This window comes from Zalophus californianus, chromosome 2, assembly GCF_009762305.2.
Source record: "Zalophus californianus isolate mZalCal1 chromosome 2, mZalCal1.pri.v2, whole genome shotgun sequence".
NCBI lineage: Eukaryota > Metazoa > Chordata > Mammalia > Carnivora > Otariidae > Zalophus > Zalophus californianus.
This window is the reverse complement of record NC_045596.1, coordinates 137775854-138929286: the sequence shown is the minus strand read 5'-3', so window position 1 is coordinate 138929286 and position 1153433 is coordinate 137775854. Positions and strand designations below refer to the sequence as shown.

The 1153433-nt window shown below is 36.4% G+C and overlaps 4 protein-coding genes, 1 long non-coding RNA gene and 2 pseudogenes across 9 annotated transcripts; 3 read left to right on the top strand and 4 right to left on the bottom strand.

Annotated features, from left to right (window-relative positions):
• The first annotated feature begins 230796 nt into the window (after positions 1 to 230796).
• On the top strand, positions 230797 to 1079486 carry MARCHF1 (membrane associated ring-CH-type finger 1). 4 transcript variants are annotated; one of them, XM_027598175.2, is made up of 10 exons: positions 230797 to 230948; positions 342144 to 342229; positions 512117 to 512193; positions 765502 to 765650; positions 922148 to 922197; positions 993053 to 993132; positions 993412 to 994176; positions 1023076 to 1023256; positions 1063738 to 1063885; positions 1075007 to 1079486. In XM_027598175.2, the coding sequence occupies exons 7-10, from the start codon at positions 993431 to 993433 to the stop codon at positions 1075303 to 1075305; spliced, it is 1374 nt and encodes a 457-aa protein (XP_027453976.2). In that variant the 5' UTR covers positions 230797 to 230948; positions 342144 to 342229; positions 512117 to 512193; positions 765502 to 765650; positions 922148 to 922197; positions 993053 to 993132; positions 993412 to 993430; the 3' UTR covers positions 1075306 to 1079486. The 4 variants fall into 4 exon arrangements, with proteins under 4 accessions (XP_027453976.2, XP_027453975.2, XP_035581933.1 ...); XM_027598174.2 differs by lacking the exon at positions 342144 to 342229; XM_035726038.1 differs by lacking the exons at positions 230797 to 230948; positions 342144 to 342229; positions 512117 to 512193; positions 765502 to 765650; positions 922148 to 922197 and having other exon boundaries at positions 992928 to 993132.
• On the top strand, positions 574932 to 577687 carry LOC113925452 (annotated as a pseudogene).
• LOC118356706 (zinc finger protein 597-like) lies at positions 799561 to 801278 on the bottom strand. Its single transcript, XM_035726041.1, has one exon. The coding sequence runs from the start codon at positions 801117 to 801119 to the stop codon at positions 799848 to 799850; it is 1272 nt and encodes a 423-aa protein (XP_035581934.1). The 5' UTR covers positions 801120 to 801278; the 3' UTR covers positions 799561 to 799847.
• Positions 859433 to 1051010, bottom strand: LOC113924396. Its single transcript, XR_003520659.1, has 4 exons — positions 1050651 to 1051010; positions 933762 to 933856; positions 860101 to 860154; positions 859433 to 859555 (listed from the first exon to the last, which is right to left on the bottom strand). It is a non-coding gene; the product is annotated as an uncharacterized LOC113924396 (long non-coding RNA).
• Positions 1079487 to 1082833: 3347 nt separating the features above from the next.
• On the bottom strand, positions 1082834 to 1107028 carry TMA16 (translation machinery associated 16 homolog). Its single transcript, XM_027598180.1, has 7 exons — positions 1106890 to 1107028; positions 1100472 to 1100584; positions 1091692 to 1091729; positions 1090226 to 1090310; positions 1088923 to 1089071; positions 1084981 to 1085023; positions 1082834 to 1084064 (listed from the first exon to the last, which is right to left on the bottom strand). Exons 1-7 carry the CDS (start codon positions 1106890 to 1106892, stop codon positions 1083884 to 1083886), a joined length of 612 nt encoding a protein of 203 aa, XP_027453981.1. The 5' UTR covers positions 1106893 to 1107028; the 3' UTR covers positions 1082834 to 1083883.
• TKTL2 (transketolase like 2) lies at positions 1106902 to 1123480 on the top strand. Of its 2 annotated transcripts, none has more exons than XR_003520660.1 (2): positions 1106902 to 1107038; positions 1115567 to 1115840. XR_003520660.1 is itself a non-coding variant. In XM_027598178.2 (2 exons), the coding sequence occupies exon 2, from the start codon at positions 1120865 to 1120867 to the stop codon at positions 1122740 to 1122742; it is 1878 nt and encodes a 625-aa protein (XP_027453979.2). In that variant the 5' UTR covers positions 1106956 to 1107038; positions 1120662 to 1120864; the 3' UTR covers positions 1122743 to 1123480. The 2 variants fall into 2 exon arrangements, 1 of the variants encoding a protein (XP_027453979.2); XM_027598178.2 differs by lacking the exon at positions 1115567 to 1115840 and adding an exon at positions 1120662 to 1123480 and having other exon boundaries at positions 1106956 to 1107038.
• Positions 1123481 to 1131225: 7745 nt separating this feature from the next.
• Positions 1131226 to 1137622, bottom strand: LOC113925453 (annotated as a pseudogene).
• Between the last annotated feature and the right edge of the window lie 15811 nt (positions 1137623 to 1153433).

The following is a 1153433-nucleotide window of genomic DNA, read 5'->3' as shown; positions in this document are numbered from 1 at the left end:
TCCATTGCGAGCCATTTCCTCTCTCTCAAATATCTCTTGGCCCTTGGCTTCCATAACATCACTTACTTTGCTTTTACTCTGCACATTTGCCTCTATCTCAGTCATTATCTTTGAACCAATGGTAAAATCTGAACAGCCACATGTGTGAAGGCAGATGGAGGCCATGGAAATGGCAGACCAGGGGACAAATGAAAAAAAGAGGAGAGAGAAAGTATCTTAAGGGCTAAAGCCACTATACTGTGGGGGAAGGGAGGATTCTCTAAGGATCCTCAGTGTGTGATTTAGTTGGCCCTATAATTTTAAGGTCGGAGATCACAAAGCTGCTTCCAAATTGCTTTTTCGGATAGGCTTAGATCCTTGCACTTTATCTGAAACTAGCAATCTTTTCCTCAAAAACTTTCTTCTAGTCATTAATGCTCTAAGATTTAAGAATACACAGTTCCTCTCTTCTCTCTCTGTCACAGACACAATAAAACTGTTAAACTGTTTTTATTCTGAGAGGAACGATGTTGCAACACATATTTTCCTTTTTCAATTGAAACTTGTGCCAAAAATGTCACCCAAAGTTGGTATGGAATCAGCGACTGCCCTTGGAGGAGAGGGAGCTACAAAAGTGGGGGGAGGGGTGAGACAGGTAATGCAGGCACCTCTACGCAGGTGAGTATCTGGAAAGTTCCCTTTGTGTGTGTGTTTGTGCATGTGTGTGAGAGAGAGAGAGAGACAAAAACAGAGATTCTTTGATCACCAATGGCAAGGCTTTTTAAGCATATCCATTTAGGTATCTCTAATGAGAGAAGAAAGGGGCAAACATGTAACCTGGGAGAATCCATAGCCTGGTGCCCTTCTGGAATGTCAAGGTGAAAGTTGGAAAGTCCTTTGAAAGATTATGTTTCATTTTGAAAAAGAAATCAAAAGTATCTCCCTCCCTATTTTAGCCATGCCTATTTTCATATAAAAAGAATATTTCAAGTAACTTGCCAGAACGACACTATTGCCTTAAATCAAACGATTTCAGAGAATGGTGCTGAACTGATAAAAGCAATCCTATTTGATAGGTTCAGAGTGCTGGCAGTTTTGAGAGCCCAGGTTCAGAGGAACATAAACCTACTAACGGCAACGGTTTTTATCTTTGCTTTTCAAGCTTTGCTGCACTGGGGAGAAATATTCTGATGCTGCCAAAAAGGCGGCAGGGTGCAATGCTTTTCAGTGCCTCTTGGAAATTTTGATAAGTGTATCTTCTTGCGTGTGTCATTTGGCAGATTAAAAAGGACTTTGATGGTACTCGTTTATTGCTCTAGGTAGATCGTTTATAGATTTACTCCAACAGATACTTTTTCACGGCCCACTATGTGCCAGGCACTGTTCTGTTACCATCAGTGAACTCGGCAACCAGTTTTTACAGGGAAGAAAGACAACTGAAAATACTATCGATTATTTTAATACCAGTGCTACTGTTCCTAATTACATGGAACTGACAAAGATGACTATAATTTCCAAAATAAATCTCATCTAATGCTCAAACATATTTTCATCATAGTGATGATGTGATGTATCTGAAAAACACTCATTTATTCTTTGCAATCATGGACTGAGATATTTACTTTTAAAATAATATCTGATAAAGAAGTCAATTTTGAGAGTTCTTCCTTGTCATAGGATGAATAGTGGCTTTGCTTTTCTTATCAAGATTTTTAGCTACAGGTTGGGATCAGATCATCCCCTCTCCTCAGCCACTCCAGCATACATTTCAGTGATAGAGCACATTTTCCAAAATCACTTCCATTTCCACTATAAATTTAAATTAAAGTAAAAGGCATATTCTTTGCAGTGAGATATTCATGGTGAATGATGCAGTCAGTGTCTCTCTGCCTGGGTCTCAGGGTCCCTTTGAGGGCCATTGCTCTCTTGGTTTGTTGCTGTATTTAGACTAAACTGTGACTGTCCATGCACATCTTCTAGTCCAAGGCTACGAGGGCTTAGACAAACATCATTTGTCTAAAATCTGAGGACGATTTTCTTCAAACTCTCTCAGGGCTAGAATGCTGTCTTGTGCCTGTATGAACTTGGATGCTTGGATGAGTGGATTCACCTCCCTTTGTAAAAGATCACAACTACTTTACAGCCTTGTCTTAATGATGCCATAAGTTTCTTTTTTTTCTTTTTCTTTTTTATTTTTTAATTGTTATGTTAATCACCATATATTACATCATCAGTTTTTGATGTAGTGTTCCATGATTCATTGTTTGTGCATAACACCCCGTGCTCCACGCAATACGTGCCCTCTTTAATACCCATCACCAGGCTAACCCATCCCTCCACCCTCCTCCCCTCTAGAACCCTCAGTTTGTTTTTCAGAGTCCATCGTCTCTCATGGTTTGTCTCCCCCTCTGACTTACTCCCCCTCATTCTTCCCCTCCTGCTATTTTCTTCTTTTTCTTTTTTCTTAACATATGTTGCATTATTTGTTGCAGAAGTACAGATTTGCGACTCAACAGTCTTGCACAATTCACAGCGCTCATAAGTTTCTTAATAGAAAGTGCTGAGCACGCTGTCCAGCACCTAGAAAGCACACACTAGTTTTAGTATTCTAGAATATATTCACTTTTTTAATAATTAATTTTAAGCAAACCTCTTTCTTCATCCACACAAACTGAGCATTCTAATTTGTGATAAAAATTGTTTTCCAAATCCCTCTTTCTTTTTCCTTTTTGCCCCACACCGTATGTTTAGAGATGATACTTAGGTAAGTAGTACACATATCAGACCACAATGTAAGAGTGAAGAAGCCTGCTAAGCACATAACTGAATGCCAGGACAGGACCCAGTGGCCGGCCCAGTTCTGGGAATTTTAACTCAAGGAGTTTTTAAAGTGTGTATGAGTTGTTTATTGCCACCCAACATTTGCTAGGCTATGAGCTAGACACTTTGTATACTCTCTTGTTTAATTCTCTCATGAGGTGCATTTTCTTACCTTCATTTTTATAGATAAAAGCAAAGAATGAAACCTCTGATCCTTGGAGAGGTTAGTGGCTTTTTGAAGAACTTACATTTAATTGCTGGTGGAACCAAGATTTGAATACAGGACAGCTCTGTGTAGCTGACTCTGCATTTCATTTTTATTTTATTTTTTTAAGATTTTATTTATTTATTTGAGAGAGAGAATGAGATAGAGAAAGAGAGCATGAGAGGGGGAAGAGTCAGAGGGAGAAGCAGACTCCCTGCTGAGCAGGGAGCCCAATGCAGGACTCGATCCCAGGACTCCAGGATCATGACCTGAGCCGAAGGCAGTTGCTTAACCAACTGAGCCACCCAGGCGCCCCTGACTCTGCATTTCAGATCTCTGGAGAGGTCTGCACAACAACTGGCTGCCTAGAAAGCAGTGACACTCCCGAAGTTAACAGGGAACTTTGTTACTTTAAAAATTTTGTACACAGAGGTTACCGTCCTACTAAAAATATTTCCCATATGTGTCCTCAATTCTTCATTGTGACTCAGAGTTGCTATTATAGCAAATGAATTGTCATGAATTTTGCATTATTGTGATCATCCTTAAACATCTTTCCATGCTGCCTAAACTCAGGAGACACAATTATTTACATATATTTTCAATCTATTTTAAAAGGATACATACATGGTAATCCAACAGCTCATTTATTCTCCAGTCTTGATAGGAAAACTGCAATAGTTTGCTATAGTTTGCTAGTTGATTGCAAGTATACAATGGAGTGAACTACAAAATAAATTACTTCTTATAAAGATTTAAAGGTTGGCAGGCAAGAAATCCAAAGAAGTTGTTGTTATTTTGTTTTCCCAGAGGTAAGCAAACTATTTATTGAGCATCTGTGCCTGACTTGTTTTATCTGTCAAATGATTTCCCTTTGTTTACTTTGGAAATTGTTTTCTTCTGCCATTTTATAGGGAATAGCTAGATATTTAAAGCACCCCACTTTGTAGATTCTAGATTCGAAGACATTGCTCGTGACAACGTCACAGGGCAGTTAGTTATTTCAATACCAGGCCAGAGAATGGAGAGCAGAAGCAATTGTAATCACCTTGTTATGCCAGAGGTGGGGGCAGGGATAGAATAGAGCCCACCAGAAGGCATGTGTACCTGGGATTCAGTTCAAGGAGAGGAATCTGGTAAGAACCAATGTTCCAGCAAAGACAGGGATCAAGGTCAAATGAGGTGAAGCAGGAGGACCTATGGCTTAAGTCTAAGGCAGTGGTTCCCAAGTTTGGAGTGATCATAGAATTGTATGATGATCTTTGTGGTGGAAAAAAAACCACAACAGACTCCAAGGTCTCTCTCAAAGAATTCTAGTTGAGAAGACCTGTGGGGGAGGGGCAGTGGGGGGGGGCAGGTAGGAATCTACATTTTCACAAATTATCCTACTGCCCATGGTTTACTTACTGCGTGGTGAGAGAGAGACAGTCAACAACTGGAAAGCTGTCTCAGTCTAGGGGGCAGAGGTTTAACCAGAGCATCACTCGCGGGCCAGGTTGCTGTCCCCCAGCTCTGGACAGAGGGTGCTCCTTCCATTTTGTTTAATCTGCCTGGCAGATGTGAATTACCCCTGCACATGAATCTGAGTTCTCCTGGAAAGGTAGATATCAACAGTAGGAGAGCCCACACCTTACACTAGTCAAAAGTAGGGTTAAATTAATAGTCTCATCTTAGTTGTGCTACTGTCCTTTGACATTTGTGACTTGAATTCAGATCTAACCTTTGACAGCTGGTGTAATGTTCACTTTTATTGAGTTTTTCCCATTTAAGAAGTTATTTGGGCTTTACATTAAAATTTTTCCCACCTGAGCCTCCATTTGAACAGTTCCTATGTGTCTTCCTTTTTAGCCATTCTCTTCTAAATGAAAGTTGGTTTTCTCAGTAGGAATAGCAAATGATTTTAAATCAGACAACCTAAGGAGCTACTAGTTTTCATGGGTTTGTGATTGACCTTAATCAGAGGATCTAAACTCAAATGCATCAAAAATTGTGGGGAAGAGGGTATGCAGGGAACAGGGGTGTAAATCAAAAAAGAGTGACTTCAAACTGACAAGCGTATGACCTGCCAAAAACATAAAAAATTCAAAACAAGGCACTGTGTTGTCCAAACAAAACAGGTCTTCAGACCAAAGTCTGACAGCTGGCATTCTGTCTATGCCCTTGACTTAAACTTTACATTGGTCAACCTGTAGCCCCCCATCTCAGTTGGTTATGACTTTGTGGCGATACTATTATAGGACACTACAATAAAATGCTGTGTGCACATTAGAACACAATACAACAGAAAATTGGGGCTATATTGGGAAGAGCAAGAATAAGGAGGTGGGGAAGAGAGATAGGGAGAGAATATGCAAGCCATGGCATCTACCTACTACCTACAGGAACTTGAATAAGCTACAAAGCTCCTCCGAGCCTCTGTTTCATGTGGCAAATGGGGATAAAATATCTGTCTCAGGAGATTGTCTTAAGTAAGGTTTAAATGAGATAATACTTGTAAAACTTTATACACTGCTTGATGCATAGTAGGCACTAAATAAAGTCCCTTAATTGATTTTATGTGACAGAATTTACTGAGAATATTCTGAAGAAGATGGGATTTCTCTAGCACTAATATATATATATTTACTTGATGATGTGAAATATGATACAGAGTCCTGTCCAAGGCTAAGCTGGAAATGTCAGACGCAAATTGCTCACAGCTGAGAACAAGGCAGACTACATCGTATGGCTACTAAATTTAGTCACATTTCTACTGATTTTTATTTTATTTTATTTATTTATTTCAGACAGAGAGAGAAAGAGAGAGAGCACGAGCTGGGTGGGGGAGGGGCAGAGAGAGAAGCATGCTCCAGGAGGAGCAGGGAGCCTGACGAGGGGCTTGATGGCAAGACCCTGGGATCATGACCTGAGCCAAAGGCAGACACTTAACTGACTGAACCACCCAGGCACCCCACTACTACTGATTTTTGTTTTTGTTTTTCTTTTCCCTTTCTCCCTGACTTCTTGCCAAATCCAGGAATGGTACCTACTTCTTTCCTTGAGTTTTCTGAATGGTAATCCCACCCAGAGGTTATGGAGTGAACTATTGCTCTGGGTTTGGGAACAGGGTAGGTGGAAGAAGTCAATTTCTAGAAGATGACAAACAGCAGTCTTTAAGGAGGGCTTAGCTGGGCACCTCACATCCTCCAAAATGCCCACACAGAAGAGCCAGTGCCAGATTTTTCTGAGAGGACAGAGCTTGAATTCCTCAGCCCTGGAAGTTTCCTGCAGCCTTGTATGGCTGCATATCCAAATGAGCAGTGGCCAGATCCATCCCTTTTCCACCAACGTCCCCTTACCTCTCTTCCACACAGAGCTCTGTGAAAAAGGAGGTGAGCAACAAGAGGGTGAAGAGAACTGTGGGGAAAAGATAGTTACTGAGCTATGATAGGATTATCTGAACTTGATTTTATCTGTAGGATATACAGCTTTAAATCATAAATGAGGGAAAATTTGTTGGATTGGATTGGGCGCACAGAAATGGGCACAATAAGTGTTTTGGTCTGGGCAGGTGTATGGGGTGGAGTACTACATGCAGTTTTAAAAACATAGCAAGCTTCAGGCAGCACATAGCTGAGGTTTTACCATTGCATTCATACATGCCATGTGTATTCTCTGAACCATTTCCCCTGTTATGTTTTGGTGTATACGTTAGTCGCTCCCCTGTTTATTGTCCTAATCCCCTTAATAAATAGCTGCATGCAGGTTACAATGAGGGGAGCCCAGTGTGGAGCTGGGCTCCAGTACTCATTTCTGCTTGGAACCGCTTCATTTCTATGGTTATCACATCAGCAACCTTGGCCTCCTTAAGCTGAGAGTCCAAAATATTGTCTGAATACCTAATGTGAGTCAAGTACTGTACTCCACTAATTTTTGCATTTCTTCACTCAAGAATAATAAGTTATTGAGAGCCTGTTTTGTTCCAGACACTCTTCTAGGTGTTGGGAACACATCTTTGAACAGAACAAAGCCCCCATTCTTATAAAGTTTACATTCCAGTGGAGGAATGCAGACCAACCAACCAACCAACCAACCAACAAAACCAGCCATATTCTATGTCAGGGTAGAAGATGTGATCCGGAAGGGGAAGTAACATTTGAGCAAGGACCAGAAACAAACATTACATGAAGCCATGTAAATATCCACGCAAGTGTTTAAGGTAGAGGTAAGCGTTCTCCAGGGGCCATGAGACAGAAGAGTACCTGGCACGTTTGAGAAACAGCAAGGAGACGCACGTGGCTGGAGATGATGACCTGGAAGTAGATATCAGAGAGCTCTCAGGGGCCAGATGGTGACCAATCATGGAAGGTGCTAGCAAGGACTGTGGATTTCATTCCCCCGAAATGGAAAGGCATTGGAGGGGTTGAATTATAGAACTCACATTTTAACAAACTCATTGCTACCACGTGTGGAAGATGTCGATTGCACGGACTATGCGATGATGAACACTTGATCATTTTGTTTTCTTGTACGATGAAAATGCACAAAATCAATCCATAGGCTTTGTTTTCATATTTATAAGGCAAAGTGTGCTTCAATTATTATTCCATGGTATGATAAGCCTCATGTGATGATATGCCTATGAAGATGCAGTGCTTGAAGGATTTGTTGTTGTGGTAAAGGTGTCTTTAGTTGAAATCTGTAAAATAGTCTATCCTACTTCAAAAGCTCTCATGACGCTGGAATCTGGAACTGTTCTGTTCTACCCCTTTTGCTCTTTACATCTCATAAACGCTCTAGCAGACTGAAGTCTGTCTGCTGGAATTAGGGAGTGGTGGTATCTTAGTTCAGTAGGTTCTAATTCAGAGTACTGTGAATTAAAAAAAAATTGTATGTATAAAAACTGGGGTATTTCTCAAGTTTTATTAAGAAGTTTTGCATTGGGGCAAGATGGTGGAGGAGTAGGAGACCTGGATTTCGTCTGGTCTCAGGAATTCAGCTGGATAGGGATCAAACCATTCTGAACACCTACGAACTCAACAGGAGATTGAAGAAAAGAATAACAACTCTCTGAACAGAAAAGTGACCACTGTCTGGAACGTAGGACATGCAGGGAAGTGAATCTGATAGACGGTGGGGGGGGGGGGCGGCCTCCGGCGGCCACTTCTGGCAAGTGATAGAGCCGCGGAGCACAAAATCAGAAATTTTAGAAGTCGGCTCCACTGAGGGATGTCGCTCCAGTGGCTAAGCGGGGGTTGGAACCCTCATGGGGCAGTGTGGTCTCAGGACCCTCGGGGTCACAGAAAGACCGGGGGTGCCTGAGTGCGGCAGAGCGCCCAGGTATCGGAGCCGGGAAGGCGGCTGCAGAGTCGGAGCCGAGGTTTGGGCTCTCAGCTCAGGGTTGCCATAAACTGTGATCCGTGGCACAATCGGGCCACTGCTCCTCCAGCAGGGACCCAAAAAGCGGCAGAGCCGGGGAGACTCCCCTTCCTCCCCCGGGAGGAGTGGTGTGGGAGGGCACCACACGGATCTGCTGGGTTTGGAGGCGCTACACCGAGTCAGGTACCAGAGATAGAAACGCTCGGTCACAGGCCGGGTGAGCACGGAGTACAGCTGGAGAGAGGAGTGACTGACTGCTTTTCTCTGGGGGTGCACTGAGGAGTGGGGCCTGAGTTCTCTGCTCCTCGGGGCAGAGATTGGGAGGTCGCCATTTTCACTCGCATCCTCCAAAGCTGTACAGAAAGGCTGCAGGGAACAAAAGATCCCGAGAGCAAACCCGAGCAGATTGCTTAGCCCGGACCGGCAAGGGCGGGGCAATTCCGCCTCCAGCAAAAACATTTGGGAACCACGGCAACAGACCCCTCCCGCAGAAGATCAGCAAGAACAGCCAGCCAAGACCAAGTTTACTAATCAATGAGAATGGCAGAACTCCAGCGCTAGGGGACTACTGCACATAGAATTCATGGCTTTTTTACCATGATTCTTTAGTCTTTCAAAGTTAATTTAAAAAAAAAATTTTTATTGTTACATTAATCACCATACATTACATCATTAGTTTTTGATGTAGTGTTCCATGATTCATTGTTTGTGCATAACACCCAGTGCTCCACACAGAATGTGCCCTCTTTAATACCCATCACCAGGCTAACCCATCCCCCCACCCCACGCCCCTCTAGAACCCTCAGTTTGTCTTTCAGAGTCCATCATCTCTAATGGTGCGTCTCCCCCTCCGACTTATTCCCCTTCATTCTTCCCCTCCTGCTATCTTCTTCTTTTTTTTTCTTAACATATATTGCATTATTTGCTTCAGAAATACAGATCTGTGATTCAACAGTCTTGCACAATTCGCAACGCTCACCATAGCACATACCCTACCCAATGTCTATCACCCAGCCACCCCATCCCTCCCACCCCCCACTACTCCAGCAACCCTCAGTTTGTTTCCTGAGATTAAGAATTCCTCACATCAGTGAGGTCATATGATACATGCCTTTCTCTGATTGATTTATTTCACTCAGCATGACACCCTCCAGTTCCATCCACGTCGTTGCAAATGGCAAGATCTCATTCCTTTTGATGGCTGCATAATATTCCATTGTGTATATATACCACTTCTTCTTTATCCATTCATCTGTCAATGGACATCTTGGCTCTTTCCACAGTTTGGCTATTGTGGACATTGCTGCTATAAAAATTGGGGTGCACGTACCCCTTCGGATCCCTACATTTATAACTTTGACGTAAATACCCAGTAGTGCAATTGCTGGATCATATGGTAGCTCTATTTTCAACTGTTTGAGGAACCTCCATACTGTTTTCCAGAGTGGCTGCACCAGCGTGCATTCCCACCAACAGTGTAGGAGGGTTTCCTTTTCTCTGCATCCCCGCCAACATCTGTCGTTTCCTGACTTGTTAATTTTAGCCATTCTGACTGGTGTGAGGTGGTATCTCATGGCGGTTTTGATTTGGATTTCCCTGATGCTGAGTGATGTTGAGCACTTTTTCATGTGTCTGCTGGCCATTTGGATGTCTTCTTTGGAAAAAATGTCTGTTCATGTCTTCTGCCCATTTCTTGATTGGATCATTTGTTCTTTGGGGGTTGAGTTTGATAAGTTCTTTATAGATTTTGGATACTAGCCCTTTATCTGATATGTCATTTGCAAATATCTTCTCCCATTCTGTCGGTTGTCTTTTGGTTTTGTGGACTGTTTCTTTTGTTGTGCAAAAGCTTTTTATCTTGATGAAATCCCAATAGTTCACTTTTGCCCTTGCTTCCCTTGCCTTTGGCGATGTTTCTAGGAAGAAGTTGCTGTGGCTGGGGTCGAAGAGGTTGCTACCTGTGTTCCCCTTTAGGATTTTGATGGACTCCTGTCTCACGTTTAGGTCTTTCAACCATTTGGAGTCTATTTTTGTGTGTGGTGTAAGGAAATGGTCCAGTTTCATTCTTCTGCATGTGGCTGTCCAATTTTCCCAACACCATTTCTTGAAGAGACTGTCTTTTTGCCATTGGACATTCTTTCCTGCTTTGTCAAAGATGAGTTGACCCTAGAGTTGAGGGTCCATTTCTGGGCTCTCGATTCTGTTCCACTGATCTATGTGTCTGTTTTTGTGCCAGTTCCATACTGTCTTGGTGATGACAGCTTTGTAAGAGAGCTAGAAGTCCGGAATTGTGATGCCGCCAGCTTTGCTTTTCTTTTTCAATATTCCTCTGGCTATTCGGGGTCTCTTCTGGTTCCATACAAATTTTAGGATTACTTGTTCCATTTCTTTGAAAAAAGTGGATGGTATTTTGATGGGGATTGCATTGAATGTGTAGATTGCTCTAGGTAGCATTGACATCTTCACAGTGTTTGTTCTTCCAATCCACAAGCATGGAACGTTTTTCCATTTCTTTGTGTCTTCATCAATTTCTTTCATGAGTATTTTATAGTTTTCTGAGTACAGATCCTTTGCCTCTTTGGTTAAATTTATTCATAGGTATCTTATGGTTTTGGATGCAATTGTAAATGGGATCGACTCCTTGATTTGTCTCTCTTCTGTCTTGTTGGTGTATAGGAATGCCACCGATTTCTGTGCATTGATTTTATATCCTGCTACTTGACTGAATTCCTGTATGAGTTCTAGCAGTTTTGGGGTGGAGTCTTTTGGGTTTTCCACATACAGATCATATCATCTGCAAAGAGTGAGAGTTTGACTTCCTCTTTGCCGATTTGGACGCCTTTGATTTCTTTTGGTTGTCTGATTGCTGTGGCTAGGACTTCTAATACTATGTTGAATAGCAGTGGTGATAGTGGACATCCTTGCCGCGTTCCTGACCTTAGGGAAAAGATTTTCCCCATTGAGAATTATATTGGCTGTAGGTTTTTCATAGATGGCTTTTATGACATTGAGGTATGTACCCTCTATCCCTATATGCTGAAGAGTTTTGATCAAGACAGGATGCTGTACTTTGTCAAATGCTTTCTCTGCATCTATTGAGAGGATCATATGATTCTTGTTCTTTCTTTTGTTAATGTATTGTATCACGTTGATTGATTTGCGGATGTTGAACCAGCCTTGCAGCCCAGGGATAAATCCCACTTGGTCGTGGTGAATAATTCTTTTAATGTACTGTTGGATCCTATTGGCTAGTATTTTGGTGAGAATTTTTGCATCTATGTTCATCAAGGATATTGCTCTATAATTCTCCTTTTTGATGGGGTCTTTGTCTGGTTTTGGGATCAAGGTAATGCTGGCCTCATAAAATGAGTTTAGAAGTTTTCATTCCATTTCTATTTTTTGGAACACTTTCAGGAGAATAGGTATTAATTCTTCTTTAAATGTCTGGTAGAATTCCCCTGGGAAGCCATCTGGCCCTGGGCTTTTGTTTGTTGGGAGACTTTTGATGACTGCTTCAATTTCCTTAGTGGTTATAGGTCTGTTCAGGTTTTCTATTTCTTCCTGGTTCAATTTTGGTAGTTGATACATCTCTAGGAATGCCCCCATTTCTTCCAGGTTATCTAATTTGCTAGCATAGAGTTGCTCATAATATGTTCTTATAATTGTTTGTATTTCTTTGGTGTTGGTTGTGATCTCTCCTCTTTCATTCATGATTTTGTTGATTTGGGTCCTTTCTCGTTTCTTTTGGATAAGTCTGGCCAGGGGTTTATCAATCTTGTTAATTCTTTCAAAGAACCAGATCCTAGTTTTGTTGATCTGTTCTACTGTTCTTTTGGTTTCTAGTTCATTGATTTCTGCTCTGATCTTTATGATTTCTCTTCTCCTGCTGGGTTTGGGCTTTATTTGCTGTTCTTTCTCCAGCTCCTTTAGGTGTAGGGTTAGGTTGTGTATTTGAGACCTTTCTTGTTTCTTGAGAAAGGCTTGTATTGCTATATACTTTCCTCTCAGGACTGCCTTTGCTGTATCCCAAAGATTTTGACCAGTTGTGTTTTCATTTTCATTGGTTTCCATGAAGTTTTTTAATTCTTCTTGAATTTCCTGGTTGACCCATTCATTCCTTAGTAGGATGCTCTTTAGCCTGAATGTATTTGAGTTCTTTCCAACTTTCCTCTTGTGATTGAGTTCTAGTTTCAAAGCATGTGGTCTGAAAATATGCAGGGAATGATCCCAATCTTTTGGTACCGGTTGAGACCTGATTTGTGACCTAGGATGTGATCAATTCTGGAGAATGTTCCATGGGCACTAGAGAAGAATGTGTATTCCGTTGCTTTGGGATGGAATGTTCTGAATATGTCTGTGAAGTCCATTTGGTCCAGTGTTTCATTTAAAGTTTTTATTTCCTTGTTGATCTTTTGCTTAGATGATCTGTCCATTTCACTCAAAGGGGTGTTAAAGTCCCCCACTATTATTGTATTTTTGTCAATGTGTTTCTTCGCTTTTGTTATTAATTGCCTTATATAATTGGCTGCTCCCATGTTCGGGGCATAGATATTTACAATTGTTAGATCTTCTTGTTGGATAGACCCTTTAGGTAGGATATAGTGTCCTTCTTCATCTCTTATTACAGTCTTTGTTTTAAAATCTAATTTGTCTGATATAAGGATTGCCACCCCAGCTTTCTTTTGGTGTCCATTAGCATGGTAAATGGTTTTCCACCCCCTCACTTTCAGTCTGGGGTTGTCTTTGGGTCTAAAATGAGTCTCTTGCAGACAGCATATTGATGGGTCTTGTTTTTTAATCCAGTCTGATAGCCTGTGTCTTTTGATTGGGGCATTGAGCCCATTTACATTCAGGGTAACTATTGAAAGATATGAATTTAGTGCCATTGTATTGCCTGTAAGGTGACTGTTACTGTATATTGTCTGTGTTCCTTTCCGATCTATGCTGCTTTTAGGCTCTCTCTTTGCTTAGAGGACCCCTTTCAATATTTCTTGTAGGGCTGGTTTTGTGTTTGCAAATTCCTTTAGTTTTTGTTTGTCCTGGAAGCTTTTTATCTCTCCTTCATTTTTCAATGACAGCCTAGCTGGATATAGTATTCTTGCCTGCATATTTTTCTCATTTAGTGCTCTGAAGATATCATGCCAGTCCTTTCTGGCCTGCCAGGTCTCTGTGGATAGGTCTGTTGCCAATCTAATGTTTCTACCATCGTAGGGTACATATCTCTTCTCCCGAGCTGCTTTCAGGATTTTCTCTTTGTCTCTGAGACTCGTAAGTTTTCCTATTAGATGTCGGGGTGTTGACCTATTTTCATTGATTTTGAGAGGGGTTCTCTGTGCCTCCTGGATTTTGATGCCTGTTTCCTTCTCCAAATTAGGGAAGTTCTCTGCTATAATTTACTCCAATATACCTTCTGCCCCTCTCTTTCTTTCTTCTTCTTCTGGGATCCCAACTTTTCTAATGTTGTTTTGTCTTATGGTATCGCTTATCTCTTGAATTCTGCCCTCGTGATCCAGTAGTTGTTTATCTCTCTTTTTCTCAGCTTCTTTATTTTCCATCATTTGGTCTTCTATATCTCTGGTTCTTTCTTCTGCCTCATTTATCCAGGCAGTTAGTGCCCCCATTTTTTATTGCACCTCATTAATAGCCTTTGTGATGTCGACTTAGTTAGATTTAGTTCTTTTATTTCTCCAGAAAGGGTTTCTCTAATAACTTCCATGCTTTTTTCAAGCCCAGCCAGTGTCTTTAAGTCATGATTCTGAACTCTAGGTCCGACACTGTCCTAATATCCGTATTGAGTAGGTCCCTGGCAGACGGTACTACCTCTTTTTCTTTTTGCTGAGGTGATTTTTTTCGTCTTGTCATTTTGTCCAGAGAAGAATAGATGAATGAGAGAACAAAATGCTAACAGGTTAACAACGTCCCCAGCAAATATACTCTATACAAATCAGAAAAGACTGAAAGGAGGGGAAAAGAAAGGGAAAGAAAGAAAAAAGAAAGAGAAAAAAAAAAAGAAAAAGAAAAAGATAAAAACAAACAAAAACAGAACAAAACAAAAAAAAAAACAGAATATGATCAAATATGATCATGTTGGTGCATAGATCAGTGCCACACACTAGATTTTGGGCATATTTTGATCTGTTAGAAGAAAGTGCCTCCTAAAATTTTAAAGGAAGAAAGACTTATACATGTACAAAATAAGAGTTGATACAATGAAGGGATGGAGGATAACTGTAAAGATGAAAATTATAAAAGATTTTATAAAAGGAATTGATAAGATAAGAAGTTGTTTGAAAAAAGAAAGAAGATTAAAAAAAAAGAAAAGCAAAAAAAGGGAGAGAATGTGATCAGGCAGGAGACTAGAACAAAGCCATACACTAGTGATTTAGGGTATATTTTGATCTGTTAGAAGAAACTGTGTCTCAAAATTTTAAAGAGAGAACAACTTATATATATATATGCCAAAAATAAAGGTAACTACTATGAAGGGAAAAAATATGACTCTAAAAACGAAAAATAAAAAGGTTTTTTAAAAAGGCGATTGATAAGATGTTGGCTGAAAAAGGGAAAAAGAAAAATTCAAAAAAATAGTTAAAAAAACTAACTTTGAAAAACTAATGAATCATGGTAAAAAAGCAATGAATTCTATGTGCAGTATTCCCTTAGTGCTGGAGTTCTCCCGTTTCCTTGATAGGTAAACTTGGTCTTGGCTTGCTGGCTGTTCGTGCTGATCTTCTGGGGGAGGGGCCTGTTGCTGTGGTTCCCAAATGTCTTTGCCGGAGGCTGAATTACCCCGCCCTTGAAGGTCCGGGCTAAGCAATCTGCTCGGGTTTGCTCTCGGGAGTTTTCTTCCCTGCAAGCTCTCGGTACAGCTTTGGAGGACCAGAGTGAAAATGGTGGTCTCCCAATCTCCGCCTGGAGGAGCTGAGAACTCGGGGCCCCGCTCCTCAGTTCGCCCCCAGAGAAAAGCAGTCACTCCCGTGTCCCCGTTCTCCGGCCGCACTCCATGCTCACCTGGCCTGTGACTGATCGTTTCTATCTCTGGCACCCGACCCCGTGTGGAGTCTCCAAACCCAGCAAATCCCTGAGGTGCGCTCCTGCGCCCCTCCTCCCAGGGGAGGAAGGGGAGTCTCCTCAGCTCTGCCACTTGTTGGGTCCCTGCTGGAGGAGCAGTGGCCCGAGTGGGCCACTGATCATGGTTTATTGCAACCCCGAGCTGAGACCCCGCGCCTCGGCTCCATCTCTGCAGCTGGGTTCCCCGCTCCGATACCTGGGAGCTCTGCTGCACTCAGGCACCCCCGGTCTTTCTGTGACCATGAGGGTCCTGAGACCACACTGTCCCACGAGGGTTCCACCCCCAGCTTAGCCACTGGAGCGACGTCCCTCAGCGGAGCTGACTTCTAAAAGTTCCGATTTTGTGCCCCGCGGCTCTATCACTTGCCAGAAGCGGCCGACGGAGGCCCCCTGCCCCACCGTCTATACTCCTGAATATCGCCTTGGATTCACTTCTCCGCACGTCCTACCTTTCAGTAAGTGGTCGCTTCTCTGTTCAGAGAGTTGTTGCTACTCTCTTCTTTGATCTCCTGTTGAGTTCGTAGGTGTTCAGAATGGTTTGATCCCTATTCACCTGAATTCCTGAGACCAGATGAAATCCAGGTCTCCTACTCCTCTACCATCTTGCTCCGCCCAAAGTTAATTTTTTTTAACTGTCTTTTTTTTTGTTTTTTGAATTTTTCTTTTTCCCTTTTTCAACCAACATCTTATCAATCCCTTTTTAAAAAACATTTTTATTTTTCATTTTTAGAGTCATATTCTATCCCTTCATAGTAGTTACCCTTATTTTTGGCATATATATATATATATATAAGTTGTTCTCTCTTTAAAATTTTGAGATACAGTTTCTTCTAACAGATCAAAATATACCTTAAATCTCTAATGTATGGCTTTATTCTACTCTCCTGCCTGATCACATTCTCTCCCTTTTTTTTTTTTAAATCTCCTTTCTTTTTTCAAACAACTTCTTATCTTATCAATTCCTTTTATAAAATCTTTTATAATTTTCATCTTTACAGTCATAGTCCATCCCTTCATCGTATCAAACCTTATTTTTGTATATATATATAATTTTTTCTTTCTTTAAAATTTTGGGAGGCATTTTCCCTAACAGACCAAAATACACTCAAAATCTAGTGTGTGGCACTGATCTATGCACCAACATGATCATATTTGATCATATTCTGTTTTTTTTTTTTGTTCTGTTTTTGTTTGTTTTTGTTTTTGTCTTTGTCTTTCTTTTCTTTTTCTTTTTTCTTTCTTTCCCTTTCTTTTCCCCTGGCTTCAGGTCTTTTCTGATTTGTTTAGAGTATATTTTCTGGGGACGTTGTTACCCTGTTAGCATTTTGTTCTCTCATTCATCTATTCTCCTCTGGACAAAATGACAAGATGGAAAAAAATCACCTCAGCAAAAAGAACAAGAGGTAGTACCATCAGCCAGGGACCTACTCAATATGGACATTAGTATGATGTCAGACCTAGAGTTCAGAATCATGATTTTAAAGATACTACCTGGGCTTGAATAAAGCATGGAAGTTATTAGAGAAACCCTTTCTGGAGAAATAAAAGAACTAAAATCTAACCAAGTCAAAATCAAAAAGGCTATTAATGAGATACAATTAATAATGGGGGTGCTAACTGCTAGGATAAATGAGGCAGAAGAGAGAATCAGCGATACAGAAGACTAAATGATGGAAAATAAAGAAGCTGAGAAAAAGAGAGATAAACAACTACTGGATCACGAGGGCAGAATTCAAGAGATAAGCGATACCATAAGACAAAACAACATTAGAAAAGTTGGGATCCCAGAAGAAGAAGAAAAAGAGAGGGGCAGAAGGTATATTGGAGTAAATTATAGCAGAGAACTTCCCTAATTTGGAGAAGGAAACAGGCATCAAAATCCAGGAGGCACAGAGAACCCCTCTCAAAATCAATGAAAATAGGTCAACACCCCGACATCTAATAGGAAAACTTACGAGTCTCAGAGACAAAGAGAAAATCCTGAAAGCAGCTCGGGAGAAGAGATATGTACCCTACGATGGTAGAAACATTAGATTGGCAACAGACCTATCCACAGAGACCTGGCAGGCCAGAAAGGACTGGCATGATATCTTCAGAGCACTAAATGAGAAAAATATGCAGGCAAGAATACTATATCCAGCTAGGCTGTCATTGAAAAATGAAGGAGAGATAAAAAGCTTCCAGGACAAACAAAAACTAAAGGAATTTGCAAACACAAAACCAGCCCTACAAGAAATATTGAAAGGGGTCCTCTAAGCAAAGAGAGAGCCTAAAAGCAGCATAGATCGGAAGGGAACACAGACAATATACAGTAACAGTCACCTTACAGGCAATACAATGGCACTAAATTCATATCTTTCAATAGATACTGTGAATATAAATGGGCTAAAGGCCCCAATCAAAAGACACAGGGTTTCAGATTGGAATAAAAAGAAGACCCGTCGATATGCTGTCTGCAAGATCTCATTTTAGACCGAAAGACAATCCCAAGATTGAAAGTGAGGGGCGGAAAAGCATTTACCATGCTAATGGACACCAAAAGAAAGCTGGGGTGGCAATCCTGATATCAGACACAGAAACCAAAAGAACAGTAGAACAGATCAACGAAACTAGGAGCTGGTTCTTTGAAAGAATTAACAAGATTGATAAACCCCTAGCCAGATTCATCAAAAAGAAATGAGAAATGACCCAAATCAATAAAATCATGAATGAAAGAGGAGAGATCATAACCAGCACCAAAGAAATACAAACAATTATAAGAACATATTATGAGCAACTCTATGCCAGCAAATTAGATAATCTGGAAGAAATGGATGCATTCCTAGAGATGTATCAACTACCAAAACTGAATCAGGAAGAAATAGAAAACCTGAACAGACCTATAACCACTAAGGAAACTGAAGCAGTCATCAAAAATCTCCCAAACAAACAAAAGCCCAGGGCCAGATGGCTTCCCAAGGGAATTCTACCAAACATTTAAAGAATTAATACCTTTTCTCCTGAAACTGTTCCAAAAAATAGAAATGGAAGGAAATCTTCCAAACTCGTTTTATGAGGCCACCATTACCTTGATCCCCAAACTGAACAAAGACCCCATCAAAATGAGAATTACAGACCAATATCCTTCATGAACACGGACGCAAAAATTCTCAACGAAATACTAGCCAATAGGATCCAACAGTACATTAAAAGGATTATTCACTGCAACCAAGTGGGATTTATTCCTGGGTTGCAAGTTTGGTTCAACATCTGCAAATCAATCAATGTGATACAATACATTAATAAAAGAAAGAACAAGAACCATGTGATCCTCTCAATAGAGGCAGAAAAAGCATTTGACAAAACAGCATCCTTTCTTGATTAAAACTCTTCAGAGTATAGGCATAGAGGGTACACACCTCAGTATCATAAAAGCCATCTATGAAAAACCCACAGCAAATATCATTCTCAATGGGGAAAAACTGAGAGCTTTCCCTCTAAGGTCAGGAACACGGCAGGGATGTCCACTCTCACCACTGCTATTCAACATAGTACTAGAAGTCCTAGCCACAGCAATCAGACAACAAAAAGGAATAAAATGCATCCAAATCAGCAAAGAGGAAGTCAAACTCTCACTCTTTGCAGATGATATGACACTTTATGGGGATAACCCAAAAGACTCCACCCGAAAACTGCTGGAACTCATACAGGAATTCAGTAAAGTGGCAGGATATAAAATCAATGCACAGAAATCAGTGGCATTCCTATACACCAACAACAAGACAGAAGAAAGACAAATTAAGGAGTCGATCCTATTTACAGTTGCACCCAATACCATAAGATACTTAGGAGTAAATCTAACTAAAGAGGTAAAGAATCTGTACTCAGAAAACTATAAAATACTCATGAAAGAATTTCAGGAAGACACAAAGAAATGGAAAAACATTCCATGCTCATGGATTGGAAGAACAAACATTGTGAAGATGTCAATGCTACCTAGAGCAATCTACACATTCAATGCAATCCCCATCAAAATACCATCCACTTTTTTCAAGGAAATGGAACAAATAATCCTAAAATTTGTATGGAACCAGAAAAGACCTCGAATAGCCAGAGGAATGTTGCAGAAGAAAAGCAAAGCTGGCGGCATCACAATTCTGGACTTCCAGCTCTATTACAAAGCTGTCATCATCAAGACAGTATGGTATTGGCACAAAAACAGACACATAGATCAATGGAACAGAATCGAGAGCTCAGAAATGGACCTTCAACTCTAGGGTCAACTAATCTTTGACAAAGCAGGAAAGAATGTCCAATGGAAAAAAGACAGTCTCTTTAACAAATGGTGTTGGGAAAATTGGACAGCCACATGCAGAAGAATGAAACTGGACCATTTCCTTACACCACACACAAAAATAGACTCAAAATGGTTGAAAGACCTAAATGTGAGACAGGAATCCATCAACATCCTAAAGAAGAACATAGGCAGCAACCTCTTCGACCTCAGCTGCAGCAGCTTCTTCCTAGAAACATCACCAAAGGCAAGGGAAGCAAGGGCAAAAGTGAACTATTGGGATTTCATCAAGATAAAAAGCTTTTGCACAACAAAAGAAACAGTCCACAAAACCAAAAGACAACTGACAGAATGGGAGAAGATATTTGCAAATGACATACCAGATAAAGGGCTAGTATCCAAAATCTGTAAAGAACTTATCAAACTCAACCCCCAAAGAACAAATGATCCAATCAAGAAATGGGCAGAAGACATGAACAGACATTTTTCCAAAGAAGACATCCAAATGGCCAACAGACACATGAAAAAGTGCTCAACATCGCTGGGCATCAGGGAAATCCAAATCAAAACCTCCATGAGATACCACCTCACACCAGTCAGAATGGCTAAAATTAACAAGTCAGGAAATGAGAGATGTTGGCGGGGATGCGGAGAAAGGGGAACCCTCCTACATTGTTGGTGGGAATGCCAGCTGGTGTAGCCACTCTGGAAAACAGTATGGATGTTCTTCAAAAAGTTGAAAATAGAGCTACCATACCATCTAGCAATTGCACTACTGGGTTTTACGGCAAAGGTACAAATGTAGGGATCCGAAGGGGTACATGCACCCCAATGTTTATAGCAGCAATGTCCATATTAGCCAAACTGTGGAAAGAGCCAAGATGTCCATTGACAGATGAATGGATAAAGAAGAAATGGTATGTATATACAATGGAATATTATCCAGCCATCATAAGGAATGAGATCTTGCCATTTGCAATGACGTGGATGGAACTGGAGGGTGTTATGCTAAGTGAAATAAGTCAATCAGAGAAAGACATGTATCATATGATCTCACTGATATGAGGAATTCTTAATCTCAGGAAACAAACTGAGAGTTGCTGGTGTGGTGGGCGGGTGGGAGGGATGGGGTGGCTGGGTGATAGACATTGGGTAGGGTATGTGCTATGGTGAGCGCTGTGAATTGTGCAAAACTGTTGAATCACAGATCTGTATTTCTGAAACAAATAATGCAATATATGTTAAGGAAAAAAAAGAAGATAGCAGGAGGGGAAGAATGAAACGGGTAATTTGGAGGCGGAGACAAACCATGAAAGCTGATGGACTCTGAAAAACAAACTGAGGGTTCTAGAGGGGAGGGTGTTGGGGGGATGGGTTAGCCTGGTGATGGGTATTAAGGAGGGCACGTTCTGCGTGGAGCACTGGGTGTTATGCACAAACAATGAATCATGGAACACTACATCAAAAACTAATGATATAATGTATGGTGATTAACATAACAATAAAAAATTAAAAAAAACAGTTTTGCCTCAGGTTGCCTGGGTGGCTGAGTCATTAGGCATCTGCCTCAGGCTCATGTCATGATCCCTGGGATTGAGCCTCACCTCGGGCTCTCTGCTCTGGTGAAGCCTGTTTCTCCCTCTCCCACCCCCCCCACTTGTGTTCCCTCTCTTGCTATCTCTCTCTGTCAAAATAAATAAATAAAATCTTTAAAAAAATAAGTTTTGCATAATGTAATAAGTGACTAATAAATGAACAAGGGAGCTTGTTTCCTCATAATTATGAATTAAAGCCCCCCAGAGATGGGCAAAATCTTTTAGAAAAAAAAAAAAAAGAAACATTAAAAGAAACAATTTTTTAAAAATGTTGTAAGGATTTAGTTACAACCAAGAGAGAGCTAGGGTCAAAGGCAAAGGGAAATGTGTGAACCAGGAAAAGGGATTTCCAGGAGACAGTAAGATATCAGTTTTAGATTATTTGAAATGTCTTGCTGATCCTCATTAAATATTCTTTATTTTTAGAATCAGCTGAAGTGTTCCTGGAAACTATTGTGAAATGGCTAAAAAATAAGATAATATATTCACCACATAAGCTAGGAAGCCCTTAGAGAAAGAGAATATGACGTTTTCCCTCACAGCTGAGTTTCTTGGTAAATTAGGCTCTAGATGTCTGTGAGAAACTATTACTGAAAAACGAGATAATACCCAAATACTAAATAGGATATATTATCCCCGGAGACAAACTTGCATATTTTATTCTTTCCTATAAAACAATAAATTATACCAATTTTTTTCAGTAATGGACTTATTAGTGAGCTAAAATTTAATTAAAAATGAGGGAATTAAGTCAATGTATTTTATTAGGGGGACACTAAGCTAGAAATATGAGCTTCCCCACTTCAAGAGGTAAAATGTTTCAATATGCTGATTGATGTCTTTTTAAAAGATGCATACCTTTTAGTGATTTATACTGTTGTCACACTACTTTTGACCCTTTCCATTAATAAGTCAAGATATTTTACAATGAATAATTTTTATATATTTCTTCCAAATACAATAGATATATTAGTTTCTACATACAATTACACTTTTTTATTTTTTTAAATATGAAACTATATCTGGGATGACTTGTTACTTTTGTACTCCAGGGCGATGTATTGATTCTGAACTCCGAAATAACTGGGTTGTTAGGGCTAACTGAAAGGAAATCCTTGTGCAAATCAAGTAGAGGGAAACCCAGGAACATATGTGACCTCAGGCAGTCAGTTTAACCTCTTTAGTTATAATTTCTTCATCTATGAAAAGACAGTTACAGAAATATTAAATATTATTTATAAACATCTAGTATAGTAGGTGCTACATAAAATTTTTGTTTCTTTACTATCTAATGAACCAGTTGAGGGATATCATGAGGGTAGTTATATATAAAATATAAAAATGGTCCTTGATGGGTAAATTCATGCTAATTCATGAATTTAAAGCAACAGCGAATCGAATCACTATTCCTTGAGCTGTAATCTTGCAGCTGACATGATATAATTTTTAGCTCCAAGCACAGGCAAATTGGTAGTAAATGACTTGTTTTGATGCCTTCGTTTTTTTTTTTTTTAATTTTGCACTCCTTTTCTTGTTCTGTTTTTGTTTCCATCTGTTTGCTTTTTTGAGCAACCTATATTATAGATTCACAGGATCCCAGAGTGTGAAAGATTCTTAGATTAGAACATGAGAAATCTTTGTTCTGATGTAGCAATTCCTTTGACAGCATGCTTAACAGGTGGTCATCCATCCTCTACTTGCATACTTTCAACAGAAGTGAGTTGCAACCTGTCTACACACACTTACGTAGAGCAGTAATCGTTTTCCCAGACTCCCTTGAACTGGGTGTTTATTTAGTATGTTTATACCAATGGAATGTGAGCAAACGTGATACTCATCATTTCAAATCAGAGATTTAAATGATTGAAGCACCCATCCTCCATATATTCTCTACCTCCTTCCTATGAGGCAGAATGTGGATATGCCCTTGATGCAGCTTCACTTGGGCAAACAAACAAACAACAACAATAAAATGAAAAACCTCAAAAGAATATTGAAGAACCATGGCTCCAGAGTGAAAATCACCCTCTGTCGGAAACACTTAACTCCAGATTGTTGTATAATAGAAAAATAAAACTCTATCTTCTTTAGGCAATTGAATTAGCATTGAGTCTCTGCTATATTATTATTATTATTATTATACTCTATTATTATCCTAACTCATGCAAGAGACACTTCACTTTGTCTATTCTCTGGAAAAGATTGGTTAAGATTGGATATATCTAATTTTTGAATGTTTCATAGAACTTGTTTATAAAATCATCCAAACTGATGTTTAGAGTTTATCATAATATTCTCTAAATTTTTAAAATCACTGTTACATAACTAGAAATTGGTTATGTCCTTCTTTTTACTCTTGATATTGTTTAGTTTATTTAACTTTTTTCTTTAACATGCTTACCAGTTATAATTTTAAATTATATTTGTCATTTCAAAGAAGCAACTTTGGCTTTATTGATTTTTTATTTAATTGTTTTGTATTTAATTCAGGTTCCTAAATTTATTATTTTATTCTTCTTATTTTTGGGGGGGTTTAATTCTATTCTTTTTATTGTAAGTTATTAAGTGAGAAACTTATTTTTTTTAAGTAGGAAACCATAATTATATAGAAGCATGTTTTTAAGTTTCAAAATTTAGAATTGAGGCAGTCATTTCAAGAAATTAGTACCAATTACTGAGAAGGATATATTAAAATCTCCTATTCTGATATTAAATTTATCAGTTTCTCTTTGAGGTTCAATTCCCTTGCCCCCCTTTTTTGCTTTATGTAACTTGAAGCCATGTTAGTTGGTGTATATAAAAAGATATATACATTTACCATATTTGATGTTTTTGGACTTATTGCTACATTTTCTGTATTTGTTTTCTTTCTTCTTGCCTTTTCTTGGATTAAATTTTATTTTGCTTTTGTTCCATTTTCCCTCTTTACTGGTTTGAAAATTGAACACTATTATCCTAAAAGTTTTAACATGCATATTAAATACAATGAAGTTTAAATCTAATAACTTTACCCTCTCCCCAAACAATACAAGGACTTTCTAAATGTTTTAACATCAACTGCTATTTCATACAGTCAATGTTTATGCAGATTTCAATATGCTTACCATTTTCTGCAGAGGCTGCTTTTAGACAAGCTTGAGCAATGGAAACTTGATTAAGGTAAAAGAGCCCACAGCTACCACCAAGCTGAAGGCAAATAAGTTCATTAAACAACCCACCTCAAAATAGCCATAGGCCCTAACTGAACAATGGGGTACTTACAACCAGGCGTAGTTACCAATTAGGGAAAATTCCCTATGTTCTTATACTCCCTCACTCCCCCCCCCCCGGCCCATAACTGTGACCCCTCATCACTGCCTGGTGTCAGGCAGTCTCTGCTTTGCCGTCTTGCCCATCGCTTCCTTGTGGTGTATTCAATAAACTCTTCTTTATTCTGCCTTGGGTGAATTCTATACCCACGGGTCACTGGCCTCCATCCCATGGGGTTGCCCCACATTTGGTGGCCCTCCCATCTTATCAGGGGACCCCCACATTTTCTTTGCTCATTTGTCTTTTTCACATTTTACTTATTCTTTCTGGAATCATATTCTTTATCTTGAAACTTTATTTTTTTTTCCTGTGAAAAGCTTTATTGTTTCCATTTGGTCTTGGGCTTGAGAGAGGGCTTCAGGGTGGTTAAAAAGCTGCCTGGTGGCTGGAAGGAGAGGCTCAGGCAAAAGCCCTGGCACCGGGGTATGCCAGAGGGTCCCCTCCTGGCCCACTGAGCTCCAGAGGCCCCTAGTCCTGCTTAAGGGTGAGCCTTTGGAAAAGATACTCGCCCAGCCCAGCCTAGGGGTCAGCCAGCCTGCGGTTAGTCAGGTGGTCGCCATCCTCTGGATGACTTTCATCTCATCAGGAAGTGGTTCTCCAGGAAGTCACAGAGATGGGGGTCTGCATGGGTGGAACCTAGGGCATGCAAAAGACCTGCTTCAGTTTCTTCTCCAGGGCTATGATGCCTTCCACAGCGTCCAGGATTTTACCCCACTTATCTTAGGATGGCTTCGGCATATTCCTGAAGACGACGCCCTGCCCACCCCTGCCCCCGCGATGGTTTTGCCTTTTCAAGAGATGCTGAACGCCCTCCCTCTTCTCCACAGCCAGCTCGCAGCGGAAGCAGTGGCCCACACCTTCCAGAGTTACCTGGTTGCGGTCGAAGTAGAAGCCCAGAAAGAGATAGTTGCTGGAGGCTCACAGATAGGTCACTGTGGCCTCCACCTCGGTGGAATAATTCTAACGAATCGGGGAGTTCCTGGGTGATTGGTAAAAAGGAGCTAAGCTCAAAATAGGGTGTTGGCTAGTCCCGGAGGCAGAGGGTGTCCAAGAAGTGGCCTCCGAAAGTTGCCCCTGGAACGAAGGTTGGAGGGTGGTGGGAGGCTGGTGGAAGGCGGCGTCCCTGGGTCTGTTCCGACCAAACACTGTTGAAGCAAGAGGCAGATCCCAGGACCTCTGGGTGCACTGCTATCCCGAAACATATTTTTTTAAAAATTTAGTGGAAGTATCTTAATTGTAAGTTGTCATTTTTTTTAACTGAGAAAGTATAATTTCATTCCTTTTTTAAAGTTAGTTTTGTTGTTTATAAACTTCTAAATGATGAGTTATTAGCTATCAGCATCTTGAAAATATAATTTTAGATTGTGTTGTTACTGAGAAATCAGATGTCAGTCTCATACTCTTTCCTATGTAAGTAATTTCTCTTTTCTCTTGAATTGACTTTAAAATTTTCTGTTTCTTTGTTATGTGTAGTCATACTGTGATATAATGTTTGAAAAAATGTTCTGCTGTGAGTTCATTTGGTTTATTGAATCTGTGTCTTGAGATGTTTAGTCAGTTCTGAATATTTCTCAACCATTATATCTTCAAATATTTTCTCTGCTCTATTCCTTCCTACCATGGAGCTCCAATTTAGTATAGCTCAGATGTGCCCACGCTGTTCTTCATACCTGATCCATTTAGTGATTGCTAACACCATTTCTCCCTCCCTTTTCTCTTAGCTAAGGAAATCCAGCCTTAGAGATAGGAGAGAAGTTTTCTGAGCAAAGATAAAGGCAAAGATTTGTTATTTGGTGTCTCCTCATCCTTGTTTGATGTATAGTCCCTTTGCCAGATGCTTCCTTTTCTTGATGGATGTTTCCAAATCTGCCTATGATGTTCAGACTACAAGACAGTGCAAATGCTTTTATATCTCTTCTACTTTATTTTGTTAATTCCCTTACTGTCATATTTTTAGCAATTCTTAGTCCCATACTTGTCCAGTTTTGATGGTTTCTGTACCCCTAGATAGACGAAGCTCATGGGCTTTCTTTGCTTGCTCAAATTAAAAGGGTGTTATCTCATCTGTCCAGAAGAGTCAGTGAATTAGGCGCAGGAGCACCTTTGAATGACAAAGTCTCATCTCCTTTGTGTGTCATTAAGTTAGGTTTCTAGATCTTTGTATTTTGTAATCATGTGCAGCTGTGTATTGATGAAAGTTAAATGTTTAGGAAGGCCCTAGAGAATTAGGTAGAATGAATTGACTGTCATCAACATGTACAAGGAGTTCTATTTTTAATAGCCTTTGGTGGGGGGATGGTGTATTTAATATATCCCTACCTTCTTTTTCTTCTTTTTTAAAGATTTCATTTATTTATTTGACAGAGAGAGACACAGCAAGAGAGGGAACACAAGCAGGGGGAGTGGGACACCTCCTGTGGAGCAGGGATCCCAGGACCCTGGGATCATGACCTGAGCCGAAGGCAGATGCTTAACAACTGAGCCACCCAGGTGCCCCTATATCCCTACCTTCTTAAAGGACAATGAAATTGGGTTCTTTACTTTTGTTTTGGTAACTTTTGAAGGTAGTCAACCCACACTATATGAGAGGGCAAGACTAAATGTGTTAGCAGGACTTTAGTTTAATTAAGGGGAACAGGCATTGAAAAAAAGGAGGCCTGTGGATTTTGAATAGATTCCCTATTATTGGCTAATGAGGGCCATGAGAATGAACATTTTACCATTTATTCACTAGTTTTGGTATCTTAAATTTTAACTTATTTTTATTTTGTTATTAATTAATTTTAATTTTTTTTACTGGTTTTGTAGGCCAACAACGACATGTTGTTTTAATTTTTATTTATTTTACAATGAGTAAAATTAAACATCATTTACAGATAATTATTGTAGTATTTCAAGGTATAAGAAACGTGCTAGATGCATACTTTAGAAACAGATATTGGAGTACCTGCTATATATCATTAATATATGGGTTCTTTTAGGTGCTAAAGTTAGTAGAAGGAACAACTCAATCTAAAAATCATGGAACGCTTCATGAAGGAGATAGTAACTCGAAAGATGAAGATTTATGATCTATATACTTGGTTCAGGGTTCTGATTCACCTGACACGCACTAGTAAGTAGGGTTAGAATTTTTAATCAAATCAGTTGGTGTGACCTATGTTCAGAATGGGAAAGAGACTACAATGAAAAATTTGATGTAGGAAGTAACCATATTGTGAGCCACAAATCTACATCCATCAGGTTAGACAGCTGGGCCTGACAGGTTCAGATAATCTGTAAAGTCTTAAGTAGCCTTGACCATGGGCTACATTCGTTTAAAGGAGTTAACCTAAGGAATTGAGTCTGGCCAAGAAGGATGGAGTTTTCCTAGGTTGTGCATTTGCTTCAATGTCATCTGAAAGACAAGCAGAATGGAGTAGATAGTCTGCCAATAGAGTAATGGTGGGCATAGAGAAGTCCCCTCTGCTTGAGCAGGGTGAGAAGCTTTTCAATTTGGAAACAGCACTTCTTTTGTCCCTCGATATGTAGAAAATAGTTCAGATAAGAGGCAGAGAACCAAATTCCCTAACTTTTGTAAAGTGAAATGTTATTCTTGTGACTAGTCAGACTGCTCACAAACACTCAGATTTGGGGCATGACTGAATGTTAATTTAAAGGAGTGGGGGGCATGGCGAATCATTATTTACAATTCTCTGTATATCTCTTGTACCTCTAAAGTTTCTATTGCATATCAAATGAAGGCTGTTTGAACACAGTGTTTGATCTTCCGATTATAGTTACCCTGCAGTTGTATTCTTCCTTTGAAAGGCAAGGTGGGGGGCAGCAGAGCAGGAAAAGAGAGCATTCCCAGGTAAGCATAGGTGGGTAGGACCACACAATTAGAAATAAGCCAAACTGAATGGGAAGAAATCAGAGAGGGAGCCAAACCATGAGAGACTCTTGCCTCCGGGAAACAAACCGAGGGTTGCAGAAAGGGAGGTGGGTGGGGGGATGAGGTAGCTGGGTGATGAGCATTAAGGAGGGCACTGGGTGTTATACACAACTAATGAATCATTGAACACTACACCAAAAGCTACTGATGTACTATGTGTTGGCTAATTGAGTTTAAATAAATAAAAAAAAAACATTTTGAACATTTACCATCAAGGTATGTTAGCAAGTAGAAAAAGAATTACAAGCAAAACATCATTTTCAATGCTTAAGGGAACTGAGTGTGGTTCTTAGGTCATGGGACAATGCCAGCCTTAACTAAACTCTGCACACCTTTCCATCCTTTGTGGGACTTTTGAAAGCCCTGGTTAAACACTTTTCTTTCAGCTTTTGTCAAGGAGAGAGACTGAACTTGTTGGCTAAAGCAATATTTGTAGTCAAGTTTCTGACATCCAGAATGAAGTAACAGGTAAGCAACTTCCTTTATGGAATGCTCCCTTGCATAAGGCTTAGTCCTTTGTTTGTGTTATTGTTTTTTTTAAGATTTATTTATTTTTTTTTAGAGAGATCGAAAGAGAGAGTGCGTGCAAGTGGGGGGAGGGGCAGAGGGAGAGGGACAAGCAGAGTCCCTGCTGAGCACGGAGCCCTACGTGTGGCTCCACAGGAGGCTCGGAGCGGGGCTCGATCCCAGGACCCTGAGATCATGACCTGAGCCGAAATCACTGAGCCCTCCAGCCACCCCTTGTGTCTGTTAAACTTGTAAGGCGTCACCATCATACGTGCTTCACACATTCTGCCGATAGAAGCAAACCTGGTCAGGAAAATAATTTTTTTTGGTACTGCTATTCTATAATGAGAAGAACAATAACATAGTTTAGGTTTTTTTTCCAGTTGGTATATTGCTCTCTTCACCATCCTACTCCATTAAGTTTTATCTCTCTCTCCTTTTCACTCCAATAAACTTTTCTTTATCTGCCCTTATCTATTCTGTTATCTCTTTTCTACCTCCATCCCTCTAAGTATTCCCTTTATTTATTTAGATCTAGTTTCCCCTCTCTTCTTTAAAACTCTATCTCAGGAACCACCATAGGAGTCTGGGTTGCTATTATTGACCTGCTGACCTTGTTCTTCATCAAAAGTCTAAATTGCAGTTTCAATTACATTGTTGAAGATTTACCTACTAATTGATCTGGGAGGTGAAGTTACTCTTCAGGTGAAAGACCTAAATATGGCTGGTGAAAAGCCTCTAATGGAGGGGGAAAAAAAGCAAAAAAAAAAAAAAACAACAACATGGAATTCTTACTTGTTCATTTCTAGAGCAGGGTAGGAGAGATATGTAAATAATGGAGCTATTTATATCAGCTGTCATTCTGCTTTCCCAGAGAAGTAACTCTGCAACAACTTTAAACAATTCTGCCTGGCATCCATTTGTATGGGTGATAACTGTAAAACATTTTCAGTGTCAAGAGCTATACATTTTAATGCCATTTTTCATTTTAATGGAGTTGGAAGCTTTGAGAACAATTCTGATGGAAATCTTCAATCGGCCCTGAATCCACTGTTACATTAAACAGTTAAAGGAAAAAAAAACAACAAACACGTTGTCTCAGCAAATATATAGTCATATGCACAACCAATCTGTAATTGAGAATGAAAGAAGAAAAATAACTTTAATGTTTTAGAACTGATTGGACATATTTCCCACTGGATATAGGATTTTTTTTTCCTGAATTAAGAAATGCAAACGTTTGGAGTATTTAAAGTAAATATGCTGTTGTTTTGCTAAATATTTGTTAAAACATTTATTTTGCTTTTCTGGAAAACATCCCCTGCTCTAGGCGATGTGATACTTTTCAAAGTTTCTTTTAGTAAACATTTTTATTGAGCTCATGGATCCTATGCTTGAGAACATATGTTTTTACAGTTTTAAGCTGTTTCATTTCTTTTCTTCTTATCTTTTACATTTTTGACTCTATATGAAAATCCAAATCACATGGAGTTAGCTCACCGAATATGTATCTAGAGATAATGAAATATAAAAATTGGATATTTAATTCTTTGGTCCAGTGTATTAAAAAACTTTGTAAATAGTTTTTGTTTTCTTTTGTTTCCATTATACAATTCGGTATTAGAAAAATTGATATGCTTTCTAAATCATTTAGTTTCCTTTTGTTTCCATTCTACAATTAAGTGTTATAAAAAATTGATACTATGCTTGTATGAGAAAAAACTCTTTTTATTATCAGGACCAGGGATCCCGGTTTAATTCATTTTTCAACATGCGCAATACAAAAAAGAACAATTCTGTCCCTTCAAAAGTTATGCTGTGGAGTTGATGCTATGTCTTGAGAAACACACAATCTTCAGTGTACAGGGTACATATAAAATTGTAATTCTGTGAAACTGGATAACAGGATTCTAGACCTAGCTCCCTCCTCTGGGCATCACATTCCCTTCATTGGTAAAGTTGGAAGCCATAATTTTAATTTGCCGGGTTTTGAATATAAGATGAGGCAATCCATGACCAATGGTAACCCAGGCACAGAAGCACTTATTCTAGCCATCACACTTACCTGTTAGTGATGCTAGTGGTTTATTTCACTTGCCCTTTGTCAGTGAATTCAAATATACCGTCGAGATAAAGAGATTGACTCATCTTACAGTACCACTGTGAGGCACAACCAATAAAAATTTCTCTGTTTAGAAAAATCACAAAGGACATCATAAATGTTATATAACAGTGTTATAATTCTACTTCCCCAGCATAACCTCTGGAATTAATGCATTCATGTATCCAAATAATGTGCTGACTTTAGGACAGCGTAGACAAATGTCATTTTCCTGCCCATTTTCCCCATCAAAGTGCTCTTGCTTCCTGAAATAGTTCATTCAGTTGTGATAAAAATCAGTCACATCTTCATTGTACATGTGCAAACTCCATTGCTTAACATTTTCATAAACCTGGAGAATTCACAAATGTGTAGTCTCTAATTACTCCCTGCCGCAGGAACAAAACTAGAAGGCAGAAACACAAGCTAAATGGTGTTCAGAGAATATTCTTGGAAATGACCTCTGATTGTGGGGAGAAAAGCAAAATCTTATATGGTCAAGCCAGTTTACTTGAAATGCCTCGCTTATGGTCTATCAGAGTATCAATCTGCAATAACCCGAGGTCATCGGAAAGCCGGAGGGATGCACAGGCCAACATTGTAAGTCTCCAGAAGAGCTAGGTGGGGAATGGTGTTTATTCTTCAGACTCTTATTGGAGTTCCTGGATGTGTTTGAATCCCGGGGAAGCGCTTTATTCCCATCCTGCATCCACCGCGAAGTGGAAGTCAACGGCTTGCCTCATCCTCTTTGCCTACACCCCTGCCCAAAGCAGACACGATCCTACTAGTCAATAGCAAGTTAATTAAATTCTAGTAAAGGTTAAATGGGGAGTGGGGCAGAGTATTTCAGACAGCGGAAGAACACAAGCAAAGGAGAAATGGGCGTATTCAAAGAACTGATGGAAGCAAGTGTGGCCGGGGCACAGAAAGTAAGTAGGAGCATGGTGCAGGTGAAGCTGGGGACGGGGAAGGGGCCTGTCTCAGAGGCCAGGTTAAGGACTTTGGTCTTTAAATCCTTTGAAGGCTTTTAAACTGGGACAGAGCGTAGAGAAAACGGATACCATGCACCCGCATTTCCATTTTCCCACAATATCTCTGAATAGAATTAGAGAATGAATTGAAGTGAGGAGGAGAAGGCAAGTGGGGATGGACAAATAATTAGAAAGCCCTGCAGTCGTCCACTTTTGAGATAACGGAAGCTTGCACCTGAGTGCAAGATGGCAGCTGAGATGGAGGGAAGTGAATACTTGTGAGAGTTCACTGGGTTTGGTAGGAAAGTGAGGAGAGGAGGTTTTAGAGATGGCTGATAGGTCTGAGGCTTGCCTGACAGGATGAAAGAAGGTGGCATGGTTCACTCAGACAGAGATACTGGAAGTAGATAAAATTTGGGAGGGACGCGAGAATTTCTTGTTTTATATGCTGATCTGGAGATGCATTTGAGGAGTATATATGGCAATTGGCTATATGAGCCTGGAGTTCAGAGAAGAGGTCTGAGTTAGACATAAAATTTTGGGTCATATCCATACAGTTGCTTTGTTGTTCTTAACTTTTGTTTTTTTTTAGATTTTATTTTTCAATAATCTCTACCTGCAAGGTGGGGCTCGAACTCACAACCCCAAGATCAAGAGTCACACGCTCTGCTGACTGAGCCAGCCAAGAGCCTCATTGTTAACTTTTTAAACAATAGATATATTGAAATAGAGTTCATATACTGTACAATTCATCCATTTGAAGCATATAAATAATTCCATGATTTTTAACGTATCACAAATATGCACAACCACCACCAGAGTCTATTTTAAAAAACATTTTCATCTTTCCAAAAGGAAAATTTGCGTGCTTTAACTCTCACCCCAGCCTTTCCTCAACCTCAAGCCCTAAGCAATTATAGATCTACTTTCTGCTCCAATGGATGTCCCTGTTCTAGACATTTCACAGGAATGGAGTCGTAACAGTGTGTGGTCTTTGCATCTGGTGTCTTTCACTTAGCATACTATCTTCAAGTTTCATCCATGTGATAGCAGGTATCAGTCCTTCATTTTTTTTTTTTTAATGTCTAAAGAAAGTTCCATAATATGGATGCACCACGTTTGCTTATCCAGTGGTCATGCAGCTACAGGTGTGATTATCTAAGAAAAGATGATGGTGTGAGAAGAAAATAGGGCTTCATGCCACACTTTAAGAATACTTTACATTCAATGGCCAGATGATAAAGAATGAGTTTGTGAAGGACACGGAGAGAGAACAGCCAGAATGATTGGGGAAAACCATGGGGATTTTGTGTCTTGGGAACTAAACAGCAAGAGCATTTCAAAAGGAAGGAGAAGCTAACGGTGTCAAACATTGATGCAAAGTTCAGTGACGTGGAAACTGAAGAGTATCTCTCAAGTTTGTGGATATGAAGCCCATTAATGACCTTAGCAAGGGCTATCTTGGTGGAGTGACGAGGTCACACACCCTATTGGAGTGGATGGAGGACCCAAATTGACATGGGGATAGAAAATGTTAATAACAACAGCAATGTTTTAAAGAAGCTTGACTGGGAAAGACAGGAGGAAAGAAGAAAAGAAGCATGAGACCCGAGGCATATTTGTGGTTGAGGAAAGGCTAAGATCTGAATGATTTAATGATGAGGAAGAGGTTAAATACACGAAAGAGATCTGGATCGTGTGAAATGGGTTCCCACTCAAGATGGAAGAATAGACCTTCTGCAGGAAAAGAAATAATCCTTTCACAGTAATGAGAGGATAAAATGGATACAGTCCCAGATGGATGTGTTTATTTAACATTTGGAAGATGAGAGGATGCCCTTTGACAGACTTGTTTTCTCTGTGAAGCAGAGGTAAGGTCATCGTCTGGCCATGAGGGAGGAGGTAGGGAGGAAGATAGAGAAGGTTTGAAAATGTCACTGGGGATGGGGGAGGGTGAAATAGCCAGTGGAACTTAGACTTCTGGGCAAGACTGTGGGCTTAGTTGAGGTGGTGATTATGAATTTATAGTGGAATCAATCAGCAATCAGATATTTATTGTGACTTCCTCTGGAAGTTTTCTTACACTCCTAAAGAATGGGTCACTTCCCTCCCATCATGGCCCATAGCCTGGGGGATGAGGTTTAGGCCTTGACCTTTACTCCTCTATTTCTGTCCTATCCATCACCGCTCATTTATTCATTCATTTAATCAGAAATATTTATTTAGTGCATATATGTCCGAGGCTCTCCACTGCTTTGACAATTACCTATTCTTCCCCCACCCCTACCTCTTTGCCCTTTCCACTAGCCTTCTCCTATTTCCTTTTTCACTTTCTTTTTTCCTCTTTGTTTCTCTATCTTAGGATGGGGAAGTTGGAGTTATCAGTATTTCACCCAGATTCTAATAGCTTTCATTCATGGACAGATGAGTATGTCAAGCCTGGAGGTGATGTGCATTGGGACCCACAATTAGATGGGGCATGAGCAGTCTGTGAATCCTGTGTTACTGTGATACCCATGTAGAGCTGGGATAAAATATGCAGAATGTGTTATATTTTAATGGTTTATTTATATGTTCTCCTTACTAGACTGCCAAGTTTTATGATAATTTCTGGATTTTAGTAACCACCTTTGTTTAATAAATATTTATTGAACTACTATGTGCCTGCGAATTACTATGCACAAGAGGGAGGGGGACAGAAATAGAGCATTGAAAAGAAACAATCTTTTTTTCAAGGAGCTCAGAGTCCCCTAGGATAGATACATAGTTGAACGTATACATTATAATATGGTGTGACTAAGGCCATAATAGAAGGATGCAGGAGAAAAGAGTTAATACAAAAGAGTGTGGGTTGGTAAGGGAATATATTTGGCAAGAATTTGAAATGACTGCAAGTGGTCAGTTGTTTACCAGGGAGGAAGAAGATGGAGCAGGTGAGTGGGGGTAGAGACTTATAAGCAGATGGGACTATTAGCACTGCTTAGACCTACAAAGTATGGGAAAGACAGACAGGAGAGAAAAAAGGAAACATAAGCAGGGGCCAGATTGGAAAGGTCTTTTATCTACGCTAAGTGTTTGGGCTTTATTTTACAGGCTATAGAAAGAAATGAAGAGCTTTAAGTGGTTAGAATGATGTGATCTAAGTTCTCCTTTTTTTTTCTTCAAGATTTTATTTATTTGAGAGAGAGAGAGAGAGAGAGAGAGCAATCAGGGGAAGGAACAGAGGGCGAAGGACACGCAGACTCCTCGCTGAGTGCAGAGCCCAAAGCATGGCTCAATCTCATGACCCCAAGATCATGACCTGAGCCAAAACCAAGAGTCGGCCACTTAACCAACTGAGCCACCCAGGTGCCCCTAAATTGTCTTTTAGCACAACCATTCTGGAGGTAATATGTAAGATTATCTAGAAAGATCGAAACCTAGAAAAAGGAGGTCAGCTAAGAGTTGAGACAAGAGATAAAGATGTACTGAACTAGGTTGTGGGAGCGTGAATGCAGAGAAAAGCATAGATTCAAGATTCATGGAGCTGAAAGAATCAGCCAGACTTGTGACTGACCCAACATAGAGGTAGAGGAGAGGAGAGAGAAGACTGAAAGGTGACCCCCATATTTCTGGTCTGTGAGGCTGGTGGTTGGTGGCACCACGAATGATGACTCTGAGTACTAGGTGAGAATCAGGTGTGGACAGAGTAAGAGATCCATTTTAGACCTGTTAGTTTGGAAGAGTCTCTGGAACACCAAGGTGGAGATAAACAATAGGCAGATTTACAGGGGTTAGGAAAGAGGTCTGCGTGAGGAATAAAGAATTGTATTTTTTAAGCGTGAGAATAGTACTGAAATCATGAGAACAGATGAGATTGCCAAGGAAGAGGTCAGAGTGAAAAGAGGAGAGATGGAAACATAGAAGCGTGAGAAATATGAATAGTTAAGGGTGTGGTAGAAGAGAAAGAAAAGAAAACCTAACAGCATAAAGTGGCTAGAGAGGGAGAGGAGAACCGAGAGAAACCAGTGAAGGAGACAGATTGAACGGAAAGGGTGACGAACGTGGAAAATGGAAAGTGGTAAGGATTTAGTCTTGTTCATTGGTTTGAGAATTAGCCTATCTCCATGTCTTCTGTAAGGACAGTTCTAAAGGTAGGCATGAGGATAATAAATTGGCGTCAAAAATGATCAGCAATCAGATTTTACTGGGTTGAGGGATAAATGTTAAGGGAGGAAAATAAGAAATGAAGTGTACTTTCAAATACTTTTAAGTTTTAGCACGGCCACTACGATGAAAGGGCAAAAATATTTAGTGTCCTCCAGTAAGGGCTCATTAGGCTTTTTTTCTTTGAAGTACTCAAGGGCCAACAGGTAGGATGCAGGTTGTTCTTCTGTGTGGCTCCATATGTCACTACAATCACTGATGAGTGGATATTACCAAGAGAAAAAAATATTATAATAATTAAGAGCTTTCTAACATAGAAATGTCCTTCTTAGCAAGGAAAGATATTCATTACCTTAAGACATGTTAAGGAAGTCTGAGTAGCCACTTATCAAAACACTGGAGAGGAAAGTTCTGTATCATTTAAGGGTTTGAGAGAGAGTCTCTTTAACATGAGACTCCATTCAATTATTATCTCTTGTTGATAATGGCTGATGGTGGTAATGTGAATTTAAATTGTAACTCTAGGTGACAAGCCTCTAGACTTGCTTTATAATTCTCATCTTTTGTACTCTCTTTTCCTGTTAAACCTAAAGCTTGCACTACCAGGAAACTCTTTGCCTTTGTCCCTATCCCATTTTGCACACACCACACCCAATGGACTGAAATGGTCTCTTCTTTCATCCATGTTAATCTCCTTTCCCTCCCAACTCCTCTCAGACTAGCTTTCATCAAGTTCCTTTACATCGGTTGCTCTGGCTGACTCTTCTCTTACTGGCATCTGCCAAGCCACAGGTCAATGATACAACCACCGCATGTCAGGGTGTCAGAAAATATATGTGTGCCTTATATGAGTGGTTTCCTAATTTGGCAGGCAACTGCCATCCTGTATCAGCATCCTCTGAGTCCATCCAAAAATTTAAAAAAGAAAAGATTGACCTTTTCGGAGTCAATCTGATAGAGAAAAAGGATTCTTTTAGAAGATGAACAAACGAAGAGCTGATAGAGAAAAGGGATTCTTTTAGAAGATGAACACATTTTTTTTGATATGTCATGGTTTCTTATGAGGAAAAAAAGCCACATTCAAGTAAATAAATAATAATAATGAGGCGGGCACAACAATGGGGATGGAATTCCTGTTTTCTCTTTATATGTATTAATTGATTCATCAATGATAGTCTTGAACTGTATCTATTCCTGTTATATGTACATATTACCACCAGTGTTTAAAATTTATTTGAAGTGGAGCTATTATAGGTAACAGTTTCCTGAATAGTTGAGGGCTGACCTGCCTATAAATACTGCTTTATCTTTCTGAAATATAGTATACATTAAATTGCTTTCTTAAAATGAAAGCGCTAAATATAAATTTGACATTTCACTGGTTCAGAATTAACATTATGAGATCAACTGATATACTTATCTCATTGAATTACTTTTTCCGTTCACGGAGCCCCTATCAGTTAGGGGCTCCGAGGCTGTGGTATATAGTGTAGTGCGGGGAGGTGGGTGGGCTTGCTGGTGCTTAATGTCCAGAGCTTGCTCTCATTCCAGACTTTCTATTTTAGACTACCTTGCTGTCAGGCTCCTGGTTTCAACTGTTTTTGAGAGTGGACTCACCTCTAAGCAACCTCCTTCCCCAGCTCTATTTTTTTGTTGTTGTTGTTTTTGATAGCTTTTCTGTATACATAATAAAAATGGATATATAAAGCAAACATATAAATCAAATGTAAATCTGCTATGAGTGTGTTAAGGGGCTCTCCTTTGAGTAATTGTATAATTTTAGAGCACAAACATATCATCAATTTTAGGTTCTGAGAGACCACACATGCATATATTACTATAGAAATAGATTGGCCAAAGGAGCACAAACCATAATTGATTATGTAGTTGCTATTGCTTCTTGTTTTCATTTGGATTGTGGATGTATAAACAATATTTATTAAATAATGATTTTTGGTTTTATACTCAAAACTTCAGGTTTTATAGCATTCTTCCATTTTTTGGGTACAGCTGATGGCTTTACTGATATAACCAAGATGGAAAAATTCTATTCATAGAATTTCAGAGAGGTTGGGCTTGCTTCTATACTAAATACCTCCCTGAGAATAAGTAGTAGTATACTTCCCAGGCAGTTGTGGGCAGTTAGGAGGGTGAGGTGGAGGGGTGTGTAGTCTTTGGAATGTAACCTGGAGCAAATGGAAAGGAAGGGCCACTAATATGGCAGAAAGTTGTGAGGTATATGGTTTAAAATCCCCCCATAGTGCGTATAATCCTCAGGAAGCTTATCATACTCTGAAAATCATGTGATCAGATATTTTGTGAAATGGGACTGAGCTTCACTCCTGAGATAGAGCCCAAGGAAATAAGGTTAAGAATTTGCAGAAATCATAGAAAGGAGGTTTCTGAACTTAACAGGCCACGATATTGACTGTTCAACCCAAATTTACTTAAATTTTTAAGGGAAAGAGAGTCCCCAAATAATTAGTAGGTTACATCTAAATAAGAGTTAGCATAAAAGTGAAAACTAAACAGAAATATTGTTCACATTCTTGCCAATGGTTTTTAACTGCAAGTTGGCGTAAACCTGTAGACAGGACATAAAGACAGGGTATTTTCTTTATGTAATGTAGACACATGTGGGCTTTATTATTATTATTATTAATTATTACTCCTATCAGATTGAATTGGTATTTCTGGGTGGGGATCTACTAGGCTTTCCATTCTCACAACTTCTCACAGAGTCTAGCATAGTAGAGTTCAAGGGTAGTTAATTAATGTCATTGATTGCCCTACTAAATGAATGACAGCAATAGTATGTTCCCTGTTTGCATGAGTGAACCAAAATATGGAAAGGAGAAAGGCATTGACAAGAGAGTTGGAAAAAAATGGAATAAAAGAATTAGTGAAAAGAAAAAGATATTGAATTCTTGAGATCTACGTAATGGACTTGCATAAAAATTAGGGTAAATACCTTAATTTTGATCCTGTGCCATGTCATTAAAGTTTCAATAAATAATATATGCCATCTATCAAACAAAAAACAAAATTAAACAAAATCCAAAACTCTGTGGCTTACCAGAAAAAGGGAGGCTCTTTAATGTGAGGCGAGCTTAGGTGTGATCCAGGGGGAGTATAGATAGAAACTAAGTCTGTGTTTCTCAAAGTATGATTTGCAGGCCATCTGTATCATAATCACATGACTCAGTTGTTAAAATTTAGAGGTATGAGCCCTACTTTAAAACACTCAGTCAGAGTTTCTGGAAGAGAGGGCTCAAAAGTCTGCATTTTTAATCGTGCACCCCAAGTAATTCTGATGTACTTAGGTTTGAAGTCACTGTCCTCGAATGCAGATTTCACTGTGGTTTCAGAGTTGATGAATAGGACTGATACTATAGGAGGAAATGCCAAGGGACTAGTTGTTGGTAACCAGACAGGGTGATGTGGCATGAAATCAGTTTTATATAGTAAAACAGACCACTAGTTGATACCTTGGGCAAGTCCTTTAATTTTTCTGACCCTCTGTCTCCCTTCCTGTTAAAGGCAAAAAAGAGTACTCCTGTAGGATCATGGTCATGAATAGAGATCCTTTGTGTGAAGAGCCTGACACGTTGTAGGGTGCCTGATAAGTCATGGCTCTGATCGCTAGCCCCGTGGAAGAGGATTTCACTGTGCTTCAAGTTTGCAACCCTAGTCCCAGAAAACTGCCGGGAAGCTCAGAGATCCCACATTTGAGGAAAATGTTTTGTAAACAGGTCCCCTAATCCAATCCAAACATCACCAATACCATATACATGGAGGACAGACACAATTCCATAAGAAACTCATGGCCTGAGAGAAAAGGAAATAAAATTTGTCGCAGGAACATTGTAGAATAATGCATACTTTTTGCACCCGGACATGATTAGAAAGGAAAAGTGTAATTTCCTAAAGAACGAAAAATTATTTTGGCTAAAATTGATGGGCTAGAAAAGATAAATGCCACAGATAACAAAGAAACTAAAATTATAGCTCCAAGGAAGTAGGAGACGAACATCAAGTTTTTGTTGTGTAGGTGATTAAATCTCAGAGGAGCATGACAAGAAGTCCTGAAGTGAGAAGAAAAGCAATGGTAAGTAAAATCTGTAAATGCTCAGTGTCCCTGTAGCAAATTGGTGTGGTTCTGTGTTTGTTTCTATGAGGGAATAACCATTTCAGGCCTCAGGTCCTGAAATAGTAAGTTAGAGGTGCGCTGTCACATAATTGCACAGGACTTTTTGAAGTGAGGAGCATATTTAGTCCTTTTTCTTCTTAAATTTTCAAAGTGAGCATTTGGACATTTGGATGATCGTCAGAGGTAGATTTTAATTTTTACAGCTTTTTTAAAAATGGGAGTGGGGGAGGGGCACAGTGTTTTCTTAGAGAACCCTGGCATCATTGTTTACAGTTTATTATGTGGTTGAGGCTCCAGTGTTGAACCACTAGAAGGAGAAGTATTCTGGTAGTAGTTAGATTATTGGCATCAGGCAATTAGCAAAGAAAACAAGGCTTCTTTATAAATCAGTTGATGTAGTCCCCACCCCCAGGTTTATTGAGATATACTTGACATATAACATTGTATCAGTTTAAGCAGTGCAATGTGTTGATTTGATGCATTCGTATATTACAAAATGATTATCACCATAATGTTAGCTAAGACCTCCATCACATAATTACTATTTTTTTGTGGTGAGAACATTTAAGATCTGTTCTCTTAGCAACTGCCAAGTATATAATAAAGTATTATTAACTATAATCACCATACCGTACATTAGATTCCCAGAACTTATTCATCTTATAACTGGAAGTGTGTACCCTTTGAACACCATCTGCCCATTCTCTTTCACTATGCCTCAGCCCCTGGTAACCACCAATCTGGTCTCGATTTCTATGAGTCTGGCTTTTTTAGATTTCACATGCAATATTTGACTTTCTCTGCCTGACTTATGCCTTTGTGGTTCATCCATTTTGTCTCAAATGGCAGGATTTCCTTCTTATTCATGGCTGGATAATGTTCCATTATATATACACACCACATCTTTATTCACTCATCCTTTGGCAGACACTTGGGTTGTTTCCTATCTTAGCTATATAATACTGCAATGAACCTGGGATTGCAGATATCTCTTCAAGATATTCATTTCATTTCCTTTGGATATATATCCAAAAGTCAGATTGTTAAATCATATGGTAGTTCTAGTTTTAATTTTTTTTGAGGAACCTGTACTATTTTCCATAGTGGCTGTCCCAATTTACATTCCCACCAACAGGGTCTGAGGGTTCCCCTTTCTTAATACCTTCCCCAACACTTGTTGGCTCTTACTTTTTTGATGACAGCCATTCTAACAGGTGTGACATGGTATCTCATTACGGTTTTGATTTGCATTTTCCCGATAATTCCATAGATTGCCTTGTCATTTTGTTGATTGTTCCTTTGCTGTGTAGAAGCTTTTTTTTTTTGTGCAGAAGCTTTTTAGTTTGATATAGTCCTACTTATTTATTTTTGCCTTTGTTACCTTTGCTTTTAGTGTCAGATTAAAAAAAATCACTGCCAAGACCAATGTCAAGGAGCTTTCCCCCCATGTTTTCTTCTAGGAGTTTTACAGTTTGGGTCTTTACGTCTTTAAAACATTTCAAGTTAATTTTTGTCAGTGATATAAGATGGAGATCCAATTTCATTCTTCTGCCTTAGATTTTCCAGTTTCCTCAAGGGCATTTATTGAAGAGACTATCCCTTTCCCCTTGAATATTATTGTCTCCCTTGTCAAATATTAGTTGACTGCATATGCAAGATTCTATTTCTGGCCTCTGAATTCTGTTCCATTGGCCTATGTGTTTATTTTTACACCAGTATCATACTGTTTTTTATTACTATAGCTTTGTAGTATGGTTTGAAATCAGGAAGTGTGATGCCTCCAGCTTTGTTCTTTCTCAGGATTGCTTTGGCTATTTGAAGTCATTTGTGGTTCCATACAAATTTTAGAATTGTTTTTTCTATTTCTGTGAAAAATGCCGTTAGAATTTTCATAGGGATTTCATGGAATCTGTTCGTCTTTTTAAAATAATGCCATCCAAGAAATAGATTTAACAGTACTACTCAAGAAGTTTTTTAATGACTATGTTTCTACCCAATGCTAGGATTGGTTTTTAGCTTAAACTCCAACCTGAGTCCTTTCAGAAACAAAACAAAAGACAAAACCCTCTTCCTATTACTAATAAAGAAGAAGCCACTAGTAAAGAAAGCAAAGGGAGGGAAAACTGTGGACCACAGAACTCAATAAGGAGGTCCTTCCTCAGTTTATGTTCACCCGACAGTTCGACAGACCCTGTTGAATAAAGGCTAACATTCCTTAGAAGTCAGTTCCTGAGAATTTTATTGTTTATGCTATTAACACCAGATGACCATAAATAATCTGATAATTGTCGATTTCCATGGGAAAAATGCAAAACATCCAAAATCGAATGATCAGAACAATAAAGGAACATCCCAGATTGGTCTAGAAGAAAATCATTCATTTGGCCATACTTGACCGAAGGTTTTCACCATTTGCTAGGGGTCAGATATTTAGAATACATGCCCCATGATATTATTAAGCACCTAGTAGATACCAAACACATGCGGGAGAGTCAGTGGTGAATTAAAACATAGCCTATGTCATCAAAGAGTCTAAGGAACTAGAATTCCATATATATATATATATATATATATATATATATATATATATATATAGTGTGTGTGTGTGTGCGTGTGTGTGTGTGTGTATGTATGCACATGTGTATTAAATTTGAGCTTAATGTGTTCTCAACTATAAATTGTCATTATTTTGTAGAATAAACTTAGTCATTCTCAGTTAATCTTTTTACTGTATTTCTCAATAAACTGCAAGACTATGCTATTGAGAAATAGCTAGGAGAGGCACATTTACCTGATTTTTCAGTCTGGATAGCAGTGACTCATGACCAGGCCTCCTGTTATATCCTCTGAGGAACATGGCTCTAGCAGGCTCATTTGAAGCTAGAGGTGCTATAGATTTTGAACAAAGACACATTATTTCTTTAAAATAAGAAAAAAATCACTGTGAATGGTTGTACAGAGAAAAGTGATGCTAAATACAATAGATAAAATAGTTATTAACTTCCTTTTAAGAGTTTTCAACAAGAATCTAAATCTTTTTATGGGGGAGAGTCCATTTTTTTCATAAAGTGTATCATTATCATCTGGACATAGTTCATTGGCAGGGAACGATTCCTCACACAGATACTGGTGATAATATAGCATTTGCATTTTTCAGAACTTTATGTTTAAAAAATGAATAACGGGTAAGAATAGAATCCTAATATGCCTCTGCCTTTGCCGAGACACCAACCCTTCTCCATCATGACTTCATTGTGCCATCCCAGGCTGAAACTGCCAGTTTTGATATTTTTTAAAAGTATCTTTTCTAACCACCTCCCCTAACACTTCAAAGGTGATTATTTCAAGCTCAGTTACATCTTCTTGGTGATTTTTGGCATTTTTGGTGGAGGAAGTTGGCTTTATTTTGACATACGGTATAATGATCATAACCAAATGGACAGTTATGGACTTCAATCAGAAGGCCTTGACTTGTTCCTTCTAAAGCTAGTTAGTGTCCTAAACCAGGCAGCTCTAGTCATGCTTTTAAGTCTTCCATCTGACTTGGAGGGGAGGCAAGAGACCAGCTTGATTATTGATATATACATATTCAATATATATGAGTTCAAAAGCCTTCAGTTAGTTTTCTCTCCCCAAATTCATACAAATGGTGTCACATGTGAGAGCAGCACCTTCAGTGGCTCTCCATAATGATTAATTGCTGGGCAACAAAGGCTTCCCCAAATCCTCTGAAAGAACATCTTGCTGGCTTACAATTAATGCACCTCCTTTGACAAAGTCACTAGCAGGAAGAGGGGGAAAGAGCTTATTTTAAACAGTGAACACACCTCCATTTGTCATAAGCCCAAGCTAAGCTTTTCACAGCTGCTTTTCATTCTCTTTGTCTCCAGCCCAGTAACCTCTAAACAAGGGAAATCTCTCTTTAGTGATGACATGACTGAAACACAAAGTGTTAGCTCTTTGAAACATTCCAACCCAATCTCCTGCCTTTCTTTTAAATACTAAGCATGAGGCCATAAATTAGAAAATGCATAGATTTTCGGTTATAATCCCATTTATTAAGGTCTCACAGAATAACTCCATCCAGTTAAATCTAGTTGCCGTGCAGTAAGATTTATTAAAGGGAACTGTAATGCATCTCATTAAAAGAAGAGCTGGGCTTATCTACTATATTCAGAGTTAATGGTGATTTAGCAGAAATGTACAGAACATTTATTTTTCCTTCTGACTTTATGACATTTTTGAAAGCCTCAAAAATAATAAACTATAAAATGTAATTTTTCTCTCTAAAAGATTGTCTTGTGGGTTTGGTATTTCTCACTATCTAAAATGCATTACTATACAAATTTTGCAGGTACACATATCTCTGTTATGGCAGAGCGCTTGATAACAAGGAAACAAATTGCAACAAGTCTGAGGAGTCAGAGGTGTTCTTCGGTTCCTTTCTGATCTAAACTGTCCCATAAGAGTATGCAATCTTGGTCCTTTGGCTCTTGTATAACAAACTATTAATAGAAAGATCATCTTAATGGTAGGGTTAACTCTTAAAGACTGTAATGAAATAAGCAACAACAGACTAGTTAAATGGCTAAATAATAGGGACAGTAGAGATCACTGGTCAGTTTTTTTTTTTTTCATTTTGCCAAGAATGAGAAAAAAAATCTGCCAGTTGCAAAAGTTGTACCATCACATTGACCATTCATATAAGAATGCTTCGACGAGGCAATAAGTTCATTCAATGGGCATACCCGAAGCATATCAAATAAATGTGAAAAAATATATTCACAGCCTTCTGTGACCATGAAAAAATTACTGGCTTCGAAGGCTACTGTACGTCACAATGGTCAACTGTTTCACTAGGCAGCATCTGCGAGCAGGAAGCCCAATGTTTTCTGCATTTGTAGGGTCCAGTCTTATTGGCATACAGCAGTCCTGTTCATCTAAATTGGGCAGATCAGTGGTGGAATGATTGAATAAGTTGATGGGAAAATTTTTTTTTCACTTTTAGTTCTCTTTACCTTTTTAGCCAATTTAAAATAAAGTGTCAGTAATAGGGAGAAAAACTATACTAATGTCAGTCGTTGGAAGGGCAGTAATTTGCCAGTTCCACTATGTGAATTGTCTTCCCTGTGATTTATGAACACTGCCTTTGGGCTTTCCGGCTGCCTTTTTTTCTTCTACACGATGTATCCTTTCTACTGTTCCCATTACTCCTGTGCTTGAGGAGCTGGCTTTCCAATTATGGTCCACCCTGGTTATTTCCTCCTTTGTTAGCATGGTGGAGTGTTAATTGTATTTTGACAACTTCCTTTTATTTTTGTGTTTTCTGCTCATTGCCCTAAATCAAGAAGGGATCCTTGCTTCACTGAAAGGAAAATCTTCAGTGGAATAATGACAATAAATAGTTTCTTTAGTTATTTCTTAAACAGAGATATAATTTCGCCTGAATAAAAATGAAATATTTCCATTATGTTTTGAGCTGAAAAGTTAAGGTCATAAGAATGAGGATTAAAAAAAGTAAGTTAAGTGGAAAATACATAAGAAGAAGAATCAATTCTTAATTAGCATGAATTGATTATCTAGGTAAATGCACTTTGCCCCTCCATTCCGTTTGTGGCAAGTTAATAAAATAGAGACAAGTTGGTTAAAGCAACACCCACAATTTAAATACTTTTGTAACTTCACTCACCCATTTCACAAGCAGCAAAGATTGTTACCATTTATTGGTGAATTACTATGTGTCATTCTTTGTGAGGAGGACTTGACCCACATCAGCACACATTTAATCTTCACAGCAACTCTATGAGTTAGACAAAATCTCCATTTTACAGATGTGAAAATTGAGATTTATAGAGGCTGAGATCATATAGCTACTTAGTGGCAGAGCTATGTGGCTCCAAAATCCATACTTGCAAACGAATACTCCTCCATGAATTTAATGAACACTGCTCCACTGCTTTTCCACAGAACACCAAGTATTTTGGGGCACAGGCTTCAATTAATCATTAAAGCTATGTTTGAATTTATATCTTGATTTTATTTACTCATTCTTTTTTAAAAAGATTTTATTTATTTATTTGAGAGAGAGAGAGAGCATGCACAAGCAGGCGGGGAGAGAGAGAGGCAGACTCCCTGTTGAGCAGGGAGCCTGATTTGGGGCTCAATCCCAGGACCCTGAGATCCTGATTTGAGCTGAAGGCAGACACCTAACCAAGTGAGCCACCCAGGCACCCTTTACTCATTCTATCTATGATTTTTTTTTTTAATCCTGTAAGGAGAAAAAAGTTAAGAGTATGGGTTAGGCTTACATTAGTAATATCTATTCATAACACAGCTGTGACCACAGCTCTCCAGAGGGTCAACAACTCTGGCAAATCTACCATACTTCTAGAGATTGTTTCCCTCTCCAAAATGACTATTTTATTCATGCTCCTCTCTCTCTCTCTTTTTTTCCCACTCCCTGCCATATCACATCCCCTGACCCAGCTGATAAAGTTGATAAATGATAAAGACTCATTTTCTTTTAGGAAATCAGCACAATTGGAACTCTCTCACCCTCCTGTCATGAACCTTACTGCCCTTCCTGTCCCTGGAATTTATACTCTCTCCTTTTACAAACGATGAAACAATCTGCCTTTGTCAAGGATCTCCCTTCCATTTGTGTCTTGGATCCCGATGACACTTGTTTCTTCAAAGATTTTCCTCTGTTTATGCTTTCTCTCCTGTCTCATAGGTTTCTTCCTTTTTACTGAATTGTTCTTATTAGTGTACAGACATGCTTGTATCTTTCAACTTAAAAAAATAATCCTCTCTTTAGCTCTTATTTGCCTTCAGCTATCACTCTCAAAACTCTGCTCTTCACTAAAAAACAATTTGGGTTGGGGCACCTGGGTGGCTCAGTTGGTTAAGCGACTGCCTTCGGCTCAGATCATGATCCTGGGGTCCCAGGGTCGAGTCCCGCATCGGGTTCCCTGCTTGGCAAGGAGTCTGCTTCTCCCTCTGACCCTCCCCCCTCTTATGCTCTCTCTCTCATTCTAGAGAGAGCTCTCAAATGAATAAATAAAATCTTAAAAAAAAAACCTTCTTGGGTTTTCTCTAGTAACAGCCTCTATTTTGCCACCATTCATTCCCCCCTCAATTCATTTCCATCAGACTTATGTTACCAGCAATGCTTTGAGACTGCATTTAGCAGGATGGCTGATGAAGTCCATTTCTCAAACCCAGTGATTGCTCGCTCTGACACTGACCTGCCAGCAGCGTTTGACATACTTGACCATTCCCTTCTTTTTGAAGTCCTTTCTTCTTTTAGCATCCATGACATCACTTTTTCTTCATTTTCTCCTACTTGGCAGTCACTTGTTCTCTGTGTCTCTTTTGCCTTCTCCATCAGACCTTTGAATGTTGAGCTGACTGTAGGCTTTTCCATTTGCATGTCCATGCTAGGCAATTTCATGGCTTATATACTCTCAAATATCTCTAGCCCGACTGTTCCAGAATTCACTCTCCTATTTAGCAGGTCATGTATAGTCTAGTAAATATCTCAAACTTACATTTTTTCTACTCTCTGTTTCTATGATTTTGACTTTTTTTTTAGACTCCATAGTTAAATGATACTATGCAGTATTTGTCTTTCTCCGTGGCTTATTTCACTTAGCATAATGCCCTCAAGATTCATCCATGAATATTGCAAATGACAGGATTTCTTTCTGTTTTAAAGGTAAATAATGGTCCAGTGTATATATAGACCACATTTTCTTTGTTCATTCTTCTATCAACAGGCATGTAAGTGTTCCCATGCTGTGGCTATTGTGAATAATTCTGCTATGAACATAGGAGCACAGAAATCTCTTTAAGATCATGATTTCCTTTCCTTTAGATATACACCTAGAAATGGGATTGCTGGATCATATGATAGTCTATTTTTAATTTCTTAAGGAATCTCCATATTCTTTTGTATAGTAGATGGACAAGTTTACATTCCCACCAATACTGTATAAGAGTACACTTTTCCCCATATCTTCACCACCATTTGTTGTCACTTGTCTTTTTGATAATAGACAGATATGAGGTGATATCCCCTTTGATGTTTCTTTGGAAAAACATCTATTTAGGTCCTTGCCCATTTTTAAATTGGTTATTTGGGTTTTTTTGCTATTGAGTTGTATGAGTTTTTTTTAATATTAACCCTTATCAGATATGTGGTTTGTAAATATTTTCTCCCATAACTAGGTTACTTTGTTATTTTGTTGATGATTTCCCTTGCTGTGAAGAAGCTTTCTAGTTTGATATGGTCCTACTTGTTAATTTTTGCTTTTGCTGCATTTGGTTTGGTGTCAGATCCAAAAAAACAAAAAACAAAAAACATCACCAAGAATGATGTCAAGGAGCTTACCTCTATGTTTTCTTCTCAGAGTTTTATAGTTTCAGGTCTGACATTCAAGTCTTTACTCCAATTTTAGTTGATTTTTGTGTATGTTGTAGGATAGTGGTTATTCATTCTTTTGTGCTTGTCCAGTTTTCTCAACACTATTTGTTGAAGAGACTGAATGTTCTTGGTTCCTTTGTTAGAAATTTACTGACTATAAACACTGGGTTTTTTTCTGGGCTCTCTATTCTGTTCTGACTTTTTATGCCATTTCCGTGTTTTGATTATAATAGCTTGGTAATATACTTTGAAATCAGGAAGTGTGCTGCTTCTAGTTTTCTTCTTTCTCAGGATTGCTTTGGCTATTCAGTGTCTTTTGTGATTCCATATAAATTTTGGGATTGTTTTTCTATTTCTGTGAAAAATGCCATTGAAATTTTTATAGGGATTTCATTGGATTTTTAGATCATTTTAAGTAGTATGGAGATTTTAACAGTATTAATTTCTAATCCATGAGCATGGAATATCTTTCCATTTGTTTGTGTCTTCCAAAATATAGAATGGCTGATGGATTAAAAAAAACAAGACACAGCTATCTGTTGCTTATCTCACCCCAGCTTTAAGGACACACACAGACTGAAAGTGAAGAGATGAGAAAAGTATTCCATACAAATGGAAACCAAAAGAAAAGCAGGGGTATCTGTACTTATATCAGAAAAAAAAATAGACCTTAAGCCAAAGGCTGTAACAAGAGACAAAGATGGTCTTTATACAATGGTAAAGGGTCAATTCATAAGAAGGATATAACAATTGTAAATGTTTCTGCACCCAACATAGGAGTTCCTAAATGTATAAAACAAATATTAATAGATCTGAAGGGGGAAATAGAGAACAATATAATAGTAGGGGACTTCAATACACCACTTTCAACAATGGATAGATCATCCAGACAGAAAATCAATAAGGAAACATTGGCCTTAAACTACATGTTAAATCAGATGGACCTAACATTTATAGAACATTCCATCCAACAGCAACAGAATACAAATTCTTCTTAAGCACACATGGAATAGGCAACAAAACAAGTCTATCTAAATTTAAGAAGATTGAAATCATGTCAAGCATCTTTTCTGACCACAATGACATGAAACTAGAAATCAGTTACAAGAAAACTGGAAAATTCACAAATATGTGGATATTAAACAAATCCTCCTGAACAACCAATGGGTCAAAGAAGGAATCAAAAGAGAAATAAAAATGTGTCTTGATGCAAATGAAAATGGAAATACAACATACCACGATTTATGGAATTCCGTAAAAGCAGGTCTAACAGGAAAGTTTATAGGGATAAATGCCTACATTAAGGGAAAGGAAAGATCTCAAATAAACAAGCTAACTTTACACCTCAAAGAACTAGAAAAAGAAGAACAAACTTAGCCCAAAGCTACTAGAAAGAGGGAAATAACAAAGATCAGAGGGGAAATAAACAAAATAGAGACTAAAAAGATAATAGGAAAGATTGAAGAAACTAAGCTGTTTTTTTAAATTTGCCATTTTTTGAGAAAGATTTTATTTATTTATTTGAGAGAGAGCACACACATGTATGTGGGGGAGGGGCAGAGGGGAAGGGAGAAGGAGAGAGAATTCGAAGTAGACTCCACAGTAAGTGCAGAGCCCGACTTGGGGCTGGATCTCAGGACCGCGAGATCATGACCTGAGCTGAAATCAAGAGTTGGACGCTTAACCGACTGAGCTACCCAGGTGCCCCTTGTTTTTTTGTTTTTGTTTTTGTTTTTAGAGAGAGAGAGAGAGAGAGAACGTGCGCACATAAGCGGGGGTGGGGGGTGGGATGGGGGTGGGCAGTGGGGGTGGAGGGGAAGAGGGAGAGGGAGAGAATCTTAAGCAGGCTCCGCACTCAGCAGAGAGCCAACTTGCTGTTCAGTCTCATGACCCTGAGATCATGGCCAGAGCTGAAATCAAAAGTCGGACACTTAACTGACAGAGGACCCAGATGACCCAAGGGCTGATTTTTTGAACTGTAAACAAAAGAAACTGTTAGCTAGACTTACCAAGAAAAAAAGAAAGAGGACTCAAATAAACAAAATTATAAATGAAAGAGGAGACATTATGACTGATACAGAAATACAAAGGATCAGAAGAGACTACTGTGAACAATTATATGCTAACAAATTGGATAAATTCCTAGAAACATACAATCTACCAAGATGGAATCATGAAGAAATAGAAAATCTGAACAGATTAATTATTAGTAAGGAGATCAGATCAGTAATCATAAACCTCCCAACAAAGAAAACCCCAGGACCTGATGGCTTCACTGGTGAATTCTATCAAACACTTAAGAAAGAATTAATACCCATCCTTCTCAAATTCTTCCAAAAAATAGAAGAGGAAGAAATACTCTCAAACTCATTTTATGAGCCTGTGTTACCCTGATACCCAAACCAGGCAAGGACATTACAAGAAAAGAAAACCACAGGCCAATATCCCTGATAAACATAGATACAAAAATCCTCAACAAATTATTAGCAAACTGAATTCAACAATATATTAAAAGGATCATTCACCACAATCAAGTGGGATTTGTTCCAGGGTTGCAAGAATGTTTCAACATCTGCAAATTGTGATACACTATAATTAACAAAATAACGGTAAAAAAATCATATGATCATCTGAATAGACCCAGAAAAAGAACTTGACAAAATTCAGTATGCTTTTGTGATAAAAGCTCTCAATAAACTGCATACACAAGGAGTGCACCTCAACATAATAAAGTCCATATATGACAAACCTACAGATTTGTCCCAATGGTGATACCATTCTCAATGGTGAAATGCCGAAAGCTTTTCCTCTAAGATCAGACTCATCTCTTTTCTCCGTATCCAATATATCCATCAGAACAGTTTTTGGTCCTATATCCAAACTATTTTTGTTTTTAAAGATTTTATTTATTTATTTGACAGAGAGAGGCACAGCGAGAGAGGGAACACAAGCAGGGGGAGAGGGAGAGGGAGAAGCAGGCTTCCTGCTGAGCAGGGAGCCCGATGCGGGGCTTGATCCCAGGACCCTGGGATCATGACCTGAGCCGAAGGCAGAAGCTTAACCGCTAAGCCACCCAGGCGCCCCCTCCAAACTATATTCTTTCCAGTATTCTCAATCATGATCACTATCACTTTAGACGAAGATACTACTGTTGTGACTCCCTTACTATTGTAGGACCTCATAGGTCTGGTCCTGTGTTTCTGCAGTCTTGTCTTCTCTACAAATGACTTCTTGCATTCACCTATTTAAATCATTTCTCAGTACAAAGGAATTTTTCCTTCAAGTCACAGGAAGAGATGTGCTCTTAAAAATAAACACTACCTTTTATTTCATGAAAGATTCAGGTATGGATTTCTTTGTAGATGCCCCATGATTAGTACAGTTATTTTGCAAATTGCCATCAAGATCAATACATCAAAGAGCACAGGGAACAAGTGTCTGCATTTTTTGTTCTTGGGGAAATAGATTTAGGTTTCAAATATTTTACATGCAACTGACATTTTTATTATGATCTCTTTGCTGTGCAAAATTGAGAAGCAAGCTTATGTTAGTAGGTTCCTGTTTAAAGACCAAGAACATAGTCCACTGACTATAATGAATCTTTGTGCATTACCATGATTGTCTTTTCTATTTTTTTGTTTTTCTTTATTATTTATTTATTTATTTATTTATTTTTTCTTACCATGATTGTCAATAAACAAAAGGCACGCCACCATTTCTGTGATTGTCATGTTCTTCTGTTTCATTTGGTTCTTACAAAAACATCAGGTGAATAGATCTGTCTCTATTTTCACCGTCTGACCATGATTGCAAACAATTAGAGCCAGACTCATTTTTATTATTTAGAAATAACGATTTTTATTAATAATTCATTATTTTAGCTTATGGATGAGAAAAGCCACTTGGCTTAGAGGCTAAACAGGAGGGGAAATTAAAGGTATGCATTCTACCTGATGTGTGTCTTCGTTAGTTAATGCTTTATTTTGCTTCCTGAAATGTCCTCTGATAGATGTCAAATCAATAACACTTAAACCATAAGAGAGCCCCAAGACTAAACACTTCTGAGAAAAACAAGATTCATATGAGAGAACCGGGTTCCAAACATATTAAGCAGAAGTGATAGTTGTTAACTTGGTTATGGTATGGAAATTAGGTTAATAGGGATTCTGAAGATGACCATTGGTAACATCCTCACTGGGGTTTGTAGATTAGGTCCTAAGAAGTCTTCTCCCTCCTCCTCCCCCTCTTCTTCTTCTTCTTCTTCTTCTTCTTCTTCTTCTTCTTCTTCTTCTTCTTCTTCTTCTTCTTCTTCTTCTTCCTCTTAAGAAGTCTTCTAATTATTGCCCCTCTGGGAGTGCACATGCATATGACAGATATGCCTGTTTGTGTATTCTGGGACCCATTACTCATTCTGTTTCTCGGTTCTTGGATTCATCCTCTTGTCTGGCCTCCTCACCCTCCCCAGATCTTGGACATTACTAACTTAGTGGCTTCCACTTTACCACTATATTTACTCCTCTATGTACTCAGTTGAAAACCCTCGAGGAAAGGAAGTCGAGAAGAAGAAAGTGTTAACCCTGTGAAGTTTTATTTGACTGCATCTCTAAGATGTATAATGAAAAGCACTTGCAACTTTTGATGTGATTTGCTGAAATTGAATTGTGGTTACAATTTCCTAGCAATATGTCTGTTAAGTGAGGAAGACCTATGTTACTGTTTCTTGGCAAACCAGCTAACTGGAAGGCCAATTTTTATCAAGTAGGTGTAGTGCTTGTGCTAACGGAAGAGGTATTTTGAAACTCTACTCATAATGATAGGTATTTAACATATTAAATGATACATACAATATTCATGTCTATTTTTGAATTCTTTGTATAAATTATTTACTATATAGGCCTCACTAAAAATTCATTACTGGCCTCTTGGTGAGGATGGCATTTTTTATACACACTTTTGGGCTACTCCTCGCTGTTAAAATATAAGCTAGTTATGTTGTAAGTTATTTTTTAAAAAGCATCTGGATATTTGGTTTCAAACTCCTCCAGTGCTGACTAGGAGGGTCTCAGTTGTTTTTAGCTGTTCTTTCTTAAGAGGCAAATAATAATTCATATTATTAGTGGTTAGTAGAGAATTTTTCTTGACTTTCAGAATTGGAGAAAATCCCTGAGGGCTAGAGGAAGACATTCATATGGCATGGTGAGACTTTTGTGTGTTTTGTTGTTGTTAAATTTGCAGTTAAGCAGCCAGTACATGGGGAAATTAAAGATAGTTTCAGTGGTTCCTGGAATTTAAGTGTTCTTCTTGAACTCTTGTGTTATAGAAAAATGAACATGGGATGGGAGTTTTCTCTGTCCCAGGTAGTAGGTGAGGGGTGATGCCTGCAAAAAAATTATTTGACTTACATCATATTTGGGGCAAAACCTTTGCGAATATAATGTATGCAGATACTTGAACCTCTCCTTTGTGCTGTATGCCCCCAAACCTCTCATAATAACCATTTTGAATTCCTTTTCTCTAAACTAACTCTTTTCTCTCTGATCATTGTGAATATTTTTGCTACTTACCTGTTCGGTTCTGTTAACTATTTTACTTCTTTGGTTAAAAAAAATTCACTTTGCTATTATTCAAGCAAGTCAGTTACAGAGATGGTACTGTCTCTTATTATAAGTGATGATTCTCAAGGTAGTCTGTGAGAGAGTACATCAAATTACAGAGGCACTTAATGTATGTATTCCCCTCCCCTATAGGGGTGTGTGTGTGTGTGTGTCCCTGTCCGTGTTTTCCTGGGCCTTACTCCATTTCCCAGGCAATTCTTATACAAAGCACTGTGTGAAAACTCCCCTAACAACTGTCACATTCCAAACCACCACATTTGACCCTTACAGAAAGATGAAGGATGTTCTCAGTTATCTGTTGGGTCAGGCATTCAGATAGTAAAGGTTCTTTATGGGGGTTGTGAAGAGACAGAATTTTTTTTTAATCTTTGTGTATGAATATCCCTCTTATGAGTTTTGTCTCTTTTACAGGATATTCCTGTGGGTTTGGTGTATTAAAATGAGACGAGGTCACTCCGGCTTGTGAGGATGTGCCAAAATGAGCTTAGGGTTCAGGAGAAAAGGAGGCGGGGAATAGTATTGAAGTGGGCTTTCATTTGGGTGCAGGTCTTGAGTTAGAGTGGACAGAGCAGATAGGGTCCTCCTGGCTTTCACAAAGTTCAGAGAATGAAATCCTGGCTGGTAATAAAATATACTTTTTTTTGCTTGGAGGACACCATCTTTATTGTAAATACTCCTAGGGGAAATCACTAGTGCAGTTAACTTCATGGAAGATAATGGGATATGACTGGTGGAGTTAGGGTTCTGCTTCAAGTCCTAGGAGACATGATTAACCAAGAATGCTACAGAGAGAAAATGTGTGTGTTGTGGTTAACAATAAAAGTCCTAGGGTGCTTCTGAGTGTGTCACTATCCTGGGAGACCCTTGACCTTTTTGACCTGACATGTCACATTAAAAAACAAAATAAAAATAACCAGATCCAAACCTGTTATTAAAAAAAATCAAGGTTTGGGTGCCTGGATGGCTCAGATGGTTGGGCGTCTGCCTTCGGCTCAGGTCATGATCCCAGAGTCCTGGGATTGAGTCCCACATCAGGCTCCCTGCTCCTTGGGAGGCTGCTTCTCCCTCTGCTTCTCTCTCTCTCTCTCTCTGTCTCTCATGAATGAATGGATAAAATCTTAAAAAAAAATCAAGGTTATCAGTATTTAAAAACCTTTTTAAAGTCTTGCCCTTGATATGTGCTCCTGGACCATCACTATGGATTATCTGCTCTTTAGTTTCTAAACCCAGAGCAATCTATACCTTCAATGCCATCCCAATCAAAATTCCAATGACATTTTTCGAAGTGCTAGAACAAACAATCCTAAAATTTGTATGGAATCAGAAAAGCCCCAAATCACCAAGGAAATGTTGAAAAAGAAAAACAAAGATGGGGGTATCACGTTGCCTGATTTCAAGCTGTATTACAAAACAGTGATCACCAAGATAGCATGGTACTGGCACAAAAACAGACATATAGACTAATGGAACAGAATAGAGAGCCCAGATATGGACCTTCAACTCTATGGTCAAATTATCTTTGACAAAGCAGGAAAAAATATGCAATGGAAAAAAGACAGTCTCTTCAATAAATGGTGCTGGGAAAACTGGACAGCCACATGCAGAAGAATGAAACTCGACCATTCTCTAACACCATCACAAAGATAAACTCAAAATGGATGAAAGACCTCAATGTGAGGCAGGAATCCATCAAAATCCTAGAGGAGAACATAGGCAGTAACCTCTTTGACATCGCCCACAGCAACTTCTTTCAAGATATATCTCCAAAGGCTAGTGAAACAAAAGCAAAAATGAACTTTTGGGACTTCATCAAGATAAAAAGCTTCTGCACAGCAAAGGAAACAGTCAACAAAACAAAGAGGCAACCCACAGAATGGGAGAAGATATTTGCACATGACACTACAGACAAAGGGCTGATATCTAAGATCTATAAAGAACTTCTCAAACTCAACACCCAAAAGACAAATATCAAGTCAAAAAGTGGGCAGAAGACATGAACAGACACTTCTCCGAAGAAGACATACAAATGGCTAACAGACACATGAAAACATGTTCATCATCATTAGCCATCAGGGAAATTCAAATCAAAACCACATTGAGATACCACCTTACACCAGTCAGAATGACAAAAATGGACAGGGAAAGAAACAACAAATGTTGGAGAGGTTGTGGAGAAAGGGGAACCCTCTTACACTGTTGGTGGGAATGCAAGTTAGTACAGCCACTTTGGAAAACAGTGTGGATGTGCCTCAAAAAATTAAAAATAGAGCTACCCTATGACCCAGCAATTGCACTACTGAGTATTTACCCCAAAGACACAGATGTAGTGAAAAGAAGGGCCATATGCACCCCAGTGTTCATAGTAGCATGTCTGCAATAGCCAAACTGTGGAAAGAGCCAAGATGCCCTTCAACAGATGAATGGGTAAAGAAGATGTGGTCCATATATACAATGGAATATTACTCAGCCATCAGAAAGGATGAATACCCAACTTTTACATCAATATGGTTGGGACTGGAGGAGATTATGCTAAGTGAAATAAGTCAAGCAGAGAAAGTCAATTATCATATGGTTTCACTTATTTGTGGAACATAAGGAATTGCATGGAGGACATTAGGAGAAGGAAGGGAAAAATGAAGGGGAGGAAATCGGAGGGAGGGATGAACCATGAGAGACTATGGACTCTGAGAAACAAATGGAGGATTCTAGAGGGGAGGGGGGTGGGGGGATGGGTTAGCCTGGTGATGGGTATTAAAGAGGGCACGTTCTGCATGGACCACTGGGTGTTATACGAAAACAATGAATTGTGGATCACTACATCGAAAACTAAAGATGTATTGTATGGTGACTAACATAACATAGTAAAATAAATAAATTAAATTAAATTAAATTAAATTAAAAAATGTAGTTTTGTTTGTGTTCTATTTGAATCTGTGTTGACTATGAGAGCCCCAGCACTATATATGCTCAAAGCAGGTTCAACAGCTAAAATGTAGTCTGCACCACAGAGAGAAAGGAAGCCATACAGATCCTTTCCATGCATTAGCAGGCCTGTGGATGGGTTCGTGAACTCTCGCAGAGGGATGGTTTAACCCACATTCATCCTATTTAACTTGACCATTTAAAGGGCTGACCTTTTTATAATGTAGCAACTTGAACAGATTCCACATCTCTTTTATGGTTGAACTGCTTTCTTCCTAACTTGTTTTTTTTTTTTTTTTTATGTGTGAAAGGCTTTAGATCAGATACTGAGAAGCTCATCATACTAAAAGGAGCTTAATTAACGTCAGTGGAAAATTCACAGAGAAAATAAAAGCAGCAAGCAATAGAAATCACATAGGCTAGATCTAGAAGCCCGTTGGGAATAAGCCCAGGAGGCTTAACACCTTCAGGATGGTCTCGCAGATCAAGGGAGGGAGAATAAAAAGTTGAATCTAAGTTAAAAGAGAAATCCCTCATTGCTAACCCAAAATTCTGCATTCAGAAAATCCTAAAGGACCAGACATCCAATGGAGTCAAATCTCTTTGCTTTTTTCTTTTTTATTTATGTTAAGCTAGATTTTTTGGTGATGTGGCATGTTGTAGGGCAGACCTCCAAGGAAGACTTTCAGAGGTGGACCTAGGGCTTGGTTTGGGATGAAAGTATGGCTTGGTGGTCTTTATCACACAAGGACAAGTGTTCTTTTGGGTGAAGACAGGAGAATCATCAGGCACTTAGCATATGTTGGGTCTATAGCAATTGTAGATTCTTTAGGTTACTGTTTTCTTTTGAGGGTCTCATGTCCTCTATCTTCTTGCGCTACTCTTTGCATGATTTGAGCCTATGGGGATGTGACAGGCACAGTGGAACAATGTTAATGAGAATAACTCAAAAGGCTGAGTCTAACAAGATGTTTAACATTTTAAAATTTTCCTGCAATCTATGATTATGCTTGCCATTTATTGATTATGTATTTTCCAAGGTCTAGGTTACCAAAGAACAAATGATCCAATCAAGAAATGGGCAGAAGACATGAACAGACATTTTTCCAAAGAAGACATCCAAATGGCCAACAGACCTATGAACAAGTGCTCAACATCACTCAGCATCAGGGAAATCCAAATCAAAACCTCAATGAGACACCATCTCACACCAGTCAGAATGGCTAAAATTAACAAGTCAGGAAATGACAGATGTTGGCGGGGATGCGGAGAAAGGGGAACCCTCCTACACTGTTGGTGGGAATGCAAGCTGGTGCAGCCACTCTGGAAGACAGTATGGAGGTTCTTCAAAAAGTTGAAAATAGAGCTACCATACGATCCAGCAATGTAGGCATCCCCAAATGTAGGGATCCAAAGGGGTACGTGCACCTTGAGGTTTATAGCAGCAATGTCCACAATAGCCAAACCGTGGAAAGAGCCAAGATGTCCATCAGCAGATGAACTGATAAAGAAGAATTGGTATATATATATACAATGGAATATTATGCAGCCATCAAAAGGAATAAAATCTTACCATTTGAAATGACCTGGATAGAACTGGAGAGTGTTATGCTGAGCGAAATAAGTCAATCAGAGAAAGCCATGTATCATATGACCTCACTGATATGAGGAATTCTTAATCTCAGGAAACAAACTGAGGGTTGCTGGAGTGGGGGGGGATGGGGTGCCTGGGTGATAGACATTGGGGAGGGTATGTGCTATGGTGAGTGCTGTGAATTGTGCAAGACTGTTGAATCACAGACCTGTACCTCTGAAACAAATACATTATATGTTAAAAAAAAAAAAGAAGAAGAAGAAGATAGTAGGAGGGGAAGAATGAAGGGGGGAAATCGGAGGGGGAGATGAACCATGAGAGACTATGGACTCTGAGAAACAAACTGAGGGTTCTAGAGGGGAGGGGGTGGGGGGATGAGTTAGCCTGGTGATGGGTATTAAAGAGGGCACGTTCTGCATGGAGCACTGGGTGTTATACGAAAACAATGAATCATGGAACACTACATAAAAACTAATGATGTAACATATGGTGATTAACATAACATAATAAAAAAATAAAAATAAACATAATAAAAAAAAAGAATCATCCATTTTCCAAGTGGTCATGTGGCCATGAGGGGTTTGATAGAAACCCCAACAAACTTTTGTGCATATTACCTAGATTGCTGTGGGAATGTCAAGAGTTTGTGGTTCTTTTGGCAGCATAGCACCAATTCCAGGCATGACTCTTGTCAGCTCACTCAGCAGAACAGCACTGTCAGTGCTTTCTTACAAGGCAGTGATGGCTGACTGAGGTCTGCCGTTGACCGATTAAGCTGTGGGAGGTGCTAATCACATGGAAGGTAGTTGAGCTCTGCTTCAAAGCATTCCCCTCTTGTTGACTTAAGAATAAAGTTGTGTTTAAAGATTTTTGTTATTATTTATGTCCACACACGTGAAACACATCTTATGGTATTAAGATAAAAGTTATCCTCTTATATTTCATTTAAGACATTAGTTTCAAAAATGATTAAATATTTACTGAAAAAGAAGAACTTTCTGTACATTGGCATGATTGTCTGGACATTAGCTGATAGTTATTGGTTTAATTTGCTCCACTCCTCTCGCCTTAACAGTGATTTTCTAAAACAAAGCAAAACAAACCCAAACCAAATCCAACCAAAGCAAGACAAAATGAACTCTGCAACAACAAGCAACTAACATTTGGGCATCTCCACTATGTGTTTGCACAAACAAAACTAAGCATTTCACTAATGTCATCTGATATTCATGAAACTTGTGAGTTATTAGTATCCCCATTTTGCAGATGCAGAAACTGAGGCTTAGAGAACTTATCAAAACCACAGAGAAAGTTCAAGGTGGGTTGTGAGCCCAGGTCTCTCAGGTATCAAAACCTGTTCTACAAGAAACTTTCTCTCATTCTTCAAGGACCATGATTTGTCACGGTATAGCCAGTGCCCAGCACAGGACCTGACACATTAGGCATAGACTGTGTTTGGACTGATTTGATTCAGCTTGACAAGTATATTCAGTTCATCTGTTTGTAAAATTGTGGAAGGTAAAAGATTGCTCTCCATTTCTCTAGGTACTTTATTTTTTTTATTAAGTTTTTATTTTAATTCTGGTATAGTTAACATACAGTGTCAAATCAGTTTCAGGTGTACAATAGAGTGATTCAGCACTTCTGTACATTACTCCGTGCTCATCACGATATGTGTATGTACTCTTATTTTACATCATCTCTAGATATCTTAAATTATATTTGGAATTCTTTTGGGGAAGTCAGAACTCCAGGAACCTCATTTAAAACTCAACACCCGGTAGATGTGGTATAGACAGCAGTCTTACTCGGGGACTTAGTTTGCACAGCCCACACGACAAACTGGCAAATGGGAGAAGTGAGGAACATTTTGCTGAAGGATCTGAATGAGGTGAGTAAGCAGGGAAAGGAAATGGATAAATTTGTTGTTGCCTCAGAGGTTAATGGAAAATATCCGTGCTTTGTTGAGCATAACTCACTGCATAAAAGATGCAGCAATGTTGCTTAACAAGGTCACTCAGCTCTGGGGAGATTTTTGATCTATGTTCAGTCAAATCCTTTCACCTGCAGTGGCCGGTCAAAACTTGCAAGTGGAGTCAACCAAATTAGTCACCCAAAATTCAGGCGCCTGGATTGCACTTTCTTAGGATTTAATTCCTTGTCGCTGTCACCACCTGGGAATGACATGTCCTAATAGAGTGTATTCAGTAATGCCTAGAGGCTTCTCTGCTCTAAGCCCCAGAGGACACCTATTTATCTTATTTAGACTCAGGCTATTTGCTGATGCAAGGCATTTGTGTCACAGAAGGAGCCAGCTTTGGAAAATAAGGAGGATTCCAACAGTGTAGGGATCAGTTATCATTGCATCACATTCGAGATAAGCAAAAAAGAAATAAAATGTTTTAAAATGTTGAAAGCATAAACATAGGGTTAAGAATTAATACTGGCTTTTGGGTCCCAGCTGCCATTACGAAGCATAGTGTCTTGGCCCAATTCCAAGTCACTCAGTATAATGTTTCTATCCAGAGCCCACAGTAATGAGAAGAGATGTCAAAACCACCCATTCGTGATGATGCTGGATCACCTGAGGTCAGTCTCCTGGAAATACTTGAACCTTACTATTTAAATATTATTATAATGAGCTGTGATGACATGCCTTGCCTGAATCTGTTTCTGAGTATATTACAGCACATTGACTACTTAGTAGGATGCTCTAGCAAAAGACTTGTTTTCGAAGGATTAGATCTGTTGACTTCTCCTGGAGTGACAAAGTTCTTCAACAATTGTCACCGTCACCTTGGCTGAAGTATTGGGTTTAAGTATATGCCTCTCCCCTGAACTATGGAGGCCATTTGGGTCTTCCCAACTCTTGTTACTCCCTACACCAATTATTCCTACTCATTGCTGAGGTATGAATCATAACTTTGTGACACATTTTCTGGACATACAATTTTTATGTCTCCTTATTGCCTACAGAATGAAATCTAAAAATCTTAACCCAACACAATCTTCCAAGTAATTGTCCCTCACATTCATCTAGTCTGCTGAAATCTAGCTGTTTTCTCTGAATGCAACAGATATTTTTCTCCCTTATTTATTTTGTCCATGTTATGTTGTCTTCTGAAGTTCTCATCTGCCCTGTCTTGTGGACCTTCTTTCCATCCGAAAGGCTATCTTTTCCTTGAGGTTTCCTGTTACTCTCAAAAAAGCCTGTTTTCTTTCCTTTGGAACTTCATGGTACTTAGAATCTCTCATGGTAATTATATTTACTCTTTATTTTTATTCTTTATTTTGTCTTTATGATTACTTATAAATGTATAACCTCTAATCAGGTTGTAAGTAACATGAGGTTAAGGATTTATATCTTATCTTTGTTTTACATACAGAAGGATCTTAGTTAAAATTTATTGATTTGAATTGAGCTCTTGCTAATAAGGCTGATTCAAATTCTTCTAAGCTCCCACTTGTTTCTTTTCCATCAAGAGAGTAGTATCATTGGTGATAATCTAGCACCTGTAAGTTCATTTAACAGTATTTGAAATACTAATGTCTGCTGGATGTGATCCATTTCTAATGTTGAAAGGAAGTGGGCTAAAGTTCTTGGGATGAGGTTATATTTTTGCCTGCATTTCCCCACTTTGAATTCTGTCATCACAGGAATTAGCTTTCCACAGCATTTAATTACTTACAATACTCCAAACTACTTGCCTTTCCACAAAACTAGTTAAACACTGTGTTTTTTTAAAGATGATAAGTAAAGCTAATTTTCCTATAATTTACGTACATTTACTCTGGCAGGAACTAGAAGATGGAGATTGTACCCAGTAGCCTTTTTACATTTAATTGTTGCTGTTGTTGTGGTTTGTTTTAATTTTCAACTTCTCCTCTGGCATTCCAAGTGCTCCAGAGAGGACACTGATGGGTATGAGTTACAACACCGAAACGATACTGGGACTTCACTCAAGAATTGTAGCATTTCAGGGCGCCTGGGTGGCTCAGTCAGTTAAGCGGCTGCCTTCGGCTCAGGTCATGATCCCAGGGTGCTGGGCTCAAACCCTACATCGGGTTCCTTGCTCAGGGGGGAGACTGCTTCTCCCCTGCCTGCCATCCCCCCTGCTTGTGCTTGCTTTCTGTCTCTCTCTCTCGTTCTGTGTCAAATAAATAAATAAAAAATCTTAAAAAAAAGAATTGGAGCATTTCAAACTGAATTGAAATAAAAATTCATCTTACAGGCTATCATGCTTAATGATGGATGCAGAGTACAAGAATCTGCTAAATGTTCAGTGGGCTATTCAGTTATATCTAGTTCTTTCAGGTTCATACGCCTGAAGACTAAAAGCCAACTCAGAACTACAGTCAAGTTTCAGGCAGAAACATAAATTGGAATTAACCGTAAGTTAATACTATTGTTCAAAATATTATTTGGGCAGCTTAAAAACTATAATTTAAGCTTTCCATATAAACTCTTAAATATCTAATATGTGTGTGTGTAATTATACCCAATCATTAACTTCCTTAAGGTCTCTGTAATGGTACCTTATTTCACTTTTGTCATCCAGGGCCTTTTAGGGCAATCTAGAACAATTAACTAATTTTAAGATAAAACAGAAAAAAAAAAACACCTCTCCAGTTTTAGGCATAAACTAGATACCATTTTTTGGTGTAAGCAAACTCTTTGAACTACAACATGACAGTGAGTCTATTTCTATATATCGTAGCTACCATCAAGAAAAAAGTGTTTATATCTATTCCTGCTGGTGTTAGAACTTGTATATTTGCCAGCCTAGTGCAGCTTTGAGATGTTGTCATAATGGGCTTTTTGTAAGCATGATACATCTAACTTTCAGTTTCTGTTATTACTCTGCTCTTTATTGGAATATAACAGAAAAATGAATGGCTTTTAAATAAACATGCACTAATTTTAGCATAATATACCTTAAGCTGCTCTAGAAGTGTTAAGACTCCCTGCAGAGACAATGTCTGGTGACCAGACTTAGCGAGTACAACAGTCATCCCAGCATGACGCCAGGTACTTTTCAGTCCACATCAGTTACCCCTCAGCTACTCAGTGCTGGGGTGTGCAGAAGCTTTGGAATTATGCTCAATGACATTGTTGGGTGATTGTTAGCATCGGAAGGTGGCTCCTGGATGAAGAAGCAATGGAGATTATTCTGGAGCCGATGCTTGAAAAAGGCAACAGATTACTGACACTGGCAATGTGTTGTATCTTAGAGAAATCTTAGCAGACGAATATGTGACAGGACCACAAAATTTAAAGAGACTGCCAAGTCTGGAACATTTCTGAATATGTTAACTTTTTATGCAGTAAAAGACAGAATAGTCCAACTGATAATTGTAGGTGAATTTTGGCTGCTATTCCAGTGCACATTTTCATAATTTGTAAATAAACTTTTCAAAAAAGATTTTATTTATCTATTTGAGAGAGAGCATGCGTGCACAAGTAGGGAGGAGGGGCATAGGCAGAGGGAGAGGGAGAAATAGACTCCCTGCTCAGCAGGGAGCCTGATGATGCAGTGATGTGGGGCTTGATGCCAGGACCCGGAGATCATGACCTGAGGCAAAAGCAGACGTTTAACCGACTGAGCCGCCCAGGCGCCCCTAAATAAACTTTTTAAGTTGAAGTATAATTGACATACAACAATTATGTTAGTTTCAGGTGTACAATGATTTGATATTGTGTATATGGCAAAATAATCACCACATAAGTCTAGTCTAGTTGGTGCGAAGCAGGGCAGGGAGAAGAACCTGAAGAGCCCCGGGGCAAGGACTGGGACTCTCTCTCTGGCTCTGTCGGCCATCTTAGGACACAGATTTTCCTTATCAAGGTTGTTTCCATATCTTGGCTATTGTAAATGATGCTGCAATAAACATAGGGGTACATATATATATATTTTTCAAATTCATGTTTTGTTTTCTTTGGATAAATACCAAGAAATGGAATTGCTGGATTATATGGTAGCTTTATTTTTAATTTTTTTGAGGAATCGCCATAATATTTTCTACACTGGCAGCACCAATTTAAACTCCCACCAACAGTGCCCAAGAGTTCCCTTTTCTCCACATTCTCACCAATACTTGTTATTTCTTGTCTTTTTGATAATAGTCATTCTAACAGGTGCAAGGTGATATCTCATTGTGGTTTTGATTTGCATTTCCCCGGTGAGCAGTGATGTTGAGCATCTTTCATGTCCCTGTTGGATAAATAAATATTTTTTGAGTATTTGTTTAAAATCAGCTATTTATTGTAATTTAATAAAATGGTAAAAATACATAGTTGACAATGTTTCAATGTACTGGAAACTATCCGTTTTTATTTTCTTATGAGAAAACAAATATTTCTTTAAACATTTTAAAAGTAACTTGATTTTTTGTATGTGACCCAAACCAACCTGTTAGTGGAAAAAGCTGTTCTGGAGCCAAGCATAGCACAATACGAAGGGCAGGTGAAAAGTGTTTACTTTGTTATTTTTTATTCACAGGCATTTCATATAGACCACCCTGGGTCAGTTCTATGTTTACAAATTTGTGTCTATCCATATTTTGGTCAGAGTACTGTCAAGAAGCAAATGACACTATGGAGTAATTCAGGCAAGTTTAATGAGGGGACTGTTTTAAAGTTGTGGGTAGATTGGGGTGCCTGGGTGGCTCAGTCCGTTAAGTGACCCGTGACCAGCTCAGATCCTGATCTCAGGATTGTGGGATCGAGCCCCAAGTAGCTTGCTCAGCGTGGAGTCTGCTTACTTGTCCCTCTCCTCTCCCTCGTCCTCAGGGGCCCCCCCTCCCCTGTGCTCATCACGCGTATGTGCCCGCTCTCTTTCTCTCTTAAATAAATAAATAAATAAATAAAATTGTTAAAAAATTAAAAAAAATAACATTGTGGGTAGCTTAAGGTAACTAATAAGGAACGCTGACGCATTGTGTTAATAGTAATTGTGGGAAAGCATTCCCATCTTTGGCCTGATGGAGCGATGAAGGCAGTTTTTACTGGAACCATGGGAAAGCTGTGGTGGCAGGAAAGGGACACCCAACAAAAAGATATGCAGCTACTGTCACCATGTTGGCACAGAGGGAGCTGGGGAAACAAATACATTCTCTTTGCAGTAGCATTCCAGTACCCTGCTGTTGTCCTCCACTGGCCAAACTCAACCAGAAGCCAGAGGCAAGGTGATTGGTTGATATGATCCTTAGGGACCAGCCACTTGGGTCATAGAACAAGATGGAAACAGGTAGAGTGTGGATCTGGAAGGACACTTACTACAAGTGCCGGTGCACCTATTATATTGTCAAATCTTTTAAATAATGACAGTGAACATGTTCATTCACATGAGTTGGTAGAAAATCTTGCTGGCAAAATATCTAAAAATCTTAAAAAAGATTTTAATTATGTATTATAAGAAAATTTTATAAATATGCACAATGACTAAGCTTACAAGAATGTTCTTCAAAATAGTGCTCATAATAGTACAAAATTAAAAGCAGTCTAAATGCCTTAAAGCAAGAAGTTAATTAAGCTGTTGCTTACTTTTAACAAATTTTTAAAAAAAGTTTTAATTTAAATTCTATTTAGTTAACATACAGTATAATATTAGTTTCAGGTGTACAATACAATGATTCAACATTTCCATATAACACCCAGTTCTCATCACAAGTAGTAAGCTGTTGTTAATTGATACAGAGAAGTAAAATTAAGTCACGTACAGAGAAGTGTAATTTAAGTCACATAAAATGATGTAGAAGTATATCTTATGATGTGAAACTCCAACTCATAACTTTTTTTAAAGATTTATTTAGTTATCTGGGGGGGGGAGCAGAGGGAGAGGGGAAGCAGACTCCCCACCGAGCACAGAGCCTTACATGGGGCTTGATCTCATGACCCTGAGATCATGACCCAAACCGAAACCAAGCGTCTGTTACTTAATTGACTGAGCTACCCAGGTGCCCCCCATCTCATAACTTTTTATAAAATAGACTTAGGGTCTGACCTTATTTTTGTATATAAAGAAACAAAAGATTAGAGGGGTAGTCATCAAAAAATAGCTTTTCTGGTAGATTATAGATGATTTTTTAAGTAAACATACTGGTTTGTCTATAATTTCAATATGTTTTTAGGGTGAATATATAGTAATTTGGTTATTCAAATAATATTTTCATTAGGTCAAGTACAAACTATTTTGTTTAAAGTGGAGCACTTGAAGGACTTGCATAAGGAACAAGTCAATTTCACTTCAGTTATAAAGAAGTCCATGAAGGTACCTGTTGGAATTGTAGAAATCAAAAACTGATTCAGGAGTCAAATAGTTGGAGGGGCGCCTGGGTGGCTCAGTTGGTTAAGCATCTGCCTTTGGTTCAGGTCATGATTCTGGGGTCCTGGGATCGAGCCCCGTGTCGAGGGCTCCCCACTCAGCAGGGAGTCTCCTTCTTCCTCTCCCTTTGCCCCTACCCCACCGCTTGTGCTCACTCTATCTCAAATAAATAAATAAATAAATAAATAAATAAAAATCTTGAATTAAAAATAAAGGAGTCAAGCAGATGGAGATCAAAAAGTCAATGTTATCATTATCGATGGCACTTTTAGACCAGGGCTTAGGTATAGAGAAGCAATAGGTTGCTGAGTTCTATTCTCAGCCTAAGACAGCTAGCTCTGTTAGAGATGGCTCCAGACCCAACCTCTATGTCCCCCAGGGCCCTGTCCCTGTGTGCTGTGGAGAAGCAGAGCAGTGTGCACCCTGTGGGAATGCCAGTCTCAGAAATAGCTGTCCAGGTCCAGGTCTTTGTCTAAATTTAGTAATCCAAAAACTCAATTCTTCTCTCAGAATGGAGAAAATAATGAAAGACCTCCATGGAAAGAAACCTGCCTAATATATCACTCTTACATTAAAAAAAAAAAAATCAATGTGTGAGTGCTCATAAGCTACTGTTACAATTTCTTTGATATCAAGTCAATAGGAATTATATTCAAATTAATTCCACAGACATTAGGTCACCTATGGTTAGCTGGGTACATCGATAGCTGTTAGGGATGCACATATGAATAAGACCTGGTCCCTGGAAAAGCCAGACCCTAGAGGAGGTAACAGAATTGCACCACACGAAACTAACCGGCAGCTCTCTATTTTAGTTCTTCTAGCTCACCTGTCTATACTTTAGGCCCTCAAAGTCAACATGATCACAACAAAATTCATTATCCTTCCTTGTGAAATTGTACCTATTCTCGGTTTCCCTTTTTGGTGAGGAGCACTGTCAACCCAGTGGCCCATGCTGAAACCAGCTCCCCCTCTCCTTCTCCTTCGTTCCCCACAACCAAAGGATTATCGAGTCTGGTCAAATCTGTCCCTTTATTATCACTTGATTTCATAACCCCTTCTCCATTTAAATGGCCTTTGATCTAGTCTTTTTCACCTGGGTTATGCCAAATGCCTAATGGATCTTCCTGCCCACAAATTCTTATCCTAAAATGCTGCCTGGCGTTGCACTATAAAAGTAAATGTTATTCTGTGATGTGCGATTGGACTCACAGATCTCTAGGACTTATGGGAAAACTCTTGCAATTTATGCAGAGACAGCAATTGACCCATATAAACCCATTTATTATTGAACTACTTTATTTTCAATTTTAAAATCACAGAATCATAAACTAATACAGACCCATGTGTTCATGACCTTGCTCCATAATTTCTTGCTCTAACTCTACACTGAGATTCGCACCTCCCCCGCCCCTTCCTGACCAAGTTAGTCATTTTCTTTTCTGTTTTTTACATTTCTGCTGTTGCACTTTCAGAACCGAATAGTTCATATTTATTTACTTAATTGTCCAAGCTATACAGTGTTTGAAGACAAGCTCCCTGTGTTATTTATGTCCACAGCCTCAGCGCCTAGCCAGGTGCTTCAGTGTGTTGTAGGCAATAATGAGTATTTCTTGAATGAACAAATGACTGAATAGAATCCTGTTGTTTACAGGTGATCAAAAGCAAGATTAGAAATCTTTGAATTGCTCCCAGTTATCTACTTGAAAATATAAGGTCAGAACACAGAACTACTAGTACCATGTTTTATGCTTGCCCCACTACATTGAAAGGTGAATACTATTTGGGGAAATATTGAGTATTATCCAGTATGAATTCTAATTTTCCCACAGAGTTGTAGACTTTGCCACAAAGTTAATCAGTCACCGCTTCCTATTTTTCAGCCCACTGAAACTTGGAACACAGAGGAATTGCCAAGCCTGGATGGCTTGTCATGGACTAGACTGGTCTCTTCCCAGGAGGTTGCTTTCCCACTTAAATCATAATTCATATGCTGTGCTTTTTAAATTTAGGCTTCATGGAATGTCAAACATTTTTTATCATGGGTTGCATAATACAGCCCATTTATGGAATGGCAGTGGGTATAATAATCTTTTCCGTAAGGCTAGTCCCACGGAGGGGAGGATTCTGACATGACACAGTGATGAAAGCTAATTACATTTCCCCTTCCATAATCCTTCTTCCGTCAGGCCAAAGAATGACTATCAGGAGATTGCCAGCTGGACCACTCTCCTCTTTCACTCAGACTCTGTCAAGAACTTTATTTACCACGGAGATGGAAAGTCTCTTTCCTCCTGCCTTAGGGCTTCTACGTATAACTTTGACAGCCTTTACTTTATCAAAGAAATTTGTGTCAATTTAAAAACTGTAGCCTCCCTTACTGGGGTTGAATATCAAATTTTAGATACAGAAGGATCTCTCTAATGCCGATTTAAAAGAGAATTTAAGGCCAAATTAGAAAAGATTTATCCTTTTGAAAGGCTGTTAGTGTTATAATGATCACTGTGGCGCGCCTTCAACAAGATTTCTTTAAGTTTGAATTTTCGCCAGGCTCCACTATTGTTTTAGGCTATAAATGGGTATACATGCCACATGCATGTCAGGCTATGTATATATTCACCAACCTGTTAAGATCCCAACCTGTATACCTTTGGGGAAAGATTTCTGATTGATGAGGTAGTTGGTAAAGAAAGAGAGGCAAGCATTTCTGAGGCTGATGTATCTCATCAAATGACAGAGCCAGTGCCACTAAGGATTTGATGGGTCTTTTTCAAATAGCAGACATGCCCTTACAGACCAGAGCATACCCTGCTTTTGTGTGCCGCTTTTCTCCTGCTTTTCTTGGACATAAAGCAAAAGTGCTATGTCCTAGCTGCATGCTGGAAACATGGGCACATTATTTAATATCTGAGGAGCTCTTTAAAAAATCTGACCATTGGGCCCCATCCTGGTCCAATTAAATCACAATCTCCAGGGATGGGACCCAGGCAAGGGTACTTTTAAAAAGTTCCCTAGATCATTCTGTTGCGCTTTAAAGCCATATCCAAGCCAAGTTTGAATGTGCTGTCACATAGGGGGCTGCCATAGTCCTCAGAAATGCATTTGAAACATTGTAGCATGAACTTCCACTGTCAACAGGCTACCAAAATGGTTATAAATTGTGTTCTTTTGCTTTGGTACCCTTCCCGCTCGCCACCATAAACTCCCTCCCCAAGGCACCATTTCCAAACAACTACGAAATGCCAATTTAACTGAAAGGTCAAATCAAAGTAAGACCAGGGTGAACAGATGAGCCTTATACTACGCCCAGAATAGCTTTCGCTTGAAATGCCTAAACAGACACACATGACCAGAGGGAGACAAATGGCACAGGAGAAATATTCGAGGCCGACAAATCTTTTCTCAATTTCAGCTGCTCTTACTTCAGTTTAGTCTGGTTGTCAGAGGTATCCTCCTGTACCTCCCCCACTGCTGGACTGACTCTCGTTGGTCGTATCTTCCCCAGAGTTTGGACTCAAGGCAAAGTTACTAGGAAAGACCTTATATATCCTGAACGAGTTAATATAGAAAGAAAGTGCTTTACAGGATCAAATCAAGCCTTTTCTCCCAGCTATCAGCCTGAACACCTTGCCCACAGCGCTCTGAGAAAGTTGACTCCTGAGGCCAAGGCCCATGTCTCCAGCCTCCATCATCTGAGAGGAGAAGTATTTGAGTTGCTCCTTCCTATTTAGGATTCACTACTTGCGCTGACAGACTGCAGCTGTGGTAAAACCTCTATCTGTTCCAGTTGGTTCTTTCATTCCCTACCAGACCATCTTGTAAATTGGTAGTTACAAGTAATGACAAAGAGACCCTCTCAAGGTTGGCAGGTGTGATGAGTAAGTAACATGCCGACATATCACCTGCAGTAAAACAATCTCTGCTTCTCTGCTGTCCCCCTGAGATGGGAAAAAAACCCTCTCCTTTATCAGCTTTTCCCAGTAAGTATGAAATCTCAGTTTCTCTTCATCACGAGCCTTGAACCTTAGTTTGATTTAATCTCATAGCAGCTTCTATTTTCTTGCCCTAAGAAAAGTTGAATCTATTTGAAAGGAAATGGAGTGAGCTGGCATATATATTGACTTCATTTCAAATAAATTCACTGGCTGATGAAAAACATAATCCACCAGGATGGACAGAGGAACCGATGAGCAATCCCTGGATGGATTAGCAATTTAAGGTTAGATTGGATTATGGCCATCAAATTTAACAACCAGAGTTTAAGGGGTGCCTGGGTGGCTCAGTTGGTTAAATGTCTTCCTTCGGCTCAGGTCATAATCCCAGGGTCCTGGGATCAAGCCCCCCACCCCCTGCCCCTGTTGGCTCCCTGCTCAAGGGGGGGGGTCTGCCTATCTCTCTCCCTTTGCCCTCCCCCCACAACTTGTGCTCTCTCTTAAATAAATAAAACCTTTTTTTAAAAAAAAGAAAAACCAACTATTTTACAGAGTTGTTATATTTTTAAGGTTGAGGCCACTTCATCAGATTGTCCTCTATTTAAACTTAGAAGGTTTATATTTCTATTTATTTTACTTTGTTATATTTTGTATGTGGCATCGAAGGTAAATAGTATAAGCTTTAACTTCATCTTTCACATAGTCTATTTCCTGTATGTCAAGTACTAGTAACTGAGTTTCTGGGCTATTAAAAAATAAATTTAAATTGATGAGGCCTTTGTTTGGGAATATTATAATTCAAACACCACCCCCCTTGTTTTTTTGGAATGGCTACTGATCCTGATGGGTTTTTTGTTTGTTTTGAGTTACCATTATGGCCATATTTCTGAAACTAAATTCAATAATAAATTCTCTTTACTAATCTCCCAGGGAAGTTAATTTAGTTTTCATGTACTTAGATTATAATAGCTTTCTAAAGCAATATGGATTATAAGGCAGGGTTCAAAATTCTTGACCTATTATTAAAAAGAGCTAAATACATTACTACATCTATAACATTATCAGAAACTCTTAATCCACTGATTATTCAACTGCTAGACAGCAAATGAGTCATGATTCTTTAGAAACTTTGTGATTTATCATCTTAATAGGAACTTGAATATTTTAGAAATGAGATGGGCTATAACCTCAGGACTCTTTTCTGCTGTTGCCAGAATGGTTATTCACCTGGGGAGTTGATATAACGAACAGTTAGCAGGATATGCTCATGAATGGTGTCTCTGTTGCACAGCCCGATTGCTTTTCCATTTTTCTTATAAATCCCTCTAGTCATTAGGCCCCATGAAATAATGGCCCATGAGTCATTGCTTTTAAAATGGAAAGGACCCAAATCCATCTCAGCCTTCTCCTTGTTCTGTAATACATATAACCTGATATCTCCAGTTATTGTATTTTTTAAAGATTTATTCATTTATGAAAGAGAGAGAGGAAGAGAGTGTGCACAAGTGGGGGAGGGGAGGGGCAGAGAGAAAGGGAGAGAGAGAAAATCCCCAAACAGACTCCCACTGACCTGGGAGCCCCCACATGGTGCTCAGTCCCAGGACTCTGAGATCATGACCTGAGCCAATATCAAGAGCTGGATGGTCAACTGACTGAGCTACCCAGGTGCCCTCCAGTTATTGTATGTTTTTTAATAAAAACCTCCTCTCTTTGTAGTCTTCTTGCGCTTCGGCAGCCCAACTCTTGGAACCATGGTGGAGAGTAGAACTATGCGGAGATGATGGACCAGGCATAGACTGGGCTTATAACATAGAAGGAATACTGAGGTTCTTAGGAAAAGCTATTCAAGTTGAATTGAAAACAGTGGTGTTCAACAACAAGATGGAAGAAAGAAATTAAGGAGTCAATCCCATTTACAATTGCACCTAAAACCATAAGATACCTAGGAATAAACCTAACCAAACAGGCAAAGAATCTCTGCTCAGAAAAACTATAAAATACTCATGAAAGAAATTGAGGAAGACACAAAGAAATGGAAAACTGTTCCGTGCTCATTCATTGGAAGAATAAATATTGTGGAGATGTCAGTGCTACCTAGAGCAATCTACACATTCAATGCAATCCTCATCAAAATACCATCCACTTTTTTCAAGGAAATGGAACAAATAATTCTAAAATTTGTACAGAACCAGAAAAGACCTCGAATACCCAGAGGAATGTTGAAAAAGAAAAGCAAAGCTGGCGGCATCACAGTTCCAGACTTCAAGCTCTATTACAAAGCTGTCATCATCAAGACAGTATGGTCCTGGCACAAAAACAGACATATAGATCAATGGAATAGAATAGAGAGCCCAGAAATGGACCCTCAACTCTGTGGTCAACTAATCTTTGACAAAGCAGGGAAGACTGTCCAATGGCAAAAAGACAGTCTCTTCAACAAATGGTGTTGGGAAAATTGGACAGCAGAGGCAGAAGAATGAAACTGGATCATTTCCTTACACCACACACAAAAAATAGACTCCAAATGGCTGAAAGACCTCAATGTGAGACAGGAGTCCATCAAAATCCTAAAAGAGAACACAGGCAGCAACCTCTTCGAACTCAGCTGCAGCAACTTCTTCCTAGAAACATCACCAAAGACAAGGGAAGCAGGGGCAAAAATGAACAATTGGGACTTCATCAAGATCAAAAACTTTTGCATAGCAAAAGAAACAGTCAACAAACCAAAAGACAACTGACAGAATGGGAGAAGATATTTGCAAATGACATATCAGATAAAGGGCTAGTATCCAAAATCTATAAAGAACTTCTTAAACTCAACACCCAAAGAACAAATGATCCAATCAAGAAATGGGCAGAAGACATGAACAGACATTTTTCCAAAGAAGACATCCAAATGGCCAACAGACACATGAAAAAGTGCTCAACGTCGTTTGGCATCAGGGAAATCCAAATCAAAACCTCCATGAGATACCATCTCACACCAGTCAGAATGGCTAAAATTAACAAGTCAGGAAACGACAGATGTTGGCGGGGATGCGGAGAAAGGGAAACCCTCCTACACTGTTGGTGGGAATGTAAGCTGGTGCAACCACTCTGGAAAACAGTATGGAGGTTCCTTAAAAAGTTGAAAATAGAGCTACCATACAACCCACCAATTGCTGGATAAATTGGGTATTTACCTCAAAGATACAAATGTAGGGATCTGATGGGGTATGTGCACCCTGATGTTTATAGCAGCAAAGTCCACAATAGCCAAACTATGGAAAGAGCCAAGATGTCCATTGACAGATGAATGGATAAAGAAGATGTGGTATATATATATATATATATATATATATATATATATATATATATATATATATATATATATATATAATGGAATATTATGCAGCCATCAAAAGGAATGCAATCTTGCCATTTGCAGCGATGTGGATGGAACTAGAGTGTATTATGCTGAGTGAAATAAGTCAACCAGAGAAAGCCATGTATCATATGACCTCACTGATATGAGGAATTCTTAATCTCAGGAAACAAACTGAGGTTTGCTGGAGTGGTGGGGGTGGGAGGGATGGGGTGGCTGGGTGATAGACATTGGGGAGGGTATGTGCTATGGTGAGTGCTGTGAATTGTGTAAGACTGTTGAATCACAGACCTGTACCTCTGAAACAAATAATACATTATATGTTAAGAAAAAAAAAGAAGAAGATAACAGGAAGGGAAAAATGAAGGGGGGAAATCAGAGGGGGAGATGAACCATGAGAGACTATGGACTCTGAAAAACAAAGGGTTCTAGAGGGGAGGGGGTGGGGGGTTGGGTTAGCCTGGTGATGGGAATTAAAGAGGGCACGTACTGCATGGAGCACTGGGTGTTATGCACAAACAATGAATCATGGAACACTACATCAAAAACTAATGATGTAATGTATGGTTATTAACATAACATAAAAAAAAAGAACATATGGGAGACACAATTAACATAGTCTTTAGAGCCTTGGGGAAGGTATTACAAAGATGATGGAGCTCAGACCTGAAGGCTAAGTAAACAAAACTGTAGTATGTACAGAAACCCAGAAGTTTCTGAAATTGGATATTATACCCAGTGTATCTGCATGTTTACTTCTAGGAGAAAAGCAGTCCTTCTTTAGGAAAGTGTCATTGTAGGGTTCCTGGGTGGCCCGGTCGTTAAGCGTCTGCCTTCGGCTCAGGTCATGATCTCAGGGTCCTGGGATCGAGCCCCTCACTGGGCTCCCTGCTCTGCAGGAAGCCTGCTTCTCCCTCTCCCACTCCCCCTGCTTGTGTCCCTCTCTCGCTGTGTCTCTTTCTGTCAAATAAATAAAAGTCTTTAAAAAAAAAAGGAGAGAAAAAAAAAAAGAAAACAGTGGTGTTTTCATAATGGCCGGCTAATGTTTGGTCCCTACCTGTCTCATTACAGTTTCCCCCTTCTTTTGGAGAGCTGCATTTCCTTCCTCTTGAGTATTTTATTTCCTCCTCCGGGTCACAAGAGTGACAGCATAACCAAAGCTGGAATACATAGAGTAATTGCTTATTTTTCATTTTGTTGCTTGTGCTTTAGGGGTTATATCCAAAATATCTGTGCCAAAACCATGTCACAGGAATTTTCCCCTATGTTTTCTTCTATGAGTTTTATGATTTCAGGTCTTACATATAAGTCTTTGATCCATTTCAATTTAATTTTTGTGAGTGGTATAAGATAAAGTCTTGTTTCATTGTTTTACACGTGAAGATCTAAATTTCCCAGTACCACTTATTGAAGAGACTTTTTCCCCCCCATTAAGTAGTTTTGGCTCCCTTCTCAAATATTACGTGACCATGTAAGCACAAGTTTATTTTTGGGCTCTTGATTCTGTTCCATTGGTCTATGTGTCTGTTTTTATGCCAGTACCATATTGTTTGGATAACTGTAGCCTTATAATATAGCTTGAAATCAAGTAGTGTGATGCCTTCAGCTTTGATCTTCTTTCTGAGGATTGCTTTGTCTATTTGGGGTATTTTGTGGTGTATTTTTAAACATTAGGGCAAATAGCCACTATCACCAAAACTAATACACTCACACTAAAAGTATCTTATTATGAATATTTTTTCTTAGCAATAAAATGTTTATTTTGTATTAATATTTTTATTTTTTGAATATCAATATTTTGATTAAAATTTTAAAATACTTTAAGTATAAACTGTCCAAAGCGGGGCTTGAACTCATGACCCTGAGATTAAGAGTCCTGGGTTCTACCAACTGAGCCAGCCAGGCACCCCTGAAATGTGCTTTTTATTAACAAAAATAAATTGGGCAATATGTTGAAGGGATTACACAGACAGTTTAGTCTTCACTATTCCTGTCTTATTTAAAGTTTAAAAAAGCAAGACAAAATATTCTGCCTTTTCCTCTCATAGTTTCTTCATTTAGAATGAATGAATAATATATGAAAAAGAAATACTCGTTTTCTAACTGCAGTTGCAATTACTACTATTACAAGCTAGATGATCTTTAATGGCGTCTGATTACCCAGGAATCCAATGTCTTTCCATGAAGTCACTTGGGGAGATACTCTTTAAAACCTTACCAGCCTCCTGGAGTTCACTGTGACTGGTATTTATAAAATTCCTGTGTCACTTGGGGTTTGTTGCTACAAGAGATTTCTTTTTGTGTCACACTGGGACTGAGGATTTGGGGGCATCAGCAAGGGCCCAGTCAGTGATAGAGCAGGACAGAGGTCCCTGCAGCTAACAGGGCTGGGCATGTAAACACAGGAGAAAGAAACAGGAGACTGTTGTTCTGGGTGTGAGTCAAAGCTGTTTGAAGCAGAGTAATCTGTTAGAGCACACTGTTAGAGAGGGTCAGACTGAGAGGAGTCCCAGATATCTGCTCCACCACTACAAATGGAGGTCTAGATAAGCAGGGTGGGGGTGTTGGGAAGATCCAGGAGCAACTATCAGGGAGCTGGTTGTGGGACTATTGGGATATAGCAACCAGGAATCCAGACACCTGGTAGACCTAGACCTTAGGCAGGGAATTCATCAGTGGAAGGAGTATGCTTAGTCCAGAATCTGGGCAGTGCAAGAGTTAAGTCACTGCAGACCTGAGTGCCAGTCAGGAAGCTCACACTGCACTGGTATATGAGGAAGGGCCCAGTCCTAGGGAACTTGGGCAATCCAGAATGCTATGGGCTTCCTTGCTCTGAAGAAGACATTCAATTATTCCCAACTTCGACTAAAACCAGACTGAAAATGGTATCACTGATACTCACAGTAGCTAAGACTTACTGAGGAATTTCTACACTCCAAGCACTGTTCTAGGTTCCTCACATGTATTAACTCATTTAAGTCTCAAAGCAACCCTATGACTTCAATTCTATCTTTATGTACATTTTATGGAAAAAGAAATCAAGGCTAAGTAACTTGCCCACAGCCATACAACTAGGAAGCTGTGGAGCTCAGGTTAGAACCAGGCAGTCTGGTTTCAGAGCCTGTGGTCACTTTGCCATTGGGTGATTACAGTACTACTTAGCATATCAACGTCAAGCACTGTCCCAGGTTGGGATTTCTGGGAAGAAGATTCTGAGATAGAGTTTAGTATGCAAGATGTTTTTAGGGAGTGCCCCTGAGATCAACACCTGTGGGAAAGGAAACAGGATTGGGGAGATGGAGTAGTCAATGCATGGGGAGCTCCGGAGTTGAAATGACTTGAGATAGTTGGCCCGTGTTGGAATGAAATGACCTGGGCTGCCCCAGGAAGGGCATGATCTTGGTACAAGACAACCCTTGGTACCTGAGGCATTCCTAAAGGAGCATACAGTGAAGGCTGCTCATTGACACCATTCCTAGGAGTTAGAGAACTTTCTTTTTTCTTTTTTAAAATTTTATTTATTTATTTGATTGGGGGAGAGACTGAGAGGGAGGGAGAGGGATAAGCAGACTCCGAGCTGAGCATGAAGCCCGACTATATCTCATGACCCTAAGATCACGACCAGAGCTGAAACCAAGATTCAGACGCTTAAGTGACTGCACCACCCAGGTGCCCCTGGAGCCTCTCAAGGGGGATTTTATCTGAGCAGTGCATCTCTATGTCCATTATAAGTGCACTCAGATTTTCTGAAAGTATTAGAAAGTATTAATTAAGATTTAGTCCGCTATTCCTGTTCCTTCAAAGAGTGACCTTAAATTCCAATTTGCTCAACACAGTTCTGGTTTACACTTGTATTTCCAGGGTAATTATTAGTAGTTTCACCCTTTTGCTCTTAAAAGTGTCCTGGCTGGATATAAATTGTTTTGCCTTCCTAATGTCCTTCTGGATCTTTTGTTAATTTAGTTTGTAGAAAAATTTTATTTTTATAGAAATAAGAACCCTGACTTTGTTTACAAAATCTTTCAAAGCTAAAACAATTGCCAGGTCTGCCATCATTCATCTGTTATGAGCATGCTAACTGAAAGAAAAACTCAAAGCTTGAAAATCACAATTGAATATCTTTTCTTATACAAATATTCATGGGATAATATTACCTATTACTAAGGATAAGTTTTTTTAGTCTTGTAAAATAGAAAGATGACTCTAGAATTCCTTAAGATTAGGTACCTAAATAGAATAAGGTCTGTTGTGACACTTCCATAGAATTTTAAAACTGGAATGAATGAAAAATCTTCAGGTATCCTTATACTGTATTTGAATGAAGTAACATCAATATAAACATGTGAATTTTGCTAAGACATCACTCACATCCCACATCCTTTACCTTGGAACTAAAATAGCTTTACCAGTTTTTCTCAATTATTTGTGTGAGTTACAAGGTAGTATCTCCTATGACCTGAGAAATAAGACCATACATATCCTTCTGCTATGGCCTCCTAACTAAATTGCTTTTCTCACAAGCCATCAGAATGGGGTACCTGGCTTTTAGAGGGCAGTCACCATTGCCCTTGTGATCACCGTGCTTCCCTGATGATGCTTTGCTGGGCTCAACGCTCTCTGCCTCATGGTCCCTGCTACCTACTGGGAATGTGGAGTTGTCCCTCCCCCTCTCAGGACTGAGCTCAAATGCAGCAGTGATTGTTTTAAGCTTCATCAAGTCAGTCCTGTTGCTTGCATACCTCGGTCATAGTGGATCACATCTAATCTCTGGAGTGGGGCCAAGGACAGACCACAGGTCTTCTCCGTTCTTCTGTCTCTCTCAAGTTTGGTCCAGGCAGCTAAACACAAAATATCAAAGGTAGTATTTGCACTATGCATATAAACTCACTAAACAGATGCCTGGAGGATCACTGACCCATCAGTTTATCAGACAACATTTTATTAAAGTAACATATTGTTATAGTTAACATTTTGTTAACACTTCATGAATGTCATTAAGATTGCATTTTCGAAAAGTTAAGCAGGTAAGTTCCTTAGTGGGCACATATTAAAGATTCATAGATTTATTTAACTTATTGAATGATGAAGTTGATTAGAGACACACATGTAAATATACACACGTGTGTGTGAAAAATGAATTATGGAAAGAATGCTAACTAACTCAGAGTAAAGACTGGAAAATGCTCTACAGGGCAATACAATGGTAACTTTTGGATTATCTTATCTTTTCTGACAAAAATCATTTTCATCTCTCCTCGACAAAAATAATTTGCAACTTATCTGTTTTCTACAAGACAACATCTCATTTTTCAGAGTCTGAGCCCTAGTAACCAGTAAATAGTAATTCAAATAAAGTTACATTAAAGGAGTCAAACAACCTTCAGGGAATCAGATATCTCTTGGGTGGACTTGTTATACATGTGCTGGCATGATTTTGAAAGAGCTTGCTGTAATATTCTTGCCTTATTTCCAAGTTTTAGATAATTTTTTCTAATATAGATATACCATAACAGGACTGATTCCCTATTTAGGCTCAACTGGATCCCCAAACATATAAATAAGGATGCTCAGAAATAGAGTTTGCACTTAGTGAACATTAGGGGCCCCTGTAGCTCAATATGGGGACAACTTGATGGGCATTAATTTTTTGACAAGATCATTTGTTTCTGAAGAACTTCTCCAATTCTACGTGTGGATAGCCACATGACACATAACAACATATCAGTCCATTAGTATCTTAAGGCACTTTCTAAATTTTAATTAAAAATTGAGTATTTTGTAAATGCATATACTTTGTGCATATAAACATTAAAAATAAAGTAATTATATGTAATGTAATGTAATTGAAATTATAAAGATTTTTCCACTTCCCATGCAGGAGGCAATAAAAGAGCTTGCTAATATATGGTAGCAGTCTTTACGAACTGGCTTTTCTCCAGAACTATTACTTGTTAATGTTCCTAAATGTGCTATTTTCATCACTGTTCAATAACAGAACATTGTGCAGTAATCTGAAGTTTCTAAATTGAATTGAGAAAAACATACTGCCCTCACTTTTGAACTATTTCATTTCTCTTTCTAGAGGAGGAAACCAAGAACTGGATTAAGAATTCATTATTAGTTATTTATTTAAATATATCTTACAGGCTGTAAAAGATATTGACAATCAAGGGCATTTAGTTGCGCATGAAAAGTATTTGAAACTGTTTTTTCCAGTGAAAAGACACTTTTTATTAAATTCTAAACTGCTACCCACATTAACCCACATTTTTGGATATATATTTATCTTTTCAAAGAGCTTTGTCTCATGACTGATATTTTTATATGGCTCATATATGAAATAAGTCTTCAGGTAGGGCTCATTCCTGTGTAGTACCCTTTTTTACTTTGCAGTGAATCTCCCTTACCAAGAAAAATAATCATTCATAAAGACTTCAGAGTTTTTCCAGGAGGGCACAAAGAAAATGTGGAATATTCTTTCTAATGGGAATATTTAAACATTTTTCTTTGACTGTTATTCTGCTGCAGATAATTTACTATTATCTACTGAGAAGTTCACATTTAGCTGTTTTTAAATAATTTCAAATAATTGGTGATGTTGACCCTCTGATTCATGCAATTAGTTTCTTTCTTTCTTCTTCTTCTTTTCCTTCTTTTGCAAGTCACATTAACCTCTCTGCCTCCTAAATATTTATTTTATTAATCCTATGGAAAATTACAGAAAATTAAACTTGCTTATCTATTGTTGATTTGATATTCAATAGAGTTATATTAAAATTTGTCTTTAGTGACTACCTGTCAGAGGTCATAGATCCCAACTTTTGTAATGCACATCACTGAATATTTTTTCCAACACTACTTGGTAAAATGATATATTTCAGATCAGGGAGGTAAGTTAAGATATAGGTTTTTGAAGCCAACTCGCAAAGTTAAGATAAGTTAAGATATAGCTTTTTGAAGCCAGATTGCAAAAGGTCATTCAAGTACTTTTTTATTTTTCCCCAAGCGGTTGGCTTATAGTCAGACTAAGCATCAAGAAATTCTGTTTATCCAATTGTGCACAGCAGGGATAAGATAACATGTACATAGAACTAACAGCAATATGGGAAATCAAAGAAAATCTGAGCGGTAGCATCATACTTAAATAGGAAAAAAGTGACTATTTATTGATTGAATGACTCTATAATATAGCATCAATTTTATACATATTAAGGAAATAGGAGGGTACTCCTTAAAAGTATCAAACATGTAACATTATTATGGACCTAATAGTTCTTCCAATTGCCATAGGGTGCAAAAATATTTTGAATTTCTGTTTGGTCCTTCTTGTCTGCAGTACTTACACTATATTCATCCAGAATGAGGAAAGAAATTCCTTAAATATATAGATCCACTTTTGAGTCACATGCAAAGATTCACTATGCTTAAATAGCAGATATTTCTTAAAGGTACAGAAATGAAAACAATTCCTATATTTATTTTTGAATTTTAAATGAAAATTTAAAGCTGCATAGCTGAGATATGGTTAACTCCATCATTTAAATGAGAATCATCACTTAACATTCTGACTATAAGTCCATATGAAACAAGCAGGTGCTTGTTAAGATAATCATTTGGGTGCTAAGAGATAATTTTATCTCTTGGATAAAATGATATGGAGGAATGATATGGAGGAAAATTATTTCTTCACTGACAGCAAATGCTTTGAAATTCTATTTATTTTTTTAATTTTTTAACTATTATTTATTTATTTATTTATTTATCAACATGTAATGTATTATTTGTTTCAGGGGTACAGGTCTGTGATTCATCAGTCTTACACAATTCACAGCGCTCACCATAGCACATACCCTCCCCAATGTCCATCACCCAGCCACCCCCTCCCTCTCTTCCCCTCCCCTCCAGCAAACCTCAGTTTGTTTCCTGAGATTAAGAGTGTAATTTTTTTTTTAAAGATTTTATTTATTTGAGAGAGATAGAGAGTGGGGAGAGAAGCAGAGAGGGAGGGAGAAGGAGGGGGAAAGAATCTCAAGCAGACTCTACACTGAATGCAGAGCCAGATGCAGGGCTCGATCTCACCTGAGATCATGACCTGAGCTGCAACCAAGAGTTGGACGCTTAACTGACTGAGCCACCCAGGCATCCCTACTTTTCTAATTATTAATAGAGAACTGGTAAAATAAATTATGGCATGTCATTGCAATGGAATGTTATGTAGCTCATTAAAAATAATGGAGCAGATCCATATTTCGAGGATGAAAGTCATGTATTATATAGTACTAATTGCTTAAAGTTTTAAAAGACTTCCTTCTGTATCCTTGTGTATGCTAACAGTTTCCTAGGAGGAAATATAGAAATCTCCAGTGAGAAGCTGGGCTGTGGATTTGAGTGGGGAAACTTTTACTTTCTATTTTTATGAATGTTTGGTTTTTTATTCATGTTGATGTTTTGCTTGTATAGTTTAAAAATGAATTTGATTATTTTAAAGATCAGCTGGTTTTTCTCAGACCCTACCTTCTCAATGTTGTATTCTAGGAGTGGGAGGTTTAAAATAACAGAACTTAAACTAGCTTGTGCAAAAAGTGGAAGATCTTTTTTTCATTTACCCTCTTTTCTTTCCTCTGTTCTTTAGGAGTTGGCTCCATTCCAAATTTACAATGCTGTGAAGGAGACAGCTACTGCCAGCATCGGAACTCACATCCTCATGGTTTTACCATCAGGCACAAAAGGGCTCCCTCCCCACCGCCCCCCAGTCACATGAAGGAACTCTGTTCCAACTTGTGTCATTTGCCAAAACCCTGGACTAATCCCTACCATAAGGAATGGTGTCTGCTGACATGTGGGATGTGATTGCTCCAAGATCAAAGGCCAATCACTGTGGTAAAGAAAACACAACCAGAATTGAAAGAGGGAAGCCTCTTTCCTAAATAAGGGAGAGGAGCTAGGCAGGCAGAAACCACAACACATACACACAATATTTGGGAAGTATATTTAGATATTACTATGATTAATAAAGTAGAAATCCATTTAAATGTGTCAATAAATCAATGGTAGCTTTTGCCATTATAGATTTTCTCAAACTTTAGACACTAAAAATATAAGTTCTTTTTTGTAGGAGGAGGACACAATTTTAATGACATTTTAAATTTTCTCACGTTCAAAGAGTGGAGACCACTGTTTGAGGTCTGGAGTAGATTGTTGCCAGTATTTAGGGAGAGTGGGAACAGATGGAGAGACATTTTGGTAGTAGAAAGTAGAGAAGTTGGAAACTGCCAGTTATGGGGGCAGAAAAGAGGAAAGAGCAAAAATTATGTTATAAAGTTCTGGTAGTTATTTTTAAAACTTCATAATGAAATAAGAGTATCTAGTAACAAATATTTTGTCTTCTGCTTTGCATTTTACTCTATACACTTATGTAGAAACAATTTATCTTTTATTATTGTTTACTTAAAACAAGAGTATTACTGTGTAAAAGAGTATGGAAATGCCAAACCTGGGGAGAAGTGAGCAAATCAGGGAGACAGGTGCAGGACTTTTGGATTTGCGTTTGATTTCTATAAGCAGCATTTTCTATAGCAAATGCTTGATGGTACTATCAAAATGTTTTTGGCAGAACAATATTGAGAAAATCCCACCAGCCTCCACGGACAAGGAAGAGTGATTTAATAGTGACACTGTGTCTTGGTGCTGCTATGTTGGTCAGATAGTACACCTGCATTTCAGAGTAAACTGAGGTGCTAAGGGAGGTTGAAAGGGTCAGCTATTATATTTGAAAGATGTTTTTCATGGTAAGAAACATCACAGACATATCTTTAAACACCTACTATTTGATGTAGCTTCAAGGTTTCTGGAATGAATTTGAATTGCCCCTTGCTCGCAGCAAGGAAATTCATTAAGGGAGGATATGCCATCAGCCTCTGCTTCCTAATATAACTGATGGACCATATAAATCATGGTTAATTCAATGCTTAGTTAATGTTTATGGCCCAAAGAGGTATCAGTCCTACTGGAGTGCATTACATAAGGTGTTTTCTGGGATTGTCCAATCTGGCCTTTAGAATTTTCCCTGAAAATGGCATGTTCAGTATTTTTTGTTTGTTTTTTTTGACAAATTTTTGAAGGAACTTCCTATTTTGGGATTTAAAGAAAGCCAACAGTGGACATGTTAGTCTCCCATTACTAAATGTTCTCCTGACTGCAGTGTCTGGGACAAAAAGTAAATGACTCAGTGAGTTGGGAGTGGGAGTCCTAGCACCTGGTCTTGGGAGTGACATGGGGGGGATGGGTAGAGGCTACTGTGGTGGTTTTGCCCAATGCCCCATGGAAGCAGCCACCTGCAGGCCATGCAAGGTGTGGTGGGCAGCCCAGGCTTCCTGAGGACCCTTGGCTCTGCCAGCCCTGCAGGGCCAGGGCAGGATGAGGAGCCTGTGCTTGCCATGGCCTGGGAGTCAGCAGTGAACATGGCTCCCCTGGGCCGGTGGCCCAGTTGGGGTAAGAAATTAAGAGTGAGCAAGGGAAGGACACATGAAGGAGGAGGTGCCGACGGTGGTGAAGTGCCACCCGCTGTAGCTACAGGCAACACATATGTCTGGGCCCGAGATCTAGCCCCCCAGGCCCCTTTGAAAAGGGAGAAGATAACCAACCAAGGGTCATCTGAAGTTGTGATTGGCTGACCAATAATCCCAGGACAAAACTAGGGCCTACTCAAGCCTCAGTTTTCCTAATGTGGCTACAGAGATGTTTGGTGGAAAGGTTAGCTGAGTATGTTATGGAATGAACTGTGGAAGACCCGCATGGCTTCCTCCAGCCCTTCTGTCCGCGCCTCGCCAGTGTGAGCTGCCCCAGAAACTGGCCCAGAAGACAGAGGCCAGAGGAAAAGAGCAAAGGACGAAACAAAAACATCAAGTAAATACTGCAAAAGCTAAACAACCAAGACAGAGTTGAAGGAACACACAGGCTCTGCCACCAGAACAAAATCATTTGGCAAATTAAGAAGCTCTGGAAGGACCCACTGAGATTCTTCTTTGGATTTTAGGAAAGTATAATTTGGTAAATGAAGTCCAACCATACAGAAATATCATGCTTGTTCTACCTTCAGTACTGTAGTGACTTTTAAGCTTGCGAGTAGAAGTCGGTTCAGGTCTGTTGACAGACATTGTATGTTAGCATTTTTTTATGTTACAAATTCTTTATCACTGACTTAATCATTTGCCATTTTGAAGTTTATATACCAACATGAAAACATTGTATGGAGAAAAATGACTTTAGATTAAGTATTCTATTCAAATAATGGTTTATAACAGGATCCTGTTCTGGATGAAGAAAATTAATAATGAAAAAGTCATCCCTATCCTTTCTGAGGTGAAAAATGTGCTTTGCCTTCAAAGAGATACAGTAGATTAATTGCATCTTTTTTGTTTTTATTTTTTATTAACATATAATGTATTATTTGTTTCAGGGGTATGGGTCTGTGATTCATCAGTCATACACAGTTCACAGTGCTCACCATAGCACATACCCTCCCCGATGTCCATCACCCAGCCACCCCATCTCTCCCCCTTCCTCTACAGCAGCCCTCAGTCTGTTTCCTGAGATTAAGAGTCTATTATGGTTTGTCTTGTTTCATTTTTCCCTCCCTTCCCCTATGATCCTCTGTCTTGTTTCTCAAATTCCACTATCAGTGAGATCATATAATAATTGTCCTTCTCTGATTGACTTATTTTGCTTAGCGTAATACCCTCTAGTTCCATCCACGTCATTGCAAATGGCAAGATTTCAGTTTTTTTAATGGCTGCATAATATTCCATTGCACACACACACACACACACACACACGCACACACACACCCCACACATCTTTATCCATTCATCTGTTGATGGACATCTAAGCTCTTTCCATAGTTTGGCTATTGAGATACATCACATCTTTTTTTTTTTTTTTTAAAAAGACTTTATTTGAGAGAGAGAGTGAGAGAGAGCACATGAAGGGGGGAGGGTCAGAGGGAGAAGCAGACCCCCTGCTGAGCAGGGAGCCAGATGCGGGACTCAATCCCAGGACTCCAGGATCTTGACCTGAGCCGAAGGCAGTCGCTTAACCAACTGAGCCACCCAGGCGCCCACATCACATCTTTTATTATTATTGTTAATTTGTTGGAATAGAATCATTTCTGGCTTTCTTGAAGCCAATAATATTATGAGTGAATACTTCTATTTTCTGTGTTTTCTGATTTTAGCCTTTGAGACATTAGTAATTATTGACTTTCTTTCATTTTATTTAATTAATTCTTTTTTTTTCTGAGATAGAGAGAGTGTGTGAGTGGGGCAGAGGGAGAGGGAGAGAGAGACTCTTAAGCAGCCTCCTGAATGTGGAACCCCACACGGGGCTCGATCTCACAACTCTGAGATCATTACCTGAGCCAAAATTAAGAGTCAGATGCTTAACCGACTGAGCCACCCAGGAAACCCAACATTCTTTATTTTTTCAACTAAATTTTATAAAGAATTTATAAAGAATTCCTTTATCTTAAAATGTAGAATACCATCTACTGGATATAACAACAGTCTTGGTACTTAGAAACACTGCCATTTTTTTAGAGATGACTTGCTAGAGAAGACTAACTCTGTAACTTAAAGCTTGCAGTAAAAATGCCATGTATCGTGGTCCCTTGGAACCAATTTATTCTTACTTGTGCTAAGTAGAAATGTGACATATTTAAAATGTCTTGTCTGCTAATTTGCTGACTATATAGATATCACTTTTTTTTTATTCCATTCTTTGTTTCACCTTGCATGGTAGTGATGTACTGTACTCTTTGATCAAGCAGGTTCAAAGCAGAAATTTAAATTTCAAATTCATTTTGAGGAACTCTTATATAACTGCTGAGTAATACTAAATAAGTTGTAAAGTATTAAAATTTAAAAAAATTTTGTTGGGAATAGTAGCAATTTGGTGAAAAAGGTAAATTATGTTAAAATGAGAATGTGTTATAATTAGAGGAGCTGAAAAATTTTCTTCAGTTAAGTAGTATAAACTGAAACTTTTTACTATTAAATAAGGCTTTTATAAATGGATGACCCCACCAATGAGAAATAAGTCAGTCAGAGAAAGACAAATACCATATGATTTCATTAATATGTGGAATTTAAGAATTAAAACATATAAACATAGGGGAAGGGAAGGAAAAATAAAATAAGATGAAAATAGAGAGGGAGGAGATGTGGGTGGGGGGATGGGGTAACTGGATGATTAATGATGGGCATTAAGGAGGGCACTTTATGTAATGAGCACTGGGTGTTATATGCAACTGATGAATCACTAAAGTCTACCTCTGAAATTAATAATACAGTGTATGTTAACTAAATTGAATTTAAATAATTAAAAAAATAAAAAATAAATGGATGACCCTACAATTTTATTCATTGTCAGCTTATTATTGTTTTCCCTACTTCCAATTAAAGAATTCTGTTACAAAAAGTGCCCAACATCTCTAATTTAAAAATGAAATCAGCTACAAAATAAATTTTGATACTTTTTTTTAATAAATAAATGACTTAATTGATAACCTGACTTAGGATTTACTATTTAAATGTTCCATGCTCTTTTGCATAAGAATTATTCCAGAGTATTTCTTTAATTCATTTGTTTAACAAATTTTTTTTAAGAACCTACAATCTGTGCTAAATATTAAGGATACAGAGGAAGTAATTCACTGTTTTTATTAGTCTTATAATTTTATGAAGGAAGGTAGACATTGATAAAGCATAGTCAATTTTCATTATTTGTGGATTCCACATTTGTGAATTCATTTACTTGCTAAAATTAGCTTTTGTGGTCTTTTGCAGATGCCTTCTGAGAGGCAAATTTGTGGTGCTTGTGCCTGTTTCCAGCTGAGGTGGAAGAAGGTAATGCTCTACCTTCTTGTTTTAGCTTCCATACTGTAAACAATTGTACTTTTCGCGATCTGTTTAGTGCCACGTTTCCCACTTAGACTTCTTGTTGGTGGTTTCCCTGTTTTAAATGGCCTCCAAGCATAGTGCCGAGGTGCTGTCTGGTGTTTCTGAGCTCAAGACGGGCTGTGACGTGCGTTATGGAGAAAATAGATTATATTAGGTAAGTTTTCTTTGGGCATGAGTTACAGTGCCTTTGGCGGTGATTTCAGTAGTAATGAATCAACAATATATATTAAATAAGATGTCTTTAAAACAGAAACACATACAAAACAATGTCATGTGATGATGAGTTGATGGAAATGTGACCAGAGGCTTGTAGGAATCTAAGTATTCAGTGTTCATGGTGACTTTATGTAACATAATGACCAATGAATAACAAGAATTGCCTAATTAAAAGTGTACAAGAGGGATGCCTGGGTGGCTCAGTTAAGCGTCTGCCTTCGGCTCAGGTCGTGATCCCGGGGTCCTGGGATTGAGCCCCGCATCAGGTTCCCTGCTCAGCAGGGAGCCTGCTTCTCCCTCTGCCTGCCACTCTCCCTGCTTGTGCTCTCTCTGACAAATAAATAAAGTCTTTTAAAAAAAGTGTACAAGATACTTTTAAGACGGGACCACATTTGGTATTGTAGCATTAGAAATTATTCGTGATCTAATGTATGATAGAGCTTAAGCCCTATTATGTCATGCTATTTATTCTCATTCAGAATATAGAACATTGTGTTGTCTTACATTATCAAAATATAGAATTTGTATTCAATAAGACATAAAGCAAAAATTTCCACTTAAAAGATTTTATATGCTTATACTTCAATAAGTTGTTTTTGGTAGTATCTATAACTCTTTTTTGCTAAGGACTCTTTAATATAACCTGTAATTATTATACTACTTCATGGCAATTGGCTCTAAGATGTAGTATCTGGGAACATGCAAAGGAGAAAGAACTCTCAGAACTTTAGTGTTCCTTAAATGTATTGGATTGGAAAGTAAATATGTCTATCCACAATTTAAAAGAGTGTGCTGATTGTCTTTTTCTGATTCATATAAATGCAGCTTGATTTATTTAGTATGTTTAAATTTTAGTTTTTAAATTTAGGAAAAAGATTTCAAGAATCCTATCATCATATCTTCCTACTACCTAAACATTAGTCTTGATGAGATATCAAAGAAAGCCAATATTAGTATACTCTTTAGCTCTGATACTATGAATTACTCTTTTTCTTAATCAAAATGAAACAATGAAAGTTGCTCCCCAAGTATTATGTATAGTTAGCTATTCCTTGGCAATTTGAGAAGTTTTTGTTTTACTTACATTTTCTTGTTTTAACACAGCAAAAACTTCTGCAGTTCACAAAAACAAGAAAAGGTTGAAAACATTAGGTGAATCATATAAAACTGCTGTTTTTGTTGGTCCAAACTGTCAAAAATCAGCAATCTTATATGGATCCAACTTATGGATCTTCCAGTTGGCCAGCTGGTGGTGAGAAGTAGCTGCTAAAGCTGCCAAATGGAGGCCAGAGGTTTGGAGGCAAAGACCATCTTTATCTGCCAAATGTCAACATGAGCAATTGCCTTTTGCTTCTTCCTTCCTTCCTTCCTTCCTTCCTTCCTTCCTTCCTTCCTTCCTTCCTTCCTTCCTTCCTTCCTTCCTCCCTCCCTCCCTCCCTCCCTCCCTCCCTCCCTCCCTCCCTCCCTGTCTTCCTTCCTTCCTTCCTTCCTTCCTTCCTTCCTTTCTTTTTGGTAACAATTTTATTGAGATATAATTCATGTACTATGAAACTCTCATCTTTTTTTTTTAACAAGAGAAAAAGTCTATACGTTTATTTATTTACTTTTCAATTAATTTAGATCCTTGCAGGGTATGGCATCATACAGCTTCTGTGGCCAGCAGCCTTAGCAGGAAGGTTGCTTTGGAATTTGGCTCAAACCAAGCTACTGTTTCCATGAGCACAAGTTATTTTTCCCCGGATTAGTCTGGTTTTCTTGGGTCTGCCTCCAGGAGTCTCTGTGTTGTTCTGCTTTGTACACATAAGCACATCTCTTTTATTTTTATATTTAAATTCAATTTAGTTAACATATAGTGTATTAGTTTCAGAGGTAGAATTTAATGATTCATCAGTTGCATACAACACCCAGTGCACATACATCAAGTGCCCTCCTTAATGCCCATCACCCACTTATCCCTTCCCCCCACCCTTCTCCCCGCTAGCAACCCTCAGTTTGTTTCCTAGAGCTCAGCATCTCTTATGGTTTGTCTCCCTCTCTGTTTTCATCTTATTTTATTTTTCCTTCCCTTCCTGTATGTTCATCTGTTTTGTTTCTTAAATTCCACATGAGTGAAATCATATGGTATTTGTCTTTCTCTGACTTATTTCACTTGGCATAATACCCTCTAAGTCCATCCACATCATTGTAAATGGCAGGATTTCATTCTTTTTGGTGGCTGAGTAATGTTCCATTTTACACACACACACACACACACACGCACACACACACACACACACACCACATCTTTATCCATTCATCTGTCGATAGACATCTGGGCTCTTTCCCATACTTTGGTTATTGTGGATATTGTTGCTATAAACATTGGGGTGCATGTGCCCCTTTGAATCACTGTTTGTGTCCTTTGCATAAATACCTAGTAGAAGCACATCTCTTGCCTAGATAGAATTCAGTTTCATCTCAAGCATAAACACCTTCAATTTTAAGAAGAACTGTGTGCTCCCTTTGGTTCCAGAGACCCCACTTATAGCCATCAAAAATGGCCTTGGAACACACCCTTTCAGGAATATTTGTTGTTGTTTTAGGATTCCTGTTCCCAGTGGGCTCCACAGGTTCCAAGTAAGACTCTCTCATCTAAAGTATACAATTCAATGGCTTTTAGAACAATGACTTTTTAAAGTTAATGAAAGATCAGTGGCTGGGAGTTACTCATATGGATGATGATTGTATCAGTCAACGTTTAACCAGAAAAGCAGAGCCAGTAGGAGATACACATTACAGAGATTTATTTCAAGTAATTAGCTTATATGATTGTGGGGGCTAGCTAGGCAAGTCTGAAATTCATAGCACAGGGCTTCAGGAAGGGCAGGCTGAAACTCTTTGTGTGGGCTCAAGTGGCATTCCACAGGTGGGATTTACTAGTCAAGGAAGCTTCAGCCCTGCTCTTAAATCATTTGAAACTGACTCTGGCCCATCCAGATTATCTAGGATAATCTCCCTTACTTAAAAGTCAACTGATTATTGACTTTAATCACATCTACAAAATACCTTCATAGCAACAACTAGATTAGTACTCAATTGAATAATTGAGTACTGTAGCCTAGCCAAGTTGACACATAACATTGACCATTACAATGACCTAGAAAAACCCTTTCAACATGTGAGTAGAGATAATGAAAGGATTTTATAGAAAGATAAACACAAAGCTGAAAAGCTATTTTACATGTCAGAATACTCTGCCATAGCACTGAATTCTAGTCTTGCTTCTGCTAGTTTTCAGAAGTGATTAGGGCAGATCAAAGAATCAAGCATTTAAACTGAAATGAAAATTTTTCTTTCTTATAAAATACTTAAAAAAACATTGACATGCCAAAATTATCAAGAGTTATATTTTGTGGTTTTCTGAGAGCAAGTCAAGCTGTTCATAGGTTTTATTTATTTATTTATTTAGTTAGTTAGTTAGTTTGTTACTTTTTACCTAAGTTTTAGGCTAATTTTAATGTCTGAGTAATATTCCTTAACCATATACACCATAACTTACTTTGTCATAGAACACTGAGAGAGCTTCCAAATTTTCACTATTACAAATAACGTATCAGTGAATATTGTGCACATAACTCTTATTGAGTGTTTTAAAAAAATTTTCTTTAGAGATAATTTCAGATTTATAGGAAAGTTGTGAAAATAATCCAAAGAATTCCTGTACACAATTTACCCAGATTCCCTAAATATTAATATTATACCATATTTGCTTCATCATTCTCTTTCTCTTCTTATATAATTTTTTTGTTACTATTACTATTACTATTTTTTTCTGAGAGATTTGAGAATAAGTTGCAGACTATGATATTTTACCCTAAATGTTTTGGTGTAAATTTCTTAAAGATGGACATTTTCTTACATAACCATAGTAATCAGAATCAGGAAAATTATAGTACAAAACCATAATAGTACTAAACTGTATGGACATTATTAGTCTGCCCCACAAATTAGAGCAAAGAAAAATAATAATTCAGAGTCTATCTAGAATCATGCATTGCATTTATGTCATGTCTTTCTAGTGTCCTTTAATGGAATAGTTTCACAGTCTTTGTCTCTTATGATCCTGCTCTTTTTTAAAAGATTTTATTTATTTATTTTAGACAGAGAGAGTGAGAGAGCATGAATGATGGGGAGAGACAGAGGGAGAAGGAGAAGCAGACTCCTTGCTGAGCAGGGAGCCTGATGTGGGGCTTGATCCCAGGACCCTGGGATTATGACCTGAGCTGGAGGTAGAGGCTTAACCAACTGAGCCACCCAGGTGCCCCTGATCTTGTTATTTTTTTTTTAAGATTTTATTTATTTATTTGAAGAGAGAGCATACTCAAGCAAGCAGGGGGAGGGGCAGAGGGAGAGGAAGACAGAGAATCTCAAGCAGAGTCCACACCCAGTGAGGAGCCTGATGTGGGGCTTAATCTCACAACCCAGAGATCATGACCTGAGCTGAAATCAAGAGTCAGCACTCAACCGACTACTGAGCCACCCAGGTGCTCCTGAACTTGATATTTTTTAAGAGGACAAGTTATTCATTTTGTCCCTCAACTTGGATTTATTGGATGTTTCTTCATGATTAGATTCAAGTTATGCATTTGGGGCTGGAATACTATGAGTGTGATGCTGTGCCTGAATCTGTGACTTATATCAGGAGGCATATAATATTCATTGCCCTTTACTGGTGATGTTAACTTAGACCACTTGGTTGAAGTGTCATTTGCTAAGTTTTTCCACTGTAGATTTACTATATTTTATGTTTGAAATTAGTATCTTGAGTAAGAGATACTGTAAAACCATGCAAATATCCTGAGTAAGGGAAAATAGCTCCCGATCCAGGAGTTGGTTTGGTATTACTACATAGGCCTTGATGTTGTTATGAACTGGCTGGGTTCAGGTTTGACCACAGATAGAATGTAAATATTTCCCAAACCACAAAAAAATGGCCAAACATCCCCATATCCTGGCTACTATAAATGACTGTTTCTTCTGTACCAGCCTTACTGTAAGTAGTCTTTTCTCCTTCTAGATAAAATTTATTAAGATAACCAGTCACAGAAATACCCCCATCCAAAACAAATCCCTCTTCCTTAAACCCTCTAACACAAGTGTAAATCCTATAATAAGTCCTTTCTAACACCTTCTTATTGAGGAATACTACTGAGAGAAAAATCTTCATGATTTTACTAATGGGAATATCAAAAGATAATGTTACTACATTGAAGTTAAGGACTTATTTCTTTATTAAAGATACTTGATAGAAAGTGACAAGATGGAAAGATAAAAAATATTTGTGATACGTACAACTGCCAAAGAATTCCTATAAATCAATAAGAAAATAGACACAACATCAAAATGGAAAAATGGACAAAATTTATGAATAAGCCTTTCATAGGAAGAAAACATGAATGACAAATAAGCATTTTAAAATATGCCCAACCTGACCAATAAATAGATAAATGAAATGTTATATTGTTTACAGCTACTAGATTTGCAAAACTTGAAGCCTGTTAATATCAAGTGTCGTAGAGAATATGACTGACTCAATAGGACAACTTAACTACCCTCTTGGTAGGAGCATAAATTAGTGCTAACAGATTGGAAAAATATTTGGCATTATCATATGATACAGATATTCCCATTTAAAATGAATTTTCTAGGTAAACTTCTAGACCAGAGATGTATAAAAATGTACCGAGCAGCACAATTTGTTATAACAATAATCAAGAACAACTCAAATGTCAGTCAAAAATAGAATTAGTTAAAAACACACACATTGATGGGTTATATCAAAGGAGCACAACAAAGAAAACCAGAAGCCAACTGAAAGAGCTCCCAGTGGCCATGGAACAATGAGAGCCGCAAAATAATTAATGAAGCTGTATTCTGTTATAATGCAAAGTTAGAATTAGATAAAAGTTGCACACATTGTGATGCACAAACTGCCACTGAATTGTTCACTTTAACATGGTTAATTTTATTTTCATGTGAATTTCATCTCAAAAAAAAAAAAAAGGCGGCAATTAGCAGCAGGATTAGCAGCAACCCTGAAGAGCACAATAATAATAAAGTCAACAGGGTGGCATGACGTCACTCCACACTCTTCCATAACAGTCTCTGTTTCCTTAGGTTTCTAGGAAAAAAAATTCTATGGTGAGAAATATTGGATTTGCATGGTAGAGAAATAAGAGCACAGAGCATTGATATTTAGAGATTTGCTCTATAAGGTGTACACTCTCCATACAGTGTAGCTGGGGTCATATGGACTCAAAGTATTAACAGTTGCTGTTCATGAATAAAGGGGTATTTCATTTATTAAAGTATTTTTTAAAAAGTGGGACACTAAAAAGTCGATTGGCAGCTTTTTGCACATGGATGGGGCTTTTAAAGTTTAGACTGTTAGGGGGACCCTGAATGTTAATATCTTTAGGCTGGTCAGATTCTTCAAACAAGTAGGTTGCCTATTTTTAGCAAATGCCTATATTTTTAGCAAATAAAAATATAAGGAGCTCAATTATTTCATTTAAGCAAAGAGTAATTTTGTAGTATAAATATGGTCCAATTATCACATGGGAATATACTTACATGAATAATTATTCATTCTTTATCTGAAATTCAAATTTAATTGAGCATCTTGTATTTTATCTGGCAACCCTATAGACAAGCTTCTTATAATCTCCTGCTTGGGATACAGAATTTTTTTTTTTTTTACATTTCTGCTAATTTACTATTATTTTTATTTTTTATTAACTTTTTATTTTAAGTCCAGTATAGTTTACACACGGTGTTACATTAGTTTCGGGTGCAGAATATAGTGATTTGACATTTCCATACATCACCTGGGGCTCATCCCAAGTGCCCTCCTTCATCCCCATCACCTATTTCACCCATCCCCCCACCCACCGCCCTTCTGGTAACCACCAGTTTGTTCTCTATAGTTAAGAATTTGTTTTTTCACAGACATTAGGAAACCATATTAAGCAATTTATTTTCTATTATTTATATTAAATTATTTACATTAAAATATTTAAAAATAAACATCTTAAGTTGAATTTATACCAGAAATGTAAGGATTTTCTTTTTTTTTTAAGATTTTATTTACTTATTTGACGGAGAGAGACACAGCAAGAGAGAGAACACAAGCAGGGGGAGTAGGAGAGGGAGAAGCAGGCTTCCCGCGGAGCAGGGAGCCCGATGTGGGGCTCTATCCCAGGACCCTGGGATCATCACCGGAGTCGATGGCAGATGCTTAACGACTAAGCCACTCAGGCACCCTGGATTTTCTTAACCTTAGGAAATCTGGTAATGTAGTTAATCAAAAGACACAAAGAAAAAATATATTGTTATATCAAATAGAAGATGCATCTGATTAAATTCACCCTATCTATTTAAGAGAAAAACTCACAGATGGGGCTCCCAGGTGGCTTAGTCAGTTAAGTATCTGACTCTTGATTTTGGCTCAGGTCATGATCTCAGGGTTGTGAGATCGAGCGCAGGTTGGGTTTTGCGCTGGGCATGGAGCCTGCTTAAGATTCTCCGTCTCCCTCTCCCTCTGCCCCTCCCCCTAGCTTGTGCACCTGCACTCTCTCAGAAAAAAAAAAAAAAAGAGAGAGAGAGAGAGAAACTCATAGAAAACTAGAAATCGAAAAGTAGGGATAACTTATATTCCTACCAAATATCAAGACTAAACATCATATTTATCTACGAAATATCAAAACTAAACTTCATATTTATCATTAGGAGCATTCCAATTCATGTCAGGAACAATGGAAAGATGCCCACAACCTCTAGTACTAATCAAATTGTACTAGGAGCTTTAATCATCTCAGTAGGTGGGAATATGAAATAAAAGAAAAATAAATATCTTTCACTCTATATAAAAAGATGGTCCAAGAGAATCTACAGGCAAATTATTAAAACTAAGAGAACTCAGCACGCTGCGATTGCACAGTAAATATACAAAAGTTAATTGAAACTTTATACAGCAGCAACATTTTTTTAAAGAATTGAAAATGCAGTTTTTCAAAGATAGAAGAAATGTTAAGTACTTAGGTAAAAGCTAATAAATGAAGTTTTAGACTTTAACAGAGAAAAACATAGAACTCCATGGAAAGATATACCCGAATCAAAGAAAGTTTACGGTTTGGAAAATTCAAAAGAACAAATATGTCGCTTAGCTCCTAATTACTTTTATTTTTATTACAATCCCATCTAAAGTCCCAATAGGGTTTTTGTGATTTTTTTAATAGAAATTTAAAAGGCAATTCAAACATTCTCATCTGTCAATAAAGGGTCAAGAATAACCCTAAAAATCTAAAAAGTGCAGACAGTATGGATCCACTGTGGCAGGTATGAAGAATTACGATGAAGCCGTAAAAATTTAAAAAGTGACAAAACGATGCAGGGTTCAAATACCAGATGAAAGTAATGCGACCAACAGCTAAGACTGAGACTCATTTGTATGAAGCCGCTTTGTAAATTACACAGAGGTGTCATTACAATTCCAGGAAGGACAGATGGTCTGTTCAATACACGGTGCTGAGACAATTGGGACAATAAAATTAAATTCTTATCTCACAGTATGCATAAATTAATTTCAGACAGATTAAAGACCTAAATGTGAAAAAGCAACACTTCCAAAAATCTAGCAAAAATATCAGAGAAAATATTGTGTCAGCATAGAGGAAGCTTTCTTAAATAAGATGCAAAAGCCCAAGCCAAAAGTTAAAATAATTGATCATTTGGTTTACATCAAAACTATAAATGTCTGCATTTCAAAAGACACAATAATCGAAGTCATGTCTTAAGAAAAAAATGTTTCCAACAAAAGATTAGTATTCAGAATGCTTAAAGAACTGCAAAGCAATAAGAAAAGACATCATACACGATTCATAGAAGGGTGAGCCCATAGATGGGTGAGCCCAAACTGGCAATACAAATATGATATGGCATCATTATTAGCCAGGGGAATGCAAGTTAAAATACAGATGAAATATTTTATGGTCATCAGACTGGAATTTTTTAAAAATCTGAAAATACTTAATGCCACTGAAGATGTAGAAGAACAGGAACTCTCATACATAGGATGAAGGGGAGAGTGTAACTCAGTACAACCATGCTGGAAAATTACTTGCTCACATTTACAGGATGCTCTAGCTTTCAACCCAGAAATCTCACTTCTTGGTACATATGCATAAGGAAATACATGGCACAGACCTTCAGTGAAGCATTGTTTTAAGAGAGGAAAAAACTGGAAACAACTTAAATATTCGTGAGTTGGATAACAGATGTATAAGCTGTGGTATTTTCATATAGTAGAATACTAGGAGGCAGTTAAAATGAAGGAATAGCTCTGTATGTATCAACATTGACAATGCTATACAGAACACAGAGAATCAGAAGTGTGAGTTGAGAAAGAATAGGTACAGTTTGATACCATTTTAGAGGTAAAAATATGTATAGTAACTATAAAATATTGTTATGGATGCATGTACATGTAGCAAAACTGTGAAATTATGCGCAAGAATGATAAATGCCAAATTCAGGATGGAAGTTATGTGTGGGAAAAGAAGGAGAATGGAAAACAGAAAAGGTATACAGTAGGCTCTGTTTCTGAAATGTCTAATTTCCTAAAAAGAATATATAGTGTAATATTAAGGTTGACAGAGCTTGTGGTAAGTATATTATTCTATAATTTTTCCATATGAAATATTTTATAAAACAAAATGAAGATAAAATTTAGGCATAAGAATAACAATCTTCAGGGGATAAATTAAAATATTGGCTATATCGTAACATAGGTCACTCTAAAAATGTTTACTCTTCTGTCTTCATTTTTTCCAGTGGACAGTTTTTTCTGGCCCGCCTCATTAATGAAGAAAACCTGGTAGCAGAAGTGCTCATTTATTTTTTAAAAAATAGAGATCAAGGGACGCCTGGGTGGCTCAGTTGGTGAAGAGTCTGCCTTCGGCTCAGGTCATGATCCCGGGGTCCGGGGATCGGGTCCCGCACCAGGCTACTTGCTCAGCGGGGAGCCTGCTTCTCCCTCTGCCTGCCACTCCGCCCGCCGATTGTGCTTCCCCCCACCGATAAATGAAAAAAATCTTAAAAAAAAAAATAGAGATCAAGTCCTGTTGTAAGTCAATAGGCATCTAAGTGTTTTTATTGGCACTTTACTTGGCAACTCTCCGTCCTACTTTCAATAGTGCCCATCCCATATCTTCCCACCCTTTTCCCTAATTTCGCTCAATCTTGCTTTCTCATTCTTGTCTGAGGCCCTGTCCCTGGGAGGACACCAGGTAGGAGTGAACTCAAATCCCATCTGTCTGTTCCTTTGTCTCTCCCGGCTCCAAGGATGACAGGTGTCACCTTGTATGAACTCGGTGCTGTAACCTTAGGCGTATCTGAAGAACTTTCTCCCTTTTACTGTCTGTGACCTCCTCTCTCTGACGTACTCACTTTCTCTGTGTCTGTTTGTTCTCTTATCTGTAAAAGGGAGGAAATCTATACTAGTTTCCAACATGGTTATAAGCATCAAAAGAGATCAAACAGAGAACCTATGGAAATGCTAACCTTTCCTATAACAGCCATATGTCTTCAAGGTATTGTAATTTATAATCTAGGTTTTTAAGTATAGAAAAATTTTATTGACTTCCTTAGAAGGGTTCTTTTTATACAGTATTGTTCTCTAAAATACCTACAGAGAGCACTTGCTAAAATAAATTCATAAGCAGAAACCAGGAAAGGAAAAGAGAATTAAACGTGTGTTAAGAGGGAATGGCAGGGAAGATATTTAAAAGTTTGTAGAGAATTATTCATTTGCTAGTCCTTTTGGATTGGCTTCGCTCTACTTTTTTCCCCCATAAGGTGATATTTTCTTCTCTAGAACTAATCAGAAAAATGTTTGAGTTCTGAAAGCACATGTTTTAAAATTGATAAAAAAATGATGTATTGTCCTATGTTCAAATTTGTAAATTCATACAGCGCTTTGAATGAACAGCAGGACATAAAAACACTTTTGAACAGGAACAGTATTATGAAGCATTACAGATGCTTCTTTTGGACTAGCTGCTCATTTCCCACATAGATTTATTTGATAGCTTTTCTCATTTAATAAAAGGATGAATTAGAAAAATATGAACAGATTGTAATAACCAAAAATAAATGAACTTGACAACCTGGAAGAGGAGAAATTGCCAATGGACTGAATAATAACGTAGGAAAACTTTGGCATGAACAATTTATGTATGAATAAGAAGTAAAATTCTTGACATTTAAGTTTAGAACAGACTGCCTAGAAGTGGATTTTGGAAAAAATAACATTTTTAATATCCTAAAAAGTATTTTCTAAAATACATAGTCAACTATGTTTTACCTAATAATTTTAAATACCTTGCTCCTCCCCTCGCCCCCCTCCTTTCTTCCTTCATTTTGAAAATGCAAAAATAAAATCCTGATAAAGATAACTATAATGGATACTACAGAACTTCCTATTTTGATTCCATATTAGCCATAAAAAGTGACAAAGTCAATCTTTGACCTAAATATCTTGATTATAGTTGATATCTCTGAAAGTAGAATCATCTTTTTAGAAAATTGGCATTTTCATTCTAGCTTCTCCTTGCTACCTGTGTAACTGTTTTTTTTTAATTTAAGTTTTATTTTAATTCGTTAGTTAACATACAGTGTTGTATTAGTTTCAGGTGTATAATAGAGTAATCCAACAGTTTGATACATCTCACCCTGCTCATCACAGCAAGTGGCCCTCCTTCATCCCCATCACCTATTTCACCCATCCCCCCACCCACCTGCCCTCTGGTCACCATCAGATTTTTCTCTATAATTACAATTCTGTTTCTTGCTTTGTCTCTCTCTCTGTCTTATTTGTTCCTTTTGTTTGTTTATTTTGTTTCTTAAATTCCACATATGAATGAAATCATATGGTATTTGTCCTTCTTTTATTGACTTATTTCACTTATACTCTCTAGCTCCATCCATGTTGTTACACATAGCAAGATTTCATTTTTTTATGCCACATGCATCAAGTGATGGACACTTGGGTTGCTTCCATATCTTGGCTACTGTAAATAATGCTGCTACACACATAGGGGTGAATGTATCCCTGTGAACTAGTGTTCTGCTGCCTGTGTAATCTTGAGCAAGTTGCTTGACATCTCCAAACCTCAGATTCCTCATATATAAGAAGAAAATAATAATTCAAGAATGTTGTGATCATCAGAATGAACTAATGCCTCTGACAGTATGTTAAAAACTATAAATTTTATAAACTACGTGAAAATAAGATACTTTACATTTTACGCATTATCATTTCCGCATTGGAATTGTCTGGAACCATGTATCAGAGCATCTGGGCAATTGATCTTTTATTTTTTTTCCCTATATTTGGCATTGTGTAGAACCATCCAAGCAGCCAGAAACCAATTATGCATGAACCTAGTTAAGCATTTAAGTAAAGAACCTTTAAAGAGGTGATCTACTCTCTTTGTATTATGACTAAAGAAACAAAGACACAGAAACAGGAGAAACTGGAGGAAAAAGCAATAGCTCAGGAATAATTAGAGCAGGACTTGGGGCTCAGGTATTCTGAATGTCTCCTAGTTGTATACTTTTTATTCTTCCATTCTACTTTCCTTCTCATGGGATCAGGATACAAACCAGTGCTTACTGACTGTGAGCCCTGCGTCAGCTATTTTATGTGGGTTCTTCCAAACAACAAACATTGGTTGAATACTTGATAGGCAATGGGAATTTAAAGATAAAGATAAATATAGCACTGCCATTGCCCGCAAGCAACCACAAAGTAATAGAGGGATAACTGTGTCTGGAAAGAGCTGCAATAAACTGGGATATGTGTTTTAACAGAAGTAGGTTTTTTTTTTTTTAAAAAAGGTCAGCAATAATGCTAAAAAAGGGACCAGAGAGGTCAGCGTAGATTTCTAAAAAAGGAGACACTGACTGATTTTGATGAGTTTACCGTGTGTGGTACGTGTGTGTGTATGTGCGTGTGTGCAAGGGGGGTGGGGGGCCCTGAAAGAGAACATCCCAAATAAAAAAACAACATGTGCAAAAGTATGGAGGAATCAAAAAACGTGATGTGTTTGGCAAAAGAGCAGGCAATTTAGCTGTCTTGGTGTATGGCTCGGGAGGGAGGGGGCAGCAGGGGGGGTTGGGAAGATGGAAGAACTGGAGAGCGGGGAGTCCCGCTGAGCTGACCTGAGGTAAGCTGTGGGAATGGGGAGCAAAAGCAAGGACTGCAGTGTGGCGCTCTTATAATCAGAACCAGTGGGAAAGCTATTGAGGGGTTTCCTGTTGGCTGACTGGTCTCCCTTCACTTTTGTTTTTGGGTGGGTTCTTCTCCCCCCCCAATTAAAAAAATAACTCCCTGGAGCAGAACCGAGGAAGAATTAAAGTGGTAAAAAGTGGAGTGGGAAGGCAAGTTAGGAGACCACGGCAAGGAATGGCAGGGTGTGCTGTGGAGCCGTGCAGCAGAAGTGGGAGAACGGACGACAGAAACGATGAGGCGGCGATGGATAGCCCCCTGGTGCAGGTGAACAAATCCGAAGCTCAGAAAGGCTAACTAATTAGCCCAAGGGCAACAAGCGGGCAGGGAGAAAACTCAAGAATGAAACATTGGTCTCTGTTAACTCTCATGCTGGAGCCAGCCTCCAAGCTGCATTCCCATGGATGGGTCACATCGGCCTCCCCAGAGGAAGGGAACCGCCCTTCTGGATCACCCAAAGGCACCGAAGAGCCCAAGGGGCATTCTCGGGCACAATACGAATTCTAATGTGGCACTACGTGTCCTGGGACACATTTTATTTTAGCAATATTTTTTTTTCTTCTCTTGACAGAACTGCTAGAACAGCATCTTACCTTCTTTTTGGAAATGCTATTACTGATGATCAAATAATATCTCTGAGTTAGTCTGAATCCCTAAGGGAACAGGGAGAAAATGTACTTTAAAAATCTATTAATACAACCTGTCTTTATTTCTGAATAGGCTTGCTGATCCTAAGTAATTTGTCTAGGCCTCTCTCTCTCATTTTATTTACAGGATGAGGAGAAATAATCTGTAAAAATTATACAGATAGGAAAAAGTTAATAGAATTTTAATAAATTTTAATAAAATCAAAGCCATGGTTAGTACTTGGAATCATTTAAAATTTTTTCATGTAGGGCGCCTGGGTGGCTCAGTTGGTTAAGCGACTGTCTTCTGCTCGGGTCATGATTCCAGGGTCCTGGGATCAAGTCCCACATAGGCCTCCCTGCTCAGCTGGGAGCCTGCTTCTCCCTCTCCCTCTGCCTTCTGCTCCCCCTGCTTGTGCTCTCTCTCTCTCTCTCTCTCTGTGTGTCAAATAAATAAATAAAAATCTTTTAAAATATAAAAAAATAAAAAATTTTCACATATATTAAATTTACTATACTGTTTAATATATCTATTTTCTAATAAAAAGTAAGATGAAGATAAGACTTTTTCTGCCTTTTACCTGAACATGAATCTAAATAAGAAAGTCACTCTTAAATTTCTTGTGGAAATCTTTTACTTGAATAAATGAAGTTTTGTCAGTGGAACTCTAAAGCAAAGTCTTTTTTTACTCAAAACTGTACAATTTTGAATTGTATAATTCAAATACTTAACAGGATGTTTTAATCTTGGTGCATTTGGGAGAGGACCATTTTAGGGACAATTCTGGTAAAAGAAAGGAAAAGATTTGTAGAACCTAGGTATTCATGATGTCGCAGAAATCAAACTGACAGCTGCTTTAGGTTTGGGTTGCTCTTAGTAAATTTCTTGTCCATGGAGTAAACAAACTCATATCTTATTGGTGCTCTCAGCTATGTTGTGTGCCTGATTATTTAAGTGCCTTGTGGTTCAGTTGCTGTAGAGTAGAATAAAAAATGAGTTTAGGAAATTGTGAAAACTGAGTCAGGGGTTGCAAGTTGGTTCAAGATAACTTTGGCTAAAAATCTTCCATTTCCTCATCTAAGCATAAATAACAGTACCTATCTGTATTAGGCAGTGTGCTCCGGAGAAATAAAACCAACAGGATGCGTTGAAAAAAGAGCTGCCAATCTGAGCCCAGAGGTAGTTAGTGGCAGGATTCCTTCTTGCTGGGGGAGGCCAGTCTTTCTATGAAGGTCTTCAACTGGTTGGATGAGGCCTGTCCACAGGAGAGGGCAATCTGCTTTACTCACTTATTTAAATGTTAATCTCATCAAATGAAAAAAAAAAAACTTTCACAGAAACATCCAGAATAATGTTTGATCAAATATCTGGGTGCCACGACTTCTAGTCCGGTTGACATGTAAAATTAACCATCATACGTACCCTCTCAAAAGAATGTTCCAAGCAGTAAATGATTTAATACACGTGAAACATTTTGGAAATGGCACCTAACATTCATTGAATACTAAATCCTATTATTTTGTTGTTATTAATATTCAAGTAATTACTTAAAGTGGTATTGAAAAAAATGACTCCTGTTTTATAGCTTGTATAAGAATGATAAGAAACATTTTATGGGATCATGAAAAATAGCACACATGATGTGGTTAAGAGCTTCCTAGTAGATTGTCGGATGTTCTCATTCAAATAGAACTTTTGTGAAGCGAAACACATTTATGTACCTATCCCAAAGTAAATATACTGGGAAAAAAATTTCTTTTACATTGCTTTCTTTGGCACTTTTAGAGATACAACTCTTTCTTTCCCAGTGGCTAGAAAAAGCTCAATTCCTCAAATCTGATCGGGAAAAGTAGCTTGCTCCCATTTAAAGCTAAAATTTGTTCTTCATCTTTCTCTCTCCCTTCTGCCACTGCTGGAAAATCAGTATAAAATAAAGGCCCATCTCATAAAATCTTAGGCAGCAGCAGAGTTACATTATTCACACTTAGTTCAAATGGAGAAGTTCATTACAACCAGAAAAGTTATGAAAGATATGTGGTTCCCAGGAGGATTTGGCCTTCTGCCAAATAAATCATTCATGAATACACAAGGTTACAGCCTTGCCTTCCCTCCTTGTGCCTATTTCATTGCAGGACCCTTTACTGCCCGGCTCCCGCTGCCCACAAGCTGATCTAACAACTGAAGGCCAAAGTTCAGAGATCAGCAGTTTTTCCTCTGACAGTGATGATGTTCTCCCTTTCTTCATTAATTGTGAATTCTGTCAAAGCTTTTTTTTAAATTATAAATTGTCAGCAACTCTATAATCAGATTCCTTAATAAATCATCTCTTTTCTCAGACAACTCTTCTGACTTTCCATGTATTTCAAGATGGTTCGAATTTACCATCTTTTATTATAAACACCCTTGGATCTCCCCGCCCCCCCCAACAGACTGTCTTGTCACCTGGGAGTTCATTCCATGTGTAGATAATTTTGCTGCTTTGGGTATGAAAAAGTATTATTCTGTTGCTTTGCTTTTGTCCCACGTTCTTTGTTTTTCAGCCTTATTAATAGTTGATCTTACAAAGATCAACTGCTCACTTTGCAATTGCAGTCATCCTAGGTGGGTATTGGTGTAAGTCAGCCGGCCAGACCTGAGGAGAGGCAGCTGGAGTAGCTGCTCAACTGGGCGAATTGAGGAAATCAGGCAACGGTGTTATGGTGCCCTTTGCCCTTCCTCTTGGATGCCTACCCATCCAATTCTTGAAGCTGTGCTCCTCCTTTTCCATTCCCCCAGCCAGTGCTCTTCTGCTTGAAGATCCTTCGGTCTCCTAGAAGCTAATTTTCCATTTGGGAGTTAACGATCTCATGTTGCACGGTACACGCTGGTTCGCTAGCTTGTGCAAGCACATCCTGAATGCCTCTGTTAATCACTGTCAAGAATGTAGAGATCCCATCCTCCCTCTATATTCCCATAAAGCAGAAAATACAGAAGAATGTTTGTTCGGTGTTCAAGGTCAGGGGCTCCGTAGATGGCCAACTAGGAGCATCTCACGAAAAATGCCTGGAAGGCAAGCCTTGATATCCTTGAAAACACTGACAGTGCAGGGAGGGGAAGGGCCATAACTGCTAGGTTAAGTTGCTATGATACAAAAACTGGCTGCACATAGATCCCTGACCAGATGCTTTGTCCAGTTGGTCGCTCCTCAACTCCCTGTATGTAACTTCTCCCATAAACCTATGTCTCGATTTCTGTCTCCAGGTCTTTTCTTGGCTTAGAGTCTACTGGGGTGGGGCTACATTTATGTTATATCTTATTTCCATTATATATGAGTACCATATAAAAAGAGCTAATATTCAACCCAAAGTAATAAGAGTTGACTATCCAGGCTCCTGGGATGGATAGGTAGCATGTTCTCTCAACCGCATTATATAGGTAATTACACACTCTATTTGTCTGGGAGTCTTTAAAGAAAGTCTCATTATGAAGTAGATGGTGCTGGATTCCTGATAAGTGTACCAAATGTAATGGAAGCTCCTGGTTTCCCATTATGACTGCTCAGCCGTTCTGGTAGAATCATTCCCCAGTTGCGTACAGTGTTAGCGGCTAATGGTTCACAGCTGCACCCTCGCAAAAGAATTCCCATTCACCAATTGAAGCCACTTAGCTTGAAAATTTCTGGGCAGTTATGCCCACCTCTGGGACAACCCACAGCCATGGGCAATGGCTGACTGAGACACAGTACAAAATCCCAGACACCTCACCTAAAGCTAGGACTTCTGAGGGTTACCATTCAGGCTCCTGAACTCCTCATAAACTCAGAGCCTGAAGCTGGTTTCAGCTGACTCTTTGCCTAGGATACTACCTATTCCTATTCTGTTTCCTTCACTTCCTTCTAGAGTAACCCTGAGAACACTGCCTCTAAATCAGTTGCACAAGAAGGCACCCTTAGGAGACGAACCATGAGAGACGATGGACTCTGAGAAACAAACTGAGGGTTCTAGAGGGGAGGGGGGTGGGGGGATGGGTTAGCCTGGTGATGGGTATTAAAGAGGGCACGTACTGCATGGAGCACTGGGTGTTATACGCAAACAATGAATCATGGAACACTACCTCAAAAACTAATGATGTAATGTATGGTGATTAACATAACATAGCAATAATAATAATAAAAAAAGAATGCACCCTTAGACTCTTGCTTCTAGGGGACTTGGCTAAAGGCTCTGAACATCAGCTTTGGGAACCAGCAAAGCATGGGACCTGGAAGAGAGGAGGGACACTTTTTGCAGAAAAATTGGTATTTTAAATTAAAAAAAAATAGCACTGAAGCACTCATCATGGAGAAAATCAGAATTTTGACTTTTTTCCCCAAGATTTTATTTATTTATTTTTTGTGAGAGAGAGAGAGAGAGAGAGAGAGAGAGAGAGAGAGAACACAAGTGGTGGGTGGGGAGGGAGGAGCAGAGAGAGAAGCAGACTCCCTGCCAAGCAGGGAGCCCGATGCCAGGACTCACTCCCAGGACCCTGGGATCATGACCTGAGCCAAAGGCAGATGCTTAACCAACTGAGCCACCCAGGTGCCCCCAGAATTTTGACTTTTTAAACGAGTTTTGTATTGCTTTTATTTTGAATTACATGGGGCAGGACACATAATCTCTTGAGTGCTTAGTTACTCTATATGTCTTAATCAAACATTGGCAGTAAGAAAGGGAACCTATTGCAAACTCCTGTTTTTCACTCAAAACTGCATACCTCTGTGGATCCATGAAAGGAAAAACATATATAAACTGTAGAATTAACAAATTTAACTATGTGCAAATCTCATAACTATAAATGAATCTTCAAAAAGAAGAGCATTGGTGAGTTGCTAGGTGGTGATGCCTACTGCAGTGGTTTTGCACACGGCCACTCTAGGAGCAAATTCTGGTTCAGGGAGCTGTGGGAGGCTCTGGTATTTTCTTTGTATTAGAGGAGGTCAGACCACTTCCTGTCAAAACTGTGAGCTTATTTTGCTGGGCATCCTGTTTAGAAATCTATCTCAAGTGCAGAGAAAACCAAAAGAATTTATCCTTTAATGGCAATAGGCTCCTGATTGACCATGGAACTGTTCAAATGCAGTTGGTCCTCTTATTTGCTGGGCCATATCTCTTTAGTTTTCTACAACCCAGAGGTATGTCTGTCTGTGTTCACATCTCACATTCAAAGCAGCTAGATTCATTCATGTAAGGCACACTTTACCCATAAAATTAATGCCTTCCTTGTTCTCATTCTGCATCTTCTATTGTTCTGCCCTGATTGGAGGATTTTACACCCCATCTCTGATCTGCCTCTGGACCTATTCACTGTACCTTGGTGTTTGGATTCACTTGGTTTGATTCTCTTCTTCTCCTTTACTTTTCCCTCTTCCCTGCCTCCTCACAGAAGCTCCTGCAGATGAATAATCCACTTGGGCATCTTCCAGGATAAGTGGCCCTTCACTGACTCAATCTTCAGTCATACCATTGCCTCATAGTGTCTTTGACAATGTCCTCAATGTATCCCTTGCAATAGAATGAGACAAATAGAACACAAGGAAAGCCACCAAACAACCCCTGCCAAGCACCAGATAGATTAAGCTCTGAGATTCTACCACCTTTGCTCCAAGTTCTGTGAGATTCCAGTGGGGTGGAAGGTGAGCTGATTTTCTCCATTGACCCCATCCTGTCAACCAGGTTTCTCACTAGGGGGATGCTAGCTTACAGAATGCCCTCTGTCCATGTTGCAATTACTAGAGCTCTGGGAACAGGGTCAAAACTCTTTTTCTATTATGACTGTATCTCCAGCTAACTATCTCTTATTGCACACCTATTATGTGAGAAGCACCTTGCTAGATACTTCTAGAGTCATTATTTTTAATCCTTATTGCTGTGTGCAGAGGTAAACGTTATCTCCATTCTGCAAATGAAGTTGTGGTCAAGAGGGGTTAAGGTTAGACAGTAAGTGAAAAATCTGGATGTGTCTGATTTCCAAACCTGTATTTCACTGTCTTTCTTTTTATTGCCATCCAACTACTCACCTCAACCTAGCAACTGTCCATTTTCAGAGTTCCCTGTGTTAGTTATCTCTTGCAGCGTAGCAAGCTTAGTGACTTGAAACAACACACATTTATTATCTCAGTTTCCATTGGTCAGAAGGCTGGCCATGACTTAGCTGGCTTCTTTGCTCAAGGTCTCAAAAAAGGCAAGCAAGGTATCAGCTAGGCTTTGTAACTTTCTGCAGCTTGGTGACTTCTTCCAAGCTGTTGGAAAGATCCATTTCTTTGCAACTGTATGGCTGACAGCTCTGGTTTTACTGGTGGTTGACTGGGGGTCACCCTCCTCTCCTTGAGGCCTCCCCATCTGCACTGGCAAAATATGGCTGTTGCTTCTTAAAGAGCGGCAAGAGACTCTTTTTCTGCAGTGTGCTATGATGGAGGCTTATAAACTTTACATAATTAGAAGAGTCATATCCCACACCTTTGTCATAGTCCATTGATTAGAAGCAAGGCACAAGTCCGAACCACACTCAAGGGGAGGGGATTCTAAAGGGGAGGTCTATTGGGGGTCCCATGAGGGTGTTTCAGCCATACTCCTTTACCAAAATTCTCACAGGGCTGCTGCTGAAGGTTAGAAAGGCATGGCCCAGAGCACAAGAGAGAAAGTTCCTGCTGCAGCTGCTGGTTCCAGCTGCCATTTTTTCTCCGCCATTTAAGTGGAGAGGATATTATTTATCTACTTTGCTGGGGCAGGGTGACAATTTGACCATAGAATGCTTTGATATCAATGATGAAAGGCTCTTTATAAAGCCAAAGCACATTTTTTTCCCAAAAAAGAAAAATAGAAAGAAGTCATCTGTTGCTAGGGAAACCACAACCTTTTGCTGTGCTTATTTAGAAAAGAGACATATTCAAGACTCTTCACCGTAGGAACAGAGATTGTGCTTTATGTTGGTGAGAATAAACAAAGAAAAAAATGCCAATCCTCTCAAATGAAAAAAAAAATCCATTATCTTGTATCTTGCTGAAAAGATTTTATTCTCAGGGGTTCAATTCAAGATTCACCCTTTTTTCCGCCTGCTATTTTGTCTTGAAACTTCCTTTGAAGTTGGCAGAATATTTGGATCTCGGCAAAACATGAGAAGCTGAAGGGATACTGGGCAAGCTAGCAAAAACCCATTCCAGAATGGCCTGGCTAAGAGGCTATGGGCTCTTCCCTTCTGTCCAGATTGTGCCTGGGCACTAAGTCAAGAAAGAGTCCCAGGGCATTTCTTTAGTACTCATGCTTAGTATGTCATCAGACTTTTCATGTTATTGCTTGAATGATCATATTCTTGTACATGATTTTAAAAAGGCAGTTCTATTTTCAGGTGTCTGGAATCTTAGCTAAAATAATTTGATGTGGTGCGAATCGAAACACTGACCCTGTAGATCCAAGTCTTCTTTGTGTCGTGATAAGAGGCTCTTCTAGTGTCCGGGTGAGCAGGCTCCAGGAGCACAAGTCTCCAATCTGCTAGGCCAGACTGCCTGCCCCCATCTCTTGAGGCCCAAAGGAACTACTGGTTGGAATCTCTTCAGGGATTTTCTAGGGATATTTTGCTTGTGAAAGTGTGGAGGTGAGACAGGACGGGGCAAGGAGGAGATAATAACTAGAATGTTCTGGCTTACAGAAATATTGTTACATAACAATGGTGTATGTCTGAGAATATGACCCTGGGTTAATCTCACTTAAAATCTAAAAATGAAGAGAAAAGGCATCTGGAAACTGGGGAGAATGTTATTTTGGATTGGCCTTGTGTGTAGTCTGTATGTCTCTAATTCCTCCCTGCAGGAAAAATATCCCAAAGTAGATTTTATGTCTTCTCTTCCTAGGTAAAGAACTGTGTGCTACTGAAGATTGTTTTCTCCCACTCCTTCAAAAGAGCCATGATCATCAAGAGGCTGGGGAGAGGAGTGTGGATTCAGGAACCGGAGTTATCCAAAACCCATGTTCTGGCAGAGCCTTGCAGGGCAGTTGCTACAATGTGAACTGCACATAGTTACCTAATAAAGGGAATAACTACTTTATTTCCTCTTTTTGTCTGGAATGTTCCCCTCATACATTTTTGCTCTGTGAGCCTACTTGTGTGCTCATGAAGCAATATTTTATTCATTATTGTGGTGACATTAAAGCTTGTTAATTCAAGCTGTTAAGTTCACTCTTGGAAAAATTCTCAAATGATCGCAGCCATAGTTTAAACCAATCTTACGGTGAGGATCATAAATATAATTAAAATAGATATGGAATAAAAAAATGCATTCTTTAGTTCAACTTGAAAGAGTTAAAATGTGATATTTAAAACAGTAGTTTGAATCACTCTTTTGCCATAGTCATTTATATCATACTAAGAAAGAACTATATGAACTAGATTTCTAATTATCATTCAATCTCAATAAGGTTTAAATTTATAACTTTCTAAAGAAAAAGACAACCATTTTAAATTCCACATCTACCTACAAAAGAAACATTACTTGAGGCCAGATGTGTGAATTACTTCAAATTACATGGAAAGTTTTACCTAGGGAATATGAGAAGGATAAGGGTTTGAAAAAAGCAAATAGTCCATTGTATTCCCCAATTTTCAATATTACTGTACTGATAACTGAAGAAACAATTATTTTTGTTAGAAGCTAGGAGTGAAAATGCTAATATTCTTCTAATTATAGTTATGGGCAGCCCAATATGTTATAATAGCACTAGATGCTTTGTTAGTATTCATAGTGTAAGAAAAAAAATTAAAACCACGCAGTTTGACATGGTTGCATATCAATAAGGCTTAGCCGTTTTTAAGCTCTTCTTCAAAAGTAAGTTTGACAGGCTAATTTAAAAATATCTACCTATAGTCTCTGCCTCGTAAGTTTCCATGTTGCTGCAAGATAAAAAGTATCAAGAAGGTAAATGAAATGGGCAGAAAGAGTAAGAATAATTGGAAACAACTGTGGTTAGCCTGTTCTTCCTGAATATAGCAGAGTATAATGGCTTACACTGGTGAGTTGACTCATCAAATTTACTTACTGATAATCCATCTACTTGCTATTTTAGATCGAGTCACAGCCTACACATCACACTCAGGGAGAAGTAATTTCATAAACTGGAAAAGAGAATTAAAGATTAGATATAATTCTAGAAAACGATTCAAGTAAAAGTCTGCTGAGTTTGAGAAAAACATTCTTACTCCAATGTCAGATTAAACTTAATTCTAGACAACACACAAATATTTTTCTTCTTTAAAAAACTGTTGGAGGGCCACCTGGGTGGAACAATCAGTTAAGCATACCACTCCTGGTTTTGTCTCAGGTCATGATCTCAGGGTCCTGAGATCCAGCGCCGTTGGGCTCCCTCTCAGCATGGAGTCTGGGGTTTCTCTCTCCCTCTCCCTCTGTCCCTCCTCAACCTCTAAAATAAATAAATTAATTAAAAAAACTGTTGGAAATTGAAGTAGTAGTTGTGAGATTATTTGGAAATCATTTACTTACTTTGGATCCAATATCAAGTCATAAACATGACCTGCATATTTAGTGGTTATAGAACTTAAGCATCTGCCTTCAGCTCAGGTCATGATCCTGGAGTCCCAGGATCCAGCCCTGCATCGGGCTCCTTGCTCAGCAGGGAAGTCTGCTTCTCCCTCTACTCCTCACCTTGCTGCTTGTGCTCTCTGTCAGATAAATAAATTAAATCTTAAAAAAAAAAAGAAAGAAAATTTCATTACTCAAGGTTCTTAGCCAGCCTATTCTAAATGTTAGTTACTATGTTCTTTATAACCTTCTCCACATACTCTGCTGCCTGTGAAGTTGTTCTCCAAAATATTTTCAATAGAAATTGACAATTAAAATGGTGAAGTTTTAAATACATGATTAGAGATTCTCCTAATCTTTTTCATTGGCCAGATAATTTCATGTGGCTTGTCACTCCACACTTATCACGTGGAGTGAGGTAGTTACAAACTCATTGTCTCTGCCTTGTTTTGCTCTGTGGAAGGGGAACAGAGATGACACCAGATTTGTATTTTTCAAATCCCACACTCACTTTGTATAAATACAAATGCAAATGTAACATTTGATAGTTGAAATGTACCTTAGCAATCAACCAACAACAGACCTGAGACTCAGAGAGCTAAAGTGATTTGCCTCAAGTCAGGAAGACAGATAGTATTGGAGCAGAGGCTAAAGCGAAGATTTCCTGGTTCTTCATTCAGTGCACTCACAGCACCACTGAGGCACCAGAATTTGTTTTAATTGTGAGAAGTAAGTATAAAAGGATTACACTGTGATTTTCAGGACTCTGTGGGACTTCCACAGGACATGTTTTCCAAATGATTTTGGAAGCTTAAGTTAACACCTGCTGCTTTTAAATAAATTAAAACATTTTCATTCTTTATAAACTTTACCTGCTTCCAGTGTGAATGCCAACAACAGTACACAAGCTGTCAGTATTTCCATTAAAAAAAATACAACGGAAAGTGGTTTAAAAAGTTTTATTAGGGAAATGATGAGCTGAACTAGGGCCAAAGTTGTGACTCTACGTTCTCCACTCGGATGTGACTGGTTACTAATTTCCATAGTTTGATCATCTTTCACATTTCCACAGATACTACACTGTATAGAAACCCCAAGAAGATTGAGCAGTGATTTAAACATCTTTTTTTGAGGTTAGCGTATTTAAAATGAAACAAGAAATGCATTTGGTCAGAAGTCAGCGTCTTGTGAGTGAATTGTTTCAGTAACAATGCAGATGTCAGTGGATTTTAAACACACTTAAAGAGTTCTGAGGTGCACACCAAAATTATGTACTAGGCCATGGTCACTTGAAGCTCAGTGGGTAAGTGCTACTGTCAAGGATTCCAGCCTGGATTTTCCCTGAAATCACAAACCCATTATTTGATAGAACTTGAATTCAAACTTGCCTTGTCAGATAGACTGAGACAAATCTAGCCCATAGAAGTTGGTTAGCAAGGAATGATACTGAACTTACACTTTGCCTTCTCAATAAAGAGAAGGTCTTATAGGAACTGGTTATTGAGAACCAGAATTTGGCCTTGACATCCTCAGGGCAAACTGCAGATCTCAGTTGCTGTCTTACTACAACTTGCCATTTTTAGTGACTTGTATGCCCAGTAACTATGAATCCATACTTATTATTTAATAAGATTCTGATCACAGTTAGAAGCATAAAGGCTAAAGTAATATATTATCAAGGAATCAGTGGTTGGGAAACCTTCAAATATTTTTGTTGGCAATATTTTTGTGGTTTTTAAATCTAGAAAAAAATTTTAATGAGTAAGTTTCGGTGGGACATTTTCTTCTCAATTCCTCACCTTGGTGTTTTCATTTGGTAGATTACAATGAGAATTCACCCAGATTTTGAAACTGGGTACCCATATCTTACCTCAGGTGGATAACCGTTCTCCCTTTTTACTTTGTGATGTGTAGGGGTTGGCAAACTTCTACTATAAAGAGCAACATAGTAAATACTTTGGGTTTTACGGGCCATGGGGTCTCTGTCACAACCACTCAACTCTGCTATTATGGTGCAAAAGTAGCCACGTGAAGTAGGCAAATGAATAAGTACAACTGTATTCCAGTACAATTTTACCCACAAAATCAAGTGGTGGGTTGGATTTGGCCGATGAGTTGTAGTTATAGTAGCATATTGAGAGTGAGAAAATTCTTCCTAAAAAAAATCCCTAAGCCATAAAAGTCTTTTTGCTAAACTCCTGGGAGAAGGATTCCATGGAATGAGTTTTACAAAAACAGCTCTTTGTAACTTTATTTCAATACATGGGATATGTGAAGATATATTAAGGTTAGTTGGTAGGAAGTAAAAGAAAAAACAATCTACCATTATTCTCTTCATTTAACAAATTATAAGGGAGTATAAAACTAACTCTTACAGAGATTACAAAATAAATGTAACTGATTTGTCAATGACAAAAGATAGAAATAATCAATTTAGATCACTACAGTCTGGAAGTCTACTAAACAGAATGAATTATCCAGCCCATTAATTTAAGAATTAGCTTGTGTTGTGAGAACTTCTCCAGTTATTGATACTCTCGTTTGTATTTTGGCCAACAGAAGGGTAACTTGCCATTAGAATTGACCTCTTAGATCTTGAAAAAAAAAAACTAATGATAATTCCTATTTTTGAGACATATGCTTTGTTATCTGAATTTGCTGCTAAGAATTTATAATACCACTGAGTAAGTAAATAAGCACTGGCCAAGAAAGTTGCTTGAGGAAAACCAGGCAGCCTGCCAAATTAAAAAAAAATCAAATATAGGAAAAATTTGATGTATTCTACTTATTATTTTTATGAATATTTTATTTGGTTTTTAGTCTCCATTCAGGGAGTGGAAGCTATGAGAGTATTGTTTCTAGATACACTGTACTTGTGTTTTTATAACTTACATAACCAGACTGATAAGGGCTGAGGAGGTGTTAGAATCAAGAATGAAGTTATAGTGTATCATGAAAATAATAGAACCAATATGCTTGAGAGCTTAAATAAGTTTATTATAGGTTCAATGAGTAGAAAATTAATAAAGTTTTTGTTAAAATATGAACATCATAAGCAGGCATGTAAAACTTGATTTAATCATCTTCTGATTCTAGAAAAGGCAAAGTGTGGTGGCCAACCTGCAAGATGTCCTCATTCTGGTATTCAGTCCCTTTGTTTAGTTGCCTGCCACAGTGAATAAATACTGACTGATCTGTGTGACCCATAGAATGTGTAAGAAATAATGATATGTGACCTTTTTAAATAATTTTTTATTGTTATGTTAATCACCATACATTACATCATTAGTTTTTGATGTAGTGTTCCATGATTCATTGTTTGTGCATAACACCCAGTGCTCCATGCAGAATGTGCCCTCTTTAATACCCATCACCAGGCTAACCCATCCCCCCACCCCCCCTCTGCTCTAGAACCCTCAGTTTGTTTTTCAGAGTCCATTGTCTCTCATGGTTCGTCTCCCCCTCCGACTTACTCCCCTTCATTCTTCCCCTCCTGCTATCTTCTTCTTTTTTTTTCTTAACATATATTGCATTATTTGTTTCAGAAGTACAGATGCGTGATTCATCAGTCTTGTACAATTCACAGTGCTCACCGTAGCACATACCCTCCCCAATGTCTATTACCCAGCCACCCCATCCCTCCCACCCCCCACCACTCCAGCAACCCTGTTTGTTTCCTGAGATTAAGAATTCCTCATATCAGTGAGGTCATATGATACAGGGCTTTCTCTGATTGACTTATTTCACTCAGCATAACACCCTCCAGTTCCATCCACATTGTTGCAAATGGCAAGCTCTCATTGCTTTTGATGGCTGCACAATATTCCATTGTGTATATATACCACAGCTTCTTTATCCATTCATCTGTCAATGGACATCTTGGCTCTTTCCACAGTTTGGCTATTGCGGACATTGCTGCTATAAACATCGGGGTGCACGTACACCTTCGGATCCCTACATTTGTATCTTTGTGGTAAATACCCAGTAGTGCAATTGCTGGATCATAGGGTAGCTCTATTTTCAACTGTTTGAGGAACCTCCATACTGTTTTCCAGAGTGGCTGCACCAGCTTGCATTCCCACCAACAATGTAGGAGTGTTCCCCTTTCTCCACATCCCCGCCAACATCTGTCGTTTCCTGACTTGTTAATTTTAGCCATTCTGACTGATGTGAGGTGGTATCTTATTCAGGTTTTGATTTGGATTTCCCTGATGCCGAGCGATGTTGAGCACTTTTTCATGTGTCTGTTGGCCATTTGGATGTCTTCTTTGGAAAAATGTCTGTTCATGTCTTCTGCCCATTTCTTGATTGGATCATTTGTTCTTTGGGTGTTGAGTTTGATAAGTTCTTTATAGATTTTGGATACTAGCCCTTTATCTGATATGTCATTTGCAAATATCTTCTCCCATTCTGTCAGTTGTCTTTTGGCTTTGTGGACTGTTTCTTTTGCTGTAAAAAAGCTTTTTATCTTGATGAAATCCCAATAGTTCACTTTTGCCCTGCCTTCCCTTGCCTTTGGCGATGTTTCTAGGAAGAAGTTGCTGTGGCTGAGGTGGAAGAGGTTGCTGCCTGTGTTCTCCTTTAGGATTTTGAAGGACTCCTGTCTCACGTTTTGGTCTTTCAAACATTTGGAGTCTATTTTTGTGTGTGGTGTAAGGAAATGGTCCAGTTTCATTCTTCTGCATGTGGCTGTCCAATTTTCCCAACACCATTGTTGAAGAGACTGTCTTTTTTCCATTGGACATTCTTTCCTGCTTTGTCAAAGATGAGTTGACCCTAGAGTTGAGGGTCCATTTCTGGGCTCTCGATTCTGTTCCATTGATCTATGTGTCTGCTTTTGTGCCAGTACCATACTGTCTTGATGATGACAGCTTTGTAATAGAGCTGGAAATCCGGAATTGTGATGCCGCCAGCTTTGCTTTTCTTTTGAAACATTCCTCTGGCTATTCGGGGTCTCTTCTGGTTCCATAGAAGTTTTAGGATTATTTGTTCCATTTCTTTGAAAAAAGTGGATAGTATTTTGATGGGGATTGCATTGAATGTGTAGATTGCTCTAGGTAGCACTGACATCTTCACAGTGTTTGTTCTTCCAATCCACGAACATGGAACGTTTTTCCATTTCTTTGTGTCTTCTTCAATTTCTTTCATGAGTATTTTATAGTTTTCTGAGTACAGATCCTTTGCCTCTTTGGTTAAATTTATTCCTAGGTATCTTATGGTTTTGGGTGCAATTGTAAATGGGATCGACTCCTTGATTTGTCTCTCTTCTGTCTTGTTGTTGGTGTATAGGAATGCCACCGATTTCTGTGCATTGATTTTATAGCCTGCTACTTTAATGAATTCCTGTATGAGTTCTAGCAGTTTTGGGGTGGAGTCTTTTGGGTTTTCCACATACAGTATCATATCATCTGCAAAGAGTGAGAGTTTGACTTCCTCTTTGCCGATTTGGATGCCTTTGATTTCTTTTTGTTGTCTGATTGCTGTGCCTAGGACTTCTAATACTATGTTAAATAGCAGTGGTGAGAGTGGACATCCCTGCCGCGTTCCTGACCTTAGGGGAAAAGCTCTCAGCTTTTCCCCATTGAGAATGATATTCACTGTAGGTTTTTCATAGATGGCTTTTATGATATTGAGGTATGTACCCTCTATGCCTATACTCTGAAGAGTTTTGATCAAGAAAGGATGCTGTACTTTGTCAATGCTTTTTCTGCATCTATTGAGAGGATCATATGATTCTTGTTCTTTCTTTTGTTAATGTATTGTATCACGTTGATTGATTTGCGGATGTTGAACCAGCCTTGCAGCCCAGGGATAAATCCCACTTGGTCATGGTGAATAATCCTTTTAATGTACTGTTGGATCCTATTGGCTAGTATTTTGGTGAGAATTTTTGCCTCCATGTTCATCAAGGATATTGGTCTGTAATTCTCCTTTTTGATGGGGTCTTTGTCTGGTTTTGGGATCAAGGTAATTCTGGCCTCATAAAACGAGTTTGGAAGTTTTCCTTCCATTTCTATATTTTGGAACCTATTCAGGAGAATAGGTATTAATTCTTCTTTAAATGTCTGATAGAATTCCCCTGGGAATCCATCTGGCCCTGAGCTTTTGTTTCTTGGGAGATTTTTGATGACTGCTTCAAGTTCCTTAGTGGTTATAGGTCTGTTCAGGTTTTCTATTTCTTCTTGGTTCAATTTTGGTAGTTGATACATCTCTAGGAATGCCCCCATTTCTTCCAGGTTATCTAATTTGCTGGCATAGAGTTGCTCATAATATGTTCTTATAATTGTTTGTATTTCTTTGGTGTTGGTTGTGATCTCTCCTCTTTCATTCATGATTTTGTTGATTTGGGTCATTTCTCCTTTCTTTTGGATAAGTCTGGCCAGGGTTTTATCAATCTTGTTAATTCTTTCAAAGAACCAGCTCCTAGTTTCGTTGATCTGTTCTACTGTTCTTTTGGTTTCTAGTTCATTGATTTCTGCTCTGATCTTTATGATTTCTCTTCTCCTGCTGGGTTTAGGCTTTATTTGCTGTTCTTTCTCCAGCTCCTTTAGGTGTAGGGTTAGGTTGTGTATTTGAGACCTTTCTTGTTTCTTGAGAAAGGCTTGTATTGCTATATACTTTCCTCTCAGGACTGCCTTTGCTGTATCCCAAAGATTTTGACCAGTTGTGTTTTCATTTTCATTGGTTTCCATGAATTTTTTTAATTCTTCTTGAATTTCCTGGTTGACCCATTCATTCCTTAGTAGGATGCTCTTTAGCCTGAATGTATTTGAGTTCTTTCCAACTTTCCTCTTGTGATTGAGTTCTAGTTTCAAAGCATTGTGGTCTGAAAATATGCAGGGAATGATCCCAATCTTTTGGTACCGGTTGAGACCTGATTTGTGACCTAGGATGTGATCAATTCTGAAGAATGTTCCATGGGCACTAGAGAAGAATGTGTATTCTGTTGCTTTGGGATGGCATGTTCGGAATATGTCTGTAAAGTCCATTTGTTCCAGTGTTTCATTTAAAGTCTTTATTTCCTTGTTGATCTTTTGCTTAGATGATCTGTCCATTTCAGTCAGGGGGTTGTTAAAGTCCCCCTCTATTATTGTATTTTTGTCAATGTGTTTCTTTGCTTTTGTTATTAATTGCCTTATATATTGGCTCCTCCCATGATAGGGGCATAGATATTTACAATTGTTAGATCTTCTTGTTGGATAGACCCTTTAAGTAGGATATAGTGTCCTTCTTCATCTCTTATTACAGTCTTTGTTTTAAAATCTAATTTGTCTGATATAAGGATTGCCACCCCAGCTTTCTTTTGGTGTCCATTAGCATGGTAAATGGTTTTCCACCCCCTCACTTTCAGTCTGGGGTTGTCTTTGGGTCAAAAATGAGTCTCTTGCAGACAGCATATTGATGGGTCTTGTTTTTTAATCCAATCGGATAGCCTGTGTCTTTTGATTGGGGCATTGAGCCCATTTACATTCAGGGTAACTATTGAAAAGTATGAATTTAGTGCCATTGTATTGCCTGTAAGGTGACTGTTACTGTATATTGTCTGTGCTCCTTTCTGATCTATGCTGCTTTTAGGCTCTCTTTTTGCTTAGAGGGCCTCTTTCAATATTTCTTGTAAGGCTGGTTTTGTGTTTGCAAATTCCTTTAGTTTTTGTTTGTCCTGGAAGCTTTTTATCTCTCCTTCTATTTTCAATGATAGCTTAGCTGGATATAGTATTCTTGGCTGCATATTTTTCTCATTTAGTGCTCTGAAGACATCATGCCAGTCCTTTCTGGCCTGCCAGGTCTCTGTGGATAGGTCTGTTGCCAATCTAATGTTTCTACCATCGTAGGGTACATATCTCTTCTCCTGAGCTGCTTTCAGGATTTTCTCTTTGCCTCTGAGACTCGTAAGTTTTACTATTAGATGTAGGGGTGTTGACCTATTTTTATTGATTTTGAGAGGGGTTCTCTGTGCCTCCTGGATTTTGATGCCTGTTTTCTTCCCCACATTAGGGAAGTTCTCTGCTATTATTTGCTCCAATATACCTTCTGCCCCTCTCTCTCTTTCTTCTTCTTCTGGGATCCCAATTATTCTAATGTTGTTTCGTCTTATCATATCGCTTATCTCTCGAATTCTGCCCTCGTGATCCTGTAGTTGTTTATCTCTCTTTTTCTCAGCATCTTTATTTTCCATCATTTGGTCCTCTATATCACTGATTCTTTCTTCTGCCTCATTTATCCTAGCAGTTAGTGCCCCCATTTTTGATTGCACCTCATTAATAGCTTTTTTGATTTCGACTTGGTTAGATTTTAGTTCTTTTATTTCTCCAGAAAGGGTTTCTCTAATAACTTCCATGCTTTTTTCAAGCCTAGCTAGTATCTTTAAAGTCATGATTCTGAACTCTAGGTCCGACGTCATACTAATGTCCGTATTGAGTAGGTCCCTGGCAGACGGTAATACCTCTTGTTCTTTTTGCTGAGGTGATTCTTTTTGTCTTGTCATTTTGTCCAGAGGAGAACAGATGAATGAGAGAACAGAATGCTAACAGGTTAACAACGTCTCCAGCAAATATACTCTATAGAAATCAGAAAAGACCTGAAGCCAGGGGACAAGAAAGGGAAAGAAAGAAGAGAAAAAAAAAAAAGGAAAAAGAAAAAGATAAAAACAAACCAAAACAGAACAAACCAAAACAAAAAAACAGAATATGATCAAATAAGATCAGGCTAGTGCATAGATCAGTGGCACACACTAGCTTTTGGGCATATTTTGGTCTGTTAGAAGAAAGTGCCTGCTAAAATTTTAAAGGAAAAAAAGACTTATATATGTACAAAATAAGGGTGGATACAATGAAGGGATGGCAGATGACTGTAAAGATGAAAATTATAAAAGATTTTATAGAAGGAATTGATAAGATAAGAAGTTGTTTTTAAAAAGAAAGAAGAAGATTTAAAAAGAAAAAGAAAAACGAAAAAAAAGAAAGAAAAAGGGAGAGAATGTCATCAGGCAGGAGACTAGAACAAAGCCATACACTAGTGATTTAGGGTATATTTTGATATGTTAGAAGAAACTGTGTCTCAAAATTTTAAAGAGAGAAAAACTTATATATATATGCCAAAAATAAGGGTAACTACTATGACGGGATAAAAATATGACTCTAAAAATGAAAAATAAAAAATGTTTTTTTTTAAAAAGGGATTGATAAGATGTTGTTTGAAAAGAGGAAAAAAAAAATTAAAAAAAAAACAGTTAAAAAATTAACTTTGAAAAACTAATGAATCATGGTAAAAAAGCCATGAATTCTATGTACAGTATTCCCCTAGCGCTGGAGTTCTCCTGTTCTTGATCAGTAAACTTGGTCTTGGCTTGCTGGCTGTTCTTGCTGATCTTCTGGAGGAGGAGCCTGTTGTCGTGGTTCCCAAATGTCTTTGCCGGAGGCTGAATTGCCCCGCCCTTGTGTGTCCGGGCTAAGCAAGCTGCTCGGGTTTGCCTAGGAGCTTTTGTTCCCTGCAAGCTCTTGATACAGCTTTGGAGGACCAGGGTGAAAATGGTGGCCTACCAATCTCCGCCCGGAGGAGCTGAGAACTCAGGGCCCCGCTCCTCAGTGCACCCCCAGAGAAAAGCAGTCACTCCCGTCTCCCCGGTCTCGGCTGCACTCTGTGCTCACCCGGCCTGTGATCGAGCGTTTCTATCTCTGGCACCTGACCCCGTGTGGAGTCTCCAAACCCAGCAGATCCCTGCGGTGTGCTCCCGTGCCGCTCCTTCCGGGGGAGGAAGGGGAGTCTCCCCAGCTCTGCTGCTTGTTGGGTCCCTGCTGGAGGAGCAGTAGCCCAACTGGGCCGCGGATCACAGTTTATGGCAACCCTGAGCTGAGAGCCCGTGCCTCGGCTCCGTCTCTGCAGCCGGCTTCCCCCCTCCGATACCTGGGAGCTCTGCCGCACTCAGGCACCCCTGGTCTTTCTGTGACCCCGAGGGTCCTGAGACCACACTGTCCTGTGAGGGTTCCACCTCCCGCTTAGCCACTGGAGCGACGTCCCTCAGCGGAGCCGGCTTCTAAAAGTTCCGATTTTGTGCTCCGCGGCTCGATCACTTGCCAGAAGCGGCCAATGGAGGCACCCTCCCCCGCGGTCTATCCTCCCGAATATCGCCTCGGATTCACTTCTCCGCACGTCCTGCCTTCCAGAAAGTGGTCGCTTTTCTGTTCAGAATGTTGTTACTCTTCTTATCTTCGATCTCCTGTTGAGTTCGTAGGTGTTCAGAATGATTTGATCCCTAGTCAGCTGAATTCCTGTGACCAGACGAAATCCAGGTCTCCTACTCCTCCGCCATCTCGCTCCGCCCCCCGATATGTGACTTTTAAGGCTAGATCATAAATGGCCTTTTTACATCTGATTTTCTCTCTCTTGGATGGCGCATTTATTTTTAAGGTATGTGTTTAAGGTGTACAACATGTTAACTTGACATACATATACGTAGTGAAATGATTACTACATCAAGCTAATTAACATATCTCCTTGTACCATTTTGTGTGTGTGATAAGAGCACCTGAAATCTACCTCCTTAGCTATTTCCAGTATTCAATACAGCATTATTGATTATGGTCACCACGCTATACATTAGATCTCTAGACTTATTCCCCTACAGAATTGCAACTTTGTACCCTTTGACCAACATCTCCCATTCTTACCCCCACAAACAGCCCCTTATAGCCATTGTTTAATTCTCTGCTTCTATGAGTTTGACTTTTTTTTTTTTTTAATAGGTTCCACACATAAGAAAGATCATACAGTACTTTCTTTCTCTGTCTGGCTTATTTCACTTAGCATAATGTCCTCTAGGTTCATGTTGTCACAAATGGCAGGATTTCCTTTTTTTCTCATGCCTGAATAATATTCCATTGTGTGTATATGTATATGGACATTTTCTTTATCTGTTCCTCTGTTGACAGACACTTGGGTTTTTTCCACATCTTGGCTATTGTAAATAATGCTACAGTGGACATGGGAGTGCAGATATTTCTGCAAGATGCTGATTTCATTTCTTTTAGATATATTCCCAGAAGTGGGATTGCTGGATCATACAGTAATTCTATTTTTAATGTTTTGAAGAGCTTTTACACTATTTTCCATAGTGGCTGTACCAATTTACATTCCCACCAAAAGTGTACAGAGGTTCCCTCTTCTTGACATCCTTACCAACATTTGTTATCCTTTCTCTTTCAGATGATAACCATTCTAACAAGTCTGAGGTGATATTTGTCTATAGTTTTGATTTACATTTTCTTGGTGATTAGTGATAATAAACATTTTTTTCATATACCTCTTGGCCATTTGTAGGTCTTCTTTTGAGAAATGTCTACTCATGGCCTTTGCCCAGTTTTAAATTAGGTTGTTTTCTACTATGGAGTTCTTTGAGTTGTATGTATTATGGATGTTAACTCCTTATCAAATGTATAGTTTGCAAATATTTTCTCCCATTCCATAGATTTTCTCTTATTAGTTATTATAAACATTTCCAGACCAACGTCAAGTTTTTTTTCCTGTCTTCTTCCAATATTTTTATGGCTTTAGGTCTTTAAGTCTTTAATCCATTTTGAGTTGATTTTTGTATATAAAAAGTGAGATAAGGTTCAAATTTCATTCTTCTGCATGTAGGAAACCAGTTTTCCCAGAACTATTATTGAAGAGACTGCCCTTTAGCCATTGTGGGTTCTTGGCATCTTTGTTGAGGATCAATTGACCATAAATACATGGATTTATTTCTGGGCTCTCTATTCTATTTCATCAGTCTCTATGTTTGTTTTTATGCTGGTAGCCTTCTGCTTGATTGCTATAGCTTTGTACTGTATTTTGAAATCAGACACTGTGATGTCCTCAAATTTTTCGTTGCTGTTGTTCAAGATCATTTTGGCTATTTACAGTTTTTTATGGTTCCATATGAGTTTTAAGATTGTTTTCTCTATTCCTGTGAAAAATGCCATTGGAATTTTGATAGGGATTGCTTTGAATCTGCAGATTGCTTGGAGTAGTAAGAACATTTTAACAATATTAAGTCTTCTAATCTACTGACATATCTTTGCATTTATTTATGTCCACTTTTAATTACTTTAATCAATGTTTTATAGTTTTCAATGTGCAGACATTTTACCTCCTTGATTAAATCTATTCCTAAGTATTGTATTTTATTTTATTTTATTTTATTATTTTATTTTATTTTATTTTATGGATTTTCAATGGGGTTGTTTTCTTAATTCTTTTTGGATTGTTTATTTTTAGTGTATAAAAATGCAACTGCTTTTTGTATGTTCATGTTGTTTCCTGAACTTTACTAAATTCATTTATTGGTTCTAACAGTTTTTTTGATGGAGACTTTAGGATTTTCTATATATAAGATCATGTTATCTGCAGAGACAATTTTACTACTTCCTTTCTGATCTAGATGCCTTTTTTTTTCTTGATATAGTGCTCTCCTAAAACTTCCAGCATACCACTGAATAGAAGTGACGAGAGTGGGCATTCTTGTTTTGTTCCTGGTCTTTGAGAAAAAGTATTTTTCTGTGAAAATCACAGAAAAAGCTTTTCACCATTGAGTATGACTTTAGCTGTCAAATATGGCCTTTGTTTTTTTTTTTACTTTTTAAAATATTTATTTATTTGAGAGAGAGAGAGAGCAAGCGTGGGGGAGGAGGTGCAGAGGGAGAGGGAGAGAGAGTCTTAAGCAGACTCTGCACTGAGCACAGAGCATGACACGGGACTTGAACTCATGACCTTGAGATCACGACTTGAGCTGAAACCAAGAGGTTGACACTTAACTGGCTGCACCCAGGTGTCCCAAATATGGCCTTTATTATGTTACAGTACATTTCTCCTATATCCAGTTTGTTAACATTTTTTATCATGAAAGGGTGTTGAACCTCATCAAATGTTTTTTTTTTTGCATCTATTGAGATGATCATATGATTTTTATCTTTAATTGGTTAATGTGGTGTATCACATTCATTGATTTGCATATGTTGAACCATTCTTGCACCCCAGGGATAAATCTGCCTTGGTGATGGATCATGGATCCTTTTAATATTCTGCTAAATTCAAGTTGTTAGTATTTTGCTAAGGGTTTTTGTATCTATACTCATCAGGGATATTGGCTTGTAGTTTTCCTTTTTTGTACTACCCTTATCAGGCTTTAGTATCAGGATAATGCTGGCCTTGTAAAATGAGTTTTGAAGTATTCTTTCCTCTTCAATTTTTGGGAGGATTTTGAGTAGAATTGGGTTAATTCTTCTTTAAATATTTGGAAGAATTCACCAGGGAAACTATGGGCTAGTTATGGGTTTTTCTTTGTTGGGAGGTTTTGGATTACTAATTCAATCTCCTTACTCATTATTGGTCTGTTCAAACTTACTTCTTTATGATTCTGTCTTGATAGGTTGTATGTTTCTAGGAATTTATCATGTCTTCTTTGTTACCCAATTTATTGCTACATGGGTTTTCTTTCCACTTGCCCTTGGTTATTCTCCTGAATTGAATCTCCTGCATTTGGATTGCCTGTATTTCTCTTTCTTGATTCAATCTTTCTTTGGGGAAAAATATACCTTTCGGTGTTATCCTGAAAAAGGTAAAGGTGAAGTATAATTTTTCATTCCTTGTATGTCTGAAAATGTCTTTATTCTATCTTCATGTTAGATTGACTTCTTGGCTTGGTATAGAACCCAAGTTTGAAAATAATTTTTCTTCAGAGTTTAAAAGTTATTTTTCCATTGTATTTTAGTTTCCAGTACTGCTGTCAAGAAGTTTGGTTCATTCATTTATCAGGTCACTATTGAGGGCTTACTATTTTCTAGACACCGTTCTAGGTGAATTTTTATGGCTCTTTATTTCTTTGTTGAATCCAAATATCTATCTGGTATCATTTTCCTTCTATCAGAAGGACTTCCTTTTTTATATTTCTTGTAGTGCTGGTGTGCTAGTGACATATTTTCTCAACTTTTGCATGTCAAAGAGCAGTTTTTATATCCTGTTCTCTTAAAAGATATACTACCTGTGCATTGAATTCTAGATTGATTCTTTTTTTCTTTCAGTGCTTGAAAGGTGATTGGCATTGTTTCTGACAAAAATTCAGTTGTCTTACTCACTTTTATTCCTGTCCTTATAATGTGTTTTTTGGGAGGCAGAAAGAGTACTTTTAAGATTACTTTTCTTTATCACTGGTTTGTAAAAATGTGTTTATGATGTGTCTTGATGTAGCATTTTTTATATACCTTGTGCTTGAGGGTTGTTGAGATTCTGCATCCGGGGGCTTAAAATTTTCATCAAATTTGGGAAGATATCAGCCATTACTTCTTCCAACTTTTATTCTGCTCTTCATTCCAACTTCCACAACTCTTTCTTTCTCATTCCATAGCTCATGTCACAGTTCATTCTTTTTCTTAGTCTTATTTCTTTCTGTGCTTCATTTTGGATAGTTTCTACTGCAATGTCTTCATAATCATTAATATTTTCTTATGCAGTGTTTAATCTACTGTTAATTTCATCCAGTGTATTTTTCCCCCATGAATTTCCTTTTTATATCCAGAAGTTTGATCTGGGTCTTTTACCTGTCTCCCATGTCTCTTATTAGCCTCATACTTTCCTCTACCTTCTTGAACATATGGAGCATGTTTATAACAGCTATTTCAGCATTCTTGTTTATTAATTCATCATCTGTATCATTTTTTGCATCTCATTCTATTGTTATTCACTCATTGTACATTGTAGTTTCCTGCTTTTTGCATATCTGTTATTCTCTGATTGGATACTAAACTAGACATTGCAAATTTTACCTATTGGGTGCCAGAGATTTTGTTTTGGATTTCTTTAAATATTTTTTGGCTTTGTTCTGGGGTAAATTAAGCAACTTGGTAACTGTTTGATCCTTTCAAGTCTTGCTTATAAGTTTTGTTAGATGGTCCAGGACAGCATTTAATCTTGGACTAATTGTATATCACCACCATGGCACAATATTCTTCTGAAGACTCTCCTTGATGCTTCATGTGTTATAAAGTCTATCTACTGTGACTGGTTAGAACATGAACTATTCTTGGTCCTTTTTAAGCTCTAGGGATTTCTGCTCCTTTTGAGTGGTTCTTCCCCAGAGGTAGTGGTTTTCTCATGGCATGTACTGATCAGTAATCAGGTGAAGACGCAATGAGGACCCTTTGCACATCTCCACAATTCTCTCTTTCTGTGTAACTCTCTCCTCTTCTTTCTTTGCCTTAACAATTCTAGTTACCTTGGCATTCCTGAACTCTGAGCTCTGTCTTCTCAACTTAAGAAAACCACTGGGCTCTGTTTGGGTTCCCCCTCCCTGCACTGCAAATTGAAAACTCTCTCCTGGCAGTAAGCTGGGGCATATTTAGGTCTCACTTTGTTTCAATTCTCTCTCTCAATGCTGCCTGTTGGTTCATATATTTTGTCTAGTCTTTTAGGTGGGAGGATGTGTCTAGTCTTGGTTACTCCTTAATGAATGAAAGTAGAAATTCTGGGGCAGAGGTTTTGATGGGATGTGGGAGGAGATTTTCTTGTGATCTAATTTTATATCTAGTACATCAGGTTAGATTATACCATAATGCAATTTCCCTTAAAAGTAAAATCAGTTTTAATATGTTTTTCCAATACATCAATTCTTGACTGTCATACCTTAAGTGAATTGTTAGGAAGATTGCAATTGGCAGTTATTTGTCTCATTAGGTAACTGTGACTTTCTGTTTTAGCATTATAGTATTTGTTATTAATTGAAGAATTGAAGATAATGCTATTTTTTCCTGCTTCATATTTGTAATTCTGTATTTTAAGAATTTCATTAATTAAAAAATTTAGTTAATTGTATTATTTTTATTAGTAAGTTTTCCTTTAGGTACTAATCATATTCCTTATATTCTAAACCACTAAAGCTATTGATTTATGATCTGATTGATAATATATAGTTATATTCCCTAAACAAGATGCCTCAATCAATTGTGTGTAACCATATGTAATTCTAAAGTTCTCAGGGAAATACTAGATTTGGGACACAAGTGAAATCACATATGATTCTGATGATTCTCAACAACTCTGATGATTCTCAACAATACCCTTCATGTTCAAGGAGTGTCTCAAAGCATTTCTCAGCTATTTCTGGGAACCCCCAAAGGCATGTCTCATAATGCCTATAAACCAATCCTATTCCAATGAATCACCTTCCATTCATCATAGAGTGTCCACCATTTTTGACATCCATTGTATATAAAGTCACTCCATGAAACCACTCTGCTGATATGGCTGATGGCATTCATGGTGAAAACATCACAGTCCTTGCCAAGAGCATCATCTCATGATTCTTAAGCACAGTGTTGGTTTCTGTAGAGAATGTGCTTGGAATTTCTCCCAAAGTCATTATTAAAATAGGTCAATTTCTGGCATTCATTCTTCACACAGAATCTCAAGTATTTTATGAAAGATAGTTCCACCAGCTTCCAGACTTTACTTCTCAAATCAGCGTGATTCAAACTGGTCTAAGGGAGCCTAAACGGTAATAGATATAATAAATTTACTTAATTATCCTTTTTCCTTTCCTCCCTAGGGAACCTTGACCTAACCAAGCTACTCCCTCCTCCTGCATTACAAAATAATCTCCTCCATGTGTATTAAAGTATACAAATTAGGTACCGAGGGGTGCCTGGGTGGCTCAGTCATTAAGTGTCTGCCTTTGGCTCAGGTAATGATCTCGGGGTCCTGGGATTGAGTCCCGTATTGGGCTCCCTGCTCTGGGAGAAGCCTGCTTCTCCCTCTCCCACTCCCCCTGCTTGTGTTCCCTCTCTCGCTGTGTCTCTCTCTGTCAAATAAATAAAATCTTAAAAACAAAACAAAAACAAATTAGGTACCGAAAGAAGAGGGGTGCTATTTCTACAAACAAGTCAAATTGCCCAGGTACTTTAAAAAAAATGATGCCAGAGAAGCTTTGAAAAAATACATTATAAAATTTCCAGTCTCTATTAACCATGGATAATTAACCCTATTTTTGAAAAATCAATATGTATCTATAAATGGGCCATTTCCTATATCTAGATTGTATAGTTTATTTTCCTGAATAAATAATGACCCATTGTTCTAAGTGCTTTACATGTGTTAACCTATCTAATTCTCACAATAACTTTATGCATTAGAAACATTCATATTTCCATCTCACAACCTGCCTAAGTTACCGTAGGTAGAAAGGAGAGGATCCGGAACCAGAGCTGTGTTAGTCTTGCTATGATGCTTTGCCACTCAAAAGAGAAAATAATCTCTATAAAGATTTAAGTTGATTGTAATTTTGACCCCCATTTTGAACACTTGTACATACATTTTTGATGTATCTTAATTACTTGATTGTCCTTTAAAAAATTATAGTCACTCATATGTGGAATTTAGGAAACAAAACAAATGAACAAGGGAAAAAAAAAAGAGAGACAAACCAAGAAGCAAACTCTTGACTGTAGAGAACAAACTGATGGTTACCAGAGGGGAGGTGGGAAGAGGGGTGGGTGAAAGAGGGGATGGAGATTAAGGAGTGGCCTTGTCATGATGAGCACTGGGTGATGTATGGAATTGTTGAATCACTACATTGTACACCTGAAACTAATACCACATTGTATGTTAACTAACTGGAATTAAAATTAAAATGTCATAAAAATTATAAATAAAATTATAAATTATTTTTTTAAATTGTCAGATTGTGGATAGAGCTACATAAACTAAATATCTGGATGAAGATTGAAGATTCAGTAAAACTACTGGGTATTTTTAAATATCGTACTGACTGCACAAGTGATTTCATTATTTTTCTTTTATTTTTAGACATTTCATATATTTTCCTATATTTATACACATGTATATACATACTTACATTTCTTGATAATGCTGGATATTTGGATATTAGTCTATTGTACCTGAAGATTATAAAGATAATACTTTTGTATAGGGGTGCAGTGTATTGGTATCTTTTTCTCTTCAAAGTGTCATAGACATACATCTGCTTAAATTCTTTTCAGTGTGGCTAACTCTAGCACAATAATGAATCAAGAAAATTTTTTTTCTTTTTATTCTTTATTTTTTTTTGAGTAGGCTCTATGCCCAGTGTGGGGCTTGAACTCACAGCCCTGAGTCACCTATTTTACTGCTGAGCCAGCCAGGCACCCCAAGAATAGATTTTTTTTTTCAAATACATTGCTAATCTTTTTTTTTTTTTTTAACATTTTATTTATTTATTTATTAGAGGGAGAGAGAGAGAGCATGCGCACTTGCACCAGTCAGGGGAGAGGAGGGAGGGAGGGAGAAGGACAAGCCGACTCCAGGCTGAACACCTTTTCTGACAGGGTCTCAATCACACAACCCCGAGATCATGACCTGAGCTGAAATCAAGAGTGGGTCAAAGCTGACTGAGCCACCCAGGCACCCCAAATACATTGCTAATCTTATTTCAATGGATCCTCTTGCTTAAAACACTTGATCCATCTGATATGTTCTAATGTTAACATATTAGAACTAAAAAGAGGGAGCAGGAAGAGATGTGTAATCATTTTGCACTTTGAGATATAAATAGTTCTGGTGTTCGGTGTCAGCACGAGCTGTGAAAAGATGATTTCAGATATTGCTCTATAGACTTACCTGGAAAGTATACTCTTAGTCCCAGAATATTGCCTACAATTGTCATATGATATCCTCAGTCTAGGTACTTCTCTGTAGTTATAATTGAAGGGGCCCTTTTAATAAGCTCTTCTGCTCTCAAACAGCTAGTTGTTCCCTTGTGTTCATACACTGGTATGCACTTAGTGTGTCAAATCATGGAAGCAATGGGAGAGGGTTTTGGTAAGGAAGAGCTGGGCTATTCAAATTTGAGTAAATAGGGTGCTGCAGTGTGTAGCTTAGAGACACTAAGTGTCTGGGGTGGTGAGGTGGTCAGAAGAAGGGGGGACAATGAAGGACAAAAATGGAAGCGTGGATGATGTTGATTTCAAAGTTTTACCACACAAACTCTGTTCTCAGCGGAATTCCAGGAGTCTGTGCTATAAGCCAGATCTTTAACTCTCCTTAGATATTTCTACGTATCCTAAACCCAAACGATGTTTCTCTTGCCCCTGAATTTCCCTTTACTTTTTTTTTTTGCTGCCCTCTTTAATTCTTTGTTGATTAAAAGTTAGCTTTAAAAACATTTTTTCAGCTTCCCAGTAGGAACCCAATGAGTTCTCATCTTGAAATATCATTTATTAAAATTTCATTTCAAGTCAGTTCATTAGATAGCCACCAAGTGTTAATGATTATTATTTTACACATTTAATAATTTGTATTGTATAACAAAGTATACCAAAGCCCCTGAGAAATGACTTCAATGGGGTCCTTTGCAATTGACAATGACCAATACCAGAATAATATTTGTGCCAGAGGAGAGTTTGAGAAGGTTCCTGTTCATGGAACAGGGTCATCCACAAAGCATGTGAACAGGTTAAATGCCACCCACTGCAGTGGGGCTTTCAGAAGGGTCAGCTTTCCTATCCTGCAAGTCTTTTAACTGTGTGATTCTTTATATAGACTGAATTCTAACTTTGTCTATAATGTATTGAGTATATTTAGACATAGTACTAAATACATATATTCTAATTCTTTTTCTCTGTGATGTTTTCATTTTTAAGCAGTTTGTCATATTTAGAACAAGATACATGTTACTGTATGTTTATAATCTTTTATGATTATAAGAAATTAAGTGATTTCTTATGATGAGCTGAATGGACACTTGTCGTTCTTCAATTCATGGAGACTTTGTCCTTGTATATTGCACATAAAAAAACATATAATCAATATCAAGCATAACATATCCATATCCATCTGAGTAACCAATACAGCTGTAAATCATATATGGCAAACATGGAGATTTGCCACCCAGATACCCTTTCAAGAAAGGAGGTTGGTCAGCTGATAGCCTCCTTGTTAACCTCTTTGGGTCCACCTTTGTTTTTGACTCAAGGTCATACTAATCTTGAGGTGAGGCAGTCAAGATGGAGCAAGACAATGGAACAAGGGCCTCATTTCTACCCAAATGCGACTCCTTTAACAGATAATCTTTGCTCCTGTGCTCCTCCCTGGGGCAGGCAGACACTTTGTTAGATCTGTCGCCACTCACAGCTTCTCCAGCATGATCCTCCCTCTTCTCTTTTGATTTCATAAATGTCACTCCACAGAAAACTTTCTGTACTCCGAACTCTGTCTCAGCATTTATTTCCTGAAGTCAGAACCCAACTGCCATTGTAGAGTTTTAAAGTTCACCTTAAGCTTTTGGCCTTCATTCTGATCTCCAATTTCTCACTAGAAATGTAAGAATTAAAGAGAAATTGTAGCATACTTCAGTCTTTTTTTGGAGAACTGCTATTATTGCTCATCCTCCCTGGGCCTTCTGGTTGCATGAAGAGAGTGAAACCAGTTTTTACAAATACACCTATCCTTTCTTGGCCTCAATTTTAGTGCTACAAAATGAAGGTGGGAACTTGCAGACCATTAAGCTGAAATTTAAGCACCGTCTTGTCTTTTTCATTAAAAAGGAAAAATCCAGCCTATGTTTCCAGCTTGATAAAATAGACTACCGCCTTCTAATTGGTCATTTTAATAAAAAGAAAGTGACTTGTAATCATATAAGCTTCAGCTATTAAAAAATGTTGCTTCAGTAACTGTTATATGTGCCTGCTCTAACGAGCTCTCCTAGATTTTTATGTGCTAGGAGATTCATTTGGGTCATTTAAAGTCAATTCTATGAACTTTTAAACATGCAAAAAATGATGTTAGTACACTATCCTATGGTTTCTAAACTTAAACTAATGCTGAAATGGTTTTTATTGGGTTAATTGGCTCAAATATGAAGTTTCTAACTACTAAGAAAAAAAGATGAAACTCTGCTTTTGTAGAATAAAATAAAGCTATTTACAGCTTCAGTTGGCTAGCTGTTGAGAAATTGAAGAATGTAACAGCAAAAGACCCAGGAAATACTCCTTTTCCTGGACTCTTTATTCTCTAGTTTTCTAAAACAGTTATGGTATTTCCAGCATAACAGTTTTAAAAGGTTGCGTCTAAAGTCCACATATCTACATTTATACCACAGTCCTGCTACTTGCCTGTTGTGCAAAAATGGCATCCTTTAACTCCCCTTAGATTTGGTGTTTTGGTCTATAACAAACTTCTTCAGGAGGTTGTTGTAATCACCAAATGGAAGGTGTGCAGGAAAACACTTTGTAAGTTATACTGGTATCAAGTTTTTGTTTTTTTGATTTTTTTTTTTTTTTGTATTATCAAATCTAGAAAACAGAAAGGACTGATTTTGAGAAGTTATTATGTACTTCACAGGGAAAAAGAGGCAAATTATTACTATCAATATTTCATCATTACTTCAACTGCAAACAGCTTGGACAGCTTGGAAGGGCGTAGTGACTGTGACTCATATCGATCAATTTCTGTTCATTTGAGCTTTGTTCATCATAGAGCATGCAATCAGACATAAGTCTTTTTACTTAATTCATTTGCTGAGTGGCCGTGTACCTCTGAATTTTAAATATATACAGTTGCGTGTATTTGTTGATGACTTTTTGGTTTTTATTTATGTATATATGTACTCTTGCTCATGTATTCATATGTGTGCAAATTCTAGTGGTCCTTCTCTTTTTCGTCTTCCTTTTTCTTCTTATTTTTAGTTAAGAAATACTATTTACATTGATTCATGTGTGCTCATATATGTGAAATTATACGAGAAAACCCTTTCATTGCATAACTTGAACCAACATTTTATTTTTTTTCCAGCAGGGCTGCCTTACTTATAACTATCTTTCTATATCCTGGAGCTCATTTGTCTTACGGTGGCATTCTTCTGCAAAGGTAGTCTGATTTTATTAAATGAGGGAATGACAGGATGTTTCCTGAGATGTGTTTTGCCAAGGGGAATACAGCATACAATGTATGAAGTCATGTATTAAAAAATCATCAGAAATCCTATATAGGTATAAGTCACTACATCAGAACATATTTCTGTTCAAAACAACATATTTCTGTTCAGTCCAGAAATATTTTTTGAATGCCTACTATATGTCAAAAGTTTTAAATTGTTAATATCACATCATAACTACTCAACAAAAGGAAACGAGATAGTCATTATCCCCTCATTAATACATTTGATTTTCTTTGGGTTTTAAAATAAAAATTAATACACTCACTTCATTAAAATTTCGAACATTAACACAAGACTGACGTATGTGAAAAGTAAAGATCTCTTTCCTCCCTCCAAAATTCCCATTAACACTCCTTGAGTAGCCAATCTTAACTGTTTGTTGTGTATCCTTTCAGAATGTGTGCATGTGTGTGTTTAGTATTTGTTCAGTATTTGTCTGCTATAACAAAATAGCATAGACTGAATGCATTAAACTGCAGACATTTAAGACATTTATTTACCACAGTTCTGGAGGCTGGAAAGTATAAGATCAAGGTGCCAGTCATTTTGGTTCCTGGTGAAAACTCTCTTCCTGGCTTGTAGGTGGCTGCCTTCTCACTGTGTCCTGAAATGGTGGAGAGAGGATCTCTCTTTTTTTCTTCTTCCTATAAAGCCATTAATCCCATCATGAGGGACCACCCTCATGACCTCATCTTACACTAACTACCTTCCAAAGGTCTCATCTCCAAATATCATTCCATTGAGTTAGGACTTAACATATAAATCTGGGAGGGGGGACACAATTCAGTCCATAGTGTCATAGGTATATACACACACACACACACACATATATATGTAAATAGATGAAATATATATGTGTGTGTATATATATATATATGTACATATATATACATAGTATATGTAAAAACATTGGAATATATATAAATATATGAAATATATATACTATGTATATATAGAAAACATTTGAATATATATAACAATTTTAATCATATGATAACAATTATAAAGCATTGTAATTTTTCACTGCAGTAATTTTTTAAAATAGATTTTATTTTTTTAAAACACTTGTAGGTTCACAGCAAAATTGGGTAGGAGGTACAGAGATTTCCCATATATCCCCTGCCCCCTCACATAACCTTCCCCACTATCAACATCCCTTACCAGGGTGGAACATTTATTAAAATTAATGAATGTATATTGACACATAATTATCTCCCAGAGTTCATATTTTAAAGGGGTCTGTTCTTGGTCTAGTACATTCTATGGGTTTGGACAAACTTAGAATTACATGTATCCACCACTATGGTATCATACAAAGTAGTTCAACTGCTCTGAAAATTCTCTGTGTTTCATTTATTCATCCCTCCTTCTCCCCTAAAACCTACTGATCTTTTAACGCCCTCAATATTTTGCTTTTCCAGAATTTCATGTAGTTGGAATCATACAGTATGTAATCTTTTCAAATTGGCTTCTTTCACTTAATAATAAGCGCTTAGGTTTCTTCTACGTTTTCTCATAACCTGATAGCTCATATCTTTTTAGCTCTGAATAATATTCCCTTGTCTGGTTGTACCACAGTTTATTCATTCACCTACTGAAGAACATCTTGGTGGCTTCCAAGTTTTGGCAATTATGAATAAAGCTGCTATAAACATCCATGTGCAGGTTTTTGTGTCAACATAAGTTAATTCCTTTGAGCAAATACAAAGGAGAGAAATTGCTAGATTTTGTATTGTAAGAATGTGTTCAGACTGCCCAACTGTCTTCCAAAGTGGCTGTACTATTTTACATTCCTACCAGCAGCAAATGAGAATTCCTGTTGCTCCACATTCTCATCAGCATTTGGTGTTGTCAGTGTTCTGGATTTTGGCCACTCTAATGGGTGTGTGGTGGTATCTCATTTTTATTTTAATTTGAATTTCCCTGATGACATTGGACATGGAACATTTTTTTCATGTATTTATTTGTCATCTATACGTCTTCCTTGTTGTAATGTCTGTTCAGGAATTTCCCCATTTTTAAATTAGGTCATTGGTTTTCTTATTATTGAGTTTTAGGGGATTTTTAAAAAAAGTTTTTTTTTTTGGATAATAGTTCTTTATCAGATATATCTTTTGCAAATATTTTCTCCCAGTGAGTTTCTTTCTTTTTTTTTTAAGATTTTATTTATTTATTTGACAGAGAGAGAGAGAGACAGTGAGAGAGGGAACACAAGCAGAGGGAGAGGGAGAGGGAGAAGTTCCCGCTGAGCAGGGAGCCCAATGTGGGGCTCGATCCCAGGACGCTGGGATCATGATCTGAGCTGAAAGCAGATGCTTAACGACTGAGCTACCCAGGAGCCCCTCCCAGTGTTTTTCTTGTCTTATTCTCTTAACAGTGTCTTCACAGAAGAGAAATTTTTGTTTTAAATGAAGTCCAGCTTATCAATTTTTCCTTTCATGGATCATGCCTTTAATGTTGTATCTAAAATGTTTTTGCCCCTTCCAGGGTCATTTAGATTTTTCTCTTATGTTATCTTCTAGGAATTATATAGTTTTGTACTTTGCATTTAGGTATGTGATACATTTTGAGTTAATTTTTGTGAGGAGTGTGAGGTCTGTGTCTAGATTTTTTTTTTTTTTTGCATGTTCATGCCCAGTTCCAGCTCTACTTATTGAAAAGATTGTCTTTTATACATTGTATTGCCTTTGCCTTTGTCAAAGATCGGTTGGCTATATTTATATGGGTCTATTTTTGAGCTCTCTATTATCTCCCATTGTATTATTTCACCAATACAACATTCTCTGAATTACTATTTTACCGTTCATCTTGAAGTCAAGTAATGTCAGTTCTCCAACTTTGTTCTTCTGTTTCAATATTGTGTTGACTATTCTGAGTATTTTGCCTCTCCATATAAACTTTAGAATCAGTTTGTTGATATCCCCAAGATAACATGCTGATATTTGATTGGGACTGCATTGAATCTATATTTCAGATTGGGAAGAACTAACATCTTGACAGTATTGAATTTTGCTGTCAATGAACATGGAATATCTCTCCATTTATTTAGTTTTTCTATGATTTCTTTCATCAGAGTTTTGTAATTTTCTTCATATAGATGCTATACATGTTTCTGTTATATTTGTACCTAAGTATTTCATTTTGAGGGGTGCATTTGACTAATTTTAACATGAATAATTTTCATTATATGAATAATGCAATAAAAATATTAAGAAAAATTTCAAAAAAATAGTCATCAAAATAATGTTACCCATATAGTTTTGCTTATTAATATTCTCTTCCAGTTATTTTCTATATGAATACCTAATTTGCACAGTTATATTTGCATTGCACATACCCTTTTATATCTCATGCCTAAAAAATTGATGTTGATGTGAATGTTTTCCTTGTGACTAAGTGGTCTTTATCATTAGCCTTGTCAAAAACAGCAAGTATGCATATCATTATTCATTCCTATTGATAGCTAATTTTTTTTCTTACTCATTAGTAAGAAGTTGGGTTTAAAATTCACAACTTACTAGGAAAAGTAATATGAAAATACTCATAAATGGCTATAAGTCTTCTGTTAATTTCTAGCTATATGACTTTGAGTAAATTCAGAGCTTAACTATGCCTCCTTTTTCTCATTTATATAGTGGGTTCAAATAATTCATCTACTTTTTCCTAGAGTGTAATGAGGACTAAACCCCATAAACCATTTTAACCTTTTAGACTATTTTTTTAAAGATTTTTTTAAATTTTATTTATTTGAGAGAGAGAGAATGAGAGATAGAGAGCACGAGAGGGAAGAGGGTCAGAGGGAGAAGCAGACTCCCTGCCGAGCAGGGAGCCCGATGTGGGACTCAATCCCAGGACTCCAGGATCATGACCTGAGCCGAAGGCAGTCGCCCAACCGACTGAGCCAGCTAGGCGCCCCTAACCTCTTAGACTATTTGCCAGGATATAGTATGTGCTCAATAAATGTTATATGTATATGTTTATTAATAAAAATATTATTAACAAATGCTTATTAAAATGATTAACATATTTTAAATGTTCAATATATAGTTAAATCATCAGATGATTTGAAGTCCACAAGTAATACTATCAACCAAAAATACTCCAATAATTCTAGCAAAAAAATGAATCTAGTATTAAAGCTGTTTTTCTTTTCTGTTAGCAGAACAGTAAAAGATGAATAGACCAGTCATGGATGACTCAACTTTCCCCATTAATCAGAAACTTCAGTTGACTCAGTTGATTGCTGACAGCTATTTTCTGAATATTTACAGAAGGCAGTGAATAGGTGACCTACAGAAAATATTATTAGGAAAAGATGCCACATAAAAATGCAGTAGACCATGAAGAGTTTACTGTACTTAGCAAAAGACATAACATTCCCAGGCTTTATCCTTGCCAGTGATGAAATAGTAAGCCTTTATGCTTAAAATGTTGACATTCCAGAGAGATGAAGGTCTTATTTCAAAGTTCTCCTGAACAAGCCATGAAGAACAGCATTAGCTGACCCTCGGGGTATGGCTGACTTTGCTACACAGAGCAGCAAGGGTGAACTCAATTCCATATCTATCAGTGGGATTTATGATCTGCTTATAAAAGGCAAAAAGCAGAAAATACATTAAATGCTAATAGAATCCACAATAAAAACCTTACAAGGAATATACATATGCATGCACATATGCACGTACATGGATGTATTTTGGCTGTTGCTTTGCCAGAAAGACATAGAGAAGGGCCTTCAGTGTATGACTCTTCATTCAAAAATGACTGAAAATGATGGAAATATTTATTTTAAAGAAAATCATGGTCTTAGCCTCCTTCTTGATACTTCTAATGATCCTGAAATTTTCCCTTATTTTTTAATTTTTTTGGTTGAGAAGGAAGTCTGAGTAGGTTGGATCTATGCATAATCATTTTATGGTTGAGCAAAATTTTATGTTCCTCTACAACAATCCAAGAGAGACTGGGATTTCTTCCAGGAGCTATCCCATGCTTCATTAATTTTAAGGCCACCTTCAACTGCACAGATCATAGTTATTTAAGAAGAATTCTTATGCCAAAAGGACAGATAAAGTTTCTATTGGATATTTAGGCATTTGATTCTTTTCAAAAAACCATAGGGAATGTTTCCTAAAATTCTAAGGACAAATGCAAAATTGAACACATTTAGGGATTGGGTGATCTGTCTTTGCTTTTGTTTGTAAAAAAATTTGAGTATATTATTCATCAAAAATTGTTCCCTGTTGGACTTAAGATAATAAAGTAAGATTTCAATAAAACCATTTGCAAGTTGGAGAAAATCAGAAGTTGATATTTGGGTTACCACCAAATTTTTAATAGTCTCAGAACTCTAGTCTTGTTTCCACAAAACTGGGGTAGGGGGGAAGGACAGGGAAAATTTACTCTGTATGGAGTTTAGTTCATAGCATCTTACACTTGAATAGAGCCTGGACATCATTCAGTCCCCCACACCACCCCAGTAAAAGACCATCTCCCATATTTCCTGTGGTGTTTTTGTTATATGATCACTCAGCCACTGCCCTGATATACCAACAGTTTTAGTCTCGGACACTTCTAGTTGCTGAAATCACTTCTATGGCAATGAGACTCCTCCATGAAATGCTCACTAATTGTTATTGGATCTGCCTCTGAATAGGAGAGAAGATTTGTTCCTTTTGTGTACTGATGTCATTTTATACAATAAAAAAAAGTCCTAATAGCTTTAGGAAAACTATTTTGCTATTCTCAGTCTTTTCTTGCTTAGGCTAAGCCAAGTTATACACACAGGTTTTGGAGCCCAGCTGAGATAAAATTCTTCTTTGCCTCTTCCTAGTTTTGTGACACTATCAAACATTTTTATTTTTATTTATTTATTTATTTATTTATTTATTTATTTATTTATTTGACAGAGAGAGAGAGAGAGCACAGCAGGGGGAGGGGCAGAGGGAGAGGGAGAAGCAGACTCCCTGCTGAGCAGAGAGCCAGAAGTGGGGCTCCATCCCAGGACCCTAGGATCAGTTGGAGGCAGACCCTTAACCGACTGAGCCACCCAGGCGCCCCTAACGAACCTTTTTAAATCTTAGTTTCCTTGCCTATAAAGTAGTTAAAAAGCAACTGACCTTGTACATCTCTGAGGATTAAATAACAACCCATACTCTCAACTGTTCTTAACTACTATTTTTATTCTCTTCAGCCATTCCTTGTGTAACTTAAATCCTTAAGAGCTAAAATGGATCTGGATAAGTTTGATTTGAATCCATTTCTTTGAAAAAGGTCAATGTTTAATTTCTGTAAGTTTCTGGGAGTGGAGGTTGAGAGAGAGACAGAGAGAAAGAGGAAGGGAGGGAGGATGGGAGAGAGAGGTGTTTGTGTAGTTTGTGTAATGCAGTTGCATTTCTCTGGGATCTGATGCTCTGGGATTTTATCTCCATTGAGGTCTTGCTTTTCATTTTATGGGTAATGTTACTTCCTTTATTTTTCCTGGAGTCAATCTAAACATGAAATTCAGACCCTCTTTTGATTTTAAGGGGGTTCAGAACAAGTTTCTCCAAAATGTGCCACACTGGGGAGACTCTGTAGACTATTGTGAGCTGAAGGCAATCGAGACCCAGTGGACTCAAGAGAAATTTTTCCCTCCCTTAACAAATTCTAGAAGAATCTAAGTTGGAGTTCTTTCCCAGAATTAGAGTTATGACTAGAGATAAATTTTATCTGAGTGGCCCATCTCTATGGTGGGCAAACATCTAATTATCAAACATCTGCTCTTCCTATTGCCCTGTGAGTTGCCCTCCTCACTTTGAAGCCCCAGGCTCCTATCCCATTGCTTAGCTCAGGATGGCACATGTACCTCGCTTTACCTTTCTGCTTTTGAAGCTCTCATGTATGAAGGGTTCCTGTATATATACAAAATCAGATTTTCTTCTGTTAACCTGTCTCATGTCAATCTATTTATTTATTTATTTATTAAAGATTTTTTTTTTCATTTTTATTTATTCATGAGAGACAGAGAGAGGCAGAGGGAGAAGCAGGCTCCCAAGGAGCAGGGAGCCCGATGTGGGACTCTATCCGAGGATCCTGGGATCATGACCTGAGCCGAAGGCAGACACTTAACCATCTGAGCCACCCAGGCGCCCTCAATCTAATTTTTAGATAAGCCAGAAGAGTCTTTGAAAGGTAGAATAAAATTTTTCCTCCCCGACAATTACATACACTCATCCATACACACATATACACACATCAAGTCTCTAAATAAATAACAACATTAATAAAGGTTTGGGAAATTAAAAAGGCTTTTCTTTGCAGCATATAAAAATTTAAATTGAATATCTGACATCTTTGCTCTGGCAAGGAAGGAAAAATAATTTTCCCTCTATCCTTCTAGGTTCTTGGCTGAGACTGATCTGAATAAAAAGACAGATTAACAGGAGAAAAGCAAACAAGCCGAATAATATGTATACCTCCTGTATACATTGGAGATACCCAGGAAAACCGAGTAACTCCCTGAAATGGCCCAAGCCACCACTTTAAATACCATCTCTAGTTAAAAACAAAAGATGTTGGGGGTTGGAGGGCTGGTGGGCAGAGATCAGTTATGGGGGCTACCAGGAAAAGCACAATAAACCAGGGTAAGGCTGCTATGCATTAAGTCATTGCCTTTTCCATTGATAAGAGTTTCTTGAGATTTAGAGGCATCCTCCTCTTCCAGGTACAGAGAGGGAGGCACCCTTCCAATTGGAGATTTCTCTTACAAATGTAAATGTCTCTTACAAAAGGTTTACTTCTATTTAGTTGTCAAAACTTTTCCTGTCTACAGTTTCTTAAAAATAATCAGCCTAAAATAATCCTTTTGCCAAAGAGACATATTTTGAAGTGAGAGATTCTCCTCTTCATTCTAAAACATTTTCTCTAGGGGTGCTTGGATGGCTCAGTTGATGGGGCACCTGCCTTCAGCTCAGGTCATGATCTCAGAGTCCTGGGATGGAGCTCCATGGGTTCCCTGCTCAGTGGGGAGTCTGCTTCTCCCTCTCCCTCTGCCTCTCCCACCTGCTCGCATTCTCTCTCTCAAATAAATAAATAAATAAATAAATAAATAAATAAATAAATCTCTTAAAATTTTTTTAAAAATAGAAAGTTTTCTCTACATTCAGGTATGTGCCTTTGTAACTTCTCTTTTCTGGTCTTCTTCCTCACTCCCAGAAGCAAAAGCACCAAAATTCCTCCAAGGAGTTTCCCTCATTAAAAAGATCAGATTCTTAAGATTCAATTAGTCCAAGAGTATTAGTAGCAGGTATTACAAAAATGATTTGGCTCTAATTAATAAATTTCTTTTTAGAGATCTTATCCTTTCATAAAATTCAAAAACAAAATAATGTAATCCTACAGAGAATTTTTGGTATTGTCAATTTGGGGAGGCAATTTAACTATTTATGGAAGATCTTTAAGCAAGAACAGCTTTTATTACTTTGAAATCACTTGCAGATGTTATTCAATATCTTTGCAGTTGCCATAAGATCAAAACTAAGATATGGCACTTGTTACAGCCATCTGTTTAAAGCTTCATTGAGAAACTTTATTCTTTTAGTTTTTTCAGTATTACTTTTATGAGTTTAAATCTCTGCAAAGGTAATGTTTAAAATCATTGCCTTCATGAGTACCTTACTTGTGGGGTTTTAAGTCTGTCTTCACTACTAAATGAGATTGTAAGTTATATGAAGGCAAATATTCTGGCTGTGTTGTTTCCTGTTATTTGCTTATCACTTGGCACGATGTGTGGCGCATAGTAGAGTTTCAATAAATGTTGGTAGAATGAGTAAGTGAACGAAGACAATTTTTTAAGATTCAACAGAATAAAAATGGCAAAATCATTCTTAATTCATTTTTAGATAAGGAAATAAGGACCTTAATATCTGTCTAGGTGTCCAGTATTTAAAAAATTAAAACCACAGTTTCAATAACTTTAAGCATTGTTACTATGATTTGGCATTAATCATAGTCACATAATCAAAATGTCTAATGATGAGTTGATATTAAATTAAAAGTTTTGGAGAAAAGCAAAGGAACAGAACAGTGAGGCCTAATTTGAGTTATTTTGGTAATGGTTGAAATTTCTGTTTGCTACTTACCTCAGAATAACAATTATTGGTAAAAAAGTGTATAGGGATAACCTGTTATCATTTGGATAAATGTAGATAGAATTTTTGCAAGAACCATTGCTTAGATATTAATACACAAGTGCCACCCTCCTCTCTCCTCCCCTAGTGAAAGGCAGATTGACATAGAAGTCCAAGAGGGTGAACTCTGAAACCAGGCTGCCTGAGTGCAAATCTTAGCTCTGTACCTCCCAAGTCATTCATCTCTGGACAAACTGCATAACTCCCATTGCTTCCTTTACCCACTTGGAAAATGGAGATGATAATGTCTCTACTTCTTAGTATTATTAAATATTTCTAAACCTCCTAGCTCTCTCCTTCCCTTTCTGTTTCTTTCTTTTTTCCTTCCTTCCTTCCTTCCTTCCTTCCTTCCTTCTCTCTCTCTTTCAAAGTGGTTTCCCCTTAATTGCTGCAACCTTTTATAACAATTTTAATCTACTTTATATTAAGTTGAGCCGTATGAAATTCGTTCAATGTTGAAGGGAAGCAGAATGTATCACTTCAAATCTGCTTCTTTGGCAAAAGGATTATTTTAGGCTGATTATTTTTAAGAAACAGCAGACACAGGAGAAGTAGGTTACCCTTTTATAAATCATATTACAAGGGAAATCTCCATTGGTAAGGATGTCTTTCTCTTTATATGGGAAAGAAGAGTATGCCTCTAAATCTCAAACAACTCTTATCAATGGAGAAGGCAATTACTTAATGCATAGCAATCTTACCCTGGTTTATTGTGCTTTTTCTGGTAGCCCCCCATAACTGGGCTCTGCCCACAAACCCCCCACCCCAACATCTTTTGTTTTTAACTAGAGGTGGTTTGTAAGGTGGTGGCTTGGGCCATTTCAGGGAGTTATTCGGTTTTCCTGGGTATCTCCCAGGAGATACAGGAGGTACACATTTGATTTATTCTGTTTTCCACAGAGAACTCTTTATTCCCATGCTGAGAACTCTTTTTATTCCTATGGAAGCTATCATATTATTACCCCTACTACTTTATTTGATTTATTTTAAGACATATTTTTTTCACACAACATCTCTGAAACTGAGATGTATTTTACAATCTGTAGAGTCTGGTAGCCACCGTCATAGAGATGCTCCATTCATCATACAGTGGCTGTCATCTTGTGTATATGAATTTATTTTTTTAAAGATCTATTTACTTATTTTAGAGAAGAGGAGGGGGGTGCAGAGGAAGAGGGAGCGAGAATCTCAAGCAGACTACCCACTGAGCAAAGAGCCATAACTATGCTGGGCTCAATCTCACCACACTGAGATCGTGACCCAAGTTGAAATCAAGAGTCGTTACTTAATTGACTGAGCCAGCCAGATGCCCCATGTGTGTACGTGAATTTAGTCATAACTCTACATACTCTCACTGGATTTATGTGCATTGCTGATAGTACACATTTTGAGTTTAATTGTGACTTAAAATGTCTAAAATATATTAATCTATGATTTGGCCTTTTTTTTCTAAAAGCTATAAATAAAAGCAAAGGAAATAAAACAGTGAGGACTAATTTTGATATTAATGAAACAAATATTTGTCATTGCAATAATAGTCACAATTGTATTATTTTCTTTGAAAGTAAATACAAATGCTTTGTGGAAACTCACAAGACTAGAGACTCACAAGAAGATTAAGTTGTGTTACATTTTGTTACCAAACTATTTTCAGAATGATTGCATCTTTCACTGTGAAAGCAAGATAAATTGTTAAAATCATCAGATTAGAATTCTTAAAATTTCCAAGTAAAGGCTGATGTGATGAAAGAGGTATTTCAAAAAGTATGATGTGAAAAACATTTTTAAGTGAAAAGAAAGCATTGTATCATAGGGTAATGGGTAATATTTAGTTAGTTCTTCCAATAAACAGTGCATAAAATAATGATGTATCATACAAGCAGTGTCATTTTAGATTCATTGATATAAAAGATAAGGTATTTTGTGTTTGTCCACTAAATGCAAAGGATTTTAATTTCTTCAAAAGATATTGTTTCGCTGCTTCCCATGTGTAAGACAATACATGAATTAAATGCTAAATTAGTTTCCTAGGGCTGCCACAAAAGTACTACAAAGTTGGTAGTTTAAAACAACAGAACTCTATTGCCCTACAGCTCTGGAGGCTAGAAGCCCAAATTCAAAGTGTTGGCAGGGCCATGCTCCCACTGGAGCCTGTAGGGGAGAGTCCTTCCTTGCCTCTTCCTGCTCTTTGTAGTGCTGTCAATCCTTGGCGTTCCTTGTCTTGCATCTGTACCACTTCAGTTTCTGCCTATGTTGTTTGTCACATGTTGCTATCCCTCTGCATCTGAATCTTCCCATGGTCTTTAGCTCATCTTCTAAGGACACCACTCATATTGGATTAGGGTCTACCCTAATGATCTCATCTTAATTTATTACATCTGCAAATACCCTATTTCTAAATAAGATCACATTCACAAGTAACAGAGGTTAGAATTTCAACATTTTTTTTTTTTTGGCAGACACAATTTAGCTCATAACAGATGTTATTTGTGAAACAGAAAAGATAATATAGATATGTGTTCATCCCACAAACTGCTTACATTTTGGTAGAGTATATATTGTATTATTTGTATAATCCTTTCCTTTGAGAATGGATAGAACCTGTTATTTTCTTCTAACAGTGGATTATGGCAAAGATAATGGTATGTCATTATTATGATTACATTATGATATATACAAGACTTTGTCTTGCTGGCAGACATGTTAGAGAGGCTGCCCCTCACTGGCTCTGAAGAAGAAAGCTGCCATGAATAAGTGCCCATCTTGGAAAAACTCAGGTATCAAGGAACTGTGAGTAGCCTCTAGGAGTTAAGGGCTGTCACCAGCAATAAACTGAAGTATCTCTGTCATGCAAACACAAGGAAATGAATTCTGCCAATAATCCAAAGAAGCTGAGAAGCAGATCCTTCCACAGTCAAGCCTCTGTTGAGATCACACCCCTAGCCAGAACCTAAATATGCAGTGTGGCAAGAGCCTAGAGCAAAGACCCAGTTAAGCTGTGCCCAGAAATCTGATCCATAGGAATGATAAAATAATAAATGTATATGTTGTTTTAAGCAGCTAGCTTTGTAGTCACTTGTGTGCAGCAATATAAAACTAACACAATGTCGGTAATATTATGAGCTTTTCAAAGTGATTGTAAGAAGTAAATAAGGGATGGATGTAAAAGAAGCAGCAGAGGGCACGGCATACTGTAGGCACTGAACACATTACTTCCCATGACTTTGCTTTCTCTGAATCCAGAACATGATCTAATTACAACTTAAAACTAAGTCAATATATAAAAGGCGAAGGAGGGTGCCTGAATGGTTCAGCCAGTTAAGCCTCTGCCTTCGGCTCAGGTCATAGATCCTGAGTCAGTCTCCCTGCTCAGCAGGGGAGTCTGCTTCTCCCTCTCCCTCTGCCCCTGCTCCTATGCTCCCTTTCTCATCACTCTCTCTCAAATAAATAAAATTTTTTTTTTAAAAAAGGCAAAGAAACAGACAATAAATTGACTGTATAAAAATTAAGTGTATTAATACTTGGCTGCCTTTAGTAGCAGTGATAAAAAATTCAAAAAGAAGTTGTTAAAATGTCCATACTACACAAAGAGATCTACAGATTCAATACAATCCCCATTAAAATCTCAATGGAATTCTTTACAGACATAGATAGACTATCCTAAAATTCACATGGAACCACAAAAGACCCCACTAGTCAAAACAATCTTGAATAGAAAGAACAAAGCGTAGAGCATCATGCTTCCTGATTTCAAAATATATTACATAGTTATAATAATCAAAATTATTTTGTACTGGCATAAAAACAGATAGATAGCTCAATGGAACAAAGTAGAGAGTCCAAAGATAAGCCTACACATGTAAGGTCAACTTATCTTGGACAGAGCTGTCAAGAATACAAAAGAGGGGAAGGATAGTCTCTAACAACTGATTCTGGGAAAAATGGATATCTACATGCAAAAGTATGAAACTAGAAACTTACCTTATACATCATACACAAAGATAAACTCAGAAAAGATTTAAACATGAGGAACTGTAAAACTCCTAGAAGAAAAACATAAGGAAAAGCTTCATGACATTGGTCTTGGAAACGATTTCTTGACTATTACATCAAAAGCACAAGGAACAAAAGCAAAAATACAAAAAACCAGGGGGACTACATCAAATTAAAAAGCTTCTGCACACTGCACAGAAAAGGAATCAATTAAAGAGTTAAAAGGCAACCTACAGAATGGGAGAAAATATTTGCAAACCGTCTATCTGATAAGGGAATAGACATTTCTCCTAGGGTTTACAGGTATATGATAAAATGTTCACTAGGGAGTAACAGGGGGAGAGTTAATCAAAATCCCATTATATCATACCTGTTATGATGGCTATTATTAAAAAAAGATAAGTGTTGTCAACGATGTGGAGAGATTGGACTCTTATATACTTTTGGTGAAAATGTAAAATGGTGGGGCCATTATGGAAAAAGGTTTGGTGGTTCCTCAAAAACTTAAAAATTGAATTAACATAAGATCCAGCAATCCCACAGAAGTATATATCCAAAAAAGTTGAAATCAGGATCTCAAAGAGATATATGCCCTCCCATATTCTTTGCAGCATTATTCATAATAGCCAAAAATATAGAAATAATCTAAATGTCCATCAATAAAAGAATGGATAAAGAAATTGTCTTCATTATCTTATAACATTTATTGTTGATGAGAAAACTTATAGCAGTCTAGTGTTTGTTCCTTTTAAATAAACTCTTTTCTTTCCTCTTTGGAAGCATTTCAGATCTTCTTCTTATTATCAGTATTCTGAAATTTTATAATTATATATCTTCTACTTGGTATTTGTATGTTTGTTTGGTCATTAAACTGGGTAGTTGTAGGCCTTTAATTATGAAGGTTTGGGTCTTTCGATTCTAGGAAATGCTCTTATATTATCTATTTTATGGTTTCCTTTTCCACATTTTCTTTATTCTTGCTTTCTAGAATTTCTAGAATCAGAAGGTAGACTATTTCAATTATGTGTGTATTTTATTTTTCCTCATATTTTTTAAATTTAATCAGTCAAGTAATATACAGCCATAATTATTTTGCATTTCTTCTTCATCTTCAATTTTACTATTGGATTTATGTTAATTTCTGCAATCATCATTTTAATTTCCAGAATTTTTTTCTTATTCACTGAACAAACATGCTGTTCTCATTCTATTTATACTTTATCTTATTAAGTGACTCTGAGGTATTGATTTTTTTAAGTTCTCTTCGGTTCCCTGAATTGTCCCTGTCTCTTTGAGTCTTTTTTTTTTTAAGTTTGAAATTCCTCTTTTATATTCAAGGTGCTTCTTAAACATTTAATACTTCTTGGTTGTCCTGTATATGATTAAAACAAAAAGCTGGTTTGAGGCTGGCATATTGAGTTTGTCTTTTGCTGGTTAGGCATCACTTTAAGGTGTTTGGTAAACAGTAATGACAATATTGGGACCATGTTGCCTAGATCACAATCCCAGAAGCCAGAATATTCATTTAATTTTAGTTTACTTAGAGAAAAGCTTCTAGATTTTTGTGCTTTGATTTCTTTGTTTAGGTCATGAAGTTAAACAATTTGGGAGGCCATTGGAAAAGGACTCTTTGTATGTGAATGTTATACATAGATTTATATGTGTTCAAAACACTTTTATTGATAAGAGTTCATGATCAGAAAAGATTTCAGAGCTCATTGTTGACAACAATATATCTATTCAGATGAATATGATTTTTAAATGAACATGATTCAAATGAATGAATGAATGAAAATGAATTCAAGTGAATTCAAATGAAATGAATTTCAAATGAAAACGATTGAATCATTTAGGCTTTGGCTTATATGATACCAAATTAAATGGCCTTTTACATTACATTAAATGGGCAGTAAAATTAATTTCAGTGTGTTAGTTATATAGCTAAAATTTGGAGTGGGATTGAGACAGGTGAGAACATGAAATTTATTTCTATATTAAGAAAGGTATGTGTGCTAGTTCATTGATATAAAACACTGTTTTTATATAAAATCATTCTAAACAGAATGTTACACTGCCAAATATGCCTACATGTTGCGTCCTTTCTTTTGAGAATAATCTGAGCTTTTGAAGTACAAGAAAAGTAGTGCTATGGTGCCCTATCCAAAATGCAAGTCAGCAGAATTCTGTGGAAGTTCTAAGCATGACAGAGTACCATGACATAAAGAGTAATTTGGCTAATTCCTCAGGGGATTTTAAGAAAGATCTTTTCTTGCAGACATTACCTAGTTTCTGTCTTCTCATTAATTAGCAAATACTTTGTGCAGATACTTTACAAGGCAGCCTAATAATAATAGTAATAATTAATAATAATGATAATACACACAAATGACAAAATCTTCCTCATGTGTAACAAAAATTTAATGTAATTTCCACTTGCAGAAAGCTTTTTTTCTGAATGTAAGCATATTTTGTTTTGTTATGGTAAGAACACAATATGAAATTTACTATCTTAAATTTTTAAGTGTAACAGTACATTATTGTTGACTATAGGTACAATGTTGTGCATCAGATCTCTAGAGTTTATTCAACTTGTTTAACTGAAACTTTATGTTTGTTGATTAGTAACTCCTCATTTTCCTCTTCCCTTAGCCCCTGGTGACCACCACTCCACTCTATGAATCTATGAATTTGACTAATTTACATACCTCATGTAAGTGGAATAGTGCAGTATTTGTCTTTCTGTGGCTTATTTTACTCAGCATAATGTCTAAAGTTCCATCCATGCTGTCCCATATTGCAGAATTTTCTTCTTTTTTGAGGCTAAATATTCTTTTTTTCTCTGTTCTTTTTAAAGACGTATTTATTTATTTTAGACAGAGAGAGAGAGAGAGAGCATGTGCATGTGAGCAGGGGGGAGAGGCAGAGGGAGAGGGAGAGAATCTCAAGCACTCTCTGCTGAGTGTGGATCCTGAAGCAGGGCACCATCCCATGACCCTGAGATCATGTCCCAAGCCAAAATCAAGAGTCAAAGGCTTAACAGACTGAGCACCCAGAAGCCCCAATACTAAATACTCTTTTTAAGGCTAAATATATACAAATATATAGTCTATTGTATGAATATACCTGTTTTCTTTATTTATTCATCTGTCAATGGACAGTTAAATTGTTCATGAATCCTGGCTATTGTAAATAATGCTGCAATGAGATAGGAGTGCTAATATCTCTTTGAGATCTTAATTTCAGTTCTTTTAGATAAATACCCTGAAGAGGTTCATATGGGAATTCTATAATTTTTTTTTTTTTTGAGAGAGCAAGCATGCACCAGCTAGGGGGGAGAGGCAGAGGGAGAGGGAGAGAGAATCCCAAGCACGCTCCATGCTCAGAGTGGAACCCTACATGGGGCTCAATCCCACGTCCCTGAGATCACAACCCTGAGATTACAACCTGAGCTGAAATCAAGAGTTGGACACCCAACTGACTGAGCAACCCAAGTGCCTCAAATCTATAAAATTTTTTGAGGAACTTTCATTGTGTTTCCCACAGCAGCTATACCATTTTCCTTCCCACCAACAGTGTACAAGCCTTCAAATTTCTCTATATGCTTATCAGTACTTGTTATCTTTTGGTTTTCTTGATAATAGCCATCCTAATAGGTGTGATATTGCATTGTGGTTTTGATTTGCATTTCCCTGCTAATTAGTGACGTTGAGCATTTTTCATGTATTGGTTGGCCACTGTATGTGTTCTTTGAAGAAATATTTATTCAAGTCGTCAGCCCATTTTTAATCTGGTTTTTAATTTTTGTGAATTAATTTTAATAAAAACTAATTCACTGTGCAAAGGATTTTTCCAATTTATTTTGTTAGACAAAATAACTAAAATGTACAGGGAAACTCACCTTGCCTTTGCCGTCTGCCTCCTCCTCAACTACACCCTTCTTTATTTGTTCTTAATTCTGAAATAAAAGGAGTAGGGGCTCTGTTGTCAGATGTCTCTTTCTAATACATTTTAATTGTGATGTTGAGCAAATTGGTTGTTTACTTAGTTTCAATTTGTCAAGTGCGTAAGGATAACAACAGCAGTGAGCCCACTAGATTGTTTAGAAGATTGAATTAGATAACATCTGTGACAGTGCCCAACATTGGCTAATTATATAATGTAATCTTGAAAATATTCTTTTTCCAGTCTAATTTTTACTCTTCTTGTTCAGGTTTCCCATATTTCAGTCAACATTTAGTTAAGCTCTTTGTAATGTCTTTGTCTCCAGTCTAGTACACAATATCCTACACATTTTAATCCTTAGGCAATTTAGATCTGTCAGAAAATCTGACAGATTTTCAAGCTAGACTTAGCCCTTCTTTTATGGAGAACTTTCCTTTGTAAGAAAAACCAAAATCAAAGTTATATAAAACACGGGAGTTTTGCGGGGCAAAGACCTTAAAGAATTCCTTCTAATCTTCAGTATGTGAAAACAAACACTATTTTTGGAGATGATCTCATCATTTCACTGAATCATTAACCAACTCTTGAGATTTGTGGGAGTAATTTTTTAGTTTGTAGATTATTCTTGTCCTTCATTTCTCCACCCTTTTTTTGTCTGCCTCTTGGCTATTTTTATAGCTCATTAGTGCCTCTCTCAGAGGATGGACAATGGAAATAAAAGAAGATGAAACTCAAACTCAGGCAGTACCTATGTAACATAAAACAGACCTTCAGGGATGAAAGAAAACCCATGGGGTTGGCTGTGGGGATCTTAATGACAGAATTATACTCTATTTGATTTCACTGTAATTCACACAGTGCTGGTCAGCTACTTCAACTCATTTTACTCTTGAAATAGTTGATTGGTACTCATTACTACAGTGATTTCTATCAGACACCCAGGCCATCAAGCATGTTTGAGGAATTAATTGTCTTGATCTTTGACTAGTGAGCATGGGTCTCCATGTAGCTTTTAGCCTCATCCTGGTCTGTATGCAGATTCACTTACCTGTTCTCATTCCAACATCTGCTTATTAGGACTTGGCATCTTAAAGCAACTTCAAATTTAGTAGAAACCTGTCAGACACACTGATATCCTAGGAACCAATATAGCTAGTGACTTCAAGGGCACAAAAAGACTGGACTTCACTCACTTTTCATGCTTCAGTGAAGGAAGGATTGGTTAACATTCTTGAATGATTTGTTCTGTGTAAGGTTTGGCCACCAGTAGTTTTCCATTTCTTCCTGGAAGTTTTTTTTTTTCTATAAATGTCATAGTCCTTGACCAAAATATAACTTTGACAAAAAACTGGCTTGTTTTTCAAAACCTCAAAATCCAGTTTATTACAAGTTACATCATCTATAGTTATCTTAGTGTTATATTTTGCTAACATTTTCTAGTCATATAATTGGTTATGGAACTATGGATGTCTGTGGATTTCAAGTAAAATCTGCTTTCGTTTCTCATTAGCATGAGAATTAAGATAGGGATTGCTGTGTATTGGCTTGATGTGATTTCAAATCCACTTGTTTTTGACTTAAGTGAAGTTGTTTTAATCTACAGATTTATGACAAAGAAAAAAATGAGGTTGTTTTTAGAAGTAAAGTTGTTTTGATATAATAGTGAAGTAAATTGTGTCAGGATGTCATCATCTCATCTGTTTTCACTGATAAGAACTTAGTAGCCCAGCTCCTAAGGTGGCCCACCTGGAGCTTACCAATAAAAACATATGAAGAAGCAACTCTGATGTGGGGACATTTAGATCATAATTACTGAGAGTTTGTGAAGACTGTACAAAATGTTCCATTTGGTCCAGGCAGCACTTTGCTGATCTAAAGTAGCTCTCCAAAGATCTTGGGGCATTAGCTCCTGCCATAGCAAAGGTGAATCTTTTACCAGCAGTGACAAAAGCCTTTCAGTGGGCCCCCAGGTCAACTTGCCCATTGTTTCCTAACAACATGCTCTAGCAACAGGGGACTTTTATTTTTGTACAGGCAGCAGGACATCAGCTCTTCATTGGCTAACCTTCTCTCTAGGTACCAACTAGTGTAAATGTACACCTCAACTAAATTTGGACTTTGTTCCTTTTCTCTCTTCTTTCCTGGAACAATAGTGTGATTAATCTATCATCGACTTGAAATATGTTATTTCTTTATTGGCTTATTAAAAGACATCCTGTATGCTATTAGCTTTTGAAATTCTTGCAGTGAATCTGCATTAAATAAATTGGTGGCAGAGACACACTCAGTCTCTGAGTATTAATTTGCCTCCTCAGAACAAAAGAGGGATATAGTCAACTGTATAGTATGTAAATAAGTTATATTTTAAAAGCAGCATTAAACTCTTGGCCAGAGTGCTTTTCTATTGTGTGACAATATGAACTTCAATAAAACTTCTGAAACACTTCTTTTAAATTCAGTATCACTGAGTCTTTTTTCCCATAGAAATAAGATGGAAAGCCCTGAGAAATTCCTACTCAGACACTCATTGGATATTTTATTTGCCTATTGTTGGCTTAATATTGTTCATCCCAGTTTTCAAATCTATTCAGGCTCCAAAAAAAAAAAAGTGAAATGAAAACTGCAATGTTAAATATTGGAATCTGCACCCCCCTGGCAGAAATTGCCAAAATTGCCTTCTAGTTGCAATGACCCTAGTAAGGGAAATTTGGAGTAACTGTGGCAGAAGTCTTTTCCGTCTAGGCTCATTTTTGCAATATTTAGACTGAAAACACTTAGGACCGGACATGTTGATAAGGCAAAGAAAAATGGGATTAGGAAGAAGAGGGAGGAACAGAAAATTAATGAGGGATTTGTATGAAAAGAAAGGAACAAAAGGGCTGCATTCTCTTGAATTTAGGACTGTGTGAATATGTTCTGTGTCCTACAATCTGAGAGAGAGGTAAGCCAGTTGCTGAAAGTCTAATCGTCTTTGAATATCTCTTTATTAGTAGTATTTCTAGAGGAATTAGGCTGAAAAGCAAATGTGTGAGGTAAGTTGGCAAAGTGTAAAATTCATTTCACACCCATTACTGGGTCTCAAGAAACTGGCTCAAAGATTTGAAAGGGCAAGTCACTGTATGTGTGAGGAGTAATAACCTGGTCTTCAGAACACTGCAGTGACAGACAATAATCCCATTGTGAAAACTTACGACAGTAGTGAAATTAATTAGCTCTTTTCTCCAATTGTGTGAGGGCTCCAGCAAGAGTTAGAGCTCAGAGGAGCACCCCAGCAGGGGGCATGGACTTCAGAAGGGAACGAGGAGGGGAAGTATTTTTCTCTCACCAAATTGTCATGTTCATGTCACAAAGAAAATGGATGAAAATAACAAAAATGGCACTTTTTTCCCATCTTGAGCATTTAATTGAGATCTTAGGTTGCTTTTAAAAATGAAATATGGGATAATTAACTCTCTTATCAGACAACAGCCAGACTGCAATGATTATTTAGAAAAATTAGAAAGGGAGTCTGTTCTATAGTCAACATGACCTTTTCCATTTATTAGGTTGTTTATCTGGCTGCTTTAAAAAGTTTTTCCAGAAACTTTTCTTTTTAACTACATGGGTAAATATCTTTGTAGTCTTTATTAATTGATTTTTAAAAGTCACATTCAGAGTTCCACGCCTTGCATTTGCAAAGGTCAGGAATGTGTTGCACATAAATAGCATGGAGGGGGCATCCTATAAATAATATTTCTGATTTTAAAAGGTCATATGAGAAGGAAGAAAAAATTCATCTTTGTATTTCATGTGTCTCAGACATATCTTGTGCTTTGGTAAATGAGTCCTTTGCCAACATACCGTATAATAAGCTTTTCTTAACACTATTTCCCCTTCTATAATCTGGATTTTACTATAACTAGGTTAGAAGGAAAGAGTATGCCTCATATGGCTTAGCAACTAGTATACATCTGATTAGGGGAAATCACTGGAACCATGAGACTTTTAGAATTCAGAGGAATGTTAAAAATTAGCTTCATTACCCTCTTTTACCAAAGGAGACACAAAGACCAGGCATGTTACATGACTGTTCTAGTAAAAGAACTACTTATGTCAGAGTGGGGCTAGAACCTTGGTATCTTGAGTCCCAATTTTGTACTCTTTGTTAATGTTATCTCAGTGAGCTCCCAGAAATACTTCCTTTAGAAGGAGGGACTTCACAAAGCTCATTCTCAAAGAAAGTCTTAATTAGAATTTATTTTATTTTATTCATATTTTATTTTAAGTAAATCTTTACTGAAGTATGATGTAAATGTATAAAGGTGTCAAATAATTCATGTATAGTTTGATGAAGTATCTCAAAGTGATACTTTGGAACCAATACTCAAGGAAATAGAATATTGCCTGCAGGACTGCAGGGGGGCAGGAGCAAGATGGTAGGGGAGTAGGAAACCTAAATTTTGTCTGGTCCCAGGAATTCAGCTGGATAGGGATCAAAACATCTGAACACCTACAAACTCAACAGGAGATCGAAGAAAAGAATAGCAGCAACTCTCTGAACAGAAAAGCTACCACTTTCTGGAAATAGGGACACAACAAGCAGCAGATCCAGGGAGACTCCCCTTCTTCCCCCAGGAGGAGCGGCACGGGAGTGCACTGCAGAGATCTGCTGGGTTTGGAGACTCCACATGGGGTTGTGCACCAGAGATAGAAATGCTCGGTCACAGGCTGGGTGAGCACGGAGTGCGGTGGGAGACCAGGGAGACGGGAGTGATTGACTGCTTTTCTCTGGGGGTGCACTGAGGAGCAGGGCCCTGAGTTCTCGGCTCCTCCGGGCCGGGGATTAGGAGGCCGCCATTTTCACTCTCGTCCTCCAAAGCTGTATGGAAAGCTTGCAGGGAACAAAAGCTCCCGAGAGCAAACCCGAGCAGATTACTTAGCCTGGACTAGGTAAGGGTCGGGCAATTCCGCCTCCGGCAAAGACATTTCGGAACCATGGCAACAGGCCCCTCCCCCAGAAGGTCAGCAAGAACAGCCAGCCAAGAGCAAGTTTACCGATCAATGAGAATGGCAGAACTCCAGCGCTAGGGAATACTGCACATAGAATTCATGGATATTTTCCCATGATTCTTTAGTCTTTCAAAGTTAATTTTTAAAATTTTCCTTTTTTCTTTTTCTTTCTTTTTTATGAATTTTTCTTTTTCTCTTTTTCAACCAACATTTTATCAATCCCTTTTATTAAAAACTCTTTTTTGGGGAACCTGGGTGGCTCAAATGGTTGGACGTCTGCCTTCAGCTCGGGTCATGATCCCGGGGTCCTGGGATCGAGCCCCACAGGGGGCTCCCTGATAAGCAGGGATCCTGCTTCTCCCTCTCCCTCTGCCTGCTGCTCCCCCTGCCTGTACTCTCTCTGTCAAAATAAATAAAAATCTTTAAATAAATAAATAAATATCTTTTTTATTTTTCATTTTTAGAGTCATACTCTATCCCTTCATAGTAGTTAACTTTATTTTTGGTATATATATATATATAAGTTTGTCAAAAGACACAGGGTATCAGATTGGATAAAAATACAAGACCCATTGATATGCTGTCTGCAAGAGACTCATTTTAGACTCAAAGAAACCTCCAGTTTGAAAGTGAGGGGGTGGAAAACCATTTGCCATGCTAATGGACACCAAAAGAAAGCTTGGGTGGCAATCCTTATATCACACAAATTAGATTTTAAACCAAAGACTATAATAAGTAATGAGGAAGGACACTATATCATACTTAATGGGACTACCCAAAAAGAAGATCTAACAATTGTAAATATCTATGCCCCTAACATGGGAGCAGCCAGTTATATAAGCCAAATAATAACAAAAGCAAAGAAACACATTGACAATACAATAATAGTGGGGGACTTTAACACTTCCCTCACTGAAATGGACAGATCATCTAAGCAAAAGATCAGAAGGAAATAAAGACTTTAAATGACACTAGACCAAATAGACTTCACAGATATATTCAGAACATTCCATCCCAAAGCAACAGAATACACATTCTTCTCCTGTGTCCATGGAACATTTTCCAGAACAGATCACATCCTAGGTCACAAATCAGGTCTCAACTGGTACCAAAGATTAGGATCATTCCCTGCATATTTTCAGACTGCAATGCCTTGAAACTAGAACTCAATCACAAGAGGTAAGTCAGAAAGAATTCAAATACATGGAGGCTTAAGAACATCCTACTAAAGAATGAATGGGTCAACCAGGAAATTGAAGAATTTAAAAAAAATTCATGGAAACAAATGAAAATGAAAACAAAACTGTTCAAAATGTTTGGCATACAGCAAAGGCAGTCCTAAGAGGAAAGTATATAGCAATACAAGCCTTTCTCAATAAACAAGAAGGGTCTCAAACACACAACCTAACCCTACACCTAGAGGAGCTAGAGAAAAAATAGCAAATAAAGCCTAAACCCAGCAGGAGAAGAGAAATAATAAAGATCAGAGCAGAAATCAATGAAATAGAAACCAAAAGAACAGTAGAACAGATCAACGAAACAAGGACCTGGTTTTTTGAAAGAATTAAAAAGAATGATAAGCCCCTGGCCAGACTTATTAAAAAGAAAAGAGAAATGACCCAAATAAATAAAATCATGAATGAAAGAGGAGAGATCACAACCAACAGAAAGAAATACAAACAATTCTAAGAACATATTATGAGCGACTATATGCCAGCAAATGAGACAATCTGGAAGAAATGGATGCATTCCTAGAGATGTATCAACTACCAAAACTGAACCAGGAAGAAATAGAAAACCTGAACAGACCTATAACCACTAAGGAAATTGAAGCAGTCATCAAAAATCTCCCAACAAACAAGAGCCCAGGGCCAGATGGCTTCCCAGGGGAATTCTACCAAACATTTAAAGAAGAATTAATACCTATTCTTCTGAAACTGTTCCAAAAAATAGAAATGGAAGGAAAACTTCCAAACTCGTTTTATGAGGGCACCATTACCTTGATCCCAAAATCAGACAAAGACCCTATCAAAAAGGAGAATTACAGACCAATATTCTTGATGAACAGGAATGCAAAAATTCTCACCAAAATACTAGCCAATAGGATCCAACAGTACATTACAAGGATTATGCACCACGACCGAGTGGAATTTATCCCTGGGCTTCAAGGTTGGTTCAACATCTGCAAATCAATCAATGTGATACAATACATTAATAAAAGAAAGAACAAAAACCATATGATTCTCTCAATGGATGCAGAAAAAGCATTTGACAAAGTACAGCTTTCTTTCTTGATCAAAACTCTTCGGAATATAGGGATAGAGGGTACACACCTCAATATCATAAAAGCCATCTATGAAAACCCACAGCAAATATCATTCTCAATGGGGAAAAACTGAGAGCTTTCCCCCTAAGGTCAGGAACACAGCAGAGATGTCCACTATCACCACTGCTATGCAACATAGTATTAGAAGTCCTAGCCACAGCAATGAGACAACAAAAAGAAATAAAAGGGCATCCAAATCGGCAAAGAAGAAGTCAAATTCTCACTGTTTGCAGATGATATGATACTTTATGTGGAAAACCCAAAAGAATCCACCCCAAAACTGCTAGAACTCATACAGGACTTCAGTAAAGTGGCAGGATATAAAATCAATGCACAGAAATCAGTGGCACTCCTATACACCAACAACAAGACAGAAGAAAGAGAAATTAAGGAGTTGATCCCATTTACAATTGCACCCAAAACCATAAGATACCTAGGAATAAATTTAACCAAAGAGGCAAAGAATCTGTACTCAGAAAACTATAAAATACTCAAGAAAGAAATTGAGGAAGACACAAAGAAATGGAAAAATTTTCCACGCTCATGGATTGGAAGAACAAATATTGTGAAGATGTCAACGCTACCTAGAGCAATCTACACATTCAATGCAATCCCTATTAAAATACCATTCACTTTTTTCAAAGAAATGGAACAAATAATCCTAAAATTTGTATGGAACCAGAAAAGACCCCGAATAGCCAGAGGAATGTTGAAAAAGAAAAGCAAAGCTGGTGGGATCACAATTCCGGACTTCCAGCTCTATTACAAAGCTGTCATCACCAAGACAGTACGGTACTGGCACAAAAACAGACACATAGATCAGTGGAACAGAATCGAGAGCCCAGAAATGGACCCTCAACTCTAGGGTTAACTCATCTTTGACAAAGCAGGAAAGAATGTCCAATGGCAAAAAGACAGTCTCTTCAACAATGGTGTTGGGAAAATTGGAGAGCCACATGCAGAAGAATGAAACTGGACCATTTCCTTACACCACACACAAAATAGACTCCAAATGGTTGAAAGACCTAAACGTGAGACAGGAGTCCATCAAAATCCTAAAGGAGAAAACAGGCAGCAACCTCTTCAACCTCAGCCGCAGCAACTTCTTCCTAGAAACATCCCCAAAAGCAAGGGAAGCAAGGGCAAAAATGAACTATTGGGATTTCATCAAGATAAAAAGCTTTTGCACAGCAAAAGAAAGAGTCAACAAAACCAAAAGATAACCGACAGAATGGGAGAAAATATTTGCAAATGACATATCAGATAAAGGGCTAGTATCCAAACTCTATAAAGAACTTCTTAAACTCAACACCCAAAGAACAAATGATCCAATCAAGAAATGGACAGAAGACATGAACAGACATTTTTCCTAAGAAGACATCCAAATGGCCAAACAGACACATGAAAAAGTGCTCAACATTGCTGGGCATCAGGGAAATCCAAATCAAAACCTCAGTGAGACACCACCTCACACCAGTTAGCATGGCTAAAATTAAGAAGTCAGGAAATGACGGATATTGGTGGGGATGCGGAGAAAGGGGAACCGTCCTACACTGTTGGTGGGAATGCAAGCTGGTGCAGCCACTCTGGAAAACAGTATGGAGGTTTCTCAAAAATTTGAAAATAGAGCTACCATATGACTGAGCAATTGCACTACTGGGTATTTACCGCAAAGATACAAATGTAGGGATCCAAAGGGGTACATGCACCCCAATGTTTATAGCAGCCATGTCCACAATAGCCAAACTGTGAAAAGAGCCAAGATGTCCATCAACAGATGAACGGATAAAGAAGTGGTATATATATACAATGGAATATTATGCAGCCATCAAAAGGAATGCAATCTTGCCATTTGCAACGACGTGTCTGGAACTGGAGTGCATTATGCTGAGTGAAATAAGTCAATCAGAGAAAGACATGTATCATATGATCTCACTGATATGAGGAATTCTTAATCTCAGGAAACAAACTGAGGGTTGCTGGAGTGGTGGGGGGTGGGAGGGAGGGGGTGGCTGGGTGATAGACATTGGGGAGGGTATGTGCTATGGTGAGCGCTGTGTATTGTGTAAGACTGTTGAATCACAGACCTGTACCTGTGAAACAAATAATACATTATATGTTTAAAAACAAAAAAAGGAGATAGTAGGAAGGGAAAAATGAAGGGGGGGATATCGGAGAGGGAGATGAACCATGAGAAACTATGGACTCTGAGAAATAAACTGAGGGTTCTAGAGGGGAGGGGGGTGGGGGATGGGTTAGCCTGGTGATAGGTATTAAGGAGGGCGCGTATTGAATGGAGCAGTGGGTTTTACATGCAAACAATGAACCATGGAACACTACATCAAAAACTAATGATGTAATGAATGTTGGCTAATATAACATAATAAAATAATAAAAAAAAAAAAGAATATTGCCTGCAACCAAGAAACTTTCCCTTGGTCTTTTCTCAGTCACTACTCTTATCTCCTCCCCAGAAACAAACACAATCCTGTCACCATATATCGGGTCTTGCCTGTTTTTGAACTTTATATATAAATATATTCTTCTGGTCTGGCTTCTATTCCTTCCAGCTTTTTTTGTAAAATGTATCATTGTTGTTTCTCACACTTTGTTGCTTTTTATTGCTTTGCATGAATATGTAACCATTGTTTATCTGGTCCAATACTGATGACTCATTGGGTTGTTTCCAGTTTGGGACAGTTACAAATAATACTTCTATGAACATTCTTCTTCGTGTCTTTGGATGCACATATGTACCATATGTTTAGGTGTATTCCTAGAAGTGAAATAAGATAATGAAATATGCGTATGTTTAGTAGATGTATTCAGCTTTCCAAAGTGGTTGTGCCAATGTGTGCTCCTGACAGTGTAAAACTTGCTAATACTCAGACCAAAACTTGGTGTTACCCAGCATTTTTAATGTTATCTATTCTAGAACATGAGTAGTGGGGTCTTATTTTGATTTTGATTTTAATTTTCCTGATTGCCAAACATTTTGAATACTTTTTCATATTATTTATTGGCCTTTTTGTATTTTCCCTTTTGAAGTGCCTGTTCAAGTCTTTTGCACATTTTTCTCTTGATTTGTTTACCTTTTTCTTATTGATTGGTAAGAGTTCTTTAGCCTTTCTGGATGAGTTCTTTGTCAGTTAAACACATTATAAGTATGTTTTTGACTTTTTACTCTCTAAATAGTTTGTTTTGATGAAAAGATATTCCTAATTTTAGTGTGGTCCAATATAACAAGTTTTCCTTATGGTTAGTGTTTTTTCGTGTGTGCTCCATTTAAAAATATGTGCTTACCTTCAGGACATGGAAGATATTCTCCAATGCTATTGGTTATTTGATTTATTGTTACACTTTTGATATTACATCTATAAGCTACCTGAAATTGCTTTTATGTGCATGATGTAAGATAGAGAATTGACATTAATTATTTTTTCTCATAAAGGTTTCCAAGTTTTTCAGTGTAATTTCTTGAAAAGATTGGCCTTCCACCACTGTTTTAGAATATCTTTTTTTCATAAATCGTGTGTCCATATATGGGTGTTTTTCAAGATTTTCTATGCTCTTCCATTGGTCTGTCTTTGTGCCAATACCATACTGGCTGAATTTCCCTCTACTCTATTTTTAAAAATGCCTATGAGTTGTAGGAGTTAGCCCTTTCCTTCCATGTTCTTTCTATTTCTATATGCAGCATTCTGGGTAATTTTTTCAGATTAATTTTCCAGTTTATTGGTTTCCTCTTCTCAAAAAACATTCCATTTTTGTCTTGAAGTTCCACTGAGGTCTTATTCTATTCCTAAGATTGTGTTTACTTTCTTATGTCTCTAAACGTGCTTATATTCTTTCAGATTATGTTCCATTATCACAAAGTTTTTAATAATATTAATGTTTATTTGGTGACTCTCACAATTTTGTTTGTTTTCTAAGTGTTTGTTATATGTTCCTCTTTAGTTAGGATTTATTTTTCCTGTGTTAATCTCTCATGACAAGAAGAAATTCCTCTGAAGAGGTTTAGAGTTTGCTTTTGTCAGGTATCTTATGTATATCATTATTCTGGGGCCAATTTTTATGTTAAATCTCAACTTTCTGGACCACATGTCAATGCAAACCCAAAGTCTGTGTTAGGTCAGGCCTAAGATTTCTTGGTGGTTTATTTTTTACCCAGAATCTTCTTAGTCATAGACCTTATCATACGTCAAGGAGAGTGGAATTAAGATCAGGTGTGCTCTTGGCAATAATATATGTGAACTATTCCAAAAAGGAAAAAGTATAGAACAAATACAAAATGTCGTTTGCAAGGCAAGGATATGAAGAAAAGGAAACCCTTGTACATTGTTGGAGTGCATATTAGTATAACTTCTATGGAAATTATACGGAGGGTCCTCGAAAAACATTGAAAATAATATTACCATGTGATCCAGCCAGGTAATTTCTGGGTATTTGTCTGAAGAAAAAAATGAAAACATTAACTTGAAAAGATAAACATATCCCATGTTCACTGCAGCATTATTTACAATGGCCAAGATATGGAAACAACTTAAGTGTCCATCCATGGATGAATGGATAAAGTAAATGTGGTATATACATACCATGGGATATTACTCAGCCATAAAAAAGAATGAAATTTTGCCATTTGCAATGACAGGGTTGGAACTGGAGGGCAATTATGGTAAGTGAAATAAGTCAGACATAGATAAACAAATTCCATATGATTTCACTTATGGTGAGATCATTGGTTTTTGGAACCAAAGGAAAACAAAAATCCAAGCTTATAGGTGCAGAGAATAGGCTGGTGGTTGCCAGAGGCAGGGGGAAGGGGGAGGGTAAAATCGGTTGAGGAGGTCAAAGGGCACAAAATTCCAGTTTTAAAAATATAAGTCTTGGGATGTAACCTACAGTATGATGACTATAGTTAATACTACTGTATTGCATACTTGAAAGTTGCTAAGGGAGTAGATCTTAAAAGTTGTCATCACAAGAAAAAAATTTTGTACCTATGTACGGTGACATGTGTTAACTAGAATTATTGTGATCATTTTGCAATATGTACAAATACTGAATCATTATATTGTATGCCTAAAACTAGCATAATGTTATATGTCATATCTCAACAGCAAATGTCATTGCTTTCTATTTTATATAAAGATGTTGTCTGTATATGTTCAGTACAAATAAGCCTTACAATACTTAATCGCATTCATTATTGCAACAGTTGTAATAATGAATGGAAAATCTAATTCAAAACTACAGGGGAAAATCTCCTTTCCCCTTCTGTGGTAGTGTGCCCACAGAAAGTTTGGCACTGAAAGAACACATGATGCCTTTCCTCCATCTACAGTTTACAGCACATTTTACCTCATCTCTCCCCCGCCCATATCTGATGCACAGGTAAATACACAAACTTAAGTCATTGCTTCAGTGACCATGTATTAAACAGACCGGATGAACCAGAGTTTTCGTCCTGTCACTAGCTGTTCCAGAAACTAAGTCTCATCATCTATACTAAAGGCAAATACACAACACTTTGTGAATCTTGCACTCTCTTTCAGATCAATGGTCAGAAAGATTCTAGGCTTAGCAAAGAAGCAGATAACGAGAGAAAAAATCAAGAAGAGCTGGGTTGGAGTTAATTCATCTTTTTTACAAATCTTCATTGCAAAAATATTGGCAGCACCAGCCGTGAGATTCTAGCTAAGGATGAAAGGAAGAAACTCCTATTTTCATTCTCCTGGGGAGATAAGGACTAAAAATGAATTGGACTGGGGAAAAAAAATACCACGAACATTCTCATCTGACTGATCAGATTTCTTCATAAAACTGCATATCTAAGATTTTCAACTTGCTCCTGGAGAGAATTGGAAACGTGGAGAGATGCAAATTATAGGTGGAGTAAGAAGGAAAGTAAATCCAACAAAAAGCTTTCATTCCTTTTATTTTAGCGAAATACCTCTGCCTTTCTAAGCTCCTAATTTCATTTTTATTTTTATTATAGTTCACGTAATTCATGTAATTCTTAGTTGGCACTGCAATGATCAAAGCTTTAAGTCTCCATTTCCATGCTAATGTGTCAAATGGGAAACTTTTCCTTTTGTATCATCTGGATTTAAATGTTCCCTCAGTTACAAATTGTCTTAAAGTGGAAATTGACCTGATGAGAGTTGAGAGTGCTTTTGCACTAGGGATAATTTTTATTGAATTTGTTAAAATCTCAGAATTTTAATAATGGATTTTTCATGTTTAAAATGTTAGAATGGAACTTGGTTTTATTTTGCATATTTCTTTTTCAAAATATCAATTAGCTTTTTCCTAGATCTAAATGAGTTTTATATGGGATGAGTTATGATGAATCCTAGTTCATATATGAGATAAGGACGACATGTAGAGTTGGTTTCTTTTTTTATTGGCACTGGTAGATTTGTGGGAAACTTGTCAGGGCAACAGCAAGAAGACCCACATCTAAGCATTCTCCCCTTTGCCTGTGCCAAGATACTAGCTCCCGCTGAACTGGCAAATGTTCTTGTCATTGCTGTCTTGCCCTTCTCAATAGGAAAAAATTTAATCTTGCTACAGATACAGGTTGGCTATTTAATACACCAAATGAATTAAATCAAGGAGAATATGGCAACTGTCCAGAATTGCCCAAACATTTCTAGTTATTCTTAGTTTGACCAAATGCTATAAGTAATTCAATCTGTAGAGGTACTAACAAATTCAAATATTTAAGGCCAGATATATACCTGGGTGGGAATTAGATTTTTTTAATTTTTCAAAAACTTACATTTATCTAGTAAGATTTGGCTCTTTGTCCAAGCAGAATGATACAAGACCAGAAGTCTAACAGAAATTTACCTACCTATGAATTAACATTCTATTTTTCTTTAGCTCCAATGAAGACAAATGTATCCTTACCTTAATGCCATCTAGCTAACAGCTAATGTTTACTGAACACTCATTTTATATAGAGTTCTATAAGCACTATCTTTTTTAAGCTCATGAAAGCTTATGAGGTAGATTCTATTCTTGTCATGTTTATTTCACAGATAAGGAAACTGAGGCCTAGCAGCTGTAGAGCTAAGATTTGAAAGAAGGCTTTTCAAAACCCAGAAATCTGCCACAAATCTGACAATCCAGGCAATAGCCAGTGAATAATTTATCTACCTGCCTTATCTATCAATCTATCTGTCTATTATCTATCTATCTATCTATCTATCTATCTATCTATCTATCTATCTATCTATCATCTATCTATCTATCTATCTATCTATCTATCTATCTATCTATCTGTCTATCATCTACATTGATTCTCAAAGAAATATGTAAGAAATTATGAGTATATTTGCTATAAGCGGGTATTGTGTTCTTCCATTTAAGAGTTTAGAGGCTACATTTTTTTTTCATAGTAAAGGATCATATTATTGAATTTGTTATTCTCCCTAAAGTTTCTTCTTATGTCTCTCAAGATAAATTACATAGTATCTGTTAGGGTTCTTTCAGTTACAAGAGACAGAAAGTACTTACATTGGCTTAAACAGAAAGAATAGTAGCAATGAGCTCTGTGAATTGTGTAAGACTGTTGAATCACAGACCTATACCTCTGAAACAAATAATACATTATATGTTTAAAAAAAAAGAAGAAGATAGTAGGAAGGGAAAAATGAAGGGGGGGAATCAGAGGGGGAGACGAACCATGAAAGACTATGGACTCTGAGAAACAAATTGAGGGTTCTAGAGAGGAGGGGGTTGGGGGGATGGGTTAGCCTGGTGATGGGTATTAAAGAGGGCACGTACTGCATGGAGTACTGGGTGTTATACGCAAACAGTGAACCATGAAACACTACATCAAAAACTAATGATGTAAAGTATGGTGATTAACATAACATAATAAAATTAAAAAAAAGAAAAGTAGCAAAATATTGTCTTATGTAACAGAAGTCCAGGGACAGTATGAGGGACAGCTTGATTCAGAGGCTCTAGAGATGTCATCAGGATCATATTTTTTTTCCATGTGGTGACAACCTTGGCTGCCACCAGTGTCAAGTCTTGATGCTCTGAGGACAAGCATAATGCAGAACTTGCTTTTTCCCTTCAGCAGATCCATGCACATCCCAGGGCTAATTTTACTGAATCTGATTTTGTCATGTGGCCATTCTTAAGCTAATCACTGTGCTTATGGAAATGTTATGCTTTACTTGTCCAAGTCCGGATCATATGTCCCTTCTTGGTAACGGGTTGAGGAGAGTGGGTGGACCTGTGCAATCTACGTGGACTAATGATGGACCTGTAGGTCTTCAAATAAAATTTAGCAAATTATTATCATAAGAAGGGGAATAGATGTTGTATGGTTTAAAAAATTATACTACAGAGTTCCTAATAGTTCAAATATTTTCCAAGTGTTATGGAATCACTTTGTAGAAAAGTCATGGTATTAGGGCAGAACTAATGAAAAAAATGTGCATCAAATACTGAATTTTGTGTCAAAATATTTAAAAGTGCTACTTTTCTTTTTTACCACAGACCAGAATATCATTTTTCTAAGTTAGTTATATAAATGATAGGTGATGAAAATAAGATTAACAATTATGATGATCATCAGTCATAATTAGTTTAGTTTATTAGTTTAGTTTATTATTTAGTTTAAAATTTAGTTTATTATTTTTAATAAACTAAAACTTTAAGTGTTAAAAATATTTCTTCTTGCTGTGTAAGAAGATAAGAAATTCTTCATTGATTTAAGAATCCGGTCTATCCTCCAATCCAGAATTTTCTGCTATGGGGCTTATTTTGTGGAGAAAAGAAAGGGAGGATACCCAGAACATCACTTTTTCTAAATGATCTCATAACAATGTAACCCCCATGGCAACACACTTCACAAGTCCCCTGGGTCATTATTTCCAGGATTATTGTATTTGCTGGTCTTCTTCTGGCATTGTAAGTAATATCTAAAATATGGGGCTGGTATGTTCTACTCTGTCCTCTCGCTAGCACTACTAACACAAGATTATTGGAAAAGAAGTTTAGTTAGCAGGAAAGTAAACACAAATTCCAATAGCAGAGCATATGGAAGCTAAAATCCTTCATGTCACCTCCTGCTCATGGTTTAGATGATTTTACCCCACCCTCGGTGTCTAAAGAGATGGAGAGACTTTTTTGGTCCTATTATGTCACTGATCTTAGAAAATTATACACAATTTAACCTTGGCTATAGTAACCAATCTTTCGAGGTGTTCGCATACATTGCACTTGATTCTGTCTCTTTTAGGGAATCAAGATTTTCTTTTTGTCATTTTATGGCTGTCATTAATGGAAGAGGTTTTTTGATTTTATTTTTTCCAGCTTTATTGAGATATAGTTGACATATAATCTTGTGTAAATTTAAAGTGTGCAACATGATGATTTGATATATATGTTTATTGCAAAATGATTACCACAATAAGGTTAGTTCACATGTCTATCACCTTACATAATTACCATTTGTGTGCGTGCGTGTGTGTGTGTGTGTGTGTGTGTGTGTTGAACATTTAAGATCTACTTTCTCAGCAACTTTCAAGTATATAATACAATATTGTTAACTATGGTCACGATGCTGTACACTAGATGCCCAGGACATATTCATTTTATAACTAGAAGTTTGTACCTTTTGGCCAACATCTCCCCTTCCCTTCCCACCCAGCCCCTGGCGACCACCATTCTATACTCTGTTTCCATGAATTCAGTGTTTTTAAATTTCACATGTAGGTGAGATCATACAGTATTTGTTTTTTTCTATCTGGCATATTTTACTTAGCATAATGCCCTCAGGTCCATCCATATTGTTACAAATGGCAGGATTTCCTTCTTTTTTAGGTGACATATATATCACATTTATATATATATTATATCTCACAATTTCTTTATTCATTAACCCATTGATAAACACTTAGGTTCCATTTCTTGATTATTGTGAATGATGTTACAGTGAACATGGGGGTGCAGATATCATTGCAAGATACTGATTTAATTTCCTCTGGATATATACCCAGAGGTGGGATTGCTGGATCATATGGTAGTTCTATTTTTAATATTTTGAGTTAACTCCATGCTGTTTTCCATAATGGCTATACCAGTTTACATTCCCACCAATAGCATGCAAGAGTTCCCTTTTCACTACACCCTCACCAACACTTGTTATTTCTTGTCCTTTGGGATGATAACCATTCTAACAGGTGTGAGGTAATATCTCATTGTGGTTTTGATTTGCATTTTCCTAATGATTAGTGATGCTGAGCATCTTTTTTTGTGCCTGTTGGCCATTTGTATGCCTTCTCTGAAAAAAAAAATATCTATTTGGGTCCTTTGCCCATTTTCTAATTGGATTATTTAGTTTTTTGTTATTGAGATGTATGAGTTCCTTATATATTTTGGATATTAACCACTTATTAGAGAGATGGTTTGCAAATATTTTTTCCTATTCCATAGGTTGCCTTTTCATTTTGTTGGTTGTTTCTTTTGCTGTGCAGAAACTTTTAGTTAGATGTAGCTCCACTTATTTATTTTTATTTCATTGCTTGTGCTTTGGTGTCATATCCAAAAACTTGTTGCCAAGACCAATGTCAAGAAGCTTTTTCCTTGTGTTTTTTTCTAGGAGTTTTATCATTTCAGATCTTACATTAGATTCTTTTTTTATATAATATTACCATTTTATTTATAGACATTTAAAAAACATGTAAGATTGTATGTACCTAAGAATAAAATTGCCGAGTCCTAAGGTATGTTAATCTTCAGTTTTGTGAGATAATACCAAATGTTTCTTAGGGATTGCTTTGTATTCTTTCTTTTTTTTTTTATTATGTTATGTTAATCACCATACATTACACCATTAGTTTTTGATGTAGTGTTCCATGATTCTTACATTAGATTCTTTAATCCATTTCCAGCTAATTTTTGTAAGTGATGTAAGACAGGGTTCCAATTTCATTTTCTTGCATATGAATAGCCAAGCTTCCCAACACCATTTATTGAAGAGACTGTCCTCTACCAATGAATATTCTTGGCTCCCTTGTCAAATATTTGTTGACCATATACATGAGGGTTTATTACTGGGCTCTCAGTTCTGTTTTATTGATCAAAGTGTCTGTTTTTATGTCTGTACCATATTGTCTTGATTACTGTATCTTTGCAATAATAGTTTGAAACTAAGAAGTGTGATGCCTCCCAGCTTTGCTATCCAATGTCTTTTATGGTTTCATACAAATTTTAGGATTTTTTTCCTATTTCTATGAAAAATGCCATAAGAATCTTCATAGAGATTGCACTAAATTTATAAATGTCTTTGGGTAGTATGAACATTTTTTAAAAAAAGATTTTATTTATTTATTTGAAAGAGAGAGAGAGAGAGAGCACACAAGCAGGGAGAGGGGTAGAGGGAGAGGGAGAAGCAGGCTCCCTGCTGAGTTAGGAACCCAATGTGGAGTTCTATCCCAGGACCCCGGGATCATGACCCAAGTCGGAAGCAGATGTTTAACCAACTGAGCCACCCAGGTGCCCTGGGTAGTATGGACATTTTAACAATATTAACTCATTCAATCCTTGAACACAGGATATCTTTCTATTTTTTTGTGTGTCTTTTTAAATTTCTTTTATCAAAGTCAGAGTTTTCAGTATACAGATATTTCACTTCCTCAGTTAAATGTATTCCTAAGTATTTTATTATTTTTGTTGTTTATTTTATCTGTTATTTCTTTTTCAGATACAACAAATTTCTGTATGCTGATTTTGTATCCTGCAACTTTACTAAATTTATTAGTTCTAACAAATTTTTTGGTGGAGACTTTAGAATTTTCTATGTATAAAATCTGCAAACAAAGACAATTTTACTTCTTCCATTCTGATTTATATTCCTTTTATCTGTTTTGTTTTGTTTTTTCTTGATTAATTGCTCTGACCAGAACTTCCGGTATTATATTGAATAAAAGTGGTGAGAGTGTACACCCTTGCCTTGTTTCTGATCTTCTAGAAAAAGCTTTCAACCTTTCACCATTGAGTATGATGTTAACTGTGAGCTTTTCATATATAGCGTTTATTATGTTGAGTTGAGGTATGTTCCTTCTGTAACCACTTTGTTGAGAATTTTTATCATGAAAGGATGTTGAATTTTGTCAAATATTTTTCTGCATCTATTGAGATTATCATATAATTTTCATCTTTCATTTATTAATGGGGTGTATCACATTGATTAATTTACAAATGTTGAAGCATCCCAGAGGTAAATCTCACTTGATCATGGTGTATGATCCTATTAATGTACCATTAATTCCAGTTCACCTGGCTGGAATTTTGTTGAGAATTTTTGCATCTATATTCATTAGGGATATAGCCTCTAGTTTTCTTTTCTTGTAGTGTCCTTATATGACTTTTGTGTCAGGATAATGCTGCCTTGGGGGAAGGGTGAGACAGATAAAGTGAAACTATTCTTCGTACTCTCTTCAATGCATCTAATCTTGGATTTGTTTTTTTCTCCAAAAGTGTGCCAGAACTCATGGACTTCCACAAAGGCTCTCTTGTCTATGGGTGATTGTCTAATCGGTGGGTTTTGAGGGGAAGATGTTAGACAACTCATATTCTCCTAGGTTGATGTTGTCACTCTCCATTACTGGTAGAGATTTAAGCAAAGGCCTGGTAAACTTTTGAAAAGCAACTGATTAACCATGGGGGGAAATGTATGTGACCAGAGGTTGAGTGATTAATGGAACTTTTGACTTGGAGTCCACAGGTGAACACTAGCTTATCAGAACTGATGTTTCCTTCTGAGGCATAGGAGTATAGTATTTTTGCTTACTAAAAAAAGGAGATTATGTTTATATTTTCACTGAATATAAATTTGCCACCATTTCAAAATGAGGAAGTGAACTTTATGACTGATTGGCTTTAGTTCTCTTGGAGTCTTTTGTATGTTGGTAATAGTTACATTTCTATGCACTGATAGCAATATTACTCATAATACTATTCATAATAAATGTAGGGGACACTTATTGAATATTAACTAAGTGCCATGTATTCTTATAAGCACCTTTTAAGACTTTTTCTCAGCCCAGAGTCCTGAACAGAAAACCAAACCTGCATATCTAACTCCCTCCTGGACATCTTCCCTTGAGTATTTTGAAGGCATCTTATCATCTTCAACTTCAAACTTTCCATTATTATGCATTTTCTAGGTTAATAAACTGTATCTTTGTCCACTCAGCCCACAGTCTTGGTTCTGGACATCCTATCCGGCCTGTTCTTTCATTCCTGATGATCGATGAAGCATCAGTCCCTTTATAGAAGTCAGTTCTAGTGTGGCAGAACACCTACCGTTCTTCATCTTTATGGCTGTCACCTGTTCAGATCTTACCTGTTCTACCGTAAGAGGCTTTTAAAGGATCTCCTTACACCCACCCTTGCAGCCCCCTGACCTGTGGTCCGCTCTGTGGTCAGGAACAGTTTGAAATGCCAGTATGCTCGTGCCACTTCCTCATGAAGCACCCTCCTATAGAAAAAACCTTTCCATTCTGCTTCATCTGCTGTCTCTGCCCCTTCTCCATACTTCAGCCTTTATGAATATTCAGGTCTTAGTTTAGAAAACACTTCTTCAGAAGGATTTCCTGGATTCCTTGCAATCATCATGATACAGCTATCATAAGTCAACAACATATTTCACTTTTCTTTTAACACCCTGCAATTATGTATATACTATTTTCCTCATAAGACACAGAACACATGAAGGCAGGAAATACAGTCATGTTCACCGTAATATTTAGATTGTCTAGCATTGTGCAAGCAACTTCATAAGTATTTTTTTTTTGAATGAATGCATGAATGAATGAATTCTACATGGGTCCTCCAGTTCCAAGCCTGGGCTCTTTACATCGTGCTATTCTGCTCTTAGGTGCATTTCCATTTAACTTATCATATCATAAAATTTAAATATTTGCAACAGGGCTCCAATATGAATGCCCAATATATGCCATTACAGATATTTGCATTTTGTTTTCTATTTTAGGCAATATCTCAGTTTTTCATAGTAATAAACTTCTCAGGCTTTTTTTTAATCCTTAGTAAAAAAGATCAGAAAGGAATGGATGCTTTTGAGTGAAAGTGATTAAAGCACATTTTAAATAGTGCTGGATTATCCTAAGGCAAATTAAAAATGTGCTTCAGGAGAAGGATTTTGAATATTGACATTTCTTGAGAAGGAAAAAGTAATCCTGATGAAAAAAGTCAGAAATATGTTAAACTTTCTAAAACTCTTTATCATTGGTTTTTTACTTTTAATTATACAAGAGGACCCATAATATCAGGATTGCTAAAGGCCTTAACAGGACTCAATTTTGAATATTAGTATTGAAGAAAAGTGTTTGATTTTCTACATTTTCTAAACCAAGGATCTTTTCCTTTTTATAATAATAAGTGAGTAGTATTATATCTCAGATACTATGGTAGGTATTTTACATGCATTATCTCTAATTCTTGTGATCGTGAAAATTGGGCATTATCCTCCCAGTTTTATAGATGAAAAAAGAGAGAGAATGTCCAGGTAATAGTAAGTTACCCAGCCTGCCCTGTTTCTGACAGGTCACACCAGTTCACTGTGTGTACCAGGGGATATGACTTCTTCCTCATCATATTCATCCTGGTAAGACAATTCCAATGCTGACTATGCAGTAGGATTGCATATATTGCCCCAATCTGCTTAAATTGGCTACTGTGCAAAACTGATGTGAAGCCATAGCAGCTCAATAGAAAATCTATATGTTCCAACACAATGCCCACAGGGAAGCAGCAGATCTCTAATTTGGAACAATCAGTACAACAGGGAGTGTGGCAGGGCTGTTTTGAAGAAATATACAAGAGTTCCAGTCATTGTAGTTGACAGAAGAACTGAGATTTATAGTGGAAACTAAGCATTTTCTTTAGAATCAGTCATTGCATGGGTCTGGAGTCAGCAGCTAAATTTCCTTCACTCAGTCACTAACTGGCTGAATGATGTTATTTAGACAGAGAATGCCAGTCTCTGTACCAGAGACTGGCATTCAGGACTCATAAAGCTATGGATAAAATTTGAATAAATAAAATAGTTTCTATGGTCAAACTAGTTTGATCCAATAAAGTGACTGAATAAATCAAATTTACCTGAGAAAGTTTGGAAGTAGCTAGAATGAATTGGGGAAATGCTGCAATTGTAATTTTTTGGCAGGTACTTCTTGAAGATGTGGTCTACCTTAACCTCTCAGAATTTTTTGGCTCCCTTCCCTGAGGTAGGCCCTTGAAATAATAGCCAGAAACAGCACTAGCAGTTTTCCTTTGGTGGCACTGGTATATTTTGGATGCTCAGAAAGAATGATGGTGCTGAGCTAGACCTGGATACAATGTCAAGGAGAAACCAATGTGTATATGTTTGTTGGAATTTCTGAAGAAATGTATAAGGAAGTTGGTAAGAAAAGTTAATAAATCATATGGTAATTTAGTCAATGTAAAATGGCTATCTAAAAACCAATGAACCATCTTCACCCCAAAGGAGAGTAATAATATTTTCCCTTAGTTTTAATTTACTAGAAAATTTCTTCTTTCTCTCTCTCTCTTTTTAAATTTCCTTACAATGCACAAATGTAAGGCAGTACTTCCTTTCTAAACTAACCCCCTGCAGACTATTGGCCCCTTCCCCACTCTCTTAGTGCATTCTCATCCCCTAAGATACTGTTTGTCTGACTGACTTTCTACTTGATGCTTCTTGCCTGTTCCCATAAATTTCAGTGAGTCACAGTAACTGTGCCTATTATAACAATTTAACATGCAGCTAATTCTGTAGTTGCAAATGCACCAACTTTCTCAATAGCATGGGATGTTTAGAATACAGTGCTAAGAAGGCCAGGTGCTTTTATTCCTAATTATAGGTTAATTAGTGTCACTCAGAGAAATCATCCATTTTAGGGGTACTGTTAGGGATAATAATCTCTGACCCCAGGGATTGAGCATGTCATTGCATATAAGGTAAAGCAAAGGTTGCCTATGTTCCCTGATATCCATTCTTCATTTCCTCTACAGAAAAAGTAAATAAACACCAAAGGAAAAGGCTAGATAGCATTTCCCAGCTTTCACTGCAGCAAAGTTGTGGCCATGCATCCGAAGCTGTTCTGTAGGGATGGGAATGATAAGCTGGAAGGACGTGGGCACCTAACCTTCAGAGTAGGAGAGTCCAACTCTACAGTGCCTATCTCCAACATTCTTGGGAAAGAAATTAGCTCCTATCTTATTGAAGCAAATGTTATTCTGGGTCTCTGTTACTCAAGAGTGAACCAATCCTAAGTGATTTTATTATAAGGGAAAGAGTGAGTTCCAGTTAGTAATGCCCTGCTGAAGTGACCACTAGAAGGGAAAAACTGTGAATATCTCAATAAAATACTATTGGTTTAATTTAGAAGTAATGTCTTTAGAATATTTAGTCAAAAATGATGAAAATAGTTGAACTCAATACTTAATAAGTGAGCATTCAGGATTATAATTTTCATTATAATTTCATTAACAAATTAAATTTAACAAAAATTATTCAGTGTTTTCTATTAGATAAAATTAAATAGTTCACCTGATTAAGTACCATGTACATAGTGATTGCTCAATAATAATTATATTTTCCTCCTTTTAATCAAAGGCACTGGGTTTCCTTTATAAAGCTCTTGCTATTTATTTTGATTATAAATATCATTGCAAAATAGTAAAATAGTGACTTGCCCTGACCTAAAACCTGCCTCACTGTAAAAGCACTCAGATAATCTAGTTAAACTCCTTTAGAAAAAGTTTTTTCTAAACATACACACTGCTTTACTTCAAAGTAGCAGTTTTTTCCCACTACAGTACATAGTAGGAGACTCAATGAACCATACCTCTTGGAAGCAATGCCCTCACTGGTGATTGTGCCCTCCAACACTGACACTGGGCTTGGCCAGGTGTTTTGGTTTTGTCAATGGGACATCAGCAAACACATGGCAAGCTGGAGCTTGATATATATTTACACACTGGAGCTTACTCTTTTAGAATGTTGCTGCCACCACTTGATGAGGCTTGGACTAGCTTCCTTAAGGATGAAAGATCACATGGAGAGAAGAGTCCAGCTGTCTTAGCTCTCCCACTGAGCCCAGCCCTCAATAACCCTCCAGTTGAAGACAGCTGTTTACCTGAGTCTGGGTATGATCAGCAGAAGAACCAGAGTCATAAGAAATAATAAATCATTATTGTTTTACACTAGTAAACTCTGGGTGATTTGTTACCCAGCTATAGCTAACAGATACACTCACACACACAAACTTCTTTTATGTGTAAGATGTTTATATGTAGTCATAAGAAGAGATGGATTATACGTTGATATCACCTTAGTAAATAAACTTACCTCATCTTTCATGTGTTTGACAGTAATGACAGGAAACTATTAACTACTTGTGCATTGTGTAAGCTCTAAGCAGAGACTGACACTTTGGTTAGCTGCATTAGGAGCCTATCCACACAACACTTTTTTAGATTATAGAATAATGTATCATAATAACTTTTAAGTATTTTGTATTTAAATTTCAGAAACTTTATTGGAAGCTAAAATCTCAAGATGGGAGAGAGAAAAAGAGGAAGAGGGAGAGAGAGGAAAAGAATGAGACTCATTCTGATTATATTTTTAAGAAGCAAATGACTGAGGAACCAATCATACAACACACTTCACTGTCTATTTTCTAAGATATCCCTTTGTGTGTTTATTCTATTAGTGAAAGATAGTGGTTGGAGGCTACTAGATATGGAATTAATTTGCAAACCAGACAGAATCAAGTTCCCATTTGCTTTTCTATCATGATGGAATCTGCTTTCTAGACCAATGTTTTCTAAATGTTATGTCTTAAAGTCTTTTTAAGACATATGGAAACAAAATATAAAGATCATTTATATTTGCAGTATTTGTTCCATAATTTCAAAATTCCATTCCAGCTATAAACTAACTGTCCTTATCATTTGCAAAACAAATGAACTCACTGCTAATGAGTGTCTTTCCTCTTGATTCAGGCTTATGATAACTCTGACACTTTTATAGTAAAGTATATATTTTATTATAATTTTGTTACTTCGACAATTCATTTTTTATAGTTATTCCAAGGATCTTTTGTCATATGCATAATATGCTGGTTAACTAATGAGTCTGAAAACCAGAATACCTGAATTCTAGACCCAGAAGTAACATTGTCTAGTCACATGACTTATAAGCACGTAACTTAACTTCTTTAATTAGCTTGCACTTTAAAACATGGGCTTACATCAAAAAAAAAAAAAAGGAAATCTTGCCATTTGCAACAACGTGGATGGAACTAGAGGGTATTATGCTAAGCAAAATAAATCCATCAGAGAAAGACATGTATCATATGATCTCACTGATATGAGGAATTCTTAATCTCAGGAAACAAACGGAGGGTTGCTGGAGTGGTGGGGGGTGGGAGGGATGGGGTGCCTGGGTGATAGACATTGGAGAGGGTATGTGCTATGGTGAGCACTGTGAATTGTGTAACACTGATGAATCACAGACTTGTACCTCTGAAACAAATAATACATTATATGTTAAAAAAAAAAAGAAGAAGAAGGTAGTAGGAAGGGAAAAATGAAATCAGAGGGAGAGACGAACCATGAGAGACTATGGACTCTGAGAAACAAACTGAGGGTTCTAGAGGGGAGGGGGTTGGGGGGATGGGTTAGCCTGGTGATGGGTATTAAAGAGGGCATGTTCTGCGTGGAGCACTGGGTGTTATATGCAATCAATGAATCATGGAACACTGCATCAAAAACTAATGATGTAATGTATGGTGATTAACGTAACAATAAAATAAAATTAAAAAAATAAAATGTGGGCTTAATAATATCTTCTCTGTTTTCTTCAAAAGATTTTTGAAAAACCAAGCAAGATCACATAGGCAAAGGTATTAATTGATATTAATAAAACCTTATAATAGGGCGCCTGGGTGGCTCAGTCGTTAAGTGCCTGCCTTTGGCTCAGGTCATGATCTCAGGGTCCTGGGATCAAGCCCCACATCGGGCTCCCTGCTCCGCGGGAAGCCTGCTTCCCCCTCTCCCACTCCCCCTGCTTGTGTTCCTGCTCTCGCTGTCTCTCTGTCAAATAAATAAATAAAATCTTTAAAAAAATAATACCTTATAATTTAAAGTAAGTAATAAAATATCTGAAATTATAACTGAAAGATACTTCCTTAAAATTTTCTCAATAGTTCTTAATATATATGCATTATAAAATTTTGACCCAGTACATTGAAGATAACCTATGGGCAGTGGACTAAGAAATAACCAGCTCTCAATGTATTTGACAGAATGTTATTGAGAAGGGGCGCCTGGGTGGCTCAGTAGGTTAAACATCCAACTGTTGATTTGCTCTAGTCATGATCTCAGGATCCTGAGATTGAGCCCTTGGTTGGGCTCTGTGCTCAGCAGGGAGCCTGCTTGAGGATTCTCTCTCTCTCCCTCTCCCTCTGCCCTTTCCCCTACTCCTATTCTTCCTCTCTCTCTCTCTCTAAAATAAATAAATCTTTTGTTTTTTAAAAAAGGAATATTATTGAGGAGAAATAAAAAAAACCTTAAATCTGGAAAAATAAAAGCATGAGGAAATGACACATTATTATAAAAGATCCTGTGCCCAGTTTAGGGACTTTCCAAAGCCATAATAGAATTATTTTGGCTTTTAATAGTGTTGGTTAAACATGATATGAACCTTATTCAAAGTGACATTTGATCTACTTTGCTGCATTTCAATTATAATTGAATTTCTTACTAATATATCTTGGCATTTGATTAGTAAAATGTTTATAATTTCCTCTGAACACTAAGTTTTCTTTGTACAGCAAACACTTTGGAAAAAAATATCCTAGATTATACAGAAAATATATTACAGACAATGTTATTTGCATACCATCAATCTTATGTTTGACTTCAAAAACACTATTTGAATCATTTGCATGAAAACAAAATCTTTGTCTTTTAAGAGTTTATCTCCTCCTGCTGCTATTTATCTTATATTGGATTATGACTTAGGTGAAGGAAACACAGCAGGAACAGAAGAACTCTTAAAAATAAAGATCCTGTTTTCATGCAAATACCTCTAATAATTAAAACAGAGAAATGGGGAAGTACAATTTGTACGCAAATTCTCTGACAAAATCCAATAGAGATTTTCAAGAATGAAAAGGCTTTCATGTTTTGATTTAACATCTGAAGTCAGTGGAGTTTGCATATGTTACTTTGATCTTTAAAACCTTCTGTGGTCTTGGTGCTAGTGACTTTCAATGAGGCCTTTTAGATTTCCTGCAGTCCTCTTTCTCAAGAGGGCTAAGTGGAAACTAAACAGTTGTTTTTTTCTCAGAGTTTAGTTTGCAAACATTTGCTATATTAGAAGATGACAATAATAATGTGTGTGGTTTATACATACATATATGTGTATGTATATATATCTAATTGTTACAACACTTTATATTTTGATTAGCAATTTAAATTAAAATGTATTTTTCTGACAAAATAACAGTTTTCAGTCATTTCAAAGACAGGAATCAATTTTTATTATCAAATAATTTTAAGTCACCACTCACCTGATAAATGTTACATTTTTATTTATACAAACTTAGAACAATGGTTATTGTGTGTATGGATTTTTGAACCCCTTTTAATAGCTGTGCTTAACTCACTGGTTTTTCCAAAATTACCAGCTCAGTATATCTGATTTGATTATTTATTACTGCATCTCTGCTCTGTGTGGTATCTTCCAGGCAGCTTGACTCGGGCTGGTGGATCTGCGTCCATGATGTCTCACTCACGTGGCTGCCAAGATGGGTGCTGGCTGGCAGCTGGAAGTTCATCTATGCTATTGGCCAGGAGCCTAGTTTGCTTTCCATGTGGGTCTCACCATAGGCTGCTTGGGCTTCCTCATAGCTTGGATGCAGGGTTCAAAGAGTGATTATTCCATGAGAGAGGAATAGAACCAACTGGTCACTTAACTTTTGGGCTCAGAAATTTGGCACGGCATCATTTCTCCCATACCTTATTAGTCAAACATTCACACAGAGAGAGAGAGAGAGAGAGAGAGAGAGAGGATGGGTTCCTTTGGTTTAGGGTTCGAATGAATATTTAGATAGGGAAGCTTTGTCATTTTAGGTAGAGGTGGGCATAAGGTCACACATGTGCCTTAAGGAAACATGCCTATGCATACATTGTATGTAAATAAGTCTGAGGCTCTTCCTTGGGTGGAGATTTTAGTATTAAAGTGAGAAAAAGGAAATGGTAGGTCATTCTGAAGGTCATTCTTTGGTCCATCTGCATAGGTGTGAGTTGGGGGTTTAGCTCAAAAATCTGGGTCTTCTGGGCCTGCAAGAGGTCTTGTCAGGGCAGTCACCACCATCTGAGGGGTAGTTTTGGGTCACATTTATCTGAGTTAAGAAGTAAGCCAGAAATAAGAACCTAAGGAAAATTGTAAGACAAATGTTAATAAGTACAAGGAGGTGGGCAGTAAACATCAAGACTTGGGGTCTTGCTGGTGACAAACCCACCCAATTCAGGGGAAGGGACACAGACCCCACTTACTGAGAAGAAGACTGTCAGAACTTTTGGTCACTCTTAATGTAGCATAGTTTATTTAACAATGGAATATTATGCAGCCATCAAAAGGAATGAAATCTTGCCATTTGCAACGATGTGGATGGAACTGGAGGGTGTTATGCTGAGTGAAATAAGTCAATCCGAGAAAGACATGTATCATATGACCTCACTGATATGAGGAATTCTTAATCTCAGGAAACAAACTGAGGGTTGCTGGAGTGGTGGGGGGTGGAGGGATAGGTGGCTGGGTGATGGACACTGGGGAGGGTATGTGCTATGGTGAGCGCTGTGAATTGTGTAAGACTGATGAATCACAGACCTGTACCTCTGAAACAAATAATACATTATGTGTTAAAAAAAAAAAAAAGAAGATAGTAGGAAGGGAAGAATGAAGGGGGGGAAATTGGAGGGGGAGACAAACCATGAGAGACTATGGACTCTGAGAAACAAACTGAGGGTTCTAGAGGGGAGGGGGATGGGGGGATTGGTTAGCCTGATGATGGGTATTAAAGAGGGCACGTATTGAATGGAGCACTGGGTGTTACACGCAGCAATGAATTATGGAACACTACATCAAAAACTAATGATGTAATGTATGGTGATTAACATAACATAATAATAATAATAATAAAGTGAATCTGGAATCAGATATTGGTAATGATGCTTTACCTCATCCTTTCAAAAGACCAGCATCTTCTGCCTGTCCCTCTAGTGGGCACAGCACATTCTGGGAGAACTTACTATGCTCCCTTTGCTTTGTCTTGTCCTAAGGCCTGTCTAGGACTCCATAGCAACTCTGTAGCTGTGCAAAGCACCACAGACTTTAGTTGTAGGGGTTGTTTACTCATGTAGCACCAATGTCCAGGGATTGAACTGCACAGTGACACTAGCCCTCTCTCCCTCAGGTTGAGGTCAATGACCTTTAGGCCTTCATTGGGAATACTCAGACATCCTGTAACAACGGTAAACAAAGAGCAATGGAAGGAAATCCTGTAATGAAGTACAGAATCAATGAAAAGCTGCTTTTCTCATCCTCTCCGGAAACCTCTTTCATCTCTATTGTAAAGTCTATCCTCTTTTCTGCCCACACAGGCATAAAGTGGATTGATTGTTTTTTTTTTTTTTTCTTTTTTCCATGGTTGGTGAGATTCCTTGTCAGTCCTTTGCCACAACTTTGTAACGAACAAGAAGCCTTACCTGAGGAAGCTAAAAGTGAGTTCAAACTGAGAATACTGGATCTGGTAATCAAACAAATAGAATGTTTCTATTTTCTAGATGTGAAGACTTAGGAATGGCTCCTCAAAATGATGGAATTTTGTGGTTTAGATAAGCTGTAGCTTGTATGGTGATCACAATTTCAGCAGATAGCATCATCTGGATATATGAATGACATTTGGGACAAAGGGGAACATTTGCAAATAGGCCTCACTCTCTTCCCAGGTCTTCACCTACATGGAGCCTCATACACAGTATTTCTTTCTTCCTGGCACCTCAGACCTAAGGTAAAGTTCCCAAACCTACATCCTTCTCTTCTACTTTGACCCAGACTTTTGGAGGCCTGATATGTACATAGATATGTGTCTAGTGTGACTTAGCTTATTCATGTTTAAACAGATTGGAAGCATATGGAAGAGATCACCTCAGTATGTGAAAACAAAAGCAAGAACAAAACAAAACAGAAAAATGACAATGACCCTCGGAACTCTAAGGTCGGACCTCTAGGCAGATTGTACATTCCTCTGAAACAGAAACAACCAGCCAGGTCAATCGTGAAAATGCTACTATACTTCTCAGTCACAACCAGGTTTGTGAGAATGACCTATTCTTATTTAACCATTCAGTTTTAGTTGTTCTTGTGATATTTTACTTTTATGATAAATAATAAATATGCAGAAACAGTAAGTTGATTTCCAGTTGTCCTATTGCCTATAAATTTCACAAAAGCCATTCACTTTTTGTCCTAAGTTCAACCTAAATACAGGAATATGGAAACACATCCATAGTTCTATAACACCTTCCTGGATTAGCACATGGTCAAAGCATACTCAGATGCTATCCTACATATGTGAGTATGAGCCTTCTATGGCCAGTAAAGATGCATTTGTGAATAGTACAGACTACACTCAGACTGGCCCTGTCAATCTAACCCTGGGGGAATAGTTGATCTTTTCTTCTATTCTGGAGCATGACCTTAATGTATCATCAATTTGTTTAGTGTAAGAAATGCACCTTTTTTTTAGACTAAACCTGTTTTAACTTGAATTGTGCAAATAGAATGTTAAGAAGAAGAGTGTATTAATGAGGGGGCTAACATTGTTGACATTCAGGGGATGACTCTTCCTTCTAGTCTTTTCCTCTAAATCATTTCCCCTTTGGTACCATAGATATGCCAGTTTTCCTTTCTTCTCTTCTCTTCTAGTCCCTCCAGATTTAGGGTGCACTATTTTTGCTTAAACTTTCTTTTACTAATGGCACAACTTTAGCTAATAATCAGAACTTCACTAGCCTAACACCTTCTGTGATCTGACTCTAAAAAAAGCGAATTTTAATTAGTATGCCTCTTGATGCCATAGAATTGGCTACAGCAAGAAGGAAAAAGATTTCTTTTTCTAAAAACCTTCACTGAATGAGCTACCTGATTGACCACTGGATATTAACAAAGTCCTGTGGTGTGAGAAACCCAATTTAAGAGCAATAATAATGAAAAGGTGAAGAAAGGAAAGACTGTCTGTGTCAACTACAAAAATGAGATGAAAACATTTCTCTAAGCCTTTACTATTTTATTAACACTATCTTTCCCTAATTTAAAACTTTCATTGTATTTGAAAAGAATAGTGACAACTGAGGGGAATGTGTGATTAAAGAATTATTTTTGGTTGAATATCTGCAAAAAGTTCCCCTAGAGCAAATATCTGTTACCTCTTCACCCAGAGTATTCTCATTCTGTGCCAGGCCGTAGTCTGGGCACTCAGTCCCATTAATCTGATTCCCTGCAGGGCTATCCCATAATTACATAGGTCCAAAATATGCATAACAGATACTTGCTCATTTTTCTTCTGTTACAATCTAGTTAACTTTCCCCTTCTAATACAGTAACTATATCAGCGAAGTATTTTACAGTGGTATGATGGTTAATTTTATGGGTCATTTTGGTTGGGCCATGAAATACTCAGGTATTTGATGAAACATTGTTCCTGTGAGGATGTTTTTGGATGAGCTTAACATTTAAACCAATGGAGTTTTAGTAAAGCAGATGCCCCCATAAAGTGAGTGGGCCTCATTCAATCAGTTGAAGGCTTGAATAAAACAAAAAATGAGCCTCTCCTAAGCAAGAGAGAATTCTCCAGTAGATTGCCTTCATCTGCGACATTGGTTCTTCCTGGTTGTGCCTGACTGCCTTCAGACTCAAATTGGAATATTGGCTCTCCTGGGTCTCCAACCTGTTTGCTTACCTTGCAGATTTTGGATTTGCCAGCCTCCATAATCACATGAGCCAGTTCCTTATAATAAATAAATAGGAAAGAAAGGAAGGAAGGAAGGAAGGAAGGAAGGAGGGAAGGAAGGAAGGAAGGAAGGAAGAAAGGAAGGAAGGAAGGAAGGAAGAAAGGAAGGAAAGAAAGAAGGAAGGAAGGAAGTTCTGTAATGGAAATCATGACCTATCATTTCTGAATTGGTGAATGTTCTGGGAACTTTGGACCTTGCCTTCCATGGAGTAAGATCCTATTTTTGTTCTGGCCAGCACCAAAGATCCCTCTAGTTCTGGCTGTGACTTTTCATTTAGTCCTGGGCCTGGTGAGCCACCCATCAGATCTTTGTACATGAACATTTTACCTCTGCCACAGTGACCATCACTAACCTCACCCATTAGCAAGCTTGCTAGCTGAGTAACAACTGCTTTCTACCAGAGTTCTACCTAGAGCACATGGGATTTTGGATACCTTTCATACCACACATGAATCTAGGAAGATTTTGGAATGCTACCTCCAGCTCCCCCCGCCCCAAAATGCTGTGTCACTCCTCTTATATGACCACTTTATGCTGAAGTGAAGTGCCATTCAAAGAGGTGTCCTTAATGAGGTGGGAGCTGGGTTCAGGAGCCCTCTGAGTCAGATGTTCAATGAGGTCTCTTTCTTTTCCAGACAAATGAGGGATGAAGGGATCCAGAACATACTTCCTTTCAGTAGCACTTTCCCATCTTCTCCAAATGCATTTTCTTTAGATTTTCCCTCATTCTGTGGAGAACTCCTCTTCTATGTTATTTTGCTTTCTTCTTTACTTATACTATATGCTGGAGTCTAGGCAAACTGCATTCATACTTTTTCGAGGTAATAACCTTCATGGTGTGGCCATGGTGGCAGAAAAAGTTATAGGGGAAGAACTGGATTAATAAGAGGAAATACACTGGTTTAAATTTTTAAAACATGATTCCTGTTACATTCTGATAGTGACTATATTTCCTTTGATCACTTGGCCATTATGATATTGTATTTCTACATTTATATCTTGTGGGTCTCCACTAAATGGGACTGAATTCTTTCTTTTTTAGGTTTTACTGACAGTTGAATCTGAACAAATAAAAATAAATCGATATTCTATAGATTCTACCACTTGGAATATAAAATTTTGGGTTCTGTGAAAGGTGGTAGTAAATCTTTTACAAAAATGCGTAACTTTATAAACATTTTATTTAGGTATGTGGTTCCTTAACATAATATTACCTTCAAAGTGATTAAACAGCCCAAGTGATTTGGGGGTTGTGTCATGGTTAGATGCAATTATCAAACTATGCCAATGGGTCTTCACTTTCAGCTGAATATTATAGTCTATTAATGTCTGTTACTACATTATATATATGCATATATATATAGTGATGATTTACTTATTATTTTTAAATATCTCAGAAATTGGAATAGGTTCTGCTATGGTTGATAGTTTTAGAATATTTTGCAACATGTATTAAATAGGGTTTATGATGTAAATGGGCTTTTTCTTGTGGAATACTTTGACCTCAGCTGCAGGAGTTGGTAGAAAAAGAAAACCTCAGTTTAATAGCTAGCATTCAATGTTCTGGGTCCAAGGAGGCATAGGAACTCAGTTCTGCATGAACCAAGGGGTTCTAACTTGGTTCGTTGGGGGCAGTAAGAGTATAGGGTGGCCCATAGCTGAAGGTAGGTGGGAGGCACAATTAAGACGTGGGAAATAAGAGACAAAAAAATCACAGAGGTTTGGGAATCTGTGTCTTAGGTAGAGGATTCTTGACAGCTAGACTAGATGTAAAGTCCTGATCAGTTACACTGGGGTCAGAAAGTGGGGGACTTTCTTGTGGGGGATGAAAAAATCCACTGATAATTTTACCAGAGCTGAGAAGATATGGTAAGGGTTAAAGGAAAGCTGTGGCCTGAAGAAAGATGTGTTTAGGACACACTCCCTCAGTGTGGTCCAAGTCTTGGCAGAAAGATGAATTCTACAGCTCACCAGGTAGCATGAAGGAATCTCTGGTCAGCACTGAATTAGAGATGAATGCTGCCAAGCATAAAGGCTGAAGATATAGTAGATGCCTACAGCTGACAAAGACTGGTGACTCTCAGACAATAAGCACAGATGTTTAAAATACAGACATTCTTCTATTCCTCCAATCCTCAATAAAGAGTTGACCTTCTTTGTCATTACTAAAATATATGAAAACCAGGGTGGACATCCCTACTATTTCCTCTGTCATTTATTCATTCAACAAGTTATTATTGGGCTTCCACAAGGTTATGGGAATGAGGATATGGAGCTTAACAAAACAGGCAGAATCCCTGCCTTCACTGAGCAACCTTTCTCATGATGGGAGAGAGTGCAAACAAGTAAGTAAACAAATAATCAAGAAAATTTCATGGTATGATAGACTCTGTGAAGGAAATAAACTAGGTACGTTGACAGAGGGTGGCCAAGTGGAGGTCACTCTAGGTAGGATGGCCAGAGAAGACATTTGTGAAGAGGCAACTGTTGAGCAGCAGATAAGCAAGCATTGGCCATGGCAAGATCAGAGACACTGCAAGTAAACACTTAAGGCAGGAAAATCTTGGATCAGCTAAGTTATATTGAAAAGGCTTGTGAGACTAGATCACAGTGAGAGAGGGTAAAGGCATCCATTATGAAGTAAATATGAATGAGACCATGGAGCAAGGAATCAAAATTGTATTCTAATACAGACAGAAACCATCAGAAGGTTTTAAGCAGTATTATGACTGTGTTGTCTTTTTTTTTTTTTTTTTACTCTTTTTGGGGGAGATTGTCAAGTTTTTCCACAGTAAAGGTACCATTTTTCCTTTTCCATGCACTAGTCCTTGTAAGCAGGTCATTAAGTCCAGCCCACATTCAAGGGGAGGAAAATTAGGCTCCACCTCCTGGAAGGCATTATTTATGTATTTTTGGAATTGTAGGACATTGTTTTATGCATGTTATTTATTTAATCTTCATTACAAGCTTATGGGCTACAGGGGCTGCTACCATATCCCGAATTTACAGATGAGAGAACAGATGCATAGGGAGGTCATTTAACTTTCTTAAGGTTATCCAATTAGATTTGATAAGGAGCATCTTGTTCTATCTGGCAGTTTTTTATTCCCTACTACTACTATGGTTTCCCACAGATTCTGATTAATAAAAACAACCTGGAAAATTAATTACGAAAAGAATGAAGACTTCTGGTTCCCTATCCAATACCATGAAGAATAAGAGTAGAGAAATTATTTTTTTAATGATTTTTGAAATTTTTGAACACCTGACCACTATTTCTGTATAATAATTGCATATTTTCTAAGATTTAAAAAAAATCTTTAATGTATAATTTGATCACTTACAAATTTGAAGAATTAAAAGAAAATACAGAAGGGATGTGCATGTACCATTTTACGGCTGTTACTAAATCAATTCTATTAGCATTATTCTCAGTTTTAATGTGACTAGTGTTTCATTGAACTTATTTATAAAGTTATTATGGTATTATACATAATAATATGTTTGAATAAACTGATAATCCATAAATATGACTTATTCTACTTTGTTTACCCCTTTTATGTTATGTATCTGGTTATTACTTGTAATTTAGGGAGAATGTTTTTATGGTATTCTAAAAACATAAAAATTATTAACAAAAAGTATATTGTCTGGGGCTCTTTTTTAACGTGAAGAAAATGTTCAAAAATTGTTTTGATGGTCCCACAACTCTCTAAGTAGACTACAAATCACTGAACTGTATGTTTTCAAAAGGTGAATTTTATGGTATGTGAATTACATCTCAATGAGGCTGTTAAAAAGAATATTGTTTAATTCTGTCACAATAAACACCAGTGTAAGATGTTTTGCCTTAGAGCAGCATATTGTAAAGAAGACTGTCTATTTCAGTTTTCTAGATTGTGCCTTCTCCTTTGCCATCAGTAGGCAGCACCAGCCCTGGGAATCCTAATGGTGATAGCAACTAGTAGTGACTGGGTTCTAATGTGTCAGGCTCTGTGCTGAGCATTTTGATACATTATTTCATTTAATTCATTAGGATATGTAGCTGTTGTGTCTACATTTAATAGATGAGAAAGCTGAAGCTGATAATGGTTAAGTAATTTAACTTCACTGACACAGCTAGTTAAGTAGTAAAACCAGGAAGTAAAACAGTTCTGCCTGATTTCAAATACCATACTCTAAATTCCTGTCCTCTCATGTGATCCCTTCTTGTGATGTTCCCTTGCACTGAGATAGTGAAAGAGAGCAGAATTTGCCACCCTAATATACGTCTTGCTGGGATAAGGATTATTTTAGGCTGGTTATTTTTAAGGAACAAGCAGATATAGGAAAAGCTCTGAAAACCAAGAAGTTACCCTTTTGTAAGAGACTTTTATGGGAGGTGGGTGGGGACATGGGGTAACTGGGTGATGGGCATTAAGAGGGCACGTGATGTGATGAACACTGGGTATTATACACATCTGATGAATCATTGAACACTACATCTGAAACCAATGATGTACTCTATGTTGGCTAGTTGAATTTAAATAAAAAAAAGACATTTACAAGGGAAATCTCCATTGTCTCCTTCTGTGTACCAGGAAGAGGAGTAAGACTACAGTTTTATAAACTCTTATCAATGGAGAAGGCAGGAACTTAAATCTGTGTAACAACCATACCCTTGATTACTGTTCTTTGCCTGGTAGCCTCCCATAACTGGTCTCCCCCACCTTCCCCAACATCTTCTTTTGTCTTTAGTCAGAGATGGTATTTAAAGTGGTGGCTGGGACCATTTCAGGGAGTTACTCAGTTTTCCTGGGTCTCTCACATGTACACAGGAGGTATACATGTTATTAAACTTCTGTTTGTTTTTCTTCTGTTAATATATTTTTATTTGTTTTTAGAGATTTATTTATTTATCTGAGAAAGAGAGAGAGAGTGTGTGAGCAGTAGGGGCAGAGGGAGAGGGAGAGAATCTCAAGCAGACTCCATGCTCAGCACAGAGCTGGATACAGGGCTTGATCTCACCACCCTAAGATCAGGACCTGAAACTAAGAGTTGGATGCTCAACCAACTGCACCACCCAGGTGCCCCTGTTAACCTATCTTTATTGCAGTAGAGTCTCAGCCAAGAACCTAGAAGGGTAGAAGAAAATTATTTTTGCTCCCCCACAGTGGAAAATAGATTAAATGTTTGCAAATGTTCTGAAGGGGAGCAAAATATACCACCCCAAAATATGCCTCTTTGTCATATTGATATTTTAAGCTGGTTATTTTTTAAGAAAGAGTAGATATAGATGAAACTCTGAAAACTGAGTAGAAGCTAACCTTTTGTAAGAAACAGTTAATTTTTTTAAGATTTTATTTATTCATTTGAGGGAGAGAGAGAGAGAGAGATAGAGGGAGGGAGAGAGCACAAGTGGGGGAGGAGCAGAGGCAGAGGCTGAGGGAGAAGCAGACAGCCCAATGTGGGGCTCGATCCCAGGACCCTGAGATTATGACCGAGCCAAAAGCAGACATTTAACCGACTGAGCCCCCAGGCACCCCAGAAACATTTACATTTATAAGGGACATATCCATTTGTAAGAGTATCTCCATCCTTGTACCAGGAATAAAAGGATATCCAAATCTCTAGAAATGGAAAAGGCATGGAGTTGGCTAAAAAAACAAAATTCAATTGAGTATATTTCAAGATCTAACTGGCTTTATTCAATGATTTATGAATCAGGCAGCATCCTATCTAGCAAGTAGAAGGGAGCTCTGAGGAGCTGTATGAAGTAGGAGGGTATAGGTAGAAACGGGGCAGGACAATTAGCAAAAGTCAAGAAAGGATTGTTTCAGGCAAGGTCACCTTTTCTTAGGGGGAAAAGCAGAGAGGTTAATTAGGTGGATTAACTCATCTTCCTTTGGCAGATGGAGAGGGCCCATGTGACAGATTACCTCGTTGGTGCTGAACAGAGTCCTGACTGACTGGTTAAGACTACTGTTCTGGGGAAGGTTGGAAGTGCAATTCCATTTGATATTAAGCCTCAGTTTGGTGATTGGCCTAACATCAATAACTCCATTTGGGGCCTGTGGTTTTCTTTCTAAGGACTTAAAACTCTGCATTATAATTTACTCTTGTTTATTGTATTTTTCCTCATAAGCTCCCATAACAAAATCTCTACCCTCAACATCTTTCTTTTGTCTTTAACTGAAGATGGTATTTAAGGTAATGGCTTTGGCCATTTCAGAGAGTTACTCAGTTTTCCTAGATCTCTCCTATGCATATAGGAAGCATATATGTTATAAAGCTTTTGTTTGTTTTTCTCCTGTTAATCTGTCTTATGTCAATTTAAATTATTAAGCCAGCCAAAGAAGCTACACAGGAAGGGGGAGCGTTTTTTTTTCCCTCCTCAGTAGTTCCCTTTTCCTCTGGTAGTCTCATTTTGTCTCCCTTACCCTCCCCTCCTCTTCCTCTGTCTCCTCTTCTTCATCCTTCTTGGTTTTGGGCTGAAAACTAAAAGATAATGAAGAACTTCAGGAAAAAGTAGAAAACAATATGTAATTCAGGAGTAATGACAGTTTAATTAAATTCTGGCTCTTTTCTGCAAGTTTTATAGAGGAAAAAGATATGGTCTTGGACTTTATTGTGCTATAAAATCTTGGTTCTAATTCCTAAGATTAGACTTTCTTTTTAAGGTTATCATCTGTCTGCTACTGGTTCAGAGTGGCCATAGATCACTGGGTATTCTGGAAGGAGAACTGGAGCAGGGGGGAAAATTGATACCTAGTTTGTGGGTGGGGCAGACTACCCATTTTTTCCTAAGAATACTACCCTTCATAATCTATGAAGGCACCATGGCATTTTCTGTCATTTAATATTATCATATTTATAAAATTATACATCAAATATTCATTAAGTGCTTCCTATGTGCTTAAGGAGTTCAGAGCAATTCTCCCCAAAATGTGCCACTTTGGCATGTGGACTATTTTGAGCTAAAGGCTATTGAGATCCTATGGACTCAAGAGAAACTTTCTGCCCCTCTCTTAATTTCTTAGAAGAATCTAAACTGGGGATCCTTTCCAGAAGTAGAGTTATTACCAGAGATAAATTTTATCTGAGTGACCCACCTGTATGGCAGGGCAAACATTTAATTAACAAACATCTGCTCTTCTTTCTGCCCTGTGAGTTGCCCTTCTCCCTTTGAAGCCCCAAGCCCTATCCCACTCTTTAGCCAAGGAAGGCATATATACCTCATTTTATCTTTCTGTCTTTGAATCTTTCATGTATGTAGGGTTCCCACACATACAAAATTAAATTTGATATTCTTCTGTTAATCTGTCTCAATTTAATTCTTAGACTACCTGAAAGAAACTTTGAAGGGTAGAGGAAAATTTTTCCTCCTCAACAGTACATAGCACTATTGTATATTATTTGGGCCAAGAGGTAATTGGGAGTCTTTATCAACCCAAAATTCTATCAGCCTCTCTACCACCATAAGTGCCCCCAGATAAATATGTAACATAAGTAAAAAAATATTAGCTTTGAAAATGAAGCTGTAAGCAAATCCCCTAGTTCATCCTTACCTTCCCCCTTAATAGAAGGTGCTGCCAATCCCTTACTATAGAGGAACTTTGGAACTACCACTGCTGTGGTAGGTATATGGGGAGAACCCAAAATTGATAAAATATTGTCTTTTCCCTCAATGAGCTTATAATCTAATTGCAGAGTAATTACATAAACTTGTGGGGAAAGTAAATAGCAATAAAATATTCACCAAAACTTTTTTTTTCCAGACACCATTTTTTTAAAATAAAAACTCATAGTATCATTTTCCACTTTTTAAAATCACGTTCAAAATCAGCAAGGAGGAGGCACCTGGTGGCTCAGTCGGTTAAGCCTCCAACACTTGATTTCAGCTCAGCTCATGATCTCAGGGTCCTGGGATTGAGCCCCACATCAGGCTCCCTGCTCGGCAGGGAGTCTGTTTGTTTCCCTCTCCCTCTTCTCCTCCCCCTGCTCACACACTCTCTCTCTTTCTCTCTCTGAAATAAATAAATCTTTAAAAAAAAATCAGCAAGGAAATGCCCAAGGGAGTTTGGTGTTGGAGTGGGGTAGGACACCACACAGGGGAGGGCAACAGGCGTGAGGAGGCATTGTTGGGCTAGGTGGTACTGTGGGTGGTGGCACTGACAGGATGAGGGGCTGTGTGGCTGGGTGGCTGGGGACATACTGACCAGATCCACCTGGACCCTCTCGCTGTGCTGTCTGACAACCCAGGCTGCCCTCCTGTGGTCTTTGGCAGAGGAGGCCTGTCCAAGCCTATGGACAGGGGGGCTTCAAGGACCAGGCCAAGCCAATGTGTCACAACCTGCAGTTGTCTTTCTGTGGTTCCTGAGCTCAGGTGATTAGGGTAGGGGGAAGAGCGGGGGCTGCAGTGAGGGTGAAGGAAAACAGAATTTGCCATCCCAAAATATCTCTTTGGCATAAGGATTATTTTAAGCTGATTCTTTTTAAGAAACAGCAGACATAGGGAAAGCTCTAAAAACCGAGTAGAAGTTACCTTTTTGTTAAGAAAAATTTACATTTATAAGGGAAATCTCCACGTGGAAGGGTGTCTTCCTCTCTGTACCAAGAAGAGAGGGGTGATTAAAACTCTAGAAACTTTTATTAGTAGGGAACACAATGACCTAAATCTACATAAGAACTTTACTATTGTTTACTGTGCTTTTCCTGATAGCCCCCCCACCCATCACTGGCTTTCCTCCACTCACCAACATCTTCTTTTGTCTTTAGTTAGGTTTATTATTTAAGGTGATGGCTTAGGCCATTTTAGGAAGTTACATAGTTTTCCTGGGTCTCTCTCATGTACACAGGAGGTATACATGTTATCATACTTTTGTTTGCTTTCCTCCTGTTGGTCTATCTTTATATTACAGTGGCTCCTCAGCCAAGAAGGGTGGAGGAAAATTACTTTTCCTCCACTACAAGGGCAGTAGCATCTGCTGCCAATACCACCTTCCTGGCCAAACCCCACAGTGTCTAGGAAAGGTCGGAATGGAGGCAACCAGTGACACAGGGGCTTTTCGGAATGAAGGTGCAGGAGACCAAGGCTTTAGTTTTCTTATCTATGAAATGGGAAAATAATAGTACCCAACTCAGAGGATATGATAAGGAGAAAATAAATTAATACAATTAAAATGTATAGACCAGTTCCTGACAGCACAGAATGATGTATTTGTTAGCTACCACTATTGTTCCAGAAGATGGAGCAACCTCGGGTTGCAGTGATCAGGTGAGTTGCTATGAAAAAGGAAATTGTTTGTGCTGGGTTTGCACAAAAGGTTAAGATTTGAATGGAAGGAACTTTTAAATCAAGACACTAGAACACTATGTGTGAAAAAAGTGCATAGTGTTTATCATTAGAATGCTGCAAATAATTTTGTCTCTTCTGTGTCTCATCCGATCAGGATTCCAGGTAAAAGCTATTAGCACCTACTATCAATTTGTAATGGTGGGAAAGAGAGAATCATTGCAGCTAAACGTTTTCACAGTGGTTTCTAATAATCATAATATTAAAGATAATAGTCAACAAGGAGAAGTCAAAATGGGCCGAGCATTATTCCATGTACTTTACATAGATAGATGATCTCACTTTATCTCAACAGTTTTAAAAGGTATTTTATTTTATTTTTTAGGAGATAGTTGATTGAGAGGTGCAGGGAGGTTGGGGAACTTGTCTGTGATGCCTATGCTAGGAAATGGTGGAGACAGGCTTTGAATACAGGGAGTCAGGGTCCAGAGTCTTCCTTGAATTTAATCCATTAATAAGGCAAGAAGATAGATGATGTTATGAGGGACACAGATTTTGGTACCCTTAAAATCTTATCATTTCTCTACTTTCTGCTCTGTTCCTGGGTAATCAAAGTTCTGGTGTTGATAAGCTGAGAAAAGAATGGACCGAGCAACCTGATGATTCCAAACCACTGCATGAAATGTATATAGTCACGAAATTAGTAAATCCAGGGATCATTTCTCTATATTATGAAAAATCTGTTTAATGTGCTACAGTTGGTTTAAAAACATTAGCATTTGGGGGGTCATATTTCATTTTATGCACTCACATTCACACTGCACATACCTAGTTTTCTACGTATAAACTGTCTCAGAAGCTGGTATTGAGCTTTGCATTTTACTAGGTAGGTGGGTGGGTACAAAAACCTTGCCCAGAGGCAAAAGCAGGAACTAAAATATCTCAGCAGGACCTTTCCAGAACTCTGATTCTTGGGTTATATAGCAACCTGAGATAGGTAGGAGAAGCAACTCTTGGAATAATTTCCAGAAGCATCACACTCCATTTGTCATTTCATGTTCTTGACCCAGAAAAAGGAGAAGCTATTTAGAAGCAGTGGCTGGAACTTTCACTAAGTAAACAAATAAAATTAATGGAGCACAGTGTGTCCCTCTGTGTGTGTGTCTTTCTATCACAATGTCATATGTCATGAATGATTAGGAAGTTCTAAGCAAGATGAAGCAAATAGCAAAGCAATTTGTAAAACGAAATGTAGATTTATTCAGCAAGCAATGCTTTTGACCACATAGAAACAATGATAGTTTCTTAGGAGTTTATAATGATGGATACTAGATTGCAAAGATGGCCTATTTGAATAATAAGTAAGATGCTGTCAATACTTGCCAAGAATGACATTTATTTACTCTTTACTATATGGATATTAGCATATTCTATAAAAAATTAAAACAGACAAGATGGCTAAAGTGAAAAGACTTTAGATTTTAGAAGTGAATAAATGTGCACCATTTCTTATAGTTCATTCTTGCCATTTTAATTCTGTAGAATTTTATTGCCAGTTACTTTAAATATGCTTCTTTGCATTTACTAAAATGTCTAGGATGGTATTGTTCCTCCAGTCGATCATCAGAATTACCTGGAAAGATGTTTGTATAGAGTTTTTGAATTTATTCCTTATCATTCTAATTCGGTAACTTTGTGTTAGAGTTCAGAAGTCTCAATCTAGATTATTTTATGATTATTAAATAGATTTCTAAATTATTGCTTCTATAAATAATCAAAAAAAGGGTTTCATAAACTATGACTTGAGCTCAAGCTTCCCAAAGCCCATTGGCACACTTAGTGGAAAGGAAGCATAATATTTAGCAAGGGTCAACTGCATGCCAACCAATTTACTTCATTTTAAAATTTTATCTAGTTGTCAGAGCAGTTATGTAAACAATGTATGTTCACATAGCTGGTAGATAAGAGTTGGATTCCAATTATTTTTATTATGTCATACTATCCTGAAGCAATTGTTTTGGATTCATAGAAAGATAACAATTAATTGGATAAACAATTTCCCTTTCAAGCAATTATTTCCATGTCTATATAGTGAGTAAGTGAATATCTTTTTGTATCATTGAAACCCAGTGGCTAAATAGGATAAAATATTTGTGACTCTTAAATAACAGATGGCAAATATTTCAATGATCAGCAATTATAGACCAGTTTGAAAAAATAGTCTAAAAAAAAGACGATATTTTATGGGAGTGGTAAAGAAAAAAATAATTTTATTTCTCGTTTTACTTAGAGAATTTTGAAAACTTAACTATTAGACATTTCTGTTTTGTAATTTCCTGGTATAAAAATTCGTGCTCTTTTGTTACATAGGAATAAATTAAGCCACTTATCCAAATTTACATTATAAGCATGCATTACTAGGACTTATGCTATTAGAATTTGCAGTTTTTCTGAAATCTAAATTCATTGATAAATATCCTGTCAGTACTATATGCAGTTAAAACTGTGATTTTTGCCGTCATTTAGATTTATTTACATACTAAGACATTTCAAAATCTTAACCAAGCTTCTCCTTTGAATTCAAAACATTGTCAGGGCTGGAAGTGTTTCTCTTGTTATGATGGCATACTCTAGGAAAAATGTAAATAAAGAAACTGTTAAATTTGGAGGAAAATGGGTTTGGATCTACGGAAACAGTGAGAGTGGGACCTGGTGATGGATTGGCATGGGACTCTGGGGCACTCCTATCCCCGCTTGTTTACAACAGTAAACGCCACCTTTTCGCTTATACTTTTGTGATGCCTCATATATATATATACATATATATATCTCAAATAGATTTCTAAATTATTGCTAAATTATTTCTAAGTTATTGCTTCTATAAGCAATAATTAAAAAGGGTTTCATAAACTATGATTTGAAATATATATATATTTGAAAAATATATATATATTTGAGAGAGGGAGAGAGAGATCGAAAACATGAGCAGGAGGGGTAGAGGGAGTGGGGGAGAGAATCTCAAGCAGACTCTGTGCTGAGCACGGAACCTCACAAGGGGCTCAATCTCAGGACCCTGAGACTATGACCTGAGCTGAAACCAAAAGTTGGTCACTTTACCCACGGAGCAACCCAGGTACCCCTGTGTTGCCTCTTTGCGATGCCTCACCTTTTCTTTCCAAAATTGTAGATTTTCCTTTTAACCTCACGGCCTAATGAGTTTACATTGTTCAGATTTAAACAATGTTAGTGTTTACATTTATATATGTATTTTTGTGGGAAATAAGTATCAGAACAATTAAAATAAGGCAAAAGTACATGGGAATAGCCTGCTTGTGTCCCTTTAAACTCATCTCTTCCTGTTGTCCCATCCCTAAACCTGGTGTGCATTTTGTTAAGCCGCTTTCTATGTATACACTTGTTGTGTAGGTTTGGTCTTCTTTTTTATGTATATGAGTCATTTTATTCAAACTCTTTGTTGTCTTTTGTTGTTGTTGTTGTTGTTTCTCTTTTCTTTCCTTTTTTGGAAATCTTTACAAATATGGGTAGATTTCATTCTTTATTCAGATTGTTATGAACAACGGACATCCCTATACATATGTTAGTATTCGTGGGCTGTACTTTTTGTAAGATATATTCTTAGAAGTGGGACCATTTGGCTGAAAGATATGCACATTCTAAATATTAAAAGATATCACCAGATTGCTTTCTTTTAATTCCATCCATAGTGTATGGGAGTTTCTGACTATTACATCCATTTCAAAACAAAATTTTCTCTATCTTTTAAAATTTTGCAACTGAATGCTGAAAAAATTAGTATCTTTATCTTATTTTTAATTCCTTTCATTACTAAAATGTTAAATATATTTGTACGTTTTTATGTTTGCAGGTTATTTGCATTTATTTTTCTGTTTATTCTTCAGAATCTTTTGCCCCTTTTTACTGAATTTGTAAGAACTCTTTACATATTATGGAATTTACCATTTACCTGTTACACAAACCATTTGTATGTTGAAAATGTTTTCTTCAAATTGTTGCATGTGTTTTAAGTTTGCTACACCATTCTTTGAAAAGAAGCTTTAAATTTGTATGTGATGAAAATATTTAATTTTCTCTTATGACTACTGAGAACTGTTTAGAAATGTTTTTCCAACCCAGAATTACATATAAAAACTTTCCTGTTTTGCCTTCTAATTATTTGTTCTAGATTTGTTTTTTTCCATTTAGATATTTAAACTATCCAGAATTTATTTTCAAAAATTGTACAAAATAAAATCTAAATTAATTCTTCCCTAGAGGTATATCTAATTTCCTGAACATCACTCATTTAACAATCTTGCTTTAAAAACTACTAACATACAGATATTTTCATATATTTCTATATTTTTACATACATATACTATATGTTTATACATATACCATATATAAATGTAAGCAAGTTGCATTTTTTTTAAGGATTTCATTTATTTATTTGACAGAGAGAGCACAAGTAGACAGAGTGGCAGGCAGAGGGAGAGGGAGAAGCAGGCTCCTCCTTGAGCAAGGAGCCTGATGTGGGGCTCGATCCCAGGACCCTAGGATCATGACCCGAGCCGAAGGCGGATGCTTAACTGACTGAGCCACCCAGGTGCTCCAAGAGGGTTGCATTTAAACATGCATATGTATATATGTATACATGCCACCTGCTTATATTCATTTATACTCTATGTGTATATAAACATTTATATTTGGATATTTTTATTTCATTGATGTATATTGTACTTTCTATGCTAATAACACATTATTTTAATTAATGTACTTTATAGTATATTTTGACATATTAGAAGGCAAGTCCCTACTCATGATCCTTTTACTCACATTTTTTTGTGTGTACTCTTGTACATTTAATTTTCTGGATGAACCTCAGAATCAAGATCCATTTAAAAATCCAATTGAGATTTTGATTATGTTTGCATTGAAATCTATAGGTCAATTCCGGGAGAATTTATATCTTTATAATATTGAGCCTTCTCAACCAGAAAATTAGCATGATTCTCTAGTGATTCAAGTATTCATTTATGTCCTTCATTAAATAAAGTGTGCTTTACATAGGTTTTGTACAATTTTTCTGAACTTTATTGCTAGGTATATCATCTAGGACTAGGTTTGGCTGAAAGTAAAAAAGACTCAAAGTAATAGTTGCTTAAATATGAAAGAAGTTTCTTTCTCACATGCAAGCATCTCACAAAGGGTTGGTGTGATAGCTCTGTGGTACACAGTCTTCAGGGCCCCATGTTCCTTCTACATTGCCCTGTCATCTTTCAGATGTCAGGTCTGGTCCTCCTGATTCAACATAACTGCAACAATGGCAGCCAACATATCTGTATTCCAGGTGGGAAGACTGAGGAAAAGATACACAGGAAGGAAGCAAGGTGAACATCCAAGCGTCTTACAAGGAAGGCTTCTGGAAACAGAATGCTTCCACGTATAACCACTGATATCCCGTGGCCACAATAAGAAGTCACATGGCCACCCCTTAGTGGCAAGGGAGTCTGAGAAATATTTCCTTTATTCTGGGACATCTGAGTGAACAAAAAGTCCAGCATTCTATTAGTATGGAAGAAGGAGCAAATTGACATTAGCGGACAACTAGCAGACCCCACCACAGTAAATACGTCTTAGTTTTTGTTGCTATTATAAACATGTTATTTTGCATACATATTTTTAGCACACTTTTTCTTATGATTATGTAAACAGAATAAAAGTCAGTTATAACTTGAGAAGTAGAGCCTAAAAATTCTACCTGAGGGGCGCCTGGGTGGCTCAGTTGTTAAGCGTCTGCCTTCGGCTCAGGTCATGATCCCAAGGTCCTGGGATTGAGCCCCGCATCGGGCTCCCTGCTCAGCAGGAAGCCTGCTTCTCCCTCTCCCACTCGCCCTGCTTGTGTTCCCTCTCTCGCTGTGTCTCTCTCTGTCAAATAAATAAATAAAATCTTTAAAAAAAAATCTACCAGATAAAATGCAGAACCATGCCACTGTGAAGTTAATAAAATGACCAAGGTGAGACTGTGTGGCAGCTTGATGGAGTTCTAGTACAGGCCTTATGATCCCAATTCGACTTGGTGCTACCTGGGGATAGTTCTGCATTCTCTGCTACTTGGGCTTGCCCGGATGTCTGAGACAATTTAAGGAATGGCCAAATCTAATGGTACCCCTTTTGTTGATACCATTAGGGAAGATCAGGCTGGTAAAATTCTGTAAACATGGGAATCCACCCTGTCCCCTCCTGCAGTCGCCTGCGTTTCCCTCTCCAGCATCATTCTCTTTCCACATGCTCCTCATCCAAGGAAACAACTTTAGCCCATCTTTCATTTAGAACTGGGGCTCAGAGGAAGCAGGGTTATTTGCATTACGTACAAATTCCCTTCAATGAGAGATGCATTACAACAAAGGTTTTTGGTAGCATATGCATGTTGTGATGTAAGTAAAGAAAAAGATAAATATAAAAAGTGAGCACAAATCACATATAACTCCAGTTGTTGAAGGTGAGGAATATTCTTTTTCCTCTCCTCCCTCCCTTTCCTTCTTCCTTCCTTTTTTTTCTTTTTCTGTAAACTTACAAGAGGACTTTGAGATGTGGGGTAGATTGATTTGCACAGCTTTGCTGTTAAATCACCCATCCTGCCACCTATAGTGTTCAAACTCTTCCCATATCGTTAATCTCAACTACGGAGCTGATGGGAGTTGGACTCTACAAACAGGCCAAAGGAGATGTCCCCAGGTGACTGTTTACAATAGTTTTACCAGTAAACCAGCTTTTTGGTTTTTTTTTTTAAACAAACCAAATAAAAATAAAAATAATAATCTGTTTTCCCCATAGGCTGATAAAATAGTTCAAAATATGTTAGAATTGAGAAGAAAATAAATCACCCTCACACCTTCAGGACTTAAAAAAAATCCTAATAACTAAGAAAAAAATGTATGAAACAATAAATAAAAGACTCAGTTATACTTCAGTGTGTGAATATTCTTGCCTGGAGTGAGACAAACCATTTGTGTCGCATTCTTCCCACACATCGCCATGTAAGGAGGTGTGGCTTAGTGGTGGGGATCGTAGGCTCAGGTGTCAGGCAGAACTAGTTTTGAATCTCACCTTTACTCATTTATATAATTTTGGCTACATTATTTGTTCCTGCTGACAGTTTCCTCATCTTTTGACGAAGGTAATAACAACACTTTTCCTGTTAGTGTTGTGAGCAGCCATTGAGATAATTCATACAGAGATTTTAGACCATGATGAACTCAATAAACTCAATTATGCTATATTATTATTTCTAGTCTTACTATGTGAAGATTTTTATCTAAAGTCTAGATTCCAAGGGAGGTAAGGTAAGATATTAACTCTTAACATGCTCATAGTGTCGTTTGGAAGAATACATTTAACCAGTTATAATCATGCCTGATAGATGAAAGTATAATGCTCCTTATTAAGGCAGAAATCATTTTGTTTTTGTTGCTATGACTTCCAATGAGTTACAAATAAAGGTCTCTAGTGAATCATACTGCCTTATATTTATGCCTCCATGCAATGTGATACTAGATTTTCTCCCATAAGAAGTAAACCTTCTATATTCCTTGTATCTGGACTGGCCTTGAGGTTTGCTTTGGCAAAAGTGACATTGTATGACTTCCAAGATTAGACCTTAAGAGTTCTTGCTACTTCCACTTTTGGAACACTTTTGCCATTATATGAAGAATCACTGTCTAGCTTCCTGGAAGATAAGAGACCATGTGGAAGAAAACCAAGGCACTCCAGGTAATATCTCATACCAACTGCTAGATAGGTGAGCAAGGCCATCTTGGATCATCCAGCCCCTGCTGACCCATAAGATGACTACAGCCACATAAGTGATCACAGGAGAAACGGGCAGAGGAACCATCCTCTGAGCTCAACCTAATTGCTCATGGGCAAGTAAATGGTTTTAGTTTTAAGCCACAAAGTTTTGCAGCAATACTTGGTGGTTTGTTATGCAGCAGTAGTCAACTGATCCACTTTTATTTTTTATTTTCCTCTACAGACTCTTTCTACTTACACACTTTAAAGGCCCAGAGTTGTGCTTGTACGTCTTTCTTTAAAACACACATGCTAGATCCTAGGACTAGATGTTTCAACTTATGCTTGCTAAGTCACCACTCAGATGGGAGAGATTTTTCTTTGAAAGGAGGGAAGTTGCTGTATACAGACAATAAACCACATGATCTAAGAAAGAACAAGGTAGGTATCTGCTTAAAACCTAGTGAGGATAATACTTTGCACTGGTATTGTAAAAGTTAAGTAGAATATGTGGTAAAATTTTAATAATTAGAATTCTGAAGGACCATTTTCCTTGGCAGTTGAAACATTTAAGGAATCAGGAGAAATTGGAACCTGAACCAAGAAAGGTTTAACCATACTTTGTCTCAGGGAATGTCAATCATTTCTGCTTTGCAAATGACATAGGAACAAGAAGTAAGCCCAGGCTAGATCCAGGTACTTAGGGAACAGCTCAGAAGTAAGCCATGTTCTTGAAAACAGGACTCGAAGAAAACAGGAAAGGTGAAACTGTAGGAATTTTAGGGGTTGAGAACTCAGAAAGGGTAAAATATGGGTGTTTAAATGTGGTTTGCCTTAAATTCTGAAAGAAGAAACAGTGGAGGGAGGGAGGAAGAAAGGGGAGGAAGGAAGGAAGGAGGGAGGGAGGGAGAGAAGGAAATAAGGAAAGTTGGAAAGAAGGAAGGAAGGAAGGAGGGAGGGAATGAAAGAAAGAAGGAAGGAGGAACTTTCTGGGGTCAAATTGAAATCTTTCCAAAAGTCTGAACCAGAACCTACAAAGGGTTCATTAACTGAAGAATTAAAGCTCCTTACAGCCCAGGGTAGAGAAAGCTCTTGAGAGGAAACCAGGGAAGGGCTTCTCAAAGGTCTGAGAATCCTTGTAGAAATCATAGTGTAGTAAGTTGATTTTTCTGGTAAACTTACTTGGGCTCATGTCAAATAAGCATCTCACTTTGATTGTTTCTATTTTTCCACTTCATAAACTTATTTACACAAAGCAAACAAGTATTTCAGCTGTATTTTAGTTTGTTTATATTTTGTTGTAAAACTAGAGAACGCAATCTTAAAATATAGATAAAGCTCTCATTTCCCTAAAATACAATTTATTGAGAAATGTGTAGACACACGATCTTTGCTTGCTTGTCTTCCCAATTGCTTTCTGCTCCCTGCAAACAATTTTTCACTCCTTATCAATCATTGACTCTTCTTAAAAGGTCCCCAAGTTTGCAATGGAAACATTTTAGTTTTGATTTTTCATGTCTAATATAAAAGACTGAAAAATAATGTGCACTTCAGAAAATTCTCTCTTCCCTTGATACCTTTGACCTAGGTTCTCCCACCTCTCTAGATGTCCTCTCTCTCTTTCGGTCCTTTAAACGCCAGTGGGCCAAGGTTCTATTCTGTTGTTGGAACACTTTTTATTTCCCGCAGTTTTCATGTCAATGTTATCTGCCCTCCTCCATAGTTTTTATATCACCACCAAGTTGTTTACTCCAAGATCTGTGTCTTTGGTCTTTACTTTTATCTCAGCTTAAAACTTGTATTTTCAACTGTCATCGAACATCTCCTGGAAGTTCCTGGCATCTGACAAGAATCTTACTTTTATTTCCCCAAACTTGTTCTCCTCCCACTCCCACTTTGAGCCACTATGAATTCATCTTGCCATATAAGATAGAAACTTGAGTCATCCCTGACTTTTTTGCCGATTACCTTAAATACCCAATTAGTTACCAAGACATGTTGACTAGTATCAACTTTAGGTAATTAGGCAAATATGTTTAGTCTCTCACTTCTCCAATCCAATTATAAAATTCCCATCAGTTTTCTTTGTAAAAACCAAATCTAATCATCCTGCTTAAGAGCCTTTGGTGGTATCTTATTTTCCATCAGAAGGTTTACAAATCATTTTAGCTTGGTAGAAGTAACACTCTTCACATTATGGCTTCATGGTAGCTTTTAGTCTCCTTTGTAGCCACTTTCCCTGCAATTAATACTGCTACCACAGAACTACTTTGCATTTCCCGAATAGATCATGTAATATCATACTCCATATCTTTGTACTTGCTAATCCATTTGCATGGGTGTTCTTCTTGTCCATCTGGTTATAAAATAGAATAAGGAATGAAACATTCCTTAAGACACAGCTCACATACTGTTTGTGTTGTGAAGTCCTTCTTGACAGTTTCAATTTTTCCTCTAGTCTTTTATAAGTACTTTTATATATGACTTTTCACATTGAATCACAAACATTTATTTGTCAATAAGAGTAAACTTCAAATATCTAGTCCCTGGCATATGACTTGACCCTTGGTATAATAGTTATGTATACCCCAATCTTATGGTTTATGAATGAATGGATGATAGCACTTGATTTTCTTGTGCCAGACTGTTACATTCTTACATTCCTTGTCATATTTCTAACACAAATTTTCAAGCTGAAGTAAAAATGTATGACTTTGTAACAGAAATATGAATCTTTCTTATTTAGTGTTTCCTTTCAAGAAAATGTGCTTGTAAGAGTGACATTAATAAGAGAAGTGTTGATGACTTGATTACTTTTCTCCTTCCCCTCATCCCCAAGCTAGTTACCGAATCCTTAGGTTACTGATTATAATACTCCAGCATTGGTGATTTTCATCTTGTTGAATGTGAATTATAGATTCAAGTTGGTAGCCAAATCAAGGTTCTTTTTTATCTGATTTCAATTTCCACATCATGAATAACTTTGTCATCTTGCACTTTTCACTGTATTTAGTTAAGTTTGTTTGGAGGCTCTATACATGGTCTTGTATACCTCAGTTTAAAAGCAGTTGTTATTTTGAAAATTTTAGAGTGATAGGTGATTTTAAAAAAGACTGAAAACAAGACATATATTGATTTTTTTAATGGTGATTATTCAGTTTTTTTCAAAATACTCATTTAAAAATTATACCTTTTTCTGGGTTAGTGAGCAGATAATTGAACAGAAAATTCTGGTTAAAATAGCACTTGTTTTTTGATGATTTTGTTTATTTTTATTTCATTCCTTAAATAGTCATATACAATTCCATTGAATAAATGGATCATAATTTTTTTAAAAGATTTTATTTATTTGACAGAGAGAGAGCACAAGCAGGGGGAGAGGCAGAGGGAGAAGCAGACTCCCTGATGATTCAGGGAGCTCGATACAGGGCTCGATGCGGGGCTTGATGTGGGCCTCGATGTGGGCCCAATCCCAGGACCCTGGGATCATGACTTGAGCTGAAGGCAGATGCTTAACCGACTAAGCCACCCAGGCACCCCTAAATGGATCATAATTTAACTAGATCTTGACTGAAAGACCTTTGTATTACCTCCAAGTTTTGCCTTTATCAGCAATGTTTTTTCTAAATTTAAATTCAATTAATTAACATATAATGTATTATTGGTTTTAGAGGTACAGGCCTGTGATTCATCAGTCTTATATAATACCCAGTGCTCATTACATCACATGCCTTCCTTAATGTCCATCACCAAGTTACCCCATCCCCCACGTCTCTCCCCTCCAGCAACCCCAGTTTGTTTCCTATGATTAAGAGTCTCTTACGGTTTGTCTCCCTCTCTGATTTTGTATTGTTTTATTTTCTCCTCTCTTCCCCTATGATCCTCTGTTTCGTTTCTTAAATTCCACATATGAGTGAGCTCATATGATAATTGTCTTTCTCTGATGGACTTATTTCATTTAGCATAATACCCTTTAGTTCTATCCACATCATTGCAAATGGCAAGATTTCATTTTCTGGATGGCTGAGCAGTATTTCATTGTATATACATATGTACCACATCTTTATCCATTCATCTATTGATGGATATCTGGGCTCTCTCCATAGTTTGACTATTGTGGACATTGCTGCTATAAACTTTGTGGTGCAGGTGCCCCTTCAGATCACTACATTTGTTATCTTTGGGGTAAATACCCAGTAGTACAAATACTGGGTCATAGGGTAGTTCTATTTTCAACTTTTTGAGGAACCTCCATACTGTTTTCCAGAGTGGTTGCACCAGCTTGCATTCCCACCAACAGTGTAGGAGGGTTCCCCTTTCTCCACATCCCCGCCAACATCTGTTGTTTCCTGACTTGTTAATTTTAGCCATTCTGACTGATGTGAGGTGGTATCTCATTCAGGTTTTGATTTGGATTTCCCTGATGCTGAGTGATGTTGAGCACTTTTTCATGTGTCTGTTGGCCATTTGGATGTCTTCTTTGGAAAAATGTCTGTTCATGTCTTCTGCCCATTTCTTGATTGGATCATTTGTTCTTTGGGTGTTGAGTTTGATAAGTTCTTTATAGATTTTGGATACTAGCCCTTTATCTGATATGTCATTTGCAAATATTTTCTCCCATTCTGTCAGTTGTCTTTTGGTTTTGTTGACTGTTTCCTTTGCTGTGTGAAAGCTTTTTATCTTGATGAGGTCTCAATAGTTCATTTTTGCCTTTGTTTCCCTTGCCTTTGGAGACGTGTCTAGCAAGAAGTTGCTGTGGCCAAGGTCACAGAGGTTGCTGCCTGTGTTCTCCTCTAGGATTTTGATGGATTCCTGTCAATGTGAGTCTTTTAAACAAAAATCTGTTGTCCAACTTTCAGGTTTTTCTGAGAGTGATAGAGGAGAAATAGTATCTCAGAGTAGATTTTTTTTTTAAAGATTTATTTATTTGAGAGAAAGAGAGTACTAGTGGGAGGAGGGGCAGAGGGAGAGAGAGAATCTCAAGCATACTTCACGCTGAGCATGGAGCCTGACACAGGCTCAATCTCATGACCCTGAGATCATGACATGAGCCAAAACCAAGAGTCAGGCACTTAACCAACTGAGCCATCCAGGTGCCCATATCAGAGTAGTTTAAAATTTTTTTTTCCATTATCAGTGCTCCAGATGAACTGAACATCTTGTTATATGTTTAAGGATCATTTGCATTTCTCTTTCCATGAATTGTTTGTTCATATATCCTTTTTTGATTGTTGGTCTTTTTCTTCTAGTTTAAAAATCTATTTAAATATTAGAATTGTTAATATTCTGTCAGTAATAAAACATCATGTAATTTGGAAAACATAATATATAGCTGGAAAATGATACGAATTTAAAATATTTTGGGGCGCCTGGGTGGCTCAGTCTGTTAAGTGTCTGCCTTCGGCTCAGGTCGTGATCCCAGGGTCCTGGGATCGAGTCCCACATTGGGCTCCCTGCTTAGCAGAGGGTCTGCATCTCCCTCTACCTGCTGCTTCTGCTTGTGTGCTCTCTTTTTCTGTTTTTAAATTTTTTTATCTTGATCATTATAATTTAATTTTTTTTCCATGCTCAAGAGTATGGAATTTAAAATTTATTTATTTAGTCCAATTTATCTTTCTCTTATTGCATCTTGATTTTGAGTATAGTTAGAAAAGTTTTTCCAGCCCCGAGTTATAGAAAATTAGTCATGTTTTCTTTCAATCCTTAAATGATTTTATTTTTTACACTTAAATATTCTATCTATTTAGAATCTATCATAGTATACAGGAACAAATTCAACTTTATGTTTTGTTATTCTGCTATCCAGTTATTTCAATACCATTTATTAAAATGTCCTGTTTTCCTCAGTGATTTAAGATGATCCTTTATCACATGCTAAATTTTCATACCAGATTAATTCTATCCTGTATTTTTCAGTGCAATTCCATTGGTCTAACGGCTAATTCATGCTCTAATGCCACACTGTTTTAATTACAGAAGCTGCATAAGATGTTTTAATATTCGGCACAGCCAAATATTTCCCAATCCCCATCTTCTTTTATCTCCGGTATTTTCTGACTATTCTTGCTTGTTTTTTCTTTCTTTCTTTTTTTTTTTTTAAAGATTTATTTATTTATTTGAGAGAGCGAGAATGAGAGAGAGAGTACACGAGAGGGGTGAGGGCCAGAGGGAGAAGCAGCCTCCTCGCCGAGCAGGGAGCCCGATGTGGGACTCGGCAGGGAGCCCGATGTGGGACTCGATCCCGGGACTCCAGGATCATGACCTGAGCCGAAGGCAGTTGCTTAACCAACTGAGCCACCCAGGCACCCCTCTTGTTTTTTCTTTCAAATAAACTTTATAATCAACCTATCTAATGGCAGAATGAAAAGAGAATTGATGCTGTTTTATTGTAAACATTTTATATTTACATAAAATATAGCTAAACTAGGGACCATAGCTGCATCAAAAGTGCCGAGAGTGACTTTGTAATGGCTTGAGTATGCTGGGAGGAGAAAGTAGAGGCAGAAGAATGTTATCTCAGAGATGATGTGCCATACTATGTGTGCCACCATGTATTTGAAAGAACCATTCTAGAAGGTGGTAATTTCTTTTGTATATCACATGCATATTAGCTTTATGATGGTACCCTTCAAAAATTAATATTATGTTTAGTAAACTTTAAATATTTACCCACTTTCTTTTGGTGATAAGATGATTTTGTTGCTTCTCAGCTGATTATGTAGAATGCCCTCACTGAGGTCATCTGAGATCTTTTTTCAATAACTCAAGATTGGAAGAACACATTAATATACTTCACATCATAGGAATGGTTGCAAAGAATTGGTGTTAAAAGTAATTGAAAATTAAATTTCTATCTAAGACTTATGTTGAGCTGCAATTGTACTCTCTCTTTTATTTTTAATCTATCACTGATTTATCATGTGAGTTGACACATATCAGCTGGACTATAAATGGTGAAATGCATAAAACCAGAATAATTCCTTTACTAGTTTGAAATCTCCCTGGTGTAACTGCTACATGAATATAACGATTTTGAAGCTACGCTAAGGAAAGTCTTTGCAAATAAATAACCGTATATATTTATTTTACTGTACCAGCTTATATTCTTTGGATATGCAACAGATTCTTCCTTTCATAATTATCCCCTCCGTATATGGTAGTTTTTTAAGGACTTGATAAACATAGTAGTCCTTCCAAAATCTTATTATCTTATATTAGGGTAAAATACCCAGTAAATGACTTTGTGCCTAAATAGTTGTTGCTAGTCATATGCCATCATTTTATGCAACGAACATGGTATAAAATTTGTCAAGATTTAATTTAGATTACTAATAACTTCCCAGGTTTCAGACAATTTCATTATATATTTTTAAGTATCTCAAAAATATCTGCCTCTTTTTTTTTCTTTTTGTAACAAGGAGAACACAAAAATATGGTGGTGAATAGCTCACTCAAGACCACAGACATAGTAAATGGTGGAACCAAGACTAAAGCTCTGGTTTCTGGACTTCACATATTTCTCTAATACTCCTATCAAATCAAAAAGATATGAATATTTTAATTTATTGTTCAAGTTGTTTATGAGTTCAACTATAAAGTGCAAGATTTTTCAACTAATTGTTTCTCAATGGTATGAGCAGGATGACTGTCAGAAATGAGCCTTTTAGCGTGTAGTATAAGCACATTTAGCATTTGTAAAATACTCTTAGTTCTGTGTCAGAATATGTGAGAGGTGCACCATTATTCTCTCTGACTGTTATCTCCTAGAGTTTTCTAGATAATACCACTGTCAATATCACATAATACACTTTTTAACATTTTCACATTTAATATTTTTTAAAAGAGAGATTTTGGAGGTAATGTTCGTTACATTCTGTATCTTTTCAATGCCCAAATAAACTTTTAAAATCAAGTCATTAGTTTGTTTTTTGTTTTTATGAAGCCAGGAATGAAAGGCTTAACTTTTCATGAAATTGGATATTTTTGAAGCAAAATGGACTGAATTCGCTGGTTGTTTCTGTGACAGGTAATGATAATTGACATAAAATAAACAAAGAATTCAAGGAAATAAATTGTGACATTTACAATGGTTTTAACAGCAAAGGCTTCTTGGAGGAAGTAACATTTGAACTGAGGCCTTGATGAAGTCAAGAAGAAGATACCCGTGGAAAGAACGAAAAAGAGAAAATATCCAATGCAAAGGCTCTGAGGTAGTAATGTGTCTGTCTGGTTGGAGAAAGAGCCAGAAGCCAGTGTGGTTGCAATTTGTGAATCAGAGTGAGGGTGGTAAGAGATGCTAATGGACAGTTAGTCAGTGCCAGGCCATATAACTGTTGAACTTTGTAAATTTAGGTAAAGACTGAATTTTTTCTAAGTATGATGGGAAGCTACAGAAGAGTAGTAAACAAGGAATGTATCGGCCTTAATGTCTTAAAGGAAATGCTATGACTGCTCTGTGGGGGAAAGACAAAATAGAAACAGAGAATCAGGTAGGATGATTTGACCATGTTCTAGGGGAGGGTGATGATGGCTTGAAACAGGGTGATAACAGTGGAAGAGACATAGAGTGTAAGATTTGCATTATGCTTTAACAGAATTTGTTGATGGATCTGATGTGGGAATTGATATAAAATGAGATGCCAAGAATGATGGCACATAAATGACAGTGCTATCTAGTGAAAGGGGGAAACCTGAGGGAGAAGTGTTGGTACTAAGAGTTTGGCTTGAGAAACTTATTCAAGTGAAGACTTTTCATATATTAATCTGAAGTTTATCAAAGGAGTTGAGTCTGAAGTGAGATTTTTAAAGTCCTCAGTATAAAGATCATATTTAAAGCCAATGAAAATTGATGAGATCCCCCAGAGAATTAATGTAGATAGGGACAAGGTAGGATGAATAAATCCCTGGAGCACTCCAGTATTTACATGTTGGGGAAGGAAGGAAATCCATCACAGGAGATAGAGAATGGTCAGATACGAGAAATACTAGGGAGTATGGTGCTCCAGAAACCAAATGACCATCTAAGGCATTTCAAGAAGAACAAGAATGAATGCTTCAAATGTTTTCAAGAAGTCAAAAAAGATGAAAACTGAAAATAAAACATTGGAAAAAGTATTGTGGAGGTCATTGGTTAACTTGACAAAAGCTGTTTTAGTAGAGTGGATGGAATGAAACCCTGATTGGAGTGACTTTTAGACAGAATCAGTGAGCATGAAAATAGAATCAGAAAGTGTGGACAACTGAAAATTTTCCTTAAAGTTTGATTTTTTTAAGAGGAAGAAATAACAGTACAATTGTATGCTGACCATAAAGTTCAGTAAAAACAGAAAAATTAATAATGCAAAATAGAGTCAGAGGATAACTTGGGCAGATGAGAGGAAATAGATCTAGGGAATAAGGAGAGTTGATACCTTAGTAGAAGCAAGTGTATTTTGTCTGCTGTATATAGATGGTGTAATATGTGAGGATGAAGAAGCTATCTAATGAGAAAATCTTCATCTGTATGCAAGAAAGGGGGCAGATTATTATGGAGTTCAGGAGAGAATAGAAAGTAGGAATAATTGCCTGAGAAAGTCAGGATGAATTGACTAAGGTAATAGGACTGTAGTGATGAAAGTTCACTGAGGTTAGAATGGTCTGGAATAAAAGTGACAAATCATAAACTTGATCTTGATTTGGGCAAAGACCAATATGCCAGCAAATCCAATATAGAGTGAAGAGTCTGGCAGCTGTGGTTTCTAAATAGTGATCATATTTAAGCTTGAGTAAATGACTATATTAGTTTTCTGAGTAATTTTGGGGTTTGGAGGACACCAGCTCTCACATAGGGATACACACCATAGTATCTTTCTTGTATGAAAGATATGATCTGATATTACACTTGTTATCAGTATTCTAACAAAGCCAATTAGTGTTTAGAGTAGGCTTCTATTCCAAACAAGAAACATGGAGTATTAATTCCAGAAACTGAGGCAGAAACCCAATCTTTATAATGAGAAGGAATGAAGATGAGAGAAATGTATTGTTAAGTGGGGATCCAGGTATCCATGATCTACCCAGCTCACTGGATGCTGAATCTAATGTGTTATATTTGTATCAGACAGCAAGTCTAACTAGGTAGGGCCTCCTGAAATATTTTTAGGCTCAATGTCCTTGTGGGATTGGGCGTCCAAGGAAGATCCAAGATCATGGCAGGTAAATAGATCAGAAGAAGGCAGGGTTGAAAAGAGAGTTTTGAGGAAGTTTATAGATTTAATAAGAGTTCAGAATTGTCTGTTGGAGGTATAAAACTGAATGGTGTCTCTAAAGTTAGCAGAAAAAGTGAAATGTTTTCAGGACCAGAATTGAATTATAGTGTTTGGTGAGTATATTTGATGCTGTTTTTGTTCAGCTGAGATTTAAAAAAGAAAGAAACACAGCTTTCATCTTGTGACAATGGAAAGCATGCACATCCATCTATAAAGATGATTTTTTTGTTGTTGTTGAACTAAACTAAAGCACAAACTGATCATGTGTGTCCTTGGATAGAGGATATTGAATGACAGAGGGTACAGTATCTTTAAGCATAGTTTTACAATCAGTAAGAAAAGGCTGTACAATCTGTTTTTTTTTTTTTAATAAATCCTCCATAAGAATAGAGAGCTTGACATTGAATTGCAACTAGGAAAAGGCAAAGCTATGAGGAGTGAAGATGAAGTTGCACAGAAACTTTCTCCTAATGGTCAAACTCAAAGCAATGTCAGACCATGACACTTCTCTTAAGTGGGTAATTAACACACTCATTATGAAACAGCTTTCAAATATCAAGTATTATAAAAGAGTTTTGTACAGATGTTGGAACTCATTCAATTTGTGTTCAAATCCTATGAGAGCTTCTAGGAGTACAGATATTTTACACTCTTGATTACAGCAAAACCTGGTGCTTTAAATGGTCCACAAGAGGAAAGACAGATATGATACCAGACATGATGTCACACTGCCAAGCCATGTAAGGTGTTAGGGACTGCCACAGCTCTATAATAGACCTCCATTTAGTCTTAGAGGTCAAGACCTCATTGATGATGCTCAAACCAGTCCCTCAAAGGAGATGGTAATGCTCATGCAATTTTCTGTTTCTTTGTCAATAAATGTCTTGCTGAATGATGAACCCTTTACATAGTAGAATTTGATGATAAATTTCAACTCAGTATTTTATGACTTCTTAGATCACCATCATGAAATGGATTCACACATTGTAAATTTCTGTTAAGATGAGTTTTCCTATGTTTTCTATGTCAAGGAATACAGACTGTATAAAAATATTTCTTCCTTTTTTCCTCTTTTTGTTTATATGTTATAAAGGCCTTATCCTGTATAATTTGCTACATGGAATGCTTAATTCCTATGTTGGTGCCATTGAACTCAAATCCTATTTAACTATGTTTTTATTAAATATCTTACTAACCTTTTTTTTTCCACCAACATGATTTAGTGGCAGATGGGTGCTGCTACTTCCCAAAAGAAGAAAAAGAATTATTCCATTTATCAAAAGCATTGGATAGTTATGAGACAAGTTAGGAACCAAGAATTTGGCCATAAAAATATAGTAGCCAGGGTGCCTGGGTGGCCCAGTTGTTAAGCGTCTGCCTTCGGCTTAGGTCATGATCCCAGGGTCATAGAATCGAGTCCTGCATTGGGCTCCCTGCTCCGCAGATAGCCTGCTTCTCCCTCTCCCACTCCCCCTGCTTGTGTTCCCTCTCTTGCTGTGTCTCTCTCTGTCAGATAAATAAATAAAATCTTATTAAAAAATTATAGTAGCCAAAAAAAGATGGTTACATTTTAAATTATAAAGAATCATGTTTAAAAGCTCTTTTGATGACATATTACTGTAGTTTTTTTTAAAAAGAAACTTTAGACTTAAGTTGACTTAGCTATTTTACAGAATATGTGTGTGTGTATGCAAAAATTTTTATATTGTTGATACTTTTTGGACACATAGAAAGGTGCTAGTAGCCAATTTTTATTAATTCTTCTTTAGAATGAATATTTGATTTAGAAGAGAAATACTTTATGTAACATATTCAACTGTTTCAGGTACTATTTGACACATTACATACTCCTCATGTTTTATTTTAAAAAATAGTGTGTTTTTTATTCATTGTGAAATTAATGAATATTTAAAGTTTAATGCAACATTGCTTGACTAATTATGGGTATATATATTTCAATTTAATGTATTGCTTAGTCTTAAAATATTTTCTCTTCTACTCACGTATCACTATAATATATATTCTCTCAACTAAGTAAAATTGGGAAGGCTTCTTTATAAAGATTTTGAAAATTCACTGTTTTGTAAAGTGCCTCTAAGTTGGACTCATAATTCTGCCAAGGGTTAAATGTAGAATCTTATAAAAGCCACTTAACCTTTCTTGGTCTTAGTTACTTTATCTAGACATGGTCTAAATGATTTCTGAGATCCATTTAAGCTTAATATTCTAAAATTCTATGAAATCATCAAGCTGTGTCAAGATTTTTATGAAAAATAGATAACAATGCAATTACAGTGCTATGTCAGTTGTGTTATGAATAGCTGTAATAATAAAGTATATACATTTATCAGCAGAAGTTTTTTAGTGACAGGTGTGCTGATCACCAAAAAGTTAGTGTTATATTTTCCCCTTAAGAGGATTGGATATTTAAAATAAATGCTCTAATTTTCTTAAATACACAGGTGGACTAGTTTGCTACAGAGGGGAATCTGAAAGAAGTATGCTTACACAAGATATGTTTACTTTAAGAATAAAGTACATAGTGAACATAGCAGATTAGATTGTTTTTCCCTCAGAAAATGACTTGTTTTAAAAAAGAACTGTGTAAATATAAAGACTACCAATTTAAATATTAAAAACAAACAGATCATTAATAACAAAACCAGCTCTTAACGGTTTCAGAAGATTTTCTTAGGCATTTACTCATCTGATCCTCACAATGTATTAGTGAGAGAAACAGCACAGACATTACCATTTCTATTTTACAGATGAGGAAAAAGAGAAGGGGGAAGTACATTTTCCAAGGACTTATGAGGAATGCAGAGATACCAGTTCCTCCCAATCCCACAGGGTGTCCACGGGCTCTGGGTGCCATGCTGGGGGAAGGTTCAAGAGCAGGAAATTCAGTCTTGGGGTCATGTAAGCTAGGGGAGCCATGTGTAGGTCAGCAGTTGTCTTGACAGTTGCTGAGAAATGAGAGTAGCTTCATTCCCTCATCCTCAAAGATGGGGGTGGAAGGTTTAGAGGTCTCTCAGTCTCTTCTTGCTTGGGAAACTGCAAGAAGATAAAAAATCAGACATCATCTTTTTTGACCTAGAATAAAATACACAGTTCTTTTCTTAAAGGATCTGGTTTATATTACACAAAAACATAAAATAAAAACATATAAAACAAACCCAAGAGTGTTGACTTTAGACCCTCCCTCTCAGCCAGCCACGGCTCCTTACTTCTCCTTGCTCCTTCTTCCAAGAGCCCTCTCTAAATCTCACAGTCCTGAGTCTTACCTCACCTGCACCTTTCCATTTCTGCCCAGGAAGAAAGGCATTCTTCTAAAGTCTTGTTAACTCAAGAATTTCAGCTGCAGCCTACAGGGTGACTGGAACTTATTCGGCTCACTCACTCCTGATATTGCAGGGAGCAAGGTGGGTTCTGTTTCCAAAGTCAGTGGGCATTCTCGTTCTAGTTCAGTCTTCCCCACACATCCCAGCAAATGTTGAAGCTGCGTTTCTCACAAGGTACCTAAAACTATGATGTTTGAAAAGGTGAATGTTGATTTTCTTTCAGAGGCTGCCATGGTAGTATCATATGAGGAAAGCTTATTTATACTAATATTGTGACTTAGGTTGTCCTAAGTCACATTTGAATGAATAATCCTGACCTCATTGTTCTAAGAAACAACTGAGAAATTGCAGGGTCTGCTTTTTATATTACAAGGACCAACTCATTAGCCATGAAGCCATGAAAAACGGTATGGGAGGAGTCACCCAATGTAGATTATTTTGATTTCAAATTTTCTGCTGACTAGGGATGAGGTTGCATTCAGTTCATCCCAATGATGTGTGTATGTATATAAATATAGGTGTAAACATACAAATACATGCATATATGTTATGTGTGTATATGTATATGAATGTATAGATATGTGATGTATAGATGATAGATATGTGATAGATCGATCGATATTGATATTAAATTTTCATTATTTCATGTTGCCTTTCAATTTGATAAATCTCTGATTATTGCTTTCATGTTAATATTTACCATGGAAGACTTTGCCAATGTTTTCCAAAACTTTCAGTTTTTCTTTCTTTCTTGCCACATGCCTCCTTGAAACTAGGTTTGGCAAAGTGACTTTTTGTGGGCAAGGAAATGTGAATGAAAGTTATGTGTGTCACTTCTGGTAGAAGCACTTAAAAACCACTGCAGCTGCTTCCTTCACTTATCTCCTACCCTGATAAAACATAAAGCCTTGTATTCAAATGGTGACGTTATAAGATGGTAGACTTCCAGGGGCACCTGAGAGGCTCAGTGGGTTAAGTGTCTGCCTTCAGCTCAAGTCATGATCCCAGGGTCCTGAGATAGAGTCCCACGTCAGTTTCCCCGCTCAGCGGGGAGCCTGCTTCTCCCTCTGCCCCTTCACCCCAACTCATGCTCTCTCTCTCTCTCCCTCAAATAAATAAATAAAACCTTTTTAAAAAAAGATAGTAGACTTTTGTCTCTGGCAGAATCTATGTTGGACATGAAGAGTGAGTGAGAAATAGGCCTTTGTAATTTTAAGAATGAGATTTGGGGTGTTTATGAGCACACCATAACCTAGGTTATCCTGAACATCCTGACCAGCTATTACCAGGATCTTTTTTTTTTTTAAGATTTTATTTATTTATTTGACAGAGAGAGAGAGAGAGTACAAGCAGGGGAGCGGCAGGCAGAGGGAGAAGCAGGCTTCCCGCTGAGCAGAGAGCTTGATGGGAAGCAGACACTTAACTGATTGAGCCACCCAGGTGCCCCTTCTACCAGGATCTTTTAAATTGTTGAATCCTACTACTTCTTTTCTGTCTTTATATCCCTGATCCCTTCTAATGCTATTATATTCTACAGAAATAATTTTTATTTTTTCATTTACATGGCTTTGTTGAAGGTTTATGTATGTTTTCATAAATACAAATTCTGTCATAAACCTCATGCTAAACTTATTGTCTATTAGCTTTTTTCTGAATATTTTAAATATACAATATATTTTTAGCTTAATGGCACAATTTTTAATATTGCTACAGAGGTTTTTTTGAACAAATTATTTGAAAATATTTGAATATCCTATAGAAGAGGAATAAGAAGAGGAACACTTAGGCAAAACTCATAAGATGTGTTAGGTTGCATATATATAATGTGTAAGAAAATAGCTAGTGAGGTGTAGGCAGAATCCATAAGATGAGCCAAATAAGATAAGTAAGGTAGTAAGCAGGACCTGTATGAGATGAACATCGATATAAAAAGATACATCAGAAGACACCTAATATTTATGGCAATATAAGTATATGGGAGACACATGGTATTCATGAGACACTAAATATATGTAAGCCCTTGAGTATTCTCAAGGTTTTAATTTGGTCACTCATTGGTAATGTCCATTCAGGCCTCATATGTCTTCTACTCAAGAAACACAATAAAATCCATAGCTTCTCATAGGCTGTGTCCAGTGAGATTTTCAGATGATGAGTCCCATGATTGTTTAGGCATACTTGCTCTGCATCTCTCTGGTAGAGCAAGTATGTGTGCTGGTCCTAGCTGCTTGTAACTATACAATTAGTGGATAGTGCAGCTCAGAAGAATGAGAAAAAGATGATATCCCTCTGTGTGTATGTATATATATGTGTGTGTGTATATATATGTGTGTGTAAATACATATATATATGTGTGTGTGCGTGTGTGTGTGTGTGTGTGTGTGTGTGTGTGTATACAGAGACAGAGAGACAAAGACAAAGAGACAGAGAGGGAGAATTGTATAACCCAGAAATTAGGTAGTGCAGTCTTCCACTCCGCTGGCATCCTATCTCAAGTGCATTAACCTATGCCATATTTTTACCTCTGCTTCTCACAATGTATCTTAATTGATTAAATAAATCGTATTAGTTGAGTATTCTAATTTATTCTGTGTGCCTTTCTATTCTGTGGCCTTTGGGATCTTGTCTGCCAGTATATTTGGAGGAATCCTCTGCATCAAAATAATTTGCATCATGACCGGTTTCTCCATAACAGGAAATATTTTATTCTAAGGCAGGACTAGTATTATTACAATACTCGTTTGGCTGCTATATTTGGTGATTATTAATTCTGCTACATAGTCTTTGAAATATATTTGTAGAAATGTATATTTATTTTATTTTTCTGAAAAATTACCCTCAAGAAGAATGTACTGAATACCACAAACCATCCTCCAGTGCACACTCCTTCAAACAAGCTGATATCCAAAATATTTTATGGTTCTTTCATAAACTTTGTTTAAGGGCCTTCTATGCATAATGCATTATATTAGATAATGTGGAAATTACAAATGTGGAGGGGATATAATCTCTGTTTTTAAGGAGCTGATGTCTAACAGGGCAAGGAATGTTCATTGCAAAATAGAATTAAAAATGTAAAATATAAAAACATGCAGTGATAGAGTACAACAGAAATCTAGAGGAGGGATCCAGAAGAAGGAGTGATGTCATTTATAAAAACAAAATCTAGAAAGGCTTTATGAATTTAGGAATGGAAGTCACATGTAAAGATAAATATTTGCTAAGGAAAGCTGACTGCCTGCTATGGGAACTTACACAATGCCATTATCTTAGAGAGAATTTACAAAGTGATAAGATCAATTCAGAAGTTAATTTGTCTAATTTTTAAATGCAAGGAAGCAGAAGCAAACTTAATAACTCTACTATGATAGTAAAAGCACACTGAAAATTTATAATTCTATGGTAAAATATTGAAAAATATAAGTGCAAACATCTTGGGCCAGAAAGCATATATTGACCATGGAATTATCTTCCAGATGACATAATTATGTAGTTATTCTTAAAATATCCTTTAAATATAAACTTCATACAGCACATGTCGCCATTAAGTAAAATAAGACTTATAAAATATTATTGCCAACTCTTACCAATCTCATCAATCTTGCCACTTTAAATATGCTCCATTGCAATAAAAATTTATAAATCAATGATTTTAGAAAACTTAGAAAATTACCAATGTGCATTCTTTTGGTACTAAAAATATGGGAATGATACAGTGCTTCTGAAATGTTAGCTATTCTTTTCACTTTTTCCTTGTTCAGTTTTTCTTGACATATTTAGCTGCTATAGTGATCTTGATTTCTTGTGAGCAGAGTAATAAATACTGCTACATATATAAGACATTAATGAAATGATATGCACATGTATATATTCTTGCTCAATTTTCTAGAAAATACCAGGTCTTTTGTCCTCATACCTCTTCATCCAAGAAGTCCAAATACTAAACCAGGGCCAGCATGGTCAAGCATGCAAAGTTCTGTCCAGGGTGCTGAAGCCAGTGTTTCTGACTCAAGTCCATAGCTTAACCCTGAATCCAGTAAAGCACTCTTTACTGCTGTACACTTATGAGACTACAGGAATCTCAACTGCACACTCAAGAAACTGCCATCCATTTTTTATGGATGGTTCACAAATTAAAACCTATTAGTTAGTCCAAGTCCAAGATCATGCCTCAGCCTTACATATACTTCAGAACTCTTGAAAGAACTCATTTTAGTAGGTATACAATAGACTGATCTATAAACTGGAATCATAGTTTATTAATTTTCATATAAACTGTACTTAAGTGAATGCTTACCAAGTGAATAAATAATCTGCTTTTAGTTGGAAAAGACTAATAACTAGCATTTAGTCTGTTCCAGGCAGTGTTTGAAGCACTTCATATACATGCAATCATCACAACAACCTTATAAAATCAATGCTGTTATTACTCTCATTTTATAGATGAGGAACTTAAAATACACAACTAGAAAGTGGTGGAACCAGAATACTACCCTAAGAACCAGTCAGGTCAGGAATATGGGCCAAAGTACTACCTTATTTCTAATGCTGTTGTGTGCATGCTCATTAGTAATCATCGATTCTATTTGGTATTTACTTAAATAGAGACAGTATTGCACAGTGATTAAGGAGGCTCAGAGGATAGACTACTTGGGCTCTAAATACTACCTGGGACATCAGTAGTCATATGGCCTTTGCGAGTTGCTTTTCATTTCTTCACCTTAGTTTTCCCACCTATAAAATGGGTAAAATTATAATGCCTGTTGCATAAAGTTGTTGTGAGGATTAAATAAGTTAATGCATGTACCCAGAAAAATAGCTGACATATAATAGACCTCAATAAATATTAGCTATCATTATTGCATGTTTTCATGGAATTAATTGAACTCCAACCAGATTTTTTACAAATTCTATCATGTTCATAAGAAATTTGTAGTCAAAGGACATGGCTTAAATATTTAATTTTATTTCTTATGTTTTGATTTTATGGTTTAAATATAGAGGTTTGGCTGTGTTTTCCTTCTCATACACATCTTCTAAATTTGTTCTATGTAGTTGAGTAAATAAGAAACAATATAAATTACAAATGAAGACATCCAGATAAGCAGTATTTTTCATTGCACAGCTGATTTACAATATATGATATTGATAACAGAAAGGTAACCACTAACAGTATTCATATATGAACCAAGTCAATTAACGTTAACTGAAGATTGATGTTTCTTGGCACATATGGTTAGTTAATCATTATTAGGCAACTAAAATGGGATGGTCAAATGAGTTGGTCAGTTGCCACAATTGAGATGGTCAAACGAGACACACTATATGAATATCTTGCCAGGATTGAATCATGAATAGAAACAAAATAAGCATTTTTAGAAATGTTGCAGTGCAACAATTTCTAGTAGATATGGTTTCATTTTAATATTAAAAGAAGTGTCATTCATTTATAAAGCATTAATATGATTAAAAATTATTCTGTGTTTAATACCTAGACACCTTATGAAATTTTGGCATACAAACAAAGAAAAAACAAAATGCAAGATGAGTTTTATCCTTAGAAATTTCATAGTCAATGGGAGAGGTAAATAAGGAAGCAAATAATGACAATACACTATGAAGAGGTCTATATATCAAGGAGAATGGAAACAAAAAGGAGAGGTATATGAGGGAGATTTCAAATAGTGTAAGTTTTTGAATTTCTGGACTAGTACCCTATCAGAAGAATAGCTAAGTTTTTAAGGTGTAGATCTGAAATCAGGTTTCAAGTCTTAATTTTACGCTTTATGGTTATGTGAACTTGTGCAAACTCCTTAAGTTTCATCTCATCTATTGTAATGAGTTATTAAATGAGATAACGCATGTACAGTAATTAACTCAAACTCTAGCTTATTGGTTTTCAATATAATGTTTCTATTATAAAGATGACAAAGAATTTGCCATGAAAGGGTTATTGAGTGTGGTTGAGTATTTTTCAGAAATAGGAAGATTACCTAAAGCAAAGAGGCAGGAAGAGTATGGCACTTAAGTAAAATGTAAGTGCATGTGGGTGAGCAGTAGAAGAATAAACTAGAAAATTAGAAAGAGTCTAGATTTTATTTTGAATGTGAGTATTCTTTTAATGTACATTATGGAATATTTGATTCCTGGGGAAACACATAATGACAAAGTCAGTATGAAATCGGTCGTGTTTTACATGAGCTAATATTAATTAATCATGGTAGCATATGTATTTTTTAAAAGTAGTATGTGTATAAATAAAGCTTATTATTCCACAGAAAACTCTTGGGTACATAAGGATTTATAGGTCATTTGCAGTAACTCTGGTTGGAAACTACTACCAATTATCATGAAGAACACTGAAGATTTTGCCTAGGGAATGACATCGTCAGGTTTGCATTTGAGAAAAAGGTACTCTGTTCATGGTTGAAGGATGTGTTGTAAAAAGGTAGCAGAGAGACTGAGGCTGTATGCATGAAATCAATTAGAATCCATTTCAATGGTTTGGAGAAGAGTTATGTATCAAGACATGTCTGTCTCAGTGGGAAACAAAGGGCACACTCTCCTGGGATTTATTAAAAGACATTTTAGTAAGGGAAATAGTTACTGATATGTGAGCAGAGTTAACATAACCAGTAGGTTAGGACTAGTAAGAGTGGGAAGTCATTACTACCCTTAAGTCTTACTAGGATTACTACTCTTAAGGTATCATGAGAGCCTGGCTGAGGGCTGGAATCATGGGAAAAGCTGTAATCATGAAGCATGGTACCCATCAGAACCACAATGAAGCCGAGAGGGAATAAGGTGAAATATAAACTCAATGCTTTCTCTTCCTACTATCCAAATCCTTCTGGTAACTCCAGACCAGTCCCCAGCAGAATCTAAGGAGCAAAGAAAACTCCAAGGAGATCAACTCTCCAGAGAACTGAGAAAAACAAAGACGAAGAGATCCAGGGGGGCAGGCAGAGACTAACCAGCACAAGATGAAAGGGTCTGTATAAGAACAGTGGCAATGAGTGTGGAGAAGGGGGAATGACAAGAAATTTTGATGAAATAGGATCCATAGGACTTGATGACTATATCATATCCCATAGGACTCTACAAATACACGTAATAGATATTTGACTGGAAAACATAAAATGACAGGATAGTATGATGCCAGTCATGTTTTAAAAGAACTGGCATTTGATTAATCAAAGTAGAATAATTTGTTTAAAAAATAGTTGTATGTATATATTTGAGATATTGATTTTTCCAGTGGGGTACAAGTTAGAGGAAAGATCTGGCAGTGATGTTTCGATTTCTTCTTGAAAACCTGGATGAATGGTGGAATTATTTAACAAGAAAAGGATTACAAAAGAGAGAATAAGGCAAAAGAGGGTCTGGAGTTGACGTTAAGAAAAGGAAGACAATAAGTTGTATGAGGTTCATTTTTTGAATTTTATTTTATTTTATTTTTGAGAGAGAGAGGGAGAGAGAAAGAGAGAGGGAGAGATTGGTGATGGGGGGCAGGTGGACAGGCAGAGGGATAGAGAGAATCTTAAGCAGACTCCACACCCAGCACAGAGCCCGCGCTACACAGGGCTCGATCTCACAACCTGAGCTGAAATCAAGAGCTGGACACTTAACCAACTGAGTCGTGTAGGTGCCCCTCATTTTGTTTTTCACCAATATTACTTAGTGGTGTGTTGGAGCTTGTAGCCAATGTAGCAAGAATAATTATATAAAAGCTATAGGCAGTGGCCGTAAAACAATTTGTTTACCATTAACAGGTAATATATCTGCCTAGGAAATTCAAGAAAATCAAATTAAAAAATATTAGAATAAAAGAGTGTAATAACAAAGTGGCTGGTTACAGGACCAACCTATAATGATCAACAGCTTTCCTAATCATTATTTACAATCAACTGGAAAATAGAATGGAGTAAATAATCTCATATGCAAGGTTCATTTTTAATGGTTGAAATCTCTCGTTTATTAGACTCTAGCTGGTTAAATAAATTCCCAAAGACTTCAAAGTTAATACAGCTCTAAACTTGCAGTATTAGCAGCTTGTTTGGAGAAAGGTCCAGCATACAGGTCTATAGTGGAACATAATTTCATAGCTAGTCATCATTTACTGTGGAAAAAATATCTCTGCAGTGAAAATTACCCTCCCCCTTGTTCAGGACAACTGCAGAGAAAACTCTCCTGTCTAGATAAATGGCTTCAGGGTCTCAGGTTCCCTGGCAACAACTCTAGAGAGCCTATTAATGTGATATCAGGAAACTAAACTATGATTTTATAACATTGACAGTTCTGTTAGACTCAGCAGTCTGTTGAAAAATGGGATATTTGTAGGCCCCAGCAGTTTTTTCCACTTCATTTTTTTGAAGTTTTATTAACCCCCATGATCCTGGGCCTTAAAAGCATTGTTTCCTTTTTTTTTATATTATAAATTACTCTTTCATAAACATCTGTGTAGATAAATATTTTTTCCCTGAATTTCTAGTTACTTCTCTAAAAAAAATCAGAACATTACCTCAAAGGCTGTAAGAATTCCTACAGCATTTGGCATGTATTATAAGTTATAAAAATCTTTACTTGATATTGAAAAATTGTATCTCAATTTTTTAGTTTGAATTTTAGTTGAATTTTCACACTTTTTTTTTTGCTAATGGCAAAAAGTTTTTTGTGATTTCTTTATGTCACTTTCTTTCTTATCTACTGAGGTTTTAGTGCTTTTATTGATTTATATGAACTCTTTATATATTGAATATGCCAACAATATCCACTGAAAACATTTAATCCAGGTTATTAAACTTTAAATTTTAATATGGTATTTTTGATATTCAAGAAATTTTGTTGTTTAATAAAACATTGCTATTTTTATTTTTGATTTCTTTCATGGCTTCTATCTTAGAAATTCCTTTTCTATTGAGACAACTGTATATATTCTTCTTAATTAATTAATATTTTTATAATGTTTAACACAAATCCGTCTAGACTTACTTAGGTTCATAAACCAAACAAAACAAGTGATTTAACTTGTGCATCAGATTTTTATTATATAAAATGGGAATAATGATTGTACCTACTTTTAGAAGGTTGCTGTGCAGTTTAATTAAGTTAATTAATGTGAAGCGCTTAAAGCAGACCCTGATGTGTAGTAGACAATAAATGTGATTTTTAAAAAGATTTTATTTATTTATTTTTGAGAGTGAGAGAGAGAAAGAGAGAGAGACAGAGAGAGAGAGAGAGCACGAACAGGCGGTAGGGGCAGAGAGAGAAGCAGACTCCCCACTGAGCAGGGAGCCCGATGCGGGACTCCATCCCATGACCCTGGGATCATGACCTGAGCCGAAAGGAGACGCTTAATGGACTGAACCACCCAAGTACCAGACCCTCACTAAATGTTAATCATTATTCTTCACAACCATTTGTCCAAGTTCTGAAATTTAGAAATCTATGATTATAGAAAAATTTTCACAATTCATTTGGCATAAAATGTGACTGAACTGCTATATGGTTTATTTTATCATGCTTGGTATGAACCTTCATCTATTTCACTGCAGACAGAATGTTGTGTTTGATTTCAGGGTGCTGACCTAGGTCCCTGTGGGGATAGTGTACAAAATACATTACAGACTCTATGCTTTCTTTTTAAAAGAATAAGTGGGTAAAAAGTAGTAAGTGCAATTAGTCCCTGAACCTGGATTTGGGACTATATTAGTTATTGATCAGCTGCTAAATGCCAAGTACCATTTTAAGTATTATCTGTGTTCTGTTATTTTATTTGATCATCACAGTGATCCAGTCATACATTTATTCCTTCAACCAGTAGTTTCTACATTCTGTTCAGGGTGTTTGGGATGTATCATTCATCAAACAGATTAATTTCTCCTTCTTGTTTTGGGATGGAATCTTATTTCCTGGAGATCATGTCATCATTCTTATCATAATTAATAAAATAAACTTTTGGGAGGAGTGAGAATTAACACTGCATTAAAAGTACACTAGATTTGCACATGTATCTTGATTTAAAAATATTAAAATAAATCAAGGAAAATTAATTTGCACTGTATTTTACAGGAGAAAGTGAGGTTCAGAGAGATGAAGATATATTGAACTCAAGGTATAGTAAAAGGTAAAACTGGAGTAAGCACCTTTGGAAGGCCATCCCCTTTCCACTGTTCCATTTTTATGTCTGTTGGAAAGATCCCTAACAGAATAGATTTTCCTTTCCCCATTTCCTCACTTTCCCCCTTTCTTGTCCTAGTCAGTAAAATCAATTACATGTAATTTAATGTACTGTATCTGTTCAGGACATAGCTCAGGAGGCCCTGTTCAGATCTATTACAAATATCACCCTACCTTTGCATCACACTTCTACTCTACTTTCTTTTCTTATAAAATCCTTTCAAGTGAGAGGTGTCTAAGACAGATATCATTAACTTCCTTTTCCAAATGAGAAAGATAGGTGGCTAGGTTAAATGAAGCAGTGTGGCAATTTCCCTTTCTTTCTTTTTTTTGTTTCTTTCAAGATTTATTTATTTATTTCAGAGAGAGCACGCAAGTGGGGGGAAGGGCAGAGGGAGAGAAAGAGGGAAAGAAGCAGTCTCCCCGCTGAACCAGGAGCCTGACCCAGGGCTCAATTTCACAGCCCTGAGATCATGACCTGAGCCGAAATCAAGAGTCAGAGGCTTAACCAACTGAGCCACCCAGGTGCCGCAGCAGTGTGGCAATTTCAAAATAACTTTTCTTCATCTTCTCCTCCACCTTTAAACAAAACCTGTTCCTCTATGACCACTTCTAAGTCATGTTAGTGCCAATGACCAGCACTACAGATAGAGCGATTAGAAAATTAGCATAAGATTGTGGGATGGACTCTGAGAAACAAACTGAGGGTTCTAGAGGGGAGGGGGTGGGGGGACGGGTTAGCCTGGTGATGGGTATTAAGGAGGGCATGTACTGCATGGAGCACTGGGTGTTATACGAAAACAATGAATCGTGGATCACTACATCAAAAACTAATGATGTATTGTATGGTGACTAATGTAACATACTAAAATAAAATTAAAAAAGATCGTGGGATGGGCCCCCTGTCATGTAAAATAAAGACGTTTAATAACAGAAGAACATACTGAAGCCAAAGTCAAAATTACATTAATGTTTATATCACAAGTATGCAATGAATTAATTTATGTCTGCTAACATATCTCATGAATATAAGGATTACTATTATTTGTGTACATTATTTAATTTGAGAGATTAATACAAAAAGCTAGTTTAGCAGCGTATCTCAACAGAATGAAAATCTGTTATATATACCTTTGAACCTTTCCACAAATCCATTCAAATAACCCTTGTTAGCAGAGTTGCTGAACATCAGCCAATTATCAAAAAGGTAAGATAAAGAAAGGATTTTGAAGAAATCTATACTAAACCTTTCTATTTAAAGAAGCTCAGTTACACATTTGTGTCTGGGGAATATTACTTTCTGTGATAAAAAACATATGGGGCGTTTGAGATACAATATGTAAAATGATCTATTTTCCTTGTTAATATTCATGGCAGGGAAGAAAGCCTTCATTTGGATAGGTGGTATAGTTTACCTTCCTGGACCCACAAATGGATTCGCTGTATAGAGAAGATAATTGCTGAGGTAGTCTTTGTTTTTACTTAAATTAATGGCTTATGATTATTTTTCTTAATTTCATTTTACAGTGATCTGTCTCCAAGTGCAAAAATCACTGCACCTTGCTTTGTGTCTAAAACTGTTTAAGGACAGATTGGAAACTAAAATTCATTTGGTATCCTGAGATTCTTTTTCCTTGTAAATAACTTTGGAAGCATGCATTAACAGGGATAATGGAAATAAAATTCCTGTTGAATTTAGTGACTGATAGCAAAGTTCACAAAAGCATATTGTCTACCTTGCCAAATAAAATATATATGTGTATATATATATATATGTAAATGAAATCAGCATGCTTCCATTTTCTCAAAGGAAAAATTATCTAAAAGTTGCTGGCATGCTATTATGTGGCTGTATGCATTTAGGCTGACGGAATAAAATCTTAAATTTGTCTTGTTACAAGTTTAGTTGCCTGGACAATTTTTGTAATCTATCTAGGTATCTGTTTCTTCATCTTCAAGAGAGGTTAATAACACATTCATGTCATGGGGGCAATTTTAAAAGATCAAATGGACTAATACATGTAAACACTTAGCACAGTATTTGGTACATAATAAAGGTTTACTAATATTAGTGTTGCTTATTATTTATTATTTATCAATGGTTAACAAATTCATACCCAGGAGAACTTGTTTCTTAAAAAAAAATTAGCTAGGGTATTAAAGAGGGCACGTACTGAATGGAGCACTGGGTGTTACACGCAAACAATGAATCATGGAACACTGCATCAAAAACTAATGATGTAGGGGGCACCTGGGTGGCTCAGATGGTTAAGCGTCTGCCTTTGGCTCAGGTCATGATCCCAGAGTCCTGGGATCGGGTCCCGCGTCCGGCTCCCTGCTCTTTGGGAGTCTGCTTCTCCCTCTGCCTCTCTCTCTTTCTCTCTCATGAATAAATAAATAAAATCTTAAAAAAAAATCACCCAAAACTAATGATGTAGGGGCACCTGGGTGGCTCAGTCGTTAAGTGTCTGCCTTCGTCTGGTCATGATCCCAGGGTCCTGGGTTAGAGCCCCGCATCGGGCTCCCTGCTCCGCGGGAAGCCTGCTTCTCCCTCTCCCACTCCCCCTGCTTGTGTTCCCTCTCTCTCTGTCTCTCTCTGTCAAATAAATAAATAAATAAATCTTAAAAAACTCCAAACTAATAATGTAATGCATGGTGATTAACATAACATAATAAAATAAAAAAAATAAAAAAATAAAAGCTTATTTCCAAAGGGACCCGGAGCAAAAAGAAAAAAAAAAAAAAGAAAAAAAGCAATTAGCTATTAATGAATTTATTAATTCAGATAAAACCAGAGCAAAAAAAGTTTTATATTTCATGAAATCCACAAAGGAAAATATTAAAATGTGTCTACTTTCCCACCCAAATCATTCATTGTTTTGGTGAAGAGAATCATGTGTCAATATGAAAACAGTGTAGCAGAGCATCAATAATTGAGGCAGAGTTAATATTTCCACTCTGAATCTTCAATTCTAAGGTTTAATATAATCACCATTTAAGTAGGATAAGAACGTAAGTTAGGTTTTTAAGATATGAGTTCAGATGTAAATTTTTCTAAGAATTATGATCTTTTTGTCAATGTAACAACTGAATGTTTTCTTTTAGTTATTTATAGCCATCCATTTGGATAAAAATATCTTAAAATATTCAAACAGCATGACTTAAAAATTACAAATAAGGATAAAAGAATGCACTGGAAGTGGGAAATGTCAGTGACACAGGTGCGGCTCTCGGTAGGTTAATACACAATGGGAAAGAAGTTCTTGTAGAGATGTAGTAAATTCACTCTGCTAAAATTGAGGGCCACAGTGAAGGTCCCAGCACAGTATTTTTAATTTTCAAAAACAGCCAGAGTAATAAAACTGATTACTTTTCCATAGGACCTTTCAACTTAAATAATGAGGGGGGAATAATCAAGCAAGAACGTTTATCTGGGATCAAAGAACTGCAATTCGTGGTATGCAGATTTGTGTAGCAACCAAAATAGTGTTCCACTAGGGAGCAAAAGTCAGGAGTTTCTAAAGCAAAAAAGGATTATTTGTATATGTTGTTTACAAAGAGCTTTTAATTGGTGTTAGTGGCAGAGAAAAAAAATGTTGACTGAAAATAATTGGTTGCTAAGCAGTTTCTTACTGTAGTAAGTTGCAGGTGTTTGGTCAGAGTCCTTGGAATATTTGTGGTTTGACCCAGTTCAAAAGTTCACGTTTCCACCCTTAAGAATGTGCATAAGGCCCATCTCCTTAATAGCCTTATTCCATTTTAAAACCCCTTGACATAAGTGACCCATTTCATTTCACCTTTCACAGACCAAATACATTATCACATATGAATGAGTTTCATTTTTCTTAAAGGAAGAGATAGAGGTTTTGCTTTTAGCCCTTTAGAGCAGTGATTAAAAAAAAGAGTGAGGGATATTTTTTTCTGATCTTTTTGGTTATATGTCTAATTTCCTAGATTCTGCTAACTCCCTTTGACCTTCTTGTCTCCACACTTGTGTGTTAGTCCAGAGAATGCTGAAGAACAGCAAGGTAAACAGAGGCAACGAAGATAGATGGGGCATCAGAGAAGCAATCTAGGAAGGAAGGTTTACAACTTGACCTTCTGATATACTTAGAACAGCATCATTAGCAGTTCTAATTACTTTTTTTCAAGCGATTAGACTGTTTGTCTATTCTCAAAGACCGTCATGGCTTACATTACCAAATTCTTACCTCTTAGTTTTTTATCTAATTTCTTTCCTACTTGCCCTGATTTTAAAAAATGGTCATTATTTTGATACTTAAAAATACTAATTTCTTAAAATACTTTAATTTGAAAACAAATAAATGTTAACACGTTTAAAAATACTCAATTTTAAAATATTTTAATTTGAAAACAAATAAATGTTAACACTTTTAGATTTCCTACACTATTTTCAAACTATGTGCATCATGGCCTTTTTGATATTTTATTTTATTTTTTAAAAGATTTTATTTATTTGAAACAGAGACAGATGGGGGGAGGGAAGGGGAGGAGGGGAGGGAAGGGGGAGGCGAGGGGGAGGGAAGGGGGAGGGGAGGGGGAGGGGAGGGGGAGGGGAGGGGGAGGGGGGGGAAGGCCAGAGAGGGAGAAGGGACTCCTTGCTTCCCGCTGAGCAGGCAGCCTGATGCAGGACTGGATCCCAGGACCCTGAGAGCATGACCTGAGCTGAAGGCAGTCACTTAACCAACTGAGCCACCCAGGCACCCCTTTTTTGATATTTTATTTTTAAAAATAATTTCTGATCCTGCTTTTTCACAATTTATTACCTTTTCCTAAGAAGAGTCCTAGTGGATTTCACAATTCCCCAATGGATTAACAAGCCTATTTAATACACTCTTCAAGTCCTTATTATTCTATTGAGTCTTTCTCTTTGTATTTACAAAGATTAAGGAGTTTCTAATTGTACTTATATTTGCAATAAATGCTATTCCTAGTCTCTACACTTCTAAAGGATGATAGTGGATGAAACCACTGACAGAGTCTGCACGTTCCTTAGTAGGCACTCTCAGTTAATCTTGTTTGATCAGCTTTAACTGTTGGGGCTCTCCTAAGCAACCTTAGTTTCTTCCAGGGGTGATAGCGGTAAGTAATTCCAGGGGCTTCGAGAGACTCCTTGAAGCATTGATTGATGAGTGCAAACTGTCAGTTGTTGGGATCTGTTCTTCGAACAGCAAGCTTTTAACATGAAGCCACGCTGGATTGGCCGAGGGCTGGACCTCAGATCTGGGGTATGCGTGTGTGTGTTTCCATTAATTGTACTGAAGAAGCTGTTCCTCCAATAAAACACCTATTGATATTTTAAAGAATATCAAGCAAAAATAAAGTTGACATCACATCTTTTATGGCTTTTCATGAACCTCTTGTGATTTAAATGTTTTCATCACCGATGGCAATCCTTTGGGGGGAATTTGAGGAAGTCACCGCTAGAGTGTCCAATAGTATTTGGTGAAGCGGAAATGAGGAAAAACTAAGGCCACGAGTGATTTTCTGCTATCGGTTTCTTTCTTGGGGGCAGCGGTCTTTTCGCTGTCAGTTTCGTGTCAGTGTCGTCGCGACCCCCTATTTTCCCAATGTTTTGTTTCAGATTCCTTCGCCCATAAACCGTGAGTCTTTCTTCATCCTTTTTAGCTGCTTGTCGCTGAGGCTGCCACCGGTCAGACATCCTAAAACTTTCTCACTGAGGCTGGAGCTCTGGAATCCCAGGGGTTCTAGGCCATTCTCCTGGCTGTAGCATAGCGGTCCAGCACCGTGCTGGGGCTCAAGAGCGGCTGAGAAGCCAAAAAAACTTTCTCCTTACCCTTGGCATTTGCCGTCAGTCTGAATACTGAGTTAGGGATCTTTGCAGCAGGGACCGCACTTTTCGTCCTGGGCTTTCTCCCCACCACGCCCACCCCGCTCGGAGCCACCTTTCAGCAGACCCCTCCTCGTCTTGGCCTGGACTCCAGTTATACAGGGCAGGCAGGTTGTGGGTATGCCGAAAGGCTCTGCTGCCGCCCCCGCCCGCGCCGTGTTCCCCGCGTGAGCGCTGGATTATTCTAGTCTTTGAGCATGGCAGATTTCCACCGGATGACATCATGGGAGCCGAGTGAGTGCCGGCTCCGAGAGGGGGACGGAGAAGGGGAGGGGGAGAAGAGGAGGGGAGAGGGCTGGGAAGCCGAGCCAGAGCCGGGTGTACGTCCGCAGGCTGGGGAGGAGCGCTCCGCCCGCTGCTGACAAAGGATGGGAGGATGCCTGCGCCGCGGGATGTTCTTTGCGCTCCGCCGGGCGGCCGCCTGAGCGACTTCGCCCTCCGCCGGTGAGTGATTGCAAAGATCATTCAATCAGCCTCGCTGCAAGCCCGCACCCTCCTCGGCTCGCCGTCCCGGGAGCCTATGTCCCTGACCCCGAGCGGGGCTTGGCACAGTACCAGACTCGGAGCACAGGCAGCAGGTGCCTTTGCCCGGTGGGTCCGCGGAAGAGCCGAGGCTCCCGGCTGGGGTTCGTGGTGGGTGCTGGGACCCAACTCCCGGGCGGCGGGCTCGCCTGCGGGCGCCGCTCGGGTGAGCGGAGGCTGCTCCGGCCGGCCGCCTGGGGCTAGTTACCTCCGCTGGCCGGCCCTCGCCCAGCCGGCGCGCTAGCCTTTTCTGGTGGCTCCCCAGTGCGCGGCGCGCTGTTTACACCAGCTTCGTACTAGTCAGCAAACCGCACCCCTCGGAAAGCGCGGAATCGAGGACAGCCACTTTACAGGCTCACGAGCTTCCAGTGTGGGCTTGAGGAGGGCGGGCACCGATCACCCAGGGAGGGCGGACGCCAAGGACCACCGAGGGCAGCCTTTGTCTTGGGTATAGCGCTAATGCGCTTAAAACTGAGTCAGGCTCCCCGCAGCTGTCGAGTCGGATCTGTGTCCCTGGCACCCGCCCGCCAGGGCGAGGGATGCCATTGTGTTCCTGCTGCAGGCGGGACTGAGAGCTGGGACTTAAGACACCAGAAGTGTCCTGCGCCCACGGTGAGTGTCGCAGTTATCCAGGTGCAGGGAGAGCTTCTTAAGCTCCTGGAAGTGAAGTGACCAATTGAGGCCGAAAGACGCCCAAGTTCTGTCCCCAAGTGGTGTGAGTCAAAGAGCAAACTTAGGGAGACCCACGCTGGCTTTCTTTTTTCAGGTTTCCGAAGCGCTTATCTTGAGGATTATTTGTGGCAGGTGGATGGAGTAAGAGGCACGTTCAGTGTACAGTTAGGGAGACCCACGTCTTCTTGGCAATCCCTTCTGTTATTCAGTAGTTTCAGAAGAGGTTTTCTTGCTAAACGCGTTTGAGATCTGTTCTATTACAGAGCTTTGAGGGCTTAAACAATTCGGAACCTGCTCAGGTGTCTTCGTTTAGAGTTGTGCTGTGTGTAAAGTGCTGGAACGCCAGCATACAGATACCCACGCCTGCTCCCTACCTGCAGGTTTGACACACGTTTTATCAATGAATTCTTTCTGTTTGGGAAGAGTCCGATGTTCAGATCAGAGAGAAGTGGCGATACCTACCGGAATATTTGATTTTAATGTCAATTTATTTCTAAAGGAAACACTTTGTTAAAAAAATGGAAGGAATGAAAGGTTGTTGCTTTGGGGTTCAGTTACTTTATTTTGAAGTTTCAGTCACTGCAATCTAAGATATTTAAAAATTTAAGAGCTGTTTTATATTCGTGGATTTAGTGTATAATAAATCATCCCTGAATACAAAGGAGATTCTTGTATACAAGTTTGATGTTCCAGCAGCTAACATAATGCTAAGGTGGAAGAAAGTAACAACCTCAGTTATAATTCAAATAGTAATTTTATTTTCTTTTTCTTAGAAAAAGGCTTACTGGTTTTCCTTTAGACTGTTTCTTTTTCTTCAAAGACAGGTGATCTTTTTAAATATGGAAGTATAAAAGTAAATTTTCTTGACCAGTGATTGATCTTCTGATAAAGGTTGAGGTCTTTTTAGATCAGACGTGACAGAAAATTATTGGAATTTAAAAATGTGGTGGAAGTGAAAAAGGAACTACCTGGGTGAAATGATGGAGGGAGATTTTACTAAATATAAATGGTGGGACTGAGAGGATGTCACATCAGTTTAGCTTTTGGAGAAGCTCACTGTGTGGCCTTTGTGCACTTGTCTCTCCTGCTGGGAAGTACATCATTACATCTTTGATTGTGTTACTTTTTGTTGAGAGACCAGTGATATGAGCTGACCTCTATCCAGGACTTTGGGGGTTAACAGCAACATTTTCTCCATGATTCAGAGATAATTTTTATTTCATTATTTGTTTCTTGACTTCTTGTCACAAAGGGCTCCACCTGTTTCTTCAAAAGTTTTATCTCTTTTTAACTTTGCTGTACTCATGTCTTTATAGTAAAAGTTAAGGAGCTTTTCATGAAGGTTCTTAGAGAACCTGTTGCTCATGTTGGCTGCTTTTCTTACATATTATACTGACAAAATCTCTTTTCGAAACTAGCCCAGTGAACATACAGGCTGCTGATGTGCTTCTGTGATGGGGTGTACCCAACATAAAGATAAACATTTGTATAAAATATATATACTCCCAATCAGACAATCAGTGAGCAATCATAAGCAGGAGGCATATGCTATTTGGCTAATGGTTTTTGCCAAATGATATTTCCTTTAACAATAGAATGTTTTACTCCCTTTATGTGGTAAGTAAATATCTACATTAAAGATAACAGGTTATGGTTTATGTTTGAGATCTTTTGTTTCAAAAATATTTATCCAAGAAGGTAAAAAGTGATCTGGGACTTCACTACACTAGAATATGTGAGGGAAGTGCTCAGAAAGTGTAAGCATCTTATAAATATATATGATTTCCTATATTTAATTGGCAGTACAATATTATTTTTAAAAACATGGAATAAAATAATGTCCTTGAACTAGAGAATATTACCATGATGTTCTTTAAGGCATTCACAAATATTTTGGCTATTTTGTTATACAAGGTTGCTTAACTGGGGAAGATGAGAAGTTGTGTTATAAGACAAAAGCAAAACTCTATAGTATATTGCCCAGAGTAGGCAATAATGAGGTTTCAAGGTCATAGAAAAGAGCAAGATGTCAGAATACTGGAAGATTTCTAGAAAAGAGTATGTAGGAGGACTAAGATTATATTAGATGGCCTCTTGTTTTCACTGTTCCAATTATTTGATTTGAACAGATACTATAGGATGTCTGTAATACAGTGAAACTCTCTGCCTTCCTTGAGGCAAAATTATATCTTGAACTCAGAGATTGTTTTATGGGCCTTTCCATGCTGTTTTTCAAGTTCTAGTTTAAGGATGTTTTATGGATCACAAAACATTGTGGTGTTAACTTTTGTGTAGGCCTTCAGTATGGAAATTGGTCACTAAAATCTTTTTGACAAAAAGTTTTGGGGTCTCAGCTTCTTCTGGAATTGTAAGTTAAGAGTGAAAGTCAACAGTTATGAAACAGTAGAAAATATTCAAGAGTGTGATAATATCTTATTCATTGGGTTAAAATAGCGTCATTAATGGAGTTTGTAAAAACAAAATTAAAGAAAATTTGAGACAAAATCTCCAGAAGCCAAAGTTATCCCTTTGTTGTGTATTGGACACATTGTGCAACTTAATGGACCTCTAGGATATGATTACTATTTTTTTAATAGATTTAATTTTTAAGTAACCTCTACATCCATGGTGAGTCTTGAACTTACAACTCTGAGATCAAGAGTCACGTGCTCTATTGGCTGAGCCAGCCAGGTGCCCCTGTCATGTATTTTCTACTTCCCTTTGTCAGAATGATGAACACTGGATCAGAAATATGTGTTTGAGTTTTGACTTTGTCATGTAATTGAGGACAGGCTTCTGAATGTCTTGAACATTTGTTTCCTTCCCCGTAAAATAAAGATGATAATATCTGCCCTGCATTTCTCACAGGGTATGATGTGTACAGTAAATGAGCTGATTTCTATTTTAAACATCTGGTATTTTTAATTAGTGTCATTCTTGACAATTCATTTATTACAATTTGTCATAAAAATTGTTAAATAGGTTGTTGTATGTCTTTTTAATTTACAAGTTTGCTGGCAACAAATTCTCTCATTTTTTTGTGCCTGAATACATTTTTGTACAGCCTTTATTTTTAAAGACTATGTGAGCTAGGTGTAGAATTTTTGTGTGGCTGTTCTTTTCCTTCACCACTTCAACTAGTTATTCTTTTGACTGGGGCTCTTGCATCCAACCTGTCAGTCTTGTTGTTTTGAAGATCATATGTCTTTGTCTCTGGCTGATTTTAAGCTTTCTCATTCGTCTTTATTTTTCCTTAGTTTTACTGTGATGTTCCTAGGTCTGGTTTTCTTTTTATTTATCCTCCTTAGAGTTTGCAGAACTTCCTGAATTTGTGGATTGATGTGTTTCATCAGATGAAATTCATTGGCAAATTATGCTGTCAAGCTCTTCTGTGCGCTAATACTCTAGTTATTGTATTTGTTTGGTTTTCAAATGTGCATTTCATTCTTTTCTATAGATACCAATTAATCTATTTTCCCACTGTTTCCTCTGTTACCTTGAACATACTAATCAAAATTATTTTAAAGTTTTGTAGGTTAACGCCAATAACTGGATTACTGCGAGCTCTTTTTCAGTGTCTCTCTTTTGTCTTGGTTTTAGTAATTGTGTATAAAATTCTAGAGGCTCTAGATGATTTATGCAAGTCCAAAGAGTTGTCAGCTTTCCTTCTGCTCGGCAAAGAAAATGGAGAGGTGGCCGCCAATCCTTGCAATCCAGTCAGTGACTGAGCTGACTCAAGTACTAATAATCTTCATCCCTTGCCAGGGAACCTAGCTGCCAAGGCATAGATATTTAGAGCATCCACTGGTGCATTCACAGGTACCAAATACAATTTGGGGTGGTACTTCTGAGAATCCTGCTCTTCATTTCAGAAGCTTTCTTCCTAGCATCTTATGTGTAGCTTCATATGTCAGCAAATGTCATGAGGGTAAAACCATGCCTGTGTCAATTTGATGCTTCATCATTTATTTTTCATTCAGATCTTGGTCCCTCCTGTTCCTAATTTTTTTTTTTTTAATCTCCAGTCCCACAAGACTGCCAGAATTTCTGCTGGATTCCCTTTCCCATATCCATGGTTTGCTCAGGCAAAGGCCGTATTCTCAGCCTCTTGGTGTGTGTCTAGATTGGCAGATGTCCCCAGGGACATCTTCATCCTCCTTAGAGTTTGCAGAACTTCCTGAATTTGTGGATTTATGTGTTTCATCAGACGAAATTCATTGGCGAATTCTAGATCTAGGATTCTTAGATCTAAATCTTAGATCTAGAATCTAAGATTCTAGGACTCTTCATCCCAGGGGAAAAAAGCACCATCAAATTTCAGCTCACCTCTTGGATGCTTCCTCCACCTAAAATCTCAAAGCTTAGTAAATTCAAATTCATGGTAACTAAATATAAAAAATTGGCAAAACGTTTCTTTCTCTTAAGAGTGCTACACACACACAACACACACACACGTATGTGTATATAAAAACCCACTTTTTTTCTGAACATAGGCACTCGATTATCTGTGAATCACCCTACCTTACAAATAAATTCCACCTATAGGCAGTGAATAATGCGGGAGTCAGGAACTTCCCTCTTCCTAGAAACAGCTGTCCTTTGTTTTCAAACTGTTACTCAGATAAACAACTGATACAGACTGTTATCTTGCCATTTGCATATAATGGAGTCAAGAAGCTAATAGTGTATCACCTTTCCTTATTGGTATATGGTTGAACATCCCAATATCAAGAATATATTTCTTCTAGAAGAAATGTTGCAAATGGTGGTTAGTAGTTTTAGAAATAATGTCTTTAACAATATAGTTCAAGTATGGCCTATTATTAACTACTCTTCTGTGGACTGACCTAGAATTTTTGTTCAATCTGTCTAGTGATGGATAGATATTCAAAGTGAACTAAAATATATAATGCTATTTTTAAGTGATTATATATTCCAGGTAACATATTAGAAACCACTGAGTTTTTGACATACAACCAAGTTGTTCAGAATGCCTGGGTTGGGTTCTTTGCCTGCCTTCCTTCCCTTCAGTGTCCTAAGGTACATTAGGAAATTCACTGAAGCTTGGTGAGAGTGATAAATTAGGTATTATGGTGTTGCTTGCTCATGATTTGAGATCAATACTCTGCTGATCAATGCTTTGATTCTCATAAGGTGTGTCATATGCCTTTTGGGCCCTGCTGTACATCCTTTCAGACTCACTTCCAATACTGTCTGTGACCATGGCAAATGTTGTAGGTAGGCTGTGCCTCCATTGTTTTGACTTCTCACTTTGAACTAATGCTGCGTATCTTTTAACTTTTGCTCTGTGATTTTACCAACATGTCTTATTTCTCCCTCTGCCCCTAAAAGTGCAGCCTAGAAGTGGGGAGGAGCTAACACCACTTAGAGGACCCCTCAGTCAGTGGCAATGGGTGGGCAATTCTGAGGGAGAGAGGCTTTCTGTAGCTCCTCTCAGGGTCAAGGTTGAGTGAAAACTTACTTGGCCATGGTGATGACCCAACTCCATACACTTGTATTGGCTCTTATTCCCTATTTCACTTTACCTAGTTCTTCATTCTTACTTTCTGGGATCGCCTTCTACTATTTGCACATGACTTTTTACTTCACATTCTACTTTTGAAGGGAACTTGGCCTAAGATATATGGTAAATTACTTTTGTTTATATAGAGGGAAATAAACAGAACAAAACAAGAAACAGAATCAGGACTAAGCCACATCCATTTACAGTGAGAGAAATGGTAAAGAAAAAGCTAAAACAATGTATTTCTCAAAAGTATTTTATTTACAAATTCATCATCTTTCAGGTCACCAAATGAGGCCAGTTAAAGAATTCTTTTACTAACTATGAGGTCATCTGTTGACCTAATCAATTTCCCTCCTTCCCTTCTTTTTTTCTTCCCGTTAATATGTATTCCCTGGCTAGATCCTGGTGGCATAATGAGTAACAAGATGTGGCATGATTACTGCCTCTTTGGAAAGTTTTATTCCTGTGAAATTAATTAAGTGAAACCACACAAACAAGTGCACAGATGCCGGACTGAATGCCTCGAAGGACAAGAACACAGGGCGAGAAAGCCTGTTGCAGGAGTTTGACTTAGCTAGGGAGATCTGGGCAAGCCTCCTTGAGAAGGTGACACTTGAGTTGACATTGATCAAAAGGATGAAAATGAGTTAATTAGATGGAGAGAGAAGGGAAGAATTTTCTAACAGAGGGACAAATGAAGTGTGCTCAAGCCTTATTGTCGGGAAAGCTTGGCAGTTTCGAAGGAGTCAGACAGCCCCAAGGAGGGAGATGTGCCAAGTAGGAGGGACTGTCACAAAATGCTTTGAGTATTAAAGAATGAAGTGTGTATGTGGTTGTATGTGTGATGGTGACAGTAAGGAGGGGCCTCATGAATAAACCAGATGATGTTTGAGCAAAAAACAAGTATAGGGAGGATCTGGGGGAGAATAATATATAATATATAATATATGCAGACTAACAAATACTTAAAGTTATGAACATTTAAAAATATGAGGAAAGTGGGAATTGATAATTTTAAGTTAGTGAATTTCTAAATAGCGTTGGAAGAAAAGGGATGAGATATTTATTCATTTATTCCTCAATTTATTTGTCCTACCTCTTGATGATACCTTAAGAACGTCATAAAAACTTCTAGAACTCTTTATATCTAAGTAGTTTTACATTGGGTGGTAGAATTGTAGGTAGACTTTTCTAAAAGTATTTCAACTAAAATTTGACTTGAGATTGATTTTAATAGTGTAACCCAGAAAGAGTCTAGCCACAGTTAATTACTCAGTCCGAGATGAGTTCTCATTCTTAAGTTTTAATAAAGTTAAATTGCCTAAGTACCACGCAAGTTTGTATTCTGGTTCTGCTAATTTCTCCCAAATTTGAAATTCAAGAAACTAGAGACAGATTATTTTCCACTTAGAGCTATATTTCCTTTGATATTTCTTAGCAATTTTGCCTTAATGGAACCCAAACTTATATTCCAGATACAGTGTGAAATGACCCTTTAAGATTTAGCATGATATATACAATAGCTCTTGCCAGCAATCTTCCCTTTTTAATGATATACCTTGGTTTATTTCTATTGGTTACTTTAAAACTTAATCTTTTTAAGAAATCTCTTAATCCTGTATCCATTATTTTAGAAATGTTTAATAAATAAATGGAAAAACAAGTATTTATTCAGTAATGTCTACATGAAAGAAATATTTGTACCATGAACAATAAGAGGGAATTAGACAGAAGTGGGGGAATTAATTGGGCAGATTATTGAGATGTTGAATAACAAGTATAAGAGGTAAAGTCTGGGACTTTTTGATTTGTTCCTTACTACATTCTTGGTAAAGGATAACCACCCTTGGACTCTGAAAAACAAAATCAGAGAAATATCTGCTCCCTTAGGTTTTGTAGACACAAATTAAGAAACCAATCTTAAAAGCAGTGGTAATTGACTCTATTCCCGTGGACTTTTGTTATGAGGAAGAACCATAGTCATCAACTTGTAGAAATTATTAAAAATGATGCAAAAGGTTTTAAAATTTTTCCACCACCCGGTACCCAGTAACCCAATCTGTTTTTCTTTAAGCAGTAAAAGGAAGTATTTCAAAATGTTGATGGTAGTCATAGGACTATGGTTAGTTTTTTATCCAACTTTTCCTTATTTTCCAAGTGATTTCTAATAAGTATGATTTATTTTCACAAAAAAGCAAATAAATACTTCTTGAATGAAAAAAAAGAATATCTGAAGCAAAACTTCAAAGTGATAGCTTCTGTTAAATCTGAAGAGTTCTCTTGTGGTGTTGGTTAATTTTTAAATACTTAATCTGTACGTATCTTTATATCTTTTATGATAGAATTACATATAGAGAAAAATGATGTGAAAGGAATCTTCTATTTCATGCTAAGTTACACTCAACAGAGATACATCTAGTTGGAAAATTTCTTTGAATAATTTACTGCTCAATGGTATAAGATACAAGTCTTGATGGGATCTAGGAATTTTTTTTCATTGAGGTATAGTTGACACACAGTGTTAGATTAGTTTTAAGTGTACAACACAGTGATTGGACAACTACACATTCACTATGCTGTGCTCACCACAAGTGTAGCTACCATCTGTCACCATACAATGTTATTTCAATACCATTGGCTATATTCCTTATGCTGTGCCTTTTATTCCTGTGGCTTATTCATTCCATAACTGGAGGCCTGTATCTCCCATTCTCCTTCACCCATTTTGCCCATCCCCTAACCCCTTTCCCCTCTGTATTTGTTCTCTGTATTTATGGGTCTCTTTCTGTTTTTTGTTTGTTTGTTTGTTTTGTTTCTTAGGTTCCACACATAAGTGAAATCATATGGTATTTGTCTTTTTTTGTCTGACTTATTTCACTTGGCATAATACCCTCTAGGTTCATGCATATTTTTGCAAATGGCAAGATCTCATTCTTTTTAATGGCTGAGTAATATTTCAGTGTGTATGTGTATGTATGTGTATGTACCACATTTTCTTTATCCATTCATCTGTCTATGGACACTTGGGTTGCTTCTATACCTTGAGTATTGTAAATAAGTGCAATAAACATAGGGGTGCATATATCTTTGAATTAGTGTTTTTGTTTTCTTTGGGTAAATACCCAGTAGTGGATCATATGGTAATTCTATTTTTAATTTCTTGAGGAACCTTCATACTATTTTCCCCAGTGGCTGCACTGATTTACATTCCCACTAACAGTGCATGAAGTTTCCTTTTTCTCCACATCCTCATTTTTTCTTATCTTTTTGAATCTAGCCATACTGACAGGTACAAGGTAATATATCATTGTCATTATAATTTGCATTTCCCTGATAATTAATGATGTTAAGGATGTTTTCATGTACCTGTTGGATAACTGTATGTCTTCTTTGGAAAAATGTCTATTCAGGTACTCTGTCCATTTTTAAATTGGAATTAATGTTTGTTTTAAATAAATTGTTTTAATAAGGTATTATCATCACTAACTTCTAATAACTAACTAAAAGAACAATTTAAAATTACTGTTTTACTTTTATGTGTTTTTGTGAAGAGCAAAGAGTAACCTATATTCTTGCCTCTCTCTCCCTTTTTTTTAAAATGGTGGTAACGGTTTTATTGATTACAGACTCTGAACTCACAAGCCCTTTAGTCCATCATGGACTTCTACTCACTTAGCAGCTGTGGTGTGAATTTGATCATGTGCACTTCATCAAGTGGGTGCGGGGGTGGGGGAGGTGCCTCTGCTTTAGAAATGAAATGTTTTTATGTTCTTCCTCAGTGAGAGAAAAATTATTATATTTTACTTTGGGAAATATCTGTTATATAAAGACAATTTGAAAATTTATTTTAAACAGAAAAGCTTAGTTTCTCTATTAGAGAAATGGGAGACAATGGTCATTGGAAAAAGCTGACTCTAAGCCATAAAGGGCTGTTTTGAAATAATTTCCATTCATTTGTGAGGTGACACTGGTCAAATTGCTTTTTCCACCTAGACCATAGTAGGATAATAAACACAGTGCAAAATAAAAGAGTAAGTGTGGATTTTTAACATTTTTATAGCTGCAAAACTATAGTAAAGCATATCTGTTGTAAAATATTTAAACAACATAGAAGTATTAAGAGTGGAAAATAGAAGTCCTCCTTCAATTCCCTCTTAACTTAAAAATATTGACTTCCTTCAGGAAACAAACTGAGGGTTGCTGGAATGTTGGGGGTTGGGAGGGATGGGGTGGTTGGGTGATAGACATTGGGGAGGGTATGTGCTATGATGAGCGCTGTGAATTGTGCAAGACTGTTGAATCACAGATCTGTACCTCTGAAACAAATAAGGCAATATATGTTAAGAGAAAAAAAAGAAGAAGATAGCAGGAGGGGAAGAATGAAGGGGAGTAAATCGGAGGGGGAGATGAACCATGAGAGACGATGGACTCTGAAAAACAAACTGAGGGTTCTAGAGGGGAGGGGGGGGGGGGGATGGGCTAGCCTGGTGATGGGTATTAAAGAGGGCATGTTCTGCGTGGAGCACTGGGTGTTATGCACAAACAATGAATCATGGAACACTACATCAAAAACTAATGATGTAATGTATGGTGATTAACATAACAATAAAAATTTTAAGAAAAAAATATTGCCTTCCTTCCTGAGATGTATCTAAAATACAGATATTTCATTCTCATATATATCATACATATTTATGCTCAGATAGATAAGAATACACACATTTTAATAAATATGCATTGTGTTGTGCCTTGTCTTCTTATGTCTCTTGGATATCTTTTTTCATGTCAATGTAGTCTACCAACTGTATGGTATTACATTTCTGGAGTTATTCTGCAATTTTACTTCTAGAAAAACTTGTGTGTGGGCATAAAGAGACATGAATTTATAAGAATGTCACTTGTATTAGTGCAAAAACTCTAAAAATTATTAATTACGGTATCTTGAAGCAATTGAATACTATATAGATGTTAAAATGAACTAAAATTTCCGTGTGTCAACATAGATCAGTCTTAAAAATTTGAGTGAAATAGAAAGCTTCAGAGGATAATTATAATGTTACATCACTTTCACAACCTTTACGAACATAAAAGTAATTTTATATATTAGTTATAGATACTTAAATATGTAGTAAAATTATGAAAATGTGGTCATGGTGTTCAGAGGGTAGAAGATTTGTATTTTCATCAGATCTTTACAAACCTGTCTACCCTTACAGATTATGATAGTCTCTGCATTATTCTCTGCGTTCTCTACCAGTTTACCTGTCCTTCAGCAATGTATGAAGTATTATCAGACTTCTTATTTTTTGCATGTATAAGTTTAAATACCTCACTGGTGTTTTCTTTTACCCAGTTAGTGCTATTGAGCATTTTTTATGTTTTTTTTAAAGATTTTATTTATTTATTTGAGAGAGAGAGCACATGTGCGTGTGCAAGCAGGGGGAGGGGCAGAGGGGAGAGAGAGAATCTCAAGCAGACTCTGGATCATGACCTGAGCCAAAACCAAGAGTCTAACCAACTGAGTTACCTAGGTGCCCCAGAGCGTTTTTTATATTTTATGGGGGCCATTTAAATCTTCTCTTTTGTAAATTGCTTTTTAAATACTTTGTTCTGTCTCCCCCCATAAGTTAGATTTTTAAAATACACTTTTTTTAACAATTGTTTGTACATTGTAAGTACTTCTTACCACTTATGTTCATTGAAAATATTTTCTTGCTAACTGTCCTCTCTTTAAAAATTTTATTACAATGTCATTTATTATACAGAGATTTTGAAATTTTATTACTCTCAGTTTTATCATTTATTTCCTTTATGATTTGGCTTTACTTGTTTGAGGAGTCTTAGGGATTATAAAGATATCATCCAATTTCCTGTTGAAGCATTGATGCTTTGCACTAAAGTCTCTGGAAGAGATGGAATTTTTTTGTAGTTTTTCTGAAGTAGAGATCACCGCCACCTCGACCCCCATCCTGTGCATAGTCAATTATCCTACTTTAATTTTTCCATTGATTTGTAAGGCTAAGTCTGGCATATATAAGTATCATATATTTATTTATTTTTTAAATTAATTTTATTAATTAATTAATTTATATTATGTTATACCAATCACCATACATTACATCATTAGTTTTGGATGTAGTGTTCCATGATTCATTGTTTGTGCATAACACCCAGTGCTCCATGCAGAACGTGCCCTCTTTAATACCCATCACCGGGCTAACCCGTCCCCCCACCCCCTCCCCCTCTAGAACCCTCAGTTTGTTTCTTAGAGTCCGTCGTCTCTCATGGTTCGTCTCCCCCTCCGATTTCCCCCCCTTCATTTTTCCCTTCCTGCTATCTTCTTCTCTTTTTAACATATAATGTATTATTTTTTTCAGGGGTACAGGTCTGTGATTCAACAGTCTTACACAATTCACAGCGCTCACCATAGCACATACCTTCCCCAGTGTCCATCACCCAGCCACCCCATCCCTCCCACCCCCCACCACTCCAGCAACCCTCATTTTGTTTCCCAAGATTAAGAATTTCTCATATCAGTGAGGTCATATGATACATGTCTCTCTCTGATTGACTTATTTCGCTCAGCATAATACCCTCCAGTTCCATCCACGTCATTGCAGATGGCAAGATCTCATTCCTTTTGCAGGCTGTATAACATTCCATTGTATATAGATACCACATCGTCTTTATCCATTCATCTGTCAATGGATATCTTGGCTCTTTCCACAGTTTGGCTATTGTGGACATTGCTGCTATAAACATCAGGGTGCACATACCCCTTCGGATCACTACATTTGTATCTTTGGGGTAAATACCCAGTAGTGCAATTGCTGGGTCATATGGTAGCTCTATTTTCAACTTTTTGAGGAACCTCCATACTGTTTTCCAGAGTGGCTGCACCAACTTGCATTCCCCCCAACAGTGTAGGAGGGTTCCCCTTTCTCCGCATCCCCGCCAACATCTGTGGCTTCCACTTGTTAATTTTAGCCATTCTGACTGGTGTGAGGTGGTATCTCATTGAGGTTTTGATTTGGATTTCCCTGATGCCGAGCGATGCTGAACACTTTTTCATGTGTCTGTTGTCCATGTGGATGTCTTCTTTGGAAAAATGTCTGTTCATGTCTTCTGCCCATTTCTTGATTGGATCATTTGTTCTTTGGGTGTTGAGTTTAAGAAGTTCTTTCTAGATTTTGGATACTAGCCTTTTATCTGATACGTCATTTGCAAATATCTTCTCCCATTCTGTCGGCTGAGTTTTGGTTTTGTTGACTGTTTCTTTTGCTGTGCAAAAGCTTCTTGTCTTGATGAAGTCCCAGTAGTTCATTTTTGCCCTTGCTTCCCTTGCCTTTGGTGATGTTTCTAGGAAGAAGTTGCTGCGGCTGGATTTTTCACCACGACCAAGTGGGATTTATCCCTGGACTGCAAGGTTCAACATCCACAAAGTCGAAGAAGTTGCTGCCTGGGTTCTCCTTTAGAATTTTGATGGACTCCTGTCTCACATTTAGGTCTTTCAACCATTTTGAATCTATTTTTGTGTGTGGTGTAAGAAAATGGTCCAGTTTCATTCTTCGGCATGTGGCTGTCCAATTATGCCAACACCATTTGTTGAAGAGACTATCTTTTTTCCATTAGACATTCTTTCCTGCGTTGTTGAAGATTAGTTGACCCTAGAGTTGAGGGTCCATTTCTGGGCTCTCTATTCTGTTCCATTGATCTATGTGTCTGTTTTTGTGCCAGTACCATACTGTCTTGATGATGACAGCTTTGTAATAGAGCTTGAAGTCCAGAATTGTGATGCCGCCAGCTTTGCTTTTCTTTTTCAACATTCCTCTGCCTATCGGGGTCTTTTCTGGTTCTATACAAATTTAAAGATTATTTGTTCCATTTCTTTGAAAAAAGTGGATGATATTTTGATAGGGATTGCATTAAATGTGTAGATTGCTCTAGGTAGCATTGACATCGTCACAATATTTGTTCTTCCAATCCATGAGTGTGGAACATTTTTCCATTTCTTTGTGTCTTCCTCAATTTCTTTCATGAGTATTTTATAGTTTTCTGAGTACAGATTCTTTTCCTGTTTGGTTAGGTTTATTCCTAGGTATCTTATGGTTTTGGGTGCAATTGTAAATGGGATCGACGCCTTAATTTCTCTTTCTTCTGTCTTGTTGTTGGTGTATAGGAGTGCCACTGATTTCTGTGCATTGATTTTATATCCTGCCACTTCTAACCAAAATACTAGACAATAGGATCCAACAGTACATTAAAAGTATTATCTACCACGACCAAGTGGGATTTATCCCTGGGCTGCAAGGTTGGTTCAACATCCGCAAATCAATCAATGTGATACATTAATAAAACAAAGAACAAGAACTGTATGATCCCCTCAATAGTTGCAGAAAAAGCATTTGACAAAGTACAACATCCTTTCTTGATCAAAACTCTTCAGAGTATAGGGATAGAGGGTACATACCTCAATATCATAAAAGCCATCTATGATAAACCACAGCGAATATCATTCTCAATGGGGAAAAGCTGAGAGATTTCCCCCTAAGGTCAGGAACATGGCAGGGATGTCCACTATCACCACTGCTATTCAACATAGTACTAGAAGTCCTAGCCACAGCAATCAGACTTAAAAAAGAAACAAAAGGCATCCAAATCAGCAAAGAAGAAGTCAAACTTTCACTCTCTGCAGGTGGTATGATATTTTATGTGGAAAACCCAAAAGACTCCACCCCAAACCTGCTAGAACTCATACAGGAATTCAGTAAAGTGGCAGGAAGTATATATTTAAATCTGTTTAGATTCAGTACTCTGTTCCATTCGTTTGTCTAATCTGTGCCAATTCAATACTTAATTCTTTAATCTTTTTAACATTATAAGCTGTCTTTATATTTGTCAGGAAGATTTTTCCTTATTTTTCAAAATTTTCTTGGCTATTTTAATAAACTTTTCCATATTATTTTAGAGTCTGCCTGTTAATCTCCGTAAAACTTTCTATGTGATAGATATTCTTCAGCTCTTTCTTTAGACCAGTTCTTCATGGAGCCATATCCTTTGTATTTCTTGGCTTCGTATTTATTGGATTTAACCAAGGGGAGACACCAGCAAGAGATTGGGAAGAGAGAGAGAGCTAAGAGAATTTCTTCCTCTGGCTCCCTCTCTGATCTTTTGCAGATGTGGCAGTAGACATGTACTTCTATGCCCACAACTCCTATATTACAAGGCTCCAGTCCCATCTGGACTTCCCTAACTCCATTCTTTCCCTTCCATTAGGCCTGGTAAGTAGTGGTGGTTGTGGTAGTGATGGGAGAGGTAACAAACAACATCCTTCTTTTAACTATCATCACATCTCTGTACTGAATCCCTTTGAATGTGATATATCTTTTCTTTAAGCTTCTGACGTACATCCTGTTGGGGTTGGAAGTACATTGATTTTATAGTTTAATTTGAGAGGACTGTCATTTTTGCGATAAAGCCTTTCTATCCATGTATATGTTAACACATCTCTATCTAGTTCTGCTTCTGTGTGCTTTGATGATATTATAAGCTTTTTTTCTATAAAGATCTCCCTTAACTTTTTGAGACTTATTCCCAGGATGACCTTTTTTTTTTTTTTTTTGTAATTGCGAATACTGTAAAAGGTACACGCTCTAAATTTTTGTTGGTGATGAATATTGATTTTTACATGTTGATTTTCTATCCAGCAAACTTACCATTTTACTTCTTCTGGTAGATTTTTTTGAGGTTCTCTTCTATAGGCTTGGTAGATAATCATGTTGTCTCTATATCCTAAAAATAATATTAACAATCATTGCTAAAACTTATTGAGAACTGACTTTATTAAAAGACACTTTAAGGGGCACCTGGGAGGCTCAGTCGTTAGGCATCTGCCTTCAGCTCAGGTCATGATCCCTGGGATCAGGCCCCTGGTTGGGCTCCCTGCTCCGCGGGAAGCCTGCTTCTCCCTCTTCCACTCCCCCTGCTTGTGTTCCCTCTCTCGTTGTCTCTCTCTCTGTCAAATAAATAAATAAAGTCTTTAAAAAAAAAGACACTTTAAGTGGACTCACCCATTTAATCTTTATTTCAATTCTGTGATATAGATACTATTATTGTGTCCTTATACTTTCAAATTTTATTTTTAAAAACATTTATTTATTTTCATTTTTTTCCCTAGCTTTATTGAAATCTAATCAACATAGAACATTGTATAAATTGAAGTTAAATAATGTAGGATCTGATTCACATATGTATTATGATTATCACAATAAGTTTAGTTAACACATGTATTGTCTCATATAGTTCCTTTTTTTGTATGTGGTAAGAAATGTTAAGATCTACTCTCTGAGCAAGTTTCATGGATTCAGGGCAGTATTGTTAAGTATAGTCGCCATGGTGTACATTACATCCCCAGAACTTACTCATCTTGTAACTGGAAGTTTGTACCCTGGTACCACCTCCAACTGTTCTCCCCCACCCCTGGTAGCCATCATTCTTCTGTTTCTATGACTTTGGGGATTTTAGATTCCACATATAACTGAGACTGTACAGTATCTGGTTTTCTCCGACTTATTTCACTTAGCGTAATGCCCTAATATCCACGTTGTTATGAATGGCAGGATTTCCTTCTTTTTATGGCTGAATAAGATTTCGTTATGTATATACATTTTCTTTATCCATTTATCCATTGATGAACACCGAGGTTGTTTCTGTGTGTTGGCTATTGTGAATAATGCTGTGAATAATGCTGCTATGAGCACTGGGGTGCAGGTAGGGATTTCAGTTCCTTCAGATATATACACAGAGGTGGGATTGCTGGATCATATGGTAGTTCTATTTTTAATGTTTTGAGAAAATCACATATTGTTTTACATAATAGCTGTTCTAGTTTACATTCCCATCAACAGTGCATGCGTTCCCTTTCTCCACATCCTCACCAGGACTTGCTATCTCTTGTCTTTTTGATAACAACCACCCTAACAGGTGTGAGGTGATATCTTATTGTGATTTTGATTTGCGTTTCCCTGATGATTAGTGACATTGAGCACTTTTTCATGTGCCTTTCGGCCATTTGCGTTTTTTGGAAAAGTGTCTGTTCACGTCCTCTGCCCTTTTTTAAATTGGATTATTTGCTTTTTGTTATTAAGTTGTAGGAGTGTCTTGTATATTTTGAATATAAAATCCTTATCAGATAGATGGTTTGCTAATATTTTCTCCCATTCTGTAGGTTGCCTTTTTATTTTATTGAATGTTTCTTTTGCTGTGCAGAAGATTTTTAATCTAATGTAGTCCCACTGGTTGATTTTTGCTTTTGTTGCTTGTGCTCTTGGTGTCATATCTAAAAATCTGTTGCCAAGACCAATGTTAAGGACCTTTTTCCCTATGTGTTCTTCGAAGAGTTTCAGATGTGACATTTCAGTCTTTAATTCATTGCAAGTTAATTTTTGTGATGTAAGATATGAGATCAATTTTCCTAATCAAGAAAAAAGAAAGAGGACTCAAAATCAGAAATGAAAGAAGCAACATTACATCTGATACTACAGAAACACAAAAGAACATAAGAGACTACTATGAACAATTACATGACAATAAATTATACATTTCTACCAAATGAATATTGGTGCCAAAAATTCAGAAAATAATATCAAGAAAAATAATATACAGATGTACTAAAACAATAACAGTATGAAGAAATGGGGTTATTTCTAGGAGTATACAGAAAGTTTAATTTTGAACATCTATTATTCTAATTCATCCAGTTGACATTTTTAAGGACAAAAATTATCAGAGATTTTTTTCAATAAACATTCAAATGATTTTTGATAATATACAGATAGATTTCTGATTAAAAGCCATTAGTAAAACAGTAGAAGGAAAATTCATTAGCATGGATGAATATGAATCTAACCTGTTATAATTTTGAAAATTCAAAATCTTTCTGTGAAAGATTCAGAACAATATAAGAATCTCATCTATCACCATTATTGTTTCGTTATTTTTCTGGTGCTGGTGGTCAAAGGCTAAGAAAATCTATTAAGCAGAAATTGGGAAAGGAGTAGGTAAATTTATTATTGTTTGAAATATGACTATACCATTGTATGGTAGTGATTCCTGTGAAAAATCTCCCTCCCTGTGGTGCTTGGGCCCTCTGAACAGATGTCACTCTGTAACAAGATTGTCTCCCTTTGGTAACTAAGGTACCTAATAGAACAGGAGAAATGTAGGTCTTATGTTATAACATAAATGAGGCGGCTTTGCTATATTGCAGTGGTTTTGATATAGGTATAACTTATGTGGCTGGTAGTAATGATGAATGATGAAGGATTTTTGAATTAAACTGCTCTAGAACACTTAGAAATAAAATCATTCTACTTTTTATTGCAAATATAAATAGCGTGTACATTTAAATGAATATGTAAAATGTTTATAATATAAAAAGATAAAACAGGGGCCCCTGGGTGGCTCAGTTGGTTAAGTGTCTGCCTTTGGCTCAGGTCATGATCCCAGGGTCCTGGGATCGAGGCCTATGGTGGGCTCCCTGTTCCGTGGGGGGTCTGCTTCTCCTTCTCCCTCTGCCTTCTGCTCCCCCTGCTTGTGCTCTCTCTCTCTCTGTCAAATAAATAAATAAAATCTTTAAAAAAAAGATAAAACATAAAAATTCATTATACTAAAAAGGATGCTAAAATGTAAACGCTATACATGAGATTGTATAGATAACTGGAAAGTATTAGGCAAAAATGTAAATGCTTTGTTACAGTGATAAGATTCAGGTTGCTTTATTTCACTTTGAAAAAAATATATATAATATTGTTAAATCATCTTTTTAATAAAACGTTTCTGAAAAAATCATAGCATCTGTTACTTGGCTATGGAGAAGGGTCAGGTCCTGGTGCCGTCCGTATGACAAGCCCTGTCTCCTATGAACGTGTAATACATGATTATATTTACGTACCTTTTTCAATTTAGTTATCACTACAGTCTTTTATAAGCTGGCCCTTCTGCAGGAGTGCAAACTTTACAAGAGCCAGGATTGTGTCCATAGAGCCTACCAGATAGCCTGGCCACTGTTAATTATCAGGTACAAAACCACTGGACTGTGGGTTGGAGCAGATAACCCCTGCAAACTATGGAGGAAAATTATCATTCCTATTTTTATGAATGAGAAATTTATTTTGAAAGATTAATGATCTTGGCCTAATAGGGGTTGGCAGAAAGCGTTCTTTTGTATTAGGGACCCTATTATTGTGTTTGCTGGGTTGTGTATCACTAATAACATTAGAAGTTCTCCACATTCTCTACTCAACAGGAGAATCAATGAGGTGATATGTGGTATCGACCCAGAGTGTATAAGGAAAAAGAGACACATATGCCTCTTGATAATAATAGACTTACTGACTAATAGCATAGAAGGCAATTAATTACACAGAATACCAGTTTTGTTTACAGCTGAGTATCCAGTTCAGAAGTGAATGCATGATGCCTTTAAGCCCTTTTCTCTCTTGAGTAGTCCTGATGCCACTTTTCTTTCTTCCTTCCAAGTTTCCTGCCCCAGAACTCTTGGGTGAACTTTGGTGGCTTCTCTACTGATAGGGTCCTGAGAATTCCTTTTAACCACTGACATTCTTTTCATACCTTTGATCCTTTCTTATAGTTCCAGCTACTCAGGAGAAAACTTGCCAGTCTTAGTTTTGGGGGCCTGGGATCCTTTCTTAAAGATAAGAATGAGTTTAGGGTAGTTTAAACTGCTTGTCAGATACTCAAACATTTAGATTTTCTTCTTGAGAAAGAAAATTGGCTTGTCTTAATATACTTGGTTTCTGCTTTCATTTCTTCTCAGATCCAGTCTATATTTGGTAAGTTTTTCTATTGACTATCATCGGGGAATGTCTTTTTTTTGGTACCACTTACTGATTCTGTAAAAGTTTGCCACGTATAAGTTTGAAACAGAATGGAACACATGCATATTTTATGGATACTAAATTGTTTTCTTGTGGAATTTACTGTTAATAAATCTTTCTCCTCCTGAAGTATTGGATTGGTAGGGATTATAGCAATTGTTTATGCAACAAGAGTCTATGTATCCTAATCAGGATTTTTTAAGGTGTTGTGAGAAACAATTCCACCAATTATATTTTACAGAAAAAGCATTTCCAGAAAAGCAACTAGAATGAAAATGGGGCAGTCTGGTAGGATCACAACTAAAAGAAAATAAAATATCAGAATGAGAAATTGGAACAGAGGAACAATTATTTGTAGATACTATTTATAGATGAGTTTATAGCCACAGCAAAAGTTTATGTCTCTATTGCTCACTAAACTGTGTAAAATATTGTTACATAAATTCTCTTTCATTTTATATCTCTGTTTTCTTCCCCTGTCTTAACTGACTAGTCTTTGATAAATCACAAATCACTGTTTATATTTTAGCTAGTAGTAACAAAAATGCACCATTTGAACCTCAGTTGTATTGGTTACTACTCTGGGTCATAAAAGGAAATTCCTGACCTCTGGATAGTAAAATGTGACTGGTTTCCAATCCAATTAGTCTTAGGTGTCTCCATCAGGAAAATTTAGTAAAAGACCACAGGTGGAGGTAGAACTTCATATAGCTCTTGTATTGTCTTGACCTTTATCCATATATAAATCTTATGTCCCCGGTACTCATGTTCCTCAGACATTAGCATTAACAAAAACAATTTTTGTTCATTTAGATTTTTCTGGTGTAGAATACAGCACTATTTTCTTCCAATACTTCAGATAATAATTGACGATTTTATTTATTTATTTATTTATTTTAAAGATTTTATTTATTTGACAGAGAGAGAGAGAGCACAAGCACGGGGAACCACAGAGGGAGAAGCAGGCTCCCCGCTGAGCAAGGACCCTGGGATCATGACCTGAGCCGAAGGCAGACGCTTAACCAACTGAGCCACCCAGCCACCCATGGCAATTATTCACATGGGTTTGGATTATATGTTCTATGGATTATATGTTCTAAAGTATGTGTATCTCTGTCTTAGAGATAATCACATATATAACTCTCCATAGATTTTGGGTAGTATTCACTGTTCTTTGGAAAGATTGTTCCAAAGAACATAGTCACCTGGAGAGCTGCTCAAAATCCAGATGATGATAAAGCCATTTGGTGTTTACTGAAGGGAAAAATGAAGAGTCAATCTTAGAATTCTACAAATACTTAATGTACCCATGAGTTTTAATATGCCTCAGACACTCTGGATTTATGTTAATATTTTTGGGCCAGCTAGGTAGGAATACATGATTAAATTTGTTAGCATTCATTTTGTGAATGAAATGACATGTTTTATGATCATTATAGTACAGGGTTATATATATAACTTCAAAATCTATTCCAAAAGTTTGTATATGTTAAAGGGAGTTCTGCTGTAGTAAGTTTTCTTTTAAAATTGTACACATTGAAAAGGGAAACCTCCAAAAGGCATGACAACCATTCATATTTTATTATGCGACAGTAAATCCGCCTGGTGAAGGATTCTTTTGGCTAACTCCGGCTTCCTGAAACACCTTCCTGAGGTTGTAGTGAAATACAAGCAAAGCTCATAGTTGCACAAATGTCTACAAAAACTAGAGAACTATCACAGAGGCAGAGTTCAAGTAAAAGAAGGGGAGGGAGAGGGAGAGAGAGAAGGAGAGAGAGAAACTGACTTTGTTCCCAGATAAGTAGCAATTGCAGTAAATACTGAACATATTTTCTAGTATCCAAAATGGAGGGACCCAGATTCCATTATAGATTTTTGTTGTACTGAGCCATATGTTAAGTTGGGAAGTGTGACAATAAATAGCTGGAGTTAAAAGAGGGCAGTGGTTGATGAAGGATTTAATTTAATTTGAACTTTGAATAACTGTTGATGAAAAGACTAAGAGTTCTTGTAATTAATATCAGAGCTTTGATATAGGAAAGTACCTGTTTGAAAAGCAAGTGTGGAACATAGAACCTTGTTGGAAAGAGAAGAGTAGTTGTTATAACATGGAAAGAGGTTACAGTTAGGACCAAGGTGGATATATTTCAGCCATATTCAGTCTGTGTTTCACCAATCCTTTGTGTGGATGAGTGATCATTGAGACAGAATCCATGCACATCATTAAGTTCATTTTATGTGTCTTTACTTAACTAATTTTTCAATAAACCATATACATGTGGTTTATTTCCAATAGTGGGCTCAGGTATTCCCCACTAAATATTTCTGTTTCTATAAAATTCAGATTTGAAAAATCCTTTCAGCTCTTACTATAAATAAATATGTGAAAAAACAGTTATCACAATTGGAATTTTGATCCCTATAGCAGGGAAGACAGTGTTGAGGGCCATTTACTGCAGTGTTTCTTCAAGTTCATCCATGAATTACCTGAATCAGAATCTTTCAGAAGGGCTATTTAAATGCAGAGCCCCACCCCAGACCAACTCTTTGGGTAGAGCTGAGAAATCTAGATTTAACCAACTCACTGGGTGACCCACATATGCAAGGAGCCCTCACTTTGTAGAATGCTCTTAGAACAAAGCCTATTCCTGTTTGAGTATGAACACATACCACAGCCATAAGACAGGCATTTTTTTGGAGTCTCATTTTTCTTTCAAGTACTTCTCCCTCAAACCATTTTAAAGTGAGGAAATAATAGCGACGTAAAGGTCTACAAAGCCCAGGAATGTTTGTTATGGATTCTTTAGAGACTAAGAATTCTCCTTCTTCACTCAGCAGGGGGCCAGACGCCTCAGAGGCCATTCTGGTCCTGGAAGTGTCACAAGTAGCCACCTGCTGTGTTAAACATATTGCAAAACCTGGGGGGAAAAAACAGACTTTTTCTTTTCTTTTTTCTTCTTTTCTTTTCTTTTCGTTTTCTGCAGTGGATGAAGCTGGACGCTTTTATCTTGTAGATAAAGCCAGTGGGAGGAAGGCCAGGGGCTCTGCTGGGTCAGAGTCATCATTATGATGTTCTTGTTAATGATTACAGGAGGACTGTTAATGAGATGAGCTGGGGCGAGTATTGCTGCATAGGTGCCTAATACCTGCCTGGCATGCATGGAATGGTCCTGAGGGTTGCGCTCACATTCGCTGCTCAAATATGACACTCTCAGAAATAATGCCATCTTTAATTTAAAAAATTGATATCAGTGGTTCGCAGGTTTTGGTGTGAATCATAGTCACCTGGAGAGCTGCTCAAAATCCAGATTTCTGGGCCCTACTCCCAGAGATTCTGACAGTTTGAATGAGAACAACAATCTGTCATTTTCCCAGTGGCCAGTGCCTCCCGGGGAGATGGACTTACAGGTGGTCGCTAAAATATAGGCACATATGTTATAGCACCTTCAGTTCTTGTGAGAGTATTTTTTAAGAAGAGACATTGTTACAGCAAAGAACAAACAAACTGAGCTTATTTATTTCATATCCCAGCTAGCACATTGAAATTGCAGCATAAAAATAATTTGAATATTCCGATGCATTTTACATACAGTTGGTTAAACTGTATTTTCACCTTACGTATAGAATATGGACTGTGGATATCCCTGACTTTACATAAAGCGTATCAGGAGGAAGGACTTCGGATGAGCTAAACTGGGCAGCATACACTTGAGGAAGTGTTTCTCTTCAACAGAGGAAGCTGCTGAGGGATTCGTCTTGGTTTGCAGCAGAAGCAGTAGCATGATTGAAGGGTTTCACTTCAGACAGACCTGCTGAAGTTTGGGTGGAGCTCTTAAATGCATCAGGCAACAATACTGAAAACAGTGGCAAATGAGAGAAAGGGAGAATTTCTCCCGCAACATCACTTCGGGTGCAGAGCACTATCTCTCAGAACCACCACACACGCAATGACACACATCACTGGAGTTAATAGAGCACTTAAAGGCTCGATGTGGATGTCCACATCTTCCAAACATTCTTTAACAACAGCTGGGTGCAAAGGAAAAGAATTGCTTTCCTTATAAATACACCTATTGAACTAGCAGTGCTTACTCTGATTCCCCAGAAGAGAACCAAAATCCTTTTTTTGTAATGTAAGGTTAGACTTTCTGGAGTAATTAGAAAAAGTCCTTTTTTAAATGGGTCGAGATATCAGAATATGTTAGCATGCCTTCCTCCAAACTTTTTATTTGTTTGTTTTTTAAAGATTTTATTTATTTATCTGTCAGAGAGAGACACAGCGAGAGAGGGAACACAAGCAGGGGGAGTGGGAGAGGGAGAAGCAGGCTTCCCGCGGAGCAGGGAGCCAGATGCGGGGCTTGATTCCAGGAGCCAAAGGCAGACGCTTAACGACTGAGCCACCGAGGCGCCCCTGTTTGTTTGTTTTTTAAGAATATTTTATATTCTAATATCTAGTATGATCTTCTGGAAATAAAGACATCTATTTCAGATGTGCGCACAATTACAGGTTTTTTTTTTTTTAAGATTTTATTTATTTATTTGTCAGAGACAGAGAGAGCACAAGCAGGGGGTGCGGCAGGCAGAGGGAGAAGCAGGCTCCCCGCTGAGGAGGGAGCTGATGTCAGACTATGGGGGACTCGATCCCAGGTCCCTGGGACCATGACCTGAGCTGAAGGCAGATGCTTAACTGACTGAGCCACCCAAGCATCCCCCTCCAAACATTTTAAAGAAAAGTGCCATTGCTATAAAAATACATGGAAAAAATTAAATGACCTTTGGTGCTTCCTTTTACATTCTTATGTTTTAATTTTTTTGTAATGTTCAGTTGCTAAATGTCCAATATTATCAATACTTAGGAAAATCCAGTTGTGGGTAGAACAAATATTACTCAATAACATTTCCTATTTTGTAAACTATGCTGAACTTGGTTGAATAGCCAGAAAACAGGTTTCATTTTCTTGGGATGACATGAATAATATTAATCTATTTACAACTTGTTTTACAACCTGATGATGTCATTCCTTCCTTAATGATATCTACTTAAATTAACCAGATCTCCCAACTCCCATTTACTCAGAGTACTATCAGCTTACACCTTTTTTCACCCTTTTTATGACCCCCAAAGCAAAAATCATGTTGAAAACATCAGTCATATTTGTAAATATCCTGTTTAGTGTCATTTTGAAATTTTTGCTATTCTGTTTCTTTTCTGTTTTCTTCTTAAAGAAGCCAAGGCTTCTTTTATCTTATAATTCTTTCTCTGGTGCAGAGGAAACTTCTCCAGTGCCTCATATTCAATGTTACTTAGCCAATAACTTTTTTTATTTTTTAGCATTTATGCCCCTTAGTCACATTGGTTATCTCCAGGCTATCCACTTATGACCTCTTCCATTTCTAGCTATTCCAAAAGATTCTGGGGGCTTCTGGTATGCATCTCAGTCTTCATTACCCTCCTTGGGCTCACAGTCCAAGGAGCTCACAGTCCAAGGATGTTCCCTAGCTGACAGGGCTCCATAGGTCTGTTCCCACCCACGCCTTGGGCTATAGTTGTATACCATTGACTCATTGTCGTAAGCTCAAAGTTGTTGTGGGGGAGATTTTCATGCCTTCTTGGGGGAATGATTCATATTCTATTTATTAGGAAAAAATAGACCACAGTGTATCATTTTTGCGGTCTTTCCCCTTTCTTTCTTATGCTTCTCACCTTGCCACCTGTCACGTGAGCACTGGGAATCTACAGAATCTGTGGGAGAATCTGAAACTCTTCCTGATGCCATGATGCCTTCCAGAAAATAGATGTTTCTTTTTCCTTCTGAGGTTGATTGACAGTCAGTACTTAAGCTAAAATAATAATTCACGTTCACTGTTACAATACCTCTGTCTCTGTACGGTTCTGAATTTCTTCTGTATTGGAAATTGAACTGTAATTGGAAATATTCTCTTAAGTGTATTTTATTACATTATTATTTTTTAAATTGGCCTTTCTTCTGTCTTATGTGTTGTAGGGGAGGAAAAAGATTTACTCTACCTTTCTAGGTTCTTTTGGCTGGTCTACTAATTAAATTGACATAAGACAGATTAGCAGGAGAAAAACAAATTTAATTTTGTGTGCGTAGAAGCTCCAAAGGTATGAGACTTGAGGGCAAATAGGGCAGTTGAGGCTTATATGCCATTTTGAGCTAAGCAGAAGGGGGTAACATCTGGGGCTTCAAAGGGAAGGAAGACAGTTCACAGGAATTGGGAAGAGTGGATATTTGTTAAACAAACACTTTTCATGCAGAGACAATGGGACACAGAGAGGAATATGAATAGTCCCTACTGAGCTCTCTCCAGTTTACCACACCTAGTCCATACTCTGTAGTTCTATCTGGTGGTAGCTCTCCTTCTGAGCCCTCTATCTAAATTCTCAGAGGCATTTAAGGGAGAGGCAAAAAGCTCTTTCTGAGGCCTTGATTGTCTTCAGCTCAAAATAATTCACAGGCCAAAATGGCACTTCTGGGGTAGCATATTCTGCTCCCCTTCAGTGGGTATGATAGGCTAAATAATGCCCCCCATCTCCATTTCCTGATTCCCAGACCTGTGAAAGAGACTATATATAGATACATATGTATATCTATCTATATATATATAGTGTGTGTGTGTGTATACATACATATATATGTATACATATACATATGGACACACAGAAAATGGATTTTGCAAATGTGGTTAAGTTAGAGATCTTGAGAAGGGGAGAATCATCCTGGATTATCTAGTTTGGCCAAATGTAGTCCCAACAGTTCTTAAAGAGGGAGATAGGAGGAATCATAGTTGGAGAAAGTGATGATGACAGAAGCAGAGAGTGAAGCGATGTCCTTTGAAGTTGGAAAATGCTACAGGCCAAGGAATATAGGTGGACACCGGAAATTGAGAAAGGCAAGGAAACAGATTCTGTCCTCGGAGCCTCCAGAACGAATCAACCCTGATAGCTCCATAACCTTAGCTCAGGGAAACTAATTTTGGATTTCTGACCTCCAGAACTGTAAGATAATAAATTTGTGTCGTTTTGAGTCACTAAAATTGTGGTAAATATTATAGCAACAATGGGAAACTAATATATTTGGCAAAAATATGAAGGAGAATATTAGACTTGCCTCGCCCTAATAATGGCAGATATTTTCCAGTATTTTAATATTGTATAAATTTAGAATGGCACACATCAGTTTTGAACATCAACTCTTAGCACAGTGAGGCAGTACCATGATAAATGAGAGTAATAATACCTTTTTTTTCTAGGATTATTGAAATGTGTTTATGTGTGTTTGATTAAATATGTATGTGCTTATTATGAACATTAATATGCTTTGCATGTATTACAAAGATTACAGTTTAACCCCCATAGCTCCATGAAATATGTGCTATCATCCTGGGGCACCTGGGTGGCTCAGTGGGTTAGGCATCCAGCTCTTGATCTCAGCTCAGGGCTTGATCTCAGGGTCATGAGTTCAAGCCCTACGTTGGACTCCACATTGGTCGTGGAGCCTACTTAAAAAAATATATGTGCTATCAACCCAGTTTTATAATTGAAGAAACTGAAGTTCAGCTGACCAAAATCATTTAATCACTAAGTGATAGGATTAAAATTAAAGCTTTGGTGTTTTTGACTCCAAAAGCCAAACATTTGTTTCACCTCTATGTTATCTTGTCTTCTGTATGTTTGAGATTTATTAAAACCCTTTGAGCAATATATGATGATAAGTTTGAAAAATCTTCATTACATGTGACTTTCTTGTTTTACCTCAAATGCCAGAGGAATGTTTTTCCCTTCCTCTTCCTTGTTTTTCCTTTCATATTATATTCTTTTATAGGTTAACTGCCATGTACTGACAAAACATCCCTATAAGTATTGTGATTCTGATTATGATATTCAAGTTCTATAAATTATAGAGTATTTGAAGTCTTATGAAAACCTTATTCTTTAAAATTGCATTAATTCCAGAAGCATTCCTGCGAAAGGAAATAAAAACTATAATATTGGACAAACACTGGAAAAAATAAGTACAGTACTTTAATAAGGATATACTAGAAAAAATGCCACCAGAGTTTCTTATATAAAGATTGGTTCTAAATGAGATTGCTAGTGGAAAAAGGATACTTTAAAACTGGGAAATGTTGAGTGGCTAATGGTTTGATAATATTAACTTTGTGCTTTCTTTTAATAATACTGTTGGAGAAGAGAATGGAAATGCAGAGCGTTGTAAGTTTCTCCAAATTTGACTTCTGTCCAGGAGTTGGGTCCAGAAAATGTTTTTATAGTTCATAGTTTATTTAGTATTTTGAAAAGCACAATGAACTCTTTCAAGTCACTACTATAGTTTTTAGGGGACATATATTAAATACCATGAAGTTAAATGTGAACTTGTGGGCAGATCTATTTGGTAACTGCCAGTAGATTGATTGCCAGAATTGATTCAAGAGCTGTGCAGGGAGAGGGCTTTCTTTTTCTCCTCTGCCATTATTTCACTCTGTTGTGTGCGCATCACTACTATCTTTGTGTGTCAGAAAGAGTAAGACTTTTCCAGATAGAAGGAGATCTTCAAGTGTACAAAAGCTTTGCTTACTATTAGAACTTTAAATCAGGTTTTGTGAATGGTAAACTGTCCTCGCTAGATAAGATCCTTGAAGACAAGGAGCTGGTCTGGCTTATCCTTTCTGTATCTCCAGTATCTGGAAAAGTGCATGAAATATTAGGAGTGTAACAATAAATACTCTTTAAGTGGATGAATGAATTGGCCAAACATTCCCTGCTATGGTCTCATAAAACTAAAAACCAGGAGATCATGTATTTGTTTATGTAAGAATCATATCCCCTGTTTTCTTTGCTTTTCTCATAATGCTTGCTTGTTATTGTTATTAATTCATTCTCTGACCATAGTTTTATTTCTACGTAGAAATGATATTGCTACTAACCCTCCAGGGAGTTTAGAGCGCCATGGCTCTCTGATCAGGCTCTAATCCTTCTCAGAAGTGCATTAGTATGTTCCCTTTTACTTGGATCCTTTGTGAGGACCCCAGGAGAGTGATGTCTCCTTATAAACAAGGTATTATATATCTGTGTCTTTGGCCTCTCCAGATCATGAGAACACACTGTGAAACTCAAAAGAAGTTGGCATTAGACAAATCCCAACTTTAATGTAGGAAGGAGAAGAGTCTTGTTCTTATTAGTAAATATTTTAATTAAATAAAGATTATCCCTCTATTTCCTCTATTCCTCATTTTTTACTGCAACGTTATCAGTATGGACTCCCGATCGTTTCCCCATTCCCCTCAAGTAAAGGCAGTGTGTAAATCAACACTGCCTGAGTGTGATCGGGGCTGCTGAGTGAGCTCTGTACTTTTAAGTGAGACTGATCTTCTGCAAAGTCAGGCACATTCTCTTGAAGTCAATTGCTGGGCAAAATGTCTAGACTTTTATCTCTCCCTCCTCTATCTGGTCCTAGAAAATTGCAGAAATACCAGATTACCACTCCCTGTGCCCCCCGTTCCTCCAGGCAAGTGTTCAGTTCTCTTTAATTTAGTTTATTATTTAATTTTACTTGCCTTCCCTTTTCCAAACAAAAACTTAAAAGTCTAATAGGATTTAGGGATAAGGCTGACTCTTAAGTACCGAGTATTGACAAAATGAATGTATAGAATAAATTGTATTAAATGTCAGGAACACAGATATTTTTCCATTCACTTTAATTAGCTTTAAAGTCGATTTTTTTTCATTTTGCCCCCTTGAACCATTTGGTTCTTGCTTCTGGTTTATCTCACTATCTCTAAATTAATGTCCACGAAGTATAGAAATCCCTGGATGACTCCAGAATGTGTCATGAGCAATTTTCCTTCAGGAAAATTGTTTCCATTAAACAGCTAGTAAGAGTTTCACCATAGGTTCCATTTTGAGGGCTAAGATTAAGAGTGTTTGAGTTTTCTAAGAAAAAAATGGCAGCACAGTGGAGATACAAGAACTAAATATAATTAACCCACTTTGGGAAATGGGATTAGCTGCCTTTTATTAGGATGATAAATTAAAAGAAAATAAAAATGTCTAAGAACAGGCAAAGGAAATAAATACGACATCATTTATTACTATGTCACAGGTACGGCAGGCCCCTTGGAAGAGTGGGATGACAGAGGACATCATCTGGCTCCTTCGCTTAAAAGAGATGTTTGTTGCTGGCTGAGAAAAGAACTTACTCTGTAGGCCATTTCTCAGTGTGTAAGTCACCACTGGCCGAGTTAATTCAGCAGCATTTGGAAAGACATTTAGAAATGAAATCTGGAATATCTGATCATGAAAAAGATCTGAAAGAGAGTTTCTAGGACTGCATGTCACTTTATTCAGCTTAGTCCAACATCAAACTGTCTCTCACAATGTATTTTTATGTGTTCTTCATGTATTCATTCCACAAATGCCGAGCACCTAGTGTGTGCCAGACTCAGTTGAAGGAGCATAGGAAACATTGGTAAATAAATAGAAGTCTACTCCTCCCCAGTACACACTGTCCCGGAGGGTAATCCTAATTGTGAATGCCAGGCCAGAATGAACTGAAAAAAACCCAGGAATGTGAATGCTGGTATATGAGTCTTAAAAAAAAAAAAGAATTAAAAAAAACTAAATAATTAAATTATTTTTTACTAACATTTATTTATTTGTTTATTTTGTTAAGGACATGTAAAGAGGCATAGTCCTGACTCATTTAGGCAATATGAAGATCACTATAGCATATCTGGCTTTTTGTACATCTGCAGTCTTCATTTGTGCAACAGATTATTAACTGTAGGGCCTGCCAGGTACTGGTGCTAGGTGCTACACAGGGAAACCATCTTCTAAAATGATTCAGCAGCATCTCTGAAATGAAAAGACTAAGCAGTTCACACATTTGGCTGTTTGTTTTTAAGCATACATACATATACACACGGGTTTGAGAATATCTGCATTTGTTGGGACCATTCATTACTGTACTTGGTACTAGAGATACCAAGTAGCAGAAGATGAGAATCTGGTCTCCAGGGCCTTTTGGTCTAGTCATTAGATGTATTCTTTAAAGACTAAATGTGTGTGAACAGTACAATGTAGGGATATATTCCCTTCATAAAATAATGGATTGTAGAGAGCCATAAAATATATTTACTTTTTAAAGGTATGGAAATTTTGTTCCCCATGGCAATTACTCTACCTATTCAAGAAGGTTTGACTCTGGACATTTATAGAATATAAAATTTCAGTTATTCCAATATTTCTTTTGTCTCTTTATTACTTAGGCTCAACTCCCGGGAGACTCATTTTCTATATCCTGATATATCTAGGGCATTATCTGTTTGGGTCTGCTTAGCTCATTTGCTCAGAACGAATGAGAAGACAGTCCCAGCTCTGACACCCAAGGGAATGGACTGCTCATTTACCCTCTTGGCTCTTAACCTTAATGGTGATTTTGTCTCAGCAGCAGTCAAACCATTGGCCTGATAAAATTCATCTTATTGTTAAAGGTGCTCTTTATATAAGTATCTGATCTTGTTTTTTTAACTACCAATTAGTGCTTTATGAATGATCTTTTAATATTGTGAGAATCATTAAAGCAGTTTTTAGTATATTCTTATTATAGAGTTTCCTATATTTGCAATGTGTTTACAGGTTCTGGAACTCAGGATTACAAAAATGTGTTGGCAAAAATGAAGAAAATAAACAACTTGGGAAAACATGGAAGTGATGATAAAATCACACAACTGTATTTAGTAGGGAAGCCAACTCCTAATGGTAATATTTGCAGTTGACAACAGTTGACAGCAAAGTAGTAAGCAAGGTCACATCTGCATGATATGCAAATTACAGAAACAATTTAAGATTGTGACTTACTGATTACAGATTTATTATCTAACATAGTGCTCGACACATGAAAACTGTCCAGTTACTGATTGCCAAAGGGAAAAATTAACGAATGGGTCCATGAATTAACTTTGGTTATGAAGAACCAAACTTTTTAAACACAGAGAGCTGAAGACTTTAATGTCCAGTTTTCTTAATTTTCTCAATTTCTTAAATGCCTGGGGAGGTCAGTTGAGGATAGGTAGTTTCCTTTGTTGGAGATTGCCCTGCAGCTGGACTCAGTCAGTGGGAAGCCTATTACTCCCACCGCTGTCCTTGGAATGTTCCACCCACCAATCCCATAGTCAGGGAGTTGTCTCAAGGATGCAGCCTTGAGAGAGTAATGTCTCGTTAGACTGTCTGGAGTGCATATGTGACTCAATCCTGTTTAAAGCCTCTATCTAATCTTGTAAGAGTCCTGCAGGCAAGTGCAGAGATCTTTTTGTCTTGGGTGCCACATAGAAAATGAAATATACAAATAACGAAATTTTTGTCAGTGAAGATGAATGCTTTATTATATTCAAGCAACAACAACAACAACAACAACAACACACACACACACACACACACACACGCACACACACAGTCAATGGAAGACTATTTTTGTGCTCAGAACCAAGAGCTCCAAAAATTACCCTTTCCGGGCTCGGTGCTTGGCTAGCATTGTTGTGTTCTCGCTTTCTCTCTCTCTTTTAGATTATTTGATTCTCACTATGGTGTGAAAGACTGATGGACAGAATTCTCCTGAGCTATTAAAAAGCCAGCTAATATAAATTATCACTAAGTTGTAGGAGAGAAAGAATTTTGTACAAAGCCAGCTTTATTTTACCCCTGACCTGTGATGGGACACAACCTTTGCTTTTAATCTCAACAAGAACAGAGTGTTCTTGCAACCTGGTGGTAGCCTTGGAAAAGTTGCCTGCCACACCTACAGAAACTGGTGAGCAGAGAGGAGTTCTTATACAGATGACATTCATAGGTTTTATCATTAAAGCAAATTATCCTTAATACAAGTATAAACAAGTCCTGCTCTGAAAGAAAGTTTCCTTTCAATAGATTGGTTATTGATTCCAAGATGCATTATTTTAAAATATGGATATTTGCTTTAAAAGGAAAGAAATAATAAAAAAAAAAAAACTTGTCCTGTAACTCTTGCTACATATTTTAAAATAAATGGAATAAGGAAACTGATGTGCATGAAAAAAAATGATGGTGGGGACCTCTGGATCCTTTGAGGCTGGTAGTTTATTTAAAATGGATATTGCATATTCTGTACTTAGCCTGAAAGACAAAATCCTTTCTGGTTCATATTTCCATTCTTTTTGCCTCAGCCAAATACCAATATGACCTGACTGTTACAGCACCACTTCCTGCTATTTACTTAACATTCCTACCTGACGGAGGCTTTCCTTCAGGCTTATTGGCAATTTTCAGAATAGTCAATTTGGTTGTTTAGTCTCTTATCTATCAAGAAGACAGCACTTTCTTTCCCTTTGGTTGTCTGGTTAGAAAATCTTCCCTTTCACAGCTGTGAACCTTCTGCCTCAGCAGTTTATATTCATGAGTTTGATACTAATGTGGTTTCTCAGTACAGCGAATGCAAGTTCATTAACTTCCTTTGAACAAGTAACTCTGTTCTTTCCAAAACTACTTGTTTTAAGTAGAAAAAGAAAAAAAGTTTCTGTGAAAATACCATATAGTATACTAAGTTGCCTGATTGGTGATTGGGAGAGAGAATACACATACATACATAATATTTACATCTTATCTCTATTAGGTAAAATCTAAAACATAGTGACAGAGAGCACGATGAATTGAACCCCCGTGTCGTGTTTCTGCGGCCTAGCTTCAACAATTATCAACTCATGGCCAATCTTGTTTTGTCTTTCTTTCACATTCTTCCTCTTCCCCCAGATTATGCTGAAGCAAGTCCCAGACATTTCATTTCACTTGTGTATTTCAGTATAAGTATTTAAGGACTATTAAAAAAACTATACCCACAGTATCACAATTCCACCTAAAAATTAGCAACACTGGAAGTATAGTTAATATAGCCAGCTCATAAACGACTAATTACATTACAGTGTTTCCTTTCTAAGTCAACTTGCAGAATCTCTCACTCGAAACTATAATCTGATGATGCTGACTTGGCATCCCGACCATATCACAGATGCCCAGTTAATCAAGCTGTCGTTAAAATGTGGCACTAATTGCACTGAGTTCTAGGTGCTGAAATCAGGGCTTTTCTTTCCTGTGCTCAAGGGCAGCTCTGAAGTAAATTTCGAAATGCAGTAAAGCTGATCTTTTCTGTGTTCTGAAACCCACGTCTCGCCTGCATATTGCTTTTAGGACTCACAGTAGTGCGTGGAGCCCAGCGTCTTCCTATCCTTCACAGTGCTGCTTGCAAACTTAACACTCAGCTTTGTTCTTTGCTCCGACCCCAGTGCAATGCTCTGTTCTCTGAGTCCCATTTCCAGGGTAAATTTTAATAGGAAGGCAACCTGTACTAACATACACCCAGCTGCATGAATTAAAAATAATTATTTTTCTAAAAGCAGCCTTTTCTTTATTTTTGATAATGGTCTTTGGTAGGTAAAGCAGGAATATCACAGGAGATGGAAGCTGGTACAGCAGTAATTTGTGTGTCTGGGTAGTATGTAAGCCCCGGGCATCCTGAAGGGGACGATGAAGAAGATGTGACCGAGTTATGTTCTAATCCATTATTCTTTTTTTGTTCCTTCAAAGGAGGAATAAGAGAAAGAATAAGTTGGAAGGGGAAGAACAGAAGATAGAAAAGAAAGACAGTGAAGGGGAAATCTAAGAGGGGGTTGAATGCTCCGTGGGACATTGAACTATGTGGGATTCTGGTATATTTCTAAAGAACAAAAATATTGGGAAGAGGAAAAATATATGGAACTAGCCGTGTCTTAATTGAAATAGTTTCTTAATGGTGGGAACCTGGGAGTTTATTGTCTTCTCTGACATCATATATGTTTGAAATTTTACTTAGTAAAGATGTAGATAAGCTAGAGTATAAATATAATAGTATAAAAGAGATTATAAGGAGATTGAGAATATTCAGAGAAGTATTCTGAGATTTACTAGTGTGCAAAAAATTTATCCTGAGAATTATAAATTATGTGTGTGTGTGTATAAAATAGATAGGAATGTATGTGCACACACACATATCACATATGCATTCATAACACTATATATAAGTGTGCAAAAAGAGAAGGAAAATGGGATGGGTTGAGGCATTCTTTCAAAGGCTTTATAAAGTGACCCGTTAAGGCCTGTGATTTTAAAGAGAAAGAATGGAAGTACTCTCCTGTGGCATTTTAATAGCCTGGTATTAAAAATTAAAAACATGCATATATGCAGGTAAAACATAAAACGCTGAACAAAAACAAAACCAAAAAAACCAGAGTGCTAAAATCCAACTGTACAAATGTGGAGTCCAGAATCAGAGGAGTGCACTTTTGTTTTTTCTCTTCAAAAGCTTTTGTTTTAACAGGTTGCTTTGTTAGGTATTTCAAAGGATGCTTCAACTCACCCTATTTTCCTTTTCTTTCTTGCTTTCACAAAACCTTAATTATTCTCCACTGTGATTAAATCTTGCAATTATACTATTTTTTAATGTGACTTATTCTGAATGGCTTACTCTTTACTTTCCTATGTCTTTGCCACCGGTAAAATCGAAAGATTGTAAGAAAAGGTAAAGTTATTCACTTAGGAGTGGAAATATTGCTTTTGTTTTGAACAAAAGGGGATAACAGAAATATTAACTAGTGATCAAAAAAGGACTAAAAATTATTTGAAAAATGTTTTCATCAGAAGGGTGCTATCGTTAAGTATCTCAGGCTTTCAGGCAGCTTAATTATCTACAGATACACAAAAAATGTAAAGCTTTAATTCAGAAATGGATGTGTTTTCATGTGTCTGTAAGTGACATTCCAAACTGCTTTTATAGAACTGGATCATCTTCATATCTAGAGCTGTGCCTGGCAGAACCATGATGTGTAGTTTTCGACAAACATAGGTAGAGTTTGAATGCTTGGTAACAGCTTCATTTCTCAAAACGTGGGAAGAGACCTGAGTGCTATTGTACAACCCTTCAGACAAGAGCTCTGTTGCCAAGTAGGATGGTGGTATTTTGCGTCCTGTAATCCAATTCTGTATCCATTAAAACTGTATTTTTAGAGACCTCCCCCAATGCTTCCATGAGGAAGACCAACTCTATGTGTGTTCTTCACCATGTTCTTGAAGTAGTTTTATTACCTCTTCGTATTTGAATATTGTCTGTTCCATATATTTATAAGAAATATAGAGAAACTACATCAGCTTTATTTAAAAAAAAACTTTTGAGTATATTTGACACACAATGCTACATTAGTTTCAGGTGTACAGCCCACAATACATTCAGCTTCTCTAAACATTATGCTGTGTAGCAGCTATATTCCCTATGCTGTACCTTTTATTCCTGTGACTTATTCATTCCATAACTGGAATATTAGGTTTATTTTTTAAGTGACAAATTTAATAATCCTGAATCTTACAACTTGCACAATTTGAAACATATGGAGCTTTCGTTTTGTGATTGAGGGTGGTTTAGGCATGCCCGTCTGTGTCCATGCACAGAACCTTTGGCTTCGAGAGACAGATTGCGTGATGGAGGGAATGGAAAAACATTAATTCCTAACCTTGTTCTGTAAGCAGGGTTGGTCCCCTGTGGTAGGGGATGAAGATAGCAACCTAGTAAGCTGTTTTTCTGGAAGACTTTGTGGGCTCTGAGCAGACACTACACTGCTGTGTCGTTCAGGTGACAAAATACGGTTTGTGGGTGAAAAGGCCATTTCTTCTCACCCCTTTCATGGAATCTGAAAGCCAATCAGATGGCTTTAGAAACAGAAGGCAAGAATGCCCTTGGCATGGACTTGGCATTTTCACAGAGGCTTTCTCTGTGGTCATCCCAATAGAAGTGCTGGAGCAAAAGAGGAACACTGAGCAGATGCTTTGTGGTAACTGTTAATCTATTAGAACTCCAGGAAACATGGAGGGACCCTCTGAAGAGATCGTGGCAATATTATATGAATAGATGGGGGCTCAGAGCCATTGTAATTCAGGCATTAATAGAAGCGTACCTTTTCTTTCTTTTTCTTTCTTTTGTTCTTTCTTTTCCTTCCTTCCTTCCTTCCTTCCTTCCTTCCTTCCTTCCTTCCTTCCTTCCTTCCTTCCTTCCTTCCTTCCTTCCTTCCTCCCCCATCCCTCCCTCCTTCCTCCCTCCCTCCCCCTCCCTCCTCCCTCCCTCCCCCTCCCTCCTCCCTCCTCCCTCTCTTCCTTCCTTTCTTCCCTCCCTCATCCTTCCCACCTTTTCTTCCTTTCATCACAAGCTGGTAAAGTCTAGAGCACATTGACTACTTCTCTTTTATTTTAATTGAAATATATACTACTTTAACACTTCAGGCAGGAAAGGGTTGTAAATTTAAAAAGAAACAAATGTCACAATTTCCATGAATAAGAGATTGTCACGGAGGTCAAGGACAGTTTACTTTTGCCAAAGCACATCTTTTAGTTTCTACTGATAATGAGGATTTTATTTGTTTCTGGCAGTTTTTAATCTTATTCCTGGAATCAAATGACAGAACTTGGTTTTGGGTGGAAAGTCCCCTTCTTTCCCTAATGAGATAAAGATGTAGAATGTTGAGGGAATCATTAAAGGATGTGAAAGTTCTAAGCATACAAAGCATTACATGCACTTAGGTTGGTAAGGTATTTGAAATACATTAGTGATCCTGCCAGGAAGAAATTCTTAATTGGAAGTTTATTCTGTGGCTAGAATGCTTAAGCTTGGAATCTTTTGTGATGTTTTGTGCTCCACTTGAATGTTACCATGTGAATTCTGTAAATTAACATTTAATTTAAAAAATGTATATTTTGTCTGTTTAAATGCACAGCAGTTGATACACTGACTCAGCTATATGGTTAGTCTCTGTTCTCCAACTGCCATATTATGATTAGTGTTTGGCTGCTCTAGGAAATAGATAAAGGCTGACACTGAAATAAATTTTTCATACCTGACTTGGTGAGTACATTCTTATTTTAATTGTGGTGAGATCTGAAAGTATCTTTTTGCATTTGATACACGGTTGTGGAACCCTTAAGTCTAAATAGTGCTTCTTGTAGTTTTTCAAATAAAAAACAAATATTTGCAGTTGTTGTTAATGTTTCATTATCCTTCAGAACACACCTAATTTGTTGGGCTCATTTTCCCTTTATTGGTTCAGATATGAGAAAATATGTCCTGTATTAAAATATTGGTCTACCTCTAACTTGAGAATTTTCTCCACAGATATTTTTAAAGCCCCTTAAAAATTCATGCTCCACAGTTAACCTTCTGCTCTTCTGAATCTCTACACTCTCCCTGAGGGTACAGGATAATAATCTATATCCTACATACTGAGGACACACAGGTTTCATTTTTTTTAGTTAAAAATATTTAATTGAGGTATAGCTGACATATAATATATGAATTTAAGGTGTACAACATAATAATTCAGCAATCCTATACGTTACACAATGCTCACTATAAGTGTAGTCATAATCTGTCACCAAAGTTATTACAATATTATTGACTATATTCCCTATGCTGTACTTTTCATCCCTGTAACTTATTTATTTTAAATTGAAACCTGTTCTATTTTTCTTTCTCTCTATCGACAGTGCTTTAGAATAGGCTATCATCAGTTCAGAGGACTCTGCATGGACCTATCACTGCTGTGCCAGTGTGACTTAAAAGAGTTGCTGGTTACTTGTCCATCTTCTCATTAGACTCCTTGAGGTCAAGGCTCTATTTCTTATTACTTTTGTGTTTCCAGTGCTAATATGGCATCTGGCATGTGGTAGATACTCAAATATAGTTTGGGTGACTGAATGTAGGATAATAACAATAGCTAACATTTATTAGTGCCTATCTGTGCTAGGGATTGTTCTAAGTCCTATACATGTTTTCCCGTTTAACCCTTAAAACCAGCTTGTGAAGCAGGGACTATGATGAACGCTGCTTAACCGATGTGGAAACTGAGACACAATGAAGTGAAGAGGACTACCCAGGGTAACAGCCAGGAAGCAGGGAATCTGAGATGAGACTAGAGGCAGTCTTTTATTGGGCTCCAGAATCTGTGTTCTTAACTTCTGTGTATGAGTAGGTGAACTTTGTGGCTTGATCAAAAACTTGAGTTACCTCAGAAAATTTATAGTTGTCTTGTTGCCAAATCTAGTTTATATAAATAACACTCTACAAACCGCACTTTGAATTTGTCAGACAGATACTGCTCTGCTCTATATATCATCAAATATTAGCTTCCTGCAGTTGCTTTGCTTTGTGCCCAATTTCTCTTACACCTACTGATTTACGGGCTCTTGCCCACTTCTCTGATAGGTACAGTTTCCTCTCCACTGGGCACAGGTTTCCTAGCAAATACCTGAAGGCATCTCGTCTATTACTTTGATCATTACCTTTATCTCTCGAGGCATCCAATTAATGCTTATTTTTTAAAAATAATATCTTTCATATAACAACTTTCCTTTCATTCTAATCTAACTTTCTTTTGAATGTAATGGAGACCTGCTGGATGTCTAGATCAGAAGATGATCTGGATGAAAAGATCCAGCTATTTTCTTAAAAAAATTTTGATTGTAGTTATCATACGATGTTACATTTCTTTCAGGTGTACAACATAGTGATTCAAGTTTAGACATTATGCTATGCTCACCACAGGTGTAGCTGCTTCTCCTTACAGTGCTATTACAATACCATCGACTGCATTCCTTATAAGATGCAGCCATTTTGCCTCAAGTCCTGTAACTGTGGCCACGCCCGTCCTGCTTTTACATTGCGTTTAGCCTTGTTTAGGAACTCAGTTTCCTCATCGTAACTGCAAATGAGAGCTACAATCCTAGTGAAGGCAAGAGAGATGTGAGAAGTAAAAAACATAGCTGGAAAATTAAAATAATAGCAAGCTTTATGATGACACAATATACTGGTTCTGGAGTTTGAAATGAAAACCATTATAGTTATTTTTACCATTAAGAAAAGTTTTGGAGCACTTATAACTGAAACTTTTAGAATAGACATAAAAATGTAAAATAATGAACTGTGACTTTTTAGTACTTGCCACAGTCACTGTTCCATAAAAGTATGTTTTTCAATTTTAATGGAAAGTGTTTTTATTTTTTTATTTATTTTTGCTTTTATTTTTTTCCCCTTGCTAGTAGGTATCAATTATTTTGTGTATTGTATTTTTTGTCATATTATGCATTTTTTTATAAAGTGGAATGTTTCTATGACATTTTTATGTATTCTAGGGTTGCTGTTCTAGTCATAAAAGTCTTATTTGTGTATTTGTTTATGTAATCTCTTAGCTTTTTGGTATGATTCTTCTTATATTGGTTTTGTAAATTAGTTTTCCTTAACAAGATTTTTTTAATGTAAATTAAATTTAAAAATTTTAAATTAAAGTTTCAAGTCATCTGAAATTAATTTTTATATATGACGAAAGTAAGATAGGGGTCTGATTTAACCTTTTAAAGTGTGTAGCCAGTTATGTCAATAATTTATATATAGTCCATCATTTTAAAGAAAACCAGTATTAAACTACAACTTTTGTCATAAATGTTTGTGCAGAAATATATATGTATATGTGTATATGCATATACACACATGCATATTATATGGATTTATGTCTTTCCACTAATTACTTGTTTATTTTTGTTCCCATGCTAGTAACATATCAATATAATCATTATTTTGTGATATCTTATAAGACAAATCTCTTTCCAGTAATCTTTTTTTGTTGTTGTTATGTTCTCAGATATTTTTGGGAATTTATTTTTCCATATGAACTTCAGTATCATTTTATCCAAGAAAATACAATTCATCTCCATTTCATTACATCTTGTTTCTTGAGTTTTTCAAAATCATTTTATTATTTTCTTCATATAGACCTTAGGACTTCCTTGTTAAATTTATTTCTAGAAATTTTATACTTTTGTTGCTCTTGCAAATTTTTTTTCATTTCCTTTCAAATTACTTATTGCTGAAATAGAGACTAAATATTGACTTTTTCAAACTATTCTCATGTGCAAAAATTTGTCAAATTATCTTATTAAGGATAATTTTAAACCTAGAGTCTTTTGAGTTTTCAAATTATAAAATCGTATCATTCATTCATCACACAAAGTTTCATATATTCTTTTCCATTATTTATACAGATAATTTCATTTTCTTGTCTGATTATATTTATGAGAACCTCCAAGTTAGTATCAAATGATACTGTAATTCCCTATGCAATCCCCAATTATAATTTGAATTGTTTTAGTGTTCCAATATTTGGGATCATATTAGCTCTTGATTTTTGTTAGGTAATTGTCATTATAAGTCATTAGTGTTCTCTATTTCTATTTTACTTAGAATTCCTTTTAGGAATATATGAAATATATCAAGTACCTTTCCTATGTCTAATGATATGATTATAAGATTTTCTCCTTTTGTTTATTGGTAAAATTGATGTTATCAGATTTCCCGAAATTGAATCACTCATATGCATATTAAGAAAAATTAAGAAATATGCATATGTGATGCAATTTTGGGAAATCTGATAACATACAATTCATATACTTTGCATAAACCCCACGTGGGGCATGGGGTATTAGTCTTTTTACACAGGACTAAATTCTGTTTGTTAATATTTTATTTAAAATTTTGCATTGAAATAATTAAAATTAGTTTCTCTTTTTGTTTGATCTTCATTAGGGTTTGGCATTAAAGTTATGTTATCTTTTTAAAATCAATTGAAGAATTTTGCATGTGCTTTCACATTGCTGAGTATTTAAAAAATTTGAAAATATTTGTTTAAAAGTTAGAGGTTAGATTGAATTTGCCATGAGTCCATCTAATTTAGGATCTTTATAAAATAAATTTTTCATCACCTTTCCAGTCTTTTCATAGGTAATTGATATATTTGAAGATTTCTACTCCTTCTTAGGTCCAACTTGGAAATTTAGATGTTGCTGTGAAATATTTTATTTTCTGTTCATTTAAAAATTTATTGGCATATTTCCAGTTATAATGTTTTCATTCATTTAATGTCTGCCATGGCAGATTATGTCTCTTTTCTCAATCTGAATCCTATATATTTTTTGCTGTCCAGCCCCTCCTTAAGCAGTCTGCTTTATTGGTCTCTTCAAAGAAGTTTTGAATTTTCTCATTCTCTCTGGTTTTAATTAATTTCTACTTTTATTCACATTAATTTCATCTTCCAACTTTTAAAGTAAATTTTTATTAAATCTATCTCTGTTTCTTGTAAGTACAATGTTTGTTAATATGTTTTCATCTTTAATAATAAAGGCACTAAAAACTGCATGTTTTCCTGAATATAGCTTTTGCTATAGCCCATGTATTCTTAGATAGTATTTACTTACTTATATGCTTTTCATGTAATTTGTATTTCAGTTTTGCTTTCCGTTTTGATCCATGCGTTATCTTAGTATATTTGTTAGTTTGAAATAGGTTAAGATTATTTAGCATTTCTAAAGTGAGTGGAATATGGTCAGCATATCTAATCCGTAAGATCTTTGTAAGAAAAAATAAACACAAAGTTTCCTCGTGGCTAACTATATGATTTGTTTTTGTTAATACCCCATGTACATACTAAAAAGTATAACTTTTTTAATTGAGGAATGTTAGATTCTATATATAGCTATTAAGTTAATTTCCTTGATTTTGAAAATTAAATTCTTCTTTCTATTTATGATTTCTATTTGTAAATTTTTCCTATTTTTAATATCCACTCTTCCTTTCATTTTAAAATATTTTTTGGTAACAACTTCATTGAAATATGATTCACATATCATACAATTCACAAATTTAAAGTGTATGATCAATGTTTTTAGGATATTCACAGAGTTGACCAATAGGCACATGAAAAGATGCGTCTTTAGGCATTTAGCTACTATATTTTTGTATCTGCACATTTATGGACATCATGTCTCTTCATAAATTATATCTTTTATAATTATATGATACTGTGTGGTTATTTATAGTGTGTCCCCCTGATCTGATAGTATTATTGCCATTCTTTTTTGTTTGTTTCCATTTACATTGTTTTTGTTCTACATTGTTTTTATGGTTAAGTTTTTCTTTATCACTTTGATTTTAGTGAGTCTCTTATTAATAGCTTATAGCTGAGTTTTGCTTTTTAATTCAGACAATTTCTGTCTTTTAATAGGAGAATTCATTACATAACTGATATATGTAACTTTATTTTTTTGTGGATAATAACCATTTTCTCTCGGGAGAATTTCCCTTCCTTACCTATCTCCCCCATCCACCACCACACACACACACCAGATACAGATTTGGAGTATTTTCCTTCTTCTCCTCCTACTCGCTCTAGGTTGAGGCATTTTACTCTACTGCCCTCCACGCACAACTCCTAGTTTTGAAGTCACTATAATACATATGATTTCAATCATATGTAGAATTTAAGAAACAAAACAAAGAAAAAAGAGACAAACAAACAAAAAACAGACTCTTAAATACAGAGGACAAACTGGTGGGTGCCAGAGGGGAGGTGGGCGGGGGATGAATGAAATAGGTGATGGGGATCCAGAGTACATTTATCATGATGAGCACTGAGTTATGTATAGAATCGTTGAATCATTATATCATACAGGTGAAACTCATATAACACTGTATGTTAATTATACTTCAATAAAAATAATAAAAAATAAAAATTATGGTTTGTTGTCGGAATTAAATGAAAAGTACTTAAAACATAGCTTTTGATATGTAAACAGTCATTAAATATTGTTTGCTGTAATTATTACCATTAATTATGCTATTTTCCACTTGGATTATCTGTTGATAAGTATGTTACAAGAGTCACTGGTCACCATTATTGACTCTCCATTTTCCCATCGTTGGGTCTCTGCTCTCTTTTTAGTTCTTATTTCAGTTGGGGGTTTTGCTAATACACTCAGACTCTTTGCATAACAGATGAATGACTCCTTAGCTTGGTCCAGAATTTTTGGGGCGCAGTTCTTGAATTTCAGTCTCTAGATGTTTTTCCAATACCTTCTTGCTTCTGTTGTTGCAGATGAGAAATCACATGCAAGTCTGATAAATTTTTCCTTTGCAGATAATCTGTTCTTTGTCAGTGGAATAGTGTAATATTTTTTCTTTCTGTCCTTGGTGTTCAGGCATTTTTAGCAGGATGTACCATGATTTTTATGTCCTTGTGTCTTTTCTCCATTATTAAAATATTTCCTGTACCTGATTTTTTAGGCTTCTAAAACAGGTCTCAACAGTATCCACATACTCTTAAATTCACCTACTGAATCCTTTACATTGGAAATCTGAATTTTACAAATTAGTTTTTTACTGTTGTTTTCTCCAGCACTTTTTTTTCTTTGAATTGCACTTGTATCTCCTCAGGTATTCTGATTATAGTTTTTGTTGGTCACCAACTATCTCCAGTGGTTCTTTGTCACCCATTTTGTTTACTTGTTTTTATCTCCTTCTTTTTGTATTAGGTCCCTTTAAACATACTGTGAGGTTACTTTAAAATCCTCTCCTGCAGTAGTCCAAGTGGCAGTTGTCCCACATAAGTCCATGCCCCAGTACCCCCCGGGCCCTCACCCCAGCACTCTCTAAAGCTGGTCTCCAGGTCCTCACTCAATCTGGAGTTGAAAAAACCCACACTAGTTCTCTTATCTCGAAGACTAACCAATAACTCACTTATACCTGTCTGGACTTTGGCTCAGGAAAGGCAGTGAGAGTGGAGCTGGGAATGGAAGGAGAGGAAGCCATGCCTGGTGGTCATCTCCCTGGAACTGTGAGTTCCCAACTGTGTTTTCTAAATTTTTAAATTCCTAATCATATTTTAAGGACATAACTATAGTTTTACCTACAGGAAGCTTTTGTTACTGTGAGATCACCAATTCCAAAGGACTGGATTTCTTTTAAGGATCTGAATTCCTGGATCTTTCCTGTGTTAATTGATAAATTTTCAATTTTCAGTCGTCTTCTCTCTGTTTGCTTTTGCATGTAGTGTTCATGTATATGTGGGTTGGTAAAGGATATAGGTGTTATAGTTTCATGAAAGAAACCCATATTGGATAAGAAGCCTGTATTTGCTTGTTGGTGGCTCTCAGCTTGTAGTGGAGACCGGGATGTGTGGACAGCCTGGTTCCTTTCCTTTAAGAAGTGTCTAATTTCTTTGTCTTCATTCATATGAGAAGGAATTCATCTTACCCACTATTACTCATTTGAGGAGAAGTAATGTCTTAATTCTCCTGCTTCCAGTGTTCTGCTAGGCTTTACCTTTCATTAGATATTTTGGGAAATATCTGGCATAGAATTCTGGAATTAATTCCCTAATGAGTAAATTATATCTCATTAGAAAACTTTCATGATTTCTAGACAAATTAAGTAGAATGCAAACTCCGCAGAGATAGGAACATTGTTTTGGTTTCCATTGTTTCTCCATCATCTAAAATAGTGCCTGGCATAAAGGAGGTGCTAATAAATATTTATTGAACAGAAAATTGGAATCAGTAATTCACAGACACATGAATGTGTAAAAAACATATGATAAGGATGGCCTACGTGATTGTTTTAAAAACATGCATACGTTTTTGCATATTGTTTGGCTAGTCTCATTCTAGGATATAAATTGATTCAGGCATGACCCCAAGCTACATATAAGTCATTTACAAAACCAATTACCTCACCTATGTCTTTGTTTTCCGCTTCAAATAATTTATCTGAGCTAAAGAAGAAAAGTAATTCTTTAAAATATGAGGTAAAACTTTAAGAATATGACATTTTTATCGTGTAAGGTATTCTTCTATCAGAGTTTTATCAATGATGACTTTAAAGACATTTCTATCATACATGGGTTTATTAAAATAGAACATTTTTTATTAAAATGATTTTTTCTTTCTTTGCTACGGAAGAAATATTGCATATAGCACAGTTAGGATGTAAATCGGCCAGATGAAGGCATCTTCTGCTTGGGATGCTGTTTGTCTTCTTTGCTCACTGTGGGCATCAGGAAAGTATAATTTTCTTTGGGAGTCTACCCAACTCAGGTGTCCAGAACAGAACCTGAAGAGATTCTCTAACTCTGTACTTTATAATGACAACCAAATAAGATGAGTATTGTCAAGTCATAGGATGAACTGAAAATTATATAATTAATTTAAGCAGAAAATCATATATGTTCTCATGTGTAAATATATCACAAATGCTTTAGATTAGTGTTCTGGTATTAAATTGTAATTTCTTCTATAAAAAATATTTTCATGGCTAACTAAAATGTAAGGGCAGTCCTTTGGTAATCCAGGTTCTGCAGGGTCTGCCAGCCTAGTCTTTGTCACATTACAAGGCATCCTGCTTCAGGGCATTCAATAATAGCTGGGTAGAATCCACAGTCAGTGAGAGCATTCAAGGGTTATACTTTAGACAGTCACATTCAAATGCATTTCTACAGACCAACTGTCCTTGTTCCTCGGTGTATGAAACTTGAGGTAATTCCTTCTGTATTTACCACACTCTTAAAATGCCTGCCACTTCTTTTGTCCTATAACGTTTTCTCCCTTTGTAGGGTACTGTTACTCTCTGACATTGATCTCTTTGTCCTTCTCTATAATAGCCAATCATTTTCACTTAACAGTTTCTGAGTTGTATTGTAGCAGTAGGAAGATGTTATGGTCTCATATTCTTCAGAAGGGGAGAATCCGTTCCAGATTGAGTATGACAAAACAAAACGGCCCCTCCCTGCATTAACATCAAACTGTTCTCAGGCTCTGGTTTTTACTTTGTAGCCATCACCTAATGGTTGCAGGTTATAGTGCACGGTCTTCTTCCAGAATACAAGTCTGTAGTTGTTCAGGGCTAAGATTTTTTCTTTAAATAATTACCATGTGCAAGGACCTGTTATAAATACTTTATATTTGTAAGCTCATTTAATCCTTACACCAACTCTATCAAGCAGATTTTGTTATTATCCCCATTTTCGTCGATAAGGAATCTGGCATGGAGATAAGTTAAATAAATCTGGCATGGAGATAAGTTAAATAAGTTAAATAAAGTTAAATAACATCCGACACATCCAACTCATACTTTTAGTAAAAAGAGGAATCAGGATTGGTATTCAAGGAGTCAGGCTCCCAAGTTCACGCTTGTAACTATTGCAACACGCTGCCTCTCAAGACCTTGCATTTGCACTCTTTCTGGCATTAAACATAAGTACAATATCTGACTTGTCAATTCTAACTATATATTTAAACTAAGAAATAGAATCAGGCTGTAGTTTTTGATTCGAAGTGGAAACAATCCAAATTGCACAGTTGTGTCCAGACGTGTTATTACCTGGATGTTACGGCTGATCCACTAGATCCTGGAAGTTCTTTTTTTAGCCAGACTCTAAGTGCCTCACCAGGAAGGTACAAATGAACAGAAATCAAAACACAGTCCACCTAATCCGCATCTCCCACCTGCTCACAGCCTATACAGAGCCACTCCTCCTTTGGCCACAGTTTTTCCTGGTCACAATCAATACAACTGAAATCCTGCCCATCTGCAGCAGCCGCTTCTCTTCTACGTTATTTGATCTCCTTCCTGAGGCAGAGTCTCCTGGCTGTTTCTCAAAATTCACTCTGTCTTCGTGAGTAAAAGTACGGCTCAGACAACACCGGTTTCCAGTTCTGTTGATTCATAGGGTGACTAATGACTTCGTTCCTGTCAATGAGAAGAGGACTGATATGTATAGGGTATTTCAGGAGGCTATGCTCCCTTTTCATTCTCTTGCCTAGTTAGTGGGTATTGTGATTATAGGACTCGCAGCCGCTGTGGACCATGAAACAAAGGGTCTTCCTTCACGAATGACTGGAGGTGAGCTAGAAGGACCCTGGGTCTGAGCACAGCTTTAAGGAACTACTCTACTAGCCATGGACACCACACGTTCTGACTTCTTTTAAATACAAGAAAAATAAATTTCTGTCTTGTGTAAGCAACTATTATTTTGGGTTTCATTGTATCTTATGGCCAAACTTAACCAACATATTCTCTGCATAGAGTAGTAGCAGTTTTGAACAATAGAACAAAAGGACAATAGAAAACCAGATAAACAGGTTAATAATGATTTGCCCATGATGTGGTTTGCCATAGATTTAATTGCTTATCTTGGTATAGAAATTTATTTAACTTACATTGCTTTTCACAGAAAATAGTGTTTATCAGGAAAATGTCTTTGGGAAATTATCTACTAGATAGAAAATATAGCGATCAAGGCAATATTAGAATAACTCTTAGAATAAAAGATGTATTTTTTCAACAAAAGAATATTCTTTGGGGCTTCTGGATGGCTCAGTCGGTTAAGCATCTCACTCTTGATTTAGGCTCAGCTCACGGTCATGAGATCGAGCCCCATGTTGGGGTCTGCCTGGGCGTGGAGCCTGCTTAAGGTTCTCTCTACCACTCTCCCTCTGCCCCTCTGCGCTGCCCCTCTCTTAAAAAAAAAAAAGGATATTCTTTGATTCTCATACAGATAGGTATCTTTCACTACTCTTGGCAACTTTTTTTTGTTATTGCTGTTTTGAAAGATAGACAAGAAGCATAGAACTTGTGTTTTAAAACTATTTTAGATAGGTATTGTTGCTACTGTTTCTCATTTTTAATCTTTTACTTTATTTTTAAAAACACAATATTGATACTGGTATTTAAACAAAACTTTTCTTACTTTCTCTCCTTTTCCATCTCTTGCTTCTAAACACTCTATTAAATTTGTTGCCTCCCCAAAATGAACCAACTGAAATCTGAATACTAACTGGTGAGCAAAAGTCGTTTAGTGCTCTAAAAAGTAGCTGCTTGTGTGACTTATTCCTCATATTTTTTTAATTTTTTATTTTTTAAATTAATTAATTTTTTTGATGTGGTGTTCCATGATTCATTGTTTGCATATAACACTCAGTGCTCCGTTCATTATGTGCCCTCTTTAATACCCATCACCAGGCTAACTCATCCCCCCCCCCCCAGAACCCTCAATTTGTTTCTCAGAGTCCATAGTCTCTCATGGTTCATCTTCCCCTCTGATTCCCCCCCCTTCATTTTCCCCTTCCTACTATCTTTTTTTTTTAACATATAATGTATTATTTTTTTCAGAGGTACAAGTCTGTGATTCATCAGTCTTACACAATTCACAGCACTCACCATAGCACATACCCTCCCCAATGTCTATCACCCAGCCACCCCATCCCTCCCACCACCCCCACCACTCCAGCAACCCTCAGTTTGTTTCCTGAGGTTAAGAATTCCTGATATCAGTGAGGTCATATGATACATGTCTCTCTCTGATTGACTTATTTCGCTCAGCATAATTCCCTCCAGTTCCATCCACGTCGTTGCAAATGGCAAGATCTCATTCCTTTTGATGGCTGCATAATATTCCATTGTGTATATATACCACTTCTTCTTTATCCATTCATCTGTCGATGGACATCTTGGCTCTTTCCACAGTTTGGCTATTGTGGACATTGCTGCTATAAACATCGGGGTGCACGTACCCCTTCGGATCCCTACATTTGTGTCTTTGGGGTAAATACCCAGTAGTGCAATTGCTGGGTCATAGGGTAGCTCTATTTTCAACTTTTTGAGGGACCTCCATACTGTTTTCCAGAGTGGCTGCACCAGCTTGCATTCTCACCAACAGTGTAGGAGAGTTCCCCTTTCTCCATATCCCCGCCAACATCTGTCGTTTCCTGACTTGTTAATTTTAGCCATTCTGACTGGTGTGAGGTGGTATCTCATTGAGGTTTTGATTTGGATTTCCCTGATGCCGAGGGATGTTGAACACTTTTTCATGTGTCTGTTGGCCATTTGGATGTCTTCTTTGGAAAAATACTCATCTCAATGGGTTACAATGGGGACTAAATGAACCAAAACATGCAAAGTGATCAGGCAAGTGTCTACAAGTTAATCAGACAAGTGATTAAATGTTGACAATTATTATTACTCAAGGTCATTCAGCTCATCAGTGGTAGGGTCAGAACTGGAAGTCAGTTTTGATGACCCGTAAGCCAGTAAGGAGGCTTATTTTTACCAACACTCTCCTTCCCCCCAAAGCACTGAAGTTATTGTTACCTTTGGCATGACATGCTAGGGCTGGGAGGGAAGTTGGCCTACAAGTCATTAGAACTGACTTCCAGTCTGACCCTACCACTGATGAGCTGAATGACCTTGAGTAATAATAATTGTTAACATTTAATCACTTGTCTGATTAACTTGTAGGCACTTGTCTGATCACTTTGCATGTTTTAGTTCATTTAGTTCCCATTGTAACCCATTGAGATGAATATTATTATCACTTCCAGTTTGTAGATTAGAAAATTGAGACAGAGATTAGTTTGTTCAGGATTTTACAATTAGCAAAGTAAAGGAGCTAGACTTAAGCTCAGTCAGTCTGGCTACACAACCTACATTCATAACCTATACTCTGTACCTCAACTTATATTACTAATCTAATACCATTACTCATTTCTGAAATAAAGCTGCTTCTCAGCCAGTTCTTGTGATAGCTTGTATTTCAAAGAGTTTGTTATTAACAACGTAGTATAACTAGATTATTATTGGGTACAACCTGATTATGATTCATAAGGATCACATACAACTAACAGTCTTCCAATAACTCCCAATGCACTAGTCGGATACCTTGTGACAAATTTCCTGAGGCCACTAAAAGCCTTCAGCTTTTGTCTAGCTAGCCTGGAACAGCTGGAACAAGTTCTAAATTATCTGCAAAATAGACTATTCAGACACTAGACAAATTTGTCTCCATATGTTTTTTTCCTTGCTGCAATCTGACAATGACACATTGGTATGTCTACCTCCCTTCCTTATGACAATGTAGTTGACTGGATCCTAATGGTATGGAACATAGTTTTGCATCTCAGAGTGATTTTTACCTTGTAGAATTAGAAAACTTTGATCTCAACATTGCCCATTGGTGTACAAAGTTCTCATATATCTACTATGTTTTCACAGTGGGTTGCTAACTATTGTATCAAGATGTTAATGAGTCTTTTGCATTACTTGAGTATTTTCCACAAGATGTCATTGTAATTGAAAGTTAAAGGTCTGTGGAATTTTTTTTTTTTTTAGGTTAAAGTAACCCAGTATAGAAGAAAGCTAAAGTTGGCCTTAGATGCTCTTATTGGCATTGTTCACTTGGTTTTAATGAGATCTGAAATGTTTTATGGAGCGTAGATAGTCTTGGTGCTTAGTGCATAAAATGCAGCTTGGTCAATTCCCTCAGCATTCTGCCATACTTGAGTAAACTGTGGAATAGCTTTTCTATGTTTTATTCTTGTACCACATTTGATATTTACTTGACAAGTGACTTTTAAAATAATTTTTGAAAGTTGAATTGTCACTATTATAGATAAGAGTTTTTAGTGTAGTAATAAAAAATTTTCCATTTTCTTTGTTGAGTAAAGAGAAAAGGACCTGAGATATTCCATTTTACTTAGCTTGGGAGAATCAAAGCCATTGCACTATAAATGTAGTGAACATAGCATCTGTCCTACAGTAAGGTTTCAATATATGTTAAGTGTATGAGTAAGAAGTAATAGGCAATGGTAAAGAAAAGATGTGATGGCCTCATTAATACATTCCTGACAGAGTAATAATCAGGTGGTCTCTAGAATATGATACATTTTCTAACGTACCTCATTATGATGTATCTTAGTTTGGTTGGATTTTTCCAGGGTTAAAATCTGGCTCACTCCAGTTGGTACAGGTGTAAGTATAGACCAGCTAAACACCTGTTGGCTACAGTAATGGTATGTTTGTAAGAACAACAGCAAGAAAAAGGAATTATCTAGAATCAGGGATTTACATCTGGTTCAGAAAACTTCTTAGGTAAAATAAACAGTGAAATCTTTCACTGTAGCCTGAGAGTGGTGTGGAGAGAGAGCAGTTATTCCTAGGAGACTTTCCCTAGAGAAGCATGATGCATGAGATTAATCCAATTGGTTCCAGCATTGTATGGATCTCTTGTGCTAGCAAATACGATAAAAGATAATTAACTTTATAGACAAGTTGTGATGAACACCACATCTTAAGGTCTGAACCAGAGAAATAACATTTTTCTCTAGTCTTCACGGAAGTCATGATGGAAGAAGTGACCTATTCTGATATAGACTGGAGAATGCCATGGAACAATTTGAGATAGAGAAGATAGGCAACAGAACATGCTGAATGAGCATAAATGAAGGAAGGATTCTCTGTTCAAAGCAATGATGGATTTTCAACAAGAGAGTGTTGGGGTCTGATCTGTTTGTTGAAGCACTTCCTTTGGCATCTGAATAGAGAATGGATTAAAATGGATGCATCTGAAGCTGGGGAAACTGTTTCCTTTTAGGCAAAAGATAATGATCCGAACTAGGGCAGATTAGTAGGTGTATAGAAGTGATGGATTTGAGAATCATTTATGAGAAAAAAATGTGTCAGAGCTTGTTAATTGATTGAATGTGGGAGAGGAAGAAGACTCATCTGACTCAGTTTGCTGGAATGAATGACTGGGTAGATTTATTTTTTTATGCACTGAGTTAGGCAATCAAGGGAGGGAGGTTTTTTGGGAAGATGATGCATTCAGTTATTCATGGGTTTTGTTTCTTTTAAAATACACATGATTTTGGAGAGGAAACTCATTAAGCTTAGTAGCTATTTAAAGCTGGTGATGTTGTTACTTAGGGAGAAAGAAAGGAGAAGAGAAAGAGGAAGCTGGAGGCCTCATAGAGGCCAAAACCACTTCACTGTTCTTCTTAGCTTGTCCTGACCTTTGTTCTCATATTTCTGAAACATGTCTGGGAAGCGTGTGTTTACCCTGCAGAGGATCTAGACTTTTGGCCCATCCTGTTCTGAACTGAGATGCTGGGGAGGCCACTGTGGACAGGTCTTTGTTGCTTAGTAAGTCAGATAGTTAAATGAGAGTCACTGCAAATCTACACATTGGTATTTAAAAATCTCCAATTTATTAGTTTGCTTGAGTTTCCCCGATGGACACAAGGCATGCTTAGTACTAACATCCTCAATGTTGGAAGGTGTAAATGTATCTTCAGAGAAATCCCGAGTTGTCCCCGGCTGCTCATTGTTCTAAGCGTCATGGAGTTTGTAGATCTGTAGAAGCCTCGGAACTCATGCAGGGCTGACCCTGAATGTCAACATAGTTACTTTTCTAATGTAAAATATCTACCTCTTCAACATGAGCCTACCTTGAGTTCAACGTGGAGAAGGAGGAAACTACTGTGAGTAGTATTAGAATAAGAACGTTTTATGCAAATAGCATATACTTTCTTTCCACTCTTAGATAGTTATGGTCAGTGTAAAGAACATAATTTATCGGTGCTTCATTTGCTTTTAGTATTTAGGGGCACCTGGGTGGCTCAGCCGGTTAGCATCTGACTCTTGATTTCAACTCAGGTCGTGATCTCATGGGTTGTGAGATGGAGCCCCTCATCCGGCCCTGCACTCAGTGGGGAGTCTGCTTGAGATTTTCTCTCTCCTCTCCTGCCCTTCCCCCACTCTCTCTCTCTTTCTCAAAATAAATAAATCTTTAAAAAGTAAAAAAAATAAAGTGAAACTTCTTTTTTTTTTTTAAGATTTTATTTGACACAGAGAGAGAGTGCACAAGCAGGGGAGCGGCAGACAGAGGGAGAGGGAGAAGCAGGCTCCCCACTGAATAGGGAACCTGATGGGCTCTATCCCAGAACCCAGAAATCATGACCTGAGCCGAAGGCAAATGCTTAACCGACTGAGCACCCAGGCGCCCCTAAAATACAACTTCTTGAGGAGATTGCTTCTTGTACAGTTCTCACAGAACATCCCAAATATAATCATAATACTGCCTTGAAGCTTCTGGGATATCTATATCCGTACATTGAATTTACCTTTCCTAAGGTTCAGTTGGGAACTCATCAGAATTCTTGGAAAATATGAGAGCCAATTCACCTGTGTTTGGGGTAATGACAATTAATGCCATTATCTGCTCTATCATTGGTAGTCCTGCAGGTAAAAATGGAATTTTTTACTTGCATTGAGAAAACTAAATGATATATAGTCATTATGTGTCTTATTTGAAACTTGGGGATCAAAGGGAAGCAAAATGGAAAAAAAATCAGTTTAAAATAAAAGATAATCACTGTTTGAAACATTAATGAGAAAGACATTAAGCTTCTTCTCTCCATCTCAGGAAGAATTTCATGACATATATCTAATTATATTATTTAGTCTCTTTATTATTTGATGAATAAACATTACAATCTAATTTTTAGTCACCATTCAAATATGTCCATATTATGTGAAACACACCTGACACCAAAAGTTCTTTTAGAGTGGATGTAATCCAAAGGCGGTTTCAAATTTTTCACAAATTTCATCTAGTCAGATTATGAAAAAAGTTCACACAAAATATAATCACTAAGATTAACGTGGCTCAAGATGATATTTGGAATCACAGTCTTTTTTTCCCTAGCAATTGGGAACTAACTACGTGATTCTCTTTTTAAATGTCTCAGAACTTAAACACACAGTTTAGACAGATGGTCAGTGGAAAGGTTTCTTGTAGAATTGTCCAGTGAATTGTAATCTTTAAGAAAATGCTATTTTTCCTTAAAATATGCATAGCAGAGGCATCGGTGAATTGTATATATCCCATTCCAAAATGTTCCAAAATGTTTAACTTTTCTCTCATAATAATAAGCCATAAAGCTCAAGAAGATGTTTCTGTAACTGAGATTCATAGTTTTTTTTTTTTTTTTTTTTTTTTCCTGCCCTAGGCTTACCCTGGAGAATGACAGAGAGTTTATTGAAGAGAATCTTGGGTGCTTTGAGTAGTAATCCTCATAATAATAGCTAAGATACATGTCTGTCTGCAGTTCAGTATAGAGCACAGTCAACTAAAAACAGTAACTGTTTTTGAGCGCTTACCTGTTAACATACTAAATAAATGATAGAGAACAACTTTGTCTCTGGAGGCATATGCAGCATTTACAATGCTTTTCGAGTGGTCCTACTTTTTCTTTTCCCTGGAATTTTTATTTTTATTTATTTATTTTTTAAAGATTTTATTTATTTGACAGAGAGAGACACAGCGAGAGAGGGAACACAAGCAGGGGGAGTGGGAGAGGGAGAAGCAGGCTTCCCGCTGAGCAGAAAGCCCGACGCGGGGCTCGATCCCAGAACCCCGGGATCGCGACCTGAGCCGAAGGCAGATGCTCAACGACTGAGCCACCCAGGCGCCCCTTCCCTGGAATTATTAAAGGTGAATTATAAGGCAAAGCATTGTAGGGAGGAAAGTGTTCTTAGTGGAAAGTTTGAGCACACAATCTTAGAACTAGGTTTTCAAAATGGAGTCTTTTTTGGGTTTTAATGTAGACCTACAAATTGCTAGATGGAGAAGAAAAGGATTGATATTTATCCTCCCCTGTCATTATTACAAACATTTCTAAACTCTGTGTTATAAATTATATTTTTGTGTTTTTACAATTATCTCATTTGATTTGTTCTCTAGGTTTTCTTATGAAACTATATTTTTACTGTTTTATTTAGTGATTTAAAATTAAGGAGCTATGAGTAGTAGCTTTAAGCAACTATATAACTTCTCAGAGAAAATTATTATACATGGTAAAGGATTAAACACCATGAGATAATAACTATATTATCTACTGTTGTAAATAAATTTCAATTTTCTGATAAAGATAACACATTTTCATAAACAGAATGGTTTTAATGGTTTTTCATGGTTTTAATCTTGAATCATGTTTTTTTTTAATAAAAATGCTTTCTTTTCCTAGTAGCACAATAAAACTCAAATTCTATTTTTCCTAATGATTTGGAAAATAATTTAAAAGAAACATCATTTATGTGTTTGTTTCTTTAATAACAACAACAAAAAATGATTTGTTATGAAAGAGAGTTCCTGCATTGCATGAATTTGGTTTTACAGGTTGTTCTTGATAAGGGCGCTATCAGGCATCAGAAAAAGAACAACAATGTAATTGTTATTTCTGACTTACCATTAAGTTATTAAACAAAGTACAAGGTTGCTACCACCTGGCTTCCCCAACAGTTTCTCATACATACCCAGTTGTCTGGTTTAATTCCTTTTTATCCCTTTAATATTTTTTGAAATACTGTAAAGTACATCTTACTCTGTTGAACTTGATTCAATTCCACAACTAGTTATTGGTTGGTTATTATGTTCTTGAACTGTCCAAAGCCTAGAATACAGAAATAGAACAGAACAGAAAGAATGAATTGCCCCTGTCTGCAAGGCATTTATAATTGTGTTGAGAGTGCAAGTCATATTTTATTAATTTGTACCAATCAATTTTATTGATTTGCCCACCACCACAGCCACTTCTTCTAAATTATAGTGCCTTGCACCCAGGTCCCTGCTTGGAAGTGCTGTGCTAGATGTTCTTGATCCAGAGGTGAGCATTGGGCCCACAGTATTCTGTCTGTAGACTTGTTAGCTACTCTTGAGGGGTTAGGGTGTCATTATTGACTCTTAACTGAAATGTGGAGGGAAGAAGAGGGCAGACATGTAGAGAGGAAAAGCAGAGAGCTACGATATAAACATACATTCACACAGACAAGTGAGATATATATATTCACATATATAGTATATATACATGTAGAGAGAGTCTATATACTATGTATGTATGTGTATTAGATATGTGTGTATACACATGCACACACACACATACACACTAAGTACTGATTATGGATTAACGTTTCCCAGAATTATGGAGCTGAAAAGGATTAAAAATTTTTCTGCCACGGGTGGAGCAAGATGGCGGAGGAGTAGGAGACCTGGATTTCGTCTGGTCTCAGGAATTCAGCTGAATAGGGATCAAACCATTCTGAACACCTATGAACTCAACAGGAGACCGAAGAAGAGAGTAGCAACAACTCTCTGAACAGAGAAGCGACCACTTACTGGAAGGTAGGACATGCGGAGAAGTGAATCCCAGGCGATATTCGGGAGGATAGATGGCGGGGGAGGGGGCCTCCGCCGGCCGCTTCTGGCAAGTGCTCCGTCGGAGCACAAAATCGGACCTTTTAGAAGTTGGCTCCGCTGAGGGACGTTGCTCCAGTGGCTAAGCTGGGGCTGGAACCCTCGCGGGACAGTGTGGTCTCAGGACCCCTGGCGTCACAGAAAGACCAGGGGTGCCTGAGTGCGGCAGAGCTCCCAGGTATCGGAGCGGGGAAGCCGGCTGCAGAGACAGAGCCGAGGCGCGGGCTCTCAGCTCGGGATTGCCATAAACTGTGATCCGCGGCCCAGTCGGGCCACTGCTCCTCCAGCAGGGACCCAACAAGCGGCAGAGCCAGGGAGACTCCCCTTCTCCCCCGGGAGGAGTGGCGCGGGAGAGCACCGCAGGGATCTGCTGGGTTTGGAGACTCCACACCGGGTCGGGTGCCAGAGATAGAAACGCTCGATCACAGGCCGGGTGAGCACGGAGTGCGGCCGGAGACCGGGGAGACGGGAGTGACTGCTTTTCTCTGGGGGCGCACTGAGGAGCGGGGCCCCGAGTTCTCAGCTCCTCCGAGTAGAGATTGGGAGGCCACCATTTTCACCCTGGTCCTCCAAAGCTGTACCAGAGCTTGCAGGGAACAAAAGCTCCTGAGAGCAAACCTGAGCAGCTTGCTTAGCCCGGACCGACAAGGGCGGGGCAATTCTGCCTCCGGCAAAGACATTTGGGAACCACAGCAACAGGCCCCTCCCCCAGAAGATCAGCATGAACAGCCAGCAAGCCAAGACCAAGTTTACCGATCAAGGAGAACGGGAGAACTCCAGCACTAGGGGAATTCTGCACATAGAATTCATGGCTTTTCTTACCATGATTCATTAGTTTTTCAAAGTTAATTTTTTTAACTGTTTTTTTTTAAATTTTTCTTTTTCCCTTTTTCAACCAACATCTTATCAATCCCTTTTTTTAAAAAAAAAACATTTTTTATTTTTCATTTTTAGAGTCATATTTTATCCCTTCATAGTAGTTACCCTTGTTTTTGGCATATATATATAAGTTGTTCTCTCTTTAAAATTTTGAGATACAGTTTCTTCTAACAGATCAAAATATACCCTAAATCACTAGTGTATGGCTTTCTTCTAGTCTCCTGCCTGATCACATTCTCTCCCTTTTTTTTTAAAAATCTTCTTCCTTTTTTCAAACAACTTCTTATTGTATCAATTCCTTTTATAAAATCTTTTATAATTTTCATCTTTAGAGTCATCTTCCATCCCTTCATTGTATCAACCCTTATTTTGTACATATATAAGTCTTTCTTCCTTTAAAATTTTAGGAGGCACTTTTTTCTAGCAGACCAAAATACACCCAAAATCTAGTCTGTGGCACTGATCTATGCACTAGCCTGATCATATTTGATCATGTTCGTTTTTTTTTTCTATTGTACTGTTTTTGTTTTTATCTTTTTCTTTTTGTTTTTTTTTCTTTCTTTTCTCTTCCTTTTCTCTTTCTTTTTTCTTTCTTTCCCTTTCTTTTCCCCTGGTTTCAGGTCTTTTCTCATTTGTATAGAGTATATTTGCTGGGGACTTTGTTAACCTGTTAGCATTTTGTTCTCTCATTCCTCTATTCTCCTCTGGACAAAATGACAAGATGAAAAAAATCACCTCAGCAAAAAGAACAAGAGATAGTACCGTCAGCCAGGGACCTACTCAATACGGACATTAGTACGATGTCAGACATAGAGTTCAGAATCATGACTTTAAAGATACTAGTTGGGCTTGAAAAAAGCATGGAAGTTATTAGAGAAACCCTTTCTGGAGAAATAAAAGAACTAAAATCTAACCAAGTCGAAATCAAAAAGGCTATTAATGAGGTGCAATAAAAAATGGGGGCACTAACTGCTAGGATAAATGAGGCAGAAGAGAGAATCAGCGATATAGAAGACCAAATGATGGAAAATAAAGAGGCTGAGAAAAAGAGAGAGAAATAACTACAGGATCATGAGGGCAGAATTCAAGAGATAAGCGATACGATAAGACAAAACAACATTAGAATAATTGGGATCCCAGAAGAAGAAGAAAGAGAGAGAGGGGCAGAAGGTATATTGGAACAAATAATAGCAGAGAACTTCCCTAATGTGAGGAAGGAAACAGGCATCAAAATCCAGGAGGCACAGAGAACCCCTCTCAAAATCAATAAAAATAGGTCAACACCCCGACATACCAGTCTCAGAAACAAAGAGAAAATCCTAAAAGCAGCTCGGGAGAAAAGATATGTAACCTACAATGGTAGAAATATTAGATTGGCAACAGACCTATCCACACAGACCTGGCAGGCCAGAAAGGACTGGCAAGATATCTTCAGAGCACTAAACGAGAAAAATATGCAGCCAAGAATACTATATCCAGCTAGGCTTTCATTGAAAATTGAAGGAGAGATAAAAAGCTTCCAGGACAAACAAAAACTAAAGGAATTTGCAAACACGAAATCAGCCCTCCAAGAAATATTGAAAGGGGTCCTCTAAGCAAAGAGAGAGCCTAAAAGCAGGATAGATCAGAAAGGAACAGAGACAATATAAAGTAACAGTCACCTTACAGGCAATACAATGGCACTAAATTCATACTTTTCAATAGTTACCCTGAATGTAAATGGGCTAAATGCCCCAATCAAAAGAAACAGGCTATCAGATTGGATTAAAAAACAAGACCCATCAATATGCTGTCTGCAAGAGACTCATTTTAGACCCAAAGACACCCCCACATTGAAAGTGAGGGGGTGGAAAACCATTTACCATGCTAATGGACACCAAAAGAAAGCTGGGGTGGCAATCCTTATATCAGACAAATTAGATTTTAAAACAAAGCCTGTAATAAGAGATGAGGAAGGACACTATATCCTACTTAAAGGCTCTATCCAACAAGAAGATCTAACAATTGTAAATATCTATGCCCCTAACATGGGAGCAGCCAATTATATAAGGCAATTAATAACAAAAGCGAAGAAACACATTGGCAACAATACAATAATAGTGGGGGACTTTAACACCCCCCTCACCGAAATGGACAGATCATGTAAGCAAAAGATCAACAAGGAAATAAAGACTTTAAATGACACACTGGACCACATGGACTTCACAGACATTCAGAACATTCCATCCCAAAGCAACGGAATACACATTCTTCTCTAGTGCCCATGGAACATTCTCCAGAATTGATCACATCCTAGGTCACAAATCAGGTCTCAACCGGTACCAAAAGATTGGGATTATTCCCTGCATATTTTCAGACCACAGTGCTTTGAAACTAGAACTCAATCACAAGAGGAAAGTCGGAAAGAACTCAAATACATGGAGGCTAAAGAGCATCCTACTAAAGAATGAATGGGTCAACCAGGAAATTAAAGAAGAATTAAGAAAATTCATGGAAACCAATGAAAATGAAAACACAACTGTTCAAAATCTTTGGGATACAGCAAAGGCAGTCCTGAAAGGAAAGTATATAGCAATACAAGCCTTTCTCAAGAAACAAGAAAGGTCTCAAATACACAACCTAACCCTACACCTAAAGGAGCTGGAGAAAGAACAGCAAATTAAGCCTAAACCCCGCAGGAGAAGAGAAATCATAAAGATCAGAGCAGAAATCAATGAAATAGAAACCAAAAGAACAGTAGAACAGATCAACGAAACTAGGGGCTGGTTCTTTGAAAAAATTAACAAGATTGGTAAACCCCTGGCCAGATTTATCCAAAAGAAAGGAGAAATGACCCAAATCAACAAAATCATGAATGAAAGAGGAGAGATCACAACCAACACCAAAGAAATGCAAACAATTCTAAGAACATATTATGAGCAACTCTATGCCAGCAAATTAGATAACCTGGAAGAAATGGGTGCATTCCTAGAGATGTATCAACTACCAAAACTGAACCAGGAAGAAATAGAAAACCTGAACAGACCTATAACCACTAAGGAAATTGAAGCAGTCATCAAAAATCTCCCAAGAAACAAAAGCCCAGGGCCAGATGGCTTCCCAGGGGAATTCTATCAGACATTTAAAGAAGAATTAATACCTATTCTCCTGAAACTCTTCCAAAAAATCGAAATGGAAGGAAAACTTCCAAACTCAGTTTATGAGGCCACCATTACCTTGATCCCAAAACCAGACAAAGACCCCATCAAAAAGGAGAATTACAGACCAATATCCTTGATGAACATGGAGGAAAAAAACCTCACCAAAATACTAGCCAATAGGATCCAACAGTACATTAAAAGGATTATTCACTATGACCAAGTGGGATTTATCCCTGCGCTGCAAGGCTGGTTCAACATCGCAAATCAATCAATGTGATACAATACATTAACAAAAGAAAGAACAAGAATCATATGATCCTCTCAATAGATGCAGAAAAAGCATTTGACAAAGTACAGCATCCTTTCTTGATCAAAACTCTTCAGAGTATAGGGATAGAGGATACATACCTCAATATCATAAAAGCCATCTATGAAAAACCTACAGCGAATATCATTCTCAATGGGGAAAAGCTGAGAGCTTTTCCCCTAAGGTCAGGAACATGGCAGGGATGTCCACTCTCACCACTGCTATTCAACATAGTATTAGAAGTCCTAGCCACAGCAATCAGACAACAAAAAGAAATCAAAGGCATCCAAATCGGCAAAGAGGAAGTCAAACTCTCACTCTTTGCAGATGATATGATACTGTATGTGGAAAACCCAAAAGACTCCACCCTAAAACTGCTAGAACTCATACAGGAATTCAGTCAAGTAGCAGGCTATAAAATCAATGCACAGAAATCGGTGGAATTCCTATACACCAACAACAAGACAGAAGAGAGACAAATCAAGGAGTCGATCCCATTTACAGTTGCACCTAAAACCATAAGATACCTAGGAATAAATTTAACCAAAGAGGCAAAGGATCTGTACTCAGAAAACTATAAAATACTCATGAAAGAAATTGAAGAAGGCACAAAGAAATGGAAAAACGTTCCATGCTCATGGATTGGAAGAACCAACATTGTAAAGATGTCAATGCTATCTAGAGCAATCTACACATTCAATGCAATCCCCATCAAAATACCATCCACTTTTTTCAAAGAAATGGAACAAATAATCCTAAAATTTGTAGGGAACCAGAAGAGATCCCGAATAGCCAGAGGAATCTTGAAAAAGAAAATTAAAGCTGGTGGCATCAGAATTCCGGACTTCCAGCTCTATTACAAAGCTGTCATCAAGACAGTATGGTACTGGCACCAAAACAGACACATAGATCAATGGAACAGAATAGAGAGTCCAGAAATGGACCCTCAACTCTAGGGTCAACTCATCCTTGACAAAGCAGGAAAGAATGTCCAATGGCAAAAAGACAGTCTCTTCAACAAATGGTGTTGGGAAAATTGGACAGCCACATGCGGAATGAAACTGGACCATTTCCTTACACCACACACAAAAATAGACTCCAAATGGTTGAAAGACCTAAACGTGAGACAGGAGTCCATCAACATCCTAAAGGAGAACACAAGTAGCAACCTCTTTGACCTCAGCCGCAACAACTTCTTCCTAGAAACATCGCCAAAGGCAAGGGAAGCAAGGGCAAAAATGAACTATTGGGATTTCATCAAGATAAAAAGCTTTTGCACAGCAAAAGAAATAGTCCACAAAACCAAAAGACAACCGACAGATTGGGAGAAAATATTTGCAAATGACATATCAGATAAAGGGCTAGTATCCAAAATCTATAAAGAACTTATCAAACTCAACACCCAAAGAACAAATAATCCAATTAAGAAATGGGCAGGAGACATGAACAGACATTTTTCCAAAGAAGACATCCAAATGGCCAACAGACACATGAAAAAGTGCTCAACATCGCTCAGCATCAGGGAAATCCAAATCAAAACCTCAATGAGATACTACCTCACACCAGTCAGAATGGCTAAAATTAACATATCAGGAAATGACAGATGTTGGCGGGGATGTGGAGAAAGGGGAACCCTCCTACACTGTTGGTGGGAATGCAAGCTGGTGCAACCACTCTGGAAAACAGTATGGAGGTTCCTCAAACAGTTGAAAATAGAGCTATCATACGATCCAGCAATTGCACTACTGGGTATTTACCCCAAAGATACAAAGGTAGGGATCCGAAGGGTATGTGCACCCCAATGTTAATAGCAGCAATGTCCACAATAGCCAAACTGTGGAAAGAGCCAAGATGTCCATCGACAGATGGATGGATAAAGAAGAAATGGTATATATACACAATGGAATATTATGCAGCCATCAAAAGGAATGAGATCTTGCCATTTGCAACGACGTGGATGGAACTGGAGGGTGTTATGCTGAGTGAAATAAGTCAATCAGAGAAAGGCATGTATCATATGACCTCACTTATATGAGGAATTCTTAATCTCAGGAAACAAACTGAGTGTTGCTGGAGTGGTGGGGGTGGGAGGGATGGGGTGGCTGGGTGATAGACATTGGGGAGGGTATGCGCTATGGTGAGCGCTGTGAATTGTGCAAGACTGTTGAATCACAGATCTGTACTTCTGAAACAAATAATGCAATATATGTTAAGAAAAAAGAAAAAGGAGAAGATAGCAGGAGGGGAAGAATGAAGGGGAGTAAGTTGGAGGGGGAGACGAACCATGAGAGATGATGGACTCTCAAAAACAAACTGAGGGTTCTAGAGGGGATGGGTTAGCCTGGTGTTGGGAATTAAAGAGGGCACATTCTGCATGGAGCACTGGGTGTTATGCACAATGAATCATGAACACTATATCAGGAACTAATGATGTAATGTATGGTGATTAACATAACAATAAAAATTTTAAAAATAAATAAATAAATATTAATAGTAAATAAATAAATAATAAATCTCAAAAAAACATTTTTCTGCCTCATACACCAATGGTAAAATCAACCTTTAATAATATCTAAGGCAATATATTGTACACCTGAAACTAATATGACACTATATGTTAACTATATGGGAATTAAAGAAAAAATATCTAAGGCAAGTGATTCTATAAGTAAATTTCTATCCTTTTTCATGTTTGTTTATTCCTGTTGCTTAATTTTTCTTTATGCTCAAGTTGATGCTCTCTTTGCACAATGTAGAATTTTTATTATCTATCATCTATCTGTTTTTACTGGTGAGACTTTATATAACCTTGAACTACAACTTCCTTCATTTCTGTTCCTTATCTATGTGGTCATTTTATGAAATCATATGTTTAAAAGTATTTTTTATACTTTGTACTTAAATAATAGCATTTGTAATCATCTTGCATAACTAGATGAGCTCTTCTGGAGCTTGGGTAAGCAGGAACTGCAAGGAGTGCAGAGTGAGCTGATTTTCTAAGAAAATGATCATGCTCACACATCAGCACCTTTAGTTAGTGTGATTTGAAATCAATAGATACTACCAATGATATCATTATAATTCTTTACTGATTTCTTTGTCCTGGACTCCAGAAAAGCAAATAATTTATTCCCCATAGCTGCTTGTTTAGTTCACTCTAACTATAATTTCCAAGTTGATGTTTGCTGCTGTATCTCACATTCAGTGCTAGGCTTTGATGAAATTTCAAGATCCCTCTGCAAATTATGTCAAGTCATAAGCATCATTATGATTTTTTTCTACTTAGAATTAAATATGTCATATTTAGGTTGGTGGTTTCTGAAAGGATGCTTGATCTAACTACTCTAGGTAGAGAGGCGCATTTGCCAGTCCTGTCACTCCAGCTTTCCTCATACATTGCTCTGTATTCATTAGTGTATAGTTACTCCATCTGGCAGATATAAAAGAGTCAGTGTAGCTATAAGACAATTTGAAGATTTGACATGTTTAGTAGGCTCAAGGGGCCAATAATGTGAATGAAGACACATGATTTGAAAGCATTTACAGCACAATAGTTTTGAAGACTTGAACATTAAGCTCATATATTCTTTGTGAAAGGAGGCACATTCGGGAGTTGCTACCATCTTACAGTTTCTTGGTCTTGTTACATTGCACGAGTTTCCTTATATTTTTGTTTGCTTTTGTTGTGCCTGTACTTTGTCTCCTAATTGGAGCCCCAATTTAAGGGCATAAACTGTTTCATAAATTAATCTGTACCTTTAGCATTTAGTACTGTCCTTTATGCAAAAGATGACAATCTTAATCCACAAGCAGAATATTTCTGTTGAATTTCATTTCTCCTTTAGGTCTCTATACCTCAGTGTGAGAAAAATGGAATGCCATTGGATTCAGGCTTTCCCTTCCTTTTGCCCAAGGGATTGGGCATGGGAGGTAAGAGACAATGAGGTAGGACAGAGATTCCACAGGGTTGGGAGGAGAGGGGCTCTGATCTACCTTGGCCACACATCCACCTATCAACTGTTTGACATGTCCATTGTTTCATCTCAGCCTTCAAGGAATAAACAGGTTGCTGCCATTTTTTTTCTTCTGTTCCTGTGCACAAAGTCCCATCAGATCCACCACTTTTAGATGCATCCAAGTTAATTTGGTTGCTCCAAATTACTTACTTACTTACCAGCTTACTATGCTGGACTGTACAGAACTCTGTGAGGCTAGCTTGAGTTTTTCTAAATCCCTGAGAAGCAGAGTTCAGTTTATCCTTTTCTCTAGATTTATAAAGTTATCTGAGGGTTCTGTCCTTAGTTCAGAAAAACTTAGAAAACCTCTATTGTGGGTTGTGGGGAAGTCTAGTTTCTGTTCCTTTTGTGTTCATCCAAATCTTTTATTCAAGTGTTTTCCCTCTTCCTCCAGGTAAAAGTGCTTAAAATTAAAAAGTCAGGAGGAAATAATTAAAGATTAGAGGGACACAGTGTAAGAAAATATGCAAAATGTGTATCACATCTTCACATATTGCCCCCCTTCCCAAATTTATTTACTCAATGGGCAGACGTTGTTATTGAAATGATTAATTTATGGCATCAGTATTTTTTTTTGGAGTGGCTAAATATTTTTCTCTTTTTATTTTATTTTTATAAACTTTCTGGATGTGCACTGAATTACATTAGGACATTCATTTATCTTTTAACATCAGTTGTCTATCTCAGTTTTAGAAGGAATATTTTATCCTTTGTCACAGCAAGTATAGATTATAACCTAAATTCAAGGAATATCAGAGAGGTAATCTGAAATCAAGTGACTATTAGTGATTTCCTGAAACAAAATAATCTTATTGCAGTGAGAAGACTTATTTAAAGCCAGGTAGTATGTGGGAGGGAGATGAGTATGAGGTGGCAAAGTAATGGAGAAGTAAGTTTAGCAGCATCATCAAACTTGCCTTGACTCGATTCTGACCTGGAGTGCGACCTTGGACTATTCATTCTGGAATTTAATTACTTCTCTAAAAAAATGAGGTTGGTTGGTTTTAGTAGATAACTCCTCAAGATTTCATAGAATTCTATAATTTTTGTAAGAGGTAAAGAGTTCCAGCTGAAGAAAAAAATGCCACAATTTTGATGAGATTAATTTGCTTACATTTTTTTCTTTAATGATTCTTACCTTCCTGACATGTTATGGAAAGATGAACAAATCTGGAGACTACAACCCTTGAGAATGAATTTTTTTGACAGTGATAAGTTCTGGGGAATTAAAATTCCTGGCTATGTTTATTTTTCTCTTTGAGTCACATTTTTATTCCATATATAGTGACAGTAACATGATTTCACTTTAATATAACTTTGTGAATGAGACATATGTGCATTAGTAACAATTAATAATAACATTTTAAAGGTTCAAGGCATTAATAAATATTTGAAGTGAGTTTATTTGTAACATGCTGCAGTATTATTTTTTTGTATGTTATTTTAAAATTCTCTTTACATATGGAAAATATGTGGGAGTTTTCATTATTAGTTCTTGGTTAATAAAATATTAAATGTAGTTTGTATAAAATAAATACTTTAAGCAGATAAGATACTTTTTTTCTAGAAAATACCATTTCTCAATATTTGAGGTAAAGAGTACTCATGAAAGCATGGGATTTTAGAGTTAGAAGATACCATATTCTCAACTTTCAACTTCCTCATTTGTTCATGCTGTTAATTATTGATGCCGCTGGAATAGGACCCAGGTGTTCTGATCTCAAATGCAGTGCTGTTCTGATCTGTATAATTCACTTGAGCCTTCTTTTTGTTCTTTTCAACATCTGATATTTTCCTGTCTAAAATATTCTCTCCCCACTTTTGGACCACCACTCCTACTTTGTCAGATTTGAGCTAAATGGCCTTTATCTTGAACCTACCACTCAACACTGTTAGTCTTTCTAGAATATTCTGTCCTGTTCCTGAATAGCACTTAATCACAATTTGTAATTTTATATCTGTGTGTCTGTTATATTTATTTGGTCAGTATCTGTCTTCATAACTAGAATGCAATCTATTCAAGGGTAGGGCTCTGGCCCTTTTGGGACTCCAGTTGTTTCCCAGTGTTTAGAACAGTGTCTGGCACAGTGCACAATAAATCTTCAATGAGTAAGTTAAGGTGAGAATTGATGAAAGAAGGGATTCACTGTAATCACAGCAATGTGTTTTGGAGTTTTACAAATGATGTTGGAAATTTAGACTATGTCTATCTTTACAGATCTATTTGATGAAAATGTTCAGATTTATCAAGTGTTTAAAACTCTAAAAGCAACTTTTCTAAAAACAAAACTAATTAAAAAACAAATGGCTTATTTACTACATTTGGCTTTCTTCTTCCCATGAACAAAACAAAACAAACAAAAACCATCCTGTGGACCCAGTAGCCACAGACAAAATCATTCTGTTTAAGGCCATTTGTAAAAATGTAGCATGTGAACATAACAGCTGCATCAAGAACATAAAATTTTGTTGTGAATATTTAAGTTATTGGGAAGTATTCATAGGTTCTAGGATCTAGGGGAAGTAACTTTTCTTGCCATGTGCCTTGTCACAGCCCATTTCAATACAAAATATTTCTGTTAGAGTAACATAAAACTTCAAATCCAAACTAACTATTTGAGAATTTATATACATTCTCGGAAATTATTATTAAAGAACTCTGAGCCTCATCTGACCACTGCTGACTGACTCTAAATAATTTGAAAATGAGCAAAGACATGGAGAAGTGGAAGGGGGATACACAAAGGGGCTGCACACGACTTCGCATTTATTTCAAAATGCACTTGCTGTATCTGTAAAAGCTCTTAGTTTACTACTTAGTAATACATCCTTTAAACTACTGGCTTGGTTTGCTTCTTTAGAATTTAATAGACTGTTGCTAGGGGCCTCACAGTTTGCATTTTCCACCCCTTATAACTTCCTCTGTGTTCATGGGTTATTTTCAGGGACATCTATCTATACTTGTTTTTTTCCCTTTGGTTATAGCTAATCATGTAACATTGTTTCTGGGATCTCTTCTCCAATCTCCTGTTTATGATCCTAATTGCAGGCTTCTGTTCTATTTCATGGCTTGCAATCTGCTAGTCTTTAGGGATTAATTCATAATTTGATTGTTTTCAAGAATGTGATTTAGAATGAAATAGCTTGCAGTAGTCCATTTGGTAAAGATTCGAATAGTGTGTCAGCATGAAATCTTAAATGCCAGCAGTGGGTAAGGGTAAGGGAGCTTTTACTCAGATTTATCAGTCACTCCGGGTGTTGATTATCACAGGAAATCCCATAAGAGCTATAACTTTTCTCTTTCCTTAATAGCAACTAAGAAAATAAAATTCCCTTTACTTTGTCTCTCATGAATTTCACTTCAGATCCCAGACCTGAAACGTGTGTGTGTGTGTGTGTGTGTGTGTGTGTGTGTGTGTGTGTGTGTGTGTGTGTGTTGGCAGAGATTGGAGGAAGGTAGTATGGGTAGTTGTGGTGGTGAGGGTGTGCTAAAATGACACCAAACCTCAAGAGTTGTACGTTTAGTGAATAGTACTTGTTCCAAGGGTGCACGAAAACACTTAGAAGGGCATGACTACAATTCCATGAAGAAAGAAATTTGTAATTTGTTGAACACTTATTCTGTGCCAGGCACAATGATTGATAGTCTACACGCAATCTCGTTTATTTTTCATTTAATCCTGTGAGTTCGTTTGTCCAAGCTGGCTCAGTGTTTTAGCTGCCCTCTGCCATGGTGCTTCGGGAAAGTATTCTTCTCACTACAGATGCATTCTTCTTTTCTTGGAAGAGAAATGTGTATTCTTATTTAAAAGATTGAGCTTCTTGGGGTGCCTGGGTGGCTCAGTTGTTAATCCTCTGCCTTTGGCTCAGGTCATGATCCCAGCATCTTGGGATTGGAGCCCTGTATCCAGCTCCCTGCTCAGTGGGGAGCCTGCTTCTTCCTCTCCAGCTACCCCATGCTTATGTTCCCCCTCTCGCTATCTCTCTCAGATAAATAAATAAAATCTTGAAAAAAATAAAAGATTGAGTTTCTTAAGGTCATTACTCTTAAAGTTTGGTCACAAATGACAAAGCAGAGAGAAGCCTACCAAGTTGCAGGGGCTCCTTATTGAAAGAATGGAGACCAAAGAGAGCTGAGTAATAGAAAGTGTGTATGTTCACACATTGGGTGCTTTATTCCAAACTAGGGAGAAAACATGAATCAACTCAAGTGGCAGAGATAAAATTACAGATCCTAGTGTGGGTCTGTGGAATTCATAATGTCCAGCCACTCTCGCTCCAGAAAGATAAACATCTGTTAGTGATTTTAAAGATCTCTTTTGGAAGCCTTAAATTTGTAAACATGACAATATTCTTGCAATTATGCCTAACTGAACTTTTTGTTCTGCCGGTAGATTTCTGTCTTTCTTCAAGCCTTAACAGAGTGCTCATTAGAAATATTCTTTATAATGGAACTCATAAACATAAAGGGTTTTTAGGCTTTCCCAACCTTATCTTCTGTAACTGAAAGTCTCTACCTTTTACGAGTTATGACACCAGGGTTAATAAAGCTTTGCCATTTCTCAAAAAAGAGATTTGGGAAATTTAAGTTGATTTTAAGATTTTTCATTACAAAACTGAAGTAATTTTAATTCAAGACACGTTAGAGTTCAGATATGTCATTTAAAAGTTTTAATTGTGTTATTTTGGAACAATGGAACAATGTGCTTGTGTAGGATGTATTTAATGAATCAGATACAAAAGACAATAGCCCATAAGAAGCCCAATTTAGTGGAGTTCCCAGAGGGTCTTTTGTAAGCTCTTTAGAAAGTGGGAAGAGGCTTTTCCTATTATACAGTGCTCAATCTGTGCATCTACAGTGACAATTATATAAATTGACCTATAGCTGCATTTGCCATCACCACTTTTCACCAGAAAAGCTGTAGAAATTCTGAACACTCTGTCAGATGAACATGATGTGCTTACTCTATATGTCAGAAGTATCTCCCCCCAACTCTAGAGAAAAAGAAATCCATACTTCTCTCCTGGACTAACCTGTCGTCTGCCCCCTTTTCTCTTGCCTCCTGTACAGTCCCAGCCTATTATTTGTCTTTTGTCTTAGAACATTCTCTGTCCTTTCCCTTCCTTCATGCCATTCCTTTTGCAATTCAGTTTTTCCTTCATACTTCATTTTGACTCCTTTGTCAAAGTCAACTAAATCCATGAGTTCTACCAGCCTTCAATCTTTCTAGAATGTTTTCCCATCCACTTTGGGACATTTTCATTCCTTTTGCCTTCTATGAGATGGAACCTTTGGCATTCCTCCTCTATTTTATTGATTTTCTTCCCTGTTGGTTTTCTTCTTTGACTCTTTGTTATTCACTCATTAGATATATGAGTTCATTAAATTTCTGGCGTTGGCCTTTTTTATTGGCTCAACATTCTCTCCTTGGGTGATTCCAGGCAGGCCCAAGGCTTAGTTAGGAGTTTTGTGCTCATCACTCTTGAATGTACAGATCCAGCTTATCCATTTTCTTTAGCTCTGAAGGGAACTGTTTTTCTGTTGGATGGACTTTCCTACCTCTTTGTTCTATAGAATTCAGTAAGACTAGATCCAAACCTATCTTCTTAAGATGGCCTTACAATTATTCTGTGTTTCTTGTAGATTGATAGCTACTTTTTACCCAGGCTAGCACAGAAACATAAATAGGTAAGGCTCCACTTTCTTTTCCTCATTTCAAATCCTGATAATTAAATCTTCAAAATACTTCTCTTTTCCAATTCCTGCCTTTCATTTCTACTGCCATTGCTGTGGGTTAGCATTGCTGGTTCTTCAGCGTCTAATGCCATTTCTCCCGTAGCATTTTCGCACATAGTCATGGGAGTTATTGCTCCTCTATAAAACCTAAATGTCTCCCATTTTCAACATATTAAATGTTTAATTATGTGTCTGGGCATTTTAAGATCTGGTCTTATCTTAATTTTTAGTATCTTTTTTCCCCAAGATACCTCTCCAAAAACCTTTTCTGGACAAATTAAACATGCTAGGTATTTGTGTGCTTTAGCTTCTTTTTTCCCTGTCTTCTCTTTCCTTATCTATTACATCTTCCTTATTCTTTAATGCTCAGTTTAAATGGCACCTCTTTTTTGTCACCACTCTGAATCTGACTGGCGGATGAGTAAATCTCCCTCTTCTATCATTTTGCATGCATCTGTTGCATGGATGCACTTACTACCTTCAAACTACTATCACTCTTAATTTTATGCATGTCTTTCTCCACCAAGATTGTAAAAATATTGCTCAAGGAGTGGAAATTGTCCAGGAGCCTGGGAAATCTCTAGAGAGGAGATTTAGGGCATTGGGATGTAATACCGCTTTTGGAATTTCAGGTTATATGGATAGATGAGATAGGCTTCTCATGGATAGATGAGAAGGCTAGGCAGAGGTTTTAGGATTTGCAGGTGTATCAGAAACTCATTATGGCCATAGCTATAGAGCAGTTGTCTTCAGCCAGCCAGGTGTATGATTCATTGTCTGAGATATTGTTGCAGCCAGAGGATTGTGAAGGAAAGCTTAAGAGTGGCCATTAAAGCAAACTCTTAGCAATAATGAAGATAATGATAATGATAATGATAATGATAATCTATGGAGGGGGAAGAGAGGAGGAAGAAGAGAAAGAGCCACTTATGATTGAATTGAGTGTGTAGTCTTTTAGAAGTGTTCTGGTCCTAGAAGATCAGGTACAAATATCTTAAATTTTGATTTTTATTTATCATTTATGGGTTCCATGATTACAGATGGGTTTTCTATATTTTTCTTCCATTGAACACATTTGCTAATAGAATTTTGTCATATAATTAGTGAATTCTATTGAAAATTGAAATATTTTACTTTGAATGAATATACTTTGGGATTTATTTTCAAAATGTGATTTGGTTAAAAGAATTCATAATCGTATTTATCTTTGTTTTAGAAAAGAGAATGCTATGAAAGGCAAAGTCATCTGTCTTTGTATTAGTGTCCTTCTCTAAGTTCTTTTCCTTTGTAACAGTTGAAAATGCATTGCTTAGGGTCATAGCCCAGTAGCCAAACAACTTGATTATTAGAACATCATGGAAGATAGACTGGAACAATATTTGTGGTACCAAATAGAAAAACTCTCCTCTGTACGTCTAGGTACTGTGTAGCCTCAGTTGGAGTGCTTTGACTGAGCTTGTCAGATTTAATTCAGGAGGCAAAAATCCAATATCCTTAACCTCCAACAAATTGTGCCTTATGTACTTTTGATTACTTGATTCCTTTTCCTTAAGCTAATACTGCATTTCAATAATAACGGCAATTTCTAAATTTCCCTTTTATTATTTCAGGCCTGCTGCTCTCTGATGCAATAATTTCTTTCCATTACAGTGTTTCTAAGATTTCCATTAACATGTCAAAGTTGTCAGGACTTTTGGCGCAAGCTTTTTTTCCCTCCATTAAAACAGAGATTTTAGAATTATTGTGGACAGTTAAGGAATTTATCCTCGGAGGCTTTCTTAATGGAAAGAACATAGCTCTATGAAATGAAAATAATGTTACCTCCTTGCACAGAGCCTAGCACAAAGTGGGCACTCAGTATTTGTTGGATAAATGTGTGCTTCCTATATGTTTTTTTTTTTTAATTCTGCAGATTTTTTTCTTAAATGTTTTTTAAATGATAATTTTGAAGGACACCTGGGTGGCTCAGTTGGTTAAGGATCCAACTCTTGGTTTTGGCTCAGGTCATGATCTCAGGGTCGTGGGACTGAGCCCCTCGTTGGGTTCCCTGCTCAGTACGGAGACTTGTCTCTCTCACTTTCTCTCTAACCCTCTCCCCGCATGCCCTGTCTCTCTCTGTCTGTAAAATAAATAGAATATTTTAGAAAATGATAATTTTGAGCAGGTATTTGATTAGGATGTTATATATCAGGAGGCATATTTTGTGGGATAGTCCAAGTGCCTACTTTAAGATATATTTTGTTTAAAATGTCAAGGTTTTTAAAGAATCTTGAAACACATTTGTTTTTCTGTGTCTTATTTTACTTAGACCTTTTTTATTCTGGAAAATAATCTTTCATTTTATTCTCTAGAGTACATCCGAAAGTGAATTATCTTCCCTCCATCACTTAAGTCCCTCCAGCCATAGCAGAATACCCCACTTTGCTTCAATTTTTGTATTACTTTAACTTGGAGAATATTAAGGTATAAACTTTTTCTAGGGATACTCTCAGAAAAACAAGTCTTTCCAGTAGCCAGGGTGCCATTTGTCCACAGAAGCAATAATATATTGCCCACAACCTTAGAGAATTAATATCTGTGTAAGCAACCTAAAAGAAATGCCCGTTTAAGCTCTGGTGGGTGTTTAGTCTAACTCTGTAGAAAACAAACTTGAAAGACCTTTGGAGAGACTGAATCATAATGTCTAAGGGATAACTATAGATCTGCATGCAGGTATTGTGCCACATCTTATAATTTGAAGCAAAATATGAAAACTCAAAAAAACATACAAAGGGAATTGTCCATATTTTAGGCTATAAATCAGGTGGTAATGGGTTACTTCCAATGGGTATTCACTGCTCAGACATTGAAGAAAGTATCTGTTATGGAAAGATTTCAGAGTCATAGTGTTTTTGTTTTTATTTTAACCTGTACTCAGAAAGACAAGGGCTGCTTCAGGCTCATTATTTTGTTTAATATTTTTGTCCTCTCTTTGCAATGTAAACCAACTTTGGGGGAGCCTTTAATTTTTATCTGTTTTTATTTAGCATTTTATGTACTGTTCCGTATTTGAATTTGTTGTAAAAATATTACTTAGTAGTGGGTGGTTCATAAAGAAAAAATGCATTAATGCTGCCATATCCAAGTGCTTTCACTTATAAGAGTAAAATTGTTAATATGTTTGGAGTCTTTTTAAAAAAAAACTCTATTTGGATCTTGTATTTTTACCCATATAGTTTGGCATTGTATGAAGATATTTTACTAGATTCGATTGTTGTGAATTAAGATCTGTTTTGTGAAGTTATCAGAATTCAAAAATTGTAAAGCCTCAAACTCAGGAGGTTCATGGTATCTATTTAATATTTAAGTAAGCATGTTTTAAGTAAATTGAGTCAAATGGTTTCTACATTTTATGGCTTCCCCACTACTGTGTTTTTAACACATTTTTATTTTGAAATAACTCTATTTTTTGAATTATTTTTTAAAAAAGATTTTATTTATTTGTCAGAGACAGAGAGAGCGTGAAAGAGCCCAAGCAGGGGAAGAGGCAGACAGAGGAAGAAGCAGGCTCCCCACTGAGTAAGGAGCCTGATGCAGGACTTGATCCCAGGACCCTGAGATCATTACCCAAGCCGAAGGCTGCCACCTAACAGACTGAACCACTTAAGGCGTCCCTTTGAAATAATTTTAAATTTAGATTTCAGAGAAGTTGCAAAGATAGTATAGGCAATTCCTACACACTTATCCATCTTACCAGTTTTTAACATCTTCTATAATCATGGAACATTTATCAAAATGAAAAAAAAACATTAGTTCTTACTGCATTATTTTAACTAAACTCCAGACTTTGTTCAGACTTCACTGTTTTTCCCACTAATGTCTTCTTTCTATTCCACGATCCTGTCTTGTGTTTAGTCAAGGTTCCCACCCCTTTTTATTTTTTTTTTTTTTAAATTTTTTATTGTTATGTTAATCACCATATATTACATCATTAGTTTTTGGTGCAGTGTTCCATGATTCATTGTTTGTTCATAACACCCAGTGCTCCATGCAGAACGTGCCCTCCTCAATACCCATCACCAGGCTAACCCATCCCCCCACCCCCCTCCCCTCTAGAACCCTCAGTTTGTTTTTCAGAGTCCATCATCTCTCATGGTTCGTTTCCCCCTCTGACATACTCCCCTTTTCTTCCTCTCCTGTTATCTTCTTTTTCTTTTTTCTGAAAATATGTTGCGTTATTTGTTTCAGAAGTACAGATCTGTGATTCAACAGTCTTGCACAATTCACAGCGCTCACCGTAGCACATACCCTCCCCAATGTCTATCACCCAGCCACCCCATCCCTCCCACCCCCAACCACTCCAGTAACACTCAGTTTCTTTCCTGAGATTAAGAATTCCTCATATCAGTGAGGTCATGTGATACATGTCTTTCTCTGATTGACTTATTTCACTCAGCATAACACCCTCCAGTTCCATCCACGTCGTTGCAAATGGCAAGATCTCATTCCTTTTGATGGCTGCATAATATTCCATTGTGTATATATACCACATCTTCTTTATCCATTCATCTGTCGATGGGCATCTTGGCTCTTTCCACAGTTTGGCTATGGTGGACATTGCTGCTATAAACATTGGGGTACACGTACCCCTTCGGGTCCCTACATTTGTATCTTTGTGGTAAATACCCAGTAGTGCAATTGCTGGATCGAACGGTAGCTCTAATTTCAACTGTTTGAGGAACCTCCATACTGTTTTCCAGAGGGGTTGCACCAGCTTGCATTCCCACCAACAGTGTAGGAGGGTTCCCCTTTCTCCACATCCCCGCCAACATCTGTCGTTCCCTGACTTGTTAATTTTAGCCATTCTGACGGGTGTGAGGTGGTATCTCATTGAGGTTTTGATTTGGATTTCCCTGATGCCAAGCGATGTTGAGCACTTTTTCATGTGCCTGTTGGCCATTTGGATGTCTTCTTTGGAGAAATGTCTGTTCATGTCTTCTGCCCATTTCTTGATTGGATTATTTGTTCTTTGGGTGTTGAGTTTGATAAGTTCTTTATAAATTTTGGATACTAGCCCTTTATCTGATATGTTATTTGCAAATATTTTCTCCCATTCTGTCGGTTGTCTTTTGGTTTTGTGGACTGTTTCTTTTGCTGTGCAGAAGCTTTTTATCTTGATGAAATCCCAATAGTTCATTTTTGCCCTGGCTTCCCGTGCCTTTGGCGATGTTTCTAGGAAGAAGTTGCTGCGGCTAAGGTCGAAAAGGTTGCTACCTGTGTTCTCCTTTAGGATTTGGATGGACTCCTGTCTCACGTTTAGGTCTTTCAACCATTTGGAGTCTATTTTTGTGTGTGGTGTAAGGAAATGGTCCAGTTTCATTCTTCTGCATGTGGCTGTCCAATTTTCCCAACACCATTTGTTGAAGAGACTGTCTTTTTGCCATTGGACATTCTTTCCTGCTTTGTCAAAAATAAGTTGACCATAGAGTTGAGGGTCCATTTCTGGGCTCTCGATTCTGTTCCATTGATCTATGTGTCTGTTTTTGTGCCAGTACCATACTGTCTTGATGATGACAGCTTTGTAATAGAGCTGGAAGTCCGGAATTGTGATGCCGCCAGCTTTGCTTTTCTTTTTCAGTATTCCTCTGGCTATTCTGGGTCTCTTCTGGTTCCATACAAATTTTAGGATTATTTGTTCCATTTCTTTGAAAAAAGTGGATGGTATTTTGATGGGGATTGCATTGAATGTGTAGATTGCTCTAGGTAGCATTGACATCTTCACAATGTTGATTCTCCCAATCCATGAGCATGGAACGTTTTTCCATTTCTTTGTGTCTTCTTCAATTTCTTTCCTGAGTATTTTATAGTTTTCTGTGTACAGATCCTTTGCCTCTTTGGTTAGATTTATTCCTAGGTATCTAATGGTTTTGGGTGCAATTGTAAATGGGATCGACTCCTTGATTTGTCTCTCTTCTGTCTTGTTGTTGGTGTATAGGAATGCCACTGATTTCTGTGCATTGATTTTATATCCTGCTACTTTACTGAATTCCTGTATGAGTTCTAGCAGTTTTGGGGTGGAGTCTTTTGGGTTTTCCACATACAGTATCATATCATCTGCAAAGAGTGAGAGTTTGACTTCCTCTTTGCCGATTTGGATGCCTTTGATTTCTTTTTGTTGTCTGATTGCTGTGGCTAGGACTTCTAATACTATGTTGAATAGCAGTGGTGAGAGTGGACATCCCTGCCGCGTTCCTGACCTTAGGGGAAAAGCTCTCAGCCTTTCCCCATTGAGAATGATATTCGCTGTAGGTTTTTCATAGATGGCTTTTATGATATTGAGGTATGTACCCTCTATCCCTATACTCTGAAGAGTTTTGATCAAGAAAGGATGTTGTACTTTGTCAAATGCTTTTTCTGCATCTATTGAGAGGATCATATGATTCTTGTTCTTTCTTTTGTTAATGTATTGTATCACGTTGATTGTTTTGCGGATGTTGAACCAGCCTTGCAGCCCAGGAATAAATCCCACTTGGTCGTGGTGAATAATCCTTTTAATGTACTGTTGGATCCTATTGGCTAGTATTTTGGTGAGAATTTTTGCATCCATGTTCATCAAGGATATTGGTCTGTAATTCTCTTTTTTGATGGGGTCTTTGTCTGGTTTTGGGATCAAGGTAATTCTGGCCTCATAAAATGAGTTTGGAAGTTTCCCTTCCATTTCTATTTTTTGGAACAATTTCAGAAGAATAGGTATTAATTCTTCTTTAAATGTCTGATAGAATTCCCCTGGGAAGCCATCTGGCCCTGGGCTTTTGTTTCTTGGGAGATTTTTGATGACTGTTTCAATTTCCTTAGTGGTTATAGGTCTGTTCAGGTTTTCTATTTCTTCCTGGTTCAATTTTGGTAGTTGATACATCTCTAGGAATGCACCCATTTCTTCCAGGTTATCTAATTTGCTGGCATAGAGTTGCTCATAATATGTTCTTATAATTGTTTGTATTTCTTTGGTGTTGCTTGTGATCTCTCCTCTTTCATTCATGATTTTGTTGATTTGGGTCATTTCTCTTTTCTTTTTGATCAGTCTGGCCAGGGGTTTATCAATCTTGTTAATTCTTTCAAAGAACCAGCTCCTAGTTTCGTTGATCTGTTCTACTGTTCTTTTGCTTTCTAGTTCATTGATTTCTGCTCTGATCTTTATGATTTCTCTTCTCCTGCTGGGTTTAGGCTTTCTTTGCTGTTCTTTCTCCAGCTCCTTTAGGTGTAGGGTTAGGTTGTGTATTTGAGACCTTTCTTGTTTCTTGAGAAAGGCTTGTATTGCTATATACTTTCCTCTCAGGACTGCTTTTGCTGTATCCCAAAGATTTTGAACAGTTGTGTTTTCATTTTCATTGGTTTCCATGAATTTTTTTAATTCTTCTTTAATTTCTTGGTTGACCCATTCATTCTTTAGTAGGATGCTCTTTAGCCTCCATGTATTTGAGTTCTTTCCGACTTTCCTCTTGTGGTTGAGTTCTAGTTTCAAAGCATTGTGGTCTGAAAATATGCAGGGAATGATCCCAATCTTTTGGTACCGATTGAGACCTGATTTGTGACCTAGGATGTGATCAATTCTGGAGAATGTTCCATGGGCACTAGAGAAGAATGTGTATTCCTTTGCTTTGGGATGGAATGTTCTGAATATGTCTGTGAAGTCCATTTGGTCCAGTGTGTCATTTAAAGTCTTTATTTCCTTGTTGATCTTTTGCTTAGATGATCTGTCCATTTCAGTCAGGGGGGTGTTAAAGTCCCCCACTATTATTGTATTGTTGTCAATGTGTTTCTTTGCTTTTGTTATTAATTGCCTTATATAATTGGCCGCTCCCATGTTCGGGGCATAGATATTTACAATTGTTAGATCTTCTTGTTGGATAGACCCTTTAAGTAGGATATAGTGTCCTTCCTCATCTCTTATTACAGTCTTTGTTTTAAAATCTAGTTTGTCTGATATAAGGATTGCCACCCCAGCTTTCTTTTGGTGTCCATTAGCATGGTAAATGGTCTTCCACCCCCTCACTTTCAATCTGGGGGTGTCTTTGGGTGTAAAATGAGTCTCTTGTAGACAGCATATTGATGGGTCTTGTTTTTAATCCAATCTGATAGCCTGTGTCTTTTGATTGGGGCATTTAGCCCATTTACATTCAGGGTAACTATTGAAAGGTATGAATTTAGTGCCATTGTATTACCCTTTTTAATGACTTAGGAAATAGATGGAGGAAATTTCCATATTGTTTGTTTTGTTTTGTTTTGTTTTAGGTAACAAATTCCTTTATTTTTTTATTATGTTATGTTATTGTTTTAATTGAAAAGAACTTTAATAATTCCTACCATTTCCTGTATGCTTTCTATATTCAATCCACTGTATGAAACCTGATACACCAATAGTTTCCCTTAGTACTATAGATCTATAGGATAGAGGTTATTATTTCATTTTACTGATGTGGAAACTAGAGTCAGAGATCAAGCAATTTGACAAGGTCACGGAGAACAAGGGCATGAACCAAGGTTTGCTGGGTGCTGCAGCCCTTGCTTTTAACCACTGAGCTATACTACCTCCTTGATAGACATCCCACACCTTGACAAATTTGGCCATAAAAATTTTCACATAATCTTTGTTTTGGCGTTTTCATTCCAATTAAATAAAAAAAAAAAAAAACAACACATGTTTGGAGAAAACAACTGGTGGTTACCAAGGGGAAGGGAGTGGGGGGAATGGGTGAAAAACGTAAAGGGGATTAGAAGTACACTTATGATGAGCACTGAATAATGTATAGAATTGTTGCATTATATTGTACACCTGAGACCAATGTAAACACTGTATGTTAACTATACTGGGATTAAAAAAATAAAAATATAACATAAGAGGAGAACCTGGGGAAAAATAAAATTATTTAAAAACATATTTGCTAATTGAACATAATAAAGAATGTGTGTTGGGGGAAAGTATTTTTATGTTAAAATGTATATAGAACTTGAAAGTTCACTTTTTCTAGATAATAAATTTTCATGACAAGAGCTATGCGATCATATATATATAAGGTAGATGTGGGATCTGAGTTTGAGAGTGACTATATGCAAGTGCATGGATATTAAATTAAAGATGTTGAACCTCTCCTAGCAGTTTAAACTTCTTTGACCATCAGTGGAATATTTGTTTTTTTGTGTTAAAAAAAATCAGCAGCAGTGACAGATACAGAAGAAATGTGACTCATTTTCACAAAGTCAATGATCTCCTGCCTGTTGGGGGAAGCTTGAGTGTTGCTGATTTTGTGACAGTGGTCTTGAGTCATAAAAAGCAAAACAGACCAAAAAAAACCTAGTGTTATTCACCAATTACTTCTTAAGTTAAGTGAAATTATTTATTTGAGAATTTCTAAATGCTTCGAGATGATTATAGGTAGCCTATACAGAAACAAAGCTGGGGATTTCTGTTTAAGAGATTCCTATTTTGTTTTGAAATGCCAGACAGATTTCTCTTTTAATTGATGGTGTGTGTGTGTGTGTGTGTGTGTGTGTGTGTGTGTGTGTGTTATGGTTGTTTTTCTTTCAGAATTATCCCTAATGCCTCTTCATTACACATAAAAATTCCATTTAATCAATTATCAAGTGCTATTGATTGTAACAAACTCCCAAATATACCCTCCGTCCCCCACCCCTGCTGCATTAGTTTAGGTCATGTCTTTGCACTTTAGTGAATGCTGTAGCTCACCAGTTGGTCTTCCTACTTATGCTTGTATTCTTTTCTTGTGTCTTATACCTTGATTATGTGACATATCTTAAACATTCCAGTGCCTCCCACATATGCAAAATTGATATTCCAAGATATATTCACAAGTTGCTTAAAGACTTGAAACCTTGTCCAGTTGTTCTACCTCATTGTAGCAGTTGCTCTTGTAGAATCTTATACTTCCAGGACAGTGAATCTAGTGTAGTTCAAATAAAATCCTGCTGTTTTATTCTTTCATGACGTTTTCCATACTGTTTTCTTTTTTTCCCTGTCTTCTTTTTTTTTTGTTGTTGTTATGTTCAGTTAGCCAACATATAATACATCCTTAATTTTTGATGTAGTGTTCAACGATTCATTAGTTGCATATAACATCCAGTGCTCATTGCAATACATTCCCTTCTTAAAACCCATCACGGGGTTACCCCATCCCCCTACCCTCCTCCTTTCTGTAACCCTCAGTTTGTTTCCTGGAGTCCAGAGTCTCTCATGGTTTGTCTCCCTCTTTGATTTCTTCCCATTCAGTTTTCCCTCCCTTCCCCTGTGGTCGTCCACTCTATTCCTTATGTTCCTCATATAAGTGAAACCATACGATAATTGTCTTTCTATAATTTGATTTCTGAGAAAATAAAGGTGGAAAATGCTCACATATCTCTTGAGTCTTTCCTAAAGATTTCAAAAGGACTTCATTCAGGAATAGACCAGATCTCTAGAAATGTGGTGAAAGATGAAAATTTGGCTGGTTCTTACATAATATAACCAGCAGGAGAGGATCATTATAATTGTTGTACTTGAGGGAAATCTCTTTTTTATTTATTATCTTTTACTGTGACATTTCGTCTGGCTTGATGACTTTATCTTTTTTTTTAATCTTCTCTCACAGTTTTCCTTAATTCTGCTTTTTCACCTAGGAATTCTCATTCTGCTTATTTCTTTTTTAAATTTCTTGTTCATATAGCTATTCCTTTTCTAATGTGGAATAACACAGTCTAATCTCCATCATTAGGAAACATGTCCTTTGTGATCCACATGGCTATCCCTAAAAGCCCTAGGCCCCATTCGCTTTTCTTTTTCACTTCATTTCTTGGAATTAATTCCAATGGGTTCTTTTTTTCTAACCCCAACTAATAATCCTCATTTAAAAAAATCACAAACCTAAATTTTAATCTATTTTAAAGTGCCCTATGTAGTTCTGGCTCTTGTGGTAAGATTTTTTGTATCTGTCGTTCTTTGTCCTTTGCACAATAATGCTGGCTGCTTCTAAAGTCCTTGAAAACTCAGACCTCACCATTGAGTGTCTTACCTTGAGAATTTGCAACCTAGGATTTTCAACCATAAGGATCATGGATTTAATCTTTGCCTGTGACATTTCCGTTTCCTTCCTACACCCACACAACATTTCTTTTTTAGATACTCATAAGCTTCCCATAGCAGCCTTAGTTAAAATTGTATCTTTGTGTTTCTGGGCCAGTTTATATTAATAGTTGCAGAATTCATTTCAGTGTGCTCTGATTTTTCACTTCTCTGAGAAATACATCACTGTAATCTAATGGTTTAGTAAACAGATTTCTAAGAAATTTTATTTCCACATGCAAAACCTTATGTAGTACAGTCAACAATGAACTATTGTCAAGTGAACTTCTGGAATCTTTTATGAAGACAAAGATATTAGTTTAGTTTTCATGTCATGCCAGTCACTGCTTCCAACAAAATGATGAAAAAGATATTTTTCTTTTGCACATTCTGAAGAGATACTGTGAAGATCTCAAAGTTTGACTAAAGGTTTACTTCTTATTTAAATCCTAGTAGAGTTGCATACAAGATAATCAGGAAGAGTGATATAGTTTCACTGATTTTTAAAAATTTGACTGACTGACTCAAGGAATGCCTTGAAGTATATTCTCTTAAGATATCCAGCGACATCCTTGCTGCTTTGATGTTGAGAGCTCTGTTACAATATGATAACTTGGTCTTAAACTGTATTGTCATTTAGCTTATCCTGGACGCTGTCCTTTGGTGTGACAGGCAAGAAACCTCATAGTAAAAATGATGACAGGTAGTCTTTGACTACTTGCCCTTAAAATGAGTTCATTTTTTATGAGGTTGGGTGGTTTTCTCTTGTTTTCACTCCCATGAAATCCCTGCCGTATACTTAATTCTTGACAGTGGATTTTGAAGAGCCCTTGAACTGAGGGAAAAATAACCTTTGATGTAGATTCATTCACTTTACATTATGTATACACACACATCATGTGCACATGCATACACACGTATAATATAAGCATACATAAATGGCTGTACATGAAATTGTCTCCATATATTTTTATGCTCTTTAAGGAACGATTATCGTTGGTGGTATCAATGAACTGCATCAATTTTCTGTGTGCCCCTAGGACTTTATGTTTTCTAATGAAATATATATATTACATTATATTATATTACATTATATTATATTATATTATATTAATTATTATATTACTATTATTATTATTTTGGGAAAATAGTTGGAATGAAGATTTTATTTATTTACTTGAGAGAGAGAAGGAGAGAGATAGAGAGCATGAGTGAGTGAGCAGGGGGATGAACAGAGAGAGAGGGACAAGCAGACTCTGGGCTGAGCATGGAGCCTGATATGGGGCTCAGTCTCACAACCCTGAGATCATGACCTGAGCTGAAATCAAGAGTTGGGCACTTAACTGACTGAGCCACCCAGGTGCCCCAAGCAGCACTTGTAAATTAATTAGCAGTAGCATTGCCAAAATTGTGAGTAGATTTATAGGTGGCAGCTTGTTTCAAAGATGTTGAGTGATTGATAATAGGAAAATATAATACAATTCACTGATTGTTGGATTCAGTTTTTTAATACAATAATGGTCATACAGAAGGGAAACATTTTACTTTGTTTTTAAATGTGATGTCATATTGATTTCTTGGGTGGGATTGCAAGATAAAATACATGATATCCAATTAAATTCAAATTGCAGATAAACAAGGAATAAATTTTTAGTGTAAGTATGCAGTATTTGAGACATATTTAACGAAAGGTAACTATTCCCTATTAATCTGAAATTCAGATGTAACTGGTTGTCTGAATCCAGAGTTGAACCACAACCCATTCAACTCTATCTGATGACCATGTTGTCTATTGCTACTTAGGAGAATAATGTTACAAAGATTATGATGAAATTCCACATTTGGAAGGGGGGGGAGAGTAAAAATTATCATTTTATACCAGTTCACATACATTGTAAAAAGTTTGCATACTGTATTTTCCAGGTATTTGGTACTTTATTTTTATTATGATAGCTCTTTCCTATCATATGAATTAAATTAGCAGGGTGACCAAATCTACGTGTGAACTCATAGAGCTTATATGTTCATCTTATGGGATGAATTTTATTTATTTATTTGTTTATGTAAGTTTCAGGTATACAGCTTTATAATTTGATGTCTGTATACATGCAAATTGATCACCACCACAACTCTTGTCATCCATCACTATAGAGTTGACCTTTTTCACACATTTTGCTCACCCACAACCTCCTTTCCCTCTGGCAACCACTAAGTCTGGGTTTGTTTTATTTTGTTCATTTGTTTTGGTCTTTTAGACCTCACATGTGAGTGAAATGATACAGTATTTGTCCTCTCTGACTCATTTTGCTTAGCACAATACTCTTAAGACCTATGCATGTTGTCACAAATGGCAAGATTTCATTCATTTCTGTGGTTGAATAGTATTCCATTGTATAAGTAGAGCACGTCTTTTTTATCCATTCATTTATTAATAGACATTTAGGTTGTTTCTGTATCTTGGCTACTGTAAATAATGCTGCATTGAACATGGGGGTGCATATATCTTTCTGAATTAGTGTTTTTATAGTCTTCAGATAAATACCCAGAAGTGGAATAGCTGGGTTATATGGTAGTTTTATCCTCAATTTTCTGAGGAAGCTCCATACTGTTTTCCATAGTGGGTGAACCAATTTATAGTCCAACCAACAGTGTATGAGGGTTTCTTTTTTTCTCCAGATCCTCTCAACCCTTGTTATTTCTTTCTGATTCTAGCCATTCTAACAGGTGTTGGGTGATATCTCATTGTGGTTTTGATTTGTATTTCCTTAATAATTAGTGATGTTGAAGATCTTTCCATGTGTCTGTTGGCCATTTATATGTCTTTTTTACTGCCTATGTTTTCTTCTGGGAATTTTATGGAATCAGGTCTTACATTCAAGTCTGTAACCCACTTTGAGTTAATTTTTGTGTATGGTATGAGATAATGGTCTCTATTTATTCTTTTGCCTGTGGCTATCCAGTTTTCCCAATACCATTTATTGAAGAGACTATCTTTCTCCATTGTGTGTGCTTGGCTCCTTCTTGGCTCTTTTGTCATAGGTTAGTTGTTCATATATGTGTGGGTTTATTTCTGGGCTCTCAGTTCTGTTTCATTGATTTGTGTGTCTATTCTTGTACCAATACCATACTGTTTTGATTACTATAGCTCTGTTGCGTAGTTTGAATTCAGGAAATATGATGTCTTCAGCTTTGTTCTTTTTCAAGATTGCTTTGGCTATTTGGGATTGTTTTGTAGTTCCATACAAAATTTAGAACTGTTCTAGTTCTATGAGGTATGCCATTGGAATTTTCATAAGGATTGCATTGTATCTGTAGATTGCTTTGGGTAGTATGGCTATTTTAACAGTATTAATTATTCCAATCCATAAGCATGGGATATCTTTCCATTTATTAATGTGTCTTTCTCAGTTTGTTTCATTGATGTCATTATTTTTCATTGCATAGGTCTTTCACCTTGGTTAAATTTATTCTTAGGTATTTTATTCTTTTTGTTGCACCTGTAAGTGGAATTGTTTCCTTTAATTTCTCTTTCTCTCATTTTATTAGTGTATAGAAATAACACAGATTTCTATATAATTGATTTTGTATCCTGCAACTTTATTCATTTATTAGTCTAACAGCTTTTTGGTGGATTCTTTAAGGTTTTTGTATATAGTATCATGTCATGTGCAAATAGTGAGAGTTTCACTTCTGCCTTGCTGATGTGGATGGACGCCTGCCATTTCTTTTCCTTGTCTAATTAGTGTGGATGGGACTTCCAATACTAGAATAAAAGTGGGGACAGTGGGCATTCTTGTCTTGTTCCTATTCTTAGAGGAGAAACTTTTAGCTTTTCACCTTTGAATATGATGTTAGATGTAGGATTGTCATATATGGCCTTTATTATGTTGAGGTACATTCCTTTTATGCCAGCCTTGTTGAGAGTTTGTATAGTAAATGGATATTGAATTTTGTCAAATGCTTTTTTGCACCCATGAAGTCATCATATGATTTTTAAAAAGATTTATTTATTTTAGAGAGAGAGAGCATGAAACAGCCAGTGGGGTGGGGGGGGGCAGAGGGGAGTGGGTGAGAGAAACTTTAGCAGACTCTGAGCTGAACATGGAGCCCAACGTGGGGTTTGATCTCACAACCCTGAGGTCATGATCTGAGCCAAAACCAAGAGTCAGATACTTAACCAACTGCACCACCCAGGTGCCCCAAAATGATCATATGATTTTTATCTTAATTTTTTTTAAATGATTTAAAAAAGTTTTTCAAGTAACCTCTATACCCAACATGGGGTTCGAACTTATAACTCCAAGATCAAGAGTCACATGCTCTACCGACTGAGCCAGCCAGGTGCCACTATCTTTCATTTTTTTAATGATATGTATCATTGATTGTGTTATTGTTGGACCATCATCCTTGCATCCTTGGACTAAATGCCACCTGATTGATTTTACTTTTTAATGATGTCCTTGTCTGGTTTTGGTATTAGGGTAATGCTAGCCTTGTATAATATGTTTAGAAGCTTTCCCTTCTTTTCAATTTTGGGAAGAATTTGAGAAGGTTAGGTATTAAATTTTTTTTGAATGTTTGGTAGAATTTGCCAGTGAAGCTGTCTGGCCCTAGACTTTTGTTTGTTGGGAGGTTTTTGATTATTGTTTCTTTTTTTTTATGATTTTATTTATTTATTTGAGAGAGAGAGAATGAGAGAGAGCACGAGAGGGAAGAGGGTCAGAGGGAGAAGCAGACTCCCTGCTGAGCAGGGAGCCCGATGTGGGACTCGATCCCGGGACTCCAGGATCATGACCTGAGCCGAAGGCAGTCGCTTAACCAACTGAGCCACCCAGGCGCCCTTGATTATTGTTTCAATCTCCTTACTAGTAATTAATCTATTCAGATTTTCCAGTTGATTCAGTCTTGGAAGATCGCATGTTTCCAAGAATTTATCCATTTATTTTAGGTTTCCTGGCTTGTTGGCAGATAATTGTAGTATCTCTTGTGATCCTTTGTATTTCTGTGGTCACACCTATAACTTTTCTTTCATTTCTGACTTTGAGTATTCTCTCTTTTTCTTGGTTAGTCTAGCTAAGAGTTTGTTGATTTTGTTTATCTTCTCAAATGGCCAGCTCTTGTATCTGTTGATCTTTTCTACTGTCTTTGTAGTATCTTTTTCATTTATTTCTACTCTGATCTTTTATTTCCTTCCTTATACTAATTTTGGTTTTTGTTTATTTTTCTTTTCTAGTTTATCTAGGTGTAAAGTTAGATTTTTTATTTCAGATCTTGTTTCTTGAGATAAGCCTGTATTGCTATTAACTTCCCTCTTAGAACTATGTTTGATGCATTGGGTAGGTTTTGGTGTGTTATATTTCTGTTTTCATTTGTTTCTAGGTATTTTTTTATTTCTCCTTTGATTTCTTCAGTGATCCATTGCTTGTTCAGTAACATGTTGTTTAATCTCTACATTTTTGTGGTTCATTCTTTTTCCCCTTGTAATAAATTTCGAGTTTCATACCATTGTGGTTGGAGATGCTTGATATGATTTCAGTATTCTTAAATTTATTGAGACTTGTTTTGTGGCCCAGCATGTGATCTGTCCTAGAGAATGTTCCATGTACACTTGCACTTGTATACAGAATGTGGGTTCTGTTGTTTTTGGATGGAATGTTCTGTATATATCTATTAAGTCTATCTGGTCTAATATATTGTTTAAGTCTGATGTTTCCTTTTGGTTTTTTGTCCTGATGATCTAACCATTGCTGAGAATGGGGGTGTTAAAACCTTCTGTTATTATATTTCTTTCAATTTCTTTAAGTCTGTTAATACTTGCTTTGTGTATCTGGGTAATCCTATTTTGTCTGTTATTACAGTATTTGTTTTGTTTTTTCTTAAAGAATTTATTTATTTGAGAGAGAAAGACAGAGAGAGTATAAGAGTGGGGGAAGAGGGAGAAGCAGGCTCCCCACTGAGCAGAGAGTCCAACTTGGGGCTCAATCCCAGGACCCTTGGGATCAGACCTGAGCCAGAGGCAGACGCTTAATCAGCTGAGCCATCCAGGCGCCCCAGTCTTTGTTTTAAAATCTATTTTTTTATTATGTTATGTTAATCAGCATACATTACATCATTAGTTTTTGATGTAGTGTTCCATGATTCATTGTTTGCATATAACACCCGGTGCTCCATGCAGTACGTGCCCTCTTTAATACCCATCACCAGGCTAACCCATCCCCCCACCACCCTCCCCTCTAGAACCCTCAGTTTGTTTCTCAGAGTCCATCGTCTCTCATGGTTCGTCTCCCCCTTCGATTTTCCCCCCTTCATTTTGCCTTTCTTGCTATCTTCTTTTTCTTTTTTCTTTTTTAACATATAATGTATTACTTGCTTCAGAGGTACAGGTCAGTGATTCAACAGTCTTACACAATTCACAGTGCTCACCATAGTACATACCCTCCCCAATAAAGTCTATTTTTTCTGATTTGAGTGTAGCTATCCAAACTTTCTTTTAATTTCCATTTGCAATGTGTATCTTTTTCCAACCCTTTACTTTCAGTCTGTTTCCTTAGTTTTGAAGTGAATCTATTGTACACAGCATATAGATTGGACTTGTTTTTTAATGTTTTCAGCCACTTTATGTCTTTGATTGACAAAATTAGTCCTTTTGAATTTAAAGTAATTTGATAAGCATGTACATACTGCCTTTTTGTTAACATTTTCTGGCTGTTTTTGTAGTCTCTGTTCTTTCTTTTTTTTCTTTCTATCTTCCTTTGTGGCTTGATGGCTTTCTTTAGTGTTATGTTTAGATTCCTTTCTTATTCACTTTTGTGTATTTACTATAAGTTTTTTCCTGTAGTTACCATAAGGTTCACATAAAATATCTTATGTAAATAGCAGTCTGTTTTAGGTTGAAGGAAACTTAATTTGAAACATTTAGAAGCTTTACCATTTTGCTTTTCCCCACATTTTACGTTTTTGATGACACATTTTACATCTTTTTATTTTATGCTTCCCTTAACTAATTGTTGTAATTTTAGTTAATTTTACTTCTTTTATCTTTTTACCTTCATGCTTGCTTTATAAGTGATTGATCCATTACCTTTGTTACATATTTACTTTTTTCAGTGATATTTTTAGTTTCATATGTTTTCTTATATTTGCTAATGTTATTTCTTTTTGACTTAAAGAAGTCCCTTTAATATTTCTTGTAGGGCTGATTTAATGGTGATAAACTCCTTTAGCTTTTGCTTATCAAAAACGATCTTAATTTCTCCTTAAATTCTGGATGATATTGTTATGGAGTAGAGAATGGTTGGTAGTTTTTTCTTTGAATATTTCATGGCACTCCTTCTGGCCTATAAAGTTTCTGCTGAACAATCTGTTTATAGTTACAGGGTTTCCCCTATGTAACAAGTTGTTTCTCTCTTGCTGCTTTTAGGATTCTCTCTTTCTCCTTTACTTTTACCATTTTAATTATAATCTGTCTTGGTGTAGATTTCTTTCAGTTCACCTTGTTTGGAACTCTTTGGGCTTCCTGGATCTGGGTATCTGATTTCTTCTCCAGATAAGGGAATTTTCAGCCATTATTTCTTCAAATAATTTTTCTGACCCCCTTTCTCCCTTTTCTTCTTATGGGATTCCTAAAATGCAAATTTTATTCTGTTTAATGTTGTTTCAAATGTCCCTTAAGGTAACTTCATTTTTCTTAATTCTTCTTTCGTTTTGCTGTTCTGTCTGAGTAAGTCCCATTGCTTTGTCTTCCCACTCACCAATTCATTCTTCTATTTATCCAGTCCGAAATTGAACTCCCTCTAGTGTATTTTTCAGTGCAGTTATAATTTCTATTTGTATTTTCTTATATTTTTTATATCTTTATTGAAGTTTGTACTGTGTTCATCCACTCTTCTGAGTTCAGTGAACACCTTTATGACCATTACTTTGATATTTTTATCAGGTTGTCTGCTTATCTCAGCTTTGATTAGTTCTTATTCTGAGGTTTTGCCTTGTTCTTTTGTTTGGGACATACTCCTGTTTACTTATTCTGCCTCTCTGTTTGTTTCTATGTATTAGGTAAGTCATTTACTTCTCTTAGTCTTGGAGATGTAATCTTGTGTAGGAGATGTTTTGTGCAGCTCAGAAGCACAATATCCCCTAGTCACCATAGCCGGGTGCTCGAGGGATCATCTCTGTGTACCTTCCTGTAGTGGTGTGGTCATAACTTTGGTGCTTAGATGCGTAGCTCTGGCAGTTGGTTTGGCTATGGGATGCAGCTGTGACTGCTGCAGTGCCTTTGCAGGTGGGGATGGTCTCTGGCCCTGCTGTAGTGGGCATCTGGGACTGCTTCAGTTGGAGTGGGGTTCTCAGTGGAGCATGCCCACTGGCATTAGTAGGTTAGAGGGGGAAATCCAAAATGGCTTCTGCTAGCACCAGTATTAGTAAAATAGATCATAAAAATGGCCTCTGCCGTGTCTCAGTCCCCAGAGACAGTCCCTGTGTTTCCTGCCTCTCCAGCAGAGGTTTTAAGTTTAGTACATGTCTCCTATACCTATCGTCTATGTGCTTCACAAGTTGGTATTTTTATGCTGTTTTCTGAATTGAGTGAGTCTGTGCATTAGCTCTGTAAGAGCAGGTTTTGGATCCTCTATAGTTTTATAGTTTTCCTTTATTTTCAAAGCCCAGTGTATTGGGGATTCATGTCTCCTGTGTCGAATCTAAGGTTTGGAGTGCTTGGTGTGGAGCTCAATGTCTTGCTCCTCAGGGAAGGGTTTCATACCTTTGCTATCCCTCACAGTTGTGACTTGCCCCACTGGGGTATGGTTTTATTTTCTGGTGTCTGTCTTTCTTTTCCCTTTTGATGCTGTCCTTTTATCCTTTGTTGTGTAGGCTCTGTTTTTAAATTTTCAGGTCATTTTCAGAGGGAATTATTCCATACGTAGTTGTAGATTTGTTGTGTCCGTGGAGGGGGGATGAGTTCAAGATCTTGCCATGTTGCCATGGCATTGAATCCAGCACCTAGAGTATTTATTTTTAATCTCAGTGGTGTCAGGATATACTGAGAGCTCTACTCAAAATTAGCTTTCTTTAGAAATGAATGTGGTTTGGGTGATAAATTATTTCTTTAGGAGAATCAAGGAAAAAAGTTGAAGTGGCTTTTCAAAGTGAAGAGGGAAAAATGTAAGATTATGTCAGTTACAGAAAGAAAGATAAAATCAAAGGTCAGGTGTGTTTGAAATAAAAATGAACTGTCATCCAGGAGACTTCATGACACATATTGAGAGTCCATGTCTCCATCTGTGCCAACTTTTCCTTTTAACACTGTGATTCTCCAAGGGAAAAACAGAAGACAATAATGGCTAAATAATAAGTCCTGTTGGGTTATTAGTGTGTTTATTAGTTTGTTAAATTAATTTAGATAAAATGTTTTGTGCTGGCATTTAAAAAAAATCCTGATGGAATTTGTTAATCATGTTAACTTGCAATAAGGAAGCCCTTATGAATAACAAGCTATGTGAAAAGTAGTGTTTTATTTTGACTAAATTCAAACAAACAACAGTATCTTACTTTTTTTCCATGAGAACATCTTAACTAAAATCTAACAAGTGATATAATATGTATAAAATACTCAGGGTAAATGATTGACATATATTAAGAACTTAGGTATCCTGCTGATTGTTTTTTTTTATTCATATGACAAACTTTCTGACACAGTTTCATAAAAATCACACAACCAGAGCTTATGACTGAGATTTCACTTTAATTTTTGGGGAGTTGAACACAAGTAGTCTATCTCTCTAAATACTGGGGGAAAAAAACAACTTCTATTGCCACTTTTTTTGTAGTCATTTTGGTTTTTGGAGTATTTTCCTTGTCCTTCCTATTACCTACATTTAGATTTTTATATTGGTGCTTTATGATTTTATTTGCATGTTTACTCCTCACCCAGAGTGCTGGTGGGATAAGATGAGACCAAAGTAGTTTAGGTTGCTACTTTTTTCAGGAGTTCTGCTGTGAAAGAGTATGACCTGACATAGCATTAATTTTTATTTTATATAATTTGTGGCTTCAGTTTAGCTTCTTTAAAAAAGAAGTACATTGAAGACAGAAAAATTACTAGGATATGCAAAATTTAAATAATAAAATAAAAAGTTCTTATTAGTAAATAGCAGTTCAATTTTTAGGCCCTTTTTGTCACAATGAAATATTAGTTTCTAGTGACATATCTTACAATTGTCTTTGTTGTGAAGCTCTTACAATGTTTAATATCTATAATCATGTTATTGTGTAGTATGTCAGGTCATTTTTTATTATAAAAACTATTTTATACTCCTGCCTGCAGTAGTAAAACCACTTCTGTAAAATAAACACTTGTTGAAGAGATTGCCATTTTATATATTATTATGTGATCCATACATGAAGGAGAAATAAAATTAGCCACTATAAATGCATATATGTTTTAATTAAGGTTCTGAGAGAAACTTAATTCTGTGTTCCTTAAAAACCCAAGTTACCTGAATTACTTTGCATCTAATTTTTCCATGTTGTTTTTGAAAAGATGTACCAGGTATTTATCATTGAACTATATTTTACTTCTCAGTGTCTATCAAGGAAGAAAAATAGTTGTGATGGTTGAATATCTTTGTGCTGTTGGACCAGTTGCCCATTATTGGTGGCCAACATCTCTCAGGGCAATAGAGCATATCCTGGAAGTCAGGAGAGACTAATTCTTGGTTTTCTTAAGACAAAGCTATTTAAAACTATTTAAAATTTTTTTTTTAAATACAAAATCGTCTTTCAGCTTTTGCTAGCTGAGTTGCTTCTTTCAAGGTATGCAGTTTTGACCTGAATAATCAAATATTTAATTATGTAGTTGTTATGATAAGTTATGAAATTGTATGTGCCCAGAAACACTATAGGACATCCTATTTCCTGTAGGATTTTTCTACTTTGGTGAAATGAGCCAGGCCAACTATTTTTTCTTTTTTTTTTTTTCTTTCTTGTCTTCTTTAGCTTAAGAACTATGATAGAGACTAGTTGGTCCTAAATATCTTTCCATTTGGTCTCCTCTTGCATATGCATCAGAATACTTAAGTATAAGTGAATAAATTATCAAAACTTTTAGTTATACCCACCATCCACATTAAAACGTTAAAACTTTATCTTCTCAGGACCTAAGCTTACTCAATTTCAGTATCTTCTATCTCCAATTCATTGCTTAATGCCCTCCAGTGGAATTTTATTTCAGACATATACCAAATTAATCTTACTGTTGCATCCAATTGTCTTTTTTAAATAAGTCATTCTCTAACTTAACCACTAGTAGCATTTGACATTTAATAATTCTGTCTGAGCTGGAAATAATTACTGATTTTATTGTTATAACAAAATGGTCCCTTGTTATAAATATAATACAATATACCCAGAGTTCAAAATCATACTGATTTTTAAAAATCCCTGTTCTCTCTGTTTCATTAATGTTTGCTACCTCCACTATCCTCCATATACACTCCTTCCTGAATTTTCTTTTATTTTCCTTCTACTGTTTTGCTCTTCTTGGCAAATTTTTAGAGTGTCTCTGTTGGTGCTTCTGGTTCATCCTGCTTTTTTCTTATTGTGTATTGCCTACAAAGCCTTTGGTGACTACACATATACTGTTGAGTTCCCAAGATTTTCCTGAGCTGCTAGCACTTCTAGAAATCCTCACTTGGATACTCAAAACGTCTCAAAGAGGATTCATCAAGATGCTTCTGTACCACAAACCTCCCTCTCTTTTTCTCTCTGTGTTCTCCCTCTTAGTGAATAGTACCATTTCCCCTTATTTCTAAGCATCTTCCTTGAGGGCAAGTGTAGAAACAGATAGACTTTGTGAAAAAAATGTGAGGCAATTCCTCTAAAGTGGCTTTTATATGTTGTGAATATGGTAGGGAAGGTGTGCTTGGTATGGAGAAGAGAGGAAAAGCATGACATTCTGAACCCAAAGTGTGGAAAATGAGATTATGAAGTAAAGCAAGTAGGCTTTTGGGGGCAATATTGAATATCCGTTTGAATTTTTTTCAACACAAGAACAGAAAAATCAGGGGAATGACATAGAAAGTGTGGTAATAGACCTAATTAAATAAACTACTTTACTATATCATAAAGGTGGCATTTCAAATTCGTGGAAAGAAATGAATTATTCAAGAAAAGATGTTGGAACAACAGGCAACTACTTGGAAAAAGAATAATGTTGGTTTACTCCTTGTGAGATGAACCAAAATAAACTCCAGATGGATTATAGATTTATGTTCAAATATTGAAAACAAATTTATTACACATGTCAACTTAGCCCAGAAGAAAGAAGGTTCTATGGTTTTCACAAATTTAGGTACATTTCAGGAACAGATATGAAGCCCTTGAAGGTATAAATTCAGATTTCTGTTTTACATTTCAAAGTTCTTAATATTTTTTTTAATATTATATGACCCATTATGCTAAGTAAGTAGATAGTGGGGAAGCCACTGGGTAAAACCAGTATTGATATTTTTATTTTCCTATTCCTGAACTCACTCTACCTAGATATGAGGACATTGGCTGTAATTATGTAGTCCTGAAAATTCTCCTGATTCTATTAGGACAAAACCTAGTGGTTACTAAGAGAATCAATGAGCAGTTCTGCAATCCTTTGGGGCATGAAGAGAGGAGTGAATGGGATGTGTTCTCAAGGTATTTGTCTCAGAACAATATGGGAAAAATACATTGCTCTGATCAACCTGAATACTCAGAAGTCTTGAATCAGATGTTTCTCAGTGTTTCAGTTATATTCTTATATTATTGTTTTGCATAATCTTCAGGAACACAGCCATCATTTGTTATGCAGCAAAAATACATGAATGACAAAGTAGTGAGACCGATCACCTGAAATATTCAGGCAGAAGTCTGATTGTGTCGTGACTGCTTTTAATTTGTTCAATTCATTCATACCACAAATGACTATTGAATGACTACCACAAAGCCCTTCTCCTTGAGTGCTGAGCATACAAGTCATAATACTTTACATCAAAGAGCTTACCTTAAAAGTCAAAGATGGTGGAATTTACTAAGCACTGTAATAGGAATAAAAGATGTGGGGGCACTAATTCAGACCTGGTGAGTAAAAGAATTCTTCCCTGAGGAGGTAATGCCAAAGTTAAATCATGAATAATGATGGCAAGTGTCAGCCAAAAGCAACTGTGGGTGGATTGGAAGGGAAAGGCATTTTCAGGCAGAAGAAAAATATGAAGACGGATATGAGGCAAGAGATAATATGGAGTAGTTAGGGACCTAAGGGTGGGTTAGTGGGCCTGGACTATAATATGCAATGCTAGGAAGTGGCCAATGCTAGGAAGGGGGCTAAAGGCTCTGGATCATACAGAACCCCTATATCATGATAAATTCATAACTTTATCATTAAGGCAATATGAAGCAGTCGACTTGAGACCATCGTACAGCCATTTCCTGCTTTTTTTTTCTCTCCATTTCCCTTTAATACTGAACAGTATTTCTATTCAGTTGTAAAATGACTTCAAGAGCAGACACGGGAACATTACTGACAGACTTCAGGGTGCAAAAATACCATTTGTATGGATGGCTAGTTGAGGTTTTGTTTTTGTTTTTTTTACACCAGTAGTTTTAAGAAGTTTTCAAGTTTACAGTGTCATTAAATTGTGTTTAATGCCAGGATTACAGTCAAAGCTGTGAAAAATGTTTTATTTTGCGGGGATGGGTTACCGCAGGCTTAATTCCACGATGCAGTAGCAGTGGTTCACAGACTAGTGTGGACATCAGAATCCCCCAGAGGGTTTGTTGAACACAGCCTGCTGGCCTTATCCCAGAAGCTCTGATTCAGCAGGTCCAAAGCATGGCCTGAGAGTCTGTATTGCTAAGACGTTCGAGGGGATGCTGTTGCTGCCCATCCCACACCACACGTGGAGACCCACTGTGTAGAGGAAGTGAGAACTTATCTGCAGCACCAGCGTCCGCCATCCGGGCTGCACATCACACACACCTCACAGGCAGCCTGCGGAAGGCAGTTGGTTTGTCCCAAGTTTTTCTAAGAGATGATTTGAGCGGATCACAAAATGCCCCACACTTTGGCAAACCTTAGTCACACCTATAAGACCAGGACACTGACTTTGAGGTGTCTGTAACTGAAAATCCACTGGGTGATTCTCATCCCCACACCAGGCCCATTGTCTTGCATGTGCTTTATTCTCCACCATTTCTCTTTACTAAATGGGCCGTCTAGCTTCTAATTTACAAACTCTTACATAAGTCAGTCTTTTCTCTGAATGTCACTTCCGCCTTCTTGCATTAATTGAATTCCATTTACATGGAGTTTTTTCTTCTCCCTCATATCACATATCTCAGGGAAGGATCTTCCTTGCTCGCAACTCCCACCTTCAAATCATTCTGACTCTTTCCTCCCACAATCCCTGTCACCTTGAACGCTCAAACCATCTGGTTATACCAGTGTCCTCACTAATAACTTCCAGCTCTCTCATTCACCCATAATTATGACCCTTTGCTTAAATCTTTTTCAGTTCTGTCATCCTACATCCTGGTCTTCTAGTTCAAGGAACTGCTCACCTTTCTCCACGTCAGCCACCCACTGGTGTGATTACACTGGCAGCCTTATCACCCATCATTGTACAATCTCTAATATCTTAGCTCCAACAAGTTTGCTCTCCGAAAACCGCCTACCAACTCCCCTTATCTAGGAGCAGTGTTTCCACCTCATCAGCCCTTCCAACACATTTACCCATTCTACTTTCTCACCCTCTCTCACCACCATCTTGCTTCCTTTCTCACATAATTCCTTATTATAAACACTCCCTTGCAAACACCCTCAACTCACTTGCTCCTTTTTCCCTCAAAAACATTTAGCTGGTCTTTGGTGAGAACATTTGTTGCTTAACTCATTTGAAGAAAAAGGGAACTTTTTTGTGTCTTACAAATCAGAAGTATGAGAATTCAGAACAGATGGATCCAGAGGTTCAAGAAGGATCAACCAGCTTCTATGTCTCCCATTTCTTTGTTCTGTTTTTCTTTGTAAGAGTATTATTCCTAGGCAGTGAGAATAACTCCCCAGTAGCACTAGACTTAAATAATTTTTAAAATCAAGGGCCTTAACAGCCAAGAGCTCTTTAGCAATCACTTATAAATGACTTGACTCTACTTGCACTCTATGCCCATCTCTGCATCAATCACTGTGGACAGTGATTTGTTATTAAGAATTCAGTCTTTGAAGTCATATGAGCGTAGGTTCAAACTTCAGTTCTGTTTCATACTAGATTTATGACTTTAGGGAAATAAACTTTCTAAACCTCAGTTTACTCAGTGCTAAAAAAATTAGGATAATGATAAAATGGGTGTAATGTAATATCTTTCTCATAGCATTACTGAGAGGATTAATTGAGACAATCCATGTACTTGATATAATGTATAGCACACAATAAATATTCAGTGAACTGTTAAATCTCATAATCTATTTTCATGTGAGATTAGACAATGCTCCTTCAGTTAACTTCTGTCTTAAGGTTTAATTTTTCCTATTGCTTTATTTCTATACTAACACAAGAACTTAAGAATCATTGTGTAAAGCTTTCAAAAAGCTTTTGTTGGCACTTTAATGTTTATTAAACCTATAGATAAATTGAGTGAACTCAGAAACATGGTGCATTTATTTTTATATCCCTTGGGAAATTTAGAAGAGCTTTTACATTTCTCAGTATATATTTGTAGATGTAGAATAATGTTGGTTGTCCTTGAAAATGGGATTGGTTTTTAAAATCTTATTTTAACTGATTTTTGGTGGTGTATTAATAAGCTATTGCTTTTGAATATGCATTATGTAATTTGCCACCTTTCTGAATTTTCTTAGTTCTAAGAAGTTTTGTGTCATATGATTAGATTATCAGGTAGACTATCTTGTGCACAGATAATTTTCTTTCTTCCATCTTATAACTTAAAGCTTTCATTTTGTTAGTAATTTGATTAGAACTATAGGAATATTTCAATAGATGGCAATTTTTTTTTGGTGAATGAATAAGGTGGTTATCTTTTTACTTGTTTCTAACTTCTAATATAAGGTAAGAATGTAAAAATTTGCCCAAATGTGCTTTTGGCATCTATTGAAAAGAATATATAAATTACTGATGTGATAAATTATTTTAATCAGTTCTCAAAAAATAAATTATTTTTAAGTTTCCAGAATAATGCATACTTAATTGGATATTTGGTTCACGCTACATAAAGCTGGTTTTAATTTGATAATATTTTAATTAGGATTTTTAATTTGTATTCAAAACTAAGATTGGTCTGTGGAATTTTGATTTTGTTTCTTTTGTCATATTTAATATCAAGGTAATTTTAGTCATACACAGTGATTGGGGGCATTCCATATTCTTCTACACTCTGGAATAGTTAAACAATATAGGAGTTACATCTTCCCTGAAAGTTTCATAAGACAAAACAATTCTCTGTGCCAAAGAATACTTTCTGTGGCAATTTTAAAAATTTTAACTTTTAGTTACTTCTAGCATATTTTATCTATTTCAATTTTTATTTCATCCCAATTAAGTTTGATATATTTATCTAAAAATGTTTAATTTATAAACATTTAGATTTTATTATTACAGAATTTTAAATTGAATCTCTTATTTTGAAAAATGGTCATTTATATATGTAACAACTTTATGTTTCTTGCTTGTTAGTTTTGGTAGAGGTGTTGTATTTTATTCTTTCAGAAGAACTATTGCTTATATTTATCGATTCTATTTTCCTGTTTTTTCTAGATTATTTTATGCACTTATCTTTTCTAAAAATCCTTTTACTCTCTTACTTTGTTTTCTTTCATCAATGATAAATTCAGTTAATGTTTCTCTGTTAATGATGTACTATATGTTGGCTAATTGGATTTAAATAAAAGAATATTTTAAATCTTGTATAAATTTTCATCAGGTTAGAAATTTGGCTGCATCCCTTTGTTTTTATATATTCTAACTCTTGGCTTCCCTCCCCCACAACTAAGAGCTATATATATAGATCGCATCTTAAATTGTGTACAGATTTTGGTGGCCCATTTATAAATGTTTATTATTATTAAAGTAAACTAGAAAACTGATCTGTGGTGACAAAAACTATAAATGGGCGTAACTAATATACTGTTAGCTCTGTATATATTCATTTGCATGTGTAGATTTTTTTATTTTTTTATTTTTATTTATTTATTTTTTTAAAGATTTTATTTACTTACTTGAGAGAGCAAGAATGAGAGAGAGAGCACATGGGAGGTGGGGAGGGTCAGAGGGAGAAGCAGACTCCCCGCTGAGCCGGGAGCCTGATGCGGGACCCGATCCCGGGACTCCAGGATCATGACCTGAGCCGAAGGCAGTCGCTTAACCAACTGAGCCACCCAGGTGCCCTGCATGTGTAGAATTTTTTATATCTATGTATAGTTTATTTGTGGGTTTACTTTTACCCTTCTTAACTCATTGCTTACTCTAAATCCTATGGGGGTGGCAATGTAATCAGATGGTGTGAAAGAGAAGTTACTTTAGGTATGTAGAGAAAAACAATAATTTGGTTTTAACTGCACCCCTCCCCCCACTTTCTTTTGTCTAGCGGACTGACTACCAAAGGAATACATCCATATTGAGTTTTGTCATATATGTTAGGGTTTCAAAATCTCTTGACAGAAGAGAGATCAAAGAGTAGCTTTATCTGCTCCTATTCAGATACATTTTATTTCAAAAACATACACCGAGGAATTGCTGATAGATCCTTAGAAAAACATTCACATGTAACTTCCAATCACACTGGGCCATATTTGAAAGATTTTTGAAGGTCAGTTCTGGTATAAGCTAACATTATACTATTTAACCCAGGAATTATTTTAGTCTTTGATTAATGGGCATATGTTTGGTATGTAATATAATTTTGTGAATGCTAAATCAAATTGTAACTTAATTAGGTTAACTTAATGGCTTGGGAGAACGCTTTAAATTTTTTTTCCTACTTTGTTGCTATTTTTTTCTTTTTGAAAAAGTCTTTTACTTATTAATTTGGAGCCTTTCTTTTTTATATATGTAATTTTTAACATTTATATAATTGTACATTTATATACACACATATGTATATTTAAGTTGAAATGAAGATTCATAATCTGACTCTATTGAAAATCCAAAATTTACTTTAAAAATTATGTAACTCCTAGCTTCCGAGAAATGAATCATGGATCACTACATCAAAACCTAATGATGTATTGTATGGTGACTAAAATAACATAATCAAGGGGTGCCTGGGTGGCTCAGTCGGTTAAGCGACTGCCTTCGGCTCAGGTCATGATCCTGGAGTCCTGGGATCGAGTCCCACATCGGGCTCCCTGCTTGGCAGGGAGTCTGCTTCTCCCTCTGACCCTCTTCCCTCTCGTGCTATCTCTCATTCTCTCTCTCTCAAATAAATAAATAAAATCTTTAAAAAAATTAAAAAAAAATAAAATAACATAATAAAATTAAAAAAAGTATGTAACTCCTCTTGGGAACTGTGAGTAGCAAACTTTTTTTTATTAACATATAATGTATTATTTGTTTCAAGGGTACAGGTCTGTGATTCATCAGTTTTACACAATTCACAGCATGGTTGTGGATGGTTCCCTTTAATTGGGAACTAATGTGAATAGACTACAATTTAGTCAGTTTTCTATAATAATTCCTGCTACCCAGATTTAAAGGTACATCAATTTTTTCTTTTCTGCATTCATTCCATGAACCCTTACTGACTACCCCTAAGTGGTAGGTACTGCACTAGATACTAGACAAATCAGTGGTGGGTAAAAATGGGGTCTCTGCTTTCAGATTTACAGTCCAATATGAGAAACAGAACTTGTTAAAATGTGTACTTGTGATACATGCCACAGGAAGTAAGTGTTGATATGCCAGCATACAGTAAACCGCCTGGGAGGACAGGGAAGGACTGCAGACGAAATAGATCTTCTGCTGAGTTTGAAAGTTGAACAGGATGGGGTTCCTGGGTGGCTCAGTTGGATAAGCTTCTGCCTTTGGCCCAGGTCATGCTCCTAGGGTCCTGGGATGGAGCCCCGCATCAGGCTCCCTGCTCAATGCAGAGCTTGCTTCTCCATATGCCGCTCCCCCTGCTCGTGCTCTCACTCTCTCTGAGATAAATAAATAAAATCTTAAAAAAAGAAAATTGAACAAGGATTTGCTAGGAAAAGTTGAGAGAAGATCCTTCTAGGCAGGGAGAGGAGCATATGCATGTGCCAGGAGATGGGATGAAACAAGGTATATATAAAGAACTGAAGAAAAGTCTAATGTGACTTGTATATTAAAAGCCAGTAGGAGAGGAGTAGAACAGAGGCAGGAGAGGGAGATGGTGCCTTCATTCTTCTTGGCCTTGTATGAGATTTGTTCTTCATTCTAAGTGCAATGTGAGGCCCAAGAAGTGCTTTAAACTGCTGATGTGATCTGATTTAAATTTATTATTTCATTTAACAAATATTCATCAAGTGCCTACTGTCAGACATTGCTCTAGGCAGTGGAGATACAGCAGGGGCTAAAATAGGCAACAAACTGCCCTCTTGCAGCTTATAATGCGATGCAGTGTTTAATAGGTCAGAGATGGCCTCACAGAGGAAGAGACATGTAAGCAAGAATCTGCAGAAAATGAGGAGATTCAGGGAGGGAACGAATGATGCAAAAGCCCCACGAATGCAAGTCGATCCGATGAAACGATTGTAGTTGTCCACAATGGATACCCCAGCTCAGAGGAGATTGATGAGTTTCCTCCCAGTACCTTTGCATGCTCGCTCTTTGTATATGTACACATATGCGCACACACGTGTACGCAAGACATATGCACGCACATGCACGCACACGCACACATTCTGCGTGCATATACTGTACCGTAATTTAAGCAATGGACAGAATAAAGGAGGCCACAGAGGTGATTGATGTAGAAAGAGAACAGAGACTGAGGCAAGGTTGTATGGCTGGATGGAGAAAGATGAAGTGACTCTGAAGCTAGGAGAAAAAGACCCACAAGTACGTTGGGCGACGGAATTCAAGGAGAAAAGAAGCTAGCGGTTGCATCGTTAAAGATGAGAGGTAAGGATAAGAACTTCAACATGTTTTGAATTTAGTGACTTCGGCATTACAAAATCCTTCCCTGATGGAGTAATGGAAGGCAAGTCCATTAGAATGGAATAACTAAGAAATGGAGAATGTGAGCGTAAGTAAATCTTTGAAAGCTTTTCAAAAATACGAAAATAAGAGAATAAATTAGTGTTTGAACGAGATTGTTGAATTGGAGGGTTTTTTTCATGGAAGAGACTGTGGCATGTTTAGAAGCTGATGAGAGGGACCTGGGGTGAGGATGTTGAATATACAAATGAAAGAAGGGAAGATTAATAGTAGTTGAATGGATAAGTAACTTAGCAAATATTATGAATTTTTGTAGAGGCACAATTATAGAGAGGCAATGCCTCTTCAGTAATCAGAGCAATCAATTTGTTTCTTGTTATCACTTTAAAATGTAGTTTTCCAGTATCAACTAATCTCTAGCAAATGATGTTGTTTTTTGAGGAAAAGGGAAAATGACATTATCTTTTCTTAGTTGACTCTTTGACTTAAGTCATTCACTGCCTCAATCTTACTTCACCAAAATAAATGAAATCTACATATTACATACCTTTGCAAGGCATGATGGTTTATAAATAGCCCAATTTTAGGAGCTCATATTAAGTACCTGAGTGGAATTTAATCAGTCATTAATCTCTTTCTCAATTCTGGGTTATTTATCAACTTTATGTCAAGGGACAAGGAAAAATTATCCAAACATTTTTTAGTACAATCATCATTAATTAGTTAACACTTATTGAGAGAGGCTTTTAACCTTTTTCTCCCCCAAGGATTTTTCTAATGTCAGACTAGAAAGAAAAATATCTATAGCAACCCCTTAAATCTTCCAGGCTTAACATTTATTATAAGTCAATTATCTCTCTACTAGAAGCAAGGGGATGAAGGGCTGGTATGGGAGTCTGCATAGCTGCAGCAGAGTAACAACAGAAAAGGAAAACAGTCCTTCCCAATTTCTCTTTAATAGTTTTAAATTTTTGACATAATGAGTGACCCGTTTTTGTTTATTCTCCATTTCTTTTCGTGGAACTCCTTGTTGATATGCAGTTACTATATTTGGATTAAGGGCAAAATAACCTTATCTCTTAAATTTTTACAATTTCAGAATACTATTTACTCTTAAAAGTGGACTTCAAAGCACACGCTGTGTGTCATGTAGAGAGTTAGTTAATCCTGGTCAAATGGGGATATTTCAAACCTAATCAACTACGTTTTGCTTGCACAAACAACAGTGAATCACAGGAGATTTGGGAATGGTTTTCTCACATCTAATATAACTTTCAAATTGATTTTTCTTTTAATAATTTGTTTCCTGGCTGATCCATATGAATCCCTCTTATTAAGAAAACTGAACTATCCAGGATTCACTGAAGAACCAAATAACTCCTTGCTAATCATTCAGGGAAATGTTGCAGGCTTAAGCAATTTAAGATGTAGATACTGAACCTACTACTAGCTGTAAGCAAATTCTAAAATACAGATAAGGCCCTGTAAGTCATCTTTATGAGCTGAAGGGATGGTTATGTTGCATGTGTCCAAGAATTATGATTTGCCACCTGCTTGCTCACCAGTAAGGAAAAGCTCCAGATAGAGTAAAACCCGAATAAACAAGACACTTGTTTCTTTCAGTAGAAAATATTTACCATCACCGTCTAGTTAGTTTTAGACCAGGTGAATTTAGCTTTGTGATTTATTGCCTAAGACATTTTCTTCTTTATTGTCAAAAGAAGTGATTTTGGAGGGTTGGGGACCTTTGATAAATTACCTGCTGTTCTGGCAGTTTGAGCTGAATATTGATTTCTCTATTCCTCTTTTAAGAAGAACATTTATATTTGTTTATTCCTTTCTCAAAAAAAAAAAACCTCTGGAATAGCTCTCGCTTTCTTTCTTTCTTCTTATCATAGTTTTAGGGATTTGACTTGCTTCTATGAATAAGCTGGCACATTTTCAGAAATTGTCTGATTAAAAACACCAGTAATGGAGTTTCATTAAATTTTAATCACTATGACTAGTGAAACATATACATCTGTTTTACTGAGGATATTCTACTATAGTTAAGAGTTATAATAATAGCCTCTATTTAAGATCAATCACTTGGATCTTTTCTAAGGCTTTGTGTATGTTGGAAGTTAATTTTCTTTCTTAGAAGGCCATATTCATTCTTGTAAGCTAAACAAATGAGTTTCATGTCTTAGCATAGATGGTTTATCACTGTCCAGTTGTTCTTCAGTAAGAATCCTATAAAAACATGAACTTATATTTTTCTTTGTGTTTAAAATTCAACACATGCCTAATATATAGAACTTGAATTACAAATAATTAAAACACATTATCCCACTAAAGTAGGAGCTAATATCTTGGTGTATTTTGTTTAATATTTTATAGTAAAAATATTTGTACATTACATTTATATATAATTATGGACATGTATATACAACTGTGCATTATAAATCTACACTTAAGAACATAGCTATGTGACATATTATTACTCAACTGGACTATAACTTATTTCTCCATTTCTTTATGGTTGACTATTTGGGATTTTCCACCCCTGTAATTTCTTAGTTTATTATGTGACATTTAATACTAAAAATACATAGTATAGATATAAGTGTAAAGTGTAAGTGTAAAGCATGATGCTAAAACAAATACTAGTGTACCCCCCCACCTGACTTACAAAAATAGAACTATGCTAATCTCTTTCCAACTGAAATCTATTCAACTGTGCAAAATCATTGCTTCCCTTTGTCTTATCTTTGATTTTCTTATAGTTTTATCACACCTGAATCTGCTGCCAGAAAGTACATTTAGCAGCAGATTCAGGTGTGATAAAACTATAAGAATGTAATTAATAATATTTTAGGGGTGCCTGGGTGGCTCAGTCATTAAACGTCTGCCTTCGGCTCAGGTCATGAAACCAGGGTCCTGGGATCGAGCCCCGCATCGGGCTCCCTGCTCCGCGGGAAGCCTGCTTCTCCCTCTCTCACTCCCCCTGCTTGTGTTCCCTCTCTCCCTGTGTCTCTCTCTGTCAAATAAATAAATCTTTAAAAAATATATATATTCTTCTGCTTTTTTCTCACTAAACAACATGTTTGGGAAATGCACCATATTTATGTGTGTAGTTATAGCTGATTTATTTTAATGACTTCATATTATTTCTTTGAACAGATTCGAGGTTTTACTTGTATTTCTGGAAATTTGGGTGATTTTCATTTTTTTGCTGTCACAAACAATGTTTTAAGCATTTTGTAAATGTGTCCTGGTGCATATGTGCAAGGTCCTCTTGGATAAATACTAGCAACAAAACTGCTGGGTCATCACCTATACATATTTACAACTTTATTTTATAATACAGTATTTCATAAAGTGGCTGTATTAATTTAAATTTTATCAGCAATGGATAAGAGTTCCTGTTACTTCACATTTTTAAAAACATCTTTATATCTTCACATCACATATAATAATAATAATTTTATCTTATTTTTTATTTTTTAAAGATTTTATTTATTTATTTGAGAGAGAGAATGAGAGAGAAAGAAAGCATGAGATGGGGGGAGGGTCAAAGGGAGAAGCAGACTCCCTGCTGAGCAGGGAGCCCAATGTGGGACTCCATCCTGGGACTCCAGGATCATGACCTGAGCTGAAGAAGCCACCAAGGTGCCCCAATAATAATTAATTTTAGACTAGTTAACTTTTACCAGGCTGGTGGATGTAAAAAAAAAATAATCTCAGGGTGGTTTTATTTGCATTTCCTGTTCACTTATGACAGTGAGCTTTTTTTCAGGTTTATTAGCCATTCTTTTTTCCTTTTTTGTTCATGTATTTTACTCTTTTCATTTTACATTTTTTTCTTGATTTTTGAGAACTTATTATACATATTCCAAATATATTTATTACATATATGTTGCAAGTATTTAAAGATTATAATTTGTCTTGCCACTTTGTGGTATCTTCAAAATATAGAAGCTTTATATTTTAATGTAATCATATACGCATTTTTCCACTTTGGTATTTGTGTTTCTTGATTGTATGACATACTAAAGGTCATAAAAATTCTCATTTATTTTTATAAAAGTTTTTAACATTTTTCTGGAATCTACCTTGAATTGATTTCTGTTTATGGTATGAGATAGGTATCCACTTTGTTTTCCCTATAGATAACCACACGTTCTATTGCTGCCATAACAAAGTTTACACATGTTCACCATTTTATTACAGTTCTGTAAATGAGAGGTCAGATGTGAGTTTCATTGGACTAAAATCAAGTTGTCAACAGGACTGTGTTACTTTCTGGTAGCTCTAAGGTAGAAGTCATTTCCTTGCCATTTCCAGTTTTCAGAGACTGCCAGCATTCTTTGCCTCATGGTCTCCTTCCTCTGTCTTTAAGAGCAGGCAGGACATTTCTCTGACTTTCGTTCCCTTGACATAACTCTCTCCTTCTGACCTCTGTCATTTTTAAAAACTCGCATGATTAGATTAAACCCATCTGGATAATGTAGGAAAATGTCTCCACCTCACAGTGTGTATCCTTAGTTGTATCAGGAAAGTCCTTTTTGCTATCTAAGGTAACATGTAAGCACAGGTTCTGAGGTTAGAGTATGGACATTTTTGAAGGCCATTACTCTGCCTGCTACTTTACTTGCCCTAACATCATTGATTAAATTGTCCATCGTTTACTTAGTGATTTGCAGTGACGTCTCTCTGAATTATCAAAATTCATATAAACATTGCTCTTTCTCTGTTTTATTCCATTGGTCTCTCTTTCTATTCATACATCATGGTACATGGATTTATTACTGCAGCTTTAAAATGAATTTCAAAACTTGTCAAGGATGATAAGTAAAATAGAGAATATTGAAGTAGAGAGATTGGAAGTGTAAGACTGTAATTTTAAACAGGATGGTCAGGAAGGCTTCCCAGAGAATGGGACATTTAAGAATAGACTGGAAGGACATGAGAGGGTAATTCCTGTTTATCTGGAAGAAAAATCTCCCAGGCAGAAGCAACCACAAGGGCAAACACCCTCAAGTAGGAATACACTGGAGTTTTATGGAACGGGAAGGAGGCCAGTATGACTGCAGCAGAATCAGCCACAGGAGAGATTAGAAATTTAGGCCAGACAATATATGGATGCCAGATGGGGGACATTTCTCAGGCCATTGCAAGGATTTTACTTTTACTGTAAATACTATGAGAAAGCATGAGAGGTTCTGGAACAAGAGTAGTAGCACAAATTTTTATGTTTTAAATGAACACCCTAGCTCTGTATTGAGAATGGATTGTAGGGGTCCAGAGGAGAAGCAGAGGGGCTGTTTAGGAAGCTACTGCAAAAAGTTTCATGAAAAGAACAAATCAGCAAAAAAAGTAGCAAGCCCAAACTGATTGGAGGATAAATAGAAAATCTGAATCTTATCTTCTCATCTTGAATCAGTAGGTTAAACCCCCTTTCCAATCAAAAAAAAAAGAAAACTAAAAACAAAACCCAGCTCCGACAGTGTTACAGGGGAGATCTAGCAAACATATAAAGAGCAATTAATTTTACAGAGTGTAATCTGCCCGTTGAAGTGAGATATAAGTGGTCTAAGAAAATAAAATTAAAGGTAGGTCCCTTTAAGAATATAAACCTCCAAATCATTAGAAAATGGTCATGAATGAAAAAATTGTGCATTATAATAGACATCTAAAATTTAACAGAAGTTCTGACCTTTGCTACACTATCACCAATCTTTTCTTCTAGTGAATGGCAACACTTACCATCAGGTTGCTGAGGTTTCTTATTGTCTGTTAAGAATTGAACCTCCACTATAATCATTTTAGTCCAAACAGTTATTATATATATATATATATATATGTATATATATATATATATATATATATATATATGTAAAATCCAGTTATTATATTCTCATTTCAAGAAGTTCAATGTGTGGTTCTTTTTCCTAACTTTCTGGATGATTTTTTTATATTCTAATATCCCTCAGAGAACAAGCCACACTACATAGTCCAGTAATAATGGTTTATTATTAATTGGGGGCTTATACTACCATTGGAAAAGCTAGGGAGACAGACATCGGGAAAGCAGCTAGAGAAGATTAGAGGAGCGCTGCTTTATATCAGAGATCTCAGCCTGAAAGACTGAGTGGGTACAAAACCCTGAGCTTATGGGGATTTCTGAAGAGTCTGTAAATCCCACCAGGATTGACAGTGGGGAGCTCATGAAGTGGTCTGCAAGCAGCCCGCATCTGCTAGACCTGCCATATCTAATCCCCAAACCTCCTGAATATAAAGGGTCCTCTTCACTTCCCCTTTCATCTTTCATCAGTTTCTTTCATTAGCAATCTCCAACCTGCAACAATGTACTTAGAGGGAGACTTTGGTCAACACCGTTCCCAGACTTAAATGGGAGTAAATCATGGCAGGTTGATCATCTGGCACAGTTTTTTTTTTCTTTACTCATAATTTTGATTCCTTTTTAAAATTTTAACCTCATTAGCATATTATTTTATAATCTATATAATATAATATATATTATAATCTATATAATAATACAAACCTTTGAAGTCTTTTTCAGGTTTGAGTCCGCTGCCCATGGTTTCTGCTCACTCTCTATTGCCTTGCTTTATCATATATTTTGTGATTTTGTCTTCGAGGCTTGTGGTCTTTGAAATGTGATATATGGGATTTCTGGAGGCCTGGTTTGATGGGGGGTATTCTTCCAGAGAAGATTTATTTTATTTCTATCAGGCACTTCGGACTGTTACCAACTTGACACCAGTTTGAATTAAATTCTCAGCTTGCAGGTTGAGGAAACAAACAGGTGATGTGAATTCAGGCTGAAACCTGTTTGAGAACTGAATTCTGGTTATAGACTCCACAGAAACATTTTCTCCCCGCACTCACGGTTAAGACCATAGGAAAATTTAACTGGCTGTCTTGCAGAGTTTATTTTTTTATTTCTAGTTCACACTTTCACTGAATGTATAGCACTTATGAGGATCTCAAAACCAATTTTGTACTTTGTATGAACACTGGCTTTGTCTCCAGCCCTCCCCCTTACTCCAGTGTGACTCAAGGTGTCAGCTGTTGCTGCATCTCAAGGTTCACTGGGAGTGGATCTTCTTCCAAGTTCCCTCACATGGTCCTTGGCTCGATTCAGTTCCTCTTAGGTTGTTGGACTGAGGATCTCAGTTTCTTGCTGGATGTTGGCGGGAGCTAGTACTCAGTTACTTGCTACGTGGACTTCTCCATTGGGCAGCTCACAGCATGGCAGCTGGCTTTATCTAAGTGAGCACAAAGAAAGATAAAGAGAGGGGGAAAGGAGGAAGGGAGGGGATATTTTGTAACCCAATTTCAGAAGTGACATCTTATTACTTTTGTTATAGTCTCTTCAGTGGAATTTAGTTACTAGGTCTAGCCCACACTCAAGGGGAAAGGATTACAGAAAGAGCCTGATTGCTAGGAGGCAGAGATCACTGGAAGACATTTTAGAAATAGCCACAATATCTTATCCAGAATATACCATATTCAGAGCTTCAAAATATGATCTCTTCTCTGGTCACTCTAATAGAAATGACCTTTCTTCTATGTACTTCCATCTTTCAAATTTTCTTTGACTCTCTTAAGACATAAAGACTTCTATTTTAGATATTTGTGTCTATCTTGATTTTTCGTAGGCATCTAAATTCCATGCATATTGGACTGTGATAGTCACATCATTTTATGCCACCAAGCGTTAGCAACTTATTCAATATTGACTACATACTTGGTTGTTAATGAATATTTTTTAAAATGCTGAATTCAATTAACTTACCTCTGTTGTTTTTCACCTAACTGGAAGAAGAATTTAGCATGTTCTTTTAGTGACTGGTTCTATTAAAAGTTGCTTTTGTCCATTTTATTTTGTTAGACTAAAATGCAAATGTTTAAGGCTAAAATAAGTTCTCAAAATTTTGTTTGTACGATAGCCCTCAGTTTGTTTATCTAACCCGTTTTTATATACATAGTTCCTCTTGAAATAGGCAACCACTGGAGGGAATTCATCAATGTTGTTTTCTTTTTTGAACTATAAAAATAAATATTTAATTTTCAAATTTAGAGAAATAAACTTAAAAGTCAAAGAGTTAGGTGGGTTATGAGACCCACTGGTACCATGAAAGCACAGTGCTGATAAATGTGGGTTCCAGGAATTCTGTGGATTAGAATCTCAGAGGCAATATGTAGACATTTATTTGTTTTGAGAATGGACCAAGAAAATGAGTGCATTTAAGGCTATAATAACTATTCATATTTGTAATTTGGAAATGTGATTGGTTTCTAATGATAATATTAATAACCATTTCCTCTAGTATTATTTTAATAGTGTTTTATGGCTTTTGAATGCCATCCCATTTGTATTTGATATATCACTTGCTCCTTTGTAATATTTTGAGATAGGCAAGATAGCAAATGCTATTATTCATGTTTTCTTGTCTTTGTTTTTAGTTTTATTATGGTAAGAACACTTAATATGAGATTCTACTCTTAACAGATTTTTAAGTATACAATACAGTTTTGCTGTATAGAGCCATGATGTTGTATATAGGCATGATCGCTAGATATCTTGGCTTATTCACATTGCTTAACTGGAATTTTATACACATTGATTAGTAATTTCCCCTTTCCTTCTTTCTCTAGCCCCTGGAACTGCCATTCCACTCTCTGTTTCTGTGAGTTTGACAATTTTAGATGCCTCATGGGAGTCATGCAGTATTTGGCCTTTGGTAACTGGCTTATTTCATTTCTTATAATGTCCTAAAGTTTTATCTATGGTGTCATATAATGTGGGATTTTCTTCTTTTTTAAAGCTGAATAATATTCTATCATGGAATCTGAAGTTAGATTAAGAGACTTAACAAGGCCATGTATCGAAGGAAAAATAGACCAGACCAGATTTATATTTCTCAAAAATGATGTTTGAGTATAGCTTTTATGATCCCTTTAGCATTCTGTTCTAAAAATAAGACATCCACTCATTTACTTACTCATTCTTTTAGTATTAGTTCACATTTACTGCATATTACAGGCACTATTTTAATTGTATGTAGGGATGAACAAAACAAGCATGGTCCCTGCCTTCATGGAATCAGAGTCTCTTGACAGAAACAGATGTTGAACAATGAAATCTCCCAAATATTTTAAAATTATAAACGTGATGAAGTACCAAATGGTCACACAGTGGTTCCTAATTTAGTAGGAGTGGGGAGCAGTTAAGGAAGCCTTCCTTGAGGCAGTGCCATTTAAACTGAATTACGATCAATGATTAGTAATTTGTCAGGGAAAAATAGTCTAGGCAAGGAAGAGCAGATACAAAGACCTGCTTGTGGGAAGAGCTTGTGTTGGTCTAGGAATTAAAATTTGTGTGAGTGGCTGGATCAGAGTGAGGGAGGACACCAGCAGGTACCAAATCACCCATGGCCCTATAGCCCATACTAATGTAAATGCAAAGAAAGAGGTGTAAGTTGGGAGTAAAAGTGTGATTCCATCAAATGTATAGCTCCAAATGGTGTTTTTTAAAAAATGCAACTTAAATGTGTGCAATGTTCACCTTCAAGAAATGTTGAGTGCCTAGTGCTAGCCAGGCACGGTCCTTAGCTACTTGAATGAAACAGGTATTCTAAATTGGCAGAATTTCTTCAGTGAAGAATCCAAGGACAGTGTCCATAACTGTAATCTGGATGTTTTATAAACTCCTTGCAGTGATTTTCATCTATACTACTTTACAGAATTATAATTGGCTCTGAAATAGGTATTGATAATGGTCTTCTGTTCTAGTTTCAAAATTTCTAATTACTTAATGGTAAAATTTCAAAATGATGTTGACAGATTTTATATCTCAGTTTTGACACTAACTCTCCATGCCTCAGTTTCCTCATTAGTAGAAAGGAATGATTACAAGCAGTGTTTTTCATATTACCCTGCAGATGAGAAGGAGATTTTACTTTTCCATCAATGTATTAAGTTAACCTGCCTCATTCTAACCTTGGCATGGTCTTTCATTTTAAAAGGTATAAAAAATGATTCAATGTAATTTAAATTTTTAAACACATACACATATTTGCACATATCAAATGTGTTTTTGTGGTTTACAGTCACAACACATATTAACACTTCTTTACTTTCCTTCTCATGCCATTGCTTTCTAAGTGTGTACGTATCTCTTCTGCCTTTGCTTGTCTCTGATTCTCATTCCTGTAGTCTTCCTAGGCCTCCCTCTGTCTGCTGTCTCTCACTAACACACATATACACAAAACACACAACTTGAATAATACTCTTCTGCTTTTCTTGAGAGCTTGTTTGGAGGTTCTAGCAGGGGAGCGCAGCTACTCATATACCCTTGACCGAGGAACAGTCCTCTCCTCTATTGGGGAAGGTCGTCCTCTTGGACCCAGTGCGCAGCTTCGGGAGGGACGCACATGGAGCAGTGAGGGAGGAAGGGGACGCCCGCCTAGCCAGCCAGATCAGCCGAATCAACCCTGGCGATCAGTGGGGTGACGGATGTCGCAGCCAGATCACCCTCACATCCTTTTCTGCTTTTCTTAAAGCTTCCCAAAAGTCTTTAATAAAATCAGCCCTTGTAAACTCTTACCCTTCTCACCCACCCTTCTGCCCTCCTCCTCCTGCTACCATTTTTAACTTATGCTATTTTACTAAGTTGGGGAGTAAATACTCATACTTTTGCCCATTATCTTTACCATTACAAGATCTCCCTGGTTCCCATAGATGAGGGGCAGGATACAGTAATTTTTGATTCACTCTAAAATTCATCCCACTCAATGAATACCCCCTTATTCCTTTTTCTTCTGTGATTGAGAGTTCATAACTGTCATTGTGACAAACACTGAAGCATCAGTATAACTGAGCACAGTATGTCCCTGTTTCATATCCCAAACAAGTGTGGTATCTTACCTGCCCAAAGTTCGACAAAGTCCAGTGGTGGTTTTTGAGTTGTCCACCCAGGTGTGATCTGGAAAATGAAAGGAGATTGGCTCCCCATTCATAATAGCGATCTCATTTCGACTGGGTATACAATTAGCATAGTTTCCTCAGATGTAAAGTGGAGATAATGATTTACCTTATCAGATTATGAAGCATATTTGTTTTCTAGGGCTACTGTAAAAAAATATCTCAAACTGAGTGGCTTAAGCAGCAGAAATTTATTGTCTTATGGTTCAGGAGGTGAGAAGTTCAAGATCAAGATGTTGGCCGGGCTGTTCTCTTTGTGAAAATGAGAGGAGGGACTGTGCCAGTCCTCTCTTCCAGCTTCCAGTAGTTCCTTGATTTGTGGTAGCAGAACTCCAATGTTACATGACATTTTTTTTTATAAGGACACAATCATATTGGATTAGCACGCCCCCACCCCTGTTCATTTTACACAGTTACCTTCAATTTTCAAATAAGGTTGCATTTTGAGGTACTAGGACTTAGAACTTTAACATAAGAATTTTGGGGGGACACTATTCAATCCTTAACATGAAGATTGAATGAAATTATATATGTGAAGAATTTAACAAAACAGCTTCAAAATAAAAAAGAAACACTATATTATCTCTTCATTATGTATTTACACTTTTGTATTATTGGTGTATATGTAGGCTTGTTAAGGGTAGAGTTACTCATCTTTGTGTTCCCCACTCCTTAATAGCTGATAGCATGGGACCTTTGCATACTCCAAGTACTAAATATTTGATAAATGTTCTTTAGTCCTATACATATTGTTACACAATTAGATTCGGTATGTCTACTAAAGTTGATGTTTCTATGAGTGTCTATGTCTAAACACAAAGTCATAAGTGTTTAGTAAATCTCTGGAGTGAGGGAAAATGGCATGAGTGAAATTATCAACCAGGTTTTGCTGACTTCAGCTGTGTGTCATGTTTGGTTGGTCAAGAGAAACATCTAAAGTGAGGCCCCTGGAGCACATCAGGTAAGTAAGTACAGCAGGTGGAACAGTTACTGGAAAAAGTATGCCAACTAGACCCCTGAGTTAGAAGAAAAGAGAAAAGAAAACCTTATGTTACATTTTTTTTAATGTCAAGAAGAAAAGAACTCACCTCCACATTTCTTGGGTATTATCTTTTCACAACTTGGTCAGTGGTTCTTAATCCTGGTATACAGTGGAATCACTTGGAGATATCTAAAAACCTATGCTGAGGCCTACTCCAAATCAACTGAATCATTGCTGGGCATGGCCTGGGTTCAGAACCACTGTTGGACCACAGTTTTTCCTGGTGGCCACTTAAGATAGCGATAGTTGTAATTACAGATATGTAAGTTACAGAATGGTAACTGAAAATGGTTTAGCTGATCTCCAAAGTGTTGTACATCATAAACCTAATGGTTACTTTAGAGTGACTAAATCTATGCAAATGCTGGAAGTTATGTCCCCACACTATTTCAAGGGTCACATAGAGTTTACATATATACATCTGCTTCAAGAGTCACATACATTCACCATTCCTGAAGAAAGCAGAAAGCTTAATAGTGCAAACTTGCTGAACTGTTATCTGCCTACTATTTATTGCAGCTCTGCATCCTAATGCATCATTATAGAACAACCGATGTTGATGGGTAGGTGATGCACAGGTCTGGCATGAAGTTAGGAGGTATGTGATTAGCTTCTTCATCATGGAAGATTAGACTCAGTGAATTTAATTTAATACAGATTTACTGTTTATTGCTAATTTTTTTTTGGCTGGAAAAATGCCTAGGTTTCACCTATAGGTATTAAAAACATGGTGCCTATTTTATAGGAAATGTTCGGTAGGTTTTTCTCTGCTTTTTGCAAAATGAGCTAACCATTTGACACAAGGAGGGACAGATTTTCAATGACTATATACTTGATTTTATAATCTCATTTATACTGGTTCATAAATACTGACATATGTTTGGGTCCCAAAGGTTAGTATTTGCTTCTATAATCGTGATGTTATTTTCCACCATTAATAAAAGCCTTAGACTTTAAAGATAACAATTTCCCAAAATAATCAAACCAGAACTATTAAAGTGAACAAGAAGAATGATGAAAAATAAAGAAATAAATTCAGACATTCTTTGAATACATATTTATAATCAAAGGGCTACACTATATTTTGAAGCCAAAAGTAGAAATGCATTATAAAATGTCTCCATAAAATGATCAGAACATGAGCCCCCAAGTACATTTCCTTGACCTAGTATTTCTTTTCATATTGCAGAAACTCATTTTAACAACTGCATTCAGTGGCAAAGGACTCTAAGACTCAAAAGTAAGATTAACTATAATCCCTAGGATAGAAGATGATTAAAGCTCTGAATTAGGAAGAGTATCACACCCCTAATTAACTGTGGAACAGAAACCAGAACTCAGATCTCCCAACTTCTAGCAAGATGGTGTTACTTCTAAAGGCTTTTTTCTCCTATGGTGACTAACATAACATAATAAAAAATAAAATAAAATAAAATAAAGGGACAGAATAAATCTCCAGAAACTGTAAAAAAAAAAAAAAAGGTTTCTTTCTCTCTCGTTTACTCCCTGGCTCTATTTCTTGCTTTGATGCTGGCTTTCACTTATATTATTCAAAACATAAAAATATGGAAGTTTAAAAAATATTGTTTCTATCTTAAAAAGTTAAGAATTTTATTTTCCTGTATTTCCCTTCAGAACCTATTCAGACACACAATTTTTTTTACAATTTTCCTTTCTGCATTTCATTATATATTTAAAAATATTTTATACATCATATATTTATATATTTTATATTTTATGTTTTTCACATATGTATTTTATTTATTGCTAGCACGTTTTTCCAAAAATATTTGTTATCCTACAGCTAGTTATTAGGTCACTATAAAATTTAGCCCCATAAAATATAAAACAGATATGTTAGAAAGAAAAAAGAAAAGTATAAAATGGAACTGGCAGTTTATCATAACACATAGGACTAAGAAAAAATTGAAGGTATAAACAGATATGTGGATCAGCCTGGGGGTAGACAGGCTTGTGTTTACAATCAGAATAGGCAGCTTTTCATTTTTGCATTACATTTTAGAGTTTCACTGAGTGACTGCATTGTAATTTTAAGTCAGAATTAACCTACAGATTGATATTTGTGATGTTTCCAGTATTTGTAAATATTATGTGATGAAGTTTATGTATAGCTCTTTTTTTGTCTACTTTATAAGGATAAATTCCCATGAATATGGAAATGTTTGAGCCTTAAAATGTAATGTTAGGTTATTTTCCACAAGAGTTGTGACAAATACACTAGTGTAATCAATTTATGAATACATCGGCTTTCCCATAGCCTTCTCATCTGAGAGTGTTTTATATGTTTTTTTAAATAAAAAACACAGGGCGCCTGGGTGGCTCAGTCGTTAAGTGTCTGCCTTTCGGCTCAGGTCATGATCCCAGGGTCCTGGGATCGAGTCCCGCATTGGGCTCCTTGCTTGGCGGGAAGCCTGCTTCTCCTTCTCCCACTCCCCTTGTTTGTGTTCCTGCTCTCGCTATCTTTCCCTCTGTCAAATAAATAAATAAAATCTTAAAAAAAATATATAAAACACTTAGAAATAGAATAATGGGTAATACAGTCTGAACATTTAAAAAAATAAAAATACACACCAAACTGACTGTATCAGTTTATATTCCTGTCTTTAAGTATGTCTTGGACATAGCTGTTGAAGTCTTTTAATTTATTTTACAGTACTTCAAAATTATTTTAATATTTAATAATAGTTTTCATGATTTCTTTTATAATACTTAAAGGCTTTTTCAATCTGTAGTCAGTTCCCCTTTTTTTCCATTCCGATAATGCCTGTGTTTTCTTTCCTTTCTTTTCTGATTATTCTTGTCTATTCTTGTCTATTCAGTCATTTCTTTGAAAATATCAATTTTTAAAAATTTTGTTAGCTCGTTTTTATCTTTATGATAGTCTTTTTCTCTTTTTCTTTTTTTCTGACTTGTGTTATAAGTAAGTACATATTTTCAGTCTTTTTGTTTTCACCTAAATGCAGTTAGGGATGTAAATTTTATTTTGAGTACCACTTTGGATATAACTTAAGGTTTTGGAAAACAATGATACTAGTTTCATTCAATTTTAAGCTTGTAATTCTCTTTTATTTAATATTTGAATTATAACATTTCCAGATACTTGGATTCTTATTTGACTCATTGTTTTCTAAGTATTGTATTGTGATCAGTGATTAGATAATGACTTTTATGATGTAATTAAAAAAATTTTCTTGGGCATGGAATATCTTTCCACTTGTTTGTGCCATCTTCAATTTCCTTCATTAGGGTTTTATGGTTTTCAGAGTACAAGTCTTACACCTCTTTGTTTAAGTTTATCCTAGGTATTCTGTTATTCTTGGTGCAATTTTAAATGGTGTTGTTTTTAAATGTCTCTTTCTGCAACTTTGTTATTAGTGTATAGAAACACTACTGATTTCTGGATATTAATTTTGTATCCTGCTGCTTTACTGAATTTCTATATTACTTCTAGTAGTTCTTGAGAATGCCTTCATAGTCTACTAGGAAGTCAGATTTTATAAGTATTCCTTTAGTATATGATTAGAAGTTTTATTCTCTGTTTATTGAAGGCATAAAGCATTCGGGTCATTTGTTGATTATGTCATTCATAACTTCAATGTATTTCTTGTTTTTTAGGTATTTGGCCTAAAGAGTTTCTAAAGAGTTATATGAAGTTATCAAATATGCTTTATAATTTGTTGAATTTTCAGAAATTATATCAGTTTTTCTATATATATTTTAAGGATGTAAGATGCATAAATATTTGGGATTCATATCATTTGATATCTTTGTCCATTTGGACAAACTTTTCATGCTCACTTCAGAAGCACATACACATTTGGACAGACTTTTCTTCTTTGATTTTAATAATTCAACATCTATTTTATTTTGTCTGATTACTTGTGGCATCCTATTTTTTTCAACAATCCTGTGCCATTTGATTTTAGGTGTGTCTGTTACAAGTAAAATAAGTTGGATCTTGTTACTTGTGATATTCTCCATCTCTTTAATAGTTGAATATAACATATTTTTCATGCATGGTATTATTGAAGAGTTTAGACTAATTTTTGCCATATTATTTTGTCTTTCTACGTTTCTTTTTTTTTTGTTTGTTTTTCCTTGCTCTTTTTTTTTTTTAACTTTCTTGCCATTTGTTAGATCATTGCATTTTGTCCTTACTGGTTTGGCATTTATAAATTATATTCTTTTAGGGGCTATATTTAAATTTTTGTTTCTATTTCTTGTTTTTTTTAACTTTATATTTTGAAATAATTATAGACTTATGGAATTGCAAAAATTGGATAAAGATATCCATATACTTATCACCCAGTTTTCTCTAATTGTCACATTTTACATAACTACAGCACGTTATCGAAAACCCCAAACTAGCACTGATATGTATATAATTAAGTAGCCTGTACATTTCACCAGTTTTGCATGATTCATTTTTTATATGTGTGTATATATTTCTGTGACATATATCACATGCATAGGTTTGTATAATCAACACCAGACAAGATACAGAACTGCTCTATCTACAAAATAACTCATTCATACTATCCCTTTATGGTAGTATTACCTTTGAGCCCACCCCTGGCTACCACTATTCTGCATCTCTAAAGTTGTATTATTACAAGAATGTTATATGAATGGAATCATACAGTCTGTAAATTTGGAGATTGTTTTTTTTTTTCATTCTGCATCCAGATTTTTCGTGATTCTATAGTTTGTTTCTTTTTAATGCTGAGTAGTAGTCTATTTTATGGATGTCCCAGATTTTGTTTATCTATTCACCCCTTGAAGGATGTTGGGTTATTTTGAGTTTTGGTCTAGTACAAAAAAAAAAAAACTGCTATAAATATTTGTGGACAGATGTTTGTGTGAACATATGTTTTCATTTCTTTAGAATAAGTGCCGAGGAATATGCTTATGTTTTTAATATGAAATTAATCTTCTATCTGTTTAAACAAAGTCTAGGTTTGATCAATATTCATAACTTCCCCCCCAAGTCAATATACCAAATATACTAAATAGGCTGTATTTTTGTTGTAATCCACCACTGCTCTCCTATTGTCTGGAATTTTAGTTCCAATGTCTTATTAAAAACATTTTTTGAAAATGAAAAATTAAAAAAACAACCTGTTCAATATAAAACATTTTTTGTAATTGGTACCTATTTAAATATTACAATAGATTTTATTAATTCAGTTGCTTTAATTTTTCTTTCTTCTTTGCATCTTATTTCCTTCTAGAATTTTTTCTTCTTGGTATCATATAGTTTTACTAAGAAAAGGCTTTGCATGTGGTTTACTTTCTAAGTTCTCAAATGTCTGAAAATACCTTTATTGAATCCATTTCTCTTGAATGAAAGTAGGACTATTAAAGATTCCTAGATTTCAGTTCTTTGCCATAGCATTTTGAAGATGTTTCATTCATTCTTATATTTAATTATGCAAATTATAAGTTAGAGGTAGTATACTTTCTTTAATTTGGAATAATCTATCATTTTTTATCTGAATTCTTTTAGATATTTTTTATCCTTGTTTTCAAGTTTCATTTGGACTGCATTATTTCACCCCAGTATTTTAATCCTTTTCATTATACCATGGGTCTTTCATTTGAGGACTAACCTCTCATTTTTTCCCCTTCTCCCAACTCTGGAAAATTCTTAGGCATTATTCCTTCAAATACAGATTAACTTACATTCTCACTTACATTAACTCTTTTTTCCCTCTCTGAAACTACTAAGAGGTAGATTTTGGAAATTTCTGAATTCCTCGTTTCCCTCTTTAGTCATTTGTTTAATTTGTATTATAACAATTTATATTTTTCATTTTTAGTTTTATTATTACTGTTAAATTTTGTTGCATTATCGTCTGTGCTAATTTCATGTAAATAACATTTCCCTCCTTTCTCTGAGATTAGCTTACTTATTTTAATAAGTTAATATTGATTAATCTATTAATTCATCTTATGTCTAAGTTTTTTTAATGTGTAAAATTGGTTGATTCTTTTTGATAGTATTGGCCTTTCTCAGGTGTTTGGCCTTCCAAATGACACTGTGAGGCATAGCCATATGAGCTGAGACTGCATTTCAATATTGACGCTGGTGCTGAGGTTTCACATGGCTATGAGAAGTAAGGTGCCTTCAGGATGAGGCTACACTGGGAGGTAACTTCTCAGTGCTTCCTGGGCTAAATTTTTTGCTGGGTGTGTTTCTTCCCTTTCCCTGGGATTACCGTTAGTGATTTTTCTATTTTTTTATTTTTTTTGAGGATGAATATAGTTATTAATTTAAAAGATATCTAGTCTATCTTTTCTAAACAGTTGATGAAGGAAGAACCAAAAATTTGTAAGCCAATATACTCTTAATAACACTGGCTTAAATTATACTTATTATACAATAAACTCTCATTTTCACTGTACTGCTTAAGTTATAAAGGCTAATCATCTCTTCTAGAATTTTTTTTGCATCCATACATAGGCAGGTTTAAAAAAATTCAAATCCACTTGAGGTTTAGTAATCATATTATCTCTAGAGTAATTTGAGTATTTCTTTCCCTAAGCTGTTTATTTTGTGATGTTTTATCTAAGATGAAAACTATTGATTTTTTTAAACAGTCAAAATCACTAAAAAAATCCATTGCTGCTTTTGACTTTTTTGGAATAAAATTATTTATTTTTCACATGTCTTTCTTAGCCTTCCCAAAGTTATTGATTCATTATTTTGTCAGTTTTGAAATGTATTTCTTTGTTTCTAGATTTATTTCTGTCCCATTAAGATTTTATTTTTTAGCGGTCTGCTATGGTGTGTTGTAATGTTGTCTATGTGGAGAATTCTGCTGGAAGGGTGAGTAAAGCAATGCAGAAGTGTTTTCATTGAAGCCAAGTCCTGAATTTTTCAAAATCACTGTGAATTATAAAGGAGGCAGCAATAAAAATTTTGTTTTATCAATACTACATGAAGTACTTTGCCTTTACCATTGTCTTGATACATAGAGTGCAAAACCACATCTGTTTACATGCTGTGTAAAACAACAATTTAAAGATCAAAGTGATCATTGTTTCTATGTGAATTTCTCTTTGGCCTGAAGCTAAAATTTGGCATTTGTGGTGTTGTGCAGGATTTGACTAGGAGAAGGGCCAAGAAAGAAAAGCTGCCAGGGCAAACGATATATTTCATTACACATAAATGTCCTCAAATATTCTCAGTCTCATGGCTTACACTTTATCTTTTTCTATTGATCATCTCATAAAATGGAAGCAAAACATTGTGAGTTTGAATTGGGTAAATATAATTGTATGTTCTGTGTTTGAAAGGGTATTATACCTTAGAACTATAGAAAGAAATGGCATTCGATGCAATGTTAAGCAAAAAGCAAATTCAAATAGATTTTGCTAGGGAAATACAGTTCACAAATGAATAACTCTGAGAAAGAAGAACACAAGGTTTATATTAAGTATTATTTTTATGTAATGATTAGCACATTGTTGACCATTTATTTGTATTAAATAATGATGCTCATAATAGTATTGTATATTTCTTGATCTTTGTTGTGGGTCTCTTAAATGTAAGAAGAAGTGACATCTTTCAAGTCTTTTCAGGGCTCCTCTCCCAAATTAAAAACAAAACAAAATAAAACAGGAAATAATGAGTTAGTTCAATTAGCACACATTCAGATACTCCTGGTTGATGGATTTGAAGGCCTTGATTGATTCTTCCTCTTCTTCATTGCCCTTTTACATTATAGTTCCTCCTTTTCCTAGTTGTGATCAGTGTTGTTAAAATACTTTATCATCCTATTTCTCTAGATTCTAGTAATTTTTAAAATTTAAACTGCTTTAGTTGTAACAAATAATTAAAAAACCAAATTCTAATTGATCATGCTTTATGATTAATTACTGAATTATTTATTTAATCAACTTGGGGGACCCTGGGATGGGAAACAATTTCTCAAAATACAAATAAATATCATTTATTAATATAATGTATGTGACATTAGGTTTACTAATTGAGAAATCTTGGGGTAGGAAATTGAGTTATCATTTTTCCTGTAGATTTATTTCCCAGTTTACACAATGAGATTGAAATAATACTGAAACTATTAGGGCTGCGCCCTTTCAGGGTTTATCTCCCATGTTTCCTGCATTCAGAGCATCTTCTGTCTTGGATCTGTGAGAGAAACAATCTAAAATCTGATAACAAATGAAGATCTATAGGATGTAATTGTTCCTTTGAATATTTACTCTTAAAAATATTTGCCTTCTGCTTTCTCTAAGCAGCTCTCTCCCTTCCTTGTTTTAATGCTGTGTTCTCTCCATTACCATTCTGTAACTTAAATGGCTTTTCTTATGCATATGACTCACCCCACATCAGTCTTGGATCTGCCCTCTCTCTGGAGCTCCAACTCAGTACAGCTAACCTGAATGTTACACCTCTTTCTCTAACTCAGCAGGATGCAAATGACTGATCTACTGGTCATCTTTCTTGGATCTGTCACTTGATAACTTTATCATCTTGGGCAGTTCACCCTACATGCCTCAGTTTCACCTAACTATTAGGAGGTTAAATGAGATAACAGAAGAAATCTGCTTAGAATTGTGTCTGGAGGTGCTCAGTAATTGTTCCCTCCCTGACTGCTTCTCTCTGAGTTTTCCATTTCTGTCCCTGGGACCTCCATCAGGTCACCAAATCGTCATCTTGCAGTTTGCGCTTTTCCTTGGTTGCCCACATCAAATCCGTGAACTCCCATGAATTGTTTTGAATTTGATTACAAGTGATTATACTCTAGGTTGGACTCTAATTGCCTGGATCATTTCAAAGCTCGCTTTTACTGTTCTTCCTGATGCCTGACTCTCTCTTCCTTATTTAGTTTTTATGCATTGTTATGAAAAACTTCTGAAATATTGTTCTGTATGTCATTTCCCTACTAATAAATTTTCAGGGAATTCTCCAATACCTACAAAATACAGCCAAACTTATATTGTTTTTGATTCAGGGCCCTTAATAATGGAGTGTCTAGACATTTCCGTCTCTATTTTTACTATTCTCTTTGTGAACTTTCCCTCTCATCACGCTAAGTAGCTTTGATTTTACATACACACCCCATGTTTTCCTTTCTCAGAGTCTTTATGTTCCTCCCAGCATAGGGACTCTGAATGTCTCCTCATGCCTATTCTACCAAAATCAAACCCGTGTTTTAAAAGTGCAACTCAGAACTTTCCCTCTTGCCAGTGATTTCAAGTAATTCAAGCATTTCTTAATAAAAATTCCCACTTCATCTGTCTATTTCACTACTTGCTGCTTTATATTAGTTACATGTCCTCTTTCCGCATTTGTCCTTAAGCTTCTTGATGGTGGAATCCATATGCTCTTCATCTTGGTATCCACTCAAGGGTTGTAAATGAAACTTTTCCTATAGTAGTCATTATTATTTGTTGAATAAATAAATGGGTATGTATTGATTGAGTTCGTGCTCATGTGATTCCCAAAAATGTTTCAAAAATTTATGAGGATAGAATTAATGAATATACCAAGAAAAATATGTGCAGTCCTTGTTATAGTAGATGTTCTGTAATATGAGAGTAGTCTCAACATTTGCCAGTCATTGCTTATAAAATACTTTGAGATTCTGAATGAATTCATTTTTACTGGGTTTTGAATTTATGTGCAGAAGTATTGAGACACTGACATCTTTAAAACTTTAGTTCAAGCCAAAGATATTAGCAGCATTCCTTTGTCTCTTTTGCAAAATATTTTTTAAAATGAGATCTTTATTAAACAACCTAAGTACAATGGTCTTTCTCATTCAGAAAAATTCATCACAGGAGAAGAAGTACTTTAATTGATGGTAATTTTTAATTCACAGGCAATATTTATTTCTCAATAAATATTTCATAGAACTGGGATTTATGTGGCCTTAGTGCTATGTCATATATAATGATTTTTTAAAATTTTTATTGTTATGTTAATCACCATATATTACATCATTAGTTTTTGATGTAGTGTTCCATGATTCATCGTTTGTGCATAACACCTAGTGCTCCATGCAGAATGTGCCCTCTTTAATACCCATCACCAGGCTAACCCATCCCCCTACCCTCCTCCCCTCTAGAACCCTCAGTTTGTTTTTCAGAGTCCATCGTCTCTCATGGTTCGTCTCCCCCTCCGACTTACTCCCCTTCATTCTTCCCCTCCTGCTATCTTCTTCTTTTTCTTTTTTCTTAACATATGTTGCATTATTTGTTTCAGAAGTACAGATCTGTGATTCAACAGTCTTGCACAATTCACAGCGCTCACCATAGCACATACTCTAACCAATGTCTATCACCCAGCCACTCCATCCCTCCCACCCCCCACCACTCCAGCAACACTCAGTTTGTTTCCTGAGATTAAGAATTCCTCATATTAGTGAGGTCATGTGATACATGTCTTTCTCTGATTGACTTATTTCACTCAGCATAACACCCTCTGGTTCCATCCATGTCGTTGCAAATGGCAAGATCTCATTCCTTTTGATGGCTGCATAATATTCCATTGTGTATATATACCACTTCTTCTTTATCCATTCATCTGTCGATGGACATCTTGGCTCTTTCCACAGTTTGGCTATTGTAGACATTGCTGCTATAAACATTGAGGTGCATGTACCCCTTCGGGTCCCTACCTTTGTATCTTTGTGGTAAATACCGAGTAGTGCAATTGCTGGATCATATGGTAGCTCTATTTTCAACTGTTTGAGGAACCTCCATACTGTTTTCCAGAGGGGTTGCACCAGCTTGCATTCCCCCCAACAGTATAGGAGGGTTCCCCTTTCTCCACATCCCCGCCAACATCTGTCATTTCCTGACTTGTTAAATTTAGCCATTCTGACTGGTGTGAGGTGGTATCTCATTGAGGTTTTGATTTGGATTTCTCTGATGCCGAGCGATGTTGAGCACTTTTTCATGTGTCTGTTGGCCATCTGGATGTCTTCTTTGGAAAAATGTCTGCTCATGTCTTCTGCCCATTTCTTGATTGGATTATTTGTTCTTTGGGTGTTGAGTTTGATAAGTTCTTTATAGATTTTGGATACTAGCCCTTTATCTGAAATGTCATTTGCAAATATCTTCTCCCATTCTGTCAGTTGTCTTTTGGTTTTGTGGACTGTTTCTTTTGCTGTGCAAAAGCTTTTTATCTTGATGAAGTCCCAATAGTTCATTTTTGCCCTTGCTTCCCTTGCCTTTGGCGATGTTTCTAGGAAGAAGTTGCTGCGGCTGAGGTCGAAGAGGTTGCTGCCTGTGTTCTCCTTTAGGATTTTGATGGACTTCTGTCTCACGTTTTGGTCTTTCAACCATTTGGAGTCTATTTTTGTGTGTGGTGTAAGGAAATGATCCAGTTTCATTCTTCTGCATCTGGCTGTCCAATTTTCCCAAAACCATTTGTTGAAGAGACTGTCTTTTTGCCATTGGACATTCTTTCCTGCTTTGTCAAAGATGAGTTGACCATAGAGTTGAGGGCCCATTTCTGGGCTCTCAGTTCTGTTCCATTGATCTATGTGTCTGTTTTTGTGACAGTACCATACTGTCTTGATGATGACAGCTTTGTAATAAGAGCTGGAAGTCTGGAATTATGATGCCGCCAGCTTTGCTTTTCTTTTTCAACATTCCTCTGGCTATTCGGGGTCTCTTCTGGTTCCCTACAAATTTTAGATTATTTGTTCCATTTCTTTGAAAAAAGTGGATGGTATTTTGATGGGGATTGCATTGAATGTGTAGATTGCTCTAGGTAGCATTGACATCTTCACAGTGTTGGTTCTCCCAATCCATGAGCATGGAACGTTTTTCCATTTCTTTGTGTCTTCTTCAATTTTTCATGAGTATTTTATAGTTTTCTGAGTACAGATCCTTTACCTCTTTGGTTAAATTTATTCCTAGGTATCTTATGGTTTTGGGTGCAATTGTAAATGGGATCAACTCCTTGATTTGTCTCTCTTCTGTCTTGTTGTTGGTGTATAGGAATGCCACTGATTTCTGTGCATTGATTTTATAGCCTGCTACTTGACTGAATTCCTGTATGAGTTCTAGCAGTTTTGGGGTGGAGTCTTTTGGGTTTTCCACATACAGTATCATATCATCTGCAAAGAGTGAGAGTTTGACTTCCTCTTTGCCGATTTGAATGCCTTTGATTTCCTTTTGTTGTCTGATTGCTGTGGCTAGGACTTCTAACACTATGTTGAATAGCAGTGGTGAGAGTGGACATCCCTGCCGCGTTCCTGACCTTAGGGGAAAAGCTCTCAGCTTTTCCCCATTGAGAATGATATTCGCTGTAGGTTTTTCGTAGATGGCTTTTATGATATTGAGATATGTACCCTCTATCCCTATACTCTGAAGTGTTTTGATCAAGAAAGGATGCTGTACTTTGTCAAATGCTTTTTCTGCATCTATTGAGAGGATCATATGATTCTTGTTCTTTCTTTTGTTAATGTATTGTATCACGTTGATTGATTTGCGGATGTTGAACCATCCTTGCAGCCCAGGGATAAATCCCACTTGGTCGTGGTGAATAATCCATTTAATGTACTGTAGGATCCTATTGGCTAGTATTTTGGTGAGCATTTTTGCATCCATGTTCATCAACGATATTGGTCTGTAATTCTCTTTTTGATGGGGTCTTTGTCTGGTTTTGGGATCAAGGTAATGGTGTCCTCATAAAATGAGTTTGGAAGTTTTCCTTCCATTTCGATTTTTTGGAAGAGTTTCAGGAGAATAGGTATTAATTCTTCTTTAAATGTCTGATAGAATTCCCCTGGGAAGCCATCTGGCCCTGGGCTTTTGTTTCTTGGGAGATTTTTGATGACTGCTTCAATCCTTAGTGGCTATAGGTCTGTTCAAGTTTTCTATTTCTTCCTGGTTCAATTTTGGTAGTTGATACATCTGTAGGAATGCACCCATTTTCCAGGTTATCTAATTTGCTGGCATAGAGTTGCTCATAATATGTTCTTAGAATTTTTTGTATTTCTTTGGTGTTGGTTGTGATCTCTCCTCTTTCATTCATGATTTTGTTGATTTGGGTCATTTCTCCTTTCTTTTTGATAAATCTGGCCAGGGGTTTATCAATCTTGTTAATTCTTTCAGAGAACCAGCTCCTAGTTTCGTTGATCTGTTCTGCTGGTCTTTTGATTTCTAGTTCGTTGATTTCTCCTCTGATCTTTATTATTTCTCTTCTCCTGCTGGGTTTAGGCTTTATTTGCTCTTCTTTCTCCAGCTCCTTTAGGTGTAGGGTTAGGTTGCGTATTTGAGACCTTTCTTGTTTCTTGAGAAAGGCTTGTATTGCTATATACTTTCCTCTCAGGACCGCCTTTGCTGTATCCCAAAGATTTTGAACAGTTGTGTTTTCATTTTCATTGGTTTCCATGAATTTTCTTAATTCTTCTTTAATTTCCTGGTTGACCCATTCATTCTTTAGTAGGATACTTTTTAGCCTCCATGTATTTGAGTTCTTTCCGTCTTTCCTCTTGTGATTGAGTTCTAGTTTCAAAGCACTGTGGTCTGAAAATATGTAGGGAATAATCCCAGTCTTTTGGTACTGGTTGAGACCTGATTTGTGACCTAGGATGTGATCAATTCTGGAGAATGTTCCACGGGCACTAGAGACGAATGTGTAGTCCGTTGCTTTGAGATGGAATGTTCTGAATATGTCTGTGAAGTCCATGTGGTCCAGTGTGTCATTTAAAGTCTTTATTTCCTTGTTGATCTTTTGCTTACATGATCTGTCCATTTCTGTGAGGGGGGTGTTAAAGTCCCCCACTATTATTGTATTGTTGTCAATGTGTTTCTGCGCTTTTGTTATTAATTTCCTTATATAATTGGCTGCTCCTATGTTAGGGGCATAGATATTTACAATTGTTAGATCTTCTTGTTGGATAGAGCCTTTAAGTAGGATATAGTGTCCCTCCTCATCTCTTATTACAGTCTTTGTTTTAAAATCTAATTTGTCTGATATAAGGATTGCCACCCCAGCTTTCTTTTGGTGTCCATTAGCATGGTAAATGGTTTTCCACCCCCTTACTTTCAGTCTGGGGTTGTCTTTGGGTCTAAAATGAGTCTCTTGCAGACAGCATATTGATGGGTCTTGTTTTTTAATCCAATCTGATAGCCTATTTCTTTTGATTGGGGCATTTAGCCCATTTACCTTCACGGTATCTATTGAAAGGTATGAATTTAGTGCCATTGTATTGCCTGTAAGGTGACTGTTACTGTATGTTGTCTCTGTTCCTTTCTGATCTATGCTGCTTTTAGGCTCTCTCTTGGCTTAGAGGACCTCTTTCAATATTTCTTGGAGGGCTGGTTTCGTGTTTGCAAATTCCTTTAGTTTTTGTTTGTTCTGGAAGCTTTTTATCTCTCCTTCAATTTTCAATGAAAGCCTAGCTGGATATAGTATTCTTGGCTGCATATTTTTCTCGTTTAGTGCTCTGAAGATATCTTGCCAGTCCTTTCTGGCCTGCCAGGTCTGTGTGGATAGGTCTGTTGCCAATCTAATATTTCTACCATTGTAGGTTACATATCTCTTCTCCCGAGCTGCTTTCAGGATTTTCTCTTTGTCTCTGAGACTCGTAAGTTTTAGTATTAGATGTCGGGTTGTTGACCTATTTTTATTGATTTTGAGAGGGGGTTCTCTGTGCCTCCTGGATTTTGATGCCTGTTTCCTTCCTCACATTAGGGAAGTTCTCTGCTATTATTTGCTCCAATATACCTTCTGCCCCTCTCTCTCTTTCTTCTTCTTCTGGGATCCCAATTATTCTAATGTTGTTTCATCTTATCGTATCGCTTATCTCTTGAATTCTGCGCTCGTGATCCTGTAGTTGTTTCTCTCTCTTTTTCTCAGCCTCTTTATTTTCCATCATTTGGTCTTCTATATCACCGATTCTCTCTTCTGCCTCATTTATCCTAGCAGTTAGTACCCCCATTTTTGATTGCACCTCATCAATAGCCTTTTTGATTTCGACTTGTTTAGAATTTAGTTCTTTTATTTCTCCAGAAAGCCTTTCTCTTGTAAGTTCCACGGTTTTTTCAAACCCAGCTCGTATCTTTAAAGTCATGATTCTGAACTCTAGGTCTGACATTGTACTCATGTCCGTATTGAGTAGGTCCCTAGCTGACGGTACTACCTCTTGTTCTTTTTGCTGAGGTGATTTTTTTCATCTTGTCGTTTTGTCCGGAGGAGACTAGATGAATGAGAGAACAAAATGCTAACAGGTTAACAACGTCCCCAGCAAATATACTGTATACAAATCAGAAAAGTCCTGAAACCAGGGGAAAAGAAGGGGAAAGAAAGAAAAAAGAAAGAGGAAAAAAAAAGATAAAAACAAAAACAGAACAATACAAAAAAAGCAGAATATGATCAAATATGATCAGGCTAGTGCATAGATCAGTGCCACACACTAGATTCTGGGGGTATTTTGGCCTGTTAGAAAAAAGTGCCTCCTAAAATTTTAAAGGAAGAAAGACATATATGTACAAAATAAGGGTTGATACAATGAAGGGATGGAAGATGACTGTAAAGATGAAAATTATAAAAGATTTTATAAAAGGAATTGATAAGTTGTTTGAAAAAAGAAAGAAGATTTAAAAAAAAAAAGGGAGAGAATGTGATCAGGCAGGAGACTAGAACAAAGCCATACACTAGTGATTTAGTGTGTATTTTGATCTGTTAGAAGAAACTGTATCTCAAAATTTTATTTTTTTTAAAGATTTTGTTTATTTTTATTTTATTTGAGAGAGAGAGAATGAGGGAGAGAGAGCACATGAGAGGGAGGAGGGTCAGAGGGAGAAGCAGACTCCCTGCGGAGCAGGGAGCCTGATGCGGGACTCGATCCTGGGACCCCAGGATCATGACCTGAGTCAAAGGCAGTCACTTAACCAACTGAGCCACCCAGATGCCCCTTTATCTCAAATTTTTAAAGAGAGAATAACTTATATATATATATGCCAAAAATAAGGGTAAGTACTATGAAGGGATAAAATATGACTCTAACAATGAAAAATAAAAAAATGTTTTTTTTTTAAAGGGATTGATAAGATGTTGGTTGAAAAAGGGAAAAAGAAAAATTTAAAAAAACAGTTAAAAAAATTAACTTGGATGAACTAATGAATCATGGCAAAAAAAAACCCCATGAATTCTATGTGCAGTATTCCCCTAGCGCTGGAGTTCTCCCGTTCTCCTTGATCGGTAAACTTGGTCTTAGCTTGCTGACTGTTCATGCTGATCTTCTGGGGGAGGGGCCTGTTGCCGTGGTTTCCAAATGTCTTTGCCGAGGTGGAATTGCCCCGTCCTTGTCTGTCCGGGCTAAGCAAGCTGCTCGGGTTTGCTCTCAGGAGCTTTTGTTCCCTGCAAGCTCTCGGTACAGCTTTGGAGGATCAGGGCGAAAATGGTGGCCTCCCAATCTCTGCCCGGAGGAGCTGAGAACTTGGGGCCCTGCTCCTCAGTGTGACCCCAGAGAAAAGCAGTCACTCCCGTCTCCCTGGTCTCCGGCCACACTCTGTGCTCACCCGGCCTGTGACCGAGCATTTCTATCTCTGGCACCCGACCCCGTGTGGAGTCTCCAAACCCAGCAGATCCCTGCAGTGCGCTCCCGCGCCGCTCCTCCCGGGGGAGGAAGGGGAGTCTCCCCGGATCTGCCGCTTGTTGGGTCCCTGCTGGAGGAGCAGTGGCCCGACTGGGCCGTGGATCATGGTTTATGGCAACCCCGAGCTGAGGGCCCGTGCCTCGGCTCCGTCTCTGCAGCCAGCTTCCCCGCTCCGATACCTGGGAGCTCTGCCACACTCAGGCACCCCCGGTCTTTCTGTGACCCTGAGGGTCCTGAGACCACACTGTCCCAGGAGGATTCCACCCCCTGCTTAGCCATTGCAGCGACGTCCCTCAGTGGAGCCGACTTCTAAAAGTTCCGATTTTGTGCTCCGCTGCTTCATCACTTGCCAGAAGCGGCGACGGAGGCCCCCTCCCCCGCTGTCTATCCTCCCGAATATTGCCTCGGATTCACTTCTCCGCACGTCCTACCTTCCAGTAAGTGGTCGCTTCTCTGTTCAGAGTGTTGTTGCTACCCTCCTCTTCGATCTCCTGTTGAGTTCGTAGGTGTTCAGAATGGTTTGATCCCTATTCAGCTGAATTCCTGAGACCAGACGAAATCCAGGTCTCCTACTCCTCCGCCATCTTGCCCCGCTCCCTATAATGATATTTTAATAGTGATTCAAATTCTTAACCACTTTACTGAAAGATTCTTTATATATTCAATTAAGGTAGGTTATATGATTCTTAAAGAAACAACAAACTATTTAGAATGAACTCAAGATATTTTAATGAGATACAGAAAATGTTATAATAGCCAATATACTTAGCATTTGTTGTCTAACAGATGAACTTACGAATTTTTGAGAATGTTTTTTATTTTTATTTTTTTAATATTTTATTTATTCATTTGAGAGAGAGAGAGAGAGAGAGAGAGAGAGCGCATGAGCTGGGGGAGCAGCAGGCAGATGGAAAAGCAGGCTCCTGCTGAACAAGGAGCCTGATGTCAGACTCGATCCGAGGACCCTGGGATCATGACCTGAGCTGAAAGCAGACACTTAATGACTTAGCCACCCAGGTGCCCTGAGAATGTTTTTTTTAAATATGGTTTTCAGTGATTATTCATTTAGTCAAAACATTCTGCCCTTTAAAAAGGAACATCTCTGTCAATCCTCCAAATATATTCTATAATTCAAGCTTCTAATTAGAAGCTTTACCACACAAACTTTGCATCAACATTCTGGCATAACATAAATATTGCACATTCTCCGTTTTTTAGTTCCTAAGAAAGCCATTTTGTGTGTGGGTGTGTGGAATTCTTAAAAGTAACTGATAGTTTTTCTTTAATTTACTTTGAAATAATTATTGAATGTCCTAATTTAGTTACTACTTGGTTCTATTATATTATTAATACTAATACAGCTTTTTCTATCATGATGAAAGTTTACATAGTAAATTTGTTTTGCTTATAAAGGTGAAGAACATAGGAAAGTCCTGAAAGCTAATCACACTGAATTTTAGTGTTTTCATGTTCTTACTCATTTATTAATTCATACATTCATATACTTAACAAGTACTCATTAAGTGCCCTTTTAGGCTCTAAATTGGGAGTGGAGCTACAGAAATACTTCAGATACTAAGCTCTTCCCCACCCCCTAGTCCGAAGTTAGAATCTTCGGACTAGATGCAATCCATCTGCACTGCATGCTGTCCAAATTCCTGACCTACAAAATATGTAAGCAAAATAAAGTGGTTGCTATTTATGCTACTAAGTTTAAGGATTTGTGTTGCAGTAGTAGATACTTTGAACAGATGGTAAAAATAAATTCTTTGGACAAAATAAAAATTGTTATACTATCTGTCTCTTGAGATCTTTGCTGGAGCAGAGAACCTTTGATAGTGCAAGTGTATAGATACTGTATCACTACTATCATGCCTATTGAGATTCTTATGCCTCAGTAAGGCCTCTTAGCCCAGATTGTCAGTAGACTGGCCACACATCCTTTCCACTGAGACTGCGGATTGTCAGTAGACTGGTCACACATCCTTTCCATTGAAATTGCGGTCTCCAAAGTTTCTGCCCACTCAAACCAACAAAACTGGGACTCTTGCACTGGTCTGTAAAGTACCTACAGCTGTGGATGGGCAATGGTTTTTGAATTTGGGACATGCCCCTAATCATGTAAGATCCTTGTAGAAACTTAAGAGGTTGGAGTTCATTCTGATGCAGAGGCAAAGCATTTGGTAAACAATGACCTGGAAGAGGAAAGGGAAGTCCCTGACCCTTCTGTAGAGAATCCCTCAGGGAGCTATCTGTATCTAGTTGTTTTCTTTCACTATCTCTCCTCCTAGGGTTCATTCAAACAATAGTGAAAGTGTTACAATAAACTTCTGAAGAGAAAATGGCAAGATACTGACCAACATATGTACCACAATTCCATTTCTGTAAAAAAAAAAAAATGTGTGTGTGTGTGTGTGTGTGTGTGTGTGTGTGTGTGAGCATGTATGTATGAGATCTGTCTGTGAAAGAGTAAAAATCAGCCTTGAAGGCAATATGCCACATCATTGAGAGTGGGTAATTACCCCTGTGGATAGAGTTAGAAGAGCTGAGAGAATAGGTTAGAAAATGAGAATTAACTCTCTGTCTCTGTCTCTATCTCTCTTTCCCTCTTTCTCTTTTTCTCCTTTTCTCTCTCTCCTCCCTTCTCCCCTCCTTCTCCCTCTTGTTCTGAATATAGCAGAACTAAATCATTACGACATAGATCTCATCACAGATCTCATAGATCTGTGTGGTTAAAAACTTGGTCTCCCAAAAGGCATGTATGTTCCATATTTTATCAGACACCCCTTACTTATCACTGCAGATGAGCTCAGTCTCTTGTTTCAACTCTTACTGAGTCAGCCAGCCCTGCCTAGGTGCCAATAGACTTTCCTCAGGTGCAACCTGACACCCCTCATCTTATGCTCCAGGTAGTAACTCTCTTAACTCTCTTTCCGTGCTAAAGGGCTTCTTTGTTGACTCCAAAGTATGGGTTGCTAAGCATTCATGCAAACAAAATTCAGAAGTGTGAGGGATTTAACAGTCCATCACAGAAAATTTTGATCAGTGCAAAAGGGAGACAGTAAAGTACCCCTCCCCTGCCATGACTGTCCTAAGGTGAACTATATGTGGCAACTCAGAAGACAATCCTGTAAGACTGCAGTCACATTTAGCCATGGCCAATTTGATGAAGCATCCTCACGTTATCTCTTGCACTCCCTTTGTCTGGCACTCCTGTTGCCTGGGATTGTACTTCTTTATAAAATCATAGCATATGAGTCTATGATTCAGGCTCTGCTTTCTGCTAAACCCAGCATAAGATACACAGAAAAGAGGACTTTTTCAATTTTTGCCCTCTTGTCCAAACCTCAAACACATACCATTTTGGCAAACTATTCTCAAGAAGAATTAAGATTGTGGCCAAATATTAATCAATATAAGGCTTGAATTCAGGATATCAGTGTGTGCTGAGAGAGCACTGGGCCAAAATATCAAATGAAAATTTTTGTATGAACATAAAAATACAAAAATAAAAATTAAATTTCCATTATATTAGAAACCATTTCTTGGTAGAGTAATTGGTGGGACCTAAGATATGAGTGGCCAAGACCCATGTATTTCCTAAGGAATTAAGAGAGAGGCAGAGGAAGAAGAAGTAGTTCTTATTAAAAATGAGCAGTGAGAGTGATGATCTGGATGCAGAATTCAGCTGATGTGGGCATGTAAAGCAAGATGAAGAATGAAGTCTCCATTGGAACTGGTCCTAGAAACTTGTCTAGACACCAATAATTATTGTGGGAAGCCACCTCTAAAAGATGGCTAAAGTCCTTTCAGAGAAAACCAAATATAATAAAACATTCAAGCTACTCCACACAGTGATACTTAGTGGTCACTTTCGATGAATTGTTTACTATTTATATTCTAATAGAAAAAGTCTCTAATTTGTGAGCTAAAAGTGAGCTTGAGGAACCCTCAAGGGAGGGAGGGAGGGAGAAGGTATTTGCAAATGTCTTGAAATGATTGAAAGAGTGGAGATAAAGCATATGACTGATAGGTGGCAGAGCTGGAGCCAGAATCCAAGTCTCTTGGTTCTTATTCTGTGTGAACCTTGAGGTCAAACAGTTTTTCAAATGGCCAGGTCTGTCTTGTGCTGTAAGTTTAGTGTCTGTCTCAAGGCTTAACACCTAGAAAGTACTCAGTGAACACTTACTGAATTAATGAATAGCCATAACCACACCATAAATGTTTAAAGCAAAGATGTTCTCTTGCTACATTTAAACTTGTACTTATTAATGCAAAATATAAAAGAAATGCTTTCTGTAAGATAAAAGTATTCAATTCAGAATACTTTCTTGAGTTTAGAAAGATTTTCATCAAAGTGAAGTCACTATTAAGGTCTGAAAACTTTGACCTCTTTGATAAGGAGGTTAAAGAAATGGAAGAAAGAACCTGACATACACACACACTTGTAAGTAAATTTCTGTGATGTTTCAAGTTTTCAAGAAATGCTGTATTTTAACAACAATGCTTTATGATGTCACAAGTTTATTACTGGAAATGTTGATGCGCTCATGGATTACTCAAGTCTCTAAGTACAAGGCATTTTCAGATTTTGTCAAAACGCTTTCTTATTCTCAAGCATGCATTTTTTTGTTTTGTTTTGAGTGGAGAGGGAGCGGCTAAGGAGAGTGAGAAAGAGATAATCTTAAGTAGGCTCCATGCCTAGCACAGAGCCCGACTTGGGGCTTAATCTCACAACTCTGAGATCATGACCTGAACCGAAATCAAGAATCAGATGCTTAACCGACTCAGCCATTCAGGAATTAGTGGTAGTGTACTGCTCCCTGACAAAGCAGTCTGAACACTGTGTAATCCTACAGGAAAATCAAAGATGTCAAGGACTGCCTAACTATACTCCTGTCAAACCATATGATTAGGGAGATCTCAAAAGGGTTGCACCTTTAAAAATAAATAAACTACTAAAGTTTAAAAAAAAGTTCTCAAGTACTGAAAGTAAACTTTTATTATGAGCAATACCAAAATTGGACTATTGGCAAATTTTGAGATAATGTTTTAAAAACTACAGTACACTTCAAGTATCTGGCATATAGGCAGGAATTAGTAAATATGAAAATTATGCCTTTATCCACACAAAATAGATGTTCTAAAGTTCTTGCAGTAAAGAAGATCAGGACATAGCCACTTGGCTGCCCCTCACTAAGAGCATATTCTCTTTCACTGATAAACAATTTAAATAGAACTGTAGGCTATGCCACATGTAGAAGCGTGAAACTGGACCATTTCCTTACACCATACACAAAAATAGATTCAAAATGGATGAAAGACCTAAATGTGAGACAGGAATCCCATCAAAATCCTAGAGGAGAACACAGGCAGCAACCTCTGTTACCTCGGCCGCAGCAACTTCTTGCCAGATATGTCTCTAAAGGCAAGGGAAGCAAGGGCAAAAATGAACTATTAGGACTTCATCAAGATAAAAAGCTTTTGCATAGCAAAGGAAACAGTGACAAAACCAAAAGACAACCGACAGAATGGGAGAAGGTATTTGCAAATGTCTTATCAGATAAAAGGCTAGTATCCAAAATCTATAAAGAATTTATCAAACTCAACATCCAAAGAACAAATAATCCAACCAATAAATGGGCAGAAGACATGAACAGACATTTCTGCAAAGAAGACATCCAAATGGCCAACAGACACATGAAAAAGTGCTCAACATCGTTCGACATCAGGGAAATCCAAAACAAAACCTCAATGAGATACCACCTCACACCAGTCAGAATGGCTAAAATTAACAAGTCAGGAAACGACAGATGTTGGTGAGGATGCAGAGAAAAGGGAACCCTCCTACACTGTTGGTGGGAATGCAAGCTGGGGCAGCTACTCTGGAAAACAGTATGGAGGTTCCTCAAAAAGTTGAAAATAGAGCTACCCTATGACCCAGCAATTGCACTACTAGGTATTCACCCCAAAGATACAAATGTAGTGATCCTAAGGGGCACACGCACCCCGATGTTTATAGCAGCAATGTCCACAATAGGCAAACTATGGAAAGAACCTAGATGTCCATTGACAGATGAATGGATAAAGATGTGGTGTGTATATATATATATACAATGGAATACAGCTCAGCCATCCAAGAAATGAAATCTTGCCATTTGCAGCAACATGGATGGAACTAGAGGGTATCATGCTAAGTGAAATTAGTCCATTAGGAGAAAGACAATTGTCATATGAGCTCACTCATATGTGAATTTGAGAAACAAGGCAGAGGATTATAGGGAAGAGTGGGAAAAATAAAACAAGACGAAATCAGAGAGGGAGACAAACCATAGAGACTCTTAATCAGGAACCAAACTGAGGGTTGTTGGAAAGGTGAAGGGTGGGGAGAGGGGGTAACCGGGTGTTGAACATTAAGGAGGTCATGTGCTGTAATGAGTACTGGGGTATTATATAAGACTAACGAATCACTGAACTCTACCTCTGAAACTAATAATAATTATATGTTAATTAATTGAATTCAGATTTTAAAAATGAATAGATTAAAGGCTCCTCCCCAAAGAACTGTAGGCTGCAAGTTAAGGATAATAGAAAAGCTTTACGAAATAAAAGATTTGACACTAATAGAAAATCCCTCATTTAACCAGAAAAAAAAGTAGCAAAATTTGACCAGAATTTGGCAAATTAAGGTTTTATGTTTCTAAATACACATTGTTTCATTAGAGATATGGTTTCTTTATATAAAACTCATTTCGTAACCCTGTTTTCTAGATTCAATTATAATATTGCTGATTTAAAAATATCTTTTTAGGGGCACCTGTGTGGCTCAGTTGGTTAAGCATCTGCTTTTGGCTCAGGTCATGATTCTGGGTTCCTGGGATCTAGCCCCTGCTCAGCTGGGAGCCTGCTTCTCCCTCTCCTCCCCGTTCTTGCTCTCTCTAGCTATCTCTGTCTCTCAAATAAATAAATCTTTCTTAACCATATTTTGTTAAAACCATAAAATGGGACAAATGGAACTTTTTAACCTCTTACTTTTCAGATGATATTTAACTTCATATCTATCTTCTGAGGAAGAATTAAGAGCATAAATAAATATAAATTTACCTCATTAGTGATCAAAATGTAAAACCATCGAACGATTTCTTATGGAGGACTCAGTTCTTTCCTTGTGAAGAACAGAATATGCCACCCCAAAATATGTCACTTTGGCATATGGATTATTTTGAGCTGAAGGCAGTGAAGACATAGCAGATTCAGGAAGAACTTTTACCTCCCCCTTAACTGCCTAAAAGAATTTAAATAAGGGGCCTGGCCCAGAAAGAGGACAACTAACAGGGGGTAACTTTTTTATCTGAAAAACTTAACAACATGGCAGGGGAAATGTGATTATCAAACATCTGTTCTTCTTATCTTCCTGTGAATTGCCCTTCTCCTCTTTGAAGGCCCAGGTCCCTTTTCCATTCCACATTCAGGATAGACTATAAACTTCAGTTGCCTTATTGATTCTGAGTCTCATATTTTTATGGGGCACCTGTATATATGGAATTAAATGTTTTTCTCCTGTTAATCGATCTTATGGCATTTGAATTATTAGACCTACCAAAGAACCTGGAAGGGAAAAGAAAAATTCCACTCCTATACTTTTAAAGTGATACAAACTGCTTCAGTGGTAGGGTTAAGGTGATTCACATTTGTAAACTTAAGCCTTTTCATATGCAAAATCTATAAAATGTCAATATGAATAAAGCTAACCAATTGTTAGTTAATGGATTTATCACAGTTTTTTCTCTGTTGGCTGTCTTTCCGTTTCAATGTTCAGTCACCACAGAGAGAGGAATGGGTTTCCAAGTGCCAGAGTTTTTTTGAATATGGCTTTTGAATGAATTATTCACGCACTGGAAATAATTTTCAAGAAAAGACTATGGAATCTCTCTAGTCTAAAAGTTGGGAAACTATCAGTGCTTACATGTTTTTAAATACATTGATTCCATATGAATTTCTACTTAGAGCTCCTAATAGGGACCCTATAATAGTATTTGAGAACACTATCATTTTTGTGCAATTGTTTGAATTTTAAAGTGGAAATAATGGCTTCCAATCTATAGATAAATCAACAATTTAAACATTTCTTGAATATCCCTTAAAAATGTCACATGATTATATAAAGTTAGTAAAAACTTTATGTATATTTTCATGTCTTAATTTGGCGAATATTAGGCCTAACTCTAGGTCAAGCACAAAGCAGTGAGCTGCATTTTGGAGGGATAGTTTAAGGTCAGAAAGAAGCACTTTTTGAGTGGTATTATTTTTAAAAGGAGAAAAAATGTTAACAGTGTAGAAAAGCAACAAAGTGCTTTGTAGTTAATAAGGGGAAGAATTATTTTATGAACTTTTTTTTTAGATGTTTTCATGTTTCTATGTGTGTGTACACATGTACTAAGTCACAGTACAAAATGTATTTGATATTATGGGTTGTAGTCAAATGACAAAACTAAAACAATTTAGGAACAAACTTGATGTAAATTATTCAAGGGAAAATGATCTGTGGGTTGAGGGAGTACAGAGTCTCACAAGCAGTGAAGCATTCTCCATGAGGGATTTTGGCAAGAGCTAGTTTTATAGGTGTATTATAGACAATGTAGTAACAGGGCATGATTGCCTGGGGGGTTGTATACCTAATGTTACTTGGAAAGATCAGGGAACAAGGAAGTACATTATAGAGCCCAAAGTTAGGTTGGCATTTGGGGATTGGCTAACTGGATATACTGTGTTTCTGCGTCAGTTAGAGCATTTATAGGAAAATGTAAGTTTGTATGCTGATGTGCATGCCAGGCAAGAGTGACAGTCTTGGGCCTAGAAATTTATTCAGTGTAGTCAGAATATCTGAAGGTCCTTAATTCTTAGAAATGCCTAGATAGAAAGAAGAAAAAGAAGAGACAATTACAAAGCTAAGGAAGCACAACAACACACAGCAATGTCAAATGCTAAGAAGAAAGGCATGATGCATGGAGTGATCAAAAGTATCAAAGGTGGAGTAAGTGCTTTCAATGTTTAAATGAGATACAAGCCAACGCTATCTGATTTGGCAGGAAAGAGGTTTTTAGTGTCAGCGAAGAATGTAATTTTAATTGGGTGTTAGATGCAATGGCCAGAATTTTTTAAAGAATTATGGGTTGATAAGGAGATGAAGTCATGTCATCAGATATAAGTGATTTATTCTAATATTTAAAAATAAAACAAAGAAAATGAATGATAGTTAAAGAATAAGGCATGGTCTAGGAAAAAGTTGATCAAGATGGTAAAAAGTTGAATCTATTTGAAAGAGGTGTTTGGATTTGGAAATTTAAAGAACCAAAGAGAGGTATGAAGGTGGAGTAGTTATATAATACAGAAAGCCAAGATGGATTTACTAGTATAGGGGAGGAAAACTTTTCCTCTACTCTTCTGAGTTCTTTTTGCTGGTTTATGAATTAAATTGACATAAAACATATTAAGAGGAGAAAAGCAATTTTAATTTCATTTGAATGGGAACCCCATGAAGACATGAGAAGCTCAAAGACAGGCAGTGAGGTTTATATATTATCCTGAGCTAAAGTGAAGGGAGTAGGGGTCTGGGGTTCAAAGGCAAGGAAGACAATTCATAGGAAGAAGGGAAGAGCGTGTTTGGTAAACAAATATTTGCCATGTTATGCAGAGACTGTGGGACACAGAGAGGAATTTGAACAAACAGGCCTTGCCTACCTCCCCCCAACTTACCATTCCTAGCCCATGCTCTTTGTAGTTGTATCTGCTCATAGCTCTCTTCCTGGGCCCTCTATCTAAATTCTTAGAATCATTTGAGGGGGAAATAAAAAGCTCTTTCTGAGGCCTTGATTGTCTTCAGCCCAAAATTATTCGTATGCCAACATGGAACATTTTGGGAAAGGACATTCTGAACTCTTCATTGCCATGCAGTTTGCAGAAATAGACAAGGACCAGTGAAGTTGGAGATAGGCTCCAATAGGAGGATGCATGCTCAGGAATATATTAACCCAGTTTGTAAGAGTCAGAAAAATTGGTCTTTAAATTTCAAAGTCATCATTTGAAATGTGTTCAATTTTCATTATTCATGGATTCTGTATTTGGAAATTCACCTACTCACTAAAATTTATTTGTAGCCCCCAAAACAATACTTTCAGTACTTTCACTGTTGCCTACATGCACACAGAAGTAAAATATTTGAGTTGCCCGATCCGTATGTTCCCAGTTGAGGTAGAACAAGGGGACACTGCCTTCTTGTTTCAATCTTACACTGTGAACAAGTCTCCTTTGTGCAGTCTATTTTGTGCCATGTTTTCTACATTTTTGTGCAATTTATTGGTCATTTCATTGTTTCAAATGGCCCCAAGCATAGTGCTAAATTTCTGTCTAGTATTTTCATGTACAAGAAGGCTGTGATATGCCTTATAAAGAATTTTAGAGAATGTGTTAGACGTAAGCATCATTCAGGCATGAGTTATAGTGAGTTCAATGTTAATGAACCAATAATATATATTTAATAAGGGGTATTTCAATAGAAGGAGACATGCAACAAAATATTTTTTGATCAGTTGATGGAAATATGACCAGATATTCACTGGGACCTAATATAGTATTTCCCCTAGAAACAGTGGTTCAGTATTTGCTAATTCAGTGTTCACAGTGACTATTTAGAACATAACTACTGCGAATGACAAGAATTGATTTTACTTTTAAATAGTCTGTATTTAAATGGATTATTCAACAGGAATATTTTTTTAATATATATTTTTTAATTTTATTTATTTTTGAGAGAGAGAAAATGACAGAGAGAGAATGAGAGGGGGGAGGGTCAGAGGGAGAAACAGACTCCCTGCTAAGCAGGGACCCCGATGTGGGACTCAATCCCGGGACTCCAGGATCATGACCTGAGCTGAAGGCAGTCGCTTAACCAACTAAGCCACCCAGGCGTCCCTCAACAGGAATATTAGTAACCCTTTAAAATATTTCTCAGTTCTTTTTTATTGTGCCATAATATATTTTTTAGACCAGAGGGCATGGTATTTGATAAAGCATTTTTCATAAGTTTCTATATTGAAGCAAAGAAAATGTATTTTATTGTCTTTTCACAAAAACCCAAACTAATTATTTGGAAGAAATTTCATAATCATTTATTCAAATGTATGGATATTTCAGATGATGAGCATTAAAAATGATTTGTGTGTTGGGCACTTGTGTGGTTCAGTAGGTTAAGCATCCGACTCTTGATTTAGGCCCAGGTTATGATCTCAAGTTCTGGAGTGAGACAGGCTTTGGCTCTGTGCTCAGTGGGGAGTCTGTTTTTCTCCCTCTCCTTCTGCCCCTCCTCCTCCTTGCGCTTTCTCACTCTCTCTAAATTAAGTCCGCAATAGCCAAACTGTGGAAAGAGCCGAGATGCCCTCCAACAGATGAATGGATAAAGAAGACGTGGTCCATACATACAATGGAATATTACTCAGCCATCAGAAAAGATGAATAGCCAACTTTTACATCAACATGGATGGGACTGGAGGAGATTATACTAAGTGAAATAAGTCAAGTAGAGAAAGTCAATTATCATATGGTTTCACTTATTTGTGGAACATGAGGAATAGCATGGAGGACATTAGGAGAAGGAAGGGAACAATGAGGGGGGGAATCATGAGAGACTATGGACTCTGAGAAACAAACTGAGGGTTTTAGAGGGGAGGAGGGGTGGGGGGATGGGTTAGCCCGGTGATGGTGATGGGTATTAAGGAGGGCACATACTGCATGGAGCACTGGGGATTGTACGAAAACAATGAATTGTGGATCACTGCATCGAAAACTGGTGATGTATTGTATAGTGACTAACATAACATAATAAAATAAAATTTAAAAAAATGACTTGAGTGTTAAAATGATTTTAAAAAAATACTTAAAAATTGTTCTAAATATTATTATCATCTTATATGCCATAAATAATAGCTTTAGTATGCATTCATATGGTATATTGGTATGTGTATTTTCTCCATATGAGTTTGTATCTTTAATACAAATTCATTTATAAAGTTTGATCAATAATATGAACAATTCCTTAATGTTTTCTAAGCCTTCTGTTTTATTGGTTCAGCTGTCTATTTTTTCTGTAAGCATTTTTACAATAATGTTACTGTTTATATTATCAGGTAGGAAACCTGCTAAAGAAATGAAAATACTTCAGGGCAATGAGCTTTAAGTGTTTTTTGTAGGAAGTATGGAATAAAAATGTTTGAGAACAACTTTTTTTAAAAAAATTATTTAAATTTTGCTTTGTTAACATACAGTGCAATATTGGTTTTTGGGTAGAATTCAGGGATTTGTCACTTACATACAATACCCAGTGCTCATCACAACAAGGGCCCTCTTTAATACTCATCACCCATCCAACCCATCCCCCACCCACCTCCCTCCATCAACTCTCAGTTTGTTCTTTAGCATTAAGAGACTCCCATGGTTTGTTTCTATCTCTTCTTTTTTTCTACCCTTCCCATATGTTCATCTGTTTTTCTTTTTTAAAAAACTGTTTTCCTTCTTAAATTCCACATATGAGTGACATCATATGGTATTTGTTTTTCTCTGACTGACTCATTTCACTTAGCATAATACGCTCTAGCTCCATCCATGTCATTGCAAATGGCAAGATTTTATTCTTTTTGATGGCTGAGTAGTACTCCATTGTATCTATATACCACATCTTCTTTACCCATTCATTAATCGATGGACATTTGGTCTCTCTCCCATAGCTTGGCTATTGTTGATAATGCTGCTATAAACATCAGGGTGCATGTACCCGTTCAAATCTGTATTTTTGTATCCTTAGGGTAAATACCTAGTAGTGCAATTGCTGGTTCATAGGGTAGTTCTATTTTTAACTTTTTGATGAACCTCCATACTGTTCTTCAGCATGGCTGCACCAGTTTGCATTCCCACCAACAGTGAGAGAGGGTTCCTCTTTCTCTGCATCCTTGCCAACACCTGTTGTTTCTTCTATTGTTAATTTTAGCCATCTGATAGGTATGAGGCGGTATCTCGGTTTTGATTTGTGTTTCCCTGATAGTGAATGTTGCTGAGCATCTTTTCATGTGTCTGTTAGACATTTGGATGTCTCCTTTGGAAAAGTGTCTATTCATGTCTTCTGCCCATTTCTTTTTTTTTTTTAAGATTTTTTTTTTTTTATTTGACAGACACAGCCAGAGAGGGAACACAAGCAGGGGGAGTAGGAGAGGGAGAAGCAGGCTTCCTGTGGAGCAGGGAGCCCTATGCGGGGCTCGATCCCAGGACCCTGGGATCATGACCTGAGCCGAAGGCAGACGCTTAATGACTGAGCCACCCAGGTGCCCCTCTTCTGCCCATTTCTTAACTGGATGTTTTTTGGGTGTTGAGTTTGGTAAGTGCTTTATAGATTTTGGATGCTAACCCTTTATCAGGTATGTCATTTGCAAATACGTTCTCCCATTCTGTAGGCTACCTTATAGTTTTGTTGATTGTTTCCTTCCCTATGCAGAAATTTTTTCTTGATTAAGTCCCAATAGTTCATTTATGCTTTTGTTTCCCTTGCCTTCAAAGACATATCTAGAAAGAAGTTGCTATGGCCGAGGTCAAAGAACCTACTGCCTGTGTTCTCCTCTAGGATTTTGATGGTCTCCTGTCTCACATTTTAGTTCTTTCACCTATTTTGAATTTATTTTTGTGTATGGTGTAAGAAAGTGGTCCAGTTTCATTCTTCTGCATGTAGCTGTCCAGTTTTCCCAACACCATTGGTTGAAGAGACTGTCTTTTTTCTATTGGACATTCTTTCCTGCTTTGTTGAAGATGAGTTGATGCTATAGTTGTGGCTCCAATTCTGGGTTCTTTATTCTGTCCCATTGATCTGTGTCTGTTTTTATGCCAGTACCATACTGCTTGATGACTACAGCTTTGTAATAGAGCTTGAAATCCAGAATCGTGATGCCTCCAGTTTTGTTTTTCTTTTTCAGGATTGCTTCGGCTATTCAGAGTCCTTTGTGGTTCCATACAAATTTTAGGATTGTTTGTTCTAGCTCTGTGAAAAATGGTGGTGGTATTCTGGAAGGGATTGCATTGAATTTGTACATTGCTTTGGGTTGGATAGACATTTGACAATGTTTGGAGAACAATCTTCTCATATTTATGCCTTTTCTGCCCTCTGAAGAGAGATCAGATCGCATAATGAATTAATGAGAGTTATCCTTGTTTGAGTCATAGGACTCAACACATGACAACATTTAAAAAATTTAATATAGATCCTTCTGAGAATTTAACAGACAGGCACAGGTTATTCATCAGTTTAACAAGCATTTAATAAACCAAAGAATGTTACATGGAATATTTCTGTGATACAAAAGTAAAGATGATTAAAGAAAGAAGGAGAAATCAGTTGGAGACTGCAAACTTATGAGAGACTCTGAGCCAGAACTATTTTGCTAAGCCACTTCCAAATTCCTGACCCTCAAAAAGTGTGTGAGATAATAATTGCATGTTGTTTGAAGCCAATAAAATTGGGAGTAATTTGGTGTGCAACATATATAACTAATAAATTTTTTATTATTACTACTTTGGATCAAGAATTTAAATGTATTTTTGCTTGTGTTGCTCAATGAGGTTTATGAGAAGGAGTAATTGAAAGTAGCTTTGGGGGTGCCTGGGTGACAAAGTCAGTTAAGTGTCCGACTCTTGGTTTTGCCTCAGGTTGTGATCTCAGGGTTGGGAGATTGAGCCCTGCATTGGGCTCCATGGTCAGTGCCGAGTCTCCTTAAGTTTCTCTCTTCATCTGCCTCTGCCCCTCCCCCTGCATGTGCACTTTATCTTTCTCTCTCTCTCTCTCTAAAATAAATGAATAAATCTTTTAAAGAAGAAGAAAGTAGCTTTGTATGGGTTGGGGATGGGCTAGATGGGTGATGGGTATTAGGAGGGCTCTTGTTATGATGAGCACTCTGGGTGTTGTATGTAAGTGATGAATCACTGAATTCTACTCCAAACAAATATTGCACTGTATGTTAACTAACTAGAATTTAAAATAAAAAAATTGAAAAGAATAAAAAAGAAGCTTTGTACTGAAATTCCAGAATTCTCAGAATATCAGGAAGATCCTAATCCTAAAGAGGATTATTTTCTACATATCAGGGCACAATAAATAAAAAAAAAATAGCATGCAAACAATAGAATAGAAAAGATAGAATGCAAGCAATGCTGCTTTCCTCTATGTAAATACGTAAAAGATGTAAATACATAAATACGTAAAATAGGACAGAAAAAAACAATATAAACAATGCTGTTTCCTTAATGTAAAAGTCCAGGATGTGAAAAGTGGAAGAAGGAGGCAATTTTTTTTTTTTTTAAGTAGGCTCTACACCTGGCATATAGCCCAACATGGGGCTTGAACTCACAACCCTGAGATCAAGACCTGAGCTGAGACTGAGAATTGGATGCTGAACCAACTGAGCCACCCAGGAACCCCAAGAATGAATTCATTTTTTAATACCAGATACTGCATATAATTGGGTTTCTTTAAAGTTTCTTTCTAGTTTCCTGTAGCTTTGGTGGAGAAAGAAGAGCAGCAAAGAAGTTAAACTAGAACTTGAGAAGTAAACTACAACTTAAATTTTATCTCAGGAGGTTCTAGATCTCAGCATTTATCACGGAAGGGGAAAAGCACAGGACTAAGTTTTAGGTTGGGTTCAAGAATTTTCCTGAAGTGTAGGTACGCTTGTTATGTATCTAATACATTAGAACTAATATGAACTAATGCGAATATGAACCAATAAAATGCAATGTTCTGAAAAGTGAGTTGATGCTCTTGAATATTTTTGTTCTATAGCACCATCTAAGATTTGGAATTTGAGATATGGGGAAATAGGGATTCTTTCCACAGTCTTCATATGTGAAGAAGGCAGGAACTAAGTTGGATACAACCAAGAATACATTCTTGGAAAGTTTACATTGGACACATTAAGAGAGAGTGAATTGAGAGAGAGAAAGAAGTGTAGGGGAGGAGCTTTAAGGAATGTCTTATTGAAGGCATCTGAGGAGAAAGAGGTGTGAAGGAAGGGAAATTAATGTAAATTGTTGCAGGAAAAATAGAGAATAGAGTGCTGCAAAGGCATGGATACCTCAACTTGATTTAGGCTGTAATAAAACTTATGTTGATATAAAACCCCATTTTTCCTCTTGATCAGGTCCCAGCGAAGACTGTCAGACTCTGTCTAACTCAGTAACACCACTGAGTAGAAAGTTGCTTGCTGGGGTAAAGAAGGATTCTGGTAAGGGTAGTTTAAGTGGAAACCTTTCCCATTTTATCTGATGTTAAAAATCTTTTTAAAAATTCTGTATCCGTCTTTGAATTAACATCTTATGGGGCCTAAAAATCACATCATTTTCATTGTATATTTCTGTGGATTTAAGAGATTAAGGAGAGTTAGTTCTAATACCAGGGCATATCTTGAAAAAGCTTATTCCAAATAAATCCATTGTAAAATTTCATCGTCTTTATCTTTGACTGTTCCCCTTAGAAGTGTATTAAAGTAATACATTTTGTCAAGGGAAAAAGGACAAGTAGACTGGAACCTTCTATTGGTCATTTATTATGACTATCATAGATGTGTCAATAAAATGATTTCACTGACTAAAGCAAGGTAATGGATTAAAGATTTCTGTTGTTTTTATGGTCATCTCTTGTGTATTTCACTTAAAATTTCTGGCAAAATTGTAGAAAAGATACATATGAATTGTATTATGTTTTTGTAAACATGTACCATAAATAGCTCTTGTATAGTTCATTCAGCATGTCCATACATTATAAGACTTTAGAAAAAGGTGTTAGAAGTATATCAGATTAAATATGTTTTCTGTTGTTTATCCACATATTAATAACTCCAGCTTTTCAAACCATTCGGTAGCACCCAGAAGTTAATTTTTTTTGAAGATTTTATTTATTTATTTGACAGAGAGAGACACGGCGAGAGAGGGAACACAAGCAGGGGGAGTGGGAGAGGGAGAAGCAGGCTCCCCGCTGAGCAGGGAGCCCAATGAGGGGCTCTATCCCAGGACCTTGGGATCATGGCCTGAGCCGAAGACAGACGCTTAACGACTGAGACACCCAGGCATCCCCAGAAGTTAATTTTTGTCTTTCACAGTAATTTTAGGTAGGAGACAACTCCAGTGTGAGTTTCCCAGGGGAGCTCTGCTTCATGTTAACAGAGCTCAATTGATAGAGATATTCCAGAAGTAAACATTTAAGGTGAGTAAAGCATAAGTTCTCATTTAAAAAATATTTCAGAATAATTTGCTATCTGATTTGAATATCAATTCATAGTATCTATGTGGCAACTAAATTATAAGAAAAACATGGCTTTCTTGTAAAATAAGATATTTATAAAATGACTTTATAGAGATAACATTTACATTTTATGATTCTGTTTTCTTTTTTTTGGTGGTGATGGTAGTATTGGTAAATCCTTCCTTAGGTTTCAACAAATTATTTACATGATTCAATTTGCAAATATATAAAATAAAGGAGATATTTTTTCTACAGATTGAATTGATCAGGACAGTAATATCTCAGAATCTACTCTTGGCTGGGTGAGTTATAGAGAAAAAGGGACGTCTAAGAGTGACAGGATGCACAATTTGAAGCCAAGTGTGGAGACAGTCTGCTCAAGGCCTGGTTTTTAAAGGCATGGACATCATCCATAGGTATTAGTCCTGTTCCATTGTTGGCCCTGAATAGTTCAGTCCAGGATAATGGTGTGTTATCAGAGGTAAACAGAGCCAGGCCCTGGTGAGTGTAAAATGGGAATGAATAGAAGAATCAGGCAGGCAGCCAGGCAGACAGATTTTGGTCTGTGGCAAGATCCTACACCCTAGGTTGTAACTGAGGAAAGCTCTGGGGATTTGGGTGGGATATTGAGTAAAATGTCAGGCCAGGAGAAATGAGATCTTTGGGCACATTAATAAGACTGCAATTCAAGAACAAATGAGCCAGACTGGGATCTGGTTATCAGTACCCTCTGAATAGTAGGGATGTTATTTTAGAAATAAGCAGGAATGAGCAGTTGTAACAGTTTTACCCCAGACTAAGAGCTAGAGAGGAGACTTGCTGATATCCTCTATTCATGTATTTAACAATCACAAGGATGCTGTTAAGTACCAAATACTGTGTTAACGATTCTGAGTCCAAGAATGATTCTGAGTCCAAGAATGCTATGTTATAGGTGCCTAAAAACTCCCTGTATAATGCTAGCATTATTTCTAAAACAGAGCTAAACCTATGAATATTTTTGTAGAGGTAGGAGGTGAGAAGAACATGACAAAGGTAGTTACTCACAGTGCTGAATCTCATGTTAACTATACAACGAGTTGTATAAACTGGGCCATAATATAGCATAAGTGGGTTTCTGTGCATGCGCATGTATGCTTGTGTAACTATTATGTTTTGCACTGAAATTAAAGATACAGCTAGAGTTTTATGTATATAAGATTTCTCAAACTTTAATACTCCTTGATCAGCCAAGCAAAGGATAAATTATTTTATTGCCACAATTGAATCTAACACATTAGAAAACATTTTTATTATGATATCATTCAAGGTCTGGATTTTTTATTCAGTATATTAGGATATTGTTCATGGGTGAAAGAAATAACCACATATTAAATACATTATTTTCAAAGAATCTATAAAATAGTTGATGGCTGCATATAGGCCAAGGGTGAGTTTGTGGTATAGGAATAGTATTTCTAATCTTCAGGATATCAAGAGACAGGAATTTGTATTTTTTTGATTATTAGTTGTCATTCATTGACATAAATATTTCTGTGCCTGAACCCTCTCAAATATATTTCCTTATCGTCATATAATCCCTTGTCATCATGAGGCATTACATACACCCGTGACTTCATTTACTCCCTTGTCAACGTGTGTGTGTGTATATGATAAGTCTTTATAAACACAAAGACACTAGGTAGATTCACCTGTAGTTCCAGGAATAATATTTATCATTGTGAGGAATTTTTGGTATTTTGCAGCAAAGGTTATAAATGTAGTATCATAACTCAATATATTAACCTTCAAAAACTAGCAATCATTTTTGTTCAGCAGTCAAGTGAAGACAGTGATTAGAGCCAAAAGATGATGAATGAAAATGATATGGCTTGATTAAAATTAGGTTTTACTAAAATTAGTACTGACTTTGTTCTTTGTGAACTAATCAAGCTTGTCATGTAAGTTGTTGCTTTTTTTTTTTTTTAAGAATAGATTGTGTACAAATGAAATAATATGGTGATTTAATTCCAAAAATTTCTCACTGGTCAGTCATCCTATTATACATTTTAGGATATCATTATATGAGTTAAGACACTTACTTATGATATGACCAGGGGTCATTTAATCATTTTTATTATAATTGTAGCATTAAAGCATATATAAGTTGTCCATAATCAGTCATAAGAACCTGAAAGTAGAGTTGGTTATAGAGTTAAGAACTTATTCTCCTGTCGAAAAATATTACTCTCACTTATCTTTATAAGTCTGACCTGTATCATTACAGGTTCAGGGGAAAGAGTACAGAAGAGAATGCATTCCTTCAATAGTTTAATGTTGGGTATTTATGTGTAATTTGGGCTGAGAGCTAGGAGCAAAAGACAGGAAATTTGGTCTCATGTCATGAATTTTGATCCCTAGCATTTAGTCCCCCACTGCACATCAGAATGCCGACACATTTATAACTCTTTCATTCTGTTCTCCCACTTAGGATTGTGTTTGTCAAGCACTTCTTTCCTGTTCACATGTCTCCGCTAGACGTAAAAGATGACATATTAACTGTTCAAGATTTGAAGGATTTACATGCTAGATTTGTTCTATTTTGAACCAGATTGCAGGAGTGTATTCAAGAGGAAAAGGAGATTCTAAACTACCAAGAGTCTAATAATTGGAGTTTCTGAATTTTAGCAGGCTTTAAAAAATAAAGCAACCAATTCTCCATCAATAGAATTATGGAAGAAATAGTCATAATATGTCAGGAATACCGTAGAAGAAAATTTCTGTGGAGAGGGGATTGGGTGACCTGTACTTTTATCTTAAACTTTAGTATTATTATTATTTAAAAAAATCTCTTATGCTTTTTCTTTCATTATCAAAGCAATGTAGACTTAATGGTAGAGCGAGAATTTGGACAAGGTGAAGAAAATACATCATTTCTTTTTGCTCGTCACCTTAAGTCCCAGACCTTTATATCCATCCACATCTTGTTCACTAAGCTAGGATTCTACTTGTAAGGAGAAAGTAGGATTTCTTAAGCATTTATGTTCTATTTTTATATATGTATTGTTCTCAGATTTCTAGGCAGCAATGCTTTCAGTGCTAGGATTATTCTGATATTCCAGGGATTCTAGAATTTCAGTACTATGTTGGTTTGAATTAATACTTCATTATTGTTTCACAAATCAGTACACTGAGCAATAAAAGCAAATGCCCATTTAAACTCTTTACTGAAAGTAGTAACAGTAGCATATATTAATTATTTATTGCTGCGTAACAAATTTCCCTCAAATTTAACAACTTAGATAGGTGGTTCTGGCTAAGAATATCTAATGATACTATAGTCAAGATACCAGTCTGGGCTACAACCAGTGGGAGGCTGAGTGGGTCTAGAGGTTCCACGTTCAAGAAGGACCACTCATGTGAATGTTGAGCAAAGGCTCAATTCCTCATTGGCTATTGGCAGCTGACCTCACTTCCTGGTTATGTGGGCCATTCCATAGTGCTGCTCACAACATGGTAGTTAACTTTCCCCAGAGTGAGTGTTCCAAAGAGTGCACCAAGGAAGCCACAAAGTCATAGAGATGGCTGTCATGATCTAGTCTCCACAGTTGCACTCTAGCAGTTGCACACATCCATCCACTTAACCTATTTATTGCTAGAAGCAATGGACTAAATCTAACCCGCACTTGAGGGGAGGTTAGGCAGGCTCTACCTTTTGAAGGGAGAAGTATCAAAGAATATTTGGACATTGAAAAACTACTATGTAGCAATACAATTAGTAATAGTTGCCATTTAATGAGAGCTTTTTATAAATTGGACACTGTTCTTTATAAGCACAAAGCTAGTTCTCCATAACCTCCCTTCCTACCTCAACTTTGCCTGATGCACACAGATGCCCCCGCCTTAGCATCTTTGAGGCTGTGATATCCCTCTTCTCTTTCCTTCTTTTACTGTCTCATTTAAATACCAAGTTTTCTTTGTTTATTGTTTTATTCTGGGTCTTTTTTCATGTATTACTTTGTCCTCTACTCCTCTCCCTATTAAGACTGGGATTTGGTTTATTAACTCTGGAAACATCTGTTTGTTTTTCCTGATCAAGAAGGTTAATAGATTTATACCCAGTTGTTCGCATGAGCTGAAGTTTCTCAAGTAATACTTAGCAAAGGAACTAGAAAATAAAACTGTATCCTCTCATTTAATATCTGAAGGCAAGAGAATTCTGGAGGGCCATGAATTTCCTCAGAAGGTTCTTGTTTTAAAAATTAAATAATAAAAAAGTCAGGTATATATTCTGAATTCATTCCTGGTGGGTGCATCAGGTTAAATCCTAGAGCTTTAACCATCATTCAGTGTAGTGCTTCTTTTAGAGTAACCTCCAAGGTATACAAATGGTTCCACAAGCAGATTAACTGCTCAAGAGAACTTTTCAAAGTTAAGGTTGTTAATCATAATTAGCTAAGAATTAGGCTATTTATTGTAACATTCCACTTAGCCCAATTAAGGAAATTCATGTTTTTAATACAATCTATAGTTATTCTCTCATAGATTTAGGGATTTTTAAGCTGATAGGGCCAAATAAATGAAATGTAGTGATAGCAAAGAAAATTCAACCCTCTATCATTAGAGGGGGAGTCTGTGCCTCTAAACCTATAGCTGGAATCACTGCAATATGAAGACTGCCTGGTTTGGTAAACTAAGTGGGATGCTTACCCCTGTATGGTTATATTACTGTCATCATCATTGTCAACAGTTAACATTCACTGAGAACTTAGGTTAGTAATATTTTGCAAACATGCTATAATTTAACTGTAAAAACATGTCTATAAATAAGGCTCCTCGAATATATCCACTTTATATATGAAGACACTGAGCCATAGAGAGTTTAAATGACTTGTCCAAGATTACATTTCTAGGATGTAGTAAAGGGGGACTCAAATCTCAACAGTAGAGGGGGAGTTAAATCACCATGCTGTATCGTCCCCTGCCCAGATTGTAGCGCCTCCACCCTGTGTGACTCTGCCTTTACCAGCTATACTGTCCCTGCCTTCCACCACAGTGTCATAAGGTATTCGTGTTATTCTCAGATCCTTGGCACAGGGGTCCTGTAATGGGCTCTGTATATAGATACAGCCACTTCTTTTACTGGCAAACTTGGGTAGGCACAACAGGATGTGGGAAATATCCAAGACTACAAGAGCATTTCTTTTGTTATCCTCTTCCACACTATTTTTTAAAAGAATTTTTAAGGGATACGTGGGTGGCTCAGTCAGTTAAGCATCTGCCTTCAGCTCAGGTCATAATCCCAGGGTCCTGGGATCAAGCCCCGCATTGGGCTCCTTGCTCAGCGGGGAGCCTGCTTCTCCCTCTCCCTCTGTTGCTCTAACTGCTTGTGCTCTCTCGCTCTCTCTCTCCCCCTCTCTCTGACAAATAAATAAAATCTTAAAAAAAAAGAAATTTTAAGAAAATCATCCTGAGGTAATAGAGTGGCTTTGGCTGGTTTTAACACATTCATCAATATTGCTGCCTTTGTCCCTACCCCCAGCTTCTAGCATATTCTGTATGAAGAAGTATTCCTCTCATCAAATATCAGAAAATGCTGTTCTCTTCAAATTGTTTGACGTCATGACATCCTTGACTATAGTTTTTGGTTCACGGTTAACAAATTTGTTATATAGTGCTCCTTATTTGCTACAATGTTTAAGATGTCTATAAAAATGTTATGGAAGGGACTTCTCCCAATCCGTTACTGATCCTTACTTTCTGTTTCTCCACCAGTTCCTTGGGGGAAAATGGTGGTGTAATAAAACCTGCATTTTAATATTTTAATTAATAGACCTCTATGGCTTTTTGGTACACTTTCTGTAAGCCATTATGTATCAAAACTTTTCACCAGAAAGCAAATTAATGTCAGAGAGATGGAGGTGAGGGCTGGGAAGGAGGATATAAAATGCATAGTCATTTGATAAGGTCTGTAGTTGTTTGAAATGTATTTGAATTCTCTGTACATTAAGTATAGATTCTATGTGTTATGTTCTATTATACAGGCTTCTATTATATGGTAAAATATGTCTACTGAAACATATATGTGCGTTTCATATATGCACACATATGTATGTGTATATATACATGTATATATATGTATACACACATATGGATCTCTACATATCATGTATGTAGATACATAACTGCTGCCTTCATCTCTAGCTGTATATGTATATACATATGTGTACATATGTATATGTAATGCATATATATGTCTTATTAGACATATTTTGCAATGTCCTATTCTGTCCTTTTTATATATTGTCTCTTTTCTCCTGCTTTTTATTTGTTTGTGCTTTTGCACTGAATTTTGGGAGAATCTTTTGGGTCAGGCTTCATCTCAGTAATGGATTCATTTGTTTAGACTACTCATCAATCTATTTTGTTGGTTCATTTACTTGTTTTCCCCTTAATTTTATTTTGACAAGCATTTTTCCCCCACCAATTCTTTTTTTTTTTTTTAAGATTTTATTTATTTATTTGACAGAGAGAGACACAGCGAGAGAGGGAACACAAGCAGGGGGAGTGGGAGAGGGAGAAGCAGGCTTCCCGCCGAGCAGGGAGCCCGATGCGGGGCTCGATCCCAGGACCCTGGGATCATGACCTGAGCCGAAGGCAGACGCCCAGCGACTGAGCCACCCAGGCGCCCCTTCCCCCACCAATTCTAATAGCTTCTTTTTTGTCCCCATAACTATCTTCGTTGTTTTTGTTGATGCCTTTCGAATATCTCTAAGGGTATTAATTACATTTACTTAATTTTTTTTTTCTGCTTCCATTATTAACTGTTTTTCAGGACTTTTCCTGCCTGTATAAGAAATTTATAAGTAGCTTGGTCAGATTCCTTTCATTCTTAATGCTAATTTTCTTCAAATTTTTGGTGATTGGAGGATATTTATTCATATTTGGTGATTGGAGGATATTTATTCATATTTGTGAACACCCACCTCCCCTCTGGTAACCATCAGTTTGTTCTCTATAGTTAAGAGGCTGTTCCTTGGTTTGCCTTCCTTGCTTTTCTTTCCCTTTGTTTGTTTTATTTCTTAAATTCCACATATGAGTGAAATCATACGGTGTTTGTCTCTCTCTGACTGGCTTATTTCGTTTAGCTTAATATTCTCTAGCTCCATCCATGTTGTTGCAAATGGCAAGATTTCATTCTTTTTTGTGGCTGAGTAGTACTACTTCTGTGTGTGTATACCATATCTATCCATTCATCAGTCAGTGGACACTTGGGCTATTTCCCTAATTTGGCTATTGTAGATAATGCTGCTATAAACCTCAGGGTACATGTATCCCAATGAATTAGTATTTTTTTTAAAAAAAGATTCTATTTATTTATTTGAGGGAGAGAGAGTGAGAGAGAGAGCATGGGGTGGGGAGGAGCAGAAGGAGGGGAAGAAGCAGGCCCCCTGCTGAGCAGGGAGCCCCGCCCTGTGGCTTGATCCCAGGACCTTGAGATCATGACCTGAGCCAAAGGCATAATGCTTAACCGACTAAGCCAGCAAGGTGCCCCTTAATTAGTATTTCTGTATTCTTGGGTAAAGGTATTTTAGTGTATTTACTGTAGGTTAGTTCTTTTTTTTAACTTTTTGAGGAACCTCCATACTGTTTTTCAGAGTGGTTGCACAAGTTTACATCCCCACCCCCCACCCCCTGCCGCCCCCAGCCAACAGTGCAAGAGGATTCCCCTTTCTCCACATTCTGGCCAACACGTGTTGTTTCTTGTGTTGTTGATTTTAGCCATTCTGACGGGTGTGACGTGATACCTCATTTGTAGTTTTGATTTGCATTTCCCTGCTGATGAGTGATGTTGGGTTTCTTCTTACGGGTTTGTTGGTCTGGTTGTCTTCTTTGGAAAAATGTCTGTTCATGTCTTCTGCCCATTTTTTAATTGGATTATTCCTTTTTTGGGTGTTGAGTTTTGTAAGTTCTTTACATATTTTTGGATACTACCTCTTTATCAGATATGTCACTTACATATATCTTCTCCCATTCTGTAGGTTGCCTTTTTTTTTTTTTGCCTTTTAATTTTATCGATTGTTTCCTTAGCTGTGCAGAAGCTTTTTTATTTTGATGTAATCCCTATAGTTTATTTTTGCTTTTGTTTCCCTTGCCTCAGGAGACATATCTAGAAAGATGTTGCTACAGGCCATGTCAAAGAGGTTACTGCCTGTTCTCTAGGATTTTTATGGTTTCAGGTCTCGCATTTATGTCCTTAATCCATTTTGTGTTTATTTTTGTGTATGGTGTAGGAAAATGGTCCAGTTTCATTCTTTTGCATGTGGCTGTCTAGTCCTCCCAACACCATTTGTTGAAAAAACCATCCTTTCCCCATTGGATATTCCTTCCTGTTTTGTCAAAGATTAATTATATATTTGTGGGTTAATTTCTTGGTTTTCTATTCTGTTCCATTGATCTACGTGTCTATTTTTGCGCTAGTACCATGCTGTTTTGATTACTACAGCTTTGTCATATTAAGTCCTGAATCATGATGCATCCAGCTTTTCTTTTCTTTTTCAAGGTTTCTTTCGCTATTTGGGGTCTTTGGGATTCCATACAAATTTTAGGATAGTTTGTTCTAGCTTTGTAAAAAATGCTGGTGGTATTTTGATAGGGATTGCATTAAATGTATAGATTGCTTTGGGTGGCATAGACATTTTAACAGTATTTGTTCTTCCAATCTATGAACATTGGATTTTTTTCCATTTCTATGTGTCATCTTTGATTTCTTTCATCAGTGTTTTATAGTTTTCAGAGTACAGGTGTTTCACCTCTTTGGTTAGATTTGTTCCTAGGTATTTTATTGTTTTTTTGTGCAATTTTAAATTGGATTAAAAACTTAATTTCTCTTTCTGCTGTTTTATTATTAGTGTGTAAGAATGCAATAGATTTCTGTACATTGATTTTGTATTCTGCAACTTTACTAAATTTGTTTATCAGTTCTAGTGGTTTTTTTTTGGTGGAGTCTCTTGGGTTTTCTATATAGAGTATCATGTCATCTGCCAATAATGAAAGTTTGACTTCTTCCTTGTTGATTCGGATGAGTTTTATTTCTTTTTGTTGTCTGATTACTGTGGCTAGGACTTCCAGTACTATGTTAAATAACAATGGTGAGAGTGGAATCCCTCTTTAGGGGAGGCTTAAGAAGAAGTATATAAGACTGTATCCAAATAGTTAAAACAAAAAGTGTAAAATACGTTTAGAATCAATACCGACATAAACAAAAGAATTATTGAGCATGTGCTATATTTCAGATAATAGTCCAAATGAAGATAAAAAGCTGATTAAAATGGAAAATAGGAATGGGTACCAGGAAGCAGATGAATATGCTGATGAGGAGCTGGCAAATTGTAGTAAATTAAGAGTACTATACTGTTAATTCAGCTTTCATGTACCCTGGTAATATTTCACTTTCCCAAGCTAATGTGGGGTTTACTTAAAAGCATTGTAAAGCATATACCTGTTACACTTACAACAGATTTGTAGTTTTTGCAGACTAGGTGTCAACACCTACAGCATGGAGTAGTACTAGTGGTTCAACTTTTCTTCAGCAAACTTTAAGTATCCTCAAGGAGTGGTGTGCATCAGCCTCATAGGTAGTTCGTTCCTTCCTTCCTTCCTTCCTTCCTTCCTTCCTTCCTTCCTTCCTTCCTTCCTCCTTCCTTCCTTCCTTCCTTCCTTTCTTTCTTTCTTTTCTTTTCTTTCTTTTTTCTTTTTCTTTCTTTCTTTCTTTCTTTTCTTTCTTTCTTTTCTTCTTTCTTTCTTTTCTTTTCTTTCTTTCTTTCTTTCTTTCTTTTCTTTCTTTCTTTTCTTTCTTTCTTTTCTTTCTTTCTTCTCTTTCTTTCTTGATTTCATTTATTTGAGAGTGAGATCGAGAGAGAGAGAGAGAGAGAGAGCAGAGGTTGGGGTGGAGGGACAGAAGGAGAGGAAGAGGGAAACAGATTCCCTACTGAGCCCCGACATGGGGCTTGATCCCAGGACCCTGGGATCATGATCTGAGCTGAAGGCAGACACTTAACTGACTGAGCCACCCAGGTGCCCTGGTGGTTTCTGAAACATAGAGGTGAAAAGTCTATACATTACAATTTTTGGTTCAGAAGAATCATGGTGGAGCCCAGGTGTTTCTTTTAAAAAATGTCTACCTGTGATTCTGATGGACACCTTGAACTGAGAATCATTGGCTTATGTGGAAGAAGATGGTAAAATGAAGAGAAAAATAAAGAGAATGTAGAAAAAGAAATAAGACAAAAGATGGAAGGTAATAAAATGGTGAAGGTGAGCTGGTTGTGTAAAATGCACTATGTGATAGTTGATGGTGTAAAACTCCTTGTGTTCTTGCCATTTCTTATACCCTAACACTATTGCTGTCAATAACCTCCCTGCAAGGTGGAAGACATTGAAATTTGCTCAGGATAAGAAAAGATTGAAAGAAAATAATACTGATGCTTAAATTTATGGCATGCATTATAATCAGTGGGAAATATTTCAAATGAGTGCTTAGTCTGACAGACTTGGGTAAGAATTAGAAGTATGTTTCATTTGTAAGAAGCTGCCAAACCGTTTTTTTTCCATGTGGATGTGCCATTTTGTATTCTCACTAGAAACATCTGAGAGTTCCGGTTGTTTCACATTATCACCAGCACTTTAAAAATTTTTTTAATTTGAATTTTTAAAAAAATTTGTAAATTCTCGTACTTATGTAGTGAAAAATATAAGAATATGAGTAACTCACAGAAAGCATGAGTAGTACTTTTTCCTAGTTAGCAAAGGTACCCCCTTTCATTTGGTCTTTATTATACAGTAGGATGACTTAGAAGGAATAATGAAGTCAGAGGCCAACTACCTAAGTAATATGAAGAGAACATATAATTGCAGTTGACATGCTTATTAGTCACAGTGAATTTTTCCATGTTCTTTCCATGTTTATAACCTTCTTAGGAAAAACTTCTTAGGAAGATATTAGTCATGTCTTACAGGGTTTTAGGTAATTTGGGTATCATAGGCAAAGAAAAAGAGGCAATGGCAAAGTTTCTTGAATGCCTATAATTATATATCAGTTGATTTTATAAAATTTCTTTTAAAAACATACTGACAAAAGAGAATAAATTTCAGACAGAAAATAATCTATGCGTTGAACAAATACTTCCTAAATGTCTACTTTATAAGAGGCATTCTTTTAAGCACTGCAGCAGACACAAAATAGGATGTAATTTGATATGAGCAAGGGTGATACAATTACACAGTTATCTCTGCTTCAAAGTAGATTGTGAAATGTACCATGGGAGATACATACCACAGCACTCTGGAGTTGGGAAGCAGAAGCAATGACATCTGTTGGAGGGAATTAGAAGAGTCTTCTTGACAACAAAGATAATCATTTTGGTCCTGAAGAATGCATAAGGGTTTGTCTGTTTTTTCATTTTGTTTTGATTTTTAGTTATAAAATTAATGTTATTGAAGAAAGTTTTTAAAATCCAGATGTTTAGAAGAAAAATACATCTAAGATTTCATATCCAAATAAAACCGTAAAATCCAGATGTTTAGGAAAAAATACACCTAAGATTTCATGTCCAAATAAAACCATAATTAGCACTTGAGTATATTTCACTTTAACCTTTCTCTTTTTACCTCATAAATTTGAGAAAATAGTATGCATATAATTTTATATGCTGCTTTTTGAAGTTAATATTATATTAACAAATAATTTAAAGTTGTACCATATTTTAAAACTTGTATATAATTATTATAATGTTAATGGCTGTGTATTTCATCATTTTAAATATTCTAAATCATGAACCAGCCCACTTCTATAGGACATTTAGGTAGTCTTAGGTTTTTTTTAATAATGTAGGTTACATGTTGAACATCCATTCATGTAAAGCTATTTTCTACATTTCAGATTTTTATAGGATAGATTATTAGGGGACAGTTTGTGAAAGTTTTTAATGCTAGTGATATGCAGGCAGCTTGGGGAGAGAAGGTAGGTGTGGCATAGAGATATGCAAAAAAGGGAGAAGAGCATAAAATTAAAATAGCAGGAGGAGTAAGAAATCTAAATATGGAGAGTATCCAGTTCTCCACTTTGACTGAAGATTAGTATATATGGAAAGATGCTGTGAGAGAATGCTAGAAATGTCCTGAGGCAAGACTAAAGTTTCCTAAACTGGAATATTAATTTCTTTGGATGCTAGTGAGTAATATTAGAAAGTGCTCTGGGTGCAAGTAAACTTAGCTTAAACTAAGTTTAAGCTAACTTGTTAAGTTTGATTAACTAAACAAGTTAAATTAAAACAGGTTTTTTTTTTGCAGGAATTTTCAGAGCTTTTAGTTTTCTTTTTTAAAGGTTTTATTTATTTATTTGAGAGAGAGAGAGCACTAGCACAAGCTGGGGGAGTGTGTGGGGGGAGCGGCAGACAGAGGGAGAAGCAGGCTCCCCGCTGAGCAGGGAGCTGGATGGGGGGCTCCATCCCAGGACCCTGAGATCATGACCTGAGCCAAAGGTGGATGCTTAACCAACTGAGCCACCCAGGCGCCCCTAAAGCTTTTAATTTTTTAATGTGAATCCCTATTCTCTAAGAGAAGAGTATAGTATGTATGTTATAGTTTATATGCTAATAAATATGTTTCCTATATATATTTTATCAAGCAACACTTTCTTTAAGGAGTAGGATCAGTATTTCATGAAACACACTGGTAAGCTATGACAGAAGGGATTTGACTGCTAAGGAATTTGAACTCAGTTTGAGGGGCACAAAAATCACTAGGGAGAGCCTCTTTGCTCACATTTACAATAAATAGTGAAATTTTTATGTTTGAATCTTCTTCTCAAAACATCAGACCGAGCTCACATAAATATCTGTTGGTTGAAGAATGAACGCAATCAGTATTTTTCAATTGCCTTTCCAATAAGTTTGTGTTATTGCACTCATTATGCAATCTTTTGACCTTTTGAAGAAATTAAGTCCTCAAATGTTGCTATGAACAGCCACAATTGTTACCATATATATGTATTTGTGTAATAGCTTCCAGCTTTTCACTTTACTATACTGGTTAATTCAGAATGAAATAATAAAATAATATTTCCTCCCTGTAGATTTACTGTTTTTATTTTGCATTTCTAATACTTCATTATTGGTTCAATTCTACAAATTCCCTCTGAGGTCTTTCCTCAAATTTCTCCACATCCTTTCTTATTCCTCCTGTGTTAACTGATAAGTAGTTCATGCCCTCTATCAAATACTGCCTGTAAGGTAGTGTAATGCCTATCAGAAACACTGAGTAGTCATCATTTGTAAAAATGTCATCAAAATCTACAATTTATCCTTACTATTTTCGATTAGTCAGACATTTGTTATAGATGATTTTCCCCTCTCTCCTTCCTTCCTCTACCTCTTTTCCTCCTTCCCTCCTTTTCTCTCTCCATTTTTACTGTTTCACAGGTAGTATAAATGGTACCTAGAAAATCTGGGTGGCTGGGGTTATCTTGTCTGCAGATGCTAACAGGGCTTATCATTTCTGTTATCTCTTCAAGCCCTTTTTTCTTTTACAAATTATTTTACTTACAATTTAGTCTGTCTTCCTTCCTAATACACATAAATCATATATTTCTTTAACATACCTGAAGACCCACCTTTTTTTGTTTTTTTAATTTTTTATTGTTATGTTAATCACCATACATTACATCATTAGTTTTTGATGTAGTGTTCCATGATTCATTGTTTGCGTATAACACCCAGTGCTCCATGCAGAACGTGCCCTTTTTAATATCCATCACCAGGCTACCCCCCTCCCCTCTAGAACCCTCAGTTTGTTTTTCAGAGTCCATCGTCTCTCATGGTTCATCTCCCCCTCTGATTTCCCCCCCTTCATTCTTCCCCCTGCTATCTTCTTCTTTTCTTTTTTTTTTCCTTAACATATAATGTATTATTTGTTTCAGAGGTACAGGTCTGTGATTCAACAGTCTTGCACAATTCACAGCGCTCACCATAGCACATACCCTCCCCAACGTCTATCACCCAGCCACCCCATCCCTCCCACCCCCCACCACTCCAGCAACCCTCAGTTTGTTTCCTAGATTAAGAATTCCTCATATCGGTGAGGTCATATGATACATGTCTTTCTCTGATTGTTTTTATGATGTCTTTTTTTAAAGATCTTATTTATTTATTTGAGAGAGAGAGAGAGACGGAAGGAGCAGGGAGATGGGCAAAGCGAGAGGGAGAAAGAGTCCCAAGCAGAGTTTTCTCTGAGTGTGGAGTCAACACAGGGCTTGATCCCAGGACTCTAAGATCACGACCTGAGCTGAAACCAAGAATCAGCCGCTTAACCAACTGCACCACCCAGATGCCACTTTTATGATGTCTTTTTGAATGATTTCCCATAAATTAACTTCCTCATACACATAAAACATATAGAACTAATCTAAATGAACAGGAAGGCAGGAGAAAATAAAAAGACATGTTGATTCACAATCTGAAATGCTAAAAATATCACCTATTCTCAGGAAAAGTGTTGACAGGTGGTATTCAAATACATATTTTTTTTTTTACTAAAATGACAAAACAGCTCACACTACTTTCTATAGAGAGTGTAATAGTAAAGTGTACCTGCCTCACAGATTGAATTAATTTGAAGATCACCTACATAAAATTTCAACCTTTCTAGCTTATTAAATTATAGTCAATTTCTGGAAGATGTTTGATAGCAGACACCAACTATAATCTTATCATTTTGGCCCATCAAGTACTTTTCATTGCTGCCTGAATCTTGATTTCTTCAGGTACTGGCATATGTCCCTTGAGCTCAGGCAGTGTGATTCAGAGAATTATCACAATTCATCCAAACCAATCCTGATAAATTAATTTTCCTTAGCCCACGATTGGTCTGGGAATGGACATATTACCCATTTTTGAGCAATAGAATGTAAACAGTCTGCTGGATAGCATTTACCCCTTCCCCTTTCTTTTTGGAACACTGATGTTCAGAAGTAGAATAGCAACTGTTTTGTGACCATGAGGTAATATGCAAGAGTATAAAAGTCACCAAAGTATTAATGGAGGAGGGGAGAGAGAAAAAAAGTCCTGTATTTCTGAAAGCATCACTGAGCATCTGTAATCATCCCTGGGTTTCTGTCTCTGAATGTCTGTTTGTATGAGAAAAATAAACCATTATTTGTTTAATTCACTGTAGCCAGGTTGGTTTTATTTTCGACTAAAATAATTTCTATTGGATGAAAATTTGATGCCATATACTTGTTTTTACTTAATTATGGTTTACATGAATTTAAGGTACTTTTTGAAAACTAAGTGAATCCTGTGTTTTCATGAATATTTTCTACTCTTCCCTCAGATATCAATTTTTCTCTCTGATACTTATTTCTCCCATAATTACTATCATAGTTTCATGCATTTCTCCTCAGTTATAATTTAATTTGTTTAATTCCTTATGTAATATCTGCTTTATCCATTAGATATCTGCCATCTCAGATGTTTTGAACATTGGAGCACAAGATATCCCACAATGTTTAATCTAACTTTTACATTTAACACAGTAATTCACAGATTTGCTCCTATGTGTCTTCAAGAATGGTTTCAATGTGGAGATGATGTTCTTATTGTCAACAATTCATCAGCAGATTCGTAGGCTATTCTAATTATATGTATACTCTAAATGTAGTGCACAAAATTTAATAATGTCCATTAATGTATGTTTAAAATTATGGAGTGCATCTTTTGAAGGATAAAAACAATTTTGAAATCTGACATTTTTTAATCTTACAGACTCCACTAGGAGAAGGAGTAGAACAAACAAAAATATTTTGAGGGAGCAAAAGGAAGTTGCCTAAAATGCCTCTAAAAAATATTATCCAATGGCCCTTGTGCTATATTTTTGTTACAATAGTGGACTTCATTTCTAATGACAAAGTATAATTTCCAAAAAGCTGAAAATGTAACCTTCATACAAGTACAAAATGATAACTCTTTTATTCAAATCATTAATTAGATAGGGACAGATAAGATGGTAAATCAGGAACACCTGGGAAACTGGGATTACTTAGTCCATTTGCAAAAGCATTACAAATTGTTAGAATAAGATTGCTAGATTAGATACACACAAAAATGGTCATTAGGACTTCCAAGGCAATAAAACCATCTTTTCTACTGGACAAAAATCTATGAGTTAACAAATAATTTCACAACATTTTTAATTAACTGTAATTAAATAGACATGGCAAAATCAAACAGGTGTATTCTCTTGGAGATGTATGTAATCCTTGAGTGGTTTGCTAAACTATGTTGGTATAACATTAAAAGAGCATATTGCCCACTATTTTTGCTGGTCTTTTTTCTGAGTTTTAATTCAATTTTAAGAAGTCAGTCAGAGATACTGTACAGTTAATAATTTTTAAAAATATACAGAGGTCCTGGATTTTTAAATAGCTCCCCCTGAGATTTGATAATTCTTGCTTCCTAAGTCATTTTAGTGTTATGAAGGCATAGCCCAGATGCTATCTCCTACTTTGTGTTAACATTTTATCAGTGAGGCTGAATTGGAATGTGCCATGATCTGTTTCTCTGAAATTCATAAAACGAAAGACTGGATCAACATAAATGTAAAATACGGTGGAATGTAAAGGTTTATATTGTAATCGATTCTTCATTATTAAGAAAAAGGTGATGCCTGTTCCTTATATTACATGTTACCATATTGCTTTGAAGAAAACTTATTTGAAGATCATTCATTTTAAGACTAGAGATAAAAAATATATCCTGAACTTCAAAACTGATTTCAAAAATGAGATAAGAGCAACTGCTCTGGGAAGACAGGTATCGTTTTGTTTATTAATGGAGCTTTTGTTTTTGAGCCATCTTATTGTTCTTTAGCTACTCATTGTGATGATATAGGACTAAATATTCAATTTTAATATCATTCTTATATATGATTAGTAATAAAAATATACTTCACGTCTTTATAATCTTCCTCAGTGAAGGCACAGCTGAGACATCCTAGGAATGCTCATGTAAGGGTTGCTTTGCAAAAATGCAAATCTCATGTGAAACAAAACTTGTACTTCTCAAGAAGGAACTTAATAGTAGAAATTAGGGAAAGTAATATCTATCATAACCCAAAGACTAACGTCTGGATGTCCTAAGATAGATTCTAGTCTTTCGGGGATACCTTTTACAGTAATAGCCATAAAAATGGCTCATGCCCAATTTTCTAGCAAGGATTCCCTACAGGCTGATCAACTTTGGTCACCTCCTTTTCCTAACCCCATTTCCAGCTCAGTGTTGCACCTCCTGTGGCTCCTGTCCTTTCACCCCTTTCCCTTTATTCCCCATGCTCGTTTGATGCAACCCTGGGAATCAAAAGGCTTTTCCCCCGAAGCTTTGGGAGTGAGACAGAGAGACAACAGCATAGAAAAGAACAAAAATACCACCTAAATTCAAATACTTAACATCGCAGTTCTCAGACTCTCATGGTCCTTCCTCATTACAGAAAAATATTTTTTTAAAGATTTTTATTTATTCATTTGAGAGGGAAAGAGAATCTGAAGCAGATGCCACACTGAGTGCAGAGCCTGACGTGGGGCTCGATCTACAACCGTGAGATCATGACCTGAACCCAAACCACGAGTCGGATGCTTCACTGATTGAGCCGCCCAGGCACCCCACAAGAGTAATTTCTTAATGGCTTTTTCCAGTAAGGTCCCTTCATTGTTTCTAGATATTTCACTATTGTTCTACTCTCATTTGAATGCCAAGTACTTATTTCCCTCTTTATAATTTTGTTTGCTTTATTATAGGGGGAAGTTTAGCACAGTATCTAAATGTTTTTCATAAATTGTGCATTGTGATTTTGCATTGAAACTTGCCTTTTTCAAATATCAAAAAACTTCTTAAAATGTATTTTCAAAGAAAAAGCCCATGACTTCTATGATGAAAATACATTCCCTCCCCTTGGTAGCAGAAGCTAGACTATCCTTTTTTGAAAATAGTCCAGTTTATTTTCCTCTTCCAGTTATTCAATTATACCTCCACTAAAAACATTCCTTAACTTGTGAGCCCTGCTTTCACATAGTTTTCTCATGGAATAAAATACCTGTGGGTATCCCTTCACTTTGGGTGAGTCACTGGAGTGAGGGCATTTCCCTAGCCTGCTCTGTGGAATTTTTTTCATTGTATATGTGGAAAGATAGGACTACTGATGTGTGGGGAGCACGTTTTAGGTTGCAACTTGGCTTCCTGGAGATGTACATGTTCTAGAACTGATGATTCTGCTTGTCCCCTTTGTGTTGTAACTATTTCAAAAACCCTAATTAATGGTCGGGGCAGGATGTGCTCCTGAGACAGAAGTAGGCATTCAGTGCTAACTTCTGGCACAGTCTTTACCACCAAAGGTGTCATTCGTCATTCCTGGAAAGAACTGTTCTTACTTACTTGATTGTGATTATTTAAAAAATGACTGGCTTTTTTTTTGGAAAAAAATATATTTTTCCTTTGTAATAGGCTATCTTCTATCCTTAATAACACTAGCTGGTACTTTTTCCAAAACTTATATAGAGCTTTTATCTTTTGATAGACAGATGAATGAATGATAAATGAATATACCGAATCTTTTTATTTTGTTTATAAATGTCTCAAAACTTTTGCCTTTAGCCTTGTTTTATTCCAGGCTAAGTCAATTAAAGCCTATATCAGAATCCCAGCTAGTGGAATATAGGCAAGTGATACTTGTCCCAAAATTGTTTGGGTAAGTTATCTTTCTGATTGAATGAGGATATCAAGAAAAACCAGACTAATTACAAGTGAGTTGTAATTTAGTACTAATATTTAGTCTGGGTAATGGAATTCTATTCAACAGCATAAGAGAACCATTGGAAAGCTGTTGAAACATTGACGGATTGTTATCTCTAATAAATGAGAGTGAAAATGTGCTTACTTTAAAGGTTTCCATTTATTTCTAGTAGTTCTAATTCTGCATTTGTATCCAAGCTATATTTATTTTCAGGCTATTGATTTAGGTATAAACATCCTGAATATTTCTAGAATATTTATGAAAATAAATTCAATAACTTGTAATTATCTATGTTTTTTAAAATTAACAAAAACTGGGGCACCTGGGTGGCTCAGTTGGTTAAGCGTCTGCCTTCAGCTCAGGTCATGATCCCAGGCTCCTGGGATCCAGCCCTGCACTGGGCTCCTGGGTCCTCTGGGAGCCTGCTTCTCCTTCTCCCTCTGCCTGCCGCTCCCGCCTGCTTGTGCTCTCTCTCTATCAAATAAATAAATAGATAAATAAATAAATAAGTAAAATCTTTTAAAAAATTAACAAAAATTAGTATTATTGGATTCCAGTAGTTACTAACATTTGTAGATCACAAAGAAAGGTGAAAGTATTATGACTTAAAAATATTATCATCTTTTTAATGTCAGGAATTTTTCCTGCAGCAGCAGAGACCTTTATAAGAGCCCTGCTTTCACATGGTTTTCTCATGGACATAGATCATCTCTTTATTTTTCAAACCCATAAAAACTTAAAGAGTCTGAGCTCTGTATTTTATCATGAAGCTCAGTATAATTAAAATTTAAATATTTTCCTTCATCAGTAATTACTCTAATCCAAGAAATGACTTCACTTTATTAATAGAAAAATTAACTAAACTTGATCATTCCTTTGTTAGCAATTGGGTTCCAGCTAATTAGATTTTCACATAATTATTTTTTCAATCTGTTGCCATGCCTTGTAAAGCATATTTTTTTCCTTCTTTTTTCTTATTAGCATCACATACCCTTTCACCTTAAATTGGGAGATTTAATGAAATACTAATGAGACTTTCAGATTCAAAAGAATATTAAACAATGTTATTTTCCAAGGCATTTAGAATAAAGAACTGTAATTGCACATCATTTTTTCTTTGGCTACCTGACAGTTTCTCCTAAAAGACATATTTTCATTTCTAAACAAATGAATCAACTGCCAGTGTTAATACTTATGGTGTTTTCTTTGATGAAGGTCAAGGGAGAAAATGGCTAAGCCATAAAGGGAAATACTTTCATATATTCAAATGTTAGCATAATCACAAAAACAGTTTTTTCATTAAGACTTTAAATGCAGTCTGGGTTTGTTCTATCCTTGGGAAACATTTCCTGTGTTGCTGACCCCATGCAAAATTGAGTCCTAAGTATCCTCATCAATTATATAGGCCTTAAATAAGAACCAAGTTAGTTTTATATTTTTTCACTGTATATTCTTTGATCACCTCTAATTATATTGCAGCAATTTTATTGTATCATTTTTTATGGAATAGAAAGATAGTTCAGAATTTTCTCTAGCATGGTTGATGGAAAATTGTTTTTACTGTTGTTACTTTAGAACAGTATATTTCAACTTCAACTTTACAACTCATCACTGGTAATGCTGTATGATTCTTTAGGACAGTTACCAGTTCTTCTGATCTTTTTGGTTTAATGTTCTGGCTATTCCTGCTTAGTCTTACCTCTTCCTCCTGAAATCCTTTGAATTTTAGATTCTTTCTCAGTTTCATTTCAATTTGTTTTTTGAAGTTTTTGACTACATGTAGCATAATTAACTATTTCAAGAGTCAGATAGTAAGGAGAAAATATGGGAAGGGATTCAGACAAGAGGAATTGGTGGGGACTATGGTGAATCGTAGCGTGTATGCCCTATCCAAAGGGCAGTAAAGTGTTGTTGTTGTTTTTTTTTTTAAGATTTTATTTATTTATTTGAGAGAGGAGAGGGAGAGGGATAACAGATTCTGTGCTGAGCGCGGAGCCCCACGTGGGATTCGATCTCACAACCCTGTGGTCATGTCCTGAGCTGAAATCAAGAGTTGGACACATTACTAAGCTGCCCAGGTGCCCCTAAAAGGCATTAAAGTTTTAAAAATATACTAAAGCTTTCTGCTTACCAGAAAAAACAGATCCTTGGCTAGAAGTTGCCCAACAATCTACCAATTTGTGACATGTCTTCTAAACTGAGAAAGAAATCTGAAGATCAGAATTTTAAGCACCTCAGCTAATGACACAATCCTGTGGTAGAGCTATGAATGGGATCTGGATCATCTACAGAATCTTTGATCTGAGCTTGATATTATATTGTCATATTAGGCATTTAAAAACTAGACACATTTTCTTGAGAATAATGGGAATTCAGAGAAGTGAAATGATATAAACAAAGGTATGTTTTCGAAGGAAACTTTGTTTATACTAAAAAATGGATTGTCGACTTGCAAGTACAATGTGGTTTCATGTTAACCAGATAGGAAATTGTTAGGGATTTGTGTGAAAAGTTGTAAATATAGTAGCTTAAAAGAACATCCATTTATTATCTTATAGTTCCTAGGTCAGAAATCTGACTGGCCACCACCCAAAACTGCTGCAACTTCTATTCTAATCATACCATTTCTTTCTATATTTTAGTGCCTGAACTGAGTACCTTATTTGTATTTGCTTATTTAAATCTCATAAGAACTCCGTGAAACTTTTACTGTTATGCCCATTTGAAAGATGAGGAAACTGAATAGCAGTGGTTATTGGAATTTTTTCCATCAACAATTGAGCATTTCTCCCATTGTGATCCTTTTCCCACCTCACCTAAAAGTGGAAAGTAAATAGTTCCCTGGGATGTAGATAAAAGTAGAATTGTCACTGGTGTGCTGAGCTATTCCGTCCCCCTCTCTAGTGTATTGATGGTGTCTCTTTAATATTTAGCTAAAGTAGTGCTATCTGTTCTTCCCCCAAATACACAAAAGTAACCTTTCATAAAAGTCCCCTAGTGTGTCACTCATCATTCATGCCGGAAAACAGTAACTATTCTAAGTATTGCAAACAATTATAGGGACTTTGTTATAAATGTTTTGGGACATTTGGAGGAAGAGGGAAGTTGATGTATCCCGGATATTCATAATTCTTAGAAGTTTTTTTTTATCCTGTTTGGATAAAAAAGGAGGGTGTGGGAAACCAGAGTCCAAGAGCAGTTCTGTGATGGGAGTTCACTGCTGCCTGAACCACTGACCCTGTGGACACCTCAGAGGCTGCTCACATCTCAGGCCACATGCTGCTGACAGCATGACCACAGACACCACTGGAAGCAGAAAGAAGAAGAGAAGTTTCTGCATCCCATTCCTTTTTTCTAGTGTTTTCTACTGGTAGAACCCAAACTAATCCAGCATGAATGAGAGTCTAGAAAATGTAATTTGTGGATTTCCCAGTACCTTGAGATAGAAAGCAGAATAGAAAGGGACTAGAATCATCAATGACTGGCATGCTGTGGACAAATGCTATGGGAAATTGATATAGTTCCTGAAGTTGTTTGTTTCTTCTTCATACCCCATCTTCCACTTTTCTCAATCAATTTTGGAGTCTCTTCCTCTGTTTTGGAGGTTTTAATGGAAGGAGATGTCCATGTATTTTCTTATTTTTTTTTTTTATTAAGAGAGAGAGAGGGCGTGAGCAGGGGAAGGGCAGTGGGAGAGGGAGAAAGAGAATCCCAAGCAGGCTTCACACTCAGTGGAGCCAGATGTGGAACTCTATCTCAGGACCCCAAGATCATGACCTGAGCTGAAATCAAGAGTTGGATGCTTAACTGACTGAGCCTTCCAGGTGCCTTGTCCATATATTTTTGAAGGGTCCTTTCCTTTGCCTGTGTTGAATTTCAACCCTATCTGTAGTTGCTGGATTCTTCTTGCTTCATAATACCGTCCAGCATAATTTCTCATTTTATCTGTGATGTCCGTCCGAGTCCCACATTACAGTAGATCTTACTGTTTTTAATTTGGGAGAGAAGAACAGTAAATTCTTGGGATAAGTTTGTTTTCTTAAAATCCGGTCTTCTTATTGAAATTTTGAATGTAAAAATGTTCAGTTATAAAGATATTCTCTTACACTTTGTCCAGAAGCTTTATAATTTTAGCTTTTATACATAAGTCTACAAGCCATCTCCAATTAAATTTTGAGTATGGAATGAGATAAGGGGTCAAGATTAATTTTTTCCATAAACATATTTCTGTTTTACAGCATCATTTATTACAAAGACATTCTTTTCTTTTCCCTGTTCATTCAGGCTCATATTTGAAATATTCCATTTTTTGCTTTTGAAAGTCTTTTAGGTATATTTATCTTTGTTTTTATGCTTGTAGTATTTAACAAGTATTTAAAAAAATGTCTTTTTTTTTCGTGTTTGCCAACCATGGAAAATTAAATATATCCGAGGCATGTCAGGACAGTAAGGACAGTATCTTTGTTTCTGAATAAGAACAACCTTAAGCTTGTAAATTTATTTCAGAAGAGCTCTGCTTGAGGTCTAGTTGATCTTTTATAGTGGCCCAATATACTCAACTGGATAGGAAAAATAAGGTGTCCTTAGTAAGTAAAACAAAACTCTCATTTTAATTTTTATCAAGTTTTAATAATCACGGAAAAATATCCAGAAAGTTATTAGACATTTTAATTTATCCATTGTTTGTGCCAAAATGGTAACATTTCTCCCCAACAATTCTAAATCTCCAGGGTGCTGGCTGTTAACCTACAGCTAACTCTCTCTCAAAAAATATACAGAGGAGGGAACAGGAAAGTACTAAATCTGACATGCAGAGTCATTCTGGATTGCTTAAGGCCCTATTATGTCTCAGTATTTCTGTTCATCTATTGATTTTTAATACACACATCACATTTTTTCTCGTTATGTATGTCACTGCTCCTTTAGTTTTTGTGTTCCATTTTTAATTTAGTTTTAATTCACACATTTTTTAAAGTAACAATGCCATGAAGTTATGATAACTAATGAGTATCATTCTCTGGCTTAGTCATATATTTATTTTTATGAGAACATTCTGATTAGAGTATATTTATTAGTACTGACAATGTAAAATATACAATTTGTTTCTTTTAAGTTTTAATTTCAGTATAATTAACAGTACAGTATTATATTAGTTTCAGGTGTACAATATAGTGATTCAACAATTCTGTACATTATTCAGTGCTCATCACAAGTGTGCTCTTAATCCCCTTCACCTAATTCCACCATCCCCCCGCCCACCTCCCCTCTTGTAACCATTAGTCTCTTCTCTATAGTTAAGAGTCTCTTTCTTGGTTTGCCTCCTCTCTCTCTTTTTCCTTTACTTTCTTGTTTCTTAAATTCCACATGTGAGTGAAATCATATGGTATCTGTGTTTCTCTGATTCATTTCACTCACCATTATACCCTCTAGGTTCATCCATGTTGTTGCAAATGTGAAGATTTCATTCTTTTTTGTGGCTGAGTAATATTCCACTATGTATATATATTTGTGTATACACACACACACACACACACACACACACACCATATCTTTATCCATTCATTTATTGATAGACAAGTAAGCTGTTCCCATAATTTGGCTATTGTAAATAATGCTGCAATAAACATAGGAGTGCATATATCTTTTCAAATTAGTGTTTCTCTGTTCTTTGGGGAAATAGCCAGTAGTGAAATTACTGGATCTTGGGGTACTTCTATTTTTAATTTTTTTTCTATTTTTAATTTTTTGAGAAACCTCCGAACTATTTTCCACAGTGGCTGCACCACTTTGTTTTCCCACCAACAGTATATAAGGGTTGTTTTTTTTCTCCACATCCTTACCAACACTTGTTTTTTGTGGTTTTGATTTTAGACATTCTGAACAGGAGTGAAGGAATATATCATTGTGGTTTTGATTTACATTTCCCTGCTTCTTTGGAGAAGTGTCTGTTCATGTCTTCTGCCCATTTTTAATTGGATTATTTGTTTGGTTTTTGTTTATTTGTTTGTTTGTTTTGGTGTTGAGTTCTATAAGTTCTTTATATTGTTGGATTCTAACCCCTCATCCAGTATGTCATTTGCAAATATCTTTTTTTCAGTTGGTTGTCTTTAAGTTTTGTTGATTGTTTCCTTTGCTATGCAGAAGCTTTTTATTTTGATTTAATCCCAATAGTTTATTTTTGCTTTTATTTCCCACCCTTGCCTCAGGAGACATCTAGAAAAATGTAGCTACAGCCAATGTCAGAGACATTATTGCCTGTGCTCTTTTCTAGGATTTTTATGGTTTTAGGTCTCATATTTAGGTCTTTAACACATTTTGAGTTTCTTTTTGTATATGGTGTAAGAAAGTGGTCCAGGTTCATTCTTTTGCATGTAGCTATTCAGTTTTTCCCAACACCATTTGTTGAAGAGACTGTCTTTTTCCCAGTGCATATTCTTTTTTTCCCTCTTTTTAAAAAGATTTTATTTATTTGTCAGAGAGAGAGAGCACACAAGCAGGGGGAGCAGCAGGCAGAGGGAGAAGCAGGCTCCCTGCTGAGCAAGGAGCCCAATGCAGGACTCCATCCCAGGACCCTTAACCGACTGGGCCACTCAGGCGTCCCCCAGTGCATATTCTTGCCTCCTTTGTCAAACATTAATTGACCATGTAATCATGGGTTTATTTCTGAACCCTCTAGTCTGTTTTATTGATCTACATGTCTCTTTTTGTGTTAGAACTATACTGTTTTGATTACTACAGCTTTGTAGTATATCTTGGAGTCTGGGATTGTGATATCTCCAGTTTTGTTGTTCTTCTTCAAGATTGCTTTGGCTATTTGCAGTCTTTCGTGGTTTCATTCAAATTTTAGGATTACTTGTTCTAGTTCTGTGAAAAACGCTATTGGTATTTTGATAGGGATTGCATTAAATTTGTAGATTGCTTCAGGTAGTAAGAACATTTTAACAATATTTGTTCTCCCAATCCATGAATATGGAATATCTTTCCATTTGTTTGTGTCTTCAATTTCTTTCATCAAGATTTTATAGTTTTCTGGGGTGCCTGGGTGGCTTGGTTGGTTAAGCATCTGCCTTCAGCTCAGGTCATGATTCCAGGGTCCTGGGATTGAGCCCTATGTTGGGCTCCCTGCTCAGTGGGAGTCTGCTTCTCCCTCTCTTTCTAACCTTCCCCCTGCTCATGCTTGCTCTCTCTCTCTCTCCCTCAAATAAATAAATAAAATCTTAAAAAAAAAATTTTATAGTTTTCAGAGCACAGGTGTTTTTCCTCCTTGGTTAAGTTTATTCCTAGGCATTTTATTCTTTTTGGTGTAATTGTAAATGGGATTGTTTTCTTAATTTCTCTTTTTGCTACTTCATTATTAGTTAGTAGAAATGCAGTGGATTTCTGTATATTGATTTTGTATTTTGTGACCTTACTGAATTCATTTATCAGTTCTAGTAGTTTTTTTTTTTTTTTTTTTGGTGGAGTCTTTTAAGGTTTTCTATACATAGTATCATGTCATCTGCAAATAGTGAGAGTTTTACTTCTTCCTGACCAATTTGGATGCCGTGTGTGTGTGTTTGTGTGTGTGTGTGTGTGTGTGTGTGTGTGTGTGTGTGTGTGTGTGTCTGATTGTTGTGGCTAGGACTTCTAGTACTGTGTTGAATAAAAGTGGTGAGACTGGACATTCTTGTCTTGTTCCTGATCTTAGGGGAAAAGCTGTCAGGCTTTCACCATTGAGTATGATGTTGGCAGTGAGTTTTTCATAGATGGCCTTTGTTACGTTGAGGTATGTTCCCTCTAAACCTATTTTGTTGAGTGTTTTATCATGAATAGATGTTGTACTTTGTCAAATATTTTTTGTGCATCTATTGAAATGATCATATGGTTTTTATTCTTTCTCTTGTTGATGTATCACGTTGATTATTTTGTGAATATTGAACCACTCTTATATCCTGAAAATAAATCCCACTTGATTGTGGTGGATGATATATTTTTTTAATGTGTTGTTGGATTTGGTTTGCTCATAATTTGTTGAAGATTTTGCATCGATGTTCATCAGAGCTGTTGGTCTGTAGTTTTCTTTTTTTGTAGTATCTTTATCTGGTTTTGGTATCAGGGTAATGCTTGCCTCAGAATGAATTTGGAAGCTTTTCTTTCTTTTTGATTTTAAGAATAATTTGAGCATAATTGGTATTAATTCTTCTTTAAATGTTTGGTAGAATTTACCCATGAAGTTGTCTGGGCCTGGAGTTTTGTTTGTTGGGAATTCTGTGATTACTGATTCAAAATCATTACTCGTAATCCCACTATTCAAATTTTTTATTTCTTCTTGATTCAGTTTGAGAGGCCGTATGTGTCTAGGAATTCATCCTTTTCTTCTAGGTTGTCCAATTTGTTGGCATAAAATTTTTCATAATATTCTGTTATAATCCTTTGTATTTCTGTGGTGTTGGTTGTTATTTCTCCTCTTTCATTTCTGATTTTGTTTGAATCTTCCCTCTCTTTCTATTGCTCATTCTTCTTCTGATGTGCCTGGCTAAATTTTGTTGATCTTTTCAAAGAACCAGCTTCTGATTTCATTGATCTGTTCTATTGTTTTTTTTTTTTTTTAAGTTTCTATCTTGTTTATTTTCACTCTAATCTTTATTATTTTCTTCATTCTACTTGTTTTGGGTTTTATCTGTTCTAATTTTTATAGCTCCTTTAGGTGTAAGCTTAGTTTGCTTATTTGAGATTTCTCTTCTTGAGGTAGCCCGGTATTGCTATAGACTTCCTTCTTAGAATAGTTTTGCTGCATCCCAAAGATTTGGACCGTTGTATTGTCATTTTCATATATCTCCATATATTTTTGGATTTCCTCTTTGATTTCTTGGTTTACCATTCATTGCTTAGTAGCATGTTATTTAACTTTCATGTGTTTGCGTTCTTTCCATATTTTTTTCCTTGTGATTGATTTCTAGTTTCATAGTGTTGTGGTTAGAAAAGATGCATGGTATGACTTTAGTCTTTTTGAAATTATTGATTTATTGAAACTTGTTTTATGGCCTAACATGTGCTCTATCCTGGAGAATGTTTCATGTGCACTTGAAAAGAACATGTATTCCATTCTTTTAGGATGTTTCTGAATATATCTGGTAAATCCATCTGGTCCATTTTGTCATTTAAAGCCATTGTTTCCTCATTGATTTTCTGTTTGGATGATCTATGCATTGATGTAAGTGAGGTGTTAAAATCCCCTACCTTTACTGTATTACTATTGATAACTTCCTTTATGTTTGTGTTTAGTTACCTTATGTATTTGGGTGCTCCCACATTACTTGATTTATGGTTGTTTTTGTAGTTCTTTTCTGTTCCTTTCTTCTCTTGGTCTCTTCTCTCAAAGTTTGCTGGCTTTCTTTAGTGATATACGTGGATTCCTTTCTCTTTATTTTTTGCATATCTATTACTGGTTTTTGATTTGTGGTTACTATTAGGTTTATATATAACATCTTGTGCATAGAGCAGTCCATATTCAGTTGCTGGTTGCTTAACTTTGTACCCATTCTAAAAACAGTAAATTTTTACTCTTTGCCCTCCCTGCTCCATGTTTTAGGTAAATGGTATCATACTTTACATCTTTTTTATTTTGTGAATCCCTTGACTAATTTTTATAGATATAGTTAATTTTACTGCTTTTATGCCTCCAACTTTTCTTTCTCTTCCCTGGAGGTCTAACGTATATGATTTTTTATCAGAATGAAGACTTAGAACATTTCATTTGAAAGTTCAATCTCAAAAACCCTTAACTACATTTTTTTTACTTAAGGTATTTATTAAAATTTCCCTTTCCTGATGTCCAAAGGTTGTTCTTGCAGACTAGTTGGTATGTTAAATTTTTCAAAATTTTATTTAAAATTGATATAATTGGCATATAACATTATATTAATTTCAGGTGTACAACATAATATGATATCTGTATATATTGCAAAATGATCACCACAGTAAGTCTAGTTAGCATCCATCAACACATACATTACAAATTTTTATTTGTTATGATGAAAAGTTTTAAGATCTCTCTTAGCAACTTTCAAATACACAATATAGTATTATTAACTATATTCACAATGTTGTACATTACATCTCCAGGAATTATTTATTTTATAGCTTGAAGTTTACCTTTTGATCATTTTCACACATTTCCTTTACTCACTATTCTTGCCTCTGGCAGCCACCAGTCTGTTCTGTTTTTCTATGAGTTCAGGTTTTTTTTTTTTTTTTTTTTTTTTAGATTCTGACATAGGTGAGATCATATGGGATTTGTCTTTTTTGTGTGATCGATTTCACTTAGCATAATGCTCTCAATATCCATCCATGTTGTCGTGAATGATGAGTCTTTTCTTATGCCTGGGTAATATTCCATTTTATATATATGTGTGTGTGTGTGTGTGTGTGTGTATCACATCTTCATATGCATTTATCTACTGATGGAGACTTAGGTTGCTTCCTAACCTTATTTAGTGTTTTCATTTTCTTTGAGTAAATGCCCAGCAGTGGAATTATTGAGTCCTATGGTATTTCTATTTTTAATATTTTGAGAAGCCTCCATAGTGGCTGCATGAATTTACATTCCCACAAACAGTGCACAAAGGTTCACTTTTTCCTCATCCTTGCTGGCACTTGTTATTTCTTGTCTTTGATAATAGCCATTCTGTTGTGTGTGAGGTGATATCTCAATTTGGTGTGATTTTCATTTTCCTGATGATTATTGATGTTTAGCACTTTTTCATATACCTGTTGACCACCTGAATGTCCTCTTTGGAAATATGTTTATTTAGATCCTTTGACCATTTTTTTCCTACTTTTGAGTTGTACACATTCTTTATATATTTTGGAAATTAACCCCTTCTCAGATATATGATTTGCCAATATTTTCTCCCATTTGGTAGGTTGCCTTTTCATTTTGTTGATGATTTCCTTTGCTGTACAGAACCAAATTACATTTAAATTCATAAGGTTTTTGTTATTTATCATATACATATTAAATTTCTAATTATACTAATTATACTTTCATAGAGCAGAGGATTAACATTTTAAGATAATGTGATTTATTAGGCCCAAAGGACATCTCATATTTGATATGTACTCTAAATTGTTCTAAAGTTAGTTTCTAGTTTTAATTTCTAAGGATATTAATGACATAATATAATTTTATTAGCATATATTTATATTACTTATATACTTTTTTATTGTCTATGGTGTATGTGTTATTTATAAGTTTTAAAAATAAAATTTTGGAGAAAAGTGATTAAAGGTATTTTGAAAATTTACCCGTTAGGAAATGATTTATTTATGATAATAATTTTTATGTGACATAAAAATAAACAGTATACACACACACATAGGCTTCTTATTTGCCTTTCAGTTATGTTTTTGTGCCCTTTGCTGTTTTGCCCTCCCCCATATATAAGTGTATATTTATATATTGTGTGAATATATATGTATATATTTATACAGATATACATTATGTGTGTAGATATATATATATATATATATATATATATGTATATATTATGGGAGTCTGAAATAAGATGATGAAACAAACACATGTGTGTCTTTCCCCAAACCTCAGGAAAGAACAGAAAATTAAAAAAAAAATGTCTGTTAACATCTCTGGAAAGAAGGGAAAGAAAATGTTCCATTGTTCCAGTGATTTTTTACACTAATTCCTTGATCTTACACTTTCTAGTTTTTCCTTCCTATAAGTATTCAAACATGTTGTAGTGTCCTCCATCTTTAAAAAAATACTCATTTAAATCTGCCTCTGCCTTATAACTCTGTTTCTTCAAAGCAAAATTTATCAAAAGAATTGTCCAAACATGTCATCTTCACTTTCTTCCTTCCACTTCTGATTTCAGCCATTACCATATGGCTAATGAGTTGGACAAATTCTACTGCTGTGTTTCTCCTTTACTCACACACCCAGTACTTCTGACACCATATGTGTGGGTTTTTCCCACACACCAAGCAATTCCCTGTGATACTAGCTCGGTGTCCTATAATTCAATTCAATTCTCACACTAATAGGAGTTAGTGCAGACCCCACAGGTTAAGGTCTCAGTTCCCCTCTTCAGATGTCAGTCACAAGTAGGTCCCCAGGTTATCCACGACTTTTGTCCAACTTGGCTATAAATTGGAGGTTCCCATGACATGCTCCTTGGATTTGATCATTTGTTAGAATAGCTCACAGAATTCAGGGAAATGCTTATGCTTAGTTTACTTGTTTATTATATGATAAAGATTCTGATCAGGGATATGGATGAACAGCTAGGTGAAGAGATACATGGGATGAAGTTCTGAAAGTCCCAAGCAAAGTAACTGTTGTCCCCATGGAGTTGGAAAGTGCCACACTCCTGACAGATGGATGAATGTCCCTGAACCCCATACTATTGAGATTTTTATGGAAGCTTCATCATGTAGGCATGATTGATTTATAAGTCTATTTCTAGCCTGCCTCCCCTCTCTGGATAGGAAAGTAGGACTGAAGGTTGTAAGCTTCTAAGCATGGCTTGGTCTTTTTGGTGACCAGTCCCATCCAGGAGCTACCAAGAGTCCTCTTATTTGAACAAAAGTCATTCCTATCGCCCAGGACATTCCAAGGGATGTAGGAGCTTGGTGTCAGACACTCCTATCCCTCAGGAAATTACAAAAATCTTAGGAGCTCTGTATCAGAAACCAGAGTCAAAGACTAAATGTTAGAACAAAAGATTCTTCTAACACTCTTTATTTACAAATGTTTTATGAGCTCTGTCTCAGGATCTAGGGGCAGAGAACGGTATACATATTTGATTTTCCTTCTGCCTTTCTGACTGTATTTTGTCCACATTGCTGGGTCCTGTTTCTTAATATACTCCTAAATATTGAAGTCCTTCAGGCTCAGTCCTGGGTATATCTGCTTATTTCTTAGCTTTGTTCATCTAATCTCACAGTATTAAACACTATCTATATGCTGTGCCAAAGTATGCTAATATCTATATCTTCAAATGATTTGAATCTTCAGAGCTCCAACCCACACCTACAACTGTCTACCTGACTTTCCCAATTAGGTGACGCACAGTTATCTCAAACTTAATATACCCCAAACTGAACTCTTGATCTTTCTTCCATATCTGTCCTCTAATTTGCTTCATTTTAGTTTATGGAATCTACATTCATCCAATTGCTCCTGCTAGAAACTGAGGTTAGCCTTGATCTCTCTCTCCCTCATCTTCCCTATGTAATCTGCTATGAAACTCTATCAATTCTGGTTCAAAAATGTTCTGTGGTTTTAAGCCATCAACATCTCTATATCAGCATCTCAGAGATGCTGATAAATGATCCAAGCCCTCTCACACTTAGGCAAATGTAATCAATCATTTTCTTATCCATCACTCTTTTTCTACTTTTGCCTCTTTCTAATCAATACTCCCTGTTGCGACCAGAGTGGTATATCAGTTTTTCATTACGTATTCTTTAATTTATACCAAAAACTGAAATAGTATAACAAAACTTTCTTTTGCACTACTAGTGGAAGAATAATTTTCAAGGAAAAAGTAGAAAACATTTAATTATATATAACTTGCCTAATCAAGATGTTTATTCAAGTAACTCATTTCAGAGCCAGTAAGGTCTAATTATTTATTCTTTTTTACTGTGTTTTTTAATACTTTTTTTTCTTTTAGTGGTTGAGAGTCTTCTCATCATTAATTCTAAATTACACATGCTTTTTATGAAACCTAAAATTTCTTCTAGAGGCCCCTCAGTAAAATTAATTAAGAGATTTTTCATATCAGTAAAATATTCCAATTACAGATACATGTTAAATGAAGAGGATTGATTTTAGGAGAAGACGCAGTGATTCACGAAAGAAAAAGGCAATTTGTAACACTGTATTTATACAATGGAGACAATTAAAAGCACTGATATGTTTAAATTTTTCTGAAGAAGACACACTAAGCTGCTTGTTTCTTGCATTTGTCTACATAACATCAGTCTGAGGGAAAATGCCATTCCTTACAAGCTGGACAAATGATCAAGCAGGAGAGAAAAGATAAGACTCCTTATAGGTGATATTGGGTAAGAACAGTGCTACCAAGTGGAACAAGACAGTTCTTGTTTTGTTTAATTTTGGTCTTGGCCATTCCTTGTTCTCCATACATCTGAATCTCTTTGCCTTGACGTTGGTTGCTTTGCACCACATGGCTTCCAGAAATATAAATCCTAAGTCAGGCTTGCAGTTTCAGAGACTGTCTAGCTCCCAGTCCAACTAGCTCCTCTTCTTCCTGGGTAAACAGCCAGACTCTCTGTACCAGACTTCCATGATGTTAGGAATGACCGAGTTCCTGCCAGTGAACTCTGAACTCTGACCTGTGAGAAGATCCCAGCCCTGGGCTTTTAAGTTCCTTTGTGTGACACTCTATACTCCTGAGACTTGATACATAGGTGAACATGGAGATCGCATTTGGAGGTGAACATTCCTGAATTACCATTTAGAGGAGATCATCTGATCAAGAACATTTTGTCTTTGACTTGAACAACTAATATATTAGGCCACTGAGATTTTTGTTGTTATATCCATCAAAAGAGCCTTACCTTAACTTATGTTAATGCCATAAAATGGCAACCTGAGTCTCTTGCTTTTTAAATTAAAGTTAAGAGTACAAAGAAGTTTTAAATGCCCAGTTTTCATTATCCAGAACATTCACCCATTCCCTTCTTTTGAAATAACACTGTTTTTATATGCTACCTGTAATGGTTCATGTCTTTCGTCCAGCTTATGAAGAATGGCAATTAATCTCCAGACCGATGTGATGTAGGCATATCCAAGTGAGGAAACAGAGATTACTGTGTCTCCTTGGCAAATATCTTTAGATGGCATCTGGGAAGACTCAGATTTAACTAAAGTTAAACCTCTGTTGGTCCATGGAGGTTCAGGTTCAGGTTAAACTCCTTTCTGGATACTTAGGGCTGGGGATTAAGTAAAACTCATAATTCCCAGTTTGCAATGGGAACTCAAGGAAATAAAAAGAATCAAAGCCCAGAAGAAGCCATCTTTTGTAGATGTAAAATAAATTCTGTGACTTTCCTTCATAGAACCCTTTAAATACCTTCCCATTGCACTTGAGTCAAATTCTACAGTATTCATGTGACCTACTAGGCCCTGGCACCTGCCTGCATTTTCATCCTCTTCTCAAAATTTCTTTACTTTGTTCCACCCACACAGATTATTCCATTCCTTAGAGAGCTCTTTAATATCAGGGATTCCAGTATGTGGTCATTCCCTCCCGCCTAGAATGTTCCTCCCTGAGACCTTTGTCTGGAAGTTCCTATCTTCAAGGCTTTTTGCTTAAATATCACTTATTTAGTGAGGCTTTATCTATTTCTATCCCAGTCAAAAAATTTTTTTTATAAGTTTTCTTAATAAAGTGTGGTTTTCCTTTATTGAAGCTATCACAGTTTGTATTTATAAATTGACTTCTGTTGTGATTTGCTGCCTATTTTATTCCCATATGCATTTGCTCCCATTGCCTATAACATAGTGGTAGGAAATACTTGTCAAAATGAATAAATGAATGAAATTAAAACAGAAAATTGAAAAATCTATTAAATTTACTGGCCCACAATTGACTAAACATTGCCAAATTGGCAATGCTATACAAGTGCGATCATATTATACAGATGTATTAAGAAATAATGTTATTATGCATTCTAAAATGAAAAAATGTTGACTTCATTTTGGCATATGTATTACTGTTCTTCAGTTTTGTTAAGAATGGCCTTTATTTTCCCTTCAAAAAAAAATCAAGGAGGAGAAGTACTTCTTGTTACGTGAATTTATGCAATAGATACTTAGTGCTTTGATGCAGTAAGTTCTTGGTAAATGTTAGCTATTATTATATCATTATAAAATTTTTATTTAGTATATATGCTACAATTTAATGAAGTTATAAATTTTCATTTGGTAAAGTACTTATCATTTTAAATTTGTTTTTTTCTTTACTGTATTTTACAGGGTAATTTTTGTACTGTGTTATTGATTTGAACTTTTAGTTCAAACAATTACTATATATTATTGTTACATATAGTGATTATATTTCAATTAAATGTTTGAAGATCCCATGTTTACTTACATAAAAAAGTATAGCCTAATTGTTAGTAATAACTAATTTTAAAGGGAGTGAGGCACTGATTCAAAAGTCATTTTATGGATCTTTGAAAACTAAATAATCTTTCCTTATTTCAATCAAAGATGAATGTAGAGTTGGATGTTATAAGTTAATGAGTGAGCGGTTTTTCTTTGTTTACCTTTCTAATTGTTTGATATCTGGCATAGCAATGCACTGTGTTTTATTTATTTATTTTTTTAAAGATTTAGTTATTTATTTATTTGAGAGAGAGAATGAGATAGAGAGAGAGAACATGAGAGGGGGGAGGGTCAGAGGGAAAGCAGACTCCCTGCTGAGCAGGGAGCCCGATGCGGGACTTGATCCTGGGACTCCAGGATCATGACCTGAGCGGAAGGCAGTCGCTTAACCGACTGAGCCACCCAGGTGCCCAATGCACTGTGTTTTAAAATTTTAGTCCTTTTGCTTCTTTTAGTTTCAGTTTTAATGAATAAGTTTTTGACTCCATTTAACAGAAACAGAGTGAAGAGTATAAAAGTTTACCTTGGTCCATGTGTTATGAAATAAAAATTTATTGTTTCTTGTTTTCACTTGTTGCCAGAGGTAATTTGGGAGTGAGGGTGTTAGGCTACTTTTAGTGTTTATAAGAAATCTAAGAATACAGAATAAAATAAAGTGAGTCATTTAAGTTTTAGTCCTGAGCTTAATTTTTATGTTTACATCATTAAAGCTGAGCTTATTTTTAATGGTCATTGCTGATGTATGAATTTAGTTGTATACCCTCAGAAGATAATTACTGTTAAATATATCACTCTGAAAAGTTCTGCCAAATTATATAGTGTGGTCAGATTTTTAGTTTTCTTTGGTTACCTTACAATTTATTTCTACTATCTTTTTATAGTTGTAGAGATATCTTTCAGTATTTTAGGCTAATTGAGTTTCAAGAATAATTAGAAAGATTTTTTTTTTAAGTAGTAAATTCTGGCTCACTGTATCAGTTGGATAACTAGAGCAGAGAGATCACAGAAACATTTCAAATTCTTAACAAGTATTTTAGAGAAAACAAACAAAAATGATCCCTTCATACCATCAAGTCCCCAGTGGTCTGAGTGGAACCTATGTGATTGCTCATTTAAAACATTTTTGGTTATTTTAAATTAAGGAGAAACTTAAAGTTTTCTTATTACATAAATCTTAATCCAAGAAAATGGACAATGCTTGTTTGTTTCATGTCAGTTCTTTCTCTCATAGGAAGAAACAGCAAAATGATTTTAAAGCAAGTACTTAGCTACTGTACAGACCAGGTTTCAAGTCTAGGTTCTTCTGTGTGGTTCTCAAGAATTTATCCTGCATAAACCTTATTTTTGTTTTTCAAATGCAGATGACAGTAGTGCCCCTGTAACTGAATTGTTATAAAAAGTAAATAAGATAAAAGTTCTTTGTACAATTTGGGGGCATATTGACTGCTTAAAGCTCTAATCATTACTAAGTGTAAAATATAACCATTTTTATACACAAATTGTCTCTCCTTCTGTCAATGAGTAACAGTGAAATTAATTCTTAGGTATCAGTTTCTTATGCAGGATTAAGAATAAGGTTTTCATTCAGGATTAAATAAGAATACAGGATTTTAAGGCATGAAATCGAAGGAAGGGCACTAGATAAAATTAAAACATGTCCTCAGAGAAAATGTTCACTATATTTGGTTAATTTTACTTTTAAAATTATTCAATACTATTTTATTCAACTTTGTTTATACTAAGAGAAATTAGGTTCCTTGATTTTACAGAGACATCTAATACCGGAATGGTAGGAGAGAATTTCATGTTGTAAATGTAAAATTAAATATTTAATGCTCCCATTTAAATTTACAAGTCCGTGAAGAAATTACCTTCTGATGAAACTGAGTGAGGCTGGAAGTGTTGCTGCAGAGAAAATCCTTAGTAGTCTGCTCCGAATGTCTTTTGACACCTTCAACATTACCTTTGACATTCTTTTCACAGCCTACGCCATTACTGGCTTTCTGATGCCTGTCATAGGATGCATTTTCAGGGTTCCAGGCTTTCTGAATCAGACAAGCTACTTGCATATTTTATTAAGCACAAAGTTTTTAACACAGAATGGTTAGATATAACTGGGTCATTGCTACTGAACAGTGAATGACACATTTAATGTCATTTTTCACTGGCAAAATCTGCTCTGTACTTACAGTGAAATGTGACTCACACCAAGTGAAAGGCTCATATTATTTTCCCCTTACCAGGCTGTCTCAAGGAGTGAAAGGTAAAATCGTGATTTTTAAAAACAGGTTCCTTTATGGAGGTATATGTCTAAAGTCAGGAGGAAAACATTACTCATCCCAAACAATTTCTGTAAGTGAAAGACAGGTTTTTTTTTATTTGAGTACTGTTATACATTGATTTTTAATGTTTATTCTTTTAACTGTGTTCAAGTGGTGAACAATCAAGATGTATCATCTTTTGCTTTGAGGGAATGACATAAAATCTGAGGAATTTTTGACGTATAATGAGACCTCATGCAGCAAGCTTTTATGTAGCATCTATCAATTGTGTCTGGGCACATAAAAAATAATAGAGCCTATTCCTCATATTTAGTGGGGAAAAGAGTCACGTTAAAACAATAACAGTAGAGAGGATGGGTGCTAGTGAAGTTATGTTCAAAGCACTATAATGAAGTAATCATTTTGGAATTATAACAGATCTGTAAACATATTTTATTGCTTATAATTGAAAGAAAAGCAAATAAAAACAAAAGTCAGAAACTCAGTCCACTCCTTTGTTCCGTGCATGTGTGTGTGTGTGTGTGTGTGTTGCTGGTTTGGTTTAATGGTGTATGGAATTAGGTCAAAAGGAACTAAGAGAATAAAAATTACATTGACTACATCAAAATATTGTCCCATTTCAGTTACTGTAAGTTGGCCAAGGAAATTCAAAGGAAGAAACATGCAGTTTAGTTTCAAGCATTCTGAAGAATACTTTTATGTTTTGCAAATGACATAAGCAAACAGTTGGAAGTATTTGGCTACTATGATTATTATTATGTGGATATAGCAGAAAGAGGTAACAGGACATAAATTAGCAAGGTATGATAGAAGAGTATGGATTTTAATCACACAAAATTGGATTTTTAAATGCTGGTTTAATCCTAGGTATGTAACTTGGGCAGTTTTTTTTTTTGTTTGTTTTGTTTTTTACACAAGATTTTTCATATATATAGTAGAGATCACCATAAATAGCTGTCTGATAAACATTTTTGGAAAATCAATTTTTACACATTCTTGTCTTTTAAAAATGTTTATCAAGTTATACCATCTTTCTGCTTTATGTGTTTTATTTCCTTAATGAAGGTTAGGAAACCTTATTTCCTATAACCATAACCCATAACCCATTCTTGCCTCTGCAGTGAAATTTCACCCTACTTTTATCCCTTGCCTTCTGTGATTTGGCCATATGGACCCATCTTAGTTCATGAAATCCCCCGGCATTCTCTCACCTTTGGATTTTGGTATAGATTGTGTCTTCTTCCTGTAATGCTCATTCAGCTGTCTCCTTAGTTTAGATAACTCCTGTTCATCTTTCAGATCATCTAAATATAATGCCATTTCCTTGGATAGCTCTTTAAATACCCTAATCAGGTCAATTTTCCAAACTGTAGGCTCCCGTACTGAAACTTATCCTTATGTAACCCTCATAACACATGAAATTATTTGTTGCATGTTTTTCTTCTCTACAAGTTGCAAACTCCAGTACAGGTAAAATATTTTTGTTTTGTTCACCACGATATCCCAGGACCTAATGTAGTCTCTGACTATGAATTCTCAATAAGTATTGAGTAGAAACATAAAGTACCTAATTCAGGGGATGAAATAATCCTTAGTTATATTTTCCCTTCTCTCTCTAATATTTTGAGAAATAAAATATATACTTCATTTATACCAAAAAGAATTAAGGCCTTCTACATTATACTAAGGAATTTGGATATTAAATTCAAAGTATTCTTTCCACAAACAAAATTCTTAATTTCAATCCCCAAATTTGTTCTTTCCCTGTTCTTCCCCATTGAGATGACACCACCATCCCTCTGGCTGCTCAAATCAATAATCAAGATGCTGTTTGTACTTTACTTAGTTTCACTATTTTTATCTTATTAAGGTGGTTAAAATATTTCTGATATCCTAAATATATCCTAAATATATTCATTTTCCATGAAACAAAATATAAAAAGTCCGTTTCACTTTTTACTTTTTTATTATTCTTCTTTATAGTAGCATAAGACTCCTGAAATTTTACATTTAAAATTTTCTTTGGAAAAACATTTTCCTTTTTACTCAATAAACATATGAGTGCTTGTTACATGAAAAACAATTAGCTAGATATCGGGGTTGGTGGCACAAAGATGAGTAAAACATGAATAGTGTTCTCAAAGAACTTAGTGGAATTAGTATAAGGAAAATATGAAAAATGTTTTCTTTTTATAGTCAGCAGAATTTTCAGATGTGTATATTGGTGCATTAGAGTTTACTATAACAACTTATTTTAGAATTTCTGAAATACTAAATTTTGAATTTTATCATTTGATATCAAATGGTTAAAACCATGCTTTTCTCCTTTCTTATGACAGCCTATTTAAATGTTCATAGAACATGGCCTTAACATTTTGATATTAATTAATAGTATCCTGCTAAATTTTATTGTAGAATGACAGCATATAATTAAGAGATGTAGACTGTGAGTGTGAAAAATTAATTAACTGCAAGATTTTGACAGACACCAGGTAATTAAAAATTAAAATGAAAATAGTTTTTTAAAAAAATTTAATTATGCTTTATTTCATATTATGATGCTAAGAAAAGTGAAAGGGGATGTTTTCCATTAGCTAGATTTGTTCATCTATCATGGTAGTTCTCACATTATGCTCCCAGTGAAGTCATAATGCACTTCCCACCTGCAGTGCCCTTAATCTGTTTCTGAAAGTAATTTTAGAAATTAGAATACTGCTGTGGCATTAAAGTTTAATACTTTGTTGGCACCATAGGCAGAAACCACTAAAAGAAAAAAAAAAACCCTACAAAATTGAAACTAAAATGATGTTTCCTACCCTCTTACCCTTTTCTCTTTTCACAAAGAAGTGGAACTTGTGTGTAATATAGTCATGAGGACAAACAATTTAATGTATGATGCACTATAATGCTCTGGGAGCATTAGCTATTCCTTATTATGTCTTGATCTCAGTTTCCTGATATTTTAATTTTGTTGATGATTCTGATTGATGTTGCCTAATTTTGAAGGAGCTCATTCTTGTGCATCATGGACCATGATCATTAGGATCTTTGAAATGGGCTTTTGTCTAGTGCATACTGAAATTTTTAGATGACTAACACTACTTCTTTAGAACTTCTGACCACAAAAATGAGATTTCTTTGGGTATGTGAACAAGAGCCAGTTGCTCTTTAAAGGCAGCTTGTTAATTACAAAGCTCTCAGTTTAGGGAGTCAGATGCTAAGCCCTGGACTATTGGCCTGAATGTTACTGGTCTCCTTATGGGACTTTAGCTGACGAGTGCTGGAAGATTCATGGCAGCATTTATTTTTTCACCAAATATTTACTGAGTGTTTACTGTGTCATGATAGGAAACATGGTAACTGCCCTTGTAGAACATCCATTAGATTGTCAGCACTTCGTGGACAGAAGCCATCTCGATACATGAAGTGAAATTCATTCATTCTATTGAAGAAAAGCATGTTAAGAGGTATCTTCCCTTTATTTTTCTCAGAAACTCAAATTTTGTCTAGAAACCTTTCATAAGGAAAGTGTCAAGTGGAAGATAAAAATCATTGGCACAGTAGCTGAATGCCCCTAGTGTGGGTCAATGTTCTGAGTAATTCCTTAGGGGGAGATAGAGGAACTCTTAATATGCCTAGAGTTGAATCTACCTTTACCAACTTTCTTAAATGTTTTGTGTTTTAAAATTCTAAAATTTATTATATTTTAAAGCATTAGTTGGTTTTAGAGAAAAATGTGAAGAAATCTATTTGCCTCAACTTTCTAATACATTATGTATTATAAAACTATATCAAATGGTGATTTTCAGAACAAGTTCAAAATCCCATTTTTAGTATAAACTTGGTTACTTCTGTAATTGTATATAGAGAAGGGACAGACCCTAGAGTCTTTGCCCAAAATTGCACTTCTCAAAGCAAAAATAAAATAAATAACACTATTTCCAACAAATTTGTAGAAACATTTGCAAAAGTAATTACAAATATTATGCTCAGAAAGTAGAACATGTTATTGGTGAAGTTTCTTTGTTAAATAATACTGCTCAGTGCAACATTATGTTAGTGATACACATTGTAGAAAAGTAATTACTTTTTAATGTATATTCTAACAGACATTTGGTTTTATAGCTGGATTAATCAACTGGTATGCAGATTAAGAATCAGCTTTTTGTAAAGATTTATTTATTTATTTATTTTATTTAATTTTTAAAGATTTTATTTATTTATTTGACAGAGAGAGACACAGCGAGAGAGGGAACACAAGCAGTGGGAGTAGGAGAGGGAGAAGCAGGCTTCCTGGTGAGCAGGGAGCCCGATGTGGGGCTCAATCCCAGGACCCTGAGATCGTGACCCGAGCCGAAGGTAGACGCTTAACAACTGAGCCACCCAGGCGCCCCAAGATTTATTTATTTATTTGAGAAAGAGAGAGCGAATGAGCAGGGGGAGGGTCAAAGTGAGAGGGAAAGAATCTCAAACAGACTCCCCACTGAGCACAGAGCCCAACACAGGGCTCAAACTCTGAGATCACAACCTGAGCTTGAGATCATGACCTGAGCCTAAGAGTCAGACGCTTAACTGTCTGAGCCACCCAGGTGCCCCAAGAATCAGGTCTTGACATATGTGAAAGAGTATGAAGGAGAAGTGTTCAATGGTGATTCAGCTCTATCTATATGAGGATTAAGAAAGGACATACTTAACTGTGACATGAAAAGATTTTGCACAGAATTTTAATCCATACTCTTGAGTCTTGATTATATTGCATATTGAAGGAAATAGTGAAAATCACTAAGGATCTAATCACTACCACCAAATATAATTCTTTTCAGTATGCTAAGAGAACTATATAACTTTGCTTGTCAACCCTGAGGTCAGCTGACCATTGAGGATAAAGACAATTTGCCAAGTGTTGGAAAGAAAACAAACAAAATAAGAAAAATAAAACTCTGTTGCTTCTTGATACTAAAAACACGACAAGTTCTGTGATTTCAAGGGACATGCCCAAGTAACCATCTCAGTAAATAATGAACCCCAAGCCCTTAAAAGCCTAAACCTATGCTTCAAAACTGAAGGAGAAAGATTTCTTATTATTTTGATATATTAGGATTACATATGAAGATGGAGCTCAGTAATCAAGAATTTGACACCTTCCTATATTCATTCTAAAAACTTTTCCTTTGAGAAAGTATTTTCTATATATACTTGGACATATGTAAGAAGCACAACAAAATGTAGCAAAAACAGGGAGAAATAATTTCCAGGGCTGTAGGCATTCAAAAGTCAGATTTGAATTCTATACAGTGCCCTTTTTCCTAAAATAAAACTCTCAGCCTCCTAGTTTTGAGTGTGCCTTGTTCACTGACTTTGCTTCTGGAGTGCTGAAAATGGCCCTTAATGAGAAAACATTCATACTTTTTGAATCCATACTCAATCTGGGTATTCTGAAGGGCTTTATAGTGCTAAAAATGATTGCCATTTACAGTAATTTATGTTAGATTAGGTATTTTCTATTTCTAGAATCAGAGTCAGAAAAGATATGGAAACTGACAGGCAGTACAAGCTCTTGGCCATCAAGAAAGTTGAATAGATCTACGTTGGTGAAAATAATCATAACATAATTCCTTTTATTATATGAAAGAATTGTGACTAGTAATTTTAAAAGACTATGCTTTATTTTTATTGCTTAATTTTGTATTAATTTGTTTTGACTTACCCATAATTAAGATCTACACTGTCAAGCACTTAGGCAGGTCTTAACATTAGCAACCATTGCCGCTGCTAGGTAGGATTGTCAGGTTTCTATCAATTAACCAGTAAGAAGACAAGAAGCCCAAACGGTATAGACAGTTTACTCCTCACAGAACAGCAGGCAGCATGGGCTTCCTGTCTGTATCAGTTCCTGATGGGGAGGAGGCACAAGTAGATAGTGTATGCACAGTGGTTCTGTGTCACAGCTGAGGAGCTCAGGAAGTCCCTGACTAATAACGGAACTGCTCCTAAACCTGCTCATCCTCCACTTCTGAGAGGGACATTATCCATATCCTGCCCTGGAAACCAGTCTGCCCTCTGGCCCAGAGGAGACACTCTCTTTATTAACCTGGAATAGCCCCAGGAGAGGAGGGAGAACTTTATTACCCTAGTATAGAAGCAGATTTGTACCCTGACCCACAGCAGGTTTGCAAATGTCCTGGAACAAAACCGTCAAAGCCCTTTGCTCAAGCGTATGGAAATACCAGAACTATGGGGCATATTTTCCAATGCACATATATATCCAGTATCCATAAATGATGGTCAGATGCTGGGAGTTTAAGATTAGAAGGGGGTATAACATGCATTTACACTCAAATGATGATTTCTTCAGTCATAGTTTAAGGCAATTTGAAACCATTTCCAATCATTTTTAATAAAAACTTCTTTATATATTGTTTTACAAACACAAAACTTACTTTTGACACGCTGAGGCATCCTGATCCTTGATAATGCCTTTAGATATATACTCTCCCTCCTAGTACTGAGATTTAGTCACATAATTTCAAGGGCCTGTCCACCGGTAAGGTATTGGAGAATATCTCTTGTATTATAAGAAACTGATAATATGTAAGTAATTAAATGGTAGGAGATGAGAATGAACTCTTCTGAGATCTTTAATTTAGCTAAAACCTAAGAGTCCCTAAATAGCTCACCATTTCCCTGAGGGTTTTACTCATGTGGGCTTCTCCTACTAAGAAAGTCTATAAAGGTATAGATCTGAGCAAATCCTAGTTTTTAATTAGAAGTGAGAGAACTCTTTCTTTTCTTAGATCATGCTGTTTCCTGTTTTAAGAAGGATGTGACAGTAGAGACAGAGAAGGCAAAAGATTTCCTTCCAAACAAGTACCAATAAATGCAACTGGCCTGTAGAGTGGGTAGCTGCTTGAATGACAGTTGATAGCAAGAAGTTAGGAGTGAGCAAAGTATCTTTTCTCAGAATTTCATACAACTGGGTCACATAGAGCCTGATTAACAATGATAAAAATTCTTTTAGGATGGCAAGGTTCTGAAGGGAGAGCCATATACTAATACAACAATCAATGGAAGCAATTTTTCTATTCTAGAGGAGATCCTGGACAATAGTTAGGCACATTATTCACTTTGGTGGTTGTGGGGCTTCAGGATTACTCAATGTTTTCAAAGATTATTGAAACCAGAAATCAACATTTGTCCTATTAAGCCCTCAGCTAAAATAACAGACTATTGCAAGGAAATGTAGATATGGCCTTAAATATATATTTTTTGTAACTAGTCCTACTACCTCCTGAAATATAAAAGGAATTTTAGTATTTATTTTCCCTGAAAATAAGTGACTTATTTTTGTAAGTCATCTGGGTATATTCTCACCTCAATGAGGAAAAGTTTCATATTTATATCTCCCCAGAGTTAGTAGCAAAGATCTGTATAAATAGGTCTTCCTTTAGAAGAACTGAGACTCAGGTAACATGAAAGCAAGCATGACATTTAATTGTTGAAATACATTTTTTTTCAACAATCCATATGTCTCAAAGGATGTAATGTTATTTCAAAGGGTAGATTGTTCTATAGTAAAACCTGTTGTGCTAATACATGGCAACATTAGATAAGACCGTTTTGCACTGTGCAGAACTTAGAGATTGATTAACCTTGGAAAGAAATTTTCCTAATGAGGTTATTGAATATAGTAATTGCAATATTTTTGTTATTTAAATAAAAGCTAAATTCAATAAAATAAGCATTCACCCAAATGCCTTAATGTGCCATATGTTTATCATATAATATCAGCATTAGAGCCTTAATCAAACTAATTTAGCATGCTAATGAAACATAAAGCAAATCCAAACAGAAATAAGCCTCAAAGTGAAGATTTATCTGGTATTTTTGCTTGTTCTTAACACTCATCCTGGTTATCTAAATATAATTCTTAAAGAATTTATGAGGGCAACAAAATTTGTTTAGAATGACTGATACTGGTTTATAATCTATACTGGTTTAAAACTCAGTATAGAATGGTATCCTTAAGCTCAGACAAAATCAAACATTACTCTTTTGGCAGTATGGCTCTGGAATTATTTTATTTTTTTAAAACATTTTATTTATTTTATTTATTTTATTTTTTTTAAAGATTTTATTTTTTTAAAAGATTTTATTTTTTTAAAGATTTTATTTATTTATTTGACAGAGAGAGACACAGCAAGAGAGGGAACACAAGCAGGGGGAGTGGGAGAGGGAGAAGCAGGCTTCCCGCGGAGCAGGGAGCCTGATGCGGGGCTCCATCCCAGGACCCTGGGATCATGACCTGAGCCGAAGGCAGACGCTTAATGACTGAGCCACCCAGGCGCCCCAAGAATGACTTATATTGTTTAATACCAATATGATTTTTAAATTTTATTTTGCTTTTTAATTTAATTTGTATTTTTTAAGTATTGTGGTAAAACACACACATAAAATTTACCATTCTCCTCATTTTTATGTATCCAGTTCAGTGGCACTGAGTACTCTCACTTGTGCTACCATCACTGCATCCATGCACAGAACTTTTATCATCTTGCTATGCTAACATTTTTATACAACATACTCCATACCAGTTTGGGTATTAGTGTTAGTGTCTAGTTCATAATTACTAAGAAGCTTGGGCTGTCTCCCAGGCATTGTGGCTAGCTTAAGACAAAAGGGACAGTTTGGTTCAGGCTCAGTTCTCTCTTGTGTATGCCAGATGGTCAGCTCAACATCAAAAAGTCCATTGTTCCTTCCAGAGCCATACTGCCAAAAGAGTAATGTTTGATTATGTCTGTGCTTGAGGATATCATTCTATACTGAGTTTTAAACCAACTAATTTCTGTGGAAGGTTTTGCTTTCTGTCAGTAGGCTAAGCAAACTTCTGGCTGCTGTTTAGCTTTGGGATAACCTTTTTCATTGCTTTCTTCAGAGCAGATTGTATCCTTTTGTGTATGTAACTTAACAATGGTGGTGTAACTCTTGGTAGAAAGGAAGAGTGACATCCTCTTTGTTGTGGAAGCTAAGAGTTGATTCCCAACCAGCAAATAGGTAACAGGGAAAGGTTGAAGTAAAGTGTGTAGTAAAAAGATTGAAGTAAAGTGTGTAGTAAAAATATATAGATAATATTCGCTGGAGATGTTATTTTTCTTAGTTTATTTCAAATCAAATCTTGCAATTTTATACAATCAGTGCGTGGTGGGAAGAGACAGAAACTGTAAATGGAAACTAAAGAGCAGTTTATGAGAAAATTGGAAACTATACAGAAATTTGTTTCTGGAGAGACTATTGTATTGTTGAATAAACCAGCTTTACATTTTAGTGAGTCTCTGCCCCAATTGTTACTGAGCAAATATCTATATCTGAACCTGTTTTTCCATTCCTAATGGTTTCCCATTACTCTCCGGACTCCATACCTGACTTATAAAATTCCCCACAACTGGTTGGAACCTTCTACAAAGGAACTTCTTCTTGGAGCACTCTTCCTTCCTGCTTCTTTCTTTCTCTTTCAGTTGACTAATAAGCAGTAATTTTCTTTCCTGCCTCTGTTTAAATGTCACTTTTTTGGTGAAAGTATTTTTACCCCTCTTCCACACTTGATTAAATCCTCCTGGTGTATGCTGTCATAAAACCATGAACTTTATTTCTCATGAAGTTCGTTGCACTTTATTTAAATCAGGGTTATGATTGGCTTTCTCCTCTGCTATATATTATATTCTATGATGACAGTTACCTGTATCTTGTCAGTGCTCCATCACCCAGCACAGTGTCTGGCTTATGACATCAGCCTGGAATACTGTTAAAGATATATATGTAAAAAATGTGACAGTAAAAATGTTGAGAGAAAACATAGGATATTTCCTTTATAACCTTGGAGTGAGAAGGCTTTTCTAACTCTGATTCAAAATGGAGAAGACTGAAAGAAAAGATTGATGGTTTTGACCACATAAAAATTAGAAAATTGTACAAAGAAGGAAATCCCATAAACAAAGCAAAAAGGCAGATAACAAACTGGGGAGAATTTTTCTACTCTTATAACAGACAAAAGGCTGTAAAGAAATAGAACAACATCTCAGTGGATCAGAGAACAAAGCATTTGAACAAAGAGTTCTTTGACATATTTTTCATACATAGCATTGGGAGAGCTCAAAGGTTGATAATACACTCTTTTGGTGAAGCTGTGGGGAAACAGGCGTTCTCCTGTCTTCATGATGGAATATAAGTTCGAACATTCCCTATAGAGGATAACATGTCAATAACTCTTAAGGTTGTAAATTGACTCAGTAATCCCTCTTTTGAGTATTTAACTTAGAGATAAATTATACAATCAAAGAATGGCATGGCACTAAGTTTTTCATTTTAACATTGTTTTTAATAACAAAAGATTTGAAATAAGCCAACTGTCCATCAATAGGTCACAGGTTAAATAAATTATGGTGCATCCCTATATTAAAACACTATGGATAAGGGAATGGAGAAGTGGTCGTTGTTTTAAAATGGACAGGATTCCAAGTTTTGTTGTTTCAAATAAAGTTTTAAAATTGTATGAACAGTATAGCATGTTATCTTAGGTATCAAAAGGGGTAACTCTATACTTTCATATTTGACTATTTTGTGTATAGCATCTCATGAAGAATATAAGAAAATAAGGTGTGATTACCTAGAGTGAATGGGGAGACACTGGGTGGATGGGAACAGGGATGTGAGGTGAGTTTTTCAATGTATACTGCTTTTTAACTTTTTAGTTGTTTTTTTAAATTTTATCATGTTATGTTAATCACCATACATTACATCATTAGTTTTTGATGTAACGTTCCATGATTCATTGTTTGAGTATAACACCCAGTGCTCAATTCAATACCTGCCTGCTTTAATACCCATCACCAGGCTACCCCTTCCCCCCACCCCCCTTCCCTCTAGAACCCTCAGTTTGTTTCTCAGAGTCCATAGTCTTTCATGGTTCGTCTCCTCCTCTGATTTTCCCCCCTTCATTTTTCCCTTCCTACTTTTTTTTTCTTTTTTAAAATATAATGTATTGTTTGTTTCAGAAGTACAGGTCTGTGATTCAACAGTATTACACAATTCACAGCGCTCACCATAGCACATACCATCCCCAAAGTCTATCACCCAGCCACCCCATCCCTCCCATCCCCCACCGCTCCAGCAACCCTCAATTAGTTTCCTGAGATTAAGAATTCCTCATATCAGTGAGATCATATGATACATGTCTTTCTCTGATTGACTTATTTCGCTTATCATAATACCCTCTAGTTCCATCCACGTCATTGCAAATGGCAAGATTTCATTTTTTTATTATGGCTGCATAATATTCCATGGTGTATATATAGCACATCTTTATCCATTCATCTGTTGATGGACATCTTGGGTCTTTCCATAGTTTGGCTATTGTGGACATTGATGCTCTAAACATTGGGGTGCACATACCCCTTCAGATCCCTACATTTGTATCTTTGGGGTAAATACCCAGTAGTGCAATTGCTGGGTTGTAGGGTAGCTCTATTTTCAACTTTTTGAGGAACCTCCATATTGTTTTCCAGAGTGTCTGCAACAGCTTGCATTCCCACCAAAAGTGTGGGAGGGTTCCCCTTCGCATCTCCACCAACATCCATCATTTCCTGCTTATTAATTTTAGCCATTCTGACTCATGTGAGGAGGTATGAAACTGAGGTTTTCATTTGGATTTCCCTGATGCCGAATGATGTTGAGCACTTTTTCATGTGTCTGTTGGCCATTTGGACGTCTTCTTTGGAAAAATGTCTGTTCATGTCTTCTGCCCATTTCTTGATTGGATCATTTGTTCTTTGGGTGTTGAGTTTGATAAGTTTTTTCTAGATTTTGGATACTAGCCCTTTATCTGATATGTCATTTGCAAATATCTTCTCCAATTCTGTCAGATGTCTTTTGGTTTTGTTGACTGTTTCCTTTGCTGTGCAAAAGCTTTTTATCTTGATGAAGTTCCAATAGTTCATTTTTGCCCTTGCTTCCCTTGCCTTTGGCGATGTTTCTAGGAAGAAGTTGCTGTGGCTGAGGTCGAAGAGGTTGCTGCCTGTGTTCTCCTCTAGGATTTTGAGGGACTCCTGTATCACATTTAGGTCTTTCAACCATTTTGAGTCTACTTTTGTGTGTGGTGTTAAGGAAATGGTCCAGTTTCATTCTTTGGCATGTGGCTGTCCAATTTTCCCAACACCATTTGTTGAACAGACTTTTTTCCATTGGACATTCTTTTCTGCTTTCTCAAAGATTAGTTGACCCTAGAGTTGAGGGTCCATTTCTGGGCTCTCTATTCTGTTCCATTGATCTATGTGTCTGTTTTTGTGCCAGTACCATACTGTCTTGGTGATGACAGCTTTGTAATAGAGCTGGAAGTCCGGAATTGTGATGCCGCCAGCTTTTCTTTTCTTTTTCAACATTCCTCTGGCTATTCGGGGTCTTTTCTGGTTCCATACAAATTTTAGGATTATTTGTTCCATTTCTTTGAAAAAAGTGGATGGTATTTTGATGAGGATTGCATTGAATGTGTAGATTGCTCTAGGTAGCATTGACATCGTCACAATATTTGTTCTTCCAATCCATGAGCATGGAACGTTTTTCCATTTCTTGGTGTCTTCCTCACTTTCTTTCATGAGTATTCTATAGTTTTCTGAGTACAGATTCTTTTCCTGTTTGGTTAGATTTATTCCTAGGTATCTTATGATTTTGGGAGCAATTGTAAATGGGATCGATGCCTTAATTTCTCTTTCTTCTGTCTTGTTTTTGGTGTCTAGGAATGCCACTGATTTCTGTGCATTGATTTTGTATTCTGCCATTTTACTGAATTCCTGTATGAGTTCTAGCAGTTTTGGGGTGGAGTCTTTGGGTTTTCCACATAAAGTATCATATCATCTGCAAAGAGTGAGAGTTCGACTTCTTCTTTGCCGATTTGGATGCCTTTTATTTCTTTTTGTTATCTAATTGCTGTGGCTAGGCCTTTTAATACTATATTGAATAGCAATGGTGATAGTGGACATCCCTGCCACGTTCCTAACTTTAGGGGGAAAGCTCTCGGTTTTTCCCCATTGAGAATGATATTCGCTGTGAGTTTTTCATAGATGGCTTTTATGATATTGAGGTATGTACCCTTTATCCCTATATTCTGAAGAGTTTTGATCAAGAAAGGATGCTGTACTTTGTCAAATGCTTTTTCTGCATCTATTGAGAGGATCGTATGGTTCTTGTTCTTTCTTTTATTAATGTATTGTATCACATTGATTGATTTGCAGATGTTAAACCAACCTTGCAGCCCAGGAATAAATCCCACTTGGTCACGGTGAATAATCCTTTTAATGTACTGTTGGATCCTATTGGCTAATATTTTGGTGAGAATTTTTGCATCCATGTTCATCAAGGATATTGGTCTGTAATTCTCCTTTTTGATGGGGTCTTTGTCTGATTTTGGGATCAAGGTAATGTTGGCCTCATAAAATGAGTTTGGAAGTTTCCCTTCCATTTCTATTTTTTTTGGAACAGTTTCAGTAGAATAGGTATTAATTCTTCTTAAATGTTTGGTAGAATTCCACTGGGAAGCCATCTGGCCCTAGGCTCTTGTTTGTTGGGAGATTTTTGATGACTGCTTCAACTTCCTTAGTGGTTATAGGTCTGTTCACGTTTTCTAATTCTTCCTGGTTCAGATTTTGTAGCTTATACATCTCTAGGAATGCATCCATTTCTTCCATATTATCTAATCTGCTGGCATATAGTTGCTCATAATATGTTCTTATATTTGTATTGCTTTGGTGTTGGTTGTGATCTCTCCTCTTTCATTCAGGATTTTATTTATTTGGGTCATTTCTCTTTTCTTTTTGATAAGTCTGGCCAGGGCTTTATCAATCTTATTAATTCTTTCAAAGAACCAGCTCCTAGTTTCGTTGCTCTGTTCTACTGTTCTTTTGGTTCTATTTCATTGATTTCTGCTCTGATCTTTATTATTTCTCTTCTCCTGCTGGGTTTAGGCTTTATTTGCTGTTCTTTCTCCAGCTTCTTTAGGTGTAGGGTTAAGTTATATATTTCAGACCTTTCTCGTTTCTTGAGAAAGGCTTGTATTGCTACATACTTTCCTCTTAGGACTGCCTTTGCTGTATCCCAAAGATTTCGAACAGTTGTCTTTTCATGTTCATTTGTTTCCATGAATTTTTTAAGTCTTTAATTTCCTGGTTGACCCATTCATTCTTTAGTAGAATGCTCTTTAGCCTGCATGCATTTGAGTTCTTTCTGACTTTCCTCTTGTTATTGAGTTCTAGTTTCAAAGCTTTGTGGTCTGAAAATATGCAGGGAATGATCCCAATCTTTTGGTACCGGTTGAGACCTGTTTTGTGACCTAGGATGTGATCTATTCTGGAGAATGTTCCATGGGCAGGCACTAAAGAAGAATTTGTATTCTGTTGCTTTGGGAAGGAATGTTCTGAATATATCTGTGAAGTCCATTTGGTCCAGTGTGTCATTTAAAGTCTTTATTTCCTTGTTGAAATTTTGCTTAGATTATCTGTCCATTTTGGTGAGGGGGGGTGTTAAAGTCCCCCACTATTATTGTATTGTTGTCGATGTGTTTCTTTGATTTTGTTATTAATTGGCTTATATAATTGGCTGTTCCCATGTTAGGGGCATAGATATTTACAATTGTTAGATCTTCTTGTTGGATAGACCCTTCAAGTATGATGTAGTGTCCTTCCTCATCTCTTATTATAGTCTTTGGTTTAAACTCTAACTTATCTGATATAAGGATTGCCACCCCAGCTTTCTTTTGGTGTCCATTAGCATGGTAAATTGTTTTCCACCCCCTCACTTTCACTCTGGACGTGTATTTCGGTCTAAAATGAGTCTCTTGCAGACAGTGTATTGATGAGTCTTGTTTATTTATCCAATCTGTGTCTTTTGATTGGAACATTTAGCCCATTTACATTCCGGGTAACTATTGAAAGATATGAATTTAGTACCATCGTATTGCCTGTAAGGTGACTGTTACTGTGTATTGTCTGCGTTCCTTTCTGGTCTATATTACTTTTAGGCTCTCTCTTTACTTAGAGGACTCCTTTCAATATTTCTTGTACGGCTGGTTTGTTGTTTGCAAATTCCTTTAGTTTTTGTTTCTCCTGGAAGCTTTTTAATCTCTCCTTCTATTTTCAATGACAGCCTAGCTGGATATACTATTCTTGGCTGCATATTTTTCTCATTTAGTGCTCTGAATATATCATGTCAGTCCTTTCTGGCCTGCCAGTTCTCTGGGGATAGAGCTTTTGTGAATCTAATGTTTCTACCATTGTTGTTTACAGATCTCTTGTCCCCAGCTGCTTTCAGGATTCTCTTTGTCTCTGAGATTCATAAGTTTTACTATTAGATGTTGCGGTGTTGACCTATTTTTATTGATTTTGAGAGGGGTTCTCTGTGCCTCCTGGATTTTGATGCCTGTTTCCTTCCCCAAATTAGGGAAGTTCTCTGCTATAATTTGCTCCATTATACCTTCTGCCCCTCTCTCTCTTCCTCTTCTTCTGGGATCCCAATTATTCTAATATTGTTTTGTCTTGTGGCATCACTTATCTCTCGAATTCTGCCCTCGTGATCCTGTAGTTGTTTATCTCTCTTTTTCTCAGCTTCTTTATTCTCCATCATTTGGTCTTCTATATCACTCAGTCTCTCTTCTGCCTCATTTATCCCAGCAGTTAGAGCCTCCATATTTTACTGCACTTCATTAATAGGCTTTTTGAGTTCGACTTGGTTAGATTTTAGTTCCTTTATTTTTCCAGAAAGTGTTTCCTTAGTATCTTCCATGCTTTTTTCAAGCCCAGCTAGTATCTTTGTAATCATCAATCTGAACTCTAGTTCTGACATCTTACTAATGTCTGTATTGATTAGGTCTCTGGTAGTCGGTACTGCCTCTTTTTCTTTTTTTTTTGAGGTGATTTTTTCTGTCTTGTCATTTTGTCTAGAGAAGAATAGATGAATGAGAGGACAAAATGCTAACAGGGTAACAATGACCACCCCAAAAATATATAGTAAACAAATGAGAAAAGACCTGAAATCAGGGGAAAAGAAGGGGAAAGAAAGAAAAAAAGAAAAAAAAAAGAAAAAGAAAATGATAAAAAAAAGAAATAGAAAACGATAAAATAGAAAAAAGATTATGATCAAATATGATCAGGCTGGTGAATAGATCAGTGCCACACACTAGATTCTGGGAGTATTTGGTCTGTTAGAAGAAACTGACTCCCAAAATTTTAAGGAAAGAAAACTTATATATGTATAAAAATAAGGGCAAATACAATGAAGGGATGGAATATGACTGTAAAGATGAAAATTATAAAAGATTTTATAAAAGGATTTGATAAGATGTTGGTTGAAAAAAGAAAGAAGAGACTTAAAAAGGGGGGAGAGAATGTGATCAGGCAGGAAACTAGAACAAAGCCATACACTAGAGATTTAGGATATATTTTGGTCTGTTAGAAGAAACTGTATCCCAAAATTTTAAGGAGAGTAGAAATTATATATATATATATATATATATACCAAAAATAAGGTTAACTACTATGAAGGGATAGAATATGACTCTAAAAATGAAAAATAAAAAAAGATTTTTAGAAAAGGGATTGATAAGATGTTGGTTGAAAAAGGGAAAAAGAAAAATTCAAAAAATATATAGAAAAAGAGAAAAAAGAAAATTAAAAAAATTAACTTTGAAAGACTAAAGAATCAGGGAAAAACCCCATGAATTCTATGTGCTGTATTCCCCTAGTCTGTAGTTCTGCCATTCTCATTGATTGGGAAACTTCGTCTTGGCTGGCTGTTTTTGTTGATCTTCTGGAGGAGGGGCCTGTTGCCATGGTTCTCAGATGTCTTTGCTAGAGGTGGAATTGCCCCGCCCTTGCCTGGTCTGGGCTAAGTAATCTGCTTGTGTTTGCTCTCGGGAGCTTTTGTTCCCTGCAAGCTTTCCATAGGACTTTGAGGACGAGAGTGAAAATGGCGGCCTCCCAATCTCCGCCCGGAGAAGCCAAGACCTGGGGGACTCTACTCCTCAGTGAGGCCCCAGAGAAAAGCAATCACTCCTGTCTCTCCGGTCTCTAACTGCACTCCGTGCTCACCCGGCCTGTGACAGAGGTTTTCTATCTCTGACACCTGACCCCATGTGGAGTCTCTAAACCCAGCAGATCCCTGCAGTGCGCTCCCACACCAGTCCTCCTGGGGGAGGAAGGGGACTCTCCCCAGATCTGCCACTTGTTGGGTCCCTGGGAGGAGCAGTGGCCCGACTGTGTCACCGATCACAGTTTATGGCAACCCCGAACTGAGAGCCTGCTCCTCGGCTCCGTCTCTGCAGCCGGCTTCCCTGCTCTGATACCTGGGAGCTCTGCTGTACTCAGGCACCCCCCGATCTTTCTGTGACCCCAGTGGTCCTGAGACCACACTGTCCCAGCGAGGGTTCCACTCCACGCTTAGCCACTGGAGCGACGTCCCTCAGTAAGCGGACTTCTAAAAGTTCTGATTTTGTGCTCTCTGGCTCTGTCACTTGCCAGAAGCTGCTGACGGAGGCCCCCTCCCCTGCCCTCTATCTTCCTGAATATCTCCTCGGATTCACTTCTCCGCACGTCCTACCTTCCAGAAAGTGGTCGCTTTTCTGTTCAGAGAGTTGTTGTTATTCTTTTCTTTGATCTCTTGTTGAGTTCCTAGGTGTTCAGAATGATTTGATCCCTATCTAGCTGAATTCCTGGGACCAGATGAAATTTAGGTCTCTTACTCCTCCACCATCTTGCTCCTCCTCCCCCTTAACTTTGTAGTTTTTGAACCTTATAGTCATATTACCTATTAAAATTCAATAATAAAACAATTGGAGAAAGGTAGATGTTGGAAGTAAATATTAAATACGAGGAAAGTATAGGAAGTAAACTTGTTTATATCAGGGAAGTTAAAGCTAAATGGGCAATAGACTTCAAGCTTAAATTCTTTGGCTCAAAAATGAGAGATTTAGACCTTGATCTCTTGGTCACTTCAAAATCTTAGACCTTATCATTTGTCATGAAGGGTTTTTATAAGAGCCCTTTAGAAGTGTTATATCCCCTGTTTTCTATCTCCATTAAGAATAGCATGAAGCAGTGTGGGGTTATATTTTCAAAGGAAAAATATGGTGCTGGATTTGGGAGAATTTCAAATTACCCATTTCTGATAGCAAGTCTTGACCTACACATATTGGACATTATTATGTGGTTGACTTTGAGAACTTCCTCTTTGTTTAATTTAAAATTAATTTAATTATAAATAACATGATTATTGTAAAGCCTATAGTAGTAGAAGAGTATATAAAGTTAGAAAATGACTCCAACTTCTTCAGTCCTACTCTGCAAAGGTACTTATATATTGTAACTTTTTTCATGCAGCAGGCAGTTTTATAAATCTACATGTATTACTAAAATATGTGCATATTGTATATTATGGAAATACAGAAAAGAAAGAAAGAAAGAAAGAAGAAAGAAAGAAGAAAGAGAAAGGAAGAAAAAGAAAGAAAGAAAGAAAGAAAGAAAGAAAGAAAGAAAGAAAGAAAGAAAGAAAGAAAGAAAGAAAAAAGGAAGGAAGGAAAGGAAAAGAAAAAAGAGGAAAGAGAGGGAGGGAGAGAAAGAGAAAGGTTTTCTTTGCAAAAGAAATGAGCTTATTATACAATTCTTTGCAGATTGCTTTTTTCAGTTATACATATGGCTTTTTTAACCTTCCTGTACATCTACCTCAGAAGATTTTTGCTTTTTGAAATTTATTTATGTATTACTCAAACCTTAAGGTGATTTTATTTTTGTAAATATTGTGTGGGAACATTAATGGGATAAAGTTTTGCTATACATTTATTAGTAAAATTAATATTTATATGTATATTTATATATTAATATATAAACATATTGTGTGAAGTTAAGTTTGATGAATATAAATCTACTTGTGTAGACTGGAAGCTCCATGAAGGCAGAGATTGTATCTCTTTTTTGCTCATCATTTTATCTCTACCTCTGAGCTTAATTTTTGGTATGTAGTAAGGTCCAAGAGTATACCGATTATGTGCACGAGCTACAACTAATTCCATGGTAGGGAGTATATGGGCAAATGAACAAACTTCAGTTTGAGGGCACAGAAGAGGGATCATAAGGTAATCCTCAGATTTTACAAAATAGAATCCCCAAGTAAAATCACTTCAAAGTTATTTATTTCCATGGTAGTTTTTAAATGAAGTTCCTATAATGAACAGTGCTGAATTATGATACTTCTTTGGGAAGGTGATTAGATTTTTTGCACCATCAAATGTGCTAAATGCTGCTAAGAACATGACAATATAGTCTTAAAGATTTTCTATAAATAAAATAGATTGTTGTTCCTTAGATTTGTCAGTTTCTTTATATATTGCTACAACACAATTCACGAAATACTATTATTTTTAAGTCTTGTGTCAAATTAATGTATTTTAGCTAAGGACTATGTCACAGCTTCTTGAAATTCTATTTTTAGTATCATTACAAATTCCCTGAATGTAAACAGAATTAAATCATTTGCCAGCTTCAGTTTTCTCTCTTGGGACTCAATCATGCATACCACCTACAAAAGATGATATGTGTTGTATAATTAGAACTTTAGATAAAACATATGTTTTCTCTTCTTTTTCTATGAAAGTCATTAAAATGGACCCAAGAACAAAATTCACAGATAAACATTCCATTGGCAATGAAATGCTTAATAGCTACAAAATGCTAGAAAGGTAATCATAAAGGCATTAAAATTTCTACCAAATCATGGTCCCTTTAGATATCCGTTCATTTCCCTAGAGAGCACTGTGCAGTGGAAGATGGGCACAGATTAATAAAATGAGTAAAGGAAAGGTAGAGAGGATTATAAAATATAATATGTACAGTTATATATACTCTACCTTACATACTACACTATATATAGTGTGTGTGTGTGTGTGTGTGTGTGTGTGTACGATATACACATCAATGTGTATAACAAAGCGATACAAATGAGATACACAAGACCATGTTGGGAGCTAACATTGAAGTTGAATAGGAGTTAATTAGTCGAAAAAGGAGGGTAATGTATTCTAGGCAGAGGAAGTACCCAAGCAAATACACTGTGTAGATGAAAAGTTGGTGGATAAGAGGACTTAAGGAAAGCATAGGTGGCTGACGTGGGAGAGAAGGGGACTCAGCCTTATGGGAGCTTGCAGGCCATACTAAAATTTTGCTTTTATCCTAAGAGTAATGGGACTCTAGTAAAGGATTTTAAATACAAAAATGAAATGATGAGAATTTTACTATGAGAAGATTTCCTTGGCTGCAGAAGTAAAAACGAGTTTTGGGAGGCAAGTGTTGCCTAGAATGGATGCAAGTAGCTCAGGGAGAAGACTATTACATGGTTCAGGGGAGAGAGATGACAGGTCGGACCAGTATAGTAGAGATAGAGATGGTAGATGGACATTGCAATTCTAATGGCATTTGTCCCTTAAACACTACATTCTATGTTAGTCTAAATTTTATTACTTACTAAATTTTACTTTAAAAATAGTAAGATTTAGTGGTACCTGGGTGGCTCGGTCAACTAAGTGTCCGACTCTTAGGCTCAGGTCATATCTCAGGGTCGTGAGATCTAGTGCCGCATTGGGCTCCGCTTTCAGCGTTGAGTCAGTTTGAAAGTCTTTCTCCTTCTCCCTCTACTCCTCCCTCCATTTGTGTGCTCACTCTATCTCTCTCTAAAATAAATCCATAAAATCTTAAAAAAATAGTAAGATTTAGAGCGACTTGTAAGCCTAACTTATTCCTGAGGATTAGGGTGAATTAAGCATACCTGCATATTTGTTGTCTTGATGTAAATAAAATGTTTTGTATCTGCTTAAAGATGATACATCACTGTCTCTTTTGCTACAAAAACCCTCTTGTAAAATGAAGAAGAATTATGCCAGATACCATATTTTAATAAACCTTAAGCCTCAAACTATTCTGCTGTTACTAGATGCTGTATAATTTTCAGAGTCAGTGCAGCCCTAAGTTATAATTTAACAATTATTAGATGGACAGTAAATAGACATCAGATTGCAATTTCATATGATTGCCCTTCTTGAAAGATTACTTCAGCTAATCTTCAATTTTACAAACTCTAATGTAAAAGTTCAAATGACAAAAAATTCTTCATCTTTTCTTCAAATTTAACATATGCTCAATCTATCTAATAAATCTGCATTCAGTACATCTAATAAAATTCTTACCAGAGCAGAGCCATAATTCAACATAAGATCTTAAGTTAAAAAATGTATATATATGCCTAATGATGAAATTTTTGACAACTATATTTCAGAAAAATTTCATTTGTCTTTTTATTTCAGTGCTCTCATTACTAAAAGGTGTGACCTTTTCAGCATTCTGTGATTTCAGTCAAGAAATGGTTATTCAGCACTTATGATGTATAAATACTAGTCATTGCTGGAGAATCAGTGGTGAATGAAGCAAAACATCCAACGTTGAGAGTTTTACCATCTAGTATGGAGTTATGTTTTGCTGGTCTGTTCTTGCTGTAAACAATCAGCCAGTATTCAAATTTTCCTTCCACTGGAAATATTTCCTTCCATATTACTGAAATATTCTTAGGCTGAACAAAACTTTCTTCTCAGTACTTTCCCCATCCTTTTCAGTCTTTTTGTAGGTTATAGACCATCTAATTGTTTTTATGCAAATCAAAATTTTCTTTTGAGAGAAAAAAAATCTCCTAGAGATTTTACCAGATGGAGAGTAATTAACTACAAATGAGGAGATATATTAATAGTATCTTATAAAAGGGACATTTGTCATATTAGCCTTTCAGAATACATGTGTACAGTTTTCTCATTAAAGTGCCCTTTACAGCATGTGTATATGTGTGCCTGCATGCATGTGTGTGTGTGTGTGTGTGTGTGTGTGTGTGTGTGTGTGTGTTTTAATTGCAGGTGATTAATTCTTGTAGTTGACTTTTATGTTACCCCCTAACAGTTATTAGGAAAATCACATTTTTCAATGGTTTCTGTACCATTTTGGGGACACTTTGTGACTTTGAAACTATTCAATATTATTATACAGTATACTATTTTATAATCCATATAAACTTACTACTTTTTTTCCTTTATTTGTTCAAGTATAACATATTTTGCCATGCGAACATGGCTTTGAGAAATTGATATTCAAATTACAATACAGGGCTAATGAAAAGGATTGCTTATTAATTCTTAATAATTTTAGCTTAGGTTTAACAAGAGTTTACTATGTACAGAACCCTGTGCTAAGTTATTTTCTTAAAAATCAGCTTTATTGAATCTTAGAAGGAGGAGGCTGTGACTTTATCCTTACCCCATCACCTGCTGCTTCCACTCCCTGGGGTTATGCACCTAGTATCCAGTGGTTGAAACTGCTTGTGCAGCCAAGAGTCTTCTAGGGCTAGTGCCAGAGGGAGAATGTGTTCTCTTCCTAAACCGCACCACCAGCCAGTATAGGGGAAGTTGGTCCTCTCTGCTTTTCTTCTCTGTGAACTCAGGCCCTGAACTTATTCTCTTATTCTTATTATCATCATTTTGCCTTGAAAAAAATAAAAAGCCAACGAACAACTGTGATGCCAAATTTTTCAACTCACGGGAGAAATGGTTCTTTATTTCTTTGTAATTTTCATTTTCCCTAGGCTTGTAGTATGATTATTGTTTTATGACATTTTTCCCACCTGGAGCCAACTTTAACTCCTGTAATTAAATGTACCACTTTTTTTTGAAATGTCAAAATTTCACTATTTGGCATCAATCTTTATTTTAAAAGAGAAAACACTAACTCCTCCAAACATGATATAGTATTTAAAATTGTAGCAATGTTTAAATTTTCATATACAAAATGGTACCACCAGTAATCAATGGGAGACACAGAGCACACGTCACTTACTGCTTGAGCTCCTTAGTCTGATGGGTAGTACATAAATAATTATAATTGTTTTTCTGTTATCTCCTTAATTCAAATTGTTAAATCAACGGGGATAAGGAAACCTCACTGACATTGTATATCCATCTTGAACTCCTTCCTGCAGCTACGCTGCCTTACCTACTTTTCTTCAGAGGACCCTGATGTCCCCTGGACCCATAACTGCTTTTGCTCTTTGACCTTTCCTTTATGTATCCCTCGGTTCAGCCTCTGTGTAAGTGTTCCCTTTTTTCCCCAGAGGCTTTGCTATCTACTCTGGCTATATCAGTGAGGGGCTAGGGCACCTCCAAGCCAAAAGTACCTTGTGTAAAGACTTTCTCCCTTTGCTAACAAGACTGCCCAATAATTACAAGCAAGATGATGCAACTTTATTATATTATAGTGGAGCATCTTAGTTTAGAGACATGTTCTGTATTTAAATTATGAATGTAATTGGGTTCAAGGACGTATTTTCAGAAAACTGAAGTCTTTTTAAGTCATACCAATACCTCTTGGTCTTAAAAAGTGTCCTAAAACTTGGTCTTGAGGGAGTTGACAAAGACATCTTTTAAAAAATGTCTTATCAGCAGATTGGTATTTTAAATCATTTTTAATCCTATTTCCCAGGAAGTGTAGGTTCCTTTTTTTGGTGACTGGCTTGAGAAAGAATGATGGATAATTTTAGGAATAGTACTGGGTTATTGAAGACCACATGAAAATAATTTAGGAAAGGTTTATATGGCCACATTGGTCAGAGTTCTCCAGTGAAACAGAACCCATAGAGTTGATGTTGCAGTCATGAGTCTGAAGGCAATCTGGAGGCACAATTCCTTCCTTTTCTGGGACCTCAATATTTTCACTTTAAAGCCTTCAATTTATTGAGTGAAGCCCACCCACATTATGGATGGTATCTCTACTCATTCTACTGATTTAAATGTTAATCACATCTAAAAAATACCTCCGCAACAACAGCAAGTCTGGTGTTTGACTAAACACCTGGGTACCATCACGTAGCCAAATTGACACATATAATTAACCATTACAGTGGGGTCTTATGAAAAATGAATTATAGACTTTATATTGCTTAGAAAAAGAGAAGTGAAGTAAATAAATACTGTGGAGAAGACCTAAATTTTACGATTAGAACTACTAATGTGGGTACTTATGGGAAAAGAGCGGACAAGGTTGTAGGAAACTATATCTAGATTTATACCTTGAAGGTTTACATTTTTTTTTAGTTTTTTCCCTCTTATTATTGAAGTATAGTTGACATAAATTTTCTTAGCTTTTATAAACATAAATTATGTAGAATTTTGTAATAACAGTATAGTGATTGCAATGATATTAATTGTTAGTCACATATTCCACATTGATTATCTCATTTCATTTTTACAAGTCTAAAGTAGACACTAATATTATCTCTACCATAAAGATGCGAAAATTGATGCCCAATTAGGTTGAGACTTGTGCTAGCTTACAGAGATAGTAAAAAGTGGAGCTAGGTTAATTATTGCATGAATTCAATATTTTCTGCACCTATCACTGTTGAAAACAAATTCTAGATGAAAAGCTCTACAGTTTTCAGTCCTTACATACACCATCTAGATAGACCCAGAGTACATTATAGCCAATTTTTATAAGGAGAACCCCCCTTTGCTCCAAATTACAAACAATTAGCTAGCTATTAATGCTTTTTAAAAAGATGTGATTCTTTCTTCCTCCTTAATAATTGCCAGAATTTGTTTTTCTGCCAATATTTTCTATGAAGACCGTGTGGTATTAAGCACAGCTAGACAACTAGTTACTCTTGTTAAGTAGTGTATCTATTTTTAAAGAAATATATTAGAACAACATAAGATCACTTTCAGTTTGACCTCTAACTCATGGAAAAAAGTTAAGCTTTATAAGCTTCATAAAAAAGCTTAGCTACTGATGTTTTATACCACCTTGGGAGTGAATGCCTAGAGAAACAATCTCAACAGATTCAGTAATAAGGTTGAGTTTGCTCTGCCAGCTTTTCTAATACTTAACCATTCCTCACCTTATGCTCTTGGCTGCAGTCACTCTTTTCTGAACACCATCACAGTTGGATTTCTAATGCCTAACACAGTATCTGGTGCACAGTGCTTAATAAATAATTCTAGAAAAGAAGGAAGGAAGTTAGGAAGGAAAGCATATTCTATAGAAATATTCACTTTTTGGCTCTGTATTTCCTTCACTTATTTATTATATACCACTCTTTTACTTGTGTAACTGGAAACGGAGAAGCTGAAAGCCTGTAGAAAATGTATTAGCGTTCATGCAGGTGATTATGCAGTCATTTCAGCCCTCCTCCTGTATTATCTTTCTGCATCTCTTGCTGTGGGTTTGTCACACATTTTAAGGCCCAAGATTGCACATTTGGATCTCAGCCTGTGTTGAGCCATGGTGAGAAATGCTTATCTTTGAACTTTTATTTTAATGCAAAAAGTAATATTGACTAGCATTTTCTAAGGGACAGTTTTAGAAAGTTGGTTGACACTGTAATGTCAAATAATTTCTGCAGAGTAATTACCTTTTTAAAGACTCTCCAGAAATATTCCCTAGCCATAGAAGGATATTTGGTATAAACTTGGGAAACGTGTTAAGGATGAGAAAAGATAGACATCGCATATGCTATAGACATCGTATATGTTATTTTAATCTAATAATTTGTCTGATCTGCTATTGTAAATGTAATCTATATTGATGATATTCAGCTCAGAAGGTCAACCACACTCAGCTTTAGTTTGAAACTAATAACTAGAAGAATCAGTCCTAATAAAATGCATTTTGGTCCAAGTAAAATTGGGTAGCCAATATTATAGCCAAAAGTAAATTGTATTTGTTCTCATTTAAATCCAATCATATTTGTCATTAGTTGTTTTTGTTTTTTTTTTAATATAGACTTCAAGAACACATTACTTTTCAGGTGAAAAAATTAATTTTTTATTAAAACTTTAATTAGAACTTTTATTAAAATTGCTCCCAGAATTCTAAGTGGAGATTTTAATGCAAAACCTAAATATTTGGAAATAAATATTTGGTTTATTTTTCACTCATAACTTGTACATTGTACTTCATCAGTTTCCACTCCATTAGATTTCAATTTTAAGAATTCTGTGGAATAACTATTACAGTGACATTTAAAAAAATTGTCCTTTGTATAATAGTCAAACACACAAAAATAACAGAACTTTAAGAAAATCATATTTGGATATTTTTACCTTAATTTTTGTCCTTTAACTTTCTTTAAAAAGTTCTTAGTGGAGATGGAGATAGTGAAATTTTCCTTCCTGTGCATATGGTGAAGAAAGAGGGAAAATATGATAACTTTCTTTTTTTTTTGGTAAAGATTTTATTTATTTATTTATTTGAGAGAGAGAGAGAGGGCATGTGCGTGCATGGTTGGGGAGGAGCAGAGGAGGAGGGAGAGAGAGAGAAAGAGAGAGAGAAAGAATCTGAAGCAGAATTGACATTGAGCATGGAGCCCAGCCTGGGGCTTGATCCCATGACTGCAAGATCATGACCTGAGCCAAAACTAAGAGTCTGACGCTTAACCTACTGAACCACCCAGGTGCTCCAATATCACTTTCTATGGAATTTGTAACTTGCAAAGTTCTTTCTTCTATGGTCTAATATCCTTATGGGTATAAATTACCGACTTGGAGGAGGCAAATTGACTTTATATCAGAAATTGTTTTGTGTGCTCAATTGGAGATTCATGATTTTTTCAAAATAACTTGTCAAGGCTTATTTTGTATATTGGGAGACACTGGTGAAGAATAAATTTGTAGTCAGCTCACTGAGCTTTCAATATTGTGGGAAGCACCAGGCAAGGCTTAAAGTTTTACACTAATTCCTTATGAGAGAAAAGTTAACTTAGACCTTTAGTGCTTAGAAAATATTTCTAATATTCATCCTGACCCAACAAGCATTTAAGTGGTTACTAGAAGACATATACTATTTTTACTGCTCATAAAGTGTTTATACATTATAAACAAGAATGTGGTTTTCTTACAGGTTTTTACTTATTATATTTGACTAATTTACTCATCCTCTCTGTTCTAAGGCACTAGTAAAAGAATGAAGCCACACAGAGGAAAAGTTCCTGCTCCAAGAGACTAGAGAGAATAAGGAGTGATGGGTGAACATGAGGTAGACAAGAAAGGAGTCACTGAGTATGGGGAAATAGAAGTCATTAGTATAAAGGTTCCATATTTGACCGTGATGTTTATATTTGACCTCTTAATTCTACCCCATGTGTACTGATGCGTGGTAGAGAGACTTGTGGTGAAAGATCATGGAATGGGCCAGATGGATGGAACCAACAGTAAATTCTGCTGAATGGAATGGAATATTCCCTGGTCAACTCAGAATGTCACTCCTAACCAGAGTAAACTAGGATAAAAAAAACTAGAGAAATATGGGATTCATTTTATCACCATTGTTTCCTTAAACTTACATTTGCATTCAGTTGAGAAATCTAAACAGCCAAGTTTAAAGGGCCTAATGCATTTTTATTTTCTTAGCACTCATTTGCAATATAATGAGACATATGAGTGACAGGAAAAGTTGGTACACTGAGGAACTTGATAATGAGTTTTATTTTTAAACTTACAATTCTTTAAAAATATACATAAATTCCAGTTAGGCTTTGGATTCTAGTATTTGCTTTCCTCATAAGGATTGGGAAAAACTAATGTACCCTTACTTTTTTTCTTTTAATGGCATGATAGTATATTTTGATAATATTTCTTATTTTTTAACTATTATTTGAAAACCATTCCTGGAATCTTCTAATCACTTAATTCACTTAATATGATACAGTATAATAAGTGTTGTGATCATATGTGGCCACTGGGCAATACATTTTCAAAGCAAGTAGGTGGACATAAATAGACACATACATATTTATTATATTATCACTCTATTGTGAGTATTGTTAATGTTGCTTCATTATATAGTTATTTTTCTAAGTGAAGAGTAAATTACAATAATGGAAACATTCAACTTCATAATCATTCTCTCTTTGTACTATTTATGATGGAATTTACAAGCTTTTCAGTATTCTTGTTGGAAAGAAATTATTGAAATAAATGGAAAATGATAAATGTTTACTGAAAGGGCAAAAGTACTGTGAATCTCAAATTCATGCATAAGGCAATAGGGCATTTTTTTCCTGGTAGGCTAATTATACTTACCATTCAATTAATTGCAATATTTATTAAATGAAAGAATAAGCATTTTAAAACATGGGTTACATTAAAGGATAAACATTTTTTTTTTTTTCAGTTTGGGATCCATATTAGAAACCAACAATAACTAGCGATATAATTCTAAGTTGATGTCATCATATTTTCTTTGACATCTTTATGAAAGTCCATATGAGCTATCATAATTACCCATGAACATTTGTAGCCTGTGAACAGGAATAAATTTTTGGTGCTAACCTGCACATTATAACGGCTTCCCTCCTGTGTTCTAGATCACATTTCACCTTATCTCTATAGGGATTTTGTTCCATCAGCTTTGAATAAATTTCTTCCTGCCATTTAGCTAACTTTTACATGTCCTTCAAAATTCATTATAAGGTAATCTCTTCTAATATTCTTAGGGTTTTTTTTTAAGGTTTTATTTATTTATTTGAGAGAGAGAAAGCGCATGAGTGCATGAGCAGTGGGGAGAGGCAGAGGGAGCTGGAGAAGCAGACTCCCTGTTGAGCAGGGAGCCTGATGCAGGGCTCAGTCCCAGGATCCTGAGATCATGACACGCCTACCAACTAAACCACCCAGGTGCCTTAGTATTCTTAGGTTTAAGTAGCTCTGCCCTGCTCTGCTCCTGTAGTACCACTGGCCATGGTTCTCCCATCACAATCATAAAAAAATATACACTATGGTTAGTGACTGGGCAACCCTAATAGAATATAAGCTTTTCCAGGACAGAAACCATAAATAAGCCAATATTCATAAAACACTTATTAAGTGCTAGACATGGTCATATATATTATCTCACTTAATCTTCACAGAAGTAGTGATTGTGGAAGATATTGCTGTCCCTGCCCCAAACTCAATAAACACTAGTTGATAATATTATTAATGACAATAATAATGTCCCTGGTGAGCCTGGGAGTATACAGGCTAAACAAATAATAAAGTTTTAAACTCTATCACCCATTTAATAGGTACCATTGACATTTATAGCAGACTCTAAAGGTATTTTTATTAAAATCAATTAATTCCTGCTAAGCTTCATGAGGAAATATACCTTTGCACATATGCTAAGGCTTTTTATGACCAGTACAAAGTAGTTTAATTTATTATGTTTCTAGAATGACACAGTGAAATTTTCTGCAAAATGAGTTTACTGTTTCCATCAAAATACAAGAATTTAAATTTTCATGATAAGAGCTGGTTCATGTTCATAGGACCTAAAGTGCTATCCTTTCTGCTTTTCCTTTTGTTTGGTTTTCCTGGACACCTGCCTTAATGGGAAGATAGCTGAGAATTTTGGCTTTCAAAATACAACTGAGTCCAATTAAGCAGGCAAGGAACACAGGGAGCAGTATGAGTAGGAAAAACTGGCCAGGCACTGTTGCTAAATGAAGGGTAAATGCATATTTGTGGAGGTGATAGATTTTTATTTCTCTAAGTGGTTTTAAATTGCTTGGCTGTGCCCTCTGGCTGAGAATGATGTATAAGTTACTAAGTGAGTGAGTCATTCTCATAAGTACAGATGGTAAGAGAGGAAGGTTGGGACACTGAACCAAATTACCCATGGTACAGCAACACAGAAACCAGTGTCCAGCAGTCTTGGGTGGTCATGTTTGTACAATTTTCTTTTTAATAAATACTTTCTTTTAAATATATTGAAAACTCTTGGCTTCTAAAACTATTTATGTGATATCTGTTTAATGTTGCATCTGTAAGTTACAATTCTCTTTTTGGGGTTTATGAATTATCATTATCCCAACAGAATACATTTTAAAATTAAGAACAAGTTTAGAGACTATTTATTTTCTTTGTAATCTATGGTCTGTCTTTTTAAAACACTCAGCATTTTGATACAAGATTTTTTTGGATAACTTGATTATATACATGAGGAAATATTAAAAGCCTTAAACTAGATGCATGCTTCATTTGGACTTCGATGGAATTTTATTAAAGTGAACAAGCTCACAAAAACATGCTTATATATTTATCATCTTGTGCATGAAATAAGGGTGCCAGAGGAAAAGGCATGAAAAAACAAAAGGAGCACTTCAAAGGCAAGACTCCTGATTAGGCTGATGGAATTCTATCCCCAGGTTGATTTTTGATAGGCATGAAATTCTTTGAAATTCTTATCCCAAATTCCAGTGAGAGTGTGTCTTGTTAAGAGCTGCGCCTATCATTCTCTTTTCCTTGCATGAATTTTTCTAAAAATTCTTTGCAAATGAGTGTCTTCATTATTTGCTGAGTATATTGAGCCTGTGTACTTTCATATGTGAGTCAAGCAGACATAAAAGACCAAAAGCAACTGGAATGACGTTTCATTCTTCTACTGTTTGGCTCTCCAAGGTGCACAACCACTCTGGTGACGTGGCAGCTACTTGATGTGTTGGGATTGGAAAGACACTAGAAAGAAGGGAATTGAAGGGAGGAGCACTCAGGCTTAGCTGACAATCTCAAAAGATGAAGGAAGAAGTGGAATTTAAGGTCATCAGGGAAGATAGAATTCAAGTCATCTTACATCTCCTCATGCCCACCCAAGTGGTGATCTAAATAAAGTACAGGATCTTTCAGCCCATACATATTTTGTGTTTTTGTTCTACCAAAGTTTCTCTAAAACGGAACCTACTTTCACCAGGCACAAACTACTTAATGGAGTGAAAATAAAGACTATAGATGTTTTAGTTCAGCCTGCCATAATAAAATGCAACAGACTGGGTGGCTTAAAAAACAGATTTATTTTCTCACAGTTTTGGGGATTGGGTGTTTAAGATCAGGGTGCCAGCATGATTGAGTTCTTCCTGCCATACAAGACTACTCCTTTCTCCCTGTGTTCTCACTTGGCAGGGGTGGGGGTGGGGGGTTGGGGTGCAGAGAAAGAGAATGGGGACGGGATGAGAGAGAGTGCTCTCTCCTGTCTCATCTTATAAGGATACTCATCCTATCAGATCAGGGTCCCACCCTTATGATATCACTTAACCATAAGCAACTCCTGAAGGTCCTGTCTCCAAATACAATCATGTTGGGGTTTGGGGCTCCAATGTATGGATTTTGGGGCGAGACACAAACATTCAGTCCATAACAATCTATATATAGTAGTAATTGTCTCTGACTCAAAGCCTTTACCAGAAAAATAGCCAGAACTGTAGCTTGAAGATTCTATCTCCCTTGTTCATAGAACTGTTGGGTCATCTGACATGTGCTCTTTGCATTTCTAGGCATCTGATCCCCTTCTCTTGCTTATTTCCTCCCTTGCTGCTTTGCACTGAGATTGGTGAATTCAATTCTGGCCGTAGCCTGGCATCTTTCTCTTATATTGACATTACCATTCTAGATGCTTCCTTCTAATGGTTGAGTGGGTCAGGGGGTCAGGGAAGGAGGAATGCAGGGAGGATCCTCCTTTCTCCATTGCTTTTTTTTTTATTATTAAAGTTAAGAGAAATAACTTCTATTTAAAAAATGTTACTCATTATAGCATATATTGTTTCATTTTATCTTTACATAAATACTATATGATAAAGTTATTTATAAATGAGATTAATGACTTCTGGGTCATACAGTTAAAAACTAGTGGATTCATGATTCAAATCCATGTTCGCATACATTCAGAGCCTTTGTTAGTCTCACAATCCACACAGGTTTCTCTAGTTTAACAGCAGATCAAAGAATCATTGAAACATTTTCTTATAACACCATAGCAGTATACACTTGGACCACAAATTATTTGTCTGTATAATTTCACATATACAACTCACCTATTTCAGTCACTAAATGGATGTAAGTATTGGGATCTTCTTTTTTGTGTATATTACCGTTTTATATCATCTCTGAATAAGGATGAAATTTATCAGAAATTTTTCCTAGCCAGATCTGAATGTTTATTAGGATGTCTTAAGACATTTCAAAATGTTGTTTGTGAAATGCTCTTATCTTTTAATATATGCAGGGCCTGAGTTATGTCACTCTAGTCATTCCTGATATTGATAATTTGTGTCCTCTATTTTTTCTGATCAATCTGGATAGAGGTTTATGTATATTACACATATTTCAAAGTACCATGTTTTTTTGGTTCATTGATTTTCTCTAGTTTTTTAATCTATTTTCTATTTCACTGATTTCTTTAGTATTTATTTTCTTTGTTCTGTTTACTTTGGATTTACTTGCTCTTGTTTTTCCTGTTCTTAAAGAAGTGAGGTCTTTGAACTGAGAACTTTTTCCCCTTTTCTATTACAGGCATTTAGTGTATATTTTGCTTTCCCTTTCTTTCTTTCTTTTTTAAGATTTATTCATTTTAGAGAGAGAGAGAGTTGGGGGGAGGGGCAGAGGGAGAGAGAGTTTGAAGCAGACTCAGCACTGAGCATGGAGCCTGACGTGGAGCTTGATCCCACCACCCTGAGATATGACCTGAGCAGAAACCAAGAGTCGGACACTTAAACCCACTGCACTACCCAGGCGCTCCTGATTTCATTTTCTTCCTCCCTCCCCTCCACTCCCTCCCTCTGTCTTCCTTCCTTCCTTCCTACCTTCCTTCCCTCCTTCTTTCTTTTCTTTTCTTTCTTTCTTTCTTTCTTTCTTTCTTTCTTTCTTTCTTTCTTTCTTTCGTTCGTTCGTTCTTTCTTTCTTTCGTTTTCTTTCTTTCTTTCTTTCTTTCTTTTTCTTTTTCTTTCTTTCTTTCTTTCTTTCTTTCTTTCTTTCTTTCTTTCTTTCTTTCTTTCTTTCTTTCTTTCTTTCTCTTTTCTTTCTTTCTTTCTTTTCTTTTCTTTCTTCTCTTTTTCATTCTGTTTTTCTTTCTTTCTTATATGTTTTAATTTTTTGGACTTTTTCTTTGGCTCAAGAATTATTTAGAAATGTGTTATTTAATTTCCAGTGCTTATGAATTTCCCAGTACCTTTGTGCTGTTGACTTCTAATTTAATTTCACTACAGTCTGAGAACATACTTTGTATTACAGGGAAACTTTTATGTTGAAACTTATTTTGTGGGGCACCTGGGTGGCTCAGTCGGTTAATAGTCTGCCTTCAGCTCAGGTCATGATCCCAGGGTCCTGGGATTGAGCCTGAGTTGGGCTCCCAACTCAGCGGGGAGCCTGCTTCTCCCCTGCCCTCTGCCATTCCCTTTCTTGTGCTCTCTCGCTCTCTCTCGCTCTATCACTCAAATAAATAAATAAATAAGTAAATAAATAAATAAATAAAATCTTTGAAAACAAAAGAAACTTATTTTGTGATATAGTCTATTTTGGTAAATACTCAATGTTATCTTGAAAATAGTGTGTATTTTGCTGTTCTTTACTGGAGTTTTCAATAAATGTCAACTAGGTCAAGTTGGTTGATAGTGTTAAGAATTCCATGTGCTCCCTAATATTCTGATTATTTTTTCTACTATTTATTCAAAGAGGGTATTAAATCTTCCCTGTAATTTTTGGGTTGTCTCTTTTTATTCTTCCAGTTATATACATTTTTGCTTTCTGTATTTTAAAGCTTCAATTTGTCCTATCTCATATTTTTATTTTCTCTCCTTTCTTGACTTCTTTTGGATTGACTGAATGTTTTCTTTTATTCCAGTGTTTTCCTCTACTAGTTTGAAAATTGTACACACTGGTATTGTTCTTTCAGCATTTACACTTTTAACATGCATATTTTAAAGTCAGATATCAATCAGGATCTCAATCTTCCTTCCAAACACTGCAGGGGAATTTTCATCACTTTATTTCTAATTACTCTGTGCCTCATTTGTATGTTATTCTGGTTTTGTATTTTAGCTTTATCTCCGTTTTTAATTCCTTCAATATTATTATGACAATTTGTATAAAGTCTTTTTTTTTTCCTTTTCGAATATCACCACATATATTTATCACTTTGCTTCCTTTTTATTTCTTCCTGTACCTAAGACTGTTTATGTGGGATGACAATTTTTGCTTGAAGAACATTCTTAACAGTTTTCATTGAATAATTCCATTGGTGGCAAAATCTCTCAGTTTTTCTTAGATTTTCTTAATTTATCCTCATTTATGAATGATATTTTCATTGAGTATAGAATTCTAAGTTGACATTTATTTTATTGCAACACTTAGGAAATAGTATCCCACTGTTTTCTGGCTACTGTTGTTGCTCTTCAGAAGTTAGCTGTCAGTGAAATTGCTGCCTTTTTAAGATGTGTTTTTTTTCTGTCCAGTTGCCTTTAAGTTGGTGACTTTTGTGTGTGCATTCTGCTCTCTCCTCATGATTTTGCTAAATACTGTTTTCTTTTTTATTTGTCCTGCTTTGAATTTTCTGGGCTTTTGAATTTGTTAATTAGGTTTTTCATCCATTTTGGAAAGCTTTCAGCCATTGTCTTTTTCAATTTTACCTTTGCTTCATTGTCTCTCTTTTTTCACCTGGGACTTGTTATATATTGTTCTGAATATTTTTTTGAGTTCACTTCCTTTTCTCTTTCCCTTAGAGGCTGACTAATATGGACCACATTAATGCTCTTCTTTGCCCTCTGGTTTCCAGATAGGTTCAAATAAAGTGAGGCAGAGATAGCAGATCAGAAGGAGGGAAGAAAGTGAATTTGGCCACTTAGCGCTATTGTTCCCTCATTGCTCAGTTGAATAACCATTTACCAAAGGTCACAGCTCCTGTCAGGCAGCCAGCCTTATAGCTGTCCTCTCTGGGTTCCATTATCATTTCCTTCTTTTCCTTCTCTAGGCCTAGAGTAGTGGTGCCCCCCACACCCTTGGATACTAATGTAGTTCCCTTAAACTGGCCCAAAATTTGTAAATAGTCACTCTTAACCTCTCCTCAGACGACCCAGTTTGTACTGTTTCCCAATCAGACTGTGACTCATAAGGATATTTATGACATCTCCTCATTGTAAGCGTCATGGCACTTAACCTGCTTTTCATAATTGGTACCTCTGTGTCTGTGTAAGATTCGATGTACTTTCTTCCAGGTGAAGCCTTATTTATTTAGTTGTTCTAATGATGATTTTTATTTTTTATTTATTTATTTTATTTTTCTTTTTAAGATTTTATTTATTTATTTGACAGAGAGAGACACAGCGAGAGAGGGAACACAAGCAGGAGGAGTAGGAGAGGTTGAAGCAGACTCCCCGCAGAGCAGGCAGCCTGATGCAGGGCTCCATCCCAGGACCCTGGGATCATGACCCAAGCCGAAGGCAGACACCTAATGACTGAGCTACCCAGGTGTCCCTAATGATGATTAAAAAAAGATTTATTTATTAATTTTAGAGAGGGCATGTGTGCACACATGCGCACATGTGAGGGGGTTGGGCAGCAGAGGGAGAGGGAGAGAATCTCATGCACACTCCCTGCTGAGCACAGAGCCTGATAACTCAGGGCTGGATCTCACAACCCAAGATCGTGACCTGAGCCAAAATCAAGAGTTGGACCCTTAACTGACTGAGCCACCCAGGCGACCCCTATTGATGATTTTAGATTAAATGATTATACTTTTAATTTCTTAAAGTTCTATTTTATTCCTTATCAAATTTGTTTGATAATTTATTGTACTCTGGTTTTCATTCATGTTTTATCTTCCTGTTTTATGTCTTTGCACGTACAAAACCAATTTCTTTTACATGCTATCTGATGACTCCTGTATTTGAAGTCTTCATGAGTCTGATTTGCTGATACTTGTTTCTTGCCTCTTGCTTATGCTTTGTTTCTTTTAGTGTTTTGTAGTTTTTTGAATGTGAGTTCATATATCTTAGAATTTAATTTATGGAAATTTTCTGAGTCCTGGGAATAAGATAGTTTCCAACAAAGGATTGATTTTTTCTCTACCACATCCTTTAGTGAATCAAGGGTCACTATAAATTAAAACATTATTGGAATTTGGGCCATATGAGGGATAGATAATTCATGATTATTACTAATTATGAGCAGCCAGGTAGGTAATCTAATTCATCTTTATAAAACTCTGTTTTTAATCATTTGGTGTTCTGGATCTGTAGAGTGGATTTCTTCTTTTAAATAATCTGCCTGGGAGAGGCTCTAGGCTTTGTCTCTTAGGCTTTAAGTTAGGCTAACATCAAGTCAAGTTTATGAGGCCTAATAATTATCCTCAAGGTGAAAGCTGTCATCAATGCTTTACTCTTACTTCTACCTTCACTTAGGTGTTAGCCTGAGTAATATTTATTATTATGATTATGATTATTATTGTTACTTTAACATCTTGTGGAGAGATTTAAGAATATGCTTCCTAAATCTTATCCAGCATTCATAATTATTTTCGTTGAATAGTCATTTAGTGCATCTTGTTAGTGAAACTGCTAGAAACAGTAGGCATCATCTTATTCTTATCCTTTTGTCATTTTGTATTAGGTATTTCTTTTTTTTAAAGAGCACAGAGTCAATTTTGCTTTTATTAAGTCTGAGATTTCATGCCTTTATTTGCATGGTCTGTCTTTTATCTTGTTACATGCTCTCAGATCTTTAAAATTCTTTACTTGGGTTATTCTTTAAAAGTTTTATGGAGAAGGTAACCCTTAGGCTTAATTGTGAGGAAGACATATCTGTCAGTTGGGGTTCTGTAATGAGAGAAGGAAAGAACATGAGCTGTCGTGGGTTGCATTCATATGTTCATTTTGGGTCACGCTGTTTCCTTTATTTTATAAAAATTTTATCTAAAGCTTTTTTTTATGTTAGTTACCTTCCTAAGAAATGTATTTTTTCTGATAATGGATATTTTATGGTTAATTGTAAAACATTTTCTAATTCTAATATTTTCATCAGAAATTTAAAGTCAGATTATAATAATGAAATTTTAATATGTACTTCTAATAAAATATGAGATTTGAAAACTAATGAAGTCTTTAGAATTCATTTGTAGTTAGGATGGCTGATAAAATTATTATTTTATTCCACTTAATAATAATAAAAATAATGGTAGTGGCTATCTTTAACAATAATAATAAAACTAATGGTAGTAGCTATCTTGGGTATAATACTAAGAAGGATACTAGGATTAAGTCCTGACTAAGTAGGAAGGTGTCATGAGGGTAAATACTATGTTTCAAAGGCATTTTGCAGTCCAAAACAACGAATGTCACATATCTACTCAGAATCAGTTCAATGTGTTCATGTTACAGATGAAGAATAAGATCTAGAGAAGAGACACAGTCTCCTAGAGTCAGGCAACTCTTAAGAGGCAGATGTAGGGTTTAGCTCCAGCTCTGACTCTCGAAGTTCAATTCTTTTTCTACTTTATCTCTTGTTAGCTTATATATTTTTTCTATCTCTAATCGTTTTCCCCAGAAATGTTTCATAATTATTTCGTTTATGGCTTTTTCATACCAATGTTACATACTTTCTGCACACCTATAAAGTATCATGTGGGCTAATGTAGAAGCTAATATGTAAATCTATAATGATCTGCAGCATACAAAAGCCCTTTTGATTGCCTGAGGTGAGGAAAGTCTCTATTAACTACTTTACTCATCATTTCCAATACAGTCTTTTAAAAAATCATTGTTCAGGGTCACCTGGGTAGCTCAGTGGGTTAAGAGTCCAGCTCTTGATTTAGGCTCAGGTCATGATCTCAGGGTCGTGAGCTTGAGCCCTGTGTTGGGCTCAGTGTGGAATCTACTTGGGATTCTCTCTCTAAAATAAAAAAAAGCCATTGTTTGGAGTAAAGTACAGTAACAAAGTCCTAATGAATTTATTTATTTTCCAATTCTTCCTTATTTGTGTCTTTTATCTATATTGCCTATTAAGAAAGAGAGAAGCTCTTAGAGAGAAGTCAAAGCAAAAAATCAATTAGATATATACATATTTTTTAAATAAGAGTTTTTTATGGTGACAAAAACTGTGACCATTTATGCAATTTATTTAACAGAGATATGGTATATATTTGTACCATTGCACATAATCCCTAATTCCCAGCAGTTTTAGGTTAATATTTTTTAGCATCAACTATATTTGCAGTATTAATTCTTATAGTAGCTCTGTGAAGTTAATATTTTATTATCTCCATTTTGTATAAGAGCAAACCAAGATTTGGAGAGATTAAATAAAAAAGTCATAGTCACACAAATTAGTAGTGAAATGGATTCTAAGTTTATCTGATTGCAGCACTTGAGTTATTGTCCACAGCCCTATATTGAAAGCTGAAGGGTACTAAAACTAGGCATTGAAGATGCATAAATATTTCAGATATCTAGATATACTTCTGAGTACTATGATTCTTATTGAGACTCAGGTTTATAAGAAGTATCTAATTATTACATAAATTGGCTGCTCAGTTGCTGAATCTTTTCAGAATTCAACTTCATAAACATATGTGAATCAAATCATTAGGTGGTTTCAAAACAATTATCTTTAAAAATAAGATCCACAATGAAAAGGAAATATTACTGGGGTAGTACGTGGCAAGCAGTAGAAGAAAATAAAGGAAGAAATATTGGACAGATTGAAAAAAAATCAGAAAACAGCTTATTAGAGTTTGAGTAAAAAAACAAAAACAAAAACAAAAAACCCCAAATTAGAAAATCTAGAAGTCTCAGAAAACAATTATTTATTTAGTATTTTCTATGTGTCAGGCCCTGCACTAGATGGTGAGAATGTATGTATCAATAGCATATATTTCCTTCTCTGAAGGAACTGACAAATTAGTGCATAAACTCATCAACAGCTAACAATAATAGAATACAATCAAAGTGCTAAAATAATTCCAGGGTAATAGAGAAGTGATTAATTCCACGTGTAGAGAGGGTGGGGCAAGGGAGAGTGTGGCAGGGAATGGGGAAAGTGTCTGGGCAGGCTTAAGGACTGATTTGGGATCTGATCCTTTAAGGATGACAGGATTTTACCAGGTGGAAATAGGGAGGAACATTTGAAATTGACTGTAAGAAAAAGATACAGAAGTAGTATTTCATGTTTCAGGGAGCAGTATGATAGGAACAAGGAATGTTTATTATTGGTAAGAGTGTGTATTAATTTTCTATTACTGTGTAACAAACTGTCAAAAATTTAGCGTTGAAAACAGCATTCTTTTTTTCAAACAATTTTTTTAAAAATTTTAATTCCAGTGTAGTTAACATAGAATGTTGTATTAGTTTCAAGTGTACAATACAGTGATTTAACAATTCTGTACATTGCTCAGAGTTCATCACAAGAAGTGTACTCTTAATACCCTTCATCTATTTCACCCATTCCCCCCACTCACCTCCCCTCTGGTAACTATCAATTTATTCTCTATAATTAAGAGTCTGTTTTTTGGTTCATCTCTTTTTTCCTTTATTTGTTTTATTTCTTAAATTCCACATGTTAGTGAAATCATGTTGTATTTGTCTTTCACTGACAGACTTATTTCACTTAGCATTATACCCTCTAGGTCCATCCTTGTTGCAAATGGCAGGCTTTCATTCTTCTTTATGGCTGAGTAATATTCCATTGTGTATGTATACCACATCTTTATCTGTTCATCTATTGATGGACGCTTGGGCTGCTTCCATAATTTGGCTCTTGTAAATAGTGTAGCGGTAAACATAGGGGTGCATATATCTTTCCAAATTATTGTTTTTGTATTCTTTGGGTAATAATCTGATAGTGGAATTACTAGATCATATGGAGGTTTTATTTTTTTTTTTAAGGAAACTCCATACTGTTCACAGTGACTGTACTAGTTTGCATTACCACCAACAGTGTATGAGAGTTCCTTTTTTTTCCCATATCCTTTCCAGCTCTTGTTGTTTCTTTTGTTTTTTATTTTAGCCATTCTGACAGGTAGGAGGTAATATCTCATTGTAGTTTTGATTTATATTTCCCTGATGATGAGTGATGTTAATCATCTTTTCATGTATATTTTAGTCATCTGTATGTCTACTTTGGAGAAATGTGCCTGTTCATGTCTTCTGCCCATTTTTTAATTGGATTATTTGGTTTTCTGGTGTTGAGTTGTATAAATTCTTCAGAGATTTTGGATATGAATCCTTTATCAGATATGTTATTTCCAAATATCCTCTCTTATTCAGTAGGTTGTCTTTTAGTTTTCTTGATTGTTTCATTTGCTGTACTATGCACTTTTTTAAAATGTAATCCCAATAGTTTATTTTTGCTTTTGTTTCCTTTGCCTCAGGAGATATATCTAGAAAAATGTTGCTGCGGCTGAGCCAATGTGAGAGACATTACTACCTACACTCTCTTCTAGGATTCTTATGGTTTTAAGTCTCATATTTAGATCCTTAATCCATTTTGAATTTATTTCTGTGTATAGTGTAAGAAAGTGGTCCAGTTTCATTCTTTTGCATGTAGCTGTTCAGTTTTCCCAACACCATTTGTGGAAGAGACTGTATTTTTCCCAGTGCATATTCGTGCCTCATTGTCAAACATTAATTGACATATGATCATGGGTTACTTCTGGACTCTCTATTCTGTTCTGTTTATCTACATGTCTCTTTTTGTGCCAGTACCATACTATTTTGTTTACTACTGCTTTGTAGTATATCTTGAAATCTGGGATTGAGATATCTCCAGTTCTGTTCTCTTTCAAGATTGCTTTGGCTGTTTGGGGTCTTTTGTGGTTTCATACAAATTTAAGACTGTTTGTTCTAGTTCTGTGAAAACTGCTGTTGGGTATTTTGATAGGGGTTGCATTAAATTAAAGGGATTGCTTTGGGGAGCATGGGCGTTTTAACAGTATTTGTTGTCCCAATCCATGAGCATGGAATATCTTTCCATTTGTTTGTGTCTTCAACCACTTTTATCAGTTTTCCTTTTCATCAGTGTTTTATAGTTTTCAGAGTATAGGTCTTTCATCTCTTTGGTTAAGCTTATTCCCAGGTATTTTATTCTTTTTGGGGCATTTGTAAATGAGACTGTTTTCTTACCTTCACTTTCTGCTTCTTCATTATTAGTGTATAGAAATGCCGTGGATTTCTGTATATTGATTTTCTATCCTGTGACCTTACTGAATTCATTTATTAGATCAAGTAGTTTTTGGTGGAGTCTTTAGGGTTTTCTATGTGTAGTATCATGTCATCTGCAAATAGTGAAAATTTTATTTCTTCCTTACCTATTTGGATACCTTTTATTTCTTTTTTGTGTCTGATTGCTATGGCTAGGACTTCCAGTACTATGTTGAATAAAAGTGGTAAGAATGGACATCCTTGATTTGTTCCTGATCTTAGGTGAAAAGCTGTTTTACATCATTGAGTATGGTGTTAACTGTGGGTTTTTCACATCTGGCCTTCATTATGTTGTGGTATGTTTCTTCTAAACCTACTTTGTTGAGGTTTTTTTGTTTTATTATTATCATGAATGGATGTTGGACTTTGTCAGATGGGTTTTTTTTTTTTTGTCTGCATCTGTTGAAATGATCCTATGGTTTTTATCCTTTCTCTTGTTGATGTGGAATATCATGTTGATGGATTTGTGAATACTGAACCATGCATGCATCCCAGGAAAAATCCCACTTGATTGCGGTGAATGATTTTTTTTAAATGTATTGTTGGATTCACTTTGCTAATATATTTTTCAGGGGTTTTGCATCTATATTCATCAGAGATGTTGGCCCATAGTTATCTCTCTTTCTCTCTCTCTTTTTTTGTACTGTCTTTATCTGGTTTTGGTATCAGGGTAATGCTGGCTTCATAGAATGAATTTGGAAGCTTTCCTTTCTCTTCTATTTTTTGGAATAGTTTGAGCAGAATAGGCATTAACTCTTCTTTAAATGATTGGTAGCATTCACCTGTGAAGCTGGTCCTGGACTTTTGTTCTTTGGGAGTTTTTTGATTACTGAATCAATTTCATTGCTGGTAATCAGTCTGTTCAAATTTTCTATTTCTTCCTGGTTCAGTTTTGGGACATTATATGTTTCTAGGAATTCATTCATTTCTTCTAGGTTGTCCAATTTCTTGGCATATAATTTTTCATAATATTCTCTTATAATCGTTTGCGTTTCCATGGTGTCAGTTGTTATTTTTCCTTTTTCATTTCTGATTTTATTTGGGTCCTCTCTCTCTGTCTCTCTCTTTTTAATCAGTCTGGGTGAAGGTTTATCAATTTTATTGATCTTTTCAAAGAACCAGCTTCTAGTTTCATTGATCTGTTTTATTATTTTAGTTTCTATTTCATTTATTCCTTTTCTATTCCATATGATTTCCTTTCTTCTACTGGTTTTGGGTTTTGTCCAAAACATGGGGTGAGGGGCACATAGTGTCAATAAGGTTCTCTTGTTCTCCCTGAGGGGATGCCTGATTGGAGGGGGCATGTCCACAGGAGAATATGTGGGTGGGGCATATTGGTAGCTAGTTAGGTAGTGAGTGTTGGCACTTTTGCTGGTTGCCCGCAGGCATCCATGTGTCTAGGCTGAGGGGGTGGGAAAGGGAAATTGTGCCTGCTAGATCCCTTATTTCTGGAGAAATCTCCCAATGATCTGTGCCCCTTCAGCACAGCTCTGAGATTAGTAAAAAAATCTTCCTCCCATATTTTTCAAGCTGCTGCCTCTATGCTGTATCTCAGTGGGGCTGTTTTTAGTGCTGTCTCTTGAAGGGCAGGAATGTCACCCTCTTGGTCTTTTCAGAGTCTAGCCCACTGATTTTTTTATTTTTTATTTTTTTTTCCTTTTTATTAACATATAATGTATTATCTGTTTCAGGAGTACAGGTGTGTGATTCATCAGGCTTACATAATTCACAGCGCTCACCATAGCACATACCCTTCCCAATGTTCATCATCCAGCCACCCCATCCCTCCCACCCCCCACCACTCCAGCAACCCTCAGTTTGTTTCCCGAGATTAAGAGTCTCTTATGGTTTGTCTCCCTCTCTGGTTTCATCTTGTTTCATTTTCCCCTCCCTTCCCCTATGATCCTCTGCCTTGTTTCTCAAATTCCACATATCAGTGAGATCATATGATAATTTCTTTCTCTGATGGAATTATTTTGCTTAGCTTAATACCCTCTAGTTCCATCCACGTTGTTGCAAATGACAAGATTTCATTTTTTTAGTGGCTACATAATATTCCATTGTATGTATACACCTCATCTTTATCCATTCATCTGTTAATGGACATCTAGGCTCTTTCCATAGTTTGGCTATTGTGGACATTGCTGCTATAAACATTGGGGATGCTGGTGCCCCTTTGGATCACTACATTTGTATCTTTGGGGTATATACCGAATAGTGCAATTGCTGGGTCGTAGGGTAGCTCTATTTTCAACTTTTTGAGGAACCTCCATACTGTTTTCCAGAGTAGCTGCCCCAGCTTGCATTCCCACCAACAGTGTAGGAGGGTTCCCCTTTCGCCGCAACCTTGCCAATATCTGTCGTTTCCTGACTTGTTAATTTTAGCCATTCTGACTGGTGTGAGGTGGTATCTCATTGAGGTTTTGATTTGGATTTCCCTGATGCCGAACGATGTTGAGCACTTTTTCATGTGTCTGTTGGCCATTTGGATGTCTTCTTTGCAGAAATGTCTGTTCGTGTCTTCTACCCATTTCTTGATTGGATTATTTGTTCTCTGGGTGTTGAGTTTGATAAGTTCTTTCTAGATTTTGGATACTAGCCCTTTATCTGATATGTCATTTGCAAATATCTTCTCCCATTTTGTCGGTTGTCTTTTGGCTGTGTTTCCTTTGTTGTGCAAAAGCTTTTTATCTTGATGAAGTCCCAATAGTTCATTTTTGCCCTTGTTTCCCTTGCCTTTGGCGATGTGTCTAGGAAGAAGTTGCTGCAGCTGAGGTCGAAGAGGTTGCTGCCTGTGTTCTCAAGGATTTTGATGGATTCCTGTCCCACATTTAGGTCTTTCATCCATTTTGAGTCTTATTTTTGTGTGTGGTGTGAGGAAATGGTCCAGTTTCATTCTTCTGCATGTGGCTGTCCAATTTTCCCAACACCATTTGTTGAAGAGACTTTTCTCCATTGGACACTGATTTTTAAAATTGCTAGGTGTTAAGCCCCACTGAATGTAAGAACCCGCAAAATCTGGCTTCTGGTTTTCAAAGCCAAATGTTATGGGGATTCATCTTTCCTGTGTGGTCCCTCGTGCCTGGGTTGCCTGGAATGGGGATCTGCTCCTCTACCCTCTACCATCTGTGGTGCTCCTTCTTGCTAGCAGTGCCACAGGTCCTTTTAGCTCTGGACTGGGTCTTTGCCCTCCCTTCCTTCTTTGATGTGGACTCTTCTCTACATTTAGCCTTGGAGAGTCTGTTCTGACAGTCTTTGTATTGCTTTCTGGGTTATTTACAGTGATGTGGGTGTTATCTAGTTGTACACATGGGGCAAGGTGAGCTTGGGGTCCTCCTACTCCACTATCTTCCCTGAAAGTCTGAAAACAGCATTCCTTGTTTGCCTTACACTTTTTGTGACACAGAAGGCCGGGCATGGTTTAGCGGGATTTTTTTCCTAAGAGTCTCAAAGGGCTTAAATTAAGGTGTCAGCTAGCCTACATCCTTGTCTGGAGTCTTTGACTAAAGAAAGATCTGCTTCAGAACTCCCTCAGATTTTAGGCAAAATTTATTTCCTTGAGGCTTTAACTTTGGTGGTAGCTTGCTTCTTCAAAGCCAGAAACAGAGATAGGGTCTCTGCTTCTTCTAGTCTCTGATTTCTGGACTGTCTTAAGGGAGTCATCAGTTTAGGTCAGTCTTACCCAGGATAGTCTTCCATTCAATAAAATGATTAGGGATTTTAATTACATTGGCAAAATCTCTTCACCTTTGCTATGTAAAGTAATCTAAGGAAGGTAATGGCATCTTGTCACTTTTGCCATATTCTCTTGGTTAGAAGTAAGGCAAGGTTCTGCTCTCATGCAGGGTGAAGAGGTTATAAAAGGTGGGATTCACTGGGAATCACCTAAGGATATCCCTGTCTCTGAGTGGAATGATGTACAAGTAGACAATCTCAGATAGGAAGTTGTGATCTTATAAGTTATAACCATTCAGACTAAGACTAAAATCTTTTCATATAGCATCCATACTATTTTTCCTTCATAGCATTTTAAATCAGCATGGATGTATGTATGTATAAAGTATGATTATTTAACTAATGCTATTAATGCCTTTCTTCTTCCATAAACTGTGAGCTCTGTGAGGACTGTGCTTTTTTTTTTTATCCCCTTAATCATTATTTTTCAGACCTAACACAATGCCTAACACATAGCATTTGTTCAATAAGTATTCATTGAACGTGCCAAATTATACTAGAATTTTGGACTTTAGCCCTATTAGCATTACAGAACCAGAAGTTTTTAAACAACTGAGTGAGAAAGTCAGACTATTGCTTTATACATATTAAGTATAGTCAAACTGTGGAGCTAGATTGAATGGGCAAGGTATGTTATTGTTAAGAGACTATTTGACAAGCTAGGCCAACCTTGTTAACAAATACCAAATTTCAGGGGCTTAAACCAACTTCAGTGTTTTGTTTTATTTTTGTTTGATTTGTTTTTTTTTTTTTTTTTTTTAGGTTTTTTTCTCGCTAACATCACAGTTCAATAAGGAGCAGCAGGGGTCTCTCTTCCATGCAGTGACTCAGGGACCCAAAATATTTCAGGTATTAAATTCGCACACACAAATATGTATATACAAACACATGTGGACAAACACACACACAAACATTCACACACAGACTCTGAGGTTAAGGCTTTAGAGTTAACTAACAGTCTGTGAAGCTAGCCAGTATACCAAGGAATAAAATCCTTGCATGGATGATGATGCAGAAGAGTTTGTGAGCTTACACCAGAGGTAGTACACATTAAACCAGAAGTAGTACACATCATTTCCTTCATGTCATTTTGCCTGGAACTTGGCCATATGACAACCTAACTGAAAGAATTGTTTGGGTAATGTGTTTTGGGTATGTGGCCAGGAGAAAAAGGCAAATGAATTGGTGACTAACTGGCCAGTCTCTGCCACAGTTGGTCTTTCTGGTTGCCATATACCTATTGTATTTTCTTTTCTCCCACAACTAGAACACATTTACCCAATCCCCAAGTAATATAACCTAGAATCCCATCCAGTTATAGCAACTGCTGAAAATCCAATCTCTTTAAATAATGTGCATTCCTTCTTATTGGTTACAAATGTGATTATTGCTGTTCAGGGTGATTACTAACTAAAATAAAAATACAGTTGTTTGCTTTCCATTTCCCCCTCTTTATCCCCAGCCAGTATACAATGGTAGGGCAATACAGAATAACATCAATAAAATGTCTCATTCAGAAAATATGAGAATGGGAGATACAAAGCAATCACAGCAATGCTGAGATCCTGCTGGGCAAGCATTTGATAGACTCTCTACCCTGGAGATGGGGAAAACTAGATTTTGGTTCTCCTTTCTAAGACAAATGCCTTTATTCACTTTTCTCTGTGGATTCTGTCTCTTTTCCTGGGAAGGTATTCCCTGTCATTTTTCCTTTTTGGCCATATCTGAGCTGGGTATTGGAGAGAATGCACTCCCCAGAGGCTGCTCAGTCTTTACAGTCCATCTTTTGCTAGAGCAAGCTTGTAGTCCTGAAAGGTGTTTTATAGTTCAAACCATAAAAGGCTCTTTTATTCTGGGTTTGCTATTTCTTTGGCGTATGGTTCCTGTAAAACTTAGTAATAAGTTGGAGACAATTACATGTGCCTGTATTTTCCTAGACATAATCCTGAAGTCCAATTTATATCTTTATTTCTTTTTCCTCATGTATCTCTCTCAAAGGAGGATACTTTGAGGTCACAAAAGATGAAAAGGGCACACGACATTTGACAGAGATTGAATCTTGTTCAAAAGAAGTTTGCTGGGCATTTGTTACTCATGGCCTTTTAAAATTCTCTCTCATACAGTTGCAGGCATAGAAGCAAATGGATTTTCCAACCGTAAATGCTCCAGATTTCTGGGTTTCTTTTCAGCTTGTACACTGTTTTGTTTTGTTTTGTTTTCAAACTGTACATTGGCCTGTTCTTTGTTGAGCTAATTCTTTTTTTTTAATATCTTGCCAAAGACAGTCAAAGAATTAAATTGCACAATGCTATAATTCTTTCCAACCAATGCCCCTGAAGCTCCAGATTCAGTAGCATGTGTCTTCTGAGTGATCTCAGGTGACAGCTTTAACAAATATTTTGCTATCACATAACATGGGTCACCATTTTTTCAGCTTCTGATAACAATTTTATCTTCTGACAATTAAATTAATGTTAGTTTTTTGTTTGTTTGTTTGTGTTGGGGTTTTTTTTTGTTGTTGTTTTGACTAAGACCAAACCCTTCTTTGAGGTATCAATTTTTGTACTAGTTATGATATGTCCACTACTGTAACTAACAATCCAAAATTTCAGTTGCCTAACACTGAAAGTTTCATTTTCACAGCATAGTCCACAGTAGGTTGGCCAGAGTATGGGGGGTCAGACTCTATCCATGAAAATACTTGGGTCTTATGTTCTTTTCTTCCAAAAGCTCCTTATTATCTAGGGTCTTGAAGGTCTTTTCTGAGTCTTCTGGATCTGACTAGAAATGCAGAGAGGGAACGTGGCAGATTTTGTGGGAAGTTGTATTTATTTATTTATTTAATTTATTTATCTATTTTTATTATGTTATATTAGTCACCATACAATGCATCATTAGGTTTTTGATGTAGTGTTCCATGATTCATTGTTTGCATATAACACCCAGTGCTCCATACAATATGTGCCATCCTTAATACCCATCACCAAGCTAACCCATCACCCCAACCCCCTCCCCTCTGAAACCCTCATTTTATTTCCCAGAGTCCATAGTCTCTCATGGTTCGTCTCCTCCTCTGATTTCCCCCCCTTCATTTTTCCCGTCCTTCTCCTAATGTCCTCCATGCTATTCCTTATGTTCCACAAATAAGTGAAACCATATGATAATTGTCTTTCTCTGTTTGACTTATTTCACTTAACATAATCTCCTCCAGTCCCATCCATGTCGATGCAAATGTTGGGTATTCATTCTTTCTGATGGCTGAGTGCAGTTTTATAGTCCAGACAGTATACGTCATGGACCAGGTGGTATACATCACTTCTGCTCAAGTTCTGTTGGCCCAAAACTGTCAGATGACCACATCTACCTGCAGGAGAATCTAGAAGAGGATATCTAGCTACATGCTTGGGAGAATGTGGGAAATAGTTTTGTGAAAGTTTAGCCAAGGTCTTCCAGTCCATTAGAAAGCTCCGGTAACAGGATTAGGCAAGATATGACAAAGATCTAAATTAGGCACTGAAAATAGAAAAGAAGTGATTATTTATTCACTCATCAAATGTGTACAGAATGTCAACTCTGATCCAGGTAATGTACTTAGGATCTGGGGATTCATTCTATGATGAATTAGACAGCCCAAATCACTGCCCTCATAGAACTTACATTGCAGTAAGTTTAAAAGGCATCTTGGTGGTTTTATTCTGTGCCATATATGCATGTCACATTTAAATAATTTAATAGGGTGTGTAAGTTTAATATTAGTATTAAAAAGCATGTAGTACATGCTTTTATCCATCTATCTATCCATCATCATCTATCTATCATGTATTTGATGTTGTAGAATACTCTTCTGGGTGTGAGGAATGGAGTTAACCTACATCAGTGTGTGTCTTTACTCTTTTGTCCCTATGTAACTAGCATATATTCCCAGTGAGTTGGTGTCCAAACCATCTTGAGGCTAGGTGGGTGATAAAGTTGTAGGACCTCAGTGGAGGGGGAGGGATTCTTAGATGCAGAAATTTCATGGAGACCATGTCATTTAAACTGGGCCTTGAAGGAAAGGGAAGAATAGAAGGATGCAGGTTGAAAAGAACATTCCTGGTGGGGGACGGTTGGGAATAATTGTAGGAATAGCAATGGGAATAGTGAGTATGGAAACAAATAGGTCAGTTTGGCTAAGAAGAGGCTGCTTGTGGGACAGTTAGATGAGGTAATTTTGGAATTAGAGACTTTTGCTTTTTATAGTCCATGTATTTGGTTTAAATTTCCTTAGAAGAGGCAAGTACAAAATTTATAGTCATTATTGATTTTAAGCAAATTTGTCCTCATCAAATTGTACTTGTTTTCTGCCACAAGGGCAGCACCCATTAGATAAGGTGTTGAAATTTGGTAGGAATAATCTTTTTTGGCCAATTAAAACATTGACTTATTTCTATGCATGCCACTGATTAAACATAAGTTATAAAGTCAAGATCTTGCCATTTCTTTTGGGTTTTGAATATAATACCACATGCATGTAGATACCAAGTGAATGTAGGAACAACTATTAAGAATGACTAAAACATTTTTCTGAAGAATCCTCAAAAAAGATTGGAAAACCTTGCAGAATTACTATTGAAGTTGAATTTTTTTTTCATATTTGTTATGGATTGAATTATATTCCCCACCCCCATACACTGCATTTCTAACCCATCGTATCTCAGAATGTTATATTATTAGGAAATAGGGTTGTTGCAGATTGTAAATAGTTAAGATGAGGTCATACTGGACTAGGGTGGACTCTTGATCCAAAGTGACTTTTGTCCTTTTACGATGGACATGTGAAGACACAAACACACATGGAGAACGTCATGTGAAGATGAAGGCAGAGAATGGCGTTATGTGACTGCAAGCCAAGGGATGCTAAATGTTTCTGATAGTCCAGACACTAGGAAGAGGCAAGGAAGGACTCCTTTACAGGTTCCATGGGAGCATGACCTGGCTGGCACCTTGATTCTGGGTTTCTGGAGTTGTGAGACTATAAGTTTCTGTTATTTTAAGCTACCCCATTCATGGTATTTTATTATTGCAGCCTTAGGAAATTAATACAGGGGCACCTGGGTGGCTCAGTTGGTTAAGTGACTGCCTTCGGCTCAGATGATCCTGGAGTCCTGGGATCGAGTCCAGCATTGGGCTCCCTGCTGAGCGGGGAGTCTCCTTCTCCCTCTGACCCTCCCCCCTCTCATGCTGTCTCTCTCTCTCATTCTCTCAAATAAATAAATAAAATTAAAAAAAAGAATTTTTAAAAAGAAATTAATACAATGTGCAGTGGAATATATCAGATGTACAAAGCAGTTTTTGACACAGAGTAGTTTGCATTGTTTTATAAATTGTGAAGTCTCCTCCTTCAATTCTTAAGGAAATATTTCGTGTTCTCCTGCATAAGGTATACCCAGAAGTTATCTTTTAAAAATATTAATATAATTACCTTAACATCAGTTTAAAGAACTATTATTTTCCAGTGTTTTTTTTTTTTGATGATTCTTCAGACGCATGTTTCAGTAATTTCTATTCTTAGTATTTTAGTCTTGCTTTAATTTTAGATTTGGTTAAAATATAAATAAAATATATAAATATGTAATATGTAAACATATACCATAATATCATTTTAATTATTTGCATTTCTGGAATTATATTCTAGTTCTGAAGAGTTTCTATTCATGGAAAAATGAATAAATTTATATGTGGGTATAAATCAGGGAAGTAAAAAGCAAATTATAGAAGTGAGAGGCAGCAAAATCATAGGAAAACACCTTAACTGAAAAATGAAAACAACTGACTTCCAGTCTTATCATGATTGAGTCATTTAATCTCTGAACAAACTTCACTTATTTCCTCCGTAAAACTGGTATAATACTGAGATGCTTTGAAGACTAAATAAGGGAGAACATCTCTTCAGCTGATACAGTTCTTGGTGCATGGGAAAGACTCACAATAGTCCTTCTAACAGATGTGTGGCTGTTAGGCTGGAGGATCCTGAATAAGGAAGGGAAGTATGGGGCACTCTTAGCCTCATAAAATGGTAACAATTTGAATTTTCTTTTCCCTATTTCTCTATCAATACTACTTTTTCCCCTTATTTTCCTATTGAAGCCAGAGCTAATTTTATTTAATGAGTTCAACAGTAGTTTTGAAACATGTACCAGATATTTCTAAATGAACACTGAAGGTGTAAAGACAAATATGAAGTTGTCACTATTTTCAAGAATTTAAATAAAAGTTTGGTGTTAGTGAGATTGACTTGGAGTTCTTGTTAAAAATGTAAAACTCGGGGCTTCACATCTAGAAATTTAAGTTCAGTAGGATTGAAATAGGACCCAGATTCTGTTTTGTAACAAGGATTGCAGGTAATTCTGGAGTAAGTTGTCTATAAACCATTAAAACGAAACAAAACAAAACTCTGGTCTTAATGATCAAAAATTGATTGAAACAGCCCATTAAATCTTTACATAGTTTTTTATTACCTAAATGGAGACTTAAAAATGTATGATTTATTATCACTAACATATGTTTCTTTGACTCACAATTGAAGGATTAAAAAAAAACCCTGTTTGGGGAGAAAGTAAGATGAAGAGAAGGGATTTTAGATAAGATTCATTTTACATGAAGGAACATTTCAGTAGAAATCCTAAGTCCACAGCCTTAACAAAATTGTTAAGTGTGTAGAGGATAGAGGTTAGAAAACATATTTTGCTGCATGAAAATCTTTCTTTCAAATTGAAAAAAATCAAATAACACTATATCTTTATTTTATTATTTTTTAATATACTTTTTTTAATTAATTTTTTTTAAATCTCTACACCCAACATGGGGCTTGAATTCCCAATCCTGAGATCAGGAGTTGTATGTGCTAATGACTGAGCCAGCCCCTAATAAACACTATATCTTTAGTAGGATTAGTGGAATTTTAATGAATCACCAGAGTTCTTGAAATGTTCAATAATGTTAATTCCATAAAAATCATAAAAATGCAGTTCTTTTAGTTTTAGAAAAAGTTTGCTTTGTTTGTTTATAATGAACAGGTATGAGATTTTAGGTGGGGACAGCAGAGTATGATGAATTTGGAAAGGTCTCAGGCTCGTAGTTAGGAGCCGTGAAGTTAATCACCCTATGTCACTAATTATTTGAATAAGTTTATCAAGCCTTTAATATATCAGGAAATGTCATTTCTATATCTGTAAAATGAGGAATAGAGGCTAAAGAATATTTAGGTTTTTTACCATTTCTAAAAGACGTAATTCTACATTTGTGATTTTCAAGGTATCCATTAGCACATTTTACCGCAAGACTGGAAATTTATTCTTTTTCTTTAAAATGGCCTATTGACAAGACATTTTCATATTTAAACATCTAGTTTTGAACTTTATTATTGCTGATATTTACTCCATAAAACATGCAAAGGTAGATGTAAAGTATTATACTGTTTTTAAAAGAGTATTCATTTATAGAATTTCATACATATAACCCACCCTGTATTAAATGTATCCAGCTCACATTTATGTTAGCTCTTAAGTGGCACAAAATACAATATAGACAGGTCATTAGAGTATTCACACTTATCTGACCTTTTTTTTAAAAAATTTTTATTGTTATGTTAATCACCATATATTACATCATTTGTTTTGGTGTAGTGTTCCATGATTCATTGTTTGTTCATAACACCCAGTGCTCCATGCAGAATGTGCCCTCTTTAATACCCATCACCAGGCTAACCCATCCCCCTACCCTCCTCCCCTCTAGAAACTTCAGTTTGTTTTTCAGAGTCCATCATCTCTCCTGGTTCGTCTCCCCCTCTGACTTACTCCCCTTCATTCTTCCTCTCCTGCTATCTGACCTTTTATAGTTTGCAATTTTTGAAAGTTTTATTTCAGTTAATTGAACTTTAAGTTCAATTAGAACTTCAAAGAAAAGGCATGAATATGTTAATGTATTTTATATGCTGTTGTAAATATGTGTATATCACACATGTTGTTTTATGTGATTTTTATAATAACATGTATTTAAAAAGTTTACATTCATATTAAAAAATAAAACTGTATTTTCAATGCATAAAAGGAAGAGGTTGTTTAATCTGTGATGGGTTTTTTTTACTTTTTGATAATTTGTATAAAGTATATTCTGGAAGTCAGCATACTTAATCTATAGCATAAAAATACTATTTATTCATAAATGTTGATCTGTAAAACATCAAGCCATTTTTTCTCAAAGTTGACAGAATTTTTTCTCTGCATGTGGACATACTTTCTTTTTTAAATGAGCATTATATCTCTTTTGTTTCTACATATAGGTGATATTGTATAAATAATAGTGTTTGCCTACTTTTCGGCATTTCCCAACTTTTAACTTAACATTTCATGTTTATATATTTTGATTTTTATCTCAATGATTCTTGATTCCCCTCCCCCCTTTCCCTATGGGGTACTTGAGGTAGTTATTCCTTCTACAAACTGGGGTACTTGAGGTAGTTATTCCTACTACAAACTAGAAAGTCTTCTTTTAGGTTTAAAGAGTAGAGGTGGTTTCTATGTAGATAGGCAGAGAAGTATATTAGAGATTAATGGCTTCTTTTTCTAGGTCTAAGATAGTTCGAATTACTGCTTTGGTGGTTGAACTTTAGTACATATTTGTGTGTTTCTGTGTGTGTGTGTGTGTGTTTGTATATTTACAACACATAATCTAATAATTATTAATCTAATAATCTAATCTAATCATCTAATCATTATTTTTTCCTAAAATAGTAGTTCATATATACTCTATTAAATTCTCTGGAAAGATGGGGGATAACATTTTTTTTCCAAATCATAAATGACAAAATAAAATACTTTTTTAAAGTTTAGAAGTAATTTTGATACCATATTGGACAAGGTAATCTCCTCTAAGTCACTCTGTTTCCCATTGTTTTAATTTAATTATACTACTTATCACCACCTGAAATAACAATTTGGTGCGTATGTCTATATGTATGTACCTGTTTAATATTTTGTTTCTGCCTTTTCCACATTCTCACTAAAATATAAAAGCTCCATAAGGACAAGAGTTTTGTTGTTCTTATTCATCATTCCAACCACAGGACTCAGAACAATGTGTGGCAAACGAATGAATGGATGGATTAGAATTATGCGTGCTAATATTCGCCCACCCAAAGCATTCTTGGTATGGTTGTAAAGGGCAAGAGACAATAAAACCTGAAGATTTGGGAAGGCCAGGAAAAGTGTAATTTTATAAACAAGTGAGGTAAAAATTTAATGTGGTTAATGCTTAGGGAATTGAGGATGTTGGCAAATGAAACTTAGGGTGAGATAGAAAGAAGTACTTCTGGTCTTATTTATTTATTTATTTATTTAGATAAAAGCATAAAATGAAATAATGTGAAAATATAGGCCAACATTCAATGCTTTCTTTGCTGGTAGCAGCTTCGAGTGGAAGAGGGGAGGCCTGTTCTTGCTATTTGGATGAACCCTTATGGAAGGTGTTGGAACTGAGTTTTCAGAGCTAAATTCCATGAACATAGCAAAATTCAGAAACTGAGATAAGGAACCTCTGACTCTCAATTGTGCTGAAATTCTCAGTACAATTTCTTCTGTCTGAGACAAGTGCCATGTGGGAAATCTTACTTCAGGCAAGGGGACTGTTGCACGCAACATAGAAAGGTAATTCTATTCTCAGTCTGTCCATCTGCAAAATTCCATAGATAAGATTAAAGCTCTTCCCAAGCAAAGGATATCAATTTTGTCACTGCCACAGATGGCATGAGTGGTAGTTTCTATATTGTAATTTTGAACTTATGGGCAAATGGACTTGCAACCAGTCTTTCAAAATCCAGCTGGAAAAGTTTCTGTAATATTTTTATCCTTGGAACTGTCTCAACTTTCTTGTTCATTGTTGTCTTAGTTTTCTACTGCTATTATAACAAACTATGGACAAACTTACTGGCTTGAAACAACTCAGACTTATTTTCGTACGGTTTTGAAAGTCAGAGATCCAATGGGTCTCACTGGGGTAAAATTAGATGTCAACAGTGCATTCCTTCTGGAGGCTCTAAGGGAGGATCTGTTTCCTTACTTTTTCCAGCTTTTATAGGCAACCCACATTCCTTGCCTTGTGGCCTCCTACAATTTTCAAACCCAGCCGTGGCTGATCAAGTATTTCTCACATCACATCATTCTGATACTGACACTTCTGCCTCCCTCTTGCCATGTAAGGACTTTTGTGATTACATTCGGTCCACTCTGATGATCCAGGGCAAGCTTAGTTGACTAACAACCACAATGCCATCCACCACCTTAAGTCTCCTTTGCCATGGAACGTAACGTATTCATAGATTCGGGGATCAGGAAGTAGGCATCTTTGGGAGACAATTATGCTGCCTATCAGATTTTATATTTTCTTTTTGAAGATTTGGGCTTTTCAAAACATGAACACATCTCTAGAAAGGGGAAAATTCCTCTTTCTGTCTGGTTGGAATGGCCTCAGTCTCAGATAGAAAGGAATCTAAATACTTGTTTACTTCTGGTCAGTTCAATCCTCAAAGAGGATAAAGCTCAAGACTGATGGAGCAGGGTGAGGTCAGAAATTTCAAATTTATTTTTTCCAATTAGACTTTCCTGCTCTTTAGAAAAAATGCTGGTTCTCTGTGTGAAGGAAGAAATTCACATCCTTGTTATACATAACTACTTATTTGCAGACACATGGGTCTCAAATAACACTTTAAATGAAGTATTTTTCATACATTCCCTGCACTTAATGGGAACATGTGAACCTTGGGAAAGACTTGAAACCAGTGCTTTACATTTGCAAAGAACACGACACTGGGAACACTCCCAGAGTTTTTAGAAAATAAAGTTAATAAAAAAATCATTTAAATCACTATTATCTGTCTGGGTGAAATTTAATAATAAGGTTTATATATTTGATCTCTGTGATAGATTCTAAATAAGAGTTAGTCTCTATAATTAACTTGCAGTGACATTTCACTTTCTAATTGTGTGCAGGTAAAAATCAACAATTGCCTATTTTTTACTGTTTTTAGCTGTAACTGTTCCACCACATTGTTTTATGAGGCAATAATACAGTGTATAAATAAAAAAACTCTGGGCGCAGATAATTTATCCTGTTGAATAACAAGGAGATTTCCATCAATAAATCAGGAAATCAGATTATTTTTCATGTGGGCCAGACCCAAGTGAGACACTTATAACTACAATAAAAGCCATGATTAATGATGTTTGAATGTCAGAAGTTTGAAAATTTGACATAAATTTATTAAGTAACCAGAAATCTGTAAGATAATCCACACCTTAAGCAAGCAGTCTGAATTTCTTTTCATCACTCATCCAACACCCGCTGCACTTGGGAAGCTTCTGATTTATCTGACTTTTAAGTATGTCCCAAACTATGTGAATTCATGGTATTCTTTACCAAAAGCATGAATTTTTATTACTGATTCAAATCTAAAAATATTTTTTAATTAAAAAAAATTTTTAAATTAAAAAAATATTTTTACTGACATAGTCCTTGAAGCTATTGCCAGGGAGCTAATTTTGGAAAACAAAGACTAAATATCAAAACATCTTGGTTAAAAAGGAGAAAAAACTCTTAAAAGTTGCCATGTCTCAGAAGAGGTGATATGAATGATAAACTTTTAGGTCTACCCATCCTCTACTTGTCATGCCATAAAAATACCTTCTTACTGTATTCTCTGTACCATATATTTCATGTTCTGATACTTTCTGAGATGTCACCCGTTGGATTTAATAAAAATTCACTTCTTGAAATGTGAGGAGCTCAGAGAGGGTCTGTCTTCCTTAGGGTGCACTATCCTTGCCCACCAGAAATTAAATGTGTGTGTGTGTGTGTGTGTGTGTGTGTGTGTGTGTGTGTGTGTGTCTTTAACCTAGGTTCAGGATAATCACAATTGGGTGGTTGTTACCGTAAGGCATTTTTGGTCATAAGAAGTGAAAGGAACTGTGTACTAATTCTCAGAACATGACAGTTTCTAATATCTCAATTAAATTTGGTTATTAAAAAACCTAAATATGATTGCGTTAATTTTGTTTTATTAAATTTTTATCACATTTGAATTAAAGATTATTTGAATTATTAAAAAAGAATACAGGTTATTCTTTTTTATATTTAGCTAAAATCCACAAAGACTTTTTAAACTTAGCTTGCATTCATTTGAGTAATTACATGGGACTACCAATGTTATTCCTAAAGGTTCCTTTAAACAGTTATTTCTGTACCTGTGGGGAGGGTATGTGAAGAATTTGTACTTTTACCAAGTTGTCCTCTTATTTACCTAAAGCTCTCACATTGCCATTTAGAATGATGACCTCTGTGTTGCAACTAGTAGGCATGCCATTTTTTTTTTCCCTTTTTTTAAATTGAAAGAGCCAACCTTGCTGTGAAGTGTACTGCCTGAAGGTAGGACAAAAGCTAGATGAAGGAACAGCTGGGAGGATGATTTGGTCTGGTATCTTACAGACTTGCTAATGTTAATGGAGATGAGGGGGAGGCGTTCGTTACATAAGTTTCTTTATGGGGCTTTTCTTTGTTAAGCAGTTGCCAGGAATCACTAAAAAAAGGAACTTGTAATGGCTGTTTACCCCTGAAGCAGATAAGAGTTAACCCTGGTTGATTACATTGAGAAGGAGCCAATAGCTATATCAGAAGCAAATTGATCTTAACAGATCTTAAAATAGTATTGGACAGGAAAAGATTCTAGAAGTCCTCATCTTAGGAAAATGCTAGTGGAGAGGTGTATTTGCCAAAGGAAGGATCAGGAAGCCAGTGTTGCCTGCTGCTAACCACCCCCCCCCGCCGCCATTTTCCCTTTCTACTTAAAGATAAATTCACCAAATAAACCACTACATGAAGCCAATTCCAGAAGCTTCCACTGAAAATAATAGTGTCAGGTTATAGGGGCCTGTTACTTACAGGACCCCTTGACACTTAGGGTAGCAAATAGGTTTTAATTTTTATGCTAATCCTAATGAATTGTTGAAATGGTCTTGGAGCACTGTCTTGATAGTTTGGGAGGTCATGTTCAGGTTTGTTGAATAAGGATGTTACTATTAGTTAGAGACACCTTTTGTTGATATATAAGTACAACATGAGTAACTTAACTCGAGTTCAGCTGGTAAATATATCTGTATACTTAATGCTTAGGGGCATATTTTGTGTTGATATGGATGGAAAAATGGTGCTGTTAGAAGTCAAAAGATAAAGGCTCAATTCAGAAATGGAAACCTCGGTTTGTTAACAGGTCTTTAGATTAATGACATAGGTTATACCTGAGAAAATAGGGTAATTAGCAAGCCTTTGTTATTGGGGGCAGGGGGAGAAAAAAATGAAGTGAGATATGTCATCTTTTGTACAGAAATTTGAGTGGGTCTAAATCTAATTTAGTGTCTTCTTACATTCCTAAAGGTTAATATAGTTCATGATCTATATTTTACATTGTATTTTAGCACTTACAGTAGCCATTAAATACACAGGCTTGCATGTAGTGTTCTTTAAATTTTAATTCTCTAGTGTTGGTTTTCCATTCTTCTTAAAGCATCTTTGAATTTTCAAACAAAGACATTCTCTTCTCCTGCTCTGAAGAAGCAAGCCTTGAAGCAAGAATGAGCAGCTCCTCCTTTCAGGTCTGTTTTTTCCTTAAATAAATACTACATGTAGTTCATGTAACTCCAGCACTTTGACTTTATTTTCCTAGCCCCTTACTGTCAGGAGAAGATGGGTGTGTTACACATTCCTCCTCATTTTTCTGGCTTTAGGTAGCTCAGCTGCTGCTAACCAGTATTTGAGGTTTTATTTAGGGGAAGTCACACTGCCTCTCAGAATGTGAACATTACTTACACAAAGAGGATTGGGTTAACGAATATGAGATTTTGGGAAATTTTAAAAGATCAATGCTTTCTACTTAAGCTTGGGCACAGAAAAATTGGGTAATGTCATTTTTTGAGATCACTTTTCCAGTTCTCTTCCAGGTAAGTTAAAATGTTAAGGCAATAGCATTTCCTCTGGCACATGACATTCATGTGTGTTTATTGTTGCACATTATCAGGTTCTCTGAGACTTTCTATGTGTTATCAATTAGCTAAGATTCCCAGTGTTGTAAACTATCATGTTTATCTCACCATAGATCTTCATAATTCTGCAGAATTCTAAGATTTATGTTTTGATTTGCCAGGCCAGAGAAAGATTCATTGCTTTAATATCCATTTCACAGGTAATTTAATTTCAAGAGAAGGTGAGTGAGGAGTTCCAATTGGATAACTAATAATAAAATTTTGATTTTTTTCTGTTATGATTTGTGTGATGGCTAACTCTATGCCTTACCAACCTAGGATTTCAGAATACATGTAAAAAAAAATCAGATTGCCCAACAATGATAGCCTTTGCATTTCTACTTGTCCACAGAAGAATTTATTCGCTTTCAGTGGTCTTACTTATTCCTGAGAGCCTCTCAAGGAGGGAGTTCTCAGTCACGTGCTCAGGAAGAACCTTCAGATGAAGGCATGACACCAATGCCTTTTCAGTCCCTACCCCTCATGAGATCATCAAGACAAGCTGGGGAGTGGTGAATCTCTTGCTGCTACTCTTTACTGTCGCCAACACTGTGCTCTGTTCTGCCCATGCTACTTCATCTGAAGTATAGACATATCCTTTCCTTAATTTACCTAAATACAAGCAAGATATAACTGCAAATTTTGGTAAGTCTATTCTAAAAGTTTAGCGAGGGATGTCTGGGTGGTCAATCATGATCTCAGGGTCCTGGGATCGAACCCCACATCAGGCTCTGTGCTCAGGAGGGAGTCTGCTTGAGGATTCTCTCTTTTTTCTGCCCCTTCCCCCTCTCTAAAAATAAATCTTTAATAAAGTAAAAGTTTAGGGATAACTAAAAAAGGAGTGGAATGCAGTGCTAACATGTAGCTGTACAGAGTTGGTTCCCACAGAAAACACAGATCTTCCTTCTACAGGGTCTATTTCAAGGGTGCTTCTTTGTGTAGCTACTGGCTTGCCCCCATTATGCAAATACCCCAAACCCACTACTCCTAGTCCTCCAAGAGTGCCTATACCTTCCAATCCAGGTGCTACTTTTTAGGAGTGATTCCAATCCCCAAGGTCAGGCCTTGTTCTCTGCCGGGAATGGCCAGCAATCCCTGTACCAACGGATGAAATATTACTGCAGACTTTGCTGTGAAAGAGAGGAGAAGGCAAGGGGATCAACGCTCAGCGACAAAGACCCTTTGCTCTTCTTTGCTCCCACTTTTATTGGTCCTTCAGGATCATCACAAATCCTTATTACTGTTACTCAAGCATGTGATGTGTGACAAGGGGTCTTACTGGAACTAGGAGGATCTGTTTACGGGAAAGATACGATATGCTAATCTGCGTGTTCTACGAGTTCTGCTAAACATAGCCAAGGGACAATGCATACATCTCTTAGATCACAGGGAGGCTATTTGGGCTAAGAAAGCTTGGGGGAAGGCAACTCCCCGCAGCATTCCAACTGCAGAGTGGTCACGCAGTCGTCGGCATTCCAAAGGCCTACACCCTTCTCTGAAACCTTCCATCGCGCCCAGCAGCCTTCGTGTTACATTTCAGCAAGCCAGGTGTTATGGCTAATTTCCTGTTCTACATTAACCCCAACAATTCTCTGACTCCCACTTGTGGCCACAGTATCTAACTCTTTCTGGCTCACTGATACTTGAAAACCTTTATCTCATCTATAAGAATGTCTTCTTATATTGTATCTCTCCCAGGACAGTCACATCAGTTCCCAAAATGTAGTTTGGCCAGTCTTAAATAACACCCCATATAGGACATTGATTTTATAATGCATATTGGACTCAACCAAGCCCAGACCATTTTCTTATTAATGTCTTTCATCAAATGTCTTTATGAAGATCTACGCTGAAGTCTTAGGGGTCTTAATTAAGGTTAGTCAGAGAGTAACTTCTCAACCAATATATACATACACATTGAACAAATAGTAGTCAAATTAAATTAATATAGAAGAAGGACTTCTCCCAAAGAAACATTCAGGTTAATGACTTTGTCCAGAAACAATGGGAGATGACTCTCTCTATATTAGATTATAAAGAGCCTTTTCAAGATATTTTTCCAGAACTAAAGAAAAGATCATGCCATAGATCCCATGAAAAGTGCAGCCCAGACTAGTTGCAATTTTAAAATGATAGCTCCTCTATAGGTTATGCCTCTCAAAGTTAGCATACAACCAACCAACCCACCCACCCACCAAACAGACAAAATTAAAATATCCTTTTATGCTTGTTTTTGTTGTTATTAACTTGGTTGTTAATAGGTTATAGGCCTTCCCGACCTCCTCAGCCATAAATAATCTCTTTTCCTTAGATATTCCATAAGCACTTTGACCCTCTCTGTGTCATGGGCTTTTTAATCATTTGGGGCCTGTGTCTTTTTACTATATTGTAAACTCTATGAAGACAGGGACAAGTAATTTTTAATCTCTGTGACTCTCTCCACACCACTGTATCCTACCTTTGGTAAGTCACCTCCATTTTTGTAAATCGATGTCTCTGTGTGTAACTCTTTCTTACATGATGGACTCTAATTTAATTTGTATGGCTGCTTTAAAGCAAATAGTAATAGACTCCTAAAGCTATGGGGATGTTCCCTTTAATGCTCAATGTTTACTAATATAGGTACTGAGGCAAGGTTGTCATGTGTGTAAGAGGTTAAGTCAGATGAGAAGCAGGTGACTTCACCCCCTCTACTACAGTTTTCTCATTCATGAAGTGAGTGTGCTAATGGTACCTTCTGAGTAGTGCATTGTAAGGATTATTTGAAATTATTTCATGAAAAGCTTTTACAATAGCTTAAGTTTTTTAAAAATTTTCATTTGTAGTCTAAAGATTTTAGTTCAGTGACAGCGAGGGGAAATATTTCCCCAGAGATATGGAAATAGTACAGATGATTAGATATAAGCCTGGAACTTACCCTTTATCATTAATGATGTACTTTGTTCATTGTTCTCAGATTGAAGATACTGATTTTGTTTCTTTTTTGTTTGACATATGTTACCAGGAATACATATTTGACATAGTCTGAAAAAGGAAAAAGAGCTATTATTATTAGATATTGGCCCAGTGAAACTAATCCATAGCATGTGGCTGGGAAGTCTGAAACTTACAATCTATTAATATTGTGAAAACATGCTGGTAGTTGAATTTTCCTTGCTGCTATTAAAAAATAATCACTCTTGATGTTGCATGAAAGATATTACCATGTATTTTATCATCAAGTTTTATCTGTCATGTTGTTCTATTGTCATTATATCATTGAAATATATTAACATAATTATTTTTCTCAGAATAGTTCTCTTTTTCACATATTCTGGAGTTTCAGTCTAGTAAGTAACAAGGTTGTCTATTGAGAAGAAAAATCTTGGAGGAAGTCCTGACAACTTTAAAGTTAGAAAAATGTGTCAGGATTATAATAGAAAGTAAATGCCAATGGTAAAAATTAAATAATAGGCAAATAATGAAGGCTGTGAAATTTGAATTGAATGGAAAGACAGCATTAAGGTAGCAATCCATTTGACTAAAGTAAAATTTGTCGTATACTTTCAATCTCAAAATTAAATTTCTAGTTTTTTAAAGATACAAACAAGTTTAGACATTTTGTTCCTTTCATTCCTTTGGGGCCCCAACAAGACTCTAACATAAATCTAACATAAATTCTCTTTTCCAGAGATCTTAGTAATCGGGAGAGTTATGTGTCAAAAGTCTGCTTTTCTGTTCTCAAGTTGTAGAATGACAAGTTTTTAGATATATCTGGCCCACGTCCAAGCACTACATTTTCCATACCCCCTCCTCTTCCATACCGCATAGATTGTCTTCTTTGGTAATGATTATACACAGGGAAATATGTAGCTTTAACAGTCTCAAGTAACCGGTTGCTGTGGGGATTTATATGGAGTGGGTAAAGCACCAGATATTATTTATACATGGCAAACAAATGACTTTCTTCTGAAATTGAGAAGAGATTTGTCTGATTTTTGCTTGTAGGCAACCTATTGCAACTTACATCTTCTTGGTCACTTGGAGCTCTGCCCTATACTCTGGTCTTCCATGGAGAATATGTTCTTTTTGAATCACCATGTCATTTCAGACTGAAAGCCACTCATTTCTCTCACCTCCTAAGTAACTTCTACTACAATCTAGGATGCTGATAACTTAATGCTCAGGATGGTGGAGTGAATTACAAAGGAAAAGAAATAATGAAAACTAAAATTTGATGCTAAATTCTAAGTATGTAGGGAAAAGAAAAAAATGCTTTAAATTTTACAGGAGCCCTCTCATAGAAACATTTATTCCTTGTTTGACCAAAGACTCATCAAATTCTTGTAACTTTCCTAAGCAGAGCACTACTTCTTTTTATTATTAGCCTTGCATTAAAAACTATGCCTAAGGACCAATCTGACTGAAAGAAAAAAGGCCAATTATAATCTCTTCCCAAAGAACAATCTATTTGAAATCATCATCTTTAGCTACACAAAGACCAAGCAAAACTTTGAAATTATAGTTATTTTCTAAAAATACTTTTTGATACTGTACCAGATCAATATTTTAAGCAAGCTTTTCACTCTCACTACCTTTAAGGATTGAGGAATTGAAACACTCACTATGAAGAAGAACGCTCATTCCACAAAGAGAATGAAGGCGTTTAAGAGCACTATCGTGAGCCACTGATGCCATTGAATGGGAGAAACTCCACATAACTCTTAGAATCAGTAATCTGATAACCAGACTTGGGAAAAGTAGGTAAACGGCTCCTTCCAGCCACTTTCTGTCTTAAGGATGATTTTTTTCGCTGTAATATACATTTGTCTACATTAACTGTTTACCGAGTCTTACGTAGCATGTATGGTCAACCGGGACCAAAAAATCTTTTTCTTTGTCTTAAAGTATTAAACTCTTTTAAGAAGAAGCTAAGCTTCAAAACCTTGACTCAGGTGGATTAAAACACACAGTCAAAATTTTAGTGGACAAAGTGAGTAGATGTAAAAAATAGTCCTTACAAAATGGTGCTCAAATAGACTTTTTTCCTAAGTGATTCTGATACATAAATAGCAACTCAGAATGACCTGATTATGACTATCTGTATTTTCTTTACCAAGTGTATCTCTCTTGATCAACAAGATGCTCTTTTTAAAAACCTTTAAAAAGTACAGGCAGCATATGCCTAACAACTCAGAACATGCAGGGTCAACATGGCTACAAATATTCACCAAGTCTGGCATCAGGATAAATGCTACCTGGTGTTTAATGTCAGTGATTGAGAAGAGGGCAATGGAAAACAAGCACAGACTAGGAGTGGAAAAAACTGGGGTCTGGTGCTGACTGACTAAATACATGATCTTGGGCCAGTCACATAATTTCTTTGGGTTTCATTTTCTTCAAACAAAGAAGTTAAGAGTTGCATTTAGATTTTTTCTATCTCTTAACATTCTATGGATGTAGGTTTTAAAATATTAAATATATAGTTTGCTTTTTTCATCTTAAATAAATGTTTAATAACTATTGATTATATTAAGCAAAATTCAACATATGACTCATTTTGATTTGACTTGCTAATGAATCTATCATTATAAGTAAAAAAGCATTATATTCTCCATATAAACTGTTTCATTTTCTTCAAAATTTATGATAGTAAATACACTTGTTAGGTGTTCAGTAATACTCCTTAGAACAGAGCTTGGAATGGTACATTTATTTCAGCATTTGCTATGAGTATCTTCAAATAAGTATTATCATGTCATTCTTTATAGCCCTCCCTTTCCATTCCACTGCCACATATTATGCTTCCATTTAGTATGAGACAATTCAGCATTTTCACTGGACAATAGGAACTCCTATTTTATTATTTATTTTTTATTGAGGTGTAACTCACATACCATAAAGTTCACCCTTTTAAAAATGTACATTTAATTGGTGTTTCTAGTATATTCACAAAATTGTGCAACCATGACCACTATCTAATTTCAGAATATTTTCATCTAGTTTGCAAGGAAATCCAGAATGATTTTCTTCTATTAATATAAAATCTTTATTTTGTATTAATATAAAAGTAATAGTTTAAATTTTATATTATTTAAGTATTTAAATTAATATTTTCTATTAATAAAAAATTGGAGTTTTTGAGACTTAGATTTGACTTTTTTTTTGAGAGAGAGAGAATGAGTGCATGAGCAGAGGGGGAGGGGCAAAAGTAGAGGGAGAGAGAGAATCTTAAGGAGGCTCCACATCCAGTGTGAGATATATATATATATATATATATATATATATATATATATATATATATATATCACATCTTATTTATCCATGCATCCGTTGATGGACACAGGTTGTATCTGTATCTTGGGTAATGTAAATAATACTGCAATGAACATAAGGGTTCACTTTTTGTTTTGAATTAGCGTTTTTGTTTTCATTGGATAATTAGTTTTGTTTTCATTGGATAAATACCTAGAAGTGGAAAGTCTAGCTCGTATGGTAGTTCTATTTTTAATTTCTTGAGAAACCTTCATACTGTTTTATATAGAGGCTGCACCGATTTACATTCCCACCAACAGTAATTGAGGGTTCCCTTTTCTCCACATCCTTGCCAGCGTTTGTTATTTCTTGTCTTTTTAAATAATAGCCATTCTAACAGGTGTGAAGTGATATCTCAAAGTTATTTTGATTTGCATTTTCCTGATAATTAGTGACATTGAGCATCTTCTCATGTGCCTGTTGGTCATCAGAAAAATATCTGTTCAAATCCTCTGCCCATTTTTTAACTGGATAGTTTTTTTTTTTGGCCTTGGAGTTTTAGGAGTTCTTTATATATGTGGGATATTAACCCTTCATTGAATATAACATTTGCAAATATATTCTTCCATTTAGTAGATTGCCTTTTCATTTTGTTGATGATTTCCTTTGATGTATAGGAGTTTGTTTTGTTTTAGTTTGATGTAGTTCCACTATTTATTTTTTATTTTGTTACCTTTGCTTTTGGAGTCAGATCCAAAAAAAATCATCACCAAGAACTGTCAAGGAGCTTACCACCTAAGTTTTCTTCTAGTTTTGTGGTTTCAAGTCTTATATTCAAGTCTCTGATCTATTTTGAGTTGATATTTGTGTATGCTCTCATTTCTTTTGCATGTGGCTTTCAGTTTTCCCAACACCATTTACTGAAGAGATTGTCCTGTCCCCATTGTATTTTCTTGGCTTTTCTGTTATAAATTAATTGGCCATAAAATTGCGGGTTTTATTTTTGGGATCTCTATTCTGTTCCATTGAGCAGTTTGTTTCTATGTTAATACCATACTGTTGTGATTACTATAGCTTTGTAATGTAGTTTGAAATCAGGCAGCATGATGCTTCCAGCTTTGTTCTTCTTTCTTATTATTCCTTTGGCTATTTGGGATCTTTTGTGGTTCCACAGAAATTTATTTGTTTCTGTGAAAAATGTCATTGGAAATTTGCTAGGGATTACATTGAATCTATAACAATATTAATTCTTCCAGTATGTGAGCATGGCATATCTTTCATTTATATTTCTTCAATTTTTTTCAGCAGTGTCTTATAGTTTTCAGTGTACAGGTCTTTCAGCTCCCTGGTTAGATTTATTCCTGTGTATTTTACTTTTTTTTCAGATGCAGTTGTAAATAGTGTTTTCTTGATTTCTCTTTCTTATAGTTTATTGTTAGAGTATAGAAATGCATCTGATTTTTGTATATTGATTTTGTACCCTGAAACTTAATTGAATTCATTTAATCTAACAGTTTTTTGGTGGAGTCTTAGGGATTTCTATATATAAATTCATCTCATCCACAAATAGAATTTTACTTCTTTTTTTTCCTCCAATTTGGATGATTTTTATTTCTTTTTCCTGACTAATAGTTGTGGTTAGGACTTCCAATACTGTGTTGAATACAGATAGTGAGAGTGGAGCTTATTGTTCTGATCTTAAGAGGAAAAGTTTCAACTTACTACTGTTGAATATGATGTTAGGTGTGGGCTTGTCATATATGTTCTTGATTATGTTGAGGTACTTTCCCTCTATACCCACTTTGTTGAGTTTTTACAATAAATTGGGCTTGAGTTTTGCCAAATGCATTTTTTCATCTATTGAGATGTTCATATGACTTTTCTCTCTCATTTTTACTTCTTTTTTTCTAATTATGTTATGTTAATCACCATACATTACATTATTAGTTTTGATGTAGTGTTCCATGATTCATTGTTTGCATATAACACCCAGTGCTCCATGCAGTATGTGCCCTCTTTAATACCCATCATCAGGCTAACCCATCCCCCCACCCCCCTGCCCTCTAGAACCCTCAGTTTTATCTCTCATTTTTAATGTGGTGTATCATGTTGATTGATTTACAGATGCTGAACCATCCTTGCATCCTTGGAATAAATCCCAGTTGATCATGGTATATGATCATTTCAATGTATTGTTCAATTTGGTTTGCTATTTTCTTGAGGATTTTTGCATCTATGTTCATCAAGGACATTGACCTATAGTTTTCTTTTTCTGTGGTGTCCCTGTTGGGTTTTGGTATCAGGGTAATGCTGGACTCATAAAATGAGTTTGGAAGCATTCCTTTTTCCAGTTTTTTGGAGGAGATTGAGAAGGTATTAAACCTTCTTTGAATATAGGATAGAATTCACTGGTGAATCTGTCTGGTCGTGGACTATTGTCTATTGGAGGTTTTTGATTATTAATTCAATTTCCTTACTAGTAATCATTCTATTCAGATTTTCTGTTTCTTCATGATTCAGTCTTGGAAGATTGTAATTTTCTGGGAATTTATCCATTTCTTCTAGGTTGTCCAGTTTGTTGGTATATACTTGTTCATTTTAGTCTCTTATGGTTTTTTTGGTAACAGTTGTAACTTCTTTTTCATTTCTGCTGTTGTTACTTGAAGCCCTCTCTCTTTTTTTTCTTAGTGAGTTTAGCTAAAAATCTGTCAATTTTGTTCATCCATTCAAATCAATTCTTAATTGTATTGATTGTATTGTGTATTTAGCTTTTATTTTGTTTTCACCCTGATCTTTATTATTTTCTTCTTTCTACTAAGTTTGTTCTTTTTCTAGTGCCTTTAGGTGTAAAGTTAGATTGTTTATTTGAAACTTTTCTTGCACTTTTCAAGGTAAACCCTGTATCACTATGAACATCCTTAGAACTGCTTGTTCTGCATCCCATGGATTTTGGTACATTGTTTTTCCATTTTCATTTGTCCCAAGGTTTTTTCATTTCTCCTTTGATTTTTTCACTGATCCATTTGTTGTTCTGGTTCATGTTTTTAAATCACCACATAATTGTGATTTTCCCAGTTTTCTTCTTATAGTTGATTTCTGGTTTCATACAGTTGTGGTCAGAAAAGATGTTTGATATGATTTCAGTCTTTTTAAATGTATTGAGGCTTGTTTTGTGTTTTAATATATGATCTATTCCAGAGCGCATTCTATGTGCATTTCAGAAAAATTTGTATTCTGCCACTTTTGGATGTGACGTTCTCTATATATCTATCAAGTCCCTCTTGTGTAATGTGTTGTTTAAGGTTGATGTTCCCTTGCTGATGTTTTTTCTGGATGAGCTGTCCATTGATATAAGTGTATTATTAAAGTTCCCTGTTAGTATTATATTGTCAATTTCTGCCTTATAGTCTGTTAATACTTGTTTTATATACTTAGGTGCACCTGTCTTTTGTGCATAATAATTCACAAATTTTATGTCTTTGTGTTGGATTGTTCCTTTTAATCGTTATATAATGCCCATACTTGTTTTTTATTACAGTCTTTATTTTAATGTGTTTGGTATTATATAAGTATAGCTACCCCAGCTTTCTTTTGGTTTTCATTATTATGAACTATCTTCTTCCATCCTTTCACTCTCAGTCTGTATGTATCCTTACATGTGAAGCGAGTCTCTTTCTTATAGGCAGCTTATGGATGATTCTTCTTCTTATTTTATTTTTTTTTATCTGTTCTGACACTCTGTGTGTCTTGATTGGGGAATTTTGTCCATTTACCTGATACTATAATTAATAGGTACTTATTGCCATTTTGTTCATTGATTTCTGGCTGTTTTGTAGTTACTCTGTGTTCCTTTCTTCTTCACTTGCTCTCTTCTCTTGTGTTTGATGATTTTCTTTAGCGTATTGCTTAGAATCCTTTCTCATTATTTTTGTGTATCTGCTCTAGTTTTTGCTTTGTGGTTACCATGAAGCTCACATATATATAGTCTATTATAAAATGATAATAAGTTAAGTTTGAATTCATTCCAAATCTCTACCTCCCCCCCCATCATTTTGTTTTTGATGTCACATTTTACATTTGTGTGTGTGGGCATGTGCATGTGTATTCCTTACCTAATTGTTGTAAGTATAGTTATTTTCACTGCTTTTGTCTTTCAACCTTGATACTAGTTATGTGATTAATCCACTACCTTTGTTATATATTTGCCTTTACTAGTGAGATTTTTACTTTCATATGTTTTCCTGTTACTAATTAGTGTCCTTTCTTTTTAGGTTAAGGAAAACTCTTTAATATTCTTGTAAAGCTGGTTTAGCGGTGATGAACTCCCTTAGATTTTGCTTGTCTGACAAACGTTTTCCTGTCCTTCAATTCTGAATGATAATGTTGCTGGTAGAGTATTCTTGGTTGGAAGTTTTTTTCCGTTCAGCACTTTGGATATATTATGCCACTCTCATGTGACCTACAAATTTTCTGCTGAAACATCTGCTGATAGCCTTATCGGGGGTTGGGGGGTTACCTTATATGTAATAAATTGTTTTTCTCTTTCTGCTTTATAAATTGTCTCTCTTTAACTTTTGACATTTTAATTATTTGTCTTGGTGTGGTTCTTTCTGGGTTTATCTTATTTGGAACTCCCTTAGCTTCCTGGATCTGGATGTCTGTTTTCTTTCCCAGATTAGGGACGTTTCAACCATTACTTTTTCAAATAAGTTTTCTCTTTCTTTTCCATCTCTTCGTCTTCTTCTGGGATCCCTATGATGCAAATGTTGTTCCATTTGATGTTGTCTCATATGTCCCTGAAACTATCTTCACTTTTTAAAATTCATTTTTTCTTTTTGTTGCTCTGTTTGGTGGGTTCCAATGCCCTGCCTTCCAGGGCACTGAATTTTTGTTTTGTTTTGTTTTTGCTTCATCTAGTCTGCTGTTGAACCCTTCTAGTTTCTTTTTCCGTTTAGTTATTGTATTCTTCAGCTCTGTGACTTCTGTTTGGTACTTTCTTATATTTTCTATATCTTTGTTGACATTTTTGCTGTGTTCATTCATTCTTCTCCGATTTGGTGAGCATCTTTATGACCATTATTTTGAACTCATAATCTAGTGAAGTACTTATTTCTATTTCATTAAGGTTTTGTTTTGTTTTGTTTTTGAGGCTATATCTTCTTTATTTTTTGGAACATATTTCTGTTTCCTCATTTTGCTTGACTCTCTGTGTTTTTATGTACTAGGTCAAAAAGCCACCTTGAAGGAGTGGCTTTGTGTAGGAGATGAACCTTATTGTTGAGCTTTGCTCTGGCACTTGGTTGTTTCTTGAACCTTTGTGATTGTCTAGGCAGCCTGATTATTCTTGATATGTTACAGTTTTTGATGGCGTACCAAGATCTGTCTGTGTTCCAAACTCAGTCAGCATCTGGTTTCAGGCTGATTGGAGGGCAGACCCTCAGGCCACAGCTTTTAAAATACACACATTTGTAGTTCTGTGGTATCACAGTTGTACACCCTGCTTGCCTCCAGACCAGGTGATCTGGAGGTGTCCCCTGCTAACAGTCATAAAAATCAGGGCTCCAGGTGAGTGTAAGAGCTCCTTTCTGGGAGGTACTGGTGAGCTTAGTGATGTTAAGGGAGAGTGCAAGGATAGCTTTTCCCAGTCTGCATTCTCTGAGAACACCTCTGCAGTCTCAAGAAGTGTGGTAAACATGAAGTCTGTCCCAGCCTGAAGCTCTAGAGAAGTAATTAGGCCTTTTTTACAGAAAGACTGGGGGCATGTTTAAGTCTGCTGTTTTTCACCCCAGGTTGATAACCTTCCAAGAAATTTTTCTTCAGTAGTTTCAGTCCCATCAGGACCAGAAATATAAACCTCCACTCGACACAGGCAAGCAGAGTGTTCTGTATGTGGACTGCATATGCCTACTGGCTTTGGAGATGCCATGGGAATGCACAGGGTCTGAGTGCCCACCAGCTTTTTAGCAAGTACAAGAGAATAGAGCTGGGGTATGTCCACTTGCCTTATCAAGGCACTGGGAGAGTGCAGGGCCAGGGCATGCCTGCTGGTTTTAAGAGGCACTGGGAGAGCGTAAGGTCAGGTCACACCCACTGACTTTAGTGGGGCAGTTGGAGAGTGCTATGACTTCATGGGGTCCCCAGCACTGGCAAGGTAGAAGTAGAGTACAAAAATGGTGCCCACCAGCACTGGTGCCAGCAAGGTAGAGGGAGAGCACCTGCCTACTCCTCTGTTCCTAGAGAGAGCTCCCAAAGTCTTATGTCTTTCTGACAGATGCTTTAAGATTAGCATATCTCCTTCCCATATAGTCTAGGTCATCTTCAAACTGTTGGTTTTGCACTAGGTTCTACGGTGAATGAATTTGCCTACTAGCCCTTTAAGAATGGAATCTGTGTTTCCTACAGCCTTTGGGTCTTCTGAACGTAAGGATATTGGCTTTTAAAGGCAGAACTTTGAGGTCTTGTCTCTCTGGTGCAGGTTTCAAAGGTTCGGCTTACCTAATATGTGGCACAAACTTTTGCTTCTCAGGGAGAAGCTCTGTTATTTGTTAGATCTTTCCCAATTGTAGCTTATCATGCTAGGATTCGGGTTTTTGGGAGGATCACATCCTTGCCTCTCCTCAAGGTCTACATGTCACTCTTTTATCCTTTGCTGTGGAGGAACTGTACAGCCAGTTTTTTGGTCTTTTTCAGAGGGAACTGTTCCTTTGTTCCTTATGTAGTGGTGTGTCTATGGGAGGCAGTGAGTTTACGATTTTCCTACACTGCCATTTTGAATTACCTCCTGTTTCTTTTTGTTCTTGGTGTTCTTGTTTTTTCTTCTTTTTCTTTTTATTATTATTATTAGTTATTCAGCAGTGGCTCAAGTTATCTTACATATTTCAATTTTATATATCTATTATATATCTGTTCATCACCCTTAGTCATGATATACTGAAACTGATTCTTATCTGCAAAGGAAAAAGAAATGGAAATTTGATCATTGAAATTAAAGATTCTAGATGGGAGATGTAAGGGTGACAATTTCTCTACTGAGAATAAAAAGAAATGTTCGTAGAGTACTACTCTCTGAGAGCTTCAGTTCAACAAAAAGAATTTTCTGAAATGAAAGTAGGGCTCTTGAGGCATTCACTCTGTTGCTAAAGGGAGGCCAGAAACTCCTCTAGAAATTTCCAAAGACATGATAGACTCTCATAGGCTTGGGAATAGTGTTCTGTTGATGGTAGTGAGGAAAAATAGATAACAGCTTGAAGAAAACTGTAACAAACATTTAAGGATTCTATACATAAAGCAAGGGATTTCGAAAGCTGGAGACAGATTCAGCCTTAGAAACATTAGTCATCCCTGACTGTATTTTATTAGTTTAATTTAAAAATTGAAAAGAAATGTTTTAGGAAAAAATGGATGATTTTAATTCCTTTAATTTCATGTTTAGAAACAGTTTTAATTGGATTTATTAGTATAAAAGAGAATTAAAAACCAAAAGAGCAAGGGAAAAAAGAAAGAAGTTAAAGTGAAGCATTGAAAAAGTAGAAAATATTTTAGTTTATAATGAGATAAAATAGTTTTATGGCCCAAAGGTGTATAGGAATGTACCTTGTTTCTCATAGTCATTACTTTTTTTCTAGGCAGATATACCACTTCTAATGTATTTAATTATTATAGGTGGAATTAATATATTAATATTTTTTAGTCTTCAACATTTTGAATAAAGATTTGGGGAAAAATGTGCTCAACTTTGAATTACTTCATATTCTAGAGATTGCTGAGTGATAATAACCTTGTTTTACTGCAAATATAACAAGACCATTTTATATTTTCATGATCTTGATTCCATGGTCTTGATGAAGTGCTATAGGGATATACTTATTTATGATAAGTCATTAACACCTTATAATGAAACCATAGAATTTGGTTAAAGTTACATACTCATCTCTAATCATTGTCTCTGTGTTATAAATATGTTTCTTATATGTCTCATCTGGTTCAAAATATCTTTTTAGCACCTTCTTCTTCCTCTGTGCCCTCATTGTAACTACTACCTGCCCCCACACCTTTTGAAAAATAGCCTTAGCTGAGTGGCTACCAGTATTTATTCAAGCAAATAAATATCAAAATGAATCCTTCTCCAAAGAGCTAATACTTCCCACATAATAATACTTTTATCTGGTTCTCCTTAAGAAATTAACATGATTTATTTCTAAAGTTTCCACTAAATCTTCACTCACTTGGAACTGTATTACTTTATATAAAATTATATATGTGTTCTATTACGTGTGTACACGTAGGTGATTGTGCCTATAGGTGCAATATAGGTAATCATTATTGACACTCCATATGTTTACATTTACATTATACTAACACTTTATATATGTATATCATTTGTAGTCATATATGCATATTCATGTAGATCGTTTGTAGTCATATATGCATATTCATGTAGATGTTTGTAAATGTATTAGTAACCAGTACGATCATTTTAAAAACAGAGAACTTTTTTCTGAATTTCTTTTAATTTTGGCACCATATAAAAATGTATTATAACCTTATAAATTTATATCAACTGTATCTTCTCTCTATGTACTTGTAAACAGATGCAGTGTCGCTCTCTCTCTCTTTTTAAGATTCTAGTGTCATTACTTTAGAGCTTAACTATAAAAAAGATTCTAGCTATGGGTTTAAAAGAATCTAGATGCCTAGAGTGGACCCCTAAACATTCTGATTTGCTGGGATTGAGGGAAGGTTGAAGCACCTGTACTTTTAACAAAGAATTTTAGTGATTCTAATGGCAGATATTTCTTGGACCATATTTTTGAGTATTCTGTCCTAGACAATGATGACCTAGATCAGTATCAAATGTAATTTATGCATTAAATAACTTATCTCTGTTGTTGACTTTAGTAAATATTAGCAGATCCTTCACTAAATTGTTGAGGGGTTCTTACTCTAAGAATGCCAGAATTAAAAAAAAAAACTACGGTGTTTTATATTTCTTTATCTAATTAGCTTCATTGCTGTGGGTTGTGTTTCCAAATGGAACTCTATATTTGTAACTCAGAAATAGTTCCTCTCCAGTATTTCCAATTTATATGTAGCTGAGGAGACTCTGCATGGAAGAAAGAAGACATGAGCTGCCTTAATAACCAACCAGGAGACCCCTGTCCTTTTATTTGAATAAGATCTCAAAGACAATGATTGAAGCAAGTTCAGCATGGAACTCCTTCAAAACACACATAAAAAAATGGAGAGGTAATAGCAAAAGTACCCATTATCCTTCCTAAACCTGACAAGGTGTTATCCAGGTGCAGGATACTTACTTCATATCTTAATTTTGTGGGGGGAAATAATTGCTCAATTAAACTTGGAAAATTAGTTTTTTTCAAGACTGATACTTTGGCAGACCTCAAAATGTTTGGATTTGTGCCTTGAATCTTCTATTTTTTTTTCAAGTGATAATACATGCAATATGCTAACATAAAGTCAAAGGGTTAAAAAAAATAGAGATGAAAGTAATTTTCTGTTTTGTCCCTGTATACAGACCTTTAGTTCTCTTCCTTAGAGGTAACTGCTATTAGGCATTTTATATGTATATTTCCAGAGTCTGTTGAGTATTGTGGCATATGTGTCTGTTGGGAGGAGGAAAGATATAAATAAATGCAGGTCAGGAAATTTCCTTGATTTTAAATAGCAGGAGACATGCGTTAAAGAGTGACTTAGTGGCCTAAGTTAATGTCACTGAGCAGCATATTTACCACCAGAGAGTCACTTAGATACCAGAGGATATATAATGTATTCTTCAAGTAAGCATATATTCTCTCAGGGGAAAAAATGGAATTTTTAAAGCAGTTACTGCTTTCAGTAGGCAACAGAAATTTAAATGAGAATGCATTTTAGCATAATGAAAATTATCAGAGTTTTAAGATACCCTTGAGATTGTGGAAACACTCGTACTTGTTCTGGCTGGGGATTATCTGATTATTGAATAAGAATCACTTTGAAAATAAAACTTTAATTGAATGCCTACTGTTTATAAGATATTATGCTAGGGTTATAAAACAATGGAGGAATTTTCATTATAGTTAGGAAAGACACATATGTGAAAAAAATAATCTTTGTCTGTATCTGTTTAGAAAGTGAGGCCATCATAATTGGAATCTGTGAATCATATTATTTTCAGACTAAAGCTACTCTTTGACCTTTTTGCAAAGTATAGTAGCTCTGTTAGGTTAATGAGAGGATCACTAGCAGCAGGTAGATGGGTAGTGTTCACTGCTTGGATAAGCCAGATACTCCTTTAGGACATATCAAATTTCAAGAATCTTAGTCTTTTTTGGACTGTACTACTAACCCTTTCCAACAGCCTATATAAATAATTTTTGGTAAAGTTATTCATAATCGAGTAGTCTTTGGACATTAGAGTATATCATAAGTACATCACTTTCTTTTAGGTAAAATTTTTGTTGCATGTATGTGCATGTGTTTCTGTTTATATTTTGATGTGATGAAACTTTTAGTTAAAAAAAAGTCTATAATGATTTTGAATCCAGTAAAAGGATATTTATCTTCCTTGTCCAAGTTCACAACCAGTTAAGAGATAGAGGGAACATGATGACTGGAGATGAAAAAAAATAACAGTTTCATTCTTGATAAAAGCTACATTGGAATACATAGTTTAAATCCACAGATATAATGGGTCTGTACTCCCACATTAAATTTTTCCATCAGGTCATTGGCTTAGTTGGGCAACCACATCTTCCTCTACAGGGGCAGACCCTTGACTGCAGTGGATGAGAGCACTCTGAAAGGCATACATCATGCTGAGACCTACTTAGGAAGTGAACTCTGAAGGGATTTAGCTGCATTTTCCTGGTTCCTTCTTTCAAATGCACCCATCAGATAATTTATTTTTCTTCCTTCTTAGACAGTTGATTTCAGGTCTGAGGCAACCACAGTACAAGTAGTGCTTGGGATGTTGTATTCTACTAAAAATTAAGGAAGTTTAAGGACTAATGGGATCATGTTCAGAGGAATGATAACCCAGTTTGAAGATGTTCCTACTGGAAACATACATGACATGAGCATCCCCAAATGATAATGTCTACAATTGATTATAATATCTGGTATAAAAAATTAATGAACTCTAATGATAATAAATACATATTTGCATACATACATACATATGCAGGTAGGAGAAAGGGGAAAAAAGACAAAATTTTTGTCAAAGATGTGCTAGATATAAATGTATATGGAATGATAGAATTGGAAATTCAACTTTTATAACTGATTCAGGGAAAGGTCATCAATTAATGCTAAAACCATTATGTCAGTGATTGTTGGGGAATAGGATATTCAAATGTTGGCAGAAAAATCCAGCATAGACTGCAAAAGGAAAATGTATATTTACAGTGGTCAGAACTGCCAGTCATTATCTTAGCCAAATGAGTACATCTATAGTTGATTATCACAAATAGTAGGACAATGTAATAAGTTTTTACTTTCTGATATGATGCAACATGAAGAAAATCATCTATAGTGCATTCTTGCTAATAATGTTAACCTGAACATTCTAAATCCTAGCAAACGGAAGGAAGTTAAGAGAGGGAGGGAGGGAGGGAAGGAAGGAAGGAAGGAAGGAAGGAAGGAGGAAATAAATGAATACAGGAGGGGAAGGAAGAAGGAAGGTAGGAAGGAAGCGTTATTTTATCATTCGATTTCTGTCTCACAACAATTTGTCTCTCTTGAATCATCTATACTACTAGCACACAGGCAGCTCCAGGTTTTTGTTTATTTTGTTTTAATTTATTCTGTTGACTATTCTGTGTAGGATTTCTTACTTTTAGAAGCTAGTACATTTCAAGTAGTAATTCAAAAATTAGTATTAATACTAGTAATAATATTAGTATTAATAGGATTTATAAGTGAATATTCTCTTATAATTTTTTTGACGAGGACTAATTAGTCAACACATTCCTGAAAAATTCATTTGCTTTTTTAAGTAGAAATTTACATGGAATGTGTCATATGTATTCAATACACAAATTTCATGTAAGAAATTACATTTTTATGAAAAGCTAGTTAATTCGCTGAAGGCCACTCAAGAGCTATACTAATTAAAATGGTGCTGTTTTATAGAGCAAAATGATGTATCCATAGCTACTCAGACTAACAGTTATAGGAAACTAGTTTGTAAACAAGGCCATCATCAGTAGAATTTTAAAGGCTTTGCTATTTTCTTTGATAATTAATTCTTAGAATTTCCAGGTTCAGATCCTAGAAGGACAGCCATAAATAGTTCCTGTTTCTGTTTACCTATAATCATTCAAAAGAGGAAAGTATAAATTTATATTAGTAAAATATAACATTAATTTGTTTTTCTCAGTCAGTTCTTAGAAACTATCTTTTTTCTTGATGAACATTATGATGCCATTATAAAAACTGCTCTCAAGATTTAAAGCAAATTAGGTTTACAATTATGTGATTGTATTTCCAAATGCCAAATGTAATTTGCTCTGACAGGAGGAATTTACTCCCATAGACAAATGTTCAAGTTCTTCCATTATTTAATGGCAAAATAAACAGAAAATTTCTCTTTTTGTACCTGAGTATATTTTATTTAGCTTCCTTCCATCTGCTCTGCAAATGCTCTTGTAAAACTGTATCCCATGGCAACCCCCAATGGCATTTTAGCTCCCAGTCTCCCAAGTGAGCTCACTCTCCCAGGGAAACCACCTTAGCACTTCAAGGACAGCATTTGCAGTAATTTGGAAGGGGCCTGGTTTTTGAGAATCCCCCACAATTTTCATTATGGAGTCTAGATATTGCATATACAGTCCTTTATGCTTACAAGAAGATATGTGATTTTCACATGGTATTTGAATCATGCTTAAAATCCAAAGAAGAGAATGAGTCACATTATTTTATAGAATCACTACTCTCCTGTCTGTAGACAAAGAAATGATGGATAATCACTTTTTTTAATCATTGTGAAAGAAGTCTATCCTAGAAAGTTAAATGAAATAAAAGCTTTTAAATTTTGAATTTTAGTGGGAAGAAAAAAATCAAGTCCATTTATTTCATATTTATAACACATAACTACATCAATTAACTTGTTAATTTATGCTGAGAGAATTATGGTTTACTGAAAAGAACAGTGAGCCAAAATCAGCCAACCTGGGATCTCTTTCCAGGGGGGTCACTTACAGCCAAAGTGTTTGGAAGTCATTTAATCTCTCTAAGCCTCAGTTTTCCAGTTAGAGAATGGGTAAAGCTTCACAGGGTGTTGTGAAGATAATAAGAGATTCTTAAAAAAATTCTTCACTAATTACAGCACTATGCAGGTTTTATTATAACACTTCATCTCAATATTTTATTATTGTATTATCTATACACAGTTAAAACAATGATGTTGTAGCTTTAAGCACATTTATTTAAAACAAAGAAATAAAGTGAAATTATAAATGAAATCATTGTTGGTATTTGAAATCTTGGGTGAGAAAAGAATAATAAACTGCTTCCTGCATAATCTGTCTTTCTTATGAAGCCAAAACATCCATAACATCCGGTATTTGAATTTAAAATTGCTTTTGTACCTTTGAATATACATCCATATCTTAATAACTGTTTTCAAAGCATAATTAATTTGAAAAATGCTTTAACATTCTATTATGGTGAACTGTTATAAAGAAACTAAAATTCATATGTGCTTAAAATACGTTTATTTTAAAAATATCTTATTCTATTTTTTCTTCCAGTTATCATTGGTGCTTAAATTTAAAATGATAAAGTTTATAAAAGTAATGCATGATTTTTGCATTCTAATGAATCTTATTCAAAACATTATTCTAATTTATTATAAATGCTTTTACAAAACTCTGGATTGTACATCACAACTACACTTGATCAAAATTTGGTAATATAGCATTTACTTTCTAAAATAAATATGATGATTTTAGAAAAATGTTAAAACTGGAAATTTATTTAGAACAGGACTTTCTTAAAAAAAAAAAAACCTTTAACATTTGATTGTATTTACTGACATTGAAGAAACCATGGGAAAAAAATCTACATTGAGCCAACATTTATGTATAATAAAAATGACATAATGAAAAAAATCATTATGTACATAATAAAATCAGATAATCAACTAATTCAAAGAAAAGTTAAAATAAGTAAGTGGAAATGCATATCACTGTACTTTTCAGTGACCACCTCTGAGATTTTGCCATCCCTTTGGATAATTTATTCTCAGATATTTATTTCAGCTACAAAATTAGAAGGAAAGTCTCAAATAGATTTCTATTTTTGCTTACCTACAACATACATAGGAAAAGTACAAATTTTTACTGCTAAAATACATTAATTTTTTATTAATATATTTTGAACTATATGCTTTTTGAACTATATGTTTTTAAAAAGTGTTATCAAACTATTATAAAACTGCTTTATCAAGTTTTAAAATGAGTTAGATTTACAATTATTTATAATTATGAATTTGTATTTTTATTTATTTTAAACTTTATTTATTTATTTATCTGGCTCTGTGCCCAGCTGGAGCCCAATGCAGAGTTTGAACTCATGACTCTGAGATCAAGATCTGAGCTGAGATCAAGAGTCAGATGCTCAACCAACTGAACCACCCAGGCTCCCCTGAATTTGTATTTTTAAATGATAAATTACATTCATTGTGACAAGAGCTCTTCTTCCCTCATCTTAATCACTACTATTCCCGGTGCAAAAAATGCACATTCTAGATGGGCTAATATTTTGCTAAAATAACATTTTGGGCTTCTCTCTGCCAACCTTTTCTCCTAGGGGCCTTACAACCTTTTAGTTAATAGAAGTATTTAAAAATCTAAAGACCTGCCCTCTTTATCTTCCCCTTACTTCACTTTCCTTCACATTCTAAACAATCCAGTTCAAAAGCTAGTAGGTGGAACCAAACAAGGTAGGCATTTATACAGAGTGGGGGTTGAGCTGTGAGACAATAGAGCAGGGTGTTGGGAGTTTAAGAAAGGTAAAGAGAGAGCCTACCTGGTAGCGGGTGGTGCTGGCCTACTACAAGATATTGGACTCTGTGGTGAACAGAGTGGCTACATGAAGAGAGGAATCCTACGCTGGGTTTTGGAGCCCAGTAGAGGGAGAGGTCCATAAGGGGAAGTGGATCACAGGACATTGTGTATGTTATTTCACGTTTGCAGAAGAGTATCTTTAGTGTGCAGTGGGATTGTTGGGTCAATGGGTAAATCCATGCACAATTTTGTAGGGTATTGCAGAGATTTTACCATTCTGAGTTCTTACCAGCAACATATTTGTGTGCATACGTTGTTTCCTTACAGCTCTGCCAAAGTGTGTTCTCAGGGTTTTTGTTTTTGGTTTTGTTTTCCCAACCTGATAGATGAGAAATAGTACCTTAGGATATTTTTAAGTTGTATTTTTTTATTATGAGTATATGAGCATCGTTTCATGTGTTTAAAGGTCATTTGTATATAGGCATACCTTGGAGATAACTGTACATTTGGTTCTGGACCACCACCACAAAACAAATATCTCAATTAAGTGAGTCAAATGAATTTTTTGGTTTCCCGGTGCATATAAAAGTTGTTTATATTATACTATAGTCTATTAAGTGTCCAATAGCATTATGTCTAAAAAATGTATGTATCCTAATTAAAAAGTACTTTATTGTTAAAAAATGCTCACTATCTCTTGAGCTTTTAGTGAGTCATAATCTCTTTGCTGGTGGAAGGTCTTGCCTTGATGTTGATGGCTGCCATATGATCAGGGTGGTGGTTGCTGAAGGTTGGGGTGACTGTGGCAATTTGAAAAACTAAGACAACAATGAAGTTTGCCACATCCACTGACTCTTCCTTTCACAAATGATTTCTCTGTTGCGTGTAATGTTGTTTGATAGCATTTTACTCACAGTAGAACTTCTTTCAGAATTGGAATCAATACTTTTAAGCCTTACCACTTCTTTATCAACTAAGCTTCTATAATATTCTAAATTCTTTGTTGTCATTTCCACAATCTTCACAGCATCTTCACCAGCAGTAGATTCCATCCCAAGAATCCACTTTTCTTTGCTCATCCATAAGAATCAAATCCTCATTCTTTTCAGTTTTATCATGAGATTCCAGCAACTCAGTACCATCTTCAGACTTCTCTTCTCAAAGCCATCCATGAGGGTCAAAATCAACTTATTTCAAACTTCTATTTATGTTGATATCTTGGCCTTTTCCCATGAATCACATGTTTTTAATGGCATCTAGAATGGTGAATCATTTCCAGAAGGTTTTCAGTTTACTTTGCTCAGGTCCATCTAAGCTATCTGCGGCAGCTATAGCCTTACAAAATGTATTTCTTAAATAAGAAGGCTTGAAGGTTAAAATTATTCCTTGATCCATGGGCTGAAGAATAGATATAGTGTTAGCAGGCATGAAAACAACATTAATCTTGTTGTCCTTCCCATCAGCGCTCTTGGGTAACCTGGTACATTGTCAATGAACAGTAATATTTTAAAAGTAATCTTTTTTTTTTTAGCAGTAAGTTTCAACAGTGGGATTAAAACATTCAGTAAACCATGTTGTAAACAAATGCGCTGTAATTCAGGCTTTGTGGTTTGTGGTTCCATTTATAGGGCACAGGCAGAGTAGATTTCCCATAATTCTTAAGGGCTCCAAGATTTCCAGAATGGTAAATGAGCATTAGCTGCTGCTTAAAGTCACCAGCTGCGTTAGCACCTAACAAGAGAGTTAGCCCATCCTTTGAAGCTTTGAAATCAAGCATTGACCTCTCCTTTCTAGCTATGAAAGTCCTAGATGACCCTAGATGGCATCTTCTTCCAGTATATGGCTGTTTGCCTACAATGAAAAGCTGTTGTTTAGAGTAGCCACCTTCATTAATTATCTGAGCTAGATATTCTGGATGAATAACTTGCTGCAGCTTCATCAAACAAAAAAGTTCTCAGCAGTCTTGGGGGATACTTAAAAATGTATATATTAACAGATAAAAATTATTGCTTTATGCTTGTATTGCATATTTCATAAGTAATTTGAAGTTTTCTTTGTATAGATTGCATTCTTTTCCTGATAAATTTATTCCTAATCATTTGATTTTGTTTTCTTTTTATTTGAGATATTCCCTTGCATCATATCTGGAAATATATATGAAAGGTATTAATTTTGAATGTCAATTTTATGTTTTCCTGTCCTACTAAATTTTTTGTTTTTACACTGTTGGATTTAGCATAGTTTCAGCCCTTGGATTTTCATTACCAGCAAATAGATATTGATCTGCCTCTTTCTTTTCAATGCTTATGTTTCTAATTGTTTTCTCTTATCTGATTGCTTTTGTTACTAATTCCATTTGTAGTAAGCATCATTTTCTTGGGTCTTAACTTTAGTAAGAAAGTTTAATAATTCCCCCATTAAAATGTTGCCTTGAATGAAAGAGTCAAGAACAGAATTAAAATTAATCCTTTGACCCTACTGGCTGAGAAGCGACCTTACTCAAACTTCTTATAACATTAATTCATAAACTCAGGAAATATATAGGTGTATACCAGATCCAACATAAATGAGAATTTCTTTTAAGGTTATTATTTTTTGAAGGGAGAACTCTATACCAGGTAATTGGAATTTTCTTTCTATAAGTATAAATTAGGGATAAGTAGCAGCATAAGAGATTGAGACTGAAGTATAAAAACTGAAGGGACACCAAAGTCACTGGCTTCCCTGAGCTGAGATGGTTCATACCTCTTTAACCCATCCTTACCTACCTAGCCCCATTTCTCAGAAACATGAGTATTCCAGGAGTGATTGTTGATATCAGATATTGTGCCTGGGATTTACAAGACCCTTGATGTGTGTGCTCTGTTTTCTATTTCTAGTCTATGCTTTTTGTCCTCCAGCTTTATTGAGACAAATAAAATTGTAAGATATTTAAAATGTATTACAGGATGATTTGATATACATATACATTGTGAATTCCTTCCGTGGAGTTAATTAACACATCTATCACTTAGGGTTTTTCTTGTTGCTGTTTGTTTTATTTGGTGAGAACATTTAAGTTCTACTCTCAGCAATTTATGATTATACAATGCAGTTTTATCAGCTATAGTCACAGCGTTATACATTAGATTCTTGTATATTATTCATCGTATAACTGACACTTTTATCAGTCTCTATCCTCTCTTACCTTAAAGTTGGTCTTGGTTAAAGTCTATTGTGTCTCATGAGCTTGACTGTCGTTCTGAGCCTGTAATGCAGAAAGGGAATTACAGTGACTTTTGGGTGGTAGGTAATTTTATCATTAAGTATGTATTTATCAATTGCTATTGATAATGACCTTATTAAGAATGAATGTTGAGTGATACACCACATTAATAAAAGAAAGGATAAGATCCATATGGTCCTCTCAGTAGAAGCAGAAAAAGCATTTGATAAAGTACAACACCATTCTTGATAAACACCCTCAACAAAATAAGGATAGAGGGAACATGGCCATCATAAAGGCCATATATGAAAGACTCACAGCTAATATAATCCTCAGTGGGAGAAAGCTGAGAATTTTTCCTTTACAGTCAAGAATAAGACAGGAATGTACACTCTCACCATAGTTATTTAACATGTACTGGAAGTCCTAGCCTCAGCAATCAGACAACAAAAAGAAATAAAAGGCATCCAAATCGGCAAGGAAGAAGTCAAACTTTCACTCTTTGCAGATAACATGATACTTTATGTAGAAAACCCAAAAGACTCTACCAAAAAATTGCTAGTACTGATACACGAATTCAGCAAAGTTGCAGGATACAGAATCAACATACAGAAATCTGTTACATTTCTATACACCAATAATGAAGCAGAAGAAAGAGAAATCAAGGAATTGATTCCATTTACAATTGCACCAAAAAGCATGAGATACTTAGGAATAAACCTAACCAAAGAGGTAAAAGATCTGTACTCTGAAAACTATAGAACACTTATGAAAGAAACTGAAGATGACACAAAGAAATGAAAAAACATCCCATGCTCATGGATTGGAAGAACAAATATGTTAAAATACCTATCCTACCCAAAGTAATCTGCATGTTTAATGCAATCCCTATCAAAATACCACCAGCATTTTTCACAGAGTTAGAACAAACAATTCTAAAATTTGTATGGAACCACAAAAGGCCCTGAATAGCTGAAGCAGTCTTGAAAAAGAAAAGCAACCTGGAGACATCACAATTCTGGACTTCAAGCTATATTACAAAGCTGGAGTCATCAAGACAGTATGGTACTGGCACAAAAAGAGATATACAGAGTAGAAAACCGAGAAATGGACCCAGAACTGTATGGTCAACTAATCTTCGACAAAGCAGGGAAAGCATATCCAATGGAAAAAAGTCTCTTCAACATATGGTGTTGGGAAAAGTGGACAGCTACATGCAAAAGAATGAAACTGGACCACTTTCTTACACCATACACAAAAGTAAATTCAAAGTGGACGAAAGACCTAAATGTGAGACAGGAAACCATCAAAATCCTAGAGGAGAATACAGGCAGCAACCTCTTTGACATCGGCTGTAGCAATTTTTTATTAGACCTGTCTCCAGAGGCAAAGGAATCGAAAGCAAAAATGAACTATTGGGACTTCATCAAGATAAAAATCTTCTGCACAGTGAAGAAAACAATTAACAAAACTAAAAGGCAGCCTACAGAATGGGAGAAGATATTTGCAAATGACATATCTGATAAAGGGTTAGTATCCAAAATCTATAAAGAACTTATCAACTCAATACCCAGAAAACAAACAATCCAGTTAAGAAATGTGCAGAAGACATGAATAGACATTTCTCCAAAGGAGATGTATAGCTGGCCAACAGACACATGAAAAGATGCTCAACATCAGTCATCATCATGGAAATACAAATCAAAAGCATGATGCGATACCACCTCACACCTGTCAAAACGGCTAAAATTAACAAGACAGGAAACAACAGATGTTGGCAAGGATGTGGAGAAAGGGGAACCCTCCTACACTGTTGGTGGGAATGCAAACGGGTGCAGCCACTCTGGGAAACAGAAACTTTCAACATTCAAAATGTTTAAAATAGCACTACCCTATGACCCAGCGATTGCACTACTAGGTATTTGCCTGAAGGATACAAAAATACTGATTTGAAAGGGGCACATGCACCCCGATGTTTACATCAGCATTATCAACAATAGACAAATTATAGAAAGAGCCCAAATGTCCATTAGACTGTTGAATGGATGAATAAGAGGTGGTACACACACACACACACACACACACACACACACACACACACACACACACACACACACACACACACACACTGGAATATTACTCAGCCATCAAAATGAATGAAATCTTACCATTTGTAATGACGTTGATGGAGCTAGTGTGTATTATACTAGGCAAGATAAGTCAGTCAGGGAAGCAAATACCATGATTTCACTCATCTGTGGAATTTAAGAAGCAAAACAGATGCACAAGGGGAAGGGGAAAAAAAGAGTGGGAGGCAAACCATAAGACACTCTTAAGTATAGAGAACAAACTGAGGGTTGCTGGAGAAGAGGTGGGCAGGGGGTGGGCTAAATAGGAGATGGGTATTAAGGGGGGCACTTGTGATGAGCACTGGGTGTTATATGTAAGTGGTGAATCACTAAATTCTTCTCATAAAACCAATATTACAGTACATGTTAACTAACTAGAATTTCAATTAAAAAAAAAGAATGGGGTGCCTGGGTGGCAGAGTCTTTTGAGCATCTGACTTGGTTTCAGCTCAGGTCATATTCTTAGGGTCATGAGATGGAGCCCCATGTCAGGCTCCACACTCAGCACGGAGTCTGCTTGTGACTTTCTCTCCCTCTTCCTCTGCCCCCCTCCTTCTCTCAAATAATAAATATGAATAAATAATAAATAAACAATAAAATGAATGTTGAATGAGAAAAATATTTTCAGCACTTAAGATGATCATAATGTTTTCCTCCATACATCTATTTATATGATGAATTGTTTAATGCATTTCCTAATACTGAACCATCCTTGCATTTCTGGAATAAATCTCACTTTGGAAAATGCGTTTAGTTTTTTAATGTGCAACTAGATTCTGTTTGCTAATATTTTACTTGGATGACTTAAATTATTTTTTGTGAATAGACCTATAGATTGATTTGTGGTTTTCTTATGTAGTACAATTTTATCAAGCATTGGTATTATGTTCACTTCATAAAAAATAATTGGAAATGTCCTTTTGTGTATTCTCAGGAACAATTTAATAGCATCAGAATTAATTGGTCTTTGAAGATTTGATTGATTTCATCTGTGAAAATCTCTGGGCCTGGTTCTTTTGTGTGTGGCATTTGTTTTATAGTTTTATTCCTTCTTTGAAAGTGGAAGTGTTTTTCTCCGCTGCTGTCAATTTCTGTAAAATATATTTTCTTATGAAATGATGCATTTCAGCTAGGTTGTCCAATCTATTTGCATATACTTGTGCAAAATATCTTAGGATTTTTGAACATCATCAGTTTCAAAGGTTATTATGTTGTTCTTATTTATCGGTTGGTGTTCCTATGATTTCTAGCTCCTATTCTTTAGCTCATGGTTTTGATGTTTTCATTTTTTTCTCAAAGGATAATTTATTATTACTTCTTTATAAAATATTTAACCTTAGTGTTTGCATTGTTTTTATTTTTTTCCTTCCTTTTGGTTTACTGTTTTCCAAGTTGTTGAATTTCAAATTTGGCTCATTTAAACATTTTTTTATTTGTATTGACCTATATATTTAAAGATATGAATTTTCTTTGATTAATGTTTTTATTATATACCATAAATTTGACATCCTAAGATGTCACTATCATTATTTTTAAAAATGTTTTAATTTTGGCACAAATTTTCCCTTCAAGTCTGGAATTGAGTAAATAAGTTTTTAAAAGTTTTGAGTGTCAGATTTTAACAATTTGTGTTATTATTTTTTAGTTTTATTGCATTGTGACTAGGGAATATTGTTTGTATTATTTCTACTGTGAGACTTGCTAAGGTTTTTTTAATTGTTTGGCCAGTTTGTACTAATATGAAGACGTGTGTGCCTTCTATTTTTGGTGTGTATAAAACTCTTATTAATTAGCTTTTTAAGGTTATATATATCTTTATGTATTTATTTTCCCACTTGTGTTTTTTTCTGAGCATCTTTTACTGTTAGTGTTTTTCTACCAATTTCTCCCTCAATCTACTTGAACTTGTTTATTTTGAAGGTGGTTGTGGTGTTGGTTCATTCAGGTATTTATAACTTTTATATCTTCATTGTTATTTTTGACCATTGGCACTATAGCTTATCTATTCTGTGTGCTTTTTTTTTTTTAAAGATTTTATTTATTTGACAGAGCACAAGCAGAGAGAGAGAGAGGGAGAAACAGGCTCCCTGTTGAGCAAGGAGCCTGATGTGAGACTCGATCCCGGGATCCTGGGATCATGACCTGAGCCGAAGGCAGCCGCTTAACCCACTGAGCCACCCAGGCATCCCTATTCTGTGTGCTTTTTGTTTTGTTGCCTGTTTTAGTGTTTTTGGGTCTGAATTTTACTGCCTTATATTAGAATTGAAAATTACTACATTTGACTGGCATTTCATTTAATTTGCATTGACTAAAATACCTTTGCGTATCCTTTTATATTTTGCTTTTTTAAATCCATTTTGTTTATGTGTGGATCTTATATTCAGAATAGAATTTTGCTTTAAAAACATTAAAGGTGAATTAAGAACCTCTACATTTATTGAAGTCACTAATATGTTTGTTTTCAGCTCTGTCTTACAAAATCAACTTATTGTGTGTATTACATTTTATATTACTGTTTCATTCATTAGGTTTTCTGTATACTATTTTGTGTGTTTTTTTTAATTTAGCAAGATTTACATTTTTATTCTAGCAATTATATTTGTCCTAATACTTGTTACAATTCTCTCACTACTTCCCTTACTTATCTTTCTGTTATTTGGTTTGTTAGCTTTAGTGTTAAGTAATATCCATTTTTTTACATACTTTCTATGTACCAATCATTCTAGTCTTTTTCTCTCCTGCTTGTCTTCTCATTTCATAGTTGAATTATTTCTACTTGTCTAAGTTCATGACCTTTGCTTACTATTCTTCCACAAACATCCCAACCTATCTTTTCCTCTTTGGTTCACAAATAAATATATACAGTGTTCATTTGTCAAAATTTCCCTAATCATCTCTTGATTAGCTAGAGCTCTGTTCAAGTAAAGGTTTATGAGTATAGCATCCCCTAAGTACTTGAAAGCTTAATATTGTTTTCCTAAACCTTGATGCTTAAACATAACGTAGTTGTATATAAAATCATCTCACACCTTTCATTACTTCACTGATAATGTTTCTCCAATGTTTCCTTATTTTGCATATTTCTATCAAGAATTCTATGGTCAACCAAATTTTCTTTTGTTTCTCTGTGAAGCACTTCTTCTTTGCTGTATGTCCAGAGGATTTTTTTTATATCTCAAAATTTAATAATTCTATTAGAATACTTATTAGCATATGTCTTGTAGTTAACTATTTTTTCAAGTACAGATTGACACTTCCAGTAGATAAAGATAACATTTTTTTTGAAATATTTTCTTGAATTATATTTTAAAATATTACTTCTCTCTCATTATTTTATTTTTCTTCTTTAGTGACCCTAATTATATGTATTATGGATTGTTTGCTTCTATTTATCTCTTTGCTTAAATCATCTTTTTCTCTACCTACAATTATGTACTCTAGTTGATGTTTTCTGTGTTCTATCACTCTTGGGACTCTACTCACCCCAGTTCTGTACTCTGAATCTACCTCTGCTTAGGAATGGATGTAAACTGTCAATATTGATTCCAAATATTCACTTAGTTATTGAAAGTTTTATAGCTATCTTTTAATTATGCTGTAAGATATGGGTGATTTTGTTTTATAACCTTATTGAATTCTATTTTTTGGAGGACACATAAAGAGATTCAGATTGAGGCAACTGAAATTTTATCATGGAAATCAGAAATTCACAATTCAATTATTTAGACAGTTTCAATATTTATATGCTCCCATATTGAATTTTCTACTTTAAAGTTTGGTATATTTGATAATCTTTTTGCAGAAAAAATACTTTCTAATAATTTTAATTTTGAAAAGTTACATTTACATTTGACAAAGGATATGGGATATTCTGAGAAAACATATTTAAAAGTATTTGGTAAATTACTACTGCAAATATTTTACAATACTTCAATGAATGTCAGGCTAGACATTAAAGAATTTCTTAAGGTTTCTTAGTTACTGATATCATTATTGCTCATGAATACATATTATTAGTAGTTTAGGTCAATATTAAAGTATAAAATAGTTTCCACTTATATTTATCATAACCCACTAAACTGCATACAGTATTCTGAAACTATGTCCTTGGGCTTGCAGTTTCAGTATCACTTAGGAACTTGATAGGAATGCACAATTTATAGCCCAATTCAAAACTACTACATCAGAATCGATGTTTTAAAAAGGTCCCTAGACGATATGTATGCCCATTAAAATGGAATAAGCATTGATCTAAAATTATTTTAGTATTATAAACTGTTCTTTAAAAGTAGAAATTATTCTATTATTTAAAGGAGACATTGATTTGGCATATTGATATGGCTTTTAATTTTGGGTTAAAGATGGACTAACAATGGAATTCATAGTCAAATTAAGTCATCTTTTTAATTCTGGTCTTTTCTACATGGCAGAGGTTGGTACCAATGTCAAGAGATTCAGCCATTATTACTTTGATTTTTTCCTAGTGCTTATAAGAGATACACATCCATACACTGATGCACACCCATTGGGTTCTTGCATATATTTTTACTAAAGCAGTACTATCCGATAGAACTTTTTTTTTTTTGAAATGCTTTCTATCTGTAGTGTTTGGTACAGTAGCTGATAGGTACATGTGCCTATTGAGTTTATGGAATTATTGAGAACTTGATAATTTTTAACTTTATTTAATTTTAATTGCTTAAATTTAAGTTTACATGTGGCTATTGAGAAATTGGAATATGGCTACTGTATCTGAAAAACTTTTTTTAAAATTTTAATTACTTAAAATTAAATTTACATGTTACTAGTGGCTCCTGTATCAGAAAACTCTAAAACAGAAACTGGCAAACTATTGCCTGCTTTTGTATGGTTCATAAACTAAGAATTTTTTAAAATGTTGTTAAAGGATTGTAAACACACACACACACACACACACACACACACACACACAAGAATATGCAGTACAACCTAGACTATATGCAGCTTGCAAAGCCTAAAATATTTAGTATCTGGGCACTTACAGAAAATGTTTGCAGATTCCTGTTCTAAAGTGTTACTTTTACTTAGTGCAGCATGCAGAACCAGGAAATAAATTTAAAGCAGATATTTTGGTATGCACACCATTGTCTAGCATTGTCATCAAGAGATTTATAAGAATTGCTTGATAGCTTTGAGTTTTGTTGTTATGAAGCATCAATTTAACTTATGCATTGAATATTCATAATGTTTTCATGTTTATGGTTGACAAATTTTCAGTAACATCTAAAATTTAATTGAAGCCAAGAAAGTTGTAAAGATCTTCAGCCTTATAAGACAATATCAGTGCTGGTCAAAGAAATCTTGCTGTATCATTAAGTATTCATGCTTACAGACTAGACAGAAAAACAAAAAATTTAAAATTCCTTAGAATTTTCCTTTGGGCATCACTTCCTCAAATCAAAATTTTACTGAAATCCATTATTTTTTTGTATATTTTGTGGCAGCTATGACATCCACTTAGTCATCAGTTTTCCCCTCTAGATTCTGAATTCTAGGAATCTGCAAAAATCATGTTTTGTTGTAACTCCTGGAAAAAATTTCTCAAAAATGTTTGCATACAAATATTGAAAATTTCAAATTATCAATTTCTCAGAAATCATAATTTGTTATACAAAGCTTATTACATCATGAGCTGTAGATAAAATAATTTGAGTAACATTTAGCATTTCCTTAATTACTTCTGCAATAAATCTAATAATTCAACTTTATATATCGTTTCTTAAATATGTGTCATGTTGCTTGATGCCAGTGTTTGTAGTCTGAATAAATATCCTTTCATAATATTATCAAGTTTTACTGTGATCTTTGCCAAATGTGGAAAATTTCAATTATCACTCTCAAACTTTTTTGGATGATCTTCTGAACACATTTGCTTTGCCAAAACCAAAATTATGTATATTATATGTTCAAAAATATGCCATCTCTTACTTTCATTTAGTGTCTGTTCTTCAACAAAAATAGTTATTGATTTTCTCAAGTGAGATTTACATTTTTAATACCTGACACTGTGATTGCTGTTCAGTCTACTTTATTCATGTTTACTTACTCCCTGTAATTGATTATTGCTCATCCTCAAGTACTGATTGATATTGTTTATACCAGCAGATATTCAGACTACAAGATTCTTTGCATGAAGTAAACAGCATATAGTGATTTTTTTTTTCATTTGAAAAGATCTGAACATGGCAAACATACCAAAACTTCCTACCTGTGCTGACTTTTGTAAAGGCAAACTGTCTTTTATAAGATAATGATTCTTAGCAAAAATACCTCATTGATGAGTACTAAAATTTGTCCACAACTTGGGATTTTAGGGAATACATTTAGTTTGGTGAATTTTTCGGGATTTTGTTTTTCTGCTAGTTTTTCTTGAAAGTCACTAGTCATTGTAGACATAGAAGTGGGAGATAATTTCACATCCTGTTCCATTAGTGATAGTTCATACTACATTCTGCTAAGACTAATAGCTCTGAGGGTTTTTACCTCTACAATTTTTTTTTCATTTAGTCCTCACCTCCAATTTTTTTTCAGTGTTATAAATAATTTTCTTTTTTTTCTTTTTGTGCAAGGTTTCCATTGTTTTCTTGTCTCAATAATTTTAATTATAATAAAATAAGCTTGTTATAACAATTGTGTTCTAATAACTTTATTGTAAATTTTATTGTATTTCCATTAGGGAAAATAATAAAGCATAATATAACATCATATGATATAATATATAGCTTGCTTTGGAAAATAACAGCAAATTTTAACATAACATTTAATTTTTCTAATGACCAAATTTCCACACTAAATATTTTGATTGTTTCATAATGAGTGGATCATTATATAGTAATCTCTCGTTTAAGCCTATGTCAGTGTTTGCTTTTGGATTACTACTGATTAACTGATAACAGTTACATAATGCTTTGTATCATAATGAAGCAGCTTCTAGGCATAGATAGGGGACTCTGCAGTACATTTTACAGCAATGTTGCTGTAAACATAATACAGTTGATGTGAACTTCTATAAAAATATATTAAATATAGCCACTGCTGCATTAATGCGGTGAGAGTTTTTTTAATTTTATGAATACATATATGTATATATTACATACATATTAAAGTAAATAGACTAGATAAATAGATATAAAGATTGATGGATATATCAATTTGAAGCCCAGCTACTTGTTTAGAAGCACAGATTATCATAGATGTTATTAAATCAACACTATTTTTTATTATTATACTTTAGTTTATTAGACTTGTTCTTCCTTTGTAAACTCAAGTGGAATGATGTATACTGACACTATTCTATTATAATAGAACAATTTCTCCCATTTATTAGAAGTTTGGCATAATAAGTATGCAAATAAACTATTTTGGATTAAACATTTATAATAAAAAATATAAAAATAAAAATGTTTGAAGAAAGGGCCACCCTTGGAAGTGCTTTGCTTAACCTGAATAACCAAACCCATCCAGCAATTTAGTGAAACAATTTCACCCTTAACTTACATTCCCCCTCTTTCTAAAAGAATCTGCAATAGTCATCATGGCAGAGTGGTTTCAAAGATAAATTGCATTATGTACCATCTGTTGATTAAATCATGACATTCTCCCTCTTCTCCTTGAATAATTTATTTGTGGGATAAATTTATCAATACAGTTTTTTATTCACTAATTCTCTCTCAGGATTCTCCCCAGTTACTTATAATTTTGACACCTACCTCACCACATGCCCAAAGATAGAAGAACACTCTTGGTCACCATAATTTAGTCTCAGACTCCCTCCTTTCCCCAACACATGTCTCTTTATGTAAGCTTTGTTCTTTCCTTTCTCCCTTCTTCCCTTACTTCCTCTCTCCTAACTTTCTTCCTCTCCCCCCTGCTCCTTCCCTCCTTTCCTTTTTTGTTGACTTTCATGCTTTATTTATACAAAAGGAAGTAAATGTTGGATAAGTACATATGAAGAAGAAAAACAACTGGTTTATTAAACTTTTGAAAGGCCAGCTTGGAGAGCCTAAAATGATGAAGCAATAATGCCTAATAGTGATCTCATGCAATTAATGTCAATATAACTTGCACAATTTGTTAGGTTTTCTATTTGTTTCCATTACGCTAATAGATCCATTGATATTTCACAATACTTTGTATTTTGAACTCAGATTTTAATAACTAAATTCCATTTACATGATACAGTCTGTAAAAATGAGGTCCTGAAATATGGAAAATTTTCAAGTTATCCAGTTTAATTTAAGCAAAACAAGGTAGCCATAGTTAAAGCTGGATGACAGTAGTTGGAATATTCTGAGCCAAAGAAGGACATCGTTCTTTAATTTGTTAAAGGAGTAATCTGCAATTGTTGATGGATATTTGATTGGTCATACGCTATGTATTTTGGGTATTTGAAAATGGACAATTTATTTAAAAATATTTAGTGAAAGTAGAGATAAATTTGAAGACTTGTTTTTAAAACTGCATTGTAATAACTTACAAATAATAGCAATTCTCCTAGTTCTATATACTGTATTGTGGAAAAAATTTTTTTGTTATTATTATTTCTCTGATTTATCTGATTTTCAGTTTGTTGTATATTGTTTGTATTTCATTTTTCTATCATATATGGTTATAGTGTATTCCTAGTGGCAGCAGTTGACTTTCATAAATCAGTTTATTAATTCTATAGACAAGCTTATTTCAAATAACTATTACAACCTACACTTTAGCTCCCTGTACATTGATTCTATAAGTAGATACAATTCTGAAATGAAAGTATCATATTTTACCTACAACTACAATGTTATGTTATATATTCTTTGAAAAATGATCAATAATATCCTCTAATAGTTTGTTAAAATACCACCTTGTAATCTTTCTTCACATAAAAAAGAGTAAGGACAGATTATAAGAGATTGATTCCAGCTCACTATATGGACAATTAGCATTCTTATTTCTTTTAAGCCAGACATAGGCAATTTAATATTGTAGTCATATTTGCCTTCTATTGGAGTGAATCCTAAAACAAAGGATGGAATAATTGGTGCTTTTTTAAGATTTTTATTTATTTATGTGTGTTTGAGAGAGAGAGAGCCAGCAGGAGTGGGGCGGTGGTGGGGCATGCAGAGGGAGAGGCACACTCCCTGCTAAGCAGGGAGCCTGACATGGGGCTAGATCCCAGGACCCTGAGATCATGACCTGTGCCTAAGGCAGGTGCTTAATCGACTGAGCCACCCAGGTACCCTGGTGCTGTTTTATACATAGGGATAAAAAAGACAGTGAACCTCTTGGCTTGTATTTCTTCATGATATGCTGCTTAAAGTGTATAAGGATACAGAAGTGAACCTGTTGCTTAGCTTCACACAGTGTTCTTTTGTATATTTTTCAAGTGCTTCATCTTTTTATTCATCCTCATATGTTTAAAACATTCTGTCAATTTCAGTCTGTCTTCATGAAACAACTGTATCAAACTGGGACCAGGTTTTCTAGTTTGATTTTTAGTGTGTCCTCTGACTTTGGAGTCGTTGCTGTTGTCTTAGCTGTTCAATGGTATGTAAATAGCATAAACAACTTTTTTTTTGTCTTATACCAAAAAAATTGTTTTTAACTTGTTTTATTAGAATACAAACCTTCAGTTGACTCATTCTTAACATACTGAAGTAGCTTGATATTTTGGAATTGTATAGAAATTGATAGAAATTTTTTCGCATGACCTGAATGTTGGCACAAATGGCATTAGGAACACTCCCTATTATATTATATAGTTTAAAGATTATTTAGATAGGCCTACAGTTTGTACAACATGTGTGTGGTCTTTCCATTACACAAACTTAGTTTGTTATAGTTAATTTTTTTAACTTCAGCCTTTAAGTTTATTTAAATTTTCTTTTTCAGGAAATGTACCCAAGAAGAGTTCTGAAAGAATATACTCAGTTGTCCTTCTGTGATTAAACAAGACACTGCTGTATTTTGTAAGTTCATCTATTTTTATCCTAGATAGAGAAGACTTTCTTTGCAGGGAACCACATTGTTCATTTGGAATTAGAGTCAAATTTTCTTTTTTTTTTTTTAAATATTTATTTATTTATTTTGAGAGAGTGAGAATGAGAGAGAGAGAGAGTACATGAGAGCGGGGAGGGTTAGAGGGAGAAGCAGGCCCCTCGCCGAGCAGGGAGCCTGATGCGGGACTCGATCCCGGGACTCCAGGATCATGACCTGAGCCGAAGGCAATTGCTTAACCACTGAACCACCCAGGCGCCCCTAGAGTCAAATTTTCTTTAATGGAAGGGTTTTAATTGATTTTGTTTTTTCAAACTATCTTTTACTTAGATTTTATTCAGTTTTAGTGAATAACATTTCTTTTCAAAATGAACTGTTTCCTTATATCTATTAGCCAATATTTTAATGACTTGTGATAAGAGCTTTATCAGTTGAAGAGCTAGATGAAAAGAGCAGTGCTGTCAGTAATACTGATTTGTCTGGGCAGATATATTGGTAATTATAATGTCCTCCATTTCAGCAAACAAATATATTTAATTTTATCTGTAACAACTGCCTTATGTGGCCTCATGGAGGTAATTGAATACTGACTGCTTTTGGTAAAAATTATTGATTTTATTTTGTTACTAATATAGCTTTTGCATTCAAGGGTTATAATATTCATCATGATGAGATGCGTACTACATAACTTTGATGTACTAGACTCTATCTAATATTCATGCATTTCATATTATAAAAAGAAAACAAGCAAAGGCTTCTGTGTCAAGTATGAATGACATTAAATTGAGTGGCTCCTGATCCTACAAATTTACAATCCTTCTGGTTATTTCAAAGTTAAAATATTTTGCTATTTCAATTTCTAAACATTATGAATAGTTTACCCCCTTTTTTATAAGCTACCTTCAGATATTAAGATAAGATAGTCTCCTTGCCTCTAATTAGTTCCTATGAAAGACCCAGTAGATTGAAAGAATGTAATACATATCATTTATTTTGACTTTTGCAACCTTTCTTTTCTTTTGCTTTTCTTTTAGGCCGATTATTTCCACCAAACAAAGGAAAACATTATTCTGTATCTCTCCATAATAAATGTAAGAGAGTTCAAATAAATGAAAAGATATATCTAAAGATTTGTAATCCATGTCATTCTAAGTGCTTTTCATTGGGGTATTTTTTTAACCAGTATTTTTGAACAACTTAATTAGTGTTGACTATGATAACATGAAGACCACACTTAAAGGCAGATTTTAGAAGCCTTTATAGTAATTTGGAGGACATAAATCACTTTAGAAAGATCTTAAAATTGATGGAGAATCACATACAATAAAGGGAAATTTGTAAAGACAAATATTAACATATGTCATGAAGAAAAAAATATAGATGTAAAAGATTAACACAGAAATCTCTTAAATTAAATTATGGCATCAGAATTCCAACTTTTTTCAAATCCTATCCATTTTTATTATTTTTTTTCAATTTAGTTGAGAAAGAATTGACATACATCATTGTATAAGTTTAAAGGTGTACAGCATGATGGTTTGATTAACATATGTTATGAAACGATTACCACAATAGGTTAACATCTATTATTTCATATAGTGAAAATAAAAAGAAAAGAAAAAAAATTCTCCTTGTGATGAAAATTCTTTGGATCTACACTCTCAACAACTTTCCTGTTTATAATGCATCAGTGTTAGCTATGGTGTGTATATATATTAAAGAATGGGGCATGCAGAGGGAGAAGCAGACTCCCCACTAAACAGGGAGCCTGACATGGGGCTAGATTCCAGGACCCTGAAATCATGACCTGAGCCTAAGGCAGGTGCTTAATCGACTGAGCCACCCAGGTGCCCTGGTGCTGTTTTATACATAGGGATAAAAAAGACAGTGAACCTCTTGGCTTGTATTTCTTCATGATATGCTGCTTAAAATGTATAAGGATCCAAAAGTGAACCTGTTGCTTAGCTTCACACAGTGTTCTTTTGTATGTTTTTCAAGTGCTTCATCTTTTTATTCATCCTCATATGAAAATTAATAAATTCTGCCATAGGAAAGAGACTGTTAAGAAATGAAAATTAAAAAAAGAAAGAAACAAATGTCAAAGGCATAGACTGTGAGAAAACATTGGTAAAGCATATATCAAATAAGGAACTTCTATGTAGAATATATTAAATCACAAAACAATAAGAAACCAACCAATTTTTTTAAAAGTAGACAAAAAACATGAAAAGATAATTCACTAAAGAAGATGTATGAGTGGCAGATAAACACAAAGACTAATGCTCAATACTGAGTCATTAGAGAGACAGGTTAAAACCACCCATCTATCTATCTATCTATCTATCTATCTATCTATCTATCTATCTATCTATATATATATTTGTGTGTGTATATATATATAGTTAGTTAGTTAGTTAGTTATAGTGTAGTATAGTTAGCTATAGAATCATGTTGGAACTTTGTACCTTTAGACCATTTTCCTTTAATTCCATCTTCCCTCACCCCCTGCCTCAAGTAATCACACGTCTTTTTCCATGAATTTCGTGTTTTGTTTTTTAAGATTCCACATTTAAGTGAGATCATATAGTATTTGTCTTTCTCTGTCTGACTTATTTCACTTAGCCTTATGCTTTCAAGTTCCGTCCACTCTGTCTGAAATAGTAGAATTTCCTTGTTTTTCTTTTTATGGCTGAATAATATTCCATTGTGTGTGTGTGTGTATAATAGATAGATAGATAATGTATATTATGACTTCTTTATCCATTCATCCATTGATAGCCACCTAGGTTGTCTCCGTATCTTCTTTGTTATGGTAAACAGTGCTGCTATGAACATGGGAATGCAGCTATCTTTTCAAGTTAGAGTTTTTGTTTCTTTTGTATATATTCCCAGAAGTAGCATTGCTGTATCAAATGGTAGTTCTATTGTTAATTTTTTGAGGAAACTTCATGCTGTTTTACATAGTTCCTGTACCAAATACATACATTACAGTCCCACCATCAGTACATAGGGTTCCCTTTTTTACACATCTATGCTAGAATTTATTATCTCTTGCCTTCTTGATCATGGCCACTCTAACAGGCATGAGATGATATTTCATTGTGGTTTTAATTTGCATTTCTCAAATGACTGGTGATTTTGAGCATCTTTTCATGTATCTGTTGATCATTCATATCTTTTTTGGAAAAATGTTTATTCAAGTCTTTTGCCCATTTTTAAATTGGATTATATGGGATATATATATATATTGCTATCGAATTGTAGGAGTTCTTTATTTTTTAGATATTTACCCCTTATCAGTTATATGGTTGGCAAATATTTTTTTCCCATTCTATACATTGTCTTTTCACTTTGTGTATAGTTTCTTTGGCTGTGCAGAAGCTTTTAAGTTTGGTGTGGTCCCCCTTGTTTTTTATTTTGTTGCTTGTGCTTTGGCTGAGATTTCCAGAAAATCATTATCAAGACCCATGTCGAGGAGTTTTATTACTGTTTTCTTCTAGAGTTTCATAATTTCAGTTCTTACATTTAAATCTTTAATCCATTTCAAGGTAATTTTTTGTGAGTGGTGTAAGATTTGGGTCCAGTTTCATTCTTTTAAATGTGAATATCCAATTATTCCAACACCATTTACTGAAGAGATTGTTTTCTCTCCATTGAATATTCTTGGCTTCCTTGTCAAATATTAGTTGGCCATATATACTTTGGTTTATTTGGGCTCTGGATCCTGTTCCATTGGTCTATATGTGTCTATTTTTATGCTAATACCTTACTGTTCTAGTCAATATAGCTTTATAGTATAGTTTGAAATAAGGAAGTAGGATCCTATTTTGTTTTTCTTTCTCAGGAAAGAAAATTGGCTATTTGATTTGGCTATTCATCGTCTTCTGTGGTTCCATATAAATTTTTAGAGTATTTTTTTTAAATTTCTGTAAAAAAATGCCATTGTAATCTGGATAGTGATTACATTGAGTCTATAGATGGCTATGGGTAGCATAGGTATATATTTTTTAAGATTTTATTTATTTGTCAGAGAGAGAGAGAGAGCACAAGTGCACAAACATGGGGAGCAGCAGGCAGAGGGAGAAGTAGGCTCCCCCTGAGCAGGACTTGATCCCAGGACCCTGGGATCATGACCTGAGCCAAAGGCAGACACTTAACTGACTGAGCCAGCAGGTATCCCACTATTGATATTAATTCTTCCAATCTATGAACATGGGATACCTTTTCATTTATTTGCATCATCCTCAATTTCTTTCTTCAATGTCTTGCAGTTTTCAGAATAGAGATTTTTTTCACCTCCATGGTTAAATTTGTTAGGTATTTTATTGTTTTTGATGTTACTATAATTGGGATCAATTTCTTTTTCTTTCAGAAAATTTATTGTTAGTGCAGAAAAGCTGCTGACTTTTGCATGTTAATTTTATATCCTGCAACTTTACTGAATTTATGGATTAGTTCTAACAGTTTTTGGTTGTCTTTAGGATTTTCTCTATATAAATTCATGTCATCTGAAAATACAATTTTACTTCTTCCTTTCCAATTCTGATGCCTTTTATTTCTTTTTTTGCCTGATTGTTCTAGTTAGGACTTACAGTACTATGTTGAGTAGGAGTAGATGATAGTGGGTACCCTTGTCTTGTTCCTGATGTTAAAGAAAAAAAAATTCAGCCTTTCACTATTGAATATGATGTTAGCTCCAGGCTTGTTATATATGGCTTTTATTATGCTGAGATATGTTCCTTGTACGTCTAACTTATTAAGTGTTTTTGTAATGAATGGATGTTGAATTTTGGCAAATGCTTTTTCCTTATCTGTTGAGATGATCATATAATTATTTTCTTTCATTCTATTAATGTGATGTATTACATTGATTAATTTGCATATGTTTAACCATCCTTGCAAACCAGGAATAAATTCCACTTGTTAATGGTGAATGATCTTTTTAATGTGCCACTGAATTTGGTTTGCTAGTAATTTATTGAGAATACTGTATTTTTTTGCATCTGTATTCATCAGGGATATTGGGTTATAGCTTTTTTTCCTAGAATGTAGGAATCTGGCTGTGGTATCAGTTGGTGCTAGCCTTGTAAAATGAGTTTAGCAGTGTTCCCTCTTCACTTTTTGGGAAGTTTGAACATAAGTGGTGTTAATACTTCTTTAAATGTTTGGTAAAATTCAGCAGTGAAGCCATCTGGTCCCGGGCTTTTATTCTTTGGTAGAGTTTGGATTACTAATTCAATTTCTTCTCCTTTTTTTTTTTTTTTTTTTTGATAGAGGTGGGGAGGAGCAGGGGGAGAGGGAGGGAGAGAATCTTTAGCAAGCTCCATGCCCAGCACGGTGCCCATTGCAGCTTGATCTCACAACCCTGAGATCATGATGTAAGCCGAAATCAAGAGTTGGACGCTTAACCCACCGATCCACCCAGGCGCCATTCAATTTATTTAATAGTAATTAATCTGTTCGGATTTTCTATTTCTTCCCGATTCAGTCTTAGTATGTTGTATGTTTCTATAAATTTTTCCATTTCTTCCAGGTTGTCCAGTTTGTAGGAGTATAGTTGTTCATAGTAGACCTTTATAGATCCTTTGTATTTCTGTGGGCTCAGTTATTTGTATTATTATTTTTCTCCATGGAAACCAAGGAGTCTTTACCCTAAAATACTGCATTTAATAAAAATTGTCGATTGTCTATTTTTTACTAAAAATTTATCTATCTCTGTTTCTCTTAAAATCCATTTTTTGATCATTGAATAGCAATAGCATTCAATGACTATACAATTTGTATTAATAGGAAGCATTTGTTGAATATTTACAGTGTATCAAACCCAATCCATGAAAAATGGCAAAGAAATTTGGTGTTGAATATGACCTGTACAGTATTATCAGTGGTGAATATACCTTTTCTATTAGGATTTTATAGAAGTCTCCTGTTTTCCCATTACTACATCAGTTCCTACACATTTAAGAAATCCAATTTAGGAACCATGGAGGTATTATTAGAAGTTAGATTTGTAAAATGCAAGATGGATTTTTAATATTCAGGAACAAATGTATTTTTGCCTTTGGTCATACTACTTTTATTATTCTGAATGCTTGTGGTGTATTCATCTAATGAAGAATCTGAAATATATGGAGAAATTTGAGGAGAAAAATAAAAATTATGGCCACAAATTCTCAATAATAGTGTCTCTGATAAAAATTTTAAGGAAGTAGCATAATTTAATTTAAAAAACAAAATAGTGAAATAACTGAATATTATTCTTCATGTATATGAAGAGATCTCATAGAATGGGGGGCAGTTCATTATTTTGTAATGATTTAAAAAAAAACAAAATATGATAAACCTGGACTGTTAGCAGTATAGATTTCCATGCTGTGAGAATTTTTAAGCATTAGAATACTTATAGGTAAATGTTTGAAAATCCCATATTTTGAAAGATCTCTTAAAGTAAAACCTATCCCATCTTACAGGGACTATCTGAGAGAAAAGTGTTATTTAATTCAACTTAAAATCTTCTAAATCTAGGGTTAAATGATCATAAATTATTTACTGTTTTACCTTCCATAATAGGTCATTAGCTTCAATCAACATTGGCTTTGATTTTCTGAGACCATATAGCGGAGGAAGTTAACTGGTTTAATAAAACATCTCTTGCTCAGCGATGGTCCCAGTTGAATAACTTTCTAGTCCCTAATGGAGAATTAGTACAGTTTCCTCTAAGGGTTTAAAAAGATGATCAAAGTATACCCTTTGCCTTTGGCATGAGATCTTTCCTGCAGCTGCAGTAATTTCATCTGGCTAGAATTCATCTAAACAAATGTTTTAACGAGCACATTACAAAAAATCACAGCTATCCTTTTGCTGTCCATTATTGCTTTTCCCTTGAGAGGATTATACATCACGGGTAATACCTATCAGTAGAGGCTGTCCCCGTACCCCAGTATTTTAGACAATGAATGATTTTAGCTTAGAAATAACTCTATCCTCTGGCTTATAATACTACTTATTTTATAGATTTTGTTTACCCAGAAACTCAGTAAAGATGACATCTCCATTGTATTTTCTTGAGTTTTTAAAAAAACTTTAGGAATACAATAAAATGACTATTTGTGCTAAGAGCTGTGGGAAATAAAAATGCAAAAAGTGAAGACTGCTTCTAAATTGCTATAATTTCATTGTGGAAAAAATCAGTTATATAAAAATTAAATGTAGAATTGAAGTCACTAAAAAGTATAGACTATATTATAACTCTCTCACCTTCCACAACATCTTAAGGCTATCCTTTGTATGCCACATACTTATTCAAAAAGATGTAGAAAACAAGCAATCGCTGAATGAATGAAGTGTTGCAGTTATTCAGAGAATCATTGTAATTAAAATTGGGATATAAAATATTGGTAAACTTTAGATGGATAATAAATGACCTAAATCACAGTACAGAGTAAGAACATTCTTAAGAATTTATTTAAGATGTATTGATAGTTCCCAGATTTAAAGGTACTGGAAAGAAAATATTATGAAATGAGTAGTAGGAAGCAAAGCTAAGTAGATAAGATTAGTTGAAACCATGAAAGGTCTTAATTCCATGGCGAGGAGCCTATTTATTGTTACATATTACCTAATCTAAAAGTAATTTGTGGTGATTGACAAGAAAAATGTAGACTCTGAGGCAAAACCAGTAATATATGGTGCATGGGTTAAGCTGGGCACAAATTTTGACAGATTGCACACATCAAAACCAGCCAAACAACCAAGTAAACAAGTGTGTTGGGAAAGCTATAGCATCTCAGTATATGTTTGAGTTAGATTCGTAACAGAAAGGATAGAAGTTCAAGAGACCTCACGCGTCGTGAGGATGGTTATCCATTTGAACAACATAATGGCCTATATTCTCAATAGAAATTTTGTGAAATAAGAAAAATATCTTCCACATATGATCAGTCTTTGATAGACTCCCTGAGCAAAACTTAACACAAGTACACAAGGAAGAAAAGCGATTATGGCAGCTTTCTGATTACCTGGAAACATGGAAGAAGCCTGAAAAGAGTTTGAAGGAGTAAATAGTTGGCAGCTTATTCCTTAGACAATTATTTTGAATATGAACTGTCTTCCATAGGCTTATGGTAGGAGTTTTATGGCAGACAACTCAAAAATGAGATTTTAGTGAGTATCAGAAGGGCAAGAATTTTTAAATCCTGACTGAAAAGGCACCTCTGTGCTAGAGATATCAGCCATGTTGAAAATACAGATATTTTGTTGCAAAAGTTCAAGATTATGAATTTATTCATTTAGGTAACACATATACTTATTTAGTATATATTGCTGGCCATTCTATTTATCATCAGAAGTTGAGGTATTTGTGCTCAGGATGAAAATTTTTGTCAGGAAAAAACTAAATGCTTAAAAGGGTGCTAAGAGGATATCTAGGAGTTTTGAATCTATGTCTTTGTCTTAAAGATGTGAAAGAAGATCTTGAAGACATGTTACATTCTGTCAACACAGCAAAACCTTAAGTAACCCTTAATGAATTTAATCTGATTAAAACTCCATTGTCACACTGTTAGGTAAACATGGTTTTTAAGTAGAGCGATGGAAAATGTGCACATTTCCCCTCGCTCTTTCTTTCTTTATCTGTGTTCTACACTAGGGAGTTATGGCACTTTTGTTATTTGGAGTAAAGCTCTTCACACCTCTAAATGGGAAAAAAATTACTCTGTAGCATAAGTACAAATGAGTAAGTGCAAAAAAATTAGAAGTCTCTAAGAGGAAAATTCACACTTTCTTTTCAGTTAGAGATTTGTGAATAGAATAGAGATCGATATAGTGGGCATCAGTTCTAAAAATAACAAATTTTTACCCATTTTTCCTTCGCATGAGCTGCAGCAGTGGTCCTTGCTGTTAGCAGAGAGATGTTTATTTCTTCTTTGTCCATAATTACTATCAATTGCATCCTTGGGCATCCACGATACAAACCATGACAAATTTTAAGAGCCTTAGGTTCTCCATTTTCATCGCTTTTGAAAAGTTTACAACACGTATACACACATATATACACACACACATGCAATCTTGATTTTATAATCTCAGAAAATATTGATGAAATATCCTTTTGAATTATTTCTTTATTAAAAAATGATTTTCCTTAAGTGTGGCATAATTAACAGCTGTGACTTTCTGTTTCATTTGTATTAACATTCATATTAATTAATTCACCTTTTGCTTTGCTCTGAACTTGATATTGGAAAAGTTTTATGCATCATTGATTCTTATCAGATAAGAATTGGTCAGATAATTGGTCCTGTTACAGTGACTTACATAATACATATCTGAGAAAATGAGAGACTTTTCCAAGAAACGGAGTTTATCTTAAACTGATTTTGTTTCAGTGAGGTCCTTATCAACATGGAAGATGTTTTTACAAATCTATAAAATCATAGAAATTGAAAGAAGTATTTAATAGACTGACAGATAGTACTATTGCATATAGCCTCAGATCTCCCTAACACTAAACATGCTAAAATTCCAGCTTTCTATTATTCAGTAAATGAAAATGAGTTCCTTGCAATTTATGTGGTAGCAGAGTAATACATAAATATCAATCTGCAGAGATGTTCTGATTTCCAGCCTATTATTTCACTTTTGTCATTCTTTGAGTCCTTCTGTGGATTGAGCAATGTGTACAAGTCAGACCTTTTATTTATGCATTTGAGAATACTGGTTTCAAACTTTCTACTGTATTTTGAGGAGACTGTGAATCAAGGTTTTATTGATGACAAATGCAGGCATTTGACTGTATTTTGAGGATTCTACACACAAATCCAGCATTGGTCATATTTCAATGCTTAATCCGCAAAAGGGAATAATTTCTGCTTTACAGTGGTACAGAAAATTCTACAACATTTGGAACATAAGAAAGGAAAAATTGGGCCCTTACATGGACTGTTCCTATGGTTAGAACAGTTCTTCAGTGTTCTTAGTCTAAAGGCAAAATGGTCATGTATCTAAATGCATTATTCATTATGTGTTGTGGTCAGATGAGAGTTAGCAACATAGATACTTAACCTCAACCATTGCACAAAAATAGTCAAAAGAATTTTCACAACACATTCAAGTCTTAATCTAGGTATATATCTCTCTTCTATGATTGAGAAATCTCCATTCTTTCTTAAAATGGCTGGGAAAATGTCCTTATATATTGGTGGTGATGTTCTGTCACTTATGTTATGGCACAATAAATCACATGAATTCTTTAAATGCCAATCCTAGAGTAAGACTGAAGCATAAGACTGAATATTACACCATGGGATAAGGCTGAAGTGTGTTATGAACTCAACTAGAAGCAGAATTAAATTATCCCCTTGATTTGAGTCATGACATTTTAAGACTGCCCTTTAATAATTCCTTCTCCCTGCTATGAAAGAAACATTTCCTGGTAATATTTTCTTTTCTGTACTTTTTTTTCCTTCTCTCCATTTCAGGGTTGTCTTCCTAATATACTGGGTCTAAGACAATTAGATATGTGATAAACTAAACAAAAATATGTGATGAAGTTGTTTTATTATGAATTTAACCTACATACATCTTAATAACCAGAAAACATCAGCCAGCACTTATTTTTAAATTAGAATAAGTGTTAGCTAATTTAATGGCCGTATAGTTATCATTGTCTACAGATAATATGAAAATTTGTTTTAAAACAGGGTTTCTTAGTAGAATTTTTGTGCTGTATCAGTGTTCAGTCAAAAGCTGAAAAATTAAGATACATATGTATGTATATATATATTTATTATAAGAGCTTTTTATAAGGATTTATATAATTGTGAGAGCTGGTAAGATGTCTATAAGGCTACTGTCTTTGCATGTGATGCTGGAGTGGGAAATTCTGAAAAATAGGACCCGTAGTTGGGAAGAGAGGATGGATGTTAGGTGGAAAAGAGCAAGCTATAACTCACAAGCATGTGCTGAAGCCAAAGAAAATGGATTGGAACTCATGTCACTTCCTACCTTTTGCTGCTTTCCACCTTGATGATATGGATGCCGTACAGGAGAAACAGATGTCTATAATCATCACAGAGCTAAACATATAGCCGGCCCAAGAGAAGCTGAAGGAGGATTCAGTGAAGGGTGGCATGGTTGGTCGCAGGCTCAGATTGTGTGTCATACCAATAAACTGAGGTGAAAAGCGGCATTGGGCATGATCTACAGAAGCACCTGATGACTCCACCCTGCCCTTCCCAATAAAAACCAATATGGCTGCTGCTTCACTTGTGCCCACAGATCTCGCAGAAATGTCTCTGCAGCCACACTAACAGGAATCATACAGGATAGGGGATCCTGAGAAATGTGGCTTATCCTAGCTCAGTTGATACATTACAGAGCCCCTGCAGTGCCAAGGGTGCATTTGGAAGTCTGATGACGTTTATACATCCCCTTTCAGAATTATGTTTTTAATATCTTAAATGCATGAAATGAAATGCAGAAAATTACCCAGAGAATTAGTTATATTAAAATAGTTACATGAGAAATCAAATTTGTGATATAGTAATAGATAGACTTTGTAATATACTAAATAACACGATCCAGGCAAATATTTAATGTTTAATAACAATAGTAATTTTGAAGCTGTGGTGAGTGTAAGTCATACTTTCTGATATTTGTAAGAAAATTGTGATATGAAAATAGTTTCTATGATGAAAAGTTTATAAATATTGCTGTTGTGGTTTGTTGGCTAAAGTCATACTTCAGGAAAATGATAAATTTTCAGCTAGAGGTTAGTGAAAATATACGACTTTTTTCCTAATCCACATGCACAGATCATCTGAATTTTATTCATGGATCCCCTCGATAGGATGTGTAAATCCTAGGGTAGAACCTCTCATTTGGAGTCAAAAATTCCTTTGGTGAAAGATCCTTACCAATACTTACTTTTTAAGGTAATAAGTTTAAAGAAACATTTCTTAGGTATAAATGCCCTGCTGTGAGGTAATACATGCTAAATGATGTCTCTGGTATAATAAGTCTCACATTTTTTTTTTTTTACTTGTCTGTAGTTACAAAGTCTTAATTATAAGGAACAGCATTTCAGTAGGACTCTGTGAACAGTAAAATTAACATTACCACAAGAATTGGCATGTTAAATTGCCATCCATAGGCTCCCCGGGGTTTTCTGTCTTGCTGTGAAGACTTCAGTGATTTCTTCATAGTTTAGACATAGTAGAATAGCACCATTTGGGCTTCTGAGTATGGTAATCACTAAATATTTTCAAATAAATTTCTTTCAATCTGTATTTTACTTATAGAGAAAAAGTTTTTTTGCATGCAATAAAATTGCACAGCTTACTAAATGGATATCACTATGTGGATATAAAGGGAGGCATTCAATATTAGTATAGAATATCACATTTCTATCACATAATGTTTTTAAATTGTGTTTTCTCTAACTTTGGCCCTCTGTTACTGTGTTCCACCTTATTTGTTTTTGCATACAGTCCTTAAGAAAAGAAGGACTCTGCAGGCACAATTTTAGTTTTCTGCTTTTTTTTTCTTTGATGAATTTGACATTACATTGTATAAATTTAAGATGTAAAGCCTGTTATGTTGATGCATTTATATATTGTAATATGATTGCCCTTGAAGCAATATTTATCACATTGCATCATTATTATACAATATTATTGTCTCTATTCGTTATACTGCATTAAATATATATGGCTTATTTACTGTTCGTTTTACATTTTAAGTTTGTATCCTTAAATGCAATTGATCTTATCACCACCTGCCCCCCAGAACTACTACTTAGTTTTTTTAAATTAATCAATTATTGTTTTTTTAATTTTTTTACTGAGATATATTTACCATGCAATATTATATTAGTTTCAAGTGCACAACTTAATCATTTGACATTTACATATATTATGAAAAGATCACCACAATAAATCTAGTTATCATCTATCACCATACAAAGTCATTACAATATTATTAACTATACTCCCTATGCTATATTTTATATTACAGTGACTTATTTATTTTATAACTAGGTGTTTTTATCTCTTAATCCCCTTAATCTATTTCACCCATCCCCCCATGCTCTTTCCCTCTGGCAATCACCTGTTTGTTACCTGTATTCATGAGTCTGTTTCTCTTTTGTTGTGTTTGCTCATTTGTTTTGTTTTTATATTTCACATGTAAGTGAAATCATATGGTGTTTGTCTTTTTCTGTAGACTTATTTCACTTAGCATAATACTCTCTTGTCTATCCAAGTGGTTGCAGTTGACAAAATTTCAGTATTTTTCATGGCAGAGTAATACTCCATCGTGTGCATGAGTGTGTGCGCCTATGGAATGGATTATTGGATTATATGGTATTTGGAATTCTTGGATTGTATAGTATTTGGAATTGTTGCATTATGTGGTATTTATTTTTAATTTTTTGAGGAATCTACATATTGTTTTCCATAGTGGCTGCATTAATTTCACATTCCCTCCAACAGTGCGTGAGGGTTCCCTTTTCTCCACATCCTTGCCAACACTTGTTATTTCTTGTCTTTTCGATATTAGCCATTACAGCAGGTATGAGGTGATGTCTCACTGTGGTTTTGATTTGCATTTTCCCTGATAAGTAATGATGTTGAGCATGTTTTTATGTGCCCATTGGCCAACTGTGTGTATTCTTTGGGAAAATGTCTATGAGGTCCTCTGCCCATTTTTAATCGGATTATTTGGGTTTTTTGGTGTTCTGTTATATGAGTTTGTTATAGATTTTTGGCATAAACCTCTTGTCAGAAATACCATTTACAAATATCTTCCCTTATTCAGTAGGTTGCCTTTTAGTTTTGTTGATGGTTTCCTTCACTGTGCAAACGGTTTTTAGTTTGAGGTAGTCCCCATAGTTTATTTTTGCTTTTGTTTCACTTGCCAGGGGAGATAGATCAAAAGAATATTGCTGAGGTCAATGTTCAAGAGTTTACTGCCTATTTTATCCTTTAGCAGTTTTTTAGTTTCAGATCTTACATTTTGGTCTTGAATCCGTTTTGAATTTATTTTTGTATATGGTGTAAGAGTGGCTCTTTTTCATTTTTTTTTTTTTTTTTTGGCATATAGCTGTCCAGTTTTGCCCACAGCATTTATTGAAGAGACTGTCTTTTCCACATTGTATATTCTTACCTCCTTTGTTGTAGGTTAATTGACCATGTAATTAGTTATTTCTGGGCTATTTTGTTCTATTGATCTATGTGTCTGTTTTTGTTCCAGTATCATGCTGTTTTGATCACTACAGCTTTATGGTATAGTTTGAAATCAGGGAACATGTTACCTCCAGCTTTGCTCTTTGTAAAGATTGCTTTGGCAGTTTGGGGTCTTTTGGTGGAGGCTTTAAGGTTTTCTATATTTACTATCATGCCATCTGAAAATTGTGATAATTTTACTTCTTCTTTACCATTTTGATGCCTTTCATTTCTTTTTCTGGTCTGTTTGATGTGGCTTGGATTTCCAATACTGTGTTGATAAAAGTGGTGAGAGTAGGCATCCTTGCCTTGTTCTTAACGTTACAGGGAAAGCTTTCAGCTTTTCACCATTGAGTACGATGTTAGATTTGGGTTTGTCTTATATGTTATTTATTATGTTGAGGTATATTCCCTACCTACCCATCATGTTGACAGTTTTTATCATAAATGGATGTTGAATTTTGTCAAATGCTTTTTCTGTATCTATTGAGATGATTATATGATTTTTATCCTTCATTTTAATATGGTTCTCATGTTGACCAGTTTGTGCATACTGAAACATCCTTTCCTCCCTGTAATAAATCCAGTCGATCATGGTGTATAACACTTTTAGTGTAGTTTTGAATTTAGTTTGCTAATATTTTCTTGAGGATTTTTGCATTTATGTTCATCAGGGATATTGGCCTGTAATTTTTTGTGTGTGTATGTGGTATCTTTGTCTGATTTTGGGATTGGGGTAATGCTGCCCTCAAGAATGCGTTTGGAAGTATTGCTTCCACAATTTTTTGGAATATTTTGAGAAGAATAGATATTAACTCTTCTTTAAAAGTTTGTAGAATTCACCTGTGAAACTGTTTGGTTCTGGATTATTTGTTGGAAGTATTTTCATTACTTGTTTAAGTTTATTAATATTAATTGATCTGTTCAGATATTCCCTTTTTTTCCTGATACAGTCTTAAAAGAGTGTATGTTTCTAGGAATTTATCCATTTCTTCTAGGTTGTCCAATTTGTTAGTGTATAGTCATTCTAATAATCTCTTATAATCCTTTGTGTTTTTATGATGTCAGTTGTAAATTCTCTTTCATTTATGATTTTATTTGGCCTTTTCTCCCTCTCTCTCTCTCTCTTTTTATTTTAGGGATTACAGTTTTTATTTGCTTTATACAAATAGTTGATAACTTCTCTGGAAACTTGGTTATTTTTTTTTATTATGTTATGTTAATCACCATACATTACACATTAGTTTTTGATGTAATGTTCCATGATTCATTGTTTGCGTATAACACCCAGTGCTCCATGCAGAACGTGCCCTCTTTAATACCCATCACCAGGCTAACCCATCCCCCCACCCTCTTCCCTCTAGAACCCTCAGTTTGTTTCTCAGAGTTTCTCAGACTGCAGGCTTTAAAATCAGTGTACATACTTTTAGTAACTGAAAGAGATTGCAAAGTACAAATTATTTTCTTCCTTTTGCCTGACCACAGTTCAGCTCTTTTAACATTGTGAGTTACCCTTTCTGTTCATTCTAGGCATGTCCTGCACAGCAGACGTAAGAACGTCCAAAATGGTGATCTGGATCTTAAGTATGCCTCTCAACCTATCAAGTGTGCCCCTCCCTCATTTGGATTGAAACCTTAAAGAGTGAATTGGGACATGTGTCAGTTAGATAACAAAGAGTATTCTGATTTTTTCAAATAGAAACATTAAGTTATTACCATATTGGTTATTATGGTGTTGGAAGAGCTGGAGGGGCAAAAGAGGGGAAGGTAAAGTTATGGGGCAAAAAGAAGAAAAGATGAAGCAACTCAAGAATTCGTAACTGTTTTTTCTCTTCTGTGCTGGAGATGCAAAAACTTCCCCATACACTAAGGATTCTGTGCTGAGAAGGCTTCCATTGCTGGATCCCAGATGCTCAGGAGCTTAGTCTAGTCTAAAGTAGCTTCCCAGAGGGCTCACTGCCTCTGTCCTCTCCTTCAGTCCTGAAACTTCTGCTGCACTGTTCTGCAGGAGATGCCATCAGAAACTTAAAGTGAAAGGAATTACATTTCCCTCTTTCCTGCCTTCTAATCTTCAATATGTGCCTCCTATTGGAAGACCTTAATTGGAAGCTTAACCCAGGGGATTTGGAAGTGTAGTTTGTAGCATCATAGACTTCTTACAACAGCACAGAAGAGTGGAATGGAGATTGAGAGCAAAAGGACAAAAGAAACCTTTGGTTTCTCAGTGTCTATTCTCAACCTCCTATGCATATATAACTTCTGTATAACAATAACCATGGTTTCATGCTCTGCCTAGTATGATAAAACCATGTTCGTACAAATGTAAAGGCTCTAACCCTCTTTCCCAAAAGGAAGAGGCAGTGTTTCATTAGTCCTCATATCCATCTCTGAGGATGGCAATTCTTGTGGTTTAGTAATATTCCCACTGGATCTGCTATACCCCAAAAGCAGTATTTTAAAGTATAGTTCCTTTAGCACTCCTTGTATAAAATATATAGAGGAAATCAGGAGGGAAAAATAACTTAATATATTCAAATTATTTAGGAAGAACCATACCAATCTATAGCTAATGGCTTCACTTCTAAAACTATAGCTTCCTTGTTCACCATGAATTCCATCTTTCCCTGTTATTAGCCAGAACCTCAGTTTGTAAACGTTCTTTATCTAAGAGGTGACCCAAACTTTAATTTCCAGCAAGTCTTAGTCTGTGGTCCTGTAGTCATAGGATTTCTGTAGTCTTCCACTAACACTTACCATTGGATCCGGAATAGTAAGAAATCTCCAGAGAATCCCCTGGGTTCCAAGCATAATCCTCTCTGTCCTACTGTATATAAGTAAACCAATTCTCTTCTCATAACTGGAATTAGTCAATGTAACCAGTAATGTTACTTTCTTCTTTACCAATTAGTTCAATGGGAAGAGAATTCAATAGTGGACTGGTGGCAGTTTCAATGTCCAGTTAAATTAAAACAGTATTTTATCCTTTTGGGGAAGCGTTACACCCTTGGAAACAAAGAATTCTGAACCATTTAAGACAAATACTTTGGATAATGGAAGTAAAAATTCTGCAGGCAGGTCATTTGGTCTAATAAAGAGAGGAATCATTTCCACTGAATCCCTGACTTCTGGACCCAAGTATTCTATTGGAGAGAGAGCATTACAAACTTGTTTAAACTGCATACTGTATCCTATTAGATAGACTGCATTACAACTTCATGGAATGCTTGAATTGAGAGTTCAGTAGGCTATTCTGCCATTCTGCCAGGTTAGGTGCCATTGGGTGACGGGGTATATTGTAAGAACAGTGAATTCTCTGACATAGCCTTTTCTTGTTCTTTAAACCAATGTTAAAACCAATGTTATTTAGGGTACATGATGGTGAATAAAGCCTACATGAGTTCCCAGACTTTCAGGCTTGCAGAAACTTGTTGCTCATGGGTGGAACAAATGTGTATCCCGAATAAATGTCTATTCCAATGAGTACAACTTAGTATTCACATCAAGATGGGAGAGATTCAATGTAACTAACGTACTGGGAAGAAACTGGCAAGCTATTGGTGCAGTAATTGAGGATTCATTAGTAGTCTTTGCTGTAGGCAAGTTAGGCACCCAGCAATAGTAGTAGCCAGAAAAACTTCTAAGAAGAAAGACCATATTGTTGAGCCGTTATAACTGCTATCCCTGCAAATATGGCTACTTTGTGGCCATTTTACTCTGGGGTGAGTGGAGAAATATGACAAACATGCAGATTTTTGGTCATCTTTTAAATTTTTTTCTACCTTATTTTTTAGATCTTCTATATAAACATACAATACACACACACACACACACACACACACACACACACACCTTTTTTTTTTTTTTTTAAGCGCTTGATGGGTCTGCTTAGGTATCATTTCCTCTAGCAAAGTTGCCCTGCAATCCCAGAAATTGGTTAGATTCTGTTTTTGTGTCTTATAATAATATCCAGTGTCTAGTAACATTACAACATTTGTAAACTATATTGTAATTACCTCTTGAACAGCGTTCCCAATTTGATTGGAAAGTACATGTAGACAAGCCATCTCTTGTTTATTTTTTAATCTCTATTTGCTAGTTCTTGTTTGTCACATAGTACTTTATGCTAATATATGTAGACAATGATTACAAGTTTTTACTTAATATTTGCATTTATTGCTATTTAGAAAAGTTTCTTTTTAAAAATTTCAAGTGATTATACTTTTTTATGTGCTTATTCAAACTTTGGTATTAATATCTATTTTTATTAATCTTTACTCTTAGAATATGACATTTAATTTCCTTTTTTTGAAATTTATTGAAATTTTCCTCATGATTTCCTAAAGGATTTGCTTTAGAGACTATTTCAACATTTAAAAAATGTGTATTTATCTTATCAAATACATAGCCTTATACATAATGTTTAAATCAAGTAGATATCATTCAATACTCTATATCTTTTATTACTTATTTATTTTTAATCTACAAGATCTATCAGTGTCTAAGAGAGATGTATTAAAATTTCCCATTCTAGCAAAAGCTGGTATTTGTCACCAGACTGATATTGGTGTGATACTATTTCTTTCACAGTCCCTTTGGGGACTGGTTAAATTACCTTCTAAAGTTTGAGCATGAGTGCAGACTGATGGCAGAGCCTTCCCCAGTTCCTTTATTCTGCAATTATTTTCAAGGTTGCTCTGCTGTTCTGAAATGGGGTGATTTCCTTAGTCCACAACCTTTAAACACTTCAGTTAAGTGGAATTCATGGAGACAATAGTCTTTACCTTTTCTTTCTGATCTTTTTCTGCCCTTAGTTTTCGTGTTTTACTCATAGTGTTCAAATGATAGCCATTCTCTCTCCCACCAGTTTTCTTCAAACATCACAAGCATTCCAATTCGTTTTTTTCTTAGTTTTGTCATCTTGATGTCTGCCTTGCTTTTGCCACCTGATGATGTTTCTCAAGCTCATTCTATCAATTACCAGGTTACTTAAGTTTCACTCAGATTTTGGCCATTATATTGCCTGTTATATTTCTGTGTTACAACTTTTTGCCTTTTCATATTTTCAAAGGTATTTTATTATGAATATGGAGAATATGATTAGAAAGATAATGTGATATTTTCAGCCAAAATTCTACAAACACCATTATCATGGATCTGTACGATAATGTCTTATGAATATGTTTCTTACCTATTGCTTGAATCATGGCACTTCAAAATTTAACAACTATAAATAGAATAACAAAAATCTTTTGTAGAAATCTCTATTTTACATTCTTTAGAATAAATTCATACAAGTTGAATGACTAAGTCATTGGGTATGCACATTTCTGAGCCTTTGATATATGGTGAAAACTTTCCAAATAGTTTCAATTTTTAAATGTTTACATCAGCACAACATGAGAGCCTTTATTTCAACAATTCTCAGCTATATTGAAATTTTGATTCAAATTGTTTTTATCCAAAGTTGCATGGCAAAGTGATTTTTCATTGATTTAATTTATATTTAATTGGTTAGTGATTTTTGTACTTTTTCATATTTCTTTAGCTCCTGTGTTTCCACTTCAGTTTGTTGTGGAATAACATACTTTGCCAGTTTATCTGCTTTTAGAATATTTCTCATCAGTAAATATTCAAGTTCAGTATGAATTCACAGTACCTTTTTATTATATTTTTACAGAAATATATCTTTTGTTAAAAAATTTTTAACAGAAATTATATCTGATCAGCATGTATTCATCTTTCATGAATACAAATATGAAGGTAAAATCTAATTTACATTATTTTATTTCTAAAATCCTGTCACATTGTTGGAGATGTATACACAGAAGACTATTATTTAACATTTAGTTGCACAGACAATATTAAATGTCATACTGTGTTATTTAGTTGATTCTTTCTCAAGAAGAGAAAAGAAATAAACCACTTTGTAATGAATGTTATTTGCTTTTCACAAGAAAAGGACACTATTGCCTCAAAGAATAGATTTTATAGTTAAGTGCAATTTAAGTTACTGTAGGGCATGTAATGCTCCCAGCTAAATCTTAGGAGCACTACCAGGATCATTCTAGGTAAGATACATGTTTTCATTCAGCTCAAAACTCTGTCTTTGATGTTGACTCTAAAAGAAATAATTTCCCATACATTTATAAGACAAATCTGTTTCCATTTTGGCATATATCTTTTCTTACATGAATTAAAAATAAAGTAATCCCTATTGTAAAAATCATGCTTCTATGTTAAAAAATTGTGTCTCTCTGCTTTTATGATTATCTTACTGAGGTTTCTTTTTGGATTGATAGACCTTAAACAGATGTCGGGCGCCTGGGTGGCTCAGATGGTTAAGCGTCTGCCTTCGGCTCAGGTCATGATCCCAGGGTCCTGGGATCAAGTCCCTCATTGGGCTCCCTGATCAGCGGGGAGCCTGCTTCTCCCTCTGCCTCTCTCTCTCTCTCTCTCTGTCTCTCATGAATAAATAAATAAAATCTTAAAAAAAAACAGATGTCCTCTGAGCCTTTACACCTCCATGTTATATATATTCTTTTATTTTAAACATTTATAAATGTGAAATAACCTTGATAAGAAAACATTGTCATTGAAATCAATTTTATCATTGATACTAACTTTTCAACCTATAGAATTATCAAGCTATTCTTAGTACCCTTTGAAAACCAATTAATCTATCACCTATTGTGGAAGTAGAGTAATATTTACATATTTGTGATCAATCTATAAATCATGAATTCTGAAAAACTTCCAGTTATCAATCTTAAGACAAAATACACTGGGAAAAAAACAAATGCACTTTTAGCAAAAGTTGGTTAACTATATTGTTATTTCTCTGACATCTAGATTAGTCCTGCTTCTGATTTCTCATTTCTGGTTCTAGGGAAGGGAAATAATTTTCTGGTCTCTACTATCACTTCTTGTGTTAGAAGACCACTTTTAGGACATGTAACTATATTGTTATTTCTCTGACATCTAGATTAGTCCTGCTTCTGATTTCTCATTTCTGGTTCTAGGGAAGGGAAATAATTTTCTGGTCTCTACTATCACTTCTTGTGTTAGAAGACCACTTTTAGGACATGTCTCAGTTTAATGTCTGTATTTAACTTTCTGCTACATTCCAGTGTCAGTCACCCTCTCCTTCAAATGTAATAGTGACTCTGGTATTATTGAAGTGATGAGAGCCAAACATGCGTCATACATTTTTTTCAGATACCAGTTGGGTTTTGTGTCTTAGAGGGTCTGAGAAAATTCTGTCAGTTGTGGAATACAATGAAGAGTTGTTTATTTCCTTGAGGAGATCACAGAGTTGTTTTTTTTTTTTTCTAAAATCCCTTGGATTTATGCTAATTTAAACAATTAAGTTATTCTAGGTTAATGTGCATATAGCTGGGAACCTGGGATGAAGATAGAATTGGCAAAGGAATAAATTGATTGTAAACAGAATTTAATTTTAATTGATTACATAATTTTAATTGATTCAATGTATCTTTCTGACTTTAATCCATGGAAACAACCTAATCTATGGCTACTATGAGAGCCTACGTGAATCCTTTTCCCTACTATTTTATTTTTTCTCACTGATTGTACATAATACATGTTGCCTATTACATTTTTATTTCATGTTCTTCCTCATAACAATTATAACTGCTTTATAACAAGACTAGAAACTTTTTTCTTATTAAGAATGTGATTATGAGGGCACCTGGGTGGCTTAGTCAGTTAAGCGTCAGCCTCTTGATTTCAGCTCAGGTCCTGATGTGAGGGTTGTGAGATGGAGCACCGCACTGGGCTCTGTGCTCAGGAGGGAGTGTGCTTGAGATGCTCTTTCCCTCTCCCTCTGCCCCTCACCCCTTCTCACACTCTCTCTCTCTCAAATAAGTAGATCTAAAAAAAAAGAATATTATTATGTTAATTCATCACACCATATCACTTTGGAATATTTATGCAATATATTTTACACATAATACAGAATAGTTCTAGCCAATGCTAATAAATAAGGAGGGAAAATATTTCCTTTAATCATAGAGATGTGATTATTGACACTTTTTCACATCCTTAAGTCTCTACAAGATAGATAAAATCTTAGCAAATTGTCCAAAACCTCCAAATCCGGTTGACTAAGTTAACCATGTTTCATTTCTGATGTGGTCATGTGGTAGCGCCCCCACAGCATTGGTTTAGCTATTTGTCTACAATTGCTAAGACATATTCATTTATTTCTTCATTCATTTAAATAAATATTTACTATATACATACTGTGCTCCAGACATTGTAATAAGAGCTTTATTATATCAAAACCTGCTGAAGAAGTTTTTAAGGTTAGTTTTCATGTCATTATATTTTTAATATCTTCCATTTTGTAGTCATTGTTATATTATTTCCATTCATTCACTTCATAGATATTTTTTCCTCTTCTCAAGGCACCATCCCTCTTCCCATAATTATATTAAATGGTATCAATCCACAATCACGATGGCAAATCATTGGCAGAGATTATTTGTGAGTTGTTGGTGATAATTGACATTCCTAGTTAGTATTTTCTTTTTAACTTATTATCTATTAATTCCTTGAACCTTAGAGTGTGTGTTTGACTGATTAAAAATAGAATATGAATTCTTCTGGGTTTAAATATCAACTCTGCCACTTTTTAGTTATGTGGCTATTCATATGAACATTTGGGTTCTTAATGTGTAACATGGGTATATGAAAGAGTTCAGTGAGATAATGTACAATCCATCAACATTGAATAAATATCACTCTTAATAACTGGTGTTTACAGTAGTTAAACATGTTGAACTTTTCATGATTAAATGTGAAATATACTAATGAAAAGTCTAAGGTTACTGTTGGTCATTTATAGATTCATTAAAGAAATGGCTTCATATTTTGAAGCAAAAGTTTAGTTCAGAAAAATCATAGTGCATTGTGTTTTTCTAATGATAATAATTTGAGAAGATACATGGTATACCTCCATGGCAAATGTATACTTTTAGCCAGTGTTCATAAAGTTCATATAGCAGTCTTAGAAATAGTAAATAAAGTGTGCCCTGGTGTGTCAAATTGAACAAACAGTTGGAAAATGGAAGCATATTTAGAAAAAGAAAAGTTATTTTCTACCCTTTAGGACTAATGATGTTTAGCCTTTGATAAAATTATGTGTCAGTAAAATGAGTCAACAAAACAATATTTTGGAAGATTGTACTTCATTTCCTTTTAATTGCCTTTTCCTTCTTTTTAGTTATTTTTATTAATGGAAGTCATTAATTCCTTATAATAATTAAATTATTCCATCCTCATAAAATTTTTATGTAACTCAGAACCAAGATGTTTGACAAGATTTATGTTTTTCATAATTCAGTGTTTACCTGGCTTCAGTTATATCCTATTTTATCTCACTCCTATCCAGAAAAGTGGTGAGAAATACATAATCATAAGTATGTTTTATAAGTTTAAATTTGCACTAGAATTATTTCAGGTATATTGAAAAAAAACCTCAGTTGGCATTTGCCTTTGGGAAATCTGTAATAACCATACTTTTATTCAGGTGCCCAAGAATTTTATTCTTGATAACTATGTATTATTTTTAAAACACAAAAACTCTTAAATTACAATATTCTTCCTTTAGTCTGTGCATAGATGTCAACGAGAATTTGGCAAAAAAATGCCAAAAGGTATGCTTAAAGGAAAAGTGCTATGGTTGAGAGCATAATATGACTTGTTATTATTATTTTGTACTGTTGGGTTGGAGAATATAATCCTCTTGTATCTGAGTATGCAGAATTTTACTTTTTTATCTTTAGCTCAATTATGGCACTGTACATAGTGAGGTAATTAAGAGATTCTTCTAAAGTACATGGTTTCGAAAGGGCTGACAATCTCTTTTTATGTAAGAGCAAATTTAACTTGTACTAAATCTTCGTAATTTATTGCCTCTAAAAATCCCATAGAACTAATAGTTTTTATTTATCTAGGGATTTAAAATAAATTAGAAGTCAAAGCATATCTTAGATTGATATGAAGACCTATATAAATACAATCTTGAGATACAAATTTTGTTGTGACTCAAATAATAGATACACTACTTGGAAAGCATTTCAATTGCTGGCAGTGAGTGCAGTGAGAGAGAGCACAACCAGGGAAGAGAGGGAGAAGCAGACTCCCCACTGAGCAGGGAGCCAAACACGGGGGTCCATCCCAGGATCCTGAGATCATGACCTGAGCTGAAGGCAGGTGCCTAACCGACTGAGACTGAGCCACCCAGGTGCCTCCTAAAATGCTCCTTTAGAAAGCATATGTTAAGGTGGACCACAAGTATATCAATTTAATTTTGTATGACACTTGGTCCAAGAGAAAGACAACTGATGGTTTAAATAAAAACTTCCAGCAACTTTTAAATTTCTTCTACATCCAACCTCATCTGACTTTATTTTGCCACCCCATAGACATGATAGCCGACCTTCTCATCTCTTACCCACCACAACTCCTCCTTTAGTTTTCTGAGAAGAGGTGGTGGAGACATCCCATTGTGGCTTCTTTTGTCCTTTGGTAGTATAGGTATAAAAATATCATGTGTTCCACGAGAGGCAAAGGAAGGAAGTATAGTAAATATGAAGACCTTCCTTGTCAAAACCACCATTTACATGTCTTTTCTAGTGAAATATAGGAGAAAATATCTCAATATGTGTGAAGAGCTTTGAGATACGAGATTCAGGGCAGAATAATGACAACATGAGTTTTTAATGTTGGTTCTAATTTAAGTATTCCACATGGCTGGTGCTGATTTGTAGCAGTGATTTGTGAGGATGTGCTTCATTACAATCCTGTTTCTCCTCTGCTTAAAATGGATTGTAAGTCAGGATGAAGGCACCAAATTTGGCTAATTCAGGAATGATCACATTGCTTGCTTCATGGGTTTGAAAATGAGACACAATTTATGAATTGGTCTATTTTAAACACATGCATTTTTTTTGTCATTCCTCTGAACAAATGAAAGCAATAATATAATGCCCAGTTACTTGATGTCTTTTGTAGAGTGGCCTCATAATAATTTGCCAAGTTAAGGTACAGATAATGTTGGTATATAAGCTTGATAGGAAATGTGTACATTTTTTTTAATGAGGTGAAAATTTTACACTCCTTTTCTGCTTTTTCTTTTTTAATTTCTTATAAAATTGGCATCCTCTAGTTTATAAGCTAACTCAAAGCCATGTTGAAGACCAAAGGCGGGGAAGAGCAGATAATAATTATTATAAAAGTCTTTCCCATGTTGCTTCATTTATTATTATGCATTTTTTTGGCAAAGAGTACAATGGGGTTTATAAATTGATATATTTAGGCTGATGGCAATAAGAAATGGGGCATCTGTTGCTAATATTCTGGAGGATAATTTACTTCACTAATACATAATTTTATGAATTGTGGAAAAGGGAGAAACTCTTGACGGCTGAAGGTGAAATGAGAAGACAGGCTTCACTGGAGAAAAACAAACTTATGTGTTCTTTGGAGAATTTGACATTTACAGGGGATGTGCATATGCATGGATGGGGAGGAGAAGCCTTTGGGGAAAGTAGCCTCCTGGGGCTGTTTTCATAATTTGGAAAACACTAATACATGAATAACTTGCCTTGCTGTGTTGGCAAGGTAGACAAGATGACATGCACAGAGCATAGTGAGCAGGCCTATGTACATTTGCCAGCCAGATGGTACAAGACAGTTTATTAGCAGTGTTCTTAGATGATGTCTTCATTAGTCTTCTTAATCAAGATAACTGTGAGGTCTAGTGTGGCTCTAATGGAACCATGGAGAAAATGTACCCATAGTAGGAAAAACCAAAGGCTAAAAACATCTACATAGCTAAAGGTCTACTGACCAAATTTCTTAATAGCTCACAAGGATAGAGAAAGACCCAAGATCTGGTTTCTGCATTATTCTGTGTGTGTGTGTGTGTGTGTGTGTGTGTGTGTGTGTGTGCGCGCGCGCGCACGCATGCGTGCATACTTTCAGGACTCCTAAGCCAAGTTAGGAGACCTGAACTATATGAAGGGCATTTTTTTTTTTTGCCACGAAACTAAGAATAGACCTATAGACCTTGTGCTACAGTGTTAAGTGATGAGCAAAGGAACAGTCACAAAATTATGTTTAGCTTCCCGCATTCCCTTGGAGATCCTGGGATTCTGGGAACCAGGTTTTCTTCTTTGGAGGACTCAGTTTTTATCTTTGGACAAGGAAGAACAGTATTATTTTTTAATTAGGGACTTGTCAGAAAAGTTTTCATTTTAGAAAGATTGTTCTTTGCTAAGTTATTCCAAAAAGTGCTTACCTATTATAAAACAATATTATTTCCCATAAATTTATATAAAGTCAGTTAACAAAATCTGCTAGCATAATTATGTTATGTGTTCTTCTGAATCAGAAATATTACCAATTTTGATGATTTAGTCTACAAATAATATTTCTCAGCTTCAAGATATTTATCTACTTTGGCATTCTTAAATTATGTGAAAAATTTATCAATAATAACTGCTTTGACCTTTGTCCAGCAATTTAAAAGTTTGTTTTTTCTGTGACTTGAAAATTTCATATATAATTCTCTGAGAATTTAGGGACTTCTATGCTTTTCATGCTTTTAAAATATTTATATCTTTTACTTTTGACTCTTTAGCTTGTGTTGCAAGAATATACACTTGACCATTATCAAAATAAAATAGAATGTGTGTATATTAAAATACTATTGAACAAGATTCTTTGAAATCTATAGAAGACAATGAAGAACAAATCTTAGTAGAAATTTCTGGTTCAGTAAAGGAAAATGAAGGAAGAGATTCTTTGAAAATGTTTACCTAATCTATGACTCAAAAATTTCTTCTAGTGAAAATCTATGCTCCATTTTCTTCCTCAACCCTGTCCACTCTCATCTTTGTGATAATGGAAATACAGTAAAGATGTATTTTGATGTTGGACAGGCTGGGAATCTGTCTTATTCTGTGTAGTCTCAGGACTTCTTCATGTAACATATCCACATGGCCTCTTTAGCCAGATAGCTAAAGTACTTACTTGTCACAGGGCAGAAGCTTCCAAGCCTTCTTAAGGCTTAGGTTGAAAAGTGGCACAGTGTCAATTTAACTGAATTCTATTAATCAAAGTGAGACATAGGGACAGCCCCAAATCAAGAGAATTAGATTATACTGTGGCATGAATACTAAGCTATGGCTTATTTTGAGCTATATAATATACTACCACGTTGAATATTAATAGATTATGTTTAGAACACCATTCACTCTTTCCATAGCAAATTTGTATTATTAATATTATGGAATGATATGGTGCTTAAAGTGCAAGTGAACACTTCTTTTAGAATATGCGTGTTGTGAAATTCTATTTTATTTTGATAATGGTCAAATTATGACTAATGAAAAGTAGACAAATAGAAATAGAAAAGAAGATGAATTTCACCAAAAGGAAAAGATACACAAATCCTTTTACAAATGAGTGTAAATAATTAGGAAAGTTTCTAGATGAGAAAGTTCATTGAATTGCCATGTTGGAAACTCTTACTGTTTTATTAAGATAGAAGTTTTATTAAGCCTTCAGTTTATTCTCTGTCTGGTAATATTTTCTGAAGTATCCATCTCTTAATGAATTCTAAGACATGTTGTCTAGACAAATACATTACAATAAAAAACTGGTACATATTTATTAACATTGTGAAGATAGAGTTTCTATAATAGTAATGACTTTGGCAGTCACTATAATTGTTGATTGCTTTGTGGTAAATAAGTATAATCATTGTGATCATCTGATTCCCATTTTCTGATTTCAGTTTGGTTGAAAATACAAACTTCTCTTTTGTTCAGTGACTTTTCCCGTTTTTTTTTTTTTTTAAATAGTGGTCTTCCAGAAATAGTGAAACCATAGTTTTTTTTAATTGTTTATTATTTTATTTAAATATAGATATAGCCAAGATATAGGACATTTTTGGTGTAATGTTCAATGATTCATTAGTTGCATATAAAAACCATAATTTTTTTGACAAAGAATACAGAGAAAATATTTGCCATATGTAACACTTAGAGTATCAATATCATAATATAAAATATATTTTCCAGTGGAATAAGAAGCAAATACATAATTCGGTAAGAACATAGACAAAAATGTCAATAAGCAGTTTTCCAGAGAAAGAAATGAAAAAGGCCATAAAAAGTTGCTCAATATCCTTAAAAATAAAAGAAATGCAATATAAAGTAATAGTGGGTTACAATTTCTCATCCATCAAATTTGCAAGGGTTTTGAGAATAGACCCATATTTTGGATGGAAGGATTGTAAATGTGATTTTTAAACATTAACACAGAATTTTTATCCAGTGATATACCAAAAGCATCTCTTAATAAGAAGGTAAAATAGTCATATGTAATCTCTTAAGCCAGTCCTTGAAATTTATCTTCAGCATTAGTATTCATTTTTAGAAGTTCTATGTAGTTCTTTTTCAAAAATGCTGTTATTTCTCATAGTTTCCCTATTAACTGAGGCTATTTTAAATTTTGTCTTTTATCTCTTTGAACACGGGAACCATAGTTTTTAAGTGTTTCTTTGAATTCTAATATCTCATCTGTTTCCAAGTCTTTTTCTGCTCTTTGTTGTAGTTTTTGTTCGTAGTTCCTATTTCCTAGTGTACTCACTCGACTCTTGTTATTTTTTTCCTGTTGATCTGCTTATTATTATTTTTAAAGGAAAATTAGTTGTTGGAATTTTTTGAGTCCTAAAGTGAAAGGTGTCTTTCTTCAAAGAGATATTTGTTCTTCCTTTGTCAAGCCCCTGGCTCGCTACTATGGGAGGATGGCCTCTTTGATCCCACCCCCACCGAGGGGACACATCCTGGCATTTAATGCTCTCTCCTACTCCCTGTAAATATTATCAAAACAAAAGCATATACACCATGTTGACTATAGTTAATAACACTGTTCTGTATATTTGAAAGTTGCTAAGAGAGTAGATTTTTAAATTTCTCAGCACACATACAAAAAATTGTAATTATGTGAGGTGATGGATGTGTTAACTGACCTTTTTGTGGTAATCATTTTGTGAAATATACATATTTTAAAAAGCATACATAAATCATTCAATTTGGCAAATTCCCACAGGAAAAAACAGAGTTCTAGCTTCCAGTTAGTCATCTGCGTTCCAACTATCACTCAGACTTTGGCTTACATACCAGCTATCTAATACTGCAATAATGCTATGTAATAATCACAGCACTTCAGTGATAGACAAAAATAAGGATATATTGCTGATATATCTGAGGCAGCTCTGAGTACCTTCGAGGAGCTTGTTTAGCTGTGCAGGGTCAGCTTCTGTCAGCAGAAGATGACTGCAGCTGGCCTGATGGGTGATTTGACACCACTTCTCATGGTTTTCATCCTCTCCCCTGGGCTCTACAGGGCTAGACTAGTTATACTCCTCTCATGGCTATCTCAGAGGATATAAATGAGAAAATCCAAACTCTTAAGCACTTTTCAAGCTCCTGCTTTTGCAGCATGCTGACCAATATCCCATTGGCTCAAAGCAAGCCACGTGGTAAAACCAGAGACAGAGTGGGAGGTCATTGCATAACAAAGGGTATGGATACACTTTGAGTTGAAAAATGGGGGCATTTTTTTTCAATTTAATGCAGTTCAGTAATTTCTTATTATTTTGTCAGTTCTGTGATGCTATTATGAAGTTTATTGTTTTTATATTTACCTAATATTTTGCTGTTTTTGTTGGTTTATATGGTTGCAATAGAATAGCCTAAGAGAACAGAGGCCATTTTCATTGATTTATTTTTTAAAAATATCTATAATTACTGATCTGTTTTAGCATTTTGAGGCAAATGTCATCAGATACAAAGCTCATATAATTATAGTCACCATTACAAATGGGCAAATTAATTGGACCAAACATTAATGTAATTTAGGGTGGTGTTTGTTTTGTTTGTATAATTAGATAAAAAAAATTAAGTTTTTCTTATAATAATTGAATATAGAGATTTATAAAATAAAGAAAATATGACCCATACTTCAGCTAAGGTATCTAAAAGAAATCACTGCAGATAGATTTTTAAAAATAATTACATAGTGTTGTTTGTACTAAAAATAGTGTTTCATTTCACTTTAGAACATACTGAGGAAAATTTTTCCATGTCCATAAATACTCCAGTACTATATACTTTTAATAGCTACATGTTATTTTATTTTATTGTTTACCACAATTCATTCAGCCAAACTCTTATTTTTAGACAAGTTGGCTGTTTTTTTTTTCAGTATTATAAATAATGCAGCAAAGGAGTATTCATGTAGATTTTTATATTCTTTTGTATTTATTTCTTTAGAATAAATTACCTGAATTAGAATGACTTGATTAAAGTTTTTGCCCATTTTCAAAGATGTGATACATATTTTTTTAAGAAGAAACAAAATCTTATTTTATTTATTTACTTAACTTTAAAAAAATTCCAGTGTAGTTAACATACAGTGTGATGTTAGTTTCAGGTATACAATACAGTGATTCAACAATTCTAGGTATTACTCTGTGCTCCTCGTAATTGTACGCTTAATCCCCTTCACCTATTTCACCCATCCCCAATCCACCTTCCCTCTGGTGACCATCAGTTTGTTCTCTGTAGTTTTTTGGTTCATTTCTTTTTTTTTCTTTGTTCTTTTGTTTTGTTTCTTAAATTCCACATATGAGTGAAATCATATGGTATTTGTCTTTGTCTGACTGTCTTCTTTCACTTAGCATTATACTCTCTGGATCCATCCATGTTGTTGCAAATGGCAAGGTTTCACTCTATTTTATGGATGAATAATATTCTAGTCTATATATTTATATCTTCCATATCACCTCTTCTTTATCCATTCATCAGTCAGTGGACGCTGGGCTGCTTCCATATCTTGACTTTTGTAAGTAATGCTGCAATAAACATAGGGGTGCATGTGTCCCTTTGAATTAGTGTCTTTGTATTCTTTAAGTAAATTCTCAGTAGTGCCATTACTGGATAATATGGTAGTTCTATTTTTAATTTTTTTTAGAAACTTCCATATTGTCTTCCACAGTGGTTGCACCAGTTTGCATTCCCAAAAGCGTGTGAGGGTTCCTTTTGCTCCACAGGAATGTGATGAATATTTCTATATTTGCCCCCAGAATGGTTGCTTACCTGTTGCATACTCTAGAAATGAGACCATTCCAATGAGATCAAATGGAAGATATTTATTCAGAGCTTGCTGTATTAAAGGAGTCAGTCACTGTCACTTGCATTTGGCAGAGACTCAGAGGCAGTCAGGTGAGAGGAAAAGCTTTATAGTGAAAGAAAGGGAAGGTTACAGGTATACTCCAATTGGAATTTATTAGCATGGGAAAATTGGAGACAGGCTAATTAGAAGCAGTGCATGTTATGTGATGGTTTTGGGGAATCTATTTAGCTTTCTCTGGTTGGTCCCGAGTTGGAAGCAGGGGAAAAACAAAACAAAACAAAAAGCCACAACAACTCAAGTTGTTGATCAAATCCTGACTCTTCTGGGCCAGTTGATGCAGAGGTTTGATTTTTTTTTTTTAACCTTTTTTTTTTTTTTTTCCAGAAGTTGTAGTGTGGCTTCCTAGATTTCATTTATTGATCAGAGCGCTGTTGCCGTAGATGGTCTGGCTATTGCTCATTTGTATATTCAGTCTTTTAATACTGAAAGAACCATCTAAGAACTAAATGCTTAATTGGCATTGTGGTTATTTATTTTTTAAAAAATCACTTTTAAATTAATGTTCATGGAAAGGTTTTAATTGATCCATAGCAAGGTCTCAACAAATACCAGCTATTATTATCTAGTTATTTAAGTTTAACTTTCTAAAATAGTGTATTAAGCACATTAGCCTTTATGAAAATTCAGTAGCATTTAATTTCCTACGTGATTGTCTTAGTTCAGGCTGCTATAACAGAATACCATAGACTGGGTGGCTTCTAAACAAGAGACATTTGTGTCTTAGAGTTCTGCAGACTGGGAAATCCAAGATCAAGGTGTCTGCAGATTAACTGGTGAGAGCCCACCTCCTGATTCACAGACAGCCAGTTTTTTGCTATGTCCTTACATGGCAGAAAGGGCAATGGATATTTCAGGAGTCTCTTTTAAAAGGACACTAATTCCTTTCATGAGGGATCAAGACTCGTGACCTAATCACCTCCCCAAGGCCCCATGTCTCAATACCATCACACTGGGGATTAGGTTTCAACATAAGACTTTTGGGAAGACACAACATTCAGTATAGCAAGGATATGTGAAAATCTTTAGCAGATGCTCGAGACCTTCATATACTGTCCCTAATGTGTACATCCAAGACCCATGTGCCTATTCATAAACTCAACTCATAAACCATAACTTATTTATGTCTGCACAAGTCACTGTATTTCAGAGAAATGTTGTTTCTGACTCTGTTATATTATTTTTTCCTTTTCCAAAATTCCTTCTCCTTTTATATCTATTTGAATTTTCTAGTTCTTCAAACTCATTAATTTTCCACCTTCTTATATTAAGATTAGTTACCATCAGACTCTCTCCTATTTTTATTGTACTTGCTATCATGACTACTAATTTGATACCATATGCTAATTTATTCCTATCTTTTTTGACCAGTTCAATTATATGCAGAGGCAAATATTCTCACATAGTTTTATATCTTTTTATTGCTGAATGTGATAAATTCTATTAATTGGTACTGAACACATATTTCTTGATCAATTAATATTTTCTTATGAAACCATGGATCTAGAGTGCTAATACAGTTCTTTACCGGAGAAAATTACTTAACTTCAGGGTTTTAGTGTTCCCGTTTTTGTAAAGGAGATAATGCTTTAAGTTTTCTTTCAGAGAGATGAAAATTAGAATATTTAAAGTTTATCTGTTTCTAGAGAAGGTGTTATGTAATGAAAATAATGCTGGCAGGGAAACATGAATAAACATTGGGAAAGTAAAGTTTTTATATTTGTTGTAGGAAAAATATTATGACCTAATACTAGCAGTTTCTATGTTGCTCACTGCTTATCTTCTACAATGTATCAAATAAGGAAGAAGTCATGCCTTTTGTCTGTCAGAAATGACTTTTTTTACCCAGATTTTGACTAGCTCAAACTGTAGAACAAAAATGCTTTTATTATTCCTCTTTCTGGTTTCAGTATTTTTTGAAGAAAATCTACAGATGATGGTCATATTGTTGGCGTTGGAATTATCTATTTGATAGGAATTCCACTTTCTTGCTGCACTAAAAATTCATAAAAGACAAAATGAAACATTTCTCTTTCAGATCAGAGTGGGGTAGTTGGGAAGAAGAAGGTATAAAGTTTTATTTTATGTAGTCTTACTTGCAGTAGGAGCCAGACACACACAGCAGGGTGAGAAATTTTAAAAGCAAAATTTATCACTAGGAAGCTATGGGCTGTCAGTAACAACCTGAGGAGATTTCTTATAGAAAGATACAAGAATGGAAAAGGGTCTCAAATAAAGGAACAAAATAAAACTTTAAATGTTCATTATAAAGAGTTGGATTAATTTGGGGGAAATCTCATTGTCTATGTTTGCTTTATTAACATTAATTTTTAAAAACATATTACATAAAATTACAACCTTCCATTAATGCAAGTGAGATTAATAAATATAGCTTTAGGGCACCTGGGTGGCTCAGTTGGTTAAGCGACTGCCTTCGGCTCAGGTCTCCCAGGGTCCTGGGATCAAGCTCTGCATTGGGCTCCCTGCTCGGCGGGAAGCCTGCTTCTCCCTCTCCCACTCCCCCTGCTTGTGTTTCCTCTCTCGCTGTGTCTCTCTCTGTCAAATAAATAAATAAAAGATTTAAAAAAATAAATAGATAAATAAATATAGCTTTATTCCTTGATGGGCAAAGATACTTTGTATTTTTAAAATATTTAATATTTTCTTAATATTTAAAACTTTTTAAATCACTATTAATTTTTATTTTGAAATGAAACATTGAGAAAACATAAATTTTTGATTTACAGAATTTATTTGTGAATACTCTATAGTCTTTACCAAAAATCTCAACTGCTAGGGAAGAATCAGGCTTTATTTGTTTTTATTCCTATTTTTTTTAAATTTGAAAAACACTGAAAAGTTGAAGGATACTTATTGATAATTATTATTTTTACAAACTAATATTATCATACAAAAGAACTAAGATGTTTTACTCTGAAGGAGAGGTAGAATGCTGCTTATTAATGATTACTTTTTAAATTCTAAAGACGATTAATTTATAGCTAAAAGATTAAGGTTAAATAGATACTTATATTACATAATTGGACATTTTAACAATGGAGTGGGGTGTTTGCCCTGGCATAAATAGGGTGTTGTGATTGTGACTGACTGCATTATAGGTATTTAATTACTTATTAATATACAGGAATAGAATTTACTTTGCACTTCTTAAAAACCTTTCCAAATGAATAGTTACATAGTATAGAATTAGGATAAATATGTGATTTTTCATTTAAACCCGGACACTTTGGGGAGGAAAAAGAGCACTGACTAATATGATGTTAGGCCAACTGAAGTAAGTGTAGGCCATCCTAGGCAAATCAGAATATGTTGTCAGACTATAAAGAATGCACACTGAACTCTTTACCCATATCCCCAACTAACCAGGTTTTTAAATGAACCCCCCTTTTGGTTTTATATACACATATACATTCTAGTAAGATTTTAGATAAAGACCTTTTAATTTGTTTTATTTTTTTTATAGAGGGGGAAGGGCAGACAGAGAAGGAGAGAGAGAATCTTAAGCAGGGTCCACACCTAGCACGGAGCCTGATGCGGGGCTCCATCTCACAACCATGAGATCATGACCTAAGCCGAAATGAAGAGTCAGACACTTCACCCACTGAGCCATCCTGGTACCCCTCTATCAAGACCTTTTTAAATTCATGAGTACCATCTCAAATTTCTGTGGGGAAAACACCCTGCACACTTTTTTTTCTCTGCACACTTTTCATAGGGTATATTGACATTGGATTTTATTGTAGGCCTCTATATATCACTTATGTATCATGTTTAACATTGTCATGATACAATTTTTTTAAAAAACTGCTATTACATGTATTAAAGCAATGTTTGCAACAACTCACTTTCTCTGGCTGTAATGCTTGTAGAGATGCAGAAGTGTAGTTTGAAATTTTAACAATGATATCTGTATTATAAGAGTTCAAGATAAAATCTAGAAGAATTTGAGCACAATTAAAAAGAGACTAACTTTTGTTGAAATTAAGAGAAATAAAAAGGAGCTAGGCTCGTCTCATATAAGGCTAGATGATATAATGGTCACAGATGACAAAATTGAGCTACTTGAGTACATATTTATTTTCTTTTTTTCCCATTGAAATACTTCAATAGATATATTCCAAAGAAATTGAAGTTCTAAGAACAAATAATTCTATACTAAGGCACTGAAAGAAATTGCATAAATGAATAGGTTATTCATATTTGGGGAAACATGATGAATTTAAGAATTGATGAAAGACCAAGATGATTAAAGTGGGGAAGGTTGGAATTCAGAAACAAAGTATTCAAATAACATGACATTTTTTAAAAGAAATTATTCTTAAGAATAGCTTGTGAGCAAATAGAAATAATAGCATTGTGAGTGGGAACCAACAAACAACTGATGTGAATGTCTTATGATTAATTAGTGGGCACCGGGGTGGCTCAGTTGGTTGGGTGACTGCCTTCGGCTCAGGTCGTGATCCCGGAGTCTTGGGATCGAGTCCCACATCAGGGTCCCGGCTCAGTGGGAGCCTGCTTCTCCCTCTGACCCTCTCCCCTCTAATACTGTTTCTCTCTCTCTCTCTCAAATAAATCAATAAATCTTTATGATTGATTAGTTCCTTTTTGTCTTTCGTTGTTATTATTCAACTCATAATTTATTGGACTGTTGTAAACATAGAAAAACTACAATAGTCTCTTATGATGACTTTAGAGACCAAATGGAGGAAAGAGTGTCCAATGATAGGTTAGTTGTTTGAATTTGTAAGTGATAGAACAACCATTGTCAAAGAGTATTGATTAATAAATTGATGTAAGTTTTAGGACCATCCTTTAGCAGCATGTAACTTGTCTCTTCAAAATTTTTCTTAGTGATAGTATGGGGAAGAGATTATTAAAACAATAATCAAGTCAGAATGTGATGCATAAATGAAAAAGATAAAATGTACGGTTTAGGAGAAATGTAGGAAGAATATCTCCAGTGGTGCTTATAAAATTCATCTTCAGAAAAATTTAACTATTAGAAAGTTATTATTTATGTTGAATGGTAATTTATCTTCTTGTAACTTCTACTTTTTTTGTTTTTTGTTTTTATTCCTTTGGGACTATAAAGAATGTTGAACCCTTTTTTCTAAATGAAAGCTATTCACTTATTTGAAAGCTCTCGTGATTATCTTGGTAAAAATCCTGAATTTTTTCAATTACTTGTACAATGACGTGGTTCTGCATTTTTATGCAGTATTTGTTATTACCATTGGTCAGAGGATATTTTTATGCACTTTATCACATCTCATTCTGGGATTGCAAATAGAATAAGAAATATTATCTGATAAAATTAGAATAGCATATGATTGTCATCTCCATTTTTGAGGTTCTATTTCCTGTTAATATAGCTGGAAAGCATACCAAAAAGTGAGAGATCACTATCTGTTAAATTCTCCAGTATATTTTTTAGTGGATGCTTATTCTAAGCTAATGTTTATCTAATTTATAGTAAGATTAAAGTGCAAGTCCTTAGCTAAATTCTTATAATTTTACATTATACTAGCTAACCTAGTATCAAAATATGGATATTTTGGGAAAAAAATAAACCATACTTGATTTAAAAATCCCTGATATTGTTTGTACAAAAACTATGATATAGATAAAATGTGGCCCCAGAATGGAGCTAAAATCATTTGATTTTGCAAATTGATTTATATACTAAATTATCTGATTTAGTTTAGACAGAATTTTCATTCTACACATAAGAAAACTGAGACACAAAGAGGATAAACAGCTTGACAATGTTTATGTCAATACTAAGTGGCAGGCCTGAGAATCAATTAAAAGGGTTATTTACATACTTCCAATCTGTAAACTGGTTGCAAAAATATTTTGTTTATTTAGTTTTGTACATCCTTATGATAAATATTAAGGTCACATTTTTTAAATCAAATTTTCATTACTTTAAAACAAGCATATAATTGAAAATCATCCGATAACTCAACTTTGTAAGTTTCACATAGTATGACACTTAGAATAGATTTCATTGATTGGAATTAACAAAAATGTACCAACCATCATGACTATGGACATCTGTATTTATTTATATCAGGTCAATGTCAGTTGGAAAACATAAAAATAGTGTAACAAAGCTTACATGTTGTTTAATGTTATTTTTATTGCTAAGCCTGATGATACACAAAACCTGCAATGCCTCTCACATGGTCAGGACTTTTTCCCAAAATTATTTAATGCCAAGAAAGTTGAAGAAGCATGTTTTATTTATTCATCCTAAAAGTATACCAATCATGCAGAATTTTATTGTGAGTTTGAAAAGGCTAAAACAATATCAACTCTTGACTTGGTCTCAACCCAAAAGCCTTGTCTTGGAGCATCCAGAATTGCTTATCCCATTGCTAAGAGAAAGAACCTATACACATTGGAAAGCTCTTGGTGAAGCCACATGCCCTGGAAATGTCAGGTTGGTTTATGAGGAAGCAAATTATATCTGTGTGTCTGTAACAGGAAATCATTTATATCAGTCACTGGTATTCTTTTAATATTTGAAGCAATGATGGAGGAATTGACAGCTCTAATTTCCCTTCATCATACAACTAAATGAAACTGCTGCTGTTCTTTCAGTTCAACCAGCTCTTACATTCAAGCATCAGCTATCAGTAAAGAATTCCTATTCTACGAGCCCCTTTTGCAAACTGCAAAGGCCATGATTATCTTCAGATGGTGAAATATCTATGCCAAGCCAGACATCAACCAGAAAAAAGTCTTGTTACTCTGCATTGATGGAGCACCTGCAGTTTTTGGCAACATACCTGAATTTAACTTTAAGAAAGAAAGAAGTTCAGCAGGCATCACTGAGACTCATTGGTTTCTGTATTGTGAATATTTGCATCAGAGATTTTGACAGCTATCCCAAACAGATCTTTTGCATTGCTTTGTTGTCAGTTTCATCAGAGACAGGGGTTTGCACAACCAGCTTTTCAAGAGGTATATTTTAAAATCAAGAAATGGAATAAAATGTGAAGTTCCTTTTAACCACATCAGTGAACATTGGATTTCAGTGGTTATGTCTTAAAAAGATTGATTAGACTTGTGGTGAGCATAACATAAAGTATAGAGATGTGGAATCACTAGGTTGTACACCTGAAACGAATTAACATTGTTGTCAACTACACTCAAAAACAAAATTTAAACTCAAATTTAAGGGCAACTGGGTGGCTCATTCGGTTAAATGTCTGCCTTTGGCTCAGGTCATGATATTAGGGTCCTGGGACTGAAACCCTCCTCAGGCTCCCTACTCAGCAGGGAGCCTGCTTCTCTGTCTCCCTCTGCCCCTCCCCCTGCCCCTCTCATGCTCACTCACTCTCTCTCTCAAATAAATAAATAAAAATCTTTTTAAACTGAAATTAAAAAATTGATTATACTTTAGACATTTCTTTGAGGGAAAATAATTGCCTTTTTTTGTCAGCTAAGGTTAAGTTTGCATACATTTAACAGGGGGAAATACACTGTTACTTAAAGATAGAAGTTTCTACTTCCCTCTTACATAAAGAGAGTGCAGTTATAGACAGTCCAGAGGGTTATGGCCCTTCCATTTCAGATCTAGGCTTTTGTCTTTTTGCTTCCCTACCTTAGTCCATTGTTTCTATCCTTAGAGCCACTTGATAAGCCAGGATGGTTGCTTTGTGTCTGAGTTTTCAGTCTCTAAGAAAGATGAAAGACAAATGGACAAAAAATTTTTCTTCAGCTACTTTTAGGCAACTTTCTTGGAAGTCCTGTACAACATATATGTTTATATGTCACTGTCCAGAATTTAGTCAAGTGACCATATCCAGATATAAGGGAAATCTAATCTCAATTATATGAGATAATGTATCTAGAGAAATAGCTAGTTATCTGTTACTGACAATGAGATATGGAAATGGAAATTGGGATAAGCAACTACAGTTTCTATCAATTGACTTAGAAAAATTTAGCTGGGTGTGTTTCTTTGTAGCTTGACTTAATTGGTGGATATTCTTGTGGTATGAATAAGTTAATACTTTTCAATCAAGGCACTGCAGTCTTCATTATAATTATTACAAAGACAAAGGTATGAGCAGGGCCAGCTATTTATTTGTAGGGCCTACTGCAATATGAAAATATGGGCTTTTTGGTCAAAAGCAGGAAAAAAGCTTTTTGTTTTCTTTTGCACTCTCTCTCTTGAAATGTCATGGTGTTTTTATTTGCTGTTTAATGTCATATTCCTTCAGACAGAGAGATGCTCCTGAGGTGTGTACCAAATTTACAGTGCCAGGGTCACCACTCTGCAACTCAATGTAACCCTCCCAGCATCCACATCCATTACCCAGCAGTAAGCCCCTGCTGGGGGTAGAGTGGCTACAGATGCTCATCAGTGTGGGAGAGAGACGTTGAGAATTTGTCTGCTCTAGGGAAATGGGGAGGGGCAGTATGCAGGATCATGTGTAAGCCGAAGCCCCAAGTCCCCCTGCCACTTGCCCTACTATTCCATCAGGCTTCACTAACAAAACACAAATTAAAGAGAATATTGTTAAGAATTTTAAGATGGCATCCACAAAGTTTTAACCCTCATGTGCTTGTGCAATTGTACTGATAACAAGCCAGCCCTGGTTGTGAGTTCTTCTACCCAACCTGTTACTCTAAGTGAACAGATTTGAAATGGATAACACTACTAACATTTTTAGTTTGGATTTTTCAGAGACAAACCTTGACAAAAATGTTACTACGGATTAGGAAGTCTTTCCAGAAAAGCATGGTAGGAGAATGGAGAAGTAGGGCAGGAAGTGAAGGAACTCAAGTGGGATTCTAAAATGTTTCATGGAAACAGTTTCAAATGCTCAGGAGATCTCTTCAGCCAGTGTAGGTCACACCTCTGAGTTGTCCTGCAACAGCAGGAGAGCTATATTATTTATAGCTCCATACCTGCCAGTCTTGTTAAAGGATACCCCCCAGGAATAAGTTCCCAGCTACTACCTGTTCTCCCAGCAGCATGCAAGCCCAAGTTGACTGGGCCAATCTGAAGGGAGCCCTTTGATAAAGAAATGGAGGTACCAGTGGTAGCAGAGAAAGCACACAGACTCAGAACATTGTTGCACTACAGAATGGTAAAAGAGACAAGGGAATATGCGCCAAGCACCAAGAACATGTGCTGCAGTAACTATCCAAAACTGAAGGACTGCTTCTGCAGGCTACAGTTGGACTTTTTTTTTTCCTTTTGCTGATATTCATAGGCAATGGAAACATTGTGAAGTTCTTTGAAAGTCACTTCTGCAAGGTAGATGTTTGCACCTTCCCTTGGTGACAACGATGAGCAATATCAGTAATGCAGACTGGACTAAAGAACAGATTTTAGTTAAACAAAAAGCTAACAGTCACATCTAACTCTCAAAGGTCTTCAAAAAATCAAGTTCTTCTTGTTATAAGCCATATCTGGCAAAGTTGATAATGGGGATATAAAATAAAGATAATGGAGAGTGTTGCATGCATATGTATGCGTGAATTTTTCTGTAGAGTAACTATAAATTTAATCAAGTTTCAAAGCAGTGGTCCCCACAGGACCATTACTCTGGGACTGTATTCTTTTCCCCAATCCATGCTACTTAGCATACATTAAACCGAGAAGAAGAATGTTTAAGTTGACTAAAAGTTTAATTTTGATTTACATGTATCTATTACTACTATCCTTTTTACTTTACTTATTTATCCATCTAATAAATATTTGTTTAGCACCTAGTGCCTGTGTTCTGGGAGAGAAGGGCTCAGTGAAGATATTCTTGATCACCCAATCCAAGCGGCTTTCCCATCTCTAATGTCTTCTCACCTTTTCCAGGGTTATTTCCTTAATTGTAGTTTTCATCAATTTACTGTGCCTTTTTTATTTGCTCACTTATTTATTTCTTTAATTCCTCCTATTTACATAACCAGATTGAATAGAGGATTGAATTAGAATACCCAAAGTAACTTGCAATGTTCATATTACATGATGCTATAAAGAATATTTTTTTAACAATTAGAGACATTTCAAATCAAGATGGGCTTCTTCATGACATAGTGAATTGTTTATTACTGCACTTTTTACGACAGAGTCTGAATGGGTTTGTTTAAGATGTTGAAGAGATGATTCCTGCATTAGAAAAAGAATTTGAATGGGATATCCTTTTTTTTTGGCCAACATGTAAAATTTTTATTTTTTATTTATTTTATTTATTTTTTTAGGATTTTCTTTTTTTTGTTATGTTAATCACCATACATTACATCATTAGTTTTTGATGTAGTGTTCCATGATTCATTGTTTGTGCATAACACCTAGTGCTCCACGCAGAATGTGCCCTCTTTAATACCCATCATCAGGCTAGCCCAACCCCCCACCCCCTCCCCTCTAGAACCCTCAGTTTGTTTTTCAGAGTTTTTTATTAAAGATTTTTATTTATTTCACAGAAAGAGAGAGAGAAAGCACAAGCAGGGGGAGGGGCAGACGGAGAGGAATAATTAAACTCCCTGCTGAGCAGGGAGGGAGACTGACATGGGGTTTGATCCCAGGGCCCTGAGATCATGACCTGAACTAAAGGCAGTTGCTTAACTGAGTCACCCAGTCACCCCTGTATGGGATATCTTTAAAGATCATTTTAATCTTTGAGAGTGAAAACTAAAAAAGAAAAATAATGAAAGCAGAAATATGAAAAGAAAGACAAATGGTCAGGTACTTGAACTGTTTCTTTATGGGCTGAAATAGAGCTATTTTATGAGGTTAATGGAAGAAACATTTGGAAAACACAGTGACTGAGCACTACATCAAAATTAATGATGTACTATATATTGGCTAATTGCATTTAAATAAAAAATAAATTAAAAAAATAAACTTAACAGCAAAAAAAAAAAAAGAAAAAGAAAGAAGAAAGAAAGAAAGAAACACTAGAAAACCAGGAGATGGCTTATGCTTGAATCTTTTCGGTATCACATCAAAGGTTGACCTGCCAAGCATCACTGTTACCATCATGTGTGCCAACATCACAAAATATGCAAGGGCTTTTAACTGTATTCAAACATGGCATCATTAAATGAGAAATGTCATTAGATTCTTAATTTTCATTTCTCAAGTTGCATGTATGGGGTTGACCCATAGGGAATAATATTATATGGAAAAAATGTTCAGATGTCAACAATTTCATATACCCAAATCTAAAACCATGAGACATAGTCATTGATAACTCTGAAAGAAACATCAAAGTTCATCTTGTCTTTCTTAATGTATTCAATAGACTTTCTTCAGACAGAATTAAAAAGGTTTTTCACTATATCCTGTGTATTATAGATCACAAAATTTTCTCTAAATCAATATACTTTTTCCATCACTAATTTACTAAATATTTTAAAGAATTTAATAATCTTATTTCAATTTAATCAACTCAGATTTAATTATATTCTCTTTTAGAAGGACTCTAAAAGTGGAAAAGATGAAAAGACTATATGAGACAGTTGCTGAAAGAAAAGAGGCCTTCCAGATGTAAAAAAAAAAAAAAACAGGCTTTGGAAAGAGACTTCTACAATGAGGAGTCGTTTCATGGTTCTACTCTGGGATCATTTTAATTACCTTATTCTAACACTCCTAGTTAGTTTTTACCCTCTCTCAGTGACTACTATGATTTCCCATCCTGGTGTCAGGAACTGGCATGGGTCTGAGATTTTACCTTGCTTGAAACATAGCAAGTTAGCCTGCCAGTTGCATAGGTGCTGACAGAAGACATAAGGCCTTTGGGTCAGAGACAAAAGACTTCATCATGCCTGGCACAACAGGCAGAATAAGTTTCAACTGCATCAGTTACCCTTTTTTTACAAGTTCCATGGGAGTGGTGAGGAGCAGCCCAGTTGAGTGCTGTGCACACAGTAGGTCTGTGTCACAGCCAAGGAACACTGAACTTCAAAAACTTTTACTCCTACAAGGGACTGCTGGCGACCTATCCAATCTTTGCCCAGGAGGAGAGCATTATCTTTGTTATCCTGATTCGAAAGAGATATAGTCTCTAACTTCTAAGGCTATCTGCTGTGCAAACATCCTTGAAGAGATAATACAAAACAAAGATAGCTGTCACAAGATGTATAGAAATACATCTCAGAGGAATTGTCTTAGAACATTAGTAGTAGTGTTTTTTTTGTTGTTGTTTGTTTTGTTTTTTGTTTTTTTGTTTTTTTAGTAGAAATTAGCAAGCATTGCCATTTGACTTATTTAATTTCTGTTATTCATTGTCTGGAGGTCAGAGTCTCATGTATGTATCTTGATGTATTCAATATCTGAAATATTGTTGCAATATTTACTCTCCTTGGATGCAAATAAAAATTCTTTTGGTTTTGTGGGTGGGTAAAAGCAGAAGTGTCCTATAAACTAAACTATTAAAAGTTCTCCCTTATTTTTGAAGGAATCAGGCTAATTTTCTATAAATTCTGTATTGTCTCTAAACTTTTGTGGTCCTAATGCATTGTTTGTTTTGTTTTCCCCTCAACACAAAGAGTAACGTGATGATTAAGTGTCTGGACTATGGAATCGGATCTAACACAAATGCTACTCTGCTACTTGCTAGTTTTATGTTCTTGGGAAAGTTACCTACCCTCTATAAGTCATGTGTACCTCCTCTAGTAAGGGAGAAAATAGTAATACCTATCTCATTAAATTCTGAGACTTAGTAAAACATCTGGCACATTGTTACTATGGAAAATGCTACCTATTATAAGAATACTAATTTAGGAAATATAGAAAAGCATGAATAAGAACATAATTTTTTTCTCCACCAGGAAAAAACACTATTAACATTCTGGTTTATCTGCTACAGGGACGTACACACTCACACACACACACACACATATGGAGCATATTATACATATTTGTGTCCTAAACTGCCCTTCCTTCTTATAAGCATGTCAAGTACATTTCTTAAGTTGGCTAAATATTCTATAAAAGACATGTTTATCTGTGGCTGTACATTATTATATCATGTAGATGTATCATAATTGAACCAACAGACATTTAGTCAGTTTCCATACATTAATTTGTATACATTTTTATATATACCTCTGAGGTGAACAGAGGTATATATAAAAATATATACCTTCATCAAGGTATCCCTCTCTCTTAAATTATATATAAGGTAAAATCCAAGGAGTAGAACTGGAAGGCTAAATGAAGTGAGCATATTAAAATCTTTTAAGACATGGTACCAAATGTGTCTCTAGTGTTCAAGAAAATAGTGATATAATCTGTTATTTTAAAAGAATTACTCTGGTTGCTGTGTAGAAATAGAAGGCAAGAAAAGAAGTAGAGGTGTAAATTAGAATAATACGTATCAAACTTTAATGTGTCTATGATCACATGGGATACCTTAAAATGCAGATTCCAATTCAGTAGTCCATATATGCCTGTGACCCTACATGTCCAGCAGTGTCGCAGGTGATGCGAATGCTGCCTTCTGGTCTGTGAACCATGTTTTGAATCACAAAAAGCTAGAAGACAATTTCAGTAATTGAGTTGAGAGATTATGGTGGCTTAGAAGAGAACATAGCAATGGAAATGTGGATGTTTGATGTATTTTAAAGGTAAAGTAAATCTAATCTTTAATAGCTGAGTATATCTAGTCCAGTTAATTAACCTCTCCGATCCCAGTATCATAATTTGTGAAAAATAGACTATAATACATATTACCCTAGATTGCTGGAACAAACCAGAAAGTGTTTTATGAACTAGTAACTACTATTTAATACATCAGATTTTTGCCGTCTGTTAATTAATGTTCAATAACTATTGGCTTTTAATAGTATATTTGTTCTCTAGAAATTTTTTACTAAGAGAATTACATAGAATTGGTTTTTGGATGCTTTTTTCCTCCAGTAGGTAGGAGTAGATGAGATAAGTAAAGGTATATAAAATCTTTTATAAAGGTAGCTAACAAATAATAAGATTTAACCTATTTAAGGATGAGAAGATGAAAAATTTTACCCTGAAAATTAATTCTAGATAGGAATTTTCAGTAGCTCATTAGTATTGATTGGAATATTCTAGTGGGAAAAATAACTGAGACAAAAGTTCCAAAGAATTGAAAGTTTTTTGTAAAGGATTTTGTATCATGAGGCCAAGATGCTAAGCAAGATAAACTGAGATCTGCAAATTTTAAAACATCAAGGGCAAAAACCAAAACAAACAAAAACCAAAAAAGTTAAAACAAAAACAAAAAAACCTTTAAGGAAAACGCTTTCAGTATTAAGATTGGGTAGGAATGAGATGAGCAAAACTGAAGTAACAAAGGAGATGGAATTTTGATGGACCATAAAGACAATGAAAATATATATGCAAAGAGAAAACTGGAATCATAGTGAATTTCTTAAAAGCGCAAATTAGTTGTTTACTATGTTGTTTTCTGAAAGAACATTAAAAAGTGAACACAAGCTAAGGACAAATAATCTGTCCAATGCTTAGCAACTGAGGATATACAACTAAAGGATGGTCATATGACCTTTGGCTTCCTTTGAGGTCTTGCATTTTTTTTAGAAATTTCTTTAGCCCTAGATGGTCAAGAATGAAATCACTTTTCTTAAGATTTAAGCTAAACCATGAAGGATAGATATGATTTTATTCAGCAGAAATGGCCCACAAATGTCTTTCTGGAAGACATATGTATATTCAGAAAACAAAAAAGTAAGAACAGATTAGAATTAGAATATTTATGTGGTCAAATGGAGGGTGAGCACAGTAGTAAAACCTGCAAAATTAAGTACGGATATGTCACTGTATTGGTTTTCTGTTGATGCCATAACAAATTACTATAAATGTAGTGGCTTAAAACCATTTGTTTATTAACTTATAGTTTAGTAGGTCAGAAGTCCATGTGGACTCTGGCTCTAGATCCCACAACACTCAAATCAAGGTATTGGTCAGCCTAGGCTCATATATGGAGGTTCTGGAGAAAAGTCTGCTCCCAGCTTATTCATGGCAGAATCTTATTACCTTGTGGTTGTAGGGCTGAGATCTCTGTTTCCATGTTGCCCATCAGCTGAAGGTCATTCTCAGCTTTTATGGGCATTCTCTGTCCATGGCTTTATTTATATGGATGTCATTAGGTTCAGGAGCAGAGAGACCAAAGAAGTGTTTTAGGAAAATTCATTTGGCTATGCCTTTAAGCAAATTTCCTCTATTTCAAATATGTGTATTTATATTTAATAACACTTATGAAGGCTTACCATTCCTTGAGGAATATTCATTTATTTAATATAATTAAGTTTGCGGCAGTGATTTTGTCCTGAGGTTTAAACTCTAATATAACATACCTTTTCAACCTTTTTATAAAAATATTAATCTGTATTTAATATGCATTTCCCTATTCTTCATCAAGGTATCCCTTTCTCTTAAACAGATCTGAAAGTATTTTCTCTCCCATAAATTTTTTCTGTGAGCTCTCATCTGAGTAACTGGCTGCTTTCTTCCTCCCTGTTCTAGATGGTCATATTTCTACAGTAACTTTTACTAATCCTTATACTAATTATGTAATTCAATTTTCTTTGCATTCATAGATTACAGTGGTGTCTTGAAAATAATGTTCTTCATGTTGACTCATGTATTTCAGGATCTAATATACTTATTTTTTTATTAATAGGTCTTATTTTGAATTATAAATTCATTACAGGATAAGGATGGTATTTCTGCTAATAAGCTATAATTTTTAGTGTAGAGCAAAGACATATTAAGCATTTAATGACTTATTTTAGTAGGAAAGATGAAAATATTATATTTATACTGGTCATTTAAGATATACCAGTAATTAATGTCGGATAATACTCTGAAATAGTGTGTATAATTGGAAAAATTTTCACTGTGTGCATCAATTAATCAAAAGCTGGAAATGAGCACCTATTATGTATTGGGAGACAATTCTCCATGGGTCTTTTGTATGTCTGCACATCCATGGGTCTTTTGTGTGTCTGCACATCTTGTGAACAGAGGCACTGACAGCTTTTGTTCTGGATGATCTTTTCAAGAATATTTCCAAAACAAACAGACTTGTAAAATTAGAAATATTGTCCCTTCCAGGAAAGAAGGAAGATTTGTTGGCTGTCCATATAAAGATAATATGTTGCTCTGGGGAAAAGGCTCATTATAAAACATTGGAATTAAGATGGAGATTCCTCTCCTGTAAAGCAATCCACTGCATATGCAGGTGTCACCTCTCTCTTGTTGTGTCAATCTGTGAAAATTGGGTGTAGGGAACTGGGGCTAGATAATGATCATACTTTGGCCAGTGCTATTGCTACGGGTAATTAACTGCCTTCCTCTCTGACTCAGGAATTCTGTGTTTTCTGCAGCATCTGTGAGTCTGAGGTAGCCTAGCTTGTTAGCTTGTGAGTAGAGTAAGATCCTAGACCCTTCCTAGTTATTGACATTATGTTTCAGATATTTTGCTACATGTATAAAGTAGAATAAACTATATTTTTGCCCTCATGTAGCTAATAATCTGTCTTGGCCTGCTTATATTTGAGACAATAAGGACAAAGAAAAAAACTAGAAGTTTATTATAGGACTGACCTTTTTTTTTTTTTTTTTACTATTAGTCCAGTGTATTTTGCTGTTCTTTGAAACTAAGCCACAATACTTTCATCAGTGTAATTCCATTATTTCTGCATTAAAAAAACTTGGCTTAACTTGAATCACATAACCCTTAAAATTTGCTAAGAGAATATTAATTTAAAATTAATCAAAATTGGACTCATTTAGAAAGTTTAAAATCTTTTAGAGGGTCCTTATTTTTTGTTGTCGTTTTTTGTTTGTTTAGTTGGTTGATTGGGTTCTTTTTGAGATTTGTAGGAATACTTTGATTTTTGTTTTTAATATTCATACAGTAATATTGACTGTGTGCGTGTATGTGTGTGTGTGTGTGTGTGTGTGTGCATGTGCATACTTCTGTGACCTTAGGTATTTGTAACCAGAACCACATCAGTTCCATAATCCCCAAAACCACTAGAGGATCCTTATTTTAATTTCCATTTTCCTGCAATACTGTAAAGGTTATCTTTTCCTAAATTTGTTGACCATTAGAATCTCAGTTCCATCTCCTTTGTACTTCTAGATGACTCTGTGGTAGCTATTTTAAGATTGGGGGAGAAAATTATATTTAATAAAAAAAAAAGAATGCCCTAAGGTGGTTTGAGGAGACAGAGGGGAAAGGCTATTAGAGAGATTCTGAGGCCTAATTCCAGGCATGCGCCATCTGTTCCCTGAGTCTAACCTCGCCTCTCACAGAATGATTTATTTTAATTAGAATATGAATCCTTACTCATTTGGCCTAGAGACACTCAAGCTGGAAGGACAGAGGAGTCTCATTCTTGGACCCTGGCCCAGGATTAGCAGCTTCCTGGGACAAAAGATAGGAGACCATGATAACCATATGTCATTCTTTTAGAAAATAATATTAGAAGGAATAAATTGAGAACTGTTGGTTATATCGTTTTACAGTAGTATTGGTGTCTCTAGAGGTCAGGGGCAATAGATGACATGATAAATTATGTTAGTAGGGAGGAGTGTCTTGTCTTTAAGCCCAGCTTGATTACTTAAATCTGGTTATGGGACCATCTTTTTTTCCTATACAATACCCACCTTAATTCTAGGAAATAAGATTACTTAGTGTTCTATGGGAGCTACAAACAAAAGCAAATGAAAGATTATGAGCCTGCCATGAATCTTTAGGACAGTTGTAATCAAACTTTAGCCTACATCAGAATCACTAGGAAGACCTATAAAAACAGATTGCTGGACTCCACCTCCAAAGTTTCTGACTCAGTGTATCAAAATCAGAATTAGCATTTATAATAAACCCCCAGGTGATACTGATGCTGCTGGTTCTGGGACCATACTTTTGAGAACCATAGTTCTATGCTACTGGCAGAATAGAAGAGAAAATATTTTAATCTAAAATATAGTGCTCTTTGTTATAAGGCATGTACAATTTGCCTCTGTAATTAATGTCTTCATCCACTCAACAAATAATTGATAAGGGCACATGAACAAGGGAATCACTCTGGTAGTAGTGTGGCTGATAAATTGATGAAGTAGACATGAATCTTATCCACAGAAGGCTTCCAGGGTAAAAGAAGAGATAAGGCAAGTAGAAGACAATGATTTCCAACAGAAAATCTAAAGCCATAACACAAGGTGTCAATATAGTACTGTGGAGGGTGAAGAAGGGAGAGATTTCTGAGGGAGGTCAAAAGGTGTGGAGGTCCTGGTAACTAGGGTAGTCTTCATAGCTCTACTCATGCCTAAATTCTCTTCTTGCCTCATAAAAAATATTCAGTTTGCACACTTAGATTCTGCCATACAGCTCTACTTATGTGACAAATATTTAAGTATATTTGCCACATATTGAGAGCTGGAGCTTGTTGGCATGGTTAGTTTCATAATATAATATGTGGTAATAGTTTTATTGCATTTTGATTCCATTAATATAGTTATAAGTAATTACGAGATTCAGAAAAGGTGGTAGTGAACATATATTTGATAAAAATATGCACACAATTTTAAAAGGGTAAAGTCTTTCAGCCTACTCATCAGATTGATATTAGATTAACGGTTCAGAATTTTTGGTTATATTCTGTAATCCTTTGCTTAGAAAATGGTCAGTGTTACTTTCTAAATTGTATTTCTATGCTGAAAGCTCTTCAAGCACAAAATAAACCTCTCCTTTAAATATGGGACAAGCAGAGGTAAAACAAACACATTTGCTGGTGTTGAACAAATTCTTACTTTGAATATTAGAAAGGAAACAAGAACACATCATCATGTGTGTAATTAGTGCAAAATCCCAAACCATATTGATGCTTAAAATATATTTAACAGGACTTCACAGATATATTCAGAACATTCCATCCCAAAGCAACAGAATACACATTCTTCTCTAGTGCCCATGGAACATTCTCCAGTAGATCACATCCTGGGTCACAAATCAGGTCTCACCCGGTACCAAAAGACTGGGATCATTCCTTGCATATTTTCAGACCACAGTGCTTTGAAACTAGAACTCAATCACAAGAGGAAAGTCGGAAAGAACTCAAATACATGGAGGCTAAAGAGCATCCTACTAAAGAATGAATGGGTCAAACAGGAAATTGAAGAAGAATTAAAAAAATTCATGGAAACCAATGAAAATGAAAACACAACTGTTCAAAATCTTTGGGATGCAGCAAACGCAGTCCTAAGAGGAAAGTATATAGCAATACAAGCCTTTCTCAAGAAACAAGAAAGGTCTCAAATACACAACCTAAGCCTACACCTAAAGGAGCTGGAGAAAGAACAGCAAATAAAGCTGAAACCCAGCAGGAGAAGAGAAATAATAAAGATCAGAGCAGAAATCAATGAAATAGAAACCAAAAGAATGGTAGAACAGAGCAATGAAACTAGGAGCTGGGTCTTTGAAAGAATTAATAAGATTGATAAACCCCTGGCCAGACTTATCAAAAAGAAAAGAGAAAGGACCCAAATAAATAAAATCCTGAATGAAAGAGGAGAGATCACAACCAACACCAAAGCAATACAATTATAAGAACATATTATGAGCAACTATATGCCAGCAAATTAGATAATCTGGAAGAAATGTATGCATTCCTAGAGATGTATAAACTACAAAATCTGAACCAGGAAGAACTAGAAAACATGAACAGACCTATAAACACTAAGGAAGTTGAAGCAGTCATCAAAAATCTCCCAAAAAACAAGAGCCCAGGGCCAGATGACTTCCCAGGGGAATTCTACCAAACATTTAAAGAAGAATTAATAACTATTCTTCTGAAATTGTTCCAAAAAATAGAAATGGAAGGAAAACTTCTAAACTCCTTTGATGAGGCCACCATTACCTTGATCCCAAAACCAGAGACCCCATCAAAAAGAAGAATTACAGACCAATATCCCTGATGAACATGGATGCAAAAATTCTCACCAAAATACCAGCCAATAGGATCCAACAGTACATTAAAAGGATTATTCACTGCGACCAAATGGGATTTATTCCTGAGCTGGTTGGTTCAACATGCACCAATCAACCAATGTGATACAATACATTAATAAAAGAAAGAACAAGAACCATATGATCCTCTCAATAGATGCAGAAAAAGCATTTGACAAAGTACAGCATCCTTTCTTGATCAAAACTGTTCAGATTATAGGGATAGTGGGTACATACCTCAATATCATAAAAGCCATCTATGAAAAACCCACAGCGAATATCATTCTCAATGGGGACAAACTGAGAGCTTTCCCCCTAAGGTCAGGAACACGGCAGGGATGTCCACTATCACCACTGCTATTCAACATAGTACTAGAAGTCCTAGCCACAGCAATCAGACAACAAAAAGAAACAAAGGCATCCAAATCGGCAAAGAAGAAGTCAAACTCTCACTCTTTGTAGATAATATGATACTTTATATAGAAAACCGAAAGACTCCACCCCAAAACTGCTAGAACTCATACAGGAATTCAGTAAAGTGACAGGATATAAAATCAATGCACAGAAATCAGTGGCATTCCTATACACCAACAACAAGAGAGAAGAAAGAGAAATTAAGGAGTCGATCCCATTTACAATTGTACCCAAAACCATAAGATACCTAGGAATAAATCTAAACAAAGAGGCAAAGAATCTGTACTCAGAAAATATAAAATACTCATGAAAGAAATTGAGGAAGACACAAAGACATGGAAAAACGTTCCATGCTCATGGATTGGAAGAACAAATATTGTGAAGATGTCAATGCTACTTAGAGCAATCTACACATTTAATGCAATCCCTATCAAAATACCATCAACTTTTTTCAAAGAAATGGAACAAATAATCCTAAAATTTCTGTGGAACCAGAAGAGACCCCGAATAGCCAGAGGAATGTTGAAAAAGAAAAGCAAAGCTGGCGGCATCACAATTCTGGACTTCAAGTTCTATTACAAAGCTGTCATCATCAAGACAATATGGTACTGGCACAAAAACAGACACATAGATCAATGGAACAGAATGGAGAGCCCAGAAATGGACCCTCCACTCTATGGTCAACTAATCTTCCACAAAGCAGGAAAGAATGTCCAGTGGAAAAAAGACAGTCTCTTCAACAAATGATGTTGGCAAAATTGGACAGCCACATGCAGAAGAATGAAACTGGACCATTTTCTTACACCACATACAAAAATAGACTCAAAATGGTTGAAAGACCTCAATGTAAGACAGGTGTCCATCAGAATCCTAAAGGAGAACACAGGCAGCAACCTCTTCGACTTCAGCCACAGCAAATTCTTCCTAGAACCATTGCCAAAGGCAAGGGAAGCAAGGGCAAAAATGAACTATCGGGACTTCATCAAGATAAAAAGCTTTTGCACAGCAAAAGAAACAGTCAACAAAACCAAAAGTCAGCTGACAGAATGGGAGAAAATATTTGCAAATGACATATCAGATAAAGGGCTAGTATCCAAAATCTAGAAAGAACTTATCAAACTCAACACCCAAAGAACAAATGATCCAATCAAGAAATGGGCAGAAGACAAGAACAGACATTTTTCCAAAGAAGACATCCACATGGCCAGCAGACACATGAAAAAGTGCTCAACATCGCTCAGCATCAGGGAAATCCAAATCAAAACCTCCATGAGATACCACCTCACACCAGTCAGAATGGCTAAAATTAACAAGTCAGGAAATGACAGATGTTGGCGGGGATGCAGAGAAAAGGGAACTCCTACACTGTTGGTGGGAATGCAACCTGGTGCAGCCACTCTGGAAAACAGTATGGAGGTTCCTCAAAAAGTTGAAAATAGAGCTACCATATGACCCAGCAATTGCACTACTGGGTATTTACCCTAAAGATACAAATGTAGGGATCCGAAGGGGTACATGCACCCCGATGTTTATAGCAGCAATGTCCACAATAGCCAAACTGTGGAAAGAGCCAAGATGTCCATTGACAGATGAATGGATAAAGAAGTTGTGGTATATATATACAATGGAATATTATGCAGCCATCAAAAGGAATGAACTCTTGCCATTTGCAATGATGTGGATGGAATTGGGAGGTATTATGCTGAGCGAAATAAATCAATCAGAGAAAGATATGTATCATATGATCTCACTGATAATGAGGAATTCTTAATCTCAGGAAACAAACTGAGGTTTGCTGGAGTAGGGGGTGTGAGATGGATGGGGTGGCTGTTGATAGACACTGGGGAGGGTATGTGCTATGGTGAGTGTTGTGAATTGTGTAAGACTGATGAATCACAGACCTGTACCTCTGAAACAAATAATACATTATATGTTAAAAAAAAAAGAAGAAGATAGCAGGAAGAGAAAAATGAAGGGGGGGAAGTCGGAGGGGAAGATGAACCATGAGAAACTATGGACTCTGAGAAACAAACTGAGGGTTCTAAAAGGGAGGGGGGTGGGGGGATGGTGATGGGTATTAAAGAGGGCACAGATTGAATGGAGCACTGGGTGTAATATGCAAACAATGAATCATGGAACACTACATCAAAAACTAATGATGTACTGTATGGTGATTAACATAACATAATGAAATAAAAAAAGTCATAAAAAATCTACTTATCAATCATCAACACACATTCATCCCATTTCAGAAGCCTAATGAAAAAGTAATTTCAAAAATAGTTTTATATTTTTTAATTCTATATATATTTCTTTTTTTTAAAGATTTTATTTATTCATTTGAGAGAGAGAGAGAGAGAGTACAAGCAGGGTTAGAGGCAGAGGAAGAGGGAGAAGCAGACTCTCCACTGAGCAGGGAGTCGGATGTGGGACTCGATCTCAGGACCCTGGGATCATGACCTGAGCCGAAGGCAGGCACTTAACCATCTGAGCCACCCAGGCGCCACTTAATTCTGCATATATTTCAAATATTTTTGTGTCTATGATTGTATACTTTATATAAATATAAATACAAATATATATTAATACATATTCTAAAAAGTTCATGAGGTGGGCTTTATATTATCCAAGATGAATATACATATTTTTATCCTCTTTCATTTGGTCATTTCTAGAAGTCTTAAATATCATAAAGTTGAACTCAGGTTTACAGTACTTAGTGTGGGGAAAAAATCCACCTATGCAAATGCTTCCATTTTCTTAAACCAGATTCAGGAATTCTTGAAATAGTCATTTAATATTCCCTGAACCTCTACTATGAAGTAGCACTGTACTACAGTAGGAAAGTAATATGACTATGCTTTTATATTTATGTGGTATGAAGGTATGGAGAGAAACAATGTTTTAAACAGAAAATTAACTTGAACTGTAGTAAATAATAGATGAAAGTTTATACCTCAGGGTGCCTTCTCTTCACAGTTCTTTCTGTTAATGAAACATCCAGTGAGTAGATGCATTTCACCATGTGAAATTGGAAAGTGTGATAGATTTCTTTTTCTTTTTTTTTTGACTGTGATTACATGTGCCTTGTGTCTTTGGTGGTAATAGGATTTAGAAAGGATTTCTATGTTAAGAATATCACTACTGTTCACCTAATTTTGTTGCATAGGTTTTTACTGTTACACAGTGAATGCAATTTTAACCCAATTTCTTTCCGTGTAACTTTATTGGCATGTCAAAGTCAATACACGTTTCCACTCCAAGGCAAGAAGTTCCACAAGAAGAGTCAGGTTTTATACCAAGCCTGTGGCTCTGATTATTTTTTTGAAACATCTCAAAAAGCTGGGTTGGCAAACTGTCAGTGTGTTGAATTTAAAAAGTAAAACAAATATACAGATATTTTTCTGTTTCCTCAAATTAATGAGAGGTGAATGGATTATTTTCTTCCCTTATCTAAAACACACGTGTATATTTATCTTTTTTTAATTTAAATTCAGTTAGCCAACTTATAGTATGTTGTTAGCTTCAGATATAGTGTTCAATAATTTATTAGTTGCATTAACATTTAGTGCTCATCACATCACGTGCCCTCCTTAATGCCCATCACCCAGTAACCCTATGTCCCCACCCACCTCCCCTCCAGCAACCCTCAGTTTGTTTCCTATAGTTAAGAGTCTCTCATGGTTTTTCTCCCTCTCTGATGACTTCCCATTCTGTTTTCCCTCCCTTCCGCTATTGTCCTCTGCCCTTTTCTTATATTCCACCTATAAGTGAAACCATATGATAATTGTCTTTCTACGATTGACTTTTTTCGCTTACCCTAATACCCTCCAGTTCCATCCATGTCGATGTAAATGGTAAGTATTCATCCTTTCTGATGGCTGAGTAATATTCCATTGTGTGTGTGTGTGTATATATATATATATATATATATATATATATATATATGTATGTATACACATCTTTATCCATTCATTTGTTGATGCCTATTTTAGCTCTTTCCACAGTTTGGTTATTGTGGACATTGCTGCTATGAAGAATGGGGTGCAGGTGCCCCTTCGGATCACTACATTTGGATCTTTGGAGTAAACACCTAGTAGTTTAATTGCTGGGTCGTAGGGTAGCTCTATTTTGAACTTCTTGAGGAACCTTTATACTGTTTTCCAGAGTGGCTGCGCCAGCTTGCATTTCCACCAACAATGTAAGAGGGTTCCCCTTTCTCCACATCCTCACCAACATTTGTTGTTTCCTGTCTTGTTAATTTTAGACAGTCTGACTGGTATGAGGTGGTATCGCTGTATTTCCTGATGCCAAGTGATTGTGGAACATTTTTTCATGTGTCTTTTGGACATTTGTATGTCTTTGGAGAAATGTCTGTTCATGTCTTCTGCCCAGTTCTTGATTGGATCATTTGTTCTTTGGGTGTTGAGTTTGATAAGTTCTTTATAGATTTTGGATACTAGCCCTTTATCTGATATGTCCTTTGCAAATATCTTCTCCCATTCTGTAGTTTGTCTTTAGTTCTGTTGACTGTTTCCTCTGATGCTCAAATTATCCATTTGACCAGTGGAGCCTTTTCAAGGTGACTTCTGTGCCTTCCTGCTGGCATTCTTGCAGGTTGTCTCAGAGGTTATTTTTGTTCATTTCTTTTTAAAATAAAAAAAAATTACGTTGCTTCTCTCCAGCCATCATTCTCAATATTGTTCCCATAATACTCCTACACCTTTATACACACACACACACACACACACACACACACACACACACACACAGACACACACACTATTCAATTTATTTAAACTAAAACACAAACAAACAAAGAGTGTAAGCATTCCTCCCACCTCCCCCCCCCATCCCTCTGCCTCTGGTAACCACCACTCTGTTCTTTGTATCCATGAGATTGGTTTTTATTTTTATTTTATTTTAGATTCCACATATAAGACAGATGATATGGTATTTGTTTTTCTCTAACTTATTTCACTTAGTGTAATGCCTTCAAGGTCGATGGGTACCATATGTGATACATACACATATATGTATGTGTGTGTGTGTATGTGTATCCCATATTTTCTTTATCCAGTCATCCATGGATGGATACTTAGGTTGCTACCATATCTTGGCTCCTGTAAATAATACACTGTGAACAGGAGGCAGCACATTATCTTTTAGAGTTATTCTTTTTGTTTTCCTCAGATAAGTAGTCAGAAGTAGAATTGCTAAATCATATGGTAGTTCTCTTTTTGATTTTTGAGGAACATTCCATACTGTTTTCCATAATTACTACACAAATTTTCATTCCCAGCAACGGTGTACAAAGGGTACCCTTTTCTCTATATCCTTGCCAACACTTGTTATGTCTTGTCTTTTTGATAATAGCCTAACAGGTTTCTAACAGGTGTGAGATGATATCTAATTGTAGTTTTGTTTTGCATTACCCTGATAATTAATGATGTTGAGTATTTTCTCATGTGTCTATTGGCCATCTGTATGTCTTCTTTGGAAAAATGTCCATTCAGATCTGCCCATTTTGTCATTGGATTGCTTGCTTTTTTGCCATTGGGTTGTAGGAATTCTTTATATATTTTGGACATTAGTCTTCATCAGATTTTCAAATATTTTCTCCCATTTGGTGGATTGCCTTTTTATTTTGCTGATGGTTTACTTTTCTGTGAAAAGGTTTTTAGTTCGTTGTACTCTCACTTTTTTATTTTTTATTTTGTTGCTTTTGCTTTTGACACCAGACTTAAAAAATCATCACCAAGACCTATGTCAAGGAGCTTATCACCTATGTTTTCTTCTAGGAGTTTTAAGATTTCTAGAAGTTTGAAGATTTAAATGGATTTAAGACTTTATTTTCAAGTCTTTAACCCATTTTGAGTTAATTTTTGTGTATGGTATAAAGTGGTTCAGTTTCATTCTTTTGCGTGTGGCTGTCCAATTTTCCCAGCACCAATTATGCTAAAGACTATTCTTGCCCCACTGTATATTCTTGGTTCCTTTGTTGTAAATTAATTGACTATTTAGGTATAGGTTTATTTCTCTGCTTTCTGTTCTGTTCCATTGATCTGTGTGTCTGTTTTTATGCCTATATCATAGTAGTTTAATTACTACAGCTTTGTAATACAGTTTGAAATCAGGGAGTGTTATACCTTCAGTTTGTTTATCTTTTTCAAGATTGCTTTGGCTATTTGCAGTTTTTTGTGGTTCCATACAAATTTTAGCATTATTTGTTGTATTTCTATGAAAAATGGCATTGGGATTATAATAGGGATTGCATTGAATCAGTAGATTGCTTTGGGTTTATGGGCATTTAAAAATATGACTTCTTCCAATCCATGAGCACAGAATACCTTTACATTTATTAGTGTCTCTTCAACTTTCATTAATTTCTTGTAGTTTTCAATATACAGGTTTTTCACTTCCTTGGTTAAGTTTATTCCTGGGCATTTTATTCTTTTTGATGCAATTGTAAATGGGATTATTTTCTTAATTTCTATTTCTGATAGTTTTTTATTATTGTATGGAAATGCAACAGATTACTCTATGTATTGATTTTGTATCCTTCAGCTTTAATGAATTTGATTATTCTAACTGTTTTTTGATAGAATCTTTAGGGTTTTCTATATATAATATTCTATTTGCAAATAGTGACAGTTTTACTTCTTCCTTCTGAATTTGGATATTTGTTACTTATTTTTATTTTTAGAGATTTTATTTATTTATTTGACAGAGAGAAAGAGAGACCACTAGAGAGGGAACACAAGCAGGGGGAGTGGGAGAGGGAGAAGGAGGCTTCCATGGAGCAGGGACCCCCAATGTGGGGCTTGATCCCAGGATCCCGGGATCAATGACTGAGCCACCCAGGCTCCCTGTTATTTGTTTTTAATGCCTAATTACTGTGGCTAGGGTTTTCAATAGTGTGTTGAATAAAAGTGATAAGAGTGAGCATTCTTGTATTGCCGCTGTTCTTAGAGGAAAGCTCTCAGTTTTTCACCATTGAGTATGATGTTAACTATGGGCTTGTCATATATGGTCTTTCTTATGTTGAGGTACGTTTTCTCTATATCTGCTTTGTTGAGAGTTTTTAATCATAAATGAATGTTGAATTTTATCCTTTTCTATATCTATTGAGATGATCATATGATTTTTATCCTTCCTCTTGTTAATGTGGTATATCACATTAATAGGCAAATGTTGAACCTTCCTTGCATTCCTGGATTAAATCCTACTTGATCATGATCTATGATCCTTTTAATTTATTGTTGAATTCATTTTACTAAAAATTTGTTGAGGATTTTTATATCTGTGCTTATCAAGGATATTGACCTACATTTTCTTTTCTGTGGAATCCTTTTCTGGTTTTGGTATCATGGTAATGGCGGCTTTTTAAAATGAGCTTGGAAGAGTTCTCTCTTCTATTTTTGGAAAACTTTGAGAAGGATAGGCATTAATGTTTCTTTGAATGTTTGGTAGAATTCACCTGCGAGGCTGTCTGGTTCTGGGCTTTTGTTTGGTGGGAGGTTTTTTGATTACATATTTAATCTCCTTCCTTGTAATCTGTCTGTGAAGATTTTCTATTTCATCATGATTCAGTCTTTGTAAGTTGTATATTTCTAAGAATTTATCCATTTCTTCTAGGTTGTCCAATCTGCTAGAGTATAATTGTTCATAGTAGTCTCTTATGATTACTTGTATTTCTGTGTTATCAGTTATAGTATTTCCTCTTCATTTCTGACTTTGAGTCCCTTCTCTTCTTTTTTCTTAGTGAGTGTAGCTACAGGGTTATCAATTTTCTTTATTTTTTTTAAAGAACCATCTCTTAGGTTAATTGATCTTTCTTCTTTTAGTCTCTATTTCATTTATTTCTTCTCTACTCTTTGTTATTTCCTTCTATTAACTTTCCACATTATTTGTTCTTCTTTTTCTAACTCTGTGAGGTGTAAAGTTAGTTGTTCTTTTCTTTATTTGAGACTTTTTTGTTTCTTGAGGTAGGTCTTTTTTGCTATGAACTTCCCTCTTCAAGCTGCTTTTTGTTGTATCCCATAAAGTTTGGTATGTTACATTCTATTTTTGTTTGTCTCAAGGTATAATTATGATTTCTTTTTTAATTTCTTTTTTGAGCCATTAGTTGTTTAGTAGCATGTTGTTTAATGTCCACATATTTGTGAATTTTCCACTTTTATTTATGTACTTAATTTCTAGTTTCATACCACTGTGGTCATAGAGATGTTTGATATGATTTCAATCCTCTTGAATCTATTAAGACTTGTCTTGTGACCTAACATATGATTTATCTTGGAAAATCTTCCATGTGCACTTGAGAAAGAAGCTGTATTCTATTCCTTTAGATGGAATATTCTATAAATACCTGTTAAGTCTATCTGTTCTAACGTTTCATTTAAGGCTGATATTTTCTTACTAATTTTCTGTCTGGATGATCTATTCATTGACGTAAATGGGTATTCAATTCCCTACTCTTATTCTATTGCTGTCTATTTCTCCCTTTAGGTCAGTTAATATTTGTTTTATATATTTTGGTTCTCCAATGTTGGGTGCATAAATATTTACAAATGTTATATTCTTTTGTTGGATTAACCTCTTTATTATTATGCCACACCCTTCTTTGTCTCTTATTACAGTATTTGGTTTAAATTCTGTTTTGTTTGATATAAGTATAGCTACTCCAGCTTTCTTTGGGTTTCCATTTTCTTGAGACATCTTTTTCCATTCCTTCACTTTCAGTCTGTGTGTCCTTACATGTTAAGTGAGTCTCTTGTAGGCAGCATATAGGTAGGTCTTGTTTTGTTTATTTGTTTTGTTTTTTATTTTGTTTTAATCCATTCAACTACTGTATGTATTTGATTGGAGAATTTAGTCCATTTACATTTAAATTAATTATTGAGAGATCTGTGATTATTGCCATTTTGGTAATTGTTTTATGGCTATTTTTGTATTTCCTCTCTGTTTCTTTCTTTTTCTGCTGCTCTCTTCCTTTGTGGTTAGATTACTTTCTTTGGTGGTATGCTTATATTCCTTTCTTTTTATCTTTTGAATATTTACTATAGGTTTTTACTTTGTGGTTACCATGAAGTTTGCATATAACCGTTTTTAACAGTTTATTTTAAGTTGATAACAACTTAAGTTTGATTTCATTCTAAAGCTCAACATTTTTATTTCCCTTCCTGCATTGTATATTTTTGATGTTATATTTTACAGAATTTTATCTTTGTGTATCCCTTAACCAATTTTGTAATCATAAGCATTTTTACTACTTTTGTCTTTTAATCTTCGTAGTAGTTTTATTTTTTTAATTTTAATATGTATTTTTAAGGATTTTATTTATTTGAGGGAGTGAAAGAGAGAGAGCATGCATGTGTGAACAAGGGGGGGACAGAAGGGGAGAGAGACAAGCAAACTCTGCACTGAGCACGGAGCCTGACTCAGGGCTTGATCTCACAACGCTGAGAAACCAAGAGTCAGACGCTTAACTGACTGAGCCACCCAGGCACCCCTTAATCTTCGTACTAGTTTTATAAGGGATTAACCCACTACCTTTACTATATATTTACCCTTCCAATGAGATTTATTCTCTCATATTTATTTTTTTTATTAATTAGTACCTTTTCTTTTTAACTTTATTTTCTATTAGTTTATTCTTAGTGAGTTATAAAAATTATTGATTGTAGCACTTAAAACCATGCAACTGGAGATAATAAATTTGTAATATAAGTAAGGTTTAATAATCTCACTTTATAAGAAATTATCTTTAACATAAAATAATGCCACAGTGTTTATAAATGTATCATTTATAAATTAGCAAACAGTTATCTATCTTTGCTCTTGCTGTGGGCCCTGAGAGGCTGACCTTAATATGTTACATCACTCCATCTGTCTTTCCTTCTGGATTGCAGTTGTGTTCAGCAACTGCCAAAGATGGGGGGGGAGGGGGAGAAGAATGGGTCTGGATATTTATATTATTCTTGCCCCCTTCTGACATTGTCCTACCTCTAATTAGAACCTCTATCAGGCAGTGCTTCTGCCACCACTTCAGCTTTTCCCAGTATCTGGTAACATTCACCTTGTCCCTTTATACTTAGGGTTATAAATTACCATCGTTTCTACCTCCTGAGTGCTTCCTCATCTCTTAGATTTTTGGCATACTTCTTTAAATGATCCCTTCAATAAACTATCTTTAATTAAACTATGAATATACCATTTTTCCCCTGCTGATACTCTAAACTGCTGCTACACACTTTTCCTAGTTAAGCATGGCCCTGCCAGTCCCAGCTTGGTGAAAGAATTTTCCCTTTGTACTAATAAAAGGATGTCAGTTTTCTTTGTATAAAACCACACCTGGACACAGGGCTTTGTTAGTAAACACAGACTACATTTTAGCTCCCACTAGCCTCCCTGCCTTGTTCTTCTCAAACTAGACCAGCTGTGCCGTACTTACTATGGAAGAATAACAAATGGAGAGAGAAATGGAAAAGTCCCTGCCTGTCACACACAAAATGTTTATATATATGATTCTTTTTCTAATATAAGTATACATTAAAAATGTGGCTCTACTTGTAATTCATCACTTTATGTGACTGTATTCATTTAGATAGAATAATACTATGGTTCCTAAGCATTAAAACATGAAAGTTGTAAATCTTATGTCTATGGTCTCCTGTAACAAAATATTACTGTACATTTTATATTCATTTATTTTCCATTAGATATATTATGGACTTATGTATGAGTTTATTTATATATGGAAACACATAAGTTATGTAGAACTTCTTTTTGATGGAAATTCACAGATACGTGGGTGAGGCCCGACTTCAGTGCCCTGGACTAATATCTGTTAGAAAGAAAGAATTTGTGAGGATTGAGAATAATTTGTACAGAAAAATTAGAGCAGTTCTGGTAAGGTGGGCATGAAAGAAGAGTGAAAAGTGAAGATGAAGGACAGAAGAACTTAGATAGCCAAAGGCCATTATAGCGGTACCTAGCAAATGGAAGACTGGAGAAGCAGACATACTGGGGCTGGGAAAGGGTTCCAAAATAGTAGTTGATAGGTGACTGAGATTTATTGCTTATCAGTGAACATTTTCATTTCTATGGTATATTTATACTTCCTAACATTAACCATAAGTGTAACCAGGCTTTGGATTTCATCATTCCTCATCTCTAAGTACATTCTCTTTCTTGATGACCTGAGCAGTGGCAGGGTTTTAAATATCATCTATATTCCAACAACTTCAAAATTTCTACCTCCACTCCAGTCCTCTTTCCTGAGTTTCAAACTTGCATATCCAACTGCCTACTGGATATGTTTGCCTGAATGTCTAATAGACATCTCACATTTAACATGCCTTTCCCACTTTCAGACCTGCCCAACCCATAGCCTTCACTACCTCAGCTGGACACACCACCATCCATCCATCCATTTGCACAAGGCCAAAAACTTAGGGTTGCATTTTGTGCTTTTCTTTTTCCCCATATTAAATTAATCGTGAAATCTTGGTGCTTCTACCTTTAAATATATCCATAATCTAATCACTTATCGCTAATTCTATTTTTATTCTAAGTTAAATATTAATTTCTATATTCCAATTATTTATACTCCATATGTTTTCAGACAGCATTTGAATCACTAGAGAGTAATTTTACTGTTAATTTTGTAGCTTCCCTGTTCAATCCCTAAGTCACTTTTCTTTACCTCTTTATATCACAAAACACAGATCTTCATAGCAGCTTGCTTCAGTCTTTCAGTCCCCCTCAAACTGTAGTGCAGAAACAATGGCAACAAGCCAGTGGTATCTGTCAAATTGCTGAGAAATCAAAAAAAAAATTGCTTAGAAACCATAATTTAAGGGGGCATATCTCTGGGTGAAGTAAATAACTAAGCTCTCAGAACCTCATTACTATTAATTCAAATTAAAACATACTACATTTCACAGACCCATTTTTAACAACATTTTTTGTTAATAAAAATCTGTTAATTAGATCTAATTTCATTAAGGTTTTCATCCACATGAAGTTTACCTAGAACCAAAGAATACAGTATGTTTGGCTTCAGTATTCTCATTAAAAATGCTTAACATTTTTTTTTGCCAGTGTCAATGTTTCTTTTTTTTTCTTTTTAATCTCTCATGGTTTATTTACATGGAAATACTGGGTTACATAGATATTTTGCTTCCTTGAGAGGTTTAAGCACAAGTTTCTAATCAATAGGCAAACAAAGAGGGAATTTTATATACTCTACATTGAAAATATGTTTAGTTATTTTCTTCTCAAAGTTATGAGGTTGTTAATTTCCTAAAATAGTCCAAAGAATTTGCTTTTATATTTCATAGTATGGTTTAGGTAGTGATCATTATTCTTCTAAACCTATGGAGACCTCCAGATTTTGTTTATGTAAAAGAGAATGAATATTTAACATAAATCTACAGAGAAGCTGTGGATTTAAATTATATTTGTCAGGTTGTTGATGAATCATTTATTTACCATGAGCACAGAGTAATGCCACTGCTACTCTCTATTTATGCCCTGTGTATGTTTCTGCACATACATTCAGACATCCTTGGTGAACCTTTCAGACATCTGATTTCCCTAAAATCATTAACTCTTTGATCAGAGACAGTAATGTTACATGTCCACATAATACCTTATGTTAAAAAATTATACAAGTACTCTTCTATTGGTCAAAATGTTAGCTAAAATATAAACATTTATTCACATGCATAAAATTAATGGAAATCAGTGGCATTTTCTATTTGATATCTTGTTAATGATATGACATGTTATGATGCACGAGGCCATCTGAAGGTGTCTGGAAGACAACCCAGCTCTGGAGAAACTGTTGCTTCATATTCAGGGGAATGTGGACTTTGTGTTCCCAAAGGACCTCGCTGAGATCAGGGACATGTTATTGGACAATATGGTTCAAACGGGGACCTGTGCCAGTGCCATGGCTCCATGTAAAGTCACTGTGCCAGCCCAGAATACTGAGAAAACCTCCTTCTTTCAGGCTTTAGGCATCTCCAGGGGCACCATTGAAATCCTGAGTGGTGTACAGCTGATTAAAACTAGAGCCAAACTGGGAGCCAGTGAAGCCACACTGCTGAACATCTCCCCCTTCTCCTTTGGGCTGATCATCCAAGTAGGTATTTGACAGTGGCAGCATCTATAACCTTGATGTGTTTTGGCAACACAGAGGAAACTACATTCTTGCTTCCTGAAAGGTGTCCACAGTGTTGCCAGCATCTGTCTGCAGATTGGTTACCCAGTTGTTGCATCAGTACCCTATTTTAACATAGTGGATACAGGTGGGTCCCAGCTTTGTCTGTGTAGACTGATTACATCTTCTCACTTGCTGAAAAGGTCAAGGCCTTCTTGGATGATCTATCTGCAATTGTGGCAGCTGCACCCTTGGTTGCTGCCCCATAATTACTGCCACCACCCCTACCCCTGTTGCTGCTGCAGCCCCAACCAAGGTTGAAGCAAAGGAAGAAACCAAGGAGTTGAAGGAGGATATGGGATATGATCTCTTTGACTAATCACCAAGAAGCAACCAACTCAGCCAGCTCCATTTGTGAAATGAGGAAATAAAGATTTACTTCTTTAAAAATATAATAATAATAATAATGATAATGATAATATATTACATGTATTTAGAGGTCGATGTGTGGAAGTCAATTCATAACACATATCTTTGTTAAATTCTCTGGATTTGGGAACAAGAGACCTGTATGTGAGATGCCCTGCTCTGCTATTTCTTGTCTGAGTGACTTAATAATGATGATTTAACTCCTCTGAACTTTAGTATTGTTGTTTATAAAACTGGACTAATGATGACAAACAATCATTTTGAGAATTAAGTTAGTACTATACCTGCAAAAAAAAAAAAGCTTTGTAAACGGAAATATTTCTGTTTTAAAGTACTGTCCTGTGCCATTTTCTTTCTTTTTTTTTTTTTTTTTGGAATAAAATTGGTGTTGTACATATTTACCATAGAATCTTCTAAAATTTCAAATAAAAAGCTATAAATGAGGTAATCATAACATATACTTTATCTTTTGAATGAAAAATAGTAACAATCTTGCAGGTAGTATTTTAGATTATATTAAATGTAATGTTTCTTGATCTCACTCTATATTGCCATATACCTGATTTTATCCATATATATATATGCATTTGGTTATTTAAGCTTGTTGCAATCTTAACTCTGTTAAGTAGATTTGTTAATCTGGACTTACTTGTATAATTAAAGAGTACTTTTATTATAAATTTTACTCAGTGATAGATGAAACATATAATAAATACTTAAGAAATCCAATGCCACAAAAAATATTTTGATATTATCTCTGTAACTATAGACATTAAAAGATTTGTTTTAGTTGGTGATGATGACTTATAATATATAAATAATTTACCTTGAATATTAGAGTTGTCCATATAATCAAAGAAATTGCAAATTAAATTAATTTTATTCATATGCAGCTTTTGGATTAATAGTTGTGAAACTCAGTTGAGTTATTGGCCACTTTTGAGAATCGATGTAAGATATTATTCTCTACAGAAGAATATGCAAACTCCCAGACACTGGATATTTTGCATAACATTTCAGAAGATTCCTGGATCCCTATTGATGTCTATAGATCCATGTAACCCATATTAGGATATCTTGCTTGAGTAATTACTATTCTTATTTTTTTAAATTGAGGTGTAATTAAAATAATGTATTAGTTGATGTGTACAACATCATAATTTGATATGTGTATATACTGCAAAATGGCCATTACAGTAGGTTTCATTAACATACTTCCCCGTACACAGTTACAATTTTTTAATGAGATCTTAAAAGTTCTCATCACAAGAACAAAAATTTTTGAGCATTAATTTTTATTTCAAAAAACAAATGCTTAAACATTTGGATACAATTTATAACACACAAAAATGAAAAAGAAACATTCCTGTAGTCCCACCTTGAGGAATTCACTTTTCTCTTGGCATTAACCATGCCATAAAATATTCTTATACAGCCTCACCTATAATAACTGCATATTACATCATTGAACTGAAACAGTATAGTTTTTAAACTGTCTTCTTGCTGGTAAACACTTAACATGCTTGTTTGTTAGTTTATTTGTTTTCATATTCTAACCCAACTACGGTGAATTTACTTGTAGCTAATGAAAGATTTCCAGAAGTAGAATTGTAGAATAAAAGGAAAAAAACTATTTTTAAAGTTTCAGACTAGGGGCGCCTGGGTGGCTCAGTCACTTAAGCGGCTGCCTTTGGCTCAGGTCATGATCCCAGGGTCCTGGGATCGAGCCCCGCATCAGGCTCCCTGCTCAGCAGAGAACCTGCTTCTCCCTTTCTCTCTGCCTGCCGCTCTGCCTCCTTGTGCTCTCTATCTCTCTGTCAAATAAATAAATAAATAAATAAATAAATAAATAAATTTTAAAGTTTCAGACTAAATTTCCCTCTGGAGATGTTTTACCAACTTTAATTACTACCCGGAGTTGATAGCCAAGGTCCCACTTCCCTGAATTCTTGCCCTTACTAGATATTAGTACTTAAATAAAAGTCTTTGCAAATTTTGGCTATGAAACTTATAAATATATTGTAAATTTATGATTACTAAATGGACTTAAAAAATCAAGCTAAATTATCTATGTTTATACATTTGCAAAAGCAGCTATGACAACTAGAGTCTCGTCACCACAAACGGGGCAAGAAAGTTGAAGCCTCAGAATAGATAAGAAGGCAACTTTTCTACCAGTGATACTTGGAGCTTGGAATAGCAGGGATCAAAAAAGTAATTAAACACATAGTTGTTAGACAACTAGAGTTTATATCTCAGTTTTAAGGCATTCTAGCTATATAATCATAGGCAAATTATGTAATCATTCTGAAACTTTGTTCATTCCTTTGGAAAATGGAGTTATTATTATTGCCTATTTCATAGAATTTTTGCGAAGGTTAAATATTGCAAATGAGGATCTTAGCCCAATATGTTTACTATTATTAGTCTTCGTTCGTATTGGTAACCATTTTTATGATATTAGTAGCATGTTGCAAACCCAAAAATAATTTGGGCAATGCAGATTTATTTCATTATTGTATAATTGTTTTGGGTATTTTAACTTGAAAAAAGATTTTCTGTTGTATTTGGTATTTTGAATATATTCTGAAGTCATTTTTTATGTAGCTGATGAATAGCAAATCACATTTTAATGTGTTAAAATTGGATGCAAAAATGAACAATGGAACATATGGAAAAGTGGGAAACTAAGGTGAAATTACAAGGCATATTTTTGATTCCTCAGCATATTTGCCAGAGAGGAATCACTGTGCCTCCAATACATATTTCAGTTGTTTTTTTTTAAGTAAGATTTTGAAAAAGATACTTTTAACAAACTGTCTCTGAATTTGAACATCTTTTTTTTCCTTTTAGATGTAATAACGCATTTTTAAGGAGTAGACTTACATTGGAATTTCAGTTAATATAATACGTGCACATAATCTAAAGCAACAGTATCCCACTTCAGGTTCTTGCTCCAGAGGCAGTTACTGGAAACCATTCTTGCTTTTACTTGTCTTAGTGACTGCATTAGTTAATCTTCATTCCTTATACTTGTAATTCTTGCAAATATTCTTTAATTCGCACAGACACAGATGAAATTTAGCTTATTTATATACCCACCCCCCAACCATTGCTACTATCCCCATACTCTAATGTTTTAAGTGAGATTCTTATGATTAGCTATTCTATTAAGAACTTTATAACTTTAAAAATTTTATTTATTTATTTGACAGAGAGAGACACAGCGAGAGAGGGAACACGAGCAGGGGGAGTGGGAGAGGGAGAAGCAGTCTTCCCGCAGAGCAGGGAGCCTGTCGCGGGGCTCGATCCCAGGACCCTGGGATCATGACCTGAGCCAAAGGCAGAGGCTTAACGACTGAGCCACCCAGGTGCCCCAAGAACTTCATAACTTTAAATACATGTAGAATCTCCTATATCTTATTCCATGAACAGCAGACATTAACTTTTGACTCTTTACCACAAGATATGAGAATTTTATATTCTCCACCCTAAACCTCCATCATTTATTTTCCTTAAATTTTCCATAAAATTCTGATACAGATTTCTGTGGTGGAGGATTGTCTTCCCACCCCTTTTTTATAGACCAAAATATAGCATAGCATTATTACAGGCTCAAAATTGTCTTTTATTATTATTTTTTAAAGATTTTATTTATTTATTTGAGAGAGAGAGAATGAGAGATAGCACGAGAGAGAAGAGGGTCAGAGGGAGAAGCAGACCCCCTGCCGAGCAGGGACCCCAATGTGGGACTCAATCCCGGCACTCCAGGATCATGACCTGAGCCGAAGGCAGTTGCTTAACCAACTGAGCCACCCAGGCGCCCACAAAATTGTCTTTTCGTACCACCTTCTCTTCACTTACCTACATCTTCTTCTGATCATTTTCAATTCACCACTCTAATGTCACTCTGTCAGTTAGAAATGCCCTCTCAAAGACATACTGATACATTCAGTCTGAAAGTTATGCTGCAGTTATTATCGGTCCCACACAAATTTATTATGTGTGATCCTATATTAATCCTTAAATAGAGACTTTTATAAGCTTTAACTCCCCCACAATGCTATTTTCTCATGCTTTCTTGCATGCTCCCCAGGGCCTAATACTACTGTTCTGGACATTCAATAAACATCCCTCAATGTTGTTTGATTGTAATTAAAAGTCATCACACTCAGGCATGTCATTTATGGTTAGGGTGAATCTTTTGTGTTAATGTGAACCTGAATTTCACATAAAATGTTTCTGCAAACAGGTAGTTTGATCTTGAAGAACAATGAAAACATAGATGGCACATTATTATACAAGGTTATTGGAGAGCAGCTTTTCATCTTCACTGAGTTTATGATAAGAATAAAGTTTAGTTTTAGGAAGAATATTAAAAAATGCTTTTATTGCATTTGAAGGTTATAGAACAATAGAAAAAAATGTATAAGCTTCTGCTTTAATTTTTTAAAAACTAAGCTAGATTCTCATTTTTCTCCCAAAAAGCCATTTTGGTAGGGGGGGATGCTTGTGTTCTAGGAGATATTTTAATTTATTATTATAGTAAAATAATACTGTGTTTGGGTATTGTAAGAACACTGTATGGTAACAGATGGTAGCCACACTTGTGGTGAGCACAGCATAATATGTAGAGTTATCAAATCACTGTATTGTACACCTGAAACTAATGTAACATTGTCAACTATACTTCAGAAAAAAAAATCAAATTCTAAATTTAAAATGAATTTTTTTATAAAAGATTATTAAGAGTGTTCAAAAATACTATTGTTTATAAATAGAGGAAACAGTAACATATGTCTTATTATATATTGCTTTGTATATTGTATATTGTCCTCTAATTGGTTTTTGCTTTTCCAAGGGTTTTTGCTACTGACTGTTTTCATTTTGTCACTTGTAAAATCCCTATGAAATGTAGAAATCAGAAAGGAAAAGACGACACTTTTTTCAAAAATTGTTTTCTCAAAAGAATACAGTGTGAAGAGAGCTACAGCTTTTTTTTAAAAAAAATCTTACATCTGTGAGAAATAAAGCATTTAAAAAATATCTATGGATTTAAAAACAACATTTGAAACTATGAAATCCCTGATGCATTTCTCATAGGACTTTAATGGCTGCTACCTACAAATCCTAGAGTAAACTAAAAAAAATTACCCCAAGGATCATATTCAAGCAACCCTAAATTTATCACTTAATAATGTCACTCTAGATCAACACAAAGAAGATAGAATTTAAGAAGGTTTAATATACCCAGCAATATGTGCCCTCCACAGACATTTTTTGACAGTAGTGCTGTCCATCAGCACTTCCCGAGACCAGGGAAATGTTCTGTTTTTCCGTGTATGATGAGGTGATCACTAGCCACATGTGGCTGTTAAGTACTTGACAGGTGGCTAGTATAATTGAAAAAGTGAATTTTAATTTCATTTGTTTAACCGCGTGTGGCTAGTGGCTATGTATTGGACAGTGCAGTATTAGAGAAAAGGAGAACTTGAATACAGTATCAGTTTCCTGGTAGGAAACACATTGTACAATCAACAGGATATAAGTAAAGATAAATAGTGACAATATATTGTGTTTTTATGGCATTTGTAAAAGTAGAATACATGACAGAAAACCTCAAAGGATGGGAAGGAATAATTAGGAATCATTGTAAGGCTCTTACACTACAAAAAAAAAGTAGTATAAAGGATAGTTTTCAACAAGTGGTGCTGGAACAATTAGATATCCATGGGCAACTAAATTAACATTGATATATACCTCACATCTTATATAAAATTAACTTGAAATGGATCATATTCCTATGTATATAATGTAAGACTATAAAAACTTCTATAAGAAACCATAGGAGAAAATCATTTTTTTTCCTTTTGCTAGGCAGAGTTCTTAGATGTGATACAAAAAGTGTACTCCAAAAAAGAAAAGAGACAAATAAATTGGACTTTATAAAAATTAAATATTTTGCTATTTAAAAAAAGCTTAAATGAAAATACTCCAGGAAAGAATCCAGCAAAGTAGGTACTGGGGTGAAGGAAGTAAAAAGGCAAAGCAGAAGCCCAGAGATAAGCAAATCAAATGATACTACCATAACCCAGGACAAGCTAAAACCTTGGGAGAGGGGCTGTCCAAGAGAAGCTGCATTTGATGAGGAAAATAGCCACTGGCAAAACTACAATGAGGCAGGAGGTACCCCCCAAAATAAATGATCTATCTCTAACATTTGCTCTCAACTATCCTGCTTTTACTTCCCAGGTAGACTCTAGAGGGTGGAGGAGGCTGCATGTTATAGTCCACAGAGGTTATCTTCTCAGCATACAACAAGGAAGAGAAGGAGAGCAAGTGGATTGGGGAGAATGCTCCGCTGACACCACTCTCCTTACCAGTCAGTTTCTACTTTCGTCCTTTGATTAACTTCAGAAAAATGCATTCTAGGGGCGCCTGGGTGACTAAGTTGGTTAAGCGTCTGACTCTTGGTTTCTGCTCAGGTCATGATCTTAGGGTCCTGGGATCGAGCCCTGAGTCAGGCTCCACTCTCACGAGGAGTCCATTTGAGATTCTCTCTTTCCATCTCCCTCTACCCCTCCCCCTGCTCATGCGTGGTCTCTCTCTCTCTCTAAAATTGAAAGGAAGGAAGGAAGGAAGGAAGGAAGGAAGGAAGGAAGGAAAGAAGGGAGGAAAGAGGGGAGGAAAGAGAGAAAGAAAAAGAGAAAGAAAAGAAAGAAAGAAAGAAAAGGAAAGAAAGAAAGAAAGAAAGAAAGAAAGAAAGAGAGAGAGAGAGAGAGAGAGAGAGAGAGAAAGAAAGAAAGAAAGAAAGAAAGAAAGAAAGAAAGAAAGAAAGAAAGAAAGAAAGAAAGAAAGAAAGAAAAAGAAAGAAAGAAGAGAAAAATAAAGAAAGGGTGCATTCCCAATGCAGAAGAAATTCAAAGATCCACAGCCACCATCTCTTTACAGACAGGTTAATTCAGTCACAATCTTACCTATATCTTAGATTATACTGAAAGTCTAGGTAATTCGTTTTTTTCCAGAGCTGTTTTTACTTTGATTGATGACCAAAACACCCTCTGGAGAAAGCTTATGAAGATCTACAGTGTATACTTGTTGTCGTATTGCAGCTTTTCAAAATAACCAAACTTCCTTCTAAATTAATATGTTGTAGGTCTATAAACTGATTTAGGTCCAGGATTAAGTTAAGGGGTGGTGAAACCCCAATGGTGATTTGATTCAGATTTATTCCCACCACATGTAGGAGCTTTATTTCATATTTTATCCAGTGTCCTTGGTGAATACTTCCACACTGATAGTATGGCTTAGTCCAATGGCACAATTTCTCATTCTTACTATACCATCTTTAGATTATTTCTCAACATCCCCTGGTACTTGCCAAATGAAGTTATTAAAGATCCTGCAACTCCTTCAGTATAGTTTCTCCTTTTGGAAAGGACTCTGCACTTTTGTTTCTGGTTAGTACAAAGTATAAGTCTCATTATTAGACTGGAGGCAATGAAGGGTGATGGTGATGTTGGATCCTGAGAATAATAAGCATACTGTTTTGAGGCAGCTGCCCAAAGGGAAGTCACTGAAACATTTCTTTGAAAGGAAGACAGGTTCTGTGAGCTGAAGTTGAGGAGCTGCTTCCATTGACAAGAACATTTCAGGAGGATTTTTAAATTCAAAATTTCAGCTTTGGTTGTTTTTGTCCAGTGTCTAAATCCCTGTTATTGTGGCTCCAGTTCTTCCCAACAAGTTTTCTTCCACTCGCATTAATGATCTGGCAAGTTGTCCATTTTACTAACATTGCAACTCTGCATCTCCTACAGCTAGAACTTGGGTTTGGTCCTTAGCCTTGTCTGCCCTCTGCTACTACAAATAAGGGAGTTTTTAAGGGTGCTATTAACATTCTGCATATCGACCTGTGACACGAATTGAGCGTTCATCATTTTGGACATATATTTATCTTTGTATTAATTCTCCAGAATAGTCACAATCAGTCATCCCATCCCATAATCTTAGCAATCACCATTTTTCTTGCCATAAAAACTAAATGCCAAAGACAGTTGATCACTCAATGATTTGTGATCAATCAGTAATTCATTTCATGTCATTCTAGTGAAAAAATTGAAAATTATTATGCTACTTTAGCAGGTTATCAGTCTGCTCAGGTATCTTGAGAGCAAACCAGTCACAGAATCCTGGTCATGATACCAATTATTGTATCAGGGTAGTGGCAGAAAACAGCATATTCATTTTTAAAAAAAGATTTTATTTATTTATGAGAGAGAGAGAGAAAGCATGTGTTGGGGGGAGGGGCAGAGGGAGAGGGACAAGCAGACTCCCCTCTGAGCAGGGAGCCCAACACAGGGCTCAATCCCAGGACCCTCAAATCATGACCTGAGCCAAAGGCAGATACTTAACTGACTGAGCCAACAAGGTGCCCCCAAAACAGTATATTCATAATGGTTTTACTAAAAATAATTTAGAGAAGACAGAGCTAACTGAACCAAAAGGGATGGCGAGCCCATGGGTAGTCATAGTGTGAATCCTGGTGAGAAGAGCAGAGAAAACAGTGCATCTGGAGAGACCTAGAGCGATTGAAAAACCACTCAACAGGTGTTATAGCTAAACAGATAAGCAACTACTGTTCAAAATATAATGAAATGGAGAGAAGATTGGGAGAGTGAATACCTTGACCTCAGCCTCCACAATCCCTTGCTGTGCTTTGCACTTACCAAACCCAGCCAAATCCAGAGGATAAAACAGTCCCAATTGGTGCAGTCTATATTTTATCTTGGGATACAGAACAGAGCAGGGAAGGGCAGAGAATAGGAGAGAGGCCAATAGGAAGTAATGAGCACAAACATTTTAAGAGAATGTCAGGCAGTTTTTGAAAGACCAATTTGCTAACATCTCTTGTGGCTACAGATTTTAAAGTAAAACTTCAAGTAACTAACTTAGTAAATGGATTTTTGCAATATAACGTAGATGCCATCCATGAACACCCTGTCCTGTTGTATGAAAAGTATTAGACTTAAAAACCTCTATGTCATTCTGTGATGAATCCATTATTACTTTGATAAGGAAAATCTTTGCATTTGGTATGCATTATCATGGTAAGCAAAAGTAACTGTAAAATGCAGATGGTTCAGTTTACCAGGAAGTTACATCACTTACACAACTGTATGTAAATAATAACAAACACAAGTATAATAATTATTATTCTTTGAATTTGTCTTTATTAGTGGGTATGTAATGGTATCGAATTTTGATTTAATTTGCATTGCCAGATTACTAATTATGTTGAACATTTTTTATAGACTTATTATCAATTATATATCATTGATGAAACATCCATGAAAATAATTTACCAACTTTATATTGGGTTGTCTTATTATTGAGTGATGACAACTCTTTTTTATATTTGCAATGTAAATGTATGCTGAATAGACAGATAAATATTTAAGTATAAATAGAGATATGTAAACATAGCTATAAATATTTTTAATCATAAATAAAAAAATTGAAATTATATATATATATGGAATGAAAAGGTAAGCCATGGAGTGGGAGAAAAATATTTTATTATATATTATTTATGTATTTTGTTATATATCATATATGTGTATGTAATATATAATCTTTTCTCCCACTCCATGGCTTACCTTTTTATTTTTTTAGTAGTTTCTTTCAAATACAGCGGTTTTGATTTGAATAAAATTTATCAAATGTTTTTCCTTTATATTCATGGCTTTCTTTTTTCAAGATTTTATTTGTTTGTTTGAGAGATAGCGACAGAGATAGTGAGAGAGAGCACAACCGGGGAGGAAAGGGAGAAGCAGGCTTCCTGCGGAGCAGGGAGCCCAACATGGGGGCTCAATTCCAGGACCCTGAGATCATTACCTGAGCTTAAGGCAGACGCTTACCCGGGCCACGCAGGCGCCACTATTCCTGGCTTTCTTTTAGCTAAAAGTATTTGCTTAACCCAAGATTGCCAAGATTTTCTCCTATTTTCCCTTTTAGAAATTTTATTGTTTTGGCCCTTATACTTTAGTCTTTGTTCTAATTTGAGTAAAATTTTGTCTGGTGTGAGGTAAGGATCAATATTCATTTATTTCTAAATTGCATATGGATATTATAGCACCATTTGTTCAAAAATATATAATTCTTTTTGTTGAATTAACCTGTCATGTTGTAGAAAGATCAATTGACCACAGGTGTGTGAGTATACTTGAAAACTCCCTTTTTGTTTCCATTGGCCCATTTGTCTATCCATATACTAATACCACACGGTTTTGATTACTTAGATTTGTATTAAATCTTGAAATCTGGTAATCCAAGTTCCTCAACTTTGTTCTTAATCAAATTTGTTTTGCTGGTGTGGATTTTTTACATTTACACATAAACATTGTAATTAGCTTATCAGTTTTTATACAAAGCTTACTGAGATTTTGATTGTGATTGAATTGTATCTCTAAATTTAGGGAGAATTGACATAACATTATTGATATTCCAAAGAACATAATATATTTATCCATTTTATTTAAGTCTTTATTTTCTTTTAGCAACATTTTGTAGTTTTCAGTGTACATATCTTATGTATACTTTAATTTATCCCCAAGTATTTCTTTTTTTGTTTTTGGATGGTATCGTAAATGATATTTTTTAAAATTACATTTTATCATTGTAGTCAGTATATACAAATATGATTGATTTTTTGTATATGGATTTTCAATTCTATAATTTGTCTTAACTCAGTTCTAATTGCTTTTTGTGAGATTCCTAAATCTTGTCTGCTTACCTGATCACATTTTCTGAAAACAAAGACAATATTGACTATAAATTATTAGAGTGATCATTCTTGTCTTGTTTCTGATGATAGGGAGGAAAACTAGAATGTTGTTTGTTTATCAATAAGTGTGGTGTTAGAAGTTTTTTTTTTAATGTTTTCATTTAAATGCCAGTTAACATACAGTATAATATTAGCTTCAGGTGTACGGCATAGTGATACAACATTTCTATACAACACTTGGTGCTCATCAAAATAAGTGCACTCCTTAATCCCCATCAACTATTTAACCCATCTGCTCACCCACTTCCCCTCTGGTAACCGTCAGTTTATTCTCTATAGTTAAGAATAGGTTTCCTGGTTTACCTCTCTCTTTCTTCCCCCCCCCCTTTGTTAACTAGGAGTTTTTAATAAATGTCCTTTATCAAATTGGGGGAATTTTTCCTTTTTCTTCCTACTCTGCTAAAATTTTATTGTCTACAAGTGTTGAGTTTATCAAGTGCTTTTTCTCTATTCCTTGAGTCAACCATGTTTTCATTTTCTTCGTTTAGTCTTTACAGAGGAATACATTAATTTTTTTTTGTAGTTGAACTAACATGCATACCTGGGATAAGCCTCATTTTGTCATGATGTATTATTCTTTTTCAATTCATCTTATTAAAGTTATGTTAACGATTTTGGCATTTGTGTTTATAAGGGATGTTGGCCTATAATTTTTGCCTTTGGAATGTCTCTGATATAGAGGTAGTTTTGTTCTTAAAAAATTAGTTGGGGAAATGTACCCTTCTTTTATTTTTTCTAAAAGAATGTGTGTTAGACTAGTATTTATTTCTTTTTTTAAGATTTTATTTATTTATTTAAGTGAGAGAGAGAGAGAGACAGACAGAGAGAGCACAAGCAGGGGGAGAGGCAGAGGGTGAGGGAGAAGCAAACTCCCCACTTAGTGAGGAGCCCAACATGGGGCTAGGTCCCAGGACCTGGAGATCATGACCTGAGCCAAAGGCAGACACTTAACCATCTGAGCCACCCAGGTGCCCTGACTAGTATTTAAGTGTTACTCAAAATTTTAAAACTCAGTGATACCATCTGGATCCAGAATTTTCTTTGTTGAAGTTTTAAATTATGAATTCAATTTCTTTCATAGAAAAGGGTTACTAAGATTTTCTATTTCCTCTTAGGTCAGTTTTATTAACTTGTATATGTCAAGGAATTTAAGTATTGTATCTAATTTGTCAATTTTAATGACATGAAATTGTTCATAGTAATCTTAATTATCTTTTTAGTGTCTGTTCATTATGTAGTAATGTCTCCTTGTTATTGGTAACTTAGAGCCTTGTTTCCCCCTCTTGATCAGCCTAGCTAGAAACGTATCAATTTTATCTTTTCAAAGAATATGCTTGTACTTTCATTGATTTTTCTCTATTTTTTCCTAATTTACCAAAATCTTTTTGTTATTATTCCCCTTTATTTCCTTTTCATTAATGTGATCTCATATTATCACTTCCTAAAGTGGAAAGTTAGATCATTAGTTTTAAACCCTTTTCCTTCTCTAATATAAATCTTTAAAGCTACAAATAATTTCTACTTAAGCACTGATATAAGTACATCCCACAGTTTTTATATACTATATTTTCATTTTCATTCATTTCTCAATGTTTTTGAATTGCCCTTGTGATTTCTCCCTCGGCTCATGGGCTTTATTCAAACACATTGATTAATTTCCAATTATTTGGGGATTTTCTAGATTTCCTTGTTATTGATTTCTAATTTTATTCCATTGTAATCAGAAAACAAATATTTGATTAGTTCACCTCTTTTAAATTTATTGAATATTTTTCACTGCCCTGGGTGTATCTTTGTGAATGTTCTGTGTGCACTTGGAAAGAATTTCTGTTCTGTAGTTCTTGGGTGGAGTTGGTTGACAGTGTTATTTTTGAATATTTTTATTTCCACCTGTACTATTAATTATAGAAAAAGGAGTTTTGAAATCATAGGCTATAACACAGACTATAGTAGATTTGTCTACTCCTTCAGTTCTATCAATTTTTGCTTTATTTGTTCAGAATCTGTTACAATGTGCAGACATTTATGTTTTTTTGTATCTTCCTAAAGCATTAATCACTTTAACATGATCAAATATGTCTCTTTATTACTAGAAGTATTCCTTTTGCTGAATTCTAGTTTGCCTGAGTTCCAGCTTTTTCTGAATCGTGTTTGAATGACATATCTCTTCAAATACTTTTTCATTTAACCTATGTATGTCTTTACTTTTAAAGTGTGTTCTGTTATAGACTACATGTAACTTGCTTTTGTTTATTAACATAATCTTACATTTCCTGCTTTTTAACTGGAATGTTTAGACAATTATATTTAATATAACTAGCAATACTTTGGGATTACAATCTATCCTGCTTTATGTTTTATTGTTCTATCTTTTTATCCATGTTTTTCTTCTTTTTTCTTCTTTTCCCTTGTCTTATTTTGGAATGAGTATTTTTAGAATTCAACTTTATCACCATCTTTGTCTCATTAGCTATATAACTTTATTTTATTTTTCTAGTGATTTCCAGTATTTAAATATTTATATATAACTTATCACCATCTACTGTCATACCACTTACATATATGCCCTAAATCATATTATTTTACATAAATAAGACCCACATATTGATAGCCTCCCTGATTCTTCCTTCCATTCTTTGTCTTAATTTTGCATAGATTTATTTATATGTATGTTATAAACTCTAAAATGCACTGCTTTTAATAATTGATTTTTAAATAAAATTTTTAAATAAGAAAAAATGTCTTTTATAGTTACTCACATATTTACTGTTTCTGGCATTCATCATGCCTTTGTGTAGATACAGATTTCCATGTGGTGCTACTTTCCTTCTGCCTAAAGAACTTTCTTTAATATTATTTATAATGCAGAAAACGTTCTCAGTTACTATTTGTGTGGAAATTATCTTACTTTCATTTTTGAAGGGTATTTTCTTTGGTATTTAATTTGGACTTGACAGGTTTTTTTTCTCCCAGATGAACTAAAGAGAAGTTGGCATGATTCTTATTTTCTTCTCTTGTATTAAGCAGGTCTTTTTCTCTTCAGCATTCTTTAGGATTTTGTTTTAAAGGATTTCAAAAATTTGAACTTGGTGTGCTTGGGTCAGATTTTCTTTATATTTCCTCTGTTTGGAGTTTGATAAGCTTCTTGGATTTGTCAATTTAATTGTCATAAATTTTGTAAAATTTTTGAGCATTATTTTTCTGATATAATTTCTGTCCCCTTCTTCTCTTTCCTTCCCTTTTGGCCTTCCAATTGCACGAGTTTTCCAACTGTTTGTTTTTCTCCCATATTTCACTCCTCAGTCTATTATTTTTCAGTCTTTTCCAACCCCTCCCCCCCCCCCCCGTTTTATAGTTTGGAGAGTTTTTTGTTGTTATAGCTTCAGGTTTACTCATCTTTTTCTATAATGTCTACTTTGATTTTAAATTTCTTTAGTGAATTTTCATTTCAGATACTGTATTTTTTTATTTTTAGAAGTTCCATTTTTTTGTATTCAAATTTCTTATCTACTATTTTTATGTTTTCCTTTTAGCCAGTTTATAGGGGCTATTATAATGGCTTATCTCTTAATTTCCTCATTTCTGAAATTTCTGGATCTGCAACATTGCTGACTTCAATTCTGACTATGAATCATATTTTGCTGCTTCTTTATATGTCTAGTTGTGTTTTATTCAGTGCTAGATATTCTGAATATTAGAATCTGGATTTTGTTCTCTTCCTTTAAAAAGTGCAAAAAGTTGTTTTGGCAAATAGTTAATTTACTTGAGGTTTAGTTTATGGAGGCTGGCATGTAAGCTCTATTTACCAGAATTTACTCTAAGGTGTAATTGTTTGGGGATCTCTGTTAAATATCCCATAATTCCATAAGTTCTATCTTCTCTCACTTACTAGATCTTGAACCCTGTGTAAATTCTGGGATGTGTTTGGTTTATAGCTCTGAGATAGGTCTTTCCTTTCTTCATCATGTGGAGTCTCACCTCACAAACATGCAGGTTAGTGTGTGGCTAAAGACTCAAGGGGACCTTTACACAGATTTCTAGAGCTGTTTTTCTATAGGTTCTTTCTGATTCTTTGCTTCACAGATTCAAAGTCATCTTTATTTCTCTCCATTTCAATCTCTATCTCCTCCAATAAGATAGACAACCAGGTTTTGGATTTGTTCTTCTCTGTACCAGAGTCTAGAAACTGCCTGTAGGCAGAAAACTAGAAAATTGTAGAAATCATCTCACTGATCCCCTTTTTCAGGAATCATGGATCTGTGCTGCCTGGATGTCCAATGCCTGGAAACATTTGTGTAATATGTTTTCCCCAGTTTCATATTTCTTCACAGTTGTTTATACTTATAGACATTGGGAAGGGAAGCCTCAGAGCAATCTCCCTCCCTTAATTTTTAACATTTATATCACTTCCTTCCTGGTAATATCTACCTTGTTTCCTGTATCATTACATGATTCTGTGGTTTCCGTTCTGTTTCTAAGTATTTATAATTTAACTTTCTTGAGTGCCTGGAATGTTTCATGATCTATGTGCTTTATACATTTTATATAATCCAACGAAGTAGTTCTTAACTCTATGTATCAACTTCAAATGAAGTTATTAGATGTTTTTCTAGTATTCTCATATAAACTCTTATCTACTAGTAAATGATTGTCTTTATTTAAAAACAACTTAAAGATAAAATATATATTAGCCTCTTTTTAAAATTAGCCTCTTCTTTAAAAGAAAAGATAGATTATTGGACAATATGATTGTATAAGCTTTAAACTCTGTTCTTAAGCAGAAATTTTATGTGGTAATTTTAATATGGCTGAAATGGTCATCACTTTCTTTCATGTCTTACCTATTTAGAAAAATGTTGGGTAATTGCCTCCTCTTCCACAATAGTTGAAAAATCATCAGTTTATTTTAAAATTCTACACAGAGATCTGTGTTTTTATTCCTTTATTATGTTGATGCTATACCCTGTATAATAGTAAATATTTTATTAGGTGGTTGTTCTTCTACAAAGGAAAAGATATCAAATTTAAAATTATGTAAAATGTTTATAATAAAATCAGAGTTCAGATTGCATTTTATTCCCAAAGGAACTATTGGTATATGTCCATTGTGTGGTCTGGGAATAAGTACCTCTTAATATTCTATTGAAGTGTTCTTTCTTCTTCAGTGTAACTTCTTCAGGGACTAAAAATAATTATTAAATTCAATCCAACTAAGAAATTGAATTAGCAAATATTCTAGCCCAAATATTATTCTTTTAAAGTATTTTAGACAAAGTTGTTCAGTTTCTCTGTGTTTGCCTGTCTGTCTCATTCTCTTTCTTTATAGATTTATGGTCACTGAATGTTTTATTTAATTTACCAACCAATTCCTGAAGAGCTGTTAGGGTAGTAAATTAAGTTTGTTTTCTAAAATTTAGGTACTTCTTGTGATTATTTGGCATCCATGGTAACTGCCATCTGTGAAAATTTTCAGGAAATAATCCTTTGCCAGGATAAGATAAGATAATCCTTATCTTTTCAGTTCAATGATTATAATCTTGCATAAAAGTAGTTTATAACCTCTGTGTTTCAATTATTTTTTCAACCAGTATGAAGTTAATTTTCTAGACTTTGACCTACTAATACTCTAGTGACTCCACATTCTTGGAGAAGTGTCCAAATAGCATGGAAACTTGTGATAGATATATTCATTTTGCCCACTACTATGAAAGCAAAGACATTATTATCGAGTGCATTGAGCTGGGTGTCTTTTACTTAAGTTTTAAGAGCAATCATTGACTGACTTTGTGGCATGGACTGGAAGGTCAGAATAATCAGAGTACCATGCTGAATCTCACTGGTACCTCACACAATCAATATTGTACTTTTTCTGCATTCTATCAATCAGTACTTTCTATTAACATGTTGTTTTAAAGATGCTTGTGTCAAGCAGAGTTAAATTTAATCTTAAGTCAGTCATCGACTCTATGTGGAAACTTGAGCCAATCGTATCTTTCAGAGCCTTAGTTCCTTTCTCTGTTTAATAGAGATAATAATTCTGCCTAGAAAAATTATGACGAGAGCCAAATTGGGTAATATAGATGTATAGTGCCTGATACATTATTTGGCAATAGTAGATGGCTCAACAATAGTAATTACTATTGTCATCGTCATTATTTTCTACAATATAATAACTCAGATTTATAATAATCATACTGAGCTACTGCAACCCTCTGATCTTGAAGAGTTACGTTGTATAAAACTACAGTTTGGATGTAAGGTAACTGCTATTTTCTTAAAACTTTGGTGTTTAAAAAGTGTTATTCAGTATAGCATGCATATTTCTGTCTGTTCAACAAGTGGAAATAACTCCCTTTACATATAAGATGCTGGGTTTTACTATGTGTTCGGATGCTCCTTTCTTAAAAGTTTGAAGGAATGTACCCAATTATTTTTTAAATGTTTTATCTTTCCTATTCTTTATTTTTTAAGATTTTATTTATTTATTTGACAGAGAGAGACACAGAGAGAGAGGGAACACAAGCAGGGGGAGTGGAAGAGGGAGAAGCAGGCTTCCTGCGGAGCAGGGAGCCTGATGCGGGGCTCGATCCCAGGCACCCCAATCTTTCCTATTCTTTTAAATATAAGTACAGTTTTTTTTTATGATTGAAACATTTATTATGTAATTTTAAACTTCAGATATTAGTGGTTAGCTCTTACATGGAGCTTACTCCATGACAGGCCATGTGCCAAGAAGTTTATAGGCATTAATTTAACAGAGTACTCCTGTGTTAATAATTAATGTTGTTTATAGAAAAGAAAATGAGAAAAAAAACCTCAGAGTCTTATTGGCTCAGAAAATTGAAAATCTAGATAATTATTAATACGGTTAAAAATAAAGAAAAATATGGGATGCCTGGGTGGCTCAGTTGGTTAAGTGTCTGCCTTTGGCTCAGGTCATGATCCCAAGGGTGCTAGGATCAAGTCCCACATCGGTCTCCTTTCTCAGTGGAAAGCCTCCTTCTCTCTCTGCCTGCCACTCTCCCTTCTTGTGCACTCTCTCTCTCTCAGTCTCTGACAAATAAATAAAAAAAAATCTTTAAACAAATAAAGAAAATATTTGAGTGATTATTATAGTGTTCTAATTTATTAGGTCTTGGAGATCTAATCATGAATATAGATAGCATCTTATAAAAATGATATAATATACATCTGATAAACCTTTTGGTTCATTCTCCTTAGGAAGTAGTTATAATAATACTATTAAATATTCAATAACCATTTTCAAATATTTTATAACACTTCATACTTCATTTTATACCCTTTAATCTTTTTAATAAATGTCTCCTCTTTGAAATTTTCTTATAGTAATAACTTTGAAAATTCTTTAGTACTTCAAAGTTAATTATATTAGGAAACTGTCCCATTATTTCTGCCTCCTTTTAGAGCTTTTACATGCAGAATTCATGTGTGTGTGTTTAAGGCAATCACTTTAATTATAAAGAGCGTGTAATTGATAAGCAATATAGTCAATATCTAGACAGGGAAATTCTTTACATTTGTTGCCACAAACTGATGACTTAAGTCTTCTGTGATAAGATCTAACCTCTTATTCCGTGTGTTTTTCTCTTTCATTTTTTCCATATTTTATGTAAGTAATCAACCGCAGCTCTTTGCCTATTCATATTGACTCTTACTTTGATAAAGTATATGGTATCATATGTTTAATATCTTTACACAAGGAGCAATCTTATGTATTAGATAAACACAAAGCCTAATGTCATAAAGTCCCCAAATTAAAAGATACTTCAGAAGTTATTGAATCCAGTTTTTTTTTTAATTTGACACATGATGTTACATTAGTTTCAGGTGTACAACATAGTAATTCAACTTCTTTTTACCTTACGCTATACTCACAATAAGTTCAGTTTTTAAAAAGATTTTTACATTTATTTATAAGTTAATCATCCCAATAAGTGGTTGTGTATCCCTTATTTGAACATTAAAGTTTAAACTAAAAGAATAGATGGTTTTTATTTTCATACAGCTCTAATTGTCAATTTTTTTTTCTTTTAATGACTCAGATGGGCCTCTAACTGTTGAAATATGTTCAAGACAGGGAATACATGTTCCATTACTTCAAAATACACCTGTCTTGCAACTTGAGTTCCACCATTTACCACTGCTCCCATCCTTTTTCTCTAGCTGCTTCAAGTCCCTATAACCACACATAAGGGAACACACAAAATGCAGACACTGATGTGTGCTCTTCATTATCAGGCTACTTTCTAAACTGCTTTTCTCTGCTCTTGGCTCTCACTACATCATCCTTGGTCTTCTCTTTCTATCCTTAGCTGTTTCCCTTGGACTTGATGCCCACTGCTTTTATCTCGCTAATGCTCTGGCTCTTGGTGATGGTCATTCTTATTTTCTAAAAAGATGTGCCATCTTAGAACCCAATAGATACTACTCTTCTAAGACTATCCTCAGGACCATCTGCTTCACTTGGTCCTTTATCAGCACTCACATAGTACATATCATGCTTCATAGGTTTTACTGGTTTTGACTCTCATGTGGGTCAACCTAAGTAACATGTCTTTCTTGATGCTCAGGTTTCAGCGAATTGCTTTCTATCTTTTGTACATTTGCTTCTCACCGAAAGTATTTCTAACCTGAAGAAAAACATCACAAGATTTGATGAGCAATAGTCAATTGCATAGGGTTAAAAACAGGGATAGTTGAGTGCTTCTTTTAATTCTCTTACTCAGCATTTGGAAGGTAGAAATGTAAATTTATCTTTTTGAACATCAGTTTCCTCTTTTCTAGAAAGAGATCGTACCTATCTGAGCCGTCTTAATATGGAGTAGGTAATGGTTAACCCAAACTGCTTTAATGCATCAAAAAAGTGTTAAGTATAGATAATGAAATAAGGAGTTAAGGTTTCAGTTGTTCCTTATTTTCCAATAGTGTATTAATTTTATAATGGTAAATTAAACAGTTGGTATAATAGTTTCATTCATATCAGCAAATAAATTAGAGCATGACATTAATTTTAAAAAATGACAATATATGCAAAGGGACTATTTAGTGAATTTAGCACACTTTTTTCTCTGGACCATTATATTAGCTACTCTAAGTTAATGAGTAACTCATTTCTTATTTCATTTAATTATTTCTAAAACTCTTCCACAAATATAAATGCTGGTTTAAAGAATAAGAGAAAGCACTTTTCTTCTCAAAAGGATCAAGAGATGGTTTTCTATACTCTATGGTCTCTTAAAGTACATTGTTCAATTGGGGTTATAGCCAGTTATTTTTTTAGTAGCTCACTAAAAGTGTATTACACACTTTTAGGGGAGGGTTAATAGAAAAAATGGTTCGAAGAACCTGTCTATAGGAATGAATTAGTTTCCTAGGGCTGTTGTAACAGAGTACCCAAAACTGGGTGGCTTAAGCGGCAGAAATTGTCTCACAGTTCTGGAAGCTAGTAGTTCAAGATCAGGGTGTCAGTAGTACCCTGTTCTTTCTGAAGGCATTAAGGAGGCATCTGTGGCAGACCCTAGCTTTTGGTAGCATAACTTCAAATTTCACATGGCTGTCTCCCTATATGCATGTCTGTCTCTGTGTCCAAACTTCTGCCCCCTCTTTTATTGGGGGGACACCAGTTGTAGTGGATTGGGGCCCACACTAATGACCTCATATTGAATTGATGGCATCTTTAAAGACCTTTCTCCAAATAAAATAATAAGGTACTGAGGGCTAGGACTGTAATATGTATTTTGGGGGAGACATAATTCAAACCATTATAGGGAGTAGTATAGCTCATTGAGAAGAAGTATTATTAAATTCTGGTGGGATTCCATGTCCTATTTCTAAAAGTCTGCAAGAAATATACATACTAGTTTAAAAAAATAAGAATAAGCAATTTGTTCTCAAAAAGATCAAGAGATAGTTTTGTATACTCAATGGTCTCATAAAATACATTGCTCAGTTTGGGTTACACCCATTTAAATTCTACTATTTTGGACAAAAACCCCCAATTCTTAAGCTGCAAAAACTGGGAAGTTAGTGGTCATCTATTATCTAGGTAGCATATTTTCTATCTTATAAAATCTTTATTTAGTGTATTAAAACTATTCAGTAAAGTGGGTAAATAAAATTTTCATTTTTAAAGTTGAAAATATATTATGGATTAGTTTTGTCAAAAGATGGTAATTTCCAAGTTCTGTTTTCCAACTAAAAATACTGTAATAACTTTTACATTTGGATGAAAAAATTCTGGGTGAAATAAAATAGATATATGTGCATCTGATAGGATCACTCTGAATTGAAGATACTCTGTATAGGGGAAATGTTGTATTGGGGTTGGTTAAAAATGTATGAATGTATATCCATAAATAACATGAAAATCAATATTCTTTTAGTCAGTTACACCTTCATTCTCCCAGTGATATTGGAAATGATGTTTTGGCTGTGACCATACATGGCTATCTGGAAAATTAATCAAATTGCCCAAGTGTGCTTGTTATTTTGGAACTTTAGAGATACAGCCTATTTAGTGACAGAAAATATAAAATATAATCTTATCGTAATAATTCTGTTTTTATAAAAATCTGCCAGATATGAAAGAAGGATATGTAGATTTACTTTCTGAATTTGACCCATTGTTTCTTACATGACTTTTCAAAGTACTGATTATATTGTCAAAAGAAACATTTGTCCTAAATATAATTTACTCTGAAAACATTAATAACATTGGCTTAATGATACTTGACATTTTTTCATAAACAGTGGGTCATGAGAACCAAAAAAAAATGGAAAGAAAGCTAGTCCTCAAACAATAATTATTCCTTGAATAATAAAAAATCAGATCTTTCAGAAATTAAAAAAAAACAAAATATTTAGTAAAATGTGATTTCCAAAGAGAAGATACATGTAGTTCACAATTATACTACAAAATATATTTCTTTCAGAATAGCTAAGAGTGAGAAAATAAAAGCATAATATACATAAATAGATGTATTTTTTACATAGCCTGTTTTTACTTTGAAAAGCATCTAAGCTTTATATTCATTAGGTGGATTCAGATAATGCAAAAGGGCAAGGAGTCTCTGTGAATCAGGAAGATTGTTCTACATTGACTCTGCCATCAACTAGTCTTCACTTATGTTAAACATTCAGTCTCCCGGGACTTAATTGGTCATCTGTAAAATGGTAGGGTGCTTTCTGATTTTCCTTTTAAATATAAAAATCTATGATTCTGTTTTCTACTTAAACTCAATAGACTAGAAGGAGAAATTTAAATTTGTATAGGGAATACAAAAAGTTAAATTTGAGCAGATACATATAGCTTTATATCTGGACTTAAATTTTAGTTAGGAATCCAAAATAACGTCATTTGTTTTGTGTTTTTGCGTATGTACTTGTGTGCATGCATTCATGCGTGTATATATGTGTGTGTGTTTGCTTGATTAGGATTATCAGGGCCAATTCTCCCTTTGCTTAATATCTTAAAACCATAAAAGAAGCACTTAATTAAATTTGCTCTTTAATTTTCTGATGCACTGTCAGAATTTTGACATGAATGAGGAGAAAGCACTGTTTTCTTCTTTAAGTCACTGAAAGGCTGAGAGGAACTGTATTGCTAGGCTCTGAGAAGGCTGGGGTTTGTGAGACCCCTTGAGACACTGACAGTTAAGTTTCAGAATATGGAAGGGGAAGGAGAGCCCCTGCCCTGTGTGAGAACACCCTGACACCCCCATTCCTCAGTGATAAGGGTGGGGAGGCTCTGAAGCAAGTGACTTGAATACCCTCCCTCATGCCTCGGAATTCCCCATAGATGCCAGTCCATTCTTCTGGGATGACTGCTTTGTATTTTCTGAAAGATGTGTGAAGAAATAGATATTTGCACTAAGAGCTTTGTTCCTTCAGATACACTAATATTTTAAAAGTCATAGAGAACATTAACAAAGATTAACTACAGGTTTATATATTGGAGACAAAGCTGTTTAACTTTATTTGCCAAAGTAAATCTTGTATTTTTAAACAAAATTTTAATTTCATTTATCTGACCAAGAAAGTAAAATACAACATAAAAATTTTACTTTATTTAATCCTAAACTATGTCCACAAAGCTGATTAAATATTAATGTATGTTTACATTCCTTAGATTTTTAATTACTTGTAATATGAAATTTCTTTTTTTTTTTTAAGAATTGAACAAAATGATTTTTTTTCTTTTCCTCAGCAAATTAGAATGGAGTAAAGATCAGTCCTATGAAGTTAGGAAGGAGATTCTGTTTCTGATAAGACTCTTTCGTCATGAGCATAACATGAAAATACAAACTAGTACAACTGACTATTTCAGTACCTGCTGTAATTATCACACATTTTATGTAACTGTGAGGATTGCTATCGATTTTCCAAAAGACTGAAATAAATTACTTGGCTCCATTATAGTCTGCTTCAACTTCAGAAAACGATGTGTCCAAAATTAGGACCAATACTTTCCAGAGAATAAAATCAAAGATCTTGAGAGGTCATCTGATCCATCATCCTATGTTAAGTATTGAAGGTTGATCATCCAGTTGCTTCTGAAAGGTCTTCAGGGTCAGAATTTCTGCATTAAATGGATATTCTTCTAATTATGAAAGTTGCTTGTACATCCCAAATATAATCACAGTTGGATTTCAACAATCAGGCAAAACCCAGGAAAACACACCCACTTAGAATTCATTGCATTGCAGACTTTTTGTAAACCCAGAACCAGAAATTTTAATTATTTTTGTTTTTATTTTGTTCTCTCATTTTTCCCATGGATCTTATTTTGCTTGTTTAATATTTTCCCTAACTCGAAGTAACTCTACATAAGTATATTCTTCAGCATTTCCCTAGTAAAAATAGCTTTTTAACCTAAGTTTTCCCCCCTTCTTTTCCATGAGATACAAACTCTTTATACCATGATAACTTGCTCATATGTTCTTCCCGATAACCTGTGACAGTGGCCATCAGGTGCATTGTGCGATGGCAGGTCGAAAACCCATTCAATCAATAGGGGTGTGTTATGAAATATCCTTTCCCCAACTCAGAATGCCTTGTTTCCATTGTCATAATTCATTTAATGTTCTTATCTTTATTACTTACATGACCACTATCAGTGCATTTATAATTTCGATACTGCTTTGCATAGACTTGTTCTTTCTTCCAGTTGTTGGCCTGGTTTCTTCCCTCTCCTTTCCCAAGTTTCAATCAGTGGCAAATTCTAATGGTCATATTTATCCTAAACCAATTGATAACTTTAAACAAATTTTCTCTGTTATTTAAATGAATGTCCTGAACTTGCACATGCCAGTCTCACACTCATCTCAATGATGAAGTGACTAAATACCTTATCCCTGCTAAGCCCACCTTGGACTCCATTTCCTCCTTAAAATGATCCGTTTAGACCTGTGATGATTTTTTTGGTGTTCAAACCTTCTTTGGCACTTACATTTAAGATTCTGTATTACGTTTCAAATATTGATTGTATTGTGCCATGTATTTTTCAAACTGACTAATCTGTGTAAGTCATATCTCCTTAGTGACACAGCAAACTCCTTGACTACTGAAATTTTCCCATATAATTTTGTATATAACTTCCTGCCCTTTGATTCCAAGCATGGCCCAGAAAACAGAGAATATGCTCAATAAATGTTTGTTGAATTATGAGTCTGTCCAGTTAATACATCAGCAGATATTTACTTGGTTACTTGTTTTTGCCTGATACTGTGTTTCTTTTCTTGCTTAATCATAATAAAAATAAACCCCTTAGAGGCCCATTTTTTTTGAAGCTGACAAAGATTGAAGTAGGTCTTACTTACAGTGGAGAATCAGATGCATATTTTGTTTTGTTTTCCTTTTAGACTAGAGACAACTTAGGTCACCGAGAACAAGGAGAAGCACCAGATTTAGAATCTCTTAGGGAAAGCTTCAGCCCTAACATTAGAATTACCAAGAGCAAATGCCAAATTTACTAGCCAGAGGCAGTAATTGAGGTACTGTTCCCAAAACTAAAGGGTTGGAAGCCAGAGAGTAGAAGCAAAACAAATGTAATTCAGGCACGTGTATGAAATAGTGTCCAGGTGGAGAGCCAATGTTCCAGAATGGCTTCAATGACAATTAGAGTCAGTAGTTTCCACAAAACTCAAGTTTGGGAATCTGGATCATGTACTGAGATTGTGTACACAGATACAAATTAGCTGAATGATTCCAGAATCCATAGCTCTTCTCTGGTACCATGGCCAGTACCTGGTAGTACTCAGTTGTTGAACACAGAATGCCTCTTGTTTATTCCATAGGGTTTAATTACTGTGCGAGATGGACTGTGCTCCCATAGGAAAAATGCATTCCACAACATTTTTCTTTTTTTAGGTTTGGATTGTTTCATGATGAGTTATCCCAGAGAAACTCCACGCTTCCTGTTGGCAGAACACTTTGGGAGCTGCTTTAAGAAAGGTGTTAGATAAACCCAAGTCATTGACATTAGCTGACATTATGTTCCAGTGTTCTAAGTACCACAGAGTGGTAGAAGCTGTTTTTCCCCCAATAGGGTTTGAAAATTTTGAAAGTTCTGTTTATGGGAATACCTAATATAGTACCAGCCAAATGTTTATTAAATATCCTGGTTATTAATTTTTCTTGTTATTTCTGAAGCATTTACTTGAAAAAACATAATAAACCTCTTGTTTAGTGTATAAAATGTTCTAGGAAGTAAATATTCTTTTCCTGAAATTTGATTTACATTTTAAATTTTAAGATAAAGCTAATTGAAATAACTCAACCACATAAATCAAATTAGCTTGAAATTCAAATCTGATTTTTGAAAAATCTCAGAGTAAACAAAGAATAACTCACATGCATAATGAGGTAAAGGATTAAGACAGCCATTTGGTTAATTCAAGCTAAAAATCTCCTTTCCTGTAACTTCAATGAATATTTTAAGCAAAAGTACTGGAGTCTAAATTATCTGGAAAGCTGCCTTAGCTTTTCATGGAATTTTTCGTGGATGTAAACACTGACAATATTACTTTTCTAAACAGATTCATAATTTACATTTTAGTATTTGTCACACACCATTAAATTTACAGACTTCTATTTCCAACCTTCCCTTAATTAAGAGAGCCCTTCTAGACAGAGAGATTAATGATTATTTTTAAAGTAAGGATTTACCCACCTCATAATTACAGGTCATAGATGTGACCCTTAAGCTATAGCAATCTTTAAATATTATCAGTTTAACTTTGAACATGGCATTTTTGGAGGAGTTTGGCTTTTAGTGCCTTCATTCAAGCTTCTGTATTTAACAAATATGCTCTGTAAACGAAGAGTGATGATGAGCAAATGCCAAGGTTAGGGCTACCTAACTCTCTTGTTTTTTACTATTTTAAAGCAGAGATTTGTCACAAGGCAAACTTTAACTAGCTTATTTTTCTTAAGCTATTGGATTGATATTGTGCAGTGGTTCTTAAAATTGGTTTGTATCAGAGTCATCTGTGATATTTTTAAGAAGTGCCCACCTCAGGTTCCCGCCATAGTCCTACCGAACCCGAATCTGTGGTAAAGTGAGTCTCAGGTATCTGTGTGTTACAGTCTCCCCAGATGAGCCTGATGGATGGTAGAAGTGAGGATCACTGCCAGAGCTCATGAGAGGGCGGCCAGTCAAAAGGAACTCAGGGTTAGACCAAACTTGAAAGTACATTGAAGTATTTATTTCAGCAATTATTTAAATTAAAGTTTTTTAGCAATCTTTACAGTAATTATTGTTGGCTAATTTGCCAAGGAGAGTACCTATGCTTTTTACTTTTTATCTCTATCCTGAGTTTAAAGAAATATAAACATCCTATAGAAATGGCATTATTGTTGTGGAATACAAAGCTAGTTAGAGAGGCATTGCAGCCAAAAACTACTTTGAAGATCTCCTATGTGATTGGGGACAAATCAGATGTGTAAGGAAGTGTGAAAAAAAACAGATTCTCTGAATTTTGCTTCTTTTGGGGTGAAGAAACACAAAACACAAAAGAGAGATCTGATCTGTTTACAATGTCTGGAAAATATAAAGTGCATGTATCTAAAATTCTGTCCTTTTAAAGATGGATTACCGAATACCCTAACAAAGAGGAAATGATCACAGGGGAGAGTGATTTTTAAAAAGTTAATGTATTTTGAAAATTTGTTCTACTGAGAGATTGGATTTTTTTTTTAATTTGAAGGACAGAAATTTTGATTAACCATTTATTTTCTCCAAATTGTATTAACTGTTAGGAGCACAGTCACATGCTTTGCAGAGTGTGTTTCCTTCCTGGCAAAGTAAATAGAGGCTACTACTGATCCTAACAAATATATTTCAGAGGCACAGAAGTTGCAGTAAAGCTGAAATGGGCAGTGTGGTGCTGTGTGCCTCAGAATGATGATGTCTTCTCACTCCTGTTACGATGTCTTACTAAGGAAGGTGCAGGGAATGGTTAACTCTCTCTTACAACCAGCCAAAGAAAGACATTTACACTTGCTCCCAGTCCCTGTCTCTCTCTGTCTTTCTCTCTCCCTTCTTATTTTTAAACACCTTGTTCAATGCTCTTCGCTTCAAGGCAGATCCCTTGACCTAAGTAGATTACTGGGGATGCACGAAGGACACAGCCAGATAGCCGTGCTTTTCAAGGAAGAGATTTGGCTCCAAATAGGACACTAAGCTTTTCAGCCTTCTGCTTATTTACCCCTAGTCAGCAGGACGCAATGTCTCTGGGTGCTTAGTGGACTCTTGGGGAATCGGGAGAAACAAAAGCAGAAGTGGCAGCCGCTGCAAATGTGGGAGTCTGTGCCATTAAAGGAAGTGGTTGCTAATAAGGGCCTGTGAGACCTAGGTTTCCTTGGTTTCCATGACAGTTATTAGGTACCATAGAAATTGAATTGTCTCCCACAATGCTCTTAGGGGAGAGGGGGTGCTCCAGTGACAAAGCAGTGCAGTTATGACTTGCAGTAAATCGTCCTTTTGAGAATGCAACACTCCCCGGATTATTTGCTCCTGCATTTCTTCTAAACTCCCTTTCAGTGTGCTTGACATTTTGGCCAGAGACCCTGGCTTCTGCCGCACAGTGTCTCAAACACTATTCCCCCCCCCCCTTTTTTTATTTAGAACTGAGTTTGGCAAAGCAAGGATATGAACAATTGTGCAGGTGGGCTACTCAGGGCGAGTGAAGAGATAAGGCATCCAATCAGGAACTGGCCCCGTGCAGCCCTGCCAGTATGCCCCTCCACCAGATTTCCGTAATCCCAGCACGGGAGACTGCCAGCAATGGGAGAAGTTCAGTGGGCAGGAACAAAGAGAAGAACAAGGAAGTCGAGGTAAGAGGAGGTTTGCTTTGCTAAAACAGGACAGCCCAGCCAACTGTAGCCGGCGCTGTTACTTGGCGCCGCAGGACGTGGCGGAGGCTTAAGGGCAGCGGGCTCCTGCTCTGTGTGTAGTGGTGGACGGCAGGAGCATCCTTTCTAACTCACAGGAACAGAGTCAATATAGCCACTGTTTTCTGGACGAAGAAAGGAACCAAATCCATAAGGACACTTGCAGTTTGACAGATAGAAACTTCTGCCTCTTTTTTAAACATCTAGAGAGTCACTTTGGACTTTGAGGGCTCATGGGCAGCCATGAGCTGTCCTGGGTGGCTGTGGACATTGCTGTCGTCCGTTTGCAGACCCTGGGACTGTTGATGTTTGCTAATTTTGCTCACTGCCCATTAACCTAGAATGTTTGAGAATAACTTTCTTAACAACGTGACAAAGGAGCCACAGATAGGTCAGCTGTGTCACTGAACACATAGCACGAGTTAGGGTGACATGTCTCTGTCTCATAGGATCTGTTGCTCTCTGTATTCATTCCGAATGTGTACGTGTATATTACTTTTGTTTGATAATCTGTTTCATTTGTATTTTCTTTCTTCACAAAGCATTATTTGAAATTTACATGGGCTAGAGAAGTAGATTTTCCAGTTTATCACACTTGGGCTTTATTTGCAGTGAAATGTAGCTGCCGTTGTTCTAACAAACTGCTTGAAAGATCACATGCAGAGAACTTATTTCAAAGCTTTTTTAGGAAAGAGATTGAGCAGACTCAAGGATTTGGGTGAAAATATTATAAATGTTGTTTTGTTCCCCTAAAAGGGACCTTGAGATAGGATGCCAGAAATTGTAATCCTCTTGTTTCTTTAACATGACTATTTTCTAGACCTCTGGTCTCAGTCATTTTGTAGGAAATAGTCTTTCCCCACCTCCAGTTCTGTGTGTTAATCCTTTTTTCTCAAAAAGAGGTGCTAGGGACAGAAGGAAACAAAAACAAAACAAAGCAAAACAAATAAACAAAGCGGATGGGAGTGAAGTATCAAGGAGTGCCTTAAGAGGAAGAGACTAATAAACTCAAATACTCCTTCAAATGAGAAAAGACATTTATCCCGTTTTTTCAACTTTGAACTGATTTTGAAAATGTCACTGAAGAGCAGGGAGAGCTTGATGTGGCTAGAATTTGTACAAAATTTCAAGAGATTTGTCTAATGCAGCGTTGAGAGTTACTTTTCCTTTAGTAATTCTCCTGTCATAGACACATTGGGTATTTCTGGAGTTTCTGAGAATGAAAACATATTTGTAAAGTGAGTAAACTTATTAGCTTTGTATTAATTGGAAGTATTCTCTATGAAATGTGTCTTTTCTTTGATCTGGTAATGTGATTATCAGAACATCAAAAAGCGGTCTCTTAAATTTATTGATGTGGGGTGTGGAGTGAGCGGCACTGATTAATTGTGAAAATGGATATGGAAATGCTAAAAGCAAGAAAAATTATATATTATTTACTCATTGTCTAGGTTCTTTGGTAGAATGTAAGATAATTTTGAAGGAAAGATCATGTGAAAATCTTAGGTGCCAATTTTGATTGATATCCAGAATGATCAGTCTCTGAATGATATTTGAGAATGAATACACTGATTCAATCCCAAGTGTTCCCCGCCCTCCACCAGCCCGCCACCCTCCCTTACCCATCACATTGTGTCACCACCAGAAATCTCCTGATGCTAATGTCTGCTTGACTATGAATCAGAGAAAGCTGGGGTAGCTTACATGGCTTTTGAAAAAAAGAATCAACAAATTTGGTTTTTTACACTTTAGAAAAAATCATGAAATTATTCAACCTCAAAAATAGCTGCAATCTTTATCCAGATATTGATGTTCAGACAAAACTCAGACATCCTCACAAATCTTTTAAAGAAGTACCCATTTATGAACAGCTGTGTTTCTTTCAGGGACAAATGTATTTTATTATAGTCACAGTGTGAGTCAGTGGGCATTCTTAAAGGGAAATAAAGTTAATTATGAGAAAAAGAAAGGAAACTCCCAGCCTACATATTATTTTGAAAAGAGACATAATTCTGAGAATCAGAAAGAGAAGCCCTTTTTTCGTTTCAATTACATCTTGGTTTTCTATAGGATAGAATTAAGAGTTTCCCTTTAGGAGTATGTTTGAAACATACTGTCAAATCTTATAGGCCGTTAAATTGCTTGTTTTGATGAACTAAATAAATAGTCCGAAAATTGCAAATTGCATTTAAGGTGGATAAATTACACAGAATGTACCCTGTGCATTGGAAAGCAAGAAGAATCTATTCAGGACAATGCTTTCTGTAATTTCAAGTGTTGGTTCTCTCTAAAGGAAGGGAAAACATCTTGTACACAAAATGGACATTTCCTGATTGTTGAACAAATGAGACAAATCCTCCTTTGAAGTTTCCTTAATGTATTTTGCTTATCTTAAAGTTATCAAAATAATACACGCATATATAGGGCAAATGATCTAATTTCAGAATTAAGAATTTGCTAATTCAAATGTGAGCCAATTTGATGTGTTCCATTAGAAATTTAGAGTCCTTTGAATATACAAATTTATTAACTTCACATCTAGTTTTTTGTTATTGTTGTTTTAAGGCATATAAAGAAAAAAAGGAAAATGTATAAACTATTTCTTAGCTATTATTATAGTACAGAAGATTTAAACTATAAGAGATAACTCACAGATTAAGATTTAAAAAATAATAAATCTAACTCTAAGCTTTGTAATTAACATATATTTTGACATATTTCATGTGGCATAACACTATAATTATCTGTTTGGTTAATAACCCTAGAAGTACAAAAAACATAATAACATATCTATTTTGGATATAGTTGGTATTAATGTTTAGGGGAAAGATGTAGACTTACCTTCCAGAGATATCGGCTCTGGAGCTTGTTTGGACAATTAAAGGGCAATGCCTCACCCTTGCATTCCAGAGACAAGACTTTATTAGCACAACCAGAGATGATCAATCTCTTATGAAGTGATAGATGAATCAAAGTTATAGAAGATTTATGTACAATGCAGTTGGTCATATCTATCTATCATCTATCTATCAATCTATCTATCATCTATCTATCATCTAACTATCTATCTATCTATCTATCTATCTATCTATCTATCTATCTATCATCTATCATCATCATCATCTATCTATCTATAATGCTTAAGTACAAGATCAAAGAAAGTTCTGGAAAGGAAATTAGCAATCAGATATACCTTCATAGCATGAAGTCAATGAGGGAAATTAAATGGTTTGGAGTGGAGTTAGTTCATCTACATCTTCAGAAAGCCACAACCTCGAGAAAGCCGTGGGGGAAGATGCCTCTCTAAAGAGATTCGTAACTCCAGATCTCTCTCTCTCTCCTTCTCTAGTTGAGTACAGAGACTGACCAATCTAGCTTCTTTAAATCTCGTTTGCCTACTTTTGTAAGAGGGCCACTTTGCTCCTATTAATCCACTTTTCCCTTCTTTTTTAGATACGTTAACACCACTTATTAGGCTGTAATTAATTCACCTTAGGGATTTGGGCTTATATAACATCTGTCTCTTACAAGGATAATCAAATTCTTAGACCTCTGGGGGTAACTTAATTTCATACTCTATAACTGGAATTATGATGATTGTGTAAATTCCCATATTTAGTCAACTAGCATGTATTTTTTTAAAAAATAATTCTCTAGGATTTATAAGCAAATGTCTCTAAGGTCAACTGTATTTCAAATGTAGAAACAAACCAGAGATCATACCAAGGGTGTTCCTGCCACCTGCACTGCATGCTGCCATACAATCCGTCAGCACAGAGTCTGTATCTCAGATGATAGGAGTTTCATAAGAGGAGAAAAGGAGCTATGGATGCTTTTCTTCTAACCTTTTCTCACTCACAAATTGACCATGCATGGCAACCGTGCTTTAGGAAGTTTGAGGGGAAAAACACAAAAACAAAAACACCTTTGATTATATGTATATTTTTCTTTACTACTTTCATGATTTTATGATATTTCTCTACTTCAATTTTTCTTTTTTTTATCTTAAAGAATATTTATCTCTCCTTCCTTTTTCCTAGAATGTCCCTTTCAAGATCTTCTATTTGCCTTTCCAATGACAGCCCACTGGGCTACCTTTCTTTACTCAAAGTAGCTGCTCCCTGGCAATTTGAGTGAATTGAAAACAATATGGCTTTTTGATATATATTCTTCATTTTGAGCAGAGTGGATAAATTATTATTTATCTGGTAAATAGATTTATTAATTCTATTTTTAGTAGACAATCATAAAAGTTAAATAGCATAATCTCAGAACCAAGGACTAATTTGAGATTAGCCAATCTCAATTCACACTTTATGTGTTTCTTTGTAATTAAGTTACAATACCCTTTCATATTCCTTAAGCAAAATTTTTAGAATCAAAGGATTCCAGAATCAGAAAGTCCCTTAAAAATTCTTAATTCCAGAAAGGAAACCCATAGAAAATATATAACTTGCCAATGTCACATGACTAGTTAATTGTAAAGTTGGGACAAAAATACAGGCCTTCTGACTGCCAGTCTAGTGTCCTTTCTATTATTACTGCATTTTATGATTTGTTTTTCGAGGCACAAAATTACAGTCCCAATGATTAAAAGAGTTAATATAATCCCCAAAGCTGCTAACCTCTCACTGGGGGAGTTTTGGTTTTTGTTATAGTTATCTGTCCATGACTCATAAGGTCAGAATAGGAATATAAAATGGGTCCCATTTATAGAATATAACTGGAGTTCATTTCATCAAAATTGAGAAAATAAGGTAAAATGAAATAATAATGGGAAGAGTAGTTTAGTAGGGAGGACATTTGCCTGAGATTCAGCATACATGAAATGGAGTCCAGCTTCACCAAAACCCTTTTAATTTGACTGAGTCACTTAACCTCTTTAGCTTGTCCCCTGGAGAAAAAGTACATTTACCAGATCCTGTTTTAACAATAAGATTATTTTATTTTCTTCTGTTATTCCTTTAACATAATCATCTAGTCATGCTCTACTCTGGGCACATAAAGTCCATGATTGTATTCAGAGGTGTATTTGGCTCAGGCTGGATAGGACTGAGTAGTGAAGACTCAGCCTTAGTGGATACCTGTGGTCTTGCCATGCATCATTCATTCTTCCTTCTGGTAACAGTGCTCAGAGAACCAACCCTGTCTTTTCTTAGCCACGTGATTCAGGATGGGTCTTTATTGCCTTAAACTAGTCACTATGTCATAATACTCTGTCATGTAATTGGTTCAGAAATAGACATATAACTCTATCAGAATCAATGGCACACATAGATCCTTTAGAGCTTCCTTTAGGAAGTTTTATTGTTCCTGAAAACTTCTGGGATAGACTTACTCTCTTCTTTTTGATGGTTTGTATGAGAGTGTGAGTTCTAGAATTAGATGTTGTGAGGGAAAAGGTTGGAGCTTCAAGGCTTACCAGAGATACTCCTGATGTGAGGGTGACTTGGAAATAGGCAGGGCAGAGAAAGAAAGAAAAACTAGGTTCTGAGTGATATATGGATGAGCTACTGGGTTAGTCCTTGCTTGAAACCAACCCCTATTTAAAATAAACCACCTTCCAATGAAGTGATTCAATTCCTTTATTGTTTAAACCATTTTTTTTGGTTGAATGTTATATCACAACATAACGGGGTGCTAAATGATTCTTTGCCAAAGGTAGTTACAATAATTTTCTCTATTGTTACTTGAGTAGCAACTGACTTCTGAGTTTGGAAATAGCTGAGATCCAGGCAAAGTAATCACAAACATTAATTTATGAGTAAACTGCACACATTTATCCAGAATGCTCTGTATTAACCAAATGAAATACATCTTTAGCAGATGTGAAACACTTTACGGAGAATGCTAGGGGGTAGGAAGGCTAGTTCTTTTTTCTTTTCTTCAGAAGAGTACTTTCCAACTTCTAAGTCTCAAATGAATATCAGAGTCCCATGTGCTTATAGTGAATTCCACTGAGTTATACTAATAGTATTGAAATAGTTTTACATAATGAAACTAGGAAATTTCCATATTATTATTTGCTTTCAGCAATGAAATAACCATAATGCGCATTAGCTTTTCTTGTTTAAAATAGATGTTGTAATTGCATTATTAAGTAAGACTGAATAACACATTTTATTAACAATTAAATGAAAACAGTAATTGCTGATACACCTTGGACAGTATTTTAATTTTTAAAATATTTTGTTTATTTTTAATTTTTTTTTAAATTTGAGTATCGCTGATACACATTGTTACATTAGCTTCAAGTGTACAAGATAGTGATTCAGCATCTCTATACATTATGGTATGCTCATCACGAGTGTAGCTACCATCTGTCACCATACAACTGGATTACAATAGCACTGACTATATTCCCTATGTTGTGCCTTTTATTCCTATACTCATTCCATAACTGGAAGCCTGTATCTCCCACTCCCCTTCACCCATTTTGCATATCCACGCCCTCCCACCTCCCATCGCCCAGCCTCTGGCAACCATCAGTTTGTTCTCTGTATTTACAGAATTGATTCTGCTTTTTGTTTGTTTGCTTTTTCATTTGTTTGGTGGGTAGACTGTTAAAACTCCTCCCTGGTGTGCCTTAAAAAAATTTTACTTTGAATTCATGGCTGTTTAATGAGACTCAATGTGATCATTGTGTTTCAAAGATTGTTGATCAAAAATCTTGATGTGGAGGTGTCTTGGGGTATGGGAAGAGCAGGTAAAGGCACACATGTTTAATTAGCTAGGATTTTTAGAGCTTGCTGATTAGCCAACATTTAACTCAACTTTTTGCAGCACTGACAATGCCAGCGTGGATTTAGAATCCCTTAATCTGAAGTATTGCTGAAGCGGGTCAGGGGGTGGATAGCAGTCTGAGTATTGTTTCCCCCCAGCTCATGCCTACGAATACCCACCCAGAGCTACTTGGAGCAGCCTTCATAACCTCCCGGTGAAGATGAGAAATGACATCTATTCAATCCTCATTCTCTTTTCTGCCTCTGCAACTGTTAAATAATTGAAATAGGCGTGACATGAGGGTAGAACTGGTGATAAGACTTTGTTCTTAAGAGAGTGACAAGGAGATTGAAGAAAAGGACAGTGTTCCCAGGTGCTGGGTGTCTGACTTGGGCTTTCAGCCTCTCACTTTTCACATTGATCATTCCATTCATCAAAACTTGCAAATCTGGGTAAGGAAGGTGAAGAAAACAATTGCAGAGGATCTCTTCATGCAGCCACTGCCAAAGAATACAGTACACATTCTCTGATACAAAGGAACACTTTGAATTCTTTGGGATTTGTACTTTTGATGTCAGCATCAGAAAGAGAGTTTCTTAGGGAAAGAAAAATACTGGCACCAGTAAACCATCGGACATGCGATGCTGCAGGGCACAGAAAATGAAGCTCATGTGTGAGTTACAGAATAAAAAGATATTTGTTAGGTGAGGCAGCAGTATATGTTTTCACAAATTATCAAATTCTTTACAGATAGGATTATTGCAATTGTTCCTACTTGTAAACCTAAGCAGGTTTACTCCTAAACAAGTTCCATAGAGCAGTGTATGACTACGAATGCTTAGTGTATGCTTAGGTCCATGGCACAGTTTTACTTTCCATTTTTTTTTCAAAATTAATTTTCATGAGATTATAAAATATGGTAGAGATTTATTAAACTTTACAAAGCTTTAGAAATTCAAATTCTAGCACTATGTTTTATTTTAATCTGAAACTACTTTCTATATGACCATTTGCTATGAAACTACTACTATAGTTCATTCAAGTTTTGGAGGAAGTGATTTCTGCATCCAATTAGTCAATTACACAGCAAAGGATTCACCTTTGATTGTTGGTGTTACCATCTAACTCAGGCATTTTGTTTGGTGTCCAATGGGAGTATAATAGAAACTCATGCCTTAGATGTAGAAGGAATCTCTTGCTTGTTACTTGATTCTGCCTATGTTGAGAGGCAGCATAGTGAGTTAGTTAAAAGCATGTTGGGTTCAAATCTGAGCTTTGCCACTTAGCTGTGGGATCTTGGTGAGATTACTTTACATCTGTGCTTGAGTTTCCTTATGTGTAAAATATGAGGACTACCTTATATAGTTATGAGAATTAAAATAAGTTAGAGTTTCTAATGCAAGGAAGATTAATTGAGACAAAATAAACACCATTATGTGCTTAATAAAGAAAAGTGCTAAAGAAATCAATTCCCTGTGTTCACTATATATTTCTCATCAACACATTTTATTACTCATAGTGAACATGATTCATTAGTTAATACTTCCCATTAATAATGAGGTGATGAGGAAATTTTTAAGGTCACATGGCATCATAGAAGAAGCCTTTTATAATGAGAGTGATTAAATAAATAAAAAGCTAATTCATTGCTATTTGAAGTCTGCCAACGCTCTGACCTCTACTTGTACAGGCCATGTCTGCCTTAGATAAGTGAAACCTAACCTTAGGACTTTCTGTTGCTGTCTTAGCCTCAGTCTCAGAGCTGCTAGACCAAGAATTCTCTATAGTCAAGAATTTGTAGAGCAATTTCACTTCTATTCCATATACATATCGCCAAGTGTTCTTTACTTATGCTAATATTTTTCAGCATTTCATGGGTTTTTAAATCTGAATATTGTAGATAAATGTTATTTTGATAATTCTTTGTACTTCATCTTTAATGTGGTAGTGTTTTTAATTGCCTTTTTTTTTTAACCATTTCTTTAGGTGTTATAAAGAACAGGCCATGCTAGGAAGAACTAAAATAACCAATGATTTTGAATGGGAAAGTTTTTGAAAGTTTACATGTATAGGAAAATTTTGAGAATTTGAGTACTTATTGAAAAAAACAGTATTTTTTTCTAAATCATAGTAACACTTAACAAAATAACATCATGCTGAAGCTTTTAAATGGTCTTCAACTATACAATGATGACTCTTTGTTATAACTGTTGAACTTAAAGGTACTGGCCTGGTTCAATTCTATATAAAGTGTTCTGTGAAAAGTTTTTTTTTCCCCTTTTGATACTGTTTGGGGATAACGGTGCTGTACACACACACACATTCATATATTTATAATCATCAGTATTAATCTATTACTAATTATTGAACACATACTACATGTTCAATAGGAATTGTTTTATGTACTTTTCATGATAACTCACAGCTTCTCTATGAGATCATATTTTAGTTGCTATTTTTGTGTAATGAGTTGTCCCCAAACTTAATGGGTTAAAGCAACCATTTTATAATGTTCATGAATTCTGTGGGTCAGGAATCTGACTGTATGTAGTGAGATGCTTCACTGTTTGTGGCTGTGACTCCAAGTGTGTGACTCTGAGGTGGCTTCAGTACTAGGGAATGGGATTTTCTAAAAGCTCATTCATTCGGATGTTGGGGACCTGAATTGGGAGAATCAGAAGACTAGGTTTGCCAACTGAATAAATTACACATAACCTCTTTTTGTGTCATTGTATCCTCCTAGCACAGTACTTCAGGGTAGTTAGACTTCTTACATGGAGACACAGGTTCTGAGTGTGAGTTTTCCAACAAACGAATTGGAAGCTGCATTGCTTTTTATGACCCAGCTTTAGACACCACCCGGTATCACTTCAGGCAGCCATTTAGTTACTTTTACCCAGATGCAAGAGAAGTGAATATAGATCCCACCTTTTTTCTTTTTTTTTAATTGAAGTTTCATTGACATACAGCATTATGTTAGTTTCAGGTGTACAACATAATGATTTACTATTTATTTATATTGTGAAACAATCACAGTAATAAGTCTAGTTACCATCTGTCACCATACACAGTTACAAAATATTTTTTTATTATTGTGATGGGAACTTCTAAATGTACTCTCTTAGGAACTTTTACTTTTATTTATTTATTTTGGGGTGTGTTTAACTTTTTATGTTAGTAAAATCTGAATAAACACAGCACGTGCAGTGCTAGCATCTAAAACTAATACAATAAGCAATTACTAAGTTACAGTGACTTGAGGTTCAGTGTTTCTACATTCAGCAAGTTTAAATCCATTCTTATTTACCGAAAATATTGCTGGCTGATAAAACTGAATGTAAAAGTCACTAATTATGTCAATACACAAAGATAACTACATATTTGAAGATTGCAAATATGCCAGACGGTCACTGAAAACCAAACCAAACCAAACACATAAGAAAACTCACAGAACCTTTGAGAATGTGAACACTTCATATCAGTGCTCAGAAGTGTTTCATTAATATTTTAAGATAAATATATCAAAACCTAGGCATGCTTTAATTTCAACTTGCTAATTTTGTCTTAAATTTTGCCAGAAAGTTATAGCTAGCCACATCACCAATGCCAAGTCTGCTTAATTTGGCTCGATTGTTTATTAGAACTTAACATTAAAAGCACACACTACCCCAGAATATATTATTTCACATATGGTGACATTCAACATTCAAATGCCAGTGTTTTTGTACTATCTTTTCATTTTCTTTAAACTTTTAAAGAATTCACTTTTAGACTTATAAAAAGATTTGTCAAAATGTTCAATCAATATTACACAAAGTAGCAGCAAAAAATATCTAAAAATCTGTCATGTGCAAATAGTTTTCTTCTCAACTGTCATTCTGTGGTCCCAAATAAAATTTTAGAATCTAGTTCTTAACAAGCTGTGTTCAACAATCTCCAAGAGACAAAATAAGATTGGAAGTTTAAGGACACATACACAAGATGCATATATAACATTTTCTGAAAATATAATAAGCTGTATAAAGCTATTGGCAAAATATACAAGAGTCTAAACCTATACTAATTGAAATAACACCATAACAAATGGCCTCAATACTGTCAAGTGCACCTACTTGATGGTTTTTAGAACAGGGCATAATATACTTGAAAATCTATTGCACTTTATGAAAATTTTTGCCTGCTTGGTTTTTAAAGATCACTACATTCTGGCCACAAAAGCAGCACAGAATCCCAAGAAGCAGAGGCATTTTTAGTGGTGGACAATCATCTTTGGCCAAATTTATCTTAAAGAGACTATAAATATAATGGAAACCTATGCAACTAAAATAGACTAAAACTGCACTATCTAGAAATAACATCCTATGCATCTTAGTATGTTTTTCCAACCTGTGTGATCTCAAGGATTTCAGTTTCTTGTTATTTTGATCTACAAAGCCTATAGGTGTAAGCCATTTTAACATTTCAACACAGCTTAAACAGAGTAATGTGAGTCTGCATTAAAATAAAGCCTGCTGTATAATCCCTCCTGCTCATATCCTCTTGACCAAAAAACATTAACACTAGCATGCATTAAAGACCAAAATCCAACCAGGTCCAAAAAAAGACTGGTCACTGCCATGATCAGCTGTCCTACCATTTCAATTTTATTTGTGGCAGGCATTAGAAGAATCTAATCAGATGAACTCTCCTTCAAACACTTTTGTTATCAAACCTTTAAACTTTTCCTGTAATAGTATGCCCACATTTGCTTAACTTAAAATTAATACCCTAAACATTAAAAGAGGAATTGCTGCACTTATTTACATTAACTTTGAAGAATGCTTTGAAAAAATATATGAATGTATTCACACATGCCACCTCATGACTGGAATGGCTTATATTTAAAAGATAGAAGATTCTAAGTGCCTATCCAGGGTAGAGTGAGCAAGTCAGAACTTTAAACTTAGTCCAGTTTGCCACATTAGAAACTAATTCTGCCTTAAGATGTTTTTCTCCCCAGTTTACAAGTACCCAAAAGTCCTAACACAGGCTACTGCCTAAGTTTTTTTTTCTTATTACTATCTACAGATGAATGGATGATTTGCATAGTTGTATTACACCTGTGTGCCAAGGTTTGATTTTAGCCCAAGTTCAGTAAATTTAATTTTTCAAAACAATTGCTATCTTGAGCATTACTGAGTCAACAGGACGTCAAAATAATAAGTTGTCTAAAGTTAAAGTCACAGTACATTAACAAACAAATTATCCTCAGTCACAAAATTATAAATGCAGCTTGGGGTGAGAATAAGCAGGAGGGGAGTTAATCCAGACTATAGCATTTAAGTCTTCAAACCAATTTCTGAATACGGCTGTTGATTGTTCCTTTCTTCTTGTAACTTTGAAGCTCCCTTGAATTTTCAGGAGACTCACAGCTGGTAATGTACTGCAAGGTCTTGAAGCTATAAGATATAGTCTGGCTAATAAGCAGATATGTGGCTGCTTATTAGCTTGTTTGAAAGGGTGACTTTGTTGCAAAGCAGATTCAGTTGCCCCACCAGTCAACCCCTGAGAATTATAATTTCCTTTATATCCATCACTATGGTAGAAGCCTCCATAGCCACATCCACCAATTCCTCTGCCGCTGCTGTGACCACCTCCACCACTAGGGCTGCTGCTTGCATGTCTACTACTAAAGTCTTAGCAACTTTTAAACATATAATATAGTATTGGTAACTATAGTTGCCGTGCCATATATTGCATCCCCATGATTGATTGATTGATTGATTTAATAACCACAAGTTTGTGCCTTTTGACTCCCTTAACACATTTGCCCACCCCCCACTACCTGTCTCTGGAAACCACCAATCTGTTCTCTGTATCTATGTGCTTATTTACGTGTGTGTGTGTATGTGTGTATACACATATGTACATCATATATCTATATAGCAGGTATAAGTGGAATCATACAGTATTTTTCTTTCTCTATCTGACTTATATATTTTAATATAATGCTCTTAAAGCCCATCCACATTGTTGCAAATGGCAAGATTTCATTCTTTTTTATGGCTAAATAATATTCCATTGTGTGTGTGTGCGCATGTGTGTGTGTGTTTTCTTTATCGATTCATCTGTCGATAGACACTTAAGTTGTTTCCATATCTTATCTATTGTAAATAAGGCTGAAATGAACATGGGGTGCATATATCTTTTTGAGGTAGTGTTTTTATTTCTTCAGATAAATACCCAGAAGTGGTATTCCTGGATCATATGGTAGTTATGTTGTTAATTTTTTGAGGAACATCCATACTGTTTTCCTTTATGGCTGCACCAATTTACATTTCCACCAACAGAGTACAGTGGCTTCCTTTTCTCTACATCCTATTGAACATTTCTTATTTCTTCTCTTTGATAATAGCCATTTTGACTGTGTGAGGTCATATCTCATTGTAGTTTTGATTTGCATTTCCCTTTCCCAAGATAATGTTGAGTATCATTTCATGTACCTGTTTGCTTTCTGTATTTGTTCTCTGAAAAAAATGTCTATTCAGATATTCTGCCCATTTTTAATTTTCTTTATTTTTTTCTTCCCATTATTTAAATTGGATTATTACTATTATTTATTTTTACTATTGTGTTGTATGAATTCTTTATCTATTTTGGATACTAACCCCTTATCAGATATATAAATTGCAAATATTTTCTCCCATTTGGTAGGTTGCCGTTTCATTTTGTTGATGTATTATTTGCTGTGAGGAAAATTTTTATTTTTTATTTTTTTAAAGATTTTAAAGATTTTCATTTTATTTGAGAGAGAGAGAGAGAGAGAGAGAGAGAGAGAAAGCATGAGCAGGGAGGAAGGGCTGAGGAAGAGGGAGAAGCAGACTCCCTGCTGAGCAGGGAGACCAAAAAGGGGCTAGATCCCAGGACACTGAGATCATGACCTGAGCCAAAGACTGATGCTTAACTAAGCTACCCAGGCACCCCTGTGTGGAAACTTTTTAGTTTGATGTAGTCCCACTCATGTATCTTTTATTTTGTTGCTTGTAGTTTCCAAAGGTGTGATTTCCAAAAAATCATTATCAAATACCATGTCAAGGAGCTTTTCCCGAGTTTTCTTCTAGCTCTTGGTTTCATTGATTTTTTTCTATTGTCGTCTTAGTCTCTATTTATTTCTGCTATAATCTTTGTTATTTCCTTTCTTCTAACTTTGGGCTTTGTTCTTTTTCTGGTTCCTTGAGGTGTAAAGTTAGGTTGTTTATTTGAGATTTGTCTTGTTTCTTGAGGTAGGCATTTCTTGCTATGAACTATTGTCTTAGAACTGTTTTTGTTGCCTCCCATGTTTTGATGTGTTGTATTTCATTTCCACTTGTCTCAAGATATTTTTTGAATTCACTTTCAATTTCTTCATTGATCCATTTGGTGTTAGGTAACATATTTTTGATCTCCACGTATTTGTGAAATTTCTAGTTTTCTTTCCTGTAATTGATTTCTAGTATTATACCATTGTGATAGGGAAAGATGCTTGATACTCATTTTTTTTTAATTTGATAGGACTTGTTTTGTGGCTCATTATCTGATTTATCCTGGAGAATGTTCCATATGAACTTGAAAGAAATGTGTACTCTGTTGCTTTTGGGTACAATGTGTCTGTTAAGTCCATCTGTTCTAACATGTCATTTAAGGCTGATGTTTTCTTGATTATTTTCTGTCTGGATGATCTATCCATTGATATAAGTGGGGTATTAAGATCTCCTACTTTTATTGCATTGATATCTATTTCTCTCTTTAGATATTTGCTTTCTATATTTTGATGCTCCTATGTTGGGCACATAAATATTTACAAATGTTATATTTTCTTGTTGGATTAACTCCTTTATCATTATATATGACCTTCTTTGTCTCTTATTAGTCTTTGTTTTGAAGTCATTTTGTCTGTTACCAAAGTATAGCTGCACCACATTTCTTTTGGTTTTCATTTGTGTGGGATATTTTTTTCCATCCCTTCACTTTCAGTTTGTATATGCCTTATGTCTGAAGTGAGTCGCTTGTAGGCAGCGTATAGATGAGTTTTGTTTTTTATTCATTCAGCCACTCTATGTATTTGCTTAGAAAATTTAGTCCATTTACATTTAAAGTAATTATTAATAAATATATACTTACTGACATTTTGTGAATTGTTTTCTGGCTGTTTGGTAGTTCCTCTGTTTCGTTCTTCTTCTCTTGCTCTCTTCCTTTGTGATTTGATGATTTCTTATAGTGGTATACGTAGATTCCCTTCTCATTATCTTTTGTGTATCTACTATAGGTTTTTGCTTTGTGGTTACCATAAGGTTTACATATAACAATGTATATTTATAACAGTCTGTTTTAAGTTGATATCAACTTAAGTTTGAACATAGTCTAAAATCCTACAATTTTAACCCTCCTCCCAAATTTTATGGTTTTGATGTCATATTTTACATATATCTTGTGTATTCCTTAACTAATTGTTGTAGTTAATGTTATATTTACTACTTCCATTTTATAACCTTCACACTAGCTTTTAAGTGATTAATCCACTACCTCTATTGTATATTGCCTTCAGTAGTGAGATTTATACTTTCATATGATTTCTCATTACTAATTAGTGCCCTTTTTCCCTGCCTAAGGAAGTCCCTTTAACATTTCTTGTAAGGCTGTTTTACTGGTGGTAAACTCTTTTAGTTTTTGCTTGTCTGGAAATTTCTTTATCTCTCCTTCAATTCTGAATGATAGGTTAGCTAGGTACAATATTTTTGTTTGAATTTTTTTTTTCTTTCCAGCAGTTTGACTTTATTGTGCCACTCACTTCTGGCCTGCAAAGTTTCTGCTGAAAACTCTGATGATAGTCTTGTGGGGGTTCCCTTGCATGTCACAAGTTGTTTTTCTCTTGTTTAAGGTTATAGTCTTCCCTTTGTTTAAGATTATATCCTAAGATTGTCTCCTTGTGTTATAATGCATAGATTCCATATTTTGATGGTAGTAGTGTCAGACAATTTTGGGCTCATGTTTTCAAACCACCACAGTTCACCTGCAGCCACCATTACTTGCGTTCCTTCCCTTGCATTGCAAGGTGCAAAATACAATTATTTTTTTTCCCCAAGCCCTCTGAAGTCTCACTCTATTTCATCATCAATTGCAAGTCCAGGATCTTGCCATGTAAACTTTCCAGTTGGCTTCTTGGATACAGTTATCTAATATGGTTGTTTTCAATCTCAAGAACCTAAAATAAACAGACAAGTTATCTGTATACTACATATTTAATATACAATGGCTGAGTAACCTCCATAGACATTCCTATTCAAAAACGAGGGAAGTAAGAGACACACAGCAGTCACTGGTCCATAACAATCCTGAAATCCAGCTGCATATTTGTTGTGAGTTCTTTGACTAGGGTTTATTCCTATTTCCTTAAAGCAGTTTTTAGAGACTCTTAGTTCTGTTCTGTAGCTCATGGTTATTACTTTTATTTTATTCTCTTTTTTTTCCCATAAAATTTGATCTGTACTTCAAATGAAAAGCTGTCTCAAGCTTGCTTCCTGCTCATGAAAGGTGGCACGTCCAAACACCTCTTTTTATTTTGGACTCTCTCTGCTTCTTTCAATCAAAACTGACCAATTTCTTTAAACATTCTGTGGGTTTCCTATGTTTTGATCTATATTCCACTTAATAAGACAAAAGTCATCCACAATTCTCTTTAAGATAAACTCAACTGTGTTGGCTTCCTGTGAGGCTGATGGAGACAAGACCTTAAAATTCTCAGAATACCTACTATTTAACAGAGGGAATTTGCTAGGGATGCTTTTAAGATACTTAGATGGCTTTTATCTCTTCAAAGGGCTTGTAAGCCACCATTTACAATCTTTCTAAGTTCTTACCAAAGAGTTTTTATGGTCATTCCCTTGACTTCATCTTAACCCTGAGATGTTTACCTGAGAGGAATCAGGATTTGATATTTTCCCTGAAGCATTTTTCTAATTTGAGACTCTTCTGCTGGGAGAGAGGGGGATGGAGAAATAGTTTTATTTTTAAATAAAAAATGTCATATTTCCTCTAAATTTTGCTTAAAAACACAAGTTTTTTTTCAGTTTTGCTACTCTTGTATCTTGTCATATGCAGCTTGTAAATCCCCTTAGCTATTTTTCCCATCATCAGTGAGAGTGTTGCCAAACTTTGTGCCAGTAACAATGGTCACCCTTTTTGTCAACCTCCAATAACAGTTTCTTCCCAAATTCCCCATTCTTTATCAACAGTCTCCTTGAGATTTTCCAAGCTCTCACAAATCATCTTTTCAAGGTCTGTATTAATCAGGGTTCTTTGGAGAAACAGAAGCAATGGGAGATTAGACAGATAGATGATAGATAGAGAGATGATAGATAGATAGATAGATAGATAGATAGATAGATAGATAGATAATAGATAGATGATAGATAGATAGATAAGGATATATAGAGTTGTATAGATATAAAGATAATTATTGTAGGGAACTAGCTCACATGATTACAAACGTTAAGAATTACCAAGATCTCAAGTTGGCAATCTGGAAATCCAAGAGAGCCTGTGGTGGAAGTTTCTGTCTGAAAGCCAAAAGGCTTGAGACCCCACAAAAAACAATTTTTTTAGTTCAAGTCTGAAAGAAGAGATGTATGTCCCAGTTCAGTCAGTCAGGCAGAAACAGTTTGTTCTTCTCAGCCTTTTAGTTCTATTCAGGTCTTTAATTGATTGGATTAAGTCCACACATCTTAGGAAGGGCAATCTGCTTTACTCAGTCTAATAATTTAAATATTAATTTCATACCCAGAATAATGTTTGGCCAAATATTTGGGCACCCATGGGCCAGTCAAGCTGACACATAAAATTAAGCATCCCATGGTCCTCTAAACTTCTGCTGGACACCTGTTTCCAAAACCAAGGCACATATTTAAGGCTTTTATTATAGCTCCTATCTTCCAGGCACCATGATTCTGTTATGGTTACTATTGCTATGTAACAAATTATCCCAGAACTTAGTAGCTTAAAACAAACACTATTATGCTCATGAATTCTGTGGGTTAGAAATTCAGGCAATAAAGCAGGATGAAGCATAACAGCATGGCATCATTCCCTGCATCATGATGTCTGGGACCTCTGCTGGAAAGATTCAAAGGTTGGATAGAATAACTCAGAAGGTGGAAGCTGGAATCATCTGATGGTTTGTTCACTCATGTTTCTGATACATGCTTTAAGATGACTCCAAGATTAAGAGTGCCAGCTAGAGCACCTGCACATGGACATTTTTCTTTTTTTTGTCACTTGCCTTCTTCACAGCATGGAGATGTCAAGATAGTCAAATTTCTTAAATGCAGGCTGAGGGCCTCAATTTTGAGTATTCCAACAATCAAGGCAGAAGGTGCATTACCTTTTATGATCAAGTCTTGGAAGTCATGCAGCATTATTTTCAGTAGAGTTTGTAGCTTGAAATAGTCACAAGCCCATTCTGTTCAAAAGGAAGTGTCACAGACTGCCTCTTGAAGTGAGTCATGTCAAATAACTTAGGAATCATGTTTTAAACTGCCACAAATTGGGGTGCCTGGTTGAGCACCAATTCTTGGTTTCAGCTGAAGTCATGATTTCATGGGTCCTGGGATTGAGCCCCAAGTCAGGCTCTGTGCTCAGTGGGGAGTCTGCTTGAAGATTCTCTCCCTCTGGCCCCACCCCCCCAAATAAATAAATGAATAAATATTTTAAAAAAGAATAAACCACCACAAATGGTTACTGTCATTATCTTCATTTCATATTTCAGGAAATTTGGGCCCAGAAAGATGTGATGTTTTTCCAAAAACACACACATAATAAGAGGCAAAGCCAGGATGTAAATCCAGGCAATGTGACTCCAGAGGCCATATTTAAAACCACTGTATTACCTTGTTTTATTCCCAATGTGCAATATAAAAGGTGTGTTTTAGCATGCTAGACCTTAAAGAGGAAAATTCACTTCCACTTAAAATTGTTCATTTATTCAATACACATTTAGTAGTGCCAACAAGAGCCAAACAATGGCCAGGGTACTAAGGATACAATAGTGAACAAAAGGGACGTAGTCTGTTTTACTGCAGCATAAAATCTAGCTTCTCATAGTCTTTCTCATCTCCCTTATTTGTTATTTCTTGCAATAGACCCTTGTCATTTTATAGTGTGAATATTTATTACTCTAGGTTTATTCTATGTGGCTATGATGGTTAATTGCAGTGATGGCCTCTATTTATTTTTGTCTTCCTATATTCAAGGCCATTTTTTTTTTTTATAGTGCCTCTTACTGCTGTTTCTGAACTTGGCTATATGACTTCCTTTGGCTAGTAGGGGAGTAGGAAAAGCGATGAAGTTGAGGCTTGAAAAATACTTGTGTAATAGCATTTGCCCTCCTGCATTTCTTTCAAAGTGGTTAAAACCAGAGCACTTATGGATGATAATAGAAACATAGACCAGTTACCTTTGTTGCCCCCAGCAATAGGTAGCCAGTTACTAGACATGTGAGTAAGGCTGTTGAAGACCAGTAGCGCCTAGCTGACTGCAGATGTATGGACAAGACTAGTCGACTAACCCAGGCCCAAATATCTACCCTGTGGAATCATGAGCTAAATAAATGCATGTTGTTTTAAGTTTTGTGGTAGTTTGTTACACAGCCACAGAAACTGTTATATATTTCTTTAAAATATATGTTATGTTTTTGTTCTAGAGCCTGACTTTACACTTGATAAATTTGTACAGCTTGTTTTGATAGGCTCTGAAGAGGTTAAATGCAGTTTTTATGCTTGCCACACTTTTTTTTTTTTTGAAAGGACATGACAATCTATTTTAATACCACATTTACATATAGAAATCATCTTTGCTAGATTGGTTAATTTCAGCTGCTAAATTAACTTTACAACCATAACAATTACATTGATAGTGACTAATTCTGATAATTCCATTTAGATTTTTATACCTTATGGAGCTCTTAAAACATACATTGAAGACTTTTTTAGTACAAATATACCTTCTAAGTAAATCTAATACTTAAAATGAGCATATATTAGTTTTTAAAAATGAACAATTTCAAGTGCAAACTGCAAACCTTTTTACAGGGCTCTTTCCCTTGACTCATATTTCAGTCTTTTTATAATATTTAAATGACATAATAAGAGGCATACATACTTAAATATGTAATGTGTATTTGAAATATAATATTATAGACTCAACAATATTAGATGATGTCTCAAGAGACTGAGTCTTCTCATCTAGCCCCTACACCTTTAAATATAGAAGCTCTCCAACTTATCTTACAATAGAGAACGCATTTTTAAAAAAATATGTGGGCAAAGACTGTTGTAAGTCTTGGCCCATTCAATAATTCCTTGGCTTTCTTTTCTTTAGGCTTAGTTTCTCCAACTCTACCCTGGTTTAGCCTCCATGCTTAACAGTTAGCCTTGCTTCCCTAGTGTGCCAGCCTCAATTACCTGCTCTCTTCCGACCTCTGCAAACATTCTTAATTTCACTACCATTATAGTATCTTATGAAGAGGAACTCTACTAGCTTTGCTTCTGTGGATCCTCACTAACAGGGCTAACCTGATGGACAAATCTAACATGATGAACTAGACCACCTGTAAAACATCACAATTAAGTTATATGTAATTCAACTGTTTTTTAGGTTTCCTAGGGCTACTAACCATGGGCTTTTCTTCAGTTTTTGGGCACACAAAGCTCATTTCTGCCTTAGGGATTGGAATTTACTGTTTCCATTTACCTGTACCACTTGCCCCCTAGTTCTTCATGTAGGCATAGGTAGACTGACTCTACCTATGTGTCTGAATTTAGGTGGTATCACTGCTGCCTGTTCCACTTCCTATCCCACTATTTGGTTTTATTTGCTTCATTAATATGGATCACAGTCTGAAATTGCCTACTCCTTCTACTTCTACTTGAAAATAAGGCACATAAGTGAAAAAAGCTTTTTTCTCTCATTGGTTATAGTCACAGTGCCCAGAACATGTTGGCACCTGGGGATGGGATACAGGATGAAGAAATCTTATTTAGAACTAGTGAGATTATAGTCTCACTCTGATCTGTACTGTTCAGAACTTGCCAGAGGTGTTGTTTTTAGTTCCAATTTTTGCATTTTAAGAGCACTGTTGAAAACTAAAGCATTCCAAGAAAAACTCAATAGGTGAAGAGGCTTGAAGCAATTTTTCTATAAATTTTTCTATAAAAAAAAATCTGTCTACAGAGGATATGTAGGTATGTCTCGGAGAATAACAACTGTGCATGAAAATCACAATTTTTGCAAATATAAGGACAGTTGAGCTAGGGGAAAGCAATTAAATATGTTCTATGGAGCACTGGAGTGCATAGCCTAGAATGAAAAAGACACTGAATGTCAGAGTCTGATAGGAACTTAAATTAAAAGTAACCAAACTCCTCTTTTTCAGATAAAGAAAAATAGACCCTAGAGTGTTTGTATCAATGTATGCCCCCAAGATGTTATAGATCTCGAGGTGCAGAGCTAAAACTTGAATCCAGGCTTCCTGACTCTCATTCATTGTTCTCTATGTTATAATTCATTTCTTTTCCACTTAAATATTATTGTTTTCTCAAGCACTTGAAAAAGCTTGAGACTCCATTCATTCATTTGTTCATTCATTCACCAATTAAAAGTCATTGAGTATTAACTATCTGCTAGCATTCCAGCAGTTAGGGATAGAGTGTTGTTCACATAGATGAATTCCTGGTCCTCTCAGAGTTTACTTTCCATCATGTGTTGGAAGAGGTGTTTGACTAAGTGTGATTACTGAGCTCATACTACTGAGGTTAGTCTTGTAGGGTGGTAGAATTTTTCACTATACATAAGAACATATTAATGTTAAGAACTGGATTTTTCAGTCTGAAAATAAAAGTGACTCTTCTTGAAGCAGGAGAAGAGCTCCCTGGTCTCTGAACTGTTCCAACAGGTAGAGAAGGTTTGGAGGAAATATCTTAGAAAAGATTAAACTTCCAAATGGGGAGAAAGTCAAGTTCCTTTTCCTTTAGTCTACTTTGCTCTGTTTTGAAACTTGCTCAGATCATGATTAATCTTTTACAAAGGAGCTAGTAGAAGGTTCGGTGCAGTCCTCGGGTGGTCCTCAGACCCATGAGAAAACAGCCAAATGACAGGTTCTCCACCTAGATTGCATGGTTTAGACCTGGAGAACTGTTGGGTCCCTGTTATCAATCTGATTATTTTCAAAACAATAAAAAGAGAGGTTCAAGCATAGTATAAATTTTTATTTATTTATTTATTTATTTATTTTTAAGATTTTATTTATTTGACAGAGAGAGACACAGCGACAGAGGGAACACAAGCAGGGCGAGTGAGAGAGGGAGAAGCAGGCTTCCCGCGGAGCAGGGAGCCTGATGAGGGGCTCGATCCCAGGACCCTGGGATCACGACCTGAGCTGAAGGCAGATGCTCAACGACTGAGCCACCCAGGCGCCCCCATACTATAAATTTTTAGACTAGAAGGCTTATCTCCAAAGAAGTATTTTTAAAAAACCTACCATGTGCCTAACACTCTGAAGAGATGTCAGAAACAGAATCTGGATAAGTGTCATGCCATCAGAGTAATTAAGTCCTTGTGCCTGTATTGGAAGCTCTGTCTTTCTCAGGCTCTTGAAATGTGTGAGATCTACGGAGCCCTTGCTCCATCCTAATTATTATCATCCTGTCTTCTCCTTGCCAAGTGTCACTCCGATGAAGTGATTTAATAAATGAACATATGTTTCTTTGAATATGTCCTGTTTATTTAAATAATAGTTGCATATTTCAGATCATTTTGAGACTAGGTTTGTTGCCTTTCTCTTTAATTCTACCCCCCAAACCTGTGTTATGAACTGAATAATTTCAGTACATTGAATAACATCATTTCCTCTACCCTTCCATATTTGCACTCTAATCTACATATTTTTGTTGAGTGATAAATGTATTGATTAATAAGCTACAGTGCATCAAGTTTAAGAAAAATTGGATCATAGAAACATGTTGCATATAGCATATATTTCTGTTTCATGTCATTTGTTTTGATCTGTTGTCTGTCCAGATGGACTAGAGCATATGCCACTTTGAATACTAAAGATAAATAATGAAAGGATAAACTTACAGTATGAGGAAAATCATTTTTACTTTGACATTAAATCTAATTTATTTTTCTATAAAGGCAGGAGACTGTTAAAATAAATATTCCTGTTGCCCTGTCATGTACCAACTTCATTGTCAAGAATCAAATCCCCAGGAAGTATTATTTCTTCCCTGAAATCTATTGCCACACTGACCGAGATCTCTTTGAATACATTTTAAAGCATCCTCACTCCAGCACAAAATTTGCTTTAACTCCTAGAAAATGCGATAGGAAACATACTGAATTTCATGATGCTACTCTTACATTTTTCTTACTTGAAATGGTACTCTTTGATATTGAGCTTAGCACAAGATATGAAAATGCAAATAGTTTAAGAACTGTGCATATGAAGAGAGGAAAGCTGATCCCTGTTTCTCTGACAGTGAGTTAGATACATTCCTCCCCTAGGAATACCTTCCTACTCTTTTTTTTTGTCAGAGTTCAGAGAAGTAGATGACCAATCCAGAGAGTACCTGCCCCAGTGGGTCTCTGCTGAAAACAAACCCCAACCACGTGCCTATGGCTAGCAGCAATGCCTAGCAGAGGCTGCTTCCCCTATGTGAGCTCTGAAATCCAGGCTCTTTCTAGAACCTGTAAGTCCTATAGATCAAGCACTGCTACAGCACCACTTTTCTCCCTGCTTTACACAGATCACAGAAGGAGTTAAGCTTAGCCCTTCTTATTGATGCACTTTGGCTAGACACAGTGAATTTGGGTAGACAGTTTCTGAGCCAGGAAGTCTATTCTTTTTTTGTTGCATTTTATTCTCTGGGGCTTCTTTTAATTCAGAGCTGTTTGTTGAAAGAGGGGCAGATGGAAGAGAAGTGGTGCTGAGTGAGAGAGGAAATGATTGCCAAGTATTAGGTTTTGGGTAGTCTGCATCTATAATCCTGTGCTTCTCTTAAGTGCAAATAGTATAGTGTGTCCGACTGGGAGAGACGCCCAAAACCACAGGAAAGCAAATGCTGGCAAGGCATAATGGGGGTTTTGATTAATGTTCTTTGTATGTGTTAAATGCTGTAAATATTATTTAGTAACAGCAACATATGCAAATGATTGAAACTTTTCTATACTTTAGAGGAAAACATAGTACATGACGGTAATCATTGTCTTTGCAACAAGTAGTAAAATGTGTTTTCAAATGCTGAAATTTGGAAATTGCCCAGGTAGAAATTCAAGTCTAAAGTTCCCTCTCACTTAATTTTGCCCTGTTTACATAACAGAAGTGTATTTAAGTGAACATTAAAAGTCCCTTCCAAAAAAGCCAAAATAAGACTTTCATTTTCCTGGGTATATGAGGTACATAAGATACAGTGACTAGGGCTCAAAGAGTAAACAAGAGGCTATTTGCAAATGGAGATGGATACAAGAAGTCTTGAATTTGTTGCTATGACTAGGGAAATGCTTGCAGCAAATGAATATTTCTAGCAGCAAATACTTGCCCCAGGGCTGAAAGACATTTCCAACCATGCAGGGGGTATTCTTATGAATGTTTAATGGATACCCTATCAAGTAGAAACTTACTCAAAGACCTGGTTGACCACTATGATGGTTAATTTTATGTGTCAAATTGAAGGAATTTTTTTACTTCCAAGATTTTATTTAAAATCATGTTAGTTAACATATAATGTGGTATTAGTTTAAGGAGAATTTAGTGATTCATCACTCACATATAACACTCAGTGCTCATCACAACAAGTGCCCTCCTTAACACCCGTCACCCACCCATATCCCCTACAGCAACTCTCAGTTTGTTCTCTGTAGTTGAGTCTCTTATGTTTTGCCTCCTCTCTGTTTTTATTTTTCCTCCCCTTCCCCTATGTTCATCTGTATTGTTTCTTAAATTCCACATATGAGTGAAATTATATGGTATTTGTTTTTCTCTGACTTATTTAGCTTACCATAATATACTCTAGTTCCATCCACCTTGTTGCAAATGGCAAGATTTCATTCTTTCTGATGGCTGCGTAATATTCCATTGTATATATACCTCATCTTCTTTATCCATTCATCAGTCAGTGGACATTTGGGCTCTTTTCATAATTTGGCTATTGTTGATAGGGCTGCTATAAACATTGGGGTGCGTGTGCCCCTTTGAAGAATTGGAGGATGTTTTTGAATGGGATTAACATTTAAATCAGTAGACAAATTGCTCTTCATAAGGTGGATGGGCCTCATCCAATCATTTGAAGTCCTGAATAGAACAAAAAGATTGGACTCTTTGAGCAAGAGGAAATTCTCCAGTAGACAGCCTTTGAATGTCATCTGCACTGTTGGCTGTCCTGGGTCTCTGCCTGGTAGCCCATCCTGCAGATTTTGGGCTTCCCAGAATCCAAAATTGCATGAGCTAATTCCTTATAATTAATCTCCTTACATATATTATTGTACTTTGAATATGTATTTTATATATTATATATATATATATAGATTCTGTTGCTCTGAAGAACCCTGACCAATACAACCACCATCAGCCTTCAGATGTTCCTTTTCATTGCACCAGGTGAAGGAAGGAGTGGAGACTTGGGAAACTCATTGGATGATATGGATGATAAGGCAGAAAGTGCGAGATAAGAAAAAGCACTGATACCTTTGGCTAGAAACACAGTTCTTGTAATGTTATGCAGTTATAGGGCTAGTTATGCAGATTGCCAGAATGATTTGCCTTTCTTAAAACCTGTCTTCAAAGTTAAAAATAAATAGATCGTGAAGAATGCAATAGCACAGTAAGATCAACTATTGATCACTGATCTTTTATTTCCCCTTTCCTTCTTTCCCACTGCTTATTGCTCTTGACTGATCTCTATCAAGGAGCATGTTTGACTCTGTCAACAGGTTAACTAAGTAAAAGATAATTTGACAATATCACTGCTTGGCTTAAGTGACTGATTTCTCTCCACTGCCTTATTAGTAAGTCTAATTTCCTTGATAAGGTACACCAGGTGCCTTAGTGACCTGATTCCAAAAAACATTTCTCCTTCCAGGTCTTTCTAGTGTCTTTTCACTCTCCTGTTGCTGTTGACTTATTGGTTTACTCATCACTGCCTGAATATACAACTATACTGGCATTTACCCCCTCTGCCTTGGATGTTCTTTTCCTGTTCTTTGGTGGTTGAATTGTTAGGCCCATCTCAAAAGGGAACTGAGCTGTAAAATATTTTCCATGCCATAAAATCAGAAAAATCCCCTCCTTTTTGCTTAGAGCACTTTTATATGTCAGTGGTCCCATTGTTACACTAGTTTTTGGTAGACTTGGTGGCATGCAAATCTGACTTTCTTAATGAAGCTCTAAAATAGAGCCTGGCTCTACCAAACCTGGCTTGGAAACTCGGCTATGCTACTTGATAGCTGGCTGACACTGGGAAGTTACTTTCTTGTTAAGGCTCAGGCTCCTCATCTAGAAAATTGTGAAAACAGTAGAACTGTTAGGAAAATTAAATGTTTTAATACATGAAAGTATTTAGAATAGTGCCTGACAATATAGAAGAGCTCTAAAATATTACCTTCCATTCATTTATCCCTTGGTTCTTCAAGAAATGTTATTTGAGTGCCTATTAGGTGCCAGGCATTATTTGTCATCATCACCTTTACAATTTTTGAGTTCATATTCATTTTTAAATGCTGAACTTCTAGTCTAGTGAATGTCACATAGATGTTCATTAAATGTTTATTGATGTAAGAATTGCTTTGGTCATTAGCTTAAACACTGGGAAATTGGATGTTCAGTTTTTGTTCTATTTTTTAAGGTAAAAAGATACAGCCTATGGTTATGAAAAACATGCTTTATACTCTAAAGCTGTTTTCCTTAATGGTTGAGAATTTAAATAGCCTAATTAAAATGAAATAATATCTTCCTTATATGCAAAATAACTATGTTTATAAAGATGTAACACATTGTGAAATTGTATTGGAAGCATCAATTTATAGATGGTATGATTCTATATTTTTGCCTTAGTGTAATATAGTATTTTAGTATAATTAGATATAAATTTAACTTTTGAAATATTAATAGCCTCAACTCTTTGAAACAAAATCCATACAATTTTGCAAGAACTACATATGTAACATTAGCTCTTAGTAATAACATATAACCTCAAATGCCAAATGCTTAGGTTTTGTAATTTTTGTGTTTACCATGTCTAATATTTTTCAATATAATATTTTTCAATAATAATGCAAATTACACTCAAAATTGTGAGAAACACAAATAAAAATGTCCTTTCCCACAAAGAGATACTGCATCCCTTCGCAGGTATCAAATATAGGACCTATTAGGTGAGGCTGCCACAATCTGTGTTATCTATGCAACTGTAGTAACAAAGCATACTCATTGTTATGTGCTCTGATTATGTGGCTTTTCAGATGCCTGAGTCTGTCCATTTGGAGATAATTGACATTGATCGACTTGGTTTAACTATACAGTGTTAAAGACTTTTCAGGCTAATAGCGCAGATATTATATAAATTCAGTGCTATTTTAGAGGTGGATATGTCACCTCTTCTGATAAAAATGTCACAGTAGGACTGGAGCCAAGAAAGAGGTGGGTCGGAATTCTTAATGTGCACATTTGGAACTGTTTTAGAATTTCACTATCTCATTGTCTTAAAAGAGAGCAATGCAGCCTAGTCAGAAGGAGTCCGATTATCATAAAGAGTTTTCTAATCTGTGAAATGTGGATGCTAAAAAATAGCCCCTACAACATAGGGTAATCCTAAGAATTCAATGAGTTGATATATTTAAAGTACTTAAAATAATGTTCTAGCACTGTGGTAAGCCTATGCCCGGATATCTCACTCTTTAACAAGAGTGATCCTTCATGTTTGAATGGAGTGCTCAGAATCTCCAGAGTTTAAAACAAAATCTCATCTTTCCCACTTGTCTTCCACTAGTCTGTTAAGTATCTGGGTGCTGTGACTATTTCCTACTCATCATTTTTCCTGGTTCCAGTTAACAAAAGTGCTTATTAAATGTCTTTCGTCACCTGTGTTTTTTAAACCACTTGAAAATCTAACATTTCTTTAGTGTTTCATTCAGTTTAGTGTTTCATTTTGGTTCACAGACATAATCCTTAAACTTGTATAGAATCTTTGCCATGTAGCACCATGAAAAAACTATCAGTAATTCACATTTTAGATTGAATTTTTGTTTAGTTTTCCCTAAAAACAGTTTGGTACTGACTATAGATGTGAGGCACTGTGTGTTGGGCACTGCTGATAGAAGAGTTATACCAGTATAATTTTGACCCAGGGTCAGCTCAGAGCTGATCATTTAAGGCAATGTTTCTGAATCAAAAGTAGGAGGCACTGGAAAATTTTGGCATGCTTTGTGTGTTTGGAGGAAGCCACAGCCTATGAGGGACTTTACATTGAGTGGCTCTGGGAAGGCAGAGATGAACTTCCTGGCATGGCTAATGGAGAGAGTTATAAAGGAGAGAAAAAGAGAAGCCATGAATGAGAAACTGAGAAACATAGTAGATAGATTTATTTTCACCTGATTTATAATCCTTTGGACTAACAGTCCTAGAAAAGAGGGTTTTGAGATTATCTTAACTTGGAGGTTCTCAAAATGTGGTCTAGGCCTGCAGTAGCAGCATCATTTGGGAACTTGTTAGAAGTGCAAATTATTATTAATTTTTTGTATTTTGAAGATGTTTACTTGTTTTCAATAATATTTTCAGATCAATATTCTCAATACTTCAACTTATACAAATGCCTCAGGGGTAGAATTCAGTGATTCATCACTTGCATACAACACCCAGTTAGAAATGCGAATTCTTGGGCCATATTTCGGGCCTTCTGAATCAGAAAGTCTGGGGGATAGAGTCCAGTAATCTGGTTTTCACAGGTCCTCTAGGTGGAACCTCTGTTATAACCTAACCCTTACCATATGAAGATAATTATTCACATTCAATGTTTATTAAGTTAAAGCTAATGGAACTTACATCATCATCATCTCTAAAGAATTGCTGTGTATAGAAGTCCTGGGTTTCTGTTAATTCTGAAGATAGAGGCAGTTATTTTCTGCTCTCTCATTAGTGATAAAGAAGACATAAATAGACAGCTACCAATCTAGAGCAGTATTTGCTTAATATCAAATGATTATTTGTATTAATAAATACTGTAGGTATTCAGAGAAAGTAGCAATAACCACAGATGCAGGTAGGAAACGGAATTTAGGAGATGTGGGTTGTTTCCTTCTAGCTCTGGGTTTCTAGGCAAGCCTTCTGCTTATTTATTGCTGAGAACAAACCATCTTGAACTTGGTGGCCTACAACAACAATTTATTATTATCTCTTAGAGTTCTGAGGGTTTACTGGACTCACCCGGGAGGTTCTTGCCTCGGGTCTCTTGTGCAGTTATAATCTGAGTGCAGCTGGGGTGGAGTTCTCCAGAAGTCTGACTCAGCTGGTTATCACTGAACACCGCCTTTCTCACAGGTCTTGGCCTCTTTCTCTCTGCCCCCGGGTCTCATCCTCCATGTGTCTCCATCTGAGTTGGGCTTCTCACAGCATCATGGTCACAGAGAGGTGCTCCCCTTACCATGCAGCTGGCTTCTGAGAAGGGAAGTAGAATTCCAAGCGCTCTGAAAGACCTGGAATTGTCGTAGCGTCCGCTCCACCCTGTTCCATTGGTCCAAGCGATCACAGATGAAGTCCTGATTCAAGAGGAGGGAACACACAGGGGGACTATTGGGAGGCATGGTTAGTTGGAGGGCCATCTTTTGGAGATTACCACAAGTCACTGACCATCTCTGGAAAATGTCGGGGATGGCCTAGATTATCTCTGGAGTGTTCTTGCACGTAGCTTCACCGTTGCATGATCCACAAAATTTCCCTCCATAAATTGTAATTCACCAAGGAAAAAAATAACATGTATCTAGAATAAATATTGTCAGTTTTCTATTCCTGTGGCATTATGATTTCAATTGGTTATCAGTATGGGCTGTCAGGCTGTTGAAAAAAACCCAAAAAACAAAAAGCAAAATTTTCTTCACGTTATCAAGCCACTAGCAACCTCCTAGAAAAATATATCTCTATGTTGGTGAACCTTCCTTGCTTTAATTTTATCTCCAAAATCAGAGCACACTGATACCCCAGGCCATATCACAATCTCAAAGTGATCATATATAACCAATGCATTTGTGTATTTAAGTTTTTTTAAAGTCAATAATACCTTATAAATTCATTTTAGTGTTTTGAGGGAAACTTTAGTCCCATTATAGTTATTATTCCTTTAAAAAATAATGGTTCTATTCTGACCCAGATGTTTGAAATACAAGACTCTATAGAGAAATACAGTGCCCTTTAGGAAATCTTGTTGAGTGGAAATAAATGTGAATTTTCTTAGATTTTTTTGAATATACAGACTCTATTGCTCAGAGTATGTATCTCATGAGATCAAGTCAGATGTTATATCCTTGTATGAAAGTCACTGAAGTTTTATCATAGAAGCAAAATAAAATTCTAATCTCTAAAGAATTTTTCTCTAAAAAGTAGTAAAGGATTTTTAGAAGATTTGAATTTATACTAAAATCCTTATGAAAGTTTTTTTGCTAGAATGCCAAAAACATCTTTTCTTTAATATATTACTGAGTATATAAAGTTTTAAAATTAAGGACAATGGAAATGTTTATATTTTATGCTTAGGCATTTTCTTCTTTTGAATTATTCAGATTTGAATGCCTAAGCAGAACATTTTTCTTCACACTTATAGTACATAATATGTATACAATAAAGTACCTGCTATTCAAACTTAAGTCACAATCATGGCATAGTTTTCAATTATACTCTTTATCAGTTAATTAGAGGATGTAGACTTATACATTTCCACAGAAGACATTTTGCTTTCTCATCTAGCAATCTCCACCTTGAAGCCTTCCTAGGCTACTTTATATAAGTTGTCAGCCACAACACCCTTCCTGCCCCCCTGACCCATTACTTGCCAGCACCCAGCATGGGACCTGGCATAATAAAAATATGCAATAATTATTTTGTGATTGAACCAAAATCTTTGCCTCTTTAACTGAATGGAAGCTATTCCTGGTCCCAAATGACCTCACCTTGCACCTTGAGTTTCTCTCTCTTTAAAAAAAAAAAAAGATTTAGGGCACCTGGGTGGCTCAGTTGGTTAAGCGAATGCCTTCGGCTCAGGTCATGATCCTGGAGTCCCTGGATCAAGTCCCGCATCAGGCTCCCTGCTCGGCAGGGAGCCTGCTTCTCCCTCTGACCGTCCCCCCCTCTCATGTGCTTTCTCTCTCTCTCATTCTCTCTTTCTCAAATAAATAAAATCTTTTAAAAAAGATTTATTTTTTTGAGAGAGAAAGAGTGTGCACAACTGGGCGGAGGGGCAAAGGGAGAGGGAGAGGGAAGCCGACTCCTCACTGAGTGTGGAGCCCAACATGGGGCTCAGTCTTGGATCTGGAGATCTTGACCTGAGCCAAAACCAAGAGTTGGATTCTTAACCAACAGCCACCCAGGTGCCCCCACACCTTGAGTTTCTAACATCACCTGGACTAAGGATGAGTCCATTAGTTTTTAATTGCAGCATTTCCCTATTGAAAGGAAAAACCTACAAGGTTTTTTATCCCCAAGCCTAAGACATTGGCTTTTTTCCCCAAGCCTAAGACATTGGCTTTTTTTTTTTTTTTGGAGAAAAATATTAGAAAATCATTTTTAGAAATAAACTTTACATGGATACTAATGAGTTATAGTGTTAACTTTAACTCATTAAAATGTTAACTTTTAAAATGTTCTATTTTTTACATATGTCCACATCACATTTTCAACATTTAATTGACAAATATTTCTTAGTTTTAAAATAAAAAGGAAAATTAAAATTTTCCACCTTGCCCCCAGAAGACTGGGTCATGACAGTAAAATGAATGGAACAAATGAAAATCACTAGTGCAGAGTGAAACAAGGAGGATTCTCTTCTAAAAAAAAATGACAGTATGTTCTGCTACTTAAAACATTTCATCACTGAGTTCCAAGTCTGCTAATGACAATTAGTACAATTATTCTCAGTGCATTGGTACCTTTAGCCTCATTACATCAAAGAAGGTATTTTTAATCTTATTCTTTAACTTTGGGGAAAAGGAATTAAAGAGAAGTTACATAATTTTTTTTTAGATCAGAGAATAGCATAGATATTGGCTAAGAAAGGATAATAAGCAAGTCTCTCAACTATGGCAGTTGAGTGTCCCTTTGATTGTATAACGGTGCTCCGGCTAATGGCAAACTGTGATAGAATAAGAGACCAACTGTGAGAAATATCACATGACAAGGTGTTTTTTTTTTTTTTTTTGAGTATTTTTGACACAAAATGTTACGTTAGTTTCTATACATACATTATGCTGTGCTCACCACAAGTGTAGCTATCACCTGTCACCATACATCTCTATACAATATCATTGACTATATGATAAGTTTTAAGTGAATGGCAAATGATGCCATATAACTTTCTTTTGTTATTTTCTTTTATTTATTTAGTTTTCTTTTTTGTAAGTAATCTCTACTCCCAGCATGGGGCTTGAACTCAAGCCCAAGATCAAGAGTCTCATGCCTTACTGACTGAGCCAGCCAGGTGCCCCTCTTTATTATTTTCTTGCATCCATTTAAATGAATCAGAGATTAAAAGATCAATGGTACTCAGCTAGTCTCACATATTAACAATGGTAGAAACATTTGACTTTTATCAACTTAAATGAAAGCATTAGTGCTCATCTTAAATATAAGAAATAGCAGAATCACTTATGTTAGTGTTCCCTAAGATTGTTAATGCTCAGTAGAGAGCATGGGCACCTTTATTATACAGAAGGTCAATATAAGATTGGGTAAATATTTAAAAATTATTCTGTAGATGAGTGTGTAAGTTTTCTGTTGCTGCTTATGGACTGAATTGTGTCCCCCCAGATTTATAAGTTGTAGCCCAAACCTCCAATGTGACTGTATTTGGAGATTGGGCTTCTAGTGAGATAATTAGGATTAGATGAGGTTATAAGTGTGGGTCCGAATCCAGTAGGATTGGTGTCCTTAAGAGAAGAGGAAGAAACTCCAGAGGGCTCTCTCCACACATATAAGGTGAAGGCCATGTGAGGACACAGTGAGAAGGTAGCTGTCCACCAGCCAGAAAGAGAGGTTTCATTAGAAACCAGTACTGATAGCACCATAATCTTGGAATCTAGCCTCCAGAACTATAAGAAAATAAATTTCTGTTGTTTAAGCCACCCAATCTTTGGTATTTGGCAGCCTGAGGAGACTAATTTAGCTGCTGAATGAACCTACTCCAAATTTTTCTGGCTTTAAACAATCATGATGTTATTTGCTCACAATTCTAAGTATCTCGTATTTGTGTATAGTTTGGCAGTTACAGCTCTTCCCTGCTCCCTGATATTGAGTAGGGAAGATCAGCTGGGGGAGGAGATTTCAAGGTGACCTCACTCACATGCCTGGGGCCTTGACGCTGACTGTTGGCTGGAGAGTCACAGTTTTTTTCCATGTGTCCTTTCTTTCACATATTTCTAATTCTCCAGTGATAAGAAGGCCTAGACTTCTTTATGTGGCAGATGGGTTCCCTCTTTGTGAAAGTAGAAGGTGTAAATCCTTTTAAAGCCCAATTCACAGCTGTGTAAGACTGTTGAATCACAGATCTGTACTTCTGAAACAAATAACGCAACATATTTTAAGAAAAAAGAAAAAGAAGAAGATAGCAGGAGAGGAAGAATGAAGGGGAGTAAGTCAGAGGGGGAGACGAACCAGGAGAGATGATGGACTCTGAAAAACAAACTGAGGGTTCTAGAGGGGAGGGGCTGGGGGGATGGGTTAGCCTGGTGATGGGTATTGAGGAGGGCACATTCTGCATGGAGCACTGGGTGTTATGAACAAACAATGAATCATGGAACAGTACACCAAAACAAATTATCTAATATATGGTGATTAACATAACAATAAAAAATTAAAAAAAAATCCTTTTAAAGCCCAGATTTGGAACTCCCAAAATGTCACTTTCACTGTTTTCTTTTTTGTTGTTGTTTTTTGTCTGTTTGTTTGTTTTTTGTTTAAAACAAGTCATCCCAAATACTCTGAAACTACAGGGAGACTTTGTGCCTGGAAAATGAAACAGAGCATTATCAAGAATGAGGTCCCTTTTTTTTGTAATAATTTCAGCTGATTATAGATTACAGTAGACTTTAAATGACAGCTTAGGTCACTAAGGCAATGTAAATAACATAAAACAAGAAAATAGAATGAAGAAATTATTCTTAAAATTGACTAAATATTGTTCTTTTCCTAACAAAGGTTAAACTTCATCTTTTTTATGTTGTGTGATCCCAGGTTTTTATCAATATGTAAAATAGTATCTTACATGTATAAAGAAACAGCTTACAAGTATGTATAAGAATCAAGAGAACATATTTTCCATCAATAGATGAACAGGTAAAAAAATATATATGTGATATATATATATCACATCTTTATCTGTTTGTGTACATATATTTATATATACACAATGTATCTATACATAATAGAATATTACTCAGCCACAAAAAAAGAATGAGGTTTTGTGATCTGCAACAATGTGGACGAAACTAGAGGGTATAATGCTGAGTGAAAAATGCAGACAGAGAAAGACAAATACCATGGGACTTCACTTATATGTGGAATTTAAGAAACAAAACAAAGACAAAAAACAAGACTCTTAAATATAGAGAACAAACTAATGGTTGCTAGAGGGGAGGTGGGTGCAGGGATGGGTGAAAAAGGTAGAGGGGATTAAGAGCACACTTATTGTGATGAGCACTGAGTAATGTATAGAAATGGTGACTCATTATATTGTACACCAGAAACTGTTTAACACTGTATATTAATTATACTTTGATAAAAAATAAAATATATTCATACATTAATTTACAAAACTAGTAATTATCTCTTAAATGCTTACTACCTACTATGTGACAAGCTTCTGGACACTGGATATAAAGTGGTAAAATAAAGTCCCTAACTTTATTATCCTTAAGAAAGTCCCTAACAAAATCATTATAGTTTTAAGTTTCTGGTGGGGAGAAACCCATACCAGACATATAATTATGTATTAAGTGAGGTGGTATGCACAATTAAAAAAAAATGCAGAAAAAGAGATAAAGTGATTGGGAGATAAAGTGATAGAGAAAGGTTGCTATTTTAAATAAAGTACTTAGGTTAAATCTGTCAGGAAAGGTAAAATTTGAACACCTCGAAGTAATTAGTTAGACATGCATATATCTGGAGGAAGAGCCTTCGGTGCAAAGGCCCTGTGACAGTATTGTTCTGGAATATTCTAGTAAGCACAACTGAAGCACATGGGGGAAAAGATGGAGTTGAGAAGTATTTAGGGTCCAGACATGCAGAGTCTTTCAAGCTATTTTAAGACTCTAATTTGTATTGTAAGTGTGTTATTGGAAATTATCTGGGGTTTTTAAAGGCTCTCTGAATGTAGTATGGAGAATAAACTGTAAAGAAACATGAATTGAACAGAGAATCCATTAGAAAGCTATTGCAGGAGTCTGGGAAAAGAGATAATACAGATGAGTATCTAGGTGATGCTTATGGATGTACAGATAGCTGGTCAGATCCACCATATCCAATGAAAAAGTGGATCTACTTACAGGTTGGAAGTTGGGAGTAAAGATATAAATAGTCAAAAATGACTTAAATCTTTTTAAGTTGCCTGAGCAACTCCATGATGAAAAGAGCTATTTCCTTGATTGGGAACAATTGAAAAAGAGCAAGCTTTGATATAAAGAAAAGCAAGCGTTTAGTTTATATGTAGAAGTACCTAGCACTATTTTTGGCACATATTTAAGTAGATGCTCAATCAATTTCATATCTTCTTTTCCTCCTTCATACTCTTTTTCTATAACACAATAAAAGGTATCCCCCTAAAAAGGTAGAAAAGGGCCCAGTTCTTGACTTGACAGCAAAATAAAGCATTTTGCCTAGGAATTTTCAGCAAAGCAAATTTGAAATCAGTGGTTTCCTGGGCAACACATTACCATCTACTCATTTTTATTCTAGTTTTGTTTTGGCTGCATGAGCTTAACTAAAAGAACTAAAACCATTACTAAGATTAATTTCTTATTTGTTACTACATGTGTACATCGAATTTCAGAAAGAAATTTGTCATATTACATTGATGATTGTAGAGTTTAATAAATGTTTAGAATTTAGTATCATGGTTTAATTACATAGTTATAACTCTTTTCCAAACAAAAACTGTTCTCAGCTGTAACTGTGAAGTTTCTGTTGGAAAATTCAAATTTTAAAATGTGTGAAAATATGCAGAAATTCTATTATTTACCTTAATACAATTCTTTAACAGTTGAAAATAGTTACTTAAGTAATAAAAGCTACATGAAGTTTATGTATTTGGAGGAAAAATAGGAATCAGTTTCTGATTTTTCTAATAATATAGATGTAATGTAGGTAAATATTCTAGGTTAAATGAGATGGGTAGCAGCAGGGATTTTTTTTGACTGGGCACTTAGCTTCTTTTGGCTAAATATATAACCGTTATCGTATGTGTAGTTTTGAAGGCCTTTCATGAAGACACAGCTTTATAGGTGTTATTTCAAATTGAATGATGGGCATATTATTTAAGTGCTTACTTAGATATGTACTATAGAAAGTCATTTTGCCACTCCAGATCTATTTATTCATTTTCCCCAAAATCACTTATCAGTTATCTCAACACATAAATTATACTATTTATTTAAAATGGCTTGTGTATCATATATTAAAATTCTGTATCTAACAGTATCCATTTTAATAAAATCTGTTTTAGTTATTTGGCTTTATAGAAACGTTCTCCTTGGTACCATCTTTATTTGTTTCTTAAAGGGACAATTAACAAACATGAAAATCTTAGTGCTAATTTATGAATGAGCTAAAAAGACCTACTGTCTAGTCTGTTCATTCAAACTGGCATTCTGGCAATAGTCCTAGCTTCCTTCATTGATCAGTTCAATAGTGACCTTAATGATGGGATTTCCAAAGTACAAACTGATCATGTGCTGTGGTATTCATGTGGCAGTGGTTCATTCAGTAAATAGTTTTGAGCCCATACTAAATGGTAGATATTTTTAATGGATACTTATTGAATGACAGTGAGTTGAGGAAATCTTGCTTGGGACTATGACTTGAGCAGAATTTTCCTTTTTCCTTTGGAATAATTTTGGATCTACAGAAAAATTGTGAAGATAGTATAGAATGTTCTCATAAACTCATCACCTAGCTTCCCCTAATTTAACATCTTACATAATTATAATTTTTACCTATTACTTTTATCAAAATTAAGAAATTGACATTGCTACTATCCTATTCACTACAGATTTTTTAAAAAAATTCACCATTTATTCCAATGATGCCTATTTTTATGTCCCAGGATCCAGTCTAGGTTACCACACTGCATTTAGTTATGATGTGTCCTTGTCTCTACTTGTGACAATTTTTGAGCAGACTTTTCACATCTGTGTCCAAAATGTATAGAGTTTATAATATACTTTATATAAAAATGAAAGTTGTTTCATTTATTTACCAATTCCCTGAACGCTGATTAAGTAACTATCATAATATACTGTTCTTGGCACTGGGGTATAAACATGACTACGTTCTTATGCTAAAGACTCATAATTTATTGTGAGCAAATAATTCCAGCAATGACATAAGTGCTGTAACAGAGGAATAGGGAAGATGCAAGGGAAAACATCTGACTCCAACTGAAAACATTAAATCTTGAAGGAGAGTGAGACTTTACAAGTAAATAGATGTATTTGAGATGGGGAACAGCATATGCAAAGGCACAGAAATGAGAAGGACAGCACAATTACTGACAAGACTGGCATGTGAAGTGAGTAATTGATTAGAAAATATGATGGCCAGGGGGAGTCAGACCCTGAAGGACTTGCATGTTCTGCTGAATAGTGGGGCTGCATTTCAAAGACAATGACAGCCACTGAATTTGTTTTTTAAGGTGGACCTGCTAAAACTTTGGCCCTATAATTATGTGACAGACATTCTCTTAAGATCATTAGATTATTCTGGGAAGTTACTCCTGTCTACCAGATTTTTAGTCAGAGCACTGTGTTTTTCTCAAAGATTCATTTTTCCTTAATGTTTAATAAGGATTAGGAAAGACTTCAGGACTCATGCTATCATTATAAACATTTTTAGAAGTTATCTCTCTTCATAAGTAAATTTTAGTAATAAACAATGGAAAGATACCTATGTCTTACCTTCATTGTCCAAATTCCTGTATTTTTCTACAAATAAAAAATATAATGGGACACCAAAAGCAAAGGTAACAAAAGCAAAAATAAACAAGTGGAACTTCATCAAACTAAAAAGCTTGTAAACAGGAAAAGGAAGCTATCAACAAAATGAAAAGGCATCATACTGAATGGGAGAAAATATTTGTAATTCATATACCTGATAAGGGGTTAATATTCCACATATACAAAGAACTCATATAATTCAATACCAAAAAAACAAACCCAAACCAAAACAACCCAGTTAAAAAATGTGCAGAGTATCTATTTTCCAAAGAAGACATATGGATGGTCAACAGTGAAATGATGGTCAATATGAAAATGTACATAATATCACTAAACATCAGGGAAATACAGATCAAAACCATAATGGAATATCAACTGGTCCCTGTTAGAATGGCTACTGTCAAAAAGAGAAGAAATAGTGGCACCTGGGTGGCTCAGTCATTAAGCATCTGCCTTAAGTTCAGGTCATGATCCCAGGGTCCTGGGAATCGAACCCTGCATTGCGCTCCCTGCTCTACGGGAAGCCTGCTTCTCCCTCTCCCACTCCCTCTGCTTGTATTCCCTCTCTCGCTGTCTCTCTCTGTGTCAAATAAATAAATAAATAAAAATCTTTAAATAAAAAAAGAGAAGAAATAACAAGTATTGGCATGAATGTAGAGAAATGGTAACCCTCGTGCACTGTTGGTGGGAATGTAAATTGGTGCAACCACTATGGAAAACAGTAGGATGTTCCTCAAAAAATTAAAAACAGAACTATTGTATGATCCAACAATTCCACTTCTGGTTATTTATCTGAAGGAAATGAAATGAGTACTTAAAAAAGATATATGCACTCCCATATTCATTGCAGCATTATTTACAATAGTCAAGACATGGAAGCAACCTGAGTGACTGTCAGTGGGTGAATGGATAAAGAAAAGATAGCATGTACACACACACACACACACACACACACACACACGCACACACACACACACACACAGGAATATTATTCAGCTGTAAAAAAAGAAGGAAATCTTGCCATATGAGACAACATCTTAAAGATCTTGAGGACATTGTGCTAAGTGAAATAAGTCAGACACAGAAAGACAAATACCATGTGATCTCACTTATATGTGGAATCTAAAAAACAAAACAAAACAAAACAAAAACCCAAAACAACCAAAGCCTGAAACTCATAGATACAGAGAACATATTGGTGGTTGCCAGAGGTGAGGGATGTGGGTAGGTGAAACAGGAGAAGGGATCAAAAGATACAAACTTCCAGTTGTAAAATAAATAAGTCACAGGGATGTAATTTACAGCATGGTGATTATGGTTAATAATACTGTATTGTATGTTTGAAAGTTGCTGAGAGTAAACTTAATTCTCACCACTAGAAAAAGATGTGTAAGTATATATGGTGATGGGTGTTGACAAGATTTATTGTGACTAACATAACATAATAAAATTAAATTAAATTAAAAAAGATTTATTGTGGTGATCATTTCACAATACACACAAATATTAGATCATTATGTTATATATCTAAAACTAATGTTATATGTCTGTTATATCTCAATAAAAATATATAATGGATATGGGTAAAGCTGAGGACTGTAGAAGAACATAAAGAACATTGCTAAAATCTATAATTGGTTTTCTGAATGTGGGAAAAGGTGTTGCTTTTATAAAAGGATTGATATTTAATATTGCACTGTATATGTTAACTAACTAGAATTTAAATAAAAAATTAAAAAGAAAAAAATAAAAGGATTAACATTTTTAAAATCCCCCAAGCAGTTTAATAGTTTGTTGAAATCTGCACGTCAAGCACGAAAGGAAGGAATTTTATCCTGAATTTATACAAAGTAGAGGGCCAAATTATCAATGTTCAAGCAAGGCCAAGCTGCTTTTGTCCATGTGTTAGATGCCAATATTATTTCGACCTTGCTACTTGAGGCATAATCAGTATCACCTTCGAGCTACTGAATCTGTACCCGCATTTGTAATAAGATTCCTCTGTGATTCACGTGCACGTTCAAGTTTTAGAAGCACTAATTTAAGACATTTTTTATTAGATTTTTAAATTTATATGAAGAAGTATGTGATAGCCATAAATAGAATTTTGGTTATAGTTTATTTTTAAAAGAAGAAAACTTGTCAAGAGAATGTGAATGCTAAAATTCTTCTTAAAAGGAAAGAATGTTGCATATAATTATCAATCTTTTTAAATATGCATTTTATTTTTACCGAAGAGCATGAAAGGGACAAATGGGAAAATTGTTTTTAAGCATCTCTAAATGTCACCTCATTATATTTCACTCCTTCTGGTTATGTATTTTTAATGAGTGAAATGAGATTTATTATATCAATCTTCCTAGAAAGTTTTAGTTATGGAAGTTTAAATGCTGAATTCTTTAATCCACTACCTAAGTATTTGGGTTTATGTTAAGCTTAAACTTGACTTTTTCTTCTTTTTAGAATCCTAGAGAACTTTATTGTGTTTATAACGACACAAGGATCATAAAAACAAGCAATATTACAAAATAAATTCAGCCCAATTCGAAGGCAAAAATTTTTTTCCATAACATATTCCTTTTTTTTTTATTATGTTATGTTAGTCACCATACAGTACATCATTAGTTTTTGATGTAGTGTTCCATGATTCATTGTTTGTGTATAACACCCAGTGCTCCATGCAGTACATGCCCTCCTTAGTACCCATCACTGGGCTAACCCATCCCCCGTACCCCCTCCCCTCTAAAATCCTCAGTTTGTTTCTCAGAGTCCATAGTCTTTCCTGGTTCATCTCCCCCTCCAATTTCCCCCTTCATTTCTCCATTCCTTCTCCTAATGTCTTCCATGTTATTCCTTATGTTCCACAAATAAGTGAACTATATGATAATTGACTTTCTCTGCTTGACTTATTTCACTTAGCATAATCTCCTCCAGTCCCATCCATGTTGATGTAAAAGTTGGGTATTCATCCTTTCTGATGGCTGAGTAATATTCCATTGTATATATGGACCACATCTTCTTTATCTATTCATCTGTTGAAGGGCATCTCAACTCTTTCCACAGTTTGGCTATTGATGACATTGCTGCTATGAACATTGGGATGCATATGGCCCTTCTTTTCACTGCATCTGTGTCTTTGGGGTAAATACCCAGTAGTGAAATTGCTGGGTTATAGGGTAGCTCTATTTTTAATTTTTTGAAGAACCTTCACACTGTTTTCCAAAGTGGCTGTACCAACTTGCATTCACACCAATAGTGTAAGAGAGTTCCCCTTTCTCCACAACCTCTCCAACATTTGTGGTTTCTTGTCTTGTCAATTTTTGCCATTCTAACTGGTGTAAGGTGGTATCTCAGTGTGATTTTGATTTGCATTTCCCTGATGGCTAATGATGATGAACATTTTTTTCATGTTTCTGTTAGCCATTTGTATGTCTTCTTTTGAGAAGTGTCCATTCATGTCTTCTGCCCCTTTATTGACTTGATTATTTGTTTTATGGGTGTTGAGTTTGAGAAGTGTCATTTGCAAATTCTTCTCCCATTCTGTGGGTTGCCTCTTTGTTTTGTTGACTGTTTCCTTTGCTGTGCAGAAGCTTTTTTTCTTGATGAAGTCCGAAACGTTCGTTTTTGCTTTTGCTTCCCTTGCCTTTGGGGACGTGTCTTGAAAGAAGTTGCTGTGGCCGATGTCAAAGAGGTTACTGCCTATGTTCTCCTCTAGGATTTTGATGGATTCCTGCCTCACACTGAGGTCTTTCATCCATTTTGAGTTTATCTTTGTGTATGGTATAAAAGAATGGTTGAGTTTCATTCTTCTGTATATAGCTGGCCAATTTTCCCATCACCATTTATTGAAGAGACTATCTTTTTTCCATTGCGTATTTTTTCCTGCTTTGTTGAAGATTATTTGAGCATAGAGTTGAGGGTCTATATATATGCTCTCTATTCTGTTCCACTGGACTATGTGTCTATTTTTGTGCCAGTACCATGCTGTCTTGGTGATCATGGCTTTGTAATATAGCTTGAAATCAGGCAACATGATGCTCCCAGCTTTGTTTTCCTTTTTCAACATTTCCTTGGCGATTCAGGGTCTTTTCTGATTCCATACAAATTTTAAGATTGTTTGTTCCAGCACTCTGAAAAATGCCATTGGAAATTTGATTGCACTGGTGTTGAAGGTATAGATTGCTCTGGGCAGCATAGTTATTGTAACAATGTTTATTCTTCTGATCCATGAGCATGGAATATTTTTCCATCTTTTTGTGTCTTCTTCAATTTCTTTCATGAGTGTTCTGTAATTCCTAAAGGATAGATCCTTTACCTCTTTGGTTAGGTTTATTCCAAGTTATCTTATGGTATTTGGTGCTATTGTACCTGGAATTGATTCTCTAATTTCTATTTCTACAGTTACATTGCTAGTGTATAAGAAAGCAACTGATTTCTGTGCATTGATTTTGCATCCTGCCACATTACTGAATTGCTATATGAATTCTAGTAATTTGGGGTGGTATCTTTTAGGTTTTTTACATAAAATATCATGTTGTCTGCAAAGAGAGAGAGTTTGACTTCTTTGCCAATCTGAATACATTTTATTTCTTTTTGTTGTCTGATTGCTGTTGCTAGGACTTCTAGTACTATGTTGAACAATAGTGGCGAGAGTGGGCATCCTTGATGTCTTCCTGATCTTAAGGGAAAGGCTCTCAGCTTTTCCCCATTGAGAATGATAATCACTGTGGGTTTTTTAATAGATAGATTTTATGAAATTGAGGAATGTTCCCTCTATCCCTATACTCTGAAGAGTCTTAATCAGGAAAAGATGCTGTATTTTGTCAGATGCTTTTTCTGCATCAATTGAGAGGACCACATGGTTCTTCTCTCTCCTCTTATTAATGTGTTCTATCACATTGATTGATTTGTGAATGTTGAACCACCCTTGAATCTCAGGAATAAATCCCACTTGGTCGTGGTGGATGATCCTTTAAATGTACTATTGGATCCTATTAGCTAGGATTTTGTTTAGAATTTTGGCATCCATATTCATCAGGGATATTGATCTGAAATTCTCTTTTTTGATGGGGTCTTTGCCTGGTTTGGGGATCAAGGTAATGCTGGCCTCATAGAATGAGTCTGGAAGCTTTCCTTCTGTTTCTATTTTTTGAAACAGCTTCAGGAAAATAGGTATTATTTCTTCTTTTAATATTTGGTGGAATTCCCCAGGGAATCCATTAGGCCTTGGACTCTTGTTTTTTGGGAGGTTTTTGATCACTGCTTCAATCTCATTACTGGTTATTGGTCTATTCAGGTTGTCTATTTCTTCCTGTTTCAGTCTTGGTAGTTTATAGGTTTCCAGGAATGCATCCATTTCATCCAGATTACTCAGTTTATTGGCATATAGTTGTTGATAATAATTTCTAATAATTGTTTCTATTTCCGTGGTGTTAGTCGTGATCTGTCCCCTTTCATTCATAATTTTAGTGACTTGGGTCCTTTCTCTTCTTTTGGATAAGTCTGGCCAGTAGTTTATTGATCTTACTAATTCTTTCAAAGAACCAGCTTCTAGTTTCATTTATCTGCTCTACTGTATGTCTGGTTTCTAATTCATTGATCTCTGCTCTAATCTTAATTATTTCTCTTGTAATGCATGGCTTAGGCATCATTTGTTGTTTTTTCTCCAGTTCTTAAAGGTGTAAAGTTAGTTGGTGAATTTGGGATTTTTCTATTTTTTTGAGTGAGGCTTGGATGTCTATGTGTTTCCCCCTTAGGACCACTTTTGCAGTATCCCATAGGTTTTGGACCGATGTGTTTTTGTTCTCATTAGTTTCCAGGAATTATTTAAGTTCTTCTTTGATTTCCTGATTGACCCAAACATTCTTAAGCAGCGTGGTCTTTAGCTTCCAAGTGTTTGAATTTCTTCCAGTTTTTTTCTTGTGAATGAGTTCCAGTTTTATAGCATCATGGTCTGAGAAAATGCAGGGAATATTCTCAATCTTTTGGTATCGGTTGAGACCTGATTTGTGACCCAGTATGTGGTGTGTTCTGGAGAAAGTTCCATGTGTGCTTGAGAACAATGAGTATTCTGTTGTTTTAGGGTGGAATGTTCTGTATATATCTATGAGGTCCATCTGGTCCAGTGTGTCATTCAAAGCTCTTGTTTCTTTATTGACTTTCTGCTTAGATGATCTGTCTATTGCAGAGAGTGGAGTATTGAGATCTCCTATAATTAACCTATTATTATAATATGACTCTTTATTTTGATTAACAGTTGGCTTATGTAGTTGGCTACTCCCATGTTGGGGGCACAGATATTTACAATTGTTAAATCTTCTTGTTGGATAGACCCTTTAAGAATGATATAGTGTCCTTTCGTGTCTCTAATACAGTATTTAGCTTAAAATATAACTTGTCTGATATGAGAATTGTTATCCCAGCTTTCTTTTGAGGCCCGTCGACATGGAAGATGGGTCTCCATCCCTTCACTTTCAGCCTGGATGTACCTTTAGTTTCAAAATGAGTCTCTTGTAGACAGCATAGGGAAGGGTCCTGCCTTTATATCCAATCTGCAACCTTGTGCTGCTTTATGGGAGCAATTAGGCCATTCACATTGAAAGTGATTATTGAAAGATATGAATTTACTGTCATCATGTTGCCTGTGAAGTCCTTGTTTCTATAGATTGTCTCTGTAAATTTCTGTTCTATATTACCCTTGGGGTCTTTCTCCTTTTATGGAACCCCCCCTTAATATTTCTTGCAGGGCCAGCTTAGTGGTCACATATTCTTTCACTTTCTGCCAGTCTTGGAAGCTCTGCATCTCTCCATCCATTCTAAATGACAGCCTTGCCAGATAAAGTATTCTTGGCTACATGTTCTTCTCGTTTAGTACCCTGAATATGTCTTGCCAGCCCTTTCTGGCTTGCCAGGTCTCTGTGGATGGGTCTGATGTTATTCTGATGTTCCTCCCTCTGTACATAAGGAATCTCTTCCCCTAACTGCCCTTAAGATGCTTTCCTTGGTTCTAAAATTTGCGAGTTTTACTATTACATGCGGGGGCATTGGTCTGTTCTCCTTGATTTTGGAAGGGGTCCTCTCTGCTTCTAGGACACGAATGTTTGTTTCATTCCCCAGATTAGGAAAATTCTCAGCTACGATTTACTCAAATATATCTTCTAGTCCTCTCTCTCTCCACCCCCTCAGGGATCCCAATAATTCTGACATTGGAACGTTTCATGGTGTCACTTATTTCTCTAATTCTGTTTTCATGGATTTTAAGCTGTTTCTCCCAGGCCTCCTCATTTTCCTTCTTTTATAATCAGTTTATCTTCTAGATCACTAATTCTTTCTTTTGTTTCGTTTAACCTAGCTGTTAGAGTATCTAGATTAGATTGGATCTCATTGAGAGCATTTTTAAGTTCTGCCAGTTCAGCTCTCATTTCTGCCCTTAGAGACTCTATGTTGCCATTAATCGATTTCTCCATTCTAGCTATCATCTTCATAACTGTCACCCTGAAATCTGTTTCCAACATCTTGCTTATATCGATATCCATTAGGTCTGTGGGAGAGTCCATTGTCTCTGGGTCTTTTCTTTGTTGGAAGTTCCTCCTCCTAGGCATTCTGTTGAGTTGTGGTTGAGGGGATGTACAGTTGAAACTATCAACCACAATCCAGGCAAGGTGCACCCTGGGAAAGTTCTAAGCAATTGGAAGCCACCCCGCAAAAAACCCAGCCAAAATGAAACCCAAGAATAAGATTTATAAAGTACAAAAATAAAAACAAACAAAACCCACAAAAAACCCTCAAAAAACTGACAAAAAAAACCCCACAAAAAACAAACAAACAGAAAAGGGGGTGCAGGGAAGGTGGCTATAATTCCTCTATGTGGGCAAGGTAGAATGTTTCAGCTCTTCCTGGGTGTATTTTGTTCTCTTTGTTAGAGAATAGTACTTCCCAGAGATACAGGGAAATTAAAACTGCCATATATATATATATATATATATATATATATATATATATATATAAAGGTAGTACTGAGTAGGGAAAAAAGGACTACATATAGATGTATATATATAAAATTTTATATAGATATATAAAAAAGTTCAAGTTAAAAAGTTACTATGGAATATGTTGTATTAAACATCTGGTTGAAATGATAAGTAGATTAAAAAAAAGAAACAGAAGCAGCATGAGAAAGAATTTTAAAAAAGAAAAAAGTTGTATCTAAGAAATACACAAGCCGTGAGGCAACACCAGGAGCTTAATATACTAGTTTTCCCCTGGTGTCGGGGTTTTACAGTTTTATGGGGACCCTGGGGTTGCTGTCCTCTTGTTCTTCCAGCTTGTCTTCTTGGGGAGGGGCCTGCTGGGGTGTTTTTCAGTCAGTCCTGCTTGGGCAGTTGCCCTGCCCCCTATCAAGGCGCTGGGCTCCGTAGAAACCCGCTTTTTGGGCTTTTGTACTCTGGCAGCTTTTGTTGTCTGGCGGCTTTTTGTGCCTTTTCGCACCTTTTCGCAAAGGAAAACGTCCGCGCCCAGACCTCCACCTTAGAGGAGAGAAGCCACAGTGTGCTCCTCTCTGAACCCCCCAGAACACACAGTCTCCCACTCTGTACGCACCGCTGAAAACCGCAGCCTCCCACAGGCAGTGCACACCCCCAGCGATCCTCTCAGTGGTGGACCCTGGCCCCCACTTGTCTCTGCTCCCTGTGCCACCAAAACCGTGAGCGATCCCCATCTGGGGGGGGGGGGGGCGCTGGGCGCTGGGCTGTGGCAGTGGCCCGCCCCTGGGTCTGTGGGCATTGTTCCAAGCCCGGTTCTCTCCGGCGGGAGAGATGGCGGTGGCTGGAGGCTCTGCAGCCGCTGGGTCCCAGCATTTGCCCCTTCAGCCCCTGTGTTCTCTTTGAGCACTGTTATCAGTCCCTTCCCATCCCTCGGCCACTGCTCTCCAAGCTATCACTGGTCCCCAGGTGCAGGACGCTTTTGAACAGGTGTATTAACTTTCCAAAGGCTAGCTTCTGGTGGTCCCCTCCCCCTTCTGTTTATACTCCCACGTCTGTCCAAGCAATCCCAACTCCGTCTTTTGTACCTCTCGACTGATGATCCTCTGCCCCCATAGCCTTATATCTCAGGCTGATTTCGTGGGTGTTCAGAGTGGCTTGTTCGATATGTAGCTAAATTCAGGGGACTGGTTGAAATGGAGTCCCCCACTCCTCCACCATCTTTCCCTACTCTAAACTTGACTTTTCAAAAATTCTTTTAAAAATTCTTTTTCTTGAGAATTTAATTATATCTTAATAGTCTATGTGATTCCTGTAAGAACTAAAATTCCCTATTGTATTTCAAGTGAAATTTTAATTAATGAAAGTGAGAAATGATTTACCTTTCACAGGGCTTTGTCTTTTATTTCTGTATATATTTAAAAGTGTCTATTTGTGGTGGCTTATTATATACAAACTACTGTTACAGCTACATTGATTTTTGCCTTTAAGAAATTAGCATCGAAATATGGGATAGCTTGCTCATGAATAATTCTGATTCAGCTCTCTGTTATTAATTTAAGGCAGGGGTCAGCAAATGTTTTCTGTACAGGGCCAGATAGTAAATATTTTTTGGCTTTGTGGCTCATACAGTCTCTCTTATGTACTCAGTTTTGCAGTTGTGGTATAAATGTAGCCATGGCCAATATATAAACAAGTGAGCATGAACATATTGCAATAAAACTTTATTCATGAACACCAAAATTTCAATTTCATATAATTTTATTCTTCTTTTGATTTTTTTAACCACTTAAAAATGTAAAAGCCGTTTTTAGCTCATGGGCTATACAAACAACCAGTGGGTTGGATTTGGTTTCTAGGTTGAGTTTGCTGCCTTCTGATATAATAAGACATTGCATATATGAATGTATATTAACAGTGGCTCACTATTGATTATAGATTTAATAGGAATTTGATGACTTCCTCATAGTAAACCGTAACATTGGCATTATGTTTTTGTTGATTTGAAAAGAAAACCAGAAACGGAAAGAGAAAGAGAGAAGTACAGAGAACTAAAAATCATCGTGAATTTACCGTAACTAAGCAGTTTTCAGCATTTTATATATTTCATCTTGTAGCTTCACCATACCCTGACAAAATACATAGTATTATTAGCGGTTGAGAAAAATTGAGCCTTAAGTAATGTTTTGAGGCCATATAGCAAGTCAATGGCAGAATTAATCCAAGTCTGACTCTAAAATCTGAGATATTTACACAATACCACACTGGCCACAAGGACTCACCCAATGGGAATGCATCCTATATACTAAAAAATATATATTTTTAGAGAGATAAAGGAAGAGTGTCAGAAAATGCAATGTTTGAACCTTGAGGTTGAATTCCAACAAATTGTCAGAAGGAGGAGGAAGACAATCCAAATATAGGGGTGCAAAGCTAATGAGAACATAGAAGCTGAAAAATAGGCAGATGGAAGACCACTTTTAAAGCCTCCGTGGACATGATGCTGTCTTTCATGTCATTCCCCTTCATTTTTCTTCCTCTTCCCCTTTGAAATTTCTAGTCTTTCTTATAGCCCGGTGAAAATGGACTGGTTTACATTCTTCTTTTTACTAACTTGTCTTTGTTCTTGACCCAGATTTTCAAAAAGTAAACTCATTGTTGCTCATCTGGCAATTCTGTGTCCCCTAGAAAAATTTCAGAAGGACCTTCCAGTTTCCACCAGTTGTACTTGGCATTGTGCTGTAATGAAAAACAAAAGAGGCAGCTGATAGAGGTGTCTTTCACACTCATTGCCTTTTGTACTTTATCTAAGTAGATGCAGCCTATAGCTATTTAGATGATATGTAAATTATATCGGTCACAGTATTTGAACTAAATAATAATTACTACACAGGTAGAGTGGTGAATATTTCATTAATGCAGCTATGAGCCTTACACAGACTCTCTCTCTCTCTTTTTTTTTTTTGGTATGGTGAGCATGTTGAGAAACACAACTCACATTTTCCTCTTTAATAATTCAGTCTCATATTTAATGTGTGCTTAATTTTTAGGCATTTTAATTGTTCTTTGTGCAGGAATCCCTCATAGTCAAAAGAGCTGAGGTTAAGACAATGAAGAAGTTAGCAGAGAACATTTGCACTAGAGTCTAGAGTAAAGGTTACAAAAATTATATGAGAAAGTTAGACAGTAATACATTTCACATGTCTTTGGGTTGACATATTCTGTAATGTACATGATGATATAGGATAAAGAAAGAATAAAAGAATATGTGAAAGAATCTCTCACAAATGAAATCTACTATATTAAAAGGTGTTCAGCTTTGATTCAGGAGATGAAAAATATGGCTTTGTATTTGGAAGAGCACACTCAAATGTATGCTTCTCATGTCCTAATGTTTATTTAGGGAAAAGTAAGCAATTTTCATAGAGTTTTAAAGAGATAAGAGAGGAATAGAATTTTTCTTGCTACTAATGACTATTTTCCAAGATTTAAGAAATGTTTTGTATGTTATAAATGTTAAATTATATGATGAAATGAAGAATGAGGAAACACAGTCCGGAAATACTTTATAAAAGTGTTGACTTCTATAATTCACAGTACATAGCAGATTTTGAAATAGTAAACTGGGGATTGTTTGCTTATGAAATTATCATTATAAGTTACCTTTAGCTATAGCTTGTTGAAATAGCATATATTTGGGGACCTACAGCTGTAAGTCCAACCCTTCTTTCCTAAATGATACTTTGGGCTGATCTAAGGTGTTCTTTAAACTCATAACTTATCCACATAACTTGCCCAGGACCCAGAAAGCAAATGTGAACTGTAGTACATGTTTTTGATAATTATCCTGGGGCCCTTTCTGCTTTAACTTTCTTTTTCTGTTGCACTCTCTTCCTTAGTTCCTGGATTTCAATCCTTGCTCCCTTGAAGCTTTCATTTCAGGCCTACCTTCAATCAGTCACAGTTTTTCTCTCTCTTACTTGCCAAGACTTTACTTTTCTTCTTGGTATTAGCTCTGGTTTTAGTTTCAGTCTATACATTCTCCACAAGGAAGAATCCTGTTTGCTTAAATAGGCATATTTTTCAAATTTTACTATCCCTTACTTTACCACAGGCTTACACCTGTGTTTATGGTTCTTTGTGTCTCGATAGCAGTCTGCTTGTAGGTTAAGAGTTCAGGCCAGGGGTTAATTTAAACGCAGCAGAGCAAGAGTAGGGGTTGGCGATAGGTGGATTTAAAGACAAAACTACAGATTTGTTTAGGGACAAGTGCAAATACAGTTGCCTATTTCCAGATGTAATAATTCATTTTATCTCCCTTTTTTGCCTCTGTTATGATCAATTTAACTTAGTTCATCATATGTTTCAGGGGAAGTTTAACTCACTTTTCAGAATACCCTCAAAGTCAGTGAAGTAATATTTTTTATGTGCTTTCATTTTTTTTGGAAACTTAAGCCTGTCCAAGACTTGACATCTTGTGCTTTTGCAATAACCGTAGTAGTCTCTAAATTAATTAAAAGTCACTTGGCTCATTACTTTCCTTGTACAGTGTTCTGTGGAGCTGACATCAAGGTGAGGTTCTAACGTCAAGAAGAAATAAGTTTCTTTAGATCAATTCCTTGAAAATGCACTTTTAATAAACTTATTCATATAATACAAATAATCCTACAAATTAGTATATTTTATCATCCTAAGGAGTCATTTATAATAGTCAAGCATCAAAGCATGGACTATAAGAACCTCATATATCACACTGAAGCCTTTGAATAGGTCATACAGCTCCAGGATTAAAATCTTGCTCCCATTCACTCTCCTGTAGCCTTGATATTACTGATTTTTTATTCTCACACTCATCAATCTATTATACTAATCATTGTTTTTTTTAATGCTTTCATAATTTCACTTCCTTGCTCAAGTTTCCATGGTATTTCCAAGTTACTCTAACTGCTCCGTTAAATGTGGACTTCTCTTCTTGTTTATTCTTATTTTCCACTACTCCTTCATATTATGCAATCATCACAGCACTGCACTTAGGTTTTCTTTTGTGTCTTTCTTCCTTTGTTGTTTATTCTATTTATTATGTCTTCTCTCCTCTTCTACACCTTAACTGCATTCTCTGTACATAACTTTAAATTCAACTCATGTCCTGTCTACATAAAGTCTTTCTTGAGAAACAAGCTCACCTCGATCAGTCTTTGATTTTTTTATGCATATCCTCTTTACTGAAATAACTGGCAATTAATTATATACTTTTAACTAACCTAGATTGTTTCACTAACTTGGATTGTTTTCCTAACTTGATTGTAAATTACATACAGGTAAGGAATTAAAGGTTTTGCTCTACCAACTCCTAAAATACTAGACATGTATTACGTTCTTAGAAGATTGCTCTTTCTAATGAAAATAAATGTGCTCTCTAGTACTGTGTTAGGACAGCTAAAATTAGCTTAACCTCTAAGAATTTGCTTCTTAATATGAAAAATATTTAGCTAGTGATAGTATCTGATTTGACAGTAACATTGTTAATGAACCATTAAAACATAAAATGCACCATGTAATGCCATTTTAGGACATTGAATATTTAGCTTAGGATGCTACTGTATGTTTTATGCCTTAAATTTTATAGTTAGGTATTGGTTTTGTGCCTTATGTAGATTTGTAATGTGCTGTAGTGGAAGATACAATGTGACAAAGAAATGCAAGTAGAAAGATAAGGCAAAATATGCAATCAAGAGGGAGTAATGATGGCTGGGGATGAGAGCAGAGAAGTCCACATTGGGAAATATTACTATATACCTTAAGAATTTTGTTAATAGTCAACAGAAAGAGAAACAGGTCAGTCGTATGTTTTTCTGTCTTTTAAGGAGCTACAATAACCACAAAGCAGTTTTTAGTCCCTGGATATGGAATAGAAAAAAAATATAAGTAATTATGAACTAAAGGTAATTCAACATACACAAAAGGAAACTAAGTTACATAAAAGGCAGGTGGCTGCTAGACAGTATAAGCTACTCTACCAATTTCCTATTTCTACTATAAAAAGTTATAAATTTAGTGGCTCAGTATATCACAATTTATTACTTTTCTGGTACTGGATGTCAGAAATCTAAAATTGGTCTACAAGGCTGTGTTCCTTCAGTACGCTCAAGGAGAGAACCCATTTCCTTGGCTTTTCTAGTTTCTAGGAGCTGCTTGTGGTTGCACATAACCCTGACATTTGCCTCTGTTTTCCCGTCTCCTTCTCTGACACTGACCCTCTTGTGTTTTCCTTATAAGGGCCCTGTGATTATACTGGGTCCGCCTGGATAATCTAAAATAATCTGTCCATCTCAAGATCTTTCACTTAATCTTATCTTCAGAACCCCCTTTGCCATATAAGGTAACATATTCATAGGTTTCAGGGATTCAGACTTGGACATCTGTAGGGGGACATTCTTCTGGCTACCATAACTACAAGGGTATTAGGACCATACCTCATCATCTTCTACTCTAAGTACATGGGAAAGAATGGCACACACACACACACACACACACACACACACACACACACACACACACTCTGGAATTTTTAGACGATGTTGTTAGTAAGTTCTTATCATATAAAGTGAAATACTTTTCTCCAAGTGAACTTAGGTTGAGCATTTTCATGAGGCAAAATTTTCTGATGTATTGTTCTTCATTCACACCATTTCTTTGTGCACATGCTCATGCAAAAATGTTCAAATATTCATTGTTCACTGAATATGCTATTTTCATTCATATCCCACAGCTTTTATAAAAGGCAAATGCCTACATTTTAAAAATTCTGTAAATATGGGCCATATATTTAAATACAGATCTGGAATTTCTTGATCTTTGTAGAATTTGGTAGCTTTTCTAATGGCATATAGAAGTAACATATCAACAAAATGTTGCAGTGATATTCAGTGGGCATTTTTATTAATAATGTAAATCCATCCCATGGAAAATAGATCATGAAAAACTTACTTTTTTTAATTACTGAGAGAAAGTATTAAGATGCTCCTGGGCATTGGCCACAATCAGGTACAGTTAGCAAGATTACCTAAAATTAAATTAATCAACATTGTCCACTTGTGCATAGCATAATCTGAAGCCTTTTGGGGACCACAAAATGAATGTAAGTATGATCTGTTCTACCAATCTATTTAATACCAATCTATGTAATATATACCAATCTATATATACTAATGTAAACTAAATGTAATTAGAAATTGGAAGATGAGCATAATTGTCTTGGGTTAGAAGAGTCAGGAAAGTTTTCTGGAGGATACTATTTTAAATTGAGCCATGCAGGTGCATTGGATAGACAAAAATGACACCACTGGTCATGAAAATGTACCCATGACAAATGACACCATGACAATGTAAGGTATCCCCACCCCTCATGACATAGAATATATGCCTTGGGATGTTGAGGGGCAATGATGGGGATTTCTGTCTACTTTCTTTTCACTGATACACTAAATGCTCAGAACAATGTCTGATATACAGTTATTGAATTTTATTGAATGAATGACTGAATTACTTGAATTCATTTTCTATGTGATATCTTATAAAAAATAAACTTTAAAATTAATATTTTAGTATAAATGATATAACATTAATTTGATGCTATATGAAATTAGTTGTTTTCTTTTTCCCTAGGCATACTAGGAGTACTGGATAAGGAGCTGGTTTTCATGTTTTCTGTACGAGAGACCTAAGAGTAAGGAAGCTGTGCGACACTAACCTGTCCACTCAGCATTAGAAAGATGACTCTGCTCAGGCTCTTTTATAATACCAAACCATCCCCAGACTCTCTAAGGCAGACAGAAACCCTTTCTAGATGAAAGACTGTTCCTTAAACTAAGAAGCAGAATATTTGAATAATTTTTCATGATATACCTGTGAATTTATCCCATTTTTTCTGTATTTTATCCTTTGAAATGTCAAGATGACTCAATAAATGAATTAGCTACACACAGGGAAAGTGCAATTTTCATTTAAGTTCATATGCAAAATACTGAGTTGCTAATAATAAGTTACTTTAAAAAGCTAATGAAATTTGCAGCTGATATAAAGATCTGCAATTGTGGTATTGCCAGGACTGAGTTCAATAATCAACACCTAGGGGAATTTTTTTTTTTTTTGTAACTTAACTATTAGACAAGCTAATTTAGAAATAGTATTTGTGGTGATTTTTGATACCATTTGAAAATTATCCAATTTGCACCTACCAAACATAATGAACCCAAACAGAGTGACAATCATAGATATGCTTATTATAAAATGTTTTATTTTATATGACAGCAGAAATTTTTAGTTACCTTATTTTTTTTCTTGCAGCAGCTACTCCCCAATTAGTGAGCTAAAATAACTCATAAGTTTTCATGACATAGAACTCAAGGAAAAAATTTGTCTGGCCTACAACCAGGAGTTCAGAGAAAATTAGGAGAAAACCAGAGATTTTTGTAAAGGTAGAGATAACATAGGAGATATTTATTTTCTTGAAATCTTTAGGAGTAGAAGCTAAGGTAGAAGTCAGAGGGGTATGCCATGTATTTGAGACTCAGCTTTTGTGAGTATTACTTATGCATGTAAGACAATATCATTTTGTATTTTACCTGTTCATATAGACCTATACCATAAATAAATTGGCTCATGGAGATGGAAGGGTGAGCCAGCAACCTGTGCTTGGAGTCCCATGGATTTTTTATTTTTTTTAAGAGAGAGGGAGAGATTGACAGAACATGCGTGAGTGGGAGGGGCAGAGAGAAAGAGAAAAAGAATCTTAAGCAGGCTCTACACCCAGTTGGTGAGCCTGACACAGGGCTCAGTCTCACAACCCTGAGACCATGACCTGAGTCGAAATCAAGAGTCAGACACTCAACTGATTGAACCACCCAGGTACCCTAGTCCCATGGCTATTAATAGTTGATCAATCAACTTTATGTTTCTCATCTTATAACTGCATCTAATCCCTTTAGATTGATACTAATCCTATAAGACTGGAGTCAACCAAATTGTCATGGATGTCTATGGACATGAGGCAGAATGGAAAATTAGGAGTAACATTGGATTTCTATTTTTTTTAAAGATTTTATTTATTTATTTATTTATTCATGAGAGACAGAAAGAGAGAGGCAAAGGGAGAAGCAGGCTCCCAAGGAGCAGGGAGCCCGATGTGGGACTCGATCCCAGGACCCTGGGATCATGACCTGAGTCGAAGGCAGATGCTTAACCATCTGAGCCACCCAGGTGCCCCGTAACATTGGATTTCTAGTCAAGCGATAATGGGTCCTCATTCTATCTATGCCTTTAGTTAATAAGACTTTGAACAAATTATATTATGGGTGTTGCCTCAGTTCCCAAGTATTGTAAGTTGGGTTTTTTGGAGCAGGTGTTAAGATGAGCTTGGGGTTCAAGATGTTTCCTAGACATGAACACGTGAGGAAAAAGAGAGAGGAAGGAGAATTGAGTTGAGAAAGAATTTGAACTGCAGTCCAGACCCAACACAGTTTTGACTGACCAGGCTGAAAGCTCAGGAAAGAATGCTACACATCAAAGTGCCCCACAACCGGCTACAATCCTTGTACCTTTATTCTCCAACTTTGCATACTTAGTCACTGGATGTGGACTGTCCCTGAAGAAGCATGCCATCAAGCAAGGTGGCTTTCTATAGCTGAAGCAGAAACTTTTGTAGAGGAGGTAACATCTGGAGACAATCTACAGATCATGTGCAACCCAGCTAGGTGAATCCTCCTTCAGGGGTAGCATATTTACCTGTCTGCCACCTTGAACCAGTAAATGGCAGATTGTAGTGAAGGATTGGTGTAGGCATTTTGTATGAATGGTAATGGCTGAATTATAAGATGAATATAAGATTTAACATTGTATAAACCTATGATTGTGCCCATATGAAGCCCAGGGTGGGAAATTCTCAGAAAGCTCTAGAACCAAACCAAGCAGAGAGGTATAGTCTAAAACACCATAAGCGCTTAACTTGCAGAACACAAATGTTAGCACATCCGTTAATAGGCCTCTGAGTTTTGTTTGTCTGATTTTCTAGATGAGAATGTTGGAGGAACCAGTATATCAATTTTGTTGTTGTTGTTGTTTTTTCTTTTTTGAGGAGTCTCCACCAAATAATACAGTTACACATTGGAAAAGGGGTAATGATAATGGTGGATGGTGTAGAATATAAAGGGGTTAATGAGTAAAAACAATGAGAAAGCTAATTTGAGGAAATAATTTTAATTCATTATAAGTGTGAATTTTCAATCAAAAGAACTCTCCAAAATAGATCTGGGGAAGTAATGAGTTCTTCCTAGAAAAATGTCTTGTTTGTATGACCGTTGATGAGGATAGATTTCCTGTCAATTTTCCCATCACAATATATTCCACTATCACTGTACAGTTACTTGTGAGGGAAATGAATCTTTATGAATCTCTCTGCTCAGATAATAATTCACCTATTCCTTCAGCTTGTCAAGAGGTAGCATAATGTCAAGAAGCTGCCCAAGAGGCTTATTGGACAGTCGCCTTATCATCTTGTTGTATGTCCTAATAGGAATTACTGTTAGAGAAAAACTGTCTTATCCAGAAAAGCATGTTTCTAGAGGAGTTGGATATGGAGGGGATTGTTGAAACCTATGACTCATTTCTTTGCTTCACTGTTTATACTACAGCATTTTGAAAATGACTTCCAAATTAGCGAAGGTGGGTTTGATCACTTTTCCAGGCCAGTGATGATATGAAACATTACAACTTCACAGGTATTTCAAAAAATCAGGCTGCAATTTATGATAGATGTAATATAAAGCAATAGAAAATAAATATTTTAAAATGCTGTTTTATTGTTCATGTCAAGAAATACAACAGCTTTTATGGAGAAAGTTTCTAGTTTAACTATCCCTTCACACTAAATTTCATATATTGCATATTTGACTTTGACCAAAAAGTAAACACAGAAGAAAGTTCTTTGGCTTAGGAAACATAATATAGAACAAAATAAACATGTTTTACTTTATATTATTTATAGGAATTATTTCTGATGTAAGTTAACACTTTTAAAAATCAAAACATAAATTTAATTTAAAAACACTTCTGTAGCATATTCCAAATGCCAAGCACTGTTTTAAGTGCTTTACATATATTGGATTTTTTAATCACTGCAACAGCTCTGTGGCACAGACACCATTACTATCTTCTTCTGCAATCGAGAAACTGAGGTGTGTAGATAACACTGTTCTTCAGAGACAAATGAGAAAACAGAGAAATGTCTCTGAAAAATCAGTGGTTAAGGGAAATCTGTCCATTGGGCAGAATTTGTAGTAATAGTATACTTTGTTGGTTTTGTGTGGATTGAGAACTACCCATAAATGTCACACGGGTACTAAGTAGCAGGCTATAATTTGCAAGGAGGGAGGGCCATCCAAAATCCAAGCATTTATTCTTTACTGCTATTTATCATACATCACTAATTCTAATCAGATAGCTGTGTTACCTACCTGGTGTGGCATCTGTCACATTTACCCCTGCTTCAACTTTTGCTCATCTGCTTTCACTTTCATTGAAAGTTTTCTTGAGGTTGAAAGGTTTCTTGAAATATCCTTTTCTTTCCCTTAACTTAATTCCATTCAGTGCCCATTTCAATCCTAGCACCTTCATAAAGCCTTTCTTGACAACCACAGCTAATATTGAGTTTGTCCTTCTTTTCACTGTTAAAGCTAGAAAAGTTTGTGTCTGACTACCTCCACTGCTGAACACCTAACCCTTTTAACAGCAGAGATCAATACAAGGCTGCAACATGGTACCTTTCTCAAGGGCCACCAACCAGCCTCCTTATTGTTTAGTGATTGCATTAGACACCTCCAATAAGGAACAGGCAGTAATTTGCCTTCACTGGAACAGGATTCAAATTCTGGATGTACATTTGCCTTCTCTACCCCAAATGCTTCTACTATCACCAACATCTGTGATCTTACTTATTTTTGTTTTATTCCTAGGACATTGCCTAGGACCAAAGTACTCATTTCACACTAAAAGAAGTGTGCTAAAGTGCTCATGCCCATGGAATTATGTGGTCTTATTCATGTACTCCATCAGTGTAAAGTAAGTGGCCTGATAGAATGATAGAATGGTATATTGAAAACTTAATCACAATGCAATTTAGAGATTATACACTTTAAAAAAAAGTGAGATTGTACCTTATAAGATAGGGAATATGTTTTGAGTCTGTGACCAATATATCATGTCATTTTTTTTTCTATAGCTAGTATATATATGTCTGGAAATCAAAGGTGGAAGATGGAGTGGCATCACTCACTATTTCACTTACTAACCCCCTTGCAGAATTTTTGCATTTCTTGCCCATAGCTTAGACTTTACTGATTGGAATTTCCTACTTCTTGAGAGAAAAATGCTTTCACCAGGGGACACAATGGTTTCATTGCAGTAGAAGTTGAGACTGTCTCCTGGCCATTTTGTGCTTCTCCCTTTAGTGAACCAACAAGCACATTATTGCACTGACTGGCATGATTAATCTTGATACAGAGGAGTAATTGGGTCACCACTACTAAATGGGAGCTGGAGGAATATGTCAGTGAGCCCAGAATATTATCTGCGATGCCTCCAAGCCCAGCAGCAAAAGTTAGTGAAAAATTATAGCAACCCCTATATAGGACCTCTGAGGATTCCGATTTTTTTAAAAATGAAAATTTAGGCTACCACATGTGCTGGCAGAGACAAAGGGCATATGGAGTTGATAGGTGAATAATGAAGTTTAAGAGAAACAACAATTACAGCTTTGTGACCAGTTACAAAATGAGAGCTTCATCAGCATGCATATTTTATTATATATGTGTGTACTTGAATATATATACATTTGTATATATGTTTGTACGTATTCACTGATTTCTACCTTTTCCTCCCACCTCATTTCCTTTATTTTACTGAAGGCTTGGTGGTGGTGGCTTACTTCAAAATTTAGTCTTTAAATTACAGAATATTCAGGTGGGACTGTGATTGAAATAGAGGAATAATGAGCATCACTAGAGAGGTATAAACTGTTGTCAGAGTATATGATGGTTTGGATTTTGTCCCTCTCTCTTCAGGGAGAAGGTGAGAGTTTTTTGCAACTTGTTATACAGAATCATAAAATTGGTACTGTTTTGATAGGATGGATTGTGCTCTAAATTCACTCTTATGTACTCTGGAGATGCTGAGCCTGATAGTCTGAAAATTACTTTCTCCTTTGTCAGTTGGTTCCTGTGAGTTCACCCAATCAGAAAAACTGGAGGGAGGTGGAGAGGCAGGAAGAAAAATCTTATTCCTGTCAGTATTCAGACCAAGTTTCCTAATGCCCCTCTCTGAGTTCCTGCTGTCTTAACATTAGCCAGGTGTATTAATTAGGCTTCTACAGAGAAACAGAACCTATAGGATGTGTATATACTCAGAGAAAGATTTATTTTAAGGAATTGCTATATGTAAGCATGGAAGCTTGGCAAATCCAAAACCTGACAGTAGGCTGACAGTCTGGAGACTCAGGGAAGAGTTGCAGTTTGAGTCCAAAGCAAGTCCACTGGAAGAATTCCTTCTTCTCAGGGGAGGTTAGTCTGTTCTGTTAAGGCCTTCAATTGATTGAATGAGGTCTGCTTATCCTGTAAGTCTGCTTTGGGCAAAGTCCACCAATTTAAATGTTAATCTCATCCAAAAATACAGTGTTTTAGTCAGCTTGGGTGCTATGACAAAAGAACCGTAGACTTGGTGGCTTAAACAATAGAAATTTATTTTCTCACGGTTTTAGAAGGCTGGAAGTATAAGATCAAAGTTCTGGCTGTTTCAGTTTGTGGTAAGAGCTCTCTTCCTGACTTTCAGATGGCCCCCTCTGTCTGTGTCTTCACATGTCAGAGAGAGATCTCTTCCTGTTCCTCTTCCTATAAGGCTACCAATCCCAACCTTATGAGCTCATTTAACCTCAATTACCTCCTAAACACTGCTTGCAGATAGAGTTACATTGGGGGTTAAAACTTCAACATATTAATTGCCAGGGTTGGGGGACACAATTTGGTTCATGGTATTCCTTGCGCCCTCAAAATTCATGTCTTTATCTCATGCAAAATACATTCATTCCATGCGAACAACTTCCAAAGTCTTTTTAAATTTTTTTTAAAGTTTCTATTTAAATTCCAGTTGGTTAACATACAGTATACTATTAGTTTTAGATGTACAATATAGTGATTTGACCCTTCCATACAACACCCAGTGCTCATCACAAGTGCACTCCTTAATCCCTATCACCTATTTCCCCCACCACCCCCCACCTCCTGTCTGGTAACCATCAGTTTGTTCTCTATAGTTAAGAGTGTTTCTTGATTTGCCTCTCTCCTTCTTTTTTTCTCTTTGCTCATTTGTTTTGTTTCTTAAATTCCATATATGAGTGAAATCGTATGGCATTTGTCTTTCTCTGATTGACTTATTTCACCTAGCATTATACTGTCTATCTTCATCCATGTCATTGCAAATGTCAAGATTTCGTTCTTTTTATGACTGAGTAATATTCTATTATTACTCAGTCATAAATATATATATATATATATATCTCCCACCTCTTATTGTCCACTTATCAGTTGATAGACACTTAGGCTGTTTCCATAATTTGGCAGTTATAGATAATGCTTCTATAAATGTTGGGGTGCATGTACCCCTTTGAATTAGTATTTCTGTATTCTTTGGGTAAATACCTAGTGATGCAATTCCTGAATCATTGGGTAGTTCTATTTTTAATGTTTTGAGGAACCTCCATACTATTTTCCAGAGTGGCTGCATCAGTTTGCATTTCCACCAACAGTGCAAGAGGATTCCTTTTTCTCCACATCCTCACCAACACCTGTTGTTTTTTGTGTTGTTGCTTTTAGGCATTCTGAGAAGTGTGAGGCGATAGCTCATTGTAGTTTTGATTTGTATTTCCCTTATGATCAGTGATGTTGAGCATCTTCTCATGTGTCTGTTGGCCATCTGTGTGTTTTCTTCGGAAGAATGTCTATTCATGTTTTCTGCCCATTTTTTAAATTGGATTATTTGTTTTTTGAGTATTGAATTTTATAAGTTCTTTATATATTTTGGATACTAACCCTTTGTCAGATATGTTATTTGCAAATATCTTCTCCCATCCCTTAGATTGCCTTTTAGTTTTGTTGATTGTTTCCTTTGCTGTGCACAAGCTTTTTATTTTGATGAAGTCTCAACAGTTTATTTTTGCTTTTGTTTCCCTTGCCTCAGGAGACATATCTAGAAGGAAACTGCTTTGACCTATGTCAAACAGGTTACTGCCTGTGCTCTCTTCTAGGGTTTTTATGGTTTCAGGACTCACATGTAGGTTTTTCATCCATTTTGAATTTATTTTTGTGTTTGGTGTAAGAAAGTGCTCTAGCTTCATTCTTTTGCATATTGCTGTCCAGTTTTCCCAACAGCATTTGTTAAAGAGACTGTCCTTTTCTCATTGTATATTCTTTCCTGCTTTGTTAAAATTGACCATATAGTTGTGGGTTCATTTCTGGGTTTTCTGTTCTGTGGATCAATGTGTCTATTTTTGTGCCAGTACCATACTGTTTTGATCACTGCAGCTTTGCAATATAACTTCAAGTCAGGAATTGTGATGCCTCTAGCTTTGATTTTCTTTTTCAAGGTTGCTTTGGCTATTTGTGGTCTTTTATGGTTCCATTCAAATTTTAAGATTATTTGTTCTAGCTCTGTGAAAAATGCTGTTGGTATTGTGATAAGGATTGCTTTGGATAGTATAAACATTTTAACAATATTTTCTCTTCCAATCCAGAACATAGAATCTCTTTCCATTTCTTTATGTCATCTTCAATTTCTTTCATCAGTGTTTTATAATTTTCAGAGTATAGGTCTTTCACCTCTTTGATTAGGTTTATTCCTGGGTATCTTATTGTTTTTGTGCAGTTGTAAAAGCAATCAATTCCTTAATTTCTCTTTCTGCTGCTTCATTATTGGTGTATAGAAATGCAACAGATTTCTGCACATTGATTTTGTATCCTGCGACTTTACTGAATTTGTTTATTATTTCTAGCAGTTTTTCAATGGAATCTTTTAGGTTTTCTATATAGAGTATCATGTCATCTGCAGATAGTGAAAGTTTGACTTCTTCCTTATTGATTCAGATGCCTTTTATTTCTTTTTGCTGTCTGTTGTGGCTAGGACTTCTAGAACTATGTTAAATAACACTGATGAGAATGGACATCCTGTCTTTTTCCTGATTGTAAGGGAAAAGCTCTGTTTTTCCCTATTGAGGATGATATTAGCAGTGGGTTTTTCATGTATGGCCTTTATGATGTCGAAGTATGTTCCCTCTAAACCTACTTTGTTGAGGGCTTTTATCATGAATGGATGTTGTACTTTGTCAAATGCTTTTTCTGCATTTATTGAAAGGATCATAGGATTCTTATCCTTATTTGCTAATGTGTTATATCATGTCGATTGATTTGAGAATATTGAACCACCCTTGCAACCCAGGAAAAATCTCATTTTATTGTGTGAATGATTTTTTAAATGTATTTTTAGATTTGGTTTGCTAGTATTTTGTTGAGGATTTTTGTATCCATGTTCATCAGGGATATTGGCCTGTAGTTCTCTTTTTTAGTAGAGTCTTTATCTGGTCTTGGCATCAGGGTAATTCTGGCCTCATAAAATGAATTTGGAAGTTTCCTTTTCTACCTTTTGGAATGGTTTGAGAAGAATAGGTATTAACTCTTCTTTAAATGTTTGGTAGAATTGGCCTGTGAAGCCACATGGCACTGGACTTTTGTTTGTTGGGGGTTTTTGGATTACTGATTCAATTTCTTTGCTGTTTACGGGTCTGTTCAAATTTTCTATTTCTTCCTGTTTCAGTTTTGGTAGTTTGTATGTATCAAGATTTGTCCAGTTCTTCTAGGTTATCCAATTTGTTGACATATATTTTTCATAATATTCTCTCATGATTGCTTGTATTTCTGTGGTGCTGGTTGTTATTTCTCCTCTCTCATTTGTAATTTTATTTATTTGGGTCCTTTCTCTCTTTTTTGTGGTAAGTCTGACTCGAAGTTTATCAATTTTATTAATTTTTTTCAAAGAACCAGCTCCTGGTTTCATTGATCTGTTTTATTTTTGTTTGTTTGTTTGTTTGTTTCTATATCACTTATTTCTGCTCTTATCTTCATTATTTTCTTCCTTCTGCTGGATTTAGGCTGCATTTGTTCTTTTACTTATTGCTTTGGGTGTAAGGTTAAGTTGTTTATTTGAGATTTTTCTTACTTATTGAGGTAAGTGTGTATTACTATATACTTTCCTCTTGGGCCTGCTTTTGCTTCATCCCCAAGTTTTGGACCTTTGTGTTTTCATTTTCATTTGTTTCCATGTATCTTTTTATTTCTCTTTGATCTCCTGGTTTGACCCATTTATTGTATGGTAGCATGTTGTTTAACCTCCATGTATTTGTGGGGTTTTTTCAATTTTTTTCTTGTGGTTGACTTCTAGTTTTGTAGCATTATGGTCACAAAAGATGCATGGTATGATTTCAATCCTTTTGTATTTGTGGGGGCCTATTTTGTGACCTAAAATGTGATCTGTCCTGGAGAATGTTTCATATGCACTTGAAAAGAATGTATATTCTGCTGTTATAGAATGGAGTATTCTGAATATACCTGTTAAGTCCATCTGCTCCAGTGTGTCATTCAAAGCCATTTTTTCCTTGTTTATTTTCTGTTTAGATGATATATCCATTGATGTAAGTGGGGTGTTAAAGTCCCCTGCTATTATCATGTTATTATCAATTAGTTATTTTATGTTTGTAATTAATTATTTTATATATTTGGGTATTCCCTTGTGGGTACATAAATATTTACAATTGTTATATCTTCTTGTTGGTTGTCCCCTTTATGATTATATGATGTCCTTGTTTTTCTTCTTTTACAGTCTTTGTTTTAAAGTCTAGTTTGTCCGATATAAGTATGGTTACTCCAGCTTTCTTTTGATGTCCATTAGCATGATAATTTTTCTCCATCCCCTCACTTGGCTGAATGAGGCAAGTTTTAACTAGATGTGCTCTGGTCTGCTTATGAAATGAGACCTGACACCAACTCCACCAGAATTGAGGCCCTGCAGAACTGTCTGGTTGGGAGATGTGGTGTGGGCAGGGGTTTGTGCTGGTCTGGTGTGGGCAGAGGTTTTTGCCACGTTGGGACTGTGGCACGCTCGAGTGAAAGGGTAGTCACACCACAACATGGTAGGTGGGCTTGGTGTAAGCAGGTTAGGCAGCCACTGTCCATGTTGTGCTTCTTCCCTCAGGTGACTCCGTGTTTATGCTGAGAGATGGGGAGGAAAATGGCACCAGCCACCTCCTTTGTTCCTGGAGATGTATTTCTGTGAATGCTACCTCTCAGGGATGCACTCCAAGAAGAGCAAATAATCTCCCTACTCTGTGCCCCAGATGTTTTTCAGATCACTGTTTCCATGCTATCTGCTTCTGGGTTGTTTGCCCATCTTCTCTCCAGAAGCAGCACAGTGCCCTGTAGGCTCTATCCCTTCCAAACCTGCTGACCTCTAAAACTCTAGGCTTTAAGCCCCACTGGTTGCAAGAACTCACAAAATTCAGCCCTTGTTTTCCAAGTCAGTGGCTTTGGGGAAACATGCTCCTTGTGCGTTCTCCTGTGTACTCCTTTTTCTCACCCTTTTTGGCAACTATAGCTTCCTCTCCTTTGCAGTACCCACAGTCGGTTTCTCCCCTAAACTGTGTCTCCCCGCTTCCAACTTTCTTGTATGTGGCCTTTTCTTTCCTTTTAGTTGTGGAAATTATTCTGTCAGTTTTTAGGTCAATTTCTGGGGTATTTAGGATGATTTGATAGTTATCTAGTTGTTTTTGTGGGATGAGACAAGCCTAGGGTCCTCCTACTCTACTGCCATCTTGAAAATTCCCTGAGTGAATCAGCCCCCAGTCTTAACTCATTCCAGTATCCAACTCTGAAGTTTAAAGTTCAATGTCTCATTTAAATATCATCTAAATCAGTTGTGAATGAGACTTGAGGTATACTGCATCCTTGAGGCAAAATTCTTCTCCAGTCACGAACATGTGACCAGACAAGTTATGTGCTTTCAAAATGTAATGGTGAGGCAGGCATAGGATAGACAAATATTTCCCAGAAACATCCAGAATAATATTTTACCAAACATCTGGCACCATGGCCCAGCCAAGTTGACATATGAAATTATCATGTAAGATATCACACTATCTTCAAGGGTGTAAGCCACAAGACCTTCTTTCAAACTCCTGAGGTAGTATCATTACGTGGACCTCATACCCTTCTCAACAATCTGAGTCCTAACTCTGCTGCAAACCTCCTTTGAACTTTGGCAGTATTAGCAGCAGGTAGTTGGTACCTTTATGCAAAAGGGTTTGAATCCCAGTACTATGGTGACCCTCCTCTGAACTCCTAAGGTTCCTTCAGTAATTATCTAACTTTTTGCTTTTGTCGTTATTTGCTTTAACTGTTCTCCAACCCCATTTAACAAATTCCCTGTGTCAAAGTTTCCATATTAAAATACCTGTTGCCACTTCTATTTTATCTGTTAAACTGTTCGTGATGTACCATAATTACCCTAGTTCAGGATGTTATAGCAAAGTAGTATAGACTGTGTGGCTTATAAACAACAGGAATATATTGCTTACTCCCTTGAGGATGGACGTCTGAGGTCAAGGGGACCAGCAGGGTTGGGTTCTGGTGAGGTCCTCTTCCTGGTTCACTGCTGGCTGTCTATGCTGTTGTCCTCACATGACAGAGAGCAGAGAGTGGAAGCAAGATCTCTCATGTCTTCTTATAAAGGCACTAATCCCATTTATTCGCATTCATCCTAACCTAATCACCTCCCAAAGTCCCCACATCCTAATACCATCACCCTGGGGAATAGGATTTCAACATATAAATTTTGGGCAAACACATTCAACCCATTGCAATAATTCTGGTTTTCCTGGGACAGTCCTAATTTATGTTTTTTTTTTTTCCCACTGTGTTTTAATAGCGCCTTCTTTCACACTCAAAAGTATTCTAGTTGAACAATAAGTTATATGATTACGGCAAAAATAAAGAATAGTGCACTAGGAATCAGGACACTTGGGATCTAGTCTTGGGTCTGTGAAAAATGTATGTGACCATGAGCAAATCACTTAACCTGAGGAGTAGATGACTATTTCCACCATTTATTACAACTCCAAAAATCTTTGATTTTATAATCTATGATGCTTTCATACAATTTGCCCAGATCTACTTAAATGTTTTACCACTGCAATATTGATGTAAAATATGAGTAGCTTTAGAATGTGCCAGAAATGACATGAATTTTGAGAAGGGTTCTCAAGGAGAGAAAAACATGTTACCAAAGATCAATGGGGAGAGCTTTCCTGAAAAAGAATTATTAACTCGATTTGATTACTTTAACCCCAAAATTATCACAATAGGAAAAGATACATATATTTGAATATTTAAATGGATATACAACTATAGATAAAAATTATAATTAAAATTCACAGATTTGTTTTCTCTTTACAGGCACTGCTTTAAGTACTTCGTATATAATAATTCATTTAACTTTAACAATAATACTGCAAGGCAGGCATTGTTATTATCTCCATTTCATAGCTGAAAAATTCAGAGGGGTTAACTAACTTTTGTGAATATACATAGCATGGAAGTGCTGATACTGAGAATTATACCCAGTAGCCTAGCTTCATAACTTCTGTGCCATAATTTTAAGTATCAAGATGAGTATAGCCTTATGTGACATGATAGAGATATTAACTAATGATATGGTGCTAATCATTTTGTAATATATAAGTGTATCAAATCAATATATTGTGCACCTTACGCATTATATCATACACAGTGTTATATGTCAATTATATCTCAATAAAATTGGAAAAAAAGATCAATACAGCAAGGTACAGAAGACAGTTATAATTCAAATTTGATTCAAGAAAATCTACCAAACTCTGTTAGAAAATATTTGGATTGTTCTTTTTCAGAATTATAAGAAAGCTTTCCTGTTAAAGAGCAGAGATTTTTTGGACTATATGACTAAAATAAATCATCAGATTCCTGGGCCCTAAACTCAGATATTCTGATTCAGTAGGCATGAAGTGAGGCCCAGAAATCTGCATTTCAATTATATTTCCAGTGATTGTCTTGTACTCTATAAAGTTTCAAAGCAACTACAGTTGACTCTTGAACAACACAGGTTGTTCTGAACCGGGCAGGTTTGCTTATACATGGATTCTTTTCATTAAATGCGGTACGGTACTGCAAATGTATTTTCTCCTCCTTATGATTTTCTTTTTTTTGTTATTGTTTTTGTTTTGTTTTGTTTTGTTTTGTTTTTAGAGAAGGGGAGGTAGAGAAGGGGCAGAGGGAGAGGGAGAAAGAGAATCTTAAGCAGGCTCTATGCCCAGTGCAGAGCCTGATGTAGGGCTTGATCTCATGAACCCGAGATCACGACCTAAGCTGAAATCAAGAATCAGACACTTAACCTACTGATCCACCCAGGTTCCCCATTCCTTATGATTTTCTTAATAACATTTCCTTTTCCCTAGCTCACTTTATTGTAAGAATACAGTATACTATATAACATACAAAATATGTGTTAATGACTGTTTATGTTATCGTTAGGGTTTCTGCTCAATAGTAGGCTTTTAGTAGTTAAGTTTTTAGGAGTCAAAAATTATACACAGTTTTTTGACTGTGCAGGGGTTTGGCACCCCTAGTACCTCACATTGTTCAAGAGTCATTTGTATGTTATAGTTTTCAGAATATCAAGAAAGCAATGAGTGTCTGACAGACATGCTTTGTTAGTTTGCTGGGAATGCCATAATAAATGATATGGACTGGGGGTTTAAACAACAGAATTTTATTTTCTCTCAATTCTGGAGGCTGGAAATCTGAGACCAACATGTTGGCAGATCTGGCTTCCCCCAAGAGTTCTCTATTTGGTTTGTAGGCAGCCACCCTCTGGCTGTGTCCTCACATGGTCATCCCTTTTTTTGTATGGACATCAGTCATATTGGATTAGAGCCCACCCATAACAACCACATTTCAAATTAATTACCCCTTTAAAGACCCCATCTCTACATGCAGTCAAATTTGGAACTATTATGGGTCAGGACTTCAACATATGCATTTTTAGGAGATACGGTTCAGCTCATAACACTTGTTGACTATACATCCCAGCCTGTTCAGAATAATCAGTTTACATTTGACATACTGGTCGAATGTTTATGAGAGCCTTTTCTCAGTCTCAGAAGAGTTTCATTTTGGACCATAAATTTTGTAGTTTTCCTACTTAAATGTTACAAAGTTACTTAAATAAAGGCACAGTCTCTCTTATTTTTTTTTACTTTGTCCCACTGGTATCTCAAGGACAATTCTTACAGTATAGAATATATTAGAACAGTTAATGTTTTTGTTCAAAGACTGCTAGAAATAGAAATAAAATATCATTTTTATCCAGAGTTTTCAGTCAAAAAGAAAACAGCAACTCACCTTTCTGAAGTTACGATAATGCAATTTAGATGATCCCAAGCCAACTAAATTCTTTCTGTCTTGTTTTCCTCCCTGTAAAAGATGAGTTATAATGCCAACTGCCCTAGAATTATAAAAATTGCAAAGTTCACATAAATGCTAAGAAGATTCCTCTGCTTCTACCACTAGCTCTTCTTCCTTATTCATTTTCACATTGCCTTTCTTCCAGCACTTCTCATGCTGTCTTATATGTTTGTACTGCCTTAGCTATTGGGATATTAGGTCGAGCCAAGGGCACTGCGCTGGTGTGTTTTTTTTATACCTTGGACCCTGCAGAATGATTGGCATATAGATAAAAGTAAATATTCATAGAGGGGAAGAGTAAATTAATGGAAAAAGACTGAATGGATGAAGTGGATAAAGGCAATTTGCTTCAACTTTCTCTCCTGTAGAGAATTACATAAAATAATCATAGAGATTTTTCAAGGGCATGAGTAAACTGTACATATGCCATTCAAACATCAAATGCTCAATTCAGAATCTTAAAAAAAGAGGAGAACTTAGGAAAAAGAAATGTACAACATTTTTTCCTCATATTTCACTTGGCAGAAAATTTTTTAAATCTTGGTATTAGTACAGAAGCTCTTTGCTCGTGGGTCCTTGGTTGCGTGGGTGCACATAGTCTAGATCAGACAAAATGCTAATCTGAAAAATCAGCTTGATCTAATATTTTGTCTTAGAATTCTTATAAAATGAATACATATCAACTCCAGGTCACATTTTTGATTTAACAGGAATCTGCAAAATAAATCCCAAGTGAGATTCTGCTCCTACTATGTATACCAGAATGCATAAAAATTTTAAGAAATGTTAAATACTGACAATTATAAATATTTGTGAGGATGTAGAGCAACTGAAATTCCCATCTTTCTTTTTTGAGGACAATTTGTTTGTTATTAGTTTCATCTTTGTATATAGTCTATTCTAAAATTGCTCTGCATACTAATGAACAAACCTGTTTTGTTTTAGTAGTGGAAAAGCCATTTCTTGAACTTGTTATGATCATTTAAAATGAAGTATCAGAATCATGAAATCATACATGAAAATCTTCTAGATTTCACTTTGAAGATATAAAATAGGCACTTCTACGATTTAAAATTTGCATGGCTTCATTAGTATAGAACAACCTCTTCCTCTTTTTAAAACAATTTTTCTCACATGAAAGCATTAGCTGAATTGATATGCAGATTTCCACACTAAACTTTAGTTTCAGTGCATGTAACACCTTGGCCAGTTCTTTACAAGGATATTCCTAGTAATTTATTTAAAATTGAAATTTCTCTTAGTTACAAGGCCTGAATTATGAATCTCATTAGGCCTGTCTTGTCTGGAGTCATGTGAAACATGAAATCCAACTGGCAGTTGGAACTGACAGAGTGTAAGAAGGAAATGCTAATCACATCAAGTTGTGTTGTCTCATTTTACATGTCAAAGTGTGAAGTCTCATTATAAAAAAGGAAGAGAAAGAGCAACATTTAAGTTTATCTTAGTAAAAAAAAATTGAAATAATATTGGAAAACTTCTCTGGGGATTATTGGCAGTATAGCATTTGGATAGCTTAAAATTAGCTTTGATTACTCCAAACTGAATTTTTAATCAGTTTTTAGTAACATATAGCTGTTCTCTGCAATACACATTCTATTCTAGAACTTTGTCCGTTCTAATTTGCTAGAACATTCTGGATAATAATAAAGTTACTCCACTCCCTTGGGAGACATTTACATGTATTATCAGAACTTTATCCTGGGTGGCTCAGTCAGTGTCTGTGTCTGCCTTCCGCTCAGGTTATAATCCTGGGGTGGGTCAGGTCATGACCCTGGCATCCTGAGATCAGGCCCTGCATCAGACTCTCTGCTCAGCAGGGAACCTGCTTCTCCCTCTTCCTCTTCCCTTCCCCCACTCATGTTCTCTCTCTCTCTCCCTCTCTCTCTCTCTCGTGTGTACTCTCTCTCTCTCTCTCAAATAAATAAGTAAATCTTTAAAAAAAAGATTATCTTGATACCTGCCCAAGTTTTAGTTTGTAAGTGGCAAACTTTTCTAAGTCTCCTTAAAATATAAAGGTCTTCGTATCAGAGAAAAGCAAAATAAATCCCACGTGAGATTCTGCTACTACTACGTATACCAGAATGCATAAAATTTTTAAGAAATGTTAAATACTGACAATTATAAGTATTTGTGAGGATGTAGAGCAACTGAAATTCCCATGCAGTATGATGGGGGTATAAATTGATGAAACCATTTTGGAAAATGGTTAGACAGAATTACTAAAACTGAACATATGCATACTATCTTTTCCAGAAATTTCATTTCTATGTATGTGCCCAACAGAGAAGAGTACATATGTCAGCTAAAGTTACAAGAATACTCTAAGCATCTTTATTCATCATAGTCCCTAACTAGAAGTAACCAAAATATCCATTAACAATTGATGGATAAATATGTTATATTCATACAATGTAGAGAATAAAACAAAGCAAAACAAAACAACTTTTGGCAAAAATGTGAATGAATCTCCCAAAATGCTAAATGAAGGAAGCCAGACACTGAAACACACATAATGTATGATTCCATTTATATGTAGTTCAAAAACAGAAAAAACTGACCTATAGTTATTTGAAGTCAGAATAATGTTTATCTCGATGGAGGATGTTAACTGGATGTTCCACATCTTGATCTAGGTGATAATTACATAATTATGCTAATTTATTAAATGAAACAAAGGGCACAATTAAAATTTTTCCACTTTATATATATAATACCTCAATTAAAAAGTTTAAATGATATTTTATATGACTTTGTTATTATTTACATACTGAACTTGAAAGAAGTTGAAAAAATACTTTAAAACTAAACACTTCTTTTCTTTAAAGATTTTATTTATTTATTTGAGAGAGAGAGAGCATGCAGGAACAGAGAGAGGTGCAAAGGGAGAGGAGGAAACAGACTCCCCACTGAGTGTAGAGCCCCATGCAGGGATCGATCCCAGGGCCCTGAGATCATGACCTAAGTCAAAGTCAGGTGCTTAACTGACTGAGCCACCCAGGTGCCCCTAAAACTAAATACTGGTGTAGGGGAAACTTGGGGAAAGTATTTGTAAATTTTAATCGTTAACTTTCTTTTTTATGTTGGAAATTTTATTTTTTCCCCCTTACTAGGATGCATTTATTAATGTCAGATTTTCTGTTCCCATGTTAATTGGCAAGGAAGTAATATGTTGTTAACTAATAATTAAACTGTACTCCCCAAAATAAGTAGTTACTCTGAGAGATTCAGTTTAGTAAATGTCTGTCACACTAAAATTTAAGCTTGTCCATCTTCTTATGTTCTACCCAAGTATTTTATATGAAAATTATTAGATGTTTCTTTTTTTTTAATTCAGTCTCTAAGCTTCTTTGAATTGGTAACAGATGCAGATTTTTATGGATAAGTATTTCTTTTGAACAAAATTCTGGATATATCTCACCTGACCTCTTGTATTTTTTAAGCATCTTATATTTGTGTTGAATACAAAAAATAATGTAGTAATGGGTTGATTTAGAAGAATTATTTCCATGCCAAATAATTATTTATTCACAGTTATTAAAGATAGAGGTATTAACTAAAGATCATTCCCACTTGGAACTACATGGTACATTCAGTTATTTAATTATCTGGGATGTTTGAGGATTGTGTCATTCCATAGGCCCCTTCATCCCCAACAAATACTGTGTATTTGTACTTCTGGTCAGAATGACTTCATGTATGAACAAAACCTTAAGTTATGTTCCATATACTTTTTTCCTTCCCTCTCTTGAATAGAGTTAGTCTGCTAGAAAATATTATCAGGTAAGTAGAAAAATTTCAAAGCTGCCGGTCTTTGGTCAAACACAATCCCTTCCCATGACAAGGTCTTTAAAAAGTTTATTAGTGATTGCAGTCCTACTTGGCGAGACCAAATTCAAATCCACTGGAGAATAAGAGAAGAACTAATTCGTTTCTTTCAGACCTTAGAAAACTCTTTGGGGGTGCCTGGGTGGCTCAGTTGGTTAAGCGACTGCCTTCGGCTCAGGTCATGATCCTGGGGTCCCAAGATCGAGTCCCGCATCAGGCTCCCTGCTCAGTGGGGAGTCTGCTTCTCCGTCTGACCTTCCCCCCTCTCCTACTCTCTCTCTCTCATTCTCTCTCTCAAATAAATAAAATCTTTAAAAAAAAACTCTTTGGGATCTAGGATTCTACGGAGTTTTGCTCATGACTACAAGTCATTGTCATGTTATTTTATACCTGTACCCATAGGGCTGAACCAAAAATCAATTGGCTCATGGAGGTAAGGAGGTAGTTCTAGTAATAAACTTTGTGTAAGTATATATCACATTCCTGTTTAATTTCTTTTTCCTCGAGTTTATTACATTATGAATTAATTATAAATGGGGTAAAAAAGACAGGGAGCAGGAGAAAAGTGCTTAAGAGTTTGGACTTCAGGTGAAAATGTCCAAATTTGGGGCACCCGGGTGGCTCAGTCATTAAGCATCTGCCTTCGGCTCAGGTCATGATTCCAGGGTCCTGGGTTCGAGTCCCACATTGGGTTTCTTGCTCCGCGGGAAGCCTGCTTCTCTCTCTCCCACTCCCCCTGTTTGTGTTCCCTCTCTCACTGTGTCTCTCTCTGTCAAATAAAGAAATAAAATCTTAAAAAAGAAAAAAAGAAAGAAAATATCCAAATTTTACATCTAGCTCTGGTACCTGCTGGTCATGTCCCCTTGATCAGGTTTCTTATCCTCTCTCTCTCTCTCAGTTTCTAAATCTGAAATAGTTACACCCACCCCATAGTGTCCAAGTTATTAAATGAATTTATGTTTATAAATTTGTAAGAGAACTTTTTGGCACTATACATGCTTTATTAAATAAAATAAAAAATAAAACCTCAAAAGAAAGTAAGAGGGAAAAATAACTCATAGCCCCACCACTGACACAGCCTTTAACTTTGTTAATATGTTCTTTTCTGTCATTGCTGCTTGCTTTATAAGACTTATATGCACACGGATCTGCGTGTATTATACTACATTTTCTGAGATACTTTGTCCATGTTGTATATGTATATCCTGCTTCTTTTCCATAGCTCATGCTGTCTCTTCACTTGTAATGTTTGTTCTCATCTTCACATGTCCAAAGTCCAGCCAGCCTTGAAGGTTTTACTCAAATACATTGACACCTTCTCCCATTACTCTCTAAAAGAGGATGTTAATTTCCTCCTCTGAAATTATGAAGCATGTTGTTCCTTTATAACATTTAAGTGCTGTCTTGTAGCTTCTTGAATATGGCACGTCATCTCCTAGACTGTAGGTCTGGAATTGTGTAAATCTATACTCTGTATATTGAGAACAATTCCTTGCACATAGTTGATAGTATTTATGTCTGCATTATAGGATGTGGGTGATTTAAATTTTATTTTTTTTGGAAAAATGTCTACAATTTCAACATATCACCTTTATAATTGTAAAAGCTTAATATTACAACAATGTAAATGCCTATATAAAAATAAGATTGTGTTAGCTTAGATATATAAGACGTGTACCATCATATTTGAATGTTTAACACTAAGTTAAACAGATATAAATAATCTAGATAAATTTGTCTTCTGGCTTTTAGCATATTGATCTTAGACTCACTGGAATGAGGCAGCCTATAAGATAGTGTCCTCTCTTATCCTAAATACAATAACTAATTTTTAATAAAAACTGGAATGTTCAGCTTGGAGAAATTAAAAAAATAATTTTCAATAAGAAATCTTAAAAGAACTACTAAATATTTTCCATATAGAACTTTTAATTTTGAAAGCAAAATGTAGTTTTAACTTGCTTTAAATGTGAGAAAGCAAAAAGTATGTAGAGGGAAATTAAGAAATACCTATAGGGAGCTGAAAAGGAAGTTGGTGAGATATAGCTTTAGAATATTTTTTAAATGATTCATTTTTAAAATGGTTTTCAGAGTGGTGCACTTAAAAGAGAATGAATAATACGTATTTTGTTGAGAAAAAAATTTGTTAGTTCAAGAAAGCAATTGGAAGTGAGCTTAACTGATCTTCCAGAATTTGTTTTCAAGAAATTATTATATTAAGTATAATCATCTTGTGGAGTTAAGCAACCTTGAGTCACCATTAGTGTGTTCTTCAAATACATATTTTACACCTTTTCTCAGGGGGTCTTTCTTCAAGCCCTATAAGAGGGCTTTGTTTACTTGAAGAATTCCTTGATCTTTAGCAAAGTTTCTTCTATTTCTATAGCTCTTCTTAGAATAAAATTTTCTTATGGTTTACTTGACTGGGCTGAATTTATCTTTATTGGTGAGGGATTTCTCTTAATAATTGCCCCAGAAAAAATTGTTGAAAGAAAATACATTTGTTATGTATCTCTGAAAGAAACAACTCTACAGTAATAAAATGGAAACAAAGGAGTTTGCTCAATGAAGAATATCTATTGACATGTGTCATTTGGCATTAAAGGGGAGAGTTAATTACTCTTTGTGACCTTGCTTTATTTAGTTGAAATATCTATCAAATGTAGTTATGCAAATACATTAGAGAGATACATTTGAAATTCAAATGTTATAAAATCAAACACCACTAATTCAACATCCAAGTCATGAATTGCTCACAGAATTGCAAATTACCATAGTTGTATGTGAGTAACAGATGGATGAATTGAATTTATTCAACAGTCTTTCTGTATGTTATGGGAAGCCTGACTGCCAGAGATGTTTTGATAAAGTATAGCAGGTCAGTAATTCGGTATATAATAGCCAAAGAAAACTTATTTTTTGTTGAATACATAAGATTGGTCTAAAACGAAAAACAAAACAAAACAAAACAACGACCCTGTGTTTTTGTTGTTTTGTTCTATTTTTATGGTGTGGGAGACACCAAAGCACCTAAGTGCTCAAGATTCCTGAGAACTTTTTCCCAACTGAAAAGTATATTAAAAGCATATTTAAAGAATAAAAGGAACAGTCACTTTTTCCTCCAAAAATTTAATCCTGGTTTTTCTGAGAATTAAGCTGTTCTGATAAATCATAAATTGATTTTTTTTCTTTATCATGATATCACCTTTATATCTTTTTTCATTCAACACAGCTGTGATATTCCAAAAACAAAAACAAAACAAACAAAAAACCCAGAACCATTGAAGAGAATTCCCAAAGTATGTTCTTACTATTTCTTATCTAATTAAAGATAATTACATTGTCGTACTTTGTGCTCTTACAACTCTGAGTCATCATGAGACAGTTGTAGTAATGGTCAGATTGTTTATGAACACCAGCATCCATGACGATTCCTCTTTTTCTTAGAAGCCACCACACATTGCCCTTGAATTGAACACAAAAATACAAAATGATTATACATTTCTAAATCTACATACTTTCTTTTAAGCTGATGATTTAAATCAGCCTAACATAGGCTCGTAAACGTCTTAAGTCTGATGCCTTGAGAAGATTTTTAGTTTTCTCTTTAGGCAACATTATACTTAAGCTACTCCAAATGAATGAGGGTCTTCTTAATTTCCAAACATATACAGGATAACTAGATTCTGTGACAATTCATAGTATCAGATGTGGTTTAAGAACATTTCCATCAGGCTGTGTTTTCTTCTTCTCATTTGTATTTCATACTCAGTATTTTAAACTGATATAGCTTAAGTTTGCTCTACTTAGAAACAAAGACATTTGCTATCAGTTCTGTTGGAGAAAAGTGCTTTGATATAATTCAAGATTTGAACATGATAAACCTTTTCAAATTGTATGTCTTTTAAGTTTTGACATTATTAAAACTTTACAGGGTTTTTTTATTATTATTATTTTCTAAATTATAGCCAGTTAGGTATCTTTTGGTTGAATCCTTTTTACTTTTTATGAGCTTCTATTTATAAGGTGTTACACTGTTCAGATGGCACTTCTTAAGAATCTGTTTAGTCCTGGAAATTTAACCCTAAAACAGAGGCACGGTTATCCTTCAGATTTATTTTTGCAAGAAGATTCAGTATTTCACTCAACATATTTCAAATTTGAAGCTGTGGCAAAAATGCTTCCAAGCTCCTGATCCTTCTATTCTGTCAGCCCATCTTTTGTCTCCAGGACCCCAGGCAGTGCAGGTGAGCTCAGAAGTTGAGATCGTGGATCATACTGAGAGCATAATTCCCGGGACCATACTGAAGGAGGCACATTCCCGGGGGAACATTCCCGGGACCATACTGAAGGAGGCACACAGGAGCCACATAACATAGGCCTGGCGATCTACCTTCAGAGAACTGGCAAGCTCTATAGGACAACACTACCATTGTTCAAGAATCTGCAAAGTATAGAGTGAGTAAGGCAAAGTATGGTAGGCTTATAAAAAACTAATGACATATGAATCATTGGAAGTGAAAGTAAAGGGTAAAACCAACAGGAAAAAGGACCAGGAAGCAGCATCAAGGTTCAACAATACTAAGCCTAGCATATCCTTGACCAATCAGGGGAGTTCATCCCTGACCAATCCTGAGAGTTTTCATACAACTAATTCTTGCAAGAAGGTGAACAAATGGATCTCCTGGTACTCCTTACACATGAACAGCCTTAAGCCCATGTTTCTAGCTGGACCAGAGTGTTTATGGTGGTGAAAGAAAGCAGATCTTGACCTTACACCATTTCTAATTATACTATCTATCATTTCTTAACTGATCTGGGAGCAACAAAATGGTTCTGACTTTTGAATAACATCTCTGTGCCAGATCCTACACATGTGATTATCTCATTTTAATTTAATCCTTCTAAGAATCTTTCTAAGAAGTTTATGAATTATTAGTCATAATCCTCATTTTGAAGGCATAGATATGCACTTATGAAGATTTAATTACTTACCAAGATCACACCCTAGTGAGGAGTAGAAGTTGGATTCAAATCAGTTTGTGCTCTTTTTCTTCGTGACACATATGTTTTTCTGCATATTGCTAGATCTAATGTCATATACTTCCTATTAAATGCCATTAAAATGGAGGAGCCCTTAAGACATAGTGCTAAAATCAACTTTCTAGCTCAAGGTACTTGTTAAAATATCTCTGGATATTTTCAGTTATTAAAACAATTTAATAAGCTCTTTTGAAAATAAATGCATTGATAGAATTTATGTTCCTATTATATACAGTTCCTTAGACTGGGCTATATAATTGGGTGTAATGACAGGAAAAAATGGAAGTCCTTTAAAATGTATCTTTTTAAAATTGAAAAAATCAACTTGTTTATTTCTAATTATAAATAATTTCTATTCATTGTACAGAGTGGATAAAATAAAATATAGAGAAAGAAACATACACATAAACTTTCCAATTCAAGATGTTGTCATTTTTATATCCTTCCCAGTCGTGTAGGTAGAATATTGATCTTTCGGTTAATTTGTAATTTTTAGTAAAATATTTTAGATATTTCATATTTTACTTCCTTTTTATGAATTATTTATTCACATCCACTTTCCTATTGTGTTGTTACCCTTATCTTTCTTGAAGGACTTCTCCTCCTGTCTCACAAACTCTGGCCAGCTCTAACATCATCCTTCAGTATTTTCACGACAGATTTTAAGCAAATGAAAAATGTTCTGACATTTGCTGTTCAAATGAAATTCAAATCATAATAGCATTTTTGAGTCAATGGTAACACTCTAGATTCCTGCTCATGATTTTAAGAAATCAGTATCATCTCATGGATCGTGTGTCAATATAATTCCTTAAGTGAAAAAGAAACAGCATTTTGCTTCAGAAATGTTTATGGACTTACAACAGCATATCTGCCTATGGGGGAATAAAACCAAACTCATGTCAGAAACAAATTAATTTCTCAGAGGTTCATACTGCAGGAGAAAATACTATTTTTTTAAAGATTTTTTATTTATTTATTTGACAGAGAGAGAGAGTACAAACGGGGAGCGGCAAGCAGAGGGAGAGGGAGAACAGACTTCCCACTGAACAGGGAGCCCAATGTGGGTCTCGATCCCAGGACCCTGAGATCACGACCTGAGCTGAAGGCAGGCTGTTAACCGACTGAGCCACCCAGGTGCCCCAGAAAAGAACATTTATTAAGACCAAATTGTTAACAAACATCCATACATAAATTCCACACTGATGGGAAAACACATATAAATTGAGGCAGAAAGTATTTAATTTTCTCACAGAGCTTATCTTGAATAGATAATGCATTTATCTTTTGTTCCTCACTACTGATTTCTAATCAATTAATTCTCAATCAATCCACACATTAGAAAAAATAAACACATAATAAATAAGTAAACAAACAAATAGGAAATAAAATGACTTTTAGGTATAAACTTTTTTATTGCCAGAAAGAGGGAAATGTTACAAATATTTTAATGGACAAAATCATCATAATTATGAAGAAAAGTTGTCTGTTCCTGAAGATACACTTTTTTCCCATCACTTAATATTTATTGCCATACCACCTCCCCCAAATCAAACATGCTAGATTTCTACAACCATCTCACCTTTTGGCCCCCTTTCCTAACACTTGTCTAGTTCATTACAAGTGTCTTCATATATTTCTTCACCTAACCTTGTGTTCTTTTAGAATATCGACATGCCTGACAAAACTCTTGTATCTAAAATATACAAAGAACTCTAAAAAGTCTACAATATGAAAATGAATGACCTGGTTTAAAAATGGGCCAAAGAAGATACATAGATGGCAAGTAATTATATGAAAAGATTTTCAACATCAAAAATTACAAATTAAAACAACAAAATATCACTATGCACCTATCAAAGTGGCCCAAATCCTGACAGTACCAACACTGACAATATCAAATACTGAGGAGGATGTAGAACATCAGGGATTCTCATTCATGACTTTGGGGATGCAAAATGGTACAGCCACTTTGGGAACAGTCCAGCAGTTTCTTATAAAACTAAACATACTCTTAGCATATGACCCAGCGATTGTGCTCCTTGGTCTTTATGCAAAGGAGTTGAAAACATATGTACACACAAAATCATCTATTTTATTATAGCAGCTTTATTCCTAATTGCCAAAGCTTGGAAGCAACCAGGATGTCCTTCACTAGGTGAATAGATAAGTAAACTATCGCACACTCAGACAATGGGATAGTATTATGTGCTATCAAACAAAAAAATTCGCTCTCAAGTCATGAAAAGATATGGAAAAACTTCAAATGCATACTACTAAGTAAAAGAAGCTAATCTGAGAAGGCTCCACATGTATGATTCTAACAAAAGGACATTCTGGAAAAGGCAAAACTGTGGAGACAAACGAAAGGATCACTGGTTGCAGGGATTATCAGGGAAGGATGGAATGGAGGAATTAGTGAAGTGTAGAGGATTTTTAAGGCAGTGAAAGTATTTTATATGATAGTGTAATGGTGAGCGCATGTCGTTACACATTTGTCAAAATACAGAATGTGTAACACCAAGAGTGAACACTAATATCAGTTATGGACTTTGGGTGATAATCATGTGTCAATGCAGGTTCATCAGTTGTAACAAAGGTACCACTCTGGTGGGGGACTTTGACAGTAGCGGAGGGAGTGTGTGCATGTGGGGTCAGGGAGGATATGGGGAATCTTTACTTTCTGATCCATTTTGCTGCGAACCAAAAATTTCTTTATAAAATACAGTCTATGAAAAGGAATAATTCTGGAAATTACCTTTAGCATGACTTCTCTGATAGTGCCATAGAGAATTTAACACGCTTTGTAGTACCTGGGCCTATTAAGATCATTTCTGTGACTTGTGGGACCATCACAGAAACAGTGAGCGTACTTCTGGCCATTTGGAGCCATATCTTCAGAACTGCCTTTTCTCTTCATTCCTGTTACTTGCACTCTGCTCTCATGCCTTCACACACCTGTGCACCTGCTCCTTGTCTTATCTCAGATTCTGGCCTGTTATGGTTCTTAAATGACTTCTATTGAGCTAGAATGGGATAACTCCCAATTTTAGTGCCAGTTTTCCTTACTTGGTACCTCAAGTAGGGTAAAGTAGGTCACTGACTCTGAGACAAATGCAGTAGGGCCTAGAGCAGTTTATGGGGGTTCACTTTTGAAAGATTGTGGTTTAGCTCATAGTTACATGTACCTGTACATATATTTTCCAGAGATGTGTATAATCTTGCCTGGCCCTGGCATTCAGTCAGGAGCTGAGCTCTGAGCTCCATGGCCTTTCTGAGAGGCAGTTTACAATAGATTCAAATCAGCTTCTTACTGAGTTCAGTGGTAGAAGAATTAATTTCCGTACTTCATAAACCACCCAGTGGGGTACTAGAATTAAATACTCTATGCCCAGGTTTTTAAAGCAAGTTTTGGGGTCAAACCATTGGCCAAATAGGAAATTAAATAAAGGTCTCTCAGAGCTAGGGCAGCACTAACTCTACCAACTGACTATTTAGGGGTCCCATAACTGTTCTACAAACAATCCCTAATTTTAACAACTATGGTTCAATAAACTATGTATTTTTTATTAATAGACTTTTACAGTTTTAGATTTATAGAAAAATTGAGCAGATAGTACAGAAGGTTTCCATATAACCCCCAATAGCATCCCCTGTTATTAAAATCATACTACATTCATGTGGTATGCTTATTATAATTAATGAACCTTTATTGATACATTATTAGTAACTGAAGTCCATAGTTTATTTGTTACTTTTTAATCTAATGTCCTTTTTCTGTTCTAGGATCTCATTCAGGTTACCACATTACATTTAGTTGTCATTTCCTTAGGCTTCCCCTAGTTGTTACAGTTTTTCAGGCGTTCCTCGTTTTAGATGACTTTGACAATTTTGAGGTAGGATGCTCCTCTATTCAAATTTTCCCTGATATTTTTCTCATAGTTAAACTGAGATTATGGGTTTGGGGGAGGAAAAGTGAAGTGATAAAGTTCCATTTCTTCACATCATATCAAGGAAACATCTGTTACCTTTTTTTTTTCCTTTTTTTTTTGTCAAAACTACCTATGAATTTTCTTAATTTCTTTTTTCTCCTCTTGACCCCCCTTCCAATCTTGCCCTCTCTTATTTCAGTCTTAACATAAAAGCAAAATGTACTTTCTGTTCTTTTTTTTAAAAGATTTTATTTATTTTTTGAGAGGGAGAGAGCATTCACATGCAAGCAGGGGGAGGGTCAGAGGCAGAGAGAGAATCTCAAGGAGACCAACGTGGGTTCCCCTCGGGGCTCAATCTTATGACCCTGAGATCATGACCTTAGCCAAAATCAAGAGTCCGATACTTAACCAACTGAGCCACCTAGGCACCCTTCCTTTCTGTTCTTTAAATAAAACAAAGTGTGTACCTGTTAAAACACCCTCTTTCCCCTAATACATTTTTTTACTCTGAGAATAAAATATACAAAGACCTCACCTTGTTTTGTAATGCCCCTGCCTATCTTTCCAACCTTATTTTGGCTACTTCCTGCCCCACTTTGCCGCATCCATGCTCTTCCTAGAACACACCAGCTCCAACTATTCAACACAGACATTATGCAATAGTAGCTGAAAGACTCACTAATAATACCTGGTGTGCAGTCAGTCCCTAAGTAACGGCAGATGCTTACTTGAGACAAAAATGACAGAAGCAGTGTAGCCAAAATGGAGTCTGAGATATGTCTACATCCAAGATCTGTTAGGTTTGTATTATCTAGGGGCTTTTCTCATTATTCCTTTATCTTCCCCCAAAATCTTAGATATTCTTACCCACTAAAACTTTAGAAATTTATAGAAACTAAAAAACTTTAAACTTAGAAACTTAGAAACTTCAGAAACTTATCAGTCTCTCACCAAAATAAACACCACTGCTATTTGATTGATTGTACTTATAAAGTAATTAGGAGTATTTGATATTTTTTATTGTATTTGCCAAATGGTCTATATTTAATTCCCTTACTACAAAAAAAAAACCTTTTTTTTGTAGTAAGGGAATTAAATATAGACCCAACCCAGCTTTCTGATTTATCAATTTTACTTGTATTGTTTTTTCTAAAAATAAAGTATTATTTCTCTTTATAACTTACTAATTTTGCTTTCTATCTTTAATCTTTCTTTTCTCATAACTTCTTTAGACTTGTTCCTAGTTTTTGAAACTATTTATATTCATTCTTGTATGTTTAAAAATAAAAACTTTTAAAAAGATAAATTTGCCTCTAAATATAGTCTGACCACTTTCCATACCTTTTTTTTAAATTTCTTTTTAGATTTTATCTATTTGTTTGAGAGAGAGACAGAGACAGAGACAGTGAGAGAGAGCACAAGTGGGGAGGAGAGGCAGAAGCAGGCTCCCCGCAGAGCAAGGAGCCTGACATGGGGCTCGATCCCGTGACCCTGGGACCATGACCCGAGTTGAAGGCAGACACCCAACCGACTGAACCACCAAGGCGCCCTCCGTTTTAATTTGTTTGGATATCATAATTTTTTAAAAATCTGTATTTTTAAATTTTGCTTTCTCTTCAACCAAACATATTTTTAAGAAAAAGTCTTCTTTCCCCCCACCCAAGATTTATTTATTTAATTTAGGGAGAGAGGGGAGAGAAAGAGTGAGGGGAGGGGCAGAAGGAAAGGGAAAGAGAGAATCTCAAGCTGACCCGAGGGGCCCAACAAGGGGCTTGATCTCATGACCCCGAGATCATGACCTGAGCCAAAATCAAGAGTCAGTCATTTAACTGAGCCACCCAGGTGCCCTATGTAAGTTTCTATTTTTATTATATCGCTAAAGCTATTACATTTTTATAATTTCTGATTTGGGGAATATTTTCAAGCATTTGTAATAACTTAATATCTGAATGATTTTTTAAATAAATATTTGGCATGTGTTTGAAATGTACTCCTAATAAGGTACAAAACTCATTTTTTTTTCTGAATTTAATTTTAATCATCATAAAACCATATACTCTATTCTTTTCACTTTGTGGTTATTTTTTTTCCCCAATATTGGGAAAGTAGCCATGTTTTTTAATTTCATACCCTAACAATTGTAATTTTGTAAATATTTCCTCTTATAACTCACAGTTTTATTGTAAATATGTATTTAATAGTCTGTAGGAAGACGATTTAAGTTTTATGACGATGTACAGGTATTCTTTTTCTCTCACATGTTTTCTGAAAACATTTGTCAAACAGTTTCTTTCCCAGAGAGCTTATAAACCCTTAGCTTACAGTAAGGAAAAATTACATTGGAAAGTCTATTTTTATAAAAGATTTTCATAATTATATTTATTGTGAAAAAAATGTTACTTTCATGAAATGATATTTTACTAAGAATTTGATCACAATGTCTGTAAAACAAAAGAAAATTAGTCCATAGTTAACATTTTAGATGCTGTTGAAGGATCCTGTAAAAAGTCACTTTTATTTATTTACTATTTTTAAAAGATTTATTTATTATTTTAGAGAGAGAGAGAGAGCATGAGCAGGAGGGGCAGAAGGAGAGAGAGAGAGACTCTCAAACAGACTCCATGCCGAGCAGGAAGCCCAATTCAGGGCTCAGTCTCACGACCCTGAGATCATGACCTGAGCCAAAACCAAGAGGTGGACACTTTAACTGACTGAGCCAACCCAGGCTCCCTGAAAAGTCACTTTTATTTATTTATTTATTTTTTATTTTTTTAAAAATATTTAATTTATTTGACAGAGAGACAGCTTGAGAGGGAACACAAGCAGGGGGAAGTGGGAGAGGAAGAAGCAGGCTTCCCGCGGAGCAGGGAGCCCGATGTGGGGCTGGATCCCAGGACCCTGGGATCCTGACCTGAGCTGATGGCAGACGCTTAATGACTGAGCCACCCAGGCGCCCCGAAAAGTCACTTTTAAATTGACTTTTTCATAAGTTTGTTGTCTTTTCTCTCCTAAATGGGAAGAGAATGAAAATTCTACATACTATGTAAATTATGTAAAACTTGAATAACTATAAAAATATTATTTATTTCTATAACTACACAAAGAAAAAAATCAAAGAATGGAGATCCCTGTGCTGCCAGTTGCAGATATTACTCTTGTCTGCTTTAATAGCTGTCACCTGTTCTGCAAATGTTAAAAAAACCGGGGGGATGAAAGGCAAGAGTCCAATCAATTAAACTTTATTGATGTCCAGGGTATGCTGGATTTGTGCACTTAGACTGTAGTGACAGTTACAATAAGTGATGGTAAGAAATGTCAAGAAGAACAATGGAGCACCAGGGTCCAGAAACCAGTAAAATCGGTGTTATGACAGCTTCATGTGTCTAATACAAGTGTGGCCATTACAAAGTAAAACTCAGTTCCTCCTCGATTATCTTCATCTTCATCAAAAGCATATTAGACATTGACTAGCAAGTTTCACAGATTGAATACCCTAGTTTTTAGTGCAGATTGTGGACTAGGGTAAGGGTAATTCCCTGGCACTTGCCCATGAGAAACATAAGATTCCACAGACAGACTGGGATTTCAAGACTCATTTGTAGGGAAAATAGGAAGTTTCCTGATAAAGGAAGAAGGTCCCAGACAGTAGAGTACATCACTGAAAAAGACTTAACATTTATATGATAGGGTCCCAGAAAAGGGTATACTCTGAGTAAAGGCTAGTGTAGTTTATTTTTATCCCAAATTAAAGCAGCAACGCATCCCTCTTCAGGACGCAAAAAAAAAAAAAAAAAAAAAAAATTAATGAGAAACCTTATAATCATCAAAAATAGAGAAGTTAACTTTCTAGGTAATATTGAACATCATTATGCATGTGTGTGCTCTTCGTACAAAACACAGAAAACAAAGTTATTTTTCACACTGTAAGGTGCGTTGACTAGTTAAAGAGAATAAAATAATAAGATCTTCCATCTTTTATTATAACTTTGTAATTTAAAAAAACCCAAGGCTTTAATCTCTAAATGTCTCAAAATCTGTTCAGATACTGTTATCAACAGACTGTGTTCCACAAAGAAAACTTAGATTTGATTGCAAATTATAATAGAACATTTTAACTTTCATGAAGAATCATTTATCTAAGAAAGTTTCTCTGTGACTTGTTTTAATTATGAGTGACTTGTTTTATAGTAATGTATCTTTTAATTTACATATTTCTTTATAATAGTCAAAGTACTTTTACATACTTTATTTCATATGATATTATCCATAGTGAGTTCCTAAATAATTTTTTCTTATTCCTGCAGCATTACATTTTGATTTTCATGGATTTAGACTAGGATTAGGGCCACTAGACAATTTTGAAAATGCTGTTGTTATAATGACAGGTCACATGATTCTTTTGTTTTGTTCTGTTTTGTTTATTCTACTATAGCAGACAAAAAGAATAAATGTTAGTTGTCTTAATAGTCAATGTGGATCACCACATAATTAAGTTGAAGCTAAAAAATAGTAATAACCCAGAAAATGGTCAAAATAATAAAATTATAGCCATGCTTAAATCCAATCAGAAGCCAGCTTATGTGGATTTTAAAGATTCTTATAAGCAAATGATTTTTCCATCCCAAATGTCTCTTCTTTCCCCGTTCCAAATAGTAATCTGGATAAATCTACATTTAAAAATTGCTAGCTGTTGGGGCATCTGGGTGGCTCAGTCGGTTAAGTGTCTGCCTTCGGCTCAGGTCATGATCCAGGAATCCCTGTATCAAGGCCAGCATGGTGCTCCCTGCTTAGCAGGGAGTCTGCTTCCCCCTCTGCCCCTCACCCTGCTCATGCTCTCTCACTCTCTACATCTCTCTCTCTCAAATAAATAAATAAAATCTTAAAAAAAAAGTTGCTGGCTCTTTAGGGTGTAATTATGTAACACTTTGTTCTTTTCCTTGGTTCAGACCCAAATGAAAGACAATTCCTTGTGTGTCAGTATCTGTTCTTTTCTCCTTAAGTAAGAAAACCTTGAGTTTTAGCTGGTCACATGACTTCCTAAAATATTGACTACTTTGTCCATTTTCCTCTCAGCAACTAGGAGTGACAGTCTATCTAGGTTCTGCCAATGGTTTGTAAGCAGAAATGTTCTCATAATAAGGAAGCCCAGGTTTCTCTTCCATATTTTTCTTCCTCTTGGCTGGAATGCAGATTCATGTCTGGATCTAAAACATGGAAAGAATCTGCATTCCTGAAGACTTACAATGCTGGTCTACCAGCTCTAGACTAAGAGAAGAAATATCTATCTTACTTTGGCCACTCCACTAGTTTGCTAAGGCTGCCATAACAAAGTACCACAGACTGGGTGGTTTAAGCAACAGATATTTATTTTCTCACAATTCTGGAGGCTAGAAGTCTGATGTTAAGGTGTTTGCAGGGATGATTTCTTCTGAGACCTCTCTCCTTGGCTTGTAGATGGCCGTCTTCTCTCTGTTTTCACACCATCTTTCCACTGTGCTTATGTGTGTCCAAATTTCCTCTCTTACAAGGAAGCCAGTCATATTGGATTAAGACCCACCCACCTGACCTCACTTTATCCTAATGACCTTTTTAAAGGCCCTATATCCTAATACAGTCACATTCTGAAATACTAGGGGTTAGGACTTCAACATATGAATTTTGGCAGAATATAATTCAGTCCATAATACACGCTCTCTCTCTCTTTTTTTTTTTTTTCCACTTGTAGCCAAACACATTCCTGACTGATACGATATAGGGGATATCCAAGTGCTATAATTACTGATGGGGGATAGATCATTAGATGACTTGGCTTAGATGTGTGGACATAGCAGTCTTCCTAGACTTTTTATCTTCAGTAACACTGACTTCCCACCCATCTCAGGCACATATCTCCCCCTGAAATGTGTCGTACTAAGCTTATTATTGCAGAGCAGAGAGTGAATAGAAAGTGTGCTTCTGTTTTCTAAGAAAGAGATCAGTCCCAGAAGGTACTAAACCATATGTGTGCATATTTCTCCCAAAGCCACCAACAGATTACTCATTCACTCCCATCCTCTGAAGTTAAGTGACGAGAAGAGAGGGACAGACCTCAGGTCTCTAAAAAATTCTTAACATAGATGACTCTTGATCTTGGGGTGATGAGTTCAAGCCCCACCTTGGGTGTAGAGATTACTTAAAAATAAAAAAAAAAAAAAGATTGTTTAGGCTGCCTGGTTCGTTCAGTCAGTAGAACATGTGACTCAATCTCTGGGTTATAAATTCGAGTCCTACGCTGTTTATAGAGATTACTTAAAAAAAATTCTCTGCATGGAAATATGAAACAAGGAGAAATGACTTTTCTCTCAGTAATAATGCTGAATAAACTACCTTTCACATATCTGCTACTACTAAAATTTTTTTCATGTTATTTTGTATTTAATTTTCTATTAAAGACTGGTATCTTATTGCAAAACCAGAAGTTTTGAACATGTGACATAAAAATTTACCATATTTATTATTAATTACTCAAGCTATCTCTTGTAGGGGAGACTTTTCACTGGGTACTTTCAAAGATTACTATTTGGGAAATTTTGTCAAATTTGTAATATCTGAGATATTATATGTATGTCGTAGGAATAAAAGGTAATACATAGGGAAAAGAAGATACCATTGAGAAAATTCTGAAACCACTGAAAATGATGTGTCCTCAGGATTTAGTTCATTTGCTGACATGGACCTGAGTTTGGCAAAAGATGGCCTATGTGACAAATCTGGCCCTGTGCCTAATTTTGCAAATAATTTTATTGGAATACATTGTTTATGTAACATTTATGGCTGCCTTCTGCTAAAAAACAAAGTTGATTTATCATAAAAGAGATAGTATGATGTACTTTATGTTGGCTAATTGATTTTAAATAATAATAATAATAATAATTAATAATAATAATAAAAGAGATTGTACTGCCCACAAAGCCTGAAGTATTTAGTATATGGCCCTTCCTAAAAATACTTGCTGACCTGGGCCTAGAAGACAGTCATATGAAATACTTTCATTTTTGTTGTTAGCTGCCTTTTATAAATGCTAAATTATATAATTGGTTATATAAAATTTATTCATAGAAAATTTTGATGGATTAATTCAGAGATAAACTAATGAATTCTACATCTGTTCACAGACTGGGAAGATTTGGTCCTTATATGTAAAAAGTTTGCTATGCTCAGAAAATTATGGTGCCTCTTAATCTAGCCTAAGAACCACTGTTCTAGTTAAGATACAATTAGATCATTTTATTTCCAGTGCACCGTAATGTGAAAAATATGTTGATAATTTTTTTAAATCAATTGAACAGGGTAGGTAGTGAAATTTTTTCTCAGTGTATTAATAAGTAAAGATACTTATTAACATGTCTCAATTTTATTAATTTCAAATATAAGCTAACTATATGTATCCAAATGACCTTATTGTTTTCCAGTACATGATAAAAACAACAAAAAACTCTGAAGTAATTTAATACAGGTTACCCCATTTTGCTTTGCATAAAGTTAAAGTTCTTTAATTCTTCAAAACATTTTCAAAGTTCAATCAGTAGTATAACATATTAGATTATGGGAGATAAGCTTTTATTTTAGCTCACAAATCTGAATACAATTTCTGATTGAATGTTGCTTAATGAAAGAAAAATTAAATTTAGTGTTGTTTTCCCTTCCCACCGTACTGTTGAACCCACTCGCTTATAGAGGGCAAACATTTTCTATTACATACATAAAGCTCTTTCTCTCTCCCTTGAAAATATTTTGTAGTGTTTCATAGTAATTATAGTATGAGTGCGGATTAAACATGATTATAAGTGTCATTTGTATTTACCACAGTAGGATACAACTTATGGGCTTGCAGTGACAGAAATACTTATGTTTGTGCAGATGAAAGATAATGTTAAGCCTCTGAAATCGGAATCCTGGAGTGCTACAAGAGTTTATTATCATCTCACATTCAAATGCTTACTGTTCCTGTTACTGCTGGTAGTTTTCCATAGTAACTACTACCTGAACACATTTAATTACATTATTTAGCAGTTTAAATTAAATTAAGTTAATCCAGAATGGGCTGCTTAAAGAAAAAATATTGTACTACAGTGTATCAGTTAACTCTTATTAAAAGTACTTTTTAAGCGTAGGAGTGCTGCAAGAAACTATATTACTGGGGAAAATTATAATGTTAAAAAAGAGAAAATAATGAAGTGTGTTATTGACTTTCTTTCTTAATGTTGTATTCTGGCAGAATTAGATAAACTTTACTGATCTACTGGTTTTGTTCTCTGTTGTCCCTATAGACTTATAATTCTTTACTTAACATGTGTGAATAAATCTCTCTCTTTTTTTTTAAGTATATAGACTTTAAATCCATTAGTTCCACTTATGGGATGTAAATGCAAATATTAGATAGAAGGATGCCTAAGGTGGATTACTTACGATAAAAAAGTCAGCCTTTGGCAATATATTACATCAGTTGTGATCCAGTCCTATGATAAACTATTGCACAGCGATTTAAAAAGCAGTTTAATATGAATTTTAATTTAATCAGTAAATGCCCATAACTTGTGAGTACAAATATATAAAGTGCACTTATATGTAAACATATGTATAATATATAAAAGTATATAATATATAAATATAAAAATATATAATGCATATAAATATATAATATATAAAATTTATAAGCATATGAATGTTGCTTAGTAGTTTTCACTGGGTTGTGGGGTTTGCATTTTTTCTTCTTTTATTTTTTCTAATTTTCTTCACTAATTATGTATTATATTTGTTATTTAAGAAGACAACAGGGAAGTACATTAAAAATTTAAAAGTATTGCTCAGTTATGAACTCTAGGAACACTTGCACTAGAGAATCATTGTGTTAAATACACTTGGTTGGAATCCACACATTTCAGGTAAGTGATCTAATCTTAACTTCTAGTATTTAGTGTGGTTGTAGTAAAATGCACAAAGGATTACTCTTTGATCACTTTTTGTGTTCCTTGGTGCAGACATCAAGGCTCACCATTAGTCCTCTAATTCATCAGATTCATGTACGTCTGCCTTGTTGGATGTGTCCTCCATTCTGGGTAAATGAAATTCATTGACTTCTCCTGTATAGCACTTCTTAGTTTTGACCCTTGTGATTTAGGAGTACCATCTTCCCAGAATTCCCATCATCTAATTTACATGTTTAACCTTCAAAATCCAGTGCAAAATTGTCCACCTACAGAATATATATACATGACCACAACTCATTTTACTCCACTTGGCATTTAATGAACTTGGAATTTTATTGATATGTTTTCCATGAAAGTATATTTTAGTGTCTAATATATCCTTCATAAGCAGCTTGTAAGTTTCTTTTTTTTCTTTTTTCAGCTTTGAAATATAATTGACATATAACATTGTATAAGTTTAAGATCCATAACATAATGTTTCGATATATGCATATATAGCAAAATGATTATCATGATAAGGTTAGACAATACAGCCATCACATCACATAATTACATTTTTTTTGTTTGTTGTTGAGAACCTAAAAAATCTACTCTCAGCAACTTTCAAATATACAATATAGTATTATTAATTATAATCATGCTGTACATTACATGCCCAGAAATTATTCATCTTATAACTGGAAGTTTGTACCCTTTGTCCACCTTCATCCATTCCCCCACTCCCCACCCTCCAGCCCTGACAACCAACAATCTGTTCTCTATTTCTCTTGGTTCATTTTTCTTTACATTCCACATATAAGTGATACCATACACTATTTGTCTTTGACATATTTCACTTCGCTTAATGCCTTCAGGGTTCATCCATGGTGTCACAAATGGCAAGATCCACTTCTTTTTTATACGCCTGAATAATATTCCATTATGTATTCATTCATGCATTTGTGGAGGCATAGGTTTTTTTCTATGTCTTGGCTATTGTAAATAATGCTGCATTGAATGTGGGTGTGCACGTGATTCTTTGAGATCGTGATTTCATTTCCTAGGGATATATACCTAGAAGTAGAATTGCTGGATCATGAGGTAGTTCTATTTTTAGTTTTTTGAGGAACATCCATAATGTTTTCCATGATGATTGCACCAATTTGGATTTCTATCAACAGTACACAAGGGATCCTTTTTACCCACATCTTTGCCAGCACTTATTATCTTTTGCCTTTTGATAATAGCCATTCTAAAATGTGTGAGGTGAGATCTCACTGGGGGTTTGATTTTGCATTTCTCTGATAATTAGTGGTCTTGAACACTTTTAATGTACCTTTTGGCCATTTGTATGTCTTTTCTGGAAACATGTCAGTTCGGGTCTTTTGCCCATTTTGTAATTAGATTATTTGGGGTTTTGCCCTTATCAGATATGTGGTTTACAAATATTTTCTTCCTTTTTGCAGGTCGTCTTTTCATTTTGTTGGTGGTCTCCTTTGCTGTGCAGAAGCTTTTTAGTGTATGTAGTATTTTTTTATTTTTTTATTTCATTGCTTGTGCTTTTGGTGTCATATTTATAAAATCATTGCCACAACAAATTTTAAGGAAATTTTCCTTATGTTTCTTGCCAGAGATTTATGGAGTCAGGTCCATTTTGAGTTAATTTTTGTGAGTGGTGTAAGATAGGGTTCTAATTTCATTGTTTTACATGTGAATATCTAGTTTTCCCAGAACCATTTGGAAAGGTTTGCTTCTGGGCTCTCCATTCTGTTATTTTGGCCTCTGTGCCTGTTTTTATGCCAGTACCATACTTTTTATATTACTGTAACATCAATATAAAATTTGAAGTCAGCAACAGTTATGCCTCCAGCATAACTGTTCTTTCTCAGGATTGCTTTGGCTATTTGGGTTCTTTGTGGTTCCATATGAATTTTGGGATGGTCTTGTATTTCTATTTCTATAATATATGCCATTGGAATCTTGTTAGGGATGCCATTGAGCCTATAGGTTACTTTGGGAAGTATGGGCATTTTAATAATATCAGTTCTTCAATCCCTGAGCATGGGATATCTTTTGGTTTATTTGTGTCTTCAGCTTCTTTCATCAATGTCTTATAGGTATCAGTGTACAGATCTTTCACCTTCTTGGTTAAATTTATTCCTAAGTAGTTGTTTTTGATGATATTATAAATGGGATATTTTTCTTTCTTTATTTTTTCAGATAATTTGTAATTCTGTAGAATCACAACTAACTTGTGTATGTTGATTTTGTATCATGCAACTTTGCTGAATTTATATACTAGTTCTAACAACTTTTTAGTGGAAGTTTTAGGATTTTCTATATATAATATCATATTATCAGCAAAAAGAGACAATTTTACTTTTTTTTTTCCTGATTGGGATGCCTTTATTTACTTCTTTTCCCTTGCTGCTCTGTCTAGGACTTACAGTACTGTGTTGAATAAAAGTGGTGAGAGTGGGCACCCTTGTCTTGTTCTTGACCTTAGAGGAAAAACTTTTACCCCTTTACCATTGTATACAATGTTAGCTGTGGGCTTGTCATATGTGGCCTTTATAATGTTGAGGTATAGTGCTGCTATACCCAATTTTTTGAGAATTTTATCATAAAATGTTGAATTTCGTCAAATGCTTTTTCTACATCTATTGAGGTGGTCATGTGATATTGTTAAAATTTTAATTCCAGTGTTCCATTACCTTCAGGATTACAATATAATGATTCAACAATTCTCTAGATTACACAGTGCTCATGATGATAAATATACTCTTAATCCCTTCACCTGTTTCACCCATCCCCCCCACTCACCTCCCCTCTGGTAACCAACAATTTGTTCCCTATATTTAAGGCTTAGCCCTCCAGATGGGCAGAGCTGCTTGCTGTGATTTCTGCTTAAGTGCTGCCGCGAGCATGGCTCTAGGATGGGCTACATAGCTGCCCACATTTTCTGTACAAACTTCCTGGTCAAGCAGGACTGGAAGCTGTCCTTAGATGTATGCAGGGCTTTGAAGTTGCTTTCCTGCCCAGGTGGGACCATAGAGCAGTCTCCGTGGCCAGTACAACCCCTTAATCCTGTGAGATGAAAGGTATAAAATAATCAGGCAGAACAGCCCACTGAGATCCTTGGCCAGATGGGGCCATTGGCTCCACTAAGCAGATGGGCAGAACCACTGGCTGGGATCTCTGCTTAGGTTCAGCTTTGAGGAAATAAGCAGTTTATCAACATCTGATCACTGGTTGCTCTCACCTCTGTTCCCTCCTCCCTGTTTCTATCTGATCCTCAGTGGTCAAGCCCCACAGATTTCCTCAGTATTCCCTTCCTCAGGTATGCTTTCTGGGAAGCATCTGCAATGCTGGGGAAGCTGGATGTCCACCTTGGGCTCTTTTTTTCCTTACTGAAGATACCATAGGCCTAGGTGGTTCCTCTTGGTGCAGCACTGTGCCAGCCTGGGGGAAGGGTTATGCAGTCCAATGTAGCTGCTCCTCTCACTTTTCTAATGTAGTCTTCTCAGTCTTTGTGGTGCAAAGTTATGCTTCCGTATCATTTCTGGGTTTGTGGATTTCACAATCGTGTCTTGTCTATTAATAGTTCCTAGCTGGTCTTCTTGCAAGGGGACAGAAGTTAAGAATGATCTATGTTGCCATAGGTCAGTCCTAACTTACAAGTTTCTAGGTCTGAAAATAAGGATTAGTAAATATCTTTTCTGTCTTTTTGTGTCTCTCTCTCTTTCTCTGGTGGTGTCAAAGAGTATCTTTAAGTAATGCATGCGACAAACATTTTGGATGTCAAGATACATCACTAATACTGTTGGCTGAAACCTTTTATCTATGGCAAGGTAAAATTTCATTTTGATATGTGCAGAAGGTGATAGCATGTTTTGATATTAGCTGCTGGTTAAAATCTTTTGTGTGGGCAGGATGTAGGCTGAGTTTTTATCTTAATCTTGATTACCCAGCTATATTGATAAATTAATCCTGTTCTCACAGTCTTGAACCATCAAGACTGCATGTCTTCTTATATGCTTGCCATATATAGGGATCAGCTTGTTGTAACTTTGGATAAATGTCTTGAGAATGAAGTGGTTATGTGTGACAAGTTAAGCTGTGAGTTTTAGAGGGATGCACCAAATGTATCCCAACACCAATCTCCAGTCCCTTGTTTTATTACTTCTGTTGGTGTTGGAATATAATAGGTGATCCAGGTGCTAGGAACTCTTGCATGAGTTTCCACATGTATTATCCTGAATTAATAAGCCTTGGAGAAATTACCTAGGAGTCAGACTTTCTTAGTAACTGGCATAGTTTGGTTTGATATAGTGTCTAAAATAGGAGAATGAATCAAAAAGGATAGGGCAGACTGACTAGATCAAATACAAAATTACAGTTCCAGTTCATTCCAACCGGTCAATTCATCTAAACATTTTCCCCCTCATACACCATTATTATTTGATTGAAAATGCAATCTAGAAGTTAGGGTTATTGCAGAATGTTCTGATCTCAAAACTCTGTACAAATATATATTTGATTGATTTAGAATGAAATGTTTTATTCTTTTATGATCTAGGTACTTTGTTTAGATGGGAACTTTGACAGACAAATAAGGTAGGCAACATCTCCTAACCCATATGTTTTCCTTCAAAACATTACTAAATTTTATACTGTAACCTATTCTACTCTTACAGCTCATTTGTCTCCTATATACGCCTTATTTTTTCTTAAAAGGAAACTAAACAGAATGACACAAACATACACAAAAAACAAGCTTTTACTGACACAGAAAATGTATATTACATTCATTTTCAGTTTATTTTGTTGAGAAAGGTATAAAATAAAGATCTTACAGTACAAATATAGAATTTAAAAATCTCACAGAATAGGAAATGCAAATATATAAAATATATAGTGTGTATGACTAAGCATACAGTTTAGCTCTGTGCTTCCAAGGGAAATATGGAAAAGGACTGATATGTAATTCTTATTATCTGATAACATACATCAGTTATTGAAGGAATGGCAATATTTCAGGCATTAAACTTTATAAAAGAATTTATCACTTGGATCCAAAAACAAGTCAAAGACCATAAGTGATAATATCTTTTTTAAAGATTGACTATTTATTAATTAATTAATTAATTTATTTATTTATTATTTATCTGAGAGAGAGAGCATGAGCAAGGGGAGGGGCAGAGGGAGAAGGAGAAGCAGACTCCATGCTGAGTAGGGAGCCCAACTTGGGGCTTAATCCCAGTACCCTGGGATCATGACCTGAGCTGAAGGCAGATGGTTAACCAACTGAGCCACCCAGGCACCCCATGATAATATCTTAAGAATGAATTTGTAAAAGATTCAGAGAATATTCTTCATAAAAATATTTTGTCTATTAATTTTCAGTGAAAGCCAAAAGCAAATGATTACATTAATGCTGACTGAAAGTATGTTGGTAATTTTGTGTATGTGTATTCTATCTGATATCAAAATCAAGCTTTAGACACCTGATCTCTAAAGAACAAGAGATAGTGTGTTCCTTAAATAGTTTTTGTCAAATACTGATTTTCTTGACTAGGACTTTGACAGGATCAATTGAGTCATCAATTCAAAGTTAAACTTCCTGTCCATAGCCTGAGGTACAAACAAGATGCAAACCTGCTATATTGCTGTTAAGGGAAGGAACATATTATTTGGATTCTAGCCAGGTACATAACAAGCCTTCTATTCTATCTTTTAGATCCCCTCATCTTCGTTCTAGTCTTTTGTTTCCCTTCAATCTGGGCAATGTTCTGACTCTCCAAGGTAAATCCTAATGAGCCTGGATATTTCTCAGATTCTCCCTTAATATCCTGTTTTTCTCCCCAGTTGCTCATTAAGGCCCAAGCGAGATGCTCTATTCTCTGCGAATAGAAGTTTATGGGAAGAGATAAGTAACAGCCAGTGATCAACAAGAAATTCCTTCTGTGGGAGACCAAATGAAGCTATAACTACTTAACCATTAACACTTTTGTACTAAATAAACTATCCATAGTTCTCATGGTTCAGAAATAAAATATAGTGACATTGCTTAGTATATCCATAGTATAAATTTTAAGCTTTACACAAAAATTTAGCATCTTAACATGTATTTTTGTCTGAAAGACATAGAATTAGTATGAATTATTAAGCTACATAAGTTAACAGGGAAAAAATGGAAAACATTTTTGAATTTTCCATATGTTAGAAGATCCAGTAATAGAGTTTTCTGGTGGTAACTAGTTAAACTGACTATATGACTAGAATAAGATATTCATTCAGTCATGCTATTTGAAGGTTGCATTTCCAGAGATCAGATTGAGAAGAAGGCATTGGTAAATGGGGATATTCTGACCTAAAGGATCATCTTAAGAGTCTGATCATCATCTGAGCCTTCATATGCATCATATCAGCATTAGAAGATGCTCAGAAATAAAGCAACAGTCCAGGTTGCCTAAATCTGTGACAATGTCTTCAGGGATTTGGATTGGACATCATTTACATAGCAGAACTGTCCTTATCCCTACTTATAGCAGACATTTTTTCTTAAAGTAGTTTCTTTCCTTTTTTTCTGTGATATAACTCCAATTTATATCCTTGAAAATATATGCAAAATAAACTTGAGATTGAAGTTAGCTCAATATTGGGATAGCCATGTTCTCCTTCAGAAGTTTAAGTCATGAAGTTTTAGAGATAAGGTTTAAAGAAGAGTCATTAAAAGAGCATATTAAGTTTGTTTTAGATTTAGTAGTTTGTTCAAATAAATCATTAACTATGTTAGTGAATGTCCATATTGGGCACTTAATAAATATTTGTTGAATGGGATTAAAAATTATAATAGACTTGCCCATTTAGAATTATTTTATAATTTTCTTCACTTTCTTGGCTCAAAATTCAAGTATAATAATGGGTCGTTATGCCCCAGTTTCCTCATCTGAGGTATTGGAGACACCTACCCCCTCTAATGGATGATTTTAAGTCTGTTAAGTATCATCCTAAGGCCCTTAGGAATCATATTCCAACATACTTTAAATATTTGCTCTAAAACATGAAACATAAAATTTTTATTAATAATACCTCTTAAACAAAATCTAGAAAAAACTATTGTGAGGCATAATAGTAACAATATTTTTGCTTTTGTAGCAGAGCATGTTTTAGTTATTTGCTTCCTTAAGCAATGCAAAATCCAGTTTAAGAATCATGTGTACTGATCCACTGCATAAACATGTATTTGCTACATGGCAAAAGAACCAGCACTGGGAGATTCAAAATGACTTAAAAAGTGAATACACACACATATAAAAACACACATACTTTTTTTTAATTTAAAAATATCTAGGGTATATATTAACTGTTGCTTCACCTGGGATGGGGTGTAGGACTGTTCGGCTCCCAGCAGTAGAGAGATTTTCACAAAATAAGCTGTTGTCTGTTCTTTGCAGACAATACAAGTCATTCTGGTTTCAGTGTTAGCAGCATTGAAGACAGCAAAGGGAATCTTGGTGAGCAGACAAGTTCTGAGAGCATTTCAGCTTAGGAAATTGAGGTTTACTTATTTCTGGCCCTGCTTCTCGAAGTTGTAGTTCAACTTTGAAAACTCTGATGCAGTATATCTCAAGATATTTGTTTAATATATGAATTAAAGATGATTTAGTTGGTGATAATTTCAGAAATACCTGTTTATCTCATTTAAATAAAAGGAGATAAGCATACAATTGTTTAGTTTGCTGTTGTACTTGAAAATTTTATCATTATTTTAAATTAATGGATTGGATTTTTTAAACCTAAAATCTCCAATTAGTAATGAACATAAGGTTTATGTAGAATATTCAAATAGTAGAATAACAGATTTTTTATTCTAAACTTTAAAGATATCTTCTTACTGTGTAATGATTTAAATAAAATATGTGTAGTGATTGAAATGATTGTACTTAAATCTCTCCTATTCAAAAAGTACAAATATAGATCACCTGAAATATTATTATTTAATATATGGCATGCTTATAATACCTTAACTGTTTTCCCTTTGACTAATAATAGTTTCTGTTCTAAAATTATTTGAACAAAATAAGTTTAAGGAAGCTTTCTATAGATGTTACCCATTTAGAATTTAGCCTTGAAATCTTGTAAAACTGCTTTGAATCATAGACACCCCCCAAAAAAGACATACAGAACAACTTGCTTGTTAACCTGCAATTAACTAATTGTTGGAAATTCCAGAAATTAGAATGGCAATAATCAGAGTCTTCTAGTTCTTCAATTTTGAAAACCTACTAGTTATTAGGAATCATTTTAGAAATGGAGGTCATTGGTAACAGTTTGTAGGGTATGAAATAAGAGAGGTGCATTTGGAAGTATAATTTTGAAGGTAATGGATTGAAGAAGATGGCATGCCTCTGAGAAGAGGGGAATGGGACAAGTATTGGAGAAGGGGGACCATAGCCCACACGATGATATAGCCCTTACTGGAGCCCTGAAGTAGCAGTGATGGTGGAGTTGGCAGTAGTTTTGGAGAATGTAGCTGTTATGTATAGCAGGGAAGTAGGACGAATGATGTTCGGAGGATGGAAAGAGCATCTATTTGCAGAGGTTAATAATATGCTTATTGTGATTGGCAATTGGGCCCATTCTAGAAACAAAGAGAGTCAATTATGATTATTTCCTTTCGACAGAAAAACGAAAACTACAGTTACTCTCCCAGTTTGGAAATCTGGAATCTGACAGTTTGGGCTTTTCTAGAACAGTACACTGAGAATTTCCTACCTGAAGCTCTTTGTTTAGGCATGAAAAAGACATTAAAGATGCAATAGGTGGTTCTAACAAATGTATGCAAATTACATTATGATGAAAATTGTGTCTCTACGATTTTCTCATTAAGAGAAGAGCCAACAATCAGTAAGGATAAAATACTTCATGTCTGCAGTTTGATATATTCACCATTCCAGCACCACTTAAGGTACTCTGTGAGCCAGCGATAGCATTCACTTGGTCTGTGTGATCAGCTGTCTCTAATTATGGTATCAAATCACTTGAAAGGATGTGTATTGCCTTCTTAATATTTAAGTAGATTTTTTTTTTAAATTCTCACTCTCTGATGGTAATGCTCACATATTACAGCTGCTAGAGCTAATTGAGAGATCCCCATGGTGCCTAAAGGTGTGCGTGGCATTAGCCACGTTGGTCTGCTTTGATGTTTTGTCAGTAATACTTTGTTTTAGAGCATTGTCTAGTATATCTAACTGTGCTTTTGACATGTGTCCCCATCCATTCAGACTTTTCATTACCCCTCTTTAAGGAGGTATTTGGGAATATGAAAAATACTAATGAGCAGAGTTTGTTCCCTACTGGCAACATTTTTCTGCTCATCCAGCAATTTTACACAGAATTTCCCACTTAAGTGATGTGGTATAATTCCATTTTCCACAGGGAAAAATGGAATTTATTTAATATTAATTTTAAAGAGCTAGAGCTTTTAGATGTAAAGACAACAGCAGTCAAGCACTTGATGCAGAACTGTACTTACACTGTTTTTTATTCTGGAGTTCCTGAAATGAGCACTTCAGTTAGATGGGATAAAGGGGGAGATTATAGATGCTTTGGTTAGTCCCATAAATTTTGCAAAACCTCTAAATATCTGAAGTAGAATACAGCAATTGCTCTACAGGGAAGAGAAATGCCATTCCCGCTGTAAATCTTTACTGCCCATGCCTTTGCAACCCATTTGTCATTCTGTGCCTTTCTATAACAATTTTAACCCTGAAAAAATATCCCCAGGGTTGAAAACTTATTAAAACTCTCTGTGTGGAGTAAGCATGCTGCCTTGGGTGCTCTGTGGAGCTGCAAAAAAGAGAGAAGGCTGGTCTTACCCTGAGGGGCGGTAAATCTAATGAGAGCCAGAGGCAAACAAAAAGGACTGTGTACAAAACAGGTGACCAAATATTAATAAAGACACCGACATTCATTAAATAGGCTGAATGGAAAGTTTGCCATCAGGTTAGTGAGAACAGGACATACACTAGCCCTGTTGCTACTAATAATAACTACCACTGAAATCCTCTGTATAGTAGGCAATGTATTTACCTTATATTAAATCTTTACTACAACCTTGTAAGATAGTATAATCATCAGTGTACAGAAAAGAAAGGTAAATTTTTTTACTAAGACTTTATTTTTTAAGAGTGGTTTAAGGTTCACAACAAAATTGAGGGGATGGTACAGAGACTTTCCATATACCCTCTGCCCAGCACATGCATAGCCTCCCCATTATCAACATTTCCCACCAGAGTGGTTATCTTTGTTACCATTGATGAGCCTGTATCATCAAAACATCATCAACTAGTTTACGTTAGGGTTTGCTCTTGGTGTTGTACAATCTATGGGGGTGAATGATGACATATATCCATCATAACAATATTATGCAGAGTATTTTCACTGCCCTAAAAAACGCTCTGGGCTCCCTCTATTTATTCCTCCCTCCAGTCCCCAGCCCCTGGCAACTGTTCATCTTTTTTATTGTTTCTGTAATTTTACCTTCACCAGAGTGTCATACACTTGTAATCATAAGATAAGTAGTCTTTTCAGATAGGCCTCTTGCACTCAGTAATATGCATTTAAATTTCCTCCCTGTTGTTTCATGACTTGGTATCTCCTTCCTTTTTAGCACTGAATGATATCCCATTGTCTGAATGCACCAGAATTTATTTATCCATTCACTTACTGAGCGACATCTTGTTGCTTTCAAGTTTTGGTAATTATGAATAAAAACATCTATAAACATCTGTGTGCAGGTTCTTGTGTGTACATAAATTTGTAGCTCCTTTGGGTAAATATAAAGCATGACTGCCGGATTGTATGGTAAGAGTATGCTTAATATTGTAAGAAACCGCCAAATTCTCTTCCAAAGTGGCTGTACCGTTGTGCATTCTGAGAAACAATGAATGAGAGTTCCTGTTGCTCTATATCCTTGCAAGCATTTGGTGTTGTCAGTGTTTCTGATTTGGCTAGTCTAATAAATATATAGTGGTATCTCGTTTTAATTTGCATTTCCTTGATGACATATGATGTGGAACATTTTTTCATATGCTTTTTTATCATATGTGTATCTTCTGTGGCGAGATGTCTATCAAGGTCTTTGACCCATATTTTAATCAGGTTTGTTTGTTTTCATATTGTTGAGTTTTAAGACTTCTTTGTATATTTGGGTTAACAGTCCTTCTTCAGATATGTCTTTTGCAAATATTTCCTCCCAATCTTTGGCTTGTCTTGTCATTCTCTTGACATTAACTTTCAGAGAACAGAAGTTTTTAATTTTAGTGAACTTCAACTTATTAATTATTTTTTTTAAGATTTTATTTGTCAGACAGAGAGAACATGAGCAGGGGGAGCAGCAGGTAGAGGGAGAAGCAGGCTCTCTGCCGAGCAGGGAGCCTGATGTGGGACTCATGAGGGATCATGACCTCAGTGGAAGGCAGACGCTTAACTGACTGAGCCACCCAGGTGCCCCTTATTAATTCTTTCTTTTGTAGATTGTGCCTTTGGTGTTGTATTTAAAATGTCACCACCATACCCAAGATCATCTGGGTTTTCTCCTATGTTATTGTCTAGGAGTTTTATAGTTTTGCATTTTACATGTAAGTCTGTGATCAATTTTGAGCTAAGTTTTGTGAAGGGTTTAAGGTCTGTGTCTAGATTCATTTTTTTTGCCTATGGATGTCCGTTTGCTCCAGTGCCATTTGTTCAAAAGACTACTTTTGCTCCATTGTATTTTCTTTGCTTTTTTGTCAAAGATCAGTTGACTAAGAAAAGTAAGATTTTGTGAGGCAAATTTACTTTAAAAAGTTCACCCAGCTAGTTTAACATTGCCAAAGCCAGTTTGAACCCAGGTCATCTATTTACTACTCTATGTTGATTCCACAGTATGCATCATTTACAATCAATAAGTATGATTAGGGAAGTTCTTACCAATTTAGCATAAAGTTGTGCAGCGAACTAAAAGATAGCAAAATGCTGTCTAGTTTATTTTATGGTAGACAGACCCCAACCTGCCATAAATATCTGACATTGCTTAAACAGTTTTGTTTTTGTTATCTTGGAACCATTCTTAAAATTAAGTGTTAATTATTAAACCACTGCATTTATATTTAATTCATTGTTGGTCCTTGATACACATGTTTATGATATGCCTAGCCTTTCCACTGAAAGTTCTCTGAGAACCAGGAAATAGGGCCTACCACCTCCCGGTGGTTCCCTTAGTGCCTACCACAATACTGAACACAGATAAGCATTCTAACATATGTTAAACCAATCTGAATTGATGACAGAATACCTTAACTGAGACTTTTCACTCATTATGTCAGCTGCAATGTTGATTTTCTATCACATAGCAGTATTTGGTTACCTTTCTATAGCAATAGATGGTAATCACTATATCAAAAAGATGTTTATGGAATAGATTTAGATCAATAGTAATTAGATAGGATTAAAGAGATCTTTAAACTTCTCTTTGTTGTTTACCCTATTAGACTTATTTCCAGGAGCCAACTACAGGGCAAGTCCTTAAGTACTATTTTTTAAGTCTGAGCCTATATATGGGCATTGTATATCCTGGGATAGAGTTTACAGAAGCAAGAGCAATTGTTCGATCAGAAAGGTCACCATATGGAAAGGGATAGAGGTTATAGAAACGAGCAATTGTTCGATCAGAGGGGTCATTATGAGGAAACACTGAAAAAGAAGTTTTTTGAAGAAATAAATCCTGTGCATAGGAATATAATATGTTTGCTTGCCAGTTCTCCCTAAATAAATTCTTAAACTTAATAGAGTAGCAGTCAGAATTCATTCATTCAACAAATGTATTTTCAGAGTCTGCTATGTACCAGTCATTATTCTGAGCATGAGGTTTTGCAGAGAACAAAACTTCATGGAGTTCATATTCTAGTTGGGTCGAAAGACAATAAAAATTAGTATCAAAGACTTATCTATTGGACAAAAACAAATCAGAACAGAAAGATAAGGATTTCTGGGGAAGGGGATCAATGGAGGTCTCACTGAGAAGGTGACATTTGAGTAAAGACAAAGAACATGAAAAGAGCAAGCTATGTTGATACTGGCAAACTGACTTCAAGGCTGAGGATGATCACTGCAAAAGCCCTGACTTGCAGCATGCCTGCTGTGTTTGAAAAATAGCATAGCTTGAAGAGCAAAATGCACCACATTGCTATTTAGTAAGAAAGGGAAAACTGGGAAAAGCAGGTGTGTGTGTGTGTGTGTGTGTGTGTGTGTGTGTGTGTGTGTGTGTGTGTGTGTGTGTAGTGGTGTGTGAGATTGGGAGTCTATTTCCAAATATGTTATGTTTGAGCTATTTACTAGATATCCCAATGGAGATGTCAAGAATTCAGGGGTACATATGAATCTGGAGATCAGGAGAGAGGGTCAGGATATGGACAGTTAGGAGTCATCCACATTTAGGTAGTGTTTAAAGCAATGAGACTGTTGATATCAGCTGAAAACTGAGCCCAGATAAAGAACAGAGGTCTGAGCTTTGGGGTATTCATATGTTTAGAAAGGGAAATGAATTAGAATTGGCAAAGAGGCTAGACGTAGGGGACAAAGATGTAGGAGGAAAAGGAGGAGAGCACCGCATCTTAGAAGCCAAGTGAAGAGGGTTTCAAAAACAGAGTAATCAATCATATAAAGTGCTGCTTATAAAGTGAAAACTGACACCAACCATTAAATTTAACTATGTGGAGTCATTAGTGACCTTGATAGGAGACATTTTAGTCAAATGATGGAAGTAAAGGTCTAGTTGAAATTGGATAATGAAATCAGGGAAGAGGACACAATTTAAGAAAAGGAAATATGGGACAACTTTTTGATGTGTAGGAATCAAAGGAATGCAGTAGCTGCTATAGAATAAAGTAGTTTGTCTGTTTAATATGAAGAAATTAAGATGTATTTGTACATCAATGGGAAGAGTGAAGTAGATGGAAAAACAATGATGATGTAGGAAGAAGCAGAAAATTGTTGCAGTGATGTTCTAATAAGAGGAGATGGGTGGGGGCGCCTGCGTGGCTCGGTCAGTGAAGTGTCAGACCCTTGGTTTTGGCTCAGGTCATGATCTCCTGGTCTTGGGATCTAGCCCCATGTCAGGTTCCACACTGAATGTGGAGCCTACTTCAGATTCTCTCCCTCCCCCTCTGCTCCTCTACTGGCTTGCATGTACACACACACTCTTTCTCTCTCTCTCTAGTAAATAAATAAAATCCTAAAAAAATAAAAGAGCAGATGAGTGGTGTTCAAGCAGAGCACTAGAGGGCATGGGCTTACATAGGATCAGGGAAAATTTATCCATAGGAAGAGCAGGAAGATAGATGTATGGGCACAGTTGTAATCTGTTGGATAGAAGGAGTGGTGGGAATATCTGGAAGTTTCTGTATTTTCTTAGAGCCATAGAAAGCCAAGTCATAATCTGAGCACAAGGATGGGAGGATGCGCTAAAAGTATGAGGAAAGAGGACCTTTTACAGATACAGTGTGATTGCTGGGTCCACTTGAAGTAAGTAGTCTTAATTGAAGTAGAGACCAATTAGCACAGTTGTTTTTGTTTTTGTTTTTCCTAAGCATCTTCAGATAGACAAGTACTGAGTAAGCTTCAAGATGGAATTTACCAATGTTGGATTTTTTCCAGGTATGAAAAGTCACAAGAAGGCAAAGAATGTGAGGATGAGGGGATGTAAGTGGGCATAATAATGGGCTTTGGAATTTAAGTTTTGTAAGGATAGAGGTGAGAACATAAGTTAGGCAAGGGACAGAAAAGGAGGGTAGGTTCAATAAATTATATATCCCAGTGGGATTAAAGCATTATTGGAGTCAGAAATTTAAAGCTAGAAAGATATGAAGTACTAGGCAAAGAATAAGATGTCTGACCTTGAGATTAGGGATATAATGTAGGTTCTGGAAATGACAAGGTACATATAGTATGATTCAGCAGAGATCGGTCATGATAGGGTGAAGGGGTGACATCAAAGGACTTAGAGACCACTGTGTTTGAATGGTTATTTATGTGGTTATTGAAGTTACCAAGATTTATGGAATAATAGAGAGAGTGAGCAATGAGATAAGAGCTCAAATATTCAAGAAATCAAGGGGAATGGTCCAAGAGTGAACTGGCTGCAATTGAGTTAATATGGATGATGTGATTTGGTGACATGCATTTGAAAACTGAGGAGTTTTAGGCAGGAGGGTAGGATAATTATCTAGAAACAGGTATGAGGAGCATGGATGACTCCCACATCCCAACTGTGTGATACAAGGGCTGTGGGGGAGAAGAGTCATCATTGTACATATAAGATAGTAATTTCTCATTCTGTTCAATTATCTTTTTCAGACATTTGAGAAAATTAATTATTTTTGATCAGAATAGTGCCAGGATGGGAGTCAGGAAGACTAATATGCCAACTGTGGCTAAAACAGATGACAAGCAGAGGAGAAGTTAAGAGGGAGAGCAGCAATAAGGCTATTTATTATGCACATCCAGGTGAGAAGTTACAAGAATTTTGGAAGGAGTGCCATAGAAGGACAGTTTGGGGAAAACCAAGAAAAATACTGTATGATAAAGGAATTCCAAGAAGGTAATTGACATTGCTAGATTCTCAGAAATCCCTAAAGACAGTAAGGATGGGATGCTTTATATTACCATTTACAGACCAGAAAACTGAAGCACAAAGGAAAAAAAAATGATTGATCCAAATTGCTTGACTGATTACTACCACACTGGAAGCAGAGTTCAACCTTCCTGACTACCAGACAGTGACGTAGAACAAACAAAACAATCAGATCCCAGCTGAATCTTGTAGTTTCTGTTCTTGGTTTTATCACCACTATTACTGTTGTTACAATTACCTGCATGCTAATAAACAGTAACTTGAATAGAACAGGAAATTATTCTTGATTCTTTTTCAACACAATATATATTTAACATAAATTTACCAGAAAGCAAGAAGATGCAATCAAAGAAAAATACAAAAGTGCAATCAGAGGGAAGTGTTCGCACACTATATTTTACGATTGATTTTAGAAAATTATTTTTATTTCACAAAACAGCAATTTCAGTGTCCAACAGTGCTACTCGCAGCAAAGTCATTGAACCACTTTTGCTGGGCACATTTATCGCCCAATTTCATATGTACTTCTTGTCAGGTAGTGGGGGTCGTGCCTGTTGCATGATTGAGCAGTGAGGGCAAATGGGAAGGTCAAGGCTCAGTCCTGAAGGAGGCAAGGGGCATTGCCTGTGCATTACCTGCTTCTAAGTGATAACTCAGTCATTCACTGAGCATGCCCACTGGCAGTGTATGCAATTAAAGCATCTACTTATAAATCAGTAAACTCAGAAGATCAAAAGCAAAAATTGGCTACCCCAACTCTCCATTTGCAACCTTCTTCAGAACAGAACTTCTTTCAGAGCATCAAATGGGGGACTTTCCTGTGTGGGGGACAGCAGGCTTAGAGATGGAAACCCTCAAATACATTACCTGGCCTTCCTGCCTCCCACCCACACTGTGCACCTCAGCCTTTGGAAGGCCAGTGGCTAAGCACATGAACAATTCACTGCAGAGAAATATATTTTGCCTCACTTTTGTTTCAGATTACAGTTGTTATGTTTAGGTTGAGATGATTGCCTTTCCATAGCAAATATGGTACTTACCATCTGCCAGGCATCACCTTTTGAGCCAGTGAATCAAGTACCCAGGAAGTGTAGCTATCTCAGGAAAGCAGCTTGTTCTGCAATGATTTATTCCTATTTAGAAGAAGGTTTAATCGGCATTTTGAGAGAGGTAAAGTGGCAAGGGTAATAATGAAGCTACACAATTCCAAGTAATTGTTACCATAATTGCATACATAGACATCTTAATCATTTCAACTACTGGGGACTTTGGTGCTGCAAATTTTCTAGTCATTACAAATGCATAGTTCCACGTGCTTGTTTGTAGGTAAAACTGCATATATGTGCACCTGTGTGAATGAGTGCACTTCTTATCTTTCAGCAAGATGGTTTTTTTAAATTTTTTATTGTTATGTTAATCACCATATATTACATAATTTGTTTTGGTGTAGTGTTCCATGATTCATTGTTTGTTCATAATACCCAGTGCTCCATGCAGAATGTGCCCTCCTCAATACCCATCACCAGGCTAACCCATCCCCCCACCCTCCTCCCCTCCAGAAACCTCAGTTTGTTTTTCAGAGTCCATCATCTCTCCTGGTTCGTCTCCCCCTCTGACTTACTCCCCTTCATTCTTCCACAAGATGGTTTTAAAGTGACTTCCATGTGTACCTATCTTCATTCTTACAGAGGGTGACAATGAAACTTATCTCTTCATTAATTAATCTTTGATTCTATAAATCTATATAGCTTTGCACTGAGCATGTTTAGCGTGAGGCCAAGATTATGGTTTAATTCTTGCTTTAAGTTTGCTTAAATACTTATGTGGAGACATAGACAAATATATAGACAACTACAATATGAAGTGCCAAATGCTACAATCAGGATGCTATAATTGCATAGAGGAAAAGTGCCAAACTAATCCAGCCTTGAAGGCAGCTTTCTTCTTACAGTTAGCTGAGTCCTGAAGAATGACAGCTATTAGCCCACTGTCCCTAAGAGGAAATAATATTACTTTGTACCTGAGATTCAGTGGCCTTATAATTCTGAGTCACCATTTTGTACTGCTTTATTTTCTGGGATTATGCAAGAAAAACGGGAAATGGGTGAAACAATTTAATTGAGGTGTCGAAAGTTAGCATTAATACAAGTTATTGAGGAACATCATGAGTGTTCCTATACTGTTTGACCGGAGATCAAATTTTGAGTAGGTAATCGATTCCTTTTCTGGCTGAATTATTCATGCTGCCTGTGAGCACTTCTCTGACGATGTTCGTTCCTGGCTGCCTGACATATGGTGGCTCTCTGGTTCGCTCTTACATGCTCTAATGAGGCTTCCGTGAATGTTTTAAGGATGCTACTAAATGTCCCTTCATCTTGACTTAAAAGAAAATCATTACTATTAATTCATACATTTATTCAAAAGATACTTATTAAGCTTCAACAATGTGTCAAAGGCTCAGTTACAGTTCCTTAATGTTTTCTCATATAACTTTTACAAATAGTAATTAGGTATTCAAAAAATGGAGACAATATTATGTAAATTTTTAATAATTATTTACCCAGCTCCCCTTCCCATTTGTATGCTTAATGTGTTAGAAGACAATTCTCCATGGGTGTTTGCATTTCGGCATATCTTGTGAGCACAGGCACTGCCTGACTTTGTTCCAAACTATCTTTTCAAAGATGTTTGTATATCAGACAGCCTTGGAAGATAGAAATAGTGTCTCCGTTGAGAGCAAAGGCAGGTTTGTTTACTGTCTAGTATAATGAAGATAATGTTTCCTTCAGGACAAAGGTCAGGCAAGCTCACCATCCTTTATAAAAAACCTGGGTTCTCTAAGCTCAGAGTTCCTCTCCTGTAATGCAGTCCACTGAATATTCAGGTTATCACCAATCCCTCTTTGCATTAACTTGTGGAAATTTGGTTTCAAGGAACTGGCACAATGTTAATACTCTGGCTATGGCTGTCACTGCGAGGAATAAGTTCATCTGCCTCTGACCCTGGAATCTCATGTCTTATGCCAACATCCATGAAACTATGGTGGCCAACTAATTCTCTTGCAAATAGCGTAAAATCTCAAGACCCTTTACCATTCTTGACATAATGTTTTCTTAAATTGCTTTTCTTCTACTGTCATTTTCTTTCCTTATAACGAACAAAATGAATAAATACACAAACAAGTAATTCGTTTTTCTAAAAAATCACTTAGGGGCGCCTGGGTGACTCAGTCAGTTAAGCATCTGCCTTTGGCTCGGTCATGATCCCAGGGTCCTGGGATCGAGCCCCGCATTGGGCTCCCTCCTCAGTGGGGAGTTTGCTTGTCCCTCCCTTCTGCTCATGTTCGCTTTCTCTTTTTCAAATAATACAATCTTTAAAAAAAAAAACCCACTTAATACAATGCTTTTTTCTTTACACCTGTATTCTTTATGACAGATATTTGCTACATGATGACAAGTATAGCAGCTTGTATCTTCACAACTCAAACAGCAAATTTCTCAAGGGATATTTTTTTGAGAGTTCAAACTTGTTTATTACATGGACATAATCATAACTATAAAGCAATAAAACTATAGATTTTGTTGTTCTCAGTAGTTAAAGCCAACATGCCTTTATAGTTTCTTTCAGTGAATGCAGCCAACTGCCATCCTTCCTGTCACCCTCTCCCAAAGCATAGGAAGATGAAAAATGTAATAAATATGTCTTGTCCTAAGGCAACTTGGCCATATTCTTAAAGAGTACTTTTTTAAACCAAGCTATATAGAGCCTCAGTGGACCATCTGGTTGGATTGTGAGCAAGCTTGAAGGGTCTGCTCCCGTTTCCAACATAGCAGTTCCACTCGTGCATGTTCTATGTATTACATGTCTGTCTAGGGCTTTAGGCACAAATGAATGACAGAATGAATGAAGGAGGTAATATATAATGAGGATATTCTTTAAATTACTGCTCTAGATTATTCATTTAAAAGGTTTCTAGTCTGGAAGAGACTGGTTAGGGCAGTGTTCATCCTTTTTTCCCCTATTTGTTAACTTAAAATGTGAAAATGAGTAGGTATGGCCATTTGACATTTTTATTTTTCTACATGTTTAAAATTAAATAGTTAAAATGTTAATGGGCTGAGGGGTTTTTGTTTGCTTGCTTTTTCTGTTTGTTTTTGATCTGTAGAGACATTTTACTTATATGTTTCACTGAAAAGGGAGAAGTTAGGGATGCCTGGGTGGTGTGGTCAGTTAAGCGACCGACTCTTGGTTTCATCCTGATCTCTGGTCCTGAGATTGGGACCCGTGTCGGGCTCTGTGCTCCGTGACATGGAATCTGCTTGAGATTTTCTCTCCCTCTTCCCCTGTCCCCGCACTTGCTCACTCTCGCTTTCCCTCTCAAATAAATAGTTAAAAAAAAAAGAAGAAGAAAAGAAAAGGGAGAGGTTACTACCAGATAGCATCATTTGATGATTGTGAAATACAAAGCAGGACACGATCTTGTACCAGAATTACTTGCTAATAAAAGGAAAGGCCATCATGTATACTATTAATCATCTTTAGGAGGATGATAATCAAGTAATATATATATTAGGAGAGGAAAAACAAAAGCGCAGGGCAATTTGTTGTGCTTTCTGCAGTGACTTGCTTTGGCTGTGTTTGGATTAGCCCTTAGATGATAAAAGGAATCAATGTTCCACTAATTCACAGTAGTGAGCAAGTCAGGCGGAAAGAGATCCAGATCCTTATGGAACAGTGCAGAGTATTATCAGAATGCACTAGAAAGCCCCTGCTTGTCATGTGCAACGATGACAGCTTTTTTAGCCTTTTGTTTTCTTTTATTTTTGTGAGTTGAGAGAGTTCATAAATTTCTTTTTTTTTTTGAGAGTTCATAAATTTCTGTAGGCAAAAGTATTCCTTTGTGCAACGTATTTTGGAGAATAAATGCTGTGAGTCTATATCCACTGGAAATTTATGTTAATCTTTAAAAATGAGAAAACAAAACACAAAGCAGGAACAAGGTATAAATAATTTAAATAGGAATATCGGTTTTGTGTTCTTTAGTTAACACCTTCTATTCTAGATTTTCCTCTTACAAATTCAGGCATTAAAGTTATTTACCATAGGAGGAGTAAAGTCATTTATCTACATGGGACCTAAGTAAGAAATGAGGAAGACAATTACCTTCTCAGAGTAAAAATTTAATTACTGTTTGTATGTTGTCAAGATAAAGCACAGAAATAATTATTACTAAAACAAACAACAGAGCTCTCAAAATTGTGGCCTGACAAGATTTTGGTGACCTTTTCTCTCTTCATATGGTGTCCCCCGAGCTTTGAGGCTTGCTTTAGACAGCCTCTGGTGTTTGAAATACAGGTTAATTATACTAAGTAGTGTGAAATAAGAAAAACAAAATGAATATAAACAACAGTAACATATTTCAAACTTGCCTGACACAATTCTCTGAACATTTATGCATTTATTAAACACTAGTTTGTTACTGGTACTGTACTAGGAAGCAAAAAAGTTCAATTTTGAGATCTAGCAGATATTTTACTAGTGACAACAGAGAGCTGGCTTATCTGGGGTTAATCATATTTCCAGAATTTAAATATTATAAATCCCCAAATACATAATTATTATAAAAATCAAACCTATTATATCACACAACATATCAACCACAAGTGCAGCAAAAAATAAAAAAATAATAAGTAAGTAGTAAATATAGAAATAAAAATGTGTCTGTCTCATCAGGAAAATACAAAAGGCTCTGAGTATTTAAGTGGAGGGAGTGTAGTGCAGGGAGTTGGTTTCACAGGTAATGGAATTGTTGATAGACCATTCCTCATTCCTCTATATTTTATGGGATACAATCTCTAATTCCTTTCAGTTCACTGTACCCCCCTCTTCTGTAGAAAACACTAACATCAAAGCTCATTCCGTCAAACTGTACTACTTAATACCTCTCTTTGTTGCCCTCTGTAGGGCATTGATCAAGCCTCCTTATTCTTTGAACATGTTAGCTCCTAGATAATGATCTTCAAATTGCTCTTACTTCTGTTCAAAATTGATATAGTTCTTAAAAATTGTTTCTGTAATAATTGACCCTCTCAATTTTTTTATATAATTTCTTTGTCCTTGTCTTCTCCAATATTCTTGTCTCCATCCTAAATAAGACATCCTTTCCTATGGCCTTACCTTAGATGAGTTCTGTTTAATAGAACTTTCTGCAGTGATAAGGATGTTCTGTACCAATGTTGTCCAGTATAGTAGTGTTATAGACTGAATGTTTGTGTCCCCCCCAAAATTCATACGTTGACACCTACTCCCAGTATGATGGTATTTGGAGGTGGGGGTCTTTGGGAAGTGATTAGGTCATGAGGGTGGAGCCTTCATGAATGAGATTAGTGTCCTTATAAAAGTGACCTTAGAGAACTCCCTTATCCCCTCTGCTATGTAAGGATACAGTGAAGAGATGGTCATCTTTGAACGAGGAAGCAAGTCCTCACCAGACACAGAACCTGTTGGTGCCTTGATCTTGGACTTCCCAGCCTCCAGAACTGTGAGAAATAAATTTCTGTTGTTTATAAGCCACCCGGTCTATGGTATTCTCTTATTCTGGGAGCCTGAACAGAGTAAGACAAGAAGCCAGTGGCTATTGAGACATGTGGCTATTGAGCACTGAAATGCAGTTAGTGTGACTACCGAAGTTAATTCTATTAAATTTTGATTGATTTAAATAGCCACATGTGACGAGTAGGTTACCATCTTATACAATGCAGCTTAGACCTTGTCATTAATAATAACTCTACCCACTCCTTAATCTCACTTTGGTGTATAACCCTTCCCCCACCACTCTGCTTATACTTCTGGCTCATTTTCTCTAGAATCCGTCCCTAACAATTGTTAGATATCTGCCCTGTAGACCTTGAACCCATTGATCTTACCACTTTTCACTGTCTTTAACCCAATGACCTTCTCATTAGCCTCTTTACACAACTCCGATTCCATGATCCATCATTGTAATCACTTCTTTGTATATGCCATTCATCTCACTTGCCTTTCTTTTTCTTCTGGGTATTTGATAGGAAAACCTCCAAGTCGGCTTAAATCTAATCCTTTCCCTGCTCCGGACACTTGCTTGTGCCCTGAATGTAGCTGGAGAGAAACATGCAAGCCTCCCTCGTCTGCCTTTAACTTCCTGGCCACTTAACCACAAGCAGACCCAGAGAACTGCGAGAAAATCCTCTTTATCCAGCTCATTCACTCTCTCACTAATCTGATCAGCCATTTCATACCTTTACCTCTCTCCTGAGACCCTGAGGCCTCTCTCATCTTTCCTCTCAACTGATGCCCTTGCTTCATATTTTACCAGAATAGAAGCAATCAAAAAAGAACCTCCACAAGCCTTTCCACTATCATCTACCCATGTATTGATCTGTGCCTATATCCTTGACAATTCTCCCCTTCTGTTGAGGATTAAATGTCATACTCTTAGCTAAGACAATGCTGCAGTTGTGCAGTAGGTCCAGTTCCCTTCATCTTACTCAAACTCACTGAAGAGATTTTTTTTCAGAAATCATCAATTTTCCCCTTGGACTCCATCATTCCCATCAGCATACAAGCATGCTGTCATCACACCCAACTTAAACAACAACAGAAAATCTCATAACCATAAATTTTAGCTATGCTCTTTTTCTATTTTGACTCACAGCAAAAATACTAAAAAAAAAAAAAATTGTCCATGCTTTCTGTTTTCACTTAATGCCTTCCCTTTCTTTCCTGAGCCCACTCAAACAAGGTTCTTTCCCTCTTCGTCAAAATTGCATTGTCATGATCTCCAGAGACCTTCACCTTCCTAATTTATTTACTGATTAGTTTTTTAAAGGTAAACTGTTTTATTTTGTAGTTTTTGTTTTGTTTTGTTTTAAGTAACCTCTGTGCCTGAGGTGGGGCTTGAACTCACAACCCTGAGAGTAAGAGTCACATGCTCTACCTACTGAGCCAGCCAGGCACCCTTCCACCTTCCTAATTTAATAGCCAGGTGTCAGTTGTCTTTTGACAGAGCATTTGACCTACGTGGTTACTTTCTTCTCCTTTTATAATGTTACCTTCTGTTGACTTCCAGAACACCCCACGCTCCCATGGTTTTCCTTCTATTTAACTTTATTAGCCACTTCTTTTCCCTAACACTTCTTTACTGGTTCTGTACAGGCCCCTTATTTATCAACTTTGTACTACTCTGGGGCTGAATCCTTAAACCTTTTCTCTATTTTCACTTACTCCCTAAATGATTTCCTTCATCTCTTGTCTTTAAAACACATCTACATGCTGATTACTCCCAACTTTGTACCTGCATCCCAGATCTCTCCCCTGAAGTCCATACTCAGAGGGAATTATTTAACTCTCTACTTGACACTGTACTTGATGTTTAATAAACATTGCAAATTTATTTTTTTAAAGATTTTATTTATTTATTTGACACAGAGAGACACAATGAGAGAGAGAGAACACAAACAGGGGGAGTGGGAGAAGGAGAAGCAGACTTCCCCCTGAGCAGGGAGCCTGATGCAGGACTTGATCCCAGGACTCTGGGATCACGACGTGAGGCGAAGGCAGACGCTTAACCTACTGAGCCACCCAGGTGCCCCAACATTACAAATTTAAATAAAACCAAGTTTCTAATCTCCCCCGCTCCAAAACCTAACATTTTATATTGCCCCACTCTTATTAAGTGACCACTTAATTTTCCTAATTGTTCTAGTCCAAAACCTCAGGGTCACCCTTTATTCACCCCTCACTCTTCTTCCTACTCCTTCCCCCAAACCACATCCAAGCCATTAAAAACGAATCCAGAATCTGGCTACTTCTCCTCATAGTTACCACCCTTGCCCCAACCATCATAATCTTTCTACAAAATTACTGGATGAGCCACCTCATCGGCTTTACTGAATTTACCCTTGCCTGCAGTCTCATCACAGACAACAGCTAGAGCAATCCTTCTCTAACCAGGTTAAATTTATACTCCTTGGCTCATTCCTCACTACCTTTAAGCCTCATTGCTTTCCATGCTCAGATTCTCCCTCTTCTCCAGCCACATTTTCTTGCTTTTCCTGGAACATTATCAGACATATTCTCTTTTGCATTTGCCCTTCCTTGTGTGTGCAGGGATATTTGCTATTATCTCTACATCTTTACTATTCCCTTCTATGGACTCCTTAGCATCATGATTTTTAAAATGTCTTACCCTAAATGGCTCTGGATTTGAATCTACCAATAGAGCTTCTGAAGATTCTGGAGATTCACAATGGTTTAAACTCTTAACTTAAATTTGTAAGGCGTTGTTCAGTATTGCTGGCTGAGATCTCTGGCAACAGATTCCCTGATCTTCCCTCCCCAGCCCTTCCAAAGCTTATGTAAGTTTCTAACATCCTGTATGAAAACACTTCATACTTAGAATATAAAGAATGGCTTCTGTTTTCCTAAGTGAAACCTGATATACACTCTGCAGAAAAATAATCTTCCTCTTTAAAGCTATATTCCACCCTTTTTGGTTTCCTTCAGATAGCTACTCCCTGTCCTATATTAAATAATACCCCCATTTCCTATCTACCTTTCCTGTTTTATAGGCACTGATTGACTGCCACAGTATTTATTACCATATGACATACTTATATTGACTTGCTTAACCGTTTAATGTCTGGTCTCCACAGTAGAATGTAGGCTTCTTGAGGCCAGAGATACTTTCTTTTTCATTCACGGCTACATTCTCATTGCCAGACTCATGTCCAGCATATAGTAGATTCCCAATACATATTTGTTGAATGAAGGAATAAATCAGGTTGTACTTTAAAAATGAACATGATACTAATGTTTAAATCGTGCTATTTGCCAGACACAGCTGTAAGGGCTTTATATACATTAACCCATTTAATCCTTTAACAACACAGTGAAGTGGATATCAGTATCACTCCATTTTGCAGGTGAGGAAACTGAGGCATATATAGGTCAAATAATTTACTGAAAGTCACACAGTTAATGGAGATTGAAGGTTAGGGTTTGCTCTTTGTCAATCTGGCTCTAAAGTCCACACTTTTATTTTTGGCATTTCATTGCTTCTCAAAAAACAAACACCAAACAAAAATAATAAAATCAGGGAGGGGGGAGAGCCCATTTTAAAATTTCAAAACATCCTGAATATTTTGTGACCTAAACCTAGAAAGTTCTTGTTACTTATTAATTCTGGCACAAAAGCATCAGAAATTGCAGCATGCATTCCTACATTTGAAATATAACAAAAATAGTGTATAGTATTTATTATTAAAAAAGGATTTTTGATCTGTATATAGTGGTTCAGCGATAATCACTTACCAAAAAGATTTTTTTATAAGGGTATATGCAGAAGGTGGAATAAGAGGGTGATACAGTGGTCAGAGTCTATAAAATATATTAGAAAGGGAATCAGGATCAGAACATGATTCTCATTGCACATGAGGGATGACCAAATGCCACTCAGGAGATACTTAGGTAATTTTGGGACTAAATTCTGAGAAATTTGATCAGGATCCCTTTGGTCAATCTTTTATCTATTATCCATACCTTTTTTATTCCACCATGTGATATATATTTGTTGGGACATGTTTGACTGTACTACATGGTGATGAGACTATGTCAAAGAATATGACACAGTTCTTGCTCTAATTACATTTATAATTTAGTAGGAACACTTAAGAAATCACCATATTATATAGCCTCATTGTTAAAGATGAAGCCTCTGGATTCCTACTACCTGGTTTCAGGTCCTGGTTCCAAGACGATATCTGAACAAGATATTTAATCTTTCTGTACCTTAGTTTCTTCATCCCTAAAAAGAGATGAAAAGAATATCTACCTCATAGGATTTTTTTAATTAAGGATACAGTTCTTATTATTAAGCAAAAAAAGCCTTAAAAATTAACTAAAAGAGTGGCATAACGAATAAATGCTAAGATAAATAATGCTTACAAATAATTTTATTTTATTTTATTTTATTTATATTTTATTTATTTATTTGACAGAGAGACACAGCGAGAGAGGGAACACAAGCAGGGGGAGTGGGAGAGGGAGAAGCAGGCTTCCTGCAGAACAGGGAGCCCGATGCAGAGCTTGATCCCAGGACCCTGGGATCCTGACCTGAGCTGAAGGCAGACGCTTGACGACTGAGCCACCCAGGCACCCCCAAATCATTTTAAAAAAAAAACTAACAACCAATAGGAAATTAGTCAAGGACTATTAACAAATGGCTTTTAAACATATGAAAAGATGCTACTTCACTGATGATAGGACAAATGGAAAATAACACTACAGGGAATACCATTTCTCATCTACTAGATTGGTAAGGATCAAACAGTTTGAGAGCACTGTGATACAGAAGGAGGGGCCAAATTCTCAGACTCCTGTGTTTCTGGTGAGAGTATGAACTGGTCCCATACCAGAGAAGATCAGTTGACCACACCCATTACACCTTGCATGTGCAGCCTCTTTGACCTGCCATTCGACTCTGTGAATCTATCCCTCCTATCTGTACTCACACCTGTGGGAGAGATGTGTATCTAGGGGTGCTCACCACTGCATTGTTTGTTAGCAGATGGATTGAGGATAACTTCAGCCTCCACGGTCAGGAGTCCCAGGAAGCTCTGGGTAAGCCCTCTATGGGCCTTGTTCTTCCTTGTCTGGAATCCACTGGCCAGGTTGGATCCAGGTGCCCACAGAAAGACTGTTGCAGTCTAAGACCGAAATTTGAGATTTGCAGCTGGTCAAGAACCAACTTTGGCTCCAAAAATCTGCCTTCTTATCTCTGCAAAAAGCTAGTATAATCAGAAGGACTTTACAGTGAGAAATGCTCTTAGCAGATGTGAAATTCATATTTTCCCTGTCCAGAGCACATGGTTATTGGCTGGAGTCCTCAGTTCCTTACTGGCTATTGGCTGAAGGCCTCCAGATTACCCCTGGGCACCTCCAGACTCCATGTGGGTGTCTCTAGGACACCAGGCTCCCTCAAAGTGAGTAATCTGAGAGAGACAGACAGACAGAAGGAGACAGAGAGGGAGAGAGTCCTACCAAAATCAAAACCTCAGTATCTTTTACGGTGTTATAACCTAACCTCATAAGTGACATACCATCACTTCTGCTGTACTCACTAAATCCAGTCCACTCTCAAGGAGAGGAGAGTTACATTAAGGAGGCAAAATCATTGTGTGCCATCTTGGAGTCTGGCTCCTATGGCTACTAAGCATGAAAGAGTCCTCATAGGATTGTTAAAGGATTAAATGGTTTGGTGTTTATAAAGCACTTAGAACAGAGTCTGTCACATGGGTAAGACTCTTTAAAGTTACTCATTATGATTATTATTATTAATTTATTTTTTAAAATTTTTTATTATGTTATGTTAATCACCATACATTACATCTTTAGTTTTTGATGTAGTGTTCCATGATTCATAGTTTGCATATAACACCCAGTGCTCCATTCAGGACGTGTCCTCTTTAATACCCATCACCAGGCTAACCCATCCCCCACCCCCCTCCCCTCTAGAACCCTCAGTTTGTTTCTCAGAGTCCATAGTCTCTCATGGTTCCTCTCCCGCTCCGGTTCCGCCCCCCTTCATTTTCCCTTCCTGCTATCTTCTTCCTTTTTTTTTCCTTTAACATATAATATATTATTTGTTTCAGAGGTACAGGTGTGTGATTCAACAGTCTTACACAATTTAAAAGACTTTATTTATTTATTTTAGAGAGTACAAGTTGGGGGAGGGGCCGAGGGAGAGGGAGAGAGAGAATCCCAAGCAGACTCCACACTGAGCAGGGAGCCCAAGGCGGGGATTGATCTCAGGGTCCTGAGATCATGACCTGAGCCCAAATCAAGAGTCATACGCTTAACCAACTGAGCCACCCAGGCACCCCACTCATTATTTTAATGTATTATATATTGTAATGATTAACTACTTGTGTCCCTAGAATTGACATTTTATTCCAGATCTCTCTGTTTCCTGCATTCTTTTCCTTCTCCCTAACATATTATATTACAAAAACCTCCAGTCTGCCTGTGTCCTTCTTTTATTCTCAAAAAACTATGACATCACATTTCTGACACCCAATGTGTGAGAGATCATCCCTGCAGTTCTCTGCAACACCAGCTGGGTGTCCTATAATTTAACTCAAGTCTAATACTTTTTACCTTGAAATAGTGTCAAATCCCACAAGATAAGGGTTCAGCCCCACAAGACCACCCCCATTACACTTCAGATGCCAATCACAATAATAAGTCCTCTTTCTGTGCAACTTCTGTCCAATTTGGCTATCATTCAGAGATTCTTATGACCCCCTCCTTGGGTTTAGTTAATTTTCTAGACAGCACACAGAACTCAGGAAAACACTTACCTTTATCAGTTTATAAATGGATATGATATGGGATACAAATGGACAGCCAGATAAAGAGATGCACTGGATAAGGTCTGGAAGGGTTCTGTGCACAGGAGTTTCTATCTCGTGGAGTTGGGGTATGTCACCTTCCCAGTATGTGTATGTGTTCACCAACTTGGAAACTCTTGGAACCTGTACCATCTTCCTCACATAAGCATGATCAATCATTAATTCCATTTCCAGCCCCTCTCCTCTCCCTGGAAGATGAGGAGTGCGACTAAAAATTCTAAGCTTCAAATCATGGCTTGGTCTTTCTAGAGACCAGCCATCATCCAGGAGCCATTCAGGAGCCCACCCTGAGATGCCTTCTTAGAAAAAAAAAATACTCCTGGTGCTCTTATCAGTTGGGAATTTATAAGGGTTTTAGGAGCCCTATGTCAGGTACTGGGTCAAAGAGCAAATATTAAAACAAGAGATGCTTTTAGTGTTCTTATCACTTAGGAATTTATTTATTTATTTATTTATTTATTTATTTATTTATTTATTTATTTATTTGACGGAGAGAGACACAGCGAGAGAGGGAACACAAACAGAGGGAGTGGGAGAGGGAGAAGCAGGCTCCCAGCTGAGCAAGGAGCCCCATGCGGGACTCGATCCCAAGACTCTGGGATCATGACCTGAGCCGAAGGCAGACGCTTAACTGACTGAACCACCCAGGCACCCCATCACTTAGGAATTTATAAGGGTTTTAGGACTCTGTTCCAGGAACTGGGGGGAGACATATTATGTATTTTTTTTCTATTATCTCCCACATGTAATCCCATAATACCTCCTTTAACATTAGCTTGTTATTGAAAGGGTATCGGGCTCCTGGGTGGCTCAGACAGTTAAGTGTCTGCCTTCAGCTCAGGTCATGATCCCCGGGTCTGGGATGAAGCCCCATGTCGGGCTCTCTGCTCAGCGGGGAGCCTGCTTCTCCCTCTGCCTCTGCTTGCCGTTCCCCCTGCTTGTGCTCTCTCTCTCAGTCTCTGTCTGTCAAATAAGTAAGTAAATAAAATATTAAAAAAAAGAAAGGATATCAACTCAGAGGTCAAATAGCACTTATCTGATACCATACTATAATAATTGATGTAATTTATTGAGTATGTTGATTTACTTAGATATGTGCCTCTAATTTCACTGAAGTTTGTATTGTACTATTTTGTGTCCTCAGTTTCTAGCACAGTATCTGGCCTGTGGAACAGAATTTAAACAGCAACAACAAAATAGTGCTTGCTGCCTACAACACAGCCAGGATATGGAAGGGATGTTATGCTTCCAAGAAGGTCTCAGGCTGCCTCCCAAGAAACCTTCAGAGGGCTTGTGTCTTGATAAATTTTCAATTATCTCTCTGATCCTCGGCCTTAAGAGTTTAGTAAATGACTTGGCCTGCGCACAAACATGTGATTCACTTTGAGGAGTAGACTCTAACCTAATTAAACAGATAGATAAAACTAGGCTACAATTTATTAATTAGCAGTGAGAAATGACTCATGTAGACAAGAATACTCAAAGTACAAGTGTGATCAGCATGTTGTCTTGCTAAAGACAGACCTACAGGAGGACCTTTAACAAATATATGTTGAATAAACAATGGAACAAGGGAGAAACGCACAGGTGACCATTGGAAATAGGGATCTAGAACTCAGGGTAGAGTTCTGGGTTGGAAAGTTTGGTATTTGAAGATATCAAAATGGAAGTCTTTTAGGCATGAGAATTTGGTGTCGGGGGAGAGGATTCAGGGTAAAAGTTTAGTTAACCCTTGACTTTTTCATCCTAGTTTTCAAAATATGCCTCTTCATCTTAAAGGAGGAGGCTTCCTTGCACCCCATGCCCGATGTTCTGGGCTTTGAACTTGTCAGCATCAAGGATCTTTTAGATTTTTTCTTGCCAAAAGCCCAATCTTTCTTAAACCCTGACCTTGGAAAGTGCAATATCCTTGTACTTTGGAAGTGAGAAATCCTTTGTGGTTTCCCTCCAATCACAAAAGGTCTTTCATCCTTCAATTATATGTACATTTTCTGCATTTTTTTCCTTCCATGAGCAAAAGAATCTCCAGCCTCATCCTCTTCTCTGTTCACTATATTGAACTTACTTAATGACAGAATTTGGATGATTTTTGATAATGCCTCCCTCATGTATATTTTCCTTAAAAACTGCCTCACAATAATTTAAACCAGGGGTGTCTAAAAAAATTTTTGGAAACACTGTATTATTTAAAAATATTACCACACATTCCTCAATTTATTTTATTTTGCTATATTTATTAATAAGCTATATACAATAAGCTATATCCTGGATCATTGTATTGTGTAAGACTTTAAAACACACACAAAAATAGAAAATTAAAAAAATGAGAACTGAAAAAGTATGTACCTTAAAATCTATTATATTTTTAAGTGTCACCTATTAAGATGGCTTTATATAATAATTAGCTAATATTGTAAAGTCCAAATCACAGAGCTAGTATACACCACTGATAATAGAGGACATGAAGCATCTTTCAAATAGTCATCTTAAAAAATTTTATTGTTATTCATGACTTCATTTAGGATCCACTTAAATCATCAATATTTTGTATCTGTAATGTGCCTGATGAAGAGTTTGGTGTCCCTTTTTACAATAATTTTTGGCTAGTTCTACTTTGTTATCTTCTAGTCTATGGTTTCTTATTTAAGGCAGCTATATGCCACTTTGTCCAATGATGAGGGTTAATTTACTAGACTAGATTAAATAATCTTAAAATCCATTGAACAGGGTATGTCTAAGCCAAGGGAGGTTGAAATATGCTGAAAATAAATGAGCAAGGGAGCCACTGTCCATTCCTCCTCATGAGGAACGTGCACTTTTCCCTCAAAGAACCTTGCAGACTGTGTTAACAGCCTGAGGCTGCTGGTGCCAACCATTGCATATTAATGCATAGTAAAGCTTAGTTTTCTTTATATTTACATATATGTAAATATATATATATATTTTCCTCCTAAGTCCTACGCACTGCCTCATTTGCTTATTCTACTTTGGATCCCCAACTGACTTAAATGCAGTAAGTACTTTTCCAGATTTATCCCCAAATGTCACCAGCTGCATAGGAAAGTAATTCACATTCCTGGAGATTGGGGCATTTTCTTTAAAGTGACAGTCATTTTCTAAAAAGTATGTCATCTTTATCTTCTGGCTTGGGTTATCTCCTGGTATATAACTATGTTTATGTAAGTTTGAGAAACAAGTTTAAGGGTTGCAATTTAGATCAAAGATAAAAGAGATCTCATTAAATGTGTTCAGGGTAATTTGAAATCAATCATCTCTGTGCTAATTATGTTTCAAAGCCCTGGTGACCCCAGTAACACCTGTGATCTTCCCAGAGACCAAGAGATCTTGGAACCGGGGACTATCAGTAAACACGAGAGACAAGGGGAATGGGGTGAAGGTACCTGTACCAGTGCTATTTTATTACTTTTGTTCCCACGGCTTCTCAGAGGGGAGGGAGGCTAGGGACAGTCCATTTTAAAAATTTATTTATTTAGAATATTTAGAAAAATGAAGGAATGCTCAAATATGCTCATAAAATAGAGTACATTTTAAAATAGAAAAGGAAACAGTCTATATTCATGTGACACTAGAGAGAGGTTTGTTTTATAATTAGTAAGTTTACTTAATATAAGGCTCCCTTCCCCTTTCTTTCTGGAAATACTTTAAGCAGCAGTTTAGTGCCCAGATCTTAGGGGATGAGTTACCCCTATGAGGGTCTCCCCAGCAACCACTTAAGCTAGACCATTCTACAAAGTCACAGTTCCCTGGGCTACTCCACTAAGTGACTTGGGCACATCTGACAATCAGCCATCAATTCTTTATTCAGAAACCAGTTTTCAGATACCGTTTATAAAACCTAGCAAATCAGGGATTTCTCCATCATTGAATAAATTAGGAACTATTTCTTTATCCCACTATGATAATTGCTAGAAGAAATGGTCAGTAATCACACTATGTGTGATTCAAAGACACGTTTATACTTTCACCCACCAAACAAAGATTTGTGAACATCAATTTGTTATTTTCTGATAGATTTATTAAATGTCCCTAGATTGGGGAGACTGGGGCAGGCAAAGAGCTCGGTATGATGGTATAGAGACTGAATATTTACTAGCAGTACTCTATAAATGGGGCTGCTAGATTTAGCAAGTAAAAATACAGGACACCCAATTAAATATTAATATAAGAAGCAAGTAATTTTTACTACAAGTATGTCCCATGCAAAATTTAGAGTATGCTTATATTAAAAAATATTCATTGTTTTTCGGAAATTCAGATTCAACTAGGTTATCTTGTGTTTTATCTGGCAATTCTGTCTATAAGCCTCAGGGAAAAAATATCCCAACCATAATATGCTTCTAAAATCTCTAGTATTGGCCCTCAGTATTCTGTTACCACAGAGTACATTACCTGAACATTTTTTTCATAGCGTATCTTAAAACACCTTAATTAAGAGTTGGATTGCCTACTGGAAACTTTCAGCATGTTGAGAGACAATGAAGAATATGGTTAAGAACCCTTAATGACTGGGTGATTATGAGCTTTCCTATCTTCAGATGTAAAATGGAAAAAATACCTCTGTATATAATTATCTGTTTTTAATTAAGGATCAATAATAAATCAACTAAATAGAATTTATTTATAAGTGGAATAGAATGTAGTATCATTGTTCATATTCTATGATAGAAGATAGAAAGAAAAGGATATTTACATCTGCTTTCCTTTCCAATCTCACTTTAAAAACAAGGCTTAATATTTAAGAAATACAGAGTGCAATGCTTAACTGATTTTCCTACCTTTGGTCATATTATCTGTGATGTGGCAAGCACCCAGTTCCAGCTAGGTATATTTCTAAAGCATCTTGAATATATTTTGCTGTTGACTTTTATTAAATTTTTTTAAAGATTTTATTTATTTATTTGGCAGAGAGATACAGAGAGAGAACAAGTAGGCAGAGAGGCAGGCAGAGGGAGAGGGAGAAGCAGGCTCTCCTCTGAGCAGGGAGGCAGACGTGGGGCTCGATCCCAGGACCCTGGGATTATGACCTAAGCCGAAGGCAGCCGCTTAACCGACTGAGCCACCCAGGCGCCCCTTGACTTTTATTAAATTTAAAATATTCTGAATTCCTATAAGGTCAGACCTATCCATATTCCAGTATAAACATCAAAATATATTCCAGAGGTGATTGGGTAAAATACGTATGCTGTGGTACATCCTGAAAAGTAGGAAAATGGATTATTTGGAGGAAAGCAGTAGATGTGACCCACCAGGCCTCAAATTCTCATGTTACATCAACAAATCCGGTAGAAAGGTGGCCAAGTTCCAGGTTTCAGAATGGAATCTGATGGATGTAACATAACTAAATTCGAACCAGAGATGCCCACATCTCTGGGAACCCTATTTGTTTGAATGATGTGTGGTTGACTGTGCCTCCTTTATTAAAGTTACTTTCCAATCATAAGGTATTTTTGTTTATTTCCAATGGTAGGGAGCTGTATAGGCAAGAGAAAACAATAGCAAAGGGAGCAACTCCTATGATTCCGGGACACCCAGAAGTAAGTGACTGTGGGGTAAAAGCGCAGTGGGCTTCTCTTCTGCACAGCTGGCTCCCAAGCACTGAATCATGTATATTCCATCTTCTCTGGAATGTAAAACTGTATCCAGGAAATTATTTTTTAATATTTTAATGTGGTGTCAACATTGGGCATCTAAACTCATAATAGTGAAAGGAAAAAGAAAACCTATAAAAAAGTGAGCTAATGGTGTTCTTCAGCAGGCTATGGGAGAAGGCCCAAGAGACAGCAGTCAAAATAAGACAATAATTCAGACAACTTCTATAAGACGATGAAACCTAAATATAGGGAAATTTGTTTATATATTCATAATCCCTTTAATAATATTGCAGCTGCTTAGCTGACTGCAACAGCAGGTTTCTGCCTGAAGGCAAGAGCCTAAATTAAATAGCTTCTAAGATCCCCTCTTCCCTGGGACCTGTGAGCTTTCGGGCTGTCTGGGGAGTTTATGATAGCCCTCAGTAGTGTAGGTTAGCATTATTGTGTCATCTTTGCTTTGGCACAAAGAGGTTAAGTGAATTCACTGGTTTAATTATTTCCACCAAGTCCCAGAGACACAGTCTTATGTTTATTTCAACGATAAGTGCTTCCCATAATTGCGGACTCTTTTAAAAGCAGCTTCAAAACCAGATATACAAAAATTTCCTCTTTTATCTCTGCTCTGTGAAGTACTATATTTCTGCAAATTGAAATGAGAAGTAAGTCTCTTGCCCTGTAGAAAGTGAAAACAAATCAGTAAATAGGATCTGATAGTGAAGACAGTACCCACAATTCACTATTTACGTAGCTTTCTTCATGAAGTGACAAAGAAGTTTTTGTTTATAGATGTTTTCGCTGGGGTAGACTCATAATCAAGATATTTCATTTTCATGGCACTCCCTTGAGGGGATGACAGTCAGGAAACATTAGTCTACCATGTTTCCTCATGTATAAGAGGTAGAGTTCAGGCTGCGTCAGATTTGATAAGTAGTGCCCATCCACATGTGTTTGACCGTTATTATTGGTGTTAGGTGCCCAAGTAAAGTTCATAAGTGCATTTCTGTTCTTAAATCTTTTCCGTATATTTCTGTGTAGTATTTCCTGTATTTGATCTATTCCTCATCTCTTCTCCCACCTGATCCCAACCAGATTGACTCTCTTTAGTTTAATTACTTCTCTTCCCCCTTTCCCATATTCACTTACTTTGTAGATGAGACACATGGAGTGCAGGACACATGTCATATTTATTCTCCCCCAGTGCTTAGCAGTGCCAACCACACAGTAGGTGGCAAGTATATGTCTGTTGAATGGCTTTATTCCTCACACTTCACAGAGTGAATTGGAAACATTCTATGAGTTTCAGTGTGTGCGTGGAGGTGATGAGATCATGAGGTGTGACGCTGTAGTGATTTCCAGCTCTCCTGTATCTGCTCCATGCTGTGGTCCGAGACGATGTTGGTGCGTCAGGTTCCTCGAGCCGTTTTTTAATCTCTATTTCGAATTCGTTTGCAGTAAACATACTCCTCTCTTCCTCAAGTGATTTTGTCAGTGTGGAATGATGGTGGTGCAACTCACATGGGTAGACAGGACTTGTGGAGCAGGAGTTCAAACGGAAACTCAGGATGTGTGCTGAAATTTAACAGTTTTAAGCCAAGCTAATGCATTTTAAATAAATATGTTTTGTCCTCCTACACTGGAAAATATGACTTTATGAAATAAATTGCTTTTAGAAAGTATAAAGCTGTGTTTTTACATAACTACAAATTGACAAAAACTCACAGATATATTAATTTAATTACTGTTGCTCAAGTCCATGTGTGCCTCATTAATGGAACAATGTTTGGTGGAATAATGCATTAAAACCTCCCTAATTCATATTTTGTATTTGCTCAAAAAAAGTTATTTTCTTGCTCTTATTTTGACAAAATGGCTATGTTGTTATGATCAATATTTTTAATATAATTTAGATTCCAGGCAAAATAATAACCAAAGGATTGAAAGAGTAAAGTGTAACTGTATTCAAAATATAGAATATGGAATAGAAAAATATAAGTGTCCATTAATGTAAATATAATATATAAAAAGTTTAAATTATTTTCATATTTCTAAATACTTAGTTATCTATTATAATTAGTTATCTATTATAATTAAAAGGCAACTTATAAATTATATTTAATAAACACCAAAATTTAAAAGCAAAATTATTTTAAAGATTCAGTTTTTATTTAAATTCCAATTAGTTAACATTGTAATACTAGTTTCAGGTGTACAGCATAGTGATTCAGCTCTTCTATGCATCACCCAGTGCTCATCAGTCCCATCACCTATTTAACCCATTACTCTACCCATAAAGGTGAAAATTTTAAATTTAAATTTATTTTCTGAAAAATTTCTTATACTTTATTAAATAATTTTATAAAAATAAAACTATTTTCAATTCTATGTCCACCTAGTTGCTAATGTATTGATAAGCATCAGTTTTCATGTTATAACTCAGTATATATATATATGTTCACATGTATATAGTATGGTATATGTATATATTTATATATAGTACCTGTATATAGTATTTATATATTTATAGATGTATTTATAGTATATATAATACTTATACACATTAGTATATATGTAGCATTATAACATTTAACAATATTGTAAATTGTTTAATATTGCAAAATTTTGATTATCCACCATGGGCAACTCTTGTTAAATGACTTGCTCATTCATTACCTCAAGCACCATGATTTTGAACCTAAAATTTTGATTATCCACCATGGGCAACTCTTGTTAAATGACTTGCTCATTCATTACCTCAAGCACCAGAATTTCCAGATAGCCCCCATACTATATTCACTGCCATTTATGTTCCCAACTTTTGATTTTAAGAACCACACACACATGCATGCACACGCACACGCACGCACAAACCCCTCCAACTCCATTATCAAATAGATTTTTGAATTATTAAAATTACATAGGCTTCTTGTAAGATTCAAACAATATGTGGCATATAAAGTAAAACATGAAGTTCCTTTCATGAAAGTCCCGTTCCCTAGTCTACTTTTCCAGTAATTAGTTGACAGTTTGAGAGAACTTTCTAGATATGTGCCTGTGTATGTAACACACATACGTGCATGCATGTGCACACTGTTTTTAAATGTGGAGCATGCGACTTTATATGTTAGCTGAAATTTGCTTTTTTCACTTTAAATAATGCGTCATGGGCATCAGCCTCCTTCTTTGTTTATAATGTAAAATGGATTAATTTTATCCCATGAAGGATGTTCAGATGGTTTCTACTTCTTTTTTATAATTATAAATAACTCTTCCATGAAAGTTATATTTATATAAATGCTGCATAAATTTATCTGGTATATGTGGGTACAGTTGTGCCACTTGACATAACTATACTGGTGTTCTGAGCATGCCCATACCTGAGTATAACGTCTCCTTGCCTCAGTTGTCCCATGTCTGAACCCTAAGACCCTGCCTACCTCCTCCTGATAGAGAAACTACAGAAGGAATATCTGGCCCACAGACAATCTCCAGGACTCTATTACTATGTGCTTAAGTTATACAAAATTTTAAGAAAGCTTTTTCTTCATAATAGCTCTTTTTAAGATCCCCTGAAAAATGAGTTTCCCTTCTAAAATTCTTCTTTGATGAATATTTGAAATTCTTTACTGTTAATAATTGAATGCTTAATACGGTTTAACTGTGGGAGCAGGTTGTCCTTTGTTACTTGTCATTTCTCAAAGAATGGATATGTTGGATGTCTCTATATTACACACTGCTACACTAATGAAAGCTCTCACATTTCTATCTAGGTCCAGTTCTGAACACTTCATGGGTGGGAAAGGGTCATCCAGGTAGAACCAAGAATAAACTTATCTAATTAGCCTGCAGTTGCTAATACAAAATGTTTACTTTAGATGGTCCACAGATAATGGTACCTATGATGTATTTTTTAATTCTACATGAACACAAACTACTGAGGACAGTTTATTTTGTGGCTTAGGAAAAGAGCCCTTCAGTTATGTTTGTTTGTAGAGAACCTTCTGCAGTTTTTCTTAGCACCCAAGAGAGAAATGGACTCATAGATACTCATGCTGCCGGATTCAAGGTCACACCTCAGTCCTACCTAAACTCCGTAAGAACAAAGGGATGGGATGGGATTGAATCCAAAGGGGGCTGTGGGATCCCAGATCTTGAGTTAGAAAAGCCAAAATGCAGCACAGGATGAGGCCCTAAAACTGCCCCCAAGAGATTTTCAAATCCTCAAAACCCAGGCAACCCAGAAGCAGTACCTTCTTGGTTGACTAGCAAGGCACAGGTTCAGTCTGTTTACTCTCTGAGCACAGATCAAAATCATAGAAATTACAGATTCATATGGGTGACTATACACACACACACACACACACACACACACACACACACACACACACACATATTTTTTTTAACCAATACCTCCCACTCTGCTGCCTACATCCACTACTACTCACCACCCCTTCTTTAATGCTCACCAGAATAAAGAAGCAAACTTGTACGTGGAAAGTATCTGCCAAAAGTGTATGTGACTGCAGGGCATTTAGCAGAATTCCTACAAGTGCTTGCCAAATGAGGTTAAGGAGAAATAGAGCAAGCAAAGGGAGCAGAGTGCTTTGTTCCCTGACAAAGTGGCTGGAAGAGAAAAATGAGAAACATGCAAAGAACCTCTCCAGATAGCTTGAAAATTTTCCTACAAATCTATGTCTGAAAGTACATATTCATCTCCTCCACTTGCATGCCTGTGCATATAGGCACAACACATGTGCACACATGTTTGCATGTACATATATGAAGGTCACGGAAAGAGATGTAACCAAATCATTAGAGGGCTTTAAGCAGACATACAATTTACCTTTTTAAAAATTAACTCTGACTCAGGGTGCCTGGGTGGCTCAGTCGTTAAGCGTCTGCCCTCGACTCAGGTCATGATCCCAGGGTCCTGGGATTGAGCCCCGCATCGGGCTCCCTGCTTGGTGGGAGGCCTGCTTCTCCCTCTCCCGCTCCCCCTGCCTGTAGTCCCTCTCTCGCTGTGTCTTTTTCTGTCAAATAAATAAAATCTTTTAAAAAAAAGTTAATTCTGATTGCTCTGTGAAGATTATGCTGTGGAAGACCAGGAATATGAGCAGGGACATCAGAGGTGGTAGCAATGTAAGTAAAACTTCCTATTTTTTAGATAGTTGGCAGGTAAGAAGGTGAATAGTGAATCGAGGAGAAGCAAACAAGAGTTTGTTTAGGGACAGAGTAGGTTGAGATGTTGAATGGGAATAGGGTATATCAACCTATAGGTAAAGAAAATAAGAGGCTCGGGTGGCAAGACAGTCTAAGAATAAATAGATTCTGTTTTCCAGACAGCATGAGAGAGTGTACAGCAGTGATTCTCAACCCTGTGTGTCCATTAGAAAAAAATAACGGTACCCACATCCAAGTACAAACTGATTGAATAAAAATGTCTGGGGTGGGACCGAGGTAATGGTAACTTTTAAAAACTGTCCAGTTGATTCTGATGAGGGTTGAGAAACATTTTGGAAGAAAGAAGAGGACGAAATCCTGGACATATACAAAGAACAAGATAAATGGTGAACATATTGATATTAAATCACTGATGCTTCCGTCACTGAGACATCTAATCAAGAACATTTCTGTAGCAATGAAAATAACTGATCTTGAGATCACAAGTGATGACAGATAAAATGAGCTTATAAGATAAGGCTGTCATTATCGTTTATACAGTATAGTTCTTAATATGGTCTTCATATAGTTAAGCACGGATAATAGCTATGATTCAGGAATCTGTAGAGTTTTTAAAATATATTTTGGGGCTACTTTTTGCTTCCTAAATCTTCAAAGAATTGGTACTAATTAAAGAATGATTTAGCACAATTAAATTTATGATTAAACCTGTAGTTATTTTATTGTGGCTGATTAATTCATCATCAAACATTATTAGCTTAGCGTTTTGCTCCACATAGTCCTCTCAACTACCAGTATTTCTTCTTTTAATTATTTGGAAAGCCTAGCTTGTTGATTTTCTGACTTAACTAGTGAATTGATAAAAAAGTATTTCACATCCACATGCAAAAATTTCGAAAATAATCAGTAGACTGTAAAAAAGCAAAAGATATTACTTTGTATTTCCATCCTCACCTGTTTTTTTTTTCAATTTTCCTTTTTTGGGGGGTGGGGGGACAATACCATGTATTTCCATGATTTTTTTTAAATTTTATTATGTTCTGTTAGTCACCATACAGTACATCACTAGTTTTTGATGTAGTGTTCCATGATTCATTGTTTGCGTATAACACCTAGTGCTCAATGATTTCTAATATTACTTCTATAATAATAGCTACAAAATCTATAACCCTAACCCTAATCTCAATCCTATTTCACAAGGATTCTTCAAACTATTTGCTGAGGAGATTTATATGGAGGCCCCGCTGGCATCTCACACTCCACACTGAATAGGGAGAGTAGCTAGGAAGCTGTTTTTTTTTTTGTTGTTGTTTGTTTTGTTTTGTTTTTAAGGTTTATTTATTTATTTGAGAGAGAGAGAGAGAGAGCAAGAAGAGGGAGATAGGCCGACTCCCCACTGAGCTGGGAGCCTGACATGGGGCTTGATCCCAGGATCCTGAGATAATGACTTGAGCCAAAATCAAGAGTCAGACGCCTAACCAACTGAACTACCCCATGGTGGCACCCCATGGAAGCTGTTTTACTAATCCAAATGAGAGTTTGAGAATCTGAATTAAGTGGTAGCAGGAGATAGCATGAAGATACTGGATTTGAGATACATTTTTTTTAAGTAAATCTTTGAAATCTGGTGGCTGACTAGAGGTTTGGGGAGGACAGTAACCATGGATGACATCTACATTTCCAAGTTAGGAATCTGAGGGGATGAGAAGTCTTAGCAAAAGTGGAAGTTTTAGGTGACAAAACAATTTTTGAAAAGAAGGTCCATTTTAGACATAGTAAATCTGCAAATCCTAAAGGACATTGAGGTAGATATACTTGCAGTTGGCTGTTGGGTTTGGATTTGGGGAAATAGGTTAGGGTTACATTTTAATATTTGTATTCAAGTGTCAATTTTTTGCTGTCTAGAGTTTGTTAGAGGAAGTTTCTGGGCATTTTTTCACCTTTAAAATGAGGAGATTGTGTCCAATAATCTCAAGTTTTTGTGTGTTTTTTTTTTTTTGTAAGTTCCAATTCTAATATTTTACTTGATCTACTTACACATGTTCTGTGGTTCTGTGTTCTGTGTTCTCTCCTTCTGTCATTCCCTTTGCCTGAAATCTACTTTCTTCCCTTTTCCAAATATCAGTTCATTAGTCAGCCTTCAAGGTGTGCTAAATTGCCTCTCCTTAGTATTTCTGGTCAGAATCATGTAATCTTTCCTCTGTTTCCCAAGCAATATTCCCCAAACAAGTGGAATTAACCTGACCCTGTAGTAGTTTTTTCATAAGTCTTAAGAGTTTACAAAATCCTAATTAGTTCACTTCAGTAAAGATTTTGTAGTTTGGTTTAATCATGGAAAAACTGAGTTCAGTTTCCACACATTAGCACCTGCAATAAAAGGGCACAAATAAATACTTCAACATTTTATTCAAAGCAAAAGACAAGGTTCATGAACCCAGTTTCCATTCTGTCACTGAACAGGATAGGTAGTGCTGTGGAATTTGTGAGTACTTCTCATTGCAGTGGTGATTGGGGATGTCAGGAAAGGATTGAATTTTCTTTCATATTGTGATTTTAATCATCACCAATTTAAAGTTACTTTGGAAGAAACTGTGACAGATTTTTGAGATTTAGTATATTTTGTTGCTGAGTCTTGCTGAGTTGCTTTTTCCCCATCAGTGACTTTGGCGTTAAAGAGTTCTAAGAAACTCAAAACTGTGGCCCTCCCAGTGAGTCACTTGTGTATGTCACAAAGCTACGTGAACACATTTAACTGAATTCCAACTGAAGAAAAAAATTCACAAAAAGTGTCACTGATGCATGAAAAAGAAGTGCAGGCATTTAAAATCAAATTCAACATATGTATTAAGTTAAAGCAAATAAAAATGAACTCATTCCGCCATTATGAATTGTCCTGCACTAACTAGAGTTACAAAAGGAGGTGAGTTACAGAGATATTATATAGACACAAAGTCAAAATCTGCAAAGAGATTCATACATTTTATTGTTTTAAATAGTATTTCATATCTCTGTGATTGAAACGTAGACCTCAGAGTGTGCGTGAAATGTGTTTTTTTGTTTTGTTTTGTTTTGTTTTCCCCCTGTACATTTGGATCCGTTTTGGGAAGAAAAGGCAGAAGGCTTTCCTTCAAATATCCCAAAGGCAAGTATGTAAAGTGCAGTTTTCTGAGAATTTCAGTAATCCAATGCTTCTATTGGTCTAAAAATCTATCCTTTATAAACTTTTGTAAACTAAGCTAAAGTGCCACCCCAGTGATTTAAAATTGCACGAAAATAAGCAAAGACCTTAGGGAATATCAACTCCATTGCTTGCTTTTTTAAATACCACTTTTCTCACTGAATGTTTTCTCAACAACAGTCCATATCTAGTATATGTCTCTAGCCACACAACTTTATATTAATAGTGTCAATATACTCTTTTTTAAAGGAAGTACACTTTAATTGCTAGCAGACTATACTTCATTAAAACATCAAATGTGAGTAGGAACTACAATAAAATACTATGGCTTCATGGCCCCCTAATGAAAAACATCAGCCACTTGGATATCCCTTTGTTCATGCTTCTTTGGGACTTACAGTCTTTGGTGTGCAGAGCTTATGTTACACACCAGAACTGCCATGCTAGCTCTTAAAAGAGTATATACTTCTACTCCAGTTGGTAAATAGCACAGACCTTAGCCTTCTGAGTGTACTCTTACTACTTAGCTGCCCTAGCATCTCTGGTAATCCAACTTACCAAAAGGGTAATATCTGTTGCAATTGGTAGCACCCACGCCATACTGGTTGTTAAATACTTCGAATGTCACTTTTTTGGTAATTATTGCTCTAATGTCGATATCTATTTCTTTTGCCAGACTGAGATCTCCATAAGAAATCAGTCTAGACTCCATTCATGTTTATATACTTCCAGTGTCTGAGATATAGAAGGGGATGTTTGTTACCTTGAATTGAATTCTTCTAAATTCTTTAAAACTAAGTGTTGAATCAATATTCAGGTTTCAGTTACTGTCTTAGCCCAGGTAGTCTAGAAAAAATAAGGTGAGGCAAGGCTCACATGCTAATGCTCTATTAGGCACACAATTCTAGAGTAGCATAGGTGAAGGAAAGCATTTAAAAGATACTGCATTATCTTTCATCCCATAGCTTCACAAGAAAACTTGACCAGTTGGCTTGCACAGAACAGCTAGAGCCACTATGCCCCAGAACATTCCATGAGCAGGGAGGGAGGGCAAGGAATACTGTGTCCTTTTTTACATTTTATGTCTCTCATTGATCTTAGTTTTTTCCCCCGGGGGCATTAAATTGCACACTTCTGGATTGTGTGGCCAGGCCACTAAAGGCAGATGCTGGAGAAGCCAGAGCTCCCGTGAATTACCGTCAGGTAACACAGACTGTCAGAGCAGCTGCAGCTTCCACCAATGAGGAGCTTGATCAACGCCATGCAGAAGCCCAGCCCTGACAAAAGCCTGACTCTTGAAATGAGTCTGAGATAACTACAGGTATTGGGAAATGAGGCAATAGCTGCAAAAGCCAAAGGGCTGTGATGTGAGCAAAGGGCCAAGTCCCAGGGGCTAAAGGACTCTGGATTGACACATAAATAAGAAGCAGTGCAGTTTCTAAGAAGCTTTTCGTTTTGAACAGTTAAACTTGGTCCCCTTACCGCACACCCTAACCCCTACTACCGTTACAGGGAGTTGTGACCTTGCTAGAGGAAAAGCATACAGACAGACTTTACTTAGGCTTCAATTTTATCAGTCTGATAGGAGGAGAGATACTATCAGCCATTAGCTGGAGAAAAACCTTAAGAAGTTTATTGTTTTTCCAGTTTCTAGTGAATTTAATATTTCTAGTATGACATTATTTTGAAATAAATGCTGAGAAATATCACAACATATGACTATATATATATATATATATATACACACACACACACACACATATTTTCTGGTATTCTGGTATTGACTATCTTGAAAGTATATTTTAATAATTTTTGTTTTTTGTTTCCTAACTTTGAGTACAATTGACAGATAAAATTATATTTTTAAAGTGTATGATACGATGATTTGTCGTACATATGAATTGTAAATTCATATGTAATTACCACAATCAAGTTGATTAACACATTCATCACCTCAAATGGTTACTTTCACGTGTGTGTGTGTGTGTGAGCTGAGAAGACTTAAGATTTAAGATTCATTCTCAGCAAATTTCAAGTAGACAATACGGTATTATTAACTAGAGTCATCATGTATGTATCAGGTTCTCATAAATTTTTCATCTTATAACTGAAACTTTGTACCTTTTGACCAACTTGTCTGCATTTCCCCCACCCCCAGGCAACTGCCATGCTACTGTTTCTGTTGAGTTCAGCGTTTTTTTTTTTTCTTGAAATTATATCTTCAAAGTAAAATATGGATGATGTGTTTTGGCAAAAACGCTTCTTGAATGCAGATAATTTGTAGTTTACCATATTTATCTTTTAGTTAAAGATATAGCAATACTGTGATATAATCTCTTCTGATGTAAAAGCAAAGAAGTCACCTGCCCCACTGTCTATTTGTTGTAGAAAAGGCAAGCATGATTTTCAAGTGTTTCTTGCATCAGGTAAGTCTTTGTTGAGAGCTTTCAGTTTCCAATCAGCTGTCCAAAGACTCTGATTTCATCTTCTGTTATGGGTACAGATTTACCAGTTTTCAAGAGTTTACTTGCATAGATTTAAATGAAAAATTAAGTGTTCTTTGGCTTTGCATTCTAATCAAGTGTCATCTTTGTCTTCCCTTTGGGCAGGCAATCAACTTAGTTTTACTTCAAGGTGACACACGTGCTTAGACAGCTCCAGAAAACATTCAATTTGCATATGAGAAAAGGTTTGGCCAAAACAATGAAAGATACCTAAGGTTATTTTCAATTAGAATTTAATGACGCTGACATATTTAGAATTGTTCCCCTGTGTCTAGTAAAACATCCAATTCCATCAAATGTTTGATTTTATTGTATGACTTATCTTAAGTTTTTTTCCTTTAAGCTTCTTCTTGACTAAATTAATTAATAATAAACTCCGGTATCAAATATCCTTCCTTGCCTAATAAAACTCAATTATTTTTTGACATTATATGTCATGAAATTAGTCATTTTAATAAACTGTACAAAACAAACTTTTACTGGCATTTGATTTTGGATTGCCCATTAACTAATAATCCCTGGGCTCAAGTATTAACAAATGAAGATATATTTTGTAGAACTACATAATAAAAGAGTAAGCATAAAATTTTCATATAATGTAAATGAAGATATCAAATGCATGTCTTGGAACCATTATCTTCTATGTGTGATTTTATAGAATCACATACATATACTTTAAGATAATAAACAAATGTGATAAGTTTATTTTAAAATGTTTGTGTCTTTCATGGTAATTCACTAATCTATTCTGCCTTTCACTTTTCTGTCCCTTGTACTATGAAGTCCTCCAGATGGCAAAGACTTGTATTAAATTTCTCCGCATGATCCCCACATAGCACTGTGAGCAAGAAGGTACTTAATAAGTAGTTTTGACATTAAGATAGATAGACATAAAACCAGCCAAATATTAGTTGCACTATTTTACTCTACCCAAACAATTTGATTTTTTTTCCCCAATTAGGCCTTTTTTTTTAGATTTTATTTATTTGACAGAGAGACACAGCGAGAACAGGAGCACAGGCAGGGGGAGTGGGAGAGGGAGAACCAGGCTTCCCGCGGAGCAGGGAGCTTGATGCGGGGCTCAGTGATCATGACCTGAGCTGAAGACAGACACTTAATGACTGAGCCACCCAGGTACCCTCCAATTAGATCTTTCATGAAACACCTCTCGTTGTGCCAGACTATGTAAAAAAAACAATGCTGCTTAGTACCAACTTCTCAAATATGATTGTGAATGAGAATCTTACCATAGTACCTAAGAAAAAAAAGGTACTTTGTTTCTCACATATGAAAGCCCATGATTTGTTTCATTGATTGTTTTCTTTGGTTTCAATCTATCTTAATCTTTCTCAGAGCTAGTATGGGAAAGGCAACATCTCTAGACTGAGTTTCTTTTAATTTATCTCATTATAATGTTGGGTAAATGGGACAGCAATCAGGGAAGAAATGTGCATTTCAGATTTTTTGTCATATAAGTTAATTAATTTTAAATAATGTTTCCATACTGCAGTATGAAAAACACTGTTCATAGTATACCAATAAACAAAACCAAAAACTTGAGTACTAGGCAGAAATTCAATAGCTCTGCTCTATTTTGTCTGCATCCTAAATATAGTTGGACAATGGAAAGAGTAATAGAAAATGGGATTGTTTCGAATGACAAAAGTTTTCAAATAGAAAACAGACACATCTTAATGAAAATAGTCATTTGGAGCAAGTGGACACTTTAAGTATAACACAGGAATCTAGAAAAACTCTGTATGGAAGATTGGAAACTAATTCTATTATCAATCATTATTTTTTTCTTATATTTTTGTACTTGAACTACGTGGAAATCCTATTTCACCAGAAAATTGACTGTTAAACAATGTGAAGTGTGGTTATGTGTTGGACCTTTGACTCAGTAACCAAATTCCTAGAATAAGACCAGTATTTAAGTATGTAAATTTCCTAGGTTTTACATTTCTCTCGTATTCAAAGACAGGCTTAAGAGAGTTCACTATTTCATAAGATGCCAATCTCCCATATTATTCTTCCAACCTGCTTACAGTTGACTAAGTAAGGTATCAGCTTGAGATCTTGGGGTACACCAGGGCATGGACAGTATATATTAATGACAAGAGAGTCTTGACTTTTAAAAGTATAAAATCTGGGCATGGTATTATATCAACTTACCTAAATCATGAAGTGATTCATAAATATAGCTACATAATTTTGTGTAATATCGAGTAGTCATTGGTTTAATATTATTTAATAGACTTAGTATTTTTTATCTTAAAAAATAGACCTTAGTAATATTCTTTAATAGATGAACTGCTTGAAAATGCTTTTTTATTTCAGGATTTTTCTATCCCCCTTGTTGTCTGACAGAAACTATGTGGAGAGAATTTTCAACAGTAGCAAAGTATAATATGTAATTTGTGTTTTTATTTGATGGTGAATTCTGGGGTCAGAGAAAGCAAGAGATTAATGGCTCTGAGGCAGATTTTACATCTGTTCTGGAATTGTAGTCTCTCAGTCAGGGCTTCATTTCTGCAACCTCCTGGATGTGTAAAATTGAGTTGGTTTGCTCATCATCTGAGCAAATCTGTTGGATTGCTCTTGTTACTGAGATTTATCATGGCCAAAGGTCATTAAGTATCTCTGTAACAAATTCCCTAAGGAATAGTTTGCTATTTATACCTGGCCTCTCAGAGGCCCTAGTTAAGCTTGCAAATATCCTTCAAGTTATCATGGCTCTGGAATATGATTGGGGGAATAAAGCATGACATCTCAGTGTTATACTGAACTCACTCATGTAATTCCTGAACTACACCATGCCTTCCTGGTTCTTTTCTGTGTCTCTAGAAGTCTTTTTTCTTTGCCTGCAGTAAATTTGCTCCTTCTAGGCTATTGTTTAAAGCTTCAGACACTTCTTATGCATTATGAAATAAATTTTAAGAAGCTTTTTGGCATATTGTAAAGAATCTATTAAATGTTACTGAAAACCGTGTAGTCAGGAATATAGCAGCAGGGCATAGTGTCATATTAGAGCTTTCTGTCTATTTCACATGACTCTATTCATCTTTTCTGGAAAAAAACATCCTCTGAGGTTGATTGTAATCACACAGACAATCTTTAAAGGGGTGTAAAGTCCACCAACGTCCCTTTTTATTTTACTGTGTCAAAAAACAAAGTTTCCTTTTTTTTCTTTTATCAGCAGTTCAACGTTTCTCTCCACAATGAAACAGAATACATTTTAAATGTCAAACTTGTCTTCAGATGGATCTTCACAGATGCTGTTTTAAAAGTTACTATTCCCATATCCAGATTTAGCTCTCATGAAATCAGTTCCAAATTACACATTTGTTTATGTGTATATATGTATATTCTTTTCTCTTTTGTGGTGAAATTAGACAGTGACAGTAGAACTCTGCAAAAGCTCATGAGTTTTGATGTATTCAAATTAACGTTTATTTTTCTTTTCTAGCATCAACTGTTGAATAGTTTTCCACAATATATCTTATATTCACTGGTTTGGTGCCACATCTTATTTGTCATTAAAGTAGTTTGCAGTTTTTGTGATATCCTCACAAAATGGCCTTCTCTAAAACCAGATCTTAATGCATTTCTTAAAAAGCATTCTCTTTTTTAAAGATTTTATTTTATTTATTTGACAGAGAGAGACACAGTGAGAGAGGGAACACAAGCAGGGGGAGTGGGAGAGGGAGAAGCAGGCCTTCCGCCGAGAAGGGAGCCCAATGTGGGGCTCGATCCCAGGACCCTGGGACCATGTCCTGAGCCTAAGGCAGATGCTTAACGAATGAGCCACCCAGGCGCTCCTCTAAAAAGCATTCTTACACATTTTGTGTGAAAACAATGTTAAGAGTGTTCAGTGTTGGTACGTAAGTGTTTGTTTTTCATTAGTATATAGAAAGTATCTTCTTTATTTTGACTCTCTTCATTTCTTCTTTCTTTTTTTTAAATTTTTATTGTTATGTTAATCACCATATATTACATCATTTGTTTTTGATGTAGTGTTCCATGATTCATTGTTTGTTCATAACACCCAGTGCTCCACGCAGAATGTGCCCTCTTTAATATCCATCACCAGGGTAACCCATCCCCCTACCTTCCTCCCCTCTAGAACCCTCAGTTTGTTTTTCAGAGTCCATCATCTCTCATGGTTCCTCTCCCCCTCTGACTTACTCCCCTTCATTCTTCCTCTTCTGCTATCTTCTTCTTTTTCTTTTTTCTTAAAATATGTTGCGTTATTTGTTTCAGAAGCACAGATCTGTGATTCAACAGTCTTGTACAATTCACAGCGCTCACCATAGCACATACCCTCCCCAATGTCTATCACCCCGCCACCCCACCCCTCCCACCCCCAACCACTCCAGTAACACTCAGTTTGTTCCTGAGATTAAGAATTCCTCATATCAGTGAGGTAATATGTTACATGTCTTTCTCTGATTGACTTATTTCACTAAGCATAACACCCTCTAGTTCCATCCATGTCGTTGCAAATGGCAAGATCTCATTCCTTTTGATGGCTGCATAATATTCCATTGTGTGTATATATACCACTTCTTCTTTATCCATTCAGCTGTCGATGGACATCTTGGCTCTTTCCACAGTTTGGCTATTGTGGACATTGCTGCTATAAACATTGGGGTGCACGTACCCCTTCGGGTCCCTACATTTGTATCTTTGGGGTAAATACCCAGTAGTGCAATTGCTGGATCGAATGGTAGCTCTAATTTCAACTGTTTGAGGAACCTCCATACTGTTTTCCAGAGTGGTTGCACCAGCTTGCATTCCCACCAACAGTGTAGGAGGGTTCCCCTTTCTCCACATCCCCGCCAACATCTGTCATTCCCTGATTTGTTAATTTTAGCCATTCTGACTGGTGTGAGGTGGTATCTCATTGAGGTTTTGATTTGGATTTCCCTGATGCCGAGCGATGTTGAGCACTTTTTCATGTGTCTGTTGGCCATCTGGATGTCTTCTTTGGAAAAATGTCTGTTCATGTCTTCTGCCCATTTCTTGATTGGATTATTTGTTCTTTGGGTGTTGAGTTTGATGAGTTCTTTATAGATTTTGGATACTAGCCCTTTATCTGATATGTCATTTGCAAATATTTTCTCCCATTCTGTCGGTTGTCTTTTGGTTTTGTGGACTGTTTCTTTTGCTGTGCAAAAGCTTTTTATCTTGATGAAATCCCAATAGTTCATTTTTGTCCTGCCTTCCCGTGCCTTTGGCAATGTTTCTAAGAAGAAGTTGCTGTGGCTGAGGTCGAAGAGGTTGCTACCTGTGTTCTCCTTTAGGATTTTGATGGACTCCTGTCTCACGTTTAGGTCTTTCAACCATTTGGAGTCTATTTTTGTGTGTGGTGTAAGGAAATGGTCCAGTTTCATTCTTCTGCATGTGGCTGTCCAATTATGCCAACACCATTTGTTGAAGAGACTGTCTTTTTTCCATTGGACATTCTTTCCTGCTTTGTCAAAGATAAGTTGACCCTAGAGTTGAGGGTCCATTTCTGGGCTCTCGATTCTGTTCCATTGATCTGTGTGTCTGTTTTTGTGACAGTACCATACTGTCTTGATGATGACAGCTTTGTAATAGAACTTGAAGTCCAGGATTGTGATGCCGCCAGCTTTGCTTTTCTTTTTCAATATTCCTCTGGCTATTCGGGGTCTCTTCTGGTTCCATACAAATTTTAGGATTATTTGTTCCATTTCTTTGAAAAAAGTGGATGGTATTTTGATGGGGATTGCATTGAATGTGTAGATTGCTCTAGGTAGCATTGACATCTTCACAATGTTGGTTCTCCCAATCCATGAGCATGGAACGTTTTTCCATTTCTTTGTGTCTTCTTCAATTTCTTTCCTGAGTATTTTATAGTTTTCTGAGTACAGATCCTTTGCCTCTTTGGTTAAATTTATTCCTAGGTATCTAATGGTTTTGGGTGCAATTGTAAATGGGATCGACTCCTTGATTTGTCTCTCTTCTGTCTTGTTGGTGTATAGGAATGCCACTGATTTCTGTGCATTGATTTTATAGCCTGCTACTCGACTGAATTCCTGTATGAGTTCTAGCAGTTTTGGGGTGGAGTCTTTTGGGTTTTCCACATACAGTATCATATCATCTGCAAAGAGTGAGAGTTTGACTTCCTCTTTGCCGATTTGGATGCCTTTGATTTCTTTTTGTTGTCTGATTGCTGTGACTAGGACTTCTAATACTATGTTGAATAGCAGTGGTGAGAGTGGACATCCCTGCCATTTTCCTGACCTTAGGGGAAAAGCTCTAAGCTTTTCCCCATTGAGAATGATATTCGCTGTAGGTTTTTCATAGGTGGCTTTTATGATATTGAGGTATGTACCCTTTATCCATATACTCTGAAGAGTTTTGATCAAGAAAGGATGCTGTACTTTGTCAAATGCTTTTTCTGCATCTATTGAGAGGATCATATGATTCTTGTTCTTTCTTTTGTTAATGTGTTGTATCACGTTGATTGATTTGCGGATGTTGAACCAGCCTTGCAGCCCAGGGATAAATCCCACTTGGTCGTGGTGAATAATCCTTTTAATGTACTGTTGGATCCTATTGGCTAGTATTTTGGTGAGAATTTTTGCATCCATGTTCATCAAGGATATTGGTCTGTAATTCTCCTTTTTGATGGGGTCTTGTCTGGTTTTGGGATCAAGGTAATGGTGGCCTCATAAAATGAATTTGGAAATTTTCCTTCCATTTCGATTTTTTGGAAGAGTTTCAGGAGAATAGGTATTAATTCTTCTTGAAATGTCTGATAGAATTCCCCTGGGAAGCCATCTGGCCCTGGGCTTTTGTTTCTTGGGAGATTTTTGATGACTGCTTCAATTTCCTTAGTGGTTATAGGTCTGTTCTGGTATTCTATTTCTTCCTGGTTCAGTTTTGGTAGTTGATACATCTCTAAGAATGCACCCATTTCTTCTAGGTTATCTAATTTGCTGGCATAGAGTTGCTCCTAATATGTTCTTAGAATTGTTTGTATTTCTTTGGTGTTGGTTGTGATCTCTCCTCTTTCATTCATGATTTTGTTGATTTGGGTCATTTCTCTTTTCTTTTTGATCAGTCTGGCCAGGGTTTTATCAATCTTGTTAATTCTTTCAAAGAACCAGCTCCTAGTTTCGTTGATCTGTTCTACTGTTCTTTTGGTTTCTAGTTCATTGATTTCTGCTCTGATCTTTATGATTTCTCTTCTCCTGCTGGGTTTAGGCTTTATTTGCTGTTCTTTCTCCAGCTCCTTTAGGTGTAGGGTTAGGTTGTGTATTTGAGACCTTTCTTGTTTCTTGAGAAAGGCTTGTATTGCTATACACTTTCCTCTCAGGACTGCCTTTGCTGTATCCCAAAGATTTTGAACAGTTGTGTTTTCATTTTCATTGGTTTCCATGAATTTTTTTAATTCTTCTTTAATTTCCTGGTTGACCCATTCATTCTTTAGTAGGATGCTCTTTAGCCTCCATGTATTTGAATTCTTTCCGATTTTCCTCTTGTGATTGAGTTCTAGTTTCAAAGCATTGTGGTCTGAAAATATGCAGGGAATGATTCCAATCTTTTGGTACTGGTTGAGACCTGATTTGTGACCTAGGATGTGATCTACTGGAGAATGTTCCATGGGCACTCGAGAAGAATGTGTATTCCGTTGCTTTGGGATGGAATGTTCTGAATATTAGTTTAAGGTATAAAATTTAGTGACTGATCACTTCCATACAATACCCAGTGCTCATCCCAACAAGTGCCCTCCTTAATCCCCATAACCTATTTAGCCCATCCCCCCACTCACCTCCTATCCAGTAACCCTCAGTTTGTTTTGTATAGTTAAGAGTCTGTTTTCTGGTTTGCCTCTCTTTTTTTACCTTCCTACATTCATCTGTTTCGTTTCTTAAATTCCACATATGAGTGAAATCCTATAGTATTTATCTTTCTCTGACTTATTTCACTTAGCATAATACACTCTAGCTACATCCACTTCATTGTAAATGGCAGGACTTCATTCTTTGTATGGCTGAGTAATATTCCATTGTATATATACACACCACTTCTTCTTTATCTTTATCCACCACTTCATCAGTAGGTGGATATTTGGGCTCTTCCATTTGGCTACTGTTGATAATGTTGCTATAAACATCAGGATTCATGTATCCCTTCGAATCAGTATTTATGTATTCTTTGGTTAAATACCTACTAGTACAATTGCTGGGTCGTAGGGTAGCTCTATTTTTAACTTTTTGAAGAACCTCCATACTGTTTTACAGAGTGGCTGCACCAGTTTGCATTCCCACCGACAACCTGAAAGGGTTTCCTTTTCTCTGCATCCTCGCCAACACCTGTTGTTTCCTGTGTCATTACTTTTAGCCATTCTGACAGTTGTGGGTGACATCTCATTTTAGTTTTGAACTTTAGTCACTTTTTAATACTAAACAAGTAATACACATTCTTCTAACAATATCTTGTGCTTATTTATTTATTTTTCCTATGAAGGTAAAAATAATTCCAGTCAAAATTTCTAACTTCATCTACAACCTTTCTCTGTAATAAGTGCCTGAACCATATAATTTAGAACAATTTTTGGGGAGTAATTAAATCATTAGTCTTTGCATATGTGCACTTTTCTACTGGCTATTGATTAGAATTACATATTGAAATAAAGTATAAAAGTTTCACAGACCTGAAAAGTAGAATCCTCATTTCATTTTTTAAAATAGGGTTTTTTTTAAGTTTTGTAATAGTTTTAGATTTACAGAAAAATTATGAACATAATACAGACTTTCCATATACTCTACCCAGTTTCCCCTGTTATTATCTTGCATTAGTATGGTATATTTGTTGCAACTAATGAACCAATACTAATTCGTTAAAATTAACTAAAGTCTGTACTTTTTTTAGACTTTCTTCATTTTTACTTAATGTCATTCTTTCAGCATCCCATTAAGGATACATTACATTTAATCCTCATGTCTCTTGAGGTTCCTCTTGGCTGTGACAGTTTCTCAAACTTGCCTTGTTTGAACATCTTGACAGTTTGAGGATTATTGGTCAGGTTTTATGTAGAATGTTTCTCAAATGAGCTTTTTCTGATAATTTTTCTGATTTTTGGACTGGGGTTATAGGTTTTGGGGAAGAAGACCCCCAGACGTAAAGTACCATTTTCATTATATTCGTTCTTCTTGAGAGATTTGTCTAATCTTCTCCATTTATTTCTTTATTCCATCATTTATTGATATCAATATGAACTCATGGATATTTATCTTATGCTTTAGGTTACAATCTGATACCACTTTATTTTCTTTTCAGATAGTTCCAGCTTCAGCTCCTGTGTTTCTTTGGCATATATCCCTAATTGTGTTTGGTTTTTTTGTTTTGTTTTGTTTCTCAGCCTTTCCTTACTTTCTGGCACTATGAGTTGCTCCAGGCTTATCTTGTATATTTCCTGTCCCAATCCTGGAATCAGCCATTTATCCAAGCAGTCCTTGTTCCTTTTATTGGAAAATAGTATTAGAAACCAAAATCTGGTCACTAGGTATATTCAGTGCTACTGGAGTGTCATTGCTTCTAGGCCTTCTCAACTGACAGAGCAAGGAGATGTATGTATGTATACTAACATGTATATACACATACTTATAAATATTTCTATATGTAGTCCTATGTATATATTCTAAACATGAGTTCATACTGATGTGTCCAACTCAAATCATCCTGATGTCTCCATCTCTAATGCCACACGGCATGTGTCTTCTCCCCTTGCTTATCTATAACCTTCCACTCCAATACTGAGAAACCTGGCCCTTATTATCTGCCAACCACTTATTTAATTGTTCAGTTCCAGTATATGTGTACAGCTGTTTCACAGTTGTGAATCCATACCTTCACAGGTAACAATTTTATGAACTAGAGCACAATGCCTATGTATAATATTTTTTGGTTCAGTCTTACAGACCTCACTTAATTCTAAACTTACTTAGGTCAGCACATTTCTCTCACACTCTTCAGGGTGATAGTTCCCTTCGTTTGTAGTATACCTGGATTGTATTTTTCACTGCCATCTTGGGATCCCCCAGCCTCTTAAATGATATGGCCTAATTTGCATACATTTCAAGGTTCATGATTTGTGCTTTGAAATTCTGTAGATGTTCACAAATGTATAGTCTAAGGTATCCACCATTACAGTATCATACAGAATAGTTTCACTGCCTTACCATGGGTCATTTTACTATTGATATGGTTTTGCCCTTTCTAGAATGTTATATAATTGGAATCATACATAAAGTAATCCTTTTCAGACTGGCTTGTTTAATATAGCAATATGTGTTTAAGATTTATCCATGCCTTTTTTTAATTACTTAAGAGCTCATTCCTTTTTATTTCTCAATAAAATAAATTTCTGAATAAAATACCATTATAAGGATGCATCACAATTTGTTCACCTATTGAGGGATATATTGGCTGCTCTCAGTTTTGGCAATTATGAATAAAGCTACTATAAACATTTATGTACAAGTTTCAGTGGAAACATAAGTTCTTAAATCAAATGAGTAGAAAGCTACAGGGGCAATTGCTGGGTTGTATGGTAGACTATGTTTACCTTTGTAAGAAATGACCAAATTGTCTTCCAAGTGGCTGTTCTGTTTTGCATTCCCACCAGCAATGTATGAGAGTTCTTGTTGCTTTGTATTCTTGCTAGCATTTGGTGTTTTCAGTTTGTTGGGTTTGAGCCATTCTAACAGGTGTATAGTGGTATCTCATTCTTTTTATTTGCAATTCCCTAATGACATGATGGTGAACATCTTTCCTGTGCTTATTTGCCATCTGTGTATCCTCTTGGGGAGGTGTCTGTTCAGATTGTCATTTTTTACTTGGTTGTTTGTTTTCTTATTGTTGAGTTTTAAGAGCTCTTTGTATATTTTGGATACAAGTTCTTTATCTGATATGCAGTTTTAAAATATTTTCTCCCAGTCTGTGGCCTTTTTCTTCTCTTAAGAGTCTTTCACAGATAGAAATTTATAATTTTAACAAATTCTAACATCATTTTTTTCTTTCACAGATCATGATTTTAGCGTTGTGTCTAATACTTTATCACTGAACCCAGAGTTACCCACATTTTCTCCTTTGTTTTCTTTCAGAAGTTTTGCATTTAAATTTGGTCTGTGATTAATTTTGAGTTAATTTTGGTGGAAGGTGTAAGGTTCTGTGTCTAGATTTGGTTTTTTACATGTGGGTGTCCGGAAACAGAACCATTCACTGAAAAGACTTATCTTTTCTCCATTGAATTACCTTTGCTCTTTTTCAAAGATGAGTTGCCTATAATTGTGAGTCTGTTTTTGGACTGTCTATTCTGTTCCATTGTTTTATGTGCTTTTTGCTTTTGCCAATATCACAGTGACTTGATTAGTGTAACGATAGTAAATATTGAAGCTTATAGTCTGAGTCTTTCACTTTGTTCTTCACTATTGTGTTGGCTATTCTATGTATTTTGCCTTTCTATATAAACTTCAGAGTAGTTTGTCAATATCTATAAAATTGCTTGCTGGGATTTTGATGGGCTTGTGTTCTGGTCTTAACAATATTGAGTCTTCCAGAATATGTCTGCATTAATTTAGATTTTCTCTGATTTTTAAAATCAAAATATTGTAGCTTTCCATATAGGCCCTATATCTATTTTGTTAGATTTATATCTAAATATTTTTTTTTGGTGCTATCGTAAATGGTATTCCTTTCTTAATTTCAAATTTCAATTGTTCATTGATAGTATATAGGCATACAGGTATATAGGAAAGTGATTGAATTTTGTATATTAACCTTTCATCTTGCAAATATTTCTTCCAATTTATTATCTCTTTTTTCTCCTTCTGTTATTCCAATTATGCACGTGTTCCATATTTTGAAACAGTCCCACTGTTCTTGGATATTTGGCTCTTTTTTTCTTCCTTTTTTTCATCTTTTTTCTCTTTGCATTTGAGTTAGAAGTTTCTGTTGTTCTATCTGAAAGTTCGACGAACTTTACTTGGGCATGTTCAGTCTACGAATGAACCCATCAAAACATTCTTTAAATCTGTTGCAGTGTTTTTATTTCTACCATGTCCATTTGATTCTTCCTTAGAGTTCTCATCTCTCTGCCTATGTTATCCATCTATTCTTACATATTGTCTACTTTCTTTCAATTACAATCCTTAATATATTAATTATGAGTATTGTAAATTCCCTATCTGATAATTCCAATATCTGTGTCACATCTGACTCTGCTTCTGATGCTTTTTATGTGTCTTTAGACTGTTTTTTTCTTGCTTTAATATGCTTTCAAATTTTTTTGTTGAAAGCCACATATGGTATATTAGGCAATGGAAACTGAAATAAATGCACCTTTCTTGTGCATTTCTGTTATCCTGACTAGAAATTGAGCTCTATTTAATGTTTGTTATAGCTATCAGATACTGCAGATTCTCCTAGCATCTATGTGTTTGTCCTGTTGACTTTTAAAGATTTTATTTATTTATTTGACAGAGAGAGACACAGCGAGAGAGGGAACACAAGCAGGGGGAGTGGGAGAGGGAGAAGCAGGCTTCCCGCGGAGCAGGGAGCCCGATGCGGGGCTCGATCCCAGGACCCTGGGATCATGACCTGAGCCGAAGGCAGACGCTTAACAACTGAGCCACTCAGGCGCCCCACATTCAGTTTTTTCATCTGTAATCTGTTGTTATTATCCTGAAACCCTGTTGGTATGATGGTAAGGCACAATAGATGAGAAGTGTGCTATAATTTTATGATTAAATCTAAGTCTTTTAATGGCCTGTGTTCCTGGGCTGTGGCCTTCACATGTGTTTCTTTGCTTTCCTCCCCACCGTAGGTGAGGTAGGAAGGCTATAAAGGCTTGGCGTGGGAGAAATGCCCTTCATTCAAGTAGGTTAATATGACTCTGCTAAGATATTTTCCCTGAGTAAGTCTTCATTATGGGAGTGCTCTAGGGGCATTTCATCGTGGTTCCTCTTCCCTTTTCCCTGCCAGTGCCACAGTGGTATCTTTCTCAGCTATTTATCATGAGATCTAGGTAGGTTTCCCAGTAGTAAAACTCAGCAAAGTGTGGGGACTTCATTAAGAATGCAGCCTCCAGGAAGTTCTTATTCTCAAGATAGTCCACATTGTGCCTCCAATAATACATTGGAATTCCTGTATGTCACCACCAGTTTATGGTTTCAGCAGCTTCTTTTCATGTATTCTGAAATTGGCCATGATTCTCTGTGTTCACCTGTCTCTACATATTTTGGGGTGGAGGTTTGTTCTACAATCTCATTCTCTGATGGTTCCAAGAAAACTAATTGATTTTCAGTTTGTTCAGTTTTATCTTTTTATAAGGATGGGAGTGATGATTTTCAAACTCTACATGTCAGGACCTAAACTAGAAAACTTCTCTTGGCAATGCCTTACCAGAGGAGGCAATGAGAATCCTACTTCCTTTTATGCCATTTATTTACTCACCACCAGGCCTCTTTACAAGGCTAGAGTAACTTATAAGACTTCCCAGAAGGGTTGATGCCTCTAAAAGTAAATTGTAAGGTAGAGAGGGAAATTATTAAAAAATATATATATATACATTTTTATATATATCTAATATATATTTTTTATATATATCTAAATATCTTTTCTATAGTTCAAGCAAAAAGCACTTAAGAATGGGACACCTGAGTGGCTCAGTAGGTCAAGCATCTGCCTTTGGCTCAGGTCATGATCCTGAAGTCCAGGGATCAAGCCCCACAGTGAACCCCCTGCTCAGGAGGGAGTCTGCTTCTCCCTCTCTCTCTGACCCTCCCCCCATTCATGCTCTCTCTCTCACTCACTCTCGCTCTCAAATAAATAAAAAATCTTTTAAAAAAAGCACTTAAGAATTTAAACCTTCACTATGAGTTGCCTTATGGTGTTCCCATTGCCTAACTTTACTCAAAGAAGAGCTCTTCTTTATCTTACTCATTTTATCATCAACAGTTGTTTATTGGGCTCTATGTCAGTTAGAGTTTCACACCCTACAATACAACTATGAACACTCCCTTTGAGAAACTTCACATCCAACTCATAGAAATCAGAAGGTCCTCAGGACACATCTTCATTTTGTTGCTGGGTAAACTGGGGAGACCCCAGACCCTGAAGTTTCTTGGTCTTGTCACGAAAAAAAATTCAAGGACAGACATGCAATACAGGAGGTGAGCAACAAGCGTGGGAAAGTTTATTAAAGTGAAAGTACACTCTCAAGATGTGAGAGCAGGGAAGATCAAGAGAGAACTGCACCCTGGGGTTTGGGTTCTATCTTTTGTGGGCAGTTGCTAACAAGGGGGTGAAATATACATTACTTGGGGCAGGGAAGCAGGATTTCATGCTTTTTCTTCCTAATTTGGTCAGGGGTTTCCTGTCATGGCATCCACCATCTTGGGCCGGTCCAGTTTGATCCAGCTACTTGTGGAGTGCTGCCAGGACAAGCCTGTGACTTTCCTGATAGCTGGCCATGACTTCCTCATTGCTGGCCTCCAGTTACCCTGTTAGAACCTAACTGCCTACTCTAACAATTTCATAGCAGTAAACTTAAATAGAGTTATTTTGTCTAAAGACTATCTGGTCTAAATACTTCCCAAATTCATCCTCAGTAGATAGTCTTTGGTGGTCTTTAGCACTCCAAGCCCTCAAGAGCAACTCATAGTTGTATGTGAACACTTCAGAATATCCACACAGGGATCCAGGGTTGCAGTTGGTGTGCATTTTAGGCATGCATGTAATAGTTTTCTGAGTACCTAAGGAGTACTCTTGAAACACACACACACACACACACACACACACACACACACACTACTCTAAGGAACAAACATTAATTTTCAGAGATATTGCAGTTCAATGAGGAAAGGAAACATATTCCCAACTGGCCCTTCCTTCCCTTATTTGTGAGTTATTTCTTTCATAATGGAGATTGACTTCATTATTATTCTGGGGGGTAGAAAGTGTTCAAAAGTTAAGACTTATATTTCTCTTTTTAAAATATTTTATTTATGTATTTTAGAGAGAGTGAGTGCAAGTAGGGAGAGGGGTGGAGGGAGAGGGAGAGAGAGAGAACCTCAAACAGACTCCACACTGAGCATGGACCCAACACGGGGCTTGATCTCATGATCTGAGCCAAGAGTTGGATGCTTATCCAACTGAGCCACCCAGGTGCCCTGAGATTTATATTTCTTAATAACACTTAGCTAAAGAAATGTACAGAAAAATCTCTAAAATTTTCAATTGAAAAATCCTTTCAAATCCTTAGATAAGGACTATTCTCAAGTCTCAAGTTTGAGGATGGTTGTCTTATGAGATGGAGCCACCTCTCTCGGTTATATGTGCATGGTGAACTGAGGGAGCATTTGGCGAAACCCTTAACTACGCCGGGTAGGATATGGTTGGCAAATTTTAGAAAGGAAATAGTTGAGAAGGTAGAGAAGCAAGGTAGAGGTAGGCAACTACATCTTTTTTGTGTGTGTGTGCTGGGAAGATTAAATTACATTAGGCTTGGGGTACAATAAAGTATGTATAATAAGCTTCACTGGGAAAAATGAGCAAGGCTTTCTCTCTGCCAGACTATACAACTCCAGGAGCACGAATCACATGGTGTTTTATGTGAAAAGCATCCCTCGAAGTACAGCACCATTTGTAGGTGTTATGATGTGAATGACCCTCCTGGAGTTGCACAGCACAGCTAGTAGTAGCAGAAACCTTTGGAATAGTAATAATTTTAATGGTCATGTAAATTATTTGTAATTTTCTTTTCTTTGGAAATTCATCTAAAATAAACCTTTTCCTTCAGTTGATACTACGACGTGTCTTTTCTTAAAGTTTTCATAGTACTCGTTGCACTGCTATCAAAAGTTCGTTTATTTGTCACTTTCCCCGACCAGCTCTATGCTCTGGATCTCTTTAATCCTTGTACCGATAGTTCTGAGCTCACTGTCTGGCACAAAGGAAGTATTCAGTAAATGGCTCCTGAATTAAAAGTAATTTATTCTCCATGAGATATACCCAATTGCTTTGCATTTTTTCTTCCTAATTTTAATTTGTTGTCAATTTAGTTCACAGAGGATGCACTGTGCTCCTATTTATTAAATTAAATATCTGTGTGAAGTAGCATATTAAAATTAAGCTTAGTTAAGTCTCGATTTCCTGTGGTCATTATATAAGTTGCTCATTGCTGCGCTTCACATTAGCCTGGTTTAATGGTTAGATAGCAATTAACATGAATGCTTAATGACCACTTTCCTATTCTGATATATTACTTTTGATACTTATAGTTTAAAGTGCTTTAGGGTTAATTATAAATGCTCACAATTTGCCTACCCTTCCGACTGATAGTACATTCTTACACCTAAGAATACAATAAGTACTCCAGAACTGTGTAGGAAGAACGTTGGTCCACAGAGGCTCAGGAGTTAACAGTATTAACCCTTCAGTTATCTCAAATCATCTAAACGATTTCTGAAATTTCTACATTATCATCACTGATGCAAAAAAGATATCTTTAAAATGAGACCTACAGTCTGAAGGTTTTGTAAAAACAGAAAAGGAGATACTGTTTTGAGAACTATCACTGTCTCTTACTCACAGGAATTCATGAGATGAGGCAATGGATCTCTTCTTTTCTTCCCTATCTGTCTCTCCCTTTCAATTTGCCTATAGCCATGCTGCTTTTCTTAAGGCCATTTAAACTTTGTTTTCTTCCAGATAGAATTCTTTGCTTCTAAAGTAACTGGTAAAGTCAATAGATGTTTATTATATAGACATCTTTTCTTGTTTTCATATATTCTTAATTCATGTAATAAAAAGCTAAAGTGAAGCTCTGGAATTGGATTGCTCTTATGATTCTACACATTTAGCTTTCTTTGTTAATATTTCTATGAATATGTTCAAATTTAATTATAAGTTTTGCCATCTTCCGGACCCTAGCCATGTATAATTTTTTTTCTTTTTTTCCCACAACAGAGATTACAGTGTCTATGGTGAATATTCTGTGATGCTTATGAATATATTATTTAGGTCAAAACAAGATGTATTTTAATTTGTTGAATTATTTAGCCTACTTGGTCATTCTAGAATTAGGATAATTGTTACATGTAAAAGAAAACTAGAATGCAGTTGACATGTTATTAGACAACTTCAGCAAGTAGAGCCAAAATTTAATAGTTCTTGGCATGATGTCTTGTTGATAGCAGTTCAACAAAACCATTCAGGAAGATGATTTGCACAGGCTAACTTCAGGGAGGATGATGTAAGACCAAGAGGAGCAGGCTGTTGCTTTGGAATTGAGCAAATAATTTCACAAATCTAAAAATTAGAGAGTCAGAGGGATCTTAGTTACTTTTAGAAATTAAAATTCTCTGGAATGTTGCGCTGAATCCAACTCAAACAAAAAATGAAAGCGTAGCTCTTCCATGCCTACTTCAGTGCCCACAATAGAGTAGGGGGTCAATAAATACTTCAGGATTAACATTGACTGAATAAGGAGGAACATAACTACAACCACCACGGCCACAAAAGCGTGCTACAAATGAAATTAAACTGTCTTATTTAATCTCAAAGACTGAATGGAAACTAAGAAGTTGGTTGCCTTTAAAAACATATCCCAGACTGTGTACTGATGATAATCATAATTTTGTGGGCCACTTTGTTATGCTTTTTATTCATGCATGAATTCAGCATTCTATTATAAGTACTGAAGTGATATTTAATTATAGAGTTAATTTTTTTTTAAATGGCAAATGATTTACAAGTAGAACATTTGTTTATACTTGATTAAACTGTTTTGGTCATTATGTATCATTTCACTCCTTGCCTTTGAATAAAGATACTCATTTTCATTTACTCTTAGCACACTTCAAGAAATGTAATTAAAAGCTGATGAGTAACCAAGATACTGTGTACTGGGAATGTGGAAATATTTACTTTCTGTGGAGTGTGAATTAGTCGGTTATGCAGATTTTGTATAACATAGATAAGAATTTTCAATAAAATCTCAAGCAATTGAATGGTTGAACATTAATTGTTGCTCATTCAAGCAATTGTTTTCAAGCTCCCTTCACCATTTCCCTGTACCTCAAATGAATGATTCACTCAGATTGATAATCTTATTAAGAAATCCATTCCACTGAATATCTTAAACTTAATTTTTATGAAAGGTGTTTTTATTGAGGTATAATTGACATACAGTATTGTATTTGTTTCAGGTATACAACAGAATGATTTGATATTTGCATATAATGTGAAATGATCATAGGTCTGCTTTCCCCATCACCATATAAAGTTACATAGTATGCAAACAATATTATTGACTCTATTTACCATGCTGTACATTACATCTCCACGACTTACTTATTTTATGATTGGAAACTTGTACCTTCTGACTTCTTCTTGTCCACCCCTCAGCTCCCCTCCCCTCCAGCAACCACCAATCTGTTCTCTGCATTTATGAGCTTTGTTTTGAAAATTTGTTTGTTTTTTAGATTTGACATATAAGTGAATTCACACAGTGTTTGTCTTTGACTTATTTCATTTAGTGTAATGCCTTTGCAGTCCATCCATGTTGTCACAAATGGCAAAATTTCATTCTTTTTATGTCTGAGTAGTATTCCACTGTGCATATATACCACATTTTTTTTATCTATTCATCCATTGATGGATACTTTGGTTGTTTCCATATCTTGACTAATGTGAATAATGCTTCAGTGAACACAGAGGTGCGTATATCTTTTCAAATTAGTGTTTTCATTTTCTTAAGATACTCAGAAGTAGAATTGCTAGATCATGTGCTGGTTCTATTTTAAGTTTTTGAGGAACTGTCATTCTGTTTTCATAATGGGTGCACAAGTTTACATTCCCACCAGCAGCGCCCAAGGGTTCTCATTTCTCCACATCCTCACCAACACTTGTTATTTCTTGCCTTTTTGATAATAGCCATTCTGACAGGTGTGAGGTGATATCTCATTGTAGTTTTGATTTGTATTTCCCTAATGGTTAATGATGTTGAGCATGTTTTCATGTGCCTGTTGGCCATCCATATGTCTTCTTGGGAGAAAGGTCTATTCAGATCCTCTGCTTATTTTTTAGTCATTTTGTTGTTGTTACTGTTATTGAGTTATATGAATTCTTTATATATTTTGGATATTAACCCCTAATTGTGTATATGATTTGCAAATATCTTCTTCTATTCAGTAAGTTGCTTTTTTATTTTGGTGATGGTGTCCTTCATGGTGCAGCTTTTTATTTTGATGTGGTCCCAATTGTTTACTTTTGCTTTTGTTGCCATTGCCTTTGAAGTCAGATTCAAAAATATATCGCCAAAAATGATGTCATGAGCTTACTGCCTATGTTTTCTTCTAAGAGTTCTATGGTTTCAGGTCTTACACTCGATTCTTCAATCTATTTTGAGTTAATTTTGGTGTATAGGTATAAATACTGGTCCCATTTCATTCTTTATGTGTGGCTGTCAGTTTCCCATCACCATTTGTTGTACAGACTACCCTTTCTCCATTGTATATTCTTGTCCCATTTGTCATAAATTAATTGAGCATATGCATTGGCTTACTTCTGGGCTCTTTATTCTGTTCCATTGATTTATGTGTCTCAGAGAGAAACACAGCGAGAGAGGGAACACAAGCAGGGAGAGTGGGGGAGGGAGAAGCAGGCTGTTTTGTTTTTTTTTTATTTTTTTATTGTTATGTTAATCACCATATATTACATCATTAGTTTTTGGTGCAGTGTTCCATGATTCATTGTTTGTTCATAACACCCAGTGCTCCATGCAGAACGTGCCCTCCTCAATACCCATCACCAGGCTAACCCATCCCCCTACCCCCCTCCCCTCTAGAACCCTCAGTTTGTTTTTCAGAGTCCATTTTTATCCTTAATTTTGTTAATGTGGTGTAGCATGTTGGTTGATTTGTAGATGTTGAACCATCCTTGCATCCCTGGATAAATCCCACTTGATCATGATGTATGATCTTATTAATATGTTATTGAATTTGATTTGCCAATATTGTGTTGAGAATTTTTGCATCTGTGTTCATCAGGGATATGGGTCTATCATTGTATGTGTGTGGGGTGGGGCGGGTGTCCTTCTCCAGTTTTGGTAGCAGAGTAATGCTGGCCTTGTCAAATGAGTTTAGATAGATTCCCTCCTCTTTGATTTTTTTGGAGAGTTTGAGAAGGATATGTATTAAATCTTTGAATGTTTGGTAGAATTCACTGGTGAAGCCATCTGGTCCTGGACTTTCGTTTGAGGGGAGGTTTTTGATTTAATCTCCTTGCTGGCAATTGTTCTATTCAGATTTTCTAATTCTTTATGATCTCATCTTAGAAGATTGTATGTTTCTAGGATGATGCCCATTTCTTCTAGGTTATCCAATTTGTTGGCATATAATTTTTCACAGTAGTCTCTTATGATCCTTTGTATTTTGGGGAGATTAGTTGTAACTTCTCTTTCATTTCTGATTTCATTTATGAGCCTCCCTTTTTTTCTTAGTTAATCTAGCTGAGGTTTATCAATTTTGTTGATAACCAGCTCTTAGTTTCACTGATCTTTTCTGTTGTCTTTTTAGTCTTTATTTTATTTATTTATGCTCTAGTCTTTGTTATTTCCTTCATTCTACTAACTTTGGGCATCGTCTGTTCCCCTTTTTCTTATTCCTTTAGGTGTAAAGTTAGATAGTATTTGAGAATTTTCATGTTTCTTGAGGTAGGCCTGAACTTCCCTCTTAGGGGGAAGAACTACTGTGCTGCAACCCATAGATTTTGATATGTTGAATTTTTATTTTCATTCATCTCAAGGTATTTTTTAATTGTTTATATGACCCCTATAATGCAGATCTTGTTCTGCTTAATGTTTTTCCATAGGCCCTTTGAGCTGTCTTCACTTTTTGAACTTTTTTGTTCTTTTTGTGTTGTGTTTGGATAAGTTCTGCTTTTGTCTTCCAGGTCACTGATCTTCTTTTCTGCATCAACTAGTCTGCTGTTGAACTCCTCTAGTATATTTTTCAGTTCAGTTATTGTATTCTTCAGGTCTGTGACTTCTGCTTGGTACTCTCTTATATTTTCTTATCTCCATGTTGAATTTCTTGTTCCTTTCATCCATTCTTCTTCCGAGATTGGTGAGTATCTTTATGACCATTTCTTTGAAGTCTTTATCAAGGAAATTACTTATCTCCATTTCATTAACTTTTTTCCTAGGGTTTTATCTTGTTCTTTCATTTGGAACTTATTCTTCTGTTTTCTCACTTTGCTTCGCTCTCTGTTTCTGTGTATTAGGCAAAACAGCTATCTCTCTCTGTCTTGAAGAAGTAGTCACAGAAAGATGGCAGGTATTTCAGTGCCTTGGGGTTAGAGCCTTCCCAGAACTGTCTTTGATTGTTTCAGTCCCATGGAGCCCAGAAACGCAAGCTCCCGTGGCCACTGGAGCCAGGTGTTCAAGTGACATACCCTGAAAGGACTACATGCACCTGTTGCCTTTAATGGGTTTAGCAGGGCAGGGCTGTGGGGAAGCACCAGGCTGGAGCATGCCCACCTGCTGGGTTTAGCATCTCAGGGTTGAGGGTCAGTGCAGTCAGTGAAGGCAAGGTAGAGCGAGAGTGCAAAAATTACACACACCAACACCTTTGTTCCTAGAGAGAGTTCCAATAGGCCTCTGACCCTCCAGAGATGCTTTAAGGGTGGGCAGTGAATCTTCTTCATACATTGTTAACCATTTTCAACCTGCTGTTTTGTGCTGGGTCCCAGGGCAAATGAACCTGTGCAAACCCTTTAGGTTAGAAGTCTCAGTTTCCTATGGCCCCTCGGGTCTCCTGGATATAAGACTTTTTGGTTTTCAAACCAGACTTTTGGGGGCTTGTATCTCTGGTGCAAATCCTAAGTGTTGAGGTCCCTGATGTGAGGCTTGTGTCCCCTGCTTCTCAGGGATATGCTCTTAATTTGTGAGATCCCTCTTGCTTGTGGGTCTCTACACTGAGGGCAGGGTTTTTGGCAAGACCATATCTGTGCATCTCCTACCCATCTCAATATGTTCTTTTTATTCTTTGTTGTGGAGGAGCTGTTCAGCTGGTTTTCACATTTTTTTCAGAGAGAATTTTTTATATGTAGCTATAAATTTGGTGTGTCCATGGGAGGAGGTAAGTTCAGGGTCTTCCTATGCTGCCATCTTGAACTGCCCGAATAAGTTTTGTTTTTGTTTTTGTTTATAACTGCCCTATTTACATTTTTCAGATCCATTTAACTTGAGTATTTTGTCATTTAGAGTAATAACTCATCAATCTGTTAGTGCAACCTTTCTTTATGTTACTTTTCTTAGTGCTATGAAATGTGCTATTTTGAATCTCTGAAATGTTATAAACCGCCAGATTGCTAATTGCTTTGGATGCTGTGAAAAATAATTACTCCACATTATTTCTGATATTTAATTGACAGTGTAATGCATTTAACTAAAGACCTGCAATAAACTATTTCTAATTACTGAGTGTGGTGGAGTGGAAAAGTAGGCTATAAAACTTTACAAGGGAAACAATGTTTTCTCCATCACATTAAAAAGTCATATGTTCATAATACTTTTTCAGAGATGAGAAACAGAAACAAAAACTTCCCCAAATGGAATATTCTGAAAAGCTAGAAAGAGTTGTAGAATACTTTTACTCAGGATACAGTGGGGAAAATTTTTAAGTTATTACTTTTGAATAGACTGTCCTGGTGATGGGGTGATGGATGTCATATACTGCCTATACCATGCTTGCAGTAAAATTTCTCCTTCTTCAGTTGGCAGAACTTTATGAGGGAGATAATCATGCCACTGCCAGAATGAGTAGTCTTTATCACTGACTGGTGTTCAATTTATTTTGCATCTGTAGGGCATTCAGCTGAAAAGTTCTGCCTAATTTTAGATGTCATTGAAATATGTATATATATCAGGAACTGGAGTTGTTTTTAGCTCCCAAGGTAAGAACTCATGTTATATACTGATTCTTGAAAATAATACCTAGAACCTGATGCAAGGAATTCCCACAGTCTAGAAGCGTCACAAATTGGAATATAAAGTATGTTAGGCTCTTTGAATCTATATGTACTGTTTTCATTGCCTTGTGTCTTTGGGATATTATTAATAATCAGCATATTCTTCTCCCCTTGCCCCCATAACTTCTGACTAAAATAAAATGTCTCCATTAGTACGTCATAACGTTACTTATTTAATTTCAATTATGTGCATTTTCCAAAAACAGACAACTAAAATAAGTGACCTGTTTCAGGGAATGTAAATTATTTTCAGAATTTCAGAAATTGAAAAGGGATAAGAGGAAGGAGAAAATGCTGGGCTGGTGTGAAGCGATAGCCCGTAACCCTCACAGAATCCCAAACAACACGCGAACACCTGAGATCTCAGGGGATTTGGCTGATGCCTCACAAACCTCCACATTGGTGAGTGAAAAGTTATTTTTCCTCAAAATGGCTTGTATGTAAATGGAATGCTAAGGAAATGTGGAAAGGGATAACTTTTTAAGTAAACATTATTCTTGTTTACAATGATATTTGCATTATATTGTTCATATAGATTCAGTATAATTTATGTTAATATCTAATATCATATACTATTAGCTTAATTCAGATAAAACAACAATTTCTTTTTCTTTGTATTTCTTTGCACCTTTCCCCTCCATTATGTTAGCAACCTTAAAGAGTTACTTAAAGTTCATATCTTGCAATCTACGTTTGTGTAATGGAATCAGTGGAGGAAGACGAGTACAGAGTTATCCAAAAATAATGAAAAATCAGAATGAAGCCTTCTGTGTTTTCCTATATATATTCTAAAAATCTCTGAAAAGAGGATTAAAATTATAAATTTTATACAAAACTGTGAATTAAATAATAACAAAAATAATTTGAAGACTGAATCAGTAATATACTTTCATGTTTTGTTTTCCGCTTTAAGTTCAAATACCCAGCTGTAGCTAGCCATTGTTTCCCAGTGATTAGGAAGAGAGAACGCATTAGCAAAAGGGGTTTTATGCATTCTTTGTTTAGATTTGGCTGCAACATTCTTCATTTTGATTTAAAGAAGAAAAATTCCATTCAGTCTCTAAGTTTTAAATTGACATGTTAGATATATTTTAATTATTGTTTTGCCATTTTATATGAACACAGGTTGTTTTCATTAGCGTGATTTATTAGTTGATGAACATATAATTAAATATGAGCAAAGTTTTTAGATTTATTTTTTACTCTAGAGTTATTTGCTAAGTTCCACTTTTTAAATAGAAATAATGATCCTGAGTAAACATTATTGAGTGAGTATCAAGAGAAACCACCTGAAGGAGTGGGCATTCAGTTGACAAAACATAGAAGTGGGAATCCTGCTTAAATTCCATCATCTTAGATTGTGAAGAGAAGACTGAGGGTATGGAGAAATGTGCATAATGTAATGACATAGTCAAAGTTCTGGGGAATAAATTTTTTGAAATTATCATCTGCACTGTTTCATCTCACTCTAACATGATCTTTTGTAAATTATTATTTTCAATAAAACTGCTTGCCTTGAGTTAACACCATTTAAAAATGTATTACACAATATTTATATATAAAGCTGGACTTTGTCAGGTATCATGCAAAGGCTAAAAATATTAAAATAAAAAAATTACCTCTGTGCTTTTGTTAGAATGGCTTTAGTGCTTAATTTCTATTTCATAGAACCATAGATCAAAAACATAAAAATTCTTGAGTAAACATTTGGCCTGGCTTTCTCCTATAATTGGGTAACCTAATATTAGCTTAATTTTCCAGATGTGGACTGTGGCCCAGCGAAATTAATTGACTTTCCCAGTGTCACTTAGCTAGTAAATGATAAAAGGATTGCTAGAAGCCAGGATTCTCAAGGCGAGGCTTTATTCTACTACACCATGCTGCCTCACTTTCTTGATGACATATTCTTCCCATCCAGGTACTTTTAGTAAAAGGAAAATTCATCAAGTTACCAATTTAATAAATCCGGTAACTCATATTTTAAATCTAATGCCGTATTAGGTGAATAGCCTCTAGACAGTGAAACATAATTTCAACATCTCTTTCTCAACGTAGAAAAATAAAATATCTTTCTTATGTCATAGCCTATGTGTCTTAGTTAGCCTCCTTCACTGTCAAATGATGATTCAAAGATACATACTCCTTTCATCTTTTAATGCTGCCTTCTTAAGGACATGGCTTCTTAGGTTTCTGAGGGAAAGGAAGAGACTATGGGAGCCATTGTGCATGTGTTATTATGGAGCAGCCTTGAATGGGTGCATATCCTTCCATTGACCAAACCTAGTCTTATGGCCCCATCTGAACTGCAAGGGAGGCTGGTAAATGTTAGGAAGCCATATAACCAAGAAGAGCAGATGGAATTAGGGAGGACCCAGTACATCTCTGCCATAGACCTCCCTTCTGGCTGCCAAATATTCAAGTCATGTTTCCACTCCCTCTTGAAAAAAGATTTTTACTTTCCAAGAGAAAAAAACAAAAGTATTTCAGTCACTGGATTCAGTTCAAGTCCATGAGCACCAGTTATTTATTGTCCTTTTCAAATGATGATGATGGTGAACCACCTATGAATAAATTATCTGTATTTTGCAACCAGCTCCCAACATCCATATATACCCAATATATAGGAGAAGAGTAGGATGAGGGAAACCACAATAATACTCATGCTTGGAGAAAGAAAGAATCAGATACACATGGAAATCAGAAGTGAAATCCTGCAAGACAGACATTATAGTCTCCCTAATCTAGCTGTCAGGGAGGATCCTTGAATAGGCTTTGACCCTGCTCCCTGGGAGATCTGTGTTTATGGTTCTCTCTGGCCTCTGGATATCTCTCTGTGAAGATCTTCATTTTCTTTTATTCTCCTTGTCAACATTTAAAGTGCCTATTGAGGGTTATATAGTCTTAAAATATTTTTTTTTCCTATTTTGGGAAAATTATGGGATGAAGAGTTGTTTTAAGTCTTACATATTTCAAGGTTTGTATTTCTGGGATCATGGTCTTTTAGTACTACAATTTTCAGAAATCTTTGTAGGATTCTGATCAATTTGCTTCCTCATAGTCCATGTGCCTAAGAAAGTTCTTTCTTGGATGCCCTTGACTTTCTCTTCTTTCATGCCTCTTTCTCAAGATGATATTATCTTGAAAATTAGGCTGGAGGATCACAACCTTAACCTGATCTTTGTACAGAGATACTTCGTTCAACTGAGAAGTTTTACTCAGTGTCAGCTCTAAATCTCATATTTGCCTTGAGTCACTTTATACAAATATGCATTTTTACTGCATCTTTATTACTCAACACTTGCATTAATGTCATATTCCATCATATAGGGTTTAGAAGAAGCCAGACATTTTGTCCAATAAGCCCCCAAACTTTTATAGTCTCTCTATTCCCAGTCAGATCTGCTTTTATACTAGTTCCTGAGCTTCTTTTAACACTTTGCTGAATGTAGCCAATAACTGTTAACATACATTATTAAGTTTTGTTTTTCAATCTATTTTGAGTGTTTCCAGCCCAGCAGGCTCACTGTCTGCCTCTCAAGTTAATTCAAACAGTACTTTTGCCAAGAATTTTGCCAAAACATCAGATAGATGGCTTTCTACTTTTGAAATTGGTTTCCTTGCCACCCACTGCCCAGCCACTAAGCAAATGCCACATACTTTAGATTTTTGTTATGGCAACACAGGCTTTGGCTACCAATTTCTGTATTTTGGTAGTTATAAAAGTTGGGGTACAGGAAGGAAAACAGGAAATAGTAATTCTAACAAAGAATGTAATATGAATATTTATTTAATCAGCTCTTGGAAGGCTGGAAAAGTAAATTAAAAAAATGTATATATGTTTAGTAACTGCAAGAAGTAACAACCATCCAGAGAGATAACACTGGGAGGAGGAAGGAGTTATTTGAACCTAAAAGGCTGACGGAGAGGCCCCTCAGGACTACACCTCAGACTTTGAGAAAGGATGCTTCTCAGATGATGTAGGAGATCCTGAGGATCTTGGACCTGGACCCTGAAGCAGAGGCTCTTCTCAATCCTTGCATGTTCAAGTGGGAAGAAGGGGGGATAGTGCAATAAGTATAGTTAAGAGAGTGTGCAAAAAAACTTAGAAACTGGACCCATCTTCCACTACTGACTTACAAAGTCATTGCTGGGATGACACTAGCAGAAACGGGGTAAGCAAGAAGAAGCAAATCCATTTTCTCTCCCTGTCTTCTAGTTTCCATTAGTACTAGTATTGGCAGAAGCTGACCAAGAGGTAAATGTCAAAGGGGAAATCTGGTTTGAAGGCCCCTAGCTCCAACATCTTGAAGTGGAATATGGAAGAACTGCTTTAGTGCTGAGTAGTATTAGCTTAGTAATCAGTATAAAAAATTAAGAATAGGAGCTTTAACAAATCAACTCAGAGATTTCAAAGGCTTAGCATGACTGAGCTTTACTTTTGCTCGTGACTCACTCTGATAAAGGTCACTTAACTCTCCAACAATGAATGCTGGGATCCCTACTCCTTCCATCTCTTGGGACTACCATCTTAAACAAAGGACATCTGAGTTTATCAGATAAAATAAGGGAAAGAATGAGTGGGTGACCATGGAGATATCTGGTTAAGTTTGGAAGCGATGCATATCACTTGATGCCCTTGGCTGGACATCAATGACATGCCCCAGTGTATCTGTCAGAATGATGGGAAATATGGTATTTTTATATGACTAGAATAAGGAAATTGAGAGCACTCAGCCAGCCTCTACCACAAATTCATTCCTTTGAGAGGTAGAAGTTTTGTCCTACATTTCCATTTTGCATACCCATATTTTATTGTTACTCCTCTGCTGTCATCCAGAGCATTTGAGGCATTCCTGTACAAATCATACCCCATCTAAAGATGATGGTGGTAATGATGATGAGGAGGAGAAGGGAGATGGCTGATTATTAAGTGCCAGGAGTTTTCTAAGTATTTAACACATACTCTCATTTTTAATATTCACAAGAATCTGATGAGGTAGGTATAACCATTATCCATTTTGGAAAGGAAACTGGATAAGTTGTATACAGAAACTGAGGCATAGAGAAACTTAAAAACCTGCCCAAAGTGACCCAGGTAATCTTGGTGAGGCTGGGATTCCAGCAGTCCAAACAGTCTAAATCTGGAGGGCCACTCTGTCATGTTTCCTCAGGTTGGGGGGAAACAGTCATTATTTGAATTGTATGCATTTAGCTAAACACAAAGATTGTGAATGAGGCAATAATACATGATAGTGTGGCATAAAGACAAGTAGGGCCTTTTCTTTATAATCTCATGGTTATATGTGACTGTTAGATTATTCTCTGCTCTGACTGACTGACATTTAAGTATGGCCAATTTTATAACCATTTTCACCACTATGTCGTCAATAACTGACCTAATTGAAAAGAATAGTTTTTTTTCGATTTTATTTATTTATGAGAGAGAAAGAGAGAGAGAGAAAGTGTGGGAGCCAGGAGGAGGGACAAAGGGAGAGGAAGAGGGAGAAGCACACTCCCTGCTGAGCAGGAAACCCACAGGGGGCTCCATCCCAGGACCCTGAGATCATGACCTGAGCCGAAGGCGGATGCTTAACCGACTGAGCCACCCAGGTGCCCAGAATAGTTTTTTTTTGTTTTGTTTTGTGTTTTTCTTTTATCTATAAGGCAATTCAGACCACCTGCCTTTTAAATTCAGAAAATATTAATTTAGCATAAATGTTTCAAATTGAATAAAAACATTGAGAGGTTTGAGAGATTATGTTTATTAAGCAGCTATCTTCACAGTTGCACCAAAGGGGTGGGAGAGCCCCTGTATGACAAGGTAGGGAAGAAATTTTTCTTTTAAATTTAATGTAACACAGTTTACATGTTAAAAATAAAAGCAATACCCTTAAGCAATATCCTGGATCAAATCAGAGTTTCAATATTAAATTTAAAATGAAAGTAAAGGAGATCATAATAATCAGAATGAAAAGGGGAACAATTTTAAGAGTTGAAAAATATCTATGGAAGACAAAATAGGGAGATCAAAAATGTCATTTTTTTTTTAGGTAGTCAGCAATGACTCCAGAGAAAATTACTTTCCTATAATCAATGATGAGACTTTGAGGCTATAAGTAGATTATCATTAGACAGAAAAGAAGAACAAAGTGTCACTTGATGTGTTTGATGAGGTGAGGTGATTTGCCACTTCCAACCATGTATTCATCAGCTCAGGGCACATTTTGCATCTTTCTGTGAGGTGCTTGCAATTCTATAATAGACTAAAGAGGGAAGACTAGATAAGAAAGCTTTCAAGGTTTTATATGTCTATATGTAATACATGTATAAAGCTCTATGATTTTCAAAGCAGTCTTTATGTCCATTGTTTCATTATAGCTCACAACCATACTGAGATGAACACAGTATAAATTTAATTATTCAAATAGATAATGATACAGAGATGTTCTTAAGAGTTTTGGGTAACTCAAATCATAAGGCCACAGGTCTTCTAATTTGTAGGTTATTTATATGCCACACCCATTATGAGAAGTTGATACTGTTGTTTGCGTTATACAAGCGAAAATGTCCTAACTCAGAAAGGTTAAATAATTTGTTTCAGTAGCAAGTAAGAAGGGAGAAATAGTAAGTCTGATTTTTGTCTGATTTTAAATCTTAAGATTTTTCCAATTTGCTATAAAGCCTCTCTAAAAATAAGACCTATGCAACTAATGAATCATTGAACACTACATCAAAAACTAATGATGTACTATATGTTGGCTAATTGAATTTAAATGAAATAAATAAATTAATTAATTTAAAAAATACACATTTAAAATATCAAATTTTCAGCTACTGGGCAAAGTACCTCCTTACACAGTCTGGTAAGTGTTTATTAATAAAACATGTAGTTAAAAAGATTCATGTTTCATTGTGTCATAATCTTTTATTTTCAAAATAGGACAGTTGTGTTGAAGGTTAAAGTTCCTACTTATTAAGCTTATGAAAAATCAGAATTGAAAATGAAGCACTTTTATTTTTCCTTTTAGAAACATGTAAATGGAATGTATGTTTTAATTGAAGAGTCATATCGTTATCACCTTTTTTGTTATTCTTATTGCTCATAGGCTCTATTGTTACTTCCTTGGTTTTATATTAAACTTGCCCACTTGGATATTTGTATAATATAGAAAAAATCAGCACCTGCACTTGAGACTTTTTCATTTAGAATCCCATTCTTTATCATTTGGTGAATACTAACATCCTCTGGGTATCAAACAGAAAATGAATAAATGCATAGAATTTATATAACTTAAATTAATTACAATGGTCTCACCATTTAAGTAAACAATATCACAAAAAGAGCAAAATTTGATGAAAACAAAGATAATAAGTCAGGTAGAGATTTTGCTAAAGGCAGATGAGTATAACATTTTTTTCCTTATTCTAAGCCAAAACTTGTAAAAATGATGTGGAGTGGATATTATTTGCTATGCATAACCATATCCAAGTCTAGTAGGTTGTAGGTTGAAGCACTTTGTGTTAAAATTAACAAAATGTTTTAAATTGTTTGCCTTCTATTCATAACATTCAGCAGTGGAGTTGGTTAAACTGATTAGAGTATGTTGTATTGAATCTAATATATAATATTTAATCATCAAATTGGGGAGAAGAATTACATCCTTTTGATTATTGACCATAAAATTTGATCCAGGCCGACTGTTGATGTTAGCACGGATGTTAGCATATCAAACTGAGGAAGAAAGTAATCTGCTTCATAAATTATTAATATGGAGGTGACATTTATTATATGTTATGAAGATGGGTATGAGGGCTGTATATGTGATCTAGATTATATATGCAAAAGTTTCTTTTTCTGGATGTTTCCATGGCTAGTTTCTTCATTCAGGATTTGGCGTATCTATCCTAATAACCTTGATTAGAGTTGCTCCTAGAATCGCACCCAATTATGCCTCACCCATTCACTCTATGCCAATTCTGTGTTGCTTTTTTTCGCAGACTCACCTTTATCTGAAAATATTTATATAAATATGAATGTGTGTTGGTTTATTTTTCTGTTTCTCTACCGCTTGGATATAAGATGAAAAAGGGAAGATCTGTCTTATTTAGATCTGTATCCCTGGTGTTTGAAACATAACAGGAAATTAATAAAATTTGTGGTATGGATAAACAACTTGAGCAGAGAGCATGAACGAAGTGAAAGTGAATTTTGTTTGTCTGTTTATAAAGCTCTATTAAGGGGTACCTGGGTGGCTCAGTCGTTAAGCCTCTGCCTTTGGCTCAGGTCATGATCCCAGGGTCCTGGGATCGAGCCCCACATTGGGCTCTCTGCTCCGCGGGAAGCCTGCTTCTCCCTCTCCCGCTCCTCCTGCGTGTGTTCCCTCTCTCTCTTTGTCTCTCTCTGTCAAATAAATAAATAAAAAATCTTAAAAAAAATAAAGCTCTATTAAGTGTAATATCTCATATATTAAATCCCTTCTTCTTATTAGAAATACCATATGCCTTAAGATATGGAAGAACTCATCTTAAAAGATCAAACAATTCTGAGGTGGTTTCTATGACCAAAATACATAATTCAAGTTTTGGAAACTAAAATCATGATTATAAAAAGTACATTCTACTTAAATAAGATTCTGCTTACAGTGAGAAGTAAGTATTGGAGGGAGTTTGCTCAATGCGTAAGGAAGTGAAATGTAAATTTGTCCTTAATTAAAAAATCACACTTAACCAATTAATATTTGCCAGAGTCATTGTCCTCACTTTCTTCCCAACTGTGCCCATCACTCACATTTAGCCTTATCAGACCAAAGGAAATTGTACATCTGCCTATAGAAAATGGACTGGTATTGTCCCACAAACATTACCTCTCTTAGCAACCAAATAAAATGGAAATATAAGAGGAACTTGAGTATATTAAATTTCCCATTAAACCCACAGACTTATTTTCAACAGGCTCACCTTACTTCTCTGAGAAAGTGGGCCAGTTCTTCATTGTGCAGTGGTCTTTATGCATTCTGAAAATAGATTATGTCAGGAAAGAAGAATTTATAGAGATTTTTTTAACCTCATTTTCTTTTCCCTTTTAATTCTTTCTTATTTGATCATTTATCAGTTATTGTTTTTAATCGCTATTACAAAGCCTTTACTAAGTACTGCCAAAGGCAATAGTGAATGAAATCTAAAATTTTATTAGAATAACTATAAAACATAAATGAGGGAAATTAAGTAAAAGACATTATGCCTTTCAAGAGCTTTGATTTTTGTAAGAAAGTAAAATCATTAAAAATATATCCCAGTGGTTGTTATGGAAACAGATTGAATTAAAGAATGCAAAGGGGGAGATTGGTGCTTCAAACATCACACTAGGAAGAAAAATTACATTCACTGTGCAGCTTAAAATAATGTATTAACTTTAATTGTATAGTTACTGAACAGTGTCAAAACATGATTATTCACAATAGTAATAATTGATCTAAAAATGCTCCTCATATGAAGAGATCTTTTCCACTAAGGAGTAAATCCTGAGATCATGTTCACAGCTGCTTGTTATCAAAATGTGTCATGTCTGTCTGTTTAATTTAGATATAAATGAAATTGTGAGCCCCTCAGAAAGGTGTTGAATCTTCAATAGTTGTCGAATTCTACTATCTGTAGAGTATTTAGAACACATTGATTTTCAAATATTTTAATTTCATTATGAGGGCCAGTGAGCAGATTTGCGTATAGCCAAGTAAGAGAGGCCTCCTGTGTGTATGTGGAATTGTGGCAAACTGTTTTTCTCCACTCACAAATGACGCAGATGGCAAAGATTTCTTCTTTGTCCTTGCTTTTCTGGGAGTGTTGTGCTTTATAGAGAGGGGGCAAGGAGGATAAATTGACTTGATGTTTGTCGAGTCAGCTTGTCTTTGCCTCAGAATAAAAATTGCCCTAGGAAATAAGCAGAACACGTTGGAGTTAGGACTGAAGAGTCCAGAGCTATTTCTGTGCAGCAATCTTATTCAATCCTATTTGAAAGACAAGTAGGAAAGAGGTCTTAGGTAAATTTATATCTCAAAACACAATAATTAATAATGTAATAGGCTTTTAATGCCTTTTCTGTCCTGAAGAGTTTAGATGGATCTCAAAACTTCATGGTAACTCTGAAAGTAGGTTTTGCTGTTCTCATTACACAAAGAGAGAAACTACGGTTGAGAAAGATTAGAAAAGTGACAGAGCAGGAATCTGGTGTTCTAAATGTTTCCAGTCCTCTATGCTACTTTATAGAGAATATTTTATTGATATAAATATTTTGCAGGCAGTTACCTGACATAACATAATGATTCTTATCCTAGAACAACTTCTCTCTCTTTTTTTTAAAGATTTATTTCTTTATTAGGAGAGAGAGAGAGTGTGCAAGCTGGGGGAGGGGCAGAGGGAGATAGAGAGAATCCCAAGCAGACTCCCTGCTGATTGTGGAGCCCGAGGACACAGGGTTTAAACTAAGGACCCTGAGATCATGACCTGAGATGAAATCAAGATCCTGAGATCATGACCTAAGATCATGACCTGAGATGAAATCAAGAGTTGGACACACAGCCTCCTGAGCCACCCAGGCGCCCCAAATAACTTCTCCTCTAATCCACCATTATAGTTACTGCACTACCTAATGAATGAATTGTTTGGTATCAGGGTTGTGAATTGTTGAGTTGTAGTTTGGGGCTCCAGAGCTGTCTGTTATCGTGGAACAAAACAAAGGTAAATGAATCACAGAGGAAATCAGTGATTCAGAACTGTTCACTCAGTTTAGAAGGTCTCTTCATTTATTCATTTAACTAGTCTCTATTGAGAAACAGCTATGTACCAAGCACTATACTATGCAATAAATATATATCATTGGAGGGAAAAAGACATGGTACCTAACCTCAAGAACGTAGTGAAGAAAGTAAGTAAACGAATAGATCAAGAGTAGAATGGGGCATACACAAAGGGTGTTGAGGAGCCCTTAGATGGGTACCCAACCCAGCTGTGGAGGTTAGAGTGTTCCCCAAAGACCACTAAGAGTTGGTGATATAAAGAGGATGGTGGTAAGTAGAGAAGAGAAAGGGGCATTCTATGACTCTGTATAAACATTTATCATGGAAAAATTAAACGTCTGTATTCTGTTTACTTTTTTTTTTTTAGGATTTTATTATTTGACACAGAGAGACACAGCAAGAGAGAGAACACAAGCAGGGGGAGTGGGAGAGGGAGAAGCAGGCTTCACACTGAGCAGGGAGCCCGATGCGGGACTCAATTCCAGGACCCTGGGATCATGACCTGAACTGAAGGCAGACACTTAAATGACTGAGCCACCCAGGCACCCCAGTGTTTACTTTTAAAGACATATCATCTATTTGGTGTAATTAGTAAGCAGAATCATCTTCAGGAACTGAAAGAAATACATTTAAACGAATACTAAAGATTATACTTTCCATAGGTAATGGAATTAAACTAAATATTTTTGTAGAATTTATTCAGCCTTAATATGCAACATGTAGTAATTTAGTGGCCACATGAAGGTAGTTTCCATTGAGCGAACAATGAGCCTTCCCAGTGAACAGCGCAGAGGAGCTGTGTGTCAAAACATACTCTTTTGGGGAGGAAACATGTACGTGTAAATGTATATGGATTTGCTCACTTGGCAAAACATACAGTGGGAAAAATAATACAGTAACAGTTAACATTTGTTGAATATATGCTGTGTACCAGGCACTGTTCTGGGCACCTGACACGTTAACAGCTCATTTATTTATTTATTTATTTAAATTTTATTGCTATGTTAATCACCATACATTACATCATTAGTTTTTGATGTAGTGTTCCATGATTCGTTTTAACAGCTCATTTAATCCTCACTACAGGACTGTGTGAAACGTACAAAATCCCCATTTTACAGAGGAAAGCGGTAACTTGCCAAAGTCTACCCTGCTACTAAGTCTTATTCAAGCATCCATGCGCAAATACACTTTTATTTTCTTTTAAGATTTTATTTATTTATTTGACAGAGAGAGACAAGAAGAGCACAAGTTGGGGGGGGGAGCAGAGGAAGCAGGAGAGGGACAAGCAGACTCCGCCCTGAGCCGGGAGCCTGAAGTGGGGCTTGATCCCAAGACCCTGAGATGGTGACCTGAGCTAAAGTCAAACACTTAACCAACTGAGCCACGCAGGTGTCCCTTTAATACATTTTTCTATGCTGCAAAGAATATGCCCAGGGAAAGATAAAAACACTGACTTTATTAGAAATAAGTTTAATTGAGGGTGCCTGGGTGGCTCAGTTGGTTAAGCGACTGCCTTCGGCTCAGGTCATGATCCTGGAGTCCTGGGATCGAGTCCCACATCGGGCTCCCTGCTCGGCAGGGAGTCTGCTTCTCCCTTTGACCCTCTTCCCTCTCGTGCTCTCTATCTCTCATTCTTTCTCTCTCTCAAATAAATAAATAAAATCTTTAAAAAAAAGAAATAAGTTTAATTGAGATTCACATTTAAATCTGAATTTGTTGCACATTTTGTTGAATAATACATTATATATGACATTACATATATTGTATTATATTGCGTGTATTTTATATATTGAACAGATTGTATATATTATACTGTATATATATATACACCTTGTATATATATATTATACATACACACATTATGTATATTAATATATATCTGTCATTTGTAAAATTCTCATAACAGTTCTATTATATATATTACATATATATATATATATATTATATTCCCCATTTCACAGATAGGAAAACTTAGGTTTTGCCTAAATATTTGCCAAGGGGATTTATGAGGATTGGAAATAGGTCAATTTAGTGCATTTATATAGGAGTGGTAGTCTCATCTGAGATTTTTATTTGCACCTACTAAATGCTAAAGTGCAAATGAAATGTAGTTTAAATAGTGTTTAAAATGAATTTGGAGATGAAAAACATACTTTCTGGATTTATATTTGAAATAATTGATTGGTTGATTATCCTATTGGATACTAATAATTATCAACTACATTTCTGGGGAAAGGGATAAGGTTATTTAATATATTCTCTTGTGTTGGCTTAATTTGTTTTAACTATTTAGCACAGTATCATCCAGGAAAATGTCTTTTCAACATATGAGGCAAATCCCTTAGGTTAAAAGTAACCTTTCAGTTGATGGGCTGTTAAATTATTTTTATATCACCTTAGTAATTGTCAACTGTAATTATTAAGTGGAATAATTCATAAGTACAGCTTTGTAACTCCACATTAGGAAACCAGCAACTCAAATGCAGATATAGGAACTTAGACACCTGGTTTCTATGTGTTCGATGCGGCCTACAGGAATAAAATTTAATTTAACGATCCAGTAATTCTTTAAAGATAAAAAATGAAATAGCTTTCACACTGCAGTTACCAACTTGTCAACTTTCACAGATACATCATCACACCAAATTTTATTACACATACAGCGATGAGACTGCAAACAAAAATTAGTTGTCCTGTTTCCATGGGTTGAGTAATTTCACCTGTGGAGATGAGACAAACCAGTGCTATTCAGTGTGCATAACATTGTTGATGTTATTATTACCTCTTCAATATAAGAATAAACTTAAAAATTAGTGCAGTTATGTGCACAGTGTTTTATCAAAGCCCAGAACCACATTATTCACTATGTTTTCTGAAATGTCTTAGGATTAGGTCTACCACCACTGGCTTGTATTAATTCTTTGTATTATAGAGACATGCTTAACAGTGAAAAATGTTTAAGAAAACATGTTCTTTTACCTAGTCTCTATGCAATGTGTTTGCTAATCTTTGTGTTACCATAATACATTGATTTTGTTATACACAAGGAAATGCAGAGCAAAGATTAAAAATAAGTCTGCTTCTCCGTAAAAAAAGTTTGATTTTATTCTATCTTCTTATTTAAAAGGGACAAAGTGATGTTTTCTTATTAGATTAAAATTGTCTCTCTCAAATCATCTACTTTCCTTTAATACTTGCTTTTCTATTCAAATGTATACTTTCCTTTCAGGGTAGTGATTTACTCCTTTGTCTTCCTAAGATCCCAAAGAAGGATTATATAAATACACAAAAAAGAATAAATCCATGACAATGAAAAGAGATTTTAACAAATTTGAGAAATATGGAAAGCAGAATTTATTTCATTTCTTTATCAGTTTTGATGTGATGTTTTTCTAGAAATATGACCATTTCATCCAAATATAATATTAGAATCTCAAACTTATTAGCATAAAATTGGTTATATTATTTTTTAATGCCTATAAGAGCTGTAATGATGCCCTATTTTCCTTTCTGAAATTGGTACTTTTAATTAGTCTCTTTTTATCATGATATTTCTTGCTAGTTATAACCATTATATTTCAAAGAACAAATTTTATACTTTGTCATTTTTTCTTGTATATTTTGTTTGTTTTCTTAACAGCTCTAATGAGATATATTTTAAATACTATCAAGTCTACTCATTTAAAGTGTATAATTTAATAATTTTTAGTATACATACAGAGTTGTGCAACCATCAGTGTAATCTAATTTTAAAACACTGTCAGCATCCCCAAAGAAATTTTTATCCATTAGCAGTCACTCTCCAGCCCTTAGGCAACTACTAATCTACTTTTGTCTCTACAGATTTGTCTATTCTGAATATCCTGTACAAAGGAAATTATACAATATGTGGTCTTTTGTGACTTACTTCTTTTACTTAGCATGATGGGGTTTTTTTTGTTTTGTTTTGTTTTTCGTTTTGTTTTGTTATTTATTTTTTTAGAGAGAGATAGAGAACACTTACATGGGGGGGAAGGGACAGAGGGATAGAGAGAGAGAATCTTAATTCAGGGTTCAACCTCCCTGAGATCATGATCTGAGCCAAAAATCAAGAGTTAGACGCTTAACTGACTGAGCCATGCAGGAGCATCTTTTCTTTCTCAGCATGATGTTTTTGAGGTTCATCCATCTTGTAGTAGTGTGTCAGTACTTTATGCCTTTCTATTGCCAAATAGTATTCCATTGTATGAATGTACCACATTTTGTTATTCATTCATCAATTGATTTGAGTTGTTTCCATTTCTTGGCTACTGTGAATGACGCTGTTATGAGCATTCATTACAAGTATTTATACGAGAATACATTTCCATTTTCTTCATTAGAAACTTACCAGTAGAATCAAGTGGCCATATTTAACTCTATATTTAACAATATGAGGAACTGCCACAATGTTTTCTATAGTGGCTGTACCATTTTAAATTTTCACCAGGAATGTATGAGGTTTCTCTACATTCTCTACATTTTCAGTTTCTCTACATTCTCTCCAGCACTTATTATTTTCTGGCTTTTTAATTATAACCATCCTAACGAGCATAAATGGTCATTGTGATTTTGATTTTTAATTTGCCTAATGACTAATGATAGCGAGCATGTTTTCAGGTATTTATTAGCCGCCCATATATCTTCTTTGGAAAAAAAATGTCTATTCAATTGTCTTTTTATTCCTGAGTTGTTCAGAATTATTTATATGTTCTGGACACAATTCGCCTATTATATATGATTTTTATAGATGGAAATATTTGCAAATATTTTTCCCCCAGTTTGGGAATTGTCTTTTCCCTTTCTTGATGATGTTCTTTGAAGCACAAAACCATTTTATTTTGATGAAATCCACCTTGTCAATTATCTCTTTTACTGATTGTGCTGTACTATTGGATCCAAGAAATTACTGCCTGACCAGAAATCACCAGAAATCACAAAGATTTACTCCTGTGTTTTCTTCTGAGGATTTTATATTTTTAGCTCTTACATTTAAGTCTGTGAGCCACTTTGAGTTAATCTTTGCACATGGTGGGTAGGACGGATCCACATTCATTGTTTTGAATGTGGGAATTCATATAATCCAGTTATTTCTAGTACTATCTACCACTAACTAGAAAGACTATTCTTTCCTTATTCAGTTGTCTTGGCTGAATTTTCTTTTTAAATTTAATTATTTTGTTCTTTTGATTTACTATTTTCTTTCTTCTATTTACTTTGGGTACAATTTGTTGTTTATTTTCTAATTTCTTGAGACAGATACTTAGATCACTGAATATCAACTTTCTTATTTTCTGATATAAGCATTTCAAGGCTATAAATTTCCCCTTTTATAAAAATTACTTATATAGGAAATATATTGTTTTTTTAAACTATCATGTGATTCAAAATAGTTTCATACTTGCATTGAATTTTTTTAACCCATAGGATATTAGAAGTATATTTCTTAGCTTTCAAATTTTGGGGGATATTTTCTAGTTATCATTTTATTATTTATTTCAATCTTTTGAAATTTGTTCATATAGCTCTATATTCCACCAAATGGTAACTTTGATAAATATTTCATGTGTACTTGGAAAGAATGTGCATTTTGTACTTGTCAGTTGCAGTGTTTTATAAAACTCAATTAGCTCAAGTTTGTCAATCATGTTTTTCAAATATTCTATATCTCCACTGATTTTCTTTTTGTTTGCTTGTTCTGGCAGTTTTGGGAGGTATGTTATTACCTTCCACTATGATTATAGGTTTATCTTTTTAATATTGCCAATTTTGCTTTATATGTTTTGAAGCTATGGTATTGGTTGCATAAAATTTCATCTTTGTCATGTACTAACCACTTGATCATTATAAAATGTTTTTCTTTATTCACAGGAGTGATTCTTTCCCTTAAAGTCTACTTCGATATTTAGTTATACCAACTTTCTTTTTATTAGTTTTTGTATGATATATCTTTTTTTACATTATTACTTTCATTTTTCTCTATCATTATATTTAAGTTGTGCCATATATATATATATATATATATATATATCATTAATAGTTGTACTTTTTTATCCACATGAGAAACATTTGCTTTTTAATTGAGTTTAATCTGATGACTTTTAATTTTGGTGTTTAAATCTACTATCTCACCAATTTTGCTTGTGTTCGCTGTTTCTTTGTTCCTATTACTTTAATTTGAATCATAGTTCTGCCACTTCCTGCTTGTGTAATCATGGGCAAGGTTCAGAATACTTAACTGATTTGACCAAGTCTTATAGCCCTGGATGGAGAATTCAGCCCTCCTAGCTCCTAATGCTGCCTCTGACTGATCTGTGGTATTTTCAGTTCTGAATCTGCCACTCATTAGTGGTGTATCTTTAAATTAGATATTTAACTTCCCTGATTGTGAGCATATAGTGATTTTAATGTCCCTCCCCACCAAAATTGCATTCTTATCTCTACCAAACGATCTTATATTTAGGGCAATTATTAAAACCCATACTAGAATGATTTGCTTCAACTTAGTCACCTAAAATTCTACTTCAAATGATTCTCTCATATTCTTCTGCGATAGCCCTGTGATTGAGCAGCCTCTATGCTTAATGCTGCCAGTGGTCCACTTGGTATCACTTTTCGAGGGAGGACACTTTCCTCTGCTGATGATTACTGTTTCCTCCACTCTGTTAGCTTTGGCCAAAAAGACCTTTCTTATTCCTTGTCTTTACCTACCTTATTCCAAAGATGGAACTTTATTCCCTATAGTAGAGAGACTAAGGTACATCTTTTAACAAGCTCTGAAGTGTAAGGTAAAGAATAAGTGTTCATTAGAAAATAAATTTCAACTACCATGTAGGTAGGGTTCTGAAGATGGATCCCTATAAAGCCAGCTCCTTCCAATTACAGGGAAGCTTGTCACTGGAAATATTCTAGAAAGCTATAAGCTAATTCCTGATGCTAAGAAAAGGAATACATATTTCATTCAATCTTGCTCAGGACTATCATACATTGCCCATTACCAGCCTATTCCAGGGAAATGGAGCCAAGCTAAATCCAGTTCATTTTTATTTTTTCTTCCAAGAGACATTTTATTATATTATTTTTCCATGTTATAGATGGGAAAACTGAGATCAAGACATTTCAAGCAAATTTTCCCTTGTTACTAAGCCAGGTAATAATAAAGAAAGAAAAAGAAACTTTTTCTAGATATAGTAACTTTATATGTAAACTAATCATGTATGATTTTGAAATACATGTGAAATTCTCAAGTTTGAGATGTATAGTCAAAATCCATAGATGAGTAATATTCCATATATACAATGGAATATTACTCAGCCATCAGTAAGGATGAATACCCACCATTTGCATTGACATGGATAGAACTGGAAGGGATTATGCTAAGTGAGATAAGTCCAGCAGAGAAAGACAATTATCATATGGTTTCACTCATGTGTGGAACGTAAGGAATAGCACAGAAGACCACAGGGGAAGGGCAGGAAAACTGGGAAGAAATCAGAGAGAGAGAGACAAACCATGAGAAGCTCTGGACTCCAGGAAACAAAACTGAGGGTTGCAGAAGGAAGGTGGGTGGAAGGGGTAACCGGGTGATGGGTATTAAGGAGGATACGTGTTGTGATGAGCGCTGGGTGTTATATGCAATTCATGAATTGTTGAACACTTCATCAAAAACTAATGATGTACTATATGTTGGCTAACTGAACATAATAAAAAATAAAATAAAAAATATCCATAAATGAGTTGCATTACTTATCTGCTTACCTATGTAGAAAGATTTCTGACTGAGATTTTAAGAACCCGGGATGTGGTCTTGTCTCTTCTTATACAATTATTATAAATGATGAAAAGAACGTTATGCTAGTTATTATATTGGGCTTTATTTACTATAAATATAATTAATGTATTTACATGATTTTGCAATAATAAATAGGTCTACCTTTTTAGAGAGGTGCACTGATCTGAGTATATGCCTAATGAGGACAAGGTAAAACTTTATATAAAGAGATTGACTTAAGATTCAATATGTGAAAACAGTCCTATTTTCTCATAACACTTTATAGAAATTGAGCAAGCATAATCAATCATGTCTGTCCTATTATAGTTATATATCACAAAAATTACTTGGAAGGACAGAGAGCATTCTATATAATTTCTCAGTAGCGTTAATTGGACAAGTTTTTGTCCAATTCCTGTTACTATTCTCTTAAAGTTACGACTTTTATGTGCATAAAACAAGATTGCTTTTCACATGCTTTTATTTCTGTGTCAAACATGAAATTAACTCAAGTGCTGATTTACAAGTACAATTCTTTTGTTGTGTTCTTGGTGAAGAACATATGTGAAGTACAAAAACATGTTGCAGCTTCTTTTTTTACTGTAACAAGACAATACATTAAATGGCTTATGTTCATTGCCTTTTGCTTGTCAGAATGGTTGAAAAATGAAGACAGGGCCCCTGGTGGTTCCCATTGCTCACTGTGGATCTGGACCTGATGATGAAATTACAGTTCACTGTGTTTTCCTTCTAACTGCTTCAGGGAAGTTTTGATTGATGTTATACAAGGGTGTGCACAATAAACTGAAACACATTATTCCACAGTAATTGTCTCCATTTCCACAGAAATCTCTGAATTACGTCCACTTTATTCAGTTGTCTTTCTAAATAAAATAACATGCTCCATAGCATGTAGCTACAAAAGTAGCCCAGATCACTGGTCTAAGGTAAAAATAATAAATAACATTTTGGAACAAACTTTCAACTGAGCTAGATGAAGGAAATTAAATCAAATTTTTCAAGTTTGGGGAGTTTTTACTAGACCCTTCTAGTTTTGCCAAATGAGTTATAATAATCAGAAAACAACTTCATTTTTTATGTCACCATCACATTAGCTCATTTTATTCTCTCATCAATTACATATATTATGGAGGACAGATATTACCTCCATCATACACACAGGAGAGTTTGAAGATTAAGGGATTGGTTCAGGGTCACACAACTAATCAGCCAGCACTGAAATTATATAATCATATGATTATGTAATCCTGACTTTCTACCTTGCTGAGTCCTAAATTCTTATTTCCATGAATTCTGTATCATTCTATATCCTTATGAAAAGCATTACATTTATCCATTTGCCCAAATTAGAAAGTACATTTTTTCCTGTCATGTACCCCCGAGCTCTAGTCACTTTCTTGATAAATCTACCTCATATACACCTTTTCAATTTGTCCTTTCCTCAGTTTGTGCCTTCATATTTGCCCTGTAATATTTCACTGGTCTCATAATTTGTCTTTCTGCTTGTAGGTCATACTGTTTCTAATCTGTTTTGAACTTTGCTTGAAAGTTGTCTTTCCAAAGCATAAAAGGAACCAAGTGCTCTAAAACCATCAATGGCTCAGTATTGTCTATAACATGCTCCAAGCTTGTTAGTATTGTGTGTGAATGAGGACCCTCACACTCAGCCTCTGTATTTACTAACATAAATTCCTTAGATGGTTCAAACTCTTCCACACCAAATAATTGCCACATAAACTGAAAACAAAACAAAACACAACAAAACAAAACACAGAAATGCTGAATGCCAACTGACAAATTCCTCCAGACCATTTTCTGTTATCTTCTACTGCTTCATGGATGAGCTTTTGTGCATCCTTTTTCCCTGAAAACTTTGATCTGGCAGTTTGGCATTTTATTTTCCTTTACTTTTGTTTGGATTTGAATTTAGTAAATACCTGACTCTGGACTTGAGACTTGGTTTTAGCCTAGCAGCTCCTTTTGTTGTTGTGCTTAGAGAAACCCCTTGGTTCTAAGAACAGACAATTCAGTTGAGAAGTATCTGGCCTTCATTCCCTTTATCAGGTAGGTTCAGTACAGGAAACAAAACTACTCTGGGAGGTCAACTGAGATGGGAATTAAGTTGTTGGAAGGGCTGAAGAATTTTTCAGCTGAGATTCTTGGCAACACTCCTAGAACTGAGATCACTATTTGTCCTAGACCATGCTGGAACAAGAGCCTCCACCCACGATCACAACTGTCTCTCTGCATCTACAAAAGGAATAGCAGATGCTTTACTGCTGCTGGGGAACCTCAACATTTTCACAGCCTTGACTGAAAGAAAGCAGCAAGTGACACCCAAGCACCAGAAAGAAGAAACTCATTTCAACTTTCCTATATCTCAAGACATTATGTAATCAATGGACCTAATTTGCATGAGAACCCTAGCTGCAAGGGAATCTGGGAAAAGCAGTTTTAGCTTTCTAAATCTAGAAGGATGGAGGGACAGAGGTTGGGTGAGCAGCCCAGGGTCCTCAGCATCCTGACAGCTCTGGCTTTTGTCGTACTCTTCTGATAGCTCCAACATTCCCTTCCTCTCCCTTCTGGACTTTCTTTGTCCCAGGTATGGCCCAATTCGTTTAGGCCAACTTGACCCATCAATTTGCTATGACTACAGTGATGAAAATATGTGTATCAATGATAAGCAGAAAAAAGAAGAAGAAATATTCTTAGATAATCTGTGAAAACTTTTGAGTTTATCAGGCATCGTTAGATCTAGTCTGCAGTTATCTTCCAAACAGTGAAACAGATAAGAAACTGGAGCCAGTTATAAAATGAAACCCATTCCTGGAATCCTCAAATATTTTGAATGAAGCTTTTGGAGGCTCTAATTAAAATGTTTACAATTTGAATTTACCCACAAAATCCTGACATTTCACCATTGCTACAGGCTGTAAACACTATATTTTAGAAACTAAACCAGAAACTAGACTAGCCAGATACCATCTATCTGCTATTTGAAAAATTAGTTTCAGAAAATTAGGAAGTCAGGCAAGGGCAAGTTATTAACCTGTCTTCTGGAAAAGGTGAGAAGGTTATCTCCTGTGTGTAGTGGGGCCTGTGGTCCAACTGTTTATCTAATTAATTTACACACAAACATAGGTGTTCACATTCTCTTCAGTACAAACCTGTAAGGAAAAATTTAAATTCATAATATAAGCTTGCATTTCCCAAAGTAGTGCTGGCAGGAAGAGTGTTTGCAAGAGATGGAAGTTTGGGTTTTTGACGTTGGTGTGTGTGTGATCACCATACAGTCCAGGGAGAAGAGCAGTCGCCATTCCTCTTTGCCCTTACTCTGGGTCTGCATTCACTTCCTTAAACATCCAGGCAAGGGCCACTGGGTGCTGCAGTAAAAGCAGTAAGGAGATTTGCAATTTCTCAATATTGAAATTTCTTGCCCTGGGGGTGATTTAAATTGGTGTATATGAAAATATGTAAGTCAAAAGGGAAAGTTACAAGTATACTAGTGACACAGTGTCTATGATAGGTTCTATGAAATGATATTCAAACACCTTGAATTTGGGTTTTTATATTAGCTCAAATGGGTCCTCTGTTCTTCTCTGCCTCTATATTGCAGAGAAAGGATGGAAAAATTCTTATCATTTATTTTCAAAATATTATGGTGTTTCACAAACTGTTTTGAATATTTTGAGTAAAATAAGTTCTTTGGAAATCCAGGTAAGCACTGAGTGAAGAAATATGCACTGAATGGTCAGAAATGCAGATAAGAAAAAGTATTTTCCTTTTCACATACTCTTCTTTCTTGTTTTTTGGGGTGTGAAAGGGTTCTGGCTGTGTTCTCCAGCACCCCACACTCCAGAGTGGATTCAGCTGCTCAGCCTGTCTGGCTAGGTGCCCCTTCCCCAAGTCTTTGTTCCTTGTGCATCCCGTCTGAACCTGTGTGCTCATTTGAAGAGAATGACCTTAGCAGGATGAGAAGCCCATGCTTTTGTTCTTCAATCGAATACACAAGTAGCTGTATTCTCCCTGTCTAGAACCTTTAAAGACTGTCTTCTGCTTTTGTTTAACAGGAATTCAAGATGTAGAAATTATAAATGTCTCTGATGAATTTGTCTTTAAAAAAAATCTAGAGCCCATAACACTTGTTTTTTGACCTATTTTTTCCTAACATATAACACAGATTCACATAACCAGAATATTCACTGTTCAGGGCTAAGGGAGAAATTAAAATGGAATTTTATTGTCCACAGCGAATTATTTTACCAACCAATTTTTTCCTTGGAAGTTGTCTTTGAAGACTTGTGCATAGAAAACTGAACACTTACTGTTCCTATTTTTAATGTAAATACACCCTTATCTCTCTCTCTCGACATCAGTTTTTTACTTGCACATCAATAGAAATGTTTTTACTTTAGTTTCTTAAAAATATTCATTTTAATCCCTTGAAATGTGCCTCCATTCAGCTACATTCCTTAAAAGTCATGTTTCCTGTAAGAAAAATAATCACAGAACAAAGTTCTGTAATGGGTGAAGCATTAGATTTTATTAAAAAATGAGAAAAATAAGAATGATATAAAATGTAAAAGCAAGTGGGAAAACCAGATGAATATGACTCAGTTATATCTCATGCTTCATTTCACTCTCCTACTATCATTCAAGATGCTTCTATAAAGTTAAAAGCAAGTATTAAAGAAACAGGAACATTTAAAAAGTAAACCAAAAGTAAAAGTTGTCAATTATGATGGATATCAGGATCACCAGAGGAGTCTGTGTGGGTGTGCATGTGTGTGGGTGTGGGTGTTTGCTGGGGGTAGAACACACATAGTTGTGTCTCATCTCTGATTCTCTGAATCAACACCAGTGTCATGCATTCCAATAAGCACACTTACACCAGAACCTGTTTTTTGTTTAGATTTGTGCTTTGGTTAGCTGTATTGGTTTAAGTCTCCAGTCAAAAAAAAAGTCTTATTTTCATTGGCAGCATGTCTAATTGTATGGTCCATTCAGTTCAATTTAGCAAAATGGCAAAATAGGTTCCATTTATGTATAGGGTACATAGAATTAACAATATTACCTGTAACTTACAAAGCATACCTGAAGTAATCCACGATTAACTTCATTGGCCTTAACTAGTAGAAAGTTCTCTATTCAGCCATGTCTTACTGAATGCTAACCATATAACAAGCATTGGACTAAGCTGAGGGGCACTCTGCTTTTGTGAAGCCTCCTGCCTTAAAGGAACTTACAGTCTAAAAAGAAACCTTGAATTCAATGTCAGAAATAATTCACTATTTTAACCAACTTATTTATTCAGTGGATTTATAAATCATGTCAGTTAGAGTACAAATTTAATCCAGATATTAAAAAGACATTATTTCACCTCGGTTCATATTTTTTATAATGTGACTGATTAGAATAATCCCCTACAAAAATGTCATGTGTTGTAATCTTCACCTGGTTTTTGATCCTTGAAATGCCTACTTCTCTCTCCCTATGACTTTCCTAATCCAATCCTAGGAAAGAGTCAATATATTGGTCAAAAATCTGATTATTAACAGACAACTGAAGCTCCACAAAGCATCAATATTCCCAGACGAGGTTCATAAGTAAAAAGCTCTATACCAGTACATATCTTATATTCAGTCTAAGCTGAATGAATATAAGGAGACATTCATTACTATCTCCCTCTCGGAGCTGGTATAAGACTGAATCTAATATGAATACTTTTAGTTTCCGTTGGGAATGACAGCAAAAAAAGATGTTTTTATTACTGATTCCCTTCTTGATCCTAAAAATGAAAATGTTCATATTTTCTATATGCACAAGGAACATAAGTTTACATAATCTTAGACTGTAAAACATATTTTGTAGTCGTTAATTCTGCCGAGATAACTATGAGGAGCTCATAAATTTTACCCAGTTTTTCTTCATGGGAATTGTGGGAAATACCTCAATATTGTCATTTATAAGTTAGGTTTACTAATATTGTTTATCTGTTGTGCCTCCTTTGATCGTGTTGTTATCTCTGTTGGGAACAACTCCATACACTTCCTGGCTGCTTCCTGAATGGAAGCATGGAGTTACGGAGCTAAGCATAAATATTATATCCTCATAGAAGCCTTTTAGCCTTTGAAAGTAAGTCCTTCATTATTCTGTCCATCACCTGTTGTTTCCTCAGAGCACTTACTCTGTTTTCCAATTATTTAATCAACATGTTTATTTGCTTATATTTGTCTGTTTCCTCTATGAACTCCATGAAACACGGTGTATGTTGGTTTTGCTAAATCACAATATTTGCTAAATATTGTAGCCTAGTGCCCAATAACAGTTTAGTATCTCAATAAATATTTTTAAATCTATAAAGACCATTCGAGTGTTCTGTAGTAAAATGAAATATATGTTTATGTACATCTTTAGGGTGCTTGTTTTCATAACTATAAATCTGGGGAGTCACTTTATAAAATGTTTTTAAATTTTCCATCAGGAAGGGCAATCAAAAAGTAAAATTTCCATGGTGAAACTTTTATATAGTTCATTGTGATTATTTTTCTTATGTTGCCTCTTTCCTAAACCAAGGAAAGAAGAAATGTCTTCAGTGATGCTTGTTAGACACTATTACCCTTCAAAGATGTTTTTAACTGTTGGATTCATAATGTGCAAGTAAATGGCCACTGCCAGATTGCACTACAACATTGTTACATTACTAGACAATAAACTAGAGAAATTAAACAAGGTACAGTAATAAATAAATCAGCTAAAGAATAAAATATTTCATCAGTTATTTTTAACATCTCATAAAACCTTAGTGCTATTTATCAGTATTTGATGTCTGTAAAAGTTTTCATGACAAACCAAAGGTCAAAGGCCAAAACATATTACTTCCTATCTTCATTCACTGAGGAGAGTTTTACAAAAGTACTCAGTCGTATGTTATGTAACAGCCGGTGCACTGCCATGATCTCCACTGGAGGGGTATAGGGTACCTTCAATGTCTGGATAGCCATGCATAATTTGCCTCCATTCATACAGTGAGAGGTGAAAGATGGATCACCAGGAACTGATCTATATTATCACTTCACTGAAATTCCAAAATCAGTGGCCAGACCTTAAGGGAAAAATATTTTGGTGAGGCATAATTAAATGATCAATTATTGTGTAAATATGAAGTTCTAGGTAAGCATTTATATTCATTCCAGATTTTAGAACTGAATAGTTTAGAAGCTGAGAAAGGATGGATTGTGTTCAAAGATAATTCATTAATGGTAAAATACTATATAAGAGGGAGGTGTTATACAAATAAATAATATGGGACCTTTTTGAGAGGTAAAACCTCTAGGTTAGATTAATAGCTGCTTCCCATGACAAGTGAGAGTCAATAAAATAAGGTTTAGTGTTGTTAAAGAGTATAAAAAGAGAAGTATGTCCAAATATACAGATGCTGAGAGCATATAGTACCAAAAATATATGGGGCCAAATGTTACTTTTTCTCATACAAGTTTCAGCCTCTTGACACCTAATTTAGGACAAGTGTTCATTGTACAAATCACACAGCCTTTAGTTCCTACTATGAACATATTTATAATTCAATACCAACTCCACATAATGATCTGATGGAATGACTAGAAAAGAAAAAGTGCTAGATCAATACAGCAGAGAAGTTATCAGTGGGAGTTCCTGAGCAAAGAGGAGCAAAGAAACATAGAGAATACAACATCTCATAGCTCACAGGTAAGACTGTCCTGAATGGAAAAATAACCTGTTTCTCCAAGAAAGACCTATATGGAAACTGAATTTTTAAAAAATTAGGCATAGGGTGTGCCTGGGTGGCTTGGTAGGTTAAGTGTCTGACTCTTGATTTCAGCTCAGGTCATGATCTCAGAGTTGTGAGATCGAGCCCCTCATCAGAGTTCGTGCTGGGCATGGAGCTTGTTTAGGATTCTCTATCTCCCTCTGCCTCTTTCTCTCTCTCTCATTTTCTCTCCATCTCTAAAAATAATAAAATAAAATTAAATAAATAAAAATTAGGCATAGAACCTTAATTATATATACACACACTTTTATTATATATTTATACTTTATATATATTATATTTTTATATGTATGTGAATTCATATATATGTACATACATATATATACATATATACACACACACACATATATAAATGTTAAAGAAATACATTATCAATATAAACCACAAGGGAAAGACTGAGAAAGGCAAATATATGACTTCATTTATATGTGAAATCTAAAAAACAAAACAAACAAACAAACATAGATACAGAAAACAAACTGGTGATTGCCAGACGGAAGGGCAGTGTGAAGAATTGGTGAACTTGATGAAAGGGATTAAGAGGTGTGAACTGCCAGTTATAAAATAAATAAGTCATGAAGATGTAATGTACAGCATAGAGAATATAGTCATTTGTATTGTAATAACCTGGTATAATGGCAGAGGGTAACTAGAATATCAAGCTGACCATTTATTAATGTATAAAAATATCGAATCACTATGTTATATACCTGAAATTAATATAATGTATGTTAGTTATAATTCAATTAAAATAAATATGAATAAAAAGATTTTATTAATTTTAAATTTCTATAAAACAGGTAATATATTAATGTTTTCTCAATTTCTATTACTAAATTTTTAAAATCACTCAATTCCAAATGTATTTTTGGTTCAAAGTACATTGATTATATTTCACTAAATTTAGAAAACTGAAATGTAATTTTCCTGGAGGCTTGACATTATTTAATCATCCTTTTTTATCATCCTTATCATTAGTTTTCTCTAGGTTATATTATTTCAACATACTTTAATTATCTCTTCTGATCATTCTACTTTGTAATGTTTATGCTGTTGCAGTGATAATGATAGAATAGTTGAATCAGGATGGAAAATTATTGACTTAGTTAATCATCTAAGACTAATGACCACTGATACGGTTTTCAAAACAATTATGGTTTACATTTGATGATAACCTGAAGTTGGTTGGAAAATTGTTTTTGCTGTAAAACTCAAAAAGTAATAGTCCTCTTAAATCTCTACTATCCTAATGCATTCCTTTTGTCTTTTATTAGATAAAACTCAAACAGTAGTCAGAGCAGGGTGTTTAGAGTTCATTAGACTCAGGTGCAGATTATGGTTATGCCATTTACCAATACCTGATCCAGGCCAACTTATTTTAAATTCTCTGATACTCAGTTTCTTCATCTGTAACATGGCAGCAATAATACCTTCCTTGCTGGGTAGCTGTGAGATCTTCTATATAAAGCAGGTGGCAAAGCAATTAGCATTGTAATTTTTTTATGGCACAAACTTCAGACACCAGAATACTTCTGGAGGGCTAAGTTACTATGGAAATGTGAAGAAAATTCTTCATCCCTTCCCCTACTCCTTGGTGGCCTAAAAGTCTATTTTATAAGCAAGGTGGCATAAGACTAAAGAAAATAAAGAGAGACCATATGTGTTTGCAGCACAATGGATTTAACAACAGGTGAAGGGAGGGAAAAGACTATGAGTGGTTACAGTCATAGAGTCCACAGTTTATAGCAGGTTTTCTCCACCCAGATTCATGAATGGAATTCACCTTATGTTTAAAATTCAGAAAGTGTACTTTCCTGGAGGAAGGAGTCACAAGTTTTATCATATTCTCAATGCGATCTGTGACCTCTGCACCTCAAACAACTGGCTTAAAACCTAGCACTCTTCTTTCTTTGCCTTACTATTTGAATAACTGGCAAATAAATAGATGGCAGTGCTGTTTTTAATCATTACTTTTGCATTTTCCCAATTGTGTATGCATGTTGCAGAGTAGAAATAATGATAAGGCAGGTGGCTTTTAAAATGGAAACTCAACAGAGAAAGAATAACCTTCTTTGTGATAAAACAAAAATCATGGGATCCAATGCACAGAGTGGATGTTCATGATAAGAATTGCAAACCATTTGTCCATACAGTTACATATTCCTTTAGATTTCCAACTTAGAAATCAAACAACAAATGATTTGTATCTAAGTAATTCAAAGTTGAGAATATGGTTAAAAAAGACAGGGTAAATGGGACGCCTGGGTGGCTCAGTCAGTTGAGCACCCGATTCTTGATTTCAGCTCAGGTCATGATCTCAGGATTGTGGGATGGAGCCCTGCATTGGGCTCTGCACTCAGCATGGAGTCTGCTTGAGATTCTCTTTCCCTCTCCCTCTGTCCCTCCCCCAACTGGCTCTCTAAATAAATAAATAAATAAATAAATAAATAAATAAAATCATAATAAAAAAGACAGGGTAAATGAAAAGTAATTGAATCTGCAAAGCTTATAAAAATTATGCAAAGTTATGCTTTTATTAATTTTATCTAATGACATGATCATATAACACCACCAATTTCTTTGCATGTCTGTTGCCAGTGGCAGTATGAGGAGGTGAAGCTATTGCGGGAATCTTGGTCTGTGCTTTCTTTTGCAAGAGGAGCTTCCATTTTGTGATACCAGAGGCACAGATGGTTCTTTCCCAAGGTGGAAGTGTAATTGAATAGTGCTATTTTCTGAACTAGTAAAAGAGAAACTCTTTTTTCCCAGGGCCTTGGCAATCAGCGAGAGATTTAGAATTTGAAGTTGCAACTTTCCACTTTTATGGTCTTTGGTCTACAAAAGACAGCTTTTCCTTGATTTGTTAAATTGGTCATTTCTCAATTAAATTGGAAAAACTAGAGAGAACCTAAAAACTAATTAATGCAGTTTCTAATCCTGCTAACAAAATTTTCATGATGAATTTTTAGTTTATCTTCTTGGAACTTTTGGATTTTTGTCCCATAGTACTGTTTGATTTGCATCATAGTGTCAGTGATTTAATTTACCACAGATTTACCAGTCTGGATGATTGATATTATTTATATTTATATTTAATATTTTTCTACAAATATTTATTAAATACCTACTATTGTCCACCCTATACTAGACATTGCCAATACATGATTCTTGGCTTCATGGTTCAGATGGAGAAATAGCCATTAATTAAATAACCAAACACATGCTAAATGTGAAAGTGAAATTATGATGGATGCTAGAGAGGAGTGGTAATTGTGTAAAAGTGCATATAATTAGAAAGGAAGGCTACCTGGAAGAAACAACACTTGTGTGGGACGTGAAGGGTAAGAGTTAATTGAACAAAGAATGGAGGGAAGCATGCACCAGGCTGAGGAAACCACATGCAAGCCCCCGTGGTAACAAAGGTTATGGTGTGTGTGAAGACCAAGATGGCCAGTGAGATTAGAGCAGACAGAGCTGGGCGAGGGCCTTACAAGATGATGCTGGAGAGATGGGGCAGGACCATATTGGGCAGCGTAGGCTAGGTTGATGAGCTTTCTTTTTATCCTAAGAGCCTAAAACATTTTAAGCTGTTAGGTGCCATGATTACATTATACTTACATTTTAAAAATGCCTCCTGCAGTGTAGAAAATGCCGTGGGACAAGAATAGATGTGGGTAGACCACCTGGGAGGCTATTTTGGTGTCCCAGGAAAGAGATGATGAAAGCACAGACTGGAATTCATGGGAGGTAGTATTTGGGGGTAGAAAGAAGTGGATGTGTATGAAATCTATAGAATCAACTTTACAGGATTCAGTGATGGGTTAAATGTGGAATGAGAGGCTGAGAAAAATGCAGTACCACCCTAGCTTTCCAGCTAGCAGAATTTGATGAAAGTGTTCCTATTATTAGGCAACACTGGAACAGAGTGGGTTTGGGTAGACTGCAGGGAAGATAGTAAAATTCATGTTAGCTATTATGAATTCGAGAGCCTTTTGAATATCTAAAATAAGATGTCAGTAGACTTTGAATAAAAGATTTGCCGCCCAACAGTGGTCTGAGTTAGAGATATATATTGGTATGTCATTGAATCTGTGAGCGTGAATGATTTTCCTAGCGAGAAGGGATAAAATGAGAAAAATGGATGGCATAGAATAGAGTCTGGGAAATTATAAATTTTAATGGCCAGGTAGCGAAGGGTGGACCTATAAAGGGAGGCAGAGAAGGAGCAGCTGGAGTTACAACAACTAGGTGAGGGTTGCGATGTGGAAGTTTCTAAATGGGAGTGCTTCAAAAGGACAGCTGAGGTTGGCATTATAGAATGCTGGTAAGAGTGCAGGTAAGAATAAAAATTGTCTACTGTATTTGATGATGCAAAAGTCAGCAATGACCTTACCAAGAGCTATTTCAGTAGAGTGTTAGGAATGAAGCCAGATTATCATGACTTGGAGACTGAGAGGTAAGAAAGTGGAGACATGGGGCGCCTGGGTGGCTCAGTCATTAAGGTCTGCCTTCAGCTCAGGTCATGATCCCAGGATCCTGGGATTGAGCCCTGCATCGGGGTCCCCACTCAGCGGGAAGCCTGCTTCTCCCTCTCTCACACCCCCACTTGTGTTCCTACTCTCGCTAACTCTCTCTCTCTGTCAAATAAATAAATAAAATCTTAAAAAAAAAAAAAAGAAGGTGGAGACAGTTGGTACAGGCAACTCCTTTGGGAAGTTTGACTGTGAAGGAGAGAGAGCCTTAGCTGGAGGAGAACATAGGGCCAGGTGTATGATAAAAAAAAAAAAAAAAAGATATATTTCCTTTTCATGATCACACGGACTTGTGCATGTTTAAAGGATGATGGGAAGATTTCAGGTGAATATGAAAGTCAACAAATAAATCATTTGGTTTACGGTTTCCAGAAGGCAGTAGGGAATGAATGCACCATAGAGGGAATGGCCTTAAATAGGCAAAAGTACAGTTTTTAATAAGAAAATGATAGAAAGGGTAGGTGCATTTGCATGTTGCAGTTTGTATGATTGGTGTCATGAAAACCGGGGGGTTGGTTTGGGAAGATGAAGAAATTTCTGAGAGTTCTAGTTTCTTTATAAAGTAGGAGGCGAGATCCTTTCTGATTATGAGGAATTTGAAGAGGTAGGAGTTTATCAGAGGTTCTTGATGAGATTCGAAAAGTTTTGAAATGGTTGTAGCAAATTGAAAAGAAAGTTTTCAGAGGGACAAAGTAAGGTTCACAGAAGGCATTTCAGGGCATTGAGTTTGGTAATCATTAATTTATGAGGGAATGAATTTGACCTACTGTAAATTCTCAAGTAGCACTTCTGGTAAAGCCATAGAGAACTCAGATGGGCATTGTTTCATTCAGACCTGTAGTTCTACCATCCAAGTACAATGAAAAAGCAGGGAAGCAGGGACACCAGAAAGTATGTTAATAAAACTAAAAAAAAAAAAAAACTATATATTATCAGCTTGATAAGAAGGTAAGTGAAGAACATAGAGAGGCAAAGGAATGGCATGTCCAAGAATGGTTTAAAGATGGCTGTCATGGGCGTGGGTGAATAAGAAGGATGGATGTGGAAGTGCATTCATTAGAGATGATAGCAAGTCCAAGCCGTGACTCTAGGGTGGATGGCTGAAGAGGAAAAGGAGAAAAGAGCTTTGGGGATAAAGGATTTGGGAGAGGGGAGGGGATTAATGGCTGAGTTAGGGACAAAGAAGGCCAGGGAAATCTGGAAACAATATACTTGATTTAAAATGTTCTCTTCTTACCAAGAGATGTCAGAAAATGATTTTCTAACCAAAAAGAGATATTAATTCACTTTGATTAGAAAAACAAATATTATGACATGCATCCCTTATATCTGTCGGGATTCGTGAAACATGGACAAAGGGATATTGTGCAAAATCCCACAGGATTAACAAGTAGAGAATCTTTTATTATTTTTCCCCAGAAAGAAGCAGATTAAAACAAAACAATGGAATAAGAAATAATTGAAATATTAGTAAATGAAGTAACCTAAGACAAACTAAAATAGCTAGGTAATAGTTTTATTAAAGGTAATTTTCCCACTTGTTTCCAAAAAGTATATGAACACTTGACAGAAATGCCACCAAGTCCTGATTGATGGGTAAATTTTATTTTTAATTCAACTGAAGGTGCATACTATGTGGGTGCTGTCCATTATACATATTCTTGAGTGCAACAGATGATGAAGTGTGGTCTATAATTGTTTGAAAGTAGCTCCTACTAATGAGTAAAGAGATAAAAGGTAGGAACCATTTGACACTAAGGAAAGAGGATGTGCTCTCTGAAATATGTGAGATAGATAGACGATAGATAGATAGATGATAGATATAGATATGTAAGTATGTATCTATCTAGATATTTATATATTTATGTATATAAGACAGAAAAACACTGTGGTTAGGAGAGCAACCAGAATTGAAAGTTCACAAAGTAACAGTGGTATAAACGGGGAGACATTGTTTTGTTATAATTTTGAGTGAGTTGTAATTGTTGAAGACATATCTAGCCTTGTTTTTCATCTTATGGCTATTTCTAATATATTCCAAAATAGTCTGGCACTTGCAATCATGCAACTAACAAAACTGCTGAGAAAGTAACGGACAAAAGCAAAACATGGTACGGTGAGCAGTGAATAGATTTGAGGTCAGAAAGAGCTGAGTCCTGCATTTATTTTGAAAATAAAATTTACCCATCAATCGGGACTTGGTGGCATTTCCCCCACTTAGTAGCTGTGGGCTTTCACCAAGTTCCCTAGTTCTCCTGACCCTCAGTTTCTTCATTTGTAAAGTAGAGATCGTCATGGCTCCTGGGAGGGTGGCTGGAAGGGTTATGTGAAATTCTGTAGATAGTGTGACAAAGTGCCGGATACACAGGAGCTGCTCAGTAACCTCTCCTTGAGGTTATGCAGTGTAGTCATTGACCATGGGCTTGGAAACCAGACACCAGATCCCAGCCCTGCTACTTACTAGCTATTTAACTTCAGCCAAGTCACTTACCCTTCATGGGATTCAGTGTTCTCATCTGTAAACAGAGATAATAACACCACTTATCTCAAAAGGGCTGTTGTCAGAATTAAACATATTTATGCCTCTTTAAACACAGCCTGATGTGTAGTAAGTATCCGGTAAGTATTTATTTGTAAAGATTGTATTAAAATTCCTTAATTATAAAGTAGTATTAACTAATTAGAAGCTTTTATTTATAGTATCATTGAAGACCTTTTGTTAGGGTATGTGATCAAGAAGGGGAAACGTATGAAAGTAAAGAGTTTTAGTTGAACCATACGTTATTTTTGAAAATCACACTAAGGTGTTTCATTCATCTGATGTGGTCTCTATACTTTTTGAAGATCAGTATAATTCATGGTAATGATCCACCAAAAAGCATATAGGACTCTATAAAAAGTAATCTCCTGCTCATTGATCAGCCTCAGGTTCTAGTCCCTTTTCTTAGCCAATTTTTCAATGCTTTTGCAGCAGTTTAGATGTAATTACAAACATCTGGTCCCACTGACGTCCCTTTAGCTTTACAGTGTTATTGCTCAAGCTCCAGACACTCTTTTTAGAAGCACCATTTTATTGTTCATTTAGTAGAAATGAAGCAACTCTGAGTGCAATATGGTTGCAGTGATATAAGTAATTTCTGGCAACCCGTAGAGACAATGTTTACTACTTTGTTCTTGGTAAATACATGTGCATTTCCCTTGAACATATTACTTGCAGATAGTATTTACTTTTTCCAGCCACAAAAAGGGGACATGGAGGGAGTTAAGATGCTTGAAAAAGATGTATGCCATGTTTATTTTTCATTTGGTTGTCTCATTTCCTCACGTTTTTGCATTAATTATTATTTTTTTTTTTTTAATGAAAACTGAATTTAAAGAAAAGTTCCATATCATTCTCTGGCTCATACAAATGCAATGTGAACAGTGACTGAGTTACTGAGTTAGAATCCTGGCTTCGTTCACTAGCTGTAACATTATCCTTCCTCGGTTATAAAATGGAAATCATAGTGCCTAAAGCAAGGCTGTGATGGAGACTAAGTGACACGTGACATGGAATGCATATAAAGTGCCTGGTACATAAAGGGTAACTGGTTCCCAGTTTGCAGTATAGATACTGAGAAGCACAGCGTCGTTAATGAAAACTTGCTATATTTACATGGTGGTTTTCGTATGGGTTTGCTGATGAACGATGAGATGCATATTCAACCTGAAATTTTCCCCACACATGGTACATTTAAAAGGTTCCTCTCCTGTGTGGTTCTTCTGGTGGCATGCAAGCTCTGAGTCCAAAATAAAACTTTTTGCCCATGTTTTGCATTTATGGGGCTTTTCCCCTCTATGAATGCTCTGATGGGAAATAAGCTCAGAGACACGAAGGAAGGTCTTCGCACACTCAGGACATTTTAAAGGTTTAAATTTTGAGAACAAAAGCATATTTTCCCCACAGTCACTGCAGTGTTCAGAGTCATCTGCATGGCCCTGCTCAGGGAGGACAAGGTGTGAGGACTGCCCGAAGCACTTCACACACTGAGTGCACTGGTACTGGGTGGCTGACGTGTGCATTCTTTCATGCAAAGCAAGATTTGTTTTCTGACCAAAATATTTACCGCAGTCAGTACATTCATAGGCTTTTTTGGCAGCGTGGGTTTTCTGATGCTGTGACAATCCTGGGAGCCACATAAAACCTCTCCCACATATGCCACATGTGTGGGGTTTCTCCTTTATGTGGATATTCATGTGCCGAGACAGATGTGAGTGCTGGCGGAAGCTACTGCCGCACTCAGCACACTTATAAGGCTTCTCGCCAGTATGGATTCTCCTGTGTGTCCTCAGGTTGGCTCTATGATTGAAAATCTTCCCACAGTCACCACATTTATACTTTTTCTCTCCAGAATGAGTTTTCTGATGCAAAACAAGGTATGAGTTATCACTGAAGCTTTCGTCACATTCAGGACACTTGTACAAATTTTTGGCTTCTTCCCCAGGAAATTCAAGAATTTCAGAAAGTGCTCTGGTTCCTAAACACTGAGACAGTTCTAGTAATGGAGTTTGGTTTTCAATGGTAATTAATAGGCTTATGAACCTTTTCTTGCAAGCCGGAGCTCCACCTGATACTTTCCTTTCTGGGTCTCCAACTCCAGTCTCAGATTTTTCTGGGTAATAGATAAGGGGCACAGTGATGGAGGAGTTTTCTGGGGCAAGTTCTTCAAATCCCGTAGACTCTAGATTTAACTGTTGAGAAATTTCAGTCTTGCCTTCCCCTCCCATCAAGGCCATATCCTCGAAACACTCCTGTGTAGTATCTCTGCTGAGGGACCTCTGGACAGGGTGCAGACTCACATACTCCTCTTGAGAAAAATACACAGCCAGATCCTCAAACAGCATTGGCCCCTGGGCCCCGGTTGTTGGAAGCGTGGACGTCATCTCAGGGGGTGGGAGTGCCTTCCTCAAGTGGCCACACTGACTTCAAGACAGATCGCTCTGAGATTAGTGATGTTAGAAAGTCTCCCGCTACCAGGACAGAAGGAGCAGAGGGCGACGCCCGAGGGGCACTCTAGACCGAGAGCCACAGCCACTGCGATGCTCCCGCCCGTTTTTGCATTAATTATTAAGCAGATAGTTCTCACAATTTTTCTATGAAGAAATGACTAGGTACTTTTCTGGAATGTCTCTTGCAATCTTCTGGTATGTTATACAATTTACATAGACCAGACATAAAAATTATTAGAATTCTTGAAAGATTTTTGGTAGTCCTAAGTATTTTGAGATCTTTGAAGAAAAAGATCTTACTGAATGGAATGATAAAAGCACAAAAATTTAGCTATGGGCACAGTGCAAAGAAATTGGTCCATGAGAGCTGGGATCCAACAGTTGGAATCTCAGCCCTTCCACCAGACAGCTGTGTAATCATTACTGAGGTATTTTTCTTACTCTGATCCTCTATAAAGTAGGGCTAATAATACCCATAAAAAGTGCTGTGAAGATTTAATGCAGTCATGTGGATTATTCAACCAGTACTGTGCATTACCCATAATAAATGCTCTGTTAAATTTCTTCTTTTCCTTATCAATAAGTACATGTTGCACATAGTTTTACTCAACGGTTTTCTAGATCTGCCACAAAAGAAGTTTCTTCAAAATTGTAATATGGTTACTTAGATATTAAAGAAATAAAGACTGAGACCATTTTATTTATAAATATGTATGCGCATTCATTATCAGTAGGATCTCTGGTTGTTCTTAAAGTCTTGATTTAAATGGAAAACTCATGAGAACATGTTATGATGAAAGTAGATAAATAAAGAGTTTCTTACTGTTTTGAAGCAAAAGTATTAAATGTATTCATGTCAGATTTAAAGTAGGATGCCAACTTAAATTTTATCATAATAATGTTGTAATTACTACTGTACTTTCTGGACAAATAAGCCAAAGATATTTTCTTTATTCGTGAGTATATCTGGTTAGCAATTATGGCCTTTTCATTCTATCTTAACTTTAAAAAAAATTATGTGGACCATTTTTTCACATGGATACACTTACTGTAATTTCAAAAACTGGTAGAAAAAAACTTCAAATTTTCAAACTTGGACAAACATTGTATTTCTTATGATAAATAATGAAATTCTAAGAAAAAATACTGACATTTTATGCAGTTGTAGAATTTAAAAATTATTTTAGCTTGTTTACATAATGTCAACGTCTCAAAATCCTTTAGTGTTTGTTGATAGTTTTTTTTTTACAGAAAAAAAACTAAAATAGAAAATAAATGATTTGCCCAAAGTCACAGAGTATATGTGTTTGACCCAGATGGACCCTAAGTTTTCTGACTTTTAGTCCATCTCAATTTCTATTATATCATGCTGCAAAGTTTCTTTCCCCTAAATAACGTGTAGTCATGGCAAACAATTTTATAGTCCTATTAGAATAATTTTTTTCAATTATGTTACTGACTGACTTCTGAGATGTGTGGAGTTTGCAATTAATTTAGTCATTTTATAGGCTTATTTTTGGCTGAAACTGCTTAATGAAGTAATCCGAAACTTGTATATAACAAAATTAAGTGAATGAAACTAATTTGTATATTAAAATACGAATGGATGTAATGCAATTTCAGTTTTTGCTTTTTAATCTCTTTTTAAAGTATTTTTTATTTTAATACCAGTATAGTTAACATACAGTGTTATATTCTTTCATCTCTTTTTCAAAATATAATTGACTACAAGAAGCTTTGTAGAAGTTGTATCTGTATAATATTCTAGTGTAGCATTCTGGTTGGGTTAGCAGTAATGCACACTATGCATTGTCCTAAGGAAATCTGAGGGTAGAATCATCTTTTGAATAATAATGCTTATTTACAGATGACCAACCAGGATAATAAAGTTGTTTAACAGAATTGAGGCAAGATATCAAGCAACATGCAAAGAAACTGACATGAGTCTGAGAGTAGGGGCGCCTGGGTGGCTCAGTCGTTAAGCGTCTGCCTTCAGCTCAGGTCATGATCCCAGGGTCCTGGGATTCAACCCCGCATTGGGCTCCCTGCTCAGCGGGAAGCCTGCTTCTCCCTCTCCTGCTCCCCCTGCTTGTGTTCCCTCTCTCGCTATGTCTCTCTGTGTCAAATAAATATAATGTTTTATTTTATTTTATTTTATTCTCAGACTCATTTTAAAAAAATGAGTCTGAGAGTAGAGTCAATATTTTGGGATCAAATATGGGTTGGAATCTCAGGTCCTCCACCAGTTACCTCTGTGATAGGTGTGGTGAGGGTCATTTAAGCACTCATATTCGTGGATTCCTCTTCTTTGAAGTCGCTGAAAGGGGTGCAGTGGCAGGTGCCTAAGCTTAGAAATCAGCTTGCCAGCATTCAAGACTCAAATCCGTGGATAACCAGTCATGTAGCTTTCATCATGTGCTAAGTCCACAATTCCAAATCCATAAACCTCTGAAATCCCAGTGATTTTAATAGTTCATTTGCCTAGAATACCTCTCCTATGCTGACCTGAACTATTTATAATCTTAACTTATCCCACTTAAAGTGAAGGAAAACAGTGATGTTTTCGCTTCTGGTATCATTTCATACCCTATTGTGATGTTATAAAATTTAGGATTTGTGTATCATATTAACTTCTAAAATAAAATGAATAGTAAAATTCTGAATTCCAAAGCTCACTTAGTTCCAAAAGTTTTTAAGCAGATGCTGTGAACCTATGCTTCAGTTAGCTTCCTCATCTATGAAATGAGGATGAAACATACCTGAATCACTAAATTGTGGAGACTAAATGACATAAGGAAACTGCGAAAGTTTCCTGTGTCCTTTCATTCTGTTTTGATTTTGTTTTTGTTTTCTGGCAAAAACAATGTGTGAGCTCTACCCTCTTAACAAATCTGTAAGTGCACTATACTTTATAGTTATCTATAGACACTGTGTTTTGCAGTGAATCTGACACTCATTTTGTATAACTGTAACTTTATTATTATTATTATTAATTATTATTATTTATTTTTTAGGGAAGGAGAGAGTCGGGAGAGGGGCAGAAGGAGAGGGAGACAGAATCTAAAGCAGGTTCCACGCCCAGCATAGACCCTGACGTGGGGCTCAGTCTCATGACCCTGAAATCATGACATGAGCCAAAATCAAGGCTTGAATGCTTAAATTTAATCAACTGAGCTACCCAAGCACCCCTATAACTGTAACTTTATACCCAGAACCTGATTATCTTTGGATAGAAATTTGAAATTGCTACTTTGTAAAAGAACATTGAAGGCAAAAGAAAAGGGGGTGGCATCATGGAAAATTTCAAAATATTGTTAAGCACTTTTAAATTTATTTATGAATAATACTTTTTAAAAAATACTGTTGAATTACAGACTATGGAAAACACCATTATTCTTCAGAGATTAACATTGCTAAAGATATTAAATAGGCCCAGACAGGAGGCATCCTCAGACCTACACACTGAACTTTCCCTCCTTTTTTCTCCTCTTTTTCCTCTATTTTTTTTATAACCTCAGCAACTTGAGTTGTCTATTCAAGGATGGAGTCCAGGATTGGGAGGGCAGTTCTAAGGGCTGACTCTAAAAGGGTCAGTTTTTGATTGCCGGGTCCCTTGTACCAGTCTTTCCCAATTATATCTTGGTGGTCAGGCATTCAAACTGGAGGTGACTACCAATCTGATGGTTTTTGCTTAGAGTTTTCACTGGTACCATTTACAGAAAACCTTACCAAGAAAATCCAATGACAGAAAAAAAGTGAGGTTTTGTAGAAGTTACTGAACTTGACTAAAATCTATAGTGTTACTTCTATCACTTTATTTATACAATACAAATTAGTCCTTAACACTTTAAAATTATGTTTATTTAAAAATATTTTCATTTTGACCAAAAGCTGATCACATATATGTCATATATGTGTATGTATTCAGCTTTTGTATAACATATGTATACATACATATATATATGTTATATACAAATAAATGAAGGAAAAGAAATGGTATATATCTTTTGCTCATACTAATATCCTCAGCAGATACTATTCACTTCATGTAGTTTTGGCTTTCAATATAAAATGTGACCTTTTCTTCTGTCTTATTCTGAAATCATGGAGAACTTCATAATAAGAGTGAACCAATAGCAATTTAATATTTTCAGTTCTTGTGGAAATTTTCTCTTACAATGAGATAGGCAGAAATGGTATTTATGACTAAAGTGCTATTTTGAAATAAATAGGAAAAGTGTGAAATATTATAGATGTCATTATAAAATGCAAATATCATAGCAGAGTGGATTAGACATTGAGGTCTCAGCTGGGTTTTACTTGAACCTATTACTTTATAAAGATAAAAAATGGTAAAAAGTTTTTCTTGTTCTCTCTTTCTCATAAATAAAGAAAGAAATAATAAATAAAATAAATAAAATCTTTTAAAAAGGGGGCATCTGGATGGCTCAGTCGGTTAAGCATCCAACTCTTGGTTTCAGCTCAGATCATGATCTCAGGGTCATGAGGACAAGGCCCGTGTCAGGCTCCATGCTCAGTGGGGTGTCAGCCTGAGATTTTTCTCCCCCTCCCTCTGCCCCTTCCGCCTCCTTTGCTCGCACATAGCTTTCTCTCTATAAAATAAATAAAAAGTAAAATCTTTAAAAAAAAAGTCTTTCTTGTTATTAGCATGCCACTTTGTATAATCCATAGCTACGCTAGTCTCACACAAATCGTGACTTTTTTTTGTAAGTTTGCCAGAGAATATTTATTAATTGGCTTAACAATAGCAAAGCATTTTAAAAATGTCAAATAAAAATCATGTGTTCATTATTATTTATAGGCTAGAGATTAGATAGAGTAAGAGGGAGAAGGTGGAGTGAAGCCTGGGAATCAGTTGCAGGGATACAAGAAGGGAAAGAGGAGAAAGAGAGGGCTTGATGTGTTTGGGATGAGGTGATAGAGATGGTGCTAGGTTTGAAGTCCCAACTCTATGAAAGGGTAAGACTGTCTAATCTAACCACCACCCAAACAATATATCTCATGTATCTCCTTAAACACAAAAGTAGATGTAAAAGTATTTCCATGTGCCCTTCCTCTCACATTCCCATTTCGAGATCCTGTGCCTTGCTTGTCTAATTTCCCCGTGCTATTGCTGACTCTGAAAAACCTTTTTGTTGACCAATATTAAATTTCCAAAACATACATTGAAAAGACATTTTAATTAATAATTCGGATTGAAATTTCCTTTCAGCTGTAGCATTTCAAATTGAGGCTGCGGAACTTCCGCTAAAGTAGGTCAATCAAGCAGGGGCAGGACTGCCAATTGTGTACTTGAGTCAGAAAACCTTATCTAGAAGAGCCAGGTAGTTATCATGGAGAAGGATATTCCAGGCAGCACATGATTAGTGAAATGGACATTTTATTGTACGTGACCAGGAGTTATTATTGGGTTTTGGTTAGCTCTGGTTTTTGTTACAGTAACATTGCCTAGTTGGAATTCAACTAATGACACTCAGTATCTGCATATAAGTAATTTTTTCTCTCTCTCAAAATACTGTGTCACAAAATAGCACAACAGGAAGCTTACAGTGCAGGAAATGTGTGTAGGACTGAGGGGAGACAATCCAGGGGAAGAGCCTGATTTTTACTATGATTACCCAAAGAGTCTGTGACTAATCACTTCAGAGTCAATTCTGTAATTCATAAGCTAAAGTTCTAAAAATATTGTTAGATAAGTGGTAAACCTTCACATATAACAATTTTACAATAAAAATAAATACTTGGAGAAAATACAGAAAAGCATAAAGAAGCAAATAAAAATTATCTAGGATTTCACAAATTAAGTGCCATTAAATTTTGGATGTATTTATTTTATTGTGTTATGTTAATCACCATACATTACATCATTAGTTTTTATGTAGTGTTCCATGATTCATTGTTTGCGTATAACACCCAGTGCTCCATGCGGAACGTGCCCTCTTTAATACCCATCACCAGGCTACCCCATCCCCCCACCCCCTCCCCTCTAGAACCCTCAGTTTGTTTCTCAGAGTCCATAGTCTCTCATGGTTCGTCTCCCCCTCCAATTTCCCCCCTTCATTTGGATATATTTATTTCCACTGTTTGTTCTATATCTATTCTTTTAAAGATTTATTTATTTATTTATTTGAGAGAGAGAGAGCACAGGGGTGGGGTAGAGGGAGATGGGGAGTCTTAAGCAGACTCCACGATCAGCATTGAGCCCCACTCGGGCCCCACTCAGGGCTCAGTCTCACAAGCCTGAGATCACAACCTGAGAAGAAACCAAGATTCTAATGCCTAACTGACTATACCACCCAAGCACCCCTGTTCTACATCTATTTTTAACATAGTTGAAATAATTTCATATATGAAATACTATAATTTTCTTCTTTACATTTAAACAGAACCATTTTCATAACTTTACTATAAATTCTTCATTAAAACTATTTCAATAGCAGGGTGCCTGGGGGACACAGTCAGTTAAGCGTCTGACTCTTGGTTTTAGCTCAGGTCTGATCTCAGTGTCCTGAGATTGAGCCCCGCCTCAGAGCTCTGAGCTCAGCATGGAGTCTGCTTCGGATTCTCTCACCCTCTGCCCCTTCCCCCACCTCAGATAAATAAATAAATAAATAAATAAATAAATAAATAAATAAATAATCTTAAAAAATAAAATTATTTCAATAGCTAAATAATATTTATTTATTAAATAAAGAAGATAAAAATGAAATGAAAATTATAAAAACTACTTGGAAAAATTATTAAATTGCTTCCATAATAACAGTTTACATATCCATAAAGTGTTTACAAATACCTACTTCACATGTATGTGTAAATGTATACATTATAGTATGCATCTACATACACAGCATATAATATTTGACCCGAAGTTGTAATTTATCTTTCATTTCTTTTTATTAGTGATACATCTTTAAAATGTTTATTAACCATTTGTATTTTCTCTTTGTGAATTGTCTGTTTATGTATTTGACCCATTTTGCTCCTGGGAACGTTATTACTATCCTTTCTCAGTTTACATAAGCATTTCACATAGCAATTTCTTTGTGAAAATGGTAGCATATATTGTGCTGTTTCTTTTGTTCAATTACATTTTCAAGGGTTTTGACAAACTGAAGTTCTTATTTTTTGTGTTTTTCCATTTTATCTAACATTTTCATGTCGTTTTCCATTTTTAAACTTAGAACAATTTTTTTCATGCCATTTGTTAGATATCGTCCTTTTTGCTTTCTTCTGGACTTTATGGTATCTTTTTAACATTTCTCTCCTTAATGCACCTGGAATTAGTTGGTTGAAGACTATCTTATTAGCAGGATTTTTTTTTATTTTATTCTGAGTGGTTATACTGCTTTGGACCAATGCGAGCATGTTTATTGGTTTATAAAATTGGGAAGGGAAACATTGTACCTGAGGAGAAGAGTAGGTGGTACCAGACACAAGGATACTTCTACCATCTCCTCTCTTTGCACACTAGTTTAATTCTTTTTTTGCAATGGAGATATAGTAACCATCTCTGTATAGCCTCACATCTTTGTCACCAGAGAGTGAGTCCCTCCCTGCCAAGACCTTCTTAAGAAAGAATGCCAGTTGTTACATAATGGGTCACCTGTCTTCTCTAGGTAAAAATACTAAGATTAGTAGTCCCCACTTGAGCCACATGGTTGGACAAAGAAGGGAGTAGTTATCCAAAAAGGAGGGGGCTGCAACTAACAGGAAGGGAGAAGGTGTTGGATGGACAGGAAAGGCCTGGGACTCTCAGGTGGAAGTGAGACTTCCTTTAGGTGTTCTGTTGGAATTTGTGTCCCTCTTTGGAGTTTGTGGAGTTTGGTAAATATGCTCTCATCCCTCCCACTCCTCTCACTCATCCAGGATGTGGAAACAACTGAGGGGGAAAAAACAATACATCAGACAAATGGCAATTAACACATTAATATATTGCTTGTAAAGTTGGTTGGAGAAAATAAGATTCCTATTGCCCAACAATTGGATTTTCAATAAGTGACTACTAAATTCAGCCTGTCCTTTCATGCTATAGGTTTGCCCCTAATAAGGGGGGCTTTGCCCCCCTGGTAAGCCCAGTACAGGGATGAGCAAAAAATCCAAGCATCTCCCCCAAGGACAGGTGCCTTCCAAGTTTGGAAGGGATTTTTCTCGAGAAAGTGAATAAAATGAAACTAGAATTCAGAGAATCCCTGCAGAACACAATATTTAAGGGGTTGGTAGATAAAAAATCCTCAGAGTCCTCCAAAAAAATGGGGTTAGGCGTTTTGACTTCAGGTAAGAAGAAGATAAACAAGGAGAGGTTTCTGCAGGTGAGCCTGGTTCGTGTTAATACTGTGACTGTTAAACCCACCCGCTGATCATTGTCACTCTTTCACTGTGCGGCAACTAATGTGGTGGCATAGAATTTAGTCATGCTTAACTTCTTAATAGGGCAGCATGCTCCAGTGATTTCAAACCTGTGTCCTCATCAACATAAAGAAAACTGGGGGCCTAATGACTTAACTCTAGAATCTGATGTCATCATGTGTTGACTATCCATTTAGGAAAATCTGAGATTTGATATCGAACACTTGATTTTTTTTTTTCATGCTGCCACTGCTGTGCAGTAAGACAAGCTAAATTTAACTGGGGCTTGAAAGGGCCATGGTAAATTTTGCAAAGGCTTTGCTTTTGTGTTTAAGAATATTTGAATTTGTATCTTTTAGAAACTGTATTTTTAGTTTTTATTCATGATAAATTTGCTGAATCTTAAGGAAAGATATTCATGGATAATGCAGGTAGCCAGTGTGTCCAGGCATAATCCAAAGATGACCCTGAGATCATGACCTGAGCTGAAATCCAAAGACAGCTGCTTAATCGACAGAGCCACCCAGGCACCCCAAAAAGAGTTGTGTTTTTAAAGTGTATAATTTGAAACACAAGTGACCGAGAGGCAATGAGAATTGGACATACAGCTGACAATGAAGACAGTACAGAAAGCAGACTAAAAGGGAAAACTTGAAGAAAAATTGCGAGGTGCAAGAAGTCATTTTTATTGTTTTAATGCACCAGCTAATAGGCATTAATACAAACTTTGAATTTCTACTCTATGAAAGACTCATTCAACATTTCATGGAATGTTATTTCCTTATAGCTGTAGATCTCTGGGTGATAAAACCTCTTTTTTTCTCAGAAGAGGGCGCAAAACAGGAAAGTTTTGATTATGTGATTTAGTCTGGTGTTTCTTGTTAATTTAATTAAAAGTTTAATTACTGACCACTGTTCTTCTGGATATTTTCATATTCTTTTCGTTCAATATTTCTGTTGAACTGTGGTTTTCAAACTTAAGTTTGTACCAGAGTCCCCTAGAGAGCTTATTAAAACAGCCTGCTTGTTCCCTGACCCTGGAGTCTCTGAGCAGGTCTGGGGTGGAACCTAAGAATCTGCATTTCTATCAAGTTCCCAAGGTAATGCTGATGCTGCTGGTCTGAGCATTACACATAGCCAGTGCTGTAGAGAACTGACTGCACTCAAAAATAGAGGTACTTGATGTACTTAACTTTTCAGATACTTCGATTCTTGTTAAGTGAACCATGTCTCTGGATGTTGGCTGCTTAAAGTTGGAAATTTGCAGGACCCGTGGGAATACAGTTTTATTAGCAAGTGAAGTTTCTATGAGTAGTGCTGTGTAGTGCTATAATGATGGTTCTTTAAACATATCATTTCACTGTGATCTCAGTTTGACTCAAGAGCTGCTTCTACAAGATTATTTTTTCTCAATCAAGGGTGCACTTTAAGCACTAACACGTCTAGAAAAGGAAGAACATACTGGAAATGAATAAAAGCATCCCTGCCATTGCGCATGTTTTCAGAAGCATGTTTTATGAATCAGCTGTTGTTTCAGCTACAAAAGTCAGAAATTCAAGACTTGGTTTAAAAGTGATCTCAAACAATTCTTCCAAGACAATTGCTCTCTTATATTTATATAAGAATGTACCTATATAGAAATATTTTGCTAAAATACACTCGACTTTGCAATTAGGATTAAAGACTGAATTTATTTATTTTTCCCTCTAACCCACAACTAATTGCAATGGAAAGATACAAACAATAACAACAACAACAAAACATCTACAGTTGGGGAAAAAATAACTGACTTAAGTTTCATGTAAAAATACCTACCACCTGTTACTAACAATATAACAATCTCAAGTGGACACTGCTTGAGCTGTATACAAAGTATCACATGAAGGAGATTTGTGATTTCAAAGCTAAAAGATATTTAATAGTCACTGGATCTAATTAAAATGCAAAGTTTAGAGACACCTATGAATTCAGTATAGGGAATGAGTATACTTTTCAAGCACATGTTTTACATTAAGAAAATATTATTTTTAAATATTCAAAAATAACTTTACTTCCCAATGATGTATGAAGACCACTCCTTCCAGAAATCCCAACTGAGATATTTTAGCAAGAATTCAACAGACTTAAGTGTCTAGTGAGTTAGAGGAAACACATTAAAATGAAACTTAATGGGGTGATCAGGGAGTAAATGAGTGCTTCTTTTATTACTTGAATGTAACATAAGGAGTCATTTCTGCTATGTGAAAGAGAAGTTCTAAATCAACATTAGGATAGTCAAGATAATGACATTCTGTAACATTGCATTTCCCGTGATTGGAACAAAGCGCCTAGCTAGCCTTAACTGATTCAGTATGTCATTCCCACCAGAGAAAAGAACTAGATTTTTTTAAATATATCTTGCTTTTTACAAATAAAATAAGATCCTGAAAGTAATATGTACAGAGTTAGAGTATAGGCCCCAGGAAAATCAAGTGAAATTGTGGTCAGTGGTTTCTTCTCAAGAACTGAAATATCTAATGTATGTTCAAAGTTATTTTTGCTTTTCAATTTCAAATACAAAGAAATACTCTTGGGGCACTTGGGTGGCTCAGTGGGTTAAGCATCTGCCCTCGGCTCAGGTCTTGATCTCGGGGTCCTGGGTTGGAGCCCTGTGCTGGGCTCAGTGCTCGGTGGGGAGTCTGCTTCTCCCTCTCCCTCTGCCCTTCCTCCCCATTTGTGATTTCTCTCTCTCTCAAATGAGTAAATAAAATCTTTTAAAATAATAATAAATAATAAAATAAAATAAAAAAGAAATACTCTTAAAATACTCCTATAAAAATAGTGCAACTGATAAACTGTATGTTGAATACTTCCACAGCAATTGAAAGAAAAAATTAAGAACATGTACATGCAACAGCGTGATGAATCTTAAAACCTAATGTTGAGTAAAAGTAGCCAGGCACAAAAAGTATATTCTTTGTTATTCTATTTGCATGAAGTTAAAGAACAAACAAAATTAATGGAATGTAATAGAAGTCTAACCAATAGTTACCTTTTGCGAAAAAGAATTGACTGGGAAGAAGAAAGAGTGAACATAGGGTGTTGAAAATGTTGTGTATTTTGATCTGGGTGCAGGCATGGGTATATACACATGTAAAATTTAATTGTGCTTTATACTTAAGATTAGTACATGTCACCAACTTTATGTTATACCTTAGTAAAAGATATAGTAAAAACAAATACTGTAATTAAAGTTCTTTTTTTTTTAAGATTTTATTTATTTGACAGAGAGAGACACAGCAAGAGAGGGAACACAAGCAGGGGGAGTGGGAGAGGGAGAAGCAGGCTTCCCGCCGAGCAGGGAGCCCGATGTGGGACTCGATTCCAGGACCCTGAGATCATGACCTGAGCCGAAAGCAGACGCTTAATGACTGAGCCACCCAGGCTCCCTAATTCAAGTTCTTTCAGTGGCACAACTCAAGATATTTAAATACAGCATCTTGTAAGCAGAACAAAAATTAGAGTTTACTTATAGAATTTCAGGAAACTTGTATGTAGATGTCCAGGGACTATTTTTTCAGGAACTAGGTCCACAGAATATTATAGTCTGTTCTTATATTAGCTTTTGGATGATTCTTAAGAGTCCATTTGAAATTCTTCCAAGATCAAAAATTTGTGCATTGTCTGTGACTAAAAACAGAAAATTTAGGACTTCTCATTATAAGTTCTGGGTAAAAGATTAGCTAAAATGTACAGAATTTTTATTTGTTTGGCTTTCTTTATTTTTCTTTATTTTTATTTTTTTAATTTTATTTTATTATAGTCACCATACAGTACATCATTAGTTTTTGATGTAGTGATCCACAATTCATTGTTTGGCTTTCTTTAAAAACAGAGCAAAATTTTTGAATTCTCTCTAATTCACGGTGACGTAGTAATGGTATTAGAAAATCTTTAAAGGATTGCCTGTGAGGAAAACTGTGAATGTTAGAGTCTTCTGTGAGTGCCAGTTAGAAACAGGAGCCATTTTAGCACCTGGTGCCCTTCCCCAGGAGAATTCCAGCTCACAGTACAGAGATAGTCTACAGCATTTAAGAGGAAAATAATTGATTTCCGAGACACTTTGAACTTCTCAGTTATTACCTGTTTATTCACTGATGTGAAAGCTGGCCTCATTCCCTGGAGTTTAGAGAGGTTGGCAACATCTCACCTAATGTCTTTCCCCTGATAGAACATCTACAAAACCGTTTGTGATTTCCTTCTACGATTATTCTTGATGTTGTGTAAAATCTGAAGACTTCAGTTTTGAAAAATCAGTTTAAAAAGGAAATCATGACATAATAATTATTTAAAGCCTCAATACCTGATGATATTTTGTCTTGCTTAAATGTAGTGAAAAATAGTTTACCATAAAATAAAGCCTAGAATTAGGTTTATCTATCTTTTTATTGTCACTAGAATTCTCTATGGATAAGACTGTTGAGAGGAGGTGGGAAAGAAGTGACTCTTAATGCCTATTAATTTGTATTTAAGATATTATAGTAAAAAGAAAAGATCCTTGGGAATTATATATTTGGTGTTTTAATAAAATAGAGCAACAGGAAAAGACAGCATATGGGCCAATAAAACAAGAGGGCATGCTGGTTTACAATTATCAATAACAATTTAAAATTTAGTACTAAAATAATGCAAATTTATTAAGGCTATTATATTTTTAGTTGAATCCTTCATCATAAAGAATTAAGTAATGGTTAATGCCTTATTTTTAAGCTCTGTAAAGACATTACATGTTTTAAAGAAATTTCCTTTCCTATAATTTAGTTGAGAAACATCAAATGTTTATTTGTAGGTACGCTCGTTTGTTTTTTATTATTAGGTTTCAGTTGACTTAAGATTAATTACCTTTTTATGTGCTAGTTCTAACTTGCCTGATTTAGCAAAAAAATTAAATCTATTTATATCATTTGTGTCTTTTCAAATATTCTCAGACATTATATTCACTTTTAGAAGGGTACACAACATTTTTGTAAGCATGCTGGAAAATGTGGATTCTTTCACCAATAAAACTTGGAAATTGAGGAATACCCAGAGACAGTGCTTTGTGACAATCATCAGAAATTATCAAGAATCTGTTTGAAGGAACACTTAGATGAGTGCAATCCCATAGAAGTTCTGTGATGATGGAAAGGTTCTGTCTGTACTATCCAAAAAGGTAGCCACTGGCCACATGTAGCTATTGAGCCCATGTGATGTGGCTAGTACAAACAAGAAACTATTTAATTTTATTTAATAAATTTAAATGTCATGTGGCTAGTTGCTATTGTATTGGGCAGTGCAGCTTTAGATGTATAAAAATCATATAGAAGTCTTCGGTAAAGACAATAATACCTACTTGGCTATTACAAGTATCATTGAGAAGATTAAATAATCCAAAGTTGATTGGGTGCATAGATCATGCCTGATACATACTAGATGTTGTACATAAGTAATTTTCCTTCCTTTTCCCCCTGTGGTTCAATACTTAGCCATTACTGCTGCTCCTACAGGTTTGTTGATCGTTCAGAACGTTTTATTGTTTCCTGTTCTCTCTTCATGTTCTTCCAAAATTCTCTCTCTCTCTCTGTGGGTGTCTGTCTTTCTCCTCATTTAACTAAACAGTCATCCACTTCACTGTGTTATGTTATTTCTACTTACCCACTCTCTTGTTTTCTCCTTCCCTTTAAGCTGGAAAAGGCTACTCAACAATTACTTCTCCTTCCCAAAATACTCAGTGTAAATATGATTTGGGAATGATCTTGCTTGAATAGAATTTGGCACTGAGTGCAGGGAGAATAAATCTGACCCTGAGAATGTATAGCTGTAACAACTATAACCCACATCTCATTTAGTTTAGTAGTCCAAAAAATCCCTCAAACTGAGAATCAAATTTAATGTTCTATTATGTTGGTAATGCTCCCTAAGTACAAATACATATCCACTCTTGAAGAATACATCTTCAGCTGAGGCCTCCAAGAACTTCCAGGTTAATGTTCCAAGAAACATGAGTTTAGAATTTAAAATTATACACAAATACAAACAGCTCTCATATGAATACAAGCAAGAAATGACAAGAGACAGCAGAACGAGACCCATAAAATTAAGATGTTGGAATTATCAGGCACAGAATATTAAATAATTATATTGATATGTTAAAAAAAAAGTAAAAAGAAACTGGAATTATGGGTAAGAAGAAATTTTTTTAAAAGATCACTAGACTGGGGCGCCTGGGTGGCTCAGTTGGTTAAGCGACTGCCTTCGGCTCAGGTCATGATCCCGGAGTCCTGGGATCGAGTCCCGCATCGGGCTCCCGGCTCGGTGGGGAGCCTGCTTCTCCCTCTGACCCTCTCCCCTCTCATGCTGTTTCTCTCTCTCTCTCTCTCAAATAAATAAATAAAATCTTTAAAAAAAAAAGATCACTAGACTTAGAAATCAAATGAAATAGACATTAGGGAGGGTATGTGCTATGGTGAGTGCTGTGAATTGTGTAAGACTGATGAATCACAGAACTGTACCTCTGAAACAAATAATACATTATATGTTAAAAAGAAGACGACGAAGAAGAAGATAGCTGGAAGGGAAGAATGAAGGGGGGAAAATCAGAGGGGGAGACGAACTATGAGAGACTATGGACTCTGAGAAACAAACTGAGGGTTCTAGAGGGAAGAGGGTGGGGTGAAGGATTAGCCTGGTGATGGGTATTAAGGAGGACACGTTCTGCATGGAGCACTGGGTGTTATGCACAATGAATCATGGAACACTACATCAAAAACTAATGATGTAACGTATGGTGATTAACATAACATAATAAAAAAACTGAAAAAATCAAATGAAAATCTAGAAGTAAAAAAATATATAATTAAAGTTAAAAACTCAATGGACAAGTTAAGAAACAGATTAAACATAGCTCAGGAAATTACTGAACTGGAGTATTAAGCCAAGTACTCAAAAAGAAGCACAGAGAAAAATAAATGTAAATTATAAAAAAGATAAAACTTGGAATAATGTAACAGTATCTAACACATATATCTGGGTTCTAGAAGCAAATATAGAGATAAAGAGGATGTGGCAATATTTGAAGAAATAAATTTGGCTACTTCAAGAATTGTTTTTTGTTTGTTTTTGAGTATAGTTGACACACAATTTTACATTGGTTTCTGAGGAATGACAGTGATTTTACAAGTTTATACATTACACTAATGTTCACAAGTATAGCTGCCATCTGTCCCTTTATATCGCTATTACCGTATCATTGATCATGATCCTTATGCTCAGCTTTTTATCCCTTTGACTTACTCATTCCATACCTGGAGGCCTGTATCTCCCTCTCCCCTTCAATTACTTTTCCCAACCCCTTCTACCCCCTCCCTCTGGTAACCATCAGTTTGTTCTCTGTATTTATAGGTCTGATTCTGCTTTTGGTTTATTGACTTTTTTTTTTTAAGATTCCATTTGAATGGAATCATATGGTACTTGTTTTTCTTAGCCTGACTTATTTCACTTAGCATAATACCCTCCAGGTCCATCCTTGTTGTCACAAATGGCAAGATCTCACCCTTTTTTATTTCTGGTAATATTCTACTGTGTATATGTACCACATTTTCCTTATCTATTTGTCTATTGATGGACACTTGGTTATTACAAATAATGTTGCAATCAACATAAGGAGTGCCTATGTATTTTTGAGTTAGTGTTTTTGTTTTCCCTGGGAAAATACTCAATAGTGCAATTATTGGACATATGGTAATTCTAGTTTTAATTTTTTGAGGAACCTCCATACTGTTTTCCACAGTGGCTGCACCAATTTACATTCCCACCAACAGTCCACAAGGGGTCCTTTTTTCTCTATTTCTCTACATCCTTGCCAATACTTATTATTTCTTTCTTCTTGATTTTAGCTATTCTAATAGGTGTAAGGTGATATTTCATCATAGTTTTGATTTGCACTTCCCTTATGATGAGTAATGTTGAGCATCCTTTCATATTATCTGTTGGCCATCTGTATGTCTTCTTTTGAGAAATGTCTTTTCAGGTCGTCTGCCCATTTTTTTTTTTTAAATCAGATTGTTTAGTTTTTTGGTGTGGAGTTGTATGAGTTCTTTATTTTGAACATTAACCCCTTACTGGATCATTTGCAAGTATCTTCTCTCATTCAGTAGACTGTGTTTTTGTTTTGTTGATGGTTTCTTTTGCTGTGCAAAATGTTTTTATTTTGATGTAGTCCCAGGAGTTTATTTTTGCTTTTATTTCTCTTGCCTTAGGAGACATATCTAGAAAAATGTTGCTATGTTTGATGTCAGAAAAATTACTGCCTGTGTTCTCTTCTAGGATTTGTATGGTTTGGCCTCACATTTAGGTCCTTAATCCATTTTGAATTTATTTTTGTGAATGATGTTAGAAAGTGGTCCAGTTTCATTCTTTTACATGTAGCTGTCCAGCTTTTCCAGCACCATCTATTGAAAAGACTGTCTCTTCTCCATTGTATGTTCTTGACTTCTTTGTGACAGATTAATTGACCATATATATGTGGGTTTATTTCTGGAGTCTTTATCCTGTTCTGTTCATCTACACACTTGCTTTTGTGCCAGTGCCATACTGTTTTGATTACTACAACTTTGTGGTATATCTTAAAATCTGGGACTGTGATACCTCTAGGTTTATTTTTCTTTCACAAAATGACCTTGCCTGTTCAGGATCTTCCATGGTTCCATACAAATTTAAGTATTATTTTTTCTACTTTTGTGAAAAATATCATTGGTATTTTGATTGGGATTGCATTGAATCTGTAGATTGCTTTGAATAATATTTGGGACCTTTCGACAATATTATTTTTTTTCACTCCATGAGCATGGAGGATCTTTCCTCTGGGTCATTTTCAATTTCTTTCATCTGTATTTTATAGTTTTTAGAGTACAGGTCTTTCACCTCTTTGGTTAAGTTTATTCCTAGGCATTTTATTCTTTTTGGTAAAATTGTAAATAGTGTTTTTTTTTTAATTTCTGTTTCTTTGTCTTCATTGTTAATGTATAGAAATGCTATCGATTTCTGGGTATTGATTTTGTAGCTGCCACTTTACTGAATTCATTAATACTTCTAGTAGTTTTTTGGTGGAATCAGGATTTTCTATGTACAGTATTATCATGTCATCTGTGAATAGGGAAATTTTAACTTCTTCCTTATTATGGATGCCCCTTGCCCCTTATTTCTTCTGCTTGTCTGATTGCTGTGGTTTGGACTTCTAGTACTCTGTTGAATAAAAGTGGTGAGAGTAAACATCCTTGTCTTATTTCTGACCTTCGAGGGAGAGCTCTCAGTTTTTCACCATTGAAGGTGGTGTTAGCTGTGGGCTTTTCACATATGGCCTTTATTATGTTGAGTTGTACTTCCTCTAACCCCATTTTGTTGAGAGTTTTTATCACTCATCCAAGATCAGGAAGCCAGATCAGATAATCTCAAATGGAATAAACATGCACACACATGCACCCCATATCATAGTGAGGCAGCGTAACATCAAAGACAGAAAGACCCTAAAAGAGCATCCACAGAGAAAAGATAAATCACTTATAAAAGACTGCAGACTTCCTGATAGCAAGCATGGAAACCTTTGGGCAATATAAAAATGTCCTCGATATTCCAGGAAAAATATGTATATACAACTGAGCAAATATGAAATACATTTTGAGAATAAGGGTTAAATAAAGAAAAAGACAAAGAGAAAAAATAGTTTATTATCAACAGATCATTATGAGAGGAAATTCTAGGATATGCCTCTGACGATTGGAAAATAATCCTAAATAGGTTTGAGATACAAGAAAAAAAGGTGAGTAAATATTAAAATAATAATATCAATCCCTAATTTGTGAAGTTAAGAAGAGGGAGACCCAACATATTAAATAAACCTAGTATAAAAGTTGTGAGATGTGATCAGACTTAATGCATCCTCAGGCCATTTGTTATTCAGGAAGAAGGTAAATATATTGCTATACTTCATGTTTTATGAAGTAGGAAGGTTAAAAGCTATAAAACTACTAAAAAAGGTAAGAATAAAGTCTATAACTACCAAAATAGTGAAGGGAAAATAATAAAACAAGAGGAGTAACCCCAAAACACCCAGAAAAATGATGGGAATAAATTTTTAAAATCATAATAGATATAAATTAAATATTCTCACCAATTAAAGGAAAAGATTGTCAGGCTGTATTTTTTTTTAAAGATTTTATTTATTTATTTGAGATAGAGAGCATTAGAGGGAAGAGGGTCAGAAGGAGAAGCAGACTCCCTGCTGAGCAGGGAGCCCGATGTGGGACTCGATCCTGGGACTCCAGGCTCATGACCTGAGCTGAAGGCAGTCGATTAACCAACTAAGCCACCGAGGTGCCCTGTCAGGCTGTATTAAAAAATAAGTATAGTGGGCACTTGGGTGGCTCAGCCAATTAAGTGCTTGACTTGGATCTCAGGATCCTGAGATTGAGCCCCATCTTGGGCTTCTTGCTCAGTGTGGAGTTTGCCTTAGAGTCTCTCTCTCCCTCTCCTTTTGCCCCTCCACTGCACTTGCTCTCTCTCTCTCTTTCTAATTAATTAATTAATTAATTAATTAAAAAAAGAAAAAATAAATATAGTGATGTGCTATTTTAAGAGCTGCACCTATAACTTAAAGACACAGAAAAGTAAAAAAAAACAAAGGATATTAGTAAAGCTAATATTATCCTTTTACCCTTCCTCTGCTCCTAGCCACCCCCCCCAAAAAAACAAGAACTGACGTGGCAGTAGTAATATCAGACAAATTTAACTTTAAATCAAATTTATTGCTAGAAATAAAGCCAAACTACATACCAATAAAAGTTTCAATTTCCTAAGAGAATATGATAATTACAAATTTATATACATTGATATTCTTCAAAACTTGACAGAATTACATGGAATAATTGATAAAGCCCCATCATAATAGAAACAATTGTAACACATTTCTGTCAGTAAATAACAGATCAAGGAAAAAAATTAATAAAGTTACAAAAGGCATAAACAACATAACCTGATCATTTTAACAAGATTGCATTTTATACCAGCAAAAATTAGTTAGAAAATGTTATTAATACATGTGGCCATTAATCCAACCCAAAGTGTGCAGCATCTATGCAGCAAACTTTTATTGAAAAACACTGAAACAAGATGTAAGTCAATGTGACTGGATAGAAAAAAATCAATTTTACAAGCTAAGATTTTTATGAGTTTGATTGACATATATAATTCAATTCTAACAGAGATTGATAAAATGAGCCCCAGATATATATGCAAAGAAAATAGGTGAAAAATAGTCAAGATAGTTCAGAAAAAGAGCAAGATAAAGGGCAGAATTTACCATTTAAAAGAATCTTCTATTTAATTTTGGTGGGTGGACTTAACACTGTTTTGTTATTTTTTTAAACTCCAAATTAGTTTATATACATTTTATGTTCATGTGCCCTATTTCACAATTTTTTTTAACTAACACTGCCCAAATTTAGAGGCTTATGGCTATGCAGGCTTGATGACTAAAAGCTAGGATATTTTACTATTATATATATGGTACACTTACTAATTATTATCCACTTTTAAAAAATAAAATATATTTTAATATAAATGCAATGCTTGTGTAATTTAGAAAATTTGGAAAATACAGAAAATAGAAATCAATAAACTAAAAAACACCATGAATTTTATTATCCAGCTTAAGCACTGGGAATGTCATTATACTTCCAGTTAATGCATGCATCTGTTTGTGAGTGTGTTTGTGAGTTTTTATAGAACTGCCATCCTATTATATATCCATTTCCATTATACTTTTACATTTACCGTTACAAATTTATCATTTGATGTTTAGGAATTTTGCAAAACTTCAACTTTTTATTATGAAAAGTATAGTTAGAAACTAATGGACTTGGTCCAGCAATTCTTTGCAGAAGTAGCAGTATTTTGGAAGCTCAAACCTGACAGTGAGGCAGAGAGTAATTATGATTATATAGCCGAAAATATGTATAATGTGTAGGGAATATGTATTTTCAGTAATCTAAAAAAAAGCGGGGGGAAGTGAGGGGAAATACACATCTCATCCACTGATGTCACCAGTTCTCTGCACCACAGCTGTTCCTCTGAATGTTCTTAAAATGAAGTACAAAGGGTTTTCCCTCGGCAATTCCCTCACAGAGGATGTTTCCACTAGTCTGCATAATTGACACATTATGTCAACAATTACTGAGAGAGAAGATATAAGGTTGAACTCAGTAGTATGGCCACTTTCTACACTCTCCCTTCACTCTATGGTTAAAATCAAATTTATCTCCAAAGCCAGGAAATACCTTGAGTAGTGTTTCAAGGGAGAAGCAAGAAAAATTTCCTGAAGGTTGAGAAATTCCTCCCTTGATATCCACATCTTTTCCTCCAGCTGGTGGGGGAGAATTACGGGCCTTGTGCTGATCTCATCTCCAGCAAGTGATTTTATAAACCCAGCAACGCGAGTAACACTTTAAACTTTTCTAAATGCTGTATTCAGTCTGTGGAATATATTCCTGTTGCTATCTAACAAGAGAGAATAGTAGGATGATATTTGCATTGCCATGGCAACTTACATCTCTAGATTGCGATGACATTTTTGCCTGTTTAGTTCTACTTTTCATTTAGGGATAAAAAAATTTTTGCTGCCTTTTAATTGAAAAAAATAAAAGCAAGTGGGTGTACATACAAAAGGAGAAAAACTGAAACTTACTTAACATCTGCTATATGTCAGACATTGAATTGAGTTGTTTATGTACATCACTGCATTTGTCCTCCAAGAACTCTGGGAAGGAGGTCTTCATTTAGAGAGGAGGAGACTTAGAGAAATGTCAGTACCCTGCTTCGCTTAAGGTCAGAAGTTACGAAGCAGTAGAACCAGGGACTGTCAGAGCTCAGTCCTCTCATTTCTGGGCCCGTGCTTTCTTCAGGACCCCACACTTCCTCCATGTTTTCTGGCTGGGTTCCTTGTCTAATTGTCCCCATATAGCTGACAACAATCACCTTGTGAAATACCAGTATCTTGCGATATACATTTTTTAAGTGTTGTGGTTCTTAGTGTTTAATTCTGAATTCCACATATAGAAAATTGCACCTAAATCGGGATTGACTGATTATGTTCTACTCTTCAGTTAAAATGGTTATTCAAATGCTTTAATTGCATGCCATGTGCATTAGAAGATGATACCAATTAAGTAGTTAGGATTTAGCTATACATATGATAGGGATTTAGCTATGCACTATGAAAAAAACATATATCTATATTTTAATATAATTTTACAGATATAGAATGTGAAAATGCATTGCAAATACTAGATTATGATTTGTTGAACATAAGACGATCTCCATGTTGAATTATATTTTGAATACGTTGATGAGAAGAGCAAAGTAACAAAAATGAATTATATTTACAAGTCATTGAATTAAGATTAAGCTGATGATTCAGTTTTCAGTAGAATCTAAATATTCTGTTTATTAAAAATTGGGTATCATTTCTATACATTTCGTTGTAGAACTTTTTTCTTTCTTCAAATAAAAGAACGTAAGACTAATGCAAAGATTCCTTCATAATAAACTTTAGGAGATGTTTAAATCGTTTTTGTTGAGTTGGTATGTTGTTAACCCTCAAGCGTCGGTGGCAAAAGCAGGAATGAAACTGAAAATTCTCTTTATTGATCCCGTCTTTATGAAGCAGCAAGTGAAAGGAAGAATTTGGATATCAAGAAAAAGGTGACGTCACAGTGTAAGCACCACACCATTTCTTTTTCTCTCCAACCAACAAAAAAGTCTCAGAAACAGTTATTGTTTGGACAGTTGAAGGACATTCACATTTGAAAGTAGGAAAATTTCTACTCAAGTGATGAGGGCATAAAGGCAGAGAAGCAGCTCTGATGGACTCGTGGGCTCTCAAAGCGGAATGCACACCGGAAGTGTAGGAGGGCTGAGACGGAGGAGTGCAGCAGGGGCAGCGAAGAGTAATTGTGAAGACACTGGAAGCCTGATTTGCTTATAGGCAATCAGAAAGAAATCAAAGGAAAGAAACAAATTGAAGATGTTAGATTAAGTTAGAAAAATTACGTTGGTTCCCGGGAGCCAGGGAGAGCTGCCTAGGTGACTAGATCTGCGGGGTAACAAAGACGGGAACTCCCTCCAGGAGCCAGAGCCTCAGCTCTCCTGCTGCAGTCCTGTAACACCCACCCTTGTTAATCAGAGAAGGTGTTTTGAACTGGCATGATGTCATATTTGAGCATAAAAACATTTTGATTGACAGATTATTCTGAAAAGTTCATATGAATATGTATAATTTTCAGAGCACAAAAAAACACTAAGATGTTATGAGTCTTATACATAAGTACCTTTAAATGAAACTGTAGCACTCAAAATAATTTCACCATGATGTTCTTTTGGATTTCAATAATGTTGTATATGGCTTTGGTTTTTACATGGGACATATTATAATAGAAACCCATCTGCAATAGAATAAACGTAATAGTAGCATATAAAATGTATAACAATGGCTATATATCCACATGCCGTCATAAGTCTCTCATTTAGAGGTCGTTCATTTTCAGCTGGAAGAAGAAAACACATTCGGCTATGCCTTAGTTTGGGTAGTGAGTAAATGTGCTTCTACCATATTATTTTCTTTATTATGCCTTTGGAACTCTTGAGGGGCTGTGGTTTTTACATTCTCAGTCAGAACTCCTTGTTGCAATGGCCTCCCGTGCTAAACCAAAAGTCAATACATTATGAATTTTCTCACCCCCTTTTCAAAAGTATATCAAAGGAAACTAAAACATGTTAAGTATATTCATTTCTAAGAACTGTTAACAGGAGACTCTTCCTGACAGAAATACTGGCCCTTTGATCACATTCCTTGCATGCTCACAGCCCCTTCAGCCAGGTCATCCAGAAGCTCTAGAAATTGTTCCAACCCTCATGCCATTGCTGAGAAGGTAACACCACTCTTCTTCCCTTACTTCTCATCCCAGTGCTGCCCGAGGAGATACTCCCCTACTGCACCCCTGGAATCCAACAATTTTGATTTAGTTGGGGCCATCTGTGGTTTTGGAGGATGAACAATTTATGCTCAACACTGCCCTTGCAAGGTCCAGACTCTCCCTTGCTCTGGGTCCATTTTCTAAGAATGCTTCTTTCAATCTTAATTTCTAGGTAAGCTGAATCTGATTTTACTCTGAAGTGCAGGTGGATTTTATTTCAAGTCTTTGTATAGCTGAAAAGATATTATTACCATCGAAGTGAAATTTGCATAGACAGATGAAATATTCTGCTTTCTGAGACCTTATGGAAATCCTCCCTATTAATAGCAACATTAGATGGAAGACATGGGTTTTTTATCATTTCAGCATCTTTCTTCTATCAAGTGGTTAGTTTCTGTCCACGTCACTGAGTAATTTTAAAAAGCCACTATTTTTAAAATTAAAAAGCTTCTTTTTGACTTTCCTTATTAAATACAGTAAGCAAGTAATTACTATACACTTCTTTCTCATAATTTTTTTAAATATCAGCAGGGCCCACGAATGCCAAGACCACAAGAAGCTACTGTAATCTCAGTTTATGATAGGCTAAAATGAGAAGGTCTCTGAGTGGATGTACACTAAGGATGAAATATGCATTTTGTAACCCGAATCTCCAGGCTCCACCTGGCTCAGTCTTCACTCGTATCTCATTCAAAGAATAATAACCAGAAGTAAAAATAATAAATTTTTATTTGACTATCTCAAGGCAGAGTGATGGAGATTTAATATAAAACTCTATCACCATTTCTCAAGATCTTCCTTTTTTCATTCCTCCTGATCTCAAATAGCCCAAAGCCATGCCAAAGACGCTTCATAATTCACTTTTACTTCCATGGCAAAATGACCTTCCACACTCAAGCCCTGATGCATTTCTTTCTCTCTCTGACAGCCCCACAACCTTAATTTTGTTTGTTTGTTATCTTTATTAGGTAGATCAAATTAGCATCTCTGTTAATGAAAAAAAGCATTACTTTTTTTCCCCAGTATTTCTTTGGGATTTATCCACTAATCAAAATTCTCAAAAAAATCAGGTCCAGAAATTGACTCAGAAAGGAAATATCTTTGCTCCTTTTAAATTGGGAAAAGAGGGAAAATTATGAATACTCATGTGTTAAGGATTTTTATTCTGTTTTGTATACATCAACACACATATGCCAAAATGCATTTCAGAAGCCATTATTATATTTCTGTAGTTTCAGGACCAACTATAAGAAAGACATTCTCACATTGTATTAATGCACTTTTTAAATTGACTAAGGTGTGGATTTATTTAATCTATAATTTTAATAAGAATTAACCTTCAGCATCAGCTAATGATAAGCCTTAAGAAACTACATAGAATCTTTATCATTATCTGAACTTTGAGGGAGGTACCTTATGTATTTAAGTGCTAAAAAATATGTCTATAATGTTTCTAATTTGTGTTAACAAGTTGGTCTTTGCTTAGATATGCCCTTAAAAAATGAAATGGATATCTGAGACACTGAGTTATTTATATGGCTCATTGGACAAATTAATAATAATAATAGTGTTAATAATTTGCCAAATACTTAGTTTGTAGCAGGTTTTTTTTTTTGGTGGGAGATTTAAATGCATTATCTCATTTTATTCTCTGAGATTTACAGGGATAAAATAACTTTTCTCTTGTCACAGAGATAACAAAAGGCAGAGTTGGAATTCAAACCCCATTTATAATCCTTAGTTAAGTTTCTTGTGAGTGAATGACTGCCCCTTGGGGCCATCCCTTGCTTATACCTACCAAATTCTATAATGAGATCAATAAAATGAAGGGCAATCAATAAAATATTTGAAAAGATGAAAATTCTTCTCACCCTGGATATTTATCATGTACATTCCTTTTTGTGTGTAATTATTGTTACTAAACTTGTGCTCTTGGAACACTTCAATGTTATATTATTTTCAAATTTAAAAGATATGATTTTTACTTTTATACTTACATAATTAATGACTATATAAAATAAAGCAGGTATAACATTTAAGTCTATAACATTCTTAAATTTTTACTTAATACGTGACCTTTTTAAAATATTTAAATATTTTCCTTAAGTTTCTCTAATCAAGTTCCTACAAATCCATTACTCACAAATTAAAAAGAAAGAAAGAAAGAAAAAGAAAGAAAGCAAGCTCACGTACTATCTTTTCTTTACATATTAAAATAATGATGAGGGGCTCCTGGGTGGCTCAGTCGTTAAGCGTCTGCCTTTGGCTCAGGTCATGGTCCCAGGGTCCTGGGATCGAGCCCCGCATCGGCCTCCCTGCTCAGTGGGAAGCCTGCTTCTCCCTCTCCCACTGCCTCTGCTTGTGTTCTCTCTCTCACTGTGTCTCTCTCTGTCAAATAAATAAATAAAATCTTTAAAAAAATAATGATAAATGATTTTATTGATGTTTACTCCAAGAAATGTATCTCAAACTTTTTTCATGTACATGTATCAAAATCAAATACTTGTTAAAATGCCATTTTTATACCCCACCACATTTCTGTTAAATATACAAATACACATATACAGATAAAGGAAGGGAAGACCAGAATCTGCATTTTGTCAGCTTCCTCAGCTGATTCTGATATGTATGAAATTTGATGTGTTGCCACACTTTTTTTTCAATTTTTTTCAATGTATAATTTTCTATTTTCAATACTTTACAGAAAGCATTATAAGTGATTTATATTTCTAAGCACAGTATTTGTGTGTTTAAAATATGAAGTAATGAACAACAAAATAAATAAGAGTTTTAGATTAAACCCAAATAATAAAATAAATATCCATGAATCTATACTGGTATTAATAAACGTTTGAATAAATAAGTGAGAGAAAGGAGCCATATGTATTTAGCAGAAAAATTCCAAATTAAAAAGGCAGAAAGAATGAGAGAAATAGAAAGTCACCATTAGAACACCCCAATAATAATTGTGGCAGGCAAGATTCACTGATAAATATTAAAATCAGTGGGGAAAGCTTTAAGGAGGAACAATATATTTGCAGAGCCTCAAGGTATCTCCCCCCAAATATTTATTAATCATGTGGTGGTTCTAACATATTTCCATTCTTTGATTCTGCTCCCTGCAAGAGGTGAAGCTTCGTTTCCCACTTCTGAAGTACAGGCTGGATGAAGGGAAAATTAGTTTATGCAGAAACCTTACCAAGTGATCAAGGTTAATTAACATCAGTAGTCACAGATATTGGTAGCATGTACCTCTTGATGTGATGCCACGAGAAAGGTATTTCTCCTCTGTAGTATTCTTGCTCCAAAACCTAACCCTAGTCTAATAATAAGAAAAGATAAGACAAACCCAAACTGATAGGCATTCCACAAAATACCTAAGTAGTACTCTCCTTAAGTATCAAGATCATGAAAACAAAGAAATACTGAGAAACATTCACAGGTCAGAGGAGACTAAGGGAACTTGTTGAATGAATGCAATGTGGTATTCCTGATCAGATCCTGGGACAGAAAAAGATATTAGTGAAAAAACTAATGAAGTCTGAATAGTGTCTGTAGTTTAATTACTATTATTGTGCCAGTGTTTATTCATTTTGATAAATATACTTAGGTAAAATTTTAACATTAGGTTGAGATGGGTGAAGATTATATAGGAAGACTATCATCTGTTAACTCTTTGTATTATCTTTATAACCTGAAGTATCAGGTATTACAAAACCAAAATATATTGTTTTAATATACGATAAGTTTAACATTTAGTTCTCTGGACATATTGGCAACACTCATGATTTTATGAACACTAAATATTTATTTACACTTTTCATTTTATGTATTTATTATGTCTTATAACTTTCAATGCTTAAAAAAACAAATTTAATAGTTTTCATTATTTTATTATTCAGTATTTATGTGAAAAATATGTATGTATAATTTTATACATTATATAGAATCATACATATAGGGGGTAAGATTTCTACTCAATTGCTGTAATTAGTTTGAAGTGTCATTTTAAGAATAATTTTAGTATCTAAATCTGCAAATCTAATTTGAATTTTAACATACTTAAAAAATTTAATTTCCATTAAAGCTGTATCAATATTGCAATTTAAAAAGTAGAGGCATGATAGAATGAATATGTGAGTTACCTATTGCTGCTATTAACAAGTGAGCATAGGTTTGGTGTCTTAAAACAACACTAGTTTATTATCTTAGATTTGTGGAGGTCGGGAGTCCTAAAATCAAGGTGTCAACAGGACTGAACTCCTTCCAGAGGTTCTAGAAGAAAACCCATTTTTTTTTTTGCCTTTTCCAGCTCCTGAGCATCACCTACATTCTTTGGCTCCTAGCACCTTCCTCCGTCTTCAAAGCCAACAGCATAACATTTGCATTCAATCTCTCTCCCTCTGCCTCTCCCTCTCCCTTTCCCTCTCTCTCTTTCACCTTGCTTCCATGATCACATCTCCTTCAATGATCCTCCTTCCTCTCTCCTATAAGGACTCTTTTGATTATATTGGCCCTCGAAGATAATCCAGAATAAACTCACCACCACAGAATCCTTAAATTGATCAGGTGTGCAAAGTCCTTTTTGTCTTGTATGGTAACATATTTACAGGCGTTGGGGATTTGGATATGGACATCTTTAGGGGAGCCGTTATTCTACCACAGTGGCTTTCCTTTCTCTTACATTGATTAAATTGGGGGTAAACCTGTTAATTTTAATGATTTGAAAGATATTGTGGGAATATATTAGCTATTATTTGCTCTAAACAACCAAGTGTAAAAAAGCAGAATCTTACTTTTATTCTTTAATTAATAGCCACTAACAACAATGGAATATTGTTCTTTCATGTATTCTCACATTGTGTTTCATAAGTAATTTTTTTTGGGAGTGAAGGAAAATAAGTCATTGTCTAATTTTATTTTGGTTGTGACTAAATGAGAATAACAGAAGCATAATTTTTAAAATTTTTCTTTTAATTTTTAATTTTTTTTTTTTGAGAGAGAGAGCACACAAGAGGAGAGAGGCAGAGGGAGAGGGAGAGAGAGAATTTTAAGCAGGCTCCACACTCAGCTCGGAACCCTACATGGGGCTCCAACTCACGAACTTGAGATCGTGACCTGAGCAGAAATCAAGAGTCAGACACTTAATGGACTGAGCCACCGCGGTGCCCCTAGAAGCATAATTTTAGAGCAATATTGGACAAGAGCTCTATTCAGAGAGAACCCTAACAATGACTGAGGATCAGGATGTGAAATACCGGCTCTTTTAGATAAAATGCCTGTGACACATTTTAAATCAAAACAAGCTAGAGAAATGGACAAGTAAATTGTGGACATCTGTATGAGAAATTGTGGGAAAATTTTCAGGGTGTAAGTTAATACAGTTGGGAGAACAAATGCCATTTATGCCATTTTTTATGTGATAATGGAGAGCTGCAAGTCGGAATACTTAATTTGTAATCACATTAAGTTCTGAAATCAGTGATTCTGATTCCTAGCAACACTAGACCTACAAATTCAGTGCAATGCAAATGTAACTATTTTAGAGTTTCTTCGGACTAATTATTTCTCTAGGAATTCTCTTGTCACAATGTGGCTGTGAACACATTTTTCCATTCTTCAGGCAGTATCTTGGCTGGTACAAAAGGATGTTGATTGAGAGTCCAGGCAGTGTTTTACAAGAGTGAGGTTGAGAGGCCTACAAATCAGATAGAAATCTTTCTTTGCATGTGGGATTTGAATTTCGCAGTTAGTACTTGGAGACCTATGAATCAAGAATATCTCAAGTGGAATATATACTTGTGGGGATCACAGACTTTCCATCAAAGTTGCTGTTTGGGATAGAAAAACCTAACTTGAAAATTAATCATTAGAGGAACATATCTATTAATTTCTTATTATATTTTTTATTTGCTAAGCATGTGCAACTACTTAATAATGATTGACTTCAGCAGTCCCTGCGAAACAGCAATGCCTCCTAGTTATTTTTTCAGAAGTGGAGAGCCACCTAGTAAGCAAATTATTGAAGATCATATGTCAATGGCACAGTAGAAACTGACCTGCCAGCTGAGTTTTCAATATATGACCTGGCAGATTTGTTCCAGTGTTCAATGACAAATTTCTCCTGGGCCTCCAAAAACACTCAATGAATTTAGGATTCCTCCAGGCGTAATATTCATCCATCCATCAGATCATTTCATCTGCCTCCTAAGAGTATCAAACAACACTCTAAATGAAAGAGTCACAACAATTGAAGGAATTCAGCCTTCTTACGGATATAGATAAGCTCATATTACGATATTTACCAAAATGAAATTTTTACTATGCTCTTTTGTCACTTAAGATGGGACAGAGCAGGGATGCCTGGATGGCTCAGTCGGTTAAGCGTCTGCCTTCGGCTCAGGTTATGGTCTCAAGGTCCTGGGATCGAGCCCTGAGTTGGGCTCCCTCCTCAGCAGGTAGCCTGCTTCTCCCTCTCCCTCTGCCTACCGCTCTGCCTGCTCGTGCTCTCTTTCTATCTCTCTGTCAAATATATAAATAAAATCTTAAAAAAGAAAAAGGACAGAGCATTCAGGATATCTGAAATTTTGGCCATAAACATTCATTTTACAAAAATGAAGAAAAACATTATGAATATGAAATAGAGTGATGTTCTGTTTTCCGCACAATCAAGACCAGTCATTGGTCATTGAAAAAGTTGATTAAAAAACCAAAATTATATAAATGCATGTTTATTTACTAAGTTTTAGATGACACATTTCTTTTGAATAGAGAACCACTAATTGGATGTATTTGCTATCTTGCTGAAACCACTTACGATTTGTAATTTTAGTTTACCTAAATTGAATCAAGTGTTAAAAGACTTTGATTTTAAAAAAACGCCATGAAATCCAAATTCTTCTAAATATTAATATTATTTAATCCATTCTTTTTATGTTCTTTATATGCACCTTATTCAACAATATTTTTATAAGTATCGACTAACCTTTTTGTATAGTTCCAAAATTACAGCATAATTTTCATGTAAGCAACTAATTTTTAAATAACAATAAATTAATTTGCATAATATTTAATTAAATGTTGTGATTAATACTACCTTGAAATAACTACCTTTCTGCAAAATAACTTTTCTTCTGTATATGCAAGGCTGTATTTTCAAATCTCCCTTGTAGGTAAAGATAATCATGTAAACAAGAATGTGAGAAAACGTGTGCTCTGGCCCATTCAACCTCCCAGGAAACTGGCCCCATGTCCTATTTCACTTCTTGCAGACCCTACGATAATTACTAGAGCAATTTTCAAAGCCACATATTGGAAACAGACCTAATGGGGAAATAATATTAAGTACTATTAGTATCAGTTGGGACTATCCACTCTACAGAGTGAGAAACAAACTTCTGCCAGTTTGAACCATTTTATTTTCATCAATCATAATACAGAAATTAGTGTCTTGAGTTGAGGTGCTTCAATCACAAAAATTTAAGACATTTATCATTAGTGTGGTGGTCATGCAGTAGGCTGCAAGCAGCAAGCAAGCAGACACTACAAACTGGAAAGCTATAGGCTGTGTTTTATCAGAGTCAAGTATTTGGTGAAACTATGACCCGTACTATCTAGAAAGACATACCAAGTGCTCACCAAACCCCTAGGTCCAGGAGAAATAGTTGGAAGGAGGTAGAGTATTAATGTGTGTTGGCTACTGCTCCATGCTGTGAACAAGCTATTGCAAGAAACAGACCAGCTTGGCGGGGTTTGCAGGCAAACAGAAAGATTAGAGAAAATTCTAAATACAGAGCCAAGATGTTTCAGAAAAGCCAAGAGCTCCTGTATCTCAAATAATAGAAGTTGTTGTACAAAACTCTTTTAAATGCCCTCTTCACAATGTGGTATTTTCCTACAAGTAAGGGTCCCAACTTTTCAAAACAAAGAAAATAAACATTTAAAAAAATCTACATTCCCCACCTCCTTTGCATCTCAGGTGAAGACTGATGATTCAGGGTCAGGGCTTGCATTAAGTAAAGCAAAGCCCCCAAGGTACAAGATTTAAGGACACACTCTCAGGTGCTTGCCCTGCCTCTGCATGACTCTGAGAGCGAGCGCCCCCTTCCGTTTTACACCCTAGCTGCCTCCCTTGTCTCATCCTAGGCCCACCCTTGGTTCTATCCTTTAGATGTGTCCGGTGAGACTTTTGTTTCGGAAGTGACTGTGAGGGGTGCCTGGGTGGCTCAGATGGTTAAGCATCTGCGTTCGGCTCAGGTCATGATCCCAGCTTCCTGGGATTGAGTCCCACATTGGGCTCCCTGCTCAGCAGGAGGCCTGCTTCTCCCTCTCCCTCTTACCTCTCTCCCCGCTCATGAGCACTCTCTCTCTCTCTGTATCTCTGTGTCTCAAATGAATAAATAAAATCTTAAAAAAAAAGAAAGAAGTGACTGTGAGCTAACTGGGAGATATAGCGGATGGAGGTGGTAGTAGAGACAACGTGTTTTCTGGGTACCGCAGTGGGACACGTTTCTCATCACAGCCTAGGAAATATGATCTTGGTTCAGGCAAGTGTGCAGCTCACTTGTCCTCATTTGTGGTTCTAGAAGCTATCTTATAAACATGGCCTACAGCCATGAATTTTATCTGTCCCAAGGATCCTGTGACCTACACAGTATCTTATATTAAAGCTCTCCCTGTTTAAGCTAGGTGGAATTGGTTCTGCTGTCTAAAATGTAGAACTCTGATGGTCAGAAAGTTTGCCATTGCCTACTTTTGTGATCTTAAAGGTTTCTTTACTCTAAGTTTCAATTTTATCACCTGTGAAAGGGTAATAATAATTTGTACATCATGGATGTAGGGGAGAAAAAATATCTTTTTCCTCTATCCTTTTCAGTTCTCCACTGGGGCGCCCATAACAAATGACAAATTAACAAGAAAAAAGCATGAAAATTTATTTGATACCAGTTTTACGTGGCATTAGAGGAAATGCAGACTTGAGGAAGTGGTTAAACTGAATTTTATGTGAGGTTTGATGAAGAGTAGAAGGTTGTGATAGGATGAAAAAGAGGGTATGAGCTAAGTGTAGTAGCTGGGGCAACAACAATTTGTTCAGATTCGTGTAGGTGGCTTGGAGATAAAGAAGTTCTTTTTTCCCCCCAGGTATAGGGAAGGCACCTCTCACCATAAGGGTTTTATAACCCTCATGGAAAAAAATCAGAGTGTCTTTCCTGCACATGCTGATTCTTAAATTCCTCCAGCTTAAAATATTTAATATGCCAAAGTGTTCTATTTTGGGATAGCATATCCTAAACTCCATCATAGGCTAATTTTGAAAATGAAAATTATCTATAAAACAACACAGCGCGGGTGATAGACATTGGGGAGGGTATGTGCTATGGTGAGTGCTGTGAATTGTGCAAGACAGTTGAATCACAGACCTGTACCTCTGAAACAAATAATGCATTATATGTTTAAAAAAAAAAGAAGAAGAAGAAGATAGCAGGAAGGGAAGAATGAAGGGGAGGAAATCAGAGGGGGAGACGAACCATGAGAGACTATGGACTCTGAGAAACAAACTGAGGGTTCTAGAGGGGAGGGGTGTGGGGAATGGGTTAGCCTGGTGATGGGTATTAAAGAGGGCACTCTTTACTGCATGGAGCACTGGGTGTTATATGCAAACAATGAATCATGGAACACTACATCAAAAACTAATGATGTAATGTATAGTTATTAACATAACATAATAATAATAAAAAAAAAACGAATTCACAAACACTGAAAAAAAAAAACTACGGCGCAAAGCACCTAGCAGATAATTGATAGACATTAGTTGTGTTTTGTTAACATCATTTATTGCTTTGGGAATTTAAGTTATCCATGCTTCTGATCTTTCTTTATCTCTAAATTGGAGTGACCAATGTAATTTCTCTTTTCTTTTGTCCCTGGTTTTGCCTTAAGCTATTATTTTAATAATCTTGATCTCCATTCTATCATTTTTCTCCTCGCCCATGTTTCTCAATGAGACTCAAATGCTGCACGTCCCTTGCGTGCCTGTTGGAGACTGGAATCCTAAATCCCGGTCCTCATACTTCCTACTCTTTCGCCCTGATGCCATTAAGTTCTTGCCTGCCTTCACAGCCTTCCCTTGCATTCATACTCTCTGTCCCTGTGAATACGCACCTGCTTGCCCAAGACTGATTGTAGGACCTTCCCGATACTGACTCTGTCTTGGTCACCATATGCTGCCTGTTGCTATGTTGCTGGATATTGTCAACCTGCCTTAGGACTTTTTCCATTGCTTATTGGTCAATATACCCTGAACACCTACCTCATCCCAGAGGGTTTATCTTAGCTTTGAATAATGTGCTTGTGTTTTTTTCCTACCCAATTTCCATTTTTTCAAGGATTGTCATAATACTAAAGCTATTCTGTCTTAAATTTAGAAAAAAATGTTTTTTCTCCCTTAACTGTGTCAAAAGTAATAGTTTTCTTCTGGAAACAATAGAAGGGCTCTTTCCCTAAATTTTTAATATATACATCTAGATATCTGAAAACACATACCAAGAAATGATAGTGTGATATGAGGGTACCTTTTACATTTAGTGGTTTAATCTTAAGGTGAACATCATATAAGCAGCTCAGAGGAAAAGATGCATCAGATGTTAATCGGAACAAAGTACTGACTTTATCTCATTTTGCCTGTTTAAGAACTGAAGAAAATATTCTGAAATGCTGCAGACAGTTTCCTTAGATTAATGATAATATGAATATCTTCCCTCTGTAAAGGCAGTCTCTGGCTTGGCTTCCACCATAAGTAGGTATGAATCATGTAAGACTACTCTAAATTTGGGCTCATTTTGTCTTTGGCCCTGTTACAGGAAATGTTTTCTTTTTTCTGTTATCTCTTTTTCTTTGCATTTTTTTCTCCTTTACTCCTACTGTAGAAAACCTTGAACCTTTGTAAGATGACATGTGATAATTAATTACACTCAACACAACTCCTGCTTACTATTTCCCTTCCCTACTGATTTAGCAGACATGGATCACTTGCCAACTTTCAATCCCACTTTTGGCCTGAACTTCTTGGTCACTGGTTTTCTTATCTCACCTGCCCTCCCCATCATATTAGTCATAACACCTTTGGTTCCAAGTGACAGAACTCCAAGTGATTCAAGATGAATCATGCTGAAAGCTCCCTCTCCCACCCTCCACCCCCTAAGTGGGTCTCATGTGCAGAAAAGCTCAAAGCTATATCTGGTTCCCAGCCTGACAGGATCTAGGTCAAGACTTCTTTCTCTTAACTTTTCCTTATGCCTTACACCAGTCAAAATTCATATCCTACCAGCATATGGATCCCAGCAGTAAAGGGTATCTTCTCCTAGGGTTCTGGCAGAAAATTACCAAGGAGGAGCCTGACATACCTTGCTTCAATCACATGCTGTTTTCCCAAGCAAGCACTGTCGCCAAGGAGGTGTGAGGGGCAGCACTCTTACTGGCCAGGCCTGGGTCCCATGGACACTGCTGTGGGACTATGCAGAGAGCCCTACCAAAATCATAGAATGATTTCCTCACAGAAAGAATACTTCTGTTATCAGGGGGAAGGAGATGTGCTCAGAAATCAGAAACAACGATCCACTCATTGACTGCCCAATATCGATACACACTTTTTCAAACATGATCTTCTTAAATGTCCCATTCACATAAGCCAAGTATTCTTATAAAATCAAAGCCATAATGTCTCGCTTTCTAATGGAAATTCTTTTATCCTACTGACTTCATCTTCAAGTTCAAGACTGCTAAGTCATGAGCCTTCCTAAATGATATAGCTCCAGAGTGTCTCCTCATGTACAGAGAACCTGTGTCTAATACTGAAAATATGGCTAACAAGACATCCACAATATAGTGATGGAAGTTTTTAAAAGGAATAACATAAATTTTTAACTTCTACTTTAGAAAAAAGAAAAGGGGGAAATGAAATATAATATGTCTCAGTGGGCAGAGATAACAAGGATTCCTGCCCTGGCAAAGAATGATTTCCTTGGTGAGTTAGTTTGACAGCCTTGCCTGCTGGACTCGAAGAACATCTTTCTTGTTTAATGTCATGACCACATTAGAGAAGTCTCCCCTTCTTGGAGCTGTGCATTTCACTTTCTAAAGATGTGGGTTTGGAATTCTGTGGGCTTGCCTTAAGTTTTATTTATTTTTTTTAAAGATTTCACTTATTCCTTTGAGAGAGAGAGTAAGAACGAACAGGGAGAGAGGCAGAGAGAGAGGAGAAGCAGACTCCCCCTGACACGGGGCTCCATATCAGGACCCCAAGATCATTACCTGAGCTGAAGGCAGATGCTTGACTGACCGAACCACCCAGACACCCCTACTTTAAGTTTTAAACAACCATAGGGTTTTTTTTGTTGTTGTTTTGTTTTGTTTTTGTTTTTTTGCCAGGGTTCGGGCAAAAATAACGTCAGTAAGTTTTAGGCAAAAAAACAGTATCACCAAGACCATGCTTGCATCATGGAGATACGATTACTATCCCACTGAGTGAACAAAATTGAAAATACTATTTTTGCCTAAACTCACTGATATATTTTTTCAATAATGAAACACATCTTAAGAACAAAAATAAATTCTGTGAAACACTCACTCTCTTCATTGTGTGAAAAAGATTATGGCCAAATTCCCAAATCAACTCTTCAATGACTGGATCTCATTACAGAAAGAATCTTTCAGAGAGTGAGGTGAGTGCCTCCTAGTAGGTGAATTATACTGAAAGCTGTTTGCATGGTACTTCTCAGGCACAGCCTTCCACCTATTCATATTCACATTCATCCCTTCATTCACTCATTTTCTGCCTCATTTTTAATATAGGATTTAATATAGTTTATAAGAATGCATACAGTATAACAAATATATAAGTAACTAAAAACCAAGTGAGAATTTTTTTCTGTTTATTCTGTTTGACTAGAGATTTAAAGACTGAAAAGAGGAAGGCTTTGGGGAAAGAAAAGAGTAAAAGAGATACGTTGTAACTCTCCATTTTAAAACTGACCAAATTGTTTAAAGAGAAAATAAGGAAAATAATAACTACATCAAACTACATCAGACTGAAATTTAGAATAGTCAACTACATACCACAGACTGAGAAGTTGCTACCAGATACAGTAAAATTTGTACCAACCCAAACGACTTAAAATAACATATTATTAAGTAATCTTTACTGAATGCCTACTGGTGCCTTGCAATGTGTTAAATGCTTTACATGTATTATTTCTTTCAAGGCTAGTAAGGAGCCTGAGGTGGATATTGAGGTTGATAATTAACCATACAGTGTAACGACCAGCATCTGTTCTGATGGATTAGGCATCCACTCTTATTGGTGCATTCCTATAATTTGCCAGTTATTCTAAGTATATTAAAAATCTTTCTTTTATGATACGAAATGAAGTCTAAAAAAGGATAAGTAGTTTTTCCAGGGAATCAATGGCAGATTTAGAAATTTACCAACTCAGTATCTCTGATTCCATAATCTCATCAGCTAACTTTTTCACTATTCTGCTCACACCAGCAGTTTGTAGTCGGTTTGACTTCCAGAGAGTCATATTTCAGTGGAGTACAATCTTCAGAACCTTAATAATATCTCTTCCTCTTGAGCACTAAAGTACTGAAAACTTGATAGGTCGTGGGAGAGGCAAAAACAAGACACCAAGACACTGTTCAGCATGAAAAACTTTTTGAGTGCCTGATATGTGTTAATCATGATTCTAGGTGCCTGGACAAAATTCATGCCTAATGTATCTTATATTGTAGCTATTTTCTTTCTGCATCCCATCCTAAGAAGGCAAAAGCAAACGTTGTAGAGCACTCATCCTACATTCTGTATATATGAACAAAGATTATGAGCATAGGATGGATTCTGAAATAATCCCTTCAGGACTCAGACCCCATTATTAGGAGTAAATTTTGGTTGTAAGTACATCTAAATATTTGAAATGTAGAGAAGTTTGCTTGCAAAATGGTACTTAGAATCTAACAATGTGTCTCCTTATTTGTGAATAAGAGTGAATGACTGCTGGCAAAGGGACTCAGAGAGAGAGAAGTGGACTGATCTAATTGCATGCTGTAATCCCCAAAGAAGTGGCCTCTGATTTGACCTTTTCTTTAGTGTGACCTTTTCTCCAATCTGAACTTTTCCTATTCAGAGCAAAATGGCCATGAAGTTGATTGTGAAGTAGGGAAACCATTGTTTTGGGGCACAGAGAAAGAAAGCAACTTTCCAGTTCTTTTAATGAAGCCAACAGAACACTTCAGAAAAATAATACCTTTGAAAAGACTGTCATTGGTAGAGTGGATCCAGTGTAGTTCAAATGTTATGAAGTAAATGTTATAGTCTATAACTCTGCTGGGTTTGTAGCTTAATTGCTCTAAAAGGGTTTTTTTTAAATCATGTTCCGTTCTTACACTTACATGCAATTGAGAATATTCCTACATTTATACGCTTTGGTTTGAGATATTGAACTAACAGAATTAACAATATCGCATTGTAATGAGAAGTCAGGTTGCTGAGATCAACCTGTTGCAAAGAAACTATAGGTTTCTTAGCAGCCTGGCTTTTTAGACTTGTCACTGAGTTAGATTCTCAAAAAATGCCTATTAGTTGTTGATTTGATTGCCTTATTCTTACTTCTGGGCAGTATTTAATTTTCAACTTAATTTATAAGAAATTATTAACATACTATATTCAGAACTCATGCCAATCTGAGGTATACAAAACTATTAGGGATAGACTAATGAGCCACTGAAGTATTCTCAGTAAATTAATAAACAGAATTTTGCATAGAAAGCACTCCTCACTGCCAGATGTGACATGGAACAACAACAACAACAACAAAAAAAAAAAAACAGGAGAAGAAAATGATCTCTCTGAGTTTCTTACACATAGTTTTAGGTTTAAGGAAAGAATAAAATGTGTAGTTAAAGAGCTCTATGACAACATGTAATATGTTATCTATTCAAGATTATAATTCTCAAAATTCTTAGAGATTATACTTCAGCCACCAGATCTTGTTGCTTGGGTCCAAGATCTGAGGGGGTAGCTGGCAAGTAAAAGTCATTCTTCTGAAACCAAATTCATACTGCTTTTTTTTAAATTACTGCATACTTTTAAAATAAATTATGTATGAGGACAAATAGTCCCCACGCAGAGACAAAAGATTTGAGCAGACACTTCACCCAAGAAGATATAAAAATGGTAAATATGCATATGAGAAAAAGTCACTCAGCATCATTATTCATTAGATCAATACAAATTGAAACCAAAATAGATACCACTGTGTATCCACTAGAATGGCTAAAATTTAAAAGACTAAGAATGCCAAGGGTTAGTGAACATGTGGAGCAATAGTTTGGTAGTTTCTTATGAAGTCAAACATATATTTACTTTCCAACCCAGGAACTCTAGTCTTAGATAGTTATCCAAGTGAATTAAAAATGTGTGCCCATAAAGCCCATATTGAAATATTTGTGACAGCTTTATTTATAATATCCAAATTCAGAAACAACTAAAATGTTCATCAGCTGGTGAACACGTAAGCAAATTATGATATAGTCATATGGTGGAATCCTGGTTACCAATAATAAAAAGGTACGAACTGAAAAATGCAACAACATAGATGAGCCTCACAAACATTATGCTAAGTGAAAGAAGCCAGACACACAAGAGTATACACTATATAATTCTACTGACAATACATTCTCAAAAAGACAAAACTATGGTGATACAAAGCAGCTCAGTTGTTGTCAGTGGTCTAAATTGGCTGGGAGGGGACTGACTGCAAACAGACAGTAGGAAATTTTTTGAGCTGATGTAAATATTTGAATTATTACTGTGGTAGTCAGTTGGTCAACTATGTACATTTGTCAAAACTCATCAAACTGAACATTTTAAGTTGGTTAATTTTATTGTATGTAAATTATGCCTCAATAAAAATGACAGAAAAACAATATAAAATATGAAGGAGGAAAGCAGTAAGTAAAATAACATCACTTGCTTGAATAAGATTGCCTCTTCTACCCAAGAGGTACTCCTGAGCATTTTTCAGAAAATGAAAATGCAAACCTGCCAAATCAAACAACAGATAATTTCCAAATAAAACTTATGGTCTCTGCTGATTCCAAGTTCTTGGTTTTTCAGTATTTATCACTATGGTATTAAGAAAATAATTTTTAAAAGAATCAATTGTAAATAACCCGTATTGTTTTTCCACAATGAATATTTAAGACATTACAATAGAAGTCCTGAAGCATAACCCAAAACATCCACAAAAGCCACAAAGGACTTTAAAATAATGTAATGCAGACATCTGAGAGAAAAATAGATATATAACTTCATGCTATGTTTTTAATTTATGGATACATCTATTCCTCATAAAAAAAGAATGAGTGAAATGGTCCGTCAATATCAAAAGAAAATCTCTTTTTGTGGAGTTTATATTCTCAGTAAATTCCAGCTGCAGAGCTACCTTTTGAAAGACCCATTCATCTTCAGAGAAGGCACAACCTTATCATCATGGAGATTAGCATACAGCTTAGACATGATTCATTGACCAAAGCTTCTGAGAAGGCAGTGTCTTGACCCAGATGCAGATAATCATAAAATGCTCTGGCTTGAACCTAATGGATTGAAAGTCTGTGTATTTTCTCTTTAAATATGAATTACAAATGATCTCCTTTGCAAAGAGGTTGAATTAACAAGCAAAAGAGGTTAGAGTGAAAGAGTTGGTGAAGAAAGCACAACAGCAAAGGATCTTGAGGGTAGAAAAATTGCCACGGATTGTTCTACACTCTCAGAACTAGTTATTTTACCTACATGTTAATAGAAGGTATGTACCTTAAATTCAAATATTTTTAGATATTCTCTGTCATATGACCAGGACTAATCCCTCTACAGCAGTGATGATTTTAGCAAGATCTGTCCATAATACTTCCATATACTGTCTGACTTATATACTTTTAACAGAAAATAATTTGAATATCTTCTGCATATAAATGTGTTTGAGTTGTGGAGATATGGAAATATGTGAGAAACAGCCTCCAATGGATGGATAGTCTAGTAAGGAAGAAGACATGAGAATAATCAAATATTACAAAAAACAAAGTACATTAAATACTTGAACAAAAATGAAAGCTAAACACTTGGAATATTTGAGCTTTTTTTGGATGCAAATTTTAAGAATTTTCTTCTTTTACCATACGTTATATTGGTTAAGTCCCAATTATCTAAACAATAACAAAATATTGAATGAGAGGGAAAGCAAGAAGGAATGGATGCCAGAAGGTGGCAGATCTGGATTTGAACACAGGTCCTGAACCTTATTAACTTAGCAACTTTGTGCAAGTTGCTTATTGTTCTCTGAACCATAATTTCCTTATTTATGGAAGTTACATAAGTATATCATCTTACAGGTGTTTGCAGTAATTTAAAGACAATGTATGCAAGAGTTGAGAAAAATGTCTGACTTGTAGTAGGATCTAAACAAATTGTTAGTTTCCTTTCTTCTCCTCTTCCTCCCATGCCATTTCAAATCAATGGCCTGTCAGACTCTTCTTGCCAGAAATGTAGCCTAAAGCTTCACTCTTTCCAGGAAATTGTTAGCAATGTTGCCAGGGCACTTTCTCACCTGCATTCCCATGGTGTCACTACATTTTCTACTTAGACCACCTATAGGTGCTGATAACATTTCAGACTATGGGCAGACTCCTCTCCCTCTCTGTTCTTGGCCATCCATCACAAGCTGCTCTAAGTGACCCCACAGTTCTCATCTCCTCCTCTTTCCCTCTTTTCTTCTCTATTCAGCTCAGAAAGATTTGTTCACCATCTTCTCCTTCATTCCACTTCATCCAAACCTGAGTGACTTTCCTAATACCAGTCTTACTCCTGCCCTTATTATTATATTACAATGAGGGAAGGAGGGCACATGCTGTGATGAGCAGTGGGTGTTATATTCAGCTAATGAATCATTGAACACTACATGAAAAACTAATGATGTACTATATGTTGGCTAACTGAACATAATAAAAAAAACAAAAAGAAAAGAATAAAATAAAATAACAATGAGGGAATCAAGCCCTTTAATCTGTCACTGAAAATTATATCTGCTCTATAAAGCCCTCCCCAAATTGTGAGTTGGCAACTCCCTCTTAAGTCTCCCTGAACTCAATTTGAGACGATCAGGACCCAGTCACATAATGTATATTCTCCTTTGAGGTGTAAAATGTTAATAATTTATATATTCATTCAACAATATTGTAATGACTACTACATGACAGGCTCTGTTCCAAGCATAAGGGACATCATACTGAACAAAACAAAGTTCTATTCTTGTGCAGAGAGAAAGTTTGTTCACACAGTGAACAAACAAGTAAGTAAATGCATAACTAAGTATGATGGGGAAATATAAAGCAAGATAAGGGAAGAATGATTAAAGTCCTGTTGAAGCTGACACTTGAGGAAAATTCTGAAAGAAATAAGGAAATAAGCCATGCTGATATTTGTGGGAAGAGAATTCAGGAAGAGAGAACAACAATACAAAAGCAGAAAAGCAGGAGTTTGAGAGTGACTGGAACTGAATGAGTCTGGGGAAAGTAAGCGGTAGAGATGTTGCGAGAGCTAGCTCGACCTACCTTGTAGGAAACGGTAATGATGCTGTTGAGAAAGAGGGAAATCCATTTGAGGCTTTTGAATGGAGAAGTGACATAACATGACTTTTCTTTAGGGGGAAAACTTGAAACAGACTTTAGATATGAATTCCAAATCTTCTGCTAGACTGTGCTAAGGTAGTCCAACATTTTTGAGGCTCAGTTTCCTCCTTTAGAAAATGGGGATGATAATAATAACTGTCTTTTTAAATTGAGAAAATTAAATGAGGACTTAACAGAATGCCTAACATATGGTGAACACTTTATTGAAAGTACTAAACATTATCTTATTTACATTTGTCAATAATCAGCTTTATTTTTCTCCATAATAATGTTTTTCTTGGCATCACATCTAAATAACTGTGGAAACTAAACAGATGCCAAAAACATTTATTTCATTACACTTTAAATATGCAATCTTGAGTCAACATAAGCAAAATCCAAAAAAAAATTTGGATTTAAGGCAAAGCAGCAAAATCAGGTATGAATGTCACTTCCTGTGAGTAGTAACTTGACCCATTTTATACGACTTGAGGGGCACCATATATGGCTTCATGTATTTTTTTTTTTTGTAAATAGGGCCATGAACATATCCTAAAAGAAACAGACACGTAGAATCTTTGTCTTGCTATTTTTACCTCACTGATTAATTCTCAAGTGATAGTCTTTTCTTGAAGACGTTATGTAAAATGTCTTAAAACCACTTTTAAGACTATCATGGCAGAGATTTGAACACAGGGGATAAAAGGGATTATTGTGTATGAAACCATAATTAGCTTGCATTTTTTAAATCCACCTAGGTTTGTTTTTTTTTAAATAGAACTCAAGCATAGAGTTTTTTAATTACACCAAAAGAGTACATTCATATAATGTAAACTGCTTAACATTTTCTAAAATTATTATGCAGTAAACAAAAGCTGAACATCAACCTAAAACCAAAGTGAAAAAACACCCCCATTAATGTAGAGTCCCTGATATTAAGGAGGGTGACACAGGCAAGACATAAAGCTTTCCCTCTCATTTGACTGTGAAGCCACGCGCAGCAGGGTGAGAGGTGTGAAGGACAAAGAGCAACTTCCCAAGGCTGGTGAACCTGTGAAACGTATGACAGATAACGTGTCACTCATTGATTTTGTCAGTCTCATACTTCACAATCTCTTACCTCTAATAAAGTGTAAAGGAAGATAAAATCATTTCCCCTCTCTTCTATATTGTCTGAAAGTCATTATCATGAATCTCTCAGGGGAGCCTTCACTAAGAGCCAGGCAGCTGCAGCCTTTCCCTTATAGCCCCACGCAACATGATGAAGCTGTGTCATCCTGCGGCTTCTAAAAATTTCTGGAAAAAATTCATTAATTATCATTCCCTTATTTAAATCTTACAACTCAATGCATAAGCGATCCCCTGTACTTGGTGTTCATTTTACAGTGAAAAGGAAACAGGAAGTTAGCAAATTTCCCCTCCAGGCATTTGCCTGAGCTGGGCGCAACCAAGCTTCCTTTTTGAGAAGGCTAATTCCGGTGAAGTCCTCTGAAGCAGCGGTGGCTCTTTCCTAGTCTCCCCGCGTACATCAGGAAACTTCCAGTCTGGGACTGCTCCAAGCTTGCAGAGAGCACCTCTGCTCTTCTGAGGCTTACCCCATCCCCTGCTGGACTCCCAGCGCTGCCCGGCAACGTGGCTCATTTCCTTCTCTTAAACCTCTCCACCAGGGTCTGCAGCCACCATTTTATTTATTTTATTTTATTTATTTTATTTTATTTTATTTTATTTTATTTTATTTTATTATTTTATTTTATATATTTTTTTAAAGATTTTATTTATTTATTTGACAGAGAGAGACACAGCGAGAGAGGGAACACAAGCAGGGGGAGTGGGAGAGGGAGAAGCAGGCTCCCCGCTGAACAGGGAGCCCGATGCAGGGCTCGCTTCCAGGACCCCGGGACCATGACCCAAACTGAAGGCAGACGCTTAACGACTGAGCCACCCAGGCGCCCCTGCAGCCGCCATTTTAAAGCTGTTTCACTGGCCTTCAAGTTTTGGAAACCGAAACCTTCCCATTCACTTTTAGCAAATTGAACATTCCCTTGACCAATAAAATTCAGGTTTTCAGACATCCTCTACAGCCAATGTATATATTTCCCATCACACCACCCTCCTTCCTTCCCGTTTCTGAAACCGCAGGGACTGCCCTTCCCCTTGAGGCTAATCACTTCAGTGGCTCTGTGTGGCAGACAGAATTCTAAGACGTCCTCCAAAAGTCCCTGCCTCCTGCATAAGTCCTGTGGATGTAAATATATGGGTTTTACTTGCATGATGAAGTTATTTTATGAACAAGTTGACTTTAAGAAAGGGAAGTTATCTGGATGGCCCAGCCTAATCGCATGAACCCTTTAAAGTAGAGTCTTTTCTCTGGCCACTGGCAGAAGGAAAAGTCAGATTCAAAGCCTAAGTGTTCAGTGAACTATAGCCGACTGGAAGATAGAGGGGGTCCCGTGGCAAGGCATGTGAGTGTCATCTGGAAGCTTGAGAATGACGCCCTGCTGACAGCCTTCAAGTAGCAGGGACCTCAGTCCTAGAACCGTGAGGAACTGAACTCTGCCAAAAAGAAAGAGCTCGGGAGTAGATTTTTCTCTGAGCTTCCAGGCAAGCCAGGCTGACACCTTGGTTTCAGCCTTGTGATAGCCTAAGGAGCAAACCCAGTCATTCTTATAGGACTGGGAAAATAATGGGTATTTCAAGCTAGTAGCTTGTAACAATTTGTTACACAGAAATAGAAAACTAATACACTCTAGATCGATTCTTATCTCTTTTTAGGAATCCTGTTTCATTAAATTTTTTCCAGACTTCAGCCTCTCCTTGGTGTCGCATTTGTTCTGTCGTCATTACTGCCACCATCACCACCACTTATAATAGTGATTGAATATGCTAGACACTATATTTAAATACTTTCGATTGATTGTTTCATTTAAAGCTTCATAAAAGCCAGGATTCTTACGAAAATGCAGATTGTGAGTCTGTAGGTCTGGGCTGGGGCTTGAGATTCTAACAAAATTGCCAGGTGATGCTTCTGCTCCTGATCTAAAGCTCTATTTATAAATATAATACAAGAAATTCAACTAGAATTTGTAGTTGCATGACTGGTCCTAGTGAAATGGGCAGTTCCTCCTAGATACCATTTTAATAAGTTGGATAATGGTACTGACTTGACTTTGATAGAAGTAGCAGAGTACTCAGTTTGGTGTGTCTCAAAACGGAACCTAAGGTGGGGTGGGAATGTTATCTGAGGAAAATAACCTGATTCCTGAATTCTGTCTCTATCCTTGAGACCAGAACTGCTGGAAACAGTACCCAAGAAAATGTATTTTTAATAAGCTTCCTCAGATGAATCTTATGTTACTTAAAAGTAAGGTTTTGCAACCTCAGCACTATTGACCTTTGGGACCAGATAATTTTTGTGGGAGAGTGTACTGTGCATTGAAGAATGTTTAATAATATCCATCTCTACTTACTAGATGCCAATAGTACCTCCCTGCCCAGTTGTAACAACAAAAAATATCTTCGGGTATTACCGAATACCTACTGGGCAGCAAAAATCTCCCTTGGATGAGAACCTCTGCTCTAAATTTCAAGGATTGATAATTTAGCCTTTAGCTAGGAAACAGATACCTGAAAGTGCATAAATTAGTACAGGACTCAGTCACCTTTTTTCTATTAAAAAAATACAGTCTATGTATATCCATACAAATATATGAAAGATAACATAATTTAACTTGTTTAACTAAAAATATCTAAGTAAACACTAATTATTTTATTTACAAGTGCAACTTTTTTCAAACTTCACTTCTGAATTCAGTTTTAAATTCACAGTAATTTGCTATTCAATTTGTGATATCGTGGTTAATACTCAAGCCTTTATAAAAATGAGTAGTTCTTCTACTTTTCAAAAGACTATAGCTGTCTGATAAAAGCTAATGAAAAAAAGGATTTAAAATTTTTTTTCATCCTCAAAATTTGTCATGAACAATGAGGTACCACCCTTTCTTTCCAACCCCTCTCCATTTTTTTTCCCATCCAGTTTATTGGTTCTTTGTTTCTGGTAAATCTCTCCGCTGAATAGCAGGTCACCCTTTTATCTCCACAAGTAAGACAGATAAATAAAAATTTGATTTTGAAATTTGGCCAGGGTCTGTGTAAATCCCCATCACTATTTGTGAGTGTGTTTATGTATTTTCAGTGAGGGAAAATTTACTCTGGCAACCGTGCTTCTACATTACAGACCAATAATAATGCGTGTTTTGAAGCATATATCTTATGGGGAAGTTTATTCTTCAGGAAGTCTTGCAACTAAGCCAGTGTGTGCCTGTGTGTCTGTATGTAACTTCTATTAGTCATTTTGCCATCCTTAACAGACATAATCCTTTCTTTTCCATCTGAGTATTTTAAGCCCTGATTTAAGTTAAAAATCTTTTAAAGCAGGATTTTAAATATGTATACATTGATTCCTTGGCCACTCATCTCTAGTAGTTGATGATCTAGTTTGTGTAGTATGTGCCATTCTAGGCTATTATGGTGCAATTACTCATCTAAAAATTAAGTCTATCCAAGCTTCTGCTAATTTCTCAAATCCAGAGACCATTCTAGAATAAATGATTTACTGGTAGTTCTGTTAAAGTTTGTTGTTCTGTTAAAGTTGACCTGAACACTGCTCATTCATTCTCCTGTCAGTTTGCTTTTATTTGGGAAAACAGAGTGGTACAGGAACATAGTCTTTAGAGTGAGACAGACATGGATTTGACTCTAGCTTTGTGGCACCTTTTTGGCAAATAACTTAAATTCTCTCAATCTTAGTTTCCTCATTTGTAAAAGGGGATGAACCAACCTCAGATTTCTTGTGAAGATTAAATGCAATCAAATATGTAAAATGCTTAACACAGAGATAAGCCCAGGGAAAGCATTCAATTTATAGTATCTATTATGTTATTATTTTATTTATCCTAATCTATTTGTTTTCCTTAATATTAGGGGTAGAAATTACAGGCATGGCTAGCTCAGAAGTTTATTTGTTCATTCAAATTAATTCTTAAATGTATATATTTAACATGTAAATTTATATATATAGCTATAAGTCACTTGTTAAAATATTTTTTGCCTGCTTTTTAAAAAGCACAACAGAAGGACTATCTCTGCAATGGCCAATGCTAACTGAGTAGAAACAGGCCTTATTATTATCTGGTATCATTTTCTTCATTATCATTATTCAAGTGATATGCAATTTAAGATATGTATTTATACTAAATATTTTCAGCATTACTGTAGCCACCAAGGCATCCAGATATTTAGGATATAATGATTTAATGTCAACTGAAGAGCTAATTGCTTAAAGAAAGAGAAAGCTTAGGAAATTTAATCCTATTTCTGTAGGCAGAATGGTTATTGACTTAAAGTTTTTACTTTACTATGTACCTTGCTATGTATCTGCCAGTCTCAAACCAAAGAAATGAGGCTTAATTTGATTTTATAGAGAGATGAATTTTCAGAAACTCACTAAAAAGTGCAAAAGGTTACAGTCAATAGAGTTCCAATAAACATTATATTGTGCATGACTCATTCAGTCTTTGAAATTTATTCAAATTTATTCAAAATTTATTTAGGCTCTTGCAAAACATAATTACTTACATATTTCCTAAGAAAAGGGGCAGAAATTGCTGAAGCGCTGTGTTAATAAAATATTTCAAACTGCTTTTTCCTGACTTTTTGGATTTAGGGCAACTGAATTACTATTGGACAGCATGTTTCTTGTTTTGTTTTTCCCCCTAAAATTGGAATAAAACTACCCATATATCTAAGTAATTTAAATTATAATTTGTTCATAACCTTGTACTAAAGTCAGTTCAAAGTATCTCTGTGCATAACCCATTGAAGCTGTGTCCATAGTATTCTTTTTTATTTTAATTTTAATTTTTTATTTAAATTCAATTTAGTTAGCATATACTGTATTATTAGTTTCAGGGGTAGAATTTAGTGATTCATCATAACACCCAGTGCTCGTTACATCAAGCGCCCTCCTTAAGGCCCATCACTCAATTACCCCAAGCCCCCACCTACCTCCCCTCCAGCAACCCTCAGTTTGTTTCCTAGAGTTTAGCGTCTCTTAGGATTTGCCTCCCTCTTAATTTTCATCTTACTTTGTTTCTCTTTCCCTTCCTGTATGTTCATCTGTCTTGTTTCTTAAATTCCACATATGAGTGAAATCATATGGTATTTGTCTTTCTCTGACAGACTTATTTAGCTTAGCATAATCCCTTCTAGTTCCATCCACAACGTTGCAAATGGCAAGATTTCATTCTTTTTGAAGGCTAAGTAATATTCCAGTGTGTGTGTGTGTGTGTGTGTGTGTGTGTGTGTGTGTGTGTGTGTGTGTACCACAACTTCTTTATCCATTTATCTGTTGATGGACATTTGGGCTCTTTACATAATTTGGCTATTGTGGACATTACTGCTGTAAACACTGGGGGGCATATGCCCTCTTGAACCACTATGTTTGTATCCTTTGGATAAATACCTAGTAGTGCAAGTGCTGGGTTATAGGGTAGTTCAATTTTTACCTTTTTGAGGAATCTCCATACTGTTTTCCAGAGTGACTGTGCCAGGTTTTCAGTAAGAGGGAAGATCAACACTCTCTAATGACAATTCTGATTTTCTTTCTAGTTCTTCTACTTTTTATTTCAACTTTACTGAGGTATAATTGACTTACAACATCATTGTGATTTGATGTACATGTACACTGTACCCCCAATCCAGTTACTTAGCATATTTATCACCTCATTTATCTTGTGTACGTGTGTTTGTGTGTATGTGTATGTTAGAGAGAGAGAGAGAAAGAACATTTACATTCTACACTCTCAGCAAATTTCAGTAATACAATATAGTATTATCAACTGTGGTCACCATGTTTTACATTAGATTAGGCCTTTTATATTTTATGGCTTAAGGTTTATACCCTTTTACCAAACTCTGATTTTCTTTTCAGTCTGAGACTATGTGGCAGCTGAAATGGTTTTAAGATGTTTTCTAACATTAACCAAATTAAATCTTATCCCATATATTATCTGTCATTTCTCTTAAGGAATCTCTATCTTATAATTTAGTAACAGGAAAAAATTAGATAAGTCAGGAGCTTCCATGTCTCAGAAATGAGGAAGCTGTGTGAGATTTCTCTTCTTTTTTCTTATGTGAAGAAAAGATTGGGGCTTCTGGAGATCAGTTAATGAAACTCAGATACTTATATCATGTTTATTGGTAAGATTTGGACAATTATAAAGAGGAAAAAAAGGATCTGTGCCTTTAAAGTCATAAAAAATGATATTTAGAAAAAAGTCTTGTTCTTTTTGGAAAAGAGGCAGGTTTGAGAGTCTGAGGGTTTGTTGTGATTTAAGAATCAGTGAAAATCTCCAACCAAGATCTTAAATTGAAAGCAAAGGGTGTAAATTTTTAAAAATAGTGAAATTAAGAAAAAATGTAATCCAGAGTGCTTCATGTCAGAATTATCAGAGATTGCATAAGCTCTTAGACACTTTAGAGAATCTGCCAAGAAAATTGAATCTTAGAATTATATTTTTAATTTTTCCCCTTAAGTCATTGAATAAATAGGATATCTCATTTTAAGGTTTTATTGATAAAGAAGTTTTTTGGAGTTTTTTGCTTTTTTAATAGATGCACTCTTCTGGGTAAATCTGGCTATTCTTGTACAGAGAGCCTCAAGCAAAATATTTAAACCACAGGAAAAGAAAATTCTGTTTCCTACTTGGTAAATGGGAATGTTGGAAAAGTACAGCTAGAGCTACTTTTGGTAGTAGCATTTATAAGTTGCATAAAATTATCTTAGTGTTTTTTAAAAAAAGATTTTCAAGGTACAGTAGTACAAAATGAAATAAAATAAAAACAAACTTTATAATGTCAACTTGAGGGAACAGGTAAATCATTCATTCAGATAAGGGCAGATCAGAGTGTAAAGAGCAGAAATAAGGCCAGCATATCATTTGGTGTCACTGCTGGGTCAAAAATGACAACTCAGGGCTGAAAACAGTACAGGGTGTTAAGTGATAAGTAAGCAGAATGAAATGAATCAAATATTCACAGGTTATACAAAAAGAACTTTCCTCTTGTCCAGATTGCTTTTCCTACCCTAATGGGAATGAGTGGAATTTCTAAGAAAGAAACTGTAGAATCAGGCAGATTTCCAACACTGACAGGCTGTGCACCCTTGGGCAAGATATTTAACTTTCCCACATCTCCTCCTCCCTATCTAAAGAAACACAACAGCATGTATTTTGAAGATTTTCATGAAGATTTAATGAGATAATGAAAAAATATATGTCATAATGCTTAGCATATAGGAGTTATTATTTTTACTACCAATAATAACAATATGCCTCTTCACCCAAGTTATGTAATATTGGGAAAATCACTGAGGGAAACTGTTTTTTTCTTTTCTTTTTTTTTTACATATAAGTAAAAGTTGCAACACTTTTGTTGCAGAGCCCAAAAAATAAAATTCTAATGTTTCATAAAATTATGGCTTGGAAACAAAATCTGTAATACCAAAGGATCTCTTTTTGTTATTGGAAGGTAATCCACTAGCTCTGAAAAATGAAGCAAATGTTTAACTGCCTCTTTAATGAAATTTCCTATCATTATGTATGTAATTTGTGTCCTGTTGTGGTTTTTGTGGTTGACTGAGGATTGTAATGCATTAACCTGTGAGGAAACCATTTCCTCTCTTATTTGTGAGAGATGCATTTTCATCTGCAGCCCGGGCAACAGTTTTGTAGGTTGTCTGCCAATGGAATGTGGTGGATAGTTACAGGGTGGAAATAAATTGACAAGCCCTAAGAAGACAGCTTCTTCAAAGACATATGGTATGGGCACCGATAAACTAATTCCTTCTGGAGTGTTGGCATACAAGGTTGTAAGGAAGTCAGAAGTGACCCCAGAGTCTAGTGAACTTGAACCTGACTCTTAGACTAAAGGTTAGTGATTGGAGGTCAAAAATGTGTGCTTGGAAATCAATACATTTGTGGTTTATTTCTTCTTTCTTCTCCTGAGGTCACAAAAAGGTGTTTGGAAAATCCTCGTTTGTCTCATCTTTGCTAAGATGAGCCAAGCAAAGGATTTGGGGGTACTGTTTTGTTTTGTTTTGTTTTTCTAGCCTTATTTGAGTATGTTGTTGTTGTTCTCCACAGAGGAAAGCATTCCCCTACACTCCTTCTCAGGTGGGGCTCTTGATGGAACAGTGTCCATAGAGAGCCTATTCTGACACCTGTACATTGGTAATGAACCTGAAAGTAATGGCCAGCTGCTCAAAAGCACAGCAACGTTGTAATATGTAAGAACTACTAAAAGAGTACAAATTTCCATCTTACCCCTTTTTCTCTTTAACTACTGCTCACTTGGTCAGATTGAGTTTTTTAACTTTAAACCCAATCCCTTACCTTGGGGGTTCATTTTAGAATATGAAATATATTGGACCTGCACTTAGATTGTATATCTGAATAAAAATATTTGAGAAGCCATAATCAGCCATTTATATTTTATTTTTAATATTATATGCTAAGTTCTCAGACCTTTAAAAATATATAGGTAAGGCATAAATATAGGAGGAGAATTGAGACAGAAAAACATTCTCTTCTCTAATTTACATAAGTATTACAAGACTTCTGGATCTTTAATATTCTCCAAAGTTACATTTGTTTTCTCTGGATAACACTTTATTTATGCATTTTTCCCTTTAGTTTCTCCAAGTGAGAATAGAAATCTCAGGAGGAATGCTTACATGATTTATAGGTGTTACCACACCTCTGGTATAAAAATATCATCTTCTGTGATATACCATTTAAGAGTATTTTATTGTTTTATAACTTGTCAGGAAATTGCTAGACTTTCACTCTTATTATGATTGCATACTCATGTGAGAACTCATTGATAATCATAAAAAGAAACTCACAACATAAATTAAGGGAAAAAAGCAATCTTAAAATTGTCATTCAAGATTCTGAACACAGAGAGAAAAAAAACCCTTTCCTGAAATACATTGCAGACCTCCCTTCTCCAATGCCATTTGTTAATACCATTTTAGTCCACTGTTTTTGTTTTTTGTTCTTACCTAGAACAGTGAAACAAGGCTTCAAAAACATAGTCAGTAATTATATTGAAAAGAAAAATCTATTTGGAGAGGTAGTGGCTGTCTTTAATGGTAGGTCCCTGGAAGTCCAAAGTTCTATTCTCAGTTCTGGTAAGGAATAGCTGTGCAACATGAAACAAAAATTATCCCTGAAGGGCGCCTGGGTGGCTCAGTCATTAAGCGTCTGCCTTTGGCTCAGGTCATGATCCCAGGGTCCTGGAGCCCTGCATCAGGCTCCCTGCTCCGTGGGAAGCCTTCTTCTCCCTCTCCCACTCCCCCTGCTTGTGTTCCTTCTCTCACTGTGTCTCTCTCTGTCAAATAAATAAATAAAATCTTTAAAAAAATTATCCCTGCACACCTCAGTATCCTCAGCTACATCTCATAAGATAAAAATACTTTCCTATTATTCACAAATTTTATAGGGATCAATGAGATAGTATGTAAAAATGTATGAAAACTGAGAATTCCATATACATATAACATAACTCTTCTAGCCCCCATTCTGAGAAGTAAATTAGACTTAAGAACATACTAGAATAAATAAAATGTCATATAAATATTATCATTTTCTTAGTTTTAATTGCCCATCTCATTTTCTTCCAATACATCAGTTTAGGATTATGACTACAGAACTAGGGAATATTCCATAAATATTCATTCAGGATGCAGCCAGTTAGTCCCAAAACATTGCTACTTAGATACCTTGAAAGCCATATCTGAGACAGGGGTGTTTAACAGGTATTCACTGAAAAAAAATTGCGTACATATTCCTGTATACATTCATTATAAACTTTACTGATATTTAGGATCTGTAGCTCACAGTTTACAAATAATAAAATATGCAATAATCTGTTGTAAATTCCATACAGCCATTTGATTTTCCAGAATGCTTTACTTAATTTGTGTAATATGTTGTATCTGTAGCCAACATATGGCTGCAATTGACAGATGAGAGTTGCTCTGACAAGAATGTTGGTTGATGTTTTTTATTTGACAGTAAAATGAGAGTGAAACATCAAAAATGGATGTTGGAACATCACTGGTTCATCAGTGGTCAGTGATGAATGTTTTCTTTGGTAAATTAGATAATAGTCTTCAAATACTAGAAGAATATTTCCTCAGTTTTTTATGCTTATAATGGCTACAGAAAAACATGCTTTTAAATTTAATTCCCCGTTATTAACATTTTCTCTGCAACCTTAAATCTAACAGTCGTTGGAAAAATAAAACTTGACTTGTAGCATTTGCCCATTTCAGTGATACACTCTCACCATGACGGATATTGGGCTATCAGTGCTACCCCATTAAATGCAGAGTTGGGAAAAGATGCACAGTAACACACCATTATATAGTATTTCCACCATACAGATACAAGAGATGTAAATACCCTCAAGAACCTAGATAATAGTAAAATATTAATAAAATAATTTAGAAGTAATGTTTGAGTGTTTATTATTTTTGTTTTAATATAACCTGTTTAATTGTGGCTTTATATAATTTAACTTTGTAATAATGCCTGGGATTAACAACTAGTCACAATATTACTGAAGATTTAACAATTAGCTCTCATGAACTCCAGTACAAGGGAGCTCCAGCATACTATTGGTCCCAGGTTATGGTAGTATAGTGACAACCTGCAACAAACAAAGTGGGAAATGCTTGAAACTAATAATACTCACTTGCTGACCCAACTCTATGTCTAATTACCATTAGAAATTACATAACTGTATAACCCCTCTTGGGTTTTCTAGTGACACATCTATATAATCACTATAGATGTCACCAGGGAACTTGAGACCTTAAGGACACATAATATTCAGAGAAGGGTATTTTTCAGGATTTCTCTAGTCCCAGTTGGTTAATAATTTTCACTACAAGGCATATTTTCTCAAATTAAAAAAATATGGCTAGCTATGAAGTTCTATTTTGTCCTGCTATGGACATGTATGCCACTCTTCTTCAAAGAAGTAGCAAGTATAGCAACCATAGAGATTTTTCCTCTGTGCTAGGTGGCCTCAACTCTTAACACAATAAAATAAGCATTTCAGCTACTAAAAATATTTTAAGGATTTCTGCATGTGCTTTTTATCCCTTAATGTATTCTTCCTCCTATATTATTCATCTTATTAAGTTGCACTCCTGTCTTCCAGTTATCAAAGCGGGAAACCTAGATGTCATACTAGGTTCTTCTTTTTCCCTCATTCTCACAACTCAAAAATTACTAAATACAGAATTGTGTCTAAGTGCTGGAATGATACCTAGACTTCGATACCTAGACAGTAACTGTTTTAATGGATGTATGGCTCAGTGAGCTGACTCAGGCACAGCACGCGTGTGTGCCCCCCCCAACACATACACAAACACACACACAAAGGAAATGAATGAATGAGTCTAGACCTTGAGGTGGAGGAATAGGACTTATATTTTGTATCTTAATTGACTATATTGGCATAGTTTTGGGGTGCTGTTTAATTCTTCACAAAAAAATTTAAAATGAGAAATTTCAAAAAAGTCTGCGGCTATATCATCAGAAAACTTTTACAAATAGATCTTAATGTGTTGTTGTTGTCAATGTAATTTATTTGCTTACTTAATACACACTAGAAAAGAGTGAGTGATGTTTGGGACTAAATAATTCACTGCCAGTATGACAGTATGGCTCTAATTAAAAAGGAGAAATCTCAGGTCCTTAATATGAACGCCTTCCTTGCTATCTAGTACAAAATGTCCCCAAACAAGGTATGACAGTCAAATGCCATGCGGAGTGTACTGAAATATTCCTCTTCTTTACTGATTTTTTTTAAGCATACAGTAGAAAGCTAAGGAGGAAGTCATTCAGAAAACCTCTGAAGCAGTGACTTTAAACTTCTGTTGGTGATAGTCCCCAGTGACAATCATAAAGGCCTGGATTCTTCTCCCCAGAAAAATGAGTATGTACATATGACAAATCATTTTGCATGGAATTTCAGGAACTTTTACAGTCTACAGATTGAAAATTAATGCTCTAGAGAAACTCAGTTTGGGCAAGCCTTAGCAAATAAAATTAATTAACATTAAGTCAGGAGAGGGTTAATTCATCCTTGGACAAGAAAAGAATGCCCAGCTTTGAAAATAAATATGCTCCTGCTCAATCAACAAAAACAATATTGGAACAGGTAGGGAAGTAAGGACAGAGTACAGGTCATGAACTCATTTATCTCACCAGAGGATTTCCTAGGGCCTCCCTTGATTTCTGTCCTCAGACTTCATTAAGGGTAAAATGAACTGTAAAGATCTAGAGTGCACAGAAGAACTGCATTCTGACTGATTTAGAGAGAAATAGGAACCATAAAGTCTTCTCATCTAAGCTTTCTCTTTTACTACACATATAAAAAGTAAATGTTAAAATTGTGCTCAGAATGCACATTTTATGATCCCAATGCCAAGAGCATATCATTTGCTTTTTGCCTCTGTGGTTTATGTTGTCCCCTGAACATTTCAATATAATTAGAGCCTTGTTATGTACAGTAGGAAGATACATGATTGCTTTATAATGAAGAAGACTAGAATAAGCTTATTAAGTGGCCATTTATGTTTTCATTATGGCCCTACTTTTATTATCATATTCATAATGAAGATCAGGAAAATGTATAGCAAGAAACTTAACTCCAAAAGAGTCAATACATAATGTCAAAATAAGATACATGATCACAGGTTAACCCTCTGGATAAAATATATAGAGAAGACTGCACCAAGATTTCATATGTTCAATAAATATGTATTGGAAACATTATTTGGATTTTGATTATTAATTAAAGTAAATGTGCTATTTGGATAATTTAAAGTCGTTATATGTTGACAGTGGTCAAAGAAGTGATAATGAAAGGGTGCAATTATTTCTAAAAATTTCTGGAATATAAAAATCTTCATTCTTACATTTAGATTGACTTTGAAATATATGCATGTATTTCATTTCAATTTTCTGTGCACCAAAGGGGATTTGGAGAATCAGAACAATTTTGAAGATAAAGTAGCCCAAATAATGCAATTTTGCCTTAAATGCCCAATTAAGAAAAGGTATTTTTTTCTCTATACATGATCCAAGTAATTGTTGGCATTCTCCTCTTGATCATATGTAACATATTCATAGTTATTTTTGCTAATTTCTTCAAGCCATGCTACAGGTAATACTTCATCAATTGTTTAGAACACAATTTTATGAAAACTATCTTCATGAAATACCTGTGTATTAACTGTCCAGGCCAGACACACATGCAAGATAGAATAATGAATAAATGAAAATATCTGAATAATACAAAGTAAAAAAGCCTTTTGTGTAAGAATAAAATTCAAGTGAAAGGAGCGTTTTAAAGAAAAACCTGGAAGAATACTGATAATCACCTCAATTTTCTATTTCATTCAGCTATTTAAAAGTATTGCATTTCTCTGAAAAGAGGTGTTTTAATTCCTGTCCTATCCCCTCTTTTTCCATTACTGAAACAGCAAATTATTGGCTTGCAAAGACCAATGACATGACAGTATACTGAGAAAGGAAAGTGAAAGATCTAAAGGCTTTTGATATCAGTTAGTGTTTTTTATTCCAAAGAAAAAATATTTTGTAATATTTTAGTAAACAAACAAATTCAGTCCCCAAACTGAGTGTGGAGAAGGGAAAGGAGAAGGGCAAGGCTCTGTATTGTTCTTGATGGCGGAAGAATTACGAGAGCTAAATACTTTATTAGATCATAAATGTTCCCAGGCTATGTATGGTGGCTTTGTGATGTGTCAGCTTGGCTAAACTGAACAACATTCCCCAAAATTCCCTTCATGGGCATGACCAGTTAAGATGGGTAGCCAGGGAGATTGTGGAGCTCATGGAGGGCAGAGGGAAACATCAGCCTTTCCATCATTCAGACATGCTGTCACTTGTCTTCTGTCTTATCTCACTGGAATGAGGCCACATCTGGACCTATAATTTATGCTTCTTCCCCTGGATCCTCCTTTAGCTTCTCTAACTCCTGGGCTTGATGACAAAGGGCCTCTGCTTCCAACAGACACCGGTATCTTCAAGGTCAGAGGCACATGGGTTCTGATCTGTTCTCGTGGGCTCTGATTCATGCTTACGGCTTATCTTTGCCCTCCCCTACTTCACATCTATCTCACCTTCTCCACTTCCTGCCCAATAGACTTTAAGTTCTAGCATCAGATACAAAGACAGTTGTCTGTAAGACAGAAAGTGCTTACCCAGCTCCTACAATACTGCAATGTCAAATCTATATAACAAACCCTTTCATATATCAATATATATCCTAGTGGTTCTGCTCGTATGATTAAAATCTGACTGAGAGGCTGAACTTTTTATTTTAAGATTTTATTTATTTATTTGACAGATAGAGACATAGTGAGAGAGGGAATACAAGCAGGCAGAGTGAGAGAGGGAGAAGCAGGCTTCCTGCAGAGCAGGGAGCCCGATGTGGGGCTCGATCCCAGGACCCTGGGACCATGACTGAGCCAAAGGCAGATGCTTAACGACTGAGCCACCCAGGCACCCCGGAGGCTAAACTTCTTATTAGCATTAGAGCTTCTTACATTTTTCTATTTTTAAAATGAATGTCTCCTAAATGCAAATGATTTTACACTTGCATTGCCAATACCCTAATAGTAATTCTTTATGATTATCTCACTGGGTATTTTTTTATTTGCAGAAGTACACACACTTCATTAGATATTTTCTTTGGAGTCTGGAATTTAGGATTGACTTAATAATTGTGAAGCTGCAACCTCAACAAAGTTCAACTTCCTACCTACTTAAGTTTAGCTGAAATGTGTTTAACTGATGAAAAATAAATCACTTCCACTTTCTAAAGAAAAGTAGGATAGAAAGTAAATTTATAAGATGGAATATTAGCCAACCCACAACAATTGAATTAGTAGCTTAAAAATTGGCTATGCCACAAAAATAAGACCCACAGTGAATTTCTGAATTAATTTTAATAAAGACTTCTGCTTTTCCATGCAAAGAAACAGAATTTTATATGTGTTCAATTTTACATTGCAATAACACCCAAAAGAAACAACCTTTTAATGTAAGCTTTTTTTTCCAGTTCTTCATCCCTTGGGAAAACCTGTAATAGAAACACTCGTCAGCTTGTCAGCATATGTGCAAACTGATAAACAGCAACAAAACCCAAAAGAAAAACAATTTCCATTTACTCTAGAAGAAGGTAAAGGCATCACTCTCTAATCAAGAATAAGGACTAGAATAAATTAGTTACGATGTATGGAAGATAGAATAATGGCCTCCCAAAGATGTCCACATCCTAATCCACAAAACTTGTGGGATTGTTGAATATGTTGAACTTATTGAATACGTTGCATTACAAGGGCAAGAGGTAATTAAAAGAGTGGATGAAATTGAGGTTGCTAATCAGCTGATTGTAAGACCAGGAGATTATCCTGTACAATCTGGATGAGCTCAAGGTAATCACAAAGGTCTTCTAATGGAAAGAGAGAAACAGAAGTATCAGAACCAGAGATAGCATCATGAGAAGGACCTTATCATCCAGAGGGAAGGGGACCACATGTCAAGGGATGTGGGCAGCCTCTAGAAGCTTGAACAGGCAAAGAAACAGATTCTCTTCTAGAGCCTCCAGAAAGAAGACAGTCTTACCTACAGCTTGATTTTAGCCAGTCAGACCCATTCTGGACATTCTGACCTCCAGAACTGTAAGACATTAAATTTGTGTTAAGACACCAAGTTAGTGATATTTTTTATAACAGCAATAAGACCCTAACACACGTGGAATCAGGCCAAAATAAGCAATTGAAGTCAGCAGCTTCAAAAGAATATTTGTGCTCACATCAGCTTTCTCAATTCTGCTAAAAATTAAAATGGGAATAAATGCATTTAGACAAAATTCATATAAAGGGAAATGTACCCATGTTGAGAAAATCATAAAGAAATTTTGTTTTCCCAGGTTTCTAACTTTTATAAAAGAAAAAAAATTAAAGAGAAGAAAAAGATTTAAGTTAACATGTGCAACACAACCTAACTTACATCTCCATGGCCCCAACTGCATTTTATCTTTTGATTATGCAGAGTTCATTTCAGCTCATTGTAGATTAAATCGAATAGTGACATTCCCAACTGGACTACCAGATGGAATCACATTTTAATTAACTTTTCAACCAGCATACAGATGTGCTTCTTCTGATCATTATCAAGAAATCATTTGCTTTCAGCAAAATGAGAAGCCCTGGTGGCAGATTGTGGCTTAGAATGATTGATCACATCATGAGATCATTAACCTTAAAATGCTTTTAATCATTTATTGACCAAATGAAGAAAAATCTTGTAAACCAGTATTGAATATATCTAAGGCACATTATCACATATGTTTTAGGAGATTAAATTAAAGGAAATATTTGCATAATAAAATAATTATGTATATATATATATATAATATTATTAACTTCTAAAAAGTTGTATGTCTTCTGACATTAGGATTCCATACATTAATGAAAAAAAGAACTTACCTTAAATCTGCTTTTTTGTTCTTCATCACCATCAAATAATTACAAGTCATATTTGATGTTTTAAGGATAATAAATAAGGTTTCTACCTTCTAAACATTTATACTTTGAAAAAGATCAGTTATGAATAATTTGTACTTAAGTAGAAAAAAATTAAATGAGTAAAAATGAAACATAAAAGACAACTCAAAATTATATAGAAAGGATGAAAAGGCTTTCATTTATACAACTTGTTTGATTTAAATGCTTACTTCCATTCTTTTCAAGCTACAACTAGTCCTCTAGTAAACTAGGACTCTGGTAATTATAAACATTAGTAATAAAAAGCCTTTCCTGATAGTTAAAAACCTTTTTTTTCTTATTCCAAAATTTATAAATGAAAGTCTATGTGTAAAATATAATTTCTATTGTTATCAGTTATTAAGTTACTGTAATATGTCCAATACCAAAGGAAAAACAAGAAGCGTCTATCTTTGAAAAGTTTCAGGTTGTGAGAGACTACAGGGCAGGCATTTTAGCAGGTCAGAACCAAGCTCAGATTATTTGGTGTGTCTTTTAAGGTGTCAAGGTGGAAAGCATTCCATCATTCATTCTGTCCTAACTCATAAAAGTCTCAGCATATCTATTAACCTAGGTATAAACTGTTCTCCAAGTGAATTGAAATCGCAACTTAGGCCTCTGCCCTTCAAGTGTAAAAATTTATCTATTATAGGAAATTAGGATTCTTATTCCACCTCCCTAGGTGACCACATAAGGTCTCTGGACCTCAGTTTATTCATCATAGAAATGACTCATTTTCAATTGCAATGAGTACTTAAGCTCCTTTTTCAATTAAAAATATCTCATGTGGAAGCCCAGTACTTAAAGATGATGGTGGAATGTCTTTAGTCAAACTTGAGCTTGATGGGGAAATCTGGAGCTTCACTCACATAGTCCCCTTCTTCTGTGTGCAACTCCCTGAGCTCCTCAGAGCCCAGACTGAAAACTAACACAGCCCCCCACCCTGGTCCAGTCCAGCCTATCCTATCTAAGTGTAACTTTTTGGCATCATCGAGACAGCGGCAATGACAAGTCCCACTCTTCCAGGACTTCCTATCTCCCAGGCAAATGGTTGGCCCAGGAAATCTGGTCCTGAAATTATTTGTCCTTGGATAAAAATGATCTAGAAAGAGAAAACCAATGGGAAAAGAAAAGAAAATAAGAAGAGAAAAAAATATTGCATAAGAAAATGAATAAAACTTTCAGTTTTAGTAATTTGTATTTTACCATCTCTCTAGAATCTCATCCTACCATTTTTGCTGTAACCGAGTGGAAAAAAATTAAGTCATGAACAAAATAAATAAATCTCAGAGCAGGAGTGAGTGCTCTGAAATATCACTTTAACATTTTTAACAGGCTGGACTCAAAATCTTTTACTGTGAACAAGTGATTTCTATTCTTTTCGAAGAACTCCCACTTTTTCCTTTTAATGTTTTGCTGCTCCTGAGTTTAACAATAGACAAAATAGCACTTGCCTCTTTAGATAATACTTTCTTCAGCATGCCCTAAACTGGCATTCCTAGGATGCAAAATGTGACATCATTACTTATGGACTCAAAATAGAAATGGGCAAAAGATCCAAATAACAAGCTGGATTTACCCTGGTCAACATTGTTGATGCTTATTATGTGTACATTACTCTGCAGTTTATTCAGAAATTCTTTGGCAGTAACTGTATACTAATATAATTTAATATATGTGTGAAGTCCCTGGTTCTACCTTACCCTCGTGGTGCTTCAAGTCTCTTCACATGTAGGCCCAGGGTCTATTAATGTAGGAGAGACACCAAAGAAATATCAGTACCTGGGAGAAGCATCTGTGGGGACTGAGATTTGCACACAGTGATCTCTCTAGTTCAGAAAGTACGTTGATAATGAGTTTGCAGGTTTGCCAGTTTATGTAATGACTTTTCTCCCAAGACTTACGTTTGCAAAAGTTACTGATTTAACAAAGATTTAGATTGTAGGAAGAGTTGAATTTATGGAAAAAATATTACAATAACTATCGAGTTCCATTTTCAGCATAAGTGTGATTCTTCACTCCATATAAGGCTCCAACATAACAAAGACGGTGGCACATTTCCTCTCCATCGTTTATGGCCACTGTGATCTGCAAGTGTCTGATTAAAGGATTTTAAAAGCTATTAGAAAATTATTTCCTTTTTTTTTTTCTTTCTACACACTGGCTTTCTTTCATTTAAGATATTTCTGCTAACCTTTTCTTCAGACATATAAAATACCAGAATCCTAAAGAAATTTACCTTAGCAATTTGAACATAAACAGTAAATTTATATCAGACACTTAAATGTAAGCATTTTATTCAAATATCACTTTGTCATTCTCAGAAAAGACGAAAGTTAGGTTCCAAAATGTATGCTTTTCTTCTTCATTTTTTTAAATTGACATCCTTTTGTGCTCTTTCTCTCTCTGAGTAGAAGCCTATTTGGTGTAGTAGAAAAAACCCAGGAATAGCAATTAGACAATAGGGCTAGAGTCTGGCTTTAGCTTTACTAGCTCTATGACTTTATTTTTATTTTTATTTTTTGCATTTTTTATTATATTACTAGCTCTTTGACTTTAGACAAAGCATTTCTCTGCTCTGTGTCTCAGTGTTCAACCTTGTATACGGGTTACTGTGATGGTCTAAATATTAATTATATGCCAACATGTTTGTAATCTCAATGTTACTCCATCTGTTAAGTGGTATTCGAGTTGCTTTGAAAGAGCCAAAAGTAGCCTTAGAGTGAAAAGCATCTGGATCCCTTAGGCACTTGCTACATACATAGGCAAAGTCAGATTACATAACAATAAAATTTCTCTTAATGCTCTTTAGAAGGGGTAAGGTTGCCATCAGTAGATCTCGGGATACTAGGTAAGGCCTGGTAATTTGGATCAAGCTGACATTGCTAACACCCCTGGGAAGACAAAGGCTGTGTACACCTTTACATAGTTTTCTGTCTTCCAGGAAATTTCTCCTTCAGCGACAACATTATTGAGCTTGCTTACTCAATCTAAATCTCCATCAGGCGTTTAGATTCTTTACAGCTCCCTCATTATACCAGAAATACAGCATTGCTTCCTTACTTATTTGGGGATTTTATTTCCTTTTCAGATGCCCAATAGTCCAAGGTGCATGAATCAGTGAAACAAATTGTTTCATCTCGAGTCCTTTTCTTCCCGGAAGAAAATTGGATCTTTGCTCTGTGCTTCACTTTTCATTTCTTTCTGCATGATCTGCCCAAAATGATAGTGTCAGACACAGCAAGACAGTTGTGTTCACTGCTGGTGTTAAGTCTGAAAATTAAATTGACAGAGAAAAACAAGAGCCCCAGTATTGTCAGGGACTGAACATGTGATGTCTGCTGAAGCCGGTGTCTGCCAGACCTAACTTCTCAGGTAGGCTAATGCAGCAAGGTTTACATGCTTTTAGAAATCTGAGTCACGTAGGACACTAGCCCATCACGTAGCATATTTGGAAGAAGGACAAAAACCTCATTAGCTGTAACGGATGACTTCCTGACTGCTATCAACTAGCCAGTAGAGAACAGCAATCTGTGTCATTTGTTGATCTGGAAATGTGGTTATAAGTGTAAAACCAGGATTCTCCAACAGCAATACAATTGACATGCTGGGCAAAATAACTCTTTGTTGTGAGGAGCTTTCCTTTGCATTGTAGGATATTTAACATCCCTGGCCTCCACCCGCTGGATGCCAATAACCCTACCACCACACTCCTACTCAGAAAAAACGAAAAATTTCTCCAAACATGGCCAAATCCTCCCCATCTCCACCCCAAGGGAGAGGAATCATCGTGCTTGAAAACCACTAGTCTAAAAATAAAGGGGATCATGAGACTGGAGGCAGAATTGCAGGGTTTATCCTTGAGATCTTGCTTTCCCTTTCTGCTTCCTTACCCACTTCTATTTTCCTTCTAATCTCATGGCTACTGAAAAACATATTTTTTTTTTTTCTGTGTGAGTGGGATATGACATTTTACATTCTATGTAGGCGGAAAGTCTTCAATAGGTTTTAATCAAAGCAATACAATTCTAATTGTGGAGTTTTAGACATTGAGCCCTTGCAAGGTCATGGTGTTAGAAGTGGATGGCCTGAAAAGGATTACCTTAATTTTCCCAAAAGACCATTTCCAGGTTGCAGCCAGTAATCTGAGGAATCCAGACATGGTCAGCTTTTCATTATCAATGGTGTCATATTATCAGTAATAACCAATTAGTTCACTGGTATATGATCTCATCTCAAAAATCCAGTTTGTCTAGACATACAGATCTCACCCAATAAAGTAAACATTTGTTGTCTTCCCTACCAACTTTCTGTTCTGTTTTCTTTTAGCGTAGCTACAGATTTTACTACTAGATAAGCTCCTATTTCACTCCTGTTTCAGGTCATCTGAAAAGCTCCCATCTGTAAGTCTCCCAGCCAGCCATGGAATGTAGACATGAACTAGTAAGTCTTAGAGTTCAAGGGTTACAGCCTACCAGGGCTTCCCCATCCTCCATCCTCAGGTCTGTGGAGTGTATTTGTAACACTGTTCTTTCTTCTTCTGTAGCCCATGACCGTTCATGAAAATGGAACCATGGTGATTCAAAGCAGAAGAGAAAATAGCAATTAGCAGGCTCAGTGAAAAGGCCTCTCCCTGAACATTAAATAACTGAAATATTAAAGCAAAAATTTTAAAAACATAGTATCCTTACTTAGGAAAAAGTCTGAGAGATCACTCTAGTTCAAAGGAGTCATTCTATCTTATTTTGTTGTTTATTAAATAAGTAGATGCAAAAGAATGTTCATGAAATACATATATATATATCATATATATGTATATATTTGTGTGTGTGTGTGTGTACTTAAAGAATACATGGAAAGACAAATTTTAGGTATTCTATGAACAATTCTGTATATTAATCTTATGTGTATTGTATGTTCTGTAAACATTGTGTCCCCATTTGTGATTTGTCTTTGCTCCCTTTTATAATAATAATGCTTAGGACCTAAATAGCATTTATGATGTCCCCAAAATATTTGAAGATGAAGCAACTGAGGCCAAAGTTATATTAAATATATATAGAGAGAGACTTGACAAATAATATCCTTAAATATTAGATCTTTCAGTCATTAAGATCAAGTATATTTCTCTACTCTTGTAAGTATTTTACTGTCTTTTAATAAAATTTTATAATTTTCTCATAAAGTACTTGCTCACCTGATGTGAAATCTACTCTTACATCATGGAGTATGATTTTTAGTAGTACATAAATTTGCATTTTATTACTGTATGTTGATTTTGTATCTAGAAATAATTTTCTAAATCCTTCTTAGTTAATTCTAATAATTCTTTGTAGATAATTTTGAATTTTTCTGTATAAATTTATGTCCTCTAAAAAAAAATGGCTGCTTAATTTTCTTCCTCTCCTCTGTTTTGCCTTTTATTTCTTTTGTCATGCCTATTGCATGGCTTAGACTCCAACAATATTATATACAAGTGGTGGTAGCTAACATTTCAATCTTGAAAAAAAAAATGCTTTTTGCATTACACATTTAGCATAATATAAATATGCTCTAGGTTTTTTGTGACTGTTTTTGTGTTTGAGGAAGTTCCATTATATTCTTCTTTTACAAAGAATTTTAATGTTGCATTAATGCTGAGGTTTATCAATGTTTTCTACATCTTTTAGGATAAATATATTACTTTTATCCTTAAATTTTTTTAATGTCTTGAAATGTATGAATTATCTTTTTAAATTTAATATACTCTAACATACCAGGGAAAACTACAGATTTGTCAGTTTTTTTGTATTGTTCCATATCGATGGATTTGGTATTCTAGCATTTTGTTTAGAATTTTGCATCTATGTTCATGAATTGGACTGTCATTTAATTTATTTCTCTTATATATTTTAGTTTGGGTATCAGAGTTATTCTAACTTCATAAAATGAGACTAAATCATCCTTTGTTATTCTTTAGAGGACTTTGCGTGTGCTTGAAATTATTTATTCCTTAAAATTTTGGGAGAACTCAATGGTGAAGCCATCTGGGTCCTGTGCTCTCTTTGTAAAACATTTTAACTATTGATTCAGTGTGTTTAGTAGTTATAAGGTGCTTTAGCCCAGGATCCCTAGGAAACAGAATACTCTAAGACAATTCATTCACAAGAAAGCAAGAGTGAGGGGGGAAAAGAAGATAGAGAGGGATGGAGAACTAACATTTGGATGTAATATTTAGTCAGTCACTGTTAAGTGCTCCAGCTTGACTGGTTTCACAAAACACTCCCTGAGAAGCTGTATAACCACATTACATTACCAATTCAGTAGGTTCAGAGGTATACAGTTGATAGAATTTAATAACTATTCATGATAAAGACTCTCAGCAAACTAGGAATAGAGAAGAGATTTCCCCCAATAATAAAGACCATCTACAAATACTTACAGCTAACATTATACAAAATGGTGAAGGCAGAACTCCCTAAGATGTAAAAAAGTCAAGGATGAATGTCCTTATCACATATACTCAACATTTTACTAGAGGTCTTTGCCAGAGCTAGAAGGCAAAAGTTATAAAAATCAGAAAGCAAGAAGTAAAACTGATTTTATTTGCAGATGATGTGATTGTTTGTATAGAAAATCCTAAGGAATCCAAAAACAGAATATGGGAATGAGCAAGTACAGCTAGAAAAGTCAATACAAGGTCAAATTACAAAAAAAAAAAAAAAATTTCTATTTACTCACAAAAACGATTTTAAAATAAAAAAATCAATATTACAATAACATAAAAATATAAAGTACTCAGGAATAAATTTAACAAAATAATAAATGATTATTAAATCATTTTTAGAAGTTCAATTTGGTTAATCTTTGATTCTGATTAATAATTTTTAATAGAATTATCTTATTGACTCAGATTTTGAATTATTTCATTTATTTTATTAAAGATTATGAATGTATTGCTTGTCTCACACTTTCAGAATTTAAAGCCTTTGTATGTCAAATTCACCTGTCACTTAATTTCTGGCTTTCATATGTGATATCTTGTTCTCTCGTGCATTTTGAATTTTGACTGTGACCTAATATATCCCAGAATATTACCTGTGGGAATTGTTTTGAGGTCTAAAAGTAGGTTCCATCAGAGAAAATTTATATTTGCTTTTGCCAGTACCTCAGGGCACTACCAGCTTGAGATCACTTTAAAATAAATTCTCAGCTTGAGATATTTTGGTCCAGCCCATGTAATGTGAGTTCAGGCTACCTATGGTTACAAATTCTCAGGGGAAAGTATTTTTCCTCTCTTCTAAGTGCTATGCTTCATGAAAGATAATTTTCTTTATAGTCCCCTGAAAGGAGATGAAATTTTTCCATTTCCTCATGACACCGACAGCTTAATCCTTTAATGTTGCAGATTCTATGAGTCTCTCCTATTAGACTGCATTATTGGCAGACCCTGAACTTTGTTTCCTTTACTTAAGCAAAGTGTGATTTTAGAAAGTATTAATCAAGTTCACCCAGCTTTTAAAATGTGCTCACGGTCAAAAATTAAAAAAAAAAAAAATTAAAAAAACATTTTAAATGGTATCCTTAATCTGTCTCGATCTGGGCCTTCATTTAGTTTTTGGTCTCTGAATAAAAAGCCTCAGTCTACCAAACTCCCCCACTGCTAATGTACAAAGATGAGGATGAAGGCTCATGAGGTGAAGGGACTTTGCTGGCTTATGAATAACATGATACAGGTGCCAGTTGCCTGAGCCATGTTTCTGATGAAACAAAGCCTGAGTCAAAATAGTAAATGCTAAACATTATCATAGAGTATGTTTCAAAAAAAAAATGTAGAGGAAGTGGAGACAGCAAAAAAGGGAAAGCAGAAAGTGAGTGTGAGCAACAGGGATTCTCTTCATTGCTGATGGGGATAAAAAATGGTACAGCCACTTTGGAAGACAGTGTGGCAATTTTTACAAAAGTAAACATACTCTTATTGTACTATTCAACAATCACACGCCTTAGTATTTACCCAAATGAGGTGAAAACTTGTGTCCAGGAGGAGCAAGATGGCAGAGGAGTAGGAGACCTAAATTTTGTCTGGTCCCAGAAATTCAACTAGATAGGGATCAAACCATTCTGAACACCTATGAACTCAACAGGAAATCGAAGAAAAGAATAGCAGCAACTTTCTGAACAGAAAAGTGACCACTTTCTGGAAGGTAGGACGTGCGGAGAAGTGAATCCGAGGCGATATTCGGGAAGATAGACGGCGGGGGAGGGGGACCTCTGTCAGGCGCTTCTAGCAAGTGATAGAGCCGAGGAGCACAAAATCGGAACTTTAAGAAGTCGGCTCCGCTGAGGGACGTCGCTCCAGTGGCTAAGCGGGGGGTGGAACCCTTGCTGGAACAGTGTGGTCTCAGGACCCTCGGGGTCACAGGAAGACCAGGGGTGCCTGAGTGAGGCAGAGCTCCCAGGTATCGGAGCGGGGAACCCAGCTGCAGAGACGGAGCCGAGGAGTGGGCTCACAGCTCGGGGTTGCCATAAACTGATCCACGGCACAGTTGGGCCACTGCTCGTCCAGCAGGGGCCCAACAAGTGGCAGATCTGGGGAGACTCCCCTTCCTCCCCTGGGAAGAATGGCGCGGGAGTGCACCACAGAGATCTGGTGGGTTTGGGGACTCCACACAGTGTCGGGTGCCAGAGATAGAAATGCTCGGTCACAGGCCGGGTGAGCACGGAGTGCGGCTGGAGACAGGGAGACGGGAGTGACTGCTTTTCTCTGGGGGCGCACTGAGGAGTGGGGCCCCGAGTTCTCAGCTCCTCTGGGGCAGAGACTGGGAGGCCGCCATTTTCATTCTCATCCTCCAAAGCCTAACAGAAAGCTTGCAGGGAACAAAAGTTCCAAGAGCAAACCCGAGCAGATTACTTAGCCTGGACCGGCAAGGGTGGGGCAATTCCGCCTCCAGCAAAGACATTTGGGAACCACAGCAACAGGCCCTTCCCCCAGAAGATCAGCACAAACAGCCAGCAAGCCAAGACCAAGTTTACTGATCAAGGAGAACGGGACAACTCCAGCGCTGCGGGAATACTGCACATAGAATCCATGGCTTTTTTACCATGATTCTTTAGTTTTTCAAAGTTAATTTTTTTTACTGTCTTTCTTTTTTGTTTTTTGAATTTTTTTCCCTTTTTTAACCAACATCTTATCAATCCTTTTTTAAAAAATCTTTTTAATTTTTCATTTTTAGAGTCCCTTCATAGTAGTTAACCATATTTTTGGTATATATATATAAGTTGTTCTCTCTTTAAAAATTTGGGATACAGTTTCTTCTAACAGACCAAAATATAACCTAAATCTCTAGTGTATGGCTTTCTTCTAGTCTCCTGCCTAATCACATTCTCTCCCCTTTTTTTTTAATCCTCTTCTTTCTTTTTTCAACCAACTTATCAATTCCTTTTATAAAATATTTTATAATTTTCATCTTTACAGTCATATTCCATCCCTTCAACATATTTACCCTTATTTTTGTACATATCTAAGTTTTTTTTCTATAAAATTTTGGGAGGCACTTTCTTCCAACAGACCAATATACGCCCAAAATCTAGTGTGTGACACTGATCTATGCACTATCCTGATCATATGTGATCACATTCTGGGTTTTTTTTGTTTGTTTGTTTTTATCTTTATCTTTTTCTTTTTTTTTTTTTTCCTCTTTTTTCTTTCTTTCCCTTTCTTTTGCCCCGGTTTCAGGTCTCTTCTGATTTGTTTAGTGTATATTTTTCTGAGGTCGTTGTTACCCTGTTAACATTTTGTTCTCTCATTCATCTATTCTCCTCTGGACAAAATGACAAGACAGAAAAATCACCTCAAAAAAAAGAACAAGAAGCAGTACCGACGGCCAGGGACCTAATCAATAAGGACATTAGAAAGATGTCCGAACTAGAGTTCAGAATGACGATTTTAAAGATACTAGCTGGGCTTGAAAAAAACATGGAAGATATTAGAGAAATGTTTTCTGGAGAAATAAAAGAACTGAAATCTAACCAAGTCGAAATCAAAAAGGCTATTAATGAGGTGCAATAAAAAATGGAGGCTCTAACTGCTAGGCTATATGAGGAAGAAGAGAGAATTAGTGATGTAGAAGACCAAATGATGGAAAACAAAGAAGCTGAGAAAAAGAGAGATAAACAACTACTGGATCACGAGGGCAGAATTTGAGAGATAAGTGATACCATAAGATGAAACAATATTAGAATAATTGCGATCCCAGAAGAAGAAGAAAGAGAGAGAGGGGGGCAGAAGGTATATTGGGGCAAATTACAGCACGGAACTTCCCTAATTTGGGGAAGGAAACAGGCATCAAAATCCAGGAGGCACAGAGAACCTCCCTCAAAATCAATAATAATAGGTCAACACCCCAACATCTAATAGTAAAACTTATGAGTCTCAGAAACAAAGATAAAATCCTGAAAGCAGCTGGGGATAAGAGATCTGTAATCTACAATGGTAGAAACATTAGATTGGCAACAGACCTATCCACAGAGACCTGGCAGGCCAGAAAGGACTGGCATGATATCTTCAGAGCACTAAATGAGAAAAATATGCAGCCAAGAATACTACATCCAGCTAGGCTGTCATTGAAAATCTAGGGAGAGATAAAAAGCTTCCAGGACAAACAAAAACTAAAGGAATTTGCAAACACAAAACCAGTCCTACAAGAAATATTGAAAGGGGTCCTCTAAGCAAAGAGAGAGCCTAAAAGTAACATAGATCAGAAAGGAACACAGACAATATACAGTAACAGTCACCTTACAAGCAATACAATGGCACTAAATTCGTATCTTTCAATAGTTACCCTGAATGTAAATGGGCTAAATGCCCCATTCAAAAGACACAGGCATTCAGATTGGATAAAAAAACAAGACCCATCTATATGCTGTCTGTAAGAGACTCATTTTAGACCCAAAGGCACCCCCAGATTGAAAGTGAGGAAGTGGAAAACGAATTACATGCTAATGGACACCAAAAGAAAGCTGGGGTGGCAATCCTTATATCAGACAAATTAGATTTTAAGCCAAAGACTATAATAAGGGATGAAGAAGGACACTATATCCTACTTAAAGGGTCTATCCAACAAGAAGATCTAAACCAATTGTAAATATCTATGCCCCTAACATGGGAGCAGACAATTATATAAGCCAATTAATAACAAAAGCAAAGAAACACATCGACAACAATACAATAATAGTAGGGGACTTTAACACCCCCCTCACTGAAATGGACAGATCATCTAAGCAAAAGATCAACAAGGAAATAAAGACTTTAAATGACACACTGGACCAAATGGACTTCACAGACATATTCAGAACATTCCATCCCAAAGCAACAGAATACACATTCTTCTCTAGTGCCCATGGAACATTCTCCAGAATAGATCACATCCTAGGTCACAAATCAGGTCTCAACCGGTACCAAAAGATTGGGATCATTCCCTGCATATTTTCAGACCACAATGCTTTGAAACTAGAACTCAATTACAAGAGGAAAGTCGGAAGGAACTCAAATACATGGAGTCTTAAGAACATCCTACTAAAGAATGAATGAGTCAACCAGGAAATTGAAGAATTAAAAAAAAAATTCATGGAAACAAATGAAAATGAAAACACAACTTTTTAAAATCTTTGGGGTGCAACAAAGGCAGTCCTAAGAGGAAAGTATATAGCAATACAAGCCTTTCTCAAGAAACAAGAAAGGTCTCAAATACACAACCTAACCCTACACCTAAAGGAGCTAGAGAAAAAACAGCAAACAAAGCCTAAACCCAGCAGGAGAAGAGAAATCATAAAAATCAGAGCAGAAATCAATGAACTAGAAACCAAAAGAACAGTAAAACAGATCAACGAAACTAGGAGCTGGTTCTTTAAAAGAATTAACAAGATTGATAAACCCCTGGCCAGACTTATCAAAAAGAAAAAGAGAAATGACCCAAATCAACAAAATCATGAATGAAAGAGGAGAGATCACAACCAATACCAAAGAAATACAAACAATTATAACATATTATGAGCAACTATATGCCAACAAATTAGATAATCTGGAAGAAATGGATACATTCCTAGAGATGTATCAACTATCAAAACTGAACCAGGAAGAAATAGAAAACCTGAACAGACCTATAACCACTAAGGAAATTGAAGCAGTTATCAAAAATCTCCCAACAAACAAAAGCCCAGGGCCAGATGGCTTCCCAGGGGAATTCTACCAAAAATTTAAGGAAGAATTATTACCTATCCTTCTGAAACTGTTCCAAAAAATAGAAATAGAAGGAAAACTTCCAAACTCGTTTTATGAGGCCATTACCTTGATCCCAAAATCAGACAAAGATCCCAACAAAAAGGAGAATTACCAATATCCCTGATGAACATGGATGCCAAAATTCTCACCAAAATACTAGCCGATAGGATCCAACAGTACATTAAAAGGATTATTCACCACGACCAAGTGGGATTTATCCCTGGGCTGCAAGGTTGGTTCAACATGCACAAATCAATCGATGTGATACAATACATTAATAAAAGAAAGAACAAGAATCATATGATCCTCTCAATAGATGCAGAAAAAGCATTTGACAAAGTACAGCATCCTTTCTTGATCAAAACTCTTCAGAGTATAGGGATAGAGGTTACACACCTCAATATCATAAAAGCCATCAATGAGAAACCCACAGCAAATATCATTCTCAATGGGGAAAAACTGAGGGCTTTCCCCCTAAGGTCAGGAACACGGCAGGGATGTCCAATATCACCACTGCTATTCAACATAGTATTAGAAGACAACAAAAAGAAATAAAATGCATCCAAATCAGCAAAGAAGAAGTCAAACGCTCACTCTTTGCACATGATATGATATTTTATGTGGAAAACCCAAAAGACTCCACCCCAAACCTGCTAGAACTCATACAGGAATTCAGTAAAGTGGCAGGATATAAAATCAATGCACAGAAATCAGTGGCATTCCTATACACCAACAACAAGCCAGAAGAAAGAGAAATTAAGGAGTCAATCCCATTTACAATTGTACCCAAAACCATAAGATCCCTAGGAATAAATCTAACCAAAGAGGCAAAAAATCTGTACTCAGAAAATTATAAACTCGTGAATGAAATTGAGGAAGACCCCAAAAAATGGAAAAACGTTCCATGCTCATGGATTGGAAGAACAAATATTGTGAAGATGTCAATGCTCCCTAGAGCAATCTACACATTCAATGCTATCCCTATGAAAATACCATCCACTTTTTTCAAAGAAATGGAACAAATAATCCTAAAATTTGTAGGAAACCAGAAAATACCCCAAATAGCCAGAGGAATGTTGAAAAAGAAAAGCAAAGCTGGTGGCATCACAATTTCGGACTTCAAGCTCTATTACAAAGCTGTGATCATCAAGACAGTATGATACTGGCACAAAAAGAGACACAGATCAATGGAACAGAATAGAGAGCCCAGAAATGGACCCTCCACTCTATGGTGAACTAATCTTACACAAAGCAAGAAAGAAGGTCCAATGGAGAAAAGACAGTCTCTTCAACAAATGGTGTTGGCATAATTGGACAGCCACATGAAGAAGAATGAAACTGGACCATTTCCTTACACCACACACAAAAATAGATTCCAAATGGTTGAAAGACCTCAGTGTGAGACAGGAGTCCATCAAAATCCTAAAGGAGAACACAGGCAGCAACCTCTTCAACCTCAGCCGCAGCAACTTCTTCCTAGACACATCGCCAAAGGCAAGGGAAGCAAGGGCAAAAATGAACTATTGGGATTTCATCAAGATAAAAAGCTTTTGTACAGCAAAAGAAACTCAACGAAACCAAAAGACAAGCTGATAGAATGGGAGAAGATATTTGCAAATGACATATCAGATAAAGGGCTAGTATCCAAAATCTAGAAAGAACTTCTTAAACTATACACCCAAAGAACAAATGACCCAATCAAGAAATGGGCAGAAGACAGGAACAGACATTTTTCCTAAGAAGACATCCAAATGGCCAACAGACACATGAAAAAGTGCTCAACATCGCTTGGCATCAGGGAAATCCAAATCAAAACCTCAATGAGATACCACCTCACACCAGTCAGAATGGCTAAAATTAACAAGTCAGGAAATGACAGATGTTGGCAAGGATGTGGAGAAAGGGGAACCCTCCTACACTGTTGGTGGGAATGCAAGCTGGTGCAGCCACTCTGGAAAACAGTATGGAGGTTCCTCAAAAAGTTGAAAATAGAGCTACCCTACGACCCAGCAATTGCACTACTGGGTATTTACCCCAAAGATACAAATGTAGGGATCCAAAGGGGTACGTGCACCCCGATGTTTATAACAGCAATGTCCACAATAGCCAAACTGTGGAAAGAGCCAAGATGTCCATCGACACATGAATGGATAAAGAAGATGTGTAAATATATACAATGGACTATTATGCAGCCATCAAAAGGAATGAAATCTTTCCATTTGCAATGACATGGATGGAACTGCAGGGTATTATGCTGAGCGAAATAAGTCAATCAGAGAAAGACATGCAACATATGACCTCACTGATATGAGAGATTCTTAATCTCAGGAAACAAACTGAGGTTTTCTGGAGTGGTGGGGTGTGAGAGGGATGGGGTGACTGGGTGATAAACATTGGGAAGGGTATGTGCTATGGTCAGCACTGTGAATTGTGTAAAACTGATGAATCATAGACCTGTAACTCTGAAACAAATAATATATGTTTAAAAGAAGAAGAAGAAGAAGAAGATAGCAGGACGGGAAAAATGAAGGGGGGGAAATCGGAGGGAGAGATGAATCATGAGAGACTATTGACTCTGAGAAACAAACTGAGGGTTCTAGAGGGGAGGGGGGTGGGGGGATGGGTTAGCCTGATGATGGGTATTAAAGAAGGCACGTTCTGCATGGAGCACTGGGTGTTATACGCAAACAATGAATCATGGAACACTACATCAAAAACTAATGATATAATGTATGGTGATTAACATAACATAATAAAAAAAAAGAAAACATATGTCCACACAGAATCCTGCGCAAAGATGGTTATGGCAGCTTTATTCATGATTGCCAAAATGTTAAAGCAAGTAAAATGCCCTTCAGTAAGCAACTATATAAATAAACTGGCATATCCAGACAATGGAATATTATTCAATGCTAAAAAGAAATAAGCTAGGAAGTCATGAGAAGACAAGGAGGAAACTTAATTGCATATTGTTAAATGATAGAAGCCAATCTGAAAAGGCTACATACTCTATGATTCTGACTGTATGACATTCTGGAAAAGGCAAAACTGTGGAGACAGTTAAAAGATCAGTGGTGGCCAGAGGTTAGGAGAGAGAGGGGGATGAATAGGCAAAGCATGGACGATTTTTATGGCAGTGAAAATATTCTGTATGAATCTATAATGGTGGATACATGGCACTGAGAATTTGTTGAAAGCCAAACAGTGCGCAACACCAAGAGTGAACCCAAAGGTAAACTATGGACTTTGAGTCATAATGCTGCATCAGTGTAGGTTCATCAATTGTAGGAAATGTAGCACTCTGGTGTGAGAGGTTGATGGTGAAGGGGTTACGCATGTGTGGAATCAAAAGAGTATATGGGAACTCTCTGTGCCTTCTGCTCAATTTTTGTGAACCTACAATTGCTGTAAAAAATAAAGTTGATTTACAGGAATTAGAGGGTGCATGGCTCAACCCTCCCAGCTTCACAGCAACTCAGCTTCTCTAAGATGAGAGGAAATTCAGGATGCTCACTTGCTTTCACATTACTAGCTCCTGGGGGTTTTCTCATGATATGTTGCTAGGAGGAGTAATTGGAGAATGTCAGTTTTGATTTGACACTGTACTGTTTGGGCAGCAAGGATTAGGAGATGAGAAGGGTCAGTACCAAGTACCAGGGGTTAGGAGATGAGAAGGGTCAGTACCATGCATGTCAGGAGTCAGCATGTCCACTTTCCAGCAGAGTGTGTTCATGGTGTCTGTCCTGGTATTACGGCCTCATTGAGATATCTTACTTGTGTTTTTTTTTTTTTTTTCAATTTTTTTTTATTTTGGGCAAATGCACATAACATAAAATTACCATCTTAACCATTTTTAAGTGTACAGTTCAGTAGTATTAAATAGACTCATGATGTTGTGCCAGCATCACCACCATCCATCTCCAAAACATTTTTCATCTTGTAAAACTAAAACTCTGTTATTCTCATTAAACAATAACACCCTATTCCTTAAGCCCCCAGCCCCTGAGAACTACCTTCTACTTTCTGTCTCTGTGGTTTTAACTACTCTGAAGTAGAATCACACAGCATTTGTCTTTTTGTGTGTGCTTATTTCACATATCATAATGTCCTTAGGTTTCATCCATGTTGTAGCATATGACAGAATTTCCTCCGTTTTAAGGCTGAATAGTATTCCATTGTGGTACATATCATTTTTGTTATCCATTCATCCATCAGTGGGTGCTTGGATTGCTTTTACATTTTAGCTATTGTGAATAATGCTGTTATGAAAATGGGTATACAAATATATGTTCAAGACCCTACTTCCTATTATTTGGGGTGTATACCCAGAAGTGAAACACTGGATCTTACAGTAATTCTATTTTTAATTTTTTGAGGAATTGCCATACTGTTTTACACAGAGGCTGCACCATTTTTCATTCCCACCAATAGTGCATGAGGGTTCCTATTTATCCACATCCTTGTCAACACTTATTTTCTGGTTTTTTGTTAGTAACCATCCTGATTGGTGGCTATCTCATGGTTGAGTTAATATCTCATGGTAGTTTTGATTTTCATTTACCTAATTGTTAAGAATGTTAAAAGTCCTTTCATGTGCTTGTTGGCCATGTGTATAACTTCTTTGGAAAAGTGTTTATTCAAGTCCTTGCCTATTTTTGAATCATGTTTTTTTGTTGTTGTTGAGTTTAGGACTTCTTTATATATTCTGGATATTAGTCCTTTGTCAGATTGGTGATTTACAAATATTTTCTCCCATTCTGTGAGTTGCCTTTTTACTGTGTTGATAGTGGCTATGATGCACAAAATTCTGAAATTGTCATCAAATTTAGTTTGTCTACTTTTTCCTTTGTTGCTTGCATCTTTGGTGTCATATCCAAGAAATCATTGCCAAATCCAATGTTGTAAAGTTTTGCCCTGTGTTTCCTTCTAAGAGTTTTACAGAATTAGCTCTCAGATGTAAGTCTTTGGTACATTTTGAGTTAATTTTTGTTTATGGTGTTAGGTAAGGTTCAAACTTTATTCTTTTGTCTGTGGATATCCTGTTGTTATCCCAGCACCATTTGTTGAAAAGATGATAGTCTCTTTTCCCCATTGAATTGTCTTGGCACACTTTTCAAAAGTCATTTGATGATATGTGCAAGGGCTTATATCTGGGCTCTCTGCTTTATTCCATCAGACTTTATGTCTGTTTTGTTTTTTTTTTTTTGCCAGTACTGCATTGTTTCAATTGCCATGGCTTATAGTAAGTTTTGAAATCAAGAAGTGTAAATCCTGAAGCTTTGTTCATGTTTTTCAAGATTGTTTTAGCTATTCAGGGTCCCTTATGTTCCATATGAATTTTAGGATGAGATTTTTTTATTTCTAAAAAAACATTTTGATGTTGATAGACATTGTATTAAATGTAAAGATCATTTTTTATTGACACCTTAAAAATAAATATTGTTATTGACCTTTAAAATCCATGGACTTATAATCCAAGGACATGGACTGTTTCCATTTGTTTATGTCTTTAAATTTCTTTCAGTAGGATTTCATGGTTTTCATTGCACAAGTCTTTCACCTCCTTGGTTAAATTAATTCTTAGGCATTTTATTCTTTTCAATGCTATCATAAATAAAATTGGTTCTTATTTCTTTTTTGGATTGTTCATTGTTAGTGTATACAAATATAACTGATTTTTGTGTGTTGACTTTTATCCTAATATTTTGCTGAATTATTAGTTCTAACAAATTTTTGTAGAATTAGGGGTGCTTGGGTGGCTCAGTCATTAAGCATCTGCCTTCGGCTCAAGTCATGATCCCAGAATCCTGGGATCAAGTCCCACATCGGGCTCCCTGCTCGGTGGGAAACCTACTTCTCCCTCTCCCACTCTCCCTGCTTGTGTTCCTGCTCTTGCTATCTCTGTCTCTGTCAAATAAATAAATTAAAATCTATTAAAAAATTTTATAGAACTACATTTAACATCCTAACTTTATAACATAATTTGAATTTATACCAGCTTCACTTCAATAACATACAAAAACTCTACTTTACAGCTAGATCAATTCCCTTCCCTTTCAGTTGTTGATGTCACAGAAATATCCTTATACATTGTATGTACAAAAACTTAAGTTGATTGTTTTATATTCATTAGTCTCTAAAAGTATTTAGAAAACAAAATGTAGATTTGCAAATCAAAGTTATAATAGTGCTAAGTTTTAGATTTATAATTGTATTAGTCTCTTAAATCATCTAGAAAATAAGTATTGGAGTTACAAACCATTGTTAAATAACACTAGATTTTATATTTGCCCATGTATTTACCTTTACCAAGATCTTTATCTCTTCATATGGCTTCAGTTTTCTGTCTAGTGGCCTTTGATTTTGATCCACAGAACTCCCTTGAGCATTTCTTTCAGGGCAGGTCTAATGGTAATGAACTCCCTCAGCTTTTGTTTAACTGGTAATGTCTTAATTTCTCCCTCACTTCTGAAGGACAGCTTTATCAGATACAGAATTTTTTGTTGACAGTGTTTTTCTTTTTTATACTTTGAATATATTGGTCTACTGTCTTCTGGACTCCAAAGTTTCTGATGGAAAATGTCGATTTTATTGAGGATCTATTGTATGTAATGAGTCACTTCTCTCAAGATTCTTTTTTATTTTTGCCTTTCAAAAGTTTAATTATTAGATGTCCAGTGTCAGTCTCTTTGAGTTCATCTTACTTAGATTATTGAGCTTCTTGGATGTTTGTATTCATGTATTTCACTGAATTTGAGAAGTTCTAAGCCATTATTTCTTCCTATGTTCTCTCTGCTCCCCCCTCTCTTACCCTTCTGGGAAGCCCATATGCATATGTTGGTCCACTTGATGGGGCTCCACAGATGAGGGGTCTTTAGGCTTTGTTCACTCTTCTCCAGTGTTTCTGTCTTGCCCTGAGACATGATAATTTCCATGGTCCTAACTTCCAATTTCCTGATTCTTTCTTCTGCCTGTTTGAATTTGCCTTTGAACCCCTCTGTTGAATTTTTCATCTCAGCTATTGTTCTTTTCAGCTCCAGAACTTCTTTTTTAAATTTTTAAGGTTTTCTGTCTCTTTATTGATATTTCCATTTTGTTCATCCATAATTTTCTTGACTTTCTCCAAATCTTCCTTTAGTTCTTTGATCATCTTTACAACAGTTTTTTTTTTTTAGTCTTTGTCTAGCAGATCTGCCATCCAGCCTTTTTCAGGGACAGTTTCTGTTGATTTTTTTCCCTTTTGTATGAGCCATACTTACCTTTTCTTTGTATGCTTTGTGATATTTTGCTGAAAACTGGACTTTTGAATCTAATAATGTGGTAACTCTGAAAATCAAATTCCCCCTTTCCCCCCTGTTTGTTTGGATATTTTGTTTTTATTTATTAAATTATTGTTGTATTAAAATAGCAATACAGTCTTCTGTGCTGTAGATCAGTCTGTCATGTAAATTTTAGGTCTTCTTGAGTCTTTTCTGAGCCTACACTTCTCCCTAGGCATATACAAATGACTTTCTAATTTCTGCATATAATTAGTTGCTTTTGCATATCATAGTCTCTACTCTCTGGCTTCCAGAAGGGGAAAAAGAGAAAAATAAAGGGGGTAAAAGGGATTCCAGCTATTTAAATCTCTTTAAGACAATTTAGCTTGAGGGAGAGGTGCTTATAACAATGGAGAGGGATCTTTATGCAACGAAAATGACCACCCACTTCTTTGATGTCTGTACATCAAGGTGAAAAGCAGCAATCAGCAATGAGCACACAGATCCCCAGTATTTGGAGGACAGGGCTCTTTTTGCTTACCCTGGCTCATACAGACTGTTCCCAGAACACATCTGAAGCTGACTGCCACATAGATGGGCAGTGGGGGCTGCCTCCCTGCTGCTGCACCGAGTTGAAATTGACCAAAATTTACCACAATTTACCATTCAAGCCTTCACCTGGAAATTGTAAGCCTTCAATAGACTCTAGAGTTCCAAAATAGTTATGTCAGACAGATTCTGCCAGTGTAATTGTTGTCTAGGTGAAGAGACAGAGTCCTGGCATCTTCCAGAATCCTACTCTGCACTGTGTTTTTGCGTGTATGAATGAGAACATTACCCACTACATTACTATGTCCCTTGAAAAATAAGCCATGCAACACTTTGTGGAACTGAGTGTTACAAAAAAAAAAAAAAAAGTCATTTCTGAGATTCTAAGGTTGCTATATTTTTTTAAATTGGTATTCAAAATTTGGAACTGGCTTTATTTTTCTTTTTGCTTTGGTCACTTGGGAGGTCAAAGCCTAATTTTCTGCTATATTTAGTAAGGAAAAAAGTATAGGAACTTAACATCTATTTTTCATAATTTATTATATTCTCTTTGTCTCTAGTGTTACTTAGTCTATAAAATACCTTCTGGTTCAATTTTATTTCAATTTTATTGTCTTTCATATATTTTTATAAGTTGTCATAATCCTTAGTGAAATGAGGCAGTATATATACACATACATAAAAGAATAATTATTTCTTACTTTAGAGCAAAAAAGTACAATGGACCAATTTATTGCTTGGCTTTCTTCTTTCAACTGTAATGTAAACAATGAACTATCAAGGGAGGAAATGTTCTATAAATATTACTTCCTTATTTGTCAGGTATTATTCTAAGAACTTTTATATCTTACTCATTTGGCCTCTCACACATTAACCAACAAATTAGATACTTTTCTTTCCATGTCATTCACGGGTGTATGAAGTTCTATTATAACTCTGCACCTGAAATATGAAAAGCATCACCCTGAACAAAGTAAGATGTAGTCTGTTTCCTGTTGTTCTCTAGGAAAAAAAGATTTTGTTATGATAATACAAAGAAGATGCCATGAAGAATTACCCAGTGGATTTTTGACTTCTTCTTGTCCTAACAACCACCAAGACAAAAATGCACAGAACAATAAGTCAATCAGTGCTCCCTGAGAATGAGTTAAGAGTACAGTCACTTTGAAAACGGCTCCAACACCTGCTCATGGAATGGAAATTTATTTGAAAATAGGAGTCAGAAAAATGAAAATAAGAGTCAGTTTCTAAATTTAAATTGATATTTTATGGAACATTTCTATTTGATGTACTTGCCACTACGGTGACTTACTGCATAGACTCAACCAAAGCTGCAGCTAGAGTCACATGTGTTGTTACACAACTGAGAGTCTAAGTTGTGATACAAACTGTATATTTCAGGCCCAGCTTTTAGGTATTTACTTTGCTCTACTTTTTTAAAGTCTAAGAGAGATTACCAGTTTCAGCAAATTGTTTAGCATTACTCTGTGAATGATGGTGTGTCATCTTTCTGTTGTTTTTTAATGGAATTTATTTAAACAGAGAAGCAAATTAGGTGTGATAATTTGTGTCGTTTCTTTATACATTAACATTACCATAATCAGCCCCAGTGATAAGAGCCTCAGTATCACATTTCTCTTAAACACCATCTTATTTGCTTGTCCCTGTTCATTTGGCTTAGCCTGAAAACAGTCTGTAGATGCTTGGAAATTTTGCTCAACAAGCATCTTCTCATCTACTTATCTGTGGCCAGAATGTGAGAGCCAGGGGAATAAGTAAAAGCACTGAAACAGTTCTGGTTACTCTGAAGCCACATCAGATAATTTTATAATCTTTGTTTTGAATCTCTACTGAATTCACAGTATTAGGCACCATTCCAAAGTCCATTTGTTATATTGCTTCCTTCCAGATTCAAGATTGTCCTCCACCCCTGTTCTCTTCTCTCAATAGTCCTTCTAGGATGAGAGTCAAGGATATTGTTTAAAGGATATTGCTTTATTTTTCTGCATTTAAGAGAAGATAAGCTCTGAATAAAGATGTTTTAAAACTACACTTAAAATAGCAATAGGTAAACATAAAAAGATAATTATTTCCTATAGTATACCTTACCTCTTTGGGTTAAAGCACCAGAATAACTTTGATGTAATGTCTGTTTAAGTCACATATGTTTAACTGACCAGGTATGTGTGTGTCATGAGTGCAAATGGTTTTGTAAAAGAAAAAGAGCAATGGGACAAAACCAAATGAAAATACTATTTATCACCCATAGCACCATAGTCTTCCCACTGAAATCTTATCAAAGGAAGTATTTCTAAAAATAGATGAACTAGAGATATGTAAATAAGCCATTTGTAAGGGCAGACAAGGTTTCATCCTTCTGATTTATCTTCCGGGATTAGCTCATGTTGTCCCATACAGGTCAGGCGGTTGATTCAGCCCCTCTGACTCTATAATAATAATCTAAACACTGGTTCAAAGAATTGTTTTCTTTCACTTAACTTCTTCATTGAAAACCTTTATTAATTATGCACATGCACAAAGAGAGAATTTTATTTTTAGTTCATATATTTAAATTATCTCTTCCGAATGCTGCTCCAGAGTCCATGTCCTTCAGAAATTCCTTTTTACTGGAGCTGAACCTATAACCATGCTGGCTGGCCTATAAGTGAAAATGTCACTACCAACAAACCATCACCTTGATATGATTTTTGAGTGGTTTCTCTGCTCCATTTTGAGTAAAAACAGGACATCATAATAAATATTAGCATTGCAGAATTCCAAAAGTATTCTCCCTGCGGATATAAAATGTATTCAGGTGGTCACCGTCCTACATATCTTGTAAATTGTAGTTTTGCACTCTCACAAACACACGTGATCCTTGAATCCTCTTCTATTATTTCTCCTTTTCCTTTCCCTGCCTTTAATTGTTCTTCCCTGTCTAGACTTGTCAGAGGCACCCACAGGCATTAACATGTCATTTTGGACTAATGAGTCTGTTGATGGACAGATTAAGCATCCCTATTCTCTCGCCTGGGCTTCATGATGACAGTGGTCATTGGCCAGGATGTAGCTTTAATCACTGCTTTTGGAAAATTATTTATCTTTCCAAGGTAATTGCTCCCTGATTACCATAGAGAACAATCTTCTGACCTTGACTTTATTAGTCCTGAATTTTTACTAGCTGAGCTATCCAATCCAAACTATTACCATCTGTTTCTCTCAGTACAGTGCAATTGCTCTCCAGGATAATGGAGTAAATGAGACTTTCTCATAAGGGATCCCCGTGGAGCTAATGCCTATATTAACAGTCCCAAAGATGTTACTGGAAATGTCAGTAGGGTAATGAATGAGGTAGTGCAGAATGGTGACTAGAAAGACATTAGAGTGAAGATTACTTGCTGGCTCATGACCAGACTGAAGTTCTCGTCAGTCTGCTTCCACGCAAAGCGGAGACGATACCAGGCTATCATATTTATTATGCAGAGCTTTGCAATAGGTGTTATCAAGGAAGAATATATATATACGTATATATATATATATATATATAACTTTAAACTGAAGATTATCTATTTTTCCTAGAGCCCATTAGCCAAAAATGTTCCCAGAGGTGAGGCCATCTCTCTCCATTGCTCCTAGCCTACTACCATGTATTAAGGGCAATTTCTGTTCCATTAATTAGAATTGTCTTTGACCCAGTTCTCTCTTTTCAGGATCCAGAGCCCAACTCTCTCCTTAACACCATCAGTGAAGAGGGTTCTTCTCAACCCCAGAACAAGGCCCAGTCCTTCCTACTCCAGCGTAATAGTTGGAGACAGCATCCATTTCCATTAGAGGAAACCCCCACTCCCAGCCCAGACCTCATTCCTATATTTATGGAGTGGTCTGATTTCTCTAAAGGTCAGAAAGATAGTCATTAGAAAAACAACACATGCTTTAAAGTCTAAATTATTGAATCTAAAAATTTGGGTCATTGGAGTCCAGTAAGGATCTATATCTAGACTAAACATAATTCTAATTATTTGAGGACTAATTCTGAACTACAGACATATTTAATTTATATGACTTAACCGAATAACAAAAAATATAAAAGATGCAAATTTCTATTACTTCACAAATCCAGAGATTGTTCATTCACAATGAGTATATACTTTTCTTGTCTTAGCTTCATTTAAAAAGCTCAACAAGCTCTACATTAAAAATCAGAAAATATTTTGATTCTTCAAATGCCAGTTTTCTAGTTTCAATCATTTGAAGGGTCTAATTCCAGCCAATATGGAGTAGACATTATTGTCAGCTTTAAAATAGCACTTTGTCCCATCCATGTACTCTTTGTCTAAAAGCCAGCCCACAGCTGACTCCTAGAAAAATCACTTGGGAAATGTTTTAAAATACAGATTTTCTAAGTACCAGCTTAGATCTATGGATTCAAAATCTTTAGCATTCCAGTCCTGGGAATTTGTATTTTTAATGAACATCTCCAATTGATTCTGATTCTGAGTGAAGTTTAAGAATCACTACAATACTTGCCTTCTTGCCACAGAGCAGATGAGGCTCTGACCAACCACCTAGTCCCCCATAACTCCATCAAGCATGTCCCCTTAGATGTAGCTGTTATGTAGAGGGGAGATAACTAGCTTCCAGGCAGAAAAACAATGTAACACTGCGATTTCAGTCCCTCCTCTGGCCTCATTTACTGTATAGATATCAGCAAATTATTTATCCTTCTTGACTTTAATGAACTCATTTTTCAAATAGAATTTTTTGAGGGGCACCTGGGTGGCTCAGTCGGTTAAGTGTCTGACTCTTACTTTCAGCTCAGGTCATGATCTCAGGGTCATGATCTCAGGGTCGTGAGATTGAGCCCCAGGTTGGGCACCCTGCTCAAAGGGGAGTCTGCTTCCCCCCTCTCTCTCCCTCTGCCCCTACCCCTGCTAATGCACTCTCTCTCTTTCTAAAATAAATCTTTAAAAAATAAAAAATAAATAAATAAGAGAGAATTTTTTGAGGTTGGAATAGGATAAGCAAGTGAGCTATTTACTAAGCCGTACAGTCCCTACAAGTAGAAGGACCTGTAATTAGTGCACAGATTCTCCTTTCCATAGTTCAGTGATTTCTCTTCTCTTCTTATCCCATGGGAAAGAACTAGAATAGTTTCCATGAAAGGTGAGAACTGGGACAGCTGAACTGTACCTGAAATTGCAGCACTTGTTTTCTGTGTCTCAGCCCTTCCCATGTAATGTGACAGCTCCTAATCTTTTTCAGATATAGAAAGTTAATCCATCTTAGGACTGGTTAATTGACTGCCGTGTTTGTTCGACTCACAGTATTCATGGCAAACCCAAGGAAGAGGCATGGGAAGAGAGAGAGTACAGTTGCAGAGCCCAGCTCAATTGGTGGACTTAGTAGAGGATCATGATTTTCATTCATGCACCCATAATAAAAGATTTGTAAGCATATCCTCAATGTGCCTATATTTTAAGAAATAATTAAAAATGCTTATACTACTATATTAACTTATTTTATAGATTATAAGCATTTGCAAAAAGAGAAACTTGAAAGGATGAAATAGAAAATAGTTATACATTATAAAAGTGCCCCTGAATTGTACTCTTAAAAATGATTAGAATGATAAATTTTATGTAATGTAAATTTTGCCATAAGAAAACACTTAAAAAATTTAATATAAGTAGAAATAGTATTCTAACACAGCCCACATTACCTTTTGTGCCCTGAGGTGTTTGACTTGAGAGATGAGGGGAGCTTAAAGAAAGCGTGCATTTACTACACTCTTCCTCCGAGCCTTCCTGTGAGACACACATCAGGAAACATCCACGACTTTGTAGGGAAACTGACACAAATTGTCAGCTGTGTGATCTTGGGCAACTCACTTAAACACTCTGACATCAGGTTTCTAATTTTTTTTTTAAAGGGAGGTGAAAAAAATTTTACATTTATTTATATCAAATATATACTAGTTTCCATTAAACTTTTCATAATTCTTAGAATAGCTTCATAATATAGATTATTATTCAGTTTTTTAAATGAGAAAACAAAGATTAAAGAAAGTAACTTAGTTAAGATCATTTGGTTGCCAAGGGGTAGAATCAAGATCTGAACCCATGTCTTTGCTTTCAGTGCAAATCCTCACTCTACCCCGTAGAGGTGACAGGAGGTATACCCATCTGCCAGGGTTTTTGTGAAGACTAAACAGCATGATCAAGCTAATGTATGTAGTGTGCACATGATTGGCCAGAATAGACCTTTTCTTGGAAACTTTCTACTAGACAATTTCTTTATAATATACTGCATAATAAGTATTCAATAAATAAATGGGGATTTGGGTTTTCCTTAGGGGGCAAATTAAGGGCAACATTAAAGGCAAATTAACCTGCCAGTCTCCCCTCTCCTTTTTCATTCTCTTCTCCCTCATGCACACATGGAGACACACACACACATCGGTAACAGTCCTGAGCCATTTAACCATGAAACCACAAGTAAAAAATAACTGGGGTAACAGAACAGTGCTGGAAATTTGACCTTCTCATTTCACATAGAAGAAAACAATGACTGAGTGATTTTGAATGACTTACCCAAGGTCACATAACTAGTATGTTGAAGAACTGAGTTTAGAACTCAGTCTTCTGAGTCCCGGGCAGTGTGTTCTACACCATACCCTCTGTTCTATAGCGTAGTAGATAAAAGAGTAATGTGGACAAGAAAGAACCAAAGAGAAGATAGTTCACAAAAGGACAACCTGCAATCCGAAAGGTCTAAGAGGAAGACAGGACATGTCTATATTGACAAATGTTATTTAATGGAAGGTTATCCTTGCAGTAGGTGACATGGAAATCTCTTTTTCTCTGATTGCCGATACATGTCCTCTGGTAGCTCTTGTGTAGCAAGATGCATAGCTCTTTGTGAACTACCTGCTTTAGAGTTTCTTCATTCCACTATTTACCTATTCAGTGACGACAACTGCATGCATTACATGAAGTGGAATTAATGGAATACAATTTTGTATGAATCTCTTGCAGTTCTGCTTATCTTACTTGCAGAGGCACTGCGCTCTTTACCATCTTCCAAGGAGGTTTATATAGTGAAGGGCTTTGAAAGAGAAAGGTAGTGTCTCCCCCTATAGCACAGAGCAGGCATGCATTACAATTGATTTGGGTTCCCGTAGCTCAGAATTTCTCCCCTGTGACACAGTCCACTCAGTGTAAGTACATCACCTGGCTCCCATGCTATTGCCCAGTGCAAACTGGGCCATGGAAAACCAGCACAGATGCTGATACTCTGATTACTGCAGGTGCTCTAAGTAATAAACCGTCCTTGTCTCTAATCCACGAGTCTTATGTCTTCCACCTGCATCAGTGAAACAGGACCTGTACTGGGGCCAAAGCATAAAATGTGCTCTGCACTGAAAGAGGTTGGGTGGTAGCAGGCAGGGATGGACACAGGGGTTAGTTTCTACAATAGCATCTGTCTTGATCAAGGGCTACAGTGGTTAAGCTCTTTCAGCTGATGTGTAAAGAGCAACAAGTCTCTCATTTTAACTGATTGTGAATCAAGGCCAGTTCAGTCATGAAGCCTGCCTGTAATGATCGGTTAATTTATGTAGCAGTAAGTAAGTGGCAAAACGTGATTGCAACCCCACCAAAAAAGAATCACAATTTATTATGTCTTTTGCCATCATTGAGGTATTGTGACTGACCTATGTGCAGAATGCCATATCAAAGGGAATTAGACTCCACCATAAGATGCATAATGAGAACAATAGGCTTTTTACTACAAGATTTTTGTGAAGTCCTAAAATAATGATTGTTGCCATATTTTAAAGAAAGTGTACTTTAATCTTAACCTGAAAGTGTAAAGTAAAAATTATCTCTGAAAATTATCACATAAAGGAAGTTTAAATGGTTATATAAAACTCAAAATTTGTTCTAAGAGAAAATTATTTCCTCCTGAGACTTTCTGAATGCCATCTTAGGAAATTGTACATGATTATCTCTTACGCTATTTTAGTTGTTAAATACTGAACAGTGTTCTTTAAGGCTTTTAAAAGGAGAGGTGGATTTTTGAGTTCATGGATTTTCAGTTTAGTGTTTTTACTAAGCATGTGGTGCGTTTTGAAATGACTGTTCTATCACTCTTATCACACATAAAGTATTGCCATTCTACCTGGCAGAAACGTCAGAGTAGGGATGTTCTTTCCATCGTACCGAATTTTTTATATTTAACCGCCAGCCTCCATAATGTGTGAATAATTGCTTGTCCAATGAACTGGTCGATGGTGTCCATTTCTGTAGTAGTTCTCATAGTCAGCAGATAGAGTCTGATTCGGTGGCGACTCAACAAGGGGTCTCTGTGACGTATCATACAGAGTGAGTGGATGAGCTCTGTTTACCATTCAGCATGCTATAAAGGGTTTGAGGTAGTTGAGATACGAACAAATATTCTACATGTAAACATTTTGAGAGGAAAGAAACGAAAAAACCAAAGTGCTATTAAATTCTATGTTATAGAATATAGCACTGAGTGTTCGATTTATATAACAGACTGATATTTTCTTGCATAAAGCAAATATTAAAAACCTGAAAAGATTTGAGAAAAAGAAACAAATCTTCTGAAATTTCAACCATGGACTTAAAGAATTCTTTTTTTTCCTTTTTTTCCTCCACACTTTTATCAGTAGCAACTGACACTTCCCATTCGAAACGAGTTAGGAAAGGAGGTAGAGATTAGTTAATGGGCCTGAGAATTAGGAATATTTATGAAGTTTGAAGTAATTTGTAATTTAAAATATGCTTCAGGTTTTAAAATTTCATGAGTGCTTTTTTTGCCATCCATCCAGCTGTGGTTTTTGTCTTTATGGCAGTGAAATATTTTTCTCAGGCTAAATCCCGAACAAAAGAAAGAAATTCTGTTCTGCTTTGCATTTGTGAGAACCGAAGGTTGGGAGAGTGTTAATCACCTGGCGTAAAGCACTCTTTAAAGCACCATTTTCGATAAGAAAAATAGCCCCTTATTAGGTACAAAAAGACATTTGGGGCATGTTTTGGTATCTAATATGAATGTACCAGGTGGCTGATAATACATTACTTCTCAATTTGAAGCAGCTTTTGTTACATAAAAAATTTGTTACAAAAAAATTCTCATGTGTCATATTACCTAAAAGGCAATAACAGATGATGAAAATATCCTTACAAAAATATGCAAAAGCTCTCTGATGCTAAATATATTTTGGGATCTAACCAAGGCACAAGTGAAACAGAACCGAGCTTTGTTCTGTCAAGTACTTTAACTGGCCCCAAAGATGACTTTGGTTCTCTGGTGGAAACTTCTACCGAGAAACTGAGGAAGACTCACATTTGCTTCAAGGGTCTGCAATCAGATTAAAGTACGTCTTTGGCATTTTTCTGTTAGGTCTACTAATTAAAGCCAATATGGAAGCAGATGTAGATCTCCTTCAGCCTTTTCTGAAGCAACACAAGTCACAACTGAAACACTTTATTTATTTTTAAGGTTTTATTTATTTGTCAGAGAGAAAGAGAAAGAGGGAGCATGCAGAGCAGGCAGAGGGAGAAGCAGACTCGCTGCTGAGCAGGGAGCCCAGTGCGGGGCTCGATCCCAGGACCCTGGAATCATGAACTGAGCCGAAGGCAGATGCTTAACCAACTGAGCCACCCAGGAGTCCTGGAACTGAACCACTTTAACACCAGGTCTACAGGGCAGCTTGCTGAGTTCAGCTAAGCATATGACCTTACGTCTTCTTCAACATGTGCACATCCAGCCCAACAGGAAGCCTAAACTGCTTCCGGAGGCAATTGAAGAAAGCCGGGAGTGCTGGGAAGGTACTCAAAAGAACGGGAATAACCACAGGGGTCATCTAGTTAAAGGACACTTAGATGCCAGGACTCTACTTTTGGAGGCTGACAAACAAACGAATGCAACCTTCATGCACACAAATGGTTCTACCTTTGTGCCTGAGCTACAGGATACAGCTTAAAGCAGTTTAGACAGACCTAGACTCGGTTCTCTACTTTCACAACCATTAGATATGTTTTTTTTTTTTAATCTGTCCTATGCAACTGAATGTGTTAGGTCCATCTTAAATTTATCAGGCCTTTCACTTTTGTGTACTAAGAGGGAAAACTAAAAAAGAAAGTAGGGTTTAAAAGGTATGCACAAAGTAAACGATATTTTATGCAAGACTTTATTTGTAATGGAAAACAATTTCTTGTTCCTATGTGCACAAAAACTATTTGTTGACTATAGTAGAATAAAATCCTTCTAGTTGACTACTTCGGCATTTTGTATTATGTTTCTTTGATGTGTTATAACTCCTTGTCATTTACTATTGATCTTTTTCCAACTCTTAGTTTCTTTAAAATATCCTATTTTTTTTTTTACCATATATCCCTTAGGCATCATAACAGTCGATATATTTTAGGCATCACTACTCATTTCAGCATGATCTTTTGCACTCTGGGGAAAGCTAGGTGGGAGCAGTATCTACAGTTTTTTAAAACTCCAGTCCTAGGATATACACCACAGAAGCATATCACAAGAATAAAAAAAAAAAAATGAAGGAAAAATTTTAAAGAAGGGACAAAGGCTATTCCAGTGCAATAGCATACAGAGAAGGGTTTAACATGCTCTATTTCATTGCATCAGTGTTTCTTTATTGGGTGCAGAATGTGTTAGACACTGTAGCAGGTGATGGAGCTGTAAGATTGAGCAAAACAGAAGGTTCTCCACTGCGATTGCTGTCACATTCTAATGGGGAAAATGGTCAATAAATAAATAAGCAATTTCAGATAATATCAGGTACTTTTACAGATTCCAGGGAGATAAATGGGTTGGGGTAAAGGGATCAAGAATGAAACATGATGAGTATGTGGGGGCTGCTATAAATAGGGTGGTCAGGGAAGGCTTCTCTGAGGAGGTGGCATTTGATTAGAGAATTTTAGAAAGTGAGGAAACAAAATTTGTGAGTACTCATGTGATTAAGGAAGGTGTGTGCAGTTGAGGGAATAGCAGATGGGCCTGATGGGAAACATATTTGACACATTCAGGACCATTATGGAGACTAGATGGACTTAACAATGGAAAGAATGACTTATAAAAAGCAGATGAAACCCTCGCCAGGGGCCAGACTATGTAGAAACTTTTATCTCATCTCAGGTACTTTAAATTTTATTCTAAAAATTCTGGAAGACAGTAGGCGGCTTTGAGCAGAAGAGTGGTAGGATCTGATTTAATATAATTTTACAAATGTATTGAGGTATAATTGACATACTGTAAGTTGCAAATGTTTAAAGTATACAATTTGGTATACTTTAGTGTACAAATTCTGACATATGTATAAAAAGTATACAAATTCTGACATATGTATAAACATGTTGAAACCATTACTGCAATTAATATAATGAACATAACCTCTTCCTAAAAGATTTCCTCGTATCCCTGTGTAATTCCTTCATCCGGCCTCTCCCCACCACCCTCAGGGCCAGTCAACTACTGATCTGCTTTCTATCACTCTAGATTGGTTTGACTGTTCTAGATTTGGACATTTCACTCTAGAACTGGAATATCGCATACTCTTTTCTGGTCCAGCTGGATTATTTTAAGGGTCATCCACATTGTTATGTGCATCAGTAGTACAATACTTTGTATTGCTGAGTAATATTCTATTGCATAAAAATTCCACAGCTATTAGTTTACTTCTTCACTTGCTTATTTCTTCACCTGTTAAAGGGCATTTAGATTGTCTCCAGGGTTTTTTGCTATTATAGATAAGGCTTCTGTGGAAATTTGTGTACAAGTATTTATATGCTTTAATTTCTCTTGGGTAAAATATCTAAGAGCAGAATGACTGAGATATATGTTAGATGTTTATCAAACTTTTTAAAAAACCACCACATTTTAAAAAAATTTTTTATTGTTATGTTAATCACCATATATTACATCATTAGTTTTTGATGTAGTGTTCCATGATTCATTGTTTGTTCATATCACCCAGTGCTCCATGCAGAATGTGCCCTCTTTAATACCCATCACCAGGCTAACCCATCCCCCTACCCTCCTCCCCTCTAGAACCCTCAGTTTGTTTTTCAGAGTCCATCATCTCTCATGGTTCCTCTCCCCCTCTGACTTACTCCCTTTCATTCTTCCTCTCCTGTTATCTTCTTCTTTTTCTTTTTTCTTAAAATATGTTGCGTTATTTGTTTCAGAAGTACAGATCTGTGATTCAACAGTCTTGCACAATTGACAGCACTCACCATAGCACATACCCTCCCCAGTGTCTATCACCCAGCCACCCCATCCCTCCCACCCCCCACCACTCCAGCAACCCTCAGTTTGTTTCCTGAGATTAAGAATTCCTCATATCAGTGAGGTCATATGATACATGTCTTTCTCTGATTGACTTATTTCACTAAGCATAACACCCTCCAGTTCCATCCACGTCGTTGCAAATGGCAAGATCTCATTCCTTTTGATGGCTGCATAATATTCCATTGTGTATATATACCACCTCTTCTTTATCCATTCATCTGTCGATGGACATCTTGGCTCTTTCAACAGTTTGGCTATTGTGGACATTGCTGCTATAAACATTGGGGTGCACGTACCCCTTCGGGTCCCTACATTTGTATCTTTGTGGTAAATACCCAGTAGTGCAATTGCTGGATCGAATGGTAGCTCTAATTTCAACTGTTTGAGGAACCTCCATACTGTTTTCCAGAGGGGTTGCACCAGCTTGCATTCCCACCAACAATGTAGGAGGGTTCCCCTTTCTCCACATCCCCGCCAACATCTGTCGTTCCCTGACGTGTTAATTTTAGCCATTCTGACTGGTGTGAGGTGGTATCTCATTGAGGTTTTGATTTGGATTTCCCTAATGCCGAGTGATGTTGAGCACTTTTTCATGTGCCTGTTGGCCATTTGGATGTCTTCTTTGGAAAAATGTCTGTTCATGTCTTCTGCCCATTTCTTGATTGGATTATTTGTTCTTTTGGTGTTGAGTTTGATAAGTTCTTTATAGATTTTGGATACTAGCCCTTTATCTGATAAGTCATTTGCAAATATTTTCTCCCATTCTGTCGGTTGTCTTTTGGTTTTGTGGACTGTTTCTTTTGCTGTGCAGAAGCTTTTTATCTTGATGAAATCCCAATAGTTCATTTTTGCCCTGGCTTCCCGTGCCTTTGGCGATGTGTCTAGGAAGAAGTTGCTGCGGCTGAGGTCGAAGAGGTTGCTACCTGTGTTCTCCTTTAGGATTTTGATGGACTCCTGTCTCACATTTAGGTCTTTCAACCATTTGGGGTCTATTTTTGTGTGTGGTGTAAGGAAATGGTCCAGTTTCATTCTTCTGCATGTGGCTGTCCAATTATGCCAACACCATTTGTTGAAGAGACTGTCTTTTTTCCATTGGACATTCTTTCCTGCTTTGTCAAAGATAAGTTGACCCTAGAGTTGAGGGTCCATTTCTGGGCTCTTGATTCTGTTCCATTGATCTATGTGTCTGTTTTTGTGCCAGTACCATACTGTCTTGATGATGACAGCTTTGTAATAGAGCTGGAAGTCCGGAATTGTGATGCCGCCAGCTTTGCTTTTCTTTTTCAAGATTCCTCTGGCTATTCGGGGTCTCTTCTGGTTCCATACAAATTTTAGGATTATTTGTTCCATTTCTTTGAAAAAAGTGGATGGTATTTTGATGGGGATTGCATTGAATGTGTAGATTGCTCTAGGTAGCATTGACATCTTCACAATGTTGGTTCTCCCAATCCATGAGCATGGAACGTTTTTCCATTTCTTTGTGTCTTCTTCAATTTCTTTCCTGAGTATTTTATAGTTTTCTGAGTACAGATCCTTTGCCTCTTTGGTTAAATTTATTCCTAGGTATCTAATGGTTTTGGGTGCAATTGTAAATGGGATCGACTCCTTGATTTGTCTCTCTTCTGTCTTGTTGTTGGTGTATAGGAATGCCACTGAATTCTGTGCATTGATTTTATATCCTGCTACTTTACTGAATTCCTGTATGAGTTCTAGCAGTTTTGGGGTGGAGTCTTTTGGGTTTTCCACTACAGTATCATATCATCTGCAAAGAGTGAGAGTTTGACTTCCTCTTTGCCGATTTGGATGCCTTTGATTTCTTTTTGTTGTCTGATTGCTGTGGCTAGGACTTCTAATACTATGTTGAATAGCAGTGGTGATAGTGGACATCCTGCTGCGTTCCTGACCTTAGGGGAAAAGCTCTCAGCCTTTCCCCATTGAGAATGATATTCGCTATAGGTTTTTCATAGATGGCTTTTATGATATTGAGGTATGTACCCTCTATCCCTATACTCTGAAGTGTTTTGATCAAGAAAGGATGCTGTACTTTGTCAAATGCTTTTTCTGCATCTATTGAGAGGATCATATGATTCTTGTTCTTTCTTTTGTTAATGTATTGTATCACGTTAATTGATTTGCGGATGTTGAACCAGCCTTGCAGCCCAGGGATAAATCCCACTTGGTCGTGGTGAATAATCCTTTTAATGTACTGTTGGATCCTATTGGCTAGTATTTTGGTGAGAATTTTTGCATCCATGTTCATCAAGGATATTGGTCTGTAATTCTCCTTTTTGATGGGGTCTTTGTCTGGTTTTGGGATCAAGGTAATGCTGGCCTCATAAAATGAGTTCGGAAGTTTTCCTTCCATTTCTATTTTTTGGAACAGTTTCAGAAGAATAGGTATTAATTCTTCTTTAAATGTCTGATAGAATTCCCCTGGGAAGCCATCTGGCCCTGGGCTTTTGTTTCTTGGGAGATTTTTGATGACTGCTTCAATTTCCTTAGTGGTTATAGGTCTATTCAGGTTTTCTATTTCTTCCTGGTTCAATTTTGGTAATTGATACATCTCTAGGAATGCACCCATTTCTTCCAGGTTATCTAATTTGCTGGCATAGAGTTGCTCATACATTCCCCCCCAACAGTGCATGAGGACTCCCACTTCTCCATATCCTGCTAACACTTGTAATGGTCAGTTATTTTGTGTTTTGTTTTTAAATTTTAGCCATTCTAATTAGTGTGTAGTTGTATCTCACTGTGGTTTTAATTTTCATTTCCCTAATGATGGACTAGCAATGTTGAACATCTTTCATATACTCCTTTTTCATCTGTATGTCTTCTTTAGTGAAGAGTGTTCAAATCCTCACACATTTTTTTGAGTTGGTTGTTTTCTGATTATCGAGTATTGAATCAAAAACTCACAGTGGGGAATGCTCACAGGATTCTTACTGCTGAGTGGCCTGATTTACTTTTTAATAACTAATTCTAGTGGCAGTGAGGAGAATGGATGGTATATGTGGAGGGGTGTGCTGGGCCCCAGGGAGCTTTACCTTACTCTTTTTTCTGAACATAATTCAAATTCTGTTTTAAAATGCATTCATTTACTTAAATGCCCAGGGCTCTATGGAAGACTGGGACAGTGGTATATCCTTCCCAATGCAGTTATCTAGGGCAGGGCCTAGACTGAGTTGCTTTTATCCCTCACTGTTCTAGGGATGACTTAGATTTAGAAAAGTAAATTTGAGTCGCCTATTATGTATCTATGTAGAGATACTAAGTAGGCAGTTAGAGATGAGGAGGAGGAAGTTGAGCAGGTGAGTCTGAGATTCAGAAGAGAAATCAGACGAGGAATTATGAATTCAGAAAACTTCATCTTATTGGTTAACCTTAAACCCACAGTACTAGAAGAACTTATCCAATAAGTATGTAAGTATAGATAGAGAAAAGAAAAAAATTAAGAGGTAATTCCTGGGCCATGCCAAAGAAGTCTGAAAAAGAAGACTTCAGCACAAAGATTTAAAATGGTTAATGGAGATGGGGGTAACATTCAGAGAGGGAGATGCAATAAAAAATAGTTACGTTTATTGACGTGTGATACAAAAATTCACTGAACCACAATTAGTAGGCACAGGTCATAATCTTTGGATGTGGAAGAAAGAAAACAGAACAGTTACAAAAGTATGGGGATTATTAAAAGGGCACACTATTTCTAATGACAGGTGTAACAAGGCTGGTTTCTTTATGTTGATACTCAGCTTCCTTGGGCTGAGGTGGGTGCAGATATTTATAACAATCAGTTTTCTTAATGTCTGTGCCTGAAATAAGAACCAATATACTAATTTGGGGGGAGGAGGGGGTCGTGACAAATGCTTATGATTTAAGTTTATGAATATATATGGGTTTTGCACAACTCTGTATAATTTTATGCAGGTGAACAGTCTACATGATAGGGGGGTAATGACCATACTGGGTTCCCCATGGCTCACCCAGTGGAGGTTCATGTAAAGGGAAGTCATGTGCCAAAGTCCAAAAATAGAGCCTTTACTGTCGTAAAGTAGCAAGATGGTTATAACTAGTTGTAACATGGATATTATTTTACTATTTTACTTGGTACACTCTATTTTCTATGTGAAAAGTCCTTCTTGTCTTTATTTTTGTTATTATGTTCAGTTAGTCACTATATGGTACATCATTAGTTTTTGATGTAGTGTTCAATAATTCATTAGTTATGTATAACACCCAGGGCTCATCACAGCACGTGCTCTCCCTAGTACCCGTAATGCCGTTACCCCCTCCCCTCTGAGACCCTCAGTTTGTTTCCCGAGGTCCATAGTCTCTCATTGCTTGTCTCCCTCTCTGATTTCTCCCCTTTCTTGTCTTTAAACTCTTATCATCATCTGCTACCTCTGTGAAGTTCAGGTTGATAATCCCACTGATCATTTATTAAACATTCTTTAACATCAATGAAATTTATATATGTTATAAATTTCAATTATTTTTATCTCCTTTAGGTTTGCAGTTTATTCACTGCATGGTCAACAAGCAGCAGAGGGATGCAGCTGGGTGTCATCAATATTATTAGTGTCAATAAGCATCTGCTGATTGAATGAATAACTGAATGAAATAGTGAATATTGAATAAATCCAGCTGAATAAATGCTGGACTTAGGCAGAAACTGAGTTGCCATAAGTTAATTAGAGCCCTGAATGAATCATTTCACTCATTCATATCTATTTCATCTATAAAAATAGAAAGTTCAAAAGATACCTCTTAGATCTGGTTTTTAATAATACTCTGATAGCTCATGCTAATGTATTTCTCCATACAGCATTACTTTTAAAATGCTGATTTGATAAAATGTGTAATTTTATGCAATAAAATGCAGTAATATCTTAAAAGTTAAGGACACATGATTGCTCATATTACTCATTTTTGTTTTAAATTTCACATTAGAAGATCACTGAAAACCATAAAAAAAATGTCACTCTAACCATGATAATTTAAAAAAATGAAAATAGATATTAACTCGATATAGGCTAGGATATTTACTTAAATTATCTCATTTAATTCTTATAATAAAGGTACTTAATAAGTATCATTATTATTTTCATTTTACAATTTCAGAAATAGGCACAGAGAAGGTAAGTAAGTTTCCCAAAATGGCACAGCTAATCAGCAAATGATGGAACCAGGACTCCAGCTTTGGGATTTCTGACTTGAGATTCTTGCCCTTACATGTTGTTTTATACTGCCTCACAATCACAGGCTATGAAAATGTAGAGGATTTATTTTTAAATTAATTTTTAAAGCACTTATTGAATGGAAAATACATTATTTATCACTTAAATTCTCATTGTTTATCTGACCAAACTTTATGTTTTCTTCTCTGATGCCACTATATTTTTTTAAGGATTTTATTTATTTATTTGAGAGAGAGAAAGAGAAAGTAAGAGAGAGAGCATGAGCAGGGTGAGGGGCAGAGGGAGAAGCAGGCTCTCAACTGAGTAGGGAGCCCAGAGTGGGACTTGATCCCAGGAGCCTGGGATCATGATCCAAGCTGAAGGCAGACGCTTAACCGACTGAACCACCCAAGTGCCCCTGGTGCCACTATTTTTATCACGCATTTTTAAATCCTTGAAATATAAACTTCTCACTAAAACGACTAAGTCAGTAATAATAATGTTATGTCACTTAGGACATTTTTTCTCCCAGAGACGTTATAAATTAACATGTCTTATTAACTTAAAACATTTATTCTTATGTAGCCATTTACCTCTAAGAGAAGATTTGCTAATTTGCCTGTTTAGAATAGCCATCAGTAGAATCCTTCTAGATGTCTAATAGTTTCTGGACCCAGGGTTGGGGCTTGGCGACCAGCTTAAACTTTGGCAGTTCCAGGCACTTTTTGGTGTTTAGGTGATAACTCTCTTGCATGTAAGCTGTGCTCTAACCCTGCCAGGGGCTGCAGATGATTTACCCACTGGTCCCCAAGGGGCCAACGTTGGACGTGGAGCTGACCTAGGGCAAGCAAGTCAACAGCACTGCACAACAAAGAGAACAGTATGTCCTTTGCATTCCATATACAAGGGGACATATTCATAATCCTTGAACATGACAAATTCTAAGTATGTGTTTATAAGTTAAGATTCTGCTTGCATTTATATAGAAATAATGGATTTTATGGCTTTACAAGTTGCCTGATTTTAAGTGACTTTAATTTAATTCTGTCTAACATCTCAGAACAATCAATATTATCATCTAGAAGGCTGTGAAATCACTCTTTCCTATTACCACAAAGGCAATTTACAAGTTTCTCCGTACAAATATATTGTACATCTTGTACTCTGAAACAAATTTAAAAATAGGAATAAAGCCAAATAATTATATCCATTTAATGCTTGTTTTTGTTTTTTTATATAAACCGGTTTATATAAAAACCAGATGTGGTTCACACAGCACATCTACCAGTTTATAGGTCTCCTAGAACCTGCCACCAAGTAACGAACCATCATAAAATTTCAGTTTTGTTCTTTTAAGAAAACCAACTATGTAAGCACATGAATCTTTCTGGTGATAAATAATAATTTACTAACATCGTTTTATTTTGAACCACCAATATTTTGATGACAGCCCCTATCTATCTTCTTGTGTTCTTTTTAAAATTTATGTACTTTGTATTTTTTCTGTTTTTCAAAAATTTTAGAAACTGAATTGTTCCTTGGACTATCTCATAGTACATGAAGATCTAGGAAGTGTTGACTTTTATTCATCCCATAGAGTGTGGTTGAAAATTCATTAATTGTTTTGAATCTGCTTGTGGTCAAAGGTTTTAATGCTTTTTGAACTTCTGATATTGAAGTAGAGAATTTTCAGAAGATATGTCAGCCCTTGTTTTATTATATTTTATCCCCAGAGATCATTTCTATCATGGGAAATTCAACTGTCTATGAAGTAGTCATTAATTCATGTTCCTTCTGCGCATATTTTTGCATGTCTTGGATCTCAGTGATTTCCACCAGGAACTAACGTTTATCCCCTTCAGATTTTTGCATCTGGGTGGTCAAAATCGTGTAAACACTTTATAAAACTGAAGAACCTTAAATATATAAAAGCTAGTACCTTTGCTGGGAGAGAGTAAGCTAACATAGATGCGGTATTAGCTTACAATATTAGAATTCCAGGTAGCACTTTTAGTAGATATCAACCACTATTCTTTCTATCTCTTTTAAAAATTTCAGCTCATCAACTCAGGTCAAAGTGCAATTGCTTCTGATTAATCCAGTCCTGCTACTAAACATTCATAAATAACATTATCACATTGTATTGTATATGAAATCCACAACATAACATACTACGACCAAAATCAGTCCAATGTTGCTTTGTATTTGTGGCTTTATAATTTAGCCACATTTTAAAAATGGGTATGGAATTTAATTTTTCCATTATAAATGTATAAAATAAAGGCATATTTTATTGTTCATCAATGAAATATATAAATTACTGTCACATACTTATTGTCTATTATTCTCAAGAATACTTATGCTAATATCTCTCTAAAACAAACAGAACAGTTCTTTTTAATTTATTAAACATCTATAATGTTCCAAGCAGGTATTGGATTTGATTTAAAGAGAATAAAAATGCAACTGAAATATAGTCCCTTCCCCTGAGAAACCCTTTATCAAGTAATGATGTAGAATAATATACATAAATTTACTCCCAGATCAATTTCATTAGTAATTGCTATTTATGTACAATGAGTCTCCAGAATTTTTATGTGAAGGAAGTTTGAAGACAGTAACATAGTTAGAGCTGGGGGCTAGGGGAGTTTTATAAAAGTTGAGTTTGTATAGCAAGCAAAATTTTACTTACATTGTATGTTTATTAGGGATGACTTCTGTGTGTGTGGTGTGTGTGTGTGGTGGAGAATCAGGGAGTTCATGAAAATCCAGTGGCTAAAACTTTTCATTTTAGAGCCACTTCTATCATTCTTTATTGAAACACATGCCAAAAATCCTACTCAGTTTGGTACTTATAATATTGCTAATCATTAAAAACCCAATGAAAGAATAACATGAGACACTGAGAAGTAAAGTGACCGGCCCAAGATCACATAGCTAGTGAGTATGTGAACTGTTCTAGAATTTGAATCAAGTACATCTGACTGCAAGTTCATTCTTATCCTTATTTATTTTGATGATGATAATAATGTATTTACTATTGATGTCTTTTTGGTAGTCAGAAATCATTTCTTCCCATCTCTTTATGGTATACGTATTTCTCTTATAGTTGTCTTTTACAATATGCCAACTTGTTAAGATTTTTCTAGAAGTGACCAAGGCCCACTGAGGCTTTGTTTTGAGTGTCATGCTGATGAGAGCCAAAAGCAGATATCCTGTTCCACACTGGCCTTACTTTTGGATGAGACAGAGTCTCATATCTCTATTACTATCCATAGGTGAGATTTGAAGGGGTAGTTTTAATTTTATGAAAAAATGTTTCATAACATATTTCTGAAACTAATTTTTCCACATTTTCAAGAAATGGAACTTCTTTCAAGAATCAGAACTTCTATTTCTAACAGATTATGCCTCTCAAGTAATGAAATACAGGCTGTATATAAATAAGATTTAAAGTTTATATAAAATGTAAAACTATGATACAATTTGGTTAGCCCATTATGTTCCATGCTAAACAGTTTATCTCCACTTTCTAATTTAATTCTCACAACAATCTTTAGAGGACTGTCTTATTATCAACATTCTACAGGTACATCAACAGAAATTGCAAGCAGATAAATATCTTGCCCAGGATGCACCTTAAGTGGTATAGGTGGAAATTGAACTCAATCATTCTGGCAAGTTTACCATTTATTAGCTATAATACCATATTAAGTAATAACTCTCCAGTGCCATTCCTAATCATTTCCTCCTGGATTCAAGAGAGTGCATATGTGGAAAAATTATTTGATTTTACTATGGCCTTTTGTGAGGTCACCTGTTTTCCTACCCTGTATTGTTTGTCTAATAATTACCCTGATAATAATGGACAAGAATCCTGAAATAATGGTCTAAAGTGTGAGTTCAGTTATTCTTTGTTTGTTTTTAAAAATAGCTTAAGGAAGGATTACTCGATAGCAATGGAGAGAGACAGAGAAAGATAAAGGGAGAAAAGTTATGTTAAAGCTATTGTAATAATCTAGAAACCATCCAGCCATATGCTGTTTTCCTGCATGCATGAGATTTGCATTTATGCTAACTAAGATCAACTTTCAGGCTTTCTTCTTAAAAGAGCTCCATGAAATATTGCCTTAAGAATCTGTAATTCCAGGGGCGCCTGGGTGGCTCAGTCAGTTAAATTTTGACCTGACTTTGCTCAGGTCATAATCTCCGGGTCCTGGGATGGAGCCAGGCCTCAGGCTCCCTGCTCAGCGTGGAATCTGCTTCTCCCTCTCCCTCCGCTCTCCCCCTCCCCCACACCACTCCTGCTTGCCAGTACGCACTCTCTCTTTCTCTCTCTCTATCAAATAACTAAAATCTTAAAAAAAAAAAAAGAATTTGTAACTGCAGACTCCCTGCTGGGCCAATATTATCATATAATGAGAAATTGTCAAAAGTGGGCCAGAAATAAATGACAGTGAGGGGAAAAGGCCTAAAATTGGATAATATCACCTTTTCTGGTACTATGCTCTCATCCATATCTAACTCATTGTGCCTATTTATCCAACTAGGAAAATCTCGTGTGTCTTCTGCTATTTTATAGAACCAAAATTTACATACCCAAGGATAAAATTTCATCACATTTCTTTATATATTACTGACAGAAGGAAGGAGGGAGAAAGAGTTGAATAACGGAGTGGGGACAAGAATAGAAGGCTGGCACAGGAATGGAACAGACTGGAAGTAGCACATCACATGGGAAGCTCTCCCACAAGTACAGAAGGAAGAATTACCAATCTTTGCATGGATCAGAAACTTGCCTAAACAGACATTTGAGTAAACGTGTATGTGTGTGTTTGTGTGTGCTGCGAAGATTTTAGAATTTTTAAATTCTATTCCAGAATTTAGTAAAAAAAAAAAACAAACCAAAAAACCTAGCCTGAATTTTCCCTGACAGTGTCTTAAGAAATATATGGTCATTAAAGTGCTTTTAATAGAATGGAAGATGAAAAATGCTAATGAAAACATCCTACAGTGCAGCACATTTTAAATGGTTGGTCTCTAATACATGGACTGTCTTACAAACATGTCTCCAATCTTAATTTAAATTAAACTCATAGAAGGAAATAATATAACTCTAATACAAAAAGTAGTTTGAAAACTACTTGATAGATTTTCTAGTAGCTGCAGACTGTGGTAGATAAAATATAACCATACCCCTAAAGCAACCTTTTAAGATCTTAATTTGATAAAAACTAAGGAAAAATTAATAATGATAATAATAATGATAAGGCTAAACAAAGAATACTAAAAATGACCTATATCCATTAAGATACAGAAGGAAACAGATGGTACTTCTAAATTGGATAATTTGGGGGGAATTAATAGTCTATTTACAATGGGTGTGAGCAAAGCATGTAGAAGATACAAGGGATAGTTCACTACTCCCTGGCTTTGAGACAGCAGGAAGTATTGCTACCCAGCGCTTGAAAAGACAGAGAGAAGGAGCATTTTTCAGAACGCAGAGACACAGCGGGTCTTGTGGAGAGGGCTGCCTGACAACTGCTGAGACCTCCAATTAGAGGACAGAGCCCACCTCTGGTGATGTTTCAAGGAGGGGATAATTACTCTGTCTCATTGTCCTCCATTCCTATAATCTCCTACTGGGGGTCCTCACTGGTGGAATGAAATCAGAAGTCAGAGCAAAGGGTCCGTGATGAGGTCTACCCAGGTGTATCTCCTGGGCACAGATCTGTGTATAAACAGTGGGACATGGATCTCAAGTGACAAATAGATGTCTAGCACACCTACAAGAAGAACATCTGGAATTCAAATGAATGTATGAAGTCTTTATTACTTAAACTCTGAGATGCCAAGACAGAAAAAGGCCAAAAATTGGGGGAAATGTTTAGCATTTATAAGGAAAACAGCCAGCTAATTAATAGGGAATGGGACTTTTTATATATATTTGCCAAAATAATTAAAAGGAAACTGACGGTAGATTTTCTTTTCTTTTTTTTTTTTATTATGTTATGTTAGTCACCATATAGTACATCATTAGTTTTTGATGTAATAATCCATGATTCATTGTTTGCATATAACACTCGTGCTCCATGCAATACATGCCCTCCTTAATACCCATGACCGGACTAATCCATCCCCCTCGCCCCTCCCCCCTCCCCTCCAAAACCCTCAGTTTGTTTCTCGGAGTCCATAGTCTCTCATGGTTCCTCTCCCCCTTTGAATCCTCCCCTTCATTTTTCCCTTCCTTCTCCTAATGTCCTCCACGCTATTCCTTATGTTCCACAAATAAGTGAAACCATATGATAATTGACTTTCTCTGTTTGACTTATTTCACTTAGCATAATCTCCTCCGGTCCCAACCATGTTGATGGAAAAGTTGGGTATTCATCCTTTCTGATGGCTGAGTAATATTCCATTGTATATATGGACCACATCTTCTTTATCCATTCGTCTGTTGAAGGGCATCTCAACTCTTTCCACAGTTTGGCTATTGCGGACCTTGCTGCTATGAACATTGGGGTGCATATGGCCCTTCTTTTCACTTCATCTCTGTCTTTGGGGTAAATACCCAGTAGTGCAATTACTGGGTCATAGGGTAGCTCTATTTTTAATTTTTTGAGGCACCTCCACACTGTTTTCCAAAGTGGCTGTACCAACTTGCATTCCCACCAACAGTGTAGGAGGGTTCCCCTTTCTCTACAACCTTTCCAACATTTGTCGTTTCCTGCATTGTCAATTTTTACACACTAACTGGTGTAAGTTGGTATATCAACGTGGTTTTGATTTGGATTTCCCTGATGGCTAATGATGAACATTTTTTTCATGTGTCTGTTAGCCATTTGTATGTCTACTTGGGAGAAGTGTCTGTTCATGTCCTCTGCCCATTTATTGACTTGATTATTTGTTTTTTGGGTGTTGAGTTTGAGAAGTTCTTTATAGATCTTGGATAGCAGCCCTTTGTCTGTAGTGTCATTTGCAAAAATCTTCTCCCATTCCATGGGTTGCCTCTTTGTTTTGTTAACTGTTTCCTTTGCTGTGCAGAAGCTTTTTATCTTGATGAAGTCCCAAAAGTTCATTTTTGCTTTTGTTTCCCTTGCCTTTGGAGATGTATCTTGAAAGAATTTGCTGTGGCCGATGTCAAAGAGGTTACTGCCTATGTTCTCCTCTAGAATTTTGTTGGGTTCCTGCCTCACATTGAGGTCTTTCATCCATTTTGAGTTTACCTTTGTGTATGGTGTAAGAGAATGGTCGAGTTTCATTCTTCTGTATATAGCTGTCCAATTTTCCCATCACCATTTATTGAAGAGACTGTCTTTTTTCCATTGCATATTTTTTCCCGCTTTGTCAAATATTATTTGACCAGAGTTGAGGGTCCATATTTGGGGTCTCTATTCTGTTCCATTGGTCTATGTGTCTGTTTTTGTGCCAATACCATGCTGTCTTGGTGATCACGGTTTTGTAATATAGCTTGAAATCTCCCAACGTGATGCCCCCAGCTTTGTTTTCCTTTTTCAACATTTCCTTGGTGATTCTGAATCTTTTCTGATTCCATACAAATTTTAGGATTCTTTGTTCCAGCACTTTGAAAAATGCCATTGGAATTTTGATCGGGATGGCGTTGAAGGTATAGATTGCTCTGGGCAGCATAGCTATTTAAACAATGTTTATTCTTCCGATCCATGAGCATGGAATATTTTTCCATCTTTTTGTGTCTTCTTCGATTTCTTACATGAGTGTTCTGTAATTCCTAGAGAATAGATCCTTTACCTCTTTGGTTAAGTTTGTTCCAAGGTATTTTATGGTTTTTGGTGCTATTATACATGGAATCAATTCTCTAATTTCTATTTCTACAGTTACATTGTTAGTGTATAAGAAAGCAACTGATTTCTGTGCATTGATTTTGTATCCTGCCACATTACTGAATTGCTATATGAGTTCTAGTAATTTGGGGGTGGTGTCTTTTAGGTTTTCCACATAAAGTATCATGTCGTCTGTGAAGAGAGAGTTTGACTTCTTCTTTGCCAATCTGAATACATTTTATTTCTTTTTGTTGTCTGATTGTTGTTGCCAGGACTTCTAGTACTATGTTGAACAATAGTGGCGAGACTGGGCATCCCTGTTGTGTTCCTGATCTTAAGGGAAAGGATCTCAGCTTTTCCCCATTGAGGATGATATTCGCTGTGGGTTTTTCATAGATGGATTTTATGAAATTGAGGAATGTTCCCTCTATCCTTATACTCTGAGGAGTTTTAATCAGGAAAGGATCCTGTATTTTGTCAAATGCTTTTTCTTCATCAATTGAGAGGACCATATGGTTCTTCTCTCTCCTCTTATTAATGTGTTCTATCGCATTGATTGATTTGTGAATGTTGAACCACCCTTGCATCCCGGGGATAAATCCCACTTGGTCATGGTGGATGATCCTTCTAATGTGCTGTTGAATCCTATTAGCTGGGATTTTGTTGAGAACTTTGGCATCCTCCAGCCCCATTTCCATGGGCTCAGGTCCACGTTGGGTCCTCTCGGGCAAGGGCGGCGGCTGTGGCTGCCCCAGTCCACCTCAGGTCCTCTCCAGCGGGGTTGCGGGCACAGGCAGCAGCTGGAGGCTCTGCAGCCTCCCGGTTCCAGTATTTGCCCCTTCAGCCCCTGTGTTCTCCTTGAGCACTGTTATCAGTCCCTTCCCATCCCTCGGCCACTGCTCTCCAAGCTATCACTGGTCCCCAGGTGCAGGACGCTTTTGTACAGGGGTATTACTTTCCAAAGGCTAGCTTCTGGTGGTCCCCTCCCCCTTCTGTTTATACTCTCACGTCTGTCCAAGCAATCCCAACTCCATCTTTTGTACCTCTCGACTGATGATCCTCTGCCCCCATAGCCTTATATCTCAGGCTGATTTCGTGGGTGCTCAGAGTGGCTTGTGCGATATCTAGCTAAATTCAGGGGACTGGTTGAAATGGAGTCCCCCACTCCTCCACCATCTTCAATACAAAATCCAGATTTTCTTGAGTATTAATTAAGAGTATTGTGATAGAAAGCATATGACCAAAAAGAATTTTATACATGCACCAGTAAAAAATACAAGACGTTTTGTCAATTAGGTGTACATTCTTAGAATACTAGAGGTGTGGTGAGTTCCCTGCTTTTAATATGAACATAGTCCTATAGAACAGAATTGTGGGAACAAATAAAACTGCTTCTATTTCACTCTTAGAAAGGTTCAAATGTTGTACACTAAAAGGTTATGCTGACCTTACTCTGTATACTGTGAAAACAAACAAACAAACAGACAAGAATCCCTTTTCAAACAAGCCACTGAACTGGAAACCTCACCTTCTACATTTTAGCAGCCATCCAGGGCCCCTTCTATCTTTTCATAACTGTGAAGATGTGTAAATTAGACCCTCAGGGCCTTTTCCTTGGTGCTTTGGCAATTTAGCCAATGATTACTTTACTATATTATTTTTACTATATTATTTTTCTGTCCATCCAAACAAGACTCCATTTGAAACATTTTCAGTCCTGGAGTGTAAAAACTTTTTTTAAAAAACTTGTCCTTTTGTTCTCATGCTAGAAATTACAATTGCTGACTTGTTCAGAATGGCATGTCAGACATCAGTAGAGAGTCTTTCTTTTAGAAGTGTGCACATTAAGAGGGTATTTTTGCACGACATTTTTAGGGAGGGAAGAGAGATTTCCATCACATGATTTTTATATTCTTTATTTACTAGCCAATACAATTGTTTGGGTTATCCGAATAGATAAAAGGCTTTTATTCAGTATCATGATTAGCAAGATTAGTAAGTTTTTCCCTTAAATTTGGCATTTGGGAATATGTTTGTTTTTAAGAAAATTAAGAGTATTTTCAGTAACTTTTATATAGTGCAAAATTTAATAACAAATGTGACCACTGACAAATAAATGTCCCTTTCATAGTCTTCCTTTAACTCCAGCAAGCCCAGGCTTCATAATCCTACTATCCTAGTTGGAGTTGGACTTATAGCGTGCCTTACACTATATTTGGAACATGCTTTTTCAAAGTGTATCGTATTTGCTTTTACTACTATTTTTGAAAAAGTAACCATCCCTGTGTTCTTATGCCCATTTTGCAAATTCAGCAAGCCAAGGCCAGAAAGGGTAGATGATTTTCTTATGGTCTCATGGTTAGTAATGAAGCTCTAATCCAAATGTCATAGCCACAGATCCCGTTTTTTTCCCACCAATCCTACTTGACTCAATAATTAATTTGGTGCCTTTATGTTCCATATACTATACTGTCTTGGGGAATAGAAACACCATATGTTTCTTGCAGCTCTTTTGATCCCCCCCACACACCTTTATCCCCTTATGATATATAATCTTTGATGAGTAAGACTAACTTTGCCATTTTGTTTCTTTGATTTTCTTAATTTGATATTTTATTTAAAAAATATGAAAAACAAGCAAAACTATACCACCGAAAGATGTATAGAAAAAGCTAGAATATTTCCATATGCTTCTCTGCTCCCTGCAGTCCTGCCATGCTGAGGGACTGACGGTAAGCACTGTGAATAGATGGTGTGGTAATAGCCAATATTGGATGAGTATATTTTTGCTCAGTCAAAAATATATATGTAAGTACATAAATATATCTAGAGGTTCTGTATACTTGATTTTAAAGAAATGAAATTGCCCTCAACACATTATTCTTTAACTCTTCTCACCTTAATAATATATCATGGATATTATCACCTACCAATACATAAAGATATAACTTCACATTTGCATTATAATTTCTGTGTGCACATCACATCCATCTATAATTTTACATAAACAGGTATCCAACATGCTCTTTTTCTTTTTAAGGACTCTTTCCCCCCCTTATCTTCTGTCTCCTTTTTCACTGGACTCTCCTTCTGCCCTCCCACTCTCCCCCCAAGAAAGTCATGTTAACACACTCATGAGTTCCTTCCATGACTTGGTCTGTGTGCGTAGAGTCATACACAAATACATGTCTACACGTGAATATGTGCACACATTGATATTTATAGAAGTTCTGTCCTTCTGTGTTTTTCAAATAACCCTATTATACCACTTCTCATTTTACTTTTCTCACTCCATCTTATCGTGTGGAAATTCCTTTGGCCAAATGGCAGAGAGCTGATTCATTCTATTTCATAATTGCACAATATTCCAAAGTGGGGCTCTACTATAACCTATGTCATCATTTCTCTATTGGAGAGCATTGTTTACTCCATTAGTCAGGATCTAGTCAGGAGAGAGAAATCAAACTTTTGTTTTAACATAGAGAAATCAGACTTTTGTAAAGATTTGTGGCCTTGTCTGGGTGAACAAAGAAAAGAAATTGGAATTATTTAAAGCTTGAAAAAAGAGACCCATGGAATGGAAACTCATACTTGTGAGGACGGAGCCAGCTGGCTGGTGCTGGTATCTACAAAGTGTGGAGTCTGTTTCTGAGGTTGTTAGAAAAACTGCCTGCTGTACTCAGCTACTGCTGTTGGAGGAACCTGCAGGGACTAGGGTGAAGAAGCATTTCTAGAATGATATTCACACAAGGAGCAGAGAGGAAGCCAACAGAAAGCAAGTGGGATGAAGCAGATCCCATTTTCCTTTTCCAGCCTTCCAGTTTGCCTTGTGGTGCCCCCTCTTAGCAGAGCTTCAGGGGGAGTTGGGTGATGAAACACAAATGTGGGTTGCAGAGCCCCATCATCAGAGTACAATTTAGGACAGTGGGCTTAAAGTTTTGAGAACACCAGCTTCACAACTGGCACGTCTTTACTGCCAAGATTTTTTTTTTTTCAATTAAGAACAGATCTGTGTTAAGTGTCCTTATTCACATATTCTTATGAACCAGTGCTTTTATATCTCTGGGATAGATTCCCAGGAGGGAGATTACTGCAAAAAAGTAGTATTTTTAACTTTAACAGATGTCGCCAGATGTTTTTTCAAATGACAGTGCAAAAATTCACACTTCTACTGGCAATTTTTGAGAGCCTTCTTTCTTCTTATGCCCACCAGCAACAGAGGGCTATCACTCTTTTCAATCTTTCCAGCATGATGGGTGTAAAGCAATGCCTTGTTTTTACTTTAATTAGCATTTTTCTGACAGTTTGTGATTTTAAGCCTCTTATATGTTTATTAACAATCTGTAGTCCCTTTTTTTGTGAATTTCTATCCTTATCTATTACTCAATTTTTTTTCTATTGGATTTCGTCTGTTGCCTTTTTTGTGACTAGACAAAAACCTCTTTGCATATTACACAGATTGAACTTTATCAGTCTTCTCTGTTGTGCTTTCTTATAACTTTATTGTTTGTTTATTCACTTTAATTTTTGTATTTCTTCCAGACATAATTAAATATAATCAAATATGACTTACAGCTTCTGGTTGTTCTCTTATTAGTTATATAGACTTCCCCCACCCCAACATTAAATTTTTAATTTAGGCTTATTTCAAATTTTTTTTTAATTTTTGGTATTCAAGACTTTTTTCCATCTGGAGTCTATGATTGTATATACCATTTAGCATGGGCTTGATTTTTTCTTCCATGTAGATAGTCAGTTGTCAGAAACATTTATTATGTCAACTTTCCTTTCAAAATTAACTTGAAATGCTAATTTTATTATATGTGAAATTATTTTATCTGTTTCTGGATTTTCAATTCTGGATTTCACTGAAATTTTGGTCAATTCTTATGCCAATGCCATATCACTTAATCACAGTGATTTTTTATATGGGTAATGCCTGGCATAAGGAGATCTTTTTTTCATTATTTTCTTGGCTATTCTCAGGGCATTTCTTTTTCTATATTATGTTCCTTAAGATAATTTTATCTATCTCCTTTCTGCTTCACAAAGGAAGAAATAAATTATCTTCCCGTCAAAAAGTGGTACTTTTTTTTTAATTTTACCTTATTATGTTATGTTAATCACCATACATTACATCATTAGTTTTTGATGTAGCGTTCCATGATTCATTGTTTGCGTATAACACTGAGTGCTCCATGCAGAACGTGCCCTCTTTAATACCCATCACCAGGCTAACCCATCCCACCCCCCTCCCCTCTAGAACACTCAGTTTGTTTCTCAGAGTCCATCATCTCTCATGGTTCGTCGCCCCTTCATTTTTCCCTTCCTACTATCTTCTTCTTTTTTTTAAATATATAATGCATTATTTATTTCAGAGGTATAGCTCTGTAATTTAACAGTCTTACTCAATTCACAGTGCTCACCATAGCACATACCTTCCCCAATGTCTATCACCCAGCCACCCCATCCCTCCCACCCCACACTGAGCAACCCTTAGTTTGTTTCCTGAGATTAAGAATTCCTCAGATCAGTGAGATCATATGATACATGTCTTTCTCTGATTGACTTATTTCACTTAGCATAGTACCCTCTAGTTCCATCCACGTCGTTGCAAATGGCAAGATTTCATTTTTTCTGATGGCTGCAAAATATCCCAATGTGTATATATACCACATCTTCTTTATCCATTCATTTGTTGATGGACATCTTGGCTTTTTCCATAGTTTGGCTATTGAGGACATTGCTGCTATAAACATCGGGGTGCATGTACCCCTTCGGATCACTACATTTGTATCTTTGGGGTAAATACCCAGTAGTGCAATTGCTGGGTCGTAGGGTAGCTCTATTTTCAACTTTTTGAGGAACCTCCATACTGTTTTCCAGAGTGGCTGCACCAGCTTGCATTCCCACCAACAGTGTAGGAGGGTTCCCCTTTCTCCACATCCTTGCCAACATCTGTCGTTTCCTGACTTGTTAATTTTAGCCATTCTGACTGGTGTGAGGTGGTATCTCATTGAGGTTTTGATTTGGATTTCCCTGATGCCGAGCGATGTTGAGCACTTTTTCATGTGTCTGTTGGCCATCTGGATGTCTTCTTTGGAAAAATGTCTGTTCATGTCTTCTGCCCATTTCTTGATTGGATTATTTGTTCTTTGGGTGTTGAGTTTGATGAGTTCTTTATAGATTTTGGATACTAGCCCTTTATCTGATATGTCATTTGCAAATATCTTCTCCCATTCTGTCAGTTGTCTTTTGGTTTTTTTGACTGTTTGCTGTGCAAAAGCTTTTTATCTTGATGAAGTCCCAGTTTTTGCCCTTGCTTCCCTTGTCTTTGGCAATGTTTCTAGGAAGAAGTTGCTGTGGCTGAGGTCGAAGAGGTTGCTGCCTGTGTTCTCCTCTAGGGTTTGGATGGACTCCTGTCTCATATTTAGGTCTTTCATCCATTTTGAGTTTATTTTTGTGTGTGATGTAAGGAAATGGTCCAGTTTCATTCTTCTGCATGTGGCTGTCCAATTATGCCAACACCATTTGTTGAAGAGACTGTCTTTTTTCCACTGGACATTCTTTCCTGCTCTGTCGAAGATTAGTTGACCATAGAGGGTCCATTTCTGGGCTCTCTATTCTGTTGCATTGATCTATGTGTCTGTTTTGGTGCCAGTACCATACTGTCTTGATGATCACAGCTTTGTAATAAGCTTGAAGTCTGGAATTGTGATGCCCCCAGCTTTGCTTTTCTTTTTCAACATTCCTCTTGCTATTCGGGGTCTTTTTTGGTTCCATACAAATTTTAGGATTATTTGTCCCATTTCTTTGAAAAAAGTGGACGGTATTTTCATAGGGATAGCATTGAATGTGTAGATTGCTCTAGAGAGCATTGACATCTTCACAATATTTGTTCTTCCAATCCATAAGCATGGAACTTGTTCCATTTCTTTGTGTCTTCCTCAATTTCTTTCATGAGTATTTTATAGTTTTCTGAGTACAGATTCTTTGCCTCTTTGGTTAGATTTATTCCTAGGTATCTTATGGTTTGGGTGCAATTATAAATGGAATCAACTCCTTAATTTCTCTTCTGTCTTGTTGTTGGTGTATAGGAATGCCACTGATGTCTGTGCATTGATTTTATATCCTGCCACTTTACTGAAGTCCTGTATGAGTTCTAGCAGGTTTGGGGTGGAGTCTTTTGGGTTTTCCACATAAAGTATCATATCATCTGCAAAGCATGAGAGTTTGACTTCTTCTTTGCCGATTTGGATGCCTTTTATTTCTTTTTGTTGTCTGATTGCTGTGGCTAGGACTTCTAGTACTATGTTGAATAGCAGTGGTAACAGTGGACATCCCTGCCGTGTTCCTGACCTTAGGGGGAAAGCTCTCAGTTTTTCCCCATTGAGAATGATATTCGCTGTAGGTTTTTCATAGATGGCTTTTATGATATTGAGGTGTGTACCCACTATCCCTATACTCTGAAGAGTTTTGATCAAGAAAGGATGCTGTACTTTGTCAAATGCTTTTTCTGCATCTACTGAGAGGATCATATGGTTCTTGTTCTTTCTTTTATTAATGTATTGTATCACATCGATTGATTTGTGCATGTTGAACCAACCTTGCAGCCCAGGGATAAATCCCACTTGGTGGTGGTGAATAATCCTTTTAGTGTACTGTTGGATCCTATTGGCTAGTGTTTTTGTGAGAATTTTGGCATCCATGTTCATCAAGGATATTGGTCTGTAATTCTTTTTGATGGGGTCTTTGTCTAGTTTTGGGATCAAGGTAATGGTGGCCTCATAAAACGAGTTTTGAAGTTTTCCTGCCATTTCTATTTTTTGGAACAGTTTCAGAAGGATAGGTATTAATTCTTCTTTAAATTTTTGGTAGAATTCCCCTGGGAAGCCATCTGGCCCTGGGCTTTTGTTTCTTGGGAGATTTTTGATAACTGCTTCAATTTCCTTAGTGGTTATAGGTCTGTTCAGGTTTTCTATTTCTTCCTGGTTCAGATTTTGTAGTTGATACATCTCTAGGAATACATCCATTTCTTCCAGGTTATCTAATTTGCTGGCATATAGTTGCTCATAATATGTTCTTATAATTGTTTGTATTTCTTTGGTGTGGGTTGTGATCTCTCCTCTTTCATTCATGATTTTATTTGTTTGGGTCCTTTCTCATTTCTTTTTGATAAGTCTGGCCAGGGGTTTATCAATCTTGTTAATTCTTTCAAAGAACCAGCTCCTCGTTTCGTTGATCTGTTCTACTGTGCTTTTGGTTTCTATTTCATTGATTCCTGCTCCGATCTTTGTATTTCTCTTTTCCTGCTGGGTTTAGGCTTTATTTGCTGTTCTTTCTCCAGCTCCTTTAGGTGTAGGCTTAGGTTGTGTATTTGAGACATTTCTTGTTTCTTGAGAAAGGCTTGTATTGCATTATACGTTCCTCTTAGGACTGCCTTTGCTATATCCCAAAGATTTTGAACAGTTGTGTTTTCATTTTAATTTGTTTCCATGATTTTTTAAAATTCTTCTTTAATTTCCTGGTTGACCTATTCATTCTTTAGTAAGATGCTCTTTAGCCTCCATTTATTTGAGTTCTTTCTGACTTTCCTCTTGTGATTGAGTTCTAGTTTCAAAGCATTGTGGTCTGAAAATATGCGGGGAATGATCCCAATCTTTTGGTACCGGTTGAGACCTGATTTGTGACCTAGGATGTGATCTATTCTGGAGAATGTTCCATGGGCACTAGAGAAGAATGTTTGTTCTGTTGCTTTGAGATGGAATGTTCTGAATATGTCTGTGAAGTCCATTTGATCCAGTGTGTCATTTAAAGTCTTTATTTCCTTGCTGATCTTTTGCTTAGATGATCTGTCCATTTCAGTGAGGGGGGGTGTTAAAGTCCCCTACTATTATTGTATTGTTGTCGATGTGTTTCTTTGCTTTTGTTATTAATTGGCTTATATAATTGTCTGCTCCCATGTTAGGGGCATAGATATTTACAATTGTTAGATCTTCTTGTTGGATAGACCCTTTAAGTAGGATATAGTGTCCTTCCTCATCCCTTATTATAGTCTTTGGCTTAAAATCTAATTTGTCTGATATAAGGATTGCCACCCCAGCTTTCTTTTGGTGTCCATTAGCATGGTAAATTGTTTTCCACCCCCTCACTTTTGATAAAAATGGTCCTTTCTTTTGTTCAGATCATGATCTTCTCAATAAGATTCTATAATTTATATTTTTAATAAGATTTTATGATTTCTTTGTTAAATTTATTCTTAAGTATTTTATGGTCTTTGTTTTTATTATCACATTTCTAGGCATTTATTGCTAGAAGGAAAAAAGCTATTGATCTTGCAGTATTTCCATTAAGATAGACCAAACTGTCACAATAAATAAATCCAGAAAAACATGACGGCTCTGAAGAAATAGAAGTTTATTTCTCTTTCATGACAGTTTAGAGTGTTTGTTCCAAATTGGAAGAGGGCTCTTCACCATGTGGTCATTCAAGGACTCAGGAGAACTCAGCTCTACTATCTTTAATATGCGGTTTCCTGGCTTGCTCTGAGAGTCACAATCTTTGCACTGAGCAATAGAAAAAGAGCATGGAAGAAATTTTAGATTTATGGGACAGGCAGGAAACTAACATTTGTGAGCTCTGTTTACATCTCACGGGAGGGAATTTAGTTATAGGCAGCCTGTAATTGAAAGGAACGCTGGGAGATACAGTGTGACTGGAAAGATGTATACCCAGTTACCATTCTGTTCATACAGAAGAAGGGATGATGCATTTTAGGAAATTTAATAGACTCTGCCATGGTATAATTACCCTGTATCTAGCCATTGTACTAAAGAGGGCACTTGTGATGAGCACTGGGTATTGTATGTAATCACTGATTTCTACTCCAGAAACCAATATTGCACTATATGTTAACTAAAATTTTTTTTAAAAAGTCTCATTAATTGTAGTATAGTTTTTTTTAAGTAGGTACACTTGGAATTTCTATTAATATCAGTCAGAGAAGATTTGTTTTCCTTCTTTTCAACATATTTAACTACCAAAAAATTTTTTGTTGTTATTATGTTTGTTATAAACTCTAACATAGTTGAATAATAATAGCAAGAGCAAGCATCCATAACAGAACTTCTTTAACATAGTTCTTGTATTTTACCATTTAGAAAAAATTTGGACATTGATTTTACTTGTTATCTTTATCCCTTTAAGAGATTTCCTCCAATTCTTATTTTACGTAGAGCTTACATAGCAGTAAGACTGCAGAGGTTTGTCAAATCATCTTTTCAGCATATAAGATCATAATGTTTGTTTCTTTCAATGTAGTAATCTAATGAAATGTTGCCAGATTTCCTGATTAAAAAAAGTCTGGAATAAATCCCATTTATTCTCTTCCCTGTGCATTTTTTTAAAGATTTTATTTATTCATTTGAGACATAGAGATACAGAGAGAGAGAGCGAGCATGAGCAGGGGGGAGGCAGAGGGAGAGAGAGAAGCAGGCTCCCTGCCGAGCCAGGAGAGGGGCGCGATCCCAGGACCCTGGGATTATGGCCGGAGCCGAAGGCAGAAGCTTAACCATCTGAGCCACCCAGGCACCCCTCCTGTGCATTTTTTAGATACACTGCTAGTGTGTCATATGCTAATATTTTAAAAGAATTTTTGCATCTGTGGTCCCAAATATGACTAAAGCATAATTTTCTTTTCCTCTTTCTTTCTTTTTGGGTACTGTCTTAACACATTTGAAGTTTCTGCAAGATTAATAACATGAATTAGGGAACTTTATGTTTCTATGGTCAAGAATAATGTAAAAAAAATTGAATTATATGTTCTTTAAAAGTAAGGTAAAACTCACTTGTGAAATCATCATGCCCTTATTCTTTTTAGGGCATATAGACTTCTATTTACTTATCTAATCTCTTCTTTGTCAATTACTATATTTATTCAAGTTTTCCTCTTAAATAAATTCTGACAACTTTTACTTTGCTAGAATATGATTCGTTTTTTTCCTAGGTTTTCAGATTTGTTGCAATAGTGTTATATGTAGCATTCTGTTACAATTTTTCTAATTTTTTCTGTGTCTTTGGTTATTTATCCTTTCTCATCTTATCTATTTCTGCTTTTTCTTTTCCTTAATAAGTCTTACTAGAAACTCATCTATTTTGTAATTATCTTCAAGGACCTGTTATAAGAAAATATTTCTTTATTCTTCTTATTTATATCTCTTTAGTGAGTTTTAGCTTTTATATTTTATTATTTTCTTTTTACTACATTCTTTTATTGGGTTTCATTACTGTTTTCTTTAATAATGAAAGCATTTACAGTTATACATTTTTTCTGGCTATAGCTTTTGCTGTGTTCCCTACAGGTCTTAATAGAACATTTTCAAGAGTTTCTGGCTACAATTTTCCAGAGAGTTTTCATTTCATTGAACCATGCATTATCTAAAAATGTGTTAATTAGTGGTGATTAAGATTTATTAGTCACATTTCAACTTTTTATTTCTAAATTTATTGTCTCAATATCAAAAGAGGTGCCCTATAAAATCTCTATTGAAGTTTTTTGTTAAGGTATTATGTGAGGGCAAATTATTTTAAATGTTTCATAGACATTAAAAACAGCATTTTTCATTTAGTGGACATGAGTTTTTTTATATATCTATTAATCAAGGGTGTATTGCAGTATTCAGCTTCACTGTGTTTTGTTTATAAGCCACATTGCTTTCAAAGACTTTTCTTCAATTACACGTTTTAATTACCTTAGCAAAAATAGTTCCGTTTTCTACTTAGAATTCTTCAGAGGACCTTCAAAATTGCCTCATTTCTTTTTCTTCTTTCAGATAGTCTTGACTTTTAGCCTGGACAGGGGTAGGGGCTGGAGGTAAGGGGGACCATGGAAAATAACTAGAGAATAGCATTATATCAGTGAAATGTGTGGATCTTATTCTGGTTTCTTCACTCAGGAATAGTTATTTTCCTTCAGTTCCATAAAAAACCTCCCCCAAGTCTCCTTACTGCCCTCTTCTGATCAATGGTATAATATACAGAGTAGTCATATGTAGATACAAACAAGTCCAGCCATATTGTATATTCTTTAACACAGAGGATTGCCTTTTAAAGGAACTATGTCATTTTCCTTAGAGTATAACATTAAAAATATGTTAAAACAATTTCGTAATGATTTTTTCATTTGGTAATCATTTTTCTTTCCTGGTAATAAAAATCCAACCATGTTTTATAAGATCAAATTCTAAAAACAATTATTATTATATGAATAATAATCTCAAAACAAAACTAACAGTATCAGATATATTTATATCAAACAAAAATTGAAAACCTCTTGAAAATATTAAAAAGCACTTATAAAATTAGAAGTCTGTCCCTCTGCATACTGTGACTGATCTGCTAAAATCAATCTGCTAAGATAGCTACTCAACATTACTGCTTGTTGATCCCATACTTCTCATGCAGACCTGTCTGAAACTCTTGTTGGTTCCAACTTTCAGTGACCTAAAAGGTCACTACAGTTTGGGTACCAGTAACTTATATTAGATTCTAAGACAGCTTCTATTTAATGTAAGGTAAAGAATTCAAGCTGATGGTAACGAGGTATGACAACCATATTTGTCTAATCTACAAAGAAGAATATGTCATTGCAATAGTAATGGGACAAGCCACTACTTAATTCGTAGTAAATTAGACAGATTGCTTTGGAAGTTTTCCAAGAGCAAAAGTGCTTTTGCTGCTTTGCTTCAAAAGCAGGGCAGACCAAACTTTCTTAATCCCCTTGGGTAGAGAAGAGTTTGATTTTTCTTTTTTAAATTTTACATGCCAGAATCTAATCCACAATAGAGGCAGAATTGCAGGGCAGAGAAACTAGGATGTTTACATTTAAATTATGAGTCTAGTAACATGTGATGATTATCATGATTTTTGAGGGAGCTTGTTGGGTGTTTCCTCTACCTGTGAACAGTAATGGAAATATTATAACCTTGCAAACTGTAAAATGCGTTCATGTATAGCTCATTTGATTCTTACAACAATCCCCAAGATATTATCTCCTCCTTATTGTCCAAGATATCCTACTCACTCTTACCATGAGGAAACACGTTACAGTGAGGAACGCCCTGGATTGTCAAACAATACGTTCTTGCCAGAGCCAGTGCATTACCACAGGGCAAGCTGCAAGTCAGGCTCTCCCTCTCTGACACAGCAGGGGTGTGCACCCTCTGTCCCATATGTTAAGTGGAATAGAAACAATAGGGAATAGTGCAGAGGACCACAGGGGAAGGGAGGGAAAACTGAATGGGAAGAAATCAGAGAGGGAGACAAACCGTGAGAGACTCTGGACTCCGGGAAACAAACTGAGGGTTGCAGAAGAGAGTGGAAGTAAGGGGGTGATGGGTATTAAGGAGGGCGTGTGTGGTGATGAGCATGGGTGTTATATTGAACTGATGAATCGTTGAACACTACATCAAAAATTAATGATGTATCATATGTTGGCTAATTGAACATAATAAAAAAATAAAATAAATAAAATCTTTAAAACTGAAAAAAATAATTAAAAAAAAGAAAGAAAAAGAAACAATAGGGATCTTAGCCAGGGCAAAAAATGTAACCCTCGCCTAAGCTCCTTTATTTCTTGCAGTGCCTAGTCTTTTAGTAGGAGAAAATAGAACCAATGGATTTTGGGTTAAAAGATCTCTTGAAGTACTAAATAATCAAGAAAATGCTTCCTCCCCATTAGCTTGGGCATTGCTGGTGAAGAGTATGGGAATTATCTGCTTCCTATAACTTTATGCCAAACTGATTGACAATTGTGGAGGGAACCTGATCCTCCTTGTTTTTATCTCAAAACAACACAAAGTCCTATTTGGTTTGAAAAATTAAGTAATCTGGTGCCATATTAAATTTCTATAGTACTCCTGGGTTCTTGCTGAAACACCTTTCAATTCTAGCTCCTTAACTGTGTTTTCAAATACTATGTAAATATAGAAAACATAACAAAACAACCACTACAACAAAATTCCCCCCCAGTCTATTATATTTTGTGACTTATTTACCTCTGTTCACACAATAGTGTGTCAAAATCCCGAATTTCACTCAGAAGGGAAGATGGATTGGTTTTGCTTTCTAGTCTCTATAAGAAGAGGAGTTGAGATGTCAGGAGAAAAGTACCTCTCTCCATCACCAGAGGAAACTAATCAAAGAAAAATGTCTGCTGGCAGCATATACATTCATCTCCAGCTGGATCACGGGCCTGTTATGAGGTGTAACTAATCGTATCGTTGTGACTCATCTTGGTCTGTAATAACACGCTCTGCAGTGACATCAGTGGTTGGATGAGAGGGATGTTGCATGTCAAAGGAAAAAAATCCTATTCAGCTGGAATATCTGCAGCCTGGGCATGACACAGTGACAGTCTGAAGTAAATGCAGTTCCTGTTTTCTCCACAGTGACATTTGCCATCTCCTGTCATGGCTGTGTTTCTGAGATGGTCAGGGGCAGTCATTGTGGGCAGTTTCCAGACCCACAGATTTGTTAGAACGGCTTAATTCTCAAAAATGACCTATGTCAAGATGCACTGAGGGTGTCCACCCAAGGTCCACTTTGGCACTGAGTCCAGTTGCTCAGAAATTTTTTTTAAAAAGAATCCTAAAGTGTTAATTCAGATTCTTTACAAACTTTTGGTTTCTAGAACAGGTTCTTCCAACATTTTCTCTACAGAAGGAAAGGTGTACTGTGATCTCTTGGTACATGTAAAATGAATGATACCCATACACTTTGATTTGTCAGTCAATTATCCACTGGCAGATAATTGGCAGAGGAGAAAGAACAACCATCCTGGACGAGACAGAAGGCCTCGGGGTGGCCCCGGCTTGGGCAGGAGTGCCACCATTTTTGGGAAAAGAAGGCCTCGGGGCTCCCAAAAAGGGGGCTCCACTTTTAAGGTCTCTTTCTACCTTAAAATTGTAAGGCTTTTTAAAGAAAAATTATCTATTCAAAAGCTTTTTTCATGCTTCTTTTCTACTAAGTTTGAAATCCTTTAAGAGAAAAACACTAAGGCTATAATTTTAACTTATTTTGAAGTTTTAAACTTTAAAATAATTTTTAAATGATTTAAATTTGAACAATTGAGTGTTTTAAATTTAAAAGTATCTTTTTTTATTTTATTATGTTATGTTAATCACCATACATTACATCATTAGTTTTTGTGGAGTGTTCCATGATTCATTGTTTGCGTGTACACCCAGTGCTCCATTCAGTACTAAAAGTATCTTCTAAATGTTTATATTTTTAAAGCAAATTAGCAAATTATTTAAAAGAGCGGGAGTTAGATGTATGCACCATGTACCTGGTATGCAATAGTTACTGACACTAGAAACAGAATTTACTCAGAATTTCCTGGTAGCAAAAGTGGAAGAGGAAATAATGGACTACATATCCATTTTCTAATTTATTTTAAAGGAACTGCATATATTTTTCTAGAGAAACAAGCATTTCCTGGTAATAAATACTCTTAGACATATATATATATATATGCTGATGTTAATTGAAACATTTTTGAAAGGACAATGATATGTACTAGAGAAATAAAATTTGGTAAGACAAAAGCCATTCTGTGTAAGCAATTTGTGTATCAGTCAGAACAATATGCTAGCATTTAGACATTGACCTGTGCTCTGCTTTCTTTCCCTCCGCAGTAAAGACCATTGCTATATTTTTAATCGATGTCTCTAATTTTATTTTTCAGAATGACAAATCCCCGGGCGATCGGCAAGTCGATCAAGTAATATTTCAAAAGTAGGTAACTATATTTATTTAATTGTTTATTGATTTTCATATTTTATGAGTTCAAGTAAATATTTTATAATGTCTAACCTATAACTGTTATCTGTGAGCAGTACACAAATATGACTTGTTAATGATTTTAACTATTTTGAGCTTTTGCTGTGATAAGAGGACACAATTTCACACAATAAAATGAGCTGTTATTTTCCGTTTCAGTGCCATATGCAAAAGATAATTTGTTACTTTCAGAATGTCATGCAAAATATGGGCGTTTTTTCCTCTCATTTCAAGCATCATGGAGCTGTCACATACTTAACTTGAAACTGTATCAACATTCATGGTACAATTTCCAGTTTTTCCACAGGTTTGGGTCTCAACTATGTTTGTATTAACCAGGACAAGTTTTAGAATAACTTAAGACATTAGTTTAGTCTATATTTGTTTTATGGAGTCAAAGGATGAAAAAAACAAAATACTCCTAGACTGTATAAATCTAAGCAAAACACCAGAGTGTCAAAAAGATTATGGCATGGCAGAGATACTCTAGATTTTTATTTTGTCTAGAAAACAAAAATCAAGGGCTAGTCTCTAAAATGAGACACAATGCAATGTACAGACTTTGTCCTTGGGGAGTGAGAAGTCTTTCGAGCCATTTATCAAATCAGAAAATTATGACTTCCAAAAATGTAATTGAGACAACGATGGATTTCCTGTGAATAGAACTTGTTCTACAGGGCCACTCACTTGCCAGCACCCTCCACAGCCCTGAGCTTAATTTTGTATATTTTGTAATTTTACATTATTTTACTTCAAGAGAACCCCGCCAGTAGTTTTCAGCTACAGGCACTATAGAACACAGATCCACTTCCAGTTTAAGGAACTGTTTTGTTTTGTTTTGTTTTGAGAAACAAAGAACTTCATTACTCATTGAAAAATAGCAGTAGCCAGAGTATCAGCATTTTCTTTAGCTGGTTTCCTGAGGCCAGGTCTTAGGAGGACAATGCCAAGATGGTCAGGTGACTCCTCCAAACACACTGGATTGGTTAAAGGAGTGCAACCCTACACTTAGGAAACTCTCCTATTTTCAATAGATGGTAAGTATGCCTGTCCATTGCTCTGTGAAGCAATATCTCTATGTTACACTGTTACGCCTTATACAAGCATCCTTAAAAAGATAGTCCAGAACTAAAGGAGGCAACTATTCTGCTTACAAGACGTGCAGAGATACAAGAGACCCATGGAGAATCACATCTCAGCACATGGGACTGAACATTTATAATTACATTCAAATCTGAGTGCCTTTGTGAATATTCGAGAGGCAATGTGGTCTAGTACTAATTCTGGAGAAAGAGAATCTGAGTGTCCGTTGCTGGGCTGTCACTTCTTATGTGACCATGAGACAGTCACTTAACCTCCCTGAGATAGAGTTGCCTCCTCTGTAACATGAGGGTGCTGGTATTAGTCACTTGGAGGTTTCCATAGTAGTAAATTAAAACAATACCTTTCAGACGTCTGTCATCTTAGTCACGTTGTGAAGAGCCTTGCCTACAACTTCAGAACACTGTCATCTTTCTGAATTTGAATGTTAATGTCGACCTAGACGCTTGTAAACATACTGACAACTCCTTTGTCACGCCAAATACTGTTTCATGATCCAGGGGTACAATTATATTGCATTTCCAAGCTGCTGTTTGAGTTTGACATAATGCAGATTGTTTATAACTTTTAACCTTTAACTTCTTCTTTGAGAAATAAAAAAGTCAGGAGTGTAGTTTTCCTTCTGTGAGTTCTTCCAGGCTTTGGTATGTATTAATTGTCTCCCTGTGTGGGAGACAATTAATGACAAAAATGCATTAATTCAGAGGGAAATGAAAAAGCTCTCTTCTTAAATAGTCTAATTGTACAATAGCAAAAACTCAACTATCAGACACCCATAGAGAAAAAAAGATTGCTGTGTGCATGTTTACTTTTTAAGCCAACATGACTTTCCTTTATTCATTCTCAGAATGACAGTCACAAATGCTAAATACATTGTTGAGTCCTCACTACTTTTTCATGAATTATTAAGTAAAAAACTTTTCATTAGGACCATGTAACCTACCAAGTGTAAAATGGCAAAATCTAGCAATATTTGAGTCCTTTAACTTTTAAAGTTGTGGAGAAAAAAAAAGTAAAGCAGAACCAAGATGCTTTTTCTCTGATTTTGTCAAAATAATTTTTATGTCAAAAACAAATTAAAAAGAAAAAGACTAGGAGCTTCTCAGCAGTGTGAATCAGTTTAATAGAGTAATTAAGAGCATGGATTCCAAAGAAACTGCTTAGGAGGGTTATTTAACTTCCTTAATAACTTTATCTATAAAAGGAGAATATATAATAGCATCTACCTCTTGGAGTGGTGCTTAGAACAGTGCCTGGCCCTGTGCAAGCACTTATTATGGGACTTTTAATTATTTATATCTCAGTGACAGCACCAAATAAGTACTCTGTAAACCTTTTTTGTAAGCAAATGAATTTGAGACAGGAGTTACAATATATGCATTGTGTTCTGAGTGGAATAAGAATAAATATGTATATTTAACAATAATAAATTATCTTAGGTCAGTAGCAGTATTACCCAAAATGGGCATCTTTCTTAATTTTTATCAAGTTTATGTCATCCCCAATTCTTCGATACAGGAAAATCCCAGGTATTACAGAGGATTACATCCCCAGTGGGATATCAGAACTTCCCTCCATACTACTGAGTCTGCTTTCCTACCTGTCTCTTGCAGTTTTCTACTAAACCAGCAGAACTTTCTAATCATCAGTATTTGTGGTATGTTTCCCATCAGTAATTATATTCTGTACTGGAAATGAGGACTTCCATATACTCAGTGAGCTTACTGATATATTCAATGAGCTTGTATGAGATCCCATATGTATATATGTATATATATACTCCTGCATAGATATGTAGATCTCATATGAGATCTACATATCTATATAAATTAATTAAGTAGAACTAATAACTCCCTGTGCAAAAAAGATAACAGAGCAGGCCTGAGACTCTTCTCTTAGAAAGGCCTGCTGGCAAGGTTGGCCCTTGGCTGGCATCTGGGAACTTAGATTTTAGGCATGGCATACCACCCTAAATTATAAGAATGGTTCACTGTGCCTGAACTATGAAAAAAATATATGGTTTTTCCAAAATACTTGCCTTCCTTATGGAAGTCTGGAATTTGGGTACATGCCAGGCAATGGGTTACCCACATGATAAGCCCCAGTGAAGCCTTGGGCACTGAGTTTGTAACGAATTCCCATGGTAGATAGTACTTCCCATCTGTTGTCACAACTTAGTGCTGCAGGATTTAAGTACATCCTGTATGACTCCACTGGAGTAAATTTGTGAGTTTGCTCCTGATTTCCTCTGGACTTCATCCCATGTGCCTTTTCCTTTTCCTGATTTTGCTTTGTATCCTTTCACTGTAATAAATCATAGTTGTGATTATGACCATAAGCTCAGTCCTGTAAGCTTCCTAGAAAATCACTGAAACTGGGTGTGGTCATGGAACCGTTCCCTTCTGCATTAGCCAAAAGAGTGCAGACAGAAGTCTATGGGAGTTGAGAGAATGATCACTTCCCCTTGGTGAGGATGCATCAGAGATGGTTTCTTAGAAGAATGGTATATAAAACAGGGCCTTGAAGAATGGGTGGTGACTTGATCAACTGCCAAGAAAGTTTGTTTAAAGGGACATAAGTACAAGACATGGAAGCTGGAAAACATGGATTATGAAGAGAAAGATACATAAATCATTTTAGGGGTCTTTGAGATGGAACGTTGAATAATAGGATATACTCTCTTTAGTCACAACATACAAGTGTCAGCTGTCTTGATAACATAGGGATGGATTTGGAACCCATCAAGATCCTTGAGGCTTTTTTTAGTAAATATGTATCAAACTGAACATTATGATTTTTGCTATTCAGGATTGTATAAACATGATCTCACAGTTGTGATATGAAAATATCCAAGTGTGGGATAAATAACAAATGTTGAATTGTTAATGAACATTAAAATTTTCTTGTGGTCTTTATCTCTGAATCTTTTTATCCTATATTATTTAATTGCAGTTATACCTTGCAAGTTATATTTTGAGTTTTCTGGCCGTTTCAGAATTTTTTTTAGTTTATATTTCTAGTTTGTTTAGGACATATAAGACAGACCTGCGAATCTCTTTTCTTTCTTATTCTAATAGGATGTGTATGCGTTAGATATGTAAAAGTTGATCCAAAAGCTACAGAGAAGCTATATAGTCTTAAAACAATGTATGTGAGATTGTCAAAGTATCTTCAGTGTGAACGTAACAGCATTCATTTATCCACACTTACTTTTTTTGTTTGTTTTTTGAAAAAGCTGCTTTTGATATTAATGCTGGTTGCTGCTTTTTAACACACATATGGCTCCCAAATAGTTTCCTCAAGATGTAAAATTAGTGAAATTTGGCCTTTCTTTTATTTCTCTAGGGTGAGGAATCATTATATTCAACCAGCAACAACATATTATATATTTCACAAGAAAATCTTTCAAAAGCAAACTGTCAAAAGGAAAGAAAGCCTTGTACTTTTCAATTCAAATCAACATCTAGAATTTCTTTTAAATGAAACACTTTAGGCTTTTTGGTCTATGTGGGAAGCAGCTCACAAAATCTAATCTACTTATGAAAAGAAACTCAAAAGCCACCACCTACACAAAATATTTTCAGTTAGTTTCCATCACTTCCTGTTATATTCCCCAGACTTCATTTACTTGAGAAAGGTTCGTCAAAATTGTTCTGTTGGTCTTTACCTAGAAATATCATAGGGAATGTTAGGTACAGATGGTATATAGTGTATAAAATAATATTCCTAAAGCTTCCTCTTCTCCTGTTCATGTACCCTAGTTTATTCTGCAGTAAATGAAGATGCATGGCAGAGTCAACACAATTATTCAACAAATATTTTTTATGGGATAAACTGTGTACAAGGCATTATATAAATCATAGCATTTTAAATAGATCTTTCTTTTGATCAAATACATACTTTGATTTTACTTGTGTAAATCTTTATTTTGCCAGATTTGCTTTTCCAATATTCCAACATATTTTCCAGCAAGGTCAAGGTGAAAGTGTTCCCTAAATGGAAAATGTAATTGGGATTCTTTCAGCTGAACTTGAGCCAAACATTTTGCATCTCTGAACAGGTGTTTAATGTTTGACTTATTGAGAGATCCATCTTGGTTTGGTTTTACAGGGGACCTATAAATCAGTCATGCCCTCCAGACTACATACTTTAGAGGGTAAGTTTAATAGATAAAATGGGATGTATAATTAGGAAACAGCTAGAAATGAGGTAGACTAATTTGAGAACTGTCATAGAGCCTGAGTCCAGGGTCTGTCTTGAGACCGAACTTAAGTAAATGAGTATAAATTTAGTTGAACTGGTAAAAATAGTGGTGGAAGATTAAGAAAACCTGAAACCTTATATCCTGGGGCTTTTCCTTTATATACACTCATTCCTTAGGTGATCTCATTAGCCTCATGACTATATAGAATCAACAAGCCAACAACTCCCAAATAGATATTCCTAGCCCAGATTTCTGCTGTGAATTCCAGACTCAGATATCCTACTTAAATTTTCCATGCCAGTGTGTAATAAGAATCTGTCTTAGATCAGATTGGCCCAGAAACGATCCTAAAATGAGATTTTTTTTTTTTTTTTTGCAATATTTTACTATGGAGAAGCCCTAGAAGCTTAGGAAAAGCTATCAGGAATGGGGGAAGCAGGACGGGGAAGAGGAGGAAGCCAAGAAAATTCCCCCTGATCCTGCAAGGGGACCCTGCTGTATAAAACGAACTGAAAGTTGTTCCACTTGAGGCATGAAAACAGGACTTTCATCTTCCCATAGCAGCCATTCACTAGCTCAAGGTCTCCTTGAGAGAGGGTAACTTCCAGGCACTTTGACTCTCATCACATGCAGGTAAAACTATCTAAGAAGCCAAGGGCATTTCTCCAAAGAGAATCACAGTTTCAGCACTTCAGACACAAAACTGCCCAGGAGTTGAGGGAACTATGCACTGAAACAGTGAAAGAGGCCGGGCTGGATTTCAGCAGAACACTGGCAGCATCTGCTATGGTCCATCACCTGCACCGCTCAGATCCGTATGAACTCATTCCATCCTGTTGTGAACACTTATAGGTCATGATTGATCATAATTTCTGAGTAAAAAATTGAAAGGCACGGATTAGTAGAACAGGCTTGCAGTTGCTAAAGCCATAACTGATCCATCATCTTCTCCTATCATTATTCCAAATACCCCTCATTCTGATGATCGGTTCTCTTAGGCTAGGTGGCTTGACATCCAGTCTTGATTGTTAGGCCCTTAACAGGCTGTGCTTGTTGTAATCAACCATTTGAAGTTAATCCAGGGTAGGTTGAATAAAAAAATGCTGCAGTGGATCCCCCAAGCTTTAAAATATGTCTTGCTTCCTCATTATTGCTAGCAGCAAACCTCCCTCCTCATAATGGACAAGTCCAATTGTTTCAGTGAATGGTTTGCTCTGCCTACCAGACAATATAACTTGTGTTATCAAGTTCTTGAGGGAGAGCTCCAGTCATATGGTCAGCGGATGTCCATGGTCAGGGCTTGGGTCTTTCTAGGCCAAGTAGCATGCCAAGAGCATGCTTTCCATGAAGAGAACTCCACTGCAATAGGATGGCCTTGATCTAGAACACTAGGGTTTTTTCACAGCAATTCTCCATTCAGGGCTTGGTAGGAACTGACATACATCTTATTTACCATGGTACCTCTAATATTATGGGATTTGCTACTTAGTATGACTCTGGCATCAAGGTTACTTAAACTAAAGCCAAAACTGGCTGCAGAAACGTTCTCTCATTCTTGACCCAACTCAAAACTGGTAGCCTTCTGAGTCATCTGATAAACGGATTTTAAGCATTATTACCAAGTGTGGTCTTTGCCACCTCTATAACCCAGAATCTTACCAAGCACTCTGGGTCTTTCTTAGCAATAAGATGAGATGCAAAATTTGTCCTTCACTCTGAAGGGAATGTATTGACATGCATAACACAGTGGAACCCCTAAAATTTTCAGTGATTAAGCCTGCTCCTCAATGTCCTGTAGGATTTTTCTCCTGTGCTCTAGAACACACATGTCCTATAACGGGCATTCAGATTATTGGCCTTAACTGCTCATTAGATCTGATTAACATGATATCAGCATACAGTAAACTAATCTGATGTTTGACCATTGTCAATCGAGGTCACCTCCAATCTATAGTGTGACAAATCCCTGGGGCAGGACCAGGAATGTATACTGATGTCCATATCAGGTGAATGCAAGTTGCCTTTGAGCCGGCCTTGATTCATGTATGATGAATATTAAAAAGAACACATTATTAGACCAGTAGCTTCATACTACATGCCAGACCTTGACACCACATTGTGCTGATCTAATAATGACAGTACCTAAGGCACAGTAGCTGCAATTAGAGCTACTGCCTGGTTACATTTGCCATTGTCTACGTCATTTGCCCGACCCACCCAGGTTTCTATTTCAGGGAACAGCCTGAGAAATTAAATGGGGACACGATCACCCTTATATCTTTCAAGTCTATTTTCACACAACAGGCAAAGCGATTCTTTGTGAATATGAATCAGATAGTGCCTTGCTCCTGTTTAAAAACCCTCCAGTGGTTTCCTGTATCACTCAGAGTAAAACATAAATCCTTTCATTGGCCAAGGAGCCCTAACCTGGCCCTGCACTCTCTCTCTAATTGTATTTATCATTCTCCCTCCAAGTCACTCAGCTCCAGACACGCTGACCTCTTGCTGTTCCTCAAACACAAGGATTTGCTGCAAGGCATTCACCCTCCAGGCTCCTGCTGCTCAAAATGCTCATTCCTTGGATGTTTGCATGATTGGCTGCCTACATTGTTTTACGTTTCTATTTAGATACCACCTTGTCAGTGAGGACCCATCTCCTTTCCTCCTGTATTTTTAAAAGGATTTTATTATAATCTGTAATTTTATATATTTTCCTATTTGTCTAATTTAAGCTCTAAGAGAACAAGAACTTTATTTCTTTGTTCAATACTGCTTGGTCAGCACCTAGAAAAGTGACTGATAAGTAGTATACACTTAGTAAATATGTGTCGAATGAATGAATATAGCCTGTTTTGTTTTGTTAGCATTAGAATGTATGCTCTTACATGGAATGTGTGGATATAAAGAGCAGAGATCCTTGGACCAGGCCAGTGCATGAACCTGTTATCATACACATAAGATAGATAGAACTATAAGTGTTTACAGTAGGTACAATTGATCCCATCCAAATGCTTAATACCAGCCACCCTCCCCCACTTCTTTGAATTTTCAGATCATTCACCACCTGTCTCCTTCTTCAGAGATTTTTTTCTAAGTCAAGAGTGGCCTTTCACACCATATACATAACACATGAGAATTTTTTTTAAATTTAAATTCAATTAGCCAACATATAGTACATCATTTATTTTTGGTGTAGTGTTCAATGATCATTAGTTGTGTGTAACACCCTGTTCTCATTATAGCATCATGTGCCCTCTTCACATGAGCATTTTTTTAAAAAACACACTTTAATAAGGACCAAGGAGGATCTATTGCAGAAGAGGCACTGAATAATCAGGTGGAAAGGATCTCTTACCAAGTGGATTTCAGCCAGCCTGTGTCCTGAGCTCCCCATTCTTATGCCAGGGCCCTAAAAGGAGGAGCCATGTTGTCAGTGAAGGAGGCTATGCATGGACAACAATACCATGGTTTCTTCCTTACTCAGGGTGAATAAACACCCCCACCACTGAATGAATACTTAACCTGTCAAAGCAGACACTGATGTTGAGCCCCCCCGATTTAGTAGCATTTACAAGAAGACCATTCGGCCACTTGATAGCAACTTGACTGTGTCAGCTATCTTCCAGTTTGGGCTTGCCTCTCATGTAGGGCTGGGACTAGGGTGAAATAAGTGAAGCACTAGGCTCAGAAACAAAATTTAAAGGAGTACCAAAAAACTCAGTAATCAAGATAAACTTGAATGCAATACTTTAGGAATCAAATGTCCTGCAAAAACCCCATGATAAATAAAATAACAACATTTTAAATAAAAACAGGATCAGGGCTATGTTAGGCCATGTGCAGCCAGAGGCAAAAGAAAACATCTGTATATACTGGTTTCGCATTTGTTGAAAGCTTTCGTATGTTTCATCATGGGTTTTTTTTGCATTATTTTTTTTTTAAATATTGCTTTCAATTTTCTTTTCTCTTGCTTACTGACTATTTTGGTGCTCTCTACATTTTGTGCCTGAGGCAAGTGCCTCACTCCTTCACTCTCTTCCCATCTCTGTACCTATTTACATCTAAATGAATTGCAATTATATAAAATTTAAAAATAATTTCTACAGTTGCACTGGCCACATTCAAGTGCTCAGTAACTACAGGTGGTTAGTGCTTGCCACATTGGACAACATAGAATGTTTCCATCCTCACAAAATGTTCTATCAGACAGACACTGCTGCTCTAGAAAAGATGTTAAACTCCTCTGTGGAAAGAAATAAGTAAATGGTACCTGGATATTTCAAAACACCTAGGAAAGTAATCCCAACCTGGGCAATATGTGATACTACCTAAAATGTCAATTTGCAAGTTCTTAAAACCTGATTCCTGCCAAGTCAGCTTTGCTTGACTTAAGGAAATATTCTCATAACAAGAAATATTGAGGATCAGGAAGTATTGATCATGAATGAGCCCCAGGAATTAATGACACAGCTGTAATTGTTGTGACTGCAATACTGTTGTCATGTGGGAACTTGCTTTTCCAGACCAGATCATAAAACAAAAGTGGGCCAGTATTTGGTTCCCATGATAATTCTGAAAGGGAAAGAATAACATGTGCTTTTGTGGTGCCAGGGGTGGGAATCATCTCTCACCACTGATCAACTGTTATCCAGAGCAGAAACAAAAAAGCAACCTTGCAGTGGTAGTTTCTTTTCCAATGGAAAATATTTGTTTTAAATGAGGATGATTGCATTTAATTTAATTCTAATTTTTGCAGACACTCATATATTTCAGTGTAATGAATATCTGATGAAATAAAAGCATACATTTAAAGTCTAACTAGCCATGAAATGTGGAATGTTGGGAGCTGGGGATAGAAGATGGTATAAGCAAGAGAAATGAATGCTGTCTGTTGATACTCTAAGCAGTTATAACTTCCTTCCTCTGAATTTCTTTAACTAAACATTTAATACAAGAAAAATTGATTGGAAGCCAAATTGGTGTTTCTTTTCTTTGAATATCATTAATATCAATAAACTATACAAAATTTCTTTAAAGTTATATTATCTAACATGGTAGTTGGGTAGTTGCACCCTTGAATTTTTCACCCATGATTTTATTTTAGGGAATAACTTAATTTTGTAGATTTCCCCACTCCTGACAATAGCTACATTTTGTGCCAGCAACTCTAAAGATTGATCAGTGAAGGAATTGGAGATACTAGTTCAAATACTACAAGTAAACAGAAGATTATCACTGAAAACCAAAGAAGTCAGAGTTTTTGATCATCTTTAACCTAGTAACACAAAAGATGATATGTTGATATATTTTCCATAGGGTTACACCAACATCTCTTACTGTTTCTCTCCTTTTCTATTATTTCTTGTATTATTGGATATTAGTTGTCTTTTTAAATTTTTTTTAGGGCCTTGATTCTGTCTTTCTTTTTTTTTCAGGTTACAGTTAAATCCTGGGGTTTCTTTTTGCTTCTCCCAGCTCCATTTTACTTGGTTACGTGCTACCGTTTGTTTCCTTTCAGTGTCCTTCATCATCCCCTGTTTTTGAGCTCTTTCCATGTATCCTACAGTGAGGAGAATGTTGGCAGCTGTGTGGTTAATGTAATTAATGTGTACAGTCAATTTGGATTGACTAGGCCAAATAAATCCACTTTGAGACTTGAACTACCCAATTTGACTGTCTTTGTTGATCAGATTAGCTGGGTAATTGTCAAATCTCTATCTCACTAATTACTGCAGAGATACATCATGTATTCCCTCATTTGATTCACATTTCACTGAAATTTATAATCAAAGCTTTATGAAGGAATAGTGACTTATAAATAGCACCAGTTTAAGAAGAAATTCAATAACCACTTGCATCATTTTTGTCTTATCTTGGTGCTGAAGTGAAGAAAGGGAAAGATTATACAAATACATTTTTCTTGCTGCCACTAAAGAAAGGATGAATGACAGGAACTTCTACATCCATAAACCCATAAACATCATGCGTGCCCTCACAACAGACTGAAATTCTCAGACTTCGTAACTTCTTATTTTTACCTCTAGAAATGAAAGTAGAACAATTAATTACTCTTTGGCTCACCATAGGTCTTGAGTCAGCCAAAAGGAAAATTTCTGCTGACCAAATTACAGTAAACTAGTATTTTATTTATTTACACAGCAAACATATCCTTTGTTCTTGTTCTGCGGTAGGTGAAAGGAACATAGCTTCTTACCTCTTGTAATGTACGTTGAACTGGAGAAGGTGTTAGGTAACCCAGTGATTACTGTTCCATATAAAGTGCTTTCTTGATTCCCCAACTTGGCATTTCTATGTCAAGATGATTTTGTTTGAAGTAAGAAAAAACAGAATACTAAGATTACTTTTTGTGCCTGCCCATCCTAAAAACTGGACAAAATATATACACCAAAAAGCTAACAAATTTGCAGGTGTCTAATCCAGGTACTGCAGAGTAAATTTTACATGGTTTGGAAAGGCTTCTAATGGAAGAGTTTGGTTCTGTGAAAACATCTTTGTTCTGAAAACAGAACAAGATGGCTAAAAGTGGTAAAAATAGAAGTTATTGAATGGTTCTGCAAATAATTCATCTGAGGAAAAAAAAAACATACTCATAGGTTTATTTGCAGTGAAATTTAAAGGCAGACTTATTCTGTACATGAGCATACACTGTATAAAAGAGCATTTTTCTTATGTCACCTGAGTCTTTGACTTGCTTTTTTCTCCTAAATGGACAAATATGATGACAATAATTACACTTCAAGTTTATTGAAAACCTATGTGTAAAGCACTGAGCTCAACATCTAACCCAGGAGATAAGGGTTTTTCAATGTAGTATTTAGAAAGTCAGACCTTATGATAGAAATAGTTCAGTGAGTATATATATTCAGGGTACTTGAAGGAAATTTAAAGAAAAATATTAACAGAAATGTGGCCCATCCATCCACTTCTCCACATACTTTATCCTCTACAGGTTCATTCCCTCACAGGCAAATCGAAATGAGGAATAGAATAACATGTAATTAATACACAGGTCTTTCTGCCCGAGTATGAAGAGAAGCTTTGCTTGCTGCTTAATACATAGTAAAATTATGGGGTTTTTTTAAAATGCAACTGAGGAATTATTGAACACTACATCTGAGACTATGACGTACTGTATGTTGGCTAATTGAATTTAAATTAAAATATAAATAAATAAATAAATAAATAACTAAATAAATAGATAGATAGATAGATAAATATTACATCTGGGGTAAGAAATTGTTTTATATTGAAAATTATTTCTTATTACTACAATACAGGATTGGATTTTAAGTTTCTTGAGGTGACCTTTACTATGTCTTCTTAATATTAATCAATATTCATGAGCACTTGCTGTGTGTCGTTTCTTGAGCATGTACTATGTGTCAAGCACCCTAATTGGTCTTGTACCCCTTTTATTACTAACCCTGACAGGAACTTTTTTGGATAGGTTTACAATTTAAAGATTAGAAAACTAAGTTTTAGATTAAATACTTTACACTAAATCACAAAACAAGTTAGTGGTAGTACCTGGATTTTTAACCTAGGTGTTGTACTCAAAGGGTTACTTATCCACAGTCTAATGTGCCAGACCCTTCTCACTGTCCTCTCTGACTTGTCTTCATGTGACACACACGAAGTGTGAATGGCCATCACAGATTATGTAGGCCTCACACTATAGAAGGAAAGGGAAGTGATTTCAAAAACAATTGGATAATTGATGTGGTTGTATTAAGAAAAGATTTGGGGTGGCTTAATTTGATAGATGGTAGAAAGCCACTCAGGTTTCTTAGGAAGGGGAAAGGCATAATAAAAATGGCATTTAAAAAAATGTATTGTTAAGCCTGTCACATGGTGTATTTAAAACATACACATAATCCTACCTTGAAAAAGTATTGAACACAAATAATGCTAGTTAATGATATGCATTCTGAATTATTTAGGAATGAAGTGTACTTTTGTATGCAACTTACTTTGGCATGAATCATAAAAATAGGATGGATTTGTGCATGGATAGAGGGATGTATAAGTAAATTAATATATAATACATAGAATTAGCAATATGTTAGAAATTTGGGTATTGGTATACTGGTGTTACTGTATAATCCTTTCAGCTTTGATGTATATTTGAAAATTTTCATAAGATGCCAGAAAAAATAAAAGCAGTGGTAGCAATATGTAGGATAGATTGGAGGAGCAGAAAGTAATGCTCAGAGACATTATAGTAAACTGGATAAGCACTGTTGAGTATCTGGAGAAGTTAGTGACAGTGGCAAAGAAGAAGTATTGATCATGATTAATATTTAACATAAACAAATGAGTTACGTTTAACAACTGGAAATAAGAGATGAAAAAAAAAAGATGAATCTTATTGAGAGATTCCAGCCTGGTAAAAAGAACAAATGGGGGTGCTTTCATAATCTGACATTGAAATCCTTGATATGACAGATACCCAAATGCTGGCTTTCCTTTGAGAAAGGAAACCTGTGCATCTGTAGCAGGTTTTTTTGGAGAATTCCTAAACTGGAATTCTCCCTGACACTGGCAACATACTTTGTAATCGATACCTTGTGATCGCTCTAAAGCTCATTTTACGGTTGCATTGATATATAGCCCATGCCACATGCTTTTCCTACAATGTGACAGTCACATTCCTCTAAAGAAGAAGGATCTATGTTCCCTCCCCTTGAACCTAGGTGGACCTTCGTCATTTCTTCAATCAGTTAAACATGGTGGAAGTGATACTGTGTGTCTTTTAAGGCTAGGTCATAATAAGCTTCTGGTTAGTCATCTCTCATGACAGACTCATTGAAAGCCCTGACATTAATGTGAGAATACTGGTTGTCCGGAAGCCGCCATGGTAGAAAGTGCACACAGAGAGCTCACACAGAGATAGAAATGCCCAAGGAGCCTCAGCTGTTCCAGCTCCTAGCGGTTGGAGTCTTCCCAACCCTGGTGGCAGACAAGTGAGTGAATGAGCTTCCATGTGATTTCTTTCCCCAGGCTTTAAGCCTCCCCAGTTTTCACAAAGTGAAACAGAGAGAGTTTTCCTTGTTGAGCCCCGTCCAGATTGCAGATTTGTTAGCAAAATAAATGTCACCATTTTAATCTACTACATTTTGGGATAATTTGTTACTAAGACATCATAAGCCATACACACAGACTTTTTCCATTAAGGTCACTTTGTCCTAGCTGGAAGACCTGATTTCTTTTAAGACTACTTAAGGCCCAAAGGAAACATGAATTCTTGCTCCTTAGCTGTGAAAATACATCTTATTCCAACTAGTATTCTCGCCCCACTCTGCAGTAGTGCCCAGATTCAGGTAATTTCTTTAAATTTTTGTAGGTGAGAAAGTCAGTAATCTCTATAGCTTCCAAAATCTAGACAGTAAATATCAAACTCAGGCCGACCACCAGTCCCTATGTCACCTTTGTGAAAAGTAGAAAAAGGTACTACTTACCCACGATATTATATTTCCATCTATCATAAAATTATCGTAATATATACTGATTTTATCAGAACAAAATATTTTACTGTCACTTAATTGAAAATCGTTTTACTATACTGAACTGTGATGCCTGTAAAGAGAATGACACCGCTAGAGGGCAGTGTACACTCTGCACACCACTGCACCTGCCAGTCTGAGAATTCTCCACGTTTTCCTAAACCTCCTTTTATTTGGCTCGAGGTCAATGGAAGCGTCCTTTGAACCACACTGAATAGCACTTCTCTCCTCTTGCTCTTTCCTTCTCTACATAGCCTGAAGATGCTTGAGGGTCTAGAAATGTCACAAAACTAGTTTTCAGGAGCCATCTCTTAGCATAAACACACAGCCCTCTAAAATATGGGGATTTGGGGGCGCTTGGGTGGCTCAGTAGTTAAGCGTCTGCCTTCGGCTCAGGTCATGATCCCAGGGTCCTGGGATCGAGTCCCACATCGGGCTTCCTCCTTGGAGGGAAGCCTGCTTTCCCTCTCCCACTCCCGCTGCTTGTGTTCCTGCTCTTGCTATCTCTGTCTCTGTCAAATAAATAAAATCTTAAAAAAAAAGAACCCATTCTCTAAAAAAATAAAATAAAATAAAAAATAAAATATGGGGATTTTGTTAAAATAAAATAAGAAATTTTTTAAAACTGTATGTTAACTATACTGGAATTAAAATTTAAAATATAAAATAAAAATATGGGAATACTGTTTACATTTCTAAAGTGTAGTTCAGAAACAAAAATAGTCCCATTTAGCATAGTCTCAATAACATCTGGTTATTATTCATCTATTCAGCAAGTAATTATTGATTTCATATATTATAATAAATGAAATATACATACAATTAAATATATATATTGTTTGGAATAAGATGTACTTTCACGGCTAAGGAATATATATATGTATATATATGTGGGGGGGATATAAAAGACATAGTGCCAGGCACAGGGAAAATAACGGCAAGCCATGAAATTTACAGTGTAATGAGTTATTCGGGCAATCATAAAATCATGCAAATACATAATGGCAGCTTTGATAGATATTAGGAAGGAATTTTAAGTGATAGTGGAACATCTTAGAGTATAGTCTGGATTGAGAATAGAGATTCGGGATTTATCCCACAGAGGTGTTGTTTCTAAATATAAGAAATCATATTCATGGGGAGTAAATGTATGAAAAGAAGATCAGAAGTCTAAAGATAGAGCTGCAAGAAACACTCCTAGTTGCACAGAGGAAGAAGGATGGCAAGGAGCCCTAGAAGAACACCAGAAGTAGCAAAAGAGGTAGGAGCAACCGTGAGTGCTGAGTGAGCCGGGACGGACACCAAAAAAGAGAATGTTTAGGGAAGGGGTGGTGTTCTAGAGAGCACAGTTCCTCAGAGAGTTTAGGGAGGGTTAATACCAAGAAAAGATTATTAAGTCTGACAAACATGCAAGCACTCGCTATCTTCAACTACAGGAAAAATGTCCTGAGTTTTATGATAAAGACACCAGGAAGATTTTATAGTTTCACAAGGAAGGGGAACTCAAAATAGGATATGGATCCCAAAAGCCTTTCTGAGTAGTTTCGGCCCAGTAAAGGGTAAAGTAAGAATTAAATTAAAAGGAAGGTAGGAACAACAGGGGCAGATCCATAGAGAAACAAAAAAGCACGCATGACATGTTCTGGAGCTGCTAGTAGTTTGAAGTCAGTGGTTACATTTGAAGGGATGACAGGGTTGGAACTGGTAAAAGGAGTAAGATCATGCCAGAGCTTTGGATTAACCTAAAAAATAGAGCTGTACAAAAAAAAAAAAAAAAAAAAAAAATCTGAAGCTAATGATACTCTATATGTTAATTCATTGAATTTAAATAAAATAAGATATATTAAAAAAAGAAATAGAGCTTTAGAATGACGTTATGGGGAACATTAAATGATTTAAAACAGGAAAATAATGTGAGATGATCTGAGTTTTAGAAAGAGCACTATAGAAAGAAGGTTGATCAATCGATCAATTTAGAGAAAGAGAGACAACAGCAAGAGATCAGTTAAAAGGGAATGGCAGTTTCCCCAAGTGAAACATGGGAGTTTAAGAAGTGGAGATAGGGGCGCCTACGTGGCTCATTCGGTTAAGCGTCTGCCTTCAGCTCGGGTCATGATCGCGGGGTCCTGGGATGGAGCCCCTCATCAGGCTCCCTGCTCCATGGGGATCCTGCTTCTCCCTCTCACTCTGCCGCTCCTGCCCCACTCTGCTGGTTCTCTCTCTCTCTCTCTCTCAAATAAATGAATACATGTTAAAAGAGATGAATGTGTGGGGCATGTGCTGCTGTTCACCGCTAAACAGGAGACAAGAGTGGGAAGGTACAGGGTTCAGGCAGTCTGGGGTTTTCTAAATGTCAGTACACCCTAGGCAGAGTGATCTGGCCATAAGAAAAGAATAGACATATCAGTATACACTCAGAGACCTTTTTCTTGGAAAATTATCAATTTGGGGTGTCTTTAAATCTGGGAAAGTATTACTAGAAAATCCAATGATCTTTTGCAACTCATGACACAGAAATTCTCATTTCACATTCTCCCAAAGCACTCTGGCAGGAAGGAAAGGAATTTATGGCCACACTCACAACTCCACTGTACGACTTAATTCCTCTGCCCAGATCCCACACCACAGTGCCAGATGCTAATGCCCTGTTGTATATGACTCATTAGTCCATGCAATCAGTTTTGAAAAGTCAGCAGAGCTATAGAAAGAAAATGTTCATTTTTTAAGTGGTATTTACTGCAGAAAGTGGTTTTATCTAAAAGGAGCTGCTTTTACACTTAGGGAAGAGTTAAAAGTCACTGTGGTTATCTTGCTGACTGAACAACCTGATAAATAAGACTATTAATATGTGGATAAACAACAAGGCATGGACCAAATTTCGTTAAACTTCCATAATTCCAATAATCCAATACCGTGAATAAAGATGTAGAAAAATCTAAGGTATTCCTAAAAGCATAAAGTAAGCCCCAAAGAGACACAGACAATAAAGAGAACAGTATTCAGTGTAGTGCTGTCAACTCTATTCCACATAACTCCCACAAACAGCTTATTTTCTGTACAGGAAGTGCTCCAGGATAGTGGAAGAGACATACTGAATGTTTATTCTAAAATTACCTAGTGTGAGACTTAAGACATTTGTTTCCTTAAAGGAGTCGGCCTGACATTTGAACTTCCTCAAAAAATTGCATTAAATATGTATCCGCTTGGAGGGCCTACCAAAATAGAATAATGCATTTTCAATTTAGTCTTGGTTACACTTGACCTGTTTTAAAGTGTTTCTTTAATGAAATGGAAGCTATACCAAAATTAATTCTATGCAAGTGGCAGAGCAGGTTCTGTGTTATTTAATCATAATGCATACCATCCACTTTGCCTGAGTGTAGAAACAATATGGAGGTGGCGATTGCTTTAATCTGGCAGGCCTGATAACATTGTCATAATAATCAAAATAAAGTTCAAGTGGTTTTCTGACCTGAATGTAACACTCATGTTTTACTGTAAGACATAAGGAAAGGCAGAGAACCAAGTTATTCTACTGTGGCAGTTTTAGCTTGCAATTGTACTAATAATTCTGCATCAAGGGCAATTGAGCTAAGGCAAAAGGGTTCAAAAACCCAATCCTCTTCATTACCATCACCAATTTATCTGTTAAACAGTATGCACCATTCTGGCCACTTTTCACATGAATTAACTCAGAAATGAGTTCATCCCTACAACCTAGCCTGCTTGTTAAAAACCACACTTTCTACAGATGAGAAAACTGAAGCCAGAAGAGTTTCAAAGTTATACCGTGAGGCACGGTGGAAATCTGGGATTCCAAAGGCCATGTTTTTTCCTCTCCATCATGCTTCCCTATTCAGTAACATATCAGTATGCAATGTGTGGCAGGCACTCTGCTGTGTGGGAACATGAAGTAAATAAAAAGTCTTAGTCTTGAAGAGCTGTCACACTAAAGGGAGAGACCAACAGTAGACAAGAAAAGACGTAAACAAGATGGTGTTTTCCTATGGTGGCAGGTGCTCAAGAAACAGAGTTGGCATAGAAAATTAGGGGTGGGGGGACTATTTTTTGTTTGCTTAATTGCTTGTTTTCTATGTAACATGAATAGACAAGGCCTTTCTGAGGAAGAGCTACTGTAAGAAGAAACCTGAATGATACAAAGGCACTAGACATAAATGAAAGATTATTGTAGAGGGGCGCCTGGGTGGCTCAGTTGGTTAAGCGACTGCCTTCGGCTCAGGTCATGATCCTGGAGTCCTGGGATCGAGTCTCACATCGGGCTCCCTGCTCAGCAGGGAGTCTGCTTCTCCCTCTGACCCTCTTCCCTCTCATGCTCTCTATCTCTCATTCTCTCTCTGTCAAATAAATAAATAAAATCTTAAAAAAAAAAAGAAAGATTATTGTAGCAGGGAACAAACGGTAAACTCCAAAATCTGAGACAAGAAGGAGCTTGGCATCTTCCAAGTACTAGTAGGCTAGTTTGGTAAAAATGTATTAAATAACATAGAGAAAAAATGAAATAAGATGGGAACAAATCATAAACCAAATCATCCAGAGACTTGTAGAACTTTCTGGATTCTTTTTTCTAAGAATAATGGGAAGCTATAGAAGGATTACAGTAAGAAAATGACATAACCTAAATTACATCTAAAAAAATACTTTTCTAGATTCAGTGTGGGGAATAGATTGCTTGTTTTTTTGTCTACTTGATTGCAGCTTCTGAGAAGGATATGTAAAATAGCAAATGATGTTCTTTAAAAATTATTTATTTATTTATTTATTTAATTTTAAATTGACTATAGTTAACATACAGTGTTATATTAGTTTCAGGTGTACAATATAGTGACTCAACAATTCTATACATTACTAGGTGTGCATCAAAATAAGTGTGCTCTTAATCTCCTTCACCTATTCACCCATTTCCCCCACCCACCTCCCCTCTGATAACCATCTGTTTATTCTCTGTAGTTAAGAGTTGGTTTCTTGGTTTGTCTCCTTTTTTTAGGTTTTCATTTAAATTCCAGTTAGTTAACGCACAGTGTAATATTAATTTCAGGTGTACAATATAGAGATTCATCACTTACATACAACACCGAGTGCTCATCACAAGTGCACTCTTTAATCCCCATCATCTATTTCCCTCACCCCCCACCCATGTCCCCTCTGATAACCATCAGTTTGTTCTCTGTAATTAAGAGTCTGTTTCCTGGATTGCTTCTCTCTCTTTTTTTTTTGTCCCTTTGCTCATTTGTTTTGTTTCTCAAATGCCACATATGAGTGAAATCATATGGATTTGTCTTTCTGGCTGATTTATTTGACTTAGCACTATACTAATTCCGTCAGTGTGGTTGCAAATGGCAAGATTTCATTCTTTTTTATGGCTGAGTAATATTGCATTGTGTATATATAAACACTTTTCTTTATCCATTTATCAGTCAGTGGACACTTGGGCTGGTTCCATAATTTGGCTATTGTAGATAATGCTGCAATAAACATCAGGGTACATGTATCCCTTTGAATTAGTATTTTTGTATTCTTTGGGGAAATACCTAGTAGTCCAATTGTTAGATGCTAGCATCTAGCATCTAGTTCTATTTTTAACTTCCTGAGGAATCTCCATAATGTTTTCCACAGCAGCTGCACCAGTTTGCATTCCCACCAACAGTGCACTAGGGTTTTTTTTTCCACATCCTCACCAACATCTGTTGTTTCTTCTGTTGTTGATTTTAGCCATTCTGACAGGTGTCAAGTGATATTGTAGTTTTGATATGTATTTCCCTGATGATCAGTGATGTTGAGCATTCTTATGTGTCTGTCAGCCATCTGTATATCTTCTTCAGAGAAATGTCTGTTCATGTCTTTTACCACTTTTTAATTGGATTATTATATATATATGTATATATATATATAATCATGTCATCTGCAAATAGTGAAAGTTTTACTTCTTCCTTACCAATCTGGGTACCTTTTATTCCTTTTCGTTTTCTGATTGCTGTGGCTAGGACTTCCAGTACTGTGCTGAATAAAAGTGGTGAGAGTGGACATCCCTGTTTTATTCCTGACCTTGGGGGAAAAGCTCTCAATTTTTCACCATTGAGTATGAGGTTAGCTGTGGGGTTTTTTTATTTTTGTTTTTGTTTTTATTTTTTATATATGGCCTTTATTATGTTGAAGTATGTTCCTTCCAAACCTACTTTGTTGAGGGTTTTTATCATGAATGGATGTTGTATTTTGTCAAATGTTTTTTCTGCAACTATTGAAATGCTTATATGGTTTTCATCTTTTCTCTTGTTTAGTAATATATCACCTTGCTTTATTTGCAAATATTGAACCACCCTTGCATCCCAGGAATAAATTCCTCTTGATTGTGGTTAATGATTTTCGTGATGTATTGTTGAATTGGGTTTGCTAATATTTTGTTGAGGATTTTTGCATCTATGTTCATCAGAGATACTGACTTGCAGTTTTGTGTTTATTTTGTTTTTTTTAAGTAGTGTCTTTATCTGGTTCTGCTATCAGGATAATGCTGTCTTCATAGAATGAATTTGAAAGATTTCCTTCCTCTTCTGTTTTTTGAAATAGTTTGAGAATAGGTATTAACTCTTCTTTAAATATTTGGTCGATTCCACCTGTGAAGCCATCTGGTCCTGGACTTTTGTTTGTTAGGAGTTTTTTTATTACTACTTCAATTTTATTATTGAAAATTAGTCTGTTCAAATTTTCTATTTCTCCCTGATTCAGTTTTGGGAGGTTATACATTTCTAAGAATTCATCCATTTCTTCTAGGTGGTCCAATTTGACATAAAATTTTTCATTATATTCTCTTATAATTCTTCATATTTCTGTAGGGTCAGTTGTTAGTTTTCCTCTTTCATTTCTGATTTTGTTTGAGTCCCCTCTCTCTCTCTGATGAGTCTGGCTAAAGGTTTATCAATTTTGTTGATCTTTTCAAAGAACCAGCTCAAAGTTTCATTGATCTGTTCCATTGGGTTTTTTTTTAAGTTCAAATGACTATTGTTAATTTATCTGTTTATCCCTTAAAAGTTTTGATTTATGTGTTCTGAGTCTGTATTTTAGGTGCACATATGTTTAAAATGTCATGCCTTCTTTTTCTACTTTTTCTTTTCCAATATAGAACATCCTTGTGTACCAATGTGATATTTTTGCCTTACATTCTATTTTATTAGACGGAAGCTCCTCGTAAATTGAGGAAGATCGATAATCTAACTGCCCGGGGGATTTAGAAAAGGAGAGACTAGAGGTGTTGCAAAGTGTGAGGGCGCTTGACCAGCTCCCCTTGTTCCATCTGCTCTTCAGCTCATTACTCTCATTTCCTTGTTTGTGTTACTCTGTGTTTAGGCCCCAGTTGTACCTTAAATCATTGAGAATTGATAATGAGTTGGATAATGAAAACAATGGTTGTCTGAAGGCGATGAGGGGAGAAGTAAAAAAAAAAAAACTTGAAAGATCCCAAGGACTTCGTCTTACCACTTCCCACACTCACAGTTCAAGGCCTTGTGCAGCCTCCTAGTGGTGGATCAAGTCAGACTGTTATTTAGGTAACTCCTGTAATTCATGTTTCTTTCTCTCATCTTTGGTTTTTCCAAGTTTGATTTTGAAGAAGCGGCTAGGAACCCAGGCTAGCTTACCATCATGACAGAAGTAGAAGATTTTTTGTTTTTTGTCTTTTTCCCCTCACATTACTTTGAGATAGTCAATACTGTTCTCCTTCTCCAAATCCAATTCATAAATTACACTCATGACAGATTCCAAAAGTAATACATAATATTTCAAAGTCTGTGGCATATGGCAAACACTTTTAAAAAAATTAAACACCTGTGCCTTTTCTATGTTGCTTATGATTTCTCTAGGAAATCATAGGTTTATTTCTTCTTTTTTTTATGTGTTGCAATAGCTTATTTTTTCCACCTACATTTCATGGAATAGTTATTTTACAATTGCTAAGGGAGGAAATCTTATTTAATGAGATGTTTTTATTCTGTTAGAATTTTGCTTAAGTATAAAAAACCTAGGAAATTCCTATTTTTGTTACTGAACACTGACTAAACAAATAAGAAAAAGAACAACTAAAAGCCAACTGTTAAGATAATTAAAAAGTTTGGAAATTCCAATACTAAACATTAAAATAAAATGCAACTGTCATAAAATCCTAGTCAGAATGTAAATTAATACAATATTTTTGGATTGAGTAATACTTATTCAATTAGGCTTTTGCTACATGTTAAATAGGGCAATATTGAGCGAAAATCTTTAAGTGGACATGTCATTTAACCAGTAAGTTATGTCTAGAAATGTATTCTAAAAAATAATGAAGGAGAACACACACATTAGTTTCTCTAAAGGTGTTTATTTTAGCTTGATGTGTATGGTAGGCTGAATAATGGCCCTCCAAAGATGTTCATGCCCTAATCTCTGGAACTCGTGAACACCTTGCCTTACATGACAAGGGATTTTTGGAGATGTGATTAAGATAAGGATCTTGATATGGGAAGATTATTCTGGATTATCTGGGTGCACCCAGTGTAATCACAAAGGCTCATGTAAGAGAGAGGCCAGAAAGTCAGAGTCAGAAAAAGGACATGTAACAACAGAACCAGAGGTTGACATGAATGTACTTTTAAGATGGAAGAAGGGGCATGAATCAAGAAATGCAGGTAACTTCTAGAAGGTGGACAAGATGAAGAAATGAATTCTGCCCTGGAGCCTTCAGAAGGCACAAAACCCTGCTGACATCTTGATTTTAGACTTTTGCCCTCTAGGACAGTAAGATAATAAATTTGGTTACTTTCAGCCACTAAATTGGTAGTGATTTGTTAAAGCGGCCATAGGAGACTAATAAAGTATATAATAGTAACAAGTTTAAAACCCATCAAAAAAAGTGTGTATTATGCAGCCATTGAAATTGTTATAGGACAGCATTTTATATGCTTACATGATGTTATTAAGTATAAAAAATTTTATAAACATAATGTTTAACTCATTTTTAACAAGGAAATAACAAATAAGGATAGCTTCATTTTTAAAGTGCTTTTTTGTGTTTCAGGAAACTTTAAAGAGCTTTCCATGTTTTCTCTCAATTCCTGCTCCTATAAGGTGGTTCCCCATTTTTACAGATGAGGCAATTAAGGCATTGAGAAGTTAAGATACCTCCCCAAGGTCATACAGTTAGTGACAGATCTGAAATTAGGAGGAGACCCCTCAACCTGAACTTAGTCTTCTTTGTATAAATAACAATGGACAGTAAACAAAGCAAATGTATATATAACCCTGATAATGCTATGTGATGAAAAACAGGCAAATTTTATTTTCTTCTTTTCTTTGAACAATAAACTTTAATTACTTCTGAAATACAGGAAAAAAGTAAGTTTTAAAAAGAGAATAATAAAAGTTTAAAAATATGTTGATGATCTTTAGAAAAATACTTCTTATTCTCATTTGTATTTTTAGAAAAATTCACACCTTTCTTATTTCAAATAAAATTGCCACAAAGATATTACATAAATATGTAATTGTATAAAGAATGAAATTATGTCATGACCTACTTGATTATATATCATTCAGAGTTTTGCAAACCTAACATGTGTATATTTAAATACCAATGCATCGCTGATAAATACCAGTAAAATACATATGAGAAAATGTAGCATTAGAAACTGAACTAAAAAATTAACCCTTGAGGGAAAATGGCATCTGGTTAGCCTCTAATGCGGTTCACCCCAACACCACTTACAAGTGAAGTACAAAGACATACAAAAAAACTACCAGAATAGAGTCATACAAAAAAAAAAAAAAAAAACGCAATTGGTGAAAGACTTGCATTGTGTTTTTGCTGAAAGTAAGATAACTCTTAGACTCTCCCCCACTGGAGCCCTAATTCAAAATATGAAGTCTCTACTAAAGCAAAATCTTGACAGCTATCCTTCTACCATGAGTGCTGTGCTTTTTGAAGTAGCCAGAGTACTGATCCACTCAATTAAACCTTTTTTTTAAATTTATTTTATTTTATTTTTTTTTAAAGATTTTATTTATTTTTTGAGAGAGAGAGAATGAGAGAGAGAGCACGAGAGGGAAGAGGGTCAGAGGGAGAAGCAGACTCCCTACTTAGCAGGGAGCCCGATGTGGGACTCGATCCCGGGACTCCAGGATCATGACCTGAGCCGAAGGCAGTCGCTCAACCAACTGAGCCACCCAGGCGCCCAAACCTTTTTTTTTAACATTTACTTATTTATTTTAGAGAGAGAGAACGAGCACCAGGAGGGGCAGAGGGAGAGAGAAAACTTTAGCAGATTTCTCGCTGAGCTCAGAGCCCAACACAAGGCTGGATCTCAGGACCCTGAGATCATGACCTGAGCAGAAACCAAGAGTTGGGCCCTTAACCAACTGCCCCACCCCAGGGCCCCTCTGCCTTTGTATATCTTGTTGGTAATTGCATTCCCCAGAAAACAGAAAGGGAGATTTACAGAGAAATGGCTATAGCCATAAGAAGAGATAAGACACAAGAGTCTTTGTAACAATAAATAGCAATTTTGTTTTTTCATCTACCTCATCCATTTATAAGTCTAGTTAGTAGCTCTGGGAGCATTCCCCTATGCATTCAACTGCTAAACCAGGAAACTGGGCAAGGAGCTACATCTTCCATACTCTATCCAGTTAAATGGATAGCAAACAAGTGAACCAGTAGGGATGAAGTCAAAGATAATCTCATGGTCTTCCCATTGGCATACACTAGGTCTGCTTAGTTCCCCTCTTGTTAGAAGATTAATAAACAAAAATGAAAGTTATAATTGTCAGGTACCACAGAACAATAGAATGGAAACACCTGAAGATTCAGAAGAAAAAGAAAACCCTTATAGTGACTGACTAACAGAATAAGAACATTTATCTTTCCTGTTAACCATTGTCTCCCCAGCTCCTAAAACATTTGTATGACTGATAGTGGGTATTCAATAAATGTTCACTGACTTAATAAATAATCTTTTTATGAAAGTATTCTACATCTTCAATGGGCAATAAGAAGTCTTTAAATCCATAAAGCATGGAAGTGAAGCTATAGAGAAAATAAGCTGAACCAAAAGAAAATATAAAGGAAATGTACAAAGTACAAAGTAAGAATATTTAAAATATAAGTGCAATTGAGAGAGTAAATGGTGATAAATATAAATAATTTTCTCTTCTGTGTGTATCAAACACTTATTCTCAGTCTACGACTTGTCTTTTAATTTATTTTTTAATGTACAGAAATATTAATTGTATATAGTAAGATCTCTCTTTGTTCTTTCTGGCTTCTAGTTTTTATGTCTGACTTAGAAAAGCCCTTATACTAAGATTATAATTTTTCCCATTTCTTTTATAAGTGTTTATGTAAATCTCTTTAATTCTACTGAAATTTATTATTACGCTTTATAAAAGATTTGTGTTTAATGAATGATATTTACAGAAATATACTTTAAATCTCACAATAACAAGTTAATTTGGGTCATTACTGCCACCAAAGACAATTAGAAAAGCTGAAAAATTATAAAAAAGACTTTGGAGAATTAACATGACAAGGACAAAATAGTAAAGACCCATAGAAGATAAAAATTATGAGTTTGGGGAGTTTGGCATTTGACACTACTTTTCCCGAGCGGTATTTACCAATTTCAAGAGTAGCCAAGCCGCTGAGAATGTGAGAAGCCAAAGTAGGAGTCCAGAACTGGCACAATCAGGGACTTCGTAAATGTCCCCTGCTTTGGTGGCCTTTTAAGACTAAACCCAAGGATTAAGTGTAAGCAGGAACAGATACACCTCACAGCACCTGCAGCTCATTTAAAATCATTTTAATGCCTGGAATAAATTAATCAGATTCTGGATTACTAGTGATACTAGGTGTCTGGGATGAAAATTCTCACTTTTCCTCAAATTATTTCTAAGTAATCTTGTGAATACAGTGTCCATCGAAAGATAACGAGGCATACAAGGAAACAAGACAATCAAATGAGAGCCAAGTTAGGGTTCAATCAAGAAAAGAGCAGTTATTGTCATCCAGATATAGAGCTTTTCTTATGAGCACTGGGGGCTTATACCAATCCTAGAATATCTGAGGATCTGAAGATCTGAGAAGCTACCACTGAAAATTATTGCGCTCAGCTGAGCACACTAAAGAAGGACTTCTCAAAAGCTTTCCATAAGATGCTGCAGTTCTCAGGAAGTTCTCAGAAGCTTCCACAAACTACCACAGTCTGCAGAAGTGAAATGGGTGGATCTCAAGAGCTCATCAGAAAGCCACTGTAAATCTCAGATCTGCCCACACATTTTGCTGCAAAAGCCTCTAAAGAATAATGACTTCTTTTCCTCTTCTGCCTTCCAAAACAATTCCAAAAGTCTCTCACCTAGAAGTATGTGGGGAAGGAGATTTTAAGAACTGTGTCCTTTGGCTTATTTTCTTGGTTTCTAAAAGATATATAGAAACCTGAGAGAATTTCTGGTTTACCCTCATTCAATATGGCTTCCTTCAATAGGTATCTGGTAAGGTCCTGGTCTCCCTAAGACCACCTCACTTGTTACAGGCTCTAACTTTTCCTTGTCCATTCTACCTCTGTCTCTTCCTCTTCCTTCTTAGAATTAGTCATTGCTCTGTGCTATTCTACATAATACACATGATCCTACTGATATCAAGCAACATGGGGCACCCTGGGTGGCTCAGTCTGTTAAGTGTCAGACTCTTGATTTCAGCTCAGGTCATGACCTCAGGGTCATGAGATTGAGCCGTGCCTTCGGATCCACACTGAGCATGGAGACTGCTTAAGATTTTCTCTCTCCCTCTCCCCTACCCCCCTTCTCAAAAACAAAACAAAAACACAACATATACATTAATTGTTTGCCTATCTGCTTCACTTGTGAGACCGTGGCCATTCCTGAGCAGGTACTTACTTTGTTTATTACCAGCACTTGGCTCACTGCCCAATCTCACTGAGCTTAGGACCTCCACACTTTGGCTGAATGTAATTCACTAATTCATTGCCAGCTTGGCGGTGAAGTTGGGAAATCTGGATCTGTTCGGAATATACCCGAAAAACTATAGTGAAGTTTCTTCAAATTATAATTGTTTAACCACACTGAGTGATATTACAAGATCTTTATCAGTTGGTCACATGTTATGTCAAATAAATAGTGTAGCTTAATCACTAAAGTGCCACCATTGTTTTTAACAAAAAATATTGGGCAGATTGTGATTGGAATTGTGTATACATTCACTCTAACATAAGCCTTTCCAAAATAAGCTTTTAAAAAAGCAGGGCCATGAAAAACGGACTTTTCCATCAAATTTTAAAGTTTTAAAGTAATGGACATCATGCAGCTGTGTAATCATATAAAATATCCTAAAACTAACAGAGATATCCTCAGGAATTCTCTATTATTCTAGGGGCTTCTCACATATTTCCAATCTTACTTGAAGATTAAGGAAAATAAGTATGTATATATTTTTAAATTTTTATTGTTATGTTAATCACCATACATTACATCATTAGTTTTTGATGTAGTGTTCCATGATTCATTGTTTGTGCATAACACCCAGTGCTCCACACAGAATGTGCCCTCTTTAATACCCATCACCAGGCTAACCCATCCCCCCACCCCATTTTTTTTAAGTATGTATATTTTGATGTCAATAAAAGATTTTATAACCCAATCAGTAGAACACTATTTTCAACATCTTCTAGTTTATGGGGTATTTTTGTTGTTCAAGCCTGTGGTGTCGGGAGGAAAATCATATGTAGTTAATGACTGAAAAGTGTAATACTTCTCTCTTGTTGGAGAGAATCCTGGGGTGAATTCTATGATAGCAGCCCCTGCAGCTTCTGCCAAGTATATGTGAGTAGTTTATGATCATGTGACTCTACAGCAGAGCTTTAACTTGCCCCTCCCCCACCACCCCGTGTTCAGGAACCTTACTACGTGCTTTGTCAGAATGTCTCTTAGGTATTCACATTAGTGGGTTGTTTTTGGTTTTTTGTTCTGCTTTGTTTTTTTGTTTGTTTGCTTGTTTGTTTTTTTAAGTATTTTGCACCTAACAAACTACTGGCTTTAAAAATGAGGTGTTGAACAAATTGTTTTTATATGAAACTTCTCCCATTTGAATCACCAAAAATTAGTTAAACAACAAGACAGTGTATGGATACAAAGTAAAGGTGGTCCCTTCTCTCGGGAAACTTAGAGTCCATGGAGTCTGAGTATAACAGAAGAATGCCAAAAATTCAGGGTTTTGTGGCATTTGTGTCATTTCTGTTTAGTGATTTCAAAGTAGAATTTTAAACTGTTTTTAAATTATATCTTAAAATGGGAACAAATAACAGTGGTTAGAAACAGGAAGTATAAAGCAGAACCTTGAAGTCTATGAAAACAAGCGAAAAAAGAAAATTCGGAAAATTGTATCTTGTGACATGACACTTCTTATCTGATTCTACCACTCCCTAAAAATATATAAGTTGACAATGAAGACCACCATAGGTGCTTAATCCATTTATTGAGGGTAAGCATAGCAGTCAACTCAGGAAGAACAGACTGTCACTTTTAATATGAGTGCTTTATATTTATGGAGATGCAAATGGTCTAAATCTGAAAGTGTACTTGTTTGGCAAATTTCTGATAATAAATTCATAAAATAGTCTCTCTTGCTGCAAAGTTTACACAGCACTGATACAAATCATGAGAGTGTTTTATTTTGAGGTATGTGTATGTGTGTGTGTTGCAACTAAAAAGAGGAAGAATTGGTTAGAAGCAATAAAATGGAAAACACTTGTTTTTTTTCCATTTTATTTTATTTTATTTTTTTACTATGTTATGTTAATCATTTCTTCAAAATCACCTACAAGATGAAGCTCATGATATAGACAAAATTAATAAAGTTGTGTGTTGTAATGGCCAAAGCTTTATCAAAGAAAATGACACCTTCATATGACATATTTTATGGCTTACAAGAGACAAGGGGTTCAGATGCTCTGCTTCACCCCGTTCTTTACTGTACAACTAGATAGATGCAGAGATACTGATTGGGGTCATTCGTTGATATATTAATATTTGTTCCCAATATTTGAAATGATGTGTATAAAGTGCTCCACAGTAAAGTAAGTAAAATAAGACATTTTAACTTACTATGCGAGCTTTTAGTGAGCGTGTTTGCATGCAGCACAAACATGAATGTTTGCCTTAGGGGCCTGGGGGTGTTGTCCATGTCAAGCCCATTGGATACGGTACCCCCTCAGCATTCATTCAGAAGGGCTCACCTCTTAGAGAATGTCTCAGTTTGCCCCATGGAGTAGTAAAACCGGTAACTTTTAATTATGAAAAAGTAGTTTAATATGTTTTTAGACCAATTTACAATAAAATACTAAGTATCTTTGCAAGTTTATAACAGATTTATTCTGTTTCAGGCAGAGGGCAACAATGGTGAGAATTTTCTAGTTACAGCTGCAACATTCTTTTTCATGGAAGAAAGAAAATGTCACAACAAAGGGGCAAAGGATGGATAAAGGGAATGAATTTACACTTCTCCTTAATAATTTTCAAGCCCCAAAGCTGGTTTATTTAACAGGGCTTTTTCTTTAAATGTTATACACTCTCTAAGCAGTAACTGCAAGGGAACACAATTTCTCTCACACATATAAAAATTGTTGTAATAAAAGTAAATTATGGTATGAGAAGAAGAACAGCATTAGTCATCTTTACTGCCTGAAAATGCACTTTGGAGAGGATTTCTTTGAGATAGAAAGAGGGGACAGTTCCTTAAGTCACTCTGTCAGACGAGCATCTGAACCTCTTAGGAAGAGACTGCAGCTAAAGGTTCTCACCCACTATTCTATTTTTGGCAGCATTTTCAGCATCTCCCTTCAATTGTATCCTTGACAGAACCTTTTAAGCAATTTAAACACATGGTAATTTGTATCTGTACAGTTACTTTACTCTGTATTGCTAAATATTATGACATCGAGAGTGACATGGGAATTTTCCTGTACACTAAGACTTGCAGTGGAATCAATTCTTTTTAATTCTGTAGAAGGTAGTTGGGGTCAGGGCCATAGCATCATGTCCAATAACTAACAGGACAGATAGACAAGCATGCATTATGACTTTCCTGGGCCCAAGGCACTTTTACCTTGATGGGTCCCTTCCTGGAAAAAATAAAATTATATTTTATGACCATATTAGTATAAGGACTAATATAATGTGGTCTCTATTCATTATTATACATTCATTTTTTATCATAGTATTTTTTTCTGATTCTAAAAGAAATTGAAGTCAAAATATTTCCTTGAGCCCTTAAAAATATTGCAGGCTCTAGGACCTCTTCCTACTGTGCCTGCTGGAAGAATTGGCCCCACAGATAGAATATGTCTTTATTCCATTATGTTAGAAATTTCAAACATGATTTCAAACTTGGAAATCACCTCCATATTGAATTTGGTCTGTTTTGTAACTATTTCTGAGGACGCCTGAGTTCTCCGGACATCCTGCACAGACAAGGCAGGCTGGTGAAAAGGTCTTCTCCCCTTCCTCAAAGAGAATATTTTTGCCTTAATCTGTTTTATATTTAGGGGTTCTTTGTAATTAATTTGGGGAAAGGAGGCCTCACTGCCTTTTTAAAGATTTGGAAATCATTGATATGGAACCTATGCATTAACAAATAGATCAATTACTATATCTTAAAATAATCTTTTAATTACCTTGATCTTTTGTATATATATCTTGAAATTTACTGAGCAATATGTGCTCAGTAAGATCTCCATATGAGCTGTAACTATTCAATACAGGAGTACATTGATCTCTGACCAAGAAGAGACAAATAGAGATGGCATTACACAAGTTCATTGCTTTAAACTCCTTATTTTTGGTTTATAAAACAAACATTTTAGGGCGCCTGGGTGGCTCAGATGGTTAAGCGTCTGCCTTTGGCTCAGGTCATGATCCCAGGGTCCTGGGATCGAGTCCCACATCAGGCTCCCTGCTCCTTGGGAGCCTGCTTCTCCCTCTGCCTCTCTCTCTCTCTCTTTCTCTCTCTATCTCTCATGAATAAATAAATAAATAAATACATAAATAAATAAATAAATAAAAATAAGATTTAAAAAAACATTTTAGTCAGACTTCTTCAGCATTGTAAATGGCTTTGAAGTTCATTGTCTATGAAAAATAAGGTAGTGAGAATACTCTGTTGACTTATTTTTCAGTGTCGGAGCCCCAGTTAAATAATGCAAATTCGTATATCACAGGTGATTGCATTTGTCAGCTGTTTGGTGTTTTGTCAGTTTTTGGTTGTTTTTTTTCATTATCTTATTTTAGCAAGTATGTTGAGGCCTTGACTTAGCTGTGTGGATGGCTCAAAGTTCTGAACAATCCAGTAGCAAGAGATTATTAAAGGAAATGCAAGATGCAGAGTGGAAGATAGGCTGATAAATATGAAAGCCTAAGGGTTTTTAGCTTCTGTTCATTTTTATGTACTTGATACTTATTTCTGAATATATGATAAGAGGTGTCAGCTTGAGCTTGTGTTACATTGTGATTTATAATAAATATATATTTGGTCTTTAGCCCCAGTTCTGGCACAGAGCTCCTAAAACCCTTGAAATTTCCTGTGTCTTGATAAAAGTATCTTGATATTCATAACAAACCTCAACCACATCTGAGTGTGTGATACTGAGGTGACTTTTGGAATATCTAAGAATGGGGGCTGGTTGCCAGGTGCTACAACTACGGATAGAGGATTAGAACTTTCGATCCCACCCCCTGATTTCCACGCAGGGGAGAGGGGCTCTAGGTTGAATAATCACCAATGCCCAGTGATTTAAACATTCTTGTCTATATAATGAAGGCTCCATAAAAACCCAGAAAGAGGGAAGGGGGTTCAGAGAGTTTCCAGGTTGGTGAAGCAGAAAGTTTCTAGGTACCACCATGCCGGGCCCCTAGATTCCACGACAGAAGCTCCTTTGTTCAGGACCTCATCCCATGTATCTTTTCATCATGCTGTTTATTTCTATCCTTTAATAAATTGGAAATCTAGTGAGTAAATGGGTTTTCTGAGTTGTATGAAACGCTCTAGCAAATTAATCAAACCCAAAGAGGGGGTGTGGGAACCTCTGATCAGAAACACGGGTGACAAGCTGGACTTGCGACTGGCATCAAAGCCGGGGCAGTCTTGCAGGACTCAGCCCTTGGCCTGTGAAATCTGATGCCATCTCCAGGTAGATAATGTCAAAATTGAGTAGAATTATAGGACACCAACTTGTGTCGGAGAATTGCTTCTTGGTGTGAGGGAAATCCCTTTCCCTCAACACAAATACGCATCCATGCACACACTGGAATTGGGTCCAGAACCCTTAGCTTGTATATATTGGTGTACATTAAAATCAGAAGATTCTAGAAGTAGAATCCTGGGAACACAGCATGCTGGAGAGAACACTGGATGAGGAAAGAGATGACCCTGGCTCTGCCACTTATGACCTGCTTTTGGATTAATCATTTAGCTTCACAAACCTCCACTTCCTCACCTATAAAATCTGTTAATTTCAAAGATGAAATAAGGTGGTTAGAGACTAGTAATGTTGCAGACAAGATGGTCTGAAATAACTCCTAATATTAAAACTTAGAAATACTGGGTTAAAATATAAATATCCTGACCAATACTTAGATGTATGAGCAAGAAGGGCAGAGAGATCTCCAGGAATCAGAAAGGAAGAGGAAACCATAAACCAGAGAAAACAGCCTGAGTTGACAGTGTGGCAGTCTGAGCTGGTCGCTTGTGATCATGAGGTCAGTGTCAGGGCCCACTCAGAGCAGAAAACAGGCAATGGGCCCGCATGGGATGTAGAATTAAACATTCCCCACCCGCTACCTTAAAAAAAAAAAAAAGAACAAGCCTTTTAAAATGCTACTGTTTCAGCAAAAATACCTATGAGGGGGAAAAAAAAAGAAATCCAACCACCCACATAGAGAGATAAAAAGGAAGATGCTTGTTCTTTTTTTAGCCTGAATTCATGTGTACAAGGAAAAAAAAAAACTTCCTCTAAGAAATTTAATCACAGATTTGTAATACATCCCAGTTAGGGGCTTTAATTTGTATTATCTGCATGATTTAGGAGCCTCCAAATTAAGAAATACTTTTTTCCAGGCCAATGATAACCCCTAACAAATAAACACAATCGCCTCTGAAGGAATATTCCCCACTGAAGGATGAACAGAGTTTTCACACACTATAGCCTGGTGAAGGTGAACTTCCAGTTCAGACTTTTAAAAAACACAAGGAAAAATCTACAAGAGGAAGAATAAGCAAGCACCAACAAATAGCAGAATTAAATCCCCCAAGAACTTCAAGTAGTTGAACAAATCAAATAGAGATTTTTAAAATGGTGTGTTTAAAATGATTAAAGACATAAGAGAAGGATCCAAAGATAAGAAAATATCAGGACACCATGAAAAAAGACAGGTAATTTAGAAAAAAATATTAGAAATCCTAGACATGAAAGATATAGCAAATGTATTTTTAAAAACTCAGTAAGCAATTAAACAAAAGACCAGACATGGCTGAAGAGAGAACTGGAATTCTGATTAAACCAGGAAGATGGATTACACACACTTACACATGTTCTCTTTTGAAATTTCATTAAAATATAGTCAAAACAATTTTTAAGCTTAAACACAAAGAGGCAAAAAAAAACATGGAGAGGAGACAACAATAACAAAATATGGGAGTTGGAAAAGCAAAGAGTAACTCTGCGGATAGGAGAGTGGTAACTTACCTAGTATAACAAGGAAAACTAAAACTAAGCCAGCTGCTAAGAAGCAGGAAGACAATTGTTTCATGCTGTAGAATTCCAGGAATCAAAGGCAACTATACTACAAAAATGAGGTTCAAATTAGGGTGAATAAAAAGAAACTAGATTAAAAGTGCATGTGAAGACAGAAAGTCATGCAGATCTTTTCTGGGCCCCAAGTTTCTGGATGACTGTCCCTTCCCAACTGTGGCAGAACACAAAATTATTCACATGCATTCTGGATTTAGGATTATCAGACTCAGCTAAGGATGGGGTTACTGTTGTAAAAATGCTTTAAGTAAAGTCTGCATCATGAGCGGTGATGACTCTTCTTTCCTCTCTTGGTCCCAATATGCTGGCATCAGCTATATGTGCCAATGCAAGAGTTGGCAGGATTTATTTTTAAGAAACTGAGGGAGCAGAGAAAATAGCTGAAGATACTAATTTGAGAAAATTTCCCCCCAAAAGAGTCTAATTTGAGCACCCTAGAGTGAAGGTCATCTGTTAACCTGCCCAAAACACATGCATAGAATTTCTAATCAGCTTTTTAGTGACTTAAATATGACCCAATATCCAAAGATCAGAGAAAACAAAGACAATGAAAAAAGCAGAAGGATTTTTGAAAAATACAGTACTCCGTGGAGAGACAAGATACTGCATCTTTAAAGCAAGACAAGTACATTTAAAAAAGAAAGAGTCCATGAACAGAAGAGAATGATTGGATATTACAAATATGAGAGAGAAATAAAAAGCAAGTTAAAAGTCAGGAAGAAAATGTTGAGGAAAATTTCCAGAAAGCACAACAAAAAGACAAAGAAAATGGAAAAGATAAAAAAAAACTTGAGAATTATTTCAGGAGCTTCAGTATCCAATTAATAAGAGTTCTAGTGTAAGAGTATAAAGAAAACGAGTTGAAATTATCAAGGAAATAATTCAAGAAAATATCCTCAAACTGAAAGACATAGGTTTCCAGATTGAATGGGCCAACTGAGTGCCCAGCAAATTGGATCTAAAAAGTTTACAACACTGGAGACAAAGACAGCATCCTACACATTCCAAAGAGGAAAATAAATTATTTTGTTCAAAGAATAAAGAACCAGAATGGCCTCACCTCTCAATTATAATGCTGGGATTAAAGGAGGGGAGGAGCAATTACTTCAAATTTTTTTAAATAAAATATTTCTAATCTAGACTTCTGTATTCAGCCAAGCAATCAATTACATAGCAAGGTAGAATAAAAATATTTTCCAAAATAAAAGTCTCAAAAAGTTACAGCCCATTCTCTGGTACCTACTGAACTCTGTATTCTTCACAAACAAAGAAATGCAACTAGAAAAGTGAAGACATTGGATCCAGGAAAAGGGCTTCCAAAATGGGAGAGACATGAAAGGAATCATATATACTAGTAGCAAAAAGTTAATGTAATACATCACGCAATATTTACATAGCCAAAATTATTATACAATTATATTAAGGGAATTGGAGGGGCTATATGGGTGGAGGTAGGTTTTACAATCTCTGATCTACTTCAAAAGGTAGAAATTTAACATCTCACACAAATTTCATCTGCTTCAAATTTTTCTTTTCTCTTGCATTTTTCCATCCCATTTTGTTTTGTTTGACATCATTTCCTAAAGCTACTGACTTCATGCCTTACATTTCAACTCTTTCTTGAACATATTCTAGTCAGGCCCTTACCATAGCTTGTCAGTTGTCAGGGGCAGCAATGATTTCCACATTACCAAGTAGTCAATTCTCAGTAAGTATCTTATCAGACTTTTCAGGACATTTACTCCAGTGTTTCTCTCTATCCTTCTCAAAGTCCTTTCTCTTTTTCATTTGATTTACAAGGCCCCTCCTCTGCTGGCTTTCCTCCACCCAGCTGGTCACTTTATCTAAATCTCTCTTAGGGGTTCATCTTCATCTTTCTGATCTCAAAAATCAAAGTGCTCCAGGGTTGTATTCTTACCTCTCATCTTGATCTATACTCAATTTATTTATCTTTAGAGAAAAGTGAACAGAAGTTTATTAAAATGTATGCCTCACATATACATGGGAGATACTCAGGGAAAATGAGTAACTCAAAGCCATGTCTTAGAACTTCAGTTCAAATACCATCTTTAGCTAAAGACAAAAGGAAAAACCCTGTGGAGGAAGGCAGTTATAAGGAGGTTACCAGGTAAAGCACAATAAATAAGAATAAGATTTTTTATGCAAATTTAAGTGGATGACTTCTCCACTGATAAAGGTACAAAGCTGTGCCTTTGTCCTACATGGTAGGGGAGTGGAAGAGGTGGGAAGAGGGACATCTTTGTAAATTTATGTCTTGTTTTAGGGAAAATTGGAGGGAAGTAAAGAGCTTTTCTTGTATCTGCTTCTACTCAATTGCCTTCAGCTCAAAATTATCTTTATACTAAAATGGAATCTTTTGAGAGGGCATATTCTGCTACCTCTCCTTCTCTGCCTTTGAAACTTCCCAAGAAGTTTCACAGTCCAAAGCTAAATTGGTAGATTTCTTTGTATCTCACTGAACCAGTGACCTGAGAATAGGTCAGTTCAGTTTCACAGTTGTGTCTCATTTCAGGAGGTGGGGGTTCCAAGTAGGCTTCTATCACAGTTAGGCCTATATGATGCTAGAAATCAGGTATTCAATAAGAAGCATTTGTATGGAGACAAGAGCAAAAAAGTTGATGATTGGAGCAGACAGTAAACCAGTTTCTAAGCCTACAGGGCAGCCTTTCAAGAAGATTTCCAGGTGTTGGGCTTGAAGCATCTTTTATAGTCTGAATGTCTCTCTCAGAGTGCTTCCCATCTTTAAAAAATAAACAAACAAAAAATGTCCTCCATCTAATCCTCAAGGCCAAAATCTTGATGTCTAACTTCTCTCCTTTTTCTCCTACCCAACAAACTACCCCATCATCAATTTGTCACCAGATTATGTGACTAAGCTTCACTTTTAACATATACCCTAAATGCATCCTTTTTTGCTTCCTCTATCACTACACTACCATCCTAGATGCTGCTTCCGTATCTCTAGCAACTACTACAAGAATCTCATGAATAATCTCCTCACGTCCCCTTCTACCTCCCTAAGCTATCCTTGCCACACAACACAGTGTTCAACTTGATGCTACCATACTCAGAATGCTCTCATGAGTTCCTGCCAAACTCAGAAAAGAAAAAGAAAAATCCATTGTTTTTACCACAACATACAAAATATATATAATCTGGTCCCTAGCTAGTTCTCTCACCATTTTTCTCATCACTCTGCTTCTCACTTGCTCTGCTCCGGTCATGTTGCCCTCCTAACTGGTTCGTGTCCATTTGTAACAGTGCTTGCTGTTCCCTCTGTCTAGACTGCTCTTCTCCATCTATGATCTGCTTTTTACTTCAGTCAGTCTTCAGACAGGACTTTCTTGACCACTCTATTTAATTACAGCCCCTTCACCAATAACCCTCCATCCCACTGGCCTGATTAACTTACCTTAATAGTATTTATCCTTACCTGATGATCATATAATTTCTTGTTTTCATTATTTTAATGTTCCTTCTCCAACCTCCCTTCTCCCCAAAATACAGGAACTCCATAAGTGAAAGGATTTGTTTTACTTACTGTTTTATCCCTAACACCTAGAGCAGTACAGGAATATAATTGGGGCTCAACATGTATTTGTTTAATGTTGGCTGAGTTAACAAATTTGGACTTTAGGTGAGCTACTGGCACACACTAAAAGTTGAATAAGAAAACGCTAGTTAGAAGTATGCGTATAGATGTGGAGTTACCTAGTTCCTTTACCTTAATTGGAGAGTAAAATATTTCTAGGCCCTTTTGGAATATTTAAGAGAAATAAAAGATAAGTTGAGGGATATAGGCAAGGTCACTGCCCTTGTAGATGAAATTTGTGGTAAGTTCTATAGAGCAAATAAGCAAAATTCATGTTAGAGAGTAGCCGGAGAAGGGGACTATTTTAGACACAGCAAATAAAGAGGGACTTGAGATGAAACTGAGTAATGAGTCGAAGGAATCCACTCTACCAAAAGTTGGAAAAAAGACATCACAATCAGAAGGAAGAGAAAATGCCAAGTCACCCTTCCAGAAAAAAAAAAAAAAATCAGTGTGTTGAAGGAACAGAAGGGAAAAGTGTGTGGCTGGCACATGGAGACTAGTGGGAATGTTGTAGGAGATGATGTGAAAGATTTACCTTACGTGAGACCTTCTTCAGCCATGATAAGGAGTTTGAATATTATTCAAATACAATAGGAAGCCACAGAGATGTTGAAATTAGGAGAGAAAGTGTCAGTTTGGTATGAAAACTACTATGTTAGGAGTAAGTGCACACTCTTATGAGAACACCTTGAGAGGCATCATAAAAAGTCCAGTGGAAGAGAAAGCTTCCGAGGCATTGATCCTGAAGTTACAAGTCATTCAGAAAAGTGAAGCATAGGATGTAAGGGAGGAAGGGAAGAGGCTGTAAAGATAACCAGGGGCCAGATCCTAAAGCTTCATTAGCTACAAACAAAAGCCATGGCTTTGTTTTCAGGAAAATGGAGTATCATTGAAAGAAAATCCAATTAGGAGGCTGCTAATGCCATTTAGCCAAGAATTAATGCCTTGAACTCATTTTTTTTTTAAAGTGTGAGTGGAGAAATGTGGATAGATTAAGAATAGTAAGGAAGAAAAACTAGAACTTGGTGATGGCTTACAAGTAGAGGATAGTGTAAAGAAAAAGGAGCTAAAGATGAAACCTAGATTTCCTATTAAAGATGATATGGCAGACTCCATCTACTTACCTCTGCGTTTTCTTTAGAGTGCTACTAAAGTAAAGGTAAAGGAATTTTTTAGAAGGATAAAACTATTAAAAATAGGAATAAATATTGCATTAAAAAAAACTTGTAGTATTTGAAAAACTGATGGAACTAGGAACTGAAGAAGCAGAGTCAAGAAAGCAAACATCTAAGGTTGCTGTGGGAAAAGTGAAGAAAGCACTCAGCTTAGAACAAGGAATTCTCAAAAGGTCAACTGATAACCTTTGGAGGTGAGGACAAAAGTGGAGGTAAAAGTGCTAATACTGTTTGAAAGTCTGTTTTAGAAGCAGTTAAACCTTCAGATTATATTGTATTTGAATGTCTGAGAGAAAATTCAACAAATGTAGAAAATATACCAAGAGGAGATTTCTTAAATACATATCCTAGCACACAAAAATCCAAAAACATTACAATTAACTACAAGCAGCCACACCTAGCTGGTTCTAAGTGGCACCCAAAACAAACCATTTGTTCATTTATCCATTTATTCAAGAAATACATATTGACACAATATAACATGATTAGATCCTTCGTTCTAGAACTAGATGTCTTGGATCCAAATCCCAGCTCTAACACTTGTTACCTATGTGACTTTAACTTGTCTTTTCTTCAGTATCTCTTGTGTAAAATAGAGCCAAAGAAGTATCTATTTCATGTGTTTGATACAAAGATCAAATTTTTTTTTAAATTCCTGGCATATAAGTATAACATAAGTATTTGCTGCTTTTTCTGTTCCTACAACATGTCCAACTATTCCAGACTTTAGGATTATAGTCAAGAAAAAGACAAAAGAAAGTCTCATGACATTCTGGGGTGGAAAGTAAGTGGGTCACCCCAGAACCAATAAATGCCAAAGTAATCTCAAGAGGGTGGTAAATGCTGTGAGGAAGATGGGTTGTCCATAGTGGAATTATCTGTTTTCCTGATTAAATAAACGAATAAGTAAATGAAAAGATTTTAATTGGCATTGCATTGTTTCTCTGTGGAATTTAACTTCCATGACTAACAACATAATAAAACAAAATTAAAAAAAACAATTTTATATCATAAAAAAAACTATGGAACAGCAAAAAAGAAAGAAAGAAAGAAAGAAAGAAAAAGAAAGAAAGAAAGAAAGAAAGAAAAAGAAAAAGAAAAAGAAAGAAAGAAGAAAGAAAAAAAAAGAAAAGAAAGAAAAAAGAAAAAAGAAAAAAGAAAAAGAAAAAGAAAAAGAAAAAGAAAAAGAAAAAGAAAAAGAAAAAGAAAGAAAGAAAGAAAGAAAAAGAAAGAAAGAAGCATCCAATCCAATGGAGCATAGTGTGCTCAAAGAAAAACTCATTCTCAGGAATGTGCCCGGGTGACTCAGTCAGTTAAGCTTCTGACTCTGATTTAGGCTCAGGTCATGATTTCATGGGTTAGGAAATCAAGCCCCACTTCGGGCTCCATGCTCAGCTCAGAGTCTGCTTGTCCCTCTCCCTCTGCTCCTCCCCCCTTCCCACCCCCGCTCACACTCTCTCACTCCCAATCTATCTCATAAATAAATAAATAAATAAATAAATAAATAAATAAATAAATAAATAAATAAAATCTTTTAAAAAAAGAAAGAAGAAAGGGAGCAAACATAATGGGTGTACTAGACACTTTACACCTGATTTAATGTAAGCCTTATCGCTACATACAATGCAGGCAGTGTTAACCCTATTTTACAGACAAAAAAACTAAGACTTGGTGAAATTCACTAACTTCCAGAGGGCTTGGGAGCCATAAAATTAGTGAGTGGCAGAGCTAGGATTCAAACGCAAGTTTGTCTGACTTCAAAGTCCAGGTCACATAGTCTCTCATTTTCTAGATATTTTAATCTTTTCTGCTACATAAATACCTATTTTCCCTAACATGAAACTTAGAAAGTGGCTTTGTTTTCTCTTTTTTATCTTTTATTAATTAACAGCTACTCTTAAAACATTTCAATGTTTACTTATGTTTAGTTGTCACAGAGCTTTTTCAGCAGTTTTTTTTAATCTAGCTTCATGCTTCTCAGTGATCTCAAAAAATGATACCCAATATTTTTTTAAAAATCATATCCCATGGCCTTTTATAATATCTCCTTTGCTTACTCATTCTTTTTAGTCTACATGCTAACTTTAAGCCCTATCCATCACTAATCAGATCTTCCACCTAGAGATCTACCAAGCACTGTTTGTTTCTCTTCATTAAGAAAGCCTCCTGGGTTTCTGAGTCCTTGTCCCAACCTTCTCATGCTGGTGAATAGGCATGAATTCTTTGTCTCTAATAATCAGCAAGTAGCTTATACTTTTTCAGCTCTTCATTTTGCCTTTATCTTCAGAGAGATATCCTCTCTCTGTTTCCTGGAGGTGGAAATGAGTATAGTCATTAAGCAGTTGCATCAAGGACACAATGACAAAACCAGGTATACACAAGAGAGACTCCACAGTCTATCATAGGAAGACTTTCAGTTGGCCATGTTTGTTGGAAAATGCAGGGTTTTTGTTTTGTTTTGCTGTTGTTTTCTCATCATGCACTTTAACACTGACATCAGGCTAGCAGGTGATGAGTTACTTCTGAGGCTCTTCTGTGGATGGACTCTGCAGTCCAAGCTACTGGGGACCAGCAAAACTTAGCTTCGATGTTGCAGATTCTATCTATGTCCTAAAAAAATCTAGTTAAAATTTCACCAGATCAGTCTCTCTGAAAGATTTGGAAACAAAAAACAAGGATTATCACCAATTATTTTCCCCAATGTCTTTTCATTTGTGCAATATATCTTGATTTATAACTCTCGGCCTAGAAATCGATCTTCCATTGTAGAATTAGGTATTCCTGTGGGTTTAAAGGAAATTAAGCTTAGAGTAGTTAAATTCCAAAAATAGTCTAGGAAAATGTTCTTTTTGTATGATATAAATCTGTAGGAGGGCTCTAGTAGCCTATTTCAGTGCAGAGAATCCATTCATTTTAATGGAATATCCAATCTAATGGAGCATATTGTGCTCAAAGAAAAACTCATTCTCAGGAATGTGCTGAACCAGGTACGTAATTTACCAGAAATGAAGTTAAGTTCAGCATATTCTAGAAAAATGAATCACATGAGGCTTGGATCTTGTGCTGTGCATTCAACTTAAATAGCACTGTTTGCCTTCTACAACCATGATGATTTGAGAGAAGCCAAAAATATAGTCACATTGGGAAAATAGGCTGCCGTCAAGTCCCTGTGCTTTTTACATGTTTTTTCCCAAAGATGGTATCTGTAACAGTACCGCAGAGCATAGCAGGGAAGGACAGAGATACTTTTTTTAAGTTGTTAGACTTGCGTGTTTGCGTGTTTACTTTGTCCAGTCATCTGAACTCCTTTATTTTTTTTTTTTCTTCTCACATCCATTCTTCTTTGAGTCACTATTTAATAATACGGTTGCAGTTTTAATATACATTCATTTTACATACCTCTTTCCTTTCTTTCCCATAATAATTTTCAGCTTTCATTATTTTCATTTTCCCTACAGGAGTGCATATTTTCTTTTCTCTCCAACTTTTTTTTTTTTAAGTACCTGGTGTTGAAGGTGGTCATCTGGGCTTTTCCCCCATGAATTTTTACCTTTCCTACAGAATAAAGTTCAGGAAACTTTTTCTGTAAAGGACTAAATAGTAAATATTTTCAACTTTGTGGGCCACATAATATATCACAACTACTTAACTCTGCCATGTGATGTGAAAGCAGCTATAGACAATATGTATATGGGTGAACATGGCTCTATTTCAATAAAATGTTATTCACAAAAATGGGCAACAGGGTGGATTTACCTCATGGGCCATAGTTTGATGATTCCTGAAATAGATGATGGGGTAACAAAGTAAATGAAATCTTCACAAATAACTAGAAGAGATGCAAAAATGCCTAACTTGCCTAATTTCATGCACCGAACTTCAAATGTTTGTACATAGGAGATATGCCTTAACATTGCTGACTCACCAAAGTTCATAATATAAATGAGCTGAACACAGTATTCCTAAATTCTGGGGCAGTATTCTGCACAGTAGGCAATACATTCAGTATTTAAAATGTGTCTCACTAATTGTCTAACAATAAAGCATAATATTTATAAACTAAGATTTATACCAAGGTAAATATTTCATTAGCCTCAATTTTCTGTTTTGACTCAGAAAAATAATTTTTCTTCAAATACAGTTTGGAAACATTTTTATTCACCAAATGATGAAAGGAAGGAAGGAAGGAAGGAAGGAAGGAGGGAGGGAGGGAGGGAGGAAGGAAGGAAGGAAGGAAGGAAGGAAAGAAGGAAGGAAGGAAGGAGGGAGGGAGGGAAAGGAAGGAAAGGAGAAGAAAGGAAAGGAAAAGAAAGGAAAGGATCCCTAATATAAAGAGGAAAATCCTATGTTTTAGTTCATGTTAATAGAAAAATTATATCAGATATTCTTTCTTATAGACCAAAACTTATAAGCTCTGGAATGTGCTTCAATTTTTGTGGAGAAGTTAGGTTTGAAGGACATTTCTAGAAAAAATATTTTACTTGAAATAGTTAAAACATGTTTAAGAAAACATGGTCTGCATATAGAAATATTGGATTTACCTAAATGTTATAAATTTTGTAATTAAAAACTTTTTTATTTTGTTTAATTTTATTTTATTATGTTATGTTAGTCCCCATACGTTACATCATTATTTTTTGCTGTAGTGTTCCATGACTCATTGTTTGCGTATAACACCCAGTGCTCCATGCAGAACGTGCCCTCCTTAATACCCATCACCAGGCTAACCCATCCCCCCACCCGGACTAAATGCCCCAGTCAAAAGACACAGGGTATCAGATTGGATAAAAAAAAAACAAGACCCATTGATATGCTGCCTGCAAAACATTTTTTTAATTTAGTTTTATTTTATCATGTTATGTTAGTTACCATAAAATACATCATTAGTTTTTGATGTAGTGATCCACGATTCATTGTTTCGTATAATATTTTTAAAGAAACATGGGTAGTGCCACTTATAGCAGCACTGTTGAATATATATTGTAAGAAAGACACATTTTAATTTTGAGATCACAGGAGGAACACTGTGCAATAACATTGCCATTTTTACTCTTGCATTCTTTTCTTCCTTAGTACCATCTCCATCCCATCCTTATTAAAAATATATATAATTTTCTTCCACATGATTTCCCTCTAGGCATTTTCTTTCCTTATTAAAAAAAAAGTAACAAAAAACCAAAAGCTAATTTTGAAAAAAAGAAAAAAGAAATGCTTACACCTCTTAGCCTCCACCCCAAAGAAAAAGGAATGTCTAAAGAAATATAAATCATTGAAACCATTGCTAATTATTCAGGACCAATCCTAATGTATTAGTCTTGAGATTTACTATGAGAAATTGGCTCACAAGATTAGAGAGGCTGAAAAGTCCAACCATCTGCCATCTGCAAGCTAGAGACCCAGGAAAACCAGTGGTCTAAGTCCAGTCCAGTTTTCTGAGAACCAGGGAAGAGAATGATGTGAAATCCAGTCCAAACACAGGAAAAGAACAATGCCCCAGGTCAAGCAGGCAGGAAGAAAGCAAAATCAGGCGAATGATTCCTTCCTCCACTTTTTTGTTCTATGCAGGCCCTTAGTAAATTGGATGATGCCCACCCACATTGAGGAAAGCAATCTACCGATCCAAATACTAATCTTGTCAAGAAATAGCCTCACAAATACACCCAGAAATAATGTTCAATCTTGGCATCTCTTCACCCAATCAAGTTAACATATAAAATAAAACCATCCCACCTAAGGAATTACAGGAAGAGGAACTGTCATAGTTTTCCCTTTAATTGACAATTCCCAAATCCACGTTTGGGAATCCTTTATTCTTATAAATGTAGTTCTTCTTTCTTATCCGTTATACCCTTGTTGTTAGCAGTAAACTGTATTTTAAAAAAACAAAATATAGAAATGTGGTATTTCAATTAGTGCTTAGCCTACATTAAAGAGATTTCTTTTTCTTATTCTTAATCTATGACCTTTCAGCTCATTGTTTAATAATGATGTTAAATAATTCAATTCACTGTAGTCAAATAACACTTATTGTAGCCCTCCATAGATTGAGGTGTTATTAGGAGGATTATTTTGACAGGCCCACAATACATAATACAGTAGCTCCCCAAAATAAGTTTTATACCAAGGTAAAATCTAGAGTTCTGGAAGAGCAAACCAGATAGATAAATAGTATATCCAGTGAACTTCCATTAACTACCCTCATCCATTTGTGTTAGAGCATATGAAAAAATCTTGCAACACTAGCTATGGAAAGAACTCTACAAAGAGATCTAGCGAACTTGTCTCCTTAGTCAAAAGATAAACATGCAATAAGCCAACAAAATGCAAACGACGATTTATAAATCCAGTGAGAATGGTTCATCCAGAACTGAAGTGACATTTAAGCAAACGGTAACAACTGTACACTTTAGTGGGAAAATAAATCCAGGTGATCCAGTACACTATAGGAAATTTCAATACCACTTATTAAAAGGCAAGAGAGGGGCGCCTGGGTGGCTCAGTCAGTTGAGTGTCTGCCTTCAGCTCAGGTCATGATCCCAGGGTCCTGGGATCAAGCCCTGCATCGGGCTCCCTGCTTAGTGGAGAGTCTGCTTCCCCCTCTCCCTCTGCCACTCCCTCTGTTTGTGTTCCCTCGCTCTCTCTCTCTCTGTCAAATAAATAAATAAAATCTTTAAAAATAAATAAATAAAAGGCAAAAGAAACTTCTTGCAATTAAACGTTAATTTGAAGATAGCAGGAGGGGAAGAATGAAGGGGGGAAATTGGAGGGGGAGACGAACCATGAGAGACTATGGACTCTGGGAAACAAACTGAGGGTTCTAGAGGGGAGGGGGGTGGGGGGATGGGTTAGCCTGGTGATGGGTATTAAGGAGGGCACGTTCTGCATCGAGCACTGGGTGTTATATGCAAACAATGAATCATGGAACACTACATCGAAAACTAATGATGTAATGTATGGTGATTAACATAACATAATAAAAAAAAAAAAAGAACAACCTCAGCAGAGTTGGGGGAAAAAAAAAGAACCAAATTTTACTGTGCTTATTGTAAAAAAGGAACAAATGAATCCATCTATTTTTTCCCCCCCGGAGGTTAATGGAAACTTCAAGCCAACTCTCAAAACTACCATCCAGAGAAAGGCAAAAACAAGTAGAATCACCTGCACTGCCACATATTCATCTATGAGAATCTGTATATCTAAGCTCAGTTAAATTTGTTGAGTAATTGATCCAAATACAAAGTCAAATTACTAATTCTCTGTGGTGACCTAACAGATCAGGAATTTGGCCTGGACAACATGACCAGTGGAAAATGAGGTCATGGCAGCACTGTGGGACAGGGGGTGGAGGGTAGGAAGACTTCCATAAGAAGAGGAACACATGTTGTATGCAACTGATGAATCCCTAAATTCTACCTCTGAAACTAATAAATAAAAAAAAAAAGAAGAGGAACACAATGTCTCCATTGGTACACCAAGGATATGTTTTATGTTGACTTTCAGTTTGACAGCTTCTGAACAGTTGTACACAGGACAAATCAAGCCAAAGAAATTAGGAAAATTTGGATAGTATTTAATTCCAACATAGATAAACCAACTTTGTTCCTGATCCTACTAATCTCTCACACCAGTCTGGAGAGGAAGAACCAAACAATAAGACCAAAGAAGAAAATAAAAAGAAACAAAGAGAGAAAAAGTAGCCTAGAAAATTGCCTTTTGGAATTCTTCAGAGTTCCTAAATATATCCATCAGATTTACGTTTCTCAGTGAAGTTCCACTCGTCTTGTGGCCCAAGAAGAGAACAATTGTTTCTGATATAGGGGAGGTAAAATTTCTCCTCTAACTTCTTTGGGTTTCCAACTGGGACTGACAGAAGACAGATTAACAAGAAAAAAGAATACAAATTTTATTTAATAAGATTTTACATGTACATGAGAATCTTCACAGGAAAATGAAGACCCAAAGAAGTGGCCAAGCCTGAGTGCTTATATACTAGGTTGAACAAAGAGTGGCAATTGTGGAAAAGTAAGTAAAATGCATGGGGAGACTAAAGGAAGATAACAGTTATTTTAGCAAGGTCTATCTGTACAGGTTTCTCTCAACCTCAACTCCTTGATTCTGGTTATAAGAATGTTTCTTCCTGGTATATGGAAGACATCTTTCATGTGGAAATTTCATCTCCTGCTTTCAGAAAGAAAAGGGGAGGAAGAGCGCCCTTCTTGCACCTACTGTTATTCAATTGCCTTCAACTCGAAGTAATCAAATGCCAAAGCAGTATATTTTGGTGTGGCATGTCCTTGACTCCTTCGCCAACATAAATATTTGCTTTCTGTTGAAGTAAACTTAGAGATATTTACTAACTCCTGTGCTAGTCCAGGAATTAATATCTTCCTTGCAGTTTTTTATTCCTGATGTAATATGTAATAATTATATATAATATAATAAACTTTGAGTTTTCAGAAGGTATACATCCCATGATCTTACTCAATCCCAGATTTATGCATGTCTCAGAGTTAATTTCCTTTTGGAAACAAAAGCAAAAATAAGCTATTTGGAAAGCAAAAATAAGCTATCAAAATAATAAGCTTTTACACAGCAAAGGAAGTCATCAACAAAATAAAAAGATAACCCACTGAATGGGAGAAGATATTTGCACATGATATATCCGATAAGGGGCTAATAATATGCAAAATATATAAACAATTTATATAACCCAACACCAAAAAGACAGTCTGGTTAAAAAATGAGCAGGGGACCTGAACAGATATTTTTTCCAAAGAAGACATACAGATTGTCAACAGACACACGAAAAGATGCTCAACATCACTCATCCACAGGGAAATGCAAATCAAAATGAGATATCACCTTACATCAGTTAGAATAGCTAAAATCAAAATGACAAGAAATAACAAGTGTTGACAAGAATGCGGAAGAAAAGGAACTCCCCTTCACTGTTGGTGACAATATAAGTTTCTACAGCCACTGTGGAAAATGGTATGGAGGTTTCTCAAAAAATTAAAAACAGAAATACCATATGGTCTAACAATTCCACTACTGGGTATTTACCCAAAGAAAACACTAACTCAAAAAAGTAAATGTACCCCAATGTTTATTGCAGCATTATTTACAATAACCAAGATATGGAAGCAACCTAAGTATCCATGGATAAGGAAGATGTGGTACACACACACACATGCACACACGCACACACACGAATATTATGCAGTGCTAGAAAAAGATGAGTTCATGCTATTTGAGACAACATGGATGAACCTAGAATAAGTCAGACTGAGAAAGATAAATACCATATGATTCTACTTATAAGTGGAGTCTAAAAAAATGAATAAACAAACAAAAAGCACAATTAGATCTATAAATAGAGAGAACAAACATGGTTGCCAGAGGGGATTGTGGTTGTGGATGGGCAAAATGGGTAAAGGGGAGAGTGAGATACAGACTTCTGGTTATGGAATGAATAAGTCACAGGAATAAAAGACACATCAAAAGGAATACAGTCAATAATATTGTAATAGTGATGTAACAGGACAGATGACAGCTACACTTGTAGTAAATCCAGCATACTGGATAAACTTGTCAAATCACTAAGTTGTACTCCTGAAACTAATGGTAACACTGTGTGTCAACTATACTCCAAAAAAAGGTCTAATTTCCTTTTAGCCTAAAAAAAGGCTAAAACCCTTTTTCCCCCTGCAAACAGCCATGATTTTCTTATGCTATTTTTAGTCATAATAACTAAATTACAGGAATTGTAGTGACTTAGGCTTTCCCCTCTCTTCTCCCAAACAGTGTTATTACTTGATTTCCCTATGCTGTCTCAATCAAAGTTAAACTATCATTTATTCTTGAAAGGTGACAGTTTTGATGAAATAACAACTTGGATGTTAAGAAATATTCTTTAGCTTCTTAGAGCAGACATTACTTAGAAATTAACATGTTGGAAATGCAAGAATGACACATTATAACATTAAACAAGTGTATTGTATTTGCCAGATGCTAAAAGTTATTTTAGGGACAACAGAGAGACTGCACTTATAGATTGATACGATAATGAGATTTTGTGTTAAAACCATAAAAACACAAATTATAAATGAAGGAAGTTTGAAAACTGAGACTAATATTGTAAAGTCTTTTTCTACCTTTTCTTGTCTTATTGCCTATTTTACCCCTTTGGCATTCGAAATAGAAAAGCAAACATTCTCTTTGATATCAATAATATGATTTTAATGAACAAAAGGTGGTGGCCTTAACAATTAGCCCAATTATTAGATCATTAGTCTAAATATCTATTAGTCAAGTATTCTAAAATTAAATTTGTTTTTGCTTGTGTGCATAAAATGTAACTGACGCAGTTACTTAGGCATGCAGTTGAGGAGCTATTTAACTTGATGGGTATAATAGAAGGTGGCTGTTAAATATACTATAGGTGGTTTGCTGAATTTTTTTGTATAAACATAAACATGTTTGGACAAATTTTAAAATTATTCCAGGCTAAAATTATCTATAGTTATGGCCCATCGTATTGAAATTTAATATCTTAACTATCCTTTTACGTATGCGCTTAAGTACACCTCAGAAGTTTCTTCTGATAACTCTTGGCCCTGCTTGTATGTACATCTTTGACTAATTTCCTTGTGATTGTTTGCCAACTTTTTATTCAAGCACTCATTTTGATAGATTTCTCAATAGATGTAAGAAGATGCCTACATTTCCCTCACCTCATCCGATGCCCCACTTAGCCAAAGGAAATAGCTTCATGGAACTGTAGGACTGGGAATATATAATTCTCAACTCTTTTCTTTTTTTTTTTTTTTAAAGATTTTATTTATTTATTTGAGAGAGAGAGAGAGAATGAGAGAGAAAGCACATGAGATGGGGGGAGGGTCAGAGGAGAAGCAGACCCCCTGCCGAGCAGGGAGCCCGATGCGGGACTCGATCCAGGGACTCCAGGATCATGACCTGAGCCGAAGGCAGTCGCCCAACCAACTGAGCCACCCAGGTGCCCTTTTCAACTCTTTATCAACAACCCTGTTGAGAGGCACAGTATTAATAAAGTATTATCTGGTCTTCTATTTTCCTCCAGCTATTCTAAAGTTAATTCTTTTTTTTAAAGATTTTATTTGGGGCGCCTGGGTGGCTCAGTCGTTAAGCATTGCCTTCGGCTCAGGTCATGATCCCAGGGTCCTGGGATGGAGCCCCGCATCAGGCTCCCTGCTCAGCGGGAAGCCTTCTTCTCCCTCTCCCACTTCCCCTGCTTGTGTTCCCTCTCTCGCTGTCACTCTCTCTGTCAAATAAATAAATAAAATTAAAAAAAAAAGATTTTATTTATTTGTCAGAGAGAGAGAGAGAGCGCACAAACAGGGGGGCAGGGCAGAGGGAGAAGCAGGGTCCCTGCTGAACAAGGAGCCTGATGCCTGACTCGATCCCAGCACCCTGGGATCATGACCTGAGCCTAAGGCAGACGCTTAACCGACTGAGCCACTCCGGCATCCCAAGTCAATTCTTTGAATTAAGCCAGATAGCAAAGAGTATTTTAGGTTCCCTAATTTTATTCTTCTGTAGGATTGCTTTTCATTGACACAAACTAAATAAATCCAGGCCTTCTTGCTCCCAAGTCCTGTGTTAACATAAAATGTTATTCAAAAGAAATGATATCCCATTTCTGAAATCACTGGTGAAGTCTTTCATAAAAGTTTTCTTGGAGTGCTCTATGGATTGGAGGTAGAGGTGGAGATGAATATTGGAACCAGGGCAAAAATCACACCATAAGAATTCCTAAAGATCCTTTCCTTACCTCCATCCCCCAAGTTCCCATTCATTAAAATAGCTGTTCATCTTTGTCCCATCCACAAACTCTTAAAGCCGTTCTCAGCTCTTTATCATCCTGCCTTTACTCCATCTTCTTCAAAGATTTTTTATTTCCTTTTTCAAACTTTTCCTTTGTAGAGGAATCTATCCCACCTCTCTTACTGCTTTAAATATCACTATCTGTCAATCCAAATAGCATGATAAAGACATGGCAGACAAGCAATGAAGATTTAAAAAGGGAGGGGCAAGGGAAGGAGCTAAGAATATTTCATAATGAGCACAACAACGAATTTCAAAGACACCTTCATTATTATTTTCTGATGGTATAATACCAAAGTTAAAATTTTCCTGTCACATTGAATTTTACTTTAACACTGTACCATTGGAAAATAATCATGAACGTGTTTGACTCATGGCTATACTCGTTATAAAAATTGTATTGACCCTAAATGTTCAACACTATTTCCCTTAAATGATGACCCAGAGATGAAAGTTCTTTTTGGTCTCGGCACCAGCAATTGTGTTTGTAATAATTCAGTTTGTTTGTATCTTATGGAGAGTACAAATCCTATGATTCTTCGTATCTAGGATTAAAAACTTTAGAACCACATTTGAATTATTGCTCTAGCAAGTGAATGGAAAGGTATGTATCTCATCTTACTTGATCTCATTTTTTCTTGTCCGATGGTCTTACATTTAAAAAATTTTTAAGTTGTGGTTAAAATACACATAACATAAAATGTGCTATCTTAACCAATTTTAAGTGTATAAATTCCATGGCAAAAAAATATATTCTCATCGTTGTGCAGTCAACCTCCAGAACTCTTCATCTTACAAAACTGAAACTCTATACCCATTAAACAACTCCCCATTGCCTCCCTGCCCCTGAAAACTACTTTTCTACTTTTTGTCTGTATGAATTTGACTACTTTAGGTATTTTATATAAGTGGGATCATACAGTATTTGTCTTTTTGTGACTGGTTTATTTCACTAACATAATGTCCTCTGGGTTCATTCATGTTGTAGACTGTCAAAATTTCCTTCCTTTTCAAAGCTGAATAATTATTCATTGTCTGTATATACCACATTCTGTTTATCTATTCATCAATGGACATAGGTGTTGTTATCACCTTTTGACTGTTGTAAATAATGATGCTATGAACATAGGTCTCAAGTATATCTGTGAGACCCTGCTTTCAGTTATTCTGTGTATATACCTAGAAATGGAATTGCTGGATTATATGATAATTCTATTTTTAACTTATCTAGGAACTACCATACTATTTTCCATAGTGGCTATACTATTTTACGTTCTCACCACCAACAGTGCACAAGGGTTCTGATACTACTTCACATCCTTGCTAACACTTGTTATTTTCTGGGTTTTTTGACGGTAGTCAACCTAATGGGTATGATTATCTCATTGTGATTTTGATTTACATTTCCCCAGTGATTAGTGTTGTTAAACTTGTGGGCTTGTCAGTCATTTGTGTATCTTCTTTGGAGAAATGTCTACACAAGATTTTTGCCCACTTTTTAAATGGCTTGTCTGTTCTTTTGATGTTGTTAAGTTCTAGAAGTTCTTTATATATTCTAGATATTAACCTCTTAAGTGAAATATGATTTGCAAATATTGTGTCCCATTCTGGAGGTTGCCTTTTCACTCTCTTGATTGTACCCTTGGATGCTCAGAAGTTTTAAATTTTGATGTAGTCAAACTTACTTATGTTTACTTTTGTTTTCTGTATTCTTCATATCATATCCAAAAAATCATTAACAAAACCAATGTCATGAACTTTTCCCTTTGTCTTTTTTTCTAAAAGTTTCTCACATTTATTTCATCATATTTTGTCTTGTACTGTATGTATCTGTGTATTGTTAGCATTTATATATGTTGTATAAGTTACCTTAAATTCATTCTTAAACAAGATCAGGAGATACATACACAGTTTTATTATTATTATTATTATTATTATCCAACACTTTCTTGACACAATTCCTCAAACCCTCTCCAAACCAATAAGCAGCCTTGCTGCATATTTAAGTCCTGCGATTGATTTTACATTATGTATTTGAATCTTGAAGTGTATCTATTTATTTTGTTTACCATATGCCTAAAATGCTTCATACTTCAGAAGTTCCAGTTTAGAATAATAACTAAATAAAACAGCTAAGTTAAAAAATTTGATTTTCTTAAAAAGCTGTGGAATTGTGGCTAGAGAGCATGAAGTTTTAGAAACCAAAGACACCCAGACATCTCTCCACAACATATGGCATATATGAATATAAATATCTTTTTGCTTTTTTTCCCCTTCCATCTCTCTTTTCGATTATTTTCTTTTTTTAATTTTTTATTATGTTATGTTAATCACCATACATTACATCATTAGTTTTTGATGTAGTGTTCCATGATTCATTGTTTGCGTATAACACCCAGTGCTCCACGCGGAACGTGCCCTCCTTAATACCCATCACCAGGCTAACCCATCCCCCCACCACCCTCCCCTCTAGAACCCTCAGTTTGTTTTTCAGGGTCCATCGTCTCTCATGGTACATCTCCCTCTCCGATTTTCCCCCCTCATTCTTCCCCTCCTGTTATCTTCTTCTTTTTTTTTTTAACATATAATGTATTATTTGTTTCAAAGGTACAGATCTGTGATTCAACAGTCTTGCACAATTCACAGCACTCACCATAGCATATACCCTCCCCAATGTCTATCACTCATCCCTCCCACCCCTGACCACTCCAGCAACCCTCAGTTTGTTTCCTGAGATTAAGAATTCCTCATATCAGTGAGGTCCTATGATACATGTCTTTCTCTGATTGACTTATTTCGCTTAGCATAACACCCTCCAGTTCCATCCACGTCGTTGCAAATGGCAAGATTTCATTCCTTTTGATGGCTGCATAATATTCCATTATTTGGAATAATGGAATTATTCCACCTCTTCTTTATCCATTCATCTGTCAATGGACATCTTGGCTCTTTCCACAGTTTGGCTATTGCGGACATTGTTGCTATAAACATCAGGGTGCATGTACCCCTTCAGATCCCTACATTTGTACGTTTGTATCTTTGGGGTAAATACCCGGTAGTGCAATTCCTGGGTCGTATGGTAGCTCTATTTTTAGCGTTTTGAGGAACCTCCATACTGTTTTCCAGAGTGCTTGCACCAGCTCGCATTCCCACCAACAGTGTAGGAGGGTTCCCCTTTCTCGGCATCCCTGCCACCATCTGTCTTTTCCTGACTTGTTAATTTTAGCCATTCTGACTGGTGTGAGCTGGTATCTCATTGAAATTTTGATTTGGATTTCCCTGATGCTGAGTGATGTTGAGCACTTTTTCATGTGTCTGTTGGCCATTTGGATGTCTTCTTTGGAAAAATGTCTGTTCATGTTTTCTGCCCATTTCTTGATTGGATCATTTGTTCTTTGGGTGTTGAGTTTAAGAAGTTCTTTATAGATTTTGGATACTAGCCCTTTATCTGATATGTCATTTGCAAATATATTCTCCCATTCTGTCGGTTGTCTTTTGGTTTTGTTGAGTGTTTCTTTTGCCGTGCAAAAGCTTCTTATCTTGATGAAGTCCCAATAGTTCATTTTTGCCCTTGCTTCCCTTGCCTTTGGTGATGTTTCTAGGAAGAAGTTGCTGCGGCTGAGGTCGAAGAGGTTGCTGCCTGTGTTCTCCTTTAGGATTTGGATGGACTCCTGTCTCACGTTTAGGTCTTTCAACCATTTGGAGTCTATTTTTGTGTGTGGTGTAAGGAAATGGTCCAGTTTCATTCTTCTGCATGTGGCTGTCCAATTATGTCAACACCATTTCTTGAAGAAACTGTCCTTTTTCCATTGGACATTCTTTCCGGCTTTGTGGAAGATTAGTTGACCATAGAGTTGAGGGTCCATTTCTGGGCTCTCTATTCTGTTCCATTGATCTGTATTGTCTCTTTTTGTGCCAGTATCATACTGTCTTGAAGATGACAGCTTTGTAATAGAACTTGAATTCTGGAATTGTGATGCTGCCAGCTTTGCTTTTCTTTTTCAACATTCCTCTGGCTATTCGGGGTTTTTTTCTGGTTCCATACAAATTTTAGGATTACTTGTTCCATTTCTTTGAAAAAAGTTGATTGTATTTTGATGGAGATTGCATTGAATGTGTAGATTGCTCTTTTCTTTCTTTCTTTCTTTCTTTCTTTCTTTCTTTCTTTCTTTCTTTTTTTTTTTTTTTTTTTTTTTTTTTTCCTTTTTCTTTGCTCCTTTTCTGACTGTTTCTTGGCTCTTTTCTTTCCAATTATTTCTCCATTCCCAACTTTGCTCTCCTTTCTTATCTTTAACTTTCTCTTCATTTCTTTTTCCTTTCCCACCTTTTGGCCTTCCTGCTTTTAACTGCATTCCCTTTTTTTATATTCTGTAGGAGGCATTAATAATCTCTTGCCTTGAACATAGAAATATTCTTTGGTTCAGTGGCTTCCAGTCTGTCTTTTACCACCACAATTCATTTTTCACAATATTGTCAAATTAAACTAAATTTAGATTATTTTAACTCAAACAAATAGAACAATAGACTGTATCCCTTTAAGTCATTCAGTTCACTGAATTTGGACATAAAACTCTGCCAAAATACAGAACATTGCTATCAAACCCCCCAAAGATTCTTTAGGTTTCTTCCTATGTAGTTCTTCCATCGATGCCCTCAGCAGCCACTGATCTGCTTTATGTCCCTATAGATCAGTCTGCATTTTATAAGTAACATTGTACTATATATACTCTTGTACCTGACTTCTTTCACTTAACGTAATTATTTTGAGATTCACTGATGTTGTTGCATATATTAGTAGTTTGTTCCTTTTTAAAGTTGAGTAGTATCCTAAGGCATGAATATACCACATTTTGTTTATCCATTCACCTGTTGATGAAGATTTGGACTGCTTACAGTTTACAGTTTAGGCCTATTGTTGATAAAGTTGCCACAAACATTCGTATGCAAGTGTTGGTGTGGTTGGACATATGATTTCATTTCTCTTGAGTAAATACATAGAAATAGAATGGCTAGGTCATATGGTAGGTGTATTTATTAGCTTTATGTGAAACTGCTGAATGATTTTCCTTTTTACACTTCCTGTACAAAAGTTCCAGTTGTTTTGCATCTTTGCCAGTTCTTAGTATTGTCAGTGTCTTACACCATTCTAATGGGTTTGTGGTGATGACTTCATTTTGCATTTCAAGGATGATTAATGATTTGGAGTATCTTTTCAAATGTATATTTGAAATTAATATCCTTTTTTAAATGGTTGCTCAAATCATTAGCTTATTTTTACTGGGTGCTTATTATTACAAAAGTTTAAGAATTCTTTATATGTACAAGTTTTTTACCCAATATGTACTTTCCATTTTCTCTTCCTTTCTGAAAGCAAAAGTTTTGAATTTATATCAAGTCTAATTTACCAACAATTATTTTATGATCTGTGCACTTTTTGTCTCATCTAGAAAATCTCGTCCTAGTTGGAGGTCACAAAGAATTTCCCCTATATTCTATTCTTGTGGTTGTACAGTTTTAGCTTTTTGTTTTGAATGAATCATTTTAAGTGATTTTTAATATGTTGCAGGGTAAGGATTGAGATTAATTGTTTTTTTTCTGTGGATATTCATTTGTTCCAGCACCACTTCTTTGAAAGATGTTCCTTTCCTCATTGAATTACCTTGACACCATTGTTGTAAATTAATTGATCATATTTGTGAGCCTATTTGTGGACTCTCTATTCTGTCCCATTGATGAATTTGGATGTATTTTATAGTTAGGGGGCCATTATAAATTGATTTTTTGTTTCATTTTAAAATAGACACAATCTTTGTTAAGGACCCTTGTCCTCCTCCTTACCCCCCAATAACAATCTTCACTGACTACGTATCGAAACATGTAGAGCACTTTCAACCTGACACTGAAGTCCCATCATTGTCTAAAATCCTCCTTTACAGATTTATCATTGGCATCCTGCTTTTCCAATAAAATTAATTACTCACTGCTCCAAAAGTATACTCCAAACTTGCATGAAAAAATCAAGGATAGGGTGTAAGCATACAGTGTATCTGTGGATCAGTAAGTAGTAAGGGACCCTGATATAGAAGTAAGACTCAGAGATTAAGCAAATTCTGTGTGGTGTTGGAGGGTAAAACTAGAATTAGTGCTGGAAGCCACAGAGAAAATGATTTCAGTGTGATACTGTGATGATACAGTTAGATGATATGGTTAGAGAAAGGCAAGGGATGTTCTCAGGAGACCATGAATTCTGTTATTGACCAAACATGGGCTTGGATGATCACCCATTGAGAATGTTATAAGTGGAATAACGGTGTCAGATGGGGGTTAGACCCAGTCTCCTTTATAAAGCTCCCCCTAGCCCTGAGATTACGTAAATACATTCTCTAAATTTATTAGGTTTTTTAGTCACTAAATATTATTTTCACAACCAAGAAGAATCTTTTAGCTTTTGGCCCGTTTATGTTCCCTAGAGCCAGTTTAATATTTCATTTTATACTTAATTCTTCAACATGTTACTCATGAACTACTGCTGAAATGAGTGGAGGCTCTTTTTTTTAGAAAAGAAGCTTCCGCAGTAACATTTCCCAACTGAAGTTCTAGAATCATTCTTCATAAGGTTTTATTAATGTATTACTAAATAAGAGAAGCCATTTGTAAATGATTATGCTTGATTATTCTTTGTCACATCCATAAATTATATATTGGGTTCTCCTAGTGGGGTGGATCTAAACTGGTCAGGGCAGCAGGAGATAACAGCTTTAGCATCTTTCAAAACAATAATTAATTTTCAAAATGCCAAGGCCAATTGGCAGTAGTTAACATTGCCCCCAGAGCATAATCGTGGCCTGGATGCCATAGAGACAAGTTAAGTTGTCTTGTGTTGCCTATAAATGGATTCTCAGAAAACCTAATTTGAAATTACTGCCTTTAATTATACTGCTGATATAAATAACTTTGATAAAATTCGTACAGCTGGCCTTTTGTTTGTTTTTCCTACTTAAATGCACTGTACAGTGTAATCATCTGAAATAAACATTCATTACAAAGAATGCTTCATTTCAAAGAACATATTATTCTTCTCATCCAGCCAATTGTTATTTTTTCTTCCCCAGCCACATTTCAATCTTGTACCTATTAAAGGGATGAACAAATTACCACGCTCTCATAATGTACCAACTAGTAAATTAAAACAATTCATTGGTGCTGAATAGGGCCATGCATTTAAAAGATTTTAATTCACTTGTAGCTTAAATTACCATGTTTTCTTTTCTTTTTAAACAGACCCTGCCAACTTAAAAATTGTTGAAAGCCATACTCTTCTCTGAGCCGTATAGTTATGTCACTTCCTAAGTAGGAATCCCTATCTTTGAAAGAAAAGAGACGACACATACAAATGGCTAACAAACACATGAAAAAATGTTCATCATCATTAGCCATCAGGGAAATTCAAATCAAAACCACATTGAGATACCACCTTACCCCAGTTAGAATGGCAAAAATTGACAAGGCAAGAAACAACAAATGTTGGAGAGGTTGTGGAGAAAAGGGAACGCTCTTACACTGTTGGTGGGAATGCAAGTCGGTACAACCACTTTGGAAAACAGTGTGGAGGTGCCTCAAAAAATTAAAAATAAAGCTACCCTGTGGCCCAGCAATTGCACTCTTGGGTATTTACTCCAAAGACAGAGATGAAGTGAAAAGAAGGGCCATATGCACCCCAATGTTCATAGCAGCAATGTCATCAATAGCCAAACCATGGAAAGAGCCGAGATGCCCTTCAACAGATGAATGGATAAAGAAGATGTGGTCCATATATACAATGGAATATTACTCAGCCATCAGAAAGGATGAGTACCCAACTTTTACATCAACATGGGTGGGACTGGAGGAGATTATGCTAAGTGAAATAAGTCAAGCAGAGAAAGTCAGTTATCATATGGTTTCACTTATTTGTGAAACATAAGGAATTGCATGGAGGACATTAGGAGAAGGAAGGGAAAAATGAAGGGGGAGAAATGGGAGGGAGAGATGAACCATGAGAGACTGTGGACTCTGAGAAACAATGTGAGGGTTTTAGAGCGGAGGGCGTGGGGGGGATGGGTTAGCCCAGTGATGGGTATTAAGGAGGGCACGTACTGCATGGAGCACTAGGTGTTATTCGAAAACAATGAATCATGGATCACTGCATCAAAAACTAATGATGTATTGTATGCTGACTAACATAACATAATCAAATGAAATTAAAAAAAATCACAGCAGATTTACTTACACTTTTTCAAGTTTAAACTCCAGGATAGATCATTTAAAAATTGTAAGTTGAGCTATGGAAATGTGCAAATCAAAAAAAAAAAGGGGGGGTATTATGCTGAGCAAAATAAGTCAATTAGAGAAAGACATGTATCATATGACCTCACTGATATGAGGAATTCTTAATCCCAGGAAACAAACTGAGGGTTGCTGGAGTGGTGGGGGATGGGAGGGATGGGGTGGCTGGGTGATAGACATTGGGGAGGGTATGTGCTGTGGTGAGCGCTGTGAATTGTGTAAGACTGTTGAATCACAGACCTGTACCTCTGAAACAAATAATACATTATATGTTTAAAAAAAAAAGAAGAAGACGATAGCAGGAAGGGGAAATGAAGGGGGAGGGGAATTGGAGGGGGAGATGAACCATGAGAGACTATGGACTCTGAGAAACAAACTGAAGGTTCTAGAGGGGAGGGGGGGTGGGGGGATAGGTTAGCCTGGTGATGGGTATTAAAGAGGGCACGTTCTGCATGGGGCACTGGGTGTTATACGCAAACAATGAATCATGGAACACTACATCAAAAACTAATGATGTAATGTATGATGATTAATATAACATAATAAAAAAGTAAATAAATAAATAAAATTTAAAATCATTTAAAAAATGAAAGAAAGAAAACAGAAGACACATCTTTCATTTGATATGCTTTTTAGCTCCAAAGTCCAAGGAAAGGACCTCAAAAATTATATCAAATATTGGCCTCAGTTCATTTATTTTGTAGGAGAGCAGAATTGCCTCTTTTACAGAGGAGAATGGAGCCCTTTCTTCCTGGTTCACTGTGATATGATTGTCATCTCTATATCCACTGCAATCAGGACAGGATTTACCAAGGTCAATTCAACGTAGTCCAACTATAACCAAGCTCAGATGAACTCAATTCAACTGTTGCCAAGCTCAATACAACCCCACAACTCTTTATTAGCTACAAGGCACTATGAAGATTTCCAAAATGAGTAAGACGTGTCCTCTTTACTCAATCTGGAAAAGAAGCAAAAAAGATTAACTGTAGAACATTGTGGCAGTTTGGAAATGGTTAGACAGGAACACAGATGATAAATGCTAGAGCAGTGGTGAAACCATAAAAGAAGTTAAAAGGGCTGTTGGAGTTCAAAGGAGAATGGCTGTTCATAAAGCTGAGAAAATGAGGTAGCCCTTGAGGAAAATTCCACGGCTTCACTTTTGCTGTTTTCTCTACAAAGAGCCGCATAGAAATAAAAGCATGGGACACGTAAATAATGATGTACTGTATGGCGGCTAATTTAACGTAAAAAATAAAAGCATGGGACAGGGCACCTAGGTGGCTCAGTCGGTTAAGCGTCTGCCTTCAGCTCAGGTCATGATTCCAGGGTCCTGGGATCAAGTCCCACATCAGGCTCCCTGCTTATCGGGGGGTCTGCTTCTCCCTGTCCCTCTGCCTGTTGGTCCCCCTGCTTGTGTTCTCTCTCTTTCACTCTCTCTCTCTGAAACAAATAAATAAAATCTTTCTTTTTTAAAGTTTGGGACATATTTGGTAATATGATAAATATGGATATGATAATTTTGACAAACAAATAAGCAGGGTGTTGCTGGAATCCAGGAATTAAGAGGAGTTAAGGCTGAGATAAATACCAGAAAAATAGATGGGAGTCAAAACACAAAGACCCCCAAATCCCAAACTGCCCTCTTTGTATTTATTAAGTAATCAGGAACCGTTGAAGCCTTCTGATCAAGCAAAGGAGATGCCTGGAATTACAAGATAAATCTCGAAGCTGTGATTATACAGATCAAAAACAGCTCCTACATTCTATCTTGTGGGTCTGCATTATGGTAGGAAAATGAGAGGCAGTGAGAGTTGTGAGAATATCTTCCTCTCTCTAGGCAATTAACTGCAACAGGTTGAGGAAAGGGCCAGGACTGGAACTTGATCTTCTTGCAGACTGGGCACCAGACCTGCCATCTACAGGATATACAACTCAGGAGCATGAGAGATAGTCCAGGCCAGCAGGTGGAAGGGCAACAGCCAGCCAGTTTATCTGATGATAGAGCCCACCCTAAACCTTCAGTGTCTGAGTTTAAGTTTTCACTGGAGCAGGGCCTGGGACAAGGACTTATACCAGTAGCTTGTTTGGGAAGTGTTCACTGGGCAACAGGAGTGAGGCAGAAGGAAAGTGAGACAGAAAAAGAAGGGCAAGCCAGTCGAAGGGTATAGTAAAGAGGTCACTGATATGGTAACAGGATCTCCTTATGAAATGTAAAGAATGTCTCCAAGGATTGACCACCTGAAGGACTGGGGGCTGATGACTTACCTTCCAGCTTCTGCTCCCTTTCGGCAGAGAGCTACCTAGGGGTAACATCTCTGTACTTCGGGCTGTCCTTGTACACAGGCTTTCACAAAGTAACCTCCATTGGTATTTGGCCAAACTAAACCTGCCATTCTCTTTCATGGAAGTTCCCAAGGCAGTTAACAAAGCCAGGCAACTGCATATCCTCATAATTACCATTGGCCCTTACTATACAAATTCCAGAGCTACTGCTTGCTTCCCCATCACTTGTGCCTCAGCCAACCCAGTGCTTGTGAGGCTACAGTTCACTAGGCATTATCACCACCCCACTTACTACCAGCAAAGAGTTCCCTGTGAAGTTTGATAATGAGTGACCCAGCTCCTACATTCTATCTTGTGGGTCTGCATTATGGTACTGTTTCTGCTACCAATTATATCTCAGTCTGGGTTCCCCTCAAAGCAGTACTGCTGTCAAGACTTTTAGTGCACGTGGTGTATTTCGGAAGTCATCCCAGGAGTCATCAATGAGGAATTAGGAAACATGAGAAAAAAGTGAGTAAAAAGTCAATTTAAGGGTGCATTTTGAAGTCAGTTATGATTCTAATGGGATTCCTGAGAGATATCCAGTGTCTTTCTGAATTCTGTATCTGACGGAGAGGATGGATCATTTTTCCACAAGCTTCTGACTCCCATATTTTTGAGTTTGTCCCTAGAGGTATTATTTCCCTTGTACTCAGGCTTGTACAGAGCCAAGTGGGTTTCCATTGTTTTAGGAGTAGAAACTAGGTTGCACTCCTTTGAGATGGGACGTTCTCACCAGGAGGTCAGTTGGTGCTCACAAAGGAATTGTTCTCTAGGGCTGCAGTTATCAGAAGTGGACTGAGATGTGACATGGGGTACCAAAGGCAACTGCCTGAATCTATTTCTCTATCTATCTCCCAGGATGTGTACCTTTTACAAGGTAGCTTGGGTACCATGGTGGGTCCTCAACTCCTTCACAGAATGGTGTCTATTTATTCCCCCAAGAGATGTTCCTTCCTCTCAGAATCAGCCTTATCATCTCCTGCTCCCAGGGGTTCAATCTTGACTGCTGCTCAAGGTCATCTTGGATCTGATTTATATCAATAGGTATGGATGGCTTTTAAGAAGGAGGAAGTGACATGAGCTGGTACTTCAGAACAAATCCCCTGCTGTGCCCTCCCTGCTGACAATCACCGTTCCATCTCTGTTTTCAACTGTCTGTTCCAACAGGACATGTAGGCTGGCATAGCTTGGCTTCTGTAGACCAGTCGGGCTCCACTTGCTGGTCTTCCAGGGCCTTTCAAGGCGAGCTCGACTCTGCACCATTAGCTTCTCCTTTAGACCTCTCAAAGAATCTAGCCTCACTCTAAGCCTCACCCCTAATGGTGTGAATTGCCAAAGGGAGATTTGTCTTTCATTTTTTTGAAAGGATTTTCAGTTTCTCCCAAGACCTGGTGTGTCAAAAGGAGCATTAAGACAACTTGTCATCCCGCTCTTTTCTTTTTGTCTGGCCTGCATCTTTCTTAATGCACCATTTCTAATCCACAAGATTATAGACTCAACTTCAAGATTTCTTTCTTATACATCTAGATTTTGTAATCAGCCAATGCTACAGATGTAGCACAATGTTACACAGTTTCCTAGGGGTCCCACATGGACCCCAGGATGAAGTGTGGTAAATTTTGCACAATACAGGGGGGAAAAAAACATGTGACTTTCTAAAAGTAATCTCATTTCTTCTATCTTCCTCTTGAGTTCTCTTTATGGCTGATACGGAAAATGTTTGATTTTTTTTTTTTTTCAAAAAAAGATCTCAGTCTCTCCCAGTTCAAAACTTCATCACATCCAATCTTTCAAGGTTTCTTCCCATTATCCCTTCAATTTTCAGAATACACTAGGGCATGGAGCTCTCTTTAGAGTTCTATACGCAGGTTTTTACTAGGTTTTTACTGCAGGTTTTACTACTATTGCTAAGGCACCAAGACCTGGTGACTGGCTCTTTGTTACAGTCAAGCAGGGCTCTGATCTTCCAACCCGTTTGAGTTTTCACTGTCATTGCCAGGCCTTTTGCCTGGTAGTCTTTTCTGTGGCCTTCTGTTACAAAGTCACATTTGACTTGTACTCTCATTGACCCTTGCTTACTTCCCCAGGCCAGCCATCTCAGGTTATCTTTCACACACACTCACCAAAGCACAAGAAGACATCTGGATTTCCTCACTCTACCCCATTCTGAAAGAATGGGAAACTGGCACAGGTGCCTCTGTCACTTCTACCCAACCATGCAGGTGATATATCAGGCACCTCCCTTGTCCACTGAAAAGCTAATCTGAAAGACATTGCAGTCTTTCCAGGGAAAGGAAGAACAAATGTCATTCTCCTGGTTTTCCCACAACCATCTCCTGGTGAGGCTTGCATATACCCTGTCCTGCCCCCACCTTTTCTCCCCAAACCATGTTCAACCCAGGGTGGATAAATGGGGAAGGCAGACACTGGAATTTCATCCTCCGTTCTTCTCTCCCTCTCCTGTTCTTCAGCAGCAGGTAGTAGTGAGCAGAGGGTAATTACTCTTCCTGTAAAGTATTGATTTAAAGTCATACCCTTTATGTCCCTACACTATAGGCTGTAGTAAAACTACACCCTCAAGTTCAAGATCTCTTCTAGATGTATAAATATGAGATTTGAGAATTTAGAAAACACTTTTTTCTCTCTCAAAAAAAAATCAAGCTTTCAAGAATATTACCACTGGAGTCTCAGGAAAAAAAAAATGTCTAATATGAAATTAGAAGTAAAATTGTATCCCTTTTGACCTAAGCCAGTGGTTCTTAACTTTGGCTGCACATTAAGTCAATGGGGCAGCTTTTAAAAATACTGATGGTCAGGTCCTGTACCCCGGGGTCCATTCTTCAAAAGCTTCTGGAATCAGGCCCAGTTAGAGGTATTTATTTGAAAACTTCCCCAGTGATTCTAATTTTTAGCCAGGATTGAGAATCACTGACCTTAGACTGTTATGTGTCTTCTCTCTGAATGAGAGGATACCATTGAGTCCACTGTGGAGAGAAAACATGATTTGCTGGGAATGAATAAAAAGAATTCTAATATTTCGTGATTAGCATCTGACTACAACTCTTGTACATTCCACAAAGCAGTTATCTGATCAGTGATTTCATGTTACCATCATAACAATTCTTTTACGTAGATACCATGCTGAGTACATGTAATTGAAGAATGAAAGTGGAATCCAAAGAGGCTAAATAAGCAATGACTTTATCACTTAAATATTAGAGAAAAAAATACCAACCCTGATTTTTGATATTAATAGTTATCATTTATGACATCATCGTTAATATGATTAAAAAGTTGGGACACGAGAGTGGCTCAGTCCGTTGAGTGTCCGACTCTTGGTTTTGGCTCCCATCATGATCACAGGTTCGTTCGTGACATCAAACCCCCGTGTTGGGCTCCACGCTCAGCAAAAAGTCTGCTCGAGACTCTCTCTACTTCTCCCTCCACCTCTCCCTGCCACTCTCTCTCTCTCTCAAATAAATAAATCTTTAAAAAGTTATTTTTCCTTTTATTGAAATTAAATTTTTAAGTATTATAGAAATATATAACCTAAAAAATAAAGGTTCTCATAATCCCACCTCACAAAGATAATCACTGCTAATGGTTGGATGTACGCTCCTCCAAATGTGTCCTATTCATATGATAGCAAATATCATGAAAGTATTATTTACCCAAATGAGATCATACTATATACAGCTTTGAAGCTTAACTTTTCACTTAAAAATATATCCTACACATGTACTGTGTGAGCTTGTGTGTGCATGTATGTGGTGTATCTCTTCTTAAAATGGCTTACGTATTTCAATGTTAAGAAACTAAACATTTGGGTTGTTTCCAATTTCGTAATATGACAAACCATACTATAATGAACATTCTTGTTATAATGAACATATCTTTGGACAATTTTGTAGGTGTTTTAATAAAATTGATTCCTGTGAGTAGAATTTCTGATTTGAATCCCATAGACATTTGCTACCTTAATAAAGTTTACCAAATTGCCCTCCAAATAAGTTGTGCCAATTTACAATTATTTCAACAATATATGGCAATGCTTGGTGTCCGCAACTTTGGCTACACTAGGTATTAATCTTTTTTAATGTGCTGATCTGATAAGTGAAAGTAAATGCCATTGTTAATTGAATTTGCATTTGTTTGCTTATTGAGATGGAGCATCTTTTTACACGTGGCCAAAAGCCATGTGCAGTTCCTCCCCTGTGAACTACCTGCCTGTGTGTCTTACTCATTTTTTCCTAAGATCAACCAGTTTCTCTCTTTTTTTTAATTTGTAAAAAGTCTATGAGTACTATAGAAATTAACTATTTGGCTATCATATATATTATGAAATATGGCATTATTTATGGCTTTGAGTTTTGTCTGGGGTAATGTTGGTGAGTGTACATGTTTCTTTTTTATAAGTTAGAAGTTTTTATTTTTTTAATTACCATGCTTAACTGTCTTTTCCTATGTTAATTTTTTATTTTATGTCATCCCAAGAAAGGGATTCCCTTCCACAATATTATAAACTACTCAGTTATGTTTCCTTCTCATATTTTTATTTTTATTTTACTACATTTAAGTCTTTTATCCACCTAAACTGTAGTGTAAGCAAATAAGAAAGGGATCCAGCTTTACATTTTTCTGAATGACTAGTCATTTCTGCCCGTGCTATTTATTTAATAACCTGGTCTTTTCCCACTAATTTGAAATGTAACTTTATTAAGTACTAAGGAATAGAAAGCTAATAAATAGGTAGGTGGATAGATATGTAGATGATAGATGATAGAGAGATAGTTTTCCACATACATATTCTCCTGATTTCTGAAGATTCATACTATGTTTTGATATCTGGTAAAAGTACTCTAACCTCTCATCCCACTTCACTTTAATACAATTTTTTCATTGGACATTAAAGATGTTTCCCTATGTTACGTTTTTCAACTGATTTTTGAAATAATTTTTATCATACTTAAAAATAGAACAACCAGTTAGGATTATATTCTTTAAACTCTCCCTTTTCCAGGGGCGCCTGAGTGGCTCAGTCTGTTAGGCATCTACCTTCGACTCAGGGCATGATCTTCGAGTCCGGGGATGGAGCACCACATCAAGCCCCCTGCTCAACAGGGAGTCTGCTTCTCCTTCTCCCTCTCCCTCTTCTCCTCCCCCACTTGTGCTCTCTCTCTCTCTCTCTCACTCTCTCTCTCTCATTCACTGTCTCTCAAATAAATAAATAAAAAATAATAAAAAATAAAAAATAAATAAACCACCCCTTTTCCCAATCCCTGCTGCATCTTGGATATATTGAATCCTAATTCTTTCCCCTGCTTATAGTCACTCCTAGACTTTCCAGTTCTCAGCTGCCAAAGTGAGTTTTCTAGTACCCGAATTTAATCATTTCTATTTGCTGCTGAATATCTGTCAATGACTTTCTATTCATTTTATGATATAATCCAAAAATTTCAATGTGACATACAGGATCTCTGTCTACTCCTTTATACTGACTTTGTATCATTTCTTATCTCTCTCAACACCCTCCCTCCAGTCATTATAAAACTGGGTTCACGTTAACTCTTTCTTGCTCAGGCATCATCTCCCACAGGACACTTACTTTAAATCTCTGCTCCATTCTACGTGAGGTGCCCTTCCTTTGTCAGGACTCCCATTACTAGATGAGACTATATTAAAATTGCTTGTTCATTTGAATCTCTTTTCTACTAAACCAGAAGCTCCTTCAGGATGCTATCTTTTCTTTATTCCCAGAATTCTCCATAGTATCTATTACATAATAGACCTTTAATTCACGTTGCTAAACAAATAAATCTAAAGTGACACAAGCTCGGGTTAATTTTATACCAATCAGCTGGTCAAATAGATTCCACTGTCTTAATTGGGCGCAGGTAGTTTTTCTAGGAAGTGATCCCAGGAAGCACTACAGGCTTGGGTAAAGTAAGACAGAGAGAAAGGGGAAATGCCAATAAAGGGGTGTGTTGATGAGCTAGGGTCAATGGAGCCATAATCCAGCTTGGGGCCTTTTGAGAAATTATAAGTCACTTTAGAACTATCCTTCAGGAGAATGGAAAACCTAGAGCATTTATCCACCGGCTTCAGTCCAAGAGTTGTCCCCAGAGGTTTTAACTTATGCCACACTTCCAGGTTGTGCCTGTGTGTAGCCAAGGGAGAGCACATGGTACCAAAGACCCAGGGTATAGAACCCTTGAGTGCACAGGCACTCAAGTGGGAATCAGTCAGCATCCAGGTGAACTCAGAAGAAGGCCAAAGGGGATGGGGTGGGCATTAATGGCATCTGCTACAGTAGCTGATACTATAGCCTCTGCCCCACCTCCAAACTGAACATGTACCAACTAATATCAGACATGAGCTGTTTGAAGATTCTTGATGGACAAGAAGCATGATTTCTATTCCCTTCAAAATACTCAAGGCTCATAGACACAAATGCTATTTGATTCAGTCTCATGGTGGACCAAAAAACCCTCCAAAGGGAAGCTGCATGTTTTTTAAAAGTTCTGTGTTATTATTCATTGACAAATCACTTTCTCATTGTAGAACATACATTTGCTCAAACCTGTGAGACAATAAAACTTTTTTATTATGATTATGTCTAACATCCTTTCCCTGTACAGCTTCATAGAATTGGCTTCAACATGTCATTAAGTAGCCATGGATATCCATTATGATGCTCAGAATATTTTGGTTCACTTTTATAATATCATCAGTGATTTGAGGTCACTTTTGGACTTCATTGCTTTTTTAAAAGAGAATGAGTAGTAAACTTCACTTTATTCAGCGACTGCTGCATGCAGAACTCCCTACTAACCTCAGTGGTTGTATATAAGTGTTATGCAATCTAACAAAACTTACTGCTTACTGCATATTGTACAGAAATGCTTATATTTGGGGCGCCTGGGTGGCTCAGTCATTAAGCGTCTGCCTTCAGCTCAGGTCATGATCCCAGGGTCCTGGGGTCGAGCCTGGCATCGGGCTCCCTCCTCAGCGGGAAGCCTGCTTCTCCCTCTCCCACTCCCTCTGCTTGTGTTCCCTCTCTCACTGTGCCCTTCTCTGCCAAATAAATAAATAAAATCTTTAAAAAAAAAGAAATGCTTATATTTTACAAAAATTGGCTATATACCTGTTCGATGGATGCAGTTAATCTGAATAAAAAATTTGAAATAAATGAGTTTTGATAGAAATATTGAAGGATATAACCAAACATGGACTGGTGTTCAAAGATGACATTCAAATATTTCAAAAATACAGTGTTCATGGATTGGTAGGGAAGCCTCCGAAAATACTAAGTCGGAAGTGTGCAGATGTAAATCAGTCTGTGAGAGCATACTGGGAATGCCATCCTTCCCTCTTGGCCCCCGTGTCCTCTGCCTAGAATTTTTGATCCCTTCTTTAATAACTCCTGCTTGCCTTTTAGATTAGCTCAAGCCTCATCTCCTATATTAGTTTCCTATGACTCCTTGACAATTTACCACAAGCTTCTTGAATTAAAACACTTTATTATCTTATGGTTTTGGAGGCCAAAGTCAAATACGGGTTTCACTAAGCCAAAATCGAGGTGTCAGCAGGGCTGCATTCTTTCTGGAGGGTCTAGGAAAGATCCCATTTTCTAGCCTTTTCCTGCTTCTAGAAGCTATATATAGAGATATATATATGTGTATATATATCTCCTTGGTCAGGGCCGCCCCTTAGTTTCCTCCTGTGTAAAGGAGAAGTGTATTCTCAGGTGGGTAAGAGAACAAATGAAAGGGCAAGGTTCCTCATCCCAAACCTCTTGCTCTAACCTACTCCTGAGAAGCAGCACCGACTTCTCAGTTTCCTTACCAATAACATGGAAATAATCACAGCATTTAGCACACTTGCTTGTCATGAGTATTCATGAACAGACAAATGAAAATTCACTGACCATGATTGGCACATACTATTCACTCTAAAGTGTTAGTTGTTACTATTTGCCCTGGTGAGATTATTGTAAGGATTTAGGAAACAGTTGATAAAGCCACAGCATGATGCCTGGCACACAGCCAGTTCTCAGCACATTCTAGTCTTTGATGTATCACCATCATCTGTATTAAATACAAGTTAAAGACATCAAATTCAGTGAAGAAACTGCGTTTCAAAGGTAGGAGTTTGGTGACATGCGTTCAACTTTGTGCTAACAATCTGCCTGGCTCTGTTATTAATAGCCTCAGTATGGCCACAGGGTTAGAAGATACAAAAGGTCAATAAAGTTGTGATGGATGGATTTTATTAGTTTCCATGGTGAAATAATAGTAGTAATAACTATAGGCTTTAAAATATTACAAAACATTTTCAAATATATTATCTCATAGGGGCTTGATGTGACTTCATGTTATTCCCAGGCAGTATCTAGCAGTCTAATGGCTATTTGATTATTTAGGCTTCCCAGGTTATTATCATCCTTGTCACATAATAGCCTTTATGTCCTTTGTATTATAGAATATTCAGATGTTACCCACTGTTTCTAAGGCAAACGGAGCCATTCCACTCAAATGTTTACAGTAAATAGAACAGAAACTTGTGGAATCATCTTCCTCTCTCATAAATGAAGCAACAGCAAAGTGGTACAGCATCTCAGCTGTTCCAAGTTCCTCAAATAAGTTTTACTTTTGCAAAACGAACCCTCTAACTTCCTATATGTTGTGAGCTGCGTTATGAGCAACATGACAGCCGGCAGCCACGTTTGTTGTAATTTTTTAAATATGTGGAAAAAAAGCAAGATATCGACCATGTATTACCTGAACCAAGATGCCAAATTATCTAACTTGTTTCTCCAGGCAAGCAGTCCAACAACAGGGACAGCTCCCAGGAGCCAGTCAAGATTGTCTGTTTGTCCATCCACTCAGGACATCTGCAGGTAAGTTGCTCAGCAAATGATCCTATTTAATCTTGTTTAGACCAATGTTTTGTAGTCTTCTTTTATATTCCGAGACTGTGTGGCTCTTGCCTCTGCCTTACATTGGCCATGGACAGTTTATACTGGCTTAATTTTTCCCCCTTTAGTGCTTTTTCTTCATTTGATCTTTATTTACCAACTTCTGGTCCATGCTATCATTTTCATCATTCTCTCTCTCTGTTTTCCTGTGGCTCTCCTCTCCATTCCCATCTCCCATCCTTTGCCTGCTGCTTTGTCTAGATCTACCATCTTGCATGACATGTCAGAAGATGCATTTGAGCAATGCACCCCTGTCATGGTGCTGAGCCCTGCTAGGAAGGAGTCTGGTAAGAAATCAGTAAAACAGAGGCCTAGGAGGAGAAGGAAGGCCTCTGAGAGATATGAGCCTGCAGAAGAACAAATAAAAGGGAGAAGAAATGATTTTCACCTCCAAATCACAAGCCCCAGATGGAGCGAGGTTTATGCAGACTCTTCAGATTCATCTTCCACAGATGAGACTCACTGGATTCAGGCAAAAAAAAGAGCCCAAGTTAAATTCCGACTGTCACGAAGAAAAAGGAGAAATGGCAATAAGCCCTGTGGAAATATGGATGGGCCTTCTGCTCCTCATGGAATGGATCTGGTAGATGTGGAATCCAAAGGGAAAAAGCAACAAGAGCTGACTGAATGTGCGAGTTGCTCTTTAAATCTCTGCAGAGGAAAGGGCACAAGGTACCAAGAATGCAGTCTTTCCCTGCCACAAGGATCCTTTGAGATTAAGAGATCCTCAAGGAAGCATGAGGAGAGCAAAGGCAGATACAACCACAGGGATCTGCAGCTCTTGCATCGTCTTGGGCAATATGAAACAATCCAGAAAAGACTTTCAGAAGCCGATTCCAGCACGGATATGTTGGCAGTAGCAGAAGGTGGCAAGTATGTGGACGCTGCCGCGTTCCAGGTGAATAACTCTGTGCAGAAGCCTCCTGCCACCTACCATGACGGGTCTGATAATTTAAAAATATGCAGGTCAGTCACTGTAGAGAAAGACTTGATGCCATCCACATGCATTTCTTCCCGCTGTGAGTTAGGCGTGTGTTCAACCTCTCCCCTCAAAACATAACATGTATTCATACCGTTATTTGTCTGATTGTATATAAGGTGACAAAACAAGAAAAGGCATCTATGGGAATGAGAAGAAATAATAGGGAAGCATCCATGGGTTTGAAAGCTGTTCCAGAATAGAATTAGATTTCTCCTTTACTCTTCCCTTAATTGGATAGTGAGTTATCCTGGTAAATGTACTGACAAGCCAGTTGGGTCTGGTACCCATTCTAGTTAAGACAAGACCAGTGGAGGAAATATGAGTGAGAGTGTATGAAACCCTAGATCCTTAAATGCAAATTCAGTGAACTGTTAGCATCCTGACAGAAAGATATTCAAGGCTTGGGTTTTTTTTAAGGTCAGATTTTTTTTTTTTTTTAAATCAGAAAAATCTCTGCAGTTGGTGCTAATTTGTTCTCCAGTTGTCTGACTCAGCAGGGTATTTCAAGACTGAAAGCCCACAGAAGCAGGTCATGGACATATCAGTGGGATTGCTGGAGCCGTCAGGGAAGGAGAACACATTAACTTTAGTGATAGTCATGTACTGAAAAGTTTCAACATGTAGATATTTCATAGCTATGAGACTCCTTTCTTGCCATTTTTTTTCCAACCGTATACATTTTCAAAATAACTTAAAGTGATTAAGAATTATAGGAATATCCATGCTAGTATGCACAAGTCAGATCATTTTAAACAAAACAGTTTCATGTGTTCATGTTATCCCCTAGTCATTTAAGTTGGTTAAGTTTTGTTGTTTTGTTGCATAACGCTTGGTTGTTTGGGCTTGTTTTATGAAAGTTAAAGTTACTATATAAAACATGTATGTGTGCCTCCTGCCAGTGACGTGACCCCGAGAATGTTGCCAGTATCCATTCAAGACAGGACAAGGGGATTTGAGGCCTGGATGTAAATAATAATAGTTTATTCCTCAGAATGTTTTATAAGATTTTTATAAAATGCTCATTGATTTATTCATTCAAGCACCTGTTATGCATCAATTCTCGGCATTGGAAATGTTACAGTGCCTGAGATTTGTATAGTCTCTGACATCCTAGCTCTTACTGTCTAAGGGGGAACAGAGAAACAAAAGAAACTATTTTACAGTTGATGTATAATTATGATTGTGATAAGGACTATGAAAGCCCACAACAAGGAAGCTTCACCTACTCAGAGAGATCGGAGAACTCTCTTAAAGAGTCAGCCAAGCTGACTGAAGTTGGAGAATGACAGGCATTGATCAAGGAAAGAAACCGGGAGGACCATTCAGGCAGAAAGGGCCATTACACCAAGCCAGGAGGAGGGAAGGAGTTTAGCAATCCAGGGGGCTGAGAGTGGGCCGCTGTGGCCAGGGGGTGATGAATGTGGGGAGCGGGTGGTGGAGATGGCGGGGAGAGGTGGAGAGAGCCAAGTACAACAGGCTCAGACATCTCAAAGAAGGGACACCATTTGATTTATATATTAATGTAAGTTTCTTGTAATCTTTGGAATATGATTTAAGTGTGACTTTGCTAAAATGTTGGGGTATGGGATAAAACACTATTTCCAGTCTCAACCAAGAACTCCCCACTTACAGCCATCTGTTGTCATTCCCCGAATCTACTTCCAACATAATTTAATGAAAGAACCTAGTTGTGGGCTTAATAGTAATTGGAAAAAAAAAAGTAATGCTTGCAATTAAAGTCATAGTGGCTGATTCTCCTAACTTAAAAGCACTGCTCTGGAGGAACATTTTCAAAGACAGGATATTTAACTTAGACTTCTATTAATGAAAGTGAGATTGATGGACCTATTCTTATTATTTCTTGCTGTGGGTTGTCATCAAAATACCCACTAAGCAAATACGGGGACTGTGTATTATACTGGACGCTGAGGGCTAAAAGCAACAAAAGACTTGATTCTTCCCTTAAGTGGCCTGTTAGAGAAATTGAACACATATCTGAAAAGATACAAATTCAAGATAGTACAGGATGAATTAAAACCAAACATAAGGAATACTGCAGAAATTTGAAGATGGAAAAACTTCTGAGAGCTGGAACAATCTGGAAACCCCATTAAGAGGTGGGATTGGGACCAAGAAAAGTAGAATTAAATTGGCAGAGATGCATGCTGGGCATTCCAGGCACCCAGGGCAGGGGAAACACCATGAGCCCAGACAGAGATGAGGGAATGACACTCTGCACTGAAGAATTTTGTGTGAACTTCTATGACTGGGTTGGAAAGTTTACATAGATAACAACTAAAAAAAAATTTTTTTTAAAGACTTTGTAGAGAAAACATGCGTATCTTTCCAAAGAAGATATGTGTTCTCTACATCTTTGTTTTCAAACTGGCTCAATGAGCTTTTGGGTACCAAAGAGCCTGCCTCAGAAGCTGAGAACAGATCAGGGGGACTGTGCTCCCTTTAACCCATCTTCAGTCAGAGCAGTTGCATGATTATCTCTTGTATATAATGGGGTTTGACATTATCCCTTTAGGAAAAAAAGATTTTGCTGCAAAAAATAATACAGAGCAGCCTTTGCTCAATAAAATAGACCTGATGAAGAATAATATATACAGTCACAACATCCCTGGGGGTGTATTGGGAAAGGAACCTAGATTTAGGAGCACAGGTTGCAATAAGTTGGAATGTATCCTGCTTTGAGGTAAGTAGGATTAGGAAGATAAAGGGTAATGGAAGGGAGGAACACATGGTATGCTGTCATTCCACCCAGTGATTGGAAACAATCTTGGTGCTTGGAATTGGTGAGAGCGTAAGACAAAGGAGTCAGGGGTGACTCCACACCTTGGAGCTTGGGAGACAGGAAATGCTGCTCTTACTGACAAAGGCAGAAGAGGTCAGAGGGAGGTGGTGTGGGAAAGACCTGATGAGCTCCATCATAGGCAGGCTATTTGTGGTTGCAGTGACATTGCAGGGTCAGCTGTCCAGCACACAATCTGAGACATGTCCCTGAGGGGCCGGAGAGCAGTCACAGCTGGTTCTGTAGAATTGTTCAAGCATTAGTGAACTGTACACAGATCACCACGAAACAATTGCATATTTGCAATTGTTATTAACATGACATTATTAGCACGGGGCAATGGCACAAAGACGCTAATAATGAAAATCTTTTCAAGGCCAGGGAGGACATATAAATTTGGGTGTCATTCTCAGGCAGGTAACTGTGATGACTGGGAAGTGAATGAAATCTCTGAATGAAATCGTATACAGGTAAAAGGCCTCCAGGTGGACACAGCCTGAGCACCAGGGTCCCCTGTGCAAGGGAGAGAGGCAGCAATTGCCTATGAACTTGCACTCCCGCTGCTTCAGACATGCATGGGCAGAACCATCCTTGGTCACAACCACAAAGCAGAAGAAGCGCCTAAGCCCTTCCTCCTTTTCTGTTCCTGGCATTGGGCCCCTGCCTGGGCACCCCACGCTCTTTCCCACTCTCATCAAAGCCTTATTCAGAGAAAGTTTCTCTACTAGCCAATTACAGCTTACAGGGAATTTAAGTCATCATGCTGTTACACCCATAGCTGTGTAGTGGGAAAGGCTTTGTATTTTTTTTTTAAGATTTTCTTTATTTATTTGATAGAGAAAGACATAGCAGGAGAGGGAACACAAGCAGGGGGAGTGGGGGAGGGAGAAGCAGGCTTTCTGCTGAGCAGGGAGCCCAATGCAGGGCTCGATCCCAGGACTCTGGGATCATGACCTGAGCCGAAGGCAGACGCTTAAGGACTGAGCCACCCAGGTGCCCTGACTTCGCCTTTTTCATAGGAAAAAAGTATTTAAAATATGGATTATATCATGTTAGCCCATGTTCGAGGCTTTTCAATGGCCTCTTCATTGCCCTTGGTGGCAAGTTCAAAATCTTTAATATGATTTACAAGTCCCTGCATGATCTATCAGATCTGCCTCTCTGGCTTCAACACCCATCACTAATGAAGACCTATTGGTGCTGGTCTGTCTTCAGTTCCCTGAGAGTGCCCAGGTCTGTCCCTTTCAGGGCCTAGAATGCCTTTACATTACCTTCTCTGCCCTTCACCAGACTAACTCCTAGTCATTCTTTTTTGCTTGAAATGTAATTTCTTTAGGGACACCTTCGAGAGGCTCAACACTCAAGTCTCCTGGGAATCCCTTCCATAGCATAATTTTTAATTGCTAACATGTGGGTATTTTTGTGGTTGACTGTTTGAGCTTTGTTCCAGTGTCCACTGTGCCTGGACCAGTGCCTGGCAGATAGAATATATTCAACATACAGTTTTTGAGTGAATAGATTTAGGGAAAATGAATTTTTTTTAGGGAATTATTCTTACAATGTGGAATGGTAGCACTATGTGGTAGATTACCTCACCTGCTATGGAACCAACATATAAAACGTACTCTACACCAGCAGTGCTTAAACCTTAGCGGACATTAGCACAGACCACAAGTCTTGTTAAAATAGATTGTTGGGGGCTCCTGGGTTGCTCAGTCGGTTGGGTGTCTGCCTTCGCCTCAAGTCATGATCCCAGGGTTCTGAGATCAAGCACCATATCGGGTTCCCTGCTCAGTGGAGAGTTCGCTTCTCCCTCTCCCTCTACCCCTCCCCTCCCCCGCATGCAAGCTCGCACGCGTGCTCTCTCTCTCTCTCTCTCTCTAAAATAAATAAATGAGTAAATAAATAAGAAAAGATGAGTTTGGGAAGCATAATTACAGTTTCCTGTCATATTCTATTGAATGCTGACACAAAGCAAAGTTAGGTTACCTCCTTGTAGTTCACCCTGTTGTACCAGTAAGTGCTGGTCATCTTACTAAAACCATAGACTGACAAAGCCCGAACTTTACCAGGAACTCAGATGTCATGGTTTGCCTATTGTGTCTCTGCAAACCCACTTCCTCATCGCAACTACCCCCATTTTTATCAGTGAGTTCACAAATACCCGGAATTTCTAGTTTTTGACTCTTTCTCTCCTGCATTGGTTATACCCAGTCTCTAACCAAGTCCTATCATTTGTTCCTCCAGATACTGCTTTTGGTCTGTGCTCTCTTTCTCATTGTTAATGTCCCATTTTGATCCTTTTTTACACTTCTGTTCTTTCTCCACATCCACCCTTTAGCCTACTACCTTTTTTGGTCAGGACTCTTCTACCAGGGTAAAACTGACTGAAATCAATTCAAATGAGCTTAAACAAGAAAGGGATGCATTAGCCACAGACATAGGAAATCCAGGTATACAGATGGCTTCAGAGACTGCAGAGATTCAAACAATGTGGTTCTCCTTCTCTGTGTGTTCTCGTTTTCTTCAACTGCAGGCAAGCTTCCTCTGTACAGCAGAGGGAAGAGACGTTGTGGCCAGAGATAGCTTTAGGCTTACATTTTACCAGCCATAACTTAACAGAAAAGAGAAATGTTCTCTTCAATCAGTTACACATGCAATCCCAGGGATGGAATAGAATTAGCCTGCCCTCGGTCACATCCTTGGGCTCATCACGGTCACCAGGGGCACTGGGCATTATGCCCAGACCAAGTCCTTGGGAAGGAAGGTTGGATTTAAAATGTGACTTTGGCAACTCCTCCAGGGCCTTGTGAATTGGGGAAAAGACATTTCAGTAAAAAAAAAAGAATAAAATTAGTACCAGAAAAAGTGGGACAAGAATTATAAGCAAGAAAAAACAAACAAAACAGTAGCACTCAACTACCATCCGGTGTGACTCTCCCTCTTTCTGGTGTTTTTCTCTTCCTCTCCAAATGCCCACATTTAGGTATGTTTCAAGACTCATCTCATTTTTATCCTCTCCATAAAGCTTTCCCAAACTACCCTGGCCCACAGTGATCTTTCCTTTCTTCTGATTCCCATAACCTTTTGTAGTTGGTAGCAATTACTTAGAATTCACTTAATTTCTAGCAGCTTCATGTGTGTTAGTTCTCTGTTTCCTATAGACTAAGATCCTTGAAGTAGGAATTATGTCTTATCCCTCTTTTGTGCTTTCTACAGTACTCAGAATGTAAAAATTGTCTATTTTTTGACTTGCTTAATTCTTATAGTTTGCAATAACATTACACCAAGTGTGGGAAAATGGAAAGAGAACATTTCTAAAACTCAAAATATTCATAGCAGAAAACTACATTCCAAGGGCAACACAATCATGCTTTTTGACAAATCACTAGCATTTGTAAGATTGATTTAGATAATTTTTAATAGGCCTGAGCTCCTAAGAGAATTATGCTTAAAATGGACCCTTCTTATCCCTGTCATCATATCTGTGTACTCATTTATTCATTCATTCACACAGTGAACAACTATTTGTTGGGAATTTTAATCTGTATCAAGGAGTGTTCTAGAAGTTGGAAATATAGTGAAAAATATAGTAATGGTCCCATCCCTCATTAACTTATATTCCAGTTAGTAAAACAAAAACAGGCAAATGTAAAAAAAAAAAAAAATCCGTGAATGAAGATAAAGGAACACATTGCATCTAATAGAACAAAACAGATTTCCCTGAGAAATGAATAATAAAGAAGAAATCCAAATGAGAGTAAGTTAAGCAGAGAGAAGGGATAACCTCTTCCAGGAAAAGGTATGACACATATGAACACCCAGAGATGCATGAGATCAGGCATAAATGATGTCAGTGTGGCCTTGCAGCAAGTAGGAGGAGGGGAATGGTAGTCAACCATGGAGTTCTTTATCAACCACAGTTAGGAGTTTAGACTGTGTTTTAATGCCAAGGGTAAATTTCTATGGACTTTTAAGGAAAAAGAATGACACTGTCACCTAAGTGTTCTGGAAAACCACTCAAGCTGCTTTTGGAAAACAGACAGGAGAGGGCAAGACTGAAGGGAAAGGAAACCAATTAAAAAGACACAGCTGTGTCCCAGGGAAGAGCTGATGGTGGATGTGAGAATAAAAAGAACTACGTGGAAGTGCACCTCCGTCACTCATTCCGTTAAGCTTCCAACTCTTGGTTTCCGCTCAGGTCATGATTTCATGGATCATGTGATCGAGCCCCACCATGGGGCTCCACGCTCATCGGGGAGTCTGCCTGAAGATTCTCTCCCTCTATTCCATCCCTGGCTCGCGGTTATGAGCGCACTCTCTCTCACTCTCTTAAATAAATAAATAAATCTTTAAAAAAGTAGTTTAAAAAAGAGAAGTAGACAGGTTTTTTTAAGTATTATGAAAGTAAATCAAACAGGATTTGATGATAACTTACATATGTATCTGATCTCAAGTTTCTGATTTAGAAAACGGTAGATTATAGTATCCTTTACTATTGAGAGAACATACTGCTTGAGAGACAGATTTAAAAGGAGGAGAGGAGTTCAGTTTTATACATAATAGTTTGAGGCACAAGGCAACTCTCCAAAGAGAGATATCCAGAAGAGTTCAGAAGAGGCATTTGCAACATTACATGAAGATTAGGAAGTCTTGGGCATATAAGTGGTGATTGTCAAGATCTCCAGTGGAAAATCTGTAAACAGAGCAGATGAGGACATGAAGAACCCTGGGGAATAGCAGCATTTAATGGCCTGAAAGAAGAGAAGAGGCCAGCAGAGAGAAGAAAGAGAATGGCCAAAGAGATAAATGAAAACCCAGGACTGTATGAAGGAGAGAGAGAAGGTAACAAATAGAGGAAGAGATGAATTCAGAGAATCTCTGAGCTCAGAGAGAGAAAGAGAAGTTGATGATGAAGAAAAGTGATCAGAATGTTTGTTTCTTAAGGTCCCTCAGAAAAGGTAAGAAAGCATGGGACCCAAAGCCCAAAATAAAAGGATTGCCATGGCAAGGAAAATAAGTATGATTTTCTTTGCAATAGAAGTAAAAGAGGAAATGACAGATGCAGATCTACAGATTATAAACAGATATTTTATATACAGATACAGATATTTTATAAACAGATACAGATATTTCTTTTTGATGGTCTTATATTTGATGGCCTTGTATGTATTTATTTTATATACAGATACAGATATTTTATATACAGATACAGATATTTTATATACAGATACAGATATTTATTTTTGATGGCCTTTTAGAGCAAGAGGGTTGGTTGCAGGGTCATACATCAGTGCAATTTGAATTTCAGATAACAAGAAATAATTTTTCATTGGGACAGAAACATACTAAAAAAGTATTCATTGTTTATCTGAAATTCAAATTTAACTAGGTATCCCGTATATTTTTGTTAAGTGTAGCAGTGCTAAGCATAGCAAAATAGAAAAGCATTGTTGGAAGTCCTGTTGAGGTCCATAACTATGAGTTCATGTGACCACAGATGGCAGGAAATGTAACTTCCACCTACAGTACATCATTTAAATGCAGATACAACCAAAGAAGGCAATTGAACTTGGACCTAAGGGAGTGACGTCATGAAACATCTAGATTTCACATTTAGCACAGTTTGATATATGTTTCCCCATGTATCTCCAGATAAATTTGAAATTTATAAACTGAGACAAATATGCTTTACAAATAAGATTTTTTTTAAAGATTTTATTTATTTATTTGAGAGAGAGAGAGAACACACAGAGGGAGAGTGAGAGGGAAAAAGCAGACTCCCCGCTGAGCAGAGAGCCCAATGACCTGGACCCTGAGACCTGACCTGAGCCGAAGGCAGATGCTTAACTGACTGAGCCACCCAGGCATCCCAATTTTTAAAGTAAAATAACATTCCCGTTGGTAGTTGTGCTCTCTATATTTATTTAGAGAAAAAAAAATACTTCTTTTTACCTTAACCTTTCAGATAATTATTATAACATTGGGAACGGTGGGGTCATTGATTCATAGATCCTCCAGGTTACTCTCCAATCTGATCTTTGAAGACCTTGGAACATCAGCACACATTATCATCTCTCTCTTCCTTGAACATACTATTTCCTGGGACAGCCTCTTTCCTTTAGAATCTTTAATTGTGAAAACATTCTTTCTAATATTGAATCAGCCTGTGTCCTTGTATTTTCTCCCTCTTAGTCCTAGATTTATATTCATTCAGTAACAGATTTTTTTAATTTTTAAATGTATTCTGTTGCTTCTTTCTGTTACTTTTTCTGTACAAATATGAGACTGACATTCTATTGTCAAAGTCCATTCCATGAGTAAAAGATCAGCTGTTCAGAGTTTTCAGTATTCAGGTGAGAAAGGTCTCCTAAGTGACCTCATGAGAATCATTTATTTCCAAGAGGTTAACAGACTCTTAAGAAAGTTCATAAATTTATTCTTTTCCTTAGGCTTTGCCTTTGTTTTGCTGAGTCTTATAGGAATTCATAATAATCTTTCTCCTGTTCATTTTAATAACAGCTGAGTTGGTAGGAAATGCAGATGTGAACACCGGTGGTTAGTAACCTGTCATGGGGCAATTCATTGTGATTACTCAACATAGAGTCACAGAGTCTCACTTTCAACTCTTGCTTTCTCTCTACTCGGAAGGGTCAAACTTGAAAAAGGTAAAATGGCTCTCTCCTTATATATGTGATCAAAAAATGAGAAAAATGGCTGTGTATTGCAAATGTATGCATTACTAGTATGATAGTGTTATAGAACTAACTTCTTTCTTTGAAATGAATAATTATGTTTACTGTGGTCCTCAGCAAAAATTCAGATATACACTATGCTACTTTATTCTAAAGAGTAAAGGGTTCTCCAACAAAGAAAAAGCTAATTAGCACCACATTCTAATGTTATGAGTGTGTAGCGTGATTTCATGTAGACTTTCAGCATTTATTCAAGTAATTTATATTTTGAATGAACAAAAGCTATGAATTAAGGCACTGATATTTATAGACACACATGAAATCTATGAGAAAAATAACTTGAAAGGCTTACAGAAATGGCATTTTATATCTTTTTTTAAACATATATCTTTCAAAGACATGCCTTGATCTTAGCAAGGGTTTTTTTTGTCCTGATTGTTCTCAATTTGGGAGTTCATCTGTCCAGGAGTGGAATGACAGTGTCATCAATAATACTGATTGCCGGGGCGCCTGGGTGGCTCAGTCGTTAAGCGTCTGCCTTCAGCTCAGGTCATGATCCCGGGGTCCTGGGATCGAGCCCCGCATCGGGCTCCCTGCTCAGCGGGAAGCCTGCTTCTCCCTCTCCCACTCCCCCTGCTTGTGTTCCCTTTCTCGCTGTCTCTCTCTCTGTCAAATAAATAAAAATCTTAAAAAAAAATACTGATTGCCTTGACTAGTAGATTATCAAAAACCAAGCAGATTGATTAATACTATTCTAATTTGGCTAAATAGGTCACTCTGATTTTTGAAAATAGCATGTATTTGTAGACCAAATATTTAACAGGTTGTACTTTTAGAAAAGAAAAAAGAAAAAATGGACATTTCTCTACCTATAAAACCGTCTTCAAGTAAATTTGAAGATTAAGCAGGAATTTTCCAATCTCAGGAAATCTCAGGCAAAAATAGATAGAAGTATGGTGCTCCTTCAGACAGATAAGTCAGTATTCACGTATTGTAGAACTGTTTACACTGTACTACATTTATATTTTGTTTGTTAATTTCTAAGTTTGTTAAATACCAATTATACCAAAGTGCAAAATACTGAATAAGAAAAAAGTACCAATTAGGTAGAGTTTATCTACTTCTTAATTTAAGAACAATAAGTGTTCAGGGTTATAGTTACTTTGAACTATGTGCTTTGTTTTATAAACTTATATCTATCTGGCAATGTGCAAATTCTTCTCTGCCTCGAAAAAAAAAAAAAAAGAACAGCACTCAGTGCCTTCTCTAACTTATACAAATTCATTTTTAAACATATATATATATGTTTATATGCATATATATATGTAAACAGAAAATGAACACTGTATATAAACTGATGAATACTGGGTACAGGGCTTGTTGCTACCAAATCATGATTTGTATCTGAGAATTTATTTATAGTGTGAACATTTCCTCCGTTTCTAATTACCATGTTTAGGTTCTCATCTTCCTTATAACCATTGTGGAGTAGTTATGCATTCATTTCAAATCTTCTGCAGGCGTCCTCAGACATAGGCAGATTTAAACACCAGTGTCTAATTGGGTTCAGAAAATAAAATGCCCCTAGAATAGCCTGGCTGAGTTGTCTTTGGTTGGTAGCGCTCTGACAGCCTTAAACTCAGCCTGATATTCTCCTTGCCCCTGCTGTCAGATACAAGGAGGACTCGAGGGGTCTATTAATTCCCCTTCGCTCACTTCCAGGTTTATGCAGAACGGAAGAGCCATAATACAGGAGTTCCTGTGTTTGGAAAGCTTCTTGGAGATGGCTTTTACTTTAGACATTATGCTGCAAACCTTCTTCTTTCCTTCATGGTTATCTAACAAGTGATCATGAAACCTTTCTATTTCCTGCTTAACTTGTACCCCTTTTGTTCTTATACGGCCCCTCAGAGCCTCACCTTAATAAATTCTGATATCTTTATTTTAAAGGTATTTTGATCTGAGCTAGCTCGCAACTCTCAGAGGGTGTAATCAAATTAAAATGTTTTGCCACACTCTATGATAGTAACACTGGAGAAAATAAAGGTGGAATAAAGGAAGGAAAATAAATAACTAGAATGAAATAGGAGTCATAGACCTGTGAGAATGTTCCATGCATTGGAGGAGTCTTGATTCCAATCAGCATTTGGAAGCCTCAAAATTCTACCAGTTCGAACTAGAAAGAACCAGAGAGATCACTTCACCCAGTGGTTCTCAATCTGGGCTGCATATTAGACTCACCTGGTAAGTTTAAAAAAAAGTTCCTGCCAGTATCCCCCTGGAAGGGATGTCTCAACATAGTACATTTTTAAAAGCATCCTAGATTATTTTCATGAGCAGCCAGGGCTGAGAATCACTGATTGTTTAACCCAATCTCAGGTGAACAAATTGATGCCCAGAAGATACATATATTGCAAGAACCATACTTTGGGCAGGAGGTCCACTTGGCAGCACTGTAAGACCTGGAAACACTAGAATGGAGCCTGGGGGTGAGCAACTTGTACAGATTCTTTCCTTTCAGCTCTTAAAGTCATTTGGGAAAGTGGTTCTGAAACTTAACAAGTTTATTGGTGGAAATAGAAGATGCAGTTGCTTTTTACAACTTTCATTTTTGGATCAAAACTCAAATTTCTCATCTAGCTGCAATTCACTTTCAAATGACACTATAGAAGAAGCAAATAAACCAGGAAATCCTTGGTTCTCAAATTATAGTTCCCGCACCAGGAGCATCAGAATCACGTGGGAACTTGTTAAAATGCAAATTATTGGACCCCCAACCCAGACCTGTTGAATGAAAACTCTAGGAGTAAGTCCCAGCTATCTAGCTTAACTGGACCTCTATGAAAGTCTGATGCATGCTGAAGTTTGAGAACCACTAAAGTGGAAGTTACAGATGAGAAAATTGTAATTGTAGTACAGGGCAGGGTGTTCATGCTGCAATGGGTAAATACAAGGAGTTCGGGAGTATAAGGAAACAGAGCCTGATGCAAGTATGTACATCAGGGATAGCAAAACCAAAGCAAAATAAAGGTAGCTGATATATGTTTGTGCTTGATGATTTTCTATTTCCTTTCTTCAATGACTTGACATACTGTATATATATTGATGTATGTGTGTATACATGTATGTAAACATATATGAGTGTGTGTATACACATTTACACATGTGTGCACGCACACACACACATACACACACTCCAAAAGGATAAATTAGGAAATTGAGAAAAATCAGGACACACGAAAATAAGGGTAGAAAAATACTAAATCTGCAGAAATGCTTATATGGAGATTTCCTACAAACTTAATTTTCATAGGCACAGTGGCCAAAGCAAAAGAACAGGTTTCAGATGAGACACAACTTCTGTTAGTAATGAGGAATGACTAAGCAAAATTTCTTTCATGAGTCATTATAATGAGAACATTTCAATATAGTGAATGATGTCCTTGGCTCCCTGCATGTAATGAATATGTTCCACAGAGGTCCACTTCCTTTGACAACTGAGGGTTGGCAGAGGACAAGGTTAAGGTCATATTATAAAACTAGAGAGCTGCGTTAAGTGCTTAAAAGGATGGCTTCTCCAACTCCAAAACTCTAAGACACTCAGTATTTGTGGGGGAAAGAAATGTCATAGAAGCAAATTATCTGTATCCATTGGCAGCCTGCGCTTTTTCTTGATAAATAGCTCAAGATCCATTCATTCTTGTGTAACTGCTTAATTTCCCATGACATATAATAACTTGAACATTTGCAAGGATGATTTTTAAAATTATATCATGCTTGGTTTTATTTTGTTCTGTTTCATTTTCATTTTAGTCTTAAATAAAATGTGCTACTTATTACAAGAGCCTATTGATTTTATAAGAAATACAAAGATGGATCAACAAAGTCATGACTAATATTTTTTTTATCATTTTGCATGACCTACATACAATGTAGTGGAGAAGAGAAAATTTGGGGTAAAATGATCTGGAATTTGCTTAAAAGCCTCAAGAAGAATAGAAAAAAGAAAAAAAAAAGAGTATATGTTTCTTCTTTCTCACCACCTCCACCCACCTTCCCAAACACTGAGCTAAAGTGACCAAGTATAACCACAGGCTAATGCCACCCACTTAAAAGAGCATTTGTATCAATTCCCCACCTGATCTCAGAGTCACATCCTTCAGCATCCCTCGGGAGTCATCTTAGCCCAAATTCCACTCTGTGAAAAAATAAGACTCACAAATGTGTTTAGGTTTTATAGCCTCTTCATGCCTTTGCCAGTCGTAAGTTTGCATGCAGATTACTTTTCAATATATTTATCATAATGATATGCTGAGTAATATAGAGGGACTTTTTGAGCTCCATTTAGAACTATTTCATTTCTTTACTTTTTGTCAAGGCCATTAAGGAATCAAGTACAGAAATCAGCAAACTCTGTGGCTCACTAATATAATGTGAATATTCATTATGATATGAAATATATACACTTATGTTTCTAACATATATGTATATGTGCGTATATATGTAGTAGATATATAGTCTTCTATGACTGTCAAAGCTGTTATGATTACACTCAAGTAAAATGCTATTTTTGTGAAATCAAACTGAAGATATTATCAGTCTATATTCATCATGTACTTTTTTTAGAGGTGGGGGAGGGGCAGTGGGAGAGGGAGAAAGAGAGTCTTAAGCAAAGCTCCACCGCCCCCAGCGTGGAGCCCGGCATGGGGCTTGATCTCAAGACCGTAAGATTATGACCTGAGCCAAAATCAAGAGTCAGACGCTTAACTAACTGAGCCACCCAGGCAACCCCCTCACCATGTACTTCTTTAGAGAATAGCCACATTAAGATGCTATTTGAAAATTAAAATATAATTTGAAAATAAAAAGCAACTTTCCTTACAGTAACAATAAAGAGGTTTTTAAATATTAAGCCCAGAATTGTACCTTCTTTCATGCTCTATGCATCAAAAAGAAAGATACAATTTCCATCAATATGAAGAAAGCAGAGGAATGTTACTGTTGTTTCATGTTATATATCAGCTATAAATCATCAAAAACTGAAATAAACTGGGAGTTAGTCATGACAGCGATCGACTCTATTTTATTTATCTCACATCATGTTTAGTTCAACACCATACTTGAGGTTTTTACTTTTGCACTTGCATTTTTGCATTTCCATTTGCATTTTTTTACTTTTGTAGTTTGTGCATGAAAAAGGTTCTACTTTACCTTTCATCAAACTCTATGTTGAAGATATACATTTAACATTTTTTTATTGTTTTTGTCTTCAAATAAAGACAGCTGCTTCAGAGACATTTGAAAAGGCAAAGGGGAAGCAGCCTGGGTGGCTCAGTCAGTTAAGCATCTGCTTTTGGCTCAGGTCATGATCCTAGGGTCCTGGGATTAAGCCCCGTGTCAGGCTTCCTGCTCAGGGGGGAGCCTGCTCCTCTCTCGCTGTGCTCTCGCTTGCTCTCTCTCTCTTTCTCTCTCGCTCTCATATAAATAAATCTTTGAAAAGGCAAACCGGGAAGGGAGATGCAAAATGATTGCATCTGGCGTACATAATTAATGAAATTCATTTATAGTGAGTGTGGAGGAAAAAATGATACCAATTTATCAGTTAGATTATTTCATAGGGAAAAACTCTGCTCAAAAAAAAAAAAAAAAAAAAGAAAGATCAAAAGGTGACGAAATTACAGGAATACAAAATGAAGGCCAGGCACTGAGAAAGACCCAATGGAGAGTGATGAGCATTGAGAAAGTTGAAACACATCCACAGGTGAACACAGCCACATCCACACAGGTGAAAATGCTAATGATGCAGCAGGAGAGACCTCTTTCAGTTCTAAGGAACTGAAGCAGAATTATCATACACCAAAATGGAATGTGTGAATATGCATACTTGAGTAGAGCAGAGATGTATACCATAGCTCTATGAAGTATCAAGTTTTATATATAGAAATTTAGATAATACAAGATATCTGTGGTGTTGGTATCGATGTCAGAGTGGAGGTGGGGCACAAACCATTCTTAACACTTTCTGTCCTTCCAGTGAATAAGTATACTGGGTACAGACTGCAGATGTTCACTGATAGGGTTAACACCTGCAAGTTTGTATTTCTGTTAAAATATAAATGACAGCAAGTGGAAATCCTTTGGTTACTGCATAACTAAAATGTTACAAGGGCTACTCCTGGAGAGAGACAAATCAAAAAAACAGACTCTTAACTATAGAGAACTAACTGATGGTTACCAGAGGGGAGGTTGGATGGGGGAATGGGGGAAATAAGTGAAAGGGTTAAGAGTACACTTAACGGTGATGAGCACTGAGTAATGTATCGAATTGTTGAATCGCTATATTACACAACAGAGATTAATATAATACTTATGTTAACTACACTAGAATTAAAATTTAAAAACCTTAAAAAATGAAAAACAATTAAAGTAATGAGACTTTCAAGCTTTTTATAAGACATGGGGGGGGGAAGGCTGCTCCTAAACCTGGACAGGAAGGGAACAGGAAAACAATTCACATTTACTGATAAGACATAGCACTTTTCCAAAGTGTTCAAATATATAAGTCTATCAAGCATTCATGAATTTGTTAACTTACTAGGGAATGAGAAAAAGCAAGTGAAGTAGAATTGGAAAGTTATTCTTAGATCTTTATATTTTTGGTTTATTTTAATATTTCTTTTAGTGAGTATTATAGTAGTGGTGATTATTGTAAAGAAAATTAAAAATAGAGAAAACTATTCTAATTTAAACTTAATTACCTGCCTAGATATTCATTATTTAGATTTTGATACATTTCCTTCTAATCTTTTTTATGCATATAATTTTTAATAGGATTATACTACGTTTTCAGTTATTTCTGTTAATGACAAGGTATAAAGTTCATACACATAACTTTTGGAAAAAAACTTATTTTTGTCTAAGCGGAAATTCTGTTCTATCAAGATTCTGAATGAATAAAAGTTTTTATGATTTTATTTTTATAAGATACTTTAATTTGGGTCCACAAAACTGTGCTTTATGTTCTATGATTGAGAAACAGATGGTTGGAACAATGAAGTGGTATAAGAATCATCCTGGACATACTACACACTAGGAAAATATGAATTAGAAAGAGGAAGTAAGAAACCACATTATTAGTTATATATTTGTCATTCTACTGCTAGGTGGAAAACTATATTGCAAATATAATTACTACTTGAGATAATTATGTGTTATTGGTAATTCTACTGCTATTTGGAAAAATACCTTCAAATATGATTATGCATTGAAATATCTCACATCCAGAATGTGAAACTACTTCCTTCTGTTTTTCAAAATGACTGTCCCATACAATGTAGCTAAGTTAAAAATTAAATCACAAACATGATGGTTTCTAAGTGGTACCTGTGATGACAAACAAATGTTCAGAGGCCCTGTAGATAGATGAATCTTGAACATCTGTCCCGAGAAGTTTTAATTAAAACCCTAAAGCCAGTTAGTCTGTCTTTTGCTCCCATTGTCCTGCAGTTCATCCCCACCTCCCTTACCCAACTTAGTGAAGTTTCACCAACTTTACTTGTATAGTATCTCTTGTTCTCTTCCTCCATTCTCCCAACTATTAGTCTGGTTCTTGTTCTTACTACTATTGATTTTGACTATTATAATATTCCCTTCTTTTTCTTTCAGATCTTTGAGGTAACAGAGCCAGATTAATCTCACTAATGCTCTTACTTTCTTACTCAAATTTTTTAGTGAGTTCCCATTCCAACTGAATACACTTAAAGCTATTTATGTGTGTGCCTGTGTGTGTGTGTGTGTGTGTGTATTGTGCCAACACACTTACTTGCCCGTTCAGAAGAATTTATATGCAGAAGCATATTTCTCATTCATTCAGTGCTTTCTTGGTTATCTGTAAAAATTACCTGTTCTGTCAATGATCCATGGCAACTTGAGAATTCCTTTGATGTAAGGCTCCGCCAGATAAGATTAATGAGTGGACAAAAAATGGTTGAGAGTGAGGTTACAAGGATTCAGAGACTTAGCAATCACAAAGAAGTGCTATCACAAAATCAATTTGAATTAAGAATCTCTGCCACATGCATAAAAGAAAAAGACTGAACAGTTATAATGATTTTTCTGGTAGTTCTGTTATGATGTAAAGTCCAAAAGCCATACTCTGTATCTGACCAAATAGATTTCTTTGGTTATATCTAAACAGAAAGCAAATCAGTGTATATTATCTGTCCTTTTGTTTTCCTGTCCCATCAGTCAATGCATGCAGCTGATAACTTTAAGAATATCTCCTTAGGAGTATCTCTAGTTAAAAAAAAAAAAAAAGAAGTATCTCTAGTTTAATTTTATCAATTTTACAAACAAGCCAAAAAGATCTCAAGGCTGACATAAAATGACTGTGACATGGGTGAGAATGTAGAGAAAATCGTTACATCGGTGTCCTCATTCAACATTTATTATCTATTTATTCACCTGTATGTCACCAAAATTGTAAGGTAGGATCTGAAAAGATAAATACTACGGGGGGAAATTGATTCTTTCACCCAGAAGTTAGATTGTACTCTGAGCTCACTAACAGAGTAAGGACAAAGCAGCAAAGTAATGGTTAACAGGGGAGGGATTATCCCGGAAGGGCAGAATCCATCTTTAGGTCTCTTCTGACTTGGCGGATTTGGACAGTTTGAGTGGATCCTACGACTAATGAGAAAGATCTCTTCCGTGGTTGGGTACACGTGGGGCTAGGACTCTTGGGGCTATCCATGTTAGGACGCGGGAGAGAAATCTGATATACTCCAAGATCCCAAAGAAACTTTGCAGAAAGTCCTCAAAGAGGACCTGGCCCCTCATGAGACTGAATCCATAGGCTATGCAGGACAGACGAGTCCCTGTGAGAATCTTTGAACCCAGTCAGTGTTTAAACTCCTGGCATCAAGAGGGTCAAACCATCACCAGAGGTGACGGCAGCTGCAGGAAGAGAAATTCAGACGGAATCTTCCCAAGCCATTGCAGCTCACACAACCAAAATACCTATAAATTCAAGTAAGAACTGGCCTCCCTGCTTCCGTTATTGGCGCAGCAAGGTGATCATTGTCTTTCTCCACTGTTTTCCATCTGTGTGAAGAAAATGTGGCTGATGAGTTGCAACTTTATATCAGCTCCAGGATCAAGTCAGCAGCCAGGGACACTGTTATGTCATTGTCTTTGTGGTTGATCATTCCCTACAGCTCTGTGCAGACGGTCTGAGGTTTTGAACAAGTCAGTGATGACAAATTAGGGCATGAAATTAAACTCAGGAGGTCATGCTATGTACCAAGTTTTTCCAGGTTGAAGATATTCCTTTCAGAAAACAAAACACTTTAAAAAATCACTTGTGTGTGAAGAACTGTCACTCACCTGTGGATGTCAAAAAGATTGTCTAACAGATTCAGAATGACCGATCTTATGATTCCAAAAATTGTATTAGCTATCCACAGAATATTTTTATTCTTATGTCATAATTGTATTTTTAATTAGAGTTTTCAAGATCTTCTTAATCTCAGGCTGAATGGTAGGTAGCTTAAAGAAAATTTGAGAAATCTGATTTGTAAGTTTCCTTTAATTCCAAAAATGTATGCTGATTCCACATCAGTAAGAGTTGGTGGAAACATTTGATAGTAAGAATAATATTAAATAGTGTCCATCTTCTCTGCTTATTAAGTAAGAGTTACTTCTCCTTTCTATTTGCTTGACTTCCTCTGATGCTCAGATAGGATATAAAATTGGTTCACCTCAGTCTGGTTCCTCAAATGCAAATTAAAGAGTGCATGGTATATGTAAGGATCATACACTTCTCACTTTCATTGTAAGTGAATTTTCCAGAAACATAAACACAACACTGGTACTGGGTAACAAGTTCTGAGAATTGCCAAATCATCTCGCTAAGCTATCTCTTTTGATCTCTGCTCCATACATGTTTAAATAATAGCATTCCCAGTCCATTTCTGGTCCAGTAATTAGCTATCTTTACCCTGACTTTTTAACACTCTTCTCACTTAAATTACTCTTAGCATCATACTGTACAAAGAAAATCCTACCCCCCCAAAATTAATAAACCTAGAATTTATCTAGTTCCTAATACCAGAACTTAAATAGATGAAATAATTAACAAACAACAAAGACCAGATCTGTGTAGTATAGGATTTAAGAGCAATGAAATCTCAAGAAATGGAGGGAGCGTTGTAGGGAAAGAAGCTCTAGAGCCTGTTTCATTAAGGGTGTGAGTCTTAGAATAGCTTAAATTTAGATGAGGTATTATCAAGAGAGGGCAGATATCACAGGTACGAGATCATATTTGAGGAAATTCCCAGAGGCAGATATTCCCAGAGTGCAATAGGTTGAGGAAATAACCATCTCAACATTGATTGAAAAAATATTATTTAACCTTTATCGATCACTTAATTTAATCTTAATAAACAATCCTATGAAGTGTAGACACTACTATCTTCTTACTTTATTGATAAGAACTTGAAAACACAAGAGATTAAGTTATTTAACAGACATCGATAGGCAGAACCATGATTCTAATGCTGATTGTACTTTTAACTACCACACCAGTGTTTCCCAACATTCTTCACATCATGACACGTGTAGAACATGATAACATTTCTAAATCAATGAGGGTTAATGGACAATACAGCCAGTACCCTTTACCTAGCCTCCAGGCTGATAGAAATCAAGATCTTGGCATGAGGGGAACTGATCTGTGGCAAAACCCACAGCTTATCAGGTGGCAAATGTTGTTTACCATGGTATATATCTGTATGTTGGGAAGTAGTGCGAAATACAGCAGGAGAGGTAAGATAAATAAAAATTATGAAAAGTCATATGAAAGCCAGGTGAAGTCATTTGGGATTCTATTTGACTGATGATAGAGTTCTTGAAGAGTAACAGTATTTTAAGAACCTCTGAATAACTGTGTTTTGAGAATGATTTGAAAAGAGCAACATCTTAAAGACAGTTCATGTACCTGTTGGCCAGTCAAAACTACTAGGAGATGGTAGTAAGAATGAGAAGAAAGAAGATGCGGAAACTGAGTCTCAAGTATATGGAGGCTCCAAGATAAAGGGAAGCTGAGAATGGGATACTTATGGAATGGCATCTTGGGGAAGAAAAGCTAGTTTAAGAGACGGTGAGATGTAGGAAGCTTTAAGTGGGAAACCCCATTAATGGAGTTAGAGAACTAGCTGAAGTTTCTTGCTATCAGAGAGGCAGAGGTTGGTTTTGGAGATAAGTGTTTTAAAAACCACAAGCCTAGGAGTAATGCTGGAAGTTGAAGTACAAAACTACTCCCAAGACAAGCAGAGGGGAAATGTGACAAAGAAATAGTGGCAGGAGGGAGGGAGTAGAAATCAGTCTGTGGGAAAGAAAAAATAATAGAATTGCAACATTAGAAAAGAACTTTGAGGTCATGTTTTTAATTACCCTTGCATGAGCTCCTTTTACACTATGCCTGCCATATAAATACCCTACTTATATCTGAGTACTTTCAATGATGGGAAATTTGCACTGTCCTGGGGGTAACACACTTCCATCATTGGAAAGCTCTGGGTGTGTGATGTGTGTTTATTTTAGGGAAATTTTGTTTCCTTTAACTTCTATTCATTGGATCTAGCTGTGGAACAGAACAAGATCAGCTACCATTTCATGCAACAGTTTTTCACATATCATAAACACAGCTGTCACGTAATTTCCCCTTCCTTTGCTTTTTTCTCTCCCCTCCAAAATGTGAAATATGGTAGTCAGTAGTTCTCTGTATTTGTCCCAAAATTACTGCACTCATATTTTATTTTTTATTTTTATAATTGATGTATTAACTATATTAGTTTCAGATGTACAACAATGATTTGATATCTGTATGTATTGTGAAATGATCACAATAAGTCTAGTTAACATCCTATGCTCATATTTTAAACGGTTGTCCCTTTGACCTATAATATTTGAATTCATGGAAGAGACTTAGCCCATGAATTCAGATCTTTTGAATTCTATATTATTTCCCTGTTATCTCTCACCATGATATCTCACCTACCAAATCTCACCTGTCATTTCTTACCTTCCCAGGCTCCAAAATCCTGACATCTTTGGTCTGTTCTCCATAAGTAGTCACTGTTTGATCCCTACAATCATCTTATAGTGCCCTTCTAATTCCACTTTTCCCAACTTTAAGGCTAGTAGTCACAAAAGCTACAAGGGGAAAAGTTTCAAGAAGGAGGGGTTAGTCTACAATAAAAAAAGAAAAAATCAGGAAAAATGAAGACTAGGAAAGGTTTTCAAACCTGACTGTAAGGAGGGTGTTGGGGCCTTAGCAGAAAACTAGTCTCAGTGGTGAGGTAGATATCCCTTTCTTATATCCACCAGTTCTTTGAGGTCCTACAACTGAAATGCACACATGAAAAATTGAGTTTGCTTTTATAAAAACATGTAATGCATTGCATTTATTAACTAGCAGCAATTTTTGTTGATTTTATTGATCACATATATATTGGCAATAATACCTTTGGGATAGTATTTACATTTTGTAATATTTTCTCATATATCCTATTTGGGCCATACAATAGCCATGTAACATTTCAAAGATGTGAAAACCGACTGTCTGAAAACTTATCTGAGGCCACCCAATATAGAGATCTGAATATACTCCCTCACCTAGCTTTCCTTGAGACTTGTCTAACTTGACCAATGTGGGGATTCAAAAGTGTCAGTAGCTAACTCCCCTGAATGGAGTCAGAATTCATGACCTTGGCCTTACAAGCATTGGCTCTAACCAACTTACCAAAGTAGCCTTTAAAAACAATTAGTGCAAGACTGTCGAATCACAGACCTGTACCTCTGAAACAAATAATACACTGTATGTTTAAAAAAAAAAAAAAGGAAGAAGATAGCAGGAGGGGAAGAATGAAGGGGGGGAATCGGAGGGGGAGACAAACCTGAGAGACGATGGACTCTGAGAAACAAACTGAGGGTTCTCGAGGGGAGGGGGTGGGGGATGGGTTAGCCTGGTGATGGGTATTAAAGAGGGCACGTTCCGCGTGGAGCACTGGGTGTTCTACGCAAACAATGAATCATGGAACACCACATCAAAAACGAATGATGTACTGTATGGTGATTAACATAACAGAATCAAAAAAAAAAAAAAGAGAGAAAAAAACCAGGCAATTGGTCCCAGTACAGCAAAAACAATGGCGTAGGTAAACAAAATTAATAGGACTAGTAGTATCTTATCATCCCATGATAAAAATTAACAAATATTTGCCTATAACGTGCCAGGTACTGCACTTTTTCATCTCCTTTAATCCTCATGACACCATAAGAGGTATTTTTAACCTCATTCACACATGAGTAAACTGAGAACGTCTCCAGTTTACTGGAGCAGAAAGCAAGCATGTGAGCCAGGATTTGGTTTGTTTGTGAATCTCAAACACCAAATAATTTCACATTTAAATTTTTTTTCCTGTGACAGTAGGGGGAAAAAAGGACAACAAAAAGGCTACGGAGTCATCCATGAGGGATATGAGTATGCTACACCTAGACAGCCTTTGTCCCATTTCGTCCCACTTTCAACATCTATTCTTCACCATTGTTGTAATTTCCAGTCTCTCAAACCCGTCCTCTCCCCATGATACATTAACCACAAGATGGCTTCACTCGCCTCCCAGCTCGGAGTCTAGACCTTATGACCAACTGTTTTCACAGTGTTCTTTGATGCATCAGAATCTTCACTCCTTTGTCCTTCTCATTTCTGACTTAAGTGATCTCACGATGCCTTAGATTGTGCTACCAGCTGTAGGCTTGCGCTCTGAGCGCTGAGCGCTGCTGACTCAAGGCAGTGTTAACAGCGTCCACTGTAAATTTGTGCTGTCTAATCTCACCAGGTCTCACCAGGGACCTCACCATGGTTCTAATATTCTAATATTCTAATATTCATGCTTGGATAATTTCCCATCACATGCTCCAAGTGGCTTTGCTAATTACTGACAGCCTTTCCAATACCTTAACCCCATGCCTCCCTGCCTTCTGTGGAGCAGACACATGGTCTGCTGTATTTCGCAAGATAAGAAGCCCCCTCCCCAGACCCAGCTCCTGCAATTCTCATGTCTCCTTCACTTACCCTTTTCCCTCTACATCTTGCTCACAGGAAAAAAGCATCTGTTTACCTCCCATGTATTTTTCCACCTGTCCAAAGATACTCCTCTGCTAAGTTCCTTTCCTCATACTTTCTTGATTTCTCAAGAGCCTTCATTTAACAGTGGGGCATTCTCTCGCCTATTTATTTTTTAAATTCACCTCTCTGTGGCACCTTCAGTTCTGCTTATGAACAAGCCCAGCTTTTCCCTGTTAAAAATAAAATGAAATGGAAATTAAAAATAAAATTGTCTCTAATCTGCTATTCTTTCACTGCTATGCTATTATTTCTCAAAAGGAAAGAGAAATTATATCTGTTCACTCATTTACTTGAGCATTAACTTCTCATCCACTTTCAGTATGGTTTCCACCCACATGGATTCTAATCATTTTTAGGTTAGGAAAGTTAATTCTGAGAATGAATGCCAAACTCCACAGCACGAGAATTAGTTTTGAGTAAAGATTAACATCCAAATTAAGCCATCACAAACATAGCTGTATCCATAATTATTGTGCTTAAAGATTATTTAGTTGGAGATGGGTATGGAGAAAAATGCAGGCACAAAAGTGAGGAAATAGATCAGAAAGATTTGCCAAGAGAAAAGGGGAAAAAAATGGGGTGCCTGACTGGCTCAGTCAATAGAATGTGCGACTGTTGATCTCAGGATTGTGAGTTCAAGCCCCGCATTGGGCATAGAACCTACTTTTTAAAAAAATGGGAAAGGCAAGGCAAGGCAAGGCAAGGCAAGGCAAGGGGGAAAATGGCATGGAATATGGGAAGAAAGAGTTAAGAGGCTGTCTGAAAATTATAGGAATGACTGCCTTTAGGAGTTACATATCATAAGTGGACTTTGTTGCCACAGCTAACATGGATAACAAGCAAGGTCCTGGACATCTCTATGCATTCTGCAGACTGAGAGTCTCCCGTCTCCTCCCCAGCATCACAATATTGTTTCAGATTCTTAATATCTGGATTATTATAGTAGTTGTCCAAAAGGGGTATCTACTTCCAGATTCTGTTCTCTCCTTCTCAATTCACACTACATGCTGATACTGTTGTCTGATTTTCTTTGCATATAACAGGACTAAGAAAATGTGAATGAATGAATAAATGAATGAAAAAAATCCCAAAATTACATAATCACTATGACCCTCACAAAGATTTCTTTCTAGTGATAAATTACTAAAAGAAAAAAAACTTATGTAGAAAAAATATATTCTACCAGAGCCAAGAAGCCTTGACAAGGGAGGGGTGGGGAGCAGTGGAGGTCATTTTAAGATACATAAGTCCAAGACCAAACCAAACAAAAACCTATTTTTGTTAAAACTCAAACATTAAGGAAAGGACTTTAAGTATGTGCACACATGCACACACATATACACACACAAAATTTCCAGAATTTAATTTGCCTAATACTATTTGGTGGCCTGCTTTTCACTTTTCACTAGAAAGCTTGAAGTTATATGGAAGTAGAAGTTTATTCAATTCATAAATGGTGAAAGTCTCAATATATACTGAGTAGACTATAAGAAGCCAGTTAAAAGAGTAAAATGTCAAAAAATTTGTGAATTCAGCTTGTTCTTGTCAGTAGGTGATAAACACCAATGTCAATCACCAATAATTTTATAGAATCACTCAGTTCCCAAGCCTCAATTTTCCATAAGGTAAAAATGCATTGAAATTACAAATATTTTACAATGCAATTTTATTATTAAAATCATTTTCTCTACACAATTATTCTGTTGGAAAAAAACATGTATATTTTTATTACTGTGTTTTCATTTATCATTCAGCAATTGTGGGTAGTGTGAAATATATCAGCTTAAGAATTGTTTAATTCTTTTCATAATGGCATCATCACATTATTTTTTATTTCTAGTAGATATTTGAAGTTGTTATTTAACTCTTAAGTTCATGTAGAACAATCTCAACATGATTCGAAAAAGACTCTTGGGGTCCAACTCAAGTTGGATAATTTAGAAAAAAATTCAAAATGCTAAAATCATGTAAAAATAAATCTTGTGAAATGGGGATGAAAATGAACCAAGCTTTTGATTTTCCCTTTGGGAAATAACCGTAATTTTATGAAGAAATGAAATTGCTGGTGGTGTTTCAGGTAACAGTTTTAGCATAAATTTTTAAAAATGAATCTGTAAGATATAGGAAGTTGGACTACGATCAGTAAACTGTTCAGGTCAGGCTGAACCCAGTAATCAACAAGGTCTTTGTTTAAATCTGCTTATGAATAAATTACTTTTTTCATGTCAATAAAAAAAAAAAAATCAGAGCCTCAGAATCATCTTGAAGCTGTGCAGCATTTGATGTGATCTTTTTTTAGTAATAATTATCAGATGGCATTAATTGCAACTTTTTCTTTTTCAATTGAGAAGTATTGCCACTCTCCTTGCAGACTGTTCATGGATCAGCAGGTTTCAGTGACAGGCCAGGAAGGACTTTTGTTTTTATTGTGCACTTCTCTGTGTAACCTTTGTTTTATTGTTGTTGGTAATAGTCATATATTGTCTTTAACTCGGAATCACCATTTTTTTTAAGATTTGTTTTCTTATTTGAGGGGGGAGGCGCCACTCACAATGTGAGGGGAGTGGTGGGGGGAGGGACAGAGGGAGAGAGAGAATCACAAGCAGACTCCCCGCTGAAAGCAGAGCCAGAGGTGGGGCCAACCTCAGGACCCTGAGATCATGACCCCAGATGAAACCAAGAGTCAGACACTTAACTGACTAAGCCACCCAGGCACCCCAGAATCACCGTATTTAAGGCGAGGGTAAGCAAATATTTCCTGTAAAGAGGCAGGTAGTAAATATGTTAGTCTCTGTGACCATATGGTCTTTGCAGCAACTCTCAATTCTGCAGTTACAGTGCAAACACAGCTCTAAACAATACATAAACAAATGTGCATGGGGCTGTTTCAATAAAACGTATTTACGAAAACATGCCACAGTAAGAATTGGGCCATAGTTTGCTGACTCCTAACCTAAAGGAGTACTCTTTGTGTAGAGGCAGAGAGATTAGAGATTCAAGGACATAAGAAATATCAACCCCTCAGGCTGTATAAATCATAAGGTTTCAATGGCTCCAAAAATAAATATTACAACCAAATGAAGTGCTACAGAAACCCAGATTTGCTTTCTCTGGTTGCTCTTATAATAAGTCATAGTTTGTTGATGAAACAATTCTTCTATTCAACAAACATCTACTGAACATCTATCAGGAGTCCAATTCTCTATTGGTAACAAGTGTGATACAAAGTACACTAAGCCCAGATTCCTAGGACCTACACATTATTTGGCGAGAGGAGATACTCTGGACTTTCATATTAGAATATGAATAGACTAGAATATGAACAATCGAATTCAGATAATTTTTAGTTTTTCCCCACCACGCCAGCCTTTTATATGTGGTCTTACATCTAACACTACTACTTCCTACCTCAGTCCAGGAGGGAAGAAGGACTCTGCTTTTGAACTTCCCTGTGCCCTCATCTCATCATATACACCCTAAGGACTTTAGAAGTCAGCGCTCCTTTCTGATTATATTATTTTTACTTAAGAAAAAGAGATTCAAAATACTGGTGTACTGTGTCATACTTCTTTATTTTGAGGTTAGGGAAGGGCTTGGTTTCAATTCCTGTATCTTACTGCAGTAACAATTAGAGCATTTCATTTCCCCTGAGGAGACAGCTAAGATAGACAAATATGTTTTAAAAAATCCATTCTTTAAAACTCATGCTTCTGGAGGATAGGGCATATAGACCTAAAAGGAAAGAGCAACAATTCAAACATTCTTTAAGCCTGCTACTACAACTCAACTCACAAAAGAAATTTTATAGATAATTTTTTTGAAATACGCCATTCATACTTCTCAAGATTTCAAAAAATATTTCCAATCAAATTTATTAACAACTTCTAACAGCTAGGCAAATCACAAGAATTACTGAAGTGCTAAGAATTGAATTCATTATCTTGAGTTATGAAAATCTTATCTAATGAGGAAAGCAAATTCTTTCTTAAAATTTGTAAATGAGAATAATGAAGATTTCATAGACCACAGTCTATGACATTTGAATTCATAGTTATTCAGTAAAGTAGTTGAACTCTGAATTCTTTGGATGATGTAATAATTAACATTTTAAAAAATAGAATTTACTGTACTTGAACAACTTTATGAAATCAGTTATCTTTGTAACTTTTAAACAATGATGATTATTGACAGTTTGGGCCATTTGTTGTGACCAAATATGTGTGCGTCTTCCTAGGAAAATGTAGTATTTCCAACCTGAAATTTTCAATATTCACTTTATTCTTGTTAAAGAACATGTTAAAGGGGCGCCTGGGTGGCTCAGTTGGTTAAGCGGCTGCCTTCGGCTCAGGCCACGATCCTGGGGTCCCGGGATCGAGTCCCGCATCGGGCTCCCTGCTCGGCGGGGAGTCTGCTTCGCCCTCTGACCCTCCCCCCCCTCATGCGATCTCTCTCTCTCAAATAAATAAATAAATAAATAAAATTAAAAAAAAGAACATGTTAAAATTTTTCATAATTCTTCCACATTGGTAGGATATAATAGGTACTAAATTATACACCATGCTTCTATAAAACTGTCATCACAATAAAACGATAACATTATCAGATTCAAACATTCCTTACAATGCCTATAAATCGCAACTTTTATATATGAATCAAGCTTATGCTTATAGACACTGACCTAGTAAACAGATTAAGCTGCGGATATGGCTCAATAGTTGTGCTGTTAAGGGCGCCTGAGTGGCTCAGTTGGTTAAGCGGCTGCCTTCGGCTCAGGTCATGATCCTGGAGTCCCAGGATCGAGTCCCGCATCGGGCTCCCTGCTCAGCAGGGAGTCTGCTTCTCCCTCTGACTCTCCCCCCTCTCATGCTCTCTCTATCTCATTGTCTCTCTCAAATAAATAAATAAAATCTTCTAAAAAAAAATAGTTGTGCTGTTAAAATCGCATTAGTAGAGGAATGAAATGATAGTACATTTTTGAGGTACCAGTGTCTAACAGCTAATCACATGAATGTAAGTAGCAAGTGGAAGAAAATTATACTGAGCCTAGATTCCGTTCTAGATCAAGTTGGAGTGAAATGTGCATGCTTTCTAATTCTTAGGTTGCAGTTTCTGATGCAGTCTGGTATGAGCCAGGAAGGAAATCTACAGGTGAGAAATGTCCTCTGGGAGATCTCATCCTGACTGCTGTGTCCTTCCCCAGGATCTGTCACTGTGAAGGAGATGAAGAGAGCCCCCTCATCACACCCTGTCGCTGCACAGGCACCCTGCGCTTTGTCCACCAGTCCTGCCTCCACCAGTGGATCAAGAGCTCAGACACGCGCTGCTGTGAGCTCTGCAAGTATGACTTCATAATGGAGACTAAGCTCAAACCCCTCCGGAAGGTATGGTATCTGCAGGAATTGGTTTGAAAGAGAGCACTTGCAATGCAGGCATGTTTTAAAAATCCATTTCTTTCCCCAGTAGAATTTGGTAACATGCTAATATCCATGAAGAGTACGTGCCTTGTGTTGGGCTCAATATGTAAAAGAGCCAAGTGTTTGCAAATAATCCTTCATCTCCATTTTATGTTCTAGGGCCTCTGATTTTTATATCATTCTTCAAAATCAAAAAAAGGATGTGTGTGTGTGTGTGTATGATGTATGTGTTGATCATATACATCATCAATACATATATATATGTATTGATACTTATATATATGCAAAATAAATATGCTTGTAATTTGGTGTGAGAACATTATACTTACTGAGGTCAGTTCCCCGGAAGATTAGGATAATAGATTACATTAAATAATATGAACTCATCTAATTTCCTGAAAATCGGGCATTACGTAATAGAAGAGAATGTGTTCTTCTATAAGGTGTGAACTCTTTTTTGGGTTTGCCTTTATTTGAGAATTTGGTGTGATAATTCATAGAAATTAGAGTAGATAGAAAAAGTATTCTTTTCCATATTGTGCATCAAGCTGTAAGAGAGAGGAAAGTATATTTTTAACTACAAGCTTGATCTTCAAATTCCTCACTTATATTTTTCTAAAGAATGAAGGTAAGAATATGAGTCAAATATAGTTAGCATCGCACTCAAAGGGAGCAAAGATAACTTGTGAAGGATACAAATGAAAACAATGAACTTTATGTAATTCATGCCCTGTAGCTGGGGCCCTGGATTTTAGCATGTAACTTAGCTTTTTACCTAACTGCAGCCTTACATATACGGATGCCTCAATTTCCAAAGGAGAGTATGGAGACAGCAATTTAAATAATGATTCGGCCTAGAGCTGCTTTTTCATTTAAATTAAGTGCAAAGCAAAAGTGGATGAAAAGAACATTGCTTAGAAATAAGCACAATGAGCTCCAGGATGAGGAGAGATGTAAAGCAAACAAGAATATTCCAATAGGAATCTGATGGGTTGCTGGCCACTGCAATTCTTCGTTAATTCTGTAAATCATGGAGAGGGAGAATAGCATTCCTTGCTTTCACACAGCCTTGATTTTGAAAGTGTGCAAATGGTTTATAGATGTCAGAACTGATGTACAAAACGCCTTTGGGCTATGCATTGTTTTTTCTTAACATACGTCTTTTCTGTAACTTGAGTGACAAAAGGTGACGCTCTGTTCCTCTGGGTCCCAGAGCAATCAATGCCAGAAATAGAAATGGGCCGTTACTCTCTGCCCTTTGCTTCATCCACTGCACAGATGCTGTGTGATGTCTGGAGTAGCTAAATAACACATTGCGCTCTGTGATTCTGTAAATTTCTCTTCGTGCCCCTCAGGGACCTACAAATTGTTTCACAGTGTCTGTATATTTCTCCATGGGTTTTTTTTTTTTTTTTTTCAACTTCCATCTATATAAAAATGTTCATTTCAACTTTGTCGAATGTAATACTTCAGTTTGAGAGCAACAGTCTAGGATAATAAAATATTCAGATTTTCTCTTCTCCCTACTATCTATCCCTCCCCCATTTTTGTATAATAAGCAATACATGATGCTGTATGGAACTTGAAGTCTTATTCAACCTTCCGCTTTTGTGGAATCATCCCTTATAGACTACTTTGATCCTTTCTCAGTATTCCATCCCTGATAATTTATGACCCTATCATGAAATCGTTTCTTCTCAACTAACCTATTTATAAACCAGAGAAAGGCAGTGAATATGTCTATCTTTTTTAATCTTCTTAATAATGAATATGTTGTGACAACTTTGTGGGCACCTACTAGCTATCGATTAATGAAATACCCTACTTTCTTTTTAAAAAACATTTCTTTTGTCATAAATATTGATGAAAGACAGCATCTCAACATCCGTCATTTTTAATAGCATTTCTATATCTACAGAGGATGTTAGAATCTAATCCAGAGGTTGCTTCCTGACAGCCCACAGATGTGTTTTATTTGACCCGCAGGGCTTAACATTTGAAACAGTTGCCAGCAATTAGATATGTGCGTATTTCATGTAAATCCCACATATTTGTATTTGTTTGAAAATCACAGTATCTAGCTCTATTGGAACCACATTCCCATAGGACAACATCGAAGGGGTAGCTAGGTGGACCTAAGTGGTGACTAGCGCCTGTAAAAGGCTGTTTGCTTTCAAGTGCTCCACATTTCTCAGCCCTCCCTCCGTCTCTGATCCTGAGACCTTGTGCCATCCCCACTCATCTGAATGCCTTTGTCGCTCCAGAGTAGGGATCTGAATTTTCAACTCCTGGTCTAACACATGAGTCCTGGACACAAGAAACATGCATTCTGTCCCTGCCTCTATGACTTATAGGTTTTAAAAACCTAGAAAAAGTATTCCAAACTTTTACTTTCTCCTTGAAAACTATGGGGCATTGGCATAATACTTAAATGGCAGTATCCAAAATGACTTCAGATTCTGAGGTGACACGAACTATACAGATACGAGGTGTTTGTAAACTGTTTTAGATGGCTTATTTTGATGGCACTAAGATTCATCAACAGTTTTGTTTTGATAGTTTTTAATTGGTCATTACAAATGACAGGTATAGCAATGCTTAGAATATATACGAAGAACATCCCATTAATTGCTCTCAACTCAGTAATTCCATTATAGTTTATAACGTTCTAAAGACCAACCTCATGAAACAATTAATTTAGCTAATCATTCTGAATTTCTACCATTAGCCAATACAGGCAGGGGATTCTGTTTAGATGAAATGGCTTCTTAAAGTGGAAAGTTGCAAATCTTCATGTTCTGACGAACCTCGGGGCTTAATAATCCCTAAGGAGATCAGTAAAAGCTTACTTCATTAATCGCTACTATTACTACACCAAAATCTTCAGTTGGTAAATTCATCAAGTACCCTAATGTCTCCAGAAGAAAAATCTTTAAAATTTAAATAAAATCAAGGGCTTCTTTGAAAAAAAACAATTTCATCACCTTTAAGCCAGCAGCTCACACCTACTTTTATAACACTCAATAAAAGCCCCATGAGTTACACAGGGTCAGAAATAATTCTTAGGATCCAGAAAGTCAAAATGATAAAAATATACAAAGCAGTACAATTTGGAAATACATACAGTATCAGTTAGGAAGCATAAAATCTTCTCCTGTTCTGAAGCTGAAGAATTGCATGAGGTTCAGATTTGAGTCTGAATGGGAGAGACCAGCTGCTGGATATGAAGCTAAGCTTATGAGGACAGCAAATGGTACCGACAACTTTATGCTCTCCCCTAAATTATTTCTTTATATAGTTCTTCATATGCAAACCATTTGACAAATATATAATACAAAATATTGAGCTCTATGCATCCTTTTGTTCCTTGTCTCAGTTTTAAATGAGACAGTGAATCAATTACCTTGGCTTTGGTAATGATTAGATTGAACCATATGCACTTGTCATTTTGTAGATCAAAGCAGTTGAATATTGGAACGTTCATAAAATTTAAGTTCTGTGTGAATTTATTAAACCAAATAAAAAGGAATAATCATTTTTGGTATTTCTATACTTCCACCATAATGACTTCCAATGCTTTAGTTGAAATATCTATTTTAAAAAAAAATGAAGAACTGTATTTGACAAATGCTATGTTAATTCCTTCCTTTCCCCTTAATTTGATGTAACATTTGTCTTTCAGAAGAGCCAGTGCAAGTTACCGTAGCAGGCCTACTGCCCAAAGGTTATTATTGATTCTCCACTAATCTGGAGATCTTGCAGTTCATAGTCTTAAAATTGGATAGGACAGAGAATGTGGTCAGATTCCTAGCTAGGGTCTGCTGGGTACCCCATTTGAATAACGCTGCCTCATCATACATAAGAAAATTCAAAATGCTTCATTTACTTACCATTCTGGAGAATTTGCAATTTTACTAATACAACCGTCATATACTGAATTTTAACTATGTGCCAGATATTTAGAATATATCGATTAACTTTTATCTTCATTACAACCCCATTTCATGTAGGCACGTGAAGCCTATTTTACAGATGAGGAAAATGAGACACAGTCCCAAACTTACTTAATATCACACACCCCAGAGCTCCCTGATTCTAGAGTTTGTGCCCATTGTGCAGTGCCACGCTGGCGCAAGTGGCTGACAGTCTCTCTTTAATCACCAAAACTTCAGTTTTAATTTAGACCATTTCTAATGGAAATCTTTCAAAATAAATCTTTCTGAAATAAAAATTTTTCTAAAATCTTTCTTCCTAAACATGGATGTTTTACCCAATGTATTTTCTTAGTACTTAGTTACATCACTATGTATACATCACTCATTTTGCAGGTTGAAAAACATTACTTCATTAATGTTACCAGCACTGAGAGCTGTTTATCTTTGTTAACTTTCAAAATAAAATTCTCAGTTATTTTACCAGCAAGAATGGGTTTAATCAGGAATAGCAGAGAATTGCAGTTTGGGTCAAGCAAGCTACAGCAAAACCATAGGCAAGTCCAGAGAACAAAGGAGAGGAATGCTCTTTTGTAGATGAAAAGGGGAGGTCCAGAGGGTTATTATAAAGAAAAACGAATAATACATTGCATGTTAAAAAAAAGAAGAAGAAGAAGATAGCAGTAAGGGAAAAATGAAGGGGGGGGAATTGGAGGGGGAGAGGAACCATGGGGGACTATGGACTCTGAGAAACAAACTGAGGGTTCTAGAGGGGAGGGGGGGGGGGGGGAGGGGTTAGCCTGGTGATGGGTATTAAAGAGGGCACATACTGCATGGAGCACTGGGTGTTATATGCAAACAATGAATCATGGAACACTACATCAAAAACTAATGATGTAATGTATGGTGATGAACATAACATAAAAAAAAAAGAATGAGTTCGCTGGAGTAAACTTGGAGTTCAAAGTATAGTGGCTTTTCATTGGCGGATTTGTGACTGTCTCTCATTGGCTGAGCTCCTGCGGGTTGGGGAGGTGGAGCACAAAGAAAAACCATTTTTCCATCTGCTGAGGTATAAAGTAGCTAAAGTAGTATCACTTGCAAGGTCCCTCTCTTCCTATTGGTATCTGCAGTTGATAATCCTAGTAGGGTGTGAGAGCTACCCGCTTCTGGTCTCCTGACTTCATTTTAAACAAGATTTTCTTTTATTAATTTTCACATCTTTGTTCTGCATCTGCCAACCTGCTGTGTTTTGAAAGCCCTTTGTAGGGGCAGGAAAGTTTTCCCTTCTTCTGTTTTAAGTCCTTTGGCTGGTCTGATAATTCAATCAGCGTAAGACAGATTAACAGTAGAAAAACAAACAAAAGTTTAATAGCATGTATACATGAGAGAGACCCCGGAAAACCAAATAACTCACCGAAATGGCCGAAGCCATCACCGTAAAAACCATCTTCGGCTAAAGACAAAAGAAGACCTTTGGGGAAAGGAGACCAGCTATGGGAGGTTACCAGGAAAAACGGTATACAAGGGTAAGGTTGTTAAGCAGATTTAAGTTGTCATCTGCATTGATAAGAGTTCTAGAGATTGCCTCTTCCAGGTACAGCAAGGGAGACATCCTTTCAAATGGAGATTTTCCTCATAAATGTGAATGTCTCTTACAAAACAGTAACTTTTGTTGGATTTTTAGAGCTTTTCCACATCTGCTTGTTTTTAAAATAACCAGGTTAAAATAATCAACGTGCCAAAGAGGCGTATTTTGAGATGGCAAAATCTTGCACCTTTTATCTGTTTTTGTTGTTTTCATCTTCCCCACTCTCAGAATCTGCTGCCAGGTCTCTGTTCCTTCAGGAGCCCTTATTCAAATTTCGCATAGCTACTGCTTTTCTGCTGTAAACAACGACAAAAATCAAGAGTTATAAATAAAATTAGGTCTATAAAAGGCCCAGTTCTAGATGAACTTCTGCAACATTCTCTTTTGATCATTGGCAAGAGTTTTAGTGAGTACGAACATTTTGGCTTCCAAGATTCTCAGACCTCTCTTTGGCATCCTTCTTAATTCTCAGTTTTATTTGGAATTACATAAAAAAAAAAAAAAGCCCTCAGCAAATACGGTTTTGATGTCTCCAGGATGTTTCGCTAGAATCAGAGTCCAGTTCTGGGGAGTAGGTTTGCTGGGTCATTTCTTCAGAAATACGTAAACTTGGAGACAATGAAAATCTCTGCTCTAGTATAAGGCTAGATAAAGCTTTCTTCATACTTGCAAAAAATATCCATACTCATCATTTGCGATGCCTATTGGCTCTGTCATCTTGCTGCGTTTCAGCTCCATTATAATATGAGCTCCAAGTGCAGTCGAAGTGATTTAGAACACTCTTACAAAATTATTTTGTTTTCAAAATCACACTTTCCTAATGAACCAGGTAAGCTTTTACCAACAAATTTCTCCATCCAGAGGTGGTGTTGTCTGCAGCCAACACTTCCCTTGCTTCTCGCAGCTTCTTTCCATGAGAAGGAGGAGCCAACAGGCTAGTCAGCTGATAGCAGTGGGAAGGGGAAGGATAAGTAAACCAAAAAATAACAAAAAGATCATTAAAAGAAAAGCATTTCAACTCAATTGGACCATTATCTTTTCTACTAAAGTCTTTTTGTTTTGTTTTGAGGGTTTTGGGGGTTTTATTTGTATTTGTTTTCTTGCTTTACCACACTCATGTCTGTGGGGCATCTGGACTGGATGGGGGCCGTGGAGCAGGTGGTGAAGGAATCCGCTCGAGGCGGGACAGAAGAGATGAAAGTGTATTGAATGGACCCCGCCAGGGAACAGCGGGCAGGACAGCAGAGGAGAGACTTGTCTGCCCCGAGGCGGGAGTGAGGGCCACTGTTACAGGGCAGAGTGAGGGAGTATGGGGACGCAGGGAATTTTCTTTTTGGGTAATCTCAGGAACTGTGTCTGGTTGTAACTGGTCAGTTAGGGTCTATGGCTGTTTCACGGTGGGTTGCTTAATGAGCCTGCTTGCATCAGCTTGGTAGTCACTGTGGGCCCTTTTGCCTTGCTCAAGTTTCTATTGCTCAAGCCTGTTGCCTAAAAGCAGTGTCTACCATGCTCTCAGGACCGAATTGATATTTCAGTTAAAATAGTATTAAATGTGAGTAGAGAGCAATGCCAACATGTCTAACATCAAATGATTATGAGATGGAAAATACAAGTGTCTCATGCTTTTTCTAATAGATACTTGGGATTTATCATATGGCCTCAACCTTTTGTCTTTTTAGAGAATACTAGTAGTTGATTACTCTTTAAAAATCCAAAAGCAAGCAGACTGTAGTCAACTGGGATCTGTATTATAGAATAATTTGTTCAAAATAGAAATATTCTTCTCTAGGTGGCAGAAGAGCTTATTCATGTGTGAAGCTTCCATCCTTAAACACAGTCCTCTTCTCGAGGCAGATGTGAACTCCACCCAGTGGCAAACTGTGTTCCAAATGATCGTTCTAAGAAAGCTCCCGTCATGCCCAGTTCACTCATTCACTCAACTCACTGTACCATCTACTATGGGCCAGTTGTGTTCAGTAGTGAACCAGATAGGAAAAAACCCTGCTCCCAGACTGCATCCACTGCAGGAAAGACGGGAAAAGATGGATTACTTACATTATTTTGTAATAAATTTGAAAGGCATGGTAATCAGTGGATGGCGGTGTGGGGATTGAGAATTTTCTGTAACTCCAGAGGGAACGGGAAAGGTAATTCAAAGAGAGCAAGCCATCAAATGTTTGGTCTTAACATGTGAGACTGTCCATATAAAAGAATTTCTTTTTGTACAGCAACTACAAGTACATAGCAGAATGACTTTCCTTTTGTTATCCGTGCTTCACATAACCTAGGCAAATCAAGAAGATATTACTTAGCAATTGTATATCCAGGACATTGGGCAAAGAGAACTAGGAATATAGAACAGGATTTGACAGAGGGTGTCAGAGAGGAGACTTAACCAATTCTTGAATAATCGTTGTTGGCTGGAACATTTCTCTTCAGCACTTCCTTATTAGTATATCCAATTATATATTACTTCAGTTCTGTTTCTCTCTTTGAAAATTACTGCTTGAAGAACATAACCTCACTTGCTTGGTAAGAATGTCACCTTGTGTTACTATTCTAAATATGAAAAGAAACATTTAACTTTCATTAGATTTGCTATTGAAGTCTTTAACAGGATACAGTTCCATCCTTGTGAAAATACATTTTTATTACAACAAGGACAAGGGACGCAGGAAATGGAACTTCTTTTATATACTTTGTATTTGGATATTTGAAACATAAACTATGGTTGAAATGAGGGAATGGGTATTACAATGATCCATATGGAAAGCATAAAAGCATCCAATTAGAATGTGCAGACACACGCACGTGCACATACGCGCGTGCGTGCACGTGCACACATGCACACACACGTGTACACACACACACAGTTACAAATAAAGATTTCCCCAAAGGATCATCTTATGACTGAGTTTTTTTTAATGAGGAAGAAGTTATATTTGTGTTTCATTTTAAGTTTTCTTAAGATGGCATAACAATTGAGTTTTAAATTACTCCCATATTTAAATTTTCCTCCAGCTAAAGATTGTTCTCTCTCAGCTGGGATTATTTCTTAATTCATTTATCCAGTTTCTCAAATCTTGGCATAAAATCTAAGAAAAATTTTCTCCTAAATTTTTGGTTTAATTTTTTTAATTAAGGCACAAGGAAATCAACATGGTTTTTTCAAAAGCAAATATTTTAGACCAAATCAAGTTGCTTTTCTTTAGCATTGACAAGTAAGAGAAAAATGAGGAAGACTGACACGATCTGTCTGGAAATGATGGTGTCTGTCCCTGCTGCCCAAGCCTCAACATGCTTGTGTGATATTATCCACATTTTAATAAGATAGGTGTCTGAAAGATTTCATTCCAAAGAGACCTACTCCCTCACAAGCCAGCTCCTTTCCAATTTTCTATTTTTCTCTACCATTGAGTAGCTCCTCTTCTTTTGTTTCCCACATGGTTATGACACCCACTGCCTGGTCATACCAGTGCAATTATCTCGCATAGGAATGATTTGCCCCGAATTAGGCAAATTTACCCACTCAGCCACAGGTATAGCAGAACCGGCCCTGTGAAATGTATAGCATGGAATATTCCAGAAGGTAGGGAAAGCAGGACAGGAGGCAGAGAAATTAAGCAATCCACGCTCTGTTCTTTTGCCCATTTCCTTTGGTAAAGAAGTGAGTGATGAGCAGAGAGAGGCCAGCTGTGTTACTCTAACAGAGGTCCCTCCACATGGAAACATGAAGCAAAGAAAAACAAGAGAGAGAACCCTAACACAGAGAATCCAAAGCACAGAGAACCCCAAAATCTAGGAATCATAACTATTTTTAAATTCTCTCTTCACTGAAATAAAAGGAAAGTGCTAAGTTAAAAAGAACAAACCATTTAAACAGAAAGAAAGAAAGAAAGAAAGAAAGAAAGAAAGAAAGAAAGAAAGAAAGAAAGAAAGAAAGAAAGAAAGAAAGAAAAAGAAAGAAAGAAAGAAAGAAAGAAAGAAAGAAAGAAAGAAAGAAAGAAAGAAAGAAAGAAAGAAAGAAAGAAAGAAAGAAAGAAAGAAAGAAAGAAAGAAAGAAAGAAAGAAAGAAAGAAAGAAAGAAAAAGAAAGAAAGAAAGAAATAGTGTTGGGCTAAGAGTCAGAGGTCAGATTTCAACTCTGGTTCTGAAGCTTAATCCCTCTGAGACTTGCCTCAGTTTCGCCATCTGTAGAACAAGGACTGGATGAGATTATCTTTGAAGTTTCTTCTAACTCAAAATTCTGTGATTTTGTGAAAAACAAAGTGAGCAATCCACTTATTTAAAAGGAAAGAAAGAAAGAAACCTTATATTCAAGTGAATTTTAAGTGTTCAGAAGGAAAAGAAAAACAGGCATAGAGAGAATTCTTCACAGCCACAGTAGCTTAGGTTGTGTTCCCTGGTGGCCTGGGGAGACTGTCTCCCCAGGCCTGAGGCCAAGGCCAGCCCCACCCCACATTGTCCCTGGAGGTTCTTAGTCTCATCACCATAAAGAATTCCAGGAGATGCAAGTGTTGGGTATTCATCCTTTCTGAAGGCTAAGTAATATTCCATTGTATACATGGACCACATCTTTATCCATTCGTCTGTTGAAGGGCATCTTGGCTCTTTCCACAGTTTGGCTATTGCGGACATTGCTGCTATGAACATTGAGGTGCATATGGCCCTTCTTTTCACTACATCTGTGTCTTTGGAGTAAATACCCAGGAGTGCAATTGCTGGGTCATAGGGTAGCTCTATTTTTAACTTTCTGAGGAACCTCCATACTGTTTTCCAGAGTGGCTGTACCAGCTTGCATTCCCACCAACAGTGTAAGAAGTTTCCCCTTTCTCCACAACCTCTCCAACATTTGTTGTATCTTGCCTTGTCAATTTTTGCCATTCTAAGTGGTGTAAGGTGGTATCTCAATGTGGTTTTGATTTGAATTTCCCTGATTGCTAATGATATTGAACATTTTTTCATGTGTCTGTCAGCCATTTGTATGTCTTCTCTGGAGAATTGTCTGTTCATGCCTTCTGCCCATTTTTTGACTTGATTATTTGTTTTTAGGGTGTTGAGTTTGAGAAGTTCTTTATAGATCTTGGATACCAGTGCTTTATTTATAGTGTCCTTTGCAAAAATCTTCTCCCATTCCGTGGGTTGTCTCTTTGTTTTGTTGACTGTTTCCTTTGCTGTGCAGAAGCTCTTTTTCTTGATGAAGTCCCAAAAGTTCATTTTTGCTTTTGTTTCACTTGCCTTTGGAGACATGTTTTGAATGAAGTTGCTGTGGCCGATGTCAAAAAGGTTACTGCCTATGTTCTCCTCTAGGATTTTGCTGGAGAAGATTATGCTCAGTGAAATAGGTCAAACAGAGAAAGACAATTATCATACGGTTTCACTTATTTGTGGTACGTAAGGAATAGCATGGAGGGCATTAGGACAAGGAAGGGAAAAAAGAGTGGGGGAATGGGAGGGGGAGAGGAACCATGAGAGACTATGGACTCTGAGAAACAAACTGAGGGTTCTAGAGGGGAGGGGGGTGGGGGATTGGTTAGCCTGGTGATGGGTATTAAGGAGGGCATGTATTGCATGGAGCACTGGGTGTTATACGCAAACAATGAATCATGGAACACTACATCAAAAACGAATGATGTACTCTAAGGTGACTAACATAACATATTAAAAAATTATTAAAAAAAAAAAAGAAGAAGAATTCCAGGAGAGACCAGACACACAACAAACGGTTGAGTCGCACAGGTAGGAAAGTTTACTCAAGTGAGAGTAAGCTGTAGAGATGTGAGGGTGGGTGAGCTCAAGGGAGAGCTGCACTGGGGGTTTGGGTCTCTGTCTTTTATTGACAGATGTTAATGAGGGTGTGGAATATTTATTACCTGGGGAGGAGATTTCTTGGGAGCGGGGTTTCATGCCTTTTCTCCCTTACTTGCTCAGCGTCTCAGCCTGCTTTGTCTTGAGCCTGTCCGGTTTGATCCAGCTTCTTGTTGCCTTCGTTTTTTGGAATGCTGCCATAAGAGTTCTCTAACTTTCCCCATAGCTGGCCATGACTCCCCCTTTTAAAGCCTAACTAACTCTCAACTCGAACAGTTGCATAGCACAGCATGCTGAGTAAACAGAAGTCCAAGGTCCGAGTCCTAAAAGAAGGAACATATGTGCTTTCTTAATCTTGCCTGTTACCCTTTAAAGCAAATCATGGTGAGAAAAACAAGATATACTGTATATTTAAAAAGGAAAACCATTAAAAGTCATGAGTAAAGGGAGACAGGGGGAGAAGGAAGGAAGAAAGAAGAGAAAGTAGGAAAGAAGCAAGGAGAGGAGAGGAGAGTTTGAGGACAGTTGAGGATGAGGAGGCATCTTGAAAGGTGAGCAGAAGCTAGATGTCAGGGTCCAGGCCACACTTTGTTTTTTCTGATGAATTGTAAGCAGGTGGTTAAAGGTTAAAGTAAATTAGATTCGAGTAGTTCTTGACAGCAAAGCTGTTCTGCAGCCCCGAGACGCACATGGAAGTTTTCTGACCCTAAGAAAAGAGGCAGGCAGGCTGGGCTGAAAGCCGTCTTCTCCTTGGCACAGTAAAGAAAACCAGGTTGATTGAAAGTCTAAGCAAATTAGCTTAGTTGAGTCTAAGAAAGATAATTATATTTTCTCAAAAGCTAGGGTTTCTGTAAATGCAGAGCTAGTTTAATACAGAAGTTGAAATTTCAATGGAGTATTTTATCAATAAACAACACTAACAAGTTTTTGAGCCAGATCTTTTCAGCAGCTAGAATGTGACTTATCTCTTAAGACACTGATAGTCTCCTATTGGGCTCTTTATATATAAGATCACCCCAACAGTCAACTGTGTCTGAAGGACCACACGGAGAAGTTCCAGTAATGCCCAGTTATGATTCACTACTCCCACTTCATTCAGTCATTCACCAGATATTTACTGAGTACCAGTCACTGTCCCTGGTACTGAGATTATAATGAAGAACAAGTGAAATTTTTGGATCTTAGAGAATATACATTCTTGTGGGGGTAGGGATGAAGGCAGGGAGTTTGAAAATGAGTTAGTTGTAATATTTTGAAAGAGATTTAAAAATGGTATGGGAGATAATTATTTCTAGGTGAAAATATTCTTCATTCCACAACTGTCTCACTGTTCTATCAGGGGAACAATTTAATAAAGAAAATTAAGATGAAAAGGTTGCCATATGAAGGTCAGGAACCAGAGCTAGGAAGATGCACAAAGACAACTCTGTCCACATTGGCTGAGAAAAATTACCAAGTGTCTGTGGAATGCTGCTCATTCCCACAGATAATTTACTTTATATCAAGAAACAGGTTATATAAATGAATGAGGCAATCTGATTTTATGATGATAAATGACAAGTAATGCAGTCCAGGGGATATGATGAGGCATAGTGAAGACTATGGCATTCGGGAATAGATGTGCCTCCTCCAAATAGAGTAGTAACTACTCATCTCTCGTGGCCTGTGGCCAAATTGACTACTTTGTCAGATGAAGCCCAAATTCCAGATTTAATGTATCTCTTCTAATTTTTAAAAATAACAGTAACTAACTCAAACTTGAAAACCATTCAGGCAAAGCGAAACAGATCTGAAGGCTAGAATCAGCTCACAAGCTAAGAGTTTATGATCTCTGCTGGATAGAAATGCCCATGTATCTCCGCAAGTATTTGCCCAACAGAGTATGACATGGTGCAGTGGAAGGGACGTAGACTGGGTGTCCAGACCAGCTGGAGTCAGACCCCCAGTGAAGCCGCTCTGTGGCTTTCAGTGAGTCTTGTGTCCTGAAATGGGATCCTTTGGAAAAATGGAAGGTAGAAGGATGGCAATACTACCTTCTTGGCCAACTTTTCAGGATTCTACTGGGAAATAAAATGATATAAGTGAAAGTACTTTGTCAGCGGTGAATTCCTACAAAGTGATATTATCTTCCCCAGTTCTCTGTTATGAACACTGTAGCAAGTTCACTTTTCCAGTCTTCCTCAGTCAGTATTTAGGATTGAATTCACTTTAAGGCCAACAAGAGAGTAGCACGCACATTTTCAACGAGCTATTTATGGAGCATTGAATTATTTTAGGGGTACATGCATTGATTAATTTGTAGTACAGTAATTTCAAATGTATAGTAATCTAGATAAGAGTTGTGCTGTTAAATTTGCAAGTTTATCTAGAGGGAACTTGCTGAGCAAATTAATAAAGTAAGCAGAATTAAGACAGGAAAAACATCAACACCCTGAAACCTTTTCAGGAGTTCATAAAAAATGTTAAAATAATTAGCCTCGCCTGGCATATTTGAACAAAATTTATTTTGTGCTTACCTCCTAAAGGGTTGCATTCGGTGTACTGGGCAGCAGTTTGCATAGGAACACCTGATATAGTAATTAATTATTTTTATAAACTCATTGAGATATTTCTTTTAAAGACTTACACAAAGTAATCCAATATTTCAGTTATTTTCATTTACCCCCTCTGACTAGTGTGATGATCCAGAACTTGAGCTCTGGAGTCAGCCTGCCAGGGTGTGGGTCCTTGATCGTGGTCATTGTAGCAAGTGACTGAACTTCTCCATGCATGTGTTTCCTCCTGGGCTAAAGTGGAGATAACAAAAGCCTGGACCCCCTTGTATGGTTGTTCGAAGGTCTGACGAGATAGTACATGTAAAGCACTTAGCAGTGTGTCTGGAACATGATGAGAATACAGGTTAACTACCCGTATGTGTAAATTTTAAATGACTTGAATTTCAACTTCTCAGTATTTTTTATGGTCCCAGAATTTTCAAGTTAAAAGTATCTTTTGAGATTACAACTGGTCTCTGAAGCTATATAAATTGGTAGACCTCTCCTCCTTTCTTAATGCAATTTTATTTGGAATTCAAAAATATGAAAGAGGTAAAAGGATACTAAGCACCCCTGTCTTCCTTAGACCACTCTTCCCTGTAACATCCATAGACCAGTTTGTGCAACTGGATGCCTCACCTGGGGAAGACAGAAGATGGGGGCCATGAGAAAAGCAGGGGAGGGGGGAGGAATGATTTTGTGTACAGATTAATCCCTAAGCTTGGTCTCTTTTGACTTGAGTCTACCCATTAAAGGTGTGATCCTGATGATCAGGCCTTGGATCACACCTTCCTCAGGAACTGTGTGGCTGAGTCAGAAAGACCGAGGATCATGTCAGCCAGCTCCTCTTAGCCTCGCCTTAAGGAAGAGATAATGATCTAGGTTGTGGGATCATCTCTCTCCCTCGCCCTCTGCCCCTCCCCCCACTCAGGGTATAAATAAGTAAGTAAGTAAATAAATAAATAAACAAATAAATAAAATCTAAAAAAAACAAAACAAAACAAAGAGACACCCCCACCAAAGTCATGACAAATTAACAGGTCTAGCTCTTCATGGGCCATCATTTCTAAGGATTCTAAAATTCTAAAAATTTACATCCCATGCCCTCTTAGGAAACTTTTCAAGGGAGTGCTTGAGCAAAATAAGGGATTTGATACAGGAAAAACACGAGGATTGGAGAAGCACAAGAAAGCAACATAGCAGGGGGCAGGGAGCAAAGGAGCTTCCAGGACAAAGGTTGTACACCAAACATTTCTAAACTATTTGAAAGTATTCACCCCTGGGAAGAGTGCAGAGGAGGAGAGCAGGAGGAAAAAAATAAAAATAAAAAAGGAGACCAAGACAGTGACCAGCTCAGAATGGAGAATAAAACAGAGGCCTCAGGGTTAGAGGTCCCCAGAAAAAAAAAAAAAATCAATTGATAGGATATCTGACTTGCTTGAGAAATAAAATTAAAGGCTTTGGATAGATGCAATAAAGGATATAAAAAAATAAAGTAGGTACATCCTAAGAAAAGAGTTGAAAGGAAATTATCTTTAATATGCAACAGAAATGTATTGATTAAGTGAATTATTACTCCTAGGCAGCAATTCTCAAGCTTTTTGGTCTCAAGATTCTTTTACACTCTTACTAATTATTGAAGACACCAAATAGCTTTGGTTTATGTGGGTTATATCTATCAATATTTACCATATTAGAAATTGAAAGTGAGAAATGTTCATATATATATACTTATGAAATCATTTAAAAGTAATAAGAAACATTTGCATGTTAAGATAAATCTATTTTTATGGAAAATTATATTTTCCAAAACACAAAAATATTTAATGAGAAGAGTTGCATTGGTTTACATTTTATAGATCTCTTAAATGTCTGGCCTAATAGAAGACAACTGAAATCTCATATCTGCTTCGGCATTCAGTCTGTTGACCATACATCATGTACCTTCTGGCAAATCTCACCATTCACAAATCTTTAGGAATTATTATTAAAGAGTTTTGACTCTTTGATGGGTCCCCAGATGACACTTTGAAAAACACTCCTCTACAGTAATACTTGACGTCTTAATGAATACCATTTTACATAGTTATAATTTCTTATATTGATATATCCAAAATAGTCATACAGTTACCCTGAGAGTATGAATGTGAGTGAGGAGTGCTCTGGCTAGCATTAAATCATCAATGATAATAATAACCGATCAAAAGATGATGTGTAATATCAATGAGTTGTCAATAGCAGCAGAAGCATATTACATAAAATGATAGTGGTAAATATCAGAAGTATCACCCAGCATATTTTAAGTGACTGCCTCTAGATGATGGTAAAGAAGGGTGCAGAAGGGTGGAGCTAGGAGATTGTCATAAAATGAATTTCTATGTTTTCTTTAAAATGAACATTTCCTATAGATTTATGGAAATAATCTCAAAATATGAATCAAGTTTTGATGATTCAGTAGGCCTCAGGTGGCCCATGAGATTTTGCATTTCCCACAAGCTTCCAGGTGATGCCAATTAGAACCATGCTTCCCATAGCATTTACTTACATAAGGAGAAAATTGTTCTTAACTCAGAACTTTAAATCATTCTGATGGTATCAGAAAGAAAGCCTCAAGTAAGTCCTACATTGTCTTTTACATCTCCCATATTTTCCAAACTCTGTTTCATCAGGGAACAGGATCTACCTAATATTTAAAAGGAAATAGTAGGCAAACTGGTAAAATCCTAATAAAGTCTGAAGTTTAGTTAAAATTAATGTACCTAATGTTGGTTTCTTTGTTTGACAAATGTATCATGGTAATATAAGATGTGAACATTAGGGGAAACTATAAACCTATACTTATTCCAAAATTAAAAATTCATTTTAAAATGTTAAATAAAAGACTAAATAACAGAGAGGTAAAAGCCAAAATACTCCGATGAGACCAGTGAGAAAAGGAATAAAAGGGGGACCCAGAATCCTTCCTGTTCTTCATTCCCCTTTAGCCTCTGATATTTCCTGAAACTCTAATAAATCTTTGGCCTCTACAGAAGAAAGATTAGAAACCACCGAATCTAACATTTTATTTTATAAGGAAAAAAACATGAGGCCCAAAGATTATTAAGCATCTTACTCAAAATTACACATTTGTGTAAAATAAGGACCAGAATGGAAGATTTCCTTCTGTGTCATGCTTGTTGCTTTTCACCAACTGCAGGTTTTATTTAGGTATGTCTACTTTCTTCTCTAAAATAGAGAGGTTTTCTTCAATGTGACCACAGGATAGCCTCACATATGTCACCCAAATAGCCCGCATGTGAGACTGACCTATGTGTGGTCACACAAGTAAATCAAGGGCCAGATGGCCCACTTATTATGAGGACTGAAGTCATTGGAGAAACATGAGCTCTGTCTTCTTGGGTAAAATTCCTGTTTTCCTGTGATCCCATAAGTGTTTGCATGGAAGCTGTGTAGATTACCTTGTCAATTGATGAGGTTAAAGGACTTGGCTAAGAAGGCAAGTTATGGCTTATAATTTGCTTGGATTTTGATATTCTTATCTTTTATTATTATTATTATGTTCAATTAGCCAACATATAGTACATCATTAATTTTTGATGTGGTGTTCAACGATTCATTAGTTGCAATAATACCCAGTGCTCATCACATGTGCCCTTCTTAATACCCATCACCCAGTTACCCTGCCCCCCACCCCCCTCCCTTCCACAACCCTCAGTTTGTTTCCTGGAGTCCAGGGTCTCTCCTGGTTTGTCTTCTTCTCTGATTTCTTCCCATTCAGTTTTCCCTCCCTTCCCCTGTGGTCCTCCATGCTATCCTTTATGTTCCACATAGGAGTGAAACCGTATGATAATTGTCTTTCTCTGCTTGACTTACTTCACTTAGCATAACCCCCTCCAGTTCCATCCATGTCGATGCAAATGGTGGCTGTTCATCCTTTCTGATGGCTGAGTAATATTCCATTGTATATATGAACCACATAGTCTTTATCCATTCATCTGTTGACCTTCTTATCTTGACTGAGAAAGTCTGATGCTTAGAATTGAATCAGAAGCTGTCTATGACTATGTCTTTGGCACACTGCCCAAACAATGGGACCGATTTCCTACCTGATATCTAGTCAGTGAGCCATTGTTGATGCTGGGCCTATACCATTGTCACTTCTAAAGATACACATAAACAGCAATGTGTTCATGCATCCTTTGGCATCCTTTAAATTATTCATGGGTTTGGAGTGTTGGGTTTTGCCTCCAAGAGACATAGAGCCTCACGAGTAACCTTGGCCTTTAATGTAGGTGATGGGCTTATCTATTAGGTTTCCTGTCTATTACCCTGGAGAAAGAAAATACATACCATTTGGAACAAAACCTTTCTTTGTTCTTAGCCTTCATGCTCAGTGGTGCACTGTGCTCTGTGGCCTGGCATATGTTGGAGCTGTCCCTGTCTACCCATTCATACTATCCAAGGTCATGGGAGCTTGGGCTAGTGCTTCTCAACTTAGTTATCACAGAGGCAGTTCCTTCACTCCTAATATGTGTCTCTCAGGTCCCAATTCCCTCCCATGATCTTAAAGCCAGGAAACACAAAAGGGAAGGGCAGCCCAGCCACATGGTGTGTCTCCTTCACTCAGGGCCAATCTCTAGTAATGTCAGATGAATCACAGCATGAGACTCTACTGAAAATGAAATTCAGACTGCAGTTGAAGCCAAAGAAAAGCATAGCTCTGCTTACCTTTAAACAAAAACTCTTCATGAAAAGAAAATCCAAACTCCTCATTAAAAATTGCCTTATGGTGATTTTGAGAAGCAGAGTATCAAAATTGTATATTTAGAACAGTGACACAAAGTGGTGCTTGCTGGGCGGGGGAGGAACCCAAGGGGAGGAAACAAGCTTGTTCAATAATGTAAGTTTTTAGAGCAGGCTTTGTCTTGGAGGCTTGATGAATTACAGATAAATCTTTCCTCAACCCTGCCAAGATAATTGGACTAAAAGGCACATATGTTAACAGGTTTTGTCTTCTATTCAACTAATAACTAGCTTTGTTGTGGTAATCTGTATTATGCTCATTATTTAAGACTATGCAATATGGTAGGTGATATTCCTCCTGGAGAAGATCTATGGGGTACTGCTGGGAAAGTCAACAGAAACAGGGCAAGATACAGTTTCTTTTTCTTAGCAGACTGGACTTTCAGAGAATATGCAGGAACTCCTGGACTTCTCTTGGGGGTGGGGTGCTCTAGAGGAGAGGGGACAGACTCTTGAATAGAACGCTTGCACTTGCTGCTTTTTTCCTGCTTTTCTGACTGAATGTCCTGCCCACCTAGATTTTTCATCTGTTTTCTAGCGAGGTTCATGATAGAAAGTGAGAACTGGTATTTCATAGGTCAGGTAACACTGCCTTAGATAGTAGATTAGTTTTCTTTTAACATAATTTGGTAGATGGTTTGCAATCTTGAAATACCAGAAGGTCCTGCATTGCCATGGATTCCTTGATGCAACTAACCCATGTTGTCAAGGCAACCCACTCCAGGTTTTTCTCCTCTAGAAAACCATTCCAATGTTGCAAATCTTAAATCATAATCATCTTTTGTAATACACAGGGTCAAACACATCCCCTGTATGCACAAAGCTACTACTATTTTATAAGATATCGCGTCATTGCAGTAGAAGAATTTGACTTGAGGGATAATGTGTGTATTAAAGCATTAAAGTTAAAATAATCCCATAGCATTTATGTTCTCTCTCTGCATTTCCAGGACATGTGAGGTTGTTTGCTACAAGCAGTTACATTTTTGAAGCTCTAGTAACAATGTTGACATGTTTTGACTAATTTCTATGTAAATTGATTTCAATCAACAGCTTTTTCATGGTTTGTGAAATTAAATCATTTAAAAGACAAAGTATTTTCTGAGGTTATTATCACCCACCTGTTGTATATTTGTTCCCTTGTTGAGTCAAGACCCAGTTTTGAAAGTTCTTCCATGTAATTGGGATAAATCCACAACTCTCTGAGAGGCTGGGACAGCATCACAAAGGAACTCAAAGACTGACATCATGGGGGACAGTGTCCCCTCAGAGATCTGGGTTGAGTGGTTGGTTTAAAAGAAAATCCCAGTGAAAGGATAGCAAGGATCATTTTACTCCTTTTGCTAGTTCACTGTTAACAAGAAAATTGGATTCTTTTTGAGGTTTAAAAATTTAAAGACTTCATTTTTAACCCAGTCTTGCAATACAACTCACAGGCTACTTTTAACTTACATAGTGATCGGAAGTAATTCTTAGTCACTCATCCAGTGCTATTGGCCTGGGTTTCTAGTTAGTTTTCAAACATTTATAAGACTTCCTGCCCCTTATATTTTTATTCAAAAGTTGATTGCATAAAAGGTAGCCATGTTTCATTTCATGATTCCCAAAGGTTTCAGAACGCAAATATGTGGCTTTAAATGAAGTTTCTATATGGGTCTTAATGGCATTTCATGTTGCATGTTTATTAGATAAAACATACCTCAGCCCCTTTCAGCTGCCATTCTTATTTCAATAAGCTAAAGAATTTTATTCATATAAAATAGTACAAATTATCATATCCACTGTTGAAGAATTGGCATTATTTTCTTTCCATTATTGTGATTTGACAGATGAGGCATTCAAACATCAATCTACAAAGCCTTTTAGCTTACTTAGCTCAGCCCTCACCTGTTATATCCTTCAGAAATTATTAGCACTCCATCACAGTGCACAAAGGATTTTAGCCTACTTGCAGAAACACATACCCAAAAGTAAAGCCAATGGTTAAGGAGGTTGTAGGAAAAAGAAGTGAGTGAAGTAAAATCATAAGGCAAACATGAAGAAGGTGTATACCATGGGTCCTGCTATGCTAGTCAGATGGGAAGTGTAGTTTGTAGTTTGTTTCCAAAAAGACTAGCAGCCAAAGCAAAGAGAGAAATGTGGTGAATGAAATAATTTATAGTATATAAAGAAAAATATGTTAGCAAATACATAGGTTATCAGATTACTGAGGTCTTAGGGAAATTTTCCTCTTGGGTTACCACTAAGTGAATTTGGCAAAGGTGTATATCATTTACAGTAATTATACACTAAGATGCATTATATTAATGGCCACAATGATCAGCCAAAATTTCCCGGTTGTTTTACTGGTGCTGGGCACCGTGCTGCGTGCTTTGCTGTATACCCAACCTCATTTAACCCTCCCAAGAAGCATGGAATAAGTGTTCTTTTTTTCTTTTTTTTTAATATTTTATTTATTTATTTGACAGAGAGAGAGAGAGAGAGAGCACAAGCAGGGGGAGCAGCAGAGGGAGAGAGAGAAGCAGGCTGAGCAGGAAGCCTGACCTGGGGCTTGATCCCACGACCCTGAGATCAAGACCTGAGCCTAAGGCAGATGTTTAACTGACTCAACTACCAAGGCTCCCAAAATAGGTGTTCTTATCATAATGTCACAGGTGAGAAAACTCAGGCTTCGAGAGGTTAAATAAACTAAGATCTCCATTTTACCCAGCAGAGCCGGGATTCAGTCTTAAATCAACATTATGCCCAAGTCAGGGGTTTTAAGCATTATCCTAGACTGCCTCTGTGGTTTGAATTAGGGAGTGGTCATATCTGCCTGGATTGTTAGGAAATGCTTCCCAGGTAGGGAGGGAGTTGAAATTGGTAATGAGCAGTGACTAGATGTCTCACTGTGAGATATTAACAGTTGAGGACATTTTATGCAAGAAAACAGTACATTTAAATGCACACAGGATGAATAATTCACAAACTGAAAACAGCTGGCTTTGCCAGAAAGAAGGATAACCATTGGCAAGTTTCCCAACCTCCCATCCTCATCTACAGTGGAAATAATAATAGGATGTCCATCATAGAGAGGTTTTGAGAATTAAATTTACAATGTAAAGCTATTAATATTATTGTTAAGACAGATATTAGACGAAGTTAAACAGAAAGCAAGTGCCAGGTTGGGGTGCCTGGGTGGCTCAGTCAGTTGAACCTCCACCTCTTGGTTTCAGCTCGGGTTGCAATTTTGGGCTTGTGGGATCCAGCCTCATCGTGTTCTGTCGGGCTCTGCACTCAGCAGGGTTCTCTCTCTCCCTCTGCCCCTCCCCCTGCACACACACTCTCTCTCTCTCAAATAAATTAAAAAAAAAAAAATCTTTAGAAAGCAAGTGCCAGGTTATATCAGATGCTTTGCTAAAGAATTTCAACTTTATCCAGAAGGGCATGGGGAGACAGTAAGAATATTATATAATGAATTAATATATTAGTACTTTTGAAAGATCACTCTGCAGCGATGTGTAGAGAATGAATTGCCCATGTAGGTAAGCCAGGCACAACATGCAAGCTAGAAAACCATATGGACTCAATTAAAGCAGTACTGAGGGGATGGAGGGGGAGGTATTTGATAGGGTTTGGTTCCTGAGCTACTAGAGCTGATGCCGAGAGATAAGGTGTAGGAAACAGTCCATGATGGGTCTCAGCTTTTGCCTTGAGTGATTGGGTAAAGGGTTTCATTATTGACCAGGGGAGAATATACATGCAGATGAGAAAATGTGGGGAAATAACATAAGAAACCCAGTGAGGACACATGAGCTTGAGATGTCTATGAGCCAGCCAAGTAAAGGAGTGAGTCTGAGAGAGGTTGAGTCTGGAAAGAAATGTGGGTGGAAGTCATCAGGATGTCTCTGGTAATGGAAGCCTCAGACTCAGACGAGTCAGTGAAGAGTGAGAAGGTGTGATGAGAACGTGGATGAAGACAGAGCCCTGGAGACCAAGATGTAGGAGCAAGTGGGTAAGAGGGGCCGAGAGAGAATGCTGGACAACAGCGGCCGGAAAAGGGGCAAAAGACCAGGGAAGGGTGACACTCTTGAAGCCAAAGGCTTCAAAGAAGCTGGAAGAGTCAGGTAGTGTCAAGTCCTGCAGACAACACTCAGAGTGAGCCAAAAATTTCAGTGGAGTAACATTTTCAACAGCCGCATTTCAGAGGGTTGAAGAATTTACAGAAGGTGGGAGAAAGCGCTGACATTCAGAGGAAGGTAGAATATGCTTTCTAAAATGCTTTTGGTGGAGCAGAGGACCCAAGGACGTGTGCTTTTTTCCACTGGACATAAACATATAAGGGTTCTTAAAAATCAGAAGGATAAGCAATCAATAGGAAAAAATATGGGAAAAAGCAATACAAAAAGAAATGCAAATGGTTAATAAACACACACACACACACACACACACACACACACACACACACACACACTATTCCATCTTACAAGCAATCCAAAATATGAACACTTGAACAGTCTAGTATCAATTTTATCCTCTTAAATTGGCATTTAAAATATGCTCACGGTGAGATAATTTTCCCAGAGGGCAAATTTGACATGTACCAGAAGTCTTAAATATGTCATACCATGTCTCCATCAAATTTTATTTCTAAAAATTGGCCTTAAAGAAGTAATCATGGATGTGCACAATATTTTGCTACATGAATTCTTGGCACAGTATTAGCTATAACAGTGAACAAACAAATGTAAAACCTCAAACAGTAATACTTCCAGAAGAAATCATAGGAGAAAATTTGTATGAATTTGGGATAGGCAAAAATATTTAGATACTACACCAAAAACAATCAAAATTTCTAATAGTGAGCTGGTAGCAGAGACTTCAGTTGAGCTATGTGATAACATATATGCAACCATTAAGAATGAAATGCAGTGACATTCATGATGTACTGTTACATTTAAAAAACTTTTCATTGAAGTTTGTTACCATAATGTTTCTTTTTTTATTTAAAAAATGAAACATAAAAAAAATGAAACATATTCAACATTGTACTGAAGGTTCTAGCCAGGGTAATAAAGCAAGGGGAAAAAAAATCAAATTGGAAACAACTAAGTAGAACTGTATTTGTTCGCAGATGACATAATTACCTATGTAGAAAATCAGATGGAATTTCCAAAAAGCTATTAGACTACTAAGTGAATTTAGCAAGATTACAGGGCACAAGATCAGTATATAAAAATCAAATCTATTTCTATATACTAATAACAAACTTTTAAATTAGAAATTGTTTTAAAACAACATCATTTCCAATAGCACTAAAATTATTAAATACTTAGGGATAGATCTGATAAAAGAAGCACAAGCCTGTACATTGAAACGAACAAAACACTGCCGAGAGAAATTAAAGACCTACGTAAATGGAGAGATCTAGTGTATTCACAGATTGGGAGCCTCAATATTGTGGTCAATTCTCCCCCACCCCAGATTGACTTATAGATTTAACACAATCCCAATGTTTTAAAAAATCCCAGCAGGCTTTTAAAAAATAAGCTGTCAAACTAAATATGAAATTCACATAGAAATGCAAAGGAACTAGAATAGCTAAATCAATTTTTAAGAAGGACAGATTTGAAGGAATAACACTACCTAATTTAAAGACATATTATAAAGCAACAGGAATTAAAGGATGTAGTAATATTCATCGAGACTGACAAATAAATCAATGGACCAGAATGGAGTCCAGAAACAGACCCACACACATATACTCAGATAATTGTTTTAACAAAGATGCAAAAGCGATTCAATAGGGAAAGGATGGTCTTTTTAATAAATGCAAAAAAATATTATCCACGTCTCCCTCTATATTTAAAGTTAACTCAAACTTTAACCTATAAATGTGAAACCTAAAACAATAACACTTCTAGAAGAAAACATAGGAGAAAGCCTTTGGGTTAGGCAAAGGTATTTAGATATGACACTAAAAAAAAAAAAAAAAACCTATAAATGAACAAATTGGTATCCTGGATTTTGTCAAAATTAAAAATATCTATTATTCAAAAGTCATTGTTAAGTTAATTAAAGGTCAAGCCACATACTGGGAAAAAATATTTCCGAATAATATAGCTGATAAGGGACTTGTGTTTCACTTATATAAAGAACTCTGAAATCTCAACAGTAAAATAATCAAACAACCCAACAAATTAAAATGGACAAGACATTTCAATAAACACTTCATCAAAAAAGTTACACAGATGGCAAATGAAAACATAAAAGATGTTCAATATCATTAGTCATTAGAGAAATGCAAATTAAAACCCACAGTGATACCACTATACACCTATTAGAATGGTTGAAATTAAACAGGCTGATCATGCCAAAAGCCAGGAAGGCTACAGAGGAACCGGAACCCTCACTCATTGCTGGAAGAAGTATAAAATGGGATAGCCACTTTGGGAAGAAGCCTGGCAGTATTTTAAATAGTTAAATATATGCCTACGATATATAATCTAGCTATTTCACCCCTAGGTATTTATCTGATAGAAATAAAAATGTATGTTCTTACAAAGACTTGCACATTCAGTAGTCCCCAAACTGGATACAGCACGAATGTTCATCAAGTGAACAAATGAACAAATTATAGTAATAGTCATACAACAGGAATACTATCAGCAATAAAAGGAATGACTACTGATAAAAGATACAATGCGTGAATCTCAAAACAATTAAGCTGAATGAAAAAGGCCAGACCAAAAAAGACCATATATTGTTATAATAAACTCTAGGAAATGCATGCCAATCTATGACGAAATGACAAAAATGCCTATCACTAGTTGCCTGGAGAAGGTGCAGGGGAAGAGTTGGGTGGGAGAAATTACAAAAGGATAAGAGGAAACTTTGAGGAATGATAGATATATTCATATTCTTCATATATTCATATCACCTGTGGTGATAGCCTCGCAGGGGTATGTCAAAAATTATCAGCTTTTACACTTTAAATATGTGCAGTATACATGTCCCTTATCTCTCAAAGTCACTTTTTAAAATTGTGTCAACAAAACACTGTTTGGGGCTTGGGGTGGCTCACAGTTGTTCAATTCTTGCTTCTTCCAACTAATTATAGGGTAGAAGCCTTCCCCTTACCACTCCACTAGATGTCCAAGGCTGACCACCCCCCTTCCTCTATGTGCAAATATTCTGGAACACTGTAAAAGGGAGTGTCTGCCCTGGCTCTGCAGATGGGAGAAAAGCATTGTGGCACCGAAGAGGACACTCCTTTTTGGTAGCCAATGGCTGAAGCAGTGGATGGAGGTAAAACCCTGTCCTCCCGGGCTCCACTGATGGGATGAATAATAGGCTAGAACGTAAGTGCCAACAATCAGAGGTTTTTAAGCTAAGGCTGGATGGTCTTAGAGAGGCGACTCAGACCCTGCGTGGATTCCAACTTGTCAACAATGTCTCCCAAAGCGGTCCTCTGTTAGACGCGTTCTCTAAGTTCTCCCTGAGGAGTGAGACTTCTCTGCCTGCTAGAGCAGCTTGTAGATGACTCCTGTTCTCACATAGGCTCCCAACATGGGTATGTTTTTCCTCCCTCCTTGATCCTTTGACCTCTTCTTAGCACAAAGGAAAACTTCCTTCATACTTTCCTGATTATCAATCACTCCCCTTATCTCTCCGCCTCCATTCTGTTGGGGCTTCAAAGAAATAAAGATATATATGAATTAAATTTCCATTTTAAAATGGTCTGAATGTTTACATACTCATATGTTGCATGTGCACATAAAGAAGAAAAGATTAAAGAGACACATTGAAGATGAGATTACTCATGATTTTATTTGATTTACTCTTCTGTGTTTTATCAGTTTTCTATAATGAACATGCAGTTAATAAAAGCAATGAGCTACTATAAAGCAGGAACTGGGAGAGACATGCAAGTGTTTATGTGAAAGGGAAGGGGGCTTCATATATAGAGAGAGAAATTAAAAATAAATGAAAAGATACAATCAAAGGGTCCAGCGTCACGGGGAATGACTAGTTTGGACGGCAGAGGGACATTTTGTCCTCTTCTTCAATAAGAGGAAAGGAAGTAAGAAGGGTGTGATGCAGTTATAAATACGGTTTTAGTCTAAAGACAGGAAGTTAAGGGAGTTTACCCTTGAGAGTATCAATGTTCTCCAAAGTAGAAGCTATATTTTATAAGACCCACTGTTAAGACATCAGTTCTTTCCCTCCCCTGGAGGGAAAAATGAGTAGCAGAAACTACTAGTCTGTCACCCTCTCTCCAGTTTGCCCTCCATATAGCTATAAGAACGGCCTTTAAAAACCCTGGTAAGCCTTAAACCCTAAACTCCTTCCTATCTTTCTCCTTGGAGATTGCTTAAACTTGGACCACACCTCAAGTCCATGGCCTGGGACAATCCACATCCTTTTTTTAAAATTAATGTATTTATCTTTTTTATTATGTTCAGTTAGCCAACATACAGTACATCATTAGTTCTTGATGTAGTGTTCAATGATTCATTAGTTGCGTCTAACACCCAGTGCTCATCCCAACACGTGCCCTCCTTAATGCCCACCCACATCTTGCACCTGCTTTCTGCAAGCACCTGTAACATCTTTTCTGTTTCTGCATACTCTGTCCATAACAGGCTATCCCACCTCTGTTCATATAAATCAAAAATCAGTCACTTTGTGGATTTTGTCCCCAAATTCACTTACCTCACCATTTGGTGAGTCCAGCAGCAGGACAGCAATCTCATCATGAAGCCAGAGGCATCCACCTCCTCTCAGCTACCCCCCAACAAACTTAACCCCTCCTTCTCCCTGTTTCCTCAGAAGGACAGACAAACTCTGTCTTGTGTCTCATTCAAAGAGATCAGCCCACATTTGTGTCCCTGTGGTCTTGCTTTTCACTTCAATTAGGCATAATGAAATTTCTTTTGAACAAATTCCATGAAGGAAATCTGGGAAGAACATCTGCTATTTTTCCCCACACATTAATCCACGTCGATCTTGGGCTCCAGATTCCCTGGCTTTGGGTTGATACTCAAGGCTCTTCATCATCTGGTCCTGCCCACTCTCCCCACCTCACCGCTTGCCTTTTCACCTCTTGCCCATGCTCTGAGCCTTTGCAGTTTCCCCCAGACAAATCTCTATTTACAGACCGTGTAAATTTTCACATAACCCGAAGTTCACCTTCCCCTCTTTCCTTTTTGTCATGCTCAGCTCAAGATTGGAAGCATTTTATGATCTTTAATAGAAAGGGGATGTTTTAAAAAGGGGGGATGTTTAAATGGGAATATTAAACATTCCTGCTCCATTTTCAATGTGGATAACTGACCTTCACCTCTTGTTTTTTATAAGGACACGTTAGTAGAATACTATTAGATTGGCTTACTATTTGATTCCTATCCCTTTGCAGGGATTCAGTGGCATTAGAGAAATTGACAACTGAATCTGCTGTGGAAAAAGGTGTTTTATCAGAATTTTAATGACTGGGAACAAAGGACCTGGAGAGAGGAGCAAGACAAACCCATTTTTATTAGACTTCCAAAGAGACTGGAGGAAAAAAAGACAGGCTATTAAATGAGAACTTTTGAATAAGAATTCCTCTTGTATTCACTTTTCACTCTTAAGCTCTGGGAAGAAAAATGGAATCTGTTCTAGAATGTGAACAAGTATTGCTTGTGTCTCAAGAAATTCCACACAGAGAGTAACCAGACATAATGGATCCTTGCTCAAAACAGATTTCTTGGCAAGGGCTCCGGGAGGTCCAGAACAAATTGTTTTCGGTGTCCTCTAAACTGACATAAAATGCTTGGCTACCCAAAAGCTTTCCTTGGTTGAAAGCAACTTCTTAAATGGAAGAACACAAGGTTTGGGGATAGCAGGATGGGCACAGCTGCCTTTCTGATACAGCAAAATATGGGAACACAGTGGAACATTCCCACATAAACAGGAACGAGCGTTGTTCGTTGTCTCCCACAACCAGCAGGCTGAGAATCAGCATTTGAGATTTAGAACCCATTCTAAGTGCTGCAAATGAGGAAACTGGCCAGTTGTGGTTGTTTTCCACACATGTCACGTTCCCCAACCCTAAGTTTCATTTCTAGTCTCTGGAGATTATATGTACCTCCCACCCTTCCCTGGTCCGGTGCTTCCTTATTTTGTAAGAAGTGGATATGTTGCTATTAAATCAATGAAAGGGAGAGCAGTTTAAAGCAAGGGCTCTTAATCCAGAAAGTGTCTCAGACCTCTATGAGAATTCAATGAGAAGTATGAACCTCTCCCCAGGAAAAGTAAATGCAACATTTTACATACAATTTAGGGAGTTTATATACCCCTAGAAACTCCAAAGACCTCCACTATTTAATAAAAAGGCTTCAGTTTTAGGACAAAACTCTTAGCAAAGGCTCAGTCTCTAAAATGCCAAAACAAGTTTAAAGGTAATATAGTGAGCCGACTAATTATGCTTGATGTCAAAGTACTGATAAAACTGATTTTATTTGTGTTATCCTTGTGTTATTATATCTAAAATATGAATCAATAGAGATTAAAGCTTCACTGTCTACCATTTAAGCTGGAGTAGAATAAAATATATTTATTTATCAGATTTATTTCAAATGTTTATGTGAGAGTAAAACACCACCACCAACAGTGAGAGCTAAACCCAGTCACATTATACCACAGTGTTCAGATGTGACACTACTATTAAAGCAGGTTGGAAATAGGATGAAGAATTTTTTTTTGTCCTAAAAATAAGTACTGACAAGGAGTTGTCAGGAGAATTGACATTGGACAATAGAGACTCCATGGAGAAACCTCCCTTTTTCTTTGCTGCCACCCAAAGGAATATTTTAGAAAGGTAACTACATACATTCACACACACACACACACACACACACACACACACACACGAGAAGACAGTTGGGAGAAGGATAGAAGCATTCATGAAATCGAAGTCCAATGGGCAATCATACAGGGCCCCATTCTAATACTCGAAGCTCCACAATTATGACGCTGATGTAAACTTCGTGAAAACAGGAATTTGGCTTATCTTTTTCCTCGCACCTAGAAAATATCTGAAACGTTGTGATGCTTCAGTAATTAGCTCCTGATTGAAAAAAGCCACTACTCAATAGAGCTCAGAAAACAAACAAACTACATACAACTTAGAGTATTACTCTGGGCAAATCAGTTCAGTTCTCTGGGCCTCAGTCTCTCCACGTAGAAAATGAGGGGTTAAAATTGGGTCTGCTTAAAAGGCTTGCAATATTCCCAGTCTCTATGATTCTGCTTCGTGCATGGGTACTTTCTCTTAGAATGCAAGACTATGATCATTTTAGGTACAAAGAAAGAGCACTGGTCTATGTATAATCACTGAGGAGGAAAGAAGGAAGACACAAAATAAATAAACATAAGGAACGTATATTTCTGGGGTGTGTTTATTTCTTCTAGGGAAGAACCTCATAGATGGCAGTGGCAATTCCAGGAGTCCTAGGCAAGGTCTTAAATCCGTAGACAAGGAGGAAGAGGCCATTTTATAGAATGTGGTCCAGTCATTCCCTTTGTTTTTGTTATGAAGCCACAGCCCATAATAAACTATCCCCACGGACCCAACACTGTAGATCTGCCTGCTCAGCATGCCTGGAGCAGTAATATACTGGCATCTCTTCCAGAGTGTATGATAGGATATTTTTCACCATGAACTTCACGAGGAAGCAGACAACCGAATATTGGTTGAAGATTTTAAAATAAATTTTGTTTAAGTGCATCTATTAAGTCTGTATGTAATTTGTGTTCTTACGTGACAATACTAATCAATCCAGATTTAGGTGAGTTTTTTGGGGGGGTAAGGGTGGCGGTACGGAAGTGGAAATATTTTCACTCTTGTGAAAAAATATTAGAAATTACAGATTCTCTCTAAAACGTTTCCCTAAATTTTTCTTTCCTCAGAAAAGTAATCTTCAAACTTCAGCATACAGAAAAATCAGTTGGAGTGATTATTAAGAATGCCGATTCCTAAGTACCCCCATATGGATCTGGGACAGAGCCTCAGAATTTGCCATTTTAACTGTTACCGTATCAACTCCAATGCCGATGTGCGAGAGTACCACATAGTATCTCTCCCCTCTAGACAGACTTACTTGTCCATTTCTTTCTTTTTGTCCTGCCCATGTCATCTTCATATGTGATATCATTCCACCATCTAGTGGATGATTTCACTCGGCAAATTTTTTTCTTACACTACAAACGTCTTGCTCAAAACTTGGAGGAAATCTCATTTCTCGTGAACTCCTTGAAAGCACACAATGGGAGATCAGGAAAAGGTTTATAAGAAAAAAAATGTTTAATATAACATCAAATTCCTGTATTTGTAGATGTACATTTACTATGTAATATACATATATTTTATAAAAAGAGAACATTGTAATCCTGATATGTTTGAATGTAATATATCTAATATGCTTTATTCAAATATTTTAGCAACTTTGGATTTACTGGCCACAATTTTTTAGACTATTTATACCTGTAATATTGTTATTCTTACATACAAGTTTTCTATAAATGCCTTCCAGCACATCAGTACAATAACTTGGGTCTTCCAGGTTGTTCCCTCTGAGCATCTTTTAGTACTCAGTGGCCCTTGAGACCCCTTGAGTCACCCTAAGAGCCTCAGCTCTTTCCAAGATTCTGAAAGCACGGGATGTCTGTTTTTTTACCTCATGGCTCCTATCTCTGAAAAACTTTGGTTATTGATGCTAGTACTCCAAGGATCACAAATTCAGTTGCCCACAGGCAGCAAGCAGTTAATATAAATGAGTCAGGTAAGTGGGGTGTATACCAAAGAGAGTGGTGGGAACGAAGGAGAACTGAGTTTGTTACATTTCAAGGAATTCAAAAACTAGAATGTTTTTGAGCCCACAATGGGCCCAAGAGCAGTATGGACCCCTGGCTTACTTGAGGGTTTACTAAATGTTAACTATGTATGGATGCTATCTTCTATAATTCTAACAAATAGGCTGTATAAGAGATAGCATCATTATCCCAATTTTACCCACAAGGAAACTGGATCTTAGGGAGGTAGGTCACTTGCCCCACATCAGACAGGTGAGACTTCCTGCCCATGGCTCTGATCCAGGTTGGCCTAACCCCAGAGTCTGTGTTCTCAGTGACTTCATTCCAGAACCTCTCTGAGAATGTGGCTTCTTGCCTGTTTGACCTGACTGGCACTTTGTGCTCCTCACCTCCCACTCAGACCCCTTGCTCCTACCCCAACTCTGCTTCCTCCCTCTGGTTTTTTCCAACATTTTCTGTGTTCGTTTGGCCTCTGATGCTACTAGTGTCTTTGCATTTGGACAGTTTCTCATCTGGTAATTTACATCTCTCTGCATCAGCATGTTTCTTAGTAACTTATTACTCACATTGTAAACTAATGTGACAATCATATTGATACAATTTATTTTTACTACTATTGCTTGAAATAAGTGCAGCTTCTCCTAGAGCTTTAAAATGGTATTTTGGGGATGCTTAGATTTTTGTGCTAAGTTGGATTTGCCCTGATAGAACACCTCTACTCTTCTACTCAACTGGGCTGTTTCCAAGTACTATTGTAAATACTGTAAAGTCATACCAACTCTTCTCAGTAAAGTACTATTGTATCGGTTGGCCTCAAAAAAATGTTTGTTTTTGAAAAGCAAATGTTAAGAGTCATCTTGTATAGAAACCCAAGTTAATTACCTTTTGAGGACAATAAGCTATTTCTTTCACCTATCCATTCTCAGGTAACTTTTGGGTTGTGCAATTCCAAAGATAGAATAGCAGCCCTGGGGCATGTTTCTGGATGTTTCCTCTCAGGCTGGCTCTCATGTCCTCCTTTACTCAGGAAAGACATAATTATAATCCATACACCCACATTAATGCTTTCCATGTATCTGGAATGTTTGAGTCCCTTCAGCCTTTTATGAAAACTGTCACCCAGAACAGTATTTCTTTGGGAAGTCTTAACATAACATTTTGAATTGAATTTCCAAACAAAAAGAATGAAAACTAACTGGGGCATGCATATATCGCAACCAGTGATATATATTTTTTTTAATCCTAACAGAAAAGAAGCTACCCTTGTGCAGCCTTTTGAATGATTCTACCAAGTTTATGCAGAGTAAATTATCCACTTATCCTTCTTTGTACAAATAGTTAACAAAAACAGACTGTATTTCCCTGCTACGAGATTCATTATTCAAGAAAAAAAAAAAAAACCTATTTGTGCTTGGAAAATAGATGGGGATAGGTGGCTTTGACTGCCTTAATTCTGTGTGAACAAATCCCAGCTCATCCGTTCTTCATCCTTCAGTTATGTTATCAACATGATGCGTTAATCTAGAAGGTAAAGACAGTTGAAGTGTAATTGGATATGGTGCTGCAAGTTCCAAGTTATGATAGTCACTAACATTTATTGAATTCTTGTTAAGTACATGACACTGCTCTGCACTTAAATGCATTAACTCACTTCAACTTGACTCTGTAAAGTAAGTACTGTTCTTATCATGATTTACAGGAAAGGAAATGGAAGGACAGAGCATCAAAATAACTCACCCAAGATCACACAGCACTTAGTGGTAGAGTCAGAATTTGAACCCAGAGCCCTCGTTTTTTTAACAAGTACCCCTTGAATCCCAGACACAGTAAACTTTGAAACTGTCTAGCTCATTCCTCAGTGCTGGATTCAGCCGAGCCTGGGTGTAGAGATTGGGAATTAGCTCCCCAGAGGATTCTGTTAGACGGCCAAGTCTGAAAACTACTTCTAATTTTAAAAGATTCCTAGAACTGAATAATTTTTACTTTTATTCCTTTCCATGTTCGGGCAATGTCCATTATTCAGTAACTCTAAATACTGAAGGAGACAAACTGAGTGGTAGCATGGTATAGCCACTGATTTCAGATTCCCAGGTGTTCCTCCTCTTTGTGGGAAAAATGTATAAGCCATTTCTCAGAGAGACTGCCAGTTACTTGCAGTATTATCTTTACCTAACCTGGGTATCCATGACTGTTTCTCCCCCAACTCTAAATCAACATGTGCTCGGATGATCCCAACATGGTAATTGTTAATGCTGTATTTGCATTTCGATTGGAGTTTTGGACGGTTCATTCATCACTGTTTGTGCTTGCAGATTTTTTGGATATAGGTCCTAACCCCTCTTGCAGTACAAGACCATCTCCTCTTGTCCTGTTGTCAAGAGACATAGAGGAGCTACAGTCAACCAAAAGTAGAGAATTCGCCTTCAAATGGGACCATGCATGAAAGATGTGAAATCATTCATGTCAATGGACCCAAAGTGGAAGAGTGAACTATGGGGGGGGGGGGGGAAGGATGATTTTAGGAGATTATAGTAGTCGCACAGGACATTTACGGATATAACATTTGAGGTTTGGGCTCTCAGTAAGAAAGCTGGGAGATCCATGTACACGGTTATTTGTAATTCTGTTGAGGAACAAGTTTGAATCATGGACACCTTCTGACTTTTGTCAGATAGTGAGCCCCTTAACTAATCAGTGAGCTTAACCACCTGCCCACCCTCCACATTTCATTCTGGTTGTCTTGTTTACCATCTATCATCAGGTTTGTAGTAAATATCACTGAAAGAGGGGTGCCTGGGTGGCTCAGTCAGTTGGTCATCTGCCCCTGGCTCGGTCATGATCCCAGGGTGCTGGGATCGAGCCCTACATCAGGCTCCTTGCACAGCGGGGAGCCTGCTTCTCCCTCTGCCTGCCGCTCCCCCTGCTTGTGCTCTCTCTTTCTCTGATAGATAAATAAATAAATAAATAAATAAATAAATAAATAAATAAATAAAATCTTTAAAAATATATATCACTAAACCCCTGAAGAGGTCACAGTTTTTTTCCAGGGTTCTTCAATCCATTTTTAAGAGAGAAATGATTTACCAAGGCATATCTGTGAACTCGGGGATTCATTAAGGTCTCAAGAGTTATGCCTCATAAGTGTAAAGAGTCTGTTGTTTGGTTCTCTCCCACAGTATTTGAATTATAACCAAGAAAATTACATTTTAATATGTTTTCATGTACTGTAACACTAATTTGAAAATTAAAATTAAAAATGAAATAATTTAGTGATTAATGAGCTAACACCGAATTAATTTATTTCAAACAAATTCACTGATTTTGTGATTGTTCATTCAGCTTGAAATATTTATATCACAGCCAGGTAACCAAACTGGTTTGTTGATTTCCCTTTCCTGGACTACTAATTAGTTTATGACAGGGAGTGGCAAGTGCTATTTCTAGGGTAGACTCCATTGAGGTCACCATACAACTCTGTCAAGTGTCATGAGGCAGGTGCGTCTCAAGATCTACCTTGCATCAGAATCATCTGAGGGTTAGTTAAAACACAGATTGTAGGGCCCCACCTCCAGAGTTTCTGATTCAGTAAGTCTGGTGTGGGGCCCAAAATATTGCATTTCCAACGTTAAAAGCTCAACTCCGGCATATTAAAAATTTTAAGAGTTTATTCGAGCGAAACTCAGTTTGAATCAGGCAGTACAAAACCAGAAATGGTTGGGAGCTTTTTATCCACAGGATCCAGCGGAGAGACTTATATAGAGAAAGTGCAGAAGCAAAGAAAGGTAATCATTCAATTGGCTGTAGCTCATAGTCTAGTTGGCTGCTTGTGACTGGTTATCCTGAGGTTTCCATTGCTGAGCCTTCAGGCATGTATAGGCTTGGATTTGGGTTAGCTTAGGTAGGCTGCCGTGGTATTAGAGCCGCCTCCGCCCAGTGGCCTCCTTGTTTCATTAATTTAACACCAACAAGCCCCAAGTTGATGCTTTTGGGGAACACTTTTTAAGAACCACTGCCCCAGGAGACAGATTCGTAAATACAGAGAACAGACTGCTGGTTGCGGGGACAGGTGCTGGGGATCAGGGGTGTGGGATGTACAGGCTTTCAGTTATGGAATGACTAAGTCACTGGGATCAAAGGGAATATAGCCAATGGCATCATAATAGTGTTGTAGGGTGACAGATGGTAGCTACACTTGCGGTGAGCAGAGGGTAATGTACAGACTTGTGAATCACTCACTATGTTGTACACCTCAAACTAATGTAACGTGTGTCAACTATTCTTCAATTAAAAAAAAAAAACCACTGCCCCCACACCAGTGGGCCCTCTAGAAACTTCACCAATATTGTAAACCTCAGAACTTTTGTAGGGTTTACTTACTATCCTCAGGCACAATACATCTTACTAAAGCATGCAGATAATGTAATAAATTTTAGATGTGCTGTCCCGGATATTATTTTCACGCACACGCAGTAAAATTCTACCATATGATAAGTAGGTTCAGAATATTTTAAGTGTTATGACAGGGAGAGACAATTAGGTGTGGTTTTGCATTTATGCTGGTTGCTGAAATGACTAGGAAGAGCTGCACAGCTGGCTGGCTGGGAGCTCCTGAGTCTGGCTCTAGGCAGGGAGAATAGTCTTGGTTACTCCTACGGTATGGTCCTCGCGCCACCTGGTGGTAGTTATTTGCTCCATCATTCAATAGATTTGCTGATCGTTCTGGGTTCTACGGCTGTTAAGAAAGTTAGAAAATGTAGTTGGAACTATGTCAAGGAAGAAAAGGAAGTGGAATTAGTAAAGCAATCCCCAGCCCGTGTATTTTGATATTGTGCAAATGAACTGCCTTTATTCTTCACTGATAGGAAGATTTAAAAAAGCATTCTTGTTGGATGGTATTTCTTAATTTGTATTTTAGGGCATAATACAAATACAAATAATTGAAACTAGAAAATCTGCACAGTTAGATTTAGCTAGCACGAATGGAAAATTTCACAGAAACAATCTTTGCATCAATTTATACTCCAATTTGGAAGTCCTCAGAAAAAATCTAGTTGTATATTTCTAAGTGAATAACAGAGTTCTGCTCAATTCTTTCTGTTGTTGAGGGGTTTCGATAAGGCACCAAAGGGCAAGAACAATAAAACAGGTACCAAAGAACCAGAGATTGCAAAGCCTACAGCAAGGTCCAAGACCATCCATGTAGGAGGTGCTAAGATTTTGTGAAACTGGTTTGGCCCCCATTAGCTTATCCCCCATTTTGAAAGCGTAAAAGAGGACTTGCAGACGGATGTGGGCAGCATAAATGTTCGTGGAAAGTGGGGTGGTGTGCTGTGGTGCATGGCTGTCCCTTGTCCCTCAGGGCAGGGAAAGGGAGCTGCCACTTCTCAGTTCCACCAGCTTCCTTGATTCCACTTGGAGACACATGTGTCCTCTTTTTTTTTTTAAGATTTTATTTATTTATTTGACACACAGAGAGAGAGCACAAGTAGGCAGAGCGGCAGGCAGAGGGAGAAGGAGAAGCAGGCTTTCCGCGGAGCAGGGAGCCCGATGCGGGGTGCAATCCCATGACCCTGGGATCATGACCTGAGCCGAAGGTAGACGCTTAAGGACTGAGCCACCCAGGCGCCCCAACATGTGTTCTCTTAAAACTGAGGGACTTAGGGACGGATATTTGACTGGAGCCTGAATAATCCGAAGAAGAAAGGCAATGCCCGCTGCCCTGTTGGGGCAAGGCGAAAGTGAGGCCGCGCCGTTGCCAGAGAGCTGTGTGTCATCAGAGACCGAGCAAGGGCTGATATTTTCTGTGTGCCCGTGGGCAAGGCCAACACAGAGTCCTCTCCTAAGTGGAGTGTGAGAATTTGCATCTGGAACAGGGCGCAGGTGAGGCTGACACTGCTGCTGAGCGGGGGCCACCCTGACACCTGACCCGGGGAAGCTCTTGTTTCTCCCATCTCCCTTCGGAGAGATCCCAACGGTAAACATCGCACCCGGGCTTGCGTGGACCTTGGCACACATTGGTTCGTAAAACTGGACAGGGGAGCACAAAGGTTGTGTGCATCTGGACAGATTATCACTTTCCTGTCACAAAAGCTTTGGTGAAGGGGTATTTAAATTTCAGCATTCCAAATATTAAATCAGAGCCCCTTCATGGCAGCTTTGTTAAAATATGATTTCTATCCTTGCCTTCTCGATCAATTCCTCAGCACGAAGTCTTGCAAAACATACTCCAACTTTGGATATAAGCGTGAAAACACAAGGAGATGGATGAACATTTTACAAAATACACGGATTGCTGTTGGCACTCTGTGCTGAATATTGGGTGCAGTAATGTAATCATTAGGGAGAGGGCACTGTTGCATTGCATTTACCTGTGTGCTGTCTCTTGAATTCCCAAATAGTCCCGGTAAGAATTTATAAGGGAAAGAAAGAGAGTCTGATGGTCCCTTTACACTTCACTTCCCCCTTAAAATGCGACTGAGTTCAGGAAGTGACAACTTAGAAGATTCTATTGTCTGGAAGCAGAAGGAGTCTTTACAAATGGCTTGGTCCATCCCTGTCAGCCCCACCGATATTTCTTTCTTTGAGGCTCATTACATTTGAAAAATGTGTTTCAGACACTCCGTCAAAATGCTCCTTAGATTTAAGAAGACACAATTCTTAAGGTTCTTTTTCTGCAAATGATGGTTGATTTGGTCTGGATATTCTGTTTACTGAAGGTATTTTCATTCACTCGGAACATTTAGGAAATTTGAACTTGTAAAGCCGCTTTCCTGCACCATCCTGCATTTTTTATTTGGTCACATTGGCCATAAAGGTAATTCACAAGTTATTAAATCACAACATGCTATTGCCAAGTGATAATATTCTATTTGATAATTATACAGGCTATTCAGATGAACATGACAACGAATCAATGACAAAATGGAATTTTAAAAACCAATCTTTCACAGATATGGGGTGAACTTTTGATAAAAGCCAAGATACACATACTAAAATCTTCGGTTCAAGGTTGATTAATTAAAAATAGATCCTAGATTGAAGCACCTGGTTTTCTCAGAGCCACATTACCATGGTTTCTTCATTATTTATTTGGAATAATATATAAAATATAGTTTAAGGAAAAAGAAAGTACAAGATGAAGTGTGAAATTTTTAATAGGCTCTAACAGCCCCTTACAAGGAAAACTGTGTTGATGACTAGCCAGTAGGAGGGGAATGGATGGTGTTTGGAAATGAAAGCTTTATTTCTCTAAAGTGTTTACCAAACTTTCTGGAGCATCCTGATCGGACATTAAGTATTGGGCCTTCTTACAAATGAAATGATAGGATCTTAATCGTCAGACTGGAAGGGAAGTTAGGAAGTATCCATTTAATTCTTTTATCAGGAATTGTATTTGACAGCAAGTAGCAGAGTCCTGAGAAACAATGGCTCCATCAGACAGGGCTTTATTTTCCTCGCATGTAAGTGGGCATCCAGAGATGAACCATTGCTTGTTGGACTGAGGTCTCTCCAATTCTCAAGGCTTTTCCTTGAGGTTGCAAGATGGCTGTTGGGACTCCTACCGTTAATTATGAATTCCAGGTAACAAAGAGGAGAAAATGAAGGGAAGGAAGAAGGGGCAGCTCCTGTGCCAGGAAGACAAAAACTCGATACCCCAGTCGATAGCCATCTCAGCTCATTGGCGGAAACCAGCCATTGCCCACCTCTGCTGGGAAAGACTGGAAAGCAGCTTTTAGCTGGGCACGATGTCAGCCCTCACAGAATGAGTCTGTTGGTAAAGCAAAAAGGGAAGAATATATCCTCCTCCCAAACCTGTCACAGCCTCTGCCACAATCGGCATCTTATGGAGATGAGGCAACTGGCCCAGAGAAGTTAAACAATTTCACCCATGTCTCTAAGCAGGTGGCCGAGCCCGGACTTATGGAGCACAAACGTATGCCCTCACCTTCAACTGAATTGTACATGGAATTATATGTGGGGATGGATGGGAAAGGAATGGGGTCCTCTGAAGTTCTAAAGATTTTGCTTTAGCGAGAGCATAATAAGAATGGAAAATATCATGGTTTCTTGAAAGTTTGGCACATCAGTTCACCTTCAATAAGATCACAGTGATTTGATTTTCCTTTAGAAATAGTGCAAAGAAAACTAAACACACAATTCCTAACACAGAAATGAAGTGATACCGTAGCTGGCAAGGCATCCAAATTTTGAGAGTCTGTTTCTCCAAAATAAATAAACACATATTCCCTCATATAAAACTTAACTCACTACTGTAAAAATTGCGGCCCTCTTCTTCTCTCAGGAGGGAGCAGCCCTCTACTTTCTGAGGAGTGTGACCAAAGGAGAGTGATTTTTGAGAGTAATGGTAGCAGCAAATCAAGACTGTGCTTGAAGGGATATTTTTCTTCCATTGCCCAGATGCTAAAATGTGTTCTCTAGGACAAGGGCTGTGAGCAGATGGTGACTTTCTCTCATCAGATATTCAGCCATTCAAACACTTGTTAATGTACATTCAAGAATGCAACACTGTATCCGGTTAAGTATTCATCCAAGAAGAGATTACTTATTACTACTTATAATCTAATACCACAAAGAAGTGATATGCAGAAACCTGAAAGGAAATGTTTTCTAAAATTTCTAAAAACTGTACAACAGTAAAACTACCCCAAGGAAACTACAGGCTAGCAAAACAGGAATTATTTGATTTAATTTGTTTGGAGAATAGGAAAATATTTGTTTTCATTTTAATACATATTTAAGTTATATATAACTCCAGGGGTTATGATTCCGTATCTTTCCCAACACAAAGACTTATTTGAACGTTGTGTCATGTGAAATTGTGGATATTTTGTTTTTCCTCCATTCATTGTCTATGTCTGGGATATAAATGGGGAGCAAATCTCCCTAGCTAGAAACTCAGCATTGTGTGATTCATTTATGATTGCAGTGGGAGAAACTACAGATGACCACAAGTGAAAGGAGGAAAATATTCTGCTCTGTCACATTCCACGTAATTGCCATTACCTGTGTGGTTTGGTCTTTGTATGTATTAATAGATCGGACTGCGGAGGAAATCAAGCAAGGCAACGATAATGGTAAGAACACGTCTCTCTCTCTCTTTTTTTTCTCCTCTTGGATTCTCTGACCACACCAGAGGTGGGTGGGGAAACTATTTCCCTATCAGGTCTTCACGTGTGATATATCAACAAAAACCAGTACTGGCAATTAAGTCTTCTCCAATTATGTTATAAATGCTCGGATCGAATATCTAGGGCTCCCTGGCTGAGATGTGAGATTGATTGTCCATTAAACCTTAGTAGGGACAAATATAGAGATGTCACACATCACTTCAGGCTTTTCAGGAGCTGAGTAAGGATCCTGTTCTGCCTGATGTGAAAAGACAAAGAGTTGTGAAAGTGGAAGGTTTTTTCATTTTATTTAATTCACCGCAATTGTTGCTTCTTATAAAACATGAGTAAGATGATATGTGTTGTAGCTTATTAATTAGTACCATGTAATTTGATTGAGTAGTTTAACACTATGGTTTGAAATTTTAGCCATAATAAGTTTAATTGTGAAGGATGATGTCAAGTCTGCAAAGAAAGTCATTTAAAAATCATTAAAGCAGAGTCTTATATCTGAAATACATAATTTATCTAAAGCAGAGGGAAAAATGGGTGGTTTATCTTCACTTCTGAAGGTACCCAGCTCCATTTCTCATCAGGCTCTATCTGTCTGCCTGTGGTCTAAATCACAGTTGGTAAAAAAGTGAGAAAATAACTCCTACCCCCCCAAAAATCCCACAATATTAGGTCACTGGTTAATTTAAAAAGAGAAACTGTTCAGATGCTAACACTATAAGTTTGTAGTGTTCTAAAAGATGTCTATGTGTCTCCCTCAAAAAAAAAGAAACCGAAAAAAGAAAAAGACGACAGGAAATAAGGGAGGGAAAGTGAGGGAAAGAATGAAGAAGGAAAAGAATATTAGTAGGGAAAGTTTTTTTCTGCATGTCTTTGGATTCAGTAACAGCAGAAGGGACGGATGTTCCATTCTCACACTTGCCCGCATGGTGGCAGCAGTGAGTACCGGCAAACCCTCTCCTGGACGCTGGAGAAGCCGCGTGGGATGAAGGGACTGTGAGGACTCGTCCCGTCGGATGCGCGGGGATGTGGTTTATGTATTCAGTGTGTGTGTGTGTGTGTGTGTGTGTGTGTGTGTGTGTGTGTGTGTGTGTGTGTGTGTGTGTGTGTGTGTGTGTGTGTGTGTGTGTGTGTCGGGGTGGGTGACAGAATTACAGTTCTCGCTCTCCTCTTCTGAATGAAAGTAAAAGCTAGAAAAACACGTGTGGCGAGGTTTGGTTGTTTTTCAGTTCAATATTACATTGACATCTACAATTTACAATTAATACCAAACTGGACTGTTTACAACTACATTCTGCATTAGTCCTGAGATACTGGATTAAAAATGTCTATTACATTCCTATTAAATAAGTTCCCTGAGGATAGGACCCCCCTTTTTTTAACCCACGTCCCCCAGAGTTACAGGTACTGGCCCAAGCTAAGTAACAGAAAGTGTGCCATAAACACAGCAGCCATGTAGGTATAGAGAAACAAAGATACGCCCCACCACCAGCCCCACCTCAGCACACCCAGCGTAGGATCTTAGGACTCAAGTGTTTTCCTAGTGATCAAGGGCGGATCTGACAGCCAGAGACTTCATAGCTTTAGATGTCTGACTGAGAGTTCAGTGTTTGAGAATCCTAAATTGGCCCCAGTGTAGCCTTGCCTTCTCCCAGCGGTCACGCTGATGTGGTCTGGCCGTACCAGCCTGCAGGGCTCCTTCTGGTCTTCTCTAGCCACATGCCAGGGAAGAAAGATTAAAGGCACCTGTCCTAGACATAACAAGAAGCAATCTTGTGTCCTTCATATGTAGACAGTTCAGAATCTCTTTCTTACATTCAGTTACTCAATCCCACTTCTGAGACATGTGAGTGAATAGGGATCATTTATCCTACAATGAACATGACTATCTCAACTTCAGGCACCGGAGTCTCCAGAATCCAAGAAACCCATGGCCCCAAGCTTCCTTCCATTTATCTCGCTCTGCCTGCTCATTCTCTAGTACCCTGGATACCCACGTCTTCAATTGTCATTTCCATGCTGATAGCCAAGCCACAGATTTATCTCCACCTCATACTGCACTCCAAATCATGCATCTGCTTCCTGGACTTCTCCATTTAAAGGTCTTCCAAGCACCCCAAACTTAGTGTGTCCAAACTCATAATCTACTACCACTGACCACCCTAATGCCTGTGGGAGAGGCATTATTAACATCGGTTGCCAAACCCATTTGGGTTTTCATTCCTCATCTCCCTCTCCCCCACTTCCATCTTCAGTCAATCACCAGATCCTATTATTCTACCTCATTGGCCTCTGGAATCTTCCCATGTCTCTCCTTTCCCACTGCTCTCATCTGTGTGCAAACTATCCTATCTTTTACTTGAAAACTGCAACAGCTTCTTTACTGGACTTTCTCCACTCCTGCCCACCGTTAACCCATGCTCAGTAATGTAATCACCGCCAAACACTGGGGCAGATGGCCCAGTCAACGTTGCAGAAGGAATGATGAAGCGTGAATGCCTCACACCCACACTTTCCTACCTTTTATCTTTCTTTTAGAATTTTTCTTCAAAATGTTTTTGTTTTTTCATTTCTCAGTTCTGGGTGGATGCAGGATTTCAGACCAGAGTCTCCCAATGAATTGTCCCTCAGTCCCCTCAGTCAGATTTCCCAAAAGAAAAGCTTGAATGATAATCAAAGGTTGGCTTTCTATATATATAAAGGTCAGCTTTCTACCACACACTTTTAAAAATTATTTTCAGTTTCTTAAAAGCAAGTGAAAATGAGATAACTTTTATCTTTGGTGTTCAGAGCTTTTGAATTAGGAGGAGTATTTCTCAGAAAGCAGTGCCCATGACTATCCCTACAGAGCCACTGGCCGGTGGGACAGCTCCTAACTCGGGTAATTTCTGGTGGAAGCTATAGTGACTTCCGCAAAGGGAATCTTCTGTACTTATGTCCAAATTGTATTTAAAGCCTGACTTCCCAAAGCACACATTTATGGGTAGTGTGGGCATCTGTATCAGTTGGGATTATGTTCATCTCCCTTTGGCACTGGGACCGTGAGCGCTGAGCCTGAATTTACTTTTTAAAATTTGAAAAAACTGCTTAATTTAAAAGTCCAAATATTTTAAATCACCTTGAAAACCTTCAAAAACATTTGAAGAGGAACAAATTGTCCTTCTTTAGCCCAAACTGAGGTTGAATACAAAACAGCAGAATTCTTTGAACTGTAATAACAATGCTGGAGAGGAAAAAAAAAAATCTTCCTATGTTTTTAATGGTTGTTCCTTTAGACTAAATAAGCCTGCTGCCCCAGACAGCGCTCTCACTTTTCTCTCCCCTGTAATGACAAAAAAATCAAAAATCAAAAATCAGAGTCTTGGTACTTGAAATTTTAACACCCTCGATCACCCATCACTAACTCTAATTTGGGGGAGCAATGCTCTTCATGCCTTATGTTTACATACGCTAGAAAAATGCTCCAGTATACTATTCGTGTGTTAAAAACAAAACACAAAAATACAGACCAAGAAAACACAACAATGTATACTATTCGGGAGACTGTAGGTGCAGACTGGTTTTTACTGGGAGTATAGCTGACATATAATATGCTTCGGGTGTACGACAGAGTGATTAGACAGTTCTATACATTACAAAATGCTCACCACAGTTAAGGACAGTTGCCATCTGTCACCATATAACGCTATTATTACCTTATTACTGACTGTAATTCCTACCCTGTACTTTTCATCCCCATGACTTACTTAGACCTGAGAGTTCATACCTCCCCTCACTTACTTCAACTTTCTCCCAACTTGTCCCTCTGGCAATCACAGTTTGTTTTCTGTATTTACGAGTCTATTTCTGTTTTTTTTTTTTTATTTGTTTTGTTTTGTTTTGTAGATTCCACATATAAATGAAATCATATGGCAGGTACAGATTTTAATGTTGCCCCAGGACTATTTAATGTATACATGACAAGGGACTAGCATAACAAATTGCTTTTTTCATATGCCTGACTCACTTGTGAGCCTCGAAGTATCCCCAGGGGAAGGGCAATGCTTCATTATTCAGCGAGCATTTAGTAATGGTAGAGGTTCAAAAACATTGCTAGTTCTGGCTGACCCCAGCAGAGAACTATGGCTGGTGCCATAATCCTTCACTGTTAACATCTGCTGTGAGTAGGTGTTAAAAATCACTTCCCAGCAATCCATATAATGTTTTCCTCTTGAGCACTGTTGTTTAAGCTTTCCTTTTTATATGTAATTATGTGTGCTGTTACTGTTAAGCTAAATATGATAAACACTGACTTGAGCTCCTTGTCAGGCCAGGGTCTAGTTCTGCCTTGGTCACGGACTAGTTACCTTGAATAAAATAACCACTCTGATGCTCAAATTCCTCATTGGTAAAACGAAGTTGGGACTGAATACCCTTCAAAGGTTCTTTCTGATTCATTTTTTCAAAGACCCCATAAACTTGACCTTGTATTAAATAAACTGAAACACTGTGTTTATACAAATACTACACATATATATTTGTATAATTTATATATATTTATGCATTTTTGTTATATATATTCATATTTATAAATATTTATGTATTTGTCTCTACTCACGGTGAATATTACCATTAAACAAGTTAAGGAACATGTTACAAATATGTGAAACAGTTTTTTTTTTTTTTAATAATTTATGCAACCAGAGAGAAGCAACCAGGACAAAAGGAGAAAACCACCTCCCTAGCCCCACCGCTCACACATACCCTTACACAAACACATTTTATAACTCTGCATAACCTAAGCACCCAGCCAAAAATATCCCAACTTACGAATGAGATGCTTTTTCTAAATATATATTGTCCCTGCAGCTGTTAAATGAGACAGGTTCTCTTCTGCCGTTTAAAAGTCTTTTTAGACACACTCCAGGTGTCTCCAGTTACATCATGTGCTACATAAGATAAGCAGAATACTCTTGAGAATTCCAATTTAAAAGCTGGAAGAGATTTTAGAGATCACTATTTTGAAAATGAGGAAGGAAGTAATTTGCCTCATCTGCAGCCTTATTATAAACACTCACCTGGAAGGTTGTTGGTTTACCCAATTTGACTTAAAGAGAAAACAAAGAAGCAAGATGTTACAGGTGACCTTGCGTGTGTTCCTCCAGTGGAGTAAGCTGGGAAATATATTTTCTGAGAAACAATATAGCTAGAAAGTAAATGAGTCTGAGTCTGAAAGTGAATACATCCTAGTTTACAAACCATTGTCCTTGTAGTCTGAAAGTGCCGCATCAATGTTCCCTAACAAATAATACACATAGTTGCCACTTAAACACTTCAGGACCTTTTAGTTGATTTTCGGTGAGATTTCTGAGCTTTTCTCCATGAAGGGAATTACCAACTGGGAAGGATGCCCAGAGCCACAGGGTGAGGGGGTGTAACGCTGACTGAATACAGTGGCCTGGCTGGAGGCTGACTGGACTTTCTTCTCTCCTGGTTCTGGAGGTTTTCATTGCCCGGAGTCCAGATGGGACATCCAAAGGTTGAAGCCAACTGAAGTTAGAAAGGTCTTAGTTACAGGCACCAGGGAAAGCTTTGATCTACAACTCAGATCAGCCAAAGATACGTAGCAGTTAAATCACTCAGAAAGCAACAATAACCTACATTTACATTGCACTTACTATGTCAAGAACTATTCATTTAATCCACACAAAAACCTAGGGAGGTAAATACTACTATTACCTTCATTTTTTTTTCTTTAAATTTTTTTATTGTTACAATCTCAGATAAGCACATGGCCATCCATCAATTATAAGAGTTAGAAATTCAAATTTCCTTTTTTTTCCTTTAAATTTTTTATTGTTACAATCTCAGATAAGCACATGGCCATCCAACCTTCATTTTTAACTGATAGATCAGTTATCATTTGCTGCATAACAAACCACCCCCAAACTCACTGACTTCAAACCACACGCATTTATTTCACTCCTACATTCTGCAGATCAGTTGGGCATTTCTTCTGGCCAGGGCCAGACTGGCTGCTCTCTGCAGGTTCACCCCGTGGCTGCCAACAGCTGGTACGTGGGCTGACTGCTGTAGCAAGACTGGCCTCCGCGGGCACCAGTGGAGGTGGTGGCTCAGTCATTAAGTGTCTGCCTTTGGCTCAGGTCATGATCCCAGGGTCCTGGGATCAGGCCCCACATCGGACTCCCTGCTCGGTGGGAAGCCTGCTTCTCCCTCTGCCTGCCGTTCCCCCTGCTTGTGTTCCTTCTCTTGCTTTGTCTCTCCCTGTCAAATAAATAAATAAAATCTTAAGGAAAAAAAAAAAAAAAAAGACTGGCCTCCTCTACTTGTCTGGCTGCAGGCATGCTCTTGGCTGGATGACACAAACAACTGAGCTGTGTTGTCATCACACAAGGCTTGATGGCCCTGCCTTCTTCACGTGGCAATTAGGGTTTAAAAAGGTAGAAAGAGAGCAAACCACACACACAGTGGGAACACTTTTGAAGTTTCTGTTATGTCATATTTGTTGTTGTCCTATCGGCCCAAACAAGTCGTGTGTGGCCACAGCCAGAGTCAAGGAGAGAGGGGATGGAAACCGAAGGACCCGGTTACAGGAAGGCATGAGCCAAATGGGAGTATTTTTGAACAAGCTACTGAAGATGAGGGAACCGAGACCAAAGAATGCCAGATAACAGGCTCTCAATACCTCAAGGAAATGAAACAGCTATCCGAATTAAGATGGATGAAGATGTAAAGACTGAAGTGACTGATCGTTAGGAATAAAACCCATAATCCTCGGGGCGCCTGGGTGGCTCAATCTGTTGAGCGTCTGACTCTTGAACTCGGCTCAGGTCTTGCTCTCAGAGTTGTGGTGAGTTCAAGTCCCATGTTGGGCTACTTAAAAAAAAAAACAAAAACCATAATCCTCAAGAATGAGTGGGGATTTTACACGGGAAAACAGCCTGTGAGAAGCCATTAACCATAAGGGATATCCTATTGGGGTTTGGTCTGCAAAGAAATTGAGTAAAAATTTATCTGGGATTTGGGTGTTTCTTAGCCAGGAAGGAGGAGGCTTCTAGGAGTGAAGATGAAGAAATAGTGATTGTAAAGGAGAAGAAGAGACGGTCGGTGGCAGGGGTCCTGTTTATCAATAAACTCTAGTCTCAGGTTCCTGAAGGGGAAATGTCCTTAAATAGTCCCAATCCATGTCTCCTTACCCATTCCCAGTGGAAAATGCAGTGAGGAGTATCTGGAAGAATTTTTTATGGGGGAAAAAAAAAACAATTTACAAATTGTATTCTTCATTCATTTTTATTTTTTATTCAAGTTCTATAAACGGTTACTTTTACCTGGAGTCCCCAGTTTTCCTCTCTGGCTTGCTAGAAAAATCTTGCAGACTCAGAATCCCAAGAGCCTATGATGAGCTGAAAGGTGCATTTGTTTTTCTTTGTCTAAAGTACTTTCACTTGCTCTTTAAATATAAATTTCCCTACAAATTGTGGGCTGATTTCTGTGGCTCTTGTAGACTACACATTCAGGCAGACATAATGTGGCATTTTGATTTATCTAACTCTTCTTTATGAAGTCTTCAATATCCTATCACAGGACAAATCTACAGACCATCTTAAGCCTTTCACAGAAAACCTATTGGCATGCTGATTGTCTGGGGACAGCACGGAAGATAGTGCAGCCCTCCAGGACTGCGTCATTATACACGCAATTATAGAAAGGAGGCCTGGAAGAATTTAATCGTATGTTGAGACTGCTTGAAAATTTATTGCCCGTTCATGTAGGATTGGCATGACAATATGAACAGTGAATGAGTCAAATTTATCTATTATCAGGGACAAGAGAAGACTTCCATTTCCTTAGAAAATGGTTGTGGACAGGGGCGCCTGAGTGGCTCAGTCGGTTAAGCGTCTGCGTACGGCTCAGGTCATGATCCCAGGGTCCCGGGATGGAGTCCCGCATCAGGCTCCCTGCTCAGCGGAGGGTCTGCTTGTGCAGACCTCTCCCTCTGCCTGCCGCTACCCCTGCTTGTGCTCTCTCTCTCTCTGACAAATAAATAAAATCTTAAAAAAAAAAGAAAAGAAAATGGTTGTGGACAGAATACCTGCTCCTCCAAACTCTTTCAATTCCCGCTCAAGAATTTTTTTTTTTTTTTTCCCCTGCTCAAGAATTTCTAAGCGGTGTTTGCCATTAGTGTTTAGGAAGAAGGGATGCAGACAGTTTATTCCTAAACCTACAGAAACTCCTGAAGAAAGATCCCAAGCACAAAGGAAGAAGTACATACAATCCTTGCACTTCAGAGAAATGAACAGATGGGAGAATTGCCTCAAGTTGGATTTTCCACATTCCTCTTCCAAACTGGGCCAGTAGAAACAACTTTGTGCTCTTGGCATTTCCAAGTTCGGGTTCCAGCTTCAGTGAGGACAAAGAATTCCTTGTTTACACAAAGGAACAAGATTTTGTGCCTTCTCTTTTCTACCACCCTTCCTTATTGTGAACATTCTTTCTTCTTTACAGAAGACAGCATAGAACTAGTCCAACAAGGTTGAGTATGAAGACAATTTTCTGAGTCTCAATAATAAGGAGGTAAACATAGCTTAGCAACGGAAACATTCTCAGAAGTCCACTTAGCCCCATGTGTTAGCATCTCTTCTCACGACATCCTTATAGTGAGTTTTCCAAAGTAAAATCATACAACTGCCCAATAATATCTTTATAGAAAATAAAAATCTTGCCCACTTAGTCAGAGGCAGAGAGAAAGATCAGGCTGTCTCCAAGAGAAGATGGTCATGTGAACAATGGGTTTGCACCCAAAGGGCTTCTGGATGTGGGGCAGGGAGATACTCTGTACTCTAAACTTTGTCAGGGAATATACGGAGGGCTTTGACTTCCCAGACATATGAAGGAAGAATGATTGGAGGAGAAGAAATCGATTTGGAGAACCTTGTGAAAGAAAGTGAAAGTATCAAACTGTCTTCCAGAAGTGGCAGAGAAAATGGCTCGTCACTCCTGGCCCAGATTCTCAGGTATATTCTTGGTTCTGGTCACTATTTCAGGAAGGAGAGGTGGGGCAAGAGTGGAGTCTTCTTCAGATCATCCACTCATGAAAGCATAGCTTCGTGGACAAGTGAAGAAAGGCTGGTACCTCCGGTTATATTGAAAAGACTGAGGCAAAGCAATCCAACTTGGAAATTCAAAAGCTTTCATTCATCTTTGAAATATCTACTGAGCAAGGCACTGTGGAAAACAAAGACCATCCATAAATTCTGTGCTTGTCACGATTATGGTGTAGCAGAGTAAAAATAACTTGTTAGAAAGTTAACTCAAGCCACAAGTGGAAGAAGTAACATGAAACTAGAAAAGTGGTGAAATGTATTTCCAGCTGGAAAATGTTCCCGAGCTGGCTTTTGTGGGACAATTAGACCTGCAGAAACAGGGAAGCAAAACCCAGAGAGAAGAAATATCATGAACAAAGCCTCAGAAATGGAAAACCTTCAGGCATTGAAGGTTTTCAGGTTCTCAGGTATACTGAGAACAGCCGGTAGTATGATATAGCAGCCGGAGGGGAAAGTTAGATGTAATTCATGGGGACTTCTCCCCCCAAAATGGGAGATAAAGTACATGTTTTCTCCAGCTTGTCTGTGGTTAAAACATTCCAAACACAAGAAACTACTGATCACTATAGTAGCCAAGAGCAAAAATCCTTCTAAATTTGGAGAACTCAAAGATATCTGATTTGTATATTGGATCCTCCCTATAAATTTCCTAATAAAGAGGCTTAAGTGATTGTCTTCTACAAGAACTCTCACCCTCAGCACTATTGGCATTTTGAACTGGATAATTCTTTGTTGGGGAGTGCTATCCTATACCCTGCAGGATGTTTACACAGCATCCCTGGCATCTATTTACTAAAAGTCAGTAGCACCCCATACCCCAACACCAGGTATAACAATAGTATCTCCAGACATTACCACATGTCCCCTGGGGAAAAAAACAGTGGTCTACCCTGAGAACCACTACCCTTGGGAACCACTGGTCTACCACGAGTCTGTATGTCAGACGATTGTTCTCCTTGCATAAATAGAACTAAGGTAGGAAGCTAAACAAGTCTAGTGTCTGTTTTCTTACAGAAGCATAAAGCAAGTACCACTGTTACAAAATATAGGTAGGACATGTCCTATAACTCTATTCATTGTTATAAGGAAAAGTAAATAAAATCCAAAGTAGAATCAGACTTTCATAAACTGTGATTTCTAACCACTTTTCCCGGTCCAGCTCGTTTACTGGACAGACTTTCACAGGAATGCAGACAGCCATCCTCCAGGCCATCCTGGTGTTGGCAAGAGATAGACTCTCGACCATCATGTACTTAACATTCATAATCATGTGTGGCCTAAATAGTTATAGTTATAGAAACTCTTGTGCAAGTTTTAAAAATTGTGAAAGCCAATTTCTAGTTATGATGGTACAAATTAAGAGAAAACATTGATATCTAAGAAAGTGGTGGTTCTCAAGTGATAAGAAGACTTACGAAACAAAAATAACTAAAGTACTAAATTTTATGCACGTCTTTACTCAGGAATTCTGTCTCTCTTTGGTGAGATGTGGCAGCTTCTTTCTTTCACTTTTTTTTTTTCCTTTTAATTTTAAAGGGAATGAGGGTGGGAGGGGGGACCTGTATGTACAATCCTATAGAAGTACCTATTACTTTATCTTCTTAAAAGGATTTAAAACTGATTTTCACTTAGTAGGTTCACTATCTTTCCTTAAAGATTTAGCTCTAAGGAATAAATGTCAAAGTATCAAAAGACCCATATCATCTGATAACCATGGTAGGTACTTGATGCTAGAAGAAATAAGATCATTATAGTGGTAGATAAGTTTTTCTTCATGTACAATTTTAACAATACGTTTAAGAGTTGAAAGGAATTAAGCAATTCTGGTTATAATTTTTACTGCCTGTTAACAATAGATTCCTTATCTATGAAAGTTGGCAGGCAGGCATGATCTTTTGAAGGAGTCAGAAAAAAATTACCAAACCCACTGATAACAACTTGGTGGTAACTTTCTCTCTTTTCTACTTCAAAGGTGTCCTTGAATGGCCATTTTGGACAAAACTGGTTGTGGTGGCCATCGGCTTCACGGGAGGTCTTGTCTTCATGTACGTACAGTGTAAAGTCTACGTTCAGTTATGGCGCAGGCTGAAGGCCTACAACCGTGTGATCTTTGTGCAAAATTGCCCAGACACTGCCAAAAAGCAGGAGAAGAACTTCTCATGTAATGTAAACACGGACATTAAGGATGCCGTGGTAGTGCCTGTATCACAAACGGGTACCAATTCCCTGCCATCTGCAGATGGCGGCCCCCCTGAGGTTATACCAGTGTGATGGGACCAGCTGCGAGTTTCTTCACTGAAGAGTATCTTTCTAGCCCTTAGCCACTACACGTGACAGAAGTGATCCTGAAGTATTCACTCCCTTTATCTTCTCTTTCTCCTACGGACTCATTTTTACTTATTTTGCTCAAAAGCAAAGGACCAAAACAACACCAAATGACCAGGATCCCATAAAGCAGTCCATCCAGAGTGTGATACGGAAACGTGAAAAGTTTGCTAGAGAGTGATTTCTAAGACAATTAAGAACCACTGGAGCAAGGAATGCTCTTAGACAGTGATGAAAGCCTGAATGGACACACACGTCTTCACAGGAGAAAGTTTAAGAATACAGACTTGAACTGCAATGAGTGTTTCTTCTAAGGCCTCGTCATGTTAACTGTTTCATCTGAAAATAAGAAACATACTTGGTTTTAAGCTTGAAATCGTCTGCATTGTCCTTAAGTCATATCAGACGCAAACTTGGAGGATGCATATTTTGATATTCATACTTTGACAGCTAACAGATTTTTATGGCTATAGTGGAGTCCAGTTGTTTTACCAGATGCATGTTTTTAAAATAGATGCAATACACATTTGAAGATATTAATACTTAGAATTATGTTCAAATCATGAACAGATTTTCAGAGTTTTTGGGTGTAATTAGCACTGTTAAATACCCACTGAAGCTGAAATCAACTACCAGGTCCTGTATTTTATCTGGTCCCCATAAAACAGTGCTGCCCAACAGAAATATAATGTGAGCCACAAATGCAAGCCACATGCCTACATTTAAAATTTTCCAATAGCCCCATTAGAAAAAGTAAAAATAAGTGAAATTTTCATATTTCATTTAACACTATATATCAGATTAGTTCAATGTCATATTAAAAATTAAGATATTTTACATCCTTGTTTATGAACCAAGATTAAAAATCCAGTATGTATTTGATCTTTACAGCGTATCTTAATTTGAATTAATCATATTGTTAAGCACAGGCCCTAAAATTAGAGGCAGAGCCTCTGCTCCATTTAACAGTTGAATATTTCACAATAGCAGCTCAATTCATTCTTTTATTCAAAGTCTCACAAATGTTAACAGTTTTATACAGCACTAAATTAATCAAGTTAAATAATGTGGTTGGTTAAAGAGTTAGGTGAACTTACCATTTCTCTAGAGGGTGAAAAAAATGAAAGTATAGAAAGATTAAAATGATCTACATGTGGCAAAGTTCTGAAATTAACTTATTTGCTACTATGAAGCACATATGCTAGGGAAACAAAAATTAAATATTATTAAGTCAAATGTGTAAGGCTTTTTTTATTCTTTAATCCACATGTGGTATCTAACTTGACAGATGAATAGTTATGACTAAGCACTTAAGACTATTTTAAAAAGCTGACAGTATTTCCCTTGCTCAGCTGGGAAGTAAAGATATTCAACAGATTTTGTGATAAGTAATAAATTGAGTTGTTTAGGTTTGGCAGTTCAGTTGATTATTGTGTTCTTTGCATATTCATGTAAAACTGAAGCGTGAATGTTATTGCAGTGTGCTAGATTAATGATTATAGAGTTAGTGACCCGTGAAAGAAAGATGTCTCACATTTAAAAAGGTGATTTTTTTTGTTGCTGTTGTTAGCTGTCATATTTATTATTGTGAAAAGGCAACCATGATGGCCCTAAGAACCAAAGCATGGGTATCGCATTGCACAAACCCGGGTAACACATTGATGCACTTTGTAATTATCAGTGTGCTTGTTCTTCATGGATTATCATAAAAAAAGGAAAAGGAAGTAACTTTTTAATGAGGAAAAAGATATGAATATTAGTAGTGGCTGACAATGAGTCCCAATAGTCCCAATTCCTAGAAATAAAGAAAAGGTACACAATGTCAACTTTGTGTGTGTGTGTGTGTGTGTGTGTGTGTGTGTGATTTCATGTGTGTATATGAGAAAAACATTAAGGTTTTTAGCCAGTCAGGAAACAAAAGGTTTAAAAACTCATCTTTCTTAAAACTTGTTGTGGAGGGTATGGACTAAAGGCACAGGGAAAACAAAGCTGAAGTAACTAAAGTGTACCATAATTTCTGCACAACTAAGGACATACTTGTAATAAAAAAATCTATGAACCTTAAACAAACTAAACTTTGTATTAACTTCCTCTTAAATTTCCATTTTAAAGGTTTTAGCTAAATATTCATGAATAGCTAAGCTTTGGGTGATTTAACCATAGCACCTCACCCAATAGATTAACCTTGATTCAATTTTTGTTAATTTTCCTAAGCTTTTTACTAATCCATTTTTCCCAGAGCTTAGCAATGAACATGTTTACAAATATTCCTGGGGGGGGGGGGAGGCGAGGGGGGAGTAATCTGTCACCAGCAAGCAATGAAATCTTGATTTCTCTTTTGTTTGCTCTGGAAGGAAAAGGATTATTTACCTTACCACCAAAAATACTGTTTAAATTCTGGACAGACATAAGCAAGATAGATAAGTGCATCGCTCATTTCCCAGTGGGAGATGATTGGCTAAAGTAGGCCTTGTTTATTAAGGGCTACACTTAACACTAAGAAAACATTTCTAGAATGAAAAGTAAAGATAAGCATTACTGTCTTAACCCTAAAACATGACATGGTGTTTTAATACAATACATAAATTCTCAAAATTAACTTGTACGGGCTTTGAGTTTCTTGTAATGAGAAAATAATATAGATCCCTAGCAGGTTAAAAGTCAGCTTTTTATTCGCTGTTCTTCTGACCTTTATAAACCCTGAACTCCTGAATTTAAATCTTTTATAAAAAGTTTTCCTGCAATGGCCGTTTATGGTTCAAACCATTGGAAATAATCATGTGCATTTAAAACCTAATATTGATTTTCTTTCCTATTTGTGTGGCAACTGCCCTTTCAATGAAAGGATTTGGCTTTGTGACAATACTTTTGTGGACTGGACATACCCTTCAAAAACTACTCTCCAGAAGGATAATTTTTTTGAAGCATGTTTACCTGCTCACGTAAGAAGTAAAACGGACATGAGTCAAAGGACTGAAATCGAAGAATGAACAACGCAATTCTGTTAAAAACCCTGGCTTTTTATAATCATGCATCTGGTAGTATCAATACCGTAAATCACAGACATTTATGCTGTTAATTTTTAAAAGAACTCTCACTTTTATTGTATCAAAGACTGAATTGTAAAGGAATGAAATCCCATTTTTTTTTTAAGTGAAGTCCAAAGGCAATTAAGTTTAAGAACAAACACAAGCAAAACAAAAATGAAAAAAAAAAAATCAAAGCAAAAATGATCCAATATAAACCTGCAATACAGCAATGAAGAAACTGAAGATAGGTATATACTGAAGAAGTCTCTCAAAATGTCCCAGGATTAAATCTCACTCTGAGCTGCTATGACATGTGATTACTGTCCCAGACAGATAGCCGCGTTTATCTTGTTTTGCAAAAGGTCCTTAGATACCCCTAAAACTAACCTATTGTTTGGCTGGAAAATTAGCTCATCAGAGCAATGACATCATTAAGACACTCTAATTGTCAAGGGGGTGAGGTGGGAAAGATTACTGCATTCACCTGACAGTTTACCTTTCCTTACCTTGCCAGCGAGTATTTTGGAACAAAGTAGAGCTCTTTAAACTTACTATCATTATTGTAGTTGTTATGTAATAATTGTATAGGACTTAACTTTAACTAAGAAAGATGAAAAACCTTTTTTCTTTCCTTAAGTCAGCCCAAAGGTGCTATTTTACATATCAATACAGCTCAAAGGAAGTACTGTTATTTTGGGCTGCAGTGTTTCCTCCAAATCTGGAGAAAGCCCATTTTGAAATTGGAGATTGCATTTAAACAAACAAGGAAAAATTATTTTAACTGTGTGCAATTTTTGAGATTGAGCATTTGTACTTTTTTGGTTTTACCTAATTCTCTTGCATTAACAACTTACTGTTTTGTGAATAATGTGTACTAAGACAAATTAAGGAAAATAATTACCTGTGAAAGAAAAACTTTGTATATTAAATAAGTGACCTAAACTTTTGTTATGGTTTCTATACTCTTTGACTAATTTACCAGGATTTCTGCAGATATGTATCTGCAACACTCAAAAAAGCTTGGGTTCTTAAGATTTTTATAATAGTCTGTGTTTTTAAGCAGGGTCTGAACATATTCATATTACATTAAAGCCAACATAGACTGACCAACCCTGACATTCTAGAAAGGAATAAAGAAGTGATTAACAAGGAAATACTTTAACTCAGGGACAGAGCGATGCAGGCAGAGGGAACAGTAACCAAACTCCTTAGTGGCAAGTGGCAAGATTCAGCTGCTAAGGAAAGAGCACACCCTTTTTAGGAGTCTGACAGTTTATTACTTACAGAGATAGCAAAAGAAAGGCAAACTGCCAGCTCCCCATGAGTCTTGACCCAAGGGAAGACACAAAAATAAGGCATGATAGATGAACGATATGATAATGCAACATAAGGAGCGGGGCACCCTGGTGCCGAGATGCTGATTCCCTGTTGCAGCTAAGCAAGTCTGTGGCCTGCAGCTACACCCTGAAGGGACTCACGGTGGAATGGTCTCATACTTTATCAAAACCCAGAGGCAAGGACAAACTGTCTCACATGTCCTCCTTGAAAGATAGGGAGGCAAACATGAAGTGGCCCACGGTAGTTCCTGCAGGTCCCATATCCTTGTGTTCCAGGAAGCTCATAGGGCATTCATTCTAAGGCTCAGGTCAGCCTGAACCAAGCCTGGCCTACGTGGACAAACACAAGGTCATCAGGGTGCCAGCAGAGCTGCTCCACCATAGAAACTAGCTTGGCCATTCTAGGAATGGACAGAAGGCCTGTGATCTGAAGTACAGTAAGCCAAGGGCAAGTGAAACAAGCTGAGATTGGAGAAGCAGTCAGGAATCAAATCATTTCAGGCCTCTTTGGCCACTGTAGGGAATGTGAATTTCATTGGAAATGTGGCAGATAATCAATGCAGGTTCAGCAATTGTAACAAATATGCCACTCTGGTGGGGGATGTCAGTAATGGGGGAAGCTATGCATGTGTGGGGGCAGGGGGTAGAATCTCTTTACCTTCCTCTCAATTTTCAAGTGAACTTAAAACTGCTCTAAAAAATAAAATCTCAAAAAAAAAGTGATTAGAAACAAAATTATAACCATCAAATAAACATACCATGAAGAAAGTGACAGAATGATACTGTAACAATATGAACAAAGGAGTAGCATATTTTAGTGTACATTTCCAAAAATTCATGAGCAACTCTGGAGAACGGATTCCCAGGTGCAAGAATGGTGGCATGACGGCGAGTGATTCCTCACTCACAAATGGGACACAGCACAGGCAGGACATGGAGATGGCCTGACAGGGACTGATTTGACTCTCTTTTTGGAAACAGAACCAGAAATACTCAATAATCAAATTAAGATTGGGGAGGGTGTGGAAAAGAGAAAGAGAAGAATCAAGGATGATTTACAGGCAGTTTTCTGGCTTGAGAAGTTAGGTGAAAAACTTGGGAGAGATTCAAGGTTCCTCAGGAGACAGTAGGGAGTGAGATCCAGAACACAAGCAGGAGTATTGGCCTCTGAAAGACGAAAAGCTACTACAATCACAAAATCGAAAGAAAAGAAAATGATAGCTTGTATCTTCTCAATGATACATATAAAGTGAACAGATGAATGTTGAAGAGGCAACTATTAAAGTTGAGCTAGAACATATGGAAAAAGGTAGTGAAAGAATTCTCAAAGTTAGAAAGGGAACTTACTACAGGAACACAGTAAAATTGCTCATCAGTACTGAGAATCCACTTGCGATGTGCAAACATGAACACAAAAACCTCTCTGATATTCTCCAGCAACGCTGAGCTGCTTGGGAACAACAGGTATGAAGGAGAAAGATAAGTGTTACTCGGTCTGAGTTTTGAAAGAGGAATACTACGCAGCCCAGGGCAGAGGGATTCAGGGCATATGCAGGGAGGCAAGGAAATCTGAATCTCAACAAAATCTGAAGCAATAACGTGAAACAGGAGAGAGGTGGTGCACAATGAAAGAATGAGGTCAGAGCGTGGAACTTCAGCAATGGAGGGGGACGGGGGATAGTGGAGGGAGAACAGAAGAGTCTGTCAAGTTTACAGGAGTGTCAGGAGCTGATAAGGATCTGGGTGTGACCCCGGGCAGGCCTCTGATGGGATGGAGAAAAGGGCTGGGAAAGGTAAAGGCCACCATGTTAGACTTGTTATCCGCAAGGCTTCTGGGATCAGTAACATGACTGAAATAGGAGAGAAGAAAACTGAGTCAAGAGCCAAAGTCGTGGAATGGGCAGAAGGTTCTTCTGGGAGGTAAGATAACAAGCAGAGGGAGACAGTGGTAGAACTTGAAAGAACTGAGAAGAGGAAGTGTTGGTAGAACAAAGAGGGCCCCTATCTAATCTCCTGCTCCAGTAGCACAAGGGATAGAAGAGTAGAAAAAGCTTCTATTTGAGGTGAACAGAGTCCTAAAGAGATGCCTATGGTCTATGTCAGTGAGGCAGAGAACTGACTAAGATATTAAGAAAGAGACCACCAATGTCAGAGTTAGCTGCTTTGAGCTTAGAAATGTACAAGTGGTCCATATCCATGCGAGTTCAGCTTGTCGGCAAATGATGGCAAGCAGGCCAAGCCCAGCCTGCAGCCTCTTCTGTGTATGGCCATGAACTAAGAATGATCTTTACCTTTGTAAAGGGTGGTAAAACGCACGCGCACGCACACACGCGCACACACACATACAAATATGCAACAGAAATTGCCATTTCAGCTGCAATAACTAAAATATTTACTATCTGGCTCTTTACAAAAAAAGTTTACCAGCCCCCGGTCTGCACAGTACTGCCAACCAAGTGAAGTGAGTTGCTTTTACTCTGTTCCGTGGCCACGGACTGCAGAAGCACTCTTACAAAGACACACTACTGACCAGAAAAGAATCTAGATAAGGCAGCACAAGTTATCACTGCAGAAAAAACATGTTCTACAGACAATGATTAAGGATATCACTTAAAAGCATTATGCTAACAACAAATTATGACTGTTACTGCCACGTTATTATTCTATATAATGATATATAATAAAATGTGATTATGAATTATAATTATTATCCTAAATGGTAAAGTAAATTCATCCATTCAACAAGTATCTACCTACTCCAGTTCCAAGCAGTGTGCCTGTTGTCTTTTTTGCTTTGATGGTATAGGGAAAACTAGGAACAAATGTCTGAGGGGGAGGATGATCTGCCATTTTCTTAAGTTATTTCTCTAACAGTATGCCTTTTTAAATAGACAGGATAAAACAGTTTCTATTCTCTTTACTATAATTTAAAATTCAGTTTTTATAGCCATTTTGAAACAAAAAAAGGACACTTTCTAATGACTAAAGAGACTGAAGCTTCTGTAACCATAAAGTCATATTTTTATGAAAATTACTAAAGAAAAGCAAATCAGCATCAGTTAAAACACTGAAAAAAATGAAATAATTAGAACTTTAAGAAGTGAAATTGTGAAAATAAATTTTATTCTTAATTTTCAATAATAAAAAAGCTGTAACATTTTAAATAAGTTATTAAGACTTAGTTGATATCTAGTTAACCACTTACAGCATTAATGTTTTGTGTTTCTTTTCTTGAAAATACTCAAATACATTTGCATTGTATCCTTTAGAAAATAGCCTAAAAGATAATTGCCTTTAACAAGTTCTACGAAGAACAACATTCTAACACATCCATGTCTTTCATGATACTTGAAATACTGAGTTATATGTCATTTAGCCTATCTCTCAGAAGAATAAATAACACAAATAACACAATTGCAATAACTGATTCTCTAATCATTAGTTGTTTCCAAAAATAAAACCTATAATTTTTCATGAGAAAGCAGAAAACAATACAGAAACAGAGTTCACCTGAAATCACTTATCTCCTCGATCAAAAGATAACAGATTAAGTGTGGGAGGCCAACATCATGAAAACAGTCACCAGTTTTTTACTTTACCATTTAACTCTGGCTTAAAGATAGTAAAAATAACGTACAATCTATCAGTGTATATTTATTCCCTATCACATTTTCCTTATTTTACAAGGAAAGAAAATAGGTGTTATATTTAAGAGGAAGATTAGTGAAACACTATTACTGAAAGCCAATTTTGCTATCATTACTGCTCAAGAAGTATCCTTAGGACCCTTACAGCAAACATGTTGCTATACAAGGCCCAGAATGTGAGATCAGGTGATCCGAGGTAAACATGAGGAAAAAAATCAAAACATTTCTGTCCTTATTCATATCACTCCCCCTGCCCGGGAAATTCAGATTAAATGGATCTTAGACTGTGCTTTTATTTCACTATATCTATTTTAGCAATTTAATGTAAACAAAAAGCAACATTCATTTTTAAATGAAAATCATAACACTGTTTTTGAAACTGCAAATGGGATTCTCATCATGAAAGAAGTTACATAGCAAATTCTTGTATCTGGACGGTTAGTTACCATAGTCAGGTCAAACAAAACTTGAAGCTCTCCAATTATTTGCTTTCACCTCAAGCAAAGGACAATTAGGCCACTGCTGTCATTTCCTCATCTGAATCACTTGATTCATCTTTTAGTTCCAGTTCCCCTAAATCTTTGTCCACAGCCGTAACAGTTTTCTTCTTACACTTCTTGGGGACTGCATCATTAGCACAAATTTTTCTCATTTTAATGTTTGGCAATTTCTTCAGATCGAAATCCCACTCCCTAAATCAACAAAAGAGAGAGTATATAGAGAGGGTTGCTGGGGTGCAAGACGGCGAAGCAGTCAATATTTAAAACTCTGAAAGCAGCAGAACAAAGCTTATACATTTATTGCAGATTCAAATGCCCTAGAAACAAACAATATATGCATTACGGAAAAAAAGTACCAAGAAGGAAGGCTTGCATTGTCCGTACATATTGCATCTTCTCATTAACCTACAACAGCAGTAACTGCACAGAGATTCCCCCATATCCCAAACTTCCAACGCAGTACAGGAAACTATTAGGCAGGAGTGACAAGGAGGCTCTGCCATTGGTTTATTCTCCCTAACCTGAACGCTCCATCGGGCCATATAGTATCAAGAACCTCAAAAGTAGTAACTATATTGTACCCGCAAATCTCCAAAGTGCAGTCAGAAATGATTTTTCCTTTCACACTTGGTGGGAAGTCAAAGTTTCAGTAACCAAAAATATGTTATTGTTACAAAAGAAATCATCTTTCAACCACTGAACTAACTAGTTCTTGACGACTTAACCTTTTCTCTGGTATCACTTCCCAGGAACCATCTTCTCCAAAAGAGGGTGCTGCGAACAGTCTAGGGACAGAACTCTGAGCCATTGAGCCTGTTGCTGTTAGTTTATCTTTTAAAAAAATACGAATTGGGGAGGAATAGTGAGACCAAGTTCTTTTAAGTACCGTATTAAGGAATTTAAAGGCACCATGTCACTATCATGTCAGTGCACATCATGTGTTTCAAATAAACACAAATTAGGAAGTCTTACTTTGATAAAAGAGAAAAGGTTAAAAGAAACCCCTGAGTTTTTTTAGCTCTAATGTCTAAGTACAAAAGGGAAGAAAGTTTATGTCTCATGTATTTTACATGCAGCCTCCAGGGATAATAGAGAGAGACAGACTTACCTAAAAGTTCTCAGATTACCTGCATTTACAATGTCTGGAATCTCTGGGAAAGAAAATAATTATATCTATTAAGCAGTGTTCTTTAAATTACAACATTTTACAGTTTTCTTGTTTATTATCTCAGATACAATGAATAAGTGACAGACAGCAAGAAAATCCAAGCAAAACAAAATTTCAAAGCACTGCTATAATGCTATATGAAAAGTAAGGGCTTAGTTTAAGAATGTGATTTAAGAGGAATGCTATAAAATAATAAATTCTAGCATAGAATCTATAAAATGAAATAAACCTATTAATGAGATAAACCCTGTCCATTTAATCTGTGAAAGGCACATGGCAATTTCTAATGATCAACCCCCTCAAATAATAGGCTAGATTTTTAAATATATTTTCTTGGTGAAAAGTAAAATTTTTTTTCAAGCATATACCTCACCTTGGCAAGGTAGAGTTTATCTGAGAAATAGAAGTATTCTTTAATATTTTTAAAAATCACATTGTTCAAAATGTGAAAAAAATTTTAAAACTATAATCAGTAGCTGCTCAAAGCAACTCAATAAAACTTAAATCCATTTTTAGTAAAAAACTAGGTATTGGGCGCCTGGGCAGCTCAGTTGGTTAAGCAGCTGCCTTCAGCTCAGGTCATGATCCTGGAGTCCCAGGATCGAGTCCCGTATCGGGCTCCCTGCTCAGCAGGGAGTCTGCTTCTCCCTCTGACCCTCCCCCCTCATGCTCTATCTCATTCTCTCTCTCAAATAAATAAATAAAATCTTAAAAAAAAAAAAAAAACACTAGGTATTTAACAGTTCCTCACCATGATTAGAAAGTTTACCATAAACCAATATGCACAATCATAGTTATTGGTAAAACACAAATGACATGTATAAAAAACTGGAACAGGACTGCAAAAAACCTGGCCAATGCAATAAAATACTAATTAAAATCAGAATCAATGAATGGAAAAGATAAAATAAAAATGCTTGACGCAACTATATGCTGATTATGACTATAGTTTCAGAAAATGAGCATGAGGGGGTCAAGTGTTTAAAAGGTGTAAATTAAGCACCATTTTTAAAAAAAGAAATAATAATAAAATAAGTCAGAAGTAGTTATACCACATGGGGTGAGCAAGGAGAGGTGTCAGAATCCAGTTTTCTCCGAACCTGCAGAATTCACTAACAATTTGCCTATGTCCAGAGGCACTTAGGAAGTTGTCAGAGATCACAACCCTTTTACCAGACACACTCCCTGACTCTGGAAGAAGCACTGTGGCACAGCTAGAAGAATGCTGGATCTGAGTTTCTGTGCTGGCTCAAATACATGTTTGACCTTGGCCATGCTCTGTTAATTCATCTGCCAGCTACATGGTGATTAGACTCTAGGAGGAAAGAGCAATTGCACAGAGACCAACTGGGAGGCTGTTACAATGGAACAGGTGAAACAATGGTGGCTTGGACTAGGGAGGTGGTGGTGGTAGCAGCACAAATTATCAGATGCAAAATACATTTTGCTGACGAGCTGGATGGAGCGAGAAAGTGACTACAGGTTTCCAGCCTGAGAAACTGGGCATGTGGTGATGCTGCTGTCTGACATACAGATCGTGTGGGAACAAGTTTTAGGAGAAAAGCTGGACTTTGCTTTGGGACGTCAGGTCTGAGATGCCTAGAAGACATTCAAGTAGATTTTGAGAAACCCCGGTTTGATAATGCAAGTCTCGAGTTCTAGGGACAAGTTAGGGTCAACAGATACAAATTTCAAAGTTATCACCATGTAAATGGTATTTAAAACCACAGGCTGAGTGAAATGAACTAGGAATTGGTATACGTAGAAAACAAGAAGCAGCCCAAGGATGGGAACCTTGGCCGATATTTAGTTTGTGAAGAGGAGGAGGATTCAACTTAGAAAACTGAGCTAGAAAGAAAATTAGGGAAGGGCTAGGTCTTCTTCACCAAATGAAAAGTGTGACAAGAAAATGAAGTGATCATCTGTATCAAATGCCAGAGAAAAGTTGAGAATCAACACCCAGTATAGCAACTGTTCTCCTTAGCAACTTAAGAGGTCATCAGTGACCAGTATGTGTTGGGTGATGGAGATAAGAGCTAATTAAAGTGGGTTCCAGGGAAAACGAAACAGGAGGAGATGAGAGATCTAGGAGCATAAACCAATTTTACGTTCTTATGAGGTGACTACTCAGTGAAAGGGACACAGACGGCAGAGTTGAAGCTCTTCCCGAACCTCCTTGTATTAGGTTGTGTCAGGCACTTTGATAAATGAAGCCTCATGTAACTTTTAAACAATGGGGGAAGTAGGTATACTATTTATTTCAATTTTTAAATTGAAGAAAACAAAACCTGGTGGGGGGAGGGTTAAATAACTTGTCCTGTTACACAGTAAGCTCTAAAGGTTTAAATCACATCCTATCTAGTGCTACAGCTACTTTCTGTTATTTTTTTCAGTGAAGAAGCTTACTTTTAGAAATGATGAAGACGAACTGCCAACCAGCTACTTCAGGGTTTCTTTTTTTTTAAAGATTTTATTTATTTATTTATCAGAGAGAGAGAGAGAGAGAGACAGAGGCAGGCAGAGGGAGAAGCAGGCTCCCCGCTTAGCAAGGAGCCGGATGTGGGACTCGATCCCAGGACCCTGGGATCATGACCTGAGCCGAAGGCAGACGCTTAACCGACTGAGCCACCCAGGCGTCCCTTCAGGGTTTCTAGTGTTACCACAGTATAAGTGCCTGACACTAAGCTTTTGACTGTGTAGACATCTGTATCAAAGACACCCTTCTCTAATAAAAATATTGCCAGCTGTATGACACACTACCAGCAAAACAACGAAATAAGAAACCAGGCTATGCCCTCCCATCAAAGTCCCCTTTTAGAAAGCCCTAGTAACCTACTAAATCACCACTCAAGTGACCCCACTTTTCCCTTCTCACGCCGTAACTCCCATTTGTTTTTAATTCACCAATAAAAACAAACTGACGGTTCTAGAGGGGAGGGGGTGGGGGGATGGGTTAGCCTGGTGATGGGTATTAAGGAGGGCACGCTCTGCATGGAGCACTGGGTGTTATACGCAAACAATGAATCATGGAACACTACATCAAAAACTAATGATGTGTATGGTGATTAACATAACAATAATAAAAATAAACAAACAAATAAATAAGCAGGGGAAAAAAAGAGTGAACATGTCAGACCCTAATAAAGGTAGAGCCCCAAGTCCACACTCCCTTCTTCTCTCTACGCTTGACCTCTCTGTGTGGCCCTGGGCGTGCTATGGACCCCCTAGACCTTGTGAGTAATAAATCTTGGCTTTTCTTTTTTTCAAATTTCCCTGACGGTTGTTACTAGACGCGTCCTACAATCATAGTAAGAACCATAAGGGCTGTGCCAGCCACAATAATGGCTCCAGTTGGGGAAATACCTATGGGGGCTCAACGCAAGTACTAGAGGCCAGGTGAGTGCCTCAGGAATTTCTAGCTGATAGAATTGCCATCAACAGGCTGGGACCAACACAACAGTTACCCACATGATATTTCCTTTAGGGTCCTAATACTTCAGTGTTTTTATTATCAGAATTTAAAAACTTAATTTGCGGGCGCCTGGGTGGCTCAGTCATTAAGCGTCTGCCTTCGGCTCAGGTCATGATCCCAGGGTCCTGGGATCGAGCCCCACCTTGGGCTCCCTGCTCAGCAGGAAGCCTGCTTCTCCCTCTCTCACTCCCCCTGCTTGTGTTCCTGCTCTCACTATCTCTCTCTCTGTCAAATAAATAAATAAAATCTTTAAAAAAAATTATTTGATATACTCACAAAAGAAAGGAAATCAAAAGAAGAAATTCAAACTAAATAAATAGAATAAATAAAACTGAATCTTTGAAATGAATTAGAAACCTGATATGCCTTTGTATTTTAGAAAGAAAAAAAGAAAGTCACAGAGAACACACCAAGGCCATATCCTTCATACTGTTGTCGCTCACGTTCCATTGTCTGCTTGATGACTGTCTCCCGGGAATAGTGCCGCCTTCCCTGCCTGTCTTTGATGCTGTTATGTAATTCAATCTGCTCTAGTTCACTGCTGAATCGATTTAAATACCTGAGAAACGAGAAAGCAATTTGAGTTACAAGTCTTACATGCTTATACTACCCCATTTAAAACAAACCCCAGCCTTCACCTATCCTTTAAATTTTTATACTCTTCTGAGTTCCTTGTGTCCCCAGACTTCAGATGGTCCCTACATAACCCAACCATGTCCAAAATTTCAGCAACCAGATCACTGACTGCTATTCAAGTATCTGCTAACAGATCCTCGTATTCAACCACCTCCTGGACATCTCCATTTGGATGTCCCATGGAGGCTTAACACCTCAAAAGTGAACTTGTGCTCACCTCTGTCCGCTCCCATCCCCCACCAAACCTGTTCCATCTCTTTGGCTCTCTACCTCAGGAAATAGTACAACCATCCACCCACTTGCTCAAGTGAACAATGCACACGTCCTCCTTGACTCCACTTTCTCCCTTTAATGCCATATCTAAGTTTTCACTAAAGATTGAGACTTTCTACCTTCTTAATATTTCTGGAATCTTCATTTCTCTTCACCATACTGCTACTAACCATGCAGAGGCCAACATCATCATCTCTTGCCTAGACTGCTTCATCAGCCTCTCAACAGTGTCCTGGCCAAAGCCATGTGCCCTCAGGCCATCATCATCGTTCTCATGACTGTGACATTTCTAAGATACAAATATGATCATCTCAGGTGCCTGTTGTAAAAAACTTCTTGTGGCTCCCAACTTCCTTTGAAAAGGTCCAAATTGTTACAGTGATGCCTGAGGTCTTCTGTGAGCTGTATCTGTCACAATGCCCTCCTTGAACCTATTATTTTGATTATATTTAATGTCTGGCAGATGACTAAATCAGCCACTCGTACCTCTGATACTGTTCTGTCTGCCTAAAAGCTCAATTAACCTTACCTCAGTCTGCTAACCCTTACTCTTCAGAAGTCAGTTGAGACGGTATTTCCATAGAAAGCCTTTCCTGATCCAAGAAACTGGGTTAAGTAACAATCTGAGGCTCAGAAACCTTACAAACCTACTAGAGTGGCTAAACCAGGGTGTGAATCTAAAGGCTTTTGGTAACAAAACCCATTTACTCCTCTATAAATCCAGAACAGAACTCTGTCTCTTGAAGAACCAGGTTGCAGAATTCCCTTTTCTGACCCTTTGCTCATGACATACCCAGTGTTTACCTTTCAATTAATTCACATGCATCTCTCTTTGAATATCCTACTTTTTGGGGATCAAGATGACTTTGAAACCACTGCAGTTTTTCACCTATAACAACAAGTACAAAGTACAAAGACAGGTTAACACCATAAATCATCACTTAAGCAATGAGTATTCATTATAATTTTCAACATCAATGTGTTTAAAATACTATCAAAATTTATTTCAATGTTAAATATAAAGGCTTGCGTGGGCTCAAAGCTAATTAAACCAGTCTGTCAGAAATCAAATGTCAGAAATAAAATGTCACATTTTAATTTGAGGAAGAGACAGAGATGCCTTTCAGTATGTAATTCTTATCCGATAAGGATGCATTAAAAAAAAAAATACATTAACAGAACATGAAGTTCTAAGTACTGAAAAAGCAAAAGACAGAACACTTGTCTAAAATAATAAAATGAAAATTTGGTTAGATTAATGGCGAAGATGGTCGTTGCTGAACATTTAATAAGCAGCAGGCTCTATGTCAAGAGCTTTACAAACCTATGAGGATTAGTACATTATTATTCCTAGTCACACATGAGAAAGGTTAAGTGGCCTGTCCAAGGCCTCAAATTAGTAAATATATTAACCATGCAAGATCTGCCAGATACTATGCAAAGAGTAAATCTGACCATCAGGGTCTCTTTCAGTTAGATTTCTCAATATTACAGATCAAAAAATGGCCCTACCTCAGATATGGATGACCTACTTAGAAATACTATTCTATTATCTGAGAAAGCATTAGAGATCAGTGTTCAAGTAAAGCTTAAGATTAAAACAGAACAAAAAACAAATAAATAAAGCCTAAGAGTCATTATTTTTTTTAAGATTTTATTTATTTATTTGAGAAAGAGCGAAGAGAGAGAGAGAATGAACCAAGGGAGAGGGAGAAGAGGACTCCTCGCTGAGCAGAGAGCCTGACATGGAGCTCCAACCCAGGACCCTAAGATAAGGACCTGAGCCAAAGGCAGACGCTTAACCAACTGAGCCACCCAGGTGCCCCTAAGAGTCACTATTTTGAAGTCAGACTTATAAATAAAAATTTACTAACAATAAATCCGCCCCCCCCCAAAAAGACTGTGACACTGAGATACAGACTGAGGATGCATGTATCCACATCACTAAATATAAACTGCTGTTTCCAAAATACTTAGACCACAATCCTTCCTAATTCTAATGGCTAGGGAGCTAGAATTAAACTTCAGAGACAGACAGACAGAGATGTAGGTAGGTAGGTAGGTAGGTAGGTAAATATAAACTAAATAGTTTCTGAAAAACTGAGCTAGATATTATTAATACTTTCTAAGAGCTAATGACTGATTTTACTTTGTTTTGTTTTAATTAAGTCTAGTAAAGAAAATTCCCTAGAAGAATCAAAAGAAAAATAGGCACAGAGCAGAACTTCACTATGGTTTAGCCAGAGTGTCAAATGAGTAAATCTACCTACCAATAAGGTTGAGACGCAATGCCTTTTCATTCTTCAATCTTGGAAAAAAAGGTACATAATGTGTTAGAAAATTTCCAAAACAAATTTTAAAAATCTGTCAAAAACAGAAAAATACCGCCACAGAACCTTAATTCAAGGCTCACTCTTTTATACATATGAAATTAATTTTGTTAGTACAGAAACACTGGACACCATTCCTTTCTTTTAAATCACTGAAACAAAATGTTACTAGAAACTTTTCTTTAGCTCTTCAGTGACTAATAACTAAAGGACACCTATATAACAAATCAGTTTTGAAAACACAAAAAAAGTCTGATTGGATTATGAATGTTCAGGTGGGTAATACTTGTGCACAAGAGTAATAAATACCTTCTAGAAGATAAGAGTGCGGCCACCAAGACCAAAATGCCCTAGTGTCACCTTTTAAACTTCAACAAGAACAAAATAGAATGTTTATTTTTCATAATTTGAAAAGAATTATAATAAAGAAAAATAACTCATTTATTCTCAGGAAACAGTCTAGGTAATACATGATTCCTATTGTTGGTATTCTAAATATTAATTGAGAAAACACCTTTGGACAGCTAGTTTTTGCCACCCTTTATGCTACTCACTAGAGATAGAGCAATGAACAAAAATAAAAATCTACTGTCCCTGACTAATAAAGCAGACCCAATTTATCCTCCCACTTTATTTTTTTTTTTAAAGATTTTATTTAGTTATTTGAGAGAGAAAGAATGAGAGACAGAGAGCACGAGAGGGAAGAGGGTCAGAGGGAGAAGCAGACTCCCCGCTGAGCAGGGAGCCCAGTATGGGACTCGATCCCGGGACTCCAGGATCATGACCTGAGCCGAAGGCAGTCGCTTAACCAACTGAACCACCCAGGGGCCCCCTCCCGCTTTAAACAACTAGAAAACTGGAGAAATAAAAATGAAGCCTTTTTAATAAAAAATTTCAGGCACAGAATGGGGGAAGATATTCACAATACAAATAACTAACAGAGGGCTTGTAAGAATATACAAACACTTCTTACTACTTAAGAAGAAAACCTAATACCAAAAAGGGCAAAAGATTTTACCAGATTTTTCATCATATCAAAGACATAGAAATGACCAATAAGCACATAAAAAGATACTTAAACATCATTAGTTATCAAGATGTACAAAATTAAGTCAAACTAAGATACTATTATACAACTACCAGAATGGCTAAAACGTTTTTTAAAACCTGATTAATACAGCAAGCTTGAGAGGATATGGAGAGAATATAACTCTTATACACTGGTGGTGAAAATATAAAATGGTATTATCACTTTGGATAAAGCAATTTCTTACATACTTAAACGTGACACCTATCATATGACCAGCAATTTTTATAAACTTAATTTCATATAAACTCAATTTTCTTATATACAATCACCATATGACGCAGCAATTCCAGTTCTAGGAACTGAAAGAAAAATGAAAACAAATGTCCAAACAAATATTGTAAGTGAATGTTCATGGCACTTTATTCATCATAGCAGAGGCAGGCAAATTTTTTCTGAAATGGCCAGAGAGTAATGTGGTCAATCTCTGTCACAACTACTCATTTCTGCCATCGTGGCCTGAAAGCAGCCACAGACAATACAAAAGGAATGGGCATAGCTAGCTGATTTCCAATAAAACTTTTTAATAAAAACAGGGGGGCTGGACCCTTACCTTGCAGACCCCAATAATTGCCCAGTACTCTAAATAATCCAAATGAACACACCACAGGTAAACGAATAAACAGAGTGCACATCCATATGATGGAATACCATTCAGTAATAAGAAAGACAACTAATATATGAAATAACAGGTAAATTTCATAAACATTATGCTAAGTGAAAGAAGCTGGCACAAAAAAAAAATTACATATAATCATTTCATTTAAATGAAACATTAGGAAAGATAAATCTCATGTATCAAAATAAAAAGAAAATCAGGGGTTGCCTGAGGCTAGGGGTGGAGGGTGAGGAATGACTGAGAAAATGCACAAGGGAATCCTCTGGAAGGATGAAAATGGCACTACACACTAATCGTGGTGGTTCGACCAATGTATTGTCAAAAACCCAAATCTGTACACTGAAAATATGGCCATTTTACTGAATGCTGTTTATACCCCAAAGTTTATTTTAAAAAATAGAGAATACTCATAAACAAGGTAGAAAAAATTCATTCCTTTCAATTAAGTCTAGAGGAAAGAATCTAGTTAGAAGTCAGGTTGCAATAATTCTGAATGAACTCAATGGGGCCTGAACGAGAATGGTTATCAGTTGGGATACAGAAAAGTAGAGAGATCTGAGATCAATTCTCCAAAGTAGTTGTTTCCTAGATTTTTACCCATTATGCTGTTTCTCTCTGTTAATTTTCCATACTAAGTCATTTTCTTTTGGTATCTAGAATTCTTTGTTGTATACCCTGCAGGACATACTGTATGTATGACAGTACATACCAACAAAACATGGCTATGCTGAGAAATCACAAAATAAAGCTAAAATAACACACAGGGCGCCTGGGTAGCTTAGACAGTTGAGCATCTGACTCTTGATTTTGGTTCAGGTCATGATCTCAGGGTTCTGGGATACAGCCCCTCGACGGGCTCCATGCTCAGCAGGGAGTCGCTTCCCCTGTCCTCCTCCCTCTGCTCCTCCCCTGCTTGTGCACACACGTGCGTGCTCTCTCTCTCTAAAATAAGTAAATCTTAAAAAAAAAAAAGCCATTTCCTCTCTGTAAATTCTGCATCCCTTGAAATGTCTTAGTCTTCAAAACATACTAGTTTCTTTTAATATGAACAGAAGCAATATTCCATATAGTCCTAAATCAGAGCATTCAAATACTGAAGAATAACATGCTTGAGCTCTTATTCTGTTGCTATTCACTCCTGCAGTATCTTTAACTAATCAGAGTCTATCAATAAGAGTCAACTTGATTAACCTAGCAGGTCTGGTTTTGTATCCTTGACCACTAGTCAAAGGCACTACAACATAACAGATATCCTCCCTGATCTCCCCACCTACCTACATTTCTCCCTAAAAAGGAACCTTAGGAAGTGGTACAAAGAATCCTCAGTTCTATGAAAAGTACAGAAACTGGATACTCTAAGCTGCCTGGCTACATCTGTTCCTTAGAAAACCATGTATCTTTGGTAGGCAGATAGTTCACAAAAGGTGACAGCATCTAAAATGGTCCCCACTGATTCTTGTGTCTTGACAATCATGGCCTTGTGATCCTTGAGTGTGGCTGGCTAGACCTAGAGACTTTTTTTTTTAAAGATTTTATTTATTTATTTGAGACAGAGAATGAGAGAGAGAGAGAGAGAGCACATGAGAGGGGGGAGGGTCAGAGGGAGAAGCAGACTCCCTGCTGAGCAGGGAGCCCAATGCAGGGCTCCATCCTGGGAGTCCAGGATCATGACCTGAGCCGAAGGCAGTTGCTTAACCAACTGAGCCACCCAGGTGCCCGACCTAGAGACTTCTAACAAAATAGCACAACAGCGATGGATGTCATTCTGAAATTAAGTTTCAAAGACTGTCTTCTGTCCTGGCCATCCTCTCTTGCTCTATCTCTGAGCCTTTGCTCTGCTGGAACCAAGCTACCATGCTGTGAGTAGCCTATGGAGAGGCTCATGTGGCAAGGAATTGATGCCTCCAGCCACCAGGCAGCCACGACTTGAGGTCTGCCAACAGCCACATGAGTAAGCTCGGAAGCAAAACCTCTCCCTATCAAGCTCTGAGATGAATGCAGGCCGGTCAACATTTTAACTGTAGCTTTGTGAGAGACTCTGAGCCAGAAGCATTCAGTTAAGTGGCACTGCAATTCTTGACCAAAAATCTGTTTGTTTCAAACTGCTATGATGCCGTAGAATTTCTTATGCAGCAATAGGTAATTAAAGCAGTATTTGATAACTGCTATTCATTATTAAGAAGCCACAGGCACCTGAAGTTCAAGTTAAGCACTGCTGGTACCTTTTCTATCATCTTGCTCACAGCTATCCCAGAAGTCTGAGTATCTTGTCACCAACCATCTCTCCAAAATATGCAACTCAGCATTTCTGTCTTGCTGGAAGTACTATTCTAGTGCAGGAAGATCAGCAGCATTTTAAGATGTTATTTGTGTTTATGCCGTTTAAATTAAATATGACTCATGGTCAATAATGCTGCTACTCAAAAAACTGACATCTATGACGGGTAAGTAAGCCTGTTTCATAAAATACATTAGACACTACTAAAATTGTGTATTTGTTTGCTTCTGGAGCCATAACGGTTACAATGATGACTTCTTTAAAATAAATGAGAAAAATCTGTTTAGAACATTGTCCAAGTAGAAAAAATTAAGTAATACTTTTCAATTCTGTACTATAAAAATGGAGCCTTGGCCAATAATGGGACCTCCTTAGAATAAGTTATATAGGAATTACCATGTTGTTCAGTTTTATCCTTCCATAATTCCTTTATATTGTTGTTTCTGTAAATCAGTACATAAAATCCTAAAAATACCTGACAACATACAAAGATTCTAGGCTCATTGGCACAAGTACTTACAGTGAACCAAAGAATTTAGCCAAACTCTAAAGCAGTATTTCCTAAAATATTGCCATGTATACCACTAGCACTATATAAGCTGATTTTTGAGTCTCGTAGACACAGAATTAAATCAGCTTTAAGCAAGCTACTTCCACCCCCCTTTTTCTTTTGATCCTCTCAAAAACTTAGTTTAATGCTTACTTAACAAGTCTTCCAACCTTTGCTAAATCTTTTCACCAAGGATAAAGCAAGCATGCCTCAGGCTCAGAGCACGCATGAGAGGCAACAGTATTTACTTGTTTTTAATACAGATTAAATGTCTCCTTTAAAAAAATAAAAAGGTATGTAAGGGAAACAGATTCTAAAAAAATATTAAGTAAATAATGCCATAGGTCAGTGGTTCTCATAGTGTGGTCCCTGAACCAGCAGCAATAGCATCGTTACCTGAAATTTGTTAGAAATGCAAAATTTTGACACTGCCCCAGATGTTCTGATGGGAAATTCTAGGGAAAAGAACAAACCATTTTAATATTCCCTACAGGTATATCTCGTGTACACCTAAGTTTGTGAAATAACTAGTAAAGATAGTAAAAAAAAACTGCAAAATAGCAGAAGTAATAACCATTGTCAAAAGACATAGCAAAATTCATGAAAGTGATACATAAATTACTTAAAGTTGGAAAATTATTGTTTAAAGTGATACTACCATCCTAATAACCTTTATGAAAAAGGTTATTTTCTCTTCCAGAAAACTTCTAGCCAAATCATTGTGGAACAGCTAACCTTTACTAAATATGCCTTTAGGTTTTAGGTAAGGAATTAATATATAACAATATATAAAATAATATATAACAGAACGTGCTGGTTTCTATCAGCTAGTATGGAAATATATCTACCATTTATTAAAATGGTAAGGCTATTTTAAAATAGCTGAAATGATGACTTTTGTCTTTATAACTTCATTTTAAGTAATTTTTTATTTGTCTCTACAGCAGCTCCTGTGGACTCTCACAGGCCAAAGATGGAGCAGAGAATTGGCAAATTATAGCGTGGGATGCTGCCCAGAGAGGGGAGACTAAGGGACAGGAAGCAGAAAAGAAGGGGTATTATATACACATTTTGCATTCCTAAGAAAATTTTGCTATGAATTCTTCACATCAAGAATAGAAACCAACTTCCAGAATGGCCTAAGGACCTACGAAAATCCACTCTTCCATAAAAGCAGAGAATAGTAACAAAACTCGTCAAAATCAACTTTTTCAGAAGTATGAAAATTAAACAAAGGCTTGCAAGAATCCGAGGAACATTCTCAAGAAAAACAGGCCAATCTCAGTAAGAACAACAAACCTGTGGTGCTGTAATGTGCCTAATCCATCGTCCTCTCGTCAGCTCTGCAACAGTGTTGAAAACCAATGGACTAGCAACTCATGGTAGTTGTAAAAGCCATCTTCCTAACGGCCACCAAAGAGATCAAATTTGGAGTTCCCCAAAACCTCGATCCCCAGAGAATTGCTACCATTTGACCTGACAGGCAGCATGTTAAGAAGCTTGAAGTTACTTTGTCTTTACATAATCTGACTCAGAGCTCTCTCTGAGGAGAGAGGATATAGGAACAGCTATGTCCCCAAGTTTTTCTTGAAAATAATCAGCAGCAATTATCTAACACAGCAGCTGCTTCAGTGATATTACCAGTTGGGGGCTAACAAAAGGTAGACCAAAAAATTTTAAAGGAAAACTGGGGAATGGAAGGTCCACAGACGACTTGAAAGCTAGCCTGAACATATTCCTGGGAATCTAGATTCAGGACTATGCACATTCAGGACTATGTTCATGCTAAGGAAAGACCTGAGCAGGTCCTAATCTCTCACCTCTGGCTAACCCTGAGGCTCTATGCAAACAAGAAATGAAGTCTAAGTAAACTGCATCCTGGTGTGTCAAAGGCCAATGCCCAATAGATTCACAGAGCCCCTCAGCAGAGGCTGAGAGACTTATTAGCTAAAGGCATTTAAAGAACTCTCTGTTCAAACATTGGCTGAGCACGAACGGAGCAGAAACACCAATGGCCACACACAACAAACAGACTTTACAAACACAGTCTAGGAAAGTCACAAAGCAAACAGCAAGAGCAAACCTAATTGGGTATAGAGGCTGGAGGTGTCTATTTAACAGAGTTGTCACACTGTATTATTGAAAATGTCCAATTTTCAACCAAAGATTATGAGACACACAACGAAAAAGGAAAAGTATGGTCCATATTCCGGGATTAAAAGTAGCATCCAAGAGAAACTTCCTAAGGAAGCCCAGACAATTGGACCTACTCAACAAGGACTTGAATTCACCTATAATAAACATATACAAAGAACTAAAGAAAACCGTATCTAAAAAATTCAAGGAAATTATGAGAACGTTTCACCAATAAAGAGACAGAAATTACAGTGATGAGCCAAGTAGAAATTCTAGAGTTAAAAGATATAATAATAAAAATGAAAAATTTACTAGAAAGATTCAACAGCAGTTTTTTGCCGACAGAAAAAAGAATCCACAAACATAAGAGCAAGTTAGCTGAAATTATCCAGTCTGAGCAATAAAAAGTGGAAAGGAAAGAAAAATGAAGAGTCTCAGAGACCTGTGTGGCACCACTGAGAACACCAGCATATGTATAATGGGAGTCACAGAAGGAGAGGAAAGGACAGAAAAGATAGATATCTGGAAAAATAATGGCTATAAACTTCTCAATTTGATGAAAAACACTGAGCTACGCACAAAAGCGTAACAAACTCCATGTAGGATGAAATCCATGTAGGATAAACTCAGAAATCCCCACCTACTAGACATACCAGTCAAACTATTCAAAGACAAAGAACAACTTTAAAGTATCAAGAGAAAAGCAACTCACTGCATTCAATAAGATAAACGCTGAATTCTCATTAGAAACCGTGCAGGCCACAGGGCTGAGGGATGACATATTTAAAGTGTTGAACAGAAAGACTGAACCAAGAATTCTATATGCAAGAATTCTATATTCTAAAGTTTCCTTCAAAAATAAAGGAGAAATTAAGATATTCTCAGATAATCAAAACTTAGAGAATCTCTCACTTTCAGACCTGCCTTGTAAGAAATACTAAAGGGAGTCCTATAGGCTGAAATGAAAGGACAGTGAATAGCAATTTGAATCCACATGAAGAAATAAGGGGCACCAGTAAAAAAAAGGTAAATACACAAGACAGTAAAAATGCATTTTTGTGTGTATTCTTGTAAGCCAACTGCGTAAAAACAATCATTGTAAAACTGTGTTTATGGGATTATAATGTATAAAGATGTAATTTCTAGGCAATAGTACAAAGGAGGGAGAATGGAGCCACAACAGAGCAAAGTTTTTGTATCCTACTGAAATTAACTTTGCATTAATCTGAAACAAGATTGTTTTAAGATTTAGTTGTAATTTTCAGAGCAACAACTAAGAAATAACAAAAAATATATAGTGATCTCCACTTTACTAAATGATTTCCAAATTACTAAATCAAATTACTAAATTAATTCTCAGCTCTCACATTAATCAAGAACAAATGACATAGCTTGATCACCACCTTCTCTTCGAAACACAATCTCCTTTTTCCTCTTCCTCAGTCTGACTTGTTGGATCCCAACCTCTAAATGATGGAGGCCTCCGGGATCAATCCTTGGCCCCCTTCTCTTTTCTAGCTACATTTACTCATTAGATAATCTTATGTAGTCTCTTCACACACCGTCCCATCTAGAAGCTGATGACTCCCAAATTTGTGTTGCATCCCTAATCAATCCTCTGAACACCAGACCCAACATATCCAACTGCCCATTTTGTATCTCCTTCTAAATATCTAATAGACTAATGGTACTTTAACCTATATGTCCAATACATATCTACATAGCTCCTTCCCTCACATCTTTTAGCTCTCCTCCAATACGAACTTCTTCAGATAAGCTATACATGACTATTCTATGTAAAATGGAACCACTCTGTCACTCTCCATCCCATAATTTTTTCCTTTTTCTTCATTGCACTCATCACAACCTATTTAAGTATATGTTTCTGCTTCAGGTAAGCTCTAGAAGAGATGAAACCTTGTTCACTGTTTTACCTTCAGTGCATTGAACATACTTAACATTTATTAAAGAGAGAAGGGAATATTGATGAAAGATAAATGTTAATGGGCTTTACACCAATGCATAATACAAATGATAAAAAGATACTTACTTTTCCTTTTTTTCTTGTTTGTGGGCCTCTCTTGTAATTTGAGCTGCTTTTCTACTATATGGGTGGATGACTTTTTTTTCCCGTCCTACAAGTTTTCCCTTTAGGGCTTTAGGCTAAAATTAGGAAAATACATGACACACATAGTCAGATATGGAAGTGATTTCAGTTAAAAAATTTCCTTTAGAAATAAATTTAAAAAACAGTAATATAAGAAATACCATAAGCCATAAACACTACTCTAGGAATTAGGAGATAAGCCAGACCTGTTAAATGATTGGAACAGCATTGGTTTCCATTGTCATAACAGAAATGATATATTCGAAACTACTCTTCAGTGATATAAGAAAATAAAGAAAGGCACAGAAAGGGTCAATAAATCCAGCTCTTCAACTCTTACTATCTTCAAAGTAGGTAAGAGAATACAGGTAGTGAGAAGACAGAGTTAAAAATTTGTGTTACAGTTAGAAAAGCTCGGGAAGTGGAAGGAACATAGGATGTTCGCAGAGCTTGACTGCAGAAGTTGCACATGGAACAGAGTGGGCACTGAATCAAGCAAAATCAAAGCTGGGTTCATAGAAAAACAGGAATAGAGGAAATAATACAAGCCATCTCAAAATTAGCACACCCAAAAAAGAACAAATTATTTTCCCATTCAAACCTTATGCCAGTTAACAAGGTCCCAATTCATTCGGCCCACTGAACTAGGCATTTAACTCTATATTCCTACATAATTCTGTATTTTATCATACCTGTTTTTATTTTGGAATTAGGTTTGACTTCCTATAAGAGAAGCCCAAAATAATAATGGTGTAACCTGATAAAGTTTAGTTCTCTCGTGTAGGAAGTAGGAGCTGGAGGCTCTGCTTCACAAAGTCCTCAGAGATCCAGGCTCCTTCCATCTACTATCCTGAGGCTATACCCTCCTGTATGTCTGTATAGCTCAAGATGACTTAATACAAGTCTAAACTTCAGCCAGAGAGAAGTAGAAAAGAAAATCAAAAGGCACACCCCTCTCCTTTAAGAGCAAGATCTCAGGAAGCTGGAGTCTTCTGTTTACATCCCATTGATCAATATTTATTCAGGGGGTTATGTAAGGGAGAGTAGTAAATATAATTGTTATTCTCAGAAAAAAATACATTGTTACAAAAGATTCTATTTGGGGACAACTGGCCCTCTCTAACATACCTAATCTCAAAAAGGTTCTTGGAACCTTCTCTTCAAAACTATTGTCATTGCCTTAATTCAGCGTGATTTTTCATGATTAGGATGGCCTTTAGATTCTCACTGCTCATTCTTTTTTCATGGAAGTCACAAAGCTTATTTTTCTACATTTATCTGGTAAAGTCCTTCTCCCCTGCTAACGAGCTCACGGTTAGGTCCCAAGTCCTTAATGTGGAAAACAATCTACCCCCAACCTACTTCTCCAGCATTATTTCTTATTCTTCAAAACATCCTTCATCCCGTTCTTACTGAACTTCTCCCCCATTCCCAGAACACACCATGCTGTTTCATAACTTCTGAAAACTGCACTGGTTACCTCTGCCTGGAAAATCCTTTTTTCCTTCCTTGTCTTTTCATAAAATACAACTCAAAGTCACTTCCTCTGTAAAACTTTTGGCAGAATTAATTATAATGACCACCAATTCCTCATTCACACATGTATTCATTCCTTCAACTAATATTCACTGAAATACGCCAACAAATATTTACTGCTCACTTTTTGATACACCTAGCCAAGATAACTGCTACTCTGAAACCCAGAATGGCACTGGAAGGTGGTTACAGGTACAGAAGAATAATGTGAAACCATCATACAACAGTACAGGCATGCTTTGTTTTACTGTGCGTCACAGATATTGTGGGGGTCTTTTTTTGTTTGTTTACAAACAAGGTTTGTGACAACCCTGCATGGAGCAAGTCTATGGACACCACTTTTCCAACAGCATTTGCTTACTTCATGTCTCTATGTCACATTTCAGTAATTCTTGCAGTATTTCAAACTTCATTATTATTACTATATTTATTATGGAGGTCTGTGATCAGTGATCTTTAATGTTCCTCTTGTAATTGTTTTGGGGCATCATGAACTGTGTCCATATAAGCAAACTTCATCAATAAATGCTGTGTGTGTCCCTACTATTCTCACTGACCAGCCATCTCCCATCTCTCTCTCTCTCCTCAGATCTATTTCCTGAGACAAAACAGTATACAAATAACACCAATTACTAACCCTACAGTTGCTTCTAAGTGTTCAAGTGAAAGGAAGTTGGACATCTCCCATTTTAAATCAAAACCTAGAGATGATTAAGCTTGGTTAGGATGGCATGTCCAAAGCTGAGATAGGCCAAAAAGTTAGGCCTCTCTCTTGTGCCAGTTAGCCAAGTTGTGAAGGCAAAGGAAAGTTCTTGAAGGAAATTTAAAGTGCTATTCCAGTGAACACAAGAATGATAAGAAAGCAAAACATCCTTAATGCTGATAAAGAGAAAGTTTTGAGTGGTCTGGATTGATCACACCAGCCACAACATTCCCTTGAGCCAAAGCCTAATCCAGAGAAAGGCCCACCTCTCTTCAATTCTATGAAGGCCAAAAGAGGTGAGGAAGCTGCAGAAAAAATCTGAAGCTAGCAGAGGTTGGTTCATGAGGTTTAAGGAAAGAGGCAGTCTCCAAAAGTGCAAAGTAAAACAGGGAGTGCTGACGCAGAAGCTGCAGCAAGTTATTCAGAAAAATCTATCTAAGATAATGAAGGTGACTACACTAAACAAGATTTTCAATGTATACAATACACCCTCCTACTAGAAGATGCCATCTAGGACTTTCACAGCTGGAAAGGAGAAGCCAACGCCTGGCTTCAAAACTTCAAAAGACAAACTGACTCTCTTGTTAGGGGCTAATGCAGATGGTAACTTTAAGCTGAAACCAGTGTTCATTTACCATCCCCAAAATCCTACGGCCCTTAAGAATTATGGGAGACCTACTCTGCCTATGCTCTATAAACGGAACCACAAAGTTTGGTTGATAGCACATGTTTAAAACATGGTTTACTGAATATCTGAAGCCCAATGTTGAGACCTACTGCTAAGAAAAAAAGATTCATTTTAAAATATAACTGTTCAGGGGCGCCTGGGTGGCTCAGTCGTTAAGCGTCTGCCTTCGGCTCAGGTCATGATCCCAGGGTCCTGGGATCGAGCCCCGCATCGGGCTCCCTGCTCTGCGGGAAGCCTGCTTCTCCCTCTCCCTCTCTCTCCAGCTTGTGCTCTCTCTCTCAAATAAATAAATAAAAAATCTTAAAATATGACTGTTCATTGACAATGCACCTGGTCACCCAAGAGCTCCAATGGAGATGAACAATGAGATTAATGTTGTTTTCATGCCTGTTAACACAACATCCATTTTGTAGCTCATGGATCAAGGAGATTTTGACATTTGAGTCTTATTTGAAAAAAAAAATTCATTTTATAAGGCTACAGCTGCCATATACAGTGATTCCTCTAATGAATCTGGGCAAAGTAAATTCCTGAAAGCCTTCAGAAAAGGATTCACCATTCTAGATGCCATGAAGAACATTCATGATTCCTGGGAAGAGGCCAAAATATAATAAGAATGGGAGTTTAAAAGAAGTTGATTCCAACCTTCATAAATGACTTCAAGGGTTTCAAGACTTCACTAGGAAGGAGGAAGGAACTGCGGATGTGGTAGACATGTCAAGAGAAAAAGAATTGCAGTACAGCTTCAAAATATCACTGAATTTTGCTACAATCTCATTATAAAACTTGAATGGGTAAGGAGTTGCTTCTTACAGATGAACAAAGAAAGTGGTTTCTTGAGATGGGATCTACTTTTGATGAAGATGCTGTGAAGACTGTTGAAATGATAGCAAAGGATCCAAAATATTACATCAACATAGTTGATAAAGCAGTGGCAGAGTTTGGGATAACTGACTCCAATTCTGAAAGAAGTTCTACCATGGGTAAAATGCTATCAAACAGCATTGCATGCTACAGAGAAACTGTTTGTGAAAGAAAGAGTCAATTGATGTGGCAAACCTCATTACTGTCTCATTTTAAGAAATTGTCACAGCCACCCCTACCTTCAGCAACTTCTACCCTCATTAGTCAGCAGCCTAATTGAGGCAAAAGCCCCCACAAGCAAAAAGAGTACAACTTGCAGAAAACTCAGACGGTTAGCATTTTTAGCAATAAACTATTTTTATTAAGGTATTTACATTGTTTTTTAGATAGATGCCACTGCACACTTAATAGTCTACAGTATAGTGTATGTAAATACAATTTTTCAATGCATTGGCAAACCAAAAAGTCATCTTACTTGCTTTATTGTGATATTTGCTTTACTGGGGAAGTCTGGAACTACACCCACAATATCTCTAAGAAATGTCTGTATGTGCATTTTTTTGTGTTATTCTCTGCACATGTGGGGTGAGGGGTGTGCAAGAAAGAACGGTATGATAAGGATTTTTTGTACATGAAGTTTACCTAGCAAACACGAAACAATAAAAACGTTTCAGAACCCATGGTAGGTTTCCTCTAAGATTCTCACAATGAATTCCACCTCTGGATATTCATGTCTAAGTGTAATCTCCTCCCCTAGAGTGTGGACCTAGTGACTTACTTTTAATGAATAACATTTGGCCAATGGAGGAACTACCAATCCTGAGATTAGGTTTTGTAAGGACTCTGGCTTCCATCTTGCCTATTCTCTTTTGCTCCCTCACTAGGCTAGCTCTGAAAGAATCCAACTATCATGCAATAAGCTGTCCCACGGAGAGGCCTATCTAACAAACAAATGAGACAGGCCACCATCCTACAGCAGTGAAGAACTGAGGCCCTGAGTCCAGTCATCACTAGGAGATAAATCCTACAAAAAACAATGTGAGTGAGCTGGGAAGTGCATGCTTCCTAGTTGTGCCTAGAGATGAAACCACTGCCTCAGATTATATCTTGAATGCAACCTTGTAAGAAATCCTGAAGCAGAGGATCCAGATAAGCCATGCCTCATTCCTGACTCATAGAAACTGAGATAATTAATGTTGTTTTAAGTCACTAAACTCTACTGAAAGAAGTTTAGAGTAACTGATATTAAAAAAACTGGAAAACCTCCAGTACCAAGCTGAGCTTAAACTCAAGAAAGGGCACAGCAGAGCCACTGGTGATGTACCAGAAAACTGAAAAGGGCAGCAAATGTGCCAGCGAAATATCCTCCTACCATAAAGCCTGATAAAGTGAAATTCTGATACTCAAAACTACATTCAAATGCCAACCAACGCCCAATCATATCTAATGTTTCAGTGTTCCACTCTTGAAACGGAAAAGCTATGAAAGAAAATTATCTTATAAAGGGTTGGAAATAACACAAGTGCAATGATAAGCGCAAAGACTAAATTTATACATATACAAACGTGTATGATCTAAGGCGAAAAAACAGTATAGATGTGAAAGACAAAAATGACAGGCATACAACAAAATGAAAAAGGAAAAAGAACAAAGAGAATAAAAGGCCTTGTGGCCAGAGTATCATTACTTCTTACCCGATTATAAACTTTTTTACATTGTTGTTTTTATTAAAAACTGGTTGAAAATGAATACGAAACATTTTCTTATTCAAGAATTATTCTAATGAATATTAATAAATTTTAAAAAAAAGCAAGAAGAAACAACCGTTTTGGAATACAATGTAAATGGTAACTATAAAGAAAAGCAAGGGAATTATAAATACAAAATTTAGATACTGTTTACCTGAGGGGCTCCTGAACGTTATAGATCCAAGGAAGGAAACAGAATCTTTCAGAAGTTTTATTTCTTAAACTGGATAATGGATAAACGAGAATTCCTTACATTACTAATCTTTATACTTCACTATGTTATGTAAGCACTCTTTTGCATCTAGTCAATTTTTAATAAAAACAACAGAATAGTTTGAGCGTCCTGGAGGGAACTGGGAGGGGGGGCGCGGAGGATTTGGGGAGCGAGTACATCACTGGAGGGCAGCGATCGGACACCAAAAAAGAAGAGATTGAGCCTAAGCAGTCTAAACCGGCAAGAGGTGGCACACCAGTACGGAGGCAACGCTTTCCCAAGTTTTGCCGACCTTCCCCCCCACCATCCTCCCGCCCCCCACTGGTGAGTAGCAAGAAAATGTAAACGTGAGTCTCTTCCCCCGAGGGACAGGGCGCTCTGTGAACACTTCGGAACCCAGAAGTTGAACTTTAAGGTCCAGACGCGGGGCCAGGCGGCCACCTCGGGACTGTCCTGCCCTGCACCCCCCACCCCAGTGTACGGACCAATAGAATCACTTAGCCCGGTCCCCTCTCCCAGTATCCCAAGACCGCCCCCTTCCCTCCAGCCTGCCCGAGGGGGGCCTTCCAGAGAGCCAAGCGGGTTCAGGGGAGCGGGAGGGGGCTCACCATGGTGACGTCCTCACGGCCCTGCAGGACCTCGGCAGCCCAGATCAGGGAAACACCAACAACCGCAACAGCTCAGAGGAAGCGTCCAGCCTAAACACACGTGGTTGCCGGAGAAGACCCGGCGAACCCGACCGGAAAGGGAGGGGCAAGTACGTCTCTCTAAAACTTCCCGGGGAACCAAGACCATGTCTTTTTATCCCGTATTAGACTTTTCAGCCCGGGACCAGCCGGCAGCCTCCCGGCCGGCTTGCCAAAAACGGTGGGAGGAAGCCTGGGGCCGGAGGGTGAACTTGGCCCCAGCGCCCAGTGTGAGGCCTAGCCTTTGAGCTGGGCTTACCGATGCTAGACGCTCCTGGCTAGTGGCGTCCCAGGCTTGGTCGTAGATCTCCTGCATCATCTGCCCTGGTGCACAGCCCCCAGCTGAACAGCATCTTCCGACGAGGCTCTCCTTTTGGAGATGCCTGCCTCGCAGAGGCTGGCCCCCTCCACGTTAGACCGTTAGGAGATGGCCCACGTCCTAGTATGGCAAAAGGCCCTCTGCTCACCTCGGTTACCTTGAGCAAGGCTTTCCCCCAACTGAGTCTCAGTTTCTTCACCCATTAAGGGCCCTTCTCAGATCCAAGGCCCCTTCCAACCTAGTTTTTTTTGTTTTCTTCTCACAATGTGTAAGTCTGTGTTTTACCTGTATTTGTTAGGATTCCACAGACCGTATATGCGTTCAACAAATATGTGATTGTCTACTGTGTGCCAGGCTTTGGGGATACTCCGAGGGTTAGTGAATAAATAAGTAAATAAATAAAATTATTATTATTATTATTATTATTTCAAATAGTATAATTACTTTGAAGAAAATAAAGATGGTGGCATAGGCAGGAAAGTTGTTTTACAAGTGGTTGTCTCTGAGATCCTCTTGAAAATAAGAGTTGAGCAGAGAGTGATACTAAAGAAAAAAATATTATTCAAGAGGCTTGTTAAAGGATGGTAAGGCAGACTTCATTCAAGGGGGCGTGCTTTGCCATGTGTATAAGTATCACTGCTACCGCGTCTTGCAGTGGGGGATACAGACTGGGCAGGTGGGAATCTATAGCCAAGGAGCAGGGTGAGGGGTGATGGATGGAAAAGTACCAAGAGGAAATGTCAGGAGTAAGGGGGCTAAACCAACCTAACAAGATTCTTGGAATAGTCAGTCCACTGTGATCAGACATCAACAGGAAGATGGTGGAGGATCAGGAAATTGATTAGATAAAGATATCAAGCTTGACCAGATGTAGAGGATGGGGGACTCTAGCTAGACTGACTTTCTTGCTAAAATTGAACACTGCAGAGAAGAACGGGAAATCCAAAATTCTAGGCCTAGATGAAAAAGAGTTTGGGGAGCCTGAGTAGAGTGTGGTCAAGGAGAGAATTTTGTCACTTGAATGAAAAGAGAAAAGTAGATATGGGAAGAAGCCACAAGCAGGGTGAAGTTGGGTGTGCCTGGATAAGCATGTGCAGGTACATGTATTTAATCAAATATATCCATTCAAAAAAATAGATGAAATTATAACCAAGAATTTGTGACCAGAAGATCCATGAATCTAGGGGCAAGGCATTTTCATACGGTTTTTAAGTGTGTGAAAGTGCATTCTATGTGAATCTACACTATGAAGGTCACCCTTACAATATATGCTATGGAAACATTAATCTACTGAGGACTTCAATTAATCCCAAACATTTCACTTTACTTCTATGCTGTCACCATTTCCTATGATACAACTTGTACCCTCCCTACCGCATTCCCCAAGTCCAGCCCAGTGCCAGTCAGCTTCCTGAGGGCTATGTTACTGCCAATCCAGTGAGCACTCATATATCCTGAGATTATTTTTTTCATTTTAATAATTAATTTCATTTAATTTGGGTTTTGAAAATAAAAGACTTAATTTTTCCCCATTCAGACTCAATCCCTAAATAATATTGACTATGAGCAAGACATCATGCTCAAAATATTCTGTAGCAAATGCAAAAGTGAGTTATACAAAGAAAGCCTACAAGTAACAATGATGACTAACATTTGGTCATGATTTAATGTGATATACACACCACTCTGATAAGAAGAATGAATCTCCCCCCTTTCCTTCCAATACAATGCCCCCATAACCCAATAATCCCTGTGGATAGTTCAGAGACATCTTTAGAGAAAATTTCCTGTGCTTTAACAAATACACGGAGAGATCTGTGTGAGTGTGTGTGTGTGTGTGTGTATGTATGTAGGGGTTAAGTAATGATTAGTACTAGATATTGATACAATGAGAACACTTGTACAATTTCTAGGGCAACCACTAAAAGAATAGAAACAGGATATGTAACTTTGAATAGGATAGAAACAAGTAGAGAAAATAAATGGAATGATTAAAAAAATACTCTAACAACTCAAAGCAAGGAAATAAGGGAAAAAAGAAACAAGACAATAGGAAAAGTAGAAAACAAAAATATGGTGGTAGATTTAAATCCATATAACAATAATGTACTAATTGCTCCCAATTAAAAAAATAAATATTTCCTGTTGGATTTAAAACATACAACTGTGCCCTGTTTTTGAGAGATACATCTAAAATATAAGGAAACAGAACAATTAAAAATAAAAAATGGAAAGATATACGCTAAGCAAATACTAACTGAAAGAATGCTAGTATAAATATATGAATGTTATACAAAATAGAAAAAAAGTAGTTAGAGGTTACTTCTCAATGATAAAAAGTTTCCATTTTAAATTTATATTTACCTAGTACCATAGCCCCAAATATATAATGGAAAACCTGATAAAATTTCAAGGAGTAGTAGAAAAACAAATTGCCCTGTTAGGAAATTACCTCTCTTCAATAATTAATTGAACAAGCTGATAAAATACTAACAATGATTTGAAAGACTTGATCACAACATAATTTGAACTAATGGATCTGTTCAGAATACTGCTTCCAGTACTTGTAAGAACACATATGTTTTCGAACATATATTAAACAGTTACCAAAATGATCATATATTGGGCCAGAAAGCAGGTCTAGACAAATTCGAAAGGATTGAAATCCTACAGAATGTTCTCTCTAACCACTATGCAATTAAACTAGAAATCAACAAGAAGATAGCTAGACAATTCCCATATATTTAGAAATCAAGAATTATACTTCCAAATAAGTCATATGTTAAAGAGGAAATCATAACGGATATTAGAAAATACTTGGGACTGATAAAATAACAAAATACTGCATATCCGAGTTTGTGAGATACATCTGAAGCAGTAATTAGCTCTTTTAGTATAAGTACTAGAGTCTTAGTATAAATACTAGAGAAAAGAAAGGCTGAAAATTAATGAACTAATCCATATCAAGAGTCCAGAAAAGAAACAACAAAAGAGATTCAAAGCAGAAGTTAAAATAAAATAATGAGCAGAAATTATTGAAATAGAAAAAATATATATATAATTGAGATCAAGAAGATCAAAATGTGTTTCCTTTTAAAGAACAATAAAGTTGATACATTCCTGCAGGATCACCTAAAAAAAATTAGAAAAGATACAATTAACCAATATCAGAATTAAAGCAAGGTGACATTACTTCATATTATGCAAGCATAAAGGGAATTATGACCAAATAAACTTAAATAAAATGGACAAATTCTTAGGAAAAAATATAACCTATCAAAATGGATGCAGAAGAATAGAAAATTTGAATAGTACCATTATCATTTTTAAAAAAGGTTACTCAAATATCTTCCCACATTAAAATTACAGGCTCAAATTTTTTAGATTTTATAAATACATACAAATAGAGATAGAACAGCACTTCCTTAATATGATAAAAATGTGCATGAGTAGTGGTGATAGTGGGCATCGTTGTCTTATTTCTGACCTCAAGAGAAAGCTTTTTTTTTGGATTTTGGAACACCACTCTGGCAATCTTTAAAAAGTTGAACTGTGTACATCCTCTAACCCAGCATTGTCATTCCCAAACGTATACCTTAAGAACTCTGGACGAGTATCTCAGGATATAAAAACAAGGTATTTATAACGGTATTGCTCATAATAGCCCAAACTAGAAAAAAACTAATTGTTCCTTAACAAAAGGATAGAAAAATAATCTGTGGTAAATTCCATAAAGCAGTGAGGCACGGCTGGGTGGCTCAGTCGTTAGGCATCTGCCTGCGGCTCAGTTCATAATCCCAGGGTCCTGGGATCGAGCCCCGCATCGGGCTCCCTTCTCAGCGGGAAGCCTGCTTCTCCTTCTCCCACTCCCCCTGCTTGTGTTCCCTCTCTCGCTGTGTTTCTCTCTGTCAAGTAAATAAATAAAATCTTAAAAAAAAAAATTCCATAAAGCAGTGAAATGAGCAAACTATAGCTATGGGCAAACATGGATAAATTTCTAATCATAGTGTAAAAAATATGGACAAAATGATGCATACAGTAAAATTCCATTTATAAAAAGTTCAAAAACAGGCAAAATGAGCTACATTACATTTTTCACAGATATTTTCGTAAGTGGCCAGGCATGTTTCATAACCTCAGTGGCAGTTATCTTGGTGTTTGCTTTATAATTTTTCTTTATGTGCTACATATATGTTTATGCACATTTATGTTTGTAAGCTATGCTGTCACTGTAAGAGGTGTTAAAATTTTTTTAAGTGCAAATATATTATTCCATTGTCTCTTGAATCCAGTATTACTGATAAGAAGTCTCATGTTGGTCTAATTTTTGTTGCTTTGTGAGTGGCTTACTTTTCTGTATGGAATCATCTAATAATTTCTATTGACTTTGTTCTTCAATTTCACTATGATGTGTCAAGGTATTGGTATTTCCTTACATACATTGGTATTCTACGTATCTTTCAATTTCCTTTTGGGATTTGTATTATTGGATTGATAATTCTATTCTCCAGATCCTGGAGAATCCTGCCCCGGGTGAGTTCCTAATTTGATCTTCCAGCTTACTACTTTGTCCTTTGATTTAATCATCCTGCTATATATTCCATCTATTGTTTTCTTCATTTCAACTCTTATTTTTAACATATATCACATATATTTATCATATATATATAATCATTTGTCTTTAAAGTAATTTCTTAACCTTTTGCTTTGTTATCATATTCTTCCTCAACTCTTTTCAATATATATTGTGCTCATGTAAAATTATTGGTTCAGGACACCTGGGTGGCTCAATCAGTTAAGCGTCTGCCTTCGGCTCAGGTCATGATCCCAGGGTCCTGGGATCGAGCCCCACATCGGGCTCCCTGCTCAGCGGGGAGCCTGCTTCTCCCTCTCCCTCTGCCTGCCGCTCCCCCTGCTTGTGCTCTCTTTTTCTCTCTCTCTGTCAAATAAATAAATAAAATCTTTTTAAAAAATTATTTGTTCATCCGTTCCAATAAGTGCACTTTATGTGGCATGTGTTGTTCAATTTAATTATTTTTTTAACATTCTTTTCAAACAGTTGTACTCCTCAAGTATGTCTTTTTCTTGAACCTGTGACATCACATTTCCCTGATGGAATCAGTTCTCTTGTCCTACTATAATGTGTATTGGGGAAGTGCTGAAAGTCATACTCTCACCTGTGTCCTCCTTGGAAAATGTGAAAACAAGGAGGATCAAGTCTCAAAGGAGAGAGCTCCAGGGACAGCAGAACCTTTGCTGCCAAGAAGCGCAGGAGGTGCAAAGGTCCAAGGGCATCGTTGCACCTGTTTTCATCAGCTCCTTACTTTACCTGCACCTGTTTTCATCAGCTCTTCACTTTAGCTAGGTTCTGTCTTCTCTGCTAGTGCCTCTCAATACTGGGAGGCCAGTGATGTTCCACATTACTAAGGTGAAGTAAGAGAGACAGGAGCTAAAATTACACCCTCTCCACATCCTCCCCCAGCTGCCACAGATGTCCTCCTCCCAAGCGACTGCTGTGTTCTCCGCCTACTTCCCACCCCATCATTCGCTAGTTCCCATCCTCCTAGGGATTCTCACAGTTATGATTTTACTGCCAACTGCCAGTCCCCTCTTGTTTCTATCATTTTTCAGGGTTGATTTTGGAGTAGCCTGTGCTACTTTATCATTTTATCCTACTTATTTTTAGAAATACTGATTATATTAGTAAAATTAGCCTTTTGTTATACATGATATAATTTTTCTCTTGACCTGTTTATGACAATGTTTGCTGGGGAGAGATTATAAAATGTCTTTCAATAGGGAATTGTTATGTAAATGGCTTAAAGATGGCCCCTGTATATGCGCCTTTTTTGTTTTCACCTTCACAGCAGACTGGGACCTCATAAGTCAAAAGGTGCCAAACTGAAATTTTTATGCAGCCAATTGTTTGAAATACAGTTCAAAAAAGGAGATTTTTTTTTAACCCTTTAGAGCCTTCTTGCTTGGCGTACCCAACCATCACCCAAAATCTGTTAGCCATACGTAAGATAAAGCCTGGGACTATAAAGACCCCAAGCTACTTGTGCCTTTCAGAGTTCTTGCGCTTAGAGTCTCCCCACAAACTGGTGATTAATATCACCTAGACACACAGCCCCTTCGCCAAAACCTCTCTCTAATCCCCCTCTTCCCATTCTGGGTAGTGGCCTTCACCATTGCCTTTAGAAGGTGTCATGAGCTGAAGGACTCCCCTCCCAATGCAAATCTGTCAAAGCTTCTACCAAAATCAAAGCTTCTACCAAATAAAGCTCTTTGTGTGCTACTGTCACCTCCTGGTCATATCCATGAACTTGCTACAGTAGTTAAATAGGTAACAAACAATTATCCGCTGCTGTTTTAAAAAATGATTTAAATCTATAGATACCTATGTGGAAAAATGTTGTGTATATTGTTATCCATGCATAGAAAATATCTGGAAGGATATACAATAAATTGTTAGTAGTTAATGAGATTGAGGTTGAGGCTGGGGTTGCTCAGAACATAAACTTTTACTCTATTCTACAGTGTTTGAATTTTGAAAACAGTGTACTTTATAACTTTTTTCCAATTAAAAAAAGAAGATCGAGAAAAGCTGAATTTGATGATTAAAGTGATCAAAGATTTTGGTGTCATTAGAGATGGGTTAATGCAAACAAAATAAAAGAGCTAGTCATCAAGTTTAGGCTGTAAGTGTGAGAGTCCTAACCCCTAGGACCTCAGAATGTGACCTTATTAGGAAATAGAACTATTGCAGATGTAATTAGGTAAGATAAGTTCACTACTGGAGAAGGGTGGGCCCCTAATTCAATATGACTCATCCCTGACAAAAACATTAATTTGCACATGATGTGCATACAGAGGATGACGTGAGAATATGGGAATTATGCTGCTACAATGCAATATGGATTGAATTGTGTCTCCACCCCCCCCCAAAAAAGAAAAAGATATGTTGGAGTGCTAACTCTTACCTCAGAGTGTGATCTTATTTGGAGATAGTCTTTCCAGAAGTAATCAAGTTAAAATAAGATCATTAAGGTGGGCTCTAGTCCAATACAAGTGTCTTTATAAAAGGGAGAAATTTGGACACAGATATATATAGAAGGAACAAGATGTGAAGAGCCACAGGGCAGAGACAGCCGTCTATCTACAAGCCAAGGAGAGAAGCCTGGAGTAGATCCTTCCCTCACTGCCCTCAGGGGAACCAACCCTACTCACACATTGATTTTGGACTTCTAGCCTCCAGAACTGTAAGACTGTAAATTTTTTTTAAGCCATTCTGCTACAGTAGACCCATCAAACACTTACCAAAGTAGATCCATGGCTTTCTCCACTTCTCCTTCTCAGTCTTGTGAAATAATTCCACTTGTTTGCATTAAATTTAATGTTCAGTTATATATATATGTATATATATATATATATATATAAAATGGAGCTAACAATACAAAGAACTCCCTACTTAAGTCCTTTATCAACTGACTTGTGCACTGTTGTGATAGTTGCACCTTCCCTACATTTATTTTTTCTCCAAGTCTATCTTTCCTAACACTATCAAAGCGATTTTCTAAAGCACTACAATGATCAAGACATTCAGATGAAAATCTTTCTCTTGTACTAGGCTTGACCCCAAAGAAAGAGAACAAAGGAAGACTAAGAAACAATCCACTTGGCTCTGTTTCAAGGTCTTTTCAAGAGCAGGCTTCTTGCTTTCCCCCTCATTGTTTCTCAGCATGAATCTTTTCTTCCTGTCAGATTAGAAATTCTCTTTTCTGCTTCCATAACTTTGTTCACTTCCTCTCTTCTTTATACTAACCAAAATTCTACCCATTCTACAGAGTATGGGTCGAAGATTACCTCTTCAGTGACACTTTCCCTAGGCACTAGCTGAGAGTATTCCTTTGCCCTGGTTTTACACTTTGCAACCATAAGCATCTACTATAAGTATGTGTGTGCCTACCTGTCTTCTCTATTAGATTTAAGTCCAGTATCTGGAGGACAAGAACCATCTTTGATTTGCTTATAGAGCATTACATAAGCCTGTTATCTATCAGGTATGCGATAAAGAAATGAATAAATTGTTACTATTTAGTGAACAAAATCTGTTTTGGTTCTTACGCATAAAAAAATACGGTTTTGAAGATGAAATGTTTTGAACTTGAAAACATTGTAAATAAACACTATTATAAGATTGTGTACACAGCACAACCAAAGTTACCTTTCTTCTCTCTTTTTGTTTGTTTGTTTGTTTGTTCTTTCCTATGGGGAGAGGAAGTGGACAGGACAATGTCCATCTTCAACTTTGCAGATGAGGAAATACCTGAAGGAATGACTAGTTAGACGGAAAGAAAGACGTGGGACTCTGTAAGACTCATTGAGCAGAGCTGCCTGACAAGGCTGGACCTTCCACCATCTTCTGAACATTTATATGTAGGAGAAATGAACTTAAACCTTGCTTGAGCTACTACCTTTTTTTGTATAGTTATTTTGTTGCCTCAGCCATATAACTTGAAAAATATGCTACAGTACAGTAATAAAAATTGAACATTTATTCTAAACAAAGATACTGAAATAACCTTCCTCAGACATCATTCTCAATACTTATTTTGATTTATTTGATTGAATTTCAATAAAATATAATAGCCAGTGTTTATAATGATGACCATTAGTCACCAAAGAAAAGGTTAATGCTTCATGTACCCTTTATAAGAAGAAAGGTAGATATATTTGATGTGTTTTAGAGAGTTTAATTTAAAACCATTCAAATGCAAACTTTTTGTGTGTTTAACAGAGTAGTTCCAAGTCTCTGGAAAATTCAACTGACTGTAACAAAGGGATTTTTTTTTTTTTTTGAACAGTTCCTAACAATGAAGATTTTATTAGACTCAGCTTTGGGGGACATATTTTTTAAATGACACCAGAATGGTTAGCAATAATTGGTATAGATAAGAATCCCATACTCCAAGGTCTTTGGGGTCAGAGTGGTAATATCACTATGTGAAAGACAACAGAGAATGGTGTAGTTTGGGTTGTAGTTATCTGGAGAGTATCTACCCCATATAAGACATTAACATTCAAAACACTTTCAAATACCTGTCGAGGCTATGACAGAGTAACTAGAATGAGACCCTCTAGCTGTAAACAACTAGGAAACTAGACAAACTATACAAGTTTTCATAGATTGGAAAACAGACAGCACAAGACTATTATCCCTGAAGAAGAGACACAAACAAGGTGAGCCATACTGTCCTCCTGGAGGCACTTTCCAGACAGTGTTACCGGGAAGGGTATCTTAGACAGAGCAAGGCAGTCTTGTGAGGTAAGGGAAGAGAGGCTAGAGCTCCAGAGGGCTGAATTGGCTAGAATTTTGGAGGGAGAATGCTTACAAGAAGGAAACTGCCTGGAGAAAGACCTCCAGAAATCTTCAATTTCAGGGTATGTGCTGCCGAAGCGAGCATCCTCCAGACATCTTAAAAGGTGTGTCCTTGCATAAGGTGGACTTCTACAAGGCCAGGCAAGTGACAACTTGGGAGTAATAAATCAAACAATCCCTGGAGCTCACATAGGGCTGAGACACATCTGAGTCTTGACCAGCCAGAGAGGAGAATCCATGTTGACATTCAGGGACTTCAGTGGAGAAACCTCAGACAGGCTTGCTTTTGTGTGAGCTAAACTAATACCAGAGTGAAGTATACTTTCTATCTATCTGCCTTAATGAACTTAAAATTCTTAAGATCACCAAGCTGCCCGATAAAACAAAATCCAGCACTCTTTAAAAGACTTTAACAAAGCAAAATCTAGCACTGCAAAATAATATCCACCATTTACTACTACTACTACTACTACCACTACTACTACTACTACTACTACTACCACTACTACTACTACTACCACTACTACTACTACTACTACTACCACTACTACTACTACTACTACTACTACTACTACTACTGCTACCACTACTACTACCACTACTACCACTACTACTACTACTACTACTACCACTACTACTACTACTACTACTACCACTACTACTACTACTACTACTACTACTACTACTAAATTACTAGCTATTTCAAAAAGCAGAACAGAAAAAAAAAATCAGTGAAACCAGATTAAGAGACAGAGATAATAGGCTTAGCAGAGAAGCACTTTATTTCCCCCCCAGCTTTATTGAGCTATAATTGACAAAATTGCGTAAGTTTAAGGTATACAATGTAATAATTTAATACACGGTATATAATGTGAAATGATTAGCACAGTAAGATTAGTTAATATATCTTTCACTGCACCTAGTTATATTTTTCTGTGTGGTGAAAACTTTTAAAATCCACTCTCTTAGCAACTTTCCATATAAAATAGAGTGGTTTTTTTTTTTTTTAAGAATTTATTTATTTATTTGCCTGAAAGAGAGTGAGAGTACAAGCAGGGGGAGCTGCAGGCAGAGGAAGAAGCAGACTCCCAGCTGAGCAAGGAGCCCAGTGCAGGACTCTATCCCAGGACCCAGGGATCATGACCTGAGCCAAAGGCAGATGCTTAACTGACTGAGCCACCCAGGTGTCCCAAAACCAGTGTTGTTAACTATAGTCACTATGCCCTATGATATAGTCCCAGAATTTATTCATCTAAGAAGCACTTCATATTTACTTTCCTAAGTAAATTTCCTAAATAAATATCCTAAGATATAAGTGAAACTTCAATGCTTCTAACCTCTAAATAATAACTCACTCTTATGTAGCAAAATGTATATTTTCACAAATCAGTGTAGACCTCCTAAGTAATCTGTATGTATGTTTTATTTTCTTTACTGCAGTCCAGTAGAAATTGTACTTACCAGTTCCTGTTCTTTACATTTTCCCTCCACAGCTATTTGTATGAGTGATCCAGCTAGGTTTTATTTTCATTTGAAGTACACTCTACCACAAATACTTTTCCATACCATGAGAAAAAAGTTGTAGTGGAAAATTTAAACAAAGACAAAACAATACATTTAATTTATTTTTAACAGACTTTAAATCAGAGGTCAAAACCAGCAGCCTGAAGATAGGTTTTTTGGTTTCTGTGGATTTTTTTGTCCAACAAAATGTTCACAATTATTTCAATTTTTAATGTCTTTAGGTGGGCTTGTATTCTCCAGTTTGTCATAAACCACTCCAATCCTCTTATTTTATATCTGACATTCATGTACTATTTATGGTACCTCCTAGCCCATTAGGCATTTGAGTTTGCCAATCCCTACTTCGTGTGAATAAGCCAAAATTAATACATAATTTCTTCCTATTTTGCAGAAAACTTCTAAAATGACCTCTAAAATAAATGATGGGCTTTTTCTAAGACAACTAAATTTTTAACATTTTGGCTTAAAATTTTTTGGCAGGTCTTTTGTCAGTAATAGCCTCTTCAGAATGGAGAAAATAGAACGCGGTATCATTTCTTTGATTTTATTTGACTAAATTGTGTTCACAACCACATAGGGTGATTTTGCATAATCAAATTATGTATACTTTATATTTACATCATTATTTTCAATTGTATATTTTAAAATATATTTTAAAGGATTACATGCTTAAAGAAAATATTAATAATTTATGTATAACTTTCCAAACTTCCCTTTAAAAAAATCACAGGACATTTTAAAATGTTTTATAGATGATTTATAAAATATTATTTTCTATATGGGTATAAAAAGTCCACACAGTCTCATTGAATGACAAGGGGAAATTCACTATTTAGGGTATTAAATCTCCAAGATGACATTCTTTTCTTAACAAAATTGACCTATACTAATGTTAATAACTTTCTATTTAATACTTTAGGAAATAGTTGTGCAATACTTTACATAAATGGAAAAATTGGGGAACTTGAAATGATAAGTAGTTCCTAAATCTCCCATGCTTTTTTTCCTGTGAACACTGCCTCATAAATCATTTTTTGCTATGTTGTTTACCAATTATTTGGATTTATTAGAGCTCTCCTCAGCCAAAATAATGGTGAGCTACCTTTGTTTATATTAACTGCTTTCCTGTCAGCCCCTAGCAGCGTGCTATCATTATGCTGATACTTTCTTCTCTAATTCCCATATTTACTCTCAGCCCCAATCAAATGTTTTTATTTTCTCTTCCTTTATTTGTCTAAAAAAGATAAACAAACATTAATTTGCAAAGAGCATGGGGAGCAATGAATCCAAGATGACCCTAAGGACTTTTCCAACTCCAACATTCCTTCAGCAAATCTTAAGATCTAGTTAATGTCATACCATGATGGTTTACTCTCATATGTATCCTTAAAAAATAAAATGGTAGAATTAAAGTGACAAATAATATTTAACATATTTTTTCTGAGATAGAATGTAAGAGAATATGAAAAGTAACAAGACCACACTGACTTAGCTGTTTACAGCCTGATTGAATACTGAAATGATTTAGGGGGCTTTTAAAATTAGTGATACCTATACCCATCACCCAGAAATTCTGATTTAATTTGTTTGAAATGCAGACTGGACATCAAAATTAAAAAAAAAATCCCCAGATGATTCTAAACTACAGCCAATATTAAGAACCACCAGTATTAAGTCTAGCTGCCATTTATCTGTTCTTAACTTCGACTAAGTATTAGAATCAACAGGTGCATTGAAAAATACATAGCTTCTCAGACTCAACTCCCATAAATTCAAATTACTCATTTTAGGGTAGAACCCAAGCATTATTTTGTTGTCATTGTGGTTCCCTATGTCATGTTTTTGATGTCAAGTCAATGTTAAGTACTATTGCTCAAGAATCGAGATGCTTACCATCGCAACGTGAAAAAGAATGTACTGTCGATTTTTTGTTTTTCTGATGACACGCAATGACCCTTACCTGCTAGAAGAGCTCAATGTCACAAATTTAGTTCTATAACTAATGTAGGTAAACTAGCTTTGTATTAAAAAATACTCATAGTAACAGTTACAGAATTTTAGGGTCTACTGGGAAAATTGAGTGGTTTTAGATTTGTTCTTCCGGCAAGTTTTGGTCAAATAAGGCATTGTACTTCTATCTGTGATCCAGAGCCAGAATTCTCAGTTGCTCTGAGAAAGTCTTTGTTGGCATAGTGTTGTCATATCGATTAGACTGAAAGCGACTTTGGCTCATTTCTGTTAATGCTCATTTCTATTAAGGCTTTCTTTGTACTCTTGGATATATGCTGAATGCATTAAAAGAAAAGCACAACCTCATAAATAGCTTCCTATAGTACATGAAAATAAGAATGACTGCTTTTGAATTTATAACATGAGGAAAAGTGTAAAGAAATTTAATTATTTTTAATAATGTTGAACATGCAAGCAACAAAATTAATATAAAATAATCAATTCTCTTGGGTGCGGAAGGACACGGCAGTGCGCGGAAGGAGCAGAGACACACAGCGACTCCCGAGGCCGAAGAGTCACAACGAAGCCTCTCGAGGCACACTGACAGTTGGCAGAGCTCGTTTCCTGGAGGAGGCCAGACCAGGGCGTGGTGGTCACACGACAGAACTGTGAGGCGGTTCAGCGGCCGCTTTTGCTCTGAGGAAACCAGCGAGAGTGCAGTCATGGCAGACGACTCCAAGCCCGATGGGAACACGGTGCAGGTGCTGCGGGACGTGGCCAACCGCCTGCGAATCCATTCCATCAGGGCTACGTGCGCATCCAGCTCCGGCCACCCCACTTCGTGCTGCAGCGCCGCTGAGATCATGTCCGTGCTCTTCTTCCACACCATGAGGTATAAACGGACAGACCCGCAACACCCCGACAACGACCGATTCATCCTCTCCAAGGGCCATGCTGCTCCAATCCTCTATGCCACTTGGGCAGAGGTGGGCAACATTGGCGCATCCGACTTGCTGAGCTTGAGGACAATTCACTGTGACTTGGAGGGACATCCCACCCCACGGCTGTCGTTTGTGGATGTGGCAACAGGATCACTTGGGCAAGGATTAGGTGCCGCGTGTGGAATGGCATATACCGGCAAGTACTTCGACAAGGCCAGCTACCGGGTGTTCTGCCTCATGGGGGATGGCGAGTCCTCAGAAGGCTCTGTCTGGGAGGCTCTGGCCTTTGCTTCTCACTACAGTCTGGACAATCTGGTGGCAGTCTTCGACGTGAACCGCTTGGGACAAAGTGGAGTCGCGCCTCTTGAGCACTGCACAGACATCTATCAGAATCGCTTTGAAGCCTTTGGGTGGAATACTTACTCAGTGGATGGCCATGATGTGGAGGCATTGTGCCAAGCGTTTTGGCATGCAGCTCAAGTGAAGAACAAGCCCACTGCCATAGTTGCGAAGACCTTCAAGGGCCGAGGTATTCCAAATATTGAGAATGCAGAAAATTGGCATGGAAAACCGATCCCGAAAGAAAGAGTAGATGCAATCATCAAATTAATTGAGAGTCAGATACAGACCAACAAGAATCTCACACCAAAACCTCCCATTGAAGACTCACCTCAGATCAGCATCAGGAATATGAAAATGACCTGTCTGCCTGATTATGTAGTTGGAGACAGGATAGCTACTAGGAAAGCATTTGGTTTGGCTTTGGCTAAACTGGGCCACGCAAATGAAAGAGTTATTGTCTTGGTCGGTGACACAAAGAACTCCACCTTTTCCGAGATATTCAACGAAGAACACCCTGAGCGTTTTATTGAATGTTTTATTGCTGAGCAAAACATGGTGAGTGTGGCACTAGGCTGTGCCACACGTGGCCGAACCATTGCTTTTGTTAGTACCTTTGCTGCCTTCTTGACCCGGGCATTTGATCAGATACGGATGGGAGCCGTATCTCAAACCAATATCAATTTTATTGGTTCCCACTGTGGGGTATCCAATGGTGAAGATGGACCCTCCCTGATGGCCCTGGAGGACCTAGCCATGTTCCGAAGCATTCCCAATTGTACTGTTTTCTATCCCAGTGATGCTATCTCAACAGAGTATGCTGTTTATCTGGCTGCCAATACCAAAGGAATGTGCTTCATTCGGACCAGCCAACCAGAAACTGCAGTTATTTATACGCCACAAGAAAATTTTGAGATTGGACAGGCCAAGGTTATCCGCCAGAGTGTCAATGACAAAGTCACAGTTATTGGAGCTGGAGTCACTCTGCACGAAGCCTTAGCAGCTGCTGACAGTCTTTCTCAACAAGGTATTTCTATCCGTGTCATTGACCCATTTACCATTAAACCCCTGGATGCTGCCAACATCATCTCCAATGCAAAAGCTACAGGCGGCCAGGTTATCACAGTGGAGGATCACTACCGGGAAGGTGGCATTGGAGAAGCTGTATGTGCGGCTGTCTCTGGGGAGCCTGACATCCTTGTTCATCAGCTGGCAGTGTCAGAGGTGCCTCAGTGTGGGAAACCTAGTGAGTTGCTGGATAAATTTGGAATCAGTGCCAGACACATCATAGCAGCTGTGAAAGATACTTTAATGAACTAAAACAGTTGATTTCTTAGAGTTAGTGTGTTATCTGGCTTTGGTCTTAAAACACTGGCATCTTTATATTATTATATTCATGGTTGTTACTAAGCCATCGTTTAGATCTATACCATTGTGCTTTTTTTTTAAAGGGGACATTGAACACCTTTCTTCATTCCTAATTCAAAATTTCAAGTTAACTACCTTTCTGTTAAACTGTCACTCTGTATACAGATGTCACGCTCATTTTTTTAATGAAAGTAGGTTATAACATTTCAAGTAACAAAATAACAAAAAAGCCACCCTAATACAAAGTTTTCTGTAAGACTACAAATAACTGGATTGGGAATCAACATAGAGAAAACAGGTTCTTAAATGTGTGTAATTTCCTTGTAAGTTAAAAAAAATGTGAATTTAATTGTATACTTCAATAGGCCAGGTTTTGAAGCAAGTTCGAGCTTTCATGTAATGCTGTCCTACCTGCAGCTTCCTGCAATTGCCTTGAAATTTCCTCTGATGTCTGTCTCATCTCTCCTCTGCAGTTTAGAAGCTGTAGAGGGCCAGTAAAGGCTCTTATGATGTTCTGTACTGCTTGCAGTGACTGTTCCATAAAGAGATGAAAGCATAACTAGTTCTAGTCTGCATGCTACACTGTCTTGTGAGTTTTCAGAAATGTTTCATTTTCTCAGTGACCAAAACATTGCTAATCTGATTATATTCATGTAAGGATACTAACATCGATGTAATAAAGCATTTAAAAACCAACAGCTTTAGTTTGCTCCATGGATGTGTGATTTCGTTTCTCCTTGATAGTCTATCTAGACCACAAGCAGAAAGAGGCATGTCCCCCCAACAGAAATCCTGGAAAAAGGTTGAGGCTGGAGGTGAATTACTAGAGGAAAATGTGTGGGCTGAAAAGCCATCTCTTAGACAACTTATTTTTAGTTGTGAGAGCATAAATTATTTGGCTGGAATACCAGAAAAAAAGTAACAGGTAAATTAAAGGTAGATCTGAGCTCCAAAACTAAATTTAAAATTACTCTGGTATATCAGGGGCCCCTGGGTGGCTCAGTCAGTTAAGCATCCTACTCTTGATTTTGGGTCCAGTCAAGATCTCAGGGTTGTAAGATCCAGCCCGGCCTCAGGGCTCTGCACTCAGCAGGAAGTCTGCTTGAGATTCTCTCCGTCTCCCTCTGCTTCTCACCCCCTCACACTTACTCTCTCTCTAAAATAAGTAGATCTTTAAAATTACTCTGGTACATCAGGTAATTAGTTCTGTATTTTTATTGCTTTCATTAAGTGCCCTCATTAAGTTCTTTGGAGGCATAACCAATTTGTCTCAGGAATTGTTCTAGAAGGTATGGTAGAGACCAAAAAACACTAACCTGGGAATAAGAGAAATCAGGGCCTGCTCATTCTACTAGTGCCTTTTTTCTTTGAGCTGGTTGTGGTTTCTTCTTTTGAAAATTGATCATGGTAATTGCTCTGTTCATTTCATAAGATATAAAAATTATTTTGTAAAAATAAAAACAGTTGCTATAGGATCACTGTAGAAATTTAGAAACTACAAATAAGAAAAAAATTACCTCACTTAGAAAAAAAAATCCATTTGATTGTACTTCTAGCACACAATCTATAACTGCAGATCTTCCATATAGTCATTCCCATCTAGTGACATCAATCAAATATTACATATATCTATGAGTGGAGTGCTACTGAATAATAGTCTCCATCCTTAAATTTTTCAAAGCTTAGAGGTAATACTGATTCAGATGCACAGTAAAATAAATTACTGATGTAAAATTACTTGTCATAATTTGCACATACAGGGAAAGAACTTCAGCTTTTATGGCTTAAACATGACTATGGGGTGCAAAATTATTTTTCCAACCATACATGCATAAACACACCTTTAGTAATGACAATAGATTGGATTTTTGTTTGTTTGTTTGTTTTCTTATAATGACTAATGGGATTTCAGAGACCACCAGAAATGTTTTTTTTTTTTTGTAGGAAGGCAGGGACGCCTTTATGAATCTTTCCTGTGAAGGTTCTGCCTCATGAGGCATCAATCAGTGGCTATCAGCTCTAGAGAGAAGATATAGGACATGAAATTCTTTATCTCATGTCTACAGTCTTTCAGATAAGATGGAATCAAATCCAGTTTTGTTATAATGAATGTTTTCTAGCCTTCAATCTGTCCTGAGATCTTTTAAGTCTCCCTGGAAATCTTAGTAGATAAATCCTTAATGATGCTAATCCTTAACTGCTAAAGCTTGTGAAGATGGCAGTTTTGGTTTTGACAAACACCATGATCATTGCTTTAACTCTGGTGTTCTATTCCCTCATTTGCTTAAAAAAGGTCTTTCATTTTTTTTTTTAAAGATATTATTTATTTATTTGACAGAGAGAGAGAGAGAGAGAGACCACAAGCATGGGGAGCAGGAGAGGGAAATGCAAGCTCCCTGCTTGTTGAGCGGGGATCCCATCGCGGGGCTCTATCCCAGGACCCTGGGATCATGATCCGAGCTGAAGGCAGATGCTTAACCAGCTGAGTCACCCAGGCACTCCAGAAAAAAATGTTTTAGATTATCAAGAGAGCCCAGTACCATTCTGGGGACAGCTGGGACTCCCAGCGGCTGCCTTGCTTATGGCTGTGCTGGCAAAGGCTGCCAGGCACTTACCCGAGAGTGACACTGTCCCTTCAGATGGCTTTCAGGTCATTCTCTGAGTTCTATGACTCTGACAGATAGTAAAAGAAGAAATCAGGAGGTTAATTTTTTATTTTACTTTATTTAAATACGTTGATGGCTCTTAAGCACCTGGGAGTTCAATTGAGGGTCCTGTTTGGGGGGAAAATTGTTTTTTAAAGAAAAAAATGAAAGGCTCAATGTTTCTGATTTTTAAGTTATAAGACAATACTATAAGGTACTGACTGATATTTAGTTATCAGCAAGTTTACTGGACTGTACAAGAATTACTACATTTTCCAGGGCCCAGTCAGAGAGGGTCTGGTTTGGGGGGTTGAGAAGTATTGGTGGCCTTTACTATCAGGACATATAAGGGAGGTCCTAGAACATTATTGTGATGGGAGGGAGGCTGTTCTAATAACTGAAAATGAGCGGCGCCTGGGTGGCTTAGTCGGTTAAGCATCTGACTCTTGATTTTGGCTCAGGTCATGACTTCAGGGGTCATGAGATGGAGCCCCATATTGGGCTCTGCACTCAGCGGGAAGTCTACTTCCTCCCTTTCTCTCTCCCTCTGCCCCTCCCCCCACTCGTGCACTCTCTGTCTCTCTCAGATAAATTAATTTAAAAAAATAACTGAAAATGACTGAAAGTGTTATGAAATTCGTTAAAGAAAAAAAAAGAAATTAAAGACATTAAAGGTGCTTATATATAGTGGAGAGAAAGGGAGTTTCAAAAGAATACAGATGATAATTAATGAAAAAATTAAAACCATTTTATGATTATATGCACAAAAGTTGAGTCACCGCAAACCAGTTATGAGAAGAAGAAACATAATTCTTAATATTTTTATATAAATTTAATATAATATTGAAATTTTTTGTATCAAGCACATTAAATAAAAAGGATTTATGAAGAAATTAAAATTTTTGTTTTCCTCTATCCCTTTAAAAAGTATTAAATGCAGGTAAATTTACTGTGGCTCTGAGTGGAAAGTTGGGCAGATCCCATGACATTCCTGTTCACACTTAAGTAATAATCCTATAATTCTTTTCTTTTTAAAATTTAAATTCAATTTAATGAACATATAGCATAGTATTAGTTTCAGGGGTAGAATTTAGTGATTCATCAGTTGCATCCATACCAGTACTCATAACATCACGTGCCTTCTTAATGCCCATCACCCAGTTATCCCATTCCCCCACCCAGCTCCCCTCCAGCAACCCTCAGTTTGTCTACTATAGTTGTCTCTTATGATTTGTCTCCCACTCTGTTTTCATCTGATTTTATTTTTCCTTCCCTCCCTATAGTTATTTTAAATCATTAAAATCCAATCCGGATTCAGTGGGTTAAAGTATATCCAGCTTAACTCAGTTTTCTTTTGCTTCACTTCACCCAGGCAAAGGGCTGTATTTGGCAGCTGCCCACCTTCAGGGAAGGGTGTGTTGTCTTTGGTTGGTTTCCTATCCCCTTTCCCCTCTTCCCGCCTCTTCAACTTACTAACCAGAGTTTTAGTCAAGAAAAGTGGTGAAAGGAGAAGTGGCTCTTACTTGGCTGGAAGGCTGTGTTTCCAGAGTTTAAAAAGTGGTTAAAGCTGATGCAGTTTTGTACGTGTATCTTTATCTCACGTGTGCAAATATTCTGAAATTTAGACAACCATATTACTATGTCATAAATTGAGATAAATGTAAGCTGTTAAACCAAAATCTAACAAATAAAAAATAAACAAAATCTAACAAATAAACAGGCAAAAAAGCAGTCATGCAATGTGTTGTTGTAAGCTTAATGAAGTCCCCCTCTATATTGTTAGGCGCTTTTACAAGCCCTGTGGATAAATGTTTGCTCCAAGTTGGGCATGAGTGAGAGTGAAGTTCTAAATATATAACAGCCAGCATGGCCTGGGCACCTACTGCTAAGAATGAATGCTGATCTAATCAGAAGATACCCTGCCAGGAGGACTATACTGTAAAGTATACTGATTATCAGCTCTAAAACAAATTATATTCCAATGGGAGGAGTAGCCAGTCATTTAGGTGAGTCAGGAATACTCCAAGAAGTGGAAGACACAGGACTACATAGGGCTCTAGACCCAGAGTGTTATTCCTCCAAAAGATAGACTCCTAAGTTTTCCAGATTCTTATATCTCATACCTTCAAAGGGAGAGCAATATGCATAAATCATCTAGGCAAACACATTGCCTTAAATACAATGTATTTCACCAGTGAAAAATTATTTTAACAACCATATGTTATTAACAAATACACTGTGGCATGGATTACGGATTAGGGTGTTTCGAAAGCAAACTAAGCATCCCAGGCATGTAAAAATAACTGGACACACACATATACAGACATACCCATTCACATGTGTGTACATCACACTGTTTACACTAACATGTTTAAAAAAATTACTACATGAATGATAAATACTATTATTCTTATTTCACAGATGAGAAAGCTAAAGAGCAGAGAGATTATGTGTTCATAACTTGCCCAGGGTCACATAGCTAGTACGTCGTGGAGCCTGATTTTAAAGTTACGTATTTCATATAATTCTCACGATAATCTTGAAATATGTATTTTCTTATTATCCCCATTTCCTCAGATGAGGAAATTTACCCTCTAGAAAGAGAATGTCACTTGTTTTGTTTCTAAAACTTGTTTCTAAATTCAATTATACCTCTTTGCCTCACTTAGGTTTGATTTTCCTCCCTGAATTACGTTTCTAAGTAGATTTTTTATTCAGTATAAATAATAATTTTATAAAAATAAAATATAACAAATAGCAATTGTGTGGTCCCATCTTTACCAGTGTGACCAATTTCTGGGAGAATGAGAAACAGATGGAAGCACAAATTTATTTATTCTGCCAGCAGGGCCTGGGTCAAGCCGATGCATGTATACCTGGGCTTTCTCATCAGTTCAGGAGACTGGATCATCTGTGCATCTAAGAAACACTCATGTAAACCTCCCTTGGTACTTAGATGTTGCTAAGCTGATGTCTTTTTTTGTCTCTTGGCCTTATAGATGCCTGACTCTTTGGAATTCGGTCTGCTGCTCTATTCTTACGGCACCAATGAAGTGTCAAAGCTCCATTTCTTTTATTTTTTTAATTTATTATTTTTTTATTATGTTCAGTTAGCCAGCATATAGTACATCATTAGTTTTTGATGTAGTGTTCAATGATTCTTTAGTTGCATATAACACCCAGTGTTCATCACATCACGAGCCCTCCTTAATGCCCATCACCTGTTTACCCCATCCCCCCACACCCCTCCCTTCTGTAACCCTCAGTTGTTTGTTTCCTGGAGTCCAGAGTCTCTCATGGTTCATCATCCTCTCTGATTTCTTCCCATTCAGTTTTCCCTCCCTTCCCTGTGGTGTTCCCTGCTATTCTTAATGTTCCACATATGAGTGAAACCATATGATAATTGTCTTTCTCTGCTGGACTTATTTCACTTAAAAACTCCATTTCTATACAAAGGTCTGACAGCAGAATAGAAAAATTCCCCTTGGCCCAAGTTAGGTATCCTTTGGAAATTGCTGAGATATGCAGTAATCTATTCCTAAAACCCTAAAAATTAGACTTTTATGTCAAATTTTTGCCTGCACCAAATACGACTCCCTGAACTATTTTGATAGCATCTACTCTTCAGGTAAGAGATTGAAGCCAAATATATAATAAAGATTAATTACATTAACTCAACCAGCTATACAAGTCAACTGGAAATAGAGGGGTTTGGTTAATAGGTAGTTTCACTCTCTTTCTGGACAATACAAGGATGTTAGACTATTTTAACTCTTGTTTACGCCAACCCACACTCACATAAATGGTATTGTTTTCATGTACTTTAAATCCATCCATATGCATTTTTATTTAAAAAACTAATAAACTGTTTTGATGTATATATCCCATCAAAAAAGTGCACAATTCCTGGGTGCACAGATCAGTGAATTTCCACAAAGTGAAACACTCGTCTAACTCATACTTGAGTGAAAAATTATAGCAGCACTACACAAGCCACTCTCTTGCCCCCTCCCATGCATGGTTTCCGCCTGCCTCCTCAAAGTAACCATTATGTTAACTTCTAACTCCATAGATTACCTCTAGCTCTTTTTGAACTTTACATAAATGGAATATTACAGTGTGCACTATTTTGTATCTGGTTTCATTTACTGATCGTGCTTATGGAACTTTCCATATTGTTACCTGTACCTGGCACTCATTAAATTTCTCTACTGGATAGTATTCTAAATCATGAATATACCACAGTATGTTTATCTATTTAAATTATTGATGAACATTGGGTTTTGTTTTTAGTTTGGGGCTATTAAAAATAGTGCTGCTAAGAACATTATTATACAGTATTTTGGCAAACACATGAATTTATTTATTAATCTTAGTTTTTAATTTCTACCTTAGGACATTTATCAATTGCATAATGATACCTCATACTTAAATAAAAGATAACATGGTTTCAAACAATACACTTTTCTTATAGCAGACAAAAGGGATTTTCCTCTTTATTAAATTCTTATTTTAGGACATAACAATTTGTACTCCTCACAAAAAGCATGACATTGAAAAAAACAAAACCAAAAAAAGATGAGTTTTTTCCTTCTTCTTCCAAAATTCTTACCAGTTACCTTAGATGATCACAGAGTTAAAGGTAAAAAAGTAACATGTACAACGCATCATCACAATTCCTACTTGAATTTTTTCTAAATGGCAAATTACAATTACTGCCAGATGATGAGGAATTTAAATTTTAAAGCAACCATGTACTTAATCTGGCGACTTAACTTTGTAACTCAAACCTGGTAAAATAGCTGTGAGGTGAAAAATCCTAATAATTTAAATTTATGATGTGATGTGGGAGTGTGTATATATATATATATATATATATATATATATATAAACATTAAAAATTTGTGGGACTTTTTTCTCCTTCTCCTCTTCTAAGATCAATCACAAGAAAAACAGTAATTCATTTAAAAATTAGGAAATGAGCAAACCTTTTTAAAAATTTCAACAGTATGTTTCCTTTGTATGGCATTATAATAAATGCTCTATAAAACTGTTAGCTTAGGTAAGAACAAGTCTGTTTTGGAAACAGCATTTATCATTGCCCAAAATAGTTCAGAAAATGTTGTAGATGATAAAATATTTAGCTTGGACTATAGTGGATAACTTTGAAATATGTTCCTCTAATTTTAAAAAGGCAAAGTAAGGGTTTGTCCACTTGCTAAGTTATTGGATTTTGTGCCTAAGAATGTTATCGAGTTTCCTACAATGAGAACTTTGGGTTCACATTAAACATCTCTAAAGTGGGTACTTTTTTTCCCGCAATACTATCACAAGATGCATTTGTGAAATTATCCAGATTTAGAAGAAACGGGAAACTTGAAAAGGTCTTAACATTATTAATCCTTTCCCACATGAACAGTACAGATATTAGCAGAATATTCACTAAGTAAAATGAAAATATTACCTGGTTTCCATGGCACACCATTAGTTATACCATCTAAAGTGGGATTTATTTGATGAAACGCATTCAGCTCTCAGAACGTTTGCTGCAACTCAGGTAGAAAGAGGCAAATATTCACATAATATGTTAGCCTGTGGGGAAGAAAGATATTTCAAATGAAATATGTCAATCCTCACACCTGAAATCACTTAGAAATTACTGATGTGATATTTGGAAGAGTTTCTGTATAGAAGGCTTTTTAGACTGACATACAGTGCGTGATGCTTTAGAGGGTTGGATAAATTCAGTTCTCTTTTGTTTAACAATGCCTCCTTTACACCACATAAAGCTTAATCTCCAGTTCCACTACCCAGTGCCTGCCTTCCATTAAGTCTTACTTTGTTGGAACCACGAAAGTAATTATGTTATAAAAGGCCTCTAGATCACTAGTTCAAATGTAATAGCTGTTTTCATTAATGTTCCAGGAGCAGGGAAACCTCTCCAATAATTCTCAGGTTGATAGATTTAATTTTCTAACTATTCTCCACAATAGGGCAACAGATGAGTCCAAAAATTTGTTCAAAAATACCCAAACATGTGTTCCCTCAATGGGCAATTCCAGCAACTCCAACCATAACTAGACCATGGGGAGAAGAAGCACACTGCAGTCCACAGGAATCTAGATTGAGACTGAGAAGGAATATTCTTTCACTAGCGATAGCAGACGAAGGCTCACGGTTTCTGCTCCATGATGGTCTCAAATTTAGTTCAGATGTGCTGTAATAAAACCTAAGCTTGACATCATGTCAGAAGTGCTGTGACTCCATTCATCTTGAGAGGGTCCTAGAAAAGCATTGACATGAATTTATTTTTATTGGTTATATAAATCAGGGGTAACTGCTTTGTCATTTGGCTGTACGTGTATGTTCGCCTTTATCATACACTGCCAAATATTTTTCCATAAACAGTATTCTGTATTTTTGTTCGCTAAATCTTACAACCTTCTCCACAGAGATTATACTAACTTATACTCTCACATCAGAATATGAAGGTTCAGGTTGCACCCTTTTCTCATCAACATTTGGTTTTGTCTATATTCTTTATTTTAGTCCTCTGGGAGTTTGTTGTTTAAGTGGTATTGCATGATGGTTTTAATTTACATCTTCTGAATAATGAATGTTGTTGAGCGTCTTCATATGTTTATTGGTCATGTGAAAATATTTGTTCAAGTTCTTTGCTTTTTGGTTGTTTGCCTTTATGTTGTTGATTATTATGGGTACTTTGTCTATTTGTATACACACATTTATTGGGCATATGTATTTCAAATATCTTTTCTCACTTTTTGGACTGTGATTTCACTCCATCAAGAGTTTCTGTGGATGAACAAAAGTGTTCATTTTAATGTAGTCCTATTTATCATTGTTTTCCCTCTCTAGTTAGTACTTTTTGTGCTATGTTTTAAATTTTTTTAAAGATTTTATTTATTTATTTGAGAGAGAGAGAATGAGAGATAGAGAGCACGAGAGGGAAGAGGGTCAGAGGGAGAAGCAGACTCCCTGCCGAGCAGGGAGCCTGATGCGGGACTCGATACCGGGACTCCAGGATCACGACCTGAGCCGAAGGCAGTTGCTTAACCAACTGAGCCACCCAGGCGCCCTGTTTTAAAAATTTTTGCCTTCCCTAGGGTTATTGAAGGTATTCTCTGTGTTTTCTTTTGCAAACTTTATATTTTTATCTTCCACATATAGATCCACAATTCATCTAGAAATGATTATTGTGTGTGGTCTGAGGTTGGGGGTCAAGATACAATTTTTGACACAATTACACAGCACCATGAAAAAAAAAAAACACCCTAAAACATCCTTCCTTCACTGCACTGGAGTGTTACCTTTCTCATGTATCAGGTTTGTTTCTGTCCCGATGGTCTGTTTGTTTATTCTTGTGCCCATGCTACATTGTCTTAATTATCAATGCTTTTTCATGAGTCCTAATATTTAGTAATTTAAATCCTCCATTTCCTTCACTTTTTATTTTCAAGATTGCTTGGCTATTGTTGATCCTTTGGATTTCCATATAAATTTTAGAAATAGATGATCAATTTCCACAAAAATTCAATTGCATGTTAATGCACTTACATCTGGATTATACTTGCTTTTAATATTTCATTTAAAATATTACATTATTAAAAGTCCTTTAGGAAGTTAAACTAAAGAGATCTCAATAATTTTAGCAAGTTAAGTTCATATTCTTCAAACTGTGATAGATGGACCTTGCAGGAGTGGGTCTTCGAGACTTTCCAAGTGGTCTGTAAGCATGGGAAGATTTTAAGTGAATCTGTTTCCAAATCATTAAATCCATATTTTTGTTCCTAACATTTATCTGCGTGAGAATACTCCTGTGATTCTTTTCCATTATCTTCTTTCATAATTACCCCCTTACCATTTTTCAAAAGAAAGCCATACTTTCACCAATCTTACTGTTATCATCCGTTACCAGTTGTGAAATCTTCAGAGTGCCAAACAAAGGAACGTTTCAAAATATTGATTCTGGCAAAGCCTTCTTTAATGAAGTCACCATGAACCAGCAATAGATCATTACGTCTTTCTTTGCCTTACTGCTGCTAATTTTGATAAGGGTAGAGCCTGGAATTAGAAAGTACTTTAACCCATATAAGTATGTTCTGAATTCAAGATATATTGTGTATCAGAGTTGTGGCAGTTATGACATTTTTGTTTAGTAAGTTCCTTCCTCCTGTCCCTAAACTATTGTCAAAGCATTGCTGCTTAGAGTTTCAGGAGAACAAAGCAAAGAACAACAGTAAGAAATACTGAAGATAGTAGCACTTTATTGCATCCAGTTTCTTAGTCCTGACAAGTATCTATGCCTTATCCATCTATGAATTTCAGAAATGGAATATTTAAGATTTATGAAAAGCATTTTCAGTACCCTCATTAAAAAGAAAGTAAAGACCCTCATTCATTAGTGTCTACAGCATGAAATTATACCTGGCGTGATTTCAAGGCAAAGGAAGTTAAAGTTCCATGTTTATTTCTGATAGACCAGTAGATCGTTTAATTTGGGGGCTCTTTGTTTAGATTCGTAGGAAACATGTTTTCCTTTATGTGTACCAGATTCCTGGGTAATGCATAGACATGTGCATGATTTCATTTGGGTGTGAGCCTCCTGTTTGTTGTTTCTGATAGACCGTTTCTCTGCTTTTTGGTCCTTGATGTTTCTGGTTATCTCTGATGGTGTATGTTGCTGCCTTGAACTTACTAGATTTAGATTAACCTAACTTTAGTATAATGTGGAGTCTACTGTATAAATGACAGAGTTAAAAGACAAACATTAATATACCTGTTGTACCTTCTGTTTACTTTTGGTCCAATACCTTCTCTTATTTTTGATGCTAGTTTCCACAAATTACATCAAAACTGCTCTCTTAATAGCAGAACATACGAAATGCAGGTCCAGGGCAAAATATCCCCCTATTGCAATCTAGGACAGTGTAGGGCAGGGTTCCCTGAACTTTAGAGAACTCGCTTCATTAGTCAGAATTCACTTATTCCTTTCAGATTTGATATGCCATTTATAATTCCACTAGATATATTAAAAATGTGATATAAAAATTTTATTTTAAAAGGCGATATTAGTAATATGACACATTACATCTTTAAAATAATAAGAAAAGATTTTGACATAACCTTGAATTTTCTGGGAATATGTAAGGAAAAAATTTCAAGACTACTGGTTTAGTTAATGGGGGCCCATTTGTACCAGGTAGACATAACACACTGCTTGCCTGAGGGATAAATGCAGCCCACAAAGGTCATCCTTTTCTAGCCCAAGGTGGGAATAAATCTAAAATTTATTTTCTTAAAAATATTAACTCAAAAATGCTTTAAGATTCCAGGTTAACATAATTAAGAAAATTCTATAGCAAAGAGGACCAGTTCAATAATTTTAGTTTAGTAATGAAAAAAACCCTGTCTTCTGATTCATCAACATTAAATACAAAAAAGCTTATATTTTGTTCTGTTTGAGTTTGTTTTTTCTAAAATTAAATAGGTTTACTGATCAAAGAGGCTAACTTTACTCTGATGTAACGTTCACCACTACCAAAAACTAAATTTTATTCATCTTAATTGAGTCATTTTTGTGATAAGCTTTGTTTTAAGACTAACCATGTTTTGCAGTGTGTCGGCTTGAAGATAATTTCGAAGATCTTTAGGAAACTCAAAGCCTTGGATGAATATTGACAATTCAGAGAATAGACTCCATGGACAGGCTTCTGAGCAGACACCATTTAGACAACTTTCAGACAATATATCAGTGAACTGCATCAGGATATCTAGAAGTCAGTTTTAGTTGAGAAGTAGATGGCTCAATGTGACTACTAACCCAGGATTCAGCAGTAAACAATTAATGACCAAATGAACTGATGAAGGAAAATTTATTGTGTTTATCTGTTTGGAATATTTTTTATTTTGTTTTTACCTTTTATTTTTCTGGATATATAAGGAAGCTATCCCTTAAGCTATCTAAACAATAATTTTATATATTCTACTTTTGTAAAGGAAACATTTAAAAATAATACCTGATTCTTGTGGTCCCATTTTCCCCAGAATTGAACAACTCTTACTAAATGTCTGAATTGTTCATGGCAAGTTGTTTTGTGGTAATTATTTCATTAAGAAACTGTCCTTCTTACCAAGTTATAATTGGTTACATTGTGCAACCAAAGCTTTGCCCTGGGGTGTCTTATTGGAGAATGGTATTCATCAAATCAGTTGTGACAAGCCATTTTAAGGAACAAATACTGAGGCATTTGTGGGGTTCATGCCTACAAAATCCTCCCAGGAAAACTGGCCTGGTGTAGGTGGTAAGGAAGTTAAGGAAACTTAATAAATTCAGAGTCCTTGAGAAAAGAAGAATTCATCCCAGTTTTTAGATACCATGGTGAAAACTGGCAAAGAGAGTTTTTTGGACTTGGATTCCCAGTCTCGGGATAACAAATATTAGAGGTTTCTTAAACACATGGAACCTTCAGACTCTTGTCTCTCATCCAGTTTGCATGTAGCTCTTATCCTGCTCTCTCTTTTCTACTTTCTTCTACACTCACCACTATCAAAATACCTGAAGTTATACAGTAAAGGCATGGGCTCTACAGTATGCATACTTTATTATGCAGGCATCACACTTTTAGTTCCTGTGATAATGACTTCTCTTTGTTGTTCAGGAAAGTAGTTCATGAGTTTCCAGTCAAGACTGACTCTTCAGTTTTTCTTTTGCCAGGTCTCAAAGATCAGATCCTTCTCCATCACTGTTGCCCAATACAGTGTCATTACAGATTGACTAGCAATACTCTTGACCAAGATTTTCTCTCCATTCTGCTCTCCCTCTCCCCGCATGTTCCCCTAATTTTGACATTGTTTCCCCTTGTCAAGACTTTCTTGTAACTTTGTTTGATTGTTTCCATCGCTTCTCATGATCTCAGGGACGTTACTCCATTAACTACCCTTTCTTTTTTCTGAAATCTTCAAGAGAGCTGATGCACTGAGTAACGAGAGGAAGGTGGAAGCCAAATTACAGTAGGCGAGGATGGAGTTACTAGTGAAAAAATTAAGCCAGTGAAATAAGACTTTTAAGAATTTTTACCACTAATAGTACAGTGCTTAAAAAACTAACAGGTTTATGGGGTGCCTGGATGGCTCAGTGGGTTAAGCATCCAACTCTTGATCTTAGCTCAGGTCTTGGTCTCAGGGTGGTGAGTTCAAGCTCCACATTGGGCTCCACGCTGGGTGTGGAACTTACTTAAGATAAATAAATAAATAACAGGTTTATGAGGGTTTTTTTTAAGATTTTATTTATTTATTTGAGAGAGAGGGAGAGAATGAGGGGCGGGGAAGAGGGAGAAGCAGACTACCTGCTGAGCAGGGATCCTGATTTGGGGCTCTATCCTAGGATCTGGAGATCATGACCTGAGCCAAATGCAGACATTCAACCGACTGAGCCACCCAGGCGCCCCCGGGGGAGGTTTATGAATTTTTAAGACTAGTGGAAACAGAGGTAGGTATAGGTCAGGCTTAGAAATCAAAGGAAAAAGAACACTATGAATTTTTAAAGATGAAGGCAGAAATATAGTAAGCCCAGAGCACTGAAGGAAAGAATGGCTTTGAATTAAGAAGAAAGAAAGGAAGAACTTCACAGAAGCTTTGAGGTAGTGAGGAGAGAAGTGTTAATGACATTTGAATGTAAAGAAGAATGCAGAAGATGGGAGGTAGTATCTAGCTCAGGTATTCAAGAGGTCAGGTTATCCACTCACAGTCTGTGACATGCTGTGTAGATTTGTTCATGAACTATAGAATTTACTAATCACAGTTCTAAGAACTAAAAATGTCACCTATTCCAATAATATCAGTGATCTTCATTCTAACCCTTTCTAGCTTTGCCCCGTTAGTATATCTTGAAAATTCATTTCTTTCCTCATAAAACAAATGGATTATAGTTATTGGTGCTGACTTGCATTTACATTTCTCTTTAAAACTTCGATTTAGTTTAGCCACATCCAATATTTTTGAAGTCTATTTCACTACCATCCATGTATTCAGTGGAAGAAAGGACACTGCTCTAAGTACTGTCTTCATCCTGAAAACCTTCCACTGAAAGCTTTCCTTTCATTTTCATCTTTTTGATCGTAAGTGCACCTTCCAAGCATTCATAAGACTGACTCACATCATTTTCCATTTTTAAAGAATTACTTGAATTAGATTTTGTAATATATTTCCCAATCATTTAGAATTTCTGCTTCTTCTGGATTTGTGTCCTTCAACCTGGCCATATATTGTGGAATTGAAACATGAAATACATCAATTAATCAATAGACTTGGGAGTGTCTTTAACCTTAAGAGTACAATAGAAAGATACATTTTATGAACAGCATTGATGCCTATGCCTATTCCTAAGAATTTGGCTAAATGATACACTGATTTCTGAGCACTCAATTCTCATGCCTTTTAGAGTCTTTTGCTTTATCATCTCCTTTCCATTACTGCATCTCCCTGTCCACTTTAGAATTTTTCTTTATTTTCATTTATGTCTACATTCTGTAATCATTGAATGAATGTAGACTATGCAGAAGATACCCTGATAGGCTTTGGAGAAACAAATTTTTAAAAAGGGTTGGGACACTGATAGAGATTCCTCTTCAGTGGGAAAGATAGACCTATAAGTAATATTCACAAACACAGGCACATATTACATTGAAAAATATGAAATTGCTACTTTTGTAGGTCAAAATTATTCAGATATTAGCAGTTTCATGCCATTTAATCTAATACTATAACATGTTCTTACAGCATTGCTCTAAGTATTGTGAAAAATGGCAGGTGTTGAGTGTTCAGCAGTAAAGAGACTGGGAAAGGAAATGCTAATATTGGATAAGGAGGAAAGAATATTCCAGGCAAAGGGAAAGCCTTTTAGACTTGAAAGATATCAAGTAACATGACATAATCTAGGAAGTTTAAGAAACCTGTTGCTGAGAGATCTTAATAGCCAGACTATCTGGGTTCAAATTCCACTCTACCACTGACTTGCTGTGAGACCATAGCTATTAACTCCTCTCTCAGTTATTTCACCTGGACCAACTTCTTGTGCTTGTTGGAGAATTAGATGAGTTGAATGGTTAAGGCTCTCAGAACAGTGTCCAGCAAAAGGTAATTATTATGTCAGTGTCAGCTGTTATTGCTGACGGATAAAGATTGAAGTGTCCCGACCTTTTTTAAAATAGATATTATTTATTTATTTGACACACAGAGGGAGAGAGAGAGAGAGAGCACAAGCAGGGGGAGCGGGAGAGGGAGAAGCAAGCCCCCCTCCCCTCAGCAGGGAGCCAGATGCCGGGCCTGGATCCCAACGTCCTGGGATCATAAACTGAGCAGACACTTAACCGCTTAACTGACTGAACCACCCAGGCGCCCCTGAAGAGTCCTGAACTTCTTGACTTGCCTTTCTGAATAAGATCCGTCCCTTCCCTTTCTAAGCTCTCTTCTCAGGAGGGGTCTGATGGCATCATCTCCTGACTCAACCCGCCACAACTTTGCTCCGTCAATTTTGTCTCTTTCCAGTGCCTTCAGTCCCTTCCTAAGTGTATCAAAACTCTCTTCTTCATGGATGAGACCTCATACTGAGTTCCGCTGGAGATGAGCTGACAGTGTTCCACAATTTTCAAATCTGAGTGCTTTGCATTGGCCACAGACCCACCCACAGTGCAGAATTGCAAGCCCCCTGGAGCCATGTGTGTGACTCACTTTGTAGCCACAACATTTTACTCACCACCCTGGCTTCAGATCATGTTGGGAATTTTTCAACATTGAAATTGGCCTTATATAATCACTACAGCTTCAGTTTTATAAGTCTTTCTATTTTTAGATTTTAAAATTGCAAAAGATAAAACAAACTTGCTTTAATGAGAAAAATGATATAGAGTTTTATCAGTAAAAAATTAATCTCGTATTTCCCAACCCATCTCGGATCTTATCCCACGTGTTAACGAAGGTTAACAGCCCCACCTGTGTATGTATATGTATATCATACTATTCCTTTCAGCCTCTTCTCCTTGCCTAGACAAATGGCTTTTCCCAGGATATTCCTTTTTTTTTTGAGAGAGACAGAAAGAGAGAGAGAGAGAGCACACATGCATGACAGGGGAGGGGCAGAGGGAGAGAGAGAATCCTAAGCAGGCTCTGCACTCAGCGTGGAGCCTGTCACAGGGCTGGATCTCACAAACCTGGGGTCATGACCTGAGCCAAAATCAAAGTCTGACACCCAACTGACTGAGCCATGGGCACCCTCCCCCCCGCCCCAGAATATTCTTATTTGGATATATAGCACATGTAAATTTTTAAATTTTGTTTTGTTTAAAAAGGAATCATTTTTTACCTATTACACTCAATTTTTTTTTTTTTTTTTTTTTTTTTTTTACTTACAGCATACTTTAAAATCTCTTCAGGTCAGTGGATACAGATATATTTTTTACATCTTCAAGGCATGGTTATAACATAATTTATTCAGCATTTCCCAGTTGGTAGACATTCTGATCTACTATGCTACAAAACAAAGCAGCTTTATATATAAACTTTTTAATATAAAGGTATTGTTTTTTTTTATTTCTGAAGATGAGATTAAAAAAAAAAACAATGGGGCTTTTGAGTCAAAGGGTGTATGTCTTTTTACAGCAACAGGTATTGTCTGATAACTTTCTAAAACAATTTTAGCCAGTTGCCTTCTTGTTTTTCTCAAACATTGTCAGCAGGGAATGATTTCAGTTTTAATTTTTGCCAATCTGATGAGTTAAAAACAGCATCTTGCTAATGGTTTTATTTTGTGTTTTCCTTACTGCTAGAGATATTGAAGATCATTTTATATGCTTGTTAATGTTTGAATTTCATCTTCTGTGAATCATCTATTTATGTTTTTTGCTTCTCACGTCCTTCATCTATTTGTTTTATTAATTGAGAGTTCTTTGTATATCGGAAATATTAAACATTTAAATAATTTTAAAAGACAATAGAGTCAAAAAATTCATAATGAATATGGTAGTAAAAGTATTAGCAACACTGGGCAATAACTATTGTTGAAGGTAATAATGCAATAAAATATGTCTATTTGTTTCTTCTATGGCTTCTAGATGTGCTGTCTTATTTAAGAAGGTCTACCTTTCTCCACATTTATTGCCAAATCTATGGTTGTACAAATATTCTCCAAGATTATCTCTACTAATTTGATGGTTTCATTTTCATATCAGACCATAATTTAGATTTTTAGAAATGTTTACAGTAGAAGCTGAGCTTTGTTCCTTCCAATGAGTTAGAAAAATTATTGGCACTTGATTTTTTTTAAAGATTCCATATTTGCAGATTACGCTCCTAAAGAGAGAGATCTGTTAAAACTGAGTTAAAGCCAGTAGCAGAAAATTTGAGAACCGAGTTTTCTTTAATTCAGTATATTTTTATCCCCCTAAATTTGGGGATCTTTTACTTCACTCTTTGTGTCTAACTTTATTTGAAAAATATTTTCTGTTTTTCAAATCTCACTTATGACGGGTATTTATTTGACCTTAGTAATTCTTAGTTTCCTCATTTTTATAATTACCTTAATTAAATCTATAACACAGGGTTATCATAAGAATTAAATATAACAATGCATTTAAAGAAAAAATAATAAACTTTTAACAAATGTGGCTATTATTAAAATTCTATTATAAGATGTTTTTCTTATTATCCGAGCTAGACCTGTATGCCTGATTTAGAACCAAACAAAAAAATTACTACAAGGATAACATATAATGAACTGAAGACTATTATTGTGCTTTAATATTAAAATGTCAACCTAATTTGTTTTTTGTCTTTGAAAATTTATTCCAAAAATAACACCACTGATTATATTTATTCATTATATTTTAGTTCTGAAAGTTGTGGATTTTGTATTACAGTTGACTGACTAATTTGGTGCTGAACATCATACCTAATTTTCATTTTGAACATGTCTTTATGATAGATGGGAGATACAACCATTACATGCTTTTAAGAAATATTTTCTTGATGATCCTTTCCTCTTAAATTTCTGAGTAGTCTCTATATCTGTCATCTGAAGATATTTTCAGACTTTTTATAGAATTAGATTTTTCTAAATCCTGCAATTTCATTTGACTAGTGGCAAGAAGAACCTGGTTATACTTTGATTTTTCTGCCTGAAAGTAATACATACCACCATATTCCTGTTTATTCTCCATCCCAACCACTTTAGCTAATGGATTTTTATTTCTTGCAGCACTGCTGTTCCCTTCATAGTTTGATCAAGTGGTCACATTCATTTTAACTACTGTTTGTTTTTCTTCCTCAAAAGTGAGGTATCAGCTTAAAATTGGTATGGCAGATTATAGTATATATCTTTTTAGAAGAAGCTTTTTAAAATATTTTATTTATAAAGCAAAAAAAATGTATGTTCCCCAAGCCTTGCATAAAAAGAATATAGCATACACATGGAATCTCACATGTATTCTAGATTGATTTTGTTTACTGGCAAAGAAAAAACTGAATGTGGCTTATTTCTGTTTTAATCAAGACTTTTTGGCGTGCCTGGGTGGCTCAGTCAGTTAAGCGTCTGCCTTGGGCTCGGGTCATGATCCCAGGGTCCTGGGATCGAGTCCCATACAGAGCCCCACATTGGGCTCCCTGCTCAGTGGAGAGCCTGCTTCTCCCTCTTCCTCTGTCCCTCCCCCCATCCCCCGGCTCCCGCTTGTGCACTCTCTCTCTCTCTATCTCAAATAAATAAATAAAATCTTTTTTTTTTTAAAAGACTTTTTTAGGTGCAAATAAAAAAAGTAGAATTCAAACTGGCTTCAGGTAAGGGGTAATTTATTGCTTCTCCTAATTGACAAATTCAGGGTGACAGCAAGCTCATGATTTGCTGGATTCAGCACCAAATGATGTCTTTCCAGCTCTTGACTCCATGTAATTCCGTGGTAGCTTTCTTTTCATGAAAGTTCTGCTAGGGTGATGATCACAATGACCACCAATCATACCATGTCTATAGTCTACCAGTTTAGGTGCCCACGCAAAAAGAAATATTTCTTTCTCAAGAATTAACAGATCTAGGGCTAAATTTACTGACTTTAATTGGCCAGCTTGGATCAGGTAACATATTTTTTTTAAATTACGTTCAATTAGCCAACATATAGTAATGATCTCTGTGATTCTATGTGGCTAGGCTCTAGTCTTCGACTTATCTGTGAAGTCTACAGGTAGGTTTCACTCCACCTCAAACACATGCAGGGGAAGAGCTCTCTGAGGAAGTCCAAGGTGCCATCACAATTTGCTCCATATCTTTACCAATAGGCAGTGGGGTTAGTCCTTTTCATTTTAGCCATTCTACTAGGTGTGAAATGGTATCTCATTCATGGTTTTAATTTGTGCCCTTTTGTGTGTTTGTCAAGCATTAGTATGTCTCTTGTGCTAAAGTGTCCAAATTTTTGGCTCATTAAAAAAAAATTGGAATGTTCTTCATTTTACTATTGATCTGTAGGCTTTTTTACATATTATGGGTACAAATCCCTTGTCACATGTGTTATAAATATTTTCCCCCAGCCTGTGTCTTGGTTATTCATTTTATTAATGGTGCCTTTTGAGAAGCATATATTTTAAATTTTTATGGATTTAATTAATTAATTTTCAAGTTTTTAGTTAGTGCGGTTTGTGTCCTGTCCAAGAAATTTTCCTGATTTAAAGTTCTTAAAGATAAGCTGTTTGCTTCTAGAAGATTTATGCTTTCTGGGTTAAATGCTTAGGTATATGGTCCATATCAAAATTATTTTTGTGTTTGGTGTGAGATAGGAGACAACTGTTTTTTTCTGCTTTGTTTTGTTTTCTCCGTGCAGATATTTAACTGTAATATACCAACATTTGTTAAAAAGGCTTTCCTTTGTTCACTGAATGAACTTGGCACTTTGGTTGCCAATCAATTGGCTGTGTGTGGGTCTATTTCTAGACTATTCTGTTCAAGTGATCGGGTATCTATTCATATGCCTGTACTACACTACAGTCTTGGAATCTGGTAGTATAAGGACTCTGTGTTTTTCTCCTTTTTTCAAGATTGTTTTAGCATTTTAGATCCTTCAGGATTTTATAACATTTTAAAAATGAACTTGTCTGTTTCATTCAAAAATACTTGATGAAGTTTTTTTTAATTCTATTATGTTATGTTAATCACCATACATTACATCATTAGTTTTTGATGTAGTGTTCCATGATTCATTGTTTGTGCATAACACCCAGTGCTCCATGCAGAATGTGCCCTCCTTAATACCCATCCCCAGGCTAACCCATCCCCACCCCCAGAACCCTCAGTTTGTTTCTCAGAGTCCTTGATGAAGTTTTAATAGGAATTATGTTGAATCTGTAAATTGACCTAGAGAGAATACTCATCATAATAGTCCATGAACTATTAAAACTTTCAACTTATTTAGGTCTTTTTAAGTTTCTCTCAGTTGGGTCTTACAGCATTTTTGTGTAGAAATCTTTTACACGTTATGCCAGGTCAGGGTTCTCCACCTCGGCATTACTGACATTTTAGACCAGAGAAATCTTTGTTGTGGGGTTCTGTCCTTGCATTGTAGAACCTTTAACAGCCTCCTGGCATCTATCCACTAGATTCCAGAAGTATCTTCAGTTGTGAAAACCAAAAATGTTTCCAAACATTTGCCAAATGTCTCCATAGGGACAAAACCACTTCCAGTTGAGAACTATATGCTAGATTTAGTCTTAGGCATTTGATATTTTCTTGATGTTGTTGTAAATTATATAGATTTTTTAAATTTTTATTTCCAATTATTTATTGTGCTATGTTTACCTTGTATTATGTATTGTTACTATATTTACTGTGCTAAATTTACTAACAAGTTCTGATAAGATTTTTTTTTTTTTCTTTGCTGGGGTGCCTGGGTGGCTCAGTCTGTTAAGCATCTGCCTTTGGCTCAGGTCATGATCTCAGGGTCCTGGTATCGATTGAGCCCCGACTGGGGCTCCCTGCTCAGTGAAGAGTCTGCTTCTCCATTCCCTCTGTCTCTCCTTCCATTCGTGCTCTCTCTCTCAAATAAATAAAATCTTAAAAAGAGGATTTTTTGGTAGTTTCCGAAGGGTTTTCTATGTACGCTATCATATTATTTTAGGGCAAATGGTGTTTTCCTTTTTTTCCTAATATTTATGCACTTTATTTGTTTTTCTAATCTGATAGCACAGGCTATGAACTCCAATATAATGTTGAATAAAAGTGATGAGAATGGGCAGCTAAGCCTTTTTTCTGAATTTTACCAGGCAAAGAAAGATTTAATGTTTTACCATTATGTATGATGTTAGCGGCAGGTTTTTTGTACATGGACTTTATCATATTAAAGACATTCTTTTCATATTAACATACTAAGACTTTTTGTTTTGTTTTTTAGTAATCTCTACACCCAATGTGGGACTTAAACTCACGAACCCAACATCAAGAGTTCCATGTTCTAACAACTGAGCCAGACAGCTGCCCCTAAAGACGTTCTTTTCAACTCCCAGTTCATAGAGAGTTTTTATTATGAATGTATGTGTAATTTTATCAAAATTCTTTTCCTGAGTCTATAGAGATTATCATTTTAAAATCTCTTACTGTGTTAATGTAGATGAGTATATATACTGATTTCTTATTTTTAAGATTTTATTTATTTATTTGACAGAGACACAGCGAAAGAGGGAACACAAGCAGAGGGAGTGGGAGAGGGAGAAAGAGGCTTCCTGCCAAGCAGGGAGCCTGATATGGGACTCGATCCTAGGACCCTGGGACAGTGACCTGAGCTGAAGGCAGACGCTTAACGACTGAGCCACCCAGGCACCCTATATACTAATTTCTAAGGCTAAACCAACCTTGTATTTTTGAGATAAACCCAATTTGGCGATGACGTGTTACACTTTTTCCATATTGCTGGATCCAATTTGCACAAACTTTTAAAGTTTTGCATCTATCTTCATTAGGAATATTACACTTTAATTTTTTTTTATTTTTTTTTTAAAGATTTTATTTATTTATTTGAGAGAAAGAATGAGAGAGAGAGCACATGAGAGGGGGGAGGGCTAGAGGGAGAAGCAGACTCCCTGTAGAGCAGGGAGCCCGATGCGGGACTTGATCCTGGGACTCCAGGATCATGACCTGAGCCGAAGGCAGTCGCTTAACCAACTGAGCCACCCAGGCCCCCTACACTTTAATTTTTTAAATAATATATTTGTCAGATTTTCATTATTATGGTTACAGTGGCCTTATAAAACAAGTGGGGAAATATTTCCTCAACCACTGTTTACTGAAATGGTTTTTATAAGATTAATATTATTTATTCTTTCAATGTCTGATAGTCATCAGTGAGGTTGTCTGGGCCTGAATTTTTTTTTATTGGAAGGTTTTTAATTATGAATTCAATTTCTTTAATTGGCACAGGACTATTTTCCTATAATTGATATAGGACTATTTCCTAGGTTTTCCACTTTTTCTTGTGTCAACTTTGTTATTTTTTTAAAGGATTTGTCCATTTCATCTGACTTTTCAAATTTATTGACATTAAATTGTTCCCTTTCTATAATATATCCTTATCATCCTTTTAATGGCTTTGGGATCCATAATTAGATCTCCTCTTTCATTTTTTTATATTTGTATGATTTCTTTTTTCTTAATCAATCTTGTTGAAAGTATTATAAATTTAAAAAAAATAAAAGTATTATAAATTTTATAATAAAATTTTTATAAAAGTATAATAAATTATATTAATATTTTCAAAGAACCAACTTTTTTTTAAAGATTTTATTTATTTATTTGAGAGACAGTGAGAGAGAGAGAGCGAGCACATGAGAGGGTGGAGGGTCAGAGGGAGAAGCAGACTCCCTGCTGAGCAGGGAGCCTGATGCGGGACTCGATCCTGGGACTCCAGGATCATGACCTGAGCCGAAGGCAGTCGATTAACCAACTGAGCCACCCAGGCGCCCTCAAAGAACCAACTTTTAATTTGATTTTCCTATATTTTGTATTTTCCTTTGCTCTCCTGCTCATATTCTTTATTTTTTCTTATGTTTTATTTTTAACTTGCTTTTACTTTTGTAGCTTCTTAAGGTGAAAGCTTAAATCATTGATTTTTTAGATCATTTGCATTTTAAATGCAAAGTTTTACAATCTTTTTAAAGTAAGTAGACTAAATCATACAAATTTTGACAGCTTGTATTTTTAAATTTCCAAATTTTTGCTTTTTCAAATATGTCTTCTTATTTATTTTAAACTTTTACATATTAGTAAAAAATGTTTGATTTTAATTCTTTATTTTTATGATATTTATTGAGATTTTTTAATTACCTACCATGTGATCTAACCAGATGAATGTTGCATGTGCACTTGAGGGGAATGTATTTTCTATCATCGTTGGGGGTAGCATTCTATAAATGTCAATTAGTTCAAATCTGTTGATAGTGTTATTCATATCTTCTATATCTTCATTGGCATAGTAGTCTACTTCCAGTTAATGACAGCATGTCATACAACATCATTTGTAAACGATACTCCAATTATTTCCTCTCCAATAAAAATTTGTCATAGAGACTTCTCTATGAACGCTTAGAGGTAGGTTGAGGGAAGAGCAGGACCAGCAGAAGTGTGAACATCTTATTTATGTAACTTCCTTGGGCTTTTAAGAGATAATCCAAATAAGTATATTCAAGTTGAACATGGAATGCTACTATGTATAATCTACATTTTGAACTGATCTTATAAAGCTCAGTTCATAGTAAGTTTCTCAGTTTCTAATTTCTCCCAGTGTCCAGTGATCAGATGTTCAAACCAAGAATTGTGTCTCAAAAGGAGGATTACTTTCCAAAATATGGCTTGTATTTGCTCCAGAATTCTGAGGCTTTGTTGTGATTTTTCTGTCAAAGCAGCCACCGTCTTCAAAGGGCATTTAAAAATCACTGGGTCTGCTGGATCATGGAGACAAAAATGGAAAAACTACTTAAACTTCAGTCTCTATTTCCTGTACAGTCTTTTCTCTTCTAGGTTTCACCAAAAGCTGACACATCTTTAGATCATCCAGAAATGTGATAAACATTGCTTCCAAATACTGTGGTCTCTCAGTAAAGATTACAAGATGCAGAAACATGTACTTCATCTAAGAAGTGAAATCATGATATGTGGAAGACCATTTTACCACCCTCTGCCCCAGACACCTCAATGAAGTGACAGACCCCTGTATTTTCCAGAGATCTATGTTTCATCCTTCGTATCTCACCAAAGCATCTGGAATATTTACATTTCCTCCTTTTCCAATTCAATTAGCATGATGTCAGCATATAGTAAGATGTCCTGTGGATTGATGAGATGATCCAAGTTCCTGTTTATTAAATGACAGTGATGAGTCAGAGTTGACAAAGTTCTGATGTAAAATGCTACAAGGTCCTGCTGTTCCTTCCAGCTAAGAGCAAATTGCTTCTAGAGTTCTCTCTTTCTTAGTTAAGAGAAAAAATCATTTGTGAAGGTGTGGTGGTCTCTGATGATATGCCCCAGTAAAGATAGCAGCAGCAGTTGGAGTATGACTTTTTTTTTTAAGGTTTTATTTATTTATTTATTTTAGAGAGAAATAGAGAGCATGATCGGGGGAGGAACGGAGAGAGAGGGAGAGATAATCCCAAGCGGACTCCCTGCTGAGCACCTAGTCTGAGGTGGGCCTAGGTCCCAGGACCCTGGAATCATGACCTGAGCCAAAATCAAGAGACGGATACCCACCCAACTGAGCTCCCCAGGTGCCCTGGAGTGTGACTTTCTGATTGAGCTTATTCTAATCCACTGTCATTCTTCAATACTCATCACTTTTATACCTTGGCTTAAAAAAGCAATAAAGAAAGATATGATAGAAGTTATTTTTAGTCTCTCCCTTTCTGGGGGTTATAGAGTCTGTGAGAGCTTATAATTTAATTTTATTTATTTACTGCTATTTTCATAATACTTAGAACCCTGATTGGCACTTATCAATGCCCATCAGATATTTGTTTAATTAATGAATATTTTTATATAAATAACTTGAAAGATGTCTGAGAGAATTATAGGACATGCAGTTAAGGATATAAATGGAGGATCATACCTTGAAGGCATTTTTATGCAGAGGATTTTGGAGTTTATTGTGTAAGTAATGGGGAGTTACGGAATAAGCTTTGAAATAATGTGATGATTTATATTGTAGAAATATGATAAAAATATCAAAGTGGAGGATACTTTAGAAGGAAAAAAGCCCAAAGATAAGGAAGCCTGGGAAATAGAACAAGTTAGAAATAGTCACCTAGGCCTTCATACTAGTCTTGTGTCTCTATTCATCATTCAATCATTGTTCCATAATGGAAGCTTAATATCCTTTTGTGAAAAAATTCTTAGTAAGAATAGAAATCAATTTCCTTAACTTTGTTAAAAGCATCTATGAAAAATTAGAGCAAACAGAATACTTAGTGATAAAGCATTAAAGTATTCCCATTAAGGGAGAAAAAAAATTAATGAAGATGCCTACTGAGAAAGCAAAGAGGCAGTCCTGAGAGCTCCCAGCTGGTTGCTGACCTGGCACTCATGGCAGGGCTATGATGTTTCCTCCTTACTATCAATAATTTCACAGAACATCCACAACAGCCAAAGTCACTGTGAATGACTGTGATGGAGTGAGCAAAACTGAGACTATCCCCTAATCATTTCTGAGTACAGAAAAAAATGGAAGAACACTGAGAAAATCACAAAAATACCCGAGCATCTATCTCTGCATGCTCCATGAGCAAGTGCTATTTTTTTTTAATTGTGGCTTTGGTCCCACTTCATTCCACCTACCTCCTGGATAAAAATTGAGATAATCATAGAATTGTTCTCACTTTCTGACAACGCTCAATCCAGAGCAAAATACACTTCCTTGGTTCCTCTCCAAAATCACCTAACACAAGCCCAAATCCTACAACAATCCCCTCATAATATCCAGACTTCAAGGGAGATGCAGTCTTCTCTAGAATACCTGTATCTGTGGCTCGTCCTCCTAACTCCAGAGGACCCAATTAATTCCTGCCAATTGAGTCACAGAGGTCAGGGGAAGGGCACTCCTGCTTGGTGTACAGGAAGTTCCTGGTTTCCCTCTGTAATTTCTACTTTTGGAAGTGTGGTGGCCAGGGAAGTTCACAGAAAAGGATGTGCTCTTTCTTGATTTTACCCATGTTCTCTCTCATTTTCTCTGATAGGAATACTCTCCCATTTGGTTTGACAAACAACTGACCTCCCCTCAAACTCAGTTCAGGTATTGTAAGGCCTTCACTGGTTCCTACATTGACCTTACTTTTTCCCTCTTAGAACCCCCACTGTTTTTATTAAGGCACCCATCGATCTCAGATTAATACATCTATTTATTCACATATTTCTTCCTCTAAAAGAGTACATGATATCTTTTATTCTTTTGTCTCCATCACTCAGCATAATGCCTAACACAAAATACTGTTTGATTATACCGAGTCAAATACATTGGACTGAATTGATTACTGAGTGATCTAATGGAATGGACATGGGATCAGAAGGCAGAAAACCCAGCTTTCTAGTTTCACCTATGCTAACTACATTCATTTGTACAGTTTCTTAATCTTTGTGCATTTTTGTTTCTGAATGTGTAAAAATGAAGGTGTTGGTTTATTTCTAACATCACTTTCAGCATCAGTACTCAATGATTCAGACTGACGTGCTTCATGCTCAACCTTTGTAGCCGAGTTTTTGTACTTTGTATCAAAGGCAGTAATGCATTCCTAGAGACAGAAGATCAAAGTGATAATTGATAATAAGACTTTTACTCAAGCACTAAGGGCTAACTAGGAAATGTGGCTATGCACGCTCAAACATTTCCCAAGGCTATCAGATCTCTTACACTGACTTAAAAACAAACAGAAGTATAATTTATCAAGCTTTTATCTAAGCAGAATTCATACAATGAACTTGGGATTTATTGAATTACCTTGAAAACAAAAAGGTTTACATTGATAGGCCAATTTGAAACCTATGATTTATTGAAATGATTTCAAAGCCTATGCAAGATACAATTAACCTGTGTCATTAAAAGATAATTCTCCTTCCATATTTTGTATTGAAAAAAAATCTTTACTTGTAAGGAACCAGTTATCATAACGGTGTGATTTCAAATGAATTAAATAGCAATAATAGCTTTAACATTATGAAGATGATGTTTAAAAATGATTGAATTGCCTTTGAATGGTTTCCACAATGAGCTGTGCTAACTCATAAAACAGGACCTTCTCATTATCAAAATTATGCTATTTTCTCAAGCTACTTTTATAAGACAAGTGATCTTTTTTAATACTGGCAGATGGGTAGAACACTACATTTTACTCAAAATAATCTAAAAATACAAATAATATGCAATTTTATCAGCCAATATGGATTTATAATGTGTATAGCGTGGTGATGAAGGCAAGGAATATGTCATTCCAAGGTGGCGTCTACAGGCTTATATTAGTTATATAACCTTATATGTATCGGTCAATGTACGCTGAAGAGTGACCAGGGCAGTTTAGGTCATGGACTTTATCTTTAATAATTTATTATTGCAATTCCGTGTGAACACAAATAAAGCATCAAAACATTGTGGAATTTTCCCAGCTGAAAAAAATTGCTATAATTATGTTCAAATGACTATCAAGGTCTTTAAAATTACTTTCTGTAAAAAAAAAATAAATTGCCTTTGAGTAAAGACTGTTATTTGTGTAAATACAAGTTCTTAGATATATTCAGATTGAGGTTTGAAAACCGATTATTATTCCCCAAATAACAGAAAATATGTCTACTCTTTTATTTTTTGGTGTGAGGCCATTATAAATGTGTTGAAACCTTAAAAATGTAGTACCAAAATATCTCCAGGAAAACAAAGCTCTTATTCTTAGTAATAGTCTTTTTAACCAAGAACATGTTCCTATATGAAAACACTGAAATCACTTCTAAGTCATAGGAAAATTGGAATTACTAGTGGAACAAGTGATCGACACCACCTTCAGGTGTTCGAGACTTTGTGATTCCATGGGGTATTAGTTTCCTACTGCTACTGTAACAAATTCCCACAGATGGAGTGACTTAAAACAACATATTTATTATCTTACAGTTATGGTCAGAAGTCCACAATAAGGGGCCCCTGGGTGGCTCAGTCGGTTAAGTGTCTGCCTTCAGCTCAGGTCATGATCCCAGGGTCCTGGAATCAAGTCCTGGGTCGGGCTCCTTGCTCAGCGGGGAATCAGCTTGAGGCGTCTCTCTTCTTCTCCCTTTGCCCCTCCCTCCCCCAGCTCATGTGCACTCTCTCTCTCTCTCAAATAAATAATCTTAAAAAAAAAGAAAGTCCACAATGTGTCTCACTGAGCCAAAATCAAGGTGTCATGAGGCTACATTCCTTCTGAAGCTCCAGAGGAGAATTGGCTTCTTTTGCCTGAAAGGCCTCCTAGAGGCTGCCTGGATTCCTGGGTTCCTGGTCCCTTCTCCCATCTTCACAGTGTAGTACTCCAACCTCGGCTGCCATAATCACTTCTCCTTTTCCTGACTTCCATGCTCTTTTGTCACCTTTATAAGGACCCAGTGATTACATGGGGCTCACTTAGATAATTAATCCAGGACAATCTCCCCATCTCAATATCCTTAATTTAATCATATCTGTAAAGGTCCTTTTGCCACGTGAGGTAACATATTCACAGGTTCTGAGGATTAGGATGTGGACATCTTTTAAGGGCTACATTTTCTATCTTCTTATGCATAGACCCTTTTGGAGTCTGGTGAAGTCTGTGGTTTCCTTCTTAGAATAATGTTTTTATAATTTTTATTTTTTTAAAAGATTTTATTTATTTATTTGTCAGAGAGAGAGAGAAAGAGAGAGAGCACAAGCAGAGGGAGCTGCAGGCAAAGGGAGAAGCAGGTTCCTTGCTAAGCAAGAAGCCTGATGCGGGACTCAATCCCAGGACCCTGGGATCATGACCTGAGCTGAAGGCAGACGCTTAACCGACTGAGCCACCCAGGCATCCCAAGAATAATGTTTTTAAATGCATAGAATAAAACACATAAGATTACAATGGAAAAAATATTAAAATACAATAATCAAAATATTTAAACATAAATGTGTGCTATAATAATATGTGCACTTTTAAAATTATGACATTAAATGATAATTGCAATGGCTAATAATAACCATAATAATTTCAAGGTAGTGAACAATTGTTCAGTACAACAACTGTTATGTGATATAAAAATATCTATGATTTCTGCTGTACTGCTAATAGTGTGTTGTTTTTTTTATTTTGTTTTGTTTTCCTATAATTAATAATTGAAGGAAATGCTAAACTTCAATTAGAAGTTGAGGCAAAAAATGTAATTTTTATTTCCACCTTGGACTACAGGTTAAGAACACTTGCTGTACACGCATAGTGAAAAAGATTTATGACTTGGCACTGTGTGTGTGTGTGTGTGTGTGTGTGTGAGAGAGAGAGAGAGAGGGAGAGAGAGAAAGCCAGAGACAGAGTTTTCCACTGACCAGTGTGAGCCAAAAAACTTGCTGTTATTCTATAACTCTTCAACTGTATTTGTTTTTTTCTATTACTTGATTACTAACTGAAAAGTAAATTAAACTAGATTATAGACATTCTTTAGCAGAAATCTATGAGACTCATTCCACTCAACATTAGACACTACGATATTTATAGACGCATAACAAATTCTTCTGTGTATTCAATTTTGACATATCATCCTGATTACTTTTAATATTTATTAAGCAATAGGCTTTCTATAGCCCATTAACTTGTACAGGAGCTCATGCTCAGTTTAGCATAATAAGATGTGCATATCCTAGAATATGAAAACAAAATGCAATTTGAGCGGCACCTGGGTGGCTCAGTTGGTTAAGCGTCTGCCTTTGGCCAGATCATGATCCCAGGGTCCTGGAGCA

Excerpts from the sequence above, each read along its gene's own strand:
- LOC118356706 (XM_035726041.1), bottom strand. The coding sequence starts at position 801,119 with ATGACGTCCACGCTTCCAACAACCGGGGCCCAGGGGCCAATGCTGTTT.
- MARCHF1 (XM_035726038.1), top strand. The coding sequence starts at position 992,930 with ATGAGCAACATGACAGCCGGCAGCCACGTTTGTTGTAATTTTTTAAAT. Across the intron at positions 993,133-993,411 it reads TCCACTCAGGACATCTGCAG|ATCTACCATCTTGCATGACA; the intron begins GTAAGTTGCTCA and ends TGCTTTGTCTAG. Across the intron at positions 1,063,886-1,075,006 it reads CAAGCAAGGCAACGATAATG|GTGTCCTTGAATGGCCATTT; the intron begins GTAAGAACACGT and ends TCTACTTCAAAG.
- TMA16 (XM_027598180.1), bottom strand. Across the intron at positions 1,089,072-1,090,225 it reads GCATGTGAATTAATTGAAAG|GTATTTAAATCGATTCAGCA; the intron begins GTAAACACTGGG and ends CTCGTTTCTCAG. Across the intron at positions 1,085,024-1,088,922 it reads GTATGAAGGATATGGCCTTG|AGATTCCAGACATTGTAAAT; the intron begins GTGTGTTCTCTG and ends TTTCTTTCCCAG.
- TKTL2 (XM_027598178.2), top strand. The coding sequence starts at position 1,120,865 with ATGGCAGACGACTCCAAGCCCGATGGGAACACGGTGCAGGTGCTGCGG.